Source organism: Trachypithecus francoisi, unplaced genomic scaffold, assembly GCF_009764315.1.
Source record: "Trachypithecus francoisi isolate TF-2019V2 unplaced genomic scaffold, Tfra_2.0 Lachesis_group14, whole genome shotgun sequence".
Lineage (NCBI taxonomy): Eukaryota > Metazoa > Chordata > Mammalia > Primates > Cercopithecidae > Trachypithecus > Trachypithecus francoisi.
The window spans coordinates 61,147,760-62,092,010 of NW_022681459.1; the positions used below are offsets into that span (position 1 = coordinate 61,147,760).

The following is a 944,251-nucleotide window of genomic DNA, read 5'->3' on the forward strand; positions in this document are numbered from 1 at the left end:
GCAGAGCAAGACTCTGTCTCGAAAAAAAAAAATTATTGTGGCAAAATGCACATACAATTTCCCAATTTTACCCATTTTTCTTTCTTTCAAATTTTTCAGTTCAAAGGGCACCTGTGCATGATTGGTACATGAGTAAACTGCTCATCATGGGAGTTTGGTGTGCAGATTATTTTGTCACTGAGGTAATGAGCCTAGTACCTGAGAGCTGGTTTTTCGATCCTCACCCTCCTTGTTTCAGCCTCCAGTAGGCACCGGTATCTCTTGTTCCCTTCTTTGGATCCATGTGTACTCAATGTTCAGTTCCCACTTATGAGTGAGAATGTATATATATGTATTTTTTTTTTTTTTTTTTTGAGAGGGAGTCTTGCTCTGTCGCCCAGGCTGGAGTGCAGTGGCCGGATCTCAGCTCACTGCAAGCTCCGCCTCCCAGGTTCACACCATTCTCCTGCCTCAGCCTCCGAGTAGCTGGGACTACAGGCGCCCGCCACCACGCCCTGCTAATTTTTTGTATTTTTTAGTAGAGACCGGGTTTCACCGTCTTAGCCAGGATAGTCTCGATCTCCTGACCTCGTGATCTGCCCACCTCAGCCTCCCAAAGTGCTGGGATTACAGGCGTGAGCCACCGCGCCTGGCCAGTGAGAATATAATTTTTTTTTTTTTTTTGAGACGGAGTCTCGCTGTGTCGCCCAGCCTGGAGTGCAGTCACCGGATCTCAGCTCACTGCAAGCTCCGCCTCCCGGGTTTATGCCATTCTGCCTCAGCCTCCCCAGTAGCTGGGACTACAGGCGCCTGGCTAGTTTTTTTTTTTTTTGTATTTTTTAGTAGAGACGGGGTTTCACCGTGTTAGCCAGGATGGTCTCGATTTCCTGACCTCGTGATCCGCCCGTCTCAGCCTCCCAAAGTGCTGAATTACAGGCTTGAGCCACCGCGCCCGGCCGAGAATATAATTTTAAGCATCTTATTTTATTCTGAGTCTCACTCTATCGCCCAGGCTGTAGTGCAGTGGTGTGACCTTGGCTCACTGCAACCTCTCTCGCGCGGGTTCAAGCGATTCTCATGCCTCATCCTCCCGAGTAGCTGTGATAACAGGTGTGCACCACAACGCCTGGCTAATTTTTGTATTTTTAGTAGACACGGGAGTTTCACCATGTTGGCCAGGCTGGTCTTGAACTCTTGGCCTCAATCGATCCACCCACCTCGGCCTCCCAAAGTGCTGGGATTACAGGCATGAGCCACCGAAACTCTATACCTGTTAATAACTTTCCATTCCCCAGACATTGGTGACCACTGTTTTACTTCTGTCTCTATGAATTTGACTACTAGGCACTGCATGTAAAGTGGAATCATATAGTATTTGTCTTTTTGTATCTGGCTTATTTCACTTAGCATAATGTCTTCAAGGTTCATCCATGTTGTCACATGTATCAGAATTTCATTCCTTTAGAAAATTGAATAATATTTCATTGCATGTATACACATTTTGTTTATCTACTCATCCATCAATCGATATTTGGATTTTTCTACCTTTTGGCTATTGTGAATAGTGCTGCAATGAACATTGGTGTACAAATAACCGAGTCCCTGCTTTCAATTTTTGTTTTTTGAGACTGAGTTTTGCTCTGTCTCCCAGGCTAGAGTGCAATGGCGCAATCTTGGCTCACTGCGACCTCTGCCTCCCAGGTTCAAGCGATTCTCCTGTCTCAGCCTCCTGAGTAGCTGGGACTACAGGTGATTGCCACCATGACCACTAATTTTTGTTGTTGTTGTTGTTCTGAGATGGAGTCTCGCTCTGTCGCCCAGGCTGGAGTGCAGTGGCGCAATCTCGGCTCACTACAAGCTCCGCCTCCCGGGTTTACTCCATTCTCCTGCCTCAGCCTCCCGGGTAGCTGGGACTACAGGCGCCCGCCGCCACTCCCGGCTAATTTTTTTTTGTATTTTTAGTAGAGATGGGGTTTCACTGTGTTAGCTAGGATGGTGTCGATCTCTCCTGACCTAGTGATCCACCCACCTTGGCCTCCCAAAGTGCTGAGATCACAGGCCTGAGCCACCGCGCCCCGGCCATGCCCGGCTAATTTTTGTATTTTCAGTAGAAAGGAGGTTTCACCATGTTGGCCAGGCTGCTCTCTTAACTCCTGACCTCAGGTGATCCGCCTGCCCCAGGCTCCCAAAGTGCTGGGATTAGAGGTGTGAGCCACCACACCTGGCCTCAATAGAATATTTAATAACATCTTTCAAAAAGATGAGTATTTTTTTTAATTGCCAAAATGTGAAGTTTTAAAAATTTTAATTTTTTTTTCTTTTTTTTTTGAGACGGAGTCTCGCTCTGTCTCCCAGGCTGGAGTGCAGTGACTTGATCTTGGCTCACTGCAACTTCCATCTCTCAAGTTCAAGCAATTCTCCTGCCTCAGCCTCTCAGTAGTTGGGACTACAGGCTCTCACCACCATGCCCAGCTAATATATTGTTGTTGTTGTTGTTTTTTGTATTTTAGTAGAGACAGGGTTTCACTATGTTGACCAAGCTAGTCTCAAACTCCTGAGCTCAGGCAATCCACCCACCTTGGCCTCCAAAAGTGCTAGAATTACAGGCATGAGCCACCATGCCCGGCCATTTTTTTAAGTTCCAGGATACATGTGCAGAACTGTGCAGAATGTGCAGGTTTGTTACATAGGCAAATGTGTGCCATGGTGGTTTGCTGCACCTATTAACCCATCACCTAGGTATTAAGCTCTGCATGCATTAGCTGTTTATCCTGATGCTCTCCCTCCCCTTGCCCCTCCAAGATGAATATTTTAATAAAAATGTTTGTTCTAACCTTGTAGGCTTCCTACTTTCAACTTTGTTTCCTAGGAAAATGTAGTATTTAGTGACAACCATTCAGAACCAATGGAGTTTAAAAATTGGTGGAAATATAAATCAATATTACATAGTGACAGATATTTTTTTTTGAGACAGGGTCTTCTTGCCCTTGTCCCTCAAGAGTGTAGTGGTGTGATCATAGCTTGTTGCAGCTTTGGGCCTCGGACTCTTGGGCTCAAATGATCCTGCCACCTCAACCTCCTATGTAGCTGGGACTGTATGCATGCACCATAACACCTAATATAATTTTTTTTGTAGAGATGGGGATCTAGCTATGTTGTCCAGGTTGGTCTTGAACTTCTGGCCTCCAGTGATCCTCCCACCTCAGCCCCCCGAAGTGCTAGGATTACATGCATGACCCACTACACCTGACCAGTCACACAAATTTTTATGTCCAGAGTAATTCTTACCAGTATAATTCTAGATCTTATGACCTTAAATTAAATACCCTAAATGGTATTTCAATTAGGGTATTGTATTTAAGGTCATAAGATCTAGAATTATTTTTCAAGAGCTCACTGAAACACGGAGAAGGAGGGGTGTGAACCATTTGGTCATCTACTTCAGTGGCAGCAGTTGAGCACAGTTTCACATGAAAGACAAGGCAGCCGTGGAATTGCTAGAGTGGTTGGTGTTTCAGAAGTGTAAGGGCTGCTAGCCACAGGTGTCATGGGGGCTGAAGACTGGGCCAGGGCTGCTTCCAGATGCAGCCTCAGACAGCCCAGATCTCTGCTTTACATATGCTGAATACTTATGACTTTTTTGGATGAAGTACCTCTTAGTGGAGTCCAAGCTGTGAGCAGGGTGACTGTTCTTACATGTAATATGCTGCAAATTATAGCTTCATTATTTTGAATTATTTGATATGAAATATTTCAACTGGATTAGAAATCCATTCACATTATAAGAAATTTTATGTTTGTTGGTCAGCCATGGTGGCTCACGCCCATAATCCCAGCGCTTTGGGAGGCTGAGGCAGGTGGATCACCAGAGGTCAAGAGTTTGTGACCAGCCTGGCCAATGTGGTGAAGCCTGGTCTCTACTAAAAAAATACAAAAATTAGCCAGATGTGGTGGTGCACACCTGTAGTCCCAGCTACTTGGGAGGTTGAGGCAGGAGAATCACAGGAGAACCGCTTGAACCTGGGTGGTGGAGGCTGCAGTGAGCTGAGGTCACTGTACTCCAGTCAGGGCGACAAAGCAAGACTCGTCCCCCCGCCCCCCAAAAAAGAAAATTCACATTTGTTAGTTAAAGGAAGAGTTGCTAGATTCTTTGTTGTTGTTGTTGTCGAGATGGGGTCTCACTCCACTTGGCCAGGCTGGAGTACAGTGGCACAATCACTGCAGCCTTGACCTCCTGGGCTCAGGCAATTCTCCCACCTCAGCCTCCTCAGTAGCTGGGACTACAGGCACATGCCATCACACCTGGCTAATTTTTGGTATTTTTAGTAGAGATGAGGTTTTGCCATGTTGCCCAGGCTTAGATTCTTTAAATTTTACTTCAATGATAAAAATTATTTTTTCAGTTTTTAAGAAATGGAGTCTTGCTCTGTCACCCAGGCTGGAGTACAGTGGCATGATCATAGCTCAATGCAGCCTCAAACCCCTGGGCTCAAGTGATCCTCCTACCTCAGCCTCCTGAGTTTCTGAGATTACATGCATGGGCCACTGCACCCAGCATAAATTATTGTTTTAAAGATTTATTTAACATAAAGTGAACAATTTAATGGTTTTCACAGAGTTAGACCATCTGTCACCACTATTGAGTTCTACATTTTCATCACCTAAAAAAGAAACTCTGGGCCGTGTGCAGTGGCTCACGCCTGTAATCTCAGCACTTTGGAAGGCTGAGGGGGAAGGACTGCTTGGGCCCAGGAGTTTGAGACCAGGCCTGGGCAGTATGATGAAACCCTGTCTCTACAAAAAGTACAAAAAAATTTAGCCAGGCATGGTGGCTTATGTCTGTAGTTCTAGCTACTTGGGAGGCTGAGGTGGGAGAATCACCTGAGCCTGGGAAGTCGAGGCTGCAGTGAGCCGAGATCACACCACTGCATTCCAGTCTCGGCAACTGGAGTGAGACCCTGTCTAGAAACAAAAACAAAAACAAAACACAAAACAACCCAGACAAACAACAAAAACCAAACCCCAAACCCCACAAAACTCTGTACCTGTTAGCAGCCACTCTCCATTTCCCCTGCCCTCAAGCACCTTGTAATCACTAACCTACTTTTTGTCTGTATGGATTTGCCTCTTCTGGACATTTCATTTAAAGGGACTCCTGCGACAGCCCTCTTTTTGTGTCTGGCTTCTTTCCCTTAGCATAATGTTTTCAAGATTTATTCATGTTGTAGCATTAACTATTCCTTTTTTTTTTTCTTTTCTGAGATGGAGTCTTGCACTGTTGCCCAGGCTGGAGTGCAGTGACACGATCTCAGCTCATCGCAACCTCCGCCTCCCGGGTTCAAGCGATTCTCCTGCTTTAGTCTCCCGAGCAGCTGGGACTACAGGCTCGCGCCACCATGCCTGGCTAATTGTATTTTTAGTAGAGATGGGGTTTCACCTTGTTGTCCAGTCTAATCTCAAACTCCTGACCTCGTGTTCTGCCCACCTCGGCCTCCCAAAGTGCTGGGATTACAGGCGTGAGCTACCGCGCCCGGCCTACCTATTCCTTTTTATGGCTGAATATCTTAATGTATGGATATACCATATTTTATCCATTTCATCAGTTCAATGGTAATGTATTTTTTCTTTTCAGATTGGGGGTCTTGCTATGTTGGTTAGGCTGGACTCAAACTTCTGGATTCAAGCGATTCTGCTGTCTCAGCTTCCTAAGTACCTGGGACTACAGGGAATGTGTCTGTCTCAGGCAATTCTGCTGTTCAACTTCTCAAGTACCTGGGACTACAACCACTACTGTGCCTGATGGTACATTTTTGAACAGTCCTAAAACTGGTTTAACGTATACATTTTTTTTTTTTTCTTGAGATGGAGTTTCGCTTTTATTGCCCAAACTGGAGTGCAATGGTGCAATCTTGGCTCACTGCAACCTCTGCCTCCCAGGTTCAAGCCTCCCAAGTAGCTGGGATTACAGGTGCACACCACCCGGCTAATCTTTTGTATTTTTAGTGGAAACGGGGTTTCACCATGTTAGCCAGGCTGGTCTCAAACTCCTGACCTCAGGTGATCCGCCCACCTTGGCCTCCCAGAGTGCTGGGATTACAGGTGTGTGAGCCACCGTGCCCGGCCTGGTTTAACTTTTTCTTTTTTTTTGAGATGGAGTCTCGCTCTGTTGCCCAGGCTAGATTGCAATGGTGCAGTCTTGGCTCACTGCAACCTCTGCCTCCTGGGTTCAAGTGATTCTCCTGCCTCAGCCTCCCGAGTAGCTGGGATTACAGGCATGCATCACCATGCCTGGCTAATTTTGTATTTTTAGTAGAGACGGGGTTTCTCCATGTTGGTCAGGCTGGTCTTGAACTCCCGACCTCAGGTGATCCGCCCGCGTTGGCCTCCCAAAGTGCTGCGATTACAGGCGTGAGTCACTGCGCCCGGACAACTTTTTCTTTTTTGAGATAGGGTCTAGCTCTGACTCCCAGGCTGGCGTGCAGTGGCACGATCTTGGTTCACTGCAGCCTCAACCTCACAGGCTCAATAAATCCTCCCACCTCAGCCTCCCTAGCAGCTGGGACTATAGGTGTTACACTACCATGCTTGGCTAATTTTTGTATTTTTAGTAGAGACAGGGTTTCACAATGTTGCCCATGCTGGTCTTAATATCCTGGACTCAAGCAATCCACCTGCCTTGGCTTCCCAAAGTGCCGGTGTTATAAGAATGAGCCACCGCGCCTGGCTGATTTTAAGTTTTTTATCACCTACTTGTGTAAGAAGAATCTGAAGACATTATCGCTAAAAAGTCTGGAGCAGGTATAGTGTATAGGTGTTTCAGCCTGATAGCAGAAAACTCAGAGGTTCCCAGAAGTAAGCTCAAATCTTTCATTAACATTTTAAGAATTATTTTTTGGGGACATATAACATTTAGGATGGATGTGGTGACTCATGCCTGTAATCCTAGCACTTTGGGAGGCCGAGGCAGGCAGATCACTTGAGGTCAGGAGTTGAAGACCAGCCCGGCCAACATGGTGAAACCCCATCTGTACTAACATACAAAAATTTGCTGTGTGTGGTGATGTGTACCTGTAATCCCAGCTACTCAGGAGACTGAGGCAAGAGAATTGCTGGAACCTGGGAAGCAGAGGTTGAAGTGAGCTGAGGTCACACCACTGCACTCTAGCCTGGGCGACAGAGCAAGACTCTGTCTCAAAAACACAAAACAAAACAAAACAAAAATGGCTGGGTGAGGTGGTTCATGCCACCCTATCTCTACTAAAAATACAAAAATTAGCCAGGCGTGGCAGGCAGCTGTAGTCCCGGCTACTTGGGAGGCTAAAGTGGGAGAGTCGCTTAAGCCCAAGATGGCTACACTTACGATTCATTATATGGTTGACAAAGTTCAAATATTCCTAATTTTGCAACTTGATCCTATTTCCCCACAAAATCCATCCTTCATAAAATGTGCAGGGCTATAGTTTACAGTCTTGAGTACTATGCAGACTTTCAGTCACTTTTGTGTCAACCAGTTTAACAGGCTGGATCAAATCCATCAGATTCTTCCTCTATAAGACTGATACAATCATTTCAAGTTTGCTATCATGATTTTGAGACAGCAGCTAATGAATAGTTTGTAAAATATTTTGTAAAACCAGATGGTCTCATGTTTACACTAAACAGACTGTAAACTCTAGATTCTAAAGTAACACACACACACCATACACTTCTATATTGTTTTATAGTTGTTTTTTTTTTTAAATGACAGTTACAAATGCTTTTCCCTTGATGCGGAATGATGTATCTACTTTCAGTGAATAGTAATGCCTTAAAAAGTAACAGCATTTTGTCTAAATTGAACTTACATAATTGCACAAAAGTCATGGAAAGCATTAAGAAATGCTAGTAAAGATTGAAGTTTTCTCAGATTCTTGCGCAGCAACTCCAAGAAGCCTTAGACCCAATCAGTGGGTCCTCTGATTCAAACAATAATGATGCTCGAACTCAGTGACACACAGGCAGAGAACAGCAGCACAACCAGGAGGACCTATGCAGTTTGTAACAGTGAAATTCTGCTCTACTGTTAAGGTTTAATGATGCATTCATTCATCTTTTCATTAGGAGCATAAAAAACACCTCAAATTATATTTTCTCAGGCTTAAAACTTGTTTGGGCTATGGATTCTACTTCAGGAAACAACAATTAAAAAAAAAAACCACAATCACACCATAAAAACCTCTTCTAAGCAGGTTCCTTCATGCTGCTACTGTCTGTTGGGCCTGCCTAATTTTCTTTTCTTTTCCTTTTTTTTTTTTTTTGAGACAGAGTCTAGCTCTGTCGCCCAGGCTGTAGTGCAGTGGCGCTATCTCGGCTCACTGCAAGCTCCGCCTCCTGGGTTCACGCCATTCTCCTGCCTCAGCCTCCCCAGTAGCTGGGACTACAGGCGCCCGCCACCACGCCCAGCTAATTTTTTGTATTTTTAGTAGAGACAGGGTTTCACCGGGTCAACCCGGATGGTTTCGATCTCCTGACCTCGAGATCCGCCCGCCTTGGCCTCCCAAAGTGCTGCTAATTTTCTAATAGACACACAAACGAATTACATTCTCGGCTATCAGACACTAGTTGAGGGACAGCAGATAGGTTCTAACTCAAATTCTAACTGTTTTATTGGCAGCAGTTATTGGAAACACTGTTACAAAGGACTCCAAGGTCACTGCTGGACTGGTGAACAGCTCACTGTGCTTTCTTCTCCATCTCTGACACGGGAACAGGAGGGGGAGAAGCAGCATTTGTGCTTCACATTTGTGATCTTTGTATTATTAACAAAGCTGAACAGCATGTGGGTATGGATATTTGGAAAGACATAACAAAGGTATATTTTTCTGTTTTAATGAGTTGCAATGTCTTTATATGGAGGTTTAACATGTTTTATTTGGATCTTAATCTCAATTAAGACAGTACTTCTATGGTGAAGGTTGTTCCCTTTCTCACCTTATAAAAACTGAGAAAAAAGCAAGGTATTGAAAGAAGATGCACACAGGGTACTTTCAGTTACTCTCAGAAGCATTTTCCTAACGTGGATACTATGATTATGAGAGGAGGTGAGTTCTCACTCCAGTTTTTCTCTTCTTTTTTATTGAGACAGGGTCTTGCTCTGTTGCCCAGGGTGGCATGGAGTGGCACAATCATGGCTCACTGCAGCCTTGACCTCCTGTGCTCAAGTGGTCCTCCCACCTCAGCCTCCTGAGTAGCTGGGACTATAGGTGCACACCACCACACCTGGCTAACTTTAAATTTTTTTGCTGAGACAAGGTCTCTCTATGTTGCCTAGGCTGGTCTCAAACTCCTGGGCTCAAGTGCTGGGATTACAGTCGTGATCCACTGCACCCAACTTTACTCCAGTATTTATACTGTTATATTTCAAATAAAGAACACAGTCTGTTTCCTAATTATGGAGACAAAATAGTACTTCCTGAAATAAATACATAAAAGTATATGACACTGGATATCCGGATATGTTTCCTTCATTTAGATGGTATTGTTAATGATCTAACCACGTACCTTCAATTCAGGGAGAAAAATTCCAGTGGTAACATTTGAGTAATTTTTTAAAGATTTTTAATAGGAGTGACTGGTAGAGATATTATTTATTATACTTAGAACTAAAGGCTCAGCTGGGCACGGTGGCTCACGCCTGTAATCCCAGCACTTTGGGAGGCCAAGGTGGGCAGATTACAAGGTCAGGAGATCAAGACCATCGTGGCCAATATGGTGAAACCCTGTCTCTACTAAAAATACAAAAATTAGCTGGGCATAGTGGCGCGTGTCTGTAATCCCAGCTACTTGGGAGGCTGAGGCAGGGGAACTGCTTGAACCAGGGAGTCGGAGGCTGCAGTGAGCCGAGATGGTGCCACTGCACTCCAGCCTGGGTGACAGAGTGAGACTCTGTCTCCAAAAAAAAAAAAAAAAAAAAAGACTCTGTCCCCCCCTCTCCCACAAAAAAAGAACCAAAGGCTCAACACAAATGATAATTGTTCAATGTGATGGATATGCTAATTGTTCTGATCTGATCATTATATATTATATGTATCAAAACATCACTATGTACCCCATAAATATGTACAATTATATGTCAATTAAACACTTTAAAAAGGCCAGGTGCGGTGGCTCATGCCTGTAATCCCAGCACCTTGGGAGTCCAAGGTGGGCAGATTATGAGGTCAGGAGATTGAGACCATCCTGGCTAGCATAGTGAAACCCCATCTCTATTAAAAATACAGAAAAGTAGCCGGGCATGGTGGCATGTGCCTGTAGTCCCAGCTACTCAGGAGGCTGAGACAGAAGAATTGCCTGAACCCAGGAGATGGAGGTTGCAGTGAGCCAAGATCGTGCACTGCACTCCAGCCTGGGTGACAGAGTGAGACTCTGTCTCAAAAACAAAAACAAAAACAAAACAAAACAAAACAAAAAAACCTTAAAAAAAAAAAAGCTAATATAAAGCCCTTACCTTAAAACTCTGAATTTATCTTATTCACTTTGTACCCTTACAAGTTTATGAACTTGCAAGGCAGTTGAAAACTATGGTAAGTCTTCAAGTCCCAGCTTTATTAAATGTAAGAGATCAGCAAACTTTAATCTAAATTTTAAGAATTTTAAGATATATTTGGAAACATTTTATTTCTGAAGTATATTTTAATTATTTGGAAAACTGACTTAAGTGGAATGGGTCATTTCCCGACATTAGAAAAATAAAATTATTTGATATCCAATAACAATAGCCTTCTCTGTATAAAAAAAATAACTAAAGGGAAATGTGGGGTATGTCTGTGGCAAGGCTGAGAATGAATAAGATCACACACAGCACTGTGCATAATTATCTGCTCAACAAATCCTGAATATATCAGACAGCCCATAATATTGCTATGAGAGTCTGATTCAAATGCTTAGCTGCTATAGTTAGTTAATCTGGGACTCAAAGGACAATATACCTGGGCCAGGGACTAAAAGTCACCAGAAGAATTCCACAACATGGCCGGGCGCCGTGGCTCAAGCCTGTAATCCCAGCACTTTGGGAGGCCGAGACAAGCGGATCACGAGGTCAGGAGATGAGACCATCCTGGCTAACACGGTGAAACCCCGTCTCTACTAAAAAAATACAAAAATTAGCCAGGCGCGGTGGCGGGCGCCTGTAGTCCCAGCTACTCGGGAGGCTGAGGCAGGAGAATGGCTTGAACCTGGGAGGCGGAGCTTGCAGTGAGTGGAGATGGCGCCACTGCACTCCAGCCTGGGCGACAGAGTGAGACTCCGTCTCAAAAAAAAAAAAAAAAAAAAAAAAAGAATTCTACAACAGCCTTTCTGCCTACCAGTAACATCTATAGAACTTGACTAGAATCTAACCAGAAGTCTGTTTCATGTCCAAGCATGCTGCCATACATACAAGCCACCTAGGCTTTTAGCTAGAAAAGTTTAGACCATAGACAATGATACAGGAGGCACGGTGGCTCACGTCCGTAATCCCAGCACTTAGGGAGGCCGAGGCGGGTGGATCGTGAGGTCAGGAGTTCAAGACCAGCCTGGCCAACATCGTGAAACCTCATCTCCACTTAAAATACAAAAAAATTAGCCGGGTGTGGTGGCAGACACCTGTAATCCTAGCTACTCGAGAGGCTGAGGCAGGAGAATCGCTTGAACCTGGGAGGCAGAGGTTGCAGTGAGCTGAGATCTTGCCATTGCACACCAGCCCGGGTGACAGTGCGAGACTCCATCTCAAAAAAAAAAAAAAAAAAAAAAAGATACGAGAAGAAAAGGAAATTCCTTATTCCTGGATTATAAATGAACAAAGGAAACACAATCCAAGGAAAGGGCTGTTGGGGGCACAGAGCCTGAGAAGTGGGAAGCCAGAGTTGTGGAGTTGTTTCCCTCCCCTTCTTTTAAGAAGTAGCGCTGGATTGAGAAATTGGAGGGAGGTGGGAGGGTGGGTATGGGGGATGGAGACTCCAGCTGTGCAGCCTCCATTCTGAGAGCTGCTTAGATAAGGTGCGCAAAGCCAGGCATTCCTGGGCTAGCACTGTCAGGATATGATTTGTATCACTTTTGTTTTCACATTATCTGTCTCTTGAGGAAGTCACTGCCTGTCTGCTTTTCACTGTGTACCCTGGGTTTCCCTGATAAGATAGGCAAACTTCCAGCACTGCAGAGATTGTTAATCCCTAGCTTGTGCTTCCCTAATACAAATTATTTTTTTAAGAAACCCTCAAATTTGTGTTCTAACACTTGGCATGCTTTATACATCTTGAGCTCATATCCAGGTTTAAAGGAGGTGAACATACTGGTTCTTAAAGCTTCCCTCTATCACAGAAGCTCCTAAATAAGCTATCTGTGGTAATCTAGCCCTGTTCACCTTGCAAATTGAGTTGTTGTATAATTGTATCCAATGTTTGTTTTTAAAGAAATATGACTCTTACGCCAGGTGTGGTGGCTCATGCATGTAATCCTAGCACTTTGGGAGGCTAAGGTGGGCGGATTGCCTGAGCTCAGGAGTTTGAGACCAGCCTGGGCAACAGGGTGAAACCCTGTCTCTACTAAAATACAAAAAATTAGCTGGGCGTGGTGGTATGCGCCTGTAGTCCCAGTTACTCGGTACGCTCAGGCAGGAGAATTGCCTGAACCTGGGTGGTGGAGGTTGTAATGAGCCGAGATCGCGCCACTGCACTCCAGCCCAGGTGACAGAGCAAGACTCTGTCTCCAAAAAAAAAAAAAAAAAAGAAATATGACTCTTTACCACTGCACTCCCAATGCTAATATCAGAGAAAGATAGGAATCATAGGATATTTATGGGTATTTGGTAGATTCCGTATTTTGTTTCTATTAGCACTAGAGGAAATCACAGAATAACGGGTACTTCTCTGAAAACTGGGCACCACTACTGTGACTCGTCAGAGTGACAGGGTAAGTAAGTAGAGGATCTGCTTCTGCGTAGCACAACAGCTACAAGGCTAACCCTTGAGGGTCAGTGCATCAAGCATCTATAGAGGGAGCAGGGATGTCTGGGAAAGAAATCATTTTTTTCTTTTCTTTTTATTAATTTTTGAAGCCATCATTAAGAAATCATCTTTAAATCGAAGAGAAAAGATGGCAGGATGTCAGGATTTTTTTTTTTTTTTTTTTGAGGAACAGTCTCGCTCAGTCACCCAGGCTGGAGTGCAGTCGCATGAGCTCAGCTCACTGCAACCTCCAGCTCCCAGGTTCAAGCAATTCTCATGCTGCAGCCTCCCAAATAGCTGGGATTACAGGCATGTATCACCACACCCAGCTCATTTTTGTATTTTTAGTAGAGACAGGGTTTCACCATGTTGGCCAGGCTGGTCTTGACCTCCTGGTCTCAAGTGATCCACCTGCCTCAACCTCCCAAAGTGCTGGGATTACAGGCGTTGAGTCACTATGCCCAGACCTGATGTCTGGATCTTTAGTATATACATATACAATTTTCTTTCTCTTCCATTTCCTTCTTTATCAAGAATCTAAACACTTTCCAGGTCTCAGGCAGCCAAATGGGAAGAAAAGCTCAAAAGTGTTTTTTGTTTGGTAGGTAGCTAGTGTTGCTGGAACCTGGACTGTGGGTGACTAGTAAGACTGCAGGACACCAGTGCCCCTGAGGGCTCATATGGCTCCAGTAGATATGCAGGATCTAGAACAGGTAGGGAGGAGTTACAGAAGGTATGTATTGGCCACCCACAATCACCGACAGATGAATTTTCACGTAGGCAGAGACCTTGGTAATTACCTAAAAATACAGGGATCACACAAACTTCTTATGATATTGGGTGGATCTCAGCAAAAGTATAGAAAGGGAAAGACTTGAAAGAAGAAGTGAAATTTCCGTATGTTTAAATGTGTTAACTGGAATGCATGGATATATGTAACTAAGACCTTTATGTTTAAAAATTAAAATTGCTCTGGTCATTAATTCTATAGAATTAATGTTACCAAAGCTGCAGTAACATACTATTCAAAAATTCATTTTTCCAGACTTCTAACTGCTTAAAACAAAAAAACCCCCCCCCACACGATTACATACATTCACACAGCTGCTATGCTCCCAAATGGAACACATATATTAATGCATACACAGAGGCACTCAGAAAGCACACGTGCAGGGCTGCCAGCATACACCCATCTTGAACCTGAGGTGCATGTGGGCCGTAGTGAAGGTCAAGAAGCCCGGCTGCATATCTGTTCAATGTCATTCATCTCTTTGGGACAATCTGCAGAGAGGATGAGAGGTGAGTCCTGAGTCACCACTACATCATCCTCGATTCGTACACCAAGACCCCGAAACTTCTCTGGGGCATCTCTGTCATCCTCTGGAATATAAATGCCTGTGAAGTAGAAAGAAGAACACGCTGTTCAGGAATGACAGTAACTGGGTGGTTTGGGGCAGGTAAGTTAACCTCTGGGTTAAAATTCCTTCCTCTGTAATACTGGATCTTTATGGTACCTACCTAGTAAAGCTGTGAAGATTAAATGAGATAATACATGTCAAAGTGCCTGGCATACAATGGTCAACACATGTTGGTATCATTACTAAAATTATTATTGTGGTTACCTATATTACAAGCTCAATACAACTATGGCAATGCTGATCACGATTCTGTCATATTCCAGTGGCTCAAGCAGGCCAGTAAAGTTACTTAATTTAAAAGTACGTCAATATATGTGGGGTACAAGCAGATTATATAAGTGCTTTCTTCCCCTGCCTAAAAGTCCCCTGGAAAAAGAGCACTTTGCAAAAATAAAGACAAAATATATTTAAACTGTGTGAAAAGAAACATTTAGAGATTATTAGCCTTGACAACTGGAAGCTGCAGAAATAGTCATTATAAGGTTTAAATATATCTGATGTGTATAATATAAAGTAAAAGAGAAACTGAAAGGCCGGGCGCAGTGGCTCAAGCCTGTAATCCCAGCACTCTGGGAGGCCGGGACGGGCGGATCACGAGGTCAGAAGATTGAGACCATCCTGGCTAACATGGTGAAACCCCGTCTCTACTAAAAAAATACAAAAAGGCCGGGCGCGGTGGCTCAAGCCTGTCATCCCAGCACTTTGGGAGGCCGAGACGGGCGGATCACGAGGTCAGGAGATCGAGACCATCCTGGCGAACACGGTGAAACCCCGTCTCTACTAAAAAATACAAAAAAACTAGCTGGGCGAGGTGGCGGGCGCCTGTGGTCCCAGCTACTCAGGAGGCTGAGGCAGGAGAATGGCGTGAACCCGGGAGGCGGAGCTTGCAGTGAGCTGAGATCCAGCCACTGCACTCCAGCCTGGGTGACAGAGCGAGACTCCGTCTCAAAAAAAAAAAAAAAAAGAGAAACTGAAAGACTTTAATGTATATTTGGAAAAATGTAGGAACCCCAGGTACCCTTTCTAATCATGAAGTTAGACACACACCAGGGCTTTTTATATTAAACAAGTTGTAAACTTCCTCCACTATCCTCACAGATCCTGCTCTACGATTAAAAAACAGAAAAAGACCAGCAAAGGAAAACGGAGCGCAGTTAAGGAAGCGCTTGTGTACCAACCAGATTGAACCAAACGATATAGCTATGGCCACAGATAGCAATGTATGACTGGGTTCAAAGGGTGGCATAAAAGACATTTCACAGCCATAATTTATATAGAGATTACAATACTTGAAATCTAAAATTTAGATGAGTTTTCAAAACAAAACCAGCATCAGTATTTAACCATCAACTCTGACAACATCAATCTTCACACACCACTGTGGCCACTGCTCCTCTTCAGAATCCTGCTCCGCACCCAGGACCATTCAAGTTAGGTAATGCATCCAATTGTTAGCTTTCTCTGAAGCTTACGAGGAAGGCGTTGGGTACTAATGAGTGGGATGGTGCTGGGTAGTTCAGTGCAGCTTGCAGAGGTGTTGAAACTGAGAGCATAGTGTGTCTGCCTGTTTCTCTGCACGCAAGCACCGGGGGCTCTGGAAGCTTGAGCAGCCCCCAGCTACCAAATGGGAGACCAGTACAAACTGTCCCTGGGAAAGGCAGGATTTAAAAAGATTCATTTCTTAATATCTATTCATTTCTATGTATCTATATATAGGAAGTATTCTCCATCAGTTGTTCATTGGAGGAGTCAAATTGAACAAATTGTGTGATGTTAAATAAGAATACGAAAGATAAATGTAAAATAAAATTATCTTCCACACTGGAGAGACTTTTTTTCCTGTCTCTTCTAACTTAATTACGTTGGTTGAAGTACAAACAAACAATGTGGCTGGGCATGGTGGCTCAGGCCTGTAATTCTAGCACTTTGAGAGACCGAGATGGGTGGATCACCTGAGGTCAGGAGTTTGAGACCAGCCTGGCCAACATGGCGAAACCCCATCTCTACTAAAAATATAAAAATCAGCCAGGCATGGTGGTGGACAACTGTAATCCCAGATACTCAGGAGGCTGAGGCAGGAGAATCTCTGAACCTGGGGGGCGGAGGTTGCAGTGAGTGAAGATCACACCACTTCACTCCAGCCTGGGCGAAAGAGCAAAACTCCATCTCAAAAACAAACAAACAAACGTTTACTTCATAGTACTATTATAACACCTCTCCTTACCTGGCTCAATTGTGATTACCATCCCAGGCTGCAGAGGGAGAGAACGCGGCATGTCTGGAGTGTCATGGACATCCATCCCGAGGTAGTGGCCAACATGATGAGGGCAGTATTTTCGAGCAGCCTGGAAAAGATAATTATCACAGTATCATTAGAGCAATGACCTCTAACGGGGAATGCTGGGCAAGTATAAATCAGTGAGATATGTGTTATTATCTCCCCCATGGTTCTGCCACTTCAGTTTAATCCCTCCTTGGGCTAATACTTAAAGGCACCTGAAAAACTGCAACCTCTTATATGCAGTTCTGCCAATGGCATTCTCATCAATCCACACTTCCATTCCCACTATTTAATATACTACATACATGCTGACTTGGGTAATCCCAACTAATGACTGTGGCAAATGAAAGTCTGTTTTCTTCAGTACCACAGGAAAGGTAAAAATAAAAGAAAGAAAAAAAAATCTCTTTTTTTGGGAAAGAGAGGATGACTATTACCACAGTTCTCTTTCCAATGTTCCTTCACACATCCCTCTCAGAAATCCACTCTGGAGACCCTAAATATGTCACAGCAACTTGTGGAGAAGGCATACTTTTGGGCACGTACCAGCTTGGGTATTTCTTTTTTTTGAGATGGAGCCCTGGTCTGTTGTCCAGGGTGGAGTACAGTGGTGTGATCTTGGCTCACTGTAAACTCGGTCTCCTGGGTTCAAGCGATTCTCCTGCCTCAGCCTCCCCAGTAGCTGGGATTATAGACTTGTATCACCATGCCCGGCAAATTTTTGTATTTTTAGTAGAGACAAGGTTTCACCATGTTGGCCAGGCTGGTCTCGAACTCCTGACCTCATGTGATCTGCCTGCCTCAGCCTCCCAAAGTGCTGGGATTACAGGTGTGAGCCACTGTGCCCAGCCAGCTTGGGTATTTCCATCAGTTAGTTAAAGATTTGTTGGCCCAAGCAACAGCCAATTTACAGCTTCATTTTTATTGATAATAGAAGTCCTAGAAGCCTTAACTTGTAGGTAGGAGATGCCTAATGGTCTATCTGACTTGGGCATCTAGCATCTTAATTTTAAAGCTGAGGTTTTACATTTTTACTGAACATCATCACATTTTGGATGCAGAAAAAAATTCACTAATGACATGGCCTTTGGGAATATTGCTGAAGTCTCAAAAATGTCACTTAAACAAATACTTTCTCCTTTGACCTACAGAATAACCCATAAAGGGATTAAAAGTTAATCTCTCTCTCTCTTTTTTTTTTTTTGGACACAGGACCTTGTTTTGTGGCCCAGGTTGGAGTGCAGTGGTGCGATCACAGTTCACTGCAGCCTTGAACTCCTGGGGTCAAGTGATCCTCCCACCTCAACCTCCCAAGTAGTGTGTGTGTGTGTGTGCCACCACACCTGGCTAACTTTTTTTTTTTTTTTTGAGACGGAGTCTCGCTGTGTCGCCCAGGCTGGAGTGCAGTGGCGCAATCTTGGCTCACTGCAAGCTCCGCCTCCCGGGTTCCCGCCATTCTCCCGCCTCAGCCTCCGAGTAGCTGGAACTACAGGCGCCCGCCACCGCGCCCGGCTAGTTTTTTGTATTTTTAGTAGAGACAGGGTTTCACCGTGTTAGCCAGGATGGTCTCGATCTCCTGACCTCGTGATCTGCCCGCCTCGGCCTCCCAAAGTGCTGGGATTACAGGCTTGAGCCACTGCGCCCGGCCGCTAACTTTTAAATATTTTGTAGAGACAGGGTCTTGCTATATTTCCCAGGCTTCTCCTCATTTCTTGTTTCCTTTTTCACCCTGTCTACACCAGACTTCATTTTATGTTTTCTGAATACTGAGCTAGTTATGCAGCATGTAATGAATCAGAATGTGCTGCCATCTTCTGGAAGAAATAAGTACTGACTTCCTTTGTTTTAATCTGTGTTAAAGCTAAATCCCTCTTATAGATCACAAAGATGATTTCTAAATCTTTTCTTTTTACTTAAAAAACCCCGTGTGTGTATGTGTATATATATATCTGTGTGTGTGTATATATATGTGTGTGTATATATATCTGTATATACATATAGATAGGTCTCGCTATATTGCCCAGGCTAGCTTCAAGCGATCCTCCTGCCTCAGCTTCCTAAACTACCGAGATTACAGGCATGAATCACTGCATCTGTCCCATTTCTAAATCGAGTTAGCTTTATATAGGGTAAAAGCCTAGCAGCTTGCTAGGTGTTCTTGAGAACTGGGGTCAAGAGAAGTGAAATACCTTGAAGACATTATTTTCCTTAATGTTCTTCATGATTCCCAAGTCTTTAAGCTTCTGTCCTATCAGGGTCAGCATCATGCTGTAGATGTTCTCCAAGCTTGTCCCAGGGAAGCAGAGGGCCAAACAATCTCTCTGGATCTCTAGAACAGCTTCATAGAGTTCTGCCTGAGGTGCAGTGAACCTAGGGATGGGAAAACCAAATAATCTGAACTTAGATAATCTGATACTCTAAGAAGTTTGCTACTAAGTTTGATTAGAAAAGCCCCAAGATGCTGCTGCTGGGGCACTGTTGATGTTTAATAAGTACCAATCTATCAATATGGCCAGGAGCTCAATCATGTCCTAGGTGCTCAGCAGGAAGGGCAACAATCCTTCAAGCTGGAGCAGCAACACAGTCTCTTCTTCAAATGGTCAGGAGAGACATGAAGTAGGGCCAGAAGAAGCACCCAGCCACGACTGCAGTCAGTGGGCAGACAAGGCTCAGCCGTGATCCTGTCTAATCCCTTACAGCACAGACTACCATTAAAAAAAAAGGCAGGAAAGCCTAGGGACCCACTTCTGACAGGTGAAGCAGATACCATGGGATAAACTAGTCAACATCTGGGCTACTAGTAACATACTAGCACTTAAGTGTCTTTAGAATAACAGTTTCTTTAGCAATTATGAGATAAAAAAGTGACCTGGGATAATATATGATATGTATTCTCACATGCTATTGATAGGAGTGTAAACTAATACAGCCAATTACATCAAAGGCCTTAAAGATGCTCATATAACTAGAGCTTATAATTCTACTCTAATATATCCAAAGAAAATATTTGAAATTCAAAAAACCTTAATGTACTGAAATGTGCACTGTAATTTAATAATTGTAAATTATTAGATGAACTCTAAATGTCCTCTAATAGAAGAATGGTTAAATATAATAGCATAAGGAACCCATAGCATAATGTACCCATACCCCACCCCACCACAGTATTACTAAATAATAATTTCTGTAACATTTTTTTTTTTTTTTTTTAAAGAGACAAGGTCTCACTATGTTGCCCAGGTTGGTCTGGAACTCTTCAGCTCAAATGATCCTCCTGCCTTGGCCTCCCAAAGTGTCTTTATATACACTAAAATGCATACATTTGAATGGTACAATTTTGACAGATGCATGTACCAAACCTATTGAAGCTGAGGACAGTGAACTCCTAAATTCTTCTGAGTCTTCACTGCCAGCAGAAGCGGCCCTTCCGCCCCTGTCTGAGAAGGCTAACCCTGTTTTCCTGAAAACCTGTAGGTATGTCCCTTGAGGTAGTTGCCTTGGTTCTTCTAGTCCCAGCAGTCCTCAAGTCCCAGCAGGCTCCAAGTTAGGTAGAAAGTATGACCCACGAGGAAGTCCACTCCACTCCAAAAAGAACTGCATGAGGGGCCGGGCGTGGTAGCTCACGCCTGTAATCCCAACACTTTGGGAGGCCAAGGCGGATGGATCACCTGAGGTCAGAAGTTCGAGACCAGCCTGACCAATATGGAGAAACCCCATCTCTACTAAAAATACACAATTAGCTGGGCGTGGTGGTGCATGCCTGTAATCCCAGCTACTCGGGAAGCTGAGGCAAGAGAATCGCTTGAACCTGGGAGGCAGACGTTGCGTTGAGCCGAGACTGCACCATTGCACTCCCACCTGGGCAACAAGAGTGAAACTCCATCTCAAAAAAAAAAAAAAAAAGAACTGCATGAGGTTTCCAATTTCTGACAGACAAAAATCTGGGAATATGGGTGGGAATGAATATTTACGGTGTGGGATAATGGTAGAAGGAACATAGTTGCATCAGGCAACGTTACTGATATGGGTCCACTCATCAGAGATTCTGGATTCAATGTTGTAGCTGAAGGGGTCAGAAAAGTTCTAACAGCTTGGTTGCCTGGCTGGCTGAAACACAAACCAAAAGGTCCTCCACAATACATAAACATAAACGCCACAACTGCTTTGGTATACTGGAGAAGGAATTCTGCCTCAGGACTATAATATAAACCCTGCCTGAGTTTGGACTGAAGTCTGCCCTATAGATTTGGACGCAAGCCTTATACAGAGCATTTCCATCTCCCCCGAAAGCTTCCTCATGTTCATTTCTTTTTTTCCTTTTTTGAGATGGAATTTCGCTCTTTTGCCCAGGCTGAAGTGCTGTGACCTCGGCTCACTGCAACTTCTGCCCCTACCGGGTTCAAGTGATTCTCCTGCCTCAACCTCCCAAGCAGCTGGGATTATAGGCGCCTGCCACCACGCCTGGCTAATTTTTGTATTTTGAGTAGAGATGGGATTTTGCCATGTTGGCGAGGCTGGTCTTGAACTCCTGACGTCAGGTGATCCACCTACCTTGGCCTCCCAAAGTCCTAGGATTACAGGCGCGAGTCACCATGTCCATTTCTAATCAATATCCCTACTTTCCGAGGCAAATGCTGTTGTGATTATTTTGACCTTAGTTTGCCTAATCTAGAACATCATATAAATGGAATCATATAATATATACTATTTTGTGTCTGGCTTCCTTCACTGAGCATAATCTATGCTCTGTGCACCACTGCACTCCAGCCTGGAATGCAATAATCTATGCTCAGTGAGGGTAGAAGGATGTCTATGCAGTACATCCATGGTGTTGCTTCAATCAGTAACAAAAAACATTCAATCAGTAATTAAAATGTTCTTTTTTATTACTGAGTGGTATTCCATTGTATGAACAGACCACAATTTGCATATTCATTCTCCTGTTGATGGGACATTTTGGTTGTTATGCTATTGTGAATAAATGCTGTTATGAATGTCCTTGTGCAACTCTTTTTGTTGAGAAATGTTTTCATTTCTCTTAAATACCTGGAATTTGGCTGGGCATAGTGGCTCATGCTTGTAATTCCAGTGTTTTGGCAGGTCAAGGCAAGAGGATCGTTTGAGCCAAGGAGTTGCAGACCAGCCTGGGCAACATAGCAAAACCCTGCCTCTATAAAAAAACAAAATATCAGCCAGGCATGGTGGCATGTGCCTATAATCCCAGCTACTTGGGAGGTTGAGATGGGAGGATTGCTCTCTGCCTCAGCCTCCCAAGTAGCTGAGATTACAGGCACGTGCCACCACGCCCAGCTAATTTTTATTATTTTAGTATGGACAGGGTTTCACCATGTTGGTTAGACTGGTCTCAAACTCATGACCTCAAGTGATCCACTCGCCTGGGCCTCCCAAAGTGCTGGGATTACAAGTGTGAGCCACTGCACCTGGCCTTTTTACAATGTAGTTCTATTCTTCCAGCTGGATAATTGCTTTTTTCTTTTTTTTTGTTGAGATGGAGTCTTGCTTTGTTGCCCAGGCTGGAGTACAGTGGTGCAATCTCCACTCACTGCAAGCTCCGCCTCCCAGGTTCATGCCATTCTCCTGCCTCAGCCTCCCAAGTAGCTGGGACTACAGGTGCCCACCACCATGCCTGGCTAATTGTTTTTATATTTTTAGTAGAGACGGGGTTTCACCGTGTTAGCCAGGATGGTCTCGATCTCCTGACCTTGTGATCTGCCGGCCTCAGCCTCCCAAAGTGCTGGGATTACAGGAGTGAGCCACTGCACCCAGCCCCAGCTGGATACTTTCTATTTATCTTCAAGTTTGCAAACTTCTGCAGCCTCCAATCTACAGTTAAGTCCACCCAGTGAATTTCCTATTTCAGTTAATGTACTTTTTGGCTTTAAAATTGTCATTTAAAGATTAAAATTTTTTTATTGTAAAACAAAACACAGATATAGAAAGTCAAACAAATCAATCAAACATAAACCTTAAGAAATTATTCGGTGGCTCTATTAGAAATACAAAAATTAGCTGGGCGTGGTGGCACCCGCCTGTAGCCCAGCTACTTGGGAGTCTGAGGCAGGAGAACTGCATGAACCCGGAAGCTGGAGGTTGCAGTGAGCCAAGATTGCACCACTGCACTCCAGCCTGGGCAACAGAGTGAGACTCCATCTCAAAAAAAAAAAAAAGAAAAGAAAAAAGAAAAAAAAAGAAATTATAATAAGGTGAATACCAGTCAGACAAAAAAATAAAAATAAAAAAAAATAAACTTGGCAGACTATCCCAGAAGACCCTTCTATAGGTCCCAGGATAATTACAATCGTACCAATAAGTAACCCTCATCCTAACTTTTTTTTTTGAGATGGAGTCTCGCTCTGTTACCCAGGCTGGAGTACACTGGTGTGATCTTGGCTCACTGCAACCTCCACCTCCCGGGTTCAAGTGATTCTCCTGCCTCAGCCACCCAAGTAGCTAGGACTGCAGGCACCTGCCACCACGACTGGCTGATTTTTTTTTTTTTTTTTTTTTTTTGGTATTTTTAGTAGAGACAGGGTTTCACCATGTTGGCTAGGCTGGTCTCAAACTCCTGACCTCAGGTTATCCACCTGCCTTGGCCTCCCAAAGTGCTGGGATTATAGGTGTTAGCCACCGTGCCCAGCCTTTTTTATTTTGGAGATAGAGCCTTGCTCTGTTACCTAGGCTAGAGCGCAGTGACGTGATCATAGTTCACTGTAACCAAAAATTTCAGGGGTCAAGTGATTTTGCCACCTCAGCCTCCTAAGTAGCTGGGATTACAGGTGTGCGTCACCATAGTTGGCCAATTTTTTGCATTTTTTGTAGATACAGATGTCGTGCTGTGTTGCCCAGGCTGATTCTGAACTCCTGGCCTCAAGTGATCCTCCTGCCTCAGCCTGCCAAAACACTGGGATTACAGGTGTGAGCCACCACACTAGCCGTATCAGTTTGTAGTCAGTTAATTGTGATTTTTTATTTGTGTGTACTGTTATTTACACATGAATTTATTTATTTTATTATTATTATTATTTTTATTTTATTTTATTTTATTTTTTTTGAGACGGAGTCTGGCTCTGTCGCCCAGGCTGGAGTGCGGTGGCCAGATCTCAGCTCACTGCAAGCTCTGCCTCCCAGGTTTACGCCATTCTCCTGCCTCCGCCTCCCAAGTAGCTGGGACTACAGGCGCCCGCCTCGTCGCCTGGCTACTTGTTTGTATTCTTTAGTAGAGACGGGGTTTCACCGTATTAGCCAGGGTGGTCTCGATCTCCTGACCTTGTGATCCGCCCGTCTCGGCCTCTCAAAGTGCTGGGATTACAGGCTTGAGCCACCGCGCCCGGCCTATTATTATTTTTTTAAGATGGTCTCACTCTGTTGCCTAGGCTGGAGTGCAGTAGTGCAGTCACAGCTCACTGCAGCCTTGACCTCTGGGCTCATGTGATCCTCCACTTTAGTCTCTCTAGTAGCTAGGAGTACAGGCCCATGCTACCATACCCAGCTAATTTTTTTCTTTCATGATTATATATGAAATGCTTCACAAATTTGCATCTCATCCTTGCATAGGGGCCACACTAATCTCTGTATTGTTCCAATTTTAGTGTATGTGCTGCTGAAGGAAACACTTTTAAAGTTTTTTTGTAGAGATGGGGTTTTGCCATGTTGCCCAGGCTGGTCTGGAACTCCTGGGCTCAAGTCATCTGCTAGCCTCGGCCTCCCAAAGTGCTGGGATTATAGGATGAACCACAATGCCTGACCGAATTTATAATTTTTATTGACATATAATTCATTTATCATAAAATTCCTTCACTTAAAAAAGTGTACAATTCAGTGGTTTTAAGTATATTCACAATGTTGTACAACCATCACTACTACTAATTCCAGAAAATTTTCATTACCATCTCCTCCAAATCTTGTATCTGTTAGCAGTCACTCCCTTTTCCTTGCTTTTTTTTTTTTCTTTTTACAGTTGGGGTTTTGCTCTTTTGCTCAGGCTGGAGTGTACTGGCTATTCACAAGCTTGTTCCCACTACTGATCAGTACAAGAGTTGTGACCTGCTCTGTTTCTGATCTGGGCCAGTTCAGCCCTCCTTAGGTAACGTGGTAGTTCCCCGCTCCTGAGCAGATACCATATTGATGATGGACTTGTTGCAGACACCTAATCAACATAGTGGACTGCAGCTTAGAACCCTTGGACTCAAGTGATCCTCCTGCCTCAGCTTCCTGAGTAGCTGAGACTATAGGTGCATGCCACTATGCTTGGTCACTGTGGGGTTTTTTTCTTTTTATTTTTTTTGTGACAGGGTCTGGTTCTGTCACCCAGGCTGGACTGCAATGGTGCAATCTTGGCTCACTGCAACCTCTGTCTCCTGGGCTCAAGCAAACCTCCCACCTCAGCCTCCTGAGTAGCTGGGACTACAGGCACGTGCCACTATGCCTGGCTAATTTTTTTGTATTTTTTGTAAAGACCGGGTTTCACTACGTTGCCCATGTTGGTCTTGAACTCCTGAGCTCAAGTGATCCTCCTGTCTTGTCTCCCAAAGTGCTGGGATTACATGAGGCACCTCGCCCGGCTGTCCTTTGTGTTTTTAAAAATACTTTTATCACCCAAATATTCACCCCAAGATAATTTTCTTTGTGCTCATTTTTAATATATTTGATACACTCATTTGTAATATATTTGATATAACTAAAACCTCTTTTAGTTAATAGGCTCCTCCTCTACCTCTTTTCATTTCCTTGTAATGTATTTGTTAAAGAATCCAGGCTGCTTGACATAGTTTATCAGTCTAGATTTTGCTAACTGTGCAGTTACAGACTGAATGTTTGTGAATTAGGAGGTAATTATTCTGAGGTAACAAATATTACTTAGTGTTTGGTTTTGTTAGCTAGTTGCTCTGTTTATGTGACAATTTGAAAAGTTTGAAAAACTATCCTGCTGCTGCCATCTTCCCAGAATCCCTGGTTCTTTTTAGTTTCTATTTCTCATTGAGATTCTCCATCTGTTCGCTCATTATGTCTACATCTTCCTTTAACATATCTATAACAGCTACTTTAGAGTCCTTCTGCTAATTGGAACATTAAGATCATTTCTCTCTCTTTTTTTTTTTTTTTTTTTACCTTTTTCTTAAGATGGAGTCTCACTCTGTCGCCCAAGCTGGAGTGCAGTGGTGCAATCTCAGCTCACTGCAACCTCCCCCTTCCTGGTTCAAGAAATCTTCCTGCCTCAGACTCCTGAGTAGCTGGGATTACAGGCGCCCGCCACCACGCCCAGCTAATTTTTGTATTTTTAGTAGAGACAGGGTTTCACGTGTTGGCCAGGTGGTCTTGAACTCCTGACTTCAAGTGATCCACCTGCCTCGGCCTCCCAAAGTGCTAGAATTACAGGCGTGAGCCACTGTACCTGGCCGGGATTATTTCATCATCAGATTTTCTTGAATACAGGTCACAATTACCTGTTTCTTCTCACGTCTAGCAATTTTGTTAACTTGGATAGATTCAAACTACAAACTCTGTTTTCACTGGGAAGCAACTAAAATATCTTCTCAGTTTATTCTGCTGCTAGCTGCTGGTATTTTGCTGAGCCTCGTGAGGCCTCCTCAGAACACACAGTTTAGTGATCAGCCAAGGATTTTTAAATATTCTGTATGCAGATTTTGGGGCTCACAGTTTCCGCGAGCCCTTCTCGTCAAGGATTTTCCTTCATCTTTCTGGCTATCCTGCCAGCACGTAAATCTGTCCTTTGATATCTTAAATCGATAAGGCTGTGGCTTTCTGCTGCCCAAACTATGTGCACTGGGCAATGTCCACAGGCAAAAAGCCCTATTCACCAAATTTATCCATTATACTTTTTCTTTTTTTTTTGAGACAGAGTCTTGCTCTGTAGCCCAGGCTGGAGTGCAGTGGTGCGATCTCGGCTCACTACAAGCTCCGCCTCCCGGGTTCACGCCATTCTCCTGCCTCAACCTCCCAAGTAGCTGGGACTACAGGTGCCCACCACCACGCCTGGCTAATTTTTTGTATTTTTAGTAGAGACGGGGTTTTACTGTGTTAGCCAGGATGGTCTCGATCTCTGGACCTTATGATCCGCCTGCCTCAGTCTCCCAAAGTGCTGGGATTACAGGCATGAGCCACTGTGCCTGGCCAGTTTTTTTGTTTTTTTTTTTTGAGATGGAATCTCACTCTGTCACCCAGGCTGGAGTGCAGTGGTCCAATCTTGACTCACTGCAACTTCCATCCCTTGGGTTCAAGTGATTCTCCTGCCTCAGCCTCCCAAGTACCATGCTCAGGCTAATTTTTGCACTTTTAGTAGAGATGGGGTTTCACCATTTTGGTCAGGCTGGTCTTGACCTCCTGATCTCAGGTGATCTGCCTGCCTCGGCCTCCCAAAGTGTTGGGATTAAAGGTATGAGCCACCACGCCTGGCCCATTACAGCTTTTTAAAAATGGACTTTTACCTGGCTAACACAACCGTCTTAGAAAATAATAAGGAGCTTTGCAACCTAACTTGACCAGGAATGGACCTATAGTGTTTCTTTAGTCATTCATTCCAAATATAGCCATATTCCAACTCATACTCCTAAGAAGCAGTGGGGTATGTTACTCTGTAGAAACCCTACCTGCCATTGACTGGCCAGGTACGTGTGATGTCACTCACATAGCCGGAAGACTCACAACCTCCATCCAGAAGCACCATTTCCCCATCCTGGAACAAAGTAAGACAGGTTAAAGTGGATAAGCTCATGATTATAAGTTGTTTCTAGTAATCCTAATCCAAAGTATGCCTTTTTTTTTTTTTTTTTTGAGACGGAGTTTCACTCTTGTTGCCCAGGTTGGAGTGCAATGGCATGATCTTGGCTCACCACAACCTCCGCTTCCCAGGTTCAAGTGATTCTCCTGCCTCAGCCTCTGAGCAGCTGGGATTATAGGTGCTTGCCACCCCACCTGGCTAATTTTGTATTTTTAGTAGAGATTGGATTTCTCCATGTTGGTCAGGATGGTCTAGAACTTCCGACCTCAGGTGATCTGCCCACCTCGGCCACCCAAAGTGCAGGGATTACAAGCGTGAGCTATCGCACTTGGTCCATTTTTGTTTTAAAAGCTCTAATTTGAAGGACACTAATTGCTGGTTTCTTCTATTTATCTACACAGCATCTAAACTTTTCAGATGTTTGAAACACGGGGCATGTGAAAACAAAACAAAACTTTTCAGATGAATTCACACTGCCTCAAGAAAGTTGGCAATGCATAGTGTTTAAGTGTATGGGCTTTGGAACCAGATTCCTTGGGATTGAATTACTAGGTATAAACATTAGCACACCGTAAATATCACTATTATTGGTTTTTTTTTTTTTTTTTTTTTTTTGAGACGGAGTCTTGCTCTGTCCCAGGCTGGAGTGCAGTGGCCGGATCTCAGCTCACTACAAGCTCCGCTTCCCGGTTTACGCCATTCTCCTGCTCCTCTCAGCCCCAAGTAGCTGGGACTACAGGCGCCCGCCACCTCGCCCCTAGTTTTTGTATTTTTAGTAGAGATGGGGTTTCACCGTGTTAGCAGGATGGTCTCGATCTCCTGACATCGTGATCCGCCCATCTCGGCCTCCCAAAGTGCTGGGATTACAAGCTTGAGCCACCATGCCCGGCCTATTATCGTTTTTTTTTTTTTTTTTTGAGGCGGAGTCTCGCTCTGTCGCCCGGACTGGAGTGCAGTGGCGGATCTCAGCTCACTGCAAGCTCCGCCTCCCGGGTTTACGCCATTCTCCTGCCTCAGCCTCCCGAGTAGCTGGGACTACAGGCGCCCGCCACCTCACCCGGCTAGTTTTTGTATTTTTAGTAGAGACTGGGTTTCACCGTGTTAGCCAGGATGGTCTCGATCTCCTGACCTCGTGATCCGCCCGTCTCGGCCTCCAAAGTGCTGGGATTACAGGCTTGAGCCACCGTGCCCGGCCTATCGTTTTTTTAAAGAAAAAAAACCCCATATGCTTTTGCTTTGTTGGTATATGAAAAAAGAAAAAAATAATCCTATATACGTTGGTATGCTGGGCCTTATTCAAACACAGCCACCCTTAAACATTTAACCTTGGAATATCAATTCCCTCTTTTTTTTTTTCTTTTTTTCAAGACAGAGTCTTGCTCTGTCGCCCAGGCTGGAGTGCAGTGGTGTGATGTCAGCTCACTGCAACCTCCGCCTTCTGGGTTCAAGCGATTCTCCTGCCTCAGTCTTCCAAGTAGCTGGGACTACAGGCACACGCCACCACACCTGGCTAACTCTGTTGGCCAGGATGGTATTGATCTCTTGACCTCGTGATCCGCCCGCCTCAGCCTCCCAAAGTGATGGAATTACAGGCATGAGCCACCGCGTCAGGCCCCACTCCCCTTTTGCTCTCCATCATAATACATGTGGGGAAAGAAGAAAACTTTAAGTATATCTCTAGCTTTCTAATTGTCATGTTATGCTGAAATTATCTCTCTATGCCCGTGAAGACAGAGTATATATTATTCATATCTAAGTAAGTACAACATTTGACAAACAGTAGAATAATGAGTAAATAACATATAGTAACGGCAACTTAAAATAATGGATGTGATTTTTCGTTTTTGGTAAAAGATGGAATAAATTTCTGCTAGTAAGCAACTAAATCCTGGATAAAATGTATTTTATGAAATGTTGACTTTTTTTTTGAGATGGAGTCTTGCTCTATTGCCCAGAGCTGGAGTGTAGTGGTGCAACCTCAGCTCACTGCAATCTCCGCCTCCCAGGTTCAAGCGATTCTCCTGCCTCAGCCTCCCGAGTAGCTGGGAATACAGGCATGTGCCACCATGCCCAGCTAATTTTTTTATTTTTAGTAGAGACAGGGTTTCACCATGTTGGCCAGGATGGTCGTGAACTCCTGGCTTCAAGTGATCTACCTGCCTTGGCCTCCCAAAGTACTGGGATTACAGGCATGAGCCACTGTGTTTGGCCTATATTTTATTTTTTGTTTGAAGACAGGGTCTTGCTCTGTTGCCCAGGCTGGAGTGCAGTGGTGTGATCACAGCTCACTGCAACCTTGAACTCCTCAGGCTCAGATGATCCTTCTCACCTTAGCCTCCCAAGTAACTGGGACTATAGGCGTGTGCCATCATGCCTGGTTCATTTTTGTATTTTTTTGTAGAGAGAGGGTTTCACTATGTTGCCCAGGCCAGTCTCGAACTCCTGCGTTCAAGGTATCTGCCTGCTTTGACCTCCCAAAGTGCTGGGATTACAGATGTTAGCCACCTCACCCAGCCTATGATATTTATGAGTTAAAAAAAATTCCTCCAAACTACATATAGAGTATACAATTTGTATAGAGTTTATAAACAAGCAGTAGCTAATTAATACTGTTTGGGGAGTCCTATGTATGTAATACAACTATTTCTTAAAAGTCAAGGGAAAAACAAAATTTAGGTTACCAGTTACCTTTGAGGAAGTGGGATGGGACAGCATAAGGGTAGGTGTGCTTTATTGCTACTGTTCTAGCTCTAAAATTGACTGCCTGGTTTATGGGTAATTTTTGTTTTTGTTTTTTTAAATTATGCTATATAATTTACATGTTTCCTATATTTTTTTCTTTTGGATTTATTGAATACCAAATCAGTAAAGAAATGGACTTAGTAAAGGAATACACAATTCCTTCACTTGTATAGTCACATGGGAAGAAAATCATAGAAAATATGTTCCCTCACAGCTAACAGCGATTTCTTAAAGTCTTTCTGCCCAGAAAATCCGCTTGGCTCACTGTTGTTGCTGCAAGTCCTTAGAGAATGAGAGTTATAGCGAAATGAGCAGAGGCTTTATAGTAGAATACTTGGCTCTGCACTAATATGTTGTTTTAGGTTTTAAAATATTTAAATATTTATTTATTTATTTAGAGACAGAGTCTTGCTCTGTAGCCCAGGCTGGAGCGCTGGAGTACAGTGGTGTGATCTCGGCTCACTACAACTTATGCCTCCCGGGCTCAAGCAATTCTCCTGCCTCAGCCTCCAGAGTAGCTGGGATTACAAGCACGTGCCACCACACCTGGCTAATTTTTGTAGTTTTAGTAGAGACGTGTTTCACCATCTTGGCCAGACTGGTCTCGAACTCCTGACCTCAAGTGATTCACCTGCCTTGGCCTCTCAAAGTACTAGGATTACAGGCCTGAGCCACCACACCTGGCCTATGTTGCTTTATTTTTTAAAGTTCATTTTCCTCATCTATTAAAAAGTCATGTTAATATTTGCTCCTTTCTAACATAGCTAATTTAAGGATAAAATGAGATAATGTCTGTAAAACCATTTATAAGCAATAAAATACTTTTAAAATGTCAGCTAATTTGTGAAAGCTGAAGGTTAGGGGACCATGAGGTTAGCAGGTTTTCTACTAGAGTATCTGGACCTAGTGGGAGTAGCACTGAGGGCATTTCACATACCTTGATGAGTTGATTATTCTTCACATAGTGCAAAGTGTTTGACCGATTACCACCAGCCACCACAGGTGGATAGGCTAAGATGTCTGCACCACGAGCCCGGCATTCAAATTCAAACTGTGAAAAACAACAGCAAGGTATGACTCAAAGGGTTTCTGTAGGGCTGCCCCAGCCCAGGCTCTCTTCAACAGCCCATACCTCCATACCAGTACTTATCTTAAGTTATTACTGGAAAACTATTCATCATACCTAACCAAACCTTTTATGCTGTAATTTTAGTCCATTTCTTTTATTCTAACCCCATGTACTATAATCTATGTTAAGTATACTCTTTTATTCCCATAAATCCTGTTATTTCAACCCTATTATTAAATCTGTTCTTTTTTCTTTAGTGTTCTCTAAATTTCTTATAATTTTCAAATTAAGTCCAGAAGACAGAAAACTATGATGAAGGCTGAGCCTTGAAAGACAATCATGTAAGGTTACTATTTGTTTATTCTTATTTAGCTAAACACTGAAATGTGACTTAAATTTTTAACAACAGGTCTAAATTACTAATTCCAGTCTTTCAAATAGCTACAAATCTAAATGCTCTGGAAAAGTGAAAAAGGATGCTAGGAAAATTGCAGTCCTACTAATTTCACTATGTTCTAGGATACAGGATGGAGCTGGAGGTTGGTGAGTATCTGCTACTATCTACAGCACTTTCTCAACCTCTATTTTTTTTTTTTGAGACACGGTATTGCTCTGTCACCCAGGCTGGAGTGCAGTGGGGCAATCATAGTTCACTATAGCCTGAATCTTCCAGGCTCAAGCCATCCATCCACCTCAGCCTCCAGAGTAACTGGACTATAGGTATGTTACCATGCCCAACTACTTTTTAAAAATTTTTTGTAGAGATGAGGTCTCAGTATGTTGCCCAGGCTGGTCTCGAACTCCTGGGCTCAAGTGATCCTCCTATCTCAGCCTCCCAAATTTTACAGGCATGTGCCACCACGCCTGTCCTCAGCCTTTTTCTTTTGAGACAGTCTTGCTCTGTTGCCCAGGCTGGAGTGCAGTGGCATGATCTTGGCTCACTACAACCTGTGCCTCCCAGGTTTAAGTGATTCTCGTGTCTCAGCCACCTGACTAGCTGGGATTACAGACATATGTTACCACACCCAGCTAGTTTTTGTATTTTTAGTAGAGATGGGGTTTTGCCATGTTGGCCAGGATGGTCTCGAACTCCTGGCCTCAAGTGATTCGCTTGCCTTGGCCTCCCACAGTGCTGGCATTACAGGCATGAGCTCCACGCCCAGCCCTCAGCCTCTTTTTGACATGGACCTAAACAGTATTACTTTTGTCACCTCGCATTGCTAAATGTTCCCTTCATCATCATCTGTTCTACTTTGCAATTTTCTTCCTTTAATTGTAACACAGTATATTTTAGACTTAAAAATGACCAGTGATATTTCAGAAACAAATACTCTCCAATGACATGCTGGTCATCACTATCGTGAAAGCAAATTGCACTACCATTTCTGCAAATCAAATTACTTTATTATATTCACCTCCAACAAGACAGTGAAGCTAAGCATCTGAATCTCACCTTAGCATAAAGAAAGCCTTCTTCCACAGGGGCTTTGCTGGCAAACATGGTTTCTATGAAAGCCTGCAAAGAGAGAGGAGGATAAAAAGAACATGACCTCATTCTGTGTTGCTTACTCGAACATTCAAAATACTGGAGCTCAAATGAAAAGCACCTTTCCCCACAATTTTGTCAACCTGAAGTTGTGACTTACTGGGGATAATAATATAGATTTCTGAAAGGAAAACATTTTGCTTTGATGTGAATGTGTCCCCTCCAAAATTCACGCTGCAATTTAATCCCCATTGGGGTGATAGTAAGAAGTGGGGCCTTTTGGGTAGTGATTAAATCTTGAGGGTTCTGCCCTCATAGATGGGATTAGTGACCTTATAAAGGGGCTTGGGGGAGTGAGTTTGGCCCCTCTTGGTTTTCTGTCCCTTCTGCCATATGAGGATACCTAGAGGGTGTCATCTGTCAGGAATGTCCCTTCACCAGACACTGAATCTGCTGGCACCTTGACCTTGAACTTCCCAGCCTCCAGAACTTCGAGGAAATACATTTCTATTGCTTATAAATTATCCAATCTCAGGTACTTTGTAATAGCAGCACATACTAAGATACACATTTGCTATTTACATAACAAAATGCCTCAATAGCCCCATGTATGAAATTATGGATTGAATGGTCTAGTCTACATCAAGGTTTCCCAACCTCAGTACTACTGACATTTGGGGCCAGAAAATTCCTCGTGGGAGAGCTGTCCTGTTCTATGTAGGATGCCAGAAGCATTCCCAATTGTGACAACAGGACATTACCAAAATGCTCCCCAGGGGACAAAACTGCCCCCCAACGAAAACCACTGGCCTATAGTATAAGTACTTTTTTTGTTGTTGTTGTTGAGACAGAGTCTCGCTCTGTCGCCCAGGCTGGAGTGCCGTGGCCGGATCTCAGCTCACTGCAAGCTCCGCCTCCCGGGTTTACGCCATTCTCCTGCCTCAGCCTCCCGAGTAGCTGGGACTACAGGCGCCCACCACCTCGCCCGGCTAGCTTTTTGTATTTTTTTTTTTAGTAGAGACGGGGTTTCACCGTGTTAGCCAGGATGGTCTCGAACTCCTGACCTCGTGATCCGCTCGTCTCGGCCTCCCAAAGTGCTGGGATTACAGGCTTGAGCCACTGCGCCTGGCTTCACTTTCTTGATAGTGTCCTTTTAAACAATTTTTTAAAAGTTTTTAAAATTCTTTCTTTTTAATAAAAAGAGAGGAGGTCTCACTATGTTGCCCAGGCTGCTCTTGAACTCCTAAGTTCAAATGATCTCCCCGCCTTGGCCTCCCAAAGTGCAAGGATTACAGGAATGAGCCACCATGCCCAGTCCCTTTGTTTTTTATTATTTTAAAAAATTATTGTTTTGAGACAGGGTCTCACTCTGTTACCCAAGCTGAAGTGCAGTGCTGCGATCTTGGCTCACTGAAGCCTCTGCCTCCCAGGCTCCAGTGATCCTCCCGCCTCAGTCTTGTGAGTAGCTGAAACTACAGGACCATGCCACCACACCCAGCGAACTTATTTTTGTATTTTTCACAGAGATGGGGTTTTTCCATGTTGCTCAGGCTGGTCTCAAACTCCTGGGCTCAAGAGATCCGCCCGCCTTGGCCTCCCAAAGTGTTGGGATTACAGGCGTGAGCCACCACACTCAGCCTTTTCATTTATTTTTTTTTTTTTTTTTTGAGATGGAGTCTGGCTCTGTTGCCCAGGCTGGAGTGCAGTAGCTGGATCTCAGCTCACTGCAAGCTCCGCCTCCCGGGTCTACGCCATTCTCCTGCCTCAGCCTCCCGAGTAGCTGGGACTACAGGCGCCTGCCACCACGCCCGGCTAGTTTTTTGTATTTTTTTTAGTAGAGACGGGGTTTCACCGTGTTAGCCAGGCTGGTCTCAATCGCCTGACCTTGTGATCCACCCCTCTTGGCCTCCCAAAGTGCTGGGATTACAGGCTTTCATTTATTCTTAAATTAAATTGTTTAATTAACTACTTTGTTTTTCGGACAGAGTCTTGCTCTGTTGCTCAGGCTGGAGGGTAGTGGTGTGATCTTGGCTCACTGCAACCTCCTCCTCCCAGGTTCAAGCAATTCTCCTGTCTCAGCCTCCCAAGTAGCTAGGATTACAGGCACTCACCACCATACCTGGCTCATTTTCTGTATTTTTAGTAGAGACGGGGTTTCACTATGTTGGCCAGGCTGGTCTGGAACTCCTGACCTCAGGTGATCTGCCCACCTCAGCCTCCCAAAGTACTGGAATTACAGGCATGGGTCACGGCGCCCGTCCTTTTTTTTCTCTAAGGCTGTTTCTCTGTGTGAGAAAAATGTCCTTTGATGTACAGAAGTTTTAAACATTGATAAATTCTAATTTATCTACTTTTTCTTTTGGTGTCTGTACTTTCGGTATCATACTTAAGAATCCTTTGGCAAATCCAAGGTCGGGAAGATTCACCCTTATGTTTTTTCCTAATAGTTTTATAATTTTAGCTCTTAAGTTTAGGTCACTGATCCATTTTATTTATTTATTAACTTAATTTGTGAGATAGAGTCTTGTTCTGTTGCCCAGGCTGGAATGCAGTGGTGTAATCTTGGCTCACTGCAATCTCCGCCTCCTGGCCTGGGTTCAAGTGATTCTCCTATTGCCACACGGCAGCCTGGGAACAAAGGGAGACTCTGCCTCCCGAATACGCAGGATTACAGGCATATGTCACCACACTTGGCTAATTAATTTTTAGATAACGTGTGAAGTAGGGGTACAACTTCCTTTTTTTTTTTTTTTTTTGAGCTAGAGTCTCGCTCTGTCACCAGACTGGAGTGCAGTAGCGTGATCTTGGCTCACTGCAACTTCCACCTCCCAGGTTCAAGCAATTCTCCTGCCTCAGCCTCCCAAGTAGCTGGGATTACAGGTGCCCACCACCACGTCCAGCTAATTTTTGTATTTTTAGTAGAGACAAGGTTTCACCATGTTGGCCAGGATGGTCTTATCTCTTGACCTTGTATCTGCCCGCCTCGGCCTCCCAAAGTGCTGGGATTACAGGTGTGAGCCACCGTGCCCAGTCACAACTTCATTCTTTTGCATGTGGATATCCAGCTGTCCCAGCACAACTGACTTATTTTTTTAAAAATTCATCCTTGGTTTGCTATGGCACATGTTTGAAACCATGGAATGTGGAAATGATAGACCCTGAACTTCACGAGCTAGCAAAATGGATTCGGAGGGAATTCTGAATTGCTGGTAGGTCTAAATATTCAGTAGTTTGGTTAGTGCCTTCAGTGCTGGCTGAAAGTAAGCTCAGAATCTCTTTGAGCTTCTCTTTTTGATCAACAGATGGAGCTCCAACCCAAAGAAACTGGGCTACTACTTTTTTTTTTTTTTTTTTGAGAGTCAACTGAGACCAACCACAGCTAAAATAATTCGAGCGGCAAGTTGACAGTGATGGGTAAAAAAACACGGATGTAAGGGGCTATTCAGTGAAGAAAATGAGCCATTCTCTAGATTATTACATGCAATACCTTGAGGAACTCTTGTTAAAAATGGTTCCTGAGAATTTTAGATCAAAGAACAGTATCTCTCATTTTGAATACTGCTGAGTGAGAGAGAATGGTTCACAGGAAAACCCCTAGTTTATTAAAATGGATGAAGGGAGGGGCCTATCATTCGTTATCTAGATATGGGCAACTGTCCTGCCCCTCCCTCATCATACAGTCAGTGTCTCCTGAAGCTGCAGAAATGCTGTGGATGCAGACGGTATGGTTCTGGTTGTATGAGGACAGAAATGAACTCCATTATGGGCTACCCCTCACCCAGGCTATGACTGATACTGTGATAAAAGGCATCCACCAGCATGAACTTCATATGTGGCTTTGCTGTTAGATCTCAGGAAGATGTAAAAAGGCAGTTTAAGATCTTTTATCCCAACTTCCTGGATAATAAAAAGATAGTAAGTTTAGGACTTTACAAAAGAAATAAAATCAAGAAAGGGGGCATGAAAAAGAATAAGGTTAGACCCTTAGTTTATACCATATATAAATACTAACTCAAAATGGGTCAAAGACCTAAACAAAAAACTTTAAAACTCTTAGAAGAAAACACAGGGGAATATCTTTGTAACACTGGGTTTGGTAATATTTTCTTGGATATGACACCAAAAGCACAGTTAACAACACCAAAAAAACAAACTGGACTTTATAAAAATTTAAAAATCTTGAGTATTAAAGGATGCCATCAATAGTAAAAAGCCAACCCTCATAATGGGAGAATATTTGCAAACCATATATCAGATTAGGAATTAATATCAAAAATATATAAGGAATTCCTACAACTCAACAACAAAAATACCCAGCCCGATTTAAAAAATGGGCAAAGGAACTGAACTGGTATTTCTCCAAATAAGATATACAAATGACCAATAAACACATGAAAATATCCTCAACATGTTAAGGAAATGCAAATAGAAACTATGAGATGTCATTTCACACCCATTAAGGTGGCTAGTACTCAAAAAGAGAAATGCAAATCAAAACCACAATGAGATACCATCTCACACCAGTTAGAATGGCAATCATTAAGAAGTCAGGAAACATAGATGTTGGAGAGGATGTGGAGAAATAGGAACACTTTTACACTGTTGGTGGGATTGTAAACTAGTTCAACCATTATGGAAAACAGTATGGCGATTCCTCAAGGATCTAGAACTAGATGTACCATATGACCCAGCCATCCCACTACTGGGTATATACCCAAGGATTATAAATTACTCTACTACAAAGACACATGCACACGTATGTTTATTGCGGCACTATTCACAATAGCAAAGACTTGGAATCAACCCAAATGTCCATCTGTGACAGACTGGATTAAGAAAATGTGGCACATATACACCATGGAATACTATGCAGCCATCAAAAAGGATGAGTTTGCGTCCTTTGTAGGACATGGATGCAGCTGGAAACCATCATTCTTAGCAAACTATCACAAGAAGAGAAAACCAAACACCGCATGTTCTCACTCATAGGTGGGAACTGAACAATGAGATCACTTGGACTCGGGAAGGGGAACATCACACACTGGGGCCTATCATGGGGAGGGGGAGGAGGGAGGGATTGCATTGGGGAGTTATACATGATATAAACGTTATGCACATGTACCCTAGAACTTAAAGTATAATAAAAAATAAAAAATAAAAAATAAAAAAAAAAAAAAATTAAAAAAAAAAATTAAAAAAATAAAAAAATAAAAAAAATTAAAGCATAGCCAAAAATCCAACTGATGAAAAATGTTTCAATGTGTCAACAATTAAAACTGCCAAGACTAATTCTTACAGAGCAAAAGTATACTTTATAAACGCAGTATTCAATAAAACTTGTATTTGGTAATTCAAAAAAAAAAAAAAAAAAAAAAAAAAAAGAAACTATGAGATGTCATTTCACACCCATTAAGGTGGCTAGTACTCAAAAGGCAGAAAATAACAAGCATTGATTGGCAAGAATGTAGAAAAACTGGAACCCCTGTGCATTGCTGGTAGAAATGTAAATCCATGTGCTGTGGAAAACTGGATGGTGGTTTCTCAAAAAATTAAACATATAATCAGGAGGCTAAGGTGGGAAGATCACATGAGCCCAGGAGATGGAGGTTGCAGTGAGCTAAGATAGTGCTGCTGCACTCCAGCCTGGGAACAAATGGAGACTCTGTCTCAAAAAAAGAAAAAAAAATTAAACACAGAATCACCACAGATCTAACAATTCTACTTCTGGGTATATGCCCCAAAGAACTGAAAGCAGGGATCTGAACAATTATTTGTAAACCCAGGTACATACCAGCATTAGTCATCATAGCCCAAAAGATGGAAACCCAAGTGTCCAAAGACAGACGAAAAGATGAAGGAAACGTTGTCTATACATACAATGGAATATCATTCAGCCACAGAGGAATGTCATTGTGATAAATGCTACAAAATGGATGAACTCTGAAAACATTTTACTAAGTGAAGTAAGCCAGTCACAAAAAGACAAATACTGTATGCTTCTACTTATATGAAGTAGCTAGAATAGGCAGAGTCATAGAAAAAGTAAAAGTTACCAGGGGCTGGGAGGAGGGGAAAATGGGAAGTTATTATTTATTGAGTACAATTTCTATTTGGGATGATAAAAAAGTCTGAAAATGGCCGGGCGCGGTGGCTCAAGCCTGTAATCCCAGCACTTTGGGAGGCCGAGACGGGCGGATCACGAGGTCAGGAGATCGAGACCATCCTGGCTAACATGGTGAAACCCCATCTCTACTAAAAAAATCTACAAAAATCTAGCCGGGCAAGGTGGCGGGCGCCTGTAGTCCCAGCTACTCGGGAGGCTGAGGCAGGAGAATGGCGTAAACCCGGGAGGCGGAGCTTGCAGTGAGCTGAGATCCGGCCACTGTACTCCAGCCTGGGTGACAGAGCGAGACTCCGTCTCAAAAAAAAAAAAAAAAAAGTCTGAAAAAAGATAGTAGTAATGGTCACACACAGTATGAATAGACCTAATGTCACTGAATTTCCATTTTAGCCAGTTTTAAGACATGTATTTAAAAATGGCTAAAATGGTAAATTTTTTTTCTTTTTTTTTTGAGAGAGTCACTCTGTTGCCTAGTCTGGAGTGCAATAGCACGATCTCAGCTCACTGCAACTTCCACCTCCCAAGTTGCTGGGATTACAGGCATGTGTCACCACACCTGGCTAATTTTTTGTATTTTTAGTAGAGACGGGGTTTCGCCTTGTTGCCCAGGCTGGTCTCAAACTCCTGGCCTCAAGTGATTTGCCTGCCTCAGCCTCCCAGAGTGCTGGAATTACAGGCATGCGCCACCGTGCTCGGCCTAAAATGAGAAAATTTTATATGCATTGCACCACAATTAAATAAAAAACACATAGAGGCCAGGCGTGGTGCCTCATGCCTGTAATCTCAGCACTTTGGGAGGCCCAGGTGGGCAGAGTGCTCAAGCTCAGAACCTCATGGCCAACATGGTGAAACCCTGTTTCTCCAAAAATAATGATACAAAAATTGACAAAGGCCAACCCTGATAGAATTTTACAGGAAGGTTTGGGATCCACAACTGCCTGTCATTACACTCCTCAGACTATAAAAATCCCAAGGCAGATATGTTTATTATCTGAGTTAAAAGGAAGTTTAGAAAGAGAAAGGTTCCAATGAGTCTCTAACATCAGATGTCAAAATGCTGTGTTTTAATATCAGCATGGTAATAAATGAAGAATATTGATATGCAGGCCAGGATCTCATAACCCCAACTCCTGGCAGGGAACACAAGACCTTTCACAAATGTGTGAGTAAAATGCCCTGGAGGTGGAGAAGCAACTCTTTTACGTCTACTGGACAGAGTAAGACAGTGTACAATCCTCTTTGGGCCTCTTAATGAAGCACTTAGGAATGTCAGAATTAACTCATGGGATGTGGGGATGCTGCTGTGAAAGGGATAAAAAGTCTGGTTAGAAGTCTGCATAGCTCAGTTGCTCGAGCATCAGATTTTTAATCTGAGAGTCCAGGGTTCAAGTCTGTAATTCAATTTTTTTTAAAAGTTATAAATTTTTTAATTTAAAAAAGTCTGGGCCGGGCATGGTGGCTCATGCCTGTAATCCCAGCACTTTGGGAGGCAGAGGCCGTTGGATCACCTAAGGTCAGGAGTTCAAGACTAGCCTGGGCAACATGGTGAAACCCCATCTCTACTAAAAATATAAAAATAAGCCGGGCGTGGTGGCGGGCGTCTGTAATCCCAGCTACTCAGGAGGCTGAGGCAGGAGAATCACTTGAAACTGGGAAGCAGAGGTTGCAGTGAGTCGAGATTGCACCACTGCACTCCAGCCTGGGCGACAGATCAAAACTTTGTCTCAAAAAAAAAAAAAGAAAAGTAGTAATCTCTATTGGAAAAAAAAAAAAAGAAATGCATTTCAATAAGATGGACAATGTCTAAAGAAGCTGTGTCATAAAATGGAAATGAACTATATGCAGCATGCTACCAGGGGATCTATGTGAAAGAATCATCAGATTCATGAGCAAGTAGTCTTTTCCTCCTAGGATCCTTCCTTTCTATTATTTGCCCATGAATGCCAGGCAATTGGACTGGTTCACAGATGGCTGTTCTAGAACTGAGGGCAATTCTGTATGAAAAGTAGATGCTCAGAGTCCAGCAGAAAGTAAAATCCTATGGAAAAAGTTAAGTACAAGTTGGTCAACAGGGCTGAATTATAGGCTACAATCATAGTCCTGATAGCAGAACCGGACACAAAAGCCCTATCATTTGGGTAAATATTGATTTTTGGGCTGTCACTAATGGACTTGCAATTGGCCTAACAAGTGGGTCACAAATAACTGGACAATAAAAGAGCCCTCCATGTGAGGAGCTGCTCTTTGGAAATCGCTATGAAAATTCTGGGAAAAATCAAAGTAGGGCATGCTGATACCAAAGAAACTTTATGCCAGAATTTTAAGGTGATTGGAACCAACAGTTGATGGCCTAACTTAATCTCTTGAAATGGCAACCAAGTCTATGAAATGGGTGGAGGAACTCAAATCAGCCAGTGATGCACTGAACAATGACATATACCAGTGGGCTCCACTGAAGCTTAAACTATTAATAAAAATTGTCCTGGCTGCCAACAGTATAGTGCCATTTTCTGCATTTATCCAATGTATCTCCCTATGATGGGACTACCTCAATAGCTGACCGAGGAAGTTTCCTTCAGCGGGAAAGGTTTGCATTCAAATTAATAATAAATGCATTTTCTTGACTGCAGTAACCACTGTATTACGCATATATATATCAAAATATGTTGTACACTTTATAAATAAAAAAACTTAAAAATGATTAAGAAAGGCACTGTTGTTGCTAAGGGGAAGGAAGTCAATAAATGAGTGTACGGAAGCTCAACAGATGCTTCTGGTGCCTCAAGAGATGCTTAAAGCAAGAGAATAATATTCTCTCTTTGCTTTAACTCAGATACCCCTTGGGATGAAGAACTTATGAAATCCCCTCCTTTTTAAGAAATGGAGTCTTGCTGTGCTGCCTGTGAGTGCAGTGGCTACTCACAGGCACTATCATAGCAGCACCTGTATCACAGTCTACTATAGCTTCTAACTCCTGGCCTCAAGTGATCCTCCTGCCTCAGCCTCCCGGGTAGTTGGGACTACTGGCATCACCACCATGTCGCAGTGTTCTCCTCCTCCTTTGAAGAGCCAAAAAGAGAGCTAGGCAATAGCCAACCTAACAAGCACACTTCCAGGAGTGACATATGTCCTCAAAATGGATGAAGAAATGGAACAGCTGCTGGACGTGGTGGCTCACACCTGTAATCCCAAAACTTTGGGAGGCCAGACAGGCAGATCACCTGAGGTTAGGAGTTCTAGATCAGCCTGACCAATATGGAGAAGCCCCATCTCTACTAAAAATACAAAAGCAGCCGGGCGTAGTGGCACATGCCTATAATACCAGCTACCTGGGAGGCAGAGGCAGGAGAATCACCTGAACCTGGCAGGTGGAGGTTGTGGGGAGCCAAGATTATGCCATTGCACTCTAGCCAGGGCAACAAGAGCGAAACTCCATCTCAAAACACAAAAAACAAAAAGAAATGGGACAGCTATCCATGACTATGTGGAATAATACAAATAAGGCTATATCTTGATTCCTGGTTCACAGGATACATCTTTTTTTTTTTTTTTTTTTTGAGATGGAGTTTCACTCTTATTGCCCAGGCTGGAGTGCAATGGTGCTATCTCTGCTGACTGCAACCTCCACCTTCTGGGTTCAGGTGATTCTCCTGCCTCAACCTCCTGAGTAGCTGGGATTATAGGGATGCACCAACACGCCCGGCTAATTTTGTATTTTTAGTAGAGACTGGGTTTCTCTGTATCAGTCAGGCTGGTCTCAAACTCCCAACCTCAGGTGATCTGCCTGCCTCAGCCTCTCAAAGTGCTGGGATTACAGACGTGAGCAGCTGGCCAGATGTATCCATTATAAAGGATCTGTGTTAGGAAAGCAACCTGTGAGAATATTTAGCCAGTTAAATTTGAAAATCAATGAATAATCATCTCAGTTAGCACATATAACCATTAATTGAGATGATAAAGGTTTTGCAAAGCTACCAGAATATGATAGAATGCTATCTCATGCCATGTTCCATCTATTATAATATCTGTAAAAACAGCTATTTGCATTGTTATTGTGGGTGAATAGGCATAAGGAGGTAGAGAGAACATTGGGACACTTGGCTCAGTGACAAAAAGAAATAACAAGGTATAACCTGGTGGGCCTACATTTCTGAGAATTCAAAACTCAATGTGGATGATTCTGGAAAGCATATTCAAACGACTCTATTTAGATGTGACTACCACTCATATGACCTAAGCCTGGGGGACTCAATATTGTAGGGTCTCAAATTTATTTCCTAGTTGTAGTAAAGCAGTTGTACAAATGAAACAGTTGTACAAATATTAGTTGTACTAATATTTAATGGTGACAACAAGTTATGTTCCCATACTTAAAATAAGAGAGCCTTAGTGGAATTAGGAGCCAGGCTAGGAGCAACTGGCAGGTGGATTTGTTTTTAATGAGGAAAGACATACTGATAAAATAATTTGCTGGCCGGCCGTGGTGGCTCACACCTGTAATCCCAGCACTTTGGGAGGCCAAGGCGAGTGGATCACAAGGTCAAGAGATTGAGACCATCCTGGCCAACATGGCGAAACCCTGTCTCTACTAAAAATAAAAAAATGTTAGCTGGGCATGGTAGCGCATGCCTGTAGTCCCAGCTACTTGGGAAGCTGAGGCAGGAGAATTGCTTGAACCCAGGAGGTGGAGGTTGCAGTGAGCCGAGATCACGCCACTGCTCTCCAGCCTGGTGACGGAGCGAGATTTCATCTCAAAAAAAAAAAGAAAAAAAAGAAAAAGAAATAGATTTGCCAATGCCAATAGGGCGCCTTGAAGGCATCCTATTTCAGGAGTAAGAACAAAAGTGGCAAGCTGAAATGACAAAGTGCTATCAAAACGGGTCTTAACAATTTATAGCATGCACGATGACAACATGCCCAAACCAACCCCACAATAGGAATAAGCTTGCATGTGAACACAAGCTGCATTACAGATACCTTAATTTAAATGGAGTCCAAGGGATCCCAAGCACGACTTCCAGTGATTCATTCCCATGGCAGAAACCCACGTTGTGCATGCATGGGAGACTCAGACCCCCCGGTCTATGGAAATTCTAACTAAAGGATGCAACCGGTTGAGGAGCTTTTTAATAGCTCCAACAATGCAACTGAGTGCCAAGCATTCTTTTCCTGTAGTGCAGTCTGTGGATCCTGGACAAACTTTAAACAGGACTAGGGTCGTGTCATGTCTTCTCTTCTTTTCTTGTTTCTTTTGAGACGAAGTCTCACTCTGTCACCCAGGCTGGAGAGCAGTGGCGCTATCTCTGCTCACTGCAACCTCCGCCTCCTGGGTTCAAGCGATTCTCCTGCCTCAGCCTCCCAAGTAGCTGGGACTACAGGTGCCCGTCACCACAGTTGGCTAATTTTTTTGTATTTTTAGTGGAGACGGGGTTTCACCGTCTTAGCCAGGCTGGTCTTGATCTCCTGACCTCGTGATCTGCTGGCCTCAGCCTACCAAAGTGCTGGGATTACAGGCGTGAGCCACCGCGCCTAGCTAAACCATGTAACCAGTGGCATGATCATGGCTTACTGCAGCCTTGACTTCCTGGGCTCAAGTGATCTTTCCATGTCAGCCTCCCAAGTACTTGGGACTACAGGCTTGTGCCACCACATCCAGCTAATTAAAACATTTTTTTGTAGAAATGGGGTCTTACTATGAGGCCGAGGTTGGTTTCAAACTCCTGAGCTCAAGTGATCCACCCATCTTGGCCTCCCGAAGTGCTGGGATTACGGGTATGAGTCTCCACATCTGGCCAACTCATGTAACTTTTCGAGAAGGAAATCTGGCTGTTTTCAAGATGTTTTGAATCTTGAAATAGCAGAGATATGGTCTCTGATCTAGACTCCTATGAGAAATAATATATGGTATATAAGAAGAGGTAAATTGCACAGGGAGGGAAAAAATAATTACACCACGATTTTGTCTTCTTTCATTTATTTCTTTATTGAGACAGGGTCTCACTCTGTCACCCAGGCTGGAGTGCAGTGGTGCAATCTCAGCTCACTGCAGCCTTGACCTCCCTGGGCTCACGTGATCCTCCCATTTCAGCCTCCTGAGTAGCTGGGACTACAGGTGCATACCACCATGCCCAGCTAATTTTTTTGTATTTTGCAGAGACAGGGTTTCACCATGTTGCCCAGGCTGGTCTTGGACTCCTGGGCTGAAGTGATCTGCCCGCTTTGGCCTCCCAAAGTGTTGGGAGTATAGGCGTGAGCCACTGCATCCGGCTGTCTTATTTGTTAATTTTATTTTTTTAATTATTATTATTATTTTTTGAGATGGGGTCTCACTCTGTTGCCCCGGCTGGAGTGCAGTGGCACAGTCAAATCTCATTGCAGCTTCAACTGCCCCAGCTCAAGTGATCCTCCTTCCTCAGCCTCCCAAGCAGCTGGGACCACACCACCTGGCTATTTAAAAAAATTTTTTGTAGAGATGGGGTCTCTCCCTGTTGCCCAGTCTAGTCTTGAACTCCTGAGCTTAAGTGATTCTCCTGCCTCATCAAGTGATTCTCCTGCCTCATCCTCCCAAAGTGCTGGGATTACAGGTGTGAGCCACCACACCTGGCCTTAATTTTTATTTTAATGTAAGCCTTTAGCAGCTAAATTTTGTCTGACTTCTTGCTTCAATGGTACTGCTACATGATGTAAGATGGGGTCAGATAAAATTGATATTTCAGGAGCTTATAAAATTTAGTATAATACTGATGATGATGATCAAATATAATGAGAGACTGAATTAAAGTCCTGTTGGGATGTTATCCCTATGGAGGAGAATTGGTTTGATGAATATTTAGACTTGATTAATGATAGATTATTATTCTAATAACTCAGCAGATATATACCATCAAGTGCAGAAAACCGTGGATCAGGGAGTCCAAAGGACTGTACAGTTCATACAAAAACACGAGAAAGTATAATTGGATAATTCAGCTGTCTCTTTAAATCAGTACCAACCCTTCACTGATCATTGTAAGTGTCTGGATTCTATGTATGCATGTTTTTCGAGACAGGGTTTGCGTTGTCACCCAGGCTGGAGTGCAGTGATGTGATACTACTTCACTGCAACCTGAAACTCTTGGTCTAAAGGGATCCTTCGGCCTCAGCCTCCAGAGTAACTAGGACTACAGGCATATGCCACAATGCCTGGCTAATGAAAATACAGTTGTTTTTGTAGAGGTGAGGTCTTGCCATGTTGCCAGGCTGGTCTCTAACTCCTTGCTGCCTCACATGATCCTCCCACCTTGGCCTCAGTGCTGAGATTATAGGGGTGAACCACTGTGCCCTGCTTGTCTATATATTTTGATTATCTATATGATATTGAGAAGTGAAGTTAACTGTTGTCAACTCAGGATTACTGTTTTATCAAAAAATAGAGTTAATATTGGTTATGGGGGCAGAGTGAACTGTTCTGCTAATTCTGGGCTTAGAATTAGCCAGAGCTATTTTGCTCAAGTTCCTTCCTTGGTCAAGGTGTGGCAGGAAACATACTGATTGAAATTGTTAAGAGGAGGCTGGGCATGGTGGCTCATGCCTATGATCTTAGTGTTTCAGGAGGCTGAGGACGGAAGATCTCTTGAGGCCAGGAGTTCAATACCAGCCTGGGTAATATAGTGAGACCCCATCTCTACAAAAACCTAAAAAATTAGCTAGGCATGGTGGTATGTGCCTGTAATCCAAGCTACTCAGGAGGCTGAGGCAAGAGTCTCCCCTAAGTCCAGGAATTCAAGGCTGCAGTAAACTATGATCTCACCATGCACTCCAATCTGAGTGACAGTGAGACACTGTCTCAAAAAGAAAGCAAAGGCCGGGCGCGGTGGCTCAAGCCTGTAATCCCAGCACTTTGGGAGGCCGAGACGGGCAGATCACGAGGTCAGGAGATCGAGACCATCCTGGCTAATACGGTGAAACCCTGTCTCTACTTAAAAATACAAAAAACTAGCCAGGCGACGAGGCAGGCGCCTGTAGTCCCAGCTACTTGGGAGGCTGAGGCAGGAGAATGGCGTAAACCTGGGAGGCAGAGCTTGCAGTGAGCTGAGATCCGGCCACTGCACTCCAGCCTGGGTGGCAGAGCAAGACTCCGTCTCAAAAAAAAAAAACAAAAAAAACAAAAAAAAAGAAAGCAAAAAACAACAAAAAACAAAACTAAACCATTAGGAAGGCAGGAAGCACATAAAAAGATGCCCAATACCACTAATTATTAGGGAAATACAAATCCAAACCACGATAAGATACCACTTCACACCCATTAGGATTGGCTATTACCACAAAAACAGAACAAATGTTGGTGTAGAGTGGAGAAATTGGAACCCTTGGTGTGTTGCTAGTGGGAATGTGAAATGGTGCAGCCACTATGGATAACAGTATGGTGGTCCTCAAGATATTAAACATAAAATTACCATTTGATCTAGCAACTCCAGTTGTATGCATATACCAAATAGAATTAAAAGAGACTTGAACACAAGATATTTGTACACTTACGTTCACAGCAACATTATTCACAATAGTAAAAAACAAAACAAAAAAACATAGAAAGAAACCAAATGTTTATCAATGGATGAATGTACAAATAAAATATGGCATATGCATACAATAGAATATTATTGAGTCTTTAAAAAGAATGAAGCTGGGCATGGCAGCTCACACTTGTAATCCCAGCACTTTGGGAGGTCAAGGTGGGCGGATTGCTTGAGCTCAGGAGTTCGAGACTAGCCTGGACAACACTGATAAACCCTGTCTCTATAAAAAATTAAAAAAAATTAGCAGGCATGGTGGCATGCGCCCATGGTCCCAGCTACTTGGGAGGCTACGGTGGGAAGATCACTTGAACCCAGGAGGTCAAGACTGCAGTGAGCTGTGATCATGCTACTGCACTCTAGTCTGGGCAACAGAGCGAGACTCTATCTAAAAAAAAAAAAAATGGCCGGGCGCGGTGGCTCAAGCCTGTAATCCCAGCACTTTGGGAGGCCGAGACGGGCGGATCACGAGGTCAGGAATCGAGACCATCCTGGCTAATACGGTGAAACCCCGTCTCTACTAAAAAATACAAAAAACTAGCCGGGCGACGAGGCGGGCGCCTGTAGTCCCAGCTACTCGGGAGGCTGAGACAGGAGAATGGTGTGAACCCGGGAGGCGGAGCTTGCAGTGAGCTGAGAGCCGGCCACTGCACTCCAGCCTGGGTGGCAGAGCAAGACTCCGTCTCAAAAAAAAAAAAAAAAAAAAAAAAAAAAAGAATGAATTCTAAGGGAAGAACCTTAAAAACATTATGCTAAGTGAAATAAGCCAGTCACAAAAAGCCAAATGTTGTATGATTCCATTTCTTTTTTTTTTTTTTTTTTTTTTTTTTTGAGGCGGAGTCTCGCTCTGTCGCCCCGACTGGAGTGCAGTGGCCAGATCTCAGCTCACTGCAAGCTCCGCCTCCCGGGTTTATGCCATTCTCCTGCCTCAGCCTCCTGAGTAGCTGGGACTACAGGCGCCCGCCACCTCGCCCGGCTCGTTTTTTTTGTATTTTTAGTAGAGATGGGGTTTCACCGTGTTAGGCAGGATGGTCTCGATCTCCTGACCTCGTGATCCGCCCATCTCGGCCTCCCAAAGTGCTGGGATTACAGGCTTGAGCCACCGCGCCCGGCCGTATGATTCCATTTCTATGCAGTAGCTAGAATAGGTAGATTCATAGAGAAAGCAGAGGTTACTGGGGGCTGGAGGAGGAAGAATGGGAAGTTATGATTTATGTACAGTTTCTATTTGGAATGATGGAAAAAGGTGGGAAAAGTGGGCACAACAATGTAAATATCCTTCATGTCACTGAATTGCAACTTAAAAATGGTCACAATGGCCGGGCGCGGTGACTCAAGCTTGTAATCCCAGCACTTTGGGAGGCCAAGACAGGCAGATCACAAGGTCAGGAGATCGAGTCCATCCTGGCTAACATGGTGAAACCCCGTCTCTACTAAAAAATACAAAAAAAAACTAGCCGGGCGAGGTGGCGGGCGCCTGTAGTCCCAGCTACTCGGGAGGCTGAGGCACGAGAACGGCGTAAACCCGGGAGGCGGAGCTTGCAGTGAGCCGAGATCCGGCCACTGCACTCCAGCCTGGGTGACAGAGCAAGACTCTGTCTCAAAAAAAAAAAAAAAAAAAAGGTCACAATGATATATTTTATGTTATGCATATTTCACCACAGTAAAAAATTTTTTTAAATTAAGTCAATGGCCAACACCTTGGAGAGAATAAATGAAATAAGGAGTTTTGGGGTAGTTTGTATCAGTTTGCCAATGAGATTTATGGTTTACACTTGGGCTCTGTGAAACCTCTGGGGGGCTTTACTATTATATAGCAGGAATATGATTATGTGACCAAAAAAACAAAAATCTCTAGCTGAGATTCCATTTTGGGGTCTCTGATTCTGAGGTTTTCTGCTGCATGTGCCATGGACTGAATTGCGTTTCCCCCAGAATTAATGTGTTTAAGCTCTACTCGCTCTGTCTTTAGGAGGTAAAGTTAAATTAGGTAATTAAGGGTGGGGCTCTAATTTGACAGTACTATGGCCATACAAGAAGGCCCTCTTTCATTGTCATGTAAGGACACAGCAAGAAAGCGGCCTTCTGTAAGCCAGGAGAGCCCTCACCAGAAATGGACCATGATGGCACCTTGATCTCGGACTTCCAGACTGCAAAATTATGAGACAATCAATTTCTCTTGTTTAAGCCGTGCAGACTGTGATATTTTGTAATGGCAGCCTGAGCAGAGTATGACAACACTGGTGATTCCTAATCTGTAAGAGAAAGATACATCCTGCCTGGCCCTTACCTAGGGAGGACCATTGAAGCCTGCACCTGGTTTCTCTCGACTCTTTGCTCTGAGATAGCCATTGGCTGTGATATATATCCTCACTTTCATACTATGATTATTTTTCACCCTTTTCCTATAATAAACTGCAGATCTGTAAGCACTGTCACTTTGGGTCCTGAGTCTGTCTTAGAAGCAAACTGTTTAACTGACGCTATTAGTGTAACTATAAGGAAAGGAAACAGTATAAATTTCTGTCGTTCTAAGGAGAAATAATTAAGATTGATGGGTAAAAGAACCACCTTCACAGAAAGCAGATTTACTTTGTCTTGCAAGGTATTAAGCAAGTCTCTATGTATGTTCACTATACACTGGATCAGAAGCCAGATGCCCATGTGCGGTGAAGAGACTGCTGCACTGGGTATATGGTCTCAAGGTGCTTACTGAACCTTAAGAACTTATGATTTTTCCAATCTGGAAAAGCTTTTTCAATAGGAATCATACCTGTGATGTCAGCTTCCCAGCAATCTTCATTCGTTCAATTTCTGCAGGAGATTTGATCAGCCGGAGGCGCTGTATCAGCTGTTGAACACCTCGAACCTTGTTCTTGCTCCTGGCTTTGGCCTCAGTCAAGGGCTGCATATAGTCAGAGTGAAGTTGTGCATGCGAGGGCCTCATCCAGTCATACCAAACCATGTTTGTCTCAGCTTAGAATGAGAAGCCAAAAAATAAATTTAAAACAAAACTACCAGCAACAAGAAATATCAACTGTCATAACAACTTCAACAAGAGTCAAAACTATAAAACCTGTAATGTGGAACTCTAAAGTGTTGAGAGTAAGACTCTCTCAGGACTGAAGCAATAAAGGTTTGATTATAAATCACTAAAAAGGTAATTCCCTGGAAATGGCAAGACATTCTAAGACGGAATATCCAGATTTTCTGCCCCTAAACTTCAGTGTTCTTTATAAAGGACGATACATGGGACTAAAGCTTTATTCAAGCTTTGATTTTCTCTTTCTCTCTCTCTCTCTCTCTCTATTTTTGAGACAGAGTCTCGTTCTGTCACCCAGGCTGGAATGCAGTGGCACGATCTCGGCTCACTGCAACCTCCACCTCCCAGGTTAAAGCGATTCTTCCGCCTCAGCCTCCCAAATAGCTGGGACTACATGCGCCCACCACCACGCCCGGATAATTTTTGCATTTTCAGTAGAGATGAGGTTTAACCATATTGGCCAGGCTGGTCTCAAACTCCTGACTTTGTGATCCACCCACATTAGCCTCCCAAAGTGCTGGGATTACAGGCATGAGTCACCGTGCCTGGCCTTCATTATTAAATTAATTAAACAATTAAAACAACTGTTCTTCATCACCACTTACTGAGCTAGAGGCACCTGTTGAATAATTGCACACAGAAGGAGAGAAAAACATAAACATACTCAGATTATGACTTTATGGGTAAAGTGTCCCATCCTTTCACATAATGATCTCAGAACTAAAGGAAAGGGTTCTCCTTCCATTCTGGAGCAATTATTCATTGCTATGGAAACACTACAGTTGATATTTCCTCACTTCTCCCTTTGCATCTGCTATACATTCTCTTTGCAAACAATCACAGTTCAGCTTTCAACTTTAGAGACCTAAGGAAATGGTCTATATTTGCCTAAGATATACGATACAAATGCTCATTATAAAAATGATTTGCACTTAATACCAGATCTACATTTGTTCTTTTTTTCTAACAGTAAGCTATGAACAGTATTCCTAACAATCCAAGTGAGAAGGTCTGAATATTTTATATGACTAAAAAGTACTTTGGGGAAAGCAGAAGGGAAAAAAATCCAGAAAACTTTGATTGGATATGTACTAGTGATTCTATGTCCTACATATTTTCATTTTTAAAATAAAAATGATTCTAAATATATATTACATGGGAAACACTTTCCTACTTATGATAGATAGAAATTTAATTGTTGCATAATTTTTTTTTTTTGAGCCCGAGTCTTGCTCTGTCGCCCAGCCTGGAGTACAGTGGCGCGATCTCAGCTCACTGCAACCTCCACCATCCTGGTTCAAGCAATTCCCTCGCTTCAACCTCCCGAGTAGCTGGGATTACAGGCGCACGCCACCATGCCCAGCTAATTTTTTCATATTTTTAGTAGAGACGAGGTTTCACCATGTTGGCCAGACTGGTCTCAAACTCCTGATCTCAGGCAACCCGCCTGCCTTGGCCCCCTAAAGTGCTGGGATTACAGGCGTGAGCCACCGCATCTGGCCAATTGCTGTAATTTTTAAAAAGTAAATCTCTACTACCTGTTCAAAGTGTATGAAATCATAGCTCACCTTTTTAAAGGTTTTAAAACCTTTAAATAAATGATTTCAGCCAGGTGCGGTGGCTCACACCTATAATATCCTGGGAGGCTGAGAGGGGTGGATCGCCTGACGTCAGGAGTTCGAGACCAGCCTGACTAACATGGTGAAACCTTGTCTCTACTAAAAAAACACAAAAATGAGCCAGGCGTGGTGGCGTGTGCCTGTAATCCCAGCTACACAGGAGGCTGGAGCAGAATTGCTTGAATCTGGGAGGCAGGAGTTGCAGTGAGCCGAGATCGCACCATTGCACTCCAGCCTGCGCAAGAGTAAAACTCTTGTCTCAAGAAAAAAAAAAAAAAAAAAGGAATGGTGACCGAGAAGTACTTTTGAGAAATTTATTTCACATGAGATTGTAACTATAGTGAGTTAATAAAATTTAGACAGTAGAATAGACAACTAGCAACTAATGTAAGAAATAAAAAAGGTACAAAGAAAATGATTCTATGCCCCATATTTATTGTGGATTTTGAAGACATAAGAAAGTTCAATGAATTGAACAGGCTAATTATCTATAAAATGAAAAATATTTCTATAAATAAAAAGAATTTAATCAGATGTTAGAACTTACATATTCAAATGAGTATTTTCTCCCATAAGAGCCTTTACAGGAAACAGTCTATTTCATGATTGTGAAAAACATTTTTGGAATTCTCTTTTAGAAGCTAACTTCAGAAATGATTTATAAGCCATATGAGAAAAATCAAACAAAAACTTTACAATTATACATTATCTTGGCCTGAAATCAGTATTTTTAAACTTGATCATCTATCTTATTTTCCAAATAAGATACTTCAAAAAATAAAATGCTCCCAGAGCTAAAGTTTTTTAAGAATTACTAAAGATAGTTTATAATGTGGTGTAGGTTCTGAAAAAATTCCCAGAAGAGCCGGGCGCGGTGGCTCAAGCCTGTAATCCCAGCACTTTGGGAGGCCGAGATGGGCGGATCACGATGTCAGGAGATCGAGACCATCCTGGCTAACACGGTGAAACCCTGTCTCTACTAAAAAATACAAAAAACTACCCGGGCGAGGTGGCGGGCGCCTGTAGTCCCAGCTACTCGGGAGGCTGAGGCAGGAGAATGGCGTAAACCCGGGAGGCGGAGCTTGCAGCGAGCTGAGATCCGGCCACTGCACTCCAGCCTGGGCGACACAGCGAGACTCCGTCTCAAAAAAAAAAAAAAAAAAAATTCCCAGAAGAAAAATCTCAAAACATTCAGAATGATTAAAATTTCACCAGAATAACTGTAGAGAAGGTAATTTCTTTCTTTTTTTTTTTTTTTTTTTGAGACGGAGTCTTGCTCTGCCCCCAGGCTGGAGTGCAGTGTCGCGATCTCGGCTCACTGCAAGCTCCGCCTCCCGGGTTCACGCCATTCTCCTGCCTCAGCCTCCCCAGTAGCTGGGACTACAGGCGCCCGCCGCTACGCCCGGCTAATTTTTTTTTGTATTTTTAGTAGAGATGGGGGTTCACTGTGTTAGCCAGGATGGTCTCGATCTCCTGACCTCGTGATCCGCCCACCTCGGACTCCCAAAGTGCTGGGATTACAGGCGTGAGCCACTGCGCCCGGCCAGAGAAGGTAATTTCTTTGAGGGACAACAACTCAACTGTGGCCGAGCACGGTGCCTCACACCTGTAATCCCAGCACTTCAGGAGGCTGAGGTGGGAGGCTCCTTTGAGGCCAGGAGTTCAAAACCAGCGTAGGCAACAAAGTGAAGCTCCATCTCTACAAAAAATTTAAAAAATGAGCCAAACGTGGTGGTGTACCCAGGTAGTCCCAGTATTCTGGAGGTTGAGGCAGGAAGACTGCTTGAGCTTTGGGGTTCGAGGTTGCAGTGAGCCATGAGTGTGCCACTATATCTACATCCCAGTCTGGGTGACAGTGAGACCCTGCCAAAAAAAAAAAAAAAGAACTCAACTGTATACGAACCACACAGGATCTTGTTAAAATGTAGATTCTGATTCAGTAGATACGACATGGAAACCTGAGATTTTAATTCCTATTATGTATTATGCATTTTAAATTTTAATATGCATTACCAAGTGATTCTGATGCTGTGATGCACAGATTGTTCTTGGAGAACAGTACCTCCTTTAGAAGAGTCGGCAAAAGCACTAAGAAGTAGTAGTCAAATATCAAGACTGGTCAGTAATCTTGAAGAGTGGTCCATGCCCATCCTGTCCCTAATTTATTTTTTGGAGATGGGGCCTATGTTGTGCAGTCTGGACCCGAACTCCTGGCCTCAAGTGATCCTTCTACCTCAGCCTCTCAAGTAGCTCGACTACAGATGTACACCACTGTGTCTGGCTTATCCTTTGCTTTAAAAGAAAATTATCTCTCTGAGATTTCAAACTAGGATAAGTAACAGTCTCCATTAATGAATAATCCAGTGAACATGGAGTTTTTTTTCAATGAAGTGTCCTAAAATTCATTGTGGTGATGGTTGCACAATTCCATGACTATACCAAAAACTCCTGAATTGGCCGGGCGCGGTGGCTCAAGCCTGTAATCCCAGCACTTTGGGAGGCCGAGACGGGCGGATCACGAGGTCAGGAGATCGAGACCATCCTGGCTAACACGGTGAAACCCCGTCTCTACTAAAAATACAAAAAATTAGCCAGGCGAGGTGGCGGGCGCCTGTAGTCCCAGCTACTCGGGAGGCTGAGGCAGGAGAATGGCGTAAACCCGGAGGCGGAGCTTGCAGTGAGCTGAGATCCGGCCACTGCACTCCAGTCCGGGCGATAGAGCGAGACTCCGCCTCAAAAAAAAAAAAAAAAAAAAAAAAAAAAAAAAAAAAAAAACAAAAACAAAAACTCCTGAATTATATACTTATTTTATTTTATTTTTTTTTTTTTTTGAGATGGAGTCTTGCTCTGTCACCTAGGCTGGAGAGCAGTGGTGGGATCTTGGCTCACTGGTTCACTGTAACCTCCTGCAAATGAATAAATGAAATCTTTTTTTTTTTTTTAAGACAGTCTTGCTTGGTTGCCCAGGCTGGAATGCAGTGGCATGATCTTGGCTCACTGCAACCTCCACCTCCCTGGCTCAAGTGATTCTCCTGCCTGAGCCACCTGAGTAGCTGGGATTACAGGCACACGCCACTATGCCTGGCTAATTTTTGTATTTTTAGTAGAGACAGGGTTTTGCCATGTTGGCCAGGTTGGTATTGAACTCTTGGCCTCAAGGAACCTGTCTGCCTCGGCCTCCCAAAGTGCTGGATTACAGGTGTGAGCCAATGCAGCAGGCATAAATGTAATTATTTAAAGAAGTTCAATCTTCCGGAAAAGGCTTTAGATTTCTTTCATGGTGCTCATGGTCTTTTCACGGTGGTGCTACGATAACGAAATTAAGGACTTGTCTAAACAGGCAAGAAAGGTCTTAATCCTAATCTGGTTTGTAATGTGACTTCTGCTCCCATTTGTTACCTTTCATTTTTGGTAGAAAATGTTGAAATTCTTCTAGCGTACAGGCTTCATCCACTCCAGTTAGAGCTATTGCTCCATCAGTGCCAGATCGTGGACCATCCCAAAGTTCTCGACTGGGATCTCGCCGAGGCACAAAAAGTATGGCTTTGTGTGATGGTAACTGTTTGCCAGGGAGGCTTTGAAGGACAAGAATGCTATCAGGCTCTTGGAATCCACACAGGTACAGGAAATTGTTGTCCTGGTGGAAAGTATAGGGAATATCGTTGCTCATGTAGTACGTAGGGTTGGAGAGCACAACCACCGTCTGGTCTGTCCCGCTGTGCCCTTGAGCTTCCTTCTGGATCAGAGACATTAATTTGTGTCTGCGAAGTGCATATTCCACCTGAGATAGTCCTGGAGTCACCTCCCCTAGAAATGACAAAAAAAAAGGGATGCTTTACACTTCTGCAGTGCCAAAGTACTTAAGGTAGTTTGATATTAGATGGAGATACACAAGTCCAATTGTTCAACTTATGCCAAATCTCCTCCCAGCACATGGAGAATTAAGGAGATAACCCAGGTTTCACATTTCTATTCCACTGCAAAAACTTGGAAGAAATGATAGTTGAATGTGGCCCCGCCTGAAATCTGGAATCATGGACCCCTTAGATCTCTTCCAGGTCTTTGGCTCATTCTTTTACTCACTCAGTTATATTCATTGAATATAATTTTTTTTTGAGACAGAGTTTCGCTCTTGTTGCCCAGGCTGGAGTGCAGTGACATGATCTTGGCTCACTGAAACCTCTGCCTCTCAGGCTCAAGCAATTCTCCCACCTCAGCCTCCTGAGTAGCTGAGGTGACTCACGCCTGAAATCCCAGCACTTTGGGAGGCCAAAGCGGGAAGATTACCTGAGGTCAGGAGTTCGAGACCAGCCTGGCCAACATGGTGAAACCTCATCTCTACTAAAAAACACAAAAATTGGCCCGGCACGGTGGCTCACGCCTGTAATCCCAGCACTTTGGGAGGCCGAGACGGGCAGATCACGAGGTCAGGAGATCAAGACCATCCTGGTCAACACGGTGAAATCCCGTCTCTACCAAAAATACAAAAAAAATTAGCCAGGCATGGTGGCAGGTGCCTGTAGTCCCAGCTACTCAGGAGGCTGAGGCAGGAGAATGGCGTAAACCCGGAAGGCAGAGCTTGCAGGGAGCCGAGATCGTGCCACTGCACTCCAGCCTGGGTGACAGTGCGAGACTCTGTCTCAAAAAAAAAAAAAATTAGCCAGGTGTGGTGGTGCATGCCTGTAATCCCAGCTACTCAGGAGGCTGAGGCAGGAGATCACTTGAACCCAGGAGGTGAAGGTTGCAGTGAGCCAAGACCCCGCTACTGCACTCCAGCCTAGGTGACAGAGCAAGACTGCATCTCAAAAAATAAAATAATAATAATAATAAAATAAAAGTATATAATTCAAGAGTTTTTGGTATAGTCACAGAATTGTGCAACCATCACCACAATGCATTTTTTTTTTTTTTTGAGACCGAGTCTCACTGTCGCCCAGGCTGGAGTGCAGTGGCCAGATCTCAGCTCACTGCAAGCTCCGCCTCCCGGGTTTACGCCATTCTCCTGCCTCAGCCTCCAGAGTAGCTGGGACTATAGGCGCCAGCCACCTCACCCGGCTAGCTTTTTGTATTTTTTAGTAGAGATGGGGTTTCACCGTGTTAGCCAGGATGGTCTCGAACTCCTGACCTCGTGATCTGCCCATCTCGGCCTCCCAAAGTGCTGGGATTACAGGCTTGAGCCACCGCGCCCGGCCCACAATGCATTTTAAAACATTTCAATTAAAAAAAAAAAAACTCCATGTTCATGAGCAGTCACTCCCCATTTTCTCACAATTCCCCAGCCCTTGGCAACTCCTAATCTATTATCTATCTCTATGGATTTGCCTATTGCAGAGATTTTATATAATGAAACTATACAATATAGGGCCTTTGCTGATTTGGCCAACTGTTTTTTTTTTTTTTTTTTTTGAGACGGAGTCTCGCTGTCTCCCAGGCTGAAGTGCAGTGGCGCGATCTTGGCTTACTGTAAGCTCCGCCTCCTGGTTCACACCATTCTCCTGCCTCAGCCTTCTGAGTAGCTGGGACTACAGGTGCCTGCCATCATGCCTGGCTAATTTTTTGTATTTTTAGTAGATACGGGGTTTCACCGTGTTAGGATGGTTTTGATCTCCTGACCTCATGATCTGCCTGCCTCGGCCTCCTAAAGTGCTGGAATTACAGGCGTGAGCCACCATGCCTGGCCTTTTTTTTTTTTTTGAGATAGTCTCACTCTGTCACCAAGGATGGAGTGCAGTGGCTTGATGTTGGCTCAATGCAACCTCTACTGCCCAGGTTCAAGCGATTGTCCTGCCTCAGCCTCCTGAATAGCTAGGATTAGAGGCACCTACCACTGCGCCCGGCTAATTTTTTTTGTATTTTTAGCAGAGATGGGGTTTCACCACATTGGCCAGGCTGGTCTTGAACTCCTGACCTAGTGATCCACCTGTCTTGGCTTCCCAAAGTGCTGGGATTACAGGCGTGAGTCACCGTGCCCAGCCAACTTGTTTTTTTCTTTTTATTATTCCCCCAATTATTCTGCAATTAATTCCTTATTTCCTAGATAAGTAAAAAATCTGTTCTTTCCCTATTACCTTGCTTACAATGTGTCTTTTTTCTAAAATTTCTTCTTCCTCCACACTAATTCCACTCCAAAATCTTGGCTTAATACATGTTTGTTTTCAGACTTTTCTCATTCAAAAAGTTTTCTTGATTAGCTCAAGTAATGTTGATTTATCCCTTTAAAAAAAATTTTTTTTAAACAGGGTCTCACTCTGTCACCCAGGCTGGAGTGCAGTGGTGGCATCTCAGCTCAAGGCAATGTCTGCCTCCTGAGCTTAAGCAATTCTCCCACCTCAGCCTCCTGAGTAGCTGGGATTACAGGTGTATGCCACCACACCCAGCTAATTTTTTTTTTTTTTTTTTTTCCAGACAGGTCTTGCTCTGTCGCCCAGGATGGAGTACAATGGCATGATCTTGGCTCACTGCAACCTCTGCCTCCCTGGTTCAAGCGATTCTCCTGCCTCAGCCTCCTGAGTAGCTGGGACTACAGGTGTGCACCACCATACAGGGCTAATTTTTGTATTTTTAGTAGAGACAGGGTTTCACCATGTTGGCCAGACTGGTCTCGAACTCTTGACCTCAAGTGATCCACCTGCCTCGGCCTCCCAAGGTGCTGGGGTTACAGGTGTAAGCCACTGCACCCGGCCCCCTCTTAATTTTAAAAAGGTAACAATTTCAGTTCCTTAAATACACACACCGTATAGTTGTATATAAATGTAATACTGAATTATTTCAATAAATGTTTTTCCCTTCACTGTTTGGCTCCTTACTCCTATTCTCTCCTCCTACTCACATCAACACCTTGCCCAGGTTCGTAATCTAGTATGTATCTTTTCTGAGTTTCTCAACACTCACATAATCATACATACATGCATGTGGGGCTTTTTGGATCACTAGTGTTTTACAAAATGGGACACTACACACTCTTTTTGGTATCTTCCTTTTCCAACAGAACAATATGTCATGGAATTCTTTCCCTTCAAGTCATTTGGTATCGCTTCAATTCATTCTTCTTGATGCCTCCATGATATTTCTTGGGGTAAATAGACCATAACTTATTCAGCCATTTCTCTACTATAGGAATTCAAACTGCTTTCAGCTTTTTGCTGCTATAATAAATATCTTTGTACTTATATCTTAGTACTTTCATGTCCTATGTACTGGTGCTTTAATTACTATGGGGATAGTCCCAGAAGAAAAACATCTTGGTCAAAGATCTTTGAATTTCCTTAGTACTCATGTTCAGTATATGATTACCTTAGATCTAATTTTTTTTTTTTGAAGACAGAGTCCTGCTGTATCACCCAGGCTGGAGAGGAGTGGCACGATCCCGGCTCACTGAAACTCTACCACATGGGTTCAAGTGATTCTGGTGCCTCAGCTACCCAAATAGCTGGGATTACAGGCGTGAGCCACCAGGCCTATCTCTGCATTTTTATTTATTTATTGCTATTATTTTTATTTTTTGAGAAAGAGTCTTGCTCTGTCATCCAGGCTGGAGTGCAGTGGTGCGATCTCACCTCACTGCACCCTCCGACTTCCCAGTTCAAGCGATTCTCCTGCCTTAGCCTCTCGAATAGCTAGTATTACAGGTGTGCACCACACGGCCCGGCTAATTTTTGTATTTTCAGTAAAGATGAAATTTCATCATATTGGCCAGGCTGGTTTCAAAATCCTGACCTCAAATGATCCACCCACCTCAGCCTCCTAAAGTGCTGGGATTACAGGCATGAGCCACCGTGCCTGGCCTAATTTTTGTATTTTTAGTAGAGATGGTGTTTCACCATGTTGCCCAGGCTGGTCTCGAACTCCCGACCTCAAGCAATCTGCCTGCCTTGGCCTCCCAAAGTGCTGGGATTACAGGTGTGACCCATGTCCCATGGCCCAGGATCTAACTGTTTTACCTATATATAGTTTATCTCGCCAGCAAATTCTGTAACTTGTATTCCATTAATAAAATATTTTTATTTAACTTTTCAGACATCTACAATAGAAACACATTTATGTTTTTGCTGATGAAGTTGGCAAGAAATAAGAGAGAGAGATAAGTGAAGGCCTTATGGGCCAATGTGAAGCAGCTGAAGCAACAAAATGGGGCCAAGAAGAGCGCATATCACATTGTTTTCTTTCAAGATTGAGCTGGCTAGCAGTCTCCTAGGATTCTTAGACAGAACACTGAACTTTGTACTAGAGCTATTTATCTCCTTGATAATTATTCCCGTTAAGTCTGCCACTGTTACTCAACATTGAAAATTTCCTAATTTACTCAAGTAGTAAATACTCTTACAAAAGCAGAGGCTGGTTATAATCGGTGAATTATCTGACCTTTCCTTTTTTTTATCTTTTTATTTTCTTCCTTTCCTGAACTTTGCTTTTGGTTATTTCACAGCTATAGTCCATAAAATAAAAAGAAATTTAAAAATCAGCTGGGTGAGGTGGCTCACGCCTATAATCCTAGCACCTTGAGAGGCCAAGGCAGGCAGATCACCTGAGGTCAGGAGTTCGAGGCCAGTCTGGCCAACACGATGAAACTCTGTTGCTACTAAAAATACAAAAAATTAGCCAGGTATGGTGGCGCACACCTATAGTCCTAGCTACTTGGGAGGCTGAGGCAGGAGAATCGCTTGAACCCAGGAGGCAGACGTTGCAGTGAGCTGAGATCACCCCACTACACTCCGGCCTGGGCGACAGAGTGAGACTCAGTCTCTAAAAAACAAGAAAGAAATTTAAAAATCAATTCATTTTTTAAAAAAATTCCAGAAGAAAATTCATAATTTTAATAACTTTATATGTTATCTCTCATTTTCATTAATAACAGTATAAATTAATGCATATCAGGAAGTTACTTCTGAAACAAGAAAATTATTTGGAAATCAAAGCAGGATAAAAAAAAAAACCGTCTTTTACACCCTTCAAAGCATTCCTATGTTTGCTGAATCCAATTTCATACAATTGACTACATGAGAAATATTTAAAACACTGGCTATATTTTCCCAAACCTATTAATTATCAACACTACTGAGTGATCATTAAATAAATGCTTCTAAACTTCTAAAATCTCAACACAACAAAGCACTCTCCATCACAACAATTTTCTTTTTTTTTTTTTTTTTTTTTGAGATAAAGCTTCACCCTTATTGCCCAGGCTGGAGTGCAATGGCACAATCTCGGCTCACTGCAACCTCTGCCACCCGGGTTCAAGCGATACTCCTGCCCCAGCCTCCCAAGTAGCTGGGATTACAGGAATGCGCCACCACACCAGGCTAATTTTGTATTTCTAGTAGAGATGGGGTTTCACCATGTTGGTCAGGTTGGTCTTGAACTCCTGACCTCAGGTGATCCACCGGCCTCGGCCTCCCAAAGTGCTTGGATTACAGGTGTGGGCCACTGTACCCAGAAACAAAAAATTTACTCAAGGAAAAAGAAACCTTTCCATTTGAAGGAGGAAAAAAAAAATGTGTTAAAGCAATGACCTTTAAACCCTGGGAGTAAACTTGGAAGGTGTTATGGCCTTTGATCACAGAACTCAACTTTATAGTCAATCTGGCCTGAATTTCTTGATAAAATTATACCTGAATATCAGATCCTCTGGCAACTCTGTAGAATTGTAAAGAATTAAAAAACAAAGTCAGCATTTTATGACGTGGAACCATTTAAGATGGAAAGGCTCTTCTAACAAGTTTATTGAGCCAATCAAAAGCCTAGATATTGGAAACTGGACTCTGCAAAGTCTCACTATCAGTTCTGAGATTCTGCAGCCAAGAAGGAAAGCTCTTCCAGGACCCTTAGGATCGTGCCTCTTGAAGAGAAAAGCAGTAATGTTCTTCATATTTTACCAGCTACACAAAACACCCAGAAAGGAAGATATAACAAAGACTGAAAATGGATGAAATGATACAGGTCTTTGCTACAATCTAGGTATGTATTTTATTTCCTGAAACTAACTAGATTAGAATTTTAACATGGTCTGATTTTGAAAAGAAGTCTGCTTAATATTAGGTAGTTTTCACAGCATATAAGGAAGTAATTAATAAACTATCACTTTGCAGTTGGAGAATGGGGAGAAAGAAAAAGCTAGTGATTCCTTTATAATGTAAAACAGGCATCTCAGAAAAAATGCAATGACCAAATAAAAAATACTCTAAATAGATTTGCATATATTGAGCAAAACTAAACAAACAGAAAGGCTACATACATACATATTACGATTCTGTATGATTCCACTTACATGAAGTCAAGAAAAAGCAAAACAGTCTATGATGACAGAAACCAAAAGAGTGGCTGCCTATGAAGGTGGAGACTGACTGGAGGAGCATGAGGGAACTTTCCAGGACGATGGAAATGTTCTATATCTTGACTGAGCTGTAGGTTACCTTTGTTAAAGCTCACTGAACTGCATATATAAGATCTGTGAAATTTGCTGTATATAAATTTTACCTTATTTTTAAAAAGTATACTACTCTCCAAACAAAGTAACTTTTATACTAAGACTTCTCTCAGTTGGATGTCTTCTTATAAAAAATGTAATGAGAAAATACTTCAAAAAATATTCCCAGATAGTATTTGTTGGCATAGGTATTATGCACTGTTTTGTGGTTGAAAGTGTGGATTCTGAGTTAGGCTTTTGTGAGTTGGAATCCTGGCTTAGCAATTCACTGAGTGACTTGGAAAGAGCTACCAAACTTCTCTGTGCCTCAGTCTCCTCATGTAAAATGGAAATAACAATAGCACTGACTTCACAAAGTTGTCAGGTGGACTATGTAAGTTAATAAAACACTTAAAACATAACACTTGCACTATATAAGTATTAAGCTATAATTATTATCAAAATAAAAAATTTACACTTGAACTGGTTGTCATCCTGGTAATCCAAAGCCAGACAGGACCTTAGAAGAGTAAAATTTACATGGACAACCACTATTATGACAACAAATGAGATCAAAATAATTATTTACACAGAAGACCTGGAAGTCTTTGGCTTTTTCACATGTTAGGAATGCGTCTCCATTGACCATTCAGAAACTTTTCATTATTATTCATTTCTTTAGGTAGCTCCTGATTCTTGCCTAGGGCTGATTCTTGCTAATCTTTACCTCAGAGAGTTTCTCAGTGTTAATGAGGACTACACACACAAAGGTAAAAAAGAGAAACACAAATGTCATTTTATTTATTTATTTTTTGAGACAGAGTCTTGCTCTGTTACCTAGGCAGGTGCAAAGTGGCACGATCTTAGCTCACTGCAACCTCTGCCTCCTGGGTTCAAGTGATTCTCGTGCCTCAGTCTCCCGAGTAGCTGGGATTACAGGCATGTGCCACCATGCCCAGCTAATTTTTTTTTTTTTTTTTTTTAGTAGAGATGGAGTTTCGCTATGTTGGCCAGGCTGTTGTCAAACTCCATGCCTCAAGCAATCGACCCACCTTGGCCTCCCAAAGTGCTGGGATTATAGGTGTGAGCCACCGTGCCCAGCCAAAGTCATTTATTTTTAATTTTCTAGTATTTACACTACATGAAAACTTTATTATATTTCAAGATTTTCTATTGGGCTTAAAAACAAACAAACAGAGAAATCCTCTATAATTCTTCACTAGATGACAGTTCATAGATTATTGGTATAATGGCATCCTGAAATGGTCTGTCAATATGTACTAGATGTGTAAGTAAAAAACAGGTTTATTCATCTATAAATTTATTTACATAGCGACTACATTATTTACTCTGCATTAAAACTGAATCAGGAGATGAAGACAAGAGGAAAACAAATAATCACTATGAATACAGTGATTTAAAATTATTATATAAGTAAGCCTGGGCAACACAGTGAGATCCCATCTCTACAAAAATTTTAAAAATTAGCCAGACATGGTGGCTTATGCCTGTAGTCCTAGCTACTTGGGATACTGAGGCAGGAGGATCGCCTGGGAGGTCGAGACTGCAGTGAGATATGATTGTGCCACTGCAGTTCAGCCTGGGAGACAGAGCAAGAACCCATCTTAAAAACAAAACAAAAACAAAAACAAATAAAATTACATAGGTACATTGGGGTGAGAAAAGAAAATATATTACTTTATAAAAACAGGTGGGCTTCATGGTGAAATACTTATAGAAAAAGTAGACTTTCAACTTAAATTTAAAACCTGTAGGATACAAAACTTTCAATCTACTATTCTATCAGGTATAATCTATTTAAAAAGTGTTTTGAAATGGTTAGATAAATGTAACGTCATCACTCATTTGATGGTGGTGACGATGATAAAGATGTGAATGAATTTAAGGACTAAGTGACTAGGGATAAGACTACAGAGGCATGGGGAAGACACATTCTCTGTTTTAAAACATGGCCAATGGTCACAGATCTGGCTTGTCCCCTTAAGTCATCAGGCATCTCATGCGCCTAGCTAAATGAGTACCCACTAGGTTAGTGGTGTATGTGAGAAACGCCTGGGGAGCTCTTCAAAACACATGTTCCAAAGGCTGAGTATGGTGGCTCATGCCTATAATTCCAGCACTTTGGGGGGGCCAAGGTGGTAGAATTGCTTGAGTCCAGGAGTTCAAGACCAGCCTGGGCAACATAGTGAGACCCTATCTCTATAATACAAAAATTAGTTGGGCAGTTGGGCATGGTGGTGCATGCCTGTAGTCCTAGTTATTCAGGAGGCTGAAGCAGAAGATTGCTTGACCCCCGGAAGTCAAGATTCCAGTGAGCTGTGATCTCGGCACTGTACTCCAACCTTGGAGACAGAGTGAGACCGTCTCAAAAAACCAAAAACAAAAACACATGTTCTAAGCCCTCCCTTTGAGACTATCATTCAACAGCTCTTTAGAGTCCTAGCATGTATGTATATTTTGAAAAAGCTTACCCAACAGTCTAGGCAGGTCCAAACTACTTCCAATTTCTGTTATTTCTTTATACATTTTACTTTTTAAATTCTTCTGAGACAGGGTACCACTCTGTCACCCAGGCTAGAGTGCAGTGGCGAAATCATGGCTCACCACAGCCTTGACCTCCTGGGCTCAAGCATCATTTTATTTATTTTATTTTTTATTTATACTGGAGTGCAGTGGTGCAATCATGGCTCACTACGGCCTTGACCTCCTGGTCTCAAGCATCATTTTATTTATTTTTTATTTTTCTTCCTGACTCCCCAAACTTGTTATCAAGCATCATTTTAATCTTTTAAATAGTATAAAAATCTTACCACCACCAAAATAGTATCTTTGTCTTTTAGATATTATTAAAATCAACCATATTTAACAAGTTTTAAAAATAAAATGCATCCCTTGCTCAAGAGACAGCTACAATTAAACCATCACTGAAAGATGGGCAGCTGATTTTGAAACTCTTAAGGGAAAAAGATTTGGGAATAATTATCTATAACCCATTCTAGAATCAATCTTTTCATCATTTTAAATATTATATTCACTGTAACTGTATCGTCTCTGCCATTATTTTTTTTAAATTTTTATTTCTATTTTATTTTTGAGACAGGGTCTTGCTCTGTTGCCTAGGCTGGAGTGGAGTGGCACAATCTCGGCTGACTGCAGCCTTGACTTTCCAGGCTCAAGTAATCCTCCTACCTCAGCTTCTCAAAGTGTTAGGATTATAGGCGTAGCTAGCACTACAGGCATGTGCCACCACACTCAGCTAATTTTGCTTACTTTTTTGTAGAGATAAGTCTCACTATGTTGCCCAGGCCTCCCAAAGTGCTGGGATTACAGGCGTGAGCCACCACACCTGGCTTCTGCCATTATAGTTGACGATAGAGATGAAAAGGTAAATGGTGAAAGCATTGTCTTAAATTTCATGCCACATAGTTGCATTCTGATTATTTCCCCAAAAATCTCTTTGCTGCTGTAGTTGAAAACTAAGAAGTGGGACGGGCTTGGTGGCTCCCACATGTAATCCCAGCACTTTGAGAGGCCAAGGTGGGTGGATCATGAGGTCAGGAGTTCAAGACCAGCCTGACCAATATGGTGAAACCCTGTCTCTACTAAAAATACAAAAATTAGCCAGGCGTGGTGGTGCACACATGTAGTCCCAGCTACTTGGGAGGCTGAGGCAGAAGAATTGCTTGACTCTGGGAGGCGGAGGTTGCAGTGAGTTGGATCACGCCATTGCACTCTAGCCTGGGCAACAGAGCGAGACTCCGTCTCAAAAAAGAAAAAAAAGAAAAAAAAAAAAAACCATGAAGTGGTTCTACATATGTTAGACAAGTTATTCTGACAAGCCCAACTCCCTGAGTAGCCCTTTTTAAATCTAGCACTCCAAACTATACCACCTATTCTAAAACTAATTTTGTTTAAGAATGTAAAAATTTTAGAAATAATGCCTCATTAGGTATCCCACTGAGTCTTCCCATTCATTCTCTGATATGTTTCAGTGTTTCTTTGAGATGAATGTCTTGCTGTCCTGCATAATGACAATATTACTCCTTTGGCAATAATCAGGGAACCATGGAACCATCTTTCCTGTACAGACAATATAAAAAGTAGACTCGTTGGGCGCAGTGGCTCACACCTGTAATCCCAGCACTTTGGGAGGCTGAGGCGGGCAGATCACCTGAGGTCAGGAGTTCGAGACTAGCCCGGCCAACATGGTGAAACGCCATTTCTACTAAAAACACAAAAATTACCGGGTGTGGTAGCAGGCGCCTGTAATCCTAGCTACTTGGGAGGCTGAGGGAGGAGAACTGCTTCAATCCAGGAGGCGGAGGTTGCAGTGAGCAGTGATTGTGTCGTTGCACTCCAGCCTGGGCGACAAGGACGAAACTCCATCTCAAAAAAAAAAAAAAAAAAAAAAAGTAGACTCACAGTTCAGAATGCCACTTGCCTTCCCATATGGAATCATTTTCATGTCTGAGTGTGAAGTGTGAGACACAGTACTAATCAAAGAGACTGACCAACATTTTCCATCCCTACAGATACAGTCCTTAGCACAGAGATGGCACTGTCATAAAAAGCAGAAATGGTCTACAGTGCTCAGATTTAAGGAAATGACAAGTTTTGAAAATCACTAAAACCTAGCAGTAGCACAGCCAGAACAGAATTTATTTCCTGTGTCATCCTGCTAAATATTTTCCAAGCTATTGATGCTTCAGGAAACTTGGATAGGTAGGTATGGCAAAGAAAAATCTAGGAAAAATAGCTCCCAAGAATTCAGAGGAACTGGCCCAGTAATTACACTTTTTTTTTTTTGAGAGGAAGACTCACGCGGTTGCCCAATCTGGAGTGCAATGGCGTGATCTCAGCTCACTGCAACCTCTGCCTCCTGGGTTCCAGTGATTCTCCTGCCTCAGCCTCCTGAGTAGCTGGGACTACAGGCAGGCACCACCAAGCCCAGCTAATTTTTATATTTTTAGTAGAGATTTCACTATGTTGGCCAGGCTGGTCTCGAACTCCTGACCTCGTGATCCACCTGCCTCAGCCTCCCAAAGTGCTGGGATTATAGGTGTGAGCCATCACGCCCGGCCTCAGTAATTTCACTTCTAAGAATTTAAGGAAATAATAGAGCAATATACAAAGAGTGTGTACACATGTACACTTACACATACACCTATATAAGAAATAAGACTATAAAGAAACATATACCAAAATTTTCTCAATAGTGTCTTTCTCTGAGTTGTGGGATTATCAGTAATTAAAAAAAAAAAAAATCTATGCTTACCTGTATTCTCTTTTTCTGTATGCACAGAACTTGCATAATAATTAGGAAAGGCACAGAGATGTTTCCCAAAAGTATTAAGTACATACTGCCATGTATTAGGGAAATATGCAAAACATGAAACTTTTGGAGAAACCAAGTAGCACATGACATAATTTTATATCCTAAACTGACAAACCAACAGTGTAAGAGACTTTTTTTTGAGAGACACGGTCTCACTCTGTCACCCAAGATGGAGTGCAGAGAGGCATGATCACAGCTCACTGCATCCTTGACCTCCTGGGCTCATGCAATCCTCCCACCCGAGTCCCCCGAGTAGCTGGGACTACAGGCATGAGCACTAATTGTTTTATTTCTTATAGAGACAGGGTCTTGCTATGTTGCCTGTGCTCATCTCGAACTCCTAACCTCAAGTGATCCTCTCACCTTGTCTTTCTAAAGTGTTGGGATTACAGGCATGAGCCACTGTATCTGGCCTAAAAGAGACTTTTTAAGTAAGTATTACATGCCTTTTAATTTTTTTCCTTTTTTCTTTTTATTTTTGAGACAGAGTCTCCCTCTGTCCCCCAAGCTGGAGTGCAGTGGCGCAATTTTGGCTCACTGCAACCTCCGCCTCCCGGATTCAAGTGATTCTCCTGCCTCAGCCACCCCAGTAGCTGAGATTACAGGCATATGCCACCACACCTGGCTAATTTTTTTTTTTTTTTTTGGTATTTTTAGTAGAGATGGGATTTCACCATATTGGTCAGGCTGGTCTCAAACTCCTGACCTCAGGTGATCCACCCACCTTGGCCTCCCAAAGTGCTGGGATTACAGGTGTGAGCCACTGCGCCCAGCCCCTTTTAATTTTTCTTAAAAATTTACTCTTCTTCACCCTACGATCATTTTAACACTTCCACAAGTTTTGCATCTCTGGAAGGAGAAAGACAAATGATTAATTCTTTTTATACTTTTGTCTGCAGAAAAATCTGTACCTAATGGCATACCTGATAGTTTGAGGTCTAAAATCCTAATAATTCTGTTTTAAAATTCCACTTCCATCCCTTCTCACTTACCCCAGTGTCCAAAATCCCATGTCTAGGAGAGTAAAATTAGGACAGACATCCCTTTTCCCCCAGATATTCACATACGTATGTATATGAACATACACATGTGCATATTTATTTATATTCACTTATACTTAATATGCAATTAAGGTATAGAGCAAAAAAGCCTAGATACAGAGACCATTATCTTGACAATATAATTACTAGGTTTAAGGCCTGGAAAACGCAGCTTACCATGTAAAAATATCTCACCACAAGAAATCAGTAATTTTCAAAGCTGGTAAAACTATCAATTCTACTAAAAAAAAAAAAAAACTCGAGGCTACAGGAAGGTTGATAGGGTAAATACTAAAAGTAATACCAACTGGGTTGCTATTAAGCTTACCTTACAGCTTTGAAAAACTGATTTCTTGTGGGTTTCAGTGGTGAGCTGCATTTCCTTAGTTTCAGTCGACTTCCCAGCAGGAATTCGAGTCTGATGAAAAATCAGCAAAAGGAAGCCCTCACTGAGAAACATACTGGTATCATTCACTGAGTGGAGACAGTGAAAAAGGAACATATTTCTAAAAGCAATTTTACATTAGTAATATATATGTTTATATGGCAAATACGGATTTAATTTCTTATGGCAGAAAGAACAATTAATTTTCCTTGAAAACCTGATTGCTTTTTCTACAACGTGTTTGCTTTTACCCTACCTACCTCTTTGACATATTCATTAGTCACAGTTCACCCCTTAAGTGCCCTTTAAGAAATCAAAACAAAAAACCTTTCGGTCTAAGGTCTCAATTTGAGCAGTAGTTATAAGACATCTTCTGGCAGCAACGCTGGGATCTTATAGCAGAAAAAAAAATTAGTAAAACAAACCTTTAACAATTTTTTGCATCACCTTTATCAACTGGGATACTACCTCTCAAATCTGTGACAAACAAATCTGGAAATCTTGCTTCATCTATATAGAAATAGGTTAAAATTTTAAAGTAAGTATTTGATAATTTCAAGAAAAAACACATTTTCTAAAATGTCTTTTAACACAGTAATTCACAATAGTATACAGTTCTAAAAACTTAGAAATAGAACTTTGCTTTAAAAACATCCTGAAATACATACCTTTTGTTAATTATTCTGAATTATAAGGTTTATCATATTTAAACCTTGTTCTAGACTAGTACTGTCAATAAAGCACCAGTACTCACAGGTAGTTAAATTTAAATTTAAATTAATTAAAATAAAATAAAATAAAATGTTCAGTTCCTCAGCTGTACTAGCAACCTTATTAGTGTACAATGGCCATGTGAGGTTGGTGGCTACCTTATGGAACAGCACAGATCCAGAGCTTACTGCAAGAAGTTCTATTCAATAGCATTGCTCTAGATGAAACCTAAATGGAGAGACAGCATAGTTAAAAGGCCTTACCTGGTCTGAGGAGGTGTGGGTGTGTAAAGGGGCTGGGCTGGCCTAAGTATCGGTTTGGAATCCTCCTTTCTGGGACAGGATGAAGGGAGTACCTTCGCTGTGAACACAACATACATCCTGAATGAAGAATAAAGAGGATGAAATGAAACAATAGATCTAAGAAGTCTTCATGGTATAAATACACTTATCCATCTCCAGCAGTTCGGATGCTTTAGAAAAATGCAAACTAGTATTTCCTTCCTTCTCTCCTTCAATATTCATTTATTTATTTTTAAGACAGAGTCTCACTCTGTCGCCCAGGCTGGAGTCAGTGGCTCAGCCTCCCAAGTAGCTGGGACTACAGGTATGTGCCACCAAGCCTGGTTAATTTTTTTTATTTTTGGTAGAGATGAGGTCTCACTATGTTGCCCAGGCTGGAAACCCACACCATTTTCTTTGTAATCATCTTAGAAACTATGATTTTTCTTTTTTTAAATCTTTTTAGAAGAAACTATCCTTTTTCTAAACAATCCTCTACAAACTTAATTGGAATTAACTTTTAAGACTCCTCTCTCCCAAATACATATATTATTATTCATAATTCATAGTCCTTACAGAAATTGTGTGTTCACAAAGAGATTGTACAGTATTGATGATTGTTGAGATCAAACAGAGGACCTAGTGAGCAGCAGGGGGGAGGGATAAGAGCAAAGATTACAAAGTCAAATAAACCTGAGTTTGAATCTCAGCTTCTCTGGGACTAACTGTGTGATCTTGTCCAGATTACTTCTCTGAGTCTGATTCTGTGTTTGTAAAACAATGATGATAATGCCTACTTCACGTGACAGTTAAAAATCTAATTCCTTAATTTAGAATGCAAAGCCTTCAAAGCTCTCTTATCTTCCTAATCTTTTCATCTCCCTCCAGCAGCACTAACGCTGGTGGAGTAGGCTGCTGCTGCACTGGTGAGTTCTCTCGTGATTTCTCTCTCTCCTCTTGCACCTTCTCCAATGCACGCTTGTGCACACATACTCATGCACACATACTCATGCACACATAGGATCTTCTGTAATCTCATTCAGGAGTGAAATTTCAGAATATAAAAAGCTAACTGATTCCTTTTTTTTCTTTTTTTTTTTTTGAGGCGGAGTCTCGCTCTGTTGCCCGGACTGGGGTGCAGTGGCCGGATCTCAGCTCACTGCAAGCTCCCCCTCCCGGGTTTACGCCATTCTCCTGCCTCAGCCTCCCGAGTAGCTGGGACTACAGGCGCCCGCCATCTCGCCCGGCTAGTTTTTGTATTTTTAGTAGAGATGGGGTTTCACCGTGTTAGCCAGGATGGTCTCGATCTCCTGACCTCGCGATCCGCCCGTCTCGGCCTCCCAAAGTGCTGGGATTACAGGCTTGAGCCACCGCACCCGGCCATACTGATTCCTTTTTCAATGCTCATATGAAATAATCCTAGCATATCCTTCTATTTTGGACCACTCTCAAGCAGAAGGAACTTAACTTTAATAAATTCAAAGCAAACAAGTGACACTTTAACAGGAGACATAAATTGAGATGTTTATTCCCAGTACATTTTTAAAAAGGTCTCAATAGCTGTTTACTTACATTAAACATCTTTTGCCCAAAGTCATATAATTAGTAGCAAAGCTGATGTGTTAAGCTCTATTTCAAAAATATCCAGTTCATTCATAAGTTTCAAACTCTTTTGCTTAGGAAACTTCGTGATTTGGATCCTGCTCCCTCATCTGACCTAATCCTCAAAAAACATTATTGCAGCCACACTAAGCTACTTGAAGAATCCCTGCTAAATCATTCTGTATCATAATAGCATTTGCATGAAAAAATACAGTTCTCTTAAAGTGGACACTGCCTGCTTATATGATTACACAAATTCTAAAAAAAATCAGCTCAAATAGCACTTCTGCAGGAGACTTCTCTTACTCTTCTCACACCTACTGCTTCTGTTTCAGATGTCTTCGCCAATGCTCCTATGGTTTCTATTTTAATACCTACTACACTTCACATAATTGCTAATTAGTTTGCCAGTCTACTATGAACAATCTTTGGAAAAAGAGATAACTTGTTACTTGACTTTATTTTCCCAGTGACTTGATTTGGAATGTATTTTGAAGTTAAAAGTCAATGAGTCTGGCTTCTGATTGGACATAAGAAATAAAGAAAAAAGAGGAATTAAGAATAATTCTTGATTTTTGACTTCAACAAGTGAATAAATGGTTGTACCATTTCATGAAACAGGAAAGCCTGAGATATTTATTGGAAATAAATTTAATGGAGAGGTCAAATGAGCAATCTTAATTTCAGGGAGAAAAGTCCCAGGCTAGATATAAAAATTAAGGTGTTATAAGCACACAGATAGCATCTAAAGCCCTGGGAATGGGTATTAACCAGGGAAACTGAACAAAGCCTGGCACTGTAATATTTTAGTGTGAGAAGGAGCACAGGAGAAAGGAGGAAAATAAGAAGAATGTGGTATTTAGGGCCAGGCGCAGTGGCTCATGCTTGTAATCCCGGCACGTTGGGAGGCTGAGGCAGGCAGATCACTTGAGGCCAGGAGTTCGGGACCAGCCTAGCCAACATGGCTAAACCCTGTCTCTACCCGCTATCCCCTACCCCCCACAAAAAAAGAGTGTGGTATTTAGGAAGTTAAACAAACAAGTGTTTTCAGAAGTGGGGAGGGCCAGGCCAGGCGCGCTGGCTCACGCTTGTAATCCCAGCACTTTGGGAGGCCGAGGTGGATGGATCACCTCAGGTCGGGAGTTCGAGACCAGCCTGACCAACATAGAGAAACCCCATCTCTACTAAAAATATAAAATTAGCCGGGCACGGTGGTGCATGCCTGTAATCCCAGCTACTTGGGAGGCTGAGGTAGAATGGCTTGAACCTGGGAGGTGAAGGTTGTGGTGAGCCGAGATCACACCATTGCACTCCAGCCTGGGCAACGGGAGTGAAACTCCATCTCAAAAAAAAAAAAGAAAGAAAAGAAAAGCAGGGAGGGCTCACAGTGTGGCCAGTGCTTCAAAATATAAGGAAGCCAAAAGGACGACCACTGGATATGGTAACATCAAAGTCACTGGAGACCCTGGCGATTTTAGCAGAGTAAAGAAGACAGAAGCCAGATTGGAGCGTCCCAAGGAGGGAATACGATGTAAGAAAGCAAAGACACTGAGACAATACTCTGGATAAGTTTTGTTGTGAAGAGGCAGAGAAAATGGCACAGCAGATGGCTGGGAGGCAAAGGATCATCAAAGAGGGGGATAACGGCAGAAACAAGTGCTCGTCTTATAACTTTACACTCCACTGAAATTAGTTTTTTCAAACTATATGAATTTCTTAAGAGCAGAATTTCCTATTTTCTACCTTCTCTCTGTATCATAGTGTCAGAGGCGTTCGAACCAGAGCAACTCCATCTTCAGTAGGGGTCTGGTAAAATAAGGCTAAGACCTGCTAGGCTACATTCCCAGTTTAAGTTAAGGCAGTCTTACACACAGAAGGAAATAGGAGGTCGGCACAAAATGCAGGACATAAAAACCTCGCTAATAAAACAGGTAAGTTATAGTAAAGAAGCTGGCCGGCTGGGCGCAGTGGCTCATGCCTGTAATCCCAGAACTTTGGGAGGCTGAGGCAGGCGGGTCACCTGAAGTCAGGAGTTCGAGATCAGCCTGACCAACATGGAGAAATTCCCTCTCTACTAAAAATACAAAATTAGGCTGGGTGCAGTGGCTCATGCCTGTAATCCCAGCACTTTGGGAGGCTGAGGTGGGCGGATCACGAGGTCAGGAGATCGAGACCATCCTGGCGAACACAGTGAAACCCCGTCTCTACTAAAAATACAAAAAAAATTAGCCGGGCGTGGTGGCGGGCGCCTGTAGTCTCAGATTCTCGGGAGGCTGAGGCAGGAGAATGGCGTGAACCCGGGAGGTGACGGAGCTTGCAGTGAGCGGAGATCGCGCCACTGCACTCCAGCCTGGGAGACAGAGCAAGACTCTGTCTAAAAACAAGGTGGTACACGCCTGTAATCCCAGCTACTCAGGAGGCTGAGGCAGAAGAATGGCTTGAACCCAAGAGGTAGAGGTTGTGGTGAGCCAAGATCCCACCATTGCACTCCAGCCTGGGCCGTAAGAGTGAAACTCCGCCTCAAATAATAATAATAATAATAACAACAAAAAATAAGCCTGTAAAATTTAGACATTGCAAACATCTTCTCCTAGACTGTCACCTTCCTGTGAACTTTACCTGTGATATTCTTAGTAATAAAAATGTTAAAAAAAAAAAAAAAAAAAGCTGGCCAAAACCCACTAAAACTAAGACGGCAATGACAGTAACCTCTGATTATCCTCACTGCTACACTCCCACCAGCACCCTAAGAGTTTACAGATGCCACGGCAACATCAGGAAGTTACCCTATATGGTATAAAATGGGGAAGCATGAATAATCCACTTTCTGTTTAGGATATAATCAAGAAATAACCATAAAAATGGGCAACCAGCAGCCCTTGGGGCTGCTCTGCCTATGGAGTAGCCATTCTTTATTCCTTTACTTTCTTAATAAACTTGCTTTAACTTTACTCTGTGGATTCCACCGAAATTCTTTCTTGCACGAGATCCAAGAACCATCTCTTGGAGTCTGGATTGGGACCCCTTTCCAGTAACAGTAGGTTCTTAATACCTGTTTGTGGAATGCCTAGAACCTAAACTCTTTAAGTCCTGGTTTGAGAAATGCAGTAGAGTGGAATGAGGAGAACCTGGAATTAGACTCAAGTTTAAAAATCAGGTTTTTCACTAACAAGCTACGTAGCCTTAGACAAATTATCTCTCAGAAAGTCTGTTTTCATATGGGCATAAAATACTTATTTTGCTAGAATGCTGTGTCAGTGAAATGAGCACTTGCTGCAGTGTGACTCAGAGGGTACCCAAAAATGTTCAACATTATTATTATTATTTTTTTTTTTGAGACGGAGTCTGGCTCTGCCGCCCAGGCTGGAGTGCAGTGGCCAGATCTCAGCTCACTGCAAGCTCCGCCTCCTGGGTTCACGCCATTCTCCTGCCTCAGCCTCCCGAGTAGCTGGGACTACAGGCGCCCGCCACCTCGCCCGGCTAATTTTTTTGTATTTTTTAGTAGAGATGGGGTTTCACCGTGTTAGCCAGGATGGTCTCGATCTCCTGACCTCGTGATCCGCCCGTCTGGGCCTCCCAAAGTGCTAGGATTACAGGCTTGAGCCACCGCGCCCGGCCAGTGTTCAACATTATTAGTTACTATTTCCAATGGCAGGCAAATTATAATCATGGGTATGCCACACATAAGTACATGTAAGTACATATACTGGAGAGAATTTAAATGGAGTTTTAAGCATTTCACAATACCTCTCAAAAACAAGTATATAAAAAAATTAACGTAAAGCAAAAAAATATTCAGACCTGACAAATGGTCTTGAAAGACTAGAAACATACACTGCAGTTTTAGATTTCATTATAGTATCATTTAAGTGAGGGGTTATAAATGTGATGGAAAATAAAACAAACACAACGTAGAGGAGGAAAAACAAAGATCATTATAGGGAATTTTCAGAGACAATAAAATGAGCCAGGTATAGAATATAAGTTCTTTAAATTTGGTCTAGACTACTGGTATTTAGCCCCAAAGAAATCACCTTTGGTCTGTTTCTACCTGGGCTTTTTTTTTTTTTTTTTTTTTGTTTTTTTTTTGAGATGGAGTCTCGCTCTGTCGCCCAGGCTGGAGTGCAGTGGCCGATCTCAGCTCACTGCAAGCTCCGCCTCCGGGTTTACGCCATTCTCCTGCCTCAGCCTCCCGATAGCTGGGACTACAGGCGCCCGCCACCTCACCCGTAGTTTTGTATTTTTTAGTAGAGACGGGGTTTCACTGTGTTAGCAGGACTCGATCTCCTGACCTCGGATCCGCCCGTCTCGGCCTCCCAGAGTGCTGGGATTACAGCTTGAGCCACCACGCCCGGCCTACCTGGGCTCTTGAATTCTACTTTCCCATACATGACTGAATTTCTAAATAGTAACCACTGATCCACCACAAATGTAAATCACATCATTAAACTTGCATATTCCCCACTCCCCACAAAGGCTTCCCACTGTACTTGAAATCAAGTGCTAGCTTTAAGTGCAACAGTCCTAACTGGCAACAACCAAAACATCCATCGACATGGCCTGTGGCTACCAGATTAGATCATTATGTGGCTGACTCTCACATAGGTCTCAGCAATAATCTTCTGAGGCTTCTCCTCAGGAGCCTTCTAAAACCAGTCTAAAGTAGCGCTCTCCCCCAGCACATTGTTCTTTATTTTTTTTGGAGCACATATCACATTATCTCAAACTATTTTATTTGTTCTATTATTTGTATTCTATTATAATGTAAGCACCAGGAAAACTGGTGTCTTTTGTTCAATACTGTTATCACCAGTGGCTAAAACGGTGCCTGGCACAAAGTAGACATTCAATAATTATATAGTGAATACATAAACACACAACTTTCCAAATCTTTAATTACATGTTGTATAGAGTAAACCTTGGGTGGACAAAATACTATAATCTCAAAATGACTTACCACTGGCATGCAGTAAGTTAACTTATCAGGCTACTTCCTCCAAAAGGCTTTCATTGACAACCCCAGCCTGAGCTGTCTCTCATATAACTCTTTAGCATCCAGTACTTCCTCTCATCATAACTCTTATTATATTGTAACTGAGTTACTTGGTTTTATCTCCCACTGAACTGTCTCTTGACTGAAATAAATATGTCAACTGCTTGAGTACTTTTTTCACACGTAAGTCACTACTTCATTTTTCTAAACCAAAGCATGGAAGAGCTGGGAAGTAATTAAGGCCCAGTAATCCAGAGGTCATACTATGCAAGGGATATGCTGTGTCTATTAGCAACAGGTTCCATTTGCTTACGAGGCACTGCCTGAAGCTTCCAGGGAAATATATAGGGGAAACAGTCCAGAGGATTCAGGATGGTCTGGTATGACTCTGGACTAGCTCTATCTGGACGGCCTAGTCCCTACACTGACCCCAGAATGACACCATAATGCAGCCCTCTCTGACATATTTGTAACTCTGCTTGCCACATAATCAGTATCCTCATCTCCTAGCGCATGGTAATAACATTGTCTTTAATATAAAGATGTACCTATTTGTAGTCACTACCTCTATCACCACCACCAGCAGAGCCTGAGCTGAGGAAACCACGGTTCTCAATACCCAGCACACCCACTTCCAATTATCTGTTAAAACATGGTGGATTACTATGACGTTCTAGGAGTGCAAAGGTATGCTTCACCTGAGGACATTAAAAAAGCTTATCATAAAGTGGCACTTAAATGGCACCCTGATAAAAATCCAGAAAATAAAGAAGCAGCAGAGAGAAAATTCAAAGAAGTAGCTGAGGCATACAAGGTATTATCAAATGATGAAAAACGGGACATTTATGATAAATATGGCAAAGAAGGATTAAATGGAGGTGGAAGTCATTTTGATGATGAATGTCAGTATGGCTTCACATTCCATAAGCCAGATGATGTTTTTAAAGAAATTTTTCATGAAAGGGATCCATTTTCTTTTCACTTCTTTGAAGACTTGCTTGAGGACCTGTTAAATCATCCAAAAAGCTCCTATGGAAACGGAAACAGAGACGCAGGATCCTTTTTCTCTACCTCCAGTGAATATCCAATTTTTGAGAAATGTTCTTCATATGATACAGGATATACATCACAGGGTTCACGGGGGCATGAAGGCCTTACTTCTTTCTCTTCCCTGGCTTTTGATGATAGTGGAATGGACAACTACATATCTATTACAACTTCAGACAAAATTGTTAATGGCAGAAATATTAATACAAAGAAAATTATTGAAAGTCATCAAGAAAGAGAAGCTGAAGATAATGGAGAGTTGACCTTTTTTCTTGTAAATAGTGTGGCCAATGAAGAGGGCTTTGCAGAAGGATGCAGCTGGAGAAGACAGTCATTGAACAACAACTATTCACCAAAGTCTCACAGCTCCAAACATGTATCTCAACGTACTTTTGTGGACAATGATGAGGGAGGTATATCTTGGGTTACCAGCAACCGGGATCCCCCTATTTTCTCAGCAGGAGTCAAAGAGGGTGGTAAGAAGAAAAAAAAGAAGCGTAAAGAGGTGCGAAAGAAGTCTACCAAAAGGAATTGTTAAATTGACTCTTCAAACATAACATTTGAACACAATTGTGTGTGTTTTGGTTAATCACAAATTTTGTAGATAACACTTGTTTAATACTAAGAGCTTTTCAACACTCTTAGCAGGATTGTGGACATTTGGTTAATAGTTGTTTGGATTGGGTATGTCAGAAAAGGATGAGTTTGTTGTGACAGTTGGTGCTATTAAGAATTTGCCTGGGTAATATAGTGAGATCTTGTCTCTACACAAAATTTAAAAATTAGCCAAGTGTGGTGGCACGCACCTTGTAGTCCCAGCTACTCAGGAAGCTGGTAGGACTGCTTGAGCCTGGGAGACATAGGTTGCAGTGCACTGAGATCACGCCACTGCACTCCAGCCTGGGCGACAAAGTGAGACCCTGTCTAAAAAAAAAAGGAATTTGGAAAACTGCAAAGAGTTTTTTACTTCAGAATTTTTCTTTAGTACAGTGTATAGCCTATTTTATTTCTTTTTTTTTTTTTTTTTTTTTTTTTTTTTTTTTTTCTTTTTTTTGAGACGGAGTCTCGCTCTGTCGCCCGGGCTGGAGTGCAGTGGCCGGATCTCAGCTCACTGCAAGCTCCGCCTCCCGGGTTCACGCCATTCTCCTGCCTCAGCCTCCCGGTAGCTGGGACTACAGGCACCCGCCACCTCGCCCGGCTAGTTTTTTGTATTTTTTTTAGTAGAGACGGGGTTTCACCGGGTTAGCCAGGATGGTCTCGATCTCCTGACCTCGTGATCCGCCCACCTCGGCCTCCCAAAGTACTGGGATTACAGGCTTGAGCCACCGCGCCCGGCCTCTATTTTATTTCTTTAATTAAAACCACTATACACATTTCTGAAACATGCATAACATTAGGAGACAAGAAGGTATTAAGACACACAGGTTCAGACTATATAATTATTCATGAAATGGCTTTTTTCCAATGGAGGTACAGTATTTGATGCATAACTTAAAGGTACTACACATTAAAAATTAAAGTATAAAGTATTTTAAGTTAAAAATAGACTTAGTTGGGTGCAGTGGCTCACACCTGTAATCCCAGCATCTTGGGAGGCCCAGGAAGGAGGGTTTCTTGAGGTCAGAATTTCACAACAGTCTGGGTAACATAAAGAGACCTGTCCTCTATGAAAAAAATTTTTAAAAACTTTAGCTGGGTGTGGTAGTGTGTGCCTGTAGTCCTAGCTACTCAGGAGGCTGAGGTGGGAGGATTGCTTGAGCCCAGGAGTTTGAGATTGTAGGGAGCTATGATATTGCCACTGCACTCCAGCTGACAGAGTGTGACCCTGTCTCTAAAGAAAAACAATAAAAAATTTAAAAAATTAAAAAATGGGTAACATTGTAAATTTTATGTAGTATATTTTGCCACTTTTTTTTTTAAGGCCAGTCTTACCCTGAATTCCTCAGAGCAGTCTGTATGGTAGGCCATCAGTGAATCACTCCAGATAGGAAACTTTCTATTTTTGTTTAGAGTTTGTACACAAAATCTACAAATACATTACATTGAAATACCACCTATAGCCATTTTAATTTAGTCATGTTGGGAGAAAAACAGATGGGTTACAAATATACCCGATATCGAGCAAATGGTTTGAGTTACGTCTCACAGCACTAAAACTTATTCACCTTTGGCCAAATACAAATACAAAATTGGAAAAAAATGATAATATCTGCTATTTTTAAAAGACAGTTATAGTCAAGAGCTTGTGTTTTGTATCGGCATTTGATTTTTAGTGGGCAGATGGGAGAAGGAAAGGTTATTTATTCTACAGAAGAGACTGGGGACAATTCATATTAAAAGTTTATTTTCAGAAAATAAAATAATAAAAGCCCAGGGTATTTTAAATGCTTCTTATATAAGATGCGATATTTAGTAAAGTTTATCTGTTATCATGTATGTGGTAGTAAAGTTGAAAAAAATTGCAATTTTCCAAAAACTAAAGCAAAAATCAGTGTCTCAGAAAATTTAAGAATGTAATGACATGCCCTGTAGTCCATTTCTTCACTCTTAACAGAAAACCAAAAATTCAGATTTAATCATCTTACTCAATAGCTTCAAATTCCTCAAAGTTTTCCCACCATCTAAAGGAAAAAGCTAATTGTTTCTTAACATAATATACAAGGCCCTCCATGAGCCAGCCACCAGCTTTTTCCCAACTTGATTTCCTGTCAGCTTCTCGTGCCCATCTTATGCTCTAGCTCAACTTTTTCCAAAATCTGTTCCAGGGATAACAGTTCAAGACTTATCACAGAAAAGGGGTCCATGGTCAAATACATTTTTACACATTCTGCAAATTACTGAACACATCTCTTAGAAACCTAGACTATTAGGCCGGGCGCGGTGGCTCAAGCCTGTAATCCCAGCACTTTGGGAGGCCGAGACGGGCGGATCACGAGGTCAGGAGATCGAGACCATCCTGGCTAACATGGTGAAACCCCGTCTCTACTAAAAAATACAAAAAACTAGCCGGGCAATGTGGTGGGCGCCTGTAGTCCCAGCTACTCGGGAGCCTGAGGCAGGAGAATGGCATGAACCCGGGAGGCAGAGCTTGCAGTGAGCTGAGATCCGGCCACTGCACTCCAGGCCCGGCGACAGAGTGAGACTCTGTCTCAAAAAAAAAAAAAAGAAACCTAGACTATTAAGGGCTGGGTGCAGTGGCTCACACTTACAATCTCAACACTTTGAGAAGAAGCTGAGGTGGGAGGATCACTTGATCCTAGTTCAAGTTTACCCTGGTAAACATGGTGAGACCCCATCTCCAAAAAAAGATTTGAACTATTATGTACATTATGAAATGCAGCATTCCCCAAAAGTATTTGATCACAGAATCATTTTCGTGTAATGCCTACTATTTTGTCTAAGAACGTATTTCAAAAAAGCTTTTCCTAAACCGGGGCGGTGGCTCACGCCTGTAATCCCAGCACCTTGAGAGGCCGAGGCCGGCGGATAATCCGAGGTCAGGAGTTTAAGACTAGTCTGGCCAACATGATGAAACCCTGTTTCTACTAAAAATACATAAATTAGCCAGGCATGGTGGCGGGCACCTGTAATCCCAGCTACTCGGGAGGCTGAGGCAGGAGAATCGCTTGAACTCCGGAGGTACAGGTTGCAGTGAGCCAAGAGATCGCGCCATTGCACTCGGGCCTGGGCAAGAGTCAGACTCTGTCTTTAAAAAAAAAAACAAAAAACAAAAACTTCTCCAGCCATACTACATGATTGCAATGCTTAGTGTTGGCCATTCCTTTTCAGAGTTCTGTGCCTTTACAAGCGTTCCTTCTGGTAGTATGGCTCTTTTAGTCATGTTGGTGAGAGCCTTTCAAATAAAAGCAAATTCCAGGCCGGACGCGGTGGCTCAGAGAGGAGGGTGGATCGCTTGAGGCCAGGAGTTCGAGATCCGTTTGGCCAACATGGCAAAACCTGGTCTCTACTACAATTACGAAAATTAGCCGGGCGTGGTGGCACGTGCCTATAATCCCAGCAACCTCGGGAGGCTGAGGCACGAGAATTGCTTGACCCCAGGAGGCAGAGGATGCAAATGAGCAGAGATTGCCACTGCACTCCAGTCTGAGCGACAGAATGAGGGCCTGTCTCAAAAAAAGACTGAACAATTGCACTTCTTTCTTTTCACCTAATCCCACGGAGAGTTACGTCTTTCTGAAGCTTTACTATGAGAACTGAAGAACAAGTTCTGTGCACTGGACAATAACTTTTTATTTTTTATAGTAAGAAGTCGATGTAATTAACATTCCATTTTAAATGAATTCAAATATATCAACATAAACATATGCCAAGACATAGCTTTGATGTCAAATACCATACGTGCTGGTTCACACATTGTTTATATATTGGCCCAAAAAACTGAAATACAATCCAATGGCAGATCCGCCTGCAAGGAAGGTGATTCAATTTTCACTGATTAAGCTTTATGTTCATCAGATTAATTGCTCGCAATAAAGGACACCCTACAAAAAATTATTCTCCTTAATCCTTCGTCTTGTCTTTACAAACAGGACTTTCAGACACAGAATGCCCCAGGAGTATTTCCAAACAGTTACCTTTCCTAAGAGGAGCTGCTTAAATAATTTGTGTTACTAAGACATGCTTCGTGTATATTCTGGGGCAAGCTCTCATGCCTAACAGAAACAAGAGCTACTTGATGTGAGACACTTTGTCACTTATATCACTTATTTGTGATAATTGCCACAACTTCGGAATCCGAGTAACTTGGAAGACAGCCCCTCTGGGGGATGGCACACTTTTTTCTCTGCAGTCATTTCGGCTTCACAGAATACCTCAACGGTAGAGAACACACTGGGCCCACCCCTTTCCAGGAGTAGCCGGTATAGATGAAATCCGCGGAGAGCACAGAGGGTTGGGGAGCGGAGGCCCCACCAGGAGAAGGGTCGGCCGAAACAGGGATCGCCTGAGACCAACTTGGGTCCCTCCAAGGGACACCATGGGAGGAGACCGTGGGAGGAGAGTCTAACCTGAGAGACCGCGGATGTTTGCTACAGCGGGAACCAGCTTGAGGGCTGAGAGCAGCCAAGGCATGACGGCCTAACTCACGCGTCGGGAAGAGAAAGAGGGTAATCGCCTGCAGCGCCGCGTCGCCAGGAAACCGGGCCAGCCCCCCCTCTTCCGGCAGACGTCGCTCCCGGGCCTTCCTTGCGCGGCGGCGCAGGGTGTGACGTCATGCCCCGAGGTGGGACCGCCCCTACGGTCCCACACCCTTTTTTAGGTCGGGGTGTTGAGTTTTACTAGGTGCACGCAGCCACACAATATGTTCTTGGACATTGCTCCCTGGAGGGGATGCTATCTACCGCCTCCTTGAAGGCGCCCATTTCTGGGGTTGCCCGATCCAGGGAGCTGGTTCGTAGTTAAGAATATGAGAATGAATGCGCAGGGAGGCAGGCAACAGCACGAACAGCCACGCTTCTAGAAAGTTCTAGGGAGCGCGCAGGAGTAGCGCAGAGAGCGTAGGAATGAGCAGGCAGAGGACCCGGGGTCACGAGACCGTTGGGTGGGAGGAGCCAGCAGCCGGGGAGGTTCTGGTCTGTTCTGCCTCGCGGCAGCCGCCCCCTTCTGCGCGGTCACGCCGAGCCAGCGCCTGGTCCTGGAACAGGGCCGTAGTCCCCCAGCTTCACCCACCACCTCTCTACCATGGACCCCCGCAAAGTGAACGAGCTTCGGGCCTTTGTGAAAATGTGTAAGCAGGATCCAAGCGTTCTGCACACCGAGGAAATGCGCTTCCTGAGAGAGTGGGTGGAGAGGTGAGACCCAGGCCTGAGGACCGTTGGGGGCGGGGAGAAGCACGGCCCCAGGGGGAGCCGGGCCTGAGCTGGCTCCGGCCGGCGGGCGAGGCGGGGTCGCAGCCCCTTCTTTGCCCGGGAAAGGGAGGCGACTGCGATGGGTCATGGAGGATCGCGAGCCTTTGGTAGTAGTACAGGAGCCGCGGGGAGCCGGAGGCAGAGCTGGGTTCCTCGCACCCTGAGGTTGCCAGGGGTGTATCTTGGGCGAAGTACAGAAACAGGAGTGCGGATACGTCGACACTGGAAACGCGAGGAGTGAGAACTGCAAGACTTAGCTTTGGCGTCAGGTGGTTTTTTCTTTCAGTCTCGTGTGCCCTGCTCAGGTCTCATTGGTACATAGCGGTTCCTTTACGCACTATCCCTTTACATTGTGTTAATATAACAGTAGTAAGTTAAAAGTTACAAAATTATTACATTTAGTAAGAATTAAAATGATAACTGCAAAAATGATTGTCTTTACAGCGCTTCTAGCTGCGTAGGATTAATTACCTTGAGAATCACTTATACCTCCGTTACTTGGCAGTATTATCACTCCAAACACTTCTGAAAAAATAGTTTTTTAAGTCCTGGCATGTTTCCAGGATGTATTCTTGTTGTCTTTAACTGTAGAGTACTTCGCTACGTGCAAGGAGTTAATTTCCAAGGCACTGTGCATGGTGCTAGGAAACAGTATAAGTACTATTTAGGGATACAGACGAATAAACACAAAAGTTCGTTTTGATATTTACTATATAATAGTAATTAGCACTTTACGTTTTGAAGGAGCACCGAAGAGAGAAAAAGTGAGAAGGAAGTCTTCCCTAAGATGACTTTTTAAAAAGTTATTACTAATGGGTAACTGAAACGATGACATACAAATTGCACTAAACAGGGAAAAATAGCAACTATGCAGACCATTGCGACTCTTAAGAGGTGCTATTGTGAACATTATCTATTTAGTGATTTTTCTCTTTTAGAGACAGGGTTTGGCTATATCATCCAGGCCGCATACAGTGGCGGGATCACTGCAGCCTCTCATTCCTGCGCACAGACGATCCTCCTGCCTCAGCCTCCCAGGTGGCTAGCAGTGCAGGATCGAGCCACCATACTTGGCTAATTTAATTTTTTTGTAGAGATGGGGGTCACGTTAAGTTGCCCAGGCTTGTCTTGAATTCCTGGTATCAAAGGACTCCCTTGCCTCCCAAAGTGGTGGTACTACAGGCGTCAGCCACTTCACCCAGCCTGATATTTTTATATGGGAAGATGAGCTCATGATTACCAAATAGCTCAAAGAATATCAACAACAGGCTGGTTCTAAGGAAAAAACTCGTTGCAATCTGTCAACGTTGTATATTTTTTTCCTCTAAGTAGTTTTTCAATCTTTAACTCCCTAATTGTTTTAACTAGTGAAAGACTTTTACTTATATGTGAAATTCTAGACTATTTAATATTATTATGTTAATAGTAACTATGACTATTGGTAAGAAGTCTATTTTGCAAATTCCTCAACCGGGAAATGTCAGGATTAGGAATTGAGGGCTAGATTTTAGTCGTTTTCTCTATTGAACAGCTTGATGATCCAAAAGCCTTTAAGATATTTGTATGCTTTTATCCTAATTATAGGAAAGAACCTGCAGTTAATAAATTCTTTCTAAAATTCCAGGTAAAGTAAACAAGTATCAGAGGAAGAAATAGCTGGCTCCAAGAGCTGACTCCACTTTAAGTGGATACAGTGTTTTTGTTCCATTCTTATTAGTGAGGAAGAGGAGACACAGAAGAAAAAATTAACGTGTAAGAACAGTGTCCTCCTGACTTGTGCTGGAGTGATTGTGCCTATGTAGAGAATTCCAGTTGAAGGTCTGCAAAATATTTGTCAGGCACTACTATCTCCCCCCCCCCAAAAAAAAACAACAAATCATCATATACTTTATTTTAACATAGGTAATTCCAGTTTTTCTTTCTGATTCACTTACATTCTCGTGGCATCCTGAGTTGGCTGAAGTATGGGGTGAAGCATCATGGTATACGTTGAGACTTTATTCTGAACTTAAATTGAGATATTTAATATAGAAGCTTTTTCTCTTTATTTCTGTATTTAAACTAAGATTTTTATAAACTCTTGAGGCCTTTGAGTTTGTGTCCATTTCTCTCTCTGCTTTCATCAGTCTGCAGTTCAAGATTATGGCTGATGGGGCTGAATACGGAGACTTCTAGGTCCGGACGTATTCCTAGGCCTGATCCTACTGTCAGGGTTACTCAAGTTGAAAGCATCTCAGTTTCTCACAGGCTTAGCTGTTGAAGAACAGTACATTTGCCTATTTGTTGTAATTACTAGCATTGTTTATAGCTTAGTTTTATTTGACATAAGGATTTATTAGTTTAACCTTTTAAATTGCACAAAGAGAAGTACTAAAAGTCTGAACTAGTTGTCAGTGAGGATCCAGGAGACTGTTCTTTTCAAGAACTGTGTTTTGAGATGTTTTTGTTTTCCCCATTTTAGAGACAGAAGCATTCTCCCACTCTATTTTCTCCCGTTTAACAATTTAGTATCTTCTATGTGCTTTCATGGCTTTACTTGATGGTAATTAAGATCAAAGAGAGTGTCTTTGTATTCTACTTGCTAGCACAGTACATGGCACATGGCTTTTCTAAATATTGTAAAGGAAATGAACAGAATGCATTTCTACCCTCAATATAGGATTTAGAGTGTAGCAACCAATTTTTTGTACATGTGTATAAATAACCATAGCACAAAGCAGATCAGAAGGTTATCAAATTAAGAGAATTGTGAATGAAGTTTGTGTGATACTATGTGAGAAAGGTCTCTACACTGGTCCTACTTGATTGTGTAACATAAAAGCCTGTAGGGGCAAAGTCCAAGTGGCAGTTTTTGGCCAGAAAGTAGCTTGTTCTAAGGCTTGGAAGCATTAATTGAAATTTTGTACCTCCCAGTTGGTGTTTTCTTCCATTAGTTAACTAGAATTTAGGATGTGAGAAACTAAATCTAGCTTATGAGTAAATCCTCTTTTTTTTTTTTTTTAAGTTTTTATTTTTTTGCAACAATTTCTAGCTCAGAGAAAAATTGCAGGTATGGTACAAAGAAATTTTTTCTGAACTAGTTGAAAGTAAGCTGCCAACATTATGCCCCAAAACCACTGAGTGTGTATTTCCTACAAACAAAGTCTTTACAGTACAGATATTAAACTTAGGAAACTAATACTGATGCATGCATGCTATCTAATCCTCAGATTTATGTGTTGCATTTAGTTGCCGTGTCACCTAGTCTCCATTCTGATACAGTTCCCCAGTCTTTCCTTGAGATTCATAATCTTGACAGTTTGAATATTATAGTCAAGTTATTTTGTAGACTTTCTCTAAATTTGGATTTGTCTGGCCTTCCCTGAGGGTTGGATTTAGCTTAATACATTTCTTGGCAGGAATATCACTTCCCAAAGTTAGTGTACTGTTAAGTTATACTATGTCTGGATGTCACCCTGAATACATTCCTGACACTGCATTTTGAAACTTAGGAAGAACATAGTGTAAGAAACCTTGTGTCTTCATTAAAAATTAACTACAAAGGACTGGTGATTACCGTGCTCTTTCGCAAAGTAGTATCTCCATAGAAAAGAATTTTGTGATGTCTGTATGCCTGTTCCTTATCATTAAATCATTTTACTTTGCTGAATTGCAGATTAGGATGTTTTGGATCATGTAATCTTTATTGTTGACGTGGGAGCTATTCCGTATTAAGGGTACTGAGTAACATTTTTTTCTGTCATATTAAGCATGATGGGAAAAGTAGGCACATTTTCTGTTTGAATGGTGCTTATAAGAAATTCCAAATTCTGTTTCTTTTCGTTCCATTTGCTACTTTGCATTTATACTTTTGCTTCATATTGAGATCCTCAGATGATACTAAAAGAGTGAAAGGCAAGCCACATGGTAGGAGAAAATATTTGCAGCACATAAAGTTGACAAGGGGTTCATATGCAGAGTATACAAACGACACGTTCAAATAAATAAAGACAATCTTTTAGAAAGCTAGATGAGAGTTGAACTTTACAAAAAAAGTCTTTTCAAATGAGCAGTAAATACATGAAAAGGGACTCAACTGCAATGAGATGCCAGTAGACACCTATCAGAATGGCTAAAAAAAAAGATGGACAGGCCGGGCGCGGTGGCTCAAGCCTGTAATCCCAGCACTTTGGGAGGCCGAGACGGGCGGATCACGAGGTCAGGAGATCGAGACCATCCTGGCTAACCCAGTGAAACCCCGTCTCTACTAAAAAATACAAAAAACTAGCCGGGCGAGGTGGCGGGCGCCTGTAGTCCCAGCTACTCGGGAGGCTGAGGCAGGAGAATGGTGTGAACCCGGGAGGCGGAGCTTGCAGTGAGCTGAGATCCTGCCACTGTACTCCAGCCTGGGCGACAGAGCGAGACTCTGTCTCAAAAAAAAAAAAAAAAGATGGACAATAGCTAAGTGTTGGCCAAGGGGTGGAACAGTTGGAATTCTCATGGGTTGCTGATAAAAGTGTAAATTGATAAAAGAACTTCGGAAAACTGATACTCATTTAAATTCAACCTACACATACCCTTATGGCCACAAATTCCACCCAATTGAAATGAATGTAAATGTAGATATGACAACTCTAGTTACAAAGAATCAGGGCAGGCCTGGTGGCTCACGCCTGTAATCCCAGCACTTTGGGTGGCTGAGGCGGGCAGATCACAAGGTCAGGAGATCGACACCATTCTGGCTAACATGGTGAAACTCCGTCTCTACCAAAACAAAATATTAGCCAGGTGTGGTGGCATGCGCCTGTAATCCCAGCTACTTGGGAGTCTGAGGCTGGAGAATCACTTGAAACCAGGAGGTAGAGGTTGCAGTGAGCCAAGATCACGCCACTGCACTCCAGCCTGGGTGACAGAGCGAGACTCCATCTCAAAAAAAAAAAAAAAGAATCAACCCTTTCTGTTTTCAAAGTTAGTATATCCCTTGTTTTACATAGTTAATGACTTTTTGTTTTTTTTTTTAAACATGTACACTTTATTGAATGCCATTGTAGAAAAGTGTGTGAGGATAAAGGGCTGATACAGGACTCGGCTCCAGGGGCAGGGCGAGGAATGGAAGGTGGAGCACGTGGGATACAGGTTATGGGCAGAGCTCCTGGTCTGAATGATGTCTCCTGATCTGTCAATAGGCTTGGAAGATCAATACTGGGATGATGATGAGCAGAATGGTCATGAGGATGCCCAAAATCAGGGCCCAGATGTTCAGGCACTTTGCGGTGGAGGCATAGTCCTGGGCCCCAGTCAGGTCGCCAACCATCTTCCCGTCCCTAGACTTCATGGAGTAGGCGAATGCTATGAAGCCCAGGCAGCAGGGGTTCATGAAGAGGGTGTTGAACAGGGACCAGACGATGTGGTCGGGCACGGAGGTCTCACTGCGGATGTGGATCATGGTGGACCTCCGGGAAGCAGGGTTGTGGGGCGCCCCCAGTACAGCCACCTCGTGCTCTTCCTTGAGCATCTCGTAGTTGTGGGGCTGGCCACTGTTGACAGGAGAGAAGAAGGTTTGGACTTTTTTTTTCTTGTTTTTCTATTTTTTTTTTTTTTGAGATGGAATCTCGCTCTGTCGCCCAGGCTGGAGTGCAGTGGCCGGATCTCAGCTCATTGCAAGCTCCGCCTCCCGGGTTTACGCCATTCTCCTGCCTCAGCCTCCCGAGTAGCTGGGACTACAGGCGACCGCCACCTCGCCGGGCTAGTTTTTTGTATTTTTTAGTAGAGACGGGGTTTCACCGTGTTAGCCAGGATGGTCTCGATCTCCTGACCTCGTGATCCACCCGTCTCGGCCTCCCAAAGTGCTGGGATTGCAGGCTTGAGCCACCGCGCCCGGCCTGGACTGTGTTTTTCATGGTGTCCTGCGAAGGCCAGCGATGGTCGGGTTAGTCTTTTTTCTTTGTTTTTAAGGGAGATTTTAATAATGTCTGTGTTGCTTCCAGCTGTTGTGAAGTGTTCTCAAATCTATCAACCATTTTAGCAACTGGCATGTCGCAGGTAGCCCATATGCTATAGTGTCTGCACCAAATTGGAGCATGTAATGCTAATTTTTTGTGGTTTTTGTTTGTTTGTTTGTTTTTTGAGATGGAGTTTCACTCTTGTTGCCCAGGCTGAAATGTAATGATGCCATGTTGGCTCACTGCAACCCCTGCCTCCCAGGTTCAAGCAATTCTCTTACCTCAGCTTCCCAAGTAGCTGGGATTACAGGCATGAGCCACCACGCCTGGCTAATTTTGTAGAGATAGGGTTTCTCCATGCTGGTCAGGCTGGTCTCGAACTCCCCACCTCGGGTGATCTGCCTACCTCAGCCTCCCAACGTGCTGGGATCACAGGCATAAGCTGCTGTGCCTGGCTACTTTGTATCTTTTTTCTTCCTCTTATAGTTACTTGCTTCTAATGAATTGTGTTGCTCTGGACTATTTGGGAAAGAAGAGTTTGTAGGGCCAGGAGAAAGTATTAATGGATGAGATCGGGAGGGGTGTGTAAGAAGAAAATGTATAATGTGACGGGCATGCAAATATAAGCAAGAAAAGTCCTTGTAGGTCTCAGTCACAGGAAATAAACATTTTGAATTATTATATCATGACTGCATAGTTATTTCAGAAACTGCGTATTTGAATTTAATTGAACTACTCTTATTTCAAGTTTCAAATTTTGGATTCAAATATACCTACTGAGTTGAATTCTAAGTTACCAGCTTCTACAAATGATTTTGTCATTCCGTGTTGACATATCTGCCTCTTTTCCTCTGGGAAGAGGCACAGCAAGCTATAAATTATATTTATTAGACTCACTGAGGCAAAGAAAGGGGTTCATTAGCCAGTAGCCTAAAAATAAATAAAATTTTAAGCTGGAAAAAATTTGACCATAATAATACCACAGATTCAGATTAATTGAGAGTTTACTTTTGAATTTTGAAAAGGTAGTCATCTAAATGTCTAACATTATTTTTTAGGTATAAATAGATTGCGTGACAGTGAATTTTAATTTTCTAAACAAATTTCTTTTTTCTCCTCTTCAAGCATGGGGGGTAAAGTACCACCTGCTACTCAGAAAGCTAAATCAGAAGAAAATACCAAGGTAAGTTTTAATTTAATTTGTATGTTTCGTGATAAAGTACTATAAGATTTCTTAGGGGTTGTTTTTAAGCTGCTACTCTCCAATTATCACTCCTGATTTCCCCAAGATCACTTGGAAATAAGATCTTTTAAGACCTCTTTGTCTTCATAAACTTTGTAGACCGAGTTCGCTGGATTCTGATTTAGAACTGAGAATTTAGGGTTGGATGTTCACTGTTTTAGAATGCATGACAATAAAAGTTACGTGTATGGCCTGTAAGTGGTAAGCTCCGTGATGGTATGCATCCGTAGTCTTCATCATTGTCTTACAGTGTGTCATATACATTGTAAGTACTTTATTTATTATTTGCAGAGTAAATGAAGAAGTATCCCAGGTCAGGAATTTAATTTTTTTGCTCTACTACCTGAGTAATATTTCTGAATGTGAGTCATGGTGTTAGGTTAGCATATTTGCTTAAAGGATGTGTAAGATTAGGAGAAGGCTACCAGTAGCTGAAGTTGAGAGACAGATGAAGGGGAAAATACATGTTTAAGAACGTTTTGTTTTGTTTGTTTGTTTTTTCTTTTTTGAGACAAAGTCTCACTGTGTCCCAGGTCCGAGCGCAGTGGTACATTCTCGGCTCACTGCAATGTCAGCCTACTTGGGTTCAAGCAATTCTCCTGTCAGCCTCCCGAGTATCTGGGATTACAGGTGCATGCCACGATGCCCGGCTAATTTTTCTATTTTTAGTAGAAATGGGGATTTTGCCGTGTTGGCCAGACTGGTCTGGAACTCCTGACCTCAAGTGATCCATCTGCCTCAGCCTCCCAAAGTGCTGGGACTAAGGTGTGAGTCACAGCACCTGGCCAAGAATGCTTTCTTCATAATTTTTTATTTCTCTCTTCTGCCTTCATATCTAAAAGACTTTTTTTTTTTTTTTGCAAATTTTCTGATTAGCTGTCTTAAATTGATAAGAAAATTAGCTGTTTTATTATTTAGAAACTTAAACATTGATATCTATTTGGATCTTAAAGTAGAAGTTATGTCTGTTAAGAAGGAAAATGAGAAAAGGTAAGCAAAAGCCCAAAAAGTAGTTACCTTTTTTTAAAAGAGTCATTTATCAGAGTAGTATTTTCTGAGCCGTAGATATTTTGCCATTTGGTGAATGCATATGAAGGCAAAATTACATATATATGTATTTTTTTTGTTGTTTTTGAGACAGAATCTCGTTCTGTCGCCCAGGCTGGAGTGCAGTGGCCGGATCTCAGCTCACTGCAAGCTCCGCCTCCCAGGTTCACACCATTCTCCTGCCTCAGCCTCCCGAGTAGCTGGGACTACAGGCGCCCGCCACCTCGCCCGGCTAGTTTTTGTATTTTTAGTAGAGACGGGGTTTCATCATGTTAGCCAGGATGGTCTCGATCTCCTGACCTCGTGATCCGCCCATCTCGGCCTCCCAAAGTGCTGGGATTACAGGCTTGAGCCACCGCGCCCGGCCGCAAAATTATATTTAACCTATGTGTCAGCTGAAAATTTTTTGTAAGAAAAACATTCTAAATTAAGAGTTATGACTGGTCTTTTCAGTATATTCTAGAATACCTAGACTTTGCACATTTTATAGGGACTCAACAAATATTTTGTGACAAGGTAGGTCTTTGGTTCTAAGTTTTTTTTTTAATTTTTTTTTTTTTTTTTTTTGAGGCGGAGTCTCGCTCTGTCGCCCGGACTGGAGTGCAGTGGCCAGATCTCAGCTCACTGCAAACTCCACCTTCCGGGTTTACGCCATTCTCCTGCCTCAGCCTCCCGAGTAGCCGGGACTTACAGGCGCCCGCCACCTCGCCCGGCTAGTTTTTGTATTTTTATTTTTTTATTTTTTTATTTTTTTATTTATTTTTTTTTTTTGAGACGGAGTCTCGCTCTGTCGCCCGGACTGGAGTGCAGTGGCCAGATCTCAGCTCACTGCAAGCTCTGCCTCCTGGTTTACGCCATTCTCCTGCCTCAGCCTCCGAGTAGCTGGGACTACAGGCGCCAGCCACCTCGCCCGGCTAGTTTTTGTATTTTTAGTAGAGACGGGGTTTCAGCGTATTAGCCAGGATGGTCTCCATCTCCTGGCCTCGTGATCCGCCCGTCTCGGCCTCCCAAAGTGCTAGGATTACAGGCTTGAGCCACCGCGCCCGGCCATTAATTTTTAATTTTTAATTTTTTTGGTTGAGACGGAGTCTCGCTCTTACCGCCCAGGCTGGAGTGCAGTGGCGCAATCTCGGCTCACTGCAAGCTCCGCCTCCCGGGTTCATGCCATTCTCCTGCCTCAGCCGCCTGAGTAGCTGGGACTACAGGTGCCCACCACCACACCCGGCTAATTTTTTTGTGTTTTTAGTAGAGATGGGGTTTCACCATGTTAGCCAAGAGGGTCTCAATCTCCTGACCTTGTGATCTGCCCACCTCGGCCTCCCAAAGTGCTGGGATTACAGGCATGAGCCACCACGCCCGGCCTTGGTTCTAATTTTTTAAGTAACAGGGAAGCAACCTAAAAAACTGGTTAATGATATATGGTTGAGTGAATAGGTGAAGATAGGCTGATAATGGTATATAATTCACAAGATACACAGCATTGTTAAATGCAAAAGGCAAAGGATAGAGTTGTTTCTTATACAGAGACTATTCTAGAATGGGATATACAAGAAACCACACTGATTACTTATAGGATGGGAAGAAAATGTTGCTTTCTATAATGTCATGTGCACTTTTAAATTCTTTGAATTTTCATTGTTTATTATTATAGTTCCACAAGTTCTTATTTGCAGTTCCAAAGCTCAAAAACCCTTGTAAAGATTTTTACTAAATTTGACAATAAAACATAATGTGAGTGGACATGAGGCTATTTGTAATCTCTAAACTGTTCATTGTCAATGTTCAAACTTTATTTTGAACAGTTTTTTTGTTTTTGAGACAAAGTCTTGCTGTGTCACCCAGGCTGGAGTGCAGTGGCATGATCTTGGCTCACTGCAACCTCTGCCTCCCAGGTTCAAGTGATTGTCCTGCCTCAGCCTCCCAAGTGGCTGGGATTACAGGCATGCACCACCACGTCTAGCTAATTTGTATTTTTAGTAGAGATGGTTTCACCATGTTGGCCAGGCTGGTCTTGAACTCCTAACCTCAAATGATCCACCCACCCCAGCCTCCCAAAGTGCTGGAATTCCAGGCATGAGCCACCATGCCTGGCCATATTTGAACAGCTTATACATACATTTGTAGAAATTAGTATAAATATTGGGTATGTTATTAAATACTGATACTGTTTGCCTTCCCTTTGCTAGGAAGAAAAACCTGATAGTAAGAAGGTGGAGGAAGACTTAAAGGCAGACGAACCATCAAGTGAGGAAAGTGATCTAGGTGAGGAGATGGTAGTTGGTTTGTATTTGAAAACCTGTGATGTGATCCTTTGTTGATTTTTATTAAAGTGACTTAAATCAGCACTGTGTAATAGAAATATAATGGCACATATGAAACTTAGAATGTTCTAATAGTCACATTTTAGAAAGTAAAAGGAAACAGGTGAAATAAATTCAGATATTAATGTCATATTTGTTGAAATATTGTCATGTGTAATCAATATTTTTTTGGTTTTTTTTTTTGAGACGGAGTCTTGCTCTTGTCACCCAGGCTCACAATCTCTGCTCACTGCAACCTCCACCTCCCGGGTTTAAGCAGTTCTGCCTCAATCTCCTGAGTAACTGGGATTACAGGCACGTGCTACCATGCCTGGCTAATGTTTGTAATTTTAGTAAAGACAGGCTTTCACCATGTTGGCCAGGGTGGCCTTAAACTCCTGACCTCGTGATCCACCCACCTCGGCCTCCCACAGTGCTGGGATTGCAGGCGTGAGCCACTGTGCCTGGCCTCAATATATTGTTAATAAATTATTTTCCTTTTTTTAAGAGCATTCAAACTCCAAAGGGTATTTTACACATGTGGTATCCCTCAATTCAGATTTTACATTTTCATTGATAATAAATCAGACTTCCTAATGTTTGTATTAGAAAAAGTTGGGTTACATATTAAAGTTGTTCTAAGCATACTTTAAAAGTTATCTTTTTTTTTTTTTCCTGTTTTTGAGGTGGAGTCTCACTGTGTTGCCCAGGTTGGAGTGCAGTGGCATGATCTCAGGTCACTGCAGCCTCCACCTCCCAGGTTCAATCAATTCTCATGCCTCAGCCACCCTAGTAGCTGGGACTACAGGCGTTTGCCACCAGGCACGGCTGATTTTTTTTTTTTTTTTTTTTGTAGAGATGGTTTCGCCATGTTGGTCAGGCTGGTCTTGAATTCCTGATCTCAGGTGATCCACCTGCCTTGGCCTCCCAAAGTGTTGGGATTACAGATGTGAGCCACAATGCCCGGCCAAAAGTTTTCCTGTAACTGAATTGAGTACCAACAAATAGTATTTGTTTAGTACTTACAACCATGTTGATAAAACTGGTTCATATTTAGAGGAATTGTTATCTGTACTATGAGTTTGGTTGGTTTTTTTGCCACAAATTGACAAAATTTCTTCATGAATTTGGAAGTCCTTTGGGGTATAAGTAAACCCCAGTTTATCAATTGGGAAATCTCTTACATCACAGAACCTAAAGAAAAGTACTTGAAATGTTTCAAACTTTGAATGTTTTTTTTTTTTTTTTGAGTCTTGAGTCTTGCTCTGCCAACCAGGCTGGAGTGTGGTGGCACAATTTCGGCTCACTGCAACCGCTCCCTCCTGGGTTCAAGCGATTCTCCTGCCTCAGCCTCCCGAGTAGCTGGGACTATAGGTGTGTGCCACCATGTCTGGCTAATTTTTTTGTGTTTTCAGGAGAGACAGGGTTTCACCATGTTGGGCAGGCTGGTCTCAAACTCCTGACCTCAGGTGATCTGCTCACCTTGGCCTCCCAGAGTTGTGGGATTATAGGCGTGAGCCACCACGCCTGGCCTGAATGAAATGATCTTTGATATCGTTAGAGTTCTTATATTCTATTGGCAGTTGTTTGAATGCTAAATTGAAGATCTTGTACTTTTTATAAAATGCCTTTTTAGTCTTACTTTCTAGCAGTTTCTAAAACTACAATAAAGTTTTTAACCAACTCTCCACCCAAAAGTGTTTTCCTTTTTGTGTACAAATCAAACTTTGACGGTTAGACAAGCTTAGTTCCTGTTAAAAATTGATTAAATTTTTTTTACCCTGTTAAAGGGCATAAACTTTCAGCTACAATCTGAATGAATTCCAGAGATCCAGTATACAGCATGACTATAATACTGTCTACTTGAAATTTGCTAAGAGACTAGATCAGTATTCTAACCAAAAATAAATAAATATGTGAGATGCATAGGTTATTAATATGATGGGGTGAGAATCATTTCATTATGTGGGGTGCAGTACAGTGAAACACAGTAAAATGAGGTATGCCTGAGGCCAGGCAGTGGCTCACACCTGTAATCCCAGCACTTTGGGAGGCTGAGGCGGGCGGACCACCTGAGGTTGGGAGTTCGAGACCAGCCTGACCAACATGAAGAAACCCCGTCTCTACTAAAAATACAAAATTAGCCGGGCGTGGTGGCACATGCCTGTAATCGCAGCTGCTTGGGAGACTGAGGCAGAAGAATCGCTTGAACCTGGTATGCAGAGGTTGCGGTGAACCAAGATTGTGCCACTGCACTCCAACCTGGGCAACAAAAGCGAAACTCCATCTCAAAAAAAGAGAGAGATATGCCTGTATGTTAAAACATCACGTTGTGCTAGGCGCGATGGCTCAAGCCTGTAATCCCAGCACTTTGGGAGGCCGAGACGGGCGGATCACGAGGTCAGGAGATCGAGACTATCCTGGCTAACATGGTGAAACCCCGTCTCTACTAAAAAATACAAAAAACTAGCCGGGCGAGGTGGCGGGCGCCTGTAGTCCCAGCTACTCGGGAGGCTGAGACAGGAGAATGGCATGAACCTGGGAGGTGGAGCTTGCAGTGAGCTGAGATCCAGCCACAGCACTCCAGCCCGGGCGACAGAGCGAGACTTTGTCTCAAAAAAAAACAAAAAACATCACGTTGTGTGCTATATATATACAATATAGTTTATTTGTCAGTCATGCATCAGAGGTTTTGTTGCTGGACACTAATTCTGATTTTAGGTGGGTGATTTTAAGTACTTTTTTTTTTTTTGACTAGGGAAACTTCTTATCAAATTAACTATTTGCAAATATTTTAAAATGGTATGTGTGTGTATATATAAATACATAAAACTCATGTTTTCCTCTTGCAACAAATTACAGTTGTCATTTAACATGAAACTTGCAAGATACTGCTTTTCAATCTTCACTGTTTTGGTTGTAAATACTAGCCTTGGTCAGTACTGTATATATGGAAACTAAGTATATTTTTAAATCTAGCCTTGGTACTTGATGCTGCATCAGTAGTAAGCCTTTATTTTAAAATTAAAATTTGTCCATGCTACTTTTTTTTTTTTTTTTGAGACGGAGTCTCGCTCTGTCGCCCAGGCTGGAGTGCAGTGGCTGGATCTCAGCTCACTGCAAGCTCCGCCTTCCGGGTGTACGCCGTTCTCCTGCCTCAGCCTCACGAGTAGCTGGGACTACAGGCGCCCGCCACCTCGCCCGGCTAGTTTTTTTTGTATTTTTTTAGTAGAGATGGGGTTTCACCGTGTTAGCCAGGATGGTGTTGATCTCCTGACCTCGTGATCCACCCGTCTTGGCCTCCCAAAGTGCTGGGATTATAGGCTTGAGCCACTGCGCCCGGCCTGCTACTTTTAAAAATGAAAGTAATTAGGGACCAGGTACAGTGGCTCGTGCCTGGAATCCTAGTGCTTTGGGAGGCTGAGGTGGGAGTATTTCTTGGACAACATAGTAAGATCCTGTGCCCCCCAAAATATTTTAATTTTAAAAAAGGAAAGTAATGAAGATAATTATATTAAAATATTTTGATTTACATTAAAGTATCGCTGTAGCATGTGTTACTACATAAAGTATTTTTGAAAAACGTATAGTATGTAAGTGTGTAGGAGAAAATTATTTGAACTAAGTTTGTTGATAATGACTAAATAGATGGTGTATTTATATACAAAGACTAAATCAGTGGTATATTTATGTGTAATACTAGAAATTGCACATGCCAACGATCCCCCTACAACCTGATGATGATAAATATCTCACATGATGTGACAGTTAACGTACTTGTAGTCTTACCAAAGCAATGAAATGTTTAATGGGAACATATTTTAAAATGCATCAATATTTAAATCAAAATTAATTAAAATAAAATAGTTTTTAATAATCTTGGGAGTGGCTACTATATTGCACAGTGCAGGTATTATTGTGATTTTCTCAACTTTGGCAGAAATTGATAAAGAAGGTGTGATTGAACCAGACACTGATTCTCCTCAAGAAATGGGAGATGAAAATGCAGAGGTAAGTTCGGTGACTTGATTTCCTGCTTTCCTGCTTTTTCTAAGAAATGTGAAAGGTCCTCTTGTTGCAATTATTTTATGACACGATTCTTCCAGGAAAAGTGCGTAGTAAATCTTTCTCTGACTTCAGGCATTTAGGCAAGCATTGTATTTTACTACTTAAAATACTTGTGAAAATAAATACTGTTACTTTCTGTTTTATCTGTTTTTTAAGTTTGCATCTGGTGTGACTGCTTGCTTGCACTGTAACGCAGAATTCACTTAAAATACATATCTACTAGAATTCACTTAAAATACATATCTACTAGAATTCACTTAAAATACATATTTACTAGTAGAATTGCTCTTAATGGAATATCTAATGCCAAATTGTATTCCAAAATGGTTTTGTCATAACGGGCCCTCAAGGGAGTGAAAATTGGTTCTTGGGAGGAGGGCTTGAAAAAAAATTCTACGTATTACAATGGTTAGTGGTACTCCAAAGACTCATAGAATATTAATATGTAATGTATCTGTGGTATTAAAATTGGGGATGTGGAAATGAGGAAAAGATGTCTAAAAAGGCTCCTTGGTGTCTGATAAAACAGTTGAGAAACTCTGTAATATAGTAATAGCAGTTTTAAAAGATTGGTTTTTATCCTCAAAGCTTGATATTACCAAATTTCATCTTTGCCAATATTGTGGGAAATGGTATTTTTTTTGGCTTTTAATTTGCATTTTCCTGGCCAGACACGGTGGCTCACACCTGTAATCCCAGCACTTTGGGAGGCTGAGGTGGGTGGATATCTGAGGTTAGGAGTTTGAGACCAGCCTGGCCAACATGGTGAAGTCTTGTCTCTACTAATAATATAAAAATTAGCCAGGCATGGTGGTGCACGCCTGTAATCCCAGCTACTCGGGAGGCTGAGGCAGGAGAATCACTTGAACCCGGAGGCAGAGATTGCAGTGAGCCGAGATTGCACCCCTCCACTCCAGCCTGCGTGACAGCAAAACTCTGTATTTAAAAAAAAAAGAAAAATTGCATTTTCCTGATTGGTAACAAGGCTGAGCATATTTAATTGTTTATTGGCCATTCACTGGCATTTGCGAAGTCCTGTTTAAACTCTTTTTCCTCTTTTTGCTGGATCTTTTTCTTACTGCTTTGTATTTCGTTTCAGTATTCTGGATGCTAATAATTTGTTGCTGGTGCCACATATATTTTCTACTAGTTTGTGACTCATCTTCACTCACCTTCATGTTGTTTCAAAAATAGCATCTTTTAATGCAGATATTTTCTGCTTTATTACTTTATGATTATAATCACTGTAGTGCATTGTTTTTTCTTTTCTGAACACTTTATACACTCACCTTTCACCTTTAGTCTGCCGGTCCCACCAGTACTGAAATACACTGTTTCCGAGTGTTGTGGGTCTGTTTGAGGACTCTGTTGTTCTGCTTGTCTATTTTTTTTCTGTTTACTAATGCCACATCATTTGATACTGTCTTGTTATTTTGTAGAACAAGGACCCCCAAAACGTTTTAGTCTTTTAGCTGTTCTTGACTTTTTGTTTTTCCAAGTAAATTTTAGAAATAGGTTGATCAAGTCTCCCTCCCATTGTTTTTTTTCCCCTTTGTTAGAATTGTCTTAAATCTAAATCAAGTTCAGGAAAAGATATATCTCCTCACCATTGAGATAAAGTATCCATAAATAATGGTATCTGCCTAATTTTTAGGTGTTTTTAAAATGTTTTAATAACTTACTAACATGTTCCCCATAAGTCTTGTGCTTTTTTTTTTTTTTTTTTTTGAGACAGGGTCTCACTCTTCCATCCAGGCTGGAGTGTAGTGGTACAATCATAGCTCACTGCACCCTTGAGCCCAGGGGCTGAGGTGCCCCTTTATTTTTATTTTTAAAATTTTTAGTAGAGACAAAGTCTCAAACTCCTGGCCTTCCAAAGTGCTGGGATTACAGGTATGAGTTGCTGCACCAGACCTAAGTCTTGTGCATTTTTGTTAAGAACAAATGTAAGTACTTTCTGTCACCATTGGTCAAAGGAAACTTTAAAGGTTAAATGTTATGTTTATTGATAGTATTGCTTCTTTTATGATGTGTCTAGGTTTATAATTTTTTATTTATCCTGCTTGGGATTCATTGAGCCTCAAATTCTAGGGTTAACTTTCTTTAGCTCTAGAATATTGTCAGCTGTTATTTCATTCAAATACTGCCTCCTTCCTGTTTACTTTATGCTCTTAATTCTGAATCCCTGGTTATGTTAAGACTTCTTCATTATTAAGTTTCATTTCTTTATCACTGCTGAAAAGCAGTCTGTGCTTTCTCTGTTCCATTGATGTTTGAATTGGAGTGCGTGTGTTCTTCGTTTTGGTACTTCAACTCTTTTTGAAGTCTACTTGGTTATTTAGAAGTCTTTTGCTCATTACTCATTTTCAGAATTTACTTTTATTAAACACATTAAATTCCTTGTTGAACTCTTTGCTAGTCTTACTCTGTTATTATTCATGGCTCTTGCTCATTAAAGTACCTTGTTTAATTTATGATGTGTGTGTTTGTGTGTTGTGTGTGATATTTTGAAAATGTGTTCTTTGGAACTTAGCCTGTAGAAAATTTTTGAGGCCTAGTTAAGAAGGTGATTGCTTCCATCAAGTCTCTGAATTGGTGCTACCAACTCAAGGTCCCCCTTGAAATTCTCAGCATGGTGTTTTTTTGTTTGTTCCAGTTACTTTGGTAATTGGATGAATTCCAGATGAAAGGCTGGCCTGTGGCTCTGAATTTTCAGGGGAAGTTCTTTTGATCTCACTACTCAACTGTCCGTTTCTGTAGGACAGGTTTATACCATTATGCTTGCCGGTGTTGGCATTTGGAGTTTCAGATTTGTTTTGGAAGGTGTCTGGTTAGACCACATAGATTCTTTTCCACTGAATATAGACTTTGTATCCTATGTCCTGCATTACCTTCAAAATAAAATTGCAGCCAGGAGTGGCGGCTCATGCTTCTAATTCCAGCACTTTGGGAGGCTGAGGCAGGCAAATCACTTGAGTCCAAGAGTTCTAGACCAGCCTGGGCAACATGACGAAAACCCATCTCTATAAAAAAATGCAAAACATTTAGCTGGGTGCGAGCCTGTAGTTCCAGCTACATGTGAGGGGAGGCTGAGCCCAGGAGATGGAGGTTGCAGTGAGCCGTGATTGCACCACTGCACTGGAGCTTGGGTGACAGAAGTAGACCCTGTCTTTAAATAAAGAAAAAATAGTTTTTATATTTAATATTTATTTTTTGTTTATTTTTTGTAGAGACGAGGTTTTGCCATGTTGCCCAGGTTGGTCTTGAATTCTTGGGCTCAAGGGATCCACCTGCCTCGGCCTCCCAAAGTGCTGAGATTACAGGCATGAGTTGTGTATTTTTTTCCTGTGGTTAAAGATCTCCTGAGCTTTCTATTTTAGGAGGACGTTTGCTATAAGTATTTGTTCTTTTTTTTTTTGCAGGGGTAGGTTGAGACATGGTCTTGCTCTGTGTCACCCAGGCTGGAGTGCAGTGACACAATCACGACTCACTACAGCCTTGACTTCCTGAGCTCAAGTGATCCTCCTAAGTCAGCCTCCTGAGTAGCTGGGACCAGATGCATGTGCCACCATGCCCAGCTTGGTTTTTTTTCTTTTTTTTTTTTTTTTTTTGGAGAGATGGCATCTCCCTCTGTTGCCCAGATGCACATGTTCTTGTTCTTAACTAATCTTTATACTGTCAGCATCTTGTACAGTGTTTGGTCTATCTATATAGTGCTCAGTAGTTGTTTGTGGGAACAAAAGAATGAGACCTTTCTCTTCTGAGAATTCAAACCTAAAAGGAGCTAGTTATCTCTGTGAGGAGATTGGGTTTAATGTTTATGGATAGCTGGGAAGGAGGTGGTATGCCTTGGTTGGACGGGAAGGTTAAGCAAAGGTTATGTCTCGGGCAGAGTGTAGGAGTGAAATTTGTTTTGTGTAAAAAGTTAAAACTCATATGTAATTTCTCACTAATGAGTTATCATAATTGTCTCTTTGTTCTCTGGAGACTAGAGAAGAATGACTGAGGCCGGGCGTGGTGGCTCAAGCCTGTAATCCCAGCACTTTGGGAGGCCGAGACGGGTGGATCACGAGGTCAGGAGATCGAGACCATCCTGGCTAACATGGTGAAACCCCGTCTCTACTAAAAAATACAAAAAACTAGCCGGGCGAGGTGGCGGGCACCTGTAGTCCCAGCTACTCGAGAGGATGAGGCAGGAGAATGGCATAAACCCGGGAGGCAGAGCTTGCAGTGAGCTGAGATCCAGCCACAGCACTCCAGCCCAGGCAACAGAGCGAGACTCCGTCTCAAAAAAAAAAAAAAAAAAAAAAAAAGAATGAATGAAAATGGGTATTGTGACTGCACCTCATCCCTAAGAAAGTACAAATTGCTTCCTTCTCTCTCTCTCTCTACCAATTCTAAGAGGACTTTTATTTTCTTCCTAGATAACGGAGGAGATGATGGATCAGGCAAATGATAAAAAAGTGGCTGCTATTGAAGCCCTAAATGATGGTGAGTAATCTTTTTGCTACATTTCTATGGTAGTCAGAATATTTATTGCAGTAACTTAAATCGTGGTAAAGTAGAGGAGAAATTACATGTACCTGTCCTGTACTGGAGAAGATGGTGTCCTATTATCCAGTCACTCCTTTCTCATTGATAAAGAGGCTGAAATCACTCAGTATCTGTTACCTTCTCTCTGCAAGGACAGATCCTGATTTGATTCAGTGCCTCTGATTTCCTGACCCTATCATGGTGTTTTTCTACTGAGAAGAGAGAGGCTTTAAAGGGGTGAAAGCCTTTAAAGAAAAAAAAAAAAGTAGTATTAGAACAGTGACCCTTAACTTTTTACATGCTAATACCCTTGACAGATGATGTTCATAGGCATAACAATCCTAGTCAGAGCATGTTAGATTCTCTTCAGAAAATCCCCTCAGAGGGAGAAAGTGCTGATAGTATTCAGTTTTGTTTTTTTGTTTTTGTTTTGTTTTTGAAACGAATTCTCCCTCTGTCACCCAGGCTGGAATGCAGTGGTGTGATTTCGGCTCACTGCAACCTCTGCCTCCCGGGTTCAAGCAATCCTCCTGCCTCAGCCTCCCAAGCAGCTGGGATTACAAGCGTGTGCCACCATGCCCAACTAATTTTTTGTATTTTTAGTAGAGGTGGGGTTTCACCATGCTGGCCAGTCTGGTCTGGAACTCCTGACCTGGTGATCTGCCTGCCTTAGCCTCCCAAAGTGTGGGATAACAGGCATGAGGCACTGTGCCTGGCCTCTTTTTTTTTTTTTTTGAGACAGAGTCTTGCTCTGTCGCCCAGGCTGGAGTGCAGTGAGGCCATCTCGGCTGGGACTACAGGTGCCCACCACCATGCCTGGCTAATTTTTTTTTGTCTTTTTTAGTAGAGACGGAGTTAGCCAGGATGGTCTCGATCTCCTGACCTCATGATCCACCTGTCTCAGCCTCCCAAAATGCTGAGATAACAGGCGTGAGCCACCACGCCCGACCCTAGCCTCTTTTTTTTATATGTTTATTTTTTTAATTCTCCAAGGTAACAATAGGTTACTTTTTCTTTTTTCTTTTTTTTTAAGTTGTATTTTATTTTATTTTTATTTTTGAAACAGAGTTGTGCTTTGTCACCCAGGCTGGAATGCAGTAGTGCGATCTCAGGTCTCTGCAACCTCCACCCCGAGTCAAGCAATTCTCCTGCCTCAGCCTCCCTAGTAGCTGGGATTACAGGCATGTGCTACCAGCTCCAGCTAACTTTTGTGTTTTTAGTAGAGACGGATTTCACCATGTTGGCCAGGCTGGTCTCAAATTCCTGACCTCGAGTGATCGGCCCGCCTCAGCCTCCCAAAGTGCTGGGATTACAGGCACGAACCACTGTGCCTGGCCCATGGTAATATTAAATATAATGTATAATCGGTTATAATTTGTAAGAACAAATCATGTATAAACTTGGATACTGTGGCTGCTTGAGTAATATTTCATTCTTTATAACTGTGATAGTGTGTCACAATGCCATAGTCGACTAGATGCTATTATATAGTGCTCATGTGCATTTGGACTTCATTATTAGATTTAGAAGATGACTGAAGTTATTTTTAGAATGAGTTCAGTATTGATGTTCTGAGTTGGTACATATTTTAAACATTTTGTGATTCTACCACCTGATTAGCTCCTTAGAATATGTTTATACTATTTTATACTGCAGTTGCCTTAATAGTTTACTTTCCTGAAAAATATTATTCCTTTATTGCTTTCTGTTTACTTTCCCTAGGTTATTCTTACTTAGACCTGTTTTTTATTATACTACTCTTGCTTGTAACCTGTGACAAAAGTTTTGCATACATATTTAAGATCTTCATCAGAGGATTATAGACCTGCCAGACTCAAACCCCTCATTTTATTTCTCCAGCCTTGTTTTCTCCAGTCAGACTTTACTGTTCTAGAATGTTTTTTTACTTGTGCTATACTGTTTTTCTGGAAAGCTTTTCTTCACATATTTCAACTTTTAATTCATACCTATCAGTTGTTCCCAGCCATTGCTCTTCTGTACCATTCCTTTTCTTCACACGAAAGTTTTGCTGATTTCCCTACCACCTAAGTTTTAAGAGACAGAGTCTCACTCTGCCACTCAGGCTGGAGTGCAGTGGCATGGTCATGGCTCACTGCATCCTCAAGTTTCCTGGGCTCAAGCAATCCTCCTGAGTAGCTGGGAATACAGGTGCGTGCCACCATGCCTGGCTAATTATTATTATTATTATTTTTTTTTTGGTAGAGATAGAGTTTCACCCTGTTGCCCAGGCTTGTCTCAAACTCCTGGCCTCAAGCAGGCCTCCCAGCTCAGCCTCCAAAAGTGCTAGGATTACAGATGTGAGGCACTGTGCCCGGCCCGTTTTAAAATTTACTGTCTCAGTAATGTGTAACAAAAGGAAAATGAGGCTATCACCTAATCATGTTTTTGTTTTCTCATTTTTTTCTGAACTCTCTGTTTATGTGCCTTTGTAAATTTAATCTAGTTCTGATTTTAGAATTTATGCAATTTTAGCCGGGCGCGGTGGCTCAAGCCTGTAATCCCAGCACTTTGGGAGGCCGAGACGGGCGGATCACGAGGTCAGGAGATCGAGACCATCCTGGCTAACACGGTGAAACCCCGTCTCTACTAAAAATACAAAAACTAGCCGGGCGAGGCGGTGGGCGCCTGTAGTCCCAGCTACTCGAGAGGCTGAGGCAGGAGAATGGCGGGAACTCGGGAGGCGGAGCTTGCAGTGAGCTGAGATCCGGCCACTGCACTCCAGTCCGGGCGACAGAGCGAGACTCCGTCTCAAAAAAAAAAAAGAGAATTTATGCAATTTTATAGTGTATTCTAAAGGATAAAAGATTAGTATTCTAAAGCAGGGATTGTGAATCCAAACCCCACCAAGGGTTGGTGAAGGCAGTTTTGTTTGGAGAATGTAGTTAAAACCTGGAGTGTGGAACCAGGGTGCTATGGTTTGAATCCCAGGTCTGGCACTTAACTGTGGCTGCTTTCCCACTACAACAGCATCATTGAGTAGTTATGACAGATTGTATGGTCTGCAGAGATTAAAATAATTCTCATTTGGCCCTTTGCAGAAAACGTTTACCAACTCCTGAACTAAATGTATGGAGGAACCATTTATTTAGTTGGAAAGATACAGATTGGGAGTAGATTTGGAAATGGGGTGGGAAATAGGAATTCAGTTTTTCAGTTTTGGCTGGGCGTGGTGGTTCACACTTATAATCCCAACACTTTGAGGGGCCGAAGCGAAAGGATCTCTTGAGTCCAGGAGTCCAAGATTAGCCTGTTCAACACAGTGAGACTCCATCTCTTAAAAAAACACAAAAAATTAGCTGGATATGGTAGCACGTTTCTGTAATCCGAGCTACTTGAGAGGCTGAGATGGAGGTTCCCTTGAGGCTGGGAGGATCCTTTGAGCCCAGGAAGTTGAGGGTGCGGTGAGCTGTGATTGTGCCACTGCACTCCAACCTGGGTGACAGAGCAAGACTCTTTTTTTTTTGATAACGGAGTTTCATTCTTGTTGCCCAGACTGGATGGAGTGCTATGGCACAACCTTGGCTCACTGCAGCCTCCACCTCTCGGGTTCAAGCAGTTCTCCTGCCTCAGCCTCCCAAGTAGCTGGGATTACAGGCATGCGCCACCATGCATGGCTAATTTTGTATTTTTAGTAGAGACGAGGTTTCTCCTTGTTGGTCAGACTGGTCTCGGGATTTCTCCATGTTGGTCAGGCTGGTCTTGAACCCCAGACCTCATGTGATCCACCTGCCTTGGCCTCCCAAAGTGCTGAGATTACAGGTGTGAGCCACTGCGCCCGGCCAAGAGCCTGTCATAAAAAAATTTAGGTTTTGAACATGGTAGGTCTGAGTTGCTTATTAGACATTTAAGTATAATTACGTATAATAGATATCTATAATAGTAATTAATAAGACTGAGCATTTTTCTGTGTTGTTTTCGTGAGTTCTTTTCAAGTCCTTTACTCATTTGCTAACTGGCTAAGTATCTTTCACAGTGAATTGTGACATTTATTTTAAAATTTCTGTGTTCGGCCTGGCACAGTGGTACTCCCAGCTACTCAGAAGGCTGAGCTGGCGGAGGGGATCATTGGAGTCCAGGAGTTCGAGAGCAGCCTAGGTGACACAGTGAGACCCAGTCTCTAAAAAAATTTTTTAGTTTGTCAGGTTTAGTGGTGTGGGCCTGTATTTGCAGCTACCCAGGAGCTGAGGTGGGATGGTCACTTCAGTCTGTAAGCTGTGATCTTGCCACTGTACTCTAGCCTGTGTGACAGTTAGACCCTGTCTCTTTTTTTTTTTTTTTTTTTAGGTGGTTTTTCTTTTTATTATTATACTTTAAGTTCTAGGGTACATGTGCATAACGTGCAGGTTTGTTACATATGTATACGTGTGCCATGTTGGTGTGCTGCACCCATCAACTCATCAGCACCCATCAATTCGTCATTTATATCAGGTATAACTCCCAATGCAATCCCTCCCCCCTCCCCCCTCCCCGACCCTGTCTCTTTAAAAAAAAAAATTCCGTATTTGTCTTGCTTCCCCAAGATTTAGACTTCGTGCAAAGAACTGTTCTGATTCTATAGGGTGTTTTATGTATCAAATTACTTAAGGGATTAGTAAAGAAACTATGAGAATAGGACATAATGAATTAAAGTATAGGTTATAGTCTTTTATGAATTCTAGTTTTTTTGAACTTTTATACCATTTCTTTGAATTCAAATAATGAGCATATTGTTGTTTTCTTTTAAAATCAGCCCTGTGAAGTTAGCATGGGTTCCTTTTCCTAAACTTAATTTTATCTTTTTAATTTAATGGATAAAAGAAAATCAATGGAATAAATTAATTTATTCTTTAAATTGATTTTATCTTTTTACTTTATTTTATTTTATTTTTTTATTATTATATTTTGAGACGGAGTCATGCTCTGTCGCCCAGGCTGGAGTGCAGTGGCGCAATCTCGGCTCACTGCAAGCTCCGCCTCCTGGGTTCATGCAGTTTTCCTGCCTCAGCCTCCCGAGTAGCTGGCACTACAGGCGCCCACCCACACGCACAGCTAATTTTTTGTATTTTTTAGTAGAAACGGGGTTTCACTGTGTTAGCCAGGGTGGTCTCAATCTCTGGATCTCGTGATCCGCCCACCTTGGCTTACCGAAGTGCTGGGATTACAGTCATGAACCACTGCGCCTGACTGCTTTTTTCTTAAACATAATCAATATGAGTCATACTAAGAATGTGCTATTCTATTGTTAGTTAGGGGCTTATGTACCCAGAAATTGTCTTATCTCGTGAGTTACAGTATAGATGTGCTAAGATTTGCTTTCAAGAGCCAGTTTTTGTATAACTTAGGTGTCTTTTTTATTTTTACTTGATTAAAAGAAAAATGTAAAAGACTTAACTGGATACGAGATAAAAACTTTTTATTAATATTTTTATTCTCTCAATATTTCGATAACTTTTGTTTCACTTTAGGTGAACTCCAGAAAGCCATTGACTTATTCACAGATGCCATCAAGCTGAATCCTCGCTTGGCCATTTTGTATGCCAAGAGGGCCAGGTGAGAACTCTAAACAGAAAAGCATCCTCTGGCGAATAATTTCTGCACATTTGTTTAAATAGAGTTGCTTCTGTGTTGAAACCCAAAAGTTTTACTGAAATGAATACTTTTTAATAACACACATATTTTTCAGTGTCTTCATCAAATTACAGAAGCCAAATGCTGCTATCCGAGACTGTGACAGAGCCATTGAGATAAATCCTGATTCAGCTCAGCCTTACAAGTGGCGAGGGAAAGCACACAGGTAAATAATTGAATTTAATTATTTTCAGAACTCTTTACATTTAAATCTGATGTTTTAAGATGCTTTGTTTAAACAAAAACACAGAAGTTCCTAATGACTTAATTTTCAAATTAGTATGTACTTAGTGTCAAGAAATGAGATAGCTTGTAGACAGCAGCTTAAAAGGCAGAAGAAAAGAAAGGAAATTTTTTAAAAAGGAAGTGAGAATATAGGAAGGAAGAAATAAAATAAAAATTCTTTTCATTTTTTTCATTCAAATGAAGCTACTTTTACCAGTTTTTGACTACATATGGCCAAATATAAGGTAAGGATTTTTCCTTAAAATTAATTCCAGGAAAAGAAAGAATGATCTTTTATCAGTGTCCTTACAAATTTTCTCTTGCTTTCAGACTCTGTAAGTTAACATTGAATTACCAATGTATTATAGAAGAAGGAGTAAGCCAGCCTGAAACTACTTCAGTCACTGCTAGGCTACCTGAAAAATTAGGAAAAGGAGGGGGGCATAAAGAGGTGAATTTAACCCAGATTAGTAATTATACCTTGTAGCAAAACTTACAAATATTTTTATCTTGGGGATGAAGCGTTCAGTGACTTTCACATGTTACATAATTTGAAAGGTCTTATACCTCAAATGTGGATGGAAATAAAGATGGATATGTTTAGGACAACTTTATTAGCTGTCTCAGAGTAGCTCTAGTGGATTTTATGATGCATTAAAGATAAACATTAAAAGTTGAAATAGAATTTATTAATGCTGTGTCAGCACAGGAAAAGCCCATGCATTGCTGTTGATCCCTTTTGAAATCCCATTAGTCCAAGTATTTCTTTCCCTTCTAATACAAGACAGCATTGGCTTATCTTGTGCTTTGCTTGTCTCAGACTGAAAATAAGCCATTTCTGTGGGAAATCATGGTTCATTATAGTGGAAACTAAGATTTGATCACTATGTGTGTTCATTGCTTCTGGTATGTACTGTCATTTCAATGAACAGCTAGAAAAAGACATTTTAAAAATCATGAATTTAAGGAAAAAATGCTTGAAATTTTGAGTTTATACTGATATTTTCTATTAAAATTTAGCATTAAATGTTTTCTTTTACCTTTTAGTTTGTATTTTTGACACTTGTGTGGTAAAAATTTTTGTCCTAGTTTTACATTTACTTACTACAGTGCTATGATATACGTAAAACTGTTTCAGAATTATAATACCTTAAAAACAGTATACACCCTAAGTAAAGTTAGAAGGTTTTTTTGGAAGTTTTTGTTTTGCTTTGTCTTTTGTTTTTAGACAGAGTCTCGTTCTGTCACCCAGGCTGGAGTGCAGTGGTGTGTCTTGGCTCACTGCAACCTTTGCCTCCCAGGTTGAAGTGATTCTCCTGCCTCAGCCAGCCGCCTGAGTAGCTGGGATTACTTACAGTCGTGCCCCACCATGCCCAGCTAATGTTTTGTATTTTTGGTAGAAAGGGGGTTTTGCCCATTGACCAGGATATTCTCAAACTCCCGGCCTCAAGTGACCTGCCCTCCTTTCCCTCCCAAAGCATTGGGATTACAGGCATGACCCAAGGATGTTCTTATTCTTAGAATATATATCCCACTTGAAATACACAGTCAAGATAACAGTATGAAAAGTTACTTGAATTCGTTTTTTCTGTGTAGCTTATGTTGTTAATAAAATACACAGTTTTTTGTTTTTTGAGGAGTTTTGCTCTTTCACCTAGGCTGGAGTAAAGTGGTGCAGTCTCGACTCACTGCACCCCCTTCACTCCGCCCCGGGCTCAAGCGGTTCTCCTGCCTCAGCCTCGCTAGTAGCTGGGATTACAGGTGTGCACTACCACGTCTGGCAAATTTTTTATTTTAGAGATGGGGTTTTGCCACGTTGGCCGGGCTGGTCTTGAACTCCTGACCTCAGATGATTCACCAGCCTCAGCCTCCCAGAGTGCTAGGATAACAGGCATGAGCCATTGCGCCTAGCCATAGCTTATTTCTGTTTTTTTTTTTTGTTTTTTTTTTTGAGATGGAGTCTTCCTTTGTCACCCGAGATAGAGTGCATTGGCGCTATCTTGGCTCACTGCAAGCTCTGCCTCCCGGGTTCATGCCATTCTCCTGCCTCAGCCTCCAGAGTAGCTGGGACTACAGGTATCTGCCACCACGGCTGGCTCATTTTTTGTATTTTTAGTAGAGACAGGGTTTCACCATGTTAGCCAGGATGGTCTTGATCTCCTGACCTCGCGATCTGTCTGCCTCGGCTTCCCAAAGTGCTGGGATTACAGACGTGAGCCACCGCACCCAGCCACACAGCTTACTTGTTTGTATTGAGGTTTAGGATTTGCTTTATTTCCATTTTTCTGATTTTATTTTTTGAGTATGTAAAGCATTTAAATGTTTGAAGAGTTGCACCTGAGTTAAAAGGTATACCCAGAGAATTGTCAATTTCCGTTGCTGTCTCCTCTACCCCATTCTCACCTACCCCCACCAATCTTTACTTTCTGGCTTACCTGTTCTGTGTTTTTCATAAAGCCTATACACGTGTATTATTTTCTCTTCTGTCTTACATAGAAGGTAGCTAAAAGCTAACACATGGCCGGGCGCGGTGGCTCAAGCCTGTAATCCCAGCACTTTGGGAGGCCCAGACGGGCGGATCACGAGGTCAGGAGATCGAGACCATCCAGGCTAACACGGTGAAACCCCATCTCTACTAAAAAAATACAAAAAAAAAACTAGCCGGGCGAGGTGGCGGGCACCTGTAGTCCCAGCTACTCAGGAGGCTGAGGCAGGAGAATGGCGTGAACCCGGGAGGCGGAGCTTGCAATGAGCTGAGATCTGGCCACTGCACTCCAGCCTGGGCCACAGAGCGAGACTCCGTCTCAAAAAAAAAACAAACAAAAAAAAAGCTAACACATTATGTTAGTCCTGGTTTGGGTGAGTTGAAAGTTACTGCTCTACATACTTTTTAGAAAATTTTATGATATTCTGAATTAAGAAAAATTTGGTTTTTAGCTTTTAGTAGGAGATCAGCTTTAAATAGAGGAAATTTAAATGTTTTTATAGAGTTAACTAAAGTGGGATATAGTAATTGAATTGGTTGGTGGAAGTTTATAGTTAATATTTAACTTAAGCCTGTTTTAGAACAATCTTTTTTTGTAAGGAAAAAAAGATACCATGCCACATAGGTGAATATGTATAAAAGGCTCCTAAAATGAGTGTAAATCTGTTTCAGACTTCTAGGCCACTGGGAAGAAGCAGCCCATGATCTTGCCCTTGCCTGTAAATTGGATTATGATGAAGATGCTAGTGCAATGCTGAAAGAAGTTCAACCTAGGGTATGTTAAAGTAGAGAAAGGGAAAGTCATTAGTTTAAGACTCCATCTCGAGTGCTTAGCCCCTGACAGCTATAATTCATCTGAAAAACAGGCAAAGAAACCATCAGAAGATATAATCTGTAATTGCTGAAGTTTGTGCTCAACTCTGGAGATTTCATTAGGTTTTCATGCTTTCATTTCTCATGCATTATTAGAGCAGACTCTGTTACTTTGTTTGGAAGCTTGCAGTGGAATTATAACCGGAAAATTAGAAAAGAGGGTATCAGGTTTACAACAAGGAAACAAATAGAAAATCTATAATTAGCATTACCCGGCCGGGCACGGTGGCTCAAGCCTGTAATCCCAGCACTTTGGGAGGCCGAGACGGGCGGATCACGAGGTCAGGAGATTGAGACCATCCTGGCTAACAGGGTGAAACCCCGTCTCTACTAAAAAATACAAAAAACTAGCCGGGCGAGGTGGCGGGCGCCTGTAGTCCCAGCTACTCGGGAGGCTGAGGCAGGAGAATGGCGTAAACCCAGGAGGCGGAGCTTGCAGTGAGCTGAGATCCGGCCACTGCATTCCAGCCTGGGTGACAGAGCGAGACTCGGTCTCAAAAAAAAGCATTACCCAAGATTGAATCTGATGTGTCCTTAGATATAGGTGTATACAGCCACTTTATAAAGCAAGAAGGCCTTGTGGAAGTTAAGAAGTTTCAGTCTTTCCAGCCGGGCGCAGTGCCTCATGCCTGTAATCCCAACACTTTGAGAGGCCAAGGCGGGTGGATCATGAGGTCAGGAGTTCAAGACCAGCCTGGCCAACATAGTGAAACCCTGTCTCTCCTAAACACAAAAAATTAGCCGGGTGTGGTGGCACACGCCTGTAGTCCCAGCTGCTCGGGAGGCTGAGGCAGGAGAATCACTTGAACCTGGGAGGTGGAAGGTTGCAGTGAGCCGAGATCACACCACTGCACTTCAGCCTGGGTGACAGAGCGAAGCTGTCTTAATAAAACAATTTTCTTTTTTTTTTTTTTTTTTTTTTTTTGAGGCGGAGTTTCGCTCTGTTGCCCGGACTGGAGTGCAGTGGCCGGATCTCAGCTCACTGCAAGCTCCCTCTCCCAGGTTTACTCCATTCTCCTGCCTCAGCCTCCCGAGTAGCTGGGACTACAGGCGCCCGCCACCTCGCCCGGCTAGTTTTTGTATTTTTAGTAGAGACGGGGTTTCACCGTGTTAGCCAGGATGGTCTCGATCTCCTGACCTCGTGATCCGCCCGTCTCGGCCTCCCAAAGTGCTGGGATTACAGGCTTGAGCCACCGCGCCCGGCCAATAAAACAATTTTCAATCTTTAAAAAATAATAATATTGAATCCCAAAGGTAGAACATTCCAGCTTTTAAGGATGATTTTTCTCTGAAATTGTTGGTTAAGATAATATTAATGTGTTTACACGGTAAGTCTTTCATTTTGTGGGAAGTTCAACTGTCAGGAATTTACTCTCAGAGATTTTAAGATAGTGGAAATTGTATTGAATTTAATTATTTACTGCCAGAGAGTTCATTTGGTTTTCTGTTTTCTTCTTAAAATAGGGCAAAGTTGTAACTTTGTCAGCAAAGTGTAAACAAGCTAAAGTGACAGTTGAATATGAATCTCTTAAATTTACTTTATTCTCTGAGGAAATGACAAATCCAGAGCATTTATTTAATACTACTTACTAGTGTCTGGTACACATATTTACATTTTCCCCTCTTAGTCCCTATAGCAAGTTGATAAGACTAAATATTTCTTCCTCTCCTATTTTATGGATACAGAAACTTAAATATACTGTGACATATACTTGGTGTATGTGTTCCCAGTCTTTGCCTTCCCAGGGTTGACATCTGTAATGATACTCTTTCCACTGATCTCAGCTGTCCTTCTGAAACCTAAACACTGTATCTGGTAGAAACTAGCAGGCAAAAATTGTCATGCACTTAGAAACCTATTTGTTAATTTTTGATCTTAATTGTTTGAGATTGTAACATTTCTAACTTCAAATCCCAGGCCCCTTTACTCTGTTTTACAGTGCCTTGTGCAGTTGAGGTTGGTTTTGTTAAAGCCTGAGCTTGTGTTAGGTCTTTTTCTACAAAACAAATCTGTCATTTTTCTGAACTGCATGTTGAATTAAACATCTCTCCACAAAAAATATTTGTGTTGATGTTATTCAGCTTTTGGAGCAGGCTTATTTTGCTATGGCTCTTTTTTCTAGGCACAGAAAATTGCAGAACATCGGAGAAAGTATGAGAGAAAACGTGAAGAGCGAGAGATCAAAGAAAGAATAGAACGAGTTAAGAAGGCTCGAGAAGAGCATGAGAGAGCCCAGAGGGTAAATTTCCTGTAGCAAAGCCATGAAAGGAAAATACAGCAAATTATATAGAGGTTTTAGGACACTAAAATTCTAATTGCTGGCTCTTTTATTTAATGCTGGCTACAGGTCTATAGAGTAATGATATTACATATAAGGAGTCTCCTTTCACTGTGTCTAATTTTGGGGGCATTTTTAGTCTTAAATTCTTTAGTGAGCTTTTATTTCACCATTTTATATTCTTGTTTTGTGTTTTTATAAAATCAGGAGTTTTTCCAGGTCAGGTACTTGAAACGTGGCGGTATTATTGTTTGATCTTTTGAGGATGCTTGGCCAGATTAATTCAATTTATGATACCTCCTCTCCTCCAACAGTGGATGCGTTGCTATTTAAAATTGATTCTAGCAGCGCAAGGTGGCAAATGCCTGTAGTCCCAGCTGTTTGCGAGGCTGAGGTGGGAGGTTCACTTGAGCTGAGATGGGAGTTTCACTGAGGTGGGAGTTCAAGACTAGCCTGGGCAACATCGTGTGATGCTGTCTCTTTAAAAAATAACAATAATTCATCTACTTATTTCTAACTGAATGAAAGAACGTAAGGCTGTATTATATAACTCGTTACATTCTAATTTTTAGTCCATTTAATATTAAGCATCAATACTTGATTTTAAGGTTATAGTTTATAATCTTTAAAAGTAATTTATCTCCTTGATATTTAGAAGTAATATATATCCTCGATAATTTTATAACTACATGTGAGGGAAATTTATTTTTCATTCATTTTCTCTTTTGAAAAGCAGCAAAAACAAATCAATAAATATACATTTGTATTATGTAGGGAGAGTATGGAAAAGATGTACCTAGGAAACAAAAGTCATGGTAGTCTTGGTAATCTAGCCATGTCCTTCCCTGTAGGTGTTTTAAAACCAGGATGAATTTAGAATTTTCATATTAGTACTGTAAATTGTTTTCCAGGTTTGTTTCCAGAGTAGAAGTAAAACACTTGAAATTATTACAGAGAATAATGCCCACTGAAAATCCAGTTGGAAAAAATGTTGGAGTGGGTATGGGGTATATCCTTTAGTTCAGTATTGCCATCTACTAGGTTATTTTACAATTTTTTCATGGTCTTGCATGGACAGGTTGAATGGACAGCACTTATTTCTTCTTTTATTATATGATTTATTTCCTTTTGTATCAAAGGAGGAAGAAGCCAGACGACAGTCAGGAGCTCAGTATGGCTCTTTTCCAGGTATATTTAAAGAAAAGTTAAAACTTGTTCTATTATACAGTGATATTTTAATATAATACTCAATATTTATTATAAAGTGATGTTCTAATTTTGTTCTCTTATACAGTGATATTCATGAAGAACCTAGGTAAAAGAAATGGTGGAATTATTAGGCATAAAAATGATGTTTTGAGTCCAGTGTAAAAATAGCATATTATTCTTTTTCTTTCAAATGTGATCAGAAATTGCTAGTGAGGCAAATCTTTGAATACCAGAGGACAGGACTAACACTGAGATAGAAGAGACGGAAAAGGCACGCAGAAGATTTATTGAGTACTTCCTGATTACGACAGTGTGGAATTTATATAAAGACTAGGACAAGACTTAATTTTTTGTTTTTTAAACAGCTGTCTCCAGTTGTTCAATGGTAACTAGCTTTCTCTTAAGGAAAGTTTTTAGAGGCTGTTTATGCTTATATGTCACTGGTTAGAACTTAGTTGCATGATGTGAGACTAGAAAATCTAGTGCACAGCAACAGAATTCAAACCTAGAACAAATACTGAGGATGACCTGATGTTTGAAGAAAAAGCAAGAAATTAAATTTAGCTCATAGTTTACATCCTATTTAAAATATAAATAATCTTACTGTCAGATACCTTTGTTTTAGAAAGTGACTGCTAATGTTGGGCTAGTACTAGAGATAATTTTCTGTTATGTACATTTTATTTAGATTGACAAGCCTTGGGTCAGTAATTTTGTTATGGGTAGGCACTAATTTTTCAAAGCATTGGGGTAAGTAGGGGCAGCAAGAGAAGCTAGAAGATGTTTTTTGGTCCCCTTAGATTTCTTCATCTGTGGTTGTTAGTTATTAATGGCCATGTTTTAATTACTGTTGAGGCAGGTAGAAATGACTTTATCATGTGTTTCCTTCTTTAAAATGGCTTTACTTATAGTGACCCTTTGTAGAATGCATTAATGTTATCTTTCTCTGTATTATTTATTGTAATTTTAGAATATCTTCAGTAGACATACAGGTTTGTGATATTGAAGAACAGAGTAGATTATTTGGGTTTATAATCTAACAAATTATACTGGGAGGATAAAATCCTTTTTGCTGGAGCATTGTTCTCTGTAAAGAAGCACTAGGATTTCTTGTTAAAAATGCAGGTTTCCAGTTTAACTTTCAGATAATTTTTATTTTATTGGAGATGGAAATGAAAAATCAACAAATAAATAAGCCTTTAAAGTAGTCCTTAACTGAAGGAAGATCTATGCCAGATGAGTATAATTGAAACAAAAACCTAAACTAAACTCATATGAATCAATTTTAAATTGAAACAAATATTCAAGAATGGAAAGTTGAAAGATGATCAAAATGACTAACTTTATAATCTAAGGAACTGTTAGATGACTCTTTGTTTTTAAGGTGAGATTAGTCTTTTTTTAACAGTGTTATTACTAGAGAACAGTTGCTGAGCACGGTGGCTCACACTGGTAATCCCAGCACTTTGGGAGGTTGAAGCAGGCAGATCACCTGGGTCAGGAGTTCGAGAGTGGCCCGGCCAACGTGATGAAACCCCGTCTCTACTAAAAATACAAAACTTAGGTGTGGTGGTGCGCGCCTGTAGTCTCATCTACTTGGGAGACTGAGGCAGGAGAATTGCTTAAACCCGAGAGGCAGAGGTTGGAGTCAGCCAAGATGGCACCAATGCACTCTAGCCTGGGTGACAGAGCAGGACTCTGTCTCAAGACAGACAAAAATAAAAAACTGTTATTACTAGAAAAATGCTGATCCAAGAGGTAGCAAAGTGAGATTTACAGCCTTGTTTTATAACTTGTGTCTTGTGTCAGTCTGATTAGAATTTTCAAACTCTTCAGACGACTTTGTGTTTAGTGGCACCCTTATTCATTGAACCTGTGCTCTTTGTGGATGAAGCACTGTGTTCAGAATATTTGGGAGTATGATTAGTGTCTATTCATTTTTCATTACAGGTGGCTTTCCTGGGGGAATGCCTGGTAGTTTTCCTGGAGGAATGCCTGGAATGGGAGGGGCCATGCCTGGAATGGCTGGAATGCCTGGACTCAATGAAATTCTTAGTGATCCAGAGGTTCTTGCAGCCATGCAGGTAAGACTTGGAAGAAGAACTTTGTCTTTTTTTTTTTTTTTTTTTTTTCCTTTTTGTGGAGAACGGGGTCTCGCTATATTACCCAGGCAGGTCTCAAACTCCTGGGCTCAAGCTATCCTCCCGCCTCTGCCTCCCTGAGAGCTGGGATTACAGGCGTGAGCCACCGCACCCAGCTTGGAAGAAGAACTTTTGACTTTGTATCATTAAGGCAATTATTTCACAATTCTGTGTGGAGACAGAGGTTACTCTTGTAGCTATTTTTTATAGTTATCAAGTAGCTAATTATGCAGGAGTGACATTTTCTTTATGCAGAGTGAGTAAATTTTTAAAACTAGGAAATATTTAGTAATAATTGGCAATTATATCCAGTTGTCCTTTTCTTTGTATCACAATTGTGCTTTTTTCATCATATAGTTCAAATGACATAATTCAGCTTGATTTTGATACTTCAAGCACTTGTCTAAACCCTGTTTAACTTAACTATGACCAAATGATAGGTCTAAATAAGAGATGGAATTTAGGATAATAAACTTATTGACCCAGTAGGATACTTTTTAAATACTAACAAACCCTTTATTTTCAGGATCCAGAAGTTATGGTGGCCTTCCAGGATGTGGCTCAGAACCCAGCAAATATGTCAAAATACCAGAGCAACCCAAAGGTTATGAATCTCATCAGTAAATTGTCAGCCAAATTTGGAGGTCAAGCGTAATGCCCTTCTGATAAATAAAGCCCTTGCTGAAGGAAAAGCAACCTAGATCACCTTATGGATGTCGCAATAATACAAACCAGTGTGTACCTCTGACCTTCTCATCAAGAGAGCTGGGGTGCTTTGAAGATAATCCCTACCCCTCTCCCCCAAATTCAGCTGAAGCATTTTACAGTCGTTTGCCATTAGGGTATTCATTCAGATAATGTTTTCCTACTAGGAATTACAAACTTTAAACACTTTTTAAATATTCAAAATATTTAAAACAAATTTAAAGGGTCTGTTAATTCTTTTTTTTTTTTTAATCATTTTGGATTTTTTTTCTTTGAATTGGGCAGGGAAGATATGTATGGAAGATTATTGCTCTAATTTGAGTGAAATAAAAGTTATTAGTGCAAGGCAAACATAACTCATTTGAGGATACAGTTTGTGTTGGATATGTGGTTCCTGATGCATTTTGACTTGTCTTTTAAAATACTTTATCTTTTTCTTTAAAGATTTATTTCAATAAAACTAATTGGGACCACCCGTATTTCAGTAGGACCTGGGTAGGGATTGGAAGTACTTAGCAGGGCAGCAGCAGTCTTGCTGTGTTTTATGTAACATGCGTCCTTGGGCAGGTTGCTCTTAAATCTTACACTGTGGTGAAGGGATGATTTTTTTTGTAATGCTGCAGTAGAGTTGAAGTACTTAGTTCTCTTCTTGTCCAGTGTATCTAATAAGTGTTTCATATTATTTCCACATAAGGGAAATAAGAGAATACTTTTCTTTTTATATTTCTACGCTTAAAATTCTCTTTACTAGTCAAAAATTGCCCAACTCTGTGTTTGTTTTCTGCTTGTTACATTTTTCTCCCTTACTTTTCTTGGGCTAAAGACAGGCTTTTTCCACCAGCATCATCACTGCTATCATCATTAACAACATAATTATACAAGCATATTTAATGCTGAGTTAATTTAATATGTAATACATATGGTAATTGTAGGGTAATACCCACAACAACTGTAGTTTCTTACTTGGCCAAGAGAATGCTTATTTAAGTGTTAGACTTCCGTTCTGGCAAAATCTTGCCATATCAGAAGACATTGGAAAGAGGGATTCCCTTTGGTGTTTGGTCTTCTACTTAGAAAATACTTATTGCAGTTAGAGTTTATCTTGTAGTATTCATCTTTGTATTCTGAAGATAATATGGTTTGAATTAAATTGATACACACAGAGGAACCAATTTTTTTGATCCAGTGTGAATTATAAAAGATAATCCACAGTTACTTATTGTGGAGTTGTTGAGACTATGAAAGACTCATTGTCTTTGTATTCAGCTCTTAAATAGTGTAACCATACCCCCACCTCTGCTTGCTTTCTTTCCCTCCCCTCCGATGATAAAGAAAATGATAAATTTTCTGTTGTGCATTCAATTCTTATTTTAAATAAGACTAAGTATAGGCATTGTACCTGACATTGCTACGTTTCTACCAGTGTTTCAATTTAAAGTGCTAGTGTTTAAAAACATTTTCAAGGGATAAGACCTTCTGTACTTTGTTTATTTGAAGAATCAGTGGTAGGAGCAGTGAAGTAAATTCTATGGAGTACATTTCTAAAATCATAAATAAGTTTATTCAGGTTCTAACCCTTTGCTGTACACAAGCAGACAGAAATGCATCTGTTACATAAATGAGACAAAGCTATTATGCTGATGGAGCATGCTTCTTAAATCCTTTAAAAACACTCACCATATAAACTTGCATTTGAGCTTGTGTGTTCTTTTTCTTAATGTGTAGAGTTCTCCTTTCTCAAAATTGCCAGTGCGTACTTGGCTTAACTCAAGAACAGTTTCTTCTGGATTCCTTATTTGATTTATTTAACCTAATTATATTCTAATATTGCAAATATTACCATAAGTGGGTAAAAGTAAAATTCCTCTTCTGAAAATGTGTCCTGTGCTTTTAGATTTTTAAATTCCATAATATACATTCTTAATTTTCAACTCAATATTCTGAACTAGAAATGTTTTTACTAATGATGCTATCAGAAGGAAGTTTTTTTCTGCTTAAAAATATAGTTATGTTTCTAGCTATATTAAAAAATACGGTTTCAAACTAGATACTGGGCAGGTGCGGTGGCTCACGCCTGTAATACCAACACTTTGGGAGGCCGAGGCAGGCAGATCAGGAATTTGAGACCAGCCTGGGCAACATGGCGAAATCCTGTCTCTACTAAAAAATACAAAAATTGCTGGGCGTGGTGGCTTACTCCTGTAATCCCAGCACTTTGGGAGGCCAAGGCAGGCAGATCACGAGGTCAAGAGATCAAGACCATCCTGGCCAACATGGTGAAACCCTGTCTCCACTAAAAATACAAAAAAAACTAGCCAGGCGTTGTAGTGGGCGCCTGTAGTCCCAGCTACTTGGGAGGCTGAGGCAGGAGAATGGCGTGAACCCAGGAGGCAGAGCTTGCAGTGAGCCGAGATCATGCCACTGCACTCCAGCCTGGGTGACATAGCAAGACTCCATCTCAAAAAAAAAAAAAAATTTAGCCAGGCATGGTGTTGGGCACCCGTAATCCCAGCTACTCGGGAGGCTGAGGCAGGAGAATCACTTGAATCTGGGAGGCGGAGGTTGCAGTGAGCTGAGATGGTGAAACACTGCCTCAAAAAACAAAAACTAGATACTGATTCCCCCACCCCCCCACCCCTGCCTTTCTTGTAGCATATGGTTCTATTTGTGTCTCTGGTACTCATCTTAAGTTATTTACTAGGTATATTAGGCTGCAGACTAAGTGCTGCAAACAAGAACCCCTAAAAAACGGGTACTTTATTTTGGGTAGCTGTTCAGAGGCAGGCATTCTGCCATACATGGAAGGTAGCTTCCATTTCTAGGTCCAAAGTTGTTTGCTCTGGTGCTCATCCTCCAATTGAGGAAGTAGGAGAAGGGGGTCTGGGAAACATGCTGAGATACTGAAGCTAATACATGAAGTTAACATTTTATTACTTCTAATATCCCATTGGTCAGTTTGTGTGTTGAGGCTATGTTTAGCTGCAGCAAAAGCCAGTTTGTCATCTGTAACTGTGTGGTCATGTGCTCAAGAAAAAACTTACAGTAGAAACGGGAAAGACTTGGGGTGACACCTAGCAGTCTACCATACTAGGAAATACTAGTATGATAAGATAAAGGAGAAATAATTTCATTTTAGAGATTTGCTAATGACTAAAATTAATGTACTTGAGTAGGCACAGGTAAGTAGTGTTTGTGCCAAACCCTGTTTCCCGTTTGTAAGTATTGGATCAATTCTGTTTTGTTTTTGTTTTTTGAGACGGAGTCTTGCTCTGTCGCCCAGGCTGGAGTGCAGTGGCTGTATCTCAGCTCACTGCAAGCTCCGCCTCCCGGGTTCACGCCATTCTCCTGCCTCAGCCTCCCGAGTAGCTGGGACTGCAGTCACCCGCCACCTCGCCCAGCTAGTTTTCTGTATTTTTTAGTAGAGACGGTTTCACCGTGTTAGCCAGGATGGTCTCGATCTCCTGACCTTGTGATCCGCCCGTCTCGGCCTCCCAAAGTGCTGGGATTACAGGATTGAGCCACCGCACCCGGCCTGGATACCCGGCCTGGATCAATTCTAATAATGACCATAAGGGTAGATACTGTTAGCACCACTTTACAATTTTATAGATAAGGAAACTGAAGCACTTAATAAGTAAATTGCCCAGGTAACACAGCTGATTATTTGTAAAGCTGAAATTCTTGAATACAGAGATTTGTGGCTTCAAAGGGCTTCCTCCCAAACTCTATACTGTGCTGCCTGTGTACCAGGTTGATTCTTGCAGAATTGTTTAAGGAACTGAAAACAACTAAAATGTACATTTGAATAAGGTTGGTTAAATAAGGAAGTCACACACTTGATGTGCTGATGTGTACATCCAGGGGGTTTCTTCCTAACAGTAAGGGACACAGCATAATTGAAGTACATGACAAGCCCCCAAATAAGGGCAAGAATAAACCAAGTAAATGTATTATAGCCGGGCGTGGTGGCTGAAGCCTGTAATCCCAGCACTTTGGGAGGCCGAGACAGGCGAATCACGAGGTCAGGAGATCGAGACCATCCTGGCTAACACGGTGAAACCCCGTCTCTACTAAAAAACCACAAAAAATTAGCCGGGTGAGATGGCGGCGCCTGTAGTCCCAGCTACTCAGGAGGCTGAGGCAGGAGAATGGCGTGAACCCGGGAGGTGGAGCTTGCAGTGAGCTGAGATCTGGCCACTGCACTCCAGCCTGGGCAACAGAGCGAGACTCCGTCTCAAAAAAAATAAAATTATAGCACAGTAATTCTAAAAAGTTCAATATGTGCCAGTATTTACAACCAGTATATAAGGTACTTAATACAGCTCATGCAGTTTGGGGAGGAAAATACCCTAAGGTAAATAGGGAACAACAGTGAATAACTGTTGAGCTTTAAAAAGCAAATGTAAATAGTATGCCTGTCAAGTTGGCAGTTTTTCCGTGAGACCTTTTGTCTAGTGCTGGTGGAAGTGGGAGTTTATGGTCTTCTATAAAGTCGTTTAGCAGTAAACTAAAAATTTTGATGTTTGGTGAAATCCCAATTTTAAAATGATGGCTCTAAGAAGCCAGGAGGTAAGTAGAACTAATATAAATGTCTATGGTGCTCTGAAAATCTAGGACTCTAATACATAATTAAGTAGTTCACTCTCACACATCTCTGGGACATTTTTAGATTGCAGGGTAAGTAACCTGACCATACTTAAGCCAGTGTAAAAGCAACATACATGAAATGGCAAGTACTAGCTAGATTCCTTAATTCTTATAGCATGGGTGTATACAGAATGGCCCTAAATATATACTTTATGTAGTGTCAAGGGATGTGATGCTTATATAATTCAAAGGACCCTCTTTAAGGAAAATAATGTAATTATGAACACCAAATTGGACACACAAGTGGATATTTGTTTAGAATGAAAAAATCAGCCAAAAATTCAGTCCTTAGGTTTTTTGAAACAGAATCTTTCTCTGTAACCCACACCGGAGTGCAGTGATGCGATCACAGCTCACTACAGCCTTGACCCCTGGGCTCAAGCAATCCTCCTACCTCAGCCTCCCAAGTAAAAGTGACTGCAGGCATGCACCACCATGACCATCTGTTTTTGTTTTTAACAGCAATGAGGTCTTAACTTTGTTGTCCAGGCTGGTCTGGAACTCCTGGTTTCAAATAATCCTCCTGCCTTGGCCTCCCAAAGTACTGGGATTACAGACATGAGCCACTGTGCTCAACTAAGTTATAATTTTTTAAAATTATGTCTCAGCTGGGCACAGTGGCTCATGCCTTTAATCCCAACACTTTGGGAGGCCAAGGCGGGGCGGATCACTTGAGGTCAGGAGTTCGAGACCAGCCTGGCCAACATGGTGAAACCCCGTCTCTACAAAAAAATACAAAAGTTAGCTGGGGGTGGTGGTGCATGCCTATAGTCCCAGCTATTTGGGAGGCTGAGGAAGGAGAATTTCTTGAACCTGGGAGGTGGAGGTTGCAGTGAGCAGAAGTTGCGCCATTGCACTCCAGCCTGGGCGGCGAGCGAAACTGTCTCAAAAAATAAATATATATATATATATATAAAGTAAGAATAAAATTACGCCTCAAACGTCACAACTTCATAGTTCCATTTAATAACTGATGTAGCTATGCAATGTCTGCATTTTTCAGTGCATACTCTGATTATGTGAAAATGACTTTGGCGGGGTGCAGTGGCTCATACCTGTACTTCCAGCACTATGGGAGGCCGAGATGCGTAGATCACCTGAGGTCAGGAGTTCGAGACTAGCCTGGCCAACACGGTGAAACCCTTTCTCTACTAAAAATACAAAAATGAGCCAGGTATGGGGGCGTGTACCTGTAGTCCCAGCTACTTGGGAGGCTGAGGCAGGAGATTCACTTGAACCCGGGAGATGGAGGCTAAGGTGAGTCAAGGTCGCGTCACTGCACTCCAGCCTGGGTAGCAGAGCGGTACTCTGTCTCAAAAAAAAAAGTGACTCTACTGTTCTCAGTATGTCAGTCTTTAGTTCATCAGTCCGGGCGCGGTGGCTCACACCTGTAATCCCAGCACTTTGGGAGGCCGAGGCGGGCGGATCACGAGGTCAAGAGATTGAGACCATCCTGACCAACATGATGAAACCCCGTCTCTACTAAAGATACAAAAAGTAGCTGGGCGTGGTAGCGCGTGCCTATAATCCCAGCTACTCAGGAGGCTGCAGTAGGAAAATCACTTGAACCCCGCAGGTGGAGGTTGCAGTGAGCCGAGATTGCACCATTGCACTCCTGTCTGGGCCACAAGAGTGAAACTCCATCTCAAAAAAAAGAAAAGTTGCAAGGCCCAGTACAGTGGCTCATGCCTGTAATACCAGCACTTTGGGTGGCTGAGGCAGGTGGATCACTTGAGCCCAGGAGTTCGAGACCAGCCTGAACAACGTAGAGAAACCCTGTCTCAAGTTTAAAAAAAAAAAAAAAAAAAAAAGATCAAAATGTTTTGGCAGCTATGATACAAAAACGTCAAAACGAAGTATTAATGTTTTCATAACTATGATGCATAATCTAGTATATTTTTGACAGCAAGCTCCCAATTTGAGTGAGAACTGAGTTCTTAAGTTTTACAACCAACTAGTTTCTGTCTACATTCTCGTGCCAAAATCTCTCTTTTTTTTTTTTTTTTTTAAGGAGTCTTGCTCTGTCCCAGGCTGGAGTGCAGTGGCGCAATCTTGGCTCACTGCAACCTTTGCCTCCTGGGTTCAAGCGATTCTCCTGCCTCAGCCTCCCTAGTAGCTGCAGTTTCTACACTGTAATTTCTACAAGGCACGTGCCACCATGTCCGGCTAATTTTTTCTATTTTTAATAGAGACAGGGTTTTGCCATATGGGCCAGGCTGGTCTCAAACTTCTGATCTCAAGTGATCTGCCCGCCACAGCCTCCCAAAGTGCTAGGATTACAGACCTGAGCTGCTGCGCCCAGCCCAAAATCATCTTCGCTTCACTTTTGGTCCTGCACGTTCACGTCATGATTCTATGGTGTGATGGGAATGTTCCTGGAAGCAGTATCTTCTGCAAATTTTGTGAAATCGGCCAAGTTAAACTTTGTTAGGACCCTCTCCTAGGGATTAAGTGTGACGTTGGGCACCAAACACTAAGTCCTGGCATGTAGTCAGCACTCAGGAGTTATCACGAAGGTATTCTAAAAGGAAACATGGTACAGACAAGTGGTGATGGTGTCTCATGAAAGAATCCCTGAGTCCCTGAGGAGCATCCTGAAGCAGAATCTCACAGTATGACAGGTTAAAGATGAATGTGGCTTCTTCAGTGCTATGTAATTTTGTTACTCACTTTGCAACATGGAAAAAAATTTTTTCCTTCAGTATTTTATGAAGTACTGCTACATAAATTGGCTTTCATAATCCTCACAGCAAACGGGGACTGTTGGTACTAGCACGTTGTCATTTCACAAAGGAGGAAACCCAAGAGGTTAAATGATTTCCATAGTTGCCAACTAGGGGGAGGCTCCCACTCGCGTCTGGTATCTTGGTCTCCTGAGCTCAATATCTCTTCCTATCACACTCAAGGGTTTTTCTGGAGGGAGAAGTTTCCAAGTCCACAATTAAGCTGTTTTCCTCTTGGCCAAAATGTGACTCAGAAAAGAGCACAGGCGCAGAGAAACAGGGAGACTGGAGTCTCATTGAGTTTCCCCATCTTTGTCACCAGAGTAAAAGAGGGCCATTAAGATTTCTGAGATGGAGGGACTGGTCAGGGCTCGGGAACACGAGAGAACGTCGTGGGACCCAGGAGCTGGGAGCCGGGTACCTGGTATCAGGCCGCCCTGCGCCTTGGAGCCCGGCCCCCGTGAATACCTCGCTGTCCCGCCCCTCGTCCACAGGGGCCAATCAGCACTCAGGGGCGTTCTTAGGCCCGCTTTCCCACCCCGCGACCCGGAAGTGGTTCTAAGGCAGGCGGGCGGGTTTGAGAGGGTGGAGCTTGCGACTTTCACGCCCCAGGCTGCGGTTCTCCTTTCCTAACTCCACTGGCTGCCGCATCTGTGGGAAAAGTGCGGTTGGGTCTTTGAGGAGCCGCACCAATGGCCTCCGTGCTGTCCTACGAAAGCCTGGTCCACGCCGTGGCGGGAGCCGTGGTGAGACGGGGTCTTCACGCCCGGGCCTTAACTGGTTGTAAGGCTTCTCGGCGGCCAGTCCCGGGATATGCCTGGGGGATGGGTCTGAGAGGGAGGTAGTGTGGGTTGGGGTCCTCTGTCGTGACTGCGGGGCAGAGAGGAATGGGCCATAGGCGGAAAGTTGTTGGAGGCATTCGGGGTAAGGGCTGAGAATCCGCCACGTCCTGGTCTAGAGACTGTGGGGTAGAGAGCTGTGGTCACACATGCACCATCAGGGTCCACATCTTTGCCTTGGGAAATTTAAGATCAGTCCACCACCGCACACTCACACACTTTGCTTCACTGGCCCGGAGGAGAACGTAGGTGTGAAGCCGTGTTGCTTAATCACATGCTTCCCTACAGCCTGTCTTCACGCTTGCCGCGGGCAAGTTTCAATGCCTAGTAGGATAGCTCTGGGCAGCATTATTGGCAAAAGAAAATAGAGGTTTTTTTTTTTGTTTCTTTCCCTGGACAGGGTCTCGCTCTGTTGCCCAGGCTGGAGTGCAGTGACGCGATCACGGCTCACTGCAGCCTGGATCTCCCGGGCTCCAGCGATCCGCCCACCTCAGCCTCCTGAGTAGCTGGGACTACAGGTGTGAGCCACCACACCCGGCTACATTTTTTTTTTTTTTTAATTTTTGGGTCTGGCAATGTTGCCCAGGCTGGTCGCGAATTCCTGGCCTCAAACGAATCTCTCTCTTTGGCGTCCCAAAGTGCTGGCATGAGCCACTGTGCCTGGCTTTTTTTTCTTTCTTTCTAAATCAAGATCTGGGTTCCTGTCTACCATGAGTGTGGTTTGTTATGAGGTATACGCTTGATTCTTGGACTTCTGGTGTCTAGGTTCCACTTGACACTTCCCCTCTCCCCGCTTTTCCTTAAAACTTTCCACTTTTGGCTTGGGTGACTCCTCTTGTGGTTGTTTTATCTCTTTGACTGCCTTTTTTCATATCCCTCACCAGTTAGCACACACCTTTAACTGTTAAAATCACTATGACTTCAGAGGAACATCACTGAATCATCTGTTTAGCCTCCGAAAACTTCACTGACAGCTCATGTTCTGTGTAGACTAATCTGGATTGAACCCTAACTCCATCATTTGTTAGCTAGATACCCTGTCAACCTCACTTTCTTGATGTGTAAAGTGGGGGAAGTGATACCTACCTCACAAAGTTTAGAGAATTAAGTGACACAGCATTTCATGAAAATGCCTAATTCAGGAAGCCTGGTTCATTCAGTTCAGCCAAATGAGCCTTTCAGCCAGTATGAAGGCCGAGATGGACGCTTGCGTGACTTGCTTTAAGATGGACATGGAGGGCCGGGCGCGGTGGCTCAAGCCTGTAATCCTAGCACTTTGGGAGGCCGAGGCGGGCGGATCACGAGGTCAGGAGATCGAGACCATCTTGGCTAACACGGTGAAACCCCGTCTCTACTAAAAATACAAAAACAAAAAACTAGCCGGGCGAGGTGGTGGGCGCCTGTAGTCCCAGCTACTCGGGAGGCTGAGCCAGGAGAATGGCGTAAACCCTGGAGGCGGAGCTTGCAGTGAGCTGAGATCCGGCCACTGCACTCCAGCCTGAGCGACACAGCGAGACTCCGTCTCAAAATAAAATAAAATAAAATAAAAAAGATGGGCATGGAGGCCTGGGTGTCCGGAGTGGAGGGAACAAAGAGGCAAATAGTTTTCAGGGGACCAAATTGTGTGAGACTTTCGCTCTGGCTAGCTGTTGAACTTGCTGATTTACCTTTAAACGTGATCACCCTGGCTGCTGTGTTGAGAGTAGAATGTAAGGGAACAGGAGACAATTAATTATCAGGTGAGAGATGATGGTGACTTGGATCAGGGTGGTAGCAGACATGGTTGAAGTGGTCATTGACCTGGAAAATATTTATAAAATGAGGGTTGGTTGACTCCAAGAGCTTTTGGCTTCAGTAACTGGAGGGATGGTGTTATTTACTGGGATGGCAGAGGCTGTGAAGGAGGTTTTGCGGGAAAAGATAGATTTGGCTTTGGTTTTGGAAGAGTTTGAAATGCCTAAGAGTAGTCGTGAGACTGGATGAGCTTACTAAGGATGTGAGTATAGACTGACAGAAGAATCTGAATGACTGAGTCTTAGAGCAGGCTAACCATTAAGAGGCCGGGAAAATAAGATTGCACTAGCAAAGGAGACAAAGGAAAGATGGTACGGTAGGAGGGAAGCTAAGAACTAAGAGTGAAAGCCACGTGAAGAAAGTTTCCCAGGAAGGATGTAGACCAGCTGGGTCCGATGCTGCTGAGGGGTGGAGTAAGGCGAGGACTGAGAAATAACTGAGAATTTATCATGTTGAGAAATCAGTGGTTAATTGAGAAGACCAGTTTTGGTGGAGTGGTGGGGTAAATAGTTGGAGTGCATCTAAGAGAAGAAAGTGGGGAGATGGGAAATGTTTTTCTTTTCCTTCTTGCAATAAATATTGTTCATTAAATACCTTTACTGAGTGCATTCTGTGTGCCACGCACTGTTCTAGGTGCTAGGAATATAGTAGAGAAGAAGGTCTTTTTCTTCATGAACTATCCATTCCAACAGGGGAGTCAGACAATAAATGAATAGGCCGGGTGTGGTGGCTCACGCCTGTAATCCCAGCACTTTGGGAGGCTGAGGCGGGCGGATCACCTGAGGTCAGGAGTTCGAGACCAGCCTGGCTAACATGGTGAAACCCCGTCTCTACTAAAAATACAAAACTTAGCCAGGCATGGTGGTGGGTGCCTGTAATCCCAGCTACTCGGGAGGCTGAAGCAGGAGAATCACTTGAACCCGGGAGTCGGAGGTTGCAGTGACCTGAAATTGTGCCACTGCACTCCAACTTGGGCAACAAGAGCAAGACTCGGTCTCGAAATAAATAAATAATAAATGAATAAATAAAAAATAAGTAGAATAATTTTAGATACAGTTAAGTGCTATAAAAGAACATAGAGGTTGGCAAACTTTTTAAAGAGAGCAGATGGGAAATATTTTAGGCTTTGTGTACAGTTGTCATAGCTACCCAACATTGCCATGGTCGTGTGAAATCAGCTGTAGACAGTAAATGAATGGACAGAGCTGTGTTCCAATAAAATCCTGTTTTCAAAAACAGGTGGTAGATTGGATTTGGCCCATAGGCCATAGTTTTCTGACTCCTGTTGTAGAGAGAGTGACTGGCAATAGTGGTAATATATTTCTATTTAATCTATAAAGATAATTCTTTTTTTCACTTGTTGCCTATTTTTCTCATTTTTTCTTTTTCTTTCTTTCTTTTTTTTTTTTTTTGATATAGAGTTTCGCTCTTGTTGCCCAGGCTGGAGTGCAGTGATGCGATCTCAGTTCACCACAATCTCCGCCTCCTGGGTTCAAGCAATTCTCCTGCCTCAGCCTCTCGCCCAGTAGCTATGACTACAGGCAGGCGCCACCACACCTGGCTAATTTTGTGTTTTTAGTAGAGACAGGGTTTCTCCATGTTGGTCAGGCTGGTCTCAAGCTCCCGACCTCAGGTGATCTGCCTGCCTCGGCCTCCCAAAGTACTGGGATTACAGGTGTGAGCCACTCCATCTGGCCTGGAATTGCTTTTCTTTTTTTTTTTTGAGACGGAGTCTCGCTCTGTCACCCAGGCTGGAGTGCAGTGGCCGGATCTCAGCTCACTGCAAGCTCCACCTCCCAGGCTCACGCCATTCTCCTGCCTCAGCCTCCCGAGTAGCTGGGACTACAGGCGCCTGCCACCTCGCCCGGCTAGTTTTTTTGTATTTTTTAGTTGAGACAGGGTTTCACCGTGTTAGCCAGGATGGTCTTGATCTCCTGACCTCGTGATCCGCCCGTCTCGGCCTCCCAAAGTGCTGGGATTACAGGCTTGAGCCACCGCGCCCGGCCTGGAATTGCTTTTCTAACTTTGTTTGTTTATGCCTGAATCAAAAAGGATTAATGAAATTATATCATCATACATAGTATTCTATAACTTAATTTTTTTAAGAAGCAAATATGGCATAATAGCTGAAAAAAAAGTTCTGTAGTAAAGCTTAACTATGAGTGTTATCTTTAACCGAACTGTAAAACAGGGACAATAACAACGCCTCACTTAACTGGGTTCTTGTGAGAAGTAAATGTGATTATATTTGTGGAGCATCTACCTTAATGGAACATTGTAGTAAAACCATAATTATTCATTTCTGTCTCAAGTATATTCTTGCAAATACAGCACTATACCCAGTTTTAGAAATTTAAGAGAATTGAAATGTTCTCTTGCCTCATGGCCATCTCCACCCATTCCCTTCGCTTGTTGCAGATTACCTTTTACTCTCTAGATAAAATAGAACCTACTTGGGATGAGTTTTTTCATTTTTTTCTAATTACAGTTGTATAGTTTTCTACATTCTGCTGGTCTCAGAGGAAAAACAGACATATTCAGTGTCTGCTACCTTCGATCTTGGTCCTCCCTTCCACCCCACTGCCAGTTTTCTTCTAGGACCTTGCTCCAGTAATCTTTCACCTCTTTGCTATAGCTTTAACCTAGTGTCTGCTTCTGTTCAGCCTGCAAACATGGTCAGGCCTGTCCTATCAGAAAACTATACCAATCTGATCTGGAATCTGGCAGCTTCTTCAGCCTCTGCCAGTTCTCCTTCCCTTTATGCTAAGCTTATTTAAAGAATATCCTGGGCCGGACGTGGTGGCTCATGCCTGTAATCCCAGCACTTCGGGAGGCCGAGGCGGGCAGATCCTGAGATCAGGAGATTGGGACCATCCTGATTAACACCGTGAAACCCCATCTCTACTAAAAATACAAAAATTAGCCGGGCATGGTGGCGGGCACCTGTAGTCCCAGCTACTCGGGAGGGAGGCAGGAGAATGGCATGAACCTGGGAGGTTGAGCTTGTAGTGAGCTGAGATCGCACCACTGCACTCCAGCCTGGGCGACAGAGCAAGACTCCGTCTCAAAAAAAAAAAAAAAAAAAAAAAAAAAAAATATATATATATATATATATATTTTATATATATATATATATAATATAACATTATATATAATATATAATATATTTTAACAAATTATATATATTTATAAATATGTAAATATGTATTTTCTTTTTGCATGTACTGCCTTTCCTCATCCTACTTTGACCACTGGAACTGCTCTTCCAAAGGTCAACTGTGACTTCCTAACAGCTTAATCTACTATTGTGAATGGTATAAGGTCAGGGATAACCAGGTACACACATGTTTGTGTCTTTTCACAATGTCAGACTTTTACTGTGTTATTTCAGTTACAGAAGTCACAAGTTACATGGAGTTCTCAAGGAGGCAATTTTTTTTTAGTACTTCTTATTCACTAGTCAGTCAATATTGTAAATCATACATGATAGTATACCTAATTAATATATCAATGTTGTAGGTTAAACGTTCTGCAACAAAGTAACATTGAACATCAAGAGAAAAGGATTAGGAAAAGGACTGGTTACCTAACCAGTCCAGGGAGAGCGATATAGACAAGTATCCTGGTCTCGTCGTGGCATCAAGGCGGTGTGTTGGTCTTGTAGGAAAGAATCCTTGATGTAGGCAGAGCCTTCGGACACAGATATCAGGCATTTTTTGTTTGTTTGTTTTGAAACAGAGTCTCGCTTTGTCGCCCAGGCTGGAGTGCAGTGGCTGGATCTCGGCTCGCTGCAAGCTCCGCCTCCCGGGTTCGCGCCATTCTCTTGCCTCAGCCTCCGAGTAGTGGGACTACAGGCGCCCGCCACCAGGCCCAGCTAACTTTTTGTATTTTTAGTAGAGACGGGGTTTCACCATGTTAGCCAGGATGGTCTCGATTTCCTGACCTCGTGATCCGCCTGCCTCAGCCTCCCAAAGTGCTGGGATTACAGGCGTGAGCCACCGCGCCCGGCGTGATGTCAGGCGTTTATAACAAGTGACAGTAAGACAGTGTCTGTTAAGAAGACCATTTTGAGTATTTTCAGTCCTGTTCTTTTTATGGTCACAGAGCCTTCTGGTGAGGACTGATAGTGTAAGAGTATGCTTGGTTGTGTCTTTATGTGGAAAAACATCTGGTCCCTGTTGTCAAAGTACTTTTTAAAATGTAAGATGGAGTCTTTTTCTAAGATGGAGTTACTTATATCAAGAGTGCTCTGTACATCTCCTGACTGTTTTTGCATTCTTAATTGATTCCAGTTCTTTGTAAGTATTCGATACTGTTGACCCTTCTACCTTTCTGAAGCTCCTTCTGAAAGAGCAGTTGGTGTTTATTTTTTACTAAACAGCAATTGCTCTTTTGGAAGGAACTTGAGAAGACATTACTCATTTTAGGGACCTAAAATTAACACTGGCTTGTAGTACTAACAGATGCTACAGCTATAAAGGACATGTAGAAACCAGCAATTGTTGAGTGCCTACTGTGTGCCTGGTATGATGCTAGGTGCTTTCCATACTTTTTTTTTTTTTTTTTTTGAGATGGAGTCTCTATCGCCCGGCTGGAGTGCAGTGGCGTGATCTCGGCTCACTGCAAGCTCCGCCTCCCAGGTGCACACCATTCTCCTGCCTCAGCCTCCCGAGTAGCTGGGACTACAGGCGCCTGTCACCACACCTGGCTAATTTTTTTTTTGTATTTTTAGTAGAGATGTGTTTTTTTGTTTTTTGTTTTGTTTTTGTTTTTGTTTAAATATAGAGTTTCACTCTGTCACCCAGGCTGGAGTGCAGTGGTACGATCTTGCCTCACTGCAACCTCTGCCTCCTGGGTTCAAGTGATTCTCCTGCCACAGCCTCCAGAGTACCTAGGATTACAGGTGTGTGCCACCACTCCTGGCTCATTTTTGTATTTTTAGTAAGGATGAGGGTTCACCATGTTGGCCAGGCTGGTCTCGAACTCCTGACCTCAAGTGATCCACCCACCTCAGCCTTCCAAAGTGCTGGAATTGCAAGCGTGAGCCTCCGTGCCCAGCTACTTTCCATAATTTGATTCTAACTTCTCATAGCAACCTTGACAGATACTGGTCTCAAAATTACAAATGAAGAAATTGAGACATAGAGATTTGAAGTTACTTAGATAATGTATACTATTCTCGGGACCTGAACCTAGATTTTATCCCAAAGCCCACAGTCTTTCCATTAAACACTCAAGAGTGTCATCCATGAGGCCATTTGTGTAACTTGCCTGTCCATGTATGTATGTGAGTTAGCTTGATTGTTATGTCAGGGAAAAGACTTACATTAACTCTGATAAGGTGAATAACATTTTTAAATATGAAAGCCACAGTAAGTGACTTTTAATCTTTAGAATTTTATTAGCTCAAACCACAGAAAACATCTTAGGTGGTTTTTAATTTTTTTTATAATTTTTATTTATTTATTTATTTTGAGACAAAATCTCACTCTGTTACCCAGGCTGGAGTGCTGTGGGATGATCACAGCCGACAGCAGCCTCAATCCCCTGAGCTCAAGCCATTCTCCCACCTCTTAAAGTGTTGAGATTACAGGTGTGAGCCACCGTGCCCGGCTTTAAAATAACCTTTCTGTTCTATAATGCAATGTTCTAAATCAAGAGAGGCTGTACACTGATTTCAGTGGTGCTGCTGTGACTCAGCCACTTCTGGACTCCTTTGGAAACTGATTTTGGACTAGCAATCAGTTGTCAGTTTGTCTCCCCCCACCCCCCAACTAGTTTTCACCCTGCTAGGATGAATCAGCATTTTAGAAATAGTTACATTTGGTGATTTGGTTGGTATACCAACCCAAACATCGTTGTTTTATGCTTAAAAGACATGAAAATCTGCTTCTGTATTTATGTATGTTCCTATCTGTTACATCCCATAAGATTGCACACGCTGGGGGGACCAAGTCTTGACCAGATTTACCCAGTGTTTCATTCTTACTCTGTCTATAAGCTCAACTTCATGTGTGGATTGTGTTGGCCAAATTTAAAAGTATACTTTAGATATTTATTGCCCTTTTACAGGAGAGATATAGCCCAGAATGAATAAACCATCTATTTCTTTTTTTTAGTAGGTAGCCTGAAGTGTAGGTGATGATGCATTCTTAAGAAATCCAGGTGCCAGGCTGGGCGCAGTGGCTCACGCCTGTAATCGTTGCACTTGGGAGGCTGAGGCAGGCAGAACACTTGAGGCCAGGAGTTCGAGACCAGCCTGGGCAATGTAGTAAGACCTCATCTCTAAAAATAAATAAGTAAGTTAAAAAGAAAGAAAGAGAAAAAGAAAGAAATCCAGGTGGCAGTTGCAGAATTTTTCACAAAAAAGAGGAACCCCCAAATCCCCAGGAACTTAGGCTAAAAATCGTTTATGTGACTGATATAGTTTGGCTGTTTGACCCCTCCAAATCTCATGTTGAAATGTGACCCCCAGTGTTGGAGGTGAGGCCTAGTGGGAAGTGTTTGGGTCATGGGGGTAGATCCCTCATAAATGGCTTGGTGCCATCCCCTTGGTGATGAGTGAGTTCTCACTGATAGTTCATGGGAGAGCTGGTTATTTAAAAGAGCCTGGTACCCACTGCTCTCTCTCTTACTCCTTCTCTTACCATGTGACATACCTGTTCCCCTTTCACCTTGCACCATGATCATAAGCCACCTGAGGCCCTCAGCAGAAGCAGATGCCAGCACTGTGCTGGCTCATACCTGTAGTCTCAGCTACTCAGGAGTCTGAGGCTGGAAAATCACTTGAGTCTGGGAAGCCAAGGTTGCAGTGAGCCATGATTGCACCAGTACACTCCAGCCTGGGCAACAGAATGAGACCCTGTCAAAAAAAAAAAAAAAAAAAAAATCTAGAAACAAGATGACTACAATTTAAAAGTTACTGCACAATTGGCCAGGCTTAGTGACTCACACCTGTAATCCCAGCGCTTTGGGAATCCAAGATGAGTAGATCACTTGAGGCCAGGGGTTTGAGACCAGCTTGACCAACACAGTGAAACCCTGTCTCTACTACCAAAAAAAAAAAAAATTTAAAATAAAAGTTAATACATGATAATCATGGGAACACCAAATATTGATTTAAGCAAAAATCTTTTTTTTTTTTTTTTGAGACGGAGTCTTGCTCTGCCGCCCAGGCTGGAGTGCAGTGGCCGGCTCTCAGCTCACTGCAAGCTCCGCCTCCCGGGTTCACGCCATTCTCCTGTCTCAGCCTCCCGAGTAGCTGGGACTACAGGCGCCCGCCTCGTCGCCCGGCTAGTTTTTTGTATTTTTTAGTAGAGACGAGGTTTCGCCGTATTAGCCAGGATGGTCTCGATCTCCTGACCTCGTGATCCGCCCGTCTCGGCCTCCCAAAGTGCTGGGATTACAGGCTTGAAAAATCTTAACTATTAGAAGGATGGATAGAATAAAGAGAGGAATTTGAGACCAGCCTGGGCAACATGGCAAAACCTTGTCTCTACAAAAAATACAAAAATTAGGTGGGTGTGGTGGCTCACGTCTGTAGTCCCAGCCACCTGGGAGGCTGAGGTGAGAGGATTGCTTGATACCCAGAGGTGAGGTTGCAGTGAGCTGAAATCGTGCCACTGCACTCCAGCCGGGGCAGTAGAGTGAGACCCTGTCTCAAAACAATAACCACTAAAAAAGAGGGAATGTGGTATAAGAGAGCTGAATTTTCATTCCCCATAAGAGAATGTAAATAATGTCTAAAAGTGATTAATAAGGTAGCAGTATATTATTATATGAAGATGTATAAATTCCAAAACAAACAACTAGAAGAATTTAATTGCCTCTGTGAAGGAAGATTGGATAAAATAGACAGGAGTGGGGCAAAAACTGCTGTATTTTGTCATTTATACTATGTGATTTTTTTTTTTTTTTTGAGACAGAGTCTTGCTCTATCGCCCAGGCTGGAGTGCAGTGGCCAGATCTCAGCTCACTACAAGCTCCGCCTCCCGGGTTTACGCCATTCTCCTGCCTCAGCCTCCCGAGTAGCTGGGACTACAGGCGCCCGCCACCTCGCCCAGCTAGTTTTTTTTTTTTGTATTTTTTAGTAGAGACGGGGTTTCACCGTGTTAGCCAGGATGGTCTCGATCTCCTGACCTCGTGATCCGCCCGTCTCGGCCTCCCAAAGTGCTGGGATTACAGGCTTGAGCCACCGCGCCTGGCCACGACTATGTGATTTTTTAATCTATGTGCATGCTTTTCTTTGATCAATTAAAAATTTACAATTAGAATATTTAATGCACAGTGGCTCACACCTGTAATCCTAGCACTCTGGGAGGCCGAGGCGGGCAGATCACTTGAGGTCGGGAGTTTGAGGCCAGCCTGACCAACATGGAGAAACCCCGTCTCTACTGAAAATACAAAATTAGCCAGGCGTAGTGGCGCATGCTTGTAATCCCAGCTACTCAGGAGGCTGAGGCAGGAGAATCACTTGAACCTGCGAGGTGGAGGTTGCAGTGAGCCAAGATTACACCATTGCACTCCAGCCTGGGCAACAAGAGTGAAACTCCATCTCCAAAAATATATATATATATATATTTAATACATAGCTATGAATTTATGGTAATTGTTGAAGCTTAGTGATATGTTCAAATTCAAGCACAGATTTCTGAACATACTAGATACAGCTGAAGATGCAATTAATGCACTAAAAGATAGGGGCCACCAGTATACAAAAAGACACTCTTAGCACTCTGGAGATTCCAAGGGTCTTGGACGCTCTTGTATCAGGAACCAGGGACTAAGACACTGTTATAACAAAAGATATTCCTATCATTCAGGAAATTACAAGAATTTTACCAGGAGCTCTGTGTCAGGAGCCTGGGATGAGGACCAAATATATACTTTGCATCATAATACCACATCCCGTCATTAAAAAAAAAAAACCCTACTAAATAATCATCTGTAAGACATTAATTATAGGGTATAAGTAATATCCTATATAATATATAGAGATAATAAATTATATAATTTATTTTTCCTAGTGGTATTTACATTTTTATAGAGTTTTCTTGAAAAGGACAGTGGCCAACCTAGAGGTGGTGTAATGATGTCAGGTTCTGTTTTTTGTGACACTGGTATGATAAGATTAACTGAAGGGAGTATTAGAATTGATAGTAAATAATAATGAAATTTGTTAATAATGTATTTTTTTTTTGTAGTTAATGGCTTGTGTTCAAACTATGGTCATAGGACCCATTCACACTCCTAAAAATTTTCGCCTACCCCACAGTCTTGCTTATGTGGTTATAACTATCAATATTATTGTGTTGGAAATTAAAACTGAGAAATCATTGAGATATTTGGTTTTGTTTTTTGGTTTTTTGGTTTTTTTTGTTTTTTGTTTTTTGTTTTTGAGACATAGTCTCGCTCTGTCGCCCAGGCTGGAGTGCAGTGGCTGGATCTCAGCTCACTACAAGCTCCGCCTCCCGGGTTCCCGCTATTCTCCTGCCTCAGCCTTCCGTGTAGCTGGGACTATAGGCGCCCGTCACCACGCCCGGCTAGTTTTTTGTATTTTTTTTAGTAGAGACGGGGTTTCACTGTGTTAGCCAGGATGGTCTCGATCTCCTGACCTCGTAATCCGCCCGTCTCGGCCTCCCAAAGTGCTGGGATTACAGGCTTGAGCCACCGTGCCCGGCCTGGTTTTTTTTTTTTTGAGACAGTGTCTCACTCTGTCACCCAGGCTGGAGTACAGTGGCGCAGTCTCAGCTTACTTCAGCCCTGACAGCCCAGGCTCAAGCAATTATCCCACTTCAGCTTCCCAAGTATCTGGGATTACAGGTGTACACCACCATGCCAGCTAATTTTTTTTTTTTTTTTTTTTTTTGTAGAGACTGGGTTTCTACATGTTACACCATGTTGCTCAGGCTGGTCTCGAACTCCTAGGCTCAAGCAATCCGCCCACCTCGGCCTCCTGAAGTGGAATTACAGGTGTAAGCCACCACTGCGGGCCTTTTTGTTTGTTTTTTTTTAAAGCGATGTAGTCTATGTTGTTGGCCATGGTGGTCTTGAACTCGTGGCCTCAAGCAGTCTTTCTACCTCACGCTCCCAAAGTGCTAGGATTACAGGCATGAGCCACTGAGCCTGGCCAAGATATTTGTTAATTCATTAAAAATCATTAAAAATACATTAGCTGGGTGTGTATAAAAATACATTAGCTGGGTGTGTATGAGCAACCATGAGCTGGTTGCTCATACCTATAATTCCAATCTCGCCTCTACAAAAAAGAAAAAAAAGGTAAAATACATCCATTACATGTTAACATATATAAGCTATATTTTTTAAACCATATTTTCCAAAACGCTATAAGATGAATGGCATTGATATATAGTTTTGCAAACACCTCTCTTTGACATGATAGAAGATAGCTGGATCCTTTTCTCTGCTTCTGAATTCAGTCTGTTGCAATATCACACACTTATGCATAGCTTTTGGAAAATTTTGCTACACACTGTGAGAGAATGAGAATGAGAAAGGCAAATAACATCTTATTATTTCATAATGATTCTTATGAAGAGATTTTTAATCCTACAAAGCCTCCTAGAAAGGATTTGGGGACTTTTAGGGATCTCCAGACTATAGTTTGAGAATCACTAGACTATATTATATCTTGTGTTCTGATGTCTTTTACAAAAAATACTTACCTCTTACCCACTTCAAAACTGAAATGTTTAACGCGTGCTTCTTTATAAAACATTGTACAGAGATGCATAACATGAGAAGCAGAAACCACTCTTAATTCCTTCCCTCCACATGTAATCATTCGTAAGAATTAGCTGTTTGATTTTCCCAGATCTTATGTGTATGTGTTGCGTACACTTTTGTAAGTGGAAGAGAAAATTTCAGTATCATGTGTGTCTTGATTGAGAAAAGGTTGAGAACGTTGGTAGGAGAGCAACAAACAGTAGGAGTAGCAGTCAGAGATCTTGGTTGTAACCTTGCCTCTGCCACTCTGGCTTTGGGCAGACCCCTTAACTACCCTGCCCTGTCGCCTCATTTCTCAGCTGAAGTGACTCCTCTGCTTCAAGTACCCATATAATGTAGGAAGTCACTTACTCTCCCAACACTGAATGGTTAAATCCTGCGGGGGTGGGAAGATGGAGTGTTGTAATTAAAAATGTTTTGAGTGAGATACAAAGAATGGTGTCTCTTGGGAAATAGATTCTTTAAAATTGTAATTGCGGTCAGCAGTAGAACTCCCACTCAGATAGATGGTTAGAATTCTGTGGGACTCAAAATAATGGATTTATTTTATGCCTCTCTGGCACAACAGTATTGTACATTGTGGTTATCTTCTCGGTATTTTGTGCCTTCTAGTTTTATGTAAGTGAACAGACAGTCCTCAAGGGCAAAAAAAAATGAATATTTATGTTAAGACAAATTTAATTCAGATTCTGAAAAGTTTGTGCTTATACAGCTTGGCATAAGACTCATATATATAACAAATATTTTGCTTCAGGTAACAGCTGCTTATAAAAACAGTCATCTTTGTGTTTGCTTGGCTGGGAGACAAATACAGCAAGCCCCTGAGGTATAGAATGCTGTATTCTAAATTTACTTTCAGCATTTGGAGTACATTATCTTTTTTTTTTTAATTATTATTATTTTGAGACGAAGTCTTGCTCTGTCTTCCAGGCTGGAGTGCAGTGGCGCGATCTCCGCTCACTGCAAGCTCTGCTTCCCGGGTTCAAACCATTCTCCTGCCTCAGCCTCCCGAGTAGCTGGGACTACAGGTGCCCACCACCACACCTGGCTAATTTTTTGTATTTTTAGTAGAAACGGGGTCTTACCATGTTAGTCAGGATGGTCTTGATCTCCTGACCTTGTGATCTGCCTGCCTTGGCCTCCCAAAGTGCTGGGATTACAGGTGTGAGCCACTGTACCCAGCCTGGAGTACATTATCTTGTAGATATAAACTTGTCTGTAAAGGTACACATTTATACATTCATTAACAAGTTCAGGGCTTATGCTATACCAGGCTCTATGCTGTATTTTCAGACTAGTTCATTAAAAAAAATGGACACATAAAATAGATTCTATATTAATACTATTTTCTAATTTTTATTTCTTTTTTTTTTTTTTTTTTTTTTTTAGACAGAGTCTCGCTCTGTTGCCCAGCCTGGAGTGCAGTGGCGCGATCTCGGCTCACTGCAAGCTCCGCCTCCCGGGTTCGCTCCATTCTCCTGCCTCAGTCTCCCGAGTAGCTGGGACTACAGACGCATGCTGCCACACCCGGCTAATGTTTTGTAGTTTTAGTAGAGATGGGGTTTCACCGTTTTAGCCAGGATGGTCTCGATCTCCTGACCTCATGATCTGCCCACCTCAGCCTCCCAAAGTGGTAGAATTACAGGCGTGAGCCACTGTGCCTGGCCTCTAATTTTTATTTCTATATTATTTTTAATTTATTTTTAATTTAATTCTCTCTCTCTCTCTCTCTATATATATATATATTTTTTTTTTTTTGAGACGGATTCTTGCTCTGTCGCCCGGGCTGGAGTGCAGTGGCCGGATCTCAGCTCACTGCAAGCTCCGCCTCCTGGGTTTACGCCATTCTCCTGCCTCAGCCTCCGGAGTAGCTGGGACTACAGGCGCCCGCCACCTCGCCCGGCTGGTTTTTTGTATTTTTAGTAGAGATGGGGTTTCACCGTGTTAGCCAGGATGGTCTCAATCTCCTGACCTCGTGATCCGCCCGTCTCAGCCTCTCAAAGTGCTGGGATTACAGGCGTGAGCCACCGTGCCCGGCCTCTAATTTTTATTTCTATATTATTTTTAATTTATTTTTGATTTAATTCTATAATTTTTTAAAAGTTTTCATTATAGTAAGAGCATGAGCTGTGTAGTCAGGCTGCCTGTGTTCAAATACTGATTCTGTCACAAACTATCTGACTTTAGGAAAATTGCTGTACCTTTGGGCATCTGCTTCCTCGTTTGTAAAATAAAGAGAATGATAGTGCCTGCTTCATTGGGTTGTTGTGAGGATTAAATTTTTTTAATTGAGATATAATTCATACAACATAAAATTATTTCAAGTATAGTTCAGTGGTATTTAATATATTCACAATGTTGTACAACCACCACCTCTATCTCATTCCAAACCATTTTGAATAGATAAAATGTGGCATATACACTCAATGGAATACTCAGCTATAGAAAGGAATGAAGAATTTATACGTGCTACAGGATGGGTGAACCTTGAAAGCATGATAAGTGTAAAGAAGCCATGGCCGGGCGTGGTGGCAATCATCAGTAGTCATAGCTACTTGGGAGAGTGAGGCAGAAGGATCACTTGAGCCAGGAGTTCAAGGCTGTAGTGTACCATGATTGTGCCTATGAATAGGTACAGACAGCACTCCAGCCTGGGCAACATAGCAAGACCCTATCTCTAAGACAAGAAAATAAAAGCCAGTAGCAAAAAGTCACAGGTTATATGATTTCCTTTAGAGTAAATATCCAGAATAGAGACAGAAAGCAGATTAGTGGCTGCCAGAAACTGAGTGAAGAGGGGAAGTGGGGAGTACCTGCTTAATGGGTATGAGATTTTCTTTGGGATGATGAAAATATTTTGGAACTTTGGTGGTGGTTGAACAATATTATGAATTTATAGAATGGAATACTTTTAAATGGTTGATTTTATAATATGTTAATTCCACCTGTTTTTTTAAAGCCCCTTGAGCAATTAGACTGGCAAAAAAATCCTCAGACAACCAAAATAGAAGAGACTTCATAACCCTGTAGGTTTTTAATCTTCTTCCTGGCCCCAGGGGATTTCCCTTACTTTCTTGTGAGCTCAGCTAAGCATTTAAAGGATATTTGTTATATATATTTTATTCAACATTTCTAGGTATTTTGTAGCATGTTGTCTAGGCTACCATATTGCTGGAAATGGAAGCCTACATTTCAACTTTAAATATTTAACCCTCACATTTACACTTATGTTTTCTAACAAAGCCTAAAACAAATCCATACGTGTGTGTGTAAACAAATCTCCTTTAATTGGTTAAAAGTGGTCAGCTTTTAGTTTCCTCCTCACTTCACAGCTTTCCCCCTGCCTCTGCCTATCTGTTTACTGCTTCCAGCCTCCAGGGATTGTAGCAAAAAGGTGGAATGGGTCTCTGGCAAAATATGATAATGGTTAGCTTTCTAGGCACAGAATTTCCTGTTCCAACTGGGTGCTCCAAGTCACCTTTGGCAACTCACAGTTACTAGCTGGGACTGGTACTGCCTGTCTGGTATTACTGTGGCACCCAGCCAATCAACCTGAAAGTTGGCCCAGGGCTTCCTTCTGCTTCCCGGGGTTTGTGTCCACCATTTGTATAGTAGTAATTCTGTTGTATTATTAGTTTTCTATTGCTGCTGTAACAAATGACCACAGACATAAATAACACAAATTTATTATCTGTAGGTGTTGTAGATCTGTAGATCAGACCGATGCAGGTCTCACAGAGTTGAAATCGAAGTGTCAGCAGAGCTGTGTTCCTTTTTGGAGGCTCCAGGCCTGCGACTGTGTCCAGTCCTTTGAATGCAAGGACTTTTTTGCTTATCTGTTGTAGCGGATATCACAAAAATTATGCATGGATCTTTTTTTAAACTCATCAGCTTTCGTTAGTATTAGTGTATTATATGTGGGCCCAAGACAATTCTTCTTCCAGTGTCCCAGGATTATCCCTAAAAGGCTGAACATGTGTGCTCTAGAGGATAAACCATTTGCTTGCCTTTTTAGCTTCTAGAGGCCGCCACATTCCTTGGCTAGTGGCTTTTTATCCCATCTTCAAAGCCAGCAATGGTGGGTTGAGTCCTCATCACAATGCAACATTCCCACTACTCTTCTGTATTCCTCTGCTACCTTTTTTTGAGACAAAGTCTCACTCACTCTGTTGCCCGGGGTAGAGTTTAGTAGCACAAACTCAGCTCACTGCAACCTCTGGTTCAAGCAATTCTCCTGCATCCCAGGTTCAAGTGATTCTCCTGCCTCAGCCTCCCAAGTAACTAGGATTACAGGTGTGTGGCACTATTCCCAGCTAATTTTTGTATTTTTAGTAGAGACAGAATTTCACTGTTTTAGCCAGGCTGGTCTCGAACTCCTGACCTCAATTGATCTACCACCTCGGCTTCCCAAAGTGCTGGGATTACAGGCGTGAGCCACTGTGCCCAGCCAATAATGCTTTCTTCAGAATAGCAGTTCTAAACCATTGTCTTTTTCTTTCCTTCCTTCCTTCTCTTTTTTTTCACCTTTTTTATAGAGACAGGGTCTTGCTATGTTGCCCAGGCTGGTCTTGAACTCCTGGCTCAAGTGATCCTCCTGCCTTGACCTCCGAAAGTGCTGGGATTACAGGGGTGAGCCACTGCACCTGGCCTTGGACCATTTTCTGACAAGACAACAAATGATGCTCACAGTTGACACAGACCTGGAAGCTCTCCTGCATGTCAACTGTAACCCCACCCTTTTCTCACAGACTCAGTAAAACACTTCAGGCCTGGCACAATGGCTGGCCTGAGTGAAGAGACAGCCTATACAATAGGAGAAACTATTTGCAAACTATGCATGTGACAAGAGGTTAATATCCAGAATATATAAGCAAGTCAACTCAATAGCAAAAACAAAACAAAGCAAACAAACAAAAACCAAGTAAATAATTAAGGAAAAAAAAAAGCTCTGAATAGACATTTCTCAAAAGAAGACATAGAATTGGCCAACAGATATATAAAAAAAACTTCAACATCACTAATCATTAGAGAAATGCAAGTCAAAATCACAATGGGATATCAGCACACCCCAATTAGATTGACTGTTATAAAAAGGACAGAAAATAGGGATCCCATTCCTTGACAGGGGCCCTGGTAGAATGAACTTGCATGTCTAGGTACCAGAGAGCCCCAAGTACTCACTTGCTCTAAGGTTGGGTGGGTAGATGGGCAAGGATGGATTGCCTCTACCTTCCCTCAACCAGCTGAGGCCCTGAAATCCTCCCTTAGCCAGATTTCAGGACAAAGGAGCACTAGATATTATTAAAAGGACTCCTTTTGCTATTCCTTTGGAACCCGAATTGGGATTGAAAGTGAGAGGAACAGGGCCTGGGCTCAGAAGTGGGATATAAGGAAAGCAGAACCCAGTGTGCCTGTGTCCATGTCGTCTGGAGAAAAAGCTCTTGAGGATATCTAATAGCCATTATTCGCATCAAAACTCTAAGGTCCTCCACCTATTTTCTCATTTATGGGAAATGAAACATTCAGAGAAAGGACCTGCCCAGTCACCTCAGATGGCTCAGCTGGAAACTAGAAGTGAGATCCGACATAGTGGAAATGTGTACATATGGTGAGCCACTTTCCAACTTAGCCATTTAAAAAAAAAAAAAAAAAAGCCAAAAACTAGCCAAATGCTGGTGAGGATACAGAGAAAAGAACTTTTTTTTTTTTTTTTTTTTTGAGACGGAGTCTCGCTCTGTCGCCCAGGCTGGAGTGCAGTGGCCGGATCTCAGCTCACTGCACGCTCCGCCTCCCGGGTTTACGCCATTCTCCTGCCTCAGCCTCCCAAGTAGCTGGGACTACAGGCGCCCGCCACCTCGCCCGGCTAGTTTTTTGTATATTTTAGTAGAGACGGGGTTTCACTGTGTTAGCCAGGATGGTCTCGATCTCCTGACCTCGTGATCCGCCCGTCTCGGCCTCCCAAAGTGCTGGGATTACAGGCTTGAGCCACCGCGCCCGGCCGAGAAAAGAACTTGCACACTGTTGATGGGAATGTAAATTGGTACAGCCATTATGGAAACAGTATGGAGGTTCCTCAAAATATTAAAAATAGAACTACCATATAATCCAGCAATCCCATTACTGGGTATATATTCAAAGCAAATGAAATCCGCATGTCAAAGAGACCTCTGCATATCTGTGTTAATTGCAGTGCTATTTGCAATAGAAAAGATGTGGAATCAATGCTGATCTACAGATGAATGGATAAGAAAAATGTAAGTATACACAATGAGAATTTTATTCAGCTGTAAAACAGAATGAAATCCTGCCATTTGTGGTGACGTGGATGAACCTGGACAATAAATATTATGTTAAGTGAAATAAGCCAGGCACAGAAGAACAAACACCGCATGATCTTACTCATAAGTAGAATCTAAATTGATTTTATAGAAGTAGAGAGTAGAATAGTGGTTACCAGGGGCTGGAGATGGTACGAAGGAGAAGGGGACCAGGAGAGGCCACAAAGTTTCATTTCAGCTGGGTACGGTGGTGGCACAGGGCTGCAGTTCCAGCTATTTGCGAATCTGAGGCAGGAGGATTGCCTGAACCCAGGAGTTCAAGACCAACTTGGGCAACACAGGGAGACCCCATCTCTTTTAAAAAAGAAAAAGTTGGCCGGGCGCGGTGGCTCACGCCTGTAATCCCAGCACTTTGGGAGGCCGAGACGGGCGGATCACGAGGTCAGGGGATTGAGACCATCCTGGCTAACATGGTGAAACCCCATCTCTACAAAAAATACAAAAAATTAGCCGGGCATGGTGGCGCATGGCTGTAGTCCCAGCTACAGAGGAGGCTGAGGCAGGAGAATCGCTTGAACCCAGGAGGCAGAGCTTGCAGTGAGCTGAGATTGGGCCACTGCACTCCAGCCTGGGCGACAGAGCAAGACTCTGTCACAAAAAAGAAAAAGAAAAGGAAAAAGTTAGACATGAATAAGTTCTGGTGTTCTATTACAAAGTATGGTGATTATAGCAAATAACAATGTTGTGCTTATTTCAGCACAGCTAGAAGATTTCAAATGTTATCACCACAAAGAAATGATGTTTAAAGTAATGGGTGTGGTAATTACCCCAGTTTGATCATTATACAGTGTATACATGCATGGAAACACCCCACTGCACCCCATAAACATGTACAGTTATTATATGGCACTTATAAATAAATAAATTTTAAAATGTCTCACTCTGGTATTCTTTTAATTCTCATCTACCAATTAGACCCGTTTTTGTTTTTCTATATAGTCCTTTTATATATAAATCTGTTCTCATTATTAATCATTGGAGTAGGGAGGAGGCAGTGGTGGGTTTTCAGCTAACCCTCTTGATCCAGTCTTTCTAATACTACTAAATTTATAAAACGGTTACTTGGTGTTACTCATTTGAATTTTCTGTTTTTCTTTTTTTTGAGATAGAGTTTCCCACTTGTTGCCCAGGCTGGAGTGCAGTGGCACGAACTTGACTCACTACCTATTGAGGTCTATTACTACCTCAAGAACTGGCATATGAAAATTCAAATCAGGTCGGGCACGGTGGCTCACACCTGTAATCCCAGCACTTTGGGAGGCCGAGGCAGATGGATCACCTGAGGTCAGGAGTTGAAGACCAGCCTGGCCAACATGGTGAAACCCTTTCTCTACCAAAAATACAAAAATTAGCCAGGCGTGCATGGTGGCAGGCACCTTTAACCCCAGCTACTCAGGAGGCTGAGACAGGAGAATCGCTTGAACCCAGGAGGTGGAGTTTGCAGTGAGCCGAAATCCTGCCATTGCCCTCCAGCCTGGGCGACAAGAGCAAGACTCCATCTTAAAAAAAAGAAATGCAGTACCATGCGATAGAAAACCAATGCCAGAGCCATAACAAACTTAATAAGCTTTCTCTAACTTTCCAGCTCCCGTTTTTCTTGGAAATTGCCTCCTGAAGATGAAAAAGGATGCTGGATGCAGGGATTTATAGGATTTGTAAAGCTTTGTGGGTTCAGTGTTTTGTGAGACATTGAATATCATTTAGTCGTTGAGTATCATTTCTTGAAACATTGAATATCATTTAATCATTTATCATGACTAGAAAAGAACATTTATGTTGGGGTCATCACAACATAAATAAGTGAAAGTACAGTGAATTGAATAAATGTTTAATTGAGAATCTAGGATGTGCACAGATATAGAATGAATATTCTCACAAATTAGCAGAAGGGTTGGATTTCACTGTAGTATATGTGCTGAAAGAGCCATAAATAAGTGCTATGGCAACCTAAGGACTGAACAACCAATTGTAAGCTGATAGGTAGGGAGAGGTAACATTTAATATGCGTTTTGAAGAATACAAATATTAGAATATTCTCCCTTGTCTTGGAGGCTGACCTATTTAAATTGATAATAGGCCTGCCAAATTTTCTTATTTATCATTAAAGTTGACCTAGTTCCTGTTTATCTTGATTTATGTGTATGTGTGTGTGTGTGTGTTTTTTTGAGACAGAATCTTGCTCTCTTGCCCAGGCTGGAGTGCAGTGACATGATCTCAGCTCACTGCAACCTCCACCTCCCTGGTTCAAGCAATTCTCCTGCCTGGGCCTCCCGAGTAGCTGGGATTACAAGCATGTGCCACCAGGCCCGGCTAGTTTTTTTGCATTTTTAGTACAGGGGGGTTTCACCATGTTGGTCAGGCTGGTCTCAAACTCCTGACATGATCCGCCCACCTCGGCCTCCCATAGTGCTGGGATTGATCACAGGCATGAGCCATCGTGCCTGGCCTTTTTTCAATTTTTTTTCAATTTTTTTTCATTTTTTTTTTTTGAGACAGAGTCTTGCTCTGTCCCCCAGGCTGGAGTGCAGTGGCGCGATCTCGGCTCACTGCAGCCTCCACCTCATGATTAAAATATTGTATGAAGCCAGGTGCAGTGGCTCACACCTAGTACTCCCGCACTTTAGGAAGCTGAGGCCAGAGAATCACTTGAGGCCAGGAGTTTGAGGTCAGCCTGGGCAAATATAGTGAGACTCTGTGGGTGTGCTGACACACATCTGTAGTCCTAAATACTTGGAATGCTGAGGCAGGAAAATTGCTTGAGCCTAGGTGTTCAAGGTTACAGCAAACTATGATCTTGCCACTGCACTGCAGCCTAGATGACATAGCAAGACCCTGTCTCTAAAATAATTAACTAATTCATTGGTTATTTTTTTGTAACCATTATTAGATCAGCAGTCTGAAACTTGCTATACCAGTGGGTATGCATCTGGGTTGAGAACCATAAACCAAAATGGAAGTTTCATGCATATAGGTTTCATCCTTAAATGTATGCTTGTGGTTTTTTGTTTTTGTTTTTGTTTTTGTTTTTGAGACGGAGTCTCGCTCTGTCGCCCGAGCTGGAGTGCAGTGGCCGGATCTCAGCTCACTGCAAGCTCCGCCTCCCGGGTTTACGCCATTCTCCTGCCTCAGCCTCCCGAGTAGCTGGGACTACAGGCGCCCGCCACCTCGCCCGGCTAGCTTTTTGTATTTTTTAGTAGAGACGGGGTTTCACCGTGTTAGCCAGGATGGTCTCGATCTCCTGACCTCGTGATCTGCCCGTCTCGGCCTCCCAAAGTGCTGGGATTACAGGCTTGAGCCACCGCGCCCGGCTGCTTGTGGTTTTTATATATGACCTTCTGAGTGGAAAGACTGTTGTTTGCTTGTTTTTTTCATTGATAATTTGTGTCATTGTGTTATCCTGGATGAGCTTAAAGAATTGTTAGCAAAGAGATTGTTCCTGTCTAATTTAAAACACAAACAAACCACTATTTCAAAGACAATATGATTCTTACATGTCCTTTCACTTTGTGGTGAATGTATTAAGCACAGAATAAAAGTGTGTATCTGTTTAATTACTGGGTATTTTGGTTTTGGGGGTTATCAGGGAGTGCTCATGATAGCAGAAACTGACCTGTAGAAGGTTAAAAATCCATTTGCCTGCTATCTTTGACATGTGTCCTAGGTTGCAAACCCTTAGTTTGTCATATGCAGGGAAATACATTTTCTTTTTCAGTGTCTGAGAGGAGAGAAAGAGGAGTTTTCTTCTGAAAAATTAAATACTTCTACTAAAGCATAGTAGAACCTTCAATATTACTAATCCTAATAGATTAAAATATTGTATGCATTTGTTCACTGAAAATCTGATTTGATCCATTGCTAATAATAAATTTTTGTTCATTTAAAAGTTGTGACTCCCAGCCAGGCACAGTGGCTCACGTCTGTAATCTCAGCACTTTGGGAGTCCGAGGTGGGCAGATCACGAGGTCAGGAGTTTGAGACGAGCCTGACCAACATGGTGAAACCCCATCTCTACTAAAAATACAAAAATTAGTCTGGCACGGTGGCAGGCGCCTGTAATCCCAGCTACTCAGGAGGCTGAGGCAGAAGAATCGCTTGGACCTGGGAGGCGGAGGTTGCAGTGAGCCGAGATCACACCACTGCGCTCTAGCCTGGGCAACAGAGCGAGACTCCATCTCAAAAAAAAAAAAAAAAAGTTGTGACTCCCAGCCTGGGCAACAAAGTGAGACCCGCATCTTTACAGAAAAATTTAAAAATTAGCCAAACATGGTGCTGTGCACCTGGATGGTATGTGCTTGTAACCCCAACTACTTGAGAAACTGAGGTGGCAGGCAGGATCACTTGAGCCCAAGAGTTTGAGGCTGCTATAAACCACATCCACGCCACGGCACTCCAGCCTAGATGACAGAGCAAGATCCTGTCTCAAAAAAAAAAAAAAAAGTTGTGACTTACTATGTTTGTGATACTGTCATGGCCTTTTTCAAACTTTTCAGGGAAGCGTGACAGCAATGACAGTGTTTTTTCCCCTGGATACAGCTAGACTTCGACTTCAGGGTGAGTATTTATCTTTTGTAGAAATCATATTCCTATTCATTTGGTGTCAGGAAGCAAACGTTTTCTCTAGTAATTTCTTTTCTTCTTCTTTTTTTTTTTTTTTTTTTTAGACGGAGATTTACTTTTGTAGCCCAGGCTGGAGTGCAATGGCGTGATTTCGACTCACCGCAACCTTCGCCTCCTGGGTTCAAGCGATTCTCCTGCCTCAGCCTCCCAAGTTGCTGGGATTACAGGAACCTCTTTTTTAGTAGAAATGGGGTTTCACCATATTGGCCAGGCTGGTCTTGAACTCCTGATCTCAGGTGATCTCCTGCCTTGGCCTCCCAAAGTGCTGGGATTACAGGCATGAGCCACCGCACTCAGCCTCTTTTTTTTTTTTTTTTTTTTCTTTTTTTAATGTATGTGTGATTTTATTTTTTTAGGGGGGATAGGGTTAAGGGGGAACAAGTTTTGACTGAGAAAATAAGCTTTTCAGCTTGAAACTGTATCTCAGAAGTTTGAAATAAGTTGTAGAAGAGGGAGAAGATAGATACCTGGTAGACGGGGGCCTAAAGTTGCCACCCCCTTTCCCACTCTAGAGGCACCTTGACTTCCTGCTCCAGATTACGGTGGGGAAGGAAGCTTTCACTCTTGCTTCTGCCCATTGATGATCTGAAAGAGGCAGATGGGGAAAAGGCTCCGAGGAACCAATGGTGCACATCAGGCCATGTTACTTTCTCTGTCTGAGATGAGTTCTCTAACACCCAGGGTAAAGGGTGGACTGTAGCTCTATGGACTCAATTTGCCTCCGACCTTTGCCAGAGCTTTTTGCCCAGTTGTTGCTGACAACTGATGACAAGACAGGCAAAGATCAAGGCCACATCAACAGCCCCTTTGAATTTCCAGAGCAGGTGTATTTCTATCAGAGCTAAGCGGGGATCTTTCAAACTCATTCCTTAGATGAGCTGCTTGCGGTTTTCTCTACATACCCTGTGAAGCCACACTCTGGGGTGGCTTTAGCCTGGAAATGAGAACGGGCAGTGCCCCCTTCTATGCAGATCTAAGATGCTCAGGACCGCTGCTCCTCCTGGGATGCAGAGGCAGTGCTTACTCTACAGCCCTCGCGGAGGTTGCAGGTCAGGGCGGGAAAGCCAGAGGTGCCCATGGGGCAAAGGCTTTATCAGATGTCTCTGTGGCCACAGCAAGAAAAACTCACGTGCTTTTGTTGGCTGCGGAGGAAGGGCTGGCCGGGCATACAGGCCTGGCTCACCTCGACCTCTACCCCAGTCTAGTGATTTCTGAATTAATCTATGATTTCTGATACTATAGAGATCCACCATTGACTTTAAATACTGGTCATCATTGTTTCCTTTTTTTTTTTTAAGTTTTATTTTCCTTTTCTTTCCAGAAGATATGTTTCTTAATTAACAGAGTCATTCCTGGATGAGTCATAGCCTCAGCCATTTTCTTTTCTTTTTTTTTTTTTTTTTTTGAGATGGAGTCTTGCTCTTGTCACCCAGGCTGGAGTGCAGTGGCCAGATCTCAGCTCACTGCAAGCTCCTCCTCTCGGGTTCACGCCATTCTCCTGCCTCAGCCTCCCAAGTAGCTGGGACTATAGGCGCCCGCCACCTCGCCTGGCTAGTTTTTTGTATTTTTTAGTAGAGACGGGGTTTCACCGTGTTAGCCAGGATGGTCTTGAACTCCTGACCTCGTGATCCACCCATCTCGGCCTCCCAGAGTGCTGGGATTACAGGCTTGAGCCACTGCGCCCGGCCTCCCTCAGCCATTTTCTAATCTAAGAACCTGAGTGGACTTGCATTAATAATTTTGAATCGTTAACAATCCTTTTCTAAGAAGCCATGTGACTTTTTTAAGGCACACAGTGGAGAGTTTTTTGAGGGAGTTAGATGGTCTCAAAAGAAGAGGCAGAACAGGAACATATTGGAGCCACATACTCAATGCCATTGCTAATGTAGGCATGTAGTCCTAATCTGCCTTTGCAGCTTCATAAGACTCTACAACTCACTGTGATTCTTGCCTGTTTTTTCCTCAGATTTGTTCAAGTTGAAATTGTAAACCTATGCCAGAACTTGCATGAAGAGATGAGTAAGATTAGCTTTGAATAGTAATTCAAAGGTTAAACCCTTCATGCCTACTATTTTTGGTTAATTTTAGAGTTTTTGGATAAATAATTTTATATTATTCAAAAGGCAAAATATATAAAAAGGTATACAGTGCAGTGAAAATGCTCACTCTTAGTCTGCCCTGTCTCCCTTGCCTCTTCACTGCAGGTAACGTTTATCAGTTTCTTGAGTAGCCTTGCAGACTTTCTTTATGGGATAACAAGCGAATAAGAATATATAGTCTTAATTTTCTCTCTTTTTTACACAAACAGCATACTTTACATGCTGTCCTGTACTTTGAACTTTTCACTTAACAGTATGTTTTAGACGCCTTCCGAATCAGCGCATTGGGAGCGTCTTCGTCTGTCTTACAGCCGTGGAGCGTTGCGTGGTGTGAATGCACCATAGTCTGTGTCGCCCTTCTCCGTTGTAGATTCTTGGGTTGTTTCCACCCTTTTTGTTATTACAGAAATGATGTAAGAATAGATTTGTTCCTATGCCACGTTGTTTCTGTGAATTCTATGGGATAAATTCCCAGATGTAGGATTACTGCATTGAAGGGTAATTGTGTTTGTAATTTTGATAATTATTGCCAGATTGCCTTCTTTTTTTTGAGACAGAGTCTCTCTCTGACGCCCAGGTTGGAGTGCAGTGGCGTAATCTCGACTCACTGCAACCTCCGCCTCCTGGATTCACGTGATTCTCCTGTCTCAGCCTCCCGAGTAGCTAGGATTACAGCCTTGCGCCACCCTGTCCAGCTAATGTTTGTATTTTCAGTAAAGATGGGGTTTCGCCATATTGGCCAGGCTGGTCTCGAACTCCTGACCTCAGGTGATCCGCCTGCCTCAGCCTTCCAAAGTGCTGGGATTACAGGCGTGAGCCACCGCGCCCGGCCTCAGATTGCCTTCTATAGGGGTTTATCAGTTTGCCATCCCACAAGCCATACTGGTACCAATTGTAATTCTTAGGAAATTGGTTAATTTGCATATTTTATGTTCTAAAATTGCTTTTCAGGTATGGGTAGGAAATTTGGAGTTAATTAAGGTGAGTTTTGTTTTCAGTGAGAATGCCAGGAAAAACACAGTCCTCATCCTTTTGAGACTTTTTATTTTTTAGATTAGGAGACAGAACACAAGGCTAAAACCCTTTAAGAAACTTGAATTTTAGCTTGGACATGGTGGCTGATGCCTATAATCCCAGCAGTTTGGGAAGCCAAGGCGAGTGGCTACCAAGGTCAGGAGTTCGAGACCAACCTGGCCAGCAGGGTGAAATCCCGTCTCTACTAAAAATAAAAAAAAAAAATTAGCTGGGCATGGTGGCAGGAGCCTGTAATCCCAGCTACTCGGGAGGCTAAGGCAGGAGAATAGCTTGAACCCAGGAGGCAGAGGTTGCAGTGAGCCGAGACCACACCACGGCACTCCAACCTGGGTGACAAAGCGAGACTCTGTCTCAAAATAAAAAAAGAAAAAAGAAACTTGAATTTTAATACTGGCTTTGCTGCCGACCACATCTGTCCTTCCAGCTTTTGTGTCTATAGCCTCTCCTGTAAAAGGTAGAGAGTAATTTATTTCCTCTCTGCATTATAAGATGCTAAAATGAGAAAATATGTACATTAATTGAATAAAACAAGAGAGCTTTATGAAATACAAGAAATATATTAGGCTTGGTGCGGTGGCTCATGCCTGTAATCCCAGCACTTTGGGGGGCTGAGGCAGATGGATCATGAGGTCAGGAGATCAAGACCATCCTGGCTAACACAGTAAAACCCTGTCTCTACTAAAAATACAAAAAATTAGCCGGGCGTGGTGGCGGGCATCTGTAGTCTCAGCTACTCGGGAGGCTGAGGTAGGAGAATGGCATGAACCCAGGAGGCAGAGCTTGCAGTGAGCCAAGATTGCGCCACTGCACTCCAGCCTGGGCAACAGAGCGAGACTCCGTCTCAAAAAAAAAAAAAAGAAAAGAAATTGTTTCTGTCATGTCTTTTCCTTTGGAAATTAGGAATTACATTAGATTGCTTTATGTTCATGAGTAACAGATGAAGGCCAAGGGATCTGCAGTGGGAATTTAGCACATGGTCACACAGGGGGATCATTTAGTTCTGGGGCAACCTAGGGAGCTCAAAGGTGAGGTAAATGGCATTTTAGTGAAACTTGCTGATGCTGACAATTATAATTCTCAAAGGATTTAGTTTAAACATACACAGGCCAGGTGTGGTGGCTCATGCCTGTAATCCTAGCACTTTGGGAGGCCAAGGCATGAGGATCCCTTGAGCCCAAGAGTTTGAGACCAGCCTGGGCAACATAGTGAGACTCTGTCTCTAAAAATATTAAAAAATAGATGGGGCACAGTGGCTCATGTCTATAATCCCAGCACTTTGGGAGGCCGAGTTGGGCAGATCACCTGAGGTCAGGAGTTCGAGACCAGCCTGACCAAAATAGCGAAACCCCACCTCTACTAAAATACAAAAATTATCTGGGCATGGTGGTGTGCACCTGTAATCCCAGCTACTTGGGAGGCTGTGACAGGAGAATCGCTTGGACCCAGGAGGTGGAGGCTGCAGTGAGCTGAGATCACGCCACTGCACTCCAACCTGGGTGACAGAGTGAGACGCTGTCTCAAAAAAAAAATTTTTTTTTAATTAATAAATAAAATAAACATGCATTGTTTGGTCTTGTAGTTGATGAGAAAAGGAAATCCAAAACTACACACATGGTGCTCCTGGAGATCATTAAAGAAGAAGGACTGTGAGTACTACCTCATTTCACCTTCGTTAAACAAAGCAACTTGTTAGGAGATTCCTGTGCCTCCAGTAGAGTTATGCTTACTTTCTATCTATTTTCATAGCACTGTAATGTTGTAAACTTATAATTGCCTGATTTATAAGTACATAATTGTTTTCAGTTTCTTAAAGATCTGTAGTGAGGCATTTGATTCTTTTTATTTATTTTTGTACAATATTTATCTTAAGCCATTTGATTCTTGATCATGGAGTCTTCCATGAAACTAAAATGCATTGTTTTATATACAGTAAACTGAAAAAAATATAATAGTTGTTTAGTTCATTCCTGTCAGGTGCATTAAGACAGATGATGTACTTCTTTTTTTTAGCTTTTTATTGGAAATAATTTTAAATTTACAAAAATTTGCAAAACTGAACTTAGTACAAAGAAGATAAGTATATGCTTTACCCAGATTCATCTGTTAACATCTTTTCCTGTTTGTTTTACCATTTTTGCTCATGCTCTCCCTCTCCCACCTCCCTTTTCTCCTTCTTACTCACACCACACACAAATTTTCTTTGAATTATTTGAGAGTAAGTTACATACATCAAAGCCTTTAGCCCCATGATGTTGACACTTTTAAAGAATACAGTCCACCTGTAATCCTAGCGTTTTGGGAGGCCAAGGCAGGCGGATCACCTGAGGTCAGGAGTTCGAGACAGCCTGACAAACATGGAGAAACCCCATCTCTACTAAAAATACAAAATTAGCTGGGCATGGTGGTGCATGCCTATAATCCCAGCTACTGTGGAGGCTGAGGCAGGAGAATCACTTGAACCTAGGAGGTGGAGGTTGCAGTGAGCCAAGATCGCGCCATTGTACGCCAGCCTGGGCAACAAGAGTGAAACTCAGTCTCAAAAAAAAAAAAAAAAAAAGAATGTTTCTCATTTTAAGTTTGCCTCACATTTCCTCATGATTCCATTGAGGTTGTACATTCTTGGCCTGAATAATGTACAGGTGATATTGTGTCCTCAAGGTATCACATCTTGACTCACATATTGTCTGCCTGCCCTTGGTTAGCTAATTATGATTTCTTTTTTTTCTTTTTGAGACGGAGTCTCGCTCGGTTGCCCGGGCTGGAGTGCAGTGGCCGGATCTCAGCTCACTGCAAGCTCCGCTTCCCGGGTTTATGCCATTCTCCTGCCCCAGCCTCCCGAGTAGCTGGGACTACAGGCGCCCGCCACGTCGCCCGGCTAGTTTTTTGTATTTTTTAGTAGAGACGGGGTTTCACCATGTTAGCCAGGATGGTCTCGATCTCCTGACCTCGTGATCCACCCGTCTGGGCCTCCCAAAGTGCTGGGATTACAGGCTTGAGCCACCGCGCCCGGCCGCTAATTATGATTTCTTAAATTTGATTTGGCCACTGTGCGATTACTTTTTTCTTCTCTTGTAACTGTAAGCAGTCTATGTGGAGATACTTTAAAACAATACAAATATCCTGCGCCTTGTCAACATTTCTCCGCTAAATTTACCACGAGTTGCAAAATGACAATTTTCCAACTCCAGCATTGCCTCCACAGTGGCAATTTTACCAGTGTTGGCATTCTGCTATAAGCAGGACTTCCCCTTCTTGAGAACTTCATTTATTTAGTTACTTATTATTGGTATAGACTCAGAAATGTCTATTTTTCAGTGGTTTACAATTGATTACTTAATTATTTTGGTATTCAAATTGCCCCAGATTTGGCCTGTAGCCAAATCCTGTGAGCTTCTGTGCCCTTATGAATTCCATCTTTTTTTTTTTTTTTTTCCGGTACTTATTTTCTATAATTACTTCATTTTAACTGTTCTTGCTCTGTCATAAAACATGAATGGTACTCTATTAACTAACAGCCATAAGGAAGTTGTCTCTAATTTTATATACCAACGTTACTAAAGAAAATTAAGGGAGGGAATTAATAAATCAGTCAGACTTTGTGTTGTTTCTTTGGTATCATTAGTGCTAGAATAGATTCCTTGATTTGGACATCCTTCAGAATGTGAGGTGTGTGTACAGTTTGGAGTCCCTTGTATTGTTGTAGGAGTGAAGCTTGAGACCATGTGAGTGATGGTCAGCCCTTCCTAGGATTTCTCTGCCAATTTCTAATTTGTCCATGACCTTTACTTTGCTTATTGTGTTTTTCCCCTAGCCTGGCACCATATCGAGGGTGGTTTCCAGTGATTTCCAGTCTCTGCTGCTCCAATTTTGTCTATTTCTACACTTTTAATAGCCTCAAAGCAGTCTGGGTCAAAGGTCAACGTTCTACCACTGGAAAAGATCTGGTAGTTGGGTTTGTTGCAGGTAACAAGGTTTTCTGGGTATAAAATGTTTTTATATTTACCTTGTGGTTTTATATACTCTAAGAGGTTATTTAGCCCAAAGTAATGCTTACCAAGAATATAGCCAGTTTTCCAACTTGTTTTTTTTTTAATTGTGTTAAAAAACATGTGACATAAAATGTACCATGTTAATAATTTTAAGTGTAAGCTCAGTAGTGTTAAACATGTTCACAATGTTGTGAAACAAATCTCCAGTACTTTTGCATATTGCAGACCTGATTCTATTCTCATTAAACTCCCCTTTTCCCTCTCCCGCAGCCCCTAGTAACCACCATTCTACTTTCAGTTTCTACGAATTTGACTACTTTAGATACTTGATACCAGTCGAATCATATATTACTTGTTTTTCTTGTGACAGGCTTATTTCACTTAGTAGAATGTCTTTGACTTTCATCCATGCCATACAGCATGTATGATGCCTTCCTTACTTTGCTATGACTGAATCCATTATATGTGTATATCACATTCTGTTTATCCATTCATCTGTTAATGGGCACTTAAGTTGCTTCCATCTTTTCACTATTGTGAGTCGTGCTATGAAAATGAGCGTGTAGCTATCTGAGAGCCTGCTTTCCATTCTTTTGGATATATACCCAGAAATGGGATTGCTGGATCATTTGAAATTCTGTTCAGTTTTCTAGGGGACCTCCATACTGTTTTCCATAACACTGTAACGTTTATAATCCCACCAACGGTACACAGAAGTTCCCATTTTTCCACATCCTCGCTAACACTTATTTTCTGTTTTATGATAGTAGCCATCCTAATGGGTATGAGGTGATATCTCACTGTGGCTTTGATTTGCGTTTCTCTGATGATTAGTGATGTTGAACATCTTTTCATATGTTTGTTGGCCATTTGTATATTATCTTTGCAGAAATGTCTGTTCTGGTTCTTTGTCCATTTTTTAATCGGGTTATTAGATTTTTTTGCTTTAAAGTTATAGGATTTCTGTATGTGGTATAATAAAAAATATATGTGGCCTTTGTCCCTGGTTCCTGGCACAGTTCCTAAAACCATTGGAATTTCCTGAGTGGTAGTATCTTTTGTTATTCCTAATGAGCCCGTTTTAACTATCCCTGAGTTTAGGTTAATAAGGTTACTATTGGATGGCTCCTAGATAGCTTCAGGATGGAGGCTGGTGGCCAGAGGAACCAGCCATGTGCTTAGAGAGAAGTGGGGAGAGGTTGAATTCTGGATAAATAACTCAGGATGGAAGTCTAGGAGTCATCACAGGCTCTTCGTGCCTTCACCCGCTCCACATCTGCTTTGCCATCCAGAACCATTGGTCTGTCTCCTCAGTATCTCTTGGATCCATTTCCTCTTCTCCATATCCATATCCTTTTCCCCAAATCAAGCCTTACCATTGCTCACCTGGACTATTGCACTAGTCTGATCTTCCCTTTGAGGTCTTCCTCATGAACCCACTTTGCAGTTTTGCAGCCTTTCTAGGAGAGTAGTTTTCAAAGAGTATCACGACTCAAAGAACTCAAGTTTGAGATTTGTTCACTTGGGGAAAAAAAATTAGAATAGTTCCTGTACAGAAAAAGACTTGTTTTTTACATAAATTACAACAAATGGCAATCTAGTGGGATCTTCTATACTTGAGACCAGTTATTTGTAATACCTTGATTTTAATCACTTTAGATTAGTTTATATGTATTTGCATTTGAAAGCTTATAACTCGCCAGGCGCAGTGGCTCACGCCTGTAATCCCAGCACTTTGGGAGGCCGAGGCGGGTGGATCACAAGGTCAGGAGATCGAGACCACGGTGAAACCCCTCTCTACTAAAAATACAAAAAATTAGCCGGGCGCAGTGGCGGGCACCTGTAGTCCCAGCTACTCAGGAGGCTGAGGCAGGAGAATGGCGTGAACCCGGGAGGCAGAACTTGCAGTGAGCCAAGATCGCGCCACTGCACTCCAGCCTAGGCGACAGAGCAAGACTCCGTCTCAAAAAAAAAAAAAGAAAAAAAAAGAAAGATTATAACTCACAGGGACCAACTCATATAACTTTCCATGAAACTTCTAATTCATGGGCTATATGTTGAAATCTTTTGCTTTTTAAATTGTCCAAAGCTGTTTATTTGCTGTGTCTGCCATCCCATTACCTACCAGATATATACCACCCCTGTGTTACTCTCTGTGTCCTGTTTGTCTCCTTTCTAGCTCTTTGCGCAATTTAGGATTACAGCAGACTCCCCCATATCTAACACTGCGCCCGGCCTGAAGTGTTTTCTTGAGTGTGTGAGAAGAGGGTAGGATTACAGTTGACACATAGGAGAGCCTACAGGTCTGTGTTGACTGTGAGCATCATCTGTTGTCCTGTCAGAAAATGGTCCAAGGCCAGGTGTGGTGGCTCACCCCTGTAATCCCAGCAGTTTGGGAGGTCAAGGCAGGAGATTCATTTGAGCCAGGAGTTTGAAACCAGCCTGGGCAACATAGCGAGATCCCGTCTCTATAAAAAATAAATTTTGGACCAGACGCGGTGGCTCACGCCTGTAATCCCAGCACTTTGAGAGACTGAGACAGGTGGATCACCTGAGGTCAGGAGTTCGAGAACAGCCTAGCCAACCTGGTGAAACCCCATCTCTACTGAAAATACAAAAAATTAGCCAGGTGTGGTAGCAGGTGCCTGTAATTCCAGCTACTTGGGAGAGTGAGGCAGGAGAATTGCTTAAACCTGGGAGGTGAAGGTTGCAGTAAGCCAAGATCATGCCACTGCACTCCAGCCTGGGCAACAAGAGGGAAACTCCATCTCTAAATAAATAAACAAACAAACAAACAAATAAAATAAAAGGTGGGGGAAGAAGGAAAGAAAATGAAAATGGTCGGGAGACCCAGCTCCTGGGTTGCTGACATCAGGAATCCTCTGTGGCGTGTCATCGGTGTCACCTGGCCCCTGGTGCCCCCCCACCCCCCCCATGGCAGACAGAGCTCACGCCCCTTCCCACCCCGCAGCTGGTCCAGGGTCCAGGCACCGCGTGGACGGCGGCTCCTTAGGACGCAGGGACCGGGCCACAGCCCATGCCTCAACCAGACTGCATTACGAGGCATCTACCCTACTCCTGCCGGGACCAAGTGGTGTGGGGCTTCGGCCGGGGCTACAAGCAGCTGGGCATCCCCCCACAGCTAATTTCCCTGAGCAAAGTAAATAATCTGCCAGCTGATATATCCAGTGGCATTTATTATGGTTGGGCCAGTGTGGGAAGTAGAGATGGTCAGAAGATGGTGGTGAGCATAGGATGGAACCCATACTATGAAAATACGAAGAAGTCCATGGAACCACATACCATGCATACCTGCAAAGAGCATTTCTATGGGGAAATCCTGCGTGTGGCCATTGTTGGCTACCTCAGACCAGAAAAGAACTTTGATTCATTAGAGTCACTTATTTCAGCAATTCAAGGTGATTTTTGAGGAAGCTAAGAAATGACTAGATTTACCAGAACATTTGAAACTCAAAGAAGACAATTTCTTCCAGGTTTCTAAAAGCAAAATAATGAATGACCACTGATGAAAAATCATATTATTTATTCATTCACTGTTTTCTAGTATTTCAGTGTTTTGTTTTTATTTATTTTATTTTTTTGAGACGAAGTCTCACTCTCTCTCCCAGGCTGGAGCACAGTGGCCTCATCTCAGCTCACTGAGACCTCCGCCTCCCAGGCTCAAGTGATTCTGCTGCCTCAGCCTCCTGAGTAGCTGGAATTACAGGCACCCACCACCACGCCTGGCTAATTTTTGTGCTTTTAGTAGAGACAGGGTTTCACCATGTTGGCCAGGCTGGTCTCAAACTCCTGACCTCAAGTGATCTGCCTGCCTTGGCCTCCGGCAGTGCTGGGATCACAGGCATGAGCCACTGCACCCAGTCAGAGCCTCCTAACTGATCTCTCACTTCCTCCTTAGTCCCCTTCAGTCTGTATTCAGCATGGCAGCCAGTGTGATCTTGTTAAAACATGAATGAGGGCTGGGTGTGGTGGCTCATGTCCATAATCCCAGCAGTTTGGGAGGCTAAGGGGAGAGAATCACTTGAGGCCAGGAGTTTGAGACAGCCTGGGCAACATAGCAAGACCTCATTTCTACAAAAAAAAAAACAAAAAACAATTAGCTAGGCATGGTAGCATGTACGTGTAGTCCTAGCTATTCAGGAGTCGTTCAGAGTGAGACCCTGTCTCTTAGAAAAAACTTTTAAAAAGTGAATGAGATCATGTCATTTCTCTGTTGAGAGCCGCCCAGTTCCTTTCCATCTCACTCAGAGGAAAAGCCAAAGCCCTTACCTTGTCCTGCAAAGCCTGTTGAATCTGGCCGTCCTATTCTCTTTACTTACACGGCTGCAGCCGCCCTGACCTCTTTTCTCCTTCCTGAACACTCCTGGCATGTGTCTGCCTGTGAACCTACTATGACCTCTGCCTGGTAACCGTGTGATTAACTCCTTCACCCCCTTTTAGGTTTTTCCCTAAATGGCCACTGTTAAATGATAAACTTTAGACAAATTATGTTTAACAGAGTTTTTTTTGTTTTTGTTTTTTTTTTTTTTGAGACGGAGTCTCGCTCTGTCACCCAGGCTGGAGTGCAGTGGCCGGATCTCAGCTCACTGCAAGCTCTGCCTCCCGGGTTCACGCCATTCTCCTGCCTCAGCCTCCCGAGCAGCTGGGACTACAGGCACCCGCCACCTCCCCCGGCTAGTTTTTTGTATTTTTCAGTAGAGACGGGGTTTCACCGTGTTAGCCAGGATGGTCTCGATCTCCTGACCTCGTGATCCGCCCGTCTCGGCCTCCCAAAGTGCTGGGATTACAAGCTTGAGCCACCGCGCCCGGCCTGTATTTGTTTTTTTTTGAGAAAGAGTCTCACCCTGTCGTCCAGGCTGGAGTGCAGTGGTGCAGTGGCACGATCTCAGCTCATTGCAACCTCCGCCTCCCAGGTTCAAGTGATTTTCCTGTCTCAGCCTCCCAAGTAGCTGGGACCACAGGCACATGCCGTCATGCCCAAAAAATGAAATTTTTTGTATTTTTAGTAGAGACAGGGTTTCACTGTATTGGCCAGGCTGATCTCAAACTCCCGACCTCAGGTGATCCACCCGCATCAGCCTCCCAAAGTGCTGGGATTATAGGCGTGAGCCACCATGCCTGGCCTTACAAAGTTTGATCAAGCAAAGAATAATTCACAAATTGGGCAGCCCTCAGAACCAGAAGGTCAGAGTGACCCTGGAGCTGTCACATGGTAGAATATTTATGGACAGAAACAGGAAAGTGACATATAGAAGTCAGAAGTGAAGTATAAAGACAGCCAGATTAGTTACCACTTGTTTACCTTAATTGAACAGTTGGCCGCCTGTGATTGACTGAAACTCTATGATTGGCACAAGATCCAGGTAGGTTATACTTCCCTATATACTGAGAAACCTTCAAGGTTATTTTTTTTTCCTTTTCTTTTTTTTTGTTTTTTTTTTTTGTTGTTGTTGTTGTTGTTGAGACAGGGTCTTGCTCTGTCATCCAGGCGCTGGAATGCAGTGGTGCAGTTCACTGCAGCCTCCAACTCCTGGGCTCAAGAGATCCCCCTGCCTCGGCCTCCCAAGTAGCTAGGACTACAGGTATGCCACCACACCCAGCTAATTTTTTTTTAATTTTTTGTAGAGATGGGGGTCTTACTGTGTTGCCTAGGCTGGTTTCAAACCCCTGGCCTCAAGCGATTCTCTTGCCTCGACCTTCCAAAGTGCTGGGATTACAGGTATGAGTTACTGCACCCAGCTGAATATTTATTTTTAAAAATAAAAATAGGCCGGGCGCGGTGGCTCAAGCCTGTAATCCCAGCACTTTGGGAGGCCGAGACGGGCGGATCACGAGGTCAGGAGATCGAGACCATCCTGGCTAACACGGTGAAACCCTGTCTCTACTAAAAATACAAAAAACTAGCCGGGCGAGGTGGCGGGCGCCTGTAGTCCCAGCTACTAGGGAGGCTGAGGCAGGAGAATGGCGTAAACCCGGGAGGCGGAGCTTGCAGTGAGCTGAGATCCGGCCACTGCACTCCAGCCCGGGCGACAGAGCAAGACTCCGTCTCAAAAAAAAAAAAAACAAAAAAAAACAAAAAAAAATAAAAATAATGTTGATTTTACTGATATTAAATCTACCTTCCTAAAGCAACTAGAAACAAAGATGAAACTTAGTACGTAAGTTTTTTCTCCCCCGCAAAGGTATGAGTTAGCAATTCCAAAATGATTTTTTGTGTACTTTAGGATAAGTAAATATATTGTGATCCTGGCCTAGTTCCCTTGGACAATAAAGAAAAAGTATATACCCTCTGCCACAAGCCATTTATTCATCACGGTTTGTTCATCAAATATATATTGGGTATCTAGTATGTGCTAAATACAGTTCTAGATGCTAAGGATGTGGCAGTAAATAAAAAATGAAAATCTCTGTCCTCATGAAGCTTACAATCTAATATTATAAGATAGACAATAAACAAGGAAAATACATAGTATGTTAGAAAATACGGTTACAGACTAAATTTAAGCAGAGGGGATAGAGAGTACTGAGGGTTAGAAAGAGGTACCACTGGCCGGGTGCGGTGGCTCGTGCCTGTAATCCCAACACTTTGGGAGGCTGAGGCGGGTGGATTACCTGAGGTCAGGAGTTTCAGACCAGCCGGGCCAACATGACAAAACCCCGTCTCTATTAAAAATACAAAAATTAGCTGGGAATGGCAGCACGCACCTGTAATCCCAGCTACTTGGGAGGCTGAGGTAGGAGAATCACTTGAACCCAGGAGGCAGAGGTTGCAGTGAGCGGAGATCGCGCCATTGCACTTCAGCTCCAAAAAAAAAAAGAAGAGGCACCATTTTCGATAGTGTGGTGTTAAGTTAAAGCTGTATCTACATATTTTAACTTCAGTGCTGGGAGTGGTAAAAAATTAAAAATAAATTAACTGGTGTGTGCCTCTAGTCCCAGCCACTTGGGAGGCTAAGGAGGGAGGATCGCTTGAGCCCAGGAGTAGGAGACTGCAGCAAGACCATGTCTCAAAAAAACAAAACAAAACAAAATAAATAATTGTAACAGCTAATGGAATACAACAGGTGTGAAAGTGAATTCCTGTGTTTTGAAATTGTAAAGAATAAACTGAATAATCACCAAGTGATTGGATTAGATTAGTGGTTTTGCTGATTAGCTTCAATCAGCAAAATTGAGGCTGATTTTGACCCACAGGGTCAAATGTGGCATCTAGTGGGTAGAGGCCAGGGAGACTGCTAAACATCCTACACAAGAGCCCACATACACACACAACAAATAATTTTCCACCTCAAAATATCAGTACTGTCACAGTTGGGAGACTCTGGGTTAAAGAATTTTACAATCTGGCCGGGCGCGGTGGCTCAAGCCTGTAATCCCAGCACTTTGGGAGGCCGAGACGGGCGGATCACGAGGTCAGGAGATCGAGACCATCCTGGCTAACCCGGTGAAACCCCTTCTCTACTAAAAAAATACAAAAAAACTAGCCGGGCGAGGTGGCGGGCGCCTGTAGTCCCAGCTACTGGGGAGGCTGAGGCAGGAGAATGGCGTTAACCCGGGAGACGGAGCTTGCAGTGAGCCAAGATCCGGCCACTGCACTCCAGCCTGGGCGACAGAGTGAGACTCCGTCTCAAAAAAAAAAAAAAAAAAAGAATTTTACAATCCTTTGTAATTGTGAGATTCTCTGATTGTAGGTCTTCTCTTTTTCTGAAGGTTGGGAGTTCCTTGAAAATTACTTTTGTGAGTTTTAAACTTCTCTTCATAACAAGTTTTTATGGCTTAATATGTACATATTTTTATAAAATTATAACAGCTTTCTCTCTTCCTGCTGTATTATAATCACTGCAGAAATGAGTTGTATCATCTCTAAGGAGAACTAGGAACAGCATTGTTCTTCAAATTCTTCTTGAAACTTAGAAATTCATTATTTGTTATATTTTCCCCAAAAAAACAGCCTATAAAGCTTAATATCCTGGGGAATAATTTGGGAACAGAACTTAACAGATAAGTGAAGAGACACTCATTTTTATGAAATTGGAATTTTTACCAATAAACTCTTACTGAATGCCAAAGGTATTATCATTGTTGTGATAGTTAAAAATGCATTTCTTGCCCTCTGGCCTTAAATCTGGCAAGACAGGTTTGTTCCTGTTGTGTGTAAAGCTTCATTCCTTCCTACGGAGTCAAGTGAGATTTGTTAGATTTGTGCCTTTGTTTTGCCATTTTCTTTCTTTCTTTTTTTTTTTTTTTTGAGACGGAGTTTCGCTCTGTCACCCAGGCTGGAGTGCTGTGGCCGGATCTCAGCTCACTGCAAGCTCCGCCTCCCGGGTTTACGCCATTCTCCTGCCTCAGCCTCCCGAGTAGCTGGGACTGCAGGCGCCCGCCACCTCGCCCGGCTAGTTTTTTGTATTTTTTAGTAGAGACGGGGTTTCACCGTGTTAGCCAGGATGGTCTCGATCTCCTGACCTCGTGATCCGCTCGTCTCAGCCTCCCAAAGTGCTGGGATTACAGGCTTGAGCCACCGCGCCCGGCCTTTGCCATTTTCTTATATCCATGGTCGTTGCACGTATTTCCCGGAAGTGCATACCCAATTAGCATGCTTCGCTTGTGTTTTCTCTCCATAATAAAGGAGACTCACTGCTGATAAAACTGTTTTCAAGATTTCAGGAGTAAATAGCTGTGTTCTAATTGTTCCTTGATTTAGTGAATAATTTCAGTGTGTTCAATTACTGTTCTTCATCTCTTAATTTTGGTTTATTCTTTCTTGTAAATGATTTGTTACATAAAAGAAAGAAAGAAAATAGAATTATAGACATTAGAATTAGAAAAAAACCCAGTCTTCTGCCCTTTGGTAGGTAAAGTATTAATTTGTATGCCCACTTTAGACTGAAGTAGCACCCACAGCTTGGAACTGGCAGAAGATTTTTCTTTTTTGTTTGTTTGTTTTGAGATGGAGTCTCACACTGTCGCCCATGCTGGAGTCCAGTGGCGCAATCTCGGCTCACTGCAACCTCCGCCACCCGGGTTCAAGCGATTCTCCTGCCTCAGCCTTCCGAGTAGCTGGGATTACAGGCACCCGCCACCATGCCCTGCTAATTTTTGTATTTTTGGTAGAGACGGGGTTTCACCATGTTGGCCAGGCTGGTCTCTAACTCCTGACCTCGTGATCCACCCGCCTCAGCCTCCCAAAGTGCTGGAATTCCAGGCGGGAAGCCAACGCGCCCGGCCGGAACTGGCAGAAGAGTTACACGGGCTTATAAAAAAGCAGACAATTTTCTTTATCCTTTGGGCCTGTCAGGAGTTGGAATTGGTACTCATGAAAGGTTTGTGGCATGCTTCTCTCAGTGGAATGCTGACCTTTGCTTGATGATACAGGTTGCAAGTTTTAGTAAAGTTTTGGATTCCCAAGTATTTTGAGTAGCTTCTCTCAGAACTCATAAAATTATAGTGGTTAAAAAGTACTTCTCCATTTATTTTGACTTAGAGAGTGAAAAAAGTACTTGAACTTCTCAGATAAAAAGCTTTGCAATACCAAATGTTCTTACAAGGACTTTATAATCCGTTAAGTAATGTAGTTCATTTTTGTACTTGAGGTTGTCCTTTAGAAGAATCCTTTTAGTTTTTCTGCTTGTGTTAATAATGGGGATAGGAAAGCAGTTTTGTTTTTGTTTTTGTTTTAATAAGAAAAGGTCTCACTCTGTTGTCCGGGCTCTGGAGTGCAGTGGCATGATCACAGCTCACTGCAGCCTCAACCTCCTGGGCTGAGGCGATCTTCCCACTTCAGCCTCTTGAGTAGCTGGAACCACAGGAGTGTGCCACCATGCCTGGCTAATTTTTAATATTTTTTTTAGAGATGGAGTCTCCCTCTGTTGCCCAGGCTGCTATTGAACTCCTGGGCTCAAGGGATCCTCCCACATCGGCCTCTCAAAGTGCTGAGATTACAGGCATGAGCCACCACACTGGGTGTGAAAGCAGAATTTTAAAGAATGGTTAGATCTTTATCTTAGTTGCATTGCCCCCTAAGTGTTTTTGTATGTGCCTACCTCTTACATGAAGAAAATTTTGATTTCTAAAGAATTTATTTAACAGGCAGCATATTTCACTTGTTTAGAAAGGTGGGTGCACTTTGCCTTTCTACCGTATCTGTGGAAGCTTGTGATATCTGCTCCTGGGCTCTCCTGTCCTCCTTTTCTCTTAAAACAAATGTAGTAGACTGCTCAATAGCACTTTCTAGTCTGGTTTTTCTGACTGTTAGTTTTTCTCTGTTAAGTGAAGTGTGCATTGCATTGAATAGGAATATGTTCTAAAATCTAGGCAAATAGGAATGTGTTAATATCCTTCTATAATGGCCTCTGGGGCATGGGTGCTTTTGAAAAAATGAGACTAGCAAGACTCTGTAACTAAGGCTTTTTAGATTATGTATGTATTAGACAATGTATGAATATTTTAAGTTATAACTAAAGATGACTTCTTAATGTTATGTGAATCTATAAAAATATAACAAATATGACTGATAAAATTATTAGGTGATGTCTTTTATTTTGAGAAATGTGCTCTCATAATGCTCCTTAGAGACAGGCAGCAAAATATCTTTAACAACTGTATGCAACCAATGAAAAAATTGAATTTGAATCTCTTGGCCATTTTGTCAAGTTTATCCTTGGTTAGACTGTATTTCCTATATATAATATTTTGAGATTCTTAAATCAAAACTTTATTTCTTCAATTGTCTTGAAATGAATTTTAGTAAAAGGCTTCTCTTCCTTAGGATCTTTTCTCTTGGTTCTTCAGATCTCGAGTAGAGCCAGAGAGCTGGATGTGTGCTTTTTTACTGAGTTTGTTCCTTGCTTCATTTGTTCCACTATTTATTTAACAAATATTTATTTATAAAGTCTATACCATGTGTCAGGCACTTTGTTACAATTCTATCTGGTATTTTTTTTTTAATCATTTCAGGACTGGTGAGGAATATTTTAATATCTCAAGATGGTGTTAAATTGGGATCATGTATTTTCAAAAAAGAAGCACCTGGCTCATTATATTGTTCTACTCTGAGGCAACCTTGGGGGGCCAAGATCCCCATCTTTAAGCTTGTAAGGATCATGATGCTTGTGAAGCTGTTTCAGGTGTTTTGTGACACTTAACTGATGCTTGCTGCCTGCCTATCCTAATTCTCTAAGCAATGAGGAACTCTTCAGTGAACTGTCTCTGTGAAGGCATTTTTAAATGTCACCACTTCCTGTCCCACCCCTGTCACTCATTGTACCGGATCCATACTCACTTCAAACCATGTGAGCTACTTAAGTAAGAGTTGTAAATTGTGTGTTTTATCTGATACTGTTATGGAGTTAGCATGTTAGCTATAAGCCACTCCCATCTCTAAAGCTGTTACATTAAAATTATATTTAAAGCTATGACTGTATCACAATTGCTAATTTGAATGGTATGTAAATTGACATATAGATTGCATATTGTACAAATGAGGGAACTTGTTGCTCTTCATCTGGAGAGGTGCTGCCGCCAGCCATTTTGCTATCAGCAAAGCTTCCAAATCGCTTCTAACAGTAGTGGCTTGTGTTGTACCCTGGCACAAAGAGACACCTTACCTTAGGCCTCCTAAGAGGTCAGTGACAGAGATATAAATGGAATATTAGTATGTAGCTTTAAAACAGCAAAGCTTAAAAGCTGACATTTTGCTTTCCCTTTTTCTCTTCATCTTTCTTGTTAAAGGAGTAGTTAACGTGTTGCTAACAACTCCACTCTGGGTGGTAAACACCAGACTGAAGCTGCAGGGGGCAAAATTCAGGAATGAAGACATTGTACCAACGAACTACAGAGGTATCATTGGTAAGTATCTCTTTGTGGAACTCCTGTTTCAGGGTTTTCTTTCTTCTTTGTATCTGGAATATGTTGCCACATAAAGCTACATAACGTATCCTTTGCCCGCTTTTTGATGGGGTTGTTTGATTTTTTTCTTGTAAATTTGTTTGAGTTCTCTGTAGATTCTGGATATTAGCCCTTTGTCAGATGGGTAGATTGCAAAAATTGTCTCCCATTCTGTAGGTTGCCTGTTCACACTGATGGTAGTTTCTTTTGCTGTGCAGAAGCTCTTTAGTTTAATTAGATCCCATTTGTCTATTTTGGCTTTTGTTGCCATTGCTTTTACCTAATGTAAACGACGAGTTAATGGGTGCAGCATGCCAATATGGCACATGTATCTATATGTAACAAACCTGCATGTTGTGCACATGTACCCTAGAACTTGAAGTATAATTAAAAAAAAAAATAGCTACATAACAGACAACCTCACGTCTCGGCATTCATCAATAACATTTTTTTTTTAACACGTGTCTGTGGATTGACGTGGATTTGGCTCATCTAGGCTGAGCCTAGCCTAACAGTCTCAGTTCACATGTCTCTCCTCCTTCTGGGACGAGCATGAGCATATTCTTCTCATTGTGATAGCAAAAGGTCAAGAGGACACACCCAACAGTATAAACACCTTTCAACCCTGTTGGCACCTTGTCTGCTGACATTCCAGTGGCCAAAGCACATCATATAGCTAAGCCCAAGACCAGGGGTAGAGAAGTATGCAGCTCCCAAGGAGTATCAGTGAGAGGGGATGAATATTTTTGAAGAATAATCTATACTTTTTTATTCTAGTGTTGTCTTTGGGTAGACACCAGATTGGTATCTGGTGTCTTTGAGCTTCTGCCTTTCAATAGTACGACACTGCCAGGTTCTCCTTTCCCCATACATCAATCTTTGTAGTGAAATAGTGGTTTTTAAAAGTCAAATCCTGTATAATAAACTCCAGGAAACGATCTTATCTTTTCTTGTACTGGACTTTTTTGTGAAAGATGTGGGCTCAGTTCACAGTTCTGTATAATCCAGAATTCCCAGTGATGCTGATAATGACTTAGGAGAATTGGACGTTCTAACTCCGGATCGTCAGGAACAGTTGCCTGTGATTGAAGTTGGTCTCTCAATAACTTGGTGACTGTCAGTGTCTGATTATCAAAAAGTAATTAACTGATAAACTTGCCCCCAAACTATCATTGCAAGAAATACATCTTGTTTTTTTTTGAAACAGAGTCTTGCTCTGTCACCCAGGCTGGAGTATAGTGGTACAATCTTGGCTCACCGCAGCCTCTGCCTCCTGGGTTCAAGCAATTCTCCTGCCTCAGCCTCCCAAGTAGCTGGGATTACAGGCGTGTGCCACCACACCTGGCTGATTTTTGTATTTTTAGTAGAGACAGGGATTCACCATGCTGGCCAGACTGGTCTCGAACTCCTGACCTCGTGATCCACCCGCCTCAGCCTCCCAAAGTGCTGGGACTACAGGCGTGAGCCATTGTACCCAGCTGCCAGAAGGAAATCTTTATAGAACCAGTATGGTTTGTGTTCTGGGTACATTTGAACGGAATTCATGTTGTCTTCACTAGTTAGGGGATTGTCATCATGCTTTTCACAAGTCCCTGATTTCTTGTTTAGATGCTTTTCATCAGATCATTCGAGATGAAGGAATCTCGGCTTTGTGGAATGGCACATTTCCCTCATTGCTGTTGGTCTTCAATCCTGCCATCCAGTTCATGTTCTATGAAGGTTTAAAACGGCAGCTTTTAAAGAAACGGATGAAGGTAATCCCTGCTTTTGAAAGCAGTAAAGTAATTCTCTCTGACACCTTCTTGTTGACTTCATTGATAAGTTTTGTTCTTTCTTTGCTTTCTAGCTTTCTTCCTTGGATGTGTTCATCATTGGTGCAGTAGCCAAAGCGATTGCCACCACGCTCACCTATCCCATGCAGACGGTACAGTCAATTCTGAGGGTGAGTGCTGGGGTTCTTTTCGCATCTAGTCAAACAGCATCCTAATATATGTGGTCTCTTGATTTAAAACAGTGTTAATAGAGCAATAAAGCAGTTAGTTGGTATGCCAGAGTATTCCCTGTCCATTTTTTTTTCTTTTCTTTTCTTTTTTTGAGACAGGATCTCCCTCTGTCACCCAGGCTGGAGTACTGTGGTGCAACGTGGGTCTCTATAGCCTCGACCTCCTAGGCGCGAGCAGTCCTCCTGCCTCAGCCGCCCAAGTAGCTGAGACTACAGGCATACACCACCTTGTCCAGCTAATTAAAAATTTTTTTTTCTGAAGATGGGGTCTCACCATGTTTTCCAGGTTTGTCTCAAAGTCCTGAACTCAAGTGATCCTCCGGCGTTGGCCTTCCAAAGTGCTGGGATTATAGGCATGAACCATTGTACCTGGCCTCCATTTTTTCATTTGATATTCTGCTGAACTAGGCTGGCTGTCATTGGTTTAGAATGAAGTTTGCATTTGTGATTTCTTAGGTAACATAATGTCTCAGAAAACACAAGTGTGGAGATAAGTTCTTTAAAGACCTCAGGGAGGCCGGGCGCGGTGGCTCAAGCCTGTAATCCCAGCACTTTGGGAGGCCCAGACGGGCGGATCACGAGGTCAGGAGATCGAGACCATCCTGGCTAACACGGTGAAACCCCGTCTCTACTAAAAATACAAAACACTAGCCGGGCAAGGTGGTGGGCGCCTGTAGTCCCAGCTACTCAGGAGGCTGAGACAGGAGAATGGCATAAACCCAGGAGGCAGAGCTTGCAGTGAGCTGAGATCCGGCCACTGCACTCCAGCCTGGGCGACAGAGCGAGACTCCATCTCAAAAAAGAAAAAAAAGAAAAAAAAAAAGACCTCAGGAAAGCATAACTTTGCTTCCTTCTCATTCAAGTTCATTGGTTTGGTGCCCCAGGGGGGATTATCCTTTACAAAGTCAGAGCTGATTCCTTTAGTTCACTCAGGAGGAATGAATGATTTAGCTTTTCTGAAGCACTCTCAAATTTCTGTTTTTTAATTCATTCAGTTATTTATCTGTTCAGATATTTACTAAGCACCCACATTGTGGGAGGAACTGGGCATGCAGTGGTAAATAAAAGTCATAATCCCTGTCCTCATGGAGCTAGTGGAAGATAGAATGAACAGATAAACAAACAAAATAAATAGGTAATTACAAATTGAAAAAAGAGCTATAAAGGAAATTATTTACTGGAGAGGGGCATGGTGGGGATCTTCTTAGATAGCATGATTGGAGGTGGGCTTCTTTGAGAAGGGATGTTTAAATCAAGTTGCAAAGGAGGGTAAGGCCCTAGCCAGGCACAGTAGAGGAAAGTGCATTCCAGGCAGGGGGAGCATGATGTGTGTATTAGTCTATTCTCATGCTGCTCTAAAGGACTGCCTGAGACTGGGTAATTTGTAAAGGAAAGAGATTTAATTGACTCACGTTTCAGCATGGCTGGGGGGCCTCAGGAAACTTACAATCATGGCGGAAGGGGAAACAAACATGTCCTTCTTCACATGGCTGCAGCACGGACAAGTGCAGGGGGAACTCCTCCTATAAAACCATCAGATCTTGTGAGACTTACTACCACAAGAACAGTATAGGGGAAACCGCCCCCATAATTCAGTTATCTCCACCTGGCCCTGCCCTTGACATGTGGGGATTACTACAATTCAAGGAGAGATTTGGATGGGGACCCAGCCAAACCATATCAATGTACTAAGAATTTGGTGCATCCTAGGGACTGAAAGAAGGCCTCTATGGCAGTAGAGTGGCTCAGGGTGAGATTACAAGAGTAACAGGGAAACCGTCGGTGAGGAATGTGGATTTTTATCCTTAGCACTTGAAGCTAAGAATATGTGATAGGAAGGGCTTTAAGCTGGGGAATATGTGCTGTGATTTACAATTGGAGAAGATTGTTGTGGCTATGATGTGGTGAGCTGGTCAGAAAGCTAAGAGAGAAAGCCAGGGGCAATCTAGTAGGAGGCCATTTCAGTAATACAGGCGAGAGAGGATGGTGGCCTGGACCATGGTGGGGGCACTAAAGAGGAGAGGGGTAGGATGAGGACAGATTCAAGATCTGTTTTGGAGAAAAATTTCAAAAGGCTTGTTGCTAGATAAAATAGGGGTGTTAGTGAGAGTATTCCAGTTCAGAAAAATTAGTACTTTCTGTTAAAAGCATTTTTACTAATGTATTATTTTAAAATTGGTACTTTTTTTTTTTTTTTTTTTTTTTTTGAGACGGAGTCTCGCTCTGTCGCCCAGGCTGGAGTGCAGTGGCCGGATCTCAGCTCACTGCAAGCTCCGCCTCCCGGGTTCACGCCATTCTCCTGCCTCAGCCTCCCGAGCAGCTGGGACTACAGGCGCCCACCACCACGCCCGGCTAGTTTTTTGTATTTTTTAGTAGACACGGGGTTTCGCTGTGTTAGCCAGGATGGTCTCGATCTCCTGACCTCGTGATCCGCCCGTCTCGGCCTCCCAAAGTGCTGGGATTACAGGTAAAATTGGTACTTAATATAAGGGAATTCAGTAGCATCCTTGTAAATGTATTTTAACACTTTTATAATGTAAACACATAATGTGAAGAGCTTAGACTACAGAGGTCCTAAATGATTCGTTTCTCAAAATTTCCTAAAGAAGTGGAAGTTATGGCCAGGCGCGGTGGCTCAAGCCTGTAATCCCAGCACTTTGGGAGGCCGAGACGGGTGGATCACAAGGTCAGGAGATCGAGACCATCCTGGCTAACACAGTGAAACCCCGTATCTACTAAAAATACAAAATACTAGCTGGGCGAGGTGGCAGGCGCCTGTAGTCCCAGCTACTCAGGAGGCTGAGGCAGGAGAATGGTGTAAACCTGGGAGGCGCAGCTTGCAGTGAGCTGAGATCCGGCCACTGCACTCCAGCCTGGGCCACAGAGCGAGACTCCGTCTCAAAAAAAAAAAAAAAAACAGCCGGCCGGGCGCGGTGGCTCAAGCCTGTAATCCCAGCACTTGGGAGGCCGAGACGGGCGGATCACGAGGTCGGGAGATCGAGACCATCCTGGCTAACACGGTGAAACCCCGTCTCTACTAAAAATACAAAAAACTAGCCGGGCGAGGTGGCGGGCGCCTGTAGTCCCAGCTACTCGGGAGGCTGAGGCAGGAGAATGGCAGGAACCCGGGAGGCGGAGCTTGTAGTGAGCTGAGATCCGGCCACTGCACTCCAGCCCGGGCGACAGAGTGAGACTCTGTCTCAAAAAAAAAAAAAAAAAAAAAAAAAAAAAAAAAAAAGAAAAGAAAAATACAGACTTAATGAAATCTATGGTACTAACCGGATAAATTTATTAATGTATGCTATAAGATACTGCTCCAACATCATATCCTCTCCAGGTAGCAATGAAGATTTAAAAAAGCAGCAACAGTACTTACTTTTTTTTCCCTCTTTCCTCAGTTTGGGCGTCATAGACTAAACCCAGAAAACAGAACATTGGGAAGTCTTCGGAATATTCTCTATCTTCTTCACCAACGAGTAAGGTGAGCTTTGCAGATGCCTCGCATTCCGTGCTCTCCTTCAGCAGCCGTCTCTGCCGGGGACGGGTTGCATTTCCCTCTCACACTACTGCCTTGCTGGTGGCAAGCTCCAAAGCCTTTCCCTTGCTTGCTGTGCTTAGACGTTTCCCATTTTAAGAGCGTAGTACAGTATGACAGTATTTTGGGAAATTATGGAAAAGTTCAAGTTGTTATTCTTTGTTAGTTACAAATATACAGAACTCCTGGCCGGGCGCGGTGGCTCAAGCCTGTAATCCCAGCACTTTGGGAGGCCGAGACGGGCGGATCACGAGGTCAGGAGATCGAGACCATCCTGGCTAACACGGTGAAACCCTGTCTCTACTAAAAAATACAAAAAACTAGCCGGGCGAGGTGGCGGGCGCCTGTAGTCCCAGCTACTCGGGAGGCTGAGGCAGGAGAATGGCGTAAACCTGGGAGGCGGAGCTTGCAGTGAGCTGAGATCCAGCCACCACACTCCAGCCTGGGTGATAGAGTGAGACTCTGTCTCAAAAAAAACACACACACACACACACACACACAAACAAATATACAGAACTCCTTCAGAAAGAGAACCCTTCTATACTACCATCACCCTGAGTGGTGCTTTCATCAGTGGCATATCCTATGACCCCTCTTAGCAATGTAACATCTGCCTATAGAATAGGAGTACTGGAGAAGGGAGGGGGCAGTGGAAAAAGTAATAATAGTGATGATGATGATGATGATGATGGTAAGAGTAGCTAACATTTTCAGTGGTTTGCTGTGTGGCAGACACTGAGCTAGAGTCTACACGTAGGTAATCTCAATCCTAACAATAGCTCTGTGAGTTAAGAACTATTGCCATTTCCTGTTTCGTTTAAAGAAACTGACACTTAGTGAAGTCAGATACGTCAGGGACCTCCTTTGAAGCAGAAGCTCTTATAACTTTATTAGTGTTCCTAGATACAAGATATTTTGAAAATAAATTTGTTATTAAAATAAAATATGCAGCTGGGCACAGTGGCTCATGCCTGTAATCCCAACACTTTGTGAGGCTGAGACAGGAGGATGACTTGAGGCTAGGAGTTCAAGACCAGCCTGGGCAAAGTAGTGAGATCCCATCTCTACAAAAAATATTTACAAAATTAGCCAAGCATGTGGCACACATTTGTAATCACAGCTACACATGAGGCTGAGGCAGGAGATTCACTTGAGCCCGCAGATCGAGGCTATGCTGGGTTATGATGGCACCACTGTACTCCAGCCTGGGCTATAGAGGCAAGACCTTGTCTCAAAAAAAAAAAAAAAAAAGAACATTCAAGGGACTAAATGATAAAATTAGGCTGGGCACGGTGGCGCACACCTATAATCCCAGCACTTTGGGAGTCCGAAGCAGGCAGATCGCTTTAGCTCAGGAGTTTGATACTGGCCTGGACAACATAGTGAGACCCCGTCTCAACACAAATAAAAAATTAGCTAGGCGTGCTGGCGTACCTGTAGTCCCAGCTACCCAGGAGGCTGAGGTGGAAGGATTGCTTGAATCCAGGAGGTTGAGGCTGCAGTGAATCGTGATTGTGCCACTGCACTCTAGCCTGAGCAGCAGAGTGAGACCTTCTATCAAAAAATAAAATAAAATAAAATAAAAGACAAAGAATAGGTATAAAGTAAAAAATAAATACTATGTCAAGTATTGGGAGGGATGTTAGCAGCCAGGACTTACTTTCTCATGCTCCTGGTGGGAATATAGAATGGTACAGCTGCTTTGGAAGGCAATTTGGCATTTTCTTTTTTTTTTTTTTTTTTTTTTTTTTTTTTTTTTTTTTGAGGCAGAGTCTCGCTCTGTCGCCCAGACTGGAGTGCAGTGGCGCAATCTCGGCTCACTGCAAGCTCCGCCTCCCGGGTTCACGCCATTCTCCTGCCTCAGCCTCCGAGTAGCTGGGACTACAGGCGCCCGCCACCTCGCCCGGCTAGTTTTTTGTATTTTTAGTAGAGACGGGGTTTCAACCGTGTTAGCCAGGATGGTCTCGATCTCCTGACCTCGTGATCCGCCCGTCTCGGCCTCCCAAAGTGCTGGGATTACAGGCTTGAGCCACCGCGCCCGGCCACATTTTCTTTAAAAAATTTATATGTACCACACCCATTATAGGACCCAGCCATCCACTTCAGGGTATTTACCCAAGAGAAATGAAAGCATGTGTCTACAAAAGCTTGTATACAAATGTTATTAATGGCTTTTTTAAAAAAAATTTTTAATTTTTGATTTTTGTGGGTACGTAGCAGGTGTGTGTTTTTGAGGTACGTGAGTTTTTTTTTTTTTTTTAGACGGAGTCTTGCTCTGTCACCCAGGCTGGAGTGCAGTGGCCGCATCTCAGCTCACTGCAAGCTCTGTCTCCGGGTTCAGGCCATTCTCCTGCCTCAGCCTCCCGAGTAGCTTGGACTACAGGCCCGCCACCTCGCCCGGTAGTTTTGTATTTTTAGTAGAGACGGGGTTTCACCGTGTTAGCCAGGATGGTCTCGATCCCTGACTCGTGATCCGCCCGTCTGGGCCTCCAAAGTGCTGGGATTACATTGAGCACCGCGCCAGCTTCGTGAGATGTTTTTGTTTTTTTTTTTTTTTTTTTTTTTTTTTTTTTTTTTTTTTTTTTTTGGCGGAGTCTTGCTCTGTCGCCCAGGCTGGAGTGCAGTGGCCGGATCTCAGCTCACTGCAAGCTCCGCCTCCCGGGTCCCGCCATTCTCCTGCCTCAGCCTCCAAGTAACGGGACTACAGGCGCCCGCACTCGCCCGGCAGTTTTTGGTATTTTTAGTAGAGACGGGTTTCACTGTGGTCGCCAGGATGGTCTTGATCTCCTGACCTTGTGATCCGCCCGTCTCGGCCTCCCAAAGTGCTGGGATTAGGCTTGAGCCACCGCGCCCGGCCCGTGAGATGTTTTGATACCGGCATGCAAAGCATAATAATCACATCATGGAAAATGGGGTATCTATCCTCTCAAACATTTATTCTTTTTGTTACAAACCTTCCTATGATACTCTTAGTTATTTTTAAATGTACAATTAAATTATTATTGACTCTAGTCACCTGTTGTGCTAGCAAATACTAGGTCTTATTCAAACTACCTATTTTTGTACTCATTAACCATCCCCGCCTTCCGCCCACCACTGCTCTTCCCAGTAGTCTCTGGGAACCATCCTTCTACTCTTTATCTCCATGAGTTCAATTGTTTTGATCTTTAGGTCCCATAAATAAGTGAGAACATGCAATATTTGTTTTTCTGGTTTGTTTCACTTAGCAGAATGACCTCCAGTTCCATCCATCTGTTACAAATGACAAGCTCTCATTCTTTTTGAGGGCTGAGTAGTACTGCATTTTGTATAAGTACCACATTTTCTTTATCCATTTATCTGTTGATGGACATGTAGGTTGCTTCCAAATTTACGGCATTATTTGTAAGAACCAAAAACTGGGGCTGGGTGCGGTGGCTCACACCTGTAATCCCAGCACTTTGGGAGGCCGAGGCAAGCAGATCACGAGGTCAGGAGATCGAGACCATCCTGGCTAACATGGTGAAACCCCGTCTCCACTAAAAATACAAAAAAAAGGCCGGGCGTGGTGGCTCACGCCTGTAATCCCAGCACTTTGGGAGTCCGAGACAGGCGGATCATAAGGTCAGGAGATTGAGACCATCCTGGCTAACGCGGTGAAACCCCGTCTCTACTAAAAATACAAGAAATTAGCCATGCATGGTGGTGGGCGCCTGTAGTCCCAGCTACTTCGGAGGCTGAGGCAGGAGAATGGCGTGAACGCGGGAGGCGGAGCTTGCAGTGAGCCGAGATCGTGCCACCACACTCCAGCCTGTGCAACAGAGCGAGAGTCTGTCTCAAAAACATAAATAAAATAAAAATAAATAAAAATAAATTAGCCAGGCATGGTGGCACATGCCTTTAGTCCCAGCTACTCAGGAGAATGGCTTGAACCCAGGAGGCGGAGGTTGTAGTGAACCAAGATCTTGCCACTGCACTCCAGCCTGCGTGACTGGCATCCTCCTCCTCATCTGGGAGCTTGTGAGAAATGCACATTCTTGGGCTGGGTGCAGTGGCTCACGCCTATAATCCCAACACTCTGGGAGGCCGAGGCTTGGAGGATCACGTGAACGTAGGAGTCAGAGACCAGCATGGGCAACATAGTGAGACCCTGTCTCTAGTAAAAAGAAGAAATGCAAATTCTTGAATTTCATCCCAAACTTAGTCAATCAGAAACTCTGGGAATTGACCCAGCGATGTATGGTTTAAGAAGCCTGTCAGGTGATTTGGATGCCTGCTAAATTTGAAAACCACCGAGTGAGAGGATGAAACGCATGGGAAGTTGAGAATCAGGTAGCTTTTCATTTGTCTCTTTCGTTATATTGAGCTGAAATGATCTAAACATATTGGCAGCTGCCCTGCCATTTAGGGACTAAGTTGAAATAACTGAATTAGCGTTAAAGTGAAGATCCAGAAGTTCTTAGTTAGATCGCAGATTTTGCCATTAAGATGGTTTCAGGAGGTTTCAGGATCTGCATCCTCTCAGTGGGATACTGTCAACATTCTGCTAATTAATGGTGACTATAAAGACAAAGTATTAGTGGTTCATGAATACTGAACTTTCATCAGTCCCCAAATACCTTTAAAGATAAGAAGTACTTTGACAGCAGACGTCTGTGTTGAATCTAAAACCTCCACTGCTTGTTCTCATCAAAGTGCTATAGCTATCTAGGCAGCATGTTCTCTGCTGCAGGAGCTGACTTCTGTTTTTTCAAACCTCGTTCCCGTTAGGCGTTTTGGAATACTGGGACTCTACAAAGGCCTGGAAGCCAAACTGCTGCAGACAGTCCTCACTGCTGCTCTCATGTTCCTTGTTTATGAGAAACTGACAGCTGCCACCTTCACAGTTATGGGGCTGAAGCGTGCACACACACACTGAGACGCCTTCCCATGAAAAATTCCGAAGATACTCAAGAGGGAGGTTTCCTCGTGACTAAAGAGAAGTGATTCTCCTTTGACTCTGGTTCCTGCTACGATAAATGTTACCCTCATTGGCTTGAAAAGCATCCAAGGGTGTACAGGGAGTTTGGCCAACTGGACCTGTTGTCACCTTAATTGTCATGCTGACTGGTTGGATTTTGGGGTGGCGGTTGGACTAATATGAAAAAAAAATTGTTGAAAACCTAAAAATGAAAGTTTGTGAGTGTGTATTGGTTTTCTTAAGAGAAATGGACTATTTTGCTCTCATGTGTAATATTTTCTATTTAAATTTTTCTTAAATATACCAGCTGTTTTCTTCCCCTGAACTCCCCCAGGTTCTAGGACAAATTTAATAACATGTAATTCTCCTCAAATACTTTTGTATGTCTCAGTGTTGGCGTTTTCCTCCCTAAAACTAACATTAAGGCTGTGCCATGGGCATGACTTGATTTTTGTTGGGCTTTTGTTTTCCTGCTTAAGGAGAGGTGTCTTTTTAGGATATGAGCAATTTATTTTGTGAAATGAAAATTGTTCATCCAAAATGATTCTCTTATAAACTATTGGTAAATGTCACATATTCATTAGTGTTTGACATAATTTTTAGAATATTTATTTTGAATCAATCCTTTCATTATAAAAGACTTGAAGTTTTGTGTCCATCCTTACAAGCCCTGGTCAGTCAAGTCCCAATAAATAGTCAGCACAAAAAAGATACTCTTGAAAATTGCTCTTTAAAAAAAATAAAAAAATAATAATAATAAAATAAAATAAAATAAGAAAAAAGAAAAAAAAGAAAATTGCTCTTTATTAAGGTATTACATTGAGTTTGCAGCCAGATGGGAAAAATCACAAAAATGAGAAGGGGGGGAGCAGGTATCTTGTTGAGGTCTGGAATATTATCTCCCGTGATAAACTTGGTGTAGGCTGTATATTTTGAAAATAAACATCTGGTTGAGGTTATTTCATTTGGAAACCTTCCTTAGAGTCCTGTTGCTCAGTGTAGCCCATCAGACAGTGACGCTGCCGCGAGCTTGCTGGGCATGCAACCCGGAGTTTCTGAATCCTGCTCCGTATTTTAACATCCCTGGGGGATTCTCAGCCACATTAAAGGTCCGGAGACCACAGGACGCCCTGACCCACCAGAAGTGATTGGTTTCAGTTATGGACATCAAGATAAAGATTTTTCTCAAACGAAAGAGGTTAATGTATTCAAACAACCTCTGGAAAATCTAGGAGTCCTATGTCATCTTTTGCTTTCTACTCACAGCACGTCGTTTAGGTGGTAGGGCTTTTATTATGCGGCTAGGAGTGGATTTAGATATCTCGACCCACTCAAGAAGCAAATTTTCTTGACATTAGTAGAGCAGTTCTTTGGATTTCTGTGACTTCGTGTTTGTCCCTATAACAAAATGGCAGGTTTTTTATTTATAAGTCTGTGATTCAGTCAGAGAGTAATAATGAAATACTTCATTCTTTAGATTTAGTTCAATTTTGAAAGTGGAAATTTCCTTCTCTAGTTTCCTCTTTAGTCCCTGTGGTAATTTCAAAGTATATGATTGTTAAAGATCATCGTATTGTTCTAGCAAACAAAAATTAGCAGGAGCTAATAATCTGGGAAGAGGACTGAACATTCATCCCCTATTTAAGTCAGAGAATTGAAGACGGAATTGTTTTCACTACTTTTTAATTTTACTTTAAGGTTTTTATGTGCCTGTGGCAGACCTTGAGTGGGAAGTACAAAATTATTTTGATTTCTGAATAGGAGAATGATCATAAAGGTGCCATGTGTATTTTCATTATTGTTTTAATTATGCTGTTCCCTTTGAAACTTGAATGTTGAGCTCAGAATACTGCGAGTTGGTCTGTTAGGATAATTTCCAATTCAAATTATATAGCTCTATTAGGTATTTATGATGTGAGAATGTGTTTGGTGCTTCTCTTTTTCTGATTTTATGAGGAAACAATTTAACATTGAGTGTTATGTTCCTTATGGAAATTTACAGACTCAGTAGTTGAAACTAGTTAGTAACCCACCTAGTTTTGTAACCATAAGTTGTTTGAGAAAACTGAAGAGCTGAAATCTGTACTAGGGAAAAGGAAATTTTTTATTTTTGATACTTTGTGCAGTTTCTCTAGAATATGAGGATTAAGAACCTTAGGGATTGTATTAGTGTCACTGCAGTAGAAAATTTAATTTCTCTAAGTATTTAATGTGTGTTTTGAAGCGGGCACTATCATGTGTCTACCCTTGTCTGTTCTACAGTTAAGTAAAACATGCAGAAATAGATCTATCATAAGAAACCTATTCAGTGGGAGTTAGAAATCTTGGGTTTTATTCCCATCTCTGTTGCTGACTAGCATTTTACGCCATCTCTTTGTAATTTGCTGTTTGATAAGTGGAGATAATACTATCCACTTCAGAGGATGTTTGAGAGCTAATGATGTCAGCCAGATCCCTTGGTGACTGTGGAATAGGGAAGATCTGAGTGAAACTTTAGACAGTACCTAGATTTATATAGCAATTTCGCTTTTGAAAGCTTATATGCTTTCTCATTTTATAATCCTAATATTTCTGTGAAATAGGTAGGGACAGGTAACAATATCCCCATTTAATTAACAAGGAAATTGAGAGAAAACTATCAAACGACTTGCCTCTTTGGAAGCAGGACTAGAGTTTGAGTTTCCTGCAATCTAGTGTAATGATTAAGAGAATGGGTTTTAGAATTAGATAGACCTAGGTGCAAACTTGCCCTTCTCCTTGCCAGCTGTGGGAACGAAGCAGTTACTGAGCTTTTATGAAACTTGGTTTCCTCAACTATGAAATGGAGATCTTGATAAATGTACCTCATAGGGTGATTGTGAGGATTAAATGAGATCATATACGTAAGTCGCTTAGCACAGGGCTTGCCACATGAGAGGACCTAGATAAATGTTGGCGACAACTATTATGATATCATTGTTACTGGTTAGGGATATGGCTGTTTGAATAGATGTATCTGTGGTTTAGTGGAAGGCACTCTGGATTTTGAGCCAGATCTGGTTCCAGTTTTCATTCCGTCACTTTATTAGCATTTGCGGCTACAGACAAATCACTTGACCTTTTTGAGCTTCCAGGTCTTCATCTGTCAGGTAGAAATGATGACCTCTCAAAGCCGTTCTGATGATTAACAGCTGTAGCTACGGGAGAGCATCTGGCACAGTGTAGGGCATATCTATGTGCTTAATAAAAGCTGTATGGGCCGGGCGCGGTGGCTCAAGCCTGTAATCCCAGCACTTTGGGAGGCCGAGACGGGCGGATCACGAGGTCAGGAGATCGAGACCATCCTGGCTAACACAGTGAAACCCCGTCTCTACTAAAAATACAAAAAAAAAACTAGCCGGGCGAGGTGGCGGGCGCCTGTAGTCCCAGCTACTCGGGAGGCTGAGGCAGGAGAATGGCGTAAACCCGGGAGGCGGAGCTTGCAGTGAGCTGAGATCTGGCCACTGCACTCCAGTCCGGGCGACAGAGCGAGACTCCGCCTCAAAAAAAATAAATAAATAAATAAAATAAAATAAAATAAAAGCTGTATGAACCAAGCAAATGAACTAGGATCTGCTTTGGGGCAGCTTTTCCACTTTCCGTTTGTTTTAATTGTGAACATTTCTTTTTTGGGAACTTTCCTTTGTTGTATCTTCTCAAAAAAAGCCAAATCCAGTAATTCTATATTTTATTTAGTAGTCAAGCTTCCCAAACACTTATCAGTTAATCAGTAAAACATGAACTGGTTTAATGGCAGCGTCACTGACTGAGCTAGTGACTCACCTTGGCTCTTTTGAAAAGCTAACGAATGGTGACTTGAGGAGCCAAATGCCACACACCTAAGAAGAGTCCTTCTCTGGGCAAGTGAATTAATTACTTGCCTGGCAGTGTGGAATGTCACCAGAATACCCGACATACACAAAGCCTCATTTGTAGGATATTTATGTATGCACTAAAAGTGGCTGATTGAGGCCAGGCACCAGGGCTCACACCTGTAATCCCAACACTTTGGGAGGCCAAGGCAGGAGGATCACTTGAGTCCAGGACTTCGAGACCAGCCTGAGCAACATAGTAAGATCCTGTCTCAATTGCTTAAAAAAAAAAAAAAAAAATCAGCTGGGCACCACAGTTCTTGCCTGTAGTCCTAGCTTCTTGGGAGGCTGAGGTGAGAAGATTGCTTGAGCCCAGGAGGCAGAGGTTGCAGTGAATTGTGGTCGCACCACAGCACTCCAGCCTGGGTGACAGAGCACGAACCTTTACCCCGCACCCCCCACCCACCACAAAAAAGTGACTCATTGAGACCCTGATTGTTTTGTTTTGTTTTCTTTTGTTTTTTGAGACGGAGTCTCCCTCTGTCACCAGGCTAGAGTGCAGTGCCGCAATCTCAGTTCACTGCAAGCTCCGCCTCCCAGGTTCACGCCATTCTCCTGCCTCAGCCTCCCGAGTAGCTGGGATTACAGGTGCCTGCCACCACATCTGGCTAATTTTTGTATTTTTAGTAGAGACAAGGTTTCACCATGTTGGCCAGGCTGGTCTCGAACTCCTGACCTCAGGTGATCCACCCGCCTCAGCCTCCCAAAATGCTGGGAGTACAGGCATGAGCCACCGCACCTGGCACTATTTTTAATTTTTTGAGGAATCACCATACTCTTTCACAACAGCTGCACCATTTTACACTCCCACCAACAGTATACAAATGTTCCACTTTCTCCACATCCTCATCAACACTTAACTATTTTCTGCTTTTTTGATAGTAGCCATCGTAATGAGGTGTGCGGTGGTTTCTCATTGTAGTTTTGATTTGCATTTCCCTAATGATTAGTGATAATGAGTATCTCTTCATGTGCTTATTGACCATTTGTATATCTTCTTTGGAGAAATGTCTATCCAAGTCACTTGCCTACTCCCTAGTGAGCCACCCAGAATTTAAAAAAAAAAAAAAAAAGTTATTTGCCTGTTTTTGAATCAAGTGTTTTGTTGTTGTTGTTGAGTTTTAGGAATTCTGTATATATTCTGGATATTAATCTCTTATCAGATATATGATTTACAAATATTTTCTACCATTCTGTTGCCTTTTTACTCTGTTGATAGTATCTTTTGATGCATGCATTTAAAAATTTTCATGAAGTCCAACTTGTCTGTTTTTTGTTGTTTTTGCATGCTACTTGGAAAGCTGAGGCGGGAGAATATTGCTTGAACCCAAGAGGTGGAGGTTGCAGTGAGCCGAGATCATGCCATTGCACTCCAGCCTGGGTGACAGAGTGAGACTCTATCTCGAAAAAAAGAAAAAGAAAGAAAAAAAGAAAAGAAACTAGTTGTTTTTATTTGATTTCTTTATTTTGCATTTGTTAGTGTATTAAAAATTATAAAAGATTGGGTGCAGTGGCTCATGCTTATAGTCCCAGCAATCTGGGGGGCAGAGGCAGAAGGATTGCCTGAGCCCAGGAGTTTGACCAGCCTAGGCAACATAGCAAGACCTCATCTCTACAAAAAATAGAAAAAATGGCCGGGCACGGTGGCTCACGCCTGTAATCCCAGCACTTTGGGAGGCCGAGGTGGGCGGATCACGAGGTCAGGAGATCGAGACCATCCTGGTTAACACGGTGAAACCCTGTCTCCACTAAAAATATAGAAAATTAGCCGGGCGTGGCGGTGGCCTGTAGTCCCAGCTACTCGGGAGGCTGAGGCAGGAGAATGGCCTGAACCCGGGAGGCGGAGCTTGCAGTGAGCCGAGATCACACCACCGCACTCCAGCCTGGGCGACGAGCGAGACTCTGTCTCAAAAAAAAAGAAAAAAGAAAAAATTAGCTGGGCATGGTGGTGCGTACCTGCAATTCCAGTTACTCAGAAGGCTGAGATGGAAGGATTGCTTGAGCCCAGGAGCCAGGAGGTTGAAGCTACAATGAGCCATGATCATGTCACCATATATAAGGATAATATAGAAATTATCCTTTACCTTAAGTCCTCAATGTTTTTAGATATATATATTTTATACATATTTAATATATGTTATACATATTAAATATATTTATATATATGTTATATTTAGTAAATATATATATTTATATTTTTAATTTTTTAAATTGAGAAAATCCTGTTTCTTTTCTTAATTTGCAACCAGTTTATAGGTGTAGTGTTTATAGATTTTTCTTCTAATGTACTCATTCTCATTTTATTCTCTCTAGTGTGACATTTATTTTAGTTACTTCATACCGTAGAGATGGAAAATTGAGACACAGGTCTGGCTCAGGTCATATAGCAAAGGACTGGGAGTCTAAAACAGGAATTCAAACGTCCTGATGTTCTTTCTACCCAAGAATCTTATAGTGTCTTGTCCTACTTGGAGCTATCTGTATTTATTTTATTTATTTATTTTTTTAGAGACAGGATCTCACTCTGTCACCCAAGCTGGAGTTCAGTGGCATCAACAGAGCTCACTGCCCCTGTGACTTCCTGGGCTCAAGCAATCCTCTTGCCTCAGCCTCCTGAGTAGCTAGGACTGTACCATACCTGGCTAATTTTTTAGAATTTTTTTGTAGAAACAGTCTCACTATATTTCCCAGGTTGATGTATTTTATATTTTGGTTAAAATTTTTGTTTAGCTTTAGACATTTTCTTTCCTTACCAAAGTAATACATAGTCATTATGAAATTTTTCGGAAAATACAGAAAAGAAGAAAGAGAATGAGGAGATATATATTTCTATATGTTTCGCTAATATTTCAGTATATCCATTTTCACGCTTGTTTAAATGTATACATACACAAGTATATTTATAGATAAGGGTTTTTTTAAAAAGCAGGATGGGCCGGATGTGGTGGCTCATGCCTGTAATCCCAACACTTTGGGAGGCCAAGGCAGGCGGATCATGAGGTCAGGAGATTGAGACCATCCTGGCTAACACGGTGAAACCCCGTCTCTACTAAAAATACAAAAAAATTAGCTGGGCATGGTGGCGGGTGCCTGTAGTCCGAAGCAACAACTTGGGAGGCTGAGGCAGAAGAATGGTGTGAACCCGGGAGGCGGAGCTTGCAGTGAGCCAGGATCGCACATTGCACTCCAGCCTGGGCGACAGAGCAGGACTCCATCTCAAAAAGAAAAAAAAAAAAGGATGAAACTATGCCTAATTCTGTAACTTTTTCATCTCAAATATAATGTTAATAAATACGTGCTAATTTTATTAAATAGTTGCTGCATAGAATTACATTATATGAATATATATAATTATTTAGTTAGACTCCCATTGATGGACTTCTAGGTCATTTTCAATTTTTGCTATTATAAATGAAGTGGTGATAAAAAATCCTTAAAATATGTATCTCTTTACACTTTTCTGATTTTTTTTTTTTTTTTTTTTTGTTGAGATGGAGTCTCGCTGTGTCGCCCAGGCTGGAGTGCAGTGGCCGGATCTCAGCTCACTGCAAACTCTGCCTCCCGGGTTCACGCCATTCTCCTGCCTCAGCCTCCCGAGTAGCTGGGACTACAGGCGCCGGCACCTCGCCCAGCTAGTTTTTTTTTTTTTAATTTTTTAGTAGAGACGGGGTTTCACCGTGTTAGCCAGGATGGTCTCGATCTCCTGACCTCGTGATCCGCCAGTCTCGGCCTCCTAAAGTGCTGGGATTACAGGCGTGAGCCACTGGGCCCGGCCTCTATGTTATTAAATTAAAAAAGCAGTTCTGTCCTTTGGGATTTGGTTTCATGTCTGCATGGCCTCCTAGTTTATGTATCTTTGTTAGATGGCAAGGTCATAGGGCAGGGACTTTCTCTAAATCTCTTTGTTTTTTAAGAGACTGAGTCTTGCTTTATTTCCCCGGACTGAGTACAGTGGCGTGGTCATAGCTCACTGCAGCCTCAAACTCCTGGGCTCAAGTCACCCTCCTTGCCTCAGTCTCCTAAGAGGCTGGGATTACAGGCTAAATTATTTTATTAATTCCTTGAACCATGGAGTTATGTTCTGCAAAGTGCATCTGTAGAAATGCTTTATGATTATTATAATAGTCATGGAAATCAAAAGGAAGTTTTATAGCTTATCTTTGTTGATGTTTTAATTTATAAACAAACTCCCATTTGATAGAAAATGGCTGCATTTTTTTTTTTAACTTTGCAGTTATAGATATGAAGAAAGCTTTAAACCACCAGAGGGCATTGCAGTCAGCTTCTTATTATAAATTATTCTAAATCACTGCTGTCAGAGATGTCTAGTGAAATTTGTTCCCAATTAAACCAGAAAAAGAAGCATTTTTAGGCCGGGTGCTGTGGCTGTAATCCCAACACTTTGGGAGGCCGAGGCAGGCAGATCACGGGGTCAGGGGTTCGAGACCAGCCTGCCAACATGGTGAAACCCCATCTCTACTAAAAATACAAAAATTAGCCAGGCGTGGTGCTGTGTGCCTGTGGTCTCAGCTAGTAGGGGGGCTGAGGCAGGAGGATTGCTCAAGCCCCAGAGGCCAAGGCTGCAGTGAGCTGAGAGCGCACCTCTGCAATCCAGCCTGGGCAACAAAGTGAGACCCTGCCTCAAAAAAAAAAAAAAAAGAAACATGCAAAATAGAATGATCCACAGTTTGTTAACTCCCTTGTTCCTGTTCACTATTGCTGGAAGTGCCAACAAGCAGAAAAATGATTAAAAGTCAGAGCAGGAGGTAAAAAGCATTTTGACAACCCATGAATTTAAAAATCAAATCCTCACTAAACAAGTGCTGTTAATGTAAACAGGTAAAAAATCTTTCCTTTGGGAGGCCGAGACGGGCGGATCACGAGGTCAGGAGATCGAGACCATCCTGGCTAACACGGTGAAACCCCGTCTCTACTAAAAAAATACAAAAAACTAGCCGGGCGAGGTGGCGGGCGCCTGTAGTCCCAGCTACTCGGGAGGCTGAGGCAGGAGAATGGCGTGAACCCGGGAGGCGGAGCTTGCAGTGAGCTGAGATCCGGCCATTGCACTCCAGCCTGGGCGACAGAGCAAGACTCCGTCTCAAAAAAAAAAAAAAAAAAAAAAAATTTCCATATCATCTTTATTATATTATTATTATTATTATTTGAGACAGAGTTTTGCTCTTGTTGCCCAGGCTGGAGTGCAATGGTGCAATCTTAGATTACTGCATCCTCTGCCTCGCAGGTTCAAGCAATTCTCCTGCCTCAGCCTCCCAAGTAGCTGGGATTACAGGCATGCGCCACCACGCCCAGCTAATTTTGTATTTTTTTTAGTAGAGACGGAGGGGGGTTTCACCATGTTGGTCAGACTGGTCTCGAACACTTGACCTCAAGTGATCCACCTGCCTTGGCCTCCCAAAGTGCTGGGATTATAGGCATGAGCCATTGCACTTGGCCCACATCATCTGAAATAAATGTTGTAATTATCGAGGCTTCCTGGTTATAGCTGACTAGAGCTCTCATTGGTCTATACTCCAGGAGCATTTGAGATATTAATTTATTTTACAAACACTTATGAGTACATTTGTGCCAGTCACTTGCTAAAACTGTAGCATACAGATATAAACACTGATTATTAATCTTTGTATATTTCTTTGTAGTTTATAAAACAATCTGGCATCCACCCTCTTATTTGGTACTCCAGACCTCTGAGATGGAGTGGGCAGATGATATCTCCATTTTATAGGTGCGGAGACAGGTTCCAAATTGTTAAATGACTCATTCATAGTCACACAGCCGGTAAGTGACAGAGCAGGACCAAACAGTTCTTCTAACTTCAGATGCCATCCTTCTTTCCACAACAGCATTCTGTCTTCCCAGAAGAGGTAAGCCTGTTACTCTCAATACATATCACATGCCAAAGGACTGCAGGTTAAAAATATAGCCACTTGATGGTTGTGATTATTTAGCTTAACAAGCAACTTAGCAAATAAGTTCAGAAGTTTACCAGTACTATTTCTCTTTTCTCCAAAGATCAAAGGTAGATTCAGCATTCAGTGAATGAAAAAAATAAATTGGATTCTTTTTTAGTACTTGGTTGACCTTTACTAAGAATCTCTTTCCACCGAGCACCGTGGCTCACACCTGTAATCCCAGCACTTTGGGAGGCCAAGGTGGGCGGATCACTGGAGGTCAGGAGTTTAAGAGCAATCTGGCCAACATGGTAAAATGCCATCTCTACTAAAAATACAAAAATTGGCCAGGTGTGGTGGCGGGCACCTGTAGTCCCAGCTACTCAGAAGGCTGAGGCAGGAGAATTGCTTGAACTCAGGAGACAGAGGTTGCAGTGAGTTGAAATCGTGCCACTGCACTCCAGCCTGGGTGACAGAGCAAGACACCATCTTAAAAAAAAAAAAAAAAAAAGAATATCTTTCAAGGCTGAGTTCCTGCATCTTTCCTTGAGGTATGATTTATGCAGTAACACCCACATTAAAATGAGTAGGCCCATCATTTGAATTTCAAGTTTGGGTAAGGATGTCCCTAAGACAAAGGTATGTGGAATGCTTTTTATTTTATTTTATTTTATTTTTTTGAGACAGAGTCCTGCTCTGTCACCCAGGCTGGAGGGCAGTGGTGTGATTAAAGCTCACTGCAGCCTCAACCACCCGATCGATCCACTCACGTCAGCCTCCGGAGGAGCTCGTACCACGGGCAAGTGCCACCCTGCCCAGCTAATTTTTTTTTTTTTTTTTTTGCAGGTGGGGTCTTACACTATATTGACTAGGCTGGGAGGTATATATGTTTTTGTTAGTTTTTGGAACATGATACTCTGGGTGGAGCTCTGTCAAGCGCCTTCAGCATTAAATTGTATTTATTTGTTTACTTACCTACCCTCTCAATCTAGCAGATTCAGAGCTCTGAACCCTCGTTACTATGGCTAAGTCCCAGGCATTACTATGAATATTCTGTAAATATTTGTTTATTGAGTTTATATTGAGGGGGATGGGCTATAGTGTTAAGTCAGACATGGCTTCCCTAAGATTTAGTGCCTTAGAAATTTCACCATATTAAATACCATATGGTTGATGCACTCCTACCTTAGTCTGAATGGAATAAAGTATGGGCATGTCTAGGCAGAAGGAAGCTGAGAAATACATGCATGATCTCAGGAGCTTGTGAGCAGAAAATGTACTCTGTAATAAAACAAGAATGCTAGCCTCAGTGGCTGACGTCTGTAATCCCAGCACTTTGGGAGGCCAAATTGGGTGGATCACATGAGGCTAGGAGTTTAAGACCAGCCTGGCCAACATGACGAAACCCCATCTCTACTAAAAATACAAAAATAGATGGACATGGTGGCACGCACCTGTAATCCCAGCTACTTGGGAGGCTGAGGCACGAGAATCGCTTGAACCCGAGAGGTGGAGGTTTCAGTGAGCCAAGATCACACTACTGCACTCCAGCCTGGGAGACAGTGAGATTCTGTCTCATAAAAAAGGAAAAAAAAAAAAATGCTAGCCATGCTAGCCTGGGTAACATGGCAAGACTTCATCTCTACAAAAAATTAAAAAGAAAAATAGCCAGGCATGATGGCATATTCCAGCAGTCCGAGCTACTCTGGAGGCTGAGGTGGGAGGATCACTTGAACCCAGGAGTTTGAGGCTGCAGTGAGCTATGATCATGCCACTGCAGTCTGGCCTGGGTGACAGAGCGAGACCCTGTTCCTTAAAAACAAAAATTAAAAAGATGTCAATGAATAATTTTTGAAGATCTGCCATGTGCCAGCCACTTTACTAAGCAATAGTGATATAATGTAAATGAGACAGACAAGATTCCTGTTTTATGGGATTTGCATTAGAATGGAAAGAGACAGACAAGAAGCATATAAACCAGTAAAGTGATTTTAGACATACCTAAGAGCTATAAAGAACAGAAACTAGGGATAATTTTTTTTTTTTTTTTTTAGACAGAGTCTCACTCTGTCGCCCAGGCTGGAGTGCAGTGGCACAATCTAGGCTCACTGCAAACTCTGCCTCTTAGGTTCAAGCAATTTTTCTGCCTCAGCCTCCCGAGTAACCAGGATTACAGGCACCCGCCACCATGCCTGGCTAATTTTTTGTATTTTTTGCAGAGACGGAGTTTTGCCATGTTAGCCAGGATTACATGCGCGAGCCACCGCGCCCAGCCTCCAAGGCACAGTCTTAAGAGGTCCTAAGAACATGTGCCCAAGGTGGTTGGGTTACAGCTTGATTTTATATGTTTTAGGGAGACATAAGACATCAATCAGTACATGTCAGCTATACATTGGTTCAGCCTGGAAAGGTTGGGCAGGGGAGCTTACAGGTCCTAAGTGGATTCAAAGAGTTTCTGACTGGCAATTTGTTGAAAGAGTTAGGTTATTATCTTAAGACTTGGAATAGGCCAGGCACAGTGGCTCACACCTGTAACCCCAGCACTTTGGGGGCCGAAGAGGATGGATCACCTGAGGTCAGGAGTTTGAGACTAGCCGGCCAACATGGTGAAACCCTGTCTCTACTAAAAAAAAAAAAAAGAAAGAAAGAAAAGGAAAAAAAAAAGTAGCTGGGGGTTGTAGTGTATGCCTGTAATCCCTGCTACTTGGGAGGCTGAGGCAGGAGAATTGCTTGAACCTGGGAGGCAGAGGTTGCAATGATCTGAGATCCTGCCACTGCACTTCAGCCTGGGCGACAGCGACACTCTGTCTCAAAACAAAACAAAACGAAAAACAATCTGTAATCAATAGAAAGGGGTGTCTGGGTTAAGATAAGGGGTAGGTTGTGGAGGCTAAGGTTCTTACTATATAGCTGATGTCTCTCAGGTGGTTGCCCTTAGAGGCAATAGATGGCAAATGTTTCCTGTTTAGTTCTCTAAAAGGTGCTAGACTGTCAGCTAATCTCTTCAGGATTAGAAAAAGACCTGGAGAGGGGTCAGAATTCTCTACAGAATGTACATTTCCCCCATAAGAGACCGCTTTGCAGGGCCATTTAGAAATATGTCAAAGACATATATTTTGGAGTAAAATAATATTTTAGGGCCTGCTGGATGTCATCTGATGCTATACTAGAAATCAGGTTGGAATTTGGTATCTTATTGCTACAAAGAGTATGTTTTGTCAGCCTCAAGGTCCCTGTTTTAATGTTAATGCTGGGCAGCTGTGACCGGATTCCAACAAGAGGAGAGTATAATGAGGTACGTTCAACACTCTCTTTCTATCATGGCCTGAACTGGTTTTTCAGGTTTTCTTTGGAATCCCCTCGGCTGAGAGGAGGGGTCCATTCAGTTGATTGGGGGTCTTAGAATTCTATTTTTGGTTTGCATGAGTGTCACCCAGCTAAGACAGTTTATGTATTCCATTGCATTATATGTATATAATTTCTTGTTTTGTTCCTGATCTAGGGGAAAGCATCCTGTCTTTTGCTTTTGAGCATTAGCTATGCGTTTTTCATAGAGTTCCTCCATTGTTTCTTTTTCCTTTATTTTTTTTCTTTTTTTTTCTGAGACAGAGTCTCGCTTTGTTGCCCAGGCTGGGGTACAGTGACGTGATCTTGGCTTACTGCAATCTCTGCCGCCTGGGTTCAAGTTACTCTCCTGCTTCAGACTCCCAAGTAGCTGGGATTACAGGAATGCGCCATCATGGCCAGCTAATTTTTGTATTTTTAGTAGAGACGGGGTTTTGCCATGTCGGCCAGGCTGGTCTCGAACTCCTGACCTCAGGTGATCCACCCGCCTTGGCCTCCCAAAGTGCTAGGATTACAGGTGTGAGCCACCGTGCCCGGCTTCTCCATTGTTCCCCTGCCTGCAAGCAGGCTCAGTAGGACGGAGCTCCTACTCTGTACTCAGTACTTCCAGCCATTCTTAGGAATACGTGGCACTACCTAAACAGATTGTTTTCCTAATCATAGTAGCAGGAGACAGAAAAATTCCTGGGCAGATAGGGGCAGGTCCCTGGAACCCTTGATACCCAACCTTCAAGCCAAAGACAGCCTAAAGCCTGAAAACTGAGCTGCCAGTTCTGGGTAGAGTCCACAACCGGAGTGAGAACTTCCTTGATGCCTTTTATCCAGTGAAATGGTGCTTTTCCCGGGCCTGCCCATAGACCAATCAGCATGCACTGCCCCATTCTGAGCCCATATAAACCCTGGACTCAGCCACACATTGGGCTACCCTCTTTCAGGCTCCCCTTTCACACAGGGCTACCCACTTCGGGTCCCCTCTCATTATCGAGAGCTTTTCTGTCACTCAATAACATTCTTCCCTGCCTTGCTCACTCTCCAGTGTCTGCCTAACCTCATTCTTCTTGGTTGCAGGACAAGAACCTGGAACCCACCAAATGATGGGTGCGTAAAGAGCTGTAACACTGTAGGTCTCCCTCCTGCTCGCCGAGCAAAGGGGGAGAAAAAGCCACTGTGCACCACATGCCCCCATTCACCAAACTGTGGGCGACGGGACTGGACAAGCTGTGACACAAATGAGCTGTAACACGCCCCCCATTCACTGTGCTGCAGGCAGTAGGAATGAGAGAGAGCTGTGTCATTCTTGGGGACTCAAACCTTGGGACATCCCAGGCAAGAGCCGTAACACCCCTTGGGGCTCCATGGTTGCTGGCGTGTTTGAGTTTGCAAGCGCCACCGCCTTCCCCTCATCAAAACGCTGGTGCCTAACATGAAAACGGCCCACAGCATGCCTGGCTCAGCTGCAGGCCGAGCACGGAATCCTTGCGCATGCACAGAATCCTTGCGCATGCACAGGATCTGCGCTGGTAGCCCGAGCTGAGCGCAGCCTGCCAGGGCGAGCTGGTGGAGCGAGCCCAGAACCAAGCCAAGTCTGGACAGAGGCGCTGCCAGCCGTGGATATTTCCAGGTATCAAAGCGGCATCAAAAGCATCCTGTGTCACTAACATGATTGCAATGCTACTTCTTTATGCACTAAAATGTTTTGACTTATTGCTTTGTTTTCTTTTAACCATTTTGTACAGAAATTATTCTCGGCCGGGCGCGGTGGCTCAAGCCTGTAATCCCAGCACTTTGGGAGGCCGAGACGGGCGGATCACGAGGTCAGGAGATCGAGACCATCCTGGCTAACACGGTGAAACCCCGTTTCTACTAAAAAATACAAAAAAATTAGCCGGGCGAGGTGGCGGACGCCTGTAGTCCCAGCTACTCGGGAGGCTGAGGCAGGAGAATGGCGTGAACCCGGGAGGCGGAGCTTGCAGTGAGCTGAGATCTGGCCACAGCACTCCAGCTTGGGCGGCAGAGCGAGACTCCGTCTCAAAAAAAAAAAAAAAAAAAAAAAAAACAGTTTGGTATATAATCTTCCAATCCCTTTCTATGAATTTAAATCTGTTTATTTTCTACCTAGTAGTCTTAATTTTTTTATTCTTTATTTTCTAGATAATGTTCATTGAACCTTTTTGTATTGAGAAATGTTAAGGCACATTTAAAAAATATATTCTGACGGGGCATGGTGGCTATCTTAGCACTTTAGGAGGCGGAGGTGGGTGATCAATTGAGGTCAGGCATTCAAGACCAGCCCACTTGAGGTCAGGAGTTTGAGACCAGCCTGGTGGTGAAACCCTGTAGCTACAAAAAATGCAAAAATTAGCCGGGCATGGTGGCACATACTTGTAATCCCTGTTCCTCAGGAGGCTGAGGCAAGAGAATCCTTTGGACCTGGGAGGCAGAGGTTGTAGTGAGCTGAGATCGGTCACTGCACTCCAGCCTGGGGGACAGAGCAAGACTCTGTCTCCAAAAAAAAATAATAATAATAATAATAATAATAAATATATATATATATAATTTTCTAAGTAAAGAATATCCTGAAATGTTAGGTTAAAAGGTATATTAGGGCCAGGCACAGTGGCTCATGCCTGTAGTGCAGCACTCTGGGAGGCTGAGGCGGGCAGATCACTTGAGGTCAGGAGTTCAAGACCAGCCTGGCCAACATGGTGAAACCCCATTTGTACTAAAAATACAAAAATTAGCCAGGTGTGGCAGGTGCCTGCAATCCCAGCTTCTCGGGAGGCTGAGGAAGGAGAATCATTTGAACCTGGGAAGTGGAGGTTGTAGTGAGCTGTGATGGCACCACTGTACTCTAGCCTGGGCAACAGCAAGACTGTCTCAAACAAAAAAAAAAAGAAAAGAAAAAAGAAAAAAAGAAAAAAAAAGGTGTATGAGTCAGAGTTCTCCAGAGAAACAGAACCAACAGGATATTATAAGAGAGATTTATTATAGGAATTGATCGCTTCTCGGCCTTTCAGCTAAGATCAAGTGTAGATTTATTGTGGGAATTGGCTCACGCAGTTATGGAGGCCAAGAAGTCCCAGGACCTGCCATCAGCAAGCTGAAAACCAGGAAAGCTGGTGGTATAATTCAGCCTGAATCTGAAGACTGAGGACCAGAGGGACAATGGTGTAAGTCCCAGTCTGAGCCCAAAAGCAAGAGCTAGGAGCACCGACCTCCCAGGGCAAGAGAAAATGGATGTGGGCCCAAGAAGAGCAGATTCGCCCCTCCTCCACCTTTTGTCCACTCAACAGTGGATGATACCCACCCGCACGGATGGGGAGGACTTTCTCTTTCTCTTCTTTTTGAGACGGAGTCTCGCTCTGTCACCCCGGCTGGAGTGCAGTGACGCGATCTCAGCTCACTGCAAGGTGTCCACCTCCCAGGTTCATGCCATTCTCCTGCCTCAGCCTCCCGAGTAGCTGGGACTACAGGCGCCCGCCACCACGCCTGGCTAATTTTTGTATTTTTAGTAGAGATGGGGCGTCACTGTGTCGGCCAGGCTGGTCTGGAATTCCTGACCTCAAATGATCCTCCCGCCTCGGCCTTTCAAAGTGCTGGGATTACAGGCATGAGCCACCATGCCCAGCAGGACCTGGTATCTGGTGGATGACAAGTTGATAAGGGATGGTCGTGTGATGGTTAATTTTATGTGTCAACTTGACTGAGCTAAGGGATGTCCAGATGTCTGGCAAAACAGTGTTCCTGGGTAGGCCTGTGATGATGTTTCCAGAAGAAATTAGTGTTATGAGTTGGTAGAGTCAGTGCAAAAGATCCTCCCAGGCAGATCACGAGGTCAGGAGATCAAGACCATACTGGCTAACAGTGAAACCCCGTCTCTACTAAAAATACAAAAAATTAGCCCGGCGTGGCGGCAGGTGCCTGTAGTCCCAGCTACTTGGGAGGCTGAGGCAGGAGAATGGCGTGAACCCGGGAGGCGGAGCTTGCAGTGAGCCGAGATCCCGCCACTGCACTCCAGCCTGGGCGACAGAGCGAGATTCAGTCTCAAAACAAAAACAAAAACAAAAAGAGAGAGAAAAAGACAGAGACCAAGTCCTGGTTATACTTTTGAGCCTTGGCTCAAGCTCACCTTGAAGCTGGAGCTACTCATGGACTGTTCAGTCAGACAATTCTATATGAGTTTTCTTTCTTTCTTTCTTTCTTTTTTTTTTTTTTTTTGAGACAGAGTCTTGCTCTGTCACCCAGGCCAGGCTGGAGTGCAATGGTGCAATCTCAACGCACTGCAACCTCTGCCTCCTGGGTTCAAGTGATTCTCCTGCTTCAGCCTCCCAAGTAGCTGGGATTACAGGTGTGTGCCACTATGCCCAGATAATTTTTGTATTTTTAGTAGAGATGGGGTTTCACCATGTTGGTCAGGCTGGTCTCAAACTCCTCACCTCAGGTGATCCACCTGCCTCAGTCTCCCAAAGTGCTGGGATTGCAGGCATGAGCCACCGTGCCTGGCCGCATATGAGTTTTCTGTTTCTTGGCCGGGCGCGGTGGCTCAAGCCTGTAATCCCAGCACTTTGGGAGGCCGAGACGGGCGGATCACGAGGTCAGGAGATCGAGACCATCCTGGCTAACACGGTGAAACCCCGTCTCTACTAAAAATACAAAAACTAGCCGGGCGAGGTGGCGGGCGCCTGTAGTCCCAGCTACTCAGGAGGCTGAGGCAAGAGAATGGCATAAACCCGGGAGGCGGAGCTTGCAGTGAGCTGAGATCCGGCCACTGCACTCCAGTCCAGTCGAAAGAGCGAGACTCCGCCTCAAAAAAAAAAAAAAAAAAAAAAAAGTTTTCTGTTTCTTAAAACATAAATCCTGACTGTTTATAATTGGTTGAGTGGTGGTCACCCAAAATATATATCCACATCTCAACTCCTGGAATCTGTGAATGTGACTTTTTTTTTTTTTTTTTTTTTTTTTTTGAGACGGGTCTTGCTCTGCCACCCAGGCTGGAGTGCAGTGGCCGGATCTCAGCTCACTGCAAGCTCCGCCTCCCGGGTTTATGCCATTCTCCTGCCTCAGCCTCCGAGTAGCTGGGACTACAGGCGCCTGCCTCGTCGCCGGCTAGTTTTTTGTATTTTAAGTAGAGACAGGGTTTCACCGTATTAGCAGGATGGTCTCGATCTCCTGACCTCGTGATCCGCCCGTCTCGGCCTCCAAAAGTGCTGGGATTACAGGCTTGAGCCACCGCGCCCGGCCTGAATGTGACTTTTTTTTGGAAAAGGTGTCTTTTTATTTTTTTAATAAAATAGACTTGGGGTCTCACCATGTTAGCCAAGCTGGTCTCAAACTCCTAGGCTCAAGTGAGCCCTCGGCCTCCAAAAGTGCTGGGATTATAGGTGTGAGCCACCGTGCCTCCCAGAGTTGTCTTTTCAGATCTAATTAAGTTAAGGATCTTGAGATGAGCACACCCTGGATTATACAGGTGGGCCCTATAGCCAATGACAAGTATTTTTATAAGAGACACATGGAGGAGAGACACACCGAGCAGAATCCCATGTAAAGATGGAGACAGAGACGGGAGTGATGCAGCCACAAGCCAAGGGACACTTGGAGCCACCGGAAGCTGGGAGAGGCAGGGAATGTTCCTCCCCTAAGGTATATCCCTGCTGACACCTTGGTTGTAGACTTCCTGCCTCCAGAACTGTGAGACAGAAAATACCTGCTCTTTTACACCACTGAAGTGGGACTGGGCGCAGTGGGTCCTGCCTGTCATCCCAGCTCTTTTGGGAGACTGAGGCTGAGGCGGATATGTTGGGTAAAAGCTGAGTGTTGGGATAAAAGCTGAGGCAGGGCTTGCATGTCTGACATAACGTAAAAGAGTCTTGGAACATATCCGGGGTCCAGGGTCTAAAACCCCTCATGGCCTTTGGAACACCAAGCTCTGTGCTAAAGGGTGGAAGGCTGCCCTGCCACACCACAATCTAAGCCCAGGGCATAAAACCCCTCATGGCTTGGATGGAATCCAGGACTCAGGGCATAAAACCCCTCAAGGCCTCTGGAATGTCTAGACTTGCTGGCTCCTTGCTTCCAGCGCTCCCATTATCTCAAGTAGCAGAACATGTTCCATATGCTGCAAAGAAAATGCTAAACCGTCACAGCTGTAGATCATGTGCCTGATGTACTGTTTTCTTTCAACCCCCACACCCTCACCACCTGCTTCTCTGATCACCAATAAATAGTGTGGGCTCCCAGAGCTCGGCGCCTTCACAGTCTCCATACTAGCGTTGGCCCCACTCCCACTTTCACTCTTAACTTGTCTTGTCTCATTCCTTTGATTCCACTGGACTTTGTTGCCCACCCAGCCTGGTGTTGGGTCTGATCACCCCAACAGGGTGGATCACCTGAAGTCAGTCGTTCGAGACCAGCCTAACATGGCAAAACCCCGTCTCTACTAAAAATACAAAAATTAGCCGAGTGTGGTGGCGGGCACCTGTGATCCCAGCTACTCGAGAGGTTGAAGCAGGAGAATCGCTTGAACCTGGGAGAAGGAGGTTGCAGTGAGCCGAGATCACACCACTGCACTCCAGCCTGGGCTACAAGAGTGAAACTCTGTTTCAAAAAAAACCCACCAAAGTTATGATTATTTGGAAGGCAACTATGCTTGCTACTATACCACCAATGCCACTTGGTTATGGTTGTTACAGCAGTGCTAGGAAACTAATACATGAATCAACATGCATATGGAAGTATTTATAGCCTTTTCTTTAAATATGTTTAATTTTTCCCCATGCTTTTGCCATTTCCTTTTTTTCAGAAGGACAGAGGCAGGCTGCACATGGTGGCTCATGCCTGCAATCCTAGCAATTTGGGAGGCCAAGGTGGACAGATCACTTGACCCCAGGAGTTTGAGACCAGACTGGGCTACATAGCAAAACCCCATCTCAAAAAAAAAAAAAAGGCCGGGCGCGGTGGCTCAAGCCTGTAATCCCAGCACTTTGGGAGGCCGAGACGGGCGGATCACGAGGTCAGGAGATCGAGACCATCCTGGCTAATACGGTGAAACCCCGTCTCTACTAAAAATACAAAAACTAGCCGGCGAGGTGGCGGGCGCCTGTAGTCCCAGCTACTTGGGAGGCTGAGGCAGGAGAATGGCGGAAACCCAGGAGGCGGAGCTTGCAGTGAGCTGAGATCTGGCCACTGCACTCCAGTGGGCGACAGAGCGAGACTCCGCCTCAAAAAAAAAAAAAAAAAAAAAAAAAAAAAAAAAGATCCAGGCATGGTGGTGCTCCTGTAGTCCCAGCTACTTGGGAGGCTAAAGTGGGAGGATCACCTGAGCCTGGGAGGTTGAGCCTGCAATGAGCTGTGATCACCTGGGTGACAGAGTGAGACCCTAATTCAAAAAAAAAAAAAAAAGGCAGAGGCAGTCCAGGTTTGAGTCAGCCTGTCTCATTTAAATGCCAATTTGGTCATTTCCTACTGTGTGACCTTAAGCAAACTACTTAATCTCTCTGAGCCCACATTTCTTCATCTGTAGAATCTTTGATATTAAATGAGACTGTCATGTAAGTGCTTAGAATCGTGTCTGGCATATTATTAGCAATACACATAAGTGGTAGTTGATGTGTTCTCTCCTGCTCCTCAGTGATTTCCTTTCCTCATCAGAATGCTACTTCTTCATGGTAATGAGCCAGTTTTGTTCCTGCCTAGATTTTTAAAAAAATCATTATTACCTGTGATTCATTTACCTCATTATGCTTTTAGGCTATTAGAATGGGGAAAATGTCACTCAGAAGAATATGAACAAAGCAAGCCCCGTGGCATCTCACTTGACAGCCAGGGTTGATCATCAGAAAAGTCAAAAGTCCAGCCACTAGCAAAGTAGACAAAGAACCTGATTTAACGCATAAGCACTTTAATACCCGTGACTTCTGACTCTCTCTCGCTACTTTCCTTTGAAATTTCAAAGGGTATGAATAATTTAATTGATTTTCAAAATAACTGACTTGTTTTTGATAAGCGTGTGCATGCTTGGTTTGTGGTGGAGATGGACCGAGAGAGAGGAAAGGATGACTAGGTTTAAGGAGCCCCTGTCTATCCTGTATTTCAAATTTCAAAGACAGTATTTGTTCTTAAAACTGTCACTGCCTCCCTTGCTTCGAAGGAATTTAAGAGCATGTCTTAGTTTACAAATCACTTAGCAGCCAGGAGTGGTGGCTCACACCTGTAATCCCAGCACTTTGCGAGGCCGAGGCGGGTGAATCACCTGAGGCCCAGAGTTCAAGACCAGCCTGACCAACATGGAGAAACCCCCATCTCTACTAAAAATACAAAAAATTAGCCGGGCGTGGTGGTGCATGTTTGTAATCCCAGCTACTCGGGAGGCTGAGGCAGGTTTGAACCTGGGAGGCAGAGGTTGCAGTGAGCTGAGATTGCGCCATTGCAGTCCAGCCTGGGTGACAGAGTAAGACTCCATCTCAAAAAAATAAAAATAAAAAATCACTTATCTCTGAATGGCACACTGGCCTCTTCACTCACAGTTGTTCCTCATTCCGACCCTAGCAATTTCAGAAAGTGTTGAGTTTATTACTCGCGTTTGGCCTCCAGGGCTCTCCTTCCACACTGTATTAATAGCTGAACTGTCTGCTCTGTCTACAGGGCCTGCTTATCTTGAGATTGGACTAGCTTCTTTTCCTTTCACTTTCACGGTCTCTTTCACACGAGTAGGAAAATAAATGGAAAGTTTTTTTTTTTCTCTTTTGAGACAGTCTCTGTTGCCCAGGCTGGAGTACAGTGGCACTATCTCAGCTCACTGCCACCTTGCAACCTCTGCCTCCTGGGCTCAAGCTATTCTCCCACCTCAGCCTCTCGAGTACCTGGGATTACAGGTGCGTGCCACCACGCCTGGCTAATTTTTCTATTTTTGGTGGAGACAAGGGTTTCACCATGTTGGCCAGGCTGGTCTTGAACTCCTGACCTCAGGTGATCCACCCACCTTTGCCTCCCAAAGTGCTGAAATTATAGGTGTGAGCCACCGTGACCAGCTGGGAAAGTATTTTCTTCCCCAGCCCATACCTTTAACACATTTGCAAAATCAAGCAGCCCTAATGGTTTACCTTGGCGTGGTTAGAAGTCTTGATTGTAGGTTTCCTAAAAGAGGGAGACTTCCCTGTGGCCCTCACCTAAGGGATTTAGGGGTAATTCATGATGCAAGTATACACAAAAGATCTGGCTGGGCGCAGTGGCTCACGCCTGTAATCCCAGCACTTTGGGAGGCCGAGGTGGGCAGATCACGAGGTCAGGAGATCGAAACCATCCTGGCTAACACGGTGAAACCCCGTCTCTCCTGAAAATACAAAAAATCAGCTGGGTGTGCTGGCGGGCACCTGTAGTCCCAGCTACCAAAAAAAAAAAAAAAAAATGATGATTATTACAGTTGTACCAATGGCATGTTTAAAACAAAGACTTAATTGGCTGGGCACGGTGGCTCACGCCTGTAATCCCAGCACTTTGGAAGGCCAAGGCAGGCGGATTAGCTGAGGTCAGGAGTCTGAGGCCAGCCTGGCCAACATGGTGAAGCCTCGTCGCTACTAAAAATACAAAAATTAGCCAGGTGTGGTAGCACACGCCTATAATCCAGCTACTCGGGAGGCTGAGGCAGAAGAATTACTTGAGCCTGGGAGACGGAGGTTGCAGTGAGCCGAGATCGCACCACTGTACTCCAGCCTGGGCGACAGAGAGAGACTGTCTCAAAAAATAAATAAATACATAAATAAAAATAAAATAAAAAAGACTTAACTTGCACTGTGATACGGTGACATCTGGAGGCCCGTATTTAGTATAATAGGTAAATTACTCATTTTGAAAAAAACATTTTTATGGCTCTGATATTGGTAAATTCTGACATCTCTGGTTGACCTGGTTGGCTGGGATTGGGCCAGTTTTCAAGATGCAACAATGAAAGGCTTCATGGTGACACCTGGTCCCAACCTCACCAGAAGCCTCAGGGCCAGGGGCCAGCCATTGCTCCACCTGGACTGAGTCCTTTCCATGGTGCAGATGGCAAGTTAAAAATGGGGGAAGGAAAGGATGAGAAAACTAAAGGAGAAGGAAGATGAGGGTGGCAGAAGAAAGGAGACCAAAAGATGCAAACATTAGGGCAAAAACATCAGGGTTGAAGTGAAGGCTTCAACCAAACCCAGCATATAAAAAAATCTCAGTTTGGGCCAGGTGCAGTGGCTCATACCTGTAATCCCAGCACTTTAGGAGGCCAAGGCGGGTGGATCACCTGAGGCCAGGAGTTCGAGACCAGCCTTACCAACATGGTGAAACCCCGTATCTATTAAAAATACAAAAAATTAGCTGGGCATGGTGGTGGGCACCTGTAATCCCAGCTACTGGGGAGGCTGAAGCAGGAGAATTACTTGAACCCAGGAGGCAGAGGTTGCAGTGAGCCGAGATTGCGCCACTGCACTCCAGCCTGGGTGACAGTGCAAGACTCCATCTAAAAAAAAAAAAAATCTCAGTTTGGACTTCATTGTCTGTGGTGCTGTTGGAGAAACAGAATGAGTGTGGGATTGTAAGATAATGAATATGCAGAACTCTATCCCGACAATGAGAGAATATCCATTCTTTCAAGTACAGATGGGGCCGGGTGTGGTGGCTCACGCCTGTAATCCCAGCCCTTTGGGAGGCCAAGGTGGGCAGATCACCTGAGGTCAGGAGTTCGAGACCAATGTGGCCAATGTAGTGAAACCCCCTCTCTACTAAAAATACAAAAAGTAGCCAGGTGTGGTGGTGGCCAACTATAATTCCAGCTTCTTGGGAGGCTGAGGCAGAAGAATTGCTTGAACCCGGGAGGCAGAGGTTTTAGTGAGCTGAGAGAGCACACCACTGCATTCCAGCCTGGGTGACAGAGCAAGACTCCGTTCAAGCAATTCTTCTGCCTCAGCCTCCCAAGTAATTGTGACTAAAGGCAATCTTCCCACCTCAGCCTCCTAAGTAGCTGGGACTACAGGTATGCATCTCCATGCCTGGCTACTTTTTTTTTTTTTTTTTTTTTTGTAGATACAGGGTGTCACCATGTTCCCCAGGCTTGTCTTGAACTCCTGGGCTCAAGGGATCCTCCCACCTCAGCCTCCCAAAATGCTGGGATTACAGGCTTGAGTACCATGGCTGGCCAAACTTTATTCTCTGTCCGCCATTCAAATAAGTTGGAAATAAACAGCTGGGTGCAGTGGCTCACGCCTGTAATCCCAGCGCTTTGGGAGGCCAAAGAGGGCAGATCATGAGATCAGGAGTTCAAGACCAGCCTGACCAACATGGTGAAACCCCATCTTTACTAAAAATACAAAAACTAGCCAGGCGTGGTGGTGTGTGCCTGTAGTCACAATTACTTGGGAGGCTGAGGCAGAAGAATCGCTTGAACCCAGGAGGCGGAGGTTACAGTGAGCTGAGATCATGCCACTGCACTCCAGCTTGGGCGACAAAGCGAGACTCTGTCTCAAAAAATAAATAAATAAATACATACATACATACATAAAATAAAAAGACAAATACATATTTTTTTTCTTGAGACAGTGTCTCGCTCTTTTGCCCAGGATGTAGTATACTGGCACGATCATGGCTCAGCCTTAAAACACAAAAGATATATGTGTTTAAAACATGTTTGAAACTTTAGAAACACTTCTCTCAATAACTCATGGGTGGAAGGAGAAATCATGATGGATATTTAAATTATTTAGAATTAAGTGATAATGAATATGCCTCATATCAAAACTTGTGAGATGCCTAAAAGGTCATACTTAAAGGGAAAAGTACGGCCTTAAATGCTTATAGAAGAAAGGCTTAAAGGTTAATGAGAGATTTTGGGAGGTCGAGGCAGGTGGATCACATGAGGTCAGGAGTTTGAGACCAGCCTGGGCAACATGGCAAAACCATGTCTCCACTAAAAATAGAAAAATTAGCTGGGTATGGTGGTGTGCACCTGTAATTCCAGCTACTTGGGAGGCTGAGGTAGGAGGATTGCTTGAACCCAGGAGGCGGAGGTTGCAGTAAGCGAAGGTTACAGGTGCCTGCCACCACACTCAGCTAATTTTTGTATTTTCAGTAGAGATGGGATTTTGCCATGGTGGCCAGGTTGGTCTCAAACTCCTGACCTCAGGTGATCCACCCGTCTTGGCCTCCCAAAGTGCTGGGATTACAGGCATGAGCCACTGGCGCCCGGCCACTTTCTTTTTTTAATTATAAAATTCTTGTTTATTTTAAATTTTAAAAAATCTTTGTGCCTATGATTACCCAGGCTGTTGTTTTTTAACATACGGTGGGTGTCCTGGACACCGCCTGTCTGTTGCTAGCTGTTGCCATGGATGAACCGCCAGGCCAGGCTACACGGATTTATACAATAGTAGGTATCCTAAAAGAGGAAGACCTGCCTGTGGCCCTCACCTAAGAGCTTTAGGGGCAATTCGTGAAGCAAGTATACATAAAAAAGAATCCTACCATTGCATACCAAAAAAAAAAAAAAAAAAAAAAGATGGTTACCATCATATCAATGTGCTCCCACCCACCAGGGCCCCCCCACATCCGAATGCTGCTCATTGCATCTTTTCCCACCTCCCTCCCACCCGGAGCCTCTTCTGAACCCTTCTCATTGGAATCCCTTTCAATGGGAAACCTCCTTCCTCATTCTACTCCCTGAATGCTCTCTCTTGGTCCTCATTCTTCCCTCAGAACACTGCCCCCTGGTATCTCTCTTGGGAGGCTATTTCTCATTCACACTTTTCAGACCTAGAGGTCTGGAGGTGTGGTTTGCCTCCTCCTCCAACACCTCCCACAACCAGCTGACGGCCTCTCTGTTCCACCTCCCACATGAAGCCTCCCTCACCCCACCCTCTTCTCCAGCCCCACCGCCTCGGTCCCACTTCAGACCTTATCACACTTGATCTGGATATTACAAGAGTCTCTTCGGCCTCCGCCTTCAGTCTAGGCCCCCCTTTCCTTCTCCACACAGCAGGCCATTCCCAGAGGGATTTCTTTTTTTCTTTTTTTGAGGCAGAGTTTCGCTCTTGCTGCCCAGGTTGGAGGACAGTGGCACGTTCTCGGCTCACCGCAACCTCCATCTGCCAGGTTCAATCAATTCTTCTGCCTCAGCCTCCCAAATAGCTTGGATTACAGGGGCACGCCACCAAGACCAGCTAATTTTTGTATTTTTAGTAAAGACAGGGTCCCACCATGTTGGCCAGGCTGGTCTCGAAACTCCTGACTTCAGGTGATCCACCCTCCTTGGCCTCCCTAATTGCAGGGACTACAGGCATGAGCCACCATGCCCAGCCCCAGAGTGATTTTCCTAGAAGCGCAGATCATGCTGGCCCTGTTCCCGGTGGCTTACCTTTCAGGGAGGTCTCCTTTACCTCCCCTGGGCAGTTAGGTGGTCACCCCCTCCGGCTCCTTTAGCACCAGGGCAAACCTTGGTCACATTACCTGTCACATCCCTGGCACATCAACTTTGAGGAGAGGAAACAGGTAGGTGTGGCGATGCAAGGTGAGACCTGTGGACCCACAGCTTCAGCAGCATATGAGGGCTTGTTAGGAAGAAAACATCTGGCCAGGCGCAGTGGCTCACTTCTGTCATCCCAGCACTTTGGGAGGCCGAGGCAGGAAGAGTTCGAGACCAACCTGGGCAACATGGTGAAACCTCGTCTCTACAGAAAAATGCAAAAATTAGCTGGGCATGGTGGTGCATGCCTGTAATCCCAGCTACTCAGGAGGCTGAGGTGGGATGGCCAATTGAGCCACCAAAGGTGGAGGCTGCAATGAGCTATGATTGTGCCACTGCACTCCAGCCTGGGCAACAGAGACCCAGTCTCAAAAAATAAAAAATAAAAAAAGAATTTTAATTTGCATTTAACAAGGTCCCAAGTGATTTGTTTGAACTTTATTTAGTTTTTTTTTTTTTTTTTTTGAGACGGAGTTTTGTTCTTGATGCCCAGACTAGAGTGTAACGGTGCAATCTCGGCTCACTGGGAACTCCGCTTCCCAGGTTCAAGCGATTCTCCTGCCTCAGCCTCCCGAGTAGCTGGGATTATGGCATGTGCCACCATGCCCAGCTAATTTTGTATTTTTAGTAGAGACAGGGTTTCTCCATGTTGATCAGGCTGGTCTCGAACTCCTGACCTCAGATGATCCGCCTGCCTCGGCCTCGCAATGTGCTGGGATTACAGGCGTGAGTCACCGCTCCCGGCCTTGTTTGCACTTTAAAATTTGAGAAGCACTGAATGCTGAAGAGAAGTGTCAGCAAGGTGAGGGGACAAGAGATTTCAAAGGTCACATACTTTTCATTGCCTTAGTTTGGGAGAGCTTGGGGTGAGGGTGGGTGAGGACAGCCACTTGAAATGACCTACTGTAGGCTGAGCATGGTGGCTCATACCTGTAACCCCAGCACTTTTGGAAGCCATGGCAGACAGATCACTAGAGGTTAAGAGTTCGAGACCAGCCTGGCCAACATGGCAAAACCCCATCTCTACTAAAAGTAGAAAAGTTAGCCAGGCGTGGTGGTGCATGCTTGTAATCCCAGCTACTTGGGAGGCTGAGGCAGGAGAATTGCTTGAACTCAGGAGGCGGAGGGTGCAGTGAGCCAAGATCATGTCATTGCACTCCATCCCGGGTGATAGAGCAAAACTCTGTCTCTAAAATAAAAATTAAAAATAATTGAAATAACCTACTGACATCCTAGAATGAATAAAATCAATGCAAACTTTGAGGCTTAGATCTGGAAGAGATCCTATTATTCTGGAAACAGCTGACAGTTTCAGATTGATGCTGTGCTGCGGTGAATAAGGCAGACAGATGCCAGGATATGTCAGCAAAAGGACCTGTCACAGCATCAATTAAGAGAAATGTTGAACACTCACCCCTTTGTCGGAACCAGCATGAAGCAGGAGCACAGCAGCAGGAGGGTGAGAAGAGGGGAGACAGCTCTGTCCTGGCAACAGGAAATTGCCTCGGGAAGATTGATGGGCACTTAGTGCAAAGTCACTGTGAGGTCAGAAAGGGCTGTGTGCTGAGTCTTTTCTGCATGTTCGACTCACCCGGGTTGTCCTGCCCAGTGTGCACTTAGCACTTCTATTCCTCATAGAGTCGTCACAGGCAGTGGTACTTAAATAATGGGCCCTTAAGCCTAACCTTCTGAAAGGCTCCGGTTGTCTTTTATTTTTATTTTTATTTTTTTATTTTTGAGACGGAGTCTTGCTCTGTCGCCCAGGCTGGAGTGCAGTGTCCGGATCTCAGCTCACTGCAAGCTCCGCCTCCCGGGTTCACGCCATTCTCCTGCCTTAGCCTCCCGAGTAGCTGGGACTACAGGCGCCCGCCACCTCGTCCGGCTAGTTTTTTTTTTTTTTTTTTTTTTGTATTTTTTAGTAGAGACGGGGTTTCACCGTGTTAGCCGGGATGGTCTCGATCTGACCTCGTGATCCGCCCGTCTCAGCCTCCCAAAGTGCTGGGATTACAGGCTTGAGCCTCCGCGCCCTGCCGTCTTTTATTAATACAAACTAGTCTCTAGGGAAGAGCTAAGCTCTCCTACAGAGCAGTGAGTGTGGGGGAAGCTCGGTGGGGTGGGGGAAAGATGAGGGGGCTGTAATGATAGCCTTTGGGCACCCAGGAGAATGCTGCTAAGGAGAGCATCACTGTTGATGTGCATCTAGCTCCCTGGGCCAGGTACCACGGTGGAAAGTTCACGCTCCCACATGTTCCACTCCCTAGTCGTATCACCCTGGTATTCTCATTCCTACAGCTGAAAAAACTGAAGCAGAGGTTACATGACTTGAGGTATCCCACTGCTAACTGATGGCAGAGATGCTGATATGGGTTGAATTCCATCCCCCAAAAAAGCTATGCTGAAGTCTCAGACTATAACCTTATTTGGAAACTGGGTCATTACAGATGCAGTTAGTTAAGATGAGATCATACTGGAGTGAGTGGAGCCTTTAATCAAAGATGATTGGTGTCCTTATAAGAAGTTGGGGGCCGGCTGGGCACGGTGGCATGTGCCTGTAATCCCAGCACTTTGGAAGGCCAAGGCAGGTAGATCACCTGAGGTTAGAAGTTTGAGACCAGCCTGACCAACATGGTGAAACCCCATCTCTACTAAATACAAAAAAAAAAAAAAAAAAAAAAAAATTAGCTGGGTATGGTGGTGCATGCCTGTAATCCCAGCTACTTGTGAGGCTGAGGCAGGAGAATTGTCTGAACCCAGGAGGCACAGGTTACGGTGAGCTTAGATCATGCCACTGCACTCCAGCCAGGGCAACAAGGGCAAAACTCAATCTCAAAAAAAAAAAAAAAGTAGGGGGCCAAGCAGTGGCTCGCATCTGTACTCCCAGCACTTTTGGAGGCCAAGGTGGGAGGATTGCTTGAGCCCAGGAGCTCGAGACAAGTCTGGGCAACATAGTGAGATCCTGTCTCTACAAAAAATTTTAAAATAAGTTGAGTGTGGTGGCATACTTCTGTAGTCCCAGCTACTTGAGAGGCTAAGGTGGGAGGATCACTTAAATCTGGGAAGTGGAGGCTGCAGTGAGCCTTGATTGCGTTGCTGCACTCCAGCCTGGGTGACAGAGTGAGACCCTGTGTAGAAGGAGAAGGAGGAGGAAGGAAGAAGAGAGGCAACATGGGGGCAGATAGCTACGCGACAATGGAGGCAGATAGCAGCGATGCAATTCCTACTCGCTAGGGAAGCCAGAATCCCTGGCAAACACCAGAAGCTGGAAGATTGAAGGAAGGATCTTCCTTACCTACCTAGGTTTTGGGGAGAGCATGACACTGCCAACACCTTCATTTTGGACTTCCAGCCTCCAGAACTGTAAGGCAACACATTTCTGTCATTTTAAGTAACCCAGTTTGTGACACTTTGTTACTGCAGCCCTGGAAAACAAATACAGGTGGGATTCAGACTTTGGCCTGCTGAACCTGTGGTTTTCCCATTGATGTCGCCCTGCAGACATGACATGGCCAGAGCTACTTGGGATGCTGGGATCGCAACATCCATGCTCACGTGTCCTCTGGAGCCCTCCTGCGCACATGGTAAGATAGTTGTCCATGGTGATGTGGAGAAGCAGGATGCTGCTTGGAAAGCTTCAAAAATGGCGCAGACTCCTACCCAGGAGGAAGCCAGACTCCTGCCTGGAGGGACCCTTTACACCCCATGATTTTATAAAGAAAGAAAGAAAATGACATGTCGTCGTCAGCCGCATAGAAGCAGAACCTGAGTCAGAGATCCTTGTGCAAGGGATTTATTGAGAAAGGGTTCCCAGTAAAAAAAAAAGATAAAAGGAAAAGAAAAAGAAAAGCGGCCAGGCACAGTGGCTCATGCCTGTAATCCCAGCACTCTAGGAGGCCGAGGTGGGTGGATCATCTGAGGTCAGGAGTTAGATACCAGCCTGGCCAACACGGTGAAATCCCATCTCTACTAAAAATACAAAAAAGTAGCCAAGTGTGGTGGTGAGCACCTGTAATCCCAGCTACTTGGGAGGCTGAGGCAGGAGAATCAATTGAACCCAGAAGGCAGAGGTTGTGGGAGCCAAGGTTGCACCCCTGCACTCCAGCCTGGGTGACAGAACAAGATTCCATCTCAAAAAAAAAAAAAAAAAAAAGGTGGGGGTGGGGGCCGGGCATAGTGACTCACACCTGTAATCCCAGCAGGTTGGGAGGCCAAGGCGGATGGATCAGTTGAGGTCAGCAGTTCAAGACCAGCCTGGCCAACATGGCAAAATCCCATCTCTACTAAAAATGCAAAAATTAGCTGGGCGTAGTGGCACATGCCTGTAATCCCAGCTATGCCGGAGCTGAGGCAGGAGAATCACTTGAATCTGGGAGGCAGAGGTGGCAGTGATTGCGCCACTGCACTCCAGCCTGGGCGACAGAGTGAGACTCCGTCTCAAGAAACTAAAAAGTAAATAGATAAATAGAAAAAAAATGGAAGGAGAGGATCATGCAGGGGACTCTGATACTGGAATAGGGTTTGGGGTGCGTCTCCCAGATCCTAAAAGCCTTAACAGGCAGGAATGATGGCCAAAGATAAACAGTGAACAGATTTTTAAAATTGTGATAAAATATATAAAACATGAAATTTACCATTTTAATCATTTAACAATATATAGTTCAGTGGCATTAAAACATATTCATATTGCTGTGCTATTATCACCACCACCCATCTCTAGAACTTTTTTCATCTTCCCAAACGGAAACTCTACACCCATTAAACAATCACTTTCCACCGCCTCCCACCCCTAGCCTGCGGTAACCACCATTCTATTTCTGTCTCAATGAACTTGACTACTCTAAGTCCCTCCTGTAAGTGGAATCATGCACTGTGTGTCCTTTTCTGACTGGCTTATTTCATTTAGATAATGTCTTCAAGGTTTACCTACATTATGTGTGTCAGAATTTCTTTCTCTTTGAAGGCTGAATAATATTCCAGTATATACACCGTTTTGCGTTTATCCACGTCTGTCGATGGATGCTTGGGTTCCTTCCATCTTTCGGTTGTTGTGAATAATGCTGCTATGAACATGAGTGTACAAATATCTGTTCAAGTCTCTGCTTTCAGAAGCGGAATTGCTGGATCATATGGTGATTCTATTTTTATTTTTTTAGAGATGGAGTCTTGCTCTTGTCACCCAGGCTGGAGTGCAATGGCACGATCTCGGCTCACTGCAACCTCTGCCTCCTGGGCTCAAGTGATTCTCCTCCCTCAGCCTCCTGAGTAGCTGGGATTACAGGCATGTGCCAACACACCCAGCTAATTTTTATATTTTTAGTAGAGACGGGGTTTCACCATGTTGGCCAGGCTGGTCTCAAATGCCCGTCCAGTGGATTGAATCAAATGTCCAGAGGTCGGCCGGGCGCGGTGGCTCAAGCCTGTAATCCCAGCACTTTGGGAGGCCGAGACGGGCGGATCACGAGGTCAGGAGATCGAGACCATCCTGGCTAACCCGGTGAAACCCCGTCTCTACTAAAAATACAAAAACTAGCCGGGTGACGTGGCGGGCGCCTGTAGTCCCAGCTACTCGGGAGGCTGAGGCAGGAGAATGGCGTAAACCCGGGAGGCGGAGCTTGCAGTGAGCTGAGATCCGGCCACTGCACTCCAGTCCGGGCGACAGAGCGAGACTCCGCCTCAAAAAAAAAAAAAAAAAAAAAAAAATGTCCAGAGGTCAACTTGACCTCCCCTCTCCCTAGCTGCCCAGAGCAACACACTGGCCTTCTGGGAGATCCCTCAGCTGCCCCTCTCCCTGCTGCCCCTGTGGTCCAGCAGCTGTTTCTGGTGACTCCCAGAGATATTCCAGTTCATCACGAGGCTTCCAGGTCCTTCTGCCCCTGACCAAGTCTAAGGAGAAAGGGTGACCTGGACTCCCATATCCTGGAAAACCTGCCCCAGAGCAGGGACCGGGCCGGGGAAGACAGAAGAAGGGGAGAACGCTTGACTGCACCTGCTCTGCCTCAGGGACTGGCTCTGGTGTCACTGCAGCATCCTCCTGCAGGCATTCAGCTTCAGCTGAGTGCCCCAGTCACGTCATTCCACCCACCAGGTTCTTCTGCCTCAATGTGAGAAAACAATTTGCATCCCACTAACAGGCTTAAGTAAGATAAATGGAGGTAGTCGGCCTTCCAACCTCACAAACACCTTTCATCTTGCAGAGGCTGCTATGCAGAGGGCAGATGAAGTGCTTTTTTGTTTGTTTGTTTGTTTGTTTTGAGACGGAGTTTTGCTCTAGTCGCCCAGGCTGGAGTGCAATGGTGCGATCTTGGCTCACTGCAACCTCTGCCTCCTGGGTGCAATCAATTCTCCTGCCTCAGCCTCCCGAGTAGCTGAGATTACAGGTGCTCACCACCATACCCAGCTAATTTTTGTATTTTTAGTAGATGCGGGGTTTCACCATGTTGTCGAGGCTGGTCTCGAACTCCTGACCTCAGGTGATCCCACCCACCTCCACCTCCCAAAGTGCTGGGATTATAGGCATGAGCCACTGCACCCAGCTGGAGCGCTTTGTTTTAATGTGGCTTCTGCAGGCTGGATTTCAGATTTGTGGTTCATCTGCCTGAGAGATGCCCGGTGAGTGAACAGCTGGGATGGCTGCAGACTAAGGACTAAACACACTTGAGCCTCCTGCCAGGGCAGTTGTTTAAAGTCAGAGGGAAGGACCAGTTCTATTTGCAATATCTGGGGTGGGCTTCTTGGGGTGCCTGGGGTATTAGCCTGAGCAGTGCTATGGGAAATGGAATTTGGGACCCAGAAAAGCACCCAGGGTGCTGCTCTCTTCCGGGGCTCCCCCTTTGGGATGAAAAGCTATCCGGGAGAGCAGAGAGCCAGGTTCTCTTCCAGAGCTGCGGGAGACCTTTCCAGGCCTTTGCAAACTGGGTATTTAATAGCACTGGGCTTACAAAATTGACATAAGGCTTAAATAGTAATAGCTAGTCCTTTAAAAGCTCTTAGTAGCCAGGTGTGGTGGCTCACGCCTGTAATCATAGCACTTTGGGAGGCCAAGGTGGGCGGATTGCCTGAGCTCAGGAGTTTGAGACCAGCCTGGGCAACACGGTGAAACCCCATCGCTACTAAAATACAAAAAATTAGCCAGGCGTGGCAGTGTTTGCCGGTAGTCCCAGCTACTCGGGAGGCTGAGGCAGGAGAATTGCTTGAACCAGGGAGGCAGAGATTGCAGTGAGCCGAGATTGTGCCACTGCACTCCAGCCTGGGTGACAGAGTGAGACTCCATCTGCAAAAATAATAATAATAATTAAAAAGATCTTATTACATGCCAGTCATCATTCTAAGTGCTTTACATATGATAACTTGTTTAATCCTTGCAACACCCATAGGTATCATTATCCCCATTTTTCAGAGGAAGAAACTGAGGCTCAGAGAGCATATAAGTAATTTGCGGGAGTTCACACAGCTGGTAACAGAGCTAGGATTTGAACCCAAGTTACCTAGTCCCAAAGTCGGTGCCCTTAGGCACTATGACAGGTCTGCAAAGTGACACCCAGGAGGCACACATTTAAAGGTAAATCGTTGTTACTGGTATCCCAGCCACTGATCCTAGCTGGACTTTGGGGGTGAGCTCTACAGAGGCTGATTCTCTGTAACCCTACCCTACCCTTCCCCACATCAGGGCCCTTGTTAGCACTCCGGGTGGTTTCTCTAACCATGCACCTGGAAGCTTGGGCTTGGGTTACAATGCTCTGTTTACCTGTTTGTCTCCCCTGATTGCCTGCCAGTGATTCTTCCTTCCCATATCTTAGCACTTAACATAGTTCTTGATATATACTAGGTGATAAAAATTGTCTCTTCTTTTTTTTTTTTTTTTTTTTTTTTGAGACGGAGTCTCGCGCTGTCACCCAGGCTGGAGTGCTGTGGCCGGATCTCAGCTCACTGCAAGCTCCGCCTCCCGGGTTCACGCCATTCTCCTGCCTCAGCCTCCCGAGTAGCTGGGACTACAGGCGCCGCCACCTCGCCCGGCTAGTTTTTTTTGTAGTTTTTAGTAGAGACGGGGTTTCACCGTGTTAGTCAGGATGGTCTCGATCTCCTGACCTCGTGATCCGCCCGTCTCGGCCTCCCAAAGTGCTAGGATTACAGGCTTGAGCCACCGCGCCCGGCCAAATTGTCTCTTCTTTTAGCACTGGAGCCATGAGATAGTCCTGAGAAGTGGTGAGCTTGTGACACGAAGAGCTGGGTGACCTCCTCTTCCTTTTGGTGGCCTGAGCCAGAGATGCCACTTTCTCATCTGCTCTTTTCTGCTTTCATGTCTTAAGCTGCCTGGGGGGCTTCTTTTTTTAGGTCTCTTACACTCGACTAATCTGCAAATAGGCCAAGAACCCATAATGGGGAAAGGACGGACTCTTCAATAAGCAATGTTGAGAAAACAAAATATTCACCTGCAGAAGAATTAAACTGGAGCCTTGTCTCACATCTTATACAAAAATCAACTCAAAATGGATTAAAGACTGAAACATAAGATGTGAAACTAGAAGAAAACATAGGGGAAAAGCTTCTTGTTATTGGTCTGGGCAATGATTTTTTTTAGATATCCCAAAGCTCAAGAAAAAAAAAATAGGTGAATGGGGCCAGGCACAGTGGCTCACGCCTGTAATCCCAGCACTTTGGGAGACCAAGGTGGGTGAATGACTTGAGGTCAGGAGTTCAAGACCAACCTGGCCAACATGGTGAAATCTCGTCTCTACTAAAAACACAAAAACAAGCCAGGCATGGTGGTGGGCACCTGTAATCCCAGCTGCTCGGGAGGCTGAGGCAGGAGAATCACTTGAACCTGGGAGGCAGAGGTGGCAATGAGCCGAGATCGTGCCACTGCACTCCAGCCTGGGCAACAGAGCGAGACTGTGTCTCAAATAAATAAATAAAACAAAAATACAAAAATTAGCCAGGCATGGTAGTGTATGACTGTAATCCCAGCTATTCGGGAGGCTGAGGTGGGAGGATCAACTGAACCCAGGAGGCAGAGGTCGCAGTGAGCCAAGATGGAGCTATTGCATTCCAGCCTGGGTGACAGAGTGAGACTCTATCTCAAAAACCAAAAAACAACCAAAACAACAAAAAAAAATGAATGGGGTGAAGAGACAACCTATGGAATGGGAGAATATATTTGCAAACCATACATCTGATAAGGGATTAATAACCATGATATATAAGGAACTCAACTCGGTAGTAAGAAAACAAATAACCTGATTTAAAAACAGGCAAAGGACCTGAATAGGTATTTCTGAAAGGAAGACATACAAATAGCTAACAGATAAATTAAAAAGTGCTCAGTATCACTAACCATCAAGAAAATGCATATTAAAACCACAATGGGCCGGGCGCGGTAGCTCAAGCCTGTAATCCCAGCACTTTGGGAGGCTGAGACGGGCGGATCACAAGGTCAGGAGATCGAGACCATCTTGGCTAACACGGTGAAACCCTGTCTCTACTAAAAAAAATACAAAAAAACCTAGCCGGACGAGGTAGCAGGCACCTGTAGTCCCAGCTACTCGGGAGGCTGAGGCAGGAGAATGGTGTAAACCTGGGAGGCGGAGCTTGCAGTGAGCTGACATCCGGCCACCACTCCAGCCTGGGCGACAGAGCGAGACTCCGTCTCAAAAAAAAAAAAAAAACCACAGTGAGCTATCATCTCACATGTGTTAGAACAGCTATCATCAAAACAAAAGATACCAAGTACAGGTAAGGATGTAGAGATGAGGGAACTGTGTACACTGCTGTTTAACAGTGGATTTAAATGTGTACAGCCACTATGGAAAGTAGTATGGAGGTTCCTCAAAAAATTTAAAATAGTTTGGGCATGGTGGCTCGTGCCTGTAATCCCAGCACTTTGGGAGGATGAGGCAGGAGGCTCACTTGAGGCCAGGAATTCAAGGCCAGCCTGAGAAACTTGGTGAAACCCCATCTCTAACAAAAATATAAAATTAGACAGGCACAGTGGCGTACACCTGTAATCCCAGCTACTCAAGAGGCTGAGGCAGGAGAATTGCTTGAACCTAGGAGGTGGAGGTTGCAGTGAGCCGTGATCACGCCACTGCACTCCATCCAGCCTGGGCAACAGAGCAACACTGTCTCAAAAATAACAATGGGAAGAGACTTAATCTATGATCTAAGAAGCAGAATTGCGAACATGCTATGTAACTCAGTCTCCAGGGCTTCTACCTCGGCAAAATAAATTTACAGGGTCTTGAGAAATTTTGTTTTCTTTTTTTTTTTTAGATGGAGTTTTGTTCTTGTTGCCCTGGCTGGAGTGCAATGGCACTATCTCGGCTCACAGCAACCTCCTCCTCCCAGGTTCAAGTGATTCTCCTGCCTCAGCCTCCTGAGTAGCTGGGATTACAGGCATGCACCACCATGCCCAACTAATTTTGTATTTTTAGTAGAGATGGGGTTTCTCCATGTTGGTCAGGCTGGTCTCGAACTCCCGACCTCAGGTGATCCACCCGCCTCAGCCTCCCAAAGTGCTGGGATTACAGGCATGAGACATCGCGCCTGGCTCCTATCAGTGTTTTCTGTCGCAGACCCGTGTCTTTCCTTCAGGGCTCTTACCACCAGCTGTACATATTGCTCATTTGTCTGTCTGCCAGTTTAATGACTGTCTTCCCATAAAAGGTGAGCTCTGGGAGGGCAAGGACCATCCTGCCTCTCTTGCCCTTGTTTCTGCAGTCCTTAGCACTGTACCTTGTACGTAGTAAGTTAATACCCAGTAAATATCTGCTGAATTAATGCTGACTTTCTATAGATGAGGCATAGTAATTTAATCTCCTTATCTTTATTGGCTTGTCAAAATTAACTCTCTCTCTCTCTCTATATATATATATATATTTTTTTTTTTTTTTTTTTTTGAGATGGAGTCTGGCTCTGTTGCCCAGGCTGGAGTGCAGTGGCTGGATCTCAGCTCACTGCAAGCTCCGCCTCCCGGGTTTACGCCATTCTCCTGCCTCAGCCTTCCGAGTAGCTGGGACTACAGGCACCCGCCATCACGCCTGGCTAGTTTTTTGTATTTTTTTTTAGTAGAGACGGGGTTTCACTGTGTTAGCCAGGGTGGGTGGTCTCCATCTCCTGACCTCGTGATCTGCCCGTCTCGGCCTCCCAAAGTGCTGGAATTATAGGCTTGAGCCACTGCACCCGGCCAATTAATTATATATTTTTTAAAAAGTTCTCCACACTTTGGGAGGTCGAGGCGGGCAGATCACTTGAGGCCAGAAGTTGGAGACCAGCCTGGCCAACATGGTGAGACCCCTGTCTCTACTAAAAATACAAAAATTAGTCGGGTGTGGTGGCCAGCACCTGTAGTCCCAGCTACTTGAGAGGCTGAGTCACAAGAATTGCTTGAACCTGGGAAGCGGAGGTTGCGGTGAGCAGAGATCCTGCCACTGCACTCCAGCCTGGGTGACAGAGTAAGACTCTGTATCTGAAAAAAAAAAAAAAAAACTCTGTAGAAGGGAATAAAATGAAAAGTAACATATTTTCCCCTTTAATGCCCCCAACTGCAAAGGTAAGCACTGATAACAGCTTGTCTCCTCAAAAAAATCTTTTTTGCCATTTTAAAACACACACACACACACAAATGTGATAAGTATTAATTCCATTCTGCAACTTGACTTTTTTTGTGTGGTAAAGGACATATAACAAAGTTACCATCTTAATTTTTTTTTTTTTTTTTTGAGACAGAGTCTTGCTCTGTCCCTGACTGGAGTACAGTGGTGCAATCTGGGCTCACTGCAACCTCCACTTCTGCCTCCTGGATTCAAGCAATTCTCCTGCCTCAGCCTCCCAAGTTCCTGGGACTACAGGCACGTGCCACCACACCCGGCTAATTTTTGTATTTTTAGTAGAGACGGGGTTTCATCATGTTGGTCAGGATGGTCTTGATCTCCCGACCTCGTGATCCTCCCGCCTCGGCCTCCCAAATTGCTGGGATTACAGGCATGAGCCACCGCGGCCGACCTTAATCATTTTTAAGTTTAGAATTCAGTAGTTATAGTCACATTGTTGTACAACCAATTTCCATAACTTTTTTTTTTTTTTTTTTTTTTGAGACAGAGTCTTGCTCTGTCGCCCAGGCTGGAGTGCAGTGGCCGGATCTCAGCTCACTGCAAGCTCCGCCTCCCGGGTTTAAGCCATTCTCCTGCCTCAGCCTCCCGAGTAGCTGGGGCTACAGGCGCCCGCCACCTTGCCCGGCTAGTTTTTTGTATTTTTTAGTAGAGACGAGGTTTCACCGTGTTAGCCAGGAGGGTCTCGATCTCCTGACCTCGTGATCCGCCTGTCTCGGCCTCCCAAAGTGCTGGGATTACAGGCTTGAGCCACCGCGCCCGGCCCCAATTTCCATAACTTTTTAATCATGCAAAGCTGAAACTCTATACCCATTAAATCCTCATTCTTCCCTCCCCCCAGCCCCTGGCAACCACCCTTCTCCTTTCCATTTCTATGAGTTTGAACAACTTGCTTTTTTTAACTTAACAGTACATCTTTCCATACGGGTGCATAAGCTCTAGCTCATTATTCCTTCAGCTGTCTAGTGGCTTAGCTGATATTTAACCCATCTCCCATCAGTGATGTGAAGGTCGTTTCCAGCTTTTTGTTGTTATTATACAAAAATGCTGTCATGCCAGGGTTAAGCCCCAGAACCGTGAGATCAAAGGGTATGCAGTTGTATTGGGCCAAATTGCTGCTCAAATAAGTTGTCCCAGTGCACGCCTCCACCCACAGAGGAGGAAGGGGCTCTTCGTTCTGTACCGTGATCAGGTTCTTCCCAATGTAAACCAACAAGTAAATATTGTGTCATCCCAGGGACAAGCAGGACCAAGCCTTGAAAGGAGGGGTCAGTGACTCCCCTCTGTGATGATTTCCCCGGGAAAAGCTCAGGAAATGAGCTGGCAGAAGACAAGGGAAACAGTGCAGCGAGATGTACTCACAGGAGCAAGTCTAATTCAAAAGCCACATAATGAGTGGACTTGGAAGAAGCTCGTTGCTGTGGCAACCTGATTCCCCTGCTGCTAAGAACGGGTTTTCTTCTTCCTTCTGCCCCTAGCAGGAACTCCTTTTCCTCCACATTACTTGAGAAAGAAAGACAGAGGTTGGCATTCTTTTACTGAGGTCAGTGCACCATTTCTGTCAGTGGCCACCCGTCACTGAGAGAGCATGTGCCCCCGACAGGTGCGGACCTGGCCGAGCCCTGTCGCGTGGTGGGTGGACTCTAACACCCATGTCATGGGCCACACCAACCCGGGCTGCCTTTTCTGATACTCCTCTGAGGTGCCAGGTAGGCCGAGCCCCCAAGGAGACTGTTCTGTTTCCTTTATGAGAAAAGCTTTTGTAGGTATTTAAGAATGCCAAAGGTCTGACCAGGTGCGGTGGCTCATGCCTGTCATTCGAGAATTTCAGGAGGCAGAGGTGGGAGGATCGCTTGAGGCCAGGAGTTCAAGACCAGCCTGGGCAACATAATAAGGCCCTGTCTCTACAAAAAATTAAAAAAAAAAAAAAAAAAAAACCCACCACCAAAGTTCAAGGCCCAGTGAGCTTGCTTGAGCAAGCCTCTTAAACCTGCTCAGGTTTTAAGTCATTTTGACTGGCTGCTTCCAGGGCATTTAACCTTGAAAATGCCGATTGAGGTGGGATATGGTGGCTCATGCCTGTAATCCCAGCACTTTGGGAGGCCGAGGGGAGCGGATCACCTGAGGTCAGGCATTTGAGACCAGGCTGGCCAACATGGTGAAACCCTGTCTCTACTAAAAATACAGAAATTAGCTGGGCATGGTGGCAGGCGCCTGTAATCCCAGCTCCTTAAGAGACTGAGGCAGGAGAATCACTTGAAACTGGGAGGTAGAGGTTGCAGTGAGCCAAGATTGTGCCATTTCGCTCCAGTCTGGGCAACAAGAGCAAGACTCCGTCTCAAAAAAAAAAAAGAAAGAAAGGGAAAGAAGGAAGGAAAGAAAGAAAGAAAAGAAAGGAAAGAAAGAAAGAGAGAGAAAGAAAGAAAGGAAAGAAAGAAAGAAAAGAAAGAAAGAAAGAAAAAGAAAGAAAGAAAGAAAAAGAAAAGAGAAAGAAAGAAAATACTGATTGGAATAGAGCTGCAGGAGGGACAACAGATGGGTGGGTAAATTCAATTCTTTTCACCTGTTCTCTGCATCAGGCTCTGTGGTAGGCACACAATTTACATTCCCCTTCATGTAATGCTTTTCACAGCTCAGTAAGGTGGAAATTGTTATCCCATTTTTATAAGAATGAAATCTAAGGCTCTGGCTCCACAAGCTTAAGTGTTTTGCCTAAGATCTCAGTGCAGGAATATGAACCCAACTTTGCCTCATCTCAAGGTCATGTCCCTCCACCACTACCTGCCACAGTGAGGTCGTTTGGTCAAGCAAAGCAGGCACGAGAGGGATTGTCTCTTCTCTTGACATGATGGCGGCCAATCATTAAATCTCCCCCTAAGCAAGGAAGGCTTTAGGGACTTGACCTCCAGCCTCACCTGAAGGTCCCCTTGTCCTCAGAACTCCCACCTCCCTCCTTCAACCAGGCAGCGGGATACAGCAGGGAAAGCATAGTGTGGAGCCAGATAGACCTAGATTTAAATCCATGAGCACTGTGGACGCCCTGATTTCGTCCTTGCTATAGAATTGCAGGAAAACAGCAACTCTGCTGTTTTGTTTTGTTCTTGTAAAGACAGGGTCTCACTATGTTGCCGAGGCTAATCGAACTCCTGGGCTCAAGTGATCCTCCCACCTCAGCCTCCCAAGGAACTGAGATTACAGGCATGAGCCACCATGCCCAGCCCTTGTTTTGTGTGAAGAATGCTGAGGATGGCCAGGGGCGGTGGCTCACGCCCATAATCCCAGTACTTTGGGAGACTGAGGTGGGTGAAACTCCTTGAGCCCAGGAGTTCGAGGCCAGCCTGAGCAATGTGGCAAGACCACATCTCTACAAAACAATAAACGGAATTAGCCAGACATGGTGGCATGCGCCTGTGGTCCCAGCTACTCTGGAGGCTGAGGTGGGAGGTTCACTTGAGCCAGGGAGGTAGTGAACCATGATGGCGACACTGTTCTCCAGTCCAGCCTGGGCAACAGAGCAAGACCCTGACTGAAAAAAAAAAGAAAGAACGCCGAGGGCTGTGTGGAGGACTAAGTGAACCAAGGAGAAGGATCCTTGCGTTTTATATTAAGTTCAACCAGCCCAGGCCAGGCGCAGTGGCTTACACCTGTAATTCCTGCACTTTGGGAGGCCGGGGTGGAAGGATCACTTGAGGTCAGGAGTTCAAGACTAGCCTGGCCATTGTGGTGAAATCCTATCTCTACTAAAAGTACAAAAAAATTAGCTCGGTGTGGCGGCAAACTCCTGTAATTGTAGCTACTCGAGAGGCGGAGGCAGGAGAATCACTTGAACCCAGGAGGCAGAAATTGCAGTGAGCACAGATCGTGCCACTGCACTCCAGCCTGGGTGATAGAGCAAGATTCTGTCTCAAAAAAAAAAAAAAGCCATCTCTGCCCAGAAGCTTAGGAGACTTTTCTCCTTCTGAGCTCTCTTTTCTGGGTTCTCCTCCAAAAAGCTTCCTTCTGTCACCCCCAGGGTATATAAGGATATTGAATTGTACCCTTGAATTTGATCCCTCTACATCCCATCCTAGAGGCAACTGTGCCTGGAGTCATTCCTACGGGAGTCTTGCCCCACTCACACATGTACTCTTCACCTTCTGGACCCCATACCCCTTTTCTACATGCCTGTTGCCTGCAGCCAGGCCTCGGAAATCTTGCCCTGTTCTCCCCAGGCTACGTAGCATGGCCTGGGTGACAGTGCAATGTGTAGCAGGATCACAGATTAACATACAAGGGAAGGTGCATGTAGAGATGATGTTTCTCTGTTTCCTGCAGCTGATCTGCTGAGCCGTGAGCCTGGGGAAGTGGAAAGAAACCCTGATCACCGCACTGCAGCTTATCTCGGTTTAGATAGCCTCTCGATGACTCAAGTCTCTGTAGACTCAATACTCTGTTGTTTTGTTTTGTTTTGTTTTGTTTGAGATGGAGTCTTGCTCTGTCACCCAGGCTGGAGTGCAGTGGCGTGATCTCGGCTCACCGCAACCTCTGCCTCCCAGGTTCAAGCGATTCTCCTGTGGGGTCTCCACTAATTCCAGGCGCTTAGTGTCAGAATCGAGTTTAATTGTAAGACACCTGGTCAGCATCCTCTGATAATTGGAGCATTTTTTGATGTGGGAGAACTTCTTACAAATTTGGTGTCAGAAGCAAAGTATGGTAGAGAAACTGCAGTGAGTGTGTAGAGCAAAATAGTTACTTCTTTTTAGGAATAAAGAGCAAGGGGCAGAATATCCTGAATGGAAATGGGGGATTTTTTTTGTTTTTAATTTTATTCTTTTGAGACAGAGTCTCACTCTGTCACCCCGGCTGGAGTGCAGTGGTGTGATCTCAACTCACTGCAACCTCCACTTCCCAGGCTCAAGTGATTCTCCAGCCTCAGCCTCCCAAGTAGCTGGGTCTACAGGCACAAGCCACCAATGCCCAGCTAAGTTTTGTTTTTTTGTGGAGATGGGGTTTCGCTGTTGGCCAGGCTGGTCTCCAACTCCTGAGCTCAAAGCAATCTGCTTGCTTCAGCCTCCCAAAGTGCTGGGATTACAGGTATGAGCCACTGTGCCCGGCCTAGAAATGGGGAATTTTAGAGAGTAAGTTAGTGTGGATGGTAAGTGGTAGAAAGAAAATGGAAAATGGGCCGGGCGCGGTGGCTCAAGCCTGTAATCCCAGCACTTTGGGAGGCCGAGACGGGCGGATCACGAGGTCAGGAGATCGAGACCATCCTGGCGAACACGGTGAAACCCCGTCTCTACTAAAAATACAAAAACTAGCCGGGCGAGGCGGCGGGCGCCTGTAGTCCCAGCTACTCGGGAGGCTGAGGCAGGAGAATGGCGTAAACCCGTGAGGCGGAGCTTGCAGTGAGCTGAGATCCGGCCACTGCACTCCAGTCCGGGCGACAGAGCGAGACTCCGCCTCAAAAAAAAAAAAAAAAAAAAAAAAAAAAAAAAGAAAATGGAAAATGGTTTCACTTTATTGAATCGGGAATGATAGAGATGTCATGTGAACAGATGGAAATATTGAACCGGAGGGTAAGAAAGGGAGATAAGGATTTGAGTGGCATCAGTAGAGAGATGGCTCATGTCTGTATATATATATAAGCCGGGTGTGGTGATACGTGCCTGTGGTCCCAGGTATTTGGTAGGCTGAAGCAGGAGAATTGCTTGAACCAGGGAGGTGGTGGTTGCAGTGAGCCAAGATTGTGGCACTGCACTCCAGCCTGGGCAACAGAGTGAGACTCTGTCTCAATAAATAAACAAACAAACAAATAAATGTAGAGTGGTCGACTGAGTGGTCAAGGAGATGGAGACAGCAGGGGACTGTTCACTTTTAGGAGTGCTTTACTTAAAAGATGAAAGGCATTTAAGATTCCCTTCCCCGTTTCCTTCAGAAGATTTTTCTTAATTTCTAGTTTCTTGCTCTTTACTCCATTTCTCAAGGAAGGAAGCAGAGAGAGTTGGGGAGGCCACCAGAAATGTATAAGCTCTGGCGAAGTTCTTACTGGCGGGCTGCCGGGCTGAGGCGGGGCAGCCACTCTCTAGGCTCGGGTGGGCCTGCTGTGCCAGCCAGCTGGTCTCAGATAGTTAGTGCAGGGAGGGTGGGCTGGCCTGAGGGGACACCATGCAAGGCAGAGGTGCCAGGCAGCATGTGCCCAAAGTCCATTTGTCTGGCGAGTCAGAGTTTTGTCCAGTGTTGGTAATGTTGCCAACATTTAGCTTTGGGGCCTTTTTCCCTGGTGAGGCCCAGGAGAGACTAGGACAGCAGAACTGTTATGAACCCAACTCTCTTGTTTTTAACTTGTGCAATGAATTGGTTTGTCTCCAGGCTGCTGCTACAACAACGTAATTGCAACCAGTTTTCCTTCTTTCTCCTTTTTTTTCGAACCTCTAAATCTACTTTAAACTTTCTTTCTTTCTTTCTAATAGAGATGGGGTCTTCCTATGTTGTCCAGGCTGGTCTCAAACTCCTGGGCTCAAGTGATCCTCCTGCCTTGGCCTCACAGTGTTGACGTTACAGGTGTGAGCCACTGCAACAAGCCCAGATTACTTTCTTGTCACATGTTGCAAAACAGACCCCAGGAGGATCTGAGAACACAGAATGCATCAAGCTGAGACACAGACAAGGACACAGTGGGGGATACCACGTGACTGACACTAGCCAATAAGTGTGTCCCACTTCCCTGGTTTTCATGCTTGGTTGGGTGGAAGGGGGAAGATATGTAACTCATACAGGACCAATCAGAGGCTTTTGCAGGGTTTGAAACAGACACTGGGGAGAAAGGTGGCAAGGAGTACTGGGTAGCAGGAAAGAAGATATGCTAATTCCTGGAGCTGCTGCCAGTAGGAACAAGGCAAGTTTACATGCTTGCTGACACCATCTTTGCTACCCCATGGGAGAACATCCCCTATGAAAAGGAAGCCAACAGAGAGGAAAACTGAGCCAGACAGTGAGGAGAGATAAAATGTGAGGAAGAGGCCAGGCGCAGTGGCTCATGCCTGTAATCTCAGCACTTTGGGAGGCCGAGGTGGGTGGATCACCTGAGGTCAGGAGTTCAAGACCAGCCTGGCCAACATGGTGAAACCCCATCTCTACTAAAAATACAAAATTTAGCCAGGCTTGGTGGTGTGCACCTGTAATCCCAGCTACTCAGGTGGCCGAGGCAGGAGAATTGCTTGAACCCAGGAGGTGGAGGCTGCAGTAAGCCAAAATTGCACCATTGCCCTCCAGCCTGGGCAAAAGAGTGAGATTCTGCCTCAAAAAAAAAAAAAAAAAAAAAGAAGGGTTACTTCAGAAAGTATAGTGAGCTGAATCGTGTCACTGCACTCCAGCCTGGGTGAAAGAGTGAGACTCTGTCTCAAAAATAAATAAATAAATAAATAAATAAATAAATGACTCTTTCTGGCTTGCAGCCATCTGCTTTCTGTGTCCTCACACGGCCTTTCCTCCGTGTGTGCAGGTGGAGAGAGGCAGAGGGGAAGCAAGCCTTCTGATATCTCTTCTTATAAGGGCCACACCCTCAAGACTTCATCTAAACCCGATCACTTCCCAAAGGCCCCGTCTCCAAATACTAACACATTTGGGGGTTAGGGCTTTGTTTTGCAGCAGAGTGAGAGATCACCTCCAACCTCACACACCTCTTATGTAGGCTCTCAGCTATATCTTGAGACCAAATTGACACAAGGCAGAGTAGCAAGATAAAAGCATATAAGCTTTATTAGTTTTCTGTGTACACAGGGATCTTCACAAGAAAGTGAAGTCTGAAGAAGTGGCCAAAGTAAGATGCTTTTATACTTTTTAGACAAAGAACAATACATTTGAGAAGAAATAACAGGACAAAAGGGATCTGGTTACAGGGCAGTAAATTTCTAAGGAAGTCACCAGGAGACATATGGGAGGGTATACAACTAGCAGAATAGAAGGGTCACTTTGCGGGCCAGCCGCAGTGGCTCACACCTGTAATCCCAGCACTTTGGCAGGTCAAAGTGGGCGGATCACCTGAGGTCAGGAGTTCAAGACCAGCCTGGCCCACATGGTGAAACCCCATCTCTACTAAAAATACAAAAATTAGCCAGGCCTGTTTGTGCATACCTGTAATCCCAGCTATGTGGGAGGCTGAGGCAGGAGAATCACTTGAACGCAGGAGGCGGAGGTTGCAGTGAGCTGAGATTGTGCCATTGCACTCCAGCCTGGGTGAGAGAGACAGATTCTGTCTCAAAAAAAGAAAGGTTACTTCAGGAAGTACAGTTGTTCAGGTCCACTGCACTGCAGCCCCCAATTTCCAGTCTCTGGTGATAAGGGATATTTTCACCCCCCTGATAAGGGGAGTGTATCCCTCCCAGAGAAATCTTTATGGCTTGCTGCATGCAGGAAGACAGGTCAGCTCACCCTTTCTGCAACCACATTTTCTCCACCGTTTTCTTTTTCTTTTTCTTTTGAGACAGAGTCTCACTCTGTTGCCCAGGCTGGAGTGCAGTGGCGTGATCTCGGCTCACGGCAACCTCTGCCTGCTGGGTTCAAGTGGTTCTCCTGCCTCAGCCTCCGGAATAGCTGGGATTACAGGCGTGAGCCACAACGCCCAGCTAATTTTTGTATTTTTAGTAGAGACGGGGTTTCACCATGTTGGCCCGGCTGATCTCGAACTCCAGACCTCGTGATCCACCCGCCTTGGCCTCCCAAAGTGCTGGGATTACAGGCGTGAGCCACAACACCCCCGGCCAGTGCCCCTGTTCTTTGCCTTGTTGCCTCATGAACCTTAGCATTTCAGTTTGTGTTCTTAGGGTCCCAAGACAGTGTGTGCGGCTTCAGACATTGCATCTGCATTCAAGACAGGGAGAAGGGAGGAATAGCTCCGCTAATACCAACCTTATCTGTTTTATTTTATGAAGAAAGAAAACCTTTTTCTGGGATGGGCACGGTGGCTCATGCCTGTAATCCCAGCACGTTGGGAGGCCGAGGCAGGCGGATCACCTGAGGTCAGAAGTTCAAGACCAGCCTGGCCAACATGGTGAAACCTCTCTCTACTAAAAATACAAAAAAAATGATCCAGGTGTGGTGGCGCATGCCTGTAGTCCCAGCTACTTGGGAGGCTGGGAGACTGAGGCAGGAGAATCGCTTGAACCTGGGAGGCGGAGGTTGCAGTGAGCCGAGATCATGCCATTGCACTCCAGCCTGGGCAACAAGAGCGAAACTCCATCTCAAAAAGAAAAGAAAAAAAGAAAAAAGAGGCCGGGCGCGGTGGCTCAAGCCTGTAATCCCAGCACTTTGGGAGGCCGAGATGGGTGGATCACGAGGTCAGGAGATTGAGACCATCCTGGCTAACACGGTGAAACCCCGTCTCTACTTAAAAAATACAAAAAACTAGCTGGGCGAGGTGGCAGTCGCCTGTAGTCCCAGCTACTCTGCGGGCTGAAGCAGGAGAATGGCGTAAACCCGGGAGGCGGAGCTTGCAGTGAGCTGAGATCCAGCCACTGCACTCCAGCCTGGGCGACAGAGCCAGACACCGTCTCAAAAGAAAAAAAAAAAAAAAAGAAAAAAGAAACCCTTTTTCCAGAAGTTCCCACAGTAGTTCTCTGCTTAGGTACTGTGGATCACTCTTAGTTGCAATGAAGGCAGGGAACCCTGGAAGCCGGATTGTCCTGATAGGGCTTAGACTACTCATGGTCCATCGCCTGGGGGTTCTGGTAGTCAAGAGAAAGTGGGCATGCATGTTAGGTGGCCACCCATAATGTCCTACATTTTTTGGTGAAAAAAATGTGTTTTTTTGTTTGTTTGTTTTTTGTTTTGTTTTTTGACATAAGGTCTCACTCTGTCACCCAGGCTGGAGTACAATGTTACAATCACAGCTCGCTGCAGCCTCCACCTCCCAGGCTCAAGCAATCCTCCTGCCTCAGCCTCCAAAGTAGCTGGGACCACAGGCATGTGCCACCACACCTGGTTAAATTTTACTTTTTTACTTTTGTAGAAACTGGATCTTGCTTTGTTGCCCAGGCGGGTCTCAAACTCTTGGACTTAGGTGATCTGCCCACCTTGGCCTCCCAAAGTGCTGAGATTACAAGCATGAGCCATGGCACCTGGTATAAATATACCCAACCTTCCCACTTTTACCTTCTTGCTCAAGTTATTGCCACTTGTCTAAAACTTGCTCTTCTCTATCTCTGCTTGTCCAAGTCCTACCTACCCTTCAAAATCCTTTTCCAATGTCCTGGATCCCCAGTGGGATATGAAGACTTCTTCCGCCTCTCCCAGCACCTTGTAACCTTGACTCTGGCTTTTACATTCTGTCCTGTGTGTGGTCATTTGCACGAGGCAGCGTTGTGCTGTGGCACAGCTTTGGGCATAGACCACCTTTCGTTCAGCCACTTTGCAGGTGCACCTTTGATAGGTCACTTACCCTCTCTAGGGTCTCAATTTCCCCATCTATAAAATGAGGGTAATATTAGATCCTGCCTCAGAGTTGTTGTGGGGATTAAGTAGGATAATTTGTGTAAACTACTTAGCCTGGTGCCTGAGGTATAGCCAGCAATTGATGACTGTTAGCCATCCTGGTTATTATGGTCATTACTGCTCTCCTCGCCCCATCGCCTCGCTCACAGTCTCTGCCTTGCTCAGCTCTGCATGCTCTGACACTTTTTAAAATGGCGATAAAACTCACATACCATAAAGTATGTAAATTCTTTATTCACATACCTTTTAAAGTGTGTGATTCAGTGATTTTTTGGTATATTCACAAAGATGTACAACCATCGCCACTATCTCATTCCAGAACATTTTTATCACCCCCGAAAGAAATCCTGTACCTGTTAGCAGTTGCTCCCCATTTCTCCCTCCCCTCAGTTTCTGGCAACCACTAACCTACTTGATGTCTGTATGGATTTGCTTATTCTGGAATTTTTTTTTTTTTTTTTTTTTTTTTTTTTTTTTAGAGAGAGAGATTGGGTCTTGCTCTGTCACCCAGGCTGGAAGTGCAGTGGTATGATCACAGCTCACTGCAGCCTCAAACTCCAGGATTCCAGCAATCCTCTGTGCTCCAGCCTCCCAAGGAGCTGGGACTACAAGTGTGCACCACCACACCTGGCTAATTTTTAAATTATTTTTGTAGAGATGGGGTTTTGCTATGTTGCCCGAGCTGGTCTCAAACTCCTGGCCAGAAGTGATCCTCCCACCTCAGCCTCCCAAACTTCTGAGATTACAGGTATGAGCCACCATGCCCAGCCTGTTCTGGACATTTTATGTACATGGAATTACACAATATGAGATCTTTTGTAACTGGCTTTTATTTAGCATATTTTCTTTTTTTTTTTTTTTTTTTTTTTTTTTTTTTTTTTTTTTGAGACGGAGTCTCGCTCTGTCGCCCGGACTGGAGTGCAGTGGCCAGATCTCAGCTCACTGCAAGCTCTGCCTCCTGGGTTTACGCCATTCTCCTGCCTCAGCCTCCCGAGTAGCTGGGACTACAGGCGCCAGCCACCTCGCCCGGCTAGTTTTTGTATTTTTTTTTAGTAGAGACGGGGTTTCACCGTGTTAGCCAGGATGGTCTCGATCTCCTGACCTCGTGATCCGCCCGTCTCAGCCTCCCAAAGTGCTGGGATTACAGGCTTGAGCCACCGCGCCCGGCCTATTTAGCATATTTCAAGGTTCATGCGTGTTGCAGCATGTATCAGTACTTTATTCTATTTTGTGGCTGAATAATTCCATTGCATAGATTGACTGCATTTTATTTGTTAATTAGTTGAGGGACTTGTAGATGCCTCCACCTTTTTTTTTTTTTTTTTTTTGAGACAGTCTTGCTCTGTCACTAGGCTTGAGTGCAGTGACGTGATCTCGGCTCACTGCAACCTCTGCCTCCTGGGTTCAAGTGACTCTCGTGCCTCATCCTCCCGAGTAGCTGGGATTACAGGCATGTGCCACCATACCCAGCTAATTTTTGTATTTTTGGTAGAGACGGGGTTTCACCATGTTGGCCAGGCTGATCTCAAACTCCTGACCTCGTGATCCACCTGCCTTGGCCTCCCAAAGTGTTGGGATTACAGGCATGAGCTACTGTGCCCGGCCGTCTCCACCTTTTGGTTATTATGAATAATGCTTCTATAAACCTTTGTGTACAAGTTGTTGTGTGGATATATTTTCAGTTCTCTCGGGTATATATCTAGGAGTGGAAGTGCTGCGTTCTATGGTAGCTCTATATTTAACATTTTGAAACTGCTGAACTGTTTTCTACAGTGGCCACGCTATTTGACATTCCCATGAGCGCTGTCTGAGGGTTCCAATTTCTGCACATCCCTGACAACACTTGCCATTGTCTGTGCAATGCTGCCCCTTTTCTACCAGTGACTGTGTGCCTCATCGGTATTTGGTTTGTTGGATGGAAGCTCTCTAGGGCTCTGGCTTCCCTGAGGTTTTTTGAGGCTGGCATAAGAGGCATGATTTCTCCACTGGCAGCATCAGCTGGGACACTGGATTTTGGAAGAACTCTGAGCTTCCTATGCGTCAGGCTGGGGGCTGAGCCCTGAAGTCCGTGTCTTCATGGAGCCTGGAGTCTATGGAGGCACAAATAAGTCAACAAAGTGTTCAATTGCAATGCAGTGAGCACGACTCCAGAGGGAAGCCCAGGGCATTATTATTAAAGTGTGATGGGTTGGGATTACAGGTGGCTCATGCCTGCAATCCCAGCACTTTGGGAGGCCCAGGTTGCAGTGAGACAAGATCATGCCACTGCACTACAGCCTGGGAGACAGAGTGAGATTCCATCTCAAAAACAAAAACAAAAAACAAAACAAACAAAAAAAAATGGGTCTAGGCGCGGTGGCTCACACCTGTAATCCCAGCACTTTGGGAGTCCGAAGCGGGCAGATCACCGGAGGTCAGTCCGAGATCAACCTGGCGAACATGGTGAAACCCTGCCTCTACTGAAAAAACAAAACAAAACAAAACAAAACAAAAAGCCAGGTATGGTGGTGCACGCCTGAGGCAGAAGAATTGCTTGAACCCGGAAGGCGGAGGTTGCAGTGAGCTGACATCATGCCACTGCACTCCAGCCTGAATGACAGAACAAGACTGTCTCAAAAATAAATAAATAAATAATAAATAGGCCGCATGCGGTGGCTCACATCTGTAATCCCAATACTTTGGGAGGCCAAGACAGGTGGATCACGAGGTCAGGAGCTTGAGACCAGCCTTACCAACATGCTGAAACCCTGTCTCTACTAAAAAATACAAAAACTAGCTTGGCATGGTGGTGGGCGCCTGTAGACTCAGCTACTCGGGAGGCTGAAGGAGCAGAATCATTTGAACTCGGGAGGCGGAGGTTGCAGTGAGCCGAGATCACACTGTTGTACTCCAGGCTGGGTGACAGGGCGAGACTCCATTTCAAAAACAAAAAAAGAAAGAAAAAATAATAAATAAAGTGTGATGGAGAGATGGTATCGATTCCCTCACCTGAGAGGCAAGAGGTTGTTCAAGGAGGGCTTCCTGAAAGAGACAACACCTGAGCTAAGTCTTAAAGATTAAGTAGGAGTCACTCAAGCCAATTAAAAGGGGCATAGTGTTCCCAGGCGAGTGGAACTGCAAGGAAAGCCACGGAGCTGAGAAACAATTTGGACTGTGCTGTGGAAGTGGCTGGGAGGAGTTAAAGTGGGGATTTGATAGTGACAGAACAAGAGAGAAATTGGAGTGTGATAAGCCTATGTACTGCATGGGAGACGGAGCAGCCAGGAGGCCTCTGCCTTGGTCTCCTCCTCTGTAAAACGGGGATGAAAATATTGCCTACCTTATAGGGATCTTGTCAGGGTTTAATGAGCTTGAATGAAGAGTTTATGCACCATCTGGAACAGTCTCTGGCACATCTTCAATAAATGTGGGCTATAACTGCTGCTCTCCTCCAAGAGCTCAGTGAGACACTGTAGCTTCCTCTCTGGAGCTGAGAGAAATGTGCATGGCAGGGTGGGGGCTGTCCATGGTAGAGAAGTAAGGCTTCCATCGTCATAATGAGCATGGGGGAGGGCGGGGTGGAGAGACAGGGAACAGCTTCCAGAGAAGGAAGAAGGGCTTGGCAGGCAAGACAATAGGTGTCCAGTTCTAAGGAGGTGTGAACAAGGTATCAATCAACCACTATGTAGTGAGTACCTTCCATGTTCAAAGCAATGTGTGAAAGCTGCTGAGATATGAAGAAATATACCTCCCTAACCACAAGCTCACGATGGAGTTAGCAGAGACTAGGATAGATGAGACTGGGATGGCTTCATGGAGAGGCAGAGAACCAAGCTGGAGTGGAAGGGTGGGAGGACTCAAGGAGGCCAGCAGAGTGGAAGCCAAGTCAGGTGGAAAAAAACCGCAGGGTAGGGACAGGGCTTTCAAGTTATTTACAATCAACCAGAGAAGAAGGAAAAGATTCCAGAACATCCCATGGGGGTTAATGGAGGACAGGCCTGGAAAGAGAGATACAATTAAAAACTAGCATTTAGCCCAGGCGCAGTGGCTCACACCTGTAATCCCAGCACTTTGGGAGGCCGAAGTGGGAGGATCCCTTGAGGTCAGAAATTCGAGACCAGCCTGGCCAACATGGTGAAACCCCGTCTCTACTAAAAATACAAAAATTAGCCGGGCGTGATGGCAGGTGACTGTAATAGCAACTACTCAGGAATAGCAGCTACTCAGGAGGCTGAGGTAGAAGAATCACTTGAACCCAGGAGGCAGAGGTTGCAGTGATCTGAGATCGAGCCATTACACTCTAGCCTGGGTGACAGAGCAAGACTCCATCTCAAAAAAAAAAAAAAACGAAAAACCAAAACAAAGCACAGATAAACATAAAAAGCTAACATTTATTAAGTGCTCGGTATAGTGTTAAGTGCTGTCCATGTTTAGTAGGGAGAAAAAAAATCACCCTTTTAAAATCATGCTACAAAATAGTACTCATTGCTCCAGGCCAAAATCGCAAGTATAAATATCAGACAAGGATAAGAGGGCGATTCAGGCCAAGTGTTACCGTAGGGAGTGGTGGGGACTGTGGCAAACTAGGGAGCATTTGCTTCCCCTAAAAGAGGCAGTTGCTCCTCAATCCAACCGTTTGTGTCCCCACTGACCACTGTGATCTTAAATCCAATGAATGCTTCCCTGTCTTGCCGACCTGACCTCCTACGCAGACTTCCTCTCCTGGAACCACTCTCTTTTCTCGCTTCCAGGATGCCACACTTTGTTGGTTTTCCTTCTGCCTCTCTGGGCATTCTTTTACAGTTTGCTTTACTAACTGTTCTTCTCCCGTTCAGCCTTTGAGTGGTGGAACTTCCCAGGGCTCAAGCCCTCTTGTGTGGCCCTGCACTCACTCTCTTCCTAGGCCGTCTCATCTATCTGTAGGCTGATGACTCCCACATTTCTATTTCAGCCTGGTTTGTCTGAAGCCTGGAGGATACTTGAGTATCTCACATATAAACGAACCCCAAATGGACTTTCTAAAATCTCTTCGGCCGGGTGCGGTGGCTCACTCCTGAAATCCCAGCACTTTGGAAGGCCAAGGCAGGCGGATCACCTGAGGTCAGGAGTTCGAGGACAACCTGGCCAACATGGTGAAACCTCGTCTCTACTAAAAATAACAAAATTAGGCCGGGCGCGGTGGCTCAAGCCTGTAATCCCAGCACTTTGGGAGGCCGAGACGGGCGGATCACGAGGTCAGGAGATCGAGACCATCCTGGCTAATACGGCGAAACCCCGTCTCTACTAAAAAATACAAAAAACTAGCCGGGCGACGAGGCGGCCGCCTGTAGTCCCAGCTACTCGGGAGGCTGAGGCAGGAGAATGGCGTGAACCCGGGAGGCGGAGCTTGCAGTGAGCTGAGAGCCGGCCACTGCACTCCAGCCTGGGCGGCAGAGCAAGACTCCGTCTCAAAAAAAAAAAAAATAAATAAATAAAAAAATAAAAAAAAAAATAAAATAAAAATAAAAAAAAAAATAAAAATAACAAAATTAGCTGGGCCTGGTAGCGCATGCCTGTAAATCCCAGCCACTCGGGAGGCTGAGGCAGGAGAATCACTTGAACCTGGGAGGCGGAAGTTGCAGTGAGCAGAGATTGTGCCATTGCACTCTAGCCTTGGGGACAAGAGTGAGACTTCGTCTCAAAAAAAAAAAAAACTCCTCCCACAAATCTGTTTCCCCTTCAGTTTCCCGATTTCAATCAATGGTGCCTCCATCCTCCATCACACATGCCATCTACACATTCCCCTTCAGCCTCCACATCCAGCTCCTCCCAATGGCTGTGGCTTCTGCTTTACAAAGACATCTCATATGTGTCCACCTCTTGCCGCCTCCACTGCCACCACCCTAATCCAGGCCATTACCATTGCTGCTGTACAGGGTCACCCGGTCTCCAGGGTCGCTGGGTCTCCTTGCTTTCATTTTCCACCTGCTTCTATCCCATTCTCTACACAGAATCTATAGTGATGATTTAAGGATGAAAATCTAATCATATTGAGGCAGGATGATAGGGAATTAGAGTAACCATGGGTTAAGGCATAAGCAAAAGAACAGCAGGTGCAGCCAGTTCTAGGCAAGACTGGGCTGCACACAGGCCATACCCTCCTATGATAACAAGACAGAAGTTTCTACTTCAGCTTCTGATTAGTCGTGGGCCAATCCTTCATAGGGTGTAACCAATTGGAGGCCTCTAAAGGGCACCTAGGGGTGTTACCAAATTCTTTTTTTCTTTTCTATTTTTTTTTTTTTGAGACGGAGTTTCGCTCTTGTTCCCCAGGCTGGAGTGCAATGGTGAGATCTTGGCTCACCACAACTTCCGCCTCCCGGGTTCAAGCAATTCTCCTGCCTCAGCCTCCCAAGTAGCCAGGATTACAGGCATGCAACACCACACCCAGCTAATTTTGTGTTTTTAGTAGAGACCAGGTTTCACCATGTTGGCCAGGCTGGTCTTGAACTCCCAACTTCAGGTGATCCACCCACCTTGGCCTCCCAAAGTGCTGGGATTACAGGCGTGAGCCACTGCGCCCAGCCACCAAATTCTTTTAGCTTAATAAAAACCCGAAAGAACATTGTAATCGAGACTCTTGAGCCACTTGCTTGAGCCGGCTCCCGCTCTGTACTTTCACTTCAATACATCTGCGCTCTCTTTGCTTGTTTCTTCTTTTGTTGCTTCGTTCTTTCATCGCTTTGTGTATTTTGTCTAATTCTTTGTTCAATGTGCCAGGAACCTGAACAACTCACAGTCAAGACCTTCTATCGAGTAACAATATCATTCCTGTTAAAAGGATGATTTTTTTATGGTGATGATTTCTCTTGGCTTTGGTATAAAATCCAAAATCATTGGTGTGGTTCACAAAGCTCTATTTGATGAGCTGGGCCCAGGGATATGAAATTAAATGTCAGTATGGTGCAGGCAAGTGACTTAAATTAATGAAGCTGGCTGAGTCAAGGGGACGATAGGGAGGAGTGGAGACTGTGGCAAACTGGGGAGTGCGTGACTGCCTAAGAGTGTAGCTTCCTGCATCCAGCACACTGTTGGCACATGGGAAGGTAGACCCTGTAGCCAGATCTTCTGATATTTCAAGAGAAGGTGGTCACCCAGATTTTTAAGTAAAGCTATGGATTCAAAAGCTGGCAACTAATTCACAATCTTTTTTATACCATGCAAGAGAAAAACAAAACACCACATCTGTGGTTCAGATGAGCTTCTCAGCAGCCAAATGTTGGATTCTACTCTATACTCTAAAGATCCTGGACAGAACTTCTGTTAGAAGATTACTAATATATATATTTTGTTTGATACAGGCTCTCACTCTGTTGCCTAGGCTGGAATGCAGTGGTGCAATCTCAGCTCACTGTAGCCTTTATCTCCTGGGCTCAAGTGATCCTCCCCCCACCTCAGCCTCCCAAGTAGCTGGGTCTACAGGCATGCTCCCACCATGCCTAACTAATTTTTGTATTTTTTGTAGAGGTGGGGTTTTTGCCATGTTGCCCAGACTGATCTTGAACTCCTGAACTTATGTAATCCACCCATCTCAGCCTCCCAAAGTGCCAGGATTACAGGAGTGAGCCACCATGCTCAGCCAGAAAAATTACTAATACTTTTGTTTGACAAGCATTCAACAGGTGTTTTTGAGGGTGGTGTGCAAAGATGAAGCGTCTCTTCTCCCCCTTTCCCCAGTGAGAGAGACGGAGGCACAGAGGAATAAGCTGTGGTGCATAAGAGTGAAGGAGTGTCTTCCTTGGCATGAACTGTTTTGCCTTTTACATTGAATTGTGGATTTCTCCAGGTTAGCCAGAAGAGGGGAGATTTGGAGATCCTGGAACCAGGAGGAGAGAGGAAATGGGAAACGGGAAAAGGGGTCTCGCCCAGTGTCTATGGCTCAGACATGGGACAGCAGGCCAGGCCTGGGAGGGCAGGAAGGCCTCTCCCCACAATGACAGAATGCAACAGGCAGACTGCAGGGATTGTGAGGACTGCCAGCCAACTCCAGTCCTATTCTGGACTCTCACCCACCCCCTCCTTCTCTGCTTTGACAATCCCTGAGCCCCAGCCTCAGGCTTGCCCTAGCACTGGCTGCCTTGGGGGGAAGCCACCTGCAGAGAGGTAGAGCAGCTTGGAGAGGTAGTGACCAGCTGAGCAACGCCCTGAGCCCAAGGCAGCAGGTGACCACACAGAGATATTTGGGAAGGCACTTGCTGGCCCACCACCTCGCAGGATGGAGACTTCAGTGGGTTTATGTGAGTGTTAGTTCCCGTTAAGGTGTCCCTGGGGAGCACTTGGGTTGCATTTGCAACATCTCATTTAATCATCCTGATTTTACCCCCAGAGCTAGGTGATATGGAGATGCAAGACTAGGGATTTCCCTGCCCTTCTGGGGAGAGAAGGGGCACAGGATCTCTGATGGGGAGAGCCCTGAGAGGAGGAAGCTTCAAAGAGAGGCAGCCGAGGGATGGAAGCCCAATCCGCTTTGACGGATTCAAAAGGCAGCAGTGACTATTTCTTTCAGGTGTTGCTCTTCTGTGTAGTCTGAGATCACCATGATTCATCACAAGTGGAGGAGACAGCTTTGCAGAGAATTAAGTGAGTGGCTTATCCAGCCCATCTCTGACCATCTGGAAAGTTCCTCCCTCGACTGTCCTCAGGATTAGATCTGAGGTTGGTGTACCCCGGTGACGTGGTGTGGCAGGCCAGGTCTTACTCACGCAGGCCTCCATAACAACCGCTTCAGTACTGACTGAGTGGTTAAGTTAAATATTAAAAGCTGGCCGGGCGCGGTAGCTCACACCTGCAATCCCAGCACTTTGGGAGGCCAAGGCGGGTGGATCACCTGAGGTCAGGAGTTCAAGACCAGCCTGGCCAACATAGTGAAACCCTGTCTCTACTAAAAATATAAAAATTAGCTGGGTGTGGTGATGTGCACCTGTAATCTCAGCTACTCCACAGGCTGAGGCAGGAGAATCTCTTGAACCTGGGAGGCGGCGATTGCAGTGAACCAAGATCTCCTTACCATTGCACTCCAGCTGTGGGTGACAGAGCAAGCTTCCATCTCAAACAAAACAAAACAAAACAAAACAAAAAAATGCTGAAAGAGCCAGTGTGCTTATACAAAGGCTGGAATGTAACAAAAGTTCACCAAGAGTTTTGCCCAGGCCTTTCCTGGGCCTTAAAGCATGACAAAATAACGAAGGAATTCTTAACAGGACCCATTTAGGATTAAACAAATTTTATTGCAGGTCTGAAGAAACACCCCAGGCTTCCACAAACAAGTTTACTGGGGGTCTGAGGGAATGCCCCAAACCTCCATGATTTAGCAGGAAACAGGATAAGGGTAATCAGCTCACAGCTGGACCCATTTAGATTAAGTAAATTTACTGAGGCTGCAGAGGAAAGTCTTCAGGACTCAGACCTTAGTTATAGATTAAAAGAAGTTAATCAGGGCCGGGCACGGTGGCTCACGCCTGCAATCCCAGCATTTTGGGAGGCCGAGGCGAGCGAATCATGAAGTCAGGAGTTCAAGACCAGCCTGATCAACACGGTAAAACCCCGTCTCCAGTAAAAATACAAAAAAAAAAAAAAAAAAAAAAAAGCCGGGCATGGTGATACATGCTTGTAATCCCAGCTACTCAAGAGGCTGAGGCAGGAGAACTGCTTGAATCCAGGAGGTGGAGGTTGCAGTGAGCCGAGATCTCATCACTGCACTCCAGCCTGGGAGACAAGAGCAAAACTCCGTCTCGAAAAAAAAAAAGTTAATCAATATATATGTTTGTAGATGAATGCACACTTACATGTAGACATACAGCTTAGAAGGTACATAGGCTCTGGAAAGCTTTGTAATTTAGAGTTGGTCTGGCAATATTTTTCAGGCCTCTCCCTAAAACTGGTTACAGAAATAAAAACTTCCTTCTTTCCCATTTCATCCGCACCTCGTTATTGGGCTGCAAGAACAAGCAGCCCGACCCTTAGTTTGGTCCGGGAACAGTCGTCCATCACTGTTTTGCTGCCTTGTTTTTTTCTCATCTCCTCAGCTCAAGCTACTGGGTCAGTTTGACTTATTACAGATCATAGGCATGCAAGGAAGAAGACGTTTGAGGAACAAGTGGTTCTCCATCCCAGTGCTCAATTTAAAAAAAAGTATTTTATTGAACTGCAGAGGAGAAGGAGCTTAATTTTTTAACATTTATGTTTTTCCTTAGTAACAAGTCATGCAGAACCAATTATTACTAGTTTGAATTGAGGAAAATATGGTTGCTAACAATAACAAAAGAACAACCCAATTTAAAAAATGGGCAAAAGACTTGAATAGACATTTGTCCAAAGAAGAAATACAAATAGTCAGGAAACACATGATGAGATGCTCAACATTGCTAATTATTAGGGAAATGCAAATCAAAATCACAATGAAACCACTTTAGGCGCATTAGAATGTCTTTTATTTTAAAAAGAAAAAGAAAAGAAGTGTTGATGAGGACGTGGAGAAATGGGAACACTTGCACATTGCTGGTGAGAATGTAACATGGTACAGCCACTATGGCAGTTTCTCAAAAAATTAAAAATAGAACTACCATATGATATGGCAATTCTTTTTCTTTTTTCTTTTTTTTCTTATTTTTTTTTTTTTTTGAAATAGAGTCTCACTCTGTGGCCCAGGCTAGTATGCAGTGGTATGATCTCTGTTTACTGCAAACTCTACCTCCCAGATTCAAGTGATCCTTCTGCCTCAGCCTCCGAAGTAGCTGGGATCACAGGCATGTGCCACCATGCCTGGCTAATTTTTATATTTTTAGTAGAGATGAGGTTTCACCATGTTGGCCAGGCTGGTCTGGAACCCCTGAGCTTAGGTGATCCTCCCACCTTGGCCTCCCAAAGTGCGGGATTACAGGCATCAGCCACTGTGCCCTGCCCTTGATCTGGCTTTTTTTTTTTTTTTTTTTTTTGAGATGGAGTCTCACTTTGTTGCCCAGGCTGGAGTGCAATGGCGCAATCTTGGTGCACTGCAACCTCCGCCTCCTGGATTCCAGTGATTCTCCTGCCACAGCCTCCGAGTAGCTGGGACCACAGGTGTGCACCACCACACCACACCTGGCTAATTTTTGTGTTTTTAGCCACCGCACCCAGCCTGATCTGGCAATTCTTTTTTTTTTTTTTTTTTTTGAGATGGAGTCTCACTCTGTCACCCAGGCTGGGGTGGTGCGATCTTGGCTCACTGCAACCTCCGCCTCCCAGGTTCACACCATTCTCCTAACTCAGCCTCCCAAGTAGCTGGGACTACAGGCGCCCGCCACCACGCCCGGCTAATTTTTTGTATTTTTAGTAGAGACGGGGTTTCACCGTGTTAGCCAGGATGGTCTTGATCTCCTGATCACGTGATCCACCCACCTCAGCCTCCCAAAGTGCTGGGATTACAGGCATGAGCCACAGTGCCCAGCCTGATCTGGCAATTCTTATGGGTATATGCCAAAAAGAATGGAAATCACTGACTCCAACAGATATATGTGCACTCAGGTTCATAATAGCCAAAAGGTAGAAACAATAGATGAATGGTTAAACAAAATGTGGTATACACATACAATGCAATATCATTCATCCTTTAAAAGGAGGAAGATTCTGACACATATGACAACGTGGATGAACCTTGAGGACATTATGCTAAGTGAAATAAGCCAGTCATGATGTAGCCGGACAAAACCCCTCAGACACCGAGATAGTGAAGGGAGTGGCTTTAATCAGCTGGGAGCATCAGCAGGCTAGTGTCTTAAAATCCGAGCTCGTCAGGTGCTCAACTTCTGTCCCTTTCAAGGGCTCACAACTCTAAGGGGGTCCGCGAGAGAGGGTCATGATTGATTGAGCGAGCCAGGGGTTACCGGACAGGGGCTGCAAGCACTGGTGGTCAGAGTGAAACAGACAGAATGGGAGGTTTCACAGTGTCCTTCCACACAATGTCTGGAATCTGTACACAACAACAGTTGCTAGGTCAGGGGTCGAATTTTAACAGGCTTTTCCCGGGCGCTGGGCTACCTGCCTTTAGTTTCGCTTCTCTTTTCTTTTCTGAGTATAAAAAAACATAAAACAATGTGAGAGGGTCTCGCTCTTCCCTCAATGGAAGAACAAAATCTGTGTGATTCTACTTACACGAGGTTCCTAGACCAGTCAAATCCACAGAGACAGAACGTAACCCAGTGGTTGCCAGGAGTTATGGGGATGGAGAAATGGTCGGTTGGTGTTTAATTGGCATGGAGTTTCAGTTTGGGAAGATGGAAAATTTCTGGAGATAGATGGTGGTGAGGGCTGCACAATAATGTGAATGTATTTCATGCCACGGAATTCTACACTTGAAATTGTTAAAAGAGTAAATTTTATCTTATGTGTATTTTACAATAAAAAAGAGGCTAGGCATGGTGGCTCTTGCCTGTATTCCCAGCACTTTGGGATGCCGAGGTAGGCGGATCACCTGAGGTCAGGAGTTCGAGACCAGCCTGGGCAACATAGTGGAACTCCGTCTCCACCAAAACAAAACAAAAAACAGCTGGGCATGGTGACATGCACCTGTAGTCCCAGCTACTCGGAAGGCCGAAGTGAGGGGAGGATTGCTTGAGTTCAGGAGGTCAAGGCTGCAGTGAGCTGAGATCGCACTGCTGTACTCCAGCCTGGGCAACAGAGCCAGACCTTGTCTCAAAATAAATAGATAAATAAAAATAAGTTAATTAATTAAATGAAAACTGATGATTCAGAAAGGAACAAGCAAACAGAAACCCAATGCCAGTCGCCATGTTTGGTGCTCTGCCTGCTTCTCTTGTGAACAGCAATGTGCAGAAGTGGTTCTGCGGATTCACTTGCAACCTAAATTTTGAGGTCAAAGTCTCTCAGCTGTGAAATTCTGCCCGGTGCTGGGGGACAGTTTTGGAGCATAATCCTCACAGTTGGAGAGGAAGTATTTTCTGGGGAAAAGATAAGGCAGCAGTGGATGAAGCACTGGCCGGATTTGAGGAGATGACCTGATGGGGCCCCTGTGGGAGAAACTGACTGTTAAATGTAGGAAGGGGGAAAGGAGCAAAGAGATGGACTGCAGGGCCTTCACCCCCTTCTTGGACTCTGTCTGCAGCTCACAGTGGCCCCCACGGCTCTCCAAGGTTCTGGCCACATCCCTAGGCTTAAGGAAGAGGAAAAGAAAGTTCCCCTCGTGCCTCAGATCCCAGCCCTGCACTCGGTCCACCATTCCCACCAGTGATGTCAGGAAAATGCCTTGCCAGCAACCCAGTGCTCACCTCTGCATGTGCTTACCCTCATCCACATCACGAGTGTGTCCAGGTTACTGTGGGATCAGGCTGGGGAGAGGTGTGCTGGTGGCAGCTCCCATCGTAATCCCCCACCCTTCAAGCCTCCCTGCCCCACTTCTCCCCTCGACTACCTGTTCTCCCTAACTCATCTCTCCCCTTCTGCCTCTCCCCTCTGGGAGGTTTACATTGCTATCCACCCACTTTCATGACTCCACCCACTCTGCTTCCATTTTAGTTGTTTCAGTGTGGGGTTAAGAGCTGAAGGACAGGCTGCCCCTTCCCCGGGAGCTGCTGGGGCTTTCGCTGGGTGTGTGCCCACTCAGCCACTGTGAGCTGTTGACCTGGTGATGTGCATTCTCTGGGAGAGGCCCTCTCCCTTGTTTCGTCTCTGGGATTCCTCCTTGGAGTGCTGGAAGGTGAGAGGGAGTGACGAGCAGGCAGGGGCTGGGGCTGATAGACACCCGGGAAAGCCTTCCAGTACATAACCCTGATGTAGGAAGACCTCCTTTTATCATGTTTGTGGCTAGGAGTTGGGGCTTCTTGGATTTGCCTCAAGGCTTCCCTAAGAATCCTTTTTTCTTTTCTTTCCTTTTTTTTTTTTTTGAGATGGAGTTTTCGCTCTTGTTACCCAGGCTGGAGGGCAATGGTGCGATCTCGGCTCACTGCAACCTCTGCCTCCCGGGTTCAAGTGATTCTCCTGCCTCAGCCTCCCAAGCAGCTGGGACAACAGGTGCCCGCCACCACGCCCAGCTAATTTTTGTATTTTTAGTAGAGACAGGGTTTCACCATGTTGGCCAGGCTGGTATCAAACTCCTGACCTCAGGTTATCCACCTGCCTCGTCTCCCAAAGTGCTGGGATTACAGGTGTGAGTCATCGTGCCTGGCCAGAATCTTCTTTCTTTTATTGAGTGTGTGTCTAAAAGAGATTTCAAGTTACCAGTGGCAGCTGGAGACCCTACTGTTAGTGAGCAAGGAAAATAACCATCAGCTTCTTTACCCCGCAGGTGCTAGGCGGAGAGGAACACAGGCCAGGAAATACTAATGATGATGATAAAGAGCTCCCCAGGGGCTGGATGTGGCGGCTCAAGCCTATAATCCCAACTTTCAGGAGGCCAAGGTGGGAGAATTGCTTGAGACCAGCCTGGGCAACATGGCAAGATCTTGTCTCTACAAAATATAAAAAATTAGGCATGATGGTGTGCGCCTGTGGTCCCAGCTACTTGGGAGGCTGAGGTGGGAGGATCGCTTGAATCTGGGAGGTCGAGGCTGCAGTGAGCTGTGATTGTGTCATCTGCACTCCAGCCTGGGCAACAGGGCAAGACCCTGTGTAAAAAAAAAAAAAAAAGTCCCCAGGACCCAAGGAAGCTGCCCAGAAGTTTTCTGAAGAGGCTCCCTGCTGCAACTCGGAAGAGGAACAAGCTGTGCTGGTGCTCCTGCTTTAAGGATGCTTGCAGCTTTCTCCTGCTGTCTCAGTAAGGTCTGCTGAGCTCTGCACTGACGGCTCCCAGTCCCCTCTCAGTGAAGACGTCAAGAAGCAGCAGCCAAGCAGCAGTCACGGCTGCCTCCCAGCGGCCCTGGCTGTAATCTTCTGTTCAAGGGGCCCACCCCAGATCTCAGCTATAGAAAGCATACAGGCTTCAGCTGCCTTAAGAGCTGGTTCTGCGGCTGGTGACTCAGCGGGGGTAGGGGCTGGGGGGAAGTGGGGGTTGGGACTTGCGGCCTGAGGGGCCAGCACTGGTGACAACAAAGTCCAGGGGATTTTGTGCAGAAGACAGGAAGCTGAGTTCCAAGAACAAGCCTAGCAGCGGAACTGCAATCGAATGAATCCCCAGTAATTCCATTCATGCCACTGAATCCTCCCTGTGGGTCCAGAAAAACATCTCTGCTTCATGCTTCCTAAAAATGCAGCACGCACCAAGGTCTAAATTCCACAATGAAGTGACCCCTGTCTCTCTTTTCTGCTACCCACCTTCCCCCCGACCCCACACCCACCCCCAAGTCCACAAGAACAGAGTGATGTGGGTGGAGATTTTCCTTTATTTGTTTTTATTTTGGAGAGGAAGGGCTAGAGCAAAAAGATGATGCCAACACACCAGGCACTAGAATGACCCCTGCACATGCAGAACACACGGACACTCACGCTGGATTAGCGACTGAGCAAATGTGCCCCGTGGAGAGAATGTCACCAAAGCTGCAAAAGCACCCCGCCGCCAACTTTTATTCGTTTTAAGACCCACACCCACCCCAGATCTCCCTGTCTTTCTCAGTAAGCAGACCTCCTAGGAAACTGGACTTTTCCTCCTGTGGGCTCAGTGCCACATCCCCTCAAATAAACATGCATCCTCTAGAGCAAAAGGGACATTGACAGGATGCTGGAATGTCAAGAGATGGGATGCTTCATTTTTCATTATCCACCAGCTTGGGAGAAAGGCCGCCTTCCATCACACCAGTGAGAGGTGGGAAAGAGCTGTCGGGCCCTTTCCCGTCTCTCAGGCCTTGCGCAACACGGCCCCGGCTGCTCACACTCCAGCCCTGCCTGACTTGAAACAAACCCAGTCAGTAGCCTTCCACCTCTTGCCTTGAGAAGAAGACATTTGAGAGCGCGCAGATATAGTGCAACCGATGATCCAGACCAACATCTTCTCTTGCTCAGCTTCTGTTCTATCCAAAGGTCTAATCCTGCTCCCCCAAGGGGATTTCTGAGGTCTGAAACCCCCAAACCTGACTCCAGGCCTCCCCAGCAATGTGTGGGCCCCATGGAATGTATTTATTTGCAACAACCACTCACCACCTGACCTTCCTGCATTCCCCCAGAGCGGTCTTGGGTTTCTCTTGGCCTCTCTCCCCACGGCTTGCTGTTTTGTTCTGACTTGGTGTCCAGGGTGGCAGGGGAAGTGTCAGGTACCTTTGCTTTCTGTCCTCTCCTCGTCAGCCGTCTGAGCGTTGCTGACAGCGCGCAGCTGCCCCTGGGCTGCAGGCTTCACCGAAAGGACCAAGCGTTTGCGGAATGTCTCGCAGAGCACGATGTACACAAAGGGGTTGAGGCAGCTGTTGGCGTAGCCCAAGCTGATGGCCGCATTGTACAGGTAGACAAAGGTGAGGGTCGGGCGGCTGATGGACAACTGGGTCAGCTGTAGCACATAGTAGGGTGCCCAGCACACAAAGAAGACCAGGCAGATGGCGATGGCTGTGCGGGTCACCCTCTTTGTCCGCAGCCGGATGCTGCGCTGGGAGGCGGGGGCCACTGAGGACGTCATGCGCTGCAGGATCCTCACGTATGCGGCTGTGATGACCACAAAGGGCAGGGCAAAGGCCAGGAAAAACTGGTACAGGGTGAACCAGTAAAGGTCAGTGTCCGGGTTGGGCAGGCGGATGCCGCAGCCCACTGCACCTCCTGGGAAGGGGATGAGTCTGGCATACAGCCACACGGGGGTGATGCTGATGAAGGAGAGGGCCCACAGGAGGCAGATCACCAGGGTGGCCACAGAGGGCTTCCGGAACTTCGTGGAAGAGATGGGGTGGACGGTGGCCAGGTAGCGGTCAATGGCCATGGCGGTCAAGATGTAGGTGCTGGTGAACTGACTATTGGCATCCATGGCCGTGATGAGGGTGCACATGGTCTCCCCAAAGTGCCACACCCCATTGCCCATGAGCTGGTGGATCATGAAGGGCATGCCCAGGAGAAAGAGGAGATCCACCACCGAGAGGTTGATGATGAAGATGTCAGGGACATTGTTGCACCAGTGCAGCTTGGACTTCTTCACGACCGCGAAGATGACCGTGGAGTTCCCGATGATGCCCAGGAGGCAGATGGTGCCGAACACCGAAGGCATGATGATGTTGATGTAGGAGATGCTCCCTGAGCGAGGAGGTGATCCTGGGGACAGAAGGAGCAAGTGTCGGCCGTTTGACATGGGCTCTGCTCTGAGAACTGACATCCTGCTGGCATGCTCAGCCTCCAGCGACCCACCGTTCATCTGGAATCCTCTCCCACCATTCTCCCTCCCTTCACCGTTGCTAATCTTGTCCCCTTTCCCTCCTCCATGGATTTCCTGGTGAATCCTACCAGAGTCCCCTGAGCCACCCGTCTTGCAAGGACGCAAGAAGCCTGCCTCCTGCAGGCACCAGAGGCAAGAACCACAGCTGTCTGCAGAGATTACTCTGTGCGCCCCGGGCTTCACCAGGAAACCTCATCAAAATAGCCAGAAGGACATAAAAGTAAGTGTGTGTGTATGTGTGTGCGCACGTGCTTTTCCTACGTGTAGCCCTGAGTGCTTCATTTTGGAGATCTCTGGTTGGAAACGGTGTACTGATTCTTGGGCATCTCTGGGCGACTGTCTTGTAGAGGCTTTTGCCGGCTGTGCCCCGGTCAAGTCAGCAGCCCTCCCTACCCCAGGCTTCCTAGCAGGGATTTCCTTGCTTGGTATCTTCTGAGCCTGGGCTTCTCGAGTAAAGCAGAGACAGAAGCTGTGTGTTGCAGCTTAGCAGCCTGAAAAAATTATCCACATAAGCCTTTCCTCTTTTCCTTCCTTCCCTTCTCCTTCAAAGCTGGAATCCCAGGGCACCGCAGCTCTGGAAATGTCAGGAAGCTTAATTCACCAGAAAAGTTAATCCCCTCATGGCTCCGTGAAGTCTTCCCTTCCCAGGGCCTCTCCCAGTGGCAGTAAGGATGTCTCAGACCTCATCACCCAAGTACGAGTAAAAAGCTGAGGCTAACAGTGCAGGAGTGAGCCCCCAGCTGTCTCCCACATACCACCCTCCAGCTTCTCGCTTGCTTTTCCAGCCTGGAATTTTTTCTGCCAAGCCTCTTTGGAACTCAGCCGCGAGCCTTCCCCTGCTGCCTGCGGCTGGCCCCACTTCCTTGCCATTCTGAACATGCCTTCGCCCCCTGCTCTGCTCCTGCCCATCTGCCCCTGCGGACCCTTGCCCCCTTCTCCCCTGCCCCTCTGAGTAAAGCAGACCACAGATTTTGTCCCCAAGAACTGTGATAAAGTTTCCCAAGCAGTTTAGCTCAGGGGTGAAACCTTCCCATTTTCCACCCACAGCCCAGAGGAGGGAGGACTCCCAGTCAACTCACCTGCTGAGGTGAGGTTATCGGGGCCATCAGAGGTGTTGCTGGTGTTGGGACCAGTGGGCAGCAGCGAGGCTTCCAGGTCCATCCAGCCAGTGCTGGTCGCCTGCTCCCACAACCGAGCTGAGCTCCCCTCCACCCACGCAGGCTGCGGCAGCCTCCAGCGCCTGCCACCTTGTCCAGGAGCACAAGCCCCACAGTCGGGAAGGGGGTCTTCCTCCGCAGCCTGGCAGCCACTGCTGCCTCCAAGCCCAACTGCCCTCCCTACTCCCTCCTTCGCGGCTCTCACTGACATCACCTAGACACATTAACCTCTTCAGTCCCGGGCTGTGGCTGGCTTCCACTTCTGAACGCCTGCAGAGCCCCAGGGCCCTGGGGAAGCTGGGAGGGACTGGGCACAGGCAGCCCCATCAGGAAAGGGATCTCCTTCCCACTGACACTTGGGATTGTCTCGTGCGCTTACAGGGGCCACTGCTTGTCTTGCATGAGGATCGAGGTCTCTGCAAAGGCAAACGGACAAAGCAAACAGGCTGCCTCCCTTTGGAGGAGACAGTAGCTTGGCTTAGCCCCTATCCCAGGTATGGGTGGCTGGGCCACATGGCAGGGTCCAGAGCTTGGGAATCAAAGGCTTGGACTGCAGCAGGGCTGCCCCCCACGCACACTCAGGGCACCCTCGGCCCCTTCTCTGCGCCCTGACGGCTTCCAACCATCTCGCTGGCTATGCTGCCAGCGTCCTGCAGAAGTAGTTGAGGAGTTGGCTGCTGAACCCTTGCCTGGCACTCAGAGGTCACGCAGGTCACTCCATGCTGGCCATAGCCAGGACCTCGGGGACCGGAAGGGGACAAACTCCCGTCTGCATGGGATCTGCCTGGACCAGGCTCGCGGAGGTGTTCATTTTCTAAATGCTCTGAGGTCCTTGAGGTTTGGCCTGGGACTCTTTGAGACAAATATCCAAGCGTGATCCCCCAAAGAGATCATCCCAGAGGAACAGCCTCAGCGGCAAAGGCGTTGAGTGAATTTTCCAAGGAGGCATCCCGTGGCCGGCCTCTGGGGCCCTCACAGACAGGAGCTGCCACTGCATCCACTGCCGGACTCAGGAGCCAGGGGCTCAAGGTTTACAGACGGATCCCTACATGTGTCCTCTGTCTTGTTTACTTATTGGATTCATCCAACAAACATTTATTGAGTACTTACTACCCGCCAAGCACTCTTCTAGGTTTTGCAGTAAAAAAAAAAAACAAAAACCGGGGGGTGGGTGATAAAGTCCCTGTCCTCATGAAGATTGCGTTCAAGTTGGGGGGAGACAGAAAACCCCTCAAAGACAATTCATGATATTGGCGATTACTATGAAAAACTTAAAGCAGGGTGAGCCGGCCCCTGAATATCAGCAGAGATGGAGGTTGCTATTTTATATAGGATTGATCATCGAGGAAGGCCTCACTGAGAAGCACTTCCAGAAAAGTCCTGAAGGAAGTGAGGAACCATGCTTAGAAATATTCTGGAGGACCAGCATTCCTGGCTGTGGAAATCGCCAGTGCAAAGGCTGTGTGGCAGGAGTGTGCAGGGTGACTCTGGAGAACAGCGTCGGGCCAGGCGCAGTGACTCTGCCTGTGATCCCAGCACTTTGCGAGGCCAAGGCAGGCGGATTGCTTGAACTCAGGAGTTCAAGACCAGCCTGGACAACACTGTGAAACTCTGCTCTATAAAAATTAGCCAGGCATGGTGGCAGGTGCCTGTAATTCCAGCTACTTAAGCAGCTGAAGCAGGAGAATCGCTTGAATCCAGGAGGCAGAGATTGCAGTGAGCTGAAATTGGGCCACTGCACTCCAGCCTGGGTGACACAGAAAGACCCTGTCTCAGGAAAAAAAATATACTTCGCATAAAGATAACTTATGATATTGGCAATTGCTGTAAAAAACTTAAAGCAGGGTGAGAGGGCCCGCAAATACCAGGAGAGGTAGAGGTTACTCTGGTAGAGGATTGATCATCAAGGAAGGCCTCTCTGAGAAAAGTCCTGAAGGAAGTGAGGAAGCATGCTTAGAAATATTCTGGAGGGGCCGGGCGCGGTGGCTCAAGCCTGTAATCCCAGCACTTTGGGAGGCTGAGACGGGCGGATCACGAGGTCAGGAGATCGAGACCATCCTGGCTAACACGGTGAAATCCCGTCTCCACTAAAAATACAAAAAAAACTAGCCGGGCGAGGTGGCGGGCGCCTGTAGTCCCAGCTACTTGGGAGGCTGAGGCAGGAGAATGGCGTAAACCCGGGAGGCGGAGCTTGCAGTGAGCTGAGATCCCGCCACTGCACTCCAGCCTGGGCGACAGAGCGAAACTCCGTCTCAAAAAAAAAAAAAAAAAAAAGAAATATTCTGGAGGACCAGCATTCCCGGCCATGGAAATTGCCAGTGCAGAGGCCCTGTGGCAGGAGTATGCAGGGTGACTCTGGAGAGCACTGTGGCTATAGTAAAGATTAGCAGGAGCTGACATCAGAGAGGAAGGAGCAGGCAGGGAAGATTCTGCCAGGCTTGCCAGCCAGTGTAAGCACTTTGGCTTTTCCTTTAGGGGAAACGGGAGTCACCAGGGGGTTTTCAGCTGAGAAAAGACATGATCAGACATGTTTTGATCAGTCTGGGCCAGGTGCAGTGGCTCATGCCTGTAATCCCAGTACTTTGGGAGGCTGAGGCGGGAGGATTGACTGACGTCAGGAGTTCGAGACCAGCCTGGCCAACATGGTGAAACCCTGTCTCTACTAAATACACACAAATTAGCCAGGTGTGGTGGCAAGCACCTGTAATCCCAGCTACTTAGGCGGCTGAGGCATGAGAACTGCTTGAACCCAGGAGGCAGAGGTTGCAGTGAGCTGAGATTGCGCCATTGTACTCCAGCCTGGGTGACAGAATGAGACTCTGTCTCAGAAAAAAAAAAAAAAAAGAAGCTCTTTGCGGTCAAGGAAGGCCTCACCGAGAAGCACTTCCAGAAAAGAAAAGTCCTGAAGGAAGTGAGGAAGCATGTTTGGTGGGAGGTGATTGGATCTTGGGAGCAGATTTCTCCCTTGCTGTTTTTGTGATGAGAGAGTGGTCATGAGATCTTGTTGTTTAAAAGTGTATAGCTGGCCAGGTGTGGTGGCTCATGCCTATAATCCCAGCACTTTGAGAGACCGAGGCAGGCAGATCACCTGAGGTCAGGAGTTTGAAACAAGCCTGGCTGGCATGGTGAATCCCCGTCTCTACTAAAGATACAAAAATTAGCCAGACATGGTGGCACGTGCCTGTAGTCCCAGCTACTCGGGAGGCTGAGGCAGGAGAATCGCTTGAACCCAGGAGGCGGAGGTTGCAGTGAGCCGAGATCGCGCCATTGCACTCCAGCCTGGGCAACAATAGAGAAAATCCGTCTTAAAAAAAAAAAAAAAAAGTTCTAGAAATGAACAGTGATAATGGCTGCACAACATGGTGAAAGTACTTAATGACGCTAAACTGGACACTTAAAAGTGGTTAAAATGTAAATTTTATGTTACATATATTGTACCACAATATATAAAGTGAAGAGGCAAATTTTATGTATATTTTACCATGCACAAAACATCCCAAAACTCTGCAATGGCCATCCCAGCATCCCCACCTTATTATCATAGACCGTTTCGTGGAGCTATCCCAGAAGCATGTTAGAACTGGCTCCAGCTACATCCTGCGTTACAAAAGAGTGCTCCCCTGTCAATAAACTATCTCCTTTCTTTTTAAATTAATTTATTAATTAATTTATTTTTTGATTTGAGACAGAGTCTGGCTCTGTCACCCAGGCTGGAGTGCAGTGGTGTGATCTCAGCTCACTGCAACCTCCGCCTCCTGGTTCAAGTGATTCTCTGGCTTCAGCCTCCAGAGTAGCTGGGATTACAAGCATGTGCCACCATGCCCAGCTAATTTTACTAGAAATAGAGTCTCACTATGTTGCCCAGGCTGGTCTTAAACTCCTGGCCTCCAGTGATCCACCCGCCTCAGCCTCCCAAAATACTGGTATTACAGGCGTGAGCCGCCACACCTCGCCTACTCATTTTGTTTGAGACAGGGGCTCACTCTGTCATCCAGGCTGGAGTGCAGTGGTGAGATTTCAGCTCACTGCAACTTCTGACTCCCTGGTTCAAGTGATCCTCCTACCTCAGCCTCCCTAGTAGCTGGTATTATAGGCACAAGCCACGACGCCCAGCTAATTTTGTTTTTTAAAATTTTTTGTAGAGACAAGGTGTCGCTATGTTGCCCAAGCTGGTCTTGAACTCCTGAGCTCAAGGAATCCTACTGCCTCAGCCTCTTGAGGTGCTGGTATTGCAAGCATAAGCCACCACACCTGGCCAAAACTATCTCCTTTCAACCTTATATTTGCATCATGGTCTAGCACCCTCAAGATCTACTTCTGGCCGGGTGCGGTGGCTCTCACCTGTAACCCAGCACTGTGGGAGGTGGAGGCCAGAGAATCACTTGAGCCTAGGAGTTCAAACCAGCCTGGGCAACACAGTAAGGCCCTCTCTACAAAAAATTAAAAATTAGCCAGGCATGGTGGCGTGTGACTATAGTTCCAGCTACTTGGGAGTCTGAGGCAGGAGGATTGCTTGAACCCAGCAGATTGAGGTTGTAGAGAGAAGTGTTTGCACCATGGCACTTCAGCATGGGTGACAAAGCAAGGCCCTCTCTTAAAAAAAAAAAAAAAATCCACTCCCATACATAGTTCCCTTTATTTCTCCCAGTCCTTATTGGCTGGTCCTGGTCCTCATGGGTGGACTATTTTATCCAAAAGCGGAAGCTGTATTTCCCATCCCAAGCTACAACACTGAGCTCTGACCCCAGTTATTGAGTCGGAAGCAATGACAGGCTCTCTGCTCCTGTTCGACTGACAGCTGCATCTTCTCATGCAGTGCCAATTGTGTCCCTGAGGCACCAAGGTAAAAGTCAGCTGGAGTAAACAGATTTGGACATATTGGGTGCCTGGTCACCAGGGCTGCTTTTAACTCTAGCAAAATGGATATTGTTGCCATCAATGACTCCTTCATTGTCCCCAGCTACATGGTCTACATATTTGAGTATGATTCCATCCATGATAAGTTCCATAGCACCATCAGGCTGAAAATGGGAAGCTTGTCACCAATGGAAATCCCATCACCATCTTCCAGGAATGAGATCCCACCAAAATCAAAAGGGGTGATGCTGGTGCTGATTATGTTATGGACTCACCAGTGTCTTCACTACCATGGAGAAGCCTGGGACTTACTTAGATGGGGAAGCCAAAAGAGTCACCATCTCTGCCCCTACTGATGCTCCCATGTTTGTGATGGGCCTGAACCATGAGAAGTATGGAAACAGCCTCAAGATTATCAGCAATGCCTCCTGCACCACCAGTTGCTTAACCCCCCGGCCAAGGTCATCCATGACAACTTTGGCACCGTGGAAGGACTCATGACCACCATTCATGCCTTCACTGCCACCCAGAAGACTCCTGATAGTACCTCTGGGAAATTGTAGTGTGATGGCTGCAGTGCTCTCTAGAACATCATTCTTGCCAAGCCTGTGGGCAAAGTCATCCCCGAGCTGAATGGGAAGCTCACTGGCATGGCCTTCCGTGTCCCCACCACCAACATGTTGGTCATGGACCTGAACTGCCATCTGGAGAAACCTGCCAAATACAGTGACATCAAGACGATGGTGAAGCAGGCATTGAGGGGGCTCCTCAAGGGCATCCTGGGCTACACTGAGCACCAGGTTGTCTCCTCTGACTTTGACAGTGACACCTATTCTTTCACCTTCAATGGTGGGCCTGGCATTACCCTCAGCAACGACTTCGTCAAGTTCATTTCCTGGTATGACAGTGAATTTGGCTGCAGCAACAGGGTGGTGAACCTCATGGTCCACATGGCCTCCAAGGAGTAAGAGCCCCAGGCCACCAATCCCAGTGAGAGCACAAGAGGAAGAGAGGGGCCCTCAGCTGCTGGGGAGCCCTGCTGTGCTCAGCCCCCACCATACTGAGCATCTCCGCTCAACACAGTTTCCATGTCAGACCCCTGAAGAGGGTGGGGCCTACGGAGACCCACCTTATCATGTGCCATCAATAAAGTCCCCTATACCTTGCCCCCCAAAAAATAAGTCCCCTGTACTTCTGACTGTTAAGAGTCAGGAGAAGAAGCAATGAGAGGAAATAAGGAGTATATCTGAGGATAAATATCCTCTTGCAAGTCAGTTAAATCCTAGCATGACTTCCAGACAAGGGCAGGCTGCTCTCCTCCAGCAAGGGAGAGAGGGTGACTTTTGCTGGCCTGGAATGTTCAGGGGGTTCAGAGAAATCTGGGGGTTCAATGTTCTCAAGTACATCCAGATGTCCCCTCCTAGGCATCAGGGTTCCAATCCTTTCCTATGAGAGGCTTGACTTTGGCATTGGTGATGCGTTAGGGCTGCCCATATTCCATCTTTCTTGCAACTCTGCAACTCTTACAATTAGAATCTGGGTCTTATTCTCAGCAATGTCTGCCTTATTGCTGCAGAAGATGAGGGTCTCTAATTGTTGCTTTGAAGGCCTTCTGGCTTTTGTTGTATGTCCTGAATTGACAGTTGGCTATCTGACTCTGCCTTTTTTTTTTTTTATCTGTTCTTTTTTTTTTTTTTTTGAGACAGAGTCTCCCTCTGTCACCCAGGCTGGAGTGCAGTGGCCTGATCTCAGCTCACTGCAACCTCCACCTCCCAGGCTCAAGTGATTTCTGTTCCTCAGCCTCCTGAGTAGCTGGGATTACAGGCACGTGCCAGATACCCAGCTAATTTTTGTATTTTTAGTAGAGATGGGGTTTCACCATGTTGGCCAGGCTGGTCTTGAACTTCTGGCCTCAAGTGATCTGCCCATCTTGGCCTCCCAAAGTGCTGAGATTACAGGTGTGACCCACTGCACGCAAAGTCTGCCATTTTTTTTTTTCTTCAAGGCTTCCAAAGCAGTTAACAAAAACCAGCTAACTCCGTAGTCCTTATAATGACCACAGCTTCCACACTATTCACATCTAGAGCTACTGCATAGTTCAATGTTTCCTCTTCCACTTATACCTCATTTCAACCAACCACAGGTAAGAGTGTCAATGTGATGCTACTGCACACCAGGCCAGGGTTGTTGAGCCCCCTATTTACCACCAGCAATGGAATCCTTGTTGGCTTCTGACTGGTAATTGATATATTCCAGAAACTCAATTGGATGGAGTTGTGGGGGAGGTCCCCTTCTTTCTACTGTCACCCCTGGTACCAATTTTCTTAATTTGGTTTTCTCTAAAAGCAGTGCTTGAAACAAGGACTGTGTGCAGTAGTTTATTTTAGATGTGACTTTAAGGAGCAGGTGTCAGGGAACAGAGTGAGTCAGGGAAGAAGGAAAAGCCAGGATAAGGGTACGTTGCCAAGTTTGCTGCTGTGGGCAATGGGGGTTCAATTTGTCCAGGCCCTCCTAGGAAGTTTAAGAATGTCTCTCAACTGGGCACAGTGGCTCACACCTGTAATCCTAGCATTTTGGGAGGCCGAGGTGGGTGGATTTCCTGAGCTCAGGAATTTGAGACCAGCCTAGGCGACACGGTGAAACCTGTGTCTACTAAAATACAAAAAATTAGCCAGATGTAGCAGCATGCGCCTGTAGTCTAGCTACCCCAGAGGCTGCGGCAGAAGAATCACTAGAACCCGGGAGGCGGAGGTTGCAGTGAGCCGAGATCGTACCACTGCACTCCAGCCTGGGCAACAGAGTGAGACTCTGTCTCTTAAAAAAAAAGGAAGAAAGTCTGGGACCTCCTCCCTCTTTCTTGGGTAGCTGAGGCATGAGAACCACCTCTAGGAGGCAGAGGTTGCAGTGAGCCAGAAAGGTGCCACTGCACTCCAGCCTGGGCAACAGAGCAAGACTCTGTCTCAACAACAACAAAAAAGTTCCGTTTTAGGCCAGACACGGTGGCTCACACCTGTAATCCCACCACTTTGGGAGGCCAAGGCGGGTGGATCACTAGGTCAGGAGATTGAGACCATCCTGGCTAACATGGTGAAACCTTGTCTCTACTAAAAAAAATATGAAAAATTAGCCAGGTGTGGTGATAAGCACCTGTAGTCCCAGCTACTCAGGGGGCTGAGGCAGGAGAATGGCATGAACCCGGGAGGCAGAGCTTGCAGTGACCTGAGATCCCACCATTGCACTCCAGCCTGGGCAACAGAGTGAGACTCCATCTCAAAAAAAAAGTTCTCCTTTAGACATGCTACATTTAAGATGCCTTGCCAGGCGCGGTGGCTCAAACCTGTAATCCCAGCACTTTGGGAGGCCGAGATGGGTGGATCACGAGGTCAGGAGATCGAGACCATCCTGGCTAACACCTTGAAACCCCGTCTCTACTAAAAATACAAAAAACTAGCCAGGCGAGGTGGCGGGCGCCTGTAGTCCCAGCTACTCGGGAGGCTGAGGCAGGAGAATGGCGGGAACCTGGGGGGCGGAGCTTGCAGTGAGCTGAGATCCGGCCACTGCACTCCAGCCTGGGTGACAGAGCAAGACTCCGTCTCAAAAAAAAAAAAAAAAAAAAAAAAAGATGCCTATTCACTTCCTAAGGGAAGTGGTGGTTAGTAGTTGGATATAAGAGTCAGAAGTTTTAGCCGGGCATGGTTGTGCATGCCTGTAATCCCAGCCACTCAAGAGGCTGAGTCAGGAGAATCGTTTGAACCTGGGAGACGGAGGTTGCCATGAGCCGAGATTGCACCACTGCACTCCAGCCTGGGCGACAGAGCGAGACTCCGTCTCAAAAAAAAAAAAAAAAAAAAAAAATTTAGGGGAGAAGTCGTGCCTGAAGATATAAATTTTTAAATTTATTTTATTTTTTATTTAGCAATTTCAAAAGCTCACAGAGATATAAATTTAAACTGAGACTGGATGAGCTTACCTAGGGAGTAAGTGTGAATAAAGGCGTTGTGAGGACTGAGCTCTTGGGCATTCCAAAGTTTACAGTTTGGGAAAATCAGCATTACTGTCCAGTATCTCCTCCTCTTCCACATGCCACAGTCTTCCCATCTCCATTCACTCATCCATCCATCAGACAAATCATTACACAGCATCTACTATATACCAGGCACTGTGCTAGGCTCTGTGGATACAGTGAGGAAAAACGAGCAAGTGCCTGGTATTACGTAGCTTAAACTAAAGTGGGAAGAGACAAATAATGACGAGCAAGCTAATAAGTGAACGAGGTGTCCTTTTTGGGTTCAAATCCAGACAAATCCATGTAACTTAGTCACAAAGGGATTTAGGTAGTTACAAGATCATGGCTCTGGAGTTAGGCCATCTCTGCCATTATCTGCACTACCAAAATGACCGAGCTGGGTTAGAGGAATTTAAACCAAGACTGAGCAGCACGGGAAGCAGAGAGGGGTGGGTCTGATCTCTCTGGCCTTTGAATGCCAGGAGTGAAGTTGGGAGGAGTGAACACTGAGCGAGTCAATCCACAATGCCAGCTACACAGGCTGATTACTGACTGTTGTAAGTGTCACAGAGGAAATGAATAGGGTGATGAGAGTGGGGGTGAAGGGGTCTTTTAGAGAGGGAGTTAAGGACATCCTCTTTGAAGAGTTCGGGTAGCATGCTCAACACCCATTCTACTACAAATGATTACTTTAAACCTGTGAATCAACAGCAATCTCATTCCTCTTGCCAGTGACTGTTTTAGGGGTGAGCATGTCTACTGGACACCCGTGTGCATCTCTTCAGGTCCTCTTCACCACACCTAGCTCATAGTTCATCCATCGACCTGCTCTGGCACAGTCCCTGACCAAGTCCAGGTACAGGTGCAGATAGAGCTGTGACCTCGCGGTGCTGTGTGCTTTTTACCCTCTGTCTTGGGTCTTCTCTGTTGCTGCCACAACTTAGCATCTGGGAATCCACGGAGTGCCCTCGCAGGAACAACCCAGAAGTGCAGGGAGAGTTAACACTCCTTAGAGGAACCTTTGACCAATGTAGGGTGGAAGCCATGGATAGATGCTTTCCCCAAAATCCCCCAGGACATACCATCCTGAGGCATATTTCATGTAGCTTCCCAGCAGTCCCATAGGTTAGAGCAATCAAACACTTGTAGCCCTGGCCAACTGGAAATCATTGCTTTGTTGCTATCTGCTTCCCTGCTTTGCTCCTCTACCCTCCTTCGTGGTTCCTAGGATCGCACTTCCCAGTAAAATACCGACACACCCCCTTTGACTCAGACTCTGTTTTCTGGGAACCTGAGGCTAAAGCAGCATGTGATTTATTCTTACCAGTGACAGTAAAGGAGAGGAGTGTTGTGGTGAGAGGCATTTGGTAAAGATTTCCTTGTTCTTGCAAAGAAGATACAAGAAGAGATTGTCTCTTTTGCCCCTTTGGAATTTGTTGTGCCTGGACATGACACTGGTGTATTAGTCAGCTCTTACACTGCTATAAAGACCTCCTTGAGACTGGGTAACTTATAAAGCAAAGAGGTTTAATTGGCTCACGGCTCGCAGGCTGTGCAGGAAGTGTGGCTGGGGAAGTCTCAGGAAACTTAAAATCATGTTGGAAGGCGGAGAGGAAGCAGGGTCATCTTACATGGCAGGAGCAAGAGGAAACAAGCGAAAGGGAAGGTGCCACATACCTTTTTTTCTTTTCTTTTCTTTTCTTTTGAGATGGAGTTTTGCTCTTGTTGCCCAGGCTGGGGTGCAATCCTCCAACATTGGGATTACAATTTGACATGATATTTGGGCAGGGACAGAAATCCAAACCATATCAGTTGAGAAGAGTTGCAGCAGTTGAAAGTATCCTCATTGATAGAACCCATCTGGTTGTCAGAAGGAAACAGAACAAGCTCAAATGGGGAGATGCAGGAGAGTTTAGTAAAGGGCCTATTTGCCAGGGTTTGGGCATAGCTAGAGGAAACCAAGAAGGAATGCTGGTCAGCTCGCTGGGGCTGTGACTAGCAGAGAGCCACTGCCATTCCCAGGCCTGGGGGCTGACGGAAGGGGAGAAGTGGGCAGAACCCAGAAAAAGCAGTCAAAAAGTGAGGGAGCCCAGCGCGGTGGCTCACGCCTGTAATCCCAGCACTTTGGGAAGTTGAGGCGGGCGGATCACCTGAGGTCGGGAGTTCGAGACCAGCCTGACCAACATGGAGAAACCCTGTCTCTACTAAAAATACAAAATTAGTCAGGTGTGGTGGCACACGCCTATAGTCCTAGCTACTCAGGAGGCTGAGGCAGGAGAATTGCTTAAACTTGGGAGGCGGAAGTTGCGTGAGCCGAGATTGTGCCATTGCACTCCAGCCTGGGTAACAAAAGTGAAACTCCTACTCAAAAAAAAGAAAAAAGTTAAAAAAAAATACAAAAATTAGCCTGGTGTGGTGGCTGGCACCTATAATCCCAGCTTCTTGGGAGGCTGAGGCACAAGAATCTCTTGAACTCGGGAGGCAGAGGTTCCAATGAGCTAAGATTGTGCCACTGCACTCCAGCCTGGGCAATAGAGCAAGACTCAGTTGCCGTCTCAAAAAATAAAAACTTTTTAAAAAATGAGGGAGCCGGCCGGGCGCGGTGGCTCACGCCTGTAATCCCAGCTCTCAGGGAGGCAGAGGCGGGAGGATAGCTTGAGCCCAGGAGTTCGAGACCTGCCTGGGTAATACAGCAAGACCCCGTTCTCCACAAAAAGGAAAAAAAGAAAAAAAGACAGACAAAAAAAAAAAAAAAAGTGAGGGGGCCAATCAGCAGTAACCTGGCAGGGAGCAGTCCAAAGGAATAAATAATCTGACCTCACTCTCCTCTTGCCCTCTGACCTCTGTTTGTCGATGCTGTTCTTGAGGGTCAACCTCTTGCGGCCCAGGGCAGGATGGAAAGGGAGAAAAGTGAATTTGAAGGGGCAAATGGAAAATCAGCCCACTGATACAGGAGGAGGCGTTCAAGTTGATATCATTGTGTAATTCTTGAAATAACTAATTATTATTTTTCTTTTGAAGCAGTCTTACTCTGTTGCCCAGGCTGGAGTGCTGTGGCGCCATCTTGGCTCACTGTAACCTCTGCCTCCTGGGTTCAAGCCATTCTCCTGCCTCAGCCTCCCAAGTAGCTGGGATTACTAGTGTGCACTAACACACCCGGCTTATTTTTGTATTTTTAGTACAGACAGGGTTTCATCATGTTGGTCAGGCTGGTCTTGAACTCCTAGCCTCAAGTGATCTGCCCACCTCGACCTCCCAAAGTGCTGGGATTACAGGCATGAACCACTGTACCTGGCCAACAACTAAGTATTTTGTTATCCTCTGTCAATCCAGATAAGGAAACTGAGGCAAAATTAATATAGAGAGTGATTTGGGCCACAGTTGAGGACTATAGCCTGGAAAACACTGAGAAGTGCTCAAAAGAGAGGCTTGAGTTTTTAAAGGGGATTAATCAGGAGAGGGGGCGATTGCAGAGTTGAGTTTCAAGGATGCTCTCTGGTTTACAGAAATAACACTGGTTAGTGACTGGCTATTGTGTACTATTGTGTACAGCTATAGGGAGTTGTGTACTGGCTATAGGGAGTGAGTTACAGTGTCCAGCGTGTGGTGTTTTATGGCTACTTGGCATCAGTCAGTCTAGAGCCCACACAGCAAGTGGCTTCCAGAGCTGATTACTTAGCTGGAAGGGGAGTGAGACATGACTGCTGTCACATTTCCATCCTTTTCTGGGCCTGATAATTTAAAGAGGGCTCACAGCCCGGAAAACACTGGGAAGTGCTCCAGAGAACCAAGGAGAGGCTCAAGTTTTTAAAGAAAAAAAGGATGAAAAGTTGCTTTTCTTTTCTTTCTTTCTTTCTTTTTTTTTTGGAAACAGGGTCTTACTCTGTTGCCCAGGCTGGAATGCAGTGGTGTGATCTCACCTCACTGCAACTTCTGCTCCCCGGGTTCAAGTGATTCTCCTGCCCCAGCCTCCCAAGTAAGCTGGTACTACAGGCACCCACCACCATGCCCGGCTAATTGTGTGGTTTTTATTTATTTATTTGGCTCTGTTGCCCAGACTGGAGTATAGTGTCGCGATCTCGGCTCACTGCAACCTCCGCCTTCTGGGTTCAGCCATTCTCCTGCCTCAGCCTCCCAAGTAGTTGAGATTACAGGCATGCGCCACCACGCCTGGCTAATTTTTGTATTTTTAGTACAGGGTTTCACCATGTTGACCAGGCTGGTCTCGAACTCCTGACCTCAGGTAATCCACCCGCCTCGGCCTCCCAAAGTGTTGGGATTACAGGCATGAGGCAGCGTGCCCAGCCAACAACCAGCTAATTGTTTGTATTTTTAGTAGAGATGGGGTTTCATCACATTGGCTAGGCTGGTCTCAAACTCCTGACCTCAAATGATCCACCCACCTCAGCTTCCCAAAGTGCTGGGATTACAAGTGTGAGCCTCCGTGCTCGGCTGAAAAGTTGCTTTTCTTTCTCATCTCATTTAACAGATGAAGAAGTGAACTGCCACAGGTTGGGTTTTCTGGGAGCAGATGCTGGGGTGGAGAGAGGAGCACCAAATATAGCCAAGGAAGAAGGGAAGCACATCGGGAAGGGGTCCAGAGATTGTGATGCTGACCTGACAAGGGCTCTGCCAGCCCAGTGGGAAGCCCCAGAGCAAGGCAGTCCAACGTTAGGCAGAAGCGGCTGGGCCCTGGCACCACAGCCCTGCCTAGTCGGTGGCTGGGAACCACCCCAAGAAGCGTGTGATCCCAGCTCAGAAGCTGAGACACGGCTTCTCCAAAAACCAAAAATAGAACTACCATATTATTCAGCGATCCCACTTCTGAGTCTATATCCAAAGAAAATGAAATCAGTATCTCAAGACGATATCTGTATCCCATGTTTATTGCAGCATTACTCACAACAGCCAAGTTATGGAGTTAACATAAGTATCTGTATTAGTCAGGGTTTCTCCAGAGGAACAGAGGCAATAAGATATATATGAAAGGGGATTTATTAGAGGGAACTGGGCCACGCAATCACAGAGGCAAAGTCCCACAAGGGGCTGTCTGCAAGCTGGAGAACCAGAGAAGTCAGTAGTGAGGCTCGGTCCAAATTTAAAAGACTCAGAACCAGCCAAGCCAACAGTGCAGCCTCCAGTCTGAGACCAAAGGCCTGAGAGCCCCCATGAGGCTGCTGGTACAAGTTCCAGATTCCAAAAGCTGAAGAACTTGGAGTCTTGTTTTCCAAGGGCAGGAGGAGTCAGAGGCAGCCAGCTCCAGGAGGGAGCGAGGGAGGGAGAGCATGAGCTGAGTATCCCCATTCTTCTGCCTGCTTTGTCCTAGGGGTGGGATGGGGTTGGGGGTGGGCAGCAGATTGGATGGTGCACACCCACACTGAGGGCGGGTCTTCCTCTCTCAGTCCACTGAAGCACACATCAGTCTCCTTTGGGCTGGATGCCATGGCTCATGCCTGTAATCCAGCACTTTGGGAGGCCAAGGGGGTTGGATCACCTGAGATCAGGAGTTCAAGACCAGCCTGACCAACATGGTGAAACCCTGTTTTTACTAAAAATACAAAAACTAGCCAGGCATGGTAGCAGGCACCTGTAATCCCAGCTACTTGGGAGGCTGAAACATGAGAATCACTTGAATCTAGGAGGCAAAGGTTGCAGTGAGCCAAGATCATGCCATTGCATTCCAGTCAGGCAACAGAGGGAGACTCTGTCTCAAAAAAAAAAAAAAAAAAAAACTCCTCTGAAAACACCCTCATAGGCACACCCAGCAACAATGTTTCACCAGCCAACTACGCATCCCTCAGTCCAGTCAAGTTGACATCTAATATTACCCATGGCAAGTCCATTCCTTGTCAACTTGGCATCCACACACATCTCCTTAAACCATACTTAATCTCCCAAAGTAAAGACAGTAACAAGGTCATAATTCTGTCTAAATGAAACAATTACCCTGTGCACAACTGAAAACGCACTAAACCGATCCCCCAGAAGAGGAGGTAAAGTTCTTGAGTGGTATTTATTCATTATTCCATAACTTGAATAGTATGATGTAAAATTAACACTTCTTAGGCTGGGCTTGGTGGCTCACGCCTGTAATCCCATCACTTTGGGAGGCTGAGGCAGAAAGCTCACTGGAGCCAAGGAGTTCAAGACCAGCCTGAGCAATATAGTAAGACCCCCGTCTCTACAAAAGAATAATTAAAAAATTAGCCAGGCATGGTGGTATGTGCCCGTAGTCCCAGCTACTTAAGACACTAAGGCAGGAGAATCCCTTGAGCCCAGGAGTTCAGGGCTATAATGAGTCATGATCGTGCCAATGCACTGCAAGCTGGGCAACTGAGTGAGGCTGTGTGTCAAAAACAAAAACAAACCAAAAAACCCTCCATACGTTTCAACTGTTTTTTGTTTTTTGTTTTTTTTCTTTGAGACAGAGTCTCACTCTGTCACCCAGGCTGGAGTGTAGTGGTACGAACTTGACTCACTGCAGCCTCCGCCTTCCAGGTTCAAGCGATTCTCCTGCCTCAGTCTCTGGAGTAACTGGATTACAGGTGCCTGCCACCATGCCTGGCTAATTTTTGTATTTTTAGTAAAGACAGGTTTTCACCATGTTGGCCAGGCTGGTCTCGAACTACTGACCTCAGGTGATCCACCCGCTTCAGTCTCCCAAAGTGCTGGGATTATAGGCGTTAGCCACTGTGCCTGGCTAACTTTTTTTTTTTTTTTTTTTTTGAGATAGAGTTTCACTCTTTTGCCCAGGCTGGAGTGCAGTGGTATGATCTTGGCTCATTGCAACCTCCGCCTCCCAGATTCAAACAATTCTCTTGCCTCAGCCTCCTGAGTAGCTGGGACTACAGGTGCACACCACCACACTCAGGTAATTTTTGTATTTTTAGTAGAGACAGGGTTTCACCACATTGGCCAGGATGGTCTTGATCTATTGACCTTGTGATCCACCTGCCTCAGCCTCCCAAAGTGCTGGGATTACAGGCGTGAGCCACCTCGTCCAGCCTAATTTTTGTATTCTTAGTAGAGATGGGGTTTCATCATGTTGGCCAGGCTAGTCTCGAACTCCTGACCTCAGGTGATCCACCCGCCTCAGCCTCCCAAAGTGCTGGGGTTACAGGTGTGAGCTGCTGTGCCCGGCCTCATTTCAACTTTTTGATCATTGAAAAAAAATTTTAAATACTAACATAAAGTCAATAAAACTTATGTTACATGATAAAAAAATAAAACAAAAGAAAACAAAGAAATTTGCTTAATATATCTGCATATACACACAAACATTTTCTTAACAAAATAGATAGGAAATACTCATAATGATTACAGTCCTTGTTTCTCTAACTAATCATGTGGTCGTAGATGGTATTGATAACTTCCTTCTTCTACTACCCATTCCGTATACGTCTGGCCTTCAGAAAGCATCTCAGCTGGTCATGGTTTTTTGTTTTGTTTTTTTGAGATGGAGTCTCACTCTGTCACCCAGGCTGGAGTGCAGTGGCGCGATCTCGGCTCACTGCAACCTCCACCTCCTGGGTTCACACCATTCTCCTGCCTCAGCCTCCTGAGCAGCTGGGACTACAGGCACCCGCCACCACGCCCAGCTAATTTTTTGAATTTTTGGTAGAGACGAGGTTTCACTGTGTTAGCCAGGATGGTCTCGATCTCCTGACCTTGTGATCCACCCGCCTTGGCCTCCCAAAGTGCTGGGATTACAGGTGTGAGCCACCACACACTGGCTAATTTTTTGTATTTTTAATAGAGATGGGGTTTCACCATGTTAGCCAGGATGGTCTCGATCTCTTGACCTCGTGATCCGCCCGCCTCGGCCTCCCAAAGTGCTGGGATTACAGGCGTGAGCCACCACGCCCAACATTGGTCATGGTTCTTTACCTGACAAGGTGTGTTAGTCCATTTTCACACCACTATAAAGAACTTCCCTGAGACTGGGTAATTTATAAAGGAAAGAGGTTTAATTGACTTTCAGTTCCTCACAGCTGGGGAGGCCTCAGGAAACCAATCATGGCAGAGGCAGAGGCAGGCACCTTCCTCACAAGGTGGCAGGAGAGAGAGAGCATGTGAAGGAGGAACTGTCAAACACTTATAAAACCATCAGATCTCGCAAGAACTCACTATTAGAACAGAGTGGGGGAAACCACCCCATGATCCAATCACCTCCCTTCCTTGACACATGTGAAATACAATTTGAGATGAGATTTGAGTGGGGACACAGAGTCAAACCATATCATGGGGTGACCCTAACCTTCATTCCTGAAGGATCTGGGCCATTCACAGTCCCGCCTGGATTGGGTTGTTATAGTTTCCCCACTGACCTTAATCACAGGGCGTGGTAATACTAAGAGATGCACTAAAAAAATCTGTATTTTCCAGACATACTCTTCCTTACCTCCACTGTATTGCAGGCATCCAGTTTCCTTGGCATTCTGAATCAATCACCCCAACCAACACCATAACTACCATGTTAGTCTGTTGACTCAGAGGCATGAGGAGCCCCAAGTGGCTGGGCGTTGGTCTCAACTTCCAGTTCAATGGAATCACTGTTATGTCTCCTAGTAGAAGCATTCCTTTCTCTGAAACTAAGACCTCCAGGCTAGCAGGACATAATGTCACCAGGGAACAGGAAGCGAAAAGTTTGCTAGTGGGTCCACTGGGGTAATGGTGAGTGGTGCCACTCTCATTTCTACCCCTTGATTCCTGGACCCAAGGAAGTGGGTCTCACCCAAGTAGACCCACTGCCATACTTCTTTGACCATCAGGTGGGTTCCTTGGTCAGAAGCAACGCTGTGTGGAATACCATAATGGTGGGTAAGACATTCCACAAGCCCACACACTCTAGTTTTGGCAGAAGCATTGCGTGCAGGGCAAGCAAGTCCTTATTCAAAGTGTGTGTTCCAATAAGGACAAAACACTGCCCCTTCTATGATGGAAGTGTGCCAGTGTAATCAACCTGCCACCACGTAGCTGGCCAACCACACTGGGGAATGGCGCCCTGGTGGGGGCTCCATGTAGGTCTTGGCTGCTGGCAGATTGGGCACTGAGAGGTGGCCGTAGCCGGGTCGACCTTGGTGAGTGGAATTCCATGTTGCTGAGCCCATGCTTAACCTCCGTCCCTGCCACCATGGTCACTTTGTTCATGAGCCCACTGGAGAATGACAGGGGTAGCTGGGGAAAGGGGCTGACTGGTATCCACAGAATGGTTCATCCTATCCACTTGATTATTAAAATTCTCCTCTGCTGAGGGCACCCTTTAAGAAGCATTCACATGGGACGCAAATATCTTCACATCTTTTGCCCACTCCGAGCAGTCTATCCACATACCTCTTTCCCAAATGTCTTTGCCACCAATTTTCCAATCTTCTTTCTTCCAAGTCCCTGACCACCCGCCAAACCATGGACTACAGCCCATGAATCAGTATATAATCGCACATCTGGCCATTTCTCCTTCCAAGCAAAGTGCCAGCCCAGCGAGAAGCTTTAGAGGAAAGCAGCCCAACATTAGGCAGAAATGACTGGGCCCTGTACCACAGCTCTGCCTAGTCAGTGACTGGGAACCACCCCAAGAAGAGCGTGATCCCAGTTTAAAAGCTGAGGCAAGGTTCCTCCAAAAACTAAATATAGAATTACCATACTAGGCCGGGCGTGGTGGCTCACATCTATAATCCCAGCACTTTGGGAGGCTGAGGTGGGAGGGTCACCTGAGGTCAGGAGTTTGAGACCAGCCTGGCCATGGTGAAACCCTGTCTCTACTAAAAATACAAAAATTAGCTGGGCGTGGTGGTGGGCACCTGTAATCCCAGCTACTCAGGAGGCTGAGGCAGGAGAATTGATTGAACCCAGAAGGCAGAGTTTGCAGTGAGCCGCGATAGCACCACTGCACTCTACCCTGGGCAACAGAGCAAGACTCCCTCTCAAAAAAGAGGAAACAAAAATCAAAGGTCTGGTATTAATCTTTTCATTGTGTATAGTTCCCTGGTCAATAGTCTCAGATCCCCCTGGGGAAGGCTGGAGGCAGATTCCCAGCTCGTACGTGTGGAACTGCAGGGTCCTTTCTTACAAGTATCCAGCTTTCACTTCTTCCAGGATCTCTGGAACAGGGACTGACTCAGGCTTGGAAATTGGGTGAGAGATTGGGCTCTCAATCACAGCGGCTAAAGTCAGACCTCTGTTGACCAAGCCTGAAGTTTTTCACATACACACATCAAGTAGCAACTTAGTGGATGAGCTGTTCATATATTTTGGTTCTACAGCTCCACGGTCAATTAGCCAAATCAGTCTCTGTGGATCAGACCGTCTGGGTAACTCCACTGGCCCTGCCTATTACAATAACCACATTCGCTCTCCTCCAGAAATTAAGTAAGTGCTGCAACTTGGTTTCTATCACTGCAGGCTCTACACATCCCCAGTGAAACGAGGAAGCCCATTTCAGCTGCTGCCATTCCCACCAGCAGCTCCCACCAGGGGCTGTTCAGAGCACTGGTATTTCCCTTCCCAGAGAATTTCTAAAAGTCTTGGTTTTCTGGGGTATCAACTTCTGAGCAACCAAAAAAAAAAAAAAATGCAATGTTTACCACACTCTGTTAAGGGGTTATTTATTTTGAAAGCAACTGGGAGCCACTAAAATGTTTTTTGTTTTTTGTGTTTTTTTAGATGGGGTCTCGCTCTGTTGCCCGGGATGGAGTGCAGTGGCACAATCTTGGCTCACTCCAACGTCTGCCTCCCAGGTTCAAGTGATTCTCCTGCCTCAGTCCCACCCCCCTTCCCCACCCCTAGTAGCTGGGACTACAGGTGTGTGCCACTATGCCCAGCTAATTTTTGTATTTTTTTTGGTAGAGATGGGGTTTCACCACATCACCCAGGCTGATCTCAAACACCTGGCCTCAAGTGATCCACCTGCCTTGGCCTCCCAGTGTGCTGGGATTATAGGAGTGAGCCACTGTGCCTAGTCACTAAAGTGTTTTCAACAGTGGAGTAGCATGGTGAAATGTATATTTTATTTTATTTATTTATTTTTGAGACAGAGTTTCACTCGTCACCTAGGCTGGAGTGCAATGGCACAATCTGAGCTCACCGCAACCTCCATCTTCTGGGTTCAAGCGATTCTCCTGCCTCAACCTCCCAAGTTAATGGGATTACAGGCATGTGCCACCACGCCCGGCTAATTTTGTATTTTTAGTAGAGACGGGGTTTCTCCATGTTAGCCAGGCTGGTCTCAAACTCCCGACCTCAGGTGATCCACCCGCCTCGGTCTCCCAAAGTGCTGGGATTACAGGCGTGAGCCACTGCACCCGGCCTATGAAATGTGTATTTTAACAAGACTACTCCTGCTATTTGGTGGGAATGTGTTGGAAAAGGAAGGTGGGAAAGAGGGGAACAAGTAGTATCTGATACAGTGAGCCCGCTGAGCCTTAGAAACATGCAGACAGCAGCCATGTCCTGGGAACTATAGGACAGGTAGATATCAGTGCTGGGGGAGGCAGAGAGACACACTTAGCCCTTGGGGTGCTCCAGGGAGGGGATGGTGAGTGGGGGGAGGCACATGATGGCAGGAAAAAGGGTTTACTGTTGTAATTAGGCTTGATCTTCAGAAAAGGACTGGGCAGAACTGAAAAACAGGTCAAGAGCCAGATGGTTTGGAGGAGAGCAGGTCAAATGTTCTCCTTTCAGGGGGAGTTTGCAGGTGGTGGTGGCCTTGTCCAGGGGTTTTGGTGACATCAACTGTAAAGCTCTGAAGCCAAGTGCCTGGCCAGTGGAAATGGCCTGGACTATCTTGCTTGCACCCTGCTCAACGTGTAGGGGTATGAGGTGAATTCAAAGCCAGGGTCATATGGCAAAGGAGGATGCTCCATGCTGGCCCCAAAACATCCTTTTGCAAAGCCAGGAACATGCTGTTAGCAGAGTCTTTGCACATTCACCCAAACCTTTAAAATGTGTCATTAGCCCTTTGTGTTGATGAAGAAAGTGGAATGAGGGCTGATAGCCCTGATTCCCCCACACAATAGCAGGTGCAAAGCTGGCAGGCAAGAGCCGCAGCATCGTAAAGTCATCTTGTGTTGGGCTGTCAGTCCTTCCTCTCCTATCTTTGCATGCTGCCTCCAGTACCTTCCTACTGCCTCTTAGTGTCCCATCCAGGCCTTCTAAGTGGGTAGAAAGAGCTACTAACTTTGGAATGAGACCAGGTTGCGACTAATTTATCTGAACCTCCCTGTGGCTGACATGGCAACTGTGCCATTCAGATTCCTCTTTGAGAAAGGACTCACTGCTCAGCTACAAGAGATGTGATTAAGCTGACAGTCTGCAATCCCTTCAGGATCAGCCTCGCCTTTTTCTTTTTAATTGAATATTGACGAATTATAATTGTATATATTTATGTGGTACAAAGTGATATATGTATATAATGTGGAGTGATTGAATAAAGCTAATTAACATATCTATCACCTCAAATGCTTATCATTTATTCTTCCTGTCTAACTGAAACATTGTACTCTTTGGCTAACATCTCCCCACTCCCCCCACTCTCAGCTTCTGCTCTCTGTTGCTATGAGTTTGATTGTTTTAGCTTCCACATATAAGTGAGAACAGGCAGTATTTGTTTTTCAGAACCTGATTTATTTCACTTAGCATAATGTCCTCCAGTTTCATCCATGTTGTTGCAAATGACAGGATTTCCTTTTTTTTTTTTTAAGACTGAATAGCATTCCATTGTGTATAAATACCACATTTTCTTTATCTATTCATCCATTGATAGACACTTTCGTTGATTATATAACTTGGCTATTGCAAACAATGCTGCAATAAACATGGGCGTACAGATGTCTCTTTGAGATATTGGTTTCATTTTCTTTAAATATATATACTTGGAAGTGGGATGGCTGAATAGTATGGTAATTTTGGGCTTTTTTTGAGATCGAGTCTTGCTCTGTCGCCCAGGCTGGAGTACAATACCACCATCTTGGCCCACTGCAACCTCCGCCTCCCAGGTTCAAGCCATTCTCCTGCCTCAGCCTCCTGAGTAGCTGGGATTACAGGCGTGAGCTACCACGCCCGGCTTTTGTATTTTAGTAGAGATGGGGTTTCACCATGTTGGCCAGGCTGGTCTCAAACTCCTGACCTCAAGTGATCCGCCCGCCTCGGCCTCCCAAAGTGCTGCGATTACAGGCGTGAGCCACCACGCCTGGCAATACCAGACCTTTGGGTGATAAATGCACGACAGATCTGGGCTAACAATTAGTTCCTGGGAATCCAGAAGTCTACTGGGATCTACTCATCAGAGTAGTGTTTATGATGGATCAAATAATAAATGGAGTTTGGGCCAGGTGCAGTGGCTCATGCCTGTAATCTCAGCACTTTGGGAGGCCAAGGTGGGCTGATCACTTGAAGTCAGGAGTTCAAGACCAGCCTGGCCAACATGGTGTAACCCCCTATCTCTACTAAAAATACAAAAACTAGCCAAGTGTGGCGGCAGGCACCTGTAATCCCAGTTACTTGGGAGGCTGAGGCAGGAGAATTGCTTGAACCTGGGAAGTGGAGGCTGCAGTGAGAAGAGATTGTGCCACTGCACTCCAGATTGGGCAACAGAACAAGACTCTGTCTCAAAAAAAAAAAAAAAAGGCGAATCAAATAATACTTGGAGTTTGGGCCGGGTCCAGTGGCTCATACCTGTAATCCCAGCACTTCGGGAGGCTGAGGCAGGAGGAACGCTTGAGCCCATGAGTTTGAGACCAGCCTAGGCAACAGAGCGAGACCTTGTCTCCACAAAAAAAAATGTTTTTGGCCGGGCGCGGTGGCTCAAGCCTGTAATCCCAGCACTTTGGGAGGCCGAGACGGGCGGATCACGAGGTCAGGAGATCGAGACCATCCTGGCTAATACGGTGAAACCCTGTCTCTACTTAAAAATACAAAAAAAAAACTAGCCGGGCGAGGTGGCGGGCGCCTGTAGTCCCAGCTACTCGGGAGGCTGAGGCAGGAGAATGGCGTAAACCCGGGAGGTGGAGCTTGCAGTGAGCTGAGATCCGGCCACTGCACTCCAGCCTGGGTGGCAGAGCAAGACTCCGTCTCAAAAAAAAAAAAAAAAAATGTTTTTAATTAGCCGTGAGTGGTGGTGTGAGCCTGTGGTCCTAGCCACTCCAGAGGCTGAAGTGGGAGGATCACTTGAGCCTGGGAGCCCAAGGCTGCAGTGAGTGGTGATCACACCATTGCACTCCAGCCTGGGTGACAGAGCAAGACGCTGTCTCAAAAAATAAAATAAAATAAAAATAAATAGAGTTTATTTGATAGGAATGACTTCACAATAGGTCATATGGATCTCCAAAGCTATTTATTTCCATGTCCCTAATTATATCCCCAGAATAGATAGCCCCAGCCACTAGCAGCAATTACTGTACTGGCCCTTGGATTGGCAGTGTAAGAGACGTGATGATGAGACAAGTCAAATGGAAATCCCTCCTTACCAAATGGATAAACTGATATGGTTTGGACGTCTGCCCCTCTAAATTTCATGCTGAAATGTGATTCCCAGTCTTGGAGGTGGGGCCTGGTGGGAGGTGATTCGATCATGGCAGCAGATCTCTTGTGAACGGTTTAGCAGCATCCCCTTGATAATGAGTGACTTCTCACTCAGTAACCTCACATGAGAGCTGGTTGTTTAACAGTCTGGGACCTTGGCTAGGTGCAGTGGCTCACACCTGTAATCCAAGCATTTTGGAAAGACGAGGTCAGCAGATTGCCTGAGCTCAAGAGTTCAAGACCACCCTGGGCAACATGGTGAAACCTCATCTCTATTAAAATACAAAAAATTAGCCGGGTGTGATGACACACACCTGTAGTCCCAGCTACTTGGGAGGCTAAGGCAGGAGAATCACGTGAACCCGGGAGGCGGAGGTTGCAGTGAGCCAAAATGGTGCTACTGCACTCCAGCCTGGGCGACAGAGTGTGACTGTCTCCAAAAAAAAAAAAAAAAGTCTGGGACCTCCCTCTCTCTTGCTCCCATTCTTGCCATGTGATGTGCCTGCTCCCCCTTCACTTTCTGCCATGATTGCAAGCTTTCTGAGGCCTTAGCAGAAACCAAGCAGATATCTGCAACATAATTCTTATACACCCTGCAGAACCATGAACCAATTAAACCTCTTTTCTTTATAAATTACCCAGTCTCAGTTATTCCTTAATAGCAACATAAAAACAGCCTAACACATAAACCAAAAGCAACACTGAAACTCCTGGGCAACTGAAGAGATTAATAATATCATCAAGGCCTTGAAAGATTCTGAGGTGGTGATTTTATCACATTTCCCCTTCATTCTTCAGTTTGGCCAGTGAAGACGGCAGATGGGTCTCTGAGAGAATGACAGTGAATTACCATAAACTTAATTATGTGATAACGCCAACTGCAGCTGCTGTTTCAGATATGTTCTCATTGCTTGAGAAAATAAACACAGTCTCCCACACCTGGTATACAGTTACTGAGCTGACAAATTCTATTTTTCTATTTCAAGAAGAAGAGGTCAGACACCCTGCTTTCATGCGTCAGGGTCATCAATACACCTTTACCATCTTGCCTCGGGACTCCATTAATTCTTCTGCCAATTCTCCAAATATCAGACTTTAGACACATCCTCATTACACAAGACACAATGCTATTCCACTCTACTGACAACATTATGCTCCTAGGGCCTGGGGAGCAGAAAAGTACAGGTATCCTAAATGTGACAGAAATGTCATGAAAACACAAAGGCCCAATTTCTCAGTAAAGGTTTTGGGGTCCAGTGTTCTGAACACATCCTGTTTTATTCTACAAAGTAAAGAACACTTTTTTGCCAGGCATGGTGGCTCACATCTGTAATCCCAGCACTTTGGGAGGCCGAGGCGGGTGGATCACGAGGTCAAGAGATAAGACCATCCTGGCTAACATAGTGAAATCCCGTCTCTACTAAAAAAATACAAAAAATTAGCCGGGTGTGGTGGCGGCACCTATAGTCCCAGCTACTCGGGAGGCTGAGGCAGGAGAATGGCGTGAACCCGGAGGTGGAGACGGCAGTGAGCCGAGATCACGCCACTGCACTCCAGCCTGGGCTACAGATTGAGACTCCGTCTCAAAACAAACAAACAAACAAACAAAGAACAGGCGGGGTGTGGTGGCTCATGCCTGTAATTCCAAATCTTTGGGAGGCTGAGTCGAGAGGATCACTTGAGCCTGGCAGTTCAAGACCAGCCTGAGCAACATAGTAAGACTTTGTCTCTAAAAATAAAAATAAAAAATTAGCCGGGCATGGTGGTGCATGCCTGTGGTCCCAGTTACTCAGAGGGCTGAGGTAAGGAGGACCGTTTGAGCCTGGGAGGTCGAGGCTGCAGTGAGTCATGATCACACCACTTGCACTCCAGCTTGGATGACAGAGCAAGACTCTGTCTCTAAAAAAAAACAGTAAAGAGCAGTTTATACCCACTACCTCAAAAGAGGTGTGATTAACCAGGTGCAGTGGCACACACCTGGGCACCAGCCCAGGAATTCAAGGCCTCAGTGTGCTATGATCACACCTGTGAATCACACTGTTCTCCAGCCTGGGCATACAGCAAGATCCCATTTCTTACAGTTAAAAAGAGAGAGACAGAGAGAAGTGATACTTCATGTGTCTCTTTGGATTTGGGAGTCATTATATACTATTTGCTGTTCCAACCCATTTACTAGATGACCTAAAAGCTACCAGTTTTGGCCGGGCACGGTGGCTCACGCCTGTAATCCCAGCACTTTGGGAGGCTGAGGCAGGCGGGTCATGAGGTCAGGAGATTGAGACCATCCTGTCTAACACGGTGAAACCCCGTCTCTACTAAAAATACAAAAGATTAGCCGGGCGTGGTGGCGGGCGCCTGTCGTCCCAGCTACTTGGGAGGCTGAGGCAGGAGAATGGTGTGAACCTGGGAGGCGGAGCTTGCAGTGACCTGAGATCATGCCACTGCGCTCCAGCCTCGGCAACACAGTGAGACTCTGCCTAAAAAAAAAAAAAAGCTACCAGCTTTGAGTGGAGCCCTGAGGAAGAGAAAGCTCTGCTACTTGATTTTAAAGGCCTTGCAGATCCAGTGAGGTTCTAAGGGTTTCTGTAGCAGGTGGGAAGAACCAGATCAAGCTAGGTCATCCGCCTTCCCGGTGGGCACCACGCTCCTGTGATGTCTGAGACAGAATAGGATTTTTTTTTTCCCTCCAAGTATTAGGAATCCACATTAAGCACCAGTGGTCACCTCAGGCTATAGGCACTGGTCTGAAGTGCCTGTGTCCAAGGCTTGGTTTCACTTGCCAGAAATTGTAAGAGCTGCACAAGCTGCTTATGGTCTATTTATTGATTTATTTTTATTTATGAGACAGAGTTTCACTGTTGCTGCCCAGGTTAGAGTGCAATGGCATGATCTCTGCTCACCTCAACCTCCACCTCCCAGGTTCAAGTAATTCTCCTGCCTCAGCCTCCCACGTAGCAGAGAGTACAGGCACCTGACACCATGCCCGGCTATTTTTTGTATAGTAGAGACAGGGTTTCGCCATGTTGGCCAGGTTGGTCTCGAACTCCTAACCTCAAATGAACCACCCGCCTCGGCCTCCCAAAGTGCTGGGATTACAGGCGTGAGCCTCCGTACCTGGCTGGTCTACTTTCTTTAAAAAGGAGCTGTGTAATTTTTTTTTTTTTTTTTTTACAAAGATGCCAAGACAATTCATTGGGGGAATGAATATGGAAGAGCCAGATATCCACATGCCATAAAAAAAAAAAAAAAATGGCCGGGCGCGGTGGCTCAAGCCTGTAATCCCAGCACTTTAGGAGGCCGAGACGGGCGGATCACGAGGTCAGGAGATCGAGACCATCCTGGCTAACACGGTGAAACCCCATCTCTACTAAAAAAAATACAAAAAACTAGCCGGGTGAGGTGGTGGGCGCCTATAGTCCCAGCTACTCAGGAGGCTGAGGCAGGAGAATGGTGTGAACCCGGGAGGCGGAGCTTGCAGTGAGCTGAGATCCGGCCACTGCACTCCAGCCTGGGCGACAGAGCGAGACTCCGTCTCAAAAAAAAAAAAAAAAGGCTGCAAACAGCAGCTTCCCTGGTAGTGATGCAGCCTGTTTGTTGTATGGGTTGCTCTAAGGGACCTTGGAGACAGTCCTTTCAGATGGATGTTCATGTTTCTGACCTTGCACTACCCCAGTGTAGGCTCCAATCAGGCATGCGAGGTGCCATTGGAAAGCCCCAGGGCACTGTGGCCAGGGTTCACATTGGCCAAGTTATGTCCATCCACACCAAGCTGCAGAACAAGGAGCATGTGATTGAGGCCCTGTGCAGGGCCACATTCAAGCTCCCCAGCTGCCAGAAGATCCACATCTCAAAGAAGTGGGGCTTTACCAAGTTCAATGCCAATGAATTTGAAGACATGGTGGCTGAGAAGCGGCTCATCCCAGATGGGTCAAGTACGTTCCCAATCGTGGCGCTCTGGACAAGTGGCAGGCCCTGCACTCATGAGGGCTTCCACTGTGCTGCCCACTCTTAATACTCACCAATAAATTCTACTTCGTGTCCACCTAAAAAAAAAAAAAAAAAAAAAGCTTTCACTTCAATTACCCCTCTTTCTTACGTACTTTAAGTCTGTTATTTTAGTTTTATCCTGATTCCCTCAATAAACATTATTAGTATATTTAAAAAAAAAAAAAAAAAGCAGCCTGGCACTATGGCTCACGCTTGTAATCCCAGCACTTTGGGAGGCCGAGGCAGGTGGATCACCTGAGGTCAGGAGTTCGAGACGAGCCTGACCAACATGGTAAAAGCCCGTCTCTACTAAAATTACAAAATTAGCTGGGCATGGAGGTGTATGCCTGTAATCCCAGCACTTTGGGAAGCCAAGCCGGGTGGATCACGTGAGGTCAGGAGTTTGAGACCAGTCTGGCCAACACAGTGAAACTCCATCTCTAATAAAAATACAAAATGAGCCAGGCGTGGTGGCATGCACCTGTAATCCCAGGCTACTTGGGAGGCTGAGACAGGAAAATCACTTGAACCCAGGAGGCAGAGGTTGCAGTGAGCTGAGATCGTGCCATTGCACTCCAGCCCAGGCAACAAGAGTAAAACTCCATCTCAAAAAAAAAGAAAGAAAATTAACTCAAAATGGATCACAGACCTAACTGTAAGAACTAAAACTATAAAACTCTTAGAAGAAAATGCAGCAGTAAACCTTGGGTATGGCAAAGACTTCTTAGATTGTCACCAAAAGCACAAGCAACAGTAGAAAAAATAATAAATTAGACTTAATAATGATTTTGAAACTTTTGTGCTTTTTTCCCCCTTTTTGTCTTTTTTTTTTTTTTTGAGACAGAGTCTCGCTCTTTCGCCCAGGCTGGAGTACAGTGGTATATCTCGGCTCACTGCAAGCTCCGCCTCCCGGGTTCACGCCATTCTCCTGCCTCATCCACCCATGTAGCTGGGACTATAGGTGCCATCACCATGCCCGCCTAATTTTTTGTATTTTTTTAGTAGAGACGGGGTTTCACTGTGTTAGCCAGGATGGTCTCGGTTTCCTGATCTCGTGATCCACCCACCTCAGCCTCCCAAAGTGCTGGGATTACAGGCGTGAGCCACCGTGCCCGGCCTTTTTTTTTTTTTTTAAACAGGGTCTCATTCTTTTGGTCAGACTGGGGTGCAGTGGTGCAATCACAACTCACTGCAGTCTCAACCTCCCAAGTGCAGGGCCTGCCACTTGTCCAGAGCGCCACGATTGGGAAGTGATCCTCCAGCCTTGAATTCCCAAGTACCTGGGACTACAGGCATGCACCACCACACCCAGCTAATTTTTAAAATTTTGTAGAGATACAGGTCTTGCTATGTTGCCCAAGCCAGCCTCAAGCAATCCTCCCACCTGGGCCTCCCAAAGTGCTGGGATTATAGGCATCAGCCACTGCTTCCCACCAATTTTTGTGCTTTAAAGGCCACCATCAAGAGAGTGTAAACAGCCTGGTACAGTGGCTCACGCCTGTAATCCCAACACTTCGGGAGGCCGAGGTGGGAGGATGTATTAGTCCATTCTCACTCTGTTATGAAGAAATACCCGAGACTGGGTAATTTATAAAGCAAAGAGGTTGCATTGACTCACAGTGATCCTCTCATCTCAGCTTTCCCAGTAGCTGGGACTGCAGGCGCGCACCACCATGCCCGGCTAATTTTTTGCATTTTTAGTAGAGACAGGGTTTCACCGTGTTAGCCAGGATGGTCTCGATCTCCTGACCTTGTGATCCGCCCGCCTCGGCCTCCCAAAGTGCTGGGATTACAGGTGTGAGCCTCTGTGCCCGGTAAAACGATGTATTTTTATTGTATGTGAATTATATTTCTTTTTTTTTTTTTTTTTTTTTTTTTTTTGAGACGGAGTCTCGCTCTGCCGCCCAGGCTGGAGTGCAGTGGCCGGATCTCAGCTCACTGCAAGCTCCGCCTCCCGGGTTCACGCCATTCTCCTGCCTCAGCCTCCCGAGTAGCTGGGACTACAGGCGCCCGCCACGTCGCCCGGCTAGTTTTTTTTGTATTTTTAGTAGAGACGGGGTTTCACCATGTTAGCCAGGATGGTCTTGATCTTCTGACCTCGTGATCCGCCCGTCTCGGCCTCCCAAAGTGCTGGGATTACAGGCTTGAGCCACCGCGCCCGGCCGTGAATTATATTTCAACAAATGTGGTGGGGTTTGTTTTTTTGTTTTTTTTTCAGACAGGGTCTCACTCTGTTGCCCAGGCCAGAGTACAGAGGTATAATCAGTTCACTGCAGCCTCGAGCTCCTGGGAGCAAGAGATCCTCGAACCCCAGCCTCCAGAGTAGCTAGGACTACAGGTGTACGCCACCAAACCCGGCTATTTTTTTTTTTTAAATTTTTTTTTTTTTAAAGGAAACACAAAGTCTTGCTGTGTTGCCTGGGCTGTTCTCAAACTCCTGGACTCAAGTGATCCTTCCATTTCAGCCTCCCAAAGTGCTGGGATTACAGGCATGTGCCACTATGCCCAGGCAACAAATCTGTGTTTTGTTTCTGTGAGATGGGGGTCTCACTCTGTCACTCAGGTTGGAGTGCAGTGGTGTCATCTCAGCTCACTCCAACCTCCGCCTCCCAGGCTCAAGTGATCCTCCCACCTCAGCCTTCCCAGTAGCTGGAACCACAGGTATGCACCATAAGGCCCGGCTAACTTTTTGTATTTGTTGGTAAAGATAGGGTTTTGCCCAGGTTGGTCTCGAACTCCTGAGCTCAGGCAATTCACCTGCCCCAGCCTCCCAAAGTGCTGGGATTAGAGGCATGAGCCACTGTGCCCAGCCAGCAAATCTGTTTTTAAAAGGTATGGGGGAGGAGGGCTGTGGACAGAGGAAGCACTTAGAAATGCAGTCTCCACTCTGGTCCTTGGGACAAATGGCCAACTCTGGATATTAGTTTCCTACTCGTTGTCTCTTTTCACTCTGCTTCCTGGGAGCGTCATCCAGTTACACCAGGCCACTGGGAACCACCTTGAACATGCTTTGCAGAGAGGCGCTTCTTGAGGACACCCTCTGAACTGCAGTGTGAAGACGGGCTTCAGCTGGTTTTGCTGACAACATCAGAATCAGTAACTTGGATGAGTGCACTCCTTGGCTCTGCCACTGACTTGCTGTGTCATCCAGTAAGTCCCCTGATCTGCTTGGTGCCAAATGGTAATTGGAGTAAAATGAGCCTGCCTTGGGATACTCTTTGCTGTGGGTTTTATTTTTTTGAGACAACCTTATAGTAACTAACATTTGTACAGCCTTTTACACACGTGCCTTATCTCAGCTGATCCGGTGAGGCAGATGTGATCCCTAGTGACAGATGTGGGGACTGCGAAGCAGAGAGTTGGGCAGCTTTCCCAGAACCATCCAGCTGGCACGGTGCAGCCAGGCCCCAAGCCCAGGCCTTCCACTCTTCTGACTCCAAATTCTGTGCTCATTCCTCTCCATGGGGCTCCCTTGTGATGAGACTTTCTTCCTATCCTACTTCCAAAATACTGATGTTACTGAGCTATATAACTCTTACCTTAAAAAAAGGAGAACAAAACCAAAATGCCAACATCAAGGAAATTGCCACACTTCAGTTGGTCTCAGCCCTTGTATTTTTAGCCCTTAGAGACAGCCCCTCTCTGGCCTACCCTCTTCAGCCTTTTGCCAACTGGTGGTCAGTCCTTTCCCACTTCAGTTCTGCAGTGTCTGGGTCTTGATTTCATGCAACTGAACAGGGGCTGGCTTGCCCTGTGACACAGGGCAAACGTTTGCAGAAAGGACTGAGGTGGGGTGAAAGGAAAATCCAGTTCTTTTAGAACTCCTGTTTTTGTTGAGCACAGAGGACCCTTCACGGTCAGGCCTCTTCTCCTGCTTCCCCCAATACCCTGTGTTACCCTTAAACATCTTAAGGTTTCCAGAAAGGGCTATGTGCCCCTGTAACTTCTGCACATGTTGACCCCTCGGGCCTTTTTTTTTTTGAGACAGAGTTTCACGCTGTCACCCAGGCTGGAGTGCAGTGGTACAATCTCAGCTCACTGCAATCTCCGCCTCCTGGGTTCAAGCGATTCTCCTGCCTCAGCCTACCGGGTAGCTGGGACTACAGGCACATGCCACTATGCCCTGGCTAATTTTTGTATTTTTAGGAGAGACGGGGTTTCACCATATTGGTCAGGCTGGTCTCGAACTCCTGACCTCATGATCCGCCCGCCTCGGCCTGCCAAGTGCTGGGATTACAGGCATAAGCAACGGTGCCTGGCCCCCCTCGGGCCTTTCTTCTCTTGGCTGCCTCCTCAGCTGTTCTTCACAATCCAGCAGAATGACCTTCTGGAACTTCCCTGACCTCTCTGCTCCCTACCCTGTCCTCTACCAAACAGCTAGCTCGGCCATACTGCAGCAGATGCTGCTGGTGCCTCCCCAGGTCGCTTTACCAAGCTGCTCACGGGTCCTTCAGCTGCTACAAGTCTTGGGTCTACAGACTCGCAGCTGCCCCCCAGCTGTCCCCTTATGTGGAGAGGGGCCCTTGGCTGACAAGCACCCTCCACCTTGCCTCCCATCAGCCCCATCCAAAGCCTGAAAGGAGACAGACAAGGCCATTCCCTTTGCCTCTGAGGGGGCCATTCTGCTTGGAGCCCACTCCTCTGACCCAGGCCAAGGCTAGACCTGAGACCAGGCTCAGCAATTTCTCCTTCGATACTGCTTCCCTTTCCCCTTCTTCCTTTCCCCTTCTCCCCTCCCCCTCTTTTTTTTTTTTTTTTTTTTTTTGAGAGGGAGTTTTGCTCTTGTCACCCAGGCTGGAGTGCAGTGGCACGATTTCGGTTCATTGCAACCTCTGCCTCCCGGGTTCAAGTGCTTCTCCTCCCTCAGCCTCCCGAGTAGCTGGGATTACAGGCACCTACCACCACGCCTGGCTAATTTTTGCATTTTTAGAAAAGACAGGGTTCCACCATGTTGACCAAGCTGATCTCCAACCCCTGACCTCAGGTGATCCACCCACCTTAGCCTCCCAAAGTGCTGGGATTACAGGCGTGAGCCACCGCACCCAGCCCCCAGCCCTTACAGACATTTTCCTTCAACAAACCTCAACAACCAGACCCCTGCTTCGGGCTAAGGCGCTAGCGCATTCATGGTGATTAACTATTTTTCTTATTGTCTCCAGACTAGACTCTGAGCACCCGGAAGGCAGGAACGTTGTCCACACCTCCCAGTTGGGGGCCTGGCACAGAGCAGGTGCTCCGCATTGAACTCTCCAGCTTTAGAGTGGTTCTGCACAGCTCCCCTTGCCTTTCTTTCTCTACCACCTTTTCTTCTCCTCTTCTCTCCCCTAAAGGGACAGAGATCCGTTTGTCAAGGCTAAGTTTAGGGTGCGGTGGGGAGGGCAGGAGGTGGAGCTAGCCAATCTTCCAATCCCCGGCCCTCCCAACTGCCCCCACCAACCCCGTCCTGCCTCATGGAACTTAGGTTTGAAACACAGGGAAGAACCGGAGGAGGGCCTGCTAGCCGCAGGGCAGGCCACAGCGGAGCCCTGGGGCGCTCCCCGGTGCCGGGGTGTGGGGCGGTGGCAGCTGTGTGCCCACCCCGGGAACAGGCTGCACGGGCCCGCGTGCAGAGAGCCCACCCTGGGACCAGGCTGCAGGGGCCTGCAGAGAGCCCACCCAGCGACCAGGCTGCACGGGCCTGCAGACAGCACCGCAGCCTGGGCTGGCAGCCTTTTCCAAGGGCTGCTCTTGACTTCCGCCTCCCTCTCCCGTCACTTCATCAAAGCTCTAGGAACCATGGTGAGCCCACGCTTCTTCATTCATTCCCGCCCACTCACGGCACAAGCCCACGTCACAAGAGGCATGACTCGCCTCGGAGGCTGATTAGCTTTCCAGGCAGCATCCAGCTCACGCAGGCGTTGAGTCAGTGCCGCCTAAGCCCGGCCAGGAGGGAGGTGACTCAGGCCCGGAACTGTGGGTCTCCTCCCCTCCAGCCCTGCCAAGCAGCCAGCGGCCCGGAGAGGCCACCCGGGGTCAGGCCCTGGGCTAATGCTCTGGGTGCTAAGCCCTCCTAAGTCCCCACAGACCACCCGTAAGGCACGTACGTGGTGCCAGCTGCCCCGCATCCTCTCTCCCTATCTCCCGGGGAAAGACCCAATAGCCCCCAGGTTTCCAGCCGGTCTCCTCGGCAGGGGGCGGGGGCAGTAGTAACTGACCTGGATGTGGCCACGTTGATTGGCTCAGAGCTGGGCATGTGATCTGTTGGAGCCAATAAGAGGCATTGAGACTCAGGCTAAAATGTCTGGGATAAAGCCTCTCCTCCTCATTTTCGCTCGGCTCAACTCCAGGGGTCCTAGAGCTGGAGCTGGAGCTGCTGGCTCCAGCTTGCCAGCGTGTGAAACCTGCCACTGACACCAACCCTGCGGAAAAGAAAGAGAAATGGCAGGAAACTGAGTCCTGGTTATATTCTGGAGTCCTGAATCCAGCCATACCTGAAGCTGGAATAATACAGGGACTTTTGAATTTTCCTGGCTTAATGCAGTCCTTTTGCTTAAGTTAGTCTGTTTCTTGTCACTTGCAGTTGTAAGAATTTTAATCAGTACCACCATTTGCTACCACATTTAACTAATCCTAAAACATGTTTTTTTATCTTAATGGAATCATCATTGCTTCCAAATTTGATAAATTAAACATAGCTGTTCATATTGTCTTAACTTCAACTGAGTTAGGTGCAGTGTTGGTGCTGCGTGTACTGAATTAAGTGCTATTTAAAATGTCTTCAAAAAAGCATATAGTGACTCAGCATTTGGATAAAAAGTGATTATGTAGAGAGAAAGGCAAGGATACTGAGCTATAGGGAATGAGGTTAATATTAGTGAAACAACTTTTCTCTTTGGAGAAAGAATCGCTCTTTCCTGACAAAGCAACATGCAAGTGCATTGTAAAACCAACTACAGGAAGATACCCACAAGTAGAATTTGTGTTACATTTTGTTTCTGAGATATGGATAAAAAAGATTGACTATGTATCATACACCAAGCAATGCAACTGAAGGCAGGAGAAATTGTGGCATCTCACAGAACAGGTGAGAGGAATACAAAGCAACGAGTTACTGTGACTAATTTGTGACTTTGTGTAGAGCCACCTTTAAGACACTGCACTGTCATAGCCCTTTTGCTGGTGTGTTCTCTTAGGTTAGCCCTTGCTGGACCCACAGAGAGCTGACCAGCCACAACTAAGCAGGGCATTGTAGCTAAGAGGCTGGACTGTGGCACTAGATGGTCTGTGTTCCAATCACAGCTCTACCACTTACTGCCTGTTTGAACTCAGCTAAATTACTTAACCTTTGTCTATAACCATTGGAATGCATTATCACTCGCATTTTGCAAAAGTGCTGTTAAAGTCACTTGCACTAGGCGCAGTGGCTCATGCCTGTAATCCCAGCACTTTGGGAGGCTGAGACAGGTGGATCACCTGAGGTCAAGAGTTTGAGACCAGCCTGGCTAACACAGTGAAACTCTGGCTCTACTAAAAATACAAAAATTAGCCAGACATGGTGGCACACACCTGTAATCCCAGCTATTCGGGAGGCTGAGGCTTGAGAATCACTTGAACCCTGGAAGCAGAGGTTCCCGTGATCGGAGATGGCGCCACTGCACTCCAGCCTGGGCAACAGAGTGAGAAGTGAGAGTCTGCCTCCCCCCCCCAAAAAAAAAAAAGTCACTTGCTCAAAGTCACAAGCTGAGTTTGAGCATTATGGACCTAATCATTATATCTCATCCATACTGGGTTCCTACTGGTCAAGAGGAGTGGAGAACTGGGGACATCGGTACATCCCTGCTCTGCTCCTAAGCACTCTGGCCTAGACTGGCTGAGCGGAGGTAGAATCAAGTGGTTACAATGGCCTGGCCTTCAATGATACTTGCTGTCATACTGTTTCAGTTCACTAGCTTGGGCCTAAAGAGAGATCCCCTGATCCCCACAAATCTGTATGTGTGCTGTTTGAATAGTGCCAGTACGTTGTGCCTTGGGTTGTAGTTTTTCCTCCTCTAGGTATTTTATTTATTTATTTATTATTAAATAATGGAGGGCGCTCAACTTCTCCCCAACGTGGGTTTATCAAGGATTTTTTTTTTTCCTATTTTTTTTGAGTCCTGGTCTCACTCTGTTATCCAGGCTGGAGTGCAGTGGCGCAATCTCAGCTCACTGCAGCCTCTGCTTCCCAGGCTTGGGCGATCCACTGACCTCAGCTAGCCAAGTGCCTAGGACCACAGGTGCACGCCACCATGCCCGGCGAATTTTTTTTTTTTTTTTTTTTGAGACGGAGTCTCGCTCTGCCACCCAGGCTGGAGCGCAGTGGCCGGATCTCAGCTCACTGCAAGCTCCGCCTCCGGCTTTATGCATTCTCCTGCCTCAACCTCCCGAGTAGCTGGGACTACAGGCGCCCGCCACCATGCCCGGCTAGTTTTTTTTTTTTTTTTTTTGTATTTTTAGTAGAGACGGGGTTTCACCGTGTTAGCCAGGATGGTCTCGATCTCCTGACCTCGTGATCCGCCCGTCTCGGCCTCCCAAAGTGCTGGGATTACAGGCTTGAGCCACCGCGCCCGGCCACTCGGCAAATTTTTAAGTTTTTTTGTAGAGATGGTGTCTTGCTATGTTTCCCAGGCTGGTCTCAAACTCCTGGGCTCAAGCAATCCTCCCGCCTTGGGCTTCCAAAGTGCTGGGTTTACAGGTATGAGCCACTGCACTGGGTCAAATAATTTTTTTTTTTTTTAATTTCTGAACAAATAAACGGTGCTTCCTCTGAAAGGAGTTCCAGTGAACACAATTTTCTCCATCTCATTACTATGAGGTTTAGGCCACAGCTGTAAGTTCTCTGTTGTCATTCTCTGTATTCACCCCAACACTCTGTAAAGTGTGCAGTGTGGGAAAATAGAGACCCAAGATGAGAAAAGAAAGCAAGAACCACTGGCCTGGTGTTGTGGGAAGGAAGCAGCACACCTTGAGGGGACAGGCTAGGAGTCCAGGTACTGACCCACACCAAAGCACAGCGTGACCCCAAGCAGCTCGGAGTGAGGGGACACCTGTAGACAGTGAAGACCCAGAATAGACGGGAAAGGAACTTCTACTTTTTATTGAAACAGAGTTTTGCTCTGTCGCCCAGGTTGGAGTACGATGGCACGATCTCGGCTCACTGCAACCTCTGCCTCCCGGGGTTCAAGTGATTCTCCTCCCTTAGGCTCCTGAGTAGCTAGGATTACAGGTACACACCTACATACCTGGCTAATTTTTATATTTTTAGTAGAGATGACGTTTCACCATGTTGGCCAGGCTGGTCTCGAACTCCTTACCTCATGATCTGCCCAGCTCGGTCTCCCAGAGTGCTGGGATTACAGGCATGAGCCACCGCGCCCAGCTAGAACTTCCACTTTTTCACTGCAGGTCAGAGACTGCTGAGCCCCACAGCGGTGCTAGGGCAGGTGTGGACTTGTGATCGGTATGGTTACTCCTAATTTACAGATGACAAGATTGAAACTCAGGGACACAGTCTGTTTCCTAAGGTCACATGGCTCGGGGCAGAGCCAGACTTTGAAACCACACGTGCTTTTCCACTGAGTTGCTCTGCCCCTCTTCTCTATGAGTTTCTTATAAGGTATTTGTTGTATGACTGCTATCATGAGGCACATTTTATTCACCTGTGGGGAGCTGGTACCATTAGTGTAATATAATCATTCAGTTTGACTCTCATCAGTGTTTTTGCTGTGGCTGCTGCTGCTTTTTCCACCCTCTAGTTTTCCAAAACTCAGGTGCAGTGGGGTCTCCTTGTCCGTCCAGGCAAGAAAAAATAATCACTTCAGAATGAGTTGGTAGGACGGCAGCACAAACAGGCATGTAAAAAAAAATGACTTCGGTGAAACCCCATCTCTACTAAAAAATACAGAAAACTAGCCGGGCGAGGTGGCGGGCGCCTGTAGTCCCAGCTACTCGGGAGGCTGAGGCAGGAGAATGGCGTAAACCCGGGAGGCGGAGCTTGCAGTGAGCTGAGATCCGGCCACTGCACTCCAGCCTGGGCGACAGAGCCAGACTCCGTCTCAAAAAAAAAAAAATGACTTCACCGCCGGGCGCGGTGGCTCACACCTGTAATCCCAGCACTTTGGAAGGCGGGTGGATCAACATGGTGAAACCCCGTCTCTACTAAAAGTACAAAAGTTAGCCAAGCAAGGTGGTGCATGCCTGTAATCCCAGCTACTCGGGGAGCTGAGGCAGGAGAATCGCTTGAACCCACAAGGCAGAGGTTGTGGTGAGCTGAGATCACACCACTGCACTCCAGCCTGGGTGACAGAGCAAGACTCCGTCTCACAGGAAAAAAAAAAAAAAAAAAAAAAAGAATAACTTCAGAACGCTGTTCTAATCAGGTAGCATTTTGGTAAAGAGAGAAACCAGTATAACTTGTTCCACCAACTCAAAGCGCAGAGTTCCACCTTATTGCTGGAGTCTTTATCACCTCCCCACCCAATTTGTGATTTGCCCCCACATGCTGAGGACTTCAGGCACGGCTCCATCTAGGGGTTTGAATCATATCACAGGGACTCTGCCTCGTCTCTTCTATACCCTTAATTGCTCCTTGTTATTATTTGGTTTAATTTTCAAATGAGATCTGGCATATTCAGGGTGGTATGGCTGTAGACTGGGCTTTCTTTTCTTTTCTTTTTTTTTTTTTTTTTGAGAGGGAGTTTCACTTTTGTTGCCCAGGAGTGCAGTAGTGTGATCTCAGCCCATTGCAACCTCTGCCTCCCGGGTTCGAGCAATTCTCTGGCCTCAGCCTCCCAAGTAGCTGGGATTACAGGTGCCCACCACCATGCCTGGCTAATTTTTGTATTTTTAGTAGAGACGGGGTTTTACCATGTTGGCCAGGCTGGTCTTGAACTCCTGGTCTCAGGTTATCTGCCGGCCTCGGCCTCTCAAAATGCTGGGATTACGGCCATGAGCCACTGCGCTCAGCCTGGGCCTTATTTTCAAATCTGGTCTTGCCTTCTGATAGCTAGATGGCCACCGGCAGCTCCAAGCCTACATTTGTCTTTTTTTTTTTTTTTTTGAGACTGTTTCACTCTGTTGCCCAGGGTGGAGTGCAACTGGCCGGATCTCGGCTCACTGCAACCTCCACCTCCTGAGTTCAAGCGATTCTCATGCCTCAGCCTCCCGAGTAGCTACGATTACAGGCACTCACCACCACACCCAGCTAATTTTTGTATTTTTAGTAGAGATGGGGTTTCACCATGTTGGCAAGGCTGGTCTCGAACTCCTGACCTCAGGCGATCCGCCCGCCTCAGCCTCTCAAAGCGCTGGGATTACAGGCATGAACCACGGCACCCAGCCACCTACATTTGTCTTTATAGCTCTTAGGAAGTTGGAGGAGTTTGATGCTGACAGAAGTCCTGGTGGGGCATCCTGATTGGCCTGGTTCGGGAGACTGGGTACTTTGGTCAGAATTTGACTGTGTGACCTCCTTGGGGTGTGGAAGAGGACTCTGGGATTACAGGCATGAGCCATTGCGCCTGGCCCTATAGTGAGGTTTTGAGCTGCCACCTTCGAGTTTTCACCCAGAGCATTTGGGGATAGGACTGGCTTTCCCGGCTCCTGTGTCAAGTGCTCACTGGATTAGAATTAGGGTGAGGCGAGTGAGGCAGTGTAGGACAAGTGCAGGATCAGATCCTGCCTGTTCTGTATTTTGTTTTGTTTTTTTTTTTAGGGATGGGGGTCTCACTGTGTTGTCCAGGTTGGTCTTGAACTCCTAGGTTCAAGCAATTCTCTCGCCTTATCCTTCCAAAGTGTTGGGATTTACAGGCGTGAGCCAACGCACCTGGCCTAATTTTGATTTTTTTGAAATATTGTATTATTTTTCTTAATTGCTAAGTTATTTTTGGCATCCACTTAAATTTTGTGTCTGATTCTCTTCACCCTAGGCTATAACATCATGGCAGGCTTTCATTGTAGGGGGAAAAAAAAAGGCTTTGCAAGTTTTTTTTTTTTTTTTTTTTTTGAGACGGAGTCTCGCTCTGTCGCCCAGGCTGGAGTGCAGTGGCCGGATCTCAGCTCACTGCAAGCTCCGCCTCCCGGTTTACGCCATTCTCCTGCCTCAGCCTCCCGAGTAGCTGGGACTACAGGCGCCCGCCGCCCCGTCCAGCTAGTTTTTTTTTTTTTTTTTGTATTTTTTAGTAGACACGGGGTTTCACCGTGTTAGCCAGGATGGTCTCGATCTCCTGACCTCGTGATCCGCCCGTCTCGGCCTCCCAAAGTGCTGGGATTACAGGCTTGAGCCACTTTTTTTTTTTTTTTTTTAGACGGAGTCTCGCTCTGTCACCCAGGCTGGAGTGCTCAAGTGCAGTGGCGTGATCTCAGCTCACTGCAAGCTCCGCGTCCCGGGTTCACGCCATTCTCCCGCCTCAGCCTCCCGAGTAGCTGGGACTACAGGTGCTTGCCACCACACTGGGCTAACTTTTTGTATTTTCAGCATGCTAGCCAGGATGGTCTCAATCTCCTGACCTCGTGATCCGCCCGTCTCGGCCTCCCAAAGTGATGGAATTACAGGCGTGAGCCACCGCGCCATGCCAAGTTTTTGTTTTTAAAACAAAATCTTGTTGTTCCACAAGCAATAAGAACTTTCAGTTCAGTTCCACCTCTTGGTTGTTTACCAGCGCGGCCTCTTCTCTACTCCAGGGGCAAACGGCGTTACAGCTCTCAACCACCAGGGGGCGCCAAAGAACAACTGATAATCGAACCGTTCCTGAGGACGTCCTCCAGGAATGACATTGCCCAGCCTGGATTCCTTTCCTCGCTGAAGAAAACCCAACCATTTTGAGATTCTCTGCCTGTCAAGTACTTCAGTCTCAAGTAGGCCCCGACTACATGAGCCAGATTCGAGGTTATGTTTGGATTGTATCCTAAAAGTACCCAAAGAAGACATTTATATTGGCTGCAATGATCAGAAAGTCAGAATAAAATCCCATGGGGATTTGGGTTAATCAGACTTGTGTTTAAAGCTTGGCTGCAGGGCAAGGTCTCTTGTAGGGGGAGCAAATTTCCTAGTTTCCCCTGGTCAGTAAAAGTCCTGCATCTTGACCCTTCAGTTCCTGCAAACTGGACTGTTAGTCCTTCTACCTGCTTGACCCTCAGTTTTCGTCATCTGTGAAATGGACATAAGGCCAGTACCTTCTATGAAGTGTTCATGGAAGAATTCAATGAGATGATGATGTACACAGTAGGTGCTGAATAAAAACTAGCTCAGGCCGGGCGCGGTGGCTCAAGCCTGTAATCCCAGCACTTTGGGAGGCCGAGACGGGCGGATCACGAGGTCAGGAGATCGAGACCATCCTGGCTAACACGGTGAAACCCCGTCTCTACTAAAAATACAAAAAAAAACTAGCCGGGCGAGATGGCGGGCGCCTGTAGTCCCAGCTACTCGGGAGGCTGAGGCAGGAGATGGCGTAAACCCGGGAGGCGGAGCTTGCAGTGAGCTGAGATCCGGCCACTGCACTCCAGTCCGGGCAACAGAGCGAGACTCCGTCTCAAAAAAAAAAAAAAAAAAAAAAAAAAAAAACTAGCTCAGTTTTGTTATCAAGTAATACAGTAGGTGTTTGCAATCCCAGGCATGACCCAGTAAAACTATGTAAACAGAGCCCTAACTTTTTTTTTTCTTTTTTCTTTTTTTTTTTTTTGAGATGGAGTCTCGCTCTGTCACGCAGGCTGGAGTATAGTGGCACGATCTCAGCTCACTGCAACCTCTGCCTCCAGGGTTCAAGTGAGTCTCCTGCCTCATCCACCCGAGTAGCTGGGATTACAGACACCCACCACCATGCTCGGCTAATTTTTGTGTTTTTAGTAGAAACAGGGTTTCATCATGTTGGCCAGGCTGGTCTCCAATTCCTGGCCTCAAGTGATCCGCCGCCTCGGCCTCCCAAAGAGCTGAAATTACAAGTGTGAGCCACCGCACCTGGCTGAGCCCTAGCATTTCAAAAAGACTTTAATATAATAGAGATGGGGTCTTGCTATGTTGCCCAGGCTGGTCTCGAACTCCTGGGTTCAAGCCATCCTCCCACTTCGGCCTCCCAAAATGCTGGCATTACAGGTATGTAATGCTGGCTCCATCTCAAAATGCTGGCATTACAGGTATGGGCCACCGTGCTTAGCCACAGAGCCCTAACATTTGAACACCCCACTTATACGTTCAATTCACTTCCAAAGATATTTGCTGAGTGCTTACTACATCTGAAGAAATTGTTAGCAGTTTAAAGGTTATGGGCAATTTTTTAAAAAAATTATTGCTCTTAGGCCGAGACGGGCGGATCACGAGGTCAGGAGATCGAGACCATCCTGGCTAATACGGTGAAACCCCGTCTCTACTAAAAAAAATACAAAAAACTAGCCGGGCGACGAGGCGGGCGCCTGTAGTCCCAGCTACTCGGGAGGCTGAGACAGGAGAATGGCGTGAACCTGGGAGGCGGAGCTTGCAGTGAGCTGAGAGCTGGCCACTGCACTCCAGCCTGGGTGGCAGAGCCAGACTCCGTCTCAAAAAAAAAAAAAAAAAAAATTATTGCTCTTTATCAAGGATGCTATAATGCCTAGGGGACAGAGATATGGAAAGTGTTTACAGGGTAGAGGGGAAAAAAATCCATGCCCGTTGTTCCCCTCTTGTGAGTCTTTATTTCCTCCTGGCTGAATAACAGTAGTGGTTTAATTTATCTTTACAGTCCCATTTCACTCTCCTTCCATTCCAACTGACAAACTACCAGGTGAATCTTAAGACAGTCTGGATTCTGTTTTCCAGAACGTAATGCCTCTTTTACCATGGCGTTCTTTTTACAAACGGGCCTCAGGAAACTTTCAAACCTTATCTCTCAAACAAACCAGACGACTCCCTTGCTCAAACATGTCCTCTGTTTTTCTTCCTCCACATTATTACTCACAGTGTTTCCTAAGTTGGAGGGCCCCACCTCATTACTGCCTGTCAAACATATGCTTTTTCTTGTGTGGCCTCAGTGGGTTCTCCACAAGACAGGAACATTCCCTTCCTAGACCAGACCTCATTCTACCGTCCTTTCGGCATTGTTCCTGTTAGCATCATTTCACGGACCCTGTTCTTGATTGTGGCAGAGCTGATCTATTTCACTTTTTAATATTTCCTCTAGTTCCTTGTATGTAGCCAACAAATGTTTATTGAATTACACCCAGGATCTATTGATTGATTGATTGATTGAGACAGAGTCTTATTCCATCATCCAGGTTGGAGTGCAGTGGTACGATCTCGGCTTACTAACATGCTCCATCTCCCAGGTTCAAGCGATTCTCCTGCCTCAGCCTCCCGAGTAGCTGGATTATAGGCATGCACCACCACACCCAGCTAATTTTTGTATTTTTAGTAGAGATGGGATTTCGCCGTGTTGGCCAGGCTGGTCTCAAACTCCTGCCTTCAAGTGATCCACCTGCCTCAGCCTCCCAAAGTGCTGAGATTACAGGCGTGAGCCACTGCGCCCGGTCCCAGGATCTTAATTTTTTTTTTTTTTTTTTTTTGAGACGGAGTCTCGCTCTGTCACCCAGGCTGGAGTGCTGTGGCCGGATCTCAGCTCACTGCAAGCTCCGCCTCCCGGGTTCACGCCATTCTCCTGCCTCAGCCTCCCAGGTAGCTGGGACTACAGGCGCCGCCACCTCGCCCGGCTAGTTTTTTGTAGTTTTTAGTAGAGACGGGGTTTCACCGTGTTAGCCAGGATGGTCTCGATCTCCTGACCTCGTGATCCGCCTGTCTCGGCCTCCCAAAGTGCTGGGATTACAGGCTTGAGCCACCGCGCCCGGCCTGGATCTTAATTTTAATATCTGTATCCTAGCTTTGCTAGTTTTAAGCTGTGTGATATTGAGCAAGTTACTTAACCTCTCTAAGCTTCAGTTTCCTCATCTGAAACAAGATAATGCACTTGGAATGCTTCACATTGTGCTTGTTGTAATAGGAGCTACAGATTGTCAGAGAAAGAAAAGATCTACCTATGTTGGAGGAATATGGGATATGGGAGGGCTTCCTGGAGGAAGTGGGATGTCAGCTGGGATTTGAATAGATGAAGATAAGAGAGGACATTCTAGGCAAAAGGACTAATCTGAACAAAGATTTAAGAAGAAATAGGAAAGCACAGGATGTGCTGAAGACAGAGTTGGTCAAGTCCTGGCAAATACTTTTGGAGAGATTCTCCACGAAGAGAGATAGAGAGGGAAAGGATGGGGGAGTAACTTTTTTCAGAGTGTGAATTAACAGGTTGGAAGGAGGAAAATCAGTCTTTAGTGGTTTGCTGAAGGTTCCTGTCATTGCGTTTGCCCTTTTCAGCAGCGGCAGCAGAATCAGAAGTGGTGGTCAGTGGATAGGTGACAGAATGAAATCAGCACATGTTTTCAGTAAGGTGCAATGAAGGATGGAAATGGACAAAAAGACACCTGTTGCTCATGATTAGCAGAGTTAGGCTTAAAGTTTTACATTTGTGTTAAATAATTAATTATGGAGGCAGGAGAATTGCTTGAATTGGGGAGGCGGAGGTTGCAGTGAGCCGAGATCCCGCCATTGCACTCCAGCCTGAGTGACAAAAGCGAGACTCCATCTCAAAAAAAAAAAAAAAAGAATTAATTATAGAAATACAAGAGTGGGCCGGGCGCGGTGGCTCAAGCCTGTAATCCCAGCACTTTGGGAGGCCGAGACGGGCGGATCACGAGGTCAGGAGATCGAGACCATCCTGGCTAACATGGTGAAACCCCGTCTCTACTAAAAAATACAAAAAACTAGCCGGGCGAGGTGGCGGGCGCCTGTAGTCCCAGCTACTCGGGAGGCTGAGGCAGGAGAATGGCGTGAACCCGGGAGGCGGAGCTTGCAGTGAGCTGAGATCCGGCCACTGCACTCCAGCCCGGGCTAGAGCGAGACTCCGTCTCAAAAAAAAAAAAAAAAAGAAATACAAGAGTGAATCTGGCTTAGTATCAGTTTATGGGAAAGGCTCGAGAGGGAAGGGGTGGAAAGGATTGGTTATAAAGTCAGGTTGAGCTAAAGGGTCAGTGCAGCCACTATATCTGCCAATGCAAATATAAAATGAGGCCAGGCGCGGTGGCTCACACCTGTAATCCCAACACTTTGGGAGGCCAAGGCGGACAGATCACTGGAGGTCAGGAGTTCAAGACCAGTTTGGCCAACATGGTGAAATCCTGTTATCTACTAAAAATACAAAAAAAAATTAGCCAGGTGTGGTGGTGCATACCTGTAGTCCCAGCTACTCAGGAGGCTGAGGCAGGAGAATAACTTGGACCTGGGAGGCGGACGTTGCAGTGAGCCAAGATTGCACCACTGCGCTCCAGCCTAGGCAACAGAACAAAACTCAGTCATAAATAAATACAAATTAAAAATAATAATAATAAATAAATAAATAAAATGAACCAGGCATGGTGGCTCACACCTATAATCCGATTGTGTGGGAGGCTGATGTGGAAGGATCGCTTGAAGCCAGGAGTTTGATTCCAGCTTGGGCAACATAACTGGACCCTGTCTCTACAAAAAAAATTTTAAAAATTAGTTGAGCAAGGTGTTGAGCTTCTGTACTTCCAAACTCCTTGGAGGCTGAGTCAGGAGGATCACTTGAGCCCAGGTGTTGGAGGCTACAGTGAGCTATGATTACACCACTGCACTCTAGCCTGAGCGACAGAGTAAGACCCTGTCTCTATACACACACGCAAAAAGTATAGTTTAATAATAGACGTAGGGAGTCAGACCAAGGAAGGCCATAGGCTCACGGTACTGTTTGGCAGTCAGGTCATACCTGAGCACTTTACATAGTTACATTTTTGCTGCAACAATAGGAATGTGTTGGCCCACAGCAGAAGACTCAAATGATGCCTCCTAAGCAGGTAAGTGCACCCATCCCCCAGGTGCTATGAGTATTGGCTGCTAAGGGTTCCCAGCTGCCCAAAATTTCAGAGAATTGCCCTCTCTTGAAGGGAGTGACCTTGGGGACCTTAACTTCCTTAAGGCCCACAACCACTGACATGGACTAGGGTACAAAAGCTGTCCATGCCTCAAGGTGAGTGACTGTGGTGTTGTTTCTGCCCAGAGCTCTCCTGTGTGCATCAGGCCAAAGAAAGATCAGGCTGAGCCCGACTCGGCTCTCTTCCTTTCCCTGTCTTGCTCATCTTCCTCCCTTACAGGATTTGCCTCCCTCACTAAATCCTGTTCATTGGATCTCTCTTACAGGCTCTGTTTCTTTTTTTTGTTGAACGGAGTCTTGCTCTGCCGCCCGGCTGGAGTGCAGTGGCCAGATCTCAGCTCACTGCAAGCTCCGCCCCCGGTTCACGCCATTCTCCCGTCTCAGCCTCCCGATAGTGGGACTACGGCGCCCGCCTCGTCGCCCCGGCTAGTTTTTTGTATTTTTTAGTAGAGACGGGGTTTCACCGTATTAGCCAGGATTGTCTCGATCTCCTGACCTCGTGATCCGCCCGTCTCGCCTCCCAATTGCTGGGATTACAGGCTTGAGCCACCGCGCCGGCCTACGGCTCTGTTTCTAAGGGCCCTGACCCAAGACACCTATGAAATCAAATAGCCAGAAAAGAACTGGATCCAGGTTCTCAAACAGAGCTATCATCCATCATGGCTTTAGCTTATATCAGCTCTGATTGTTTGGTTTTGTGTTCGCTTTATTCTCCCTGTGGTCCTCACTGTTAATGCCAGGTGTACAGCCAGACAGTTCAGCAACCCTCCTGTAGAGAAAACTCCATCCCAATAGTTTTTTTTTTGTTGTTCTTTGTTTTTTATTTTATTTTATTTCTTTATTTTTTATTTTTTTTGGACCGAGTCGCGCTGTTGCTTGCCCGCTGGAGTGCAGTGGCCCGATCTCCGCTCACTGCAAGCTCCGCCTCCCGGTTTACGCCATTCTCCTGCCTCAGCCTCCTAGTAGCTGGGCTACAGGCGCCCGCCACCTCGCCCGCCTAGTTTTTTGTATTTTTTAGTAGAGACGGGGTTTCACTGTGTTAGCCAGGATGGTCTCGATCTCTTGACCTCGTGATCCGCCCATCTCGGCCTCCCAAAGTGCTGGGATTACAGGCTTGAGCCACTGCGCCTGGCCTCTTTGTTTTTTTTAAGACGGAGTTTTGCTCTTGTTGCCCAGGCTGGAGTGCAATGGCATGATCTTGGCTCACTGCAGCCTCTGCCTCCCAGGTTCAAGCAATTCTCCTGCCTCAGCCTCCCAAGTAGCTGGGATTACAGGTGTGCGCCAGCACAGCCAGCTGTATTTAGAAGAGACAGGGTTTCACCATGTTGGTAAGGCTGGTCTTGAACTCCTGACCTCAGGTGATTCCCCCCGCCTTGGCCTCTCAAAGTGCTGGGATTACAGACATGTGCCACCGCTCTCGGCCCCATCCCAGTAGTTATAACAAGATGCCAGGACTCATGCTGACTGGACTGTCTTGATCACATGTCTTTCCCTAAATCAATCACTGCAAATGATGGCAGGCAGGGGTTGGAGTGCTTTCATTGGTTAGGACTAGGCCATGTGATCCCCCACCCCAAGGTGAGTAGTGAGTCATTCCCAAGGCAGCTACAGGGATAGACAGTGGGGAGGAGTGGTTCTGTTACCAGAAAGGGGTTCTGATCTAGACCTCAAGAGAGGGTTCTTGGATCTCGTGTGAGAAAGAGTTTGAGGCGAATTCATAGAGTTAAGTGAGAGCAAATTTATTACAGAAGTAAGGAAACAAGAGGCTGGGCGCAGTGGCTAGGGCGTAATCCCAGCACTTTCGGAGGCCGAGTGAGGGTGCAGATCACTTGAGGCCGGGAGTTCTAGACCAGCCTGGCCAACATGGTGAAAGCCCCTCTCTACCAAAATACAAAAATTAGCCAGGTGTGGTGGCAGGCGCCAGTAGTCTCAGCTACTCCGGAGGCTGAGGGAGGAGAGTTGTTTGAACCTGGGAGGCAGAGGTTGCAGTGAATTGAAATTGTGCCACTGCACTCCAGCCTGGATGACTTGCCGAGACTGTCTCAAAAAAATGAGAAAAAAAAACAAAAGAGAGACAAAAGAATGGCCACTCCATAGGCAGAGCAGCAGCATCGGCCACTCAGCTGCTTATACTTACTGTCACTTCTTGATTATATGCTAAGCAAGGCAGGGATTATTTATGAATTTTCTGGGAAAGGGGTGGGCAATCCCTGGAACCAGAACTGAGGGTTCCTCCCCTTTTTAGACCAGACAGGCTAACCTCTGGACATTTCCATGGTATTTGTAAACTGTCACAGTGCTGGTGGGAGTGTCTTTTAGCATGCTAATGTATTACAATTAGTGTATAATGAGCAGTGAGGATGACCAGAGGCCACTTTTCTCACTATCTTGGCTTTGGTGGGTTTTGTCTGGCTTCTTTACCATAACGTATTTTATTAGCAAGGTCTTTGTTTGGATCTTGTGCTGACCTATCTCATCCCGTGACTTAGAAGGCCTAATCTCCGGGGAATGCAATTCAGTAGGTCTCAGCCTTATTTTACCCAGCCCCTATTTAAGATGGAGTCCTTCTGGTTTCAACGCATTTGACAGTTCCCCAGAGGAAAGTGGGGTTCCCTTACCAAAAGAAAGAGAATGTTTATGGGGAAGGACACAACACATACTCCCAGTAGATCCTGAAGGATGTCCACATGAAGTCCTTAGGATAATGAGGCATATGAAAACCATCAGTGAGGACAGGGCAAGAAAAAGGAACTTAATCCCTGTTGTTTTGTGGAGATGGGTCGAGGGTGTGGGAAAGGGGATGAAGTGAGATTAGACATGTTGTGTGAAGCTTTAGAGGATGACATTAGGATCTAGGGTCAGAGATAATTTCATTACTTTATTTTTTTAGAGTCTGAGTCTTATTCTGTTACCCAGGCTGGAGTGGGCTCAGAGACTAGAGGGAGGCAGGCCACCTATAAGAAATACATAAACCCCCTTTTTTTTTTTTTTTGAGACAGAGTCTGACTCACTCTGTCGTCCAGGCTGGAGTGCAGTGGTGGGATCTTGCGACTGCAACCTCCGCCTGCCCGGTTCAAGTGATTCTCATGCCTCAGCCTCCCAAGTAGCTGGGACTATAGGTGTGCATCACCACTCCTGGCTCACTTCTGTATTTTTAGTAGAGACGAGGTTTCGCCATGTTGGCCAGGCTAGTCTTGAACTCCTGACCTCAATTAATCCTCTGGTCTCGGCCACCCAAAGTGCTGGGATTACAGGTGTGAACCACCACACCCGGCCTAACCTTTTATATATCCACAAAATATATATGTGTCTATATATAGTATACAAGACATACACAATTTAAGTTGTCCAGAAAAAGAATAGAGATATTTGTGAGAGGGTGAGGTTGTCTGTAGTCTCTGCCATGAATGGGCAGATCTCTCTTCCTGTGACTAATAAAATACACTTGTGCCTCCTCCTTACCTGGGCTTTTTCAGGAGGGCTGTGTCTGGGTGGGTACTATCTGGAACGCCCCACCCGGTCATGTTTTGGGGAAATCTGCCCCACCCCAATAATTCCAGCGGGGGTACTTTCTCCTCGGAGGCGCACTTCTGCATCCTCTTTTAGTCACCTGGGATACCCGCCTGGCATTGCAGTCACCGCAGTATGTGCCTTAGCGTCCTCCAATTTGGTGTAAGCACCCCCAGGGGAGTGACTGTATCTCATCTAGCTTACTTCCTCAGTATTCTTACTCAAAAAATATTTATCGAATAAACAATTCTATCAGGTATTTTGTGCAAGAATTTTTGCCTTGGGGGAAGGTCTGTGTGACTAAGAGCCCACGACGATCCCGTCTAACTTCAAGATTCTGCGTCTGGCATTGGTACTGAACTGGAAGCTGATTTATAGTGAGTAACTGAGAATACCCAAGGCCACTTTTGACTCTTGCAGCTGTTGGGGAGAGCAGCACCCTCTCCCGCCCTCCCGCTGAGAGTTCACCAATGGGCAGTCCCAGAAGTCTTTGAGGAGAAGGGGGTCATAGTAAGAATTTACCCTGGAATGTAAAGTGAGAGGCCCCTTTTCAGTCTTTGCGCCTTCGCACGGGTCCGCCCCAAACCTAGAAGGACGCCCCTGACCCCTTCTTCCTCTACCTACTGTTACTCCTTCCTCTGACTCCGTCTGGTGACCCTATCCCCGGCGCCTTCCGGAAAGCGCTTCCCCCTTTTCCACCCCATCGAGTTGGGGTTATTTTTCCTTTTCTGGGCTCTCTCCCGTTGCTGGGGAGGAAGGGTGATGTGAAGGGACTGCCTGACCGCGGCTCTCATCACAGTGGGCCTGGCTTACCTAGTTTCTCTCTCCCCTTTTGCCTTTCTCCTTTCTCCCTGTTGCAGTCATGGACTTCACTCATTACATATACATTACATATACCTATACCTATACCTATACCTATACCTACACCTATACATATACATGTTTTTAAATCGGGCAGCCTCCCGCTCCCCGCCCCACGCCCAGAATAGGTTCAGAGAGGCGCCCGGGTTCACGTGCGGAGCGTGTGGCCTCTGCGCCTAACGGGCGCCCCTTCACTACATGAATGGGTGCGGGCAAGGGTATAGGATTTTAAAATTCCAAGAGTCGTCGGGGGTCATCCCCTCTTTTGCAAGAGAGTGGAATCCTCTCTTTTGCAGATGCTCTTTCTGGAGCCTTCCGATGCAAGCTCTTGGGCTCACGCAGCCCTTCTCCTTTTCTAAGCCCAGAGTACTTTCGCTGCTGCAGATCTCCACGGCCTCGGCAGGTAGGGAGGAGCAGGCAGGTGTCAGTGTCCTCCCTTTCACCGTTGGGGAAACTGACTCAGAGAAACAAGGCGACGGGCCTCGGCGGGGCGGGACTGTAACGGGAATTCAGGGCTCCAGGCCAGAGCGGAATTTATTGTCTCCTTTTGCGAAGCGTGAATGTGAAATGATCGACTTCGGAGTCCCAGGCGGAGACCCTTCAGTCCCCGAGAAGAATCGGGATGGGGTCTGGGATTAATGCAGTAATTACTCGCCCCTGGGCATTGACCCCTTGGCAACTTGGCAAGATCCGGCAGGGTCCACCGCCCTTCCCTTCACAGGGTGACCAGTGGGCTGCGGCCTCTTTAAGGCCCAGCGCTCCGCCCCCGGCTCGTCGCCGACCTCCTCGCCGCCGCTCGGCCAGTTCCAGACTTTCCTCAGAGATGAGGTCATCTCCCCGTTACCCATTGGCTGCGTCGTGCCGCCACTCACAGGAAGTCACGCCTCCGTCTTCGCCTTCTTCATGTTGCTTCCTTCTCCGCCCGCCCCTTAGTCCGACGAGAACGACCCCGATCAGGCCTCTGATTGGCTAGCGCCGCCGTCACTTCTCCAGCGGACAGTCTTCAGGACGGGAGGCGGGCGTGGTGGGCGGGCCCGCAGCTTCCGCGGCTGAGAGGAGCCGGCGGCGGCAGTGTCTGTGGTGGCCGCGGCGGCGAGAGCGACGGTCCCATCCTTCCCACCTTCTCCGTTGCCGCTGGCCACACGCCCTCCGCTGGCGGCGACTTCTCAGCTCCGTGCGCCGGGGCTGGACAGTGAACCTCGAGAGGAGACGCGGGCGGCCAGAGCCGGAGTGGGGCGAGCCGCGGGACCCGGCCGGGAGTCGCGTGAGGCGGTGAGTGGGAGTCCGGGCTGGGGACCCCTCCCCCACCGCGGCTCCGCCCCGCCCGGAGCATCCTTTTTCTCTCCCGACCCCGCTGCGCACGCCCTCGAGGGGTCGGGCAAAGCGGCCCTCGCGTCCCCGGCCCTCTTCCCGCCGGCCTTCTGCCCCTGCCCTTAGGGCCGGAGTCGCAGAGCGGCGGTCACTGTGCCGGGGCCGGGACCCGGGCCGGGCGGGCGGGCGCGGTCCTGCACCTGTGCACAGCCTGACGGGGCCGTGCTGCGCGGGGCGGGGAGGCACGGAGGTCCTCGCCCTTGCTTCTCCCGGGGTGTGTTTTGATTGCAGGGACGGGGTGTCGTCCGCTTTCTCTGGGATCTTGTGCAGACCTTCAGGATCAAAGTGCAGTCCTCGGGATTCCCAGGCAGGGAGACTCAGTTGGAGTTGTTGATGCCAGTATAGCAACCTGAATGCTGCCAAGTGTACAGGGCTCTGCAGATCTGAAACTTGATGGCCAAGAACTTTACCCTCTAAGAGAGCGTCTGTCAGGACACTGATTGCAGTCTACCCTCCCCGCTTCGGGTACTTTTGATACTCCATAGTGCCTAGGGCTGGACCTTTTGAGACGACTCCCAAACCTGCCACTTGCTAGCTATGTAATCTTGTGCCTTGGTTTCCTCGTCTGAAAAATGAGGATAATAGCACCAGTCGCATACGGCTGTTTGTTGTAAGTGTCGAATGAAATAATTCACGTGAAACGTTTGACACAGTGCTTGGCCCATAGGAAGGGCCCAAGGAATGTTTGCTTTTGGGATGTTGAGAATGACTGGTTTGGCAGTCATTAAGCACTAGCCCAGCTTGGCTTTGGCAAGATTTCTCTCTGTTGTCTGCCTATTATGCAGCGTAACGAAAGGGCAGTTGAACGGTTAACTGCTTGCCAGCCTCTATTTGGCATGAAGTGTGTGTATATACAGGAATGTGGAATACATCACTTAAATATAATAATGGAATTACCCCATGCTTCACATGTTTTTGCATAGTTTTAAACTCATAAGACGTCTGGAATGTCCCCGAGTTGCAAGTTTTTGAGATCTTTTCAGGGTCTTTTCTACATCAAGCCGAAACCTGTAACATAAGACTTAACTGTCAGTAAGATGTTCAACTTACATGTTTTACTTCAGAAGACCCCCAAAACTCCAAATGTCACTTATGCGGTTTTACTGTTGAAAAACAGTCATCTCCTGGGGGTGAGGTGGTACAGCCAGCTGGCCCGCAGCCCTATGACTGCAGGGTGGGGAACCTTTGGCTGGAAGTTATTAAACTAAGTTTTGCCTAATGTCGTTTGCATATTTCCTAGTGGATCAAAGGAAATATGTTACTGTTTCTTATTGAAATGATTTAGAAAGAAGCAATCCATTACGGCGTTCTTTAAAAACACCTGCAAAGAAAATATCTGTAGTCTAGCTCTAGTGTTTGTTTCAGTTTTCGGCCAGTAACTGTTAAGAAGAGCCCCTCTTTAAGAAGGCTTCCAAAAGTCACATCCACTTGAATAAGTTATTTAGAGTCAAATCAAGAGAGGTGGAAGAGTAATATGTATCCCATCACCCAAAAGTATTTATTGGAGACTTTCCATGTCCTCAGTACTCTGCTCAGTACAGATGCTATTAGGGCGTGATTAAAAAGAGTACGAAATTGAATCAGCCTGTAAAGGGCAAAACCATAAAGTTTGGGTCACCCGGTAGTAATTACAAGTACTACTTAAGGGATGACTTCATTTATTCATTCAGCAGACTTTTTGTTCCATGTTTGTAATGTGCCAGGTGTTTTTCTAAGGGCTGGGGCTATCAAGATAAGTGAGATACTGTCGCTGCTCATGAGGAGCTCACAGTCTAGTGAGAGAGGCAAAAAAATGGCAGATGATTGTAACACACTGGAATAAACTCTAAATCCAGACTTTACTGGGAGAGTCAAGGGAGCTTTTCCTATGGATGTATGGAAGGCTTCAAAGAAAATGGCATTTGAGCTGAATGTTAACCCAGATGAAGGAGAGGAAATTCCGAAGAGAAATAACAGCTTGGAAAGGTTTCCTGGTAGGCTGGGCACAGTGGCTTAAGCCTCTAATCCTAGCACTTTGGGAGGCCAAGGCAGGAGGATCACTTGAGGCCAGGAGTTCGAGTTGAGACCCGCTTGGGCAACATAGTGATACCTTGTCTCCACAAAAAAATTAAAGAATTAGCAGACGTGGTGGCTTGCACCTGTAGTCCCAGCTACTCAGGAGGCTGAGGCAGGAGGATCCCTTGAGCCCAGGAGTTTGAGGTGGCACTAAACTATATTCACACTGCACTCCATCCTGAACATGCAGTGAGACCCTGTCTCAAAAGGAAAGAAAAAAAAAAAATCCTGGTAAATCTTCTGATATACCAGTTATAAGCCCCAGGGAAGGAGAAGGAAACTAACATCCCTTGATGCCCACTATATAAAAGTTAGGCTTTGATTGTGTTGCTTAAGGATAGGGAAATAGGCTGCAATTAGTTAAATAACTCATTTAGGGATACAGAGTTAACAGAACCAGGACTTGAATCTCTGACTTAAAAGTGTGGTATACTCTTCCTTTTAATATGCTTTTGTAGGGGTAAATATAAAAGAGGTTAGAAATTCTACCCATATTATTATTATTATCATTTTATCACATCTGTTACAAGTTACTTTCTATGAAATGTTTCATATTTAGAGTCACTAAGGTGATATAAATAAAGTTTATCTTTATAAACTTTATATCTAAGGCGATATAATAAATAAAGGTTGTCTTTATTTGTATATTTATGCTTATAAATTTTGTGGTATTTCCTAAAAGTATGGCCTGTGGTAACATTCAGTAAAAATGGAGTACATTGATATATACAGATTCTATATGAAGCACTTTACTAACTTTGTTAAACAGGTATCAACTTTCTTTGAGAGTGCAGCTTAAATACTTATTTAAGTATATTTAAAAAAGGATTTGTAGATTTACGGCCATTTAATTTACAAGGGGGAAATTAGAATTTTTAAGTCGTATTAACAAAGATTATTGTATTATATTTAGAGAAAACACTGTGGCAAGCTCAAATACTACTGTAAGCTCCCCAGGGGTGAGGATATTTGTTTTTCTTCCCAGCTTCAAGAGCAGTTCTTGGGACATAGCAGGTGCTCAGTAAATATTTCTTGAATATAAGATGAACGTGAACAAGTATATATTTACTCCGTGTTCTTGTGTGAAATATATTCACATAAATGCTAGGGTTGGTAGTTGCAATTGACAAACATAAGGAACATTTTTATCTACTGAGAAAAAGCTTTGGTCAGGAGGTTATATTTCAGGTTTTTGAAAGAGAAGAGGGCCGGGCGCGGTGGCTCAAGCCTGTAATCCCAGCACTTTGGGAGGCCGAGACGGGCGGATCACGAGGTCAGGAGATGGAGACCATCTTGGCTAACATGGTGAAACCCCGTCTCTACTAAAAAATACAAAAAACTACTAAAAAATACAAAAAAACTAGCCGGGCGAGGTGGCGGGCACCTGTAGTCCCAGCTACTCGGGAGGCTGAGGCAGGAGAATGGCGTGAACCTGGGAGGCGGAGCTTGCAGTGAGCTGAGATCGCGCCACTGCACTCCAGCCAGGGCGACAGAGCGAGACTCCGTCTCAAAAAAAAAAAAAAAAAAAAGAAAGAGAAGAGATGAAACATTGATGGATTGTGGATGAAGTGGTATAGGCTAGGGGAGTAGTTTTTATAAATGAATACATTTTGGAAGAAAGGGAACATTGAACGAAGAAAGTGACCCACTGACACAATTCAGCAAATATGGGTACTGTTTATGTCTAAGGCCTTAATAGAGTTTTGAGAATCAAGGAAATAGCCTCCGCTCTCCAGGAACTTAGAGCTTTGGAGAGCGGGTGTGTTAGCTGTCTTCCTGTGTAACAGATTACCTCGAAAGTTAGTGTTCAAGACAATTAACATTTCTTATTTTTCACAGTTTCTGTGAGTCAGGAATTTGGAATCAGCTTGGCTGAGTGATTCAAACTCAGGTCTCTCAAAAATTTGCAATAATGGCTGGGCGTGGTGGCTCACACATGTATTCTCAGCATTTTGGGAGACTGAGGCAGGTGGATCCCTTGAGGTCAGGAGATCGAGATCAGCCTGGCCAACATGGTGAAACCCTGTCTCTACTAAAAATGCAAAAATTAGGCAGATTTGGTGATGCACGCATGTAGTCCCAACTACTCAGGTGGCTGAGGCACGAGAATCGCTTGAACCTGGGAGGCAGAGGTTGTAGTGAGCCAAGATTGCGCCACTGCACTCCAGCCTGGGGGACAGAGTGAGACTTTATCTCAAAAAAAAAAAAAAAAAAATTAGCCAGGACTGGCAGCCCATGCCTGTAATCCCAGCCACTCAGGAGGCTGAGGCATAAGAATTGCTTGAACCAGGGAGGTGGAGGTTGGCCTCTCTGCATGAATGCCTTCATGGCATGGCAGCCAGCTTGCCTCAGAGCATGTAATACAAAAGACCAAGCTGCTGCATTGCCTTTTATGACTTAACTTCAGAAGTCACATACCATCATTTCTCCAGTATTCTGTTGGCCACACATTGTGGGAAGGGACTACACAAGAATGTAAATGGCAGGAGGTGAGGGTCATTGGGGGCCATCTTGGAGGCTGGCCACCACAGTGGGTAAAGTAGAAAATGTTTTGGTTTTTTTTTTTTTTTTTTGAGATGGAGTCTCACTCTGTCACCCAGGCTGGAGTGCAGTGGCGCGATCTCGGCTCACTGCAAGCTCTGCCTCCCGGGTTCAAGCCGTTCTCCTGCCTCAGCCTCCCGAGTAGCTGGGACTGCAGGCGCCCGCCACCACGCCTGGCTAATTTTTTGTATTTTTAGTAGAGACGGGGTTTCACTGTGTTAGCCAGGATGGCCTCGATCTCTTGACCTTGTGATCTGCCCCCTTCGGCCTCCCAGAGCGCTGGGATTACAGGTGTGAGCCACCGCGCCTGGCCAAAGTAGATGTTGAAAGAAGGTACTGAAGTGTTGAAGTAGGGGAGAGGGAGGGACTCAGAGTACGAAAGATTACCTTTGGAGGAATGAGGAAATGGGAGAGATTTAATTCCTTTATCAGATATTTATAAATATTTATTGTGTGTTTACTATGTGCCTTTCACATGGAGGCTAATATGTGGAGGTAGACACTGAATTAGGTTCACATGAAATGTTTTAAGTAATTTAGGCCAGCGTTGACATAAAGAAAAATATTTGAAATCTATGTATATGGTGAAGGTGGAGTCATTTTTTTTTTATATTGATGAAAACAGTAAGTTAGTGATAGATGGGCAGGTACAGAGCATAAGTAGTTAAGAACATAAATACCACAGTCATACTGCATAGATCAGAATCCTGGCACTACTTGCTGACTGTGTATATGAACTTGGGCTGTGTGACTATGATACTCTTGCTACTTTATCTTCTCTGTGACTCACTAGCTGTAAAATGGGGATAAAAATGGGGCATATTGCTGCTGTGAGGATTAAATAAATTAAAAAATATATAAAGTCTCTGGAACAGCTTTACATGCATGTCATTTTCATGGTTATTATGATCATCATTGGTTTTGGGCAGTAGCATAGAACTGACTATGGGTGAATTAGTTTGGAATCAGAGAGATGAATGAGTATAGACTGATATGAGTGTGCAGAAAGAGGCTTTTAAATGTTAACCATTGTTGCTTCACCATCAGTTTTTCTATGTCAAGTACCTACATCTAGATAATTTTTATTTTACAAAGTAGAGTGAACCAGTTACTTTAGGTGAATACCACAGTTAAAATAAGACCCAAGGAGGTGCACAGTTGCCGTTAAGGGTGTCTCTCTTTTTTTTTTTTTTTTTGAGACGGAGTCTGGCTCTGTCGCCCGGGCTGGAGTGCAGTAGCCGGATTTCAGCTCACTGCAAGCTCTGCCTCCCGGGTTCACGCCATTCTCCTGCCTCAGCCTCCCGAGTAGCTGGGACTACAGGTGCCCACCACCTCGCCTGGCTAGTTTTTTGTATTTTTAGTAGAGACGAGGTTTCACTGTGTTAGCCAGGATGGTCTCGATCTCCTGACCTCGTGATCCGCCCGTCTCGGCCTCCCAAAGTGCTGGGATTACAGGCTTGAGCCACCGCGCCCAGCCAAGGGTGTCTCTTACCGTCTGGGCTCTCGGTCTGCAGAATAGGTTTAGCCAGAAGCAGTACTTGAAAGAGCAGGTGTTTCACAGCAGCTAGGGCCCATAATAAAAATACCTAGAATGAGAACCTGTGTGGCTGAGTTTGAGGAACAAGGTTAATCTGGAGGGAATTTCAAAGGTACAGGCCTGTTGCTGTGGCTCATGCCTGTAATCTCAGCCATGTGAGAGGCTGAGACAGGAGGATTGCTTGAGCCTAGGAGTTTGAGGCTGCAATGAGCTGTGATCATACCACTGTGCTCCAGCCTGGTTAACAGATGAGACATTGTCTCAAGTAAATAAATAAATTAAGAAAGTTAATTATAAGAAACTTCTAAATCTGGAGTATAGAAGTTTTGGAATTCAAAAGATGGATTTTGTGAAACTCCATCAGTTTAGATAAACTCTTTAGAGGCAGTAGTCATCTTCCTAATGAAGATGACTTTCATTTAACTACTTTAGGAAGTAGATTTGTTACCTCAAAAGGAAAGGCAAGGAAATAGAAATGGATTCAGCTTTCTTCAAGTTGAAATCTGAAATCTCTAATTTTGTACAACAGAAAAACGATTCTATTGACTTAAAAACTGCCCGGGTGTTTTTTTGTTTGTTTCTTTTGTTTTGTTTTTAAAGAGACAGAGTCTCACTCTGTCATCCAGCTACCACACCAGTCCTGTACCTTTTATTTTTTTATTTTTATTTTTTGAGAGAGTCTCATTCTCTTGCCCAGGCTAGAGCACAGTGGTGTGATCATGGCTCACTGCAACCGCTGCCTCCCAGGTTCAAGCGATTCTCCTGCCTCAGCTTCCCAAATACCTAGGATTACAGGTGTGTGCCACCATGCCTAGCTAATTTTTGTATTTTTTAGTAGAGGCAGGGTTTCACTGTATGTTGGCCAGGCTGGTCTCAAACTCCTGACCTCACATGATCTGCCTGCCTCGGCCTCCCAGAGCACTGGTATTATAAGCATGAGCTACCGTGCTTGGCCAGTCCTGTACCTTTTAAATGCCCTCCAGATTGACCTTGTCCCTCAGACTCAGCCACACGGGTTCTCGTTCTAGGTATTTTTAGTGTGGACCCTAGTTCCACCCCTAAGCTCTTGTGAAGCATATGGTAGGATCATAGCTTAATGCAACCTCAAACTCCTTGTCTTAAGTAATCCTCCTGCCTCTGCCTTCTGAGTAGCTAGGACAACAGCATGCACCACTGTGCTTGGCTAATTTTTTTTTTTTTTTGAGATAGAGTCTTGCTCTGTCTCCCAGGCTGGAGTGCAGTGGCGCGATCTCTGCCTCCCAGGTTCAAGCAATTCTCCTGCTTCAGCCTCCTGAGTAGCTGGGATTACAGGTGCCTGCCACCACGCCCAGCTAATTTTTTGTATTTTTTTTAGTAGAGATGGGGTTTCACTATGTTGGCCAGGCTGGTCTCAAACTCCTGACCTCAGGCGATCCCCCCGCCTTGGCCTCCCAAAGTATTGGGATTACAGGCGTGAGCCACTGTGCCTGGCCTGCTTGGGTAGTGATTATTTTTTATTTTCATTTTTATTTTTGAGATGGAGTCTTGCTCTGTTTACCAGGCTGGATTGCAGTGGTGCAATCTTGGCTCACTGCAACCACCGCCTCCTGGGCTCAAGCCATTCTCCTGCCTCAGCCTCCCAGGTAGCTGGGACTACAGGCATGCGCCACCATGCCTGGCTAATTTTTTTGTATTTTTCGTAGAGATGGGGTTTCACCATATTGGACAGGCTGATCTCCAACTCCTGACTTCAAGTGATCTGCCCACCTCGGCCTCCCAAAGTGCTGGGATTACAGATGTGAGCCACCGCGCCCAGCCTCTGCTTGGCTAATTAAAAAAATTTTTTTTGTAGAGAAGAGAGTCTTGCTATGTTGCCTAGACTAGTCTCAAATTCCTGGCCACAGCAATCCTCCTACCTTGGCCTCCCAAAGTGTTGGGATTACAGATGTGAGCCACCGTGCCTGGCCAAGATTCTTAAACATACTAAATTCGTATCACATGTATGAGGAGAGAAGATAATTAAATTCTATGTCACTGCAGGTGTAAAAGCAGAAATTGGGCGACCTGTCAGTGTGCATTGGGTGGAACTAATTGCTCAAGTTGCCTTCAGTTCTGTGGTTCATGATTCAAGTCCAGTTCTCTCATTGTTTAGTGGGAGGAGGTACTGTGAAATTAAATGATTTGAGTTCCCCAACAGTCCAGGGACTGAGCCCAGGCCAGTTCTTCACACAGTATTTAAGGCCGGCTCATATAGCAGTAATAGAAGATCTGTAGAATCCTTGGAAGAAAGAGTGTTGTCAAAATGTCTTTTTACTTCCATGTTTTTGCTTCCGTGGTATGTCTGGTTCATTTGCTCCCCACTCATTCTTATTGATATGCATTTATAAATCATTCTCTGTGTAAATGAGAGCTTGTAATGAGTAATTTGGCTAGTTCATTTTGAGATCTGGAGTGTGTCCTCTGTTTGTTACTGAATTTGTAGATAGGTAGGCTATTTACAGGTCTTTGTCCTCTAAAATTATGAGTGGAAATTATGGGTGATTCTGGTTTTTTGAAAACCATTTTTCTTGTATTAAAATTTAAAGCATAATGGACATAATTCAAACAAAGTTTCTGAATTTCATAATATGACAGAGTAAAATAACTAGTGAGGTAACATGTCCATGTCAAGTTTCAGGGCACAACAGATCTGGGTACTGACAGTTACCAGGTATGTAACTATAAACTTACTCCTCAACCTTCTTGTGATTCAGCTGTAAACTAGAGTTAGTAATCCTTACAACGTGAGGTCATTGTAAGGATTATGCAGAAATATAAAGAGGGAAGTAATAAGGGCATCTACTTTATGGTAGACACTGTGCTACCTTTTTAATCCTCATGTGAACTCTGAAATAAGTGGTAGGAGCAACATTTTGCAGATGAGCAAAGAGAAGCTTGGGGAGAGGAACTAATTTAGGAAGGTAACAGTTAGGATTTTTGTTGTTGTTTTGCTTTTTTGTTTTTTTTTAGATAGAGTCTTGCTTTGTCTTCCAGACATGAGTGTAGTGGCGGGATCGTAGCGCACTGTAACCTCAAACTCCTGCGCTGAAGCAGTTCTCCTGCATAACTAGGACTATAGGCATGTCCCACCATGCCTGGCTAAATTTTTTTGTGCAGGCGGGGTCTCACAGTGTTCCCCAGGCTGATCTTGAACTCTTGCCCTCAAGCCTTGACCTCCTAAACTGTTGAGATTACAGGCATGAGCCACTATGCCTGGCCAGGATTTGAATCCAGATCTGTTTTTGAATGAAATAATTCTGACTTCCTACCGTAATGTATATGAAGTTCTTAACTTTGCCTCTAGTAAATGTTTGTTTGTGTTCAGTGTCTTTTGCATAGTTAGTGAAAATGTCAGTTGTGGTGAGAATTCTTTGTAGTAGTAATCAAGATGTTATAGTTCAGAAAATATTCTTTGCAGTATTCCTTATATGTATCTGGTTGCCATTCTTGAGATGGAAAACTGTAATAGTAACTTCACATCTTAGGTTGCTCAATTAATACTTGCCAAATAAGGGCCAGGCATTATGGCTCACACCTGTAATCCATAATGCACTTTGGGAGGCCGAGGTGGAAGGATCACTTGAGCCCAGGAGTTCAAGACCAGCCTGGGCAACATGACAAGACCCCGTCTCTACAAGAAATAAAAAAAGCAGCTGGGCATGGTGACATGCACCTGTAGTGCATGAGCCTGGGAGATGGAGGCTGCAGTGAGCTGTGTTTGTGCCACTGCACTCTAGCCTGGGCAACAGAGTGAGACTCTGTCTCAGAAAGAAAAAATTACCAAATAAGGGCATACTATAATATCCACATTTTTAGAATTTTTTTTTGTCGGTGTTTCAGTATCTTTTAAATTGTAAATGGGGTAATTGATACCAGAGTCTCTTGATTGTGGTTAATTTGTACATATTTTCTTTACCACAAAATTTACAGGAACTTGGAAACTTGTCCTTTCCTAATACTTTAGAATGCACTGTGTTGAATTTTGGTGTTAGAGTGGTGTTATCATGGTTGGAACTTTGGCGTGTGTGTGTGTGTGTGTGTGAGAGAGACAGGGTCTCATTCTGATACCCAGACTGGATCACAGTGGCATGATCGTAGCTCACCATAACCTTGAACACCTGGCCTCAAGCAGTTCTCCTGCCTTGACCTCTCAAAGTGTTAGGATTATAGGCATGAGCCACAGTGCCTGGCCCTGGCTTTATATCTTGTATTTACTTGTATGACGGATATATTTAAAGTAGTCTTTTTGAGTTTGCCATATATATGTGTATATATTGTCTTTCCTTTAAAATGTAGAGCAAGATAAATTTAGAAATTAAAAGTAAGGGGCGGCTGGGTGCGGTGGCTCATGCCTTGTAATTCCAGCACTTTGGGAGGATTGCTTGATCTCAGAGGTTTGAGACCAACTTGGACAATATGGCAAAACCCTGTCTCTACAAAAAATACAAAAAATAACTGGGCATGGCAGTGTGCACCCATAGTCCCAGCTACTCTGGAAACTGAGGTGGGAGAATTGCTTGAGCTTGGGAGGTGAAGGTTGCAGTGAGCCGTGGTTGCACCGCTGCACTCCAGCCTGGGTGACAGAGCCTGACCTCGTCTCAAAAAAAAGAGTAAAGGTTAGGACGGGCATGGTGGCTCATGCCTGTAATCCCAGCACTTCGGGAGGCCAAGGTGGGTAGATCACCTGAGGTCAGGAGCTTGAGACCAGCCTGGCCAAGATGGCGAAACCCCGTCTATACTAAAAATACAAAAAAATTAGCTGGGTGTGGTGGTGGGTGTCTGTAATCCCAGCTACTTGGGAGGCTGAGGCAAGAGAATTGCTTGAACTGGGGAAGCAGAGGTTGCAGTGAGTTGAGATCATGCCACTGCATTCCACCCTGGGGGACAGAGTGAGACTCTGTCTCAAAAAAAAAAAAAAAAAAAAAGTGTTATTTTCTTTCTTTTCCCTTGGATAATCACTTTTTATGAGAAGAAATCACTTGAACTAAAGCTTCTATGCAAGAGCCTTTCACGCTTTAAATCTGGCACTCCAGGTTCATGCTCTAAGGTTGTGGCATTGAAGGGAAAGAGGTTGTGGGTTTTTATTCTATTTACTTATTCTGTGTTATATATTTATTTTTATTTATGAGATGTAGTTGTCGACTTCTGTCACCCAGGCTGGAGTGGAGTGGCTCAGTCTCGGCTCACTGCAATCTCCGCCTCTGGGATTCAAGCTATTCTTGTGCCTCAGACTCCCGAGTAGCTGGGAATTACAAGCGCCTGCCACCATGCCCGACTAATTTTTGTATTTTTGGTAGAGACAGGGTTTCACCATATTGGCCAGGCTGATCTCAAACTCCAGACCTCAAGTGATCTTCCCTCCTCAGCCTCCCAAAGTTATGGATTACGGGCGTCAGCCACCCTGCCAGGCTTGCTTTATTTATTTATTTATTTATTTATTTATTTATTTATTTATTTATTTATTTATTTATTTAGAGATAGGGTCTTGCTATGTTGCCTGGGCTGGTTGTGAACTCCTCGCCTCAAGCAGCCTTCCTGCCTTGGCTTCCCAAAGTGTTGGGATTACAGGTGTAAGCCACCATGCCCCTCCTATTTTTATTTTTTTTAGGGATGGGGTGTCACTCTGTTGCCCAGGCTGATCTTGAGCTCCTGGGCTCAAGTGATCCTCCCATCTTGGCCACTTAAAGTGTTGGGATTACAGGCATGAGCCACTGAGCTTTTTATTCTATTTTATAGATTCATTGAATTATTTTTCATTATCTTGTTGATAATTCCTTTTTGTTCAGATTTTTTTTGGGGGGGTTAGGGGTCCTGGAATGGGAACAGGGAACCAGGAACATAACGTATCATATGCTAGTCATTTGAAATAAATTTAAAGATTTCTTTTACCCAGAAGTTCATAGGATGTTATGGTTCATTTGTGTGATATCTGTCATGAGTTTTTTTTTTTTTTTTGAGACGGAGTCTTGCTCTGTCACCCAGGCTGGAGTACAGTGGCACGATCTCGGCTCACTACACGCTCTGCCTCCCGGGTTTACGCCATTCTCCTGCCTCAGCCTCCCAAGTAACTGGGACTACAGGCATCTGCCACCACGCCTGGCTAATTTTTTGTATTTTCAGTAGAGATGGAATTTCACCATGTTAGCCAGGATGATCTCGATCTCCTGACCTCGTGATCCTCCCACCTCGGCCTCCCAAAGTGCTGGGATTACAGGTGTGAGCCAACACGCGCATCCTGTCATGAGTCTTTACATACCCTGAATCAGTGGATTAATCATTTTCCTAGATCAGACACTCTGTAGCATGAATGACCCTTTTTAAAAAATTAATATTTTGACCTTTACCCGAAAACTGATTCTTTTTTTTTTTTTTTTTTTTTTTTTATTGAGATGGAGTCTCGCTCTGTCGCCCAGGCTGGAGTCCAGTGGCCGGATCTCAGCTCACTGCAAGCTCCGCCTCCCGGGTTTACGCCATTCTCCTGCCTCAGCCTCCCAAGTAGCTGGGACTACAGGCGCCCGCCACCTCACCCGGCTAGTTTTTTTTTTTGTATTTTTAGTAGAGACGGGGTTTCACCGTGTTAGCCAGGATGGTCTCGATCTCCTGACCTCGTGATCCGCCCGTCTCGGCCTCCCAAAGTGCTGGGATTACAGGCTTGAGCCACCGCGCCCGGCCCGAAAACTGATTCTTAAAGTATATCTGGCAGAATCAATATGTATGGAAACCGAGCATGACTTACACAATTTGGACAAGCTAATCATGACATTTTATTTTCAACATGTCTAATAGCCTGTTGGCTGCCCAAATAACACTGAGTTAATTATAGTGTAACCTTTTGTTCTATTTGGAGAGTGTCAAGGGATTTTTGAATGCCTTCCAAAATTCACCTTCATGAAGTGAGCTTAGAAAGCTTAGAAAATGCTTTCTAGAGCAGGGATTCTCAACTTTACCTTCATGATCCACCGTGCCTCTTCTGGCTATTTGCTTTGTTTTTAAAAAGCATAGCAGGTTTCCCTACTGTTTAGGGATGGTAGTGATGGGGTTGAATGCACCTGTTTTTAATTCCGGCTCTATTGCTCACTGGCTCAGTGATCTTAGACAAGGGAATTAATATTTTTTAATATTTTTTTTTTTTTTTTTTTGAGATGGAGTCTCACTCTGTTGCCCAGGCTGGAGTGCAGGGGCGTGATCTCAGCTCACTGCAACGTCTGCCTCCTGGATTCAGGCGATTCTCCTGCCTCAGCCTCCTGAGTAGCTGAGATTACAGGTGTTAGCCACTGTGCCTGGCCAATCTTTTTAAATTTTTAAATTGAAATAATTTTCTTTTGACACAGGATCTTGCTTCATCGCTCAGGCTGGAGTTCAGTGGCTTGAACACGGCTCACTGTAGCCTTTATGTCCTGGGCTCAAGTGATCTTCCTGCTTCAGCCTCCTGAGTAGCTGGGACCAGAGGCATGTGCCACCACACCTGGCTAATAATTTTAAGTTTTTTTGTAGAGATGGGGTCTCTGTGTTGCCCAGGGTGGTTCAAGTGATCCTCTCGCCTCATCCTCTCAAAAGTGCTGGGATTACAGACGTGAACCGCCATGCTTGGTGCGTCTTTTTGAAACTCCATGTACTTATTATATAGTTGTGAGAGGTAAATTCAGTTACCCGAATGTAAAGCATTTAACCCGTGATAGGCATTCAATACATGTTAATTTTCATAGCACTCAAAAATTTTCCTTTGTAGCACTAACCACAATTACAATTAAATATGTAATTTTGAAATGTTTTTCTTACAAGCTTTGTGATGCCAGGGAGCATATCTGTCTTTTCACTGCCCTATTCTCAGCATCCAGAGTAGTGCCAGGCATGATGTATAGTAGACACTCAATAAATACTTCTTAAGTGAATAAACATCCCTTTCCTGATTCTGTCCTCCCTTGGCTTAAAGGTCAGTATCCTGAACATTTTGGCCTGCTTTGAGAATCAGTCACCATGTTACATAACTTTGGTCTATTAAAGATTGGAGCTGGGTAAAGGGGAGGGCAACGAATAGAGGAATAACATTGAAAGACAACAGAATGGTATTCAAAGTAAATTCTAAGAACATAGTACTCTGGACTTTCTAACTCTCTCTAATCTGGTATCCAGCCCCCAATTCTGCCAAAACAGTTCTCATTGTGATCACTGCTAGCTTACATGTTGCTGAACATGTTGAATTTTTCCTAGTTTAGTAAAATAACTCTTCTAGTTACTCAGAAAAGAACCTTGGAGTCATCTTCTCTTTCTTTCCCACTTTATAGAATCCAGTTCATCAGCAAATACTGTTAGCTCTGTCTTTAAGTTATGTCCATAATCTGATCACTACTTTTTTTTTTTTTTTTTTTTTTTTTTTTTTTTTTTGAGACGGAGTTTCGCTCTGTCGCCCAGGCTGGAGTGCAGTGGCCGGATCTCAGCTCACTGCAAGCTCCGCCTCCGGGTTTACGCCATTCTCCTGCCTCAGCCTCCCGAGTAGCTGGGACTACAGGCGCCCGCCACCTCGCCCAGCTAGTTTTCTGTATTTTTTAGTAGAGACGGGGTTTCACCGTGTTAGCCAGGATGGTCTCGATCTCCTGACCTCGTGATCCGCCCGTCTCGGCCTCCCAAAGTGCTGGGATTACAGGCTTGAGCCACCGCGCCCGGCTTCTGATCACTACTTAATCAACTCCGCCATAATCACCCTCTTCCAAGCCATCTCTGTTAGTTTGGTTTCCTGTGGCTGCTGTAAGAAATTACTACATTCTTGGTGCCTCACAACAACACATATTCATTCTCTTAAAGTTCCGGAGGTCATACATTTGAATCAGTCTTACCGGCTCAAATTCAGGATGTCATAAGGGCTGTATTCTGTCCAGAGGCTTTAGGGGAAAGTCTGTTCTTTACCTCTTCCACCTTCTGGTGGCTACTGGCTTTCCTTGGCTTGTGGCAGTGTCACTTCAATCTTCAAGGTTAGCGTCTTTAAATCACTCTCTGCACATCTCTTTCTCCTGCACTGTTTTTGTCATATCTCTCTCTGCCTCCCTGTTTTCTTGTAAGGACATATGATTGGACTTAGGGCCTACCTGGATAATCAGGATAACCTCCATTCCAAAATTCTTTATTTAATCATACCCGCAAAGACTCCTAGCCGTTTTTGCTATAAAAGGTAACATTCGCCGGGCGCGGTGGCTCAAGCCTGTAATCCCAGCACTTTGGGAGGCCGAGACGGGCGGATCATGAGGTCAGGAGATCGAGACCATCCTGGCTAACCCGGTGAAACCCCGTCTCTACTAAAAAATACAAAAAACTAGCCGGGCGAGGTGGCGGGCGCCTGTAGTCCCAGCTACTCAGGAGGCTGAGGCAGGAGAATGGCCTAAACCCAGGAAGCGGAGCTTGCAGTGAGCTAAGATCCGGCCACTGCACTCCAGCCTGGGTGACAGAGCAAGACTCCGTCTCAAAAAAAAAAAAAAAAAAAAAAAAGGTAACATTCACAGATTCCAGGTATTAGGATGTGGATATCTTTTGGGACATTTTTCAGTCTACCATAGTCTCTTCTCTGCTCATCTGTTCCACAGGCAAAATACACCCATCTCATTCCAACATCCCCAAAAGTCTCAACCCATTGCAACATCAACTCAAGCCCAAGATCTCATCTGTCACCAGCTCTGAAGTTAAAAGTCTCATTATCTAAATCTTCTGTTATCTGTTCCCAAAATATACTGGTCAGACATGTATAATATGGCAGTTATAGATAATTCCTATTACAGAAGAGAGAAAATCCTAGGAATAAATGGGTTATTGGTACCAAGTAATTTCAAAATCTAGCAGGGAAAATTTTTATTATGTCTCAAAGCCTGTGAGTAATTTTCTTTTACTTGAGACTCTGCCCTCTGAGTCTGTGCTCTAGCTTCTGCTTTCATAGTTATCCTTTTCTTTTCTTGAAGAGAAGCATATATTTGCAACTGAGTAGTTTTAGCCCACAGTGTTAAAAAATTGTATTAAAATTTACCATCATAACCATTTTTAAGCGTACTCTCCAATGGTAGTAAGTACATTCATATTGTTGTGAAACCATCACTGCCATTCATCTCCAGAACTCTTTTTATCTTGCAAAACTGAAACTCTATACCCATTAAACGATGACTCCCCATTCTCCTCTCTGGAGCCCCTGTGAACCACCATTCCCTTTTCTGTCTCTTTGATTTTGATTACTCTTAAGTACTTCATACAAGTGGAACCATACAATATTTGTCTTTTGTGACTAGCTTAGGTCACTTAGTATAATGTCCTCAAGATTCATCCATGTTGTAGCATATATCAGTTTTCTTTCTTTTTATGGCTGAAAGAGTAGTTTTATTAGCCTGATTGCTGCATGTAGACATGCAGAATTTTGGTAGTTCAACATCTTTCAGCCTTCTTTTTTTTTTTTTTTTTTGGACAGAGTCTTACTCTGTCACCCAGGCTGGAGTGCAGTGACACAATCATGGCTCAGTACAGCCTCCATCTCCTGGGGCTCAAGCAATTCTCCCGCCTCAGCCTCCTGAGTAGCTGGGACTACAGGCATGCACCACCACACTTGGCTCATTTTTTGTATTTTTTGTAGGGATGGTCTCATTTTGTTGCCCAGGCTGGTCTCGAACTCCTGGGGCCAAGCTGTCCTCCTACCTTGGCCTGCCAAAATGCTGGGATTACAGGCGTGAGCTACCACATCCAGCCAACAGCCTTCCTTTATTTCATTCTTTCTTTGTCCTTTCAGTCCGTGTGCTGACAGTGTTTCTGCTGATATTATCAGAAACCTTGTGGGTCTCCTATGTGCATCTTGGGGGCTCCTGTCATTAGACAAGAGGATTCTCTATAGAGCTTTTCCAGATAATCCCATCTCCATTCCTACCTTCTGCTTATGGTTGGCTGAGGGAATTCATGAGTCACACGCCTAATCCCTTCAGCATGACTAAGAGGTTGTCCTGCCACATGCTTGACTTTCCACAGCATGCGCTTTTCTTAACAGTGAATTTCTGAATTTTAACATATTTTGTTGGCTGGGTGCAGTGGCTCATGCCTGTAATCCCAGCACTTTGGGAAGCCGAGCCTGGTGGATCACCTGAGGTCAGGAGTTCAAAACCAGTCTGGCCAATATGGTGAAACTCGGTCTCTACTAAAAATACAAAAAAAAAAAAAAAATTTGACTGAGTGCTGTGACTCATGCCTGTGATCCCAGCACTTTGGGAGGCCGAGACGGGCAGATCACCTGAGGTCGGGAGTTCAAGACCAGCCTGACCAACGTGGAGAAACCCCGTCTTTACTAAAAATACAAAATTAGCCAGGCGTGGTGATACATGCCTGTAATCGCGGCTACTTGGGAGGCTGAGTAGGAGAATCACTTGAACCCAGGAGGTGGAGGTTATGGTGAGACGAGATTGCGCCATTGCACTCTAGCCTGAGCAACAAGAGCGAAACTCTCTAAAAAAAAAAAAACAAAGAGCCAGGTGTGGTGGTGTGTGCCTGTAGTCCCAACTACTCAGGAGGCTGAGGTGGGAGAATTGCTTGAACCTGGGAGGCGGAGGCTGCATTGAGCCAAGATCATGCCGCTGCACTCCAGCCTGGGTGACAGTGAGACTCTGTCTCCAAAAAATAATAATAATAATAATAAAGTTTTGTGATCCAGGTAAGCTGAGAATTTCCCAAATCATCAAGTACTGATTTCTCTTTGTTTAACATTTCTCCTATTAATTTTTCCTCTTAAGTTTTGCTGTAAATAACAAGAAGAAACCAGGCTGTACCTTCAGTATGTTGCTTGGGAATCTAAATTTCCAAAGTCCTTGCTTAAAAATTCTGCTTTCCATACAACTGTTGGACACAATTTAGCTAACCTTTCTGCTACTATAAAGCAAGGATCGTCTTTCTGTTAGTTTCCAATAACATGTTCCTCATTTCCTTCTGAGTACTTGTCAAGAGTACCTTTAACATTCATATTTTTACCAACATTCTGTTTATAACAGTATATGTATTCTGTACAACAACATAGACTTTCTCTACTTTACTTTTCACTTCCTGTGAGCCACCACACCCAGCCCTTGAAGCCTTTCAGTGGATTGAATCAGGCCCATCCAGATTATCTAGGACAGCCCCCTTAAAGCCAAGTGATTATGAATGTTAATTACATCTACAAAATACTTTCACAACGCTTCAGATTAATGTTTGGTTGAATAATTGGGGACTGTAGCTTAGCCAAGCTGACACATAAAACCGACCATCAGCCTGGATTATTGCGCGTGCGCGCGCGCTCTCTCTCTCTCTAAAATATATATGTTATATATAAAAATGTTATATATATGTTTTATATATATCATATATATTTTTACTTTTTTTTGAGGAGGAGTCTTGCTGTGTCACCCAGGCTGGAGTACAGTGGCACAATCGTGGCTCACTGCAACCTCTGCCTCCCGAGTTCAAGAGAGTCTCCCACCCCAGCCTCCTGAATAGCTGGGATTACAGGCGTGTACCACCACACCTGGCTAATTTTTGTATTTTTAGTAGAGACTGGTTTCGCCATATTGGCCAGGCTGGTCTTGAATTCCTGACCTCAAGTGATCTGCCTGCCTTGGCCTCCCAAAGTGCTGGAATTAAAAGCATGAGCCCCCATGCCCATCCTGCAATATCTTCTTTTGAAGTGCATTCTCTGCTTCTACGCTTGATTTCTTATTATCTATTCTCCAGTTATTAATAGTAGCTGAAGTCAGTTTCAATATCTGCCACTCCTCCCTTTGCTTACTCTGTGGCAACCCCACTGGTTTCCCTGCTTTTCCTGCATCTGCCAGGTCTTTGTGCTTGCTGTTCCCTCTACCTGAAATACTCTCTCCCTGAATCTTCACATGGTTTACTTCCTCACTTTTTTCAGATATTTTCTCAGATGTCTCCTTATTAGAGAGGTTACCGTATATAAAAAGGCAACCAGGCGTGGTGGCTCACGCCTGTAATCCCAGCATTTTGGGAGGCCAAGGTGGGTGGGTCACGAGCTGAGGAGGTCAAGACCATCCTGGCTAACACGGTGAAACCCCGTCTCTACCAAAAATACAAAAAAGTTAGTGGGGCATGGTGGCGGGCGCCTGTAGTCCCAGCTACTTGGGAGGCTGAGACAGGAGAATGGTGCTAACCAGGGAGGCGGAGCTTGCAGTGAGCCGAGATTGCGCCACTGCACTCCAGCCTGGGCAACAGAGCGAGACTCTGTCTCAAAAAACAAAACCAAACCAAAAAAAGGCAACCTTACTCCTCAATCCCTGGCATTCCGTACTCCCCTTTTCCTGCTTCACTTTTCTCCAGAGGACTTATTACCACTTGACATTCATCTGTTTGTTGTCCATCTCTTCCCACTAGATGATAGTCTGTACAAGGGCAGCGACTTTGTTAATTGCTGTATCCTGAACACCAACAGTACTTGGCATGTAGTAGGTGTTAATAAGTACTTTTTGAATGAATGAATGAATGAATGAATTGAATTCTTATTTTACCTCTCAAATGGCATTTGACATAGTTGATTATTTGTAGGACATTATTCTCCTAGTGGCTAGGCCATTCTTTCTACCACTCCTGCCATTTTTTGTCTCTTTTGCTAGCTCCTTTTCAGTTTGGCCTCCGTGTGTGAGATTTTCTCGACTCAGCCTTAAATCCTTTTATTTTCTCTATGAGAGACCTCATCCAGTCCCATAGCTTTAAATAATATTTACATGACAATGATTCCAAAATGTGTATCTTCATCATTTTGCCTGCCTGCCTGCCTGCCCTCCCTCCCTACCGCCTTCTCTCCTCTCCCTTTTTATTTTGTCTTTCTTTTATTTTCTGAGATAGAGTCTCACACTGTCCTCCAGGCTGGAGTGCAGTGATGCCATCTCATGTCACTGCAAACTATGCCCCTGGGGCTCAAGCAATCCTCCCACCTCAGCCTCCCAAGTAGCTGGGATTACAGGTGTGCACCACCATGCCCAGCTAATTTTTGTATTTTTTTGTAGAATATATTTTGTTTCACTATGTTGCCCAGGCTGGGCTCAAACTCCTGGGTTTAAGTGATCCACCCGCCTCAGCCTTCCAGAGTGCTGGGATTACAGACGTCAGCCACTGTGCCCAGCCTCTCCATCTTTTTTGAATGCTAGTCACTTTCTGTCTCCATTGGGATGTCTCACAGACATCTCAAATTTACATTCCAAACTCAACTCTTAGTCCTCATTTCCTACTGCTGAAGTTGCTCTGGCTCCAACGTTTCCCATTTCTGTAAATGGCACTTGTATCTATCTTGTTAACATAAGTCAGAAACCTGAAGGGGCATCTTTGGCATCTCCCTTTCCCTCCTCACATCCCTTCCATCATCAATTTCTGTTGATAATCACTCCATAAATATTACCTCATTTGTCACCACCTCATCTCTGCCACTAAAACTACTCTAGCTAGTCTAAGCCACGCTATTTCCAGTTAAACCAATTAAATAAATGCTTAATTGATTTTCTTCCATCCATCATTCCCTCTAACTCCCTTCAGTCAGATCTCCACACTGAAGCCAGAGTTTTAAAATACATATCTAATCATACCATGCTCTTTGCTCTTGCCTCAAGCCTTTTGCTCGCTGTAGGCTCCAAGCAGGTGCCTTAAATGAACGGTATGGGGCATATCATGGATTTTAATAAAGAGTGGTAGGAACTGTGACAAATTGAAGAGTACATGCTCTAAGGTATCCACTTGTTAGTTCTCGTATATTGTTGGCATGAAGGAGTGTAGACTAGAATTGCTGACCTTCTGATTTCTTTTCAAAAAGAAGCCAGAAGTCTGGAATTCTTAAAATGTGAATTTTCTTTTTTTTTAAATGTTGATGAACAATTTAAATTTTAAAAATTTGTATACTTAGGTATAAATCTAATAAAAATAACAAAATAATAAACTTAATGAAATAATTAAATGAAAATTTTGGCCGAGTGCAGTGGCTCACGCCTGTAATCCCAGCACTTTGGGAAGCCGAGGTGGGTGGGTCAGTTGAGGTTAGGAGTTCAAGACCAGCCTGGCCAACATGATGAAATCCCGTCTCTACTAAAAATACAACAATTAACTGGGCATGGTGGTCAGCATCCGTAATTCCATCTACTTGGGAGGCTGAGGCAGGAGAATCACTTGAACTGAGGAGACAGAGATTGCAGTAAGCTGAGATCATGCCATTGTACTCCAGCCTGGGTGACAGAACCCTGTCTCAAAAAAAAAAAAAAAAAAAAAAAACAAAATATAGGGCCTTTTACACTGAAAATTATAAAACATTTCAAAGAGAGGTTAAAGAAGACCTAAATAAGTGGAGATATACCATCTGCATGATTTGCAAGACCCAATGTTGTTAAGCTGTCCAGTCTTCCCCAAATGCTAAAGATTGTGTGTTCTCAATCAAAATCTCAGCAGGACTTTTTGGGGAGAAACTGACTTTCTGAATCTAAAATTCACATTGAAATACAAGGGACCTAGAATAGCCAAAACAATTTACAAGAGGAAGAACAAACTTGGGGGAATTAAATTACTTGATTTCGAAACTTATTATAAAGCAAGAGTAATCAAGACAATGCAGTATTTACCAGTCATTGGAACACAATAAAGAGTCCAGAAGTAGATATACATATGTAGTCAATTGATTTTCAGTAATAACTCAAACATAATTCAGAAGGGGAAAGGATAGTCTTTTTAACAGCTATTGCTGGAACAACTGAATATTTGTATGTAAAGAAATGAACCTCAATCCCAGTCTCATATGATACACAAAAATTAATTTGAAATGGTTTATAGACCTAAACATACAAACTAAAAGCATAAAACTTATAGGAGAAATCATGGGACAAAATCTTTGAGACCTCGGCATAGGCAGATTTTTTTTTAGCACATGTAAGGAGCACTCACCAGAAAAGTAAAAATTGATAAATTGGACTTTATTAAAATTAAAACCTTCTGTTCTTCAGAAGACACTGTGAGAAACTAAAAAGGTAAGCCACAGACTTGGGAGGAAATATTTACACACACTATATATATATATCCAGAATATGTTAAAAAAAACTTTAAAAATTTAATAATATGACAAATGGCCCACTTAAAAAATAAGTAGAAGACTTGAATGGACATTTCTTAGAAGAACATATTTATGGGCTGCATGCGGCAGATACACCTGTAAAGATTACACCTGTAATCCCAGCACTTTGGGAGGCCAAGGCAGATGGATCACCTGAGGTCGGGAGTTTGAGACCAGCCTGAGCAAGATGGAGAAACCTTGTCTCTACTAAAAATGCAAAATTAGTCGGGCGTGGTGGTGCATGCCAGTAATCCCAGCTACTTGGGAGGCTGAGGCAGGAGAATCACTTGAACCCGGGATGTGGAGGTTGCAGTGAGCCGAGATCACGCCATTGCGTTTCCCAGGGTAGTCTTGTTACCTAGTCTGGTAACAAGAGCAAAACTCGATCTCAAAAAAAAAAAAAAAAAAAAAAAAAGAAAAGAAAAAAGATCTATGAATGTCCAAAACATGTAAAAAGATACTCAACATAATTGCCAGGGAAATAGAATTTTTTTTTTTTTTTTTTGGGAGACAGGGTCTCACTTTGTCACCCTGGCTAGAGTGCTTTGGCGTGGTCATAGTTTACTGCAACCTTGACCTCCGTGGCTCAAGTGATCCTCTCACCTCAGCCTCCCAAGTAGCTGGGACTACAGGTGGATGCCACCATGCCTGGCTAACATAAATTTTTTTTTTTATTTTTTGAGACAGGGGCTCCAACTCTCAGGCTGGAGTGCGTGCGATCCCGGCTTACTGCAACCTTTGCCTCCTGTGTTCAAGCAATTCTCCTACCTCAGCCACCTGAGTAGCTGGGGCCATAGGTGTGTGCCACTACGCCTGGCTGTTTTTTTGGTATTTTTTGGTAGAGATGGGGTTTCACCATGTTGGCCAGGCTAGAAATTTTTTTTTTTTTTTCTAGAGACAGGGTCTCGCTATGTTTCCCAGGGTAGTCTTGAATTCCTAGGCTCAAGCAATCCTCTTGCCTTAGTCTCCCAAGGTGTTGGGATTACAGGCACGAGCCACCATGCCTGGACAGAAACACAAATTAAAACCACAGTGAGACAGCATTTTATTCCCGTTAGAATAGGTAAAGTTTAAAAAGATGGACAGTTCCAAGAATTGGTGAGAATGTAGAGCAGTAGGAGTTCAGGCATGTTGCTGGTAGGAGTGTGACATGGTACAACCATTTTGGAAAGTTTGTCAGTGTCTTCCAAAGTTAAATACATACTTATTCAATTCAGCAATACTACTCCTAGGTGTTTATTGCCCAAGAGAAATGAAAACATGGTCACCAAAAAACCATGTGAATGTTCATAGCAACTTTATTCATAACAGCCAGAAAAATTGGAAACAACCCAAATGCCATCAGCAGGTGAATGGATAAACAAGTTGGATAAATGAACAATGGATTACTACTTAGAAAAAAGAAAGGAATGAATTATAGATACATGCAGCAATGTGAATGAATCTCAAAAACATGTTGAGTGAAAGAAAACACAAAAGAGAACTCACTATATGATTTCATTTACAAGAAGTTCTACACTAGGCAAAACTAACCTGTTGTCATAGAAATTAGATCAGTGATGATTAGATGCAAGGGTAGAATATTGACTGCAAAGGACATGAAGAGTGATGGGAATGTCTTTGTTGTTGTTGTTGTTTTTGGGCCAGGGTCTTGCTCTGTCACGCAGGGTGGAGTGCAGTGGCATGATCGTGGCTCACTGGAGCCTCGACCTCCTGTGCTCAAGTGATCCTCCCGCCTCAGGCTCCTGAGTAGCTGGGACTACTGCCATGCATCACCATACCCAGCTAAGTTTTAAACATCGTTTTGTAGAGACAGAGCCTTACTGTGTTGTCCAGGTGGTGTCAAACTCCTAGCCTCAAGTGATCCTCCTGCCTTGGGCTTCTAAAGTGCTGGGATTACAGGTGTGAGCCACTGTGCCTGGCTTATGGAAATGTTTTTTTCTTGATTGAGATTGATGGTTTATGAGAGTATATATTTGTCAAAACTCACTGAAACTGTACACTTAAAATGTGTGCATTTTATTGTGTGCAAGTTTTACTTCAAAGTTGATTAAAAAGTACCCTCCAGGTCAATGCTCTGTGGACTAAACAAAAAAGTTTGCGTGCAAAATTTGATTGAGGTAGCCAGTTCTTAACAGCTAATCTACACTCCCCCACACGTGCATGCTGTAAGAGTGCCTGACCCGTAATAGGTCCTCACATTTCTGTTGAATGAATGAATGAATGAATGAATGAATGGCTGAATACTGTGTACCTTCTTGCAGCCCCATTGCAAGATCGTTGCTCCTTCATTCTCTTGCCGTTTCCTAACTGCAGTCATTTTGGAGAGTTAATTTTTTTTTGGCTTCTCCTGGAAATGGTCTTTTTTTTTTTTTTTTTTTTTTTTTTTTGAGGCGGAGTCTCACTCTGTTGCCCGGACTGGAGTGCAGTGGCCGGATCTCAGCTCACTGCAAGCTCCGCCTCCCGGGTTTACGCCATTCTCCTGCCTCAGCCTCCCGAGTAGCTGGGACTACAGGCGCCCGCCACCTCGCCCGGCTAGTTTTTGTATTTTTTTAGTAGAGATGGGGTTTCACCGTGTTAGCCAGGATGGTCTCGATCTCCTGACCTCGTGATCCGCCCGTCTCGGCCTCCCAAAGTGCTGGGATTACAGACTTGAGCCACCACGCCCGGCCGGAAATGGTCTTTTGAGTACACATGAGATCTTTCATTCATTCAAATAGTTATTGAGTATCTACCATGTGTATTTATGCTGCCTAAATAAAGTACTTGCTCACTGTGAGGAATTACACAAATGTTAGTTGATTATATATATGAAATTTACATTTGACTTATAAAAGCAAATGCTGGATAAACTGTTCTTAGAATCTGTTTCTACTACCATTTCTTTGGTTTGTGACTTTATACTCTGCTATCTGTGAAAAAATAACATAGGCTTAATAACAGACTCTGTACATAACTTCTCAGATGAGAAGAAGCAAAAACATTTCCAAATATCGTTCTGGTATAGCTATAGAAATGGCAGGGTTTTTTTTTTGTTTGTTTGTTTGTTTTTCCTCCTTCCTTCTTTTCCAGTTAGAGTCTGAGCAATGAGTGGACTGAGTTAATTTAGTTGCTAGAACCAAATTGCTTCTTGGTCTTGTAGTTAGTCTATAGCTGTATGCTGTCTTCATGAAATCTGATTATGACTAACGTAGACTTTTGTAGATCATCAAGCAGAATTAGTCTGTTTTTGTTCAAACAGAACTTTAAAATGACTGTATCATTCTGTAGGGAAATAATGGTTATTTCCCTAACCTTGGTCAAGCTGCCCTGAATTCATGGAACAGATTTCCTGTCCCGTGCTCCAAACTGTCGTGGCTCATTTTTAGTTAGCATGAGGCTAAACTCCTTTGGAAAACAGCTCTCTTTGGGCAGGGCGCAGTGGCTTATTCCTGTCATCTCAGCAGTTTGGGAGGCTGAGGTGGGAGAATTACTTGAGGCTAGGAATTTGAGGCCAGCCTGGGCAACCCAGTAAGACCCTGTTTCTACAAAAAATTTAATTTTTAAAAAAAAAGTTGGGTGTGGAGGTTTGAGTGCCTTTAGTTCTAGCTACTTGGGAGGCTGAAGCAGGAGGATTGCTCGAACCCAGGAGGTCAAGGCTGCAGAGTGAGCAAAGATTGTGCCACTGCACTCCAGCCTGAGTGACAGAGAAAGACCATGGCTCTAAAAATAAAAAGTAAAAATAGGCCAGGCGTGGTGGCTCACGCCTGTAATCCTAGCACTTTGGGAGGCCAAGGTGGGCAGATCACTTGAGGTCAGGAGTTCAAGACCAGCCTGGCCAACATGCTGAAACCCCTTCTCTACTAAAAATATTAAAAAATCAGCCAGACGTGGTGGCAGACACCTGTAATCCCAGCTATGTAGGAGGCTGAGGCAGGAGAATCACTTGAGCCCGGGATGAAGGTTGCAGTGAGCCGAGATTACGCCACTCTCCTCCAGCCTGGACAACAGAGCAAGTCTCTATCTCAAAAAAAAAAAAAAAAAAAAAAGTAAAAATAAAAGAAAACAACTCTCTTTGGTGAACACAAATCATCCAATCTCAAATTTGTTTTCAGACTCACCTCTTCCTTTAATGCCCTTCTATTTCTCTGCTTTTTACTTATTTTTCCCTCTGATACTTTTTTTTTTCTATTTATGTCATAGTGTCATTGGGGTAGTAGGTGCACCTACTTGATACTGTTTTCTCTCTTACGTATCTAATATAATATCTGTGCCAAGCAAGTTTAATAAAACCAAGAAGACTGATGGTGGATTCCTAGTATGAAGTTGAATAATATGTATTTAGAGTCCGTAATGGATAAAAAGTACAATACTTTAGATACTGTGGACCTAGGTATTTTCTCCCCCACTTTTTCTTGGCACGTTCCCCTGAAAAGGAAGCCAAGGAGATTAAGAGCTGCTTCTGTCTGATAATAGTTCAGAAATTTAAGAGGAGGTAGTTCTTACAGCAGCAGTCTGAGTCCAGTAAGAGAGCTTAATGAACTGCCTTTACTTGTACAGTAGTCAGTATGTCTCTGCTGACACATCAAAGGAACTGAGAGAAATGTAACAGGAATATAAGAATGAGGAATAAAGAGGCTGGGTGCGGTGGCTCATGCCTGTAATATCAGCATTTTGGGAGGCTGAGGCTGGTGGATCATCTCAGGTCAGGAGTTTGAGACCAGCCTGCCCAACATGGTGAAACCCCATCTCTACTAAAAATACAAAATATTAGCCAGGTGTGGTGGCAGGCACCTGAAGTCCCGGCTACTCAGGAGGCTGAGGCAGGAGAATCGCCTGAACCCAGGAGGTGGAGGTTGCAGTGAGCTGAGATCACACCACTGCACTCCGGCCTGGGCAACAGGGTGAGACTCTGTCTCAAAAAAAAAAAAAAAAAGGAAAAAAGAAACAGGCATTTGGAATTGCATATATATGTAATCTTGATAGTTTATTTTAATTTGGAAATAAGTTTCTACTTATGCTGAAGCTAGAATTAATATATTAAAGAGGACATACGTTTATCTGCCTTTCAGAATATATTATTTCAAATACATGTTATCTTTGATGGGTTTACTTTTTTTTTTTTTTTTTTTTTTTTTTGAGGTAGAGTCTTGCTCTGACTCTGAGGCTGGAGTGCAGTGGTGCAGTCTCAGCTCACCGCAACCTCCACTGCCCGGGTTCAGGCGATTCTCCTGCCCTCTCGAGTAACTGGGTTTACAGATGCCCACCACCACGCCTGGCTAATTGTTTGTATTTCTAGTAGAGATGGGGTTTCACCATGTTGGCCAGGCTGATCTTGAACTCCTGACTTCAAGTGATCCACTCACCTTGGCCTCTCAAAGTGCTGGGATTACAGGTGTGAACCACCGCGCCCAGCCTAAAGTCTTGGTTAGTCATTTTTCACTATCAAAAATTGAAAGTGTTTTTTTTTGTGTTTTGCTTTTGTTTTTTGTTTTTCTTTTTTGGTTAGAGAGACAGGGTCTCACTCTGTTGCCCAGGCTGTAGTGGTGCAGTTTTAGCTCACCATAGCCTCAAACTCCTAGGTTGAATGATCCTCCCACCTCAGCCTCCTGAATAGCTGAGATTACAAGTGCAAGCCACAGTATCTGACTAAATGTACTTTCTGGCTAAATGTAATTTTTTTTTTTTTTTTTGAGACAAAGTCTGGCTCTGTCGCCCAGACTGGAGTGCAGTGGCACGATCTCGGCTCACTGCAACCTCCACCTCCCGGGTTCACACCATTCTCCTGCCTCAACCTCCCGAGTAGCTGGAATTACAGGCGCCCGCCACCACGCCTGGCTAATTTTTTGTATTTTAGTAGAAACAGGGTTTCACCATGTTGGCCAGGATGGTCTTGATCTCCTGACCTCACGATCTGCTTGCCTCAGCCTCCCAAGTGGCTGGGACTACAGGTGCGCATCAACACAACCAGGTAATTTTTTGTATTTTAGTAGAAACAGGGTTTCACCATGTTGGCCAGGCTGATCTTGAACTCCTGACTTCAAGTGATCCACTCACCTTGGCCTCTCAAAGTGCTGGGATTACAGGCATGAGCCACCACGCCTGGCTAATTTTTTGTATTTTAGTAGAAACAGGGTTTCACCATGTTGGCCAGGATGGTCTTGATCTCCTGACCTCACGATCTGCTTGCCTCAGCCTCCCAAGTGGCTGGGACTACAGGTGCGCATCAACACAACCAGGTAATTTTTTGTATTTTAGTAGAAACAGGGTTTCACCATGTTGGCCAGGATGGTCTTGATCTCCTGACCTCACGATCTGCTTGCCTCAGCCTCCCAAAGTTTATAGGCATGAGCCACTGCGCTCAACTAAATGTAATTTTGTATTCCTACCAACAGTGTACAAGGGTTTCAGTTTCTCCACATCTTCACCAAAACTTGTTTATTTGTTAACAGTCATTCTAATAGGTACAATGTGGTAATCTTACATTTTTAGTATTTTCATATATAAGTGATAATATAATGCTGCCCCTGTGGTTATTATCACATTACTGTGTTCCCCCTGCCAACAAAAAACACTTGTCACTCATATTGAAGTGCTTTTGTTTTTGTTATGCATAAGAGCAGGGACCTTGTCCATCTTCATCACATTATACTTGTTTAGCACGTATTTGAATAAATGAATGAATGAATGAATGAATGGAAAGTAGAGAGGCATGATGTAGTGGTTAAGACCAAAGACTTTGGCATCAAACAGACCTGAGTTTGAGTCCTGGTTTCCTCATTTGTAAAATGGATTTGATAATGCCTCCCTCATAGGAGTGTGGTGGGATTAAATGAGATCACATGTAAAACACTTAGTATAGCACCTGGCGCACTGTAATTATCCCATAAGTGGCAGCTATTATTTAAAAAGGTCACCTCGCCAAAAGGGCATCAGTAGACTTGGAGTTTAAAATTTTTCATCTGTCACTAATAAACTACATAATACTGAGCAAGTCGTCTAACCTCTCTGGGTCTGAGTTGTTTCCTCTATAAAATTAGGACCTTAAGTTAGATGACAGGTCAGGCATGGTGGCTCATGCCTGTAATCCCAGCACTTTTGGGAGGCCTAGTCAGGCAGATCACCTGAGGTCAGGAGTTCAAGACCAGCCTGGCCAACATGGTGAAACACCGTCCCTACTAAAAATAAAAAAGTAGCTGGATGTGTAGTCCCAACTACTCAGGAGGCTGAGGCAGGAGAGTCGCTTGAACCCAGGAGGCGGAGGTTGCAGTGAGCCAGGATTGTGCCACTGCACTCCAGCCTGGGCAACAGAATGAGACTCCGTCTCAGAAAAAAAAAAAAGTTAGATAACCCCTGATGGCCTATCTGTGATTTTCATTTGATTCTTACAGTTGTTACTGTATTAACTTTAGGAATTATTACCATGACAATCTCAAATTTAATTATATTGGAGATTGTTAATCCCAGAGTCTAAATCTCAGAAGCATCTAAATAATAGAATTGATATTAAAGAATTTTTCCAAAGAAAAAAATAATTCCATTTCAAAAGTTAAACAATTGGAGCAGTTGAAGAATAGTTTGCCCTAGTGTGGAGTGTTTAGTAATGATTTAATGTGCCAGGCTATGTATGATTGCTCAGTGATAATAGAAATGGATGAATGCAGATTGTAATGCAGATTGTACTGATAGCTAGGTGGTTTTGCTGAGTTGTGTTGTGCTCAGCTGTTGGGAAGGCTTGCTTTAAGGATACCTTTCTGTCCATGCTATGGTGCTCATTGTTGGAGGAAATAAAATAATCCTTAAGAGAAGATTTCTGATTTCTGAGATGTGGTTGGTTGTGTACCTGTTGTTCTTAGCAAACATGACACCAGGTATGCAAACTAATTCTGACTGGGCTTTGAGGGCAAGGAGGTTATGGCTTCACCCAGCACAGTTACTTGTTTTTCATACAAATAACTTTGAGCAGAGAGTGGAATAAACTAATTTTCTATTCTGTATCTGTTTTCTGTTAGGCACTGTTAGGTGCTTTCATGTATGCTATCTTACTTGATTTTATTTGTTGACAAAATAGTTATTTTTGTATGTATGTGTTGCTCAGTGTCACCACCCCAATCACTTACAAGACACTCCTGAGCTTGATAATGATTTTCGTACATGAGTCCCTAGAGCCTTTGTTAGGAAATCACTGCTGCTAGCCCCAGGAATTACATGCTGCCTTCAAAGAGGAGTTCCTTTGGCTTTGTTAGGAGCATGTAACCTGATAGCTTTTGCCACCAAACTCCATTATCTTGTCAGAACTTCTTTCTGATGGTCTGATGTCTCCAAAGAGGAATCCTAAGCACTTTTTCCCCACTGAAAAGAATTATAATTGGTGATTAGGCCTCCAGATGAAGCGTATACACATGCACACACACACAATCACAAAACTTACCTATTATTAGTTCATTGGTCATGTGGAACAATTTCTGTAATTTAGATCTTTCTTGAAACATTTGTCTAATGGAAAGCATATGGGGCCATGGAAGCTACTTAATAGCTATGTGACCTTGAGACAGTGTAAAATCCTGGGTCTCTCCTCATCAGTGAAGTGGAAATATACTTAATCTTGTTGGGGTGTGGTCAAGATAAAGTGAAATATATATAAAGCTCATGAGAATTTAACAGATGTAGGCATTGTTTACTGTTACTCCTTCCATTCTGTTTTTCAAATAACCGAGTAAAATCTCTGAGCATAACTAACTTTATTAAGTCTCTTTATTAAGATTATTTGATCACATGCCCCAGAGATTGACAGTAAAATTTATTTTCCTTTTCTTACCAGTTACAAATGCTACTAGAAATTTATTCTTGTTCAGACTTTGAAATGAGAATTTTTTTTTTTTTTTTTTCAGAGAGAATTAAACGAGTTTGCTTTAGGCAGCTTTCTGAGAGCTGGCAAATTTGGACAGGAGTATTAGAATTGCTTTCATAGTGGAGTCCCCACCTGGAACATAGTTGGCAGTAGGAAGAAAGGTTATATAATCATATTCCTTATCAGATTTTCAGTAGAGTTTATTGTCTCCTGAAACACTCAAGGAAGTCCCTTACTTCTTTCCTATCAATCAAGAAGCTGATTATGGAATAGGAGGTGAGTAAATGAAAATTAATCTGACTTTAGCAATTTGAGAATAAAAAGAATGCTAACCACCAGGCATGTGTGCTTGTTTTAGCTTCCCAGGAACCTCCTCAGAGGGCATGAAAGGTTGGTTGTAAGCATTAAAACAAACAATCCCAACCCAAACTGTAGATGAAGCCTGGATTGAGTAAGACAATTTAAAAGATTTTAGGTTGCTAATGGAATACAGAGATGATTTTCACTGGCCAAAATCAGTTTTGATGTTTTGGTTTTACTCATTTAAAATTCTCGGTAAAAAGTTATTCTTGATCATTTTTTCTAGAGTAACAAGAATGATGTTCTTAAAAGCATAAACGGAATCGTATCACTTCTCTGCTCAAAACTCTTACCTGCAGTGGTTTTTCCATTGTGCTTAGAATAATATTAAGATTTCATCTCATGACCTACAAGGTGCACGCATACTGTATCTTTGCTGATCCCACCACCTCCTCTGGCATCCGTCTCCCTTCAGTCAGCTGCACTGTCATCCATTAGTCTTCAGTCCTTTCAACTTTCCTTATCACTGTATCTAAAAAGTTGGCACTTTCTGCCCACAAAAGTCCCTTCTTTGCTGGTTTTATAACTTGGAGAAGTTTGAAATTGGTTTTCTGCTTGATGGCTTTCCTATTTATTTGTTTTTGTTTTCCTATGCTGTTAGATGATAAACCCCATCGGAGCAAAGACCATGTTTTATCCTTTTTGTCTAGTATGTTGGCACATGGTGGGTATCTAATCTTTGTTGAATGAGTGATGGTTTACTAATTTCTGCTTTACAGAAAAATGGTTACTTAATAAAGGAATGCTTGCTGGTCTTACAGTCTGTAAGTGATAAAGGTTAACATGCGTCAAAAAATAAGTGATTCGTGTTTTGGGGTTTAATTTTTCAGAATTTAACTTAGATGGTAACTCCTCTGGGAAGCTTTTCCTGATAGGTCATAGAGTAGGTCTCCTCTTGTTTGGTTTATGGCACCGTGTGCTTGCCTCATTCATTCAACAACAACAACAACAAACAGATTGCATTTATCTGTTTATCATTGTATCGTCAGCACTTGGCTTGGTGCCTAAGTCAGCACATGGTGGTCATGCTCAATAGTATGTTCAGTGAGGAATAAGTGTTAGAATTTAGGTATCCCAGGCTGAGCATGGCGGATCACGCCTGTAATCCCAGCACTTTGGGAGGCTGAGGCAGGCGGATCACGAGGTCAGGAGACTGAGACCACCCTGGCTAACACGGTGAAACCCCGTCTCTACTAAAAATACAAAAAAATTAGCCGGGCCTGGTGGGGGGCACCTGTAGTCCCAGCTACTCGGGAGGCTGAGGCAGGAGAATGGCATGAACTTGGGAGGTAGAGCTTGCAGTGAGCCGAGATCATGCTGTTGCACTCCAGTCTGGGCAACAGAGCTAGACTCGGTCTCAAAAAAAAAATGAAAGAAAGGAAGGAAGGAAGGAAGGCAGGGAAGGAGGGAGGGAGGGAGAGAAAGGAAAGGAATTTTTTTTTTTTTTGAGACAGAGTCTCGCTCTGTCACCCAGGCTGGAGTGCAGTGGCCAGATCTCAGCTCACTGCAAGCTCCGCCCCCCGGGTTCACGCCGTTCTCCTGCCTCAGCCTCCCGAGTAGCTGGGACTACAGGCGCCCGCCACCTCGCCCGGCTAGTTTTTTGTGTTTTTAGTAGAGACGGGATTTCACCGTGTTAGTCAGGATGGTCTCGATCTCCTGACCTCGTGATCCGCCCGTCTCGGCCTCCCAAAGTGCTGGGATTACAGGCTTGAGCCACCGCGCCCGGCCAGGAAAGGAATTTAGGTATCTCTTTTTTTTGTTTGTTTGAGATGCTGTCTTGCTCTGTAACCCGGCTGAAGTGCAGTGGTGCGATCTCGGCTCACTGCAACCTCTACATCCTGAGTTGAAGCGATTCTCCTGCCTCAACCTCCTGAGTAGCTGGGATTATAGGTGTGCGCCACCATGCCAGGCTAATTTTTATATTTTTAGTAGAGACGAGGTTTCACCATGTTGGCCATGTTGTTCTCAAGCTTCTGACCTTGCAATCTGCCCGCCTTGGTCTCCCAAAGTGCTGGGATTACAGGTGGGAGCCACCACGCTTGGCCAGAATTTGGGTATCTCTTAAGAATCTAACAGCTTTTACTCAGGTAGATTATGGAGGTCACTGGTTCCAAGAATCACTTTGTTTATCTGTTTCCCTAGTTCACCAGGTCATGACATTAGTAAAATTTATTTTGAAATCTTTATTATAGAACATTTGAAACACATACAAAAACAAAGAGAATAATGCAATGAACCACCACCATGGGCCTATCACCCAGCTTCAACAGTATTCAGGAGCTGGGCACGGTGGCTCGTGCCTGTAATCCCAGCACTATGGGAGGCCAAGGTGGAAGGATCACTTGAGCCCAGAAGTTCAAGGAACAGCCTGGGCAACCTAGTGAGACCTCATCTCTATAAAAAAAAAAAAAAAAAAGTTAAAAAAAAATTTTTTTTCAACACATGACCAATCTTGTTTAACATTACTCCACATCTCCTCCTTCATATTTTAAAATAAAATTCAGACATTTTACCATTTCATCTGTAAATAATTCAGAAGAGTATAGTTGATTTAAAAACTAGCTAACTCTTGGAAAAACCAGATGCAAAAATTCCATTTGTCCTCTTGAATCTCAGCGTAGATGCCAGCTGGTGAATTTCCATGTGCTAAGCCACTCCCAAGGCCTGACTCACTATCCAAAGCATATACTCTATCGTAATTGCTGAAATAGCAGCAGTTGTTAGAATATGTTATGGTAGTTAAGTATGTTTCTATTGGATAGAGAGAGGTTACCAATAAGAAAAAACTCCTGTGTCAGAGATAAGTTTTTCCCTTTGGAGATCTGATACTTTTTGATGTTGTAAATTACAGGCCTTTAAGATTTGTCTGGAAAATGAAAATGAAATGTGGTTTGTGGATTAATAGAGTAAATTCCTGTAGTTCTTTGTGGGTGAATTCCTGAGAGTCATAATTAGCAGTAAAATGAAGAGCTGAAGTGTCAGAAGCCTCGGAACTAGAAAGACTTCTCTAAGCCTTGGGAGGTAGACAGTTTAGAGCTTTGGCCAGAGGGAAAGTCACATAGCATTAGTAGTGATTATGGTTAGTTTTATTCTGGAAGTTAAAGTTGTAACCTAGACCTCTGTAAATAGCCTAGTGTGTACATACAATTTTCTGCAGGAAGGGAAGGCACTATTTTTTCAGCAAATATTTTAAAGGATTAAGTACTATCTGAGATTGGCACTGAGTGAATGGTTGGACTAGAACTGTGCTTTCTTGTGATGCCAGTTTTTTTGTGAAGAAGAAATGAAGGGAGACAGACATGATCATAATCATCTTTAACTATTTTTTTTTTTTGAGGCGGAGTCTCGCTCTGTCACCCAGGCTGGAGTGCAGTGGCGCAATCTCGGCTCACTGCAAGCTCTGCCTCCCGGGTTCACGCCATTCTCCTGCCTCAGCCTCCTGATTAGCTGGGACTACAGGCGCCTGCCACCTCGCCCAGCTAATTTTTTGTATTTTTTAGTAGAGACGGGGTTTCACTGTGTTAGCCAGGATGGTCTCGATCTCCTGACCTCGTGATCCACCTGCCTCGGTCTCCCAGAGTGCTGGGATGACAGGCGTGAGCCACCGCGCTCGGCCAACTGTTTTTTTTTTTGAGACAGACTCTCGCTCTGTTGCCCAAGCTGGTGTGCAGTGGCGTGATCTTGGCTCACTGCAACCTCCACCTCCTGGATTCAATGATTCACCTGCCTCAGCCTCCCGAGTAGCTGGGATTACAGGCACATGCCACCATGCCTGGCTAATTTTTTTTTTTTTAAGTAGAGATGGGATTTTACCATGTTGGCCAGGCTGGTCTTGAACTCTTGACCTCAGATGATCCACCTGCCTTGGCCTCCCAAAGTGCTGGGACTACAGGAGTGCCTTTAACTATTTTTTAAACCAACCATATAGGAGAACAAGAACTTGATTCTAGGAGGCTACAAATCCTAGCCCTGCTGTGACTGTAGCCTTGCTTTCTCCTTATCCTGAATCACCACGATTCTTCTGCATGTAATATTGGCAGATGGTGGTTGTGGTGATCCCAAGTTCATTCTTGGCAACTTATTTTGAAAAATCTGCTCTTTTATTCTTTCTGCTATACTCCCATGTCCCTTAGTTAACTCCTCTATTGAAGTACTTAGCACACATGACTTGAATAGGGATTTTGTCAAAATCATCTGTTTCCTTAGCATCTAGCACATGGTCACTTGGAAAATACTTGTTGACACATGATGATCACTTTCCAGTGCTGAGATGGTGTGATTTTGCAATTTCTCCAGTGACCGTCAGTCCCTCTCTGTATTGTTCTTCTTCCTAGGTGCTTTGTTCTCAGGCTCTAGACCATTCTCTTGTTTTGGGACATTCCAGGGAACAGGAGAGAAAAATTTGCGTTTAAAACAAGAGGAGTATGTTACATTGATGTTCCTCATTGCTAGGATCACTGGAATGTTCCAGTTGCTATCAGGATGAATTCACTGTTGGTGACAGATGCCAGGAACTCATTATATTTTTGTTATTCTCCCTCATTTACTGAGATTTGGCCCCCTACCTCTGACTATGGTGGGAAGGGGATTTCAGTCTTGATCTTCAAGCTTTATATTATATTATTTAATTTATTTAATTTTAATTTTTCATTTTTTTTAAAAGAGACAAAGTCTTGTTCTGGTACCCAGGTTGGATCATAGTGGCACATCCATAGCTCAGTGTAACCATGTCCAGCTGATCTTCAGGCTTTAAAGGTTATGGCCAGTCATTCAGAATTAATCAGTATCAAATGATGAGTATTTTTTTTTTGTCATCTATGTGGTAACTGCTGAAATTAACTTACTATAAAACTAGGCTAGAGTCTAGGCTAAATTAAATTTATGTTTTGTCATCTTCTATAAGATAGTAAAATGGAAGTGTTAAAAAACATGACTTCGAAGTTGGGCATGGTGGCTCATGCCTGTAATCCCAGCACTTTAGGAGGTCAAGGTAGGAGGATCGCTTGAAGCCAGGAGTTTGACACGAGCCTGGGCAAAATAGATTCTGTCTCTACAAAAATAAAAATTAGCCGGGCATGGTGGCACATGCCTGTAGTCTGGCTCCTCTGAAGGCGGAGGCAGGGAGGAGCGCTTGAGCCAAGGAGTTTGAGGTTGCATTGAGCTGTAGATGTGCCACTGATCCAGTCTGCACAATAGAGCAAGATCGTGTCTCAAAAAAACAAAAGTTCAAAAACTTAAAAATCGTAAAGTGGGTTTTGGTTTGCAGTTTAAAAAGGAAAGAGCTGTATCTACGGAGCTACTATGTCTGAGTGTTAATAATGGTCAAAGAGTAGATGCTTGTTATGGGATGCTGACAGATGAAGGGAAAACTGGGAGCTTTTATAGAGTTTGAAGCTCTTCTTATAAGTGGACAGTTTGAGATTGTAGCTTTCTTTTCTTTTCTTTTTTTTTTTTTTGAGACGGAGTCTTGCTTTGTCGCTCAGGCTGGAGTGCAATGGCACAATCTTGGCTCACTACAAGCTCCACCTGGGTTCAAGCCATTCTCCTGCCTCAGTCATCTGAGTAGCTGGGACTACAGGTGTGTGCCACCACGCCCAGCTAATTTTTGTATTTTCAGAAGAAACGGGGTTTCACTATGTTGGCCAGGCTGGTCTTGAACTCCTGACTTTGTGATCCGCCTCCCAAAGTGCTGGGATTACAGGCGTGAGCCACCGAGCCAGGCCAAGACTGTAGTTTTTTGTTTTGTCAAGTATTGCATATGTTATGGTACCTTAATGAGCACATGAGCATGTTCGGTTGAATTCTGCATCTGGGTTGACCAGCAGGCTACATAGGCCTTCTTTATTTTCTCTCTTCCTTTTAAACATATACAGGTATTGCTTCCATTTTCCTCTTGTCACCTTAATCAAATGTAATCTCAGCCTATCAAAATGCTGAGGTTACAAGTGTGAGCCAGCATGCCCTGCCTTAACTGTTCTTTAAAATCTCTATGCACATCACACTGATAATCGGAAAGGAAAGATTTGTTGTGAATATGAAAGGCAGCAGAGTGTATTGCTTCTTGTAGGAGGTTATGGATATGCCTAGGAGCACAGTGGTTTCTCTTGACTCCTTTAAGACTCTTGGATTGCTTTAGTCATTACCAGCACTTTGCAGGGACTACATGACATGGATTAGCATTTCTGCCTCCCTTACCTGTTTCAGGGGGCCCAGTTTATTTAATCTTCTCTTTGGGTACAGAAGAAAGAGCAAATAGAGGAATCAGGCAGAGAGAGATTAAGATTTTTTTCATAGGTGTTCAGTTTGAGGAGATATGTAACCATATCTGTTGAGGTGGACTGCTTAAAAACCACAATTCCAAAAAACCGCCACAGTTTATTCATTTAACTGAAAATTGTTGTTTTCTCTCCTTTTTTTTGATAAGTCAAACCTCTAAACTGATTTTCTTTTGTCTTTCTTCCTTTTCCTTTTTCCCCTCTTCATTCCATTTTTGTTCCTTTCCCTTTCTTCTTCTTCTTCTTCTTCTTTTTTTTTAAAGAGACAGTGTCTCACTCTGTCACTCAGGCTGGAGTGCAGTGGTGTAATCATATCTCACTGCGGCCTCAACCTCCTGGGGTCAAGCGATCCTCCTACCTCAGCCTCCTGAGTAGTTGGGACTTTAGGCAAACACCACCATGCCTGGTTAATTTTTGTATTTTTGTAGAGATGGGGTTTTGCCATACTGCACAGTCTGGTCTCAAACTCCTGGGTTCGAACAGTCCACTCGCTTCTGCCTCCCAGAGTGTTGGGATTACAAGTGTGAGCCACTGTGCCTGACAAGTTTCCTTTTATTCTTTGCATTCCCTTCCCCTAAATTAAAATAGATCAATGGCATTCTTTCCAAAGAAGTGCTTGTTTGAAAGAAGACCCAGAATTCTATGAAATTGCTTTTTTTTTTTTTTGTGGGAAGTTTGTTTTTTAGAAGATAAGGATAATGTCATCTTAGATTGTAAAAATTATTCTCATCCCCTTTGGAATGTAAGGAAAAATTTTTTTTTTTTTTTTTTTTTTTGAGATGGAGTCTCTCACTCTGTCACCCAGACTGGAGTGCAGTGGCGCAATCTTGGCTCACCGCAAGCTCCGCCCCCTGGGTTCACGCCTTTCTCCTGCCTCAGCCTTTCGAGTAGCTGGGACTACAGGCGCTTACCACCACGCCCAGCTACTTTTTTTGTATTTTTAGTAGAGACAGGGTTTCACTGTGTTAGGCAGGATGGTCTCAATCTCCTGACCTCATGATCCACCTGCCTCGGCCTCCCAAAGTGCTGGGATTACAGGCATGAGCCACCGTGCCCGGCCAGGAAAACTTTTAAAAGCTAAACTTCCACTGGAGAGTTTATGTGAGTATGTATTGAGCCAAAAGTATTGAAAATAATTGCTATAGTTTTCTAATGCCCAAGGTTTTTTTTTGTTTATTTGAGACGGAGTTTCGTTCTTGTTGCCCAGGCTGGAGTGCAATGGTCCGATCTCGGCTCACTGCAGCCTCTGCCTCCTGGGTTCAAGCGATTCTCCTGCCTCAGCCTCCTGAGTAGCTGGGATTACAGGCATGCACCACCATGCCCGGCTAATTTTTCAGTTTTTAGTAGAGGTGGGGTTTCTCCATGTTGACCAGGCTGGTCTCAAACTCCCGACCTCAGGTGATCAGCCCACCCTGGACCCCCAAAGTTCTGGAGTTACAGGTGGGAGCCACTGCACCCAGCTTTTTTTTTTTTTTTTTTTTTTCCCCTTTTGTTGCCTAGGCTGGAGTGCGATGGTGCGATCTTGACTCACCGCAACCTCCAACCTCCGCCTCCCAGATTCAGGTGATTCTCCTGCCTCAGCCTCCCGAGTAGCTGGGATTATAGGCATGTGTTGCCACCTGGCTAATTTTTTTTTTTTTAGTAGAGACAGAGTTTCTCCATGTTGGTTAGGCTGAATTCCCGACCTCAGGTGATTCGCCCTCCTCAGCTTCCCAAAGTGCTGGATTACAGGTGTGAGCCACTGTGCCTGGCCTCTAATACTCAAGTTTTTAAGGAACAATATTTCCAATTTTGGGGGGGCACACACATCTAATTTTTAAAATCTTCCCAGTTAGGGAATGGATATTTAAACTTTTCTGTTGTAATTTCAACAACTATGTGTTTAGTAGTATGTAGCAGAATAAATGCATTGGACTAGTAATCAGATTGTGGCCCATTTTTCTTTTATCAGATCACTGAACTCTTGTGCTGTAGTTCCCCAGCTCAAAATGAAAAGATTGAATGTGTTAGTTTCTGAGGTTCTTGTTATAAAAGTGTAGTTATTCTAGGTTTTATTGGCATTTCTCTAATGCTGATAAAAGATTAAAAGAATTTTGCTTACAATACTGTTCATATAAAAATAGAATTCATTTCAATATAAAATGAGTTAGACTTGGATTCTAAAGGAGCTTAGTCAGTGGATGACTAAAGCAACCTTTATATAAGATGGTCTCACGTAGAAATCAATTTCAAGATACATTCTCTAGGAGGCTGAGGAGAGGAGGGGAAGGGAAACAACCACCAAAACATACATTGTCTGACAACTTTGAGCTGAAATCCAGCATCTTAATTTGAGATTAATGTAAGAAATCTATCAGATATTTTTAAAAAGTAGCTCATCACTATTTAGGAGTTGACTTTTTCTGTTGTAGCTTTCATTGAAAGACTATTGTTTTAGTCATTCTCTCCTAAATTCCTGATAATAAAAGATTGAGCTCATACCTTTGCATAATGATCTGGAGAGTATTTTAAGCTTGGCATGTTCAAACCTGGCAGACTCAATTAATATGTGGACAAACTAGCCCATTAGAAAATTTTTAAAGTTCCAAGCCATAAATATGTTTTAAATGAACATGGGCATGTATAAAATTGCTACTTAAGCCTTCAAATAGCACAGACATTCAAAATGCCTGTTGCCTTGGGTGACTGATTTTCAGTGAGGCTCTCACTTACCCTACACTTTACTCTACCTTTGTGTGAAACAGTGCAAGGAACAGTCAGGAGAGGGTTTGCTCCTTTAGTGCTCTACTACCCTCTGCTTTCAGCAGAGAGAAGGCTGCCGTTTTATTTCTTAAACTCCTACCATATGGAAAGCTTCTAAAAATAAACTTTGGATTTGTATTGGACTTCTAAATTTGTAACCTCCTTTATCCATGACTAAAGCCAATGTAAATACCTTTAGTTACTCTACATAGAAAGCTGTGGCACCGTTTTAGTAAGAAAGATCACCAACCATAATATTTAAATTATCAACTAAATTATTTTATCTTTAATGTATGTTCTAGTTGACATGGATGAGGACCTGGTTGTGTTGTCAAGCAAAAACTAGTTGGTGGTTTTTAGTGAATCCACTTTAATTTTTTGTGCGTGAATTGTTGGTGTTATGAGAATGTAGAAGTACACCAGTTTTTGACACAACAGATTATTTAAATGGATCGTTATTCACTTTGTAAATTCTGGTCAGTTGGGCCTTCAGTCAGCAAGTGTATAATGAGCACCTGTTACTTGCCAGGCACTGCTAGGTCTTGCAAGATACAAAGTTGTGTAAAGGATGATTGTTGTTCAGACAAGTAAGAGAGAAAGGAAAAAGAAAACCTGGGGACAACCAAATATTTTAACTATGTTAACAGAGAAGTAGATGCTCTGAGAGCATGGAGGAGAGATGAGTAGAGTAATACTTGGGGGCATTGGGAACCGCTTTAGAAAAATGTTTCAGTTGGGTTTTTTTTTTTTTTTTCTTTTTGAGACAGAGTCTCACTCTGTTACCTAGGCTGCTGGAGTGCAGTGGTGTGATCTCGGCTCATTGCAGCCTCTACCTCCCAGGTTCAAGTGATTCTCATGCCTCAGCCTCCCGAGTAGCTGGGATTACAGGTGTGCACCACCACTCCCAGCTGTTTGTTTTTTTTGAGATGCAGTCTCTCTGTCACTCAGGCTATAGTGCAGCAGTGCAATCTTGGCTTACTGCAGCTTCTGCCTCTCAGGTTCAAGGATTCTTGTGCGTCATCCTCTGAGTAGCTGGGACTACAGGTACACGCCACCATGTCCGGCTAGTTTTTGTATTTTTAGTACAGACAGGGTTTCACCATGTTGGCCAGGCTGATCTTGAACTCCTGACCTCAAGTGATCCGCCCGCCTTGGCCTCCCAAAGTGCTGGGATTACAGGCGTGAGTTACTGCACCCAGCCTAATTTTTGCATTTTTAGTAGAGATGGGGTTTTGCCTTGTTAGCCAGGCTGGTCTTGAACTCCTGGCCTCAAGTGATCCTCCCATCCTGCCCTTCCAAAGTGCTGGGATTATAGACACTTTTCATAGGTGTTCAGTTTGAGGGTATATTTAACCATATCTGTTGAGGTGAACTGCTTAAAAACCACGGTTCATTTATTTAATTGGGAATTGTTTTTTCCCCTCCTTTTTTGATAACAGTCAGACGTCTAAATTGATTTTCTTTTGTCTTTCTTTCTTCTTCCAGCTGAGCCACGGCACTGAGCCTCAGTTGGATCTTAAGTAATAAAAATTATTTACAACAGAGGCTATATTTTTTTGAGTGCCAGGATTAATGTTACCCACCAGGGAAAGGAGAACATTCTCGGCGGTAGGAGAAACAGTAGAACTATCAAAGACAGTATGTTCTAGGAGGAAGTTTAGTGTGGGTAATGGGGAGGAGGAGGGACATTAGTGGCCAGAGAGCAAAGGCTAGTGAGACTGGGTGGGATCAGATTATGAAAGGCTTCAGGGCCAGGCATGGTGGCTCATGTCTGTAGTCCCAGCATTTTGGGAAGCCAAGGTTGGAGGATGGCTTGAGCCCAGGAGTTTGAGATGAACCTGGGCAACATAGTGACACCCCATTTCTATAAAAAATACAAAAATTAGCTGGGCATGGTAGTGTGTGCTTGTGATTCCATGTACTTGAGAGTTTGAGATGGGAGAATTATGTGATCCCAGGAGGTTGAGGCTGTGGTGAGCTGTGATCATGCCACCACACTCCAGCCTGGGCAACAGAAAAAAAAAAAAAAAAGGACTCTAGATATACCACTGATTCTGTCTCTTATTGTCATGTCTTTGTTCTCTTTTCCTTGTCTGTAAAGACTTTCTCCACTCTTTGCCAATCTAACTTATTATTATTATTATTATTTTGAGACCGAGTCTCGCTGTCGCCCAGGCTGGAGTGCAGTGGCCGGATCTCAGCTCACTGCAAGCTCCGCCTTCTGGGTTTACGCCATTCTCCTGCCTCAGCCTCCTGAGTAGCTGGGACTACAGGCGCCAGCCACCTCGCCCGGCTAGCTTTTTGTATTTTTTAGTAGAGACGGGGTTTCACCGTGTTAGCCAGGATGGTCTCGAACTCCTGACCTCGTGATCCGCCCGTCTCGGCCTCCCAAAGTGCTGGGATTACAGGCTTGAGCCACTGCGCCCGGCCCAATCTAACTTATTTTTAAAGGTCCAGTTTTGGAGCATCTCTTATGTAAAGCCTTCCTTTTCTCTAGAGCTTACCGATTTTTTACTGTGAATGATTGCACAAAGAGGCTGTATTATGCCTCATAATAAGAACTGTTTTTTGTTTTGTCTTATCTGTCCAGCTAGTTTCTCAACTCCTTGAGTGAAGAGAATGAATCCTTTTCAGCACCTGGTATTAGTGCTCATCACATTGTGAGGACTCAAGAAGTAAATGATGAATATAGAACACTAACATATACAAACTGTTACAATAACCCAACTACAGAGGTAGAGATTGCCTATGTTTCTTTAAAAGGCATTTCTCGGCCGGGTGTGGTGGCTTACACCTGTAATCCCAGCACTTTGGGAGGCCGAGGCAGGTGGATCACGAGGTCAGGAGATTGAGACCGTCCTGGCCAATGTGGTGAAACCCCGTCTCTACTAAAATACAAAAAAATAGCTGGATGTGATGGTGCACACCTGTAGTCCCAGCCTATTCGGGCTGGGCAGAGAAATCGCTTGAACCCAGGAAGCGGAGGTTGCAGTGAGCTGAAATTGCGCCATTGCACTCCAGCCTGGCGACAGCGAGACTCTGTGTACAAAAAAAAAAAAGGCATTTATTAACATCAATAAGAGCAATTTTCAGAGGTATAGGACAATTGTCATTTGGATATAAAATGAGTTAATAAAAACACAGAGTTGTGAGATTTAGTTTTAATATTTAAGCACTTGCAACAGTAACTAGCATATAGGAAATGCTCAATCAGTGTTACCTATTATTTAACTCCACTTGTATGGGCCTTTTTACCAGTGACAGAACTCTTAACACTGTTGTGGGCATGGAGAGGATTGAAAGGAGGTAAGAAACAGCTTCTTACCTTTGAAACCAAATGCCTTTTAGGAATGGGAAGAACTGTTTATATTGCATGAACTTTTATTTTTCTGTTTGTGTTGTAGTGATCGGAGGGTATGGTTGGCATGGAATTGAATTTCATCTGTCTGTGGGAATTGTAAGCAAGGTAGGTCCCAGATTTATTTACTCTTCCGTCCCTCCTTTCCTAATGTGGTCGTTAGTATCTTCAGTTATACTGACCTAGAATGGATCAGATTTGACTGTTGTTTGGGGAAACATCTTTTTCAGTGTCACTCATCATGCTGCTTGATGGTCTGTCCTGTGGTTTATCCACTGTTGTGGACTACATCTAGTATCTCGTTAGAATGTAGAGAATGCTAAGAAACAGCATAACCAATATAAAATTTTGGTGGTCCTAGAACGGAACCATGAATTTACACATGTACCCACCCACACATACTCCTACCTCTTTAATCCAGTCCCTGAGGGCAGAAGTTTTTGTGTTGGAGCCATTATGTAAACCAATTTAGGGTGGTGGGTAATGGTAGTCTAGCTTATTCTGATCACTCTAAAAATCAGTAGCCTGTGTTAATGGTAGACTAAACGCAACAAAGGACCTGACTAGACAGTAGCCAGGCCATTACTGGCAATTGTAAATTTTCTTACGACAGGATCTGTCCATCTGTAACCACTAGAGTTTGATTTGACACAGCATGCTTTGTTCCTATCTTAAGCTCCGGGGCCTGAACAAATGTACACCAGATACAGCTTTGGCTTATATATCTGTCTTATGTCAGGTGCCCGCAAAAAGAGCTATAGATGGCAGTTCACGCAGCACAGCAAAACTATTTCTGTCAGAATATTTTGTGTCAAGGTAAAGGCTAGTGCTAGTTCATGTAGTTCTAGTTTTCTGTCACCAAAAGTATGTTGAGATTCCCCTTGCTCATTGGTACAGGAGACCTGGCTCAGTTGGAGAGTAAACTTGACAGTCAAAACAGGACTTCCCAACCAGCAATTCTGTAAACCTGTGTGTGGGGTTCTATGGGTTGATGTCAGTCTGGACTCTTGCTGCATCTACACTTAGCATAGGTTCTTGAGACTGGCTTTCTCTCAGTCACAAAGAAGTGAAACCTTAGTACCTTGCTGCAGGGAAAAACAGTGTAGCCACTTCCTGTAGCAGAAGGAACGTGGCCTTGGGATTGACACTGCTGTCTAGGAAGGAGGAGGAGATGGTAGATTAAAGTTTAACTTCTGTAAATGAATCCTTCATTGTCATTTAGTGGTCTGAATTTTCTGGGTGTGGTCTGTGTGATCAGTCAGTAAATTATCTTTTTTCTATTGTTCTGCTTTTATATTGGGATAATAAACTGTTTCATGGAAACACTGTGTGATAAAAATTAATGGAAAGTAAAGAAAGGTACCAACTTTTATTGAATTCCTGCTGGAGTTAGGCATTGTACTGTAAATTTTCATGTATGTTCTTTTATTGAAATATATCAAGTTAATTGATATTACAGTTTTTTAAGTCTAGGTGAATAAGATTGTGACTCAGTGTCTTGAACTGTTTATAATAGCCATTTAGAGGATATAGAATTGTGTAGTGTTTCATGTTATTTCATTTGTTTTCTGGAGAAGGAAAGAAAATAATTACATGAGTTAGTTTTCTTTTTTGGGGGGCTTGCTACTGATTAGCCAAAGGCAGGGTGGAGACTAGCAGGTCTGAAATTAGAGACACCTGTGCTGTTTTGGGAAATTGAGACTCTTGACCTAGGATTTGCTGAAGTTGGTGCAGGAGATGTCAGTGTAGGTTAATATTTTCAGAGCTCAAAGCAAATGTGGATTGGGGTTGTTTATAGGTGCAGTTTTGCTTGATCTCTGTATCTGCAAATGGAGTAAAAAAGTACAGTACTGCTGTTTTGGGAAACTTCTGCAAAAGTCCCTGAGCCAGTGCAAATTAATCTTCTCCAAAAATACCAAGAAAATTCCCCATTTGGCTGTTTCACCTGGTTGAGGGAATTAACTGTTGTCATTATGCTTGTAAAGAAATTACCAGGCTGGGTGTGGTAGTTCATGCCTGTAATCCCAGCACTTTGGGAGGCTGAGGTGGATGAATTGCTTGAATCCAGGAGTTTGAAACCAGCCTGGGCAACATGTTGAAACCCTGTCTCTACAAAAGCACCAGAAAAATTAGCCGGGCATGGTGACATGTGCCTGTAGTCCCATTTGCTAGAGAGGCTGAGGTGGGAGGATTGCTTGAGCCTGGGAAGTAGAGGCTGTAGTGAGCTGTGATTGCATCACTGCACTCCAGCCTGGGTGACAGAGTGAGACCCTGTCTCAAAAAAAAAAAAAAAAAAAAAAATTCCACTTTTTTTTTTTTTTTTAATTAAGAGGCAGGATCTTGATTTGTTACCCAAGGTGAATTGCAATGTGGAACAATTACAGTTCACTGTAGCCTTGAACTCCTGGGTTCAAGTGATCCTTCTGCCTCAGCCTCCAGAGTAGCTAGGACTGCAGGCATGTGCCACCATGCCTGGCTAATTTAAAAAAAACAAAATTTTTTTTGTAGAGACTGACGTCTCACTGTGTTGTCCGGGTTGGTCTTAAACTCCTGGCCTCAAGTGATTCTCCTACCCCGGCCTCCCAAAGTGTTTGCATTTACAGGCGTGAGCCACCATGCCTGGTCCACACGTTCTTTTAAAACAATTATAAATTTGATTTTCTGTTTTTACATTTTCTCTTGAAATTCTCTCCTGGGAGATACCATCTCTATGTTTTTCAGTCATGCAATAGCTAGGGGTCAGAATAAATTGTTCGGCTCTCTCCTAGGTGATATGCAATTAAACTGAAATCTTCCTTCTCCTTTGGACTTGTGCATACATCTGTGAAAGGTGAAAAAAATCTGGTTAAGAGCAGCAGAATTACCTGATACTATACTGTCCTTTAAAGGGCTGAGGTGGACACATTAACATTTCTTAATCTATGCATTTTTCCATGTTTATTTTTCTGTCTATTGAATGAATTACTGTACTTTTCCTCTTGGCCACTTCCTTTTTATGGTTTAGTGAGATAAACTTAATATAATTTTTCCTTCTTTGTTGAACAAATATTAGTTCTTTAAAAATAACTTCATTGAGGTGTAATTTATATACTACAGAATTTGCCTGTTTGAAGTGTACGGTTTATTTTTAGTAATTTTGTGGAGATGTGCAACCATTGCCCCACTCCAGTATTACATTTCCAGTGCCCCAAAAAGATCCCATGTAAACACCACTTTTTAACTTCCTTTGAAGTAAGGCACACATTTTATTAAGTTCTGCATCAGATTTAATCTTCTTCCACTCATGAAGTTTTCCACCACTCTGCGTATTGCACCTCTTCTTTCCTCTTCTTCTTTATATATTTCTTATTACTGGTCAAACATACCACTCATTTGTTATTTTATTACATTTTCTCAACACTTTTTAAAAAGTGTAACCTTGAAAAGAAGGGATTTAGCTTTTATTCAGAGTTATTTTTTTCTTTGAAAGTTGTTATCTTATAATGCCTCAGGCCTCTCAGTAAGAGCTCGTTATTCTGGGTTTTCTGTTCACTTCATTTGCTATTTATTTATTCATTTTTTTTTTGAGATAGAGCCTCGCTCTGTCGCTAGGCTGGAGTGCAGTGGCGCGATCTCGGTTCACTGTAACCTCTGCCTCCCAGGTTCAAGCAATTCTGCCTCAGCTTCCGAGTAGCTGGGACTACAGGGGTGTGCCACTACACCTGGCTAATTTTTTGTATTTTTTTTAGTAGAGATGAGGTTTCACCATGTTGGCCGGGATGGTCTCGATTTCTTGACCTTGTGATCCATCTGCCTTGGCCTCCTGAAGCGGTGGTGGTACAGGCGTGAGCCACCGTGCCCAGCTGCTATTCATTTATTTTTAAAGGGAATAATTTATTGATTATTTCTTGTGTGTGTATACAGATCAGGTATTAGCTAATTTGGAGAACTCTGCTCTGTGCATAAGTATTCAGATGCTCAGTAAAAGATGTGAATATTGTCGTACATTTGAGCTTTTCCTTTTTTTTTTTTTTTTTTTTTTTAAGACGGAGTCTTGCTCTGTTACCCAGGCTGGAGTGCAATGGTGCGATCTTGGCTCACTGCAACCTCCGCCTCCTGGGTTCAAGCGATTCTCGTGCCTCAGCCTCCTGAGTAACTGGGATTACAGGTGTGGGCCACCATGTCTGGCTAAGTTTTGTATTTTTAGTAGAGACTGGTTTCACTATGTTGACCAGGCTGATCTCAAACTCCTAAGCTCTTGATCCACCCACCTCCACCTCCCAAAGTGCTGGGATTGCAGGCATGAGCCACCACGCCCGGCTACACTTGAGCTTTTTAAAGGCCTACTTGCCATGTTGGTTTGTTTCATTAATGGTGATGTTAAATCTCATCATTTGATTGAGTTCCTGTTTGCCAGATTTATCCATTGTAAACTGTCTTTTCCCGTTTGTGATACATAATCTGTAGAGCCATACTAATTATTTACTTTTGATATCTCTTGTATAGAAGTACCATGTAGTTGTCACAGTAGCAATACGTCTTCTTAGAGTAACAAACTAACCTGGCTAACAGTGTTTAAAAATTGAGTATTATGTGGAAGACAGTATGCGAAAAATGCAAAAAAATGAAGTTCAGAATTCATTTAATTTGAGCTTCTTTGTAATGTGAATTTTTTTTTTTTTTTTTTTGAGACGGAGTCTTGCTCTGTCATCCAGGCTGGAGTGTAGTGGGCATGATCTTGGCTCACTGCATCTTCTGATTCCTGGGTTCAAGCAATTCTCCTGCCCCAGCCTGGGATTACAGGCGCATGCCACCATGCCTGGCTAATTTTTGTATTTAGAGATGTGGTTTCACCATGTTGGTCTGGCTGGTCTTGAACTCCTGACCTTGTGATTTGCCTGCCTCGGCCTCCCAAATTGCTGGAATTAAAGGCATGAGCCACCGTGCCCAGCCTTGTAATGTGAATTTTTAAGTGCAGAGTTTAAATACAGTTGCTTAAGAGACTTGGGATGCAAATCTAGTTTTCCTTGGATCATAAGGAATTTTTGCTGACAACCCTTTCACAGTTGTACTTTAGTAGACATTATTAACATTTTTCATAGTTTTCAGACAAGTTCTTTCCTGCTTTTAAAATTCCTTCCTCCAGTCTTTTCATGTATCCCTTGGAACAATACAGCTCTTACTGAGGGGTCTAGAGTTGTCTGGGTTTGAACCCTGGCTCAGCAGTTACTTAACCTCTCTGAACTTCAGTATTCTCCTTTGTAAAATGGAATAGTAATACCATATAAGTTTTTATGAGGATTACATAGGCATTTGGCACTTTTTCTGGTCACAGATGTTCAGTAAGCCTGTATATTATTATTCTCAGTCTGATAAAACTTGTCGCGTAATAGGCAGTGACTTTTTCCTTTATACGCTGTACATGTATACATAAACATATAAATGTACCTCATAGACATTGCTCAGGGAAATAATCATAGACATTCCTTCTGTAATTGTCTCTGTCCCAATCTTGGGGGGAAATTCAGATTCACTTTTTTAGGATCCATATGTTAACCATATACCCCCGCCCCACCATGTCTACATTTGCTGCATATTACTTTGAATATAACACTTAGGCACTGTCTAGTGCTATGAAAAAAAATGATAAATATTATTTCTACCTCAGACTATATGACCTTTTTTTTTTTTTTTTTTCCAGGGACAAGGTCTTATTCTGTTGCCCCAGGCTGGAATACAGTGGCCCCGTCATAGCTCACAGCAGCTTTGCACTCCTGGACTCCAGCAGTCCTCCTGCCTCAGTCTCCTCAGTAGCTAGGATTGCAGGCATGTGCCACTATGCCTGGCTGATTTTTAAGTTTTTTGTAGAGATGGAGTCTCGCTGTGTTGCCCAGGGTGGTCTTGAACTCCTGGGCTCGAGCAGTCCTCTGGCTTTGGCTTTTCAAAGCATTGGGATTATAGGTGTGAGCCAATGCACCTGGCTCAGACTATGTGATCTTAATATGTATGTTGGAAATGGTTAAATTCAAGACACTGTTACTACCTTACATCTCTGACCTGAATTGGAGGCCACAGTTCATTAAATGGCAATCTATTTATCTAAGGACAGTTACCAACTAAATTTTTCAGTGGTTCTCAGTGGGGTAGGTACCATATATCCAAAGGGTATTTGGAAATATATGGAGGCATTTTCGGTTGTTAAGTGACTGTGGGTGGGGGATGCACCACTGGCATTTGGTGGAGAAAACTCAGAATTGTTCACCCAAAATGCCAATAGCGTCACTGTTGTGAAATTAAGCTAAACACTTTGGTAAATCAGTAGATAATGTTTTATCTTAGTTATAAAAAATATTGAGCCTGGGCGTGGTGGCTCACGCCTGTAATTCCAGCACTTTGGAAGGCCAGAGCGGGTGGATCACAAGGTCAGGAGTTCAAGATCAGCCTGACCAACATGGTGAAACCTCATCTGTACTAAAAATACGAAAATTATCTGGGTGTGGTGGTGCATGCCTGTAACCCCAGCTACTCAGGAGGCTGAGGCAGGAGAGTCGCTTGAACCCAGGAGGCGGAGGTTGCAGTGAGCCGAGATTGCACCACTGCACTCCAGCCTGGGCGACAGAGCGAGACTCCATCTCAAAAAAAAAATGTTGGAGTGTGGCCTTCTTACCTTTCCATGGCATGTGCTCATCCACTGTTATCAGTGTACTCTGAAAAAGGGGAGTCATCTGGCAAAAATGTCACGTTGCTTCCTGTATTCAAGGCTCCTGTTCCACCAGATACTGTGAACTTTGTTCACACCAACTTGCACAAAAACAACAGACAGCCCTATCTTGTTAGTGAATTAGCAGGTCATCAGACCAGTACTGAATCTTGAGGTACTGGCAGAGTTGGGTCTCACATTCCCAGAGTTTGAGGTGGTGGGACTCACTGTTCTGGCCAGGGTGCTTTTGGAAATATCTGTCGTGGAGGCCACATGTTTGCAGCAACCAAAACCTGGCACTGTTGGCACTGTAGAGTGAACACAGCCCAAAAAACGATATGCTATCTGTTCTCCCCTGGGTGCCTCTGCCTTACCAGTGCTGGTCATGTCTAAAGGTCATCATATTAAGGAAGTTTCTGAACTTTTTTTGGTGGTCAGAGATAAAGTTGAAGGCTATAAGACAATCAAGGAAGCTGTTTTGCTACGTAAGAAACTTAAAGCCTGGATGATACAAAAAAGGGCTATACCTCTCAGCAAATGAGAGCTGGCAAGGGCAAAATGAGAAACCATTGTATCCAGCACAAGGGACCCTGCATCATCTATAATGAAGATGATCATATTGTCAAAGCCTTGAGAAACATTCCTGGAATTACTCTGCTTAATGGTAAGCAAACTGAACGTTTTGAAACTTGCTCCTGATGGGCATGTGGGACGTTTCTGCATTTGGACTGAAAGTTCTTTCTAGAAGTTAGAGAATTGTGTGGCACTTGGTGTAAAGCTGCTTCCTCAAGAGTAACTGCAGTCTTTCCATGCACAAGATGATCAATACAGACCTTAGCAGAATCTTGAAAAGCCCAGACATCCAAAGCCCTTCAAGCACGTTGCAGGAAGATTCATTCTAGAGTCCTGAGGAAGAACCTCCTGGAAAACCTGAGAATCATGTTGAAACTAAACCCATATGCAAAGACCATGCACTGAAACACCATTCTTTGCCAGTCCAGCAATCATAAACTGCGGGTGGAGGAGGCAGCGGTGGCGGCGGCGGCAGTGGCAGCAGCAGCAGCAGCAGCAGCAGCAGCAGCAGCAGCACTAGAGGCCGAATCAGATGAGAAAGGGGATTGCAGTCAAGAAGCCTGTGGTAGGGAAGAAAGGAAAGAAGGTTGTTGGTGTTAAGCAGAAGAAACCTCTTGTGGGAAAAAGGGCAGCAGCTACCAACCAAGACGTCAGCAGCTGAAAAAAAACTTACCACAGAGGAAACGAAGCCTGCTGCATAAACTGTTGGTTTATTCCATAAAGGTCGAATAATTTTGGACAGCTTATTTTATTTTATTTATTTATTTATTTTTGAGACGGAGTCTTGCTGTGTCGCCCAGGCTGGAGTGCAGTGGCGCGATCTCGGCTCACTGCAAGCTCCGCCTCCCGGGTTCACGCCATTCTCCTGCCTCAGCCTCCGAGTAGCTGGAACTACAGGCACCCGCCACCTCGCCCGGCTAGTTTTTTGTATTTTTAGTAGAGACGGGGTTTCACCATGTTAGCCAGGATGGTCTTGATCTCCTGACTTCGTGAGCCACCCGTCTCAGCCTCCCAAAGTGCTGGGATTACAGGCTTGAGCCACCGCGCCTGGCCTGGACAGCTTATTTTAAGTAAAGACCTGATCAATGAAAAAAAAAGTTATTGCTCATGGCAGGAAGCTTTTTGAATGAATCCTTCAGAGCTGTAGTATGTAATCTCTGAATTATTCAAGGGGAATTAGGCCATATTTTCTCAGTTGGGAGAGTAAGGTTTTGTCCTGAAGATTCTGAGGGTGTTTGCCATTAAGAATGTGTTTTGGTAGGGTTTAACCTCTAAAATTAAGAGTAGTTGAATGGCTAGGGTGGTTTAGTGGTTAAAGAAAATTGGCATAGGCCGGGCGCGGTGGCTCACGCCTGTAATCCCAGCACTTTGGGAGGCCGAGACGGGTGGCTCACGAAGTCAGGAGATCAAGACCATCCTGGCTAACATGGTGAAACCCCGTCTCTACTAAAAATACAAAAAACTAGCCGGGCGAGGTGGCGGGTGCCATGTATGCTGCAAAATTAAGATGTGTATTAAAATAAGCTATATTACCTTCAGCAAGATATTTATTTCTGAAGGAGAAGATAGCACAGTGGAATGAAGAGGGAAACTTTCAACTTACTTACAATATTCTTTCTTGAAATCTGATGCAAATAACAGCAGTATGTCATAAGTTATATTTGGGTTTATCATTTCATTTTTCTGTATTTTAAATAAACTCTTTCATAATTAAAAATTAGGAAAAGTCACCGGACATAGTGACTGACACCTATAATCCCAACACTTTGAGAGGCCAAGGCGGGAGGATCGATTGAGGCTAGGAGTTTGAGACCAGCTTGGGCAACATAGCAAGACCTCATCTCTACAAAAATTACGAAAATTGCCTAGGTGTGGTAGTGCATGCCTGTAGTCCCAGCTACTCGGGAGGCTAAGGTGGGAGGAATGCTTGAGCCCAGGAGTTTGAAGCTGTAGTGAGCCATGATGATGCCAATGCTTTCCGTCTGGGTGACAGAATGACACCCTGTCTCACAAAAAAAAAAAAAAAAAAAAAGTGAAAAAAATCACATAGGATGAGTTAAAAAAAAAAATCATTGGGCTTACACATTTTTTTTTTTTACATGTTTCTATATTTGCTGTCCTAAAAATGATTCATCCTAATAGTCATTAATGTTGGTTTTTGAAGAAGTACAATGAATGTGGTTCATATCTTGGGTTTTTATTATAAAATCACCCCTTGTCCATATTTTGATTATTTTTTCCTTGATTGAAAAGTATTTAATTAACACAGTAATGTTAGACAATAACACATGATTGAATTCTTACTAAAAGTGCGTGGGTTTTTATGTTTTATAGTTAGGACTTTGGTTTCCCTCTATAATAGCATTTGTGTCTTTTTTTTGTTTGTTTTTGTGTTTTTTTTTGAGATGGAGTTTTGTTCACTCTTGTTGCCCAGGCTGGAGTGCAGTGGTGCCATCTTGGCTTACTGCAACCTCTATCACCTGGGTTCAAGAGATTCTTCTGTCTCAGCCTCCCAAGTAGCTGGGATTACAGGCACCTGCTACCACGTCCGGCTAATTTTTGTATTTTTAGTAGAGACAGGGTTTCACTATGTTGGCCAGACTGGTCTCGAACTCCTGACCTCAGGTGATCCACGTGCCTCGGCCTCCTAAAGTGTTGGGATTACAGGCGTGAGCCACTGCACCTGGCCAGCATTTGTGTCTTTATTGGTTTGTGTGAGAATACTGCCTGATAAGGATTATACTGCCGTCTTTCAGAGGTTCTTTATACATACTTTAATTCTGAGGAAGGCTGTAAACTAGTATGATACCGGCAGGCGCTTACCACATTGTTGGATGCCTTAAAAGTTTATTGTTATGAATAGTATTATTTTTAATAAATGTTTACTGTGTATAATAAGAAAGTGTAAATTACTAGATGGAAGTATGCTTTTGACAAGCTTCTTGGAGACAGGGTTTTTAGAACTGAAGAATGGAGTGAGGGATAGATTATGACAATTATTTTAGTTGTTCATCTTAAATCTTAAGGGAATTAGCACAAGATATGCCTGCCTTCACAAGACGTGGACATTTCTTAGCATTCATCTTTGAATTAGCAGACTTGGCTATGGATATTTTCCCTGTTAACATTAATTTCCTTTCTGCCATTCTTCTTTTTAGAGTTGGAGTCTCACTCTGTTACCCATGCCGGAATGCAGTGGCATGATCACAGCTCACTGCAGTCTTGAGCTCCTGGGCTCAAACTGTCATTCCACTCCAGCCTCCCAAGTAGCTGGGATTATGGGCATGCACCACCACGCTTGGCTACTTTTTATTTATTTTATTTTTTATTATTTTAGTTTTTTGAGACAGGGTCTCTCTCTGTCACCCAGACTGAAGTTCCATGGCACAATCTTGGCTCACTGCAGCCTTGATCTCCTGGGCTCAAGTGATCTTCCCATCTCAGCCTCTAATGGCTGGGACCACAGCTGTGTGCCACCACACCCAACTAATTCTTGCATTTTTTTTTGTAGAGCTGGTGTTTCACCACGTTGCCAGTGTTGTCTCGAACTCCTGGATGCAAGCAATCCGTTCGCCTCGGCCTCCCAAAGTGTTAGGATTACAGGTGTGACTCACAGTGCCCGGCCCGAACTGGCTAGTTTTCTAAAAAAAAAATTTGAGAATGGAGTGGGGTCTCACTACATTACCCACACTGGTCTCGAACTCCTGGCCTCAAGTGATTCTCCTGCCTTGGCCTCCTGAGTCAATGGGATTATAGGTATGAGCCACCGTGCCTGGCCCTTCTGTCATTCTTAGAGGAAAGGATGTTACATACCATCTCTTCTGTTTAGTATAATGTTCCCTTCCTGATTTCATTTTCTTTTTTCCTCCAAGAAGTTACTGAGTTTTTTTACATTTTAGATTGAGTTTTCAAGTTAGACTTTCTTCCAGAGCAGTGTTTTTTTGAACTGCAGTATGTGCCTGGGAGTAAGTAGTGTTACTGAAAAGATCATGAATTTTGGCTGGGCCTGGAGGCTCACACCTGTAATCCCAGCACTCTGGGAGGCCGAGGTGGGTGGATCACTCGAGGTCAGGAGTTTGAGACCAGCCTGGCCAATGTGGTGAAACTCCATCTCCACTAAAAATACAAAAATTAGCCAGGCATGGTGATGCGCGCCTGTAATCCCAGCTATTTGGGAGGCTGAGGCAGGAGAATTGCTTGAACCCGGGAGGTGGAGGTTGCAGTGAGCCAAGATCACACCACTGCCCTCCAGTCTGGGTGATGGAGCAAGACTATCTCGGGGGAAAAAGAAAGATCATGAACTCTAAGAAGTTTTACCAGGCAGTGGTTTAAAATGATAAGATGTAGGCTGGGCGTGGTGGTTCATGCCTGTAATTCCAGCACTTTGGGAGGCTGAGGTGGGCGAATCATGTGAGGTCAGGAGTTCGAGACCAGCCTGACCAACGTGGAGAAACCCCATCTCTACTAAAAATACAAAATTAGCCGTAAATGGTGGTGCATGCCTGTAATCCCAGCTACTCGGGAGGCTGAGGCAGGCGAATTGCTTGAACCTGGGAGGCAGAGATTGCAGTGAGCCGAGATTGCGCCATTGCACTCCAGCCTGGGCAATAAAAGCGAAACTCCATCTTAAAAAAAAAAAAAAAAAGATCAAATATAGGGATGTTTTTCTCTGTGTCTGCCCTTTCCTTTTGTACCTACCTTTTGAAGGCATGTCAGAGAGGGGTAATGCCCCAGAGACGTTTAGAAGTGGTCACATAAACATGCCATGTTTGTAGCCAAAATGGTGGTTTATTTTGTTACATTTAATCATTATCAAGTAAAATGGTTACTGCCTCTTATGTACATAACATCCTTTAAAGGTGTGCTTTCTCTCATTCCAAAATGGAGCCCTTCAAGTTGGAAATACACTCATATCAGGAATGTTTGGGCTTCTGAGCTGTAGTTTTCTGTTCAATCTCATTATAGTCTTTTTTTTTTTTTTTTTAAGACAATGGTCTCACTTTGTTACCCAGGCAGGAGTGCAGGAGTGCAGTGTCACTATCATGGCTCACTGCAGCCTCGACCTCCCAGGCTCAAGTGATCTTTCCACCTCAGCAACCCAAGTAACTGGGACCACAGGTGCTCACCACAATGCCTGACTAATTTTTAAATTTTTTTGGCAGGGCCGGGCGCGGTGGCTCAAGCCTGTAATCCCAGCACTTTGGGAGGCTGAGACGGGCGGATCACGAGGTCAGGAGATCGAGACCATCCTGGCGAACACGGTGAAACCCCGTCTCTACTAAAAAAATTAGCCGGGCGTGGTGGCGGGCACCTGTAGTCCCAGCTACTCCGGAGGCTGAGCCAGGAGAATGGCGTGAACCTGGGAGGCGAAGCTTGCAGTGAGCCGAGATCGCGCCGCTGCACTCCAGCCTGGGTGACAGAGCGAGACTCCTTCTCAAAAAAAAAAAAATTTTTTTTGTGCAGATGGGATCTCACCATGTTGCCCAGGCTGGTCGCAAACTCCTGGGCTCAAGCTATCCTCCCGTCTCAGCCTCACAAAGTGCAGAGTGCTGGGATTACAGGCATGAGCCACCGCACCTTGCCTCCAGTTAATTTTTAAAATTTTGTGGAGCTGGGTGTCTCACTGTGTTGTTCAGGCTGGTTATGAAGTCCTGGACTCAGGTCATCATTCTGCCTTGGCCTTTCAAAGTGTTGGGATTACAGGCATGAGCCACCACGCCTGGCCTCATTATGATTTTAGTGGTGACAGAAAACAAACTACTTTAGTTATACATTATGTTGTAGGTTTTTCCTAGTAGCTATTTTGTATTTTTAAAGATACACTTAACATATTGAAGATAGAGATCTGTTGTTGTAGAAAGTTTGTGTATTTTCCCTAGTCCATTTTTGGGACAATTTGAAATTTAAGCCAAAGTCTGAACTTGGAAACATAATTTCGCTTCCTAAAGGGGTAATCTAAGAAATTCCAGACTTATGCCATGAGTTAGAATCCCTTGCATTATCCCTTTAAAAGGTGGGAAAAGTAAATTTATGGTATAAATTGAACGATTTAGGGAGATGCTAGGATTATCAGCATTCACCTAAAAGTTACTAAGTTATTATCAGCATTCACCTAAAAGTTACTGAGATGAATAACTTAAAATAATTACATCCATATACTGAGATGAATAACTTAAAAATAATTACATCTATAGCCTGGGCGTGGTGGCTCATGCCTGTAATCCCAGCACTTTGGGAGGCCAAGGCAGGTGGATCACCTGAGGTCAGGAGTTTGAGACCAGCCTGGCCAACATGGCAAAACCCCATCTCTACTAAAATTTGAAAAATTAGCTGAGTGTGGTGGCGCGCATCTGTAATCCCAGCTACTTGGGAGGCTGAGGCAGGAGAAATCGCTTGAACCCAGGGGGTAGGGGTTGTAGTGAGCTGAGATCGTTCCACTTACTCCAGCCTGGGAGACAGAACAAGACTCCATCTCAAAAAAAAAAAAAAAAAAAAAAATTATATCTGTACGTGTTGCCAAGATGCTATGTAAGAATGCTACAAAAATATCAGTTGAGTATATTTAAATTAGAAAAAAATGCTTAGTGTTTGTTGAGCTCTTACTGTCTTAGCATTGTTAGTGCTTCTTAGGTAGTATGTCACTCAGTCCTCACAGTTAACTCATGAGAGTTGTTATACTCATTGGGATAAATATTAGGTTGGTGCAAAAGTAATCGCAGTTTTGCTATTGAAAGTAAAAAAACCACAGTTACTTTTGCATCAACCTAATAACCTGTGGTCATACACCCTGGTAGTAAGTGATGATGTTGGCTTGTAAAATCAGATGCTTTGACTAAAATAATGGTGCTGTTCATCACCATATTGGCTGAAGAAGAGTCACCATGGATTGTTTATATCTCCTGAATTTCAAATAGTTGAGCTATAGAGATATGCAGGTTGTGAAAGCTTTTTGACTCAAAGATGTGGAACATTGTGTCATTTAACATACCATTTCACTTTGTACTACTACTCACCTGGAAAGCAAATAAGTTTTTAAATATTTGACTCATTTTATAAAAGATCCTTTTCTAATTTTAAAATTAATCTGACTATAATATTTTTCTGAGAAACACCTGAGCATATCTCAATATTTTATATCTAAATCTAGCATTTATATTTTATCTTAGAACTTTGACTTATATAGATCTCCGTGAGGTACTAATTAAATTCTACGAATATTTACTGAGTAGTTGAGCATCTTCTGTGTGCAAGGGACTGAACGAGCTGGTTGAGAACAAAACAGGGAAAGGAGTTAACATTTATTGAACAGCTGTTAAATTTCAGATAGTCTTAGGTTACTTTAGATCTTCATCTCATTTAGTCCATATAGTAACTTTGTTAGTAGATATGATCCTCATTTTATACTACAGGAAGCTTAGGCATGGAGGAGTTAAGCTCTCATCACCTAAATGGCAGTTCTGGAATTTGAACCTAAGCCCATGCTACTTTTCTAACACACAATACTGCCTCATGTGTAAATATAAATTGGGTTCCTGTTTCTAGTTTATAGTCTGGTCCAGGAGTTCACAAAGTGGAGTCTGCAGATGGACTACTGGTGGTCCCTGATTCACTTTTGGTTGTCACAAGTTCACAACTATAGTTGTTCATCAGTTTTCATGGAGGATTGGTGCCAGGGACCCCGCTCTGGAAACCAAAATCCATGGATGCTGAAGTCCCTTATATAAAAAGGTGTAGTATTTGCATATAACTTACACACATCCTCCCATATACTTCAAATCATCTCTAGATTACTTATAATAACTAATATAGGCCAGGTGTGTTGGCTCAGGTCTATAATCCCAGCACTTTGGGAGGCTGAGGTGGGTGGATCTCTTGAGGCCAGGTGTTGGAGACCAGCCTGGACAACATAGTGAAATCCCATCTCTACCAAAAAGTACAAAAATTAGCCGGCGTGGTGGGGCATGCCTGTACTCCCAGCTACTCAGGAGACTGAGACACAAGAATCGCTTGAAACCGGGAGGTGGAGGTTGCAGTGAACCGAGATCACACCACTGCACTCCAGCCTCTGTGACAGAGCAAGACTCCATCTAAAAAAAAAAAGAAAATAATAACAGTAACTAATACAGTGTAGTGCTGTAGTTGTTATACTGTATTGTTTGGGGAATAATGGTAAGAAAAAAAGTCTGTAAGTGTTCAGTATAGATGCAGCCATTCACTTTTTTCATGAATATTTTCAATCCGTGGTTGGTTGAATACACAGAAGCAGAACCAATGGATACAGAGGGCTAACTGTGTTTTTATGATAATGCTAAAATGTTATTACTTTTTTCACTGATGATGCAAAAGCAATGATGGGTAAGACTGCTGGCACCTTAGCACCGGACTGTATCATGGTCATTGTTTGTTTGTTTTTACCACCATGCAGTCACAGGAAAAGAAAAAGAATAGTTTCACTTACGGATGTCCTTCATGTGGAGACCTGGCATAGTGGCTTATCCCTATAATCCCAGGATTTTGGGAGGCCAAGGCAGGAGGATCGTTTGAGCCCATGAATTCGAGACCACCCTGGGCAACATAGTGAGACTCCCATCTCTATTAAAAAAAACAACAAAACCTTGATGCAGTAGTAAAAATATTATTATTTTTAAATAAAATAGAGATGGAGTCTTCGTATGTTGCCCAGGATGATCTCAAACTCCTGACTTCCAGTGATCCTCAAACCTCAGCCTCCCAAAGTTTGGATTACAGGCATGAGCCATCACACCCAGCCAAAATATTTATTACATCTGGATCTTCTACTGATTATCTTTTTTTTTTTTTTTTTTTTTTTAAAGACACAGGGCTTCTGTTACCCAGTCTGGTCTTGAATTCCTGGGCTCAAGTGATTCTCCTGCCTTGGCCTCCCAAAGTGCTGGGATTACAGGCATGGGATTCTATACCTGGCTGTCATTTTTAAAAATTGAGATATAAATCACATATTATAAAATTCACCTTTCAGAAGTACATAATTCAGCCAGGTGCGGTCATTCATGCCTGTAATCCCAGCACTTTGGGAGGTTAAGGCAGACAGATCACTCAAGGTCAGGAGTTTGAGACCAGCCTGGCCAACATGGTAAAACCCTGTCTCTACTAAAAATACAAAAATTAGCCAGGTGTGGTGGCATGCATCTGTAGTACCAGCTACTTGGGAGGCTGAGGCAGGAGAATCGCTTGAACCCGGGAGGCAGAGGTTGCAGTGAACTGAGATCGCGCCACTGCACTCCAGCCTGGGTGACAGAGCAAGACTCAGTCTCAAAAAGCAAAACAAAACAAAAACCAAAAATACAATTCAGTGATTTCCAATATTTTCACAAGATTGTGCAACTGCCACCACTGTCCAATTCCAGAACATTTTCATCATCCCAAAAAGAAACTTTGTACTCCTTCCCTCTCCCTTTTCTCTCTCTCCCTAACACCAGGTAACCACTAATCTACTTTCTATCTCTGTGGATTTACCTATTCTGGACATTTCATATAAATTGGATAATACAATATGTGGTCTTTTGTGTCTAGCTTCTTTCAGTTAGCATAGTGCCTTCAGGGCATATCCATGTTATAGTAAGTTGATATGGTTTGGCTGTGTCCCCACCCACGTCTCATCTTGAATTGTAACTCCTACAATTCCCACGTGTTGTGGGAGAAACCCGGTGGGAGGTGATTGAATTACAGGGGCAGTGGGTCTTTCCTGCACTATTCTCGTGGTAATGAATCAGTCTCACGAGAGCTGATGGTTTTAGAAATGGGAGTTTCCCTGCACAAGCTCTCTCTTAGCCTGCTGCCATCCATGTAAGACGCGACTTGCTTCTCCTTGCCTTCTGCTGTGATTGTGAGGTCTCCCCAGCCATGTGGAACTGTAAGTCCATTAAACCTCTTTTCTTCCCAGTCTCAGGTATGTCTTTTTATCAGCAGCATGAAAACGGAGTAATACACAAGTGTAACTACTCATTTCCTTTTTTTAAAAAAACAGCTTTATTGAGATAAAATGCACAGACTACACAGTTATTCCATATGGATGTTTTTTTTTTTTGAAGAGGTAGGGTCTCACTGTGTTGCCCAGGCTGGATTACAGTGCTCTTCATAGGCATGATTATAGCACACTGTGGCCTTGAACTCCCGAGCTCTCTTGATTCTCAGACCTCAACCTTTCAAGTACCTGGGACTACAGATGTGCACCTCTGCACCTGGCAAAGTGTACAATTTGATGATTTTTAGTATATTCACAGATACATACAACCATTGCCACAGTTTATTTTAAAACATTTTTATCACCTCAGAGAGAACCTGCACCATTTTACTTTTACCCTGCTATCTCCTTGTTCCCCCTGAACCAAAGAATTACTAATCTACTTTATTTTTCTGTATGTGTCCTAATTCTAGACTTTATATGAATGGAATCATATAATGTGTGAGCTCCAGTTTCTCCACATCTTCGCCAACACTTGTTATAATCTGACTTTTTGTTTTTACCAGTCCTACTGGGTATGAAGTGCTATGTCACTGTGTTCTTTTTTTTTTTTTTTCGTTATGTCCTAATGACTAGTGATGTTGAGCATCTTTTGATGTGCTTATTGTCCTTCTTTTTTTTTGTTTTTTTTGACAGAGTCTTGCTCTGTCTCCCAGTCTGGAGTGCAGTGGTGTGATCTCGGCTCACTGCAAGCTCCACCTCCAGGGTTCATGCTATTTTTCTGCTTCAGCCTCCTGAGTAGCTGGGACTACAGAGGCCCACCACCATGCCAGGCTAATTTTTTTTTTTTTTTGTATTGTTAGTAGAGATGGGGTTTCACCATGTTAGCTAGGATGGTCTCGATCTCCTGACCTTGTGATCCACTCGCCTCGGCCTCCCAAAGTGCTGGGATTATATTGTCCATTTTTATACTGTCTTTGGAGAAATGTATATTCAAATCCATTGTCCATTTTAAAATTGGGTTGCCTTTTTGTGGTTGAATTGTAAGAGGTCTTTCTTTATATATTCTGGATATTAATCACTTATCAGTTAATATGATTTGTAAATACTTTTTTCCGTCTATGGGTTTTCTTTTTCGCCTCTTGATATTATCCTTTGATGCACAAAACTTAAAAATTTTGACAGAAATACCTGGACTCTTGTTTATCTGGCTTTTTCCTTTGGTTGCATGTGCTTTGTTTTATTTAGGAAGCTATTGCCTAATTGAAGGTTGTGAAGATTATACCTGTATTTTCTTGTAAGAGTTTTACATTTTCATCTTTTACGTTTAGATTTTTGATCCATTCTGAGATAATGTTTGTATATGGGTGTGAGGTAGGGAGTCTAACTTCATTCTTTTCTTTTCTTTGAGAGAGGGTCTCCTGTCGCCCAGACTGTACAGTGGCACAATCAAGACTTACTGCAACCTCAACCTTCCTGGGTTCAGGTGATCCTCCTGCCTCAGCCTCCTGAGTAGCTGGGACTACAGGCACACACCACCATGCTCAGCTAATTTCTTTCTTTCTTTTTTTTTTTTTTTTGTAGAGACGGGAATTCACTATGTTTCCCAGGCTGGTTTCAAATTCCTGGGCTCAAGCAGTTCACCCATGTCGGCCTCCCAGAATGCTAGGATTACAGATTTGAGCCACTACTCTCGGCTCTGCATTCTTTATTAGGATTATGTTCCATGATTTATGACCAAAAAAAGTAAAATAACGCTGGCTTTAAAAATGATATAAACCTATTTTTTTGTCTTGTATAAAGAAGTCCAGAAATAGCCTAGGAGTGGTGTGGTGCCCTGCAATATCAGAGAACTAGTTTTTTTCTGTATTTATTGCCTTGCTATTGTCAACATGTGGCCTCTTCCTCATAGTCTTAAGTTTGCTGCTTGTACTCCAACCATCTCATATACATTTCCAGCCAGGAGGAGGGAGAAGTGCCTAAAGAATAATGTACCCAATTCTTATAAGGACATTTCCTAGAAATCACGCCTAATACTTTTATTCATGTCCTTTGTCTTGAACTAGTCACAAGACCCCCACCTAGCTGCAAGGGAGGCTGGAAAACATAGTCTTCCCTCTGATATGCATTTAGCTAAAACTTACGTATTTTTTCACTGGGAAGAAGGAATGAGAGAGGATATTGGGCAACAACCTCCTAGGCCTGTCACTAAGTGAGGTTCTTTTACTCCCTGCTGCTGCTGTTTTCTTCCCCGCCCCTCTCACTTTTCCAGTGAATTTTTATTTAAGACTTGATTCAGGGTCCCAGGGTAGGGATTACCATATACCCAGGTTCTTCTTTACCATCCTGGGAGAAGGACAGAGGTGGGGTGGAGCCAGTTCAGATCTTCCCAAGAAATGTGCCTTCTGCCCATGGTCATCCCAGGCTGAGACCCAGGATATAGGGCAGAGAGACTTGTACACATGCTGGTGCCATTCACAAACAGAGACATCACTCCCTTGTTTGTATGTATGTATATATGTATGAATGATGGAGTCTTGCCCTGTCACCCAGGCTGGACTGCAGTGGTGCGATCTCAGCTCACAGCAACCTCCGTCTCCCAGTTTCAAGTGCTTCAGTCTCCCGAGTAGCTGAGATTACAGGCAGCTGCTATCGTGCCCGACTAATTTTTGTATTTTTAGTAGAGACAGGGTTTCATCATGTTGGCCAGGGTGGTCTCAAACTCCTGACCTTAAGTAATCCGCCTGCTTCAGCCTCCCAAAGTACTGGGATTACAGGCATGAGCCACTGCACCGGCCATACATTATCCCCTTTAGCAGTCGTTGCCTTCTTGAAGGGGTGGAATTCCAGGTATTTCTCCCCGCCATTCCTGGTCTGGTTCTGGTTGGGGAAGCTGCTGTCAAAAGGAGCAGTCCTGTAGTTCTTGATTTTGGTCTTGATGTCTTCTGCCATGGTGCAGTTCTCAGCTCAGTGGCTACTCTCTGCTGTCTTCTTTTTTCAGAGACAGGGTCTCAGGCTGGAGAGTTAGTGGCATGATCGTAGCTCATTGCAGCCTCAAACCCCTGAGCTCACATGATCCTCCTGCCTCAGTGTCCCTGGTGGGACTACTGGTGTACCACTGCACCCACCTTATTTTCTGCTTCTTATTGGTAGTCTGATATTTTAAAAGGCTCATAATTCTCTTCCTATTATATTCTTTTTTTCATGTTATATGCGACATCTGAGTTACTACCTTCAGGTGATAATATAATCCATTATTACCTTTTAATATGGATCACTGGTATTCTTCCTTTCTCCTTGATTAATTTAGAACCTTTCTATTTTAAATAGGCTACCCATAAGGTATTTGAAGATTTTCATGCTGGTGTGCATTTACCTTTTCTTTTTTGCTATCCACATCTTTCTTGCTGCCTACATTAGATGCTTTCAAAATGTACAGCACTGACTGCTGACTAGTGCTGCTGTGTTTCTTAGCGCTTTATAAATTTACAATAATTGCCCTTAGGTGTAGTTGTAATGTGTCAACTCCTGTAGTGATGTAGAGAACACTTTAGTTGTATTATTTACTTTGTTTGGAAAATGGATGAGTTTGCCTGTACTCTGTCTTCCTTCTTTGTTTTAAAGTTTTAAATATAATTGTGCTGAGCTTAAAATGGTGTTAAAATATCTGTTGTATTTTATTCCATCAAAAATTCTCAGCACCTTTTACAGAATATTAATTGGTTAAGAGCAATACTGTTTGAAGCAAGAGGCTGTGAAAGGAAGAATAATGAGCCATGACTGAAGAGCTGTTTTTATTTAAATTGTCAGGGTTCGTTGTATTTCCAGAGGTTCTGCCCTGATCAAAGTCTTTAATAACCACAGTAAGTGAAAATGCATTTTTAACACAAACTCTATACCATATTCCATGAAGGTAACTTGAAGAGCCATTGCTTTTGTATGGTAACTGATCTTACCAGAGTAGATTAGTTTAATTAATAAGCTAGTTTTTATAATTAAAGTGTAATTGGAAGAATAATTCATGAACATGCTGTTGATGGCCTGTTTTCACTGGTGCTGCAGTGCTGTCATCAGTGTGTGCATTGTCTTGAGAGTTCCTCATTGTGGCTCCGGTAGCTGCTTAGAAGCTTTAGGCTTGACCTTTTCTTGACCCACAGGCACACTTCAACCTTGAATATACACTTTCCTCTGAGTGTGTGTTGTTGTATTTGGATACTGTTACTGTGACAGGTTCTTTTTTTATGGCAAGATATTTTGCAGTATTTTAAAAATATTTGCTCAAGAATTTAGGAAAATATTCATGGTTCCTTTTATAAAGTAGGAGCATATTCTTGATCTATCCAGAGAGGATGTCATTGAGAAACCTAAGGATATGAGGCTTCTGGCACTGGAAAATAGGGCTTTTCTTCAAATGCCCCATTGTCATGTGAAAACAAAGCACAATACTATAAATGTCTTCCTTTCCCCCAAACTACTGCCTGTCTTTGTGCTAGGTGAGATTTGTCTCAACAAGTTTTTCATTCCAAAGTTAATATTTTCAAAAATAGTCTTTTTTATATGATTCATACCTGAACAGAATTATTATTGTAGATTTTCTGTGTGGCAGATTTTCTTACTGTGGCAGGTTTTCTGTGGCCTGGCAACATTTCAGGTTGCCTAGGCTGATTGCTGCATGGAGTTTTGGTGTAAGAGTAGAATTGACTGGGCCGGGCGCGGTGGCTCAAGCCTGTAATCCCAGCACTTTGGGAGGCCGAGACGGGCGGATCACGAGGTCAGGAGATCGAGACCATCCTGGCTAACACGGTGAAACCCCGTCTCTACTAAAAATACAAAAAACTAGCCGGGCGAGGTGGCGGGCGCCTGTAGTCCCAGCTACTCGGGAGGCTGAGGCAGGAGAATGGCGTGAACCCGGGAGGCGGAGCTTGCAGTGAGCTGAGATCCGGCCACTGCACTCCAGTCCGGGCGACAGAGCGAGACACTGCCTCAAAAAAAAAAAAAGAGTAGAATTGACTGAAGAATTCCTAACTTGAAAATTGTCTCATAACAGATTACATAATTTTGTAGGTGAATACACAAAATATGTGCAGTTGATCATATTTAAATTTATCCAGGTGTCTTATACATAGCATGTGGACTTTTAAATATCCATCACTCAGCCTCTTAGAGAAGAACTCTCTAGAAGACAAATAGAACTCCACCTTTAAAAATTGGAACACGTTTGAACACCATAGAAAAAGGATTGAGAATCATAAGGAAAGCATACCTGTAGTGTTTGTGGGCGTGAGTAAAGTTCAAGGAATGTAATGAAGTCATCTTGTCAAAATAGTGCTTTAATTTTCAAGCAGCCTTTTTGGAGGTGGGGGAGGAGTTTAAGGCAAATTGTCAAATTTCTGTTAAATGTTTGCAAGAAAATATTACCTTGAAGTTAATCCCTCTGCTTTTCAGTGTACCTTCTTATAAGACCCTTCATGGTAATAGGACAGATAATAATAACAAATGTTTATTCAGAGTGACTTACTCAAGGTCGCATCACCGAACTCAGTGATACATTGAGACACAGGTCAAAACAACATTATTACATTTTTTTTTTTTTTTTTTTGAGACGGAGTCTCGCTCTGCCGCCCAGGCTGGAGTGCAGTGGCCGGGTCTCAGCTCACTGCAAGCTCCGCCTCCCGGGTTCACGCCATTCTCCTGCCTCAGCCTCCCGAGTAGCTGGGACTACAGGCGCCCGCCACCTCGCCCGGCTAGTTTTTTGTATTTTTAGTAGAGACGGGGTTTCACCGTGTTCGCCAGGATGGTCTCGATCTCCTGACCTCGTGATCCGCCCGTCTCGGCCTCCCAAAGTGCTGGGATTACAGGCTTGAGCCACCGCGCCCGGCCATTATTACATTTTTATTAGGGGGCCAGGCAGAATGGTAAATTATACCAAACTGAGAGTCAGGTGGCAGGCTAAGGTGAACAGCTCCCTTGTCATTCTTTCTCTACACACCTGCCAAAATGATTATTTATTTATTTTTTGAGACGAAGTCTTGCTCTGTTGCCCCAGCTGGAGTGCAGTAGCGTGATCTCGGCTCACTGCAATCTCCGCCTCCTGGGTTCAAGTGATTCTCCTGCCTCAGCGTCCTTAGTAGCTGGGATTGCAGGCACTCACCCCCACGCTTGGCTAACTGTATTTTTACTAGAGATGGGGTTTTACCATGTTGGCCAGGCTGGTCTCAAACTCCTGGCCTCAGGTGATCCACCAGCCTTGGCCTCCCAAAGTGCTTGGATTACAGGCATGAGCCACCATGCCCAGTCCTCAAAATGATTATTTAAAAAGATAGATCATATCTCTCCATTGTGTAAAACCTCCCAGTGGCATCCAGTTGTTTATAGAATATACTTATGTCCATTCCTCTTGGGCCCTGCCAGTCATTTAGTTCCTTCAAGATGCCAAGCTCATTCCTACCTCATGGCCTTTTAACTTGCATATGCTATTCCCTCTGCATGACTGGCTGTTTCTTGTCAAGTTCAGGCAGAGTCATAGAGGCATGAATTCTGAAGCTTGACTGCCCAGGATCAAGTATTTAACCTCTCAGTGTCTCAGTTTCCTCAACTGTAAAAAATTATGGATGATATAGGTAAATATACATCTTAGTGTTGTGAAGATTGAATGCATACACATACAGTGCCTCATTTATAATAAGGGTTGGCTCTACAAGTCTCATTCAGATATCACTTCCTCAATGAGACATTTTTTGGTCATTTAATCTAAATTAGCCCCCAGGCACGTAATGCTTATAGTTATCTGAAAACTTTTTATTGTATATTTATTTTCATTTTTATGTCTCTCCCACTTAATGTAGGCCCACGGAAGTGGAAATATTTTCTGTCTGTTGTATTCCCAGTACCTACAACAGTGCCTGATCACTATGCATTTGTTAAGTGAATTAATGAAAGTCAGGTCTACCCCAGAAGGTCTTATTTATTTATTTATTTAATTTTTTGAGGGGGAATCGAGTCTCGCTCTGTTGTCCAGACGGGAATGCAGTGGTGCAATCTCGGCTCGCTGCAGTCTCTGCCTCCTGGGCCCAAGTGAAATTCTCATCTCACCCCCCCGAGTAACTGAGAGTACAGGTGTGCGCCACCACGCCCAGCTAATTTTTGTATTTTTAGTAGAGACGGGATTTCACTATATTGGCCAGGCTGGTCTTGAATTCCTGACTTAAGTGGTCCACCCGCCTTGGCCTCCCAAAGTGCTGGGATTACAGGCGTGCACCCCTGCACCCAGCCTACCCCAGGAGGTCTTCTTGAGTTCCGTAAGACTGAAAGGCAATTTATGTTGTTCAGTTAAGGGAAGATGTTCACATGTGTACCTAACACACATGGTAGGGGCTTGTGGGGAATGGTATAGAGAAGCAGTCAATAAAAAGGGGTTGAGCCATGGTATAAAATAGATATTTTACTTTTTTTTCTGTTTTCTTTTTTAAAATTTCTGTTTTTTTCTAGCTGGTTACTTCATGTCCCTATGCATAAGCCCATAAGCTTACTTGTGTCTTTAAATTTGAGGACAGCTGATTGCCCCTCAGCATTATAAAGTTAGAACTTTTGCCAGGCGGGGTGGCTCACATCTGTAATCCTGGCACTTTGGGAGGCCGAGGTGGGTGGATTGCCTGAACTCAGGAGTTTGAGACCAGCCTGGGCAATGTGGTGAAATCCCGTGTCTACTAAAATAAAAAAAATTAGCTGGATGTGGCAGCATGCGCCTGTAGTCTCACCTACTTGGAAGGCTGAGGCAGGAGAATTGCTTGAACCCGGGAGGCGGAGGTTGCAGTGAGCCGAGATGCGGCACTGCACTCAAGCCTGGGTAACAGTGCAAGGCTCCATCTCGAAAAAATAAAATAAATAAATAAATAAATAAAGTTACAGCATTATTGAGCTTCTTCTAAAATAGTTTAAGTAGAAAGTGCTGATATGCAATTAGATACTCAGTGGTATTTGACGATTTTAGAAGTCACAGTGATGGTGCAAGATCCAGAGTAGGTGATCTGAGACTAGGAATTTATGAATTATCAACTAAGTCAGATTTGAAAGCAGTATTATTATTTCTTTATATCTGGAACTCAACCTCTTTCCTCTTTCTCAAACTCTTCCTACTTTTCTTCTGTCATTCTCTTCCTATTCTTGTAATCTTTGTCATTTCTCTTTCTGTCTTTGTTCCCATGTTTTCCTTCTCATGTACCTAATGGAAACCCAAATGACATTGCCATTATTGTTCTTTGGTCCCTCGACCCAGCATGCAAAATCAAATTTATTACCTCCACAGATAAAGTTCCTCCTCTTTTCTGTATTTCTGTTAGCAGAATACTGTTGTCATGACCGCCCTGGCTTAAAACCTTCAGTAATTTTTGACATCTGTCTCTCCTCCATCCCTAACAATCAAACAGAAACACATTCTATCTTATATAAATCCTGTCCTCATTCATTCAGTATTAACTCGACAAAGATTTGAGTTCCTGTTCTGTGCCAGGTACATTGTATGGTCATACCCTTCTTTCTATTTAACTACCCCAATTCAGGATATCAACACATTATACTTTGCCTAATGAAGTAGCTTTGTAACCTCCCCCTGCAAACTCATATTTCTTTTTTCCAATGCAGTCTAACTCAACCGCCATATTAATTTCCTTGTACTGGAACCACGTGATTTCTCCACTGCTATATTAATTTCCTTGTACTTGAACCATGTGATTGGCCAAACCGTATTGCCCTTTTAGAACATACTTCACATTTTCTCACATCTATGACTTTGTTCATGCAGTTATGTCTCCTGGAAGAATATAAGCTCCCTGAGGGCAAGAACTTTGTTTTATTTACTGTAATTCTCAATACCCAGACAGTACCTGGCATGTCGTGGGTATTGCATATTTGTTAACCAGGTTGGTCTTGAACTACTGGGCTCAAGGGATCCTCCCCGCTTGGCTTCCCAAAGCGCTGGAATTACAGGTGTGAGCTACCACACCTGGCCCACTCTGGAAGCTTTTTCTGATCTTCCATGTATTTATACCTGTGACGGAACCCTCTTTCCTTTTTTTTTCTGTTCCTGTGCCGACTTTGTATATATGATGTGTTTGCTGTAAGGTTAATATACATAGTAAATTAGCAAATATTTATAAAGTTATTTTAAAATTTCAAGCATTGTGTCTGGGTACTTGAGACAAAAAACCAGTAGAATGGAGTTTCTTTCAAAGAATTTACCATCTACTGGGAGATCAATCCATGGTAATGGTAAAGGTAAGCAGTGATAAAAGCAATCTTGGGATGTTGTGGAAGCCTAGCCCATTGGAAGGGGATGGATAATAGAGAGAAGAGGTAGGGTGGAGAAGAAGAGGCAATTCTTGGCAGTCACAGTAAAGAGCTGCATAACCGGTACCAGTGATTAGAGTGTGAATAAAGGGGAATGGTGAGAAATGAAGCAAGTAGTGAAGGGGCCTGTACTGTTGTAATTGAAGAGGCAGTGTTATATTGTTACTGTTATCTTTTTTGTTGGGGGAAGAGGAAATAGTTGAATGACTGATTCCCTGTAGAACCATCAAGAGGAGCTGAAGTGAGCAAAGGCCAAATAATTTATGGACTGGCCATAAATTATTTTTTGCCTTTGGCTATTTATCACCATTGGCTGTTACCAAAGGGTATTTATCACCTTGGCTACCCAATTCGTTCAGAATGCTATAGATACCTAGAAGTCTACCCCGCATCTTACTACTTTTAGACGACCATTTAAGATTCTTTTTTCTATTATTCACTCTCATGTTTCTCTCCCTCCCTTCCCCACTTCCCCCTTCCCCCGTCCCCTCCTTCCCCCTCTTCCCCCGTCCCCTCCTTCCCCCTTCCTTTCCTTCCCTTCCTTCTCCCTCTTCCCCCTTCCCTTCCTTCCCCTCCTTCCCTTCCCCTCCCCCTCCCCCTTCCCTTCCCTTCCCTTCCCTTCCTTCCCCTCCTTCCCTTCCCCTCCCCCTCCCCCTTCCCTTCCCTTCCTTTTTCTTTCCCCTTCTTTTCTTTTCTTTCTTTATTTCTTTTCTGCTGTTGAGAAGTCTGATGCCATTTGTTACATATCACAATTTTGTGGGTGAGAATTTTGGACAGGGCTTAGCTTAGGGATTCTTCTGCCTGCTCCATATGGTGTTAACCTGGATCCATACAGTGTTAAGTGTCATCTCTTAGTTTCAGCAGGTGACTAAGCTTCATCTTCTATACAGTAACTTTTTTTTTTTTTTTTTTTGAGATATAGTTTCACTCTGTCATCCAGGCTGTAGTGCAGTGACAGTCTTGACTCACTGCAACCTCTACCTCCTGGATTCGAGCAGTCCTCCTGCCTCAGCCTCCTGAGTAGCTGGGACTACAGGCATGCATCACCATGCCTGACTGTTTTCCTCATCTTCTACTGTAGGACGTACACCCCTACATACCTGCTTAGACAGTAAGAGTTTTCAAGATTAGGTTTACTACACTGAAAATAAATCAGTGAGAATTAAAGTAAAAATATGTCCAGCTAAAGAAAGTTCATTAATTGGTTGAAAACAATTTTTATACCAATTATTTAAAAAATTTTTTCAGAAGAACCATACCATTTTGTCATGGGTCATGATAAAGTGCTTACGTTTTAGGGTTGTCAGTAGCTGTCTACGTTCTTCCATTCTTCTAACACATTTCATGCTGCAGCTCCTAGGTACATATGTTGTTCTGTACAGGCAGAAGGCATGCAGCCCTAAAGCAAGTAGGGCGGAGAAAAGATGAGGCATAATCAGACCAGCAAAAGAAGGAAACAGATGGGTTGTGGGAGATGACCCTGCCCCCATGTTGTTTTTGTTCTGGCTGCTATTGATCATATGTGAATCAGCAGCCCAGAAACGGGAGTTACTGATCCTTTGATAAAAAAGGTTTGATCTTAGACTCAGTAGAGTTATAAATTACAACTCTAAAAAATGATGCAAGTTTTACAGTAAATAAAATTATAGGAGTATTCAGGAATTGTTAAATGGGACTTAATTACGATGGCCATACCTCAACATTTTTGGGTCTTGTCTCTAGATTATCATAGTTTATGAGATTTTATCCTGTGGGCTCTTTCAAAATGAATAGAGAGTAGTGTGTTTGTTAGAAAAATAAATCCAGTGTGTATATTTTATGCCAAATTAGTCTTTTGTCAGTGCTTATATATGACTTCTGGTCTATTTCCTAATCTCAAGGTTAAGGAAACCTTGCTATGTCTCTCTCAGTCTTCCCATCGTTCTGTGGAAGAATCTTATTTTTTTAAACACATTAGGAGAATGTTATCAAACATGTACAAGTACAGAGATAATAGCATAATGAATTTCTAAATACCTAATAACCAGCTTCAACATTATCAACATTCTGCCCCTCTTGTTTTATGTATTCTTCCCCACTCACTGCCTCATGACCTTGATGGAAGGATTTTATTGTTATATAGTATAGTTTAATATTGGTATTTTAAAGGTTATATCCTGAAACTTTTGAAATCCCTAAATTAACAAATAACACTATATAATTTATCCAATAAAAATATTTGGTAAAGTGTGTGTGCGTATGTCTGTGTGTAGATATATGTGTAAATTTTAAGTGATCTCTTTAAGCCCTTAATAATTTTGTAAATATGGAACTTAATTACAAAAGTATTCTGAATCGAACACTTGCTAAAGCAGTTTTTCAAATTGCTTATTTCTTTTGTTCTGGGTAGTGGTAGGCACAATCATGGGGTTCAGGTCTATAGAATTTGATATTCCTATTTTCTTTCTTTTCTTTTTGCATCATAATATAGTATCAAACAGTCCTTTCTTTAAACTATTAAAAATGTATGTGTTCTGTCGGGCAAGGTAGCTCATGCTTGTAATCCCAGAGTTTTGCGAGGCCAGTGTAGGGCGATCACTTGAGGCCGTGAGTTCGAGACCAGCTTGGGCAACATAGTGAGATCCCATCTCTACAAAAATGTTAAAAAATAGTCAGGTGTGATGGCACACGCCTGTAGTCCTAGCTACCTGGAAGGATCACTTGAGCCCACGAGTTTAAGGCTGCAGTGAGCTATGATCATTCCATTGCACTCTAGGTTGGAGGGCAGTGTAACATGTTGTATGAAAGAAAAAAAAGTATGTGTTCTAAGAAACATCTCCACTCCCCGCCCCGCCCTGGTTTGGATCTCGCTCTGTTGCCCAAGCTGGAGTGCAGTGGCATGACCACAGCTCACTGCATCCTCAACCTCAGCCTTGGGAGTAGCTGAGACTGCAGACTCACACTACCATGCCCCACTAATTTTCGTGTGTTTTGTAGAGACGGGGTTTTGCCATGTTGCCCAGGATTGTCTTGAACTCCTGGGCTCTAGCGATCTGCCCACCTTGGCCTCCCAAACTGCTGGGGATTACAGGTGTGAGCCATTGCGCCTGGGTGAAACATTATTTTTAAAACTTTCTGGCCGGGCGCGGTGGCTCACACCTGTAATCCCAGCACTTTGGGAGGCCGAGGTGGGTGGATCATGAGGTCAGGAGATCAAGACCATCCTGGCCAACATGGTGAAGCCCCGTCTCTACTAAAAATACAGAAAAAAAAAAATTAACTGGGTGTGGTTGCGGGCGCCTGTAGTCCCAGCTACTTGGGAAGCTGAGGCAGGAGAATGGTGTGAACCTGGGAGGTGGAGGTTGCAGCGAGCCGCGATAGTGCCACTGCACTCCAGCCTGGGCGACAGAGCGAAACTCCGTCTCAAAAAAAAAAAAAAAAAAACCAAAAAACCACAAACTTTCTTGGCTGGGTACGGTGGCTCACGCTTGTAATCCTAGCATTTTGGGAGGCCGGGGGGGGGTTGGGTGATCACCTGAGGTCACGAGTTTGAGACCAGCCTGGGCAACATAGCAAAACCTCGTATCTCCCCAACCCCCTGCAAGAAAAATAAAAAAAAGTTGGGCATGGTGGTGTGTCTGTAGTCCTAGCTACTTGTGGGGCTGATGTGGGAGGATCACTTGAGCCCAGGAATTAAAGGTTGCAATGAGCTGTGGTCATGCCACTGCACCCTAGTCTGGGCAACAGAGCGAGACCCTGTCCCTTAAAACAAAAACAAAAACAAAAACAAAAAACAAGGAAAAGGAAAAGGCTGGACTCTGGACTCGGTGAGCTCTCACGCCTAGCACTTTGTGAGTCCAAGGCAGGTGGCTCACTTGAGTCCAGGAGTTTAAAACCAGCCTGGGCAACATGGCAAAACCCCATCTCTACTAAAAATACAAAAATTAGCCGGGTCTGGTGGCGCACGCCTGTATTCCCAGTTACTCGGGAGACTGAGGCAGGAGGATTGCTTGAGGCCGGGAGGTGGAGGTTGCAGTGAGCCAAGAACTCACCGCTGCACTCCAGCCTGGGTGACGGGAGTGAAACCTTGTCTCAAAATAAATAAATAAATAAAACAATTAAATATGTGGTTTTATTCTTTCAAGCTCAGTAATGTAAGTTTACTTAGTGAATTTTTTTTTTTTTTTTTTTTTGCCAAGACATCTAAAAATAATTGTGATAAAAAACATATGTAACATTAAATTCACCTTTCCTCCTGCCTTGGGAGCTCTTAGACAATAAACTCACCTTTTACACTTTTTTTCCTTTTTAAAATTTTTAAAAACTTAAAAAAAAATTTTTTAAAAGAGACAGGGTCTTACTATGTTGCCCAGACTGATCTGGAACTCCTGGGCTCTAGCAGTCCTCCTACCTCAGCCTCCCAGAGTGCTAGGATTATAGGAGTGAGCCACTGCACCTGGCCACCTGGCACTCTTTTATATTACCGTGCCCCTGCCAAGTAGAATAAGATTTTACTTAATCTCACACCAAGTTATAGTATCACAAATATCAGTTAAGTCTGAAATAGTGGGGTTTTGCTAAGTTAAGAACTTTTTGTAATCCCAGCACTTTGGGAGGCCGAGACGGGCGGATCACGAGGTCAGGAGATCGAGACCATCCTGGCTAACACAGTGAAACCCCGTCTCTACTAAAAATACAAAAAACTAGCCGGGCGAGGTGGCGGGCGCCTGTAGTCCCAGCTACTCGGGAGGCTGAGGCAGGAGAATGGCGTAAACCGGGAGGCGGAGCTTGCAGTGAGCTGAGATCCGGCCACTGCACTCCAGTCCGGGCGACAGAGCGAGACTCCGCCTCAAAAAAAAAAAAAAAAAAAAAAAGAACTTTTTACATGAAACCATGAGTCTAGCGCATCTGTTTAGCTGTAGTATTTTAGTGGTATGAGGCTTGATGTTTCCTGTCCTTGACTTCCTAACATTATTTTTAGTGTTTCTGTATGTTTCATGCAGTCTTCCTTGTGTCATCCAAATTTCCCCCAAGACATGTCTGTTGTGGTTTCCTAGATTGTCTTTATGTATCTTTCATTTGCTTCTCTCTCTGTTCAGTTAACAACTGTTAGAATTCTTGTTTTGTGTTAATACTTTTGCGTGGCCCGTCTACTGCATACAGAGTTGTTGCTGTTACAGTTGAATTTCTTATTTTTCTTATGAGAGGTATGAACTCTCCACCATGACTCAAATATCTCCCATCAGGCCCTACCTCTAACATTGGGGATTGCATTTCATAACCTTCATTGTCCATATCACTATCAGCATTTTGGTCAAAGGCATTCAACAAGTCTCTAGGAAGTTTCAAACTTTCCCACATTTTCCTGTCTTCTTCCAAGCCCTCTAAACTGTTCCAACCTCTGCCTGTTACCCAGTTTCAAAGTTGCTTCCACATTTTCGGGTATCCTTATAGCAGCATCCCACTCTATCAGTATCAATTTACTATATTAGTCTGTTCTCACATTGCTATAAAGAACTGCCCGAGACTGGGTAGTTTATAAAGGAAAGAGGTTTAATTGATTCACAGTTCCACAGGGCTGGGGAGGCCTCAGGAAACTTACAGTCATGGTGGAAGGAGAAGCAAACATGTCCTTCTTCACATGGTGGCAGGAAGGAGAAGTGCTGAGCAAAAGAGGAAAAGCCCCTTATAAAACCATGAGATCTTGTGAGAACTCATGAGAAGAGCATGGAGGTAACTGCCCCCATGATTCAGTTACCTGCCACCAAGTCCCTCCCATGACGTGGGAATTGTGGGAACTACAATTCAAGATGAGATTTGGGTAAGGACACCACCAAACCATATTATCATGGTACCGTCTAAACTTTCGATTTTTTCTTCCATTTCCAGATTGCCATCACGAAAGCCAAAGTGGATTTCTCCAGTGTGGTGTGCCTGCCCCCTTCCGTCATTGCTGTGAATGGACTGGACGGAGGAGGGGCCGGCGAAAATGATGATGAACCAGTGCTCGTGTCCCTATCTGCGGCACCCAGTCCCCAGAGCGAAGCTGTTGCCAATGAACTGCAGGAGCTCTCCTTGCAGCCCGAGCTGACGCTAGGCCTCCACCCTGGCAGGAATCCCAATTTGCCTCCACTTAGTGAGCGGAAGAATGGTGAGTAGATACAGAATTATTGCATTCCCTGATTTGTACCAGGATCTTCATGTTTATAATGTTATAGATCCTTACTTTATTTCATGTTTCTTGAAAGTTTCTTATAATCTTAACATTTCTTGTAAAATAGATAGCTATAAGTTAAAGTGATCATTTTAAGTCCAACATTTCCTACCTGGATTATTAGAATTTATTTCTAATTTCTCTGCTTCCCTCACCCCATTCCTTCCATAAATTCATTAATTTAGCATATATATTCATTAATATCAACGTATTATAAACTATGCTAAGATTAGGGATTAAATGGTAAACAAGCCTCTGTCATTAGGAAACATATTCTATCGTATAGCCTTAGTCAGAGTAATCTTTTAGGACTTCCTAGCTTACACATTTTCAGTGATTGCCTTGTGGGATGAAACAAAAGCAAAATAAATGTCTTGCCAGGTGTAGTGATTTATGCCTGTAATTCCAGCACTTTGGGAGGCTGAGGTGCACAGATCACCTCAGGTCAGGAGTTTGAGACCAGCCTGGCCAACATGGTGAAACCCTGTGCTAAAACTACAAAAATTAGCTGGGCGTGGTGACACACGCTTGTAGACCCAGCTGCAGAGGAGGCTGAGGTGGGAGTATCGGTTGAACCCAAGAGGCGGAGGTTGCAATGAGCCAAGATTGCGCCATAGCACTCTAGCCTGGGTGACAGAATGAGACTCTCAAATAAACAAACAAACAATAAATAAATAAGTGAATAAATTTCTTGGCATGTTTTGCAAGGCGTTGCAGAATCTGGTCTTTTCCTTTTAACATCTTCTCTTACTTCCCTATTCCTAGTATTTGTTCCAGCCCATTAAACTGTGCTAAGTACTGTTTAAAAACCATGTACTCATACCTCAAACTTTTTTAAATTCAAAAAATATATAATTTGTTATGAAATATTTAAGATTTGAAAAAATGTATAAAGAGGCCAGGCACTGTGGCTTATGCCTGTAATCCCAGCACTTTGGGAGGCTGAGGCAGGCAGATCTCCTGCGGTCGGGAGTTTGAGACCAGCCTTACCAACATGGAGAAATCCCGTCTCTACTAAAAATACAAAATTAGCGGGGCATGGTGGCACATGCCTGTAATCCCAGCTAGTAGGGAGGCTGAGGCAGGAGAATCGCTTGAACCTGGGAGGTGGAGGTTGCGGTGAGCCGAGATCGCACCACTGCACTCCAGCCTGGGCAACAAGAGAAAAACTCCATCTCAGAAAAAAAAAAAAAAAGAAAAAATATATAAACAACAATATAGAAAATTGTGTGTTCGGATACCACCCAACTTACGTGCTTTGCATAAATCTTCATTACCCCTGGAGGTAACTACTAACTTGAATTTGGTATTTCATTGCCAAATATGTCTGTATTCTTTTCCCACGTGAATATATTCTTAAGCAATATGTAATGTTGTTTCTCATGTTTTGAACCTATATATGAGAGAAAATTATGTGTTCTTCAGTAATTTATGTTTGTTATTCAGTATTCATTTTCCTTGTAAGTTAAAGACATTTTGTATTTTCTTCTAATCCAAGCTGTTAATCCCTACTTATTGAATAGTTCTACTTTTTCCTACTGATCTTTATGCCTGCTGTATTCTGTCTGCGCGCGAGTTAGTTTTTAGGCTCTCTTTTCTTTGGTCTGTCTGTCCATCTCTGTGTCACTGCTACCTTATTTTAGTTAATTGCCTAATAATTAGTCTTTCTGTCTGCTAGAACAGCTATCTCCTTACCTTTTTCTTTTTCAAACTTATCTTGGCTATTACCCTTTTAATTTTCCATGATTTTAGAATTGGCTTATCAAGTTCTGCCAACAAAAAATCCTTTTGGGATTTTTACCTCCAACATTTTATTATGAAAAAAATTAAACATAAAGTAGAAAGAAAAAAAAAAGAAGTAGGAAGAATTTTACAATGAATACCTGCATACCCATCTCTTAGATTCTACCTATAACATTTTACAAAACTTGCTTAAATCACAGATATTTATCAATCTAATCTTTAAATTTAAATTTTTTTTTTTTTTTTTTGGTAATAGAGGCTCACTCTGTTGCCCAGACTGGAGTGCAGTGATGCGATCTTGGCTCACTGCAGGCTCCGTCTCCCGGATTCAAGTGATTATCTTACCTCAGCCACCCGAGTAGCTGGGATTACAGCCATGTGCCACCATGAATGGCTAATTTTTGTATTTTTAGTGACAGGGTTTCACCATGTTGACCAGGCTGGTCTCAAACTTCTGGCCTCAGGTGATCCGCCCTCCTCAGCCTCCCAAAGTGCTGGGATTACAGGCATGAGCCACCACACCTAGCCCTCAATCTAATTTTTTTGATGTTTCTTGAAGTAAATTGCAGACACCAAGTACTCTTCCTGTTATGGAAATATAACATAAATACAAAATAACCCACAACTTGTAAGTGTTGTTATTATCACAAAGTGAGTACACCTGTTAGTAACTACTACTTAGTGAGGAACTACTACTTAGTTAGCAACTACTACTTAATGAGGAAATACTAGTAGTCCAGAACTTTCCCCACCTTGTGCTTCTTCCCAGTCAATACTTAAAAGAAACTACCATCCTGATTTTCAACACCATAGGTTAGTTTTGAAACCTTATAAAAATGGAGTCATACCATGTGTATTCTGTTAATGGTTTCTTTATGTTTTTGAAATTTTTTTATGTTGGATTGTGTGTGGGTAGAGTTTATTTTCATTGCTGTTTAATCAATTCATTGTATGAATAAAATGGAATTTATTTTTCCATTTTACTGTTCATGGATGTTTAGGTTGTTTCACTTTGGGACTATTATGATTTATGCCACTATGGAATTCTTGAATATGTCTTTTGGTATACTTGCTGGAATTTTTATTTGAATTATGTTGTTTATAGGTAAGTGGGGAGAATATAATCCTGCCATGTTGGGAGGTTGACATTTGAGGATTGTTTGAGCCCAGGAGTTTGAGATTATAGTGAGCTATGATTGCACCACTACAGTCCAGCCTGGGAGACATAGTGAGACCCTGTCTCTTAAACAAGCAAAGAAACAAACAAAAACAGTGGGTAGGAAAATACACATTTTTAAATATTGAATCTTCCTATCCATTACTTTGTTTTATCTCTTCAATTAAATAGGTTTTCTTTAATGTCTTTACAGAGTTTTGTGAATGTCTCCGGAAAAGTCATACAAATATTTATTAGTTTTATTCCTGGATATCTTTTTTTTTTTTTTTTTTGTAGATGTAAGTGGTATATATATTTTTGAGACGGAGTCTTGCTCTGTTGCCAGGCTGGAGTGCAGTGGTGCGATCTTGGCTCACTGGAACCTCCGTTTCCTGGGTTCAAGTAATTCTCCTGCCTCAGCCTCCTGAGTAGCTGGGATTACAGGCATGCATCACCACGCTTGACTTATTTTTGTATTTTTAGTAGAGATGGGGTTTCACCATGTTGGCCAGGATGGTCTCTTGATGATCTCTTGACCTCGTGATCTGCCTGCCTTGGCCTCCCAAAGTGCTGGGATTACAGGTGTGAGCCACCAGGCGCGGCCTTAAATGGTATATTTTTATACAATATTTTCTGTCCCATGCTGGTGTAAATAAATGTCAAGCCTTTTCAAAACCCCTGTTTCTTTTCTACGTCTGTGTCCTCCATTTGGAATACCCTTTCTCTCCCTCACTCTTCTTGGAGCCTTTCCTAACTCATATTTAGTGTCAGATGCCCCTCTTTTGGTTTTCCCAGTTCCCTATTTTTTTTTTTGAGACGGGGTCCTGCTCTGTCACCCAGGCTGGAGTTCTGTGGCGTGATCTCGGCTCACGGCAACTTCTGCCTCCCTGGTTCGAGGGGTTCTTGTGCCTCAGCCTCCTGAGTAGCTGGGATTACAGACATGCGCCACCACGCCCGGATAATTTTTATATTTTTAGTAGAGACAGGATTTCACCATGTTGTCCAGGCAGGTCTCAAACTCCTGACCTCATGTGATCCCCTCTGCCCCTGTCCTCAACCTCCCACAGTGCTGAGATTACAGGCGTGAGCCAGTGTGCCGCTGTTGCCCTTTATCAACCTACTTCATCACCCTATATTGTAATTGGAATTCTTCACTCAGCAATAGTGAGCCTTTGAAAACTGAAATCAGACACTGCTACGCTACTCTCAATACTCTTCAATGCTTTTCTGTGAGACTTATGATGAAATCATAGTACTTATTATGTGGCCTTGGTATTCTCTCTGACACCATTTCTTTTTTTTTTTTGGGAGACAGTCTCGCCCTGTCACCCAGACTGGAATGCAGTGGTACGGTCTCAGCTCACTGCAACCTCCGCCTCCAGGGTTCAAGTGATTCTCGTTACTGAGCTATTGAGTAGCTGGGATTACAGGCGTATGCTACCACACCTGGCTGATTTTTAAATTATTTTTAGTAGAGATGGGGTTTCACCATATTGGCCAGGCTGGTCTTGAACTCCTAACTTCAAGTTATTCACTCGCCTTGTCCTCCAAAATGCTGAGATTACAGACGTGAGCCACCATGCCCAGCCTCTCTCTGACATCATTTCTTACCCTTATCCCTTAGCTCCCAGGCACATTGACTTCTTGCTATTTCTTGAACACATCAAACCTGTTCCTATCCCAGGGCCTTGTACTTGCTGTGCCTTCACTGAAATTCCTGCACAAATGTCATTTCCTCAGGGAGGCCTTCCCTGCCTGTCTTCTCTAAAATAGCACCTCCTGCTACTCTCGATCCTGCTTTTTCTTCAAAGCAGTTATTCTTATCTGTCATTGTGTGTGTGTGTGTGTGTGTGTGTGTGTGTGTGTGCTTATTGTCTGTTTTCTTCCCTTTAATAGTTTTTTCCTGAGGGCAGAAACTTTATTTTGTTCACTGGCATATACCCAACTCCTGGATCATAATGGACACTCAATAAATATTTATTTTATTTTATTTATTACTATTTTTTGAGACGGAGTCTCGCTCTGTCGCCCAGGCTGGAGTGCAGTGGCGCAATCTCGGCTCACTGCAGGCTCCATCTCCCAGGTTCACGCCATTCTCCTGCCTCAGCCTCCTGAGTAGCTGGGACTATAGGTACCCGCCACCACGCCTGGCTAATTTTTTGTATTTTTAGTAGAGACTGGGGTTTCACTGTGTTAGCCAGGGTGGTCCTGATCTCCTGACCACGTGATCCGCCCGCCTCGGCCTCCCAAAGTGCTGGGATTACAGGCGTGAGCCACTGCGCCCGGCAATAAATATTTATTGAATGAATCAATGAATGGTTTACATGTTTGTTCCACTACAGGTAAGAACTCTGTTTTCTCAGTGGAGTAGAAGGCAGCTGTTTCTGTTGGGCCCAAAGTGTTTGTGTATCTTCAGCCTTTTTCTCTGAAGTGTTTCCACTTAGCATATAAATTAACTGAAATCTTTCCCAACAACTCTTAACTTTCCCTTAGTATTTAAGTTCCTGAAAGAATAGTTTACTGTCATTGTCTCTACTTTCTCATATTCCAGAGACTCGAAATGCCTTATGGCTTCTGTCACTACTTGTCTTCAGAAACTGCCATTGCCACAGTAATTTGTGTTCTTTTTGCTGTAGATCAAATCAGCCCTCTTTAGTCTTTACGCTACTTGACCTCTTTGCATCATTTGACATGGTTGGCTTCTCCCTCAGACTTGAAACTTTTCCTCCACAGATATCTATGACTTACCTTTTTCCAGCTTTTTAAGCTCTACCATTCCAGCCACTCCCTTTGCTGTTCAGAGCTTTTGCTATCTTTCTCTGCCTACCTCTTAAATTGTGTTACTCTCCAGCATTCAGCTCTGGAGGAAAGAGGCTAGTAAGAAGATCCTTATATTTTACAGTGGTTTTTGCATGGTCATTTGTTTGGGAGGTAATGATAGGAGCAGAAATGGAAAGTCTTTGAGAAGATTGTGAAATTGGAAAGTGTGGAGCTCTAGAACAGAATAAATTCTAGAGTTAGAGGAGGTGCTTTTTCATGAATGGGTGTACCGTGTGTTGAGAGAGTGGAGTGAGAAATGTACTTCTTTGATCTATTTCACGTAGAAGCGTGTATTATATAGAAATTCAGTGGTGGTTGGGTGCGGTGGCTCATGCCTGTAATCCCAGCAGTTTGGGAGGCTGAGGCTGGTGGATCGCCTGAGGTCAGGAGTTTGAGACCAGCCTGGTCAACATGGTGAAACCCCATCTGTAATAAAAATACAAAAATTAGCCAGGCATGGTGGCAGGCGCCTGTAATCCCAGCTCCTCCGGAGGCTGAGGCAGAAAAATTGCTTGAACCCAGGAGGCGGAGGTTGCAGTGAGCCAGGAGATTGCTCCACTGCACTCCAGCCTGGGCGACAAGAGCGAGACTTGGTCTCAAAAAAAAAAAAAAAAAAAAAAAGAAAGAAAGAAATTCAGTAGGTTAGCAGAGGTCCGTATGGGGCAGTAGGCAGTCAAGGTCCTGACACCTTCATTTCCTAAACAGAGGAACTTGGAGCCTTAAAGAGAGGTGGTGCCTTTGGTTAACCCAATCTTTACTGACCTAATTGTAAAAGGTTGATAAAAACTTTCAAGATGTATTTTAAAATATTGCTCCTCTATCTTCTAGGCTGAGAACTTAGGTCTAAAAGATAAAAGTTGATCTGCTTGTGGATCCTATCTAGCCAGGGCTTGGAGAAGCCTGGAAACATCTGTGTAATGAACTAAGCCCTTAGGCTTCAGCTCAAGGAGTTCTGTCATCCATTGAATCAGTGTATCATAATGGAAAGTGATTTCTTTTACCAATTACATATATACCAATTATTTTATACATATACCAATTACATGTATATATAATTGGTGAAAGAAATCACTTTCCATTATTATATATTATATATATTTGAGACAGTGTCTTGCTCTGTTGCCTAGGCTGGAGTATGGTGCTCACTTCAGCCTCGATCCCCTGGGCTCAAATGATCCTCCTGCCTCAGCCTCCTGAGTAGCTGGGACTACAGGAGTGTGCCACCATGCCTGACTCAGTTTTTATATTTTGTATAGACAGAGTCTTGCCATGTAGCCCATGCTGGCCCTGGCCTGTATTTCCTCTTTTGTGAAGTGGTAAGTTAAGTCTTTTAGAAACCTACTCTTTCTATTGTATTGGTTTTTTCTTGAATAAGAGTTCTTTAAATTTCCAGAATACTAGTTTGTTGTTGCTTAAATATATTGCAGACATCTTCTCCCACCTTGGGATTTGTCTTTTTCTTTCTATTTATCCTGTCTTTTGATTAAGAATCTCTAAATTTAGCTGGGCATAGTGTTTCATGCCTATAATCCCAGTGCTTTGGGAGGCCAAGGCGGAAGGCTGACTTGAGGCCAGGAGTCCAAGACCAGCCTAAGCAACATAGCAAGACCCCCTCTCTCAAAAAAATGAGCCGGGCATGGTGGCTCATGCCTATAGTCCCACCTACTCGGGAGGCTGAGGCAGAAGGATCGCTTGAGCCCAGGAATTCAAGATTGCAATGAACTATAATCATGCCACTGTAGTCTAGCCTGGGTGACAGAGCAAGACCCCATCTCAAAACAAACAAAACACAAAGAGAATTTCTAAATTTAATATAATTTATGTGAGTCTTTTATAGTTTGTGAGTTTTGTGTCTTGTGTTTCTGGAAATGTTTTTTCATATAGGAATAAGGTAAGACACAAGTTAATTTTTTTTTCAAGTGGATTCCCATTTATTGAAAATCCTCTTCTTTCCCCACTAATCAACGGAGCTACCTCTTTTGTATATCAGGGACTTAGCTATGTTTCTGAGCTCACTCTTTGGTTCCATTGGGCTATTTGTGTATTCCTGCCCTCACAGTTTTAATTATGATAACTGTAATAAGCCCTGTTGTATGGGAGAAGTAAGTCCTCACACCTTGTTCTTGTTCAAGAGTTTCATTCTTGCCTGTTCTTGGTCTTTTGCATTTCCATATAAAATTTAAAATCACTATGGGATTTTGATTGGAATTGCATTGCATCTATGAACCAATTTAGGAAGAACTGGTATTTTTAGAAGATTATACTGTAAATGTGTATTTTCTGCATTTATTTAGATCTTTTGTAAGGTCTCCCAATGGGTTTTTAAAATTTTTCTCTGTGATGATCTTAACACATCTTTTGTTGATTTATTTTTAGACACTTCGTATGTTTTAATGCTATTGTAAATGTTACTTTTTACAAAAATTTTATTTTCTAAATGTTGCTGATCTCAGATATTGTTCTGAGAGATGTAAAGGTGCAGTTCTATGTGTGTCTGTGGTCTGAGGTGCTGGATAGGATAGGAAGAGCTATGTAAAGAAAAGTCATCAGGAGAATGGGAGTGAAAAGGACCTTTCCTCTTTCACCGTGGTTTTTCTCCTCCTTTGTGTAAGATTTAAGAATTATCCATTTGTTTTCACATGTGCAGCCTGTGGAATAAAGGGCAGATCATGTATTTTTTTCCGTAAGGTTACGAACCGTATCCTTTCATGCCATAATGTTGCACAAGAGGTTCTAATTAATTGCTGGGAGAAGTAAAAATTTTGAGTAGGCAGTTTCTGATCCAAATTACAACATTTCTTGGGGAAAGGAAAGAGATTTGTTAATTATATTCCTCACCAAACCTGATTTTCGAGGATTTTCTAGATTAGGTCCCCTGTTGAAAATCCTCCAATCTTAGGCATGTCAATTGATTAAATGATTCTGTTTATAATGTGACTTAGAGAATTTCATAACCTACTTCATTCCAGTACTTAGCGATAATCAATTTCTCATTCTTACTTATTCATCACATGTTATGCTAGGCCCCTGGAGAACAGATACCAGATAGATTTCCTGCTCCAACACAAAACAAAACAAAAACAAAAGCCCAAATTCTAATGGATCCCATCTCCCAGAGAAATCACTGTTAGCATATAGTTTATATCCCTCTAGTGTTCTTGCAAATGTATGTTTTTAAAATAACTGAGCTAATACAACAGACCCAATTCTGTGTCCTGCTTTTTTCGTATTATTGAAATATTTTTATAAATAGCCTTTTTTAATGGGGTGTATAACATTCTGTTCTGTGCCATCGTTTATTTACTTTCTCCTTAGTTGGACAATTGAATCATTTTCTGTTTTTCACACTTACATTAATGTTTGGATAAATATCTTTTAAAATGTTTTTTGCATTTCAGATTATTTCCTTAGAAGTGGAAATATTGACTTAAAGAATTTGACCATTTTAATGTTGGAAAAATTATTCTGTGTTTGTTAAGATCTTAGCACTGTGTGCTAAGTATTGGAGAGAGGGTAATGAACAAGACAGATAAGGTTCTTATTGTCTTTCATGGAACTATAGAAATTCCATGAAAGACAAAGACTCAACAAAGAGTTAGATGAGCTAATTCATAGTTACAAACTTTGGTAATTGCTTTTTAAAAAAACAAAAACACAAGTTGTTATAACAGAATAACAGATCTAATAGTGAGGGTTTTAATGTAAGGAAGGCTTCTTTGAGGAAGAGACATTTAAGCAGGGATCCAAAGCGTAAGTAGTGGTTTGACAAACGAAAGAAGTACTAGCATGTGTGAAGACAGGGCTGGGGGTGGAGGAGGAGAAATCAGGAGGAGGAGGAGGCAGAGGTTATTGGGGAAAATTGTCACAAAGGAACGAGAAGAGTGTCAGTATATCTAGTGGAGGGAGTTTGAGAAGAAGTAATGTGAAATGAGTACTTTATTTCAGACATAAAGTATGAACGAGCCATGATGGTGCCACTGCACTGCAGCCTGGGCAACAGAGTGAGACCCTGTCTTAAAATAAATGAATAAAAATGTTTAAAAAGTGAGCTTAAACTATAGCCATCACCTAGGCCGGGCATGGTGGCTCATGCCTGTAATCCCAGTGCTTTGGGAGGCCGAGGCAGGCTGATCATGAGGTCAGGAGTTCAAGGCCATCCTGACCAACATGGTGAAACCCCGTCTCTACTAAAAATACAAAAATTTAGCCGGGCGTGGTGGCAGGCGCCTGTAATCCCAGCTACTTGGAAGGTTGAGGCAGGAGAATCGCTTGAACTCGGGAGGCGGAGGTTGCAGTGAGCCAAGACCGTGCCACTGCATTCCAGCCTGGGCAACAGAGTAAAACTCTGTCTCAAAAAGAAACACACACACACACACACACACACACACACACACACTGCCATCATCTGTCCTGGGTCTAAGGAATAGCATACCTGTGGTAATGTGTGATACTCCCAGGTTTGCAGGTCTTGACTTAGTACTTCATCAGCAGTAGGTTGTGGTCACAGGAAATGGAAGCTGCCTCAGGACCTGTAGCAACTTGCTTGCATGCTGGGTTATGTTATCTTTTGAGTGGTGCCCAATACAAGGTGTCTAGGGGAAAGTCTTAACTGGTTGGAGCCCATGACATTTGGGTATGATGACTAGATTTTTTGTAGAACTGAGCCTCAATAAACTGATGCGTACGCTTATGAGAACTCAAATCAGAAATGGACACAGAAACTGGATTACATTTCTGTTCTCTGAAATCCCACAGAGTTCATAAAAATAAATTTGTTGCTTTTGTGTATACATGTGTAAATTACATTTTATTATAGAAATTAATATTAGTGAAATTGACAGCTTTGTGTTTAAAGATTTTTCTGTGAGCCAAAGTTCTGTTTTTCTGATTTCTCTTATTCATTCCCTATAATTTCAGCATTTTCATTCTCATTAAGACTTAATATTCCTGAGGGTATTATTGTCAGTGTCTTTGTGTTAACTCCATACTTCAATACTTTATGTAGTTTTCTAAGTAATAATACTTTCAGTATGTATTCTAATGAAAATTCTAGCACCTGCCCTTTCTGGGTAGGTAATGATTTTTTTTGTTATGAACTTTTCCCATGCCATTTGAATTTCTGTGATAAATAAGGGCTTTTCATTACACTTGGCACACATTTATGAATGCTGTCATATATGTCAGACACTGAGCAAGATTTGGGAATGCAGAGGAATTTTTTGTTTGTTTGTTTGTTTGTTTGTTTTGAGACAGAGTCTCAAATTACAATATGCCTCATATTACAGGCATATGCCACTATGCCCAGCTAATTTTTGTATTTATAGTAGAGATGGGGTTTCACCATGTTGGTCAGGCTGGTCTCGAACCCCTGATCCACTTGCCTCAGCCTCTCAAAGTGCTGAAATTACAGGTGTGAGCCAACAACCCTCCTGGCTAGGATTAAGCCATGCGGTAAAGAACAATAACGGAGGCAGGCACAGATGCTGGGGGAGCCTAAAGGAGGGTTAGGGTAGTTAGCATATCCGTGGAGGCTGTGAGAAAGATGGGGAGAGTGCCAGGAATCAGAGAGGGCTTTATGGAGAAGGCAGCACCTTAAACTGAATTTTCAAAGAGAAATAACAGTCAATTGGTAACAAGGATGGTTTTTAGTAGAAACAAGGCCGAAGAGAAGGAACACAGTTCAGAAGCTATTGCTCAAGTACACACTACCACCTGTGAAATACTACTGTCAAAAACTTTAACCTGGGCTGGGTGAGGTGGCTCACATCTGTAATCCTGCCACTTTGGGAGGCTGAGGCGGGAGGATTGCCTGAGCCCAGGATTTCAAGACCAGCCTGGGTAACATGATGACGCCCCCCATCTCTACAGAAATTTTTTTTTTTTTTGAGACGGAGTCTCACTCTGTCGCCCGGACTGGAGTGCAGTGGCCAGATCTCAGCTCACTGCAAGCTCCGCCTCCCAGGTTTACGCCATTCTCCTGCCTCAGCCTCCCGAGTAGCTGGGACTACAGGCGCCCGCCACCTCGCCTGGCTAGTTTTTGTATTTTTAGTAGAGACGGGGTTTCACCGTGTTAGCCAGGATGGTCTCAATCTCCTGACCTCGTGATCCGCCCGTCTCGGCCTCCCAAAGTGCTGGGATTACAGGCTTGAGCCACCGTGCCTGGCCAGAAATTTTAAATATTAGCTGAGTATGGTGGCATGTACCTGCGGTCCCAGCTACTTGGGAGGCTGAGATGGGAGGATCGTTTGAGCCTGGGAGGTCGAGGCTGCAGTGAGCTGAGATCACTCCACTGCAGTCCAGTCTGGGCAACAGAGTGAGACCCTGTCTGAAAAGAAAAAAAAAAGAGAGAGAGATAACTGAAAATTTGAACACTGATTGTTTAACTGATATTAAGGAATTTATAAAATTTAAGTGTGAAAATATTATAGTTACGTTAAGAAAATAGTTGTTGTTGGCCAGGCTCAGTGGCTCATGCCTGTAATCCCAGCACTTTGGGAGGCCAAGGCAGGTGGATCACGAGGTCAGGAGATCGAGACCATCCTGGCCAACATGGTGAAACCCCGTCTCTACTAAAAATACAAAAATTAGCCAGGCTAGTGGTGTGCACCTGTAATCCCAGCTACTCAGGAGGCTGAGGCAGGAGAATCACTTGAACCCGGGAGGTGGAGGTTGCAGTGAGCCGAGATCGTGCCACTGCACTCCAGCCTGGGCGACACAGCAAGACTCTGTCTCAAAAAAAAAAAAAAATTGTTAATAACTGCCAAAACTGTTAAAAAATTTAAAACTAGCCTAGGTGCCATGGCTTATGCCTGGATTCCCAACACGTTGGGAGGCCAAGGCTGGTGAATCACTTGAGGCGAGGAGTTCAAGACCAGCCTGGGCCAACATGGTGAAACTCCATCTCAGCTAAAAAAAAATATGTAAAAATTAGCTGGGTATGGTGGTGGGCGACTGTAATCCCAGCTAGTTGGGAGACTGAGGTATGAGAATCACTTGAACCTGGGAGGTAGAGGTTGCAGTGAGCCGAGATTGTGCCACTGTACTCCAGCGTGAGTGGCAGAGTGAGACTTTGTCTCAAAAAAAAAAAAAAGAAAAGCAACTATATTGATATCCTGCAGTATAGTGTCCCTTTAGAGTGAATTAATAGAGACTGTAGATCATATCAAATTTGTGTTGATTTGCTAGTTAGGATTAGAAGCAAAGCTGTTGTTCTATTGGAAATTAAGATCATTGTCTCTCATTCCCTTGGTGCTGTTAACTTGAAGTCATCTTCATTTGTGCAGAGCCCTTGTTAAAGTTTACTTTAGTTTTTTTTCTATGAAGTGTTACTGATTTGCACAAAAACATAATGGAACTGAAGCTTTCACAAGGGTTCAGACTTTTAGAATTGTAACTTTTAGAATTTTCACAATGAATGTTGCTGTGCTAATACTCTTGAGAGTAACTGCAAAATCTTAGCAATTGGGAAAGATTACATTGCTGCTTGTTTTATTTTTTAAAGATTACTGTTTAAAAAATTATTTTTCGGCCGGGTGCGGTGGCTCAAGCCTGTAATCCCAGCACTTTGGGAGGCCGAGACGGGCGGATCACGAGGTCAGGAGATCGAGACCATCCTGGCTAACACGGTGAAACCCCGTCTCTACTAAAAAATACAAAAAACTAGCCGGGCGAGGTGGCGGGCGCCTGTAGTCCCAGCTACTCGGGAGGCTGAGGCAGGAGAATGGCGTAAACCTGGGAGGCGGAGCTTGCAGTGAGCTGAGCTCTGGCCACTGCACTCCAGCCTGGGCGACAGAGCGAGACTCCGTCTCAAAAAAAAAAAAAAAAAATAAAATAAATAAAAAATTATTTTTCTTTTATTTAACTCTTTTTACCTCAAAGTGCCAGTGAGATAATGGGTGTGGAATTGCTAAGAAAAAGTCAAATCAACTGAGATGTTATGTTTGTTACTCCTATCGCATGACTCTTAGTATCTCCGGTGGTGCTGGACTATTGACACTGCAGCATTACATGCTCTCTTCTAGGGTGAACAGTTTTGGCAGGAGGGAGACAGTCCTCTGCCCTTCCTACCATCTTCTGTGCAGTAATCTTAAAATTTTGTATTTATTTTCCTGTAAATACCGAACTGTGAAAACTTGTTTCATTTAAAAACCCTCATTACTAGAGAGACAAAGTAAATTTAACAAAGACCAGGTGTGGTGGCTCAAGCCTGTAATCCCAACACTTTGGGTAGCTGAGGCAGGGGAATCACTTGAACTTAGGAGTTCAAGGCCAGCCTGGGCAACATGGTGAAACCCCATCTTTACTAAAAATACAAAAATTAGCTGGGTGTTGTGGCATGTGTCTGTAGTCCCAGCTACGGGCAGGCTGAGGTGGGAGGATCACTTGAGCCCGGGAGGTTGAGGCTGCAGTGAGCCAAGATCATGCCATTGTACTCAGTCTGGGGGACAGAGTGAGACCCTGTCTCTCAAAAAAAAAAAAAAAAAAAAAAAGAACAAGAAACTCCTCACACAGCAAATTATACAGCCCACATAAGGACCAAGGAGTGACTCAATCTCTCAATCTTCTCAACCTTTTTGGGATGCTTTTCCCTTAATTGCTAACCTTTGACCAGACTGTCATGTAGACTCAAAGTTGAAATTTACCTGTTTTTCATAAGTCAGTTTGAGAATTTGGTTGCCAGAAGGGGCCAGTGAGATGCTTCTGCCTTCCCAGAGCAGCATTTAGCCCACACTGGCTGCTACTCATTGCCTGTTGAGTCATTCCCACAGTTCTATATAGAGCTTTTCTGGCTTTTCTTTTAAACATGATGTTCTTGGAGTGAGAAAGGAAAGAAGTTTTTCTCTCTTATACTGAGTCTTCCTCACCCCAAATCTGCATTACTTCTCTTTACTAATAACAAAATATTGCCTTCAGTCATTCTGAGACTATTTTCTCTCTTAAGGTTTTCTAGTGCTTTTATTTACCATTTGTTTACTATGTAAGCATTAAGGTATTCGCTGGGCTGTTTGCAGCAGCCAGCTTTCACATACAGGCTAATAGTTAACCAGAAAGATTGAGGAATTCTAGATAAACATACCAAACATGGATTCTTAGTTTCCAACTTTTAAAAAGTCAATCAGATAGGCTTAAAGTAATCTTAATATCATTATTTTGATTATCAGTTAATGAAAGGTGCTGTGGGGAGTGGTGGTTTATGCCTGTAATCCCAGCACTTTGTGAGGCTAAGGTGTGCGGATTGCTTGAGCCTAGGGGTTTGAGACCAGCTACTCAGGAGGCTGAGGTGGGAGGAGCTCTTGAGCCTGGGAGGTCGAGGTTGCAGTAAGCCATGTTTGTACCACTGCATTCCAGTCTGGGCGACAGACCCTGTCTCAAACATACAAAAAAAGTAAATAAAATCAAATAACATCAGTATTCTCTCTATTCACAGACCATATATCTAATATAAGCATAAGTAAGAGGCTCTTTTAGGGGATTGACAGATCTGAAAGACAGATTACAGCTCCGGAATGTTTTCAGATGACTTTTTGAAACAGATATTTTAATTGGAGTGGGGGTGGAGAAATAGTTGAGCTTCTGTAGTTAAATGTTCAACTTCCTTAGCCTGTTATCTATAAATACCACAGATAAAAAAGCCGTTGGAATTCTTTTTCAGAAAATTTATGCAGCTTACATTTTGTATATATGTGTTTATATGTGTTTAATCCTCTTCCCCACCTCTCTTCAATGGGTCAGTAATTGGACTGCTTCTTTCGTGAGGTTGAGTTGTTTGGATTGTGTTTAATCTGTTCCACTAAACTGCATTACCAGCAGTCTTTTATAGTAGGATTTTGAACAAAACCTCATCTTCTCTTATAAAGAGAGGAAAAAAGCAGTTGATCTGTTTTCTGAAAGTCTCTTTATATATGTCTCTCCCCTCCAGAGACGAATAGCAAGGGGAGGAGCTCACTCACTGTTCTAACCACACTTAGTATGTCTTAACTGGAGAGCTTTTTGGTTTCCTGTCGGCAGTAATTCAACTTTGTGTCATCTTGACTCGCCTGAAGGGTGGATAAATTGGTAACTGCACTGAGAAGGGGAGTGAGTTCTCACAGTCTGATTTGAGCGTAAGGCATCAGATTGAATTTGTGAAAGCTTTCCATAGCCTTTCAAGACAGCTTTTCTTCTGTGACTTTGACTTTCTTCAGTATATTTGTGGACTTTTGTTTCTGGAAGAAGCCGTCATGACTCTACTGGAACCTGAGATGTTAATGATGGCAGTACAATCAGGTAATTCCCATAGATCCTAATTTCCTAATTTGCTAATAATTTCCTACAAATCTTATTTGCCATAGGCTTCTTTTAAAAAGTTGGTCAAATGGGGAGGAAGAAATGTACTGCATTTTCAGTTTTTTATTAATTTTTCTCTCATTGCAAATTCTAGTTATTCCAACAGCTTTGATTTAGATGCTTACTGGTTTTAAGACTATTCAGTCGAGGAGACCTATTTGAGAAAAAAACTATTCATCTTCTTTAATCAAGTGTTGTATTGTCTGTGGCACTGTTTTAAACGAAGGACAATTAAATTGCTTTGCTGTTTTATACATTGTCTTTAATCACTAGTCTACACTCTTTGTTTTTCTGAAAGCATCTTTAAATTTTTTTTCTTAGCTGTTCTTTCTCGTTTGTGGTATATCCTTTCTGTATCATCTTTTGGTTCTGTGGAAATGCCCTTAATAACACATAGGATTAGGACTGAATTTTGGAGATGGGTAAGTTTGAGCAAAGAGTCAGTCAACACAAGGCAGAATTTTTGACATTTTATCTCTAAAAACAGTTTTCCAATTGAGAGTTTTTTAAAACCTTTAAAAAATACAGTTTGTAATGGTTTCTTTTAGTGTTTTTACACTTGGAAGTCAGATATCTAAAAATAGGGAATGTTCTTTTGCTATTTTTAGATCTCTACTAAAATGTAATCTGTAGTGTTTTCTTGTTTGAGAGCATATCTTAAAAGATTCAGACAAGTGGCATTTGGGGACCTCTTCCCCATCCACTGGCTTTCACTCAAAGGGAAATAGGACTTCTTGGTTCTGGCAGATACTGTCTCTGGCAGAATTGGTCTCACTGTTCTTCTTGGGGAGCATTTTAGGTAGTATGTTGAAAGACACAGATATACATCAGTTGAAGACAGGATCAGATGCTATCTGGTTAATAAAGCTCATGATCAGGAAAGGGGCAAAGAAGACAGATACCACTACCATTTTGTTCTTTCTGGTTTTACTAATATGACCGTAATGAGTCATTTTTTATGCATGTAGGCTATGTCTTTCAGGTTCTTTCCTTTTCCTCCTACAGATCTGTTGAGCTTTGTGTTCTAAACAAGATAGTGTGCTTATCCGAATGCTTTCCATCTGTCTTTGATGAAAAAGCTCCTAGTTACACTAATTTGAATTTATTTTTCCTCTCTATTCCAGTTCTTTGCTATGTGTGGGCAAGTGCCTATTTTATCTTGAGGGTTAGATTTTAGCATTTGAACTCTCTCCCTTTTTAAAATCACCTTGTTACTTACAGATCATCTCAGTCCAGTAACTTTATAAAGGTTAAAATATTGTTTGCTTTCTTCTTAGGTAGTCTCAGTGTTCTCAACCTTAAGAGGGAAAGGGACATACTTAATATTTTCTTGTCTTGCCTGCTAAGAGCTATTTTTCCTTCGGCATGTGTTGGGCAGGGCTAGCCACCCATCTGTTGGACCAGCTACTTCATAAAACTTTCAAAGGATGATAGTATGTGAAAAGAAATTGACAGGAGTGTTGGATGCAGGTTGAATGAAAGGTCTGCCAAAAATAGCATGTATGTGAACTTCTTTCTTTTGTTTATGTTCGTAAAAGTGGAGAGACTGGATATAGAAAGTAATAGCAAACTGATATCTCCAGTACTTGCCTCCTAAATGATCAAAAACATTAGCAATGTGTTGGTTTTGTAAAATTGCTACTGTTTTGTTCTGAAGTGCTGTAGCCGTTACCTGGATCCTAATAGTAATATGACAGCTATATAGTAAAATACTGTCTTTCTTTATGATAGGAAATGAAAAAGCATCTGTTATGAAGCCTCAGTGAACTAAAAGCCATTCTCTGAAAAGTCAAGACTTTTAGACTTTATCAGTAGATAAAACATATGAGCCATAAATTTTCTAGCAATAGAATATTTTGACCTGTATGAATATATGCTTTATAGGTGAGACTGCTATTTAATGAGAGCTTGAAAGTAAACCTTGTTGCCGGGCGCAGTGGCTCAAGCCTGTAATCCCAGCACTTTGGGAGGCCGAGACGGGCGGATCACGAGGTCAGGAGATCGAGACCATCCTGGCTAACACGGTGAAACCCCGTCTCTACTAAAAAATACAAAAACTAGCCGGGCGTGGTGGCCGGCGCCTGTAGTCCGAGCTACTCGGGAGGCTGAGGCAGGAGAATGGCGTGAACCTGGGAGGCGGAGCTTGCAGTGAGCTGAGATCCGGCCACTGTACTCCAGCCTGGGTGACAGCGAGACTCCGTCTCAAAAGAATTCAGGATGGAAAGTTTTACCCTAAATAAAACTTCAGGATATTGAATATGATAGCAAACTTCAAGGGTACGTTGTATATTTATGAACAATTTTCTTTTGAATATTTGGACCTTGGGGGTTTTGGTGAGACATGTTCGTGTATGTTATATACAAACTCTCAGGCGTGGCATGGTGGCTCACACCTGTAATCCCAACACTTCAGGAGGCTAAGGCAGGAGAATCGCTTCAGCCCAAGAGTTCAAGACCCCATCTCTACAAAAAATAAAAAAAAAATTAGCCAGGCGTGGTGGTGCCCACCTGTAGTCAGAGCTACTTGAGAGGCTGAGGTGGGAGGATCGATTGAGCCCAGGAGGTCGAGGCTGCAACAAGCTGTGATCATGCCATTCTACTCCAATCTGGGTGACAGAGCAAGATTCTGTCTCAAAAAAGCAAAATAAAACTTTCATCCTCCTCACTGCTGGTGGTCTCTTACTGGACCTTTGAAACCAGTCAGATGTATATGTCTTCCTAATTAGATTATTAGCTTCTCAAGGGCAATATATTAATCTATATATTGGCTTCTGATACTGGCACATGGTATACAGTAAGTTTTTTTGAATGAAAGAGATGAAATTTGGATTGTCATACTTTACCTAATAAAACAAGTATAAACTTTTTTTTTCCCCACAAGTATAAACTTTTAAATCAAGATTTTATCGAAGTATTTTGAGATCTGTTCTTACAGTAAGAAATGAATCTTCTACCCACCATCCTGTATTTTAGCCAATCCTTGTCCAAAGCAGATGTTGAAAAATAGCTTTCAAAGTTGGAATTCTTCTGCATCTCAGAATGTGCAGTATGCCATGTCTGCCTGTGATGTTTATTGCTGAATGTAAGTGTTCTGATCAAATCACAGTTAGAGCTTTTCTTGCTACTATGGAAACGTATCTGGATCATTTTGATTAGAAAATGAATCATCTAAGATGGACATTATGGGGCTGGGCACAGTGGCGCACGCCTGTTATCCCAGCACTTTAGGAAGCGGAGGCAGGTGGATCATTTGAGGTCAGTAGTTCAAGACAAGTCGCCTGGCCAACATGGTGAAACCCTGTCTCTACTAAAAATACAAAAATTAGCCAGGCATGGTGGTGCATGTCTGTAGTCCCAGCTACTTGGGGGGCTGAGGCAGGAGAATTGCTTGAACCCAGGAGGAAGAGGCTGCAGTGAGCTGAGATTGTGCCACTGCACTCCAGCCTGGGCGACAGAGTGAGACCCTGCCTCAAATAAAACAAAACAAAAAAACAAAAACAAACAACAACAAAACAAGTAAGATAGACGTTATGGAATTTCTGAAGCTAAGTCTTAGGGAATTTGGGGGCAAGGTACTGACTCTGGTGTGTTTTAGAATGGAGAAATGCTAGGACTTGGCTCTTGACAGCTAATGTGTAAGGCTTTGACTAGACAGGCCCTAAGCTCTATCCAGCCACTGCAGTCCTCTTAGTTATAACAACAGCGGGACAGAATTCACAGAATTCACAGAAGTGAATTCACTTCTGTCACTTGCGGGACAGAAAAGGATTGAGACAGTTCCTGAGGTATGCTTTGGTCCATGACATAAACCTGATCTTAATGAGGCACAGTTAGGGAGTCACTTTGTTTTTTCTCTCTCTGTCTTGTGCATATATGTCTGTGTGCACACCCACACATTTGTCCATGCGTGGAATGTCTCTGGAAAGACCACAGAAGCTGGTAACAGTGGCTGCCTCAGTAAAGGGGAATAGAGAACTGGGGAGCTGGGGTGGAAGAGACTTTGTTGTTGTTATTATGAGAGTACTCCATAAATGCCAAAGAATATATAAAGTATTATAAGATTTGATTAATGCACACCTAACCAGCCTAAGAAAAACAGCACAACCCCTATACTGAAGTTTTCTAAGTGTTCTCTTTGATTTATCCTTCAGAAAATGCTTTTATTTTTAACTGTGTACTTTAAAATCTTTTTGGTTTTGTACCACATACGTGTTATTTATTTGAAAATATTTGTTTTATTTTTGAAAATATTTCTTCAGCACTTTGGGAAGGTGAAGTGGGCGAATCACTTGAGGTCAGGAGTTCGAGACCAGCCTTGCCAACATGGTGAAACCCCATCTCTACTAAAAATACAAAAGTTAGCCGAGCGTGGTGGTGGGCGCTTGTAATTCCAGCTACTCGGGAAGCTGAGGCAGGGGAGTCTCTTGAACCCGGGAGGCAGAGGTTGCAGTGAGCCTAGGTCACACCACTGCATTGCAGCCTGGTCAACAGAGTGAGACTCCATCTCAAAAAATAAAAGTAAAATATTTCTTCAGTCCATTTAGTCTCTCCTTCCTTGATATCTGTATACTTAAAATTCCTGCATTTTTTTTTTTTTAACTTCTGGTTCCCTAATCATTACAGTTTGTCTCTGCACTGTATGTTTGAGAATAGTATGGATCAAGAGGGGAGTGGCAATTAATAAAAATGAGGTTAAAAGGAAGTATCACAGGGCAGATTGTGGACAAGTAAGTTTTGCCCTTTTTGATAGTATGTTAACTCTTTTTTTGTTGTTGTTGTTGAGATGGAGTCTCGCTCTGTCGCCCAGGCTGGAGTGCAGTGGCCAGATCTCAGCTCACTGCAGGCTCCGCCTCCCGGGTTTACGCCATTCTCCTGCCTCAGCCTCCCTAGTAGCTGGGACTACAGGCACCCGCCACCTCGCCCGGCTAGTTTTTTGTATTTTTTAGTAGAGACGAGGTTTCACCGTGTTAGCCAGGATGGTCTCGATCTCCTGACCTCGTGATCCGCCCGTCTCGGCCTCCCAAAGTGCTGGGATTACAGGCTTGAGCCACTGCGCCCGGCCGATAGTATGTTAACTCTTTAAGGAAGTTGCCCCATTTGGGTTCACATCACTCAGAAGTCTATAAAACTGATGAAAAACTCCAGGTTGTACTAGCAGTACCTACTTTTTGGATCTCTTAATGCTCTAAATCTTTTGGCAAGGGCTACAATGGATGAAGAAGAATTGTCTTGGAATACATTAACACTAACGATAGCTGATGAGCTTTTAAAAAATTGCAAAAAAAAAAAATCTCATAGTGTTTTAAGAAAGTTTACAAATTTGTGTTGGGCCACATTCAAAGCCATCCTAGGCTGCAGGATGTACATGCTTGCTCTAAATATTAATGTGGACTTTAAAAGAACATACTTTTTTTTTTTTTGAGGAGGAGTTTCACTCTTGCTGTCCAGGCTGGAGTGCAGTGGTGCGATCTGGGCTCACCGCAACCTCCACCTCTCGGGTTCAAGCGATTCTCCTGCCTCAGCCTCCTGAGTAGCTGGGATTACAGGCATGCACCACCATGCCCCACTGATTTTGTGTTTTTAGTAGAGATGGGGTTTCTCCATGTTGGTCAGGCTGGTCTCAAACTCCTGACCTCAGGTGATCCTCCCGCCTCTGCCTCCCAAACTGCTGGGATTACAGGTGTGAGCCACCGCACCTGGCCACTTTTTTTTATATTCAAGGGATTTTAGAGTTTGAGAGAAACCTTAGGTAGGGAAACCTTAGGTAGAAAATTCTTGCCCTCCACTTTAAGATGAGGAAATTGACCCATTTCAAAGAAACCATCAGAGGCCTCTAATATATGAGATTGTTCATAATTTTTCCCAAAGGTTTTGGTTTTCTTTGGGTTTTTCCTTTGCAGGATTCTATCACTACTCAGACTGACTCACATCTTAGGAGGTGGAGATAAAAACCAGTGCCTGGGTATTTACCTTCCGCCTGCTGGGAAGTGGAGTCAGAATGCAACAGGCCTCATAGTTCTCCAGTGTACCTCCATCTTATCTTACTCTGTATTCCCTAGTCTTGGTGATCTCATACTTTAATGATGATCTCAGAAGACAGGTAGGTAGACAGACAGCTGTTGTCATCAGTATTCTGGCTTACATCTTACTGCCCCTTCTCTGACTCACTGATTTATCTGAAGTCCCCTTAGAGTTAGGATGCAGATCAAAGAAATTTGAATTCATCTGTCAGTCTGCATCTTTTTTTTCCCTCCTCTTTGTTTCTTTTTGGATGAGGCAAGCTGTCAAGACCAAGAACTAACAGTTTTAGCTTTATTAAAACAGTGCCAAATTAAATAAAGATGAGACTCATGAAGTCTTGTTTTTTTGGAACTTCACTTTTATGATTACCACATGCATTATTTTTAAAAAAGATTTTCCTTATAACAACAAGGAAAATAATGCTGAAAAACCACTCTGCCATCAATGACAAAAAAAAAAAAACCCCCACTTTCTTTGCTTTGCACTCATCAAGCTAAAGGGCAGTATCTGGCTGAGCTCATGGTATCAGAGGTCTGGTGCATTAATCTCATGGCAAAGTCACATAAATGGATGATGGTGGCAGTAGGGTGAGTATAGAGGGCTTAGAAAAGAGGAATATATGGCAACTACATAGTGCAAACAAACTCAGTAGTGAAATTTTTGTAGTCTGTCATCATTTGTAAGTATTTTAATGTGTGTGTGTGTGTGTGTGTGTGTGTATTTTTATTTTTATTTTTTTGAGACAAGGTGTTGCTCTGTCACCCAGGCTAGAGTGCAGTAGTGTGATCATAGTTCACCGCAGACTCAACCTTCCTGGCTCAAGCAATCCTCCCATCTCAGCCTCCCAAGTAGCTGGACCACAGGCATGCACTGCTACACCCCAATATATTTTCTCCTCCTCTGCCCCAATAAGTTTTTTATTTTTTGTGAAAATGAAGTCTTGCTGTGTTGCCCAAGCTGGTTTTCAACTCCTGAGCTCAATCAGTCCTCTGACCTCTGCCTCCCAAAGTTTTGGGATTACAGGCATGAGCCACTGCTCGTAAGCCCCTCAGCCTTATGTATATTGTTTGATCTTCACAACAACTTTTTGCAGTATCTGTATCTTCACAATGTACAGAGGAAACTGAGGCTCAAAAGCTTAAGGGCACACAGTAAGAGATGGAACAGGTGTTTAATTTAGCTTTTTGAGTTTAAATACTATTTATTACATGATCCATTTAAAATTAATCGGGTCATATCCCTCCATACTCACAACCTGCCAGTAATTCTCATTCACTGGAAAAGCCACAGTCCTTATACTGTTCTACAAAGTCCCACATGAACTGCTTTATAACTCTTGATTTTATCTCCTTCTCTTCTCCCCCTTGTTTATTTTACCCCAGCCATATTGGCTTTGTTTGCTGTCCCTGAGCACCTTAGCTCCCGTACCAGGGCTTTTGTACTTGTTATTCCTTCTGTGTAGAGCACTTTTCCCTGAGTAGCCTCATGGCTTGCTCCTGCATCACCTTGAGATTTTTGATCAAATGTTCCTTTTGGGCCCGTTATGGTGGCTCATACCTGTAATCCCAGCGCTTTGGGAGGCCGAGTAGGGAGAATCACTTGAAGCCAGGAGTTCAAGGCTAGTCTGGGCATCATGGTGAGATGCTGTCTCTATGAAGCAACAGCAACAACAACAACAAATTAGCCAGGCATGGTGGCACGTGCCTGTAGTACTAGCTACACAGGAGGCTGAGTGGGGAGGATCAGTTGAGCCCAAGAATTTGAGGCTGCAGTGAGCTATGACTGCACTCCAGCCTAGATGACAGAGCAAGACCATGTCTCTTAAAAAAAAAAAGAAAAAAGTGAAAAGAAAAGTTACTTTTTCAGTTAGGCACTCCCTGACCATCCTATTTTATAAAATCTTGCTTTTATTTTCCTTCATACCACTTATTTGACTTATAGTTCATTTGTTTATTGGTTGTGGCTTTCTCTTTGTAGAATGTAAGTGCCACAAGGAGGATTTGTTTTCCTTTTTGATTTTTCTCCATTGAATACTTTCTACATTGTAAATGTATAAGAATACTTTCTACATTGTGAGCACTTAATAATTGTTGAATAGGTGATATACCAAAATTAGGAATTTTTTTAGGTTAAGTGTGTTCCTGAGACCATGCCTTGTAACTGTTTGTATAGTGTGCCCTAACTGAAGAGGCACTATAGTATAGCACATTGGTTTTCAAAGTGTGGTCTGAGGACCCCCAGGTGTCCTTGAAACATTTTCAGTGGATATGAATCAAAATTTTATATATTTATACTAAAATGTAATTTCTTCTTTTTAGCTGTTGTTCTTTGATACGTGTACATTGTAGTTTTGGTTTTTTATATTTTTATAATTTTTTGAGACAGGGTCTTGCTCTGTCGCCTCCTACTGGAGTGCAGTGGTGGGATCTCAGCTCACTGTAACTAACCTCTGTCTCCTGGGCTCAAGCAGACCTCCCCGCCAGTTTCCTGTCCAGCCCAGGAGTTCAAGACCAGCCTTGGCAACACAGCAAGACTCCATCTTTACAAAATTGTTTAAAAATAATTTTGGGCCGGGCGCGGTGGCTCAAGCCTGTAATCCCAGCACTTTGGGAGGCCGAGACGGGCGGATCACGAGGTCAGGAGATCGAGACCATCCTGGCTAATATGGTGAAACCCCGTCTCTACTAAAAAATACAAAAAGCTAGCCAGGCGAGGTGGCTGGCGCCTGTAGTCCCAGCTACTAGGGAGGCTGAGGCAGGAGAATGGCGTAAACCCGGGAGGCAGAGCTTGCAGTGAGCTGAGATCTGGCCACTGCACTCCAGCCCTGGCGACAGAGCGAGACTCTGTCTCAAAAAAAAAAAAAAAAAAAAAAAAATTTGAAAATGTGTAATAATGTTTACCACTGATCTGTATAATTCTAGCAAAGTGGCTTCGAGGCTGTACACCAGAATATGAATAACTGTCTCTGAGTAGTGAGATTTCATGGGGGACATTATATTTTTTCCACCTTTTGGATTTTCCCGTATCTTTCTGATTTTCGATGATGAGCATACATTTCTTCTGTATTCCAATAAAGCTTATGTTGGCCGGGCACAGTGACTCACCCCTGTAATCCCAGCACTTTGGGAAGCTGGGGCGGGCGGATCACTTGAGGTCAGGAGTTCAAGACCAGCCTCGCCAATATGGCGAAACGCCATCTCTACTAAAAATACAAAAAAATTAGCTGGGCGTGGTGGCCCATGCTTATAATCCCAGCTACTTGGGAGGCCTAGGCAGGAGAATTGCTTGAATCTGGGAGGTGGAGGTTGCAGTGAGCCGAGATTGCGACATTGCACTCCAGCTTGGGTGACAAGAACAAAACTCTGTCTCAAAACATACACACACACACACACACACACACACACAAACAAAACAAAGCTCATATTAAATTGTGTGTATGTATGTACACAGGTAGGTACAGTTAAAAGAGGGAGAAAATGGGTGGAAGCATAATGATTAGAAGATAGAGCTGTTTAGAAAATAGAGGTTTGGGACCTCTGCAGTCAAAGTGCTGTACTGACGAAGCAATGCATGATAAGGAGGCACTCCATCCCATTAAACTGTTCCCTCTGACCAGTTGAGTTTGTATAAATCTCTTTTACATTTTTGCCTTTGTTTCTATTTTGTAAGATTTATTGAAATTTATCTTTGCAGTGTTTGTGTTAGGCCATGTTCTTGGCAGAGCTATAACTCCTTCCTGTGTACACTCATTTACTCTCAATTTGCTGAACCTCTCAAGTTTTCTATCAAAAAACAACACACTAAATTTTTTGTTTGTTTTTGTTGGGTAAGGGTAATCTGATTTCTTGTAGGCATAAAATGGTGGTGTTAGTATAAAATGTTTTAATTATTTCTTTGTGTAGCTGTTTTTGTTTTTTTTTTTTTTTTTTGAGCCAGGGTCTCACTCTGCTGCCCAGGCTGGAGTACAGTGACATAATCACAGCTCATTGCAGCCTTAACCTCCCCTGGCTCAGGTGATCCTCCCACCACAGATTCCTGAGTAGCTGGGACTACAAGTGCACATCACTAGGCCAAGCTAAATTTTTTTTTTGAGAGACAGGGTTTCACTATGTTACTCAGCCTGTTTTAGTTATTTGAAAGTGCATTTCTGTAATATATTTTGTTCATTGACTGTAGGGTGTGAAAATTGTCCTTAACAATTCATGTATGCTGTATCTTTCTGATTTTCTGTTTTTCTGTTATTCCTTGCAAATAGGATCTTGAGGAATTAAAATATTAATTAAACTTGATTTTCTGAACTGTTATCTTAGTATATTCTCTTGGGAATCAATAAGATTCTATTCCCTCAAATCAGTGCCATAAGACTAATTTATTTGGTTATGTAAAGCACTAAAAACTTTGGTATCAGCATTAATTAGGTTACTCAAACAGATACTATGTCCGTATTCTTCTAACACCTTGCTACTCAAAGTGTGTTCCAAGGTCCAGCAGCCTTTGTATCACCTGGAAGCCTGTTAGGAATGCAGAATCTCAGACTCCACCTCAGACCTGCAGAATCACAATCTGTGTTTTAAAAAGATTATTTGTGGGATGCAGTGGCTCACAGCTGTAATCCCAACACTTTGGGAGGCCACAGTGGGCAGATTGCTTGATGTCAGAAGTTCGAGACCAGCCTAGGCAACATGGTGAAACCTCATCTCTACAAAAAAATGCAAAAATTAGCCGGGCATGGTGACACACACCTGTAGTCCCAGCTACCTGGGGGGCTAAAGTGGGAGGGTCACTTGAGCTTGGGAGGTCAAGGCTGCAGTGAACCGTGTTTGTACCACTGTATTCCAACTGGGCCACAAAGTGAGACCCTATCTCAAAAAAAAGATTGTCACATGCATATTAAGGTTGAGAAGTTCAGTTCCAAAAGATATTTTATTTTTATTTCCCGAGATGCTATGAGATGTGTTGAATTTGCATGTGGGATTTATATGATATCTAATTAGTATGGAAGAATAGGGTAAAACAGGAGACAAAAAAGCAAAGCTGCGCCTAGTATAGTGCTCTGTGTTAGATAAATGTTCACAATTTGATAACTTTTTTGTTTTTGCCATTTTTCTTGATTTTTCAAAGAAAGAATAAATAGGCTCATTTTTGGCATTCTAGAATGTTTCAGTGGGAAGGATCTTAGACATGACCTGATAACAAACCTTGGTTTTACAGGTAAACAAACCGGGGGCTAAGAATGTTAAGTGACTTACCCAAGATCATATAGCGTGGACTGCCTGTGACCTGATTTTCAAACTACTGATCTTTGTGCTACCCCTCTGTGTTGCTGAAGGCCATCTATTGTTAGTTGGTTCTATTGGTGTTGGTTGAAATCATCCTGAACACACCTGTGACTGGGCACAGTGGCTCATGTCTGTAATCCCAGCACTTTGGGAGGTTGAGGAGGGCAGATCACTTGAGGTCAGGTGTTGGAGTCCAGCCTGGCCAACATGGTGAAACCCCGTCTCTACTAAAAAAACAAAGATTAGCCAGGCATGGTGGTTTGCACCTGTGATTCTAGCTACTGGGGAGGCTGAAATAGGAGAATCGCTTGAACCCTGGAGGCGGAGGTTGCAGGGAATTGAGACCATACCACTGCACTCCAGCTTGGGTGACAGAGTGAGACCCTGCCTCAAAACAAAGCAGAACAACCATCCTGCACAATTATGAGTGAGAGTAAATCCAACACATCTCACAGCATCTTGGGAAAATAATAAGACTCACTCTTCTTCTTTCCCTTCAGTGTGAACTCATGTAATAACTTCAGAGAAAGACATTTCTCTGCTGTCTGGAAGTTGAACTCCTACAAACTGGTGGAGCTTGCTGCTCAGTCCTGTGCTCTCTGAGCTGAGGGAAAGGTGTGGGGATTTTCTGTTCTACTGAAATGGCAGGATTGTGTCATGGCAGTGGTTTTGAGTGTTTAGAGGTAGTGTTATTTTAATTAGTTTTCTAACTCTGGTTTAATTAAAAACTTACAAACTAGGAAAGAACTGGCTATCTGTATGTTAAGAAAATTAAAAGAGGGCTGGGTGCATTGGCTCACACCTGTAATTCCAACACTTTGGGAGGCTGAGGTGGGTGGATCACAAAATCAGGAGATCGAGACCATTCTGGCCAACATGGTGAAACTCCATCTCTACTGAAAAATACAAAAATTAGCTGGGTATAGTGGCGTGCGCCTGTAATCCCAGCTACATGAGAGGCTGAGGCAGGAGAATCACTTGAACCTGGGAAGTGGAGGTTGCAGTGAGCTGAGATTGCACCAGTGCACTCCAGCCTGGGTGACAGAGCAAGACTCCATCTTAAAAAAAAAAAAAAAAAAAAAATAGAAGAGGAGAGAGAGAACATTGACTCTTACCTTGTACCATACACAGAAATTCATTTGAGGTTGGGTGTGGTGGCTTATGCCTGTAATCCCAGCCCTTTGTGAGATCAAGGTGGGTGGATCACTTGCAGTCAGGAGTTGGAGACCAGCCTGGCCAACATGGTAAAACCCTGTCTATACTAAAAATACAAAAATTGGCCAGATGTGGTGGCGGGCACACATAGTCCCAGCTACTTGGGAGGCTGAGGCAGGAGAATTGCTTGAACCCAGGAAGCAGAGGTTGCAGTGAGCCGAGATCACTCCCCTGTACTCTAGCCTGGATGACAGAGTGAGACTCCATCTCATAATTAATTAATTAATTAATTCAGACTGTGGGATGCTACTTAGCAACTTTTAAAAAGGGGCACACTTTTTAGAAATAAAACACCCTGAATGACTCTTGAGAATTATTCTGAGTGAAAAAAGCCAATCCTAAAATGTTACATTTTGTATGATTCTATTTATGTAACATTCTTGAAATGACAAAATTACAGATATGAAGCACAGATTGGTTCTTCGTATTGTCAGGGCCTGTGGATGGTGTGGGGCTGAAAGTAGATGTGGCTATAAAAGGTCAATGTGAGAGATCCTTAGGGTGATGGAAATGTGTATGTTGACCGTATCAGTGCCAGTATTCTGGTTGTAATATTGTACTGTAGTTTCGCAAGATGTTACCATTGGAGGAAACTGAGTAAAGGATACATGAGCTCTTTGTATTAGTTCTTATAACTACATGTGAATCTATAATTATCTCAGAATGAAGTTTAAAAACTGCAGACAGTTTAGCAGCTTTTCAAAAAGTTAAACATAGATCCTGTGACCTAGTAATTCCACTTTTAGATATATATCCTAGAAAATTGAAAACATTTGTCCATGTAAACATACATACACAAATGTTCATAGCAGCATATTCAAAATAGCTAAAAAGTGGAAACAACCCACATGTCTTTCAGTTAATGAATAAACAAAATATGGCATATCCATACAATGGAATATTATTCATTCATAAAAAGAATACTGTTGATATATGTTATAAAATGAATGAACCTTGGTTGTATGTGGTGGCTCATGCCTATAATCCCAGTACTTTGGGAGGCCAAGGCAGGTGGATCGCTTGAGTCCATGAGTTTGAGACCAGCCTGGGCAACATGGTGAAACCGTATATCTACTAAAAATACCAAAAAATTAGCCAGGCCTGGTGGTGTGTGCCTATAGTCTCAGCTACTCTGGAGGCTGGGCCACAACAGTCCCTTGAACCTGGGAGATGGAGGTTGCAGTGAATGGGGATCAAGCCATTGCATTCTAGCGTGAGTGACAGAATGAAACTCAGTCTTAAAAACAACTACAAAAAAATAAATGAACCTTAAAAACATTTTCCAAATGAAAGAAGATAGACACAAAAGGCCACATGTTGTACGATTCGGTTTAAATGAAATGTCCAGAACAGGAAACGAAGAGTGACTGCTGATGGATACAGGGTTTATTTTTGGGGCAATGAAAATGTTCTGGAATTAGATAGTGGCGATAAACTATGGAATTACGCACTTTGAATGGTTGAATTTTATAGTATGTGAATTATATCTCAATTTTTCAAATTGTATGAGGAAAAAAATTCAGGTTTCTCTAGTGACAGCAGATCAGTGATTGCCCGGGGCTGGAAGTGGAAGGAGAAATTGAGTACAAAGGACACAAGAAAACCCTAGGGATGAAAATACATCTCTTGATGGTCATGGTTATACAGGTATATGCCATTGTCAGAATGCATTGAATTGTACACTAGGTGAAGTTTATTGTGTCTGAATTGAAGTTCAATAAAGTTAGTTTTTAAAACTTACAATAAAATTATCTTTAGTTGTTGTAAGCTTAAAATGACCTTTAGGTTAAAATTCTCTTATCTCTTATTAATTATAAAGCCAACAACTATTGCAAAAATTACCTCATGGAGTCTGACTTCCATTGTTAGTTTCTATTCCCACGTTTCTATCCAGTTTCCAAAGTGAAACTAGATTGATCACTTTTACCCAGACTCTGCTCTTAGGCCTTTGTACTAGCCTGACTCCCTTACTGTACTTGTCAGAACCCATGAGTGGGTGTGATTGTTCTAACTTTTTTTTTAAGTTTATGGAACATTCTATTGCTTTTTTGCTTTATGTACAACAGAAAAATGTCTCAATTTGGGTATAACAAATCAGGGTGATTGCCTTTCACCTCCACTTTGGAGTGCTTTGAGCCAGTTTGGACACGAGGAGGTTGGAGTTAAAATGACTCCTGAAGGAAATAAGCAAGCATGAGAAGGGGGGGCAGCACTGGTAGGTAATGCTAAAACAAAACCAAGTGTGTGAGCTTCTTTTCTACCTACATCGCCTTCGTCTCTCAACCCTGATCTTTTGCCAAGAAGTGAACTGATTAAATGAAATATACAAAACCTTCCAAGGTTTGAGAAGGGTTCTAGAGGGTGGTCTCTAAATGAGAAGGACCATCTCTATAGGTGACCCTGAGTTTTATCCCCAAATTTCCTTCTACCCCGATGTACCCATCCTCACTCATTTTTCGGGTCCCACCAAGCCTAAACTCAGGGGTAGTTTTCCATTTAAAATTCTGCCTCACAGGTGGACGCATCTTTTTTATTGTTTCCCTTAAGCACAGATTAGACTCACTTTATTAAAAGAGACCATGCAGGAGCATCCCTTGAGACCGGGAGGCAGAGGTTGCAGTGAGCCAAGATCCTGCCACTGCACTCTGGTTTGGGCAACAGAATGAGACCCTGCTTCAAAAAAAAAAAAAAACAAAAAAAACCCAAAACAAAACCACCACCACCGACAACAAAAGCCTCCAAAACAAAAATCACAAAAACATAAAAGAGACATGTTTCTAGAATATGGAATTCTAGAATTCTAGGAATTCTAAGTGGATTTTGTAAGAATTCCAGCAAAAATAAATATATTTAAAATAATAATAGCTAACACTTAGAGTTTACAGTGCATGAAGAGGAAAGACAGACACTGTTTTGTTTTTTTCTGTACTCTACTGCTCCTTTCAACACTCCACGTCTCCACGTCTGATGATATCACATGTGTGGTCCCCACCCCCACAACAACCAATTCTCCAACCATCTGGACACCAACTGGGTGTTCTGCAATTTAAGTCAATTTTGACACTAATTCCCTGGAGTTAGTGCAGACCCCACAGGTTAAGGGCTCAGGCCCACGATTGCCCCAAACTTCAGATGCCGGTTGATGGTGGTGGGTCTTCAGATTATCCATAACTTCTGTCTGACTCGGCTATAAATCAGAGGTTTCCACAGTCCCCTTCTCAGGTTGGATCATTTGCTAGAATGACTCACAGAACTTATGACGCCCTTTTACTTAAATTTGTCAATTTATTATAAAAGATATAACTCAGAAACAGCCAAATGGGAGAGAAGCATAGGGTGAGCTATGAGGGGGTTGCGTGGAGCTCCCATGCCATCTCTGGGCATACCCGCCCCTCCCAGCACTGCCTGGGTTTATCAGTCCGGAAGCTCTCCGAACCTTGTCCTTTTTGGTTTCTGTGGAGTCTTCATCATGTAGGCATGATTAATGACATAATTGGCCATTGGTGAGTAGGTCAATCTCCAGCCCCTCTTGCCTCCCCAGAAGTCAGAGTATTGTGGGGCTGCAAGTTCTAATCCTCTAATCATATGATTGTTTTCCCTGGCAACCAGCCCTCATCCATAAGAGTTTTCCAAAGTCAGCTCATTAACATAAACTCAGGTATGGTTGAAACGGACCTGTTATGAATAACAAAAGACGACTCCTTTTACCTTTGTTATTCTTAGGAAATTTCAAGGTCCAATTTCAGGACCTCAGTGCCAGGAACGAAGACGAAGACCAAATATGTATTTATTATAAATCACAACATTGCAATGTGGCAGGCAGTGTACCAAGCTCCTTACATATATTAACTCTTACTCTTTGCAACAACTATGTGAGATGGATGCTCTTATCCCATTTTACAGATAAGGAAATTGAGGGACAAAGTGCATTTGAAACCTATCCAGTGCTACACACTTGGTAAGTGGTACAGCTAAGATTGTATCCCGCTGGCCTGGGTTAAGAATCTATGCTTTTTACCTCTATATTGCCTTTCACATGAACTTCAAGCCCTTTTTCAGATCCTGTGTGTTAGCTCTTGATAGGCTGTTCTAACTTGTCTAGGTTCCTTTGCTCTATTCTCCCAGTACTTAGCCTGCCTGACTTTTTAGTCTCCCTTCCCTCCATGTTTGATCTTTCCCTGCCAGAACACTACAACATACATGTAACAAAAAAAACCCTCTAACTTTTTCTTCTCTTAGAATATGTATTTTAAGGGGCGGGCACAGTGGCTCACACCTGTAATCCCAGCACTTTGGGATGCTGAGGCAGGAGGATTGCTTGAGTCCAGGAGCTGTAGACCAGTCTGGGCAACGTAGTGAGACCCCCATCTCTACAAATAATGAAAAATTAGCCAAGCGTGGTAGTGCACACCTATCGTCCCAGCTGCTCGGGAGCTGGGGCAGGAGAATTGCTTGAGCCCAGGAAGTTGAGGCTGCAGTGAGCTGTAATTGTGCCACTGCACTCCAGCCTGGGTGACAAGAGTGAGAGCCTGTCTCAAAAAAAGGAAAAAAAAAAAAAAAAGAAGGAAGAAAGAAATTATGTTGTCCTAGACATTCTTTCTGCATAGCAATGGCCTTCTTTTTTAAAAAATAAATTCGACATTTAAAAAAAGCTCTTAGAAGACGAGCCCTAACCTTTGCATAGAAGCTTCCTTGTTTTTAACTGTGACTCTTGTACCTGTTCACAAGGATTAGGAGGGATGCTATTTTAAATTACAGTGTAGTAATATTTCTGACTCTATACCTGTGGCCAAAACCAGTGTCATATGCTTGAAACTAAGCAAAACTTCTAGTGTGTCTTGCCATAAACGTACATTAGACATTTTTTCCGTTGTAGCTAATAGTTTCTGTGGGTTGGAATTAAAATTAAACCTGTGTATCTTTAGAGTAGGAACATTTGCTGTGTGAAGGTCCTTGTTGGCTCTGGTAAGAAAAAAGTTCCCTTGCTTATTCTCTTCTGAGAAGGCTTTCAGAAACTTTTCTTTTCTTTTTTTTTCCCCTTGAGACAGACTCTCGCTCTATGTCCCAGGCTGGAGTGTGATGGTGCAATCTTGGCTCACTGCAAACTCCACCTCCCGGGTTGAAGTGATTCTCCTGCCTCAGCCTCCCAAGTAGCTGGGACTACAGGCACCTGCTACCACAGCCGGCTAATTTTTGTATTTTTAGTAGAGGCGGGGTTTCACCATGTTGCCCAGGCTGGCCTCAAACTCCTGACCTCAAATGATCCACCCACCTTGACCTCCCAAAGTGTTGAGATTACAGGCATAAGCCACTGTACCTAGCCCAGAGGCTTCTTTTTTTTTTTTTTTTTTTTTTTTTTTTTTTTTTGAGACGGAGTCTCGCTCTGTCGCCCAGGCTGGAGTGCAGTGGCCGGATCTCAGCTCACTGCAAGCTCCGCCTCCCGGGTTTATGCCATTCTCTCGCCTCAGCCTCCTGAGTAGCTGGGACTACAGGCGCCCGCCACATCGCCCGGCTAATTTTTTTTGTATTTTTTTAGTAGAGACGGGGTTTCACCGTGTTAGCCAGGATGGTCTCGATCTCCTGACCTCGTGATCCACCCGTCTCGGCCTCCCAAAGTGCTGGGATTACAGGCTTGAGCCACCACGCCCGGCCGCCCAGAGGCTTCTTAACAGCTGAGTTTTATATCAGTTCAGTCAGTCCTTGAGATGTTTGCAAATAATCTTCCATTGCTTTATCCTGAAGATCCTCTTGCATGTAGGCTTTTGGTCAACTGATTCAATGTTACTAAATATATGTTTAATCCCAACTAAGGTAGGTAGTCTGGATGTTTTTAGAAAAGTTTGAATTTGAGGAAATAGTATATATGTACAGAATCTGTCACGTGCTAGATGTTGCATGAAAGTTGTTTGAGAATCTGCTGAAAATGTGGTCGCTATCTGCACAAGGATTATATTCTGGTTTAGGTAGTTCAGAATAAGGGGTGAAATAATATATAGTCCTGCAGTCAATACTTGTCCTTATGTACTGGTAGGCGAGTTTCCTGATATGCATGGCTCCATTTTCTCTGTTCCTGCCTACCTCTTCAACTTTACCTGCTGCTGTTTTCTCTTTGCTTTCTAGGTTCCATCTGCCTCTCTTTGTTTTCTAGGTTCTTCGGCCTCCTGGGTTCAAACGATTCTCGTGTCCCAGCCACCCAGGTAGCTGGGATTACAGGCACATGCTACCACGCCCAGCTAATTTTTGTATTTTTAATAGAGATGGGGTTTTGCTGTATTGCCAGGCTGGTCTTCAACTCCTGGCCTCAAGTGATCCACCCTACTCGGCCTCCCAAAATGCTGGGATTACACACGTGAGCCACCACACTGGCCTAGTATGTGATTATTTTATGAGATTTTTGGGGGTTCTTAAGTGTATTTTTTCTCACTAGGCTGTAAATGCTACAAAGGCAGGAATCTTATTTTTATTGTGTTAGCATTTTATATCCAGGATCTTATTAGGGTGCTTGATACATAATAAATGCTGAGTAAATTATGTTAACAAATGAAAGAAATGAATATGAAATATTGGAGAAGACTGGTGCAGTGGCTCAGGCCTGTAATCCCAGCACTTTGGGTGGGCGAGGCAGGTGGGTCACAAGGCCAGGAGTTGTAGACCAGCGTGGCCAATACGGTGAAACCTCGTCTCTACTAAAAATACAAAAAGTAGCTGGGCGTGGTGATACGCACCTGTAATCCCAGCTACTCAGGAAATTGAGGCAGGAGAACCACTCGAACCCAGAAGGCGGAGATTGCAGTGAGCCGAGATCTCACCACTGCACTCCAGCCTGGGTGACAGAGTGAGACTCTGTCTCAAAAAAATATATATATATTGGAGAAATTGAGAAGAAAACCATTTCTTTCTGTGTCCAGGTCCTTCAACCTAACTATTTCTCCAAAGAAATATTTTCCTGAAGAGTATGTACAAACCATTCCTTTATAAGAGATAGGGAGGGCTGGAGGTGCGGTGGCTCACGTCTGTAATCCCAGCACTTTGGGAAGCTGAGGCGGGTGGATCACTTGAGGTCAGGAATTCGAGACCAGCCTGGCCAACATGGTGAAACCCTGTCTCCACTAAAAAAAATACAAAAATTTCCTGGGCTTGGTGGCTTGCACCTATAATCCCAGCCACTCAGGAGGCTGAGGCAGAGAATCCCTTGAACCTGGAAGGTGGAGCTTGCAGTGCACCAGGTTCACGCCGTCGCACTCCAGCCTGGGAGACAGAGTGAGACTTGACTCAAATAAGTAAATGTAGGAGGGACATTTTTGGTTTTGGCCATCTCTAACTGCCCCCTCCCCACCATTCATTTTGAGAAATGTGATTCTCAATTCTTAGGAGATTGTAAAGCTACATAAACCACAGTTTTCATATCCATATTCCTGAATGAATACACCTCTGCCCAGAGTTGAATCAGAAGTTGTCTCTTTTTAACTTTATTTATTGATTGATTGATTGATTGATTGAGATGGAATCTTGCTCTGTCATCCAGGCTGGAGTGCAGTCGCGTGATCTTGGCTCACTGCCAACCTGGGTTCAAGCAATTCTCTTGCCTCAGCCTCCTGAGTACCTGGGACTACAGGCACGTGCCACCATGTCTGGCTAATTTTTTTGTATTTTTGGTAGAGACGGGGTTTTGCCATGTTAGCCAGTCTGTGTTCTCTATCTCCTCACCTCACTCAGGTGATCTGCCTGCCTCAGCCTCCCAAAGTGCTGGGATTACAGGCTCGAGCCACCATGCCCGGCCTCTTTTTAACTTAAAAAAAAAAAAAATTTGTTACTTTAGAGACAGGATCTTGCTATGTTGCCCGGATTGGTCTCAAACTCCTGGCTCAAGTGATTCTTCTGCCTCAGCCTCCCCAAAATGGTAGGATTACAAATGTGAGCCATCACGCCCAGCCCAAAAATTGTCTCTTACTAAGGAGCTAGCACATATTTAAAAGAACTACATGTTTTGGCTTATGGATTAGGGATTTTTTTTTTTTATTAATGTACTTAGTTTTGTTCAGGCTTTGGAGATCATTGTGGCATGTTTAAGTCAAAGGACTCACCATTTTGTTTTTTTTTTTTTAATGGCAAGCATTTTGTTTTTTCTTTTTTTTTTTTTTTTTTTTTGAGGCAGAGTCTTTGCTCTTGTTGCCCAGGCTGCAGTGCAATGGTGCGATCTTGGCTCACTGCAACCTCTACCTCCTGGGTTCAAGTGATTCTCCTGCTTTAGCCTCGCGAATAGCTGGGATTACAGGCACACACCACCATGCCCAGCTAATTTTTGTCTTTTTAGTAGAGATGGGGTTTCACCATGTTGGCCAGGCTGGTCTCGAACTCCTAGTCTCAGGTGATCTACCCGCCTCAGCCTCCTAAAGTGCTGTGATTACAGGTGTGAGCCACCACGCCTGGCCTGCAGGAAGTTTAACAGCCCAAACTCAAACTAAGAGTGTTAGTGTTTTAGTATTTCTGCTTCTTGTCCATTAATTCTTACCTCTTGCATCTCAGAATACTTCTAAGGTTTCTAAGATTGACAGTTTTTGTGAGAGATTTGGTACTCCTGAAAACTTTTGGCTTAGAATACTCAGTTTCAAAAATTGTTTTCATAAGCTCATCAGATGGCTTTAAACTTGGTGTAGTGGTAGTGGGATGAAAGTGCCATAAACAGACTTTACTCGTTGGAAAACTTTCCTTTCTTCTAATTATTTTGTTACTTTAAGCTTTCTAGATTATGTTACCTAGAAATTTCTTTTCATACCAAAATAGTTATATAAAATAAAATTTAGAAAATTTATAGTTTAACAAATGCTCTTAATTAAGCATGATAAAGGTGGATCAGTTAAAGTTTACAAATTACTTTTAGGATTCACGTTGCTAAGTGGTGGTGTTATGGGTATGAATATCTTAGCTTTTCAGGATGTCATCCTTTTAGCCCTGTAGCTAAATATCAAGAGGCTACATGTTCAACCATAAAACATTAGCCTCTGCCAACATTACATCAGCTCCACAAAACCTCACTGGCTAATTATCCCTTGGGACTAGGACATGGATTTGGCAGCTTGTGAAAGCTGCTTTTTCCAGTTTCTCCCTTACTGGCTGTGACATATCCCAAAGGAATGAAGTTGAGAAATAATCATCTTTCGAAAGCTCTCAACCTCTCATTCCCACAGTGGTTCTCATGGTTAGGGATAGAAGATCCTTTCTTCCACTTGAGGAATCCCTTTAGCTTATGATGTATTCTTTCAGTAGTAACCAAGGTACCCTGAGTGGAAGGGTGATGGCAAGGATCCTCGTTAGGTATGTTTCTAGGTAATTGTCTATAAGGAATTTAGTGCTTTTGTTAGGATCTTCTTTATATTACCAAAATTGAAGAAGCTGTAAGACCAGCATCAGAACCCATGTGTGGTTATCATCTGTGTCCATTGACATTTGCTGTAAGAATTAGTGTTGCTCATTCAGCATCTCCTTTTGATGAGCACCTGTAAAACAACTTTTTTGAGGACACTCTTGGATAGCAAAAAGAACTGTATGATCTTAATCTCTTTTAGCCTCAGTTTATTTATCCTAAAATAAAGATATGGTACTTGCCCTGATTTCCTAACAAGGGATTGTAATGATGGAAGGAGATGACACATGTGAACTAATTTCACAGTGACCTACTAGTCACCCTATATAGTGGGCCCATTCTAGGCCTCATCTTACCTGTTCTATGTTCACTCCTCATTCTGTGCTACTCAGGGTTCTTTGCATAATCTTGGTTAACCTAAGCATAAAATTATTGGAAAAGTATTGGATAGTGCACAGCCTTAAAAGGAAGGCTGAATAACACAGTTCAGAAAATGAGCAGAAACTGAGTGAGGCAAGACACAGTGAAGACCGTGTAATGGGAACAGTCGGCTGAGGACTCTGTCTCTAGCACTGCTCGCTGGACCTTCTCTGCCACTGTTGCTGGCCTGGTCTCCCATGAACATCTGTTACTGTTGGCACTGCCACCAGTAGGCAACTTGCCACAGTGCCGTGAATAATTTCTGATTATATTTTCCACCTTTGTGTTATTCTTTCAATATTCAAAGATCTACATAGGAGGATCTGTTTGGCTTGGGTTATATACTTGTGAACTAGATGCCAGGGAACAGAGAGGGAATTTCTGTTACTCTCAGTTCCTGTAATGGGAAAAGGTGACTGCCTTCCCCCATCTTAGAATTTCCTCCAAATAAGAAAGGTATTCAAATGTGATGTGTGTATCTGTATCTATATCCCTGACCTGTTTCCTGAGTTCTTGATTCAGTTAATCCACTAATTCTTCCCACCTGGATATCTAGATGACTAGCGTGCATTTAAAACTGATATTGCCATTCCTGGTGACTACCCCCTAACCTGCATTTCCTCATATATAGTGCCAGATGCCCTAGCCAGAAAATTAGGAGTCGGTCTCAATTCCTCCTTTCTTGTTATACTTGTATCTATTTGGCTTGTGAGTTCTCTAGCTTTTACCTCTACCTTGATCTCTTATATTTTGTCTCTCCGCCCTATATCATATTGTCAGCATTTTTCTCTGTGGTTTCAGTGATCTTGTTATTGGGCTCCCTGGCTATCTCCTCTATTCAGCTGCCAAGATACGTTTGCTAACTACCAATTCTAATAATTATCTTTCTCCTGCTCAGAATTCTTCCATTTCTTGTGGGGCAAAACTTAAACTGTTTTATTTGTCTGGTCTCTGACTATGTGGTTATATCACTTCCAAACTCACAGTCCCCAGCAGTACTGACCAGCTTTTGGTTCCCAGAACACTTTGTGCTTTTTTTAAAAAAAAGCACATATATTCCTTTGCATATAATCTTTCCTCTGCCTTTGCATTTAATCGTTCCTCTTTCTGCTTGCCAGCCTTCTGGCCTCACTTCAAGGGCTATCTCTTCTGAGATGTGTGCTGTCTTTGATTCCCCCAGAAACTTCGGTGCCCCTTCTGCTGGGCTCTCCTTGTGTTTACTGCATACCGCCAAAGAGCGATTGTTTGCTGCATTTTCATTCCTGGCAGGTCTCATCATTGGAAGTATGGCCCCTTTAAAGCAGGGATGGTGTCTAATTTCTGTATTCCCAGTTCCTAACATATAGCGGGTACATAATAATTTTTATTTAATGATTCAGTGAAAGCACTTTGAGAAGTAAAGCACTGTACACATGATATTTTCATCACTGGCATTTTCTTGTAAGCATTTAGGACCTTTTTAACTCCAAAATTCTGTTATTTATTAATCTGTTTCTGGGGGAACATTTTGGGTTTTATGTCAATCAATTATTTACCTTCAGGTGGCCAGAGGTCCAAGAACCCTACCAGCCCCTCACATGAGCTTGCATTCTTTGTGATCAGCCTTATGTATTCCTTCACCAAGAAGTTGATTAAATGTACTTTCCTTTAGTTTTCCCAACCTCTCACCTAATGTACATTTTAATCCTGAATCATGATTTGCTTCATGTGTGACACCATTCCTTACCCCCAGCCACTAATTCAATCACTTTAGTTGTCCTACTTATCGTAAATTATACAGTGGCTGGGACCTTACACTGTATTGGTACTCTAGAGATTATCTAGAGAATCTAGAGACATCTGTCAATTTGACTGGATTGCTGGTTCTGCAGTTCTTTTTCTCTCATCCCACAGTTCTCATTTGGGTTCTGTACTCCCACTGGGGGCCTTGGTAGAGCAAACAGTATTAACTTCACTTTTTTTTTTTTTTAAAAGTACTTGGCTGCTGTTTCTTGATTTACTGCACTGGGAAGAATACGTTTTGATTTTTTTTTTTTTTTTTTTTTCTTGTTCCTCCCTCTGAGGGAGCCTGCGTCATTGAGAAATGTTTAACCTCATGGCCTCGCACTGGGGCTGGAAATTTGCCTAAGGGAACTTGAAGTTGGCAGTATTTTTACTCAAATTCCTCCTTATGAGGAGGGGGATTTCAGCATGACCTGCCCAAACAGGAAGATGTTGGGAAATTTTTAGTAGCAAAGCTGTTGCCATTAGATTACTGAAAGTATTTGAAGAGGTTTCTGGAGATGAGCTTAGGTATTTTGAATTTCCACTAGGAGAAAGCAATAGCTTCTATCAGGTATAAACAAAAATTCAGGCCGAGAAGCTTAGCTTTTCGATTGTGTGGTATATTGTTATAAGAAAACTTTGACCAGTTGGATGAGAAAGAGAAGCTTACCAGAAAGTTTAGAAAGTCTCGCTTAGGGAAAATAGCCTCAGGCTGAGGCAAATCTCTTTCCACTATGGGGAGAATTTGGCTTTTTATCAATCCTGGATTATCCAAAGAGTAGGTCATAACAGGGATATTTTTGGCAAATCTTTCTTTCAAATACTTAATGATATTGGTATTATATTCTATTTACAAAAGTACTTAGTTGACACAAACAAGATATTTGCCCAGTAAGAGTTAGAATGGATGATCTTTTGTGCCCAGTGATTTCCCTAATACAGGAAGGTGTGAAGCAGGACATGTTTAGAATGTGACTACCTCTCCGTATTTTAATCTTTGTATCACAGATGAGGAAAAGTTGTATGGTTGTTTGCCAGTATGAAATGATAAGCTGAGTGGGCACTGGGCGCTGGCAAGGGAAGAATTGTATAGTTAAACAATTTGTGGTGGCTTTGTGACTTCCTAGAAAATTGGAAATAATTACTTAGTACTAAATACAAATACAAATATTCCTGCCCACTCTGAAAGATATTGTCTACCATCTTTTCTTTCTGTGCAATGTATTTTCTGCTGTTAGCATGGATATTTGAGGGTTGAGCTGTTGATACCAGCACCTTGTTAAAAGCTACTGTGAACACAAGGAGAAGCATATGATAATCTTAGAAACCAAGTTCTTTTTTTTGGTGGGGGGGAGGGTAGAGACAGAGTCTCGCCATGTTGCCCAGGCTGGTCTCGAACTCCTGAGCTCAAGTGATCCTCTTGTTTTGGCCTCCAAAAGTGTTGGGATTACAGGCATGAGCCACCATGCCCAGCCAGAAGCCAGACTCTTACTTTGCAAAAAAAGTGCCCTCAAACCACAGTTACGATGGAAAGAACATATTACTAATGTTCTTCCACCTTAAAGAAACTTCTAAATGAGAGACAACCTGAATTGTGAGGCCAGAGATTTCAGTATGAACGGAATACATTGTATCTATAGAAAGTGGTAATGAGGCCGGGCGTGGTGGCTCAAGCCTGTAATCCCAGCACTTTGGGAGGCCGAGACGGGCGGATCACGAGATCGGGAGATCGAGACCATCCTGGCTAACATGGTGAAACCCCATCTCTACTAAAAAATACAAAAAACTAGCCGGGCGAGGTGGCGGCCGCCTGTAGTCCCAGTTACTCGGGAGGCTGAGGCAGGAGAATGGCGTGAACCTGGGAGGCGGAGCTTGCAGTGAGCTGAGATCCGGCCACTGCACTCCAGCCCAGGCGACAGAGCGAGACTCCGTCTCAAAAAAAAAAAAAAAGAATTTATTTACACTCATTACCACTTTCTCTTTTTTTTTTTTTTTTTGAGACGGAGTCTCGCTCTGTCGCCCGGGCTGGAGTGCAGTGGCCGGATCTCAGCTCACTGCAAGCTCCGCCTCCCGGGTTCCCGCCATTCTCCTGCCTCAGCCTCCCGAGTAGCTGGGACTACAGGCGCCCGCCAACGCGCCCGGCTAGTTTTTTGTATTTTTTTAGTAGAGACGGGGTTTCACCGTATTAGCCAGGATGGTCTCGATCTCCTGACCTCGTGATCCGCCCGTCTCGGCCTCCCAAAGTGCTGGGATTACAGGCTTGAGCCACCGCGCCCGGCCCCTTTTTTTTTTTTTTGAGATGGAGTCTGTCTCTGTTGCCCAAGCTAGAGTGCATTGGCATGATCTCAGCTCACTGCAACCTCTGCTTCCTGAGTTCAAACAATTCTCCTGCCTCAGCCTCCTGAGTAGCTGAAATTATAGGCGTTCACCACTACACCCAACTAGTTTTTTTGTACTTTTAGTAGAGATGGGGTTTCACCATGTTGGTCAGGCTGGTCTTGAACTCCTGACCTCAAATGATCTGCCCACCTCGGCCTCCTAAAGTGCTGGGATTACAGGCATGAGCCACTGTGCCCAGCATGTAAATAAATCTTATTGGGAATAGATAAATCCATTTTTTTTTTTTACATTCTATCAGAATCTGTGATTTATTTGAATTTTTGTTATTAATCAAATTGGGGACGAATCTAATTGTCTTCAGTTGCTTCTAGGAGAAACTTATTTTTCCCTAGAAGTCACTATGCTAATCTTAGTAACAGCACCTGTGCCCAGGTACTGTTCTACGTGCTTTATATATAAATCAACTCTTTTTTTTTTTTTTTTTTTTTGAGATGGAGTCTTCTCTCTCTTTCTCTGTTGCCCAGGCTTGAGTGCAGTGGCTCGATCTCAGCTCACTGCAACCTCTGCCTCCCGGTTTCAAGTGATTCTCATTCCTCAGCCTCCTGGGTAGCTGGGACTACAGGTGTGTGTCACCGTGCTTGTCTAATTTTTGTATTTTTAGTAGAAATAGGGTTTGCCATGTTGGCCAGGCTGGTCTCGAACTTCTGACCTCGTGATTCACCCACCTTGGCCTCCCAAAGTGTTGGGATTACAGGCGTGAGCCACCACACCCCGCCAATGCTCTTTAATAGTAGAATCTATGTTATATCTACTTTTTATTTATAATTGTCTTAGTTCATTTTGTGCTGCTGAAACAGAATACCTGAGACTGGGTAATTTATTAAGAACAGAAATTTATTTCTCATAGTTCTGGAGGCTGAGAAGTCTTAAGATCAAGGAACTAGCAGGTTTGGTTGTCTTGTGAGGGCTGCATCCTCTGCAGGGGAAGAAGAACGCTGTGTCCTCATACAGCATGAAGCAGAGAAGGGCAAGCCACCTGAAAGCTGTGTGAAGCCTCTTTAATAAGGGCTTTAATCCCATTCATGAGGGAAGTTCCCTCATGGCCTAATCATCTTTTAAAGACCTCACCTCGTAATACTATCACATTGACAACACCCGCACAACACCCGAATTTTGGAGGGGACACTTTCAAACCATGGCATTACTTGTTGAACATTAAGATTAGCTACCATGTTTTGATTACTTCTCTTGTATTGGGCACTTGAAGTAGTTACCTCATTTAACTCCAATAGCAATTCTTTAAGATAAATCAAATTTTACTTTGCGAGAAACTGGAACCTAGCTGATACATGCCGAAGTTAGAGTTTAAACCGTTGACCTCAAAACACCTGCCTACTAAACTCATGTAGTCTCTTGATTAGATACAGTATGAGAGAGGATGGATAAGACTCAGAGATAATTTTTTTAAACTGCATTGACATAAATGTTGATCCCTACAGTCTAGATGTTGTCATTACCAGGGGCTAATTTTGAGTTTGAGGTCTTTCCATTTCTCTTTGCCTGAAAGTTGGCAATGATGATAAATTTCTAAGAATTCAGTAATTTGTGAGCATCTATTGAAAGACAGTGGACTAGATGCTGTGGATGTCTGATAATGTGTATTGAGTATCCATTGGATAGAGCTCTGTTTTGTGGCAATAAAAAAAAGAAGAAGAAGAAGAAGAAACAATATGGCTAATCCTTTTCCTCAAAGAGCTTAGCATTCAGTTGGGGATAGATATAGTCATTATGCTACAAAATAAGAGGAAACTTTATGCTGAAGGTATAGTAGGTATGAGGGTTCAGCTTTTTGAGGTTAATCAGAAAAGGTTTCTTAGAATAGCTAAGTTTTAAGCCATGTTTGTAAGATGATGGACGTGAAGAGGTGGCAGAACTGAGTTTCCTCAAAGATACTGTATCCAGAGAGTTCATTCCAATTTGGAATGTTTCATAATTTAAAAAAGAGTGGCCTTTGTCACACATCTTGAGGTTCATTCTAAGTCGAGGATTCTGTTTGATCAAACCCTTTTCAAGGCTCTCATTTACATAAGTAACTGAAACTTCTCTCTTTGTCATTTAGATTGCTTACATTTGTGTGGGTGAAGTTTAAGATCTGATTTCAGAAAATAATTTTCAGTTCCTTGTTTTCATAAAAATATTAGAATTAGAAGTAATGTTAAATTGTTTCTCACCACTCACCTGGTTTTATTAATCAGAAAAGGTACTGTTTCCTAACAGAAAGGCTGATGTGATGTACTGACATGTTTGAAACCAGCCATGGCCTAATTTCTGATTAGATATAGCATTTATCTTGAGATTATCTGAAAATTTAAGTCTTTTTATTTTTTTAGAGACCGGGTCTTCCTCAGGCTGGAGTACAGTGATGTGATTATAGCTTAGTACAGCCTTGAACTGCTGGGTTTCAGTGATCTTTCTGCCTTAAATTTCCGAGTACCTGGGATTACAGGTGTGAGCTACTATGCCCAGCTACAAGAACTTGAGTCTTAAGAAATTTGAGAACTCTAGGTTAATTTTTTTTTCAGCCACAAGACAATTAGGTCGTCAGTTTTGAATTTTTATATCTAATTTTCAGTTATAAAATATTTGTTTTCTTCAAATAACAAACATATGCAGAGAAGGCTCATCATCCTCAGTTCAGTTTTGAACTTTCTTAACTTTAACGTTTACATTTAAAGCTGTGAAATTAATAATTTTTATATAGATTTAAGTGAATCTTTTGAATTAGTCTATGAAGTTTCAGGTAGTTTATTATTTTTTAAGTATCCTGCCTGGGAATTTTTTTTTTTTTTTTAAACTTGAGATAGTCTTGCTGTGTTGCCCAGGCTGAAGTGCAGTGGCACGATCTCAGCTCACTGCAACCTCCGCCTCCTGGGTTCAAGGGATTCTCCTGCCTCAACCTACCTAGTAGCTGGGATTACAGGTGTGCACCACCATACCTAGCTAATTTTTATATTTTTAGTAGAGATAGGGTTTTGCCTTGTTGGCCAGACTGGTTTCCAACTCCTGACCTCAAGTGATCCGCCTGCCTCGGCCTCCCAAAGTGTTGGGATTACAGGCGTGAGCCACTGTGCCCAGCCAGTATCCTGGGAAATACTGATACCTTCTTTGCAGTAACAGCCTTGATAAAGACTATTTGTTGTTGGTCAATAATATCAGAATCTGAAGCTAAGTATTTGTGATAAAGGACACTCCACTCTAAAAAAAAAAAAAAACGTTATGGGCTGGGCGCAGTGGCTCACACTTGTAATCCCAGTACTTTGAGAAGCCAAGGCTGGCAGATTACTTGAGGCCAGGGGTTCAAGACCATCCCAGCCAACTTAGCAAAATGTTCGTCTCTACTAAAAATACAAAAATTAGCTACGCACGGCGGCACATGTCTGTAATCGTGCCTGGCCCCCAGACTGCATTTCTGATATTGTTGACAGTTCATAATGTGGAGAAATTAATTGTCTGGTGATACCCGAACCACTAAAAAAGAGTAAATGGTGATACATTATGGGGTGATCACACAGTTGTGATGAAGCACAAATGAACAGATTTCTAGCCTTGTTAGCTCAGTTTTCCTGCACCTAAAGTGAAGAATGTGCCTTTATGGTTTCTTTAGACTCTTCTTGATGATACCCAGTACAGCCTGGAGGCCTTTAAGCAGAATAGAGCAGTGCGGGGAGGCACAGGTTGTTCAGAAACTTCACTAGCTGCTGGTTTCCCTGTGCATTGATGAGGGAGTGTGGGTGTGTTGGGGAAGGGGAATGGGAAAGGTGGAGGAAGGGTAGCAAGTAGGTGTCCTCTGTAACACTAGGAAGCAAAAAAGATCCTAGTGTTTCCCAGAAGCGTGACAGTTAATCTACAGAGGACTATTTTCATAAAGGAGATTGTAAACCACCAGTAAAAGAAAGCAATATGAAAGTACGTTATTCTTTCTCTTTGTAGGCATAGACTTTTACTTTAATGAAGCATAAAAAAATCATAGACTGGGCTAGGCACGGTGGCTCACGCCTGTAATCCCAGCACTTTGGGAGGCCAAGGTGGGCAGATCACAAAGTCAGGAGTTCGAGAGCAGCCTGGCCAACATGGTGAAACACTGTCTCTACTGAAAATACAAAAAATTAGCTGGGCATAGTGGCAAGCGCCTGTAATCCCAGCTACTAGGGAGGCTGACGCAGGAGAATTGCTTGAACCCTGGAGGTGGAGGTTGCAGTGAACCGAGATTGCACCATTTCACTTCAGCCTGGGCGACAGAGTGAGACAGTCTCAAAACAAAAACAAAAACGTGGACTACTTGAAAATTGTGTCCAGGTTTCCTCTGCTTCTTAAATTCTTGTGTTTGGCCTGAAGTGTCACGCCTGGTTTTAATACAAAGGGAAATTTATGGGGAAAGTTTAAGTAAAAGCAGTTTGACCCTTAAGGTATCAGGTCACAGAAAAGACATTTTCTTTTTGTGTTTCATGTATGCCTTCAAAATCTTTAAATGACCAGTGTTGCTTTCAGAGTCATTTGTAACAAATAAACATTTTAAGAGATAGTTAAAACATTTTTGAGGATGTCATTATAGGGAGGAAGCAGTTTTAAAATTTGGTTAAAAAATTTTTTTTTCACAGATAAAACAAGGAGGTATTAAAATTTTAAGAAAGGTTTCTTTTGGCTTGAGAAATATGTTAATTTCTGTGCTTCTTTTCTTTTGGAAGGCATAATTACTCAAAGGTATAGCCAGTTAGGAAACTCTCCTTTTATCTTGGTTTTTCTGTTTCAGAAAGTTCTGCTTGTAGTCTGTGGTCAGTCCATAGTGTGCTCTGGCACCTCTGCTCTTCAGTTTTGTGTTCAGACTGCTTATCAGTGCTCTGTGTTGTCTGTGTTCTTTAAATGACTCAGTATTAGTCAGAGAATCAGAACAAGGAATCCTGGGAGAGATTGTGACTAGTTCCCTATTTTGGGTGATAGATTTTATTTAATTTACTAGGTCATGTAATGTAGGCAAGATGTTAACAGTTTGAGAAATCCTAAAGGAATGTAAGTTCCAAGCATGACATCTTTATGAGAAAAATGGTTGTGAATTCACTAAGATGTGAATTTAGAAATGTTAAAGAGATCATTTTTATACCTTTCTTTCCCTTTTTTCTACCCTGTTAATATCTTTGTCTTTGTTGTGGGACATCATGGTCTGTTCTAAAAGTGGAAAATTAAAACTTAAAAGAGATGATTGGCTGAACATACTCTATACCCAACACACTGATTATTGATTGATAGATTAAATTCACCCTAAAACCATATGAATTTGGTGATATTATCTTTATTTTCAGGTAAGGAAATGAAAGCTCAGAGAGGGTTAAGTAACTTACTCAAAATCAGAGTTGGCAGCAGGTGGTAAGAGCCAAAATTTGAACAAAGGTCTGTCTAATTTCAAGTGCAAATTCCCAGCCACTATATCATCCTGCCTGTGGCCTGCTCCTGAGAGGTAGAGACTTTCACAGGTCTTGACCAGACAAAAAGACATCTGGTTGGTTGTCTTGGGTGCTTTGATGGTTCATTTGTTTACTGTCTGTGTCTCTCTTCTCCCTCAGTACCTACCATATGCATGACACATACTTAATAAATATTTATTGAATGAGGCTGGGGACAGTGGCTCATGCTTATAATCCTACCACTTTGGGAGGCTGAGGTGGGTGGATCTCTTGAGCCCAGGAGTTCAAGACCAACCTGTGCAACATGGTGAAATCTTATCTCTACAAAAAAATGCAAAAATCAGCTGGGCATGGTAGATTGTACCTTAGTCCCAGCTACTTGGGAGGCAGGGGTGAGAGGATCATCCGAGCCCAGGAGAGCAGGGCTGCAGTGAGCCATGATCATGCCACTGCACTCTATCCTGAGCTACAGAGTGAGACCCTGCCTCAAAAAATATATATATTATATATTTTAATACCTATAAATATATAATGTATTTTAATATGTAAATATGTATTTTAATATGTAAATATGTATTTTAATATGTAAGTATATATTTTAATATATAAATACATATATAATATATTTTAATATATAAGAATATATGTTAAATGTACACATCTCATATATACATATGAGGAAAATAGAAGCGTGCTGACATTTTGTTTGCTAAATTTTTGTAAGTATATGCTATATTTGTAAATATAGTAAAGTGCATTCTGTTTTTTTTTTTTTTTTTTTGAGACAGAGTCTCGCTCTGTCGCCCAGGCTGGAGTGCAGTGGCCGGATCTCAGCTCACTGCAAGCTCCGCCTCCCGGGTTCCCGCTATTCTCCTGCCTCAGCCTCCCGAGTAGCTGGGACTATAGGCGCCCGTCACCACACCCGGCTAGTTTTTTGTATTTTTTTTTTTAGTAGAGACGGGGTTTCACCGTGTTCGCCAGGATGGTCTCGATCTCCTGACCTCATGATCCGCCCGTCTCGGCCTCCCAAAGTGCTGGGATTACAGGCTTGAGCCACCGCGCCTGGCCGCATTCTGTTTTTTGAGACAGGGTCTTACTCTGTCACCCAGGTGCTGGAGTGCAGTGCTGCGATCTTGGCTCACTGCACCCTCCACCTCTCAGGCTCAAACAGTCCTCCCACCTCAGCCTACCGAGTAGCTGGGACTACAGGCATGCGCCACTACACCCATCTAATGTTTTTAAAATATTTTTTTGTAGAGGCTGAATTTTGCCATGTTGCCTAGGCTGGTCTCCCAACTCCTGAGCTCAACCAGTCCACCAGCCTTGGCCTCCCAAAGTGCTGGGATTACAGGTGTGAACTACCGTGCCCGGCGAAAGTACATCTTAAACTAATATTTATCAGGTTTGTTTATGGCATATGTAGCCTTTTAGATAAGAAGAAAAGATTTACTACCCCATGTGATTTCTCTTTTTTTTTTTTTCTTTGAGACGGAGTCTCTCTTTGTCGCCCAGGCTGGAGTGCAGTGGTGCGATCTCAGCTCACTGCAGCCTCTGCCTCCCAGGTTCAAGTGATTCTCCTGCCTCAGCCTCCTGAGTAGCTGGGATTACAGGCGTGCACTACCACGTCTGGCTAATTTTTGTGTTTTGAGTAGAGATGGGGTTTTACCATGTTGGTCAGACTGATCTCGAATTCCTGACCTCGTGATCTGCCTGTTTCGGCCTCCTAAAGTACTGGGATTACAGGCGTGAGCCAGCCTGACCTATGTGATTTCTGAAGATTACTTTCCTCTTCCTCTCCAGCCTCTCTGCTGCTGCCTTTGTCCCTCCTTGTTTCCACACTGCTGTCAAAATGACCTTTCTCTATTTCTCTTTCTCTCTATTCTCCATCTCTGAAGTAATTGTTATTTTCATAACTTTTGCCTTTGTGCATTCCTCTGCCTTTGATTGGAATGCCCTTCCCATCTTTTTGGTTTGACTTAAACAAAAATGATTTTAGATTTCAGTGCAGGTGCTGTTTCTCCTCCTGGAAGCCTTCTCTAACTCTCCAGCCCCAGCAAGGTCCCCTGTTCTGTGTCCTCATGAGAGCACTTATCATGCTGAGGGATTGTATAAATAGGTACAAGGCTGTCTTAGTTTCTTGAACAGCCTGTATTGTCAACTCCATTTGGGCAGGTGTTTCATCTTTTTGTGTCCACAATGCCTGGTACTTGATAGGCAGACAGTAAGTATTGACAGAAAAATGAAACAAAACAAAGGATGTAGCTTTGCCAAATCCCACCGTAAATCTTAGAGAACCATTCCATTTTAGAGATGAGGACACCTTATCTACTCCAGCCACTCCTTTATAGAGATTAGCAATATTGCTGGAAACCAGGACTCGTGACTCAGCCTAGTGCCCTTTTTTGAGAAAAAGGTTTTTGGCTTATTATAAAGACAGTAGTTATTTAATGTAGAAAATGTAGAAGTTACAGATAAACAAAAGGGGGAAAGAGAAAATAGATCGTTCTGTTCCAACCACCCAGATGGTGACTGTGCTTCCACTGTCTCCTGTGCATATATAGAAACATGTATATGTATGTGTTACATAATTGTGTGATGATAACAGCTCAGATTTACTGAGTGCTTGTAGAATGGGCACTGTTTTAAGTCCTTTACTTAAAATTCATGTATTACGGATCCGAGGTGAAACTGTTACTTTCATTTGACAGATGAGGAAATGGAGGCATAGAGATGTTAAGTATCTCAAGGTCACAACAGCTGGTAAGTGGTAGAGCCAAAATTTGAACCCAGGCAATCTAGCTCTAGAGCCTTATTATTATTATTATTATTTTTTTTTCTGAGACAGAGTCTCACTCACTCTGTGGCCCAGGCTGGAGTGCAGTGGTGCAATCTTGGCTCACTGCAACTTCCACCTCCCAGGTTCAAGCAATTCTCTAGCCTCAGCCTCCAGAGTAGCTGGGATTACAGGCATGTGTCACCACACCTGGCTAATTTTTGTATTTTTAGTAGAGGCGGGGTTTCACCATGTTAGCCAGGCTGGTCTTGAACTCCTGGCTTCACGTGATCCACCCACCTCAGCCTCGCAAAGTGCTGGGATTACAGGCATGAGCCACCGCGCCTGGCCTAGAGCCTGTACTTTTTTTTTTTTTGGAAACACGGTCTCACTCTGTCACTCGGGCTGGAGTGCAGTGGTATGATCTTAGTTCACTGTAACCTCCACCTCCCAGGTTCAAGTGATTCTCCTGCCTCAGCCTCTGAGTAACTGGGACTCCGAGCAAACAGCACCACACCTGGGTAATGTTTTTTTTTTTTTTTTAATTTTTAGTAGGGACGGTGTACTTTTTTTTTGAGACAGAGTTTTGCTCTGTTGCCCAGGCTGGAGTGCAGTGGCACGATCTCAGCTCAGTGTAACCTCCGCTTCCTCGGTTCAAGCGATTCTCCTGCTTCAGCCTCCTGAGTAGCTGGGATTACAGGCGGGTGCCACCACACCCAGCTAACTTTTATATTTTTAGTAGAGACTGGGTGTCACCATGTTGGTCAGGCTGGTCTCGAACTCCCAACCTCCGGTGGTCTGCCTGCCTCGGCCTCCGAAAGTGCTGGATTACAGGCATGAGCCACCACACCCGGCAAGATGGTGTACTTCTCTAAAGCATTTATTTAATTTTTATTTTTAGTAGAGATGGTGCCTCACTGTGTTGCTCAGGCTGGTCTTGAACTCCTGGGCTCAAGCAGTCCTCTCACCTCAGCCTCCCAAAGTGCTGGGATTACAGGCATGAGCTACTGTGCTTTGCCAAGCCTGTACTCTTAACTATGCATAGTGTCTTGTAATCTGCTTTAAAAAAAAAAAAAAAAAAAGTTGAGATCAGTTTATATGCAGTAATAGTCACTCTTTTTTAGGGGTACAGTTCAATGAGTTTTGCTAAAAGGTAAACCACCACCTTTTATCAAGATATATAGAATATTTCTATCACCCCCCGCAAAATTCCATCATGCCTTTTTGTAGAGTCTCTCCTTCCCTGTTTCCCAGCCCTTGGCAATCACTGATCTGATTTCTGGCCCTTGTTTTGCCTTGAAGCGTTGTGGCTTCTTTTAGCATAATAATGCTTTTGAGGTTCATCAGTGTTGTTTCCTGTAACAATAGTTTATTGAGTTTTTAAACATTGCTGAAGTAGTATTCTGTTATATGGGTATATCATAATTTTTTTTTTCTTTCTTTCTTTTCTGAGACAGAGTCTACCTCTGTTACCTAGGCTGGAGTGCAGTGGCATGATCTTGGCTCACTGCAACCTTTGCCCCCTGGGCTTGAGTGATACTCCTACCTCAGCCTCCTGAGTAGCTGGGATTACAGGTGCACACCACTATGCCTGGCTAATTTTTTAAGGATTTTGTAGAGAAGAGGTCTCACTATATTGCCCTGGTTGGTCTCAAACTCCTGGGCTCAAGTGATCCTCCTGCCTTGGCCTCCCAAACTTTTTTAAGTCTCATTACAGGCATGAGCCACCGCATCTGGCCTGTACATAATTTTTTATTCCATTCACAAGTTGAAGAACACTTTGGCAATTACAAATAAAGCTGCTATGAATATTCACATAGAGTTCTTTTTTTTAACCTAGTAGTTTTAATGATGTTAATTACAATTAATATAAAATAATAATAACTCCCTTTATTACTAAAGTCACATGAACTAAAAGGCATTTGAGTTTATTTTTATTTTAGAGAGAATAGAAAAGCGCTTACTTTCTCTAAGCCAATAGATAAGAGCTCTTTAATATTATATTTTGGTAGTGAAATATCACACACACCTGACACTTATAAACCATATAGGCATAGAGACAGACAGAAATCTAAGATCTTTCATTTGCCAGCTTTCAAATAGTTTCTCTCTCCCACTTTGGACTGTTACCTGCTTCATTCCCCTGAAAAGTTGCTAGCTAGGCAACTCTAAATTCACATTTCCAAAGACACTCTTCTTAGGTGAAACAAGGTAGACAATTTATATCAGGCACAGAACTGCGACCTAACCACTGTTATCTGAAGACAATGTACAGCTCTTTATGTGGATGTATGTTTTCACTTCTCTTAGGTAAATACTCAGGAATAGGATTACTGGGTTTTATGGTAAGTGTAAATTTAACCTTACAAGAAACTCCCAAACTGTTTTTCTGCATAGCGTTATCATTTTCCATCCTCCTCAGTAATGTCTGGGAGTCCCAATTCTTCCTCATCGTTGATGACAAATCATTTATTGCTGGTATTTATATTCTGACAGTAGCCAAATAATAATTTCCACGTGCTCTTGCTGGAAAAGGTGTTGCTTAAATTAAGGGTTTCTCATGTAAATTTTTTCTCTTTCATTTTCCTTTTTCTTTTCTTTCCACTTTATAAATATTTATTGAGCAGTTTACAGTGCGTGGGGTGGACAAGCATCAGTGATTTTACTCTCAAAGTGCCCCCAGTTGGCCCTGTGAGTAGAGGTCATGGCAGATGATTGTGACACTTTTGATTCTTATACTTTACCTAGTTTCCTAGTGGAGCAAATTGATCAGCATAGAGGTTTTCATTTTTGTGCCTCTACACTGCATGCCTCGCTTAGCTTTCATGTGTGAGGAACCTTGTAGGGAGAAGACTATGGTGGCACATCTGGTTCCAGCTGTGCTGTCATCCGTAACATCTTCCCCCTTCTGTTTAGGTGGAAATGCCGGTGAGTGTCATGGTGGCCTTTGTTTTCATAATCGGCTGGGTAGATTTTTCAGTTGTCTGTTAGTGTAGCTGTCCTGATTTCCTTCCTAATAATTTGAATGATGGGACTGTGACATACAAGAAGTAAAATCAAATGGTGAGGTAAGCTGAGGTCAACAAGAAAAGAGTTTGAATCCCAAATTTTGGTGAGTTGCCACTATTGTGCCAACATATTATCTCTGACCCTAGCCAGCATCTTAAGAGCTTATATTGTCTTTCTAAAGGAAGAGTCAAATAGGTATTGAACTGTTATCTTCTTTTAAATATTTTGTCAACAAAGTGTTTACAAATTGGTGAGAAGCGTCTATCCATTTAGTTTTTCATTCATTGAGTACACTTGCCAGTTAACCATTACGTTTATGGTTCCCACATCAGTGCTGTGATAGGACTTTTTTCAAAGTAAATTCTTCCTGAGTTTTTCCTTTGGTACCTCCCCGCTCTGCTTTTTGGTTATCTCTTAACTTTAAACATTTTAAAAATGAATGTGTCAAGTAAAATAGTGTTGTGTTATAGCTTCTTGCTCCACTTTGGGTGCAGACTTTGCACAAGAAGGGAGGGAGGGCAAGAGAGAAGAGGGAACCTAGTCATGTGATACTGCTTGTCTGGCAGAAGCCTTTTGGTTCTGAGCAGAGAAACCAACTGTTTACTATTTTGGGTGAATGAGGTTGGTTGGTTGCTATGAGCATTTTCTCTAAGGGAACCCTCTCCTTTTCCAGCTCTACACATTGAAATCATCTCAGTCCTGCTTTTTGGCATTTGGGTAGAAGAGGGAGGTGTCTGTGTCTAGGCCTGGTGCTGACAGGAAGAAATGTTTTGCCAGTAGAGTTACTGATTCTGACCTTCTGCTGTCACTACTTTTAATGCCCCACTCCCTAAGTAAACTTGGGATCTAACTGCTCTTGCAACCCTTTGCACTGCAGAATGAAGTGCCCACTTTAAGTTAAAGAGCAAGGCTAATCAGATCTTCGGCAAATAATAAATGGCCTCTTTAAGGAGAGAGGAAAGGAAGACTGATTTACTGCAGCACTGGCCTTTGGAGACTCACATCTCCTCCAGCATGCTGGAGGAGAAGATCAAGATTCATCAGCCCACCTGCAGGATTCTGCCACTCTCGTGGATTGTCTTGAAGCCAAGAAAGGACAGCTATTACTCAGCAGTGTGCCTGACCCATTATCACAGTTTGCGGGAAGGTTTGAATATTTATCCGTTTGGGATTTGCATGCTTTTGTTTCCTCTCAAACTTAACTGCTGTCTTTTATCCCAGTCCTATTTCTCTGTAGCCATCCAAGCTTTGACTTTGAGTGGTTTATTCTCCCAGGATTTATATCAAAGTTTGTTGAGCACCCAACAAATAGGTAACTGAACATAGTACCGTAGGGTGCATTTCATGACCTGATGGAACAGTGATTAGAATGTTTCACTTTCTTATTCCTTTTTTCCCCACCATGCAGAGCTCATATAGCCACGCCTAGATTGTGGAATAAGGGAAGAAAAAACTTTTCTTTAATAAGGTGGAATTATTCTTTATGTGGGTCAGATTCAATGTTTTATCCATAAAATGTACTCTGGCCTTAGGTACTACACAAATGGGAGCTATTGATGATCATCTCAGTTTCTTCTGTCTGTTGAATACTTGAAAGTAGATAGATAACCCTTTAAGGTTTATGACACTGAGACATCGTTTAAAATAAAATAACACTTGAAAGACTTTTTACTTGTATTGCATCTTAGTTTTGCTTAGGGCAAACAGTTTGGACTGGTCTTATCAATATTAAAAGAGTTTGCCTTTGTGAACAGCCTTCTTTCATAGTCTCTTTTTTTTTTTTTAAGACAGGGTTTCATTCCTGTTGCCCGCACTGGAGTGCAGTGGCTCAATCTTGGCTCACTGCAGCCTCCAACTCCTGGGCTCAAGTGATTCTCCAGCCTCAGCCTCCTGAGTAGCTGGGACTACAGGCGTGCACCACTGCACCCGGCTAATTTTTATATTTTTTGTAGAGATGGGGTTTCGCCACATTGGCCATGCTGGTCTTGAACTCCTGGCCTTAAGTGATCCTCCTGCCTCGTCCTCCCAAAATGCTGGGATTACAGGTGTGAGCCACCATGCCTGGCCTCTTTCATAGTGTTATACTGCTGGAAAAAAAATATCCTTTGGGAGTAGAATGAACACATTTGAGTTCTTCAGGAAAGTTCACTTTTAAATTTGAGGAAAATTCTTTCAGGAGAGTTCTAGGTTATGAAAAAAACGACAATAGGAGCTTTATCCAAATCTTGTCAAATATGAATAAAAGAGAATTGTCAATATTTTCTTCTCCTATCTTGGAAATCCTAATTATCTAGTATCAGAATTTATATACAATGTATAATAATTATGTAAATACTACTTTTCTGAAAACTTAGACATTTCTTTTGAGTTTTCCAGATTTCTTTGGGATTTTAATAATTTTAACATGATGATTTGAGCCTGTAGAGTCAGCAATGAATGGACACATCAAAGACGAGATGAAGTGATTATCAGTGCCCAGTTTGCAGAGAGAATAGTTTTTTTTTTTTTTTTTGAGATGGAGTCTTGCTCTGTCGCCCAGGCTGGAGTGCAGTGGTGCGATCTCGGCTCCCTGCAAGCTCCGCCTCCTGGGTTAACACCTTTCTCCCTCAGCCTCCCGAGTATCTGGGACTACAGGCACCTGCCACCAAGCCCAGCTAGTTTTTTGCATTTTTAGCAGAGATGGGGTTTCACCGTGTTAGCCAGGATGGTCTTGATCTCCTGACCTCATGATCCATGCACCTTGGCCTCCCAAAGTGCTGGGATTATAGGCATGAGCCACTGTGCCTGGCTGAGAATAGTTTTAAGAATTGGTTGAGAGGCAGTTGGTTTTTCTTTGATTATCTAGAAGTATTCTGGACTAATGTCAAAGAAATACCATGGCAACATTAAAGGGAAGATTATTTGAGAGGCAGAGGAATAGTATGGCTTAGGACTTAGGCTGCTACCTTTGACTCTGTAATCCAGAAGATTGTAATGTTCCAGATTTTCAGTCTGATCATTAAAAATATCTGTGTCACATGCAAAAAACTGTATAGGCAATAGAGATTCAGACTTGTGATAAGTAGGATCAGGATGGTAATTGTAGATAACTACCCTAATCAATTAACTGTACGCTTTTCTGATTTTTTTTTTTTTTTTTTTTGGAGACAGAGTCTTGCTTTGTTGCCCAGACTGGAGTGCAGTGGCACGATCTCTGCCCACTGCAACCTCTGCTTTCAAGCGATTCTCTTGCCTCAGCCTCCCAAGTAGCAGGGATTACAGGTGCCCTCCACCTGGCTAATTTTTGTATTTTTAATAGAGATGGGGTTTCACCATGTTGGCCAGGCTGGTCTCAAACTCCTAACCTCAAGTGATCCACCGGCCTTGGCTTCCCAGTGTGCTGGGATTACAGGTGTGAGCCACCATGCTCGGCTGCTTTGCTGATTTTATAGTGTGCTTAGAACCTTACATTTAGAATTCTGTATATTGACTGAATCTTGAAAGGACTCAAAGTATAGGCTGGGTGCAGTGGCTCTTGCCTGTAATCCCAATACTTGGGGAGGCTGAGTCTGGGAGGGTCACTTTAGTCCAGGATTTTGAGAACAGTCTGGGCTTCAAAGTGAGACCCTGTCTGTACAAAAAAAAAAAGAAAGAAAAATCGAAAAATTAGCTGGGCATGGTGGTACACACCTGTGGTCCCAGCTACACAGGAGGCTGGGGCTGGAAGATTGCTTGAACCCAGGAGGTAGAAGCTGCAATGAACCACGTTCATGCCACTGCACTCCAGCCTGGGCAACAGAATGAGACTCTGTCTCCATAAAAAAAAAAAAAAAAAAAAAAAAAATTCAAATTGTTTTTTCTACAGATAAATAAATATACATTATTTTAAAAATTGCTGTCGTTTTGTAAATTGTACAAGAGAAACATTTTGCCTCAAATGATAAAAGTATTAAGGATATCTGATGTTCTTGCTTTTGGGCTGAAGCAGGTGCTCCAGGGACAAAGATCGTTCTTCCTGAAATACTGAAAGATAACCAGTGAAAATGATTGTGTCTTGTGCTTTATTATTATAAATTCTTAATAGTATTTTCTTTTTTATAGCTTTATTTTCCTTATTAATAGACTTTGGCATCAATCACATCTGCATCAATCTTTTTTGAGGACTGAGCCATCATGAAACATTGGTGTTTTGTGGTTTTATACAACCTCTGATACAATATGAATGATGTTAGAGCTATAAAAGATCTAACACCATTCAATATTGATATTGATATAACCCAATATGTTAGCCACAAGCCGGATGTACCCATTGAGATTTGAAATGTGGCTAAAGCAGTGAGGAGCTGAATTATTATTGTTGCCCAGGCTGGAGTGCAGTGGCGCCTTCTCGGCTCACTGCAACCTCTGTCTCCAGGGTTCAAGTGATTCTCCTGCCTCAGCTTCCTGAGTAGCTGGGATTACAGGCGCTCACCACCATGCTTGGCTAATTTTTTGTATTTTTAGTATTGGGTTTCACCACATTAGCCAGGCTGGACTCGAACTCCTGACCTCAGGTGATCCGCCCGCCTTGGCCTCCCAAAATGCTGGGAGGATTACAGGCATGAGCCACTGCACCAGGATGAATTTTCAATTTATTAAAAAAAAAAAAAGATGGCGTCTCACTGTGTTGCCCAGGCTGGACTCAAATTCTGGGCTCAATTCTGTCTCAGCCTCCCAAGTAGCTGGTACATGTGCTGCTAATTTATTTGATTTTAATTAAATTTAAATAGCATGTGTGGCTAGTGGCTGCCATGTCTGATAGCACAGTTCTAGACCCTTCACAGTCTGACCCTAGTCAGTCTTCCTTCTGTTACTCTCTTTCACAAACTTAATGCTCCAGCTAAACTGGAGAGTATTGGCTGTGTCCTTAACCTTGTAAATTTCCCACCTCCTAGTCTTAGCTCATTGTTCATCTCTAGTTTATGAAGGCCTTCAGATTGCTTGTGTGCTGTTGCCCTGTGACACTTACCTAATCCCTTTTGTACTCTAGTAATATATTATCTGCAGACTCTTAAAGCACTTAATAACACTATCTCTGATTGTAGTGATTTGTTTTTCATTTCTCATAGTCTCTATTATATTTATAGATTCCTCGAGGGGCTTATGTGGTTTTGATGGTTGTATGTGTGTGATAGGTTGAAGTTTTTCTCTCTTCTTTTTTTCTCCACAGTGCCTAGCAAAGCATACATGGTAGGTGGTTCATATGCATTAGGTGAGTTAATCTGCTGAGATTGCTGATTGTTACTGTGCTTCCTGGCACTAGAGGGCAGTGTCATATCAATAAGCAAAATGAGGTATTTATTTCAAAGTGACAGATACATTTTGAGCACTTTGTCCTAATTCAGTTTTATTCAGTCTTATTAACGATTCTGGCCTTCAGAAGGAACTCACATCTGTTCATTGTCAGTGATATTAATAAATAACCTTTTTCTATAAATATCTTGATTAGATTCAGTGTATGTTGGACCAGGAGATGGTTAGATTCTTTCTGAGAAGAAACTTGGTACATCTGAGAAACACCAGTCAAGGCATTAGGTGTCAGAGATTAATTCCTTGAGGGCAGAAGCCTTTTTGTGGTAGGCAGCTAATATCCCAGTAGTGGTCTGGTAGTCAAGAACCCAAGGTTCTTGATTTGATCTTGCCAGTGGTGAACTCGGCTAAGTTGCTCTAAGCTTGGCAAACTAATTCCTCTCATTGTGTAGTAGTGGGTATAATGACTGCAGTTCTGGCTCATAGGGTCAAATGAGATATGTATGAAAGTAGCTAATGTATAGTGGTGTTTTCCTTCTCAGTACCTATGTCGTACTTAGTACCAATACATGTACAAAATAAGTGATTACTTATAAATATGACATTAATTTGTAAATTTTAGGTAAGGGATGTACTGTGGTAAAGGCTGTACTCACCAAGGCTGCATACATAGAGAGGTGATTATAGTCACAATAGTGGTTAACAAATATCCTGTCCTTAGATGTTATTTAGCCTGAAAGTGAACTGTGTGATACACACACACACACACGTATGAAGTTTACACTCTTGTTAGTCTCTTGTCTAGTGAATGTATATTTGTACACCCGCTACCCTTCTTTTTTGTTTTTGTTTTTTTGAGACAGGGTCTCGCTTTGTCACCTAGGTTGGATTGCAGTGATGCAACCTCGGCTCACTGCCGCCTTGACCCCTGGGCTCAAGTGATCCTCGTGCCTCAGTCCCCCAAGTAGCTGGGACTACAGGCACGTGCCACCATGCCCAGCTGATTTTTTTTGTAGAGATGAAATTTTGCCGTGTTGCCCAGGCTGCTCTTGAACTCCTGAGATAAGTGATCCACCAGCTTCAGCCTCCCAAAGAGCTCAACTTGTTGGAATGGGTTAAGATTCTCAAGATTAAACGCATAAAGGAGAAGCCAGATCATTATAACACAGGAGCCCATTTAACTACTGTAGAATTTTCCCACTCCACATCCCCCAGGGTTAGCAAAGACTTTTCAAAAGCAAAGGTATGTGTAACTGTAGGAGAGTTCATGTTATAAGTACCGCAAGTTTGTATTTCCTGAAGTCTGTGTGGTTGAATTTGCAAGTGGAACATTTCATTACTGCAGGTTTTGCACAAAATTTTACGAAACAAACCTGCATTAGGTTAAAGCTAGAACTAAAATAAATGCCTTTTCTGGATACTTCAGAAATAATTTCCATATGTTTCCTATCACAGACTCCTTTTACTTTAGATACTCCTTCAATACACGTGAGTAGGAGGGAAATTCCAGCTCAAAATCTGAAAGTAGAGGTGGGCATGGTGGCTCACGCCTGTAATCCCACTTTAGGAGGCCGAAGCAAGCAGATCACAAGATCAGGAGATGGAGACCATCCTGGCCTACATGGTGAAACCCCATCTCTACTAAAAATACAAAAATTAGCTGGGCATGGTGGCACGTGCCTGTAAATCCCAGCTACTTGGGAGGCTGAGGCAGGAGGATCGCTTGAACCTGGGAGCAGGAGGTTGCAGTGAGCTGAGATTGTGCCACTGCACTCCAGCCTGGCGACAGAGTGAGACTCCGTCTCAAAAAAAAAAAAAAAAAAAAAAAATCTAAAAGTAGAATGCAAAGTGATCAAATATTCCTCCCTATCACATACCTCAATTTTCTAGCATAATTATGAGTGATGCAGAGTACCAAACCTATCAACAGAATGCCTGTTTAAAAAATGTCCCTGATACTACCATGTACTTTTCCTCCTCCTGATTTTCAAATCATCCCAGTATTAACATCCATCCCTAAGGAATCTCAGTGGTGGTTTCAGAAAAATGATTTTGATTTGTTTGACACACTGTGGGAGAGACAATAAATAAGACCCCCTTTCCTCTGGCTCTTCGATGCTTCTCCTGGGCATGAAAACAGCCCGAACTGCGGCAACAGCTGGAGATCATTAAACTGACAGAAATAGCTTAGGAGACTCCAATGGTGTGTGAAGGGGGGAGGAGAGCCTGAGTATCAGATTAAAAAAAAATCAAAAGGGCAAAAGGAAAGGGGGGCAGGGCAGTGAAGTCTAAGGAGTGTATCAACCTGAATTTCCTTTACCACAGCCAAGGAGATGCAGTGAAGCAAATGACAGGATACATGAATGCAGCCTAAATTGCTTAGCCTCCTACTTATTCCTAGATGGAAGGTTTAGTCAAACCTAACTAAAAATGTGGGTCTGAATGAAGATAAGCTGGGGAAGAGTAGGGAGGAGAATTGTGGAATCTCAGAGGCTAACTATGAGTCTGAAAGAATCACTTAGAGGAGGTGGCAATGATGATAAAAATCAACTCCAAGATGGAGCAGGAGCAAGGGCTGTGAGAATACATCCCAAGCCCTAAGTGGACTCAAGAGATTAACCTAGTCACAAGGCATCCCCCTCAACTGGGAAGGACCAAATGCTACATGAAATGCCGGTTCTTGTTCTTGCCAGAGCACAGCCATGCCTCCCCAGTGGTAGCTTTTCAACCTGGCAGGCCTTCGAAGGTCGGTGCAGGAATGAGCCATCTGCCTGGCCCACTGCCCGAGTGTATTCAGCACATACCTGAATGCCCTAGAGTAGCTTTATTCAGATCACCCCAAGGGAGTGGGCTTGCAGATCCTAACTTATGCCTTTTTTTTTTTTTTTTGAGACGGAGTCTTGCTCTGTCGCCCAAGCTGGAGTGCAGTGGCCAGATCTCAGCTCACTGCAAGCTCCGCCTCCCGGGTTCACACCATTCTCCTGCCTCAGCCTCCCGAGTAGCTGGGACTACAGGTGCCCGCCACCTCGCCCAGCTAGTTTTTTGTATTTTTTAGTAGAGATGGGGTTTCACCGTGTTAGCCAGGATGGTCTCGATCTCCTGACCTTGTGATCCGCCCGCCTCGGCCTCCCAAAGTGCTGGGATTACAGGCTTGAGCCACCGCGCCCGGCCGACTTATGCCTTTAAGTCTGGTTAGTCCCAGGATCCTGGGGTACCTTCTTCATCCCCACACTTGTTAGGCTGTCTATTCAATATTATCATCAAGGCTTCTCCCACCAAGGCATTTTCTTTTTTTTTTTTTTTTTTTTTTTTTTGAGACGGAGTCTTGCTCTGTTGCCCGGTCTGGAGTGCAGTGGCCGGATCTCAGCTCACTGCAAGCTCCGCCTCCCGGGTTTACGCCATTCTCCTGCCTCAGCCTCCCGAGTAGCTGGGACCACAGGCGCCCGCCACCTCGCCCGGCTAGTTTTTTGTATTTTTAGTAGAGACGGGGTTTCACCATGTTAGCCAGGATGGTCTCGATCTCCTGACCTTGTGATCCGCCCGTCTCGGCCTCCCAAAGTGCTGGGATTACAGGCTTGAGCCACCGCGCCCGGCCCAGCATTTTCTTTGTAACTAATCTTACAGGACTGCAGTTTCAGATGGTTCCCCACCTGCAAGCCTAAACAGGAAATGATTCGATTACAGATATTAAGACTGCAACTTTCTTTGGCAAGAGTATTTTGTAACTATGAGATTGCATCAAGTTCGGTTGAACATTTTATTCAATGAATCTAATTATTTACTAAAGAAAGTTCCAGGCTGGTGACTGGTCTCAACAAAAAGCTACCACTGTATTACCTTCTTCTTGAATAGCTTGCTTCTTTTCTTTATTTTCTTCCTTCCACTCTAGGAGGAAAACTTGCTTCTTCTCTAACCACAAATCTGGCAGGAAAATACGCTCATGCATATTTCCATACTAAGCCATCTTTGTCTAAATAACTGTATTTGAATCTGACTTTCTATAAGAAGTTCAAAAACCTTACAACGGTTGGCTCATTACAAACACTTTAAGTTCGCATTAAGAAGGGTACAGGGAGCCAGGTGCAGTGTGGCTCACGCCTAAAATCCTAGCATTTTGGGAGGCTGAGGCTGGTGGATCACTTATCTCAGGAGTTCAAGAGCGGCCTGGGCGACATGGCGAAACTTCATCTCTACAAAAGAATCAGCTGGGCATGGTGGCACGTGCCTGTAGTCCCAGCTACTTGGGGGACTGAGGCGGGAGGATCACTTGAGCCCAGGGGTCAAGGCGGCAGTGAGCCGAGGTTGCATCACTGCAATCCAACCTGGGTGACAAAGTGAGACCCTGTCTCAAAAAACAAAAACAAACAAAAAAGAAGGGTAGCGGGTATACAAAAATAAATTCACTAGACAAGAGACTAACAAGAGTGTAAACTTCATATGTGAGTGTGTGTGTGTGTGTGTGTGTGTATGTATCACACAGTTCACTTTCAGGCGAAATAACATCTAAGGACAGGATTTATAGCTTTTACGCTCAGGTACTACATGAAGTTTAATTTTATGGATTTCATTCTTCCACAGAGAAGACAAATTTTGCTGTAGCCTTTATTAAATTTTATTTTTAAATCTTTATCTTTTTGAGTCAAATAGCTAAAATTTTATATCATTTAGGACTTAAGGGTAAGAAGTTTACTGTTTTTTTTCTTTACCCGTAGAAAACTGTACACATAAACATTTGAATAAGCTTCAGATTGTTTGTCTATCTAATTATCTATCTATCTATAACCCAACCTGTATGGTCTAATTTCTAATCACCTTTCTATTCCCTAATCCTTCCCATAGAAAAGGGCCAGGTGCAGTGGCTCATGCTCAATCCCAGCAAAGCCTGTAATCCCCACATTTTGGGATTACTTGAGTCCAGGAGTTTGAGACCAGCCTGGGCAACATGCTGAAATGCCATCTGTACAAAAACAAACCCCCAAAAAGCAAAATTGGCCAAGCATGTTAGTGTGCGCCTGTAGTCCCAGTTACTCAGAAGGCTGAGGTGGGAGGACCGATTAAGGCTGCGAGGTCAAGGCTGCAGTGAGCCGTGATTGCACTACTGTGCTTCATCCTGGTGACAGAATGAGACCCTATCTTTTTTTTTTTTTTTTTTTTTGAGACAGAGTCTTGCTCTGTCCCCCAGGCTGGAGTGCAGTGGCTTGATCTCAGCTCACCGCAAGCTCTGCCTACCGGGTTCACACTGTTCTCCTGCCTCAGCCTCGCAAGTGGCTGGGACTACAGGCGCCCACCACCAAGCCCGGCTAATTTTTTGTATTTTTAGTAGAGACGGGGTTTCACCATGTTAGCCAGGATGGTCTTGGTCTCCTGACCTCGTGATCCGCCCGCCTCGGCCTCCCAAAGTGCTAGGATTACAGGCGTGAGCCACTGTGCCTGGCCGAGACCCTATCTTTAAAAAAAGAAAACAAAAACAAAACCACTTTAGGCCTGTCATAGTAGCTCAAGCCTGTAATTCCAGTGATCCTGTGCCACTGCATTCCAGCCTGGGCAAAAGAGTGAGATCCTGTCTCTGTGTTTTATTTTGGTTTTTTTTTTGAGACGGGCTCACTCTTGTTCAGGCTGGAGTACGGTGGCACAGTGGTGGCTCACTGCAGTCTGGGTCAACAAGCACACACTACAGGCACACACAACCAGATGTTGTCTCCCTGTGTTGCCCAGGGTGGTCTGTGACTCCAGCTCTCAAGTGATCCTCCCACCTTGACCCCCTACAGTGCTGGGATTATTGACACAAGCCACTGTCCCTGGCCTAATTTAATTTTAAGGAAAACAATTTTTTGTCTCTTTGGTTTGCCCTAGAATGACTACCCTATTCTAAGTTTTGAATCTGTACAACAAAGTTGGGTGCAGAACGTCAGTGTCAGTTATACCAGCAGGGATTAGCAAATGAGATTCAAGGCTGCCCATATTTTCTCGGTGAATGGGCAGAACTAATACAATAAGGAAAATGCTGTTCTTGGTGCCTTTAACTTTGGATGGGAGTCTTCAGATGGCCCTACCTAAAAGTGCTAAAGGAAGCACATTCCCAGTTTATCTCCACCCTGTTCAGGCATCTGGTGCAAGTGCATGCCGTGCCCAGATCTTACATGATGGAGTTGGTTGCATGTTGCTTTATAGATCCTCAGTAAAGAGACTGATGACATTGAAGTAATTGGCACTTTGAGATCTGTTTGCGGCGATTAGAGGAGGAGGTCACATCAAGGGATGGGGGAGATGAGTAACTACCCAAAATGAGTGGTAAGCCTCAGATTTTTGAGGATGTGGGGAATAATTTTTATTTATTTATAGTTATTAATATTTTTGCTATGACTGTGGCATAAATGTAATATAGTAGAAAAAAACACAAACTTTGATATCAGACCAACCTGTATTTGAGCCCTGGCTCTACCTCTTACTACCCGTGCAGCTTCTTCATCTATGAGATAGACAGTGCGTATCTCAAATGACCATTGAGATGAAGTGAGTCACTGTAGTAGTACATCTACCCAGTGACCACACAATGTAAGAGCTAAACACATTAGATTCCTCGTTTCTTATATATTAGTTTTCTTCTCAAGGCAAGCCTTTTCTCAGTGCCTTTGCACTTGCAATTTCTTATGTCTGGAACACTCTCCAGATCATTTTTATGGTTTGTCATACATATTATTTAGGTTTCTGTCCAAGAGTCATCTGTCTCTTCAAAAGGGCCTTCTCTGTGCACCCTATCTAAAATTACCACCACCCCGTCACTCTCTGTTCTCTTGTTCCACTGTACTTTTCTTCACATAGTGTACTCCCTGAAATTATAATATTTACAACTTATTTATTATGTTTTCCCTACTAGAGCGTATGTTCTGTGAGGACAGGGACCTCATCTGTCCATGTTACTGTTTTATCACCTATAAATATTGACCTTATCTGTCCATGTGGTTTTATCACCTATAAGCATCACCTATACATATTAGTTCAATAAATGAATGAACAAACCAACTGACAATCTTCCTGGTGCCAGAAAAGAACCTGTGGCCGAATGCAGGAAGGAAGTTGTGCCAGGAAGCAAATGCTTTCTGCTTTTGTGGAGTGGATGTTCCCACACTGAGAGCCAGATAGGAAGTAGTCCTGTGACGTCCTCTTACGTCCTTTTATACTTCTTCCTGTCTCTCTCTGGGAAGAGCCCCTTTGAATGACCTTTATTTAGTAGTTGTTATTTTTTGCCCTCCTGCCCAGGCTAGACTGCAGTGGCATAATCATGGCTCACTGCAGCCTCGACCCCTCAGCTTCCTGAGCAGCTAGGACTACAGGCAAGGGCTACCATGCCTGGCTAATTTTTTTTATTTTTTTATATTTTTTGTAGAAACAGGGGTCTCCCTACATTGCTCAGAAAAGTCTTGAACTCTGGCTGGGCATGGTGGCTAATGCCTGTAATCCCAGCACTTTGGGAGGCTGAGGCAGGCGGATCACGAGGTCAAGAGATCGAGACCATCCTGGCCAACATAGTGAAACCCCACCTGTACTAAAAATACAAAAATTAGCTGGGCATGATGGCGCACGCCTGTAGTCCCAGATATTTGGGAGGCTGAGGAAGGAGAATCGCTTGAACCCGAGAGGCGGAGGTTGTAGTGAGCCGAGATTGCGCCACTGCACTCCAGCCCGGTGACAGAGTGAGACTCTGTCGAAAAAAAAAAAGAAAGAAAAGAAAAAGTCTTGAACTCCTGGGCATGATCCTCCCAGCTTGGCCTCCCAAAGTGCAGGGATTACAGGTGTGAGCCATCATGCCCAGCCTGAATAACCTTTAAATGTGACCACCGTTATCCTGTTAAAATCTCAATTCCTTTTGGAATTAGAACATAAGCAGTGTTTTCAGTCTCCAGAGTTCTATGTCATATACTCTACATGTTCCGTACTATTCACTGAAATCACCTGGATTTTCCCCTAGTTAGTATGTAGGTCACTTTTTTTCCATCCATATCATGCTGATAACACTGTCAATATAGTGTCATTTTAAAACATAGAGGAGTGGGGTGCAGTGTTTCATCATGACTGTAATCCTAGTAATTTGGGAGGCCAAGGCAGGAGGATAACTGGTAGGCCAGGAATTGAAGGCCAGCCTGGGCAACAATGTAGGATCCCATCTTAACAAAACATAAACAGACAAACATACAGAGAACTGGTGTGTTTTATGAGAAAAGAGAGGTGGTTGAAGATTCAGGCTGTACATTCAGACAGAGCTGGGTTCCAATATCTGCTCTATCTTTTACTTTATGACCTTGAGCAAGTTGCTTAATCGGTCTAAACCTCAATTTCCTCATCTACAAAATGGTATCAGAGTTCTGTCATCTGCATAGCTTTGTTGTGAGAAGTAAGATGATGCGTGTTTTCACCGTTTTGTAAGTGTTACTACACAATATAGACACCTTTCATTTGCATATTTTAATACTTTAAGTTAGATTTTTCATAAGCTGATTATTGGAAAGTTACCTGGTTAGATGTGTAAGTTGCCCAGGTTTACCAGCCCAGGAACGTACTTCATTAATCTAGAGCCTTCATTCCCGACAGTATTCAGATTAAATAGAAGATATCTATTATATTTTGGTATTATAGGTTAAGAGTATTCCTTATCAGAAATGTTTGGGACTACAAGTGTTTTGCATTTTGGATTTCGTTCAGATTTTGGAATATTTGCATTATATATTTGCAGGTTGAACGTCCAAATCTGAAATCTGACATGCGCCATTGAGCATTTCCTGTGAGCATCGTGTTGATTTACAGGAATCATTTATAGGAATTGATAATTTCTTTCTCTCCAAGAGATGGCAGCATTTCAATTTGAAAAACCTGACGTTTGTTATGTTTCATAATTGATTCATCAATTTTTTTCTAAAGGTAGAGGCAAATTCATGTTTTTTAAAAATTTATTTTATTTTATTTTATTTAGGAGCAGAGGTTTAATAGGCAGAAGAAAGGGATCTGTCTCTCTCTGTCTCTGTCTCTCTCTTGAGAAAGAGGGGACTTTCAACAGGAAAGGCCGGCCAGCAGCAGAGGATGCCCCAGATTTTATAGTCAGGCATGAGGAGGCAGTGTCTGATTTACATAGGGCTCACAGATTGGTTTGATCAGGTGTGATGTTTACATACTGAGCAGGGAAGGCTGGTTGCCCCTACCCTAATCTTGTTATACAAATGAATTATCCCTTTAGCTGGGGCCATCTTGTCTGCTTCTTACTGTACATGTGGCTGGCAGAGAAGGGAAGGTGGAGCTGGCATTTTGAACGTGACTAGGCCCAGGTCGTTCTTTCCTGCCGGCATTCACCTGTGCAAGCTCCCAGCTTGCTTATCTATTTCAGCAGCTCAACTTTACAGCTCAACTGCTCTTTGTTAGAAAATGATTTGGGGCTGCTTTTCATTAAAAAGGAAAACCTTACTGAGGACTTCCATACCCTCACTATCTGCCTAAGTAATTTCTTCTTAACTCCTATATTATTCACCCCTCTGGAATGGTAACCCTAACTGCTTTTAGGGGGTGTTGGACGACAACTCTTTCTGGCCCCTTCCTGCTGAAAAGGGGCATTGTGTGTGGAACAGCAGCTAGGGCTCCTCCTGGCGTCAGTCTAAGGGTCCTCAGATGAAAGGTGTGTCCATGCGTGGTTCAGTGTGCAGCACCATTTGGAATTTGATTGCTGTCAGAACCATTCCGATAGGTTGTAACACTGGTTTGCTTCCACCAGATGTTGCATTTCAATGAATATTGTACCTTGGTATCCCAGACGAGGTCCCTAATATGAAGCGGCTGTGTTGTCTGGGGTAAATACTTGGGATTTGTCCTCTCACACCTAGAAAATTTAGGACATGGACACATAACGAGGAGTTTAGGAGTGGAGATTTCATAGGCAAAAGAAAGAGAAGGAAAGAGAAAGGAAAACAGCTTGCTCTCTAGTGAGAGAGAGGGGACTTGCAAGAGGAAAAGGCCCTCCCATGGGTTTTTAAAATAAACTTTATTTGGAATGATTTTACACTTACAAGAAAGTTACACAGATAGTACAGAGAGTTCCTGTGTATCCTTGATCCAGTTGCCCCTAGTGTTAGCATCTTACGTAACTGTGGTACATTTGTCAAAACTGAGAGATGAACATTAGTACATTACTATTAAGTAAACTCCAAACTTCATTTGGATTTCATTCATTTTCTCACTAACATTGTTTTTCAGTTCCCAGATCCAATCTAGGATACCACATTGCATTTAATCATAAGATTTGTAGATGGTTGGTCAATAGAATCTCAAGGAGAATTTCCTTTCTTCACCTCCACTTCCTTCTTTTTGTCTTAATCTCTTTGGATCTGAATCTCAAGAATTTCAGCAGCTCCTTTCTCTGGCAAAAGATAAATGGACCTTTCTGGATCCTTTAACAACTACTTTGGTATTGATAGCTTAGAATTTCAGGAGCATGCTTTTTGAATACTCAACTGTATATTTGATTTTAATAATGCATGAGTACTGATTCTTCTGCCTCTCTCTGAAGCTTGCTCTTTATAATTACCAGAGACTGCTTCACTGGCTACAGGTTCCTAAACTGCCTTCCAAAGAAAAATAGTTCCCTTTCCTTTTTTTCCCCTTTCCTTTTTCTTTCCTTTCCCTCCTCTCCTTCCCCTTTCCTTTACCCTTCCTTTGATCTCTCTGCATTGCCCACCCCCGACCCCCACCAAGAACAACTTGGGATGTGATTTAAATAAGGGTGGTTTGATATAAGATCATTTTACCTTGCAGAATAAATTATCTCATTGGAGGTGTGGTACCAGATTACTTGCAGTTCTTACTTTGCCCTAGAGGAAATCTGATGTAAAAGCCTCTAATGAAACATTTGTAATCTGTATTATAATTTTACAAATCACTTTTCATGTACATTGTGGTCTTTTAAGTTTCAAAGGGTTATATGGATTAGTTTTCAAAATGGTATTATTACAGTGATAAAATTGAGAAAAAAAGAGATAGTTACTTGATTAGGTAGCAACAGAGATAGCATAGGGACCTCTGTGTTCTGATTCTTTCTCTGATGTCCTTTGGTCTCCCCTTAGAGGTCATTTCTGTTTTTTTTTTTTCAAGACCGAGTCTCACTCTGTCGCCCAGGTTGGAGGGCAGTGGCATGATCTCGGCTCACTGCAACCTCTGCCTCCTGAGTTCAAGCTATTCTCCTGCCTCAACCTCCTGAGTAGCTGGGATTACAAGTGCCCGCCACCATGCCCAGCTATTTTTTTTGTATTTTTAGTAGAGGCAGGGTTTCACCATGTTGGCCAGGCTGACCTCGACCTCCTGACCTCAAATGATCCGCCTACCTTGGCCTCCCAAAGTGCTGGGATTACAGGCATGAGCCACTGCACCTGGCCAGAGGTCATTTCTGGAGGTGTATTGCATTTATTTGGAACTTATAGAATATTTCTAAAACCAACCCCACATTCAGTGCTGTGTAACCCTTTACCCAGAAGTCAGTTGAGTTGACAGTAAACCCTTTCTGGTTAAGGATAGGGCTAATTAAAAAATACATTGGGCCATTGCAATGCTTTTGTTTATATTAAAAACAAGCCGGCAGGCGCGGAGGCTCACTCCTGTAATTCCAGCACTTTGGAAGGCTGAGGCAGGCGGATCACAAGGTCAGGAGATCGAGACCATCCTGGCTAACACAGTGAAACCCCATCTCTACTAAAAATACAAAAAATTAGCCGGGCCAGGTGGCAGGCGCCTGTAGTCCCAGCTACCCGGGAGGCTGAGGCAGGAGAATGGTGTGAACCCGGGATGCGGAGCTTGCAGTGAGCGGAGATCTCTCCACCGCACTCCAGCCTGGGTGACAGAGCAGGACTCCGTCTCAAACAAACAAACAAAACAACAACAAAAAAAAAAACAAGCCACAGATATGTTTTTGGTGCAGTGTACACTATGCTTACCCATTCAGGCTGGTTTCACAAGTTGAAGGAAGAAAATTATCACGAAAAGGACAAGAGAAACTTACTGTTTAGGCTGGGCGCGGTGACTCACATTTGTACTCCCAGCACTTTGGGAGGCCGGGGTGGGTGGATCATTTGAGCCTAGGAGTTCAAGACTAGCCTGGGCAACAGGTGAAACCCTGTCTGTACAAAAAATTAGCCAGGTGTGGTGGTGCGTGCCTGTGGTCCCAGCTACTCGAGAAGCTGAGGCGTGAGGATCAATCACTTGAGCCCAGGAAGTCGAGGCTGTAGTGAGCCAAGATTGCACCACTGTTCTCCAGCCTGGGTGACAGAGCAAGATCCTATTTCAAAAACCAAAAAAGAGAAGAAACAATGTTTAGAAAGCTTAAGAACATTATATGTTAAGAAGCAGGAGAGGAAATAATTCCATTGGATGCTGTAGGACAGGGTAGGGCTCAAGAACCAGAAAGCAAGAGAGGTAATGAAACCAAGTTAGGGAACACAGAGACATTCTCTTCTCTTTCATATCTTTTAGGCTGTATCAAGACAGACTTATGGGCACATTCAATAAGTAGGGGCCCAGAGGAGTATTACTTTTGGGGAATGTTATCAGGAAATAGCTTGAAACTTTAATACCAACTGATCGTGAACATAAAATACTTTCAAGAACCCCCCGTTGTTTTTTCCTGAGACGGAGTCTCGCTCTGCCCGGGCTGGAGTGCAGTGGCGCGATCTCAGCTCACTGCAAGCTCCGCCTCCCGGGTTCACACTATTCTTCTGCCTCAGCCTCCCAAGTAGCTGGGACTAAAGGTGCCCGCCACCATGCCCGGCTGATTTTTTTGTATCTAGTACCTAGCACAGGACCTAACAAAATAGTATTATGTTGGTGCAAAAGTAATTGCAGCTTTTGCCATTAAAAAAATGACAAAAAACATCAATTACTTTTGCGCCAACCTATAGTTGTTTAGTAAATATTTGTTAGGTGAGTGAATAGAGAAGATCTCTCTCCACACCCTGATTCCCAATCCTTATATTGGTGGTGGTGCTGGAAAGTAACCCAGGTAGCAGAACTTGAGTAGCACCTGCTTCTGGAGACACCCTTCACCTGCTTTTAATCATGCATTCTAGCAACGAAGCTGGTGAGTGTTCAGAACAGCCTTCGGTTCTAATTGATAGGCCATGTGGTTTTACAATTTGGATGTCACTAAATGATTTTTGAGGCATATAGGATAAATAGAATGTAAAATACACCAATAAAATAGGTATGATTCACTGTTGCAAAGATGAATATTCTAATTATCTGCATGCTGAGCTTCACCTAAGGCTAGCACCCAACCTGTTCCTTCTCTGACCTTCCTGGTAAAACACATTCCCCAGTTTGAAGCTAGAAGTATTGGTGTCTGATGCTGAATTAAGTTGCATTTGCTTATTTTTTCTGGAACTGGTGCCTGAAAATTAGAGAAAAAATATACCAATTATTAGCAGGTCAAACTTTAGGAATTTATAGGAGGCTATGAACTTAGAGTAAGGAAATACTATCCGAAACTACTTTTCACAGTTAATATTGGCTGGGTACAGTGGCTCACACCTGTAATCCCAGCACTTTGGGAGGCTGAGGTGGGAGGATTGCTTGAGCCCAGGAATTCGAGACCAGTCTGGGCAACAGTGAGACCTTGTCTCTACAAATAAAAAATTTAAAAATTAGCTGGGTGTGGTAGTACAAGTCTATAATCCCAGCTACTCTGGAGGCTGAGGTGGGAGGATTGTTTGAGCCTGGTGGGTCAAGGCTGTGGTGAGCCATGATCATACCACTGCACTTCAGCCTGGACAACAGAGTGAGAACCTGTCTCAAAAAAAAAAAAAAACAACCAGTTTATATTTATTAGTAAATGTACTAGACTGTATATAAACGAGAACTTAGAAGATACACAGCGTCATATCACATGCATTAAATTTAGATAGAAAACTCACAGAAGCACATCTAGAGATACCAGATTTTATCTCTTTATTGGGTTGTTGTTTAGCCATTCTCTACCCCTTGACAAACCTTTAGTGGTAGTCTACAAATACATTTTATGGAAGAAGTATGTTGGAAAATGAAATTTCTCTCCTGTTGTAAACTTTTGAACAAATAATAATTTTTAACTAGCCAGAGCTTGGGGGTCCATTTTCACTGCTTTTTGTCCTCTGCTCCAGTAAGCTACGTGTAAATTTGTTGTGGTCTCTGTTGCCCTTGTCCTGCAGGTCCTAGGAGGCCGGTAGCTAAGATGCCAGGACACCATGGAAGCTGGGAAAAGTGTTGATAATTTGTGACAGTGGATATCTCTGGTCTGTATCCTGTTCTGTAGATGTCTGAGTTAATGCTAAACTTCGTGAGATGGGACCTGACACCTCCTAGAAGTGTTCACATATGATTATTTATTAAATTATTCGTTTGGTGAAAAGGAATTTGAGAAAAAAAGAAAAATTATTTGTTATTCTTAAGTTTTTCAATGTGAAAAATATTAAAAATGATCGTGGAAATAATAACATGTTTATTGTCAAAAAATTTTAACTTAAAAACTGAATGGTTGTTCAAAACACAGCAAAAGATGATGTGCCTTAAAACAGTATCAGAGGAAAGGCTACTTACTGGTTATTAGGTGAATTAAACCTGCTTTGCACTATTTACTTGCCATGATCTATCATTGGCATCACAAACATGGGTGGAACATATTTAATTTCTCCATATGAAGTAAACTTAAATTAGGCCAAAGTAGTATTACATAGGGTAGCTCTTGACATGGCATTGCATTAGAATTATCTGCTAAGCTTCTTAAAGAGATGAGGTCTAGGCCCCATTCCAGACCAATTAAAAACCTTCCCAGATTATTTCATTGTGAAGGGTAAGGGTTGAGAATCACTGGAATGAGAGAAGGATTACAAGGATAAGGATACAGAATATTTGGTTCCAGTCTGGCTTCATTTCCTAGTATTTTGTTGAGGAATTTTGTGTCTGTATTAATAAGGCATATTCATCTGTAGTTTTGTTTTGATGTCTTTCTCTGGCTTTGGAATCAGAGAATAATACTAGCTTCATAAAATGAGTTGGGGAAGTGTTTTCTCCTCTGTTTCCTGGAAGAGTTTGTGAATGTTTGGTATTAATTATTTTTATTTTTTAATTTATTTTTTTGAGACAGGGTTTTGCTCTGGCACCCAGGCTGGAGTGCAGTGATGTGGTCTTAGCTCACTACAGCCTCGACCTCCCAGGTTCAGGCAATCTTCCTGTCTCAGCCTCCTGAGTAGTTTGGACAACAGGCACTTGCCACCATGCCTGGCTCATTTTTGTAGAGACAGTTTTGCCATGTTGCCCAGGCTAGTCTCAAACTCCTGAGCTCAAGCAGTCCACCTACCTGGGCCTCCCAAAGTGCTGGGATTACAAGCATGAGCCACCATGCCCAGCCAGTATTAATTCTTAAGTATTTGGAGAAATATATCAGCGAAGCCTTCTGGACCTGGGCATTTCTTTGTGGGAAGATTACTATTTCAATCTCTTTACTTGTTACACATCTATTCGGATGTTCTATTTCTTTCTTGAGTCAGTTTCAGTAATTTATGCCTTCCTAGGAATTTGACCATTGCATTTCTTTTTCTTTTTCTTTTTTTGAGATGGAGTCTTGCTCTGTCGCTCATGCTGGAGTGCAGTGGCATGATCTCAGCTCACTGCAACCTCCACCTCCCAGGTTCAAGTGATTCTCCTGCCTCAGCCTCCCAAGTAGCTGGGATTACAGGCTTGGGCCACCACATCTGGCTAATTCTTGTTTTTTTTTTGTTTTTGTTTTTTTTTGTTTTTTAATAGAAACGGGGCTTTGTCATGTTGGCCAGGCTGGTCTTGAACTCCTGACCTCAGGTGATCCACCTGCCTTTGCTTCCCAAAGTGCTGGGATCATAGGCATGAGCTACCACACCCGGCCTCCTTTTGTGTTTCTGATTTTTGTATGTATTTTCTGTTTTTTTCTTGGTAGTTAGGTAAAGATTTATCAATTTTGTTGTTCTTTCCAAACAACAGACTTTTATGCCTATTGATTTTCTCTGTTGTTTTTCTGTTTTTTGTTGTTTGTTTGTTGTTTTTTGTTTTTGAGACGGAGTCGCGCTCTTTCGCCCAGGCTGGAGTGCAGTGGCGCGATCTCAGCTCACTGCAACCTCCGCCTCCTGGGTTCAAGTGATTCTCCTGCCTCAGCCTCCCGAGTAGCTAGGACTACAGGCGCCTGCTGCCACACCCATCTAATTTTTGTATTTTTAGTAGAGACGGGGTTTCACCATATTGGCCAGGCTGTTCTCAAACTCCTGACCTCAGGTGATCTGCCAGCCTTGGCATCCCAAAGTGCTGGGATTACAGGCGTGAGCTACTGCACCTGGACTATTTTTCTGTTTTCTGTGTCATTGCTTACCACTTTAATTTCCTTTCTTCTACTTACCATGGTTTAGTTTGCGCTTTTTCTAGTTTCCTTTTTAAAAATTAACTGAATTTTATATTCATCTAGTTTCTTAAGGTAAAGGCTTACGGCATGTATTCCAGATCTTTCTGCTTTTCCAATGTAGGCTGTGAATTTTCTAATATAAACCTATGAATTTCCCTCTAAGCACTGTTTGGCTATATTCCAGAAATTTTGATAAATTGTTTAGTTCAAAGTACTTTCTAATTTCTCTCGTTCTCTTTTGACCCATTGGTTATGAATTTCCCAAATTTTTTTCTGCTGTTTATTATTTTTCTTTCTCTCTCTCTATATATATACACATACACATATATATGTGTTGTGTGTGTATATATATATGTGTGTGTGTGTGTGTATAGATATATATATATATTTTTTGAGATGGAGTCTTGCTGTGTCACCCAGGCTGGAATGCAGTAGCACAATTTTGGCTCACTGCAGCCTCCACCTCCTGGGTTCAAGCGATTCTCCTTCCTCAGCCTCCTGAGTAGCTGGGATTATAGGCACCCACTATCATGCTCTGCTAATTTGTGTATTTTTAGTGGGGATGGGGTTTTACCATGTTGTCCAGGCTGTTCTTGAATTCCTGACCTCAGGTGATCCACCTGTCTTGGTCTCCCAAAGTGCTGGGATTACAGGCGTGAGCCACCATGCCCAGCCATATATTTTTTATATACATAATATTTATAGAGATGGGGGTCTTGCTATTTTTGCTACCAGGTTGGTCTCTGACTCCTGACCTCAAGTGATTTTCCTATTTCAGCCTCCCAAAGTCCTGGGGTTATAGGTGTGAGCCACCATACCTGGCCTGTTTTTGATTTCTAATTTAATTCCATGTGGTCAAAGAATGATTTTAATCCTTTAAAATGGACTGAAACTTGTTTTATTGTTTGGTGTATGTTCTGACCTGGGGAGTGTTCCATGTGTGCTTGAAAAAAGTGTATATTCTGCCATTGTTAGATGGAGTGTTCTATATGTTTGTTAATTCTATTTGGTTGATGGTGTAGTTCAAGTCCTATGTATCTGTATTAGTCTGTTTTGGGTTGCTACAAAGGGATACTTGAGGCTGGTTAATTTATAAAGAAAAGAGGTTTATTTGGCTTATGGTTTTGCAGGCTGTACAAGCATGGCACCAGCAGCTGCTCAGCTTCTAGAGAGGCCTCAGGAAGCTATTACTCATGATGGAAGGCAAAGGGGGAGCAGGAGTGTCACATGGCGGGAGAGGGAGCTAGAGAGATCCCATGCTCTTTTAAACAAGTTTCATGCATGCGCATGAACTAAAAGAGTGAGAACTCATTACTTGCAGGGAGGGCACCAGGCCACTCCCAGCGGATCTGCTGCCGTGACCCAGACTCCTCCTACTAGGCCCTGCCTCCAACACTGGGGATCATATCTCAGCATGTTTGGAGGGGGCATACATTTGAACTGTTTCAGTATCCTTACTAATTTCTACCTAGTTGTTCTATTGTTGAGAGTGAGGTAGATTGTGATTTTTAGAGGAGATAAACTCAAATACTCCTAATTCAAAATTAGTTAAATAAGCACCATGCAATTTATTAAAATGTAGAAATGCTCTAGTATTAGTTGTACCTTACAAATGCCAGAAATGACATCTATTAATTTAGTTTCTAGTATGTTGGGGCTATTTTAATATTTTTAGTGTGAAGGTCATTGTTAATTCTCATGAAAACTGATGCTTTCAAACTTGGCTCCAACCAGAGCAGTCTTTCAGTCGATTGTTTCTGGGTAGCAATTTTCCCCTGAAGTATGACAGCCTCCAGAGTTGGAAGCCAAATATCTGAGTGGGGTAAGAGAAAAGATTTTTGAGAAGGCTTGTCTGCTTTTTGCTCTCCTCAAGCATATAAATCTCATTAATTTTCAAATGCAGCACTGTTTTGGATGGCTTATAATTTCTAGTCCAGGAGCATTTCCCTTACTCATCAACAAGTTTGTTTTGGAGCCTTTTCTAACATAAACATTCTGAAAAGCGGTGGCCAAGTTTATTGCCATTTGATTAGAAGTTTCATGAGAAAAAGACTTGTCAGTATTCCTGAGTTACGGCCCAGTTAATGAAATGTCCCTACAGTATGAGAATCTTCCTTGAGAAGACTTAATGTGGAGGGAGGGGTCTTGTTTTTTTGCTGTCCTGTCCTTCTCATACTAACCCCACCTTCCTATTCTTTTCTTTTTTTTTTTTTTTTTTTTTTTTTGAGGCGGAGTCTAGCTCTGTCGCCCGTACTGGAGTGCAGTGGCCGGATCTCAGCTCACTGCAAGCTCCGCCTCCCGGGTTCACGCCATTCTCCTGCCTCAGCCTCCCGAGTAGCTGGGACTACAGGCGCCCGCCACCTCGCCCGGCTAGTTTTTGTATTTTTAGTAGAGACGGGGTTTCACTGTGTTAGCCAGATGGTCTCGATCTCCTGACCTCGTGATCCGCCCGTCTCGGCCTCCCAAAGTGCTGGGATTACAGGCTTGAGCCACCGCGCCCGGCCTTTTTTTTTTTTTTGAGACGGAGTCTGGCTCTATCGCCCAGGCTGGAGTGCGGTGGCCGGATCTCAGCTCACTGCAAGCTCCGCCTCCCGGGTTTACGCCATTCTCCTGCCTCCGCCTCCCAAGTAGCTGGGACTACAGGCGCCCGCCTCGTCGCCCGGCTAGTTTTTGTATTCTTTAGTAGAGACGGGGTTCACCGTATTAGCCAGGGTGGTCTCAATCTCCTGACCCTGTGATCCGCCCGTCTCGGCCTCCCAAAGTGCTGGGATTACAGGCTTGAGCCACCGCGCCGGGCCCCTATTCTTTTCTACGTTCTCGTAATTTATATGTTATCTTCTGATTGTAGAAGCCTTGGTGGAATCAATACATGTATAAGGTAGGAACAGCTACCAACTGCATGTTTCCTTTCCAGTGAAATCCGGGACAAATGACCAGTGGAAGAGCTGGGCATGAGAACCCCACTTCTTATTCCTTTCTTGTTCCAGTCCTGATTGACCCAACTGTTTGATGTGTTCATTTCTTGGGTATTACCCCTTGAATCCTATCAACATGCTTCCATGGTCTTACACGGCAGAGATATGTTAAGGTCACTCCTTGGATTTCTTTCACCCCTAAAGTAGCTATTCAAATAGCAATTGATGCCTTTGTTTGAGGCAGGTAAAAAACTTGATTATTTCCATGGAGAGTGGAGAACTTAGGGTTTTTCATTTTATGATTGTGTTTCTTTTCTTTTTATTCCATTATTTTTAGCCGGCAACTCAGTTGATTCACCACCCATCAGCTCTGAAGACATCCATTCATCTATATATAGGTTGTTTACACAGACTCATTTAGAAACATGATATATTAGATTTGTGGAAATCAGTAACACTAAAGGATTGAAGACTTATGCTTGTATACAAATAAATATTTTTGTTTAGTTTTTACTGGCTTGGGGAATGATGAGCAGATCTAAGTAGTGATATACAATGACAGAGAGAGATGTCAAAATTCCTACTCTCCTAAATCTCCATAGGCTTGTACGGTCTGTGAAAATCATCATTTGTTTCAGATATTTCTTGTTGAGGGTGGATGTGCATTAAATTTATGGCCTCTGAAATTTATTCCTGATTTTGGTAACTTTGGCAGTGAACACAGAACATATGGCTCTGCGGTATTTACTGAAAGGGGGTTATTAAATAATTGCTTCTAAAATGAATAATCCTAAGGTCTGGAAATGTAAAGTCATTTTATTTATTTATAATGCTTAGAATTAAGAGGAATTAATAGACCAAGGAAACAGAAACTTCATATAAACAGCTATTTCTTTGTAGTTGAAAGTCTCCGACGATGGATCATTTTAAGTTTACACAGATAAACATAAAGCAGATAAATTATAAAACAAAATGAATTATAGGTTGACTGCCATAATTCTGAGTTTACTGCTTCAGTCTTTTTTCCCCTTCTTTGTAACCACTGAAGGTTATGCAGTGCATAAAACAACACATATCTAAATCAGGTTATTGCAGTACCCAAGATAAATCTGTTATTTGAGTGGGGAACTTTTGTCAGATGTCAGATAAACACAGAGTTCAAAGTTAACTCCTAGGAAGGACAAGATGGAATTTTCAGATAACTGAACTTTAATTTCATTTAGTTTTAGAGGTGGAAAAGATTTTTTATATAAGCTTTCCTCTTTGTACTAGAGCTGTATATGTGTGTTTAAATATATATACATGCATAATATATACACGTGTGTGTATATATGTGTATGTATATTTAAGTTGAATATGCCTTTACTGTAGTCTCCACAGAAAACTTGAATCATAAATTTATTAAATGTGTTAGCTTTAATAAATTTAAAATTTTGCATTCATGAAGCAAGAAGTTTTTCAATCAAGAAGTTTATATAATATCCCTATAGCCCTATTACTTAAGAAGGCTAGTGGTTAATATTTCAAAATTATTCTTGGATAGCCATTGCTTATGTTAGTTATTGTTTCTTTGAAGTATTCAGACTTACTGAATTGCATTGTTCCCTTATTCTGTGAAATAAAATTAATTTGTTACATTTAATCATTTTCTAATAGCCCATTTTACACTGGGCTTTAGAAACACTCTAAAAGATGACAATTATTTGCCCTTTTATGCCTCTTACATTTTATCCTGCTTGGCTCTCTTTTCTTTCCAACAGAGGCACGTTGCATATGATCAGGTGCCTCTACTCTAGAGTCATGGAAATGTGGGTATGAATCCCAATTCCAGCACCTTTGAGCTGTGTGACAAAAAGCAAACTTTTAAATATCTGATTCTTAGTTTCCTCATCTGTAAAATTGAGGTAATAACTGTAGTATCCTCACAGGGCTTTTTTAAAGGATTAAATAAGTTAAAAGCATGACGGTCACTTAACACAGGGCCTGACACATAGTAGCACACTCAATTATTATTTGTGTTTTATTAATGCAATTATTGTTGCTGATCTATGGTTATAATTTTTTTTCTGAAATCAACTTCCTAGCGTAAATTTGTTTTACTGAAGTTGATCACCTGAATTCCTTTGACCCTGTTGAACCATCCATTTTACTTAGCCCCTTTGTCTGTCTCACCAGAGAATTAAACCCAGGTGATCACACTCCACTCCTATTGTCACAGTAGAGCAGGCTTTCAGAAGATCCTAGAGAGGCAAAGTAAGGCCCAGGTTTTGGAATCAGAATCCCTGTCTCCATATCCTGTTCTACCTCTCATTAGTGGGATAACCTTAGGTGTATTACTTAAACCTGCTGGGCCTCATGTTGCTTCTCTGTAAAATAGGATTAGTAATACCTATCTTGGCCCGGCACAGTGGCTCGCACCTGTAATCTCAGCACTTTGGGAGGCTGAGATGGACAGATCACTTGAGCCCAGGAGTTCAAGACCAGCCTGGGCAACATGGTGAAACCCCGTATCTACCAAAAAAAAATTTAAAAATTAGCCGGGCGTGGTGGCACACACCTATAGTTCCAGCTGCTCCAGAGGCTGAGGTGGGAGGATCCCTTGAACCAGGGATATCAAGGCCTTGGTGAGCTGAGATTGCGCCACTGCACTCCAGCCTGAGTGACAGAGTGAGACCTTGTCTCAAAAAAACAAAACACCAAAATATATCTTCATATGGTTGTTACGAAGATTAAATAAGTTAAAATATAAAAGAATGTAAAACAGTGTCTGGCAGAGAGTACTTGCATCATAAATGTCAGCTATTATTGTAACTCCTGCTGTTTTTATCTATTTAGTTCTCCAAGGCTTTGTTCTTAACAGTGTTAATTTGTAAAATAATAGCCTCTTGGTTCAGTTTCTCAGACTGTTTGTAACATCCTTTTGAGATCCAGTTCAGTACAAGAAATAATTATTGAATGCCTACTATGTATTAAGTGTAGTGAGGGACATATATCAGTAAGGCATATTCTCTTCTCTCCAGGAACTTATAAACTGGTAGCAGAGGTAAGATATTGAAGGGCTACTATTACACAAGGCAAAATATTATACTTTTTCTTAACACATAAAAGGTAGCTCACAGGAGGCCTAGAGTAACTCTGAATGCTGTGGAGTGAGTCAGAAAGTTCAGATGAACAGGGTAGGGATTTCCAGGTGAAGTGAATAAAAGAGGCAGGAAAAAACTCATGGTACTTGAGGAAGAGTAACTGGCCAGCCTTGATTAAGATGACTTAAAATGGGAGAGAGACAATACAGGCAAGGACACAGCCAGGGAGCTACGACTGCAGCATGGGAAAACATGGCAGGGTAAAATTGATAAGAGAGGAGTGTGAGTGTGAGGAGGTAGAGTTGAGGTTGGCTTAGACATTAAAAAAAATACTGGGAAAAATAGTGATATCATTAAAGAAGTAAGAAGGATGGGAAATGGATTGGGTTTTTGGGAGGAAAACAAGTTTGGCTTTGGATCTACTGAATTTGAGATGTAGGCAGGAGCATGGTTATGGTTCTGCCATTCTTGGATGCCTCCCTAAAAACTGCTCTGTGGATAGAAAAGGCAGATATTAAGATGATTCCCAGTAGATTCTGGTTCCTCTCAGATGTGACTTGGAAGGCCCCTACACTTGAAGACTTAATTATGTAAGGAGACTTTCCTTGGCCCGTGGGATCCTCCTAACCCTCCTTCTCCGAACATTTTCTTTTTTTTGTTTTCTTTTTTGACATGGAGTCTTGCTCTGTCACCCAGGCTGGAGTGAAGTGGTATGATCTCAGCTCACTGCAACCACTGCAGTTTCTCGTTTAGTCTCTGAATGACAGCTGTGCCGTCGTCATTCTGCCTAGTTTGTAGTTGTAACACCCTTTAGGTTTAACTGGCTTTTGAAAGAAAGATAGTTGATATTTTTTTTTTTCCTGAGACAACGTCTCACTCTTGCCCAGGCTGGAGTGAGAGAGAATAGCGTGATCTCGGCTCACTGCAACCCCCGCCTCCCAGGTTCAAGCAGTTCTCCTGCCTCAGCCCCCTGAGTAGCTGGGATTACAGGTGCGTGCCACCACACCTGGCTAATTTTTGTATTTTTAGTATAGATGGGGGTTTCACCGTCTTGGCCAGTTTGGTCTCGAACTCCTGACCTTGTGATCTGCCCGCCTTGGCCTTCCAAAGTGCTGGGATTATAGGCGTGAGCCATCGCGCCTGGCCGATAGTTGATTTCTAACTTTAAAAAACTCTCTATTAAGTTGTTTCATTAAGCAGTATTGCCAGAGTGAAAATAAGAGAAACACCCATCAGTCTCCCCTAGCCCGGATGTGCTTTGAGTCATCTAGCTTGATTGTTTCACCTCAACAGAAAAGGCTGTAAGTGAAGAGAAAGAAGAAAAACAGAGGCATATTAATGGTAAAATATTTTGTAGGCTAGAAAAAGGCATTGCTTGGTGAAATGGCTATAATTTTTAGATACAAAAGAAAAAGTTTACGAATAGTACTTCCTGATATATGTGAGTAGTACTTTCATTCACTATACTTATGGTGGTAAACATTTGTTAAGCGTAGAACCTCTGAAGAGCTTTTTCTGCTGGGTGATGGTCGTCGTTATGATATTTGAGTTTGGAATAGGTGTTTTTTAGTTTTAGGAGGAGGAGTCAGTGTTGTGGAGGTTTTGAGCAAAAGGCAAGACTGGTGCTTTGTGGATTGTTATCGCCCTGCAAGACCCTTCGCAACTTCCTCTCACCGCCCACAGCAGAATACGGAAACTCTGCTGTATCAGGCCACTTCTGCAATTACAGACAGTTGCACTTCAAGGGGACCCTTCTTTCACACTACATCCTTCTGTTTTTAGACTTTTTTTGCATTTAAAAATGTGTTTTTTGAGGTGGAATACCCAACTGACCCCTCATCTCTTCTCTCTTTCTGCTGCCCTGCAGTGCTACAGTTGAAACTCCAGCAGCGCCGGACCCGGGAAGAACTGGTGAGCCAAGGGATCATGCCGCGTAAGTGCCTCTCTTTCAGCATTTGATAGATTGCTTTTAGGACATGGCCGTGTTTACTGAGTATGCGGTGGGAAGCATCTAACATAAAACAAGGATGATGGATTTTATTTTCCACTCTTTTCTTTCTCATGCCTTTCCAAGTTTAGAGCTCAATCACTAAATAGTTAACTAATTGATCAAATTCAGTGAAACAAACTGGGTTTAAAGGGTCAAACCTGGTTTAAATTAGGTGTAAAGGGTGCCATTGAATTTTCCTGTACTTTGGAATTGCACCTCTAAAAGAGTTTTCACTCTGTTATACTTCCTTTTATAGGAGGGGGGCAGATCTTGAGCTGGGGTATTGTGAGGAAGAACCACTTCTTGCATATGCTTTGCCTTCATGTTCTGGTTCTTAGGAAGAGAAACTTCTTTTCTGGTATTTTGAATCAACCACAGGCTTATGCAGAGTGAGATCCTGAGATACTCTAAGGCTGGCCTGGGTGTGAGCATGGCTGAGTACAGTCGTTGATGGCGCTATCACAGCACTGGGCTCAGTGGGTGCAGAAGTCCGTCCCTTAGGGGAAAAAAGAAACCAAAGCTTGCAATCTGTTAGAAGTAAGGAAATTTGCCTTTAATACCAACAGCATTATAAACAGAGTTGAAACTGGAGCTGGTGAGGTTTTGATATTTCTGACATTTCTTTTTTGAATCATCAGCAGAGAACATAGGCTCTCCCTCTTTTCTGTTTGTATGTTATCACTACTTGGATACGCCGTAAGTCAAAAAACAGTCATACAACTTCTAGCTTCATGGTGGGAGAACTGATGTTTTTCACTTTAACTCATGATCTGCTGGCTGACTGCTACCATATTTTCCTAGCTCTCATTCATTCATTCATTCATTCAAAATCTTTGAGTACCTAATATATGCCAGTTGATACAGCAAGATAAAGCTGGCTCTTGCTCGCAAGTGATTTATGTTTAGAAGGGCAAGACTAGTAATAGACAAGAAATTTCAGAGCAGGGATCACCTTGAAGTGCAGCTGGTAAATTCAGAGCATGGTAAGTACTATCAAGTCAATTAACTGATTGGTGCATTAATAAGTAAAAGGAATAAGATGGGGTCACTTTGAATAAGATGTTCAAGAAAGGCCTCACTGAAGAGGAAAGATCTGAGCTGAGATCTAAAGGATCAGATGAACCTGGCCATTCAGAAAGCAGGAAGAGGGCTCAGAAGAAAAAGCAAGGGTTTGGGCCTGGTGCAGGCAAGAAGTTGGTGTGTTTGGAGATCATCAAGTAAGCCAGTGGGGCTGGGGCATGGTGGAGAGAGAGAAGCGGCAAGTGAAGACGGATAAGGTGGGCAGGGCCAGAACCAGGGCATTATCACCTACATAGAGGAATTGGATTTGACTTTTCATTTTAATTTTTTTTTTGAGACGGAGTCTTGCTCTGTTGCCCAGGCTGGAGTGCAGTGGTGCAATCTTGGCTTACTGCAAGCTCTGTCTCCCGGGTTCATGCCATTCTCCTGCCTCAGCCTCCCAAGTAGCTGGGACTACAGGTGCCCACCACAAGGCTTGGCTAATTTTTTTTTAAGTAGAGACGGGGTTTCACCGTGTTAGCCAGGATGGTCTCGATTTCCTGGCCTTGTGATCTGCCTGCCTCGGCCTCCCAAAGTGCTGGGATCACAGGCGTGAGCCACCACGCCCGGCCTTCATTTTAATTTTTGAGAGATGGGGTCTTGCTATGTTGCCCAGGCTGGACTCAACCTCCTGGGCTCAAGCAGTCCTTCTGCCTCAGGCTCCTTAGTGGCAGGGAGTACTGGTGTGGCTCACCATGCCCAGCTGGATTTGGTTTAAGTGCAATGGGAAGCCATCGAAGACTTTTAAGCAAGTCAGGACGGACCTACTACAATAGTGATAGGGTCCATTTCTAAGAGAACCTTGTAACAAGTATAAGGAGCCTGGAGTCTATTTCTTTATTTTAACAATTTTTTTTTTGTGGGGGGGGGCGGGGGTACAAGGTCTTGCTCTGTCATCCAGGCTGAAGTACAATGGCATGCTCATGGCGCACTGCAGCCTCCACCTCTCTGGCTTTCAAGCAGATCTTCCCACCTCAGCTTCCTGAATAGCCCTGGGACTATAGGTGCAATCCATCATGCCTGCCTAATTGTTTTTACTTTTTATAGAGATGGAGTGTGCCTATGTTGCTCAGACTGGTCTTGAACTCCTGGACTCAAGCGGTCCTCCTGCCTAACCCTCCCAAAATGCTGGGGTTACAGGTGTGAGCCACCTTGCCTGGCTTGGGGTCTGTTTCTATCCTAAACATCAGCCCAGAGAGCTTAAGTCCCAAATTAATCTTTTTGTTTACTGCAGTTCATTGACAGACTATTTACCTACGTTATGCTATCTTCTATGGCCTCCAGTGAAGGACTCTCTACCGCCAGTTCTTAAAGCATTAGGTAGCTTGTGCTGTGCATCAGCAATGTGATCAGGTCAGACAATGCTGTACTTTACAAAACTCTCCTAATCTCCCAGTCCATATGGTGGAGAAACAAGATACCTACCCAATGTCTCATCTACTTGTCCTTTTCACCAAGGACATCATATATTTAGTGTCTACTTTGTGCCTAGAGTAGTCCTAGATGCTACCAAGATTAAAGAAGAGGCATGGTACCTGTCCTCAAGACATTGAACAGCCAAAATTTGGGCTGCCAAAACGTACCCATACACAAAATAAAGAGCAATTCAGTGCTGACACATGGGATGCTATCTGTAATTACAGCACTAATTCTAAGAGCATAATGCTACTTCTCAGGACTTGTAGTATGTTCAGGATCTAAAAGCACTGCACAGAATGAGTGCCCTGCATTCTTTTTCCTGTCTTTCCTGTAATAACAGGGGCTACTGGAGATCATTGTTTAATAGGATTTATCTGTTAGTCTCCTTGCTTAGCATTTCTTGTAATACTCTATGTTGCTAAGACAAATGAGCCAGGTGCAGTGGCTCACACCTATAATCTCAGCACTTTGGGAGGCCGAGGAGGGTGGATCACCTGAGGTCAGGAATTCCAGACCAGCCTGGCTAACATGCTGAAACCCCGTCTCTACTAAAAATATAAAAATTAGCCGGGCATGGTGGCATGCCTGTAATCCCAGCTACTCGAGAGGCTGAGGCAAGAGGATCGCTTGAACCTGGGAGGTGGAGGCTGCAGTGAGCTGAGATTGCACCACTGCATTCCAGCCTAGGCAACAGCGAGACCCTGTCTCCAAAAAAAAAAAAAAAAAAAAAGACAAATGATGCTTGGTTATTGCAGTTATCTGCGTATATGCTTGTATCTCCTACTAGACTATGATCTCCTTGAGAAAGTATCATTCATATATATATAATCGGTCCCCAGTGCCCGGCACTGAATGAAGGAATGAATGAAGACGGCCAGTTTTTTTTTTTTTTTGAGATGGAGTCTTGCTCTGTCGACCAGGTTGGAGTGCAGTGGCCGAATCTCTGCTCACTGCAAGCTCCGCCTCCCGGGTTTACGCCATTCTCCTGCCTCAGCCTCCCAGTAGCTGGGACTACAAGCGCCCGCCACCACGCCCGGCTAGTTTTTTGTATTTTTTAGTAGAGACGGGGTTTCACCATGTTAGCCAGGATGGTCTCGATCTCCTGACCTCGTGATCCGCCCGTCTCGGCCTCCCAAAGTGCTGGGATTACAGGCTTGAGCCACTGCGCCCGGCAACAGCCAGTTGTAAAGTGCAGTGTGTGCATGTGTGTATGAGAGAGTCTGACAAACTGAAACAGATACCAGTCTGTTGAAAACCTGTTGGAATTCTGGGCATGGAGTTTGAAACAACACTCCCATTCTGTCAGAAGCCCAGATTCTAAAATTGTCCTGAATATCTAATCATATACTTTGGGTTGTTCTCTGTGTCTGTGAAGTGAGAATAATTGCCTTTCCTGTGGGAATGGAAATGACCTGCTTCTATGAGAATATTGCATTTTCCCATATACCAAGATCCACCTTCGGCTGTGGACATAGTCTTGTTATCAGTTTTTCTAGAGAAGGAAGTAGGTAACAAATTCTTAGATTATGAGAAAGAATGTTGAGGACTGGGAGTAGTTTCAGGTGTGAATTTCCTTCTCATTTACGTACCTGTTGGTACATGGATAGGGTCTCTTGTTCCCAGAAATGAGGCTCTTTTTTTTTTGCCAGACCCCTACCTAGTGAGTAACCCTCCTTCACCCCTACCCTGTGTCCCCCAACTCCTGTTGTAATCTCCAACATCCTCTGCTACCCCAACACCCTGTCATCCTACTGACTTCCACTAACCCCACTCCTCACCCTCCACTCCATATCTTTTTTTTTTTTTTTTTTTGAGATGGAGTCTCGCTCATTCGCCCAGGCTGGAGTGCAGTGGTGCGATCTCAGCTCCCTGCAAGCTCCGCCTCCCGGGTTCACGCCATTCTCCTGCCTCAGCCTCCCGAGTAGCTGGGACTACAGGCACCCGCCGCCACGCCAGGGTAATTTTTTGCATTTTTAGTGGACACGGGGTTTCATCGTGTTAGCCAGGATGGTCTCGATCTCCTGACCTGGTGATCCACCTGCCTTGGCCTCCCAAAGTGCTGGGATTACAGGTGTGAGCCACCGCACCCGGCCTTTTTTTTTTTTTTTTTTTTTTTTGAGACGGAGTCTTGCTCTATTGCCCAGGCTGGAGTCAGTGGTGCCATCTCAGCTCACTGCAACCTCTGCCTCTCGGATTCAAGTGATCCACCTGCCTTAGCCTCCCGAGTAGCTGCGACTACAGGCACATGCCACCATGCCTGGGTAATTTTTGTATTTTTAGTAGAGACAGAGTTTCACCATGTTGGCCAGGCTCATCTCGAACTCCTGACCTCGTGATCTGCCCACCTTGGCCTCCCAGAGTACTGGGATTACAGCTATGAGCCACCACGCCCAGCCTTCCCATCCCATTTTCTTGACCTGAGGTGTTTGTTTGTTTTGTTTTGTTAAATGGATTCTTGTTGTCGCCCAGGCTGGAGTGCAGTGGCGGGATCTCGGCTCACTGCAATCTCCACCTCCAGGGTTCAAGCAGTTGTCTCGCCTTAGTCTCTCAAATAGCTGGGACTATAGGTGTGCACCACCATACCCAGCTAATTTGTGTGTGTGTGTGTGTTTTAGAGATGGAGTTTCACCATGTTTGCCAGGCTGGTCTTGAACTCCTGACCTCAAGGGATCTGCACACCTCGGCCTCCCAACGTGCTGGGATTACAGGTGTGAGCCACCACGCCTGGCCAGCCTGAGGGGTTTCTGAAAAGAGCTCTCAGATTTAAATTTGTTGTACAACTTAGGAGGTAGGCAGGGCCCTCAGGCCGAGGGAATGGGCAAGTTGTGGCTGTATTTTGTCTCATCATTTTTGGTTAATATCTTTTTTTTTTTTTTTTTTTTTTTTTGAGACAGAGTCTCGCTCTGTTGCCCGGACTGGAGTGCAGTGGCCGGATCTCAGCTCACTGCAAGCTCTGCCTCCCGGGTTCACGCCATTCTCCTGCCTCAGCCTCCCGAGTAGCTGGGACTACAGGCGCCCGCCACCTCGCCCAGCTAGTTTTTGTATTTTTAGTAGAGACAGGGTTTCACCGTGTTCGCCAGGATGGTCTCGATCTCCTGACCTCGTGATCTGCCCGTCTCGGCTTCCCAAAGTGCTGAGATTACAGGCTTGAGGCACCGCGCCCGGCCTGGTTAATGTCTTTTATCAAATTCTTCTCCGTTGAATTTTTCTGCCTCCGGGAAGGAAAGAAACCCATCTACCTCATCTTCCAGAACACTTGCACGTAGTTATCCTGTAGGACTGGCTGTCCTGACATCGTCATATCTGTAGGACACAGTGTGCTTCAGTGGCTCCCTTCCCTTCAGGGGGAAGCCACTGTTCTGTTTCTACATGTCATGCAGTGTTGGGGTATGACCTTTCCATAAAATTTAAGGGATTAAAGAATCCCCGTGGCCGGGCGCGGTGGCTCAAGCCTGTAATCCCAGCACTTTGGGAGGCCGAGGCGGGCGGATCACGAGGTCAGGAGATCGAGACCGTCTTGGCTAACATGGTGAAACCCCGTCTCTACTAAAAATACAAAAAAAAAAATTAGCCGGGCGTGGTGGCGGGCGCCTGTAGTCCCAGCTACTCGGAGGCTGAGGCGGGAGAATGCCATGAACCCGAAAGGCGGAGCTTGCAGTGAGCCGAGATCGCGCCACTGCACTCCAGCCTGGGCGACACAGCCAGACTCCGTCTCAAAAACAAAAAAAAAAAAAAAAAAAGAATCCCCTGATTTCTACATACCTCTCTGTACTGCTTGATATGCTCTGTTCATGGCATCTCAACTGAGATACAGAAGTTGGTTTTTGATGTGCTGTTAAACAGAATCATTTCGCAGTATTCTTTATTCTCGTGTAAACATAAGTTTCAAATTTAGCATCACGTAACTCTACCAAATACAGAGTGCCAGATAGCAGAGGCTTATATAGTCTAGGCCCTAAATTTTCACTAAAGATGTCTTGCACATATCTTGAGGGCGAGGACAGATGGCAGAGATAGGGAGCTGGTCTTGAAATCCAAAGATGAAGACCAGGAATGCCACTGTATCCAGGATGAAGACTCACAGAAAAAAATTGGTCATGTTTGGTACACTTTTTTCTCAAAGCTTCCCCTGCAGCCTTTCTCTTTGATGTTTAAAGGTATACAGGGTCATAAGGTTAAGGTGAGAATTAAGAAAAATGTTCTGGCATGAGAGCTGTTGCAGAGGATAACCTTTCAAAGGAAAACATGGAAGGTTTTCTTACCTAGACAAATCAGAAAAAAGTCGCCTGTATTCTTTCTGGATGTGAGAGAAGCTTGTTTGTCTCTTATCAGTCATTTATAATTGAGAATCCTTGGAAAAAAAGCAGAGTACCATGTTTCTAATGCTACAGTTAACCCTCAATGTATTATTTTCCCATATGCAAGTAGTAGAAAAACCTTGACTAACACGTGAGGAAATGATTATTTTTGTCCTATAGATCTTTGAACACCTTGCTCTGTCTTCTTGACCAAGCTTGTTTTTTTCATTTTTAATGATGTTCCTGTGCACCCACAGCAGAGTTAAAATTTCTTCTTAAAAGTGCCAGGATTGATGACTGTGGTCTCTCTCTGTCTGAAGCTGCAATTCATCTTTCTTTCTTTTTTTTTTTTTGGAGACAAAGTCTTGCTTGCTCTCCCAGGCTGGAGTGCAGTGGCGCGATCTTGGCTCATTGCAACCTCCGCCTCCTAGTTTTTGTATTAGTAGTAGAAATGGGGTTTTGCCATGCTGCCCAGGTTGGTCTCAAACTCTGGGCTCAAAGTGATCTGACTGCCTCGGCCTCCCATAGTGCTGAGATTACAGGCATGAGTCACTGCACCTGGCCTAAATTTAATTTTATTTATTGAACAACCCCCGAACCAGAATAGGTGCAGAGAGGCTCCCCTGAATCTTTTAAAATAGATTTTATTTTTTAACAGAAGTTTCAGTTTCACAGCAAAATTGAGCAGAAGATATAGAGATTTTTCATATACCCCCCTGCTAAAAATTATAAGTAATTTTTAGTTCTTCAGTTTTTGTAACCCCTGGAAAGATAAACCAACTTCCTAAATCTTCAGTGTTTCTTGTAATAAGACCGGAAGGCATTATGATTTGACATTGTCACTATCAGGCTATCTTTATTAAATACTTGGATAGGCTGAGAGTGATGGCTTATGCCTGTAATCCCAGCACTTTGGGAGGCCGAGGTGGGTGGATCACTTGAAGTCAGGAGTTCGAGGCCAGCCTGGCTAACATGGCGAAACCCCATCTCTACTACAAATACACACATACAAAAATTAACCAGGGGTGGTGGTGCATGCCTGTAGTCCCAGCTACTCGGGAGGCTGAGGCAGGGGGAATTGCTTGAACCTGGGAGGTGGAGGTTGCAGTGAGCTGAGATTGCACCACTGCACTCTCTAGTCTGAGTGACAGAGTGAGACTCCATCTCATTCATACATACATACATACATACATACATACATACTGGGATGCCATGGGATCTTTTTTTTTTTTTTTTTTTGAGACAGTCTCACTCTGTCACCCAGGCTGGAGTGCAGTGGTGCGATCTTGGTTCACTGTAAGCTCCGCCTCCCGGGTTCACACCATTGTCCTGCCTCAGCCTCCCGAGTAGCTGGGACTACAGGTGCCCACCACCACGCCCTGCTAATTTTTTGTATTTTTAGTAGAGATGGGGTTTCACCGTGTTAGTCAGGATGGTCTCGATCTCCTGAGCTCAAGATCCGCCCGCCTCAGCCTCCCGAAGTGCTGGGATGACAGGCCTGAACCACTGCGCCCGGCCGCCATGGGATCTTTTCTCCAAGTTATGAATTCAAAAGAACTAGCTTCTAGGCCAGCCCCATCCAATAGTACGTTAAGTGAAGACAGAACTATTTCTATAACACTAATCACTAGCCACATGTGCTGAACACATTTGAGTTGAAAAACTGAATTTTAATTTTTATTTAATTTTAATTAATTTAAATTTAAATAGGTGCATGTGGCTATTCTAATTTAAATGGTCACATTTGGCTAGTTGCTATTGTATTAGAAAGTGGAGTTTTAGGCCAGGCACAGTGGGTCACGTTTGCAGTCCCAGCACTTGGGGAGGCCAAGGCAGGAAGGTCTCTTGAGCTCAGGACTTTGAGACCAACTGGGGCAAGATAGATCCCCATCTCTACAAAAAAAGTTTTAAAAATTAGCCAGGCATGATATCACATGCTTGTGGCCCCAGCAGCTTACAGGCTGAGACAGGAGGATGGCTTGAGCCTTAGACCCACAAGGTCAGTGAGCTGTATTCATGCCACTGCACTTCAGCCTGGATGACAGAGCAAGACCCTGTCTCAAAATCAATACACATATACATACATACATGCATATATGCATACACACATACAAACAAAAGAAAGAAAGTATAGTCTTAGACCTTACTTTGTTACTTAGGAGTTAGAAGACTTTGGACAACTCAGTAACTTTTCTGAACTCCCACTTTCATATAATTGGGATAGTAACCCATCTTAAAGGTTACCCACAGAATTAGTTACCCATGGAGTGATAACTTACCCACAGAGTTAGTTTGGAGATCAAATGAGATGATGTATTTTTCATGCTTTTGAAATGTAGGAAGTAATATTCTCATTTAAGAATGGAGGAGCTTGGGCCGGACGCAGTGGCTCACGCCTGTAGTCCTAGCACTTTGGGAGACCGAGATGGGTGGTGGATCACAAGGTCAGGAGATTGAGACCATCCTGGCTAACATGGTGAAACCCCATCTCTACTAAAAAAAAAAATACAAAAATTAGCTGGGCGTGGTGGTGGTGGTCGCCTGTAGTCCCAACTACTCAGGAGGCTGAGGCAGGAGAATGGCGTGAACTCGGGAAGCAGAGCTTGCATTGAGCTGAGGCCGTGCCACTGCACTCCAGCCTGGGTGACAGAGCGAGACTCCGTCTCAAAAATAAATAAATAAATAAAAAATAGAGGCGCTTGGATCCACCATGTTGATGTTGTGACTGTGAAAGCAGCTTTAATACATACACACACACACCTACCTCTTAAGTTATGTCCAAACTAGTATTTAGGAATAGGAACTGGGCTAGGTGTAGTGGCTCATGCTTGTAATTTCAGCACTTTGGGAGGCCAAGGTGGGTGGATTACTTGAGCTCAGGAGTTCGAGACCAGCCTGGACAACATGGCGAAATCTCATCTCTACAAAAAATACAAAAATTAACTGGATGTGGTAGCAAGTGCCCATAGTCACAGCTTGGGAGGCTGAGGCGGGAGGATCGCTTAACCTGGGAGCCGAGATTGTGCCACTGCACTCCAGCCTGGGCAACAGAGTGAGACCCTGCCTCCCCCACACCCCCACCCAAAAGGAATAGGAACTATTTCCCAATAAATACAGTTCTTAATTTTACTTTCTGTCCTCCCAGTGGATTAAAAGACAATTGCTATAAATTGTTAGTGATCAAAGAACCTCTAGTCAGCATGGTACTACTCTGTTAAGATCATTTTCCTTTTGGTCATATATTAGCAGGACTATCATTTTATTAGCTTGCCCTCTTCCTGGGAGTAGATGTTTCTTTTTAACCTCTTTCTCTTAAAACCAAACAAGTGGCTGTGTTAGAAATGTTTTTAGGCCGGGCGCGGTGGCTCAAGCCTGTAATCCCAGCACTTTGGGAGGCCGAGACGGGCGGATCACGAGGTCAGGAGATCGAGACCATCCTGGCGAACACTGTGAAACCCCGTCTCTACTAAAAAATACAAAAAACTAGCCGGGCGAGGTGGCGGGCGTCTGTAGTCCCAGCTACTCGGGAGGCTGAGGCAGGAGAATGGCGTGAACCCGGGAGGCGGAGCTTGCAGTGAGCTGAGATCCGGCCACTGCACTCTAGCCCCGGCGACAGAGCAAGACTCCGTCTCAAAAAAAAAAAAAAAAAAAGAAATGTTTTTAAATTTCTGGGCAACTTGCCAAGAGACAGAAATGTTTAGCAGTGGGGACACAGTAGGGATTCCAGGGCAGATGAGGGTCTGGTTTGAGAGTGATCTGTCCCCCACCCCCACCCCTATTTTTTTTTTTGACAATGTTTTTTAACCAAAATTGTAGGTTTCAAGAAAATACCACTTGTTTGCTTTTAAGTGGAGTGTTACCCTATCAGGGACATTAGGTAGTAGTGGATACTTCATAAGTGAGTGAGTTTGGTTGGGGACTAGGGTGAGGGCAAATCCTTTCTCTCTGGGCCTTTATCATCTCTCATATGCTCCAGTCCATTTGGGAGTTACTGAAAGCTCTGTGTGATCGTCTCTCAACTGCTGCCTCTGTGTGTCAAAGAAGTTTGGCTGTGATCCACCCAGTGCCCCTTTCCAGTAGGAGCCCAGAAAAGGCTTTCCCCAAACCCTGCAATTGGCCCTCTGCCCCAGTCTGGTCAGTGCCCTCAGACTCCTGCTTCCATCAGAGCTCAGTTGCAGAATATGATGGTATAACCCATTTGGTGATCATTTCCTTATCTTTTCTTTCTTTAAGAAGCAGAGAACCCCACCTAGTGAGATGATGTGTCTTCACTACAGGGATGTGACTGTATAATTGTAGTTGAATCCCTACTTTAAGTTGCATTTGATAAACACCATAGTGAATCATGTTTTCCAGGAGTGAGGCTGACCTGATTCCTAGAGTTGAAGCTGAGAAAAAACTGTGTTAGGTATGTGGCTTCAGGAATCTTCTCTTTTATCTCTGGAGAAGGCACATCACTCCCAGGCATTTTATGCTGCATTTGTGTCAGCATCCTCATCTCTCTTCTGCTGTTGTAGAGTGTGTTTCTACCTCAGTGATCAGTGACTAGCATAGAACCTCCTCCTTGGCCAGTTGCCAGCAAATCCTAAAATAATACTCTGCAGTGAGTGGTGTGTCCATGTTCTGAGTGTGTTTGTTGTTCAGTCGGAGGAAGAATCCAGCCGTGAACTGTGCTGAATAGGCCGTAGAAGGCAGTCGTCATCGTCGTCTTTTTTTTTTTTTTTTTTTTTGAGACAGAGTGTTGCTCTGTTGTCCAGACAGGAGTGCAGTGGGGCGATCTTGGCTCACTGTGCCCTCTGCCTCCTGGGTTCAAGCAATTGCCTCGGCCTCCCAAGTAGCTGGATTACAGGCGCCTGCCACCCACACCTGGCTAATTTTTGTGTTTTTAGTAGAGACAGAGTTTCACCATGCTCGAACTCCTGACCTCAGGTGATGCGTCCACCTCAGCCTCCCAAAGTGCTGGGATTACAGTCATGAGCCACTGTGCCTGGCCGAAAGTAGTCTTCTTGATATGAGTTTTTCTTACAGTTTGATATCTAAAAAGTACAGCAGGTATTAAGCTTCATTAGTAATTGGTTATTGAAGAATCTGTGATATCCAAGGCTAACTTATCAAGAATAAAAGAAAGTTGTAAGATCACTTGTAGGTACTACTCACTATTTTACCTGAACAATACACATCTTAATCACATACCCAAGGAGAGTCCTGATAGATAACTGATGATGGTGGTGATTTAAAAGTCTTCAGGCTGGGTGCGGTAGCTCATGCCTGTAATCCCAGCATTTTGGGAAACTGAGGCAGGTGGATCACGAGCTCAAGAGCTCAAGACCATCCTGGCCAACATGGTGAAACCTGTCTCTACTAAAAATACAAAAAATTAGCTGGGTCTGGTGGCACGTGCCTGTCATCCCAGCTACTTAGGAGGCTGGGGCAGGAGAATCTCTTGAACCTGGGAGGCAGAGGTGGCAGCGAGCCAGGTTCGCACCACTGCACTCCATCCTGGGCTACAGGGCAAGACTGTGTCTCAAAAACAAAAAAACAAGACAAAAAGAAACGTCTTCAGCCAGGGGGGATGTTATTTGCAGGAGGGCACAGGTGATCTGGAGCTTGTATTCTAAACAGATCACTTAGGCATATTGATTATGGGGACTTCTGAAAGAGGCAATAGCTTTTTTAAAAAATTGGTTTGCACTTTGCCAAAAAGTATACTGGAGTGAAAATAGACTGATTCAGGGTCTTAGACTGGGCTGTGGTATGAAAGCCAGATATAAACATGGCTGGCCTATGTCATAAAGAGGAGCCTAGAAGGTCAGATTCAAGATATTTGACCACTAGTACATTAACCTTTTGGAATTCCCTGTGTCAATACTCGTGCTAAATGAGATTGTGTGCTCATCTCTCTCAGTCTTGAGCCTCTTTAACCATCACTGGGGTCAAGAGCAGGAGACGCTGGAGCAGTTTGCACTCTTGGGAAGGAAAAGATTTAGCATCCTACGTCTCCACTTCTTACATTCATTCTTGGGAGTTGGTCTTCCTGCTGGTTTGGGTAGGGGTGATAGCTGGTGCCAAAACAGGGGTGGTGGCAAGCATGCGTACCAAAACAGGATGTGTATGAAGAACCCTTTATGACTGCTAGTTTGGATCCTTGCTTGCCCCAGAATATGCAGTCCATTCTGCACACCCCACCACACAAATTCTTTCTTTGATTCACATGAACTTAGTTTTGGTGCTCATTTGTCATGGTCAGTCTCTCGAACTGTTGACAGACCTCTTTGGTTGATGGTCTTTATTAAAGGATTTTTGTAGGCATTTTAGTTTGTCAGCTAAAAACAGAAAGACAAAAAATGGAAGTCAAGCCCAGTCCAGTTAGCTCTCAGCGTTTGATTCTATACACCTGCTCTTTCTTTCGGAATGGTGATAAAGAAAAAGAGCTACATCAGTAACAGCCCTTAAGCTTAACATAACTTCTAGCAGATGGCAAAGCACTTTCATTTTAATGCTAATAATTATGCAGTACAGCAGTTAATCTAATTGCTATTTTGCAGATGAGGCTACTGAGCCTCAGAGGGGTCTTGGGACTTGTAGGTTACACAGGCACTGAAAGATAGGCAGACCCAATCCAGGTTTTCTGGCGACAAACCCTGTGCTAATTCCTGAAAGTCACAGTTTATGGTGGTTCTTGTCCACATGGGCATTTTTGTGATGATAGCCTGCTATGCTTTTGCCAAAATTTCAACTTTAAAAAATCTTTGAAAAATGAAGAGGCTGGGTGAGGTGGCTCAGGCCTGTAATCCCAACACTTTGGGAAGTTGAGGTGGGTGGATCACTTGAGGTCAGGTGGTTGAGACCAGCCTGGCCAATATGATGAAACCCTGTTTCTACTTAAAAAAGAAACAAAATACAAAAATTAGCCAGCTGTGGTGGCAGGCACCTGTAATCCCAGCTACTTAGGAGGCTGAGGCAGGAGAATCGCTTGAACCCGGGAGACGGAGGCTGCAGTGAGTCCAGATTACACAGCTGCACTCCAGCCTGGACGACAGAGCAAGACTCCATCTCAAAAATAAATAAATAAATAAATAAATATACTATTAAAAAAAAAATTGAAAGCAGCATCAAAGCAGGACCCATAGTTGGTGAGATCGGGTGGTGGAAGTGAGAGGAACCCTATCATTTGTAAGCACTTCAGTACAAGTGCTTTCAGGTTGCTGTTCATTTGAAGGCCGTGGGCACCTTTCTTCTTTTGTCATAATAACCCTTCAGTACATCAGAGGTTCTTGATTTATTTTGTGTCATATATTCTTCATAGAGAATCTTCCACATCCTCTCACAGTTGTCTAAGCAAGCACCTAACATTCACATAGTTCCAGGGATCTATAGCTGCTCTAAAGTGGGTGGTACAGTGTGCTCCAGGTTAAGAGATTCTCATCTACCTGGATATGGAATCCTAAGAAAAATCCTATCTAATGCTAGTGTCAACCCTTACACACCAGTGACATAGCCAACCTCTTCTCTTCTGTCACTCAGTGTGTGAGGGATCCTCTCCATTCCGTGCACTACCAGTGAACCTCTGTGCTCCTCACCTTTTGGGTGGTAAGACCAAAAACTACATTTCTGTAGCTGTAGCTGCCTTCCCTTGGGTGACTACCATGCCTCTGATAAAACCATCAGGGTGTGGAATCCATCCCATCTGAATTGGGCCCTAGCCAGGGTGTGAGGAAGGTGGCAAAAAGCCCAGATTCTCTGACTCCCAGAAAAATATGCATTGCAGTGATCCTGAAAGGAGTCCAGGAAATTAGAACTCTTTACCTACACAGCCAACAGAATTGACATTTTGAATGAAACTATTGAGAAAATTCAGTAAGTCCTTCTATACTAAATGTGCTTTTAATCAGCACCTGGTATTAGTGAATAAGCAAATAAAATTCTTACTTTCTCGCCTCTTTGCCTTTGTTAGATTAGGGAAGCAATGTTTTTCAAATTTAGTGGCTCTAGCATTACCCAAATTGCTTACTAAAGATTATAATTCTTAAGGCCTAGAAATCTGCATTCCAAGAGATTCTTGCACACTGTAGACATTTTCATGCAAATGGTTCTTGGTCTACACTTAGAGAAACATTGGGCCATGGATTGCTGGCCTCCTCCCCCTTTTCATTTTTAGTATGGCATAGAATATTTTTATTCTCTTCTTCCCAGGAGTTCTGAAGTAGAAGATTGCCCTGTCCCCATGATTCAAGAGTTAATGGCAAATTTCTGTTCTTTTTTTTTTTTTCGGAGACCAAGTCTTGCTCTGTTGCCCGGGCTGGAGTGCAATGGTGCCATCTCGGCTCACTGCAAGCTCTGCCTCCCGGGTTCACACCATTCTGCTACCTCAGCCTCCCGAGTAGCTGGGACTACAGACACCTGCCACCACGGCCGACTAATTTTTTTGTATTTTTAGTAGAGACAAGGTTTCACCATTTTAGCCAGGATGGTCTTAATTTCCTGACCTCGTGATCCACCCGCCTCGGCCTCCCAAAGTGCTGGGGTTACAGGTGTGAGCCACTGTGCTCGGCCAAGTTAATGGCAGATTTCTGAGACAGCTGAAGCTATTGCATGTAAGATGACTGGGTACAGAAAAATTCTGAGCTTTCATCTCCAATGCTGGGAAAAGCCTGGCTCGCCTGCCTGTCTTACAGCTTTGTACCATATCGCTGGTCAGTTTTGGCAAGTCAGTTAACTGCCTAAAGCTGTATGACAGACTCTAATGCTAGGGCCAAAGGATGTGGCAAAAGACTCAGTTAACTTTGGATGGAGTATGATTATACAGTGACTCCTTTTCTGCTGTGCTGAAGGGAAAAGGAATAGGAGAATTTGTGCCCCTGTGACATTTTCTGAGGTTAGATCTGAAGGCTTCCCTGCTGTCCCATTGCCAATATTAGAGAAAATGACAAGGCAGCATTTATTTCCAAAGGAATAGCTAGGAAAAGATGACCAAATGTGAAAGACTAGATTAAAATCACTGTTGTCTATTATTTATTTGGTAACCCATCATGCATTTTGTTTCATCTTGGGATTTTTTATTTAGAGATAGGTCTAGTTCTGTTGCCCAGGCTGGAGTGTGGTGGTATGATCTTGGCTCACAGCAACCTTTGCCTCCTGGGCTCAAGTGATCCTCCCACCTCAGCCTCCCAAGTAGCTGGAATCACAAGGGTGTGTCACCACAGCCAGCTAATTTATTTATTTTTTTGAGACAGCGTCTCACTATGTTGTCCAGGCTGGAGTGCAGTGGTGTGATCTTGGCTTGCTGCAACCTCCGCCACCCGGGTTCAAGCGATTCTCCTGCCTCAGCCTCCTGAGCAGCTGGGATTATAGGCATGCACCATCACACCCAGCTGATTTTTGTATTTTTAGTAGAGATGGAGTTTCACCATGCTGGCCAGGATGGTCTTGATCTCTTGACCTCGTGATCCGCCTGCCTCGTACTCCCAAAGTGCTGGGATTACAGGTGTGAGCCACCGTGCCTGGCTCCAGCTAATTTTTTCGTAGAGATGGCGTCTCGCTAGCTTGAACTCCTGGGCTCAAGCAGTATGCCCTCTTCGGCCTCCCAAAGTGTTGGGATTACAGCCACACCTGGCATATCACACACTTCGTTTTCTATACTCCTTTATCCTCTGCCACCTCTTGATGGAATATATGTAAATAAAAAGATTTGGAATCAAAAGAACCAGAGTCTAGTCTTCATTCTGAAGTTGATTAGGTTGTGATCTCAGGCAAGTCATTTCCCAACTGTAAAGTGTGGAAAATAGTACTGAGAAGCTCAAGTGAAGTAATTTCTAACACATTGTGGAGGTTGTCAGGGAAATCAAGGAGACCATTTTCAGCAAATCTGTTTATTTATATTATCTTCAGAAGCCTTTTTCTCAGCGTCAAGGTTCACAGGCACCATTCCACTTTATTTCTTTTCATTGTAATTCACAGTTTTACAGGGTCCTGTGTGGCTTTGTCTCACTGTGTTTCTACCCACTCTTCTCCTTGTTTTCTGCCACCCTGGCCTCCTTGATGCCTTGCAGGCAGGATCCCATTGAGAGCCTTTGTACATGCTGTTCTCTGTTTGGAGGGCTCTCTCCCAGAGGACCGCAGGGCTCACTCCCTTCTTTTACATCTCTGCTCCAATGTCACCTTATTTATTTTTTATTTTTTATTTTTTTGAGACAAAGTCTCACATTGTTAGTTAGGCTGGAGAGCAGTGGCTCAATCTTAGCTCATCACAGCCTCAACCTCCTGGCCTCAAACAATCCTCTGCCTCAGTCCCCCTAAATAGTTCGGACTACAGGTGCGCGCCACCATGCCTAGTTTTTGTATTTTTCGTAGAGGCAGGGTTTCACTTTATTGCCCAGGCTGGTCTGGAACTTCTGAGCTCAAGCAATCCGCTTGCCTTGGCCTCCCAAAGTGCTAGGATTACAAGCATGAGCTGCCACCCCCAGCCAAATGTCACCTTATCAGAAAGTCTTTCCCTGACCACTCCATATAAAGTGACCTCACCCCATCACTCTGTCACTTATACCTTGCTTAATAGTTCTTCATAGCATATACTGCCTCCTACTGTGTTACATGTTTACTTGTTTTATGTATATCTTTCTTCAGTTGAATGTAAGCTCCACGAAAACATGAATAACCCAACACTCAAACAGGGTCTGACACATGTGGGCTCACAGATATTTATTGGAAGAATGAATGAGTAATGAACTGTTAGCACATCTGTAATTAACCTCTCAGGGTAGGCCGGGCGCGGTGGCTCAAGCCTGTAATCCCAGCACTTTGGGAGGCCGAGACGGGCGGATCACGAGGTCAGGAGATCGAGACCATCCTGGCTAACACGGTGAAACCCCGTCTCTACTAAAAAATACAAAAAACTAGCCAGGCGAGGTGGCAGGCGCCTGTAGTCCCAGCTACTCGGGAGGCTGAGGCAGGAGAATGGCGTAAACCCGGGAGGCGGAGCTTGCAGTGAGCTGAGGTCCCGCCACTGCACTCCAGCCTGGGCGACACAGTGAGACTCTGTCTCAAAAAAAAAAAAAACCTCTCAGGGGACACATACCACTGACTCCACTTTCTCACTTCTTATTCACTCTTTAATCTGTTGCAGTAAATTTCTGCTTCCACCAACCTGCTGGCATAGCTCTGAGACTACTGGCTATGTCCTAAGCATAAGTGATTCTCTGGAAACTTCATAACCCTTATTTTGCCTGACTTCCCCACTGTTAGCATCTCTCTCTCTTTCTGTTTACAGGCTTTTTCTTGAAGCTTACTTGGGGTAATAGCTTTGCCTCATCGCCTCCTGCATCTGTGACCCTCCTCAGATTCCTGTGCTGGGTGGGCTCTCTTCCATGCCTGTTCTTGAGTTCTGTGGTTTCTCCAGGACTGAGCACAGTCTCTCCCCAACTTCCCTAAGCTTACTCACCCTGGATCACCTGTCTGGGAGTGTTAATAGCACAGCCATTCATCGAGTCACTCCAATCTGTTATTTTATGTGGCCTCTTGATCATTACTAGAGTGATTATAAAAATGCAGTCCTTGCTATTTTGTAATTTTATTGAAAAAATCAATTTTGGCCGGGCGCGGTAGCTCAAGCCTGTAATCCCAGCACTTTGGAAGGCCGAGACGGGTGGATCACGAGGTCAGGAGATCGAGACCATCATGGCTAACACGGTGAAACCCCGTCTCTACTTAAAAAATAAAAAAAAAAAAACTAGCCAGGCGAAGTGGCGGGCGCCTGCAGTCCCAGCTACTCGGGAGGCTGAGGCAGGAGAATGGCGTAAACCTGGGAGGCGGAGTTTGCAGTGAGCTGAGATCCGGCCACTGCACTCCAGCCTGGGTGACAGAGCGAGACTCCGTCACATATTTAAAAAAAAAAAAAAAAAACCGTTATTAGGCAGGTAGTTGTGGGGAAACAGGATTTTCACATGGCTTCAAAATGATACCCCATAGATTATGTGTTAATTACAAAGATCTGGTGTCACCTGTCAAACTTTTAGCACCATCACTGGTTATACAGCCTGATAACATGTGCCCTTTGATGTTAAGAAGTACATGTACCTATGTTTTCTTATTGCCAAAAATGTTTAACCTAAATCTGATCATGAGGAAGCAAATTTAGAATACAGAACATTGTGCAAGACAAGCAGCTTAGATACTTAAAACAAGTCAGTGTCATGAAAATGAAAAAGGTAGGGGTACTGTTCTAGATTGCGACTAAATTGACAACAACCAAATGCAGTGCATGATTCTTGATTAAATCTTGGGACCAGGTGTGATAGCTCACGCCTGTAATCCCATCACTTTGGGAGGCCAAGGCAGGCGGATCACGAGGTCAGGAGTTCAAGACCAGCCTGACCAACATGGTGAAACCCTGCCTTTACTAAAAATACAGAAAATTAGCCAGGCGTGGTGGCATGTGCCTATAATCCCAGCTACTCAGGAGGCTGAGGCAGGAGAATGGCTTGATCCCAGGAGGCGGAGATTGCATTGAGCTGAGATTGTGCCATTGCACTCCAGCCTGGTGACAGAGCAAGACGTCTCAAGAAAAACAACAACAACAACAACAACAACAACAAAACCACCTTGAATTGGGGGAAAAATCTAAACAGCTATAAAATAATATTTTTGGAGGCAATTGAGGAAATTCAGATATGGACTGTAGGTTATATTACACTATTAATTTTCTCAGGTGCAATAAAAGTATCTTAGTTATGTAAGAGAAGGTCCTTATTAGGAAATGCACACTGAAGAATTTAGAGCTAAAATGTCATAACTGATATCTGTAACTTTCAAGTGATTCCTTAAATGAAAAATATTATGGTATATGAGAGAGAAAGAGAATAAATATGGCTAAAAGATAACTCGTCAATCTGGGTCAGAGTTATAAAGCTGTTCATTGTTTCAGTGTTTCTGTAGGTTTGAAAAGTGCAACATTGAGAGAGGGAAGGGAGTTGTGAGAGTGTGTATGTTGGGGGTCATGACATTAATATATGGCAGTCACCAGGTGTATTCTTGATAATTTTATTTTATTTATTTATTTAAGACAGGCTCTTATTCTGTTGCTTAGGCTGGAGTGCAGTGGTGTGATCACAGCTCACTGCAGCCTGGACCTCCCCAGCTCAGGCGATTCTTCCACCTTAGCCTCCCAAGTAGCTGGGACTACAGGTGACTGCCACCATGCCTGACTAATTTTTTTTTTTTTTTTTTTTGAGACGGAGTCTTGCTCTGCCACCCAGGCTGGAGTGCAGTGGCCGGCTCTCAGCTCACTGCAAGCTCCGCCTCCCGGGTTCACGCCATTCTCCTGCCTCAGCCTCCCGAGTAGCTGGGACTACAGGCGCCCGCCTCGTCGCCCGGCTAGTTTTTTTTTGTATTTTTTTAGTAGAGACGGGGTTTCACCGTATTAGCCAGGATAGTCTCGATCTCCTGACCTCATGATCCGCCCGTCTCGGCCTCCCAAAGTGCTGGGATTACAGGCTTGAGCCACCGCGCCCGGCCGACTAATTTTTAAATATTTTTGTAGAGTGGGTGTTGCTACATTGCCCAAGCTGGTGCCAGACTCCTGGCCTCAAGTGATCCAGTGGCCTTGGCCTCCCAGAGTGCTGGGGTTATGGGTGTGAGCCACTGCACCAGGCCCTCTTTTTTTTTTTTTTTTTTTTTTAACATAAAGCATCAATTCAGAAGCAACTCCCCTACCCACCTCCATGCAGTTCTGATTATATCATTCCCTTGCCATGTACCTCTCCCCTGATTGATGTGGTGGCTACATTTTGATCTCAGGGTACAATCCTCAGTAGCACTTCAAAAATATCATGCCACTTCCTTTGGGCTCCATGGTTTCTCATGAGAAATACGCTGTCATTCGAATTGTTTTTCTCTGGCTCTAAAGATTTTTTCTTGTAGTTTTCCAAAGTTTAATTATGGCGTATGTTACTATAAATTTTTTTCCAGTTTATCTTGTTTGGGGTTTAACTTGGCTTGATGAATCTGTAGACTTACGTATCTTGGCAAATTTGGGAAGTTTTCAGCAATTAATTTAAGAACTGTTTCAGCCCCACCCTCTTTTTCCTCTCTTTCAGCACTTCTGTGACACAGTGTTAGATTTTTTTGTTAAAGTCTCACAGGTTCCTGGGGCTCTGTCCTTTTGTTTCCCTTCCCCAGTCTCTTTTCTTTCTGTTGTTCAGACTGGGTAATTTCTATCCTGTATTCTAGTTCACTGAATCTTTCCTTTATCCCCTTTATTCTGCTGTAATATGTTAGGAGTCTCTGCATTTTCTTTCCTGCTTTAGCTGACCTTTTGGATCTGGTTCAGTAGGGAAGGTGGGGATGGTACCATCTCGTTACAACCAGGTGGAAATAGAAGTTCAGGTTCCCCATTTGACAGCCATTGACATTTGAGTTGGCGGTAGGAGAGGGACTTCTCATTAGGGATGAGAGTTCCAGCTCCCGATGTAGTCTTTATGCACATCATGGTGGGGGTGTCCTTGTTACCACTGGGCAGTGGTGAAAGTCATGGCTCTCCACCAGCCCTCCTCTGACATCATTCAGCAGGGACAGGGAGAGGTGCCTTATGAATGCCAGGTGGGGAGGGATATTGGTTACTGGCTGGTAGGAATGAAAGCAGCTTCCTACTTGGCCCTCTCTGACACCACTCCAGCCAAGGGTATTGGGGCATCTCATTACACCCTTGCAAGGATGGAAGTCTAGATTCCTAACTTGGCCTTTATGGGGAGGTGGGAATGAGACCACCATTTTTTTCTGTGGTATTTGGAGTAGAACAAGTATCTAAAAGTTTTCTGTCATGCTGGGCTGCACTTTCCTAATCCTTTGGCTAGACAGAACATATTTTGTTGGGGCTTTTTTTGGGGTCTGTACCCATTGGCATCTTCAGCTTTAAGCCTGGATATATGAAACAGAAAAAAAAAGGGAGGGGATGGGGAACTTACCACCATGTCTCTTTTTTTGGGTCCCAAGATCCCTAGCCAGTTCTCTCCACCTTACAGAATCAACTTTTGCTGGTTTTATATAGCATGTTCAGAGTTTTAACTAGTGCTTAGTGACAAAAATACAGAAAAATATCTACCACATCTGAAGCAGAAGTCTCTACAGTAGTACATTAAAGTTTTTTTTGTTTGTTCTTGTTTTTGTTTTTTTGAGATGGAGTCTTGCTCTATCGCCCAGGCTGGAGTGCAGTGGCATGATCTCGGCTCACTGCAACCTCTGCCTCCTGGATTGAAGCAGTTCTCCTGCCTCAGCCTCCCGAGGAGCTGGGACTACAGGGGCCCGCCACCTCGCCTGGCTAGTTTTTTTTGTATTTTTTAGTAGAGACGGGGTTTCGCCATGTTGACCAGGCTGGTTTCGAACTCCTAACCTCAAGTGATCCCCCCACCCCCACCTCAGCCTCCCAAAGTGCTGGGATTACAGGTGTGAGCCACCGTTCCAAGCCCATTAAAGTTCTTAGTGGAGTGGGCCCAGCTTATTCTTCTAGCCACATTATCCGCACTTGAACTCCTTGGTTCAGCCATATCAAATTACTTGTAGTTCTTTGAGCTTGCCTTGTCCTTGTATACCTTCATGTTTGTGTTCTGGCTCTTCCTTAGCGTCAGCTATCTCCCCACTCTTCCTTGTCTGCCTTTGGTGTTCCTGTTCAGTTCATTTACACACTCTTCCCTCAGGTCAAATTTTACCTCTTTTGTCCTTTACAGCACCTTAAATTACCACTACTATTTTACTTCCATCTTAGATTATAATTATTTGTCTCTTTTCCCCACTAGACCATCATCTCTTCGAGGGCTGGGACCCTATCTGTGTATTCTTATCCTCAGTGACAAGCATAGTGCTTACTTAAGGGCTGCTTATTGGATACATAGATGGATGGGAGGGTGAGCGGGCAGGCAGAGGGATGGATGGATGGATATATTTCTAATTTCTACCTGGTTTGTTAAATGGGTTCTCATACACACATGTAACCCCCATTGATGTTCTGGGTATATGCTCCCTGCTTCCATACTGGAAAAAGAAATGCAGCAGGCTTGCCTGAAAGAAGAGCTACTTGGACTGTGGCACTCCAGTGACCTCTGTTAAGTGTACTATGTTCATAGCCTTTGAGTTCCTCTGGATACAGAATTGTTGGTGAGCATCTGGCGTATTTTACCAGAGATAGGAACCATCGTTTTTATTACGATAACACCTAATAAAGCAGCATTCAGACCTAGACACTTAATATGTATTCCTTCATGATGGTGATGAGGAAATGAGGTTTGATAATGAATTGGTGTCATTCCTTGCTCAGAGGCATTTCTAGAACTGCTTGTGAATCCTAGAAAACTCATTTACCTACTTGTTTAAGTAAATCTGGAGCTGGTGAGGGAAAAGTGTTGGCTTGATGTCCTAAATTACCAAGGTAGGTTGGTTTTTAACAGTCTTTGTACTTATTCTTTAGTGCCAGCTTAAATCAGGACCAGTCTGGCCCTGGGGTCCCTGTGCTGTCATCACACATCTGTGTCTACACACACTGAGCACAGCACTGAGCTCCCCCTTTGCTATATATTGGATGCCTGTGTGTGTGTGTGTGTGTGTGTGTGTGTGTGTATTTTTTTTTTCCCCCGAGACTGAGTCTTGCTCTATCACCTAGGCTGGAGTGCAGTGTCATGATCTCAGCTCACTGCAACGTCTGCCTTCCAGGTTTAAGCAGTTCTCCAGCCTCAGCCTCCAGAGTAACTGGGATTACAGGCATGCCCCACCACACCCAGCTAATTTTTGTATTTTTAGTAGAGGGGGATTTCACCATATTGGCCAGGCTGGTCTCGAACTCCGGACCTCAGGTGATCCACCCACCTCGGCCTCCCAAAGTGCTGGGATTACAGGTGTGAGCCACTGCACCTGGCCTAGATGCCAGTATGTATTTTAAAATAAAGTGGAAACAGTTTTTCACTTTTTATTTCTTTAATTCACAAATGACCTCATTTAATTTAGGCAGCAGTCGTGCTAGGGGAGAAAGAAAATGGGTGCTGGAAAGAGGGAACAGAATACTAATGGGTAGTTGTAGCCAGCCAGGGGCGGGGCCCACATCTAGAACTGAAACTGTGATTAAGAATGGCACACCTCTTGGCCACTTCTGTTCAATTGTTTTCTCTGGGGAGCTTGGTTATTTTTCTTTTCAGGATGTGCTGCACACTTCCCTTTGTTCACACAAAGCCACTCAAGAGCTCCAGTGGAACCAGCTCCCAGGGCAGCAGGAAAGGATCGAGAACTGCCCTCTGATACTGAATATGTATATTCTTATAAACACACGAAGGCTCTTGTCCTTGCATTGGTCTTTGGGGGCTTCTCTTTCCAGAGACTGCTTTCTAGGAGTGTCTGGGAAAATGCAGTTTTGAGTAATACTCTGGCTCCTCCTGTAAAGCTATTAAGGCAGCGGGGAGAGGAGAGATGGACTCCTAGATGAATGCAGCCCTTGTAGTTGGACACACATTTATGGGGTAACTTTAAGTCCTTTTTTTCTTCAATTGACAGAGGCCTAAACTTGGAAACCTATTTTCTGCTTCCTTGTGTCTTACCTCCTTGGCATGGAACTTGAGGTGATTCTGGCTCCCCATTGTCATTTGTTCCTACAATCAAGAAAGCTCAGGGCTTACCCGTATCACTCTTACATCCCCTTCACTAGGCTACCCTCCACATGGTGGCTTTTAACAAAGCTGGCTGGACCTCAAACCCCAGTGCACCACGAGCACTTGCTGTGGCTACTCCAGCCTCTTCCCAGATGAACTGAGAAACACTCAACAGGAAGTCCTGACACAAACCTGAAGGAAGAGGGGCCAGTGCTCACTCCTTTCACCTGGCAGAAGTGACTATTGAAATTGCTGAATCTGCTATCAGAGAGAAGAATTAAAAATGAGGAAAGAGGAGCACAGACTAAGCTGGCCTACTCAGGGACTGAGAGAAACTGACACACTTGTCAGAAGGTTTAGACAAGCGAAGAAAGGGAAGGCAGAACTAGACCTGGGTTGGGGTCCACCACTTGATGAATGGATGATCTGGCAGGTTACTGCAACTCAGCCAGTGTCAGTTTCATCACACATGAAATAACAGTCCCTGCCTCATGGGTTATGAAAAGGATCCAGTGAGTTTTTTTTTGAGACGAAGTCTTACTCTGTCATCCAGGCTGGAGTGCAGTGGCGCAATCTTGGTTCACTGCAACCTCTACCTCCCAGTTTCAAGCGATTGTCGTACCTCAGCCTCGCGAGTAGCTGGTATTACAGGTACCTGCCATCACACCCAGCTAATTTTTGTATTTTTAGTAGAGATGGGGTTTCGTCATGTTGGCCAGGTTGGTCCTGAACTCCTGACCTCAGGTGATCCGCCCGCCTTGGCCTCCCGAAGTGCTGGGATTACAGGCGTGATCCACTGCGTCCGGCCCTATCTTGAATTCTTTTCTTGATCTTCATTTCTGGTTCTTCTGACCAGCTATCCTGTCTCAGCTTCTCCAACTTGTCTTCTAGTATCAGTGCCAAAGGTTGTTACATGGTGAGCTCCAGGTTTTGAACTATGATTCTCAAAGCTTGAGAGCCCTGGGGCCCCTCAGACAGATCCTGAACCCCTCTTCTAAGCCTTCTTTGCCCTAGTCTTTACCCAGTGCTGTGGCCAACCTGACTCTTGTGTGTTGCCTGGACTCAAATATGCATCTAAACTGTGTGTATCATTGAACATTGAAGCTACCTTGTCCCCCTACCCAACAGTTTCTTTTCTTCTCTCTCTCTCTTTTTTTTTTTTTTTTGAGAGAGAGTCTTGCTCTGTCACCCAGGTTGGAGTGTCATTGAACAATATTGGCTCACTGCAACTTCTGCCTCTTGGGTTCAAGTAATTCTCCTGCCTCAGCGTCCCAAGTAGCTGGGATTACAGGTGCCTGCCACCATGTCTGGCTAATTTTTGTAGAGACAGGGTTTTCGCCATGTTGCCCAGGCTGGTCTTGAACTTCTGATCTCAAGGAATCTGATCTGCTCGGCCTCCCAAAGTGCTGAGATTATAGGCATGAGCCAGCATGCCTGGCCTTTTTTCTCTAATTTTTTTTTTTTTTTTGAGATGAAGTTTTGCTCTTGTTGCGCAGACTGGAGTACAGTGACATGATCTCAGCTCATTGCAGTCTCCACCTCCTGGATTCAAGGGATTCTCCTGCCTCAGCCCCCCAAGTAGCTGGGATTACAGGTGCCTGCCACCATGGCTGGCTGCTTTTTCTGTGTTTTTAGTAGAGACGTGGTTTCGCCATATTGGCCAGGCTGGTCTTGAACTCTTGACCTCAGGTGATACACCTGCCTCAGTCTCCCAAAGTGCTGGGATTACAGGCTTGAGCCACCATGTCCGGCCTCTCTTCTCTAACTTTTGAAGAAGTTAAGAAATCAACACAGAGGAGTGGAAAGAACTCTAGGCTAAGGATGATACAGAATTAGGTTATATCTTCCAGTTTGGGACCCTTAAACAAATTAGGTTATAATCTTATCCCTGCTATTTGCTTGCCTTTACTTTTTGGCCCTGTCCTTATCTATAAAATGGGATATTATCTACCATGTAGAATGATTAGGAATATTAAATTAGCTAACAGGTTTAAAATATCTAGAACAGTGCTTTCCATATAAGCACCCAATAGATATAAATCCCTTTCTTGCCATTACATGAAAATGTCCTTAATAGGACCAAATAGGAATTCATATAGAGTAGTCCGCCCTTATTCCTGAGGAACATGTGCCAAGACCCCCTAGTGGATGCCTGAAACTGCAAATGGTACCAAATCCTATATGTACTGTTTTCTTTTTCCCTGTACGTGTGACCTATGACAAAATTCGATTTGTATATCAGACATAGTAAGAACTTAGAGCAATTTTAACAATACACTGTAATAAAAGTTATGTGGATATGGGCCCACTCAAAATACTGTAACATTTTTGGACCTTGGTTGGCCTAGAATAACTGAAACCATGGAAAGTGAAACTGCAGATGAAGGAGACTCTGTATACTGTAGCTATTTCACCTATCACCTGTCCTCCACTAGTGGTGCACCACCCTTTGTACATGAAGATGATGTCCTCAAGATGTTCTGGCGAATTGTTTTTCTAGAAGTTGGGTTTGTACCTTACCCTTTGAGGATAGCCAGTGTGGGTTGTTGAGGCAGCAAGTCAGCCAGGGTTTTAGAGAATCTGTGGCTGCGGTACAGAAACTAGCTGGCCTGTGAGTGAATCAAGCCAGTGATTCAACCAAATTACAGCATTTGGTGACAGCAGCACCTGAATATATCAGCACATACACCATTTGGTTCAGGGCACACTCACTGGCGTTTCTTTGTTACAAGGGTTCTGAGAGGTGAGCAGATTCTCTGGAAGAAAATTAGACCCAGAAAGCAGTCACAACCGCTGTCACCCAGCAGTAATTGGTAGCACTCAGTACTAGAACACAGATCCCTTGACCTATCCAGAACTTCTGTGAGGTTTCGAACCCAGTTGAGAACCAGAATTCCGGCTATTCAGATGAAAGTTTAGAGCTCTGCCGCAGAACCTTCCCGTCCTCCTGTCACTAGTCACCTAGTGTCTATGTCTTACAGAATACTAATTCCTTGAGTGAATAATTATTGAGGGTATACTGTGTGCCTGGTATTCTAGGCACTAGGGAATGCTGTGAGTAACTAAAAAAATAGACAAAACCCTTGCCTTGCTCTGATGGGGGCATGTTGTAAATGTAAACATGGGAGACTGAGAGTAAACAAGAAAAATACGTAGTATTCCACTTTTTTTTTTTTTTTTTCGCCCAAGCTGGAGTACAGTGGCACTATCTTGGCTCACTGCAGCCTCCGCCTCCAGAGTTCAAGTGATTCTCCTGCCTCAATCTCCTGAGTAGATGGAATTACAGGCACCCTCTACCATGCCTGTACAAAAATTTTTGTATTTTTAGTAGAGACAGGGTTTCACCATGTTGGCCAGGCTAGTCTCAACTCCTGACCTCATGATCTGTCCACCGCGGCCTCCAGAAGTGCTGGGATTGCAGGCGTGAGCCACCACGCCCAGCCAGATATGTAGTATTTGTATAAAGACTGTCATGACAGTGATGAGTGCTGCGGAGAAAAAGGAGGCAGAAAAGGAAGCCGGGGTGGGGTGGACAGTGTCCATTTTCTCTTGATTCTTTGTACTTACTGTCTCATGTATGTGCTAAGCTTTCCAAGAGGCAAGGTTATGTGTGATCCATCACACCCAGGTTCCTGCAGAGCAGGGCCTTTGGAGTTGAGCTAGCTTTACACAGTAGATGCAGGTGCAGGGGGTGTCTGTTTACCCACTGAAATGCCCACGACCTGTCCATGTAAGAAGTGGGGAAGCATGGATAGTGCCTAGGTAGGTTGAGGAGGTAACCTGTAGTGGTTTTTCTTTGATGTTATTTGTTAAATCTAGAGCTCCCCCTTCTGTTAGAAGATAGGATCTCAGTAGTACTTTTAAGACTATAGTTTCTTTTTTATCTTAAGATTCACAAAAGTTTTTTTTAAAATAAATACTGCTGGGACAATTGAAACTTTCTTCTGGAACTACTGTTGCTAAGGCCCAGCCCCCCGCTAGGGGGGAGGAAGGAGGAAGAAGCACAAAGGCCCAGGCAGGATAGGGTCCTATCTATGCTCTCTTGCTACTTTTAGCAGCTCCGTAACCCTGCACTCCTACCGCAGCCAGCAGCCTAGCAAAAGTTATCTCTGCTCACAGTTTCACAGCTCTTTGGAAATTCTAGGGCAGGAGAAGTGAAACTGACCACAGTCTTATAAATTTCTCTCTTATTGCCTCTGTTCCCTACTTGAAGTGAGTCAGGCCTTTCCCTCTCATCCTCAGAGTGTCTTAAAATTTATTTGTCCTGACAGTCAAGTTTTTGACAAAAGGAGTCAGACCCTTCATTCATGGTGCAGCTTTTCTGGAGGCTCTTGGTTTGGTCTTGCCACCTGAGTGTTGTTTGCAGAAGTCAAGGCTTGTGGTCTTTATGTGGTATCCCCAGAATAGAGCTGAGCCCTTCGTGTCAGCTGTTGGTTGTGTGTGTTCCTTCACATATAATTGCTGTGGGGTTCTTTTAGTCCTTAGAGATGAAATTCAAGTTAATTTTAGCAGCACTATAAATATCAGGTGCAGTGAAGAAGGAAGTAGCACCGAGTGGACATGTATCTTTTTGGTTTTAACTGTCCCGTTGAAACAGTTTGGCTACTTTATGATTCCTCATGAGGCTGAGGAAGTAAAGTTGACCTGGCATGCATCTGTGCCCCTTCCTGTGTGCAGGTGTCCTGAGAATAATGTGAGGCCTAGCAGGCGTTCTTGGAGCCCTGGCTGATGGGGGATTTGCGGCTGATGGTCCAGTCATGGGCCAGGGTGTTTGTTAAAGTTACATTCCATGGGTGCACTTTATACAGCCCAAGCTTAGGCAGTGACAGTTCCCATTAGGAATCATATTTTGGTTTCTACCAAAACTGTTTGAATGGGGTAGCTAAACCATAAAAATACATGCTTACTCAGGTGTCATTGCCTTCACTTCAGCTGATATTTATAGTACTAGTAACAGTAACATGAATTTTTTTTTGAGACGGAGTCTTGCTCTGTCGCCCAGGCTAGAGGGCAGTGGCGCGATCGCTGCTCACCGCAAGCTCCGCCTCCTGGGTTCACGCCATTCTCCTGCCTCAGCCTCCCGAGTAGCTGGGACTACAGGTGCCCGCCACCTCGCCTGGCTAATTTTTTGTGTTTTTAGTAGAGACGGGGTTTCACTGTGTTAGCCAGGATGGTCTCGATCTCCTGACCTCATGATCCGCCCACCTCGGCCTCCCAAAGTGCTGGGATTACAGGCTTGAGCCAGTGCGCCTGGCCAGTAACATGAATTTAAGGTGCCTTCTCCACTGAATATTGTAGCCCTAGACATGATGCTTCACTTGAAGGTAATTCTTTATGGTTCTTCTCTCAACAGCTTTGAAAAGTCCAGCTGCATTTCATGAGCAGAGAAGGAGCTTGGAGCGGGCAAGGGTAAGGTACCTTTTTTCCCCTCAGAACCCCCAAAGAGCATTTTCAGAGCTCATTGCATTGCTGGTTATATTTCCATTTAGAGCTTTCCATAGAACTCTGAGGCCAGAGCCTGCTAGACTCTAGGGCCAGCCCTGGCCTTGCAGTTTTAAATGGAAAACTCTTCTTCTCCTACCTCATCCCTTCTCTCATCACCCTCCCATGGTGATTATATGGAACATGATTGGAATGAGGTTTCTCTTTTAGTACATTTAAGGATATGGAACAATCACCTGATCCTCCTTCCCTGAATTTTGGAGTGCTTTGGAGACCACTGGTATTTCCCCATCTTTAATTCCACTTAACCTTTTGTAGATGTTGGGACACAAACATTAGCCAATGGAAAAGCTTCCCAAGTCCAGGGTTACACTGCCCACACCTCACAGGATGGACATTCCAGAGGGTAGGAAACCTCCCTGGTCTCCATCTGCCCCGAGTAGGTGGTATCCACTTGACTCTTGTGGAAAGCAGAAACTGGCCCACACTCCAAGCTCAAGTGTTCTGCTGTAGCGCCTGACTTGCATCCCCATCCCAATTCTGTTTCAGGTCCCCAGGGCCCTGAGGAAATTGTGCTGCCCAGTGTGGGTAGAGATGGGGGCCGCCAGAATTTGCTTCCCTCCCACTTACTTTACTTTTTCCTTCCACATAACATCGTGGGAAGATAATCCCCTACACAGATCATAGTCTGCATCTCCTTAAGACCCACAGCTATTTTATTTTACTTTATTTTTTTGAGACGGAGTCCCACTCTGTCACCCAAGCTGGAGTGCAGTGGTGTGATCTCAGCTCACTGCAGCCTCTGCCTCCCAGGTTCAAGTGACTCTCCAGCCTCAGTCTCCCGAGTAGCTGGGACTACAGGCGCCTGCCACCAAACCTGGGTAGTTTTGTATTTTTAGTAGAGATGAAGTTTCACCATGTTGTCTAGGCTGATCTCGAACTCTTGGCCTCAAGTGATCTGCCTGCCTTGCCCTCCCAAAGTGCGGGGATTACAGGCATGAGCCACTGCACCTAGCCTCACAGCTATTTTAGAGTCTCAGAAATATTTACCTCCAATACTTTTTTTTTAACTTTATTTCATTTTTTCCCCCCTAGAAAATCATGATTCATTCTTAGAGTAAGTGGGAAGAACGAAATCATGGGTCCTGGGAACCAAAGGAGTAACAAGCAGCAGTGTTTTAGTTTGCCGAGAGCACTGGAGAGTACAGTGTGGGGGGAAAGGATGGCATTGCCTGTGCCTCTGTTCGGTCAGAAGACTGGGCACCATTTCCTTGACTGCTTCTCGAATAGGCAGGGACCAGTAGAGCTGATTAGAAGAGTCTGTTTTATTGAGCACCTTTATGTAAGAGGTTGTATCTGTTTCTTTTTTATCCTCACATCAACTCTTATGAATTAGGTAGTATTATCCTCATTTTATAGATGCAGTTAAGAGAAGTCAACTCACTTGTCCAGCCAATAAGTGGCAAAGCTGGGACTCAAATCTTTGTCTGTGGATTCTAGATTTGTTTTTTAAGCAAAATGATTTTATTTCCTAACACGTGGTAACCTAACATTCAATTTGCTTACCATGCACATCTGCTCACAAATGACTTCCACATTACAATAACTACTTCCATATTTACGCATGTACTAAAAATGATCTTAGTTGAGATATGAAAAATGAATATATTGGATTGGTTACAGCAGAATTTGCTTTACTTAATTCTAAAAGCTTAAAGCTTTGAAAAGCTGCTACTTTTGCGTCTCATACTTCCAGATGAATAAGACACAGCAGTATCAGCTTGTATTCAAGAGAAGTTTCATTTATTTTTCTGGTGTTGGAACCAGCTACCCACATCTGTTGGTGCTGCATAGGCAGCTATACATGATGGTGGGAAATCATCCACCATGGCTTCAGCTATGTCACGATCACACTTGAGGGACTCTGAGATGCTGTTGTATTTACACTACTGATTGCTTTGCTTTGCTTTTGTTGGTAATTTTAGAGGTGGGATCTTGCTGTGTTGCCCAGTCTGAATTCCAACTCTTGGGCTTAAGCAATCCTACCTTTGACCTCCTGAATTGCTGGGATGTATAGGCATTCACCACTGTACCTGGTCAAACTGATTTTTCCCCTCAGTTTTCTTCGACACAAATGTGCTTCAGTGGTCATGAATGCCTTTAAGGATATCAGTTGCAAAATCCATATCTTTAAATTCGGCCCTGAAAGTTCTCTGGTTTTCCGTCAGAGACCTTGTACCCTCTAAACCAGTCCAGAGTAGCTTCTAGGTAGTCAGGTTTCAGCCATTTGACATCATTAATATGTTTACTATTTGTTATAAGGATACAACTCAGAAACAGCCAGGTGGAAGAGATGCGTAGGTATGTGGGAAGGGACGAGGAGCTTCTGTGCCCTCTCCAGGTGGGTGTGTCACCCTCCTAGCATCTCCATGCCTTTAGCAAACCAGAAGCTCCTCCATATATTTTCTTAATCAGGACTGTATTCTACCTCAGTCATGGCCACTGGTCAGAGCTTCAGATGGCTTAGAGAATAAGCCTTCCACTGTTGTCTGTGGAGACTTGTGGCATCTGACACCTGCTTTACCACTCTCTGCTGCAGCTGAGGCAGTACTTCTGCCCACTGCACATGGGGTGATAGACCCGGAGCCCACAGCCACTTTAAACCATGTCCTGGATTGCTCAGCCACCCCTGGGCTAGCACAGAGCTGCCCGGCCAGAACACCAAGGCGGCAGATGGCTAGGTGAGGAGAGTCTTTTTTTTTTTTTTTTTTTTTTTCAGTCTTTTCCTTTACTATATATAATGTCCTCCAAGGCTTCATTTCCTAGTGTTCTCTGGCCTGTCTTATCCTTTGCTGGTCTTGATCCGCTAATGTTCTATGGTTTGAAAATGTTGGTGCAGAGGTTAAGAGCACAGACTCTGTAGAGTCAGATCTGGGGGACTGTATATATTATAATTAGCCCCATTTGGTGGGATGGCTCTGTGACTCTTGAGGGACTAGTGTAGTTTGCCCAGAGTTTCATAAATGCAGAAATTAGGACATTGGACTTTGAGAAACTAGAGCTTTGATACCATGTATCAAAATTAGTATTCCATTTGGCAGCCATTCAAAATGAATGGAAAATGCTCATGAGATCATGCAGTGTTACAGTTTCTTGGCTTTTTTTGTTGTTGTTGTTTGCTTTTTTTTGGTTTTTGTTTCTTGAGATGGAGTTTCGTTTTTGTCGCCCAGGCTGGAGTGCAATGGCGCAATCTTGGCTCACTGCAGCCTCCACCTCAAGTGTTCAAGTGATTCTCCTGCTTCAGCCTCCCAAGTAGCTGGGATTACAGTTGCCAGCTACCACATCTGGCTAATTTTTGTATTTCTAGTAGAGACAGGGTTTCACCACATTGGCCAGGCTGGTCTTGAACTCCTGACCTCAAGTGATCTGCCCACCTTGGCCTCCCAGAGTGCTGGGATTACAGGTGTGAGCCACTGTGCCCGGCCCAATGTTACATTTTTTAAAGCAGGATATAAAATAATATTCAGTATGATTACAGCTCTGCAAAGTTAAGCCTATTTTCTGCGTGGAAGAGTAACTAGAAACAGATATCCCAGAATACTAACAGTGGCTGATTAAAGTTTTTTTAATTTTATTTTTCTTTCTAGTTTTCTGAATTTTCTTTGCTGGACATATATTACTTTTATGGTAGTAGAAATAGTAGTTTTTAATAGATATATTGTCAGTCCAACCTCAGAGAGACAAATGGTCTTGAAGAATGGTGCCCTTCCTTGGCAGGCGCAGTTGGATTTTGATGTGCTCTCCCCAGGCCTCCTCTTGCCTCTGGACCCTGCCATCATCAAGTTAAGGTTGTGGGGGCTGCAGAGGTAATCAGCAGCCACCATGGCCAAGGCTGCTTTTGTGATCCGGTCCATGCCATAAGCCTGTGTACATGGATTTGAGAGTTTCTTGGTGTGTTTTTTTCTGTAGACAGAGGACTATCTCAAACGGAAGATTCGTTCCCGCCCAGAGAGATCGGAGCTGGTCAGGATGCACATTTTGGAAGGTGTGGAGATTGGAATTGCTTTTTCATCTAGACCCAGTTCTCACCGTGTGTACTTACTACTGCACTACCCATTTCCTTCTTGCTGCTTCTCCCATTTCTGTTGGCAGTGGGTAAGCCAGAGCCTTAACACAGTATGACAGCTGTGCCATGGTAACCGCCGCTGGTCTGAGAGACTCTCAACAAGCACAGTCACATGCTCTTAGTTTGGCTTGGCCTGTTCTCCAGGGTCCCACCATCCCTTGGTGTGAGATCGTTTCTCTCTGCCAAAATCTGTTTTGTTTTGTTTGAGACAGAGTCTTACTCTGTCACTGTGATTACAGGTGTAAGCCATCATGCCTAATCTAAAATCTGTGTTTAAAATACACTTACTTTTTAATATTCATTAATTCATTCAGTCAGTCATTCACTTGGCATTCACTTGACTGTCTGTGATATACCATGCTCCATCTAATATTATTCTAGATGTATACCTGGCCCCAGCTGCACATGTCTTCCTCCCCACCCCCCCACCCTTGTTTTTTGAGATGGAGTCTTGCTCTGTTGCTCAGGCTGGAGTGCAGTGGTGTGATCATGGCTCACTGCAACCTCTCCCAGGTTCAAGCGATTCTCCTGCCTCAGCCTTCTGAATAGCTGGGATTACAGACGAGCACCACCACACCCAGCTAATTTTTAATATTTTTGGTAGAGATGGGGTGTCACCATGTTGGCCAGGCTGGTCTCGAACTCCTGACTTCAAGTGATCCGCCCATCTTGGCCTCCCAAAGTGCTGGAATTACAGGCGTGAGCCACTGTGCCTGGCCGTCTTCCCACATTTTTAGTGAAGAAAAGGTTTTGCCTCCTGGAAGCAGCATAAATATATTTACTTATTGTTTGTCTAGTGTTTTTTTGTTTTGTTTTGTTTTGTTTTTTAAACTTGAGATGGAGTCTTGCTGTGTCACCCAGGCTGGGGTGCAGTGGCACAATCTTAGCTCCCTCCCGGGCTCAAGCAGTTCTCCTGCCTCAGCCTTCCGAGTAGCTGGGACTACAGGCACCTGCCACCATGCCTGGCTATTTTTTGTATTTTTAGTACAGACAGAGTTTCACCGTATTGATCAGGCTGGTCTTGAACTCCTGACCTCAGGTGATCCACATGCCTTGACCTCCCAAAGTGCTGGGAATACAAGTGTGAGCCACCACGCCCAGCTGTTTGTCTAGTTTTGAGCTGTTTGAGGGGCTGGAAGAGAACTTTTCTAGTCTGAGTCCCATATTTTGCAGACAAAGGCACTGAAACCCAGAGCAGAGATGTGAATTGCCTCAGTAACACAGCAAGTTTGAGGGAGAGTGGAGACCATTCTGTCATCTGGTGCTGCTTCCATTCTGTAGCTCCACCTTAGAAAGTCTTCTGAGCTTGCCTCTGCCTGGTTGTAATTGTGTGTGACCATGCACTGCCTGGTCACAGTGGGAACCCGTTGTCTTGTCTTTGTGAAACTTCAAGGCAGGCCACTCTTCTCTGCTTGGGATATGCTTTCCATTTTGACAGTCTCTGCTTTTGCCCAGGAGGAAGGAGAGCTGCTCTGGAGTTCCCAGGGCAGAACCACGTCCACTCATATATCTTCCTGTACCCCTTTCTCTCCCATGGGCAGAAACCTCAGCTGAGCCGTCCCTCCAGGCCAAGCAGCTGAAGCTGAAGAGAGCCAGACTAGCCGATGACCTCAATGAGAAGATTGCACAGAGGCCTGGCCCCATGGAGCTGGTGGAGAAGAACATCCTTCCTGTTGAGTCCAGCCTGAAGGAAGCCATCATTGGTGAGGAGGACCCAGCCGCCCTGCGTGAGAGGCAGCTGAGATGCAGGAGGGGAGGGGAGGGAATGCCAGGCTGAAGCAGAATTGGGCTGAGGCTCTTGACTTCTTAACAGAGTTTGAGAGCCTCATGGACGGGTTGTGTGAACTTGGGATAGTGCCTGTTGCTTTAAGAAACAGGGACATACAACAGTAATTAAGTAAATAACAGGCCTTGCACTGTTCACTTTCCATCTTTGTAAACTCGGGTTGCTTCCTCTTTCACAGAGTAGGTAGATGTCAGGATTAGTGTGTGTGAATGTGTGGAGATGCCAGGAATTAGAAATCTGTATAATACTCTTTATTTTTATTAGTGAAATCTCTTTTTGGAGACTGGCCCTTTCCACGGATATTTCACTCAACAAATATTGATGGACCCAAACAATGTGCTAGGTGCTAAGACCACAGCCCCACAGGGCAGACCAAGTTCCTTTGTCTTTATGGAGCTCATGCCTTATGGAGCAGGTAACAGGCAGCTGAATAGGCAAGATAGAGAAGCTGTGCTGGAGGGAGCACAAGGTACTCTAGAAACACAGAGCAGGGTCGCCCAACCTGGTTGCATCAGGAGGGGTGCAGCTGCCAGAGGAGGTGACAGCCAAGCCTGGGGCTGAAGGATGAGTAGGAATTCGTGAAAGCGTGTGGGAGGGGGTGGGACAAGGGAGGGAGAGGACAGTGCTCCAGACAGGGAGAACAACCCTCGGACCTGATGAGAAGGCACTGGAAGGGAGAGTGTCAAGATGAGAGGTGGGAGGCCAGGTCCCCAGTGATTTGGTAGTCCAAGGCGGGAGGATCACTTGAGCCCAGGAGTTTGAGACCAGCCTGGGCAACATAGGGAGACTCACCTATACAAAAAAATAAAAAAATTAGCTGGCTGTGGTGATACACACCTGTAGTCTCAGCTGCTCAGGAGGCTGAGGTGGGAGGATCGCTTGAGTCCAAGAGTTCAAGGCTGTAGTGAGCTATGATTGTGCCACTGCACTCTAGCCTGGGTGACAGAGTGAGACCCTGTCTCAAAAACAAAAACAAGGTGGGAGCAGTAAGCACAGTCCAGGATGTGCAGGGCCTCTTGGCACACTTGGGAGTTTGGAGTTGATCCCTTTAGTGTAAAAGGGAAAAAGCCTCTTTTCTCTCTATTTGCGCTCAATACAGAATACTTCTGGTGTTGGTATTCTGGCTTGGTGTTTCCCCACATGCCAGCAGTTCTCCAGTGGACACCAGCTGGGTGCCCTTTTCAGATGCCATCTACCTGGAGAGAGTGTCTGATCCCACAGGTTGAGGACTCAGTCCCACAGAACTTAGCCCCACTCCCCATGCTGGTCTCACGCCCCAGGTTATTTTACATTTGCTTTTAACCAACTAGCTATCGATTGGGGTTCCTATACTCTCTCCTTGGGCTTGATAATTTGCTAGGATGGCTCACAGAACCCGGTTAAACACTTCACTTACATTTGCTGGCTTATTATAAAGGAGGCAGAGGAACAGCCAGAGGGAGGGGCGGATGGCACAGTGTAGTGGGGTGCCAGGGGAGTGGTGGTATTGGAACTTCCCTGCCCACTCCGGGCCTTCACCCTCCCAGTAGCTAGAGAAGCATATCAAATTCTGTTATCCAAGAGTTTTTATAGGCTTGATCTCAGAGCCCCCACTCCACATCCTACATACCCACCCCCACTTTCCTGGAGGTTGGTGGATGGGCTGGTAGTTCCATTCCTCTAATCCTCTAATCACTTGGTCTCGGTGGTGACTGGCCCAATCCTTAGTCTCTCCCAGATCATCACATTAGCATAAGCTCAGGTGTTGTAGAAAGGGGCTTGTTATACATAACTGAGGATACTCCTCACCTTAAGGAAATTTTTTTTTTTTTTGAGACGGAGTCTTGCTCTGTCGCCCAGGCTGGAGTGTGGTGGCCGGATCTCAGCTCACTGCAAGCTCCGCCTCCCGGGTTTACGCCATTCTCCTGCCTCAGCCTCTGGAGTAGCTGGGACTACAGGCGCCTGCCACCTCGCCCGGCTAGTTTTTTGTATTTTTAGTAGAGACGGGGTTTCACCATGTTAGCCAGGATGGTCTCGATCTCCTGACCTCGTGATCCGCCCGTCTCGGCCTCCCAAAGTGCTGGGATTACAGGCTTGAGCCACCGCGCCCAGCCTTTACCTTAAGGAAATTCTAAGGGTTTTAGCTGCTCTGTGATGAGAACTGGGGGATAAAACCCAAATACATTTATTATCCTACTCTTCGATTTTGGTGATAATTGGTACAGACCTGTCTCCTTCGCTGCAGTGGGCCCAAGACCCGATCCCTGACAAGACAGCACCTGCCTGCCCCTCCTGAGGCAGCTGTGCCTTCACAGAAAGAGGCTCAGGTTCTCCTCTAGCATAATTTTAGTTTTGGGCAGAGGGGAAACACTGCAGCAGGACCCCCAAGGCGTGCTGAGTTAGGCCTTGGGCCCTGATTAGAGGCGACTGGCAGTTTCTAGGGCCTCCTCTGCACTGTAGCCACCCTACTGTAGGCTGGCCCACACTGGGCCCAGAGGAGCCCTTTCCCCATGTTGATATAGTAGCCCTTATAATTCACAGATTTTCCCTGGCGTTCGTCCTGCCTCATCTCAGTGGTTTCCTCTGTGTATTCCTCAGCAGTCCCAAGTTACAGGCCAGTGTAGGGGCCAAGCCAGTTCTGGATGCTGCAGCCAGCCACAGTCTGATAAATGTGTGCCGAGAGTCAGCAGTGTGCCAGGCCGTGTGAAGTCCTGATGTCACAAAGATGAATAAACTATGACTTGTGCCCTCAAAGAATTCACGTGGGTCTGATGTGAGAAGACTAATGTATAAACAACTGATTTCTGAGTCTGGTTCCCAGTCAGATGCCAGTGCTGCCTAGTAGGAAGGCCATGGCCCTGCGACACTGTCTCTGAGTCACCTGCCTTGTGCGACTGCTTGCAAGATCACACATGATGATGAATATAAAGGGCCCAGCCTGGTCCTTGGTGCCTAGAGAGACTCACACAATGGTTGCTGCTGTTGTCAGCAATAACACTCATTCTAGACCAGCTGGCAGCTGCTGTAATGGACAGTGTAACAATGGATATGTGTGTGTCAGCGCTGTGGGAGCTCAGCAGAGGGACGTCTCTCAGGGATGGGAACAGGTGTTGGTGGCCAGGGAAGTGCCCACACTATAGCATGTTTTGGGGGCTGGATCAGAGTTTGCCAAGTGGAAAAGGTACAGAGGGACAAGAGGGAACAACACGGGCAGTGGCCTGGAGACCTGTGCTTGTTTGTTTGAGGAATTTGGCAATGGGGTGATTGTTGGGGACTTTAAGGATCACAGAGCATTTGCCAGCAAAAACCAGACTGTACAGTTGAGTAGGAGGGAAGAAGGTAGTGATGGCAAATGTAGCTCATTTGCTCAACAGTTCTGTGGAGAAGGAAAACAGAGGCAGGTGCTGGCTTAGGGAGGGGTTTTCAGGCTGGGTGCAATGGAGCAGGTTTTTGGGCTGAGAGGAAAGAGTCAAGGACATGGGAGGATGGGCACCTTCAGAGGAAGAGGAGGGAGGAGGACGAGGAAATGGAACCCCAGCTGAGGTCGAGGTTTGGCTCAGATAGGAGAGGCAAAGCTGGGAAGGAAGTTTGGCTCAGATGAGTGAGAAGGAAGCGGGCAGTGGGAGCAGGGGGAGCAGACCGTTCTGAGGCCTGCGAAAAAAGGGCTGATGGGGGTTGGAGTCTTCCCCACACACCTAACCTCCCCATCCCACCCTTCCTTCAGGCCCCTCAGTTATCTTCAAGGTTCACACTAAGTCCTCTCCTCCAGGAAGACTTCCCTGAATCTCTCCTCGGTGTGCCCTCAGCTTCTGTGTTTTCTCTCTAGCAGAGCATTCATGGGGCTCCAAGGCAACTGGACCATAAACTCCTGGAGGGCAGGGGCCCCATCTTTGTTCCCAGGATGTGACTGTGAGTGGAGAGAGAAATAGTCTGTAGTGACCCTGGCCTGTACCAGCCCTGGGTTTTCCACAGTATGGCCAACAGCTTCCTTGGGTTGGACTAATCTGGTGGAAGCTACAGTTCCTCCACCCTCGCTCACCATTGTCAGTACTGGCCGCCCTGGGGCTGCTGTCCCAAAGCAGGTGCCCTTGCTGGGAGTAGTAGGAGATAGTGGGGAAATCTAGCTTTGTGTCTGGCATGAAGTACACGTGGTCAGCACGCCCCATTCTGTGTGTTGCGTACTTGCCCCTGCTGGGACAGATGAGGGGACGGAGGAGCAAGCCACCACCACAGTCGCCAGTAAGGAAGAAGCTCAGATGCGTCCTTCCCAGGTCCTGAGGGAGGAGAGAACCTCAGGTCCTGGCCCTGGAGGGGAAGAGCTGCTAGGAGAGCTACTGCATGGACAAACCCAGCCTGAGCTGTTGTGCCTTGTTCCTCTTCCTTACCTGGGGTCTTCCCACACAGCACACTTCCCCAGGCTTGGGCGGCAGCTCACCCCTGCCTTCACCACTGCCTCAGTTCCTTCTGCATGGATGGCAGATCAGCTCAGAACCTGCTACCCCCACCTCTTCCCACGACAGTGCTGAGCCGATGGCTCTGTCAGTGACTCTTGAAATAGCCTCCTTGCCTCTGTTCCCATCTTTCCTTCCCACTGCGACCCCATGGAACAGAAGCTTTGTGCTGCGCCCTCCTCCCCTGTCTCTGCCTCCCAGTTGGCCTCAGGAGGACACGTACTCACAGTCATCCAGAGCCTGGCAGTGGGTCAGGTCAGGGCAGTTACAGCCAGCAGGCTGTTTTCTTCTGGTGCCCCTGCTACCCAGGTGTTGGGTGTCTGCGAGCCACTGGCCTCTAGAGGAGGTCACCACACCTCCTCTATTTCACCTGTGCAGACAAACATCCCCTTTCTGGGATACCCTCCATCTGAAGCCCAGAGCCAGGCTCCTTAGTCTGTTCCTGGCCTCTGGGGAATTCAGCTACACTCACAGGGCTGTTACCCAGGCTTTTCTGATCCTTGTTAGCTGGTTCAGAGCCCTCACTGCCCCGTTTGGAAGCATCATGGGGGAGGAAGAGAGTTTTGTGCAGTGTGGGATGAAGATACAGAGTACCTTTAACAATAGGGAGACGGTTGAGGTGGAAAGGTAGCCCGGGTCTCCTAGGGAGGAGCAAGGGAGGGAGGGACAACTTGACATTGAAGCCGAAACACAGTATGGAGTTACAAGCAAGAGGCTAAAGGAGGCCTTTGCTCAGCCCATGAGGTCACTCTGATGGCCTAGGAGGCCTTTCTGGCCTCTCTTGCAGGGTGATGATGATGACCAGAGCTTTTTTGGACCAAGAAAGCAGATTGGCTGCTAGTCTCCTTGGTTTGCCTGCCTCACAGAGCGTGTGGGCTGTGGGCCAGGCCTGTCCCTGCTCACCTGTGCCCTGGGCTGCAGGTGGAATCTCACACCAGCTTTGGGTTTCAGTGGGCCAGGTGAACTATCCCAAAGTCGCAGACAGCTCTTCCTTCGATGAGGACAGCAGCGATGCCTTATCCCCTGAGCAGCCTGCCAGCCATGAGTCCCAGGGTTCTGTGCCGTCACCCCTGGAGGCCCGAGTCAGCGAACCACTGCCCAGTGCCACCTCTGCATCCCCTACCCAGGTGAGTGTGTGCTTCCAGATGCTTCCCCAGCTCCAAGGTGCTAGGGCTGCCCAGAGTAAGGTCTCTCTCCTGGGCCGGGGTATGCCTCCTGCTCTGGCACAGGGGAGCCAGGGGGATGCTACCCTAGTTGCTCAGGTACTGGCTGCTTGGGCTCCCCGCTGGTGGGAGATGTGGGCAGAGGCCCCGCTCCAGCAGCCATAGGTCAGGTGGAGGACGACGCTGGCCACGGCTGCCTTGCAGTGGGATTGCAAACCTCACTGGCCCAGTCTGTATTCATTTATTTGGAGCAGCCTGCTTTTCTTGAGTGTATTCAGTTCTTTTCATTGCCTTCTCTCTTTCTTTCCTAGCTCCTCTTGCCACCCTGGGGGTTGCTCTTCTCCTCCCCCAGTTTCTGCCCACCATTTGCGCTCTGACAGTGGTGGCATCTGAGGACCCTGTGTAGGGTCAGGGCAGGCTGGGCACACCCTGCCTGGAGGTGGCCATGTCCTCACTTCCCTTTTCCCCCTCAGGTTGTGTCTCAACTTCCGATGGGCCCGGATTCCGGAGAAATGCTTTTCCTGGCAGAGCAGCCTCCTCTGCCTCCCCCACCTCTGCTGCCTCCCAGCCTCACCAATGGAACCACTGTCGCCACTGCCAAGCCCACTCCCACGCTCATTAAGGTACATTTCTGCCAGTGACTGTACCCTCCCCTTCCTGGTGCCCTTTGGAGTCCTGCTGTGACTTCATTCCAGCTGTGGGGACGGCTGCAGGGGCTGTGGTGCACGTCTTCTCCCGTTGGTCTGGGAGTTCCTTCCTGTTCTTTCCGCTGTCCGACATAACACTGGCTGTTGCGATCGTAGCCACCAATTATTGGTGGCCTTGGGCTGGCCTTGGACATTCCAGGTACTCATTCCTGCTCTCATCCATGAAGTCATCCCCACACATTATGTCTTGTTCACTCAACAATTCCGTGAGGCAGAAATAGAGCCCTTTGCTACAAGAGAGGAACTGAGAAGTGAAGTGATGTGGCCAGAGGCTTGCAGGAGGTGTCACTGAGTGTTCTTCTCCTCCTCCAAGGCCTGACCTGAAATGCCGGCAGGAGGCGAGGGTTACTGTCGTCGGTGTGGGGGACCCTGTGCTGGGCACTGCTGGCCTCATGGACTCAGGTGTCTGCTGTTAAATTCAGCTGCACCAAGGGCTGATGCAGGGTCCCCCCTGCTCCACAGAACTGCCTGGCCACCAGGATCTCGGGGACCCCAACCCCACACCTCCACCTGGCCCACGCCTCCCTGATTTGCTCCACCTGTACCCTTTCTGCTCTGTCCTTTCTTACTCTCTCGGTTCTCGCCTCACACAGACCCTGTGCCTGGCTTGGCAACCCCTGGCCATCTGAGCCTCAGGAGAGGCCGACAGTCTGCAGCCTGGGCTGTCTGGCGCTCGTGCTCTGGCCTTAGTAGGCCCCACTAGCTCTGGGAGCTGCCCGCCCATCTTGTGACTCTCCCTGGCTCTGTCCCATGGTGACATCCCCAGTCCCGCCTCTGCACATGACCCTGTCATCTCTGCTGCCTCCTGCTTCCTCCGTGTCAGAAAGTTACTATGGCTTCCTGAATGTCACTGTCTCCTCCTTCAGGCCTGGGAGCAGTGAGTGGCCTCTCCTCCCAGCCTACCCTTGCTTTCAGTGCTGCCTGCCCAGGCGCTGCCTCCTCAGTGCCTGTCCTGAACCTGCATTCTCTTCCTCACTGTCAACAGGTGTCCCTGCTTTTCCCACAGAGTTCCTCCCTCCAGTGTGCTTCTCCTCACACTCCTGTTGCCTTCCTTTGCCTCCCGCGTTTGGAAGAAGAGTCTGTGTATTTTGTCTACACATCTCTTCAGTTACCCCACCAGTGGACTGAAGCATTATCTTCAGGGGCCTCAATCCAAGTCCATCCCCACCGCTGTGCTCCTGGCCCAGCTACTGGGGTTCCCTCTCTTTGGTTGTGTTTTCCCTGCCTCCCTCTTCCTCCCTTTAATTGGAGGTGCTCCCTAGGCTCTGCCCTTTGCCCCCTCTCTCCCTCTGCCTGTACGTCTGCCTGCTCCCCAGCCTGTGCTCAGAGGTTCTCTGTGGCTCTGTTCCCTTCTTCTGGAGCAATCCTGGCCCCACAGCCTCGGCAGCCCTGCCCTTTCTCCATCCTTCCCATGCTCCCAGCAAAACCAGAACCTCTTCTGGGGTCACTCCTCACCTGCCACATGTTCACTTTGTCTGTTCTTCCACTAGTGGGTCACCTGCCCAAACCTTCCTTTCGGTCCTCATTGCCACAAGGTCTAGACGCCACCTGTTCCTACATCCAGCCTTGTACGCTTCTGTCTGCCATTCTCTGCTCAGAACTTCTCAGCTCTCCGCGGTCTCTCTCTGGCACTCCCTTGCTAACTTACCTCGTCCAACTGCGCCCTTCCTTGCTCCAAGAACAGGCCTCCCACATATTGCCTACTAGCCCTTGGTCAGTTTGGGTCTTCTGACTCTCCTGGCCCAGCAGCTGTGCCAGCTGGAGGTCTTTGGGGGCATGAATAGGAGCTTTTAGAGTCCTGTGTTAGAACAAGAACAAGATCACCTTGTGACTTTGGGCAAGTGACTTCTTTGAGCCTGTTGACCATTTTCAAGTAGACATGACAGTTGCTACCTGGCAGGATTCCCCCCAGCCCCAAAAAGAGCAAGCAGCATTCTTGAGAAGCTTGCGTGGCTCCGTCTTTGTAAAGTGCCTGGTCTGGTGCAGCCCAAGCTCCATCAGTCAGCTGGGTTTTACCTCCTTGTGTTCACTCTGGCTTGGGGTCATGGTGATGTCTGTGCTGGAACATTTGGTTGATTTACCCTCCAAGCTAGAAGCTCTTTTAAGCCAGGGGCCAGGCACAGCCCTCTTTGTCACTCTAGCCCCTTTCCTGGCACATTTCTGGGCACGTTTCTGCTTTCAACGGAGTGTATGGTCCCATGGGGAAGAGTGGAAATGGGCAAAGTGTGGATGGAGATGTCTTCTCGGAAGCCACACAGGCGTGGGGAGAGCTGCCAGCCCCACCCCGAGAAACCTGAGGCTGCCCCTGAATGGCACCCTGTCTCCTGTGCCCTCAGCAAAGCCAACCCAAGTCTGCCAGTGAGAAGTCACAGCGCAGCAAGAAGGCCAAGGAGCTGAAGCCAAAGGTGAAGAAGCTCAAGTACCACCAGTACATCCCCCCGGACCAGAAGCAGGACAGGGGGGCACCCCCCATGGACTCATCCTATGCCAAGATCCTGCAGCAGCAGCAGCTCTTCCTCCAGCTGCAGATTCTCAACCAGCAGCAGCAGCAGCACCACAACTACCAGGCCATCCTGCCTGCCCCGCCAAAGTAGGCACCCACTTGCCACCACCTGTCCCTGCCCTCCCCAAGCCACCCTGAGCCAGGCAGGTGCCAGATCTGGTGGAGGTGAACCCCACATCTTTAAGGACCCTCTGGTCTGGGTGCTACAGAGTGGTCTGCAGGCAGGGTCACCCTAGCCTTTGCTAGGCCCTTGCCCTATGCCTATCTGTACCCAACCCTGCAGCCCAGGCTTGGGCTGCCACCTGCAGAGGCCACGGGTGATGCTGAATGGGTGCTCATTTCCGCCTTTTCTTCTCAGGTCAGCAGGTGAGGCCCTGGGAAGCAGCGGGAACCCCCCAGTACGCAGCCTCTCCACTACCAATAGCAGCTCCAGCTCAGGTGCCCCTGGGCCCTGTGGGCTGGCACGTCAGAACAGCACCTCACTGACTGGCAAGCCGGGAGCCCTGCCAGCTAACCTGGACGACATGAAGGTACACAGCCACTGGAAAACTTGAGCCACTGCCAGCCTGGCCCTTCCCACAGGGGCTGTCCGGGTGCTGGTATTTAGGCAGGGAAGGCATCCAGCCTAGGACCCACCATCGTGGAAGGCAGCGCAGGGCTCCAGGCTCTGGGCCCTATCGGACAGGGGCACCTTGGGCACAGCTCCGAGGCTGCCTGGAGGTGGTCATGGCGAGTGACACCAGCTTCCTCGTGGTGGGTCCTGTTGTTGGCAGCACAGCCGGCATCTGTCCAGGCAGTCGCATGTCTCTTATCTTCCTTGACTTGTATGGTACATTCAATGTGAGAAGTGGGGATTGGTGTCCCTGTGAGGATGGTCAAGCTGAGGCACTGACAGGAGGAGAAGCTTGTCCACAGTCGCAGACCTGGTCAGTGTAGACCGGGCTGTCCAGTAGCAACCCTGCTTGCATTTTCCCCTTTGCCGGTGAATGCGGAGCTCAGGGTGCTGTTCAGATGCAGTGCCTGCCTGGGAAGAGAGTGGCCTGTGATCAGGGTCACAGACTTGGCTTCCGTCCTAGGGCCTTGGAGAGGAGTGGGTCATGCCCAGTGCCTTGTGTGTTTTCTCTGCCCCATCAGAAGATTGACTGGACCAAGCTCTCCCTTGAGAACTTGTTCTCTGAACTAGGCTGGGCCCTACTTTCATGAGCTCGGTTTTCTCTTCTGCAAAACTAAGTCTGTTCCATTCAAGATTTATTGAGCCCAAGCACCATGCTGGGGGCTGGGGACAGCTGTGGGCACCATGTGCCAGCCCTCGCTGCCTGCATAGGTGGGGAGCATTGTAACCAGGTCCCTGCTAGAGTGAGAACAATGAAAGGGAGGATGCTGTTGGCTCAGGTGGTGGGGGGCATTGCGCCCTCTAGGCTGCTGGAGGGTTAGGGCAGTTGATGCATCTGAAGTGCGCTTGTGTCAGACTGCCCTTCTGCCTGGACCCAGTGCCCTGTGTCCAGCTGCCCCTGGCCTCCCTGACTCTTGACTGCCTTGCAGGTGGCAGAGCTGAAGCAGGAGCTGAAGTTGCGATCACTGCCCGTCTCAGGCACCAAAACTGAGCTGATTGAGCGTCTTCGAGCCTACCAAGACCAAATCGGCCCTGTCCCAGGAGCCCCCAAGGCCCCTGCCACCACCTCTATCCTGCACAAGGCTGGCGAGGTGGTGGTAGCCTTCCCGGCGGCCCGGCTGAGCACAGGGCCAGCTCTGGTGGCAGCAGGCCTGGCCCCAACTGAGGTGGTGGTGGCCACGGTGACCAGCAATGGAGTGGTGAAATTTGGCAGCACGGGCTCCACACCGCCTGTGTCTCCTACGCCCTCAGAGCGCTCACTGCTCAGCACCGGCGATGAAAACTCCACCCCCGGGGACACCTTTGGTGAGATGGTGACGTCTCCCCTGACGCAGCTGACCCTGCAGGCCTCGCCACTGCAGATCCTCGTGAAGGAGGAGGGCCCCCGGGCCGGGTCCTGTTGCCTGAGCCCTGGGGGGCGGGCAGAGCTAGAGGGGCGCGACAAGGACCAGATGCTGCAGGAGAAAGACAAGCAGATCGAGGAGCTGACGCGCATGCTCCGGCAGAAGCAGCAGCTGGTGGAGCGGCTCAGGCTGCAGCTGGAGCAGGAAAAGCGAGCCCAGCAGCCCGCCCCAACCCCTGTCCCCACCCCTGCCCCTCTCGGCACCCCAGTGAAGCAGGAGAACAGCTTCTCCAGCTGCCAACTGAGCCGACAGCCCTTGGGCCCTGCTCACCCATTCAGCCCCAGCCTGGCGGCCCCAACCACCAACCATGTAGACCCTTGTGCTGCGGCCCCGGGGCCCCCGTCTGTGGTGGTGAAGCAGGAAGCTGTGCAGCCTGAGCCCGAGCCGGTCCCCGCCCCCCAGCTGCTTCTGGGTCCTCAGGGCCCTGGCCTCATCAAGGGGGTTGCACCTCCCACCCTCATCACTGACTCCACAGGGACCCACCTTGTCCTCACCGTGACCAATAAGAATGCAGACAGCCCTGGCCTGTCCAGTGGAAGCCCCCAGCAGGTACCTGGGTATGGGAGGAACCGGGCAGGGCCCAGAGGAGGGTGGGAAGAGCGTCTCGCTACAGCCCTCGTGGGCCCCAGGGGTCCCCTCGTGCTGGGCATTTTGTGTTTGCTTCATTTAATCTTCCTTTCAACCCTCTGAAATGAGAGGTCGTTATCCCCATCTCACCACAGGGAGCACTGAGACTTAGGAAAGTTAAGGGACTTGCCTGAGACCCCCTAGCCTAGGGCGGAACCATTGGCCAGCTCTCCACCTCTCTCGGTGTTGAGACTAGAACATTTTTACGCCTCAGCAGAGGACTCCTGAGCAGCCCACACCAGGCTGGGCCTGCCCTAGTGCTGCTCTGTGGGGAGTGGCCAGTGAAGGTCAGAGGTAGCCTGCCCTGGGGAGAGGCTGTGGGGTCCTCTGACCAGGATCCGGCTCAGGGTCCTCCCCTCAGAGAGGCCAGCTGTCCCCACCGAGGTGTCAGCAGCAGAAAGCTCCCCCAGCAGACCTCTCAGCCTAGGCCACAGGTGAGGCTGCCCTAAGGCTTTATGTAGCCTTGTGGTCCTGCAGAACTTGGGGGTGGAGGAGACAGTGACAGGAACAGGTACCTCAGGATAGGAGATGGGGGTCCCTGAGCAGACCCAAGCAGAGAAAGAAGCTGCAGAAATCTCAGGGGGTGACCAGCCCAGCCCAGAGACCTCTCCCAAACCTCAAGAGGCCAGGCACCCCGGGTTGAGGGTCCCCCATCCTGTATTCCTTCTTACCTAGTGGCTTTCACAAAAGCTCCCTAAAAGCCAGTGCCCCCCATCTGCCCTCCTGGAGTGTGAGAGGCCCTGGCCCTATCCCCACCTCTCACCCCTACAAGGCAGGTCTGCACCCCCAGCCCCCTGGCCACTGGTCCTCTCCCTGCTCTCCTGTCCAGCCCTCATCCCAGCCTGGCTCTCCAGTGCCTGCCGCCTCTGCCCAGATGGACCTAGAGCACCCACTGCAGCCCCTCTTTGGGACCCCCACGTCTCTGCTGAAGAAGGAACCACCTGGCTATGAGGAAGCCATGAGCCAGCAGCCCAAACAGCAGGTGAGGAAGGCGGGCTGGGCCTGGCCATTGCGGGCGGCTGCCCTAGGCTGCTGGGCTGAGGTTCCTACAGCCCCAGCTGCAGGAATAGGGGGCAGGTGAAGCCCAGCTTCAGGCTCAGAGAGGCCTTGGGGAGTGGGCCGTGGGGGGATAGGCACCAGGAGTCCGGGCACGCCTGTGGGTGCTGTGGATCTGGCTGCTTATTCTGGGTGGAGGGAGGAGCCTCATTCGTAGTTCATGCTGGGAGCCCCCATTCAAGAGTTTCACTTTTTTTTTTTTTCCTTTGTCCCGCAGGAAAATGGTTCCTCAAGCCAGCAGATGGACGACCTGTTTGACATTCTCATTCAGAGCGGAGGTAACCCCAGGTCCCCTGCTGCCTCCTGACAGCCTTCTCTGTTCATAGGTGTCTCTAGCCCTGGGTTGGTTTGTTTTTATTGAATGCTTCCACGCGTGACCAGTCTTGGGCAAGCACTGTGGGTGCAGTGGTGGCTGTGAGCCCTCCTGTCTCCAGGGCCTGGATGAGAGGACCAGGGAAGGTGTAGTCCTTCAGCAGGGAGCACTGCCCCCAGGCCCTCACCTGCCAATGAACAGAAGAGACGTTTGCCCTTGTGGAGCTCACACTGCAGCCTGGGGAGGTGGAAAACAAGTAGAAGAAATAAGCAGATCATATGGAAGATCCGAGAGGAGCCTTCGGAGGCGGAGGGGAGGCAGAGGTCTGGGGAGCCTGGTGGGGAAGGGCCGGGATGGCTCCTCTGAGCGGGAGCAGCTGCGTGCATCTGTGCGGCCTCGGGAGTGCCTGGCGAGTCGGAGTGGAGTTGAGGAAAGGGAAAGAAGGGCTTTGTGGCCAGATCATGCGTGGCCTCCTGGGCATCAGGGCAGGGTGGCTTTGGCTCCATCGTGTGGGAAGCCATCGCACAGCGTTGGGTAGAGTGGCCTGGTCTGATGCAGGACCCAGGAACCTTCCAGCTGCTGTAGCGATAGCAGCCGTGCAACGGCAGAAGCAGGGAGCCCCAGGTTGGGGGTGGTGGGAGAGCAGGGCTGTGGCCCAGCAGGCAGCAGTGGCAGGTGGAGTAACAGCTAGAGTCAGCCCCATTTGGAGAGAGCCAGGTTGGTGTCTTTATGGATGAGGTGTGGAGAGAGGGAAGGAACAGCCAAGGATGACTTCAAGGGCTGTGGCCTGAAGGGCCAGGGTGGAGTGGCCATTGATGGGGTGAGCTGGGGAGGGGGCACGTGTGGGACCACATTGTGCAGTTGCTGATGGGGTGTGTCATGAGTGGAGGGTTTACAGGGACAGTTGACATCGAGTGGCATTTGTAAGAGAGGTCTGGGCTGCAATGTAGGAGTTGGGGTGTTGTCACATCTAGATTGGCAGTTGGAGCTGGGAGGCTGCCCAGGGCGTGAGGTGGGGGAGCAGAGGTCGGGGCTGAGCCCAGCCTTGGGGGTCGAGAGGACAAGCAGTGGCAGGGTGTGGTGTCCTGGAAGCCAGCTGTGGCCAAGGGAGCTGAGGACCGAGGTCTGGACACGGAAGCAGGCGTCATGGGCACAACAGGAAGTCCGTGAGAGGCCTAAGAGCAGGGTTGGGGGTGGCCATGGAGAGCTCTCTGGGAGGTTCCTCTGCAGAGGGGAGGAAGAGAGTAGGGCAGATGCTGGATGGGAGACAGCATGCATCTGTGTGAGGGACCCAGCTGGGAGTGGAAGATCCCAGAGGACCCCGAGATGGCCCTGGGAAGGAGCTTACTGGCGGCAGCAGGCAAGAAGGCTGGGCGTGTGGTGCCGACGCTGGTCGGCGAGCACGGACTTCTCTCCAAGTGTCTCAGTGGCTTCTGGAGGAGGAGGAGTGGCTGAGGGGTACAGGAAAAGCGGGAGCTCAGCCTGGAACCACAGCTCTACCAGAGTGGATTTGATGTTGTGTGAATTTTATTTCAATTTAAGACGAGCTCAGTCACTGGTGTTCCTGTGAAGTCAGCAATTCTCAAGCCTTAGGGAGAATCCCCAGGTCCCTGGGGCCTGAGGTGCATCTCTCACCAGTGCAGGTGGCACTGAGGCGGCAGGTATGGGACCTGCTTTGGGGACGACTGGGCTGGGCACTCAGGAAAGAGGCCTTGGCATGAGCTTCAGGAGTTTCCAAGGGAAGGTGGTGCTACCCCAGAGATTGTTCAAGAAGGAAAAGGGAACAGGCTTTGAACTCTAACTTCTAAGAGATGGCAGAGAAAAGGAGAGTGGTGGGTGTGGGTGCCGCCTGCCCCCAAAGGGACACTGAGAAGTGGCCCAAGAGGTGGCAGTGATGCCAGAAGCAGGTGTTTGAGGAGAGAGGTCTGGGCAGGTGGTGGCAGCTGGAGGTGAGCAACCTGCTTGCCTGTGAGAGCAGCTGTAGGGCAAAGAATGCATTCTGCTGGGCCAGGGGCGGCCGGAGCCCACAGGGTTGGGGAGCAGGCCCGGTTTTTGCATAATTCTTTTTTTTAGTTGTGGTGAAATAATAAAATTTGCCATTCTAACCATTTTTTAAATGTACAATTCAGAGGTATTAGGTCCATTCAGTGTTGTGCAGCTATCACCCTTACCTACTCTAGAACTTTTTTTTTTTTTGAGACGGAGTCTCGCTCTGTCACCCAGCCTGGAGTCCAGTGGCGCAATCTTGGTTCACTGCAAGCTCCATCTCCCGGGTTTACGCCATTCTCCTGCCTCAGTCTTCCTTCTGCTCACTGCTCGGGCCTCGTGATCCGCCCGTCTCGGCTTCCCAAAGTGCTGGGATTACAGGCTTGAGCCACCGCGCCCGGCCGACTCTAGAACTTCTACATCACCCCATAGGGAAACTACCCATTAGACAGTTAACTCCCCATTCTCCCCAACTGCAGCCCTTGGCAGCCCCCATCCCACTTTCTCTATGGATTTGCCTATTGTAGGGACCTCACAGAAGTGGAATCAGTTTGTCCTGTGTCTGGCGTATTTCACTCAGCATAATGTCCTCAAGGTCCATCTGTGTTGCAGCATGTGTCAGAATTTCACTCTTTTTAAAGGCTGAGTTGTACCCCTGGTGTGGATACACCACATTTTCTTCATTCATCTGTGGCCGGACACCTGGCTTGTTTCCTCCCTTTGGATGTTGTGAATGTGGGTGTGCAAGTGTCTGTCTTGAGTCCCTGCTTTCAGTTCTGGGCATAAACCTAGGGCTAGAATTGCCGGATCATGTGGTAGTCTGACTCTGTTGCCCAGGTTGGAGTGCAGTAGTGGGATCTTGACTCACTGCAACCTCTGCCTCTTGGATTCAAGCAATTCTCCTGCCTCAGCCTCTCGAGTAGCTGGCGTCCGCCTCCACACCCGGCCAATTTTTTTGTATTTTTTAGTAGATGCAGGGTTTCACTGTGTTGCCTAGGCTGGTTTTGAACTCCTGAGCTCAGGCAGTATATCCGCCTCGGCCTCCCAAAGTGATAGGGTTACAGGCATGAGCCACCACACCCAGCCTCATATGGTAACTTCTGTGTTTAACTTTCTGAGGAATCACTAAACTGTTTCTACTGCAGCTGTAGCATTTTACATTCACACTAGCAACGCACAAGGGTTCCAGTTTCTTCACCTCCTCACCAGCACTCCTTATTTTCAATTTTTTGATAAAAGCCACCCTAATGGGTGTGAAGTGGTACCTTAGTTTGCATTTCTGTAATTTAGTGATGTGGAGCACCTTTTCATGTGCTGCCTGACCATTCGTGTATCTTCTTTTGGAGAATGGCTGAGTCCTTTGCACATTTTTTAAAATTTTTTAAAACTTGTGGTAAATTGACCGGGCGCAGTGGCTCACACCTGTAATCCCAGCACTTTGGGAGGCCGAGGCAGGTGGATCAATGTCACGAGATCGAGACCATGCTGGCTAACATGGTGAAACCCCATTCCTACTAAAAAATACAAAAAAATTAGCCAGGCGTGGTGGCGGGCGCCTGTAGTCCCAGCTACTCGGGAGGCTGAGGCAGGAGAATGGCGTGAACCCGGGAGGCGGAGCTTGCAGTGAGTCAAAATCGCACCACTGTACTCCAGACTGGGCGACAGAGCGAGACTCTGTCTGAAAAAAAAAAAAAATTGTGGTAAATAATGCCTGTAGTCCCAGCTACTTGGGAGGCCAAGGCAGGTGGATCATGAGGTCAGGAGTTCGAGACCAGCCTGATCAACATGGTGAAACCCCATCTATACTAAAAATACAAAAATATTAGCCAGACGTGGTGGCACATGCCTGTAATCTCAGGAGGCTGAGGCAGGAGAATTGCTTGAAACCAGGAGGTGGAGGTTACAGTGGGCCAAGATTGCCACACTGCACTATAGCCTGGGCAACGGTGAGACTCAGTCTCAAAAAAAAAAAAAAAAAAAAATGTGGTAAATACACCTAAAATTTACCTTTTTTTGGTTTTGTTTTTTTGGTAAAGACGGGGTCTGCATTGTTGCCCAGGCTGAGCTCAAACTTCTGGCTTGAAGCCAATCCTCCTGTCCCGGCCTCCCAAAGTGCTGGCATGACAGGTGTGACATTTTACTGTTGTGAATGATGCTCTTCTCAACACCTGTGTACAAACATCTGCGACCCTGCTTCCAATTCTTTTGGGTATATGCCCTGCAGTGGAATTGCTAGATCATATGATAATTCTTTTTTTTTTTTGGAGATGGAGTTTTGCTTTTGTTGCCCAGGCTGGAGTGCAGTGGCATGATCTCGGCCCACTGCAACCTCCGCTTTCTGGTTTCAAGCGATTCTCCTGTGTTAGCTTCCCGAGTAGCTGGGATTACAGGCGCCTGCCACCACACTTGGCTAGTTTTTGTACTTTTAGTAGAGATGGGGTGTCACCACGTTGGCCAGGCTGGTGTCGAACTCCCGATCTTGTGATCTGCCCACCTCAGCCTCCCAAAGTGCTGGGATTACAGGCGTGAGCCACCGCACCTGGCCAGTAATTCTATTTTTAAGTGTTGGAGGAACCTCCGTACTGTTCTGCATAGCAGTTGCACCATTTTGCATTTCTATCACAGGGCACAAGGGCTCCAGTTTCTCTGTATCCTCACCAGCACTTTCTTTAAAAATTTAATTTTACAGTAGCTACTCCAGTGGGTTTGAGATGTATCTCACTGTGGTCTCCCTCTATGACTAGTGATATTGAGCTCTTTTCATGTGCTGCTTTTCATGTGCCATTTGTATGTAATTGGAGAAATGTCTGTTCAAATCCTTTACCCATTCTTGAGTCAAGTTTGGTTTTTTTGTTGTTGAGTTTTAGAAGTTCTCTGTGTATTCTGGATATCACTTCTTTATCAAATACATGATTTAGGAAATATTAAGAGTTTTATAGTGTTAGCTCTTACATTTAAGTCTTTGATCCGTTTTATTTTTGTAAATTGTGTGAGGTTAGGGTCCACCTTCATTCTTTCGCATGTAGATATACAGGCTTGGTTTCTGATATCCACTTATTGTCTTGATTGGCAGAAATTTCAGCAGATTTCAAGGAGCCGCCATCCCTGCCAGGGAAGGAGAAGCCATCCCCGAAGACAGCCTGTGGGTCCCCCCTGGCAGCACAGCCATCACCCTCTGCTGAGCTCCCCCAGGCTGCCCCACCTCCGCCGGGCTCACCCTCCCTCCCTGGGCGCCTGGAGGACTTCCTGGAGAGCAGCACGGGGCTGCCCCTGCTGACCAGTGGGCATGAGGGGCCAGAGCCCCTTTCCCTCATTGACGACCTCCATAGCCAGATGCTGAGCAGCACTGCCATCCTGGACCACCCCCCGTCACCCATGGACACCTCGGAATTGCACTTTGCTCCTGAGCCCAGCAGCACCATGGGCCTGGACCTGGCTGATGGCCACCTGGACAGCATGGACTGGCTGGAGCTGTCGTCAGGTGGTCCTGTGCTGAGCCTGGCCCCCCTCAGCACCACAGCCCCCAGCCTCTTCTCCACAGACTTCCTTGATGGCCATGATTTGCAGCTGCACTGGGATTCCTGCTTGTAGCTCTCTGGCTCGAGACTGGGGGTGGGGAAGGGGCTGGGAGCCAGGGTACTCCGGTGCGTGGCTCTCCTGCGTGATTCGGCCTCTCCACATGGTTGTGAGTCTTGACAATCACAGCCCCTGCTTTTTCCCTTCCCTGGGAGGCTAGAACAGAGAAGCCCCTACTCCTGGTTCGGGCCCACCCAGGGCAGAGGAGAGCAGCTGTCAAGAAGCAGCCCTGGCTCTCACGCTGGGGTTTTGGACACCCAGTCAGGGCCAGGGCCATTTCAGCTTGACCTCCTTTTTTGAGGTCAGGGGCACTGTCTGGCTACAGTTTGGCTAAGGCAGGTGAAGCCCAGCCAAAGCCCAGCCAGGAGGCTTCTCTTCTGACCCAGGGCTGAGACATGTCAGGGGGTGAATCTCCTTTTCGCTCCCTGCTTTGCTGTGAAGGGATAAGTTAGCCTGGGCTTCTACCCCCTCGTCCCCGTGTCTGCCACCCCCAGGGCTTCCTGGGATGAGGCTCCCTGCCATTTTAGTGTCTTGGTGTAGTGTAACCATTTAGTGGTTGGTGGCAACAATTTTCTGTACAGGTGTATATACCTCTATATTATATATCGACATACATATAGACATATATTTTTGGGGGGGGACAGGAGATGGGTGCAACTCCCTCCCATCCTACTCTCACAGAAGGGACTGGATGCAAGGTTACCCTTGAGCTATGTGCCACCGTCTGGTGCCCAGTCTGGCATGCAGCTACCCAGGCCCACCCATCACGTGTGATTGACATGTAGACACCCTGCCACGGCCTGTGCCCCACCTGCCCTGCTTCCTGGTTCCTTATCAGTGCCACGAGGGCAGAGGTGCTACCTGGCCTTCCTGCCAGGAGCTCTCCACCCACTCACATTCCATCCCCGCCGCCTCACTGCAGCCAGCGTGACCCTAGGACAGGAGGGAATTGGGCCCAGCTTCACCCTGCTGTGGGGCTGAGAGATGGCCATGAGGTTGTGGCTGTCTCCTGCCCTGGGGCCACTGGCTTCACACTCTGGCCTGACTCAGACTCATAGGGGAGTAGGGGTGGAGTCACCAAAACCAGTGCTGGGATAAAGATGGGGAAGGTGTGTGAACTTTTTAAAATAAAAACAAAAACACAGGCCTGTTAGTGCATCTTACTCAGTCCATGGAAGGGGTGGGTGGCATAGCTGGGGGTCCTGGGCCTGTTGTGTCCTAGCATCTGAGGGGCCAGGCAGAGCCTTGGACATGACAGCTCTGCAGCCCTGGCTGTACAGAAGACAGGAGGTACGTTCTCAAAGACAGTTTATTTATAAACCAAGGAGGATAGGAGCTTATTAGTCACCCCCATCCCCTTCCCTCTTCCTGAGCAAAGACTGGCACAGACATGGCTCCCCACCACCTCACAAGGCTTTTGGTACAAACTGTGGTTTGGCCCAGAGCATCTCTAAGGACCCTGGTAGGGCAGGGCACCCTCTGCTGCCACCACCTGGAGTGGGGCAGCCTGATATCCCGGGGCCCAGGCCAGGGCTCTGGAGCTGCTTTTCCCTGGGCTCTGCAGCTTGGGGTCCTGGGCCACCTCAGACCCAGGCCCGAGGCTGGGGAGGAGGGGTCACCCATCCACATCCCAGCTGAAGAGATGGTGCTTCACCAGCATGTCCCGGACGCCCTCCTTCAGGGGCTGCTGCACCTGCAAACAGGGCAGCCCCTCACCTCACAGGCCTTGGGTGTGGCTGGGCTGGTTCCTAACCACTGACACCAGCACTCTTGTGTCCCCACCTCAGCCACCCTGTGAACGGTTTGGGCAGCTCCATCAGCACAGGCCTTACGAGGCCCACACCACCCACCTCTCTCTTCGCAGGGAGTTCCCAGTCCTGGGAGAGGCTGAAGGCAAAGCAGCAGAGGACTCTAGAGGTGAGGAGGGGGTTGGTGAGGCTCTTGTCACCCCCAGCCAGCCCTTCCTGCCCCACCTCCATTCCCTGAGCCCAGTAAGGTCCTCACCGGAGCTCACACTTGATCTGGACCCAGCCCGGGCTGCGCAGGAAGGACCAGGGCTGGTACCACTTCTCCACGGTGGGCAGGCTGGAGCAGAGCACCTCCAGCCACAGGTGCAGCACCTGCTCACTGGGGACATGGCCAGGAGTGGGGAGCAGGGGCGGCTCCGGGCGCTTCTGGCTGCAGCCACGGTAGAGGCCTCCAGCCTGTCCCTCAGCAGCTCCCAGACCACCCTCTTCAGGGAAGGACCTGAGCCCCTGAGGTTCTTTGTCCTTTAGGGTCCCCTGTAAGGACCCTCCTGATGCTGGGCTGGGTCCCCCCTACTCCAGGGTTCTCCTCCAACCCCTTTTCCACACTCACTTGAGCCCCACGCAGATCAGTGAGCGGAGCTTCACATCCATTTGTGCGTGCACTGCATCGTGGCTCACGTTCACAGACTGCACAGCCTGGGGACGGCACCGTCTGCTGTCACTCAGGCTCCCCCACGGGCTAACCTCGAGAAGTCTATAGGGTCTGGCAGAGGAGGCCCCTTACCCGGTAGAGCAGCTCCTCTGGGGTCAGGACCTTGCCATCTTCGTCCAACCTGAGGGGGCACCAAAGCTCCTGGGGTGCCGGGGCTGGGTCAAACCCCGCCCTCCCACTGCAGGCGACTCCACCAGAGGAACCCAGGCCCAGTTACCTGAAGGTCTTACAGAGCACCAGGCGGGAATACACGGAGGCAAAATCTCTCTCGACCTCCCGGCCTGCAGCCTGTGGGAACAGCACACGGTGTGAGTGTAGGGACAGGAAGATGCTGGTTCAAAGCCCTTGGGGCCAACTGGGCACCTGTCACCACCCTGCCAGCTCTTCCCATCCTCTCCGTGGGGCCCAGGGACAGGAAGGGCCTAAGATGGGTACTGGGGGGCACAGCAGGGCTGGTGCAGGGTGGGGGACATGGGCCAGCCACTGACTTACCTCCTCTATAAACAGCCAGGGGTGGCAGGCACCCCCAAGCAGCGATGGCTTCTTCAGTCCATGTTCGAACAGGGCCTTAAGGGCCGGGCAGAGGGTCCCTCGCACGAGGTCTGTGACCCCCTCCGTCACTGAGTCATCCCCCGCGATGGAATACTGATGGGAGGGATGGGTCTGAGAAAGCCCTGCCTGACACCTGCAGCCAGTGGCCCTCCTCTGTCCTCTCTGCCATGTTAACAGGCCAGAACTCACTGGGGACACAGGCCCTGGCTAAGAGGGTGCCAGCCGTGCCTAGCCCGCCCACCCCCTCACCTCTTTGCTGCGCTCATCCAGGACTTCCACAAACTTGGCTGGAAACCAGCCTGTGGAAAAAATAGGCCCTGTGAGGAGCAGCCACAAGCTCAGGCAGGCAGGGCAGGGGGAAGCTGGCCCAGGTGCTTCAGGGACCTCAAGCCAGGCAGGGTAGAGAGGAGAACGGCCTTGCAGTGGCCAGGGTCACTGAAGTCTTCTGTGCCCACCCCCTCCTCCCTCTCCCGGCTCAAGAGCAGACCAAGGCCCCCACCTCGCAGGCCGTTGAGCTCCCCCACCCAGCAGTGCTCGTCCTTCTGAGACACGATCTGCACAGGAGGAAAAACAGCAGGAACCAAAGCTGGGTGCTTGGGGCCAGCGCCTCCTGCACCCCTGATAAGACGCCTCAGCAGCGAGGCCAGGCCAAGACCCCTACATCTACACAAGAGCAGCTCTTGGCAGGGAAAGGGGTTGGAGTGGGGCTTGGTGGAGGGAGGCTGGGGAACCCGCCCCAGCCTGAGGACCTGTAGTCCAGCTCCCCCACGCACTGTGATGATGTCGTTCTTGCGGAAGCCCAGCTCGTCGTCATCGTGCCGCTCGAAGTCCAGCAGGGCCTTGGCTCGGCGCCGGTGGCCGCGTGAACATGCCACGTAGTTCTCGTGGTCCCGCTGGTGGCTCTCCATGCTGTAGTCTGGAGTCAGCTCCTGCCAGAGTGAACACAGGCCCACCAAGGGGGTTGGAGGAGTTAGGGCCGTGTTTGGTACCAGCCCAGGGAGCTGGTCACTCACCACGCTGCAGTTTTTGGGGTCTGCGCACTGGAAGTGACGCGCCACACGCAGGATGGCTTCCCGGAGGTCAGCCACCAGTTCCGTCTGCTTGATGTTCTTGGCCTTGAGTGCCTCCAGGTCATCCTCCCCTAGGAGGCCCAGAGAGCAATGGTGACCACGGCTCACTCCAGGCCCCCGAGGAGGAAGCTCCACGTCCACATGAGCGTGAGGACAGACTGTTCCATGCCCACACTGCCTGGCACCCGCAGAGCTCTCACCAAAGAGCAGAGCAGTGATGGTAGACTTCCTCCGCTGGGTCCTGCGGCGAACAACCTGCACCATGAGGAGAGGGTCAGGGCGGTCCTGGCCCCCGGAAGAGAACCCACCAGCCCTCGGCTTATGTTCTCTCATCTAAAATGGCCTCTGATGCTGGCTCTGAGAGTTGAAAACAGATCATCAGTTCAGAGCTGGGTCTGCCTTCCTCCCAAACTGTGCCAGGGTCAGAACCTGAGACGCACGAAGCCCGAGGGGGCCTGGGTCACCCCACAGCTGTGGTGTGACTGGGCCAGGCTGGGGGGCAGAGCAGGAAGGGCTGGTTTGTTTGCCATAGCCCCCACACTTGCTCTGAACTTCAGGGTGACCCATTCCCCACATGCTGTGGGCCAAGTCGGGGCCCCCCCATCCTGGGTCACCTGAGAGAGGTTGGTGAGGGTGCCAGTCCCCAGGAGCTGACCCTGGTCTGCAATGAGATAGGCCAGGTGCTTGCGGCGCTGAGTCTCCACAGCCACGTCGGTGAGGGAGCCGGCCAGCCGCATGGCCACCCCCAGAAGCAGCTCCGCGTCCTCCATCTGCGACGGGATATCCGATAGCGTGTTGAAGATGGAGGCTGAGTTCTCTGACTGGATCAGCTCTTCTTCCTGGGCCGTGTCAGAGCAGGATGCGGGGAGAAGGTTGTTACTGCAGGGACCTGGCACTGAACTGACCCCAACCCCCATCCTCAGGGACCTGTTTGCCTTGGCACAGTTGTCAGGGGCCGGGGGACTGGTCTCTTGCCTGGCCCAGGGAGGTCTCTCACTCCCTGCCCCCCATCTCAGGCTCCTACTCCTCAGCCTGAAGTGGGGCCCTGGAGCACCTTGAGGTGCAGCATGCCCAGTGTGAGTTGGAACAGCACCCGGGAGCCCTCATAGAAAAACAGGTCCCAGATGCGCAGGAGCAGCTTGATGTCCACCACGCTGGCGAAGGCCGTGAGGAACCAGTGCAGTGTGATCAGGGACAGCTCTGTAAACACAGGAGCCGAAGCTGCTGGGGAGGAGGTGGAGGAAACTTCCCTCCCCAGAACTGGAGGGAGGTCCTCTCTGCTCAAGAGCAAAGGAGGGGATGGGGCAGGGAACACCGGAGAACAAGAGTGACAAAGACCAGGGTTGGGGGCTATGCCCCATCCCCACTTGGCCATCCGCCTGAGGCCTCCAAGCTGCAGAATGGGAGCCAGTGGCTCAGAGGCCCCTTACCTATGTCATGCTCCTGGAGCAGCTTGTCCAGGCGAGGCAGGTACTGGACAATGAGGTGGCGCAGGACCCGCTGGTCAGTCTGGACGCCCAGCAGGGTGGTGCTGAAGTAGGAGGCGGGGAGCAGGTCCTCGATGATGGCGCACATCATCCAGAAGGTATCCTCCTCCTCCAGGAACAGCAGGAGGCAGGCGGCCACCTGGCCAGGGCATGGGGATAAGGGCCCTCTACCCAGGTCTTTGTAAAAATTAGAAAAGGTGCCCCTACCCTAGGGAGACCAATTAGCAAAAGCCTCTTGGGGGGCACGCATGCTGGAACACAGGCCTTCCCCGGGCTGCTTTCCTTGGCCGGCCTCAGTTTCACACCCTTCGGGGGGCCACTCTGCTTGAATAGCGTGCAGCTGCCCTGATCTCCTTGGGGACTCCCCTGCCCCCTACCTCCCCTGCTGCTGCCCCAGAGCGGGAGACCATTCCTTGTTAGGGGTCCTGGAGGAGGCCCTGGGGCTGTCACTGCCCTTGCTGGGGCTGTGCTCACCATACCAGTGCCCTGGCAGTAGCCGATCTCTGGGTAGAGCCAGGCCAGGGCCCGGAGCACCCTGCGCAGGCGGGGCACCCCGATGCTGCCCATGCTGGCGAAGCAAGCGTTGCTGGGCATGGTGCGCAGCAGGTCCTTCTCGATCTGTCCAGCAGCCATCAGCACCCACAACAACAAGACCTTGTGACACCCTGGGAGGGAGGCAGACCCCAGGCGGGCTTCTCCCCCAGGAATAGGGATTCCTCGTGTTCCTGGTCAAGGTCACCCTCCTCCCTTCAGGGTCAGCTCCCAGCCAGTGTGGAGCTGGGACATCAAATCCACCTGGGAAGCTTCATGCCAGACCGAGTGAATGAGAACGTGTGGCCCAAGGCCTGGAGTCTATATTTAGAGTCCCCATCTGTTCCTAAAGTGGACCTGGGCTTGGGAACTCCATCTCCAAGCCCTTCCATAGCACTGATGGCCTTTTGGACAATTCTTTCTGTGGCCTACAGAGAACCCAGGAAGAAGCATGTATCCTCCCCCACCCCCCAACAAGGGCACACTCCCAGAGCCCCAGGCAGCCTCCCTCTCTCCTGCCAGCCTCACCTGCTTGGCAGCAAGGGTCTCATCGTTGGAGCTGTTCTTCACAATCTCGCGGTAGGACAACTCAGAGTTCCTCTTCTTCTGCAGAGCCCCAGAGAGCCGCATCCATAGCTGAGGGAAGGGAGTCGCAAGGGCACTCAGTCTTTCTCGTGACACCTAATCATGGGGCCAAGACCCTCTCAAAACCCTGTGGGTCCCTGTGGCCACTTTACCTGTGGCCTCATGCCATGTGGGATGCCGGCCAGCACCAGGGAACGGAGCTTCTCAGAGCGGGGTAGAGAGACTGCAATCTTGTCCCAGGTGAGATCCCCCACGTCGTGGTTATGGGTGAACTCCAGGTGGGCCTGCCACCGCAGCCTCTGTGGAGCATCCTCCAGCAGAGGGGAGCTCGCCAGCAGACTAGAGCCAGGCTCACCACCTTCTGCCAAGAGACAGCCGAGGGACGCCACAGTGAGCAGAGGAGGAAGAAAAAAGCATTCTCTACTATGTGTTCTGCAAGCAGCCAAGCCTGTCTTCAGGAGGGTCTCAGCTTCATGGCTCTAGGCCAGCTCTCTCCCGCCAGATCCAGAGTCCCACAGCTAATGGCTTTCTGACAGCTCCAGGTGATCATCTAACATGCACCTATGATGAGCAAAGCTCTTCACTTTCTCCTCAAAGCCACTCCTACCACAGTACTACCCAGATCCAGAAATGATACCTCCATTCTCCCAATGCTCAGCCTAAACCTTGGAGTCACCTCTGGCTCCTCCCTCGCCCAGACCCCACACTCAGTCCTTTAGCAAACCCACAGGACTTTACGTCTCACTTCCCCTGTCCACGGCCCTTGTCCAAGCCATCGTCCCTCATCCAGATCGCTGCACTGGCCCTCCCGCTGACCTCCCTTGTTGCTACCCTCACCTCCCAAAGGCCGTTCTCCTCAGTAGCCACAGCAACCCTTCCAAAATGCAAGTCAGATCATGTCACACTGCTCAGAGCTGAGACTCAAAGGCAAGGGCTTTCCAGGGCTCCCTCAGGTGCTTCCTCTGGGCCATGCCCACTCTGTCCTCATCCCCTGCCATTTTCCTCTTGGCTCCCTCTCCTCCAATGACATGGTCTGAAAAGGCCACTTCAGGGCCTTTGCACCTCTCCTTCCCCTTCCCCAGCTCTGCCCAATTCCCTGGCTTCCTTATATATTGATTTACTGCCCCTCTTCCCTGAAGTATTTTCCCAGCCCTTCTTGCTGCAGCATATTACATGCTTGTTTACTGCCTGTCTCCCTCTCTAAAATGAGAACTCCATGTAGTCAAGACCACCTTCAGTTTTGTTTAAGGGCCTAGGGGTGCAGCTGTGGAGACTACAGCACCCACAGTTGGGTTCATGAGATACTCGTTGAATGAATGAGGTGAAGCTCTCCTGTGGTAGCCCAGCAATCTCTGGGTGAGCTCCATAGACAGCCTCGTCCTTATTCACCCAAAAGCTAATCCCTCAGCCCAGCTTTCAAAAGCACCAACTTTAATGACTTTACCTACAGTAAAATGCAAATGTTAGGTGTACATTTTGGTATATAAACAAATGTCTAAACATTATCCCCATCAAGCAGTCTCAGTTCCATGGTGTAACAGTGAACACTCTGACCCCAGTGACCCAGCCAAACAGATACTTCATCATACCAGCAAGTTCCCTGTGTCCCTCTCAACCCAAACCTTTACCCTGCAACTACCTGCCTACAAATCAGAAGAACAAGGAAAACCCTTGTCAGAATTGGAAACGTGAGTGACCTGAAGGTGATTAGTTGCAGTCAATTAAAATGTCCTAGCCACAGTTCTGGCCTGGCATCCAGTTGTCTTGGCAGATGGCCTTCCCAATAGCCCACTCCGGACCAAAAGGCCCATTTATAGTAGAAAACAACAGAAAAGGATTGAGGCTCAGTTATAGAAAAGTGGTTATCCAAATACTGTAAGTTCATTATGATACAGCCACTGAAAATACGCTTTTTTCTTTTCTGAGACAGAGTTTCGCTCTTGTTGCCCAGGCTGGAGCGCAATGGCATGATCCCTGCTCACTGCAACCTCCACCTCCTGGGTTCAAGCGATTCTCCTGCGTCAGCCTCCTGAGTAGCTGGGATTACACCTGGCAAATTTTGTATTTTTAGTAGAGACGGGGTTTCACCATGTTGGCCAGGCTGGTCTTGAACTCCTGGCCTCAAGTGATCCACCCACCTCAGCCTCCCAAAGTGCTGGGATTACAGGCGTGAGCCACCTCACCCAGCCTGAATTTTTCAACTTCTCTACAGTGAACACTATTGCTTTTACTATCAGGTGAGGATCAGTAAAATTTATCTCAAAAAAAACCCAGAGGTTTCCCATACTTACAACAGTATCACCCTCAGATACACTCTGTTCTTATATCTGGAACCGTGACGCATCAGAGCTCAGCCATCACATGCTGAGTAATTCTAGTCAAGGGAGCGGAGTCCTCCCCAAAGAACATCAGCAAGATGACCCACAAAAGGGGCTCAATGTTACCTTCCTTGTACACACGGAAACCAAACTCATCGTAGTAGAAATCTGGTTGCTCTGCTGACTCTTCCTTCTAGAATCAGGATGAGGTTGAAGTCAGTTGTCTGTCCCCTAGCTGGAGGCCTCAGGTCTGAAAGATGCCACCCACAGGGTTGCCTGCTAAAATCCCACCCAGCCTTCAAGCTCAGATCAAAGGCTACTCTTCCAAAAGCCTTATCTGGTTACCAATCTCCTCTAAACCTTCTAGCACTTTCTCAACTTTCTAGTTTCCTTGTTCTTCTCAGAGGTCAAGGATAATAAAAATCAAGGCAAGAAACATTTTTTATGCATTTGTGTCCCTATAATACCGACAGCATACTGCCACAGTGATTGACTCACACAGGCACATGGAGCTAAGATACCATCTCTGTTGGGGACCCCATAACCCTGTGTGAGTTGGCCACCTCTTCCTGGGCAGCCTGCAGAGCTGGGTCCCCTTCATACTGCAGCGTGGGAGCACAGCAGGCTGGTGCCTGGCTAACTGCTGTACCTGTGTATACGTGGCCAGGATCTCCTGGGGCCATATGCTCGGAGTCAGGGCTGAGAAAGGGCCACAGGCAGAAGGTGTATGGCTTCCTAAAACCAAAGAGGACCAGGAGAACAATCAAGAAAATACAGAGGCAGGCCAGGTGCGGTGGCTTACGCCTGTAATCTCAGCACTTTGGGAGGCCAAGGTGGGCAGATCACCTTAGGTCAGGAGTTTGAGACCAGCCTGGCCAACATGGTGAAACCCATCTCTACTAAAAATACAAAATCAGCTGGGCATGGTGGCACATGCCTGTAATCTCAGCTACTTGGGAGGCTGAGGCAGGAGAATTGCTTGAACCCAGGAGGCGGAGGTTGCAGTGAGCAGGAATCATGCCATTGCACTCCAGCCTGGGCAACAAGAGCGAAACTGTCAAAAAAAAAAAAAAAGGAAAAAAGAAAATGCAGAGGCAAAATTCAAGTCAGGAAATATGCTCTCCCTCTAAGAACACCAGCATTAAAGGGACTAGCCCATCTCAAGCGTTACGGGGAGGGAAGGAGCAGAATGAAAGAAACCTCCTAGAGATCAGCAAACTTCTGGAGAAGAGGGGGAAGAAACAGCAGCACATTACACAACATGACCACACTTCATCTTCCGGCCTCTTTCTCCACCTGAGGAGTGCAGATCTGCAGGCTGCAGGGCCAGAGGAGGAGAGCTGGAGAGCAGAGCTGAGAAGGAAGTTTTAATAACTTTCTCAGCCAGCCAGAAGCCTTCCCTACCATCTCCACCTCTCTTATCTGGATGGTGTTTTATGGAAAACAAACAAGCCAGCTTCTATCCCTCTGGCTTCTCTGTGAGAGCTTCACACCCCATTTCCAAGTCCGGCCCCTGCTTCTACCTGACATTGTGCTGGGGGGCTGGCAAGTCTTCTGCAGCGCCAGGCTTAGAAGTCTCCTATCCTGCTATCTTAGAGCTGGAAGGCTCCTCAGGCTTCATCTGGTCCAGAATCATCTGCCCTGTTAGAAGAGTAAAGAGGAAAGTCATTCTATTTTTATTTCTTTCTTTATTTCAGACAGAGTCTCGCTCGGTCACCCAGGCTGGAGTGCAGTAGTGTGATCTTGGCTCACTGCAACCTCTGCCTCCTGGGTTCAAGAGATTCTTCTGCTTCAGCCTCCCGAGTAGCTGAGACTACAGGGGGGCGCCACCATACCTGGCTGATTTTTGTATTTTTAGTAGAGATGGGGTGTCACTACATTGGCCAGTCTAGTCTTGAACTCTTGACCTTGTGATCCCCCTACCTCGGCCTCCCAAAGTGTTGGGTTATAGGCATGAGCCACCACACCCGGCCTGGGTGATTTTAAATGACCCGGCCCGGTCATTTTAAAACACCCTCTCTCCTACAAAGAGGAGCCCTTTCCACCCACACTCTGATTTTGCTAGCCTGGAGGCAGTGGGAACTGAAGTCTTAGCCATTTGTTTAACAAGGGAAGGAAAAAAAAAAAAAAAATCACACTTTGCCCATTTTTATTTTTGTTTATTATTTTTTGAGACAGGATCTCGCTCTGTGGCCCAGACTTGAGTGCAGTGGATCTTGGCTCACTGCAGCCTCCACCTCCTGGACTCAAGCGATCCTCCCACGTAGCTGAGACTACAGGCATGCACCACCATGCCTGGCTAATTGTTGTACTTTTTTTGTAGAGATAGGTTTTCGCCATGTTGCCCAAGCTGCTCTCGAACTCCTGAGCTCAAGCAATCAATCTGCCTGCCCTGGCCTCCCAAAGTGCTGGGATTACAGGCTGCATCAGGCCTTTGCCCATTCGTCCATTTAAAATTTTTTTTTTTTTTTTGTGGAGACAGGGTCTCATTCTGTCACTCAGGCTGGAGTGCAGTAGCGAAATCATAGCTCACTGCATTCCTGAACTCCTGGGCTCACGTGATCCTCCTGCCTCAGCCCCCCAAGTAGCTGGGATTACAGGTGTGAGCCACCATTCCCAGCAGCTATTTGTCTTTTTTTTTTTTTTTTTTTTTTTTGAGACAGGGTCTCACCCAGGTGGCAGTGCAGGGGCACAATCACAGTTCACTGCACCCTTGACCTCCTAAGCTCATGGGATCCTCCTACCTCAGCCTCCCAAGTATCTGGGACTGTAGGCACATGCCCACACGCCACCATGCCCGGCTAATTTTTGTATTTCTTGTGGAGATAGAGTTTCACCATGTTTCCCAGGCTGGTCTCAAACTCCTAAGCTCAACAGATCCACCTGCTTCAGCCTACCAAAGTGCTGGGTTTACAAGCATGAGCCACCGCACCCAGTCAAGCCTTTTACTTCTGACCACAGAATGAAAGGCTCTCACTATGAAAGGAAGTGGAAGTAACAATGAGGAGATGTGGTTGAAAGATTTCAAGAGAAGTTACATTCCAGTTTTTGATATCATATTTACCTAAACCTGGCACTGAAAAAAAATTTACTTTTGCCATTTTTCAGACAACGAGAGTTCAGAAATGACAGTTGTTATCCGGGTCCATAGCAGAACCTGTTCTCCATGCTATCTGCCATGGAATTCTGGTGTTGGGAATTCTAGATAAATCGGGAAGAATTAGGTAAGTGAGAAGCAAAAAAGAGGAAAATCAAACCATCACTTCAAAGGAGCTATGAGAAAATCCCAGTTCTCTTTAAAGACATACAAGTATGGGGACAAAAGTAGCTCCTGTGGGCAGCTCAGCTGTGGTCCCAGCCTCTGCTCCTGCCCCAGACACACACTGGCCAAGTTTAGGATAAAGGCCAAAGCAGAACATTCCTGACCATTATAGAGGCTTTGGTACCCAAGTGGGAGAGACGCTCCCTCCTGATTCCAGACATGCTGCTGAGAGCCAGATGGCAGAACCTACTTCCCCAACAGGCCAGCCATCCTGGTTGGTTGGTTCTGTGTGAAGATAATAGAATTTTAATGTCTTCCTTCAGTGTAAAATATATGTGATACAGGGTTTACCTCAGAACCATGAGCTGGATGGAGGATTACATATTTTTACATTAAAGAGACTGAGCTAGAAGTTTTAAAAAGCATGTCATCATTCAATCCTTACAACACATTTACTCCTTATACAAGGGAAAATAAGCCTAGAAGAGACTGATAGTTTCCAAATGAACTCCCAAAAGCTCTCCCCTGCCACACCATGCAACCCCACCTTGTGAAATGATGGACACATGGCCAGCAGCTAGATGGCCCTGGGAATGGAACCCAGTGCTCTATTACACCTCCCGCTGGCTTGGAGCCTGAGATGGCATATGGCTGTGGCAGAACCACCATGTGTCCGCCTTGGGAGGCAGTGGGCTCAGCACTCATCCTCTGCACCATGACTAAAAATAAAGACATCTCAGCCGGACGTGGTGGCTCATGCCTGTAATCCCAGCACTTTGGGAGGCCGAGGTGGGTGGATCACCTGAGGTCGGGAGATTGAGAACATCCTGGCCAACATGGTGAAACCCTGTCTCTACTAAAAATACAAAAACTAGCTGGGCGTGGTGGTGTGTGCCTGTAATCCCCGCTACTTGGGAGGCCGAGGCAGGAGAATTGCTTGAACCTGGGAGGCAGAGGTTGCAGTGAGTCGAGATGGCACCACCGCATTCCAGCCTGGTGACAGAGACTCTATCTCAAAAGAGAATCACATGATAAACACAGAAATAGATTGTGATAACTACAGTGCTGTGAGGAAAAATAAAGCAAGGTCAAGATGTGGAGAGTCTCAGAAGAGAGGGGATTTATATCAAGTGGTCAGGAGCAGCTCTTTAAGAAGGAACTGAGGGCTCATGGCTACCTGAGGGAAAGGAGATCCAGGGGCAAGCACGAAGTTGGGAGCACAATGGGCACATTAAAACAGCTGCAAGGCAGCCATCAGGCAGGAGGGGCTGGAGAATGAGGAGTAAACAGTGGGAGGAAACAGCCTGAACGGTGGGAGGAGATGCAGCAGGGGGCTACCAGGCCTCACAGTGTGGTGGAGATTCTGGGCTTCATTCTCAGTGAGCTGGGAAAGTAGGGGAGGGCTCTGAGCTCTCTCTGGCTGCCTTGCAGAGGAGGTGATGGACATAGAGGAGGCTGTTGGATTAGTCAGGGTGAAAGGTATGTTGACTTTCCTATGGTGGGAACACTGAGAAATGGTCATATTATGGACATATTTTATCTTATTTATTTTGTTAGAGACAAGGTCCCTCTATGTTGCCCGGCTGGTCTTGAATTCCTGAGCTTAAGTGATCCTCCTGCCTCAGCCTCCCAAAGTGCTGTGATTACAGGCGTGAGCCACCACACCCGGCCAGATTCTGGATAGAAAGAGTCTGCAGGGTTTAGCTCTCTAATGCCACACACACATATAAATGTATGTAATGTATATATAAACATGCCACTTCTCCCACTGGCTACAGAACCCAGCCGGATGTGAACTGTTAAGCTGGGTGGGCAGGTTTTTCCTGCCTCTGGTTGCTATGGAAACCTTCCTGAAAGCAGCCATCTGGGAGTTGGCAGGAGCAGCCCAGAGAGTCAGCCACGTCAGGGTGGCTGCCCTTCTGTTGTCACAGGAGTACTGAGAGGCAGAAACTTGAAAAACAGGATTGATTCAGGTACCTTTGAGGAGCTCTGGAAGGAATTTTTCAAAATTAAATGTACATACTCCCTAGTTTGCTAATCCTACAATTTCCTATAAGGCAAATTTTGTTTAGAAAGCATAGAAGGCCAGATCTCACTATAAACCCTGTTTTCCCACATCTGTGGGGAGGGGCAGAAAAGGTTCTGTCCATTTCCTGTGGTCTCTTCACATAGATCAGAGGGATATGGCCCCCCATTCTCTCTGCTCCTACTACCCTGTCCGGTGTCCTATTTTCTTCACAACACAGCATGGTCGTTACCACTACACAGATGCTTTTCTACAGACATTTACCACAGAACATGAAAGCTGTAAGCAACATAAGCAAAAATACTTCTAAGAGGCCTCTGAGACGCTGAAGACTATATTTCCTCTGTGAGGAAGGAAGAGGACACTGGAAGCTGTCGATAAAAACTCACCTAGATAGAGAAGCACAAAGCCGGGAAAGTCCAAGAAAGGCTAGAGTAAAAAAAGATTAATGTGGCTACTATAGATGCTAAGAAAGGATAAAATCAGACAATAAATGCTCAAAGAAACATGAACATTTTTTGGAAAAGGGAAAAATATATGAATACCTTTTTCAAGGTAAGGGTACAAATTAATTGGTTTTCTTCCTGGTTTTTCTCCTTGACTTCTATTCTTCAGCACACCTCTAAAATGTATGTGGGCTCCAATTTGGCCGCTACATGGGCAGACAGCTTATAGAGAGACAAGAGTGGATGCTGGGAGGCAAGTGTGGCGTGCAGGGGAAAGATTATGGAGAATGAGGCCAAAGTGACAGTGGAGACAAAGAGAAGTAATAGATTCAAGACACAATCAGAGGCAGAATCAACAGGCCTTGCCACACGGTTGGATGTGGGGAGAACGGGAGTGACCACAGGCAAGGCCTAGGTTTCCGGTCTGAACTCCTGGGCTTCTGATGATGCCATTTCCTAATATGAGAGAAATGGGAACAAAACAGGTTTGGGGAGGGGGGAAGTTAAGAGTTATGGGGCAGGGGCTGGGCATAGTGGCTCATGCCTGTAATCCCAGCAGTGTGGGAGGCCGAGGTAGGCAGATCACCTGAGGTCAGGAGTTCGAGACCAACCTGGCCAACATGGTGAAACCCTGTCTCCACTAAAAATACAAAAATTAGCTGGGCATGGTCACAGGCACCTGTAATCCCAGCTACTTGGGAGGCTGAGGCAGGAGAATCGCTTCAGCCCGGGAGGTGGGGGTTGTAGTGAGCTGAGATTGTGCCACTGCACTCCAGCCTGGGTGACAAGAGTGAGACCCTGTCTTAAAAAAAAAGAGTTATGGGGTAATTTAAATGCTCATTTAGAAATTCAAGCGCAGCTGTTAAGTAGGTGATTGCATCTATAAATCTATGTTTACAGGGAGATGTCCGAAGTAGAAATGTAAATTTGGGAGTTTTTCATTCATCTATCCAACCAACAAAAAAATTTTTTGCAACTACTGTGTACCAAACACTGTTCCATGTGTTAGAGAGAGAGCAGTAAAACAAGATGGACAAAGTTCCTGCTTTCATGAACCTGCAATTTCTTCATCTACAAAATGGAAATAATACCTTACTACTTATGAGGTTAAGTGAGAAAATGTAATACTTGTAATAATACTCAGCACATGGCATGTGCTTAATAAATGCCAGTTTTTATTAGTTACAGAAAACAGACAATAAATATGTAAATAATTTCAGAAAAATAATACATGCCATGAAGAAAACAGAACAAGAGGTTACAAAGTGACAGGTAGGAGGGGAGGGGCTATTTTTAATTGGTGGTTGGGGAAGGCCTCTCTGAGGAAATGACCCTTCAGTTCACACCAGAATAAGAAGGAACCAGCTCTGTGAAGATCTAGAAGAGTAGTGATGAGGGGGAAAGTAGCAGGTAACATTGGAAAAGGAGGCAGGAACTAGCTTACAGATGACCCTTCTAGCCATGATAAAAACTGGATTTTCTTTTTTTTTTTTTGAAACAGGAGTCTTGCTCTGTCACCAGGCTGGAGTGCAGTGGCACAATCTCACTCACTGCAACCTCTGCCTCCTGGGTTCAAGCGATTCTCCTGCTTCAGCCTCCCGAGTAGCTGGGATTACAGGTGCCCGCCACCACGCCCGGCTAATTTTTTTATTTTTAGTAGAGATGGGGTTACACCATGTTGGCCAGCCTGGTCTCGAACTCCTGACCTAGTGATCCACCCGCCTTGGCCTCCCAAAGGGCTGGGATTACAGGCGTGAGCCACTGCGCCTGGCCAGTCTCCAAGATCTTGGACCTAAGCGACTGTGCAGGTCTCATCAACTAAGACGCGGGAAGCCTGGTGAAAGCAAATTTTGGGGTTAGAAATCAAGAGTTCTGCTTTGGCTATGTTAAGTTGGGATGCCGATCAGACTCCTCAGTGGAGAGGTCAAGTTTGCACCTTATGAGCACGGAGTTTAGATGTCAGAACTAGAAATGTAAATGTGGGAAGCGTCAGCACAGAGCAGAACTAGATGTCATTGCCAAGGAGGGAATGCAGAGTAGGGGGCCTAGGATCAAATCCTAAAACACTCCAACATTTAGAAGTTAGGCAGAAAAGGAGGCAGGAAACAACATTTGGGAACTGGCCAATGAAACAGAAGGAAAACGAGTAGTGTGTGGTGGTGTGGAAACCAACAGAAGTGAGTATTGCTAGAAAGAGTGCTTTGGTTTTAATGTGTCCCCTCCAAAATTCAGGTGTTGCCAACGTGATAGTATTAAGAGCTGGAACCTTTAAAGAGGTAATGAGGCCACGAAGGCTCCTCCCTCATGAATGGGATTAAGTCCCCTTCTAAAGGGGCTTGACGAAAGGAGTTGGCCCTCTTGCCCTTCTACCACATTAGGATACAGCAAGAAGGCCCTCAACAAATGCCTTGGACTTACGAGCCTCCCAAACTGTGAGAAATAAATTTCTGTTCTTTAAAAATGAGCCAGCATATTCTGTTACAGCAGCACAAAACAAACTAAGACAAGGAGTGGGTGATCATCTGTGTCAATCAATTTAAGGATAGAGAACTGGTCCTTGGCTTAGCAAGCTGAAGGTTGTTTGTGATCCTGAAAAGAGCTTTTAATTTTAATGGTCAAGGTGAAGGTCCAACTGGAGTGGGTTGAAGAAGGAATACAAGAAAAGTAGAATCATTAGCATGAAGACAGTATATGACTTTGACCATTTAAAAATGTATAGGCCTGGCACAGTGGCTCACACCTATACTCCCAGCTCTTTGGGTGGCCCAAGGCAGGCGGATCACCTGAGGTCAGGAGTTCCAGACCAGCCTGGCCAACACGGTGAAACCCTGTCTCTACTAAAAATACAAAAGTTAGCCGGGCGTGGTGGCAGGCGCCTCTTAGTCCTAGCTATTTGGAAGGCCGAGGTGGGAGAACTGCTTGAACCCAGGGCGCGGAGTGCAGTGAGCTGAGATCGCGCCACTGCACTCCAGCCTAGCAACAGAGTGAGACTCCATCTCAAAAAAAAAAAAAAAAAAAAAGTAAAATAGTCAAAAGGTGAAAACAACCCAAATGTCCAACAACTGATGAATGGATAAACAAAATGTAGCATATGCAGACAATGAACTATATTATTCATCCATTAAAGGAATGAAATACTGGAATGTGCTATAACATGAATGAACCTTGAAAATACTATGCTAGGCCGGGCGCGGTGGCTCAAGCCTGTAATCCCAGCACTTTGGGAGGCCGAGACGGGCGGATCACGAGGTCAGGAGATCGAGACCATCCTGGCTAACACGGTGAAACCTCGTCTCTACTAAAAAATACAAAAACTAGCAGGGCGAGGTGGTGGGCGCCTGTAGTCCCAGCTACTCCGGAGGCTGAGGCAGGAGAATGGCGTAAATCCGGGAGGCGGAGCTTGCAGTGAGCTGAGATCCGGCCACTGCACTCCAGCCCGGGCGACAGAGGGAGACTGCGCCTCAAAAAAAAAAAAAAAAAAAGAAAATACTATGCTCAGTGAAAGAAGGCAGTCACAAGGCTGCCTATACTGTATGATTCCATTTCTATGAAATGCCCAACAAAGGCAAATCCATAGACTGAAAGCAGATGAATGGTTGTCAGGGGCTGAGGGAAGGGCGGATGGGACATGACTGCTAATGGGTAACGGAGTTTTCTTTTGGGCTAATGTCGATGTTCTGGAATTAGATACTGATGATGGTTGCATAACATAGTGAATGTACTAAAAACTGGTAAATTATACACTTTAAAAGGGTCACTTTTATGGTGTATGAATTATATCTCAATTTTAAAAATAATTATAGTTTAAGTATACTAGAACATTAGAGTAAGAAGGTATCTTCCTTGAGCTTTTTCTGAGGACCACCAGTGAAGCTGAGTACTGACAACAGTGAATTAGCTTCTCCCCATCTTGCCTTTCTTTTCCTCTGCAGAGCTGCTACTACTCCCCACCTTAAATATCCACCTCTGCAGAGATTTAATGCTTATACAAAACCAAGGAAAGAAAAAAAGTGTAAACAATTAGAAATGGCTTTTCCAGAACTGTGAAAAGGATCCCCTTCTCTCTCATTTGTAACTAACAGTTTCTTAACACAGCTCTGCATGAATTTGACATCTTAGCAACCTGTGAAATCAGGAACTTCCTAAGCTGCTTTAAAAAAAAAAAAAAAAAGCCTGTAATTTTCCGAGTTACTGTAACAAGCCCCCTTCCCCTGCCATAGTCTAAATAATTACTGGAATAATCACTGGGAAAAAAACTGACAACACTTTGAAACTCAGGTTTCCAAGCCACTGGTTTGGGTTGATGGTTTTTTTTTTTTTTTGAGACAGAGTCTCGATCTGTCGCCCGGGCTGGAGTGCAGTGGCCGGATCTCAGCTCACTGCAAGCTCCGCCTCCTGGGTTCACGCCATTCTCCTGCCTCAGCCTCCCGAGTAGCTGGGACTACAGGCGCCCGCCACCTCGCCTGCTAATTTTTTGTATTTTTAGTAGAGACAGGGTTTCACCATGTTAGCCAGGATGGTCTCGATCTCCTGACCTCGTGATCCGCCCGTCTCGGCCTCCCAAAGTGCTGGGATTACAGGCTTGAGCCACCACGCCGGCCCCTGGGTTGATGGTTTTTAACGCTAAATAAAATCCCCAGGTGTCTCTCTTCACCTGGGTTGCAGTTGCTCCCTATTATCAGGAAGTATTAATAAAATACTTCTCCAGGCCGGGCGCGGTGGCTCAAGCCTGTAATCCCAGCACTTTGGGAGGCCGAGACGGGCGGATCACGAGGTCAGAAGATCGAGACCATCCTGGCTAATACGGTGAAACCCCGTCTCTACTAAAAAATACAAAAAACTAGCCGGGCGACGAGGCGGGCACCTGTAGTCCCAGCTACTCGGGAGGCTGAGACAGGAGAATGGCGTGAACCCGGGAGGCGGAGCTCTCAGTGAGCTGAGAGCCGGCCACTGCACTCCAGCCTGGGCGGCAGAGCAAGACTCCGTCTCAAAAAAAAAAAAAAACCAAAAGCCACTAAAAGCAGTTTAAAGGAAAAGAGATACTTACAAGCAAGGACACCAGAAAAGTGCAGCAATTTGCAAAACAGGCTCTAGGGTGGAAAAATGCTATTTACGAATCTGCTTTTACAGATATGCCTCCACGTCTCCTGAGTTTTCACCACAGCCCAGGCATTTGGTTCCCAGGCCCAGCAAGAGCTGGGTTTGGGTGAGACACTCACTGGCTGTCAGAGCCCAAGGCTCAGAAGCACTTCTGCGCACTCTGCACAAATGCTCACAGGACCATTCTTTTCTACTGAGAATACAGTAAGATGCAAACACAAATGATAAACTTAAGTCCTTGCAGGATAAATTTCAGGGCAAAGGAAATCTCCGGATTATAAACACAGTCAACAGGCTAATCATGGCAAAGGAAGCTCTGGACTCTTGAGTCTTGTAATTACACTAACACAACTTTTTGTGTTGTGTTTTGAGACAGGGTTTCACTCTGTTGCCCAGGCTGGAGTGCAGTGGCATGATCAGAGCTCACTGCAGCCTTGAACTCCCAGGCTCAAGCAAGCCTTCCATCTCAGCCTCCTGAGTAGCTGGGACTACAGGTGTGCACCACCACACCAGGCTAATTTTTTTTATTTTTTGTAGAGACCGGATCTCACTATGTTGCCTAGCTTGGTCTCAAACACCTGGGCTCAAGGGATCCTCCTGCCTCAGCCTCCCAAAGTGCTGGGATTACAGGCATGAGTCACACACCCAGTTGATCAGTGGTTCTCAAAATAGAGTGTATCAGAATCACCTGGAGGGCTTGCTTCCTCAAACCCAGACAGCTGAGGCCCAGCCCCTGAATTTCTGACTCAGCAGGTGTAAGTAGGACCTGAGACTCTGCCTCTCCCAGGTGATTCAGATGCTTTTGGTCCAGGGAACACACTTTGAGAACCACTGACCTGAATTCCTCTTTGACCATCATTCTTTCAAATTCTAGCTCAGATGTAGCCTCCTCTAACAAGGCTTTCTTTCCAACTTCCATATCCCCTACTTCCTTCCCCAAAAGAATTAATCACTGTACATGCTGCTGTTGATTTCATGTGATACTATAATTTATGGACATGTGTATCTGTCCCATGTCCAGTACCTAGGCCAGTGCTGACATGTGGCAGGGGCTGATTGATAAATGAGCACAGCAAACTCGTAGAAGGTCCTGATGTACAACACACTTTTCCTGTGCCTTGGGCTCTCTACTGCTCCCCCGCTCATAATGCCCTCCACTTTACCTGACTTATTCTTCAGCTCAAGCATTGCCTCCTCTAAGAAGCCTTCTTTGATACTCCCCCTGCCTTTATTTTATGTTAGGTGCCCCTATTCCTCTGGGCCCCCAACCAACCCGTCTATACATATCTTACTAACAGCTACCATTCATTGCATGCTAAGTGCCAGGGACTCGAATAAACAGAACTGAATTAAATCCTTTAGAGGTTCTTTGGCCCAGCAATTCCCGCTTCTGGTAATTTATCCTACGTGCCAGCAAAATGACCCATATACAACTTAACTCCCTAAAGCACTGGTTTTGAAAACAAAATATGAGATGGCAAAATATTAGGAAACCTCAATACCCACTGATACAGGACTGTTTAATTACCGTATATCTATATAATAAAATGGTGTGCAGCTGTCACTGATAGGGACTAAGTAAAAAAAGCAAGGAGAGTGAGAAGAATGTGAAACTACTTGTTAAAAAGGAGAGAAATTTTCATATAAAATAAAGAAGGCTACATGTGGGGGGAACTGGGTGGCAGGGAGACTTTTACTTCATACTCTTTCTGTACCTTTTGCATTTTTGAACAGTGTTATTACCTATGCAAACAAAGTTAAACATGAAAACAATTTTAAAGACCGAGAATCACAGAGCAAGAGATTAGGGTGCCCCCCATTTAAAAATGAAATGAGTATGAGGAACTTCTACAAAGTTTAGATTTTTTTCCCTAGGTGACTTGTTCTGTATCTATGAAATGGCCAATAATGAGTTCTATTTTCTCTTTATTTCACATATAGGCTTTATTAGTGTCCTCAGTGTGTGCTGGGGCTAAAGAAGCACAGCTGAAGTTCATTAAATCTAATGACTACACTGCAGTTCTTTGTTTTTGAAATGGAGTTTCGCTCTTGTTCCCCGGCTGGAGTGCAGTGGCGTGATCTCGGCTCACCACAACCTCCGCCTCCCAGGTTCAAGCAATTCTCCTGCGTCAGCCTCCCGAGTAGCTGGAATTACAGGCATGCAGCACCACACCCGGCTAATTTTGTATTTTTAGTAGAGACAGGGTTTTCCCATGTTGAGGCTGGTCTCGAATTCCTGACCTCAGGTGATCTGCCCACGTCAGCCTCCCAAAGTGCTGGGATTACAGGCGTGAGCCACCACGCCTGGGCCTTTTTGTTTTTGAGACGGAGTCTCGCGCTGTCACCCAGGCTGGAGTGCAGTGGCGCGATCTTGGCTTACTGCAAGCTCCGCCTCCTGGGTTCACGCCATTCTCCTGCCACAGCCTCCCGAGTAGCTGGGACTACAGGCACCCGCCACCACGCCCGGCTAATTTTTTGTATTTTTAGTAGAGACAGGGTTTCACCATGTTAGCCAAGATGGTCTCGATCTCCTGACCTTGTGATCCGCCCTCCTCGGCCTCCTAAAGTGCTGGGATTACAGGTGTTAGCCACCGCGCCCGGCCTACACTGCAGTTCTTACCACACCTGACCACTCAGTAGCATTTATCTGTAATCACTTCCTCCTCCTTAACACACAGTGTCTCCGGGTGTCTATGTGTCACGATCATTTGGTTTTCCTCCCGGCTTTCTGGCTCCTTCTTAGTCTCCTTTTCCAGTTCCTCCTCCTATGCCTGTTCTTCAGATGCCTTAACGTTCTGCCTTCGACTCTCCTCTAGCTCTCTGCACTCTCCTGGAGCTCCTGGTGACTCTCACAACTTCAATTAACATCTACAGGCAGATAATTGATTTCTAGCTCCAAGATGCATTTCTCTCTGAACCTCAGATCAGCACATCCAGCTGGTGGGCAGCTCCTCCATAGTCTTCCAATTTGCCGCTCTCCAAGTTAACTCATCACCTTTCCTCATGAACCTGGTCCTCCTTCAGTGGTTCTATTGCCATTACAACCTACCTACCCACTTTCTCCAGGCAGGACTTGGGGGTCATGTTTAATGGATTCTTCATTTTTCCATCTTCACCCCTCAACTATTTGGCCTTTCCTAATGTTTTTGAAGCCTCCCTTTCTCTTACAACCTGTTGCTACTTTCTAGTTGGGGCTGTAGTCATTTTTCACCATCATGATTATTATACATCTCTCAACTGGAATCTCTGCCTCCACTCTCGGCCCCTCCCTCCATCCACTCTCTACCCTGCAGCCACAGAAATTCTTTCAAAATGCAACTGACCATTTCCCTCCCGACTTTAAAACCTTCCCTTTGCTTTAAAGTCCAAATTGGTTAACTTGGTTTATAAGACCCTGCGTGACCTAGCAGCCCCGCTACTCCCTGCAGCCTCATCTGTGAACACCTGCCTCGCACTTGCCTCCAATGCACATTTTGTGCTTTGGCAGTGTCATCCTGGAACCCACCTGTGTTCTCTCAGAATGCTGCTAAATACAGCAATTACTCAGCAGTATGTAAAGACAGCCTTGAAGCCTGGACCCCACCAAACTCCATGATGAAGCAGCTAGTGGCACAAAACTTCTAGAACTAACTCCCCCTCCGGTTACCCTAGTAATTTTTGTTGATCATTTATATCACCCTTTATGACAAGGACATCTGAGGTGAACATCCATAGTATCATACACATTTCTCAGCTGCTGCCCCCAAAACTGGCATCAGCAGAAGAGCAAAGTAACTCTAAGGATCACACTCTACCTTGAACTCCACTCCTGCTACAAGGTTTGCAGCTGGGTCTGCTTACCCCTCCCTGAGTCAATATTTTCTTTGTGACAGAGATAGAGTGTTCCTGTAGACGAGACTTAGGTGTGACTGTGTGAGGGAGAACACAGACTGGAGACATGTATCAGGGACACAGGAACCTCAGCCTAGAATTCAGCACACCAGGTATGCGTGTGCCCTTCCTGCACAGGAGTTAAACTCAGCTGCCCTATGCGGACTTGCTCACACTCAAAACCGTGCCCAGCTCCTCTAGTTCTTCACATCAAGTAATCAATCATCCACAGTCATCTGGTCACTTACCTGAGTCCCTCCCTGAGTCCCTCCCTGGATGATTCCTCTAATATTTACGGCCTGGCAGTTTCTGGAAAGGATAAGGAAAGCAAAAGCAAGGTAACTGCACGGACCTTCTGTCATTCCCACTACCAGGGGTGGGGGATAACCACCCCCTCAGAAGTAGAAGGGAAATAAATACTAGTTAAGGTAACTCAGCTTTCAGATAGCTCTGAAAAATAGCAGACAAGAGTTTTTGAGGAAAATAAAGCTCCTTAAGGGCTGATTGGCAAAGAAGGCCACTGAGAAATTTATATTGAAAGTTTTATATTAACATAGGCGCTTAGGGCACTTAAGAGGAGATTATAAATATAGTTAACAAAGTTGCTATTTTTCATATAATTAAACGACAGATGTCAACAAACTATCTCATCTTTACGTCATTTATTTGTCATTACCATCTATATAATTACCAGAAATGTTTCATTTGCAGATATGAACATAGCTATATAACATTACCCTAAAGAATGGTAACTATTATACTAGAGTATATACAGTATTATAGAGTATATATGCTATTATACTCTGTGGCACTGAGTAGATGGAGGTATTAGAAGGAAACCTATGAAAGAAGGAAAAATAATATGTATTAAGCATTCATCACACGCTAAGCACACTCACAGGCATTATCCCCATTTTACACCTGAGAAAACCAGGGATCAGAGAGCTTAAGCATCCTGCCCATATCAAACAGAAGGACTGACCCCTCAGCAGTCTCGCTATACCACACTGACTAGCACAACTCTAGCTATCAACTTTGTGGACAATTTCCAGAAAAGATCATGAAACTATCTGTGCATGTGCAGGAACAAAGTATCTTGACTTGGGATGACAGACCTAGTGGGAGTCAGCCAGATTTAAGACACAAAGCAACTATATTAAATAATTTTTTGTGTGTGAAAATTCAAAATTAAACATAAATTAGGAGAGAATTCTTATAAGAGCAAACAAACTTCTCTAACAGATCTGCACCTATATTTAGAGACCATTAACTTCTTTAGTACTGGGGTGCAGGGCAAAGGGACTTACACAAAGTCATGAATTATAGAGTTAGAAGGATCCTGTGGGTTCATCTCTCATATTTTTTTAAAAAAAAGAAACTAGGGGCCAGGCACACTAGCTCACATATGTAATCCCAACAATCTGGGAGGTTGAGACAAAAGGATTGCTTGAGGCCAGGAGTTCAAGACCAGCCTGGGCAACATAGCGAGACCTCATCGCTAGTAGTCTTTTTATTAAAAAAAAAAAAGAAAGAGAAAGAGAAAGAGAGAAAGAAAGAAAGAAAGAGAGAGAGAGAAAGAGAAAGAAAGAAAAGAAAAGATAGAGAGAAAGAAAAAGAAAGAAAAAAAGAAAAGAGAAAAGAAAAGAAAAGAGAGAGAGAAACAAACTTGGACTAAAGAGGTCAAACGACTGATTTAAAGCAGCATAGCCAGACCAGAAGTCTCTGATTTATACTATTCTAATCTGAAACTGAATCAAAAACTTGGAAACAGCATAGAGACAGGCCCATTGGATTACATTCGGATCAGCATCATTACCAACAGAAATCCAGAAGATATGTCACATGAAGTCCTCCTACTGCTGTGAACCTTAGGGTTAAGCAGACCATATCTTTATATTTATTTCATACTTAATAATGCTGATTTCAACAATCAGGTCCATACACTTCATTCCTACATTGTAAAAGACACAACCATCTGAACTAACCATGAATTAACGACAACTTTTTGCCTCATCTAGCCCCATTTAAGTTCCTCTTGGCTGGGAGAGGCTCATACCTATGATCCCAGCACTCTGGGAGGCCAAGGCAGGTGGATTGCTTGAGTGCAGGAGTTCAAGACCAGCCTGGGCAACATGGCAAAACCCCGAGATCATCCTGGCTAACACGGTGAAACCCCGTCTCTACTAAAAAATACAAAAAACTAGCCGGGCGAGGTGGCGGGCGCCTGTAGTCCCAGCTACTCGGGAGGCTGAGGCAGGAGAATGGCGTGAACCCGGGAGGCGGAGCTTGTAGTGAGCTGAGATCCAGCCACTGCACTCCAGCCTGGGTGACAGAGCAAGACTCTGTCTCAAAAAAATCAATCAATAAATAAATAAATAAATAAATTTCAGTCTCCTCTCAACCCTTACTTTTTCGGACTGATGAATCCTAAACTTATCCTGACCTCACATGGCAGGCACCACTCTCATTCTTTAATATCATGAGTACTTACTCTGTGTCAGACCCTAGGCTAGATCCATGTCTAGATGCTAGACAGGACAGTGAACAGAACAAAATCCTGACTTTGTGGAGCTTTTATTCTGATCTGGTAGAAAGACAAATAAAGCTATAATATAAAATAAGAATTATTATTATTTTTTTTTTTGAGACGGAGTCTCGCTCTGTCACCCAGGCTGGAGTGCAGTGGCCGGATCTCAGCTCACTGCAAGCTCCGCCTCCCGGGTTTACGCCATTCTCCTGCCTCAGCCTCCCGAGTAGCTGGGACTACAGGTGCCCACCAACTCGCCTGGCTAACTTTTTTGTATTTTTTAGTAGAGACGGGGTTTCACCATATTAGCCAGGATGGTCTTGATCTCCTGACCTCGTGATCCGCCCGTCTCAGCCTCCCAATGTGCTGGGATTATAGGCTTGAGCCAGCGCGCCCGGCCTAAAATAAGAATTATTATTTGAGACAGGATCTGACTTAGTCTGCCAGGCTGGAGTGCAGTGGCGTGATCCTGGCTCACTGCAACCTCTGCCTCCTGGGCTCAAACCATCCTCCCACCCCAGCCTCCTAAGTAGCTGGGACTAAGGCACATACCACCATGCCCGGCTAGTTTTGTATATATTTTTGGTAAAGACAGGGTTTTGCCATGTTGCCCAAGCCAGTCTTGAACTCTTGGCCTCAAGGAATCCTCCCACCTTGGCCTCCCAAAGTGCTGGTATTACTGGTATGAGCCACCACGCATGGCCCCAAGAATTATGAACTTATAACAAATTGCACAATAGTTTACATATATGTTGTATAGTAACAAAGAGCTCTCATGCTTATTTATTATTTGTTCTTTTCCAGAAACTAAAGGACTCCAGTTATTTAGCTTCTAGATTTACCTTTTAAATCTGGAACAATAATATAATACTTCAGTTTGTATTTCCAATTCTTAAATGCACTATCTTGTATTGTTAACACGCCTTGTAGCTGGGCATGGTGGCTCCTTCCTGTTATCCCAGCACTTTGGAAGGCCAAGGCAGGAGGATCACTTGAGCCCAAGAGTTCAAGACCAGCCTGGGCAACATAGTGCAGCTTCATCACTACAAAAAATTAAAAAAATTAGCTGAGAGTGGTGGCGCACACCTGTGGTCCCAGATACTTGGGAGGCTCAGGTGGGAGGACCACCTGAGCCCTGGAGGTGGAGGTTGCAATGAGCCAAAATCATACCACTTCACTCCAACCTGGGCAACAGAGCGAGACCCTGTCTCAAAAAAAAAAAAAAGAAAAAAGAAGAAAAAAAAGCTTGTGCCTCTTTTCTGATGGCTTCTATAGACTAGTAAAATGTTTCTATAACCTTTCCTAATTACTTGGTTCTTCCCAATATGGATGACTATCATGCTAAAACATTGCTTATGTGAATCAATGGGGGAAAAGATAATTTACAAAAATAGAAGCTGCAGCAACTTGTATTTTTAATTTATTAATTTATTTTTGAGCAAGGTCTTGCTCTGTTGTCCAGGCTGGAGGGAAGTGGTGTGACCACAGCTTACTGCAGCCTTGACCTCTCAGGCTTAAACAATCCTCCCACCTCAGCCTCCTGAGGAGTTAGGACTACAGGCACACACCACACGCCCTGCTAATTTTTTGTCACTGTTGTAGAGAGGGTCTTATTATGTTGCCCAGGCTGGTCTCAAACTCCTGGGCTAAAGCGATCATCCTACCTTGGCCTCCCAAAGTGCTGGCATTACAGGTGTGAGCCCAGCCTGTTTTTACGATTATAAATTATAGGCTGGGCACAGTGGCTCACGCCTGTAATGATCACTTGAGGCCAGGAGTTCGAGAGCAGCCTGGCCAACATGGTGAAACCCTGTCTCTATTAAAAATACAAGAATTAGCCAGGTGTGGTGGCACGTGCCTGTAATCCCAACTACTCAGGAGGCTGAGGCAGGAAAATCGCTTGAATCTGGGAGGCAGAGGTTACAGCAAGCTGAGATAGTGCCACTACACTCCAGCCTGGGTGACAGAGCGAGACCCTGTCTCAGGGAAAAAAAAAAAAAAAAATTATAGACACTCATGGTTTAAAAAAAAAAAAAAAAGCTAGAAAATGTACAATTAAGAAATGAATAAAGAAATAAATGCCAGAATGTTTACTGATTATTCCTGAGTGGTGCAGATAATTGTAATTACTTAATCACACACACATACAAATACACAGCATAAAAAAAATGTTAATAGTCACACAAGAACATTTCCAGCACTGTATAAAGTTCTCTTGGACAGCACCTTACTACATTACACTGCCGCACAGGACTAGGGTCTGTGGTAGGTACATTTAGTTTTTATTCATGGGATCATAATTTCATTGACCAGACAGACACATAAAATAGCAAACAACCCAAGGCCAGTGAATGAGAGAGACCAGGCTGAGAACGATGACTCACACCTATAATCCCAGCACTTTGGGAGGCCGAGGCAGGTGGATCACTTGAGCCCAGGGGTTTGAGAACAGCCTGGGCAACATGAAGAAACCCATCTCTACAAAAAATACAAAAATTAGCTGGGCATGGTGGTGCCCGACTGTAGTCCCAGATTACTCGGGAAGCTCAGGTGGCAGGATTGCTTGAACCTGGGAGGTGGAGGTTGCAGTGAGTGGAGATGGTGCCACTGTACTCCAGCCTGGGTGACAAAGTGAGACCCTGCCTTAATAAGAACAGAGACCACAAATATTATCAAAGTTCAAGGAAATAAAGAGATAACTACAGGTTGATATGGAAAAGCCTTCATGAAGGAGGGAGACATTTACTTAATAACTCACTGAGAGATATGCATATTCTGCAGCAGTCACTGCATGGGCCTGAAGTGAGCAAGACTTAGGGGGACCACAGTTTAACAGAGATAAACAATCCAACAGTCAGTCACCCTCCACCCCAATCTTTCATGAACTAGCTGTGTTACACAGGGACCTCTGGTCCTTATGAAAGAGTGATCTCAGACTTCTAGTCTTAAAATGCTGTGATCCAAAAGGAAGAGGAAAAGAGAAAGGCACCAGCGAGTAAGGGAAGCAATGGAGAAAAGGTACAAAGTAGACAGCATGAGCTGGATATTCTCCTAGAACACAAAGCAGACCCAATGGTGACTTTGTGTTGAGGAAATACTCATTCAATCAACATATGTTTACTGAGTGCCTATTATGTACCAGGCACTGTTTTAAGTGCTGGGAACACAGAAGTGCTCAAAATAGAAATCCCTTCTTTTAAAGTCCCAGCATTCTAGAAGGGAAATAAGTGACTTAAAAAATTAATAAGAGGCCAGGCGCGGTGGCTCAAGCCTGTAATCCCAGCACTTTGGGAGGCCGAGGTGGGCGGATCACGAGGTCAGGAGATCGAGACCATCCTGGCTAACACGGTGAAACCCCATCTCTACTAAAAAATACAAAAAATTAGCCGGGCGTGGTGGTGGGCGCCTGTAGTCCCAGCTACTCGGGAGGCTGAGGCAGGAGAATGGCGTAAACCCGGGAGGCGGAGCTTGCTTGCAGTGAGCTGAGATTCGGCCACTGCACTCCAGCCCGGGCGACAGAGCGAGACTCCGTCTCAAAAAAAAAAAAAAAAAAAAAAAAATTAATAAGAGACCATATTGTATGTCAGATGAATAGTGCTATAGAGTAAAATGAGGCAGGAAGAGCAATAGGCACTTTCAGGAGCTGCAATTCTAAATTAGGTGGCCAGGGGAGGCTCAGTAAGAAAAATCTGAGCAAACACTTGAAGAAGATGAGGGGCTGACGGAAGCAGAGGTCTGAAGCAAAGAGCAGCACATAGGTGCTGAAGCAGGAATACAAGAGACTAGGTTGGAAAAGTGAGGAAAAGCAGGTAAATCTTCTAGAAAGAACTCTAGGTCTCGGAGTCTGCAGATTTAGGTTTCAATCAGAGAATCATTATCTCAGAATTGGAGAGAACTTTATAGTTCATTCAGTACAACCCATTAGATTATTATTATTGGTTTTCTTCTGTTTTTTGAGACAGAGTCTCACTCTGTCGCCCAGGCTGGAGCGTAGTGTGTGATCTTGGCTCACTGCAACCTCCGCCTCCCAGGTTCCTCTCCTGCCTCAGCTTCCTGAGTAGATGGGATTATAGGCATGCACCACCACACCCAGCTAATTTTTTCTATTTTTGGTAGAGACGGTGTTTTGCCATGTAGGCCAGGCTGGTCTCGAACTCCCACCCTCAAGTGATCTGCCCGCCTTAGTCCCCCAAAGTGCTAGGATGACAGGCATCAGTCACTGCGCCCAGCCATATTATAGTTATTAATACACACCGGATCTTGTTCTGTCACCCAGGCTGTAATGCAGTGGCACTATCACAGCTCACTACAACCTCAAACTGCGGGTCTCCCAAGTAGCTAGGACTACAGGCACACAACACCATGCCTGGCTAATTTTTCTTACTTTTTTGTAGAGATGCTGGTCTTGCTATGTTGCCCAGTGTAGTCTCAAACTCTTGGCCTCAAGCGATCATCCTGCCTCAGCCTCCCAAAGCAGTGGAATTACAGGCATGAGCCACCACATCCAGTCCCCATTAGATTACTAAACCCATATTACTCCTCCCAGGTGACCATCTTGTCTTGGCTTGAACAATTTAGTGGATGTATCTATCTCCACGTACGAAGACAGTCTGTCACCCGTGGAAAGCCCTACCTTAGGCTTTAACGTGGGCAGAAATATGTTTGCTAGTAATATCTCCTCTTTGGTCTTTTTAGGGGTACTTTGTATTCTACAAACTTCAGACATCTGAAGATACTCAGATCTTCTCCAAGATTTCTCTCCTCTTCACGTTAAACTTAGCTGATTTTAACTTTTTTTTTTTTTTTTTTGAGACAGGGTCTAGCTCTGTCACCCAGGCTGGAGTGCAGTGGCGCGATCACAGCTCACTGCAGCCTTGACCTCCCAAGCTCAAGTGATCTTCCCACCTCAGCCTCCCAAGTAGCTGGGACTACAGGCACATGCCACCATGCCCAGCTATTAATAATTTTTTAAGTTTTTTCGTAGAGACAGGTTCCCACTACATTGCCCAGGCTAGTCTCAAACTCTTTAGTGGATCCGCCTGCCTTGGCCTCCCAGAGTGTTGGGATTACAGGCGTGGGCCACTGCGCCAGGCCTAGTTTAACTCTTACATGACATGATCTCATGCCATGTAAAGTAAGTTAAGGGTGTCTCAGCTGCAAGCTACCAAAACTGACTTTGGGTAACTTAAGTTATGAAAGACAGGAATGTACTGGAAGGATATGCAGTAGGACACAGAACTGAGGAAAAGCTGAAGCCTCAGGTGGTTGAAAACAACAGCAGCTCTAGTGCCCAGATACTAGGAATTAGCCTGTGGTTGTGATGAAGGAGCTGCAACTGTTTACTGAACTTTTGTTACTGTGTCATTCAACCTAAGATTCAAATTAAAGGAGGAGCATCTATTTGCCTAACATCTGTTGGCCTGACCTGGGCCATGTGCCTACCACCTAGTTGGTCAGGGATGAACTGTTCTTCAAAGCAAAATTGAGCTGTTATCCCCAGAAGAACCTGGATTGGATGCTGGACAGGCCAAAAAAACTTATGTCTACTAAATTCTCTCAAAATGTGATGCTTCAAATTCCACATGATCTAGATACAGAGGAGCAACACCAGGGTACTGTCTCCACACATGCTGCATGACTGGGAAAGTGACCAAATGCGTGCCTGCTTCCTGCCAGACAGTGATGCTCACAAACATATTTGGTTGTTCCTATGACAATCAAAGAAAATGAGTGCAAAATGCTTTATCAACTTGAAGCTAACTGTAGTACTTAATACCGTAAATGCTTGTCACAGCCATTTTATATAGATTTTATTTAATCTTCAAAACTACTCTATTTCTTGATTATATGCTAAATTAAAAAAACCAAAAAACTATGAAGGTGGAGATTATGAGCGTAAACTCTCGAGTCAGACTAAGTTCAAATCCTGACTCCACTCCTCCAATCTTCAGCAAGTTACTGTTTCTGTGACTGTTGCCTCACCTGTAAATGGGCATAATACTAACAATACATAGGGTTGATGTGAGGATTGTGAGTTAATACAAGTAAAATTCTTAGAACTGTGACTGGTGTATATAGCAAACACCTAATACGTATTAGCTATCATTATGAGTAGCACTAATTATTCCATTTTTGCAGGTGACAGAAATGAGGCATCAGAGAGATAACTAGTAAGTTCTCAAAGTTTATAATGGTAAAGCCAGGCCGGGTGCAGTGGCATGCACCTGTAATCACAGCAACTCATGAGACTAAGGTAGGAGGATCTCTTAAGCCCAGGAGTTTGAGGTTTCAGTGAGCTATGATAATGCCACTGCACTCCAATCTGGGCAACAGAGCAAGACCCTGTCAATCAATCAAGCACGCAGGCTAGCAAGGAAGCAAGCAGGAGTGCCAGAAGTTGAATGTCATTGTCGGTGCTCCTGACTACCACACTATTTCCAAAAGACAAAAAAAAAAAAAAGTGGTAATTGGACTTTAACCCTATACTCAAGTCACGTAATTAAGGATATTTACAAACGAAATTCAAACACAAGAGAGGGAAAAGGGAAATGATCTGTTATCTTTTTTTTTCCCTAGTTTTTTGAGACAGGGTCTCCCTTTGTCACCCAGGCTGCAGTGCATGGTGTGATCATGGCTCACTACAACTTCAATCTCCTGAGCTCAAGTGATCCTCTTGCCTCAGCCTCCTGAGTAGGTGGGACTACAAGCACGCACCACCATATCTGGTTAATTTTTAGAAACTTTTTGGAGAGGCAGGGTCTCACTATGTTGCTCAGGCTGGTCTTGACTTCCTGGGCTCCAGTGATCCTTCCATCTTGGCCTCCCAAAGTACTGGGATTACAGGCATAAGTCACCATGCCCAGCCTGTTTCATGTCTTTAGAATGCTAGCTTGTAGGCTAACTAGATATCTAGAGAAGGCTGAGAAAAGTCACATCATTTTGTTGTAGTGAAAAAAAAAATTATTTTTGTCTTAACTGGAAATTATACCCTTTCCAATTGGGGTGTCAATCTCATTTTTTTTTTTTTTTTTTGAGACATAGTTTTGCTCTTGTCACCCAGGCTGGAGTGCAATGGCACGATCTCGGCTCACTGCAACCTATGCCTCCCAGGTTCAAGTGATTCTCCTGCCTCAGCCTCCTGAGTAGCTGGGATTACAGGCACCCACCACCACACCCAGCTAATTTTTCTATTTTTAGTAGAGGCGGGGTTTTACCATGTTGTCCAGGCTAGTCTCAAACTCCTTACCTCAGGTGATCCGCCCACCTGAGCCTCCCAAAGCACTGGGATTACAAGTGTGAGCCACCGTGATCGGCCTATCAATCTAATTTCTAATGTTACTCTTGTTGATAAAGCTGTTTAATTATTCCAAAGAAGTTAACCTCCCAAAACAATTTATATCATTAGTAAAGAGAAAAACAAATACAAAACACGTATCATACTTAGAAAAAGCATAAATGTTTACAACTGCAAAAGAGGCATGGTAGAAGAGACAGTTAACAGTGCCTACTGAAAAGAAGTGAATGTATCTCTCCCCATGTATAAATGGTGAGCATAAATTAGTAAGCCTAAATTTTCAAAAAGGGGAGGTGATTATATATGATTATATATGTAGCATTCAAACAATGGTGCTGTCAAAAATCAGTTCATAAGCCACACTGAAAACCTAGCCTTTTCAGTCATATGTTACTACTGATAGTACTAGCACCATGTGTTTGAGACAAGGTCTCATTCTCTTCCCCAGACTGGAGTGCAGTGGTACAAACATGGCTCACTGCAACTTCGACCTCCTGAGCTGAGCCCAAGCAATCCTCCTGCCTCAGCCTCCCAAGTAGCTGGGACCACAGGCACACATCACCATGACTGGCAATTTTATTTTTTTGGTCAAGATGGCATCTTGCCATGTTGCCCAGACCGGTCTTGAACTCCTGGGCTCAAGCAATCCTCCTACCTTGGCCTCCCAAAGTGCTGGGATTACAGGCGTAAAGCCACCATGTTGGGCCCCTTTCAACTGATATTTGTTGCTCACCTACCACTGTTCTAGGAGACGGGGTGAGGTGGTGAACAACACAAAACCCCTACTTTCAGAGCTTACAATGCAGGCAAGTATTACAAAGAAGAAACTGTGGTTCAGTTAGCAGGTCTGTCAGACTCTAAAGCCTATACTGTGTCTTTCAACCATGTCATCTCTCAGTGGATACAGCTTTTCCCTAAAAGTATATGCCTAAGCACGCAGTCTTGAGACTACACTCTAGACCAATTTAAGCTTTCTCTCTCTGTTGGCAGTCCAGTGACATCTTCGCAATAAAGTGTTCCTTCCCCAACTCTCAAACCATAAAAACTGCCCTATGGGCCGGGTGCGGTGGCTCACGCCTGTAATCCCAGCACTTTGGGAGGCCGAGTCAAGCAGATCACGAGGTCAGGAGATCGAGACCATCCTGGCTAACACGGTGAAACCCCGTCTCTACTAAAAAATACAAAAAAAAACTAGCTGGGCGAGGTGGTGGGCGCCTGTAGTCCCAGCTACTCGGGAGGCTGAGGCAGGAGAATGGCGTGAACCCGGGAGGCGGAGCTTGCAGTGAGCTGAGATCCAGCCACTGCATTCCAGCCTGGGCGACAGAGCGAGACTCCGTCTCAAAAAAAAAAAAAAAAAAAAAAGAAACCCTGTCTCTACTTAAAAAAATACAAAAAATTAGCCGGGCATGGTGGCGGATGCCTGTAGTTCCAGCTGCTCCAGAAGCTGAGGCAGGAGAATGGAGTAAGTAAACCTGGGAGGCAGAGCTTGCAGTGAGCCGAGATCACACCACTGCACTCCAGCCTGGGTGACAGAGAGAGACTCCATCTCAGAAAAAAAAAAAAAAGAAAAGAAAAAAACCCCGCCCTATCAGGCCAGGTGTCACGCCTGTAATCCCAGCACTCTGGAAGGCCAAGGCAGGCGGATCACAAGGTCAAGAGATGAAAACCATCCTGGCCAACATGGTGAAACCTCGTCTCTACTAAAAATACAAAAATTAGCTGGGTGTGGTGGCACGCACCTGCAGTCCCAGCTACTCGGGAGGCTGAGGCAGGAGAACTGCTTGAATTTGGGAGGTGGAGGCTGCAGTGAGCGAGATTGCCCCACTGCATGCTAGCCTGGTGATAGAGCGAGACTCTCTCAAAAAAAAAAAAACAAAAAAAAAACCGGCCGGGCACAGTGGCTCAAGCCTGTAATCCCAGCACTTTGGGAGGCCGAGACGGGTGGATCGCAAGGTCAGGAGATCGAGACCAACCTAGCTAACACGGCGAAACCCCGTCTCTACTAAAAAATACAAAAAACTAGCCAGGCGAGTTGGTGGGCGCCTGTAGTCCCAGCTACTTGGGAGGCTGAGGCAGGAGAATGGCGTAAACCGGGAGGCGGAGCTTGCAGTGAGCTGAGATCCGGCCACTGCACTCCAGCCCGGGCGACAGAGCGAGACTCTGTCTCAAAAAAAAAAAAAAAAAAAAAAAAAAGAATGAAATACTTGAACACAGTTGTTGATAAGGTAGTACAGCAGTTAGAGGAGTTCAGAGTCAGGTAGACTTAAATTCTGTGTTTGGAAAGGCAGAAGGCATTCAATAAATGGTTTCAATGATTATTACTACAGGTAGGAGCCTGCACTCTGGTGTTCTAACCCCTCCCACATATCCTGTGCTCCAGTCTAGATTCCCTAAGTCTGTGTATAATATGTGATGGCAAAGAAACAGGATCTTTTTTTCTTCTGTAACACTCATTGTGCTAGTCCCATTTCCTTGTGACAGTCTGCATGACCTCATGAATGGCTGCTGTGGAAAATTACTGACGTCACCAGCTGAATAACAGGCTATCTGGAGAGTAAGCAGATGAAACTGATGTTAAATTATCCAATGTACAAGATTTTGGGCTCCTGCCAAAACCTTCATTGAGAACTAAGAGAAAAACTGAAAACACATAGAGCTTTTTTTAAGCTTCTGAGCCAGCAGGCTGTTCCTACATCCACTCTAGGGACAGAAAGATGGCTGTAAAATAAAAGAGATGATTATCTCCTCACTTCCCTTCTCAATATTTCACCCTGTCAGGTTCATTTCTGTGAGGTTCTACCCCAGTTCACTTTTCTATCAACCTGGTATGTTTCCAAATTCACGAGGTATGCGTTTTTATATTGAAGCAATTGTTTGTTTACAGCCTTTTAATGTTCCGGTCATGGGTTATGTTCACCTGTTACCCACATCTGATCAACAGACACCTCATCCTCTCCCCTCCCTCCCAGACCACAAACCTCCACGCTTAAAAAGGGACAGGGAGAAGAACTAAAGCTCAGGCTACTGTGATAATTAGGGATGAAAAAGCTGCATTCACTTAGGATTATCAAAAGCCAGGACAAATTAATCCGGCCTGGCGCAGTGGCTCACGCCTGCAGTCCCAGCACTTTGGAAGGCCCGAGGCGGGTGGATTACCTGTGGTCAGGAGTTCGAGACCAGCATGGCCAACATGGCGAACCCCCCCCCGCCAACCCGCTTCTCTACTAAAAATACAAAAATTAGCCGGGCGTGGTGGCGGGCACCTGTAGTCCCAGCTACTCGGGAGGCTGAGGCAGGAGAATCCCTTGAACCCGGGAGGTGGCGCTTGCAGTGAGCCGAGGTCGCGCCACTGCACTCCAGCCTGGGCAACAAGAGTGAAACTCCGTATTAAATTTAAAAAAAAGAAAAGAAAAAAAAGAATTACAAATTAATCACCAAGAAGATAAATATGTAGAACAAAGATGTAATTCAGTTGTTTAGAGTGCAGAGAGAATTGGAACTAAAAGAGATGAGCAAGAAAAGTGGGAAGTGTATGTACTTACAAACCTAATCACAAACCTGTCACAAAAACTACGAGTAAACGAGTCGAAGTTGAAAAATGCAGTTTTTGTGAAGCAGAGTCTGACTGGACTTGAATTTACTAAGAAAGAAGAAGAAGGGTGTGGAATATTCCAGGATATCTCTATCCCACCACAGAACAAAAAAAGCCATCAACCCACCCCAACTGGGCTGCGCGAGACTGGAAGATACGCTAGTCACCCAGTCACTCAAAACCTTTGAAACATCTTTATTTTTCTCTCCGAATAAAAAAGAGCCTAGATCAGTAAACTAAGTATGAGAATAATTTTCAAAATTCCAATCCTAACCACACCGGGTGATTCTGGCTAACGTATGCCTCAGTTTCCCCCGTGCTAAAATGCAAACACACCTGTGTTCCGAGTCTCGGCCTGGATCCGAGCCCGGGTTCTGCACCTGGATTATTTGAATCTCAAAGGGAAAGCCACAAGTTAAACCTGAGGAGGAGTCTGCAGCTGTCCCCGTGCCGGAGCCAGCCAGGCTTTTTTAAAAAACCCCCCGCATCAGGCGCGGTTTCTGTAAAACCGCTCCCGGCTGCCAGCGCGGTGGATTCCGGTTCCCGCCCTGAACACCTGAGGTGGCCTCGGCCGTCTAGGGTCGGCCGGTCCCGGGTACGCAGCCGACCTCTCCGCCCCTCCGCGTCCCCGGCCCCCATTCCACCCGCGACGCGAGTAAGGTCGGCCCGGCGGCTCTCCGGCCCGAGGCGGTGCTTCTCTCTCGTGGGCGCCTTCGGCCCGTACGTCCCTCAGTCAGACAGTCCGACCACAAACGCCCCGCAACCCCAGCCTGAGGGGAACTTGTGGACGCCGTTCAGTCTCCGCTGACTCCTGTCCCCGCACTCACCTGCCCCACAGGCCACCTCAGCGCCAATCCGGGTCAGGTTAGCAGCTTCCCCGCTCGCACCCAGTCAGCGCTCAGCGGCGCCTCAGCGCACGCGTGGCGGGGCGGAGCACAGGCGGCCGCGGGTCATGCTGGGGGCTGTAGTCATTCCCGCCCACTTGGCGGGACGCGGCCAGGAGCTTTGCGTCCGCGTCTCCAAGGCAGGCAGGCACAGCGATGCTTTTGCCGTCTCAGCAACCCTCACATCCACCCAGGCTTCATCATACCTTTCTAGGGACTCCTAACCCTTGTGCTTCCACTAAAGCTATGTTTACAAACATCAGGCTCTCCTGGTTCTTAAATGAAACTGAGCACCAGCCAGGGAAAGAGGGCATTAAGTGTCCAGGTGTCTGACTTCAGCTGAGCAGACATTTCATCAGTTGCCCCATGTTCTGCCCAGAACCTGACACCTGGGTAGTTTTGATGCTGGAGTCTGCGTGAGTTTAAACCAATCTTAAAGAAAATACAACAGCCTGGGTTAACATAGTGAGACCCTGTCTTTATAAAAAACAACAAAAAATTAGCCAGGTGTGGGTTGTGTGTGTCATAGTCCCAGCTACTCAAGAGGCTGAGATGAGAGCATCACTTGAGCCAGGAAATCGAGGCTGCAGTGAGCTGTGGTCACACCACTGCACTCCAGCCTGGGCGACAGAGCGAGATCTTGTCTTTTAATATATATATTTTTATATATATATAATCTACATTATATATATATATAAAAATGTACATTTAACATGTTTTCCAGTGAACATGCAGACCACCCAATACATCAAATTAAAATGCTACATGGGAAAATCAGATTACAGAGTTGCATACAAGTGTGTAAATACAAAAACAAAGGAGAACGGAAAAGGAAAGAAGACAGAGATGCACCAACAAATCCACCCATTCAAATAGTCCAGGAAGAAACTAGGTCAAATCGCCAATCACTGGAGATCATTAGTCTAACAGAATTGTTAGGACAGGAAGAAGACTGTTACCTTATTTCCTTATTTTCTATGAGGAAATGTATTAACTAAAATCCATGGTATCCTATATCCCCAACATCTGTTATGTAATATAAATTCTCACACTAGATAAACTGATAGTAGTTGCTGCCTCTAAGTTGCCCATACCAGAGAAGGAAGTAGACAGAATATCTGGTCAGAGTCCAATGACTTAATTTCCTTGTTTCAGACTTATCATTTCATGCTTTTTTTTTTTTTTTTGAGACTGAGTCTCGCTCCATTGCTCAGGCTGGAGTGCAGTGGCATGATCTTGGCTCACTGCAACTTCTGACTCCTAGGTTCAAGCAATCCTCCTGTCTCAGCCTCCCAAGTAGCTGGGACTACAGGTGCCTGCCACCATGCCCAGCTAATTGTTTGTATTTTTAGTAGAGATGGAGTTTCACCTTCTTGGTCAGGTTGGTCTTGAACTCCTGACCTCAGGTGATCCACCTGCCTCGGCCTCCCAAAGTGCTGGGATTACAGGCGTGAGCCACCACCGCACCGGGCCCTTTTCAAGATTTTTAAAGAGATGAATAGAGTAACTCTGTCTGGCAGCTGAGCAAATGGCTCTACGCTATCCCCACTTGCTTGCTATACTAGCCTATATTCAGAATTTGGTTTTCAGAATTGCCTTCTATTGTTTTTCCCAGTAGGTTGAGCTCTTCTCTTAGGTTGGCTTTAAGTGACAAGTTCTCGCTATGTCACCAGCCTGGACTGAACTCCTGGGCTCAAGTGACCCTATTGCCTCAGTTTCCCAAGTAGCTGGGACTGCAAGTGCGGATCATCTCAACCTGCTTTTCTGGCTACTTTTAGATAAAACTGGAACTGATTCAGCCTCTTCCCCCTCACAACATTCCTAACTAGCAGTCTTCCAGCTTCTGCCTGACCTGGGGGATTGAGGGTGAATTGCTAATCTCAGTGGTTCCAATGTCTGGCCCCAAGCCAATCTCAGAGCCTTAATGGGTATTGATCTCAGTGTCTCTTGGGGCAACACACAATCAAGTCACTCTTCCTCCACACGGCAATATTTGAAGTGCTGACAAGTTTTCTCCTGTATAGGATAAAGAGCCCTAACATGCCTCCACCACAAGATCTTTTTGGAGGTTCACTCTCCAGTTCATCTGTTTCTCAGACTGGGTATCCAAAATTGAACGCAATGCCAAGAGTGTGGAGCAGTAAGCCTCTGGTGGCTTTTTGGGCACTGGACAACCATTAACACCTCCTAAAACAGTCTTCTCTCAGTTCTGGTGCATACTGAGTTTAAGGTTACCTTATTTACATTGATCTTCTTTCTTCCTCTTAGTTTAAGGCACATCATTTCAGACTGTTTAGGTTACAGATGAAAACGTATTTTACCAAATAAATGTACTTGTTAATTCTCTCAGTTTTATGTCATCTGCAAATCTGATAAACAAAAGCTTTCATTTTCATCTATGCTGAAAAATATGTAGGATGAGAATGGGCTAAACAACACAAGGGCTCTCCTGGCAGGTAATTAACTCAATATTTGGCTACAGTTGCTTCAATCAGCTATAATACTGCAACAAGAAAGTCGGGTGTGGTGGCGGAAGCTGGAAGACTGCCTAGTTGCCAAGTATCTGATGTGCTCTTGCTATTGGAAATACAAGGAATGACACAATGTTCTTGTCCAATGGCATTTGCTTACACTGTAAACAAGTAAAAAAGAAAAGATTAGGCTGGGCGTGGTGGCTCATGCCTGTAATCCCAGAACTTTGGGAGGCTGAGATGGGTGGATCACTTGAGGTCAGGAGTTCAAGACTAGCCTGGCCAACATGGCAAAACCCCACCCCTACTAAAAATACAAAAATTAGCCAGGTGTGGCGGCGGGCGCCTGTAATCCCAGCTACTTGGGAGGCTGAGGCCGGAGAATCGCTTGAACCCAGGAGGTGGAGGTTGCAGTGAGCCAAGATTGTGCTACTGCACTCTACTCTGGGTGACAGAGCAAGCCTCAACAACAACAAAACCCATGCAACAAGGAATAAAGACTGTCAGTTGCCCTGATGAAATCAATATACTCAATTAGCATTTCCCTGATATATAAGCCTTATCAAAAGATGAAATGAGGTTGGGCACAACTTTGGCTGAATAACCCTGATGGTCACATCAGGGTTTTTTTTGTTGTTGTTCTAAGTATTTACTGTAGTTCCAAACTTCATTACTTATACTAGCCAAAAATAACCGAAATAAAAGGTATCTGATCATGGACTCAATCACTGAGTCCAGGCTATTTTGCTAGACCTAGATCTAACTCACTTTTAGAAGACAGGACCAGAAATTTCTTGCTACTTTACAAGCAAACGAACACGTGAAAAGGACTAAACTTGAGGCAGCTGGAAAATATGCCTTGAAAGAACAGAAATCAAGTATGAACTACATTTATTATGCAAGTTTGTGTTGTTGTAAACAACAGAGTAAACTTCAATGCTCTTTGTTTCTGCATTGTTGAGAAATGTGAGACTGAGAAATGGGAAAGCACCATGGATAGAAGAAAGTGCTGTATTAATTTCAGGTAACAATTTTAGAGGTAAAATAAGGCATTACAGTAACACAATTTTCATGCCTCAGCAATTAATGATTTTTTGTTTAATTCTCTTCCAACTCTACAGACATAATTCTGCTTTCACCTTCATCACACTTTCATATGGTTTTAACAGGGGATACACCTCCTCTTCTAAGAATCTCTGCACCTGCCAGAGGAAAGCAGATATAAGACAAAAGAAAATGTTAAGATATTAGCAGATAATACCTTTCCAATGTCAGGTGATACCACTAAAACCTAATTTAATGAAGCTTTTACTCCACCACTGAGCTTGTTTTCCTTAACTATCAGGAATTTCTGCCTAGGCACAGGTGATTCAACCACCATGCCCACATGCCCACCAACCTTTCCCACAAACTGGCCCAGCCTGTGTTCTCTCAGGTGGTTTCGCCATTTCCATGTAACCTAAAAATCACCACAGCTTCCTTCCTCCTGCTTCCCAGCCCTCTTCAAGTAATCACCAAGAGCTTAACCTCCTCTCCCTCCCTGGTCTGCATCTCACCACTGCCTTCACTGAAAGCTCTCATCATCTACTGCTTGGTCCGTTGCAGCAGCCTCTTTATTGGTCTCCTACCTCCAGTTCTAGTATTTTAGCCCTCAGTCCTCACACCTACTGCTTGGTATTCTAATGACTTATTTAAAAGTATTCACCACTAGGTTTTGAGCTCTCTGAAGATGAGAATTATCCATTCATCTTTATTTTTTTTTGAGACAGGATCTCACTTTGTCACCCAAGCCACAGGGCAGGGGCATGAACATGGCTCACTGCAGCCTTGACCTCCTGGGCTCAAGCTATCTTCCCGCCTCAGCACCCTGAGTAAGCTGAGACTACAGGTGCACGCCACCACACCTGGCTAACTTTTGTATTCTTTTGTAGAGACGAGTTTTCAACATGTTGCCCAGGATGTTCTTGAACTCCTGAACTCAAGCAATTCTCCTGCCTCGGCCTCCCAAAGTACTGGGATTACTGGTGTGAGCTACTGTGCCCGGCCTATCTATTCATTTTTAAATCCCCAGAATTAAATACAGTATCTGCACACATACTGAGCACCTAGTATATACTCATGCATTTCAATCGTTACAACACTGAGATATTTACTTTTATCCTGTCAGCCAGTAAATGCCAGAGGTTAGGATTTAACCCAAATCCACCTGACAATAAAACCTAATTCTTTGTCCATTATACCACATTCTCAAGATCAAAACTCCAAAAAATCTACATAAAGAAATACTTAAGGCAGCTGGGAACAGCCGTATCTTGGTCAGTTGTGGGGGCTCACGCCTGTAACCCCAGCACCACTGCACTCCAGCCTGGGTGAGAGAAAGACTATCTCAAAAAACAAAACAAAACAGAAACCAAACCCAAATCTCTAAGTTTTAGCCAGCAACCTGCTCTGATTTCTTTCTAACTAGGCCCATTCCCAACATACCTCCTATAAAGCAAAAACGTCAAAGAGAGTACCCCAGGTTCTGCAGCCCAGCAGAAAAGAGGCTTCTGGGGACCACTCCTCGGAAGCGTTCTAGTGTATGCTTACCTGCTGGGAGGCACGACCAGTGAAAGAAGAAGGATCCAGTAAACGATCCAACTGGGAGTGAATGGGACTGAAGTAGGCATCAGCCTGGATACGCTCTATGAGGTCATTGTCACCCCCTTCCTGCTTGACCACAGAAGCTGCCTGCTGAGAAAGCACTCTGATTTTCTCATGGCAATCCTGGGAAGACAGTGAAGTATTGTCAGTTCTCCACTAACAGGGCATTTGAACACTTTAAAAAAGTCATCAGATACTTCACATCCATGCAGTCTACACAGCTCTACACAAAAACGCCTCCAGGCTGAGGTGGTTCCCGTGTCTGTCTCTACCAGGGTCTTCACTACTCTCTGCCCACATTTTAGGACAAGCCTGAAATGGATGCCCACCCTGCTCTGGCCCTCTTCCGTAAAGCCCCATGAATAATTTGCTCTTGTTTCCTGCTCACTTCCTACAGAATGTCAGACCTCATTCCTTCACTAGGAGTGGACTTTTCCTACAAGTGATTAAGTAATTCACTTTAAAAAACTCAGTTCAGGCCGGGCGCGGTGGCTCAAGCCTGTAATCCCAGCACTTTGGAGGCCGAGACGGGCGGATCACGAGGTCAGGAGATCAAGACCACCTGGCTAACACGGTGAAACCCCGTCTCTACTAAAAAAAATACAGAAAACTAGCCGGGCGAGGTGGCGGGCGCCTGTAGTCCCAGCTACTCGGGAGGCTGAGGCAGGAGAATGGCGTAAACCCGGGAGGCGGAGCTTGCAGTGAGCTGAGATCCGCCACTGCACTCCAGCCTGGGCGACAGAGCGAAACTCCGTCTCAACAAAAAAAAAAAAAAAAAAAAAAAAAAAAAAAAAAAAAAAAAAAAACTCAGTTCACCACAATCATCCTCCATAGATGGCAGATTATGGCCCCTGCTCTGTACCATTACTGCGAAGGTAATGACATAAACACCTTCATCTCCTCTCCCTCATGAAGAAGAGAGCAGGACCAAACGTGCACTCTCAACCAGGAACATGAGGGGTTACAAACCTGGCGGCTACCTCCAGCTTTGACCATGGCCATGATGATGTTCTCTGTGGCCATGAAAGGCAGCTCTTGCCGAATGCGCCGCTCAATTACCTATAGGAAAAGATAAAGTGAATGACCAAGAAAGGTGCCTCAAGGCTAAAGTGATAAACACAGCGGGATGTCAAACAAAATGCACAGCACAGACACTAACTACCACATTATGGAGAGAGTAATGGGTTGTTTTATTCTACATGATGTTTTTTCAGTTTTCTTACTAACTCAGGCTTTTGATTTTTTTTTTTTTTTTGAGACAGTCTCGCTCTGTCGCCCAGGCTGGAGTGCAGTGGCACAATCTCCGCTCACTGCAAGCTCCGCCTCCCGGGTTCACACCATTCTCCTGCCTCAGCCTCCCCGCCCGCCACCACGCCCGGCTAATTGTTCTATTTTTAGTAGAGACGGGGTTTCACCATGTTAGCCAGGATGGTGTCGATCTCCTGACCTAGTGATCCGCCCGCCTCAGCCTCCCAAAGTGCTGGGATTACAGGTGTGAGCCACTGTGCCCAGCCAGACTTTTGATTTTTAAAAAGGGAATATTAACCTAAAAAGTTGCCACATAGAAAGATATTTTTTTTCTTTTTTTTTTTTTTGAGACAGAGTTTCGTTCTTGTCACCAGGCTAGAGTGCAGTGGCATGATCTCGGCTCACTGCAACTTCCACCTCCTGGGTTCAAGCAATTCTCCTGCCTCAGCCTCCTGAGTAGCTGGGATTACAGGAACCCACCACCACGCCCAGCTAATTTTTGTATTTTTAGTAGAGACAGGGTTTCACCATGTTGGCCAGACTAGTCTTGAACTCCTGACCTCAGGTGATCCGCCTGCCTCGGCCTCCCAAAGTGCTTGAATTACAGGTGTGAGCACCGCACCTGGCCTTAAAGAATTCTTAAAACCCCTATTTGCTACATATCAGTGCTCAGCCTCAAGAGCTAAGTATAGGAGAGAAATAAACCCATCTGCCTCAGGTACTTAAAAACAGGCAAATGGAGCCATCTACTCTGCCTAGTCACACTAGAGCTGATGATTCATGCTGTGAGATAGTTTAAGGCAATTTAAAATACTTCTTTTTCTGTTTCTATAAATGTGTCTATGAATTCCACAGAGCTAGTTCCCTAGAGCTTATGAACTGAAGGATGAGCTCGGGTGGGAAGAACGCCTATCGGATCAGAATGCAGCTCCCTCAACAAACCCCAGAGCACCCTCCCTCCCACATTCTAACCCCTCCCTAATACTTTACTTTTTAACTGAAGCTTCTTACTTTGGGGTACACTACCAATCCTTCAGAAATGTTCTGCAGCGTATTCAGTATAGTATCTGCAGTAAGAAATGCCTCGGCCAAACAGATCCGTCTAGAAAACAAATACCCATTCAGTATCTCTTTAAACAAATAATTTCAGTGAAATGCAGAGTGTGTCCCAACAAGTTGCCCTACTGACCGTACTCTCTGGATAATTTCCATCAATCTCATGATTACCCCAATGACCTCACGACCCTCAAGTCTGTTATCTCGAGGCCAGACCACGTGCCTAAGTGCCAGACCTTATACCTACTGAGACGTCTGCCTGGTTGATCCATAGGGACCTCAATCCCCAAACTGAACTCAGCCACTCTCATTCCTCTTACTCACCATTACAAACCTGCCATTCCTCCCTCGCAGGTCCTGCCTCAGCAAATGACAGTAGCGCCCCAGTCACCAAATTCGTTATACTCACTCCGGTCAACCACCAGGGCTGGCCAGTCTGCCTTCAACTCTGGATCTATATCCTTCCTCTCCATTGACATGGCACCTGCACCAACGTGGCCTCGGACTTTTAACGTAGCCCCTAACTTGTTCTGACGTGATCCCTGTCTCCTTAGAGTCAACCCTCCAAACTGTTGCCAGGGTCTTTTAGCAGGCAAATCAGCAGACCCCCAGGGTCACACCTTGCTAAAAAGTATTCAGTGGCTGACTTCTGAGTGAGTTCACATGACTTATCTCCAGAGATAAATCCTGGATTATGCACAGATCCCAGAAAGCTAGGTCTAACTATACATCCGTATCCACTCAAGAAATTCCAGCACAATGCAAGCAGGCGAGAGTAATGCCAGTCTGCTTTAAATGAGTATTAACATAAAACAGAAAATGATGTGCCCATTAGTACCTCATCAGCAGTACAGATTATTTCAGACTCATCTCATAGCTAATCAAGATGTCATTGTGCCTAAGCACCACAACTGACATCTATTTGCCTTCAGAAAAGATCCAGAAGACCTTTTGTAAACTGGCTACTATCTGTGACCATGTCCTGCCCCACCTCCTGGCACATGTTGACTTCATTCCCCAGGGCTACTCAAGTAGTAGTAACTCCCTCAAGTGTGTTTTCTCCTGCTTTGTGCCTTTATAATGCTCCCGAAATTGTCTTTAAAAGATGCATGTATTTCTTAAGTCTTAAGGCACCACCTCTACTGTGAAGCATTCTGACTCCTCAAGCACTATTCCTTCCTCTCTGCTCCACAGTACCCAGTACACACTCCAATTGTAACACTTATCACACTGTCTTTTCTATGTTTTTGTCTCCCTGCTAGACTCTGGGCTCCTTGGGGATAAGGAGACCGTAGAGATGCTCAAATATGTCCTTTTACTTCTAGGTCCCTCCTTCAGACCTCCTCTCAACTTGGTATATGTGACGTCCCTGCGCCACTGACCGGTTGGCACTATCATCCAGTGTCCGTTCAAACCACTGGACAGATGCTGTCTGTAGCGGGTCCATGACAAGGGTCATCAGGTGGCGGGCAAGACTGCAGCAACGTTCTGAACGCATGGGATTCCGCTTGTATGGCATTGCACTCGAGCCTGCCCATGTAAAAAAGGACAAGATGCAAAGGCAGAGAAACTTCAGAGGATAGTGAGTAGGCAAGCATGCTGCTGAATGAGCTCTCAGCCCCCATCCACAGCCCTCCAGCAGCTCTGTGTGCTCACAGGTCTCTACACAGCACTCACCAATCTGCTGTTTTTCAAAGGGTTCCTCCATCTCCTTGAGGTTTGCCAGGAGGCGTATGTCGGTGCAAATCTGGGGGAGGCAGGGGAATAAGCATCACCCCACACTGTCAGTGTGCAGGAGAGTCTGGGAGCCGTGACTAGGCTGATGAAGGAGATGAGCTCTTAGGTGTGCTGCAGCTGAGCTGAAGACCAGCGCGTCCTCCCCAAGAGCTCCTGGTGAGTATCTTACTCAGACTCCTCTCTGTTCCCGAAGGGCTGGGATGACAAATTCAAGGAGCATGAAAACACTTTTGTGAAACACTGCTTAAGGCATCATGGAAAGACAATCACAAGATTAATTTAGGATGGGCACAGTGCCTCACACCTCTAATCCCAGCACTTTGGGAGGCCGAGGCGGGTGGATCACCTGAGGTCAGGAGTTCAAGACCAGCCTGGCCAACATGGTGAAACCCCGCCTCTACTAAAATAAGACAGGCATGGTGGTGCATGCCTGTAATCCCAGCTACTTGGGAAGCTCGCCTGAACCCAGGGGGCAGAGGTTGCAGTGAGCTGAGATCGTACCACTGCACTCCAGCCTGGGCAACAAGAGCAAAACTCCATCTCAAAAAAAAAAAAAGATTAATTTAATACACCACTGAAAAAGATGGGTGTTTTGCAGTGCTGGGGATAACTTTAAAGAAAATGCCAAAACTAGTCTTCCCCTTAAGGGTTTCATCTACAGACCACAAATTATTAAACTAATGTATAATATTGCTTGAGAGATGGTTAAGTAAAAGTCTGAGGCTGATTCAGTCTGTCTGTGGTGCCCAAAGTTCCTGTCCCCAACCCACAAGCTGCCACCACTCACCTTGTGCACTGATGCCCCCAAGCTAGCCAGCACAGACAGTACTTCAATATCCACTTTTCGTGTATATGTCTGCCCTGTTATGATGAAAGCTCTAGAAATAAATAGAAGAGAGATGTATGTTAAAATATTTTAAAGCCATTGCAGTGGTGCATGACTGTAGTCCCAGCTACTTAAGAGGCTAAGGGAGGAGGACTGCTTTAACTCAGGAAGTTGAGGCCAGCCTAAGCATCATTGGGAGACTCTTATAAAATAATAATGATAATTCAAAACATGCCTCTGTCAAACAAGGAAAAACACATCCTAAAGAAAAGCTTGGTCTTATTGGTATGCTAAGTTATACTGAGCCAGTGGACCTAAGTGGTAACTTGCTCCTGGAATAAACTATTCTTCCACCCTTCTCACTAATGCTCAGGACACTGGCATGACTCAAGAAGGATACATGGTGCAACTTGCCCATGTCCAGCCACAGCTCAATAGAAATGCCTGGGCGAAGCATCCATGGTGGAACCTGGTGGACTCCAATGGAAATGGTCAGATTTAGCCTAACCTGTTGGGGGCCCTAAGTAAAGAAACAAAAATGTAACAACATGAAAAAAGGTATATTCTAAAGAAACCAGAAGTAAATTATTTTCTTTTTTCCTATAGATTATACAAAAATAGAATGCAGGTCGGGCATGGTGGCTCATGCCTATAATCCTAGCACTTTGAGGCTGAGGCAGGTGGATCGCTTGATCTCAGGAGTTCGAGACCAGGCTGGGCAACATGGTGAAACCCTGTCTCTACAAAAATAATACAAAAATTAGCCAGGCATGCTTGTAGTCACAGCTACTCAGGGGGCTTAGGTGGAAGGACTGCTTGAAGCTGGGAGGTGGAGGCTGCAGTGAGCCGAGATCACATCACTGCTCTCTCCAGCCTGGGTGACAGAGTAAGACCCTGTCTCAAAAACAATAATAAAATAAAGTCCAGAAAATATGTCAGCAAGACGATTAGGGGAAAAAAAAAAGAATCCAGATAGTAAGAAAATAAAACCCAGGATAGAGACAGAAAAAAAAAAAAAAAAAAAAAAAGGGTAGAACAACAAAGGAAGAAAAAGGCAAAAATTGTAAGGTCAAATCTAGAGGTATACTGAACACAGGACTTTCATCAACTTAACAGGGAAGTCAACGCATTCCCACTTACCTACCTCTTAAATCCCGCCTTATCTGTCACCATCTTGTCAAGCTGCTCTACCTTGGAAAGAAAAGACACATCCCTACAATAATCCAGGTGTCCAGTATGAGAATGCCTCAACCTGTCATCCTACCCAGGTCTTGCCCCCAACCCCTACAACTTCCTTCCAGTCCAAACACCCCACCCGTCCCACAATCAATCTCTCCTATTATCCTCAAAGACAGCCTTGTCTCTTAGGCTCCACCACTGAGTTTCAGTGTCCTGCAGGTCACTTTCTGAATACCTTATGGTCATCTCCCTCAAAGAGCTGCAGGAAACTGGCCTGAGTGCCAGTGGTGCCCTTTACTCCCCGGAAGCGCAGGTCATCTCGGACACGCTTCAAGTTCTGGAGATCCATGCAAAGATCCTGAATCCAAAGACAGCAACGTTTCCCAACTGTGGTCAGCTGTGCAGGCCTGAAAACCCAAAGAGAACACATGGAAGTCTCAGACCAACACCTTACATCATCAAGGTTTCATTGCTTCTTTTAATAACCACCATTACCCCTTGGAGGGAGAACAATTAAAGAGATGGAGTAACTGGTAAAGATAAAACAAGAGCTAAAACGTTTAACCAAATAACCGTTATGGAGATTCAATATCACATATAAATAGTCAAGGAGTATGAAACTAAAAGGCTATTAGCATAGTTCTTTTTCCATCAAGAGGCAATTTTTAAATTACTATTATTTCTAGACTGGGTCTTGCTCTGTCGCCCAAGCTGGAGTGCAGTGGCATGAACATAGCTGACTGCAGCCACGAACTCCTGGGCTCAAGTGATCCTTCTGCCTCAGCCTTCCATGTAGCTGGGACCACAGGCACGCAATACCATGCCTGGCTAATTTTTAAATTTTTTGTAGTGATGGGGTCTCACTTTGTTGCCCAGGATGCTTTCAAACTCTATCTCTCAAGCGATCCACCCACCTCAGCCTCCCAAAGTGTTGGGATTACAGGCATGAGCCACTGTGATGCACGGCAAGAGGCAATTTATTATAAGGGCAGGAACAATGTCCCTTTTGTTCATGGCTATATCCATCGACATAGGTAAAAAATACATCAGATACTCATACTCATGTAATATTTGCCAAGTATCTAATATGCTCCTGCTATTGAAAATACAATAAGGAATGACACAGACAGGATCCTTGTCCAATGGCACTTGCTTACATTGTAAACAAGTAAAAAAGAAAACAAAACAAGATTAGGCTGGGCGTAGTGGCTCATGCCTATAATCCCAGCACTCTGGGAGGCTGAGACGGGTGGATCACTTAAAGTCAGGAGTTCGAGACCAGCCTGGCCAACAGAGACAGGGTAAAACCCTGTCTCTACTACAAATACAAAAAAGTAGCTGGGTGTGGTGGCAGGTGTTTGTAATTCCAGCTACTTGGGAGGCTGAGGCAGGAGAATCACTTGAACCTGAGAGGCAGAGGCTGCAATGAGCCGAGACTGTGCCACTGCACTCCAGGCTGGGCGACACAGCCAGACTATGTCTCAAAAAAACAAATTAAAAAAAAGAAACAAGATTAATTATTGAGATTTTAAGTGCTAAAAGAATAAAAGAACAATGAAGATAATGGTGATACTGCTATAGACTGGAAGTAGAGGAAAGCCTTTGTGAGGAGTCAAGACCCAGTGAGTAGTAGTCACGCGATAGAGAACCACCCCACAACACGCATAAGCAGAGGAATCGAACGTAGCAGCTAGTGGCTTTGTTTCTTGTTAAGCCTAAATCAAAGCAGGGCACTGTGGCTCAGGCCTGTAATCCCAGCACTTTGGGAGGCCAAGGAAGGTGGATCACCTGAGGTCGGGAGTTTAAGACCAGCCTGACCAACATGGAAAAACCCTGTCTCTACTAAAAATACAAAATTAGCCAGGCATAGTGGCGCATGCCTGTAATCCTAGCTACTCGGGAGGCTAAGGCAGGAGAATCACTTGAACCCAGGAGGCGCAGGTTGCGGTGAGTCGAGATTGTGCCACTGCACTCCAGCCTGGATAACAAAAGTGAAACTCTGCGTCAAAAAAAAAAGCCTAAATCAAGGCACTGAAGGTCTGTTTCTGAACATAAAATGTAATTACGAGGCCAGCTGCGGTGTCTCACGCCTGTAATCCCAGCACTTTGGGAGGCTGAGGTAGGTGGATCACTTGAGGCCAGGAGTTTGAGACCAGCCTGGCCAACATGGCAAAACCCCGTCTCCACAAAAAATACAAAAATTGGCCAAGTGTGGTGGCACACACTTGTAATCCCAGCTACTTGGGAGGCTGAGGTGGCAGAATTGCTTGAATCCGGGAAGTGGAGGTTGCAGTGAGCCAAGACCGCGCCACTGTACTCCAACCTAGGTGATAGAGTGAGACTCTGTCTCAAAACAAAAAAAAAAAACAAAATACATAATTATGAATAAATTGCCCTAATGTCCAATTTCTTTTTTTTTTTTTTGTTTTTGTTTTTGAGGCGGAGTCTCGCTCTGTCGCCCGGACTGGAGTGCAGTGGCCAGATCTCAGCTCACTGCAAGCTCCGCCTCCTGGGTTTACGCCATTCTCCTGCCTCAGCCTCCCGAGTAGCTGGGACTACAGGCACCCGCCACCTCGCCCGGCTAGTTTTTGTATTTTTAGTAGAGACGGGGTTTCACCGTGTTAGCCAGGATGGTCTCGATCTCCTGACCTCGTGATCCGCCTGTCTCGGCCTCCCAAAGTGCTGGGATTACAGGCTTGAGCCACCACGCCCAGCCTCAATTTCTTTCTTTTTTGAGACAGGGTCTCACTCTGTCACCCCAGGCTGGCACGCAGTGGTATAATCACAGCTCATTGTAGCCTCAATCTCCTGGGCTCAAGCCATCTTCCCGCCCCAGCCTCCTGAGTAGCTGGAACTACAGGCACAAGCTACCACACCTGGCTAACTTTTTGTTTTTTTTTTTTTTAGAGCCATGGTCTCCCTGTGTTGCCTAGGCTGGTCTCGAACTCTATGCCTCAAACTATCCACTTGCCTTGGCCCCCCAAAGTGCTGAGATTACAGGCCTAAGTCACTATGCCCAGTCTAATTTTTGTTTTTTTTTTTTTTTTGAGATGAAATCTCACTCTGTCACCCAGGCTGGAATGCAGTGGCGCGATCTTGGCTCACTGCAACCTCTGCCTCCCGGGTTCAAGCGATTCTCCTGCCTCAGCCTCCTGAGTAGCTGGGACTACAGGCGTCCGCCACCACACCCAGCTATTTGTGTAATTTTAGTAGAGACGGAGTTTCACCATGTTGGCCAGGCTGGTCTTGATTCCACTGCCTCATGATCCACCTGCCTCAGCCTCCTAAAGTGTTGGGATTACAGGCGTGATCCACTGCATCTGGCCGCCCAGCCTAATTTCTTTCTTTTTCGCTCTGTCACCCAGGCTGGAGTGCAATGGCGCAATCTCGGCTCACTGCAACCTCCGCCTCCCAGGTTCAAACAGTCCTCCTGCCTCAGCCCCCCGAGTAGCTGGGACTCTACAGGCGTGCGCCGGATCTGGCTTTTTTTTTTGTATTTTTAGTAGAGACAGGGTTTCACCATGTCAGCCAGGCTGGTCTTGAACTCCTGACCTCAGGTGATCCACCTGCCTTGGCCTCCCAAAGTGCTGGGATTACAGGCATGAGCCACCATGCCCAGACCCAGCCTAATTTCTTTTTTTTTTTTTTTTGAGACGGAGTCTTGCTATCACCCGGCTGGAGTGCAGTGGCCGGATCTCAGCTCACCGCAAGCTCCGCCTCCTGGGTTCACGCCATTCTCCTGCCTCAGCCTCCCGAGTAGCTAGGACTACAGGCGCCCGCCACGTCGCCCGGCTAGTTTTTTGTATTTTTTAGTAGAGACGGGGTTTCACCGTGTTAGCCAGGACGGTCTCGATCTCCTGACCTCGTGATCCACCCATCTCGGCCTCCCAAAGTGCTGGGATTACAGGCTTGAGCCACCGCGCCCGGCCTCAATAGTTTTTTTAATTGCATGAACTGATACACTAAGAGGATGCCTACACATCAACACTGTTTTCTGAGTTCCTAATGGCTACGAATTCTGGCAGCCAATCTCTTCCATTATGCTATCTCCAGAGGAACATTAGAACGCTTCTATATTCGCTGAGCACTCTCCCGGAGGCAGGAGAGGAAGAGGAGCTATAACACAGAGGAAGGAGGGTGTGGAGGGAAGCCACTCGCACGGAGCACTTCATATGAACAAGCGCTTCAGGCTACTGCTACCAATAAGTATAGGCCCTGCTTTTAAGAAAGATGAAGCTCAGGCCGGGCGCGGTGGCTCAAGCCTGTAATCCCAGCACTTTGGGAGGCCGAGACGGGCGGATCACGAGGTCAGGAGATCGAGACCATCCTGGCTAACACGTGAAACCCCGTCTCTACTAAAAAATACAAAAAACTAGCCGGGCGAGGTGGCGGGCGCCTGTAGTCCCAGCTACTTGGGAGGCTGAGGCAGGAGAATGGCGTAAACCCGGAGGCGGAGCTTGCAGTGAGCTGAGATCCGGCCACTGCACTCCAGTCCGGGCGACAGAGTGAGACTCCGCCTCAAAAAAAAAAAAAAAAAAAAAGAAAGATGAAGCTCAACAGGCTTTCATAAATTATCATATCCTTGTTGCCAAGCAACACACCATCAAAACAAAAGGCAGATGCTAATATACCACTACTCAAACATCACTCAAAACCTGTCACTAGCACTCCAAAATTACACCATCGGCCTTTTAAAAGGGCTTTATTCAGTAGTCATAAAAATACTTGCATATTTTAAAAGTAAAAATACAAAAAGTATGGCTGGGGGCTGTGGCTCACACCTGTAATCTCATCACTTTGGGAAGCAGGGGTGGGCAGATCACTTGAGGTCAGGCGTTTGAGACCAGCCTGGCTAACATGGTGAAACCTTATCTCTCCAAACAATACAAAAATTAGCTGGGCGTGGTGGCTGGCGCCTGTAGTACCACCTACTAGGAAGGCTGAGGCGGGAGAATCGTTTGAACCCAGGAGGTAGAGGTTGCAGTAAGCGTGAGCCAAAATCACACCACTGCACTCCAGCCTGGGCGACAGAGCGAGACTCCGTCTCCAAAAACAAAACAAAACAAAACTCAAAAAGTAGAAAGAAATTTAATTTTCCTATTATCTCATAAACCAGAATAATCAACATTTACATCATGGAGTACTTTCAACCAATTTTTGTGCAATTTATAAGCTGTCTTTGTTACCATAACATAAACCTAAGTGCCTTTGCACGTTAGATCTTGTAAGCATCATTTAAATGGTTGCATATTACTCCAACCTATGGATGTACGAATACTATGCCTTACTTACTCCCTTATTGTTGAACATTTCGATGTTTTTCTTTTTTTTTTTTTTTTGAGACGGAGTCTTGCTCTGTTGCCCAAACTGAAATGCAGTGGTGCGATCTCGGCTCACTGCAACCTCTGCCTCCTGGGTTCAAGTGATTCTCCTGCCTCAGCCTCCTGAGTAGCAGGGATTACAGGCACGTGCCACCAAACCTGGCTAATGTTTATATTTTTAGTAGAGACGGGGTTTTACCATGTTGGCCAGACTGGTGTTGAACTCCGGCGTGAGCCACCACACCTGGCCCATTTAGATTGTTTCTAATGCTTACTATCATAAATAATATTTTTCAAGGCTCTTGATATGTTCTTCCCAATGTTTCTCAAAGGAACTGTTAGATTTACTCTCTTACCAGTATGTTTTAAGGTAGATATCAGGCTCATTCCTTATAAGCATCCCAAATTACTTATACTTAAATCATGTTTTCAGATTCTTCACCTCAAGGTTACTGTAGAAAAGACAGAACTCAAGAAGTAGCTGAAAGCCATATGCACATAAACAAGAAGTAATCTTACCACTTACTGGAAATGTGTGAAACCTAACGTGGGTAGACTGGCTCGTTCCTTAGCAAAGTCGGCAAGCCGAGAGATCACCCTGGCAAGCTACAAGAAAGATCATATGATAGAAAGAGGTTGAATTCAGGTTGTGTTTATTACATAATTAGGAACAAAACTTTTAGATAATTTTGTATAAAATTAGACCTGTAACTCATGAAAGGCAGCAGCCATATCTTTCCATCTTTGTATCCTAAACTGCCTGTAAGAGTTCATAGCAACCAAAATTTGAAAACTGAGTTGACTACCTAAAATGTCATGAACTATTTTAAGACCATGGCAGAAAAACAGAACAAAATCATAATCCTGACGCATATATCCCAGCAACATGCCTTTGGTTGCACTCTCTTCATTTAAAAGGCTATGCTTAGGCCCCCACAAGAAGGAAAGGATGACAGCAGTGAAAATGAAGAACTGGCTGGGCACGGTGGCTCACGCCTGTAATCCCAGCACTTTGGGAGGCCGAGACAGGTGGATCACGAGGTCAGGAGATTGAGACCATCCTGGCTAACACAGTGAAACCCCGTCTCTACTAAAAATACAAAAAAGTTAGCTGGGCGTAGTGGTGGGTACCTGTAGTCCCAGCCACTCAGGAGACTGACGCAGGAGAATGGCGTAAACCCAGGAGGCGGAGCTTGCAGTGAGCTGAGATTGCACCACTGCACTCCAGCCTGGAGGACAGAGCGAGACTCCATCTCAAAAAAAAAAAAAAAAAAAAGGCTATGCTTTAAAAACCATTCACTTAGAGTCTTTTAAATAGACAGCTGGGTGCAGTGGCTCACACCTGTAATCTCAACACTTTGGAAGGCCAAGATCCCTTGAGCTCAGGGTTTGAGACCAGCCTGGGCAACATGGCAAAAACCCATTTCTACAAAAAATTAACCAGGCGAGGTGGCATGCACCTGTACTCCCACCTACTTGGGAGATGGAGACAGAATTGTCTGAGCCTGGGAGGCGGAGGCTGCAATGAGCCGTGATCACGCCACTTGACAGAATGAGACCCTGTCTCAAGAAGAAGAAAGGAGAAGGAGGAAGAGAAAAAGAAAGGAGGAAGAGGAGGAAGAGAAGAAAGGACAAGGAGAAGAAACAATTAGTTCTACAGATTAAACACAGGGTTGTCGTTCACCTGAAAAAATGATGCTCTATGTAAAAATGTACACTGTGATTTAGTTGTAACTGGTGCCTATCTCCTATCATAGGGAATCTAGGGTTGGTAGGAAACATCTCCCAACTCCTTACCTTTGGCAAAAGCAGGTCAAGTGCATTTCTAAGAATAATCAAGTCCTGTGAAAGAAAATGCAATGATCTTATATTAAGCAGCTTTGCTCAAACAATATTATTACGTAACACTTTTTGGCCAAAAACGCTGGGTTGCTCAGCTACCAGCCTATATCACCATTACCAACCCACTAAGCATGCCAGAAAATACTAATACAAGTTGTTCTTTCCTGATTACTATTTGAAAAGCATGTCAGCTTAACAGTACTACTGGGATCTATAAGGAACAAAACCTTTATACTTATAAAGCCCAGCATGGTGGCGCATGCCTGTATTCTCAGGACTTTGGGATGCTGAAGCAGATGGACTACTTGAGGCCAGGAGTTCAAGATCAGTCTGTGCAACAGAGCAAGACTGTCTCTCCAATATTAAAAAATTTTTCGGCCGGGCGCGGTGGCTCAAGCCTGTAATCCCAGCACTTTGGGAGGCCAAGACGGGCGGATCACAAGGTCAGGAGATCGAGACCACCCTGGCTAATACGGTGAAACCCCGACTCTACTAAAGAATACAAAAAACTAGCCGGGCGACTAGGCGGGCGCCTGTAGTCCCAGCTACTTGGGAGGCTGAGGCAGGAGAATGGCGTAAACCTGGGAGGCGGAGCTTGTAGTGAGCTGAGATCCGGCCACTGCACTCCAGCCTGCGCGACAGAGCCAGACTCCGTCTCAAAAAAAAAAAAAATCAAGCCTGTAATCCTAGCACTTTGGGAGGCCGAGACGGGCGGATCACGAGGTCAGGAGATCGAGACCATCCTGACTAACACGGTGAAACCCCGTCTCTACTAAAAACTACAAAAAACTAGCCGGGCGACTAGGCGGGCGCCTGTAGTCCCAGCTACTCGGGAGGCTGAGGCAGGAGAATGGCGTGAACCGGGAGGCGGAGCTTGCAGTGAGCTGAGATCCGGCCACAGCACTCCAGCCTGGGTGACAGCGCGAGACTCCGTCTCAAAAAAAAAAAAAAAAAAAAAAAAAATTTTTTTCAATTAAAAAAAAATGACTGGAAAATGTGTAAGTCAACAAGGTTTATATTTTCCAGAGGAGTGCTTGAGTTTCTGAGAAGCTTCCATATGGCACATTCCATTACTTTCCTCCCCCGTTTCTTTTTTTTCTTTTTAAGTTGGGAGTCTTGCTCTGTCGCTCAGGCTGGAGTTCAGTGGCGCAATCTCAGCTCACTGCAAGTTCCGCCTCCCAGGTTCACACCATTCTCTTGCCTCAACCTCCCAAGCAGCTGGGACTACAGGTGCCCGCCACCACACCCGGCTAATTTTTTGTATTTTTAGTAGAGACAGGGTTTCACCGTTAGCCAGGATGGTCTCGATCTCCTGACCTCGTGATCCGCCCACCTCGGCCTCCCAAAGTGCTGGGATTACAGATGTGAGCCACTGCGCCCAGCTTTCTCGGTTTTTTCCTGCCTACAGTTGCTAACAAGGAAAGGAATGACCCAGAATATCAAGGTTTAGGAAACGTAAAGCTGCTTTTGAGGAAGGTTATCTTAAGATGTACATCTTTCAGGTAGCTCCAACACATGTCGATATGAAACAGTAATTACTGAGCCCATCCACACACTGGGTACTGTTTAAAGGATTTTCCAAGTAAGAAGACTGTTCTTCTCCCGTTACCTGACTCGCCAATTACACAAAGATGCCTTTAATTATGTTTCATTTAAGATTAAATGAAAGCATTTGGAGCAACTTAAAAATTACTGGCTTATTCCCAAATTGGACATTTATCTGGAAGCTAACTTCAACCCCCATGGGTATACTCTGATTAAGAGCACAGGCTAGGTCAGGTGCGGTGGCTCACTTCTGCAATCCCAGGATTTCGGGAGGCTGAGGCAGGACGGCTGTTTGAACACAGAAGTTCAAGGCCATTCTGGGCAGCATGGTGAAACACTGTCTCTATAAATATTTTAAAAATTTGCCAGGTGTGGTGGCTCATGCCTGTAATCCCAGCACTTTGAGGGGGCTGTGGCAGGTAGATCGCCTGAGGTCAAGAGTTCGAGACAAGCCTGGCCAACATAGTGAAACCCTGTTTCTACTAAAAATAAAAAAAATTAGCTGGGCGTGGTGGCAGGCGCCGATAGTCCCAGCTACTCGGGAGGCTGAGGCAGGAGAATCGCTTGAACCTGGGAGATGGAGGTTGCAGTGAGCCAAGATTGTGCCATCGCACTCCAGCCTGGGCTACAAGAGCAAAACTGTCTCCAAAAAAAAAATATTTTTTAAAATTAGCCCAGTGCAGTGGCACATGCCTGTGGTCCCAGTTACTCAGGAGCCTGAGGTGGGAGAATCGCTTGAGCCCAGAAGGTCAAGGCTGCAGTGAGCCATGTTCGTGTCACTGCACTTCAGCCTAGATGACAGACGCGAGACCCTGTCTCAAAGCATTTTTTTTTTGAGACAGGGTCTTTGAAGGACTTCAGAGTCCTTCAAAGGTCTTCGAAGGATTTTACAAGTCCTTTGAAGGCCGGGCGCAGTGGCTCATGCCTGTAATCCCAGTACTTTGGAAGGCCAAGGTGTGCAGACGACCTGAGGCTAGGAGTTCAAGACCAGCCTGACGAACATGGTGAAATCCCTCTCCACTAAAAAGACAAAAATTAGCCAGGCACGGTGGCGGGTGCCTGTAATCCCAGCTACCGGGGAGGTTGAGACACGAGAATTGCTTGAACCTGGGAGGTAGAGGTTGCAGTGAGCAAGATGGCACCACTGCACTCCTGCCTGGGTGACACAGCAAGACTCTGTCTCAAAAAAAAAAAAAAAAAAAAAATTTCTTTGAAAAATTATCTCAGCCATTAAAATTAAAAGCCAAGGCTAAGCCCTTGGCTTACATCCAGCAAATCAATGCATAAGCAGGATCTGTAGGTCTTATTTTATAGAGGTCATTTGGTGCTTACAGTTTAGATTGGAAGGACAGTAAAAGCTGAAAAAATTCCTCAGCATTTTCAACCAAGATACCTTTAAAAATAAAGATTTGGCTGGCGTGGTGGCTCACGCCTGTAATCCCAACACTTTGGGAGGCTGAGGCAGGTGCATCATGAGGCCAGGAGATCGAGATCATCCTGGCTAACAGGGTGAAACCCGCCATCTCTACTGAAAAAATACAAAAAAATTAGCCGGGCGTGGTGGGGGGTGCCTGTAGTCCCAGCTACTCAGGAGGCTGAGGCAGGAGGATGGCATGAACCTGGGAGGTGGAGCCTGCAGTGAGCTCAGATCGCGCCACTGCACTCCAGCCTGGGCGACAGAGGGAGACTCTGTCTCAAAAAAAAAAAAAAAAGATCTATAGTTTCACTTCCTAAACTGGACAACATCAAATAAAATTGACAAATACATTCGAGAGACTGAGTTTTAAGTATAAACAACACGGGCACCTACAGTATTGTCTCCAACATAGCAAGAAGTGGCACCAAGGTGAATAATGCCTGCAGCTTTCGGACAGCAGTGGCCAAACGTGTGCACGTGAGCCATCACATCATGTCGTAATCGTTTCTCTTCCTCAGCCGCCATCTTGAAGTCGATGTTGTCCAGGTTTGATTTCATCTCCTGGATTTGTTCATCTGTGATAGGCAAACCCAATGTCTGCAGGATAGGCAAAATAAAATAAAATAGACTCAGTGTCACAGTTATTTGAATGAAGTGGCACCAAGGAAAAAAACGGATTCATGTTAGCAGCAATACCCTATCTCCCAACCCTTAAATTAAAATGTAAGGCAACCAAGTTGAAAGAACACGGGCCAGGGGTAGTGGGGTTGAGGGGTGGTGGGAGACTTCTCAATGAATCATGGTAAAGTATACTCTAAGAAAGCTCCAAGAAATAAAACAACATAATCCTGCTCTTGGCTGTTCCTTCTGCCCAAGACCTCTGCTAGGTTCACTCGCTCACACATTCTGGTCTCTGGAATCAAATGTCATCTCCTCAGAGAGGCCTTCCCTGACTTCAGTGTAAAACACCCTCTGTGTCACTCTCTATCCCTGGCCTGGTTTTATTGACAGCACTTAAAAACCACATGACATTTTTTACCTATTTATTACCCTGTCATTTCCCTCTAGAATGAATACTTCTTGAGGAGCTTTGTTTTATGTATTGCTTAATCCTTAGTGCTTGGCACGGTGGTGGCCATGTTACTTAGATGGATTTACTTAGAGAAACCAAATTTAAGAATTCTGTAAGTAGTTTTGCCAGGAAATTATGTACAGCAAATGAGTGCAACTGAAAGCAATTTCAGGAGATACTGATGAGAAAATAAACACGTCATTGTCTTACATTCATCCATCACAGGAAAAATTAGGCTGCAAAAAACAGCTGGCAACCCACAGGCAGCTCGGAACTTGGATCCAAGGGTTGAATATAAACAGTGGTGAAACTGATTTAAACCTCACTTGAAACTTGCAAACAGTGACTCGGGGAAGGATATTACATCTTAGACCTTTTTTATCCAAGAGAGGAGCTACTAGCCAGATATGGCTATTCAATTTAATTTGATTAATTAAAAAGTATCGGAAAATATTTATAAGCAAAAAGTCAGGCCAGGTATGGTGGCTCACATCTTTGGGAGGCCAAGGCGGGTGGATCGCTGGAGTACAGAAGTTCTAGACCATACTGGAAAACATAGTGAGACCCGTCTCTACAAAAAAAACACAAAAATTTGCCAGCCATGGTGGCATGCACCCCTAGTTCCAGCTTGGGAGGCTGAGGTGGGAGGACAGCTTGAGCCCAGGACGCAGAGGTTGCAATGAGCCGAGATTGTGCCACTGCACTCCAGCCTGGGCAACACAGCCAGACACAGTCTCAAAAACTAAACAAAAACAAATAGAAGCAAAAAGTCAGTTTCTCAGTCACACTAGCTGCATTTCAAGTACTTGGCAGCCACATGTGGCAGAACTGCCTGGAACTTTATAGTCACAGAAGACAGGACACCTCTTGGCTCCTTCCAAAGCAAAGCAGCAGAGGGCAGCATGGCCATACTGCTTCCTCCCCTCAAGTAATGTATCTTTTCAAAATTCATACTTTCCTTACTACGAATTTTCTGCATTCCTCCTAATCTCTTATTCTCCAAGTTTTTTCTTAGCTACTAAGTTATTACCCAATTTATGGTAAATGTGACCTAACAGATAATCCAAAGCCAAAAGTGTATGTGTTTCAAGCAAACAGAGGAAAGAAGACATACTCAGACTCTACATTCCAACTCCAGCTTGAAGCCATTTACTAGCTTTGGCGACCCTGGCAAAGTCTTGAGTACCACTACCCTCATCTACAGAATGGAGTATCAGATGAACTAGAAAGAGTACACACTAGTACATCACAAACCACAACACATGATTAAGGTCTACTACTATGGCTATCTACGCCAAGAGTTTATTAACTTGGCCGGGCGCGGTGGCTCAAGCCTGTAATCCCAGCACTTTGGGAGGCCGAGACGGGCGGATCACGAGGTCAGGAGATCGAGACCATCCTGGCTAACATGGTGAAACCCCGTCTCTACTAAAAAATACAAAAAACTAGCCGGGCGAGGTGGCGGGCGCCAATAGTCCCAGCTACTCGGGAGGCTGAGGCAGGAGAATGGCGTGAACCCGGGAGGCGGAGCTGGCAGTGAGCTGAGATCCGGCCACTGCACTCCAGCCTGGGCGACAGAGCGAGACTCTGTCTCAAAAAAAAAAAGAAAAAAAGAGTTTATTAACTTGATGCTCCATTCTTTCATCTGTAAAATAGATACAGTAATAGTATTTAATACTTACTCTTCAGGGTTGTTTGGAGGATTAATGAGCGACCATGTGTACACGGTTAAGACAGTACCTGGCTGGAAACCATCATTCTCAGCAAACTATCGCAAGAACAGAAAACCAAACACCGCATGTTCTCACTCATAGGTGGGAACTGAACAATGAGATCACTTGGACTCGGGAAGGGGAACATCACACACCGGGGCCTATCATGGGGAGCGGGGAGGAGGGAGGATTGCATTGGGAGTTATACCTGATGTAAATGACGAGTTGATGGGTGCTGACGAGTTGATGGGTGCAGCACACCAACATGGCACAAATATACATATGTAACAAACCTGCACGTTATGCACATGTACCGTAGAACTTAAAGTATAATTAAAAAAAAAAAAAAAAAAAGACAGTACCTGGGTCTCAGAAGGCACTATATGAATGTCTGCTATTATTGTAGTGTATAGCCCAATATTTTGGAGGGCAGTGATTAAGGGGAGGGCAGGGAATCTAGAATGAAAGTTTCCTTTTCGAGAGTTCCATTGTACAGGTCCTAGACACAAACTCAAATTGCTTCCGTGTTTACTGTGCCATTTGAGAGGGCACTGCCAACTTGCTCGTTGTGGCACTTTCCTCTGAAACCTGAGGAGAAACATTTTCACTCTCTGGATCACCTTCAGTTTGCTTCAACTCTTCTGGAGCTATTTCTGAAACCGCTGGGCTACGGAGTTCTCAAACAGCCCTTAGAAAAGAAACTATAGGCCGGGCGCGGTGGCTCAAGCCTGTAATCCCAGCACTTTGGAGGCCGAGACGGGCGGATCACGAGGTCAGGAGATCGAGACCATCCTGGCTAATACGGTGAACCCCGTTTCTACTAAAAACAAAAACTAGCCGGGCGCGAGGCGGGCGCCTGTAGTCCCAGCTACTCGGGAGGCTGAGACAGGAGAATGGCGTGAACCCGGAGGCGGAGCTTGCAGTGAGCTGAGAGCCGGCCACTGCACTCCAGTCTGGGCGGCAGAGCAAGACTCCGTCTCAAAAAAAAAAAAAAAAAAAAAAAAAAAAAAAAAAAAAAAAAAAAAAGAAAGAAACTATAAAACCCGTTAATAAACCCCTACCTGGAGTCTTCTCCTCAGAGGCAAAGCGCAGGCCAGTGAGGAGGAAATGGTGGCCTAGAAAAGACGCATTCCAGTCTTGTCACTTGTCACTAACTACATAGGCACTGTGGAAGACCAAGGGGCTACGTGCTCAGCTCAGGCTCTGGACTGCACCCAGGTTCAAATCCCAGTTCCGCTCTTAATAGCTGCATGGGCTAGGGCAAACAACAAGCTGTCCGGGCTTGGTGTTCTCCTTTGCAATGTGGGAAAAACACCATCGAGCCTGCAAGATCTTCATGGATTACACGAGAAAAGATGCGTGAAATAATGAGCACAACGGTACGAAACAAGCACTCGGTGTCTGTGGTTAGCAGCGTACTCCTGCGGGGATTGAATGACCAAGGTGAATTCTCTGAAACCACAGGCTGAATTTCTCTCAGCCTCCGCCGCGTCTCGAACCCTCTCGGACTAAGAACACGTGAGGCAACAGGTAGCGGCTCCCGGGCCACCTGCCCTTGCTTTCCTGGGGCCGCAGCTCCTCAGGACAGGGAACACCCAGCTGAAAATAGCCCGTCCGCAGCTCCGGGGTGGCTAAGCCCAGCCCGGCACAGAGCCCGGCACGTGCTGGGGCGGGCCCGTCCCTCCCGGCCCAGCCCCTCAGCCCAGGGTCCGTTACCTGCTCGGCCTCCGCCAGCCACAGCCACAGCTGCCGCCATGTCCGGAATTTATACCTGTCGCTAAACACGAAGCACATCTCCGGGCTGGCATAGCGGGAGGCAAGAGGTGAGCGGTAGCTGTCTGGCGAACCATGATCGCCTCCAGCAGCCATGCCGACCCCGCGGCCCCGCCAGGACGGACTGGACCCGGGAAGAGCGGAAGCGGAAACCCAGAGACCGGGGCGGGGCGGGACTTCCTTCAAGCGGCCCATCTTTCTGGGTTCCGGGCGCCCTGGGCGCTGCCGGCTGCGGATAATCTCGGCTGCTTCTGCCTGAGAGTTGACGTGGTTCGCTTCTTTGACCAGAAACATGATTGGTGCTTCCTACGTTACTTAGCCGCGCTACACTTTAGTTTTCCTGTCTGAAAAGAGCTACATTAAGACTTGCCCTGGCCAGGCACGGTGGCTCACGCTTGTAATCCAGCACTGTGGGGGCCCCAGACGGGAGGATCGCTTGAGGCAGCAGATCGAGACCAGCCTGGGCATCACTGGGAGACCCTCCCATCTCTTAAAAAAAAAAAAAAAGGCCTGCCTTTCGGGTTGTGAGGATTCAGTGTTAGAGCGGTGTCTGGCACACTTGGAAGGCCGTGTGTGCGCTTGCTGTTACTGTTATTGCTGTCGCCCCGCCCACTCCTGCCCGCCTCGCACAGAGCTCGGCTCTAAGGAGGAATGAAGATACCCAAGGGAAATCGGCATTTACTGCGCCCCCAGTAAGCTGGATGCGGTGGCCTACGCCTGTAATCCTAGCACTTTGGGAGGGCGAGGCAGGCAGATTACCTGAACTCAGGAGTTCGAGACCAGCCTGGGCAACACAGTGAAACCCCGTCTTTACTAAAATACAAAAAATTAGTCTGGTGTGGCGGCGTGTGCCTGTAGTCCCAGCTACTCGGGAGGCTGGGACAGGAGAATTTCTTGAACCCGGGAGGCGAAGGTTGCAGTAAACCAAGATCGCGCCGCTGCACTCCAGCCTGGGCGACAGAGCGAGACTCCGTCTCCAAAAAATAAAAAAAAATTAAGTAGATAGAAATAGAGACACTCAAATGGCCCTTTTGTTTTGTTATGTTTTTGACAGGGTCTTGCGATGTTGCTCGGTCTGTAGCGCCAGTGGGGTGATCATACAGGAAGGGGTTCATCTGGAGCTGTTAAGAGCCAGGTGTCTCAGCTGGGCATGGAGACTCATGCCTGTAATCCCAGCACTTTGGAGGCTGAGCTGGGCAGATCATTTGAGTCCAGGAGTTGGAGACCAGCTTGAGCAACATGATGAAACACGGTCTCTACAAAAAATACAAAAATTAACTGGGCCTGGTGGTGTGCACCTGTAGTCCCAGCTACTTGGGAGACTGAGGTGGGAGAATCACTTGAGCCCAGGATGTTGAGGCTGCAGTAAGCCATGATTGTGCCACTACAGCTTACGCAACAGAGACCCTGTCTCAAAAACAAAACAAACAAAAAGAGCCGGGTGCCTGCACCCTCTCCATCTGCACTTAACTCCTAGCTCTCTGCCTTTTACATGAGGAATCTAAAGACACTCAAGCCAGGTGTGGTGGCTCACGCCTGTTAATCCCAGCACTTTGAGGGGCCGAGGCGGGAAGATTGCTTGAGCCCAGTACTGTGCTGCTTTGAAATTACCTGTTTCTAGGCCGGGCGTGGTGGCTCAAGCCTGTAATCCCAGCACTTTGGGAGGCCGAGACGGGCGGATCACGAGGTCAGGAGATCGAGACCATCCTGGCTAATACGGTGAAACCCCGTCTCTACTAAAAAATACAAAAAACTAGCCGGGCGACGAGGCGGGCGCCTGTAGTCCCAGCTACTCGGGAGGCTGAGACAGGAGAATGGCGTGAACCCGGGAGACGGAGCTTGCAGTGAGCTGAGAGCCGGCCACTGCACTCCAGCCTGGGCGGCAGAGCAAGACTCCGTCTCAAAAAAAAAAAAAAAAAAAAGAAATTACCTGTTTCTGAGTGCCTTACTGAAATGAGACCTGTGGAGGAATTCCAATTTGAACTCCCAGTTTATTCGCTGAGAGTTGACTTCCCTTTCCCAATAGCCATAATATTTCTAGAATATTAAAAGTACATGATTAAGGGCCAGGCGCGGTGGCTCACACCTGTAATCCCAGCACTTTGGGAGGCTGAGGCAGGTGGATCACCCGAGGTCAGGAGTTCGAGGTCAGGAGTTCGAGACCAGTCTGGCCAACATGGTGAAACCCCATCTCTACTCAAAATACAAAAATTAGCCAGGCGTGGTGGCAGGTGTCTATAATCCGCTACTCAGGAGGCTGAGGCAGGAGAATCACTTGAACTCAGGAGGTGGAGGTTGCAGTGGGCCGAGATCGTGCCACTGCACTCCAGCCTGGGCAACAGAGTGTGACTCCGGCAAAAAAAAAAAAAAAAAAAAAAAGTACATGCTTAGATCTCAAGTCTTCAAGATCTTTTCTTTGACAATAACTTCTTTTCCAGTCATCTTCCCATTCCTGCTTTCATTCACAGATTCACTGAAAAACCTATGGAGCACCCATGATGGTGTTCTCCCTCCCCACCTCTGGGCTTTCTTAGATGCTGAGTGACCTCCCAGCTTCTCGTTTTGGTTTTTTTTTTTGAGACGGAGTTTCACTCTTGTTGTCCAGGCTGGAGTGCAATGGCACGATCTCCGTTCACTGCAACCTCCACCTCCCGAGTTCGAGTGATTCTCCCGCCTTAGCCTCCCGAGTAGCTGGGATTACAGGCATGTGCCACCACGCCTGGCTAATTTTGTTTTTTTTTTTTAATTTTAATTTTTGTAGAGACGGGGTTTCTCCATGTTGGTCAGGCTGGTCTTGAACTCCCGACCTCAGGTGATCCACCCGCCTCAGCCTCCCAAAGTGCTGGGATTACAGGCGTGAGCCACCACGCCTGGCTAGATGCTGAGACCTCCCGACTTGTTTCAAAACTCTTACCAGAATTCAGTGTTGCTTGCCTTGGTCATTGATGGCAAACTTGGGGCAAGAGATCACGTCTCTGTTCCTGGCACTAAGCTCCAAACCTGGCATAGCGTAGGTGCTCCGTAAATGTTTGCTGGATGAATAAATGCTGCCCCAAAGGAGCCTAGCCCAGTAAGAGAAATACCGCCCACAATAACCATGCTACACATTAGATTCGGACACTATACTTCCTCTTCCTCCACACCTCCTCAGAGTCCTCATTCTCTGGCTTGTTCATGTCTCCACCTGAACTCCAGAGTTAGCTGTCAGAATTGACTACAGTGCCAATTTCAGAATATTCAGGCCATCAGAGAAGCCTGTCAGTCACCTGGGCTCATCACCCAAGTCTTCTTCCACCTCCCCTCTTGAACTGCAGAAGACTGTTTTTGGGGGTGAGGGCAATCATAGTTCTGGAAAGATGAAGAATTTGCTCCATGAAACTCCCCACTCTTTGTTTGGAGAGTGCTTCCCACCCACTCATTGCTTGGATATACTGTGATAAATTTACTTTCCTCATTTTCCACCAATGCCCCTTGTAAGAGGTGGAAAGATTAATACAATCTGAAGAGAAGCCAGAGCATGCACACCCATGCCCATTGTAAACTCAATGGTCTCAGTCTTCTAGCCCTCTCTTCTTCCTCTGCTTCACTTTGCTGTTACGTTTCCTCCTCCAAACAAGTTTCTACCCGAGTCTTCTTCCTCATTCAGGAAAAGATCTTGCTCGATAATTTTGTCTTGTATCTTTCATCACCCCAGTTCTGTCTCCCTTCTCCTCTTTTATTTTTCAAGACCTTGTCTCAGGCTATTTTTTTTTTTTTAGAAATGGGGTCTGTCACCCAGGCTAGAAGACAGTGGCATGATCATAGCTCACTGCTGCCTTGAACTCCTGTGCACAAGCAATCCTCCTACTTCAGCTTCCCCAGTAGCTAGGACTACAGGCACATGCCATCGCCTTCATCTACTTTTGTTTACTTATTAACATAGAGACCGGGTCTTGTTATGTTGCCCAGCTGGTCTCAAACTTCTGGCCTCAAGTGATCTTCCCACCTCAGCCTCCCGAATGGATGGGATCACAGACATGAGCCACTGCACTCAGCTCCTCTGAGGGTTGTTCCTGTTTGTAAATGCCTAGGTCTCTTCCATTATAGGAACATCTTCACTTGCCCTGGTAACTCCTTAACATGGAGTCCTCATTTTCTGTCTGCCTCTTCACCAACCATTCCTGGCACTACCACTTATTAGTGTGTTACTTGGGGAAGTTACTTATCTTTCAGCACAAGTCTTCTCATCTATAAAATGTGACTGATGTTGCCGGGCGTGGTGGCTCAAGCCTGTAATCCCAGCACTTTGGGAGGCCGAGACGGGCGGATCACGAGGTCAGGAGATCGAGACCATCCTGGCTAACATGGTGAAACCCCGTCTCTACTAAAAAAATACAAAAAGCTAGCCGGGCGAGGTGGCGGGTGCCTGTAGTCCCAGCTACTCCGGAGGCTGAGGCAAGAGAATGGCGTGAGCTCCAGGAGGCAGAGCTTGCAGTGAGCTGAGATCCGGCCACTGCACTCCAGTTCGGGCGACAGAGCAAGACTCCGTCTCAAAAAAAAAAAAAAAGAAAAGAAAAAAAAAAATGTGACTGATGATCCCAGGTGTTAGATGCAATAGCAAAAATAGACGCTGGCTCCCTAGCTCACTGTCTGGGACTCGTGCGCTCAACAAATCGTTTCCCACCCCACTTTATTCTTTAGCACTGAGGTGCAACTTCTGCTCTCTCCCCTTCTTCCAAATCAAACTATTCTTAATTACCAATAACCTTCTCTAACAGACCAATCAAAATGTCCTTTTCCATAATATGTACTTGTTTGCCTCATTAAAGGTGTGGGGGATGATGCAGGGAATGGAATAGACAAGGACAGTACTAGTAGCAGAATTTCCCAATGTACATCTTTATGTCATTTTGACTTTTGAACCAAATACTTTTTTTTTTTCTTTTTCCTCTACTCATTCATCCCTCCTGGCTAAGTATTTAGCATTTTTGACAATTTCCCTCCTGTCTGCTTTGAAAACTAAACTGTACTGATTTTTCCCCCTTTCTGACTGCTTAGTCTTTTTTGTTTTGTTTTGTTTTTGTTTTTTGTTTTGAGACAGGGTCTTGCTGTGTCACTCAGGCTGGAGTGCAGTGGCACGATCACGGCTCACTGCATCCTCAACCTCCTGGGCTCAAGCAATCCCCTTGTCTCAGCCTCCCAGGTACCTGAGACCATAGGCATGCACCACCATGCCCAGCTATTTTTGGCAGAGATAGGGTCTTGCTATGTTGCCCAGGCTGGTCTTGAACTCCTGAGCTCAAGCGATCAGTCCACCTCAGCCACCCAAAGTGATGGGATTACAGGCGTGAGTCAATGCGCCGGCCTCTTAGTTGCCTTTTGAAGAGGCTTCGCCTCTCACTCCTGGAAAAGAAGTAGGGGAGGTTTCCTCAATATTTGATCCATTTGGGAGGCTGAGGTGGGTGGATGACTTGAGGTCAGGAGTTCAAAACCAGCCTGGCCAACATGGTGAAACCCCACCTCTAATTAAAAAGAAAAAAATCAGTCAGGCGTGGTGATGGGTGCTTGTAATCCCAGCTACTCAGGAGGCTGAGGCAAGAGCATTGTTGAACCTGGGAGGTGGAGGTTGCAGTAAGCCGAGATAGTGCCATTGCACTCCAGCCTGGGTGACAGAGTGAGACTCCGTCTCAAAAAAAAAAAAAAAAAATTTTTTTTTGATTCACCTTTCCTCCCCTTGGACACCCCTTGCACATCTGCAAGACTTACCTTCGAGTCCACAGGCTCTTCAAAGTTTTGACTCTTGATCTTTAAAGGCCGCTACATATATAGACACTTCCAGCTGGCTTTCACTGTTACCTAAAGCAACATCTCTAAATAGAAATTTTGTTTCTTGAGCCCTAATTCAATGAACACGTCTTCTGAGTGTTTTCTGCTTTTATTTCAAGCTTTTAAAAACCTAGTTTCCCGCCCAGGTGCAGTGGCTCACGCCTGTAATCCCAGCACTTTGGGAGGCTGAGGTGGGAGGATCCCTTGAGGCCAGGAGTTTAAGACCAGCCTTGGCAAGAAAGTGAGACCCCCATCTTCATAAAAATTTTCAAAATTCATCAGTTTTCTTTTTTTTTCTCTGAGACAGCGTCTTGCTCTGTCCCCCAGGCTGGAGTGCAGTGGCAAAACCATGGCTCACTGCAGCCTTGATCTGGGTTCAAGTGAGCCTCCCACCTCAGCCTCCCGAGGAGCTGAGCCTATAGGTGCGCACCACTACACCTGGCTACTTTTTCAGTTTTTTAGAGAGAGGGTCTCGCCATGTTGCCAGACTGGTCTTGAACTCCTGGGTTCAAGCAGTCCTCCTGCCTCAGCTTCTCAAAGTGCTAGGATTTTAGGCGTGAGTCACTGCGCCAGGCTTCATCAGGTTTTTTTTTTTTTTTTTTTTTTTTGAGACGGAGTCTGGCTCTGTCGCCCAGGCTGGAGTGCAGTGGCCGGATCTCAGCTCACTGCAAACTGCGCCTCCCAGGTTCACGCCATTCTCCTGCCTCCGCCTCCCAAGTAGCTGGGACTACAGGCGCCCGCCTCGTCGCCCGGCTAGTTTTTTGTATTCTTTAGTAGAGACGGGGTTTCACCGTATTAGCCAGGATGGTCTCGATCTCCTGACCTTGTGATCCGCCCGTCTCGGCCTCCCAAAGTGCTGGGATTACAGGCTTGAGCCACCGTGCCCGGCCGCTTCATCAGGTTTATGCTTTGAAATGGATCATCCCTGTAATTACATATAGAATGTATTGGAGGTGGGGGTACTGGAGTGAACATCAAGTGAGAAACCAGCCAGGCTAATGCAGCGAACTAGTTAAGACCTAATGGTGTAGGTGATCTAGCTTGGACAACGGAAGTGGTCAAAGAAAGGAAGAAAAGAGATGAAGAGGTACAATCAACCCAGCTTGGTGAAGAATTAGTTAAGGAAGGAAAGGAAGCAGCAGAGTCCAAGAATCCTCCTAGGTTTTTAGGTTTTATTGTTGGGTGGATGGTGATGCCAGTTACCACAGGGTTGGGGGTGGGGCATGCAGGCAGGTCAAATTCTGTTTTGGATTTATTGAGTTTGCAGTATCATTAAGATAAGCTAAGTGCTCCCAGCACTTTGGGAGGCCAAGGCAGGCGAATCATTTGAGGTCGGGCATTCGAGACCAGCCTGGCCAAAATGGTGAAACCCCGTCTCTATTAACAATTCAGAAAAATAAGCCGGGCGTGGTGGTGGGCGCCTGTAATCCCAGCCACTGGGAGGCTGAGGCAGAATTGCTTGAACCCGGGATGTGAAGGTTGCCGTGAGCTGAGATCACGCCACTGCGCTCTAGCCTGGGCAAATGAGTGAGACTCCTGTCTCAAAAAGAAAAAAAAAAAAGTACTTGGAAATGTTGAGTAGACAATTATATATACAGGTCTGGAGCTCAATGGTAAGGGTTGGATATGAATTTAGGAATCATTCACATATAGATGGTTAAAGTCACAGAGGCTTTAGGCCCCGGAGCAGATGAACCTGCCCTTTTTGGTGCTTATATTCCAATACGGGAGATGGAAAATGAAGAAATAAGACAATTTTACAGAGTGGTTAAGTTTTATGAAGAAAATGTAGCAAGACGAGCATAGAAACAGGGGGGGTCTGAGAGTTGTGACAACCGTTTTTGGATAGGATAATCGGGCAAGGTCTCACAGTTGGTCAGAGACCAGGCAAATATCCAGGGGAAAGGGCATTCCAGGCACAGGAAACAAGTGTTTACAGCCTTGAGGGGGCATGAGCTTGGTGTAACTAAGAAAAAGGAATGGGCTGGCATGATGGCTCATGACTGTAATCCAGCACTTGGGGGAGGCCAAAGTGGGAGGATCGCTGGAGGCCAGGAGTTTGAGACCAGCCTGGGTAAAACTGCAAGACCCTGTCTCTAACAAAAAATAAAATAAAAATTTAAGTAGCTGGTCATGGTGGTGCACGCCTGTAGTCCCAGCTACTTGGGAGGCTGCGACAGGAGGATCACTTGAGTCCAGGACTTGGGGGCTGCTATGAGCTATGATTGTGCCACTGCAGTCCGGCCTGGACAACAGAGTAAGACCCTAGTATACAGCAAACAAAGGAGGGCCTGGGTTTGAGCACTGATGCAACCCAACATTTCCTGGCTAGGTAAGAGGATGAAAGCGTGAGAGATACAGGAGACAGAGGAACACATCAGAATACAGAAGGAAATCTAGGATTTGTGGTCTTAAAAGGCAAATGGTCATGTCCACTGGACTTAGGGACTTGTTAGTGACCTTCAAGAAAGCTCTTTTAGTGATGATAGGTGCAGAAACCAGATTGGAAGACTGTAAGCGGAAGCGAGAACATTTCTGGAGAGTAAAACTGTGGCAGCAGTTGGCAAGGCAGCAGCTGGAATATGAGCTTTATTATGGGATGGACTTGAGCATGTGGAGGGAGCGAGGGCCCCAGTGAACACATGGAGACAGAATGGGTAACAGAGGTAAAAGTTACCAGAAGGCAAGAAAGGAAGGATCCTGAGCAGCGGAGAAGGAACCAGAATAAGAAGGAAGACAGACCTCTCTCTCATAGTTTGAAAGCAGGAATTTGAGGGCATTTTTCTGATAACTCTAATTTTATCTGTGTACTAGTAGGCAAAGTCCTCAGTTGAGGGAGAAAGGGGGTTAAGATTTGAAATCAGAAAAGGTCTTAAATTGGGAAGGGTAGCTGCACATGGTGGCTCACTTTTGTAATCCCAGCACTTTGGGAGGCTGAGGCAGGAGGATAAGGCCAGCCTGGGCAACACAGTGAGACCTCATCTCTACAAAAAATTAGCCAGGTGTGGTGGCACACACCTGTAATCCTAGTTACTCCAGGGGTTGAGGCAGGAGGATCACTTGAACCCAGAAGGTCGAGGTTACAGTGAACTATGATCACACCACTACACTCTAGTCTGGGCAACACAGACCTTGCCTCTAAAATAAACAACGTAATTGGGAAAAAAGTGGTAGAGTGAGCTGATCAGAGGAACACAGGAAGCCTGCTGGACAGTGTCAAGGTCTCACTGGGGGGTAGGTTACAGTGGATTTACGGGAGTCCTCATATGCCCTGTAGTGACTTTTTTTTTCCAGCAATGCTGGGCTGCTTTTGGGTGCTGGGGGACAAAGTGGGAATGTGGTCAGGTAGGTGTCAAGAAAACAGAGCGGCAGGTAAAGTATGGGTATTAGCAAGCGTGTTACTGAAATTACAGGCTGCAGAATCTAAACTGGATTAGGTGGGTATGGTTGATGAAGTCAACATAGCCAGAGGAGTGGGAGCCAGTTGGGAGGAGAGGAAGTCATGGTCCAGGATGCTGAAATTAGTGACTCTGGAGGGGAGCAATTTTGGGTGAGCATGGGTATGTGTGGCTGGGGTGGGCTGGAGGAAGGGTTGAGAGGCCCAGGTCATAGGTAGATTTTCCATGTGGACACTAAAGTCACCCAAGATGATGGAAGGACACATCTGTGGTGAGGAAAACTGGGTCAGATGCTAAAGTCTTAACAATCACCTTTAATTCTACAATATATTACTCCTTAGCCATTCATACATTTTTAAGATAATTCAAATTTAAAACAAAGTCTTTGGTAACAAAGGTCTTTATAGTCTCTGCAATGATCTCAGTAAGAGCACCTACCTGTGACAGGCAGGCCCTCCATGTTTTTGAACAGCTGGTGCGTCTCTTCTTACCCGTTTTTCAAGGTTTACTTCTTTTGTGATGACAGACGGAATGGCACATGGCCTACCACTTTGTACAACAGGCCTTCTTTAAGACCTTGTCTCAGAATCCAGGTATTTTTCAGCAGAGGCATTTGGGCATAACTTTTTTTTTTAAGACGGAGTCTCGCTTTGTCACCGAGGCTGAAGTGCAATGGCGCGATCTCAGCTCACTGCAATCTCCGCCTCCTGGGTTCAAGTGACTCTCCTGTCTCAGGCTCCCAAGTATCTGGCATTACAGGCGTGCACCACCACACTCGGCTAATTTTTGTATTTTTAGTAGAGACAGGGTTTCACCATGTTGGCCTAGCTGGTCTCGAACTCCGGAACTCCAGTGATCTGCCCACCTTGGCCTCCCAAAATACGGGGATTACAAGCATGAGCCACTGCGCCCAGCCTTGGTATAACTTTTGATTCCAATCTGGTTTCCTATTTTGGTTTCACCCATGACAGTGAGTTTCAGTGAACAGAATGCACAGACATCACACGCTTAGAAAAGTGCTCGGCTTATAGTAAGCACCCAATCAGTGCAGCCTTCTAGTGGCTAATTAAATTATTCTGAGCCAGTTGGGCACGGTGGCTCATGCCTGTAATCCCAGCACTTTGGGAGGCTGAGGCGGGCAGATCACCTGAGGTCAGGAGTTCGAAACCAGCCTGGCCAACATGGTGAAACCCTGTCTCTACTAAACACACAAAAATTAGCTGGGTGTGGTGGCGTGTGTCTGTAGTCCCAGCTACTCAGGAAGCTGAGGCAGGAGAATCGCTTGAACCCGGGAGACAGAGGTTGTGGTGAGCTGAGATCCGGCCACTGCACTCTAGCCTGGGCGACAGTGAGACTCCGTCTCAAAAATAAATAAAAAAATAAAAATAAAAATAAAAAATTCTGAGCTTCCTAATGATTTTTCTCACAGCATTCTGAGAATAAAATCAGATACAAAAGTACCTGGAAATGAGGAAGTATTAGTTCCTGTCCCTTCTTCCTCTTTACCATTCTAGAGGTGTTTCACAGTTACATATCTAACAAGTCTCTATTTAACAGCTAACCATAAATACATCGGAGATGGGGAAAATCTAGCCCAATGGTTACGGTTATGCTCCTCAGCAGTGCTGCAGCACCCGAAGCAGGGCAGAGGAACACTCACAGGGCATTTTCTGGACAAAGCTAACTCCCTGGTTATCATCCTCGGGCACCGCAGCAGTGGGATGCAGCAGAACTCTAGGCAGGCATCTTCTCTCTTCTCATGTTCTCATGCCAAATGCAAATTAGGATTAAACAAGACAACAGCCAAAGGTAGAAGGAGAACATCAATTTGTCTTAGAGGATTTGAACCCTGCACTGTGGCAGATGGTGTTCAGCACTGGGGCAGGCGGTGAGCAGCACAAACCAACCAGCCAACCCAACAATCCTAACAAAAACATGACAAGATAGACAAAGTTGCGGCCCAAATTCAAATGTTGAATTTCTGACAGCTTTTACATGTGGAGCAGGGAAAGAAGAGTAAGAAAAAATATATAAACATTCAACAAATGAACAAATTAAACTGGCAGAATAAAACAGGAAACCACAATAGTAAATGCTTAGCAGCCAAACACATTTATTAGTCTTTTTTCTTTTTTTTTTTTTCCAGGAACCCAAAAATATTTTGTAGTTATAATGTAAGCAACTGAGTTGCACATAGTACAATCATATCTTTCCAAAATAAAATAAAATAAAAAAAACTAAACAAAAACAAAAATAAGCTGTTTAAAAGCCCAAAAAAACCCTTCAGAAAACTCTTATATATGCATTACATCATCTCTCAGTTTTAATGAAATGACGACGACTTAATTCCTTATTACTCAACCTGTCACAATCCAATAAAACACCACCCTTTAGTTTTTTTTGTTTTTGATAATTTTTTTTTTTTTTGAAATCCAGCATGAGAAATACAGTACCTGCTATGGCAAAAAATACACATAAAATGCAACTTTTCAGCTTATTTGTACATTAGTAGAGTTTAACATTTTATTGTTTGTTTTTTTTAAGTGAACCAGTGATTTTAAGTACCACTATACTAAAAAGGAAAATAAAATATAGAAAAGGGGGCCCAGCCTGCCATGCAAGTGCACCTCTAAAGTGCCTAGTTTCTGTGTCCATGTAAAACCAGTAATATGAGGAGCAATTTCAACATATGGGAGTTTGATTAAACCTCTATGTTTAAAAAAAAAAAAAAAAAGACAATGCCACATCCTCCCTTTTCTCCCCCCAGGCGTCCTTAAATCCCACCATCTACTTTCTCTATTGCCCATCAAAGAGAGAAAAGAAAGCCACCAAAATAATATCGTAAAAGCAACTTCAAGTATAAGAAAAAAAAAAAAACACTTAAAGGTAACTTGCAGAGAGCATCAATATGTGCAGCTGATTAGTCATTTTTACAGGTTTTGTTTCTGCTGACAGTGTCTCAGATGAGAGGAGTTTTGCTGTACCTTCCTGTTACCTGTTTGTGTGCAAAGTTGGAAAGCTGCCTTTTAAAAAATCCAGCCTCTTTTTGATGCCCTTTTCTACACCTTCTGTCTAAAGGGGGCAAACAGAGACGTGGAGGGAGGAGGAGAGGAGGAAGGAAGCCACAAGTCACAAATAATTAAAATGGTACTTCTCTACCTATCCTCCTCTGCTAGGCCCCCAGGTCCTCCTCTGTGAAGTGACTCCCATTATCACTGTTTCCTGATTTGGTAGGATGTATCTTACTATGTAAACATAACCCCCTAGGATTATGGAACCCAAAGCAGCATTTGCATCTCCATCTACATGGAGACAGATAAAATAGTCCAGAAACCTCTCCTCAGGTTGCTTTTGTTGTCTGTTTTTTGGTTACGCAAAACAGGGATGAGGTGGGTGGCGGGGTGGGCATAGAATGTGAAGTTATAAGCACATAGTGGAGAGTTAGGAGTGGGAACAGTTGAGCTGTTGTATCTGCTTTTTATTTTTTTTCCTCCCAGAAGGGTTTTTTGTTTTTTTAAAACCTGTTAAAAATGTTCCTGCACCTTAAGTCATACTGAGATTAAGGCCAAGGGTGCAGAATCTTGTGCACGTGTCTCTTTGAGCACATTCACGGTGCATGCACCATTTTTGATGTCTTCTGTGAGATCACTGCATACACTTTGGTCACTGGTGTGTGCAAAGGGTGGTGGTAGGGGGAGTGTCCCAGGAAAGAAGTGCAGAGATCAGCAAAGCCCTTTGGGAGCATTGTATAAGAGATATAAGGGCAGGCAGAACCCATGAGGGATCAGAGACTGATAGAAAAAGGGCCTCCAGATAAACAAAATAAATAAAATTCCAAGGTCAACAGTGCCCAAATCAGAAGGTGGGTGGATAATATGCATGCACTTATAATCAAGCTTCTTCCTTCAAAGGAAGTCGTCACTATACAAGATCAGTGAGATCCAACTGAAAAGGGTTTATCTTAAAGATGGGGGCGAAGGGGGTGTCTGCAAAGAAGCAATTCAAAATGATCCATTCCAACCCTGCTTCATGGGTGCCCAAATCTAGGCAAGCAATAGCTGATAGATCCACATGAGCAGCATTTGTTAAAAGCATTTCCCTCTACTTAATGTCAGCTTCAAGCTCACGGAGGGGCTAATGGAAGAGCTAAGGATGCACATGGCTTTCAGGGTGGTTTGCACATCTCCCTACACAAGTTTCCTCCCAAGTAACAAATCGGTACATTTCCAGAGCATCACAAAGTGACAAGGCTATGGATTCTACAACGCAAACCAAAATGCCGGGGACTACATCCCTTTGTGAACTACAAAATGATACTGAGTTACTCAAGGGGTGTATATGTGTGTGTCTGAATCAAGAAAGGTTGAGAGCTCCAGGTATTGTGTGGAGAACATTCTGGAGTCCCTCCAGGGGATGGATCTTCTGGAAGAGAGAAATTCAGACACTTCTCACCCTGGCACTAGATTGCTGGAAGAGATGGCAGCTATTTAAGACAGGGGTTTTTGTGTGTGTGTTTTTTGTTTTTTTATTTTTTTTGAGTTGAAGTCTCGCTCTGTTGCCCACACTGGAGTGCAGTGGCACAATCTTGGCTCACCACAACCTCTGTCTCCCGGGTTCGAGCAATTCTTCTGCCTTAGCCTCCCGAGCAGCTGGGACCACAGGCGCGCGCCACTGCGTCCGGCTGATTTTTTGTATTTTTAGTCGAGACGGGGTTTCACCATACTGGCCAGGCTGGTGTTAAACTCCTGACCTCAGGTGATCCGCCCACCTCAGCCTCCTAAAGTGCTGGGATTACAGGTGTGAGCCACCGTGCCCAGTCAAGACAGGGTTTACATACTGGTCTGCTGTCACTGTGTGGGAGGCAATGGAGAGAACACCCCTCCACCACAAATGCAAACCCGCTCTCCCAACCTGCTCTGCTCTTTCTTCTTAAACATGAAAGAGTAAGATCTGAAACTTCTGATGACTTAAAAACAAAAACCAAAAAAAAAAAGAAGAAAACATATTTTAGGGTTACTTTCACAGCAAAGAAAACGTTTTTTAAAGTTATCCTGCTATTTACATGTTCATATTTTAAAAAGGATAATCCACTGATGTCAGAAAGGAGAGAGGAGTTAAGGGTTTACATTGCAGGGGGAAATGTACCTCGAGGTATTATTTTGTGTGAGACAGTTGAAACGTCAGGATTTTATTTTTTTGTTGTTTTTTTTGTTTAAAGGCAATCTAACAGATTAGAACCCTGATAAGATCATGCCTGTGCAGCCCTGCACAGGCACGAGGAGACTGTGATCAAGTCTGTTACTCGTTACAGTACTGTGAACGTCAACAACAAGAATTGCTGCATGGAAAACACTGAATATAGGCAGAACAATCTCTCGCTTACGATACCGTGTGTTGCAAATGATGCCTAGACCAGAGCAATGCAGGCGCTATGATTTATCACAGGCAAGATCAACAAAGGAATTGTTAGGACAAAGAAGAGGCTGCATGCAGACCTCCCCTGTCAAAACACCTCGCAGCTCACTGGCTTCATACAGCCTGCCAAACGCAAGGGAAGCAGAGAGAGGGATGGTGAGTAGGGAAGATAAAACTTTTTTGCCTGCCGAGCAACAGCCCTCTTCCCCACAAAGCAGGGCAGTTCCTTGTAACTCAGAGTCAGTTCACTTAAACATGATTAAAAAGAAAGAAATATGAAAAAGGAGAGAGGAGGCGGAGTTTTTCAAAACTGACCTAAAGATTAACTTTCAGGTCAGCACGCGTGAGGCGTGGTTTCCTGAGCTTGAAGGGCTCTGGATTCAGGAAAGGATGAGTACTTTTTCCAGAGAACACTGGAGCCTGTGGAGTTCCATTGCTACAGTGGATTAACGCTGCACGGCTAGGATCAAGAATCCTGAACCACACTGGTTGACAGGAACTGCCGGCCCCTGGAATTTACCTGGCCATCAGACCTGCCAGCAACAGTGGCACGAGGACTCAGAGGTCTGTCTCACTGTGCTGACCTTACCACATCGTCTCTCACTCCCCTTCCCCTCCAGGACACGGGGACACCATGGACACAGAAACTGGAGAACAAGGATGCAAAGCTACTCCCGTCCCCTTTCTGCCCTCTCTTCCCCCCACCCTTTGCAGAATGCATAGTTACAATTCACCTTACAACATAAAGAAGCGACGATGACCACATGTGGGACTTTTTTTTTTTTTTTGAAAAAAGAAAAAAATCCAACCTCTTCTTAAATTCAGTATCAAAATTCACATTTGCATAATAATACATTTCAAGGCCATGAGAGAGGAATGAGAGCAAAGCGCAGAAGCAGCATCTCTCCTCCCTGTGTCTTCCTGAATGAAGCTGAAGGAATCGAGCGGGAGGGACTGTTTTCCTCTTTGGGGGAGCTCTGAGGAATCATGGAAATGGCCCTTAGCATTTCTTTAGAAATTAGATATTTCTTTAGAAGATAGGAGTGGGGAGAAGAGGTGAAATTGTTTAAAACATAAAAACAAATAGAGACACTGCAGATTTCTGTGTTCAACTATAATAGCGCTGAAGAAACAAAATATGACTTCAGATTTTTCTCTTTTCTTTCTCAAACACTTCAATCTTAACTCTTCCAAACCCCTTTTCCTTGTGTGTAATACCCTGTTTGCATCAACAGCAACGTGGTGTGACGCCCATGTGGGAACATAACGGCCGCCTCAGGACAGGACTCAAAGGGTAAAAGTGTGCTGCTCGCTCTGCACACGGCAGAAGCTGGAAAACGCCTTGTTTACATGCGTGAATGTGTCACAAGTATCACCATATTCCAATTCTCCAGTGCTTACAGAAAAACAGAAAACAAAACAGCCACAGCCACAGGAGCACAAACATACACACAGAGAAAACCAGGGAATGCAAATGTGTAAACCTGCGCTCTTGGACGAACCTGGGTCTGCGTCGCCTGGGTACCTTCCCCTAACTGTCTCCTCTCCCAAGTCCCAGAATCTCTTCCACTCAGCTCTACACTGTGCAATATTGATGCTAATGAAATCTCAACAGCTGCCCCTGGGACTTCCAGGAGGAACTCTGACTTCCCTAAAGACTTAAGCTGACCGTCTTTCTGTTTGTATCCAATGGACAGCCTCTTCCTAGAACAGACGGTCTCTTACTCACAAAGGCACATTCAGAAATACTATACTTAATTCCTTAGACAAAATTTAAAAAGGGGGATGGATGATGTTTTAAACACATTTATTCTAAATTATCCCAAAATTTCTGGCAAGAAGTGTCATGCTAAAATGCATCACTTGGTGAGAAACTCTACCTTTAAAAGGTATGTAACTTCTTAAAGGGATTCAAAGGTTTTTGTTTTGCCTAAATACCCACCTTTCCCATTTTTGGCGAACACACATAGGATATACTGTCCTCCTGTCTGTAAAGCTCTTCTGTAGGGCTAGTCTCCTGGCAATAAGGCCACTCCACTTTGCCTCCAGTCAACTTTTACACCCACCCCTCTGGGAGTTGTACACACCTTTCAGTAGCCTAAGGGGAAGGAACACCAGATTCCGGAGGACGGAGGGTGGGAGGGAAGGAAAAGCACCTCCTTTCACAGCCCTGCTGCAGCAGCATCAGGAGCCACCTCCACAACTGTCTTTTGCTGCTTACTGTGAGCAGTGAAGAGGAATTTCCCTTTTTGGAAAACAAACAAACAAACAAACAAAACCACCCTCCCCACTTATTGATATTGGCTAGAAATGGGTCAATTATAATTGGGAATTTATTTCCAAAGCAATAATTTACAGTTTGAATATGAAGCTGAGGCACAGAGTGCTTTAAACGAACACCATTTATTCTTTATTTAAAACAGAATACTTCTTGCCTATTTATCTGATCTTTCCCCTCCCATGAACAAAACAAGCGTTGGTCACAGTGAAGAACTGAAGACAGCTTTTTGCAAAGACCCTTGGCCAAGGTAGTACCATTTTTCCTGGCCATGTAGTTTCTCGTTAAAAACAAATTCAGGTATATAGTTAACTGAAAAGGGAACGATCTAAATTCGGTGAGGCAAACACTGGCAGTTACTGCAACTTTCGTTACTTTTTTGGGTGGCGGTAGGAGGTTACGACAAGAGACTGACAGCTTAAAAATGACTCAAATGTTAGGGGTACACCACAATCACTCGGATCTAGTCCTGGTGGCCACACGCATGAGGGCAGTGTGGTGCTGAGCTGCTGGAGTAGCTCTCCACTCCCCGGACCGATGTCCCCCTTTACCACCTCGTAGATGTTCACAGCCTCTTTCTTCAGAGGCACGGAGTAGGGGAGGTATGGTGAGCTGGTTAGGGAGGGTCGAGGTCAAATTTTTATTAAGTTATTACTATGTTCATAGATTCTTGGAGCTGGTAATTATTTCAAATCTAAAGAATGTGATATTGGCCGGACGCGGTGGCTCAAGCCTGTAATCCCAGCACTTTGGGAGGCCGAGACGGGCGGATCACGAGGTCAGAAGATCGAGACCATCCTGGCTAACACGGTGAAACCCCGTCTCTACTAAAAAATACAAAAAACTAGCCAGGCGAGGTGGCGGGCGCCTGTAGTCCCAGCTACCCGGGAGGCTGAGGCAGGAGAATGGCGTAAACCCAGGAGGCGGAGCTTGCAGTGAGCTGAGATCCGGCCACTGCACTCCAGCCTGGGCGACAGAGCGAGACTCCGTCTCAAAAAAAAAAAAAAAAAAAAAAAAAAAAGAATGTGATATTACCACCCCCTTTATCGAATTTAAGATCAAGAAAACAAAACAAAACAAAACACTATCACTGACAAATAGGGACCATTTCTGAAAATATACACACCTTTGGCGCTGGCCATAAACCCACAGACTGTTACCACAGGGTGTGCACAAACTCTGGAAAAATCTAGATAATATTCTGTTTTCTTACAGAATGACGATGTCCTCAACAGCAATATGTATATCTGTGTGTTCCTTGACTGTACGGACTCCCTGTACTAGCAGATAAAGAAGGAAAGGGGGTGTGGTGTGCTGCGCAGCAGGGGTTGTGGGTTCCCTCTTTTCTCAATGACCGTGAGGTCTGAAGACTGACAATTCATTGTATACACACAGGCTACAATATTTTTATCCGCATTATCACGTGGCTTTACTTGTCCACTCACAGGAGGAAAAACACAATTAAAGAACCAGGCTTTTTTATTTTTATTTTTTGCAGTAACACTAAGAAGTGTAGTTAATGCATACACATGAAGTGTGACAAAACTTGGCAAAAACACTGGAGAGGAAAGTTTGATTTTTTTAACCAGCTAAAAATGTATCTTACTCCTAAAGATCTTATAGATACTTAAAAACAAAAACCTCACATCTAAAACAATAACCTATAAAGCTTTAAATGTTGAATTTTAACTCTGAGGATGGGGAAAAAAGGGATCGTTTCTACAGAAAGACTCAATTGTTCCCTAATCTTAGAGATGGCTATTACAGTCAAGTCTGCTGAAAACATCCTGTTTACTCTGCAGGGAAAAACAGGCTTGGCATAAGCATTTTGCTCAGCATGCAGACATTTTCATTCTGTTTTAGAGAAGAGTCAAGATGGCAGAATATAAAAAATGAAATTAAAAAGTACACAGCATCTGAGGTCGAAATGGAATCTGGCTGTTAACCCTACAAAAATCACACCCCTCTCCCAAAAAAAAAGTGGTAAAAATGAGTGAATATTTGCAAAAAGTTAACAGCCCATGAACTTCTAGTTTCTGCAAGATATATGTATTAATAATGGTGCTTCCAAATTCTTAGGCAGGAGTTTTATCTTTTCCTTTCTCTTTCCTCTTAAATACCATGTTCAACCCACAGAAGTTTGGAAGAACCGATTGCTAACTTAATGCTACATTCATGTCAGAAGAGGTGGGAAAATTCTTAGAACAGGAGCCATATTCATAGAAAATCAAGTTGCTATAAATAAAACTAACTGGCAATAAATGGATAATGATTTATTGGGGGGACACTGATTAAATAATTTGGTTTGGAACCGTAACTTGCAACACTAAGTTAACTCCTATGAATGCTGTAAATGAAACATGTCCACGTTGGGGACTGAGGGTCAGAGATGTTACATGAACCATCCATTTCCTCACAGTGTCTCAGAGATCTGAACTTTTTTAAACACTTAAAGTTAGGTCACGGCGCTGGATCTAATTGCCGGCAGAGGTCCTCTATGTGATGTGAGACACCCCTTTCCCTATTAGTGCTTCTTTTCTTTTGGCTACTTATGTGGTAGGCAGAAACCAAGTTTGTGATGTTCAAGAGATGTACACACCTCTAAGCCACTAATAGTCAAGTGTTTTAAAAAGAAGTAATTAGTAAAAAAAAAAAAAAAAAAAAAAAAAAAAAGGGAAAGCTCAAATTAACGTAATCAAAATGTTTTTAAAATAAACGAGAGGTGACCAGCAAGCCTGTATCTATGCCAGAGTGTGGTGGAAGAGAAGGCACTCTCACTGAATTTTAGAAGTATATTGAAGTCACCTAACCTCTTAGTAGACATGGCTCTTGCCCAAGAATACCACGGAAAGAGCTCTTCTCTTCCATGACATCCTCACCATATCCTGTTCTTAGGTCACTGCCAACCAATAAAGCAAAGCTCCCAGCAAGTTGACAAGAAGAAGGGGGAGGTCCGGGGGAAAAGGGGAGGAGACAAAGGACAAGAGCAGAACAACAGGAACCCCTTTCGATTGGCCCAGCACAAAGAGACTTTCCAAATCACGGCAGTTGTCACAATTACACACCTGGAGGAGTCAATGCACAGTAACGGAGGGCACACGACACAGGGAGGAACTTGGCATTCTACGTTACTGAGACATAAGCATATTAACTTGCTTGACGTTTGTTTGTTTAAATTTAGCCCACTGCCTTTGGGGCCTGTCCAGAACCACTCCAATTTCCTTTATGGGCGAGTATCTTACATCTGTGGAGTGACCAGACCACACGCATACACGTGTGCGTCCCCCTTGCTCAGGATGTCTGGGTGTATGTACGAAGGCACTAAAGCGGTTTTAGAGAAATTGCAGGCAGCAACCCCACCCACTCCCTTTACCTGTTGAGCTGGAGTTTCTTTCCCACTGGGAAGCTTAATGTTTAAAAGAAGCTTAATGTTTAAAAGAAGCTGTGGTCATGCTTGGGAATTCTGACCCCTGGCCCCAGGAGGGAATACAAAAGAATTCAACATCACCAAAAACTGAAAGGAAACACTCCACATCTCCGGCTAAGGGATGGGGATAATTAAGCAGCAGATCTTCGAAACAGCAATTAAAACGAGCACAACAGTAGCTGGGAGCTAAAAAAGTAAAATCACTTGTTCCTTATTAGATTCTTCTATATTTTCTCCTCCTCCCAAAACAAACGGAGGTAAGACAGACATTCTTCATTAATAGGACAGTCCATAGATAATTTTCCTCTAGTAATGCCTATATTTAAAATTTGTTCCAAAAATTATTAACCTATATTTCCTAACTCTTTACATAGATTCTCAGCAATCCAACTGTACTATTTTACAGATTAGAGTTACTTTTTTTTTTTTTAAGCTGTTGTTTCTTCCTTCCTTCCTTTCTTTTGTTGCTGGGGTTGTGAGGACAGGGAGAAGGGCTCCTTTAAAAAAATAAAAATTACTAGGGGAGATTTCAGTTCAGTCTCAAATGGAAAGGAACAAAGTGATGGCATTCTCATCTATATACACCAAACACTCTCCCATTAAAATAGACACAATTTCAAAAGAATCCATAATCGAGCTCTTACAAAGCTTAATAATCCTTCTCCCATATTTTTAAGATAATGAATTTACCTGTTGCTGCTAAATTGATAATTTTTAAAAAATATTTCTATGTGTTTTAAAATGTATGATCCCCAGTATGACAATAATGTTTGGAGACTTTTCTTTTTACATTTTTTTTAAGTAAAAATTGTTTAAACTTTCTGAAGTTTCAGGAACTTGTAAAAGTTTATTAACAGGAAAGAAACAGCCATCTCTCTAGGATAAGATACGGTTAAATAAACCATCTTCAAAAAACTGGCTTCCTACCCTAGAATTCCTGAGAATGCTTGCAAATTTTAAAGCAGGAAAACAAATGTTAAAAACAGAAACAAAAAACACTGTTAAATGCTCCCAGAGTTAGTCTTCATCTAAAATATATATTTATATGTATATATATACGCACTTTTTGGTCTTTTTTTTTTTTAAAGTTTTTAGTTTTTTTTCCCTTTAAGCTTATGATGGAAGAACATTTTAGCTTCTCATGTTTATTTTTACATATTTCAAATCCCTCATTATGTCTTGTAAACAAGAGGGGCTCTAGCACCCGGCTTTCACCGTAGTATCATAAGGAACTCAACTAACCCATAGTGCAGGTCAAGGAACCAACAGGCAGGAGGAGAGGAGGGTGGGGCAGGACACAGCAGTGAACCAAGAGCGGCAGTGGACAGGGTCACCACTGGCTCACAGGAGCCTTGGGATATGCTCCCGGTCCAGGGACGCTAAGATTTAGCCTTCTCTAGATGTCTGAATATAAGCTGCTCTTCACCTGGTGGTCACCGCACGACAGCACTTTGCTCCACACAGAGAGCAGTCAGTGGGGCTGCTGGAAGGACAGCTTTTGTATGGGGAACAGCGGTGGAAGGGGCACGGTGGTGATTCAAATTGGAGAGCAGGAAGAGGGCATGCTCAAGGCACCCAGCGGGGCCAGGTCAATGCTGCAGACGCCAAGTGTGACCACCTACCCACAGAGGGCTGGCTCATGCAGGCTTGTACACGTGAACACTCACTTGAGTCATGCCTGTCAATCTCTTTTGAGGCTAGGTTTATAGTCAACAGGGTAAGCCAGAAGGGCTAAAGAATTTCCCATTCTTTGTCTCACAAAACCACTGAAATGCAAATAACTTGTTTTAGGCTTTTTCTATACACACCCACCCACCCACCTACACACAGACACAAGCTAAAAGTCAAATACATTAGGCATTGTTGTATTGTATCCTTCACTGAAGATGCTAAAGAAAGAAAAACTCCCTTGTCCTCAATAGCAGCAAGTTACAGAGGACAGTAGAGGTCTGCTCCCACCAAGGGTTGGAATGGGCAGGTATTTGCTGGTACAAAATGTCGGCACTTTATGTTAAACAGTATAATGCAGACTGGGATGTCCACACAAGTGCTAGCACGTCACCGGCATCCATCCCCCCCACCCTATCTGGTTTTTCCCCCCCTTCAGGTCTATAATTCTCTTCACAATAAGCAGTTTGATACATTTTGATTCCAACATAAGTACATACATGTTGGTGATAACTGTAGATTAAACGTTGCCCCCTGTTCGGCCCAGAGTACTACTACATTGATGCTTAAAAAAAAAAAAAGTATTTAAATACCGAAATAAAAAAAGCAAAATTACAAGGTGGGGGGAAGAGGTCAAAACCAAAAAAAGGTGCAATACTTAAAAGTCTTTGCTAAGTTATACCTGCCTAAGGAAAACCACATACACAGGAAATACACAACACAGAGAAACGAAAGGAAACGCTTGAAGTACACACTGGTTTAAGAACATTCGTTAAGTAAACGTTTCTGTCAGTGATGGCCTGGTGCTGTAACGCGCCGCGGCCTGGCACAGGTAACGCTCGGCGAGAGAGGAGCAGAGGGAGTAGCTGCAGATGCTTTCAGGAGGCTGCTCACCATTATTCTTTTCTGTTTTCATAAAAAACAGAGGACCAACCAATAGAAATATGTAACTCAACTTCACCTAATTTTTTTAAGAATTTCTCAAACCTGATCATAAGGAAAGAGGGAACAAAGTTTTTCTGTTTTTGAGACATCGCATCATCAAAAGCTATCTTCCGTTCCCATTTCAAACTAACAAAAAGGCCTGCATGAAACTTAACAGATACTCAGATGTGCCTGCTGGCCATTCACTTTGAAAAAAAACAGAAATAAACACACAGCTGCTCCATGAGGTACCTCCTGCTCTAGTTTTTTGGACTTGGCAGTGCTCCACTCTACTGCTAGGTCAAAAGAACAGCCAGAGAAACCCCACATTCAGGCTAAGTTGCAAATGGAAAGGAGCTCCCTGCTTTCATCATTAAAAAGCACTCTGTTCAACTTAATGCAGCCCAATGGAGTTGCTTTAGTAGCAGTGGCTCTCTGGGACTGTGTGTTCTCAGAGTTAAAAAAATAAAATAAAAAGCAGATGGCCGGCCAGCCAGCCTGCAGACTGTCAGCGATGCAGCTTTCTGAGAAGTCAGGGTGGGGCAGGGAGAGAAGGGAAGAACACAGGCACACACACAGAGACAGAGAAGGATGCACGCGAATGCACATGAACACACGTGCACACACACACCAGAACGAGCATGCCTGGGCAGTTACATGTGCCAGAACACACTGGTATTTATCAACCAGCCAATCACAAATTTTTTCCTTTTTTTTTTTTTTTTAGGTTTTTGTGTTTTTGTTTTTAAAGTGAGGCTCCGTCAAGTCTTCCCTCCCCCCTCCCCCAACAATTCTTTTGAATTTCCCTCCCTCCCAAACATGGTAGACCTAAGGACGGAAACACACCCAGTGCAAACAAAGTTAAAAAGCTATTTTTTTTTCAGTATATATGTTTCTTAGCAACAACTTCCATATAACATGAAAAAAGTGAAAAACTAGAAACTAATTTTTTTAATGTTTTTGTGTTTAAATTTAAATGGTATGTGTACTTGCTTCACATTGTCTTTCTAGGTTGGCGTTCATGATTCAAGTATTTCAAGAGTGATATGTTCTCTTTTTGGATTCATATTCCAAACGAAAAAACTGAAGTTATAAGGGAGGCAACTATGTGCTCAGACAGTCTGTCAATGACCCACCTTTTTTTCTCTCCGTTTTCTTTTTTCCTTTTAAAAATGTATTTATTGCAAGTTGAAAAAAAAAACGAAAAGGTCAAGTTAGTGCTGCTGCTGTTCCAAAAAAGGTCACGAGGTCAGAGTTGAAAGTTCTAAGTTCAGATTGAATCCGACCCTCCTCCCAGAAGGTCACCAGGTAGTAAAGGAGCAGGGCTGCCCATCCTATGGGGATCTTCCACCGTTGGGACTCCCCATAAGCTAGAAGAATAGTTTGGGGGCCCCCACAACGAAGCGCCAGCAAGATCGGCCCCGCTGCTGCCACCAGCGCTGCTGCTCCACTGCCCGAGCCCAGTGGACCCACCGAAAAGATTCAGAGCAGGTCCCACGGGATCTGACTGGTTCTGGCCGGTCTCCAGCGACTGCCACCCCGCGGCTGGTGCACTCGGGGTTGCTGCAGGTGTAGGGGGCTGAGCTTGTGCCAGAAAGCGGCTGACTTCATCATCAGTGGCAAACTCAGCAAGGATGGTAGTGTTTCCCAACACACACCTGGAAGAAGGGAGGGAGAGAGAGCTATGGATCTGAGGAAAATCCTAATGCACATGGAGGGAGCGACTGCCCAGTCCTTGATATTCAATGTGTGGTCCTTTGACTAGAAGCTGCCATATCCATGAATGCTTTTTAGAATGCAGAGTCCAAGCTCCAACCAAGGCCTCTGGGTCCAGAACCTGTATTTCAACCAGACCGCCAGGTAATTGAGAAGTACTGATGTAAAGCAACAAGGCATCACCAAAGCTCAGGATAACCAAGGACTACTAGAGAATATTATATTCTGATATTTCTTGGTGTATGGAATGTATATATTCTAGACAACTTAGCTATCAAGGAAAACGTGTGTGTCTGTGGGGCGCTAAGAGGGATCACTGAACTGGCAGAGGGCTCTGATACTGTAATGGTAGATACCTGTCATTATACATTTGTCCAAAACCATATACTGTACAAGGCCGAGAGTGAACTCTAATGTAAACTACAGACTTCTGGTGATAAGGAGGGGTTCAGCAATCTTGATAAATGCACCACACTGGTGGAGGATGTTGATAATGGTGGAGGCTATTCTTGTGTGGCACCAGGAGATATGAGACAAATCTTTCTATTTTCCTCTCAATTTGGCTGTGATCCTAAAACTGCTCTAAAACAAAATAAATAAAGCCTTAGATAAAAAGGAAAGAAATATATGGTCTCTTTCTTCCCCCACGTGAGTTACGAGGCAAAAGATCAAACCCAAAGCATCAAAGCAACCTGGCTTCAGCCCCTGGAACTGCTGCTCTTTCTCAGGGGCTCCTCGCTGCCTGAGCCTCCTCGTCCCTGGCTTGCAGTGTGTCCGGCTTTCTGTCATGGCATCTGCAGCCAAGGGCAGTCAGCTCTTCTCCGTCCACCAGTTTGACAGTGGCAGGGAAGGGGATGGGCAAAGTCTGATCTAGCGCCACCTAATTTAAGCCAAGACCCTGCCACCCACCAAGACCACAACGCTTTGTCATCTGCAAAGAGGCTGAAGTAAGCAGCAAGATTCTATTATGAAAAACAATGGCACTTTTATTAGCTGTGTGTTTTTTTTCTTTTTTGAGATGGAGTCTTGCTCTGTCACCAGGCTGGAGTGCAATGACGCGATCTTGGCTCACTGCAACCTCTGCCTCCCAGGTTCAAGCGACTCCCCTGCCTCAGCCTTCCGAGTAACTGGGACTACAAGCACGCGCCACCATGCCTGGCTGATTTTTTGTGTTTTAGTAAAGATGGGGTTTCACCACGTTGGCCAGGATGGTCTCCATCTCCTGACCTCGTGATCTGCCCGCCTCGGCCTCCCAAAGTGCTGGGATTACAGGCGTGAGCCACCGCGCCTGGCCCGTGCTTTGTTTTATGTTACTTAGGATTTACTCACTACTTCACAAATTATTTACATTTGGAATTCTGAAGACTGGCCTCTGATATATACAGGACAATCCAAGCTTAGGTGGAAAAGACCTGGCACCTCCGCACTCAAGACTTGCAGATGCATGTGTGATGGTGCCATTCTTCCTGTATGTTCTGGTGCGTCTTTAATTCAGCAGCTGCCGGAATACTCACGGGTGCATCTTCATGCATGTTTGTCTACGTGGGTGTAGGATCAAATACTCACATGTGCAGTGCAGTTTGGGCCTTGGCCGCCTCCTGTTTGGTGCTGTATCGGATCAGGGCAGTGCCCTGGGTTAGATTCAGATGGAATGTCAGCAGTGGGCCATGCTGCATGCAGATCGTTCTCAAGGTTGACCCGTCAATCTAAGGAGTAATGACATTCATGAGATAAAGACTGGAGGTGGGGTGGAAAAGGTAAATTTTAAGATATTCAAAGCAGTGGCTGAGACCTAGTGGGCCCATTTTGCAAATCAAGTTTGCATAAATGAGGCTCAAAACAAAAGCATATGATTCAGCCTGTGGTCTGTTTTAAGAGATAAAACAGGTGCGAGTGTTAATTTGTAGAGTCAAAAAAGGACAGAAATGAGATGGTATCCACATCAGAATGTAAGTTAACATTCTTAGCATCACTGCTCATGTATGCCTCTGTAAAGAGAAAGACACAAACAAGAAAAGCACTACTAAACATCTGATTATTGAAAATGCTAATGGCTGACCTGGTTCACAGCCTATTCCAACACTGTCTGACCCTACTTTGCCCATCTCTGCCTACTTCTCTATGTCCTGTGTTGACATCAGGCATTTTGACCAAAGGCTGTACTCCTCACCCCAGTTAGACTTTCACCACGTAAGATCTTCAGCGATTAGGGACAATTTTCCTAATCTATGAGTTGGATGAGCAAACGTATTCACTCTGATTAATTTATTTTGCATCAAGATCTTTTTATTTATTTATTTTTGAGACAGAGCCTTGCTCTGTTGCCCAGGCTGGAGTGCCGTGGCATGATCTCGACTCACTGCAACCTCCATCTCGCGGGTTCAAGTGATTCTCCTGCCTCAGCATCCTGAGTAGCTGGAATCAGAGGCGTACTCCACCACTCCTGGCTAATTTTTGTATTTTTAATAGAGGCGGGGTTTCACCATGTTGGCCAGGATGGTCTTGATCTCCTGACCTTGTGATCCACTCACCTCAGCCTCCCAAAGTGCTGGGATTACAGGCATGAGCCACTGCGCCCGGCCTGTCAAGATCTTAAATAGGTATTTAAGATCAGTCCACCATTTCAGCTCATTTCTTTGTAAGATAAACAGATTACTATTGAATTGCTTAAAAAGCTGCATTACTGGTGGCAGTGGTAGGCACCCTGCAGGATGAAAACAGGCAGTTTCTCTGTAGTTCTTTGCAGAAAATGATCAGAGAAATGTTCTTAGCATTGTTTTATAAGTAACAATAGACTACATAAACATGTTGGCATATGCCTCAAGAGACTTTTTTTTTTTTTTTTGAGACAGAGTCTCGCTCTGTCGCCCAGGCTGGAGTGCAGTGGCGCCATCTTGGCTCACTGCAAGCTCCGCCTCCCGGGTTCACGCCATTCTCCTGCCTCAGCCTCCTGAGTAGCTGGGACTACAGATGTCCGCCACTACACTCGGCTAATTTTTTAATATTTTTAGTAGAGATGGGGTTTCACTGTGTTAGCCAGGATGGTCTCGATCTCTTGACCTCATGATCTGCCCGCCTCGGCCTCCCAAAGTGCTGGGATTACAAGCGTGAGCCACCACGACCGGCCTAAGAGACTTTTTAGGATAGATGCCCTCTAAATAAATTTTAGGTGATGAAAGAAAAATTATCCAGATAAAGTAGTTCCCTTTTATCTGAGGGGAACACCTTCCAAGGCCCCCAGTGGAAGCCTGACACCACCGAAAGTATTGAACTCTAAGTATACTTTGTTTTTCCTATACATACATACCTAAGATAAAGGTTAATTTATAAATTAGGCACAGTAAGAGATTAAGATAGAAAAGTTATAATATACTGTAAGTTATGTGAATGTGGTCTTTCTCTCAAAATATCTTAATATTTTTTGACTATGGTTTGGCCAAGGGTAAGAAACCATGGATAAGGGGGTAGCAACTGTATCAATACATATATTTTTTAAAATTTAGATGTGGGGGGGTCTCACTCTTCTGTCACCCAGGATGGATAGCAGGTAACTTGCTCTTATAAACTTTTAAGCTATGATAGAGATTAGTCTGCTCTTAGGAAGCTTTGATTTTTAAAATTAATTCTAACCCAAACACAGCCACCCCCATATTCATTTTATATGGATGTATGTGTACAATAGACATTTTTTTCTTTGAAACAGTCTTGCTCTGTTACCCAGGCTGGAGTGCAGTGGTGCAATCTCAGCTCACTGCAGCCTCCACCCCCGGGTTCAAGCGATTCTCCTGCCTCAGCCTCCCAACTGAGGTGGGACTACAGGCGCCCACCACCACACCTGGCTAAGTTTTGTATTTTTAGTAGAGATGGGGTTTCACCATGTTGGCCAGGCTGGTCTGGAACTCCTGACCTCAGGTGATCCACCCGTCTTGGCCTCCCAAAAGGGCTGGGATTACAGGCACGAGCCACCACATCTGGCCAGCATTTTTTCTTTTCTTTTTTTTTTTTTTTTTTTGAGACAGAGTCTCGCTCTGTCCACCAGGCTGGAGTGCAGTGGTGCAAGCTCCGCCTCCTGGGTTCACGCCATTCTCCTGCCTCAGCCTCCCGAGTAGCTGGGACTACAGGTGCCCACCACCACACCCGGCTAATTTTTTGTATTTTTAGTAGAGACGGGGTTTCACCATGGTCTCGATCTCCTGACCTTGTGATCCGCCCGCCTCGGACTCCCAAAGTGCTGGGATTACAGGCGTGAGCCACCGCGCCCGGCCTTTTTTTTTTTTTTTTTTTTGAGACGGAGTCTTGCTCTGTCGCCCGGGCTGGAGTGCAGTGGCCGGATCTCAGCTCACTACAAGCTCCGCCTCCCAGGTTTATGCCATTCTCCTGCCTCAGCCTCCCAAGTAGCTGGGACTACAGGCGCCCGCCACCTGGCCCGGCTAATTTTTTGTTTTTTTGTTTTTTTTTTTTTTTGAGGCGGAGTCTCGCTCTGTCGCCCGGGCTGGAGTGCAGTGGCTGGATCTCAGCTTACTGCAAGCTCCGCCTCCCGGGTTTATGCCATTCTCCTGCCTCAGCCTCCCGAGTAGCTGGGACTACAGGCGCCCGCCACCTCGCCCGGCTAGTTTTCTGTATTTTTTAGTAGAGACGGGGTTTCACTGTGTTAGCCAGGATGGTCTCGATCTCCTGACCTCGTGATCTGCCCGTCTCGGCCTCCCAAAGTGCTGGGATTACAGGCTTGAGCCACCGCGCCCGGCCCATTTCTTATAAGATAGAACAAGGGAACAGCCACCCAGGCTTCTTTCAAAACAGTGCATCTCTTATTGCTTCTCTCAATCTCATCATACCATAATTACCACATTGTATGACAACTCTTAGAAAACAGGAGGCATAGTTTTGAGGATGGTCATACAAGATTCTTCGTATTTCAGTCAACTATTAGCTAAAGAAATAATTTGGAACTTCTTTTTTCTGAGATGGAGTCTCACTGTCACCCAGGCTGGAGTGCAGTGGCACAATCTCAGCTCACTGCAACCTCCACTTCCCAAGTTCAAGCGATTCTCCTGCCTCAGCCTCCAAAGTAGCTGAGACTACAGGTGCGCATCACCACGCCCAGCTAATTTTTGTATTTTCAGTAGAGACGGGGTTTCACCACATTGGCCAGGATGGTCTTGATCTCTTGACCTCATGATCCACCTGCCTTGGCCTCCCAAAGTGCTGAGATTACAGGCGTGAGCCACCGCGACTGGCCCCATGTAGCATTTATAAACTATGGAGTCAAATGATCTCTTCCACTGGAGAGATGGATGGTTAAGTATTTACAAGCACAGAAATGGTTAATATGTTTTAAGAGGGAGAAAATACTGAGGTTTTGTAACTAAATGATGCATGAGATCAATTTTTTTTTTTGAGACGGAGTCTCGCTCTGTCGCCCAGGCTGGAGTGCAGTGGCCGGATCTCAGCTCACTGCAAGCTCCGCCTCCCGGGTTTACGCCATTCTCCTGCCTCAGCCTCCCGAGTAGCTGGGACTACAGGCGCCCACCACCTCGCCCGGCTAGTTTTTTGTATTTTTTAGTAGAGACGGGGTGTCACCGTGTTAGCCAGGATGGTCTCAATCTCTTGACCTCGTGAGCCGCCCGTCTCGACCTCCCAAAGTGCTGGGATTACAGGCTTGAGTCACCGCGCCTGGCCGAGATCAATACTAAGAATCATAAAGAACTTAGTTGAGAAGGGAAGACGCTTTTAGGGATGGGGAAGTATAGGTTCAGGTCTTATTGGAGAATTAACACAGAAACAGGCAGCTTTTGGGTGTCCTTAAAATACTCCCTTTTCCACTAGGTTCTAGATTCTAACATGCACATCTGTATAGCAAATAGTGTCTACTACACAGAAATCACCAGAAAATACCACCCCTACTCTTTTTTCTCTTTCTCCACCCCGTAAGATCTGCAGGAATCCATGCTAGTGGGTTTTACCTAGTTTTATAAACTAGCATATAAAACTAGTTTTCACTTTTATAAACTGTACGTTATCATCATCTTGAAGGCAGGCATGAAGCCTAGTGGCCAGCACCAACCCCTCTCCAGAAGTAGGCTGTGAACCTTGTGTCAGGAGGGGACACCCACCTCCTGCAGTCAAGACCTCTTTGCAGTGATCAGGAGATGAGCTTTCATATCTGCCAGCCTCCCACATCTATTTCTCTCTCTCTCTCTCTCTTTTTGAGACAGGGTCTTGCACTGTTGCCCAACCTGGACTGCAATGCAATGCAATCATGGCTCATTGCAGCCTCGACCTCTGGGCTCAAGTGATCCTTGCACCTCAGCCTCATAAGCAGCTGTGCGCCACCATGCCTGGCTAATTTTTAATTTTTTGTAGAAACAGGGTCTCATTATATTGCTTGGACTGAATTCAGACTCCTGGCTTCAAGCAATCCTCTCGCCTCGGCCTCCCGAGGTGCTGAGATTACAGGTGTGAGACACCAACTCCCATCTTTCCCTCTCTTAACACAATCAAGTCCTATCTAGAAAACCACGAGAAAGCATAATTACCTGTGGAGTGAGATTGTGAAGAACCAGCCAGTAACTAGGACGAACTGAGCCACCATCACTCCAGGTAGAGGCTGTGAGCAACCAGAAAAATGGTTAGGAAGAGAAATAAAACAAAAATTCAAGAAAAGCCAAGAAGGAGAAAGATTTCCATGTAGCCCACATTTCTTCTCTGCTTTTATAAACTGTCTCTCTTTTCCACTGGACCCTGACCTTCTTTTTCTCTTCTATTGCTCCCTGACTCCTATGCATGACTTTTATGCATGATTTCCAAGACAATATTTCCCTCCCAGTGTTCTCACTCTGCCATTTTTACTCACTCATTTTACCCCATCTGTCCCTTGGGAGTTCTTGGGTCCCTTTGCTTCATACTGACTGCGCCTTTCACTCAAGAGGTACCTTTTCCTCTACCAGAAGAAAAACCAGACAACCATGACTTCCTCTCTTGGGAAGACCTCTTGGTGTCTTCACCATCTGTGTTAACAAAAGCCCCTTGTGGATGAACAATGGCGCTCCTCTAGGCAGATCCTCCTCACCCGAGGCGAGCCGTGAGTCCTGTGTCCCCCACCCCCTGACTGATCGGGGTGCTGTGCTGCTCCAGGGAGATGATGGTTTGGGGTTGGTCAGACCAGGAGGTGGGCGGGGCAGCGGTGTAGTGTTCCTGGAGGAAATATGGTTTTTCCACATCTTGTTGGAGAGATGAGTGGGGTTGTGTCCTATGGGATCTGGGGACCATGTTGATTTGTAATCAGGGAACTTTGCTGTAAGAAGAGAAAATTAAGGAAGGAATAAGGTTAGACGGTTCACTTTTGTTGACAAATACACGAGTTTTATCTACATACACATAAATACATACACATTCATATTCTAAAAATAGTACACATTTCAAGCACAGCGATACAAAATAACACTGTTCTTAGAGCATAATGAACAGAAAATTTTCAGTGACTGCTACTCTGAATTGATATAATTATCATATGAATTAAAGATTTAATAAGATAACCAATTCTCTACTGCTTTCTTAGCTAAAAATGACTTGAAAAGGAGGACACATGCAAGGAGAGTCTTCCTAAAGATACCAGCTTCTGGGTAACAGTGAGAATGTGAACCCTAGCAGAATAAAGTATTCCATAAACAGTCATTGACTGAATGGGAAGTAATTAGTAAATTACGCTTGTCTTGTGCCTTGATCCAGCTTATTAGATATTGATGTTCAAACAGATTCTTTAAAAACAATCAAGAAATATTCACTAAGGGCTTACTATGCATATGGCACTAAATCAGTGCCGTGAGCAATATACATAATTATCCCCAAGAACCTTGCTCAAGCTCAGATGGGAAGACAGAACAGATGAGCAACAGAAGTGGTGACCCCATCATCATCACGTATGTTCAATACGCAGAGGGGACCAAGAATGCTGGGCTTGCAGCAAAGGCTTTATAAAGACAGCTCTTGAAGGATTTACACAAATGGATGGGCACAAAGAAACAGGAATGTGTAAACCAAGGTTCAACATAAACTCTCTCTGTACAGAATATGTTCCCCCCCAATTTTGGTTGAACAGTCCACAGGAGCAGAGAGGTAAAGAAGTTTATAAAGGTAGGCTGGGGACTGCATAAGATACTATTAGGAGTTTTTGCAATGGATTCAGCAGGGAGTGTTTAAACTACTGTGATAGTAAATAGAATGGAACAGAAGGAATGGGTATTTGAAATATGATTGCAGAATAAATCACTACGGAGAAATCGTAACTGCCTGGATCCAGGGATTGAGAGAAAGAGGAAGAAAATACTGAGATTTTGTAACTAAATGATGCATGAGATCGTAATTTTTTTTTTTTTTGAGACGGAGTCTCGCTTTGTCACCCAGGCTGGAGTGCAGTGGCGTGATCCCAGCTCACTGCAAGCTCCGCCTCCCGGGTTCAAGCCATTCCCCAGCCTCAGTCTCCTGAGTAGCTGGGACTACAGGCACCTACCACCATGCCCAGCTAATTTTTTTTTTTTGTATTTTTACTACAGACGGGGTTTCACCGTGTTAGCCAGGACAGTCTTGATCTCCTGACCTTGTGATCCACCCGCCTCGGCCTCCCAAAGTGCTGGGATTACAGGCGAGAGCCACTGCACCCAGCCGAGATCATTAAGAAACATAAAGAACTGAGTTGAGAAGGAAAGACACTTTTGGGGGTGGGGAAGTACAGGTTCAGTTTTAGACAAGTCTGAGGTGATTCTTGGGCCATCTCTCAGATGAATTTTCAACTGCTGGAAAAAGATACATAGTTCAATCTGAGATACGGGCATTTATAGGTGTAAAAGAGATGGGTAATCAGAGTAAGCTCTTACATGTAAAAGAAATCTTACAAAAGTATAATGTAAGGTGGTGGTTCAAAACCTGGAATATTGAGATGTCTCCCTTACATACTTGCTCAGAACTGAGGCAAGTTATATCAGCTCTCAGAATCTCACTCAGTTTCTTTATCCACAAAAGAGCGGTAACAACAGGACTTACTCATAGCCTTTGGTGAAGGTAAAATAAAAATTCATGTGGAAGGTTTAGCATGATGCCTGGCCTGCGGGATCACTCAGTGAGTGGTAGGTTATTGTTGCACTACTGATAGGACACAGAGGTGGGAAGAAAAACAAGACAATCTGCAGCCCACTAGCCTGCCGTGTCTTCGTAGGTGGATAAAGGTCTGCTTTATTTGCTTTTACCTGAGCAAAGCATGTACGTCATAATGACTTTATGGCTTAAGCTTAAGGTCTGACTTGTGCAAACTGAAGGTGCCAATTACCAATATGTCTACCAACCAGTAAGGCACTATGCTCAGTGAGTGACTTCAAAGCCTTTATTATATCCACTAACTTTTCCATTTCCTAATGTCTTTCAAAAAAACATGAGGAACTTACCAAAAGATGCTAAAATTAATCAAGGTTGTTTTTTTTTTTTTTTTTTCTTTTCCTTGGCCATCTGCCCTTAGCCTTTGTCTATAAGTGGGAGGATTTTTAGAGAAAAGCCAGCTATAACTGGCTACCTTAGGAATAATAACCTGGCCTTAACTGGTTCTTCTCATGACCCTTGACTTCTTAGCAGCCTTGGTAAAAGAGAAGCATGTTGGCCGGGCGCGGTGGCTCATGCCTGTAATCCCAGCACTTTGGAAGGCCAAGGTGGGCAGATCATGAGGTCAAGAGATCGAGACCACAGTGAAACCCCATCTCTACTAAAAATACAAAAAATTAGTTGGGCGTGGTGGTGAGCGCCTGTAGTCCCAGCTACTCGGGAGGCTGAGGCAGGAGAAAGGCGCGAACCCGGGAGGCGGAGCTTGCAGTGAGCTGAGATCACACCACTGCACTCCAGCCTGGGCGACAGAGCGAGACTCCATCTCAAAAAAAAAAAGAGAGGCATGTGTGTCATCAGGACGTGACTACAGCCCTCTGGATATGCCAGTTCATCCCAAAGTTGTATCTGGCTCATCCTTCCTGAGACTAGAAGTTCGTCAAAGATACAGCAAATAGAAAAGGGTGTGCTTCCATCTATACTGACCTATGCTACTGAACTTCTCTAAGAGTATACCTTACGAAATACATGCCAATTTCCTTTATAAAAGGGAACCTGACGAAAAAGTGCTAACCAAAGGGAAACCAAAACTTCACACTCATACCTGAAGTGCTATGAACGTTGGTAAAGGAGTTGTCAGAGGCACTGTAGGGCCAGGCACCAGGTGAAGGCAGCGAGGTGTTGAGGGAAGAATTAGACCCTTGGGTAACAAAGAAGAAAAAGAAAATACTGAAGATAAATGTCAGCATAACCAGGGAAACCTTGAGAGTATTTTATTTAAACTTCAATAGAATGGAGGACAAAATATGTCTAACAAATAAATGTGAAAAGCAATATTCTTACATTTTTTGGTTAAACTTTTAGGTACCAGCAAGTACAAGTGAAGTCACAAACTGACAACTATGAAAATGCTGGGTGCAGGCCGGGCACAGTGGCTTGAGCCTGTAATCCCAGCACTTTGGGAGGCCGAGGTGGGTGGATCACAAGGTCAGGAGATCAAGACCACCCTGGCTAACATGGTGAAACCCCGTCTCTACTAAAAATATAAAAAAATTAGCCGGGCATGGTGGTGGGCGCCTGTAGTCCCAGCTACTCAGGAGGCTGAGGCAGGAGAATGGCGTGAACCCGGGAGGTGGAGTTTGCAGTGAGCCGAGATCGCTCCACTGCACTCCAGCCTGGGTGTCAGAGCGAGACTCTGCCTCAAAAAAAAAAAAGAAAATGCTGGGTGTTGAATATATAAGAGATGCTTCGCTCAAGTACCTGTGGTGTTATCCCGCAGCAGTTGGTGGTCAGTATCTACAATGGGAGATGTGGCTGTACCCCCCAGCACACTTCCTGGGGTGACATAGGGGTCAGATTCAGGGTCAATGTTTTGGATACCTTTCCATGGCACTCCTGGTTGGAATTCTGAGACAAGGAAAACAAATATTAGAGAAGGAAGGTTGTTTTAAAAAAATTGATAATAGTACTTTTTTGATAGAAGAAATGGGTCTGTGAAAAGTATAAATACTGAATTTATTGTCTCTTAGATTTTCATCACAAAATTAAGGGAAAAAAAATCAGCATGAACATATACTCTTGCCAACGGCACCTTTGTGTTACCACACTGTCTATGGTAGTGAACTGGAAGCCACAGCTCATCACAGCCTGGCCCCGGTAACCTGATCCTCCTGCTCCCAGGAGACTTCAGGGCTGAAGGCAGGGGAGGCAGGAGTAAGGACTCTGGTGTTCACAAGAATTATCCAAGCATCTAGGCCACGAAATGGTGAAAATATGGGCTAGAGATCAGTGGTCTTTCTCACTTTCCTTACCAGATGTTGGCCAAAATCCAAAAAATGTAACACAAATGATATTGCTACATAGAATGTCCAGGAATAACCAGCAGGGATAATTTAGCTTAGCAAGAGAAAGCCTAGAATATACACGAGCGCTCAGAATTTTTCTATTGGTCAATTTAAATCATTTAAAAATTTTAAAGCTATGTGACAGAATAAACTTCTATTTTCCAAATTGTGAAGAGAAAGAGCAATGTGTATCATACATGAACAATCTGCATTACACAACTCTACTTTGGCCGGGCGCGGTGGCTCATGCCTGTAATCCTCGCATTTTGGGAGGCTGAAGTGGGCGGATAACCTGAGGTCAGGAGTTCGAGACTAGCCTGCCCAACATGGCAAAACCCCGTCTCTACTAAGCATACAAAAAATTAGTCAGGCGTGGCGGCAGGCATCTGTAATCCCAGCTACTCGGGAGGCTGAGGCAGAAGAATCGCTTGAACCCGGGAGGCGGAGCTTGCAGTGAAGCGAGATCGCACCACTGCACTCCAGCCTGGGCGACAAGAGCGAAACTCCATTAAAATAAAAAAATTCTACTTTAATAAAATGAAACTATACATATTCATGTTACAAATACGCATGCACAGAAAGAGGTCTAGGAGGACATATATTTATGGAATTACTGATTTTAATTTTTGCTTTATTAAATGTTCCCATTTTTCTATCATGAGAATAGATTACTATATCCAACAAAAGAGGAGAGAAAGAAAAATATTAACAAATAATCTCATTGCAATCACTACTGCATACCTACAGCCTAACTGATAATAAATACTTGCCTAAAATCTAACAGATCAATTCAACAGACACTTCAAAAGAACCCGTGTTACAAGGCATCCTATGCATGGGACGAATGCCAAGTCCCAGCTACAATGTCACTTATCCCCAGATTCCCCATCTAATGAAAATCTTCTGTCTTCCCACAGCACATGCCTTGCTTCTAACAATTACCGAATGAAAAAATGAAAGCAAGTACCTTAGTAACGTGAGTCACAAAAGCAATGTATTCCGAACCTGAAACTCACAATTACAAAACAAATGCTATCCTGGAAAAGCATTTCCTGGACCATACCTGGAGGCCAGCTGGCATTGCTGGATTTACTTCCGATTTTATTTGTTGGTGGAGATTTGGCAGGTAACCAGCTATCACCAGCAGGACCCGTATGGCCACCCAGTGTGTCACCAGGGATGATATCAAACTGGTTGTACGGTGACCCTCCCCGGGTCTTACCAGGGGCCACTATAGCGCCTGAAGAAAAGAGAGGATATTAAATCATCCAGAATAACTCCTATGAATAGAACTTGTCTATTTTTTATTCATTGGAATGCAAACAAACAGTCTTCTGAAGCTGATGGAGTATATACAAACAGCACTGGAATAAGAGGTTGCATTCGAGACTCAGCACATAATTACTAAGCAGCATGTCTAACAAGTCATTTCGCCTCTCTGAGCCTCTCAGTTCCTCACTTAGGCACACAGGATTTTTCTAATGCTCGAATGTTCCTTTCAGTTTTAAAATTCCATGGTCTTAGGAAATTAATGAAACGTTCACATACAAGGAATCTGACCATTATCCCTAGTTTCTACGCTAGCGACTCAAAAGTGAGAAATGGGGAAAATTCTAACAATTTGTAGCACATAAGAAGGTTTTAACTAAATTTCTACTGATGCTACCCACCCAGGTTCTTAAGGGCTGGCTGATCAGGCTTAGATTAGCTGGAAGCAGCAGTGTAAACAGAGAGTCCACTGGAGGGAAAAGCATCTGCAATTACTTTAAATTCCAACGCAATGAGATGGAATTCCCGCCTAGGGTCTTTGCCAGCACAAGACCAGCAATGAACTCTGCAGCTCTGGGATTCATGGCCTCACACATGAAGAACAACAAATCCTCTGTAACTGGTTTCCTGAGAGCACTTCAGTGTTTTGTCGGTGCCCCCATCATGAATTTTTATATGCTAGGGGCAGGAAAAGAATTAAAAGCTTAAAATTGCCTTGAACTAACAAAACATGCACTTTAAATAAAATTTTAGGTGTCAGTGAGATACCAGTCTACTTACTTCTCAAATGAATTTTATATATGATATTGGGTCACTTGATCTATTCTTAGGATGCTGCTTGTGAAGGGATAAAATTATTTCCAGGGTGATGCAGCCTAATGGGAATATTATCAAAACTATCTCCATGCTCAGCTAAGAGGACATTTACTTTTCTGGGGCCATTGACAAATCTGGCTCAGAGGCGCATTATGGGGAAGCAGTGGAAAATGAAAAGCTCAATTACTTTGGGGATTGCTAAGGAGATGGGAAAACATGATCTATAAGCTCTAAAAAGGCAAGTAGAGATTTTGCCTTCGAGATACCCTCTCACATGCCATTTCATATTTATTATCATGCACCTATCATGTCTTTGGGGACAAGGGGACCTGGTGAATCATCAGCCTAAGGAAGCATTGAAAGCGCCCAAAGCTATAGATGACAGTGGGCGTATTCAGTCCACAGACAGATTTTATAATTTCAATAAATCACTTTTGACTTCATGCCATGAAACCAAACGATAATGCTCAGAGATGGCAGGCAGAGAGCTCCACGTGGCTATTTCACCGGCCTCCTGGATGGGCTTATTAAAGAGTGGTTTATGAAGGAAACCTGAAAGGCTTCAGACTGAATGACTTGGCCGGGGCTGAGGCCTGCCAGGGCGCTGCAGCAGGAACAGCCAGACACCTCTTTATACTTGGTTCTCATGGATACAGTTAAGTCCAAGTGAATTACTTTCAAATGAAACAAACACTGAAACAAAGGCTGAAGGAAGGTTCTGAGACCTTTTATCTGTTTTACAGGAAATGGAGAAGCCCTTACAGAGAGAAATTGAGAGGAAAAGCCGACCAACATCACCACCAAAGCCTGCAATGCCCTTCCACGCTGACCTGCAGACACTGTAATTCACACAGAACAAGAAAGCTTTGTGAAAAGTTCAAATCTCATGTATTATGATCTATTTAGTCATCTTTCGGAGATTAAAAGACAGGAAATTTTTAAAAAGCTGATAAACTTAATATGGTTCAAACAACCAACAAGATAGGTATTATTACGATCCCCTGCTCCGCAAAACAAAGCAAAACAAACTCAACAAGCTGACTCTGTTCCCTCAGCCAACTTATTAGGGTTTCACCTTGGTGGGTGCCCAAGTTCACTGCTACCACCCTCAATCATGGTAGCGGAAAAATTCTGCTCTCTTTAATTAGAACTAGCATTTTATATTTCTTGTAATTCAACATACACATGACTGTGACCTTCCTCCACAGGCAATCACAGGATTCAGGAGGAAAAGAACACCAAGTTCTGTACTTCAAAACAGTATTATAGAATGTTTCATCAAGACCTGATGTGAATTGGGGGCTCTAGCTTTCAGTGCTTCTCTTACCATTTTTGTGCATATTGGCTTCCTGTGTGGCTACAGAGGGCAGCCCCTCCATCATGGAGGTCCACTGTTTAAAGCGAGACTCAGTTCCAGCCTCCTTCCCACCAACCATGCCATAGTCCATGCCGCCAGAGCTGAAGCCTAAAAAGGAGAAGACCACATTTTATAAGTCTCTAGCATCAGTACCAAGAGTTCTGAAGCACAGCCCACGAATGCCTTCAAGTGTCATTCAAAGGCTAATTCACAGAGTTTCTCCACTCAGAAACAGGTATTTTTGGTTCCAAGCTTTGATCTAGGCTCTTACTCACTAAGTAAGTGATGTCTCTCTGTGAAGGTGTGAAGACATGTATGACTGTCATCGATTAGGTCTGTCTCAGTGCATTCCTGCAGGCCCTTTTTCATTTAGCTGGTATTTGTGCCAGACAGGATGCTGGGGCCAGCCACCCTCCAACTGAGATGGAAAAGACGACATCTAGCCAATGTAGTGCAACAGCAGTGACAGAGCTGTAGTCAGGGTATCTTGGGGGAGGAAAGGCTTTGCAGAAGGAACATGTGATCTAGGGCCTAAGGCAGCTATTTGGGGAAGTCAAGCAAACCAAGTACAAAGCTCTGACTCTTGATAACCAAGTGTGTTTAGGGAATGGTGACATGTTCAAATGACTCCAATGTTTAGCTAACTGTGGGATGAAGTGAGGCAGAGAGTGCTGGGGGATGGGGAGAAATGAAGAGTCGTGTCATGTAGGGTCTTTATATATTAGGTCAAGGAGTTGGGACCTTTTTTTTCTCTAGGACAACAGGACAGTGAACATTTTAAGCATGTTAGAGGATAAATAGTTGTATTTTAGGAAGAGAATTGGCAGCCTGAGTGTGGGGTGGGTGGAGGTCAGGGCAAATCAGAAAGAAAAATTTGAAAGTAGTCTTTTTTTTTTTGAGATGGAGTCTCGCTCTGTTGCCCAGGCTGGAGTGTAGTGGTGCGGTCTCGGCTCACTGCACTCCGCCTCCTGGGTTCATGCCATTCACCTGCCTCAGCCTCCTGAGTAGCTGGGACTATAGGCACCTGCCACCACGCCTGGCTAATTTTTGTATTTTTAGTAGAGACGGTGTTTCGCCATGTTAGCCATGATGGTCTCGATCTCCTGACCTTGTGATCCACCTGTCTTGGCCTCCCAAAGTGCTGGGATGACAGGCATGAGCCACCGTGCCCGGCCGGAAAGTAGTCTTTAAGCAATGAGGAAGACCCCAAAGCTTGAGTAGGTGGGTAGTTTGAGATTCTGAGTTCACTTTGCCATGAGCCCCAGGTAAACCTCAGGGGAAGAGTCTCCGTGGGTAACGTTTTCCCACTTCACAGAGCTGGAGAGCCGGAAGCCACACAGAAGCTGGATGATGGAGTCTAACAGGGTCCATCATTCATTTGGGTCAGAATGTACATGACACCTGTTCATAAAAACTCTCAAAAAAGTAAAATAAAGGACTAAAATGATGAAATGGGACAAAAATGAGGATGAGCCGCACAGAGCACAGAGCAGCAGCACAAGTGCAGGCATCCCAGGGAGGCAAGCAAGGCTCCCACTATGGCAGAGCCAAGCTTCTCTGCCCCGAGATGCACAACTCTAGCCAGACCAGACTCCACACTATACCCATAAAGGGCCCTCGATTTCCATCTATTCAAATCCCACTAAGGGCCCAGGTTGTGTTTTTCCTCCCCTGTGCTTATCCTAGCTGTCTGGGACAGTTTTATGAACACATAATAAATCAAGTAAAAGTTGAATACCTTCCTGACCCATGTGAAAAATGTTGCTATTTATATAAAGAAGAGTGTTCTTTCACACTTTGTAACTCAATTTACTAGTTCAAGATGACTTGGGGGGGGAGCAGAAATCTTTAGAATGAGATGAAAATATTTCAAATGAAATTATTATTATTATTATTTTGGAGATGGAGACTCTGTCACCCAGGCTGGAGTGCAGTGACGCGATCTCGGCTCACCGCAACCTCCACCTCCTGGGTTCAAGCAATTCTCCTGCCTCAGCTTCCCGAGTAGCTGGGACTACAGGCGCACCGCAGCCATGCTCAGCTAATTTTTTGTATTTTTAGTAGAGATGGGTTTTCACTGTTACCTAGTCTGGTCTCGAACTCCTGAGCTCAGGCAATCTGCCCATCTCGGCCTCCCAAAGTGCTGGGATTACAGGCATCAGCCACCGTGCCTGGTCTTAATATTATTATTATTATTATTATTATTATTTGAGATGGAGTCTCGCTCTGTCGCCCAGGCTGGAGTGCACTGGCACGATCTCGGCTCACTGCAAGCTCCGCCTCCTGGGTTCACACCATTCTGCCTCAGCCACCCAAGTAGCTGGGACTACAGGTGTCCGCCACCACGCCTGGCTAATTTTTTGTATTTTTTTTTAGTAGAGATGGGGTTTCACCATGTTAGCCAGGATGGTCTCGATCTCCTGATCTCGGGATCCAGCTGCCTCAGCCTCCCAAAGTGTTGGGATTACAGGCGTGAGCCACCGTGCCCAGCCTATTATTTTATTTTATTTTTTTTTTGAGACGGAGTCTTGCTCTGTCGCCCAGGCTGGAGTGCAGTGGCCAGATCTCAGCTCACTGCAAGCTCCGCCTCCCGGGTTCACACCATTCTCCTGCCCCAGCCTCCCGAGTAGCTGGGATTACAGGCTCCCACCACCTCACCCGGCTAGTTTTTTGTATTTTTTTAGTAGAGACGGGGTTTCACCGTGTTCGCCAGGATGCTCTCGATCTCCTGACCTCGTGATCCGCCCGTCTCGGCCTCCCAAAGTGCTGGGATTACAGGCTTGAGCCACCGCGCCCAGCCTATTTTTTTTTAAAAAAGAAGAGTTGGAGGCATTTTTTTCTTTCTTTCATCCTAGATAGCAGAAATGTCATTAGACTGGAAGGCAAGGAGGTTGCAAGGAACAAAGGTTTTCTCTGACATAGCCTTAATGGCCTAAGCAGGTTGCTCCTTGGGTAAATTACACTTCCGCCTTTGAAAAAACCAGGCCAAGGTGCTTGGATTCCAGGCCACCTGAAAGCTCAGTTCTAATCACTGAGAAAGAGCTTTTGGAAATAACCTAGGTTTCCGGCAAAGATTAAAAAGAATGCTAGCATTATTAAGAAGAGGAGGGGCCGGGCGCCGTGGCTCAAGCCTGTAATCCCAGCACTTTGGGAGGCCGAGACGGGCGGATCACGAGGTCAGGAGATCGAGACCATCCTGGCTAACATGGTGAAACCCCGTCTCTACTAAAAATACAAAAAATAGCCGGGCGAGGTGGCGGGCGCCTGTAGTCCCACCTACTCAGGAGGCTGAGGCAGGAGAATGGCGTAAACCCGGGAGGTGGAGCTTGCAGTGAGCTCAGATCCGGCCACTGTACTCCAGCCTGGGCGACAGAGCGAGACTTGGCCTCAAAAAAAAAAAAAAAAAAAAAAAAAGAAGAAGAAGAGGAACCATTCCTTACACGTTAATTTTCTTTGAAGTTACTCTAAAATTTCTGTAAAACCCATAGTAAATTAAATTTCTTTTCTTTTTTTCTTTTTTTTTTTTTGAGATGGAGTCTCGCTCTGTCGCCCAGGCTCAAGTGCAGTGGCACAATCTCGGCTCACTGCCACCTTTGCCTCCGGGTTTAAGCGATTCTCCTGCCTCAGCCTCCCGAGTAGCTGGGACTACAGGTGCCCGCCACCACACCCAGCTGATTTTTTGTATTTTTAGTAGAGACAGGGTTTCATCATGTTAGCCAGGATGGTCTCAATCTCCTGATCTCGTGAGCTGCCCACCTCAGTCTCTCAAAGTGCTGGGATTACAGGCGTGAGCCACCGTGCCTGGCCAGTGAATTAAATTTCTTTAATTTCAACTGCTTACAGTTTTTCTGGTGACAAATGAAATGCAGAAAATTAAAGAGTTATAGAAAAAGGGCAAAAAAAGAAAAAAAGAGAAAAAGAAGAGGAAAGAAGGAAAGAAAAAGAATGAGAGAAAGAAAAAGAGAAAGAGAAAGAAAAAGTTAAGCACGCAAGGAAAGAGCTCAGCAGCTCCAAGAACCTTAGAGAAACGGTCACTTTTCTCATTCGAGACTTGGGAATCAAGTATCACCACAGTAGGGCAGTCTCAGCACTGCCTCACTGGGTTTGGTCAGGAAAAATAATCCAAGGGGTCAGAGAAAGAATAGGTGAGAAAATTGCCTTGAAAGGTTCAATCCACAAACCCCAAAGTATAAGAGGAAAAAATCAGGCGAAGATGTACATAATTTTCTTTGATGTCATGTAGTAACCGGCATGACACTAGGATATGGAGTGTGTCTGATGGATTTTGATGGAAGGAATTCTGGGACACTGTGCTCTAGTGGCTGCATTAACAAAGAACAGACAGTGCTTTGCTAGTGACCTTTGGCTATTCACAAGCTCTCATACCTCTAAACCCAAGAAAATATTGACTTTATTGTACTTTCCACTATAGCAAAACCAAATTTCCTCAGTCCACCAAGTGGTTTCCCTGAAATTTCCAGCCCACAAACAGAAAGCTTTAGCTCAAATTAAGCCATTTAGTTAAGTTCAATGAATATTTATGGACAATCTGTTCTGTGCCAGGCCTTGTTGTTAGGAGCTGAGGTACAAGCAGAGGTAAGACATGCCCCTTGCCTATCACCTGCTTTTATCATTCACGCAAGGACAACCCTTTGCCTGCCTCATCTGTCCTTGCCAGAATTACTCTCTCTCATCTTCACACACCCTAATTCGTGGTCTGTTCATGACTAACATTTGGCTCCATTCTTACATCCTTGAGGAAATGCTCTTAAATTAACTTGTCCTTACACTGATCTTGCCTTCACTCTGTTTGCAGTTATGTTTTTTCCTCTTTTTACTATACATTAAAAAGCAAACTAGTTTCTATAACTATAATTATTTTTAAAAAATCACCCATAATTGGCCATCCTAACACAACTGTTCTAAGTCCATGTCCACGTGTACACCTGGTATCAACACAATCGTAATTGCAGCATAGATACAATTACTCTTCTGTCATTTTTATAATCTCCAATATTTATACAGCTTTACTTTTCACAGGTATATACCAAATAAATATTACAAATTTTGACAAATTTTAAACATAAAAAGTGAAATTTTATCAGAAATGCATATTCTAAGAAGATGAATCACTTTGTTTCTAAATGAGTTCAGATATCCACGGTAACCAAGACTCCTTACTATAATGAGAGTTTTTCTCTACTATCTTATTTTAAATTTCTTTGTTGACATAAAGCACTAAGAAATCTTACTCATATAAATAAGTAGATGGGAACAGAAGGAGTCTCGTTATAACATGAATTACTTCTCCGAATTTCTTTTTAAGTATATGTTCTTTCCCCTAGCCCAGTAACATAGATACTAAAATATAATTTTTAGACAGGTCATTATCACCTAACAATGCAACTAGGTAATCTTTCTCTCTCTCTCTCCCTCTCTCACTCTCCACTTTGGCCTTCCAAAGTGCTGGGATTACCAGACATGAGCCACTGCACTCAGCCTCAATTAGGTGTATTTTCAATTTTGCTAAAAGGACAGAATTAGAAACCATCTATTTTACAAAAGAATCAATAAGGATTAGTTAAGCAGTCATTAGTCATTCAAATTCTTAATTTTGAGATAATGTAACAAAGAGGCTTTATCAAGACATATTAATAAACTTTCAATTACTCTTGCTATTCTTTCACCCAGAGGTATCCTTTTTAGTTCAACATACTTAGCATCAGGAAAACTGAAGTACTGTTCATTTCATTACATCTTTGGCATTTTATTAGAAAAAAAAATTTAATTTCTATATATGCTTTAAATATATTTTCATCAAATAATCTATTCAAAACAGGCAGCCAAATCTAACTTTCAGTCCTAAAATGTATTCTTCAATTCAAATAAATGTAATCATGCTAACTAAGGAAAAAAATTTTTATTTTTGAGATGGAGTCTTGCTCTGTCACCAGGCTGGAGTGCAATGACATGATCTCAGCTCACCGCAACCTCTGCTGCCTGGGTTCAAGCTATTTTCCTGCCTCAGCCACCCGAGTAACTGGGATTACAGGTGCATGCCACCACGTCCAGTTAATATTTTGTATTTTTAGCAGAAACGGGGTTTCACCATGTTGGAGGCTGGTCTTGAACTCCTGACCTCAAGTGATCTGCCCTCCTCGGTCTCCCCAAGTGCTGGGATTACACATATGAGCCACCATGCCCAGTCAGGAAAATTGTAAGTGAAATAAATGACAAAACACATCTATCTTATAAGGCAGATTATAAATGGTCAGGTCACAATTAAAATGAGACCTAATAATATTTATTTATCTATTGTTTAAGAAGTTAACAAATACAGAAACAAGCTAATAAGTCAGTATTTATCTTTAATATGGAATAATATAATGCACAGCTAAATTTACAAGTTGCTTATGAAACAGGAGTATGACAAAAATCATAACATTTCTTCAGTAAATGTGTATATATGTGTATGCTTAACTCTGATCCTTTAGCCGTTTGAAATAAGAATCGGCTGGGTGCGGTGGCTCACGCCTGTAATCCCAGCACTTTGGGAGGCCACGGCAGGTGGATCACCTGAGGTCAGGAGTTCAAGATCAGCCTGACCAACATGGTGAAACTCCATTTCTACTATACAAATATTAGCTGGGAGTGGTGGCGTGTGCTTGTGATCCCATCTACTCAAGAGGCTGAGGCAGGAGAATCGCTTGAACCACGGAGGTGGAGGTTGCAGGAGGTGGAGGCTGGACAACAGAGTGAGACTCTGCCTCAAAAAAAAGAAGGAGGCCGGGCGTGGTGGCTCAAGCCTGTAATCCCAGCACTTTGGGAGGCCGAGACGGGCGGATCACGAGGCCAGGAGATCGAGACCATCCTGGCTAACACTGAAACCCCGTCTCTACTAAAAAATACAAAAAAAACTAGCCGGGCGAGGTGGCGGGCGCCTGTAGTCCCAGCTACTCGGGAGGCTGAGGCAGGAGAATGGCGTGAACCTGGGAGGCGGAGCTTGCAGTGAGCTGAGATCCGGCCACTGCACTCCAGCTCTGGCGACAGAGTGAGACTCCGTCTCAAAAAAAAAAAAAAAAAAAAAAAAAAAAAGAAGGAAATCCAGCGTAGGACACCTTTGTTAGTAATCAAGGGAGGCTCCCCCATGTTTGGTACCCTGGTGTTCTTTAGCCCAAATGAGCACAGAGCTGACCTTCTTCTGTATCAAGTGCAAGAAAAGTTATTTCGAATTTAAGTCAGTTATCAGGCAGATCATCTTTAAGAATGAAAACAGTTGGTGGAAGCTGAGGATCTACAAAGTAATTCCGTTAAAATACCTGGATCAAGAACACCTTGAAGTCTTTGCTCACCCCCTGCACGTGCAGTAGGAGGATCACGGGGTTGGTGCATAGTCAGACGCTGTCATTTGTCCAGGGTCACACTGTCACCTAGAACCAGCAATTTCATGTCTTCCCAACTCTTTTTTTTTTTTTTGAGATGGGGTCTCACTCTCTCGCCCAGGCGGGAGTGCAGTGGCACAATCTGAGATCACTACAACCTCCGCCTCCCTGGTTCAAATGATTTTCCTGCCTCAGCCTCCCCAGTAGCTGGGATTACAGGTGTGTGCCACCATGCTCGGCTAATTTTTGTATTTTTTCTTTTTTGAGACGGAGTCTCGCTCTGTCGCCAAGGCTGGAGTGCAGTGGCGCGATCTCGGCTCACTGCAAGCTCTGCCTCCAGGGTTCACACCATTCTCCTGCCTCAGCCTCCTGAGTAGCTGGGACTACAGGCACCGGCCACCATGCCCAGCTAATTTCTTTTTGTATTTTTAGTAGAGTCGGGGTTTCACCGTGTTAGCCAGGATGGTCTCGATCTCCTGACCTCGTGATCCGCCTACCTCTGCCTCCCAAAGTGCTGGGATTACAGGCATGAGCCACCGCACCTGGCAAGTTTTGTATTTTTAGTAGGGATGGGGTTTCACTATGTTGGCCAGGCTGGTCCTGAACTCCTGACCTCGTGGTCTGGCTGCCTCAGCCTCCCAAAGTGCTGGGATTACAGGTGTGAGTCACCGCACCCGGCCCAACTCTTGTTTTTTGAGTGTGCATAGAACAGTATCTTCTTTACAAGATAAATTCTAAATGTTGTCAGTTTGAGATGAAACTGTGATGGTGTGTAGTATCTTTTCCATTTTTAAATTTTATTTTGAAATCACTGTTTCCTCACCAATTAGATTCTGCTTATAGCATGTTTTCCAGTTCTGAAAGAGCTATGATTTGCCTGCCAAAAAAGTCTTGAAGAATGTTAAAGGCATAACCTTACTTGTTCTATTTAAATCAGATGAAATACTAATATCAGATGAATTTGTATCAATCTGCATTATAATTTTAGTTCATTTTTTGATAGAAGGCAATTGTATTAATATGAGTATACTAAAACATTTCAAACTAGGTACATATTTTAACAGATCATAACCTCAGCCATGTGTACCACTCACAGCATGCACAAGCATTTAAACAGGGTTTTAAAAATTCCTGGCAGTAGGAGAGCAGTTGGCCATTCATACACATATATTGAAAGACTGCTTTGAAGCCAGAGAAGTTAGAGGCCTGTCTTGGCTATTTAGTAACCATGTGGTGAGCTTTGGAAACCCACTGAAACTCAAGAAGCCTCAGATGGCTCATGTGTAAACCAGGGGTAAGAATATTTACCTACCTTATACAGCTGACATAAAAACAGAGGGTAATGCAGGCGCAACCCCTATCACAGGCCTGGAGAGGTAGATTTCTAAAAAGGTAATTTTCTCTACTAACAACTTACCAGAACCATATCCAGGTATTGGCCCTTTGGTTTGAAGGTCTGGGAGCCCCACATTCAACGCGTTGGGTACCATGTTGTCCAGATGCGGCTTGGGTCCAGCAGCAGGATGAGAGGGCGAGTGCTTCATGCCCGGCTGCCTCTGCTGCTGCTGCTGCTGCAGTGCACTCACCATTCGAGCCAGCTGCGGGCCAAGAGAGACGGACACGTGATAAGCACAGCCCTGAACTTCCCAGGAAGAGACTGTGCCCGGTTCTTTGCCATAACAGGCTAAGCCGGGATGTACTCCTCAAACACAACACTGGAGGGACCCTGTCCACCCACGTACCTGCTGCTCTTGCTGTTGGCGTACAGCTTGAGAAATCTTTCTCTGGTTCTGTAACAACTGCTGCTGTTGCTGCTGCTGCAAGAGAAGCTGACATGCCTACAAAACAAGGGGGATAGACAGAGAACCAAAGTTTCCTAAGACTGATTTACTGAGGACACCTAAAGGGTCTGTGCACTGAGGTACAGGTCACACAATTCTAAAGTATCCAGGAGGGAGATAACACCCAATTCCTGGTCTCCTGGTTACATTTTCCTCCAGTTGAGTTGACAACCCTTAAGCACACTCCATAGCCTGCCTAGAAGTGTGGACTAGCACCCTTTGAATATAGAAAGTGGCAAAGATGTGGGAAGCAAATCAAAGTTAAAGAAAAAAAAAAAAAAAAAAAAAAGCAAATGACCTTTTCAGCCACAGGAGGAAAATCTGCTACTTACCAACTGAAACTGGGGAATCTGTGGAAGCTGGCTCAGCATGGCAATTTGTTGAGGAGATAACTGGGGCCCCACATTGAAAAGACCTGGACTCAGGCCACTGTTGGGAAACTGCTTGAGCATTGAGGCAGAAACCTAGCCAAAAAAATAAAAAAGAAAGAAGAGAAAAGGAATCTTCAGAATTTATCAAAATAAAATGGTTTTTCTGTGAAAAGAATCTTGATGAATCTAAAGCAAGTGTTCTCAAACTTTTCTGTGAAAAATATGTTAACAGGAAAAATACACTGAAGTGTTAACAATGATTATCTTGGAGCAGTGAGATTACAAGAGTTTTTAAATTTTCTTCTTAGATTTTTCCAATTTTCTTTTTCTTTTTTTTTTTTTTTGAGACAGAGTCTCGCTCTGCCGCCCAGGCTGGAGTGCAGTGGCCGGATCTCAGCTCACTGCAAGCTCCGCCTCCTGGGTTTACGCCATTCTCCTGCCTCAGCCTCCCGAGTAGCTGGGACTACAGGCACCAGCCACCTCGCCCGGCTAGTTTTTTGTATTTTTTAGTAGAGACGGGGTTTCACCGTGTTAGCCAGGATGGTCTCGATCTCCTGACCTCGTGATCTGCCCATCTCGGCCTCCCAAAGTGCTGGGATTACAGGCTTGAGCCACCGCGCCCAGCCGATTTTCCAGTTTTCTACAATAAAAAGCATAAATTTTATATTCAGGAAAACATCTTCAAGAAAAAAAAATTGATGACAATATGGCTTTTTATCCAACCGAGAAATTATTACTGGAAATGTGCCATAAAACAAAACATGCTACATTGCATAAAGCTAATAAATAATACTTACGTGACAGTATTTCTGTGATACAAATAAGACAAATATATTAACTTGTAAATAGGAGATATGAGTTTCAACTCATGGCTTCTGATAGCAAACACCCACAGAGTAGCAGTGTAAAAAAAGAGCCAGCATAAAAGAGCCTGGAAGGTCACTGGCCCGGCAGGGTCCTTCTCCCTGTTCTCAGGAGTGACCTAGGCTAGGCTACAGGAAGCTCTGCTGACAGAGGATTCCCTCCCATCTTTGGTTTGCTCCTCTAAGATGATTTAAGTAAGTAGAAATGACTTTCCCTGCACCCTCATCTACTGAACCCACCGGACTGGTTGGGGCCATGGAGAACAAACTTAAGCACGTGCCCATGAGTGCCAAGTACTGTAGCACACTGGTCAAGAGTTTAGTCCTACAGGCTGGGCACAGTGACTCATGCCTGTTAAATCCCAGCAGATTGGGAGAACTGTTTGTGCTTAGGAGATTGAGAACACCTCGGCAACGTAACAAGATCCCATCTCTTTGAAAAAAAAAAGATTAAAAAAAGACTTTAGAGGCCGGGCGCGGTGGCTCAAGCCTGTAATCCCAGCACTTTGGGAGGCCGAGACGGGCGGATCACGAGGTCAGGAGATCAAGACCATCCTGGCTAACACGGTGAAACCCCGTCTCTACTAAAAAATACAAGGCCGGGCGCGGTGGCTCAAGCCTGTAATCCCAGCACTTTGGGAGGCCGAGACGGGCGGATCACGAGGTCAGGAGATCGAGACCATCCTGGCTAACACTGTGAAACCCCGTCTCTACTAAAAAATACAAAAAACTAGCGGGCGACGTGGCGGGCGCCTATAGTCCCAGCTACTCGGAGCCTGAGGCAGGAGAATGTCGTGAACCGGAAGGCGGAGCTTGCAGTGAGCTGAGATCCGGCCACTGCACTCCAGCCCGGGCGACAGAGCGAGACTCCGTCTCAAAAAAGAAAAAAAAAAAAAAAATAAATAAAAATAAAAAAATACAAAAAAAAAATTAGCCGGGCGAGGTGGCGGGCGCCTGTAGTCCCAGCTGCTCGGGAGGCTGAGACAGGAGAATGGCGTAAACCCGGGAGACGGAGCTTGCAGTGAGCTGAGATCCGCCACAGCACTCCAGCCTGGGCGGCAGAGCGAGACTCCGTCTCAAAAAAAAAAAAAAAAAAAAAGACTTTAGAGCCGGGCGTGGTGGCTCGCGCCTGTAATCCCACACTTCAGGAGGCTGAGGTGGGTGGATCACCTGAGGTTGAGAGTTCGAGACCAGCCTGACCAACATGCAGAAACCCTGTCCCTATTAAAAATACAAAATTAGCTGGGCGTGATGGCGCATGATGGTGCATGCCTGTAATCCCAGCTACTCAGGAGGCTGAGGCAGGGGAATCACCTCAACCTGGGAAGCAGAGGTTGTGGTGAGCCAAGATCGTGCCATTGCATTCCAGCCTGGGCAACAAGAGTGCAATTTTGTCTCAAAAAAAAAAAAAAAAAAAAAAAGACTTTAGTTCTAGAGGCAGTCTGCCTGGGTTTGTAATCCCAGCTCTGCCTGCCTCCCCAATTTTTACTTTCTTTGGGACAGGGTCTCACTCTGTTACCCAGGCTGGAATGCAGTGGCATGATCATGGTTCACTGCAGCGCTGACCTCCCGGCTGGTCTCAAACTCCTGGGCTCAAGCCATCCTCTCAAAGTGCTGTGATTACAAGTATGAGCCACTACTCCCAGCCCAGTGCTGCCATTTCTAAGCTGACTCAGAGCAAGTTACTTATTTAGCCTTTCTGACCCTTACTTTCCTGATCTCCAACTGGAATGACAACAATATTAACTTCAGTCATTAGATTTTATGAGTTAATCCATGTCAGATTCTTAGAGATTATAATGTTCACATTATTCCACAGGCTGGTTCTTCAAATGTCTTCAGACAATGATTACAGTTCCCTTGCGTCTCATCTTCAGGTTCAATATGATCAGTTCTTTCACCTGTATCTCCTTCCATCTCTCAGTGAAGAGCCAAGAACAGAAAGGTATCTTCTAGAGTAGTTCAACACCAAGCAGACCTGGCCATTCCTAACCATTCTGTTAAAAGCTGTGCTTTCACTAACAATGCCTAAGATATCACTTTCTCTGGTGATCATAACTCCTGATTCACACACTAAGCGTAATGTTAGTTAAAATCTATAATATTTAAAAATATGCTTTTGTTCCCTCATGTAATATTTAACCCATGTAGCTGGGTTTTATTTTATTTTTTTAGATGGAGTTTCACTCTGTCACCCAGGCTGGAGTGCAGTGGCGTGATCTCACCTCATTACAGCCTCCACCCACTGGGTTCAAGTGATTCTTCTGCCTCAGCCTCCTGAGTAGCTGGGACTACAGGAGCGTGCCACCACACCCAGCTATTTTTTGTATTTGTAGTAGAGACGGGGTTTCACCATATTGGCCAGGCAAGTCTCGAACTCCAGACTTTGTGATCCGCCCGCCTTGGCCTCCCAAAGCACTGGGATTACAGGTATGAGCCACTGCACCTGGCCTTTAGCTTTTTATTAATTGATTTTTTATTTGAGCTTAAGACCTTACATATATCTTTATGAGCATGGCATACAGAAGATGCTCCATAAATATCTATTAAATGAATGAACCTCTATCATATTTAACTTCACAGTCACCCCACCAAGTTCTTGATCCTATTATTCTACTTATTCCCAGTTTGTGTTCCCCCATCCCGTCACGGATGGGAATGCTGAACTTGATAAAGCTGAGGATAATCTAATTATATGCCACTAAAGCTTCCTTCCAATATGAAGCCATCAGCCTGAGAATCGTCAGTTACTAATCTACACAACTGTTTTAATGTTTAGCCAATATATTTCCATCTCGTCCAAAACAGACAGCTTGTCAAACGGCCTGTTGAAGTAGAATACAACAGCTATATTATTATTCTATGCCAGCATTTTTACCAATGAAGGGAATGCATGAAAACTTATTAGCAAACTATGATTATTGATTACTGCCATATGTACTCAAAACCAATCTTTTTGATAATCTAGATTCTTTCCTGGAACTGGGACCAAATTCATCAGTCTTTTAGCTACTTTTTCCTTATTTCTCCTTTCAGAAAACATTTAAAAAATTTCCCAGGCTGGACACGGTGGCTGACGTCTGTAATCCCAAGCACTTTGGGAGGCTGAGTTGGGTGAGGATCACTTGAGGCTAGGAGTTTGAGGCCAGCTTGGCCAGCATGGCAAAACCCTATCTCTACTAAAAATACAAAAATTAGTGGGGCGTGGTGGCAAGCGCCTGTAATCCCAGCTACTCAGGAGGCTGAGGCACAAGACTCGCTTGAACTCAGGTGGCAGAGGTTGCAGTAAGCAAAGATCTTGCCACTGCACTCCAGCCTGGACACCAGAGAGAAACACCAAAAAACAAAACAAAACAAAACAAAACAAAACAAAACACAAAAGGCCAGGCGCGGTGGCTCACGCCTGTAATCCCAGCATCTTGGGAGGCCGAGACGGGTGGATCATGAGGTCAGGAGATGGTGACCATCCTGGCTAACATGGTGAAACCCTGTCTCTACTACAAACATAAAAAAAATTAGCCATGCGTGGTGGCAGGCGCCTGTAGTTCCAGCTACTCGGGAGGCTGAGGCAGGAGAATCGCTTGAACCCGGGAGGCAGAGCTTGCAGTGAGCCGAGATCGCGCCACTGCACTCCAGCCTGGGCGACAGAAGGAGGCTCCATCTCAAAAAAAAAAAAAAAAGAAAAAAAAAATTCACCATTCTCCTCACTTTCTTATAGTGGAAGGGTGCGCTTCTTTCCCATTTCTGATGTGAGGCTCCACACAGAGGACATCCACCTTTATTTTATCAGAGCACTTAAGGCCTCTTTTCCCTCCTTGGAAACAAGCCTGGAGAGAGGACCACCCCATTCCAGTGACTCTGGGTTAAGGTTGGAATTCGGTATTAGGAAGTGCACACGTTTGCCGGTACCTGCTCTACTGGTAGTAAAGGGGGTACTGTGGCCTCAATATGTTTTCCTCTTTTGCCTTAAACATTCAGAATGTGGGCAGGAAAGATGGGTGTCATTGTTAAACTCCCCTTGAAGACTCCCAGCATTCCTCAAAAATCACAGACGGGGACTCTCTTCACAAATTCCTACTCTGCTCTAGGATCTGTCATTTGGTTTGAACACCCTTCTTCTTAATAGAAAAGACAAAAGCAACAAAAATTTTACCTCCACTCTGTAATCCCTGGGCATTATACAACCAGTCCAAGGCAATGACTCCTTTCCTAGTCACCAAACTGCACCAAACCGAATGCTAAAATGTTCTTTTAATCTACCTACTTTTTTTGCAGGTCTCAGCTTACTCTGCGTTTTACTCACGCTTGCTTTTACCCTTACTATCCATCTTCTGAAAATGTCCCATTATAAACTAAGTTAACCAGAAAGCTTCCCCATCCCCATTGCATCTTCTCATTTTATCATTCTTTGGCATCGCAGTCAGAGGTAAATTCCTCAGTTTCCTAATACTCTTGAGCCACCATCTCTGTTACAATCTCAAGAACACATGCCTATCTTTTCTTTTTTCTGTTTTTGGAAATGGAGTCTCGCTCTGTCTCCCAGGCTGCAGTGCAATGGCATGACCTCAGCTCACTGCAATCACCACCTCCCAGGTTCAAGCAATTCTCCTGCCTCAGCCTCCTGGGTAACTGGGATTACGGGTGCCTGCCACCACACCTGGCGTTTTTGTATTTTTAATATAGATGGGGTTTCACCATGTTGGCCAGGCTGGTCTTGAACTCCTAACCTCAAGTGATCCACCCACCTCGGACTCCAAAAGTGCTGGGATTACAGGCGTGAGCCACCGCGCCTGGCCAATCTTTTCTTTGACACTCTTTTAGTCTATGAACATTTGACCAAGTTCAGGTTTCCTGTACTTGGCTCACCAGCTCATTTTCTCTCAAGATCTGTCACTTTCACTCTACCCATCAATTCTGTCATTTTGGAAAGTACTCTAATTTCAGTAATAGTTCTCCCAGTTGCTTCCTCTCTATGCTCTAAGAGATGTTGAGTGTTACCAACCAATTTAAAAATCTGTTTGACTTTCTATTTTAACAGCTGTACTCCAAGCGGACGTGAGCACCAAGTGAGCACACCACTACAGGGCATGCTGCCTCTGCACTGGTTTTAGGGCGAGCATAAGGAACACGCCCTCCACAACTTCCCCCAAATAACAACTCCTCTTCATCTCTGCTTTGAATTCACACAAAATGTCACCAGTGTGACTTAACTTACTATCTCTGATATACTAATTTTGAACTCACTATAATTTGAGTCTGGGGGAAAGGAGGGTGAATATAGATATATTCTGTCCTAACAAAACCATGTTCCAAACTGGCCTCTTATCCCACTATACCTCAATGACCCATAAAATCATATGTACCACCTTCAGTGTGAATCCTAAATTCATTTGTGTTAGCAACTGCATTTGGTTACATAGTGTTCCCCATAAATTCATGCCCACTGGGAACCTCAGAAGGTGATCTCATTTGGAAATAGGGTCTTTGTAGATGCACTCAAGTTTAAGATGAAGTCATATTGGATTAGGGTGGGCCCTAATCCATCAACTGGTGTCCTCATATGAAGAGAGAAATTTTGAGACAGAGAAGAAAAAGCCATGTGAAGATAGACACAGGGGAGACCACCAGATGATGACGGAGGCAGACAGTGGTGATTTCAGACTGAAATCCTCCAGAACTGAGCTAAGGTTGATTGATGGATTGATTTTTTGAGACTGGGTCTCACTCTGTTGTCCAGACTGGAGAGCAGTGGTGTGATCATGGCTCACTGCAGTCTCGACTTCTTGGGCTCAGGTGACTTTCCCAACTCAGCCTCCTGAACAACTGAGACTACAGGCATGCACCACACCACCATGCCTGGCTAATTTTTGTATTTTTGTATTTTTTTTTTTTTTTTTGTAGAGATGGGGTTTTGCCATTTTGTCCAGGCTTGTCTCGAACTCCTGGGCTCAAGTGCTTGTCTCAGTCTCCCAAAGCGCTGGGAGTACAAGTGTGAGCCACTGTGCCCGGACTTTTTTTTTTTTTTTTTCACGTAGAGCAGATACTTTGGTCATAAAGAGATCTGCAGCACCCAAGTCTCTCACACAAAGTTAACTGCACTTTCCCAACAATTCCACTTTTGAAATCACTCTGATACGTATCTTCCCACGACTTGATGTATATTAACTGAGCTCAAAATACATGCCCAGCACAGCTACTGATGCTCAGGCTCCAGGAGTGAACACAGCAGGCCCAGACCCTGCCGCTGTGAAGCTCATTACACTCCTAGGGGCAGGGCAGACAAGGAGCAAGCGTGGGAGAGACAGTAACAGGGCAAGAACCCATTATTCCCCACCACCACCCCATCCCCCACCCCCCATCAGGCATTTCTACTACTCAAAATTAGCTAAAGAAACCACCAAAGTAACACCTGCCCGTGACCCAGCAGTACCATTGAGAAATTCATCCTGGGAGACAAATATGACACTATTATAGCAGCCCAGGCGTGGTGGCTCATGCCTGTAACCCCAGCATTTTGGGAGGCCAAGGCGAGCAGATGACGTGAGGCCAGGAATTCGAGACCAGACTGGCCAACATGGTGAAATCCTGTCTCTACTAAAAATACAAAAAGGAGCCAGGCATGGTGGTGGGCAGCTGTAGTTCCAGCTACTCAGGAGGCTGAGGCAGGAGAATTGCTTGAACCCGGGGGCAGAGATTGCAGTGAGCCGTGATCACACCACTGCATTCCGGCCTAGGCAATAGAGGGAGACTCTAAAAAAAGAATATCATAGCAGCACTGCTCATAACAACAAAAATCTAGTAACAATCCAAATGTCTATGAACAGTAGACTTGGTAGTAGAATAGGTAAATTACGGTACAGTCATATAATGGAATACCATATGAACCATAGCTGCCCAAATCCACATGGGAATATATTTGAAATAATACAAGTAAAAATAAAACAACAAAAGGAGGAGGCTCTATACTGTATGGTTTCATTAAAGTGCAAAAAAGGCAAAATGAGAACAACACATTGTTTAAAGACAGAGAGACACATACAGAAAGAGTATAAAGAAAAGCACAGGAAAGTGATCTTTAGAAGCCACCAGCTCGTATGTTCCACAAACTGACAATTTTAGAGACAATAAAAGTTTAATTTTTGAGAAATGCCTATCCCAGCCTTGCTGAACTTCTTTCTTAGGATTGCAAATGTACTGTCCCTCTCCAAAGAATACAGAAGGACCAGAGAAAAGCGCCACTAGGCTCAAGACAAACAGCTGCTCACACCTGGGCTGCAGAGGAACCTCGGTGGTGCGGGTCTGCACATTCTCCATTTCAGGGAGTTAATTATTCTGGCTTAAAAGCCCTTCAATCTCCAGCTGGACTGGAGAAAGTGAAGATCTTGTTGCAATCAATATGGCATTTAACAAAGCATTGCAGGTGCAAAATGACAGCAATTTAAAGTCAGGACAAAAGCCTGCTGGAATATGTTACTTGCTCAATATTGTATTTGAGTTACAGGAGGAAAAAGGCATGGTAGAAACCCAAGGCCTGGGACATTTGTAACAAATCTTAGAGATAAGTTTCAGTGTCTTCCTTTTTTTTTTTTTCTGAGACAGAGTCTCACTCTGTCATCCAGGCTGGAGTGCAGTGGCACAATCTCGGCTCACTGCAACCTCTACCTCCTGGGTTCCAGCGATTCTCCTGCCTCAGCCTCCTGAGTAGCTGGGACGACAGACAGGTGTGCGCCACCATGCCTGGATAATTTTTATATTTTTAGTGGAGATGGGGTTTCACCATGTTGGCCAGGCTGGTCCCGAACTCCTAATCTCGGGTGATCCCAAAGTGCTGGGATTAAGGCATGAGCCCTCATGGCCAGCCTCAGTATCTTCTATGTTTACATTAACTACTGATTGCCCCTACAATGTGGTCAAAATGAATATAAAATCTGATATTTATCAAAATCTTTTAAACTATTCATGTGCATTGACCCAGAAATTTCATTTTGGGCAACTCAATTTAGAAAAAATGTGGGCAAAGGTTTATGTATAAGGATTTCTTTGCAGTATTATTTGTAACAGGGAAAAATTAAAAACAATTTAATACTCAACAGTGGGGGGAAGGGAACGTTAAATAAATCAAGGTAAATCTACCTGATGGAACATCATTATGATCACCATGAATGCTACATAGCAACAGGAGAAAATTCAAGGACACAATGTTAACATCAGGTTCTAGGGAGCCTGAGTGCAGTAATGTGAAAAGCATTCCTGCATAGGAACAGTGTCTGAATAGGGAATTAGGTAAAAATAATTCCTGTCATTGTATTTGGGTTGGAGGTTTTTTAAAGAATTTGTTTCTCTGCTATCCAAACTGTGTGTGGTTATCCTGTCTTTTCTTTTTTTAAGACAGGATATCACTGTCACCCAGGCTGGAATGCAGCAGTGCCATCACTGCGGTGTTGAGGCTCACTGCAGCCTCAACCCCCAGGGCTCAGGTCACCCTCTCATCTCAGCCTCCTAAGTAGCTGGGACTACAGCATGCGCCACCATGGCCGGCAAATTTTTTGTATGTTAGAGACAGGTTTTGCCATGTTGCCCAGGCTGGTCTTGAACTCCTGGGCTCAAGCAATCTGCCCATCTCGGTCTCCCAAAGTGCTGGGATTACAGGAGAAAACCACTGTGCCTGGCCTTTTCTTTCTTTAGAGTTACCCAACTGCTTAATTTTTTAAAGATATAGAAATGTTGGGAAAATACAGAATAATCCATTATTTAATATTCTGCTCCCAGTATGCATTAAATAAATAAAACAAAATTCAAAAGTGGAGGGAACACAAGTACTTTTCTTTTTTGGGTAGAGCAGACACTTTGGTCATAAACAGATCTGCAGCACCCAGTTCTCTCACACGAAGTTAACTGCAACTTTCCCAACAATTCCACTTTTGAAATCATTCTGATACGCATCTTTCCATAACTCGATATATAGGCACTGAGCTCAAAATACATGCCCTGTACAGCTATTGATGCTCAAGCCCCAGCAGTGAACACAGCAGGCCCAGACCCTGCTGCTGTAAAGCTTATTACACTCCTAGGGGCAGGGCAGAGAGGGAGAAAGACAAGGAGCAAACGGGGAGAGAGAGTGATAGGGCAGGCGGCACACTGTACGTAGCTGCCCTGAGAAAGCTTCTAGGGAAGGTGGCAGTGAAGCGGAGAGCTGAAGGAGATAGACTGAGCCATGCTGCCATCTGGGAACAGTGTTCTAAGAGTAGGCTTGGTATGTGGGGGCCACTTGGCTGGAGCAGCATGAAGGTATGAGAAAGTGGCCTGTACTTGTGGGGAGGTGGGATCACCAGGAACCTCAAAGACCAGAGTAAAGACTGTGCTTCTGCTTTGCATTCTCAGTGAGAGAACCAGCCACGAGGGGATTCCTGGTGCAACAGTAACACGACCTGCCTTTTGTTTTAGAACAGTGCTATGCAGAACTTCCTGCAATGCTAACATGTTCTACATCTGTGCTGTCTACACAGTGACTACTAACAAGATGTGGCTATTTAAGTTAATTAAAATAAAATGTAAAATTCCGTTCTTCCAGTCCAGCAGCCACATTTCAAGGGCTGATGTGGCTACCGGCTATGACACTGGACAGTGTGGTGTCAGAGAATCAGCCTGACTCAGACTTGAGACAGGCAAGTGTCGAAGGCATGAAGTCACTGCAATAACCTAGACAGAAACGGCAGTGGCTTGACCAGGACCTGTGCTGTTGGAGGTGGTAAAAAAGGGTCTGATTTTAGATAAAGGTTTGAAGGGCGGTCTTACCGATGGAACGAACATGGTCATGAGAGGAGTCATGATGAGCTCCAAGGTTTTTGGCCTGAATTCCTATTGGATGAGAGTGCCATTTACTGGGAGTAAGGCGATGTTTTTGAGGGCAGTGTAGGGTGAGATCAGAAGCTGTGTTTTGAACACGTTAACCTGTGAGGCATCCTATGAGTAGTCTGTGGAGTTGAGGAAAGAAAATGTGGGCTGAAGACACAATTTTGGAATTCAGTGCTTAACGTCATTCCACTGGGTAGGATCACCTGGCAATGACTACAGATGGTGGGGAGAGGTTTGAAGGCTGAGATATGGGGCACTCTGCTGAGTAAGTATTGGGAACTTGAGGAGGAACTTGTAAAGGAGATGGAGAAGGAGAGGCAGATGGAGAACCAATGTAGTAGGTGTCCAAAAGCCAAACGCAGGAAGTGCTTCAGGAAGGAGGGAAACTGTCAAATGCTGCTGATACACCGAGTAAGAAGAGACTGGAGAACAGATCATCATATTATGCAACAAAAAGATCAGAGGCAACTCCTACAAGAGGGTTTATTCCCACTGTTGCTGCCTTACCTGGACTCCTGTACTAGCCCTGCAACTGCTCTCTTTTGCTCTAGTACTCCTGCCATTCAAACAGGTCCTCTATATTACTGCCAGTGTTCCCTCCCTCCCTCCCTTTCTTTCTCTTTTTTTCTTTCTTTTTTTTTTTTTTTTGAGACACGGTCTTGCTCTGTTGCCCAGCCTGGAGTGCAGTGGCTTGATTCATGGTTCACTGCAGCCTCGCCTCCCAGACTCCATCTATCCTCCCACCTCAGCCTCCTCAGTAGCTGGGACTAAAGGTGCACACCACCATGCCTGGATAATTTAAAAAAATTTTTTTTGTAGGCCGGGCACAGTGGTTCATGCCTGTAATCCCAGAACTTTGGGAGGTCAAGAGTTCCAGACCAGCCTGGCCAACATGGTGAAACTCCATCTCTACTAAAAATACAAAAATTAACCAGGCGTGATGGTGCGTGCTTGTAACCCCAGCTACTCAGGAGGCTGAGGCACAAGAATCACTTGAACCCAGGAGGTGGAGGTTGCAGTGAGCTGAGACTGCATCACTGTACTCTAGCTTGGGTGACAGAGAATCTGCCTCAAAAAAATAAAATAAAATAAAATAATTTGTAGAGATGAGGTCTTACTATGTGGTTCAGGCTGGTCTCAAACTTCTGGGCTCAAGCGATCTGCCTGCCTCAGCCTCCCAAAGGGCTGGGAGTGTAGGTGTGAGCCACTGCACCCAGCATCTTCTAAACCTTAAATTTTTCTACATCACTACTCAGCTGAAAAATCTTTAACAGTATATTGTCTACAGCAGTGGCCAAACTTTAAGTGCACATAAAGATAACATGGGGGTGACTAAGCCCCAAAGCCACCTGTCACAGATGATTGGAGACCTGGGAACTATGTCTTTAAGCAGCAGCCCAAATAATGGTTGTAAACCATGTTGAAAAGGATTGGCCTACAGGGCCAAGTCCCAAATCCTAAGCAAAGCAAACACCTTTTCCAAATTTGGTCCCATACTTCTTGTCTAGTTCCTTCCTTTTCTATTCTTTTTTTTTTTTGAGACGGAGTCTCGCTCCGTCGCCCAGGCTGGAGTGCAGTGGCCGGATCTCAGCTCACTGCAAGCTCCACCTCCCGGGTTCACGCCATTCACCTGCCTCAGCCTCTTGAGTAGCTGGGACTACAGGGACCCGCCACCTCGCCCGGCTAGTTTTTTGTATTTTTTAGTAGAGACAGGGTTTCACCATGTTAGCCAGGATGGTCTCGATCTCCTGACCTCATGATCTGCCTGTCTCGGCCTCCCAAAGTGCTGGGATTACAGGCTTGAGCCACCGCGCCCAGCCTTCCTTTTCTATTCTAAGACAGGGTGTGTGCATGTCTGTATGTTTCAACAAGCTCTAACTAACTATTCAAACTAACTGCCTTTCCCCCAAATGCTATGTTCTTCTAGATATTACTGCCCCTTGCACATGAGGCTCCTGCTGCTTAGAAGGCACTTTTAATCTGGTGTGCTCAGAAAATTCTGACTCATTCTTCAAGACTCAAACGACACTGCTAGTGTGAAGGCTCAGCCGACTACCCAAACTCTGTTAAACATTTCTATACATTTATCACACTATCTGCTGGGAATTCTACTATCACCTCCTCCTCACCTCAACCCACCCCTCTGCCACCAACTCCAAGAGGCTGCAGAGAGAGATGGCATTTTCTCCATCTGTGCATGATGAAGACATTACCTAACATGCTATAGATATTTGATAACCATGGATGACTGTCAGCCTGATACCAAGGGATACTGTAAAATGCGTGTATGCTCCAAGACTTAACAAGACACTGCTGTTGTATGTAGAGTGCCGGGAAAGTCAGAAATGGCTCTGTCTAAAGGACAAACCAGTACCTGGGGCTTGAAGGATGACTGGAACTTAGAAAGAGGGAAAGAAGAGGAGAGGCTGGTACCTCTCCTCCACCAAGTAGCTACTTGGAGGCTGAGGAGGGAGGGCTGCTTGAGCCCAAGAGTTCGAGGTTGCCATGAGCTATGGACCACACCACTGCACTCCAGCCTGGGTGATAGAGTGAGACTCTATCTCCAAAAAAGAAAAATAAATAAAAACACAAAAACAAACAACAAAAACTGAACCTTTACAACCTGCTGGTTGGATCTAATAAGCGCTCCCATCTTCTTTTACAGAATGAAATGGACTCAAAACTTTGTTTATTAAAATAACATTCTAAGGAGGGACTAAGGCCACACACTGAATCCTTGCACAAGCTTATCGGCTCTTACTCTGTCCTCACGTCTGCTTTCTCACAAAGGGGAACGGGGAAAGTGTGTGGTAGACTAACACAAATCTCTCACCTTTACCCACAAAACAAAACACCATCTCTTTGCACATCTCCTACTAAGGGACAGACCTACCTGGTTCCCATGGTATCCAATGGACTATGTCCTACACGGAGCTGCTCATAAGAGTTAAGTCCAGGAGTCTCTGCTACGTCATTAGTTCTAAAACTCCCCTTAGAGCACCTAATTGCTTTGTTGACATGCAGCTCAACATTTTCGGAATAATCCAGAATCTGGCAATTCTCTGGTTTTCTTTTTTTTTTTTTTTGAAATGAAATCTCACTCTATCACCCAGGCTGGAGTGCAGTGGCACAGTCTCAGTTCACCGTAACCTCCGCCTCCTAGGTACAAGCGGTTCTACTGTCTCAGCCTCCCGAGTAGCCGGGGTTACAGGCGTGCAACAACATGCCCAGCTAATTTCTGTTTTGTTCTTTACGCCTGGCTAGTTTGTGTTTTTTGGTAGAAACAGGGTTTCGCCATGTTGGCCAGGCTCATCTCAAACTCCTGGCCTCAAGTGATCTGCCCACCTTGGCCTCCCAAAGTGCTGGGATTACAGGCATGAGCCCCTGTGCTAGGCCGAATTCTCTTTTTATCTGTGGGTAAATCCTTGAGGGCAACCAGCCTCTGAACACTGACACATCAGAACTTGTTAATAGTAGTTTTAATTATATGCAGTTTCAAAATATATAGTTAGAAAAATAGGAGATCGGCCGGGTGCGGTGGCTCAAGCCTGTAATCCCAGCACTTTGGGAGGCCGAGACGGGCGGATCACGAGGTCAGGAGTTCGAGACCATCCTGGCTAACACGGTGAAACCCCGTCTCTACTAAAAAATACAAAAAAAAAAAGCTAGCCGGGCAAGGTGGCTGGCGCCTGTAGTCCCAGCTACTCGGGAGGCTGAGGCAGGAGAATGGTGTAAACCCGGGAAGCGGAGCTTGCCGTGAGCTGAGATCCGGCCACTGTACTCCAGCCTGGGCGACAGAGCGAGACTCTGTCTCAAAAAAAAAAAAAAAAAAAAGAAAAAGAAAAATAGGAGATCTAAAAGGAATAGAATCATAAGCTTTTCATGCAAAAATACCAACTTTGTTAGTATGCATGATGCAATAAAAAATGAGATTTGATATTTTGTTCTAAAAGTCTTGATCTTTGGCAGCTAGATATTTCATATTTTACTCTACTCGATCTTAGCCAAAAGGTCAAGAAAAGATGGCTTTTTCCTATTTTATGCTACTGTTATTCTTTTTATGCCCACAAAAATCAGTTAACAACTGGTAACTACCTGAAATGGTCTTTAATTTTGAATCATAGGAACACAAAATTGCTTACCTGGGGGGAAATAAACTGGGGAGGCACTTGCGCCCGGAGACTGGGAGAAGAATTTAGTGGCTGCACTGGTGTGTGCAGACCTCTCGATTGTGCTGTGCTGTTTCCAAACAAACCATGACTACCGCCCTGTAAAGAGAAGAGCAGCAGTAAGGCTTTTTGTTAACATAAGAAAATGCAAGTAAGAAACAGTTCTGGTCTTTTAGATCCCTCAGAAGAATCACAGGCTGTGTTCCACGGAATAACAGAATTTCATAACTGAGAAGTTCCTTATCTTAGAAGGCTTAGGGCAGTTACTCAAATTGAATCATGAGTACCTGTACACAGTTTGACGAACTCTATAAACGGAAAGGGTTCAATTCTGTCAAATATTAGGAGAAGTCCTACATTCTTTTTTGTGAACGAAAGATATAGACAACATAATATTTATTTCAAATACTCTTCTTTGCGACTGGGTTTACCAAATTTATTCTCAAGCTTTATAATCTGAGCTCCATCTTGAAAGGCACCTGAGTAAAAATGCAGCCTTATGAATAGTTATCAGTTGTATTTATAAAACATTATGATGTGATTTCTCTGCCGTCCCAGAGTGAGCCTAGCACCCTTCCTTGTCCTGGATCTGCTCAATCTTTTCTTTGATAGATGAGGAAATGTGACTCAATTACACAGTGAAAAAAAAAGGAAGAAAGGGAGAAAGTAAAAACCATTACAGGGACACCAAAATAAACATTACTCACCTGTAACTTCTCATTCAAATACATATTGGTCTAGTTAAAAATAAGCTGAACTCCCTCCTTTCTGGAGGCCCAACTCACTGGAGCACTTCTACACTATTCCGATGAGATAACTAAGAGAGTTGGGTTATATGGTGGCCTTTCCTTTCTGACTCGTTTCTAGCTGAGAAAAGTCCTTCAGCGAAGAAACCGTATTTGGTAATAACACAACACTGTGTTCCCTCTGCCTGATACCATTTTCACTTGACCTCTTCAAGGCCCAGCTTGGAGGTCATCCTCATCAAGGAAGTCTTCCCCAAAACCATCTTCCTGATTTCACGTTCAGATTAATTGAGCCCACCTCTCCAATCTCAAAATGCTTTAAAACTCTTTGAGGGCACTCATCATCAAACCACACTACAGTTATTTTCCATTCTGTCTTCCTACTGTCAGCTTAAATCTTTCCCTCTTCATATTCCCAGAACTCAATAAAGCCCTAGTCTGTAGGAAGAATATATAATCTGTAAATATTCATGACCCACCAATTCCACATACTGGAAAATATCCCACTGAACACCTTCAGCAAAGACAGCTGCATCACTGCTTATACTGAGTACGTATACCCTGAATTGAAATCACCACCATTATCATATCCCTGGAATCACAGGGATTAAGGTAATTTTAAAGAATTTTGTAATGGCATCATTAAAACCTAGAACACTAAAAATACTGTTGATGGCTTAATGATTAAAAAATAGAGTAAGGGACTGTTGCAGGGAAATTAGTGAACTTAAAAGCATTGAAAATAAAAATGATTCTAAACATAAAGTCAAAATGGCAATTAAAATCTGTGTATCTCGTAAAAGTAAATCAAAGATCCATCATGAATTTTATGTCTCCCAAAAGGTTGTTTAAACATGAGAAGACCTTTAATTCTAGAAACTGTAACATCTCTACTGCTCCTTTCTTACTTGCCACTCGAAAGTGAAATGGCTCAGCCCTGACTTTGCTCGGATTGTGGTAGTCAGTAGCTTCGCTACCCTGATCATCCCTAAGAAAACAGGAAACATTTATTTCACCAAGGATATTCTGCTAAGATCTTTCTCACTTTATCATCAAAGTAATGACTTAGTTACTAGATGTCCATTATTCACAACTGGTCCTTGGATGGTGGGGTTACTGGGAGCTAAAGACCCTGCCAGAATCCATTTTCTGGCAAATACAAAACTGCTTCCTGAGGGTTGTTTTAAATTTCAACCTCTCCTTTAATAACAAGTATTGAAAAGAATTTGCTTTTTAAGCTTCTGTAAAATCAATTCCTACTTCCGTCTTCCCAGTAGACAATTTCCACCCTCCTCCACCATAGGTTTTAGGCTTTTCATTATCAAGTGACCCTACAGCCGCACAAAGCACTATATCTGGAATGGATAATAATACAGGTAAGTCCACAGTAGTTGACCAAAAAATGCCTTGTCTAACTTAATATGGAACCTGGGCATCACAAGCGCTCATTTTCTTGGCTCCAATAGAGCTATTTTTACACAGTGATGTATTCAGGGGCAATCATACAGATTTGGTCTTTAAAAAACGTATATAGGCCAGGTACAGTGATTCCACACCTGTAATCCTAGCATTTTGAGAGGCTGAGGCTAGGAGTTCGAGACCAACCCGGGCAACATAAGCAAGACCCCGTCTCTAAAAAATAAACGGGAGAAAAAAAGCACTTGAGTATGTGCCAATGCAGGTTTCTGTGGCCATCACTAAAGCTCTACTGTTGTACCAGAGGCTTTTACAATTACCTGAGTCTGGTGATATTTGCTTCAACTATACTGTTTAACTCAAAAAAGCATACAAATTAAAAACAAAATGACCAAGCTAACCAAAATCTGTGATTTGGAAAATTAAAATCTTAAATTTTATTAATACGAAGCATATTAAAATAATTCTGTAAGAAAATAGTCTTTAAAAACCATGTCCATATTTAGATGGAACATGTGCACAAACCTGGTTAACAATGGACTTTGTAGCAATCCACAGATCAAAAAAATGAAGAAGAATGACCTTTTTTTAGCGCCTAATGCTCAGCTGGTTTGGCTGGTCTACTATACTAGTTTAATAGCGTTTGCTAATTGTGTGATCCACCACATTTACAATCACCATTAACTGAATGTTATGCCTATTTCATGTTTTCCATACTCAAAATAAAAGAACTCCCAAAACATCAATATAATCATTTCTTCCCTGTTTATATAAACAGTGTATATCCATGTCCTCTGTGGAAGCATTTACAAATGTCAAAATGATGACATATAAAGGAAGAAAATGAAAAATCAGTTGTAACTCCCAATCCAGAAATAACCAATCGAACACATGGATATAGTATAATCCATTTTTTAAAATGTGCTAAGGCAATGATTAGAAAGCATGTAAGAGACCTACGTGCAACTTAACTGGTGTCAGAGGTGTTGCTTCACGTCATCCTGTAATGCGTATGTGGAAGTCATCATATGGAGACAGAACATCATCATGGATGCATCATGTGGATACAACTAATAATTACAAGTTGTATAATTAACGTCCTTCCACAGTGTCCTGAGGTGAAGGTCACAGTGACAAGTAAGTGGTCACAGAAGTATGGCGATCACTGCTGGGGTTATTGTTGCAAAGGATTGTGACGCCAAAGTCCTGGTTTTCTCCACAAAAACTACAACAGAGCCACTGTGGGAAGGCAGGCAGGGTCCTGCTGTGCACCCTCAGGTCTGGGAAGGTGAGGAGGCACGATCCTCCCAGCCCTGCCTGTCTTATTTCTACTGCACAGCCCTTAACTGGAGGGTTGCCAAATCCAACCCAAGGTGCAATGAAACACTGCAGTGTCTGAGCAATACCCATTCTTCCCAAAGCTTCACTGTCTACTATTTTAAAGTTACCCTTCTACGGGTAATTATTATATTTTACACTTACAAACAATAGATTTCAAGATGCCATAACCCACAAATACTTAATCATACTAGTTTTGCTATTTTTAAATTAGCAGGTTTATTAAATTGAAAAGATCTCCAAAGTATTACTTATACAATCTAATGTTTAAAACGGCAGATGCATTAAGTTAGATTGTCTAAGGTACTTATGTAGTAGCCTCTTTAACATTTTCCTTAGTCAGTTCTTAGTTGACTTATTAAATATGAACTTATGATCAAAAATGAGAAGACAAAAAAAAAACAGGTTTAAAATAAAATCCATGTTGAGAAACATGAAGAGAGATGGGTTCTATGGGCTGAAAGATCTAGAACCTACACTTAATATCATTCTGTGCATTCAGTAATCAACAAATTTCCCAAGACAGACAAATGATGCAATAAACTGCAGACCAGGACCAAGGCGAGGCCACAGCCAAGCAGTTATAAATTTGAGAGGCCTCCTTACTTGTCTAGCAGCGAAGTTTTGGGGGTTGAGCCCTGTGCCGATTGCTCCAAGGCTGACGTTGGGTAGTGTGGAACCAGAGGGAGACAGCTTGTAGCTGGGAGAAGGGGAGAAGGGAGAGCAGGGAGCCTCATCCCCAAGGCACCCATCTTGATTGGAGAAAGGCAAAGTCAGCTGAAAAGTAGTAGGAGTTAGCCAATCACAACGAGTGTTGGTTAGTGAAGCAACAGAATGCAAGAAGGGAAAAGAGAGAAACACTAGCAATAAACAAAGTTAGAGTGTATTAGCAATAACTGAGGATGGAATTTGGATCTGATAATAATCTTTACACTCGGCCCAACAGACACCATCTGTCATCTTCTTTGATATTGATTTTTCTTTTCCCCTAAGTTAGTAACACGTTCTGTCCATTGCATTAAGATAAAAATTGCCAGACACTTTGATTTTATGCATCTAATATTGATTGCTCTAGCAATGTGGCTGCTGAAACAGAAGCCAGGTCAATCTTGTGAATATGCTACTGTCTGGACCAGCAACAAGTGTCAAAATGTGCCAGATTTAAAAATTTTGGTTTTAACTGCTTTCTGAAGACCAGGAACACAGTAAATTAGTATTCTGAATCAAGATATAATTCCCACCATTAGAAATGGTAAACATCAAAACCAATAGGTAGAAACTGCTTGGTTAAATTAGGTAGTTGAGAATTTGAAAAGTATACCATTGTAACTAAACACAGATCGCTAGGGAACTGGGGAAAGATAACAACAGAGTTCTTTCAAAACTAGAAGAAGGCAAGGCCTTAGGAGATATGGAATATCTGCACAAAATCCCAAAATTTATTTTGTAGCTGCACAGCAGCAGAAAAAAGAATGCAGAGTAAGTTTCTCTCTAACATTTCCACACTTCGTGAATTTCTCAAAACTCAGATTTTCTAATACATACATGCTAAAGACAGATGGTTCTTGCTCTTGCCCAATCACCTGTTGACATCAATCGTTTTCAGGTCACCACATTAATGCAGGTGATGTTTGTGTTTGGCTCATCTAGTTCAGTAATTCTATGCTTCCTCCAGAATCAGTTATCAAAAGACAAATGGGAACCAAAGCGGTTCTCATGAATTATTATCTTCAACAAAGGATTCAACTCACCTTCTCAAAATAAGGCCCACTATCTGTGGTTCCCATGTCTTTGGAATTAGGTGGACGGAACCCAGATCGATCCTTCCTCATGATATCATTAAAATCCCCGAGATTCATCGCTCGCTTGTCCACATCAAATTTTTTATCTGAAAGGCTTCCTGAAAAGTAGCATAAACAGAGTGAAAATTTCCACAATCAATGTTTCCCCCATGAACCAAGAGTGAAGCTGCCCCACTATCCTCATGGGTGCCGGATAGGAGCTATTAATATTTCTATTTCTGGGGATAAGACGGGCCAAACTCTCATTGGTCCAGGCTGCTGGTGTTTATCCCAGGAACACATATGGGTCCTTTTTATGTATTTATTCATTTATTAAAAAACAAAACAAAACAAAACATATATCTGTGGTAGTTTGTTTTCCATGGAAGACTGAAAGAGCCTTAGGGATAACCTGGCAAAAATCTGGCTGAGAAAACATTTAGACTGGATAGTGATGTGTTTGATGAACACATTTTGCTCATAAATTCAAATGTCCTCAGGGAGAGAAGTTGTCTGTTTTTGCTATTTTAACATCATCGAGATAAATGGTCTGGGTGAAACGTAGTTACAAGGAATAGAAAGATCAAAGAGGCACAGTGGTTGCCCTCAAATTCAGAACTTAAGAGCTGAACACAGAAGATGGGTCCACATTACCTACATGTCGCATTCCCAGGTGTCCTAACTATACATACCACTCCTCTTTCACGGCTCTATAAATGTGCTGTCGTCTGCTGACATAACCAGTGTCCCCCCAGGAAACGTGTTTTAATTCTTCTCATATTTAGAAATATAGACCAAAGACTACCTACGTCCTTTACTACCCAGAATTATTTTCATTTCTTCTTAGTTTGACTCTTTTTAAGTTCTTCAGGGTGATCAAGAGCATTACTACAAAAACCCCACAGACCAGTAGCTAACACTGCATCCACTCCAGTTGCAATGTGAGAATTTGTCAATAATGAAGCCTCCCGGTACAGACAGGACTGGTAACTTGAGGGCCACATCTGGCACACAATTTGTTTGGCCCCACAGAGCATTTTAAGAGACCTGAATTAGTTCTGATATTTAAAAATCAGGGCTGGGCGCAGTGGTTCACGCCTGTAATCCCAGCACTTTGGGAAGGCGAGGAAGGCGGATCACTTGAGGTCAGGAGTTCGAGACCAGTCTGGCCAACATGGCGAAACCTCGTCTCTACTACAAATACAAGAATTAGCTGTGTGTGGTGGCACACGCCTGTGATCCCAGCTACTCAGGAGACTGAGGTGGCAGAAATCACTTGAACCCAGGAGGCAGAGGTTGCAGTGACCAGATATCATGCCACTGCACTCCAGCCAGGGTGACAGAGCAAGACTCTGTCTCAAAAAATCAATAAATACAAAAATCATAATACCAGTATACATCTGAATTTCTGGCCTGACTTGAAAGACTTGTCATAGCTCAGCCTGGATTCCTCCGGAGCAGCAACTGCTAGGAGCCATGTAAGGCTGATTCTTCCAGGTGGACTCTCCACAGTTAACCCGTGGTCAACTCGTCCCAGGTTTTTTTTTTTTTTTTTGAGACTGAGTCTCACTCTGTTGCCAGGCTGGAATGCAGTGGCACAATCTCGGTTCACTGCAACCTCCGCCTCCCGGTTCAAGCGATTCTCCTGCCTCAGCCTCCCAAGTAGCTGGGACTACAGGTGCGTGCCACCACGCCCAGCTAATTTTTGTATTTTTGGTAGAGACGGGGTTTCACCATGTAGGCCAGGATGGTCTCGATCTCTTGACCTCCTAATCCGCCTGACTCGGCCGCACAAAGTGCTGGGATTACAAGCTTGAGCCACCATGCCTGGCCTCATCCCAGTTTCTTATACCTGGCACACATCACTCATTTACATTCTTCGCTGACTCCTGCAGTCATTTGAGTTTTCTATCCCTACCTAGTATCTAGCACAGCACCTTACAAAGAGTAAGTGCTCAATCAATGTCTACTGAACTGCAGCCATCCCTACTCAAATTGGGCAGGAGATGCCAACAGGACATCGTAACACTGATACACTCCATTCCTCTCAGCGGAGTGATACACACCTACAGACAAATCCATTTTGCTGCTTGGATTATCTTCAGTCTGACTCTGAAAAATAAAGAACAGATGAGACAGAATTAAGGATGCACATCTTTGAATCAGAGAAGTGGCATTATTCACGTGAGAGCTACATCTTACTACTGGCACTACAGAAGGTTCTCTGAAATGAACTTAATGAAAACATTAACATTTTTAATGTGCTAGCTTGATTGCTGTTTGGGCCTATATTCCTACAATTCAGTTTTCACATACAATTAGTCTCAATAAGTCTACAAAGAGAGCAATAGATAAACAGCTGCCTGAAGAAATAAACCCCTGTCCTTAAGTTCTAGTCAGCTCAGGATCAAATTCCATGAATGGCAGCCAAATAATGACAACTTCTTCTCGTGACTTGTCAAGTCATCAAATCTTCAACTGTGCAGCCAAGTCAAGTCGTTTGTCTTTTGGCCAACCAGGGACAGGGTGTCCCTACACCATTCCCGAGAGACAAAGAAATCAGAAATTCTACAAGAATTCCCTAAGTCATTAGTCCCAGTATAGTTTTTCTAGTTTCGTTGTTGCCTTTTTAAAAAATTGTAATATGAAAACTAGTACAGTAATGTGGTCAGAAACAATTGTATAAATTTTAAGTGCCTGCCTCTTTCTTCTCTATCGTCCTAAGGAAAAGGACACAATGACTACAAATTTAAAAGCCATAACCTTTAAATGTTGGAGTATGTCATTCAGAATAAGAATAGAAGAGAAATACTACTTAAACTCAAAAGATCAAGAACATTGCTTAACTAGTTTTTAAATCTGTAACTTTGTACTATATGTGGCAGTGGTCTTAACATTTGTATTACTCTTAAACCTGAAAGTTGGGATACATGATACATTTGAAAAAAATAAAACTTACCAGCAATCCCATATTTGAAAACTGTTTGGCAAGAGGATTCATCCATGAATCATTGTTTCCTCCTTTGAGGGAGCACTACAGAAACGAAACACAGAACCTCAGAGCCAAATAATTTATTTCAACCTCCTGAGTTTTATTAATACAGATTGAAAACGTAGACTTGAGTCTACCTTTTTAGAACCTATTTCTCCTTAACTAAAATTATGTTGATATTTTATGTTAGTTTAAATGATTAATAAGCCCTAGTTATATCTATGCTTGCATTTTTATAAAATTCACTGCACTGAACTAGAAGTAACTGGAAAAACACATGCTCAGCTGGTACTTTTGCTTTTTAAATAGAAAGAAGTCTGATATGATTTTCTAAAATAGAAGTTTTGCACACAACTACTTTCACTTTCATTAGGCTGCTCTCTGTTACCCAAACTGGTTTATGTGAGGAGAAAAGAGTTTGATGTTAGTGCGTGTCATTTGGAAAGGAGCCTATTTAACTGGGCGTTATGAGGAACTCGTAGTACTTCCTCTGTTTGTTTCACAGCATAAAGGACATTGGTCCTGGTGGTAAAGAGACCTAGTGGAACACAACATTGCCGATCTCCTAGGCAGAGTAGGGCAGCAGTAGGTTTTAATTTTTTAATGGGACAAACTAGTTTCTCCCCTGAACAACGCACTGACTGAGCTCCACTTTCACTTTTGTGAGGGAGGCAGGTGGAACTACGAGGATTTGGCGGGGTGGGGCTTTGTGCACTTGTGTATTTCACAGGTAAAAATTCTCCATGTTGTGATGATAGCTCTATATATATATATATATTTTTTTTTTTTTTTTTTTTCTCTGCCACTCAGGCTGGAGAGCAGTGACGCCATCCCAGCTCACTGCAAGCTCCGCCTCCTGGGCTCAAGCCATTCTCCTGCCTCAGTCTCCTGAGTAGCTGGGACTACAGGTACCCGCCACCACGCCTGGCTAATTTTTTTGTATTTTTAGTAGAGACGGGGTTTCAGTGTGTTAGCCAGGATAGTCTCCATCTCCTGATGTTGTGATCTGCCCACCTTGGCCTCCCAAAGTGCTAGGATTACAGGCGTGAGTCACCGCGCCTGGCCCGTGATGATAGCTATCAAATCAATTTTATTATCCTTGAAAGTGATGAAGCACTTAAATTTAGTACAGGTTGTGTGTGTGTGTGTGTGTGTGTGTGTGTGCACGCGCGCGCGTGTGTGTTTTGAGACTGACTTTCGCTTTTGTCACCCAGGCTGGAGTGCAATGGCATGATCTTGGCTCACTGCAACCTCTGCCTCCTGAGTTCAAGCAATTCTCCAGCCTCAGCCTCCCAAATAGCTGGGATTACAGGCACCTGCCGCCACACCCAGCTAATTTTTGTATTTTTAGTAGAGACGGGGTTTCACCATGTTGGTCAGGCTGGTCTTGAACTCTTGACCTCAGGTGATTCACCTGCTTCAGCCTCCCAAAGTGTTGGGATTACAGGCGTGAGCCACCATGGCCAGCTAGTACAGATTTTAAGGTCAAAAAAGCCCTCACTAGAGAGAGGGGAGAATGGGGAGTTACTGTTTAATAGGTACAGAGTTTCAGTTTTGCAAGATGGAAAGAGTTCTGTGGATAGATGGTGGTAAATGGCAGCATTTATCATATGTGAATATACTTAATGCCACTGAACTGTACACTTAAAAATATACACTATGGTAAATTATATGCTATATGTATTTTATCATAATTTTTTTAAAAATGCCCTCAGTATGAAAAGTCAGAATCACTGGTACTGGGGCTGGAAGATTCAATTTCCAATTAACTTAATTAATTACATATTGGTTGTCACCCTAGTGGGGTATTAGTCCCTTTCAATCAGTTAATTTAGTCTCATTGTCAATTTGTAAATAACCAAAAGAAAGCCAAAATCACACTAGACAACCTAAGAGTGCAAGGAATGCTGAAAAGTTTGCTGAATAATTCCTTCTGTGACTAGGCTAAGGAAATAAAAGCTCTTAATAGAAGAAAAACCATAAGTGACTGCTTAAGCAAAATGTCTCTAAATAGAAACACACTGTGTTCTTATTCTATAAAAGAGTCGTCTACAAAATTAATGGCCTATAGGCAAAGGGCAAATGGGATGAAGGCCCAATCCTCAGACATGGGAAGGCCTCTAAGATGGCACCTGGTATTTGAAACACAGGAGAATATTAGCTGTGAAGCATTTCATAGGGTGCCAAGACTCTCATGCTGAAATTAAGTATTGGATGCCCATTTCTTATTTCCACTATTTTATTTGTCAAATGAAAATCTGGAATTGAAAAAAGAGAGCATCTGCCAAGACACTGGTTCAGGCTCAAAGACTACCGTTCCAGATTGAAAACCAAAGTCCTCATCAAACTGTGCAAACCAAAGGAGAAACTGAGTTGTTATGAGATACAGAAGGTATCTCATACAGAAGATGGAAAGTTTAGTACACAACTTGGTATATGATGTGCAGAAATCATCTAGCTGCCAGGCTGGGCACGGTGGCTCATGCCTGTAATCCCATAACTTTGGGAGGGCGAGGCGGGCGGATCACGAGGTCAGGAGATCGAGACCATCCTGGCTAACACCGTGAAACCCCGTCTCTACTAAAAGATACAAAAATCTAGCCGGGCATGGTGGCTGGCGCCTGTAGTCCCAGCTACTTGGGAGGCTGAGGCAGGAGAATGGTGTGAACCTGGGAGGCGGAGCTTGCAGTGAGTTGAGATTGGACCACTGCACTCCAGCCTGGGGGACAGGGCTAGACTCTCTCAAAAAAACAAAAGAGAAATCATTTAGCTGCTATACACACAAGTACACATTGGTACTTCATTTGTCGGGAGAAGGGTTTTGGGTCTTGGAATTTCCCAAATCAGATAAAATCGGGACGTACTAATCACCACGGGATAAGCCAGCATTATCTTCCTTTGGGTTCCCTCCGACACATCTATGGGGATTTACTGGAAGGACTTCTTTGGCTTTAGAATGCAAAAGCATTTATAAAGTATGCCTTGAGAGCCTCCAACAGATTGTTATAATGTGGAAACTAAAAATGAAAAATATCTCATATCTTTGAAAACTTCATTTTACCCACAGCAACAGTTTTATAGTTCAAGGTTTCAAGGTCATGGGAAAGGAAGATGAAGGGTAAAAGGGAAGTAGTTATTTGTTTGCAAGAAAACATTTTTCCCCTTACTTAGGACCTTGAGGACCCCAGCTGCCTCACACCTTTCATTTAAACATCTTCAGTTCTGGCTGGGCGTGGTGGCTCACGCCTGTAATCCCAGCACTTTGGGAGGCCAAGGCAGGTGGATCACGAAGTCAGGAGATCGAGACCATCCTGGCTAACACGGTGAAACCCTGTCTCCACTAAAAACACAAAAAATTAGCCGGGCGTGGTGAGGGGCACCTGCAGTCCCAGCTACTCAGGAGGCTGAGGCAGGAGAATAGCGTGAACCCAGGAGGCAGAGGTTGCAGTGAGCCAAGATAACGCCACTGCACTCCAGCCTGGGCGACAGAGCGAGACTGCGTCTCAAAAAAAAAAATCCTCAGTTCTAGCTAGGTGTGGTAGCTCACGCCCGTAATCCCAGCACTTGGGGAGGACAAGGCAGGAGGATTGAGCTCAGGAGTTTGAGACCATCCTGGCGACGTGGCGAAACCCTGTCTCTACGAAAAAATAAAAAATTTAGCCAGGCATGGTGATAGTTCTGGCTATTACAGAGGCTGAGGTGGGAGGATTGCTTGAGCCCAGGAGGTTGTACAGTGAGTCGTGACTGTGCCATTGCACTCCAGCCTGAGTGACAGAGTGAGAACTTGTCTCAAAACAAAAACAAACGAAACAAAACCTCCGTTCTGCCTTCTCAGAGCGAATGAGCAAGTGCCGACATTTGTAAAGCGGGCTACCTTCATTTGTTTCTTTCCTCCTTGTCCCCAGCTTGCTGAGCTGTGGGAGGAAGCACTGCCCTGAGAGCCAGCGGTGTTCCAGACTCCTCCATCCTCCTCCTCTTCCCAGCTGGGATGACGAGGTCCTGTGACTGGCCCGTCACTCTCCCCCCAGCCGTCTTGCATAGATTTGGAATCTTTAAGGAAAGAATGAATTAACTCTTTGCAACAGCTATATAAAACAATCAGCAGAATAGTAACTCCTTGCAGATGCAGCATTTTAGTGTCTTTGTAATTTTATCTACTCCATCTACAACGGCAAGGCAAATATTATTACTCATTTTTTAGAGAGCAGGAAACTAAAACCCATGAAGTTTCAATGATACACAGAAAGTTAACAAACCAAGAAAGGTTCTTCAGAAAGAACCAAGACCTCCTGATTTCTGGATCAATGCTTTTTCCCTTGCACCAAGTTGGACAGGAATTTCAAAACTGAAAAGAACTTATCACAACATTCCTGGCAAGAAATTTCACATCTCAATTAAGAGAAATCTGTTCCTCTTAATGAACATAGTTTACTGCAGCCGTGGTTTTATCCTCCATTCAGTATGTACTTTATATACAATCGACACTATAAATACGAGGTATGATAAAGGACAACTGTCTAGCTTGCTTGGGGTGAAGCAGAGACGAATAGAACATGAAAAGGGGGAACATTTTTCATAAGATTTTGAATATCAGAATTATGGTGAAAGAAGAAAAATTCACATATAGCCACGGAAATCTAAAATGTATTAGAATTATATACTTGAAATGTATTAGATACTAAAGAGGCAAAGAATATATACATAGTGGTTTTGAAAAGACAGGAGGAGAAAATGTGGAGGATAAGGAGAGGAAGGGAGAAAGGAAAGCAGAGAGAAATCCAAGAGGCTTTAATATTTGAGGAAGGGGGACATCAGCATCCCATTCTAAACAAAGATCTTTAATTTGAAGACTGGAGTAAGTCCTTAATTCCCTCCGAAAATACTGTGCAGAATCAAAACATACCTTGCAGTAATAATACTGTATAAAATGATAAAGAAAAGGAAACACATTCTCCTGCCTGGAAAGTTCCATCTGCACCTCTACTTTCCCACATGACAGGACATTTATGAAAGTCTTCTGATGTGTACATAGCTTTATATGAAGAGTTTAAGGGCAGAAAATTGGCTCTTCCAGGCCTTTCCTTGAATGACAACTGCCACCCTGTAGGATCAAGCCTATGATAGCCAAGTAGGTTTGTGCCAAGTACATAAGGCACAGGGCAATTCATTTCTTCTAACTGTGGCATCTCATCCCCCAGCAAGGCCCAGGTGAATCTGACTGTCTCCCAGTGAGGTTCACTGTAGCCACAGGAAGGGGCTGTATGCACAAGGGGGAGGGTTGGGATGCTCCTCTTCCTGCTGCTGGCAGTGCTGCCGATAACCAGGACTGCTGCCTCTGTATACAGGATTATAAATTTATATAATACCATATTTGTGATTTATATTATACAAGCATACAAGCATAGGCTTTATACCATCCACTGACAAGCAACAGGAGTTAAAAACCCAATATAAATAACACATTGACCCCTTTAGAACAACGAAGACACGCAAGTGAACCTTTTTTTTAAAGAGGGAAGCTAAACGTCTAACAAATGTTTCTTATAGAAAAGAGAGGTCTAATTTTTAATCATAGGATTCATAACATCAAATTTAAGACAGGCTACCATCAGCTGGTAGCCCTTTCTTCTGCATATTACACATTTAACTTACCCACAGAAAGGATATGTGTTATAACTACAGATGATCCTGAAGAGTAGAAGACATTTTTAGAATCTGAGGAAAAGTGGTTTTGTGATACAAGAGAGGTGATCCTGGGGTTGGGAAAGACACATGAAAATCCTGAATATACTGGTAAAGGATCTCTTTGTGCCCAGGGTCTGATTAATGTCTTCCAACAGCATTTTGGATGTACTTCAAGTCTACTAGATTACATTTCCCATGATGATACGACTGATTTCACAATGGAAATAATAAAACCAAAATTTTCATGAAGCTATTTTAACGAAGTCGAGGAGAGTCATGAGTTTTAAAATGTAGTCAAGTTACTGCATATAAACACGTGTGAATTTCCAGAATAGAGCTAATGTATTCTTATATGGCACTGTAAGAGTCCTGAATATCACATGATAAACTTAACAGAATTTATTTTCTTGTTTGAATTTTGGTCATTCCAGAAATGTTCATTATTTAGTCAAAAGATAATCCCTTAAATCTGCTATATGGTAGAAAAGAGATGTTGGAACATTTTTAAGAAAGTTACAAAAATAAGTGGAAACAGGCACTTGAATTTAGGAACAGCCAATGAGGCATTCCATAGCCTCAGTCCACAGAGTTCTGCTCATTACTGTGATACACATCACCAGTTGGATCAAGTACAGCTTAGATTTTCGATTTTCAATGATTCTGAATAAGTGTGATGTTCTTCATTTAAAATACTGAAGTTAAATTTATGCCAGGTTCAAAAAATCTGAAATGGTCTTATGTGGAAGAAAAATGACAAAGGCAAAGGAAAGTGCAGAAGGATGAAGTCACTGGGCAGCACAGATCATATTCCACATGAAAAGCCAGGAACTTTTGTTTTAAATTGTACTAACAAACAAGTAGAAATGCAAGCTAGACATGGTGAGCACATAGTCACTGGGCTAAAAGCATCACATCAAAATTACAATTCTGTCCAGATACTAAATTTAAAACAACATTAGCTTATGATTTTTAGTTCACCTTAAACATTTTGAGAAATGCCAAGCCAAGCCACAACCGTTTGCTATTAACTAATTATTTAACACTCAAGGTCCTGAATCTCACTGAATCCACAGTTTAAAACTAAACAGCCCTCACCAAAATGTCAGATTCTCAAATCTGACATTTGACAAACATTTAACAAAGAATCCCGGCTGGGCACGGTGGCTCACGCCTGCAGTCCCAGGACTTTGGGAGGCCAAGGCGGGTGGATCACGAGGACAGGAGTTCAAGACCAGCCTGCCCAACACGGCAAAACCCCATCTCTACTAAAAATACAAAAATTAGCCTGGCATGGTGGCGGGCGCCTGTAATCCCAGCTACTCGGGAGGCTGAGGCAGGAGAATCGCTTGAAGCTGGAAAGCAGAGGTTGCCGTGAGCCGAAATTACACCACTGCACTCCAGCCTGGGTGACAAGAGTGAAACTCCGTCTCAATTAAAAAAAAAAAAAAAAAAAAGAATCCCTCAAAAAATGAAAAGCTTCACACTTACTAGGCTTCATGGCATTGGGAGCGTTGGCGGGCGTGTTCCCCCAGCCTGTGGTCGATGCTCCTGTATCATCCATCTCGCCCCACCCAGGACTGCTTTCATTTGGCTCACCCCAAGCGGAAGTACCATTATCTGGAGCAGGTGGTGTGCTTTTGCTCCAGACTATAAAGAAAGGAAATGTCTCTAAGAATCATTTGTTAAATGAAATGCCATAGTATCCAGTGGTGTGAAGGTGGAGGGAACAGGCATGCCTATATTCTGTCGACAGAAATGTAAACAGATTCAACTTCCATGTGAGGGGCATTTGGCAATGTCACCTTTTAAAAAAATCTGATGCACATTAAACTTCTGACCCAGTAACTCCACTGCCAGGAATTTTTTTTTTTTTTTTTTTTTTTTTTGAGACAGAGTCTTGCTCTGTCACCGAGGCTAGAGTGCAGTGGTGTGGTCATGGCTCATAGCAACCTCCACCTCCCAGGTTCAAGCGATTCTCCTGCCTCAGCGTCCCGAGTAGCTGGGATTACAGGCGCACGCCACCATACCCAGCTAATTTTTGTATTTTTTTTTTAAAGTAGAGACAGGGTTTCACCATGTTGGCCAGGCTGGCCTCGAACTCCTGACCTCATGATCTGCCTGGCTCGGCCTCCCAAAGTGCTGGGATTACAGGCATGAGCCACCATGCCCAGCCTGCCAGAAAACTATACTATAAATATACTTGTAAAAATAGGTAAAATTACATGTATAACAATACTCACTGCATCACTGATAGAAAAAATGTGGAAACAACCTAAATATCTATCACAAGCGGACTGGTTAGACCAACTGTGGGTCACCCATAAAAGAAATACTGTGTAAAGGCCAAGTGCGGTTGCTCATGCCTGTTATCCCAGCACTCTGGGAGGCTGAGGCGGGTGGATCTCCTGAGGTCAGGAGTTCAAGACCAGTCTGACCAACATGGCGAAACCCCGTCTCTACCAAAAAATACAAAAATTAGCTAGGCTTGGTGGTGCATGCCTGTAATCCCAGCTATTTGGGAGGCTGAGAAGGAGGCTCACTTGAACCCAGGAGGTGGAGGTTGCAGTGAGCTGAGATTGTGCCACTGCACTCCAGCCTGGGAGACAGAGTGAGACTCCATCTCAAAAAACAGAAATACTGTATATGAAGCAATTAAACTGCAGACTATGTGCTAAAATTGAAAGCTATAAGTATAATGAGAAAAGCAATGTGAAGAACAGTATACAAAGTACAATCCCTTCTCTGTAAAAGTTTTGAACGGGACACAAACTTCTAAGAGATTACCTATGGGAAGAGACCCTAGGGGTTAAGATTCTTTTATTGATTATCTTTTGCTTTTCCACACAGTTTGAAGGTTTTTGCTATATGGATAAAGTTTTTTAAAATTTTAGCAGGTTTTATTCCGGATAGGGAGCTAGCGAGAAATCTTCATTTCCTTCCTCATTCTTTTTAATACTTGAAAAAAGAATGAGTTAAAAGTAATCATTTTTCTAAGTGGCCACAAATGGATTAGCTAAACACTAGAGGCGTACTCTGAGAAAACTGATTCTTGGCTGGGCGCGGTGGCTCATGCCTGTAATCCCAGCACTTTGGGAGGCTGAGGCAGGTGGATCACCTGAGGTCAGGAGTTTGAGACCAGCCTGGCCAACATGGTGAAATTCTGTCTCTACTAAAAATACAAACATTAGCTGGGCATGGCGGCAGGCATGAGAATCACTTGAACTTGGGAGGCGGAGGTTACAGTGAGTCGAGATCATGCCACTGCACTCCAGCTTGGGCAACAGAGCAAGATTCTGTCTCAAAAAAAGAAAACTGATTATTAATATTATGATTAACTAAAAAAAGACTAAAAGGTGCATCCCCCTTAATTTGTTGAACTATATGCTTTATAGGGACATTCAAGTTGACAATGACAAACTAAGAATGGCATTATCATTGCTACTTTTACCAGGTATGATGTTTCCTATTCAAATAGTGATGGAAGAAAGTTTAATTCTGGGCAACTGATTATCCTAACAATCTCTCTTTTTTTTTTTTTTTTTTTTTTTTTTTGCGACAGGGTCTCACTCTGTCACCCAAGCTGGAGTGTAGTAGTGAGATCGTAGCTCCCTACAGCCTTCCATCTCCAGAGCTTAGGTGATCCTCTCACCTCAGTCTCTAGAGTAGGTGGGACTATAGGCACATGCACCACAGCCATCTAATTTTTAAAAAATATTTTTGTGGAGACTAAAGTCTCTCTAGGTTGCCCAGGCTGGTCTCAAACTGCTGGGCTCAAGGGATCCTCCTGCCCCAGTCTCCCATAGTGCTGGGATTACAGGTGTGAGCCATCTCACTAGGCCTGAGATAACAATAACAATCTCTTATACAAAGTACTCCCATTCCAGAGGTAATCACTAAAAATCATCTGGAAAGAGACAGAAGAAACCTTCCAGATACCAACTTTGCTTCAGCATCATGATGGCCTCTGGAAAAACACAGGATATTTCCCTTTGCTGGGGAAACAGAAGCAGAGATGTGTCCACGGGTAGAACCAGAATGGAAATCAGGTCTATTTCTGCTACTACTTTAATTCTTTATTTTAAAATCTAGAACATAGTTTGTTTGGCAAGATATGTCTTTTGGATTCTGCAGACCAATACAATTACAGAAAAATAATTTTGGGGACTAACACAGGGTTGTCATCTTTTCCTTTTGCCAAGAAAGAACATTAAAATGTACTACCAGCATCTGCCATCACTAGCATTTTATAAAAAGAGGTTCTGTCAGCAACAGAGTAGGAACCGTAGGAAAGCGTCTCAGAACAAAACTAAATTGAATAAATTCACCTAATAAAAATGCCGTGGTCTAGGATTTCTTTTCTTCATCAAAAGCTGCAAGAAAAAGCCACTGCTTACCTGATGCCGATTTACCGGTCATTGGGGTGGGCAGGTTTGGTTCTCGAGGTGCCGGGCCCCCTTGGGAATTCTTATCCCACAGATTCACATTCTTGTAGTTATAACTGTTAGGGTCTCCCCATGCTGAAGTGCCATCATCAATGTCCATTTTCCGACTAATTGACTGTGGGGATGGCTCTTCCCAACCACTGGGCTCCTCATCCTTAGGGGTTGCAGGCTGTGGCCCGCTGCTCCAGCTGGAACTGGAAGGTCGAACGTTGCCTGGAGGTGGTGGGGGTGGGCCTCCCCACGAACCAGAAGCCTCTGGTTGTGGTGGCGGTGGCTGCTGTGGGGGCTGCTGCTGTTGGTGTTGTTTATTCCAGGAGTTGGGCTGTCGGCCTGTCTCATTCCATGCTGGGGATCTTTTGCAATCCTCCCATCCACCTTTTGAAGCTAGGCTTGCATTGCCACCATTACCCCAGGTTCCGATTTCATTCTGCCCTCCTTCACCCCACCCAGACACAGGTTTACTTGCAGAACTTTCCCAACTGCTGCTTTTCGTCTGATCGACTTCCTCTCCCCAACCATTCTTCCCAGAAGACCATCCTTGATTGGGCTGGCGTCCACCTCCCCACCCCTGATCCTTGCTGGGATTCTCATTCCAAGAGGAAGGTGTCTTTTCATCAGGTCGTCCTCCTCCCCAGCTGGAAGAGTTGTTGTTCTTGTAGTCATTCCAGCCTCCTGTGTTCTTGGGGTCTTTCCACTCTGTAGAGGCTGAGAGCTCCCCCCATCCAGACTTCATTTGATTGCTTTGGCTGGGTGCATCTCCCCAGCCCCCTGAGTTCTTGGTCTGTGTGGCAGCGCTCTCCCACCCCTCAGTTCCTTTGTCAGATTTCCCCTCAGGCCTTGGCACCTCTTCAATGTCCCACACCGTGTCCTGCTTAATTTGAGTTTGGCCCCAGCCAGTGTTGGAGAGCACCCTGGGGTCCAAATCAGTTCTGCTCAAAAGAGTCTGCAAGACAGCCTGACAATCAGGATGTGTGGGCCTGTACGACCGACGGCCAGAGTTATGACTGTCGCTACTTCCTGCTTTGTGGTTGCTTCCAGTGCTTTGACCTCCAACTTCACTTCCTGTGGAGCTGGAAGATCTTCCCCAACAGGGAGCCTGGGCATTGCCTTGGTTTTCAGGGAGGGGGTGGCCCTTTTGATTGTCCCATGCTCCAGTGCTAGAATTTGGTTGGTTTGGACCACTCCATTCTCCAATTTTCAACTCATCAGACCCAGTCGGCTGTTTCCATTCTCCCTGAGAGACCCCAGATGTCATTTTGTTCCCTTCACCCCATTTGTTGTCATTAGAGTCCTGGGGGCCAAAGTTCCAGGACCCACCCGTAGACCTGTTATTGTTGTCCCAAGAGTCATTTTTTGACCCAGTTGATTTCTGAACAGAAGCTCCTTTCCAGGAGTCCTCTCTCTCTTTTCCATTGTTCCCATTGTTTCCAGAATTGCTTTGTCCAGAGACTGTGTCAGTTCCAGAAGGCCCCCTAGCTGCACCCCAAGATCCAACACTCCCAGTCTTTCGATCTCCAGTGCTTTGTGAAGGGGCATCAGTGCTCCTGGAGGTGTTCCCCAAGCCCATTCCAAAGGGCATTCCCTTATTCTCCATGGGGTTTGGTGAACTTAAGTTCAAGGAGTTAGTGTTTCCATTTTTTGGTCCATCAGTGTTATGAATTTGAGCCTGTTCTCTGCCAGAGACAACAAAATTAACACCCGCATTTTCCATCTTTGACTGCTGTTCCCTGGATGTCTGACCTACTGTGCTAACTTGTGCACTGGAATTACTATTCTCTGTTTCCAATGCCCCTTTCCTAGAAGTTCCTTCTTGGACCAGCGCTGGCCAGGCAGATGGGTTGCTATTTGGGTTAAAGTTGCTGAAGCCAGAGCCAGGTCCAATTCTATCCTGACCACTCACATTCCTCCAATTTCCTAGTCCATTGTTGTTTTCTGTAGTTGGGTTGGAAGATTGAACAGATTTAGCCTTAGGGTCAGATTTCCAGACCCCAAGATTACATTCGTTCCCAGAACTTGCAGACTGGCACTGGCTCCCTTTTCCTTTGTTACTAGTGGTGCTTCCTGGCAGAGTGCTCTTCTCAGAGCCAGGGTTCGAGGCACTGTTGTTATCGGTGGTGTTTTCGGAAGAAGATTCAGTGTCTTTGCTGGCAATACAAGGCCACTCTTCCATGTCAGACCCGTCTACAATCACCTTGTCCCAGATGTGAATTGGGTTGGGGGAGGTGCCGTTGTTGGAGGAGGCTCCCGAGCCCCAAGTGGAATTTGCATAATTTGAAGCAGCAGCACCTCCAAGGGTTGAGTCTGGGGAAGAGATCATCTTATTAATCACAGCTTCACATGCATTCATTACTCATCAATCCCTCAAAGGGGCTCTCCTTTGAGCTCTGCCCTTAGGAGAGCTAATCACATGCCAGTTTCTCTCAATCCAGTTGCTTGTATCACAACTGTCTTAGTCATCTCTTCTTTTTCATTTGCCTTGTGTTATACCAGCTAAGTCTCACTTCATATCTCTCAAAACTACACCCTTTGCCGTTCCTATTGACAGAGAAGGGCCTTCTTGTATTTTGGGACAAGGCAATAGCAATGACACTCTAAACTTGCTCTGTATCTCCAGTCTACTCTAAACACCCCTGGCTGGAGCAATCTTCTTTTTTTTTTTTTTTTTTGAGACGGAGTCTGGCTCTGTCACCCAGGCTGGAGTGCAGTGGCAGTGGCCGGATCTCAGCTCGCTGCAAGCTCTGCCTCCCAGGTTTACGCCATTCTCCTGCCTCAGCCTCCCGAGGAGCTGGGACTACAGGCGCCCGCCACCTCGCCCGGCTAGTTTTTTGTTATTTTTTAGTAGAGATGGGGTTTCACAGTGTTAGCCAGGATGGTCTCGATCTCCTGACCTCGTGATCCGCCCGTCTCGGCCTCCCAAAGTGCTGGGATTACAGGCTTGAGCCACTGCGCCCGGCCAGGAGCAATGTTTCTAAAGCACACCTTTGAGTATATCACTGCTATATGGAGAACCTTCAACAGTTCCTTAGTGCACAAGAATAAAGCTGAATTCCTTGGCCTCGAATGTCATCAAGATGCTCCATGACCTGAGACCAACGAAGTTTTCTAGTCTTATCTTCTCCTGCTTCCTATGTTGATGTTAATATTCCACACTACTTGACATTCCACAACTCATGCCTTCTCACTCTGGCACCATTCCACGTTGGCATCTACTGTGTTTTTCTGCTGAATTCACACAGTGAAATTTACTCATCCTTCTGGGCCCAATTCAAGTGTCATTTCATCTACCAAGCTGTTTTCAAGCTCATCACCTGAAAATAATCTTTCCCTGTCTAGAGCCATTTTGCTCAGCACTGCGGCACCATGTTCACAACTTTCCTTCCCCATGTTAGCATCTTTGAGGCAGAGACTCTAACTTGCTAACGTTAGAATTCCACGCAGCAGCCAGCACAATGCTGCTGAGTAAGCATCTGCTGAATGATGAATGCCCACTGAGCCACTGAGCTCGGCGCCCCGGGTTGGGGGGGTGTCACACGAGTATGAATTAGGCAGCGTTCACAACCCCAAGGAACTTAATCTGATAAATGAGGCTGGCTCACCATATATTTTGGTGGAATTTACCATATTTGGTGGGAAAAATGGTTTTTAATGAGATTATTTCTTCTCAATTTACTTTGGCTTCTTTAACCAGGCAGCTTTTAATCAATTTGAAGTTGCAAAGTATTATACAGAGGCATAGAAAAATAAAAAACATAGAATCCCAAACTCTTGAGATTTAGGGGCCTTCTTGGTTTTCATAATGTGCACTCTGACTCACACTGGCCCCATGTCTCCACCTAGGCCTGGTTACACTGGGCTGCAGAAACTCTGCCCAACAGGGCCCGCCCTCTCACATGCTTCCTTTTGCAGCTGGTTAGGAGAGGCCAGGAAGGAAAGGCCATGGGTAGGGCTTATCTCTGCAGGAAGTCTGTGTCACCACGAGGTTTCTTTCCATCCTTACTCTGCACACAACAAGGTGGTGACCGAATTTTCTAGGCAATTATTTGTTCAAACTCAGAACTCCAATAAAGCATCCTACTGGTGACAACCATCAATCAATTCATTGTCTTTGCCAACGCTTAATGGTATTCAAGCTCTGAATTTTAATATCACCCCAAAAGACATTTTTAAGTTGAAATTTGTTAATAAACTTTAAAAGATATTTAGAATTTCTTAGCTGATAGTTGACTTAGTATTCATCTGTTAAAAATTCTCAAAACTTCTAGTAGAACCCTTCAGCTAAATCTCTCTTATTTCAACATACGGTTTTTAACAAAGCTCAAAATCCAGGGCCCTCAAAAGAAATACTGATTTTAAACATCTAATTAAAAAAGCTATAGAATAGTATTATTTTAGAATTCTCCCAAGATTCTATATTGCAATGTAGCAAATCATTTTCTCTATCCTCCTAGCATTCTGGAAACATAACACAGGCATCTAAAGATTAGGCTTCACACAAGCTCCATGTCCAGTTATGCCCTGAACACATATGACAGTGGAACTGTGGAGGTTCAAATTTATAACACTCTAGTCTGAGAAGGAAAAAAGGCTCCCAAAATAATGAGCATCAACAGCTAAAACAGCCCTCATGCCACGAGCACACACTTACGGAACCTCAGTTCCAAGAATCACCAATACACATCACATACTAGGATCCTCTCTCATCTTTTGACTAATCCCAGTGGTTTATACAATTAATGGCTCTCCTGGACTTTACACCAAGCAATGCAAACAAAGTGCTGTCTGTCTGTCAAGCTGCCATGCATTTGATTCACGGCGTGCCTTACCTGGCGCAGTCCCACTCTCACTCTGCAGCAGCGCTCCTGTCACTTGTGCGTTGTTTGGGTTTGCTCCAGGTGCTGTGCAGGGAGGAGGCCCTGCCCCACCCCCAAGGAGCATGCAGGATGGTGGAGGGGGCTGCCCACGTTTTAGTAACACTTTGTGGTCCTGCTGGCAACGGAATCGCGGCGGCACCTCCCGAGGCATGTAGCGGGCGGCGCTTGGCGGTTGTCCGTTCGGCACTGCCACCCTTTTGGCATTGTTGCCACCATTGACTGGTGGCGATGGAGAGCTGCCAATTGGGCTGGCGGCCGTTGGTTGGCTTAAACTTGGTTTCGTCACTTCGGGCACTAAAAGAGAGGGGTTGGGAAACAGTCTTTGAAATACAACAAATACATTTTTTCTAAAACTTTAAATAATTTTATTATTTAATTTAGAGATGGAGTCTCGACATGTTGCCCACGCTGGTCTCGAACTTGGGCTCAAGGGACTCTCCCACCTTAGCTTTCCAAAGTGCTAGGATTAAAAGAGTGAGCCACTGCACCTGGCCAAGATTATTACTATTTTTTATTATTTTATTATTATTTTTTTGAGATGGAGTCTCACACTGTCGCCTAGACCAGAGTGCAGTGGTGTAACTTCCGTTCACTGCAACCTCTGCCTCCCGGGTTCAAGCAATTCTCCTGCCTCAGCCTCCCGAGTAGCTCGGATTACAGGCACCTGCCATCACAACCAGCTAATTTTTTGTATTTTTAGTAGAGACGAGGTTTCACTATGCTGGCCAGGCTGGTCTTGAACTCCTGACCTCGTGATCCGCCTGCCTTGGCCTCCCAAAGTATTGGGATTACAGGCGTGAGCCACTGCGCCCAGCCTATTTTTATTTTCTTTTTTGAGATGGGGTCTTGCTGTATAACTCGGGCTGGAGTGCGGCGATCTTGACTTGATGCAACTTCTACCTCCAGGGCTCAAGTGATCCTCCCACCTCAGCCTCCTGAGTAGCTGCGACTACAGGCATACACCACCATGCCAACTCATTTTTTTTTCCTCCTCTAGAGACAGGGTTTTGCCATGTTGCCTACCTAGGCTGGTCTAAAACTCCTGAACTCAAGCTATTTACCCACCTCGGCCTCCCAAAGTGCTGGGATTACAGGTGTGAACCACCACACCCAGACCCTAGCTAAGATTATTTGTAAGAAAGCTTACATGGTACCAATTCTAACAAAGTAACTTCTCCTTTCACTCTATTCTCAAGGGACACAGTTATTCCAAATTCTCCACCATCTCTTCACAGTTTACTGAAGGCAGGATGAAGGTGGCGGCTGATAGTGACATGAATTTAAACACAGCAAGATCATGGAATACATTCCATCAATTAAGGGGGAGATGGAAGCGATCATCATTCACTCCCCTAAATCAACAGTGGAATTAATGCCCTGAAGTGCTGCCTAGAAGAGTTAAATGTCCATGGCAAAGTCCTTGGGAAAGTGTTCAAGCCTCAGTCCAAGGGTCCCTTCCTTTCATCCACATTCTTAAAAGATCTACCCCTGAGTAACCTCTCTTGAAGTCCCTGGCCTAGGTGAGCTAAACATTCTTCCTAAGTGTTCCTGGAACACATCATCCTGCTCTCTCTATCATGAAAATTCTCCATTCAAAAGTCCATCTATCTCTACCATAGAAATTCTCCATTTACAAGTCCCATCTCTCTCTGCCACGGAAATTCTCTACTTACAAGTCCTTCTCCCTCACCAGGCTATGACTTCCTGAGGGCAAGGACCCATCTTTCATCTTTTCTTTTTTGCTTAGGGCATGGCACAGAGTAGACTCTTACAAGAAACTCTAGGTCTGGAAAATCACAAACTCAGCTTGGTTTTGGTTTCTACAGCTACCTGGACTCAAAGACTTGCACCGCTCTCTGTGTAAATACTAGAAATGTTACAAATCTTTTTGCTTTTGTTAAATGTAAATACTTTTTCTATTTACTTTAAATAATTTGATTTTTTAACCTCAATTTTAAAAATGGCCCGCATACAGTGTGGGAATGTCGGGGCAACCATGAAGCTGCACTCTGCCGGACCCTCTGGCTCTGCCCCTTGAACCTACAGAGAAGGCTCTCTGAGATCTGCACCTCCCTCGCTACATGCTGCCAAAAGATCACTACCCTCTCCATAAAACTCTACCTGGCAAATAGAGGCTGGAAGTCATACAGAAATAATCATCAAGCCTGATAGTTCAGATGATTCTGAGGCCCAAGTCCCTGCCTCCCAGGGTAACGTCAGGGCCAGCTCTGTGGGTACACTGCTTTGACTGCTAAAATGATGCTGGGCCAGCATGTCGCTTGTTGAACTGGCTCCTTTATGAGAGAGATACAGCATCATCAGAAATCAGGTGGCCCAATCTATGCCACTACTAGACATTAACACACTGTGGGTGACAGGAAGTGCCTGCAGCAACTTCCAGGCGACCCCATGTCTAACTTCAGCCAATCACAAGGCAGCACCAGGCATCCCAGTAAGGGGAGGGGGAGTGGAGGTCAGAGGATCCAAAATCTGATAAGTAGAATAAATGTGTGACTTAAGAAAATAAAATTAGTCGGCTGGGAGCCATGGCTCACGCCTGTAATCCCAGCACTTTGGGAGGTCAAGGCAGGTGGATCACAAGGTCAGGAGTTCGAGACCATCCTGGCCAACATCGTGAAACCTCGCCTCTACTAAAAATACAAAAGTTAGCCAGGTGTGGTGGCATGCGCCTATAGTCCCAGCTACTCAGGAGGCTGAGGAGGAGAATTGCTTGAACCTGGGAGGCGGGGCTTGCAGTGAGCTGAGATCCCGCCACTGCACTCCAGTCTGGGCCACAGAGCAAGACTCCGTCTCAAAAAAAAAAAAAAAAAAAAAAAAGAAAATAAAATTAGTCATTATCTAATATTCATGACCTGTAACAGATGGATACATAACTGGTAAATGAATGAATGAATGAAGATTATTTAATACTAGTTTTCTATCTGTTATTGGCGGATTCTATAGCATAGGGCATTCGCAATCCCCTTTTATTTTATTATGAGAATAAACAAGAAGTTGTCAGAGACTGGAGATATTCATCCCAACTGGTTTTTAGGACGGAAAGAGCTATGTTTCTGTAAGGCTGCCCTTCTATAAAAGGTCTAGAATCTTCATTGTAAGTTAACCAGGTCTACTACATACTTTTAACTCAATCCAGAAAAACAAGACAAGACAGAGTGACCTGCAGGACTGAGCGCTGAACTTCAGTTTGACTCACTTTAAAACATTCACAACACTGTTTCAACCGAAGAAATTTGGTAGGTATCACGTATCATGCAAGATGCCTTGCAAAAGTTCCTCAGGGCACTTTCCCACCACATCAGAGACAGAATGGATTGTAAATGATAAAGTCATTATAAAATGGGAACACACCTCAACCACTTTCCTCCCAATACAGTGTGCTCTGGCCCAGGAGATTAGTCATTCCAACTCCAGGACATCACGTACAAATAGGTCAAAGTATAAAAAGAAGAAAAACAAAACCTCCAGGAAACAGTCAGAAAACGCCCAAGACACCACCTTAGTCATAGCAAACTGTGTTTCAGCACCTGAATGAATTCTTATTCTATTTTTAAAATCACACCTTTCTGTGAATCCAAGAACATTAAGCCTTTAAAGGCCAACCAGAATTGCCGGCACTAATTGGAGAGCAATGTAGCTTTTTAGGCGGGAGGTCTGATCCAAATTGACTCCCAAAGTCCAAACTTAAGACATCAGAATCCGTGTGCGTCACCCATCATCATGGTCCAGAATGTTAGTCGATAAAGGGCAAGAGAAGCTGTTGTTAAGTCTGAATATGTTACTTTTCAGGCTGTCTCTTTTCTGAATCTTAAGGCTTTGTAAGTTGTGCAAGTTTTTCTAAAGATGAGCTGTTCAAAGTAAGGGCATAGTTTCCTAACTATGGAGGAAAGGTTTGTGGCTTAAACATGATCTCAGTACTATAGGGAAATAAAAACATTGTGGGGGGGGGGAAGCTATGTATCCTATTTTCTAATTTCCATTCATTTACTTTTTTTTTTTTTTTTTTGAGACAGAGTCTTGTTCTGTTGCCCAGGGTAGAGTGGAGTGGCAGGATCTCAGTTTGCTGCAACCTCCTCCCAAGCGATTCTCCTGCCTCAGCCTCCCGAGTAGTTGGGACTACAGGCACCCTCCACCACACCTGGCTAATTTTTTGTAGTTTTAGTAGAGATGGGGTTTCACCGTGTTAGCCAGGAAGGTCTCCATCTCCTGACCTTATTCCCCTGCCTCAGCCTCCCGAGTAGCTGGGATGACAGGCGTGTACCACCACGCCTGGCTAATTTTTGTATGTTTAACAGAGACGGGGGTTTCTTTTTTTTTTTTTGAGACGGAGTCTCGCTCTGTCGCCCAGGCTGGAGTGCAGTGGCCGGATCTCAGCTCACTGCAAGCTCCGCCTCCCGGGTTTACGCCATTCTCCCGCCTCAGCCTCCCGAGTAGCTGGGACTACAGGCGCCCACCACCTCGCCCGGCTAGTTTTTTGTAATTTTTTGTAGAGACGGGGTTTCACCGTGTTAGCCAGGCTGGTCTCGAACTCCTGACCTCAGGTGATCTGCCTGCCTTGGCCTCCCAAAGTGCTGGGATTACAAGCGTGAGTCACCGTACCTGGCTGTTCATTTGTTTACTTTTTTTTTTTTTTTTTTGAGACGGAGTTTCGCTCTTGTTGCCCAGACTGGAGTACAGCGGCGTGATCTTGGCTCTCTGCAACCTCTGCCTCCCAGGATCAAGCAATTCTCCTGCCTCAGTCTCCCAAGTAGCTGGGATTACAGGTGTGTGCCACCATACCTGGCTAATTTTGTATTCTTAGTAGAGACGGGGTTTCACCATGTTTGCCAGGCTGGCCTCAAACTACTGACCTCAGGTGATCCACCTGCCTCAGCCTCCCAAAGTGCTGGGATAAAAGGTATGAGCTACCGTGCCTGTCCCTCCATTTACTTTTAAAAAGCATTGAATTGAATCTCCTCCCCTTCCTCATTCCATTTATCTTATTCCATTCTTGCATCTCACAGTTTAAACTTCTAATTGCCCCTATTTCTGAAAACTCCAATTAGATGCTACTTTTTCGGATAAAAGAGCTCTTTAAGAAACTTTCGAACCAGGCAGGGTTCTGAACACAGCAGCTGCACAGAACTAGTACAAACTATTATTTCCTTTAACTATCTCAATGGTATCAAACATAAAAAAGAATGACCTAGAAATGTTTTTAAAGTAGTAGCTAAAATACAAACAAGGCCTAGAAAAGACATTCTAGGCTGAACATTTTAAATCTGATGACACACAGTGAGCGGTCAACGTGTACTGAACAATTTTCAGTAACCTCTCAGCACTGCCTCTATTTCTTTACCTTCCACTCCCTCCTCAACCCAACACACACTGGCTTTTGCCTTAAACATCTCCCTGGAAGCTTCTTTCCCCATAAGTCACTAGTGATCTTGGTTGCCAGTCTAACCAGCCCGCTTTGGACCTTTTCTTCTTTGATTTTTCTGCAGCTTCTGACACCACTCGTCATTCCCTCCCTTCTGTTTCTGTGAGACGTGCTCCAGCTAGCTCTTCAGCTTTTCCCTTCCTCTTCCTGTGTGGGCTTCTCCTACTCTTGATCGGGGGGATCAGCAAACTTTCTATAAAGGGCCAGACAGTAAATATTTTAGGGTTTACTGGCCATATGGCCTTCATCACAACAACTCAACTCTGCACTTGTGGGGCCAAAGCACCATAGACAATGTGTAAACGAATGAGTGTGGCTGTGCTCCCATAAAACTTTATTTACCAACAGTGAAATATGAATTTCCTGTCATTTTCACATGTCATGAAATACTGTCCCCGTTTTTTCTCTAATAATTAAAAAAACGTAGAAAATATTCTTAGCTCATGGGCAGTGCAAAAATAGGCAGCGAGGGCAATTTCGTCCACAGTCATAATGGCAATGCTGGTTTTTGACTGGAGAATGGCAAATGAATTTGGCCATAAGTAGTGGCTTAAAAACAAAACAAAACAAAATCACTGTGACGATAGGGCCTGCACCCTTTCCACATTTCAGTTCCTTGAGTACGAATTCTTCCATGCTCAGGCTTTAACTACCACTTACCATCTTTCCCTTCCTCTCAAACTGGTTTCCTAGCCCCAATCCCATTTCCTCACCCTCAAAGAATGAACTTATCACCCAACCAGCTGCTCAAGTCAGAAACCTGCTTCATATCTTAGACTTCTCAATGCTCTCCCACCCACATTGTCATTATCCAATCAACATTAAGTTAAACTAAAGCCTCTCTCAATTCCTTCCTTCCCCTTTACCACCACTACTCCTAATTAGGTTCAAGTCCTCAATACCTCCTATTTGGACTATTTTCATGCCAATTTATCGGAGCCACATGTCTTGTAATACCTCACATTCATTCACTCTCTCAGAGGCAGCCAGTTCCATCTCTGAACAAGTGGCTTCCCACCACTGTATTAGAACACACAGGTGTTTCTATAAGGTGTGAGGGGTGCTGTAAGTACTTTATAAATTATTTAATAGAGGGGACCCCTCCAATAGTAATAAATGAGTAGACTCAAGGTTATCCTGTACTCACGGTACTATGTCTTCTAGGCTCAAAACAAACAGTGGTAGCTAATGTCCTGCCATGGCCCATAATCCCAGGTATGCTGATGGAGAAGGTGCTGCTCTCAGCTGTGTCCCAGTGGTAAAGGACAACACCTAAAAAATTTAACTTCTACTGAGCTAGAAGCTTTTCCCTGTTGGCTTTGATTCACCATTGGTGCTATGTGAAGAATAAGCTTCACTGAACAAAATATCTAACAGATAACTACCAAGGACCTGTTAAGTGTCAGGCACTAGAGTCCTTCAAAGTTTTGAAGACAGTTACCTGAGGTTCCCCAAGCAGGAAGCCTTGCCCTGGGAGCTCAACGAGCCCAGGTGTTTAAACCTTTCTGAGTTGACAAATTCCTTGCCCAATCTGGCTTGAACTCCACATGGTCCATGGAGGTTGCTCTCTGTTCCTTTTCATAGTGTGGTGCAGGAAGTGTAAATCCCTTCCTGGATAGTGTGTGTCTATTAATGCATGGGGTTTTTTGTTGTTTTTTGTTTTTCTTTTGAGACAGTCTTGCTCTGTTGCCCCAACTGGAGTGCAATGGCATGATCTTGGCTCACTGCAACCTCAACCTCCTGGGTTCAAGCGATTCTCCTGCCTCAGCCTCCCGAGTAGTTGGGACTATAGGCGCCCGCCACCATGCCTGGCTAATTTTTTGTATTTTTAGTAGAGATGGGGTTTCACCGTGTTAGCCAGGAAGGTCTCCATCTCCTGACCTTATGATCCACCTGCCTCGGCCTCCCAAAGTGTTGGCATTACAGGCGTGAGCCACCACGCTCGGCCTACTAATGCAGTTTAAGGTCATCTTATGCTGATACACTCTCATTAAAGCCAGCCATCACTCTTAACATCTTTTTGTTGTTGTTGTTTTCAATTGAGACAGGCTCTCGCTCCATTGCCCAGGCTGGAGTACAGTGGCACAATTATGGCTCACTGCAGCCTTGAACTCCTGGGCTCAAGCAATCCTCCTATCTCTGCCTCTCGAGTAGCTGGGATTACAGGCCTGTGTCACGGTGCCTGGCCCCTAACATCTTTTTAACAAGGCTAAATTTATATGTCCAACCTCCTCTATTACATAGTCTATGCATTGGGCTTTTTAATCCTAAACTTCATCCCTGTTAAATCTGAATGATTACATCAATTCCTCAAACTCTTTCAGTTCTACTCTAAAATCCAACAAAGGAGGATATTAGCTTCTACCTTAAGTGCTTTCTATTATTTGATACCTGGGTAGCAAGCCAGCTCTAGCCTATGTCTTCACATAACCTCCACTTGAAATCTCTAACCTATTCCTCTGCAGAATTCTCACAATTTTTTTTTTAATGGTGGAGAATACAGGAAGAATATATAATGAATGTACTACTACTCTGAAATACAGAAAAATCTCACTTCAGTCCTCTATACAACCAGGGTCTTGGCACCAACGGTCTTTTCTTTGTGCTTCTAGCAACTGTTGGGGAAAGATGGATAGATTCAGAGTGAAGGGGAGATTGCCTGAGAAAGACACCATCTTTGGGAAGAGGCACATGTCCCCCAGACATGTTAGCTGAGGTAAGAGAAGAAGGAGACTTAGAGTACCAAGGTGGGCTACTGGGAATAAAGATGAAGATGTGGCTGTAAACCTAGACCCAACACTAGAAAGGTTAGGCCCTCCCTCTGTTTACATTCTTAACATACCCCAGGGACAACTGGTATTTTTACTTGCTATATAACAATTAAATCCCTTAGGAGACTGAAATGGCCTCTCATCTCCCTTTAGGATTATTTTATGTTATCTTTTGATTGGAGGGGTGGGAGGTAAGGAGAGCAGGTTGACTGTGAAACTGTATCCCATGACATAGTAGGTATGAGAAAGCGCCCAATTGGAAAAAAATTTTTTGGGTGGTGAGTAAAAAGAAAAGCTTGAGTTTTAAGACTGGTAGAGGAAAGAAGAATGTGTTTGAGAACAGGTCTGGTATCCCTCCCAATTTTTTTTCTATAAGAAAAGATGCCTAACAGATTTTCTGTTTCCTAGCACCACTTATCATACAGAGCAGCTCAGTTCTGTAGCACAACTAACACTTGGCTTTGCAAGCATCAGTCTTGTGGCCAGCCTAGGAACCCAACCACCATATTCCAGCAACCAGAGTCTAGACTGTCCAGGAAAAAAAAATGCCAATTTTCTCATCTGTTGTCCCCATAAATCATCAAAAAGCCCTACAAATATAAATACTTAAGTGCCCAAATCCTTTTCTAGAAAGTATGTTGGTTTAGAAAGCATGGACACTGTACCAGCATGAATAACACTATTTCTATGGCAAAGTATCATTTATATTTCAAGCAAGTAATTTACAAAGATCCTTTCAAAATAAAGCCTACTTCTGGGCTGAAACTGAGGAAACGTACAAGGGCAGATACTATTCTCTGTAACCAATTAATTATAACTAATAATCATGGTTTCTTTTACACTTCACTACAAACTCCCAGACTACATTCTCCTTTGAAATGTCTTTTGGTTAGAAATTTATTATAGTAACGCCTAGTTATATGAGAATTTATTTTCCATAACTAAGTTTCCTAAGAAATTAGCACTGTCTTATTACTCTTTCATCATTGTGTGACAGGCTTTGGTCTGGTAGTCCAACAAAACAAAACAAAACAATGAAGAAACCAATCATTACAGGGCCTCCCATCAAGCCTTGACCTCTCCATCACCCTTGTCCTTCTCCAAGTCATCACAGTCACATCTAATTCCCTTCATCTAAGGCAGTGATTCTCAACTAGGGACATGTACTGGGGTCACCTGCAGAGCTTTTCAAAATACATCTGCTAGGGCCATGGCCTGGGACTGTGTATTTTGACGATTTTATGCAAATGATTCTTATGCATACCTAATTGAGAAACACATATTTAAGTGGGCAAGGAGAGGAGCTATCTCAAAGAATTAACTCTCTCATTCTGAAGGGGAAATGAAAGAAAGTGTGAACATCACCAGACAAAACTACATGATCAAAATTAATAGGAGAGCAAGAAGCCAAAACAACACAGACTACTAGGTTAAGAATGACCCAAGGGGCACCTGCTCCCGTTTATAACATTTTTTAACAGAGTTAAGTTACTCAAAATATATTATCTTTTAAAAAAGTATATTCCAAGTTTTAGCTTAGAAGGCAGAGTAAACATCCTAGGTGCAATATTCCATTATCAGACTCAATGCATGCTATCGGTCAAGGTGGTTGACAAACAGTTGTAATTCGCATCTGTAAATTAAAAGCTGGTGTTTGTTTTTTGTTATTATTCCAAAAAAAAGTTTTGAAAAGGTTCAATTCAAAATCATGACCCACATACTTTTTTTTTTTTTTGAGAGAGAGTCTCGCTTTGTTGCCCAGGCTGGAGTGCAGTGGCATTATCTCGGCTCACTGCAACCTCCGCCTCCTGGGTTCAAGTGATTCTCATGCCTCAGCTTCCCAAGGAGCTGCGATTACAGGCATGAGCCACCATGTATGGCTAATTTTTTACTTTTAGTAGAGATGGGGTCTCAGCCATGTTGTTGGCCAGGTTGGTCTCAAACTCCTGACCTCAGGTGATCCAGACTCTCAAAGTGCTGGGATTACAGGCGTGAGCCACTGTGCCCAGCCATGACCAATATATTTTTTAAAACAAGGTATTTACTCTTTCGACTCCTAAAAAATTTAAGGCCAACTAGAAACACTAATACAAGTATTTTCAATTTATCATTACTGCTCTTCAGTGACTGCAAACAACCCACCTTAATTACTCTACGCCCACTCTCTTTTCAGTGGATTGGAGGCTGAGTCAGCAACAGTGTAAAAGCTAAACACAAAAGGTTTTAAATAATTTAAAGAGAAAAAAAAACTTACCTTTGGTTTTTTGTTCCGTGACCTGCAAAATAAACAGATAAAAGTAAATGAGATTTGCTTTTTAATTCAGTACTATATTTTCAGACTACTTTAGTCTGATAACTCAAGTAATCCAAGCTGTCAGGCACACAGGCATAGCTGAAATCCAGAAAAAGGAGCTGGGAGTCAGTTCAGACATCCTTCCAAAGACTATGGCCATATGTCCAGCTATAATTTACATGACCACCATTAGGAAGAATAGTAAAACTAAAAAGCATTCCACTCATTATAGGATGAGGTCCCTGTACTGAGAATGCTACTTGCATTTTGATTGCTATGACTAGAGAAAAATCACATGAATGTGGCCCAGAAACTAAATTAGCCATAGACACAAAAAGATTCTCCTATGAGTATAGACACAAACACTTGATCTCAAATCTAAAAAGCAAAACTTCAGGGACTTGTCGTCAGAGGCACCAGACATCATGGTCGGAAAGCAGGATTCAAAACCAAACCTTGTCACTTTCTGGCTATGAGATCCCCGGTTTTCTATTATCTGTTGAATGGAGATAATAGTATATCCCTGCAAAGGACTGCTGTAAGGATTAAATCAGATATGCTATGCAGTGCTCAATAAATGTCTGCTGTTATTATCAACATTTATATAAAATAGCATGAAGTACAGCACTAAGACTGAAATATGTAAATTTTGGACAAATCAAGGGTGCTTTGTTTAAAAAAAGTATTTCTTTATATAGTAACTAATACGTCTACAGAAATGATTAACCTCTAGAAGGGTGGACAGGCTGAACACAGTAACGGACTTCAGAGAGTTTGGAAATGATGATTAGGAGCCTTGTAGAAAACTGCTTCTGATATTTTTAAGAGGGGAAAATAAAGGAGGGCATCTAATTTATAACAATAAAACAAAAGGTGATATACAAGCAAAACATCCAAAAGGAACTATGCCATCATTGCAATAGTGGTTACATTGAATTATTGAGATCATGGGTGATTCTGACTCATTTTCCCAACTGTTAATCTTTTAAAGCATTTTTATTTGGTTATCTGACTTTTGTAATAAAAATATTCACATAGCAAAGAAGAAGTTTGATGATTTGTGGCTGGTAATCATACTGGATTATGGCCATGGGGGTTCACGAAAACACAATCATCTTTGGAAGGAAGGTCCTGTAGCTGACCAGCCCACCTTGTGATGGATCCCAGCACATCATCAGACTCTAAATAGGAGTTAAAGGATCCACCTGTAGAACATCCTGGTGTGTTTCCTACATTCCTGTGTTAAATGACAAGCTAATTCTATTACAGTGAATTTGTGGAACCCAGTGTCTTAAAAATGAATGTTTCCCAGTACTGTTACACAGCTCAATTATACTGAAAATACTCTTGTATAATTTTTCTATATCTCCATTTATCCAAGAATGAACGATGTGCAGCCACTTACCTAAATTCCCAAAGGCAATTTAGGTTTTATACCACTGTAACTATTTCTTAGAATGCCATTTTGAAGGTCAGTCATATACAGGAAGTCAGTGCCTTCCCATTGTAAGCAACAAACCCAAATAATGTCAAATATGTCTTATCATGTGGGTTCTGTTAAGAGCTGTCCCCCAGACGGCAAAAAGCTGGACAATCAAAGCATGTGTTCTGCCAACACTAAACAATTAGCAGCATCAGCCTAAATGAATGTGAATGGAATCCTTCTTTGACACCTCTCTCATGAATGGATATCTAAAAGTTTACTCAGTGATGGCTCCAGGAAGAGCCAACGGCTACAATCAATGAACACTGGAAAAGGCTCATGCTTAATTTCTGTGTGGAAGTAACTTCGTTTTAGCTTTAAGTAAGTGTCAATTCTTCAAGAAAATTATGTTTCCACCTTCATTCTTGACCATTCACTTATTAAACAATTTCTGAGTGATTATTCTGCACCAGGCACGGCCCTAGTTACTGGCAATACAAATACGAATAAAACCAAGAAACTTACAGTCAGTCAAACAGTGAAGATGGACACAAAGAGGTGGTCATAAAGCGCTGGGGAAAGCAGCATGAAAGATGTGGAAGCCCTTAGAAGAGGCACCACAAATGTTTGCGGACTGAATGAATGAACCACTGACCACATGATAGACCTCTGGCACGTTCTCCACGATTCTTTGCATCATAGCACATTTTATGGCTCCTAGCTGAGGCGTTGTCTCTACAATAAGGTTGGAAACCACGAAGATAATCACATGGTAAGCTTTGTGCTCTCCTTAAAACTGCTAAATCAGAATTTAATTCTGAAATTATGCAATGGTTCAGTATAATAAAACAAGATCAAAGGCCACGCATCAACCTGCGTCAGCCTAGATTCTGTGTCAAGCTGATCTGGAACATTTTTGAGCAAAAACGATAGAATTTTTACTGTTCATAAAATTAATCACTTAGAAATTTTATTTACAGTGATTTTCCCCTTTGCCATCACTTCTTAATCAGCTCTTAATGCAGATGAAAGCAAACAGGAGAGATCATCCAGCTACATAAACTACATTCTCTGCATAAATAATCTCATTCACTCTCGACTACATTCACACCATCTTTATTTTAAAGCATTTTTTTCTTTATGGAATCCAATGAAAGTTTACAGAGGCATATTTTATTAATCATTTTAGATATTGATATTTGTAGTTTAAGAAAACACTGTTATGTATGTTAAAAATGAAGAAGGAATATATACTCTCTAAATCACTCTGTTTGGCATCCTCTTGTTAACAGCCTTTGCTCAAGTTCCTTGGTACCCAGTCTATAAACCACTCGTTTCCAGAGACTGCAAAATCCGATTTTTGTAACAACTTAGTAGACGAAACGTGTGAGTGTCCTAAGGAAAGAAAACTTTCATTGAGATTTAATCTCACATCACTCCAGTTGGAGGTGGAGGGCACCATGTGTGCGAGGCACAGGGAAAAGGGCCCAGAAACCACAGGGGCAATGCTACAAACACCCCACGGCTGGTGGAGCTGCACACTGCAACCTCAGTGACAGGGCATGTGGCCATGGACCCAAAGGGAAGTACAAAAACGTCTCTGGGCTGTTATCTGACTTCTATTATTATTATTATTATTATTATTATTATTATTATTATTATTTTGGACACGAGATTTCACTCTGTCACCCAGGCTGGGGTGCAGTGGTGCAATCTCTACGCATTGCAACCTCCGCCTCCTGGGCTCAAGTGATCCTTCTACCTCAGCTTCCAAAGTAGCTGGGACCACAGGTGTGCACCACCACACTCGGCTAACTTTTTTCTTTTTTTTTTTTTTGGTAGAGACGGGGTTTTCATGTTGGCAAAGCTGGTCTCGAACTCCTGGACTCAAGTGATCCTCCTGCCTTGGCCTCCTAAAGTGTTGGGATTACAGGCATGAACCACCACACCAGGCAATCTGGCTTCTTTATTCAGACTTTTCACTCCAGAATTTTAGGCAATTCTAACAAACTCAGGTGAGAAGCAACACATCAGAAGTCGGTACCCTGACAGCATGAAGATGTGATGGAGAATACACCACTATTAACAGAAACAAACACAATTAAAAGCAGACAAAATCTTCCAGAGCACAGCGGTCTATTATAGCACCAAATAATAATGCATGTTCCTCTTCATTAAGTCATGAAGAAAAGATAAAATTACATTTCATATATTTAACATGGCAGGGACATATGCAATCCAGTTCAGAAACTATTTTCAGAATTTTTCTTATGCTGATACTCACACATTATTATTTCAATAATTCAAAAAATTGAGTTATGAGAAATGCCATAGCCAATAAAGCTGGAAAAAACGTGCAGTGTTACACTGGCTTGTGTTTGATTGGCTTGACTCTGTTCTAAATCTAGAGTTTCCTCTGAACCTTGTCACAGTTTCTTTCTCCCTAAACTTAGCTTCAATCACTAGCACCAACACAGGGACCCTCAAACCTGTCCCTATTGTAGGCCCTGCTTCGCAAATGCTTCACACAGCATAACAATACCTGACAGAAAATCACCTTGCCTCCAAAAAAGGCACCAAGGTAACCCCTGCTGAGCCACAGCCCAAGTTAAGAGATGCAAAAAGAACGGTAAGGTGGGGAAACAGGGAAGATCAGACAATGGACAGGGCAGAGAGGCCTGCTCTGAAGCAAACAGGGAGGGCAGGCGCATTCTAACCACTCTGCCTTAGACAACTCTGCTGGACAAACCGCTCACCTGAGACCTGAGAGGTGACAGCCGTCAGCCCTTTGTCTTTTTTCTTTTAGCATCTCTTGTTTTCTTTAACCAGTTCCTCAAAGCCACACAATGCCATATCCTCCAGAGCACTACATGGGCTCACTAGATCCTTTCCGAGAGGGATTTCTACTTGTAACTCTCCGAAGGTAGACTCATCTAGACACGGCACCATGGGGGGACCAAAAGAACACGGGGGCAACCTCCAGCCAGTTTTTAAAAGTTATTCTATAGGCTTAAGAAAATGTAGATTAAATTAATGTACAAATAAGGAAATACAACAAGAATTGAGAGTTTGAAAGCTCTCTTGCCTTTCTAATATTGTTCACTGTTGTTTTCAAAAAATCAGCCATAGCATTATTTAACATCTACTTTATGGTAACAAATGCAGACCTTGAACTTTCTCCCACTTCCAAATATGAAAACTTTTAAGTAAACTAATGTCTCAAGTACCGTTACTGAGATATCAGGTATTCAGGCCAGGTGCAGTGGCTCACACCTGTAATCCCAGCACTTTGGGGGGCTGAGGCAGGCGGATTATGAGGACAGGAGTTCGAGATCAGGCTGGACAACATGGTGAAACCCTGTCTCTACTAAAAATACAAAAATTAGCCGGACGTGGTGGCAGGCGCCTGTAACCCCAGCTACTCAGAAGGCTGAGACAGGAGAATCGCTTAAACCCAGGAGGCAGAGGTTACAGTAAGCCAAGATGGTGCCTGAGCGGCACAGCGAGACTCTATCTCAGAGAAAAAAAAAACGGTATCGGGTATTCAAGCCATGACAGTTTCTTCTTCTGGATGCCGGATGCCTAGTGGATATAAAGACAGACTTAACTGATTAAACTCACCTTCTGAGTGGCTTCTTTTTTCTTTTTATCCTCTTTCTTCCTTTTCTTGTCTTCCATTAACTGTTCTTCCCTTTCTTGCTCCTTCTCTCTGTTAAAGTAACATCATAGCAGAAGGTTATACACCTATATTCACAACCCATTTCTGTAGCAAATTAAATGCTTGTAAATGGTGTGCAAGACGACATTTCATCTCTGTGACTGAGTAGAACCCAGTATTTCATTTAAATCAAAAGGATGCATAAAACTCACATTTAATTATTCCCACATCTTGGTTTGTCACCCCTTTTGCAAAACTTGACATTAAGTTTGGTTTCAAAGAAGCCTATTAAGGTGAGCTTTCATAATATCTTACCTAAAAGAATACACACACAAACACACACACGATTAATACAGTTCCACTCAGCAAAGGACCTGATTTGAATATGACAATATCCAGATGGCTTCTGGGCAGTATTCCTCACAGATAATGCAGAATATATTAACTCAATTATGGTACATATGTATTTATCATAAATTAGATGTTTTTCCATGACATCTTCAGAGTGGTGAACATAAAGCTCTATGCTCTGTATTCCAAATTTTTTTCTATATTTATTATTAATACTATATGTTTTATATATTTTCTACTTGTGTTTTCTAAGGCAGGTACTGAGTGTCCTATAAATCAATGTATTCCAGGCCAGGCGTGGTAGTTAACGCCTGTAATCCCAGCACTATGGGAGGCCAAAGCGGGCAGATCACTTGAGGTCAGGAGTCTGAGACCAGCCTGGTCAACATAGTGAAATCCCGTCTCTACTAAAAATACAAAAATTAGCTGGGTGTGGTGGCACGCTCCTGTAGTCCCAGCTACTCGGGAGGCTGAGGCAGGACAATCACTGGAACCCGGGAGGTGGAGGTTGCAGTGAGCTGAGATAATGCCACTGCACTCCAGCCCTGTCAACAGAGCCAGACTCTGCCTCAAAAAAAAAAAAAATAATAAAATAAAATAAATAAATGTATTCCCAATTGGGTGAATTCACTACTACATCTTCCTGTACACATGAATTAAGACAATCAGGTTTTGCTCCACTGAATTAGAATAAAAATGATATACAATCATAAACATTCTAGTTGGAGAAATGTGCTGAATCTGAAGAATTATTAAGAGACTGTAATTTACAGCACACATTTGAAAAGTAACATTTATTGGAATGCTGTCAACTTTCACTCTATGTATCAAATGGGAAAAAACATACATTCAACCAACCGCAGTAACTTCAAAGCTCACAGTGGGAAACCCCAGACTCTATGCTTATGGAATTCCATTGCTGTAAGGAGACTTTAAGATCTAGTTCCCAGGTCCTCAGAATACCCAACAGATAACAAATCCATGGTTTCACAGATATCACCTAGAATAAAGCCGAATTACAAGTGAGTGAAATTAAAGGTTAAGGGAGTAACAGGTTTGCAAACACGGCAAAATCATAAAGATGGTTCCTGAAGGACTCAACTTTGGGCAGCAGAGATCTAGTTTAACATACTGAAACTATACAAAAGGAACCATGGATGAAAACTGAGGTGGGCTCTCGTGAATACATAATGATGTTTTATTTATAGAAAAAAAGGCTTAAAAATTATTTTACCTACATGTTGTCACTGACTTTGTCCGCATTCAAATATTAGCCTTTCTCCTTCTGCACCTCTGGGTATAAAGATATAAAAGCCTAACATGCAAAATCCACCCAACCAAGGAGGAGATTTTACTGAAATTTCCTTAGGTCTCATGCTGGATTTCTCTGGAGTCAGATTGTGTGCCTCTGCCTAGGTGTGAAACGCGTGGAGAAAATCCACCTGCAGCAGCAGTGCCCTCCTTTAAGAAAATGGATTTACAAACACCAGTAAGATGGACGTTGACCATCTCAGGCAGGCTGGCCATGGGTCCTGTTATATTTGGCCCTAAGAGCCTTTTGCTTCCTCTGGCTGTAAGTGGAAGGAGTGGATGGGGTTCCTCACGCCCAAGTTGCTGTAACTTGGCTTCTACATTTTACAGCGAAACCAACTACAGAAAAGGAGCAACCACAGCCTGAATATCTCCTGTTTAAAGATTTGGTGTTTACAAAAAAAAAAAAAAAAAAGTATTACGTTGTCATTTTTTTCTCAATCTAAAATTATTCTAAAATTAAAAGTTTATTTTAAAAAATGCAATGTTGGCTGGGTGCAGTGACTCACGCTTGTAATCCCAGCACTTTGGGAGGCCAAGGTGGGTGGATCACCTGAGGTCAGGAGTTTGAGACCGGCCTGGGGGACACGGTGAAATCCCATCTCTACTAAAAACACAAAAATTAGCTGGGTGTGGTGGTGGGCACCTGTAATCCCAGCTACTCGGGAGGCTGAGAAAGGAGAATCGCTTGAACCTGGGAGGTAGAAGTTGCAGTGAACCAAGATCATATCATTGTACTCCAGCCTGGGCAACAAGAGCAAAATAAATAAATGAATCAATAATAAATAATAAATAAATAAATAAAATAAAACGTAAAAAAAGGGGGTAAGTTTTAATCAAACATGTTCTTCAAAAACAAACTAACCTTTTCAAATATTGTCCCTATAAACAGGCAATTCAGGGAAATAGACTGAAATTCATGCACAACAGAAGTAAATTCATTTCTAAAACAGATATATTTCAAAGCTTTTCAGGTGACAGGCTATACTTTCACCCTGTTTTTTGTTTTGTTTTGTTTTAACCACACATCTTGGTAGGATTTAGTCTTCTCTTTAAATTTCACTTCCTTAGGAAGAATCTACTTTGCCAAACCTGGCTTAAAAACCTGCCATTTACTTAACAATAAATCAAATAGTGTGGGTCTCACCTTTCTTCTAATTCAGTCCTGTTCTCTATCTAGGTTGCACATTAGCACCATTTGGTGAGCTCTAAAAAAATCCTGGCTGGGCGCAGTGGCTCACGTGGTATTCCCAGCACTATGGGAGGCTGAGATAGGTGGATCATGAAGTCAGGAGATCCAGACCATCCTGGCTAACATCGTGAAATCCCGTCTCTACTAAAAATACAAAAAATTAGCTGGGCGTGGTGGCACACACCTGTAGTCCCAGCTACTCAGAAGGCTGAGGCAGGAGAATTGCTTGAACCCGGAGGCAGAGGTTGCAGTGAGCCAAGATTACATCACTGCACTCCAGCCTGGGCGACAGAGCGAGACTCCATCTCAAAAACAAACAAACAAACAAAAACCCTATTCTGAGTCAGAGCCCAAGCAGAGAGCAATGGGTGTCTATGCAGAGAAGGCATCTATGGGGGTGGTGATGGAGATGGGTTACATACAGGAGACTGATGCACTGTTTAAGTATAGTAAGAATAATAGGGCCAGGCATGGTGGCTCACACTTGTAATCCCAGCACTTTGGGAGGCCAAGGTGGGTGGATCACCTGAGGTCAGGAGTTCAAGACCAGTCTGACCAACATGCAGAAACCCCATCTCTACTAAAAATACAAAATTAGCTGGGTGTGGTGGTGCATGCCTGTAATCCCAGCTACTCAGGAGGCTGAGGCAGGAGAATCGCTTGAACCCAGGAGGTGGAGGTTGCAGTGAGCCGAAGTCGTGCCACTACACTGCAGCCTGGGCAACAAAAGAGAAATTCCGTCTCAAGGAAAAAAAAAGAATAAGTGACAGCCATGTTTCTCACTGTTGAGAAAATAAGTTACACAAATGGAAGAAAAGGGAGAAAACTCAAATGAACTCTGTGGGGTTGGATCTAAATTAGTTACTGACATGAACTCATGGTTTCCAATATATATAGACATAATAAATATTAGCTGTAACTTTGTGTACATGTGAATATAGAGTCCTTCACACACACACACACACACACACACACACACACGCTTATTCCCTTAGCTCTGTCACTCTGAGGGCTAGAGAACAAGCAACATCCAAATAACAATGAACACACTTAGCACCCACTTTTGCAGCTTCCATTCTTCACTAAATAAACCAGAGTTCTCTGGGAAAAATAGCTAATTCTGGGATAGGATAAGGAAAGTACAAGATGAACCTGGAATGTACGTTTGCCAAGAAGCAAAAGAGTGCTCAAAGAATGATGGGATCCATCAAATGACCACAGAAGACAGTTTGAAGTGCTCCTACAAGCTAAATCTGGAACAACATCAGCATCAAAATTAGTAATTATAGTAAGAGACTATAAGCCATTGTATAAAATAGGAAAACACAAGTTCATACAGAGAGAAATAAGCAAACGAATACATTGAAATGAGGAATGGAATAGTTACATAGTTTCAAAGCATCTCCCCATAAAATACTTGTGATAAAGGGTTAAGAAGAGTAATTAAGTCAAGGAGAAGTCTGTCAAGATACCACCTTAATCAAGTAATCCACGTGAACATCATCAGCTACGAGACAAATTCAAACTGGGAGTTACACAACGGGATGCTGTAAGAAGAACACAGCATCGATTCTGTGATACTCCTTTTAAAAGTGTTTTTAACCCGAATACCATCAAAGGAACCGTCAGACAACTCCACATTCAGAAGCATTCTACAAAATATACTGGCCTGCAATCTTCAAAAGTTTTAAGGCTATGACAGTCAAGGAAAGACTGAGGAACTGTTCCAAATGAAAGGAGACTGAAAAGACGTAACAACCAAATGTAATGTGTGGCAAATGTCACACCCTGAATGGAGATCAAGAGTAAGTGGTGGTAACGTATCAGTGTATTAATTTTTTTCCTATGATGGTTACATTGTGGTTCTACACCAGAATGTTCTTCTTGTTAGAAATATACTATATTGCTGGGCGCGGTGGCTCAAGCCTGTAATCCCAGCACTTTGGGAGGCCAAGACGGGCGGATCACGAGGTCAGGAGATCGAGACCATCCTGGCTAACACGGTGAAACCCCGTCTCTACTAAAAAATACAAAAAACTAGCCGGGCGAGGTAGCGGGCGCCTATTGTCCCAGCTACTTGGGAGGCGGAGGCAGGAGAATGGCGTGAACCCAGGAGGCGGAGCTTGCAGTGAGCTGAGATCCGGCCACTGCACTCCAGCCCAGGCGACAGAGCAAGACTCCGTCTCAAAAAAAAAAAAAAAAAAAAGAAATATACTATATTGCCCAGGTGACAGAGCACTGGATCTGCAGTTAATTCTCAAATGACTCAGGGGGAAAAAGGCTTTTTAAAATCATACAGATTCAAAGTCTGTAAGTTCCAGATTGTTTCCAAAAACAAAAGAAAATACAAACAACCAACATAAAATTATTGCTCAGGCAGTATCCCAGGTCAATTACATAGAAATCTCCAGGGATTTTGAGAAGTCCCTCCAAGTGGTTCTAACATGTAGCTAGGGTTGAGAAATGGCTCTAAATTCTTGTTTAAACCTATACTTGAAAACATTATTACCTGATTTACGCCTCAAAAATGAAACCTCCCATCACCTGAGCCCAGGAAGTTGAGGCTGCAGTGAGTCATAATCGTGCCACTGCACTCCAGTGTGGGCAACAGAGTGAGACCCTGTCTCCAAAACAAACAACAAAAAAAACGCCTCCCATACAGCAACGAATGCAAATGCCAAGTGACTAGGCGGGTCCTACTTGATCATCAATTGCTTCTAAGTATGAAGGGCAAGAGAAATCGTTCATATTTTCTCTCATCTCTAAATATACAGCCAGATATAAAGCTCATCACTTTCAAATTATGTAATTCATTCAACAAATTCAGTTAAGTATTTACTGAGTCTCTACTACAGCTTCCCAGGCAATACTATGGGCACCTCCAATTCCCTAACTCTGTGCCAAGAACAGTTTATAGGTGCACCCAGCTTCCAAGTACATATGGAACACAAAGCCCCTCAAACTCCTTACAGCCCAGCCTAGGGCAGCTGCTAGCCCAATCCAACCTCATCTATTTACCCCAGTGTGCTGTACAAATCTTTTCTCTGTGTGTCTTGACCTGAAAAGGTAAGGAAGCATTGTCTAGGGGAGCTGAGGGTTTTAATATTGCCACTGCAGGGGACGAACGTGTGGGAGGTACTGTGCAGGCAGAAAAAAGATAAAGCAAGTGCAAACACCGTAATCTAGAATAAATCCTGCATGGTAAAAAGCCAAACTACTCTTGAGAACCTCTCAGGTTAAGAGAGAATACAACAGTGTTTCCTTCTTAATTTTTTACAATACTAGTAGAGAAAAGTAGAAGTGACTTGTAGCTGAACAGAAAATGCCCAATATTCGGCCAAGCACAGTGGCTCATGCCTGTAATCCCAGCACTTTCGGAGGCTGAGGCGGGCAGATCATGAGGTCAGGAATTTGAGACCAGCCTAGCCAACATGGTGAAACCCCATCTCTACTAAAAATACAAAAAAATTAGCTGGGCATCGTGGCAGGTACCTGTAATCCCAGTTACTCGGGAGGCTGAGGTAGGAGAGTCGCTTGAACCTGGGAGGCAGAGGTTGCAGTGAGCCAAGATCGCACCACTGCACTCCAGCCTGGGCGACAAAGCAAGACTGAGTCTCAAAAAAAAAAAAAAGAAAAAAAAGAAAGAAAACACCCAATATTCACTTAAGCTGAGGTATAGGAAGACTGCCCTGCATGCAAGTTCAGAACACCAAAAAGCAATGATGCTGACATTCCCAGGAACAGGCTGCATCCCAGAACTCAATCCTCCAGTGGTCCGAGACCACGCAAAGGGAAGGCTAAGAGCTTGGAGCATCTGTAATTGGCATTCAAAGCCATTCACAGTACAGTTCTAGCTTTCACATTTTCCTCATCCATTCTGCATGCCTGACAAAAACCATCCTCTTTAATGTCCATCACACCTTATCCTAGTATCAAGTCCTAGCTCAATATCCATTTGCTTTAACAGCACCATCCCCAGTAACCCCAACTCTAGAGAAACTCGCCTTCTTCTGTAGACCCCATAACTATTGCCCCGCTTCTTGTTTGGCCCTTAAGGTCTCAAGGCAGACGACACCGGTCACTGGCAGCATCAGAGCACCTGAAATGACTTTCTGTGGCATGGTTGCTTTTACTGGGGTGATAATAGGCACAGACTGACTTGGCTCTCTTCTACTAGGATGCCCAGGAACTGACTCATTCTTTTAACAAACATTTATTGAGTGTCTCACGTGAGCCAGGCACTTTTCTTTTCTGTCACAAAGGCTGCAGTGCGATGGCACGATCTCAGCTCACTGCAACTCCCGCCTCCCAGGTTCAAGCGATTCTCACGCCTCAGCCTCCTGAGTAGCTAGGATTACAGGCGCCTGCCACCACGCCTGGCTAATTTTTGTATTTTTAGTAGAGACGGGGTCTCACTATGTTGGCTGGCCTGGTCTTGAACTCTTGACCTCAAGTGATCCACCTGCCTCGGCCTCCCAAAGTGCTGGAATTATAGGCATGAGCCAATGTGCCTGGCCAAGCCAGGCACTTTTTCTAAGCACTGGAGATCTGGCAGAAACAAAACCGAGCTTTGGCTCTCATGCGACTTAGATCCTAGTGGGGTAGACAGGCAACAAATGAACAAGATATACAACAAGATGCATGCATAAAATACACAGCTCAGGCGACGGCAGTGCTCAGGAGAGGACAGTTCACCTGACAGAGAAAGAGAGAGGTGGGGAGAGGAACACCTTCCACATAACAGTTAGAAAAGGCCTCTGATACAGTTGCATGAGAATGGAGACTCACTGAGGTGAGGGATGGGGCCATGTGGGTATCTGGGGGAGAATATTCCAGAGAGAGGGAATGGCAAATGTCAATGAGTGAGACTGGTGCATCTGAGGAATGGCAGCCAGAATGCAGTACAGGGAGTAAGGGAGGAGGTGGCAGGGATGAGACCAGAAGCAGGATGCGGGGGTTGGGGGAGGGGGGATCTCCTTACAGGGAATGCATTTTCTAAATTAACCAGCACACATTTTCTGGTAATTGAGTAAGGAATCAAATTGGGACTGAACACAAGCACCTAAACGCAAAACTTCCAAAATCTCTTTTTCTCAGCTTCAGTCAGGAGGCCCACCTCTCTCCTCAGCTGTCAACCTTGCCCTCGGCGGGCTGGCCTGCTCCACCAGAGCACCCACCACTCCAGACAATGGCGAGCCAAGTGTGTGCGGCCAGCGTGTGGCCAGCCGAGCGTGTGTGTGTTTGCCACGGCTGAAGCCTCTGAACACAAGGGCAGGGGAATGAACCTTCCTCTTCTCCCTGCCCTATGTCCGTGGCACAAACACCCAAAACACAGTAGGGCCTCCAAGCAAATGCTACCAAAATGCATAATTAAAGAGCGAGCAAAACTTTCTAGCTCCCGGCGGACATGCCCTTAAAGAACAGCCTCAAAACAACGAACGAAATCATCTAATAAACATATGATGAGTGACTATGATATGCCAGGCACTAGTCTGTGATGCACTGAGGATATAAGACTATGCAAAAGAAGGATGGTCCCTGCCCTCAGGGAGCTGACATTCTAGATAGGAGACATAAAACACACACACACAACGCCAGGTAATGCCACGAAGACAAAAAAGCTGGAAAGAGGCCAGAGTGTCTAAGAGGGAAGAGATGGGAAGAGGGGGCTGCCTTCCAGGAGGCATCTGCAGCGGGCATCTGTGAGGCAGGGACATCCAGACCCCTCCATGAAGAAAGCCATCTGGGAGATGAATGACCAGGTCAAGAGAAGAGAAGTCCCAGGGCCTGAGATGGGAAAGTGCTGGGTGTGAGTCTGGGAGCAGGGAGATGGCTACCCTCACTTCTGCCCTCTCTCGGCAGCAAGCCTCCCCAGACACACACCCACACCTTCTCTGGTTTTCTGGGCTTACTTGGTAGTCACCCTCATCTGCACCAGAAGAACTGGGCATTGTGGCTGAAAGGTTGCCTTCCACCACATCAGTTCCCTCAGTATCTCGGTGCTCACTTGATGCCAGGCACCAGACTGACGCCAAGAAATCAGCAACAAACAAGACACAGTGCTGCCTGCCTTCCTGGGGCTCTACATTCCACTTTTTAAATAGTCCTACTTCACCTCACAACCCAGACAGCACCTTCAGGGCAGGAAACTGTGCTCTCCTTGCTCTGTTCCCTGTCTCTACACACTTCAGAATACTCTGAAGAGAGCCTGCAGTGCCTTTGCTGTTTTGAAAGTACCAGAATCTTGCATGTGTGAATTCAAGCTTGTGATGATCCAGGTAAGAGATCAACTTTTGTTTTTGTGACAGAGTCTCATGCCATCTCCCGAGTGCAGTGGCGCGATCTCGGCTCACTGCAGCCTCTGCCTCCCAGGTTCAAGTGATTCTCCTGCCTCAGCCTCCTGAGACGCTGGGATTACAGGCATGCACCACTACGCCCAGCTAATTTTTGTATTTTTAGTAGAGATGGGGTTACACCATGTTGGTCAGGCTGGTCTCGAACTCCTGACCTCAGATAATCCACCCGCCTCGACCTCCCAAAATGTTGGGATTATAGGTATGAGCCAGCACACCAGCCAAGAGATCAACTTCTTTCCACAAACTAGAGTCACGACCAATGGTTCCTGTATGCATGTCTCTGAGCCTATCGTGCCTCAAACATGCAGGAGAGGCAGGGCTGACAATTTCACACTTGAACATATAAATCTCCACCTGTACGCTGATGGGAGTGAAAGGATGGTAAGAACCTTCATTCAGAAGAACAGCCAGGATTCATCTTGACAGGAAATGGTTGCACATTCCCAGGAGCATCTTCCTTTCCATTAAGGTCTGGATGACTGGCTGTGACAGCATCAAAACCTACCCCTGACACGCTGTGATCAGAAGGGTGGTGGCAACTTTGGTCCTAGTCCCAACTCCACAAAACTGAGCAGACAGACCTGAACAGGAACAGAGCCACCCAACATGAGAACTACGCGAGAAGTAAACGAATACTGTAAAAGATTAAAAAGAACTCCACAATAAAAAGGAACAAACCATTAATAATACACCAACTTGGATGAATCTCCATGGAATTATGCCAAATGAGAAAAGCCACTCCCAAAAGTGTCAAACTGTAGATTCCATTTAGATAACATTTCTGAGATGACAAGTAGTTGGGTGCCAGAGGACACAAAGGGGGGTAGGGTGAGGCAGGAGTGGTTAATCAAAAGGGTGACACTAGTGACCCTTATGGTGACAGAACTGTCCTGTATTTGACAGTGGTGGTGGGTACATGAACCCACATGTGATAAAATTGAATAGAACTAAACACATAGGCAATTAAATACAAGTAAAACTGGGGAAATCAAACTTTGGCAGATTATATCAGAATCTGGGCTGGGACATTGTATTACAGTTCTGCAAGAAGCTACCATTGGTGGAATGGCATACAGAATCTCTGCCTTGCTTCTGGCATGTGAAGCTTGCTTCTACAGTTATCTCAAAAATTTTGATTAAAAAAAAAGAGCTTCAAACATTGACTCATCTTTTGGTCTCCTGTTTGAAATTTTGTCAAGGACTCCTACTTTAAACCATTTTCTTTATGAAAGTCACATAAGAGTCAAAAGGAATTTGAGAAATCATTTAGTCCCCACATTACAGAAATAGATTTCCAAAAATATTCTAGAATCTACACTTCATCCTAACATGCTCAAATTGTTAGTTTAATCGATCAAGTATTCCTTAACTACAGCAGGAATATGACAGATAGCCACGAGGGTATTTAAAATGCTCCTCTTACACATAATTCACAAGACAATTCTTTTCCCAGGAATTTTAGTGGCGTACTAGTCACTGAGCTATGATTTCACTTTGTGGTGGTATCTTCATCAGCTCAGTCAACATCAATTCCAAGCCCCACTGGCCTATTTCCAAGACTCCTTCACAATTAGAGATGGGGAAGTGATGTATGCTGTGCCAGTAAGGTGCATGCATGACTTTACTAGAGGACACACAGGGCACCCATCTTCTCAGGGAGCATTATAGGGATGACGTGGTCCTGGAGCCTACCCCTGTAACGGCAATTTCCTGAATGTGCAGGAAAAGAAAAAAAGCTCCCATGGGACCCCCAGTTCCATGGTGTGGTGCTGGGCGCACCACCTGACCCTCAGCCTCTCAAGTACCATTTAATAAACCCACACACCAGAGAGAATGAATTCTAGCATCTACACACTAAGGACTCTGCCCAACACAGATTTAAACATGGGTTTTCAAAATGCACCTAAGACATGTGACTTGTATGAACATTATTTCCTTAGAAAACAAAAGGTAATCTTGGCAACTTATAAAGCAGTAAGAAAATAGCCACAAAACCATTACCAATCATAACTAATTAAGGATTAATGACACCACGTGCATATTTGGGGTAAGAAAAATTAACAAAGGAAGTGCAATGAAAAGAGTTAAGCAAAGTGCTCAAAGTATCCACTTAAAATGTTTTTAATTAACAATGTACACACACAAAAAGCATGTTGGAACATATCCCTTCAGGCAGAGGAAATTACATAGTAGGGTACTCCAAATATCTATATTGGATTTATTCGTAACATTTTTTTCATTTGCTGGATCTGAGGGAATTTAATGGGATGCCAATGTAATTTGCACATATTAAATTCGCAGACAAGGCCAAAAAGCACTAGGGCATAAAAATCATTCTAAGTGGTTTATAAGAAGAAAACATTAAAACTAGGAAGATTAAGGTAAAAGGATTTTTTATTAATTTTAAGGGATAAAGAAATTTCTCCTGCCTTCGGTTTTATTATGTGACATGTGATAGGTAACACTTTTATATGTTGGTAACAAAATGTAACACAGTTCCTTCTACATAGTGTTACCTTCCTTTCTGAGGCTGTGTAAAGCAATGCTTCTCAAACTTTAATGGGAATCTTGTTAAATGCAGATTCTTATTTAGAAGGTTGTGGGACAGGGCCCGCAATTTTCCATTTCTAATAAGCTGCTGGTCCCTAGATCTTTGAGCAGCACACAAGTATGCACTTGGTTGTTTCTTTTCAAGAAAATATATAATTGTAGTCATTTCTTAGTTAAAATCTCAATATCAAGCATATACCTCATTATTTTTATCTGTGTTTCAATGCGAAATTACAGTATAACCTTAGTGAAGTTTTTTTGTTTGTTTGTTTGTTTTGAGACAGGGTCTTGCTCTATCCCACAGGAGTGCAATGGTGTGATCATGGTTCGCTGCAGCCTCAAACTCCTGGGCTTGAGTGATCCTCCTGCCTCAGCCTCCCAACTGGCTGGGACTACAGACATGCTCCACCATGTGCAGCTAATTTTTAAATTTTTTGTAGAGATGGGGTCTTGCTATGTTGCCCAGGCTAGTCTTGAATGTCTGGACTCAAGCAATACTCCTGCACTGGCCTCTCAAAGTGTTGGGATTACAGGTGTGAAAACCACACTCGGCCTGGGAAGGTATTTTAGATTAAACAACTCGTGTAGTGCAGACTTCATGAAACTCTACTGAAATGATGACATTAGGAATAGCTAGGATCAATCTGTGCATGTGCAGGCAAGGACAACTGCCAGCTGGATGACAGCAAATGACAGGCACCAGACATCCAAGGGTGGCATCAACTGTAGGGTGAATGCAGACTTCAGAGATCTCAAGTGAGTAAAAGAACGTGAGGCTCAGAATCCATGAAATACGGCAACAGACTTTTGCAGACATAGCCTCTGACTCCAAGCTTTTCATGAATTTCCCAGTTTACATATTTAAAGGCACATGCAAGGAACTGGTTTGTCTGGAATTACTCAAACCAAACAAAGACAATTTTTATTTATTTATTTATTTATTTTGAGATAGTCTTGCTGTCACCAAGCTGGAGTGCAATGGTGTGATCTCAGTTCACTGCAACCTCTGCCTCCCGGGTCCAAGCGATGCTCCTGCCTCAGCCTCCCGAGTAGCTGGGACTACAGGTGCCTGCCACCAAGCCCAGTTAATTTTTGTATTTTTAGTAGAGATGGGGTTTCACCATGTTGGCCAGGATGGTCTCAATCTCTTGACTTTGTGATCCGCCTGCCTCGGCCTCCCAAAGTGCTGGGATTACAGGCATGAGCCACTGCGCCCGGCTGATAATTTTTTTTTTTTTTTTTGAGATGAGTCTTGCTCTGTTGCCCAGGTTGGAGTGCAGTGGCGTGATCTCGGCTCACTGCAACCTCTGCCCCCACGGTTCTAGCAATTCTACCTCAGCCTCCCAAGTAGCTGAGGACTGGGGACTACAGGAACAAGACACCACATTCGGCTAATTTCTTTTTTTTTTTTTTTTGAGATGGAGTCTTACTCTGTTGCTAGGCTGGAGTGCAGTGGCGCGATCTCGGCTCACTGCAACCTCTGCCTCCCGGGTGCAAGTGATTCTCCTGCCTCAGCCTCCCGAGTAGCTGGGGCTACAAGCGTGTACCACTACACCTGGCTAATTTTTTGTATTTTAGTAGAGACAAGGTTTCACCATATTGGCCAGGATGGTCTTGATCTCCTGTTCTCGTGTTCCACCCGCCTCAGTCTCCCAAAGTGCTGGGATTACAAGCGTGAGTCATCGCGCCCAGCCACGCCCGGCTAATTTTTATAGTAGTGATGGGGTTTCACCATGTTGGCCAGGCTGGTCTCCAACTCCTGATATCAAGTGATCAGCCTGCCTTGGCCTCCTAAAATGCTGGGATTAGAGGCATGAGCCGCTGCGCCCAGCCAGCTATTTTTAAAAACTTGCTTTTACTTTCCAAAATTCTATGTGGCAAAAGCTACAACCAACAATTTGAAAGATTTTTCCCTGCAAAAAATTTCAGGGTTAGAATGGTGCCTGAAGAACATTCGTCTCATGCTTTACATACTCTGGCTGGGCAGCTCAGCAAACTCTAACAAAGAGAGATGTGGCTTCCTACTCAAACTTAGTGCAGCTGGGTAGGAAGTTCTTGATAGTGCCTTGAGAAATGTCTCCTGATAGCTTCGACTCCCTGGTCCTAAATCCTCCTTTTCAGAACACATGGAACAAATTCTCCAAAAAGTGCGGTTATCCATGATGCATCCGAGACATTCTTAGTTCCTTCACACATTCCACTCACGACCTGGTTTTCTATCCCCCTTACCACTGGGATTATTATCCCTTAAACATGTTCCAGTTTGTCTACCCTCCTCCAATTACCAGGCAAGGCAGCACCAAATAGGGTGGGCCTGCCATTTCCTTGTCCCCTATGATATACCACTGATAATACAGTTAAAGAGGTCATTTGCTTTCTTGGAAATCACATCTTACTGAGTTACAGCCACCTAACACTCCTGGTTTTTCACAGTATTGCTAAGTCACTTTTCCATGACTGAGTAATAATGTATCTCTATTAATGCCCTCAGTGCCAGACTGTCAAACTGCCATCACCACCTCTCCTGATCTTCCCTGCATTTCAGGAAATGGCCTGGAACTGTATTTTCCAAAATCCCATTCCCCGTAGGGTTCCAGATTAGCTGCCACCAAGGAGAGGTCCCTAGATCCCTACCCTTCTTAGATCTGGAAAGCAGAAAAGAAGTCAATATTCTCTAGAAACAGTTACAAAAAGACCATAGGCAACAACAGGCAGGACTTTCCCATTCTGCAGCAGCTTCCAGATGATCTAAAGCCATAGCAGCACACAGCGGACATCACTGCTCCTCTAGGAAGATGCACTCTAATCTCATTAACAACAATAGGAGACTTCCTGAATTTCTTTCATCAGACTTTCCAATGGTTGTGTGAACTTTCGATTCCCTATATTAAAATCTTTCCTATTTGGAAAGTCAAATGGAGCCTACCGAAAAGGTTACCAAAATTAATAAGTGAGTTTAACGAGGCTGCAAAATACAAGATCAATATAAGAAAACTCGTTATATTTCTACATACTAGGAACAATCAGAAATGGAATTTTTTTTTTTTTTTTTTTTTTTTTTTTGAGACGGAGTCTCGCTCTGTTGCCCAGGCTGGAGTGCAGTGGCCGGATCTCAGCTCACTGCAAGCTCCGCCGCCCGGGTTTACACCATTCTCCTGCCTCAGCCTCCCGAGTAGCTGGGACTACAGGCGCCCGCCACCTCGCCTGGCTAGTTTTTTTGTATTTTTTAGTAGAGACGAGGTTTTACCATGTTAGCCAGGATGGTCTCAATCTCCCGACCTCGTGATCCGCCTATCTCAGCCTCCCAAAGTGCTGGGATTACAGGCTGGAGCCACCGCGCCCAGCCAGAAATGGAAATTTCAAAAAAGATTCCATATATAATAGCATCAAAAACTGTGAACACATAACAATAAATCTGACAAAAATATGCAAGCCCTGAATATGTACACTGAAAACTACAAAACATTGCAGATAGAAATTTTTAAAAACCTACATGTGAAGAGATATACCATGCTCATGAATGAAAAGACTAAATATTGTTAAGATGTCAATCACCCTCCAATTAATTTAGATTCAACAAAATCTCTATATTAAAATCCCAGCAGAATATTTTGTAGAAATTGATAAGTACCTTCTAAAATTCATATGGAAAAGCAAAGAACTCAGAATAGTCGGTAACTATAAAAAGAACCAAGTTGGAGGACTTGCACAACCTGACGTGAAGACTTATTATAAAGTTAAAGTGATTAACGCAGTATGGTACTGCCTTATTTTTCTATAGACAAAAAGTTTAATGGGATAGAACAGAATCCAGAAATACACTGATTACACACACACACACACACACGCACACACACAAAATGAGAAAGAGAGAGAGAGAGAGAACCAATTTTCAAAAAAGGTGCAAAGGTAATTTAGCTGAGAAAAGAGAGTGTTTTCAACAATTAGTGTTAGAATAACTGGTAGGAATATCTTTAAAAATGAACCTCAATTTGTACCTTGGAAATATATAAAAATTAATTCAATGAATCATAGAACTAGATGTAAAACCTAAAACTGTAAAACTTCTAGAAGAAAACATACGAGAAAATCTTTGCGACCCTGTGTTAGAAAAATTATTTTTTCGACACAACACCAAAAAGCATAATCCATAAAAGGAAAAAAAAAAAACAAAACGGATATATTGGACTCAAAGTTAAAAACTTCTGCTCTTCAAAAGACAACTAAGAGAATAAAAAGATTAAGCCACAGACTGAGCAAAAGTTATCTGCAAATCACTTATCTGACAAAGAATTTATATACAGAGTATATAAAGAACCCCATCTTAAAACCCGGCAAAAGAGGCTGGGCACGGTGGCTCACACCTGTAATCCCAGCACTTTTGGAGGCCAATCCGAGTGGATTACTTGAGGTCGGAAGTTTGAGATCAGTCTGGCTAACATGGTGAAACCCCAATGCTACTAAAAAACCAAAAATGAGCCGCATGGTAGAGGTGCATGTCTGTAATCCCAGCTACTAGGGAGGCTGAGGCAGGGGAAATTTCTTGAGCCTGGGAGGCGGAGGTTGCAGTGAACCAAGATGGTGCCACTGCACTCCAGTCTGGGCGACAGAGTGAAACCCTGTCTTAAAAAAAAAAAAAGAAAAAACATGGGCAAAAGATTTGAACACTTTGCTAGAGAAGACATACATGTGGCAAATAAACGCATAAAAAAGATATTCAGGCCGGGCGCGGTGGCTCAAGCCTGTAATCCCAGCACTTTGGGAGGCCGAGACGGGCGGATCACGAGGTCAGGAGATCGAGACCATCCTGGCTAACACGGTGAAACCCCGTCTCTACTAAAAAAAATACAAAAAATTAGCCGGGCGAGATGGCGGGCGCCTGTAGTCCCAGCTACTCGGGAGGCTGAGGCGAGAGAATGGCGTAAACCCAGGAGGCGGAGCTTGCAGTGAGCTGAGATCCGGCCACTGCACTCCAGCCTGGGCGACAGAGCGAGACTCCGTCTCAACAACAACAACAAAAAAGATATTCGACATCATTCATGATTACGAAAAAACAAATTAAAGCCACAATGAGTTGTCAACACACATATACTTCTAGAATGTCCAAAATTAAAGACTCACCATTCCAAGAATTAACAAATGGAACTCTCTCATGGTGGGAATGTAAAATGGTACAATCACTTTGAAAAGCTAAACATACACCAACTATATGACCCAGCCATTCCATGCCTAGGTTATTTACTCTAGAGAAAAGAAAGCATATGTCCAACAAAGACTTCTAGATGAACATTCATAGCTTTATTCATAATAGCTGAAAATGAGCAACTGCCCAAATGCACATCAATAGGCGAATGGATAAACAAATTAAGGTAAAACATACAACAGAATGCTACTTCCTCAGAAATAAAAATAATAGACTACTGTTATACATAACATAGATGAACCTAAATATGAACCTAAAAATAACTATGTTGAGTAAAAGAAGCCAGACAAAGAAGAGTACCTACTGAATGATTCCACTTGTCTAAAATTCTAGAAAATGTCAACTAATGTATAGTGACAGAAAGCACATCAATGGTTACCTGGGGTGGAGAAGGGGCAGGGAAGGGTGGCAGAGAGGGGTGATAAATGGGCAAGAGGAGAGAGAGGGTGGTGAAGGACATTTAACTATCTTTGCATACATTGTTTGAAATTACCACATTGTAAATGTCAATTATACCTCAATAAGGAGGTAAAAGGAAAAATAAGGAAGAGAAAAAAAAAAAGAAAAGCCTTTCCAGCATGATACCTGGAATGGCCCATTTCCCTGGCAGAACCATGAATGACACAGCCCCATAAGTGAGATCTCTTCATCAGTTGAAATTTCACCCTGGGTGTGCACACTGTTCCCTAAGATCACGAATCTGTAAATCAGAGCTTCTGCACAGATAACGCTCCTAGGATGGGTGCCAGGTTTCATTTTTCAATGCGATGAAGCCTCTTATAGAAAAGAGCTTAATAAGGAAAATGTCTGAATTTTTAGAGTTGTTACCTTTACATTAATTCTCTGGAGTGCTGTAAACTACCAGCATCTTCACTGAACTTTCCTTTGATCAGCCATACCTATACTGTGTGTTTATAAGGTAATTCAACCAAAGCTGTTCATTTTTTAACCATTCTTACGGTTTTGCTTGCCTTCAAATAAGGTTCTTTGAGTTCAAAGGACACCTTAGGTTTTAATGTAAGATGTAGTGAATAAATCTTTAACATCACCTCACATTTTACTCCTGAAAGTACTTTCCTATACACTACAATTAATATGCCATGCTTCTAACAACAGCCTGAAATTAGGAGTGGTTTTACAAATATCCAAACAGGCTAAGAAAACAGCCTCCCGGGGCCGGGCATGGTGGCTCACACCTGTAATCCTAGCACTTTGGGAGGCCGAGGTGGGTGGATCATGAGGTCAGGAGATCAAGACCATCCTGGTTAACACGGTGAAACCCCATCTCTACTAAAAACAAAAAAAAAAATTAGCCGGGTGTGGTGGCACACGCCTGTAGTCCCAGCTACTCGGGAGGCTAAGGCAGGAGAATCGCTTGAACCTGGGAGGCAGAGGTTGCAGTGGGCCAAGATGGCGCCACTGCACTCCAGCCCAGGCAAGACAGCCAGACTCTGTCTCAAAAAAAGAAGGTAATTTTAGGCTAGGTGTGGTGGCTCATGCCTATAATCCCAGTACTTTGGGAGATTGCTTGTGCCCAGCCTGGGCAACATGGCAAAACCCCATCTGTACTAAAAATACAAAAAATTAGCCTATAATCCCAGCACTTTGGGAGGCCAAGGCAGGTGGATCACTTGAGGTCAGGAGTTCAAGCTCAGTCTGGCCAACGTTGCGAAACCCCATCTCTAATAAAATACAAAAAATAATAATAATAATAATTAGCTGAGTGTGGTGACACACGCCTGTAGTCCCAGCTACTTGGGAGGCTGAGGTAGCAGAATGGCTTGAACCCAGGAGGTGGAGGCTGCAATGAACTGAGATCGTGCCACTGCACTATAGCCTGGGTGATAAGAGTAAGACTCTGTCTCAAAAAACAAAAACAAAACTAGTGGTATTAGGAGGCCTCCTGCCTCCCAACACCAGGAAAGCGAGCACTCAACTGAGAGCCCCTCCCCTCAGGCTCTGGGCCCGCCTCTCTCACTGACCAATGACCAAGTCTGTGTCAGGGCTGCATGTGTACACAGAAGAAATAAATGGAGCTAAATAATGTACATGAAGATCTTTAAAAAGCACTGATCACATGCAAGGAATCAAAACTAAGTGAATTCAAACAAGGATACATTTGGTTCTCCTCTGACCCATGTGTTCTCAACTCTAGCAGGATGCATATCTGGTTAATAAGATTGGAGGAGACTTGTTTTAAGACAGTCCATCAAGGAAAGTGATTTTTGCACACCTTTCCAGATCTATGCTTTAAGAAAAAGCCAAGAATTTTATGTTAGAAAATAAATGGAAGAGATGTGGACTCTGCTCCTGAGATTACACGGTATCTACTGCAAACAAGTGATCTGGTGGCAGGTGGGCTTCCTGATTATGCTGCACCACTGATATTTTATTATGTTTGTGTCTGTTACTCGAATCCTGGAAATCCTCTGAGAAAGGGTGCTATTTGTGACACTTATCTTGGTATTAAAAAAAATCAGCAGACAAGGGAAATCAACTCTGAATTCAAGACTCCACAGGTGACAGTCGTACCCTACTTCTCAATGCTCTTAATTTGTGCTCTATTTTCAGAATAGTAAAAATGGAAAGTCGCGTTCTTGTGTGCCAGCAGTTGTCATTTAAATTTAGCAAGCTGAATAATAATTGAATTACCTTGAGGAAAATGTATATTTCTGAAAGATAAGCATGTTTAATAGTAATCACAAACTACAGAGTAAAGTTGACTTGTGAACTTACATGACCCAATTCTTCAACTAAAATTATACACCAGTGAGAAAATGACTTCAAATCTAAAAAGTGATTTACATACAGCATTTTGATAATAACTAAGTCAACATTTACCTGCGTTTAACTCTTCAGGATCAGTTACAGGATGCCCAGCTCCATTTAAAATGACATCCAAGTCTCTATACACAGTTTAACACCTAATTTCTACTTACGTAACCTGGGGGAAATGTTTCATGAATGATCTACCATTGTAATCTTTAATAGACAATCTCAGTAACAGCTGTGTCAACTATGTTCTTCTCCTTTTTTGTCTTTGAGACCGAGTCTCACTCTGTTGCTCAGGCTGGAGTGGAGTGGCACGGTCTTGGCTCACTGCAACCTCTGCCTCCCAAGTTCAAGCGATTCTCCTGCCTCAGCCTCCCTCATAGCTGGGATTACAGGTGCACACCACCACACCTAGCTAATTGTTTTTTTTTTTTTTCAGTAGAGATGGGGTTTCACCATGTTGGCTAGGCTGGTCGTGAACTCCTGACCTCAAGTGGTCCGCCCACCTCAACCTCCCAAAGTGCTGGGATTACAGGCGTGAGCCACCGCAACCAGCCTCAAATATGTTTTTCTGAGAGAACACGTTAGGTTCTCTTAAGCTATCAGAAGCATTTTTTTCTCCTTTCAGTTGAGCATTATGCTTCCTATACATCATTGATCTAGGGATTGTATTAGTGAGTGCATACAGTATTTCTGCATTTCTTTGTGTTTCCAGACCCTTCCGAGACCTTCTTCAAAGTTCTTTTGACTCCCATCTCTCAAAATCCTATATTCAAGCATGGTCAACTGCAATAAGCGCATGCCTCTCCCAAGGTGCTCCCCTGCTACAATGCAGCCAGGTCAAGAGAAAAAGCAAAGGCTTTGGAGTCTGACAGTTTAAAATCAAATTTTACGTATCTTAGACACTACAATGGTAGGAGCTTGGGCAAATTATCTGGCATTAAGTTTCTGCATCTGTAAAATGGGAGCTATATACTACTTATTGTGAAGAGAGGCTGTGTTGATTAGAAATAATGGATGGAAAGCACCTAACAATACAAAGCACATGAGCTGCTACTGCTTCTGGCAGCAGGATCCACCTCCTCCTCCATATCAAGCACCTACTATGCATCAGCAAAGAAGGTGCTGAGTGACAGAAGGATGAGGCACACAGCGCTTGGAGAAGGCACTCAAGAACCACACATGACTTCATAAGATCAGACCCATACCTCATACCTTGCGTGAAAATAAACTCCAGATGGATAAAGTATTTAAACGGGAGGAATAGAGGAAGGAAGGGAAAAAGAGAGAAAGAAGAAAGCTGGGAAGGCAACCATTAAAGCCTGTGAAAAAATTGTGGCTAATTTTTCTTTTCATAATGAAGAATGAACAAATACTTTCTAACTATGATGCAAACTCAGAAGCCATAAACAAATGACAGCTACATCTGACTACAGAAATGCTTTAAAACAAGTATTATGATAGAGCCCACCAAGGTCATTGTTTCTGGGGAAAAAATCAGCATTTATATCTCAAAGAGCAAGGTTTCATAATACACAAAGAACTCCTACAAATCAACAAGGAAAAGACCAACAATACAAAAGAAAAATGGGTGAAGGAAATGAATAGACAGTTCACAGAAAAGGAAAGATAGCCTTCTAAGACACAGGAGAAGATCAACTGCATTCTCTATAACGGAATAGAGTATTCTAAGTATACCAAGACAAGCTGGGCATGGTGGTTCACGCCTGTAATCCCAACACTTCGGGAGGTCGAGACGGGCAGATCACCTGAGGTCAGGAGTTCGAGACCAGCCTGGCCAACATGGTGAAACCCCGTCTCTGCTAAAAATATAAAAATTAGCCAGGCGTGGTGGCTCATGCCTGTAGTCCTAGCTACAAGGGGGCTGAGGCACGAGAATCACTTGAACCCGGGAGGTGGAGGTTGCCGTGAACTGAGATCACACCACTGCACTCCAGCCTGGGCAAGAGAGTAAGACTCGGTCTCAAAAAAACAAAACAAACACCAAAGTACGCCAAGATACTGCTTTTCACTGACCAGACTGGCAAAGACGAAATCTGGTAACAATACAGTGCCGTCCAAGGTAACAAAGAAAAAGGCACTCACATATATCATTGCTGATGAGAATATAAACTGGTGCATTCTCTGTAGAGGACAATTTAGCAGCTACCTATCAAAATGAAAGTGTACACAGTCTTTGACCCAGCTAGCCTATTTGTAAGTATTTATCACAGGAAAAGACTTACACGTGTGGGAAATTACATATGCAAAGGATATTCACTGCAAAAAATGTTTGTAACGGCAAAAGATCAGAAACAGTCCTTCAATTAGGGTACCGGTTAAATAAATTACACCTTATCCACACAAGAGAATACTATGCAATTGTAACAAGTAGTTATTTATGTACTAATGGAGATAGGTCTTCAAGATAAGGTGTTAAATTTTTTTTTTTTTTTTTTTTTTTTTTTGAGACGGAGTCTCGCTCTGTCGCCCAGGCTGGAGTGCAGTGGCCAGATCTCAGCTCACTGCAAGCTCCGCCTCCCGGGTTTACGCCATTCTCCTGCCTCAGCCTCCCGAGTAGCTGGGACTACAGGCGCCCACCACCTCGCCCGGCTAGTTTTTTGTATTTTTTAGTAGAGACGGCGTTTCACCGTGTTAGCCAGGATGGTCTTGATCTCCTGACCTCGTGATCCGCCCGTCTCCGCCTCCCAAAGTGCTAGGATTACAGGCTTGAGCCACCTCGCCCGGCCTAAGGTGTTAAATTTTAAAAGCAAGATGCAAAAAAAGTGTACTTGATGGTATCATGTACATAAGAAAAGGGGGGCTTTTACGTAACTCTTTATATGTGAACAGAGACTCCTTGAAAGGAAACAAAAAACTGGCTGGGCGTGGTGGCTCATGCCTGTAATCTCAGCACTTTGGGGGGCCAAGGCAGGCGGATCATGAGGTCAAGAGTTCAAGTCCAGCTTGACCAATACGGTGAATCCCAGCCTCTACTAAAAATACAAAAATTAGCCAGGCGTGGTGGCACGCACCTATAATCTCAGCTACTCAGGAGACTGAGGCAGGAGAATTACTTGAACGCTGGAGGTAGAGGTTGCAGTGAGCCAAGATTGCGCCACTGCACTCCAGCCTGGGCAACAGAGCAAAACTCCGTTTCAAAAAACAAAACAAAACAAAAAACCTAGCATTACTTCCGAGTCAGAGAAGGAAACGCTATTGGCTATAACACAACTGTATACCTTTTTTAACTAGATACATTCAATTTTTAAAAATATAATACAGGTTGGGTGTGGTGGCTCATGCCTATAATCCCAGCACTTTGGGAGGACAAGGCAGCTAGACTGCTCAAGTCCCGAAGTTCGAGACCATCCTGGGTGACATGGTGAAACCCCATCTCTACAAGAAAATACAAATATTAGTTGGACGTGGTGGTGCACGCCTGTAGTCCCAGCTACTTGCAAGGCTGAGGCAGGGGGATGGCCTGAGCCTGGGAGGCAAAGGTAAGGTTGCAGTGAGCTGATATCATGCCACTGCACTCCAGCCTGGGCAATAGAGCAAGATCCCGTCTCAAAAAAAAAGAAAGAAAGAATACAGCAAGATGTTACCAGTGGGGGAAACTGCATAAAAGGGTAAAAGATTATTTCTTACAACTGCATGTGAATATATAATTATCTCAAATTTAAATAAAATCTTTAAGTAAAAAAAAAAGAGAGAGAGAGAGAATGCACTGTATTTGAGTAACATATGGATCTGGAAGTCAAACGAGTGGTCAAGACTGGAATGCTGTCCTGAGTTCAGAAGAAAGGCCACCTTAAGCTTTGCCACAGGGACCCTAGGATTCCTCCTTGAGAACTCCCCATTTCCTCAAACAAGCCCCATTCCTCTTTGGCCCTCTGACTCATGCACTTCCCTACCTGGACTGCATTCCTCCTTTCTTCTGGTCCTAGTAAGGCCTTCAAATAGCCACAAAACTTCCCCTTCATCTATGCATCCCCTTTAAGCCTCTTTTATTCCTGACACCTCAGCATTCTGTAGAGTGGTATGCAGAGGTGACTTAAGATTCCCCAAACATGGGCCGGGCGCAGTGGCTCAAGCCTGTAATCCCAGCACTTTAGGAGGCCGAGAAGGACAGATCACAAGGTCAGGAGATCGAGACCATCCTGGTTAACCCGGCGAAACCCCGTCTCTACTAAAAAATAAAAAAAACTAGCCGGGCGAGGTGGCGGGCGCCTGTAGTCCCAGCTACTCGGGAGGCTGAGGCAGGAGAATGGCATGAACCCGAAAGGCGGAGCTTGCAATGAGCTGAGATCTGGCCACTGTACTCCAGTTTGGGCAACAGAGCGAGACTCCGTCTCAAAAAAAAAAAAAAAAAAAAGGATTCCCCAAACACGTAGATGTGGGCTGCCTAGAGTGGCCATCAATTAAACCCTCCTCAGCAATAGACCACAAATAGGTAAGAGGTTCCAGGGACTCCTTATTTTTACTTTTAGGAAGGGACTAAGAGACGGCATGAAGACAGAATACTGCCCAACAGAGATGGCTCAGAGATGTCTTCAGACAGCAAGACTGAGCTGGTCTCCACTTTTCCCGGAGCTTAAAGTGAGTTAGACGTGAGTCATCCCACCTCCTGGTACACCTTAAAGTAAAAACTGAGATGAGTGGGCCAGGACAACATCACTTCAGGACATGAAGCATTAAGATCCTTCCATTCAAGGCCCCCATATATGCACTCCTTGCTCACCAAGCGACCATCTCATTCGCTTACACAGAACACCTGGGTAAGGACAGGTATTTGGGCAGAATGTCCAGCGGGAGCCTTGGAGCAAGGGGCAGCAGGAAAGTAGACAGGAGTCAAAAAAAAAAAAAAGGGGGGGGGAGATAAGAAGGTGCGCCAGGTGTGGTGGGTCACATCTGTAATCCCAGCACTTTAGGAAGCCAAGGCAGGAGGATTACTTGAGCCCAGGAATTCAAGACCAGCTTGGCCAACATACTGGAACCCTCATCTCTACAAAAAAATTAAATCAGCTGGGCATGGTGGCACACACCTGTGGTCCCAGCTACTCAGGACGCTGAGGTGGGAGGACCACTTGAGCCAGGGAGGTTGAGGCTGCAGTGAGCAGTGATTGTGCCACTGCACTCCAGCCTGGGGAACCGAGCAAGATCTTGTCTCAAAAAGATAAAAAATAGACAGAAAACAGAGGTAGCCAAAAATCTTCAGCTAGATATATTATCTCAGAGAGAAAATTAACGACTAAACGTATTTTCATTTCTTTAGTTCCTGAGTGTTCAACTGGTGACTGGTGTAGGAACATTGTTCCTGAAATAGCTACACACTCAGGCTAGACAGTCGAGATCTATCTTAGGAGCCCAGGTACGTACTACACGCTATTCATACACCTCAAAGAAGGAAACAGCTGTCCTGACAAAAAAGAAGCTACCTGCCATGCTGTGTCACAGGGAACGGTGAAAGAACTGGAATCGTTCACAGGTGGCCTGGACTGAGTGCTCAGATCCAAGAAGCAGTGCTACAGGTATCGACAGAGCTGGGAGGGAGGGGCAGGGAACATCCCAGACACTGGGGGGGATGCCATCATCAGTAGGAAACCTAAAGCTTCCCAGAAATAAATAGCCAAGCCTTCTGGCTAAAGGCATGTGAGGCAGGGCTTTGGGTGAGAATGTCCAGTTGTTAGCTCTCCCCCACACGCTGGCTTCAGCTTCACATTTTCCCTTACTTCATGGGACGTGTTCTGGGCCCTTACCAAATTAGACCAACGAGTCCAGTCTTGAAAAGCTCACAACTGCTCTCCAAACACACCAATTTCCTTTTTCCTAAAACAAAGGCTTTAAAAGGGAAGGGAAAGTGAAGAAAGCAAGCGCATTCGCAGCGCCTGCCAATTCTCCTGGCCGGCTCAGGGTTTCTGTGGTTAAGCTTTCCACTGTTCTACGTGCATCTTTTGCTTTTTATTTTTTTAAATAGGAGATGGAAAATCAAATACTGAGCATCAAAACTAAACTGTAACAGTGCTAAACAAAAGGTTAAAGAAATGTCTAAGAAGATAAAGTGACTGAAGCAAACACTTGAACAATAGAGTGTTCACATACTTAAAAAACTATTCACTGCCTCCAGCAGGATAGATTCAAACAGCGCCCCTCCACCGCCAATCTCCCTTCGAAGTTGCTCTAAAGCTGACAGAGTGACAAAGGCACCCCAATGGGATGGGATGTGGAGGGGCTCAAACCTCCACCCCTCCCTCGAAGGGAATGGAAAATGCACCTGAGTATACCTGCTGCCTTGACTTAAACTCTAGCTCCTGCTCACACTGGGAATTAAATTCTGGCTCTGGCTCCAGGACTGCTGTGGGCTGTCCAGGGCTATCAAGGGTTTGGGGATCCTTCAGCAAGGATTCCCTGCTACACATTCCACATCCCCAGAGTCAGCAGTATAGATTTAGAGCTCGGGAGGCCACAGCATCCAAGCTAGGACACGCTGAAATGCTGCCTATAAAAGCTCCACCCCCCATCTACTTCCGCAGCGATTCTCAAGGAGACCAGTTGCGAGCTCTATCATAATTTGCTGCTAATAAAATCTCTAAGTTTACAAACTATCTGTATGAAACAAAGGGTCTCCATCTGCAATAAAACCCGTTTTTTCCCCCACGCATTCATTCAGTGTCCTCTATAGGCCACACTTTGTTCTGGGTGCTCAGGACAGAGGAGAAAAAGACCAAAATCATGCTTACATTCCAGTAAAGGGAACAGGCATTAATCCAGCAGACTGATGAATACACTGATTCCAGTAGTAATCACTACTAGGAAGAAAATAAAGCAGACAGGGTAATAGCACAGAATATGGAGAGGACGGGGAATGGGTCCTTTGGATAAGGTGAGGAAAGGGGGGACATTTGAGAACTCAATCCTGAGAACAGGCCACTGGGAAAGAATGATCCAGGTGAAGGAAAGACAGCCCCAAGACATAGGGAACACCCTCATTTGAGTGTGAAGCACAGGAAGGAGGTCTGGGTGGCCACCACAGACACCAGTTTCCTCAGTCAAAGGCAGCAGGGCAGATGGAACAGATGTGGCGTGGAGCGGGGCACGGTGAATGCCTGAACCATACAGACCGGGAGGGAGGGCCCCTGCTATCCTTTCCAGGACTCATCCTTTCCTTAGGCTGCGATCAAAGAACTTCTGCCCTCCTGCTGGCCTCCTGTCCTCACTCCCAAGCCTAGACCTTCGCTTAGGTCATTCGCACCTCCATAAATGACTTTCTTGCTCCTTCATATACCTTCCTACTCAAAGCTCTCCTTTTCCACAATGTAGTCCTGAAAGCATGGAGCACTTATTCATTTCTGAAAGTATTTACTGCCCACCTACTAAGTGCTACTGGTCCTGGATGTAGATAACACAGGTGAACCTGACACAGCCTGTCTTCAAGGGGCTCAGCCCGGCCACCCAGGGAGAGGAACTGGTAGGCAAACAAATCCTATACAATGGTGTGACTGTAACAATAAAGTTTATTTGACTTTTCATCAAATAACAGCCTTTGACAGCAGCTTAATACTTCTGTGCTTGTGTGTATGATGTCATCTGCCCAGCTCAGCCTGAAAACTCAAGAGGCAGGTGAACCTGCTTCTCAGAATGCCCAGGAAGTTCTAAATCACGCCTGCTGCTCCTCAAAAGTGTCCCACTGTTGACAATGACTCCATCCTTCCCATCAGGATCAAGCCAACATTCTTGGCTGGCTCTTAAAAGCTCGACATTCACGTGGCCTCAACTTTTATCCCCATCTCCTCTGTCTCCCTGAAGAGACGTGTACTCGCTGTTACCAGAATCCACCTGTAATCTGTCACCTTCTGCCTTTCTTTGGTCACCTTGTGCCACCCACGCTTGGTCCAAGAAAGGTACTTAAATAAATGCTTGTTAAACAAAGAAATAAAGAGAATGTCTGCCAGTCTTTACCAGCAGCTAACTTGAGTATTTTGCCTCAGCAGGCGCAGTAGCTCACATCTGTAGTCCCAGTACTTTGGGAGGCCAAGGCGAGTGGATCACTTGAGCCCAGCAGTTTGAGACCAGCCTGGGAAACATGGCAAAACCATGTCTCTACAAAAAATAAAAATATTAGCCAGGCATGGTGGGGCATGCCTTTACTCCCAGCTACTCAAGAGGCTGAGGTAGGAATATTGCCTGAGCCCAGGAGGTCGAGGTTGCAGAGAGCCATGATCATGCCACTGCACTCCAGCCTGAGTGACAGAGTAACACCCTGTCTCAAAAAAAAAAAAAAAAAAAAATCTCTTGCCCACAAAAGCTCTCCAGGTAGCACTTCCTTTTCCTGTTTGGAATGCCTAGTTCTTGCTATCACTTGGTAATCAATGAAGTATTATATAAAATAATTTAAAAAATCATTCCTAATATTATCAAATTGGGTCATCATCTCTAAGAATATTACAAGCACTTTGGTATTAGTAGCCACAGTCTGTAAAGGACAGTATAAAGAAATGTCAGCCATTGTAACAATCACACTAGAATTTACTGAGACAAATACGTTTTATTCCCTTTAAAGCAGTTACCCTGGAGGATTCTATGCTTATTTCAGTATTTATTTATTTATTTTTTTTAGATGAAGTCTTGCTCTGTTGTGCAGGTTGGAGTGTAGTGGTGCGATCTTGGCTCACTGCAACCTCTGCCTTCAGGTTCAAGTGATTCTCCTGCCTCAGCCTCCTGAGTAGCTGGGACCACAGGCACGTGCCACCATGCCTGGCTAATTTTTGCATTTTTAGTAGAGACGGGGTTTTGCCAGGTTGGTCAGGCTGGTCTTGAATTCCTGACCTCAGGTGATCCACCCACCTCGGCCTCCCAAAGTGCTGGGATTACAGGCGTGAGCCACCACACCCGGCCTCAGTAATATTTTCTTGGTTCAAACTGTTTTGAAACTATTTTCAGACAGACTGAACCAGTGTTAAGGCATCTTTTTCAGCATCTGCATAGTCTGCTTTTTAAAAGCAACATGGATTTGGATGTGTAAATTCTAGAAGACTAGTTTAAAAAGAAATTAATTTACACAGTCACACTGTTTGTCCCTTCCCAACAGTGCCTTACACACAGTAGGTTTATGGTCCTCACTGTCACCAAATCAGGAGCCCAAGCTCTACATCTGACACCCCAGGAGACCTGGGCAGGCCACTCACTTGCTTGGGGTCATACTTATGAGAAAAGAAACTGGGCTACACAATGTCAGGTTCCTTTCAGCACTACATTTTATGGTGCTTTTAGAGAATTAGTAAAAATCCAACTTCAACAAAACAATAATCTGGGAACTGCTACGTAGGACATGTGTTAAGAAGTAGTCTCACTGGGCGCGGTGGCTCAAGCCTGTAATCCCAGCACTTTGGGAGGCCGAGACGGGTGGATCACGAGGTCAGGAGATCGAGACCATCCTGGCTAACACAGTGAAACTCCGTCTCTACTAAAAAATACAAAAAACTAGCCGGGTGAGGTGGTGGGCGCCTGTAGTCCCAGCTACTCGGGAGGCTGAGGCAGGAGAATGGCATAAACCCGGGAGGCGGAGCTTGCGGTGAGCTGAGATCCAGCCACTGCACTCCAGCCCAGGTGACAGAGCAAGACTCCGTCTCAAAAAAAAAAGAAGTAGTCTCTACTTTTTTATTCACTACAGAAAAAGGTTGATGCTAATGATGCAGTAATGAAGACAAGGAACAATGAGGGAAATGCTTCCAAGGTTAGGAGGAATTTTCAGAGTATGGAAATGAGCTACTGGAAGGATATACGGTACACCTAGCCAGAGCAGAAGACTTAGAGGAAAGGCAAACAAACGTACAGCTGCATTGGTCAGACAGACGCACTGTACTGGAATACAGGAAGTTTTAGGAGGGCAATACCTGTGCGCTGCGGGTTCATCGTGTCAAAACCTCCAATTTGGGACTGATGGCAACTCAAGGAAAGGAAGTAGGATAATTCATGTTTGTCTTTTAAGGAGGGGTGGTAATATAGAAACCACTATGAGAATTAGGTTTCAACTGAGTATGTACGTTTTCCATATTATCTTTCCCAATGAATATGAGAGAAGGCAGTAACCTGACATACAGTATTTCCAGTTTAATAAGTAGATTTCTTCTCCTGGTTTGGCTCCTTGTCAGTATTTTTACTGAAGTAGCTAAATGCACCACAAGGGAGACTTTCTAAAAAATTAGAAACAACTACTTAATAGAGAGGTGTTGCGTTTTTGTTTCTGTTTTTTTTTTATTTTTGAGACAGAGTTTCACTGTCACCCAGGCTGGAGTGCAGTGATGCAATCTAGACTCAATACAACCTCTGCGTCCTAGGTTCATGGGATTCATGCTTATGGTAAAAACTGATTCACCAAATGGTCTCCTCCTACTTTTAGTTCAACAAATATTTATTGAGCATATATAATATGCCAAGCTCTGGGGCACAGCAGTAAGGAAAAAAACACTGACTTAGTTCCTGCACTCATGAAAATAAATAGTGCAGGTGGGGAAAGAGGCCTGCTGTAGAGAGTAGCACATACAAAGGCTCATGGAGACTGTGAGTGCCATAAGGGAAATGAGGGACTGGGAGTGCATGTAGTCGGGGAACAGACCTCACCAGGGAGGCCAGAAGGGTGTTTCCCAGGAAGTTACAATTAAACTGAGGCCCAAGAAAGAAAAAGCTGACTAGGCAAGAAGCAGAAGGGGCATCTCACTAGGGGGAACAGCATGGGCCAAGGCTATGCAGCAGAAAGCAATCTGGCTGTTGAGGAGCTAAAATAAGACCCGTGTGGCTGGATCACAAAGATGAAGGGAAGCGAAGTGTGAGATGAGACACGGCTCGCAAATGAGCCAGACCACTCACGTCCCTGCAAGAATTTTCTTCTTTTACCTGAGAGCACAGGAATCCACTGATAGATTTGAAGGGGAGGAATATCAGATTTACATTTCAAAAGGTCACTGGCTACAGAGAACAGAGCATGCATGAAGGAGAAGCTGAGATGCAGCCCATGCTGAGCTGGTGGCTCTGTTCACGAGGTATGAGTCCAGGTCCACATAGGAGACAGAAATCACACTCCTCATCTTAACATACAGATTGTAATACAAAGAATATAAAAAAAAATGTTAACTAGACATAAAGTTATTAACTAGTCACTGAAAAGGGGAGAGAGAGAACACTAAGGTACCATAGAGGTGGGAGCTGCCCCAGGGCTGGGGGAACACAGGGAAGAGGCTTCCATGGAGCTCTGGTCCAGTGTCAACACCCCTGGGGATGCAACGAAGATGGTCCTCCAAGTATTGGGAAAACTGCAAAATGGATTCAGGTGCATCTACAGGAAGGAACTGCTGCTGCTGTGGGGCAAAAAAGCATTGCTCAAGTGCCCTCACTGGAACAGGAAGCAGTAAGTTCCTTCTTCCTTCTCCGGCCATGCAGTCACCCTCTCACTGGCACTGCCTAAGGAAGAGCCAGGTGGCAATGAGAAATGTAGCTGGCAGGACCCCAGCTTTAAAGGCACACACAGAGAAGGGGGGCTTGGGGCTAAGAAACACACACTTAACTGATAAATCACACATGAAAAATGTAGCTAGCAAAACTGTCACCAGCTACTGTGCTTTTCCAACATGGCTGAATGACTCACTAATCATATGTATCGAATCTAGGACACCAGTGATTGTAAGACACATCAATATTTCATCTGCCACTAAGAAAAAGTGACACCAATTAAAGTGACTCAATGCTAAGTCTCCATGAATTGTTAAGATACATCCTTGTTTGAAAGATGTTAAAAGGTTAAAAAAAAGAAAGCTAAATATTCTTTAGTAAGGTGTCAAACTTGATCAAAACAAATCATTGCAGAGAAAATTATTACAGAAGAAACATCTGGGTAAGTAGAAAATACTGAAAACTAAGAGCACCAAGGGAGACCTGCTTTATTCAATTTTGTTTGTTTGCTTTTAACTTTTTGAGATAATTCTAGATACACATGCAGTTGTAAGAAATACTACACAAAGCTGGGTGCAGTCGTTCATGCCTGCAATCTCAGAATTTTGGGAGGCCAAGGTGGGAGGATCGCTTAAGGCCAAGAGTTTGAGACCAATCTGGGCAATATAGCAAGACTCTATCGTTACAAAAATAAAAAATTAGTTGGGCATGGTGGTGTGTGCCTGTAGTTCTAGCTACTTAAGAGGTTGAGACAATAGAATCATTTGAGAAGTTCAAGGCTGCAGTGAGCTATGATCGTGCCACTGCACTCCAGTCTGGGCAATAGAGCAAAACTCTGTCCCCCCTCTCCCCCAACCAAAAAAAAAAAAGAAAGAAAGAAAGAAGGAAAGGAATACCACACAGAGATTGTGCATGCCTGTTACCCAGTTTCCCCTAATGGTAACATCTTACTTAACTTTAATATTCCAACAAAGAAACTGACATTGATAAAATCTACCAACCCTTACTCAGATTTCACCAGTTTTACATGCTCTCATTTATGTGTGTATTTAGTTCTATGCAACTTATAACCAACGCCCCAGTCAAGAGAGAGAACAGTTCCATCACAAGGATCCCTCATGCTACCCTTTTTTTAAAAAATGTTTTATTTTTTCAGATGGAGTCTCCCTCTAGTCCCCAGGCTGGAGTGCAGCGGTGCAATCTCGGCTCACTGAAACCTCTGCCCCCTGGGTTCAAGTGATTCTCCTGCCTCAGCCTCCCAAGTAGCTGGGGCTACAGGTGCGCGCCACCATGCCCAGCTAGTTTTTGCGTTTTTTAGTAGAGACAGGGTTTCACCATGTTGGCCAGGCTGGTCTCAAACTCCTGGCCTCGTGATCTGCCTGCCTCAGCCTCCCAATGTGCTGGGATTACAAGCGTGAGCCACCGCACCCAGCCTGCTACCCCTTCATTTATAGCCACAGACATCTTTCTCCTCAGTACCTGTCTACATTATTTTTTTAAGGAAGAGAGCTTACATATTATTCTCTCATTATTTGTCTATGAACCCGAGTTCTTTTTCCATATTTGAAGAGTGATCAGTTGACTTTGGATTAGCTATTCCTATACAGTAGTGCACTGCAAAATGGGTAGACTTCCCCAAATGCAGAAACCTTGGCATCTTTCCAAACCCCATCATTTACGAGCTGTGCGATCACCGCACTCCACACAGCCTCCCAGGCGCTCATCATTTCCTCCTGAACCACTGCACCGCGGGATGTTAGCAGGTTAGCAGCTATTATTATCACTGAGATTGTTATTAGCCTGATTATGTCTCCCTTGATCCAGTTCTGCCACCTTCTGATACATTTTCTACAGAGCAGCCAGAGTGATCTTTCTTGAAACGGAATCCAAACTTGCCATTTGCTTGCTTAAAATCCCTCAATGGCTTTCTGTGGCTGGATGGGCCAAGTCTCACCTCCTCAGTCTGCCACACCAGGGCCTGACCGCACTTGCTCTCCAGCCCCTTCAGGTCCAAGTTAGGAACCCACTGTCCTCTCTTTTCCCGGGGTCACTGCTTGTATCAATACTTCTCAGACTCAGGGCACCACCTCCTCTGTGAAAGCCTCCCTGACGGCCTCTCACTGCAAGCTGTGTCCCTTCACCATGCACTCTTTGACTTTTCATTTTGGTAAAATATATGTAACATAAAACTTACCATTTTAACTGTTTTTAACTGTACAGTTCAGTGGCATTAGTACTTTATTCAATTTTCCCACAAGTTTATTACTCCAGGTACAGCAGGCATTTAAGTCTTAATATAGAAAAGTTTTCCATAAAGGAGAGGAAGGAGAATATCAGAAGTTAAACACTAGAGAAGACATAGAGTCTCATTTAACAAGAAGGTTAAGCTATCATTAACAGTTGAGACCTGACCTGTTTAATATGGTAGCCACTAGCCACATGTGGCAACTGAAATTCAATTTAAAAATTAGGGCTGGGCGCGGAGGCTCATGCCTGTAATCCTTGTACTTTGGGGGGCTGAGGTGGGTGGATCACTTGAGATCAGAAGTTCGAGACCAGCCTGGCCAACATGGCGAAATTCTATCTCTACTAAAAATACAAAAAATTAGTTGGGTATGGTGGCACGTGCCTATAATCCCAGCTACTCGGAAGGCTGAGGCATGAGAATCGCTTGAACCCAGGAGATCACACCACTGCACTCCAGCCTGGGCAACAGAGTGAGACTGTGTCTCAAAAAATAAAAAAATAAAAATAACTAAAAACAAACAAAAAAGAAACACCCAGCTGTTGAAGGGCAAGAAGCAGGAGCAAAGCTGCCCAGCCACAGAGGAAACTATGCATGCTGGAAGTATGCAGAAACTCAGTACACAGAGATCACAACCTTGGACTATGTCCATACCCAAAGACAACAAAAATTCCAAACTAATCTGTTCCCAAAGGTATGCATTTAAAAAATAATAAATGCTGGCAATAAGGATACTCACTAAGGAGAGTGCTAACGGCACTATGTACAGAGGCTAAGAATGAAATCGTTAAGAGGCTAGGCTTTCCAGTGAGGGCCATGTTGCATCCTGAACAGGCATCAGCTAAGGGGATGCAGTGGGCAGGGCACGTTTGGCAGGGTCCAAGGTCACAGAAGTGGTAGGTGGTAGAGTCACGTCTGTTCCCTAGGGCCTGTGATCTTGACCACTCCCCAATATTGAGAAAACTGCAGAAGCAAAAGCATTAAGTTGTGAAGCACTGGGTAGCTGAAGCCTGAAGTACAACTACGTAAATGACAGGAAGTAAATCTATAACTCCAAGATAAGCGAGGTCAAATATAAAGGGCTTTGTCTTTCAGGCTAAATTTGAACTTCATCTTGGTGAGTAACCACAGAAGGCACCTACTAAGCAAAGTAATTAGACAACCACATTTGTAATTGCAAAAGTGAACATTTAAAATCAGGAAGACCAACCAGCAGGAGAAGAGACAGACGAAAGGAAAGAGGAGTTAGGAAGCAGCACACAGTAATACGAAGTGTTCAGGCTTTGCAGTCAGAGTCTGCCAGCACTAGCCACAGTGTAGCCTGGGGAACCGGGTTCCTCCCTCTCAGAGCCTCAATTTCCTGACATATAAAATGAGGATATCTCCCTAACAGTTTTGGTGAAGAACTGGCCCCTCCAAGGACTGCTGCCGGAGTTCTCCTAGAGACACCCTTCTGCTGTCCCGTTCTGGGACGCGGGCTCTAAGGACAAGGAAGCGAAGCACGTGCAAGCACGTCCGTAAAATATAGAGAAAGGAGGAGTCAGAGGCTTCCTAGTATCTTAGGCCTCTAAGATCCTCTTTGGGTTTAAAAGTGTGAGCTGGGTTTAGGTTGCTTACAACCCAGAGAGCCACAATAAGTTTGTGGCAAGGACAACAAATGATGTACGTAAAGCACCACGTTATCAGTTACTCAATACAGGTGGGGGTCCTGGTAACTACTAGAATAGTTCAGGCATGGGGAAAGCACTCGAACTAACACACAAACAATGAGGAAAAAAAAAAAAAGAAGAAGAGGCTGGGCATGGTGGCTCATGCCTGTAATCCCAACACTCTGGGAGGCCAAGGTGAAGAATCGCTTGAGTCCAGGAGTTAGAGACCAGCCTGGCCAACATGGCAAGACCTCGTTTCTACAAAAAATAAAAAAATTAGCTGGCATGGTGGCACACACCTGTAGTCCCAACTACGTAGGAGGCTGAGGCTGCAGTGAGCCATGAGCATGCCACTGCACTCCAGCTTGGATGACAAAGCAAGATCCTGTCTCAAAAAAGAAGAAGACGAAGAAAAAGAAATCTCACTAAGATATTCCGGAAGCAGTATTAAAAGGGCTGGTAACTGACTAAATGTGGGAGGGAAGTGAAAAAGAAGAGTGTAAGACAGTGGTTTTCAGGAAGAATGATTCTGCCCTTGAGGAGACATCTGTCTGTCAAGACTGAGGTGGCGGGGTGCTAATATCTTCTAGTGGGTAGAACGCTAAGGAGGCCGCTAAACACCTTACAATGCACTGGATGGCCCCCACAACGAAGAATTACCCAGCCCCAAATGTCATTTCCAAGGTTTTGAAACTCTGGTCAAGCATATTTCCAGGTTCCCGGACTAAGATGACAGGTAAAGAATATCTTCCTTACAATTTAATTAAGTTCTAGGAAAGACGGGTATCAACGAATGTTTGCTACCAACAATGTTAATAGTTTCCAGTGCCAGTCTTTATTTAAGCCCTAATAAAGGCTTAAATCTCCACTGCAGTCAAAGGGGCAAATGAGTAAATGAGTTTAGATTCTACACCAGTGTTAACTACTGAAAGCCGTGCATAGAGAATGTTGAAGAAAATAATTTTTACCAAAGTGTTAACAGTTTTCAATGAATAAAGAAGCAGAAATTGATACACAAACTCCCTTACCAATTTTAAGAAAAAGACTGTCCAAGCCATGTAACTTTCGAAGCATTTTTTAAACATCAAACTTTGCATGTTGAACAAGTAACATTACCAGGCTTGCTCAGTGAGGGGGCCAATGCCTGGCGTTAGGATGAGCATCATCTGTGCCTATATTCCCATAGAATCTGAGAGATGACAGCTTTTTCATACTCACTGTCCGTCTCATCTCACTTGACTACTTGATCTGTGTAGTGAACTTGTACCACAGATATTTCCATCTCTGTTTTACAGTTAAACCCTTTCAGGTGGGGGAAGGAAGCGAGGTCTCTAGCAGCCTGGGGGTTGGGGGGAAGGCACAAGGCGGGCATCCCGCAGGCAAGGGTACAGGGTCTCCAACAGTGGTGATGCAGGGGCTGCAGTTTGCAGGTCACCAAGTATGCCTGTGCTCACATCTGCATTCTTTTTTTTGAGACAGAGTCTCGCTCTGTTGCCTAGGCTGGAGTGCAGCGGTGAGATCTCAGCTCACTGCAACCTCCACCTCCTGGGTTTAAGCAATTCTCTGCCTCAGCCTCCAGAGTAGCTGGGATTACAGGTACCCGTCACCATGCCCAGTTAATTTTTGTATTTTTAGTAGAGATGGGGTTTCACCATCTTGGCCAGGCTGGTCTCGAACTCCTGACCTCGTGATCCACCCACCTCAGCCTCCCAAAGTGCTGGTATTACAGGCATGGGCCGCTGCGCCCTGCCTGCATATCTCTTTATCCTGAGAGGTGGAAGTCTTTCTTCCCACTTTGCAAAAGAGGAAACCGAGGCTCAGAGAGTTCAAGTGAAAATCTCTTGAGATACACAATTAGTGACTGCAGCAGGGGCTCCTCTCACTGGGGGTATGCTTCTTATGCGTGCCATGGCAGGTGAGCATAAGAACGCCACCATTCTGGGAAGCCAATGGCAGAACTACCACCATGTCCTGAACCCAGGTTCAGAGCCTTTAAGTAAATTACAGAGTTTTTACTCATAGTAAGTGGCAGAGAGGAGGCCTGATTCTAGGTTTGTTTGTCTGATTTCCAAGCCCATGTTCTTATGGTGAGATAAAGGTTTGGGCCTTTTCAACTGCTAACCAACCAGATGACTGCACGTTCAGACAGGCTAGGAAGAAATAAAAGATGATTTTATTATTTTGTTCTTACTATCTATTAACTTAAATGGATACTGGTAGAAAGGGGTAGGTATAAGCTATCTTTAGAAGTTTCTGTTCTAGAGAATAAATTGGACTCGCTTAGCCAATTATTCACAATTTGAAGTCTTATCATTAGGAGAACAGGAACAGTAAAATTAAATGGCTGACATGCATGAAAGCTGAAAGAGAACCCAATGTGGGAAACATTTTCCATCTGGCTCAATTACTTAGTTGCCAAAATAATAATAAAATGAACAGGGGATAGGCATATTGTTGCTCTGATAAAAATGTGACTATGCTTTCACCTGCCACTAAAACCTCCTTCAGCCTGCTCTTGAGATACACTGTCACATCTACAGCGGCAGAAGCCTCTCAATGCCAAAGTCATGGGACAAACAAGGCTCACTAGGTCCTCCCTTTCCAATCTCTCATTGGCAAAGAATTCAAAACGCATTTAAAAATAAGTGCTCAGTGCCTGAATTACTTTTTGGATGGAGATGACATTTCTGTTATTTTTCCACTCTTAAAAAATAATAAAACTTCTGGAGAAAAATTTTTATTACATATTTAATACATGTGAAAAAAACCTTTACAGACCCCCCCACTCAGCTTAAGGAATAGAACATTTCCAGTACTCAGAAGCCGCCTGTATAATCCCACCTTTTCCTACTCCACAAGCGTTAACTTCCCCCTTAACCAAATGCTTAGTACTCCCTTGGATTGACCGCACCATGCTTGGTAACCTAAACAACATTTCAGTTTATGTATTTCTGAATTTCCTAAGAGGAATTTTATTACTTTATTCTTCTGCAACTTGTTTTTCTCACACAATGCTATGTCCCTAATATTCATGTAAATGTAAAGAGTGCCACGCTGTATTTATCCATTTGCCTACTGATGGGCATTAAGGTTTCCCATTTTTGCCACAAGTCACATTGCTATAGACATCTTTTTTTTTTTTTTTTGAGACGGAGTCTCGCTCTGTCGCCCGGGCTGGAGTGCAGTGGCCGGATCTCAGCTCACTGCAAGCTCCGCCTCCCGGGTTTACGCCATTCTCCCGTCTCAGCCTCCCGAGTAGCTGGGACTACAGGCGCCCGCCACCTCGCCCGGCTAGTTTTTTGTATTTTTTTAGTAGAGACGGGGTTTCACCATGTTAGCCAGGATGGTCTCGATCTCCTGACCTCGTGATCCGCCCGTCTCGGCCTCCCAAAGTGCTGGGATTACAGGCTTGAGCCACCGCGCCCGGCCTGCTGCAGACATCTTAGGGCATGCCTCCTGTACGTGCATACGGTTCTTCTGTGGGGTAGGTTACCAGCCCACAACTGAAACTGCTGGCTCATACAGTGTCCATGTTTTCCAACTTTACTAGACATTGCTACACTGTTTTCCAAAGTGGTTACAATTTACACTCCCACCAGAAGAGTAAAAGCTCCTACTATTCCATATCCACACCAAAACTTGGTATTTTCTCTTTTTTTTTTTGAGACGGAGTCTCGTTTTGTCGTCCAGGCTGGAGTGCAAGGGTGCATCTTAGCTCACTGCAAGTTCCGCCTCCTGGGTTCCCACCATTCTCCTGCCTCAGTCTCCCAAGTAGCTGAGACTACAGGTGCCCACCACCACGCCCGACTAATTTTTTGTATTTTTTTAGTAGAGATGGGGTTTCACCTTGTTAGCCAGGATGGTCTCTATCTCCTGACCTTGTGATCCGCCCACCTCAGCCTCCCAAAGTGCTGGGATTACAGGTGTGAGCCACTGTGCCTGGCCGGTATTTTCTTAATTCTTTTGATTTTTGCCAATTTGTTGAGTATAAAATGGGACCTCGTTGTTTAACTAGCATTTCCTTGATTACTACTTAAGTTGTATTTCCCCCTCCATATTTATTAGCTATTTGGATTTTCTCTACTGTGAAATTTCTGTGTTTCTTTTGTGCATTTTTTTCTTCTACTAGGTCTTTTTCTTATTGGTTAGTAGGAGTTCTGCACTGTATTTTGGATATAAATCCTCTGTTGATCACATGTGCTGAAAATATATTCTCCTAGCTTGTCTCTCACTATGGCCATAGTGTCATTTGGTGACTTTAAGTTCTTATGATATAATGAACATGTATCAACTTTTTCATTCTTGTTATGTATATTTTATTACATATATATATTTTTTTGAGACGGGGTCTCACTCCATCGCCCAGGCTGGGGTGCAGTGGTGTGACAACAGTAGAGGTAAGGTCTTGCTATACCACCCATGAACTTCTGAGCTCAGGCCGTCCTCCTGCCTCAGCCTCCCAAAGTGCTGGAACGACAGGTGTGAGCCACAGTGCCTGGCCATGTTATCCTGTTTAATCATCCCTGCTCCAAGGTCATAAATATTCTTCTATATTTATTTCTAGAAATAATAATTGTTTTCATATTTATCTGAATCCATTTGGTATTTATTTTTGTATGTGGTGCATGACTTGATCCTTACAAGGGAAAGACATTCATGTGAAGACAGAGGCAGAAACTGAAGAGGTGCAGCTGTAAGGCACGAAAGTGAAGGACCGCCAGCAACCAGAGGCTAGGAGGAGATGGGGAGCAATTCTTCCTACAGCCTTCAGAGGTAGAGTAATTTTGGACTTTTCGCCTCCAGAACTGTGAGAGAATAAACGTCTGATGTGTTAAACCATTCAGTTTGTGGTATTTTGTTATGGCAGCTTAAGAGACTAACGCAATCCATATCAAGTATCCCAGAGCACTTGTCAAAAAGTCCATTATTTCCCCCAGTAAACTGCAGTGTCAACTGTTGTCTCTCCCTACTGACTGTCAGGCCAGTTCCACCACAGAGCAAGAGTCCATGTACGCATGGCGGACTTGTCTAAGCTTCCCACTTAGCGCTGACCCACCTCAGCCCCTCCATCTACACCACACTGCCCTTCGTTACTACAGCTTTACAGTAAGGGATCTAGCAGGTTAAATCCTCCTACTTGTTGTTCCTGTTACTCTTTTCCACGTAAATTTTAAAACCAGCCTATCAAGTTTCAGAAAAAAAGCATGGGGTTTTTATGGGAATTACTTTGAATTTATATACCAATTCAAGAAGAATTGACATTTTAAAAAATAATTGAGACTTCTTAACCATGAATATGACAAAGTTCTATTTAGGTTTTACTTTAATGTCTTCTGATATAATTTTACATTTTCTCTCATGAAGGTCTTGTGAGGTCTAGTCTGACATTTCTAGTATTTTCTCTTGGTACTATATTGGTATACTCTTAAAAATTATATTCTTAAACAGGGAATCATTTAAATAAAAAAGACAAAACTTTGCTGATGTTTAGAAACAGGACCTAATCATATACTTACACCAGTAAGTTCTTGAATGAGCATCCCATACAGAAATCAGATATTTTAATAACTATATTTATATTTCCATGCTCAAAAAAACAAAACATTAAAAATTAAAAAAACATATTTCTGTGCTCATTATGTGTTAGACATTGCCCTAAATGTGTAAACCTCACTTTCCTGAAGTAAATTCTATGAAGTTCACTGTACAATTGAGAAAACTGAGGCTTAAAGAGGTAAAGGCCCAGGAGGTAGCTCTGGAAACGGAAGCCAGCATGTGGCTCCACTGCGTTATTTCTTAATTACTACTGCATGTATCACCCCTTCGCCCTGACAGATGAGAAGAATAAAATCCACCTTAACCTCAGAACCCAAAAAGACTTTCCCAACAATCAAAATCCCTTCTGGCTGCCTAAATTCACTTGGTGGGTTCTGCAAATCGAAATAGTATTGAAACTGACTGTACCTGTGGATTCAAATTTTTTTGACTAATTTAGAATAAAATGCTTTCTAGATGATAAACGCTCCAACACTTTCAATTACATTTTTAAAGTAATTAGATAATATAGTAAACCAAGAACGTCACAAAGCTAGTATTACCATTAGGCAGTGGTAGTTTCCAGATATTTTTTTCAATTACTTTCTTAAAAATGCTCAATGCTTAACTGTCAATTTTCAGATTAATGACTCATTTTCAAGATTCAGTAATGGACTTCGCCTAGATCCTAAAGCTTCTAGGTTGATGATGATTAGTGTTTCTACAGACAAACCATCAGCTGACCATTCTAGTGATTTTCAGTAATTACACTAATATATCTAAATTCTTAATCTATAAGCCACAGAATCAGCATATCTAGAATACCAGTAATCTTCTGACCTTAGCCAATACCAAGTAATCCCTTTTCAATACTGGTGCACAAAACTTTGGTCTCACCTTATGTTAATGGATAATCTGTGAACACCATCTACTTAATTGCATTTGTTTGCTTACTACAATGCTACAAATATTTGTTAGACTTCTACTAAATGCTTGAGGTCATCAGTGAACGCAACAGACAAAAGATCCTGACAATTTCCACTATGAGGTGGGAACTCAGCACACTCCAGTGTGGCCCCGTAGTGGTCAGGAACAGTTGATCAATTTATTAGATCACATCTGTGGAATGCACCTGAGATTATCATTGTGAAAATTAACATATGTTGGGCAAACTGCTCTTAGCTACATAGCTGTATATTGTCTTCAAAATGGAAAAACTGAACAATGATGTTCAGTAAAATAAAAATGTACCTGTACTTTCGAAATAACTGATGAAAGTTTTTAATGTCATTAATTTCACTGGATAAATGAAATTTTTTTTTTTTTTTTTGAGACGGAGTCTCGCTCTGTCGTCCAGGCTGGAGTACAGTGGCCGGATCTCAGCTCACTGCAAGCTCCGCCTCCCGGGTTTACGCCATTCTCCTGCCTCAGCCTCCCAAGTAGCTGGGACTACAGGCGCCCGCCACCTCGCCCGGCTAGTTTTTTGTATTTTTTAGTAGAGACGGGGTTTCACCGTGTTAGCCAGGATGGTCTCGATCTCCTGACCTCGTGATCCGCCCGTCTCGGCCTCCCAAAGTGCTGGGATTACAGGCTTGAGCCACCGCGCCCGGCCTTTGATAAATGAAATTGAAGGTTAGAAATCAACTACATTTTTCCTATGCCCATTTCAGTGAACTGTTGGTATCCCTATAAAAACCAAGTAATTGGCAACTTATTAAAAATAGAAAAAGCAGCAGCAGCAGCAGAAAGAGAACAATAGCAGGTGGCGTAAGTACAGCAGAGCTTCTTAATAGCCGCAGGCAGCTCTGTCACTACCAGAGTCAATTATTCTCACAGAAGAGCATCAAGGAGGCCAGGCAGCCCCCCTGGGTCGGTTACACATGTATCATTTAGAGATAACATCCTGCTTACAAATAGTGGTGCAAACACTGAAACCCAAGTTCCACAACTGCCTTGCAACACGTAAAATTTACACTCGCTAGTCACTTGTTAGCATTTTTGGAATGAAGTGGGACAGAGGAAGCAGAAGGGCAGGTCCATAGCCAGGAAAATGTACCCTGTCTGAACTCTGCTAGTCCCTGGGGACCAGAGTGGCAGGGGATGAATCTGGAATGACTGGCCCTGGCTACTGGCCACAGCATCCCAACAACGGCAAAAAAAAAAAAAAAAAAAGAACCTACATGCGTGGTTTATCCTAACGGTCCGTGAATAAATGCCATGAATAAATGCCAGAGGCTTACATTTCACAGGACTGACCAAAATTCACAAGTATGTAAAAAGTTCCTGCCCTATACCTCCTTCTCCTATAATTCAACAACAAAGAACCCACAGAGTCTGAACACAGTACAGATGGCTTATGAAATACAAAAGACAAAATCTTCATATCCTCTAAAAATTAAAGATATGTAGTGGCATATAAAGGCACAGAGTTAAGTATTTTGCTGAAAACTCTGCATTATAAGATGTTTCTCCTTTCTCTTTGCTGTCTCTTTTTGATTCTCTTTCATTTATTAAGAAGTGAACAGGGATAAAAAGTAGAGGGCTGAGGAAGGTGATGCTATTTGGGTGGGGAGATGGAGAGAAGGAAAACTGAAGAAGGAAAGAAAAAGCAAAACAGACACATCATAATGGGTAATAAAAGAAAAACTAGGGGCCCACGCCAATGCCGGACACCCTCCTCCCACTCGGTGACTAACAGCCCAAACCCTTTTAGCATTATAGATCACCAAACCCTTAGAAAGATGGGGCTAGAATATTCAGTGGTTCCTGAAGGTACTTCTCAGCAGCACCTGCCATGTGGCAGGAAATGAAAACAAAACAAAACAAAATGGGCAGAAGCAGAAGGCCTCACCACATGAGTCTGTTCTGATGACTGAACCTAAGACTGTATAAGGAAAGAAAACACTGGGTCTCAAAATTTCATCTTAAATACAGAACTTATTATAACTAAAGAATTACCGTAAGTGGTATCTATCAAAGTAATCAAAGAGTTTTTTAGGCTGTTTTCCCAATTCTATTTTACCACAGACTTGTACATTTTTGCATTTTTACGATATACCTGGAAGAGATTAAAGCAGACGCAAGGAGTACTCTCATGAAGGTGACTTCCGTTACGGTAGGGCAGATGGGGGGACATGAACTGATGGGAAGAGGAAAGTGGGTCATAGAGCCAGAAGCAATCCCCGTGGGAATCCATTAAGGGGGTGGGTCAGACCCTGGACTTGGGGGAAGCCTGGCATGCTGTGACATATTAGGTCTTTGTGATGCAATAGAGTGTCCTGACACCTGGCTGGGAAGCACCCATAGCTTAGAACCAAAAATAGGTTTTGTTTTGAGCTATCAGTTAGGTTTGTTCACCAACACATGATCACCAACAACTACTTCTCTCTACTATACTCAACAAGACAGGCTGATGATCAGTGGTCAGCATTTTCTGAAACCTGCTAGTGAGCTAATGCAACCTGCAAGGCTGAAGCCCATTCAACACACAACTTGGCCTTATCATAGTCTAAGACAACAGGCCTGAAGTCCTCCTCACTAAATTCAAGTGTGTTAGATCAAATGTTAGTGAAAACCTGGGCAAGAAGGAAAGGGCTAGCAAGAAAAGACAAAAAGTGTGGAGATAAGACGGATGAAAGCAATGCTGACAAGCTGTAACTCTGGAGATACCCAATAGTGCAGGCTCTGAGGCGGACAGTCAAGAGCAGAGCTCCTTCCACCGGCAGTTATCCCCTCCACGCAGTCCACTCCTGGCCCTCTTCCAGCAGGCACTCGACACATGGACTCCTCTGATACACCTTCAAGGACTAGGGATCCCTATGGCCGGTGACATGGAAGAAATACTGTGGTCTTCATGAAGTTATGAAGGTGTTTATCCAACACTGTGGGCTATGTATTTCAAAACCGAGAAACAAGTCATTCGTTATCTTGAGGCAACACATAAATCAGATTCATCTTAAAGAAATGGGCTGTCTCTTTTTGAAAGATGGACTCCTTTTTGCTTCACAGTTTTCAAGCACATCTCCTGTCCTACATGCATTTATATATAGTTACAACAGCAATGGTTTATTTACATTCCTCCACTAACTGCAGAAAACCACAATCTATTTGCAATTATAATACCCTAAAAATAAGTTATTTGATTATTTCAAATGTGAAAGTAACAAGTGGCAACATTCTTGTTAAAAACTCATAATAGAAAGTTGGTCATTTGCAAAACAGGTCTGCCAAAGTCAAAAAAAAAAAAAAAAAACCATACACGTTTAGAGGTTTAAAAAGTCTATTCTGGTTTTTCAAACAGGGTATACAGAAAGAAAACATCAAATTAAATGACTTTAACTCAACTCGAGGAAGTAGGAATTAATATTATTCCTTTCTCTGACATTCAAAACTTAACAGGTAAAGTTCTCAAAACAATATTTTCTTGGTTTACACTACTTGAGACAAAAATATTTCCTAGTGATTAACATTACATGACCCTTTCAAACCTGAGCAAAGCTTGCCTAACTATTCTAAAATGGTATTACAAATTGAGTATTCCTTATTGAAATGCTTGGGAACAGAAGCGTTTCAAATTTTGTCGGATTCTGAAATAGTTGCATGCAACTTACTGGTTGAGGATCCTGAATCTGAAAATCTGAAATCCGAAATACTCCAATAAGCACTTTCAGTATCGTGCTGGTGCTCAAAAAGTTTCAGATTTTGGAGCATTTTGGGTTCTACAGCACTTTGGATTTTCAGATTTGGGATTCTCAACCTGTATTTGAAAATGGAGGCTGGGTGTGGTGGCTCACACTTCTAATCCCAGCTACTCAGGAGGCCGAGGTGGCAGGATCGCTTGAGTCCAGGAGTTGGAGACCAGCCTGGGCAGCATAGTGAGACCCCGTCTCTACAAAAAATAAAAAATTAGCCAGGCGTAGTAGTGTACGCCTGTAGTCCCAGCTACTCAGGAGGCTGAAGTGGGAAGATCACTCAAGCCCAGGAGGTCGACGCTGCGGTGAACATGATCATGCCACTGCACTACAGCCTGGGTGACAGAGTGAGACCCTGTTCCAAAAAAAAAAAAAAAGACAGAAAGAAAAAGAAAATGCGCCAATCATCACATAAAAACAACAGTGTTAGTAGGCCAACCCTTGAGTAGAGAAAAATCTGAAAGTAAGCCAGTATTTCCTATCTCATACTGCTCAAGTTCCAGCCCTATATGGCACAGACTTTCAGACACATGTTCCCTATTCTCCATCTAGTTTTTCACAGCACTCTAACAAACTAACAAAGCCACTAAAAGCAAAACTTCACAACAGAAAGGTAGCCAAATTTTTTTTAAAGATTCTTAAGTGTAAGTGTGCAAAAATGTATACAAGGCAATTTTTAGATTTATAAAAGTGCGAACAATAACCTAAACATCCCTCAGTGGGAGCTACCATTTACCAGGTGCTTGCCATGTGCCACCCACAAGTGTAGCACCCTACGTGTATCACCACGTGTCCTGCTCACAACAGCTCTGTTAAAGAGTGATGAGACACATCTCCAGCCTGCAGATAAGGAGGTGGAGGCACAGTGAGGTTGAGTAAAATTTCAGCACAGTTGCTGGCAGGGCTGGGATACAAATATAGAGATTGAGCTCCTACCACCACCACATTCCACTGCTTCTCATGAGAGAGAACTTAAAGAAATGATGGCTTCTCCAAATAACACAAAGTCATGCAGTTCTCGTGGCAGGGGTAGGGGGACTGTTCTTTTTGACTGATGACCACTGTAATTCCCAGGAATACAGTGTGCCTGTGCCTAGCATATCATAAATACTCAATACGACCTACAACATATATTACATACACATTCATATATACATAAATAAAATGCTTAAAAGAGGAGGCTAAAATAAGAAATAGGGAACATTTAATTTTATGTACTTCTCATGATTTAAATTTTAGGCAAGAATATTACTTTTTGGCTGGGCGCGGTGGCTCACGCCTGTAATCCCAGCACTTTGGGAGGCTGAGGTGGGCAGATCACCTGAGGTCAGGAGTTCGAGACCAGTCTGGCTAACATGATGAAACGCCATCTCTACTAAAAATACAAAAAATTAGCTGGGCGTGGGGGCGCACGCCTGTAATCCCAGCTACTCGGGAGGCTGAGGCAGGGGAATCACTTGAACCCAGCAGGCAGAGGTTGCAGTGAGCCGAGAATATGCCATTGCACTTCAGCTTGGGCAACAAGAGTGAAACTCTGTCTTAAAACAAACAAACAAAAAAATTACTTTTTAAATTATTTTAAAATTTTGAAACAATCTCAAACTTAGGGAAATTTGCAAGAATAGTACAAAGAACTGTCTCTCCCTAGAACCATTGAGGGGAAGTTGCCAACTTCAGGCCCCATCACCCTGAATACTTTAGTATGTGTTTTCTCAAAAACCAAACCAAACCACTAGGCCAGGCATTGTGGCTCACGTCTGCAAACCCAGGACTTTGAGAGGCTGAGTAGGGCAGATCGCTTGAAGTCAGGAGTTCAAGATCAGCCTGGCCAACATGGTGAAACCCAATCTCTACTAAAAATACAAAAATTACTCGGGTATGGTGGCACACGCCTGTAATCCCAGCTAGTCGGGAGGCTGAGGCATCATGAGAATTGCTTGAACCTGGAAGGTAGAGGGTGCAGTGAGCCGAGATCACGCCACTGCACCACTCCAGCCTGGGTGACAGAGCCAGACTCTGTCTCAAAACAAAAACAACAACAACAAAAACCAAACCACAGTCCTACATAACCATAATACAACCATCAAAATCAGAACATTGACGCTGATACATTTCTATCATTAAATCCTCAAGCCCCATGCAAGCTTCGTTGCTTGTCCCAGCAATGGCCTTTATAGTAAAAAGATCTAGATCAGAATCACATGTTGCATTTACATGTCTCTCTAGTCTCCTCCAGTTTGGAATCGTTCTTTGGTCTTGCTTTGACTTTCATGACCATGAAATGTTTGAAGATCACAGGCCAGTTATTTTGCAGAATGTCACTCAAACCAGGTTTGTCTATCATTTCCTCACAATTAGATTCAGGTCATGTGCCTTGGCAGGAACACTGCAGAGGGAATGGTGTGTTCTCTTTGCATCCTAGCAGGTGGCATGATTTCAATTTGTCCCACTGCTGGGATTACCTGGTTAATGGTTAAGGTGGCGTCTGCCAGGCCTCTCCACTGGAAAGTTGCTCTTTTTCGCCTTTGTAATCAGTAAGTATTTTTGAAGAAGTACTTTTCAATTTAAAGAACCCATTCTTCAAATGCTGAATTTTTTTTTTTTTTTTTTGAGATGGAGTCTTGCTCTGTCGCCCAGGCTGGAGTGCAGTGGCGCGATCTCCACTCACTGCAAGCTCCGCCTCCCAGGTTCACACCATTCTCCTGCCTCAGCCTCCCGTGTAGCTGGGACTACAGGCGCCTGCCACCGCGCCTGGCTAATTCTTGTATTTTTAGTAGAGACGGGGTTTCACCGTGTTAGTCAGGATGGTCTCGATCTCCTGACCTCGTGATCCGCCTGTCTCGGCCTCCCAAAGTGCTAGGATTACAGGTGTGAGCCACCGCGCCCGGCAAAATGCTGAATTTATTTATGAGTATGTACATAGGTTTTCTTACAAAGTAGGTGAAGCTGTGTGAAAATGCTTAAGCTTTCTTTTTTATTCAACAGGTTCTAATCCATGACTATCACTTCTTAAATTTTGAAATTAACTCAGATTTGGCCTGAGTTTGGAACCCCTTCAAACTGACTCTGGGTCCTTCTGGCATGTTTTCATCACTCTTTGAAGACTTCTTTGCTTTCTAACCCAAGATGTTCCAGGCTCATGTTAAACGTTCCTGCTCCAATCCTATAATCAGCCATTTCTCCAAGAAGCTGGGGTTCCTTTTAGTGGAAAATGATATATAGAAGCCAAGATCTGGAAACCTGATACACTCACTGCTATTGGAATATTGCTGATCCCAGGCACCTTCCTCCTCTACTATGAACAGAACTAGGAAACAGATGTGTGTATATGTATGTGCACACACATATGTATATCAATACACATGCATGCACGCCTTTTGCAAAGATTTTATTGCTATTTTTATAGGTCCTTATTAAAATCCATGCATTCACACCAATACTTCTGATTCCAATGTAGCATCACCGGGTTAATTCTAGCTGTCTCCTTTCCAATATTTGTAACATTCTTCAACCGTGAGAGCTGCTGGGAGCCATTATCCTGAACATACTTATTTCATCAATCCTCCTATATTCAACCAATCAATACAGGAAGGGCATCTCAGAAGCAATGGATGCCCTTCTCACCTCTCCTGGGCTGACACAGCACACTAGACCCTCCCTCCTAGGTAAAGACCTCCTCATCCTACTCAGGCTCTGATACCCCTGGGCCAGGCCAACACCTTGCTCATCCCGCTTAATAGCCTCTAGGACTGAATTGTTCAGGAAGGAAAAGAGAGAAAAGATGATTACTTTTAAAATTAAAAAGAATTAATGTAAAAATGTATTTTTTAAAGGATATCAGTTAAGTTAGAACTTGCAATAATTCAGAGAGCCAAACTAAAGTTCAACTTTGCATCATCTATGAAGAACAGGTTTGCTAAGTAAATTAATAGTGTAAACAAGCTTGTAACCCAGATATTTAACCTACTTAAGAAAACTAATTGTTTTCAAGCACTTTAAAATCACTGGGCATGTACTTGCCTTTAATTATTGTCTAATTACAAATGACTTCTATTTTCTTAGTTATAGCTTTAATAGGCCTTCTGATTCCACTTTAAGAATTACAACTTAAACCCAATACAGTTTAGATCCTTTAAAAATGCCTTTATTAATCAATTTGTTTTTTCAATTAATCACCTGAAATAAACTTTTTAACCATTCAGTGGTTTTTCTTTTTTAGTTAATCTGTCATGTTGCTTAAAAAGAAAAAATGGGCCAGGCATGGTGGCTCATGCCTGTAATCCTAGCGCTTTGGGAGGCTGAGGTGGGAGAATCACTTGAGCCCAGGAGTTCAAGAACAGCGTGAGCAGCACAGGGAGACCCTATCTCTGCTAAAAGTTTTTTCAATTAGCCAGGCGTGGTGGCTCATGCCTGTAGTCCCAATTACTTGGGTGGCTGACACAGGAGGATCGCTTGAGCCCAGAAGGTCGAGGCTGCAGTGAGCTATGAATCGCACCACTGCACTCCGACCTGGGCAACAGAACAAGACCTTGTCTCAAAAAAGAAAAAGAAAAATGCCTTTCGGCTGGGCGCGGTGGCTCACGCCTGTAATCTCAGCATTTTGGGATGCTGAGGGGGGCCAGATCATGAGGTCAGGAGTTTGAGACCAGCCTCGCCAACATAGTGAAACCCCATCTCTACTAAAAATACAAAAATATTAGCCTGGGCATGGTGGCAGGTGCCTGTAATCCCAGCTGCTTGGGAGGCTGAAGCAGAAGACTCGCTTGAACCTGAGAGGTTGAGGTTGCAATGAACCGAGATCGAGCCACGTGCTGCACTCCAGCCAGGGGCAACAGTGTGAGACTCTGTCTCAAAAAAAAAAAAAGAAAGAAAGAAAGAAAAACGCCTTTCAGCAGCCAGCCAGGGCTGCTCCCGAAGACCTCCTATTCTGTACATCATCAACACAGTCTCATTCTCCTGTTGTTTATCGTGAATGCAGTGCTGAGTATACCATAAAGCCAGCAAGCGGTTGTCGTCCTCTGCATCCGTATTTTAAGACACTCCACTTTATAAAACAGGGTTTCAACCAATCAATTAGCAAATCATTCTGCACTGTTTAAGGCAGCTTGGGAAGAGAAGAAAATTTTGGTGGAGTTATAGCACCCAGTTCCCTCCACCTCTTTGTGTACATGGCCACAGCCTGGTCACTGAGCTGTCAGCACTCCTTTTTTCTTATGAAGATAAAACCATCCTCCACATCAGGTTGTCTGGAGGACTAAATGAGGTAATGGAAGTGTGTGCAGCATAATAGGCACTTAATGATTCAGTTCATGTCCCTTCCCCACCAGAGCCTCATGGAAAATCTCAGCATGACTCAGAGCAGTGTTTTAAAATTTGGTTACACAGAACCTCAGAGAGAAGCTACTGCAGAGCACAGGTCATAACTGCCAGCCTGAACCGCGTCTGCCCTATCACGGCCTCTGACCCAAACAAAGGGAAACCAGAAAAATACACCGGCAAGAGTTTCATAATCTAAAAACCAGCAACCAACTCATCCCTGCCTCAGGAGAATAGAAATATTCTAGGGGAAAGGAAATGAAGAATAAATAAGCTGTTTTTTCTACCCTGACTTCCAAATAAAGGTGCCAACAAGTACTAAAGACTCCCAACGAGGCTCAGTTTGAGGGTCCTGGACCACTGAGGCACTCATTTATTCAGTGGTGGGTTATCTGGTTTTTACCTCTAGCTCTGTTAAGTACCAGTAACTATTAGGATTTAACATGTGACAAAGAAGATCACATTAAAAATCCATTAGAAAGCCCCACCTCTACAAAAATGCTAGCCGGGCATGGTGGTGGAACCTGTAGCCCCAGCTACTCTGGTAGCTGAGATGGAAGGACTGCTTGAGCCTGGTAGGTTGAGGCTGAGATTGTGACACTGCACTCCAACAGAGTGAGACCTTGTCTCAAAAAAAAAGAAATCCATTAGAGGTAAGCAATTTTTAAAGTCAAAAGTGTTAATAATATGATGCACTATGGGCTAACCTAGCAGTGTATTAAAAAGAAAAAAAAAAAAAATAAGGCTGAGGATGGTGGCTCATGCCTGTAATCCCAGCACACTGGAAGGCAAAGGCAGGAGGATTGCCTGAGATCAGGAGCTTGAGACCAGCCTGGGCAACATTATCAAGGCCCTATCTCTACAAAAAAATTTAGCCAGGTGCGGTGGTGTGCACCTGTAGTCCTAACTACTTGGGAGGCTAACCCAGGAGGATTGTTTGGGTCGAGTCTAAGGCTGCAGTGAGCTCAGATCATGCCATTGCACTCCAGCCTGGGTGATGGAGCAAAGCCCGGTCTCTAATGAATTAAAAAGAAAAAAAAAAAGAAAAAAAAGAAGACAAAGGCAAAAAAGCTAGTCCCTAACAGCGAATCAAGCAGAGCTGGAAAGGTCCCAGCAGGTTAGACATTTCAAACACATGGCCTCGAAAGAAAACACTAGGATCAGGAATCAGTCTAAGAATTCTCAATACATAATGCCAGATGATGTATTTGCTCTGTATTTTCAATATTTGAAACATCTAAACTTCCTTGGCATGTAAGATGATGTGGTTTTTGTGTGTTGTTTCTTTTAAAACCATGATAATTTGTTTACATCCAAGAAAATATAGTGGTACTCCTTCCAAACTGCCTCAAGAGCAAAGCCAGACATTTAAAAAATGCAAACAAAAAAGGTACCATGAATATACATTGTTGTCTCTGCAAATAATTCTTTCTTCACACAGAAGGATAAAGCTGTCTGCATGTGTCATTTGCAAAGCCTCTGTGCTTCCAAACGGCCTCCAAGCAAAGTTTAAAGGAGGGCTCCCAGCAAACTTTAAAACAGGTCTCCCCTGGGTTTACAAAGGGCCTAGACCCTGAGTGACAGGTCACAGGACTCAGACGTCCTCCCCAAACCACTGCAGACACACCAGTGTTCTGCAGCAGGAAACACCAGTTCCCCTCCTTTTAGGGACCATAGTCCCTAAAAGTCTCCCCTTCCCCAAGCTGGTGGAGGGGCCAGTCACTCTGGCTTTTCTTCTCTATTGGTAGGGGGAGGACAAGTAAACAAAGAAGTTGCTACAGCTCAGAGAATTCACAGGCTGACTGCATTTAAAGCCTTCCCCAATTGTGAGGTTAGGCATTCTCTGTTTCCTATTAAAGGACATTCAAGCACGTGCAAAGCAGGTGGGGAAAACTAACAGTTCTGTATCAAGGACGCTGCTACCTGAAATACAGATATTTATTCTAAAAGGGAGGAGACAGTTCACAGCCCCCTTCCACACCATGCCAAGTATTTCTTCTGGAAGGAAAGCTGGCCCAGGAAGCTACTACAAAGATACCTGGTCTGGAAGAAGTATTTTGTCTGGTTTCTTCCTAGGGCAGAATACCATAATGCCCAAGCACAGAAGCTCAGCAGCCGAGGCCATCGGGGTCACTTCCTACCTGTGTAGCCTCCGGCAACACAGTCTCTCCACACCAGCTCACAGGGTCTTCATGAAGATGAAATGAGTTAGCACAGGTAAAGCACGCAGGACACAGTGCCCGGGGTTCGCCACAGGAAGTGCTGTCTTCAGCCCTTCGAAGATGTAAATACCCACCTCCTCCAATCCAGACTCTTTCTTCTTTTCCTTTTCTTCAGACCATTTACCTGCCCCTAGTTCTTTTATTCTCAATCTAACCGGCACTGCCATGCATATTCACCAGCATTCTCCAAAGACCTCGCCCCCTGGTTATCCCACACTACCTTTCTAAGCCTATCCTCACACAACCTCAGACAAACCCCAACCCCAACTAACCGTGTTCTTCACCTTTATTTGCTGGGGGGGGAAAAACCCTGCACAGCTACAGATCACTGCAATAACATATAACGCATCTCTCTCAGTGAAGCTCTTAGGGCTGGCAGCCGGTTCTCTTTGCAGTCTGTCTCTCTCTTTTTTTTTTTTGGAGGGCGGGTGGCGCTGTTCCACATGTTTTATCTTACCTCAAGTTCTCTTTCCCACTCAGACTTCACCTCCTATTCCTACTTTACAGAAACAGTGAATGCTTCCCAGGAGAACTCCCTCAAACACCCTTCCCTCCATTTCCATATTTACTTTTCCTTCTCAGAGGCTGATCTCTCCCCAAGCCTCAGGTCTCTTCTCTGAGGGGAGATTTTTCTCCCCAGGACATCCTCTCTTCCAGGTACAAGTCAACTAACTTTATCAAGTGCCTACGGAGTGCCAGGCTGCAGCCCACAGATGACGGAGGTAGGGCCCATCCTCACGCCTTCAATGCTTACCTCTCTGCTCGTTCCTTCCTAATTGTGCTTCAGAAGGGAAGCCCAACCAGGGCAGCGATTTTCAATCTATTTTTGCTCACTGCTTTATCCCCAGAGACCAGCACAGCTCCTGGAGCATATGAGGCACTCCATAATTATTTGCTGAGTTGTTTCAAGTCATCTTTGATTCACTTGTTCATTCAACAAATGCTCACTGAGCACACTCTCTGTGAGAAGTTGTGCAGGTCCTGGGGTGACACTGATGAGTACTGGGAGCTCCTGCCCGAGAGTCGCTCAATGTATTACCAGGAAGAGACCCCAAAATCCATGAGGAGACTTCGCTACGTGACAACAACACGCAGGATGAACAATGCGCTGGGCTGCTGGGGCTCACTGCAGCCTGATGGACGCCAGTGCTCCTCAAGGCTAAATCTAACTGCTCTCATTCAGGGCTTCCCAAGCTGACCACCGGGGCGCAGGCCCTAAAACCCTCCCTCTTCGGGTTTCTCTTGCACCATCCTTTTTCCTGTTCTCACTCTGCTCCTCTGAGCAACTCCTAAGGGAGCACTGTCACTCCCATGGCCTAAAGGACCACCTCTGTATATAAGTAAGTGGTTCCCAAGCTTCTGCCTGGAGCTCCATACCCTTATTTCTGCCTGCCAAGTTATACTAAATGTCTGGCAAATCTAAACATGCCCAAAGCCAAACACATTGCCTTCTACCCCTGTTGTTCATCCCACCACATAGCCCAAACCCCTGCTCTACCCACTGACCGCCTACCCCAATTCATGGCTTCCCCCAGCCTGGGGTAATCTAGGGCCCCTCCCTCTTTCTCATCATAGCTGATGGACTGATCCCACTTCAGAAGGAGCTCTAAAATCTGTTTTTTGGTTTTTTGGTTTTTTCTTGAGGCAGAGTCTCGCTCAGTCGCCCAGGCTGGAAGCAGTGGTGCGATCTCGGCTCACGGCAGCCTCCGTCTCCCGGATTCAAACGATTCTCATGCCTCAGACTCCACAGTAGCTGGGACTACAGGTGTGTACCACCATGCTCGCCTAATCTTTGTATTTTTAGTAGAGACGGGGTTTTACCACGTTGACTAGGCTGTCTTGAATGCTCAGCCTCAGGTGATCCCGCCCGTCTTGGCCTCCCAAAGAGCTGGGATTATAGGCGTGAACCATCATACCCAGCCTGGTCTTTCCATCTTTATGGTCACCACCTTAATTTATGTTCTCCACTTGCCCCTCTTGCTTTGACTGCCTGTCCCTTCCATCGGATCCTTAACATGAAAATCAGTGGAGGCAAGTTTAGTTTTTAAAACTGCTTTCTATGTGATAAAATCCAAATTTCTGGGCCGGGCATAGTTGCTCACACCTGTAATCTCAGCACTTTGGGAGGGCGAGGTGGGAAAATCACTTGAGGTCAGGAGTTCGAGACCAGGCTAGGCAAAAAAGCAAGCTCCTATCTATAAAAAATAAAAATAGGCTGGGTGCGGTGGCTCACGTCTGTAAGGCAGGTGGATCACCTGAGGTCAGGAGTTTGAGACCAGCATGGCCAACATGGCGAAACCCCGTCTCTACTAAAAATACAAAAATTAGCCTGGCGTAGTGGTGCATGCCTGTAATCCCAGCTACTGGGGAGGCTGAGGCAAAAGAACTGCTTGAATCCGGGAGGTGAGGTTGCAGTGAGCTGAGAGTGTACCACTGCACCCCAGCCTGGGCAACAGAGTGAGACTCTGTCTCTAAATCAATCAATCAATAAATAAGCTGGCCATGATGGCACACGTTTGCAGTCTCAGCTACTCAGGAGGCTGAGGCAGGAGGATCGCTTGAGCCTAGGAGTTCAAGGTCACAGTGAGCTATGATCACACTATAGCACTCTAGCCTGGAGTGAGAACTTGTCTTGTTTAAAAAAATAAAACAAATTTCTTAGAATACAAAACAAATCAAACTACAACCCAAGCTACCTTTCCACTCTCCTCCAAAGAGGTAACACTTGTGTCCCACTAATATCTCACCATTTCCCACTCTCCCACTCAGTCCCTAACTCTTTGTCTTTGTTTATTCTATTTCTTCTGCCTGAAATAGAGCAGGGAAGAGACCTGGGAAACACCCAATTCCAGTAATAACAATCATGAAAACAGTAGCTAACAGTGACCCAAGCAACATGCTAAACACTTGAAACGAGTTCTCACTGAATCTTCCCAATCACTCTTCGAGATGGGTGTATTACTATCCCCTTATTTTACCAATGAGAAAGCTGGGGCACACAGATGACACAGCTGCTCAACACTGGGCTGATCTGACCACACAGCTGTCCTGACTTCAGAACCTCAGTTTTTTTTTTTTTTTTTGAGACGGAGTCTCCCTCTGGGAGTGCAGTGGCCGGATCTCAGCTCACTGCAAGCTCCGCCTCCTGGGTTTACGCCATTCTCCTGCCTCAGCCTCCCGAGTAGCTGGGACTACAGGCGCCCGCCACCTCGCCCGGCTAGTTTTTTGTATTTTTTAGTAGAGACGGGGTTTCACCGTGTTAGCCAGGATGGTCTCGATCTCCTGACCTCGTGATCCGCCCGTCTCGGCCTCCCAAAGTGCTGGGATTACAGGCTTGAGCCACCGCACCCAGTCATCAGAACCTCAGTTCTTAAGCACTCTACCACACCAAGCGACTCCCATTCGCCCATTAAGACCCAGCTCAGGCCGGGCGCGGTGGCTCAAGCCTGTAATCCCAGCACTTTGGGAGGCCGAGATGGGTGGATCACGAGGTCAGGAGATCGAGACCATCCTGGCTAACATGGTGAAACCCTGTCTCTACTAAAAAAAAAAAAATACAAAAAACTAGCCGGGCGTGGTGACGGGCGCCTGTAGTCCTAGCTACTCGGGAGGCTGAGGCAGGAGAATGGCGTAAACCTGGGAGGCGGAGCTTGCAGTGAGCTGAGATCTGGCCACTGCACTCCAGCCTGGGCAACAGAGCGAGACTTTGTCTCAGGAAAAAAAAAAAAAGACCCAGCTCAAAAGTTTCCTCTTTAGGGGAGACTTTCCCATTCTCTTCCTCTTCTCTATCCTCTAGGATCCCGCAGCACTGTCTTTATTATGGGCAGCCTCATTGTGTGTCTGTCTGTTTACATTACTGGTTGAGTTCCAAAGATAAAAACTAGGTCTTTTTACCTTTTTATTCCCAGCACTATACAGTGCTCGACACATTAGATGTGTTCAATAAATACTGATGCAGTAAACACATCCTTCCAATCACACTGGACCTAGATTATACCAAGCTCCAATTCAAGTCCACCCAGCATGCCAATGCTCCCAAACACCCTACACAGCTAACCATAACCTCTCCTCCTCTCCCCTCTCTGCCCCAGCACTCTTAGAAAAGGAGAAGGAGCAGGCCTTGCTGGGGCAGCCACTCCCACAACCAGCTGATAGCATTATCACACCAGGGCAGGCCAGGGAGCTGCCGGCCATGGCCCTCCTGATTACAGGAGTAAAGTGCATCCAAGAAGCACTTTCCCTGAGACAGGGACAGAGGGGACATTTGATGTGGGGTTGCCAGATTTAAGGTCTTTGTCACTTAAAATGCAACAGCAGATGATGGAAATAAAAATTAAAATGTACATAATATGACAGAAAATCTGCCATGGCCATTTTCATAACTCATGAAGAGCCAACAGGCTGAAATGTATACAAGTAACACAGATATGTAAGTTTTATAACCTACTTGCCATTTTACATAACCACCACGAATCGGATAATTTTGCTGTAAGTTTTGAGTACTATTCTAGATGCTACAACTGCTCAGCACCTAATGGAGTGGGCTTGGTTTTTCTTTTTTCAGACACTAATGCAGAATGGTTATCTGCTCACAGTATATTCAGATGGAACAAAGTAATTTTTTAAACAGATGAGTCATGAAATCATTATCTTGGTAGTCAATAAATAAGAATGAAGGAAGGTAGTTCCAGACTTGAAATAAGGTTTACTCCTATGAGTGAGGCTAATAAAACCGGCAAGCACATAGTTAATTGTAATACATGCTAAGAGATGGTCTATAATTAGGATGTGGTTCCCAAATGCCAAACTTTAGCACCTGGGATATCTATGGGAAAAAGGACACAACGTAATCATTTTCATAAAGCTTTATTCAATTTAATGAGACGGCTCTTATTCTGAGACTGTTCATTCTGCTTTTTTGTTAAAATTTTTTTCTCTTTGAAATGATGGTAACAAATAGTAAGTTTCAAAAATGCCTTTACTTGGCAAATTTCAAACCAGTAACTCATGATGGATCCCAATGTGCCTTTTTCAATGTTACAGTTCCCTGAAACCGAAGTCTGGGAACCACCATATGAAAGCGTTTGAAGAGACCTGGGAAACACCCAATTCCAGTTTGCTTAAGACCCAGTTTTAGAAAGGGATAATTGACATGGAAAGCTAATCAAGCATTTCCCCTAATGGACATGAAAAAACAAAAATCTGGCACTTTTAAGATTTTATATACACATCACTAAGATTTCCAATGCACATTCCCACCTTAGAGACGCTAAGAAATCCTGTAGCAAGGAAAGACCAGTTTAATTCAGTTTAATCAGGAAAGAAATCTTTTTTTTTTTTTTTTGGCAGACAAATCTATTAGCACCCCAACCAACAGTGGGAAATGCTAAACTAATCAAATGTACTGAAGTGTGTCTAAAACAGAACACATTACTAGTTGAGAGATGTGCTTTCGTGAAACCTGGAAGCTGGAAGACAGCACAGCAGTGTTTTCCATGAGACTTTTCCAAAAGAGAATACATAATCTGGTAGCTAGAAAGGTGTTTCCCACTTCAGTTTCTCTAATATCTGGGGGAGAAAGTATACACACATATTCATTTCTCAATATAAGTATGTCAATAACCACTTCTCAATATGGATGGTCAATTCGGTTTGATCAGAATGAGATACCCTGGACGGGGAAGACAACACTCTGGGCATCAAAAATATCCATCTTCTGCATGCTGAAGTAACGAATTAACACTTTTTAAAGTCACTAACAAATCTGGTTGATATAACTGAGTGGGACTGATAAATGATCCTTACAGACCAGCAAAAGTGGGGATCACATGCTGAAACGGGGCAACTCATGAGGAGTGCCTTCTAAATGTTTTGAAACCATGGTAAGACAACCCTCAGTGATCATTAAATCAATTTAGTGGGCTGGAATTACCTTATTAGGGTTTTGTTCTGTACCATACAAAGTGGACTTAAAAGACTGTATATGACTACATGCACTTATTATCAGAAAGTAAATACTTCTGCTTCAGCGTAAACATTCATATAGCTATGGGTCTCAATGCAAATTGAATTTTTTATAGTAGAGCCAATCAAAAAGTTTAAAAGCCACTGTTCTAAGCTACCTAATTATCTAACTTCAATTTATAAATAAGAACTTCTTGGCATTAAAAGAACAGCAATTATTTTCTGTAAGCAGAGGGGTAAACGGCAACAAGAGGCATCAACAGATCACAAGCTTCGCTGCCCTGGGATCCTGGGTAGGAGCGCACGCCATCACCTGCTAGGTCTCTGACCTTATTAAGGCATTAAAGGGCATTATTTCTGCTCACCACTATACAGTCTGGTTTTTATAAAGGCACAAATGAATAACCAAAATGCACTTCTAAAGAAAAACAAAAATGTAAGAAGTCATACTGATTAAACAAACAAAAAACCAAGATTGAATAGCTGATACCCAAAACTCTGACAGGGCACTTCACAGAAAAACAAGCTCCTCTATGTCAACTGAAATGAAATTATGTAGTAACCAAAAACCAGCACTTACTCTCTCCAGTGTGAACAAGGTTGGGTTCCAAGCAGGATTCAAGATCATTTCTTTTTTTTTCTTTCTTTTTTTTTTTTTTGAGACAGAGTGTTGCTCTGTTGCCCAGGCTGGAGTGCAATGGCATGATCTCGGCTCACTGCAACCTCTGCCTCCCAGGTTCAAGCTATTTTCTTACCTCAGCCTCCCAAGTGGCTGAGATTACAGGTGCAAACCACCATGCCCAGCTAATTTTTTGTATTTTTAGTAGAGACGAGGTTTCACCATGTTGGCCAGGCTAGTCTCAAACTCCTGACCTCAGGTGATCCACGTGCTTCGGCTTCCCAAAGTGCTGGGATTACAGGCATGAGCCACCATGCCCGGCAGGATTCAAAATCATTTCTATCTTTACTGGTTATCACTTAGACGGTCTAGCTGACAGCTGCAAAGCAGTCTCAATCAATGAGATAATTAAATGAAAGTCTTTGAACCTGCTTTTTATAAACTAAAAAGACCCACCCGTATTCAGTAAATATGTGTGCTATTGGCCCAGGTCGGCAAAAATTACACAATGAGTGTGACAATCTGGGGCTAAACGGCCTGCATATCACTTGAGAAAAGTGAGATAAGAAAAGTGAGAGACAAGCACAAGATAATTAGCCTGGTAGCACCCTCTCCCACCTCACACCTCCACCAGACAGGGAGGCTGGGACACCGACTAAAAGCAATCCTAACTTCATCCCCCCACCTGAAGCCACCACCTCACTGACTCCAGGGAGTGCAAAAGAAATTCACAGACAGGAACAGGAACGCTCCCACCCCTCCTGCTGGATCTGTTTTTAAGTGTAAGCCTCTGCACCAAGTATTTCAGAAATATGGCACAAACCGGAATGTTTAGGAACTTCTACCAATGTACCACTCTGCTGACTGTAGCCCAAACACTATTTCAAATTTTGGAATCTGTGTACTTTCATAAAAAGTTTGTCTCCTCACATTCAAAATTAGAGATTTGACCCTTCTAATTCTAAAAATTCCACTAGGATAAGCCAACATGTATTCTAAGAAACACTAATCCTGTGAAATGCTCTGCGATGGTGCTAAAACCATTTTGGGTATTTTCAGAGTGCACACCCGCTGTAAAGTAGCCTGTTTTACTTTGCATAACCCTCCCTGTGCTGTCGAACAGAGTAGTCGCACGTGGCTACTGTGCACTTGCAATGAGACTAGTGCCACTCAAACTGAATTTTTAACTGTATTTTAATCAATTTAAATCTAAAAACTGACACTTATTTCCATTGCTGGAAAACTTTTGTATGTTTGGAAAAACTTGGGTATGTGAATCTACTTTTCCATGAAAAAGTAGTAAGTTTTATGAAATCTAAAAGCAAATCAAGTATTTCCAACGAAAATTTTATGTTTGAACTAAAATCTGTTGTAGGCCTAAGATACACACCAGGTTTCAAAGTCTTGGTACAAAAAAAATGTAAAACGTTGCATTAATATTTTGAAATCAATAGCATGTTGAATTGACAATATTTTACATATATTTGGTTAAATAGTCGATATTATTGAAATTAATTTCACTTATTTCTTTTTAATTTATTATTTTTTTTATTTTTTTGAGATGGAGTCTTGTTCTGTCACCCAGGCTGGAGTTCAGTGGCACAATATCCGTTCACTGCCACCTCAGCATCCCAGGTTCAAGCGATTCTCCCACCTCAGCCTCCCAAGTAGCTGGGATTACAGGCACCCGCCACCACACCTGGCTAATTTTTGTATTCTTAGTAGAGATGGAGTTTCACCATGTTGGCCAGGATGGTCTCGATCTCCTGACCTCATGATCTGCCTGCCTCGGCCTCCCAAAGTGCTGGGATTACAGGCGTGAGCCACCGCGCCCGGCCTGTTTTTACTTTTTAAATGTGACTCCTGGAAAATTTAAAATAACACACGTGGCTTGCATTGTTTCTACTGGGTGGTGCTGGTGCCATCAAATGATTCCCAAACCAACACTGGAACCACCTCCCAACATCAGGTTCGGGAATGTTGCCATAACCAAATACTTTTCTTTCTGTGCAGCATTTGAACTGCTGATCACACCTGTGATGGAACAGTCCTTCCCTCATCTTCAGTGATGAGGAATGACTGTCCTACAGAGCCACTGTTCTTTTTATCCTTTCCCAGGTCCTCTTTCTCTTCCTGTCCCCAAGGTCTCATTCTCAGTTCCCTTTTCTATTCTTTACACTCCCATGGTGACCTCATCCTCTCCCTTAGCTTCGACTATCACTTCCACGTGGAAGCCTTCCAAGTCTTTATCTCCACTTCTGACCTCCTTCTCAAGCTGCAGATCCACATTGCCAGCTGCCTGCTAACCAATTCCATTGCCAAGTCCCACCAAATTCTCCAATTCAGTAAGTCTGACCTGGAATGCATCATCTTCCTTTTTGTTGAAGATTCTCATCATTCACCTTAAAAACCTGGTCCCTAGTCCCATGGCTATAGCCTTTAGCAGGACCTTTCATAATAGTCCTTTTATCCCCTAACTGACCCGCCTGCCTCTCAATTCTTCCTTTAATTGGTGGCCCCCCACCAAGTCCTCCTCTGCACCATTGCCATATCAGTATTCTCACTGGACTGCCATCAGATTTTCAACAGGTCCCCAACGTCTACCACGGCAACAGAAACCACTCAGCAGGCACTCAGCTCCTCTAAACATGTGCAACCTCCCCTCAATCCTCCCTGGACACACCTAGCCCTCCTCCACCTTCCTCTAGCTAATACAGCCTGCCCTGAGTCTACTCATCACCATTCTGCCCAATCTGTAGGGTTCCACTCAAATACAAAGTCCTTAAGAAAGCTTTCTCTGATCAACACAGTTAAAATCAGTGTCTCTCCTCCCTCATACTCCTTTGGTACTTCTAATAATCACTATGGTAATGAGAGTATATGGCCTTATCTTTATAAAATAGTATCCCCTTAATAGCACTGAACAGCACCTTGCACTGCATAGTACAGGTATGCCATCTTTGGACATCTTAAGAAAGAAATCAACTTCAAAAGGAAAATCTTGCCAGGCGCGGTGGCTCACACCTGTAATCCCAGCACTTTTGGGAGTCCAAGGTGGGGGGATCACAAGGTAAAGAAATCGAGACCATTTTGGCCAACATGGTGAAACCCCGTCTCTAATAAAATACAAAAATCAGCTGGGCGTGGTGACGCATGCCTGTAATCCCAGCTACTCGGGAGGCTAAGGCAGGAGAATCGCTTGAACCGGGGAGGCGGAGGTTGCAGTGAGCCAAGATTGTGCCACTGCACTCCAGCCTGTCAATGGAGCAAGACTCCGTTTCAAAAAAAAAAAAAAAAAAAAATTTGGTAAATTTCAAACTACGGATGACTCTTAAGTCTTTTATCTCCAGACTGGACCTGTAATTACTCCAGCCTTTCACCTGGATATCTCAGGATTCAATGATTCCAAAACTGAATTCATAATCTCAACCCCACACCTGTCCCTCATCTAAATGCACCCTAACTCAATGAATGGTGGCCCCATTCCCACAAGAAGCCCAGCCAGAGACATAGGTGTTATTTTACATTTCTCCAACCCCGCCTTCTCATACCCAATGACCAACTCCTCTGAAATCTTCCTAAATGCCTCTGGAATTCATTCATTTGTCCCCAACTCTGTTGTCAGTTCAGGCCACTATTACCTGAGATTACTACAATATCATCTGGTCTTACGTGTAACGTCCCAGCCAGTTTCCACAACACACCAGAATCATCTTTCAAAAATCCAATCTGAACAAGTGACTTTCCCACTTAAAACCCTTCAACTGTTCTCAGGAAAAAGACTTTCTTTTTTTTTTTTTTTTTTTTTTTTGAGACAGAGTCTTGCTCTGTTGCCCAGGCTGGAGTGCAGTGGCCGGATCTCAGCTCACTGCAAGCTCCGCCTTCCGGGTTTACGCCATTCTCCTGCCTCAGCCTCCCGAGTAGCTGGGACTACAGGCGCCGCCACCTCGCCCGGCTAGTTTTTGTATTTTTTAGTAGAGACGGGGTTTCACCGTGTTAGCCAGGATGGTCTGGATCTCCTGACCTCGTGATCCGCCCGTCTCGGCCTCCCAAAGTGCTGGGATTACAGGCTTGAGCCACCGCGCCCGGCCGAAAAAGACTTTCAAACATGGCTTATACACTCTTCTGCATGTGGTTAAGGCTTAGGTTTTCAGCTTACCTCTTATTTCTCAGATTATTTCTTTCCTTAAGCACACGACACTCCAACCATGTCAAAGTACTCTCTATGCTGTTCCCCAAATATGCCAATGGCCACTAGTGCCCCATGGTCTTTGCAGAAGCTGTTATCTCTGTAGGTGTCCATCCTCTGTAACCCCCCAACACCCTGAGCACCAGCCAGCCCCTTGCATCTATTGTCTTACTTCAGCAGTTGTGTCTGGAGAAAATCTTCACACTACTGCTAGGCTTGTACTTGTACTTATCAACACCTGGCATGTAAAAGGCACTCAGTAATTATTTGCAGAATGAATGAGTAAACAGATCATTTCCTAGGTTTTTTAAAAAACCAATTCCAAAGTCAATGAATGAAAGCCATTTTTCTGTCACCTGTATTAATTCAACAGCATTGTATAAAGTGGGCAGTGGACCTAAATTTTTATTTTACCTATTGAGTAAAAACTGGTGGCTGGGTACGATGGCTCACGCCTGTAAACCCAGCACTTTGGGAGGCCGAGGCAGGTGAATCACGAGGTCAGGAGTTCAAGATCAGCCTGGCCAACATGCTGAAACACTGTATCTACTAAAATATACAAAAAATTAGCTGGGTATAGTGGCGGGCACCTGTAATCCCAGCTACTCGGGAGACTGAGGCAGAAGAATCCCCTGAACCCAGGAGGCGGAGGTTGCAGTGGGCCAAGATCACGCCACTGCACTCCAGCCTGGGCGACAGAGTGACTCCATCTCATATTAAAAAAAAAAAAAAAAAAAAAAACTAGTAATAATTTGGTCAAATCAACAGAATTTACATGTGTGGGCTCAGAATAATCACGATGAGGGGGAAAACGCTGTATTCAATGTTCTCCTTTGCCTAGTAAACTCTAAGACCTATTCATTTGAAATTGCTGAGAACTTTCTGATGCAAAGCACAGAATGTATGAAAAACAGCCAAGTAAACGTGGATACAACACAGAGGCACAGCCTGCAGGAAACTGGAGAGTATGAAGAGACGACATCAGACCACAGGAATGTAGGGACTTGAATAAAAAGAAAAGGCTCCGCGCTGCTCCTGTCCTTGTGCAGGCCAAAGCTCTGTGCAATCCCCGTGCAGGCTTCATGATCTTGGTAGCCATGAGAAAGAACAGAGCCATTCTGTGGGGCCATAAAAGCCTTTCTGGTTCATTCAACAAAGGGAGATACAGCAAAGGGGAAGGAAACACTTACTAAGCAACAAGACTAGGTGCCCAGCCCTCACATAGAGCATTTCCTTTATGCTTCGCAACAATGTTATTATCCCCATTTTGCTGGTGAGGAAATGAGCCGCCCGCTCACACAGCGAGTCCTGATGACCTTATACTCACACATTTTCACTCAACATCTACTCCTGCCAAGCCCAGTTCTAGATGCTGGGGATACAAGAGTGAGGAAAACAGATAAGGTCTCTGCTCTCAGGAAACCGGATAGTATTGTGGAGAGAGACGTACCATACACAAATAATTTCAGATGGTGATACAGTTTAGTAGCACTAAAAAAGTAAAACTGAAGGATGTGATATAATAACCAGGAAGGCAATTCTAGGTTGCAAAGTTCTCAGAGATAATTCAAAAGATAATTCTGAAGAGAGTGCGCAGAGCTAAAGACAATGTTTAATAAAGTGACTATCAAGTCAAACTTTCAATGGAAGTCTCTAAAACTACCAGAAGCAAAAAATTAACTAATTCCCTGATTATCAGGAAAGATAACTAAGGAGTTATCTCAGTCATAACCTAAAGCAGTAAGTTATATAGTTAGTCACCAGATGGCAAAAATTTCCACATGAACCAAACTATTGAAGGCAATGGGCCAACCAAATGAATTCTTAGATGCCCCAGCACCTACATCAGTGCATAATAAATTATTGCTGAATAAATATATGACGGAAAGAAGAAAACAATGTTAAGATGTCACTGCTATGAGTTAAATAAATCCCTTTTCTGGCCAAGTGGGTTCAATTCACTCCACCCTACCCCCAACACCAGTCTTAATCACAAGAAGCAGGTGAGGAAAGTGGGATTAGAGTAAATCCACGAACAATACTTACAGAGAAACAATTAGCATATGCTGTCCCTCTCCGCAGCCACCAGACAGAAACAAGTTCCACTTAAAGAAGTCTAATATTCAAATAACTAAAAATTATTAAACGGGGCAATTATTTGGCTTTTTTTTCTTTTTTCTTTTTTTTTTTGAGATGGAGTCTGCCTCTATTGCCCAGGATGGAGTGCAGTGGCACAATGTCAGCTCTGTGCAACCTCTGACTCCTGGCTTCAGACGATTCTCTTCAGCCTCCTGAGTAGCTGGGACTACAGGCACACGCCACCACCCCCGGCTAGTTTTTTTGTATTTTTAGTAGAGACAGGCTTTCACCATATTGTCCAGGCTGGTCTCGAACTCCAGACCTCGTGATCCGCCCACCTCGACCTCCCAAAGTGCTGGGATTACAGGCATGAGCCACTGTGCCCGGCCAGCTTTTTTTTTTTTTTTTTTTCAGACAGGGTCTCGCTGTTTCCTAGGGTGGAACGCAGTGGCGCGATCTTGGCTCACTGCAGTGTGGACTTGACCGGCTCAAGCTATCCTTTCACCTCTCAGCCTCCTGAGCAGTTGAGACGACAGGCGTGAGCCACCATGCCCAGCTAATTTTTTAAAACATTTCTTGTAGGGACAGGATTTTGCCATGTTGCCCAGGCTGGTCTTAAACTCCTGAGCTCAAGCAATCAACCTGCCTTGGACTCCCAAAGTGCTGGAATTACAGGCATGAGCCACCACAACTGGCCTATTTGGCTTCTTTAAAAAAATTTTTAAATAAGGACTCTCCTAATGCAGATACTCAGGATATTTCTGTAACCAGGAACTTGCTCTGAATATTGCACGTAAACTGCCAAGTTGTGACGCTCTGTTTACCAATAATGCTGACCTGGTACTCCTTGAGGAAGGGGACAAAGTACATTCATCTATCTCATTGCCTCAGGGCCGTGTCCAGCTTAAACTGCAGATGATCAATGATTATATGATCTGAGTTATAAAAACTAAAATCCCCCCAAACTTTTCAGTGATGGAGCAGTTGGGCAGGGTGAGGACCACCCTAATTCCTCAGGGTGGTCCTCAAGAGTCGGAGCTGCTCAGTCTGCTCTGCAGAATCTGAAGGTCTCATCATCACACAACACTCTTACAGTGTCTCTTGTAGAGCTGAAGGGCTGGAGAAGCCTTAGAAGTCTCTGCTTCCATGTTCGGAAGTTTATTTTTAAAGGACCATCCGAGTGGCCATACAGAATAACAAATGGCCATTCACAGCTGAAGAGCAGAGCTGAGTTTGCACCATATATCAAAGATGCCAAAGCTTCCTTTCTGGGAACCAGATGGAAAGACTGAAAAGCACTTTAAAATTGAGATACTACTTCTGATGAACACTACCAATTTTTGTGATGTTTCAGTCATGAATCTGTGACATTTTTTTCTGAGACAGAGTAGTGTTATGATATTATCACTAGTTGATCCAGCATTAGGACATACGGATTGGTTGGGGGGTGGGGAGGTTAATAGGGATTATATTCACTTTCTCCAGTAAGAAACTTCCTCTGCATACGCCATCTCATTTTAAAAAAGTAAAACCACAACGTGCAAGTTCCAATACCCCTGAATATTGCTCTTCATAACATCGGCCACATCTTTAAAGTTTTTAAAGCTTCAATTCACAATACTCACAGAAAGAAAACTTCAACAGAAGGCACAAATTAAATACTATCCATCTGCACACTTAATTGATTACCCATTTTCATTTCCTTCTGGATGACCATCATGTTGGTGAGCCAGAAGGATTGGTTCTGCAGGATCTGAGATCCAAAATGGCAGTCGAGCTATCGACTCACCAGAGCCATAATGCTTCCCATACGTGAAGCCAGGTCTTATTTATTTCACCTTTTAATTATCTGGGGGAAAAGAAAATTTACAAAAAACATTTTAAGAATCAAATAGCATTCATTCTATCATTCTCTGTTCTGCCTAAGAGAGCAGGTACCCTGCTCTGGTTCCTCCTCTCTGTAAACTGAATTAACCTGCCATTCATATGTTTTACACAGTCCACACAAACAAGCTAATGGCAAAACATGCAAACCCTAGGTTTTTCTCTCCTCTTCAGTAAGACCAACTTTAGGAAATAGGTGTAAAATGAATCATCTAACAAGCAAAGCCCCCAAAAAGTGCTTTCATTTTCAGAAAAACAACAACAAAAATCAGAGCTCTGATTTTCCTTTAGGTCCACCACAATGCAACACTTCCTATCACTAAGGTAATTTCTCTATCTTTTCCCTTTAAATTCAAGCCGTTAAAAAATTTAGAGACAACTTTGCTCCAGACTACCTCTTTAATGTAATGTTTCCAATCCTTCTTATACAAAAGCTGAGTTTATATCATCAAAAAATTTACAGTGAACCTAAACAGTCACTTCTGTATTTATTACCATTACTAACATAACACCATTAATTTTTTAAAATAATAAAATCCTTACTTGTTAGAGACAGAGGGCTTTAATTATCTTATGTATTCAAATGGAAAGTCTTTTTGTTAAATTAGCGTGAAAGTCCCTTCATCTACACACAATTGGCCCAAAGAAACAGGCCATTTTCAGCACAAGAGGCCAATCCATTTTAAGAGTGAATAAAGCTTTTGAAAGCACCACACACCCTCTTCCAGACTGTCAAATTTTCAAAATGGTCCAGCATTTTTTCCACTTTATCTTTTTTAACACTTTCAGGCCCAGTAAGCATCTCATAATTAGATTAATTAAAAAGGAAACAACAAAAAACACTGCTGCCTTCTGATCAAAATTATTCCATTTATGCTTAATTAGCTTTAATCCACGTCTACATATTTAATGATGGGGATATGACAATTCAACCTATTTGCATATTTTAAATGCCTTTTCTAAACTATACTTTGTAACAGATTTAGAAGAACAGTCTCTTTCTCATGCCAATATGCCACAGCATAAATCAGGAGGATACAAATTAGGAAAAAAAGAGAAAAGAAAACAAGGCCTCTCAGAGCCAGGGATGTGCTCAGGGGGGTGGAGTAATTTACCCAGGGGTGGGGGCAATTTACCCGCCACATCACAAACTACAATCCTTTCAGCCCACCAGACCGAGAAGCATTACATCACACTCTCACAATGATAGGGGGAGGAGGCTCTGAGAAAGCAAGTTTTCAGCTTTCTTTCCTCCCTGCTCTCAGGCTTCTAGAATCCTGCATTAGGAGTAATGGAATTTAACTTCAGGCACTGCACAGCTTCAGGGGTTACTAACAATCACATAGACTGCTACTTATACATGTGACCCTAAATGACCACTTCGCAGTGGATACATGGCCGAAACAGGCAACCACACACCCACACGATGAATTTATGCTGAAAAGCCCAGTTATGCATCTGTGTAATATTAAACAAAAATTTTATTTCGTGAGGAATGAAGAAGGCTAATACACAGGGAGAACTGACAAATAATTTCTAATCGCGGTGAATAGCTGTTCATATCTCTAAAACACCATGTTTACAACATAGTCCTACCCTTTGGTTGAATCCACGATCAAAATAAAAGCGCATCTGGCTGCACATTTGAGAACACACACGGAGACCCAGTGCAAACGAGCGCGCGCAGAAAGGAGAGGGTGAGCCACATATTGCTTGGGAGGTTTTCAAGCAGGGGAATCTACAAACCCCAAACCTCCTGGTGTTCACCCGCCCCCAACCTGATGTTTAAAATGTATCAGGTCTTACTTTAGGTTTTACATCTCTCTAGGAAGGAGGGCACAGTTTAAAAAATAAAAAGAGAGAAAAAGGCTTTCCCGTTCTAGGGCTTGCCCTCCCAGATCCTTTGTCGGCCTTAGCAGCCGAAAGAATGCAAACCCATTTATATTTATGCAAATTTTTGCAGCAGATTTAAGGGGGGAGGGGGGAGGTCTGTGTTTTTTAAAAACCTCTTTCTAAATAGCAAATTTCCAATTACTCGCAGCTTCATTTATTGCAAGATAGAAACGATGATGAAAATCTGCATATACATTAAAAGTGCAATTAAATAACTTCAAAATCTAAATATTTTAACACGTCTTTTCCATTTCTAAAATGCCGAACCAAAAGTACATCACGGGTCTGATTTACACAGATCCACGAAATGTCTGAAGCCAGTCTCCATGCTAGACAAATGTCGATTTGCAACACCACCAGTGAAAACGGTTAGACAAGATCCATATAAATCAATTGGTTTAAAAAAATTGAAAATATTTACCAACCTCATAAAGTGCAGCAGTGCTTAAATCCAGCAAATTGAGGCATACAAGGTAGAAATGGAAATGAAAAAAGGTCCAAAAAATGAATTCTTTTTGTCTATCTGTTTTTTTGTATTTTAAATATTCAGAAACCAGCAGAGACTCTGTCGGCCATTTTGGCTTGAACTAACTCTCTCTCACACACTCTCCCTCTTGCTCTCTCTCTCCCCCTCTGTCTCTAAAGGAAGCAGCTTTTTGTGACCTTCAAATAGAGGCAGATCATGTGACTTCGGGTAGGTTTGTCAATCAGGAAAGGGGAGGGAGCTGGAGCTGAGACTGCCTTAAAGGGGAAGCAGCCCTTTTCCACTCACTTTCATTTGTGAAATGCTGTTATCTCATACTCTCCGCCTACAGACACTGCATGTGAAAGTGGCAACAGCATAAGGGTAACAGATGAACAAAACAGAAAAACCTTTATTGGTTTATAGAAATATGCTCAGTTGCTAACGATTCTTACAGCTCCTGGATCTTCTCCTGGCTCTCTTGCTAGTTATTCTCTAGATGTTTGGGCAAGCACAGGCTGGCAAACTGCTCTGTACAAGGGGCTGAAACACAGCTCTACCAAACAAGAGGCTTCAGTTTTGAAAGACTGAGGTGAAATATAGGGCACGACTGATCTCTAAGAAGCTCCTAAAATGCATAGAAAAAGACTGAAAGAAACGCACGAAAGTATAAACTGAACTGCAATTCAGAAAGGTTAAGTGACTTATCCCAAATTGCACAGCTAAACAGCTGCAGAAGAGGGACTAGTTTCCCAATTCTGAACTCTACACTTACTATTTTGCCTGTATGTGTATTCAGTACCTCCTCCCCCAAACCCAAATAAAAACTATGCTTCAACATTGCAAACGGAGATTCTCTGGGCTAGGGCAGGTCTGAGTCATCTTTAATCCCCTCCCCCATCGCAGGAGGTAGCTCTGCAGCTGAGGGAGACTAGGCATTAAATTAAAACCTACCTGGTTTCCACCACTCCTAATCCCTTCTCCTTCCCATATACATCTCCATTCCTACCCATCTAAGAAACCCAAGCTCGGTTTGCATCTCTAGCCCTGTGGCTCACAGGCTGTGTAACTTCAGTGCTAACAGCAAGTAAGTAAGTCCCTTACCCACCCTCCCACCCTGCCTGGCCTCAGTTTTCTCATTTGTAAGCGGGCGGAGATTGGGCTTTGCTAGATGGTATCTTTGGTTTCTTTCACCTCCGAAACTCTGCACTTGGCTGCTTTCTTTGAATAGTTCCGTTCATTTTTTCCTGGCCATCTCAAAAGTTCGCCTCCACGCTGGGAAGGCTTATTGACCTTCGCAGTCCAGACCAGGCCCTCCTGTTAACACTCCCATAATATCTTTTACTACTTCTTTAGAGCAATGGTCATAATTGCAATTTAGTATTTACGAACGAATGTGTTTAACATTAGTCCTCCCCAGCAGACTGTAAACTGTATAAGCAAAAATACCACGTCTTCATTGCTCTGTGAGGCTCCACACCAAACCTCACGTAGGAGCTAAATAATGAATAAATCTATGACTTGGACCATATTCAGAAGGGCTGGGCTGAGGAGGAGGAAACCTGCCACCTGAATATAAACAATTTAGGGGAATGAGGGTCACATAGTTCCCAGAAACTCACATTCATCTATGTTTTAAGGACAGCTTCAGGAAAGAAAGTAACTAAAATGGTAAAAAGCGCATGAGAGTGCCCTGTGACTATCGACTCCACCTATCTCTATAAACCAGAAAAGGGAGGATTCCCCAGTGTGCTTCTCCCATAAACTAGGCTGCCATGCCAGCCAGCAGACAACTGACAGATTGTAGAAACCCGGCTTTCCTTGAAAAGGAACCTATGAATGCCTGTAAAATCCCATATACTTGTTGTCATCCTGGCTTCTGGGTCTTTATACAGTCGCCTGCCTTTGCTTTTTCCACTCAGATATGAGGACAGGAAAAGAGCTGTTTCAGGGCAGGCAAAGGCCAATGCCTGGACAATCTGGCAGCCTGAATAGCTGTGGCTTAACAAGCTTCCACTGTCTTTGCGTGGCACTGAGTGGAATAGCCAAGCCCTGCACTTACAACTGAGATGCAGGAAAAAGCAGGAAACTCCTAGAATGGAAATTCTGATTATTTAGTCTATTTTTATCCTTCCAATACCTTCCAGATGAGTTACTGAAAGTTGTAGCAGGCTCAATTTGTAAAAATGTATGGAGACTGAACATCCACCTTGTTTTAATTTGTGATGGACATGCCTTCTTTATGAAACTGAACTTTGCTAAGTTCCATTCCCCAGTGTAGAATATTATTGTATACAAATGTGTTGCCTTGTAAGTGTTAAACAGCAAACTGTATGAAAAGTTTGGAAACAGAACAAACATATTTTAAATATAATATTGGTTCTAATTTCAAATAATATGAATATATATATTCATATAATATATATATTTTTTTCAGACACAGTCTTGCTCTGTCGCCCAGGCTGGAGAGCAGTGGCATAATACCAGCTCACAGCAACCTCCACCTCCTGAGTTCATGCAATTCTCCTGCCTCAGCCTCCTGAGTAGCTGGGATTACAGGTGTTAGCCACCATGCCCAGCTAATTTTTGTATTTTTAATAGAGACAGGGTTTCACCATGTTGGCCAGGCTGGTCTCGAACTCCTGACCTCGTGATCCGCTCGCGTCGGCCTCCCAAAGTGCTGGGATTACAGGCGTGAGCCACTGCACCCAGCCACTGAATACTTTTTCCTTAACCTCCAGATCATCTTTTCTATGCAATACCTCTAAATTCAGTGTAGTTAGTCTAATTGTTTATCTAAAAGAAACAAGTGCAAGGCCGGGTGCGGTGGCTCCAGCCTGTAATCCCAGCACTTTAGGAGGCCAAGACGGGTGGATCACGAGGTCAGGAGATCAAGACCATCCTGGCTAACACGGTGAAACCCCGTCTCTACTAAAAAAAATACAAAAAACTAGCCGGGCATGGTGGTGGGCGCCTGTAGTCCCAGCTACTCAGGAGGCTGAGGCAGGAGAATAGCGGGAACCCGGGAGGCGGAGCTTGCAGTGAGCTGAGATCTGGCCACTGCACCCCAGCCCGGGAGACAGAGCGAGACTCCATCTCAAAAAAATAAAATAAAATAAAAGAACCAAGTGCAATAAATACATTATTTCTCCCTTGTGTTTCCAGGCATAATAGATTCTGTGATAGATTTATTATACTTTTCTCATATTAACAATTAGACAATGTTTTAAAATTATATTATTATGAGGTAAGGATACAAAGTAATAAAAATTATTATTGATATTTTTATTTATTTATTTATTTTTGAGAGGGAGTCTCGCTCTGTCGCCCAGGCTGGAGTGCAGCCAAAGTTAGAGGACTGCTTGAGCCCAAGAGTTTGAGACCGGGCAACAAACATAGTGAGATCTTGCCTCTACAAAAAAATTTTAAAAATTAGCCAGGCTTGGTGGGGTATGCCTGTGGTCCTAGCTACTCTGGACGCTGAGGTGGGAGGATCACTTGAGCCTGGGAAGTCAAAGCTGCAGTGAGCTGAGATCACACCACTGTACTCCAGCCTTGGCGACAGATCAAAAAATATATATCATATGATATATGTATATATCATATATATGATATATATACACGTTTTGTTTTTGGGCACAGACATAAAGTAACAGCCAAAAAAAAAAAAAAAAGTAAACTGAATAAAACCCAAAACTGTATTTTGTTTTTTTTTGTTTTTTTTGTTTTTTTTTTGAGACGGAGTCTCGCTCTGTCACCCAGGCTGGAGTACACTGGCGCAATCTCGGCTCACTGCAAGCTCCACTTCCCGGGTTTACGCCATTCTCCTGCCTCAGCCTCCTGAGTAACTGGGACTACAGGTGCCTGCCACCTCGCCCGGCTAGTTTTTTTGTATTTTTTTTAGTAGAGACGGGGTTTCACCGTGTTAGCCAGGATGGTCTTGATCTCCTGACCTCGTGATCCGCCCATCTCAGCCTCCCAAAGTGCTGGGATTACAGGCTTGAGCCACCGCGCCCGGCTGTATTTTGTTTTGAACAATTAAATAAATGTAGATAATTCTGTCAAAAATCTGATCAATTAAAAGAGAGAAGTCACAAACATTAGGGCTGAGAAGAGGATATCATAACTGCAGATTTAGAGAAAATCTTTTAAATCATGCTAGAATTATATGTAACTTTACGTAAATAAACTTGAAGATTAAATAAGATGGATGACAGTCAAAGAAAACAGAAGTTACCAAAATCAACTCAAGAAAAATTAGGGGAACAACAACCCATAGCAGAAATCTCTAAGATCTTCAAAGAATGAGTCACTAAAACAACAGCATGCCCAATTTTCTAGGTGAATGCCATCTAACTCTTATTGAACAGATAATTTCCATGTTATCCCTACTGTTCCAGGAGGTATAAGGATAAAAGGAAAAGCTTCCTACTTTCTTCCATGAGGCTAACATATTCCTGATATGCATTTGGACTAAGATGGTACAAAAAATAAAACTAAACTAATGTTCACTGGTGAAGACAGATGCAAAAATACTAAGTAAAATATTTTTCAGATAGAACTGAGTAGTTTTAAGAGAATAATTCATTATGACCATGTAGGCTTTACACCAACACTACTACACCAACAATACAAGGATGGTTAAATTACAACCATACAAGGACAGTTAAACTAGCTATTAACATTAATTTTCATTTGTTCAATAAATATGTACTAAGTACTTCCCCATCAGACTCTGTGCTAAGTGCTAGGGATGCAGCAGTGAAGCAAAATGTTCTCGTCTATATGGAGCTGACATCCTCACAGGAGAAGGAAATCAGTGAGAAGAGAATAAGCAGTTTGATAGGATATAGAATAACTGAGAGAGGCTCACTTTAGATAAGGTGCACAGGGAAAGCTTTTCTCAGGAGCGACATTTAAGCTGAGTTGAAAAGCAAATGTTTAGGCTGGGCGCGGTGGCTCACGCCTGTAATCCCAGAACTTTGGGAGGCCAAGACAGGCGGACCTCTTGAGGTCAGGAATTCGAGGCCAGCCTGGCCAATATGGTGAAACCCCATCTCTACTAAAAATTAAAAAAAAAAAAAAAAATTAGCCAGGCATGGTGGCACGCCTGTAATCCCAGCTACTCGGAAGGCTGAGGTGCGAGAATCACCTGAACCCCAGAGGCGAGAATCACCTGAACCCAGGAGGCAGAGGTTGCAGTGAGCTGAGATCGCACTACTGCACTCCAGCCTAGGTAACAGAGAGAGACTCCATCTAAAAAAAAAAAAAAGAAAAGAAAAGAAAATGTTTGAGTGGTCAATGAACAAGAGAAATGATCAGGAGGCTAGGACCTGTGAGCAGGGGATAGAGTCATGAAATGAATCTCAAGAGGTAGGAAGAGCTAGATCATACTGAGTCCTTCAGTCCACAGTAAAGATTTCACTTTTGGAATAGTGGAAAGTCACAGAAGAGCTTTCAGCAGGTCAACGAACAGCGCCATTTTATCCATTAGTTGCTTTCCACTGAATGCCTAGGGTCTATAAGCTTTTCAGAGACTTAGAAAAATGTTTGAGATCTAAAAAAAAAAATACAAGTTCAAAGTACAAACAAAAAATTGTAACAAAAAAATTAATAAATGCTTAAATGTCCTTTAAATATAACCACTCAGCAGTCCCATTCATTGTTAAATTTAGCATTTATGGCCGGGCGCAGTGGCTCACACCTGTAATCCCAGCATTTGGGAGGCCGAGGCAGACGGATCACAAGGTCAGGAGATTGAGACCATGCTGGCTAACACGGTGAAACCCCGTCTCTACTAAAAATACAATACATTAGCCGGGAATGGTGGTATGCACCTACAATCTCAGCTACTCGGGAGGCTGAGGCAGGAGAATCGCTTGAATCACGAAGCGGAGATTGCAGTGAGCCGAGATCGCGCCACTGCACTCCAGCCTGGGCGACAGAGCGAGACTCCATCTCAAAAAAAAAAAAAAAAAAAATTAGCATTTATAAAATGTTCATCACATTCGAAAACAATTCTCACTTTGCAAAAATTCCTATACATACATATATATAAACATACATATAGGTGTATATGTATATATACATATACAGGTACATATATAGGTACATATACATATATAGGTGTATATATACAACTATATATTTTTGTGTATGTATGTTTATATGTATGTATGTTTATGTATGTATAGGAATATATATATATATATTTTTTTTTTTTTTTCCCCCCTTGAGACAGGGTCTCGCCCTGTTGCCCAGGCTAGAATGCAGTAACACAAACATGGCTCACCACCGCTTCAACCTTTTGGGCTCAAGTGATTCTCCTGCCTCAGCCTCCCAAGTAGCTGAGACCAGAGGTGTGTGCCACCATGCACAGCTACTTTTTCAATTTTTTGTAGACAGGGTTTCACCATGTTGCTCAGGCTGATCTCCAACTCCTGGGCTCAAGCAATCATCCTGCCTTGAACTCCCAAAGTGCTGAGATTATAGGCCTAAGTCACCATGACCAGCCCCTAAATATGTTACCTGTTAAGAAGTCTGAGATTTTTTTTTTTCTTGAGACAGAGTCTCACTCTGTCACCCAGGCTGGAGTGCAGTGATGCCATCTCTGCTCACTGCAAGCTCCGCCTCCCGGGTTTACGCCATTCTCCTGCCTCAGCCTCCCAAGTAGCTAGGACTACAGGCGCCCGCCACCACGCCCAGCTAATTTTTTGTATTTTTAGTAGAGATGGGGTTTCACTGTGTTAGCCAGGATGGTCTCGATCTCCTGACCTCATGATCCGCCCGCCTTGGCCTCCCAAAGTGCTAGGATTACAGGCGTGAGCCACCGCGCCCAGCCTAGAAGTCTGAGATACTTATGAATTAAATTAGTTACTTGTAGTCAAAGAATTTCAGAAGCAGAATTATGAAAAATTCTTTTAAAATGTGACAGCAAAAATAGATAAATCCACACATTTAATATGGAATATGTCTACATATTTAATACAGTATGTGAGTACCTTTTAATTTTTCCTATAAACATGGGATGAAGCCTTCAAAACCTAACGTGAGTATGCCAAGGATGCTTGGAGGTCTTAAAACCACTTTGGTAGAGACACAATCAGATTTGTGTTTCTAGAAGCTCTTCCTGGTATCTGTATGGAGAATACACTACTAAGGATCAAGAGAAGCAGGAAGAAAAGTCGGAAAGCCACCGTGGTCATGTAGGTGAGAGAGGGTGGGTAGAGCCAGCTGGGCGGTGGAGGTGGAGAAAAGTATGTAAGTACCCAGTATATTTTGAAGGTAGAAGTGATTCTATTGTAAGATAATTGGTACTTGTTAAGTATGTAATCTTGTGACCATGAACTATCGTAAGGGCAACCAATTCATTCAAAAATAAGACTCCAGGCCGGGTGTGGTGGCTCACGCCTGTGATCCCAGCACTTTGGGAGGCCGAGGTGGGTGGATCATGAGGTCAAGAGATCGAGACCATCCTGGCTAACATGGTGAAACCTCATCTCTACTAAAAATACAAAAATTAGTTGGGTGTGGTGGTGCGTGCCTGTAATCCCAGCTACTCGGGAGGCTGAGGGAGGAGAATAGCTTGAACCTGGGAGGCAGACTGCAGTAACCCGAGATCGCGCCACTGCACTCCAGCCTGGTGACACAGCAAGACTCCATCTCAAAGAAAAAAAAAAAAAGCCTCCAAACTCTGGACTCACCATTCATTCATGAAGTCAACAATCCTTATTTGTTGCACAACAATCCTTATTTGTATGATAGGACTAGACCCAGGGGCATACAAAAATGATTAATAACACTTCAAAGGACAGAGAGGCATTTTAATCTATAATTAAAATATAGCAAAGTATCATAATGAAAGTATAAATAGAAATATAACATGGCTGTGCTGTAGCAATAAAAAGGGTAACTGCTGGGAGAATAAGAAAAGATTTCACAGGGAAGGAGGTGAGAGTTTGAACTGAGTCTCAAAGAATGAGTAGGAGTTTGCCATGTAGAGAACCTAGGAAAGGCAAAGGCTTTTCCAAGTTTTACCAACTTCAGTACTACCAAACCATGACAAGGAGGTAGGCTGACAAGAAAAAATGTCAATGGGAGAACTAAGCATTTCTGCTATTCTTACTCCCAACAAAGTCAGAAGATAGAAATAATAGCCAAAACTATGTTAGATCTCCAATGCAACCTAAATCCAACAATCTCTGGATTCAGTTACAAAATAGAATGTGGGCCGGGCGCGGTGGCTCAAGCCTGTAATCCCAGCACTTTGGGAGGCCGAGGCGGGAGGATCACAAGGTCAGGAGATCGAGACCATCCTGGCTAACACTGTGAAACCCTGTCTCTACTAAAAAATACAAAAAACTAGCCGGGCGAGGTGGCGGGCGCCTGTAGTCCCAGCTACTCCGGAAGCTGAGGCAGGAGAATGGCGTGAACTCAGGAGGCGGAGCTTGCAGTGAGCTGAGATCCGGCCACGGCCACTGCACTCCAGCCCGGGGGACAGAGCGAGACTCCGTCTCAAAAAAAAAAAAAAAAAAAACAAAACAGAATGTGAACATTCTATTTAAGTTAGAATGCTAGCAGGCCTTTTAGGGAACAGTTTTTCTCAAATTCCTTAGAATCGAACCTCAAAAGTTAAATCTGCATTTGTAGGAAGCCTTTCCTGACACTCCAGGCTGAGTCCAGTACCCCCATCTGTGTTCCAAGGCACCTCGTACATACCTCCAAAGCAGCACCTTCATAGCCTATTATGGTTAACCACTTACTTGGCATTTCCCCCTCTAAACAATGAACCTTAAGAGGGCAGGGTATGTAGCTTTTATTTCTGGGTCTAGCGCAGAAGAGAAATTCAATTAATATTGCTGAATGAATGAACAAATAAGCAAAGGAATGAATGGATGAATACTATGAGCCTAGGTACTTTTAGGCTGTAAAGGAAGATAACACGTATCCTACAGTTCAAAGATAAGACATATGCATGAGGCAGTCAACAAAAAAGTGTTAAGATAAAATTATTAACTGCATGGTTGTGCTCTAAGAGAGATGAGTTTGAAAATGGAGGCACTATGGCTTAGACCAGTTGGGTGTCAACAGATAGATAGGACCAGAATGGTTGAAACAGATTTGCTTTGCTCTGAAGCTAATTTAAGCTGCAGGCCCCTCAATTTCATGGGCCCCTCCTAAAGCTCTAGGAAGGAGCCTAACAAAGTGCCCAATTATCCCTTATTTTTTGGTTACTGTTTTTTGTTTTTGGAGACCAGGTCTCGCTCTGTTGCCTCGGCTAGAGGGCAGTGGCACAATCATGGCTCACTGCAGCCTCAAACTGCCAGGTTCAAGCAGTCCTCCTGTCTCAAACTCAGCCTCCCAAGTATCTAGGACTACAGGCATCCACCACCATGAAGAGCTTTTTTTTTTTTTTTTTTTTTTGGTAGCAGTGGGGATCTCACCATGTTGCCCATGCTGGTCTCGAATTTTGGACTCAAACAACCCTCCCACCTTGGCCTCCCAAAGTGCTGGGATTGAGCCATGGCACGTGGCCCAAAACTTTTTATTGTGGTAAAAAACAAAACAAAACATAAAATCGATCATCTTAACCATTTTTAAGTTTATAGTTCAGTGGCATTATGTATATTCACTCTGCTGTACAACAGATCTCCAGAACTTTTTCATCTTGCAGATCTGAAATTCTGTACACATTAAACAACTTCATTTTTTCCCCTTCCCTCAGCCCCTGGCAACCACCATTCTACTTTCTGTCTCTAAACTGACTGCTCTAAGTACCTTGGATAAATGGAATTATATATTAATAGTATTTGTCCTTCCATACCAGCTTTCTTGCCAGTATGGTTCCCCTTGTGTCAGTGGACTTAAGAGTGACTTCAGTCATTCTGGAGAGCCCCTAAGGAGACCTTCAGTTGAGGATACCTTTGTTTTGGGTTCAATGGAATAAACTAAATGTATGTGGTTTTCATGAACCTGTGTATGGCTGAGATAATGTTAACCATCAATGTACAAAGAGCTGTTACTAGGTGAACTCACTCTGTATCACGACAGAAATAGGCAGGGCCAAATTATGTTGTGATATACATATGTCAATTCAAAGGCTATTTCAGATTAGCCAATGTACAAGAAACAGTGAAGCCCGGCAATTTCATAGTGCATATATAAAAGATACTCAATAGAGGTTTTCCCAAAATTGCTAACAATTTTTTTTTTTTTTTGAGACAAAGTCTTACTCTGTTGCCCAGGCTGGAGTGTGGTGACACGACCTCAGCTCACTGCATCCTCCACCTTCCTGGTTCAAGTGATTCTCCTGTCTTAGCCTCCTGAATAGCTGGGATTACAGATGTGTGCCACCAAGCTCAGCTAATTTTTGGATTTTTAGTAGAGACAGGGTTTTATCATGTTGGCCAGGCTGGTCTCAAACTCCTGACCTTGTGATCTGCCCACTTCGGCCTCCCAGAGTGCTGAGATTACAGGCATGAGCCACCGTGCCCTGCCAACAATTTTACAAATTTATATGATGTTACCAGTAACAAGTTGTGAGGCTGAATGGAACTTATCTAATTAATCACAAAAAACACATTTTGGTGGGCCAGGCGCAGTGGCTCAAGCCTGTAATCCCAGCACTTTGGGAGGCCGAGACGGGCGGATCACGAGGTCAGGAGATCGAGACCATCCTGGCTAACACGGTGAAACCCTGTCTCTACTAAAAAATACAAAAAACTAGCCGGGCGAGGTGGCGGGCGCCTGTAGTCCCAGCTACTCGGGAGGCTGAGGCAGGAGAATGGCGTGAACCCGGGAGGCGGAGCTTGCAGTGAGCTGAGATCCGGCCACTGCAGTCCAGCCCTGGCGACAGAGTGAGACTCCGTCTCAAAAAAAAAAAAAAAAAAAAAAAACACATTTTGGTAAACCATGCTATAGGAAGCACTGAATTATTTACCTATTCTCTTTTTAGAAAATATCACAGAATAGGGAGGGATGATCAAAGAGTATAGTACAGGCAAAAAATGTAGGTGAAAACGTTTCACAGCCATGTGTTAGGCAACCAATTAATACAAATATTACATTGTTTTTCTGAATTTTGTGGTATTTAATTTTTTTAAGTTGCCATTTTTGTGATTTATCTCCTTTTTGTAAATATTCACTTTTGAACCTAGTTTTGTCTTTGAAATTAATTTGCTTTTTCTTAAAGACTATTCCCACAAAAGTCGGATTTGCAGCTAGTCAGAAAGAAGGATTTCTTTGCCTGCCCAGAGACATGTAAGGCAGAAGGAAACCAGACGTGCATGGAAGACCTTCAGGAGAGCCCCTGGGAGGAGCACAAGTTCCTTTGAAAATATGCATAGACAGGCTAATAGCATCTTAGGGAGGCCCTTAGAAGCAAAGAAAAGGTTCAGGCTTGGTTGGAAAGGCATTTTCTGAAAGAAAAAAACAAAAAAAAACAATAAACAATAACTGATAACTGGCTGATACAGTTTGGCTGTGTCCCCACCCAAATCTCATCGTGTAGTTCCCATAATCCCCATGTGTTGTGGGAGGGACCCAGTGGGAGGTAACTGAATCATGGGGGTGGTTACCCTCCTGCTGTTCTTGTGATAGTGAGTTCTCCCGAGATGTGATGGTTATAGAAGGGGCTTTTCCCCCATTGCTCAGCACTTCTCCTTTCTGCTGCCAAATGAAGAAGGACATGTTTGCTTTCCCTTACTCCATGGCTGGAAGTTTCCTGAGGCCTCCCCAGCCATGTGGATGTGTGAGTCAATTAAACCTCTTTCCTTTATAAATTACCCAGTCTCAGGAAGTTCTTTATTTTATTTACTGATTGATTGATTTTTGAGACGGAGTCTTGCTCTGTCGCCCAGGCTGGAATGCAGTGGTGTGATCTTGGCTCACTGCAAGCTCTGCCTCCTGGGTTCACACCAGTCTCCTGCCTCAGCCTTCCGAGTAGCTGGGACTACAGGCGCCCGCCACTGCACCCGGATAATTTTTTGTTTTTTAGTAGAGACGGGGTTTCACTGTGTTAGCCAGGATGGTCTCGATCTCCTGAACTAGTGATCCACCTGTCTCAGCCTCCCAAAGTGCTGGGATTACAGGTGTGAGCCACTGCACCCAGCCAGGAAGTTCTTTATTAGCAGCATGAGAAAGGACTAATACACTGGCCTATAAGTAGGATGCTTAAGGAGAACAATGATAAAATCAGGTCTGTTGGAACATATTCAAGAAAGGACTGAATCTTAAGTTGATGACTGGACATGGTGGCTCATGCCTGTAATACAAGCACTTTGGGAGGCTGAGGTGAGAGGACTGCTTGAGCTCAGGAATTCAAGACCAGCCCGGCAACATAGTCAGGCCTTGTTTCTACTAAAAACAAAAAAAAATTAGCCAGGTATGGTTGTGTGTGCCTGTAGTACTAGCTATTCCGGAGGCTAAAGTGGGAGGATTGCTTGAGTCTAGGAGGTGGAGGCTGCAATAAACCATGACCATGCCACTGTACTCCAACCTGGGTGACAATGAGAGATCCTGTCTCAAAAAGTATTTTTTTTGGTTGAGGCTGCAGTGAGCCCAGATTGCACCATTGCACTGCTTGGGTGACAAAGTGAGACCCTGTCTCAAAAAAAAAAAAAAAAAAAAAAAAATGGTGGGTGGGGTGGGTGCAGTGACTCACACCTGTAATCCCAGCACTTTGAGAGTCTGAGGTGGGCGGATCATCTGAGGTCAGGAGTTTGAGACCAGCCTGGCCAACATGCTGACACCCTGTCTCTACTAAAAATACAAAAATTAGCCAGGTGTGGTGGTGGGCATCTGTAATCCCAACTACTTGGGAGGCTGAGACAGGAGAATAGCTTGAACTTGGGAGGCAGAGGTTGCAGTGAGTGAGCTGAGATCGTGTCACTGCACTCCAGCCTGGGTAGAGTGAGATTCCATTTCAGGAAATAGACAGTTTCGCTCTTGAGACAGTTTCGCTGTTGTTGCTCAGGCTGGAGTGCAATGGCGTGATCTCAGTTCATGACAGCCTCCGCCTTCCAGGTTCAAGTGATTCTCCTGCCTCATCCTCTCTAGTAGCTGGGATTACAGGCATGTGCCACCACGCCCAGCTAATTTTGTATTTGTAGTAGAGACAGGGTTTCTCCATGTTGGTCAGGCTGGTCTTGGACTCCCAAGCTCAGGTGATCTGCCCGCCTCTGCCTCCCAAAGTGTTGGGGTTATAGGCATGAGCCACTGTGCCTGGCCAAAAAATAATAATAATAATAATAATTAAAAAAGAAAAAGGGGTAACAATGTTAACAATGCCTTTTTTTTTTTTTTGAGACGGAGTCTCGCTCTGTCTCCCAGGCTGGAGTGCAGTGGCCGGATCTCAGCTCACTGCAAGCTCCGCCTCCCAGGTTTACGCCATTCTCCTGCCTCAGCCTCCCGAGTAGCTGGGACTACAGGCGCCCGCCACCTCGCCTGGCTAGTTTTTTTGTATTTTTTAGTAGAGACGGGGTTTCACCGTGTTAGCCAGGATGGTCTCGATCTCCTGACTTTGTGATCCGCCTGTCTCGGCCTCCCAAAGTGCTGGGATTACAGGCTTGAGCCACCATGCCCGGCAACCTTTTTTTTTTTTTTTTTTTTTTTTAAGGCAGAGTCTCAATCTGTTGCCCAGGCTGTATGTACTGCAGTGCTGTGATCTTTGCTCACTGCAACCTCCGCCTCCCAGGTTGCAGTGAGCAAAGATCTAGCATAAAGAAATCCATCCTCACAGAGCCGAAGATCTAGCATAAAGCTTTAACCCGATCTTTTCTGCCTTGAGCCTCCCCTCCCCTCTTATTTATGAAATAAAATACAATAAATAAAATAAAATTCTGAAACACATATCTATTAAAGTTACCCTTTTCTTTTCTCTTTTTTTTTTTTTTTTTTTGAGACAGAGTTTCACTCTTATTGCCCAGGCTGGAGTGCAATGGCGCCATCTTGGCTCACCACAGCCTCTGCCTCCCGGGTTCAAGCGATTCTCCTGCCTCAGTCTCCTGAGTAGCTGGGATTACAGGCATGAGCCACCACGCCCAGCTAATTTTGTATTTTTAGTAGAGACAGGTTTCTCCACGTTGGCCAGGTCTCAAACTCCCGACCTCAGGTGATCCGCCCGCCTCGGCTTCCCAAAATGCTGGGATTACAGGCATGAGCCACTGTGCCTGGCCTTTTTTTTTGAAACAGGGTCTCATTCTGTCATCTATTAAAATTACCCTTATTTTTTTTTTTGAGACAGGGTCTTGTTCTGTCACCCAGGGTGGAGCGCAGTGCTGCGATCTTGGCTCACTGCTACCACTACCTCTCAGGCTCAAGTGATCTTGAGGAGCTGGAACTACCGGCACACAACAACACACTCAGCTAATTTTTCCATTTTTTGTAGAGATGAGGTTTGGCCATGTTGTCCAGGCTGTTCTCTAATTCCCGAGCTCAAGCAATCCTCCCACCTCTTCCCTCCCAAAGTGCTGAGATTACAGCCATGAGCCACCGCACCCAGCCTTGAAGTTACTCTTACTGTAATTAATCCATGGTCCAGGCATCCAAGAAAAATCTCACAAAATAGAATTAAGAATTTATTACAATTCTGAGACTTCTGGGGAAAAAAAGATGTTGTTAGAAAATTTTTTTAAAGTAACTTCAATGCAAATTACAAAATTTATTAGCAACTGAAAGTTCCCCAAAGATCTAGCACAAAATGTTGATGGATTTACAAAAACTCCCAGCAGCAAAAATTCCATGAGTATAAACTATCATCTATTGAACCTCTTTGTGGCGTTTTCAAAATACCAATTAACTTGAAAAGAAAACTCATTTCCTCGTTCCCCCAAAAGCTGTTCAAGATTATATAGAAAAGTCAACTATTCTTCTGATGTCTAGCTTACTAGTGTGTAATAATGATCGAGTTTAGAGTTCAACTTGCTACTTCTTAATAAATTAATTTCAACATGTACATATTGTAATGGTTTAAAGGGAGAAAAAACTGGAGAAAATCTTATGGTATAATACACAAAATTAAAACGTCAATAACAACTTTCCTATGGCCAAATACCAACATTCGTGTTCTGAAGACGATTATCTACAAAAATTAATGATTTTGGAAAATTTTTACTTTTCCCTGTGTTTAGGAAATGCTACAGAGCTGCCCAACGTTTTTAAATAAACACCCAAAAGAATGGTTCCCAAAAAGTGTAGTGCCTAATTGGGTAGTTAAATATGAAACAAGAAATATACTAATAAAAGGAATCCTTACGATGGAGATTTATCTTGTGCTACAAGTGCAACTTTTAAAAGTTTAAAAGATAGAGCTGTAAGTTAGGGAGTTGGAATGGCAGCAGAAACAGAGATAAGGTGAGGACAAATTGTTAGGACTTAAGAAAGATCTATAATAAGTAAAATTCAGAAAAATTAAAAGGGCCTTTTATAACTAGACACTTACATTGGGAAGAATGTAATTAGGAAGAAGAGAATTTAATCAAGATGACAGAGTTAAGAAACTTAAAAGCGAGGCGTGGTGGCTCACGCCTGTAATCCCAGCACTTTGGGAGGCCGAGGCGGGTGGATCACAAGTTCAGGAGATTAATACCACCCTGGCTAACATGGTGAAACCCCGTCTCTACTAAAAATGCAAAAAATTAGCTGGGCATGGTGGCGGGTGCCTGTAGTCCCAGCTACTTGGGAGGCTGAGGCAGGAGAATGGCATGAACCCGGGAGGCGGAGCTTGCAGTGAGCCGAGATCCGGCCACTGCACTGCAGCCTGGGTGACAGAGCGAGAGTCCGTCTCAAAAAAAAAAAAAAAGAAACTTAAAAAACAGCACCTGGAGCACAAAGGCACATCGAACCACACCACACTGGAGTATGGAGAGCGGTGCTAACTCCATAAATTACATTCTTCTTTCTCTCTGAATCATCGATATAAAACTGTCTTAAGGGCTGGGCGCGGTCGCTCACGCCTGTAATCCCAGCACTTTGGGAGGCCGAGGCGGGCGGATCACTTGAGGTCAGGAGTTCGAGACCAGCTTGGCCAGCATGGTGAAACTCCATCACTACTAAAAATACAAAAATTAGCCAGGCGTGGTGGCAGGCGCCTGTAGTCCCAGCTACTTGGGAGGCTGAGGCAGGAAAATTGCTTGAACCCGGGAAGGTAGCAGTGAGCCGAGATCACACCACTGCACTCCAGCCTGGGCGACAGAGTGAGACTCCATCTCAAAAACAAAACAAAACAAAAAACAAACAAACAAAACTGTCTTCAATAATTCCATTTCCTTATAGGTCTCCTATGTAACCTCTGAAATAGTTCTCCCTTAGAGAGCAGAATAAAAAAAGATGGCACCCTAAGGAAGCAGAAATATAAAAATATAGGTATTGACACAATTTCTGTCAATTCTAAATATTCTATCAATAATCCCTAAAAAGCAGATACTGTCTATAAAATGAATCATGAAATAAGTTTTTTGTTTTTTTTTTTCTGAGATGGAGTCTCACACTGTCACTAGGCTGGAGTGCAGTGGTACAATCTCAGTTCATGCAACCTCCTCCTCCTGGGTTCAAGCGATTCTCCTGCCTCAGCCTCTCAAGTAGCTGGGACTACAGGTGCGCACCACAACGCCCAGCTAATTTTTGTATTTTTAGTAGAGATGGGATTTCACCATGTTGGCCAGGATGATCTCAATCTCTTGACCTTGTGATCTGCCCGCCTCGGCCTCCCAAAGTGCTGGGATTACAGGTGTGAGCCACCGCGCTCAGATGAAATAAGATTTTTTAAAACTTCTAATAAAGTTTTATTTAGCACAACATATACAAAAGATTGTCATTTCAACATAAAATCAATATAAAAGTTAATCATTTTGCAATTATTTTTTGTGGTGAGGGGGAACTAAGTCTTTGAAATCCAGGCTGTAGTTTAAAAGTACATTTCAATTTCACTGTTAATTTTTAAACTGTCATTTAAAAAACCCATAAAAATGTATCATCTTAACCGTTTTTAAGCACACAGTCCAGCACTGTAAAGTATAATCACACTGCTGTGCAGCAGCTCTCCAGAAACTTCATCTTGCAAAATTGAAGCTCTATTCCCATTAAACATTACCTTCCCCCTACCTCAGTCTTTAGCAATCACCTTTCTACTTTGTTTCCATGATTTCAACTACTTTAGATACTTTATATGAGTAAAATCATACAGTATTTGTCCTTTTGTAATTGGCTTATTTTGCTTATGATGTCCTCAAGGTTCATCTATATTGCAACATACGGCAGAATTTTCTTTTTTGAGGCTGCATAATATTCCCTTGTATGTATATGCCAAATTTTGTTTATCCATTCATCTGTTGATAGATATCTACCTCTTGACTATTCTGTGCAAATATCTCTTCAATATTCTGCTGTGAGAAATTTGTTTTTAAAAATGGCCTTTCATAAAATGAACTAAAAGAATGAAGAACATTCAATAAACAAAAATTTGCTAGAAAAATTCAGTAATTTTAGTACATTAAAGGTAAGTATCTTTTGAGAATTTGAGTCAATTTCTTTTTTTTTCTTTAAGATGGAAGTCTCACTCTGTTGCCCAGTCTGGAGTGCAGTGGCACGATCTTGGCTCACTGCAAGCTCTGCCTCCTGGGTTCATGGCATTCTCCTGCCTCAGCCTCCCTAGTAGCTGGGACTACAGGCACCCGCCACCATGCCTGGCTACTTTTTTTCATTTTTATCAGAGACAGTGTTTCACCGTGTTAGCCAGGATGGTCTCTATCTCCTGACCTTGTGATCTACCCGCCTCGGCCTCCCAAAGTGCTGGGATTACAGGTGTAAGCCACCGCACCCAGCCCCGAGTCAATTTCAACATAAAGACTGAAAGCTTAGATTTAAAGATTGTTTGTAAGTTATATTGGGAAAAAATTAAAAGAATCAAAGAAGCCAAATTTACAACTATATCAAAATTGATGGCCAGGTGCAGTGGCTCACGCCTGTAATCCCAGCACTTTGGGAGGCCGAGGCAGGCAGATCACCTGAGGTCAGGAGTTCAAGACCAGCCTGGCTAACATGGTGAAAACCCGTTTCTACTAAAAATACAAAAAATTAGCTGGGCATGGTGGCATGCGCCTGTAATCCCAGCTACTCAGGAGGCTGGGACAGGAGAATCGCTTGAACCTGGGAGGCGGAGTTGCAGTGAGCCAAGATCACGCCACTGCACTCCAGTTTGGGCAACAAGAGCGAAACTCCGTCTCAAAAATGATAAAAACAAAAATAAAAATAAAAATTGGTATTTGGCTTCAAAATTACAACAAATGATCTTCCCAGAAACCTTTAGACCATCATACATACAAATAAAACCAATCAAAAACCTGTCTGATGGCCGGGCGCGGTGGCTCAAGCCTGTAATCCCAGCACTTTGGGAGGCCGAGATGGGTGGATCATGAGGTCCGGAGATCGAGACCATCCTGGCTAACACAGTGAAACCCCATCTCTACTAAAAAAATACAAAAAACTAGCCGGGCGAGGTGGCGGGCACCTGTAGTCCCAGCTACTCGGGAGGCTGAGGCAGGAGAATGGCGTAAACCCGGGAGGCGGAGCTTGCAGTGAGCTGAGATCCGGCCATTGCACTCCAGCCTGGGCAACAGAGCGAGACTTCGTCTCAAAAAAAAAAAAAAAAAAAAAAAAAAAAAAACCTGTCTGCATTTTCTCTATGATGACTGCTCAATAAGCATGGTCAAACACAATCTATGAGCAAGTACCTGCTCAGCTGCTTTTTAAAAAGCTGCCACAGTTTTAATATTTACCCCTGCAGTAAACGCGTCATGTAATTAAAGCTGTGTAATTTTACTGTAATAATTACAAGGCAATAAACTTTGCTTGTCTGATTTGCTAAAATAACTCTCAAAGAGAATATTCTCAGAAAAATGATTACATTAGATAGACTAATAGTAAAGAAACCCCATTGAAACAATACACATAAAGTGTTTACACCTATATACATTATAAATCTTATTCACATACAAATACCAGAATTCAGCACAACCAATCTAGAATATTAATAGTTTAGCACAGATATTACTCAATATCAGAAGTCAATTATTTTTCAAGAGCTTTCTACATATACAGCTACCTAATCTGCCTCTTAACAGAACTTAGTTCTACTGAAATAAACATCACAGAAAATAATTTTTTAAGGTTTTGGGAATCTATGGTCAAAACGTTAAATGGAGAGATAAGGAAAGTGGCAGAGATCAGCTAATGACATAATTTAGTCCTAATCCTTATGAGAATCTGTTCTGTGACCTTGAGTAAGTTACATTAGCCATGTGCTCTGCCAGCCTCTGTAAGTGAAATGGGCTGTTTGTACGGGCTAATACCAATGAATAAGAACCATCTGGAAAAAATTAAGTTAGATCTCTGCCTCACACCATATACAAAATGGAGTAGCGATTCAATTAAACACCTAAATGTAAAAAATAAGGTAGAAAACCTAAATATATTTTATCAGGTTAGGGTAGGAAAGACTTCTCAACGCAAGCATAAAACATAAAAGCCAGAAAGGCTGATTTTGCTATATAAGAATTTAAAAGGTTTGTTGGCATGAAAGATATCGAATGTTAAACAATAAGGACTGAGAGAAAATATTTAAAACATCTCAACAAAGGTTAATAATATCTAAAATGTATAAAGGGCTCCTACAAAGCTATAAAAACAATCCAATAAAAAAGGGAAATATATATAAATAGGTGAGACACAAAATAAATGGCCAATAAACTAACAAAAGATATTTCAACTCATTAGTATGCAGAAGAACATAAATTAAAACAGCAAGAGGCCAGGGGTGATGGGACATGCCTTGTAATCCCAGGATTTTGGGAGGCTGAGGTGGGAGGATTGCTTGAGCCTGAGCCCAAGAGTTTGAGACTAGCCTGGGCAACACAGTGAGGACCTGTTTCTACTTAAAGCAAAAAGAAGTACCTGGGCTTGGTAGTATGTGCCTGTAGTACTAGCTACTCAGAAGTCTAAGGTGGAAGATCGCTGGTGCCCTGGAATTTGAGGTTACAAGTGAGTTACCTCGCTGCAGGTACTGCTGTGTTATCTAGCCTGAGCAACATAGTGAGACCCTGTCAATCAATCAATCAATCAATAAAAATAAAGATATAAGAATAAGGATGTTTCATAAAATATTATTTATAATAATGAAGGAAGTGAGGGCCACCAAAATATCTCTTAGAGAAGAATGACTATAGTGTATCCATTCAACAGAATGTTTGACATGTTTAAAAGAATGAAATAGGCTGCTCCAGGTGGCTCATGCCTATAATCCCAACACTTTGGAGGGCTGAGGCAGGAGGACTCCTTGGGCCTAGAAGCTGGAGACCAGCCTGGACAACAATGTGAGACCTCATTTCTACAAAAAAAATTTTTTTAAATTATTTGAGTACGGTGGTATGCACCTGTAGTCCTAGCCACTCGGGAGGCTGGGGCAAAAAGATCCCATGAGCCCAGGAATTCAAGGTTACAGTGAGCTATGATCACACATTGCACCCTAGCCTAGGTGACAGACTGAGACCTTGTCTCAAAAAAAAAAAAAAAAAAAGACTGAAAATGTGTCAAATTACAAAAGTAAGTCTCAGAAGAATGATGTTGGGAAAAAATCAATTTAATTGTCTTTTTAAAATGTACAGAAAATGTTTAGGAAGATTAGGAAGGGAAGGGTCTCACCTTTATTTCTGCAGTCACAATTACTGTTTGAATGTTTTCTGACAAGCTTATATTACTTTTATTAAAAAATTACTCAGTTCCGGCTGGGCGCGGTGGCTCACGCCTGCAATCCCAGCACTTCGGGAGGTCAAGGCGGGCGGATCACAAGGTCAGGAGATTGAGACCATCCTAGCTAACACAGTGAAACCCCATCTCTACCGAAAATACAAAAAATTAGCTGGGTGTGGTGGTGGGTGCCTGTAGTCCCAGCTACTCGGGAGGCTGAGGCAGGAGAATAGCGTGAACCTGGGAGACGGAGCTTGCAGTGAGCCGAGAGTGTGCCACTGCACTCCAGCCTGGGCAACAGAGTGAGACTCCGTCTCAAAAATATATATATATATATTACTCAGTTCCCAGATTCCCTATCCAGACTGAATCACATTTACAAAGTATAGTAATAATCATTTGCCAACTGCAGTTCTGAGATTTAAAAAAAAATTGTTTTGTAAATATTTTTATTGTTGTTGCCTCAAACAAAAGAACACAGCACCCTTGCTCACAGCACCCTGGAGAAGACTGATTTCTGCTTTATCACTTCAGTATATAATAGCTGACCAGGCCCAGAAAAAAAACAGAAATAGAACAGAATTCATCTGTGAAAAGGCTATGCAGTATGAGACTTGTGAAAACAAAACAAGGGAGAATGGTAAGGATATGATACATGGTGTTCCAACTTGGTGGGGCTGTTTGAAACTCTCTAAAAGAAGTACAGTTTGTACAACATAAAACTTGTGAGAGAATCTGCCCAGCAGTGTTTCCTGAATACCTAAATAAGCTAATTCAGGACAGGGGTTACTAGAGAGGTTTTTAAAGATAAAGACTGGTTTGTTTGGGAAATGGATATCCTTTATAGTACAGAACTTCCATCTGTGTTTTTAAAAATAGGCTTAATGCCATTTTCATTGTTTCCCCCAGTTCCCTCTTTTATTTATTTATTTATTTATTTTTTGGAGACGGAGTTTCGCTCTTGTTGTCCAGGCTGGAGTGCAATGGCGCGATCTCAGCTCACTGCAACCTCCGCCTCCTGGGTTCAAGCAATTCTCCTGCCTCAGCCTCCTAAATAGCTGGGATTACAGGCGTGTGCCACCACGCCTGGCTAATTTTTTATTTTTTTAGTAGAGATGGGGTTTCACCATATTGGTCAGGCTGGTATTGAACTCCCAACCTCAAGTAATCCACAAGCCTTGGCCTCCCAAAGTGCTGGGATTACAGTGAGCCACACCACACCTGGACTACTCCCTCTTGCTCATGAGACTTTGATCTTGACAACTGCAGTTTTACTAACCACAGTATTTTCCAGGAGCATAGCTCCCAAGGATGGCAAAGGATGTGAGAGAGTCGGTAAGATCTGGGTTCAAATCTAAATTGCATTTCAAGCTGCATTACCATGGGCAAGTTACCTACCCTGATCTCTGAGTGAAATGGAGATGAAATGGTGTAATGAGTGAAAATGACAGAGTAAAAAACATTTAAGCAAAGTATCTTGTGCACAGAAAACCCTTAACAAATGGGAGGTATAATTTTTATATGACAGACCTTTGACCAGAGTGTGGGGGTGGAGGGCTGTGCAGTGGACACGGAGAAAAGCACCTGAAGTGTTTCTCTTCTCATTCTACTGGGACTAGATGTCTGGCATTCTAATTTGATAAAGATGAATTGATTCCATCAGCCCATGCAAAATGTAAGTGCATTTGACAGAATACAGCAAAGTTAGGATTTATTTTGTGAGCTATTTTTAAAATTGCCTGGTTAGCAAATTAAACCAGCTGTGAAAATATCCTGGTTTCCATTCACAACAAATACAAGACAAGCCATTTTCCTTTAATGAATCTGGCCTCGTGGCAGCATAGTCCATTCTGCATAATTTATTCCTAAGGGTTTCAAAGACATAATTTTCTTAAGACAGACCAAAATTAAACTGTTTTCTAGGAAAAAAAGTATGAGTGAGAGGAGTTTCTCTCTATAGATTTTTGGTAAATTCCATGAATCACTGGCCATGAATCCATGAATCCAATTTAGGAGACTAATGTCTGAATAAAAAATAGTAGTTATGTCAGTACTTTAAGCAGTCTTAACTGGTTTTCCTTTAAAAGGGCATATGAAAAACCAGTCTGCTCTGCAACACAATTTTTCACATTCTATGACGGACAGAGGAAAAAAATTCACTCACTGCTATCAAAAAGCTACCCAACAGCCTCCCAGCTTCAGGTTTAAAACCAATCACCCCGGCCAGGCGCGATGGCTCACACCTGTAATCCCAGCACTTTGGGAGGCCGAGGCAGGCAGATCACCTGAGGTCAGGAGTTCAAGACCAGTCTGACTAACATGGTGAAACCCCATCTCTCCTAAAAATAGAAAAATTAGCTGGGTGTGGTGGCAGGCAACTGCAGTCCCAGCTATTCAGGAGGCCAAGGAAGGAGAATTGCTTGAACCCAGGAGGCGGAGGTTGCAGTGAGCCGAGACTGCGCCACTGCATTCCAGCCTGGGTGACAGAGTAAGACTCTGTCTCAAAAAAAAAAAAGAAGAAAAAACTAACAACAAACCAATCACCCCTTAAGGAGTTAGGGGAGAGATTCTGAATTATTTAGAATGTTGGCTAAGTTATATTATTTATAATTCCTGTTCCTTTAGGGAAACAATTTGTTATTTAAACAAAGATCAGCAGTGTAAATAACCAAATGGAATAGAATTTCAGGAAGTACTATTCAAATAAATTCACACTTAGATTGCAGGGAAATGTTCTATTAATTTAGTTCACTTCATAAAGACATGCTGAGAAAAGGATGTACCGTTTTATACTTTCTTTGGAAGTCAACGAAACAGAGTTAGTTCAATTTGGAACATACTGAGCCTTAAAGCCTTTGCTACAACATAACATAAATTTTGATTAGGAGAGTGTGGAAAAAACTATAAAGCTAACTTTCTTGTCCTTCCAGTTAGTTGGTCTATAAATAGAAGCAATGCATTAACAGCCACCAAAGCAACTGGTGAGTTCCCCAGTGTCTCTAACGTATACATCTCCGACAAATAGACTATCAGCATGTTGAACCAAAGTGTTTCTGAGGATCTGTAATAGGACTCTTTTTAAATAAACTGTGACTCACTGTTTGCTTTCTTCACCAGGAGGCGGAGTCTTGCCGTGCCCTTCCATTACAAAATCCTCCTGTTCCACCTGCAAAGGCAAGCACCACAGGTCAGCAGCAGTCAGTAACTACAATGCAACTCACTCCAAGAACCCACACCCGCCCTGTGCAAAACCACAGGGCCATTTCACTGTGGTGCACAGAACAGAAGCCTGGGCCAATGGTTTTCAAACTTCTCCTTGAGTGATGAGATTTGCAGAAAAAAGGAAACATGTTGATCAGCAAAACATATAACTCTGACAAAGGATTAGCACCCAGAATATAAAAGAACAGTGATGAATCAATGAGACAAAGACAAAGAACACCTACTAGAAAAATCTGCAAATAACCAAGTAGGAATTTCACTGAAGAGAACACATAAACAGTTCCTAAACATATGAAAAGATATTCAATCTCATGTCAGTCAAGAAAATGCAAATTAAAACTATTTCACAACCACCAGGTTGGCTAAAATTAAAGTCAGGCAATGCCAAGTACTGACAAGGGTATGCAGCAATGGCAACTCTTCTCCACTCCTAGTGGGAGGGACAACTGGTATAGCTACTTCAAAAAGCAGTTTTGTTGGCCAGGCATGGTGGCTCACACCTGTAATCCCAGCACTTTGGGAGGCCGAGGCAGGTGGATCATGAGGTCAGGAGATCGAGACCATCATGGCCAACATGGTGAAACTCCGTCTCTACTAAAAATACAAAAATTAGCCGGACGTGGTGGCATGCACCTGTAGTCCCAGCTACTCAGGAGGCTGAGGCAGAAGAACTGCTTGAAACTGGAAGGCAGAGGTGGCAGTGAGCTGAGATCACGCCACTGCACTCCAGCCTGGGCCCTGGGTGACAGAGCAAGACTCTGTCTCCAAAAAGAAAAAAAAGGTTGCCATTATCTATTACATTTGAAGATGCATTTACTGTACACATTAGTAACTGCACTTATAGGTATATACCCTAGAGAAACTTTTGCATATATACAAAAATATTTATAGTAGAATTACTTTTAACAGAAAAAAAATACAAGAATAAACATCTGTCAACAGTAAAACAGATAAATAGGCTATGGTGTTTCCAGAAAACAGAATACTATATTGCATGAAAACGAATGAACTACAGCTACACACTTCAATCTGGATGAGTTACAAAAAGGTAATCAAGTGAAGGAAGCAAATCACAAAAGAATACATATATAATATGATTCTATAAATATCAAGTCCAAATATATACATATTTTAGAGCAAACTGAAGCAGAAAATATATTTTTTAACCATATATATGTGTATGTAGGCATACATATGTATATACATGCTTTTATTTTATTATTTATTTATTTTTGAGATGGAGTCTCACCCTGTCACCCAGGCTGGAGTGCAATGGCACAATCTTGGCTTACTGCAACCTCCACCTCCCAGGTTCAAATGATTCTCCTGCCTCAGCCTCTCAAGCAGCTGGGATTTCAGGCACCCGTCACCATGTCCAGCTAATTTTTGTGTTTTTCTAGTAGAGACTGAGTTTCACCGTGTTGGCCAGGATGGTCTCCATCTCCTGACCTCGTGATCCACCCACCTTGGCCTCCCAAAGTGCTGGGATTACAGGCGTGAGCCAACGTGCCTGGCCCATGCTTTTATATTTAAAGATAAAAAGAAAAGGCTGAGGGTTATGGCATGACCCTGTAAGTCCCAGTTACTTTGGGGGTTAGAAGCAGGAGAATCAATAGAGCCTAGGAGTTTGAGACTGTAGTGCTCTATGATCACACCTGTGAATAACCACTGCCCTCCAGTCTAGGCAACACAGCGAGACCCTAAGTCTTAAAAAAAAAAAAAAAGCCAATAATTTCTTAATATCAATATTAAATCACTAATATAATTTCATATATGGAATTATTCCCTTTCTTTGATAATTTATAATTTAAATTACTAATTTAAAAATTATTAAAATTTATATTAAATACATATACATTTAAAAAGCCAAATAACATTAATACTACAGGCTGACAAACAAAAACAGCACTTTCCACCCCGCCCCACCTTCACAACATAAGCCTCCATCCTCCCTTCCTCACAATGTAAGTTACCGTTTTTGTTCAACTCAATATTCGGTGCTAACAGTGCTATTATGTAGTAAATATATACAGCTGAATCATATGGAATGCTATAATTAAATTTCCTTTCTTGTATAATTTTGGTTTCCCTGGAACTAATTATTACCACTTCCTCTTCTTATTCTTTTTCCTTTTTTTTTTTGTTCTAGCTTAGTATTTGTTATGTATTTTTCATTAATTCATCCTCAAACTCTCCTACAGAACTGTAAATCTCCTCTTAATCAGTTCAAACACTTCAGGTAATCTGTCAGTTTCAATCCGCCTTGGAAACATCCTCAGGGGTTTCTCCGGCTCCGAACTGGATTGATTGCTCTCTAGGCCACTGAGTCGCTGACATCTCGCCAGGGATGTCTCCTCCTCTTCATCTCTGGAATGCCCTCTCCTCTTTCTCCTAGGCTGGAGCATCTGTTTCCCAGATCCTCTGTCTCTTACGGTTTACTCACTGATTCAGATGGAGTATATATTCCAGTGATTTCCCCATAAAAGGTATATAGAAGGTGAATTTTTTCTGAGACCTTGAATGACTGAAATGTTCTTGTTTTATCCAGACATAACTGACATATACAAACTTATTTATTTATTTATTTATTTGAGACGGAGTCTCGCTCTGTCGCCCGGGCTGGAGTGCAGCGGCCGGATCTCAGCTCACTGCAAGCTCCGCCTCCCGGGTTCACGCCATTCTCCTGCCTCAGCCTCCCCTGTAGCTGGGACTACAGGCGCCCGCCACCTCGCCCGGCTACTTTTTGTATTTTTTTAGTAGATACAGGGTTTCACCGTGTTCGCCAGGATGGTCTCGATCTCCTGACCTCGTGATCCGCCCGCCTCGGCCTCCCAAAGTGCTGGGATTACAGGCTTGAGCCACCGCGCCCGGCAAATTTCTCTTTATCAAGTACCTAGTGTGTGGTATTTTGTTATAGCAGCATAAACAAACTGAGATACTGTGGAACCATCACCACCATCCATCTCCACAATTTTTCCATCTTTCCATCTGAAACTCTGTACCCCTTAAACAGTAACTCCCCAGTCCCTGCTCCCCCCAGTCCCTAAGAAGCACCATTCCACTTTCTGTATCTATGAATCTGACTCCTCCAGGTGCCTTACAGAAGTAGAGTCATACGGTATTTGTCTTTTTGTGACTGGTTTGTTTCACTTAGCATATGTCGTCAATATTCATCTATGTTGTAGCATGTGTCAGAGTTTCCTTCCCTTTGTAAGGCTAAATAATATTCCATTGGCCGGGCGCGGTGGCTCAAGCCTGTAATCCCAGCACTTTGGGAGGCCGAGACGGGCGGATCACGAGGTCAGGAGATCGAGACCATCCTGGCTAACACGGTGAAACCCCGTCTCTACTAAAAAATACAAAAAAACTAGCTGGGCGAGGTGGTGGGCGCCTGTAGTCCCAGCTACTCGGGAGGCTGAGGCAGGAGAATGGCGTAAACCCGGGAGGCAGAGCTTGCAGTGAGCTGAGATCCAGCCACTGCACTCCAGCCTGAGTGACAGAGCAAGAATTGGTCTCAAAAAAGAAAGCGTTTCTTGTTCAGGCACAACGGCTTATGCCTGTAATCCCAGCACTTTGGGAGGCCGAGGCAGGTGGATTACGTGAGGTTAGGAGTTCAAGACCAGCCTGGCCAACATGGCGAAACCCTGTCTCTACTCCAAAAACAAAAAAAAAATTAGCTGGGCATGGTGGTGGGCACCTGTAATCCCAGCTACTCAGGAGGCTGAGGTAGGAGAACTGCTAGTGAGAGGAGGTTGCAGTGAGCTGAGATTGCGCCACTGCACTCCAGCCTGGGTGACAGAGCGAGACTCTGCCTCAAAAAAATAAAAAAGCCCAAGAGCAGCCGGGCATGGTGGCACATGCCTGTAATCCCAGCTACTTGGGAGGCTGAGGTAGGAGAATCCTTGAATCCAGGAGGCAGAGGAGGCAGAGGTTGTAGTGAGCCAAGATCATGCCATTGGTGTCCAGCCTGGTCAACAAGAAAGAAACTCCGTCTCAAAAAAAAACAAAAAAATACAGCATTTCTCACATATTATTACATGAAAGCTTCCTTCACATCATTCAGGCATCAGCTCTAGGGCCATCTCTTTGATCCAGGGTGATCTTCCCTACCAGCCCAGCTGAAATGCTTCCACACTCACTCCCCAGCATCACACATATCACTACCTGAAAGGCTTATTTGTTCATGTGTCTTACTGTCTCTCTCCCCAGCTACGAATGCAAACTTCTTGAGGCAGAGACTTTGAATGTCTTATTCACCAGAAGCCTGGCACAACAAAGTTGTCTGACCAGGATGTGCTGTCTGTCTGATACCTGTTTCCCTTTCTCCTACTACTCCCTAAGCATTTATTTCCCTAGATTCTGTGCTTGGACCTCTTTCCTCTCATTCTGCCACAGCAATTTCATGTAATCTCACAGTTTCCACTATTAAATTTGAGTGATCCCAATTCTGTTTCCAGCCCTAACCTATCATGTTTCTAGCCCCACAGTTTCATCAGGTCGAATGACATTGCCACACAGATAATACGCCAGCATTTCAAACTCTGTGCTCCGTACAGAATGCATCCTATTCACTCTCAAACCCGTTTTTGTTTTGTTTTGTTTTGAGACGGAGTCTCGCTCTGTCACCAGGCTGAAGTATAGTGGTGTGATCTTGACTCACTGCAACCTCCGCCTCCTGGGTTCAAGCGATTCTCCTGCCTCAGCCTCCTGAGTAGCTGGGATTACAGATGTCCGCCACCACACCCAGCTAATTTTTGTATTTTTAGTAGAGATGGGGTTTCACCATGTTGACCAGGATGGTCTCGATCTCTTGACCTTGTGATCCGCCTGCCTTAGCCTCCCAAAATGCTGGAATTACAGGCGTAAGCCACCAAGGCCGGCCGATTTATCATTTTCTCTTTCCTCAACATCAAATAAATTGCTAAATCCTATCCATTTTATAAGTGTTTCCAACCACTTCCTCTATTGCAGATACTGCAGTTAAAAAGAAAATGTATATATTTTTTGAAAGCTGAGAAGTCAGCTGATATAATGGATAAAAGAATATTTAACATGGTCTCAACAGACTAAGGAGATAGGTGGAAGCTCCTAATTTTTTTTTTTAATTTAAGTATAATTCACAAGCAGAAAAATACACACACTTTAAGTGTAGAGCTCAGTGAATTTTATTTTTCTCTCATTTTCTCTCTACTTTTGAGACAGGGTCTCATTCCATCACCCAGGCTGGAGTGCAACGGCACAACTGTGACTCACTGAAGCCTTGACATCCTGGATTCAAGTGATTCTCCCACCTTAGCCTCCCAAATAGCTGGGACCACAGGCCTGTGCCAGCACACCCAGATAATTAAAAAAAAAAAAAAAATTTTTTTTGTATAGATAGATAGGGTCTCTCTGCCCAGGCTGGTCTGAAACTCCTGGGCTGAAGTGATCCTCCAGTCTTGGCCTCCCAAAGTGCTGGGATTACAGGCATGAGCTACTGAGTCTAGCCTTAATGATTAATTTTAGATATGGTTGTACCTTCAAGCAACATATAGATTGAGACAGAAAATTTCCATCTCCCCAGAAAACTGCTACATGTCCCTTCCCTTGAAGATCCCCCTATTACTATAAATGGGGTTGACATGTTCGTAATCTTTATATCACTGGGATCTGACAGTATGTACCACTTTTATATTTACCTTTTTTCACTAGGTATAATGTTTCTGAGACTTATCCATGTTGTTATACTGATCAAGAGTTCTTTTTTTTTTTTTTTTTGAGATGGAGTCTCGCTCTGTCGCTGGAGCGCACAATCTCGGCTCACTGCAAGCTCTGCCTTCTGGGTTCATGTCATTCTCCTGCCTCAGCTTCCCGAGCAGCTGGGACTACAGGCGCCCGCCACCACACCCAGCTAATTTTTTGTGTTTTTAGTACAGATGGGGTTTCACTGTGTTAGCCAGGATGGTCTCAATCTCCTGACCTCGTGATCCACCCAGCTGGGCCTCCCAAAGTGCTGGAATTATAGGGGTGAGCCACCGTGCCCAGCCAAGAGTTCAATTTTTAAACTCAGTAGTGTTCCATTGCACTGACAAACTATAATTTGTTTATTCATTAGACAGACAGCTGGCTATTTCCAGTTTGGAGCTGCTATAAATAAAGATGCCATGAGCATTTTCATATAATGTGTTTTTGCAAATCTATGCAGTCATTTCTATGGAGTATACACCTAAGAGAATGTTTGCCTTCTAGGGTGGAAGTTCATTTAACTTTATTTAGAAGCTTATGAAACAGTTCTTTAAGTGGTTGTATCATTTCGCACTCCTTCCAACAATGTCTAAAAGTTCCAGTTGCTCCACATTCTTGGCAACACCTGATATTATTAGTCTTTTGAACTGTAGCCATTTTGGTGAGTGTATAACAGCCTTACATTATAGTTTTAATTTCTATTTTGCTCATGAATAATGTTGAACATCTGTGTTTTCACAACCATCGGGATGTCTTATTTTGTGAAATGCCTAGTCTTTTGCCCATTTTTGTTGTTTGACCTTTTCTAACTGATTTTTGGTAATTCTTTACATACTCTGGATACGAGACTTTTATTGGAAAGATGTATTGCAGGCCAGGCGCGGTGGCTCACGCCTGTAATCTCAGCACTTTGGGAGGCCAAGGCGGGCGGATCACGAGGTCAGGAGATCGAGACCATCCGGGGTAACACGGTGAAACCCCATCTCTACTAAAAATACAAAAAATTAGACAGGCGTGGTGGCAGGTGCCTGTAGTCTCAGCTACCTGGAGGCTGAGGCAGGAGAATTAAGTGATCCCAGGAGGTGGAGGTTGCAGTGAGCTGAGATCCCGCCACTGTACTCCAGCCTGGGCGACAGAGCAAGACTCTGTCTCAAAAATGATGTATTGCAAACGTTTTTTCCCAATCTATAGTTTTCTATATTTTTATTTTATTTTATTTTTTACAGTCAAGGTCTTGCTGTGTCACCCAGGCTGGAGTGCAGTGGTGTGATCATAGCTCATTGCAGCCTCAACCTCTAGGGCTTAAGTGATTCTTCCACCTTAGCCTCCTAGGTAGCTAGGACTACAGGAGTGCATCACCACACCCAACTAATTTTAAAACATATTTCTGTAGCCTCGGGGTCTTGCCATGCTGTCCAGGCTGGTTTCAAACTCCTGGCCTCAAGTGATTCTCCCACCTTGGCCTCCCAAAATACTGGGACTACAGACATAAGCCACTGTACCCAGCCTTTTTCCACATTCTTAATGGTGTCAGTTGTTCAACAGAGGTTTAAAATGTTCCATGAAATTCAACTGAACAACGGTTCTCTTTTACAGTTAGTGCTTCTTGCATGTTACCAAGAAATGTTCATACCCTCCCCAAGGTCATGAATGCAGACATCTCTTCTGTGGCCATCCAAAGGCTTCAACGTTTTAGCTCCCCCTGTTAGCTCTGTGATCCACCTCAAATTGCGTTTTGCATATAGTATGTGACATAGAGGTCATGGTTTATACATTTCCACGTGGTTATCCAATTCCTCCAGCACCTTTTCCTCACTGAATTACATTAATCTTTTGATTTTTTTTTTTTTTTATTGTGAAGTCTTATGCTTTAGGTTCAAAAGAATCAATTATACTACTATAGGTTAGGCATACAATAATAGCAGTGTATGGACAATGTGGTTGACTTCTGAAAAAAAGAAACACTTCTTGCTTAGCTATAGAACCACAGATTTTAACTGATAACATATTTTAATATCCTTTGAAGCTTATTTTGACCATGTGATTAAATTCTAGTCAAAGAGATATAAGCAGGATGTAAAGTGCAGCTTCCACAAAGTCTTCCTAAGAAAGTGGCAAGTTTTCTCCTTTCTGCTACATGGAACACAGTTAAGAATGGCTATTGTTATTTTTTATTTTAGCCATTCTAGTGGATGTGAAATGCTATCTCACTGTGGTTTTGATTTGCACTTTGCATGCTTTTTAAAGCAAAGATGCCTAAGCCCTACTGGGCTTAATGAAACAGAATCTTAAGAGTTAGAATCTGGTGGCTGTGCATGGTGGCTCATGCCTGTAATCCTGGTGCTGTGGGAAGCCAAGGTATGAAGATCACTTGAGGCCAGGAGTTTGAGACCAGCCTGGGCAACATAGTGGAGACCCATCTCTAAAAAAAAAAAAAAAAAAAAAAATTAGCTAGGTGTGGTGGCACATGCCTGTAGTACTAGCTACTCAGGAGGCTGAGGTGGGCGGATCCTTTGAACCCAGGAGTTCAAGGCTCAGCGAGCTATGATCCCACCACTGCACTCCAGCCTGGATGACAGAGTGAGACTTCTGCTTCAAAAACAAAAACAAGAAAAAAACAGTTGGGACCTGGGATCTCTATTTTCTTTACAAGCACCCCACGTGACTCTCATGCAATAGTAGGCAGACTACAGTTGAACAAAGGGGCAGTCAGAGGAGTGAGAACCGGTGAATTTTTAAAATTTTCTTTAAGAGGTAAGGCACTTACAGACTTCAGAGTAGGATTACAGCTGAGGAAGGAGGAAAGGGATTGGCTTGGGAAAGGGCTACACAGAGGCCCTCAACTATTAACTATATCCTTATTTTATTTCTTTAAAAAAGAGATAAATTTGATCCCAGCACTTTGGGAGGCCAAAGTGGGGGAATCACTTGAGGTCAGGAGTTTGAGACCTGCCTGGGGCAGCATGGTCTCTACTGAAAATACAAAAATTAGCTGGGCATGGTGGTGTGTGCCTGTAGTCCCAGCTACTCGAGAAGCTAAGGTGGGAGCATCGCCTGAACCCAGGAGGTGGAGGTTGCAGTGAGTTGAGATCGTGCCACTGCATTCCAGCCTAGGCAACAGTGAGGCCGCCTCAAAAGAAAAAATAAAGAAGAAAAAAGGATAGAATTTGAGTTCACCACCCATGGAAAGAAGTTAACTCCACTTTGCTCAATAAATTCATTAATTAAAAAAAAAAAAAGACAGAGAAATTTGTTTTTTTTTTTTTTTGAAGAGAGAGAAATTTGAAGCAAATATGACAAAGCAAGTATGTTAAATCTTGTTGATGGTTAAGTGGGTGTATCTGTTATTTTATTCTCTGTACTTTGCTACAGCTTAAAATTTTTTCCTCATGACAAAATCTTACCATGAAAAGGAAAACTACAAGAATAAAGAATATAAAAATATAATTATTGGCTGGGCGTAGTGGCTCATGCCTGTAATCCCAGCTTTTTGGGAGGCTGAGGCAGGCAGATTGCTTGAGGTCAGGAGTTTGAGACCAGCCTGGCCAACATGGTGAAACGCCATCTCTACTAAAAATACAAAAATTAGACAGGCATGGTGGCGGACACTTGTAGTCCCAGCTTCTTGGGAGTCTGAGGCAGGAAAATTGCTTGAACTAGAGGGTCAGAGGTTGCAGTAAGCAAAGACTGCATCGCGACTCCAGCCTGGGCAACAGAGCAATACCCCATCTCAAAAAAAACGGAATAAGGTAGAAAAAAAATTACCATCTATTCAACAACCACTCTCTCAAATATATGAAGACTGTTCTTAATATCTTTCTTAGACATCTGTGTAAGTGGTCAAGGACTGGTCACTTTCCAATTACCAGGGACTTGAGACTTCTATTTTGTTCTTCCATCTTCAATGTATTTCTTCCACTTTGTGTTCTAAGATGGTTGCTCCAGCCCCAACCTTCATGTCTGTGTTCCATGTAGCAGAAAGGAGAGGACTTGCCACTTCCTGAGGAAGACTTTGTGGAAGCTGCACTTTACATCCTGCTTACATCTCTTTGACTAGAATTTAATCACATGGTCAAAATAAGCTTCAAAGGATATTAAAATATGTTATCAGTTACAATTTGTGGTTCTATAGCTAAGCAAGAAGTGTTTTTTTGTTTCAGAAGTCAATCACATTGTCTGTACACTGCTAGTATACTGGTTTTGCCCATCCTATAGTTGTATAATTGATTCTTTTGAACTTAAAGCATAAGAGTTCACAATTAGAAAAAAATTATCGAAAGACTAATGTAATTCAGTGAGGAAAAGATGCTGGAGGAAATGGATAACCACATGGAAATGTATGAACCATGACCTCTATGTCATATACTACATACAAAACTTAATTTGAGGCAGATGACAGACCTAACTGTGGGGGCTAAAATGTTAAAGCTTTTGGATGACAGTAACAAGTACTGGTGATGATGCGGACAAATTAGAACCTTCATGCATTTCTGATGAGAATATAAAATGGTGTAGTCACTTGAAAAACAGTATGGCAGTTCCTCAAAAAGTTAAACCATATGACCCAGCAGTTCCACTCCTAGGTATATAAGAGAAATGAAAACACATTCCACACAAAAACTTCTACACAAATGTTCGCAGTAGCATTATAATATTCATTTCATAATATTATTAATGTTTACAGCAGTCAAAAGGTGGGAACCATCCAAATATTCATCAACTGTTGAGTATATAAACAAAATGTGGGCCGGGCATGGTGGCTCACGCCTATAATCCCAGCACTTTGGGAGGCCGAGGCAGGCGGATCACCTGATATCAGGAGTTTGAGACCAGCCTGGCCAACATGGTGAAACCCTGTCTCTACTAAAAATGCAAAAATTAGCCGGGCATGGTGGAAGGCGCCTGTAATCTCAGCTACTCAGGAGGCTGAGACAGGAGATTGCTGGAACCCGGGAGGCAGAGGCTGCACTGAGCCAAGATCACACCACTGCACTACAGCCTGGGCAACAGAGCAAGACTCCATCTCAAAAAAAAAAAAAAAGGAAGAAAAACAGAAAAAGAAAATGCGTACATCCATGCAATAGGGTGTTATTCAGCCATTCAAAGGACTGAAGCACTGATAACGTGCGATAACATGGATAGCCTTGAAAACATGATGCTAACTGAAAGAAGTCTCACATAGAAGGAAAACATACTGTATGAATCTATTTATATGAAATGTCCAGAATAGGTAATTCTATAGAGATGGAAAGATTAGTGGTTGCCTGTGGCTGGGAGGAAAGGAAATAGAGAGTGACTGCTAATGGATACAGTTTCTTTTTGGAGTAATGAAAATGTTCCTAAATTAGATGGTAGTGATGGTGGTACAACTCTGTGAATACAAAATATACCTTAATAAAGCTGCTAAAAAGAAAAAGGAAAGAACATCCAAGCGAATTCTTTTCTTTCCTTATTTTTATTTTTACTTTTTTTTTTTTAATTTTTTTTTTTAGCATTTTGAATTGCTATTTGGGGTTCTGTTTTGTTTTGGTACTTTGAGAAAGCGAATTCTTATCCATGCTCAGGTTGGACCCAGTCTGAAAGAGTTCCTACAGTTCTATACTTGAGCCTTTTCTCATCTCCCAGGCCCCATCTATTCCTATTATGCTGAGCACTCCTAATGTGTATCTTGATGTCCTCTCTCTCTACTGAGCTCTAAAATGCCTACTAATTAGTTTTACCTGGGCTGCCTGCAGGTGCCTCAGTATTTCAAAATCCACACCCAGTTAAAAACAACAATTACAGGCCAGGTGTGGTGGCTCATGCCTGTAAACCCAGCACTTTGGGAGGCTGAGGCAGGCGGATCACCTGAGGTCAGGAATTCAAGACCAGTCTGGCCAACGTAGCAAAACCCCGTCTCTACTAAAAATACAAAAATTAGCTGGGCATGGTGGTGTGTGCCTGTAATCCTGAGCCTGGGAGGCAGAGGTTGCAGTGAGCTGAGATCATGCCATTGCACTCCAGTCTGAGCAACAGAGCGAGACTCCATCTCAAAACAAAAACAAAAACATAATAACAGTAACAATAGCTACATCCAATACCTTGCTCTATCTCCTATTTTACATGGTATCATTCAACCCTTTGCAGATTTGTGCTCTCGTCCCATCCTTCCTGTATGCTTCTGCAGACCACTGTTACTGACTGATTTCAAGCCTTCCTCAGTCTTCTTGAGGGGACTCCTAACTGGTCTCCCTGTCTCCATTTTACACCCTGTTTGTAATCATTTCTCCACACTCCTGCCAGGTCATTCTTTTTTTTTTTTTTTTTTTTTTTTTGAGATGGAGTCTAGCTTTGTTGTCCAGGCTGGAGTGCAGAGGCATGATCTTGGCTCACTGCAACCTCTGCCTCCCAGTTCAAGTGATTCTCCTGCCTCAGCCTCCCGAGTAGCTGGGATTACAGGCGCCTGCCACCATGCCCGCCTAATTTTTGTATTTTTAGTAGAGACAGGGTTTCACCATGTTGGCCAGGCTAGTCTGGAACTCCTGACCTCAAGTAATCCGCCTACCTCCGCCTCCCAAAGGGCTGGGATTACAGGTGTGGGCCACAGGGCCCGGCAGGTCAGTCTTTCTAAAATATGCATCAGATTAGGTTTCTCCCCTGCTTAACATCCTTCAATAGTTCCCTATTGCCTGCAGGGATTCTGCTTCTAACCCCATCTCCAGGGTCTCACAGACATCTCAATGCTCTAACCATCTCTTCTCCAGAGAAATGTGTGGCTCTGAATATTCACAAAGCACCCTCTCCCTTCTTAGGGATTCTTCTATACCCAGGTGACTTTTCCAGTAAGTTTATCTGACATAAGAAAACAGCTGATTACTCTGCCGTATAACTTGTGCAGGATGGAATATTGAACTACTACGGCGTCTGGAGTCAGACAGACCTGGAATCCAACCCAAACGATGCTGCTTACCAGCTATGTAAACAAATGGGGAAAGCACTTGCCCTGCATGTTTGCTTTTCCAATCTGCTCTTGGAATACCAAATTCCATGACATCTTGTGATCACTTGCTAAAGCAGATTCAACCTAAGGTAGAGATATCCTAAGCTCTGGAAAGCAAAAGACTTTATTAAACTATGTGTAAATCTTTCTTCTCTGCATCCCCTACCAAAACACAAACAAAACAAATTACCATGTTCCTAAAATACTCCTGTGTAACACTTTTCTTGACTAAATGAGCACTTACTATTAAGAACAGACCTTGCAGTTCTTTGTCAATGAAACCAGTTAAAGCAGATCATTCAAATACTACTGTGTATTTTATGTCTAAATTATCCTATTTAACTATCTTTAATGTATTCTCTGTAGACAAAGACTATGTTTACTTGTTACCTTTGCTAACGATAAAGAACGTTATATTAATACCTAAAATGTTAGCTTCCTAATTCAGTAAATAGTTATTTGCAGTAATTAGTAGAGACACCTGGGTACTTAAACTTATAGCTATAAATTTGAAACCCTAGAGCTTACTTTCATTGTTTTATTATAACTATTTAAATATACAGGCCAGGCATGGTGGCTCAAGCTTGTAATCTCAACACTTTGGGAGGCTGAGGTGGGAAGATCTCTTGAGCCCAGGAGTTCAAGACCAGCTTAGGCAACATAGTGAGACCAAGTCTCTACAAGATAGTTAAAAAAAATTTAGCTGGGTGTAGTGGCACGCACCTATGGTCCCAGCTACACAGGAGGCTGAGGCAGGAGGATCCCTTGGAGCCCAGGAGGTTCAGGCTGCACTGAGCTGTGTTCAGGCTACTATACTCCAGCCTAGGTGACAGAGCAAGACTCTGCCTCAAAGATATATATATATATATATACACACACACACACACACACACACACACACGTATACACATATATATGTATACATATATATGTGTGTGTGTATATATACACACATACATAAGATAAATATACACAAAGGTACAGAGAATATGATCACAAACACCCAACTGCTCAGCTCTATAACAAACTCTACTATTATCTGTTTTAGATTTCACTTAAAAATGAACACTTCAAGTCTAGAGCTACAGAATCTCTACAGCTAGTAAGCTAACACCAACTCATTTAGAGTACTGACCTAAGTTACATTGTATTTAAAGTGAGAAATGGCTACAGAGTTTAAGCATTCTAATCTATCTTTGTTAAGAACCGTAAACAAAGATTACATCAGGTCTGGAGACGGTCCCAGGAACGCTAGTCCTTGCCCTTGCCTTCCAGTTCATTTGTCCTTCTATGGGATCTACTTCCTCACCTTTTGTTCTTTCTCTCTTAACTCCTGAGAACTCACAACCCAGTGGAAATCAGTCCACAGGCAAGTAGGCCTATTAAATCCTCTTTTCTTTTAGAGAATCTGAGTGTAGAGATACAGATATTCTAGTCTACCCTCTACATCAACACCAGTTATCCTCACACAGCAAATCATAAAGTAAAATGTCCATCTCATTTCCCTGCTTTAAAAATCTGTTGCTTCGGTTGGCTGCAGTGGCTCACACCTGTAATCTCAGCACTTTGGGAGGCTGAGGCAGGAGGATCACTTGAGTCAGATCTGGTGACTCAGATCTGACTCAGGTTGAGACCAGACTGGTCAACACAGTGAGACCCAGTCTCTACAAAAAAAAGTAAGAAAAATTAGCCAGGCTTGGTGGCACACCTGTAGTCTCAGCTATTCTGGAGGCTGAGGTGGGAGGATCACTTGAGCCCGCTAAGTTCAAGGTTTCAGTAAGCCATGATCACACCACTGCTCTCCAGCTTGGGCAACAGAGCAAGAACATGTTTCTATTAAACAAACAAACAAAAAAATCTGCTACTTCAAGGTGTCAGTAAGGTTGCTAAAATAAAAATAAAATAAAATTGTTTAATCTGTTGTCTATTCTTGAAACTCTTCAGTCTAAGATAATCTAGGCTCTGCCATACCCTCTGCTTCCCTGGCACCCAACACTCTAGTCGCTGTGTGGTGGATTAAAGATGACCTCATATTTAAGGCCAGTCTTCCCATTGAAAGGTGGGATCTGTTTCTCCCCCGCTTGAGTCTGGGACGGTCCTGTGACTTGCTTTAATTCAACAGACTGGGGAAGACGCAAAGCTGGGTGACTTCTAAGGCTGGGCTTAAAGGTATCTGCAGCTCCTGCATGGTTGGAATGCTCCCTCCTGAATCACTGCCAACTGCTTTGAGAAACCCAAGGCATGCAGAGGTCACATGGAGGAGAACCTTGGGTCAACAGCCTCAAGGTGGTCTCCTAGCTTGACAGCCAACACCAACTGCCAGCCATGTCAGTGGGCCCTTTCAGACATTTTTGGCTAACTGGGCCTCCAGATGACTGTAACTCCAGCCAATACCACTTTGGAATAGAAGAACTGCCCTACTGAGCCCAGGAAAACACAGAATTATGACAAATAAAAGGTTGTCTTGGCGATGGAGTTTTAAAAATATATGAAAGCTTTATTTTTTGGAACAGGTTTAGATTTACAGAAAAATTATGAAGATAGTCCATTTATCTGAACCCAGTTTCTGCTGTTAGTAACATGTTTCCTTAGGATATTTGTCACAATTCAAGAACCAATATTGATACATTATTATTTATTAAACTGTAAGTTCTGGAATACATGTGCAGAATGTGCAGGTCTGTTACATAGGTACACATGTGCCCATCAACCCGTCACCTACATTAGGTATTTCTCCTAATGCTATCCCTCCCGTAGCCCCCCACCCGATACATTAACTAAAGTCCATGCTTTATTAAATTTGCTTAGTTTTTACCTAATGTTCCAGGATCCCATCCAGAATACCATATTACATTGTTATCAGGTCTCCTTAGCTGTCTCTTGGCTGTGACAGTTCCTCAGATTTTTCTCAGTTTTCCTTGAGTTTTCAGGAGTGCTGATCAGGTATTCTGCAGAACACCTCTCTAGTGGAATTTGTCTGATGTTTTTCTCATGATTAGACTGGGATAATGGATTTTAGGGAAGAAAATTAGAAATTGAAGTGCCATTTCCTCACATCGTACCAAGGGTACAAACTATAAAAATGACTTATCACTGTTGATGTTGACCTTGATCGCCGGGCTTTAGGGTTCTCCACTGTGTGAATCCACGCTTAAGGAGTGGAAAGTTATGCTCCACATCCTTGAGGATAGAGTATTTACCAACTTTTTGGAATTATTCCACTCAGGAGGTTGCAATGGTGGTTTGAAACCATTAAGTTTTGATGTGATGTAATAGACACCGAGATACCTGAAACACACTCAAAGTTTTCACCACCTCCCATCACACATTACTTTATTATTATTATTATTATTATTATTTTTTGAGACCGAGTTTCGCTCGTGTTGTCCAGGCTGGAGTGCAATGGCACGGTCTTGGCTCACCACAAGCTCTTGCCTCCCGGGTTCAAGTGATTCTCCTGCCTCAGCCTCCCAAGAAGCTGGGATTACAGGCGCATGCCACCACGCCCAGCTAATTTTTTTGTATTGTCAGTAGAAATGGGGTTTCTCCATGTCGGTCAGGCTGGTCTCGAACTCCCAACCTTAGGTGATCCACCCGCCTCAACCTCCCAAAGTGCTGGGGTTACAGGCGTGAGCCACCGCGCCCAGCACATTACCACTTATATGCTATACACAGTTCCCTCTGCATATAATAGCCTTCTCCCCACCACCCATCCAACAACAAACCAATAAAAACCATGAAACCCTTCTTCTTTCTACAATGCCCAGTTCAAGTGTTCCCTCTCCATTGTGGAGCTTCATTCCAGACAGAGTTCATTGCTTTGACCTAGGCACATATTTAATATCAGTGTCATAGCCTGTATGGTATGGTTACCTCCCTCAACCAGATTAAAAGTGCCCGAAATGCAGAAACCATGTCTTACATAAATAACTTTGCATGCCTGTACCTATGACATCAGCAACTAGTAGGTGCCCAATAAATGTTTGTTGAATTAAATAAACTGAATGACTGTAAAAGAATATCACTTTTGATAGTATCTCAATAAAAAGAAAAGATGATACAAATAAACAGCTTAGTTCCAGCACGTGTCAGCAAAGCCACAAAAGAGCTGAAACCTCCCAGTAATGCACAGTTCCACTATGTGATAGCGAAACCAGGCACTAACAAAAGTGAGCGTTACATTTAACCAGTCAAAGCCACACGTGACAGATAAAATCGTATCTGTTTTCAGATCAGTGTGATAATATAAGCACAAAAATGCCAAATAAAATAGGTCACATGAGTTTCTCTCTATGGGAATCAGGCCAATGAAGTACACACATATCCATGCCTCCAGATTTCTTATGTCATCAAAGACTTTTTACATAATATAATTTTTTCTTTTCTTTTTTTTTTTTTTTTGAGATGGAGTCTCACTCTGTCGCCCAGGCTGGAGTGCAGGGGCATGATCTCGGCTCCCTGCAACCTCTGCCTCCCAGGTTCAAGCGATTCTCCTGCCTCTCGAGTAGCTGGGACTACAGGCGCACATCACCATGCCTGGCTAATTATTGTGTTGTGTTGTGTTGTGTTGTGTTGTATTGCATTGTACTGTATTGTATTGTATTTATTGAGATGGAGTTTCACACTGTCACCCAGGCTGGAGTGCAGTGGTGTGATCCTGGCTCACTGCAACCTCTGCCTCCTGGGTTCAAGTGATTCTCCTGCCTCAGTCTCCCGAGTAGCTGAGATTATAGGCACAGCTGGGATTACAGGTGCACGCTAACCTGCCCGGCTAATTTTTGTATTTTTAGTAGAGATGGGGTTTTGCTATGTTGGCCAGGCTAGTCTCAAACTCCTGACCTCAAGCCATCTGCCCGCCTCAGCCTCCCAAACTGCTGGGATTACAGGCGTGAGCCACCGTGCCCAGCCACAGAACATAATTTTCATATTTAACCTCTAAAAATGTGGAACAATAAGACAGTTCCATGGGTAACTCTGTTAATTTCATTCAATTTTATCTCTCACATACACAGCAGAAAAATTAAATAAGCCCTGAGTGGTCCTTGGGAAAAATGTAAGAAATAGTCACTGTTCCTCCAAAGGATACGTTCAGGGGCGTCTAAAGTTTTACATTAACAATAACTCTGTCAACTTGTCTTCCTTCAGCATTTACAATAGAAGCTTTCACAACAACAGCAGAACTCTCTTTGAGAAATTCGTTAGGTCATACAAAATTGCAATCTGGTGACCATTCAGGGAAAAAAAGCTCATTCCAGACTGATGTGAAATTTAACATTCTTTCTTCCTGCCTCCACTTTAAATGGTTAGAGCTCCAAAAATGAAAAGAATAAATAATAGTTTAAGGAGTCAATTCTGTGTGTCAGCACCCAGCACAGTTCCTGGCACACAGTAGATGCTCAATAAATATTTGCTGAATTAATCAGGAGAGAGGAGGGGAGGAAAGAAGGCAAAAATAAGGAAAAATAGGACGCTTGTGCATAATTCAGGAATGATCTATAATCTGTTTACAGCAGTCTTTTAGAAACCATCACCTGCTTTATATGTTTCTGGCAGAGAAAAAAAAAAAAAACTCCCTAAACTCAAGAGATCAAAGTCTACATTTCCCAACTCCCGAAGAATATAGAATCCTAATCCAACTCTGAACTTCAGTAAACATCTCTCTCCAAGAAAATGTTAAGGAAAATGCTGCACGGTTTCAGAGAACATCTCTTCAAGAGGAAGAGCAAAATTCACTTCCTCCAATAAGACTTCTATACCAACCCTGCCCATCCATAAGGGCTCCTGATTTATACTTGCACAACCTACCTGGATATTTTGTAAACCATATTGACCCTTTATTCATTTGTTAACTATTCTTAGCATCTTCTCTACAGCTGCAATTCCAAGCCTTTCCTCTTAACAGGAAATCGAAACCTGTCATTTCAAGTCTTCAACTGTGTACTCTACACTCTCCCAACTACAATGACCTCTTTCGAAGGCAATACAAAGAAAAGCTGAACCCACTTTCTTTCTTTCCTCCTCCAAAACTCCCTCCACCACTAAACAAGAATCAGAAGAGCAGGATTTGGGCCTGAGCTCAGGCTTTACTGCAGTACGAGGCCTGTTAAGCCTGGAAATCTGAGAAACCTTTTTCTAACTGCACTCTTGCCTTCCTCCACTCATTTCTTCCCTTTTTTCTCAAACATGCATAGGCCTCTTCCATTTTAAAAAAATCTTTCACTTGAACTTAATCCTCCTCCTCATTGTTCTCTCTTCCATTTATTTCCAAATGTCCTAAAATTGGGTGGTGGACTACAGTCATAACGCATTTTTAAAAATCATTTAATTTCTCTTTAACCCATAAAATTTGGTTTCTGCACCTCCTACTCCAATTAAATGGGACCCCTGAACACCAGTAAGTTCTTTTTAGAAGCTATCATAGAAAATTTAAAACATGTACAAAGTAAATACAAATAAACCCCATGTACCCATCACAACACTTCAATAGTTGCCAACATTCTGCCATTCCTGCTTCATCTATACTTCCATGTATTCTCCACTCCACTTGATTATGTCAGTTTCACCACAATGCACCTACACTGTAACTATTTTTATTGTAATTATAAACAGTTGCACCCCTGTCATACACAGAACATCTCCATCTCCCCAGAAAGTTTTCTCATATCCTTTCTCTTTAATTAGTTCTTAAACAAATCCAGGTGTCTTTTCTCACTTGTCAACCTCCTTGATTCTTGGCAGCATCTGAAGTTACTGAGGGAACCTTTTTCTTGAAATTCCCCTTTCTATGATGCAAAAGGATCCCAATCCATCCTCGAGTCACATCAGTGTTGGTGCCAAAATACACCTCAAGTCTGTCTTTCCTCCACTTCCAGTAACACCCATGAATGCAGCCCTACCCGAAAGGCTGCACGTGCCTTCTCACCAGGCTCCCTGCTTCCACTCTTACCTCTTTCCAATCCACTCTCCAGACAGCAGCCAGAGACATCTATTAAAACGCAAATCCTACCACATCACATCACTCCTCGAGTGAGCAGCCTTCAATGGCTGCCCTATGCATGGAGAATAGGTCCACGTTGCACTGTGGCCTCTGAGGCCTTGCAAGGTCTCTGCCTCTCTCTCTAACCTCCTGTCACACTTGGCCCACAGGTTTCTGAGAGTTCTTGGAAGAGGCCAAGGGCTTTTGCAGCTGTTTCCTGTGTCTAGAACACTGTTCCTCCAGCTCTCCAGACAGCTGGCTCCCTTGCCCATTAGCTTCAGCTGAAATGTCCCCTTCTCAGGGAGATCTTCCTTGACTAGCTACGCTCTTCCTCCCAGCTGCCCTGCATGACATGGCTTTCTTTTATTTTCTTCATAGCACTTACCATCATCTATAATTATTATCTTTATTTATATTTATTCATGTCTCCCACTAAGAAGAAACCACCTTGAGAGTAGGAACCATGTCTTTTTGGTTCACTGTTGTACCCCATGACAACACATGCTTAAGAATTATTTATTGAAGGCCAGGCGCAGTGGCTTACACCTATAATTCCAGCACTTTGCGAGGCTGAGGCAGGAGAATCAGTTGAGCCCAGAAGTTCGAGACCAGCCTGGGCAACACAGCAAGACTCTGTCTCTACCAAAAAAAAAAAAAAAAAAAAAAGAGCCAGGTGTGGTGGCACACACCTGTGGTTCCAGCTACTCGGGAGGCTGAGGTGGGAGAATTGCTTGAGGCTGCTGGGTGGTTGAGGCTGCAGTGAGTCGTGAGCTGTGATCATACCACCACATTCCAGACGTGGTGACAGAGCAAGATCCGGTCTCAAAAAAAAATTTTTGAACAAAAATAAATTCAGCTGAAAATCACTTTTTGGTAAAAAATTCTCTACTTTTCCTCAAAACCTGCTACCTTTCCTAATGGCCTTCTGTTAACAGACATCCACAAACTACATAACCACAGCAAAATGATAAATTCCAGCCATACATTAAATCATTCCAAACATAAGATTTTATTGACTGATTGACTGATTTACACCCTCGGTGGGGGAGAGTGGACTGACCCCTGTGAGATGAAATCAGCGTCCAAATATAAGATTTTAAACAAAAGCAACATCGGGGGAAAAACATAAGAACCTGAGTTAAACTAAGGCTGATGAAGTTGAAGTTATAATCTGATTTATAACAGAAGCATCCACTTAGGGCACATATAAAAAGAATGTTCTCTTATTCTTGAGTCTAACTCATTCTGAACTGATAAACTATTCAGTAATTGAAAAATCAAGAAAACTAGTCATTTATTTTTCCAAAAAGAAGTTGAAAACTGAGCTTATGGCACAGTAATATATTCTATACTGGTCTAATTACATGTTCACCAAGCAATCTTCCAATTATACCTTATCTTTCCAGGGAGACAATGTACTAGCCAGAAATCCAATCTTCCTTTTTTTTTGAGACAGGGTCTTGCTTTGCTGCCCAGGCTGGAGTGCAGTGGCATAATCACAGCTCACTGCAGCCTCCACGTCCCTGGGTACAAACAATCCTCCCACCTCAACCTCCAGAGTAGCTGGGACTGCAGGCATGCACCACCATGCCCAGCTAATTTTTGTTTTTGGAGAAAGGATTTCATCATGTTGCCTAGGCTGGTCTCGAACACTTGAGCTCAAGCGATCCACTCGCCTCGGACTCCCAAAGTGCTGGGATTGCAGGCATGAGCCAACGCGCAGAGCCCCAGTCTTCCTTAACATTACATTTCACTATAAATTAGTAAATTAGGATCTTGGGAAAGGATGCATATGTACCTCAGACATTCTGGGGTGTGTGTATCTTGGGTGTCCCGGGTGTGTGTGTGTGTGTGTGTGTGAGGGAGATTCCTAGAGCATGTGTGTACCTCACAGGCTCTGACTCACCCTACATGAGATTCAGGGTCTAGATGAGTCTGATGAAAGTCTATAAACTTGTGCTTTGGCTACAGAAAGAAAGAAATCTGGTGAGATGGGAAAGGAAAACCAAGAGGACGGGATGACATCTGTCCCTCCACCCAAGCCGTGGACTAGATCACAGCCCCACAGAGGGGACATCCAGAAAGAAACTGAAAGAGTTGTTTTCAGAGCTCCCAGGAAGAGCTACAGACAATTCTGAATGGACAAAGAGGGAAGTAAAAGGAATACTAACGGTCTCATGTAACCATGTTAAGCAGCAGCCAAGGAAAATCAGCACATGGAGCCAGATAGAGACAAAAATATAGATCAATATTTATATATAGGATTTATATATAGATTTGTATATATTTATTTTTATTTATTATATATATTTACATATAAGATTTGATAACATTCCTTAGGCTTCGGATTGAAAAAACAAAGCAAACAAATTACCATTTAAAAATTTATAATACGCAGCCATAAAAAAAGAATGAAATCATCCAGGCATGGTGACCTGTAATCCCAGTACTTTGGGAGACCTAGGCGGGTGGATTGCTTGAGCTCAGGAGTGTGAGACCAGCCTGGGCAACAAAGTGAGACCCTGTCTCTACAAAAAATACAAAAATTAGCCAGGTTTGGTGGTAGGCACCTGTAGTCCCAGCTACTCAGGAGGTGAGGTGGGAGGATGGTTTGAGCCTGGGAGGCAGAGGCTGCAATGAGTCAAGATCGTGTGACTGCACTCCAGCCTGGGCAATAGAGCCAGGCCCAATCTAAAAAAAAAAAAAAAAAAAAAAAAAAAAAGAATTAAATCATGTCCTTTGCAGCAACATGGATCCAGCTGAAGGCCATTATCCTAAATGAATTAACAAAGAAACAGAAAACCAAATGCTGCATGTTCTCACTTATAAGTGGGAGCTAACCATTGGGTACATGTGGACATAAAGATGGAAACGCTGGACACTGGGGACTCCAAAAGGGAGAGGGAAGGAAGGGAACAAGGGTTCAAAGACAAGCTCTTGGGTACTATGCTCACTACCTGAGTGATGGAATCATTTGTACCCCAGGCCTCAGCATCACACAACATACCCGTGCAACAAACCTGCACATGTACCTCTGAATCCAAAATAAAACAAAATAAAATTTATAATAGAAAAACACCTAAAAATCATCAGTGACTGCCTCTGTGCAGCAGGAACAGGGGACCAGCTTTGACTCTTGACTTTATATATACTTCTGATTTTTTTATAAACCTAGAGTAACTTCCATAACAAACTTAAAAAGACATAGTATTAGTGTTCTAAAAATATAAAGTTCTCTGTAGTTCAGTAAAATGGTTTTAAATTAGCATATAGCATTAAAAAGTATACTGAAAAGAAAAAATATTTCTCAATCTTAGGTTAGGTTCTAATTTAAATCAATCGAATTTTTACAGTCATGTAAAACGAAATTCCCATTCTGCTCATCCACAGCCTCTACTGTTCAATTTCTACCCAAACTGTATCTTTCAGTAATTTACTGACCTTGGAACTGCTTTCTTCCGATACTTCTCCCTCATTGGTTTGCATGGGAACAGATTTTGTGCAAAACTCTGCAGAAACACAAAAATACTGCCTAAAAGAAGACAGAAGAGAAAAAGTATATAAGGAATTCGGGCAAAATTTTGTTTTTTCAAAGGTTTCGACTGAAATTCTCTCAATTAAGGCCACAGACACTGTGAAGTAACTTTGAGTAACTGTGTGTGTGTGTGTGTGTGTCTACGCACATTCATCTTAAGAAAGAGGGAGGGAGAGAAGCAGGGAGGGAATTTTTCCCACCTTGGGGGAGAAGGGTAAGTAGGACAGGTTTCCAGCATTGGGATATTAATAGCTCTAGATTTCTCTCCCTATTTTATTTGGCTTTTGGCAGAGGTGGTGGTGAAATTCTTACAGCAGACACTGACCTGCAAGAAAGTATGGCAGTGAGCAAAGCGGCACACCTGTTGTTCCGCCCCTGCAGGTCACAGTGCCTGGGTATTAGGCTAAGGATATCGGAATTGGCAGGGTTTCCTGGGCTTATAATTTATTAATAACGTTCCTGCTTTCTTTGTAACTGAAATTAAAGTACACTATAATGGCTGGTCCCACTTTTCATTTTTAGGAAATGTGCTTAATAAACTAAATGTCAGTTAAAATTATTTTTATATGAGACTATTTATAGGGCAAGACAGTAAAAAGTAATTAATTTTTCCCCGAAGAATAAAATGAGTTAAGAAAAAGTTTGTTCAAATTTTATGAATTAAAATGTGCCAAATGGAAACTACTAAAAATTTATACAACATTTTCATGAATTCATTACATATGTAATTATTGAGGAATAATTTTTTCTCTTTTTCTTTGAGACAGAGTCTTGCTGTGTCGCCCAGACTGGAGTGCAGTGGTGTGAGTTTGGCTCACTGCAACCTCCACCTCCTGGATTCAAGTGATTCTCCTGCTTCAGTCTCCCAAGTAGCTGGGACTACAGGCGCCACCACCACCCCCCGCCAATTTTTGTATTTTTAGTAGAGACGGGGTTTCACTATGTTGGCTAGACTGGTCTTGAACTCCTGACCTCGTGATCCGCCCGTCTCAGACTCCCAAAGTGTTGGGATTACAGGCATGAGCCACCACTCCTGGCCCTACTGAGGAATCATTATTCAAATGACACAAATCTCCATTATAATACAGGTATGAATATTTACAAACCTATCAGCTACTTTAAAGCTCATAGCTACAAAACATAAAAACTAAAAAAGGCCGGGTGCAGTGGCTTATGCCTGTAATCCCAGTAATTTGGGAGGCCGAGGCAGGTGGACTGCTTGAGCTAAGGGCTTTGAGACCAGCTTGGGCAACATGGCGAAATCCCACTTCTACCCAAAATACAAAAATTAGCCAGGTGGGGTGACACATGTATGTGGGCCCAGCTACTGAAGAGGCTGAGGTGGGAGGACTGGTTGAGTCCAGGAGGTCAAGGCTGCAGTGAGCCGTGATCACACCACTGCACTCCAGCCTGGGTAACAGAGTGAGACGCTGTCTCAAAAAAAAAAGGGGGGGGGTGGGGGCTAAAAAGATGCTGGTAGTGTGTTTTGCAAGAAAAATCTATTAATACACAATGCCTGATGATCTGTTTTGGTGCAGACTTCTCTATAACCAGCCAAGACTCATGGCTAAGAAGGCACTTCCAGGAAGCTGTTTCCTCATCTACTGGGTGGGAAGGGGTTACCAAAATATCTACTTTGCTCACCTACCTAGCAAGGTCTTTTTGGGAACGAATGCATATTTATGTGATGTGAAGTGTAAAATCAGTACAGTAGAAGCTCTCAATTGATATTCATTTACTCACTCCCAACGTAATCAACATTGCCCATCCCCTCTGTAAAACACATGACTGATGCTCACAGCAAGTGAAAACAGGCTTTCTCTAGTTGACTTTGTCCCTCACCTACTTATCACAGTTGTGCAAAAAAAAAAAAAAAACAAAGTTCTCTTTCGATGAAAATTACGTTGATAACACCAGAAAAACTCGGTAACATATCCAGAAAGATTTTATGTGTAATTTGCTTCACAGATGTCTTTAAGTTCTCCTGCTTCACTGAAACAGAGACTGCATTTCATAGATGATGCATTATAGGCATAGCTGAACCAGAAAAACTCCTTGGAACTCCATTCATGCTTGCAGGCCTGTGCTCAGCACACTCCTTGGTCTGGTGCTGTACTGTCTGCTCCCTCCAGACCCACACTCCATTCTCTGCCTGTGTGCCTCAGGGGACACCGTCACTGGGCTCCTTCTCTTCTGGCTGCTGGCTAGGCTAAGACAGTGGGAGGCACTGACTGGAGACAGGAGGTCGGGAGAGGAAGAAGGGATGGCAGTGGTTGTTTCTTCTATGAAAGGGCACTGCTTTCATCTTGCTGGCTTCTCCTTCAGCTATAATCTTTTTACTTTCATCCTTTCTGGATTCTCCTATTTGGCTGTTCTATTTTTCTTAAGTCTTTTACTAGCTTGACTTGCCCGGCCATATTAGTTCTCTCCTTCTCCGACAATCACTGCTATTTCCCCTCGCCGACTCCTCCTCCCTACCCCCCAACACTGAACACCGTCATCTCTCCTCCCCTATGCTATCACCTTCTACCCAAGGCTTTAACCAAGACTTCTGCCCCTACACTCACTTCTTAAAATCCACTGTCTCCTAATAAGATCCTACCAAGGCCCAAGTCTTACCTTCCCTACTACTCCAACCCTCAATTTTCCAACACGTTAGAATGGAAATAGGGAAACCAACAAAGGCTAATGAACCACTCAGTGGCTGACAACAGTGGGGAACCTTACTATTGCTAGGCCTGAAGGGGAAGGAGCAGTGACTGGAACCTGGAGGGGGAGCTGTGGCCGTCACTGAAGAGTCCAACAGACCTGAATGCGTACAGATGTGTGACCTTGAGGTAATTACTCAATTCATCTCAGTCTCAGCTTCCCTATCAAAACTTGGGAATAATAGTTATTCTGAGGATTCACTGATAATGTATTTGCGCTTGATACATAATAGATACTTAATAAGTACATGGGGATGACCAACTCACAAGGCATTGTCTACTCTGAACTCTTATTCTTTCAGGGTCCGATCCCCAGTGATCTCCATTTCCCTTAGGACACGCTGTGAAAAGGGAATGCTTCTTCCTGGCTCCTGAGTTTCCACCCTTGGCTCCTCTCCACCTGCACACAATCCACTCCAGAGAAGGTAACAGGATCTTACTTTAATGGTGAGTTTGGAAGAAGAAACAAGGTGTGTGGAGCTCAGCCCTTCCTTTTCCTTCCTTTTGGAAGCCAGCTGCCCCAGGGAGCAGGCACTCTCCTCTCCTCCTCCACCCACAGACACAGGACCCTCACAACTACCCATGAGTAGGTCAGTCTGTGTGATTATGAAGTTCAGTGTTAAGCTCACTGGCCTGCAGACGTGCCACATTCTCCAATACAGCTGTTTTTTTTTTTTTTAAAGCCCGGCCCCTCCACCCAGCGGCACACACAATAGCAGTGGCAGCAGGAACAGGCGGTCCAATACAGCTTTATTAGTCAGAGAAACAGTATTTTGGTCTCCCAAATGCCCTCCTTTTAAAAAGGAGGGAAAAATGAAAAGTGTAACAATTTTTTGCTGCATGTAAGTTTTTAAAAAGGAGGACATTTGGGAGACCAAAATATAGAGCCCAGTCAAGGGAAGGAGAGTGCTATTTATTGGGTCTCAAAGACCGTAACCTTGGGTGCAGGGCACTAAAATTTTGATAAACAGACAGGAACTAAAATTCAAGGGAGTAAAACACATGTGGCATTTTTGAGGCTTCTGTTAAGGCCAGGACTTTGGGCCTTGGACTTTAATGAGGTGGCACAGTATTTTCTTGTAGAAGCTTGTATTAGGCTTTTTACTGTTGTTTTTATAGTGACACACTAGCTTTTAACTATTGAGGCTGAATTCGAGGTTTATAAACCATAGGCACACAGTATTTTGACCTTAGCAGTGACTGTAGTTATGGCAACTTTGTCTTCGCGTAAGTGGCTGTTTCTATAGAGACAAGGCTGCATACACTAGGCACATAAGCCTTGCAAAGGGTTGGGGGCTTTGCAGGCCTCATCAAGAAACAAGCCACAGACGGTTGTGGTGGTGGTGGTGATGCTGGTATTGAAAGCTCATTTACATATCAGCTGTGCAGGCAGTCTCAGCATACACCGGCTGCTCTGGCCTAGCAAGCAAATGCCAGCTGTGCTGGCCTCAGCAAAGGGAATAGGGCATTAGCGGGCTTGGGTGGCTTCAGTGTACAGAAGGCTGCTGCTTGACCTTGAATTATGCCGGCGCTGCTTTTCCTAAGCAGGCATGGCTGAGGAAAGATTAGACTTCAGGGAAAACAGACTTTCTTCCTACAGGCCTTTTAGACGTCAGAAAGTGGAACAATTACTCGCTGCATATAAGCTGCAAAGCAGCTGAATTTCAAATAGCACACATGCATTACAAAACCAGTGAAGTTCTACATTTAAATTGCTTGTGCTAGGCTTATATAGGTGATTCAAAAGGAAAATGAAAATTAAGAGGTTTCTGGTGAAGGAAGGAAGGAAGGAGGGAGGGAAGGAAGGAGGAAGGGAGGGAGGGAAGGAAGGAGGAAGGGAGGAGGGAGGGAAGGAGGGAAGGAAGGAGGAAGGGAGGGAGGGAAGGAAGGAGGAAGGGAGGGAGGGAGGGAGGGAAGGAAGGAGGAAGGGAGGGAGGGAGGGAAGGAGGGAAGGAAGGAGGAAGGGAGGGAGGGAGGAAGGAAGGAGGAAGGGAGGGAGGAAAGGAAGGAGGAAGGGAGGGAGGAAGGAAGGAGGAAGGGAGGGAGGGAAGGAAGGAGGAAGGGAGGGAAGGAAGGAGGAAGGGAGGGAGGAAGGGAAGGAAGGAGGAAGGGAGGGAGGAAGGGAAGGAAGGAAGGAAGGAAGGGAGGGAAGGAAGGAAAGCTAGGGGAGGAAAACTTTTTTCCCCGCTCCTGATGCTTCCTTCCACATGGGACAAAATCCAACTTTTCATATTCCTGGCCTCATATCCCTGACTCAGGCTGTCAGGGGTGAAGTCACTTCTCTGATGAGTGTGTCTGGAAGAAGGAACCAGGCTTGCATAGTCCAGCCCTTTTCTCTCCCTTTTCCCTTGGGGGCACCTGTTCTGCTCTGCTCCTTTCGTTGACTAGGAGGCAGGTCTATCCCAGACTAGTGTTGCTGGGTGAATAAACCTGTTAAGTCCTTCAGTCCAGTATTAAAAAGTCTGCTTGCCCTTAGATTTAAGCCAGTTCTCCAATGGCAACTTTATGAATGATAAACGTGAAATTTTGATCTCCACCTATCTGCCCTACTCCTTTGTCCTAAGTCTCTGTTGGTTCAGAACTTGAGCAGGGAAGAGAATATTACTTATTGGATACCCTTTGATCTCAACTTATAGCTAAAATGTATCCTCCTCAGAATTAAGTTCAGTTTTCCATATCAGCCTTGTCTTCCAAATTATTCCATAACCACAGCATTAATCACACACTTTTACTTCCAAAGCTTTTCACTAACCTCATTTCTAGTTACTCTCAAAGCACACTGTATTCTGCATTCACGCAGGCAAATCCTTCCATTCTCAGCACACAACATGCTAATCTCTATCTATATATATCCTAGCCTACACCCCACTGGAAACCCCTTCCCCTCATCACCAATCCACCTTTCATCCTACCCTTCTAATCTATTCAGTATTTGTTGTTGTTGTTGTTGTTGTTGTTGAGACAGGGTCTCTTTCAGTCACCCAGGCTGAAGTGTGGTGGCATGATCACGGCTCACTGCAGCCTCAGCCTCGCTGGGCTTCCCAAGTAGCTGGGACTACAGGTGCACATCAGCACGCCTGGCTAATTTTTGTACTTATGGTAGAGTTGGGATTTCACTATGTTGCCCAGGCTGGTCTTGAACTTGTGAGTTCAAGCAATCCACCTGCCTAGGCCTCCCAAAATACTGGGATTATAGGCGTGAGCCATAGTGCCTGGCCTCCAGTCAATTTTTATTTCTAAAAATCTTTCCTGATTAAAACCATGTAATGTGCCCACTTACGAAATGTCATATTGATACCTATTTTTATCTTTATCCTGTATTTTATTTGCTCTCATTTTCTGTTGTTTTGGAGCTGTCCTTCGTTTTCAATGTGTTTCTTGAACAAACCTTGATAACATTCTTGTTTGAAGGCATGGCTTATGGTTGTGTCTAGGGCAACTTTCCTTTTGACAAAACGGAAGTTAAGTAAGATAGGCAATGCAAGAGTGTACGGTTAACTAAGGGCTCCGTGTAAGAAGTGACAAAGTGTCTAATGTACCAGTGCCAACACAGCCACAAAAAAGTCAGGGCAAAGCCCACTTACATGAACACTAGAGGGGTGAACAAGTCATGCCAAAGTGACAAGTCATGTCCCATCATGAGATGAGACAACACACGTGTTTATTGTAGGTATGTACGTATGTATGTATGTATGTATGTATGTATTTAGAGACAGAGTCTCCCTCTGTTGACCAGGCTGGAGTGCAGTGGCGCAATCTTGGCTCACCACAACCTCCGCGTCCCGTGTTCAAGTGATTCTCCTGCCTCAGCCTCCCAAGTAGTTGGGACTACAGGCACATGCCACCACGCCAGGCTAATTTTTGTATTTTTAGTAGAGATAGGGTTTCACCATGTTGGCTAGGCTGGTCTGCAACTCCTGACCTCAAGTGATCTGCCTGCCTTGGCCTCCCAAAGTGCTGGGACTACAGGCGTGAGCCACCATGTCTGGCCAACACAAGTGTTAAATTTCTGTTTTTGCACATCACTTCAACTTGGAGCAGTCACCAGTTTGTGACCTGTGGTAGGTGGTGGATAGTCCTGACCTGGCACCGTGCTTGCCACACACATGACAGGACTCAGCAAATGTTAAGAACTAAATACAAGTAATGTCCTACAGTACCTATGCAAGTTCTTCCATGAAAACTGCCAAATATGTTAATATTTTCAAAAGCCCTCCAGGATCCAGCCCTCACCTGTCTCTCCAGCCTCATCTGCCTGGTCTCCGTTCCTTTTGTTCCAGCCGTAATGAACATCTTACAGCTTTGCCAATATGGCAGACTGTTTGAAGTTTCCATGTTTTTGTTGCTATCACTCCCTCTGCCTTTCCCTCCTCTGGTGCCACAAGGGGAGACCCTACTTTCCAATCAAGGCTCAGCTTTTATGAACTATTTCCTGATCCATCTCTAGGCAGAAATGATGATTCCTTCCTCAGTGCCCCCAGTGGATCTTGTTTGAATTCTATTATGGGATCTGTAATACTTTATTAGATTTATTTACTCACATAGATTCCTCTATGTGATAAGGATTAGACTATCAACCCCTTAATACCAGATACTACATCTTGTTAATCTCTGTATTCAGTCTACCTAAAACTGTGTACCTGGCATTTAATAGGTATTCAATAAATTTCTATGTTAAGAATGACTGAATTAATCAACTACAGTGCTTTTTCTTTAAGATGCAGTAGATATCAATTCCATAAATATTTACCGTGCCTCTACCACATGTCAGATGGTGCTGGGATAGTGTGTTATGCTGGAATGAGCTGTGCCTTTGAAAATGTAGAATCATACTTCTTTGTCAGTTATTAGCTGTGTGATCTTGGGCAAGTTATTTAACTTTATCATCCTGAGTATTTTCATCCGTAAAGCTGTGCAGGAAGAGGTGTTATAAAGATTAAACAATGTGTGTAGAACTCTTAGTAAGGTGTCTAAGAGCATTTTATCTTATTGCTCTATACTACTGAGGCTGAATTGGGAGGTTCAAAAGTGATAGGTCACACAGTATTTTGACCTTAGCAGTGGCTATAGTTACAGCTACTGTCTTCAGGTAGGTGGCTGTCTCTACAAGAGACAAGGTGCATACACTAGGCACACAAGCCTAGCAAAGGGTTGGGGAGAAATTCATCATGAATTTCTCATCCTACCCTGGACCCCTCATATTAGCTCATCGGCAAGTCCTATCATTTTTGCTTTCAAAATTTGTTTCTCGGATCCACCCATAATTCTTCATTTTCACTGCTGTCATCCTTTCTTGCTTGTGGGGGCCTCTTTTAGGCATTAAAAATAGGTTAGCTCCTTTCCAAGCAGTCTCAAAAGGTTTATGTATTAGTAAAGGAGACAGATACAAATAAACAACTTTAATATAAAATATTGAATAATTTATTACTGTAATAACAACAGGTGCTCTTAGAACACAGATGAAAAAGAAATTCTGCCAAGGGAGTTTGGGAGAAGAAGACAACAGGAAAAATACAACAAGGAGAATAGATAGTCACATTCTTCTCCCTGCTTCCAAACTCTAAAAAGAGAAAAGCATCAACCAAGGCACAAAGCCATGAAAAAAATACTATATATATCTAGGCAACAGAAAATGGTCCGTTAAGGCTTACAGATTAAGGATTCACTAAAAAAGCAGCCAGAAACGTTGACTGGAATTAGGTTTTGAAGGGATCTGTGGGACAACATCTGCAGCAACTGGATGCAATGAGGGCTGTTTAAGCAAAGGTGTGACCTGAGTAAATCCATCGTTCAGAAAGTGAACCCTGGCAGTAATGTGGACTACAGACTGCGGCAGGGAAAGGTGAGAGACAGAGACGCTAGGGGTACACTCACATAAAACTCACATCATAACTAAGTGGTAGCTTTCTAGCATGAGGCACCAAATGTCAGTATCCATCTAAATACCAGTTCTTTTTAAAGGGACCTACCACATAGGAGGAAAGCAGGGGCTGGTATGATGGTCACCTTACAAATATCTTCCTGTAAGAACTTGGTAAAAGGGCAACAACGTTCTTGAAAAAGTATTTTCTTCTTTTTAAGGAGAAGACTATTGCCAACACATGGTAGACACATATTTTAAAAACTTACCTTTGACAGTACCTGGGGCAACACAAGCCCGTGAAGATGAGTCTAGGTTACATTCAGTGCAAAAAACCACAACCCTGAAAAGAGAAAAAAGTCACAATGAGCTGTATGCTCATAGCAAGATGCCACAGGAGGCAGTGGCACAGGTGGCCTCATGGAAATCCAGCTCCTCCTTTCACCAGCTATTGTTTCTAGACTCGCAGCCCAACCTCTCAGAGCTCAGCTTCCTCAACCAACACTGGGAACACTAACAACACCTTCTTCATAGGGTTCTTTTGAAGTTTAAACGCAATATGTGTAAAACTCTTAGTAGAGGGCAGGATACCAAACACATGCTCAATAAAGGTAAGTGGTTACTAAGGCTTCATACAATCAAGGGCATCACCCTCCACCCAGGTGTTTAGGTCAGACCCTGACATCCGTCATGAATTTCTCACCCAACCCCTCATATCAGCCCATCAGCAAGTCCTATCATTTCCTCTTTCAAAATCTGTTTCTCAGATCTACCCAAAATTCTTCATTTTCACCACTGTCATTCTTGCTTGCTGGGGCCATTTCGCTGGTTCTCTGTTCCTATTCTTGCTCCTCCCCAATCCATTCCCCCATAATGGCTGGAATGATCTCTTCAAAATCAATTCATGGCAAGTTGCTAATAAATGCAGTAAATATTTTATTTATTCCATGATGGAATCTCTCTCTGAAATATATATTCATGTATTTGAATGTAGAGATATAGGAATATATATTAAACGGCCAGCACCTTCATTTTACAATGACACAAACAAATGCAGAAGGAATGCTCCTCAAGGTTGGAGCTACCTATGTGTGTGCTGATGCTCAAAGCAATGGCGAGCCCAGCAGAGATTCATCTGGGACTAGCATCTACAATGCTGTCAGAAAGCTGGCACTGTTTGGAAGCTGGCCCCTTAGTTTCACAGTAACCCAATACTTCTGTCCAGGACAGCGTGCTCCACTCCCCACAGCTAGAGATTGTAAGTCAGCGCTTCAGCCCATGTTAGGGCACAGTGCTGAGACGGCGCTGCAGGGAATCTGAAAGCACCTCACTGCCCTGCTATCTGCCGTCCCCTCTATTGGACTTACTTTATTTAATAGTGTTTGAATCAATACATCTCAGATGGAGTTGTAATGAGAATTAGAAATATTATGACTCATCTCCCTATCTCTCTACTATACACTGCAGCAGTCTTTCTTGCTAAAAAGCAAATCTGACCTCTGGGTATCTTGCCACCTAAATTCAGTCAATAACTATCTTTAGGGTAAAATCCAAGACCTCTCCAGACCCATTATCGCGTCATGACTGCACAGAGTTTCCTTACTCACAACACACACACTAATGTCTGAGAGCCCTCTGCCTATTCCCTTCTCCTTTTCCTTTAGGTGTTATCTCCTAGAAATTTTCTGTATCCTCGCTGGTTGGACAACGTGTTCCTCCTCTTAGATACACATTATATTGGTAATATCCACGAGTCCATTTTCTTCACTCAGCAGGAGTTCCTTGACAGCAAGGACTATGTCTAACATACCTTTGAATTTGGTACTGGGTAGAGTCCAATAAACATAAGCTGAACCAAATCCCAATGGGATCCCAGCAATTCAGTAGTTGAATGTGGATGTGTCCCCTAATTAACTGCATTGGTAAAAACTGAAGTTAGCTGCAGCCTCCAAGATGAGTCTGGCCCTTACAGAGAACTCGAGGCTACGTGGTTATGTCTGACCCTCAGCACTTCAGAGGACGACAGGATTCATTAATTTTTTGTCAACTGCAGAGACTATCAAGATAATAACACTAATTTTTAGTTCCCTATTCCGATTAAAGTTTCCGCTTAGGCTAAAACACAGCCTCTTCTCTGGATCTATCATTGGTCCAAATTCTGTGCCGATCCTGTAAAGTTGCACATTACATGTCTCCTTAACAGAGAAGGCTAGAAAGAGACCATGCCACTCAGTCCCTAGCCTGCTTGGCAGTGAGTCTCAGACACTGCCTGTATTCAGAAGGGAGGGGAAAAAAGGAATTAGGGCAGAGGATAGGCAGGCTAGGGAAACTGAGCAGTTTTCCAAGTACTCTTGAATCTAGGTTTTATAGAACAGCTGCATTACTTTCTCTGCCAGGCTGTGAACCTCTGTATCAGGAGCACAAGTATTCAAAATAAACATATAAGTTAATTCTAAAATCAACATTTGAAATTATCTAGTTGAAGTTACCTATAGCACTATTTTCCTTCCAAGGTATAAATAGTGGCAAATTCCTCCAAAACAGCTTTGAAATGCTCAGAACTACACGGTAATCCTACCATCTGATCAGGTACAGCTGCAGCAGTAAAACTGTGAACCACTCTAGTTTTCGCTCTTCTCTTTCAGAGCAGCCAAACTAGTCTTGGAATTCATAGAAGGGGTGGGAATGTTCAGTGGATCTTGGGTTAAATTAATCCCCAGGTCCTGTTAAACTGCAAGCCGGCTTCAAGAATTCCCCTAGCCGGGCGTGGTGGCTCACTCCTGTAATCCTAGCACTTCACTTTGGGAGGCCAAGGCAGGAGGATTGGTTGAGCTCAGGAGTTCGAGATCACCCTGAGCAACATAGGAAGACTCTGTCTCTACAAAAAAATGCAAAAAATTAATGGGGCATGGTGGCATGTGCCTGTAGTCTCAGCTACTAAGGAGGCTAAGGCAGGAGAATTGCTTGAGTCTGGGAGGTTGAGGCTGCAGTCAACCATGATTACACCACTGTACTCCAACCCGCGTGACACAGCAAGAACCAGTCTCAAAAAAATAAAAATAAAAATAAAGAATTATTCCAAAGCCATGTACCTAACTAAACTCACAGGATGTAATTAGAACTAAATCTTTCCTACGGAATATGGCAAGTTGAAAGAAATACATATTCAACAAACTATATTTATTTTGCTGGTATCTTACTAGTATCACCTCTGATATGGCAGGGTTTTAATTTTCAAACTTGACTATTCAGCACCATTATTTTAAATTTAAATTCTCATTTTAAAAATTCAAGCAGTATAGAGAGGCTCTTAACCAATATCCCCTCTCCCTCCATTCCAGTCTTCCCAGGATTCACCACTCTTATCAGTTTGATATCCAGCATCATTCTTAGGATACAGACTATTGAGAATACACTATAAACTTTTAATTCAGTCACAAATAACTCTGAAAACCTTGTCTGCCTACACTGTTGGCAACTGGCCTAACTTCAAGCAAGACGTCCAGAAGAGATGTCTTAAGTGAGGCAGCAGATGTGAGGGAGGAGCAGAACACCAGCAAGGAGGCCTGGAAGGTCTTCCCAGGAAGCAAGAGGGGATGCCAGGAGACTTGGTGGCAGACAGCAGGGTACCAACCATCCAGTTCTGTGAGCAGGGTGCCCGGCCCAATCAGGTAAGAAGATACCTAGTTAATTAAGTAACACAAATAATAATATCAAAAGTCTGAGGAGGCCAGGCATGGCGGATCACACCTGTAATCCCAGTACTTTGGGAGGCCGAGGTGGGCAGATTGATTGAGCTCACAAGTTCAAGACTAGCCTGGGCAACCTGGTGAAACGCCATCTCTACAAAAAAAATACAAAAAAAGTAGCCTAGCATTGTGGTATACACCTGTAGTCCCACCTACTCAGGAGGCTGAGGTGGGAGGATGGCTATAGCCTGGGAGTCAGGAGATGCAGTGAGCCTAGATCACACCACTGCACTCCAACCTGGGCAACAGAGCCGGACCTTGTCTCAAAAGGAGCACAGGTGGATGCAGATCTGCTAGAAATAGATGGTTTTATTTAGCCCCCATACACAAGAGATTTACTATCGTTCCAAGACCTGGAAATACTATCTTTGCAGTTTTAGGCCACTCCCTACTTCACTTCAACACTTTGGAAATTCTATAAAAATACTGTCGGTCCATTCCTAAAAACATCCCCTTTAACCTTAAAATCTCTTCTAGCTATTGCACTTCTCCTCCCCTCTTCCCCTTCCTAGTCCAGCTTGTGTTGTTGTTGAGATGGAGTCTCGCTCTGTAGCCCAGGCTGGAGTGCAATTATGCAATCTCAGCTCATTGCAACCTCCACCTCCTGGGTTCAAGAAATTCTCCTGCCTCAGCCTCCTGAGTAACTGGGATTACAGATGCATGCCACCATGCCTAGCTAGTCGGAGTTTCACCATTTTGACCAGGGTCATCTTGAACTCCTGACCTCAAGTGATCAACCCTCCTTGGTCTCCCAAAGAGGTGGAATTACAGGCGTGAGCCACTGCACCTGGCCTAGTCAAGCTTCTTGAAAAAGCAGCTTATATTTGTGGTCTCAACATACTAATTTCTCATTCACTTATTCATCACTTGATTAATAAGACAACTTGATTTCTGTCCCTATCAATCTCAGTGTCAACGCAACAGATACTATTCAACTGTTCTTCCTTTAACCTCTCTCTAGCATTTAAACATCAGAACCATTGTCTAAAAATAAACACAAAATAAATAAATAAAAATCCAAACCAGAACCACCTGAAACCTGTCATTTGGGACCTCCTTTCCTGTCTTAATAGTAAGGATACTGAAGATCCAGCCACTGGGCCAGGGGCATCCTGTTTTAGTTCCTGGTATCCTGGCAGTGTCGGGTCCTCCTGTTCCCTTGGGTCTGCAACCAGCCTTCTTATCACAGGAAGGTTTGGAGTGGGTGAGAAGGTGAAAAGCTGTGGCTACAGTTGTTGCTGTACATGGCAGACTGGGGGCCAGGGTCATGGAGAGGGAACCAAACTCAACTCCTGGCTTCACAGATTGAGCTCAGTTCTGATGCCCAGTCTGATTGGAGCAGGTTTAGTCCCTTCACCCACCCCCCTGGAAGGGCCCATGGCAGTACTTTTGCTACCTCTTGGTCTGTGTCTTTCCAGTCTGTTTCACAGGACAGTCTTTTTCTCCCTGTCCTTTCATTATTAGTGTATTCTTCCTCTGGAGTCCACACTTCCCTTTCTCTTTTTATTACACACACATCCTTATGCTTTCTCTTTTTTGAGACGGAGTCTCACTCTATCGCGCAGGCTGGAGTGCAGTGGTACAATCTCGGCTCACTACAACCTCTGCCGCCCGGGTTCAAGCAATTCTCCTGTCTCAGCCTCCCGAGTAGCTGGAATTACAGGCACCTGCCACTGCGCCCAGCTAATTTTTGTATTTTTAGTAGATACGGGGTTTCACCATCTTGGCCAGGCTGGTCTTGAACTCCTGACCTCGTGATCCACCCACCTTGACCTCCCAAAGTGTTGGGATTACAGGCATGAGCCACTGCACCCAGCCTGGTCTTATGCTTTCTCATAGATGCAGCTTCCACCTGGATCTTGATGATTCCCAAGTCTTTCTCTAGTGCTGACCTTTTTTACAGCCTTTAGAACTATCTACATAACTGCCTAATGCAGCTCCACCTCATGTGCCACAGGGCCCTAAAATAAAACAACCCTCCCCCAAAGCGTGTTCTTCTGCCTCACTTGGGAATATTGCCATCCCACTCAAATCATAAGTCTGCGAACATCAGCAGCTCCTTCCTCTCACCAAACTGTCAGTTCTAATCCCCAACTATTCTAGTATATACTTCCTTATTCCTACTGCCACTGACTGCTCTGCTTCTGGCATAGCTTCTCACCAGTCTTATGCTAGTTATCTTTTGAATTGGTTTTCCTACCTCAAGACCCACCCCTCCCCTACACCACTAGAATTACCTTCAAAAAGCAGAAATCCTTACTGCCTTTGCAATGTGTCTCATCCACCCTGTAGATAAAACCCCATTCCCACTGTGGCCGGTGAGGCCTGGTCCCTGCTCGCCCCGCTGTCCTCACCTCCAAAACCCAACTGTTTTCCGTTTCCCTTGAGCACCACATGGTTTCTGCGTGCCTTTGAACATGTTGTTTGTACCTGGACTGCCTTCCCACGGGCAGGACAAATTTCTTCTCAACTTGCAGGGTTAGGGAAACCTGTTCTGTGAAGTCTCTCCTGACTCCCTCTTCTCACAGGTGATCTGGATGGATCCTTCCCCTGAGTGAGCAACTGCACTCAAAACACACACTAGGCTTACTTTTGTGTGTGTATACTGGCAGGTGGTAAGCTTCCCGGGTCTAAGGCTTCCTTATCACTGTCATTTAATATAATGCTAGCACAAAGGACATTCCCAATAAATTCTTGTGGAATAAACACACACATTTTTACGAAAAAACTAAAATCAACTCAATACAACACAACATTCTGAGCTTACAAAAACAAAGCTGTGGTTTATCAGCTGTAACAGTCTATGAGGGCAGTGTGCTACTTGCACGGCATCCCCAGACTTCCTGGGAGAAGCAGTGAAGGAAATTTTGAGACTGATGGCAGGACCCTGGCACAAGAATGTTAATCTGATTTTTATGTCTTGGAAGTCAGGAAAGGTTGCCTAAGAAAAACAAACTCAGTCCAAAGTAGGAATGATCAGAAAGACTCATACCCAAACTTGGGGTATTAATCCAGCTTGCTCAACTAATTTATGCCCTCCAGCCTGGCCCCAGAAAAATCTGTCAATTCTTTAACAGAAAAGGCTTGGGAAAGTACGACTGCCTTCTGAAAGCCTAAAACAACTGCAAATCACTTATAGTAGAGGCAGGGATGGTAGGGAATTCACCGAGGGTTACAAGAACAGCAGAGGCAGCTACTGAAACAGCAGATTCAATTCAACCAGCTTCACTGAATGCTTACTAAGTGCACGGCACTATGCTCAGCAAGTTTTCAGAGCAAGGGCCTATGTCCAGGTTTTACTGCAATTGTTGGTCACATAAGAATTAAGCAGATTAGAGGTGATAAATATGTTAATTAGGTTGACTTAATCATTCCACATTATATTCATAAATCACAATATCACTTTGTACCCCATAAGTATATGCAATTATAATTTGGCAATTTACATTAAAAATTAAAATTAAAAGAAATAATTAAGCAGATTAACATGTTAACTTTTGTGACCAATTTATTGGTGATTAAAGAAAAACCTTTGTTCTTTTTCTATATTGCATATTGATTTTATGAGGTGAGGTTGTTCACAAATTTTAGATGTATACTGCTTCTCCAATAAACCAGTGAGTTGAACATTGACAATGATGATAGTAATATGAATAATCATTAACAATTGTTTATGCTGTGCCCAGCACTGTATACCTTGGAGGTCTCAAAAAACTCTCAATTCAGATCTGATCCCCCTTTTCAGAGACCTTACACTATATGTAAGGAGAAAAAAGCTAAGCACCAAGCTGAGTGGCGCAGAAGTTTAGAGAATGCAGAGAAAACGGTGAGCTAGACAACCTGTGCCGCCTTCAAAGAGAAACTGGGATTCCAACTGGAACTGACAGGATTGAAAGCAGTGATTCTCAAACCCTTTTGTCTCTGAATCCCTTTACACTTACTAAAATTATGGAGGACCTCAAAGAGCTCTTGTTTATCTTCATTTTAATTATCAATATTTGCCATAGTAAAAATTATAACTATGAAACATTAGAATGATTAGTTCATTTATTCGGCCAACAAACATATGAAAAAAAAGCTCACTATCACTGATCATTAGAGGAATGCAAAAACCACAGTGAGATGCCATCTCACGCCAGTCAGAATGGTGATTATTAAAAAGTCAAGAAACAACAGATGCTGGCGAGGCTGCAGAGAGGTAAGAATGCTTTCACGCCGTTGGTGGGAAAGTAAATGAGTTTGACCACTGTGGAAAATAGTGTGGCGATTCCTCAATGATTAGAACCAGAAATACCATTTGACCCAGCAATCCCATTACTGGTTATATTCCCAAAGGAATATAAATCATTGTATTATAAAGATACATACACGCGTATGTTCACTGCAGCACTATTCACAACAGCAAAGACATGGAATCAACCCAAAGGCCCATCAATGATAGACTGGATAAAGAAAATGTGGTACATACACATCATGGAATACTATGCCGCCATAAAGAGGAACGAGATCATGTTCTTTGCAGGAACACGGATGCAGCTGGAAGCCATTATCCTCAGCAAACTAACACAGGAACAGAAAACCAAACAGTGCGTATTCTCACCCTTAAGTGGGAGCTGAACAATGAGAACACATGGACACAGGGACATTTCTTGATCTGGGCCTGTTGGCTGGGGGTGGGTGGCGGGGGAGGGAGATATTAGGAAAAATAGCTAATGCATGCTGGGCTTAATACTTAGATGATGGGTTTACAGTGCAGCAAACCACCATGGCACATGTTTACCTATGTAATGAACCTGCACATCTTGCACATGTACCCTGGAACTTAAAATAAAAACAAAAATAATAAACTATTGCTTTTTTTTTTTTTTTTGAGACGGAGTCTTGCTCTGTCGCCCGGGCTGGAGTGCAGTGGCCGGATCTCAGCTCACTGCAAGCTCTGCCTCCCGGGTTTACGCCATTCTCTTGCCTCAGCCTCCCGAGTAGCTGGGACTACAGGCGCCAGCCACCTCGCCTGGCTAGCTTTTTGTATTTTTTAGTAGAGACGGGGTTTCACCGTGTTAACCAGGATGGTCTCAAACTCCTGACCTCTTGATCCGCCCGTCTCGGCCTCCCAAAGTGCTGGGATTACAGGCTTGAGCCACCGCGCCCGGCCAACTATTGCTTTTTAAATTAAAAATGGTATTTCAAAGGATCAAAAATTTGAGGAAAGTGGCATTGTTTCACATCTTTGCAAATTTCTTTAATGTCTAGCTTGAGCAACAACAGCTGTACCCAAATATATACTGTTGCATTCAATCTTCTTCTGTATCACATGTCTGGAAAAACTCCAATGTGCACTCATGAGAGAATGAATTTAAAAGGCATACAGCATCTTAGTATTATTAAAACAGTTGTGACCTCCTGAAAGGGTCTTGGGCAGGAGGAAGGGGCACACTTTGAGAAGTGTTCATTGAAAAAGGTAAAGAAAATGGTCTAAGTAAGGGCTGGGCAAGAAGGATGTGTGTGGCTCCTAAGCTCTAATTTTCAAGAGCACAAACCCCTACTCTTAACAGCTCAGCTACAACCAAGCTAACCTCCGTGGGGACTCTCAGAGACAGAGATGGCTAGCGCAAGGCAGGGTTCGGCCAGGCTGTGCAGGGTGGTGCCATAAGGGAGGCTCTACTGCCCTGGGTAGCATTCTCTAGAGGCCACGTCAGGTTTTCCTCTCCAGAGCCTCCACTGTGCTCTCCTTCTAGAAGAGAAGCTGTAAATGGCTTACCAGAACTGCCTTGCCATGGCTTCCCGGGGCTGTGTTTACTAACTGCAAAATCATCTCCCTGCTGCAGTCTCAAAGTCTTCAGACATTTCTTGATCTGGCTGTCTTAAAAAGCAAATTTAACATCAGCCACGTAGCCAGGTTTTCCTTGCCAACAATCATGTGAGTTTGCTATTCTGTTCCTGTGCATCTTGCGCACTGTAAAAACAGTTCCTGGAGCATCATATGTCATGGATCTAGTTGCCATAAACTGAAAACATTTTCTTCATATTTTGTGGCACAAACTAAAAGCATTCTGGATGCGGTTTGCATACAGTCCATCTCTGGCCAAAAAAGAGGTTTAAATTTATGGATAAACAGAGAAAGGGGGGTAGCCACTGCCTTAGTTAAGCCGTTTTATTATCAAAGTCAATGTCTGATAGTGTGTATTTTTTAATTTAAAATTTTCCTGTGATTAATGTTCTGAAATTATGCTGCAATAAGTATAACCATGCTCATTTTATGTAGCAAGCTTAAATTTGTCTAACAGTATTTTATAGCTGACAGAAGCAGAGAGGAAACAGAAGCTTCTTTTTGGTCTCTTAAATTAAAATAAAAATAAAAAATAGAAACAGTCATGAATCTATACAGTTTTTCAGTCCTTTTTTATTTTTTAGTAAACATATTCATTAAGGTCCCTTAACAAGACAGGTCAGATCATTTTTAAGTCAAAGTGAAACTAAAACTTTAAAAGACATTTCTGCTTCTGGGAATGGCAAACCAGGTAATGAAGACCAACCATTCTGTTGAGGACAGCCAGAAAGTCTGGACAGAATATTTTAAAAATCTTAAAGGCAGAGGCATACTAATAAGTTAGTTAAGAATTACCATACACAAAAATTAAATTCAGGTGAACTGTATACTCAAATGTGAAAGATAAATAATAAAGCTTTTAGAAGATAATATGGGAAAATGCTTCAAAACCTAGGGGTAGGGAAGGATTTCTTAAATAGGATACAAAAAGTACCTAGTATTAAAAACCAAATATGACAATATTAGACAAACATGACTACATGAAAATTAAGAATATTTGTCCATCAAAAGACATCCTCCCTCTTTTTCCGACTGGAACCATGGAGGGTGTAGAAGAGAAGAAGAAGGCTCCTGCTGTGCCAGAAATCCTTAAGAAAAAGTGAAGGAATTTTGCAGAGCTGAAGATCAAGCATCTGAGAAAGAAGTTTGCCCAAAAGATGCTTCGAACGGCAAGGAGGAAGCTTATCTATGAAAAAGCGAAGCACCATCACAAGGAGTACAGGCAGAACTGAAATTCGATTGGCGAGGGTGGCATGAAAAGCTGGCAACTTCTATGTACCCGCAGAACCCAAATTGGCATTTGCCATCAGGATCAGAGGTATCAATGGCGTGAGCCCAAAGGTCCGAAAGGTGTTGCAGCTTCTTCGCCTTCGTCAAATCTTCAATGGAACCTGTGTGAAGCTCAACAAGGCTTCAGTGAACATGCTGAGGATTGTAGAGCCATATATTGCTTGGGGGTAACCAAACCTAAAGTCAGTAGATGAACTAATCTACAAGCGTGGTTATGGCAAAATCAATAAGAAGCGGATTGCTTTGACAGATAACACTTTGACTGCTCCATCTCTTGGTAAACACGGCATCATCTGCGTGGAGGATCTGATTCATGAGATCTATACTGTTGGAAAATGCTTCAAAGAAGCAAATAACTTCCTGTGGCTCTTAAAATTATCTTCTCCACGAGGTGGAATGAAGAAAAAGACAACCCGTAGAAGGTGGAGACGCTGGCAACAGGAAGGACCAGATCAACAGGCCTATTAGAAGAATAAACTAAGGTGTCTACCATGATTATTTTTTTCTAAACTGGTCAGTTAATAAACAGTACTTGCTCTCAAATTGAAAAAAAAAAAGAAGACGCCCTCGAGAAAATGAAAAAGCAGGCAACGTAAAACCAATAAAAGGCCCATATTCAAAATAATAAAGGGTTCTAACAAGTTCTAAAAGAAAAAAGATAACCCAATAGGAAAAGGAGCAAGAGGCTAGATGAAACATGTCATCAAATGAATGACAAAAAAACCTAAATTATCCAAATGGCCAATAAACGTATGAAAAGGCATCTAGTCTCAACAGTAAGTAAGGGCGACGCAAAAGAAAATCATGAGGCCAAGCACACTGGCTCACGCCTGTAATCGCAGCACTTTGGGAGGCCGAGGCAGGCGGATCACGAGGTCAGGAGATCGAGACCATCCTGGCTAACGCAGTGAAACCCCGTGTCTACTAAAAATACAAAAAATTAGCCGGGCGAGGTGGCAGGCGCCTGTAGTCCCAGCTACTTGGGAGGCTGAGGCAGGAGAATGGCATGAATCCAGGAGGCGCAGCTTGCAGTGAGCCGAGATAGCGCCACTGCACTCCAGCTTGGGAGACAGAGTGAGATTCCATCTCAAAAAAAAAAAAAGAAAATCATAATGATACACCATTATATGTCATAATGGCTAAAAACATCGAAGTCTGATATGATTAAGTGTTGCTAGGCTATGGAACAACAGAAATCTTCACACACTACTTGTGTGAATGTAAATTATTACATCTACTTTGGAGAATGGTTTGGCTTGATTCTCCTAAAGTTCAAGACAGGTAAGACCCATGACCCAGCAATCCCACTCCTAGGTACATACCCAGCAGAACGTATGCACGTGTACCCCAAAGGCACACACAGCAGCACTATCCATAATAGTCCCCAGCTGGGAACAACCCAAATATCCTCAATAGCACAAAGGTAAGGACACTGGTATATTCATAAAATAGAATGTCATACAGCACAAAAATGAAGGGACAGCCACACAGAACAACATGGATGAATCTCGCACACATAATGACAAGACACAAAAGAAGATACAGCATATGACTCCATGTGTTCAAAACCAGGCAAAACTATAATGTTTACAGGGACATGGGCAGTAAAACTAGAAAGGAAAATAAAGAAATCAAGAGTGGTTACCTGTAGGTAGAAGGGGAGCGACTCTGACTAGTGAAAGTCACTAAGAAGGGGCTGTTGGGCCGCTATAATGTTCTATTTCCTAACCTCAGAGGTGGTCATTTAAAAATAATTCATTGTTTTACATTTGTATTTTATGCACTTTTCTGATTGTGTGATATATTTCACAATTAAAAAGATTTAAATCAATCTTTTCAAATCTTTAATTAATTTTACAAAAATAAAATTACAAAAGGAAAAGTGGTATTTTTTGTGTAACTTTAAAAATTAGATCACAGAACCCAAATTCCTCAGATGGCATGCCAGGCCCTTCATCCTCAGCCTTGTCTTTCTAGTCTCATTCCTTACCACCCATCTTTCTTCACAAGTAGTCTGCCACACTTGCTCTCAATCGTGTGCTTTCTTTACCTTTACTTGTGAAACTTCTCTGCCTAGAAAATCATGTAGACATATCCCAATCACCTTTCTGCCAGACTAGCTACAAGCTGTTATTCAAGACACAGCCTGGGTGCCTCTCCTCTGAGAAACCTTTTCAGGAGACAGACTCCAGAGCCAGAATGACTGGTCTAAATTCCAGGTCTACCATTCGCTAGCCGTGTGCGCTTGGTCAAAATACCAGCCTCAGTTTTGTGGCCTTCTCATCTGTAAAACAGGGTAAGGGGCTGAAGTGAAGATTAAATGAGTAAACATATATAAAGTGTTTGGAATGTGCCTGGAACAGAGTATGTACTAGGTAAGCGTGAGCTATTATCGTCAATACACTCTGACACCCTCCTCTCTGCTCCCCTTGTTAGATCCTCTGCTCTACCTTGTTAGATCCTCTGCTTCTGGGTTCCCATGGCCCAGTATTATAGTTATTTTCTTGTATACAGCCTTTATGGACAGTTAATTCCTCAAGAGCAGAGACTAAATCTTTCATATCCCAATCCTCCACCATCTATAACAGTGCCTGGCAGGTAGCAGATATTCACTGAATATTTGCCGAATGAATAAACTGACTCCAAATTTGGATCTACATCACATATAGAAGTAGTCCTTTGGTGCTGCTCTATCCTGTGTGCACACCACAAAATGGAAGCATACTCTTGATGGGTTTCCTATGGCAATAACCTGAGAATACAGGTGTAGACTCCCTCTGGATAGCAACAAATGAGGGTAATACTACTTGTCCTGTCCACTTGTTGTAAGGCTACTGTAGGGCTCAAATGATAATGACTATGAAAACAATTTTTCCCCCCAAGACGGAGTCTTGCTCTGTTGCCCAGGCTGGAATGCAATGGTACAATCTCCGCTCACTACCACCTCCGCCTCCCGAGCTCAAGCGATTCTCCTGCCTCAGCCTCCTGACTAATTGGGATTATAGGCACCCGCCACCACGTCTGGTTAATTTTTGTGTTTTTAGTAGAGACGAGGTTTCACCATGTTGGCCAGGCTGGTCTTGAACTCCTGACCTCGTGATCCACCTGCCTCGGCCTCCCAAAGTGCTGGGATAACAGGCATGAGACACCAGGCCCAGCCTTCTTTTTCTCTTTTAAAAGATAGACTCAGCTGGGCATGGTGGCTCATGCCTATAATCCCAGCACTTTGGGAGGCCAAGGCGGGCAGATCACTTGAGGTCAGGAGTTTGAGACCAGCCTGGTCAACATGGTGAAACCCTGTCTCTACTAAAAATACAAAAATTAGCTGAGTGTGGTGTCACATGCCTGTAATCCCAGCTACTCGGGAGGCTGAGACAGGAGAATCGCTTGAACCTGGGAGGCAGAGGTTGCAGTGAGCCAAGATAGTGTCATTGCACTCTAGCCTGGGTGATAAAGCGAGACTCCATCTCAAAAGGTTAAAAAATAAAGGAAAAAAAAAGAATCATTATAATAGTCAAACAGTGTAAACCACCCAAATGTTTTGTTGTCCATCAAAGTAATCAACAAAGTAATCAACAGTAGATTTCTACTGGTAAATCTACCCAGTAGAAAACTACTCAGCAATAAAAACGAACAAGCTACTCATACTTACAACATGAATGAACCTCAAAAATACTATGCTCAATGAAAGCAGCCAGACGTGAAAGAGTACGTACTGTATGATTCAATTTTTAGGGGCTGCCTGGGGCACGGAGTGGAAAAAGGGACTGACAGCACTTGGGCAAGAGGGATCTCTTTGGGCTGATGGAAATGTTCTAAAACTGGGTTGCGATGACGATGGTAAAACTGTATAGACTTCTTTTTTTTTTTTGAGACGGTCTCACTCTGTCGCCCAGGTTGGACTGCAGTGGCACAAGCAGAGCTCACTGGAGACTCAAACTCCTGGGTTCAAGCTATTCTCCTACCTCAGCCTCCTGAATAGCTGGGAATACAAGCACATGCCACCATAACCAGCTAATTTTATTTATTTATTTATTTATCTATTTATTTATTTATTTAGAGATGGACTCTCGCTGTCACCAGGCTGGAGTGCAGTGGCGCTATCTCGGCTCACCACAACCTCCAACTCCCTGGTTCAAGCGATTCTCCTGCCTCAGCCTCCCGAGTAGCTGGGATTACAGGCATGTGCCACTATGCCCAGCTAATTTTTGTATTTTTAGTAGAAACGGGGTTTCACCATGTTGGCCAGGATGGTCTCGATCTCCTGACCTTGTGATCCACCAGCCTCAGCCTCCCAAAGTGCTGGGATTATAGGCGTGAGCCACCATGCCCAGCTAATTTTTGTATTTTTAGTAGAGACGGGGTTTCACCATGTTGGCCAGGATGGTCTCGATCTCCTGATCTTGTGATCCGCCAGCCTCAGCCTCCCAAAGTGCTGGGATTATAGGCGTGAGCCACCACGCCCAGCCAATTTTTATATTTTTATTTTTTTAGAGATGGAGTCTCTCTGTGTTGCCCAGGCTGGTCTCTTAACCCCTGGCCTCAAACAGTCTTCCCATCTCAGCCTCTCAAAGTGCTGAGATTATAGGTGTGAGTCACCACAACTGGGCAATTTACTATGTTTTAATTGTATATCTAAACTGGATGAATTACACAGTATATAAATTATACATCAATAAAGATGTTTTGTTATAATGCAAATATCTGGCACTCTTTTATAACTAGCTACGATTCTCACATATTTAAAATCTCATCCACACATGTGAGGCCAAATCATGTAAGACTAAGACAGAAGTCAGCTTTTAAAAATTAAAAAATAATTTAATGTCACATATTAAATATCTTAAAAACCCAAACTGCCTTCTCTATACTTATTTTCCAATCCAGGAACAACAAATAATGATCCTGATAAGCAGGCTTTCACTGTCATTATTTATTTCATCCCACCTGTACAAACACACACTTTGGCCTCATCTGCATTTATAATTGGAAACATGAGTATCTGGCATAATATCCCCCTCCTTGTTTTTGTCCAACAGCAAGCATAAGTAAAAGGTAAATACAGAAAGCATAGTATATAATGGGGTTTTAAAATATATATATATTCATATGATAAACAGGATTTCTAAATAGGGTTTAAACTAACCCTTAGAAATTAACAGTTCTTTTATATATACAAATGTACCATAGTACTTCAGATTAAATTCTGCAAGTCCTAAAATCCTAACCAAACTAGTTTGCTGAACTGGAATTGTTAAATTGGATACTGCTTAAAGTAGGTCACTGGCTCGGCCATGAAAGTATTTGGTAATGCAGAGATCTACTTGCAAAGTCATCTGTCATGATGAGATGTGACTTAGACAAAACCGGAGAAGCGACACCGGTTGGGTGTCAATTGTCAGCTGTATTTTATTCAAATAAATCCATTTTAGATTTATCTCACTGCAGATTCTTGAACTGGGAAGTAACAAGATGAAAGAAGTGTTTTCCAAAGAGTAAATCTGGTGTCCATGTTTAGAAAATGCCTCTTTTGCTTCCTGTCCTTTGTCCCACACATCTACTCAGTCTCTAAAGCCCACTAATCCTTCTTTTGAAATGTCTTTCAGCTTCATTCCTTTCTCTCCACTTCTATTCTCACCACTGCAGCCCTAATTTGAGTCAGGAGGCTTTAAAGTACAGGAAAACTAGAAAAAGAAGCCAAACTAGAGACCATTAGAGTAATCTAAAATGGGAGTGAAGAGGACTCAGTCTAGAGCAGTGGTTCTCAAAGTGTGGTCCCCAGACAGCAGCAACAGCACCTGGAATCCTGATAGAAATGTAAATATTCAGACCTTACCCCAGAACCAGTGAGCCAGAAACTCTGGGGGTGGCGCTGGCAAAGTGCTGTTAACAAGCCCTCTGGGTGATTCCGATATAGGTTAAAGTTTGAAAATCAGTGATTTAAAGAAGCACGGACCAGGCACGGTGGCTCACGCCTGTCATCTCAGCACTTTGGGAGACCGAGGTGGGCGGATCACAAGGTCAGGAGATTGAGACCATCCTGGCAAATACGGTGAAACCTGTCTCTACTAAAGATACAAAAAATTAGCTGGGCATGGTGGTGCATGCCTGTAGTCCCAGCTACTCGGGACGTAGAGGCAGGAGAATCGCTTGAGTCCAGGAGGTAGAGGTTGTGGTGAGCTGAGATCATGCCACTGCACTCCAGCCTGGGCAACAGAGTGAGACTCCGTCTCAAAGAAAAAAAAAGGAGCTGAAGAGAAAGGAATGGGCCCAGATGAGGAGAGAACTTGGGGACCTGCTGAGAATGTCTTCCACAATGTCCCTCCAATCTCCAACCCAACCTATCAGAAAAGAACTCTTCTCCAAACCTATCTCTAGGTGTTACTGACTTTTGATATCACAACCCTCTACAGTGCTTAGGTTCAATCTTCCTTCCCTCCAGTCTCCATCCAATATAATACAGTCATCCCTCAGTATCCTTGGGGGATTGGTTCCGGACCCTTGGTGTATACCAAAATCCATGGCTGCTCAAGTCCCTGAAACAAAATGGTAGAGAGACTGACCACAGTGACTCATGCCTAAAACCCCAGTCTTTAGGGAGGCCAAGACAGAAGAATCGCCTGAGGCTAGGAGTTTAAGACTAGCCTGGTAAGACCCATAGTTAGACTGCATGTCTATAATTTTTTTTTTTTTTAATTAACCTGACACGGTGGTGTGCACCTGTAGTCCTAGCTACTGAGGAGGCTGGGGCAGGAAGATCACTTGAGCCTAGGAGTTTGAGGCTGCAGTGAGTTATGATTATACCACTGCACTCCAACCTGGACAACAGAGAGAGACTCTGTCTCTAAAAAATAGACCAGGCACAGTGGTCACGCCTGTAATCCCAGCACTTTGGGAAGCCAAGGGAGGCAGATCACTTGAGGCCAGAAGTTCGAGACCAGCCTAGGCAACATTAGAAGACCCTGAGTCTACTAAAAATACAAAAAAAATCAGCTGGGTGTGGTGGCACAGGCCTGTAATCACAGCTACTAAGGAGCCTGAGGCATAAGAATAATTTGAACCTGGAAGGTGGAGGTTGCAGTAAGCCAAGATCACACCACTACACTCCAGCCTGGGCAACAGAGTGAGACCCTGTCTCCATAAATAAATAAATAAATGAACAAAATAAAAAGGCGGTGGCTCACGCCTGTAATCGCAGCACTTCGGGAGGCCGAGGCGGGCAGATCATGAGGTCAGGAGATCGAGACCATCCTGGCTAACATGGTGAAATCCCGTCGCTACTAAAAATTAAAAAAAATTAGCCAGGCGTTGTGGCGGGCACCTGTAGTCCCAGCTACTGGGGAGGCAGGAGAATGGCGTGAGCCTGAGAGGCGGTGTTTGCAGTGAGCCAAGACTGCACCACTGCACTCCAGCCTGGGCAACAGACCGAGACTCCATTTCAAAAACTAAATACATAAAATAAAATGGAGAAGTATTTGCATATAACTTATGCAAATAACTTAATGCCCCCTCCTTAGGTACACATCTTCCTGTATTCTTTAAATGTAATCTCTAGGTTACTTACAATATCTAATACAATGTAAATGCTATGTAAGCAGTTGTTGCACTGTATTATTTAGGGAATAATGTCAAGAAAAAAGGCTATATGTCTTCAATACAGACGCAATTTTTTCCCTGGATATTTCTGATCCATGATTGATTGGAGTCATGGATGTAGAACCCATGAATATGGAGTGCCACTGTACTAATCTTGTTGATTCTGCTGTTGAGGCTCTAGGTAGTGGAGGAAAAAAGATATGTACCACAATGTGGAAAATTATGATTAAAAGAGTGCTTCAAATCAGTGAAGAAAAGATGAATTATTCAGCAAATGATTTTTTAATAACTGGCTAGTCATTGTGGGAATGCGGAGCAGGAAGCTATATATTTCTTACTGTACGTTTTCTTTCTTTCTTTTTTTTTTTCTGAGACAGAGTCTCACCTTGTCACCCAGAGTCTCACACTGCTGCCCAGGCTAGAGTGCAGTGGTGTGTGCGATCTCAGCTCACCACAACCTCTGCCTCCCGGGTTCAAGCGATTCTCCTGTCTCAGCCTCACGAGTAGCTGGGATTACAGGCATCCGCCATGGTGCCCAGCTAATTTTTGTGTTTTTTGTAGAGACAGGGTTTCACCATCTTGGCCAGGCTAGTCTCGAACTCCTGACCTTGTGATCCACCCACCTCGGCCTCCCAAAGTGCTGGGATTACAGGCGTGAGCCATCATGCCTGGTCCTACTTTATGTTTTCTTACTCCATATATCAAAATAAAATTCCAGATGAATCAAATACATCAATTTAAAAACAAAAAGAGCTGGGTGTGGTAGCACATGCCTTAAATCCCAGCACTTTGAGAGGCCGAGGCGGGCAGATCACCTGAGGTCAGGAGTTTCAGACCAGCCTGGCCAACATGGAGAAACCCCGAATCTACTGAAAATACAAAAATTAGCCAGGCATTCCAGCTACTCGGGAGGCTGAGGCAGGGGAGTTGCTTGAACCTGGGGGGTGGAGATTGCAGTGAGCCGAGATCGCACCACTTCACTCCAGCCTGGGTGAAAGAGCAAGACTCCGCCTCAATAAATAAATAAATAAATAAATAAATAAATAAACGAAGTTGTTCATTGCTATTGCTGATGTACTATATGTAATCCTGAACTGAAAACAATCTTAATGTCAACCATTAAAGGATTGTTAAGTAAAATAATCGATTATTCTGTGGACATTAAAAAAAAAGCAGTGAAAGAAATATGGAAGATGTTCAAAACTACTGGTTAGATTAAAATAAGAGCCAGCCAGGAGTGGTAGCATATACCTGTAGTCCCAGCTACTTGGGAAGTTGAGGTGGGAGGATCACTTGAGGCCAGGATTTTGAGGCTAGCTGGGGCAACAGAGTGAGACCCTGTCTTAAATAAATAAATAAGATAAGCCATTACAAAATATTTTGTATAGCTTAATCCCCTGTTGGTCAAAAATATACAAATAAATATATAAAACATATATATTATACATTATATACTATCCATGTGTATATATAATGTATACAATGTATAATATAGTATATATATGATATACCTGAAAGTATGGAGAGAAGTCTGGCAAGACATCCAACAGCCTTTAAAAATAAGTACCTTTGGCAGACTGTGGCGGCTCATGCCTGTAAATTCAGCACTTTGGGACGCCTGGATCACTTGAGTCCAGGAGTTCAAGACTAGCCTGGGATATATAGCAAGACCCAATCTCTATAAAAATATTTTTAAAAATTGGCCAGGTGTGGTGGCACCCACCTGTAGCCCTAGTTACTTGGGAGGCTGAGGCAGGAGGACTGATTGAGCCCAGTAGTTGGAGACTGAAGTGAGCCATGATCACACCACTGCACTCCAGCCTGGGAAACAGAGAAAGACCCTGTCTGGCTGTCTTTAAAAAAACAAAACAAAACAAAAACAAAAGAAGATACACCTAAGGAACAGGATGCAAGAATTTTCCATTTTCTACTTCATAAACATCAAGTTTTTACAAAGAGCATAAATTACTCTTATAATAAAAAATAAATCGCCGGGCGCGGTGGCTCAAGCCTGTAATCCCAGCACTTCGGGAGGCCGAGGCGGGCGGATCACGAGGTCAGGAGATTGAGACCATCCTGGCTAACACGGTGAAACCCTGTCTTTACTAAAAATACAAGATTTTGGCCATGATCCTGGCATTGAGTGGTTGACCATTTACCATAAGCACCAATGTGTTCAATACAATAGACAGTGCTTTCTGAAGCTGGTCTCATAGTCATGTTTATATGTTTCTAAGACAATTAACTCAGTAGGATATAAGGATTTGGGGTTGGAGATAGGAGGGATACACAGGAGCTACACTGCTTGGAAGGCCTAGGCTAAAGTCACCAGCTTAGTTACCTGGTCATGACATGGATGAGCCACTTTGTCAATAACATCTGCCTTGAGCATGAGGGTTATAGGTTGTGGTACTTATAAATTTTGTTGATATCCATTTCCCTTATCAAATGAAGTACCTTATTCATTTTTGTATTAACAGTGCCTGGCACAGAGCAGGTATTCCGTAAATGTTGGCAATATTAATGAGGCATAGGTATCAGGAAATACACATCATATAATAAAGGGGCAAGTGGGCAAAACTGATCATTGCTACTAGACGGCATGCGGGGGTAAACTCAGTCACTGAAAGGATAATGTTAGGCTGTGGGCTCAGTCACAATGTAGGTCAGTTAAATTTAGGGGTGCTTCACGGTCACAAATCATGGTTACATTGTAATCACGGCAATTGTGGTAATACATTACTTGTTTTGCAAATGCCTGGAATCCAGATTTGGCTAGGGTAAACTTAGGTTCCATTAGAAAGTTACATTTCCCAACTTTTATTATGAAGAGAGGTGGCTACATGTCATGGCTCTGGTCAATCATTAGATGAGGCACAGCTTTTGGACCTCACTTGAGAGGGTGGGTGGTCTGAAAGGGAAGCACAGAAATGGCCTTGCCACCATCAAGGATGGATCAAAGGAATTTGAGACATTAACAACACTGGGAGTGACTACTTATTTCTCAATTTTGTGGTGTGTAGGAAAAAATAAATCTTTATTTGGTTAAAGCAAAGTTGGATATTCCATTACACATAGCCTAATTTATTTCTAACTGATAAAATCACATAGAGGTAGCAAGAAGAGTTATGAGGCTGCTGTAATAATCTATAAGAACAAAAAAACTTATCCTAACAACTGAATGAGTAGTCATCTCGTTTGTGGTAATATAATTGTAAAGATTTCTGGAGTGTACGGTATCATGAAACGACAGCACTCTAGCTAGCAGCTTCAATAATGATTTGAGATGATCTAACCAAATCAAAATGTTTGGAAAGAGTGTTGATGCTTACATGCTCTGAGACATGCTGCAGTATCATCAGCAATAAGACCAACTAAAACAGAGCAACATCCAGCCTCATATGAAATTAGCAAACATCTCCTCTCAACTACATGCAAGTGGTAATCAAAACCAAGTGGAAAAGAAAAACTGAAAACATTTCAAAAAGCACCTGCAGAAGAATCCTACTATTCCAGCTGCATATTAAACTTTTGTTTATCAAACATGTTCAACATTCAACATCTGGCCTTTCCACAAGCTAGTGCTTACCAATGAAATGCTAAAGAACACTTTTTGTTTAAGTAACAGCCACTGGGAAATCTTAAGCCAACTCAAGGGCAGTTTGGTTGTAGCTCATATTCACTTCTGAAGAAAGGAAAAGGAAACAGCTGTCTTAACCCTCAATAATTTATACACAAAACTCTCCAGCCGTGGGTATTACACATTTAAAACCTGAACTTCACAACACTTTCATCAACTTCTTCAAACTGTTTCTGTTATTTTTTTAATATTTCATATACAGCATTTTCTCCTGTACTTGAGTATCTGCTACCAAAATACTATATTTCATCAATTTTGAGATTCACGGTTTTTCTTTACAAGTTAATATTTGTGAAATCTAGACAGATTTTACAATTAATGACATCTTACATCTTACAATTAATTGGCAGCATTCTTTCTTTCTTAATGGAGCATAAAATACGATATGTCTTATGACTGATGGCGTCTTAAATTCTGTAAAATACGGTAACAGCAATCCCTAACATTTACTAGATGCATACCGTGTAGTAGGAGTCACAGTGCTTTACATATAACTCATCTGCTTATCAAAGCATTCCATGAGGTAAGTGCTACTGTCATCCTGTTTTTAATTTTTTTAATCTTTAATTATTGTGAGTACATAATAGTTGTACACATTTATGGGGTACATGTGATGTTTTGATACAGGTATACAGCATGTAATGATCAAACCAGGGTAACTAGGGTATTACCTCAAGCATTTATCATTTCTTTGTGTTAGGAAAGTGCCAATTCTACTCTTCCGGTTATTTTAAAATATACGATAGAGTATCGTTAACTATAGGCATCCTACTGTGCTACCAAATACTAGATCTAATTCATTTTATCTAACTGTATGTTTGTACTCATCAACCGTTCCTACTTGTCATCCTATTTTGTAGAGAAGGAAACAGAGAAGCTAAACAACACAGTCACTGGCAGTACAGCTCAAACTATCTGACTCCAGATTTTAAGCTCTTAACAACTGTCCTAACTGAAAGCTCAAAAATACTCTTTTACTTTCCTCCATTCATAATAAAAAATGCTCTTTATTTCAAAATGTTTTTATTTTGCCCTCATTCTTGACAGATGGTTATTTTTCTTCCAGCACTTTGACGATGAATTGTTTTGTGGCTTCCACTGTCACTGAGAAGTCAGATATCAGCCTGCAGTCTGCTTTTTCTCTCAGGACTGTACTAGGATCTTGGATTTGCCAATGTATCCAGGTGATATTTCTCTTTCTTTACCCTGCTTGAGCTTCCGGATTCAGATGATTTAGGTCTTTCATCAATTTTGGAAAATGTCTTCAAATACCACCTCTCCCTCAATGCTTCTATTCTCCTAGAACTTTGATCAGATATTAATATTAAACCTTTTATTCTATCTTTCATGCATCTTAATCTTTCTTTTACATTTTCTCTGTCTTTATGGGTTTTATGTGGACAGTTTCTTTAGCTTTATCTTCTAGTTCAGTAAGTCCTAGCTTCACTTGTGTCTAATTTGCTTTAAGATTAGACTTGTCTACTAAATGCCAAATTCAATGATATTCTTTGCTTCTGAAATGGTTTTTTTTATTCTTATTTTCTTAATTGACAAAAATTGTATTTAACATGCACAGCATGTTTTCAAATAGGTATACACTGTGGATGGCTAAACTGATGAAATGGTTTTTTTTTCAAATATACCTGATTATCATTATTTTAGCCAGTCAAATGCCTCTATAGTGGTATGCACCAGTTGAAAAATCCATCCCTGACCCGCTACAGGACTTTTGATCTGATTATTCCTGATAGTCTCAGTTGCCAACTTACATCTTAAAATTAATTGGTAGCATTCTTTCACTTACAATTTACAATATCTAATTACATTTACATTACATTTACAGTACCTGTTTTTAGCCAGGCATGGCGGTGTGCGCCTGTAATCCCAAATACTCTGGAAGCTAAGGCAAGAGGGTCATTTGAAGCCCAGAGGCCGGCATTTTGAGCAGTCCAGGCCATATAGCAAGACCTTGCCTCTAAAAAATACTAAAAATTAGCCAGGCATGGTAGTACGTGCCTGTAGTTTTGGCCACTTGGGAGGCTGAAGTGGGAGGATCACTTGAGCCCAGGAGCTTGAGGTGGCACTCCAGTCTGCACTCCAGTCTGGGCAACACAGCAAGAACCCATCTCTAATTAATTAATAACCAAAACCATAAAAAAACACAATTTATTTCCTTAAAAATAATAAATATACTTATTCTATGTTCAGTTTCCAATAATTACAATATTGTAGACTTTTCAAATCTGATTTTTTTTTTTTTTGAGACAGAGTCTCGCTCTGTCACCCAGGCTAGAGTGCAGTGGTGGATCTCAGCTCACTGTAACCTCTGCCTCCCAGGTTCAAATGATCCTCCCACCTTAGCCTCTGAACTAGCTGGGATTACAGGCACATACTACCATGACCAGCTAATTTTTATATTTTTAGTAGAGATGGGGTTTCTCCATGTTGGCCAGGCTGGTCTCGAACCCCTGACCTCAAGTGATCCACCTGCCTCGGCCTCCCAAACTGTCGGGATTACAGGCGTGAGCCAACATGCCTGGCCTCAAATCTGATCATTTTTGTTGCTCCTGCTGACTCATTCACTGTAGCTCAGTTTTTTGAGTGTTTTATGACTTTTTCATTTTGGACTTCTGAATAATTTTATTTGTGAGACATATTTGAGTCCTAAGTAAGGTATATTTTTCTCCTGAGAAGATTTATGTTGCTCTGGCAGGTTCCTGGAGGCACTAATAACCCAAGAACAATTTAAATTCCATACTGCACAGATAGTATGAATTCAAGTCTCACTCCCATACACGGGCCAGTTTGTGGTTATGAATTCTCAAGGAAAGTTTTTATTTAAGTTTCATTATAAAAAATGTTAGACACAGAAGTAGACAATAATATAATGAACCTTCATGTGCTCATTGTCAGCTTAAACAGTTAACTCCCGGCCAACACTCTTTCACCTGTATCCCTTACTGGTATCCCTGCCTCTGCATTAGTTTTAAAGCAAGGACATTTCATTGGTAAATACATTCGTAAATACCTATCTCTAATATATTTTTAAAAACCTGGCCGGGCACGGGGTCAAGCCTGTAATCCCAGCACTTTGGGAGGCCGAGGCGGGCGGATCACAAGGTCAGGAGATCGAGACCATCCTGGCTAACATGGTGAAACCCCATCTCTACTAAAAAAAAATACAAAAAACTAGCCGGGTGAGGTGGCGGGCGCCTGTAGTCCCAGCTACTTGGGAGGCTGAGGCAGGAGAATGGCGTGAACCCGGGAGGCGGAGCTTGCAGTGAGCTGAGATCTGGCCAGTGCACTCCAGCTTGGGTGACAGAGCGAGACTCCGTCTCAAAAAATAAATAAATAAATAAATAAAAACCTTTAAAATTCCTAATACCATCATTCCACTTTAAAAACATTAGTAACAGTCCCAATACCATCAAGTAATCAATCAAACTTCCAACTGTCTCATAAATGTCACACAAGACTTTGTTTGCTTTGCTGTGCTTTTTTTTTTTTTTTTTCCTTTGCAATTTATTTGTCGAAGAAATCAGCTTGCTTGTTGAAGAAACCAGAGCGAAACATAGTCTGGATTTTTCTGACTGTATCCCATGGTGGTACTAATATGCTGCTCTGTCCTCTGTAATTCTTATAAATTATTATATAGCTCTAGAAGCCAGATGTTTGTATAGGAAAGGGATGGTATATGGTTAATGTAGTGTTAGCAAATGGTATCAAATAGCTTTTTAAAAAAAATATCATCATGCTTTGGGAGGCCAAGGTGGGCAGATCACAAGGTCAGGAGATCGAGACTATCCTGGCTAACATGGTGAAACCCTGTCTCTACTAAAAATACAAAAAAATTAGCCGGGCGAGGTGGCGGGCACCTGTAGTTCCAGCTACTGAGAGGCTGAAGCAGGAGAATGGCATGAACCCAGGAGGCGGAGCTTGCAGTGAGCCGAGATGGCACCATGCACCCCAGCCTGGGCAAGAGAGCGAGACTCTGTCTCCAAAAAAACAAAAAACAAACAAACAAACAAACAAAAAACTTTATTGGTATTCAGATTGTCTCATCATTGGCTGAAGAGAGTCTTCTCATGTATGTTCTTTGGTTCTTTTGATGTGATCCTGGTCACAGTCTTTTATGACTTCCTTGTTATGTGGTATAACCAGAAGTTCTAGGTTTACCTTGTACAGTTCCTGTTCTAGACCTGTATCAGTGATTTCTCCAAATAGCCCTGCTTCCTGTTAGTGAGAATTGGTATTCCAAGACCACAATTTGAGCACTAGGGTTACACACTGCTACTAGGTCACTATTTATAGGATTTTTCAATTGAATGGGTTAGGAGGTGTCTCTTGTCTAAGATAAAATATATCAATAATTCATATCACAACTTATAATTCAAGATTAAGTTAATCGAGAGAATGGGAAGATAAGTCAAAGAGTGGGAGAAAACACAAAGACATATCTGATAAAGGAGTGTTATCCAAAATATACAAAGAATTATTAAAACTCAGCAATAAAAAATGAACAACCTGATTAAAAACGGTCAAAAGACCTGAACAGACACCTCACTGAAGAAGATACACAGATGGCAAATAAGGATATGAAAAGATACTCAACATCATATGTCATTAGGGAATTACAAATTAAAAAAAAAAAAATGAGATGCCACCATACACCTATTAGATGCCCAAAATGCAGAACACTGACAACACCTAATATCGGTAACGATGTGGAGAAACAGGAATGCTCATTCATTGCTGGTGGGAATGCAAAACCATATGGCCAGTTTGCAAGACAAGTTTGGCAGTTTCTCACAAAACTAAACTTACTCTTACCATTCAATCCAGCAATTGCACTCCTTGACATTTGGTCAAATGAAGTGAAAACTTGTATTCCCACAAAAACTCACATATGGTGTTTGTAGCAGCTTTATTCGTAATTACTAAAACTTGGAAGCAAATAAGATGGTCTTCAATAGGTGAATGGATAAACTGGAGTACATCCAGGCAATGGAATATTATTCATGCTAAAATGAAATGAGCTATCAAGCCATGAAAAGATGTGAAAAAACCCTAAAATACATACTACCAAGTGAAAGAAGCCAACATGAAAAGGCCGTGTGATTCCAACTACCTAACATCTGGAAAAGAAAAATCTATGGAGACAGTAAAAAGACCAGTGGTTGCCAGAAGACAGGGAGATGGAGGGATGACTAGGTGAAGCAGAGAAGACTGAGAGCACTGAAACCACTCTGCAGGATTCTATGATGGATACATGCCATCCCACATTTGTCCAAACCCATGGAATGTGCAACACCAAGAGTGAACCCTAATGCAAATGAACTTTGAGTAATAACGGTGTGTCAATGTAAGTTCCTCAATTATAACAAATAGAACTTTCTGGTGAGGGATGTGACACTGGGGGAGGCTGGCAGGGACAGGGAACAGGCAAATATGAGAACTCTATACTTTCTGCGTAATTTTACTGTGACCCTAAAACTGCCAATAAAAAAAAAAAGTCTTAGGCCGGGCGCAGTGGCTCACACCTGTAATCCCAGCAATTTAGGAGGCTGAGGAGGGTGGATCATTTGAGGTCAGGAGTTCACAACCAGCCTGGCCAACATGGTGAAACCCCATCTCTACAAAGAATACAAAAATTCGCTGGGTGTGGTGGCGTGTGCCTGTAATCCCAGCTACTTGGGAGGCTGGGGCAGGAGAATCGCTTGAACCCAGGAGGCGGAGGTCGCAGTGAGCCAAGATCACACCAGTGTACTCCAGTCTGGGTGACAAAGTGAGACTCCGCCTCAAAAAAAAAAAAAGAAAAGAAAAAAGAAGTCGATAAAAAAATCAAGTTAATAGGGTTTTATTTAACCTCTTTTATTTTCTATTTCTTTTTTTTTTTTTTTTTTTTGAGGCGGAGTCTCGCTCTGTCACCCAGACTGGAGTGCAGTGGTGCAATCTCTGCTCACTGCAAGCTCCGCCTCCCGGGTTCACGCCATTCTCCTGCCTCAGCCTCCCGAGTAGCTGGGACTACAGGCGCCCGCCACCTCGCCCGGCTAGTTTTTTTTTTTTGTATTTTTAGTAGAGATGGGGTTTCACCATGTTAGCCAGGATGGTCTCGATCTCCTGACCTCGTGATCCGCCCGTCTCGGCCTCCCAAAGTACTGGGATTACAGGCTTGAGCCACCGCGCCCGGCCTTATTTTCTATTTCTACCTCCTTTCACCCAAGTTGGGAATCTGGATCTCAAAACACTGGAAATGATAAAGTACCACACAATTACTCATTTGCTTTTTCTGACAATATACACTTACACAACAATCTCAAAACAGCACTGACAAGATCACCGGTATGTTTCACATTGAGTACAAAAATTTAGGTTTACTTGCTTCTCATTTTCCATTAAAAAAAACTATAAACCATATTTAAAGCAGTCTAGCTTCTATCCCTATCCCCTCTACCCTATTTCCTTCCTCCTTCTCTCATAATTTTTAGCTTTTATTATTTAATATTCCATTAAAAAATATAAATTGGCTAGGCACGGTGGCTCACACATGTAATCCCAGCACTTCGGGAGGCCAAGGTGGGTGGATCACCTGAGGTCAGGAGTTCGAGACCAGCCTGACCAACATGGTGAAACCCTGTCTTTACTAAAACACACACAAACATACACACAAACAAAATTAGCTGGGCATAGTGGCAGGCGCCTATAATCCCAGCTACTCGGGAGGCTGAGGCAGGAGAATTGCTGGAATCTGGGAGGAAGAGGTTGCAGTAAGCTGAGATTGCACCCTGCACTCCAGCCTGGGCAACACTGCGAGATTCCATCTCAAAAACAACAACAACAAAGAAAACAAACAAATAAATTGCAGATACTGAGATCAAAATACATAGAAGCTCCTGCATTCATAGTAAGTGGAAGAACAGAGCACAAAGACCACTGGGTCTGTAGTTAAGAAAGCCTGGTGTCCAGTTACCGCTTCACCACCTATTAGCTGGCCTTGAGGAACTACCTAATTTTTCAGAGGTTCAGTTCCTTTTCTGTATGATGTGAAAAATATAAATAGCCACCTTATAAGGTCGCTGTGAGGATCAGATGAGATATCAAAGCCTTTTAAAGGTACAAGTATATATGAAGGCCGGGCGCGGTGGCTCAAGCCTGTAATCCCAGCACTTTGGGAGGCCGAGACGGGCGGATCACGAGGTTAGGAGATCGAGACCATCCTCGCTAATACGGTGAAACCCCGTCTCTACTAAAAAATACAAAAAACTAGCCGGGCGAGGTGGCGGGCGCCTGTAGTCCCAGCTACTTGGTAGGCGGAGGCAGGAGAATGGCGTAAACCTGGGAGGCGGAGCTTGCAGTGAGCTGAGATCCGGCCACCGCACTCCAGCCTGGGCGGCAGAGCAAGACTCCGTCTCAAAAAAAAAAAAAAAAACAAGTATATATGAGTGCATCCTTGGAGTGAAGGTTTCTGAAGACTAGCCATAAATAATTTCGTTTATTAAAAGTTTCTTTCACTCTTAAGTACAAGCTAAGCAGGAATAATTTTTAAAACATTTCTTTATTAACAAAGGACCCTCAAGAAATAGGAGAGAAAAGCTGAACTCAGAGTTCCCAGTATCTCCCAGGAGGACCAAGAGGTCCTGAAAAGTATTATGTCTGGTCCTTAGTCTGGGTCACCAAAGACTGTACATCTGTGGCTGTAACCGAGACGGAGGCCAGCAGCAGCCTCTGTGATCAGGTCCCTGCCTACATCTCCAGCTCCTCTCCTAATTCCCTGCCTCCCTCTTAGTCTCCAGCCTCACCAGCATTCCCAGGTCCCCCAAGGCTTCAAGCTCGTTCCTCCCTCAGGACCTTCACACATAGCTAGCCCCTTTGTTTTGAAGGCTCTGGATCCCAGTGATCACCCGGCCAATGCCTACTTTTCCTTCAAATCTTTGCTTAAATGTTACTTTGTCAGAAAGGCTTTTCTGTCCTCTCAGACTAAGCCAGCCCCCACAAGTTAATCACTCTTACAGCTCCCTGTATTTTTCCTAAAATGTACTTATCAGGGTTTGGAATTACACATATAATTGTCTTTCTCCCACTAGAAAATGGTCAGTTTAGCATGTGTGTCTGTTATTTCTTTATTCTCAGTTCCTAGTACCATGCCTGGTATTACTCTGGCACTCAGTATTTGTTGAATGAATAACTGAATTAATGAAAAGCTTAACATATCATGTATAAAACTGTTGAATTAGATCCTGAACACTGGGAAAGAGGGAAGGATCAAGTTGTTACATATTGAAAAAAAATTCTACATTCCAGAGTCTTCCCATAAGGGGGCAATATTCCATTCTCCTCTAACTTGATTCATAATTTAAATATACAATCATTCTAATGATATATTTCCATTTCTTATCTATAATGAGTTTTTATGATCAAAATATCCAGAAACACATTACTAACACCAAACACAAAACTAAGCTTTTCACTAGTGATGCAGTATAAGCTGAGGATATATAATAAAGTGAAATTTTCCAAACAAAACACCATGCCCTCCCAAAAATGCCAGGAAGAAGACTTGTGTCTGTGGGAGGGGAGCCTACAGGGACAGGGGACCTGGAGATAAAAAAAGACTTAAGAAACATATCAAACAAATGCTATAATGATAACCTTTAAACACTGCCTCGTTTTTACGTAGCTGGAAATATGAAAAGCCTATTAGCATCTCTCTTCACTGGACATTATGAACAAAGTATGGCAGAGAGAGTACACACAATTTTAAAGGGGAGTTAAGGCTTCATTTTATTTCTACCTAAAGCCTTTGTTTTCCTTTTTCTCTAACAAACGAAAACACTCCATATTTCATAAATTAAGAAAAAACTGAATTTCTATCCATTCAAATTCAAGGTGAAAGAAGACATTTTTTGAACTCTACAGATACTCTGATAAGCATCTATTAAAAAGTCTCTCATCCATGTTCAAGCACCCAAAATGTGCCTCCATATATTCTTTCCTGCTGAAAAGAATGAGAGCTCCCTGAAGAAATGACTGAGGGTTGACACAGAAGATGCATGAGATGAACCTAAACGTATCATCATACCAAAAAGGAAGGACACTATAAAAAGTCTTCAAAAACCAACTTGAAGGGGCTCCTCCCACTAGTCAAGGATGGGATCATTTGAGCATCAATAAAAAATAATCATTGCAATGGATTCACATCTATGAAATATGATGAAATCCGTGAGTTCATAATGAAACACATATATTTTAAGACCTTACTGGTCTCTTTTGGAGGATACTAGGGAATCAATTTATTACTACGAAAACTGGTAAATAAGAGAAAGAATCAATCATTTAACCTGCCTTTCCTAAATGGAATATATCTCAGATTAACCACAGAGTGGATAAGAGACTATTTCTGGCTAAGCACGGTGGCTCATGCCTGTAATCCCAGCACTCTGGGAGGCTGAGGCAGGACAATTGCTTGAGCCCAGGAGCTCGAGACCAGACTAGGCAACATGGCAAGACCCTGTCTCTACAAAAAAATTAAAAACTAGCCAGGCGTGGTGGTGTGCACCTGTGGTACCAGCTACTAGAGGGGCTGAGGTGGGAGGATCACTTGAGCCCAGGAGGTTTAGGCTGTCTTGAGCCATGTTTGTACCACTGCACTGCAGACTGGACAACAGAACAAGACCCTATCTCAACAACAACAACAACAAAAATAGTTTGTCTAGCTAATAACTGAAGACAAGTGACTTAGAATATTACCATTTTGTAAACCCTAATAAATTAACATATCACAGTATTGCTCTTCAATAGCTGTTAACATCATAATAAAACGAGACGAAACAACTGGTTATTATGTGCCTCTTGATGGAAGTAAACACCACCACCTATAAAATATTCTTGCCAAACAAAAACAACGTGAATTGATCAAGCCTCCTCTGGATATAACTACAAATTTACATAAAATTCAAGGTAAAGGAACACTCTTCCTTGTACTCTGAACAGACACAATTAGCAAAATCGAGAATGTAAGAAACTATAGGACAAACAACCAGGTTTCTTTATAAGATAAATTGAGGGGAAGAAGAGTGAGGGAAGCTACAGATAAAGAAGCTTAGGAAACATTAACCAGATACTATGTTGTTCCCTTTTTTGGATCCTAATACAAATAAAATTTAACAACTAAAACAATTTTTTAAAGACTCTGAATTTTTTGTAATATTAAGGAATTACATTTTTAGATGTGATAATTGTACAAGGCTTAAGCGTTTTTTAAAAAAAGTCCTTGCCTTTTAGAGAGACACACTAGGATATTTATGAATGAAACATGTATGTGTGAGGGCTGCAGTCATCTGCAGGTTTGTCTGGGGCTGGAAGATCTTCTTCCAAAACAGAGCACTCACATGGTAGCTGTTAGCTGGAGTTCCTCTCCATGCGAGCCTTTCCACAGGCTTCTTAAATGTCCTCACAACACAGCAGTCTGGCTTCCCTCAGAGCAAGTACTCTACAAAAGGGAGGCAGAAGTTGCAATGACCTAACAACGGAAATCACAAACCATCATTGCCACGATATTCCAATGGTTACACAGGTTATCCCTATTCAGCAGGACAGAGGACTACACAAAGGCATGAATACCAGGAGGCAAGGACCATTGGGACATCTTGGAGGCTGGCTAGCACACCAAGGCACTTAGAATTAACATACATGCACCAAACTCCTGGGCATGATTTTCAAAACCCTTCATCATCTTACTCCTACTGCGCTCTAACCTCATTTCATCCCACCCTTTCTCAGCCCAATAAGCTCCAGCCTTCCTAGCTTCCTTTCTTTTCCTCAAAGGCGAGGGATTTGTACCTACTTCAGAGTCTTTATATTAGCTGCTTCCTCAGACTGGATTAATTCTCTCCACTTACCATTTTATCCAGATCTGAGCATAAATATCACTCCTCAGGCCACCAAGTCTAAAAGACCATCTATCCTCTTTGTCCCAGAACTCAATTTTTTTTTTTTTTTGCCATCTGACATTTGAGCACATCTGGCTCAGGGTTAAACTCTCTGGCACAATGAGTCACTATGGTTAACATACCTTTAATCTTCAAAGGCATAACCTAGCCCAACACCCTGGCCTTGCAGCTGTGGAAACTGCTCAGCTCCAAGGACCTTTTCCTTCATTCCTCCTCACCCACACTCTACCACTGTCACATCAAACTCAGCTCACCTCGGACCACCAAATTCAATTCACGGTGTCAATATTTTAGCTCACTGGCTCAAGCGTCCCACGCAAACAACTTTTCAACTGCCATGGGTCCTTCTATCCCTTGACCCCATTTTCCCTCTCCTGACTTAATTTTTCTCTTTAGCTTAGATTACATAGTTAATCATTATAATCACTTACTTGCAAGAACCTTCAACTCGCTTCCAACGTCTCCTCTCCAACTCCACAATCCCAGAACTCAAGTAACTGCCTTCTCCATGCCAAGAATACTGATGAAAAAGCATTTAACTTGGCAGGTTTACCATAAATTAAAGGTCAGGCAAATGGGCACTCAATTTAAATTGGCAGTCTAACTGGATCTCTTTAGCAGGCTGGCTTTCCTATTCTCCCCTCTCCAAGAAGGCTATTTCTTACTTATTTTCCCCTCCTCCCCAACCCTTCCCTGCCTTTTAAGCTAATGTTAATGACTCTTCATTGAGAACCAAAATACCATAATACAACGATCTGTTATCTCATGACCAGTTGTATAAACCTACCTGAATCTGCATCAATTTTCCCTTCTTTCCCCTATTTCAACAGAAATGGCCCTCCCCCTTTCTAAGAATACTTATGCTCCTGACCCCATCCCCTCTCTCTTACTCATAAACTCCAGTCTTCCAATTCTCCCTTTTTTCCTCCACCAACCTTCACTCACTGCTTCCTGGATTGCCCCTACGTGCATACATGCTCTAGTATGTCCCCTCCTAAAAAGACTAGCAAAAATTATTCTTGACTCTGTGTCACTCTTCAGCTACTACTCCATTTCTCTGCTCCCTTCACAGCCAAACTTCATCAAAGAGTTAAAAATCTGCTCTTTCTCATACTTTCTCACCTCCTATGAAAGCTCTGTTAAAACCATTCCGGGCCGGGCGCGGTGGCTCAAGCCTGTAATCCCAGCACTTTGGGAGGCCGAGACGGGCGGATCAAGAGGTCAGGAGATCGAGACCGTCCTGGCTAACACGGTGAAACCCCGTCTCTACTAAAAATACAAAAACTAGCCAGGCGAGGTGGCGGGCGCCTGTAGTCCCAGCTACTCGGGAGGCCGAGGCAGGAGAATGGCGTAAACCTGGGAGGCGGAGCTTGCAGTGAGCTGAGATCCGGCCACTGCACTCCAGTCCGGGCGACAGAGCGAGACTCCGCCTCAAAAAAAAAATTAAAAAATAAATAAATAAATAAATAAATAAAAATAAAAATAAAAAAAAATAAAACCATTCCGACATGATTTCTGCCCCTATCACCAGCAATATCCACGCTGCCAATCCAATGAATAGTTCATGTGACCCTTTCAGCAGCACTAAATTCAGCTAATTATTCCCTCTTTTTTGAAATGATCTCTTCTTTTGATTTCATTCAACCAATAATTACTGAACACTGTCCTGGCCAGTCACTGTTCTGGGATTGGTGAGGGATACAGTAGCTTCTAGGGCACCTCACTCTCCTGGCTTTCCTTCTATGTCGTTGACTCCTCTTCTCTCCTTCACCCTCCTCTGATTCTATCCTTAAATGCTAACAGTAATTCAGAACTTAATATCAAACCCCCTTTACTTTCTCCTTAAATGATATTCTCCATTCTCATGGTTTTTATTATTGTCTTTACAATGAAAACATTCATATTTGTATCTGTAGTTGGGAACTTTCCTTGGAACTCCAGTTCTCCTGTATTCAATTACTTAACTTGATATTCCCACTTGGGTGTCCCAAGGCATCTCAGACTTAATATAATCAAATTTTAACTCTTGACTTTCCCTAAAAACATTCCATGTACTTCAGTAAATTTCAATAAATAACACAATATACAGCTTTCAAGCCAGAATTCTGGATTTCTATGCCTTCCTCCACTCCCACTTCTAATCCACCAGCAAGTCCTACAGAGTCTGTCTCCAAAATACATCTCAAATGTTTTCATTGTTCTCCATTTCTGACTATTATCATCTCTTCCCTAAACTACGGTAATAGCTTCCCAACTGGTCTCTCTGTTCCCACCCTTGTCTTGGCCTCCAATCTTTTGGATACATACCTTTAAAAATGCAAATTAGACTGGCTTACTCCCTGCTTTAAGTCTTCAACAGCATCATACTGTAACAGGAATCAAACCTGAACCCGTTCTTTTGATCTTCAAGCTCTTAAGCAACATGGACTCTGTTTACCTGCTCTCCATCATCATCTATCCATCCTTCCTCACTCTAATACAGCCCCAGTGACCTTTCCGTTTCTTGACTATGCTGAGACTTGCTCTCCTATGGCTTGGTACATGCTATTCCCGCTGTCAGAAACACCCTCTCCTCTGGCTGGCTCCGTCTCAATTTCCAGTCTCAACTTAAATGTGAACTCCCAGATCTTTCCTGACCATTGTGTATCTATAATAGTTCTCCCTGAAAGTTTCTAACACAGTTTTTATTCATTTTCTTTATAGCACATAACATTTTATAATTGTTTATTCATTCATTTACTTTAAAACTCACTTTGAAAATTTACAAACATATACAAAAGTAAAACAAACAGTAGAATGAGTCCAAAAATTCTAGGATTTTTATTTTCAACTACTTCCCCTTCTCTACTGTAAGCTCCAATGAATAGAGACGACATCTTTTTCTCTCATTATATATACACCCAGGGCCTCGCACTGAGCCCAGCTTACGATAAAAACTTAGGATTTTTTTGTTGTTGCTTTGAATGAGAAGCCAAGTTAAAGATGACTCTAAAGAGAATAATGGCACCGCCGGGCGCGGTGGCTCAAGCCTGTAATCCCAGCACTTTGGGAGGCCGAGACGGGCGGATCACGAGGTCAGGAGATCGAGACCATCCTGGCTAACATGGTGAAACCCCTTCTCTACTAAAAATACAAAAAAAAAAAAAAAACTAGCCGGGCGACGTGGTGGGCGCATGTAGTCTCAGCTACTCGGGAGGCTGAGGCAGGAGAATGGCGTGAACCCGGGAGGCGGAGCTTGCAGTGAGCTGAGATCCAGCCACTGCACTCTAGCCTGGGCGACAGAGCGAGACTCCGTCTCAAAAAAAAAAAAAAAAAAACGGAGAATAATGGCACCACTGAGAAAAGTGACACAGGAAGGAGAGTTCTGAGGACAGTTGTTAATTTATTCATCAGTCTACTGGCAGCTAGGCTCTTGGCTAAGTATTGGGTTTCAGAGATAAACAAGAGAAAGTCTTATGCAAAGTCTTGAGGAGAAAGATACAATAATAGGAAGTATGTATTGAGGGCCACCTGTGTCCTGGATAGAGAGCTAAGCATTTCAGAGATATTGTCTCATTTAGTTCACAAGAACCCTATAAAGTAGGAACTATTATTATCCCCATTTTGTACCTAAGGAAACTGAGGCTTAGAAATATTATATAATTGGTTGCAGGTGACAAAGCTGGAAAGTGGTAAAGCCAGGTTGAGCACTTAGGTTATTTAATTCCAAAGCCATGCCGCTAAACAACACTGAACTTCCAGATACATATTATGGTATATAGAGCATTATGAAAAACGTTTCAGCAGAGACATGCACAAGGTACAATGGAAGCAAGCAGGGAACTCTGATGTGGAGAAAGGGCAGGAAGGCTCTTCCAGAGGTGATCCCTCAGCAGTCTGAAAATTTAAGCAGGAAACTGCTAGGCAATGAAGTCCAAGGAAAAAGTATGTGCAAAAAAAAAAAAAAAAAAAAAAAAGCACGCAGACACTTAAAGGAACATCGTGTACTCTGGACACATTGAAGAATTACAGTTTTATTTTTTAAAACTGAGTGTAATGAATAACACCAAGCTAGGGCTTAGGCTATGAGACAAAAGATGAAGTACTATGAGAAAGTTATACATGGGATGGGTGAGGTGGCTCATGCCTGTAATCCCAGCACTTCTGGAGGCCGAGGCAGGTGGATCACTTGAGGTCAGGAGTTCAAGACCAGCCAGACCAACATGGTGAAATCCCCCCTCTACTAAAAATGCAAAAATTAGCCAGTGTGGTGGCACACGCATGTAATCCCAGCTACTTGGGAAGCTGAGGCGGGAGAATCGCTTGAACCCGGGAGGCAGAGGTTGCAGTGAGTTGAGATCGCGCCACTGCACTCCAGCCTGGGTGTCACAGCGAGACTCTGTCTCAAAAAAAAAAAAGTAAGTTATGCACAAAAGAGAGAGAGGGGGAGAGAAAGAGAGAGAGAGAGAGAGAGAAAGAGAAAGAGAGAAAGAGAAAGAAAGAAAGAAAAGGAAGAAAGAGAGAAAGAGAGAAAGAGAGAAAGAGAGAAAGAGAGAAAGAAAGAAAGAAAGAAAGAAAGAAAGAAAGAAAGAAAGAAAGAAAGAAAGAAAGAGAGAAAGTTATACATGAAGCACTCTGAAGGCACACAGGAGGAAGGTTCTTTGCAGCCTAGCGGGAATGTGAGAAGACTTCACAAAAGAGATGTGCCTGAGCTAGATCCTGAAGGGCAAATTAACCTCATTAGGATAAGAGGGCAGGCAAGGGAATGACTTGCACAAAGCCATGGACATCTGATAAAGCAAGGAACACTTGGGGAACTGTGAGGATTTGAGGTTGGATATGGACAGATTTGGGAAGAGTGGGTTACAGGTGAGTGGCAAGAGATAAGACTGGCAGCTGAGGTGCAGATGTAATCTTCAATGTCACTGTATCTTATCATAAAAAATCCGGATTTAATGTTGTGTTTAAATAGTAAAGTGACATAACAAGATGAGATAACTGCTCAACAAAAGTGTTTCAAAGCCACAGTTACTAAAACAGCATGGTCCTCATACAGGAATCTATAATCAAACAATGCAAAAATAAGCCTGTGTGTACTATACATTGAAATTTGATGTATAATAAAGGTGGCATTTCAAATCAGTGGAGAAAGGATAAATCATGCAATAAATGCCCTAGGGACAACTGGTTATCCATTTAAAATATATATATATATATTGGCTGGGCTTGGTGGCTCATGCCTGTAATCCCAGTACTTTGGGAGGTTGAGGTGAGAGGATTATTTAAGGTCAGGAGTCAGGAGTTCAAGACTGGCTTGGCAATATAGTGAGCCCCATGTCTCTACAAAAAAAAAAAAAAAATTAGCCAGGTGTGGTAGTGCATGCCTGTAGTTTCAGCTACTTGGGAGGCTGAGGTGGGAGGATCACCTGACTCCAGGTGTTGGAAGTTTTGGTGAGCTATGATTGTGCCACTGTACTCTAGCCTGGGTGACAGAGCGAGACCTTGTCTCAAAAACAAAACCCCAAACATAAAGTTAGACCTGCTTCATATCATAAAAAAAAAATCTACTTAGATTTGGGATTAAATAGAAATAATAAAATAACTTTTTTAAAACAAAATAATATTTTATGGAGTAGAATATAAATTTTATAGGAATCTCTCAGTTAAAGCAGGAGACTTCAGGGAAATTTTATTCTGGTGGCAGACTAATGTGGGCTTGCTTACCAACATTCAGGTGATTACATTCACCCTGCTGGTCTAAAGAAGTGGTCCCCGGCCGGGCGCGGTGGCTCAAGCCTGTAATCCCAGCACTTTGGGAGGCCGAGACGGGCGGATCACGAGGTCAGGAGATCGAGACCATCCTGGCTAACACGGTGAAACCCTGTCTCTACTAAAAAAAATACAAAAAACTAGCCGGGCGAGGTGGCGGGCGCCTGTAGTCCCAGCTACTTGGAGGCTGAGGCAGGAGAATGGGGGGAACCCGGGAGGCGGAGCTTGCAGTGAGCTAAGATCCGGCCACTGCACTCCAGCCTGGGCGACAGAGCGAGACTCCGTCTCAAAAAAAAAAAAAAAAAAAAAAAAAAAAAGAAGTGGTCTCCACACCTTGCTGCTTATCAAGGCCACCTGGAGAGCTCTGTAACACCCACCCGCCCACCAGAGGCAATCCTAGAGCTTCTAGGCTGAGGGAGAGATCTTCCTTTAATGAACGCTTTTATTTACAAAGTAGATATTGCTCGGGCGCAGTGGCTCATGCCTGTAATCCCAGCACTTTGGGAGGCCAATGCAGGTAGATCACTTGAGTTTAGGAGTTTGAGACCAGCCTGGGCAACACGGTGAAACCCCGTTTCTTTTTCTCTTTGTTTGGAGGCAGAGTTTCACTCGTCGCCCAGGCTGGAGTGCAATGGTGTGATCTTGGCTCACCGCAACTTCCGTCTCCCGAGTTCAAGCGATTCTCCTGCTCAGCCTCCCAAGTAGCTGAGATTACAGGCACCCATCACCATGCCTAGCTAATTTTTATATTTTTGGTAGAGACAGGGTTTCACCATGTTGGGCAGGCTGGTCTCGAACTCCTGACTTCAGGTGATCCACCCGCCTCAGCCTCCCAAAGTGCTGGGATTACAGGCATGAGCCACCGCACCCGTCCGAGAAACACTGCTTCTACTAAGAATACAGAAATTAGCCAGACGTGGTGGTGCACACCTGTAATCCCAGCTATTCGGGAGGCTGAGGCACAGGAATCACTTGAACCTGGGAGGTGGAGGTTGCAGTGAGCTGAGATCATGCCATTGCATTCCAGCCTGGACAACAGAGTGAGATCCTATCTCAAAAAATAAAAATAAATAAATAAATAAATAATAAAAAGTAGATATTGCTTCAATAGTAATAGTAATTAATTGGTGATTAATCATAAATAATTTTCTTTTGAAACAGGGTCTCATTCCATTTCCTGGCTGGAGTGCAACGGGACAATCAGGGCTCACTGCAACCTTGACTTCCTGGACTCAAGTGATACTCTTGCCTCAGCTTCCCAAGTAGCTGGGACTATAGGTACGTGCCACCACAGCTGGCTAATTTTTAAATTTTTTGTAGAGACAGGCTCTCTCCCTATGTTGCCTATGTTGCCCAGGCTGGTTTTGAACTCCTGGCCTCAAGCAATCTTCCCACCTAGGCCTCCCAAAGTGCTGGTATTTTAGGTGTGAACCACTACAACCAGTCAATCATAAATAATTTTTATTAAGAAACTGAGAAAGTGCTTGAATGAAAAGTCTGCCGGTAGTACAGTAGCACGGATGCTTCACGAAAGCAGTTTCCAGTACTATATCTAAACTTTACCTTTAGCTTGACAATGTGTATCTTTAAAGCCTGAAAAAATATCCACGTACCCTGTGACCTAGTAATTCTTATGGAAATTTAGCTAATAAAATAACTATGGGTGTATGCATACATAGATGTACAAATATATTCATTACAATGTTATTAACACTAATCAAAAACTGAAAGCAAGCTACAACCAGTATGAGAAATTATTAAGTACCTATGTGGTGAAAAACAGTGCAGCCATTAAAAATGAAATCTGCCGGGCGCGGTGGCTCAAGTTTGTAATCCCAGCGCTTTGGGAGGCTGAGGCGGGCGGATCACGAGGTCAGGAGATCGAGACCCTCCTGGCTAACACGGTGAAACCCCGTCTCTACTAAAAATACAAAAAACTAGCCGGGCGCGGTGACGGGCGCCTGTAGTCCCAGCTACTCGGAGGCTGAGGCAGGAGAATGGCGTGAACCTGGGAGGCGGAGCTTGCAGTGAGCCGAGATTGCGCCACTGCACTCCAGCCTGGGCGACACAGCGAGACTCCGTCTCAAAAAAAAAAAAAAAAAAAAAATGAAATCTACTTACTGACATAGAAAGTCACACCACACACTGAGTGGATAAAGCTGATCTCAATGCAGTATGTATCCACTGTCATGAAAAAATCTCTCTAAGTGTGTGTATACACACAAACACACACAAAAGACCACCACTAAAATGTTAACAGTGGTTATCTCAGCATAGGAAGATTACAGTGATCATGGGCAATGTGTATGTTTTGAATTTGTCTATAATAAATATTTATTACTTTTGTAATAAAGAGTTTTTTAAAAATATCTGTATTCAAGTGCCATCAAACAGAGTAAAAGCAATGAAAAACTACTTGTAGCCCAGCAAATGCAAAATACTGAATCACAGTACGTGTGATTCAGAAATAAAAATTTCAGTGGTTCCTATAAAAAAGACGCGCAAGGTATAAACGTCAGCAGTGGGAATCGAATGAGATCTCAACTTCTGCTTCAGGCCACGATGAGGCAGCTCGTACCAGACTTGCCCCCTCATTATAAACAACTAGAAAATTCGACAAAACATATGCAACAATGACTGGTATTTTAGGTGTGAACCACTACAACCAGTCAATCATAAATAATTTTTATTAAGAAACTGAGAAAGTGCTTTAATGAAAAGTCTGCCGGTAGTACAGTAGCACGGATGCTTCGCGAAAGCAGTTTCCAGTACTATATCTAAACTTTACCTTTAGCTTGACAATGTGTATCTTTAAAGCCTTAAAAAATATCCACGTACTCTGTGACCTAGCAATTCTTATGGAAATTTAGCTGAAGAACAGTTAGCACTGTGATCTCTGAGAGAAAGGAACCAAAGAGTTAAGTCCTTGAAGGCTCTCGCTTTCTGCTCGTGGGCACTTTGCAGACCACGGTATGGGAGAGAGAACCTATGCAGACTACTGTGAGAGAAATAATCAGACGAGCCCGAGTTCAGGGTTTGTGGGGGTTGAGGAAGCTGGGATTTGCAAGGCAGGATACCATATAGGAAGAAGCTACACACATCTTTTTTCTTTTCTTTTCTTCAAGAGATAGGGTCTTGGTACTTTGCTCAGGCTAGTCTCAAATTCCTGGGCTGAAACGATCTCGGAGTAGCTGGGACTAGAGGTGCACACCCCCACACCCAGTTAAGAATTGCTGGGTCACAGGGTATGTGGATATTTTTTAAGGCTTTAAAGGTACACATTGTCAAGCTAAAGGTAAAGGTTAGATACTGTAGTGGAAAGTTTTTTTTTATGAAGCATCCATACTACAGTACTACTGGAAGACTTTTCATTAAAGCATTTCCTCAGTCTCTTAATAAAAATTATTTGTGTTTGGCTGGTTGTGGTGGCTCACACCTAAAATACCAGCACTTTGAGAGGCTTAGGTGGGAAGATTGCTTGAGGTCAAGAGTTCAAGACTAGCCTGGGCAAAGGGAGAGAGGCTGTCTCTACAAAAGAAAGAAACAATACAAGATAGGGATCTTTAACAACAGAAAAGCATCTTTAAGGTGCCAAAAGATAGAAACTGTCTATCTAAAATTTGATATCCAGCAAAAATAGCCTTCAAAAATGAAGGAGAAATAAAGAGATTTTTCAAGAACAAAAGCTGAGACAGTTAATTGCTATCAGGTCTCTACTAGAAGAAATGTGTGGCCCACTGCATGACCACGGCTCACTGCAGCCTCAACCTCCCCAGGCTCAAGAGATCTATCTCAGCCTCCTGAGTAGCTGGAACTACAGATGTGTGCTGCCATGTCTGGCTAATTTTTGTATTTTTTGTTGAGATGGGTTTTTGCCATGTTGCCCAAGCTGGTCTTGAACTTGGGCTCAAGCTATCCTCCCACCTTGGCCTCCCAAAGTGCTGGGATTACAGGCATGAGCCACCGTGCACAGCCTGGGAGAAATCTTTAGTACAAGAAACGGTGAAGCTGGCCGGGCGCGGTGGCTCAAGCCTGTAATCCCAGCACTTTGGGAGGCCGAGGCAGGCGGATCACGAGGTCAGGAGATCGAGACCATCCTGGCTAACACGGTGAAACCCCGTCTCTACTAAAAAATACAAAAAACTAGCCGGGCGAGGTGGCGGGCGTCTGTAGTCCCAGCTACTCGGGAGGCTGAGGCAGGAGAATGGCGTGAACCCGGGAGGCGGAGCTTGCAGTGAGCTGAGATCCGGCCACTGCACTCCAGCCCCGGCGACAGAGCAAGACTCCGTCTCAAAAAAAAAAAAAAAGAAAAAGAAACGGTGAAGCTTTTCAGGCTAAACAAAATAATATAGATGGGAACTCAGATCTAAGCAAAAGAATAAAGGGCATTGGAAATGGCAAATATGTGGGTAAATGGAAAATACTTTTCTTTTTCAGACTTTTTATCATTAAAAGCAAAATTGGTAATAGTGAATTGTGGGGCATTTAACATGTGGAAGTAAAATGTATGACAATAACCCAAAGACAGAAAGGGAAAAGGAAAGTGCGCTTTTTGAAGTTTTTACGCTATAAATGAAGTGACATATTATTTTAAGGCAGACTGCATAAGTTAAAGATGCATGTTTTAAGCCATAGAGCAACTGTTATAAAAGTAAAACAAAGGTTTATAGCTAACAAAGGAGATGGAATAGTAAAAAAGTAACCAAAAAGAAGCCAGGAAAAGAGGAAAGAATAAACAGAAAACAGATGGGATAAGTAAAAAACAAACAGCAAAATGATACACTTAAACCCAACCATATTGAAAATGACATAAATATAAGTGGTCTAAACACTTCGGTTAAGAAACAAAGATGGTAAGATTGGACTTTAAAAATCCAGCTATCTACTATCTAAAATAAATTCGTTAAAAACATAAAGACACGAATAAGTTAAAAGTAAAAGGAACCAAAAAGATATACAAATACACAAATAAGCTGGAGTGACCATATTAATATCACACAATACAGGCTTCAGGATAAGGAACATTACCAGGGATAAGGATGCATTCTATAATTTAAAAGGGCTAAATTCATCGAGAAGACATAAAAATCCTAAATGTGTATATACACCTAGTTACAGAGGCTCAAAATGTATGAAGCAAAAATGAACAGAACTGAAAGGGGAAATAGACAAAGCCACAATTATAGTTGGAAATTTCAACACTCCTCAGAAACTACATTATATCAATGTAGAAAGAAAATCAGTAAGAGTATATATATATATATATATATATATATATATATATGAACAGAACCAACAACCAACTTGGCTAAATTGACATTAATAGCACACTATACCCAACAATAGCAGAACATACATTTTTTTCAGGTACACAGAGAACTACTCATGAAGAAGACCATACAAGTCATGACAAATCTCAAAGGACTGAAATCGCATGTGTTTTATGGTAACAGTATTTTTCTTTGAGACAGGGTCTCGCTCTGTTGCCTACACTGGAGTGCAGTGGTACACCCACGGCTCACTGCAGCCTCGACCTTCCAGGCTCAAGCGATCCTCCCACCTGAGCCTCCCAAGTAGCTGGGACTACAGGCACACGCCACTATGCCCAGCTAATTTTCTTCACTTTTTTATAGAAATAAAGTCTCACTGTGTTTCCCAAGCTGATCTTGAACTCCTGGGCTCAAGCAATCCTCCCACCTCAGCCTCCCAAAAGTGCTGAGATTACAGTCGTGAGCCACCATGCCCGGCCCACCATCTTGAAATGTACTAATTTCATACACTCTAAAGAAAGTTTTTCCATATCTATATCCTTTATTTACTCTTAAATTATTAGCTTGAACTACCATTTTCTTTCTTTTTTTTTGTTGAGACAGAACGACTTTCACTCTATCACACAGGTTGGAGTGCAGCGGTGTGACCTTGGCTCACTGCAGTCTCTGCCACATAGGTTCAAGCAATTCTCGTGCCTCAGCCTCCTGAGTAGCTGGGACTATAGGCACAGGCCACCACATCCAGCATTTTTTCTTTTTTTTTTTTTTGAGATGGAGTTTCACTCTTACTGCTCCAGGCTGGAGTGCAATGGCACAATCTCCACTCACTGCAACCTCCACCTCCCAGGTTCAAGCGATTCTCCTGCCTCAGCCTCCAGAGTAGCTGGGACTACAGGCACACGCACCATGCCCAACTAATTTTTTGTTTTGTTTTTTGTTTTTAGTAGAGATGGGGTTTCGCTTTGTCCGCCAAGTTGATCTCAAACTCCTGACATCAGGTGATCCGCCCACCTTGGCCTCCCAAAGTGCTGGGATTATAGGCATGCGCCACCACACCCAGCCCTGGCTGCTAATTTATGTATTTTTAGTAGAGATGAGGCTTCACCATGTTACCCAGGCTGGTCTCGAACTCCTGGTCTTAAGCGATCCACCTGCCTCAGCCTCTCAACATGCTGGGATTACCGGTGTGAGCCACTGTGCCTGCCCATATTAGTACCACTTAATGGTTTATTTCTACTAAGTTGATTTTATAGTTAAGTTTCCCTTCATTGACCAGCATTTTTTCCTTCATTTAATGACTAGTGCCTCTTTGTAATGTCATAGCTCCCAGCACTCCCAAAACCCCAATAAAAGACACCACTAGATTCTTGTACTCTACCAGCTAAAGCCTTGCCATAAGGTCCTTAAAAGTCTCTAACCCACCCCCAATAGTTTCCAGCCATATTAGAGACGCTGCCATTTAATGGAGAGTACTGAATCCTAAAAAGCTCCACAGGACTTGCTGCCCCTAAAGGAAGACTAAGAGTTCTTGACCTTCACTTAACAGAAAAAGTGTTCTACACTGCACTCTGCAAAAACAAGGACTCAGACTCTCAGCTGGGCAACAGGTACCCGAAGATCCCAATGACCATTTCTGCTGTTCCCACATATACGGTTCTAAGTACAAGGACTGGAGAAGAAAAAAAAAAACCAAGGCCCTATGTACGTGTAGGGTTTGGGGCAGTGGGGGATGGGAGTGTAGGGGTGACTGCCTGTTAGGGACTTGGCCAAACAACTTGCGACTTAATGTCCTTAAGTAGAATACGTGTCAGCCGGTACTTATTACGTGTGCCCTCATTTGAAAGGATATATCTTAGAGCCTCGTTATGACCAAGCAAAAGTGATTTCTGATCTTTTGTTCTAGCTTATGTCCCAGTGATCTATACCTCCACTGTGAAGCCAGCTCTCTCTCTTTTTTTTTTTTTTTTTTTTTTTTTGAGACAGTCTCACTTTGTTGCTCAGGCTGGAGTCTCACTCAGAGTCTCACTCTGTTGCTCAGGCACTATCTTGGCTTACTGCAACCTCCGCCTCCCAGGTTCGAGTGATTCTCCTGCCTCAGCCTCCTGAGTACCTGGGATTTCAGGCACGCGCACCACCATGCCCAGCTAATTTTTGTATTTTTAGTGAAGCTGGGGTTTCCCCATGTTGGCCAGGCTGGTCTCAAACTCCTGACCTCAGGTGATCCACCATCCTGGGCCTCCCAAAGTGATGGGATTACAGGCGTGAGCAACCTTGCCAGGTCGAAGACAGTTCTTGACTAAGTTAGCGCTCAGTAAAAGTTCGCTGAACTGAACAATAAAACAATGTGGATTCCATATTAAGACAAAAGTTTACACTTTCCCAAAAAGGACATTCATGTTTAAATGCATCGTGATCTTCTTTATTATGGATTTAAGAACATAGATAATGTCAACAACATCCTTGGGAGTAATTAGTAGGATGACAGCTGCATCCCACTGCCCATGTGCTTACCTTGAGAACTGACTCGGTGAACCAGCCAACATCCCGTTTCTTAAGTAAGTCCTCCGTTAGGGAAACCTCACTCTCAAATATATTATATGCTGTTTTTGACTCCTAAAAATTATTTTTCATTAAATAAATAATTCATATTTCTATCTCTGTGTGTGCATAATACTCAGACACTTTCAACCTGTCACAATTAATACTAAAAAAAAATGTATCTTGTAATCCCAGTGCTTTGAGAGGCAGAGGCTGGAAGATCGCTTGAGTCCAGGCATTCAAGATCAGTCTGGGCAACACAGTGAGACCCTGTCTCTACAAAAAGATTTTAAAAAATCAGTCAGGCGTAGTGGTGTATGCCTGTAGTCTCAGCTTTCCGAAAGGCTGAGGTGGGAAGACTGAGCCTAGGTGTTTGGGGTTACAGTGAGCTATGATTACACCACTGTACTCCAGCATGGGCGATGGAGCAAGATCCTGTCTCTAAAAAAAAAAAAAAGGTATTTCATTAACAGTTCAAAACCATGCAATCTGAACACATCGCTCTAGAAATAAAAGCTATAACCGCCAGCTAACACAGAAAAGGCCATCTCCATAATTTAACACACAATGAACACAAAATCAATCCAAGTGGGGTTATAATGCCTAATCAGAATTCCCCAAACTGTCTCCTGGAATGTCTCAACGAAAGAAAAAAAATTATTTTAATAGGGTCCAAATCTTGTGGTCAGAAGCTGGAGGGGTGAGGGGTGCAGCAGCGCGGAAGAAAGCTTCTGCTTTTGCCTTATACTTCTGTACCATTCGGACTTTGGTGTTATCATAAGTATATATTCCTTTATGGTAACACCAAAGTCCAAATGGTACACAAGTATAAGTTACTTTTTAGGCTTCCACATTCGCTGGTAATAGGAAAAGTCAGTCTGGAGAAAGCATGTTGCGCCTTCTGAAACATTTCTACTTGACACAGGATATTACATGAAGTACTGTACATTTTAAATCTCTTTTACTTAGTATTTATTACCAGGAGGTATCTCCGAAAGGAGAGTGGAGAAGAGGGGAACTATGAGATCCTTCACATAAAACCAGCGAGGAGTAGGAAGTATCTAGTGGAGGTGTCAGGGGACAGTGGCAACTGCCTAAGGTATTGAGCTTTGTGAAGAGGTGTCCTAATTTCTGTTAACCGGCCTATAAAGAAGGAACAGATTTAATCTTACATCCTGTAGCAGAAAAAAAAAGGAAAGTGGGTTCCATTTTCGGAGAGTAACGTTTAGAGCTAAGAAAGTAAATACAGTCTACAATCCCTTACCCACAATTCCAAAATCCAAAAACTTCTGAAAACCAAAACTTTTCTGGAATTCATTGGTGGCAAAACCTGATGGGAATGTAATTGGTGGCAAGGTCTGACCTGAACTGACATGAGACTATTTATAGTCTACTCACTTTAGACTTTAGTCATAGCTTTGGCTGCTGAAATACTGATGTATTTGACTCTGAAGTGCTGCCTCTGACCCTGCAGGGGCATTGTATAACATATGGTAAGTGCATCTTATAAGTTTTCAAAAAAAAAATCTGAACTATAAAATACGTCTGGCCCTTAAGAGTTTCTGATAAGGAATTGTGAACCTAAAAATGGGTTTTTATTAAAATGATCCTGTCAACCTCCCTGAAATATATCATTTTTTTCTAAAAATACCTGTAAATTAATTTGAACTAATCCTTTTCCTCAAACTTAACACCATTAAAATATTCTACTTTGAATATCTGTGAAGATATAACTGTATTATTAGTCACAATATTTTATTCCACTTCAACATATTTTAAGTCTTATTTTAACTTCTTTCTGGAGGCAACACTGAAATCAGCCTTTAGCAGATGGTATCAGAGTGGAGTGAAGACAAAGTTAAAAAAGCAGACCTCTGTCAGTGAGCTTCACCCTTTCTTTTTATGCTTAAAGAAAAAGAGCAGATTTTCTAATGTATCAAAGAAGAACATTAATTTTAAAAGTTAACAAACCCCAACGTAAGTCATTAAAAGAATCGAATCAAATAAAAAGGCTCAAAATCCAAGAAGTTACTAAATCACAAATAAAAGTCAAGAAACAGAACATTTACAAGAAATGAAAATTATATACTTTAAGCCGTTACTTATCGATTTTATTATACAACAAATGACAAAGGCAGACAGAACAAGCAAAACTCAAATGTCTCTCTTAGAGAAAAAAAACTATAAAGCCAGATGAAAGCAAGAACTAACACATAAAACTAAACCTATAATTAATTACAATGACAGGTATTTTAGAAGATACGAAAAAACAGGCACAGAATGAACCCTTTAATAAACATAAATACAACACTTGTACCTACATAAAACAAAATTAGTTAACATTTTTTTCTTTTAATATACACCAATCCTCCCAACTCCCCACCTCCTACAACACAATTAACATGCCAGAAACACATGAGCCAAATAGGAATCTCATTTCACAACTGGTAGAAGTGAAAATCTCTTTTAATAAATGTGTGGTATAGAAAAGAACCCCTAATTATTTCTGTCTGAAAGAAGCTCTCGGCCGGGCGCGGTGGCTCAAGCCTGTAATCCCAGCACTTTGGGAGGCCGAGACGGGCGGATCACGAGGTCAGGAGATCCAGACTATCCTGGCTAACACGGTGAAACCCCGTCTCTACTAAAAATACAAAAACTAGCCGGGTGAGGTGGCGGGCGCCTGTAGTCCCAGCTACTCGGGAGGCTGAGGCAGGAGAATGGCGTAAACCCGGGAGGCGGAGCTTGCAGTGAGCTGAGATCCGGCCACTGCACTCCAGTCCGGGCGACAGAGCGAGACTCCGCCTCAAAAAAAAAAAATAAAAATAAAAAAAATAAAAAAAAAAAAAATAAAAATAAAAAAAAAAAAGAAGCTCTCGGCCGAGTGCAGTGGCTCACACCTATAATCCCCACACTTTTGGAAGGCTGAGGTGGGCAGACCACCTGAGGTTGGGAGTTCAAGACCAACCAGCCTGACCAACATGGAAAAACCCCTACTAAAAATACAAAATTAGCCGGGCATGGTGGCACATGCCTGTAATCCCAGATACTCCAGAGGCTAAAGCTGGAGAATCGCTTGAACCCAGGAAGCGGAGGTTGCAGTGAGCCGAGATTGCACCATAGCACTCCAGGTGGGGCAACAAGAGTGAAACTCTGTCTCAAAAAACAAAAAAAACTCTTACAAAGTTACACTCAAAGAAACTAAAGACTGAAAAATAACACAAAATATTCCTTAAAACAACTTTTAGGCCAGGTGCCATAGTTCACACCTGTAATCCCAGCACTTTGGGAGGGTGAGGTAGGAGAATCCCTTGAGCCCAGGAGTTTGAGATCAGCCTGGACAATATAGGGAGACCCATCTCCACAAAAAAAACTTTTTAAAATCAGTCGACATGGTAGTGTGCACCTGTGATCCCAACCACTCAGGAGGCTGAGGTGCGAGGTTTGCTTGAGCCCAGGAATTTGAGGCTGCATGCAGTGAGGCATGATTGTACCTGCACTATAGCCTGGGTGAGAGAGCAAGATTCTGTCTCAAAAACAAAACACAAAAAACTTTCGTAGTAAATTTGTGGCTAGGTCCTGGACACAAAGGATAATGCTACCTTTACACTATTGTTTACTAAAGTGTGATTTTTACTCTCCATGAAAAAAAATATGTGGCCATAAAAATAGTATGTATGGAATTCTAAATTAATTAAAAATAAAAATTAAAAATTTCAGTGCAAATTTCAAGGTAAAAAGTCCACCTCATATATATGGATTTAAAAGAAAAATTTGGCGAGGTGCAGTGGTTCATTTCTGTAATCCCAGCATTTTAGGAGGCTGAGGTGGGGAGGACTACTTGAGGCCAGGAGTTTGAGACCAGCCTCAGCAACACGGCGAGACCTCATCTGTAGAAATAAAAAATAAAAGATTTTCCTGTTGAAACCTTCCTTTTACTTAAACAAAACATAGAATTGAAAGAAAATGAAAACAAGACAACAAAAAGTTACTAAGATACTAAACAAGAATATCCAGATAAAGAACAAACTGAGAGGCCAGGCGCAGTGGCTCATGCCAGTAATCCCAGCACTTTAGGAGGCCAAGATGGGAGGATTACCTGAGGCTAGGAGTTCGAGACCAGCCTGGCCAACATGGTGAGATCCCATCTCTATTAAAAACACAAAAATTGGCCAGGTGCGGTGGCTCACGCCTGTAATCCCAGCACTTTGGGAGGCCGAGGCGGGCGGATCACGAGGTCAGGAGATCAAGACCATCCTGGCTAACACGGTGAAACCCCGTCTACTAAAAATACAAAAAATTAGCTGGGCGTGGTGGTGTGCGCCTGTAGTCCCAGCTACTCGGAGGCTGAGGCAGGAGAATGGCATGAACCCGGGAGGCAGAGCTTGCAGTGAGCTGAGATGGTGCCACTGCACTCCAGCCTGGGCAACAAAGCGAGACTCCATCTCAAAAAAAAAAAAAAAAATTAGCTAGGCGTGGTGGCACGCACCTGTAGTCCCAGCTACTCAGGAGGCTGAGGCAGGAGAATCACCTGAATCCAGGAGGTGGAGGTTGCAGTAACCTGAGATCGTGCCACTGCACTCCAGCCTGGGCAACAGAGTAAGACTCTATCTCAAAAAAAAAAGAACAAACCACATAAGTGAAAGAGTACCCACTCTACTATAAGGCTCACTATTCACTGTAAAGGAACTGTGAAGCTATACAGTTAACTAAAAAGATGAAATTAAAGAAAATAAAAGCTGAAAGCTAAAAATCTAAAAATTCAAACCATAAGAATACTTTTTTAAAAAGTCCTTATCTTTCCGAATTGGGGGTGGGATGAGGTTAATAGGATCTTAGGGTGCTAGAGAACAAAGACTACGGAAAAAGAATTTTAACCCCTAACCCCTTTCCCCCCAAGAAGAATTTGACCCAGTGATTAAGGTGGCATATGACAGAGTGTATATTCCAACCTACTGGGTTCTATGGACATTCTTTGGTTAATGACATAACATATCCATTGTGATGGTTAACTTCAGGTATCAACTTGACTGTGCTGACAGATCCCTAGATGGCTGGTGAAGCATCGCTTCTGAGTGTGTCTGTGAGGTGTTTCCACAGGAGGCCAACATGGAAGTCTGGGAGTGAGAGGGACTATTGCCCTCAATGTGGGCAGGCACTATCCCATTGGCTGGGGGCCCGAATGGAAAAACCCAGTAGAAGAAGGGTACATTCTCTGTCTCTTCCAGAATGAGATTCGCTCCTCCTTCTGCCCTTGGACATCAGAACGCCACGTTCTTCAGCCTTTGGACTCTGGGATTTGCACCAGTAGCCTCTTGGGGCTCTCAGGCCTTCAGCCGTGGACCGAAAGTTCACCACTGGCTTCCTTGGTTCTTGAGCCTCTCAGCTTGGGCTGAGCCATGCTACCAGCTTCTCTGGTTCTCCAACTTGCAGACGGCCTATTGTGGGACTTCTCAGCTCCATAATCACAGGAGCCAATTCTCCTACTAAATCCTCTCTCATGTATCTATATAAATATATATTCAGTTGGTTCTGTCTCTCTAGAGAACCCTAATATATCCAGAGTCGAGGCATCTCTTTGAACTAGGGCATTTGCATAATTCCCACAGCATAAGACAAATACAGACAGGTGCCCATGATACTGGAATTCAACATAGTATATATAGCTTTTAATTAAACTTATGAAGGCATTAGAAACTGTACAGGTATCAAAAACCAATTTTACATACTTTTATCATGCAACGTATTTTTGACAGGGTGATCTTGGTTTCCTTACACAGAAATTAATTAGTTGATTATCACGATTTAAGAAGCTTCCACATTCTAGCCTGGGCAACATGGCAAAACCCCATCTCTACAAAAAATACAAAAATTAGCTGGGCATGGTGGCACGCGCCTGTAGTCCCAGTTACTCAGGAAAGTGAGGTAGGAGGATCACTTGAGCCTTGGAGGTTGAAGTTGTAGTGAGATGAAATCATGCCACTGCACTCCAGCCTGGTGACAGAGTGAAACTCTGTTTCAAAAAAAAATTAGAAAAAAGAAAAGAAAAGAAGCTTCCACAGTTAAGAGTGCAATGTAGTAAGGAGAAATGTACAAAAGTATTCAAATATCAGTAAGTTTATAATCAAGTTGGAGGGAGACTATCACATAAAAACAAGCTTTCTTAAATGCTTCAGTTCAAATTTTAAATATAAACAATAATATACACCAGCAAATATAGAGAAACATTCAAACTGAAGTTATTTTTCAAGATACACACCCCTAAGAAGTTTTATCCTTATCTTAATCAGGTTACCAATGAAAATACTTTGCAACTCTTAGTTTGTTTCCAAACTAGTTTATAAACCACACAAGGAAATCTGCCTTATTACACTGAGCTCATTTTGGACCCCAAACAGTATTACCCAGATGAGAAATCACATATCCAGACCTGCAAACTTACTCCTGGTTGCTCCTCAAAATCAAATCCATCCTGAAAGAAGGAAGATTTTCCCCCTACGGAAATTCCAAAGAATATCTCATACTCTGGAAGCAGCCCCTAAAGAATTCCTCAGATATTTTAAGAAAAGGCAAGACTTCCGCTTCCAGAAAAGATGAAGTAATGAGAACAGGATTTATCCTCATACCTGAAACAACTAAGAAACTGGATGAAACATATAAAACAGTTTTTAAGATACTGGCCACAGGCAGCATGGGACAGTGATGCGATCCCCGAGGCGCGGCAAACCAAGAAGACGGCCTACAATTTTCAGGGCTTGCTGCCTCGGGAAAGCTTCCCAGTCACAGAACAGGGAGGGAAACCCAGGGGGAGCTCAGAGAAATACCTTTACTTGAGGAGCCAGAGCTAGATTCTGAAAAGGCCAAGGAATCAGAATTTTCAGTGTATAGTAGTGCTAAGAGAGAAAAGAGCTGCACAAAGAACTCCAGGGATCTGTAGGAGACCCTCTGAGTATTCAGCCAAGTTCAAAAACAGCACGTTTATGTGAGAAAACTGCCCTAAGCTGGGGAAATAACTACCCAACATGATGAGAAGAAACAATCCTCGGAACTCACACGCGGCCAGGAATTGTGCCTGATCTCACCAGACAGAGTAAAAACCATCATTCATGGGGCACGAAGGAGAAGACTCAGAAGATTCAGTTGCTTCAGTAGTGAAGAACATTATTTCAAAGTACTGTTCTGCTTCCATCTAACAGAGCTTAAAAGCAACACCCAAATGGATCAAACAGCGTCGATCCAGAACAAAGCTCAATAATATTTATAGAGATACAAAAAGATCCACCATCCAATAATATAAAACTTACAATGTTTAGCATCCAATAAAAATCACCAGACATGCCGGGCGCAGTGGCTCAAGCCTGTAATCCCAGCACTTTGGGAGGCCGAGACGGGTGGATCACGAGGTCAGGAGATCGAGACCATCCTGGCTAACCCGGTGAAACCCCGTCTCTACTAAAAAACACAAAAAAACTAGCCGGGCAAGGTGGCGGGTGCCTGTAGTCCCAGCTACTCGGGAGGCTGAGGCAGGAGAATGGCGTGAACCCGGGAGGCGGAGCTTGCAGTGAGCTGAGATCCGGCCACTGCACTCCAGCCTGGGTGACAGAGCAAGACTCCGTCTCAAAAAAAAAAAAAAAAAAAAAAAATCACCAGACACGAACTGTATGCCAACAAATTAGAAAACCTAGATGAAATAGACAAATTCCTAGAAAGACGCAAACTACCAAAACTGACTTTATAAGAAACAGAAAATCTAAATAGGCCTATAAGCTAAATGTGTAATAATAAAAAAAAAAAAAATTCCTATAAAGCAAAGCCCAGTGCCAGGAGAGGTAGCTCGTGGCTGTAGTTCTAACGATTTGGGAGGACAAGGTAGGAAGGTTGCTTGAGGCCAGGAGTTCAAGACCAGCCTAGGCCAAATATCAAAACTCCACCTCTACAAAAACAAAATAATTAGCTGGGTGTGGTGGTACAGGCCTGTAGTCTTAGCTACTCCGAAGGCTGAGGCAGGACGACCACTCGAGCCTAGGAGTTCAAGGTTACAGTGGGCTAAGATCCACTCCAGCCTATGCAACAGAGCTCACCGGGGAATTCTGTCAAATACTTAAAGAAAAATTAGTATCAATTATTTACAAACCCTCCCTCCACCCCCACCCACCAAAAACAAAAGGAACACTTCCCAATTCATTCTGAGACCAGTATTACCCTGACTAGAAAAAGACACCACAAGAAAAAACACACACATACAAAAACAATACTATAGACCAATACCTCTTATGAACACAGATGTGAAAATCCTTAACAAAATATGCCAGCAAGTCAAATATAGCAATCTATAAAAAAGGATTATGGGTTAGGCATAGTGGCTCACACCCATAATCCCAGCACTTTGGAAGGCCGAGGTGGGCAGATCACCTGAGGTCAGGAGTTCAAGACCAGCCTGGCCAACATGGTGAAACCCCATCTCTACTAAAAAGTAGTTGGGTGTGGTGGCACATGCCTGTAATCCCAGCTACTTGGGAGGCTGAGGCTGGAGAATCGCTTGAACCTGGAAGACGGAGATTGCAGTGAGCCGAGATCACGCCATTGCACTGCAGCCAGAGCAACAAGAGCAAAACTCCGTCTCAAATAATAATAAAAAAATAAATCCAACAACAGCAGACATACATTCCTTTCAAATGAATGCACAAATAATATTTACCTAGACAGACCATATTCTGTACCATAAAACACATCTCAATACATTTTAAAGGAATACCAAAAAGAATTCAAACAGCATAACTGGAGGCTACTATCCTTGGAAAAGTCTGCTTGCAAAAAGATTGGCTCTTGGGTGGCATCTAGGAACCTAAATTTCAGGAATGTTTCCACCATTCTCTAATTGATAAGGGTGGTTTACTGTGTCTAAACTCTACGTACCATGCGGTTTATGCAGAACACCTATTTTCCTACTGGGAATCTGAAATTTTGGTACATGCTAGGTAGAGGGCACCTACATAACTAACTCCTGATAAAAAGCCTGGATTCCTACGCTCAGGCAAGCTTTCCTAGTAGACAACACTTCACATATATTGTTACAACTTGTTCCTGGGAGAATTAACTGTATCATGTATGTTCTACTAGGAAAGGACTCTTGGAAGCTTGCACGTGGGCACCTACCAGCACTTTTTCCCTTTTAATTTTGCACTGTATTTTTTCACTGAAATAAATCTTAGTCATAAGTATGACTATATGCTGGGCCCTGTGAGTTCTCCTAATTAATCACTGAACCTAGGGATAGTCTTGGGGATCCTAGAAACACAAAGTGTATTCTTTGGTACAATAAAATTAAAGTAGAAATCAATAACAGAAAGATATGTAGAAACCTCCGAGTATTTGGAAATCAAACAACACTTCTAAATAATCCATGGGTTGGCTGGGCATGGTGGTTCACGCCTGTAATCCCAGCACTTTGGGAGACTAAGGTGGGTCAACATGGTGAAACCCTGTCGCTAATACATTTACAAAAATTAGCCAAGTGTGGTGGCACACACTTGAACTCAGGAAGTGAAGGTTGCAGTGAGTGCAGATTATGCCACTGAACTTTAGCCTGGGCAACAGAGTGAGACTTTGTGTCCAAAAAAAAAAAAAAAAATGTCATGTGCATTTTTTATGTTAAACTTTTTTTTGTTAACAAAAAAAAAAAACAAATGCTGGCCGGGAACAGTGCTCACACCTGTAATCCCAGCACTTTGGGAGGCCCAGGCAGGCGGAGTTCGAGACCAGCCTGGCCAACATATTGAAACCCCGTCTCTACTAAAAATACAAATATTAGCTGGGCATGGTGGTGGGCACCTGTAGTACCAGCTACTCAGGAGGCTGAGGCAGGAGAATCGCTTGAACCTGGGAGGTGGAGGTTGCAGTGAGCCGAGACTGCGCCACTGCATTCCAGCCTGGCGACAGGGCGATACTCCGTCTCAAAAAAAAAAAAAAAATTACTACTCTGTCATGACCCATGGGGCTTATCCCAGGAATCCAGGTTTGTTTAATGTTCAAAAGTCAGTCAAAATATTCACCATGTTAACAGACTAAAAAAGAAAAAAACATATTTTAATATATTTTAAAAAGCACATCCAATAAACTTAATCTCCATTCCTGATTAAAAACTCTTAGTAAACTAGGATTAAAAGAGAAATTCTGGAACCTGATAAAGTGCGACTATGGAAAAGCACAGATCACACCACACTTAGTGATACAAGACTCAATGTTTTCTCCCTAAGATGCAGGAGAAAAGCAAGAATGCCCACTTACACCACTTCTGTTCAGCATGGTACACGAAGTACTAGCCAGGACATTAAGGTATGAATTAGAACTCAAAGACTAGAAAATAAAACTGTCTTTCTTTGTAAATGATATATTTGTTTAAAAAAACACCAAAATCTATAAAAATGCCATTAGAACTAGCGAATGCAATTAGCAAAGTCGACTTAATTCATTATCATCACAATCACATCAGTAAGAATAAACTATATCCAAATGAAGGGGGCATTACTTAAGAAAGGCTTTCAAGAAGACAACGTTTCGTGAAGGCTTTTTGAGAGTAAGGGGGACAATGAGTTGGCAGCCAGAAGCAGGGAGAATATTTTACATAAGTCAAACCTTTACAGAGCATGGGGATAAAAAGAGAGAAAATAATATGAAAAAATTGGAGAAAAGATTGTACAGAAGGCAAAGATTCAAAAGAAAGAAATGACAGTTGATAAATGGGAGCAGTAAACGAACGTGGCTCCAACAAAGGTGTCTGGATTTCACAGAGTAAGGACAGATTGCTGAAGAAAGAAAAGAAAATAGTACGTAGGAAACGTTTTCTGGGGAGAAACTAGAAACAGGACAACTGATTAGAGAGCTATTTAAATAACGCAGAAATAGACCAAGGATGATTTAGATTCAGGATGGTGGCATGAACACAAAAATGAGAAGGTCAAAGTCCAAAGCCACAGAGAAAAGAAAAGCTAAAGGATATGGCAGTGTTTCCAGATTCAGTGTGTCAGATTTCAAGATTCAAGTACTGGGCAGGTGGGTTACCCGCGACAGGGGACCCATACCTCTCCAGGGGGAGGTGAAGCAGGGGCCCCTCTCCAGCCTCCAGTTACCTTTCTGAGAAGTACCCTGAATGATAAGCCCAAGGTCTGAAAAATAGGAGGTTAAAGGAAAACAAGAGAAAATGACATTAAATACCCATTTTTCAGTACAGTCGGCCAGTCTAGAGACCGTCTGCTTCCAAAGCCAACGTGCTGCATTGGTTGAGTCCTGGCTCTGGCCAGTTCGGGAAGTGCAGGCTGGCACCACTACGTGCTGAGGCTGAGTCACGAGTTTTGGGGGACAGGTAGAGGGCCCCCTTTTTAAAGTTTTCAAACCATCCCTTACTCGCTTGAAATGTGATGTCTTTTACATCTTCATTCATTCTTCTTGTCTTTGTGATTTCTACCAAGAGCCTTTTTACCATTTATGTTTTGTTTTTGTGTTCTGGTGTTTTAAAAGTAGTATTTTCCCCTCTGAGCCTTTTGGCTGCATACTGGGGTGTGGGGCATAAAAAGATCTCCTCTTTCTAGAGCAGTCCGCAGACCCACCTGCATGGTTTAAGCTGGAATCAGTTAGTATTGTGGCCTTTTGTTTAAGGCAATAGACCCAAACTGCAAGATAAAACAATGTAAATTTTAAACATATTGGTGTAAAAATATAAAACTTGTACAGCAAAAAGAAGCTTGATAAAATTGACCGAAGAGTAGATGGTGAAAGAGTAATTTCAAACCTGTTGTCCATGGTACATCTAACAGAGAGAGTCTTTATTTAGAAGGTCCACAGAGATAACATCTGAGTAAAACCTCTCCTCAGGAAAACGATGTTACTGAGCATGAGACACCATCAGCAGGATTTTCACAAGAGGAAGACATTTAGCTCCTCAGAGAGTAGCCGTTTCATCTTTTACTTTGGATTGCCTTCCTCCACATCAGAATCTTGTACCCAGCAAGTACCCAAGACATTTCTCTTGATATGCCGACCAGGGGGTCTCCAGGTTAGAAAGCCTGGTCCACTTCCAGTTTTTGAGGCTCGAGGATAGATACATATATGTTTAAATAAAGACATGCCAGAACAGCATTATAAAAATTCTGGGCCAGGCGCAGCGGCTCACACCTGTCATCCCAGCACTTTGGGAGGCTGCGGATCACCCGAGGTCGGGAGTTCGAGACCAGCCTGACCAACATGGAGAAACCCCCGTCTCTACTAAAAATACAAAACTAGCTGGGCGTAGTAGTGCGTGCCTGTAATCCCAGCTACTCAGGAGGCTGAGGCAGGAGACTCGCTTGAACCTGGGAGGCAGAGGTTGCGGTAAGCCGAGATCGTGCCATTGCACTCCAGCCTGGGCAACAAGGGCAAAACTTGGTCTTTAAAAAAAAAAGGCATGTTTTAAAAGTACATATTTAATAAATCGACACCTCCTTCAGGAAAATAATTCAATGTAACTGTACTATTCACAAGATAAGAGGATTTATAAACATGTTCACTTGTCATAAACCACAGATAGTGTTACCTGGTAACAAGTTTAAAGGTTCATCAGTATTACCTTTCAGTCCTGTGACTTTATCTCTACCGTTTACACCTACAATGTGCAAAACATCCTAGTGGGTGCCATGACAAAACAAAGTAGCATAAGCTCATTTTGAGCTCAAGGTATCCAAGATGAGAACCCATGACTTCTTACTCTGTTGAGATACTACAAGGAACTTCCAATGAGTATAGTCTACCTGTGCCCATGGGGGAAATATGGTGGCCTTGTCCCATCAAATCTGCTACGATCTCCATTCAAGCAGCTTCCATTTTTCTTTCTTCCTTGGGTCCTTCTTGTGTATCTTTTAATAGATTATAGATTTTTCTCTTTTTTTTGAGACAGGGTGTCACTCTCTCTCTCAGGCTGGAGTATAGTGATGCAATCCTGGCTCACTGCAGCATCCAACTCCTGGGCTCATGCAATCCTCCTGCCTCAGCCTCTTGAGTAGCTAGGACTACAGGCATGTGCCATCATGCTCAGTTAATGTTTAAAACATTTTTTGTAGAGATGGGGGTCTCACTATGTTGCTCAAGCTGGTCTCGAACTCCCGGCCTCAAGTGATCCTCTTACTCTGTCTTCCCAAAGTGCTGGGATTACAGGCATGAGCCACTGCACCTAGCCTGATTTTCTATCTTACTTAAAGGTGTTGTTGCCTTCTCAACCTTGTCCTGCATCCATTTTTCTCCATCCTTTCTCTTCCAAACATCTTGAACTAAACTGCACTCATTACTACCATTCCCCCATCATCACTTAGCTCCTGAGCCCTTTGTTATGTAGGTCAAATATGTACACCTAACTTGTAGAAATCGGCACTACGATAAGTCAATTAACATCTTGTGAGTGTAATCAGCACAGCACTACCAGAGCATAATCACTTCTTCCCACTCTGAAAAATATCAAGCTCTGAATATGCAAAGCTGAGAAACAATTAGTTTAGCCAACAAGGTACGGACATCCTGCAACTGAAAGCAACTTAGCAGTAATAGAATGGAAGATGACTAGAGATGGGGTGGATGGAGAAAGGAGGCACTGCTTAAGAGTAACAGGGAGAGAAAAATTGATAGAAGTAGACAGAAAAGGAAAGAGACATTGAAAACAAAGAGGAGTAAAGGAAAATGAGCTACATTTCCATCCAATTAATCTCCCTTTCTTCAAATATGGTTGCGAATTAAATTAATGTTAGCTCACTGAACCACGTGGAGATATGTAAAGACCTTCAAGCTGTAGGAATTGTCTTTCCCAGAACATACACCAGAGGCCCTTAGGGGTAGTCCTCTTTTCTGATTTCCTCCCTTTCACTGGTTCAGTGTCTGACCCATTTGAGATGGTATCAGCACTCACCTCAGGTGATCTAGAAGTCACTTCCTTTACTCTCTGCTCCTACAGATAAGCTTAAATGAGTCACCACTTTCTAATTCCACCTAACATCATTTGCATGGTTACAGGTACACCACTGAAGCAAGTATATTAACTAGAAGTGACAAGTGCCATTGTGGTTTATGATTATCTTCTCCGAATGGTACTCTATGCCTTTACGAATCCAAACATACAGGGTCAGATCATTATTCTAAGGTCATTTCCCGTCCTAAACTGCAGTGGAGTGTAAGAGGCTGAGTCTGACATATCACGGTTCAACTGTAAGTCAGCTGTTAACCCTGTACCCTAGTGCCAGCCTTGTAAAGCATACCGCTGTGCCGGTCATCTTCTCCACATACTAAAAACGCTCCCTCATGCCTCTGCACAGGCTGTTCTCTCTGCCTGAAATGGCCTTTACCTCCACAACTTGGTGCAAGCGTCACCTTCCCTGGGAAGGCTTTCTCAACCTCCCCATCGTGTTGATGACCCTCCTTTTCATCCCCGCCGCACCCCTTGTACTGTCTATCACAGCACTTATTACACTAAATGGCACTCATCTGTGTCCACATCTGTCTCACCCACCTGGCTGTGCGTTCCTTGGGAACAAAGATCTCCTTTCACCCCACCTCTGTATTCTGAGCTCCTAGCACAGCATTCAGCATGCCTGTGCATTCAAATGTTTAGTGAGAGTGTCATCATGTCAAGCCCAAGCGTATTTTTCTTTTTTTGGAGACGGAATCTTGTTCTGTCACCCAGACTGGAGCTCAATGGTGCAATCTCAGCTCACTGCAACCTCTGCCTCCCAGGCTTAAGCAATCGTCCTGTATCAGCCTCCCAAGTAGCTGGGACTACTGGCATGCACTACCACAACCAGCTAATTGGTTTTTTTTTTGTTGTTGGTGTTGTTTTTGTTTTTTTGTAGAGATGGGCTTCACCGCATCACGCAGGCTGGTCTCAAACTCCTGGACTCAAGTGACCTGCCTGCCTAGGACTCCCAAAGTGCTGGCATTACATGCATGAGCCACCGAACTCTGCCTAAAATGAGGTATTTTAGAAATTCTGTTTTAAATTCTATCTTTCTTAACTTCATTTGAAAAAATATTTATTGAGGATCTACTATGTGCAACTCACAGTGCTAGATGCTAGTGACACAAATGTGAATAAAACAGAGCATTTTTATTCATGTAGCTATTTTCCAGAAGGGGAAATAGAATATACAAATTAAATAATTATACAATTGATATCTTCTAACGTGGGGTGGGGTGATTAGGAAGTCATGAAAGAAGTGACACACACACTGAGCTCAGGATTGAAGAGGCATCAACTAAGGTTGGGCCTGGGGGCTTCCAGCTGTGGAAATAGCTCAAGGAAGGGACCTTGGGTAGGGAAGAACACACATTTCAGGAACTTGGAGAGGGTCAGTATAGTGAGAGTACAGTCAGCAAGGGGGAAGACGGCAGGAAAACAGGCAGGGGACATTGGCAGAAACTTCACTGGGCAGTCAGTGAAAAAGGCAAGAACACGAATTCAGGTTCTTATCAGGGTCTTTAGGCCTCACTGACAGTTTTGTTTTTGTTTTTGTTTTTGAGACAGGGTCTCACTCTGTCACCCACACTGGAGTGTGGTGGCACAATCGCGACTCATTGCAACCTCCGCCCCTAGGCTCAAGCCGTCCTCCCACCTCAGCCTCCCGAGTAGCTGGGACTACAGGCAGGCACCACCACGCCCGGCTAATTTTTGTATGTTTTGTAGAGACAGGGTTTTGCTGTGTTGCCCAGGCTGGTCTTGAACTTCTGAGCTCAAGATATTGGCCCGCCTCAGCTTCCCAAAGGGCTGGGATCATGGGTGCGAGCCTGTGCAGCCAGCCTTATTAACAGGTTTAAGCAGGGGAGAAATATGATCAGATTTACACTTGTTTTTTAAGTAAATGCTTTAAATGAAGATATATACAGAACAAATCTGTAGTTTTAAAAGATTATTCTCACTTCAGTTTCAACAATTCTCTGAAGCAGAGAAGTTCCTACTTGCCAAAAAAAAAACCTAAGGCTCTGCAAAGCTAAGTAACTTACTTCAAGTTATTTATTTAACAAACATTTGAGTGTCTACGATATGATAGACAGTACAGTATGTGTCTAGGGATGCAAAGATGACTACAATAGTCTCACTTAAGAAATTTGCAATCTAGCAGGAGAGACAGATTAATAAACATGATATAATGTAGTCCATGTCAGAAATGAGTAAAGTCTAAGAGAACAGAGAGAAATTAAATCTTCCTCAGAAGAATTAATCATTTCACCTTTGCGTTAAAGGGGTATTTTTTTTTTCATACTGTAGGTTTTGAATTCTCAATCATTCCTGTGCTTGGCACCCAGTATGCACTCAAGCAAATGTCAGCAATACAAATGAATCCAGGACTTTTGACTCCTAATTCAGAGACTCTCCAACTCTGCCCCAATTCTGGAAGACTTGCATTAATTACAATAATTATGGAACTATTTTGGAGCTCTACTTTTGAAGCTGCTTTCGGAGCCTGTTTATAAACCACAAAGAAAGTCAGTCTCATTAAGACTGTCAAACTTCATTAATGACCCAATCTGAAAATCCGTAACAGTATCTAAACATTGCTACTTTGTTAAAAGAAAATCTACTCCAAACACATCGAGTGGTATACGTTAAGTACCTAAAGCTTTTAGTATGTCACTCATACCTCAATAAGGTGGTTTGGGGGAAAAAGAAAGCACAAACTGGCATTTGGAGGATGGTGAAATGCTCCTATGAAGACAACCAAGCAAATATGACATATACTCCTTCATAATTCATGATCTCTGTCCTCAAAGGACTTACATTTCAGTTTTTAACTGGAAAGATAATAGCACATAAAAAGAATAAAAGAGAATAGAAGGTAACATTTGTTCATTTATTTAAAACATTTACACACTGCTTACTACAGGTCTGGCCAGAAACTGTTCTAGGGATGCAAAGGGGGTAAGATAAATGCCTGCCTTCAAGAAACTCAGTCTTATCAGGAAGTCGGGCACAGTGGCTCACACCTGTAATCCCAGCACTTTGGGAGGCTAAGGCAGGCAGATCACTTGAGCCTGGGAGATTGAGACCAGCCTGGGCAACACAGTGAGACCTCATCTCTATAAAACATGAGACAGGTGTGGAGGTGCATGTCTGTAGTCCCAGCTGTTCAGGAAGCTGAGGTGGGAGGACTGCTTGAGCCCAGGAGATGGAGGCTGCAATGAGCCATGTTTGCGCCACTGCACTCCAGCCTGGGTGATGGAGTGAGACCCTGCCTAAAACAAAACAAAACAAAACAAAACAATACACAGTATTGCTATTAAGCAGGTACACACAAAAGAGAACACCGAGGCAGTGTACAGCTGGCATCAATTCTAACTCATCAGACACCCATTCTTATGGCTCCATGCTTTATCTGTTGTTAAATATTGTAATATTATCTCTGATTATAATGTAAATTAATAAATACTGTAAGTAATCACTATATGAAAAAAAAAGATACCCAAAAAATTGTTTTAAGCTTTCAGAGAATATGATGAGAATGTAAATTTTAATCTTGGGGTCCCCCTTTGATCTTGGGGTCCCCTTGTGTTTCTTGGCAAGGAAGCTTAGCACATTTGAATAAGGAAGCTGGTTCTAGGTGAGGGGAATAGTAACCGAAAGGCCAGCGGCTGGAATTACCCAGATATGGCCCTTCAACTATGAGGAGAGCATGGTTTAGAGTTGTGCTGTCCAACATGGTAGCCACTAACCACATGTGGCTACTGAGCGCTTGAAATGTGGTTACTGTGAACTGAGATATATATGAGCAAAAAATACACTCCAGATTTCAAAGGCTTAACTAGAAAAAAGAATGCAAAGTATCTCATTAATAATTTTTTTTACTAATTACCTATTTAAATGATATTTTGGATATACTGAAGTCAATAAAATGCTATAAAAATCAATTTCCCCCCTTTCTACTTTTTTAATGTGGCTACTAGAAAATCTATACAAATGTGGCTCATATTTGTGGCTTGCATTCTATTTCTGTTGGACAGTGCTAGTCCAAAAACTTTTAAATAACAAGCTAAAGCATTTAAACCCTCTAGGCAATGAAACACCATTGAAGGCTTTCAAACTTTAGTGCCTGTGGTCGATTTGGGAGGGAGCAGGAAACATAAACAAAGCGCTGTTTCAGGAAGATCAGTGTGGGGGCAATCTGCAGGGGTGAGACACTGGAGGCAGTTGTCAATGTCAACAGGCTGCAAAATGTCAAAGGGTGAGCAGGCTCAGCTGGAAAGAATACAAGGTCTTTAGAAGGCCCATGCTGGGTGGAGGGAGGAGGAAGAAATCAACAGCAGGTTGAAAGACGGGAAGAATAACAGCTGCAAGTGCTGACCCCAGCCTGGACAACCAAGGTGCAATGCTTGTGGGACTTAGTGAGTTCAGCGCAGTTTAGTTTAGATCAAGTATGGCTTAGTTATAAGGGCTTCCAGGCAGAGGTACAATTCAGAACAGGACTGGGGTCCTCCTCAGCAATTCTGGAATCTATCTCACTGTGGCAGGACTTCCAACAGTAAGATCCAGTCCCAGAGGAGACGGGGAGGAGGTAGGCAAGGCTACTAGAAACCGCAGGATAGGCTGGGCGCGGTGGCTCACACCTGTAATCCCAGCACTTTGGGAGGTCGAGGCAGGTGGATCACAAGGTCAGGAGTTCAAGACCAGCCTGGCTAATATGGTTAAACCCTGTCACTAATAAAAATACAAAAAAAATTAGCCGGGCATGGTGGTGGGCGCCTGTAGTCCCAGCTAGTCGGGAGGCTGAGGCAGGAGAATTGCTTGAACCCGGGAGTGGGAGGTTGCAGTGAGCTGAGATCGGGCCACTGTACTCCAGCCTGGGCGACAGAGCGAGATTCCGTCTCAAACAAAAGAAAACAAAACAAAAAAGAAACTACAGGATAGGCTGGGCGTGGTGGCTCACGCCTGTAATCCCAGCACTTTGGGAGGCCAAGACAGGCGGATCATGAGGTCAGGAGTTCAAGACCAGCCTGGCCAACATGGTGAAACCCTGTCTCTACTAAAAATACAAAAATTAGCCAGGTGTGGTGGCGTGCACCTGTAGTCAGCTACTTGGGAGGCTAAGGCAGAAGAATTGCTTGAACCCAGGAGGCAGAGGTTGCAGTGAGCCCAGATCGTGCCATTGCACTCCAGCCTGGGCAACAGAGCGAGACTCTATTTCAAAAAAGAAAAAAAAAAAAAAAAAAAACTACAGGATAGCAATAAATAACAAAAGCAAAAGACCAGACTTACAACACAGCCTACAAATATTTACTGGAAGTCTGCTGTATGCCTGACACTTGGCCAGGCTCTGGAGATACAGTGAACAAAACAGACATGGTCCTGAATCATGAATTGTGGTGAGAGCTGTGAAAAAATAACAGGAGCTCTGCCAGTCTTAACTGAGGGTGGATGGGGGCAGTGGGACGAGAGCATAAAGGAGAGCCTTTCTGAAGTGACAATTTAATCTGAACCTGAAGTTAGCTGGGTGAAGGCTAGTGGGGAGCAGAGGAAGGACAGCCCAAGCCAAGAGAGTAGTGCAGGTGTATACAAAAACAAAAACCTTAAGGCCGGAAAAGGCTTGGGCAATTTGAGGAACTGAAAGAAGGACCTTGCAGTTAAGATGGTCAGAGAGGAGGGCAGGGTATAAAAGAAGTGAGGGCAGGTTGGAGAGGCCAGAACATACAAGCCTCGTAGGATAAAAAGTAAAATCCCAGCCAGGCACAGTGGCTCACGCCTGTAATCCTAGCACATTGGGAGACCGAGGCGGGCGGATCATGAGGTCAAGAGATCGAAACCATCCTGGCCAACAATGGTGAAACCTCATCTCTACTGAAAATACAAAAATTAGCCGGGCGTGGTGGCATGCGCCTGTAGTCCCAGCTCCTCAGGAGGCTGAGGCAGAAGAATTCCTTGAAACTGGGAGGCGGAGGTTGCAGTAAGCCGAGATCACGCCATTGCACTCCAGCCTAGGCGACAGAGCTAGACTCCATCTCAAAAACAAAAACAAAGCAAGTGAAATTCCAAACCAGCCCGAGTGTAATGGGAAATCATGAAAGGGTTTTGACCACAAGGAAGTGGTACAATCCTAAAGAGATTCTAAGTGCTCCAGCTACCTATGCTCCTCTCAGGTCACTGAATCCCGGCTGGCTTGGCAGCAAAGGGGCAGCAGCCAGTATCATAACTGAGTAGCAGGATTCCAGGTCTGAAATAACAGAGTTTATTATATGGCCCTCCAAATGCTCCAGGGTTGCAAACTTGAGAGGATGAGGGCACCACTGAAAAACACTAATAACAACTAATAGAAACTAACAATAACTAACAGAAACTAATACTAATGGGAGGTATTACTTAACTTTCACCATACTGAGTATGAAGAAGTAGCAAAGAATGCCAGCCGGGTACAATGGCTCATGCTTGTAATGTCAGCACTTTGGGAGACTGAGGCGGGCAGATCACCTGAGGTCAGGAGTTCGAGACCAGCCTGGTCAACATGGTGAAACCCTGTCTCTACTAATAATACAAAAATTAGCCAGATGTGGTGGTGTACACCTGCAATCCCAGCTACTTGGGAGGCTAAGGTAGGAGAATAGCTTGAACCCGGAAGCCAGAGGTTGCAGTGAGCTGAAATTACACCACTGCACTCTAGCCTGAGCAACAGAGCGAGACTGTCTCAAAAACAAAACAAAAAGAACGCCAGCAGGTAAATACGGATTTTGTTTTGGAGTATGGAAGAGAGGTGAGGCATGGATATGTAGGCTAGCATATACAGAGGTGACAGTTAAGTCTCATAAATAACACGAGGATTAGAAAAAGAGAAAAATAAAACAATAAAAGGAGCCCTTAGTAAATGACCTTAGTGTTTCTCTCTGCGATAGAAGTCAGGAAAGGAATGATGCCCCAAAAGGTAAAAAGGAGGACAGTACGATGTCAGAAAAACGTCAGAAAAGGTAGAGCGTTAAGAAAGCTAACTGGGCACGGTGCCTCACCCCTGTCCTAGCACTTTGGGAGGCCGAGGTGGGAGTTCGAGACCAGCCTGGTCAACATAGTGAAATCCCTAAGGTCAGGAGTTCAAGACCAGCCTGGCCAACATGGTAAAACCCTGTCTCTACTACAAATACAAAAATTAGCTGGGCGTGGTGATGCGCACCTATAATCCCAGGTACTCAGGAGGCTGAGGCAGGAGAATCGCTTGAAACCAGTGAAGTTGTGGCGGCAGGAGGTGGCGGAGGTTGTGGTGAGCCGAGATCATGCCACTTTACTCCAGCCTGGGCGACAGAGTGAAACTCCATCAGAAAGACAAGAAAGAAAGACAAGAAAGATGGATGGATGGATGGATGGAAGGAAGGAAGGAAGGAAGAAGGAAGGAAGGAAGGAAGGAAGGAAGGAAAAAGGAAAGAGAAAGCTGTGATCCAAAGGGATGGGACAAGGGAGTTTTTTTAGGAGTGGTGGAACCGTTCTGATCCTGACTGTGTGCATTCATATGTGAACATTCACAGAACTGTAAACACACATAAAAAGTCAATATTACTGTATGTTATTTTTAAAAAAGTTTTTAAAGGGATGGGGTTGTCAAAAAGGATTGGCTGCTGCAGGGAGACAGAAAAGGATGAAACCTGAAAAGAGAGTTCTGGGAAAAAAAATTTTTTTTTTTTTTGAGACGTAGTCTCACTCTGTTGCCCAGGCTAGAGTGCAGTGGTGCAGTCTCAGGTCACTGCAGCCTCCGCCTCCTTGGTTCAAGCAATTCTCCTGCGTCAGGCTCCTGAGTAACTGGGACCACAGGTATGTGCCGCCCCACCCGGCTAATTTTTTTTGTATTTTTAGTAGAGACGGGGTTTCACCATATTGACCAGGATGGTCTTGATCTCCTGACCTCCTGATCCGCCCACCTTGGCCTCCCAAAGTGCCGGCATTACAGGCGTGAGCCACCGTGCCCGGCCAGTGTGGGAAATTTACCCACTAGGTAATTGGCAACCTTGGAACAATCTGGCTGCAAAAGTTTAAAGAATGACTGAATAGTGAAGACGTGAAGGAAGGGAAGTAGCCAGCATAGACTGCTCTTTCAGGAACTCTGGAAGTGAGGGGAACAGTAGCTCAAACACGATAGCAGAATGGAGAGATCCAGCAAACTGGCGGAATTTTCCAAGATCCCATGAGTTGCTCCATGTAACTAGTCATTTTCTTATTGTCCTGTTAATCTAAAACTGCATAATTCAACGACTAAAACGAATCCAAAATCTACACTTTGATTCTGCTCCTTAAAATCAAATGTTAGGCCGGGCGCGGTGGCTCAAGCCTGTAATCCCAGCACTTTGGGAGGCCGAGACGGGTGGATCACGAGGTCAGGAGATCGAGACCATCCTGGTCTATACGGTGAAACCCCGTCTCTACTAAAAAAATACAAAAAACTAGCCGGGCGAAGAGGCGGGTGCCTGTAGTCCCAGCTACTCGGGAGGCTGAGGCAGGAGAATGGCGTAAACCCGGGAGGCGGAGCTTGCAGTGAGCCGAGATCGCGCCACTGCACTCCAGCCTGGGCAACAGAGCTAGACTCCGTCTCAAAAAAAAAAAAAAATCAAATGTTAGTCAGTCAACTAACGTTTTCTGTGTTCCCACTATGTGCCAAGCACTGTGCTGGACAGAAAAATGAATAACACTTAGTTCTTGGAAGAGCACACAATTTACCACAATAGCCCGGGACTGGAGCAGAGATCTGTACCAAGGGCTCTGAAAGCCTTGAACTCTGAACTAAAATGTATTTTTACAATCTTTATAAAAATTAAACAGGGAAGAAATAAGATGTACTTTTGCAAAAATGTTATTAATTTCTAAAAGCCAAGAAGGAGCTTAAATTTTTTTTTTTTTTTTTGAGACTGAATTTCGCTCGTTGCCCAGGTTGGAGGGCAATGGCACGATCTCGGCTCCCTGCAACCTCCGCCACCCGGGTTCAAGAGATTCTGCTGCCTCAGCTTCCTGAGTAGCTGGAATTATAGGCGCCCACCACCACATCCGGCTAATTTTTTGTATTTTTAGTAGAGACAGGGTTTCACCATGTTGGCCAAGTTGGTCTCGAACTCCTGACCTCAAGTGATCCACCCGCCTCGGTCTCCCAAAGTGCTGGGATTACAGGCATGAGCCACTGCGCCCAGCTTAATTTAAATTCTTAAGTTAGGTATGGGCAACCTAATCATCGGTGGTATTCTCCTTTTCTATTCCTCTCTACTTTTCAGCACCCTTTCTCCCTCTGATAATTCAGGAAGGAGGCAAAATGAAACACGCGTAGGCTCTCAAACTAGACAGACGTGAGACTGAACCTATGCCCTTGAAATGCATAGCTGTGTGGCTCTTGGAGATCCCTTTTCTCTTTCATAGAATAGTAATGATACCTACCCCACAGACTTGGGGTAAGAATTAGGGGAAAAAAAAGTAAAAAGGCTGGCATACAGTAAGCATGCAACACATGTTAGCTAATATGATTACTGCCATTTCAACAAGTGGCATTGCTCTGACTTTAAAACATTTTTAAGTGCTTCCATTTGAATGAGGGAATTTTTTTTCAAGGGCATAACATTTATATGTTACCACAGAAAAGCAGCTACAGAATTTCTATCAGAAACCACTCTGCTCAAATAATGGTGCTTGGGATAAGCACTTAATAATAGTCAAGAACTAAGAAAATGTAAAGGTATTATTATCATCATCATCACCACGTCCCACGTGGGACAAGCCAGTCTGATTTGTGTTCTGGATATTGGTGAGTGTGCCTTCGTGCAAGTGGACACTACATTCATAGCCCTCCCACTACCTGCCTACAGCAATGCCACACGCTGTAGAGACAACGTGCTAAAAGTTCCGCTCTGTAAGAGTCATTTACACAACACTACCCAAAACACATCTGTAGTTTCAAAGCGAAGATCACTGATGAGTCTTCAAATCAAGAGAAATCTTAATACTACTGACATCTCCCACAGCGAAGTGAGAAGTAACCTCTATTAGTAAACTTTCACAAAATGCTAATGTGTATCACACACTTTCTATATATACTTAACTGTTGGTGGGGGCACTAATGTTTTATTCACTATGAAGAAATATCTTTGGCCAATTTTGTATAATTTCGCTTAAATTATAATACAAATGACCAACTTGAAATTCACCATCCTCTCGTTCAATCTCTAGCACTGATGCTAAAAAGTAGTAACACAGCCAAAACACATGAGGAAGCACGAACTTAAAGTCGCAGGCTGGTAACCTGAATTCCAAAGAATTCAGAATAAGCTGGTCCTTAAGGCGCTTGACTAGAGGTGACCGTTACTGGACGTCTTTAAGCACTACAGCGTCTCACTGGATCGGATGTTTAGCCTCTGCAGCCGAATAAACCCAGTAGTCTGGAACTGAAGGGCACCGGACCAGGGGAAGGTGTAAAACCACTTCCAGTGCCCCTCGTTTCCTTGTCCAGAGTCTGAGCCGCCTCCCCAAGTGGCCGCACACGCAGGGCCCTGGGGAGGGGTGTGTAACGCATTCACCCTGTCACGCAGGTCCTGCACACAGGCCGGGACGCTGCGCAGGGACCCGAGGCTCCGAGGCCTCACGTCTCCCTCTGCCACCAACAGCCATGGATGAATGCGCCTCCGCGGGCCGGGAAGGTGCACCCGCGCCGGGGCCCCCCGGAGACGGGAAGCGAACTCAACTCGACCGGGCCAGCCCACCCGGAAGCCCTCCCCCAGCTCACACCTGCTGGCGCGTGACGCCCGGAGCCGCGCGCGCGCCCGCCCGTGCTGCCCGGCCGTTCGGGGCGCCCCGGCCCGCGCGCCGGACGTCGCCCCGAGTCCCTCCCGGCCCCTCGACTCAAATCTCGGCGGCTCCCGCTCCCGTGGAGCGCGCGCTCAGCGCCGCCGGCCGCACCGGCCCCGCGCGCGCTCACGCCCCCTCCCCGTCCCGCTCCCCGCCCCATGCGCGCTCCCTCGCGAAGACACGCACACGCCGCGCCTCCGCTCACCGCCCCGGGCCGCGCCGCGCGCCCCCGGGGGCGTCCTCGCCGACCCTCGGCCGCCCCGCTCAGTCCTGGCAGGGCGCGGGGGAGGGGAAGGACGGCGCGGCCGCCGCACCTCACTCACCCCCGAGCCGTGCCGGCTCCAAGTACGCGGCGTTCCGCTGTGAAGCGAGGCGCGCAGTCCCCGCTTCTCCGCAGACTATGGAGGCGACGTCGTAGGGGGACTGAGGGTCGCGGGGGTCACTCCCTCCCGTTTTGCCTGGCAGAAGCACGGGGACCCCAGAAACTAAAAACAAAATAAACAAACTTTCCCCTCCGCATCCCTCCCCCAAAACCACAACACAAACACTCGGGGGCCCGCCCAGAGCCCCACTCCATTGGCCGCAGGGAGGATGCTTCCGGCTCTCACTGGCTGGCTTTTGTGCCCGTCAAGCTGTCGTTCCGCCCCTCCAATTCCTCGTTGCTGCCTTAGCCCCTCATTGGTTAAGTGCTTCCCGTTTAACGAGCTAGGATTGGCTGAGCTGCCTGAGCCAATCATGCGGGGACACACCCCCTCAGCATCCCAGAGGCCGCTTCCTCGGTCGAGGACCCAAAGAGACTCAGGGGAAACTAGAGCATGATGGCCGCCGAGCTCGCTTGGCGCAACCATGGTCTTTTTTCTTTTTCTTTTTAGCTCATTAGTGCCTTGCCTCGGCGCTGTTTCCCTAAGCTCGTCTCTCCATCCAGTACTGCCCTATAACGGAATCTATACGTGCCGGCTCCTTGATTTATCCCCTCCGAAGTGCTGAGTGTGGGTTGGTTGTGTGTCATTGGACTGTCAGGATGTCACTCCCCAGTCAAATCTTCAAGCTATTGGTGGAACAGCAAGAAAGCCCGTCCGACAACAAGAGCTAATACCATTGGTTTGACTCCACTGTGTTATTTCCTGGCACTTTATTGGGCAAATAGGTGCGTCAGATCCGGATTCGCTCTGCTACGGTTAATTGTTTACTGGGGATTTGGGGTCAACTCCGGTTGTTTGGCCAGTAGTTGACGATAATACTGACTCCCATTTATTGCATGCCTATTTTGTGTCAAGTACAAACATTATCTGGTTAAACCTGGGAGTAATGCAGTATTCAGTTTTTATAGATGGGAAATTAAGGCTGGCGAGAGCTTAGAAAACTTGCCCAAGGTCATCCAGATACAAAGTAGTTGATGGGCCTGGCATCTGCTCCTGGGTCAAACTCCGGAGACTTAACGCTTTTTATTATGCTTTAGTGCCTCCACCTTAGACGATATACTTATCAGTCAACCCAGCATCTTAAAAACTTTCATTTGGAACTCAAAGTCTTCAGTTTCTGGAAGTGACTTTTTTGGGGACTTACTATGGAGAAGTTGTCATTGCCTCCACCACATCCTCCTCCCCAGGACCCATTCCTCGCCCCTTTAAGTTAAAGTAGACATTTCTGCCGTTCTTTTATGTGAAGCCTACCCCCCCCCCCACCCCCACGCAACCCCTGACCAACCATCTACAACTCATTCTTTGGAGAGAGTCCTCAAGAGCTGGAAAACTAGGAGAAATCAAGTCTAAAGAGAGAGACAGAACAAATCGTCTTAGAAATGAATAATTTATTGCATGCAAAGAGAACAGCCCTTCAGCTCCTGGAAGTCTTCCAGGATAGTTGATGCTGAGCAAGACGTGTGCTCCTGGCTGGTGGCCACTGGGTTCTGTCTCTGTAGCAGCTTTCATCGAAGTGAATCCAACATTTCAGCCAGAGGAGGGCAGGATGCTTAGGGACCCATTGCCAGAGTGCCAGTCCTGAGCTTTTGGGACCGAAATGATCTCCAGGAGCACAATGCTGGACTCTAGCCCACATTCCATCTCGGATAATTAACATTTTACCATCCCAAATCCCCATCCCCTGTAGCTTCAGTGGGATCAGTGCCCTTGTTTCACTTCCTGATCCAAGCTGTTGTGTAACCTCCCTGGCACTGCTTTAATAATAAAACAACCATTGTAACATAGTAACGATGCTCAACACTTAGAGCCTTTCAGCAAATGAAGCCAAGGTATTTCATAAAAGTCCATTAAGAGTAAGTGGCATGTATTTCTAGGGCCAATGCATGAAGGACAGAAGAAAGATCATGCGTCAAATTCTAATACAGGTTGTAAGAACGTGAATCCGTACAGTTGTGTGCACATACCCCATATTAGCCTTCCAATATGGGGATTCTGAACTCAAAAACACAGTGAATGAGAAACATTCAGAGTCTAAAACCTTCCTAACCTTCAAAGTTGGTTGCTTGGACCCCTATTTTAACTTGGTACTTGACTTTCCGGGTAATTGTTTGATACATTTCAGTTGTAAGTACCTTGAAGCAGATGGTTTATTTTTCATCTTTGTATCCTTCACACTGTTCTGATGGTAAAAGGCCCCCAAATAAATAGTTATTCCGTAAATGTTCAGTGAGCATGTCAGGCACTTTTACTAAGTTACAAAGGCTACACAGATGAGTAATACACTCCCTCTTCCTTCAAGGACCTCAGTTTAGTAGGGGTGTCCAGCAGATAAGCAGATAACCATGGTGCAGTGCTGTGAGAAGGTGCCCTGGAAGCAAATAGTAGGGACATGGGACTCCATCTTGGAGGGACAGAAATGGCTTCCTGGAAGAAGTGACATCTACAGGGAGAACTAAAGAATGAGTTACCGTTAGCTAGGCAAGAGACTGGTGATGTGTGGTGATCTACAACATTTGCTGTCTGGTGGCAGGGAGCAGAATGGGAATATCCAGAGATGACCAAAGCCTGCTCTTCTTAGAATCTTTGTCTATAAAGGCCTCAGCTATTTGTCATTGTGCCACCTCATTGTGCCTTCCCTCCCAGAGACAAAGCAAATGTGCCTTCCCTCCCAGAGACAAAGCAAATGCCTGAAACCTTCTTGTATTTGTCCCCTTGAGAATAGGAAAATAATTTCCAAATAAGATGGCTGTTTTTCTCATCATAAAAGTAACATCGAGGCCAGGCACATTGGCTCATGCTTGTAATCCTAGCACTTTGAGAGGCCAAGGTGGGAGGATTGCTTGACGCCAGGAGTTTGAGACCAGCTTGGGCAACACAGGCAGAGCCCATTTCTACAAAAACAAAGAAAAGTAATAGTTGGGCATGGCAGCCTGCGCCTATAGTCCCAGCTACTCGGGAGGCTGAGATGGGAGGATTGCTTGAGCCTGGGAGTTCAAGGCTGCAGTGAGCCACACGACTGCACTCTAGCCTGGGCAACAGACCAAGACTCTGTCTCAAAAAAAAAAAAAAGTAACATTGAGTAAATATTATTTTAACTCAATATGATATTCTATATTTCAGACAATATAGAAAGTTATTAAGTAAAAGCCTCCCATAATGTATTACATCCAGACACCGTTAAGGACACTATCTTCCCAGACTCTTTTATGAATAGGCCCACAGATGAGTTTCTTCTTCCAACAAATAGTGGGATGTGGTTCAGGGGCTCTTCTGGGCTCTGACAGCTCTCATCACCCAGAACTGTGGCTTTGGATGGAACCTGCCCTTGCTTTCTATACTTATAGGAAGGAAGCCAATCTGTCAATCAAATAATTATTGTGAATAAGATGGGTTTCAATTCCTGTCACGGCCAATGACAAGACTTTTGTGTCTTGCTCAGCCTGGTGTGAATGTTGAGCCAATGAATGGGGTGAGGGTGTCTGCACCGTAGGGCTTACAGGCATGCTTTGGTGCCTGTGGAATCAACTCATACCCTGAAAAGGCAGCCCAGGTCAGAGAATGCTATGCCAGGGGACTCTCTTATGCTCGCTCTCATTTCCTCTCTGCATGCTACTTGGGGAAAATATTTTTCTGTTTGTTTGTTCCAACCCACCCAGCTTTCAGAGTAAAAAGACTCGTTAAGCCCTGCACACTTGTATGCAGGCCAAGTGCACTATGTTCTTGGAGCGCTGTGCTATTCTTAGCGCTCTATATGTGGTGTTCTATACAGTTGGCTTTTTGCTGGAGGGGAAGGCAGATTTCATGAGTGATAGCTGCCTTGGCTGGCTACCAAAAGTGCTCTGAGCCATCTCAAGCAACAGGCCTTCCTTTTTTCCCTTGAGAGGTTGTGTTGTGATCCCTGCCCTTGGCTTGGACAAATTCCAAGGCAATGGGAAATTTTGTGAACAATTCTGCAACAACCCACAAGCTGGGGGAAGGGGGGATAGCGAGCTGGATCTGCTCCAGCTCTAATTTCTGTGGCACAGGAGAACTCCTTCCGCCCTTTGCACTGGCCCCTCATAGCTATGAAGAATTTGGAAGTGTTCGTTAAGCATTCTCCAATTCTTGAAGCTTATAACAATGGGAAGATCCCTATAAAGGAATCTGATCCAAAGGACAGGGGGACAGCTGACAGCTGATACTGCTCACTGGGGCAGTGGGTGTAGCCATTGCCAAAGACCAAGCGCAATGAGGGAGGGAAACTCTCTAGAGAGTGCTGATTACAGAGGACATGCTTCTAAGTATTTATTGCATGTCTGGGAGCATTTACTGTGCAACACATCCCTTGCGTCTGTCTCACCTTCTAAATCACCTCTCATTTTTTATGACCACACTTCCTGAGAAGCAACTTAGTTAAGCAGCAAACACTGGAGCCCCCTCCTGTGTGCTGGCCAATGCTAGACACACAGGAGGAGGCTCACAAGAGAACCAGGATTACGGTTAATAATAACTACCCTTTGGTTGACACTTGCTGTGTGTCAGACACTTTACTGAGGGCTTTACATGGATTGTGGATAGTTAATCTTCACAACAACCATTGTTATCCACATTTTCTAGATAGGAAAATGTAGGCACTGAAGGGCTAACTAACATTGAACCTAGGCAGTCTGACTCCAATGAGTAACCTCTTGTCCACGCTGCTACATTGCCTCTCGGACGTCTAACTTGGGAACCCCACAGTGCAGCTGGAGAGACGACTAGCCCTCAATGAACAGTTGTCCTCGTAGTCTTTAGTATCTCAGCCCCATCTTCTTTACCCCTATAAACTCAAGGAAAGAAGTACACCTCTTCCTGGCTAAATTACCGCCTCTGGTGGTCCTTCCTCCACTTCCCAACTGAGATCTGGCTTTTCTCCCACTCCCTTCAAATAGCTTCCTTCCTTTTCTTATTTTCTTATCCTAGCTTCTTAAATAATGACCTGTGGCCATCTCCACCACAGAAGTGCTCTCTTGTTCTTTCTTTCTCTGAACCTGGCTTCTAGCCCTAACTCTACTGGAATTCATTTCTCTAAGCTCATCTATAACCTTTTTGTGGCCAAGATCCAAGAGACTTTCTCAGTCCTTGTTTCCATGGCTTCACCAATACGTTTTACTCTGAGAATCTTTTCTTTGCTTCCCCAAATAGCCAGCTTTCCTCCTACCTCTACAACTGTTCATGCTCTTTTCCCTACCAGCTTTTTCTCTAAACTCCTTCAAAGGAGTCTGTCTGCATTTCTCTCCTTATGTTGTCTCTGGGGGCGTGCGATGCTTGCGGGACTCAGCGAGCTCAGCTGGGTCATTATCCTACTTTCGCCTCTAAGATGAGAATTCCATCTCTCCATCTCCAGCCTTCATTCTGCAGCTTGTTTGCTGCGTGACTTTTTGCAAGTCATATAAACTACCCAAGCTTCAGTTTCCTCGTTTCTAAAATGAATATATTGAATCAGATTTGTTATTCTCCACCTAAGATAATGATAAAACCTAACATTTTAAACCACGTACCAGGCCAGGTGTAGTGTTCACGCCTGTAATCCTCCCAGCAATTTGGAAGGCAGAGGTGGGCAGATCACTGGAGGTCAGAGATTCAAGACCAGGCTGGCCAACATGGCAAAACCTCGTTTCTACTAAAAATAGAAAAATTAGCCAGGCGTGCTGGCATGCACCTGTAATCCCAGCTACTTGGGAGGCTGAGGCAGGAGAACTGCTTCAACCTGGGAGGTGGAGGTTGCAGTGAGCTGAGATTGCACCACTGCACTCCAGCCTGGGCAACAAAGGGAGACTCCATCTCAAATTTAAAAAAACCACATACTATGCCAGGCAGGACTAAGTGGAAAATGAAAGCATGGGGTTCATAGGTTGCAGACCCATGAAATCAGCTCCAGTACCAGCCTCTGCTCCAAGCATTGTATATGAGTTTATTCATTCCTCATAGTAACTTTCAGCGGTAGATACAGATGAAGAAAGTAAGGCAGAGAGAGGTTAAGCAGTTGCCCAAGGTCAGTTTTTAATTGGTAGAATTGAGAAAAATAACACTTGTTGGGGCTGTTGTGAGACTTGTAGGCGCAGGTGCATAGGGAAGGCTGGTTCCTGTCCAGGGACCCCTCAGCCAGGCCATGCCCATTCTCCCGCAGAGAGTTTCTCCATGCGGTTTCTGCTGCCTACGATGCCCCCTCTTCCTCTGCCTGTCCCCAAGTCTACATATTCTTCAAAGCTCATTTCAAGCCCCTCCTCCTCCTCTGAGGGGCTTCTGCAGCCGAGGCAGGCCCACATCTCTCTTCCCCTGGCAGATTTCCTGAGCACCCTTGTGGTGAAGGCAGCCCCATCCCTGCCTTAGGAGCACTCGCTGGACTTTGCCTACTCCAGGCTCAGTAATAACCAATCCTACAGGGCCAGAGGGAAAACCTTCTCCATATCCTTGGAGCAGCTTGCTGTAGACTGTCTCACCCACCAAGCAGGAAGGCTTTGCGGGCAAAACCTATTATTTGGGTTATCTGAGTCTTCACTGTGTCCTCGATAATTGTGATTCTCATAATTCTCATAAAAGAGTTCTGTTTAGGCTCTGGACCTTTCCCTGGAATGCCTTGCCTCATTGTCCCCTCCTTCATTCACTCCTCAGGTGTCAGCTCAGAGATTATTTCCTCCTCCAGGAAGCCTGCCCTGATCTTCACCCCCAGGTTAAGTGCCTCCTCTGGGCTTCTATAGCCACTGTGCTTTCCCATCACAATACTTGCCTCCCAGTGTCCATCTTCCTAACCATGTTCTGAACATTTGAAGGTAAAGGCCAGGTCTGTCTTATCACAGTGCCTGGAACACAGTAAGTTCTCAAGTTCATTTGAACAAATGAATGAACGATTGAATGAATGAAAAAATTAAATGTTGAGCAGGTGCAGTGGCTCATGCCTGTAAGCCCAGCTACTTGGGAGGCTGAGGTGGGAGGATCACTTGAGCCCAGGAGTTAGAGACCAGCCTGGGCAACATAGCAAGACCCCATCCCTAATTTTTTTTTTAATTAGCTGGGCAGGGTGGTACATGCCTATAGTCCCAGCTACTTGGGAGGCTGAGGCGGGAGAATCACTTGAACCTAGGAGTTTGAGGTTGCAGCGAGTTATGATTATGTCATTGCACTCCAACCTGGCAACAGAGACCCCATCTCCAAAAAAAAAGAAGTTGGTGAAAACTCTGGGCTCTGCAGGCACTTCAGCATAGGGCTGGGTACCTGATGGGTGCTTATGTAAATTTATGAAATGGGTGAGAACAACTCCAGAATTTCTGTTCAGAAAAAGGCTTAATGGCAGTGGTCTGGTTGGAGGAGTGACACTAGGGAATTCCTCTTGACAGAACAATGACAAAGTAAACATGAGAGTTGAGAGTCCGTGCTGGGAGCGGAGGCATAAAGGAGAGATGTCCTAGGCAGAGGTCAACAAGCCTGGGCTTGAGGACCAAATCCAGCCCACTGTCTTGTTTTGGCATGGTCTGTGAGCTAAGACTGGTTTTTGCTTTTGTTTTGTTTGATTTTGTGGTTTTTTCTGAGATGGAGTCTAGCAAGTGCAGTGGCATGATCTCAGCTCACTGCAACCCCCACCTCCCGGGTTTAAGCAATTCTCATGTCTCAGCCTCCCAAGTAGCTGGGATTACAGGCCCGTGCCACCACACCAGGCTAATTTTTGTATTTTTAGTAGAGACGGGGTTTCACCACGTTGGCCAGGCTGGTTGCGAACTCCTGACCTCAGGTGATCCACCCGTCTCGGCCTCCCAAAGTGCTGGGGTCACAGGCATGAGCCACCGCACCTGGCTGGTTTTTGTATTTTAAAAGAATATTACTAGTTTGTGATACATGAAAATTATGAGATCAAATTTCAGTATTCATAAGGTTTCAGTGGAACATGGCCACATCTGCTTGTTTCTGTATTGTGCAGGGGTGCCTCAGCACTACCACGGTAGCTGCAATAGACACTGAATGTCTGCAAAGCCTCTAGTATTCACTTTTTGGCCCTCTACAGAAGGAGCTTGCAGATCCCTGCTTTGACCATCTAGCTGACCCAGGGGAGGAAGGACGCATGCTGCCAGCCAGCCACAAGGTGTCAGCCTTTCACCATGATGCTACCAGCTGCGTGGGCTTCGCCAGGTTCTCCAAGGCTTCTCCCCAGGGCCACCTGTGCAGGACCAGGACTGTGGCCCCTAGACCCCGTCCCACCAGGCTGCAGTCACGAGTGTGAAGGACAAAGACAGCAGGATGGGGTGTGGAATCTACATGAGGAGTACAGGCCTGGCTTGGGAAGCCCTGTGGCTTGGAGAAGGATTGGCAGACTTCTCCAGACACGCTCTGTTTCTTTAATTTAGGTTTTATTTGTATTTTGCATACAAAAGATTCTCCAAACAAACTAAAATTGTTTATGTCACCACAAACTATCAACGCAGAAAGGTTGTGGGACTTTTGCACAACCAGATAAACCGCAGCCCTCTAAGGATGAACCTGCATGAGGGGAACACAGGTCCCTGCCAAGCAGGGTGGCTCAGAAATGGCATCTCTGGCAGGTTTCCTCTCCCTTTCTGTCGAAACCTGGGCCTTGGCCGGGTGTGGTAGCTAATGCTTGTAATCCCAACAGTTTGGGAGACCAAGGCAGAAGGATCGCTTGAGGCCCGGAGTTCAAGACTAGCTTGGGCAACATAGTGAGATCCCATCTCTACAAAAAAATATTAAAAAGTATGGCAGGAGTGTTGGTGCAAGCCTGTAGTTCTAGCTACTCAGGAAGCTGAGGATAGAGTATCTCAAGGGACTCATTGAGCCTAGGAGTTCAAGGCTGCAGGAAGCCATGATTACGTCACTGCACTCCAGCCTGGGTGACAGAGCAAGACCATCTTAAAAAAGCAAAAAAAAAAAAAAAAAAAGAAAAGAAAAAAGAAACTTGAGCTCTGTAGCTTCCTTCAGGTGAACGAGCAGTTAGCCCTATGTGGCAATGATTCAATATGAAAGTGGTAATTTTCACAGGGAAGCAATGGGGAGGATCTAGGAGAGAAGATCACAAGAGGAAAATAAGCCACTGGAGGTGACACCCCCACAGGCTTCTGCGACGCCTGGCTGTGTGTGTCAGCCCCTGTGCTGGGTGCTTCGCGTGGTTACTGTGGAGAGTCGTCTCGAGATCATCCCCATTTGACACATGAGGAAACAGGAAAGTTCAGGGATGTGAAATAGCTTGCTGAGGTCATTAGCTATTCAATGGCAGAGATAGGATTTCAGCCCTTGCCTGCCTGTTCTGAAGCCTGTCTTCTCTCTGCCATGCGCCCTGGCCAAGGTCACAACAAGCGGCATGCAGGCACACCACCTCAAAACCATGCCTTCCTCGGTCACCATGTATCCCCAGGCTGGGCACCCAGTAAATATCCACTGGATGAATAAATGGGTGCAGGCTTGCAAGCACTGCAGCGAACCTTTCACTGTCCAGTCGCCTAACTTCCAAGACACTTCCAGGAAGAGACGAGGCAGGGAGTCAAAGCTGCGAACAGGAAATAAGAATCAAGACGTGTGGTTTTCTGCATACGATGGGCTCTTTTCCCCTTGCTGTGCCCACAGCACCGTGGACATCCTAGCTGTTCTTGCCTTTGCTCCTTTCCTTCCCCAGCTCCCATGTGCTTGCTGGCTTCCACGGCAGGCCCTAGCCCTTCTATTACGTGGACATCTGCTCCTAAAGCTGCTTTTCGGTGACTGCAGGCAATGCCCTAACTTCTAGCCATTTTTCTAGATGAAAACTTGTTTCCAGCTGGCTGTCACTGCGAAAGTGCTCTAGGACAGTCCACATAACCAGATTCTAGCCCTTCCTGCGACTCAATGGGTGACTTTGGACAAATTTCCTCACCTTGGGCCCTCCTTTCTATGCTAGCTTTTGAAAGGAAGCACACAGACAGGGCTATCCTTGAGCAGCCAGAGGCCTGCAGGCCCAGTGCCACCTAGTCTGGACCACCCAGATGAAGACCAGGCACTTAGGACAGAGGAGGAAAGGAGAAACCTTCCTAGAGGAAAGGATTAGATCCGGAAGGACTTTTGATAAACCCAGTCCTTAAGAAATTAAATCACAGCAGTACCCCATTTGGCATATATGGTGTTAGAAGTCAGAAATGAGACAGAAAGGATCATGACCGATTCTAGAACCTGTATGACACCTCCTGCCTCATCTGGCTCATTCTCTGTACTGAACGGCAGTCTTCAATCATTTAACAAATAGGTATTAAGCATATATTGTGGTTGCAAAGCTGAGCCAGGCAGTGAGGCACCAGTGCTCACAGAGCACGCTCTCCAGGCTCAGGAACCCCAAGGACAGATGGGTACCTATCGTGCCAGGTACCAGCACATGGCATCTAGAAGCAGGGCTTTCCTCAGTCCCTGGCTGGGAGGGCAGAAGCTGCAAGGGGAAGGGCGAGAAGTCCAGGCCTGCCTAACTGTGCAAGGTCTCTGGGCTGATCTCATGGTTACTTAGCCCCAGAACATCCTCATGGCTGTGCCTGCCCGTCTCCTCACTCAATCTTGGGCGGGCTCTGCTCACTGAGTTGGGGTCACCTGTTCTGCAGCAAACCTCCTGCCCCTGGAACAGCAGTGCAGATGATCAGCAGCAGCCACTGGGTCCTTCGGGCAGGGAGGCAGGAGTGTGGCGCACCGCCAGATGAGAAATTGCATCCCTAGTGCACGGCAGGGCTAATTAGCTGCTAAGGGGGCTTTGTCAACGTTCACTGAGAATGTGGTCATGACAGTCAGGCAGCGATTGCCACTTGGCCTGACTTGAGTGTGGAAGGCTCTCTGCTGTCAGCACTGGCTGCTTTTGGAGGTGGGTCCACCGCTGGGCACACTCAGGTATGTGCAGTCGTACTGTCTGTGCAGGAAGTAGCTGAGCCTGAAGGAAGAGGGACAGACTGGCAGGAAACCTGACAGGGAGCTGAGAGGAGTGAGGCAGATGTGTGTACATACAGACACCTGTCAGGAGGAGTATAAGGTGGTAAAGAACTAAGCAAGAGAACCAGAACAGAAAGGAAAGATGCTACCGCATCTCCCAGGAAGCAGCGTCTCAGGCAAGTCAGCCAACCTCTCTGGGCCAGAGTGCTGTATCCAAGGTACGCAGGGCAGAGTGTGCATGAAACACTTCAGAGAAGCGGCCTGTGCAGGCCGCCAGGCCAGGACCGCAAAGAAAAGAGCCAGTGCTCTCAACGGGAGCACTTTTACCCCACTCCCCAGGGGACATGTGGTAACATCTGGAGACATTTTTGGTGGTCTCATCTGAAGGGGTGCTAGTGGCATTTAGTAGGTGGAAGCCAGGGATGTTGCTAAACGTACTATAATGCACAGGGCAGCCCCGTAACCAACAGAGGATTCTGCGGCCCCAAAGCATCACCATTGCCGAGACCCTGAGCTCAAAGAACAGGCTCAGACCTGCATTCTCTGGGATGTGGGATCTGGGGAGAGCTGTGTACCTCCTTATCTGAAAGATGGGGATAATGAACCTTAGCCATGCTGAGTGTGGTGGCTCATGCCTATAATCCCAGCAGTTTGGGAGGCTGAGGCAGGCAGATCACCTGAGGCCGGGAGTTCAAGATCAGCCTGACCAACATAGTGAAACCCTGTCTCTACTAAAAATACAAAAATTAGCCAGGCGTGGTGGCGCATGCCTGTAAGCTCAGCTACTCGGGAGGCTGAGGCTGGAGAATCACTTGAACCCGGGAGGTGGAGGTTGCAGTGAGCCGAGATGGTGCCACCGCACTCCAGCCTGATCGACAGAGCAAGACACTGTCTCAGAACAAAACAAAACAAAATTACCTGTGCCTCTCATCATACAACTTTATGAGGCCCACTCCCCCAATACACAGGAAAACTGCTAACTTTCTAAAGGGCTCTTTCTTCAGCTTTTCTTAGTTTGAAACCTTCATGTTACTAAAGCATCCAGCATGGTGACTGGCATATAGCAAGTGCTCAACAAATATGAAAAAGAGAAAAGCAATACAGTAGTTAAAAAAAAAAACAGCCCACTTCCCCTCTTTGGCCAGTTTCTTCCATATCTCTGGGTCTCATTTTTTGCCTAGCCTTTCTATAAAGTTCTACCCAGACAGAGGGTAGTGATGTTAACAGAGGCTATCTTGAAAGCCTCGAGGGATCAGAGATAGGATTAGCCATACCCTCAGGACAGGTAGCTAAGAAGATGGGACGTTTTGCCAAATCACAAGGGACAGGCTCCCAGACCCAGCCAGGAGTCCTGTGCGTCCTGCCCTTATGGGGCAGAAGCAAGTGTGGCAGCCACACCAGGGGCTCAGCTCACTGGGAGGTTAGGCTTCCCAAAGAGCTGCACCAGCTGTGAACACTTACCCTACAGAAGCTGACTCAGAAAGTGAGACAGCAGCTTGGTGGTGGTGTGCGGTGGTGGGCAGTGAAGCCAGACCCCAGCCCAGAGTGCTGCTTTATCCTGTTCCTCCTAGAGCCCTTCCAATGTAACCAGCCTTGCGGAAGCTGCTGTGCAGGGACCAAGGGCATGATCCACCCTTGAACTTGCCATCCAACTGGGAGGGCCAGATGTACCCTTGAGATCTGATGAGTAAGAGACTACTTCACAAAGTATGCGCAAGTGCTGGAACAGAGGGCAGGCGTGCTCACAGCTGACAAGCCAAGAGGCAGAACAGAGTGGGCCGGTGCCTAGGCAGACAGGCAAACATGAAGAGCTGCATTTTGTGAGTTCAAGATCCTTGCCATCTCGGACTACAGTTTCTGTCTCAAGCCTTTTAGAGCGGGTGGGGCCAGACACCATCTTGTCCACACTGCTATGAGGATGAGGACATGGGCCAGCAGGGAGAGGCACCCTGCCTGGGCACTCCTGCCTTGTGGCTGGCCCTCTTCCCACTATGCCAAGTTGCTTCCTAACATATGGTCTCCCCATCATTTCTACCAAGAAAGTGTGAAAAACCCCATCTTGGCACATGGAGAAACTGAGGCAGAAAGGAAGGCCTGGCTTAAGGCCTCAGTGACTTGGAGATTCCAATCAGGGATCCTTCCAGATTAGATGTCAGGGCAGGGGAGGGACCTGGGTGTGCTTTGGGTCTAGAGGGGGTAAAGGGACAAAGCAGGGCCTGCTCTTCTGGTAAGGGAGGCACAGATGCCCTTGGCTGACTTGCTTGGAGGCCGGTCCCTTCCCCAGGCCACCTCCCTCATCCCCAGAGGCACCCACCCTCCACACCAGAGAGTGATCTCTTTGTCCCATTGCAATGGACACATCTCATGTCCCATACCTTCAAGGTGTCCCCCTCGAGCTGAGGTGTAACACCCCCACACCCACCTCTCCCCTCTCCCTTCCCTCCCCTCCAGAATGAGTTCGTGCCACACTGCCTGGCCTTGGTACCTAAGGAAGCACTTCCCAGAAGCATTTCATCTTCATAAAAGCTCAGGGAGGTGGGCCAGAGGCCCTTCTCCACACGCCCTAGAAGCCAGCCTTGGGATTAACAGAGAAGACCCTGGGGACAGGCTCACCCTTCTTTTCCCTTCCCCTCCCCACTGCCAGAGAGATCAGTCTCCTCAATGGCCGCCGCATGTGGTCCCTACTTCCTGCTTCCTCAGAAGCAGTGTCTGGCTCCTGCAGCCCAGCCAGAGCAGCCCCTTTTCTGGCTCTCACATCAGCTGCCTTGCAGGCATCTGTACCTCTCCCCCAGGTGCTGGTAGTGTCCTAGGGTTTTTTAGACGGAAAGAAAGAGGATGAGAGTTTGGTTCAGAGGTCAGAGGGCAAGAAAGTCTGCCACATGGCTCTTTCACAGGGCTTGGATCCCCCATCGCCCCGCCCGCAGGGCCGGCTCACAGAGTCTGCAGTTTGGCAATTTCTCCCAGGTCCATTCACAAACTCTCCTCCGCCCTCTCCAGTCACCCAAGTGGGGAGGGCAGAGTGGAACGGCTTACTGGGTCTCCCGGCCCAGCCTCATGGCAATTAGGCTGACCTGCTCTGGCGAGGCACAGGCTCCTAAAAATGGCCTGATGCTTGCAGGAGGCGAAGGCCCGTCTTTGGCCAAAGCATAACCTGGAAGCCCTGGTCGGTGAAGGGGTCCGAGGACCCCGTTAGAGTTGGGGGAAAAAAGGCAAATGCTCCCATCCTCAGGGCCCAGCCTCCCACACCCCCAATCCCCTCTCAGCCAAGCCCCCTCCCTGCCTTGGGCTGTAAACCAAAGTTTACTGACTGAGGGAAGGAACAGTCCCAGGTAAAGGCACTATAAGGACCCCCACCTAGGTCTGCAGCAGGCAGCAGCCGAGGAGGCCTGGGCCACTCACGCTGAGACTGCCAGGACAGCACCGGGCGGGGAAAGAGACCTCAGTGTGAGTGCTCTCAGAACAGCAGCAACAAATTCTGCCCCTCACTGGGGGAGGCCGCAGGATCTTCCCCTCATTCAAGTCTAGTTCGGGAGCCTGCAGGGACAGGGCCAGGAAGACCACTGTAGCCAGTGCCCCTGCAGTTCCGGCTGCACCTTACACCTGGAGGTCGGCGGCTAGAGCAAGACTGGAACTTGGGATCCCAGGCTCAGGGTCCCGCCCTCTTCCCTTTTATTCCACCAATCTCTTGGGTGGGGAGCAGTGGGGGAAACCAGAAGCACCAGGAAGCCTGGGAAAGGAGAAGCCACTGGGGCTGCTCCAGATACCCCATCCCATTAAGGTTTAAAGAATGGCCCTCACCCCATCTGGCGACCAGCGGAGGGGGTGGGGCACAAAGGCGAGTAGACACTGGTCAAGCTTCCACTTCATGTAAACAAGGAGGCCGTGGCACTGACCCCCGCCCAGCCACCGACAGTCTGGTGGAGGCGTGTGACTGAGATGCTTCGGACCCTCTCATTTGGGATCCAGGGTCCCTGAGACCAGGACAGAGGCTGCAAGGCAGGAGGCCAGTTGGAGTCTGATGTGCAAACTGGTGCAGTGTGCGACCTGAGCTCTCCACGACACAGGGCAGGGCAGGCGAACATCCACACGTCCTGCCCACCACCATCCTGCAGCTCAGGAAATCACGCAGTTGCTGGGCTTGGCAGAACTGGGACTTGTTTTACCTGCAGAGGCAAGGGACAGAGGCGGGGAAGGATGTAAGTGAAACGCTTGGTGGATTCAGCTTCAGTCCCTACCCTGTATGCTGTCCACACCTCCAGTTGAGGGGCTGGGGTCACTGTCTCCTTCCCAAGCTGCTGATCTGGAAAGCAAGTCAGTAGAGGGCACCTGGGAAAGCAGAAGGGAAGATTCTGCCTGTCCCAGCAGCCTCGGCAGGAGCCCCACTGGGTAGGACATCAAGGTGACCACCATCTCCTGACCAAAGACAGGTGAGGGAAGGATCCAGTCTGCAGAATCGATGATGACAGCTATCAACTCCAAGTCTTGGCTGCTCTGTGTAAGGACTAGCCATTCTTTGGTTTCTTTACTTTTCTAATAAACTTGCCTTCACACACACATACACAAAAGTCTCGCCAAGAGGCCGCTCATTACCAGCTAATACATGCAGCTCCACAGCCTGCAAAGTAAGACCGTGGTCCTCCTCTCCGGTTCCCCTCCCCAGCTGCCCCATTCTACTGCTGAGGTGTCCACAGCTCCCAGAGCCAGCCAGCAATAGTGACGGAACCTGGCCTTCCCAGTCCAGTTCCAGCTCCTTCTGCCACAGGCCTCCTAGGCTGGAAGAAGGAAAACTGGCGCCTCAGGAAGGGCTGGTGCTGGCCAAGAGCTGCCACCGTGGGGTGGATCACACTGCTTAGGGCGTGGCTTTGAGGGGAGGATGGAGAGGAACGCGCTGCCTGTAGGGAGGGAAGGGGGAGACAAAGCTGCCCCCCTTCCAGCCAGAGAAGCTGATTTCTCCTCTTCCCCAGGCCTCTACCATTCCTTCCCACTCCCTTTACAGTCCTCAGATGAGGCCTAAGGTTCCTTTGGCTGGATTCCTGCTCTCAGATCTCTGGAGGGAGTGCGGAGGAGTAGCAAGGCAGGCCTGACACCTGTGGGTCTGCAAGGTGTCGGGCGTTGAAGCGGGGAGCCTATGTCCTCAGAGCACCGGCTGCCTTTCCCTAGGTGGAAGGCACTCGTGTTATTTCCTGCCAGTTCCCCTCCACACAGCAAGGGCTACCTCCCTGATGCTCACACAACCTTCCAGTTTCACTTCAGCTGCGAATTTAATTAAGGCCACGTCTGCCTCCTTTCCTGGGCCATGAGGACGACCCACCGAACAGAGTGCAACTTAGAGCCCTCCCCTGCCACACAGGCTGCTGCTCCTGCCCACTGCACTGTGACCCACGGCCTCAGGCCTCATCCATCCAGGCAGACTGAGTGAGCTCTTCGGGACTGACCACAAATCCAGCTGTACCCTCATTAAGGGTGTTCCCCCACCCTTGGGCAGGAGGTTGCACCCAAAGAGCTCCATGGCCAAGGTGCTGGGGGTCACCTTCCGCAGTGATGCCAAGCGCGTCTGGGTGGCTCTGCTAGCGGGATGAAACGCGGCCGTCCTAGACTCACTCGCTGCTGCAATGGATATAACCATCCCCACTTCCCCTCCTTAGCTGGTTTCATTTGCGTGGCCCACTAAGCAGATGTCAGTTCCTCCCCAGAGGCAGCAGCATTTTGGAGGCAGGTAAGCAAATCAACCTCTGGATTGTTAAACAGGGGAGTGGTATAGCTGCACATGGAATGGCGGGTGGGGGTGGGGGTAGCTGCTTCCCAAGCCTGCACACCGCCCAGCTGGCTGCCTCCAGGAGAAGCCTGGGTAAGGCAGGGGCAGGGCCCGTCTTCACCAGCACCATGCTCCCCACTTTTTTGTAAGGCAGGGTGAAAGCCTGGAGAGAGCACCTAGACTCAGAATTCATTTCCTAGCCCCGGACAGGACAGAGAAACTGGCTTGGCTTGAGGACAAACTGTGTGTCCCCGGTCATTCCCTGAGTGCTCACATATTGGGAGCTGACCACGTGTGGGGAGTCAGCCCTGCTCAGGTGAACGGGGAAGGTGTATAAATGGCCAGAATAGTCTTTTTTACAAAGTATGCGTGGCCTGGGAGCTTCAGAGGTGACACCAAGGTGGAGCTGAAAATGGGTGCAGGGTGGGAGGAGGGGCCGCTCAGCGGAGTGAAGCTGTGTGACGTAAGCATGGGGTGAGGGTGGCAGCCTGGGGCACTCGGGACCTGCGGTCAGTCTGGTTCGCTGCCAGGTAAGGTGGTGCGGGCGAGAGGGAGGCAGAGGTCACCCACACAGAAGCCATGACAAGGACAATGATGTGCAAGCTTCATGCACAGGCTCCAGGGCTTCGCATTCCCCGTATCGGGAAGAGTCGTCCCTCGGATGTCCACAGGGCCCTCCTCCCTCCATTCAAGTCTTGCTCTGAGGCTCCTTGGTTAGGGAGGCCTTCCCTGACACCCTTCATAGAAGGGCCATCCCCCCCAATCCTGGTCTCTGCCCAGGGTAACGTGCTCCATAAAAGCAGGAACCATGTTCATTCTGTTCACGGCTGTGCCAGGAACTCAGAGCAGGGCCTGGCACAGAGCAGACACTTCGTAGATACATATTTATTGAATAAAATGCATGAGACGGCAATGGCGAGCTACTTAGGGGTTTAGCGCAATCCTAGTAATAACAGTAATAACAGCAGCAGATGCACCAGATGCAGCAAGAGCAGGAGAGAGATCTGAGACCCGCAGCCCCAAGGGATGACACAGGAGAACAAGTCCCCCAGTCCAGAAGCCCAGCAGCCACGCTCTACAGAGCCAGATCACACTGCCAGCCAGCCAGGGGGCCATCCACACATAAATCCAGGGACCCCAGGAGAGTTCTGGAAAGAGACTGTCACTGCAGGTCACCTCAGAGAAACTGGGAAGCAAAGCACAGGTCCAGGGGCTCTGGGGCAGGAAAGGACCCTGAGGCACTCTGGGAAGTAAGTTGCTGCTCTCGTCTTCTCAGCCCCCATGACACCAGGGGAAAGGGTCGGTCCTCTATGTGGGGCTCCGGCTCTTCCAAACACTTTTTTTTTGTTTTTTTGTTTTTGAGACAGAATCTTGCTCTGTCGCCCAGGCTGGAGTACAGTGGTGCGATCTCTGCTCACTGTAACCTCTGCCTCTCAGGTTCAAGAGATTATCCTGTTTCAGCCTCCTGAGTAGCTGGGACTACACGCAAGTGCCACCACGCCCAGCTAATTTTTGTATTGTTAGTAGAGACGGGATTTCACCGTGTTAGCCAAGATGATCTCGATCTCCTGACCTGGTGATCTGCCTGCCTAGGCCTCCAAAAGTTCTGGGATTACAGGCGTGAGCCACCACGCCCGGCCCAAACAGTCTTTAAAGGTGCAGGGAAACGGTGCCGACCCAAGCCTTCTGGAGATGGCTATGACATCTGCAGAAGGCCGGGGAGGCAGGAGACCACACTGCCCTTTCCACCCTGGGCGGCCATGGACACAGGGCCTGGCCTGTCCGAACCTTGGGGGTCTCATTGTGCGATGCTATCATCAGGCTGGATGGCAGCGAGGAGGACGCCAGTTGCGTGTGATGGCGTATGGCACCATGTCTCTCGCCACTTCAAAAGTGTTGGCCATTTCCCAGTCATCTCCCTGGGGGAACTGGGTGGGGTCTCAGGCACAGCATGGGGACCTCCTCCCCTAGGCTGGCAGCACTCCAAGGGCAGGGCCTCATCTGTGTCTCCTCAGTCGTTGCAGAGTCTGCTGGTCTGAGGACCCTCTACTCTGGGGAAGCTACACTGGAAAATGAGGGCCCTAATTTAAAATGCAGAGTCCTAAGCCTCGCCCAGCAGTACAGACTCTATTTGTTGGATTTTATTTTTATCTTTAAAAATTTTATTATTATTTTGAGATGGAGTCTTGCTCTGTCACCCAGGCTGGAGTGCAGAGGCACGATCTCAGCTCACTGCAGCCTCCGCCTCCTGGGTTCAAGCGATTCTCCTGCCTCAGCCTCCCAAGTAGCTGGGATTTCAGGTTTGTGCCACCATGCCTGGCTAATTTTTGTATTTTTAGTAGAAACAGGGTTTCACCATGTTGGCCAGGCTGGTCTCGAACTCCTGACCTCAGGTGATCTACCTGCCTTGGCCTCCCAAAGCGTGTCTGTTGCATTTTAAAATTCATATTACTTTTACTTTTTTTTGATACAGGGTCTCTCTGTCATCCAGACTGCAGCGCAGTGACTCAATCACAGCTGACTGCAGCCTCGACTTCCCGGGTTCAAGTGATCCTCCTGCCTCCACCTCCCAAGTAGCTGGGACTACAGGCACATGGCACTATCCCCAGTTAACTAAAAAAAATTTTATTTAAGAGACAGGGTGTTGCTATGTTGACCAGGCTGGTCTAGAACTTCTGGGCTCAAGTGATCTTCCCAGCTTGGCCTCCCAAAGCACTGGGATTACAGGCATGAGTCACCGCGCCTGACCTCGTTGCATTTTTACCAAGGCTCTCCACTGAGGCTGTTCTGTGAGGTTGGGGGTCCGTGACCCAGGGAGCCTGTGTGGAGCTCATGGAGGGCACAGAAGCTCCAGAAGAAGACACGACGAGCACTCCCAGCAGGTAAGGGCTGAGGGAAGGCGCAGAAGGAAGAGGTGCCTAGCTTCTGCCACTAGAGGGCGCCGTGAACCTTGAAACCGCTGGGCGCCCGTGGCCCCCAGCTGGATCCCCAGCCCCACAGGAGGAAGCAACTTCCCTAAGGTTCTCCCAAAGGCCACACCTGGGTTTGCAAAAATTTGCATGCTATTTGACAACTATATATTCCTTATCAAGCAATTTTACAGGCTGTCAGCTCTGAGCTTTTTCTATTTTTCCTCTTATGACAGAACCTGTCATCAACCCAGGTTCTCCCTTGACAAGAGGGCAGCAGAGACAGAAAGAACAGAGGCAGAATCTGAACTCCAGGGGACCTCGGAAACCCTCCCTGGTGCAAACCCTCCTCTTCTAGATGAGGACACAGCCCCAGGGAGGGGACGGATGTGTCCTGGGTACAGGGAGCAATGTGTCCCGAGCTGAGAGCCAGGTGGCAGCTGCTCTGGGAAGTTCTGAACATTTACCAGGGGAAGGGGACACTTGCCCTGTGTGGGGGTCCAAAGGCAGGAGCTCAGGTTCTCACCGATTCCCACCGTGGGAGTCCCGTGCTCTCCGGGCCCCACCTTCTCACACATGCAGTCCTGGCTGCTTAGTTGCTGCTGCCTGAGGGGAAACACTGAAGCAGCCCCACTTGGTGTGGGAGGCTGGAGGCCATGAAAAAGGGCCTCTTAGGAGAGGAGCTCCTGGCCAGGCACAGTGGCTTGTGCCTATAATCCCAGCGCTTTGGGAGGCCCAGAGGTAGGAGGATCACTTGAGGCCAGGAGACCAGCCTGGGCAACATGGTGAGACCCTGTTTATACAATTTAAAAAATTAGCCAGGCTTGGTGGCACACACCTGTGGTCCCAGCTACTCAGGACGCTGAGGTGGGAGAATCGCTGGGAAGTTGAGGTTGCAGTGAGCTGTGATCGCACCACTGCACTCCAGCGAGACGTTGTCTTAAAAACAAACAAAAACAACAAAAGACAGGAGAGGAGCTGCTGCTTCTCCCCCAGGCCTTGCAAGGGAGAGGAAAGGTGTGTGAATTTCAGGCCTGCAGGTACTGGGGACCCACCCAGGTGGGCAGAGGCCTTGCCGGAGGAGGCTGTTCTGTGTTTGTCTAAAGGATGGATGAGGAACGGGGTGACGGTTCCGGGCTGTCCGTGCCCTCGCCCTCACTCTTCCCTCTCTCTCTCTATCCCAGCATCAGGTGCCCTGGAGAGGAGCTTCCCGAGGGCCCCGTCCATGTCTGCAAGGCTGGTTCCTGGGCACCGTGTGCAGACACCAAACAGTGGCAGCAGGGGCAGGGCCGCCGCGACCACCCGAGAGGTGAGAGCAGGGACATGGATGCGGAGGGACACGCAGAAGGCATCGGCAAGGGACAAGACAATGGGCTTTGAGTTTCCATGGAAACCGCACCTCAGGGCGAGGGGCTGAAGGGAGAGAAAGCTTCCACTCCACTTCACTCAGGACTTGGGAAACAGCCCTTGCTGCTGTAGGGCTTGCCCCCTCCTTCCCGCTTCCCCCGCCTTCCCCTCTTCCCCCTCCCTCCCTTGCCAGGTGTTCACCATGGCAACCCTTCCTCCAAACCAGAGGTACTGAGCAGCAGCAGCAGCAGCAGCTGGTGTTAGGGGAGCCAGGGAGCCCAGGAGAAACAGCGACGGGGCCAGCCACCCCTCCCCTGACAGACCATGGCTGTGCCCAGGCCTGGTCTTGAATCCTAGCCTTACTACCACTTCCTGTGACCTGGGACCACTTCATTCACCTCTCCGAGCCACCTGCCACCTCTGTGCTTGAAGGGTGGTTGTGAGGGCAGAAGGGGAGAGAGAGCGCCTGTGCAGGACCTGGCAGGCCAGCAGCTCAGTCACCATCCCCAGGCCAAATGGAGGGAACGCCCTGGCGCTCCCACTGTGCCCACAGCCACAGAGGCGCCCAGGCCTGTTCCAACTCCAAGAAGCAAAGTTAGCCAACATTTCCTGAGCACAGACTGGGTGTGTCAGGCTCCAAAGCAGCGCTGGGGAATCAGCAGAGGGGACGACACGTGTGCTCCCTGCTCTCATGCCATCACAATCCAGTCAGAGCTGGTGTGCAGAAATGCAGGAGTCCTGGGAGCCCTTGGACTGGGCACACAAGACCTCAGACCCTGTCACTGCCAGCCAGAGCCCAGTTCTCATCACTGGGCTCCACAGTGATGGACGGAAAAATCCCACCACAGAAAGTCCTCTGAGTCAGGGATGCAGAAATGAGAAAGGCACCACCACCAGCCACCTGAAAGGCCACGCCGGAGACTGCTGTGGAGAGAGACATAAAGGCCAGGACCTTTTGGGGATCCCCGGAGACTGCTGCGGAGAGAGACATAAAGGCAGGACCTTTTGGGGATCCCCGGAGACTGCTGCGGAGAGAGACATAAAGGCAGGACCTTTTGGGGATCCCCGGAGACTGCTGCGGAGAGAGACATAAAGGCAGGACCTTTTGGGGATCCCCGGAGACTGCTGCGGAGAGAGACATAAAGGCAGGACCTTTTGGGGATCCCCGGAGACTGCTGCGGAGAGAGACATAAAGGCAGGACCTTTTGGGGATCCCTGGAGACTGCTGCGGAGAGAGACATAAAGGCAGGACCTTTTGGGGATCCCCGGAGACTGCTGCGGAGAGAGACATAAAGGCAGGACCTTTTGGGGATCCCAGAGAGATGCCCAGGAAGATGCTGCCATGGAACAGTCCTACCCAGGGACGAGCAGCCAGGCAGACGGCACTCAGCAGAGGGACGTGGAGAAACCGAGTCAGACTGCCCATCACAGAGACAGGAAAGTGGGTCAGGGCACTGGTAGGGTACAGGGGAGGGTGGGGTGTGTCTGACCAGGTGAGATCCTGACAATAGGTGATCTGGCAAGGAAGCAGGTTTGCTAGAAAGAGCCCTCAACTCAGAACCAGGGTCTAGTTGCAGCCATGCACCCCACTGTGCGGAGCCCCCGTTTCTTCACTTACAAAGGAGAAAGCTTCTCAGCTTATTTGATTTGTTGGGTTACCATGAGGGCTGATCTGAACGCCTTCTAGCAGTCGTAGCAGAAGCTCTCAGACCACTCCATGCCAAGCCTGGAATCCTTCTCTTCTTTCAGAGCAGAGGAAAATGAAACTCAGAGCTGCGGGACCTGCCCAAGGCCTCCAGGCAGCTAAAGGCTGAGGCCAGAATGGGAACCAAGGACCCCGGAACCCCAGAGCTCCTGCCCTCTCTGTGCCCACAGATGGAGTCTGCTCCTCTGCAGGTGTGAGGCAGTGCTCCTGGGTAAGGGCTGATGTGGGGCCAGGGCCAGAGGCCTGGGGAGACACCAGGCCAGAGGGAAGAGGGCTCACCTGAGATGTCAGCACTGGAATTCTCGTTGGGCCTCTTCCCTGTCAGAAACTCCACTTCAGGGACAGTCTCAGTGGAGACGGAGCTGGCCATGCCGTTGGGCGCCGTGGGCCTCTTGGCTCGGCGACTGAAGAGCCTGCTGCTGAAGCGCCTGGCGGGGGCAGCCTCCCCCCGGGCTGCTTCTCCCATGCCATTTTGGCTGGGTGCCTCTCGGGATTTGGGCTTCAGGTCTCTGTGCGTGTGAGAGACCATCCTGCCATCCTTCCGGCTCAGCTCTCCCAAGGGGATGGGCTCCACAGGGGGCAGCACCTGCTCTACCGTAACCAGGTCTCTCAGGAAGCTCTCCAGGCGCCGGGCCGACTCCCCACCGCTGCCGCCATCCTCCTGCCCCTCCGGGTTGCCGGCTGCCTCCCGCTGTTGCCGGGCAGCCCAGCGCATCATCTCCCCAGGCGGGTGGCGGCAGCCTGACACCAAGGCGTACTTGGGGTTGATGAGCTTTCGAGCCACAGTGGAAGAGTAGTGGAGGCCAATCCTGCCCGCCAGGCCCAGCTGCCGGTACAAGTCCACCTCCTCAGAGATGGCGTACAGCTCCCGGAACTCTGTGTCAAAGGGTTCCACGTTCTGCCCTGTTAGGAGCAGGAGGAGGTTCCTGTCCACGTAGGAGGAACTCCAGGTGAACCTGGGAACGTGGGGACAGAAAAGCAAGACGTGTGTGCCCAGGCCTCTCTCTTGCCCTGCCCCTGCCCCCCACCCCCCCGCCCCTCCGCTGTGGCCAGACCCTTGCCGCAGGTGGAAGGCTCCTTGTGGGCCACACGCTGGACTGGCCTCCCTCCACCCACCCGCAGACTCCCTTTCCCCAGAGTTTGGCCTCAAATGAAGCAAGCAGGCAGTAGGTGCAGGGAAAGAGCATGGGAAGTCAGGCAGGCATTCAAACCTGGTTTATATTCTCGTGTGCCTTGTAAGCTGGGGCTCTCAGGACATATGTTCACAGGGTTGTTGTGAGGCGCAAATGAAGTAACTCATATAAAACATTTAGCTCAGTCCCTGGCACAAACACACATTTAAAAAATAGCAACTGCAGCTGCCACTATTATGAATATTATTCTACTCTGTATTGGTTCTTTTCTGATTTTTTTAAGCACTTAGTGTCTGCAGAAACCCATACTCTGACCATGTGACAGGACTTACGCTGCTATTCATTGTTTCGTGTGCTCAGGTCTCTCTTCTCGTCATCCATATTTTAATTTACTTGGAGGGCAGATATTACACAGATACAGTCTCTCGTGTTCCTGGTAAATTATTTTAAAATCAGAATTCTGAGGCCGGGTGTGGTGGCTCACATCTGTAACCCCAGCACTTTGGGAAGCTGAGGTGGGTGGATCACTTAACGTCAGAAGTTCGAGACCAGCCTGGCCAGGTGAAACCCTGTCTCTACTAAAAATACAAAATTTAGCTGGGTGTGGTGGTAGGCGCCTGTAATCCCAGCTACTCGGGAGGCTGAGGCGGCAGGCTAAGGCAGGAGAATCGCTTGAATCCAGGAGGCAGAAGTTGCTGTGAGCCGAGATCACACCACTGCAGTCCAGCCTGGGCCACAGAGCAAGACTCCGTCTCAAAAAAAAAAGACTAAAATTCTGGCAACATTCCCTGCACACCACATCTTCCTGTTTCTTTCCAGATCTGGTGCATCCCACTTCCTGCTTGTCCTACCTAACAACTAGCCTCAAAATGCAACTGGCTGCAAATGGACCATGAAAAGCAGGCAGTGCATAATGCCTAGGAAGAGTTGACCCTCTTTCTAGAATAATCCATCAACCAGGAAGTTGGAGGGAAGGGACTGGGCAGAAAGCTGTCCTTTGTCATTGCGTCAGACGATACCGGTTACAACTCATGATGATGGAGGCTGCAGTCTGGCATCTTTCTGAACACCTACCTGGAATCAAGGCCTCCTTCTTGATTGGGCCCTTCTTTGACCTGGCCCAACTCACCTGTAAGATCCAGTGGCCACTTTGTCACCATCTACCATCAGGAACCTTGATGACAGGGTCCCCTTGATCCTCCCCATGGGCATATAGAAGCCGACGCCTGTCACAGAGCGGACACGGATGTTCTGTTGGGAAGAGTAGAAGGCACCGTCATCTGGGTTGGGCCGGCCTCTGTGCCAGGTCCTTGCTTCTGCAGAGGAAGAGCCCGTTTGTCTATGGACCCTGCCTGCAGGCTCCTGTCTTCACTAGACGCTCTGCTTCCTACAGCCTTCCACAGGGAACCCTCTTTGGTGAGCAGGAAGAAGTCCCCAAATCTTGCTTTAGGCATGGACAAGCCCAGGGTGGTTCCTGCCTGTTCTCAAAAGGCCCAGGAAGAGAACAACAGCCTTCACTTTGAAGTCAGTGATTCTGCAAGCTAAGCACCCCAGCACCAGGCCAGAGCTGCCTCCTTAACTCTCAGCAGCCTAGGGATAAAATCGAAACTGGGCATATGATTCAGTAGTTAACAGTAAAGCCAAGGTTAAAGGCTTGACTTTCTTTTTTTTTTTTTTTTTGAGACGGAGTCTTGCTCTGCCGCCCAGGCTGGAGTGCAGTGGCCGGCTCTCAGCTCACTGCAAGCTCCGCCCCCCGGGTTCCCGCCATTCTCCTGCCTCAGCCTCCAGAGTAGCTGGGACTACAGGCGCCCGCCACCTCGCCCGGCTAGTTTTTTGTATTTTTTAGTAGAGACGGGGTTTCACTGTGTTAGCCAGGATGGTCTCGATCTCCTGACCTCGTGATCCGCCCGTCTCGGCCTCCCAAAGTGCTGGGATTACAGGCTTGAGCCACCGCGCCCGGCTTAAAGGCTTGACTTTCAACAGAAGGAAAGGTGTTGAGATCTTGAAGTTTACCTGAGCCCCCAATCAGGGAAGAAGCATGGGAGAGCCACAGGAGGGGCAGAGGTAGTCCCTGTCTCATCTCCTGACCACTTTCCGCCCCAGTGGTGCAACTTACCCGAATCCGGAAGTCGGTGAGCTGCAGGTCCTGACACATCTCCAGGAAATACTTCACTCCCGCCTCGTCCAGGATGATGTACACTGGGACCCGGCGCTTACAGGCAACATCCACAATGTCTTGAAAGATATCACCATCAGTGAAGAGGTCCATGACCACAGCAATGACCTGGGTGGGGAAGGACACTGGTGAGGCATGCAGTGTCTACACGCCCACAGTGGCAAGCCCCGCTCAGACGGGACCACCTCGCCCTGGGGTCACTTGTGGCCAAGAGCCAAAATCTCCACCTGCACCATTCCTGGGGCTTCACATCCCCTGACCTTTGAGCACATCTGAGCCCTGGAGATGGGTCTGGGGGTACAGGCCATGTGCTTGTACTTCCTCCTGGACAAATCCCCACCTCCCCATCCTGGGGGCTTCTAGCAGCCCTTAAGAAGCTGTATCGGGGCTGGGTGAGGTGGCTCATACCTGTAACCCCAGCACTTTGGGAGGCCAAGGCAGGTGGATCACCTGAGGTCAGGAGTTTGAGACCAGCCTGGCCAACATGGTGTAACCCTCTATCAAAAATACAAAAAATGGGCTGGGCATGGTGGCAGGCACCTGTAATCCCAGCTACTCAGGAGGCTGAGGCAGGAGAATTGCCTGAACCCGGAGGCAGAGGTTGCAGTGAGCTGAGATTGTGCCATTGCACTCCAGCCTGGGCAACAAGAGCAAAAAAAAAAAAAAATTACCCAGGCGTGGTGGCGGGCACCTGTAATCCCAGCTGCTGGGGAGGCTGAGGCAGGAGAATTGCTTGAACCTGGGAGGTGGAGGTTGCAGTGAGCCAAGACCATGCCACTGTACTCCAGCCTGGGTGATAGAGTGAGACTCTGTCTCAAAAAAAATGAACTGAACTGAACTGAAATGAAATGAAATGAGCCATATCACGGGAGATCTAGGAGGCTGAGGAAAGTTGCTCCTGACACCCTAGAAAAACAAGCAGGCACAAGGAGATGCCATTACTGATACCAGGGGTGAGCTCATGTCTGTGAGCCACAGATCTACTCTAACATCACTTTCTCAGCAGGCCTGGATGCAGCGATGGCCCTGCAGCTGTGCGAAGCTCTGTGCTTCCCCAGGCACAGATCCAGGCAGAGCTCCTGCTGGCTTGGATTCCCTTGGCCTTCAGGTGTCCATCCCATACCACCCCATCCTCAAATCAAAGTCACTGCTCAGGACCCTTCATTTACAAAAATCGGCCCTGAGTGTCCACCCTGGAGGCAAGGTTTATGCAGCCCGAGGCTGCTCCACCTTTCCAGCCACAGCTACTTCCAGCTTCCTACACAAACCATGCTCCACACTCCAGCTGAAGGCTTTCTTATTGGCCCAAACACCATGCATGCGATGCTGAGGAAAAGGCCTCAGCTTTGGGGTCGGAGAGATTTTAACTGTGGATCCACCACTTCCTATTTGTGACCTTAGGCAAGTCACTTAACCTTAATGAGACTCTGTTTCCTCATCTGCAAAGTGAGGATACCTTGTATTTTACACTTTTGCCCTGAGGATTAGGGATAACTTTGCAAGCAGCAAACACAACGTCTGGCAAGTCATAAGTCCTCAGTTAACGGTAACTGCTATACAGTCCAGGAAGTCGGTTTGCCTTCACAACTGAAAGGACCGACTCTTAAAGTCAGGAAGACCAGGCTAGTATCCCCATGCCACGGCCTGCCCAAGCTTCTTTGGCTGCAAAATAGAGCTAATAACTGCACCTAGATCTCAAAGGGTTGTCCCAGGACTAAGTGAGATGCACCATGAAAGTGCTGAGTGCAGGGCCGGGCGCAGTGGCTCACGCCTGTAATCCCAGCACTTTGGGAGGCCAAGGTGGGTGGGTCACTTGAGGTCAGGGCTTTGAGACTAGCCTGGCCAACATGGTGAAACCCCATCTCTACTAAAAATACAAAAATCAGCCAGGCATGGTGGCGGATGCCTGTAATCCCAGCTCCTGGGGAGGAAGCTAAGGCAGGAGAATCGCTCATTGCAACCCAGGAGGCGGAGGTTGCAGTGAGCTGAGATTGCACCATTGCACTCCAGCCTGGGGGACAAGAGCGAGGCTCCATCCCCCCCCAAAAAAAAAGAAAGAAAGTGCCGAGTGCCCACCTGGCACCAGGTGCACTCAATCAGCGTCTGTCACGGTTGTGCCACCACCTTCACATGTGTGCTCTGCCATCACCCTGACTCTAAAGACTCCAGTGCCCTGCCCTACACAATACCATTTAAAGTTCTTCACAGCTCTTACATTTTGAGAAGGACAAAACAAACAAACAACAACAACAACAACAAAAACTGTTTTATCTGAAGAATGAGAGGCCCTTTAAATTACCAGGCCCAGAGAGGCATTTAAAATGTGATAGCAGCCAGATACAGTGGCTCATGCCTGTAATCCCAACACTTTGGGAGGCTGAGGTGGATGGATCACCTGAGGCCAGGAGTTGGAGACCAGTCTGGCCAACATGGTGAAACCCTGTCTCTACTAAAAATACAAAAATTAGCCGGGCGTGGTGGCAGGCGCCTGTAATCCCAGCTACTCAGGAGGCTGAGCAGGAGAAATGATTGAGCTAGGAAGGTGGAGGTTGCAGTCAGCCAAGATTGCGCCACTGCACTCCAGCCTGGGGGACAATGCGAGACTCCATCTTAAAATAAAATAAAATAAAATAGCTGTCATGTCTCACTCCCCTTCAAGCTAAATAATTACTATTAGTAAGTGGCTTGAAGCCACTTGCTGTATGAGGCCTCTAGACTGACTCTAAGTAGCCATAAAATGCTACACAGTTCAACAAGGTAGGCTGGGCATAGTGGATTACATAGTTCAACAAGGTAGGCTGGGCACAGTGGATTACATAGTTCAACAAGGTAGGCTGGGCACAGTGGATTACACCTATAATCCCAGCACTCTGGGAGGCTGAGGCAGGAGTGCTGCTTGAGCTCAGGAGTTTCAGATCCACCTCAGCAACATAGCAAAACCCTGACTCTACAATACAAAAATTAGCTAGGCATGGTGGCGCATGCCTGTAGTTCCAGCTACTTGGGAGGCTGAGGCAGGAGGATTGCTTGAGCCCATGAGATTGAGACTGCAGTGAGCCATGATGGCACCACTGCATTCCAGTCCAGCCTAGGCAACAGAGTGAGACCCTATCTCAAAAAGAAAAACAAAGAAACAATGTATAGCCAATCACTGACAACGCTGTTTCTGTAAACCAATGAGACTTCCTGACCAATGACTTTGGCTGTCCCCTCCATCCACCCCCAACCCCTGCCAAATCCTGATTTCATCCTTTTTTCTTTAAAAACTTGAGCCTCCCCAAGGAAACCTGGAAGCGTGTCCCGGGATGCCATCCTAAATCTCGGTCCAAATAAACTCTCTATGCTAATTTTGCCTCAGCGTCTTCCTTTGAGGTTGATACTGTGATAATCACTCATGAAGGGAGAATGAATCCTTTCTGAGCCCCACAGGCAGAGAGAGGACCTAAAGACAAATAAGCTATGGCGCCGTTTCAAGGGGTTAATCCAAGTGGAATGACAAGATCTTTGCACAAAATAACTAAGACACGAGATAAATGAGATAAATGCCTTTAAGAGCGTGACATGTGATGTGGGGTTGGGGTGGGTGGGTGAGTGGAGAGATTACTTCTAGCCAGGGGAGAATAAGAAAGATTTTACCAAGGAAGCTGAACTGTGAAGGATGGGAAGCCCTTGGCACCGAGAGAAAGGAGCAGGAGGAAGATCGAGCAGGGAGGTTGTCTGGGCTGCCTTGCACGAGTGTGTCCTGCACACGGGCACTGGCTGAGGAGGGGAGTGGGAGCTGCGTCTGCCCTGGGAAGGGTAGCCTTTTTCTAATCTACGTACAGGTGTCACGTGGCCTAGCAGGGGCCTGCAAGGGGAGCATTTCAGGGAAAGGGCACAGCACAAACAAAGGTACCGTGCTGGTTAATTTTACGTGTTCGCTTGGCTGGGCAAACATTATTCTGGATGTTTCTATGAGGGTGTTTTTTTTGGATGAGATTAACATTTAAATCACTGGACTTTGAGTAAAGCAGATTACCCTCTGTAATGTGGGTACATCTTGTCCAATCCACTGAAGGCCTTAGAAGAAAGACTGAGCCGCCCTGGGCAGGAAGGAATTCCACCAGCACACCGCCTCGGGACTCCAACTGCAGCTCTTCCCAGCGTCTCCAGCCTGACAGCCCATCCTGCAGGCTTTGGCCTCGCATCTCCATTATCCCATGAGCCAATTCCTTAAAATCAATCAATCTCTGTCTCTCGGTGCATCTCTCTTACACACACACAAACATGCCCATCCAGTTGGTTCTGTTTCTCTGGAGAACCCTGACTAATACAGGCACTGAGGATGGGAATTAACATGTACTAAATACTTTCAGTGCACCCTAGGCTGTTTCCTGTGCTTTAGGTAAATTTTCTAATCTGATCCTCACAACTATTTTGCAAAAGGGTTATTCCCACTTTACAAATGAGGAAGTAAACACACAGGGGCTATAGTCCTATGTCCAAAGTTATAAAGCTGCCATGTGGCAGAGCAAGGAACTCAGTCCTAGGTGGCTCCAGGGTCTTCATTTCACTGCTTCCTAGAGATGGGATTGCTAGGAGATTCTTCAGACACATTGAATCAAAAACTGGCTGTTTAAAAAGACTAAACAAGATAGACAAACATTTGGCAAACCGACAAAAAAGGAGGAGACGTAGGCCGGGCGCGGTGGCTCAAGCCTGTAATCCCAGCACTTTGGGAGGCCAAGACGGGCGGATCACGAGGTCAGGAGATCGAGACCATCCTGGCTAATACGGTGAAACCCTGTCTCTACTTAAAAATACAAAAAACTAGCCGGGCGACGAGGCGGGCGCCTGTAGTCCCAGCTACTCGGGAGGCTGAGGCAGGAGAATGGCGTGAACCCGGGAGGCGGAGCTTGCAGTGAGCTGAGATCCGGCCACTGCACTCCAGCCCCGGCGACAGAGCAAGACTTCGTCTCAAAAAAAAAAAAAATCTAATACTCTCCATATTAATAAAATTCAATGCAATTCCATAAAAAGCTCAGTAAATGCTTTTGAGAAACTCAAATACTTGTAAGATATAAAGAAGAATAGGCCGGGCGCGGTGGCTCAAGCCTGTAATCCCAGCACTTTGGGAGGCCGAGGCGGGCGGATCACGAGGTCAGGAGATCAAGACCATCCTGGCTAACATGGTGAAACCCCGTCTCTACTAAAAAATACAACAAACTAGCCGGGCGAGGTGGCGGGCGCCTGTAGTCCCAGCTACTCGGGAGGCTGAGGCAGGAGAATGGCGTGAACCCGGGAGGCGGAGCTTGCCGTGAGCTGAGATCCGGCCACTGCACTCCAGCCCGGGCCACAGAGCGAGACTCCGTCTCAAAAAAAAAAAAAAAAAAAAAAAAAAAAAAAAGAAGAATAAAGATCCACAAATAGCCACATCGATTTTGAAAAGGAAAAGCTAAAAGGGAACACTTGTCCTATAGAGAGTAAGGCATACTACAGAACCATAGCAATAAGAACTGTACTACTTGTACTACTTAAGTAGGAAGGAACTGACCAATAGACCAATGGAAAAGAACGGTGAGACCAGAAGTATACACACAAACACATATATACACGTACACATACACAAAACTTTATGTACGATAGGGGTAGAATCACAACTCAGTGGAGAAAAAAATGCCCTTTAGCAGATGCCACTGGGAAAACTGGCTTACTACATAGAGAAAAACAGAGATGAATCCATCCCTACTTCACACCACATGTAAAGGAAAATTTCAGGTAGGCTAAGTACTTAAACATGAAAGATATAACTAATAAGGGAGTTGACGAAATGCAAGAAAATATCTTCATGACATGGGGTAAGAAAGACTCTGAAGTTCCCAAATGCACAAACCATGAAGGAAAATGAAATTATGCTAATAAGTATGTAAAAAGGAGCTGTCTTTTTTTTTTTTTTTTGAGATGGAGTCTCACTGTGTCGCCCAGGCTGGAGTATAGTGGTGCGATCTTTGCTCACTGCAAGCTCCACCTCCCGGGTACATGCCATTCTCCTGCCTCAGCCTCCGGAGTAGCTGGGAATACAGATGCCTGCCACCATGCCTGGCTAATTTTTTTTTTTTTTGTATTTTTAGTAGAGATGGGGTTTCACCATGTTAGCCAGGATGGTCTCGATCTCCTGACCTCGTGATCCGCTCACCTTGGCCTCCCAAAGTGCTGGGATTACAGGTGTGAGCTACCACGCCTGGACTTTTTTTTTTTTGAGGTGGAGTCTCCTTTGTCATCCAGGCTGGAGTGCAGCTGCACGATCTCAGCTCACTGCAACCACTGCCTCCCAGGTTCAAGTGATTCTCATGCCTCAGCCTCCCAAGTAGCTGGGATTACAGGTGCACACCATCACGCCCATCTAATTTTTGTACTTTTAGTAGAGACAGGGTTTCACCATGTTGGCCAGGCTGGTCTCAAACTCCTGACCTCAAGTGATCCGCCTGCCTTGGCCTCCCAAAGTGCTAGGATTTCAGGCATGAGCCACTGCACCAGGCAAAAGAAGTAATCTTCATTAGTAATCAGAAAAATTCAAATTAAAACAAAGAGATGGCCGGGTGCAGTGGCTCATGCCTGAAATCCCAACATTTTGGGAGGCCAAGGCAGATGGATCACCTGAGGTCAGGAGTTCGAGACCAGCCTGGCCAACATGGTAAAACCCCGTCTCTACTAAAAATACAAAAATTGGCTGGGCATGGTGGCACATGCCTGTAATCCCAGCTACTCAGGAGGCTGAGGCAAGAGAATTGCTTGAATCCAGGAGGTGGAGGTTGCAGTGAGCCGAGATCGCACAATTGCACTCCAGCCTGGGCGACAAGAGCAAAACTCCATTCCAAAAAAAAAGGGAAAGGAAGAGACCACCTTACAACTATGAGATTAATGAAAAATCAGAAAATTGGATAATCCAAAATATTGGTAGGTGGAGGAAGGGGGACCTTTGTCACTGCTGGTGGGTGGGAACACTGGTGCAGCTATTCTGTAGCGCAACAGGCAGAAGTTAGTGGATTTGAGCATGTGCATAGCTACAAGCCAGAAAAGCCACTCTTGGCCATGCACCCCTGGGAATCTCTTGGATCTTTGCACAGGTCTATATGGGGCCAGAACAAATATGTTCCCTGCATCTTTCTTTGGGATAGCAAGGAGCTGGCAACAACTTAGATGTCTATTTCTAGAAGACTGGGTAAGGAAAATGTGAGGAATGTGATAGAATATTTTACAGCAGACAGAAGCGACGAACTAGTTCCATGTGTCGTAACTTGGATAATTTCTTTTAAAAGGGATAGTTCAAATGAAAATGTTAAAGAGTGAGCTCTATAGCCTAATACCATTTATGTAAATAAAAACATACTACAGGCCGGGCGCGGTGGCTCACACCTGTAATTCCAGCACTTTGGAAGGCTGAGGTGAGCAGATCACCTGAGGTCAGGGTTTGAGACCAGAGGTGGCCAACGTGGTGAAACCCGTCTCTACTAAAAATACAAAAATTAGCCGGGCATGTTAGCACATACCTTTAATCCCAGGGAGGCTGAGGAAGGAGAATGGCTTGAACCCCGGAGGTGGAGGTTGCAGTGAGCTGAGAAAGTGCCACTGCACTCCAGCCCTGGGCAACAGAGCAAGACTCCATCTCAAAAAAACAAAGCAAAACAGCACAGCACACTACATAAAATAATACTGCACACTTTTCAAGGATACAAAGATGTCTGAGGACATATGCTGAACACATGAGGGTGGCTGCCTGTGGAAGGAGAAAGGTAAAGTAAGAGGCCTTCCAAGGCTCGCTGGTGGCAATGTGCTGTGAACTAAGGTACACAATCAGCATTTTGCACCTGGGGTCCAAAATAGCCAACCAACCAACCAAAAATCACATTCAAGTCCTCCAGCTGGGCTGGCACAGTTCAGGGCAGGTTTGGGTAGGTATAAGGGTGAAGGTACATGGGCTGGATACGAAGGGTTTGAACACAACGTGCAGAGTTCTGGCTTCATTCCACCAGCAATGCAGTTTCCAGGGCTCTGATACTTGATCGCCATCTCCAAGTGCGCCTGATAGTTGATCTCCCACGTGCTGTCTAGGCCAGAGTTCCCTGTCCTCCTCTCATTTCTGAACACTCCAAGGTATCCAGCTTAGAGTGGACCCATGTTGCTGAGGACAGCTTGACCGGTTCACAGAAGCATGTCTCAGGTTCACACGCTTACTTTTGCTTTGTGGTTGAAAAATTAAGCAGGGAAGCTGGCCTGTCCTAGCCCCACCTGCCCAAGGATGTCGGGAGAGGCAGCAGTCCCCACAGCCTGGCTTTTGTGAGTCGGACTGTGACGCCCCGGTGCGAGCCAGCCATCTGTGTCACTACCAATTAAACAATGAAATATCTGTAGTAGAAAAAAAAAATCAATTGCTGGCTGACTCCTGCAATCTAGTTGTGGAGAAGTGATAATTACCCTCTGCTTTGGTCTCTGAGGGCCCTGCTTTGACATTCAGCTCTGCAGCGTCAGGCCCAGGGGAACCAGCTCCCCACTCTCTCCGCTTGGGTCTTTCACTGAGCACGTGATTCTCCACACCGAGCGAACTTCAAAGCTTCCAGTGTAGATGGAAAATCGGGTTTAAAAACAGGACATCATGGGCTCAGAACACAGGGAAGCAGATTTTGTTGGGGGAGGAAAGCACGCCCCCTCCAGCTGGCTACCCACCCCTGGCGTCCTTTGCCTGGTTACCTACTGATGCACAATGCCTGGGGAGAGAGGTTAATTCGAGGTGGCAGCAGTTTCTATAAGCCATCGCAGGCGCATTGGCAGACAGCCTCTGATGTTGTAAGACTTCTCATGGGGTGTTTTGTGAGCTCAACGTCTCCTCATCTGATATCCTGCCTGGACGGCAGGACAGGGAGTGAAGGCCGGGAGGGAGCCTCCAAATGCCCCTCTCCTGCCATCCAGCTTTAGTTAAACTGACAGCGTTTCCAATGCTCTTTCTGGACCCCGTAATTACTGTCAGATAACAAAAATGACAAGAGGGCTCCACCTGGCCCCTGTACCCCACATGTGTTTGGATGACCCAGACTAGAGGAGGCATGGCTCTGCCAGGTGCCCACATCCACAGAGCTGACTGTGGCTTGGACGTGTCCCTCAGTCACACAGGCACTCCCCAGATCAACAACCCCCCAGTCACTCTGGCCAGAAGCCCAGGCCTACCAGCCTCCTCCTCCTCCCCACCTACCAAATCCATCAATCACTGAATCCAGCAGGCCCCACCGCGGGCACCTTCTCAGGGTCAATCCTTTCTGTCCCCACTGGTACCGCCTCAGCTCAGACCCCCACTTGGACCCTCCTCCTTTCCTACCACGCTTCTAGGAGCTTCCTAACTGCTCTCTCCTGCTTACATCTACCCTCCAATTCATCCTCCACAGCAGGACGCAAACCGAGATGCATGGATAGAGAGAGACAACACCCTCTGTCCCCTTGCCCTGCTGACGTGGAGCTCAGGACTCTGGGGTGGCATAGGCTGCTGTTGCCTGCCAAGAGCCCCAGCTTCACCCCTTCTGTGGGTATGAAAAAGCAAAAGGCCACAGGTCAAGCTTGGTGAACTTGGGGGGCCTGTTGGTGATAGTCACTTCTCCTGGAGAAGGAAGGGAAGCAGCTAGGGACACTTTCCCACTGATTACCTACCCATGTGAGCCTGGGGCCGAGTTGCCTCCCATGCCTGCTGTGCCTACCTCCCAGGGCTGTTGGAAGGCTCGGATGAGATCATGCCCACGAAATCTCACGAAAACGCTGTGCAGTTATGAGGGATCGTTTTATAACAACCGTTTTATAACTATAAGGCAAAGGGGAGGAACTCCCCACATCTGAAGCCGTAAGGTCCCTCAGGGTGGAGAGGACAGCAGCTGAGCAAACAGGTCAAACTGCTGTCTCCCAGAATGGCCATCTGTCTGGCAGTCCAGGGCAGTTAGTCTATCTGGAACTAGAGGGCAGTCCTTCCCTTTCCCAAGGAGGGTAGAGCTGGGTCTGCCTGCAGCCTCTGACTCAAACATCTCCAGCTGTGGAATTTCCTTTTCTGATCTCCCCAAAGAGAGGATCAAGGGCAGGTTGTCAAACTCCAGTGTGTAAAGAATCACCTGGGAGCAGGGATGGGGGTATGCCTATTGAAGATGCAGATTCCATCCTCAAAAATTTGAATTCAGCAAAGGCCCAAGAAAATGCATTTTAACAGCAGCCTCCGTCCTCCACCCCCACTCAGGTCACCTGAATGCACGGGGGGGGATGTGTCACACTTTGAGTGAAGGCTGCTGCGTGCAGGATAATACATGGTCAGGAAGCAGAATGTCTTACTGGTTGTTTGGCTTTGAGTGAGTCATTTACTGGGCCTCAGTTTCCTCATTTTAGAATGGGGAGGTGATGCCTTTATAGGGCTGTTCTGAGCTTTGAATGAGATTCTGCAACAGCGTGGTACTTGTCCTGCTGTGAGCCATGGGCAAATGCAGGTGCCCTCTTCTCTCCTCAGTGATGGAGCCCAGAACAAAGGGGCCACCACTTCAGGGGAGGGGGCGAGAAAGGAGAGGGCCAGTGGGGGGCCAGCTGAGCTCCCAGGGAGCCAGGCAGCCAGTGCCTCCCGCGGCACAGACATCAAGGTGTGGATGTCGTTCCTCTGCTCAATGCCATGCCCAGCAGGCCCAGCCCACGGTGGTGATTAAAGCTCAGGGAACACGACATTTCCAGAAAGGTCAAAACTTGAACTAATTGAGGGGAAGGGCAGCCCAATTAAGGAAGAACCCACATGATGAACTGTTCACCCAGCCATACCAGGTGTCTACACTCATATGCTGAATGTCGCAACGCACAGCTAAGAAAGCCGCTGCCGGAGTAAAGTATCTCAAGGCGGGCTGCGGGCAACCAGAGCAACTTCCAGCTGGCCCGGCCGTCACCGCAGCACAGAAGGGTGCTCTATGGAGACGATGCATCCAGGAGAGGGTGTCATAAGTACTCTGGGTACACTGCAAAGACTGTCACCAAGACTGCAACAGGCCCCTTCTGAATTATCACCGATTTTTACGCCAGTAGAGTGGGAACCATTAAACAACAAACTTTCTCTTAAGTTCCCCATGTACATACCCTGGGGAGAGAGCAAGAGAGGAGAGGAGAGAGGAGGAAGAGAGGAGAGGAGAAGGAGAGGAAGAGAGAGGAGAGGAGAAGGAGAGGAGGAGAGGAGGGGAGGAGAGGAGGAGAAGAGGAGGAGAGGACAGGAGAGGACAGGACAGGAGAGGACAGGACAGGAGAGGACAGGAGAAGAGAAGAGGCTTCACAGCTGCCCACGGGAGGGGCTCCTGCTGCATAACCCCCACAGAACACCCCTTTAACTTCCTCCCATCCCTGGTCTCTAGATTTACATCGCTAAATAAAACAGTACAGAAGTGTACTGCAGTGGGGAAAGTGCCAGAGATTCTACACTGACTGTGAGGCCTTGGGCAAGTTACTGAAGCCCTCTGAATTCCATCTGTAAAATGAGGCTACTTCATGGTTCTATGAAGATGAAAAGAAATGTGATCAAGCCTAGATAAAAATCTTGCCTGGTGCCTGCCACAGCTGGCTGAGCTCTGTCCTTCCTCTGGGACAGGGCCTGACACACAGTAGGTGCTCAGGGTCACCTTGCAGCAATGCTAGTTCATGCTGCCCTGACTGTTCCCTTCGTGGCAGATGGACCCCATAACACAACCCAAGCGCCCTGTTTCCCTGCCCACTCAGCGGCTCCTGACTGCCTACAGTCAAGTCGAAGGCCCTCAGCCTGGCTGAAGACTCTTCATGTGCTTCCAACCCAAAGAGGCATTTATCCACTTTCTCCCCAGATAATCAGCTCATACCCCACAAGATTATTTGATGTTCTCCAAACTCACGCAGCAGGCTCTGGCTCGTGCCTTAACTCACAGTGTCACCCCCTAAGCCTATAGTGATGAGAATACTCATTGTCGAGGTCCTTGTTTCACTCCTCCCAGGGCTGTCCCAGGATCGTCCTCTGTCCCCCGTTCCCAGTGTAGTGTGTGCCTTCCCTAGGATGCATGTCTACCAGGATCGTCCTCTGTCCCCAGTCCCCAGTGTAGCGTGTACCTTCCCTAGGATGCATGTCTGCCCAGGGCTGTTTCTGTCTAGGCACATGGGGGTGTCTCCCCATCTGTCCACGAGGGGTGGGGGACAGAGCCCCGCCATCGTTCTAAACAGAATGCCTTCACATAGGGGGCTTCCCTTGGGGAGCTGAGATGTGGGTTGGGCCTGAGTCCTGGTCCACCAAGAAGGCAGAGCAAAATCCAGAGCTGCAATAGCTTTTTTTTTTTTTTTGAGATGGAGTCTCACTCTGTTGCCCAGGCTGGAGTGCAATGGTGCAATCTCTGCTTACTGCAACCTCTGCTTCCCAGGCTCAAGCAATTCTCCTGCCCCAGCCTCCCGAGTAGCTGGGATTACACCACACCCGAGTAATTTTTGTATGTTTAGTAGAGACGGGACTTCACCATGTTGGCCAGGCTGGTTTCAAACTCCTGACCTCAAATGATCTGCCCGCCTCAGCCTCCCAAAGTGCTGGGATTACAGGCGTGAGCCACCGCACCTGGCTGCAACAGGGTCTTGTTCCCCACTTGGAGGCGAGGCTGGCCCCACCCCAGCAGCAGGGCATCTGTGCTTCATCAGCTGGGGCTTCCCAGCTATCTGTGGCCACATTCCATTGTCTTGGGCTCGCTAATTAGACATCATAAAACACCAGGCTCCCTTCCTATGCTGGCAGCAGCGGAGCCCAATTCCACCCAGCCAGGCCGCTTCCTCTCCCAGAGCCCTCCACCTCCGTGTGGGGCTCTGATCCCGACCCTGCAGGTCAGGTCTCCCTGCTGCGCCCCCTGGGGCTCACTCCCTCTCAGGCTGACCCTGTGAGGCCATCACTCTTGACAAGGTTGAATGAAGGAGGGTGTATGTACAATGGAGACCCAGGCTGGCTCTCCAGAGGAGGAAGACAGATGGCACCCATGTGAGCAAGGCCAACTAATTCAGCTGTGAACAACCACGTGTCGTGACCTGCCAGGGAGTAAGCAGAGCAATTCTTTGTAAGATCCTAGGCCGGCTTTTCCCTGCCCCACGGCAAGCTTCTGAGATGACTTTCCCGGCACTAAGTTGGTGTTAATTAGTGAAAATTATCTAATGCAAGCTCATTTTAACATTAGCTTAAAGCCAAACATAATTAGAAAGATAAATCAGCTGCTAAAAAAAAAAATCCAATGACGATACACAAACGATTTTTAGGATCTTCTGCTGGTTTGCGTTACTAGCCTTGAGCTCTCACATGGACAGAGCCAGGCAGGTAGTGAGGTAGCTTACAAAGTGTCTGCCGAGGTATTTCTTGACTGATCTATCAGGGTAAGACAAATGGAGTTGGCAGTTTGCCTAGGAGGTGATGAGACGCAGCAAGGGTAACTCTGTGGCTATTGCCAGATGATGTTACCTGGGAGGGCTTCCCTAGAGAGGCAAGTTGAGAGTGCAGGGAGGGATATGGTTGAAAGTGGTCAGGAGGGCATTCAAGTGATGGGAACATGGGAACAGTGTGAGTCCATGGGTTCTGGGCCTCCAGTTTTGTACACAGCCTGCCCTGCCCTTCCACAACTGGCTGATTCAGCCATCAATTCCCAGGAAGCCTCCGTTCACCTGGAGCTCAGTACAGGTGCACAAGCCTGAGAACCAGACACATTTCGGTTCCCATCTAGCGTCCTATTTACTGGTGGTGTGACCTTATCCTCTCTGAACCTCAGTTTCCTCATCTGTAAAATGAAAAGCTGCTGGATTGTTGTTAAAAAATTAAATGGAATAGGCTAGGCACGGTGGCTCACGCCTGTAATCCTAGCACTTTGGAAGGTCAAAGAGGGTGGATCACTTGAGGTTAAGAGTTTGAGACCAGCCTGGCCAATATGGTGAGACCCCATCTCTACTAAAAATACAAAAATGAGCTGGGTGTGGTGGCTTATACCTGTAATCCCAGCACTTTGGGAAGCCGAGATGGGTGGATCACCTGAAGTCAGGAGTTCGAGGCCAGCCTGGGCAACATGGTGAAACCATGTCTCTACTAAAAATACAAAAATTAGCCAGGTGTGGTAGCACACGCCTGTAGTCCCAGCTACTTGGGAGGCTGAGGTGGGAGAATCGCTTGAACAGAGGTTCAAGGCAGAGACAGAGGTTGCAGCGAGCCAAGACGGAGTCACTGCACTCCAGTCTGGGAGACAGACCAAGACTCCCTCTCAAAAAATAAAAAAATAAAATAATTCTAAAAGGGATGGCATTTGCCTAGCACTTATATACTCAATAAGTAATAGCTATCAATATCCCCACCCCCACCACTGTGCTGTATTTTCTTTATGTCACCCCACACCCCCCCGCTCCGCCACCATTAGACTTAAGGCAGAGTCCTCATTGTAAATTTCTGGTTCCTGGCACATAGTTGGGTCTCAGTGAAACACAGTGAGTGAATGAGCAAATGCAGGGAATCTCCAGGCGGTCTGGGAGCCCTCCCGGGGGTGGGGGGTGAATTAAGGAAACTCACAGTCTGTCTTCAATGGCCCACCGAAAGGTAGAGAGTTCTGGGTCCCACCTCCGCACCCCCATCTCCTGACTCACTGCTGAAAAATAAATAAATAAAATAACACTTATCGGGAGCCTCCCACATGCCTTGCCAGGACTGCGAGGAGCCCAGCAGAATGATGACCGGCGTGCAAGCTGTGCCGGGGATGTGTTTGCAGATTACTGGAAACCTGGGCCAGAGAGACTAATAATTAGAAAAGCCATAGGCTCTCTTCCAGGGCTAAGATTATGGGATCATTAGCAAGTCCACAGACTCCACCGATTTCAGAGAATGAAAAAGGAAACTGGGAAGGGCAGCAGCCCCAGCTGAGGCCGGCTGGTCATGGCACCTGGCATGGTGTGTGGGGGTTGGGACGGGCAGGGATGGCTAGAATGACTCAGCCTGGGGGGCGGCTCAGGACAGCCCCAGGAGCAGGGGCGGGTGGTCAGCCAGGACGCAGCCCTGGGCTCGTTTGTTCTCTGCCCTGCTCCCCACCTCCCCCAGCTCGGATTGGAAGCTTGTCCCCAAACAGGCTCTGCTTTGTATGCTCTAAGAAAAGGGAGGCAGATCTGGCCACCAGCCAAGGTGAGGCAGCGTCCCTGGGGTTGAGAAGATGGAAGGACTGATAGTTGCTGGACTGGGACTCACTTCAAGGTCTCAGCCTGTCAGGGAGGGGCATAAGTCCCAGGGGGCCAGAAAGTGGCCATAAAGAGGACAATCTAGGTCTCTGGAGAAACTACCTGTACCCAGCTTCCCTATATTACCTGCCTCAATGTCACTGGGCAGGGGGAACCCTCTTCTCCAGCCTTGGCACAGAATGGAGCAGCTGGCAGTTGTGTACTTGTCTGTCTCTAGAACTGGTCCAAGAGCCTCCCAGGGCCTGGCTGGCGACATACAGACTTTGAATGTTTCTGGAAGTTTTAGAGGGAAGAGATGGCCCCAGAGGACAATTCCCAAGGACAACTGTCGTGGATGGACACCACCTTGAGCTGAGACCTGGGTAGAATCTCCCCCAGCCTCTTCTGAGTTCTGCCACCTTATGCTTTCTCAGAGCCTCAGGGAAAATATCCCTTCCTTTGCAAGGTGCTGAGGATTGGAATAACGAAACGCAATGGCACGCAGGGCACCAATCCCGTCACTCAGCGTTAGCCCTTTTTCAGAGAAATCCCTTGACTGCACGCATCACTCACCTTTCTCTCTCTTTTTTTTTTTTAAAGCTTTTTTTTTTTTTTTTTTTTTTTTGAGACGGAGTCTTGCTCTGCCGCCCAGGCTGGAGTGCAGTGGCCGGCTCTCAGCTCACTGCAAGCTCCGCCTCCCGGGTTCACGCCATTCTCCTGTCTCAGCCTCCCGAGTAGCTGGGACTACAGGCGCCCGCCTCGTCGACTAGTTTTTTTTTTGTATTTTTTAGTAGAGACGGGGTTTCATCGTATTAGCCAGGATGGTCTCGATCTCCTGACCTCGTGATCCGCCCGTCTCGGCCTCCCAAAGTGCTGGGATTACAGGCTTGAGCCACCGCGCCCGGCCGACTCACCTTTCTCAAAGCGATTTCCCATAGCCTTACACTAGGTTCTCAGAACAATGTGTGGAAATAAGCAAGAAGGCAGGAATTACCCCCATGTTAGAGATGCAGAAACAGAGGCCAAGCAAAGCCAAATGATGTACCCCACATCACCCAGGGAGCTAGGAAAGAGATGGCCAGGGCAAAAACAACGATTCCCAGGCTCCTGGCTCCCATCCGCGTGGGCTCCCTCCACCTGCCAGTGGCCTGGGCTTTCGGAGACCTCCACCCAACAGAACTGGCTTTGCTACCACGAACCTTCAAGAAGTCATGAAGTTTACTGAGGCCCCACCTTGTACTTCTCAACTTTCTGGGAAACACCCACCCTCAGAGGTTCAGGGACCCAAAGCATCCGATTTCAGAGGAGCCAACTCTCCCCTCCCTCTTCTCCAAAGAGGGAAACACAGCCCGAGGCCACGATGACATCACGGTTAACCATCAGCAGCCCCACCCTCTTGTTCCAAGGAAAGCTTTAGTTCTCCAGAACTATAAGAGCTTGGGGAGTTTTTCCAGGCTGCCCTCGGGCTCTCTGGGCTGGGCCCGTGCAGTAGTCTGGCCCTTCAGGATGACCCTGTGTGGGGAACATCCTCCCGGGACCCCTGCTTTAGGAACAAGGGAGCCTCTGCACCTTCCTGCTTTATCCCTCTCTGCCCATGCCAGATCCCAGCATAGATCCTGGGCTGAGAATTCCAACGCCACAGCCTCCTGAAGGCAGCTCGGAGGCCGGCAGAAGACTGCCCTTACCAACTACATATGGCCCACCACCACCATTATCAAGGCCAACAGATCAATGCAGGGAGCGAGTGGGAGGGCTGTGGGCAGCCACTCCTGTGTCGCTCAAAGGTGGAAGCAGGAAACACACCTGCACAGGGTCTTTGGCCCTCCCGATTTGCCTACCTCTAATCTCCTGGGTGGGGCACCCTAACTTCTTGGGAGAAAATTTGGCTACCCTTCCCTCCCCTGCTCTGAAAAAAAAGAAGACAGCAGTTACTGTCTAACATAGTGAACATTTATATGATACTTTCCAGTATCCTCAGCTTTCACACATGGTTTCTCCCTTGTCTTTCTTTTTGTGTTTGTTTTGTTATTTATTTATTTATTTTGAGTTAGAGTTTCACTCTGGCACCCAGGCTGGAGTGCAGTGGTGCAATCTCTGCTCATTGCAACCTCCACCTCCTATGCTCAAGCGATCCTCCCACCTACCCACCTCAGCCTCCAGAGTAGTTGGGACTACAGGTACACACCACCACATCTGGCTAATTTTTGTACTTTTTGTAAAGATGGGGATTTGCCATGTTGCCCAGGCCGGTCTCAAATTTGTTAGCTCGAGCAATCCGCCCACCTCTGCTTCCCAAAGTGCTGTGGACAAGAGCCACCATGCCCCACCCTCCTTCGTTTTTCAAAACCATCCAGGAAGCTCAGTATTATCTTCCCCATTTTATCAGCCAGGAGCCTTAGAGAGGGAGGTGATTTGCTCAAGGGAACACAGTGAGTAAGTGGTCAGATGCGGGCAGAAATCAAGACCTTTCAACTTCAGATCTTGTCTTCTGTTTTTGACATGAAGCTGGTCCACTGCTCAGAAATGCCAGCTCCTTCAATCATTGATCAAGCATAAGAGAGAGAGAGAGAGACTCAGAACCCAACAGCCAATTCGTCCAGGGCTTGCCAGGAATACCTGGATAGGCCGGGGCAAGATCCCAGAAGGGCTATGAAGTGCTTATTCTCTGGAGCTGCAGTTGTGCCATTATCCACCAGCCTTAATGCAGCAAGGACTCTGAAACAAAGCTCATGTGGCATGGCCACTTGCAGAAGGGTAGAACGGTTAGGAATGTGTGGGGCCTGTGGGTCCCTGGGCTGCCTGAGAGGCCTCTTCTTGCTCTGTGAGTTTAAACCAGGCTTCTAAAAGGCAGCTCAGGAGCTTCTAGATAAAGTCAATTGTCCCCCTTAGATGGAAGGGGAGGAGGATAATGGGGGAAAAGAGGGAGGTAGGAAGGTTATAAGAATTGGGACCAGCTCTCAAACAAGGTGGTGAGGTGACTAATGAATATATTGCTTGACTCTCAGAATTCAAAAACAAGTAACATTTTTAAAAATTACATATTTTTTAAACTAGGGTTTTTGGGGGCATCTGCTTCATTGCAGTATCTCAATGTCCAGCAAAGTGCCTGGTATGGAGAAAGCGCTTGGTACTGTTGGCTAGTGTAGCTGAATGAGGGAAATGTCATTTGAGGTTAATGGGGAAAGACGGTGGTGGGCTCCCCTCAGGGGCCAGGCCCACCATATGCAAAGCTGAATCTTTTGGGGAGTTGAGCTGATGACTCCAAGACTTTGCCATGCCCAGGGGCATCTGTGTCCCAGCTGTTCACCACACCCTCCTCCCATTAGCTGCCTAGACCTCAAACCAAGGCTGCTAACCTCAGCCGGCCATGCCTCCTGCTCTGGAGCCTTTCCCTAAATCCCCTGATGCACCTCCCTCCCTGTGCCCCATATCCCCAATTTAGAGCATTCTTCTCTCCGCTGCCAGCCGGCTTGTTACAATGTAGATTAAAGGAGCTCCCCGGGGAATGTGCAAAACCACGGGGACATCTCCAGACACCTGCTTCCCCAGAGGGAAAGGAGGCCAACAGAAGACAGTTTTCAATTCTATAAACAGATAATTGATCACCTGTGACAGTTGGGGCACCGTTGGGGTACCGGAAGGGAAACTGAGAGTAAGCCAGTCTCTCTCTTCCAAAGTTCCCAATTCAGGAGGGCAAAATGCACTCTCCCAAAGCAAACCTTGTGGACCTTCTGGATTGAAAATTAAATCGACAAAATACCAAGGCAGAGGTGGCCTCTTAGCGAGGCCTTGAAGGAAAAGGGACAAACCCAGTGACAGGCAGAGGTGGGTTAGGGACCAGCCTGGCTGGTTACCCTCTTTCCTCAACCATCCAGGCAGGCCTTTTCCACTAATTACAACAAGAATAAAAATAGAAGCGGCTCCTAGTTAGTCATGGTTACCTACTCCAGCAGCCTCCCTCTCCTAGGTTGTGTTTACAATCTGCATGGGGTCACTGGGGTCACTGATAGTCCCAACCAAGGACCCAGGGATTCTGTGTAACCTCCTTGTCCTGGTCTGAAGATAAGTCATTTCACCCTTTTGGAGCTCATAGGGAGCCTCTGTGTAATGAAGACAAGACCCTGCCTTACGCAGCTATTGAGGTGCCAAGGAGATTGGACAGTTTGTGATAAACCAAGATGAGCTGGTTAGCTGGATCAATGGTGCATTTGGGTGTGAGCCAGGAATGTAGGGGTCAAGGGTCAATCTTTGAGAAGTGGGTGTGGTAAACTTGCGTCTGTTCCCAAAGCAGGAGGCAACATTCTCTAAATCCTCCCAGCAGCCTCAAAATTGGATGCCACTGGTCACAAGGGAGCCTGGGCGCAAGATGGGCAGACAGCTTGGTGTATCTCAGCTTCCTGCTGCGTTCAGACATGCCTGTAGACAGGTCCTCAGCATCAAAGGGCCTTCCCTAACCCGGTTTAGGGGCTGGGCTAGTGCCCCTCCCGCCACGCCCTCTGTCCAGCACTCCTCAGACTGTATTAGATGATGGATCAGCAGAAGATTAGGCTATTTAAGAGCAGAGGTGTGTTTTAGATATCTGCTTTCCACTCAAGTATGCTTAGCACATGAAGTAAACCTCTAAATATTTGTCCAGTGGCCAAACAGATGCACAATCCTTCCAAGTTGCCAGCCCATCCAGATTGCAGTTGTTTGCTCCCCTTACTCTGGCTTTGCAGTTGTTTGCTCCCCTTACTCTGGCTTTCTCAGCCTACACATGGTCTTGCTGTAAGTCCACTGCCAGGCAGTTACAATGACCTGAGTGGCCCAAGCATCAGCAGCTTTCCCTGGTCTTCTGTGCTAGCGTAGCATAGGCCAGGAGATCATTTTTGGGTCCCTAAAGGCGCCCTTTCTGCCTGTAATTTAAGTAGACAAAGTCCATCATTCAGAGGCACCCAGGTAAGCAGATCACTCAAAAGGAAAAAGAAAAAAAAAAAAAAAACAGCAGAAAAAATCCCCACCCCACAAGTAAACAGCCGAATGGCGGTTTGGGAAGGGCTTTCTGACATCTGCAGAGGCCCAGGACACAGGTCGCTCAGCGGGACCTCCTCAAAGGCCCTCCTACCAGTCCACAAGGCCCCTGCTGGGCTATTTCCTCACTGGTCCCCATCCTCAGCCCCTCCACCCTCACCCCCGATTCATGTTCCCCTAATTAGGCTCCTTTCTCCATATTCCTGAGTACCAGGTATAAAATCATCCGCTGGCCTGTGACTGTAGGCAGGCAGCCACGGGCAACTCCTTCTGAACCTTAGTTTCCTGTCTGTGATTCAGGAACCAAAACAACACCTCACGGGGTTATTCTGAGGATTAAATGAAATAAAATGCAAAACTCTGGCACACAGTTGGATGTGTGCGTGTCCTGCTGCCTCCCCGTGGCAGTTCCCCGTGTCCCTGCACGGAAACCATCTCAGTCTGCCCCACCTGGCCTCATAGCAGCCAGACTCTCACTGGAAACAAAGGAAACTCCATCCCTCGGGGCGAAAGGGGAGGAGGAAGGATCTAAGTTAATGGCCAGGGAAGGCTGCCTGCCAGCTGGACAAGCTGGCGTGGGGGTGGGGGACAGGCAGTGGTCAGAAGGTGCAGCCCCTAGAGCAGAAGCTGGGTTTTTCTAGAACCAGCCACGTGACCTCTGGGCAAGTCTCTTTCCTTCTCTATGCCTTGGTTTCCTCACCTGTGAAACAGGGTCAACCTCTCTGTCCCAACTTCTTCACAGGGTCTTTGGGAAGAAGGGGCTGTGCAGACAGGCGGGACAGTGATTAAGGGTGGGGGCCCGGAGGTCCTGATACTTGGGTAGGCACAGACAGTGTCCAACACTGTTGCTTCCTTAGGGATGGTCGCCTGCCTTGGGCCCAGTTTTAGGGTCCCCACACCAGGCCCCACACAGTACTCCCCTCCCTCCACGACAGCTCTTTTTCCCTGCCAATCAAACCTCCTTGCTTTTTCGAAGCAAAAAGCTCTCTTACCGAGAGACTGCTCATTCCATTTGACCCTCTCCCTTTCCAATTCTGCAACTCCCCTCTCTCAGGAAGCCTTCCCAGATTAGGCACATCCAGCCTTAAAAACTCTTTCCTTTCCAGCAGAGCCCTAGCATTTGTTAAGCCCTTGGAGGGTAAAGCCACACCGTATATCTTCTTCATGGCGAGTTAGTGCCTGGCACATAGTCGGCCCTCAGGAAATTACTGGTTAAGCCTGTACTTATTGGATGGGTTCACAAGTGTTCAAAGTTTCTGTTGTTAAATATTTAAAGAGTTAAAAATACCTCACTATGCAGGAGAGAGTCCTGTCATCCCACATGGGACTAGATGCCTCAGTGGCCAGGGGACCTGTCTCCCCCTTCTTGTAACAGGGGTACACCACCTGCACTCCAGGTTGTGACCAGGCTAGCTTCATTCAAACCCCTTGCTTAATCGGACTGCACCATTATTTCAGACACTGGGGCAAAGTAGCACAATGGTTAAGAGCAAGGGCTTTGGAGTTTGGGTCCTGGCTCAGTCACTTGCTAGCTATGGGACCTCCGGCGAGAAACCTCTGAATCCTGATGTCTTTTTCTCCAAAAATAAGGAAAACACCTATTCACCCGGTTGTTGTGAAAAGCTAATGAGAAAATGCAGGTGAGTCATTAACACAGTGGATGGCACATATTAAATGCTAAATAAATAGAGGCTTTGTTAGTATGACATCATGAGACTTGACCCCTAACCCCAGCTGCAGCCTGTATTGCCGCCTACATCCTTTTTCCCTCTTCTGTGTCCAATCTTGCCTTTTCTTTTGCAGAACACAATATACAAAGAAAACTCAGTCAGACAGGGAGGAATTATAGAGAGGGAGGGTAGAAACGTGCGCAGTGGAAAGTTAACCCTTCCTTCTGGTAGCCAATGTAGCCAACTACCTAGATCACCCCTTCCAGGAAGATGAGCCTGAACACTGGTCTTTCTAGCTCTATTTTCCCTCCTTAGGCCTCTTCAGCCTCGAGGGGAACCAGGACTCCAACCTCACTCATTGAGTGGAATTCGAGTGGTGAACCCAAGCCACTCCTGTTGTATATTCTGAACTGGGCACCAAAAGTTGCTGCTGTTTCTGAACAAATCTCATGTAGGGGAGCCAGAGTTAGCAAATAAAAGTACAAAACGTTCCCATTCAATTTGAATTTCAGATACACAACAAAGAACTTTTCAGTATCGGCATGTCTCACGTCATGTTTAGCATAAACTGATACTAAAAAGTTATGTGTTGTTTATTGAAAGTTCAGATGTAGTGGGACATCCTATATTTGATCTGGAAGCTGCCCAGGACTCCTACCCAAAGGCATAAAGATTAAAGCCTGCTCCACAGTGGACTGGCCTCACCAGCCACCCTGGAAACAGACCCTCCTTCCAACTCCCAAGCAGGACAGACATGCTAAGTAGGAGCCCTTTCCTGAGCTGCCGAGTCAGGTGACCTGCTGTGCCAAGGCGCCTAGCACAGGGCCAGGCACACAGTAGGGGCTCAATATACCCCCCCCCCGCCCCCCGCAAAGTCATTCATTCCAGGCAGCTGGGGCCTAGCACCCGGTCCAGGAGAGGCTGTGACTGTGAGGGCGCCAGCCCGGCTTTGACTACGGGAGGAGAGAGGTGGTCCAAAGAGCAGCATGGCAGAGGTGGGACCCGGAAGGTCACCGCCACCCACTCCCTGAAGTTGCTTTGACAATCACATGAGAAAGTGGCTCGGGATATGTTCTGTAAATCCCTGGGCAGCACCTAGGTTATTATCAAGACATTTGAGTGCTGCATTTTAACCACAGGGCCTCGGTCCTCAATCTTTCCTGGGGAGGAAGACTGGACAGGGAAGTTTCAGAAATACAGAGCAGAGCCAGCATCTCTGGACGCTGGAATACCGACGGTTGGCATCTGTCCAGCGCCTTGTAATTTCCCAAACACGCTCCCAGCCATTCGCTCTAGAGGCCTCACTGCAGCCCCATGAAGTAGGGGCGGGTTGGGGCCCAATTTCCAGAGGGTGTTCAGGGCGGCCTGCCCCGGGCGCTGTCTGGGAGGTGAGGCCTGGTCCAGGGCACTGGGGCCAAGGTCCCAGCGGTGAGGGGGCGAAGGCGGGGGCCTACCTTCTGGGCCTGTTGGATCATCTGCCTGACCACCTGCTTGAGGTGCGGCGCCTTCTCGTCCTTGGGGGGGTGGGTGAAGAGGGTGACTCGGCTCACGCCGCGGTAGAAACCAGTGTCCGTCCAGCCCAGGTCCAGCGGAGGCACCTCGGTGTCGGAACGGTCGGGCCAGTAGGCCAAGGACTCGCCGGACTCAGCAGGCGCCGGCGCGGGGGCCTTGGCCTTGGCCTTGCTCTTGCCCCGGGCGTTGACGGCGGGGGCGGCGTCCTCATAGGGGCTCCAGGAGGCGCGCAGGGCCTGGCGCTCCGGGCTGGAGAGGAAGTCCCGGAGCTGCTGCTCCTTGAGCCGCTCGCGGTAGGCCTGCTCGCCGCCGCCCAGCAGCGCCTCCAGCGCGGCCCGCCGCCGCTCGCAGTAGTAGAAGGCGGCCTGCGCCTCGGTCACCTTCTCGTTCACGTGCGCCTCGTCCAGGCAGTTCAGCTGGGACTCGGCCATGGCGCCCCGGCCCCGGCTCTGGCCCTGGCCCCGCCGCGATCCGAGGTCCCACAGCCGCACCTGGAGCCGCCGAGGGGCGGGGCGCCTCACCTGGCCGCGAGCTCTGCCCAGGCCCGTCCCGCCCCGCCCCGCCGTCGGGGAGCGGCCAATCCGCGCGAGCATGGCCGTCGGGCGGGGAGGGGCCGCCGCCTCCGCCGGGCTCGCCGGGACCTCCGGGCGGCCTGGCGGACGCGGTCGGGCCCGGGCCTGCAGGGCCCACCAGCCGGGACTGGAGTCCCTGAGGGGACGCCCCCTGGGGGCGGGGCCGTCGCAGACCCACGTGCAGGCTCCGGCCCCGACTCCCCTGCCGGGTAAAGGTTCGCTGTCTGGCCCTCGCTGCCATCCGCCCCCGCCGGCCGCGTGGCGGGTACGCGTTCATTTTCCGCGCACGTGGAGTGCGCAGGACGTGTTCTGGCCCAGTCGCCCCTGGGGCTGGCGAGCTGACCCCTCCCCCGTCGAGGGTCGACTGTTGGTCGGGGGGGCCTGCTGCAGGACGGGACTGTGACGGCTGAGGAGCGGGCAATGGGGGTGCAAAAGCGAAATGCTAATGACAGCTCGAGCCCCCCACCCTTGCGTCCCAGTTCTGAGATCAGAGGCCTCCTGGACTGGCAGTCCAACACCTTCACTATAAAAATTTATTTTAAAAAATAGCCATCCAAACAGAAATGATGTAAAGAGCAGCAGCGGAATTCCCCCACCCCCACTTTAATTTGAAGTAGGGTGTGTGGTGTCTGTGTGTGTGTTTGGGCAAGATAGGCTGCCAGAGATGTGATTACTATATTAGTGATTCAAAATATATGTTTGAGCTCAAGGAAGGAAACCGCACGTGCGTGCACACCACACACACACACACACACACACACACACACAGCAGCAGCAGCAGCAGCAGCAGCAGCAGTGGCAGCAGCTCTGCTGTTTCCCATCGGATTAAATACAATCGTCTTAGTCATTAACATATTATGTTGTTCATGCACTGCTGTACAATTTGATTCTCCACATTCAAAATATTTTCAGATCATAACAACTGAAGGTTCACATTTCTCTCATTTTATAGCGCAGCATCTCAGAGTTGGAAGGAGCTTTTGAAGCTCGTCCAACCCCCTCATTTTATAGATGAGGAAATTGAGGCCTAGAAACGTGTGCGTTGCCCAAGTCTCCTGTGAAAGAGGCAGAGCGTGGGGGCTGCTAGGTTTTCTATGTCTTGGAGGTCTTTCCCTGGCATCACGGCCGCCTTTACCATTTCTCCTTTTCTTGTGAAACGACAGGTTATTGGGGACCTGGTTTTCACCCCTAGGGGATTTGAAAAGGTTACTTACCATTTCTAGGCCTTTCTTTCATGGTCTGGAAAAATGAAAGTTAGATTTTCAAATTTCTGCACATTATTATTATTATTATTTTACAATAATCAGTTCTGGCATCCTATGTCAGCCCAAAGATTGGGGGTGGTGAGCAGCAAGGTGTCTGTCACCTCACTTGTCCTTTACCCCTCTTGGGAACTGAAAAGCTTCACTCCAGTGGTAATGTTCCACTCTTAAGTACATATAGATAGATTATGTCCTTAGATGGGAGAACATTTAGTTTATTACCTAACGACTTGAGGCCCTACAAGATGCCAGACTCAATAGTTTGGAGACACACAGGAGCTCAGGCAGTAGGAGAGACTGGCAAACACAGAAGAGGATAGGAGTAATGAGAGTGGTTTTTTGGTTTTTTGTTTGTTTTGTTTTACTTTGTTTTGTTTGAGACAGAGTCTCACTCTGTCAACCAGGCTACAGTGCAGGGGCACAATCTTGGCTCACTGCAACTTCTGCCCCCAGGGTTCAAGCGATTCTTCTGTCCCAGCCTCCGAGTTACTGGGATTACAGGCACCTGCCACTGTGCCCGGCTAAATTTTGTATTTTTAGTAGAGACAGGGTTTCACCATTTTGGCCAGGCGGGTCTTGAACTCTTGACCTTGTGATCCACTCGCCTTGGCCTCCCAAAGTGCTGGGATTACAGGCATGAGCCACCGCGCCTGGCCCCAGAGTGTTTTAATAAACACAGTCAGAAATGCTTTGGGAGCAAATGGGCTCAACAAACATTTACTCAATGCCTACTATGTCCCTGGTACACAGTTTGTGCCAGTGTACATTTCTTAAAGAATTGGAGCCAAGAGAAAGGTATGTGGAGGGAGCTTATGGGAATATGCAGGAAGAAGCAATCTGCCCAGTGGGAAGTGGGTAAGAAGGGCTTTGCCCAGCAAGAAGGGATTTCAAGTGGAGCCTAAAAGGAGGAGAGGAATTCAAGGTGGAGAAAGGGAATGAAGACATTACAGATGGAGAGACTTGAGACTGGGTTTAGTCAGAGCATTATGCTGGCATCAGGCTTATGTGGGCTCAGTCACTTCAAGATGCCTTTCAGAGCCTTAGTCTCCTCATCTGCAAAATGGGATAATAATGCTGACCTCTCCTGACCTCCCAGATTGATGTAGGGATTAAACGAGAACACTTGTTTGACTTAATTAGTATTCGTGTCTCCCTGGTAGAAAGTGGTTTACAACTGTGCTTCTAAAATTTTACTATGCAGCCAGGGGGCTTGTTAAAATGTAGATTCTGATTCAGTAGGTCTGCGATGAGGCCTGAGACGCTGCATTTCTAGCAAGCCCCCAGGTAATGCTAGGAGTGCTGGTCCACTGACCAAACTTTGTGTGGCAAGGATATCAGAGACGGTAAATAATAGCGTGAACTTCCATACCACAGAGTCCTGGGAATGAATCCAGCTTTCCTAAAATTAGCTGTGTGTCACCAGGAAAGTTATTTTTATTTTCTGGGCCTTTGCCTTATCATCAGTGAAATATGTGCAATAAGTCCCACCTCAGCTGGGCGCAGTGATGGGCCAGTAGTCCTGGCTACGTGGGAAGCTAAGGCAAGAGGATCCCTCAAGCCCAGGAGTTTGAGTTCAGCCTGGGCAACATAGTGAGACCCTGTCTCTTAAAAATGAAGTCCAACCTCACTAGGTTGTTTGAGAAGGGAAACAAGTTAATGGATATAGACCACTTAGTGGAATGTCTGGCACAGGTAGCAGCCAGTAAAGGGCAGCTAGTGTTAAAGTATGGGAAGATGGGACTGGAAAGAGGGAGATAATGGGCCAAATTGTGGATAACTCGAGTTTAAGTCTATCCAGTGGTTAAAGGGCATCAGTGAAGGTTGTTGAGACTGATATGGTCATTAAAAAAATAGCAATTACTATGTGCTAATTATTTTATGGACACTTTAGATGAACCCTGTAATCCTATTAGAAAAATTGTTAGCTGGCCGGGCGCGGTGGCTCACGCCTGTAATCCCAGCACTTTGGGAAGCTGAGGCGGGCGGATCATGAGGTCAGGAGATCGAGACCATCCTGGCTAACAAGGTGAAACTCTGTCTCTACTAAAAATACAAAAAATTAGCCGGGTATGGTGGCAGACACCTGTAGTCCCAGCCACTAGGGAGGCTGAGGCAGGAGAATGGTGTGAACCTGGGAGGCGGAGCTTGCAGTGAGCCGAGATCATGCCACTGTACTCCAGCCTGGGGACAGAAAAAGACTCAGTCTCAAAAAAAAAAAAAAAAAAAAAAAATTGTTAGCTGAGCTGAGTGACTCACACCTGTAATCCCACTGCTTATAAAGGCCAAGGTAGGAGGATCGCTTGTGCCCAGGAGTTTGAGGCTACAATGAGTTATGATTGCACCATTGCACTGCAGTCTGGGCAACAGAAAAAAAGGAGAAAAAATGTTATTCTCATTTCACCAGTGAGAAACCTGAAGCACAGAGAGGTTCAGTAGCTACTCTAGGTCACCCAGCTAGTACGTAGAATAGGCAGAATTCAAACCTAGACCATCTGATTCCAGAGCCCGCCTACCTACCCATTCTGCTACACCGCTTCAGTCGGGAATGTTAGAAAGAGACATTAGAAATAAAAAGTATCTTTCTTGTTTAATAATTAATCCAATCGATATTTGCTGAATGCGTAGCTCTGTGTTAAGGGTTAGAAACCATTCGTTTGTTTACCAAATCCTCGTGGAGTCTTACCAAGTGCAAGGCCCATTTCCAAGTGCAGACTCTGAACAAAACCAAGTTTTCCCACCCGGAGATCACATTGAAACAGAATGATTAAGGCATGGTTTTTGCTCTCGAAGAGCACAAATATTATGTGATGTGATTTGCAGTTGGACAGAAGGTTAGAAGCAGGACAGAATATTTTAGTAACAATTCACATTGGAAAAAGCCTTTCCTAGATCTAACTAATATGAAAAAGTCTTTCCTAGATCTAACTAATATGATATTCACCTTTATGTACCGATGACTGATTTATTCAACCAACAGTTGGAGGCAGTTAATAGATAAGCAGTACTAGATAACACGCTTGCCTCTGACAATAACACAGAGAGGAATCAGACATGACAGCTGACTGCCCTGGTGACTCTCTTAGTTTAGCTGGGAGTCAAATTCTCACAGCAGTCTTTACAAGGCAGCTTGATAAGTGATACCGTGTCATTCACAAAGAGGCTGCAGGCTGTGGAGGCCTTTTAATGTAAAATTATCTAATTTGACCCATCCCCTTTTCCCCAAATCTGTTGAAGTATTCTGTGAAACGGATTATTGTGAGGTGTTACAGATGAATAAGCCGAGGCTTCAGGAGGGGAGACATCCAGTTCGAGATGATCAGCTGGCAACTGGAGATACTGGGATGCGTTTCCACACAGCCTTATCCCCAGGCCTTCTACCCTCCGGCCCAGCGAAATACTCTGTACAATGTGATTGAGTTTTGTTTTTGTTTTTTTTTTTTTGAGACAGAGTTTCACTTTTGTGGCCCAGTCTGGAGTGCAATGGCGTGATCTCGGCTCACTGCAACCTCCGCCTTAATTCTCCGCCTGCAATTCTCCTGCTGTAGCCTCCCGAGTAGCTGGGACTATAGGCATGCACCACCATGCCTGGCTAAGTTTTGTATTTTTAGTAGAGATGGGGTTTCACTATGTTGGCCGTTTCACTATGTTGGCCAGGCTAGTCTCGAACTCTTGACCTCAGGTGATCCGCCTGCCTCGGGCTCCCAGAGTGCCAGATTACAGGCCTGACCCACTGTTTCCGGCCGTGATTGAGATTTTTTTTTAAATCTCTTTTTAAAGAGTGAAACTGATTTCTTTCAGGCACAGGCCCTACAGATTAAGCTAAGTAACTTCTTTTCCAGGGACACTTCATGAGGCCGTGACACCCTAGGAAAGCCCCTGGTCCTCTCCTGGTCTCTCTGGTCCTGAGTCTGGACTTTCTGTGAAGTAGGTGGGGCCCGATCGTAGTTACAGTTCCAGCTTTGGAGGCCACCTTGCCCAAGGTGACTGCAGGCTTCCTGAGAAATCGTGCCTCCTTCAGCAATTCCCTGTAACCCCGCCTGGCTCCCTCCTCCTTCTTCTGGCAGACACCCTCCCCGACAACCACCCAACTCCTACCTGGGTACATGGTGGGAGGGATTCACCTTCCTCTCGCCCGCCCGCCACGCACTGCGGGCTGTGTTTTCACAAGATGAAGACATGACACCTTATAGTTAACATTAATTGTAGCTGTGTTCATCCCTGCACACTTCCTAGGCCCTCCTGTGTAATTTGAGTCCCAAAATAGCCTACCTCATGATATATTCTTAGATAAGTTTTCCAGGGGTGACTTTTTTCCTCTGTAGCAATCTGTGTCATGAGCGTCTCTACAAAACTTGGGGGGCTCTCTCATGCCTCTGTAAAATTACTGGTTGGCCAGAGAGGGTGAGAGAGAGAATAACGGGAAGGGGTTCCTGCAGGCCCACTGGGAGGAGAGGCAGAGATCCTATGACGAAACGACTTGAGCAACCTTCCCGTCTGATCCATTCGACTGCTCCATGATACACGTACACCGAGGTCCCTCACCTGTGTCAGAACTTACCTACGGCTTTCAACTGTTCATTCAATGACTGTTTATGGAGCACTAATTATGTACTAGGCAAGTTCCTGCCCCCACTGACCTTCCAGACACAGGGGCTTTGCTGGTCCTCCAGCCTTGGAGGTACAGGGGGCTCCCCGTCCCTTGAAGGCGCTGCCACTGCGCTATTTTCTTGGATCTGGTGATTCCAGTTTTTTTTTTTTTTTTTTGCCTCCCTGTCCCTCCTTCTCAGTATCCTTCGTCCATCCCTGAAACGTGGGTGTCCCTTGGGGCTCTGACCTGACTTTCCCGCCTTTCACATCTCACCCATCCATGGGCAACCTTGCTTCCCTGTGCTTGGATGACTCCAGCTCAACTCCAGAACCCTCTCCTCAATCCATGCCAATTCATCAGGCTGCCTGCTGGTCATCTCCACTCACACATCCCCCAGGCACCTCCGACACAACATGTCCCAGCTGGCACCTGTCAGCCCCTTCTCCTCTGCCCCCCAGGCACGGCCCTCCTCCTGGGTTTACCATGTCCAGAATGACCCAGCCCTCCACTAGCCAGCCTCCGTCTCACCAGCATGGGAAACAGGCTCATTTTGACTTCTTCCCTTCCCTCAGGTCACCAGGCCAGAAGAGGCTTTCTCTGGGCCAGGGTGTGATGTGATGTGGGGTAACGTGGTGTGGTTCCGCCGCTGCCCCCTCCCTCCTTCCTTGCTGCCACTCCCCACTCCTCCCCTCCCGGACATCCTTGCCAGAGCCTTGCAAGAGCTTCCTAACTGGGCTCCCTAACCGGATTCTCCCCTTAGATCTCTTCTAAGAGGCAAACACCATTATGTCATTTCCCTGCACAAACCCTTCCAAGGGTCCCCATCCCTGCAGGCTACATCCCAAGCGCCTCGAGGCCATTTAGGATTCAGACCTGCTTTTCTTCCCCTCCCCAAGCTCCTGCTGCTGCCACATGCTTCTCCCCAGCCCACGGGAGACTCTTCTGTTGCCCAGGCTGGAGTGCAGTGGCGCCATCTCAGCTCACCACAACCTCCGCCTCCTGGGTTCAAGCGATTCTCCTGCCTCAGCCTCCTGAGTAGCTGAGATTACAGGCATGCGCCACCATGCCCGGCTAATTTTATATTTTTAGTAGAGACGGCGTTTCTCTATGTTGGTCAGGCTGGTCTCGAACTCCCAACCTCAGGTGATTCGCCTGCCTCGGCCTCCCAAAGTGCTGGGATTACAGGCATGAGCCACTGCACCTGGCTGACTCCTTTGGTCTTTAGCCTGGTGGTCGCTCCCTCTGCAGAGTCTCTCCTGGGACTCTAAGTCCTGGTGAGGGGACTTTCCTTGCTTCCCGTTAGCCCTGTCTGAGCACCCAGGCTCTGTGTTCTCATGGTCTGTCTCCCCCAACAGTTGTGAGTTCCTTGACGGCAGGACTGTCATATTCATCAGGGTGTTCCCAGGCCTTAGGTTCTAACTCCTGGGGTTTCGCCCCAGGTCACCCTCTTTTTTTTTTTTTTTTTTGAGACAGAGTTTTGCTCTTGTCACCCAGGCTGGAGTGCAGTGGCACCATCTCAGCCCACTGCAACCTCCGCCTCCCAGGTTTAAGCGAGTCTCCTGCCTCGGCCTCCCAAGTTGCTGGGATTACAGGCATGCCACCACGCCAGGCTAATTTTTGTATTTTTAGTAGAGACAGAGTTTCATCATATTGTTCAGGCTGGTCTCGAACTCCTGACCTCAGGTGATCCGCCTACCTAAGCCTTCCAAAGTGCTGGGATTACAGGCGTGAGCCACCACACCTGCCTTTTTTTTTTTGAGATGGAGACTCGCTCTGTCGCCGAGCTGAAGTGCAGTGGCGCGATCTTGGCTCACTGCAACCTCTGCCTTCCAGGTTCAAGCAATTCTCCTGCCGAGTCGCTGGGATTACAGGCACCCACCACCATGCCCGGCTAATTTTTGTATTTTTAGTAGAGATGGGGTTTCACCATGTTGTCTAGGATGGTCTCAATCTCTTGATCTCATGACCCGCCCACCTTGGCCTCCCAGAGTGCTGGGATTACAGGCCTGAGCCACCATGTCCGGCCCCCTCACCCTCTTTACTGCAAACTGATCAGGAATTCTTTCTTAAAACTTAGTAGGGTTTCCTCTCTTCCCCTGCCATAGATATAGAAGGAATATAAAAATAAGAACCCAAATGTTAAAGACAACTTAATTGAACATGAGTCTTTTCAGCCATTCTGTTGCAGCGTGACTCTGTGTATGTGTGTTTGAGTGAGACACACACAGAGAGACAGAGAGAGAGAGAGAGAGAGAATGCATATGTGTGGTAGGGTGTACTACACATTCAACATTTTTTCGAGACAGGATCTCACTCTCTTTCCCAGGCTAGAGTGCAGCGACGCAATCATAGCTCACTGTAACCTCAAACTCTTGACCTCAAGCGATCCCACCTAAGTCTCCCAAGTAGCTGGGATTATAGGCTGCAGTCACCATGGCTGGCTCTGGTGGACATTTTTGATTATCTTTAAAGATGAAGAAGGATTTCAGCATCCATGTCCTCCTGGGAGGCACAGTCCAAAGGAGGCCTTTCTCCAGCCAGTGGGGGTGGAGGACCAGCATCAGGAAGAGAGAGGGTTTAATCCAAAGGCCGCCTAGGAAGAGGCCTAAGGGTTTAGCGCTTTTTCCCGCCTGGAGACTCTCCGCACCGGGGTTGTTTGTTAGAGTTACCCCACTGTGTGTTCCTGGTGTGCACTGATCCAGAGCAAGAGCTGGTCACTGGAGAGGTGACCATGGCAGATTAGCTTGCGTTGTACCCTTTGATCTTTAAGGCCTTTTTTTTTTTTTTTTTTTTTTTAGAGTTTTGCTCTTTTGCCCAGGCTGGAGTAAAGTGGCACGATCTCAGCTCACTGCAACCTTCATCCCCCAGGTTCAAGTGATTCTCCTGTTTCAGCCTCCTGAGTAGCTGGGATTATAGGCACCTGCCACCACGCCCAGCTAATTTTTGTATTTTCAGTAGAGACGGGGTTTCACCATATTGGTCAGGCTGGTATCGAACTTCTGACCTCAGGTGATTCACCTGCCTTGGCCTCCCAAAGTGCTTGAAGGGACGGGGGAGGATATTCTAGGTGGTAGCTGATGGTAGGGAAGCAGGAAAGTCATGCTCCAGCTCTAGAGCAAACCTGGTACTGAGAGAGTTGAGTGGATGAAGAGTGAGTGAGTGACTGAGTAAATGTAATGCTCAAGGTAAATGCAGACTAAACCAACTGACTAGTTTAGGTCATGGTGTGTGTGTGCGCGTGTGTGTGTACATGTGTGCATGTAAGTACATGTATGTGTGTGTGTGTACCAGTGTGTAAATATGTACATGTATGTGTATTTCGGGGATGGGAAAATGACAAGGAGCCAGAAATACAGGTTGTCTCACAGATACTCTTGAATGCTTGAATTCCAGGCTGAGTTTGCATTTTGTTTCCAGTTGGGAGCCATGGAAGGCTGGGAAACTGGGCAATGGCAGGATAAAAATGATGCTTGAGATGGATGCGCCTGACGGAGAGCACGGGATGGACCAGAGGCAGGGAGAGCCCACAGTGGGCTCCAGTGATATTTAGCATTACAGAAAGAGGGCTGCTCAGGTTCTGAGACTGGGGAGGTTTCAGGAGGGAAGCCCTGGGGAGGCATGGGGTCTTTTCTTGCTTTCTCTAGGTAACCACACAGGAACAGGGAGTCTTGGAGTAGAGATTCCTGGTAGGCTGTGCAGGCAGTGCAGGGCTGCTTGGGTGAGCAACTTTACCCGTATGACAGAGGCAGAGTGCTTTTGAGTCAGACACACCTGACTTAAGGGAGTGCCTCCCCACTTTATGGCTGGCAGCACCAGAAACATTTTTAGGCAAAGTTTAAAACAGCTCTGACCCCAACCAAGAGGCCTGGGCTGGAATTATTTCCTTAGTGTTTGTTCAGCCTTGTCCTTTGGGCCTGGAACCTGGACATCCCAGGGCACAGGCCCTGAGTGCACTCACCTTTTAAGGCAAGGCTGGCAGAGAGAGCACCCATCAGAAGAGGGTTCAGCAAGGCTGCTTGCTCTAGGCTGAGGGTGGAATCAAAGATGACTTTGTGAAGGGGGTGGCCTTTTCCCTGGCCTTGAAGGATGGCTGCTGGCTAGGATGTGAACAGAGGTAAATAGAAAGGAAGGGGGCCCCTAGGTGGAGGTGGAGGGACCTATGTGAGCACAGTTACCAAAGATGGAGAAGGGTGCAGGGGTCGAGGGCATGTGCAGGGCAAGGTGCAGGGGTTGAGGGTGGCCCAGGCGTCTTGCCTCCATGCAGCCCCACCTCCAAGAGGCAGCTTGAACCCCAGGCTGGGGGTGGCAGGGGATGGGCTTTCCAGTAAAGCAAGTGACTGATCTGGGTGGGAAGCCTTGCAAAGCAGTGGAGAGCCACCAGAGGAAGTGACCCGGGGTGCCTCCGACACCCCTGCCTAGCCTGGCATTCTTCCTTCAACAATTATTCCTTTACTTGGCCAACATTCTCAGCACTCTGTCCCTTGCAGGTGGTCATCACAGGACAGGAGTACCCTGGAATAGGATGGGTGAGGTGAGGCAGGGGAGCTCTCCCAAAGTTGATGTGCTACGTCAGCAAGTTATCAGTTTGATGAGTGCAGAGAGATTACCCCAGGGAGGGCGGAACACAGGACAGGCAAGTTTCAAAGGAAAGGAGACTGTTGCAGCAACAAGTCCCACTGGGGTGGGGCAGGGTGGGGGTGAAGAAGGCTGTTTCTGCCAAAAATGGAAAGTAGCTATAGGCAAGGTAGAAGCTGTTCAAGACTCCTGGGAGGGCCAGGAACCTTAGGAATGGACCAAGTTTCTTCTCTCTCTCTCTCTCTTTTTTTTTTTTTTCTGAGATGGAGTCTCGCTCTGTTGCCCAGGCTGCAGTGCAGTGGGGTGATATCGGCTTACTGCAACCTCCGCCTTCCGGGTTCAAGTGATTCTCCTGCCTCAGTGATCAAGTGATTCTCCCTACTCGGGAGCTGCGTCTCCCAGCTCCCGAGTAGCTGGGAATACAGGTGCGCCACCACATGCAGCTAATTTTTGTATTTTTAGTAGAGACGGGGTTTCACCATGTTGACCATGATGGTCTCAATCTCTTGACCTCGTGATTCGCCCGCCTCGGCCTCTCAAAGTGCTAGGATTACAGGCGTGAGCCACCGCGCCCGGCTGAGTTTCTTCTCTTTCATTCCCTGTTGCTTGCCCTGGGCCATAGGAATAAACAGAATGAAGAAAGCAATCGTGATGCCTCTCCCACTTGCTAGGCTCTTACCAAGTATTTCCTGTAATTTTGTTTACTTCTCATGATAAGTCAATGCTATTATCCCCAGTTCTCTACATCAGCTCAGAGCAGTCAAGTAACTTGTCCAGGCTCATAGCATAAGTAGCAGAGTCTGGACTGCAGCCCACGTGTGTCTGACTCAAAGCTTGTGACTTTTCCACCTCCCCACATTGCCTGGAGGAGAGAAGAGAGCATAGTTAGAAAGGAGGGGAGGGACAGGGTGTACAGCTCAAGGGTGAGGTTTTCTCTGCAGGGCCAGAAGGTTCTGGAATGCCCCAGAGCAAAGCTGTCAGCTGAGAGACCAGTGACCTGACACCCTAGAGAGGTTCACTCTCTATGTAAAAGATGCGAATTTCTCCTTCTGCTCCCACCCAGGAGAAAACTCAGTTGTCGAGTGGGGATGGAGAATGTTCCCTGATATGATGACTCCAGTGTCCTTAGCCACACTGAGACATTACCCTGTTTGTCATGTTTGTGTGGTGCTGGGGAGGGATCAGGAGTGGCCAAGACTAAAACTGGACCCTGGAGGCAGGGACTGAGAAGGAAGTGGGAGTAAAGACCAGCTGCTGGGGGTGGGATGGGTCCAACCTGCCTTCGGGGATTACAGGGCCTCCTGTGACTGTGGGTTCAGATGGTGATGGGGTGCTGTGCAGCTGACAGGAGCAGGGGCTCCGGCACAAGGTCATCGGAGTGCTGAGTGGGTGACGTGCATGGTGGGAAAGGGAGCCACCGCTGCATCATGAAGATTCGGGTGTGTAGACAGGAGGATGGCAGCCAGTGCTCAGAAATGTCATCTGGATTCTAGGAAGGGAATTGGCAGGGGAATGGGTAGCTGGGTACTGCACTGGTCCCAGCGTCTGGGCCTGGGCAGAGATCTTATTGCAGAAGCAAGGGAAGAAGGTGGGGCTTGATCTCAGAACAAAAGAAGGAACAAATAGCAGACCCAAGAGGCTTATGTAGAGGCCCACATTGGAGGAGTCAGGATGGGCCCCAGCAACCTAGAGAGGCCTGGGTCTGTGCCATGGCTCCATCTGGGGCAGGAGGACCAACAGAGCCCAATAACTGGGAGAGCCTGTCTGATAGGACATCATGCTTTAGCGAGCTGGGTGTTTTAGGGACACACATTGCATCCTAAATTTTTTTTAGGAAGCCTAGGTTCAGAAGAGGACCTAGGGAGCCTAGGTACTTGTGAATATTGATGTCAGAAGTGAAATGTCTCCCAGCAGAAGGAAGAATCTCTATGACTTTTTTTTTTAAGTTGGAGTCTTGCTCTGTTGCCCAGGCTGGAGTACAGTGGCACAATCTCAGCTCACTGCAACCTCCGCCTCCCAGGTTCAGGCAATTCTCCTGTCTCAGCCTCCCAAATAGCTGGGATTACAGGTGCCCACCACCATGCCTGGCTAATTTTTGTATTTTTAGCAGAGATAGGGTTTCACCATCTTGTTCAGGCTGGTCTTGAACTCCTGACTTCAGGTGATCCGCCTGCCTCGACCTCCCAAAGTGCTGGGATTACAGGTGTGAGCCACTGCGCCCAGCCTTTTTTTTTTTTTTTTGACAGGGTCTTGCTCTGTCACCCAGGTTGGAGTGCAGTTGTGCCATCTCGGCTCACTGCAGCCTTCACCTCCCAGGTTCAAGCAATTCTCCCACCTCAGCCTCTGGAGTAGCTGGGATTATAAGGGCCCACCACCATGCCCAGCTAATTTTTGCTTTGTTTTGGGATGGAATTTCACTCTCGCTGACCAGGCTGGAGTGCAATGGCATGCTCTCAGCTCACTGCAACCTCCATCTCCTGCATTCAAGCGATTCTCCTGCCTCAGCCTTCCAAGCAGCTGGGATTATGGGCGCCTGCCACCATGCTCAGCTAGTTTTCATATTTTTAGTAGAGACAGATTTCATCATGTTGGCCAGGCTGTTCTCAAACTCCTGACCTCAGGTGATCCACCTGCCTCAGCCTCCCAAAGTGCTGGGATTACAGGCATGAGCCATCATACCCAGCCAATTTTTGCATTTTTAGTAGAGATGGGATTTCACCCTGTTGACCAAGCTGGTCTCAAACTCCTGACCTCAGGTGATCCACCCGCCTTGGCCTCCCAAAGTGCTGGGATTACAAGTGTGAGCCACTGCACCTGGCCTATAATTTTTATCCTAATAGAGACACAAGCTTGCTAGTTTCTCTATTTTTTTAAAGAAAAATAAACTTTTTTTTCCCCAAAGACACAGTCTCGGTCTGTCGCCCAGGCTGGAGTGCTGTGGTGCAATCTCAGCTCACTGCAACTTCCGCCTCCCAGGTTCAAGGGATTCTCCTGCCTCAGCCTCCTGAGTCGCTGGGATTACAGACGTGTGCCGCCATGTCCAGCTAATTTTTGTATTTTTATTAGAGATGGGGTTTCACCGTGTTGGTAAGGCTGGTCTCAAATTTCTGACCTCATGATCTGCCTGCCTTGACCTCCCAAGGTGCTGGGATTATAGGCATGAGCCACCATGCCTGGCCTTTTTTGTTTGTTTTGTTTTGTTTTGTTTTTGTTTTTTAAGATAGGGTTTTTGCTCTGTCACTCAGGCTGAGTGCAGTGGTACAATCATAGCTCACTGCAGTCTCAAACTCCTGCGCTCAAGTGATCCTACTACCTCTGCCTCTGGAGTAGCTGGGACTATAGGCAGGTACCTGTATGTACCACACCTGGCTAATTAAAAAAAACAAAAAAACAAAACAAACAAACAAAACAAATTGAGGGCCAGGCACTGTGGCTCATGCCTGTAATCTCAGGACTTTGGGAGGCTGAGGCAGGCAGATCACTTGAGGTCAGGAGTTCGAGACCAGCCTGGCCAACATGGTGAAAATTGTCTCTACTAAAAATAAAAAAATTAGCTTGGTATGGTGGCACATGCTTGTAATCCCAGTTACTAGGGAGGCTGAGGCACGAGAATCGCTTGAACCCAGGAGGCGGAGGTTGCAGCGAGCAGACATTGCGCCATTGCACTCCAGCCTGGGTGACAGAGTGAAACTCTGTCTCAAAAAAAAAAATTTTTTTTTTCTTTTTGTAGAGACAGAGTCTTGCTATGTTGCCCAGACTAAGACATAAACTTAATATATTCCTTTTCTGCACCCATCTTGAGTCACTCCTTGCCGAAGAGGGGTCTGAGGATCAGCGCTCATTCAATGTACGCCATCCGCATGCATCAGTGGTTTAGAGCAAGAAGAGACCCAGGCTCTCATTCATTTTACTAGGAAGAAACTGAGGCCCAGAGAGGTTGAGAGACTTCCCTTAGGTCCAGGGGTTCAGGAGAGAGTGGGGACAGAATCCTGGCTGCAGACCCCCAGCCAGCGCTCCCTTCCTCTGTGCCCCCCACCCATCTGGACTTGCCATGGTAACTAAGCCTCCTCCAGTGTGGGAAGCAGTTACCTAGCAACTTCCCATAACCAGGTTAGAGCTGAGGGAGTGAGATACCACATGCTGCCTCCCCTGGGGAATTTAGATGTGTAGAAATGGGATTGCCCACGTCATAGTGTGGCCACAAATGACCCTACATAGAGCCATGCCTATAAGCCCCTGCTGGGGAGAGTCTCACATCAGGATCAGTGAGTCTCAGGGATGATGGCACAGCCCTGGGCTGGCTGAGGTGTCCACCCCTGCAGTGGATGCAGGGTCCCACTGTGTACAGTGCTGGTTTCTCTGAACAGCATGGAACCTGTCCCCATTGACCTGCCGGCTCAGTGTGGATGGGGGATCCACGGAGGAAGGCTGATAGAAAGGCTGTGTGTGTGTCCTTGCAGGTGTCTCACTGTGGCGGGGGGAATGGCAAGGGAGCATGTGCCTTCATGCTCCCTCTTGTTCCCTAATTATGTCAAGAAATGTTTATGAAATGACATGATCGTAAAGTAAGTGACTCTTCCTGTAACGTTCCCTGAATATTGAGTTTTGACAGCCATCCGCCACCCCCGCACCCTCACCTGCTTCTTGCTGTGGGCAGAGCCTTGCCTGGGTTCCCAGGTTCTGCCTCCTGAAGGGTCCTACCAAGTGGCCTAAGCCAGTTATGGCGGCCTCATTCTCTTGGAAATGGCTGGTGTAAGAACAGCATGGGATCCAGTCTTGCCAGTGGCATCTGTGTGAATGGCTGCTGAAGGACCTCCAGGAAGGACAGGGTTTTCTCATTGAGCAGAATTGGGAGAGAATGTGCCCCTTTTCCATTAGACATTGTCACGTCTGCATGTGATGTCTGGAGCTGTAAGCCAGTTCTGCATGTGATGTCTGGAACTAAGCCACTGAGAAGAGACACCACTGATGCTCGGAGACATCACTGATGCAATGTGGGGCCATTGTGTTAAGCCAGCCAATAGCTGTCTTGTCTCTGGACTTCTTGTGATGGGAAATCATGAGCCTTTTGTTGTTCTAGAGCCTTTTGGTCAGGCCTCTGGTTTTTCACCTCTGTTCACTCACTTGGCACTAATCTGAGTGGGCCACTGAATATATGCCTCAACAAGTCTTGGTATTAAAGGTAAAGCACCCAAAGAAAACAAGTGTCCCATATCTTTGATTTACTGACTAAATCAAAGATGGGACTCCCTGATCCTTTATCTCCTCAGTGGGAGCTGAAGTCGGACTAGCAGTTGCATGCCCAGCTCTTGCAGGTCTGAATAGACTTCTCCCTAAAGAGCCTGATGGTGTCCCTGGTATTCCCAGCATCTGGCACATTTCACTCATTCATTCATTCATTCATTCATGCAGAGGTGGGCTGGGGCTGGCTCCTATCTGCCTGTGAAAAACAATTGTGCACATCTCTTCCAAACTGTGGGTTCGGTGATGTCATGTTGGTAGCCTGAAATCTGCCATGGTGGGAGTTGTTCTTTTTTAAGTAGATTTTTTTTTTTCCAGCAGTTTTAGGATCACAGCAAAATGGAACAGAAGACACAGGGAGCTCCCATATACCCCCCATCCCCACACACGCACAGCCTCCCCCACTGTCAACATCCTCCAGCAGAGTGATACATTTGTTAAAATTGTTGAGCCTACAGTGACACACCATAATCAACCCAAAATGCAGAGTTTACATTAGAGTTCACTCTTCCTGTTGTGCATTCTGTGGGTTTTGAAAAATGCGTCATGCCATGTGTCTATTGTTGTGGCATCACACCGAGGAGTTTCACTGCCCTAAAAATCCCCCGTTCTCTGCATATTCATCCCTCCCTCCCTCAACCCTTCCAACCACTGATCTTTTTACTGCCTCTCTAGTTTTTCCTTTTCCAGCATGCCATGTAGTTGAAACCATACAGTGTGTAGTCTTTTCATATTGGCTTATTTCACATAGTAATATGCATTTAAGGGCTGGGTGCGGTGGCTCACGCCTGTAATCCCAGCACTTTGGGAGGCTGAAGTGGGCAGATCACCTGAGGTCAGGAGTTCAAAACCAGTCTGGCCAAAATGGTGAAACCCCATCTCTACTAAAAAAAAAAAAAATCAGCCAAGCATGGTGACGTGCGCCTGTAATCCCAGCTACTTGGGAGGCGGAAGCAGGAAAATTGCTTGAGCCAGGGAGGTGGAGGTTGCAGTGAGCTGAGATTGCACCACTGCACTCCAGCCTGGTTGACAGAGTGAAATTCTGTCTTAATAATAACAACATGCATTTAAAGGTTTTCATCTTTTCATAGCTTGGTAGCTCATTTCTTTCTGAATACTGTTATATTGTCCGGAGGTACCACAGTTGATTTATTCATTCACCTATTGTAGGACATTTTGGTTTCTTCTAAGTTTTGGCAATTATAAATAAAGCCACTATAAATATCCATGTTCAGATCTTTGTGTGGATGTCTTCAACACCTTTTGGTAAATACCAAGGAGTGTGAATGCTGGATCCTATGACCAGAGTAAGTTTAGTTTTGCAAGAAACCGTCAAACTATCTTCCAAAGTGGCTGTACCATTTTGTCTTCCCATCATCGATGAATGAGAGTTCCTGTTGCTTCATATCACCACCACCATTTGTCAGCATTCTAGAAATGGGGCATTCTTATCGGTGTGTGGTGATGTTTCATTGTTTTAATTTGCATTTTCCTAATGACATATGATATTGAGCATCTTTTGATCTCCTCACTTGCCATCTATATCTTCTTCTGTGAGCTGTCTGTTCATGTCTTTTTTTGTATTTTTTAGTAGAGACCAACCCAGACCTGGAGATGAAGAAGAGTTAGCAGGGTTAGCAGGGGATGTGCCTCCAGGCAGCAAGAATGGCAAGTGTGAAAGGTTTGGGGACAAATCCCTGGCTATTTGGAGGCTGAAAGGCCAGTGGGGCAGGAGCATAAAAGCAAGGGGCAGGGGAGGCAGAAGAGGAGGCTGAGGAGTGAGGCAGGGGCCAGACTTCACAGGGCCACATTAGGACTTTGGACTTAAACCTAAATCCAATAGAAAGGGGAGTGATGTGATCAGATTTATTTTTACAAAGATCGCTTTGGCATCTGTGTGGAGGGCCGGATTACAGGAGAGAATGCAGGGAGAAGGGTATGAAAGCTGACAATTGCCAAAGCGAGAGACGATGGCAGCATGGCCAAGGTGATGGAGTAAAGTGGAGGAACTGAGGAAGCATTTTTTAGAAAGAATTGAGATAATCAAGGTCTTTCTCAACACCCTTGCCTTGGTATAGATGGGCTGAAATGTTGGCTTAGACAAGGTAAACAGCAAATATTTTGGCCATGCCAATCTGTCCCCAAGGTGGGCTGTTGTGTTTTAGGTTAGCTGGGAGCACAGTCCCCTGCCTCAACCAGGGCCACATCTGACCAAAGTCAATTTTATGACTAAAGATTTCCTGACAAAACTTTTACAACTTCTGCAACCTCTGCTCATGTTTAAAATAATTACTATTAGGAAATAGTAATTGTTATAGGAAATTCCTGTTTGCATTTCATCTGAATTCCTCTCACATTACATTTTTTTAACTCTAGATAAAGATGCTAAAATAATAAGTCACCGGGCCGCCCAATATGAATGACGTCAATAACAACAGTTCTGAATTGCATCTGTCCCAAAGGCAAAGTGACCTATTCGTCAGCAGCAAAGAAAAATGGCCGAATATCCTCAGAAGAAGAATCCAATTAGAGTTTTGCTCACTGCTAAGTTCTTCGCCTTTGCTACTTAACATGTGTACCCAGTAATAGCACCTGGAAGCTTGTTAGAAATTCAGGACCGAGTTGGAAGCTGCATTTCAACACCATCACCAGGCAATTGGTAGGCACTTTAAATT

General features: G+C 44.7%; 14 protein-coding genes, 1 long non-coding RNA gene, 1 other non-coding gene and 5 pseudogenes across 43 annotated transcripts; 11 read left to right on the plus strand and 10 right to left on the minus strand.

Moving 5' to 3' along the window:
* Window positions 1-13,873: 13,873 nt before the first annotated feature.
* XPNPEP3 (X-prolyl aminopeptidase 3) lies at window positions 13,874-83,206 on the minus strand. 7 transcript variants are annotated; one of them, XM_033233837.1, is made up of 11 exons: window positions 82,876-83,205; window positions 70,189-70,305; window positions 69,158-69,247; window positions 55,431-55,838; window positions 50,143-50,345; window positions 32,664-32,726; window positions 31,079-31,192; window positions 27,269-27,354; window positions 18,830-19,010; window positions 16,584-16,704; window positions 13,874-14,336 (listed from the first exon to the last, which is right to left on the minus strand). In XM_033233837.1, the coding sequence occupies exons 4-11, from the start codon at window positions 55,780-55,782 to the stop codon at window positions 14,170-14,172; spliced, it is 1,287 nt and encodes a 428-aa protein (XP_033089728.1). In that variant the 5' UTR covers window positions 55,783-55,838; window positions 69,158-69,247; window positions 70,189-70,305; window positions 82,876-83,205; the 3' UTR covers window positions 13,874-14,169. The 7 variants fall into 7 exon arrangements, with proteins under 7 accessions (XP_033089728.1, XP_033089723.1, XP_033089726.1 ...); XM_033233832.1 differs by lacking the exon at window positions 69,158-69,247; XM_033233835.1 differs by lacking the exons at window positions 69,158-69,247; window positions 82,876-83,205 and adding an exon at window positions 78,655-78,682.
* On the minus strand, window positions 24,171-24,274 carry LOC117096826. The gene has a single exon (XR_004442661.1). It is a non-coding gene; the product is annotated as a U6 spliceosomal RNA (small nuclear RNA).
* DNAJB7 (DnaJ heat shock protein family (Hsp40) member B7) lies at window positions 77,217-78,567 on the plus strand. The gene has a single exon (XM_033233841.1). The coding sequence runs from the start codon at window positions 77,454-77,456 to the stop codon at window positions 78,384-78,386; it is 933 nt and encodes a 310-aa protein (XP_033089732.1). The 5' UTR covers window positions 77,217-77,453; the 3' UTR covers window positions 78,387-78,567.
* Window positions 83,081-120,248, plus strand: ST13 (ST13 Hsp70 interacting protein). The gene is made up of 12 exons (XM_033233840.1): window positions 83,081-83,658; window positions 90,762-90,819; window positions 94,113-94,188; window positions 98,167-98,237; window positions 102,719-102,785; window positions 108,293-108,377; window positions 108,511-108,621; window positions 111,838-111,940; window positions 114,162-114,278; window positions 115,457-115,505; window positions 117,477-117,610; window positions 118,194-120,248. The coding sequence occupies exons 1-12, from the start codon at window positions 83,549-83,551 to the stop codon at window positions 118,320-118,322; spliced, it is 1,110 nt and encodes a 369-aa protein (XP_033089731.1). The 5' UTR covers window positions 83,081-83,548; the 3' UTR covers window positions 118,323-120,248.
* Window positions 88,703-89,254, minus strand: LOC117096441 (interferon-induced transmembrane protein 3-like). Its single transcript, XM_033233845.1, has one exon. It carries the CDS (start codon window positions 89,207-89,209, stop codon window positions 88,874-88,876), a length of 336 nt encoding a protein of 111 aa, XP_033089736.1. The 5' UTR covers window positions 89,210-89,254; the 3' UTR covers window positions 88,703-88,873.
* Window positions 120,249-126,290: 6,042 nt separating the features above from the next.
* On the plus strand, window positions 126,291-180,354 carry SLC25A17 (solute carrier family 25 member 17). 2 transcript variants are annotated; one of them, XM_033233843.1, is made up of 10 exons: window positions 126,365-126,488; window positions 145,312-145,375; window positions 149,950-150,010; window positions 154,790-154,856; window positions 157,022-157,173; window positions 168,948-169,064; window positions 170,712-170,857; window positions 170,950-171,045; window positions 174,504-174,586; window positions 179,390-180,354. In XM_033233843.1, exons 2-10 carry the CDS (start codon window positions 145,361-145,363, stop codon window positions 179,535-179,537), a joined length of 885 nt encoding a protein of 294 aa, XP_033089734.1. In that variant the 5' UTR covers window positions 126,365-126,488; window positions 145,312-145,360; the 3' UTR covers window positions 179,538-180,354. The 2 variants fall into 2 exon arrangements, with proteins under 2 accessions (XP_033089733.1, XP_033089734.1); XM_033233842.1 differs by lacking the exon at window positions 145,312-145,375 and having other exon boundaries at window positions 126,291-126,488.
* On the minus strand, window positions 150,687-151,154 carry JTB (jumping translocation breakpoint). Its single transcript, XM_033234137.1, is given in 4 exon segments — window positions 150,687-150,801; window positions 150,803-150,941; window positions 150,944-151,049; window positions 151,101-151,154. Coding segments are annotated over 4 exon segments (354 nt in total). The 3' UTR covers window positions 150,687-150,746.
* Window positions 159,986-160,726, plus strand: LOC117096440 (riboflavin kinase-like). Its single transcript, XM_033233844.1, is given in 2 exon segments — window positions 159,986-160,623; window positions 160,625-160,726. Coding segments are annotated over 2 exon segments (489 nt in total). The 5' UTR covers window positions 159,986-160,236.
* Window positions 180,355-243,579: 63,225 nt separating the features above from the next.
* MCHR1 (melanin concentrating hormone receptor 1) lies at window positions 243,580-247,579 on the minus strand. Its single transcript, XM_033233846.1, has 2 exons — window positions 246,640-247,579; window positions 243,580-245,439 (listed from the first exon to the last, which is right to left on the minus strand). Exons 1-2 carry the CDS (start codon window positions 246,926-246,928, stop codon window positions 244,460-244,462), a joined length of 1,269 nt encoding a protein of 422 aa, XP_033089737.1. The 5' UTR covers window positions 246,929-247,579; the 3' UTR covers window positions 243,580-244,459.
* Window positions 247,580-251,177: 3,598 nt separating this feature from the next.
* LOC117096443 lies at window positions 251,178-252,767 on the plus strand (annotated as a pseudogene).
* Window positions 252,768-273,629: 20,862 nt separating this feature from the next.
* On the plus strand, window positions 273,630-273,727 carry LOC117096764 (annotated as a pseudogene).
* Window positions 273,655-274,267, plus strand: LOC117096444 (annotated as a pseudogene).
* Window positions 274,268-297,460: 23,193 nt separating this feature from the next.
* MRTFA (myocardin related transcription factor A) lies at window positions 297,461-512,982 on the plus strand. 5 transcript variants are annotated; one of them, XM_033233849.1, is made up of 15 exons: window positions 297,461-297,705; window positions 341,651-341,712; window positions 374,013-374,274; window positions 457,586-457,651; window positions 487,459-487,514; window positions 491,517-491,592; window positions 493,215-493,376; window positions 498,841-499,016; window positions 499,526-499,675; window positions 502,096-502,349; window positions 502,621-502,792; window positions 503,805-504,827; window positions 505,735-505,887; window positions 506,179-506,239; window positions 511,334-512,982. In XM_033233849.1, the coding sequence occupies exons 4-15, from the start codon at window positions 457,645-457,647 to the stop codon at window positions 511,849-511,851; spliced, it is 2,808 nt and encodes a 935-aa protein (XP_033089740.1). In that variant the 5' UTR covers window positions 297,461-297,705; window positions 341,651-341,712; window positions 374,013-374,274; window positions 457,586-457,644; the 3' UTR covers window positions 511,852-512,982. The 5 variants fall into 5 exon arrangements, with proteins under 5 accessions (XP_033089740.1, XP_033089741.1, XP_033089743.1 ...); XM_033233850.1 differs by lacking the exon at window positions 341,651-341,712; XM_033233852.1 differs by lacking the exon at window positions 341,651-341,712 and having other exon boundaries at window positions 297,487-297,705; window positions 506,179-506,249; window positions 511,334-511,442.
* LOC117096447 lies at window positions 348,185-349,392 on the plus strand (annotated as a pseudogene).
* Window positions 397,559-402,930, minus strand: LOC117096448. The gene is made up of 4 exons (XR_004442488.1): window positions 401,653-402,930; window positions 401,188-401,262; window positions 400,907-401,102; window positions 397,559-398,053 (listed from the first exon to the last, which is right to left on the minus strand). It is a non-coding gene; the product is annotated as an uncharacterized LOC117096448 (long non-coding RNA).
* A 145-nt stretch (window positions 512,983-513,127) lies between the features above and the next one.
* SGSM3 (small G protein signaling modulator 3) lies at window positions 513,128-549,905 on the minus strand. 9 transcript variants are annotated; one of them, XM_033233857.1, is made up of 22 exons: window positions 549,784-549,876; window positions 522,363-522,480; window positions 521,489-521,574; window positions 520,966-521,032; window positions 518,674-518,882; window positions 518,465-518,572; window positions 517,880-518,023; window positions 517,349-517,544; window positions 516,973-517,118; window positions 516,533-516,757; window positions 516,119-516,173; window positions 515,862-515,989; window positions 515,598-515,777; window positions 515,348-515,402; window positions 515,098-515,147; window positions 514,789-514,941; window positions 514,514-514,584; window positions 514,369-514,417; window positions 514,195-514,280; window positions 513,841-513,963; window positions 513,687-513,747; window positions 513,128-513,529 (listed from the first exon to the last, which is right to left on the minus strand). In XM_033233857.1, the coding sequence occupies exons 2-22, from the start codon at window positions 522,367-522,369 to the stop codon at window positions 513,452-513,454; spliced, it is 2,277 nt and encodes a 758-aa protein (XP_033089748.1). In that variant the 5' UTR covers window positions 522,370-522,480; window positions 549,784-549,876; the 3' UTR covers window positions 513,128-513,451. The 9 variants fall into 9 exon arrangements, 8 of the variants coding, with proteins under 8 accessions (XP_033089748.1, XP_033089745.1, XP_033089744.1 ...); XM_033233854.1 differs by adding an exon at window positions 549,293-549,351 and having other exon boundaries at window positions 515,622-515,777; window positions 515,862-516,173; window positions 549,784-549,859; XM_033233858.1 differs by having other exon boundaries at window positions 513,139-513,529; window positions 515,622-515,777.
* A 3,335-nt stretch (window positions 549,906-553,240) lies between these two features.
* Window positions 553,241-576,020, minus strand: ADSL (adenylosuccinate lyase). Of its 2 annotated transcripts, none has more exons than XM_033233863.1 (13): window positions 575,626-575,990; window positions 571,519-571,722; window positions 568,119-568,163; window positions 566,848-566,927; window positions 561,236-561,407; window positions 560,966-561,012; window positions 559,783-559,873; window positions 558,936-559,005; window positions 558,641-558,788; window positions 557,214-557,304; window positions 555,924-556,013; window positions 554,901-555,077; window positions 553,241-553,513 (listed from the first exon to the last, which is right to left on the minus strand). In XM_033233863.1, exons 1-13 carry the CDS (start codon window positions 575,974-575,976, stop codon window positions 553,427-553,429), a joined length of 1,653 nt encoding a protein of 550 aa, XP_033089754.1. In that variant the 5' UTR covers window positions 575,977-575,990; the 3' UTR covers window positions 553,241-553,426. The 2 variants fall into 2 exon arrangements, with proteins under 2 accessions (XP_033089754.1, XP_033089753.1); XM_033233862.1 differs by lacking the exon at window positions 553,241-553,513 and adding an exon at window positions 553,553-554,676 and having other exon boundaries at window positions 575,626-576,020.
* An 18,046-nt stretch (window positions 576,021-594,066) lies between these two features.
* On the minus strand, window positions 594,067-876,048 carry TNRC6B (trinucleotide repeat containing adaptor 6B). Of its 8 annotated transcripts, none has more exons than XM_033233864.1 (25): window positions 875,917-876,048; window positions 804,466-804,539; window positions 795,535-795,625; window positions 772,291-772,358; window positions 678,485-678,572; window positions 673,402-673,423; window positions 662,889-663,230; window positions 658,018-660,366; window positions 655,112-655,270; window positions 651,813-651,988; window positions 647,906-647,980; window positions 647,013-647,058; window positions 644,917-645,065; window positions 639,639-639,764; window positions 624,740-624,871; window positions 624,309-624,404; window positions 623,984-624,164; window positions 615,155-615,292; window positions 612,806-612,982; window positions 611,159-611,305; window positions 610,503-610,598; window positions 607,383-607,607; window positions 606,850-606,920; window positions 601,880-602,019; window positions 594,067-600,255 (listed from the first exon to the last, which is right to left on the minus strand). In XM_033233864.1, exons 3-25 carry the CDS (start codon window positions 795,577-795,579, stop codon window positions 599,868-599,870), a joined length of 5,436 nt encoding a protein of 1,811 aa, XP_033089755.1. In that variant the 5' UTR covers window positions 795,580-795,625; window positions 804,466-804,539; window positions 875,917-876,048; the 3' UTR covers window positions 594,067-599,867. The 8 variants fall into 8 exon arrangements, with proteins under 8 accessions (XP_033089755.1, XP_033089762.1, XP_033089758.1 ...); XM_033233871.1 differs by lacking the exons at window positions 772,291-772,358; window positions 875,917-876,048 and adding exons at window positions 643,772-643,942; window positions 810,300-810,669; XM_033233867.1 differs by lacking the exons at window positions 772,291-772,358; window positions 795,535-795,625; window positions 804,466-804,539; window positions 875,917-876,048 and adding exons at window positions 679,720-679,872; window positions 748,416-749,509.
* LOC117096453 lies at window positions 814,813-815,543 on the plus strand (annotated as a pseudogene).
* Window positions 875,605-877,860, plus strand: LOC117096454. The gene has a single exon (XM_033233872.1). It carries the CDS (start codon window positions 875,752-875,754, stop codon window positions 876,091-876,093), a length of 342 nt encoding a protein of 113 aa, XP_033089763.1. The 5' UTR covers window positions 875,605-875,751; the 3' UTR covers window positions 876,094-877,860.
* Window positions 877,861-890,552: 12,692 nt separating this feature from the next.
* FAM83F (family with sequence similarity 83 member F) lies at window positions 890,553-926,040 on the minus strand. The gene is made up of 5 exons (XM_033233873.1): window positions 925,281-926,040; window positions 901,880-902,047; window positions 900,893-901,014; window positions 898,910-899,586; window positions 890,553-891,077 (listed from the first exon to the last, which is right to left on the minus strand). The coding sequence occupies exons 1-5, from the start codon at window positions 925,929-925,931 to the stop codon at window positions 891,028-891,030; spliced, it is 1,668 nt and encodes a 555-aa protein (XP_033089764.1). The 5' UTR covers window positions 925,932-926,040; the 3' UTR covers window positions 890,553-891,027.
* Window positions 926,041-944,251: the final 18,211 nt, after the last annotated feature.

Coding starts and splice junctions, on each gene's coding strand:
- TNRC6B (XM_033233871.1), bottom strand. CDS start 810,364: ATGTTCAAAGGCACGCAGAAACCATGTGGTGCTCAAGGGAAACGGAAA. Junction 663,231..673,401: donor CACGGAACAAAAAACCAAAG/GTAAGTTTTTTT, acceptor CCTCTCTTTTAG/TGCCCGAAGTGACGAAACCA. Junction 602,020..606,849: donor TTCACAATCTCACTCCACAG/GTAATTATGCTT, acceptor ATTACTCCTTAG/ATTGACGGGTCAACCTTGAG.
- DNAJB7 (XM_033233841.1), top strand. CDS start 77,454: ATGGTGGATTACTATGACGTTCTAGGAGTGCAAAGGTATGCTTCACCT.
- MRTFA (XM_033233848.1), top strand. CDS start 390,277: ATGACTCTACTGGAACCTGAGATGTTAATGATGGCAGTACAATCAG. Junction 390,323..457,585: donor AATGATGGCAGTACAATCAG/GTAATTCCCATA, acceptor GCTGCCCTGCAG/TGCTACAGTTGAAACTCCAG. Junction 499,017..499,525: donor CCTCTGCATCCCCTACCCAG/GTGAGTGTGTGC, acceptor TTTCCCCCTCAG/GTTGTGTCTCAACTTCCGAT.
- SLC25A17 (XM_033233842.1), top strand. CDS start 126,435: ATGGCCTCCGTGCTGTCCTACGAAAGCCTGGTCCACGCCGTGGCGGGA. Junction 154,857..157,021: donor ATCATTAAAGAAGAAGGACT/GTGAGTACTACC, acceptor TTTTTCCCCTAG/CCTGGCACCATATCGAGGGT. Junction 169,065..170,711: donor GAACTACAGAGGTATCATTG/GTAAGTATCTCT, acceptor TTTCTTGTTTAG/ATGCTTTTCATCAGATCATT.
- SGSM3 (XM_033233853.1), bottom strand. Junction 517,119..517,348: donor GCTCCAGGAGCATGACATAG/GTAAGGGGCCTC, acceptor CTGTGTTTACAG/AGCTGTCCCTGATCACACTG. Junction 516,758..516,972: donor TGGGCATGCTGCACCTCAAG/GTGCTCCAGGGC, acceptor GACACGGCCCAG/GAAGAAGAGCTGATCCAGTC.
- LOC117096441 (XM_033233845.1), bottom strand. CDS start 89,209: ATGCTCAAGGAAGAGCACGAGGTGGCTGTACTGGGGGCGCCCCACAAC.
- XPNPEP3 (XM_033233832.1), bottom strand. CDS start 82,939: ATGCCTTGGCTGCTCTCAGCCCTCAAGCTGGTTCCCGCTGTAGCAAAC. Junction 70,306..82,875: donor AAACATCCGCGGTCTCTCAG/GTTAGACTCTCC, acceptor TTCTTCATTCAG/GATGTATGTTGTGTTCACAG. Junction 14,337..16,583: donor GGTAATCACAATTGAGCCAG/GTAAGGAGAGGT, acceptor TCTACTTCACAG/GCATTTATATTCCAGAGGAT.
- MCHR1 (XM_033233846.1), bottom strand. CDS start 246,928: ATGTCAGTGAGAGCCGCGAAGGAGGGAGTAGGGAGGGCAGTTGGGCTT. Junction 245,440..246,639: donor CGATAACCTCACCTCAGCAG/GTGAGTTGACTG, acceptor TTCTGTCCCCAG/GATCACCTCCTCGCTCAGGG.
- LOC117096454 (XM_033233872.1), top strand. CDS start 875,752: ATGCGCGCTCCCTCGCGAAGACACGCACACGCCGCGCCTCCGCTCACC.
- ST13 (XM_033233840.1), top strand. CDS start 83,549: ATGGACCCCCGCAAAGTGAACGAGCTTCGGGCCTTTGTGAAAATGTGT. Junction 83,659..90,761: donor CTGAGAGAGTGGGTGGAGAG/GTGAGACCCAGG, acceptor CTCCTCTTCAAG/CATGGGGGGTAAAGTACCAC. Junction 90,820..94,112: donor AATCAGAAGAAAATACCAAG/GTAAGTTTTAAT, acceptor TCCCTTTGCTAG/GAAGAAAAACCTGATAGTAA.
- FAM83F (XM_033233873.1), bottom strand. CDS start 925,931: ATGCTCGCGCGGATTGGCCGCTCCCCGACGGCGGGGCGGGGCGGGACG. Junction 902,048..925,280: donor TGATCCAACAGGCCCAGAAG/GTAGGCCCCCGC, acceptor TTCCCCACCCAG/GTCATTGCTGTGGTCATGGA. Junction 901,015..901,879: donor TCACCGACTTCCGGATTCGG/GTAAGTTGCACC, acceptor TCTTCCCAACAG/AACATCCGTGTCCGCTCTGT.
- ADSL (XM_033233862.1), bottom strand. CDS start 575,976: ATGTTTCTGGTCAAAGAAGCGAACCACGTCAACTCTCAGGCAGAAGCA. Junction 557,305..558,640: donor CTGGATGATAGTGCCAACCG/GTCAGTGGCGCA, acceptor TTTGTTTTCTAG/ACGGATCTGTTTGGCCGAGG. Junction 556,014..557,213: donor GATTGGTAGTGTACCCCAAA/GTAAGAAGCTTC, acceptor CTTTTCCTATAG/GTAATTGAGCGGCGCATTCG.